The following is a 964,985-nucleotide window of genomic DNA, read 5'->3' as shown; positions in this document are numbered from 1 at the left end:
TTCAGGCTTCCATAACTGCACCTAATCAATTTTCAGGTCTTCCATAACTATCAACCAAATTAGGGGCAATTGGCTTTTTCTGAGGTATGGTTGCAGTCATCAGATTGGGTCTTATACATTTAGGTGTTAAGAACCTTAAATCTATTTGGTTCTTAAATAGGTACTCTAGACAGAAACAAATAATAAGCTTATTATAAAAATAAATGTAAAACTTGTTTTACTAAAGATTTGGGTTAAACTGCAGACCTATTTATTGCTATTTGTAAAGCAAAGTATACAACTCTGAGGACAGTTTATCAGCTCAGAAACCAGTAAGGTTACACTCTTGACATGTAAGAGTGGGAGGGGCTACTTTTGTTAATTTCATGTTGATTTTGTCTTGTTTTTATTTCCAATTTTGTTTTTATTGGTGCCTGTGCTAATTGAAATGACTGTCATCGCTTGCCCTAATAATCATACCCATTATTCCTCTCTCCATACTCCGAAGTCCAGTTACTAATATTATAGGCTTTGTCCTTGACACTCACATTCTCCTGGAAGATGGGAAAAGGCAAGCTCGTCTGTGGTCTATAATCATGTTTCTGCTCCCCTGCTCTGTCCCCCCACCTTCAGCCTCACTTTCACCCCCAGGTTTCTGCACTGTTGATTTCAATGTTAGAGGATAGTTTTCTGGGGTTTTTTTTTTTTTTGCTCATTTGGTGGACACTGAAGAAAAAGTTCTGACTTTTTTTTTTTAAGACTCTGAAAAAGTAGATTTGTACATTGACAAACAAATTAAAATATTCTAAGAACTAGTGTGGAGGGAATGTGAATTATTCCACCCTGTAGGACAAATCACCCTGTAGGATAATAAACTTTTCTTTGCCTCCTTATCTCATGTCTTCCTCTCCTTTTTTTTTTGTGTCAATCACCAATACGTTCTGTTTGGGCTGCTGTAATAAAATTTCATAGACTGGGTGGCTTAAGCAACAGACATTTATTTTTCATGTTCTGGAGGCTGGGAAGTCCAAGATCAAGGAGGCAGGAGATTTGGTAGATTTGGTGTCTGCTGAGAGTCCACTTCCTGGCTCATAGGTGGCTATCTTCTCACTGTGTTCTCACATGGGAGAAGGGGGGAGAGGGCTCTCTGGGATTCTTTTATAAGAGCACTAATCTCATTCATGAAGGATCCACTTAATCGCCTCCCAAAGGCCCCATCTCATAATACCATCATTTGGTTAGGATTTCAACAGATACATTTTGAGGGAGATATAAGCATTCAGTCCATTACACCAATTAAATTTAAAGTCATTGACTTTTTAAATTTTATTTTATTTATTTATTTATTTTTGGCTGCGTTGTGTCTTTGTTGCTGCACGGGTTTTCTCTAGTTGCAGCAACAGGGGGCTACTCTTCATTGTGGTGCGTGGGTTTCTCATCACGGTGGCTTCTCTTGTTGCGGAGCACTGGCTCTAGGCTCACGGGCTTCAGTAGTTGTGGTGCACAGGCTCAGTAGTTGTGGCTTGCAGGTTCTAGAGCACAGGCTCAGTAGTTGTGGTGCACGGGCTTAGTTGCTCCATGACATGGGGGATCTTCCCAGACCGTGGATCGAATCCATGTCCCCTGCATTGGCAGGCGGATTCTTAACCACTGCACCACCAGGGAAGTCCCAAAATCATTGACTTTTATTCAGCTGCAAGACTAGTAAGTCTTCAGAACTGGACATATGTTGTTTCAAAGAATCTGGTCTAAATCTTACTGAGCATATAGGATTATATGAGAGGTAAAAACTGAGGAAAACAAAGGAAGAAGTAACTAAATCAATTTGGAGAACTGGGGAGTAATCAAAAAGGTACATTTCAGCTGAACTTTGAAAAGTAAGTCATATTTTGCCACGTGGAGTGGAGGAGTAGGGAAGTGGTTTCTAGGAGAGGGGATGCCACATGTGCAAAGGCACAGAAGCACGAAAGATCATGGCCCATTAGGGAACAAAAGGCATGGTGTTGGAGAGGCTGATGATGAAAGAATCGGGAATTAGAGGTGGAACCATTTTGGGTCATATGTGCTTTGTTTAATTTCTATCTTGAGGAGCTTTTGGTTTTCTGACTGACCATGAGTCTCATTTTCACATCAATGGGATTTGTGGCCTATCTTGATATATGAATGTTATGGAAGTGAGAATATTGCTGTGTACAGACCACTATGAAAACTAATTACCATATTACTACTTGTAACTCTATGGGTGGAGGAGGTAATGCTTGGATATCACTTAAATGTCCCAAATTAGGGAAGTTGGGAAGTTAATCATGGTACATTCATGAAACAGAATATTATGAAATAATCTTAAAACAATGATTCTGACATTGAGAAGAATGGCAATAGCATATTGCACTGCTCAGTCACATAACTTACAAAGGGTAAATCATGGTTCAAAATTTAGTTCTTTTAATACCTAGTCCAGTTCTGCCCTACTAAACCATAAATATGAAATTTATACTTTAGTCGAATGTTTTTATTCATTTGTTCCACATTCATTAAATCACTGTTTACTCATGTTTTTCTATTGAATTATGGCATCTTTACATATAGGATACAGATATTAAAATATAGTAGCAAAAGATATTTTGAATATTGGTAGAATGGCATTATTAAACCTGTTTGAAATCTTATTGGTGCCACCAGGATTTTTTTTTCCTTCTAATTATCTTTCTGTTAGAGAATTCAGCATTTGGCACATGAGAGCTAAACAAGGAAAAGTCACCAAGCTTATTAAAATGAAAGATCCAAAGGACATTAGTAATCTAAGAAAAGACAACCTATGTTTAATTACTTATAAGAAATGCAAAATTTATATCCAACTCCCAAACAAAAGTAATTTGATGCAGGAATTCGCAAAAAAAAAAAAATAAGCACTGTTAATCTATGTGTAATTCATGTAAATCTGGAACTACATTAGACTAATATGCCTTTGTAATTTTGTGAGGGTTAATGAAAATTAAAAAGGAAAAGCTTTTTTTTGTCAGTTTCCTTCTTCTGGCATAAGACTTGGTTAGAAACCTTGACAGGTGTGTTCATTCTTTTAGGTCACTGAGGAACCATTAAATGAATTACTTCTGCTGTGCACTTAACGTCACTAGAGGTTTAAATCATGAAAGCATGTTCCTGTAAGCCTGAATTATTCCCAGGGAATATTTCATAAGTATCATGATAAAATCCTTCCATTATTTTTGTTTCTTCTGGATAAGTTAATGAAGGGGCAACTTTAGAAAATAAGTGATCCTGTATTTTGTTGGTCATTTCTTTTGACCATGGTATTCTTTAGATTTTTGTGTATAAATTTCAAATACCTCAATGATGTTTTTCAGGAGGTCATATAGATGGCTATTTTATTAGAACAGCTCTATTGAAGTTATAACTGACGTGCAATAAACTACACATATTTAGAGTGTATAGTTTGACATTTTGATGTATATGTACAACCATAAAACTAACTCCACAATCAAGAAAATGAAATATTAATCACACCCAAAAGTCTTCTCAGGCCTTGTTGCAATTTATTCCTCCTGCCCTTATTTCTTTTCCCTAAGCAACCACTGATCTGTTTTCTGTTACTATTAGTTAGTTTGTATTTTCTAGAATTTTATATAATAGGAATCACACAATATGTACTCTCTTTGGTTTCTTTCCCTCAGCATAATTATTCTGAGATTTATCTATGTTTTTGTGTGTGTCAAGAATTCATTGCTTTTTATTGCTGAAAAGTATTATAGATATAGTGCAATTTATTTATCTATTTACATGTTGTTGACATTTAGGATGCTTCCAGTTTGGGCTATTAACAACTGAATAGCTATGGGCATTTGTGTACAATTCTTTGTACAGAAATACATTTCCATTTCTCTTCAGTAAATACTTGAGTGTAATAGCTGTGTCATACGGTAGATATACGTTTGAGCTTTTCATGAAGGCCTTTATATTTACTTAGTCTTTTTATGGCACAGAAGACGATCTTACTTGGTGCACTTCTTTTTTTTAACATCTTTATTGGAGTATAATTGCTTTACAATGGTGCGTTAGTTTCTGCTGTATAACAAAGTGAATCAGCTATACATATATATATATCCCCATATCTCCTCCCTCTTGCATCTCCCTCCCACCCTCCCTATCCCACCTCTCTAAGTGGACACGAAGCACTGAGCTGATCTCCCTGTGCTTTGCGGCTGCTTCCCACTAGCTGTCTATTTTACATTTGGTAGTGTGTATATGTCCATGCCACTCTCTCACTTCGTCCCAGCTTACCCTTCCCCCTCCCCGTGTCCTCAAGTCCATTCTCTATGTCTGCGTCTTTACTCCTGTCCTGCCCTTAGGTTCTTCAGAACCAGTTTTTTTTTTAGATTCCATATATATGTGTTAGCTTACGGTACGTGGTACACTTCTAACAGATGTTTATTCTACTTTTTCCTGGGTGGAGCATTCAGTAAATATGAAGTGGGTTAAAATGGTTGAAACGTTGTTCAAATATCCTATAACTTTACCAATTTCTGTGACTACTTTTTCTATCAATTATTGTGAAAGGAGTATGAAATTTTATACTAAAATTATAGATATGTCTATTTCTCTTTATAGTTTTATAAGTTTTTGTTTCATGTGTTTTATTCATAATTATTTAGAAGTTGTATTCTCTGTATGAACTGACTCACATATCATTTTCAAATACATTTTGTCTAATATTAATATATACACTCCAGATTTCTTTTGATTACTGTTAACATGTTTTCCCATTCTTTTACTTTCAAGCTAGTTGTGTCTTTATATTTAAAGCAAGATCTCTTGTAGGCAGTATGAAGTGGGGTCTTCATTTTTTTTATCCATTCTGAAAAGCTCTATGCAGTGGTGTGTTTAGACCATTTACATTTAATGTGATTATTAATAAGACTAAGTTTAATTATAATACTTTCCTATTTGTTTTCTATTTATTTTTAATTTTCTTAATTCTCATTTTCTTTTTTTTCCTTGCCTTATTTTGGATTGAGTATTGTTTATAAGTTAATTTAATCTCCTTGGTTGGATTATTAACTCTCTCAGTGGTTGCTTCAGTGTTACTGTTCACATCTTTACCTTATCACAGCCTACACTCAAGTTATATTCTTCCCCTTTAGTATGACAACCTTCAAAATTATACTTCCATTTATCGCATTCTAGATTTTGTGTTATACGTGTCATACATTTCACTTCTACATGTTATATTTCTTTTGTTCTACATTAAATTTTTTAAATTGATGTAAATCATAATTTAAAAATCTTTTATATTACCCATGTAGTTACCATTTCTGATGCTTATCATTTGTGTAGATAGAGATATTCAACTGTTGTCATTTTCCTTCTGCCTGAGGGAATTTCTACTACATATTTTTTGTACGACAGATCTGCTGGAGATGAAGTTTGATTTTCATCTCTCTACATAAACTGTTCATTTATGTATTCCAGGTATAATAGCTGATTTATTGTTCTTTTCCATTAATTCTATTATCTGCAACATTTCTGGGTTGATTTTGATTGATTGATTTTTCTCCTCATATGGGCCACATTTTCTTGCCTCTTTGCATGCCTGGTAATTTTTTACTGGAGACAAGACATTGTGAATTTTACCTTATTGCGTAAAGGTATTTTTTATAAATAACTCTTAAGCATTTTTTCTGGGATTCACCTAGCAGGAAGAGTTTAATTATTAATTTCAGATGTTGATTTTAAACTTTGTTAAGCAGGGCCAGAATAACATTTCATACAAGCCTAATTTTTCCCACTATTGAAACAAAACCCTTCTGGGTATTCTCCCCAGTACCCCCAAATCATGAGATTTTCCACTATGGCTAATGGGAGCAGGAACTCTTCTCAGCCCTGTGAGATATCCAGAGATTGGTCTCTCAAATCTTTTCTAGTCATTCTTTTACCAGCTTCAGTAGTTCCTTCACACATATGCAGTGATGAATATTCAGCTAAAGCCTCAAAAGGCCCTTTGAAGATATTTGGAGCTCTCTCTGTCTCTGTCTCTCTTTCTCAAGAATCATTCTTGAGTACTTAAGAAATTTTAAGAGAATGGATTTTAAGGCACAGAAGTATCATAAAATAGAAATATTCTAATATAATAGTAATTTATTTCTGTACAAAAGGCCCAGAAGAAAATCATTTATTAATTTCTTTCGGTCAATATATACTACTAAATACAAACTATTACTTGATACTGTTCTAAGTATTGTGTAGATATATGAGGTGATATTTTAGCTCAAATAGCTACAATATGATATAGATGCACAAAAGCAGTGGAAATGTTTCACTCTAGCAAATTACGGGAAACTGTATTACCGCAGAACACACACAGATACATGCTTTTCAATCAAGCTTATATTTACATCCTGGCTTTTCCATTTACTAGTGACAATACATACAAATCAATTAGCAAATACTTTGCCTTGGCATCTTATATTCCAGTGGTAAACAGTGAATTAATGAACTAGAAATATATAATATACCATATATTTTAAAGCTCTATGAAAAAATAAAACTGGGTAAGAATGATAGGGAGTAAGGAAGATTAAAGTATGTGGTAGGTGCTTTTTTACAGTTTCCAGAGAAGACCTTGTGATAATTATGTCATTTGAGCAGTGTCTAACGGAAGTAAGGAAGTGAGTCAGTTAGATATTTGGGTGAAGGGAGTTTAGGAGAAGGAAACAGCAAATAAAATACTCTGAGGTAGTGGCAAGTTTGATGTATTTGAGATAAAGGAAGAGTCCCATATGGTAAAGGAGGAAGAGAATAGGCGATAAAGTGAGAAAGTCATCTAAGACGTTATAGGCCATTTTAAGGACTCTGTAACTGTGCTGAACGTTGGGCAGGTGTTTTTGGTAGATATTGAAACTATAGGGATGAATAAGACTTACATATTTCCTAATGTCAGAGGATTTAAAACCAATCAAAGAACTCAGTAAATCCTCCGTCTCCAGATGTTACTTAAAAGATTCAGAGATGATAAGTAAATTTAAAGTAAATTATTTAAGTAAATTTAGTAATGCCATATACCTACTAAGAACAAAACTTATATTTGAATTCATCATTTTAATCAAGAAACCCTATTATGTTGAGTTATTTCACTCCAAACACAGGTCACATTCATGGATAATTACCTATTTTCTATCATTCCTCAATTCTTGTCAGCCATAGTTGTCTTCCTTTATTATCCAAAATAAGATTGCATCCCCCAAAACCTGCCTAATCCAAATTGATGCACCTATTTGCAGATCTTGGACTATATATTAAGTCCTAATAATTGTAGAATATGGAACAGAATCTAGAGATAATCTGAAAAAGATTCAGGTATATTGAGTTTAGTGTGTGAGGTAGCACACAAACCACTGGATCATGTATCTTTCAGAATCTTTTCTGTTGTAAACCTAAATCTGGGCTTTTGAACATAAAGCCAAGCATTTTTTTCATTATTTCTCAAACTCATTAAAAGAATGAAAGATACTGAGAAGATATATTTTAATCTTCAAGTTCCTTACAACTGATAGCAGATAATATTGGGTCCATGGTGGGAAATATTTCTTCCAGAAATATTTCTTCAAGTACATCAATTATAGTCACATTTTGTGGGATGAATTGGGAGATTGGGATTGACATATATACACTAATATGTATAAAATAGATAACTAATAAAGAAAAATTATAGTCACGTTTCTTTTCTACCGGAGGTGCCTCTTACCTATAGGAGCTTTGGCATATGGTAGGATAGAAACAATACTTGTGCAACAAAAGCACATTCTATTGGACAACTTGATTGGGAGTGTTACATTTGTAAGCACTCTTCACACAAAATTTTCCAGGGAATAATGAATAATCTGTCTTACAGTCTTACAGTGACATACAGTACTACTGGGTCACACAGTTTCTTGAAGTCCCAGAATGCGTTTCACCTCAGAGTTACCAGGGAGAGACAATGAATCTTCCAATCTTTGAGTCCTTTGTTCCTGGCCATGCACTGTGCTCTTACACCTCTTCTGGATTTGGCCACTTCAAAGCTATCTCAGCTATTCCACAAATTACTTCTGTCATATCTTCTTCTAGTTGTATTTTTCTTGGATAATCAGTAAAGTGAATGTTCTCCTTTCCCATTTCTTTTCAGGGTCATAAATATTCACAGACTCATTTTCTTTAGGGATCCAAACACTTCCAGCTTCACTTTACAATTTCTTTGTCCCCCACCCCGGGTCATCACTGTTCCTACCTACAGCCCAGGTGGAAGGAAACATGCCTCTCAGAACACAAAATGTGTGTGCCTGGTGCCCATTTCCATGCACATGGCATGGGGTAGGGTTAGAGATAGACCAAGGGAACAACACCCTTTTCTTCATTTTTAGTTAATTTCTTACAAAGCTTGTAACTAGAGCTTCCATAATGGCCAAATTGTTTCTTGGTCTTAAAATTTGGGCATTTATTTGTAGACATTATTTTTCCTCAAGAATTAACAGAAAACTATCATTTTTTCTTCTAGAATAAGCAACTCTTTTTACATGTAAATTATTAATATGCAAAATGAACATCCTACAGTAAAGTTTATGCTTCTAAACTATTTTCATTTCAAGTATAGTTTTATCAAAAAGAGGAATATGTATTTTCTGGAATACTACCAGTTATGTTTTATATGAAAAATTATAAAATTTTCTGGACAAGTCCCACTACTGAGCTGTATTAAATTGTAATAAAATGACATTTGTGGCAGTTACAGTGTATTATTAGTTCTTTCTCCATGCTCCAATTCTATGATATTAGAAAGAATATCATGGTAAAAATTGAAGTCTAATTTATGTGGAAACTTGGTAGATCAAATTCAATTCTATTTGCAGATATTTACCCTCAACCAGCATGAAACAGAGGAACTTCTTTCCTTTGTTTTAATGTGTCATAGTAAAAAAACGACAAAAGTCCCCAAGGAAAATGAAAATGAAGAGCAAGTCATGATTCTTGATCTTTTCTGTAGAACCAAGGATGTTAAATGTTTGTTGAGAGGAGCAATAATTTCATTGAGTTTGTTGCATCTTGAAGCATTCCTAAAAACTGATAAAATGTCCAACTGCCACTGATTTAGTGTAGTTACTACTACACTAAATTAGCAAAATAATTATCAAGTGCCCGGCAATGTGCTAAATCTGTCTATTTAATCCTCATCAAATCTTCATCTATTTTGTAGATGATGACACTCAGGCTTTCAGAGGTTATATAATTTTCTGAGGGTCACATAGCTTGCAAGCAGTGGAGCCAGGAGTTGAATCATACCTCTCCAACTCCAAGTTAAACACTCTTTCCCCCAAGCACAGACTCTCATTCACTGTAGGCACTTAATATCATTGCACTGAATAACTAACTGACTCCTGTCTACATATGTCTTTCTGCAGTGTGATATTGATGAAGAGTATAAATTATAAATATTCGTTGATTTCTCCCTTTTCCTCACTGACAACTCCCTATGTTTCTTACAATCTATTCTCCACACAGAATTTAAGTGATTTTAAAAATCTATGTTAGATAACATCACTTTCCTGTTTTAAACCCTCCAACTCCTTCTTGTTTTTTTTACAGAATAGTAAAATAAAATAATGATCTCCAAAACTATATATCTTCAAATCTCAGATATTATTTCAGCCCCTTTCCCTCCTCTTCTCATTTCATGCTCACTCTACTTCAGCCTTACTAGCCTCCTTTTTGTAATAACTCTGAAGATACTAAGTTCATTTTTTAAGATTCTTTGTTCCTGCTATCCGTTATGCTGGAATATTCTTTTGAAATATTCGTTGGAACTTCCCAAGGGTGTTGCAGGATAGACGATAAATAAAATAAATACTGTCATTTGAGGGAGAGAAAATGTAATATGCAAAGTCATTCATAAAAAAGCAAAAATAAACAGAATACCTTGGGTGGGTATCCTGGGAGGCAAGGAGCTTTGTGAGATGAGAAAGTAGATTGGTGTATGTGAGCACATGAGAAGATGGATGCAGCATGGGCTGGACCATGAAGACTAGATGTTGTGTCCATTTTTATATTTTAGTATAGTTTAAGATGACTGCAGTGTTAAGACAGAATACACAGCACGAGAGACCAAAAGCCTAGGGGTGTGTAAGAGATGGGTGCGTTATTTCAGGTGGTCAATAAGAGAGTGTTGGCGCAAAGGTCACACCAGTGAGAATGGCAAGTGGAGAATAGATAGATGAGATCTTTTTGAGATTTGGGGTTTGGTGACCAATTTGATATGGTCTGTGATAGAGCAAGGGTGATTTAGAATATTTAGGGCAATGCATTGGCATTTGTGTTAAAAAAAATTTGTTAAAGGTGTTCAGAAATACTTTTGACTGGGTTGATTTCATAGGAGGAATCCTTTCTATTGGATCCTAAAGGACAGGTAGACTTCTAAAGTCAGACATGGAAAGGAGCAGGCCCTTCAAGGACCAGGGTTCTTTTCAGCCTTACGTTTCAGTTTCTCTAAATTACATGAGAGAAAATTTGCCTTAGTTTCAGCATCAAGAAGCAAGAATCTAAGACAGCTTCCAGAGGTTAAAATATTTTTTCTGACACTTCAAGAACCAAAGACAACATGTCTTTGAGTCATTTTAGTTATAAATGCAAAAATCAGAACACTATTCCACCTATCTGGAGAAAAACATCCCTATAAAGTAAGATGGAAACATATAAATTTCATCTTTCATGTCTTACAGACTAAATTTATACTTATCAATGTAAGTATTATACATTTATGCACTTTAATCATCTTTTTAAAAATATTTTATGGAGTAAGCAAAAATCAATCATATATTTATAAAAAAGCCAAAGCAACTCTGGGATGTTTGTTGCATGCATATGGCATCTGAGGGTTATTTCTTATAGTCTTAATAGGTTTTTATGCTTATGGTAACTTGATATTCAATTTTCTTTTTCATTTTTGGTTTTAAAAAGAGACAACTAAATGACTTTTACCTATGAAGTCTTTGATATTTAAAATGTTTAATGTCAGTCATTACAAGAGTAAGGTGGTGGTTTGGCACTGATTTATAAAGAGATGTTTGTGACTTTCTTGAATTTTAAAAAAAATTTTTATTATTTTTTTTACTATGTTGGGTCTTCATTGTTGTGCGTGGGCTTTTCTGTAGTTGTGGCGAGTGGGGGATACTCTTCGTTGAGGTGCGCAGGCTTCTCATTGCAGTGGCTTCTCTTGTTGTGGAGCAAGGGGCTCTAGGCGTGCGAGCTTCAGTACTTGCGGCTCGCAGGCTCAGTAGTTGTGGCTCGCGTGCTGTAGAGCGCAGGCTCAGTAATTGTGGTGCACGGGCTTAGTTGCTCCATAGCATGTGGGATCTTCCCAGACCAGGGCTCGAACCTGTGTCCCCCGCATTGGCAGGCAGATTCTTAACCACTGTGCCACCAGTGAAGCCCGAATTTTTTTTTAAGTTACATAAAATGTTTATCTACATCACTCTTCCATTTCTTGTTCTTGGTATTTTTATATCCCATGATTACTATGTAGTAATGCTTATTCTAACGTATATCCTTTATGAAATATAAGCTTACACGTCGGTCTTATGAGAAGTAGTAGATTTTTTTTTAAGGAAATGTATTATTTCTGAAACATATAAATCTATAATATCACTCTTCTCATTGGTAGGTAGACTTCCTAGAGAGTAAGTACAGGTATAGGGTTCAAATTCATGTACAACTTAGAAGGCCTATTTATAGGCTGATGCGAGGTGCCTTTGGGAAGGGAATTGGTCTATTTCTCCTAAGTTTAATGCTAAGGTCATTTCATAAAACAGCATGAATAAACCCTCAGCTCTTAATGAAATAAACGTGCATGTTGAGGAAGCGTCAGCTCATTTGTCACTTTTAGCAAACTCGAACACTTGGAGGGTTGAAAATATTTCTATGTCCCAGACTTAGATGCATCATAAAACTGGTCTTCAGAATGAAGTTAATGGAACATGATTCACCCTGTTGGCTTTATCAACATGCAGATTCCTGGGTTCGCTCCACGTCTTTTGAATCAAATGTCAGTGAGTGGGGGCCCTGGAATTTGCATTTTGAGTAAGCTCCCCAGGTGCTTCATGGGCCTTCTGAAGAAAGAGATTTGACACACTTCTCAGGTTTATTTGCCTTCTAAAATAACATTTGAGCTTAAACGTGAAAAATCGATGGGGATTTGGATGAAAATCTTGGGAAATTACACTATATATGGTATCTTGGGTATTTAGGAACTGGGAACTTACATCTATGGAATGTCTACGTACTGGATGCTTTGTACATGTCATTGAATATAACCCTAACCACAATCTTTTGGAGATAGGTATTATCATATCAGCTTTATGGATGAGAGAACAGGCTCAAAGAGTTACCAGAGTTACACAGGTGATGACTGGAAAATAAATTAAATCTAGTTACATCAAAGTTTCCACTATGTGGGAAGTCCAGCTGCTGGCTTGGATGGGGCAGAAGATGAGACAGAGAAAGCAATACTTTTTTGAAACAAACTCATGCTATATAGTTAGATTTGCTCTATAGGTTAATAAACAAAATGATAAGGAAGAAATTCTTACATCAGCTTCACAGGTGAGACACAAAGAGGTTAGGTAACTTGTTGATAAACACATTTATTCATACATTTATTTATTTATATATTAAATGGTTACAAGGGATTAGATATGAGGTGGAAAAAAGTATGCCTTGGGTCTGCCCCCATGGAGTTCACAGACTAGTTTAAGAGACAAAGAGATAAATTGACTTATACTATAATTCGTGATAAATGCTACAAGAAAAAAAATAACAGGAGAAATGTAATTTAAATTTGGGACTCAAAGAGGGCTTATCCAGAGAAGTGACATTTGAGCTAAGATATAAAGTATGAGGAAGATTAGCAAAGTCAAGAGTGAGAGGAAAGGCATTCCAGGTAGAGGGAATACCATGAGAAAGTCTATGAGGCAGAAAAGAATTGGTCCTTTAGGAACTGAAAGAAGGACAGTGTGGCCAGCCTAGAGGACAAGGTGTGAGTAGTACAATATGATGCTGGAATCAGTGACCAGATCACTGAGTCCTTTGATGGTAAAATAAAAGATTTGGGGCAATTTTTCACTGTTAAAACAGAGATGGAAAAAGAGAGTACAATTTACATTTTAAAAGATTATTCTGAGTGTTGTGTACATAGGCCAGCTTGGTTATGGAGTAGTTCAAATGAGAAAGGTTGGATAAGACCAACTGAGAGTGGCAACAGAGATGTAGAAATGGAGAGTACTTTAAAAAAATAAATTTGGATTTAGAATCATCTGAGCTTCATACTGGATGAGCGAGGACATCAGGACAAAGCTATGTTGAAAATGATTCCTAATTCTCTCTCTTCAGCAACTGGATAAGGAGAGGATAGAGGGCCATATGCTGAGAAAAGAAACACTACAGAGGAGCAGGTAGCAATACAGAAGGGAGAATTTGGATGAAAATACATACATGTGGTCTTTTTGAGCACAAAGATGGTATTTTAATCCATGGCCATCAAGGAGCTCCCATAAGGAGACAGTGTAGAATGAGAAACAAAGTTAAGCAGGAAAGGAGTGAGGAAGTGAGACTGAGCTGGAGAAGCCAGAGGAATAGAAAAGAAATTAGAACAGTGATGGTGTCATGGAAACAAAGAACAGCGAGAATTTCCAGGATGGGATGGGCAGTTTTGTCGTGGGTTTCAGAGAGGGCTGACAAGATGAGGAGTGAAGTGCTCTCCATATGGTCCAACCCAATGGACAGTTTTCAGGCCTATTCTACTTCTGAAAATCTTGGCAGTAAAAGTGTATAGGGAATCGGGTAAAATTTGGAGATTGGGAATTGGGGAAGACACTTTTAGACAGAACATAGTAGAGCCTATTCAAATAATAATGGGAAGGTACAGAAAGTGGGAAGATTGATGATCTGGAAAAATAACAGGTAAAGGAAAAAGAAATATTTTTGAGAAGATAGGAACATGTGGAGGACCTCTGACAGAAGAAGGGATACTTTTTCATTTTTTGCATTTTTTAAAAATAATTTTATTGAAGTATAGTTAACTTACAATGTTGTGTTAATTTCTGATGTACAGCAAAGTGATTCAGTTATACACACACACACACACACACACACACACACACACACACACATACATATATAATCTTTTTCATTTCCTTTTCTATTATGCTTTGTTACCTGCGCTCTACCATAGGACCTCGTTGTTTATCCATCCTATGTGTAATAGTTTACATCTGCTAATCCCAAACTCCCAGTCCTTCCCTTTCCCACCCACCCTCCCCCTTGGGAACCACAAGTCTCTTCTCTATATCTGTGAGTCTGCTTCTGTTTCATAGATATGTTCATTTGTGTCATATTTTGGATTCCACATATAAGTGATATCATATGGTATTTGTCTTTCTCTTTCTGACTTCACTTAGTATGATAATCTGTAGTTGCATCCATGTTGCTGCAAATGGCATTATTTCGTTCCTTTTTATAGCTGAGTAGTATTCCATTGTATATATGCACCACATCTTCTTTATCCATTCCTCTGTCGATGGACATTTAGGTGGTTTCCATGTCTTGGCTATTTGTGAATAGTGCTGCTATGAACATAGGGGTGCATGCATCTTTTTGAATTATAGCTTTGTCCAGGTATACGCCTAGGAGTGTGATTGCTGGATAACATGGCAACTCTATTTTTAGTTTTTTGAGGAACCTCCATACTGTCTTCCATAGTGGCTGCACCAATTTCATTCCCACCAACAGTGTAGGAGGGTTCCCTTTTCTCTGCACCCTCTTCGCATTTGTTATTTGTAGACTTTTTAATGATGGCCATTCTGACCAGTGTGAGGTGGTACCTCATTGTAGTTTTGATTTGCATTTCTCTAATAATTAGTGATGATGAGCATCTTTTCATGTGCCTATTGGCCATCTGTATGTCTTCTTTGGAGAAATGTCTATTTAGATCTTCTGCCCATTTTTAAGTTGGGTTATTTGTTTTTTTGTTGTTAAGTTGTATGAGCTGTTTGTATATCTGAGAAATTAAGCCCTTGTCAATCGCATCATTTGCAAATATTGTCTCCCATTCTGTGGGTTGTCTTTTCATTTTGTTTATGGTTTCCTCTGCTGTGCAAAAGCTTTTAAGTTTGATTAGGTCCCATTTGTTTATTTTTGTTTTTATTTCTACTGCTTTGGAGACTGACCTAAGAAAACATTTGTATGATTTATGTCAGAGAATGTTTTGCTATGTTCTCTTCTAGGAGTTTTATGGTGTCATGTCTCATAGTTAAGTCTTTAAGCCATTTTGAGTTTATTTTTGTGTATGGTATGAGGGTGTGTTCTAACTTCATTGATTTGCATGTGGCTGTCCAATTTTCCCAACACTACTTGCTGAAGAGACTTTTTCCCCATTGTATATTGCCTCCTTTGTCAAAGATAATTGACCATACATGTGTGGATTTATTTCTGGGCTCTCTATTCTGTTCCATTGATCCATATTTCTATTTTTGTGCCAGTACCACACTGTTTTGATTACTGTAGGTTTGTATTATTGACTGAAATCTAGGAGGATTATTCCTCCTGCTTTGTTCTTTTTCCTCAGGATAGCTTTGGAAATTCTGAGTCTTTTATGGTTCCATGTAAATTTTATGATTATTTGTTTTAACACTTTTTCATTTTTAATGAGAGAGAATAATAAATGATGATGATGATAGCTAACACTACTTTTTTGCTGTATGCTGTACCCTTCTCTGATGTATATATACATGTGTGTATGTTATTATATGATACGAATACATTATATTTATATATATTAATTAAATTAATATAATGTATGAATCTTTCTAATAACCTTGTAAGATTGGTATTATCATCATTTCATACATGGGACACAAAAAGTATAAGCACTTTGCCCAGGTTCCACAGCTAGTAAATGATGAAATGGGATTTGACCCAGAGCCTAAGCTCAAAACTGCAGACCTGCTGGAAGGAAGGTGAATCCCTTCTTGTCTGATAACTTCTTCCTACATGATATATAAGGCAAAGTCATCAACTGAAGAATGCAGGGATGGTGGTGGTAAAGGACATAAAGGGAGATCACTAAATGTATGAAATAATGATTAGAGACAATGGAAGAGTAAACTTACAGGACTGTGGTGAGATTTTCAGGTGGTGGTAAGCACTCATTTGAGTTTTGTGAGAACAAATTTATAGTGATACCAGTCTGCTTGGTTTTGTGATCGAACCCCTTCTATAATATGCTGAATGAGTCCAGAAAAAAGGAAGTGGATAGTTGGGTTCATTAGGGTTAGAATGGTTTTGTTTTTATTTTGTTTTGGCAAGGAAGTTGATGATATTTGCAAAGAAAGTTGAGGATATTTGCAAAGGAATAGCAAATCAAGAGTGGAAATCTAAATCTATCTACAGTTTATTCACCTTCACTGCATTGCCAACAGGAATTACTGGATTACTATGGTTAAGCAAACAATTACTAACAGTGCATCAAACTCTGATTCTGTAAGACTGAAACTGGAAGAAAGTATTTAAAGGGAGGAAACAAAAATCCTATGTGGCTAGTTACTTGAAATATAATAATATGCTCTGTTTTGGCAAGTAATGGAGATTCTTCTAATTTGCAAAAGTACCTTCTGAACATACCTGCATTTGGAGAATCTTTTAGGATTGCTAATAATGTTCTTCCCCAGGTACATTGCTGAGATTTCCTGTATTTTTTCTGGAACATTTAACTTTTGAAGCAAAGTGCATTTTTCCTATACATTTGCTGTATTTTTCCTTAAATTCTTTATTTTCTTAAAACTATTTCCAATATCTGCTTTATCCTTGTTAATGGACACTAACAAATTTACAATTTCATGGAAATTAATGTTGATTAAAATAGATTTTCTATCATTTATATAGGAAAGACATGATACATAATTGCTCGTAAAATTTAAGAAGCAATGATGTGTAAATTGATTCCTTTAAGAGAAATATGCTGTTTTAAGGTCACTATTTCATGCATGTATCATTCATTACCCATGGTGACACTATATTGCCTATTTCAAGTTATCTCAAAGCCAGAAACAAACAAAGAGCTAGACCTAAGCTGGTGAGAAATGTGGTTTATTAGCATTTTTACAGATTCTTGCAAGTAAAGTTGCACTAAATGGATCCACGTGGGAATGGTCTTGAATACATAATTTTCTCTGCAAATCTTTCATTGTAGGATCAAAGATTATGAATTTTACAGCCATAGACGATGTTAAACTTATTTTATTCCAATCTCAGATGCACATATTTATTTCTGAGTTTTATGCAAATTCAGCTACCAAATATTACATGTAAATGTTTGTTCATGCCTATATTTTAATTATAAAGTGGAATCAGAAATCAATGTAAAATTTTGGAAAGAGCTTACCTAGTACATACTAGAATTTACTCATATATCAAAATTTATTGTGATAAAAACTAGTATTTTTTTGGTTAACATTTACATGTCTATCAAAAGCAGTGGACATAATTTATAAAACCTAAAATATGTTTACTGTATTAAGTGTTATGAAAATTAAGATCTTTTTCATGCCACTTGACTTTAACAAATACTTATCGGAATGAGGGCAGGAGCTCAATCAATATTGAGATGAACAAAATCAAGGGACTTTATAGCTGAAACCTAGACAGGTCTGATAGGATAAAGTGGAAACCTCAGAATGAGCCGTTTCAAGAATATTACTGGAATCCCAACAAGTGAAACAGAGCAAAAAACTAAAAGTAAGGTGCCAGGAAGTCAAAGTAGTTGTGATAATTCCTGTAGAGGCTATAAGTTAGTATTCAGTAATTCATTTCCTCAATATATGGTACACGCCTACAAGTGTACCAGGCAATCTTTTAGAGGGTTGGGGTAGAGTAATGACAAAATCTGTGGCCTTGTTACCAGAAGGGGGACCCCTTCCAGGGCCTGAGAGTAGGCTCTTGTCTAACACTCGGAAATGAATTGTCTGAAGAGACAGACATACTGGCAAAACAAAAGACTTTATTGGAAATAAAAAAATAAAGTATATTTCTTTAAAAAAAAAAAGAAAAAGACTTTATTGGGAAGGTGCACCTGGGAGGAGAGCAGCAGGGTAAGGGCACCCGGGAGAACTGCTCTGCCATGTGGCTCGCAGTCTCAGGTTTTATGGTAATGGACTTAGTTTATGGGCTGTCTCTGGCCAATCATCTTGCCTCTGCCCATATTTGGTCTGACTCAGGATCCTTCCTGGTGGCACACACATCTCTCAGTCAAGATGGATTCTAGCCTGAGGGTTTCTGGGATTTTGGCAGGACATATTATGGGCTGGCGTCTCCTCCCTCCTTTTGGCCCCACCCGAATTCTTCTGGTTTGTTTTTAGCAGCAGCACTGTGTTCCTTATCAGGACCTCCTGTTGTGAGACAACTCATGCAAGCAGTTATTATCGTGCCTGGCCAGGGTGGGCGGTTTCCAGTCAATGGTTTCCTAACAGCCCCACGGATTTCACATTCTAGTGAAGGGGAGAGACCATAAATAATGAACATAATGAATAAGCAACTGTTGGAAAGTGATAAAGGCTATGGAAAAAACAAAACAAAACAACAGCTCTAGGCAAGAGGAATCAGAGCTGTAGAGTGTGGAACCGATTACAATTTTAAGTAGGATGATTAGTACAGATCTAAAAGAGGTGGTATTGCCTCGTTGAGGAGTAGGAAATGAGAGAATTAGCCCTGCATATATTTGGAGGAAGAGAAGGCTCTCAGTGCAAAAGATCCAAAATGGGACTATGCCCGATTTGCTCATAACAGTCAGTATGTGTGGAGTATAGAGAATCAGGGGAGAGGGTACCTGGACACTGGGTCCGAGAGGGGCTGGCAGGGCTGTTTTGCTGTGGCTTTCTTCTTCACTATTTATGTCCTTTTCTACATTTTTCCTTCTCCCTAGTTCTACAAGGAAAGGGCTGGCATGATAGGCTGCATCATGAACAAGTGGAAGGGGAGGGGAGAGGAGTAGAAGGTGGATTCCGCAGGATGGGTAGATGGAAGGACTGGGGACTGGGGGATGGCTGCATGCTGTCTCATAGGATGTAAAGAGAAAGGCAGGCTAGACAGATTTGGATTGAATCCTGCCTCTGGCACTAATTAGCTACCTGACCAAAAAAAATATGACTTCCCTGAACCTTGATCTCTTCGATGATAAAATGGGCATCATGACACTTTTCCCCTAAAATCACCACGAGGATCAGATAATGTATGTAAACTGTTGGGCACAGGTCCTGGCATATAGTAGGCGTATGTGGCAAGTTATCTTCTTCCTTTTCCTATTTTGGCGGCCTAGCACTGTCATTGATTTCAGCCCAGAGGGTATCATCTTCTTTTGAAAATAACTTTTGGATTTGAGTAAAAGAAGTATAATTCTGGCATTATATCAACAAAAAGACTATTGAAACAGTTATACAGAATAAGTTGGACTCACAAAGATAATAAGAAAAGTATTTTAAACTTTTTCCCACCGCATATTCAAACCTGTTCTAGGCAACTATCCTTTTTTTTTTGGCCACTCCTCATTGAATAAAACCTAGAGGAAGTTCAAGGCTTTTTCTGGTCACTTTGAACACATGCCTATGTCAGGTGGGCTAACTGCAGTGGAAAACAGGGCCTGGTGGTCTTGTCATTATTATTTTCTTGCCTACAGTGCCCCTCCCCCACCATTTGACTGTCTCTGCGAGACAGGAGAGGTGAATGGCAGCTTAAGTTCTCACCTGACTGAGATTGTCCTGAGCTGGTGGTAGTGTCCTCTGTGTCTGGTAGAGGTTTAAAACTGACACTTTTCTTGTGGGATGATTTTTGGGTTCTCCAGAGACCTTGCAATACTGGGAATCTTTCTCTTCAAGATCTTGTGAAATGAATTACTGTATCTGTTTCAAAAATCGATTTATCTGTTTCCAATAGTCATTTATATGTTTTGCTCAGCCCTGAGGCACCAGTAGTACACTCCCCGTGTGCTCTGCAGGGTCGCCTCACACCTCCACGCGGCTCTCTTGGCCAAGATCTAAGTGAGGCCCCAGTTTGCTTGCTTGCTCGAGTGGCCCACTTTTGTTCCACAGGAAGTAGTCATGCATCCTTTACCTCAACAAGCTCTGGGGATGCTGGCCATCTTCAATATCTTACTCAGCATTCAGGGCAGCTAGAACCATAAAGCTTTAGATTTTTCAGATTTGAGTCCCGCACCCATAAGTACATCACTGAACATCCAGAAGACACATGGTCTCTTGAAGCACCTTTTCCTAGGCTTAAAATGAGGTTCAAATGCCCCCACTATCCTCTACTGAGAGTAGGATGGAACTCATAGCCCATAGATAATTTTCTGTGGACAAATCTTCTAGTCTCCGGTGTTTTAGCCTCTATACTATAAACCTTGAAGGAGTGAGGAACCAAGGGTCAAGAACTAGTGTTCTGGCATCTCCTTTCTAAGTCGTGCATAGGCAGTCTTATTGCGAGGAGTGGTAGAAATGCTGACTTCAGGACTTAACCAAACTAAGACTAAAATAATTCCACTTCACATCTTGTTACACCATCTTCTCGAGACACAGAAGAGTGTGTTACAGAATAAAAAGTTCTGAGATAAAACATCTCTCAACTCTCCATGCCACAGATATAAGCAAGTGTCAAAAAATAATCTCAGCTCCCAGAAAGGCTGGGAGAGTGGGAGAGTGTCCAATAAGGCACCAACTGGGAGAACTGCAATTCCTGTCATATGTATTTAGTATTTGTTTCAAATACTAAAACCACACTTAACCCTCCCTGTCAACATCCTTTAGGCTCGTAAGAATAATATATGTATATTTAATATTCCAGGAGATACCATTATTTACTTGAGGCACTGATTTTTTATGTGTTCAGTGTTTAAATATTTGAAAATGAGTCTTTTCCCCACGACTTTCAGTATTGTGAGATTCAAATGAGTATTTTATCTTCAAAATAATTACCAAGATAAGCAAACTTTCCTCTACTGAGGATAGATTTTATCTACTTATTTTTTGAATGACTGAATGTCACTTGGATCCAAATCTAATGGAGACATGAGCAAATGATGTGTGATTATGTGGTGATCAAACTGTAAAATAACATTTGTGGGGAGAAAAAGACATGACTTTAATGCAATTAAACTAGTTTCTCATGTATACCATAAGGATTCTAAAAAGAGGCATTACAAATGGAATAATATGGAAAAGCAGCATCATTGAAGGAGAAGCATTGCTTTTCAAGATAACTATTTGGTAGAACGCAGCACTAACTTAGGTAGAAATTTCTGATAAGATTAATATCATTTTAATCTTCTTAGCTCATAAGTAATATGCGAAAAGCTAAAACAAAGATTATTAGTGGCATTGAAGGCTTTATACTTACAGAAGTCTCATCTTTTTTTTCTTTTATTGAAGTATAGTTGATTTACAGTGTTGTGTTAGTTTCAGGTATACAGCAAAGTGGTTCAGTTATATATACATATATACCTTTTTTTCAGATTCTTTTCCCTTATAGCTTATTACAAAATATTGAGTATAGTTCCCTGTGCCATACAGTATGTCCTTGTTGGTTATCTATTTTATATATAGCAGTGTGTATATGTTAATCTCAAACTCCTAATTTATCCCTCCCCCCCTTACCCCTTTGGTAACCATTAATTTCTTTTCTTTGGCCAAAGAAAAATTTTGGTTTTTGTTTTTCTGTTTTGTATATAAGTTCATTTGTATCTTTTTTCTTTTTTTGTTTTTAGATTCCACATATAAGTGATATCATATGACATTTGTCCTTCTCTGGCTTATTTCACTTAGTATGATAATCTCTAGGTGTATCCATGTTGCTGCAAATGGTATTATTTCATTCTTTTTTTACGTATGAGTAATTTCATTGTATAAATATACCACATCTTCTTTATCCATTCATCTGTTGATGGTCACTTAGGGTGTTTCCATGTCTTGGCTGTTGTAAATAGTGCTGCAATGAGCATTAGGGTGCGTGTATCTTTTCGAATTATGTTTTTCTCTGGATATATGCCCAGGAGTGGGATGGCAGCATCATATGGTATCTCTATTTTTAGTTTATTTATTTATTTTTTATTTTTTTGTGGTACATGGGCCTCTTACTGCTGTGGCCTCTCCTGTTGCAGAGCACAGGCTCCAGACATGCAGGCTCAGCGGCCACGGCTCACGGGCCCAGCCGCTCAGCGGCATGTGGGATCTTCCCGGACCGGGGCATGAACCCATGTCCCCTGCATCGGCAGGCGGACTCTCAACCACTGCACCACCAGGAAAGCCCTATTTTTAGTTTTTTAAGAAACCTCCATACTGTTCTCCATACTGTCTGCACCAAATTACATTCTCACCGACAGTGTAGGAGGGTTTCTTTTTCTCCACACCCTCTACAGCATTTATTATTTGTAGACTTTTTGATGATGGCCGTTCTGACCAGGGTGAGGTGATACCTCATTGTAGTTTTGATTTGCATTTCTCTAATAATTAGTGATGTTGAGCATCTTTTCATGTGCCTGTTGGCCATCTGTATATATTATTTGGTGAAATGTCTATTTAGATCATCTGCCCGTTTTTTGATTGAGTTGTCTGTTTTTTTTGATATTGAGCTGCATGAGCTGTTTGTGTATTTTGGAGATTAATCCCTTGTTGGTCGCTTCGTTTGCATACATTTTCTCTCAGTAGGTTGTCTTTTCATTTTGTTTATGGTTTCTTTTGCTGTGCAAAAGTTTTTAAATTTGATTAGGTCTCATGTTGTTTATTTTTGTTTTTATTTTCATAATCTAAGAGGTGGATCAAAAAAGATGTTGCTGTGATTTATGTCAAAGAGTGTTCTGCCTATGTTTTCCTCTAAGAGTTTTATAGTGTCCAGTCTTACATTTAGGTCTTTGATCCATTTTGAGTTTATTTTTGTGTATGGTGTTAGGGAATGTTCTAATTTCATTCTTTAGCATGCAGCTGTCCAGTTTTCCCAGCACCACTTATTGAAGAGACTGTCTTTTCTCCATTGTATATCCTTGCTTCCTTTGTCATAGATTAATTGACTGTAGATGCGTAGGTTTTTTTCTGGGCTTTCTATCCTGTTCCATTGCTCTGTATTTCTGTTTTTGTGCCAGTACCATACTGTTTTGATGACTAGCTTTGTAGTATAGTCTAAAGTCAGAGAGCCTGATTCCTCCAGCTCCATTTTTCTTTCTCAAAATTGCTTTGGCTATTCAGGGTCTTTTGTGTTTCTGTACAAATTGTAAAAATTTTTGTTCTATTTCTTTGAAAAATGCCATTGATAATTTGATAAGGATTGCATTGAGTCTGTAGATTTTTTCGGTAGTATAGTCATTTTGACAATATGGATTCTTCCAATACAAAAACACAGTATATCTTTCCATCTGTTTGTGTCATCTTTGATTTCTTTCACCAGCATCTTATAGTTTTCTGAGTACAGGTCTTTTACCCCCTTAGGTAGGTTTATTCCTAGGCATTTTATTCTTTTTGATGTGATGGTAAATGGGATTGTTTCTTTAATTTCTCTTTCTTTTGTTGTTAGTGTATACAAATGCAAGATATTTCTGTGTATTAATTTTGTGTCCTGCAACTTTTACCAAATTCATTGATAAGCTCTAATAGTTTTCTGGTAGCATCTTTAGGATTTTCTATGCATAGTATCATGTCATCTGGAAACAGTGACAGTTTTACTTCCTCTTTTCCAATTTGGATTCCTTTTAAAAAATTTTTCTTCTCTGATTGCTGTGGCTGGGACTTCTAGAACTATGTTGAATAAAAGTGGCGAGAATGGACATCCTTGTCTTGTTCCTGATCTTAGAGGAAATGCTTTCAGCTTTTCTCTGTTTTCAGTATCCACAAATCAATCAGTGTGATATACCACATTAACAAATTGAAGAATAAAAACCATATGATCATCTCAATAGATGCAGAAAAGCCTTGATAAAATTCAACATTCATTTATGACAGAAACTCTCCAGAAAGTGGGCACAGAGGGAACATACCTCAACATAGTAAAGGCCGTATATGATAAGCCCACAGCTAACATCATACTCAGTAGTATTCTCATCTTGATTTTCAATTTGTGTGTTGATTTAAAAGGAAACCTATATGTGATGCAATTCCTTAGCACTCATACCCTCTCTATTTCTAGCTCTCACTCATTTGTAGTATTCAAAAGACACATAATAATTAGTGAGAATCAGAAATATTCTCTACCTTACTTCTTTTCTTACACTCTTAAGTATGTATGTTACTCAGAGTTAAGCCTACTAGCATACTTTATAAATGTTAAATCCAGAAATAAAGATGACATTAGTAAATGTTAAATATCTATACTAGATACTCTTTTAAAAATTAGTTTGCTTTTAAACAATGTTGCCAGTGTTTTCTTGGCACAGCAGTGAAGCATTACTTAGATGCAACCAATGTAGTGCTAGTTAAAAATACTCACTGTTGTTAGTAATAAATATCTTTCCTGGAAACCAACCATAATATTAATGCAAAGTGGACTCAAGCAAAGCAAGTGAAGTTTTCAACTGTTTCAACTGGCATGGATTCTAATAAATAAATATAAAATAAATCATGTATTCTCAGCAACAAATACAGAAAAAGTACCCATTCCTACTATAAAACAGCTACATTTTATGTTTATCAAACTGAATTTAATTAGTTTGCCTTTTGGTCTATGTGTCAGAAATTAAATGACTTCCTTGTATGAATGTACTTTCCACATAATTTCTAATACTTGGAATATATTTAAAAAGTTAGTTGAAGCTATGACTTCTCCTTATAATAAATTTATGACTAGATTGTTTTCAAATTAATTGAAATTGGAAGGAAAAATTATCCAGGAAGATTGTAATAAAATAAGACACAAAGAAGATTCTCAAAGAGAGCTATTTAATATTTGTTTATCATCAATAAAAGAGGAGTGATGAAATCCTCTGAATCCATTTTTCCCCTCTCTCTCCAGGGACTTCTATAATAGAGAAAATATATTTTTAAAAAAAGCCATTTACTAAAAAATACCTTTACATTTAAAATCTATTTATTATGCATACATCAGTGTAAAGCCATTGAAGTAGACAATGCAGTTGACTCCCCAACATCCATTCCATCTTAGATTATTTTTCTAAGCCAATAATTCCTTTTTTTCCTGACCAATAATTAGTTCAGAAAGGGATGTGTGACCCTGATCTTGTGAAGAAAAGCCAACTGAGGGATCTGGGAAAACTTTTCTGTCTCTCAAATGAGAGCAACAAGAAGGAATAGCTTACCTTTTTTCACGGAAAGGATAGATATCAGGCAATTTTGCATCCATATTGCTACCTACCCGAATATGTAGCTGGTACCAAGGATCACAGATTAGAGCAAGGTGAGTGGGAGCATAGTTGACAATTCACATACCAACTCTGGAGCACATACCCTACAATGAACTTCCAGTTACATAATAAAATATTGTATTCATTCGTTTGTTTACTTATTGTCTGCATTCCCACTAAAATGTACACACTATGAAGCAAGGACATTGTTTTGTTCACAGTTATATCTCCAAAGCCTAGATCAGTAGCTGGTGCATGGTAGGTACTCAGCATTTGTCAAGCAAATAAATAAATAAATAACTTTGTTACTTTAAAGACAGCTTGAATCAGGGTTTTCTCCTTTTTATAGCTGAAAGCAGACTAATTGATAAAATCATTTGTTAGTGTCCTGAAAAAAGTTATGCTAGTTTTGAAGTTTGACTTACAGCATAGGAAGGGAATGTCTACATATGGGTGTAGAAACTCAGAATCTATTTTAGAAATATCATAGGAGTATGAGCAAATGAATACAGATATTGACGTTGTTAGGAACCAGGTTCTCACTGTGGAAAACAAAAGATACAAATATGGAAGAGGGAAAAATCTGTGACATTGAATTGGAATTGGAGGTATCATTAAAAAATATATATGTATGACAGCATGAACAAAAATAAATTCAAAATGGATTAAAGACTTAAATGTAAGACTTGAAACCATAAAATTTCTAGAAGAAAACATAGGCAGTATGCTGTTTTACGTTAGTCTTATTAATATTTTTGGGGGGTCTGTTTCCTCAGTCATGGGAAACAAAAGCAAAAATAAACAAAGGGACTACATTAAACTAAACAGGTTTTGCACAGCAAAGGAAACTATTAACAAAATGAAAAGTCTGTCTACTGAATGGGAGAAGATATTTGCAAATGATATGTCTGACAAGGGGATAATATCCAAAATATACAAAGAGCTCATATAACTCAACATGAAAACCTGATTTAAAAAATGGGCAGAGGTTCTAGACAGACATTTTTCCAAAGAAGACATACAGATGGCAAACAGGCACATGAAAAGATGCTCAACATCACTAATCATCAGGGAAATGCAAATCAAAACCACAGTGAGATATCTCACACCTGTCAGAATGGCTGTTATCAAAATGACAGCAAACAAATGTTGGCAAGGATGTGGAGAAAAGGGAGCCCACTGCACTGTTGATGGGAATGTAAGTTGGTACAGCCACTATGGAAAACAGTACGGAGATTCCTCAAAAAACTAAAAATAGAACTATATTTTGGCATACAATCCAGCAGTTCCACTCCTGGGTATTTATCTGAATAAAATGAAAACACTAATTTGAAAAGACATATGCATGTCTATGTTCATTGCAACATTATTTACAGTGGTGAAGATATGGAAGCAACCTAAGTGCCTATCAATAGATGAATGGATAAAAAAGATGTGATATATTATATAATGGAATATTACTCAGCCATAAAAAAGAATGAAATCTTGCCATTTGTGACAATGTGGGTGGATCTAGAGGGTATTATGTTAAGTGAAATAAGCCAAACAGAGAAAGACAAATACTGTATCATTTCACCTATACATGGAATATAAAAAGCAAAACACATGAACAAACATAAAAAAACAGAAACAGAGCCATAGATTCAGAGTACAAACAGGTGGTTGCCAGAAAGGGGGGTAGAGAGGGAAGGAGAGAAATAGGTGCGGAAAATTAAGAGGTATAAACTTCCAGCTGCAAAATAAATGAGTCACAGGTATGAAGTGTACAGTGTGGGGAATATAGTCTATAATTATATAGTATCTTTGCATGGTGACAGATGGTAACTAGACTTAACATGGTGATCATTTTGAAATGTATAGAAATACTGAATTACTATGTTTTGTAACAGGAACTAACATAGTGTTGCAGGTCAATTATACTTTTAAAACAAACTCATAGAAAAAGAAATCAGATTTGTGGTTATGTTTTAATAACCTTTGACTGAAGCAGATTACTTGCCATAATGTAGGTGGGCCCCACCCAATCAGTTGAAGGCCTTAAGAGGCAAGACCTAGGTATGTTTTTCTGCTTCCAGACTGCTTTCAGATTCAAGATACAACATCAACTCCTGTTACAACTTCCAGCCTGCAAGCCAGCCTGCTCTGCAAATTTCAGGCTTAAAGCGCCCCCCGCCACCCCTACCCCAACCAATTGCGTGAGCCAATTCTTTAAAATAAACCCCTCTGTCATATAATATACACACTATTGGTTCTGTTCTCTGGAGAACACTGACTGATATATCCTTTATGCAGGACTAGGGACAGTTCAGAACAAGCACAGAAACAGGATGGTGTGAGGGTAAGGCACTGAAACCAAGGAAGATAAAGTCAAGGTAATCATTCAAAGAGAAACACAGGACAAAAAGATGGAAAATAGGTCAGATAAAATAAGAAAATGACTATTCTGATCTAGGAGGTCCAATATCTAACTAAGAGTAGGTACAAGTCCAGAAAAAAGGACAGAAAAAAAGAAGGGACAAAATTATCAGTAGAATATATCAAGGAAAGTACATCATTCTGAAAACTGAAAGGGCTCCTTGATGGTCCCAGGAAAACAAATGAAAAAGACCATCAGCAAGTCACACCACCAAGACAAACACCAGGATAAAGAGAAGTCACTACAGCTTCCAAAGTGAAGGATACATCAATTAGCAAAAAAATGGGATTCAGAATTTCATCATATTTTTAACCAACAACTCTCAACTAGATACTAGAAGTAATGCCCTCAAACTTCTGAGAAAAAAACAAACAAACACTATTTTTTTAACCTAGAATTCTATACCCAGGCAAAAAAAATAAATCAAGTATAAGGGTAAAATAAAATGTCATAAAAGTGTCATTTCTAGGCATCCAGTAATAATAATGGCAACAACAACAACTCAAGCAAGAGGATGTTCCTCGTTCAGCAAAATGAGGGATTCAATAAAAAAGAAAGTAAGGCAAGGGGTCCAGAAAAGAAGGATCCTAGAGAGAACAATAGCAAAGGAAGTTCCTGGAAAGCCTCTGTTCTCTGTCTAGGGAACAAAACTCTACAATCAGAGCAGAAAGCTGCATGAGGAAGGGAGGATGTTCCAGGAAGTAAATACAAATGATAGATTATTTGATGTGTTTGAATATTAAGAGAAAATTATTGATAGCTTATTTGACAAATTCACAGCAGCATGGAATAATTGTAATGCTTACATAGAAAACTAAGCCGATGAGAAAATGAATAACTATAGCAGAAACAAAAAACTGAACAAGAAGGGAGATACAAGGAGTGATATAGGTGTCTTAATAATGTGAACTGTGACTATTACGTTAACCAAAAAAACCCCTAATCGATACAACTGTTTTGAGGGAATGGGGAAGGTGAGATTGGAGGAAGTAGAGTAGAGAGATATCTTCTTAACTACCATAAGGGGAAGGCAATAGATAATGAGAAAATGATTGAAATAAGAAGAAATAGTATAAATTTTCTATTTAGATTAAATGGATATAAATATCAGAAGAAACAGCTAAAGAGTTGAAAGTGGTTGCCTCCGGGTAATAACTGGTAAATAGGGAGGGACAGGCCAGAAGATGGTTTTTAATATCAGGATTTTTCTTACTATTAGTATAATAAACATATTAATAATGTTTGATTTTTAAACTTGGGTAGATATATTTTCATTTGAAAATTAATTTTTAAGAAGTAATATGCATCTCATGCATATGTAATGAGGACAATTATTTCACTGTTTATGGAGGATGATAATCATTTCAATATGGTTTGCCCTTTTTATTCTTAGAATTATAAGTGTGTGTAAAATTGTGACTGAATGAAAGAATGGAATGAAGAGAGCTAGAAGTATACATTGTGAGGCCACTATACCAGTCATGGACTTCTTTTACGTTAGAGAAGAATACAGGTTTTTTTTGGCTTAAGCTGAACTTCTCAGTCTTACCTGATATGTAGTATGAAGTAAATTGTTCTTTCTCCCAAGAGTTAGCGTACTTAAATTTTAATGTAGAATTAAAAGCAATAGAAACAGAATAGTATTACAGTAATAGAGTGTTTAGGCCTTGTGTCTTGCATTTTCTCCTAAATAAACCACAGCTAACCTTCTGATAAAATACATTATAAACAAAAGTTAATTTTGAATGTAAGTTATTAGCATGACTTAAGAAGTAATGGAGGGACTTCCCTGGTGGCGCAGTGGTTAAGAATCTGCCTGCCAATGCAGGGGACACGGGTTCGAGCCCTGGTCTGGGAAGATCCCACATGCCACAGAGCAACTAAGCCCATGCACCACAACTACTGAGCTTGCACTTTAGAACCCACACCACAACTACTGAGCCTATGCACCAAAACTACTGAAGCCCACACGCCTAGAGCCCATGCTCCGCAACAAGAGAAGTCACAGCAATGAGAAGGCCATGCACCGCAGCGAAGAGTAGCCCCTGCTCACTGCAACTAGAGAAAGCCTGCACAGCAACAAAGACCCAACGTGGCCAAAAATAAATTGAAAAAAAAAAAAACAATGGAATTATTGTGAGGTGTCAATAAATGGAATCATAAAGAAAGAGATCGATGGGAATATGAGTTATATTTGTTAAAAGTATTAATGAGTTATAACTACTTACAAAGTAGGAAAATGAAACTAGCTATATGCAGGAGTATATTTAACTAAAATTCAGCAGAATCAGCTAATAGGTTTATTGAGAATATTGCTGCTGTCAACTTCTGTTGGCATTGCTGGCCAAATAATAAATTTAAGACTATTGTACAGAGGGAACTTGTAGTTTATTAATATCTCATCTTAAAAGAAATGGTTGTTTTATTTTATTAAAAGCTCTCTCTATTTGTGTTCATGTTTCTAATCCACTGTATTTCCTGAGTGATCTATACTGAGAAAGTCTATGTAAAGTGGTTTTATAAAGCTCCATGACTGGAGGGATGTTATTTGTGCCTATGCATTTTTAAAAATAGCAGCTTTATTGAGATATCATTTACGCAGTATGAAATTAATCCTTTTAAAAGTACAGTTCGAAGTTTTAAAGTATACTCACAAAGTTGTGCAATCATCACTACTATCTAATTTTGGAACATTTTCATCATCTCAAAAAGAAACCCTAAAAGATACACATTAGCAGTCACTTCCCCCAGTAAACTACTTTCTATTCGTATGAATTAGCCATTTGTGTCTGAGCTCTTTCACTTGGCATACTTTTTTCAAGATTCATCCACATACCTTATTGCTTTTTATGGCTGGATCATATTATGTTGTATGGATATACCATATTTCGTATGTCTAGGCATCAGCTGAAGGGCACTTTGGGTTGTTTCTACTTTCTGATTATTATGAATAATGCTGCTATGAACATTTGTGTACATGCTTTTGTGTGGACATGTGTTTTCAACTCTCCTGGGTATATACCTAGGAGTGGAAATACTAGGTTATGTGGTAATTCTGTTTTTAATATTTTGAGTCAAATTTTTTCTCACTATGGCTGCACAATCTTAAATCCCTGTGATTAATGTCTGAGGGTTCTGATTTCTCTACATACTTGTCAACACTTGCTATTGTCTGTCATTTTTATTATAGTCATCCTAGTGGGTGTGAAGTGAAGTCTCACTTTGGTTGTGATTTACAGTTCCTTAATAGCTAATGAGCATCTTTTAATGTGTTTATCAGGCATTTGTGTATATTCTTTGGAGAAATGTCTATTCAAATTATTTGCCCATTTTTAACTGTTTTTTTATTGTTGGGCTATAAGTGTTCTTTATGTATTCTAGATATAAGACCATTTTCAGGTGTTTTGCAAATATGTTCTTCCATTGTCTGGATTGTCTTTTCACTTTCTTTATGGTATACTTTGAAGCATGAAAATTTTTAATTATGATGAAATCCAATTTATCTATTTTTTTAATATGGTTGCTTGTGCTTTTGGTGTCGTGTTTAAGAAACCATTACTTAATCAAAAGTCATAAAGATTTATACTTATGATTTCTTATGAGAGATTTACACTTTTAGCTCTTACACTTAGTTCTGTGATACATTTTGAGTTAATTCCCCTACCTGGTGTGAAGTAGGGGCTCAACTTGATTTGTTTTTGCACGTGAAAATCCAGTTGCCTCAGCAACATTTGTTGAAAAGACTATTCTTTCACCTGTATATTGTCTTGGCATCCTTGCCAAAAAATAATTGACAATAAATATGAGTTTTTTTCTTGATTTCCAGTTCTGTTCCATTGATCTGTATGTTTATCCTATGTCAGTACGATATTGTCTTGATTACTGTAGTAATGTAGAAGATTTTTGAAATCTAAGAGTATAAATTCTCCAACTTTATTCTTCTTTCCAAGAGTATCTTGGCTGTTCTAGGTCCCTTGAATTTCCATATAAATTTTAAGATCAGCTTGTCAATGTCTGCAAAACTGACAGCAGGGGTTTCAATGGGTTGTTTTGTAATTTAAGTGTGAAAGTTTTACACTTATTTTGTTAGATTATTAAAAGTGTTTTACTCTTTTTGGTACTATTGTGAATAAAACTGTGTTCTTAATTTCATTTTCAGATTATTCATGCTAGTGTTTACAAATATAACTGAATTTTTGTATATTGAACTTGTGTCCTATAAACTTGAACTCATTAACTCTAATAGATTTTTTTGTATTACTTATGATTTCTACATTCAAGATTATGGAATCTTTAAATAGAGTTTACTTTCTTTATTTCAAATCTGTATTCTTTAATTTCCTTGACTCATTGACCTGGTTAGAAGCCCCAGTATAATGTTAAATAGAAGTGATAAGAGTAGAAATCCTTGTCTTGTTCCTGATCTTATGGGGAAAGCATTCAGCCTCTCACCACTAAGTGTGATACTAGTTGTGGCTTTTTTGTAGATAATTTATATCAAGTTATGAAAGTTCCATTCTATTCCATAGCGTTGAGTGTTTTTTATCTTAAATAGGTGTTAGATTTGGTCTGTAGTTTTCTGTAATGCTTTGGTTCACTCTGGTATCAGAGTAATACTGGACTCAGAATGAGTTGAAATGTGTTTCGTGCTCTTCTATTTTGGAAGAGTTTGTGAAGAATTGGTGTTGTTTCCTTTAAATGTTTGGTAGAATTCACCATGAAGCCATCAGGGCCTGGGCTTCTCTTTGTGGGAAGTTTTAAATTACTGATTCAATCTCTTATTATCAATCTACTCAGATTTTCTATTTCTTCATGAGTCCCTTTTGGAAGTTTATGTTCTTCAATTTCATCTAGTTTATATAATTAGTTATTTAAGAGTGTGTTGCTTAATTTTCACATAAAAGTAAATTTCCTGTGTTTCTTTCAAATACTATAAGTATTAATATGTTAAACTTGTCTGCCATTGTAGTTTGTGTTTATCATTTGTTTTTCCCATTTCTTCATCTCCCTGTTTTCTTTTTCCTGCCTTCCTGTATACTACTTGAATATCTCTAAAAGATAATTCCATTTTCATTTGTCTAGTGTTTTTGAGCATATGGCTTTATATAGCTTTTTAGTGGTATCTTTAGGTATATATTAGTTCAAGTGATTTATAGAAACCTTACCTCCCCTTTATGTCTCTTTATCCTCCCATGTTTGTAATATATATAATATCTTAAATATTTTCTCTACATATATTTAGAAGTACAATAGTACTATAATGTTTCCTCAAATGCCAAACATAATTTAGAAAACTCAACAGGAAAGCCTATTTACTTACCCATAGTTTTCCTTGCCACGTTCTCTCTTCCTTCCCAGTCTTCTAGAGTTTCTTCTTCTATTGTTTTCTTTCTATTGAAAAGGACATCCTTTGACCATTTATTTAAGGTAAGTCAGCTGGTGACAAATTCTATTAGCTTTCCTTCATTTGAGAATGTCTTGATTCCCCCGTCATTTCTGAAGTATATTTCTGCTAGCATAGGATTCTAGGTTGATAGTTCTTTCCTTTCAGGACTTAGAAGATGTAGTGCCACGTTTTCCTGGCCTTCATGATTTCTGGTAAGAGTTCTGTTATAATTCTAATTATTTTTTCCCTATAGGTAAGGTGTCATTTTTCAATGGCTGCTTTCAGAGTTTTTAATTTATCTTTAGTTTTTAGGAGTTTGATTAAGATGTGTCTTAGCATGTAGTTCTTTGGGCTTATCCTTTTAGGGTTGCTCAGCTTCTTGAATCTGTAGGTTTATGCTTTTTTTTTCCGTCAAATTTGGGATGGTTTCAGCCATTACTTTTTTGAGGACTTTTTTAGGCCTGACCTCTTTCTCCTCTACTTTCAGAGCTCCAATGATACAAATGTTAGATCTTTTGTTATAGTCTCAACATGTCTCTGAGGCTCTGTTAACTGTTTTTTAGTTTTTTGTTTAGTTTAGTTTCTCTCTGTTTTTCAGGCTGGGTAATTTTTATTGTTCATTTTGCAGTTCCTGATTTTTCTCCTCGGCCTTCCATTTTGCCACTGAGCACATAAGTCTTTAAGATTATGGTTATTATATTTTTCTCTTATAAAATATCCACTTGGCTCTCTATATCTTTTCTTTCTTTACTGGGACTTTCTAATCTTTTCTTGAGGCATTTTAATTTTTAATTTGTTTCAAGCATGTTTGCAATTACCTGTTGAAGTATTTATACCATGGCTGCTTTAAAATCCTCATAAGATCATTCTAACGTCTCCTTTTTCTTGGTGCTGCCATCAATTGATTATCTTTTTTCATTAAGTTTGAGATTTTCTTGGTCCTTGATCATGAGCAATTTTTTATTTAAACGAGGACATGTTCATAATATGTATGAGACTCTGAATCTTATTTAAATCTTCTGTGTTAGCTGCCTTTCTGTGACACCACTCCTACAGTGGAAGGAGAGGGGCTGCTTCATTATTGCCAGGTAGAGATAAGAGTCCAGATTCTCTGCTCAGCCTCCACTGACCCTCAAGGGGAGTGTCATTAGTATTGTTAGATCTCTCCATGTGATTGCCATTGATACTATGGTGGGGGTGGCCTTATAACCACTGGGTGATGGTGAAAGACATTATCCCCACTAGGCTCTCCTGACACCACTCCAGTGGGGAGTGGATAGGGCACTTTTTAATGCTGGGTAGATGTAAAAGTTCAATCTCCACTAGCCTCTCTGGTGATGGGCTTCGTTGCCATCCAGTGGGAATGAAAGTCCTTACGTCTTACTTGGCCTTCTTTGATACCATCCCACCAGGGGTGGTAGGGCACCTCCTTACAGGCTCACAAGAGTGGAAGTCTAAGTGCCACACTCAGCTTTTCCTGATATGGATGGGAATGTAGCCATAGATTTTTCTGTAGTTTTTTTCTGTTTGGCTGGAGTAAAGCAGTTATTGTCTATAAGTTTCCTATCTTGCTAGGCTTCCCTTTCTTGTGGCTAGAGAGAGCAGGCTGTTGTTATAGTTGTTTATAATCTGCACCCATTGGTATTTCTAGGTTGTCGACATGTTCAACTCCAAGTCTAGGATACAGGGGGCAAAAAGAAAACACAGAGAACTCACTACCGTATTGTTCTTGGGCCCCAAGGTCCCTAGCTGATCTTCCTTCTTCTCTTCACTTTTCAGAGTCTTCTTATGTTTGTTTATATATAATGTCCAGAGTTCTTGGTTGTATTTAGTGAAAGAAATAAGGAAAACGTGCTTACTCCATCTTCCTAGAAGCAGAAATCTTGTTTCTTTTACTAATTTTTATGAGTTATTATCACAATAGTTTACCTGGAAATTACAATTAATATCTTAAAACAATTTAGTTCAGATGAATACCAACTTGATTTCAACAGTGTACACAAAGTTTGTTCCTTTATATTTCCATATCCTCCCAGTCCTTTGTGCCATCATTGTGTAGATTTGAGGTTTTCTCTACTGTTCTTTGATTTTGAAGGACTCCCTTTGGTATTTCTTCTAGGGCAGGTCTGTTGTCTATCTGGGAATGTCTTAATATCTCCATTTTTGAAGGACAGTTTTGCTGGATATAGAATTGCTCATTCATAGTTTTTTGTTTTTTCTTTTAGTACTTAGAATATGTCATCCTGCTGCCTTCTATTCTCCATGCTTTCTGTTGAGAAGTCAGTTGCTATTCTTATTGAGGTTTCCTTGTACATGATGATTAGCTTTTACTCTCATTGCTTTTAAGATTCTCTTTGGATTTGGTTCTCAACAATTTGACAGTGATGTTCCTAATTATCCTACTGGAGCTTGTTGAGCTTCTTGGTTGTGCAGATTAATACTTTTCATCAAATTTGGGAAGATTTTGGCCATTATTTATTTAATTATTGTTTTTTCCATTCCTTTTCTCTTTTTCTAAGGATCCCAATTTGTATATGTTGGTACAATTGATGTTGTCCTATAGGTCTCTGAGAGCCTGTTAATTTTCTTTATTCTTTTACTTTTTGTTTCCTCAGATTGGACAATTGCAATTGACCTATCTTCAAATTCCCTTATTCTTTCTTCTGCCAGTTCAAAGCTGATTTTGAGTGCCTCTAGTAAATGCTTTATTTGTTATTCAGAATTTCTATTTGGTTCTCTCTTTTTTTTAATAATCTCTGTATATTTATTGATATTCTTCATTTGAAGACATCATTTTCATACTCTTCTGTAATTCTTTAGACATATTTTCATTCTTTGAAGGACATCATTTTCATACTTTTCATACTTTTCTGTAATTCTTTAGACATATTTTCCTTCTTTGAAGGTATGTTCTTTGAACATACCTAAGATGGCTGATTTGAAGTATTTGTCTAGTAAATCTAATGTTTGGGTTTCTTTATGCACAGTTTCTTTGACTGCTTTTTATATTATGTATGGACCATATTTTGTGTGTCTCATATTTTTATTGCAAATTGAACACTTTAAATAAAATAATGTGGCAATTATAATAATCAGACATCACCCCACGATTTTCTCTGCATTTTGTCATTGTTGTAGTTTACTTCTTTAGTGGCTTTCCTGGACTAATTATATAATATTATATAATATGTAATATATATAATATATTACAATATATATTATATTATATTATATACAAAATATATTATACATTATATATTATAATAATATATAATATTATATGTAATATAATATATTATAATATATATCTGTATTCTTTGTTATGTATACCACTGAAGTCTCTACTCAGTGAGATAAGCTACCTTTAACTACTTTTGTATTTCTCTTTTCTAAAAAACAAATCTTTGAATAGAGAGGGTACTAATAAGAGAAGAAAATGGAAAAAAAAGACAATAAGGAAACCAGATGACATGCTAAGGATGTAAATTGATGCCACGTTACCCAGACCCCTACAACCACTGCTTATACACTGGGCTGAATTTAGAGAATGAGGATGTGGGACCCCTGCATGCCAAAGTCAAAGAATGGTTGCTGAATTCCTCAGTTTATCTGCTACAAGTCCTGAGAAACAATGTTCTCTCCTTAATGGTACAATCTAAAAGCCTATAGTATAATATAGTTGGGATAAAAGTGATTGTTTTTTGTTCTCATTTTTAAAAATAAGAAAAATTATATTGAGAGGAGTTAGGTAATTTTTCCTAGGTCACCAAACTCTTAGTGGCAGAGTTGAGTTTTAAAATCCAGGCTATTTTCCATTCACTATGCTACTTGCATTATAGCATTCTATTATGTCAATAGGTAGAACTTATTTTTTATCTTTTGACTTAATACAATGTGATTACTCTTTCATGACTTTTTTGCACACTATGTGTACTATTGAACTCAGACTGAAGAGTTTCCCTAAGAAATAATTCTATAGTTCTGTAGCAAATAAAATGGGGCAGAGCTTCCAGATATAATGGAGAAATGTATTTTACAGGTGGGTGGCCTGTGGGGTGCCAAATCACTTGATGTGTGAGTATTAGGATGGGTGTAAAAATGAATTATCTTTGCTTTGTAACCATGGTGTGCCATTCATCTAAATATAAGGCTTCTTAAAACTATTTTCTTCTCTCCATTTTTTTTTCTTTTAAGCATTGGAATGTATTTTTCCAAAATTTCTAAGAAGTATATTAAAAAACTAACTTAATTGTCCCCCAATAATCATAAACACTATAAAGCAACATATGTTAATGTCTCTTTATCATAGTCTTTTTAAAATGAGTAGATTATAAAGAGACTTGCACACATCTGAAATATGGGTTTTAATTTTACCTTGATATTTGTCCTAAATAACTATCAAAAAGGATTATTATATACAGAAAAAATTTTTCTGACCTGGCAACATTACTGTTCATTGGAGCCTCCATTTATATTAGCATTTTAGATGAAAAAGTAGCCTTAGTATTCAATTCAATTTTAACAATCAAGTCTGGATGCAGTGTATTGATTCAGAATTTTGGAACATCACTTTTCATCATATCATGTTGCAACAAAATGTATTATGGCATGATGAGCCTGGTTTGAATTGTTGATGTGAATAATTACAAGGGAAAAATGATATGGATCAGGATTGTCAGAAGGAAATCCAAAAAGGAAAGGATGTATTTAATGACATCTACAGAAATGGCAGCACCTAATAGACTCTGTTGTGGAAGTGTCAGGGTTTCTGCTTCCTAAATGACGAAAGTAAGAAAGAAGTCTGAGGATAAGATGATTTAGTTCTGAAAGAATGACTCCCCAAGTGCAATGACCTCCCCACATCCCTAGGAGTCAAGCTGTCTCAGAAGCTGAGTGTTCATTCAGGGCCAGTAGAGTGATAATATCTCCCTGAGACAGGAGAGATCAAGGTTATATAGATATTTTCAAATGATCCAGAGTCCTTTAACATCAGCTGACTGCCATTCCCAGGTTGTGAAGCAGAAGAAAGATCTAAGTGATAATGTGTGCCTGTGAATTACCGCTCTGTTAATGGTATTCTTGTTAATATGAAATCGAGAAGGCAGATTAAAAAGGCAGGAGTTACAAACTTTTGAGGCAAGCTAATTCCAGCTACTTCTCTGTGAGCCATTCATTTGTTTGTCAAGTAAAAAAATCACTCTAGTACTCACATTCCTTTGGTATATTCTGATACAACTTTCAATTTACTGAATAACACTATGAGGGAGAGAGGAAGGTTAGGGGAAGGAGGCAGAGGGGGATAGGGAAGGAAGGAGGGAGGGAGAAACCAGAACCTAACCCTCGTTAAAGGCATACTATCTCCATCAGATGTTTTTTTAAAGTATAAAATACTCAGCATTGAACTAATAGACATCAGGAGTTACGGGCCGTAGACCATGATGTCTCGGCCTTATTTTGTAACTTTGAAATGCCACCAAGAAAGTCTTTGGTTCTCACGTTCTTTGCCAAAAATTTAGAAAGTTTAACTAGAATTTGCCTAAGGTTGTGTCTCAGTTATAATAATGATAGCATCGATTACGTGCCAGATTTTATCACACACTATCTCATTTAATGAGTTCTATGATCTCAGTTTTATGATTATGGAGACCTAGGGCAGTTAAACAATTTATCTCAGTTGACCTTATAAAAGAAAGAGTAACAGATAGATTGGATCTTAGGTCTGTCTGGCTCCAAAGACTATGAAAGCTTTACTACCCCAGGCCATTGTACTTTGCAAGATAATAGATACTTATTTAAATGTTGAAATGAATGCTATTTCTCCAATTTTACCTGAAAATATGAAGCTTTACTTTCATAGGGTTATGGAGGTCTCTTGATGAGACAGCTTATGTTAGATCATCAATATTCTTTCCTGGCATAGCATCTGCTTCATAGTATGCACTGAATATCCTGAGTGAATAGAAGAACTGGCTCTGCTGGTAACAGAATAATCCACACTCCCCTCTCCAATCTATTGGATATAGTTGTATTTTACTTCTTCATGAAAGATGATTTCGATTTCTTCATTCTCTCCTAATGTGACTATTGAAAGAAAGATATAGACTAAAATATAGCTTAACAAGTATAAAAAGAGAATACGTGTTTCTTTGCAGAAAAACATCCCAAATGATAGACTAGACATGAAGCTTATCATCATTAAAAGACACTCGTTAGCAGATCTTTCAGGTGACCCAGAAGCAGACCTTATTAGGAAAAAAAACCCATATACTTTAGTAATCACAAGCTATTCACTCTATATTTTAGAGTATATGCCTTGGAGTCCCACAAAGCAGTCTTCCAAACCTAGTAATGTGACTCTAGGCAAATACATTAGTTTCCTGTTAAGAATGGGCCAAATTATTGCTATTTGTATGTTTGTAATGAGGATTAGAAATAACATGACTAAGTTATTGGCAAATAAGTCCTTAGTAATTGGCATTTACTATGGTGGGAAATGAAAATGTCCTCTTTGGCTTGCTGAGTGAAGAAACTGAGGGTTTTTTTTTTTTTAAATATCATAAATTTTAAGTTTTTCAAACTTTTCCCGTGGATAACTGTCTGGGGATACACATAAATAATATGAGTTATGGGCTTCCCTGGTGGCGCAGTGGTTGGAAGTCCGCCTGCCGATGCAGGGGATGCGGGTTTGTGCCCCGGTCCGGGAAGATCCCGCCTGCCGCGGAGCGGCTGGGCCCGTGAGCCATGGCTGCTGAGCCTGCGCGTCTGGAGCCTGTGCTCCGCAACGGTAGAGGCCACAACAGTGAGAGGTCCGCGTACCGCCAAAATATAATAATAATAATATGAGTTATATTTTCCAGTTTTATTAATGCTTTTTTTCTCCCACATATATCTTTCAGGGCATGTATTACTTTGAAAAACTAATAAGGATGATTTCTTGAATCTCTTTGCTTTGGAACCAGCTCTAAACAAACTTATCTGTACAGTATCAGCAATTGCACAGAGTAGAACATAGCTAATTTTGGTAGTAAGGTATCATCCTGGAAACACAAATGGGGAGATTCCTGGACTGACCGTAGGCAAGTAGTATAGAATGAACTTACTCTAAATAGCCATACAGCTTGAATCGAACCAAACATTATACCTTTGCCTTTGATTTCTTTGGAATGCCACCAAGGCCCTGTTGTTGGAATACTTCTGTGGTTTCTACTAATTAACTTAGTGCTGTAACCTGACTGTTTTGTAACTGGCATTAAAATTGCAAAATCAAAACCCTGAGTGTATACATACAAATTATTCAGGTTAAAAGAAATCCAGCTGGGAAATACAGAGACTCAAATCCCCTTACTAATTTTAACTTAATATAGCTCACAATTTTGAAATAATAGGACAATCTCAAGAGTAATAATGATATACAGCAGCCAACAAGTTTAGATTAATAGCAAAAGTCTCTTTGTTCTTTGGTTTAAACTAGTTTGTAAATATATAAAGAGATTTTTTTTTTTTAATTTCAGGTTTTTCTTCTGTATTTCAATTCTTACAGTCTGGTTTAATCAGTGATCAGTCATTGGGTGTAATTCTATATTGTCAAACCCAGGATTGTGGCTCCACAGTATGGACCCATCCACCTTTCCCCATACTTTTAGCCATAGAAACTTAGGAAAAAACACTATCACCTGATCAATTTTGGTCCGTAGGGTGAGGGTATTCAGTAAGACTCTTTCATGTTTCAGTTTCACAAGTAGTATAAAATAATTAAGAGTTATGCACCAGAATTGAATACCTGCACTCAGATGCAATTTGCTAATTTATTTATTCATTTAGCAACTATTTATGGACCAGACACTGTTTTGGACACTGGGGATTAAATGGTGAAAAAGCCAGAGAAGTCCCTGCCATCATATTTTTTAATATTCTAGTGGGAGGACACAGAAAAAAGCAGAAAATAAAGAACTATGAGGTAAGAGCAGACACAGTGACTGCTGTGATGTGAAGAAGGTATTGTTTGTCAAATTAGATCAATTTACTAGCTCTATCACTTTTGAAAAGTGATTGAACATGTCTAAGTAACTGTAAAAGGTAGATAATATTACAAAATTCATAGGACTGAAGTGAAACAGTACACATAAAGTGCTGAACTCAGTGGCTGATATATAGCAAGTGCTCAAAAAAAATCTAAGCTGATAGAGGGAGACTTTTGCAACGTAGTAAAGACTATCTACAAGAAACCTACAGCTATTATTAAACTAAATGGTGTGAAACTCCAGTCTTTCCCACAAATATCAGGTACAAGACAAGGATGTTCTCTCTCACCACTCCTTTTCAATGTTGTACTGGAAATCCTTGCTAATGCAATATGGCAAAAAATAAAATAAAAGGCATACAGATTGGTAAGGAAGACATAAAGCTGTCTTTGTTTGCAGGTGACATGATCATCTGTAGAAAATTCAAAAGAATTGACAAAAAACCTCCTGGAACTAATAAGCAATTATAGCAAGGTTGCAGGATACAAAGTTAATATACAAAAGTCAATTGTTTTCCCATATACTAACAACAAACAAGTGGAATTTGCAATTAAAAACATAATACCATTTACAGTAGCATCCCTCAAAATGAAATACTTATGTATAGATCTAACAAAATATATACAAGATCTATATGAGGAAAACTATAAAACTGATAAATGAAATCAAAGAAAAACTAAATAAGTGGAGAGATAGTCCATGTTCATGGATAGGAAGACTCAATATTGTCAAGACATCAGTTTTTCTCAACTTGATCTATAGATTTAATAAAATCCCAATCAAAAACCTACAAAATCATTTTTTTTTTAGATATTGACAAACTAATTGTAAAGTTTGCATGGAGAGGTAAAAGACCCAGAGTAGCCAACACAATATTGAAGAACAGAGGTGGAGGACTGATGCTCCCTCACTTTAAATCTATAGTAATCAAGACAGTGAGGTATTGGAAAAAGAATAGATCACTAGATTAATGGAACAGAATAGATATTGAAGAAATAGACCAATAAATATAGTCAACTGATCTTTAACAATGGAGCAAAGACAGTCTCTTCAACAAATGGTGCTGGAACAACTGGACATCCACCTGCAAAAAATGACTCTAGACACAGACATTACATCGTTCACAAAATTAAACTCAAAATGGATCATAGACCTAAACGTAAAAGGTAAAACTATAAAATTGCTAGAATATAACATAGGATAAAATCTAGATGACCTTGGATATAGTGATTTTTTGTTTTTAGATACAACACAAGACATGACATGAAAGACGTGGAAGAAATAATTGATGAGCTGGACTTCATTAAAACTAAACACTTCTGTGTGAAAGACAATACCAAGAGAATTAGAAGACAAGGCAGAGACTGGGAGAAAATATTTGCAAAAGACATATCTGATAAATGACTGTTATCCAAAATATACAAATAACTCTTAAAACTCAAAAATAAGAAGATAACCTAATTCAAAAATAGCCCTGGGCTTCCCTGGTGGTGCAGTGGTTGAGAGTCCACCTGCCGATGCAGGGGACACGAGTTCGTTCCCCGGTCCGGGAAGATCCCACATGCCGCATAGCGGCTGGGCCCGTGAGCCATGGCCGCTGAGCCTGCGCGTCCAAAGCCTGTGCTCTGCAATGGGAGAGGCCACAACAGTGAGAGGCCCATGTACGGAAAAAAAAAAAAAAGCCCCAAAATAGATGACAAATAAGCATGTTAAAAGGTGTTCCACATCATATGTCATCAAGGAAATGTAAATTAAAACAACAATGAAATACCACTACATACCTAGTAGAATGGCCAAACTCTGGAACACTGACACTGCCACATACTGGTGAGGATATGGAGCAACAGGAACTTCCATTTATTGCTGACAAGAACATGAAATGGTACAGTCACTTTGGAAGACTTTTTGGTGGTTTCTTAAAAATGAAACATACTGATACCATATGTTCCAGCAATCATGCTCCTTGGTATTTACCCAAAGGAGTTGAAAATTTATGTTCACACTAAAATCTGCATATGAATGTCTACATCAGCTTTACTGATAATTGCCAAAACTTAGAAGCAATCAAGGTGTCCTTCAGCAGGTGAATGTATAAATAAACTGTGACACATCCAGACACTGGAATATTATTCAGGACTAAAAAAAGAAATGAGCTATCAAGCCAGAAAAAGGCATAAAAGAACCTTAAGTATACATTACTAAGTGAAAGAGGTCAATCTGGAAAGGTTACATATTGTATGATTACAACTGTATAACATCTGGAAAAGGCAAAACTATGGTGACAGTAGAAAAGATCAGTGGTTCCTAGGGGTTTGGGGAAGGGAGAGATGAATAGGTGAGCACAAGGATTTTTAGGGCAGTAAAAGTATTCTGTATGGTACTATCATGATGAATACATGTCATTATATATTTGTCCAAACTCATAAATATACAAAGGCAAGGGTGAACCCTAATGTAAACTGTGGACTTTAGGTGATTGTGATGTAGGGTCATCAATTAAAACAAATATAAACTCTAGTGGGAAATGTTGATAGTGGGGGAGTCTATGCATATGTTGGGGCTGGGCGTATATGGGCAAAGTACCTTCCTCTTAATTTTATTGGAAACCCAAATCTGCTCTTAAAAAGTCTCTAAAAAGCCATGCTCTTAAAAAAGTCTCTAAAAAATTCATTATTTACATTTATTCCACAAATAAAAAAAATTATTTACTATGTCAAAGCACTATTTTAGGTGTTCCTGAGTATGTAATAGAAAACAAAGCAAAAACAACAACAAAATACCCTGCCCATAGGGAATTTACATTTTAGTACACATGATTTTATTAAGTTGAACCATGTGATTACTATTTAATAGATTATAAGCAGTTGAATAAGGACTTGTTCAAATTGTAGTTTCTCACAACTCTGAAGTAGAGGAGTGGATACCCCATTCATATTTACAAAATATTTTAAGTTATTAATTAAAGAGTAAATCAGAGATCTGAGTGTTGAGGTATATATGAATGGCCTTTCAGTGTTTTTGAGCAGGGTCTTATCTTTATAGTACAAAACAGTATGGACTCCCACATGATAATAAATTTGTAATTATTTATTCAATCCATAGACACCCATATTTGAAGATCATCTAATAAAAATGTACCTTTTCTCAATATTAATTTTGGTTTTAAAAATATGTTATGAAATTTCTGGACATATATGTACAATATAACATTGCAGCCAACTTAGGACAGTTTAAATGCAAAATTAACTTACATTTAAAGGAAACAAAATGATAGAAATTAAATTATCAAAAGATAAAATTTGGCTTCCTTAAAGTAAAATAGTGTTCTGGATCCAGGAGCAGTTCCTGACTATCTACCAGGGTCCAGGTCTAAGGGACTGGTTTCTCGCATTCATGGCTAAGGGCATATACTCTGGAATTGTCCAGCTTTGGTTAGAATACTAGCTCTACCATTTGCTGTCTGTGTCCCAGTGGAAAGTCAGTTAGCCTTTCTGTGCCTCAGTTTCTTCACATGTAAAGTTGAGATAGTGCTAGTTTTTATGTTAAAGCTTTCTTATAAAGTTTGAACGAATTAAAGTGTTTAGAATGGTGCTTGGCACATAAATGCTATCTGTTTAACTCTTGTTATTATCATATTATTATTCATCACAACTTTTGACTAGTGGCCCAAATAACATTGTAAGATGCTGTAAAATGCTAAGAATAGTGCTTGACACAGAAAGTTTTATATAACTGTTGACTATTAGTATCACAGCTATTTTTTAATTGTCATTAATGGTATTACTAGTATTCTTCTCTTGGTTTGGAAAAAATTCTCTGGTGGAAGATATGGTCTCTCTGAAAGGAGCATGGCTTGATCTTGAGGGGTGGCGTATAGAAGGAAAACTTGACTACTTTGGCAGTATTAGCTAATTCTCAGAAAGCTCATCTACGTAGTAAAATCACATTACATTTCAACACTTAGGAAAACTAAACCTGATTTTTTCACCTCTACAATAACCCCATGAGATATTGCAAGGAGGTATTTTCTGTGGTGTGTTAACTTTTTCAATGGCCACTTTGAGAAAAATATATTATCAATTGAAGAAATACAGTACCATCTTCCATCTATGTATTCAAATTAACAGTTCATGACAAGCTCTCAAATATCTACAAATAACTAAAGGTCATAATTGTTCCTATTTTATTCTATTATTTTTTTTAATAAATTTATTTATTTATTTTTAATTTTTGACTGCGTTGGGTCTTCCTTGCTGCACTCGGGCTTTCTCTAGTTGGGGCAAGTGGGGGCTTCTCTTCGTTGCAGTGCACAGGCTTCTCATTGCGGTGGCTTCTCTTGTTGTGGAGCATGGGCTCTAGGCATGTGGGCTTCAGCAGTTGTGGCATGTGGGCTCAGTAGTAGTGGCTCACGGGCTTACTTGCTCTGCAGCGTGTGGGATCTTCCCAGACCAGGGCTTGAACCCGTGTCCCCTGCATTGGCAGGCGGATTCTTAACCACTGTGCCACCAGGGAAGTCCTATTCCTATTTTGGAGATGGGCAAACTGAAGCTCAGAGAGGCTACTTGGTTTGATTGACTAGAATAATAAATTTGAGGGTGCTGAGATTAAAACCAAGATCCTTTGCTACCTAGTCTTTTATTTGTAGTGAACAACAGGTATTTAAGGAATCTTCTCTAGGGAATTTAATCCCATTTGAGAAATAGGGGTTCCCCCCACCCCGTTTTTTCTCTGCTGACTCAGCAAGGTGAAGAGGAAAAGGCACAAAAGAGGACAATGCATTTGGTAGAAATTAATTCTTTGTGGTAATGACTGTCTCAGTCCATAGACTGGGTGGTTTATAAGCAACAAAAATTTATTTCTCACAGTTCTGGAGGCTGGGAAGTCCAAGATCAAGGCCGGCATATTAGGTATATGATGACACCCCTTCCTGGATCATAGATTGTCATGTTCTCCCTGTGTCCTCACAAGGTGGAAGGAATAAGGGAGCTCTCTGGCATCTCTTTTATAAGAGAACCAATCCCATTCATGAGGGGCTGCCCTTCCACTGTCTGGATTGACATTACAATTGAATTGACAGTATTCATTCATGAAATAAATATTTATAGAGGGCCTAATGTGAGATAGACTTCTGTTTGAAAAGTTGAAACTAGATATTCCCACTGTGCCTCACACCCCACTCATTTTCAGTTCTGTGAAAGTATAAGCTGTTTTATTCCTCAATCTTTCACAAATTCTCATCTACAAATTAATTTGTTCTATTTCTCTGTTTCCCTTTATTCCTACTCTTTCCTCTGCATGTCTGGGGCTTTTACATAGTAAATAAACTACCTTACATTCTCAAACTCTCTAGAGAGTACTCTCTTCCTTTCCAAACTTACCTGAACTTGGTTCACCTTCAGGTCTAATCTTGCTCTGTAACCACCCAGGGTGTAGATGTTCATGCAGGGATAGGCCACACATCACAGGGACAGGTCCGTGGGTGTAGGATCACCATTTTTCTTAGCCTTCTATTACCTTTTCACGTTCTTTTTCTTTTTTTTAATTTTAAAAAATTTTTTGGTTGTGTTGGGTCTTGGTCGTGGTGCGTAGGCTTCTCACTGTAGTGGCTTCTCTTTTTGCGGAGCATGGGCTCTAGGCACAGGGCTTCAGTAGTTGTGGCTCGCGGGCTCTAGAGAGCAGGCTCAGTAGTTGTGGCGCACGGGCTTAGTTGCTCCGCGGCATGTGGGATCTTCCTAGACCAGGGATCGAAACTGTGTCCCCAACATTGGCAGGCAGATTCTTAACCACTGTGCCACCAGGGAAGTCCCTACATCTTTATTTTTAAAAATTCGTCTTCATTTGGAGATTGTATCATCTGGTTCAATGCAGCATAAGCTGTATTTTTTTAATCAAAACCAGATAATTTAATAGATATAAACTGATATTAGCTCATTTTATATTTATATATATTCAGATAGACAACTACAAAGGACAGCCAATTAAATCATTTTTCATTTTAAAAAATGTATTAGAACTGAGTGTAACATATAATAGTACAGTCAGAAGACCATATCAATAAATTCATTCCAAAGACAAAATAACTCACATATTCCACAGATAAAATCACTATCTTGCAATTTTTTTGTATTCATGAAAGTTTCTTGCTTAACTAAAATGAATTGGTTTTAAAATACAGTCAGTAAATATTAAAAGATTAACAAACCCAAAGTCATATTAAGGGTCATTGGAAGAATAAATTATAGGTACTTGGACTCTTGCTATCGGATGCATGTGGCAAGTAGCAAAATAACGAGAATATCTTCTCCTAACAGTAACTTAATAACTCCTAGTCATGCTGACTTCTGTTTGGTTTTCCCTCTCTGAGCACACAGTCAGCACATGGTCCTCTACACTAATGGAGAACAGCGTTAACATCCCTAATACAGAGCAGATGGCCATTCCCTTGGGAGTTTTCTTGCAGTCACAGCAGTAGCAGTTTCCAAGCATTGGAGAATGATGGAAGGAAGGGAGGGTTGGAGGGAGGGAGGGAGGAAAGGAAGGAAGGAGCGAAACACTAGCTCCAGAAAAGTAACTTAAACTTTCTTCCAGCAACTTTAATTTCTGAGCTCCAAATGCCCTTTATGATCTCTTATTTTGACTGCCTTGATTTAACACAATTTACTGAAAAATGTATTTTTGCCAAGTGGTAGTAAGTGCTATGGAACATACTACTAGGGAGGATGAGAGAAGAGAAAAGCTACAGGAACTGAATAATTATCCCCAAACTATTAATTCTGTAAAATCATGGAGAACGTCTATTTTATTCATCAACATACCTTACATGGAACTTAGTGCCTAGCACATTGGCGGTGCCTAGTAGAGATTTGGTGAATGAGTGAATGAATAAGAAACAATGTCAGAAGGGACTGGGAATGTCTGGATAACTCAGACAAGGGTCAAACATTCAGTCACATGCTACTCACCAATCTGAAAGCTCTAAGAAATAGGTAACAAAGAAAGCCATTACATATTTAAATAAGGCTCAAACATGCCCTTGTCAGTGAATTGACAGCAGTGCAGCTGGCAGTCTGATATTAATGCACTTGTGGGTGAGAAGGACATTTACAGTTACTTCCTCCTTCCAGTTACACGGAAAGGTCCTAGTAGATACCAAGGGCAGGGCTACTATATCCTTCAGAGGCAGTCTCCTGAATGCAGTCAGGAAGAAAAATCCATGCTATTAAGCATGTACACCAGTAAATTGTTACCACCAAATTTGTCATGCCTGCTTCCTCCTGGAGATTTCAATCCCAAAATATTTGCATTAATTTCCACAAATTAGTTCCTGATTTGACAATTTTCACAGAGGTTATTTCCCCCACCGCTGGTGAGCTGGGGAATACCTAGGGAGGTTTAAGTTATGTGCTTTAAGACACGTGGCTCTAAGATTTTTCTATTTGTGCAGTGGAAAGGATTTTAAATTGATGGCCTTCATCCAACTTCCTACTTGTATCTCTCCTGGGTAGATTATGGATACTATTTTTATATCCTTCCCTTCTCTGTTTTTTTTTTCTTTTTTCACTGCTGCAACTTAGGATGTCCATCTTTCTCTATAACTCTTCAGGGCTTTTCTGAAGGTGTACTAAATTTACACTATAAATGGGATGCTTCTGAGAAGGCTGTAGGCTGTTATGGTGGTACACATTTAATCAGCATGTCTATCTTTTAGATCATCATTCGAAGAACTGCACTGCATGAATTATATGTTAATCTTACCTGGGATCAGAATGTTTAGAAGAGAGTTACTGTGAAGTGAAATCAAATCAGCTGTTTATTATTAGTCTTTTTATTGGTGTGTTCAGAGGAGTTGGAGTTTTGATTTTTGTTTTATATTTTTTAGAAAGAACAAATCACTTGAAGCATAAACACTAGTACTGTTATGTTTACACAGGTTATGCTTATTTTAGAACACTGCATCCAAAAAGGTATTTTGCAATATATTGAAAAATTAAATGATTCACTATGTAATTTTTATAGTTTTAGTTTAATATTTTTTTAACTAATGCTATTTATGGTTGACCAAAGTAGGCTATACACAGACTGCATACTTACTTCACACATAACTGCAGAAGCTATATCTAATTTTATCCCTTTTTTCTTTTTTACCTAAATACGTATTTTAAAACATACAGTTCACATACCTGTATCTCATTTGCCCTATTTCCAAAAGCTGCCCAGCTTAGTGTCAAAGGAGAAAACCTACATGTGAATAGTACACATAGGCTTAGGAAGTTCTCTCAGAGAAAAATCCTTAATTATAGAAGAGGAATTTCCTAAAAAAGATTTTTAGGTAGCAGATATTTAGGGAGCACTTATAAGATACCACACATTATTTTTAGTGTTTTATAAGGATTATTTCATTTAAACCATACAACGGTACTTAGTGGTAGGTCCTTCCATTATCCTTATTCTTCAACTTGAAAATGGTACCTGGAGCCCAGATCCAGATCCTCCGTTGCTCAGACTTCTTGTCTCCAATCATGATTTCTTCCACCTTCCTTCAGCTACCCACTCCCCTGGTTATACCTCTGATTTTCATCATCACAAGTCACCTCTGAAAGCTCAAATTCAAGTATCCCATTTTTTGACTACAACCTCCTATTCTTCTAACCCCTCTATGCTGACTCTCCAATTTCATTTCATAATAGTCTGTATTACAATAGAGGGACTAGCATGACACTGTGCAAGGCTAATATACAAATTCACAAAGTGTTTCATATTTTCATGTTCATGCGTTGAACAATTGAATATTAGAATTGTATCAACTGTCTCCAAACTTATATATAGATTTATTGGATTTATTGCAATCATAATCAACATACCAAATACTTTTTTTTTTTAGGAACTTGAAAGGAAATTCTAAAATTTGTGTGGAAATACAAAGGGCCAAAGTGTCTAAAACAACTTGAAGAAAAAGGTCAAGGTTACAGGACTTGCTCTACAAATATCATACTAATTATACATATACAGTAATTGAGAACAAGTGAAAGGACAAAGATATGAATGAAACAGAATAGAAGCTCAGAAACAGACCACACAAATATGAACATTTGATTTTGAGTAATGCTAGTTTTGTAAAACTTTGAGGTACATAGAGATCTTTGCAAAAAATATTGTTGCAAAAACTAGTTATCCATAAATAAAACACAAAATTAAATGAACCCCTATATCACCTAATAGACATATGTGCGAACACACACACACACACACACACACACACACACACACACACACACACACACACACACACACACACACACACACACACACACACACACACACACACACACACACACACACACACACAAAATTCCAGGTGAATTACAGACCTAAATGTGAAAAGCACAGCTGGCCCTCTGTATCCACAGGATCTGCAGTTGATTGAATCTGTGGATGTGGTACCTGCATGTATGGACGGCTGAGGGTACTAAGCTATTTTATATAAGGGACTTGAGCATCTGTGGATACTGGTATCCTTGTGGGGTCCTGGAACCAATCCCCTGCCAATACCAAGGGACAACTCTCAATATATTGGTAAATATTGGTAGTCTTTCAATATAATCTTTAGGAGTTTGGGCATAGAGAGTGATTTATTAAGCAAGATACAAAAAGCATTAGGCAAAATAGAAGGACTGATAAATGGACTACATTAAAATTAAGAACTCACGTTCACCAAAGGATGTTACTTAAAGAGTAAAGGATATAAAAATAGTATCCATAATCTACCCAGAAGAAATAGAAGTAGGAAGTTGGATGGGGACTACCAATTTTAAATACTTTCCACTGTGCAACCTACAAATAGGAAAAAGTTAGATAACTGTAATCAATGTAATCAGTGAAATCTCATATTCAGAATATATTAAAAATTCTTAAAATGCAATAGGAAAAAGGCAAAATGAGGAAAAATGTGCAAAATTCTTAAAAAGCACTTCAAAAAATGCTCAATCTTACTAGTAGACATAGAAATAAATGCAAACTAAAATCACAATAAGATATAACTCACTGATGAGAAGAATGGCAAAAATTCAATAGTGTGATAATAGCAAGTGTTGACAAGCATATAGATCAACAGGGATTTTCACAATTTGCTGGTGGAAGTGTAAACTGTTAAGATCACTCTGGAAACAATTGGCCATATTTAGTGGATCTGAAAGACAGACATAATATGACACAGCCTAATTCATGGGCACCCATAGAAATGCTTGCATGTGTTCACTAGGGTACAGGTACTAGAAGATTCATAGTTCAAAGCTACAAATGACCAAAATGTCCAACATCTGTAAAATAAATTATATTCATATGATTAAGTGCTAAACAGCAGTGGAAATAAACTGCAGATGCATACAAAAACATTTATGAATCTTAAAAACATAATGTTAAGGGAAAGAAATTAATACAGTTAAGAAAAGTACTGTATGATTTCATTTATATAAAATTCAAAATCAACAAAGTTAACCTTTTCTTTCTGACATACATTTAGGTAGTAAAACTCTAAAGTAAGGAAGGGAAGTAAATACTATAAAATTCAGGATAGTTATTAATGGAGGAAGTAGGAAAGGGGATATTATCAGGAAGGTCTCTGTAGGAAACTTGTAGGGACCTGCTGTGTTCCATGTCTAGACCTCATTGGGGGTTACAGGGTGTTTGTCCTCCATCAGTTTGTTAAACTGAGCATTTATGTTTTCTTATCTTTCTTATTAGTAAAAAATAAGATGTAATTATATTAAAACAGTTGGATAAGCAGATACCACAGTTTAATGTTTCCAGACAACTCTTTGAAGATAGGGTTGAAAGAGTTAGAAGGATGAGGGAGAGGGTCCCAATAGTGATAATATTTGAACATATTCACTAGTCAATGAAAGCAAAAAATGTAAAACTGAGCAAGGTAAAAAGAGAAAGAGGGTTGCAGCTTGGACCTAGAGACGATGAAAGAAGCTTGGATCATTCACATTCAGGGTGCCACCCAGATTCAAATGGCGTGTTCAAAAGGGTTTACTTGAAAGGGATGGAGCATCTACAGAGATGTGAACAGGATTAAAGGAACAGAAGGATGGGTGAAGCACCCAGGGACTTGTAAAGCAGGAAGTCTTTACCACCTCTTGGCCTGAGGGGGTCCGGGGTTTGGGGGATGAATGGTTTAGCCAAGTCCAAGTGAGAGCTGAAGCAGAGGAAGAGGGTTACCCATAGGAGCTAAGCAAAAGACAGGTGTAGGGGAATAAATCTCCTGGTATCTTCTTCCTCCCACTCTCTAATTTCCTTTCACTGCTTGCCATTTCCCAAACCGAACTGAAAATCAGAGCGTGTGAGTGGCTGAGTGAGTCAGTCTGAAGAGCCTAGTCTTCAGTAACTCGGAGCAGGGCAGAGGAAGGCAGAGAAATCACGTACGGATTGGGAGGAGGAAATGTAGAATAACAGCACAGGAATGTTATTTGCAGAGAAAACGTAGTTCAGAAAGGACGCTTCTTAGGGAAAAAGAACTATAGAAACACATGGGTAATAATTCAGAGACAATTTTGGCACAAGGGAAAGATAGTTCAGGGAGCTCTTATCTGATGACCTTAATCTCAATAAAGTCAATGCAGGGTTGTCTGCTTGTAGGAAAGAAAAACAGGGGTTGATCAGACCGTTTGAGAAGATTAGAGGGAATTTGAAATTAGTTTGGTGGGAAATTTAGTAGGAAGTCAATTAGGTATGGATAAAAGAACTGCTAAGTTGCACAGAAGGCAAGTGAATTTTTCATATGATGACAGTTTCTCCATTTCAGTGTTTAAGCAAATATTAATCAAAGCTGCTTATACAGAAATCAAAATAAGTTTTCTTTATTTAACTGCTTCTAAGGCAAAACACGTGTTTTGAGGGCAGGAATTGTGTCTTATTCATACCTCTTTCCACACCTCCTTTCCTCCCTCACCGCATTACAGGCACTGAACACATGCATACTTGTGCATGCATATACTCACATAAACAATCTAACACAATATACTTGAGATTTTCCTCATCAGGATAGGTGTATCTTACCTTAATCTATTGAAATTAACTTAATACAAAAATACATATATAAAGAGTGTTGGGGGCTTCCCTGGTGGCACAGTGGTTGAGAGTCCGCCTGCCCGATCCAGGGGACGCGGGTTCGTGCCCCGGTCTGGGAAGATCCCACATGCCGCAGAGTGGCTGGGCCCATGAGCCATGGCCGCTGAGCCTGCGCGTCTGGAGCCTGTGCTCCGCAATGGGAGAGGCCACAACAGTGAGAGGCCCGCGTACCGCAAAAAAAAAAAAAAAAAAAAAAAAAAAAAAGTGCTAGGTAGCATCAAAATGTCACATATCCCCATTCAGTAATCTTAGGTAAGTTATTTGACTATTCTGGGTCATGGTTTTCTCATCTAAACATTTAAGTAGTTGGGTTAAATGATCTCTTTGTTATCTTTAATTCTAACTTAAGTGGATCCTGTGCACGATCCTTAAAGAGCACTTTGCATGTGAGCAACCATAATGGAAAAAATGTCTTTTCTGTCACAGTATACTTATTATTATTAGAAATATTATCAACAACTACAAAACTCTACCAGACTAGACATCGAACTCTTCACAATGCAGCTTTGGCTAATCAGTTGATGTAAAATTAAGACTCAGAGCTATAGCATCATTGTGGTTTCACCAGGCTAGAGTCTTTTATCAATATTCTCTTGAATGATTCTTAGTCTCCACACATGCAGCACATCACAAAGAACCATGGCAAGCTCAAAACTGTGTCCATTGGTCAATGTTGAGAGCTCAGAACTTTTAACATATACATTTTTTTTGTTCTATTTTTATTTTTTATAATTGTAAAATGCACATAACTTAAAATGTGCAACTCAGTGGCACTAAATACACTCAAAATGTTGTGAAACAACCATGATTATCTAGTTCCTGAACCTTTTCATTACCTCACATGGAAACTCCATGCCCATAAGCTGCTACTCCTTACTCCTCTGTCCTCCCAGCCCCTGCAAACTGCTCATCTGCTTTCTGTCTCTATGGATTTACTTATTATGGGTATTTCCCCTATATGAGATCATGTAATATGTGACCTGGTTTCTTTCACTTAGCAAGTTTTCAAGGCTTATCTATGTTATAGTAGGTATTGATACTCCAGTTCTTTTTATGCCTGAACAATATTCCTTTGTCTGTGTATGCCACATTTTGTTTACTTACTCATTGGTTGATGGACATTTGGCTTGTTCCCATTATTTGGACTATTGTGAATAATGCTGCTGTGAACACTTGTATACAAGTTTTTATTTGAACACCTGTTTTCAATTATTTGGGGTAAATTCTTAAGAGTAGAATTGTTGAGTCATATGTCTGACTATGTTTAACTTACTAGATATTGCCAGACTGTTAATCAACAGTAGTTGCACCATTTCACTTCAGTACATGCATTTTTAAATATAATTCTCAAAACATCCCTATGAGGTGGTAAGATTATTATGCTAATAAGATGGCTGAGGGCTCGAGAGCCTAGGTAACTTACTTGCCCAAAGTCACCCCCTATAATTTGTTGGCTTCCTGACTAAACTTAGAGCTCATCAAGCATTAGGTTGAGCCCATGAAAACACAGACAGGAAGAATCTCTGATTTATATGTTTTCTCCTGGGCTATGAAGACAACTTGTAGCTTTATTTTGACATTTATTTTGTTGTTGTAAACTGAATTAAACATTCCCAGTCAAATTTCCTATATCCTCTTAGTTTGAGTCACTTCCTGTTACCAAATTTGGCACAAAGTTGTGTGGATAATATAGTGCACCTATTCGTTCATTCATTCATATGCAACAAACATCTTACAACCTTGCAGCATAACAGCTGAATATTCACTCTTAAACTTTAATACAGTTCCACACTCTTTGCTCTAAAATTTTTACCTAATTTGAAAAACAAGAGAGTAGTTGTGATCTGTTTCTTTGTTTAAAAGGAGAACCTAATGATTTTAGAAGGAAGGAAATATCATTGAGACTAAAATGCAGACATCAAGATGAATGTTGTCATTCTAGACGCCCAAGCTTCAAAGTCACACTGTTGTATTATTGAAGATTAAAGTATCTGCAGGTCACAGTGCAGTATTCTATATGAATTTCCCCTTATAGAATTCCAGAAGTCTCTGAGTGTCACTTGTGGACACTTCCTTTATGTGTCCCCCGCTTTATATATGAACTTCAAACATCCTTAGACACATTAAAGAATTGCCTTAGTTCAGCTGCACGTGTCACAGAACTCATGAAAATGTATCTAATCTTCTTGGGAAGAATTAAAAAATTCTCCTACTCGTTGTATAATACATAAAGCTAGTGTGGTTATAAGAAGTTAGGGGAATATCACATTTATGCAAGGATTTCTAAGGCACTAAATATTCCTATGAGAAATAATATCTAGAGAATTTCTTAAAGCCTGATATTAAAGATGAATGGTTTTAGTAAAGTGAAGGGAGGTGTACAAACATTATTGCTAAAAATATATATTTAGTATTTGAATAGGCAACACATTATTTCAGCTGATTGTCTGTCCTGCAACCTATTTTAGTAGGTACTCTAAAAATAACCAGGTACTGTATTAGGCCCTCCAGACACATTGCCTTACTTCATATGTACATACATGAAATACATAATGATCATGAAATATGCATATCAATATAAATATATGTATCCATTTATTTCATGGTGATGTCTCACATAAAAGAAACAGTATTAGTATTAACAGAATATCAGCACGTTAACAACAAATGTTTTATTATGCATAAGCAAATAGATTGAAAGGTGGTCTTTCTCTAGCTATGTGTAAGTTTCACTAGGTGCTGAATTTTCATAAAGCAATGATTTATGTTTGTTTTAAATGAAAGCAAGAGCTTCTTCAATAGTTTGTTTGTTTTTTGTTTTTTGGGTTTTTTTTGCGGTACGCAAGCCTCTCACTATTGTGGCCTCTCCCATTGCGGAGCACAGGCTCAGCGGCCATGGCTCACGGGCCCAGCCGCTTTGCGGCATGTGGGATCTTCCCGGACCGGGGCACGAACCCGTGTCCCCTGCATCGGCAGGCGGACTCTCAACCACTGCGCCACCAGGGAAGCCCTCTTCAATAGTTTTAAGACAGCTTTTTTTTTTTTAAACATTTTGGAAATTAATGCCATATATATTTTTTAAATTTATTTTTTATTTTTTAATAAATTCATCTATCTATTTATTTATTTATTTTTGGCTGTGTTGGGTCTTTGTGGCTGCGCGTGGGCTTTCTCTAGTTGCGGCAAGTGGGGGCTACTCTTCGTTGTGGTGCACGGGCTTCTCATTGCGGTGGCTTTTCTTGTTGCGGAGCAGGGGCTCTAGGCACGCAGGCTTCAGTAGTTGTGGTCCGCAGGCTCAGCAGTTGTGGCTCACAGGCTCTAGAGCGCAGGCTCAGTAGTTTTGGCACATGGGCTTAGTTGTTCCACAGCATGTGGGATCTTCCCGGACCAGGGATCGAACCCGTGTCCCCTGCATTGGCAGGCGGATTCTCAACCACTGAGCCACCAGGAAGTCCCTAAGACAGCGCTTTGAAAAAGTGGTGGGATATAATATAAAGATGGAATAGCTGTAATAGCTGTAATGTTTGGTGCTGCATCATGCTGATAACACTTCCCTGAAAATATCACCTGGCTTTGTGAGACACTCGATGTAACTGAAAAAAAAAAAAAAGGCAAAGATTAGGGCATAGACACTGGATCTCACTTAACAAAACAGATATAGTGCTAGTTTGGCTTCCTATGTATGTGGCATTTTTGTTGAACTCCACATGGGATCTTTTTGTACCAAATTTACATAATCAAGTCCGTTGTTAGCCAATTTTAGAGGGAAATTAGTCCCATCCTATAAATGGATTACTCTGTTCACTGCAGTCTGTGCTGAAGTGCTGTCACGCACTTTCTCTTTTATAATGCGTGATTCATTGAATATTTTGTGGGCTTGTTTACTACAGAGAATGAAAAGGTTACTTGTGAAGTTGGCTTTAGAAAGATCCAGGTGAGGACCAGTAATGAAAAGACTTAATTACATTTCTCAGTAATCCTCACCCTACCAGGGTCAAAATAAGCAGTAACACAGTACCAAAAATGAAATCTCTGCAGATATCACACATACCGAATGAGCATACAGACTTCCCCAGAAATCCTAGCGGGTGGTGGTAAAATATCTTTGAATGACACATTGATAAGTTACAGCATGGTAGAGAAAGCGGCATTGTTTCATATTGTTAGGGTGCTAAAATTTTCAACAGGAATACAACAACTAAATATTTGAGTTTCTTCACCATGGACATTCTGAATATGCCTATGTTTTTACTTTAAATTTAAAAACTGTCATTTACTTTCAGAAATAATCGTATTCAACGGAATGGAAAAGCTAAAGAGTATGTTCTGAATACTTCCAGTGCCATCTATTGGCTGTTAAATTTGTTGTTTCAATGCTAAGAGATACCAATTACTATTAGGTAAGGAGGAAGACATTTCACACATTCAAGATAAAAACACATCCAGTCGAATGGTTTGAAGGGTTATAAATATTACAATGTGCCTCTGAAATTTTATGTATTATTTCAAATCAGATAATATACTTGGTATATAACAAGAAGGAGTAAACAGAAATACAAATATTTTAAATATTAATTCTAGACTCACAAGGATCCAGTAAGATTACATTTAATATCAACCATAGAATATTTTACTTATGTCATAAATGAAATACAACTAATGACTCTTCTTTATATAATGACTAATTTTCTAAAAGCCTTGTAGCTTTTACAAACACAATGTTAGTCTTTCTGTCATAAAGGAAGCTATTTTGTGTCACAAAAATGGCTCAATTAATAGTATTTTCTCTTTGTGCAAGGATCAGAAATGAACAGAAAAGACTGTGAAGTAGGTTTTCAAAGACATCTTTTCTAAAGCTCCCTTTTTACATGCGTATGATAATTGTTGAATTAGATGATTTGAACATTCAAATTAAAGGACGTGCAATTAATTAGTTTCAGGTAAAACTGTTTTCTCATTCAATTTTGCAAGCACAGCTAATTGAATAATGAAGAATTAAGCCTAGGAAAAAGAAAGCCACCCCTTTAAAATCTGGCTCTCTCTTCCTTTTCTCATAATGAGTACTTTCAAACATTCATTATCTATAAATATAAATGTTCTCATTGAGAGAAATGGAATGAGAGAGAGAGAGAGAGGGAGTGTGGCGGAGGGAAGGAATGAGGAGGGAGAGAGAGAGAAAAATATTGGGACAAATTGGTAGTCATGATGTACCCCCAAATAATATAATTTTCTTGTGGTATAGTGAATTGTTAAAATTTCTACTTTTTTGATCTCCAATCCACCTCACTTTTGGTTTACAAATTCGTATCTAATTTTTAGCATTATATTTTTATATAACACTTCATTGTAATTCACATTTTTACAGGTTTCTGCCTTATTAATTATTGACTACTTATTACAAAATTTTATAACATTTTACAGTGAGGTGAAATACACATTCGAAGTCAGATATAAAAAGGAATTTTAATGTATAGTTTTCAAAAATGTGAGCTACTGTTAATTTTCTCAGTCAATTTTTTTGTGTTGTATCTCTATGGTGACTCCAGTTTTACCAAAGAATTAAAGGACTCACAGCCTCAGAAGGGCGATAAAACGTCTGTAAATCCAAGTCTATTCTAAAATAGAGCCCCGTTTCCCAATATCTCTTCTATTCGAATAGATTGCTTTCACATATGTAAAACAGATAAAACAGAATTTTCCATTGTCAGTGCCACTGATTTCCTCAGGAGGGTTAGCGAGGAAATGAAACATACAAACCTGACAGTAAAAAGTGTATAGGTACTTGACCCTTGTCTATAATTTAGAAATGTTGGGAGTGATTCCCATTTTCTGTTTCCCTCCAAGGATATTTCTTACATGACCAGAGGTCTTTTTGATCTTACAATCTATTCAATGTTCAGATAACATATGAATAAAATTGTGCTACTCTGTGCTTGAAAATAAACAGAACACTTAAAATCAAAGCCCAAAACAAACACGGAAGAGAAAAGGGCTTTCCTATCCTAAAATAACGCTTGCCTTTTCTATAATGACCTCATTAGTCATGGCTTACATTGGCCCTCCAAGGTGGTCATTCTCCAGAGAATTGTTTTACTGTCTGGTAAGATCATGACATCCTTGACGATGAACCACAGGATGTGAGATGATTCAGCATTGTCCAGGAACTTGCCTGCATTTGGTACATTAAAAATTAATACAGCTCGGAATATAATGGGAGCTCTCATCAATCGATTGCTTTTTAAGTGCTATTTGTATACACATTCTGACAAAAACTAAGTACATATGCTGAGGTCAATTTAGATAAGAAAACAAAGATTAAAAGAAAGAATCTAGTTGAATTAATGTTTTGTACAAATAAGAAAGATACATGCATAAATGTTTGTGCCTTTCAAAGCTCACAGCATAGATCTACTCAATATCTCTACATTTTCTAACTAAATAGAAATCCTATTGAAGATCCAACTCTGTACCTCTTGCAGGGAAGCAAGTAACTGCAGCCACACAAACTTTGTTCCCTCTATCCATCTATAATGATTAAGAATCTGAGCTCTGGAAGCAGACTGCTTGGGTTTAAATCCGTACTGTGACACTTTTTTCCTGTATAAATTTGGGCAAATTACATAAATCCTCTGAGTGTCAGTTTCTTTATGTGTAAAATAAAAATAATACCTCTTAGAACTGTGGAAAGATCACATATGATGGTATCTTTAAAGTGCTTGTTATAGAGCCTGATGCACAGAGTATATTTTTAACAAATTTTAGCCAATGATATGTAAGATTCAAACTTATTTGGTTAAAAAAAAGAAACCGTGATGTATTTTAAGGAGAAAAGTGGGACACAATAAAACAATTGGATCCCAACCTGCCTAAAGCTTTCAGTTCAGCTTTGTGATGCTCAATCGAGAAAGATACAAACTCATTTGTATTTTGGCTCCTTGCCATAGCATGATGAGTCGATCAGTGATGAACAGAGCTGGTACTGGACCTATAACCAGCACCCCATATAGTCAGGATAAAGGTATTTACTGAATGCACAGGTGCCCTGTGTCGTAGGAACCTATGAACTCAATGCTTTTCCTCTTGGGGCAGCCCTGGTGGCTTCACTGTGACCCCTTTACCCACACAGAAGAGGCCCCCCCTTACAACACTGAGGGCATCTCTCTGGAGGACCCTCTTCTGTCAACATTCATACTTCAAGGTCTACCCCTCTAGTGACCATCAGATTCACTGATGGTCAAGAAGAATTTTTACTTTTAAAAATCTTTGAATATCCAAAAGGAAGAGACACGAACTGAAAGAGACTGAGAGAAGAGAACAGGTGGATGGGAATTCAGAGAGAAAGTATGAAATTCAGAGTCAGAAAGTAAGAGAGTGAGAGAGAAAAATAAAATGGTCATAGCTACAGGAGGGCCAGAGCACAAGAGGAGAAGAAAGAAGAGACAGAAGAGAAGGGAAGACAGGTAAAGTGAAGGAGATGAGAAGAAGCTTATTCTAAAAACCATGTGAAGTCATACAGAGACAGCACTTTTTTTTTTTTTTTTTTTTTTTTTTTTTTGCGGTATGCAGGCCTCTCACTGTTGCGGCCTCTTCTGCTGCGGAGCACAGGCTCCGGACGCGCAGGCTCAGCGGCCATGACTCACGGACCCAGCCGCTCCGCGGCATGTGGGATCTTCCCGGACCGGGGCACGAACCCGTGTCCCCTGCATCGGCAGGCGGACTCTCAACCACTGCGCCACCAGGAAAGCCCAGCACTTTTTTTTTGCCTGGCAACTCTCTTCTGACTACTGCTTAACCTTTTGTGTCTGGAAGACTTTTAAGTACTTTTTTACTTATGTATTCTTTACAGTACCAGTATGAGGTAGGTAGATACTATTATGATTACCATTTTATACATGGGAAAACAGTCACGGAAGTAATAAGCAGCTAGAAGAAACACACACTGGTGTTTCTCTTTCCCTTACAGGTAATAAGTAATCACCTTTGATCACCTTCAAGGGGTTTTTATCCTATCGAAGGACCCCAAGCTCTCATTTAAGCCCATCCTGACCGTTAAACTAAATAGTCAAGACACCACAGAAAACCAAATTCCTCTGTTCCAGTATTTTGTAGTGTGATCAATTACTTGGTTTCAGTTAATCAATTTATAGGTTTCATTCATAAAAATGCAACCATTGGATACTTAAAATGTTTTTGAGAGTAGTATTGAAATCAACTCCATTCTTTTTATTTCAATAAAGAGACATGAAATATAGCATGTATCGGATTAAAAGATTTTTAAAATTTTTATTTTATATTGGACTATAGTTCCTTAACAATGTTGTATTAGATTCAGGCATACAGCAAAGTGATTCAGTTATACATACACATGTATATATTCTTTTTCAAATTCTTTTCCTATTTAGGTTATTACAGAGTATTTGGCAGATTTCCCTGTGCTATACAGTAGGTCCTTGTTATCTATTTTAAATATAGCAGTGTGTACATGTCAAACCCAAACTCCCAATCTATCCCTCCCCCAACCCTTACCCCACTAACCATAAGTTTGTTCTCTAAGTCTATGAGTCTGTTTTGTAAATAAGTTCATTTGTATCTTTTTTTTTTAGATTCTGCATATATGTAATATCATATGATATTTAGGTTGCTTCCATGTCTTGGCTATTGTAAATAGTGCTGAATTGAGCATTGGGGTGCATGTATATTTTCAAATTATGTTTTTCTTCAGATATATGCCCAGGAGTGGGATTGCTAGATCATATGGTAGCTCCATCTTTAGTTTCTTAAGGAACCTCCATATTGTTCTCCACAGTGGCTGTATCAATTTACATTCCCACCAACAGTGTAAGAGGGTTCCCTTTTCTCCACACCCTCTCCAGCATTTGTTGTTTGTAGATTTTCTGATGATGCCCATTCTAACCGGTGTGAGGTGATACCTCATTGTAGTTTTGATTTGCATTTCTCTAATAATTAGTGATGTTCAGCAGCTTTTCATGTGCCTCTTGGACATCTGTATGTCTTCTTTGGAGAAATGTCTATTTAGGTCTTCTGCCCATTTTTCAGTTGGGTGGTTTGTTTTTAATATTGAGCCACGTGAGCTGTTTGTAAACTTTGGAGATTAATCCCTGTTGGTCACATCGTTTGCAAATATTTTCTCCCATTCTGTGGGTTGTCTTTTCGTTTTGTTTATGGTTTCCTTTGCTGTGCAAAAGTATTTGAGTTTAATTAGGTCTCATTTGTTTATTTTTGTTTTCATTACTCTAGGAGACAGATTAAAAAGTGATATTGCTGCAATTTATGTCAAAAAGTATTCTGCCTATATTTTGCTCTAAGAGTTTTGTAATATCTGGTCTCTTACATTTAGCACTTTAATCCATTTTGAGTTTATTTTTTTGTATAGTGTTAAAGAATGTTTTAATTTCATTTTTTTACATGTAGCGGTCCAGTTTTCCCAGCATCATTTATTGAAGAGACTGTCTTTTCTCATCTATCGTATAGCCTTGCATCCTTTGTTGTAGATTAATTGATCAGAGGTGTGTGGATTTATTTTTGGGCTTTCTATCCTGTTTCATTGATCTATATTTCTGTTTTTCTGTGAGTACCATACTGTTTGGATGACTGTAGCTTTCTAGTGTAGGCTGAAGTCAGGGAGCCTGATTCCTCCAGCTCTGTTTTTCTTTCTCAAGACTGCTTTGGCTATTCAGGGTCCTCTGTGTCTCATACAAATTTTAAGATTTTTTGTTCCAGTTCTGTGAAAAATGGCATTGGTAAGTTGATAGGGATTTCGTTGAATCTGCAGATTGCCTTGGATGGTATAGTCATTTTGACAATATGGATCCTTCCAATGCAAGAACATGGTATATCTTTCCATCTGTTTGTATCATCCTCAATTTCTTTCATCAGCATCTTGTAGTTTTCAGAGTACAGTTCTTTTGCCCCACTACATAGGTTTATTCCTAGGTATTTTATTCTTTCTGATGTGATGGTAAATGGGATTGTTTCTTTAATTTCTCTTTCTGATTTTTCATTGTTAGTGTATAGAAATGCAGCAAATTTCTGTGTATTTATTTTGTATCCTGCAACTTTACTGAACTCATTGATGAGCTCTAGTAGTTTTCTGGTAGCATCTTCTGGATTTCTATGTATAGTATTTGCAAACAGTGACAGTTTAACTTCTTTTCCAGTTTGGATTCCTTTTATTTCTTTTTCTTCTCTGATTGCTGTGGCTAGGACTTCCAAAACTATGATGAATAAATGTGGCAAGAGTGGATATCCTTGTCTTGTTCCTGATCTTAGGGAATGCTTTCAGCTTTTCACTGTTGAGTATGATGTTTGCTGTAGGTTTGTCCTATATGGCCTTATGTTGAGGTATGTTCCTGCCATGCCCACTTTCTGGGGAGTTTTTATCATAAATGGGTGTTGAATTTTGTCAAAAGCTTTTTCTGCATCTATTGAGATGATCACATGGTTTTTATTCTTCAGTTATTAATGTGGTGTATCACAGGGGTCCCCAAATCCCAGGCCATGGACCGGTACCGGTCTGCGGCCTGTTAAGAACTGGGCTGCACAGCAGGAGGTGAGCAGCGAGAGAGCAAAGCTTCATCTGCAGCTCCCCATCACTCACATTACCGCCTGAACCATCCCCCCCACCTGCCACTGGTCTGTAAAAAAATTGTCTTCCACGAAATTGGTCCCTGGTGCCAAAAATGTTGGGGACCACTGGTGTATCACACTGATTGATTTGTGGATATTGAAAAATCCTTGCATTCCTGGGATAAATCCCAGTTGATCATGGTGTATGATCCTTTCAGTGTATTGTTGGATTCAGATTGGTAGTATTTTGTTGAGAATTTTTGCATCTATGTACATCAGTGATGTTGGTCTGTTTTTCTTTTTATGTGGTATCTTTGTCTGCTTTTGGTATCAGGGTGATGGTGGCCTCATAGAATGAGTTTGGGAGTGTTCCTTTCTCTACAAGTTTTTGGAATAGTTTCGGAAAGATAGGTGCTAACTCTTCTCTAAATGTTTAATAGAAGGCACCTGTGAAGCCATCTGGTCCTGGAGTTTTGTTTGTTGGGAGTTTTTTTAATCAGAGTTTCAATTTTAGTACTTGTGATTGGTCTGTTCATATTTTCTGTTTCTTCCTAGTTCAGTCTTGGGAGATTGTACCTTTCTAAAAATTTGTCCATTTCTTCTAAGTTGTCCATTTTATTGGCATAGAGTCGCTTGTAGTAGTCTCTTATGATCCTTTGTATTTCTGTGGTGTCAGTAGTAACTCCACCTTTTTTATTTCTAATTTTATTGATTTGAGTCCTCTCCCTCTTTTTCTTGATGAGTCTGGCAAATGGTTTATTAATTTTATCTTTGCAAAGAACCAGCTTTTAGTTTCATTGATCTTTGCTGTTGTTTTCTTCATCTCTATTTCATTTATTTCTGCTCTGATCCTTGTGATTTCTTTCCTTTTACTAACTTTAGATTTTGTTTGTTCTTCTTTCTCTAGTTGCTTTAGGTATAAGATTAGGTTTTTCATTTGAGATTTTTCTTATTTCCTGAGGTAAGATTGTATTGCTGTAAACTTCCCACTTAGAACTGCTTTTTCCATGTCCCATAGGTTTTGGATCATTGTGTTTTCATTGTCATTTGTCTCTAGGTATTTTTTTTTTATTTCCTCTTTGATTTCTTCAGTGATCTATTGGTTATTCAGTAACATATTGTTTAGCCTCCATGTGTTTGTGTTTTTTACAGTTTTTTCCTGTAATTGATTTCTAATGTTATAGTGTTGTAGTCAGAAAAGATGCTTGATATGACTTCAATTTTCTTAAATTTACCAAGGCTTCATTTGTGACCCAAGATGTGATCTATCCTGGAGAATGTTCCATGTGCACATGGAGGCTAAGCAGTGAGAAGAATGTGTATTCTGCTGCTTTTGGATAGAATGCTCTATAAATATCAATTAATTCCTTGTCTAATGTGTCATTTAAACCCTGTGTTTCCTTATTAATTTTCTGTCTGGATGATCTGTCCATTGATGAAATTGAGGCGTTAAACTCCCCCACTATTATTGTGTTACTGTCAATTTCTCCTTTTATGGCTTTTAGTGTTTGCCTTATATAGTGAGGTGCTCTTATGTTGGGTGCATATATATTTACAATTGTTATATATTCTACTTGGATTGATTCCCTTGATCATTATGTAGTGTCCTTCTTTGTCTCTTGTAACAGTATTTATTTTAATGTTTATTTTGTCTGATATGAGTATTGCTACTCCAGCTTTCTTTTGATTTCCATTTGCATAGAATACATTTTTCCATCCCCTCACTTTCAGTCTGTATGTGTCCCTAGATCTGAAGTGGGTGTCTTGTAAACAGTGTATATATAGGTCTTATTTTTGCATCCATTCATCCAGTCTGTGTCTTTTGGTTGGAGCATTTAATCTGTTTATGTTTAAGGTAATTACTGACATGTGTGTTCTTATTGCCATTTTGTTAATTGCTTTGGATTTGTTTTTGTAGGTGTTTTTTCTTCCCTTCCTCTTTTGTTCTCTTCTCTTGTGATTTGATGACTAACTTTAGTGCTGTGTTTGGATTCCTTTTTCTTTCTTGTGTGTATCTATTGTAGATTTTCGGTCTGTGGTTACCAAGAGGTTAGATATAGCAGTCTATATATACACAAGATCGTTTTAAGCTGCTGGTCTTTTCAAATTCATTTCCAGTATCCTGCATTTGTGCTCTACTGTTCTCACAATTGCTGGGGTTTTTTGTTTGTTTGTTTTTTAACATCTTTATTGGAGTATAATTGTTTTACAATGGTGTGTTAGTTTCTGCTTTATAACAAAGTGAATCAGCTATACATATACATGTACCCCCATATCTCCTCCCTCTTGCGTCTCCCTCCCACCCTCCCTATCCCACCCCTCTAGGTGGTCGCAAAGCATGGAGTTGATCTCCCTGTGCTATGTGGCTGCTTCCCACTAGCTTTCTGTTTTACATTTGGTAGTGTATATATGTTCATGCCACTCTCTCACTTTGTCCCAGCTTACCCTTCCCCCTCCCTGTGTCCTCAAGTCCATTTTCTATGTCTGCACAATTGCTGGTTTTGATATCATATTTGTGTGCAGATGATTTCCTACCTGTACTGTAATTTTGCCTTTACTGGTGAGCTTTTCCATTCATAATTTTCTTATTTCTAGTTGTGGCCTTTTCTTTTCTGCCTAGAGAAGTTCCTTTAGCATTTGTTGCAAAGCTGGTCTGGTGGTACTGAATTCTCTTAGCTTTTGCTAGTCTTTAAAGCTTTTGATTTCTCCATCATATCTGAATGAAATCCTTGCTGGGTAGAGTATTCTTGGTTGTAGGTTTTTCCCTTTCATCACTTTAGATATATCGTGCCACTCCCTTCTGGCCTGCAGAGTTTCTGTTGAGAAATCAGCTGATAACCTATGGGAATTCCCTTGTATGTTATTTGTTGCTTTTCCCTTGTTGCCTTTAATATTTTTTCTTTGTCTTTCATTTTTGTCAGTTTGATTACTATGTGTCTTGCCATGTTCCTCCTTGGGTTTATCCTGCCTGGGACTCTCTGTGATTCCTGGACTTGGGTGACTCTTTCCTTTCCCATGTTAGGGAAGTTTTCATATATTCTCTTCAAATATTTTCTCAGGTCCTTTGTCTCTCTCTTCTCCTTTTGGGACCCCTATAATGCTAATGTTGGTGAGTTTAATGTTATCTCAGAGATCTATTAGACTGTCCTCATTTCTTTTTATTCTTTATTCTTTATTCTGTTCCTCAGCTGTGAATTCCACCATTCTGTCTTCCAGGTCACTTATCCATTCTTCTGCCTCAGTTATTCTGCCATTGATTCCTTCTAGTGTATTTTTCATTTCAGTTACTGTATTGTTCATGTCTGTTTGTTTGTTCTTTAGTTCTTCTAGGTCTTTGTTAAACATTTCTCATATCTTCTCGAGCTGTGCCTCCATTGTTTTTCTGAGATCTTGGATCATCTTTACTATCATTACTCTGAATTCTTTGTCAAGTAGATTGCCTATCTCCACTTCACTTAGTTGTTCTTCTGGGCTTTTATCTTGTTCCTTCATCTAGGACGTATTCCTCTGGCCGTCTCATTTTTTCTAACTTTCTGTAAATACGGTTTCCATTCTGTAGGCTGCAGGGTCATTGTTCTTCTTGCTTCTGCTGTCTGCTCCCTGGTGGATGAGGCTGTAAGAGGCTTGTGCAGGCTTCCTGGTGGGAGGGACTGGTTCCTGCCAACTGGTGGGTGGACCTGGGTCTTGTCCCTCTGGTTGGCAGGGCCATGTCAGGGGGTGTGTTTATCAGGGAGCTGTGTGCCCAGAAAGACTTTAAGCTGCCTGTCTGCTGATGGGTGGGGCTGTGTTCCTGCCCTTTTGGTTGTCTGGCCTGTAGTGTCCCAGCACTGGAACCTACAGGCTGTTGGGTGGGGCCACTCTTAGTGAGAAAATGCAGCCTCCAAAAGGGCTCACACCAATGAGTACTCACCAGAACTGCTGCTGCCAGTGTCTTTGTCCCTGCATTGAGCCACAGCCACACCCCGCCTCTGCAGCAGACCCTCCAGTACTAGCAGGTAGGTCTTGCCCAGTCTCTTATGAGGTCACTTCTTTTTTCCCTGGGTCCTGGTGCACACAAGACCCTGTATGTGCCCTCTAAGACTGGAGGTTCCGTTCCCCCCAGTCCTGGGGAATTCCTCGATTAAACCCTGCTGGCCTTCAAAGCCAGATTCTCTGGTGTCTCCTCTTCCCATTGCCAGACCCCCAGGCTGGGGAGCCTGACATGGGGCTCAGAACTTTCACTCCTGAGTGAGAACTTCTGTGGTATAATTATTTCCAGTTTGTGGGTCGCCCACCTGGCATGTATGGGATTTGATTTTAACACAGTTGAGCCCCTCTTACCATCTCACAGTGGCTTCTTCTTTGTCTTTGGTTGTAGGGTATCTTTTTGGTAGGTTCCAGTGTTTTTTGTTGATGGTTATTCAGCGGTTAGTTGTGATTCTGGTGTTTCCATAAGAGGAGGTGAGCTCATGTCCTTCTACTCTGCCATCTTCTTAAAAGATTTTTAAAATATTGTTTTTCTAAGGAATATTTAAAACTTTAATCCTTTTCTTCTTTTAGGCCAAACTCATTTTCTCCTCATCCTTCCGGCAGTCACTATGTGGGGGTAAATTAAGCATTGTATCTACCATTAGTAATTAATAGTCAACTGAAAAACAGTGCCAAAAAAAAGTTTCAAACTTGAAAACTAAAGTATTTTGGAATATAAATTTTGAGAAGAATATTTCCAACACTTTTCCATTATGTAACATTTCAATAGTATTTAGAATGTGAAATGAGTGTCACAATTTTTAAAAATTTCCACAATACTGTTGTGAAGAAAATAGGTACTATGCATTGTGTGATTACAATCAGCTACCAGCTGAATATTTTAGACCACATTTTATGCACAATAGTTTCAAATTGGTAATTATTAAAAGATAAAGAAATTAAAGTTGATGTGCTAAGCTCTCAGCTAAGAGAGTATATTGTCAACTTGAGACTATATTATAGTGATTGGTATGTAGATGTTTAGGATAAACAGTATTGTCTATGAAAACAGAATAAACTGGAACCTTAAGCTTTAGCACAGCAAAATTTTCTTTGAGTGTAGCTTTAGGTCTATAATGTTGAAGCAAGCTTATGAAGTATTTCTGAGGGTATACATTATATCTATTTGAACTGGTAATATTATGACTAATTAATAATAGGAAAGGGAAAGACAAGTAGAGGAAGAAGAGCAAGAAGGAGGAAGAAGAGGAGAAGAATTACTTTTAGGTTACAGAGTATTTTTAAGATGTTACTACATAAAAATCCTATGAAATGGATATTATTATTTTTGTTTCATAGATAAGGATACTGAGGCCCAATTTTTAAGTGAGTTACCTAACATCATATAAGTGTAATTGGAACCACATGAAATTGGTATTGTAGGATAAATATCATTAGTTTCAATATCTCTTAAGATACTCAAGTGTCTGTGCGTGTGTGTGTGTATTTGCTAAATCACTTCAGCATCAATGAATAATCATTTTGCCATATGCTCCCAAAGTGAAATAAAAATAATGTCTACTTCCAACAGCTCATGCTTTATAACCATTTTATAACATTTAGAAAGTTTAACTAGAAACCTTTTCTCTTGGGCTGTATTTGAATGATTTATGATAATGTCCTTAGCAAAAAGACGCATCATTATTGTGATTAATCTCATTTGGTGACAGTACCATTGCAAAACTAAATTATCACACTAGAAAGAAACAAAATCAGTAACTCCATTTAGCATATTTTGTGATGATGCTTGTTCAAGTATTTCAAAATTCACATTAAATTACCTCCATATGGCATTAAACACTGTTCATTGCCTGCTGAAGACCTCAGTCTAAAAAAATCAGTGATTTTTCCATTCCTATTGCATGCATGTGTTTAGATCTGTCAGCTACTTGAGATAAAACTGGTATTCGAAGGGAAACCACTACTGTTAGTGCTGTTTTTGGAATCATTCTTTGCCTATGATTTTCAGGTGTGCAATTCTTTTCCTATTTGGAAAACATATTTTTCAGTAAACGTGGTCTCATAATATTCTCCATAACTCCTGACCCTAGATGAGATAGTGTTGCCAAGTTTTGAGTTTCTTATTTCCATTCTTCATCTATTCTATAGCAATAAACTTGGTTTTATAGCACCATTTCATTTACCCTGATTTAAAACTCAAGTTGGAGTTCCATGAAACATTTAATTCTTCCATTTCAAGAAGACCAAAAACTATCTTATTTCAAATAAACAGACAATTTTAGTGTTCTCATCTTTATCTGTCCTGCCCCATGGATATTATTCCTTCCTTTCCACAGCACAATCCGCACATCTTTGTTATCTACTTGTGAAGTATAGCTCTTTGTATACTCACCATCCTCACTGGAAGTAAGTCATTGGCAGTAAGCTCACTGACACTGGGGCCTTGTCTCATGTATCTTCAACATCTCACCACCGGGCTAGACATTTCTACTGAGTAAATGACTGTCAAATGAATAGTAACATTTATAATGGTTCATGGCTAAAGTGTGTATACTTACTTTGCTATGCACTTTACTTCTGTTACCTTAGTTAATCCTTGCAGCAAGTCATGAAATAGATGCTACCATTATCCTCACTTTAGATATGAGGAAACTGAAACAACTGAGAAAGATGAAGTCACACAATGTTTTACACAATCATTATAGTGGTGAAGCCGGAATCCAATCCCAAGCAGCCTGACTCCAGAGTCAATGCCTTCAAGCACTGTCCCACAGCCCTGTTTTGCTTAAGAAGTATTTGGCATCAAAGAACTGATGATTCTTAATTACCAAGACTGTTTTATGACTTTATCGATTACATTTGATATAGAATTACATTGCCATTTAATATGTTTTAGTCATCATGGGTGATGGTTAATTTTATGTGTCATTTTGACTGCGCCAAAGTATGCCCAGATAGCTGGAAAAATGTTATTTCTGGGCGTGTCTGTAAGGGTGTTTCTGGAAGAGATTAGAATTTGAATCAGTAGACTGAATAAAGAAGACCCACCCTCACTAATGTGGGCAGGCATCATCCAAACTGTTGAGGGCCTGCATAGACAGACAGGCAAAGGAATTTTCTCTCTCTTCTTGACTTGGGACAGCCATCTTCTCCCGCTGTCTGACTTTGGAGCTCCCGGTTCTCAAACCTTCATACTCAGTAACTTATACCAGCAGCCCCATGGTTCTCAGGACTTCACAGCCTCGGACTGGGAACCACATCTTTGGCTCCCCCGGTTCTTGGGCCTTTGGACTAGGACTGAATTATACCACAGGCTTTCCTGCTTCTCCAGCTTGCAGATTGCATTTTATGGGACTTCTTGGCCTCCATAAGCTGCATAAGCTGATTCCCATAATAAATCTCCTCTTATACATATCTATATATCCTATTGGTTCCGTTTCTCTGGAGAACTCTGACTAATATATCATGGCTTGTGTGTTTGTTTGCATTTCAGTAAATAAGAACCCTTCATTATCCATGCTTTAGAGATGAGTGGACTGATTAAGATATTCCAAAACTAAAAAAAAAAAGATATTCCCAAACTGTAGATAATCCAAAATGCTTTTTATATTTGGCATACTGTTGTTTTTTTTTTTTGCATCAGAATTGACGTTCTAAAGACGTTTTTTAGACTTTAAGTTTTACGTACATACAGACTGGATCTTTCTCACCAATGAATCCTCAGCAACTAGCACAGTAGCTAGACCATAAGTATTCAGAAAATTTTGAGTCTCATGACTATTACTCTTGACATTGTTTTTCTCTAAAAACAAGGCAAAGTGAGTAGTGCAGAAGATACATTGGGATCATAAAAGATTTGTAACACAAAAGAATCAAGTTGGACTAGTGTTTGATCACCAAAAAAGATAAATCAATAGTTCTTTTTTCCTACCCTTTCTTACCCCAACCAAATTTGAGATGGTCATATAGTTTCAATGCATGAAAAATATCTATGCTGGATCATAAACAGAGGCTATAAAATTAGAAGTAGAAAATATAATAATTCTCCACCTTGTAGAGGTTAAATGTGGTCTTAGGAGGTGAAAGATTATCATCCAAAATCCTATTTAGCCCTAAGTTTTGAGAAGTGTCTAATTAACTCAGCTCTTCGAAATATGTGTCAATAAATGCTTATCAGATCAACATGTACTAACCCCCAAATAGAATGAGAAGAGAAGTATTTTGGAAACGGCACTGTACTTTCTTTTCTCCTGAGGCCCTTTCCCATACTGACAGCTAGCTATAAAGCACCCACTGATCCAAAAGGTAGTTGTCACATCAGAACCAGGGGAAAAACAGGCATTAAATTCATGCTGAGATATAAAATGCAGTGTTTTGGAAGACTGCCTGGTCTAGTTTTTACCAACTCCGGAATAGTTTTAAAAATAACAGGAAACTCTCTAGGTTGCAAGAAAAAAGGTAAAAATAAGAGAACTATGGAGTTAGACACTGCCAGTGGTCTCTGGGTTGACTTAGGTTTAGCTCCCTAATTCAAAGTAGTGATTGCGGAAACCTCAAGGGAATTAGAGATCGAAGAGTGGAGACCACATGCATATTTCTGAACCGATTACCAGTTTAGCATCTCAGGGCACGTAAGAGTTTAGCAGATGGAAAGAGGGAAGTACATCTTATTATGAGGAAAACAGTATACATAAAAGCAGGGAGATCTTTATATTCACCTTTTCTCTATCACCATGAGGTACCTGTATCCTCAAGAATTGCTTCTTGATAATCAATCAAGACTTGCCTCCTCAGACCATATATAACAGACAAAAGCAGCAAGTTTTGCCACAATATCAGAGTATAGTTTGCTTATTCTTCTACCCTTTTTAGAGTCTTCCTAAAACAGCATATCAATGATCAAATTAGTTGAAACATGATTTGATCAGGTTAATAGATGGAACATTGATTCAACACACAGTCTCATTAATTTCACTGCCATGGAGTTTAAACCAGTCTGATCCTACTTTCATCTCTGAAGGATGGTATTTGACCAGTTTAACTGGAAAATGTTGTATAGTTGGAAAATATTTTCCAACTTGCAAAAAAAGCACTAATCTTTATCCTTGTGATAAAGATGCTAATAAAGATTGAGGAAGAAATCCCAGTTGAGATATATAAAAATGAACTTCCAAGGAAATTTCAGGAAGACTAAAAATAAAGTTAATTTTGGAATAAACTTAAAAATTAGCGTGAAATATTTCTGAGTAAATAAAATCATACAGGTTTATAAAAGAAGACATGCTACAGGGTAAATTTATACAATGTGAAAATGTCAATTTTTTTAATTCGAACAGAAAGTCACAAAAATTATAATCATCCTCATCAGTTCACTCAGTCCCACGTAATTTTTTTTTCATCTTGATCTTTTGTTAGCACTTTTATGAGTTCATCAGTTTTCCATTAGAGTTCTGAAAATGCTTATTCATTCAGTTCAGCAGTATAGTCAGTTACCAAAAACCTGTACTTGTCAGAGTCTTTTCCCCGAATTCCTTGAAGATAAAACCCTTTTATAGGAACATATTTGCAAAAGCATTAGAGTACACCCAGAATTGTCTGTAAATGACAAAAGACTTAAAAATGACCACGGTTAAAGATTTGATGAAAGTTCATAATAATGCAATTGACAAGGAAATTTAGTTATTTCTGAGATATACATTTTAAAGTAACAACTAGAATTATGACTTATAACATTATACCAGAACATATAAGATTTTTAGAAATTTCATGTAATGTCTGAAACACTTATATTAACATATTTCCATACAAATAACCCCAAGAAAGTTTACTATTAGTTGTTTCATTTATTTGTTTTTTTATACTGCAGGTTCTTATTAGTCATCAATTTTATACACATCAGGGTAAACATGTCAATCCCAATCGCCCAATTCAGCACACCACCATCCCCACCCCACCACGGTTTTCCCCCCTTGGTGTCCACACATCTGTTCTCTACATCTGTGTCTCAACTTCTGCCCTGCAAATTGGCTCATCTGTACCACTTTTCTAGGTTCCACATACATGCATTAATATACGATATTTGTTTTTCTCTTTCTGACTTACTTCACTCGTATGACAGTCTCTAGATCTGTCCACGTCTCAAAAAATGACTTAGTTTTGTTCCTTTTTATGGCTGAATAATATTCCATTGTATATATGTACCACTTATTCTTTATCCATTCGTCTGTTGATGGACATTTAGGTTGCTTCAATGACCTAGCTATTGTAAATAGTGCTGCAATGAACATTGGTGTGCATGTGTCTTTTTGAATTATGGTTTTCTCTGGGTATATGCCCATTAGTGGGATTGCTGGATCATATGTAATGCTATTTTTAGTTTTTTAGAGGAACCTCCATACTGTTCTCCATAGTGGCTGTATCAATTTACATTCCCACCAACAGTGCAAGAGGGTTCCTTTTTCTCCACACCTTCTCCAGCATTTGTTGTTTGTAGATTTTCTGATGATGCCCATTCTGACTGGTGTGAGATGATATCTCATTGTAGTTTTGATTTGCATTTCCCTAATGATTAATGATGTTGAGCATCCTTTCATGTGTTTATTGGCAGTCTGTATGTCTTCTTTGGAGAAATGTCTATTTAGGTCTTCTGCCCATTTTTGGATTGGGTTGTTTGTTTCTTTAATATTGAGCTGCATGAGCTGTTTATATATTTTGGAGATTAATCCTTTGTCCATTGATTCGTTTGCAAACATTTTCTCCCATTCTGAGTGTTGTCTTTTTGTCTTGTTTATGGTTTCCTTTGCTGTGCAAAAGCTTTTAAGTTTCATTAGGTCCCATTTGTTTATTTTTTGTTTTTATTTCCATTACTCTAGGAGGTGGATCAAAAAAGATCTTGCTGTGATTTATGTCAAAGAGTGTTCTTCCTATGTTTTCCTCTAAGAGTTTTATAGTGTCTGGTCTTACATTTAGGTCTCAAATCCATTTTGAGTTTATTTTCGTGTATGGTGTTAGGGAGTGTTCTAATTTCATTCTTTTACATGTATCTGTCCAGTTTTCCCAGCACCACTTATTCAAGAGACTGTCTTTTCTCCATTGTATATCTTTGACTCCTTTGTCATAGATTAGTTGACCATAGGTGTGTGGGTTTATCTCTGGGCTTTCTATCTTGTTCCATTGATCTATGTTTCTGTTTTTGTGCCAGTACCATATTGTCTTGATTACTCTAGCTTTGTAGTATAGTCTGAAATCAGGGAGTCTGATTCCTCCAGCTCCGTTTTTCTCCCTCAAGACTGCTTTGGCTATTCGGGGTCTTTTGTGTCTCCATGGAAATTTTAAGATGATTTGTTCTAGTTCCGTAAAACATGCCGTTGATAATTTGAAAGGGATTTCATTGAATCTGTAGATTGTTTTGGGTAGTATAGTCATTTTCACAATATTGATTCTTCCAATCCAAGAACATGGTATATCTCTCCATCTGTTGGTATCATCTTTAATTTCTTTCATCAGTGTCTTATAATTTTCTGCATACAGGTCTTTTGTCTCCCTAGGTAGGTTTATTCCTAGGTGTTTTATTCTTTTCGTTGCAGTGGTAAATAGGAGTTTTTCCATAATTTCTCTTTCAGATTTTTCATCATTAGTGTATAGGAATGCAAGAGATTACTGTGCATTAATTTTGTATCCTGCTACTTTACCAAATTCATTGGTTAGCTCTAGTAGTTTTCTGGTGGCATTTTTAGGATTCTCTATGTATAGTATCATGTCATCTGCAAACAGTGACAGTTTTATTTCTTCTTTTGCAATTTGTATTCCTTTTATTTCTTTTTCTTCTCTGATTGCCGTGGCTAGGACTTCAAAAACTATGTTGAATAATAGTTGTGAAAGTGGACATCCTTGCTTTCTTCCTGATCTTAGAGGAAATGCTTTCATTTTTTCACCATTCATTTCAGTTTTTCACCTTTGAGAATGATGTTTGCTGTGGGTTGGTCATATATGGCCCTTATTATGTTGAGGTAGGTTCCCTCTATGCCCACTTTCTGGAGAGTTTTTATCATAAATGGGTGTTGAATTTTGTCAGAAGCTTTTTCTGCATCTATTGAGATGATCATATGGTTTTTATTCTTCCATTTGTTAATATGGTGTATCACATTGACTGATTTGCATATGTTGAAGAATCCTTGCATCCCAGGGATAAATCCCACTTGATCATGGTGTATGATCCTTTTAATGTGTTGTTGGATTCTGTTTGCTAGTATTTTGTTGAGGAATTTTGCATCTATATTCATCAGTGATATTGGTCTCTAATTTTCTTTTCTTGTAGTATCTTTGTCTGGTTTGGGTATCAGGGTGATGGTGGCCTCATAGAATGAGTTTGGGAGTGTTCGTTCCTCTGCTATGTTTTGGAAGAGTTTGAGAAGGATGGGTGTTAGCTCTTCTCTAGATGTTTCATAGAATTCACCTGTGAAGCCATCCAGTCCTGGACTTTTGTTTGTTGGAAAAATTTTAATCACTGTTTCAATTTCATTACTTGTGATTGGTCTGTTCATGTTTTCTGTTTCTACCTGGTTCAGTCTTGGAAGGTTATACCTTTCTAAGAATTTGTCCATTTCCTCCAGGTTGTCCATTTTATTGGCATAGAGTTGCTTGTAGTAGTCTCTTAGGATGCTTTGTATTTCTGCGGTGTCTGTTGTAACTTCTCCTTTTTCATTTCTAATTTTATTGATTTGAGTCCTCTCCCTCTTTTTCTTGATGAGTCTGGCTAATGGTTTATCAATTTTGTTTATCTTCTCAAAAAAACAGCTTTTACTTTTATTGATCTTTGCTATTGTTTTCTTTGTTTCTATTTCATTTATTTCTGCTCTGATCTTTATGATTTCTTTCCTTCTGCTAAATTTGTGTTTTGTTTGTTCTTCTTTCTCTAGTTCCTTTAGGTGTAAGGTTAGATTGTTTACTTGAGATTTTTCTTGTTTCTTGAGGTAGGCTTGTATAGCTATAAACTTCCCTCTTAGAACTGCTTTTGCTGCATCCCGTAGGTTTTGGATCATCATGTTTTCATTGTCATTTGTCTCTAGGTATTTTTTGATTTCCTCATTTATTTCTTCAGTTATCTCTTGGTTATTTAGTAACGCATTGTTTAGCCTCCATGTGTTTGTGGTTTTTACGATTTTTTCCCTGTAACTCATTTCTAATCTCATAGTGTTGTGGTCAGAAAAGATGCTTGATATGATTTCAATATTCCTAAATTTACTGAGGCTTGACTTGTAACCCAAGATGTGATCTATCGTGGAGAATGTTCCATGCGCACATGAGAAGAAAGTGTAATCTGCTGTTTTTGGATGGAATGTCCTATAAATATCAATTAAATCTATCTGGTCTATTGTGTCATTTAAAGCTTCTGTTTCTTTATTTTCATTTTGGACGATCTGTCCATTTGTGTAAGTGAGGTGTTAAAGTCCCCCACTATTACTGTGTTACTGTCGTTTTCCTGTTTTATAGCTGTTAGCAGTTGCCTTATGTATTGAGATGCTCCTATGTTGGGTGCATATATATTTATAATTGTTATATCTTCTTGGATTGATCCCTTGATCATTATGTAGTGTCCTTCCTTGTCTCTTGTAACATTCTTTATTTTAAAGTCTATTTTATCTGATATGAGTATAGCTACTCCAGCTTTCTTTTGATTTCCATTTGCCTGGAATATCTTTTTCCATCCCCTCACTTTCAGTCTGTATGTGTCCCTAGGTCTGAAGTGGGTCTCTGGTAGACAGCATATGTATGGGTCTTGTTTTTCTATCCATTCAGTGAGCCTGTATCTTTTGGTTGCAGCATTTAATCCATTTGCATTTAAGGTAATTATCAATATGTATGTTTGTATTACCATTTTCTTAATTGTTACGGGTTTGTTTTTGTAGATCCTTTTCTTCTCTTGTGTTTCCCACTTAGAGAAGTTCCTTTAGCACTTATTGTAGAGCTGGTTTGGTGGTGCTGAATTCTCTTAGCTTTCGCTTGTCTGTAAAGCTTTTGACTTCTCCATCAAATCTGAATGAGATCCTTGCTGGGTAGAGTAATCTTGGTTGTAGGTTCTTCCCTTTTATCACTTTAAGTATATCATGCCACTCCCTTCTGGCTTGTAGAGTTTCTGCTAGAGAAATCAGCTGTTAACCTTATGGGAGTTCCCTTGTATGTTATTTGCCATTTTTCCCTTGCTGCTTTCAATAATTTTTCTTTGTCTTTATTTTTTGCCAATTTGATTACTATGTGTCTCAGCATGTTTCTCCTTGGGTTTATCCTGTATGGGACTTGCTGTGCTTCCTTGACTTGGATGGCTATTTCCTTTCCTATGTTAGGGAAGTTTTCGACTATAATCTCTTCAAATATTTTCTCAGGTCCTTTCTCTCTCTCTTCTCCTTCTGGGACCCCTATAATGAGAATGTCGTTGCGTTTAATGTTGTTCCAGAGGTCTCTTAGGCTGTCTTAATTTCTTTTCATTCTTTCTTCTTTAGTCTGTTCCGCAGCAGTGAATTCCACCATTCTGTCTTCCAGGTCTCTTATCCGTTCTTCTGCCTCAGTTATTCTGCTATTGATTCCTTCTAGTGTAGTTTTCATTTCAGTTATTGTATTGTTCATCTCTGTTTGTTTGTTCTTTAATTCTTGTAGGTCTTTGTTAAACATTTCTTGCATCTTCTCTATCTTTGCCTCCATTGTTTTTCCGTGGTCCTGGATCATCTTCACTATCATTATTCTGAATTTTTTTTCTGGAAGGTTGCCTATCTCCACCTTATTTAGTTGTTTTTCTGGGGTTTTATCTTGTTCCTTCCTCTGGTATGTAGCCCTCTGCCTTTTCATCTTGTCTTTCTGTGAATGTGGTTTTTGTTCCCCAGGCTGCAGGATTGTAGTTCTTCTTGCTGATGCTGTCTGCTCTCTGGTGGATGAGGCTATCTAAGAGGCTTGATGGCTGGGACTGGTGGTGGGTAGAGCTGACTGCTGCTCTGGTGGGCAGGGCTCAGTAAAACTTTAATCCATTTGATTGTTGATGGGTGGGGCTGTGTTCCCTCCCTGTTGGTTGTTTGGCCTGAGGCAACCCAACACTGGAGGCTACCTGGGCTCTGTGGTGGTGCTAATGACAGACTCTGGGAGGGCTCACGCTAAGGAGTACTTCTCAGAACTTCTGCTGCCAGTGTCCTTGTCCCCACGGTGAGCCACAGCCACCCCCTGCCTCTGCAGGAGACCCTCCAATACTAGCAGGTAGGTCTGGTTCAGTCTCCCCTGGGGTCACTGCTCCTTCCCCTGCATCCCGATGAACACACTACTTTGTGTGTTTCCTCCAAGAGTGGAGTCTCTGTTTCCCCCAGTCCTGTCGAAGTCCTGCAATCAATTCCCACTAGGCTTCAAAGTCTGATTCTCTAAGAATTCCTCCTCCCATTGCCAGACCCCCATGTTTTGAAGCCTGATGTGGGGCTCAGAACCTTCACTCCAGTGGGTGGACTTCTGTGGTATAAGTGTTTGCCAGTCTGTGAGTCACCCACCCAGCAGTTATGGGATTTGATTCAACTGTGATTGCACCCCTCCTACCATCTCATTGTAGCTTCTCCTTTGTCTTTGGATGTGGGGTATCTTTTTTGGTGAGTTCCAGTGTCTTCCTGTCGATGATTGTCCAGCAGCTAGTTGTGATTCTGGTGTTCTTGCAAGGGGGAGTGATAGCACATCCTTCTACTCCGTCATCTTGGTTCCTGAAAATGTCACTTTATATTGCATGAAGATTCTTACCTTTCACCTGAAGTTGTTTCCTAAATGCCCAAGTACTCTACTACCAGCTGGATTTTTAAAGAGGGTCCACTATTTTCTTGTTGAAGAGGCAGGTTGTTCTTTTGACGAGTATATATCTTAAGGCCATTTTGCCAACAGTTTATTTGATGGACTGTCCACTCTGTCCAAAGGAAAACCAGAAAACTGGGGACTGGATTTAGTTTAAAAAATACTAGGACATCCTTATTTCAAATGACAGTTGAGTAATGGAAAATGATAAATTGAAAGCTGTTAGCATTAGTTCCATCTTCATTCAGGATCACTATGACCTTCTACCGCCTGTTTAAAGTTCACATTTATTTAACTGGAAAACTGGATAAGTCTAGTAGCATGAGCAAGGTGCAAGGCATATAGCTTTTCTTCCAACATGCTATGTGATCTTGGACACATTCCTTAATTTTTCTAAGCCTCAGTAACCTCATCTGTAAAATGGGAATAATTAGAAGTACTAACTTCATAAACTTGTTTTGAAGACTAAATGAAATGATGCCTTTTGAGCATTTAACAGAAATCTTGTCACATCTTAATCACTTCATAGATATTACACACTATTACTGTAATAATACTGTACTTTTCTTTATGAATAACTTATTCTCCAAATTGTAAGATATTTGGGAAATATTTGACATTTAAACTATATATGTTTTAATTTTTCAAATTTATGTGTTGTAAAGAAAATTGCCTTATTTCAGAAATTGTTTCCTGTATGTGCAGTTGTAAAAGATAAATATTGATGTTAAACATGCTAGTAGGTTTGCTAAGTGAATAGGACACAGTGATGACAAGAAAGAACAAAATGGATTGAAAATGAGTATTATTTAATTCAAATTGAAAGAAGGGTTATATTAGCGCATATTCTGTTTCAGCCATGTCAGCCTTAAAATATTTTAAAGAGAAGAAGAGCAGCAAAGCCCATGTGAGAAGGAGGAAGTTGAATGACAGAGAACAAAGAAAATGTTTAGTTACTAATTCCAGGATGGAGATGAGGTCAAGATGGTAGTTAGAAGTCCAGGAAACAAAATATTGGTTGACTTTGAAGAATCAAGTTTTGAGCTGAAAATATTAGGCATATGGGTCGATATTCCAAAGAACCCAACAACAACACCAAAAATTCTTTAAAATTTTCATGTTTCTGACAATGTCTCGGAAAGAAAGAAAAGTCTAGGTGCTATTAAAATTAGAAGTAAAGATGAAACTTGAAGATAAAACATTAAACACTTGCAAATTAGTAAAATCAGTGAATAACTCTTTAATTGATGCATTCACGTACGGATGAATGCATTTATTTTATTTACACCGTGGCCTTATGAAATGTAAATTTTAGAATTGAAAGGAAACACTAATCTAATTCAAAATCTAATGCTTGAGTCCTGTTCTAAATGAGGCACATTAAATAAAGATAAGCTGAACTTAGAAACACATATTGAAATTGAAATCGGTGACTTAAAAATGTGCAGATTCTCCAAATACAAACAAAATATCCCTATCTTGTCCAGTAGGTGGCAGTCACCCATATGAAAACCAGAGTCTTCCGGGGGATCTCAGTAGTCCCAGTCTGTGCTTAGCAAACTTCTTCATAAGTCTTACTATTCAGTGATGTTAAAGATGCCTATACTGTGCTTTCCTCTTTTGTTTCTCTGTACTTCAGCACCGTAAAATTCAGGCAAGATTGTGGTGAGAGAAGATAACCTTGAATACCTTCCTCTATTCACAGGCCACTTAGTGGCCATTCATTAAAAAATATTGTATTAGGGCTTCCCTGGTGGCACAGTGGTTGGGAATCCACCTGCCAATGCAGGGGACGCGGGTTAGTGCCCCGGTCCGGGAGGATCCCGCGTGCTGCGGAGCAGCTGGGCCCGTGGGCTGCTGGGCCTGCGCGTCCGGAGCCTGTGCTCCGCGGCGGGAGGGGCCGCGGCAGTGAAAGGCCCGCGTACCGCAAAAAAAAAAATACCGTATTGGTCATTTTCCAAATGCAAGACAGGTAATTTGGTTCTAGGGATAGAAATATGGACTAACAAAGTCATAACACCCAAGGAATTGGAAGGAGGTTTTAGCCTAACTCAACATCCAAAGATTGAATCCTGTTTTAAGAGAGATGTTAAATAAAGGCAATCTACCACAAATAGTTTGTTGGAGCAAAAATAAGTCAATAATTTCAATAACTGCAATAAGTCATATGATTGAAATATGAACAAAGGGTTATGCTAGGACAAAACAAGGAAAGACTATAAATCAGCCTCAGAGGGTTAGGGAAGGCTTCCCACAAGAGATAATATTTGCGTTAAATCTGGATTGCTGAACATTGAGTTCAGGCATGAACTGGTTGAAGGAAAAGAGAATAATCTACTAAGAAGCAGGTAAAGTAATTACAAAGACATAGTACCAGTGAAGAACTTGATGTTGTCCATTACAGCCTTACAGAGATCCACCCAGCTAGGAGCTCTCTACCAGGTGACTGGAAATATGTCTGGACTTCAGGAGGGATTAAAGCTTAGGTTCTGGGAAAGCCCAGGCTATAGTAGAGTGATAAGGAGTTCAGCAAATGCTGAGGATGAAACCCTTGTAAACACTAGTTTTTAAGAGGTATAATCCTGACTAATCAAAAAAAAAAAAAAAAGGAAGCATTTGAAGAGCTAGAAGAATTATAAGACATGTGTTTCTGTAGGCAAGGGAGAAAAAAATTTCAAGAAGGAAGTGGTAGCTAAAGGAGACAAGATCGGCAGAATGGTCACAAAACAAAAACATGTCCATTTTGTTTTGAAAACCACAAAAATCATTTGAATGGATAATGGAAATCCAAACCATATTATAGTTGGTTGAGAAAAAAAAATCAAAAAGTGAAGATGCAAGCATGAATAATTCTTGTAAGAAGTGACAAAGACTCTCTCTAAACTCTCTCATGGCTTCCAGCCGCTAAAGTCTTATCCCTAGCATGACCCTATCCCCTTCAAAATGCCTGCCCGGGAAAGTTCAAAGCTGCCAAATGAATGTGTTTTTTGTTACAATCAACACCTGAAGACAGGGCCGCTGTCCCCCAGTCTCTGTGGGAGGGTAGAAGCCTAACTTTTATAAGTCCTAGTGGAGGTTCTAGCCAGTGCAGTAAGACAATGAAAATAAATAAATCTATAGAGATTGAAAAGGAAGAATTAAAACTATTTTTTAAAGATGACTTGATTCTACTTAGAAAAAGTGTACTTTTCTTAGAAAAAAATCCAAAACCATAGTATTATGAGGTAATTTGCAATGTTACTAGATACAAGGTCAATATAAAAAATCAAATGTATTTTAGATACTAGACATAAATAATTTGAAAATTCAATTTGAAAACAAATACTATTTACAAAACATCAAAACATCGAACACCTAGAAATAACTTTAACAAAAGATGTGCATGACCTCAACCAAAAAACTGCATGTTATTTCTGAGAGAAATCAAAGATCTAAATAAATGGAGAAAGTATTATCTTCATATATTAAGAGACTCAATGGTTTTAAAATCCCAGCTCTCTCCAGCTTGATATATATTCATTGCAATAGTGTGAAACTGAAATGCTGATTCTAAAATTTATATGGAAATCGAAGGACCTAGAATATCCAAGGAAATCTTGAAGAACAGCAATGTTGGAAGATTTCCATTACTAGGTATCACAAATTATTATAAAGCTACAGAAGTAAAGGCAGGGTGGTATTGATTCAAAGACAAACAAATACACTAATAGAACAAGAATAGAGTTTCCAGAACCAGACAAAGTTTACATGTTCACCTGATACACAACTAAGACCCCAAGGTAATTCAGGAGCATAAAGCTCATTTTTCCAATAAATGGTTTTTGGAAACCTATTTATTGGGTCAATTAGGTATGTATATTCAAAACTAAATCGTGACCTCTGCTTCATAACACGTAATACACATTGCAAAAGATACAGACTTCGAAGAGAGGAGTAAGACAATAAAGCTTCTAGATACATCTCTGTGATCTGAAGTAGATGAAAATGTATTAAGTGGGACACAAAAGCACTATCCATAAAATAAAAGTTTTGTAAGCTGGACTTCATTTAAAATAAAAAACCTTCTGTTTCTAAAAAGACAAAATTATAATGCAGGCTATATACTGAGAGAAGATATTCACAATACATGTATCTGACACAAACCTAATTTCAAATTATATTTAAAACTATTAGAAGAATGACACTGACAATTCAGATTTTTTTAAATGAGCAGAAAACTTGAACAGGCCCTTCATAAAAAAAGATCCTGATAGCCAAAACGTATATAAAAAGAAACTCAGCATACAAAGTCATCAGGGAAACGCAAATTAAAACCACAATGAGATACCATTATATTTCACCTGAATGGATAAAATGAAGAATTGGTAATACCAAGAGATGACAAGCATGTGGACCGATCTTTTAGTGCAGGCATTATACATAACTACTATCCTCCTGAGGAGGGGGGTGTTACACGTCTGACACCAGCCCACCTTCTTTGAGAGGCAGTTCCTGGCTTGATATTGGGCACTGGTTGGCACAGAGAGACTTGCTGGCTAACTCCTATTAGGCTTCAGATCTGATCTTAAATTTTCTTTCTCTGGTTAGTTCCAGATGGCCTCCTTCACATGTCTGATTGTTGGCTCTATGTCAGGTAAGGCAGGGGATGACTTGGCCATGTGTCCCTCATCATCTAGCAGGCCAGTCTCGGCCTGTTCCATGGTGGAAGACACACACACACACAAAACATATCTATATCGATATCTATGTATATCTCTATATATCTTTGAACCTTTGATTCTATTCTGAGTAGATCTACAAAAGAAATGAGTGAATGTATTCACCAAAAGCCTGTATTAGAATGTTCATGAGAACATTATTTGTAAGCCTCATTCTAAAACCTCATACTGAAAACAACAGTAGTGTTCATGAACAGTAGGAGAGAGAAATAAATCACAAAGTATCCATTCACTGCAGTTATGTAGGGCAATGAAAAAGAATGGGCCATTCCTACACAGCCTAACATGACTGACTGATACAGACATAAGCTGAGCAAAAGAAGGCAGGCATAAGAGTATATAATATTATGTTGAAATTAAATTAGGAAGAAAGCAAAAACAACCTATGGTGATAGAGATCAGAATAGTAGTTTCCTTTGAGGGATTGTATATGCTCTTTGGGCAAGAGAAAGCCTGCTGGAGTGTTGGAAATGTTGATTACATGGATATGTGTACGTGTGTGTGTGTGTGTGTGTGTGTGTGTGTGTGTTGTGTATATAGAATATGCATATATGTTTTATATATGTAATGTGTTGAGTACATGGATATATATGTAAAAATATCAAGTTGTATACTTATGATCAATCTGATGGCTTATTTTATGTTTTTGTACCTCAATAAAAAGACAAATGAAAAGAAAGTAGAGGAGATGGGGAATAATTAGAACAAGGCCCTGGAGATGGCTGAAGGGATGGGATTGAAAACACAGGTGAAAGATTTTCTTTGTAAAGGAGGAATGAATGCTACCACTTTCTCTGAAATTTGAGGGAAGGAGATAAGCATAAATATGAATATTAATTTGGGAAGAATTTTATTTTAAGTGAAAAGGAGTGGAAATATAAGGAAATCAAACTATTTTTTAAACATCTTTATTGTGGTATAATTGCTTTACAATGGTGTGTTTCTGCTTTATAACAAAGTGAATCAGTTATACATATACATATGCTCCCATAGGAATTCAAACTATTGATGGCCACAGGGAGTTAGTGGCATAGAGTTTGTAGCCTCTGCTCTAGACTCGTACTAGTTATCATCAAAGCACAGAGGTCACACGATGCCACAGCATTCCCATCAGGTACTTTAAACTTCCATTTCATTTCATTTCATTTATTTCTGAAAAATGTTCCTCACTTCATTTCTACTCTCAACTTTGTCTTTTGGGGGATATATGTATGCATATGGCTGATTCATTTTGTTGTACAACAGAAACTAACAGAGCATTGTGAAGCAATTATACTCCAGTAAAGACGTATTAAAAAAAAAAAAGACTAGCCAAGAAAATTATGCCCACATATAACAACTCAAAAAATGGCGTCATGTCACTTTGGAATCTGATGTTTATCCTGTGATTTGTTCTAATGCATTTCTCTCAGTATTATCAAGATAAGGTGCTTTATGTTAATGTACTAAAATGACAGGAGCTGTATAATCATTTGTTTGGAATCTATGAAGTATAAAGAAATCTAATTTGATATTAAATAGCCATTTACTGCATCCATGGCAAAAAAAAGAAAAAAAAAGCATCAATGTATTTCCCCTTCAAGTGGACACTAAGGAAGCCAAGAATTTCCAAAACAAGAAGTGCTTTTCTCAGATTTAGGAGATGGGAGAACAGACCAGCCGGATTGTCATATTTCAAATGCACATGAACTGGCTCCGTGAAAGGTCGGGGGCCATCTCTGTGAGAGGAACACCAGCGATACTGCCTTAGATTTTTAGAAAAGACAAATAGCCCTGTTTCCCCAGAGAATGCTGGGGAATTCTCTGGGGAAAGAGAATATATATAAAGCATTTTATATACTTTATATATAAAGTATAAAGCATTTAAAGATAAATCAGTCTTAACTGCTCCTAGATGTTCTTGATCTCTAATCCACAATGCCTCACCAAAATCTAGAACCAGGAAGTATAATTATTCGAATAGCCCGAATCTGGCCCAGATATGAAAAATTTCTTTCTCAGAATTAGCAACACAGAGGTAAGGTTTGAGTCATAGCTCCTCACCTAGGATAAGGGTCATTTTTGATATGAAGTAACAGATGTGGACAGTAGAGAAATCTCTGTGTCTAAGGGGTTTAGGGTCAACATTACATAAATTACCTGCTTATACAGGTTGCAGGGGTATTCCTTCTGCCTTAAAATTAGTCCAGTTTCTAATCAGTAAGGATGTTTGCTCTGGCTGCGATGATAATATATTCTCTCACCCGCCCCGCCCACACACATACACCACCAGTGAAGCAGAGGTTCATATTCCCTCTAATATTTGCTGCTTTATTTGATCTTCAAGTTCCATCTGGAGCTACTAAGGAAGTTGTTTCTGAAAGCCCTAGAGTAAGCAATGGGAAGTCTTCCTGCGAAATCATGATTCAGAGGCCTGGAGACAGTTGGGTGGTACAAAAACCCTTCAAAAAACTTGATCAGATTGAAGCAACAATGGCTGTCTGCCCTACCAGCTGCCAGGAGATACATCTGTAGGAAATATTGTTACTGGAGAATAACTGGGTTTTACTCATCTGTATAGAATTTGAAATTCAACCTCTGACATTTCAGAAAAATAGAGCTTAATGCTAAAACTGCCTCAGTATGCTTTGTGCTGAAAATTCCACGAGGCAGTACTAGGCAAAAGGAGTTAGGACACAGATTATGCTCAAAGGGAATGACCTATAGGTTAAATAAAATAGCCAGGAGTAGTGGCTGTACAAACTGCAACAGCATCAGACAACAAAGAAGCCTGTTGAAAGGTGCTCTGGGCTTTTATCTTTACAATAGCTCCTTATATCTGTATAGCTCTCTAAAGATTACAAAACACTTTAAACACATTATAACCACCACCTCACCTCCATCCTCCAAAATCCTATAGCAGGAAAACCAAGGAGAAGAGTGGAAAGGAAACATAACTGTGGCTACACATGTCCTATTTCTGGAATGGCATTTTGCAATTTCTGTCAGTCTTGTTTTGTTGCCAAAGGGTGAGGAGAGTTTCTCGAAATGTCGTGAGTTCTTGGTTATGGTTACCTTGTTTTCTTGATGATTAACTATATTTGTAAACACCTAATTCAGGGCTTCTTCATTTTGTCACTATTGACATTTGGGTTGAGATAATTCTTTGTTGTGGAGCGTGTCCCATGCATTGTAGGATATTTAGCACAATCCCCGTTCTCTACCCACTAGATGCCAGTAGTCATAAATGTTGGCAAATGGATTGGGAACTGGAGGGAGAGAGCTTAATAAGGCAAGAGAACATAGTAGCTGCTTTGATTCAAATAAATTCTTATACAAAAAAATTCATGTTAAAACTTGAAAGAATTGTTACTTAACAAATCTGCTTACCACACACTAAACAGAATATTGTTGATTCTTTTGGACATCAAGTAAACAGATAAGTTCCAACATTTATTGCATCAATGATTCTCTTTGTTATATTGTGGGAGAATTTATTGTAACATTTACTTTAGTATTTCTCTACATTTTAGAGTTCATCCTGATACAAGGTCTTTCCAAAAGGTCAGAATTGGGTTCCTCATTCTTTCTACCCTCTCTTTCCTGTAACTGACTCAGAAGACATCACATCTGACTAGAGTTACATTATACAGAACTCTTGCTGAATCTTTTGATTCACATGTTTTGTCTTCCTTTTTGTGAAAACAGAACCAGCATTTGCATAATCCCTTACAAACTAATGATAAAAGACAGATGTTCTTTCCTCAAATCAATGTATTTCAAGAGATAATCTTAAAAAAGTTTAAATAATCTCAAGTGGAAAAAGCAACTCATCAAAGACAAGTGAGATAGGGAGGGTGGGAGGGAGACGCAAGAGGGAGGAGATACAGGGATATATGTATATGTATAGCTGATTCACTTTGTTATACAGCAGAAACTAACACACCATTGTAAAGCAATTATACACCAATAAAGATGTTAAAAAAAAAAAAGACAAGTGAGAGCAAAACTTTCTAGAATTAAAATATTTGATAGAACTTTAAAAAGGAATCAATGAGAATTAGGTGTTAATAAATGTTAATTAAGCTAATTTGAAATAGGGAGAGCTATTTTCAATTTTGGGGTAATGGAAAAAAACCAAAATGTCAACTTGACCTTAACAGAAACTTGGCAATACAGACGAGCTCATCTGGATCTTGTAAGGTTCCAGCAATTCAGGAACAATCAGATATTCCAAATTGAGAGAAACTGAAATCCAGTCAAGAATTAGGCTAATTGAGACTGAGGTGTGAAAGTGAAAAGTGTTTTGGATGTTCCTATTTGCTGAAACTTAAGAGGCATGGGAATCAAATGAACACTGAAAGTAACTTTCTTGAATAAAGCAGATGTATCTGCTTTATTCAAGAGTAGAGTTAATCTTTCAACTTGAAATCACGTATCTTATTTATTTACAGGGGGATTTACAGTCCTGTTGCCCTGGCTTTCAGGTGCACTTGAGGAAAACACCCTATGAAGTATCCAGTTTGTATGTTGTCTGTAAATTTTATATTCCTTTAAATGCAAAGTCCTTGTAGTTTGTAAGTCATTTTATGTTAAACTCTGCAAACATTCATTTCATTGCTGTTCAGTGCCAAGTTTGGGGCTTTCTGGAAGCATGACATAGAGAGTCAGAGAGAAAAGCAGCTGGTTTGGAAAATGATAAGTCCAAAGCAGAAAATGATTTAGCCTTAATAACTAGGGCTTTCTGTTGAAAACATGAAACAAAGAAATATCTAGTTTGCTTCTCACCCTGTAGGAGCCAGGCTGGGTTAACGGACTATTTTATTTTTCATTTACTTACAAGATAGTTATAACAATTGGCATGCATCTACCACTGTACTAGGCACTTCACCAATATTATCTTATTTCTATCCTGAAACAAGCCTGTAAGGTTCATACTATTATATAGTCACCATTTTGCAGTTAAGGAAACTCGAGAGGTAAAGTTATTGGCCCAGGATGCTCAGTTGACTAAATGTGAAGACAGCTTTCAAATCCAGACATTCTGGCTTTGTCTATGCCCTTATGTACCCATACCCTGCTCTCTGAATCAGAAATAAAAATTTAACAGAAGCAGCTAAATCTAGCACCAGGAGCCAGAGGATGAGGACATCCCAAATGCTCAGACAACCTGAGGGATCAAAACCTGAGAAATCAGTTTTACTGTGAGAGCCAAGAGTGTGTGACCAGAAGCTAAAAGGAGAGGAGAAGGACAGAAATCAGTCAGGACTGGAAAATGAAATAGTAGTAAAGTAATGCGAGCCCAGTGGAATGGCTGAGAAAGGATTTGCAATATCTACATACTGTGTTAGGACTCCTAGCCACTGGGCATGGGCGGATGGGTTAATTTAAAGTAACAAAGCAAGTCTTGAGAAACACTTCCCCCTGTGAATTTATCTCATTCCCTTTCCTCAGCCTTCTAGGGCACAGTAAGAGTATAGAACAAGAGGAAAAACAGATGGAATGTACCAACTTAATTCATTTCCTCTAACAAACATTTTGAAAATTACTATTCATTCTTTATACACTCTTCTCACTAGTAATTGCTTCCTTTTTATTACTAGGAGCATTCATTTGATAAAGGCAACTCTTGGCTCTGAGATACTGTTATGTTCAGGATCGAAACAAGATCCAGGTAACATATTATTCTTATCACAAACAAGGTATAGGAAAATGGATCTGAGACGGGTTGGGACTGGAACTCGTGACCCAGTGCTTGCACCTGGACAAATGTCTCCTCAAGCAATAAAATACAAAGGAACTATAAGGGACTAAAAATAACTGCATACATGCGCAGTTGGGCAAATTTTGGACAAAAAGACACAAAGAGATCAAAAACCCAACTGCCACTTCTGAAGAGCCAGGAGCAAAACAAGGGTGTTGGGAGCAAAAGCAGGGTATCACATATGCCCCCTGCACACAAACCACCACCAAAGGGGTAGGCAAGCCATCTAAGCCACCCCTCCGGCCTGACCCCTGGACCTGCCGCTACCCTCAGTCCATATAAGGAAGCAGCTTGCTGCCCGCCTTGGACAGCCAGCAAGCAAGGGAACCTGTTTCTTGTTCTTGCTCCCCCCTCCTGCAGCAGGAGGCCCAATAAAGTCTTGCCTGAATTTCTTTTTTCTTTTTGGCGGTACGCGGGCCTCTCACTGTTGTGGCCTCTCCCGTTGCGGAGCACAGGCTCCGGACGCGCAGGCTCAGCAGCCATGGCTCAGGGGCCCAGCCGCTCCGCGGCATGTGGGATCCTCCCGGACCGGGGCACGAACCCGTGTCCCCTGCATCGGCAGGCGGGCTCTCAACCACTGCACCACCAGGGAAGCCCCGCCTGAATTTCTTGTCTGACCTCTTATCAATTTCTATTGATTAAGGAGGCCAAGAACCCTGGTTGGGAACAGATCTAAAATTCTCAGTCTTGTAATATGTGAACACAAATACCATCACCAGGTAAATTATATTTGATACGTAAACCAGCTGGAAGGTGGGTATCTAGGTCTGCTTATACCATTCTCTTTATTTTTATATAACGTTAAAATAAAAGCAATTAGGCAACTAACTTTGGTGACTTGAACATAATCTTTAATTGGCACCTCTCCTCCAGATTCTCCCTGAACTTGGGAAAGGTATATAAAAATATCGGGAAGTCTATTTTAGTCTGTAAACCAGGAAACTGAAAAGTACATGCAAGGAACTCCTTCAGTATCTGAAATGGACACTACTAGTACATCCTTAGCTAGAAGTGCAGGAATATGTGGTGAAAGTGGTCCACACAGTAGGTTATTGTATATTTGGGGAACAATTTCACTTTACCAATATCCTTGAGAAAGCTATAGATAAAAGAGCAAAGATTTTTTTAAAAAGTATGTTTACTCCATGCATGGCATACTCATGGGGCAGTAGTCTTGCTGAAAGAGTGACCATTTAACCTAGAGAGAAAGTGGCCCAGCTAGTTGCCCGCAACACACTTATCAGGACCTCCTTCAGCAAAGAGATGCTGCTCTATAGTAAAAAAGCCTCTAGAAGGAACACTTCCTCCTTCCATATTCTTTCCATATGACACCTTGATGTCCAAATTGGCCAAGTTAAATCACAACAAATCAAACATTTTCCTTCTCTCTTTAACTGCCCCCTGGCCTGGGAGATTCTACCAGAAATACACAAAGTCTTTTTGGAGAACCCATCCCAATTCACAAGACCGCATGAGCACAGATCTGCCTCTGTAAAGATGTACAAGGAGAAAAAAATCACTAGGATGAGAAATGCTTCAGCAGTTCAAGAGAATCAATCTGAGGAATGAGAAATAACTATCCTTTGAAATGATGTTTCTACAAGATAGAAGGTAGGATGTTAGAAAATCTTTTATTTTCAGCAAGGCAGAAGACATTGCTAGAGGAAGACAGGCTCAAAGAGGGAAATTATGACATCAGGAAGGATAATTGCATGGAAAGGGAAAACATGATTGCAAAATTCTAAAAAGCAATAGAAGCAGCCAAGACTCAACGGGAATACTGAAGACAAGTGGAACAATGGAATAGAAAACATAGAGTTTTATTTTTTTAACATAACTCATAGACAAAAGGGTGGCAGCATGAGATTAATAAGGAAAAAATGAGACATGGAGGAACTATTGATTCATTAGTTTATCAACACAGTTAACAAATATTTTTTGATCACCCACTATTTGAAGGCACTGTTGCAAGCACAGGTGATAGAATGATGAGCAATACAATGTTCTTGCCTCACAGGGGTTAAATTATAGTGAGTGGTACTGATAACAATCACCTAGCAAATAAATGTATAATGAAAGGTTGGGTAGTGTCAAATGCTATGAAAAACAACCAAAGCAAGGTAGGGTATAGAGCATGATAATGGGGTTGCCAGAGAGGTCCTCTTTGAGGTGAGATTTGAGCAGATAATGCAAAAATATAAGAGGGTGAACAATGTAAAGAGCATTGCAGGCAGAGTTTAGCAAGTTCAAAGACCATGAGCAAGGATGAGTATGTGTGTATTCAAGTAGATATAGTGGAATGACCAAGGGTAGAATGCTAGAAAAGGAAGTCAGAGAGTTAGTCAATAGCAGATAATTTAGGTTCTAGAAGATCACAGAAGGAGTTTGGATTTATCACAAGAGTAAGGTGAAGCCACTGGAGGGTTTTAATAAAGCAGGTAAGTAACTCAGCTTATATTTTAAAGAGATAATGTTTGAAATAAGAAAATATACATGTATCTGCTTTAGCTTCTTTTTCAAAAAGAGAAGTGAAAGTATAAATCAGAGCTAAAGAAATTGCTTACCTATGGCAACTGAGTGGAAGGAAACAGGGTAGAAAAAGGGAAGGAAGTAACATGTCCCCGTGAGGTTTTTACATGTTCATAAATGAAAACAAAGGAGCCAAGCTATAGTCCAGTAAACAACATAAGTGTTCTTGAAAAGGGGGCCTGGGAGAAATGATCTAAGTAACTCTTGAACATGTATTTTGAACACATGCTTTGAATTTAAAAACAAAATCATGACAAATTTCTGACTCTTCTTAATAGATCTGTGCCCAGAAGTAATGAAAATGTCTGTGTCTTGGCTTTGTAAGCTTTCCACTCCCATTCATTCAATCCACAGGGTTATTGCTCAGAGCTATTGGTGTACACCTGTAAGCTAGTCCCTTGAAGCTTAATTTGAACGATGATACAGCAGTGATATCATGGACTTCAGAAGACTACAGATAAGGTTTTAAATTTCAAATTTGCTCTTTGTTAGCTCTTGGCATTGGGCAGATCACTTAATCTCTTTGACTGTGTTTTTCCCCATCAGTAAAGTGAACAATAACAAAATCTAATTGACTGGAATATAGTGAAAATTAAATGACATAATTAGGCAAAGAGTGCCGAGCATGCACTCTCTATCCTAAAAGAAAAGCAAGCAAGCCTCCATCTTCTTAGAACGGTTAGGATAGCCAATGTTAAACTATGAATGACTACATTCTATACACATGATTGAAGGCTAAACTCAAGAACCAAGTAGCAGGAATTAAGTTTGAAATATAATCTAATATCAATAGTCAATTAATATAGGATTTATTGGGGGGATTTCATGTAAGTTAGAGAAGTTACCTCCTTGGTGATGATGAAACCTCTGTAATCCATAATTAAATATAATAAGTGTTGAATATTTCCTTCACTTAAGACTGAAAAGCCAATTATATGGACTTCAGTAGCTTTTGGTCTTGACACAAAAATAAAGAAAAGTAACAATAAGAAAATACATATCCTTAATCATCTTTAGCTTCACTCACATCTTGGATTTTCCAACATTGGAGTAAATGTGAATATAGAATGAAGCAGTGTTTTTTCTTACTGATCCTAGTTATTAGGATGCTTTAAGATTGACTCTATTTTTGCTATTGAATAGTTGCTTATAAAAACTAAATTTTATTCTGTCTTTTCCTAAATTTAATGTAAGCTCTATTAATAATACTCCTTGTAACATTATAAAGAAAATGAAAAAAATGCACATTTAAGCATGATTTGAGAAATGCAATGACATTATGAGCTACAAGGCAATAGCTTTAAAAATTACTATTCATTTCAAAACAATATCACATAATTATTTCCCTGCCCTGTCAACAGTCTTATGTTAATATTTTAGACTCAGATGAAGAGTCCAAAATATATTTGGAATATATATTCCAGCATATTTGGAATTTTTGCATGAAAATTAGGCATTTTAAATCAGTGGGGAATGGAAGAATAATAAAATGCATGCTGTTAGGATATTGACTATTTAGAAGAAAATAAAGTTTGAATACTAATCATCATATATAAAAATGAAATCTAGATGGACTAAAAATTCAAACAATATTTGGAAGAAAACATACAGAAATGTCTTAATAATATTGAAGTAGAAGAGTATCTTTGAGGTGATGCACAAACCCAGAAGGCATATAGATATAACATGATAGACTTTACTATATAGACATTATCAATTTTGTATAGTGAAAGATGCCATAAATGACAAGCAATGAAAGATAGGAAAACAATATAAAAAAACTTCAACAAAGCAATATGGGTGTGAACAACTGAATAGAAAAGTGGGGAAATAATACAGACAATCCACAGAAAATCAGTAGAAATAGACAATAAACACATAAAATGATGTCCAGGCTTACTGACAAGGAAGGAACCCAACAAGCCTCACTAGATGAATGGAAATGGTACACTCAAGAGCGCAGCTGGATTGGCTGGAGAAGCATTTTGTCCTTACATCAGAAACAGGCAGCTACACCTTTGGAGGAAATATTATCTTCAACTCCAATGCCTTCATGAAGCAACAGTGCTGGCCCAATGGGGTCTTTGACTTACAGGTGTTCTTCTAAATTTCTAGGCCTGATTGACTGATAGCTCAGCTAAATTAAAACTTAGGACTTCCCTGGTGGTGCAGTGGTTAAGAATCCACCTGCCAATGCAGGGGACATGGGTTCGAGCCCTGGTCCGGGAAGATTCCACATGCCGTGGAGCAACTAAGCCCGTGCACCACAACTACTTAGCCTGTGTGTCACAACTACTGAAGCCTGCGTGCCTAGAGCCCATGCTCCGCAACAAGAGAAGCCACCGCAACGAGAAGCACGCGCATTGTGAAGCATGCACACTGCAATGAAGACTTGCCCCCACTCGTCACAACCAGAGAAAGCCTACACGCAGCAATGAAGACCCAAAGCAGCCAAAAATAAATTAATTAATTAAATTAAAAAAAAAACTTAATCGTGTTCATTGAGTCGCTACTGGTATTCAGTCTTAGTGCTAGATATTTGTAAACAAAGGATGTGGTTACTCAGTGTTCAGAACTCAAGGTAGTCTTAATAGCCCTGGCCAATACTATCCTTGATGAATCTTTTCACATTTTTACTAATTCTTGGGTTGTTGCCAATATCCCAGGTATCTGGTCTACCACTTGGAAGACCTCAGACTGGTGGATTAAAGGCACCCTTTTTTTTGAGCCATGAACTGTGGAAACAAATCTCAGCTGGCAGTCAGTTACTCATGTAGATGTCTATGGTAAGGGCCCATTCTCTAATGAGACCAACTGGAATCAAGCTGCTGATCAGATGGCCACCATCACTACCTAAATTTATCATTAGACTGGACATGGCAATACCTCCACTTTCATAGACTGTTCATAAAGAATTGTTTGTTTCTGATCTAGAAGTTATTACTTTATGCCAAACTTGTGACTCTTGCCAAAAGTTGACCCATCTGACTCACAAGTGGAATGACACATTGCAGGAGTCATTGCCTCTACCTTCTGGCAAATTGACTACATGGAATCTTTGATCCCTATCTTAAGGATATCTGTGGTACTTCGTGACTGTCACCACTTTTTCTGGTCGTAGGGTTGCTGTTCCAGTCCAATCAGTAAAATCTGGCCACCGAACTATGACTCTAAAATCTAAATTGTGCCGTGTTCCACTTTCCAAACCATCTACAGTTTGACAATGGTTTGCCTTTTGTCCTAAAGGCCACTGAAAAATAGGCTGATTATCATGGTATTTGATGTACATTCGTGGCCCTTATCATCTTCAGGCTGCTGGCATCATTGAGAGGTAGAATGCATTTTAAAAAACAATCATCTAAAAATTATTTCTGACTCTATCGACCTTGTCTCTTCCTGGTGAAACAGTGTGATCACTGAATGTGGCCATCTCAGAATGGGTTGATCTCCTCTTGCCTTCCTCCTGGGTAATGATCACAGGAAAGGGGAGGTGAAATATATAAAACTATTTTGAAAATTCAGGATTCTTCCCTGACTATTCCTGGGCATGATGTGTGTCTTTCTCCTACCAGTAACCTCAAGTAGGCCTGACTGGTACACCCTCTGGGTGGCAGCCTGGCCAAAAGGGAAGCTAGGAGATTGAAACATAATTCTGTTTCAGTCACCTGGATTCTAGCAACATGGATCATGTGCAGGCATCCTTCAGGGCACTCTACATCACTTCTGGAGAATATGGGGCAAGGAAATGAAGCGCTTGTTGATGTTCACATACTGTTTGCTACACTGTGAGTAACAAAGCCCTTTATCTCTGAACTTGGAGTCTCGTGTCTCCTACCAGCATCCATGGAAAAGTAACAGACTAATATAATAGCTTGTAAGAAAAGTAAAATCAAATCCTAGACTGGCACACACGAGTCTGATGCTCACTAAAAGTTGAAAAGCACTGAATTTGGTTGTGAAACAAAAGAGATTAAATATCCCCTGAAAACACAAACTATGCCTATTTTTTTTGATCACTCCAACGCACCTGGTTTGTTTTACAAAGTTTGTGCTGCTTAAATGTCAATTAACTGAATTATACAGGAAGCCATTATTTTAAAAGGAATACGTGCATTACAGTGTAGGATTGCAGGTACACACATACTTTTTGATTCATTCAATATAAAATATATGCATATCCAAGAGAAATATCTTCCTGTTCTATAAGCCATTATAACTACAGTTGGTACAATGTTAGTTTTAGTTTTCATTATCAGGGAGTTGTTAAATTATATTTAATGATAACATTGGATTCAAGAAAAAATTTCCCATATTAGTTTAAAAATTAGCCCTTAGATATCACATCTTCATTTTTTGTATATCATAAAACCATTTTATTAAATAGTGAGCTTTACTGAAAGATTTCTAGTTAAATTAAAAGAACTAAGGAAATGGATTTTCATAGCAAACTGTCAACTCAAGGATAGCTTTATCTGAACTTCTTATATTCTACTTTTCATTTTTAACTTTTTTTTTCCCTGGCTGGTTCTGTGTTAATCCAGTGAGACTCAAAAATGTCAACTCACCATTTATCTCCAAAAGAGAAAATATCCTTTCCTAATACTGCAATGAATGCCATCACTAAAGATGAAATTTCATCATAAGTGTCTACAAAAAGAGACAAAAAGATCATAATAAAAATTGTAGGTCTTTTTTGTGTGATAAGGTAACATTTGAGAATGTTCATTGGTGCTGTCTTTGGCTGACAAAAGTAATTAATTCCAGCATGCATCTACCTAGTAGAATACAAAAGTTACTTGAAAGTGTGTGTGTGTGTGTGTGCGCGCGCGCGCGCGCACGTGCATGAAATGAATTTAAGCTTCCTGTGTAGAAAATGTGAGTCAGAGTAAAGCAATGGATTTCCTTTGCTTCTTTAATCCTCAACCACAGTAACATTTTCTAAATTGCAGGTCTCTATATTTTTAGGCTACCATAATCACTACAGTGTTAAATCCAGAGTTTTGCACACACACTTACATTTCACCTTCCAAATTAAGTTTGAATTAAGTTTTGAATAAATTTTGAATTAAATTTCATCAGTTTTGACTGATGAAAATATAATCAAAGTTATATGAGCTAGACCATATTGTATGTATTTTATGGGAAGCCTTTATACTTCTAATACAACTCTAGTTTAAGCGATAGGGAATATTTCATTTCATAGGGATATCCCATGCATAATTTTCACAATATGCTGCTTTATCTGATGTTATCTCAATTCATTTTTTCCCCAGTGAAATCTAATATCAGAACCTTGAACTAAGGCAGGGAGACAGTCCAATGTAATAAAAAGTTATCTAAACTCTTTTGTTACAACTGTACTTCTCCCAGTGCTCCCATTTAGTCACCAGTTGTAACACGCTTGTTGTAAACTTCAGGGTTTTTTTAAGTCTTGGTTTGAAAGTACCAGGAAGTTCAAATCTCATGAGTTAATTTCATATCCTGCCATAGTAAATGGAATCCTGTATTGAATCTCTTACATACAAGAAAGGTCAGTTTCACTGTAACTATCATTTCTGCATTGAAACAAGACATTGCTTAGCTACTGGCGCATGTGGTTTTTCACTTACAGACTTCCCTAGAATAGTTTTTTGAGTCTTAAAGTTGAGTTCTCTTTAGTATGAATTGTGATCCAGGAACAAGAGATCTAGGTAGGTGACTCTTTTAATCAAGAGTCAGAGAGCTCTGAGGAATGAATTCAGCCTCTGTTACCTCAGAGCTGTGTGGTCTACAGCAAATTACTCAGTATCTTTGATCTTGAGAGTTTCCCCATTTACTGAATGAGGATTTAAGGTCATTGTGAGAATTATAGGAGATAAATTACCTGACAAATAGTAAGCACTAAATAAATGACTGCTATCATTATGTGTCATTCCCACTTTAGTTTCTTCTATTCACTCCAACCAACACACTCTTATTCCCTTGGTACCTAAAGAAATCTTACCTCTCTTATAAGGTGTACCTCAAATTCAACTTTTCTTTTGAAACTTCTCAAAATGTCCTGAGGTGGAGGTGATTTCTCTACCACCCGAACCTCTTCAATACCTCTTGTAGGTAAAAGTAAAGTGAAAAGGAATCATTATCTTCTTTAAAGTTCTCTGTCACACTGTTATTTTCCTAATTACATACTTGGTTGTTAAAATCCACACATTAACCATAGGAGCACTGAGAGCAGTACATAGCACTGAGAGCAGAGATTCATGTAAGATTTATTTAATATGTGTTAAGACAATGGATATGTGAGTGAGTGTATGAAACCTGGGTCTCCTTTTTTTAAATTTATTATTTATTAAAAAATTTTTTTTTTTTTGCTGCGTTGTGTTCGTTGCTGTGTGTGGGCTTTCTCTAGTTGTTGCAAGCAGGGGTTACTCTTCATTGCAATTTAATATATTTATTTTAAAAAAAAGATTACATCTAGTAGAAAGGAATCCAAGTTGCAAAGGAAGAATGAAAACTGTCACTGTTTGCAGATGACATGATACTATACACAGAAAATCTTAAAGATGCCACCAGAAAACTTCTAGAGCTTATCAATAAATTCAGTAAAGTTGCAGGATACAAAATTAATATATAGAAATCTGTTGCATTTCTGTATACTAACAATGAACTATCAGAAATAGAAATTAAAGGAACAATTCCATTTACTGTAAGAGGGAAGAACAAATCTGACTCCATATTGGATGTTTCTTTTACTTTAACCTTTGTATTTTAGTGCTTTTGCTACAAGTTAGTCACTAAAGGGATGCTGCCTATAGCTTGAAGTATACATAATGGCCTATTTCCGGGAACCCTGCCTCCTATGCCTGAGCTTAAACTAAAATACCTTTGTTTAGCTCACAGGAAACATCCTGACCAGGCCCACCTATGCATGGCTGCAGGAAAGAAGAAATTAACATCCACCCCCTCCAGAGTCTGGCTGGAACTAGGAAATATTTGCAACATCTTATTGCCTTTTTTTTTTTAACTTTATCTCCTCACTTCCCCCTCTTTGCTCTATGAAAGAAACTAGCATACAAACCCAGGCAAGATGGTTTTTTGGAACACTAGTCTGCCATCTTCTCTGCTGGCTTTCTGAATAAAGTTGCTATTCCTTGCCCAACAACTTGTCTCTTGATTTGGTTGGCCTGTCATGTGACGAGCAGTACGAGCTTGGGACTCAGTAAGATTACCAGTGCATCAAAATGAATGAAATGCCTAGGATTAAATCTACCTAAGGAGGTGAAAGATCTGTACTCAGAAAACTATAAGACACTGATGAAAGAAATTGAAGATGACACAAACTGTTGGTGGGAATGTAAATTGGTGCAGCCAGTGTGAAAAACAGTATGGAGGATTCTCAAAAAACTAAAAATGGAACTACCATATGACCCAGCAATTCCACTCCTGGGTATATATCCAAAACAAACAAAAAAATGAAAACACTAATTTGAAAAGATACATACACTCCAATGTTCATAGCAGCATTATTTACAATTACCAAGATATGGAAGCAGACTAAGTGACCATTAACAGATGGGTGAATAAAGAAGATGTGGTATATATATACAATGGAATACTACTCAGCCATAAAAAATGAAGTTTTGCCACCTGCAACAACATGGATGGATTTGGAGAGTATTATGCTAAGTGAAATGAGACAGAAAAAAAATACTGTATGATATCACTTATATGCGGAATTTTAAAAAGAAAACTAGTGAATATAACAAAAAGGAAACAGACTCACAGATATAGAAAACAAACTAGTGGTTACCAGTGGGGAAAGGGAAGTGGTGGGGGCAATATAGGGATAGGGGATTAAGGCATACAAACTATTAGGTATAAAATAAGCTACAAGGATATATTATATGGCATGGGGAATATAGCCAATATTTTATAATAACTATAAATGAAGTATAACCTTTAAAAATTGTGAATCCCTATGTTGTACACCTGTAATTTATATAATATTGTACATCAACTGTATCTCAATTAAGAAAAATTACATTCCTGGTGAAGGTTGAAACTGCAGTTAGGTATTAAATCTAGGTTTGGTATCATGGGCTTTAGCATAAGCAATGCCATTTTGGGCCTGTGTTGTTGTTGTTTTAACAGATACAATATTTTAAAATAAAATTAGCAGGAGTGAAAATATATTTCCTTTTTCACTCCAGAGTATCTCCTATTCAAGAGCACCATTCAAAGCACATAGAAACCATATAAAAGACTTATTAATTAATGGATTGGTTTGCTCTTTTCAGCCCCAGATGAACACACAAAGAAATCATTTATTTTTAACCTTAGTCTCAAGCATTAGTATCAGACATTTTCCATTTATTTCCTTAAATATATAAAACTGTCATCAAAATTGTGATAAAATACTTATTTCCCTTTGTTTCTTTCCCAGGAACACTTCTTTCACTTCCATGTCCCTTATCTTTAGTTGGGGGAGGGGTGGTCAGGGAGGAAGAGGTCATGAAGGTTTCCTCAAAGACTAATGAAACATGAAGGATGAAAAAATGTTTCCTGGACAGAGGAGGAGGTGAATGAAGACTTATAGGAGTCTTTGGGGGAGAGCTTGATTTTGTGTTGAGAACCTGAGAGATGATGTAACCAAACTGGCAAGAGAGAAAACTCTAGCCTCAAGGGTTTAATTTATCCTTGTGAACATTTGAAGAAGAATATCTTTTCACAGAAAATTTCCCAAGCACATCTTTCAAAAATTGTGTTGAATTATTTCCATTTCCAAGGAAACTTCTGGAAGAATTTCATCTTAACAGGTATTGCATCAGTGTTTTTCAAAGACCCAAGACTGTGTGGATGGCATTTGGAATTAAGCAATGCTGCCCTCTAGAGGACTCTAAGGTGCATCTGACTCGTAACCGTCAGGAAAGAACTGGGACAGAGAAAAAGGTGCTCTCCCACATCTTCTTATGTGCTTAGGCCCTTAAAAATGTAGTTTGGGAAAGAAACTGACCATGGGCATAGCATTGGTTTTCATAAGGTATAGCACTATGGATGGACGTGTGTGTCCAAAGGGATCCAAACTTGGGTGAAAAGCAATTAACCCTTAAGACATGTGCCTCCCCTTTAATAGCCTGCCTCTAACACCCCCATTACCACCACTCCAGGGACTCCTTGAGGTCACACTGAGAAGACAACTCTTTAAATCAATCCTTTTCTCAGATCTCTTTGCTTTTCATAAGTCATTGGTAAAGACTGCCCTCATCAAATGTTTTTTTTTTCTGTCTCGGGATAACTTTACAAAACTCAGGATATTTGTATTTTCTGTTCTGATTCAAATGCTCTTATCTTGGGTCTTGGCATGGCAGACTTCTACACCATGTCCTCAAAGAAGTCTTCCCTAAACATTCTGGATAAAATAACCACCACTACCCGCTGACCTAGACATTTCTCTTTGATTCCTATGATCCTTTTTTATTTTATTCTTAACATGAGCTCATATTAGTTTATGTGTTTATTGTCTGAATATAGCAACATATTTAGTCCCATGAAGGCAGAAAAATTCTGTATATTTCTATAACCAAGGGCCTAGGACAGAATGTGGTATGTTTTGGGCTAGTACTGTCCAATAGCATTTTCTGCAATGATGAAATGTCCTATATTTACACAGTTTAGTAGGACAGCCACCTGACATATGTGCCTACTGAGCCCTTCAAATGTGGTTAGTGAGACCGAGGAGCTGAATTTCAATTGTATTCTGTTTTGATTAATTTAAATTTACTCATATGCACTTAGCAGCTACAGTATCAGACAGTGTAGTACTGGCTTTCAAAACAATTTGCTTAATGGATTAGTTAATAATTAGCAAAAATACTGTGCATATATTTCCTATACGTCTTTACCTCTGTTATCAGTATTCTTTCATAACTGTATTTGTTTATCTCTATATATTTTGTCAATCTTTAACTTGCCTGCAGAAGAAATAAGGATTTCCTAAGAAGTTGACTCCCCCAAATCAGTTTTTCCCTTTCACTTCTGCCCACCCTCCATATTTATGGAATTTATTCAAGGAATTTCTAAAAATTAGTGGTGCTACCTCCATAATTTTTAAATTTCTAAAAATTAGTGGTGCTACCTCCATAATTTTTACCCTGGAGAATAAAAACAGGACAAAAATTTTAATTATCTTTTTTGCATCAAGTAGTACCATATGGAGGAACACTAAGGACTGCCTGTGGCAAAAGATCAATGTTTCAGAATAAAACAAGAAAAAGAATTAGTATATAAGAAGTCTGTATTCTTTATTTTTCGTGATTTCATTAAAACTTTAGTTCTATAATCTATGATCCTGATCTTTCATATATGTTTGCTTTGAAAACAAGGCTTTTCACAGGTAGTCTCACTGTCAGGTGAGTATTTGTAAAAGCTTTACAGATTTGTTTCCTAGAGTAAGCCAGTTTTCATGAATGCCAAATGGTAAGGTTATAACTTGAGGCTGCATTTAGAAAGGACAGAGATTAATTCTATACCAGAGGAGAAGAGATTGAAAAATCCTGTCTCGAGAGAGGTAGAGGCTACCTGTAATACATATATCCTAATTTGCTTTCTCTGTGTTGAAGTCCAAGAATGGAATGGCATGTTAGGATGAGGAACCATTGCCCTTATCCCTATGTGGAACTCCCAAAAGAGCTCAACTTGTAAAGTATCTCTTTACCAAAAGCTGCAGTTCAGCAAAGGTGAGCAAAAAGAGGGGCTTTAGATCCTGTGACCTAAAGAATTGTGTTGAAAAAAGCCTTTAGGTTGATTTATGTTTCAAGAAATCTGAATGCTTGCCTCACTGTTTTTAAAGAGACCAATTAATTTATTGAGTGTGTCAACAAGAAGTTATATTAGTAACATTTTACTAAAATATACTGTGAAAAGTACACGGCTTTCATTCTTGGTCAGATAGAGATGGATGTGAAAGATTTTCATTGCCTGGTAATAAGAAGAAATATAAGTCAAAATAAAAATCATACTGTTCTATGGGGATAGTGAAAAGTGATAAATGCAAAGAAACCCTGATAAACCAAATTCTCAAAGGGAAGCAAGCTGTCACAGAAGAGCACACTGCCTAGGAGCAGCTTCTGTGCATGACGGTGGATGCACATGACAGGTGGATGCCCTATCTGTGAGAGCTGGAATTGACATGTATAGAGATATTTCAGGAACAAGGAAAAATCATCCAGGCCTTTAGATTATAAAGTGGGATAATGAAATAAATTGAAATCTAGAAAAGCTCTAAATACATAAATAAATTGCTCAAAAATTGCTAGCAGCCATAATTAACTAGGACCACACTTGCCTTCCCACCATAAACAACTAGAAACTGAAAAAAAAAATGCAAATATTATTTTCAGACACTGAACAGTTGAAAGTGATCCATAAAGAAGATAAATAAATGAAATAAGCCCTGCAATGGACAGTTTCCTGCCTGGTGGAACTTTTCAGATGGTGGTGCAAAGATGAAGACCCCTATAGATCATAAAAGTCCTGCTTAATTGAGAGGACAAAGCTTGGAGATGAGGGAGGTACAGGCAGCCAGGATTTGTGGGGCTGAGTACCAGAAAGGAGATAGCAGTGAAAAAAGTTTTATAAATCTTCATAGAAGTTTCCTAGAGTTTGTTGCTAAGTAATAAGCCAAATGTGTGCAGTGAAAAATGTGGCAAGGAATTGTAAGAAGAGTAATCCTCAAAGCTAACACAGGTCTGAGAATGTTTGAACTGTGGCTATCAAAAGTCAAGAAACCTTGTTAAATAACCAGGACATTCAGTACACACTCTAGAAGGATAATGCCTTCAGAGGAGAGCTAAGCTAGATGTAGAAAAAATGCTATCCTATAACTGTCCTAACAATGCTTAGCAATAAGCTTTGAAGAACACCAAGCTAATCTCCAAATTTAACTGCTTTCCAGAAAAAAAAACTACAACAGTCTTAAGAGGAAGACACCAAAATTCATCCCTCAGAAATATCCAGCATCCAACCCCAAATTAATAGATACGTGCAATGCAGAAAAACTGAGACATTTACCATGAGAAAAATCAGTGTATAGAAACAGATACAGAAGTGACAGTTGATGAGGTTAATACAAAGGCCTTAACATGTGTTATAACTATGCTCAAAGATGTAAAGTAAAACATGAAAATAATGAGAGAAGAAATGGAAGATACACATTTCTAAAGATGAAAAGCACATATCTGTATTTAAAAATTGAATAGAATAAACATCTGGTTATGTAATGCAGGGGGAAAATCAGTGAGCATTATGTTATTGTAAAAGATATTATAAAAAATAAAGCATAGTTCTGTATATGCTGAAGAAATATACATAACCTAAGGGACATATTGGACAAAGCCAAACTGTTTAATATCATTGTAACTGGATTACCAAAAAGGGAAGAATCAGAAAAACAATTTGAAATAATAATTTCTAAATTTCATGAAAATTAAACCCACACACTCAGGAAGATTAATAAACCAAAATCAGTATAAATTCAAGGAAAACCACACAGGGCATACTGTAATTAAATTACTAGAAACCATTGAAGAGAAAAATTTTAAAACAGAGGAAAAACATATATTATGTATAGGTGAACAAAGAAAAGAAGAATCATAGACTTCGCGTAAGAAATTATACAAGATAGAAGACAAAGGAGCAACATTTTAAAAGATAAAATCAATCTTTATACCTCAGAATTCTTAACTCAGAAAAAATATTAAGCTAAAATATTTAACCAGTCGTTAAAGACTAGATATGGGTAAGCATGAGAATTTGCAGCCACTTGAAGGCTTCTCTCAATGTAGTTCATCAAATTCTCATGAACAAGATGGAAGGCAGAATGGTGGAATGGGTAAAGCCACCCTTAAGTGTAGGCCCAAGGAGGGTAGCAGGAAAGGCACAAAGTTCCACTGTACAATACTCTTAAGGGAAGCAAATTCTGTTACCCACAGGGATACACTGAAAACCCATTTTGGCTGGGGGAAATTAAAAGAAAAAATGTCTTTACTACTGAACTTCAAACAGAAACCATCCTAGGCTTTGACCATTAAAGGTGTGCTGTAAGAGGCAGCATCACTGAACAAGTCCCATCCCCAATACCCAGAGAAACAAAGCTTGCATAAAATAGGATAATTATGACAACAGAGGATACATACAACTTCCTACCAGACTAACATGCATTAAGTAATAAGTAATAGTGGTTTACCACTGGGGAATGGACAACAGTGTGAAGAAAATCCTTTGAGGCAGAGGCTTAGAGGAAACACGTAAAGCTGAGGGTGGAACAGGAATATTGAGAAAAACACTCAGTCTAGCCCTACATTAAGTATAAGGTAATGTTAGAGGACTCTGAAGCTTGTAGTACACTGTGGATAATGATATCAGTAACAAACTTCAAACAAAAGTAAACAATAAAACCCAAGCCCAGCTAAACTCCTAACTAGATTAACTCAACCCAGCATACTTAAGGCATAGCAGAAAGGGAAGCATGCCAATTTCTGGCAAAAATATTTACCTCAGTTTCATATTTTCTAAAAATTATAAAACATAAAAACAAAGAGACAAGTTACTATCAAGGGACAAAAAAGAAACACTATTAAGGGTCAAAATAATTAACAGAATCAAGTTCAGACAGGGAATTTAAAATGACTATAATGAATAAGTTAAAAGTTCTAGTGGAAAAGGTGAACAACATGCTTGAACAGATGGGAGATTTTAGCAGAGATATAAATGAAATGAAAATGCTAGAAAACATATAGTGACATAGTTGAAGAAAGCCTTTGGTAGGCTTAGCAGTATATATGGCATACCTAAGAAATGGATCAGTGGGCTTCACATGATCAGTAAGAATTACACACACTATAACACAAAAGAATACATTAGCAGAAAAAATGGAATCGAACATTTTGTGGGATATTATAAAACAATATAACGTGTAATTGGAATTCCAGGAGCTAATTGAAAGAGAATGGAGAAGTAACATTTGAAGAGATAATGGCTGAGAATTTTCCAAAAATAATAAAATTCACATATCCAAAAAGCTCAGAGACCTCAGAAGGATAAATACTAAAAATAGAACAAAACAATCAAGAAACCCCCACATAAACATATTACATTCAAACTGCTGACAATCATAGGTAAAGAGTAAATCTTGAAGGCAGCCAGAAAAAAAGACAATTTGCATCCAAAAGGACAAATATAAGATATACAGAAGACTTATCAGAAATGTAAGCCAAAAGACAACGTAGTAGCATCTTTAAAGTGTTGAAAGAAAAACAGTCAACCAAGAACTCTCTACTTTGCAAGTATATCCTCTAAAAATAAAGGAAGATTAAAGACTTTTTAGGAAGCACAAAACCTTCTTACCCCATTCTCAATTCTTGACAAAATCATTTGATAAATGATTTATGGTGTGATATCTGGCAAAATCAACAAATTTTATGTCGGTTGGTAGACTTTCAGCTGGTAGAGGCTTTTGGACACAACGTTGATAGAAACAGTAAGCCTGAAACTATGGACCTTCTTTCTTTACCAGAGCCAAAGAACCTGGTGATTTCTAACCATCACCTCGACAGAAGTTATTTCATCTGTGAACAGAATACTGAATTCCAGGACAAGAATACTTAAACATGATCCAATGTGAAATAATATATAGATGTCCATAAATGAAATATTTTCCCTAAGTGCTATTAATGGTGGACCATTTTAAATGATGAAATATGGAAGTAATAATAACTGTATATAAATAATAGTTTGCTACCCTATGGTTCTTTGGGTCTTTTAGAGAAAAAAATAACCCTCACACCATAAATTTAGCATAATTTTGCACCACAAAATAATTTTCAAAGAAATATAAATTGCAAAATTTTTTTCTCCTTTTGAGGGAATGAGAACTAGGTGAACTCCCCAGAGCCTATCTATATGCATCTCAAATAGGGAGTTGAGAATTTGCAGTTTCAACTAAAGCTGGCCACATATTTCTAGCAGCTACTTAGGAGCAACTGAAGATCCAGGGAAACAGAAAAAATTAAAATTGCATTATATGCAGAAAGCAATTTCATGGTTGAAAGGTCAAGGGCAGAGACTTTCTAAGGTTTTGACAAAGGTTAAACCAAGGTTAGAAGACTTATACAAGATAAGGGTAAAAAAGAGAAGCAGCTTTTAGTTGGCCAGACCAAAATTTTCTGCTGAGTGAATCAACCTTTTCCAGACCATCAGCATATGGTCAAAACCACTTACAAATCTATGTTTACTTTTACTCTATCCTGATATGCTTCACTGAAGAGAGACTGGATTTGAGCTAGTAATTATCCTGTAATTATTCAAGACCAATAATTATGAGTGCTTACTGATCAAAAGGAGATTCACCCCATTCCTCTCTCAAAGGTGAGATTTTATTTGTTTTATTTTAGGTTCCATTTGTTGAACAAAATAGCTAAACACAGGTTAGAGAGTGAGATTACTTACTCTCAGTGGTTTCATTAATAAACAAGTTATTTCAAATCCATTTTAGTTTAAAATATATATATATATATATATATCAGCTTTTGGAATTTATAGTACATATTGTAAAATATTTGCATATTAATGGGTAGATGTGGGAAGGATAAAGGTTTTAGTTGGGGCTATTTTAGATTAGTTAAGTCAGAGAACATTTCTCTCAGAAGGTGACATTTAAGTAGAAACAAGGATAAAATAAAGAATGAGCCACAAAAAGAGTTGGGAAAAGATATTTCCTGACAGAGGAAAAAGCAAATTAAAAAGTCTGAATGGGAGAGGGATGGATTGGGAGTTTGCGATTAGCATATGCAAACTATTATATATAGAATGGATAAACAACAAGGTCCTACTGTATAGCACAGGGAACTGTATTCAATATCCTGTGATAAACCATAATGGAAAAGAATATAAAAAAGAATGTGTATACATATGTATAACTGAATCACTTTGCTGTACAGCAGAAATTAACACAACATTGTAAATCAACTATACTTCAATAAAATAAATTTTTAAAAAAGGCCCTGAACCTACAGTGGAGTTGGGAGGCTCAAGGAACAATAAGAAGCAATATGGCTGGAGAAGAGTAAGTGAGGGTGATGACTTTGCAGAGGAAGCCATGTGCTAGGGAAGTGTGGACCTTGAAAGACATGATGAAGACTTGAATTTTAAGTGTGATGGCAAACCAATGGACGGTTTTACGATGGACTGATATGATCTAATTTACATTAAACAAATAAACAAAATCAAAATACCCCATGAAACCTCTCTCTGGCTAATGCCGTGAAAAAAAACTGTGGGCACAAGTGGAAATAGCCAAAGCACCTATCCAAAATTATCACCCCTCCAAAGTCCAAAGATCAAAGAGGAATATATAGATGGACATTGAGACTGGGAGAAATACATCCTTAATTAAGGGAAGAGCTGAGCAAGAGTAGAGCAATAGGATTAGGCAACTTGTGATTGGTGAAAGGCTGGGGGTTAATATGATTATAAATTCATACAGAGAAATTGGGAGCTGAGATTGTTAAAGTAGATTGGAGCCAGGCACTGATCTGGAGTTTGTGATTTATTCCTTTAGCAATGGAATGGACCAATTTTTTAAATTAATAATTTAGATTTTATTTAATGAGAAAATCTATATATTTACCAACTTTTTCAAAATTTTCCCATTCAGTAGAGTACTCTGCTAGAAATTGGAAATACAGAGATAAATAAGACAAATTCAATTTCTCTGAAATTTCATAGTTTGTCACTTTGGTTAGAATAAAGTAGCTTCCTATAAGCAAGTGATGTCACCTTTTCTAATGCCTCAGAAGGTAGAACTTGCCCTCAGTTTTGTGGCTATTCTGGCTTCACTTTAAAACCACCAATTTTCCATTTCCAAAGAGTTCAGCATCAATACCCAAAGTGACATAGACTCTTACCCTTCTCTCAGTGTTGACTCAATCCTTCTTATTTGTTATCTTGCAAGTTACCAACAGATCCTGGCCTCATGTGACAGTGGGGAAAATTAATTTATATTCTAATCCCAATTCAAGTTAATATCGAATCTCCTTATGCACGGTCCTCTAGTTATTTCTGAGGGCCCTCCAAGGAGCTGTCCTATGACTACTCAGGAATAAGTTCTTCAATTTTCCACTTCAGCTTCTTCAGTAATTCATTAGCATTCACGTTGATAATAATACATCGATAGAGAACCACTCTGCAGGGTGCAGTCAGCCTCTGCAGGGTGATCACCCCATATTAAAGCTCTTGGAAGGTCACCCTTACTATTCTCTCCAATGTCACCCCATCCTTAACATGCAACAAGCCTTTCTCATAATTCACCACTATACAACTCTGATGATGACAACCATTTTACTAATATTTTAGTGAAAGATGTGAGGACAAGAATACAGAAATACAGCACCAAAAGTAATGTAAAACTAGCTCCTAAATATGCCTGTTCTCAGGGTCTGCAGGTCCATGGCCATCCTCAGCATCTGTTTTCCCTGTCTAACTTGTGGAAAGATGCCAACTCTTGCTCAAAACACACATGCGCATGAGCGCGCGCGCACACACACATACACTTATAAATTTGAGAAACTACTGGGAGAATTCTATGTATATCTATGACTCCAAATTGAAAATCAAATTGCTATGCGTTATAGAGAGGTCCCTATTTTAAACCCATATCTCAGATTTTTGTCTCCAACAAAGCCCTTCCTAGAATGCTTCTAAATGCCTCACCATTTAGAGAAAATTCCATATTATCTCCCAAAAAGATGTGGAACCATCCTTCAGTCACCACGGCCTCATCAATTGGAACATAATAATCCAAGAGTGACATTTCTAAATAACTCATCTAAATAATACTATATGCAAATTCTTTTTTAAAATTAGTCAAATTCTGATTCACAGCCTGTCTTGTGTGGCACGAAGCTCACACCTGTAGAATTTTTTTTTTTGCAGTATCAGCTTCGTCCACAAATACTTGAAAACCAATACATATAAGACTTCAAGTAAGATCAGTTTACAGTTCAGTGAACACTAAATTCTTACAAGACCAAGAAACATTTCTTCCAAATGGGCAAAAGTTTTGCAGACATACTAAAAATTACACAGGGCATTGTGCTTTACCTGCAAGAATAGTGCTGTTCTTAAGATAAACATTTACATTCTGATATTGGTTTTGTTTTCTAAAAACATGGGGAAGTGTTTATATAAATAAAAGGTACATTCAAAGGTACCTTCCCTAATACGAAAGTATGATATTCTTGAAAAGTCACTGAAAATTTTTTATATCCAGAAAAAAATATGGCTTCTTTTTCCTTATACACATCAAGACTTCCTAAACTCAAGATCTCTTTTTTGTCCAGGGAATCCTACTAGACAAGTCCAGTGGCTCCAGCAGTCACATAGAAGATGCCTGCTCATCATTCACTTGTCTGAGCAAATTTCATCTCATGTATATTGTCTCCCTCACTGGAATGCCAGCTCCCTGACAGCAAAGGCTCTTTTGACCTCCGTGCCTCTAGACTAGTCCTTAGAGGAGTGCCTGGTATATAGGAGGTATGCTTGGCACATGGAAAACTCAATGCTCACTGAATTGCTGCATTCTGAAGAGAGAGATTTTCCAAAAATAACTAGTAAGTAAATAGTGATTATACTCTGAAGTTTATGCCTCATACTATGTTTATATTTAGTTTTCATTGCCACCATTTCCTTTCTCATTTTTTAATTGAATAGACAGCTTCCCCCATAATGAAAGAACTAAAGAAAAAAAAACCTACATTAACAAATTGCCCATTTGTTCTTTTCCTACAACGATGCCCAACTCAGGAGCTACTTCAATTTCTTCTTCCTGTATCTGGTCAGAAAAAAAGAACTTTCTCATTGTGTGTTTTCTCATAGTACTTAATAATGCTGTGCTTCTATTATACCATTTGCCACAGTATAATTACTTGTTAATGTGTTTTTCACATATTCCAGAAAAGAAAGCATTTCTTTAAAAGATTTCCTTTTTCAAGAAATCCCCAGCACCTTGTAGTTGATCAAAAGCATATTCTGAGATATTACTGAAATTCAAAATAATATTCTTACATAATGTCTTTTAACAAGTCACAATAATTTAAAAAATATAGTAATTTGGAATTACCAAGTAGTTACCAGTCTTGGTTAAATTCCTCTTACAGTCTTACTTTGGAAAAACAAAAACTGATGGTTTGTTTTAACCTGTTGTATTATCTGTTCTTACTATATAACTTTGTCAATGTCATCCACTTTTCATTGGTTGTTTTGGTCATCTTAGTGGATTACTCTTTCCATTTAATAGTTTATAGCATATTATTTTTCTGGGAGTACTCAATAAGATGCATGACTCATTTTTTTCCTGCTTTCAAAAAATGTATTTTCCTATTAAAATTCTCAAACAAATAATTTTGCATATTCAAAACCCTGGTTAGCAGTTAATATTTTGGTTTTACTCAAGTCTTTCAGTTAATGTAAAAGTAATTATGACATTCCTTGGGACTGGACTTTGTAGGTATAAGAATTACATTTCTATCTTCTCAAATTCCATGCTCATAAGCTAAGCTATCTAACATAATAATACATAGCACAAAAAAATATATAGGGGTTTTTAAGATGTCAAAACCCCTACATGCCATCAACACCTGCTCTTTGCTAGATGTTTCACTATTTCTGTTTACCCCAACAAACTCTTATATCTAGTTTGTTTTCATGCTCTCCATTACCAGTCATTTCTTTTGGTTCATTTGTATTTAGATCTTCAACTATTGATTGGAGAGCTACTACTGTAGATGTAAACCTGAACAGAATGATTTCTACTTTTAAATAGCTCATATGTGAAAATAATTACAATACTATTTAATCCAAACCATAAGAATTTAGTTTACCCCTGAACAACGTCGGGTTTAGGGGGACTGACACCCTGTGCAATCAGAGAATCAGCATGCGCTTCCTTCATTTCAGTGGCCAGGCGTCCACGGATTCAACCAACTGCTGGTCGTGTAGTACTGTAGCATTTGCTATTGAAAATAATCTGCATATAAGTGGAACTGCACAGTTCAAACCTGTGTTGTTCAGGAGTCTACTGTATTTCTTCTGTCTGCAGGGTTCAGAGATCTGTCACAAGCATCTATTGAATGTTAAATGTGTTCTCCAGATAGATGTGTTAGCTTGCAAAGGAATGGTCATTTTCCTTAAAAGAGATCGAAAATTATGCAAGTCAGAGTAGTTGTAGATCTTGTAGGGGAGGAAACTTTTCCCTTCTTCCCTTCTAGGTTCTTTGGCTGTTCTAATAATTAAATTGACATAAGGCAGACTAATAGGAGAAAAGCAAATTTAATTTCACATGTGCGGGATCCCATAAAAATATGAGACTCAAAGAAGTGAACAAAACAGGCAGCTTTTATACCATTAGGCAAGGAAACAATACATCTGTGAAGAACTGACAAGACAAAGGGGTTCAGGCTTGGGGTGGCAAACTGGTGAAGAAGTAACAAGGCTTATTTATACAGCCTTCTTGGTCCCAAATTCTCTGTCTCTGGTGATAAGGATGCCTTCTACCCTTCTGGTAGAGGGAGGGTAAATTTCGTATGGGGGATTTATTTTCTGCCTTCAGGGGGGCAAAGGAAGTCACGGTGTCACTCATATCAGTTGTTTAAGTAACTTTAATTTAAAAAATTAATATGCTCAAGTAGCATATTTGGGGGTGGCATATTCTGCTCCCCTTCAATATCAAGAGATCTTTCATAAATGCAAATCTGAACATGGTGTATCTCTGAAAAAAATTTATCAATGGCTTCTTTTATCCATTAATTAACCCCCTTGGCTTGCTTAATAAACCCTTAACCATCTGACTTGATAGTTCACCAGTCCTGTTTCTAATGGTTTCCTGCACTGCGCCACCCTTAACATACTTTGGTCACACAAAACTGTTTACATAATGACTATACTCTTATAATTTTGTATTTGCATAAGCTGTTTCCTGTGCCCCAAATCCCCTTTCTGATTTTGTTTACCTTTGCTTTCCAACCCATCCAACTTGTCAGAGTAGAGTTTGGGAACCCTATCCTCTGTGCTCCCAGTTGCATCTGATGTCTCTCTCTCTCTCCCGCTCTCTGTGTGTGTGTATATATATATATATATATATATATATATATATATATGTATGTGTGTGTTTGTGTGTGTGTATATATATATATATATACACAAATATGTATAAAATAATCATTTCTTCCCTGTCTTACTTCTTAATGACCAAACATCTTATTCATTTCTGTGTCTCTAATAAGAAGTGTATGTTATAAAGGTTCAAGAAGTGATTGTAAAGTAGACAAATTTATATATCAGTGTGTCAAAATGTTTATATACATATAACATGTGATATTATATAGATAAAATATATACTATCTGGATTTCAGAAAATATATGAATATTAAACTGGATTTTTCAAAATTTCCTTGGATATTAAATGTGATACAGCAATAATATTTTCAACACTTCCTCCTTCTGTCCATGTCTGGTGTTTATTCGTTTGTTTTCCTGTTATTAGCAAGATAAGATTAAAGATTTCCTTTTACTTTTTGCCATTTTCTCTATATGATTTTCTATCCATGTCACCACACTGTGTCAGCTCTATGATTGGTGTTTCATTAGCAATGTCCCTTGAAAATAATTGTTGTCATTGGCCCCAAAGGTACACACTGAAATTAGACCACATCAATAGATTCTAGAACATAGACAGCTTTAGAATTAGGCTCTGCCTATTTATCTTTAACAGATTGAAAATTAATTGAGAGTAAAAGGGAAAAATCAGTTTTCTCCTCTATGTCCTACAGGAGATATTGGGAATCTAAATGTTAATTCTGGCTTTGTGTTAACAAGGAAACCTCTACTTCCTTTGATTGTATCTTTCTTACACAAAAAGTAATTTTTTTTTCTTGATTTACATCAACTTTAAAGTATGTTTGCCTCTGGTAACTTGTAAATTAAAGAGCTTTTATTGTATTCTGGTATCATCACTTACTCAATGTGTCTCTTGTTTGAACATTTAAATTTTAGTTAGATTTTATATATTCTCAGTTACATTCAGTGTAGTAGTTTTGCCATAACACCAGTTGAAAAAAGTTAGAAAATGCCTGACCATATGGTCCCTTGATGCACAACACTTAATACAAAACTCAAAGTAAACATTTCAAAAGTATTTTTGGAATCATTACCAAATGTTGATGCTACATAATAAAGGCTATATGGCAACACTCCAAATTTTAAGCATTCTTAAATTGAGGAGCATTTTCATAATAACGGGGAAAAAATGCTTGTAGAAAGGGGACACACTTAGGCACTAGATTTCACTGAGTCAGCTCAAATCAGGTGAGACCACTTTAAATTAAAGATGTCATGTCCTTAAGCCTCAAGGTCATAAAATATGATTTTAGAAATAGTAATATGAATATCTTTTAATTATCAATCTTCATTGAAACCATTTTGGTTGTGACAGAAAGGTTTTATTCTTGAACTTATGTTTGTACTAGATTATACATTGTATCAATGGTTCCTAGTTACCTAAATTTTACCTGTAATTTTAATTGGTAAGTTAATTTTCTTCTTTAGTGTTTGAATTATATTGAATAGCTAATACACTGTACATAGAAAGCATACCACCAAAAAGTAATGCACCTTAAATTGTATAGGCAGAATCACATGGAATTTTCTCAACTTTGATTATATCCAGAGATCTCCAAGATGTATGCAGTTTTGCACATTTTTTGGCCAGCTTTTTTGAGTTATAATTTATATACAATAAAATCTAATATTTGTAACAGTACAATTACAGGAATTTTGACAAATATATACAGTCATGAAACCTCCACTGCAATCATGTTGTAGAATACTTTGGAGACACTTTTATCACCCTAAAAAGTTCCTTAATGTGCATTTGCAACAAATTCTCTCCCTGCCACTCCAGCCTTTGACAACCATTGATCTATGTTGTCATTAGAGTTTTCCTTTTCTAGGATTTCATGTAAATAGAATTTAAAATATACATAATATAGTCTTTTATGTTTGGTTTCTTCCACTTGGCCTATTGCTTTTGAGATTCATCTATATTGCACATATCAACAGTTCTTTTTTATGGCTGAGTAGTATTTCATTATATGAATATAACACAATTTTTCTATGTATTAACTATCTGATATAAATCTGAACATGTTTCCACTTTATGGCTTTTTTGAATAAAGCTGATATGAACATTCCAGTAAAATGATTGCTTTAAACATATGTTTCCATTTCTCTTGGGTAAACAGGCAGAGTTGGATTGCCAAGTCATATGGTAAGTGTATGTTTAACTTTATATGTACAGCTAAATTGTTTCCAAAGTGGCTGTACCATTTTGTATTTTCACTGGAATATATGAATATTCTAGTTGCTCCATATCTTCACCAATACTTTCCAATTTATTATAAATCCAATATAATCTTAATCAAAATCTGAACAGACTTTTTTTTTAAGAATTGAAAGCTTATTCTAAAATTTATATGAAAATGTAAAGAATCAGAACAGCTAAAACAAATTTGAAAACATAAATAAGATTCGGGGGACATAAACTACACGATTTCAAGAGTTATGGAGCTTTAGTAAGGCATTTTGGTATTAATGTAAAGATAGACTAATAAATCAGTGGAACTGTATAGGAAATAAAGAAATAGACCCACAAATATATGGTCACCTGATTTTTGGCAAATGTTACAAGCCAATGCAATGGAGGAAAAATAAATTTTTCAACAAATGCTTCTGGAACTTATAGGTAGTCATAGGCAAAAACAAGTGAATCTCAGTCCTGATATCATACCATGTAAAAAAACATTACTCACAAGGTATTATAGACCTAAATATAAGACCTAAAACTCTAAAATCTTGAATAAAACAGGAGAAAATCATTAAGGACCTTGGCTAAGGTAAAGATTTCTTAAATATGACTGCAAAAGCAAAAACTATATTTAAAAAAATCAATAATGAGACTTCATTAAATTTTATAAAAAGTAAAAATTCAGTCCACCAACTGGGAGAAAATATTTGTAAAACATATATCTGATGAAGGCGGTGTATAAGGAATATACAAATAACCCTTGACACTCAGTGAAGATAAATGACTAAGTTTTAAAATGGGTAAAGTATTTAAATATACATGCCACCAGAGAAGATATATGTTTGGCAAAGAAGCACATTAACATAAATTCAACATTATTGATTATCAGAGAAATGAACATTAAAATCACAAAGAGATAGTACGTAGTCAATAGAATGGGTAAAATTAAAGGCTGACCATACCAAGAGCTGGTGAGGATTTGGGGCAACTGGAAGTTCTCATACCCTGCTGGCAGGAATGAAAAGTAGAACACCACTTTGGAAAAACAATAGTTTGGTAGTTTCTTAAATAGTTAAGCATACACCTACTCTATGACTCAGCCATATCTCTCAAGGAATTTACCCAAGAGAAATGAAAGCAATCATTTACAAAGAGACTTGTACACAACATTTCCTAGTGGTTTTATTTGTAATAGTCAAAAACTGTAAACAACACAGATGTCCAACAACAGGTGAGTGCATAAAAAATTGCGGTATAGTCAGACAATGAGATATTACTCGACAATAAAATAAGAATGAACTTTTGTTACAATTGAAACATCACTGACTATTCCCCAAATGATTATTCTGTATAAAAGAAGTCAGACAAAAAAGGGTCCATTCTAGGAATACATTTGTATAAAATTCTAGAAAAAAAACCACTATAGTGACAGAAAGCAAATTAGTGACTACCTGGGGGTGGGGCTGGGGAGGGGCAGGAAGGAGGGATTTCCAATGGGTGTAAGGAAACTTTGGGGATTAACAGATATATTCATTGTCCTGATTGTGTTGATATCCGAATTTATCAAAATAGCTCTTTAAATATATGCAGTTTATTGTATGTCAATTATACCTCAATGAAAATGTAAAAACAGTTTTTAATCAGTGTTTTTAGACAATTTGTCTTAACTTCTACTTATATGAGAGAGTATATTGTAATAATATGCACTGTTTAAAACTCTCTTAAATTCAATAGAGATTCTGTAATTTCCTCCTAGGGATTTTGTTTTTTTGTTGTTTATTTGTTTTGCCTTTTTTGCTTTGCTTTGTTTTAAAGAATGGGACACAGGTGGTTAGATTAAATGTCTCCTTTCTGTTATTCATTTTAAATTTTATAATTGTGATTAACTAATTGGGCAACGAATTTTCATGACTTTGAACTCCCTTGGGTATGTGGACATGAGTTTAAACCGAATTAATAAAACACTTCAATGCATTGGTTATTTGACTTGGTCTGCTCATTTACTTGATTTTGTACTTGGATAGAAGTCTTCCAAAGAGCAAATCTGAGTCTTCTTGTACATCTAGAATTGGTGAGAACAAGAAGACAGAACACATCACCTCTCTTACCAGACGGCAGACTATTCATTTGGCATCTTGCCTGGAAAGTTGCAAACTCATTTTCATGCACATATGGCCCATAGCAGTAAGCATTCGTCTTTGCCAAGACTCATTTCTCTATGGCATTTCCAAACCATGGGTATGCTATAAACCTTTTCGATGTAATGAATTGTATTTTTTTGTGTGTGTGCTTAATATTTTCAGATTGTACAATGCTTTCTCCACCATAAAAGTAACCGTGGGAATACAGCAAATAGAACATCAGTACAAATTCTACAAGTGTGCTTTTCCTACTGAGGTGCATTTTATTTAGGAAATCAGGTTTGGAGATATCTAGCCTTAATGAGAGGTAGTGGTAGAATTAATAAATCTCCCAATATTCCCTGAAGCAGCTGCTCTCCTTTGAAATAATGAGCATATGGTTTCATCATATTTTATTGATTTGGTCCCCTTCAGCTAAAGAAATATTTCAGTGGAATGCAAACAACTTTCACAACTTCCGCATATTTCTCAAGCCCTATATTCTTGGCAAAACAGAAAGCTGATGAGCATACAAATGAAAAGCCAAAGAGTATTTAGATTTTTTTTAACCACAGATGAGACAAAAGCAAAGATGGGACCCACAAAATATCTTTATTTCTGAGATGCTTACTTAAATATTGATTAGATTTTTCAAATGAAGCAGGATGGGCTAAAATAAGTTAGTGGTATGCAGAGGACTTATAGATTCAGGAGTTGTCAGGGTTTGAGCCAGTGATGTACATACACTAAGAAGGCAGAAGGCAACCATAACTTTCTAGCAAAGTGTGACCAGAGTTGATTCAAGTAAATAGTATCAAAATCATGTAGGACTCATGGACAAAATTATGTAAGGCTAAGGTTCGATTACATGCATACGAGTAGGAGTCCATTAGAAACTATACACAAGTCCAGAAAAGATGGAAAGAGGTTACATATAAGATGTAAAAAGAAAGAATGTTCTAATCACCTCAAGATTGGGTGGGAAGCTGCACAGTGAGTGGAAAAAGGATTAGGTCAATGTCTGAGGCAACAGACAGACAGATAATATCCAAAGAAGGTGAACTGAGATGTTTAAGAGTCACTAAAAAAAAAAAAAAAAAAAAAAATCTGTGTTTTAACCGGAGTCTTACCCATCACCCTATCAACGGTCTCTTTTTAGGAGAGCTTATCCTTGTAGAATTATATAATTTTATGGAACACAGTTATTCTTTCAGTTAGAATTTCTCTCATTCTGCTGTCATAGGGCATGCTATGTCTTCAGAAGGGAGTCTGGCTCGTGAGCTTTAACAGTTAGACTGTTGATTTAAAATGTAGATTACTGGACCCCACTCTCAGAGAACAGATATAGTAGACATGGGGTTGGGCTAAGATCTACATTTAAATAAACTTTCCCCAAAGCCCTGGACTGAGAATTCTTCCTGCTGCATGTGGTCCTTGAGGCTCAGAGTTCTGTAGGGGGCTATCTATGACTCCCATCTTGATTAATTACCAAAAAAGAGCTATTTCCATGCACGTTATGCCAGAAGAAGCAAGAGAAATAGTAGAAATATATTTTAATGTAGGGCTAAAAGAGGGACCTGCTACGTTTAGTGTGTTCTTCAGCCATAGCCTTCAGTGAGTCACAGTTAATCAGGTGTCTTTGCTGCAAGACTTTTTGAGGTCTTTCTTTGGCATGCCAAGCTAGCCTGTGAATCTCCAAGAGGAATGATTGCAGGCTAGCATTTCTGAAACAATTTGACCACAGGAGACCCTTTAGGAAGAGGGATCTTGATTAATATTCTTCCAGAGCTAATATTCAATAGAATATAGTATGGAAAACACTAGTTTACTGACAAACCACTACACTTTTCTATAAATATATAGCAATAGTTAAGAAGAGATTGCTCAAGCAAGCATGACTGAACATGATTGCTAATTTACAGCAGGAGCTGGACTCAGGAAGTTGTCAAGTTCAAACAGACCAGAGAATGGCTAGTGAAACCTCAAGTAAGATTTCTAAACCATAGTACTGGATGCTACCATATTAGGGAAAGACAAAAAATTGTTTATAAAATTAAAATATGTAAATGGCTCTTAAAACTCTACATCAAAAAACCCGAACAGGACTTCCCTGGTGGCACAGTGGTTAAGAATCCGCCTGCCAATGTAGGGGACACAGGTTCAAGCCCTGGTCCAGGAAGATCCTACATGCTGCAGAGCAACTAAGCCCGCGTGCCACAACTACTGAAGCCCATGCACCTAGAGCCCGTGCTCCGCAACAAGAGAAGCCACCGCAATGAGAAACCCGCACACCGCAACGAAGAGTAGCCCCCAATCGCAGCAACTAGAGAAAAGCCCGCACACAGCAACAAAGACCCAACACAGCCAAAAAAAACAAACACACCCAAACAAATCCGTTAAAACAGGGTAGAAGACCTGAATAGACATTTTTCTGAAAAAGACACAGGCACATGAAAAGATGCTCAACATTACTAATCATCAGGGAAATGCAAATCAAAACCACAATGAGATACCACCTCACACATGTCAGAATGTCTATCATCAAAAAGACCACAAATAACAAATGTTGGCAAGGATGTGGAGAAAAGGGAAACCTTGTACACTGTTGTGGGAATGTAAATTGGGGCAGGCACTGTGGAAAACAGTATGGAGGTTCCTCAAAAAACTACAAATGGAAATACCATATGATCCATCAATTCCACTCCTGGGTATATATTTGAAGAAAACAAAAACATGAATTCGAAAAGATATATGCACCCCAATATCATAGCAGCATTGTTTATAATAGCCAAGATATGCAAGCAACCTAAGTGTCCATCAGCAGATGAATAAAGAAGGTGTAGTATATATACAATGGAATACTACTCAGCCATAAAAAGAATGAAGTTTTGCCATTTGCAACAAGGATGGACTTGGAAGGTATTATGCTTAGTGAAATAGGTCAGAGAAAGACAAATTCTGTATGATATCACTTATATGTGGAATCTAAAAAATAAAACTAGTGAATATAACAAAAAAGAAACAGACTCACAGATACAAAGGATAAACCATGGTTACCAGTGGGGAGGAGCAAGACAGGGGTAGGGGATTAAGCAGTATAAACTACTATGTATAAAATAAATAAGCTACAAGGATATTTTGTATAGCATAGGGAATGTAGCCAGTATTTTATAATAACAATAAATGGAGTATGACCTTTAAAAATTGTGAATCACTATGTTGTACACCTGAAACTTACGTAATATTGTAAATCAACTATACCTCAATAAAAAAATAGTTCTACTATTAACCAATTATGATTCTCACAATATCTTAATTGCCTTGGTTCATTTGTCGTCACTATACCTCACAAAATTAACTGATTACCAATAATGTAAGATAAATCAATTATGATACTAACCTGAAAGGAAAGATATTGGACAATGAACTGTAACAGATATAATAAATCACGCTTCTGTTTTTCCATGTTACAGTGAAAAGAGGTCACATACATCATGTGAGGGCCTTGAATTAATAATGACTCTAACTGAAAGGTATGGCCAAGGTTTAGTAAAATTCCCCTACAACACAAAATGTCATCTTCATTTCCTGTATTTGTACAGGTTGTTTAAACAGGTCATATCCTCTCCTCCACAGTTCATGGAAGAATTCTGTTTTCTATTAGGTTAGAAAAAAGTCTCTGATTTCACCTCATGGTTGTTTGGCATTAACAGATCATCCAGATCATGACCCAGATGTTCTGATCTTAAACACTTTAGATCATTGCCACCACAGTTGAGAATAGCTACTGCTTTCATTGGCTTTTCAATCTGAGAACTCCATGAGGTCAACATTATTTTCCATTTTTCAAGTGAGGAAACTGGCAGAGAGAAACTTGCTCTAGTGTCACAATCAAAGCAAGTTTCTTGCAAAATTAAACTTTGAACCTGAAGCATCTGAGACACTGGTTTACCAATGACTGAGTAAAACACAGTGCATTCCTTATGTTCTAAAAATCCTTGCTGCTTTTTAAAACAAAATATTGTAAACAAGGATCCACACTATTTTTGTCAAACAATAAGTTTAGCTTGTATTTATGAGTCTGCAGATGGCACTAGAAATTACAGTAAATAAGCAAATAGATGAGTATCTAAATATAGATAATTTGGGAACATAAAGCAACTTTTCAGATTATGAAATGCTAATTATTTACATTCTATTATACACATGACTATCATTTTTCTCACAAGGGCTCCAAATTTTATTTCTTGAAGAATTAGAACAAAAAGTACATTCACAAAACATATTATTTAGGGAGAAAAAAGGAAAAAAATCAAGACCAGAATGTAGTGAGTATGCTGTCTGTACTAATTTGTGATTGAGTTTACTCATTTAACATTAAACCAAATAAATCTCATTATAAAAGGTCTTAAAACATCTTGGGTTTTCAGGTCTTATAATCACCAAGAAAATCAAGAATTATTTACTTAAATCTTTCTATAACGTGTGTAACACAGGTTTTGTCAAATTTCAGTGAAGCAGCTCAAGATTATAAGCAGAGGATGATTTCTCTCAGTGATTAAATGGCAGTAAAACGGGTAAAGGTATTACTTCTGATTTGGAATGTAATTTTCATATTATTATTTTATATATGTCATATATACATATATACACATACAGACATATATACATATATGTTTGTAACATTCTGGTCCAGATATTGTACTTAACCAAGATATTTCATTTCTACAGATTACTATTCTCATAAATGTGGAGAATAAATAATCTCATGTAACTTTATAAAACTAATTCTGAAATCATTCATCTTACTTTTCTCTTTATAAATTAATATAAACTATTTGGGTCCTGAGAGCATCTGGTTTAATGTGTATACATACTTAGGCAGTTAGTTGCCATCCAAAGCAGATGCAGCAGTGACCATGAAATGAAAAAAAAGAAGTAAAAGCCAATTTGCCATGTTAATACTTGCAAAAGACTGAAAAATTATTCCCTATATTTAAAAAAAATCAACTATTTAAAATATGCACATGATAAGGAAGAAGTAGTTGAAACAACAGGTTGAAACACCTAAAAAATGGAATATCTGTTTGTTATCTACAGCATATCAAAAATCAAATATGATTTGCAATATTTTGATACATCTCTTGCGGGCAGAAAAAAAGTTCATCCCTGGCTGTGCATCTTATTTTGATTTAAAAGGGTTTGTAAAGTAAACCTACTTGCGAACAAAATTGTGAAGAAAGTACTTTGTTTATAAAGTATTTTGATATATAATTTCTGAATCTCACTCTAAAGTCTTGTGCCCTACAATACCCAGAACTCATGCACAGCCCAGTGTTCTCCACAGTGCAGTCCCACCAAGGGACAATCCCACGTGTGAAGATGCAGTCTTTCTAAATTACATCTTTTGACCCAAGTCTTTTCATATACCAAACTCACATGATCACTGAACACCGTTGCAAAAGGAAACAGCTTTGATGAACAAATTTATAGGAATGTGTGAGTGATTTCTAGCCTATATTTTAAGTTTTTTGGAAATTATTTAGTAGAAAAATCAAAATGGTAACCCAAATGATTGACTCTGTAATGGTGGAAATTCAGAACTGCAAAAAGTCAGTAAAGAGGTGTTCAGGGAACGAGAGCCTTTCCTTGGATCCTTCAAATCCTATCCTAACAGAAAAGGTGACTGCAATAATTAGAGGCAACACAATATTAAAGAGCATGAGCTTTGGAATCAGACACGTTCACATTTGAATCCAGGACACTCATTACTTGTTAGCTGGAGACTTTGGACAGGTTTCCTAATCTCTCCAAGTCTTACTTGTCTCATTGGGAAAATAAAACCTAGAAAATCCACTTGTGTTGCTTGTTATGAAGATTAGAGATAATATACGTAAAATATCTAGCATACAAGAGAAAATTAACATGATAGATATTATATATACACAATGAATAAAAGGTCAGTATTTGAAAGAGGCTTTAAATAATATATGTTTGGGGATTATTCATGGCTCTAGAAACATGCTTAAAGAGACATTTAAAATAGTCTCGCCATATGGTTTATTGTTTTTTCTACTCAAAGTAAAAATGCCAAATGATGCTGTAAACAGGATTAGCAAGCATTGGAATCAAGCGAAATTGGAAGAAGGAAACTTGGCAATCAAGTGCCTTAAAAATTTGAACCACATAGTAAAGAATCTGGAATAATGATGGGTTTGCATCTTAAAAAAACAGAATTTGATCAAATTTAGATCTTATGTACATTTTGTCATGATATGCTATTCTGTATTATTATCAATAACTCCAGTTTCAGTAGAAATAATGCTTGTATCTTTAAAAGAGGAAAGAATATCTTAATTGATACCTAAATTGTTTTATTAAAGTTGATTCAGATATTTAAATAATAATGGACATTTGTATATTCCATTCTATTTTATGAAGTGTTTGCATAAACTTATTTAATCCTCTCAGTTTATGAAGATTCATCAGCTGAGCTAATAAATGTTCATGTAGCTGCTATAGGCAGGATTCTCTTTTTAAAGTAACTGTAGGCAAATGTGAAATAGACAGCTAGTGGGAAACAGCCGCATAGCACAGGGATATCAGCTCAGTGCTTTGTGACCACCTAGAGGGCTGGGATAGGGAGGGTGGGAGGGAGACGCAAGAGGGAGGAGATATGGGGATATATGTATATGTATAGCTGATTCACTTTGTTATAGAGAAGAAACTAACACACCATTGTAAAGCAATTATATTCCAATAAAGATGTTAAAAAAAAATAAAGAGGAAATCTGGACACACATGGAGACACCAGGGATACGCACACAGAGGAATGACCACATGAGGACACAGTGAGGAGACCATCTGCGAGCCAAGGAGAGAGGCATCAGGAGAAACCAGTCCTACCAACACTTCAATCTTGGACTTCTAACCTCCAGAGCTGTGAGAAAATACATTTCTGTTGTTTAAGCCACCCAGTCTGTGGTATTTTGTTATGGCAGCCCTAGGAAACGAAAATACCAACCCAGAGCCTGGTACTACACCTGGCGGATCCCAGCAGAGCCTCAGCCAACCCACAGACCCACAAAAGATAAAGATAAATGCTCAAAGTTATAAGCCAAAAAAAATAAATAACTGTAGAGACCAAATCCATCCTGCCCACATCCCAGTTTTCATCAGTCAACATCTGGACTATAGGTTGTTACCTCCTCGCCGCTGACATGTTCCCCTTGCACATGCACCTTTCCAGCACTAAACTCTGGTACTTCACTGACCCGCCCCAGGCCTCCCAAACCACTACTCAAACTGTGACCTATATTTCCTTAAGGTGCTCCCTAACTCTTGACTTAAGTGAAATTGGTTTGACCCCGACACTCCATTTTCTCTTGCGTTTTCTCAAGCTGCTGAAGTTCTTATTCCTCAGTAATCTTGGGGCTGAGACATATGATCTCTGCCCCTCCTCCCATCACTAATGCCTCTGCCAAAACTTTATTTCTCTATCTTCTTAAAGAAAAGGAAGTCTCTTTGAGATGTGTTATATTCATCTACAGCACCCTCTTTCCTTCCTTGTTCTTAGCAACCTTCATGTCACCCCCTTTCATTTGTTAGCAATTTCACAGCTTGGCTTACACAATTCCTCTGTATCCCTATATACCTCATTTCTAGCCATTGCCCTGGTGACTTAAATGTCCCCTTGAACGGTTTGTTTGATCCAATGGCCTCCAAGGGATTCAAATCATTCACCTTCAATGACAGCCCCCTCCTCTATTTGAGCTACTCTCACCATCACACCTTGGTTCTTGTCAACATGCGTAACAACTATAAAATGAATAATCAAACATTTCACTCTGAATACCACCTACACTCTTTTCAACGTGCTTATTTGCTTTTGTTCTTCAACAAAAAAGAGACCACCTATTGTGGTGGTCCCTTCTCTCCTTTCCTACTTAGATTTCATGGTACATCATCTCAGCAACCCTCTTGCAAAACGAAACTCATTTTCCTTCATTTTCAATTGAACACACCTGCCCAAACCCCTACCTTTAATGAACCTATCTGTCTTCTCTAAGCCTGCACAGATTATTCTAAAACCACTGGAAAATATCTCATTAGACAATATATGAATTCTACTGTGTAAACTGGAATGCAACAATCTCAAATGGGCCCTCAGCATTGCCACATTTCTCTGATTCTCTGATAACTCACTTTTGCATTCTCCACAATTACCTCAAACGCTCTCTACTTGTTTTCCAAACATTGGACCACAGTTATCCTGCTTACTCTTAGCAAGTGACCTTGACTTCTATTTTATTTTTCTAATTTATTTTTTATTTTTATTTTTTTAATTTTTTTGCGGTACGCGGGCCTCCCACTGTTGTGGCCTCTCCCGTTGCGGAGCACAGGCTCCGGACGCACAGGCTCAGCGGCCATGGCTCACGGGCCCAGCCGCTCCACGGCATGTGGGATCTTCCCGGACCGGGGCGCGAACCCGTGTCCCCTGCACCGGCAGGCGGACTCTCAACCACTGTGCCACCAGGGAAGCCCTTGACTTCTATTTTAAAGTAAAAAATAAAAACTTTCGGCTACTGCCCCACGGTTGTCCTCTTGAAAACCAAACTTTCAGGAGACATCGTTTACCTCTTCTCATTCCTCTTACGCACTGCTCCTGTCTGGCTTACTTTCTCCTCTTTGCTCCACAGCAACTCCTTCTAAGGATTTCAATGACTGCCGTGTCACTACATGCAGCTGACATTCCTCAGTCCTTATTTTGACGCCCGTGAACTCCTCTTTCTTGAAACACTTGTGCCTCAGTTTCTGTGACATAATACTCTTCTGGATTTTCTCCTTAATTCTATGTACTTTATTAGATCCTATGCTTTTTTCTCCCCTATTAATGTTGGAAGATGGACTTTCTCCAGGTTTCTTCCCAGACCCTCATGCCCTCATTCTTCTTCACACTGCCTCCCTCACACCAAAAGCAAATAATTATCTTCTATATGCAGAGGACTCAAAACTCAATATGTTAGCTCCAGAGAGCATTTATGATAGTTTCTCTGTCATATATTATATACATATATATACAAATTTATATATATTCATAGAAATGTATATATATAAATATACATATATAGAATCCACATATGTGTGGATTCCCTGACCTACTGATTCACAGCCTTTATCCGAACATTCTAGGACAGTGTATGCTATTTTTTTCTTCACTTATAATTTATGAGAGGGAAACCAAGATGGAGTCAGTATTGCTAAAAGAGCTCTCTAAAACAGAGCCAGGAGGCTAATGAGGAAGTGTGACATATGCACGTCTCAGCCTGGATGGAATCTGAATTTTGACCACTTATTGTCTTACTGTAGGCATCCAGAACGTCTGCCCAGTGTTCCAGGAACTCAAGATACTTATTGGATGCTTACTCTAAAATAACTCATGATAGCCTATCCCTTAAGAACAAATATTTCCGTTTTTTTGTCTGAGTCAGTCATAATTCTTGCCAGACAACTTCAACAATATTGTGGCTTTTGCCTTTATAAGCCCCTGACTCTTTCTCATCCCTGGAACACCCTTTCGGTTTTACCCAAATCCGTATCTCCCAAATTGCAATTCCTAAGACCCCAAATAATCTTTTCTTATTTGCAGCCTTCTTTTACCCCATATCTTGGATAAACCTATTTCAGACTCCCTGGATTTCACAAGCAGGCTCACAGAATGTAACTTCGGTTGCTCTCTGGCAATTTCCTTCTTATTTTTACCTACTATGGTTCAGTCTTCCTAACATATACCTCTGGAGACTGCCATGTGAGCTCACCTAGGACAAGGAGCATGTAAAGCAAAAATATTTTAATAATAAAATCTTATTAATTAGTGCTGTTGAAACAATACTTACTATGGTAAGAAGTAAAAGATAAGGAGGTTAGAGTTGCAAAAAAGTTAATATACAGGAACCTCAATTAAATAGAGTCAGGAGGCCCAATGGGGAGCTCTCACACCCTGTGACATTAACAGAGCCCAAAAGGGAAGAAGAAAGACTCCTTTTTCTTTCCTGGCAAGGATTCAACCAATGAAAAGCCATGGACTCCGTTTACTATAACGCTCCCAGCTTCCTTTTCTTCTCTATAAAAGTGTTCTCCTTCCCTTGCTGAGCAGGAACTTGCACATGGCTCACCATGGTTGCAGACCCCAAATTGCAATTCTCTGCTGATCTTCAATAAATCCATCTTTGTTGGAGAAATATCTGGCAGTCTATTTGTTCTAGGTCAACAGAGTCAAACCGTAGCGAGGCTTGACAAGGAGAAACAAGAGAGAAGACTATGAGCCAAGGAAAAACAAAAGAAAGAACAAGTGCCTATTGCATCTTATTGTATTTTAGACAGAAACTGTCATATAACGCAACCTGGTTTTTTGTTTCTGTTTTTTATTAATGACTCTCCCTTTAACCACTATACACTTAGCAGAATGGAAAAACCCAGGACACTGACAACACCAAGTGCTGGCAAGGACGCGGAGCAACAGAAACTCTCATTCATTGCTAGTGAGAATGCAAAATGGTAAAACCTCTTTGGAAGACAGTTTGGCAGTTTCTTTCAAAACTGAACACACTCTTACCATGTGATGTAGTAATCATGCTCCCTGATGTTTAACCAAATGAGTTGAATACTTGTGTTTAGGGAAAAACCTGCACACAGATGTTTACAGCAGCTTTGTTCATAATTGCCAAACTTGGAAGCAACCAAGATGTCCTTCAGTAGGTGAATGAATAAATAAAGGGTGGTATATCCAGGCTATGGAATATTATTCAGCACTTAAAAGAAACAGGCTATCAAGCCATGAAAAGACTTGGAGAAGCCTTAAATGCACATTCCTAAGTGAAGGAAGCTAATCTGAAAAGCCTACATACTGTGTTATTCCAACTATATGGCATTCTGGAAAAGGCTAAACTATGGAGTTAGTAAAAAGATCAGTGGTTGCCAGGGACTAAGGTGAGGGCAGGGATGAACAGGCAAAACAGAGGATTTTTAGGGCAGTGAAAATATTCTGTATGGTACTATAATGACAGGCACATGTGATTATACATTTGTCCAAACCCATAAAATATACAAAAGCAAGAGTGAACCCTAATGGATATTAAGTTAACTATTAACACATTGTGATGTGTCAGTGTAAGTTCATCAATTGTAAGAAATGTACCACTCTACATATATACAATGGAATACTACTCCACCATAAAAAAGAATGAAATAATGCCATTTCCAGCAACATGGATGCAACTAGAGATTATCATACTAAGTAAGTCAGAAAAAGAAAAATACCATATAATATCATTTATATGTGGAAGCTAAAATATGGCACAAATGAACCTATCTATGAAACAGAAACAGACTCACAGACATAGAGAACAGACCTGTGTTGCCAAGGGGGAGGGAAGGACTGCAAGTTTGGGGTTAGCAGATGCAAACTATTACATATAGAATGGATAAACAACAAAGTCCTACTGTATAGCGCAGGGAACTATATTCAATATCCTGGGATAAACCATAATAGAAAAGAAAATAAAAAAGAATTATATATGTGTATAACTGAGTCACTTTGCTGTACAGCAGAAATTAACACAACACTGTAAATCAACTCAACTTCAATAAAAGAAATAAATTTACCACTCTGGTGAGAGATGTGTTAATGTAAGAGGCTATGCATGTGCACAGGCGGGGATATATGGGAAATCTCTGTGCCTTCCTCTCAATTTTGCTGTGAACCTAAAACTCTAAAAAAACTACAACAAAACTCACCCTTTAGACATAGATCTATCACATGACTCTGTTCCAGAAGGTTTTGCTCACTCAGCTGCTTCTCTTCACAAACCCTCAAGGAGAAGAGTTTAGCTTGGTTCCCCCTTGGCCAGTCACTTTCTGGAAATACTCCCATCATCTTTACTAAAGCTTCTACATATTGACAAGTTCCAAATAGCCCCACCAGACCACATATGAATATAATTTCAATTTTACAAAAGAGAAGACCAAACCAGAAGTTATAATTTGATGTATAATACAGTTACTGAGCTTCTAATGGTGAAGAAAGTTTTCAAACCAGGCCTTTTGGTGAAAAATGGCATGATTTTACTGTTCCCTAATTCTGTTATGGTGGATCGTGTCCCAATCATTGATTTTAAAAAATTGTCGAGGTTAAAAAGGAAAAGGAGAGCTAAGTTTATTAAGGCATTTCCTGAAAGACTAGTCGCATGTGTTGACCCGGGAAAATAGACCACAAACTAGCTAATTACACCATTCAAATGAGAAAGCTAAAGTTTTCTGGAGAGAGATAACCTGCTTCCAGTAGGGTTAGTCCTTGTCAGAAAATCAAGAGGTGCTCTTTCATCAAAGACATAGATGGCTAGTCCACAAATAAGAGGGCTAAAAGAAAATAAGAAATTTTGCACAATAGAAGTTAAACACATTTGGTTTAAAGTGATATACATTTAAAGTAAAAAATACCTATTTCCAAGCAAAAGATATATGGGGGGAAAGGTGTAAGGACTATAGGGATCCTTTGAGTACAAAAGACCAGACATATAGTAGAAAATGAACAAAATGTTTAATTTTAGAAATTAACCCTTTTATTTAATTAAGGCATAACAATAAATATCTTGTAAGGGAAGCCATTTCCTTAAAACTCTAGGAAAATATACTAAAATATATTGGTTCAAGCCCTTTCTAAATTACCAGACCAGGGCCATGTACAAGCTCAATAAGGACAAAATTTGCTAAATGTTGATAAGTTATTTTACAGGATGATGGTTTATAGCAATATTTAAATGAATAAAAACCACATAGGTACCCTGTTAAATAACCTTTACATATTTTATTATTATTTAATCAACTTAGGTTTCTACGAAGATCTGAGCATAAAATCAAGCAATTCATCCTGATACTTTTTCTCACTTTCCTAAGTTGTGTTCCACATGATGTCTTATGTTAATAGAGGCTTAAATAAACAACCTCCCCAACACACACACGTGCATGCATGTAGGAGTCCACGGTGAAACAAGCATGGAAACTATTGTGTATGTTATCCCCTTCCTGATATGCACAATAAACATGATCAGTTTAATAGCTCAAAGAAGTTCTATAGTATGAGTCATGGAGTGTAACTTTTAAGTTATCAGTCACCAAATACAGGTGACACTTGAACAACACGGTTTGAACGGTGAAGGTCCACTTACATGTGGTCCTTTTTCAATAAATACATACTAGAGTGCCACACAATCCACGGTTGGATGAATCTGCAAATGCAGAACCTCGGGATACAGAGAGCCACTGGAAAATTACATACAGATTTTTCTACTGTGTGACTTGTAATTTTGACTACAGACCCTTTGTCGTAAACACATATTGACACTTTGCATACGGTACCAGTGACTTCTGGAAGATAATTAGTGAAACAAAAGAGCTCCAATGCACCCTGCAAGCCCAGACTGAACATCACTCTCCCCACCACAAAGAAGAGCCAAAGCGGGTCAAAGCCACCGAGTTTGGTGATGGAAGAGATGTCGGCCAGAACTCCTTTTTCATTCCACATCCACAGTCCAATTCCAAGAAATGCTATTTCCAAAATCCGAAATATGACACTGAAGCAAAATATGATATATTTGATGCTACCACTGGCTTCAGGACCCCTAAAATGCTTCCTGGACAGCCTCTAAGTTCATGAAATTTGAGCTTCAAAAAAATATAGTTTAACAATTCTCATGAATGGCTTTAAAAAAATTTCCTGAGTTCATTGGGAGAAAAATATGACTGACCACTTCTATATAGCATAGGCTCTATGAGAATGATGCAAGTTTGCTTCCTAAAGTAGCTGACCAACTTCTATAGAATGTATGTTTGGTGATGAGTAAATATACACATACATAGGCAAAATTACATCAGATCATAAGTGTGATTAAAATTGTAATCTTATGTGTGGAATCAATAATTTCCAAAGTTACTTAATTACTAAGTTTTTGTTATGGACTGATGTGTTCCCTCCCACCCAAATTCATATGTTGAAGGCCTAATTCTCAATGTAATTGTATCAAGAGGTGGGGCTCTAGGAAGTAATTAGATTTAGATGAGCTTATGAAGGTAGGGTCCTCATGATGGGATTAGTACCCTTATAAGAGATCAAAGAGCTTGCTCTCTTTCCGCTGTGTAGCAATGTGAGGGTATAGCAAGAAGGCAGCTGTCTGCAAGCCAGGAAGTAGGTCCTCACCAGAACTCGACCATATCCTCACCCTGATCTCCGACTACGCGGCCTCCCAAACTCTGAGAGATATATGTCTGTTGTTTAAGCTACCAGGTTATAGTATTTTGTTATATCAGTATGAGCTGACTAAAACAGTTTTCATCTCCCTTTGTTTGAAGACAATTTCTCTGCTTTACAACCAGCTTTTTTCATCAATTGCCTATGTGTGTATGAGACTGGTTATTAAAGAAGGTCATATTAATAAGCTTCAATGTCCATCAATACTCATCTGACTCACATAGTAGAAAATGTTGGAAAGAAGTTGTTCAACATGGATAAAAAAAACTAATCACTTCACAACTGAATGAAAATGCTACCAGTTTAAAATTTTCTGTTGGGTGCCTGTTGGGTTTTTCTTTCAAAGTCCCAAACTTAACTAGTAAAAACAATATTTTAGGTGTCAGTCTCTTCAATATTTGATATATTGGATTTCTCTTCATGAAGGAGACACATATCAACATAAAGACAGGATTTACTGTCCGTGGCTTATTTTTTCCTCCGGAGAAATAAACTATTTTTTATTTAGTAAGTTTCACAAACAGAAAAGCACAGATTCCAGCAGGATGTTCCATTCAAAATACTGAATTGTACAAATACTGGGATGAGAAATAGAGAGCAGTGCAAGGGCCATGTCTGCTGTACTAAATTCCACATAATAAATCCTCTCAAAAGAAATACCACTGTAAGAACAGAAAATTTCAGTTAGAAAGGCATAGTTTTAAGATGTGACATTAAAGATGTTAATATAGAAGGTCTCAATTTCAGTCAGTCAAACCTGGGATTTTTAAGTTTTGTTAAAGTAGAGGACTAAAACGTTCACCATTTTGAATGTATGTTTAAGAAAAAAAAAAATCACTGTGAATGAAAAATAGTTGAAAATTTATCAGGAAAAGTGTTGATAATTTATAAAATTTCAATACATTTATTTATTGTGGAAGCTTAAGCTTAATGCATTTGTGTTTAAAGATGGAATATTTCTATTCACATTGACACTTAAGATAGACGAAATAAACTTAATAAGGATACAATGCCATTGAATCTGAGAGAAGGATAATCTAGCACCTGTAATCTTAGTAAAATAAAAGGAAAATAAAAGTCTAGTGATATGAATTCTTACACCTAGTAAATTTAAACTACAAAAACGGGATTTGGTGATTAAAATTCTGAGTAAAATTTTACTCAGAATTTTAATCTGAGTAAAAGTGTTGGAAGCTAGACAAGTATGGCAATTAGGATGCTTTGATTGCAAGTAATGGAAACCTGCCATTTAAATAGCCTCAACTGGACTTTATTTGGAATTTTACTCATTTACTTAATAAGATTCTCACTTAACAAGAAGCTCAGGGAAAGACAGGAAAGGACAACTCCAGGGTTGGTGTCTTCAGTGACATGATAAGAAAATTAATGACTTAGTTATTCCCGTATTTCTGTCTCTAACCCCCATCCCCACATTTATTGGCTTTGCTCTTTGGTTTACCCGCAGTTCCAGATATCACACCCAGGCATGGTAATGATGGCCATCGTCAAAAGAGATAAACTCTGTATCTTCATTTTAAAGAGTGAAGAAATCTTTTCTAAGTGTTCCCTCAATAAGTTTTCTTCATGCACCATTGGCTAGAAATAACTACCATGATTAGCTTAGACAAATTGGGACTTGCTTGCTCTTACTAGAGATGGGTCAGACTCTCTGAGTGCAAAGGAGGATGGAAATCTGAACAAAATCAAGTCTTTTGGGGAGAGGTCAGGGGATGAAGAGAGGTGAGGTAGGGAATGAATTTTCATAGGCCACAGCAAGTGTAGGTTATAACACCATCTACTGTTTTAAATAAGATAAATAATTTCCCAGGATGCTTTGCATTATAATTATGAAAACAACTGTCTAGATGAAATATAGTGATAGATATCAGAAAAGTATTTTTTGCTTTCCTACCATTTGCCAAGACTCTGCTAGAAACTAGGAATAAAATGTTCTTTCAATTCTGAGTGTATAGATGTTAAAGTTATCATTACAATATAATTTTGCTACTTACACTCTAAATGATTTTGCTTTCAGTTTGTAGTCCATTAAATATTAATTAAAAAAAAATTACAGCATAAGACTATTGCTTTTCCTGGTCCTGAGATACAAGGACACTTTCTGCAGAGGATTCCTATAAAGAGGACCCTGTGTGATTTAGGGGGCAGAGTCAACAAACTGAACTCTCCAATACCTGAAACAGGAAGTCTCATATAATTATTTTATAAAATACGCTTCACCGTGGCCAGTGGCAAATGACATTTTATACATACACACACACACACACACACACACACACACACAGACCCCTCTAAAGAGGGCCGAAACAACGTGGACAGTCAGGCAGAACACCTGTCAGAGTCTTGTTTCCTAAACGAACAGTGGAGTGTTAATAGGTTCCAAAAAGATCAGGAAATGTTGAGGTAAATTTCAGCAAAGCAAGTGTCTCTATTTAAGGACTTCTTAGAGCCTTCAATATGCTATAATAATATGGCATATTAATAAAATATATATTATATCCCGAGCTATACTATATCCAGAGATAAGAAATGGGGTAGGGGCCTGAGGCTTCAAAGGGGAGGAGGGCAATTCACAGGAAGATAAGAAGAACAGATGCTTGGTAATTAGATGTTTGCCCTGCCACGCAGATAAGTCTTCCAGATAAAAGTAGTCATCTCTGGTAGTTGCTCAATTTCTGGACCAGGACCCCTAGTTAAATTCTTACAGGCTTAAGGGAGAGGTAAAAGTTTTTCCTGAATCTGCTGGGTCTTAAGTGCCTTCAGCTCAAAATAATCCACATGCCAAAGTGGCACATTTAGGGGTTGCATGTTCTGCTCCCCTTTGATAGAAATGACACTTAAGGTATTATACCCCCAAATTGAAAAAGTAGTGATCCTGCTACTGAGAGACAAAAGGAAAGATAAAAGTTGTACAAAAGGTGCCCTGTATATTAAATATTTATTGTTTGTTCCTATAAGGGCTCTTGGAAAAAAGCAAAAAGTGATAGAAACATAAACACATAGTTGCACATAGAAAAAAAGCAAAGTAAAATGAATATTCAAGACTTTGATATCCCTCCCAGCTTTGTAAAAGTATCCAGTATATTACTTTATAGAATTAAAAAAGAAATACAGTTGGGTTAGATGTTTTGCTATTGATCATATTAATATTCAATATGCTAACATTTGCAGTATTGAATTATAGAGGAATAAAATAGGCTGTCTTTATATGATTTAGAGGCACTAAAGTGTCAAATAACAAGGATGTATTTAAAACAGATTTTTTGTTAGTTTTAATCTTGAAAGTAGCTATGAACTGTGCCTTGGAGCATTTAACAATATTTAATCTGTGAAAACATGGCAAATGGTAAATCCTTAAATAGCTTGGAAGGGAACGTATGCTCTATAAGAGATAAGTGTAAATATATATATTCTGAGTTGTATTCCATTTTTAACCTCAAGCCCTTTAGGGTGAATTACAGTTTGAATTTTAAGCATTTGTTCAGCTTATTGCAGCAAATTCTCATGCTTCCACAATTATTACTTCTTACAGGCATTTTTTGCAAGAAAAAGAACCCCAATCCTTGTTATCACATTAAATTGCCTGATGAAGAACTGTCAACTTCTTGTCAATTGTCAAGTGCGCCTTCACTTCTTCCTCTCACATTAGCTTCTCAAAGAACTGTTTGAAGTTTGCTCCATATCAATCTGTTTTGTACCAAGCTATTCTATGTTAGTATTTGCTATATATATTGACATATGGTATCTTCTGTGCATGGGATACCCTATGTTGCGTGCCTTGATAATGTCACAATGTGAATACACTGATGGTGATTCAATTTTTATTAACAGATATGGCTGAGTACTTTCCATAGGGTGATGATAATTTACATGGTTCTGTCTATAAACATCTTACTATACTATATTGAGGAATTTGGGGTTTCTTTGTCCAGGTTTATTGAGATATAAGTGATACACAGCTCTGTATAAATGTAATGCATATGGCATAATGATTTGACTTGCATACATCATGAAACGATGACCACAGTAAGTTCAGTGAACGTCCATCATCTTCATATAGATACAAAATAAAAGAGAAAGAAAAATTCTTTCCTTTGTGTTGAGAACTCTTAAGGTTTACTCTCTTTTTATTTTCTTTTATTATTTATTTTATTTTATTTTATTTATTCTATTTTATTTCTTTTTGCGGTATGTGGGCCTCTCACTGTTGTGACCTCTCCCGTTGCGGAGCACAGGCTCCAGACGCGCAGGCTCAGCAGCCATGGCTCATAGGCCCAGCCGCTCCGCGGCATGTGGGATCCTCCCGGACTGGGGCATGAACCTGTGTCCCCTGCATCGGCAGGCGGACTCTCAACCACTGCGCCACCAGGGAAGCCCAAGGTTTACTCTCTTAACAACTTTCATATGTAACCTACAAGACTATTAATTATATTAATTATGTTGTATATTACATCCCTAGTACTTATTTATCTTATAACTGGAAGTTTGGATCTTTTGACTACCTTGGTCACCATTCAAAGATATTATATTATTACTGACTATATTCCCCACACTGTACATTTCATCCCTGTGACTCATTTATTTTGTAACTGGAAGTTTAGGATTATTGTATTTTTAAATATGATTTTTTTGCTCTCTTTTGAGGAGTCTAAATGGCAGCTATTCAATACTGAAACTGGGTCATCAGTAGCCATGTACAATTTGGCAGAAAATACGTTTAAAAATTAATCTAAGAGTATGGTGTGAATCTATTAATATAAACAATACTATTGATAGTTTCCAATTTAGGACTTTTTCCTCATAAGAGTAAACTAATAAATAAATAACATGTTTGTAGGAAAAAGTAAATTTCTCTTGCCATTGTTATATGTATATACAAATATTTTAGCAAACTGAAACCAAATTCTGTTGACCTTTTTCAACTTCACCTGAGCATAAACTTTCTTATCAATTCTTTTAAACACTGTACACAGATTTTTTTTTTTTGAGGGTGTGTTGTACACATCTGACTTGGAGATTAAAATACAATATCTTGCAGCTTAAAGTCACCTTGAGCTTTGAATGGAAAAAAAAATAATCTGTGACATCTCTTCCTGAGATAACCAAGATGATGTAAAATACAAACTAAGTTAAAACGAGTGCCTGACCCTCTCCCTCCTGGCTCTAATATTTTGGTAAACTTCATAAATGTTATCTGGTTTTCCTCACCAAAGTTCAATGTGTACTTTGGCATAGAAGGCAAACTATAACACAAACTTCCTTGACTGATGGGAAAAAAAAAGAACTTTCCATGAGAAGGGAAATTTTGCAAAACTTTGATCAAGAAAAACTATATATCTGTCATATATGTATCTGTCCCTGTCCCCATTTATCTAATGACCAATCATGGAATACTGGCTACAGTAAATTGTCACGGTGTGTTTGGGGTTATCTAACAGACACAAAATTTGCTTTGTGGGACTCTGGTGGAGGTACACCTCAAAGATATAAACAGCAATTTTTGAGAGATTTTAAGGAACTGAGAGAGAATCATGGTTGGAAAGAGACATGCTCTCTTAAAACTCCACGGACAGGAAAAATACCACATTACTAAGGATTAACACTGATTGTTAATTGAGTTGCTTCTCACTCAGATATTCTCTGGGCTTAGAGACTATGGCATTAAAAAAATAATCAGTATGTTTAATAATTCTCAAGGACACATTTAGGTCGACTAACAGAAGTAAAATGGACAGTTCTCTAGGCACTAATGGTCTGGTCATTCAATCAGGGAACACACTGGTAGCATGCAAAAATTGCACAGCTAGCTTTTGGAACCTCACCCCCAGCACTGCAATGCCCCAATGCTTTATTCTCCCTAGACGGTGATTTGGTAAGAGCATGGTCTTATTACAGTGCATGGTCTTATTACAGAATGTCTCCTCAGAGGAGGATGGAATGATATCTACTCGTAAGATTATACAAACTGCTCCAGCCTAGAACACTGACCTTGGTGCTGAGCACTGTCTTTCTCATCACTTTTATCTCATCTTCCAGGTAAGGTAGAGTGACTCATCGTTTTAGCTCTTAAAGTCCTACGTCCCAGGAAACTTCTCAGTGCAGACAAACAAATCTATCTATCACCCTGACCTGTCTGCTAAGCTCTAGCCTTGCTTTTCTGTCTTTCATACCTTAGGCCCTAAATGCTCAAGCAGTATTTCATACTCAAAAATCCACAATTTATTAGAATAATAATAGCTAACTGATATTTAGTATGAGCTATATGCCAAGCACAATTTTGAGCATTTTTACATTATTATTAATAGCTACTTTAATCCTTAGAGTTTCAAAACAGTCTTGTAAGTACTTACTCTCTTTCAAAGATGAGAAGAAGAGGCATGGAAGAAAAAACAATAACTTGCGTAAGGTTGCAGGGTGGGAAACAAAGTCTGGCTCTAGAATCCTCTCACTTAGTCACCTCATGGTACTCTTCCTTGTACCTTTGAGAACAATAAGCTTCTCTTCCAGGTTTTTTTTTTTTTTTTTTTTTTTTTTGCAGTACGCGGGCCTCTCACTGCTGCGGCCTCTCCCGTTGCGGAGCATAGGCTCCGGACACGCAGGCTCAGCGGCCATGGCTCACGGGCCCAGCCGCTCCGCGGCATGTGGGATCTTCCCAGACCGGGGCACGAACACGTGTCCCCTGCATCGGCAGGCAGACTCTCAACCACTGCACCACCAGGGAAGCCCTCTTCCAGGTTTTAATAATATTACTTACACATGATTATGATGACATAACTGTTTTCTTTTGCTACATTTATGATTATTTATGTGTGTGTATGAGTTTTTACAAGTGTGTGTTCATTTTGGTTGTTTTCTTTTGTTATTTTATTTTACATTTAAACCTTTGCTCCAACTAGAATTTGTTCTTGTACAGGGCAAAGCGGACATTCAGTTTTGTTTTGTTTTCTTTCCCTCAAATGTCTCTCCAAGTTGACCCAAGACAATATGTAGAAAATATTCCCTCCACTGATTTGAAATACAGCCTTCATAATAAACTAAATTTCCTCTGATTCCCAATTAATTTTTTTAAGTTTTCCTGTAATACACTTAGGTCTATTACAAATAATAATATTTATTCACTGGTGTCAGCCTCTCTTTTGATCTCCAATTCATACATTCAGTGACACCCTTGAATAAAGTCACCTAGAAGTGAATTTAGAGAGCAGGAGAGAAATGTTCTGGAGTCTTCACTCCTTCCAACATTCAGAGATAGGGAAGAGGAAGCCTACCCAGCAAAGGAGATGAAGGGACCCAATAAATCCAGAGGAGGACCAAGCATGCAGTTATCTGAAAGCCAAGTCAAGAAATTCCTTCAAGGAGTATGTTGTAAATCTGCCACGTCAGAAGCACGTTAAATGTTGCCACTAACATTTTAGATGAAGATGTGTTCCACTCTTATCATTCAGAGTATTAGTGAGGGGCATCAAATTAAGGTGGAGATAGTATATCTCTGGCAGGAAATCTATTGGGTATTTTCCAAGAAACTTCCATTTAGAAGACTCCTTGGAATATACAGTAACAAGAATAGAAGTCACAACCTTGAACACTGGTACATTATCCCCTCTGTAATTTGCTCTGAATAATTTCATGATATAAGGAGCCAAGTGTTTCAGACCATTTGAAAGAATCGATCTCTTTTGTGCTTAGAGACAGGATCCTCTCACAGATGATGCTAAATTAAAGAATATGAAATATTCTAACACTATCCTTATTGCCTAAAAAACAATGTTAACACTCCTTATATTTTTCATCCAAGGTGATCTGGCTCTTTTCATCTTCCATATCTTACTTTTACATATTTTTTCTTTCCACCTTTCTTATATTCTATACCCAGCCACACTGATTTTTTAAAATTAGTTGTAGTTCCGTAAAACAGTATGTGTTCTTTTGTTTCCTTTGTCCACACTTTCCTTTCAAAAATTTTCTAATAAGTTTGCTTTGAGAATTTAATGTCCCCAAAGGTACATGGTGTAACATGTAGTAAGTCCAGATCATATACCAACTCCTCTGTTTTGCTTCCTCTTACCTTCCAATATCTTTCAGTACAAATTCAATTACTGCTTTTTCTATATAATTCTGTGCTCATAGGAAAATTAGTAAAACTCATTATGTCTCCCAGGCAGCAGGTGGCAGAGTTAGGAGGTCTGTCTAGTTCTAAATCTCATACTTTTTCCACTGCTGGAAGTGAATTTTCTCCACTTAATTCACATACTCTCTAATTTGTTTCTAGACCAAGAGGACCCACATCATTCAGAAACAAAGATCACCACTATTTTATCCCTGCCTCCTTTTTAGTGGATAAATGACTAGAAGTGTAAACGTTCTGGAGACTAGATGCTTTGACAAGTCCCTTTCATACAAATAAGAACGATATCAGGAAATAGTCTTCCTAGAAACTTCAATGACTTTTTACTTTTTGAGAAATTACATAAATCTTAAAGAAACTTTTATTTGAATCAAAGAAGGGAAGCATGTAACTAGACAAGCTGCCTTATTCTAGATTTCAAAAAACAGGAGTCAGGAAACAGCCCCATAACTAGATTTAGGAAATTTGTTAAAAATAAAACAAAATAAGGGCATATATAACTAAATGATACCAAACCTAACATGACTAGTGAAGGTTTGTCACACAGATCCCAAACTTATTACAGACAACAACATCAATTTTAGGTAACCATCTGTCTCAGTGGTCTCATTTTGCAGGGGTATTTTATGCACAAATAATACGTGCAGGCTTGATCACTCCTCAAACCCCAATCCCCATACCTTGGTAACATAGTGTTTCACTTAATTTAAAACTATTTATTCACATTAAAAGTTTTATTTTAATTCCAATATGTTATAAATAGTCGAGTCCTTTTACCAGTTTCTAATACAATTTTACAATTCTCTTGGCAGGTTGATAATAGTTGCCTACAAATTTGAAGCATCAGTAAAGAAAGTTGCATTTACCTCATTCATCTGAGAGATTATGCTATTAATTCATGGGCTGTATTTGGTGTTCTGATTTAAGGGGTAATGCAAAGGTAATGTTGGGAAAGTAAGATGAATCTGCTGCTAGTATATTTTTAAATGAAGGGCTAAGTAACTTCAGTAACTGCTCATTTATTCAAATAACTGCTTAAACTGCTGATCTTTATTTCCTTTAATTTCATGAAGTCATCATTAAACATGGAGCAAAGATACCAATTGTTTATAATTAGATACATTTGGCCACATCTAATGGCCAGGAGAAAAGAAAAAAATATATGTTTGTGGAATTGTTGCACTAAAAGATTGAATGCTTCTGATTGAATCCTGGGTTTTAGCATCTGTTACTGGAATGTCCTTTTTCTTGTCAATCTGAATTTGAGATTCATGAATGAGAGTTTTACTTAATCTTCTATTTATAAAATCTGGTACCACAGTGCCTGGCACAAAGGAGACATTTTTCTTGAAAGAATAAACTTGTAATCTAAATATGCATATGAAATTTGACTAATGATGATCGCAGCCAATGTATTTTAAGGAGGACCAGCAGGAGGGGTCGAAGGAATCTGATAGGGCTCACATATGCATTGATTCATCAGATTTACAGAAATGGGCTTAATATCCTGGGTACCAGTTCTTTCTGTACCAGCAATATGTCATTTTCTGGCTATTGTATCTAACTGTTTGTTTTTATTAAGAAATGGAATGAAAATTAGTTCTTTAAAAGAGCCACTTATGGGCTTCCCTGGTGGCGCAGTGGTTGAGAGTCCGCCTGCCGATGCACGGGACACGGGTTCGTGCCCCGGTCCGGGAAGATCCCACATGCTGCGGAGCGGCTGGGCCCGTGAGCCATGGCTGCTGAGCCTGCGTGTCCGGAGCCTGTGCTCCGCAACAGGAGAGGCACAGCAGTGGGAGGCCCGCGTACCGGAAAAAAAAAAAAAAAAGAACCACTTATATTCTAAATCAACTGAGTCCGGTCTTTTGTTATATATTAGTTCTCCACTGTTATTTCAGAGATTTTTTTTCACATTTGGACAAAAACACCACAATGCTATTGATAAAGTTTCACAATATAAAATCATTTTATGATTTAGTTAAAGTATTGCCCTCTGTGCCGTAAGAATTAGAGTTGGGTAGCTGCCTGCCACTCTTCTAAGCTTGCAGCATCAAGTCACTGTAACTAGACTGAGCTTGTTAAGCTATGTCCGGCTCCAACTGTCCCTCAGCTGTCAGTGATAATCCTTGTTTGTCCTTTCCTATTAGTGTCACACTAACTCACATCGTAGTGACCCAAATATTAAATGCAGATACACAAATCATCACATTTGGTCACTTGAGAAAGCCAACAGATTGCTCTCTCTTGGTATACCAGTATTTAATAGGCTGACATGTTTTTTGAGTGTTATGCTGAGACAGATTCTACACTTCACTGGTTGAACCTATGAAATTGCCATTAAAAATAATATTACCAATAGTTTCTCTGCCCTTAACAGTAGATGTGTGAAATGAGACAATCCAAAAGTTATTATAGGGACAAGTAAAACGTTATTGGTGTCATAATAGGTATAAGGTGGCATGGGGATTAGGGGAGAACATCACATATTTTTGTTGTTGTGGTTGACTAGGGAAGGGTAATATTACATTTAGTTGGGCCTTGAAGGTTGGGTTGAATCCAGAGGTAGAAATTTAGAAAGATATATTTTATGGAAGTAACTTGTATCTCACATATTGAAGTATTGATTAGATGATTGAAATTGTATTCTCCCTGGGTAAAGAGGGATAATGGTTTTACTACTGTTTACAAAACATTCCTACACATTTGGGGAAATTATGGAATCCATTGCTTAAATTATTGATTTTCTCGGGTGGTTAAGGAAACTAATAACTTTGAACCGAGTAGTTTTCTAGTGGCTTTACAATCCAAACTTAATCACTTCCTTCTTTTCTGCCTATATTTATACTGTTTAATTGTTCCAAATCAAGATGGTTAGGAGAGAAACAGAAGGAGAATTTCCATTCAGTCAGTTTTGCTATTTGTTAGCTCTGGTAAATGTTCTGGTACAGAAGGTGATAGGAAGTAATGATCTTCGGTAATTGTCTATGGATAATGTTAAGTGGCACAATGCTGCGTTCGACAGCAGAATGTTGCATCTGTGGCTGTTTCTGGGACTCCAGGGTTATATTTCTATATCAAAAATAGCTTTATGTGAGCTCCACGGGTTAAAGAGTCCATACACATATCTGTATATGTTAATTATCCATGCTGCAAACTTCCCGCTTTACAGTGGATAGATGAGAGCGATTTTAAAATCTATATTTATGTTCCCAAATCAGACTTTCCTTCGAAAAAAATTAGCAGTGCTCATAGCATCCAACAATGAAGACGTTTGCTTTTGTCCTTTAAGTACAACTTTAAAGTTTCCTGATGTTTTGAGTTTATCTTTTAGCTGTTTGCACTTTGATCACAGGGTCAAAGTGTGTTCCAGGTGGATGTGTTCTGTACCAACTGATCGAATATTCAGAATCCTTTACTGCTTAAGGACAAGGAGAGAAGGGTTTAAAGATGCCATTTTCCCCAAGTTTATCTATTACATTGATAAAATGTTAGTCTAAGTTCTAGTAGGGTTATTCACGGGACTTGACAAATTGATTTTTAAATTGATCTTAAAGACCAAAGTGCTAAAATTAGCCAAGACTTCTGTGAAGAAGGAAATAGGAGGAGAAAGGATTTGCCCTATAAAATAGACTGACTATAAAGTGATAGTTCTTGAAAGCATGTATTACTGGCGCAGTGCTAGACAAACTGACAACTGAAACAGAAGCATATCATGCCTATCTGGAATTTTATCAGATGACAGAGAGGATGTAGCAAGGTACAGTTTAGGGGTGGGATTATTAAACAAATGAGTTTGAATCAATAGTTATCCATATAGGAAAGAAAAAGAAAATAAGTATCTCACACCATCACAAAAATCAACTCTAAATGAATTAGTAGCTCATACTTCAAAGGCATAAATTTTAAGCTTTTAGAAGAAAATGTATTAGTATATTTCTCAGTCTGTGATAACGAACGATTTTTTTAAACAAGGCATGTAAGTGCCAACCACAAAATGAAAATAATTAATACATTTTACTTCGCTAAAATGAAGAATTTTTTTTTTTTTCAGCCTCCGAACGCGCAGGCTCAGCGGCCATGGCCCACTGGCCCAGCCGCTCCGCGCCAGCAGGGAAGCCCCTAAAATGAAGAATTTTTAATTATTAAAAGTCACCTTAGGGCTTCCCTGGTGGCTCAGTGGTTGAGAGTCCGCCTGCCGATGCAGGGGACACGGGTTTGTGCCCCAGTCCAGGAAGACCCCACATGCGGCGGAGCGGCTGGGCCTGTAGGCCATGGCCGCTGAGCCTGTGCGTCCGGAGCCTGTGCTCTGCAATGGGAGAGGCCACACAAAGTCACCTAAAACAAAGTGAAAAAAAGCAACGTAAAAAGATTTTTTTAAAAAACAGAAAACTGGGCAAAACATGAATAGGCATTTCACCCAAGAGTAAATATATATGATCAAATTTTTTTAAAAAACAGAAAACTGGGCAAAACATGAATAGGCATTTCACCCAAGAGTAAATATATATGATCAATAAACATAAAAAAGCATATAGCACATCAGGGACATGGAAAACAAGACGTTGATGTGTTCATTTTATAAGCATTGATTGTAAAAGTTTAAATCCCAAGATTTAAAATAGATATTACCTCAATGACAAACATATATTTCTAACGAACTATCAGTTAGTCCAACCTCTTTGGAAAACAATTTGGAATTATCTTGTAAAGTTTAACATTTCCATACTCTACAAGCCGTCAGTACTATAACTATACATGCACGTAAGAGAAACTCTTGTATGTGTTCCAGGAACCTTGGATCAGAATGTTTTAAGCACCACTGTTCATGGTAACAAATAAGTGCAAACAATCCAAATACTCATCAACAACAGAATGAATAAATAACCCCTATATTGACAAACTGGAATATTTAAAAGATGTCAAAATTAATAAACTACAAGAAAAGTAAATAACATTATGATTATATATATTATGAAAATAATTTTGATAAATTATTTCTGATACATGTATAAAAATATAAAATACAGTATATAATAAATACAACATTGAAAATATTGGTTACCTGGTTTGGGGGAAAGGGGCAGACAGGGTTCAGATGCTATAAGCCAGAGAAAGAGCATTTGAGGGGATATAAGTTACTTAGAAATATTTTAAATATTGGGATGGATTCTACATTCATAGTTGCTCATTAAATTATTAAATATATAAATAAAAAGGAAGACCATGCATGGACAAATGATGGTGATGTATCATGAATATAGGCTATGATTAAATCAAATCATGCATCTGAGGGCCAAGAGAAAAATAGATTATGCATTTACAGGTGGCAGAATTCAAGAAAAACAAAGATCTCAGATTGAAGAAGTTCTTAGAGTATGAAATGGGGGGGGTGGTTTGTGGAAAAACTCACAGAGATACATTAATTTTAAATTTAGGAATACCAAAGGAAGATCATTTCTGAAAGCTTACAGAAAGTAAGATGAGACTGCTTACAGAGAAATTACATGTAGCTTGACTGCACACTGCTCAACAGCAATATAGAGTCCAAGAAGAAGAAATCATTTTTTTAAGTATTAATAAAAGTAAAATCTTTAAACCTAGAATGCTTATACAGTGAAAGTCATTCAATTATGAGAACATAATAAAAATACTCTCAGACATACATTACAAGGAAATGCATCATCTAAGATCCCACATTGGTAATAGTTTTGGAGGATGTACTTGCATATGAAACAGGTTAAAGGGAATGCTGCAAAAGATAGGTCAACTAATTGTGATCAGTTTGGGGGGAAGTTTATTGTTGTTTAAAAAAGGTTGTCAAGAAAAAGGATACAGACAAAAGCTAATCAAAAGAACATGAGAGCACATTAAATACAGTATTTACCTTTCTGAAAAAGATTCTATCTGAAGGAAAGTAGGAAAGATAAAACCAAAATCAGTAAAGGAAGCAACATATTTAAAAATATAAAATAAGAGAGCAGAAATAAACTCTAACACAATGGCTATTACAATAAATAAAATGGATTAAACTCACCAATTAAAAGATAGGTGACTAGGTTGTTTAAACAATCTAATACACAAATATAGTATCTTTAAGGAAAATGGTTAAAACAGGAGAGTGAAGAGCTTCACATGATTGTGGGGTTGAAGGAGGATTTTGAACTTGTTATTCTTTTTGATAAGTCATTTGAGAAGGTTGGTTTATGGGTACAAAGAAGGAAACAACGGAGAAATAGTCAATGTTCAAGAAGGAGGGTAGAATCAAATAAGCAAGGTTTTAGAGAAGATAAAAAATGATGTAAACAAAGACCATTGAAAAGATAAGTCTCAAGAAGAAGGCCTTTATACTCTTTCTTCTGATGCAAAGCGGGAAGTGGGAAAAAATGTAGAGAAAAGGAATTATTTTGAGGAGGTTAGGTACTTTCCCTCACAGATCAATGAATTCTGTTGATCAAAAAGTCAGAATAATATACTAAATAAAGGGGAAGATAGGAGAATTACAGTTGATGGGCCAAAGAGTATCATTTGGAAAATAAATTGTGAAGAGCCAACGAAGGATGAGTAAGTGGCAACTGAGTTGAGATGGAATGAGTCTCTAGAGAACTAGCAGAGGGTCATGCTTTTCTCAAGTGCTGTTACAAAACCTGTGAGTAGAGAACGTACATGCTGGAGTTTTTAAGTTACAATCGCATAAAACTGAAGGTGGGGTGAGGGCAGAAGGTACAGGGGTTCTGGAAGTAGTCACTGTCAAGACTGACTATGATGTCTAGACAAGTGAGGAAAGCAAATTAAATTCAGAAGGGGCTGATAGGTGGGGAACAGGCACAGACTGAGGAAACAAAAGTTTAATGAGGCCAAGGAGTGGGCTTAAAAGCAGTGATTAAGTCAGAGAGGGAAGTAGAGAAGTTGAGTTCAGAAGATGGAAGTTTCAGGGAGCTCTTCCAATGTGTGAACATTCCTGTTAACATGAGTGTAGGTGGAGATTTTGGAATTTAGGAGTTAAAAACTTACAAGGCAAAGAGGTTGGAAGAGTTACATAGTGAAATTAGAGGATTATGAATGAGATGCCTTTTTGTATTACTGAAAGGATTTTTTTTTTTTGAATTACCTCTGGAAAGATATGAAAAACAAAATTTCAGGGCCCCTTCCTTTCATTTGATATGTTTCAACTGAATTCCTTTAATCGGAGTAACTCATTGCCCAAACCTCAAAATACGGCTCCTTTGTGGACGTAACTAATTACATTTACAATAGCTTGGCATGTTTAATTTAAATTCCCCAGAGTTAAAATGAAGATACTGGTTTAAGAAGATGGCATTTGAAAGCAGCATAAACTGTGAAGAGTTGTGCATTCAGTGTGGAAGCAAGGCTGCTTTTCTCTTATCTTGAAGGTAATTAGAGTTCCCCAAAGACAGAAAATCAGTGCATTCTAAATGAGAATAATTTAGTTGTTATTGCATCAAGTAAGCATAACATCACCAAAAGAATCTTTAGAACTGTATATATTCTCATCATCTTACTTAAAGTAATGTTTACAGCACTGTCAAATTACAAGTGTTATGTTCAAAATGCTAACAAGACAGATGATGACGCATAATCGATATGTGCAAACCTTCCGTTAGTACTTTAGTGCTCCATAATGCTTTAGTTATTTTTGAGTAACAACTCCATTTAAAATAAGTTAACATCTTTCTCTGTCCACGGAGACCTTTTTCCTTATAACGTTGCTTGACAACATAGCCTCAAGGTTCACGTTATGAATAACACTACAAAAATTTCTTCTGCCCTGCCCCTACCCCCCAGCAGAGATTGCCAGCTGCGACTGTTAAAGGCATGAACTAATGCTGTGTGACAGTGTCTTCAACAACCTGCACATCCAGGGCAGGACCAGAATAGCACATTCTGACCGTGATGCAGGAGTAGAGTGAACTTCCTTACAGCCATCAATAAGCCCAAATTTGATATTTTCCAAAATAATGGGCAACTATCTCACCTTTAGCAAGCCTTCTCTTACTTGTGCGGTTTAACCACTGAAATCAAATCCCTCTGAACAAATATAATGTATTGCTTAAGAAGGCTTATTTAACAATATGCAAATATAATGTATTGCTTAAGCCTGGCACAATGTATATTACCATTTGTAACCTGTTCTCATGTTCTTTTCCATCTGTGTTCATTTATTCAATAACTATTTACATAGACAATGTGGTAGGACAGACTGCAACAATGGTAATCATGGTCTCTGCCTTCATGGGGCAACAATGGGGATCGTGGTCTCTGCCTTCATGGACCTTAGTGCATAGTGAGAAAGACAGCATGAGGGGCTTCCCTGGTGGCGCAGTGGTTAAGAATCCGCCTGCCAATGCAGGGGACATGGGTTCGAGCCCTGGCCTGGGAAGATCCCACATGCCGCGGAGCAACTAAGCCCGTGTGCCACAACTACTGAGCCCACGGCACCTAGAGCCCGTGCTCCACAACAAGAGAAGCCACTGCAATGAGAAGCCCGCGCACCACAAAGAAGAGTTGCCCCTGCTCACTGCAACCAAAGAGAGCCCGCGTGCAGCAACGAAGACCCAACACAGCCAAAAATAAAAATAATTTTTTTTAAAAAGACAGCATGAAACAAGCAAATCAAACAAAATTTCATCATGATTATTTTATAATTAGTTTTATATTAATACACTAATGTATTTTACCAAATGATATGAAAAAAATATGATATGAAAAACATAAGATTTTCTACAAAAGAAACACAAGATGGTAGAAATACCTAATTTAGATAGAAAGGAAGGAATAGACCTCTGAGTATGATTTAATTAAACTGAGATTGAAAAAAAAAGGTAAAAGCCCTTGGAAGTGTGGGCGAAGTGTTGGAGGACAAGCAATTGAGGTGGTAATTGAGTAGTCCCGGAAGAAAGATGAGCCTGTGCAAAGGCCCTACAGTGACAGTGAGAGCATGCTCGGGGAAAGGAAGAAGTACAGCAAGGAAAACACAACACGGCACAGGAGGAAGCTGGTGAGGTGGCAGAGCAAGAGTTGAAGGTAAATTAGAGCAAGCTGAACACCTAGCACCTCCTCTTGTCCACATATAAAACTCATTTTCTGTTCTTCACATCTTCCACACTCGTATGATGCCTGAAAAGTCCCTTCTGCTTTTGTAGGTCGGTTCTCCCCTGTAAAATCCCCATCACAGATATATGTTTGTGTGTGTGTGTGTGTGTGTGTGTGTGTGTGTGTGTGTGTAATGATCTCCTTAGTTATTAGTAAACATACTAATGAAAACCGATGGCCCTAATTGATAACGTTAATGAAAAATCAGATGAATATTCTTCTGTTAGGTACTTTTCAAGCCCTCTGAACTTCTCCTGTGGAGTGTATGTCTGTGTCTGTGTATGGGTTTCAGAAAGGGAAGACACGTCATTCTCAGAACAAGAGTCGTTAATACGGCCCAACACGTTATAGCCTCCTACTTAACTTAATGGAACATATTTTGGAGTAAATTTCACCTATGGTAAAGTTTGTAAACATTGATGAAAAATGTGGCTGTAATTATGGAAAGCAGTTTGGAAAAGCTTTCTGATATTTAGATAATAGAAGAAAATACATAAAGATGAAACTAATTATCACTATTTAATCCCTCTTAAGGGATAACATATTTCACATTAAAGGGAAAATAGATCTCTACCCTTTTATTCAGAGATTGACAGGGATGAGAGAATACAAAAAAGTGAACTGTCAAAACTTCTGCCCGCTTTTCCATGCTATTGAAGGGGAAGAATGGGCATAAATAGCCCATTGTTTTAGCAAAGGCTTGGAGTCTTTGGATGTGTAAAATTAAGCCTGGAGTCGTGCCAAGCGTAATTTAGAGAACTAACTTGTTCTGCATAACAAGGTGATTTGAGTATCTGTGAAGGAACCGAAGAGTGGGGGGTTAATGAAGAGAAAAAAGTGGGTTCTTAGCAGAGTCTTGAGAGGAAAAGGGGATGAGCAACTCCATGGTAGGAAAACCCTGTTTTCCTCAAAGAATATGTTCTTCCCACAAGTGCTTTGTGTGAAGTTCCTTTTAATGTATTTATATGTGTGTGTGCCCGTGTGTGCCCGTGTGTGTGTGTGGGGGGGGGGTGAGCGGGGGGAGAACCTTATAAAGAGATAGAATTCTATGTTCATGTAAGAACAGCGGGAGAATGACAGCTAAGCACTGTGAGATACAAGTGAAATAGATAGTTCAAAGGTACCAGAAACTCAGAAGCAGAATTAATTCTAAAAATGAAAAGCCCCTGGAAATTAACAGAAATCTTGAGTAGGGCCTTAGAATAGTGACAGACTATAGGTTGGGACAATCAAAACATCTTTTCCATTTTTAATTTCAAAGGACAGAGTGACAGTTGAGTTTCATTAATCAATAAACAATACCAACTTACAAGCTAGAATGAAATTACTCCTCTGGCCAAAAGAAGACCTATCTTAAGGAGAAGCAGACATAATAATCAAAAGTTTACTTTATCACCCTCAAAAATATTTCATTTCCCTATACTGTGCTCATCTCAGAGCTAGTAGCTTAGATACATCTCTGTTTTATAAAGCTAACTATCGTCTTACTATGTGATCCAGCAATCATGCTCGCAGTTATTTCAATTCAAATGAATTGAAAACTTATGTCTACATAAAAACCTGCACATGACTATTTAGAGCAGCTTTATTTATAATTGCCCCAAATTGGCATTTTTATATGGTTGGTATTTTCTCTGCTCTTACTTAAATTCCCTCTTCTTATAGATATAATTATGAAAACTGTAAGAATCAAATGAGGGCAAGTAGAATTATCATTCTACTTGAAGACTTAGGAATGACATATACATTCAAAGTAAAAAAGAGGAAATGAGGTCCTAGACACAGTAAAAAAAATTTTAAAGTTGAATCTGTTGGCTACTGAGCTATTATCTTTCTGCTTCAATCTTTTCCACCCATCTTGCTAAGCAGGTGACTAGCTGACTGTAAATTATAAGAGATTATTGTCAGTTGCTCATTTATCTTCCCTTCCAGGTTCTAAACAACCAAGAATAATTATAAGGAAAGAAATGGGGATCAAAATATCAACTCTATAAAAGATAAATTAGAATAAAGTATTGGATTTGTAGCCAAGAATGAAGAATCTTCTTACTCCCTGGCCCCTGATTAAAGATGATGCTCCTTCACTAAGTGCCTGCATTATCCACTCAGATGCACACGAAGAAGCTAGAACACAGAAAGCAGGTACCTGGCTGGATATGCCATTGTTTGGATGTGCAGGACCAGGCCATCATGTGTCATTGTGTAAAGTGCAAGATAATAAAACCAGAGAGCAAGACATGAGACAAAACGCACTGTCAGTGATAAAAATCTCATTCCAGAGAACCAAACCAATGTGGATGAAGTGACTTATTCCTAATTATTCTTCTGGTCTACGTTAGCCTACTACCCATTGGTGATGTAATTGTCCAATTTTCCCCACAAAAATAATGCATTCCATTTGCCTGGATAGATAGTTGGTTTTATCAGTCACGTGAAATGAGGGTACCAAGAATTGTTGCTATGCTTTAAGACTGTTTCTTCTTGTTGATTTTTAAAGGAAAACCGGGATTGAAGGATTTCATCCTTTAATTGAAGGATTTCCCCACTTAAATTAATTGGAACTTATTTACTAGGCTAAAATCTACACACATGATATCTTCTATGATTTGCTCATTTATTTAACTGGAGTCTAGCAATCAGTACATGTTTGAACCTCACAAATATTTAGTGTGTGCATACTTAATTATCCTATTCAAGTCAATCGAAACATCTGCTTAGGTAAAACAAACAGTATTCCCCAGTATGCAGGTAGGTAGCAGTTCTAAGTAAGTAGCTATCTAACTCAAACTTGTCACTTACTTACAAATAGATACCAGCTAGTTATTTAAACAACAGTCCACCAAATCAGACAGGTTATTCCAATGCATCTGCTGCAAGGAATTTATTCCTTAACATGAATTAAGTTAAAAGCCTTAGGTCTTTTTTTTTTTTTTTTTTAACACTGTACACTTCACCAGTTCAGTTGTATTGAATATCATATGTCATTATCCATGACATCCTATTATTGTGATAATTCCAAATATCATTCTTGGTTATAAGAGTTATTCTCTGAAACATTATTAGGAGTTGGGATTTTTTGGCTTGTAGAAGGAAAAACATGAACATTTAAGGTATACATTACTTCAGCGTTCTAAAACCTTATCTGAGGTATTCTAAATGTGTGCCTGGCTCCCATTCTCTAGTGATTATAAATTTGATATCAAAAAGCAAATTGGACAAGATTAGACTAAAAAATCAGGCCATGACAAAAAATGTTAATAACAAAGAATTTTGATTAAAGTTGTATCTTTTGTCCTATTTTACTAACTCCTTGAAAACTATATTTTTCTTAAAAAGCCCTCAGTTATAAAATATGGATATATCTTTTTGAAAATAGACATGGTCACTAATTTAATAAATGTCTCATTTGTGTATATCTCATATTCTTGTTGCTTTCAGGTAAGTACTCTTTCAGGAGGTTGTTATAAAAGCATTAGCTGGAAATCTCTGAAAAGCCTTGTTTGATATCTACTAAACAAAAAGGAGAGAAAACTAAACGGTGATTTTTGAAGCTACATACAGAAAAATAAAAGTGTCACACGTAAACCAAGGTAGTCAGAGATCCCTGATATATAAAAGCTCTTCTAACAGCTCACAGTCAATAAAATTTCGGCAAATGTATGAAGTATTTTCATTTATAAACCAAAAATATTAACTGTTGACATATGATCTTTAGCGTTTCTGAAAAACATGCTTATGAAAATTGATGAGTATTTATAGAATGTTCCCAATATCCAAGTAATCATTACATATATCTTCCCTAAATTTTCATACACTAAATCTAATTTTCTCACCCCACCTTCAGAACATTATTGTCTTTTTATTTACTGGGTTTTGAAATAATTTCTTCTTTTGCTTTCTGTTTCCCCCCCATTATCATTGATAATGATGATTATTCAAGCAAATAGTTTTATTAAAAAATATCTCTATGTAAAAAAGAGTTATCAAATTTTGATAGTCATTGGTATATGATATGCTAGAGAAATACCAAGGTCATTTCATTATATAAAATCTGACAAATATTGATAGATAGCCATGCAAAGGGCAAACTCACATGAACTTTTTTTAACTTACCAATTATCATTTTTAAAGGGCAATTCAGTGCCTGAAAAAATAAGTTAATTTATTCTAGTTTGCAACATGTTCCTTAACAATGCTTGTTAAGTAACATCCACACTTTAAGGGAGAAAAAAATGAGGTAATTTTTTTCTTTACATTTTAAACATATTTAAAAGACACATATTTAAGTTTCATGGCCAATAAAGAATGGTAGTTTTAAATATTATTTTATTAAATCATATAATTAACTATAATGTAAAATTTAAAATCTAACTTTTAAAATATCTTATCAATTTTACTTATATGTTTTTAGTATTATACACATTCACTTGCTAACTTATTTGCTAAAAAATACAACTTTTCTTAGTGAACATAAAGCTCTGTATTTAAATTCAGTGTGTATACAGAAAATAGCATCACATGCTGGGTTTTCTGAAGTTCACCTTGTCTTTTGAAGTTTCTCAATAATTATCATGGCTTCAGGAGATTTACTCAACATCAGAGAATCCTTTATAATAATGACCCACCACACCTAAATTCCAGTCTCTCAGTTTCTTTGTTGCAATTCTTCAAAGAACTCCAATTAACTGATCTCATCTTCCTGACCCAAGCCTCACAAATCATAGTTAACCAGGCAATCTATGGGTGCTCACCATTGTGTCAGGGGTCACTCCTGATCCAGTTAACTTTTGGTGTGGGGTCTTGTGATATAAAGTACACCTGCTGCCCTTCAGAAGGTTCAGATAAGGGCAGTTTTCTGAGGAGCTTTGGGAAGGTAAACATTTAAACTATGCCTACTGCATTCCCTTGCAAGGCAATGTCGTGAAGTGAAACAGATTGGGTTGTTGATTATAGCAGCCCTGCATTTGATCCCGAGCTTTCAGACCTTAAGCAAGTTCCTTAAACTCTGAGCCTTAGTTTGCTTATCTATAATAAACTCCCTGACTTTAGGCAAGATAGTGAACTTTTCAATATCACAGTTTTTTCATCAGTATATGTAATCAATAAAGACTATCAGTATCTGCTACATATTTTATGAACGAATTGATTTATATATAGTGCTTAGCAGAGGCTCTGGCATATAGGAAAACTTCAAGTCAATATAGTTACACATGTTCATATTAGGAACATTTGGTTCCAAGAGCTCTCCCTGGGGAGGCCTGAAATGCATAGCACTGCTTGTAGCTGTACAGAAAAGATCTAACACTATGGTTCATTTTTAAGGAGTACAAGGGTGCTTCACACGTGAGCCTCGTCCACCTGTTTTGGTGTTAAGGGGATTGTGTTTTGCCATCTGTAAGTGAACTCAGGGAAGTGGGGTGCATTTGCTAGGTCCTCTTAAATATATACAAAATGTTTCTTGGATTACAAGTAAATAGTTTGGTATATTTTAGAACAGCCAAGTTTCCTCTGAGTTATGCAAATTTTCAGTCCCTAATCTTTGTGTGTCTGTGTATGTGTGTGTGTTTATCTCAGAGAGTCTCATTTCATTTTATCTACCTATATCTATCCGTCCGTCTATCTATCTATCCATACATTTATACAAGTCTGTATTTATACAGTGTTTGTATATGTATGTGTGTGTGTGTCTTTTTTCCCAGACTTGTCTATATATCCAGACAGATATGGAGAGATTTATTTTTTTTTTCATAAAATTCCTTCAAGCTTGGTTACCATCATGGTTTCATAAGTTGAACTTGGTTTTCTAAAGAAAACCACTGTATTTGTATTCAGTAAACATGTAAAAAATGGACACAGACTCTTCAATGCATCTTAGTTTAGAGGAACAGTTAACAAGCCCTGCAGGGAATAACGCAGGTGGGGAAACCTCACCTAGATGTGTCACGGAAAGTAGAATTTGAACTGTAAATCAAATCTTTATTCATCGATTTTATTGCCTCAGAGGTGTTTTAGCCTCATTTTTGATCTTCAGTAGACAGGATCTGCTAATGCTGTCTGGAGGACAGAGAGGGAGGGTTTGTGTCGTGGAAGAGAGAAATTCACAAAGATACTGTGTTCAGCTCTCATGATAAAAGTTAAAAATCACAAAGACTGTTGGCAGTTATGCTTCCAAATGGAACTGCGTCATTTTCAGTGTGTCACCTGCTTCATTTAAAATTTTTTCTGCCCCGAGGTAGTAAACATTTAAACTACCTGAGGGGAATTTATTGCATAAAGAAAAGCTCACACACATTTTTTGCCATGAGAATTAGACTCCCCGGTGCATACTCTCTTGGAGAGTAGAAGGGGGAGTTATTTGGACTTTTCAGGAAGAAAATAAAAATATAATTTCCTTATATATGTGTCTTTGGGGTATAGGACTCAAGTCACAGTTCAGACAACTCAATACAGTTATCTACCCATTTAACAGTGTCTGCAGAAAAAAGAATTACGATTCTTTACCAGCCGATATTATAAAATGGTCTGAAACTACCTCAACAGCAGCAAATCAAACAAGAAAGACCGTTCTTTTTCTCCCCAAATTACATGTCTCTCAAGTGGCCTTTTCTACCTTTCTTTATCTCTCTCTAAAGCTCCCTTTGAAAAATAACAGAGTCATAACTGTTTAAGGAAATGTGATCTATCTTTCCCTGGACACACCAGCCTGCAGAGAGATGGGGGGTGGGTCACAAAACCATTATTTTCCTGAATTTTTCCCATCTCCTATCATTAAAACCAGTTTTCTTCAAACTCTGCCATAGAGTTGAGATTTCCCAAGAAGTACACAATGAACATGCCATAAATCAACCCTCCAGGCTACATTTTGGCTCCTCTTCTGCCTTAGCTAATTCTGATGATATGGGGATTAATTTTATGCATTAATTTGACTGGCTACATGGTGCCCAGATTAAACATTTCCGGGTGCGCCTGGTTGGTGAGGCTATTTCCAGATGTGACTAGCATTTGAATCCGTGGACTCAGTAAAGTAGACTGCCCTCCTCAGCATGGGTGGACAGCATCCAATCTATTAAGGGCCTGAATAGAATAAAAGCTGGAGAAAGAAGGAATTCACCCCTCATTTCCTGCCTCCCTGTCTAAGCTAGACACCTCATCTCATCTTCTGCCCTTGGACTGGGATTGCATCACTGGCTCCCCTGGAGAACAGGCCTTCAGACTTGAACTGAATGACACCACCTGCTTCTCTAGGTCTCTAGCTTGCAGACAGAAGATCCTGAGACTTCTCAGCCTCCAGAGTAGCAGTTCTGTTTCTCTGGAGAAACCTACAACAGACAGTGTCTCTGTCATGCTCCAGAAAAGAAGTCTGAGCTATCAAGCCAAAGCACGCAGAATGTTTTGCTGCTGCTGCTACCTACCACCCGAGACACAAACCAAGGCTGCCTGTCCCTTAAGCCCTTGCTTCCTGATTTTACCACGCTGGCTGCTCTGCCCCCTGCTATGGCTACCGTGGACACTACTGCAGCTAGCCACTGCAGGTGACACCACTGGGGCCAGTGCCAGCCAATTTCTACACCGCAGCAGCTACTGAGAGATGTAACGGTCCCTTCTGTCTGTACTTCTGGCATCACCTCTCATTCTGGCCCATAGGATGGCATCATCACTCTTTGCCTTTATAAGTGCTGATGGCAACAGTTCTGATGCCCCGTGCCCTCAATACTCTGGGGAGGCTTTAAGAAAGCTAAATTTTAGTTTTCACTTGCTCTTTGTTTTTTTTGTGTGTGTGTGGTACTCAGGCCTCTCACTGTTGTGGCCTCTCCCGTTTAGGAGCACAGGCTCCGGACGCGCAGGCTCAGCGGCCATGGCTCACGGGCCCAGCCGCTCCGCGGCACGTGGGATCCTCCCGGACCGGGGCACGAACCCGTGTCCTCCGCATCGGCAGGCGGACTCTCAACCACTGCGCCACCAGGGAAGCCCCACTTGCTCTTTTATTACAGGCTTCTTACCCAAGGATCAAGATATAAATCTATAAGTGTTGGATGGAGAACAACTTGAGTGACAGGCATGGAGCTGTATTCAAATTTGCACTCTTGCAGGAATCTACTGCTTTTGAACCAGACTAGCACAATTTTACTTGTAGAATCTTACAGAATATAAGGATTTGGGGTTTCCACATAAATAGGGCCCCTGAATGCTCAACTTACAAGAATGCCAGACATATCCAAGTGTTCTTCAATGATAGGCTGAACACAGAAAAGATTCTAAGTGGGATTTTTGATAAACAGCACTCAAATATTGATTAATTGCTACCATGTAACACATATCACACAAAAGCAGTCGGGGGCAAAGGCTGCAATGATCGACTTTCTTTAGAGCACTTAATGGTATGGGAAATGGAAAAAGGAATATCAAATCGTGCTCAAGGTGCTCCGTATTTGGATTAGTAGCTAAAGTCCTGTTTGTGATTATCTAATGTTGGAGAATAAAAAGGGGGAAAGGGGGCTTTCCGTGGTGGCGCAGTGGTTGACAGTCCGCCTGCCGATGCAGGGGACGCGGGTTCGTGCCCCGGTCCGGGAGGATCCCACATGCCGCGGAGCAGCTGGGCCCATGAGCCATGGCCGCTGAGCCTGCGCGTCCGGAGCCTGTGCTCCACAACGGGAGAGGCCACAACAGTGAGAGGCCCGCGTACCATAAAATAAAATTAAAAAAAAAAAAGGGGGGGAAAGAAAGTTATTTTCTGAGAAATATTATTTTGACTTTTCTTCTCTTTGGGAAACAGAATGGAGATTCTTAACTAATGTCAGAGTTCCAATAGGATGTTTTGCCTCAAATATGGATAATAAATCAAAGAGAATTTTACTGGTCAATATAATCTAGGCCCAAAAAATCTGATTCAATAAAGATAAAAATGAGAGCACATAGGTCTTAGGAGGAAACAGCCCAAAAGGAAACAATCCTTGTGTAAGTGAAGTGACAGCTTGGAGAATATATAGGCACTAGGAAGATTCCGCATCTGCTGTGATTAACAGAAAAGGAGCTGGTTCTGGGTTGGAAAGTACTGTCAAGTCAGAGATCTGCAGACAGACAGGACCTGCTACCTTTGGTCATTTAAGCATCATGTATAAATAACCCACCCAGCTTCAGCTGCAGCACCCTCTAGTTTCAGGGCAAGAACTAGCCACCAAAACTGAGTCACAGTCTAGGAGGTGGTATTAGCACAATGCTAAACAAAGGCTACATACATCCTGAAAACAAAAATACCTACAAATTGAAAGCGTTTATTCCCATGACATGGGTGGGAGAATGAACAGAAAGGATAGTAGACACAGCGTCCCTCATTTGTTTGCTGTTGTTTGCTCAAGGTACCAGATGAGGCATGAGCCGGCAGAAACTGAAAAAGCCTTTCCATAAAATTTCAAGCTAGTACAGAACCACACTCTGCACTTAAAAAAAAAAATGTTTACCTTATCTTTAATGATCTAAGGTTGTGCAAGACATACTAATATACCCAGAATTAGGTGGAAATACAGCATCTCATCAGTGCTGCTGACAACCTGGGGGGAAGGGGCTGGATGCTGACTGGAGACCCCTAAGGTGGAGTCAATTCCAACCTCACTGGGAGACTCAGTGCCCTATCTCCATGGAAAGCAGTCTGGGATGCGATGCTAAGGAGCCCATATGAGCATCTCCGAGAGGTACTTCCCATTAAAAACAACCCCAGGTTCCCTACCCCACCCAAAGCTACTGTCCAGCTTCCCCTCTTCCCCCTCTGCCTGCCAAGATAGAGGAAATGGAGTGTCCATGAAAGGATAAACAAAAGCAACTGTGCCCCATATTAGGGAAGAAAAACAAAGGAGGGGCGAGGGTAGCAAGGTAGCTGTGGCAAACAGGGGTGCCATGATTGCCAGAGGACCGCGTGCAGCCCAACTCCGTCAGTACCCTCTGTTACGCTGGGGCAACTGCTGCGGGTGCACAGAAAAAGGCAGGTCTTTCCAAGTGCTCCCAAAGTCCTACGGATGTCTTGAAACATTCCATAGACAGTAACCATGTTTGTCAAGAAATATTCAATGAAATAATTTTTTAATGTTTCTTTGCTATAAGAACATTTGTCTACAAATAGAAAAAGTATCTATTTAAGCTTCCCATGATAACCTTTTTGAATGACCCAATCTTCTATATCATCCCCAAGAGTTCCAGTTTTCTAAAGCAAGCAGTGTTTTTAGTTAAATGTTTGTTGCAATTAGCATATCAGTTTATGATGCAATACAGTTGTAGTTTATATGCCATGTGCACATTTTATAGTATGTTGGGGTCTGTTGTAGAGATCAGTGAGTACAATGTATTCCATTTTAGAGGGTTTTTGTATGGGATGTTTGTGCCGTGGTGTTAAGGTCTACTGATTAGGAGATCAGAGTTCTGGCACCAGATTTGCTCCTGGACACAAGAAATACACCTGGCAAGTCACTTAACCCTTTGGAGTCTGATTTTGCTATCTGTAAAAGGAGGAGCTGCATCAGAGTCCCTTTTCTTTTTTTTAACATTTAAAAAAATTTTATTACTATAGTTGATTTACAGTGTTACAGAACTATAGTTACAGAACTATAGTTGATTAAACAATTAAAAAATTGTTTAATTTCTGCTGTACAGCAAAGTGACTCATCTATATTATGAGTCACTTATACATATATATTCTTTTCATATTCTTTTCCATTATGGTTTGTCACAGGATATTGAATATAGTTCCCTGTGCTCTACAGTAGGACCTGTTGTTTATCTATCCTATATGTAATAGTTTGCATCTGCTTATCCAAACTCCCAGTTCTGCCCTCCCCCAACCCCCCTTAGAGAGTCCCTTTTGATTCGAAATAATTTTCTGGCTTAGATCATAATTTTTAAGTTTTAGATTTTAAATTTATATTACTACCAAATCTTATAGTCATTTTTTTTGCTTTTTATGCTTATTAGAGAAGTGAACTGACAGTCATTGTGCCAGGAAGTATCTTAGTTGGTATCTTTGTATAAAATGTTATCTAGGCCTAACAACCATTCCATTGTTGTGGTCATCTCCCATCCTAAATGAGGAAATGGGCTCTCAGGGAGTAGTAGATTTCCTCAAATTTATATTGCAGAGTTAAGATTTGAAAATAGGGCTGCTTAACTTCTAATTCCTTGTGGCTTCTACTAAAACTGTCTTCTATCAATCCTATCTGTGACTTATTTGTGTCCAAATATTAAATCTGAACGCAATCTTCCATTGCATCATTGTTTCTGTGTAAAAATACTAAAACTTTATAACCATACACTTTATAATACCTACATGCACTTCACAGCACAGCTCCAGAGAAAGCATTAGCATAAAAGCAGCAAGCATATACTAGAGCAAACACCCAGGGTGATATGTCAATAGCAATGTAGACAGAAGGCCGATGCTGTTCATAGTAATAAACAACAAAAACAAAAACATACATTCCCATAGCTAACTGGCATTCAACATTAAGAACTGCCTGTAGAAGCTAGTGGGAAGCAGCCACATAGCACAGGGAGATCAGCTCGGTGCTTTGTGACCACCTAGAGGAGTGGGATAGGGATGGTGGGAGGGAGGGAGATGCAAGAGGGAAGAGATATGGGAACATATGTATATGTATAACTGATTCACTTTGTTATAAAGAAGAAACTAACACACCATTGTAAAGCAATTATACGCCAATAAAGATGTTAAAAAAGAACTGCCTGTAGAAATACAAAATTTTGAAATATGAATTTGTGTGTGTTCTCTCTCTCCCTTATATATCTTGAACCTGCCTTTAAGCCGTCAGAAGCATCCCTGTGGCACTGAGAAAAAAGAGAATTACTAGACAAAGAGAGAGAAACCATTGATATTCAGGGTTTCAAAATATAAACTAAGCTGTTTAGAACAAAAAGGGAGGGAATTCCCTGGCGGTCCAGTGATTAGAACTTGGTGCTTTCACTTGTCGGGGAAATAAGACCCCACAAGCTGTGCAGCCTGGTCAAAAAAAAAAAAAAGAATAAAAAGGGAAAATCTCGTAGATAATGGAACATAGGAACTTTGGGGAGGATCCCTGTTGACAATCCCTGCCCTGCACTAAGCAAATGACAGCAGAAACTTGGTATCCTTCCCCTTCCAGCTAGAGTGCAAGAGGGATTACAGAAAGGAGGGAGCTAGAGAAAGGCATCCTTTATCTGTGTATGAAGCTTAGGCTCATCCCCAAGTGGCCCATTCATAAAACCAACCATAATCAAAAAGCAAAAACTTTGAGAGAAGAACTGTGGGTATGGAACACCACCCAGGTTTCAAATTGATTTCTCTGTAGTACACAAGCAAGGCTGACCAAAAGAGCACTGCAAAAGCTTTGTAATTGCCGTATGAACCACAGTCCATGAAAGAGGGAGGGGATGTGCATTCTGAACTTAAATACTCCAGCGCAAATGAAAGACTTAAATAGAAACCAGAGGTACAGAGCATAATATTCAAAATACTCATGATACAATCTAAAATTATTGAGCATAGCAAGAACCAAGAAAATCTCAAGTCAAATGAGAAAAGACAGGAGATGACAATGCTAAGAAAACACAGATACTAGAATTATCTGTCAAGAACTTTAAAGCAGATACTATAAAAATGCTCTAGTAAGCAACCATAAATTCTCTTGAAATCAATAAGAAAACTGCCTCAGCAAAGAAATAGAAGATCAAAAGAAGAACCAAATGGAGATTTTATAATTGAAAAATACAACAACTGAAATAGTAAAAACTCATCAGACTGACTCAAATGCCCATATACCCAGAGTATATAAACAATTCTCAAAACTTAAAGAGAACAAAAACAACCTAATTAAAAAACAAAACAAAACAAAAAACCAGGCAAAGACTTAATCAGGTGCTTATCCAAACAGGATATACAGATGAACTAAATTCACAAAAAGATGTTCAACATCATTGATCATTAATTAGATGCAACTTAAAACCACAATTGGATATCGCTTTATGGCTATTAGAATTGCTAAGACAAAACACTGTCACAAGCGCTGGTGAGGATGAAGAGCATACATTGCTTGTGGAATGTAAAATGGTACAAATATTCTGGAAAACATTTTGGCAGTCTCATAAAGTTAAACATACATTTATCATGTGACTCAGTCATCCAACTCCTGAGTATTTAACCTACAGAAATAAGAGCTTATATACAAGCAAATTCCTGTACATGAATACATGGATTTTATAACAGCTTTATGTGTAACAGTAAAAAACTGGAAACAACCCAATGTCCTTTCATGAATGAATGGATGAGCAAACCATGGTTCACTCTTGGAATAGAGTACTATGCAACAATAAAAAGAAACATACTACGGATGCCTACTACAATTGGGACGGATTCCAAGGGAATTAGGCTAAATGAAAAAAACCAAAAGAATACATATGGGAACAATCCCATTTAAATAACATTCTCAAAATAACTAGGTGATAGTGATGGAGAACAGATCAATGGTCGCTGGATATTAGGTTTGCATGGAGGGTGTGAATACAAAGGGATAGCATGAAGCAGCTTGTTTGGGATGATAGAACATTTTTGATTCTGCTGATAGTACTGGTTACTTAAATATGTATGTATGATAAAATTTCACAGAACTATACACACAAAAGACTGCTTGTAAAAAACTGATGAAGGGCTTCCCTGGTGGCACAGTGGCTAAGAATCTCCCTGCCAATGCAGGGGACACGGGTTCAAGCCCTGGTCCGGGAAGATCCCACATGCCGCGGAGCAGCTAAGCCCGTGTGTCACAACTACTGAGCCTGCTCTCTAGAGCCCGTGAGCCACAACTACTGAGCCTGCGTGCCACAACCACTGAAGCCCATGCTCTGCAACAAGAGAAGTCACCGCAATGTGAAGCCCGTGCACCACAATGAAGAGTAGACCCCACTCGCTGCAACTGGAGAAAGCCCGCTCACAGGAATGAAGACCCAATGCAGCCAAAAATAAATAAATAAATTTATTTTTAAAAATGATGAAATCTGAATATGGTCTATAGTTAAGAGTATTTTATGCTAATATCAATTTTCTGGTTTTGACTATTATACTATGGTTATATAAGATGTTATCACTGGGGGAATCCAGGTGAAGGGTTAATGGGAACTCTGGAATTTTTGCAGTTTCTCTCTGAGTCTAAAATTATTTCAAACTATAATTTTAGAAAACATCTAATTCTAATAGAAATACATAGTGAGCTTGTGTCAGAGAATTAATTTATTAATGACAATACTAGCAAGGTGACAAAGTGGCTCAAGAGACTATGAGAGATGTTTAAACAGTCAACACAAGAATGGATGCTGAAGTGGGAAGCAGCCGCATAGCACTGGGAGATCAGCTCGGTGCTTTGTGACCACCTAGAGGGGTGGTACAGGGAGGGCGGGAGGGAGATGTAAGAGGGAGGAGATATGGGGATATATGTAAATGTATAGCTGATTCACTATGTTATAAAGCAGAAACTAACACACCATTGTAAAGCAATTATACTCTAATAAAGATGTTAAAAAAATTTTTTTAAAACACCAAATGCATGAAACCACAGTTATGTGTGAACATGGGCTGATTAGTCACTAGTCCATGGAGATGTTTTATTTAAGCAGAAAGAGTGGGCGATTTTAGGTGAGATGGTCCTGAAGTAAGAACCAGATGTGTGATAAAGTTCATTAATAGAAGCTCCCACAAATCATGGTACCGGAGTGAGAAGGACACCTGCCAAGCGGTTGATGGTTTCATGTAGCTTGCTGATTAAATTCGTGAGCTATTGGATATGATACGCATGTTGACTAGAATTGATTTGACTTAATGTGCTATGTACAACTAATAATACTGTGTATTATGTAATATCAAACATATGACTTGCAAGTTTCTTTTCAAAAAAAAAGAATGGATGCTGAAATGAGATTACTAGAGACAAAAGTGTTTAAAAGGCAATAAAGCTATAACATTTGGATATATATAGATACATATAGATATGTATAGATATAGTAAATATATGTATATATATTTACATTTGCATCTTTACTGCACAAAAGTTAATTGCAATTTCTCTTTTTTCCAAGATAACATCTAATTTTACAGGCCCTGGACCCTAGTCAATATGCAATAGCAAGTCAAAGAAAGTTCCAAGTCCCTAAATAGTCAGATGGCTCCTAGGCAGACTTGTCAAACAATGCTCCACTATGACATTAAAAGGACATACAGTTATTTTTTAGTCTTATTTCCTAGTTTTGAAATCTTTTTCCTTAATACTGTCACTCATTTTGCCTTTTGGGGGAGGTTTGTCTGCTGGTCTCTGTTACTGTTTATAGAAGGCCTTCTACAATTGTTGCTTGCTCTTTACGCAGAGCTCATTCAGAGAAGGTTGATCACTCTTGCCCCAAGAATACTGAGTGCCCATGCAAACTGATCCTACAGGCACAGCCAGGGCACATGAGACCAGGGCATTCATTATCATCTCCCCTAAATAGGGGTGTGTCCTTTGATTCCAAAAGGAGCAGTGGTAGTGTGAAAGGAAAATGCCCAACACTAGTACTTGGGAGGAAATAGACCATGGGAAAAGCCATCTATGTTGACCTATACTCTACAAAGAATCCCAATGGCCACACATGAATCCAATCCAAATTTGTTTAATAAGTCATAAAAATAGCCCTTCTGATCTCAGGTTTTGTGATAAACATTTACTCTATCCAAGTGTCAACTGTATAAGAAGAAAGGAAGTATTAAAATGTACAATGAACACCAGATTCTAGAGAAAAAATGAAAATGACCCCACAATTTTTCGACAGTGAATTTGCTTGATTGCTATAACCTCTACAATAAAGAACATCAGAGTGCTGATAGAAGATTGTTGCCTACCATTTGTCATTGATTTGGGTGAAGGTCTGCTGCAAAAGCTACTTGGCTGAAAGATAATGCTGGAATAAACAGCAGAATCAGGCAATAAAAGAAGCCAGCAAAGGGTACTTCAGATGTGGTTCATTTCTAATTAAACCGGAGAATGAACAATGCATTTTTTCCTGTTAATTGTACCGTGTTTGATTTCTCTAGAGAAATTTAAGTCTGGTAAACAGTTTTCCCCTTGCATGCAGCTTCTAATGTATTGACATTGAAGGAAGGATCCAATTACTATGTGATTAATTGTGGACTGCTGTTGGTCTTAGACTGATTACATTGATGGTTTCTGGAGCAGAATCGGTATTTGGCCCAAATATCTTCACCTAAACTGGAAACTTCTACCTAGGGATCAGAACTACATTGAGAAAATATTGCAAGCAGAAGCACATGTAATAAGTATTCAGCTAATTCCCATTGTCACTAAGAAACAGGCTGTTACTAAGCAGTGGTAATTACAATTGCAGCATGTATACTGCTGTTGCCAAGTTTAAAATTAATGAATATTTTATTGTCAACATACAAATACAGAAATATACTGCATTTGTAGTGCAGACAAATGTTCAGTTCTTCAGCAACAGAGACAAGTAAAATTTACTCCCATGAAAATTTAATTACAATATGATACATAATAAAATGAGTGACATTTCATAAATTAGAAAGAGAATTAGAAATTCAAAAATGCTAATTTTTAATAAAGGCAATTAACACACACTAGAACTAAATGTAATCTTTGGCTTCATCAAATGATTTTTCCATTATTCTTTAGTGAAGCATTAAAATTCAAGATGTGAAGGAAAGAAAACATTCAGGAAATACTAATTATGACAAGAAAAGAGAATGAATTCAGGTTTCCCTTCAGGGGTTCCTTTTAAAAAGGTGATTGATAAATAGAAAAAATTCTCTTCATCTGCTATATCTGAGATGACTCTGTGTTTTGCCAATGCTGTCTTCTATTCTAGCTGTAATATCTTAGCAGGTTGGGAATCTTCTAAATCCATCCTTTGATTATTTGTGTCATATGGTTCATTTAATCATGGTAGAGATGAGGACCAATTAAAGAAAATAAATGGTCTAATATTAAGGCCACAGTAAAAGGAATGGCTCTATTGCTATTTAACACATGACTTCTTTGATGAATCTTTGAAAAGAAAATATTGTTGAAGGCTATTTGCCGCCTAGGGTAAAAATAAACAGTTTTTCTTTCCCAAATTTTGCTACCCTACATAGGGTACAGAGATTTTTGTGTTTTTTCTTGCTTTTGAAGGAGAAACATAAACATAAAATTAAGAAATGTACTAAATGTGTACACTGTATAACAGGATTTATTTCCATCTGAAAGGAGTACCTCATAAAGAGGGTTTACTATTTTACAAAAGGAGGAAAAATGAGGTATCCTACTATCTCGAAACAAACTAAAACTTCCATTATATTTTGTTTTTACTGTTTTTAGAAATAATATAAATCACATTTTTCACCCTTCCCACCTGCCCAACACTGGAAACGATTACTATCCAATATTTGGTATTAATTTTTACCATGCATGTTTTCTATTTTAAAGTATATATACATATATTTTAATATATGCACAAACACATGTAAAATTATTGTTTTCATATGAATAATCACAAGCTATATATATATCTGTCTTCAGTTTGCCTTTTTTGACCAGCCCATGTTCATGAGATTTATCCACACATTGAAACATGTAACTCTAGTTACTACAGTAAGTCTTCTACATACAAACCTTCAAGTTGCAAACTTTCAAAGATGTGGACATGGAGGATACTAATGAAGACCTGATGGAATTGGAGGCCAGAGAAAGAAGGAAGAGAGACAAGAGGAAGAAGTAACTGAAGAACCGAAGAGATTCACTACGCAGAAAATGGCAAGGGGATTTTCTTTATTTCAGGCGGCACTGTTAGTTTTGAGGCACAGGACCCAAACGTAGAATGGTACACAAAGGTTGCAGCAGCCGTTGAGATTGCAATCCAGCGCTACCGTGTCATCTATGATGAGAAAAATAGCTACTACCCAGACATCACTGGATCATTTTTTCAAGAGGATAGATAGAATTGAATCCAGCGAGGAACCAGAACCTGTACCATCAACGTCAGGCGTGAGTGAAATTGCAGCTTGCCCTCCATTTCCTATTGCTGATGATCCTTCAGCTCTACCATCTCCCACCTCCTCTCCCTCCTCCAGTCAGTAACTCCTCTTGCCGGTTCACTCGATGCCAGCCCCTGTATGCCAGCTGTTGTACTGTACTACTGTACTTTTCGAGGTACTGTACTGTAAGATTTAAAATATTTTCTTTATTTTGTATATTTGTTTGTTTTTTATGTATTATTTGTGTGAAAAGTATTATAAACCTATTACAGTACAGTACTATATAGCTGATTGTGTTAGTTGGGTACCTAGACTAACTTTGCTGGACTTATGAACGTGCTCTTGGAATGGAACTTGTTCCTAGGCAGGGGATTTACTGTGTATGTGTATAACTCATTTATTTTACTACTGATGAATGTTTAGTCGTTTCCATTTTTTTTCATTATAAAGAATGTTGCTACAATAATTCTGGTATAAGTATTCTTTTTTACACATATAAGAATTTCTTTAAGGCAGTAGTCTTGAAACAGGAGTATGTTTATCCTTGATGGCATGCAAAATCCTTCCAGTGTTACACCCATATAGGTAATTTTAAGGTATAAAGTTCCATATCATAAGCTTCCATGTGAATTCATTCATAACTGTCCTCATATTTTACAAAAGAATTGACATCTTCATAACAGCAGCTCTTCTGATACACAATCATTCTGATATATCTCTCTAGTTACTTAGGTCCTCTTTAATATGTTTCAACAGAATTCTGTAAACTCCTTCATAAAGTTCTTCCATATTTTTGACAGAATTATTTTTAGCCACATTAAGCCTCTTTTCTTAAATTATATTTTTAACTATTTGTGTTAATATAAGAAATAAGATTGATTTCTGTATAGTGCTAGATTCAAAAATGCTAATAGTTTTTCTACACATTCTCTGGGGTTTCCTATGCAGGACAATTAAATTGCTTTCAAATAATGATAACTTTGTTTCTTACTTTTGAATCTTCAAAGATTTTGTTTCTTTGTATTGTCTTACTTCAATTGTTAGAATCTCCATTAAAATTTTCACATAGTGAAATACAGGGTTCCCCCCACCCCGCTTTCTTTGTTTGTTTTACTTTTGAGGGAGTAGGTTAAATTTGCAAATACTCATTTAATTTCTTTGATGATTAGGTCTATTCATTTTTCTTTTTCTTAAAATTTCTTTACTAAGCTATATTTTTCAAAAAAATTCTGTTTTTTCTAAGTTTTCAAGTTGATTGGCATACAGTTACTTGTAATATAACAGGTTGTTAAAATGAGACTGCTTCTGTCTCAGCCTTCGCTGAAACTCCAACACAAACAACATGATAGCTCTCAGGTACGTCTTCTTAAAGCAAGTTACCATTTATGAGATTGCCAGCATTTTTTTTTATCACCCACTGTTGATGGTAGAAAAAGTATGGGTTAATAATGCTTGGAGGGAGCATGTCCATGTCAACGTGCTCTTCACATCCTTCTTCCTCTGTGTGGGACAGAAGCAGTTTCCTTTCCCCTTGCCGTAGTAAGCTGAGTAAAGAGGACTTAGAGAAAGCCACGCAGAGAAGCTGAGAGACTATGTAGAGATTGGTGATCAATTTTCATAGGGACAAATGAAACACAAGAGGTAGTCTGAAGTTAACATAGCAATGAGACAAAAGGCTGTACTCAAACCAAAGGCTCTTCCTCCAAGAGAAGGACAAAGGTACGAATGTCCACAGAAGGAAGTCAGCCAAGAGTTATCTTAAAAGGAACACAATCCAAGAGGATCATCTGGAGGAACAATGTGACCCAGCCAGAAACTCAAGGGCTGAGGGGAGTTATAATTGGCCAGACAGCAGGGGTGTCCTCTATCAGGAGATCCCCAGTGGGGGATTTCTGAGGAACACATACAAGTGCTCATGAAATCAACACCAGATAAGAATGCATCTGCCATAGCTAGAGGTGAACTGTGTTAGCCAAAGAAGCATTTGTTCTTTTCTCTTAGTCCCCTTTACCTTAACATCTTCCCCAAAGGAGTAAAACTCCACAAAAGGTTGAGGGAAGAGAGAAAACAACCATCCTCCCCACTCCCCCCACTTACTGAAGACTGAAGCAGGCCCTAACTGGAAGAGGAAGGAAAGCTTCTAAGAAGTTCAGAGCAGTCATATTAATGTGGACTGGACTTCTATTACTAAAAATATTTATTTTTACTTTTATTTTTAAGATCAGAAAAATTACGGAATTTGCCAGAGATTTTTTTCAACGGCAAGACAGAATATTTTTCACTATATCTTTGCAAGACACGTGTCAGAAAAAGTGAAGTTCATTTCTGCTTATATCTAAAGAGATCTATGGGGCTTCCCTGGTGGCACAGTAGTTGAGAGTCCACCTGCCAATGCAGGGGACACGGGTTCGTGCCCCGGTCCGGGAAGATCCCACATGCCGCGGAGCGGCTAGGCCCGAGAGCCATGGCCACTGAGCCTGCGGCGCGTCTGGAGCCTGTGCTGTGCAACGGGAGAGGCCACAACAGTGAGAGGCCCGCGTACCTCAAGAAAATAAAAAATAAAAAAAATAAAGAGATCTAGTCCATTGAATAAACTGGTATGTTCTCTGGTATTATTTTTAAAATCTCTGCTACATCTGTGGTTATGCCCCACTTTGTTATTCATTTTATTATTTATTTGTTTACTCCCTTTTGATGTATGGTCCACTTTATTAGTGTCAAAGAACATATTTTTGGCCTTGTTTATCCTCTTTATTATAGCTTTGTTTCCTAACCCATTATTTTATATACTTGTTTATTATTGTCATTCATTAAATTTCTCTGGATTTGTTCTGTGATAAAGAAGTTTCTCTAACTTCTTAAACTGAACTTTAAGTTCATTGGCTTTCAGCATTTCTTCCTACAGTAAGCTTGTGTTATTATACACTTCTATGTAACACTTATTTGCCATCACTCCAACAGCTATTCTCTAATTTGCATTAAAATTCTTCTTTGCTTTTCTGGTTACTTAGAAGTTTGTGTTAAAAATTTTTTTTTTTTTTTTTTGCCACACTGCATAGCTTGCAGGATCTTAGTTCCCCAATCAAGGATCGAACCTGGGCCCTTGGCACTGACAGCTCAGAGTTCTAACCACTGGACTGCTGGGGAATTCCTAAAAAAATTTCTAAATATATTGTTTTCCTCTTTTGTTATCATTTTTGTTATTGATTTCTAACCTAATTACATTATGGTTAGAAAATACTGCTGTATGATACCAATCCTTTAAAATGTGTTGAGACTTGATTTACATGGACAGTAATTTGCAGAAATATTCCCTATGTTCTTGAGAAACATATGTTCTCTAATAATTGGGCACAGGGTCCCATTTTTCTTTATTAAATCATTCTCATTAATTGTATTGTTCAAATCTTTTTTTTTTCCTGCCCAGTCTATCAAACATAGAAGAACTGTAGATGGATACATATGTCTTTATACTTCATGTTTATTTCATATTTTATTGAAATTAACCAACTCAAGATTTATTATAGCTTCCTGGGAATAGAGATTTTTACTATTAAGATTAAATTATCAAGAACTGCAGGTATAAAGAGTGCACCCCAAGCTCTCTGAATAAGATTGACCCCGTCCAGGGAAGGTACAAAGTGAGAAAGGGTAAGAACTCTCCTTTCCAGACATCCAGGAGGTCATGAGGGAGTCCCAAGGTATCAGACTAAGAATATTCTCCCCCAGGCCTCGATCTCTCTAAATGCAAGAGTTCAGAGAGAATTCAGAGCGCTCAAAAGAAGACTGTCCTGACCCCAGCTTCCTTTCATTTCTATTCTCTGAAACTCACAGCCTAGACTTCACTATCTCTCTTGGGACTACCAGGTATAATCTCATGGAGATTGGGAATATAAAGTCCTTATAATTAGAACAGTAAAATGATTCCTTTGTGAACTATTCATGGATACTAAGGTAATAAAATTTAATTATAATATATCAACATACTCAAGAACTTATCAAGCCAATCCAACAATTTAGGAAGGGCATGAGAATACTAATGGAACCTAATTGGTGGCCTACTGAGCTCAGCTTCACTTTGGTAGGTGGCGCTAAAGCACTGGCATCTATTTTGTTTGGATTGCACTGTTGGAGCAAACCTGTAGGTGCTCTCTCCCCCCTCAGTAAATTCAGTTAGTAGGCCAATAGAGTCTCAAAGCTTTTGCCTAACAAAAGCATCTAAGTTTCTCTCTGCCTCCTAGCCAGAGAAATAAAAATGCCTGTAGAGTTTATAGTTTTATAGCTCTTTCAATTCATTATCTCATTTAATCCTCATAACAACTTGGGAAAGTAGGCCTTTATTTAACTTGGAAATGAAATTGAGTTAGTTTTAGAAAGTAGCAATTGGTTCCCCAAGGCTAGATAATTTGTCCAATGTCACAATTAGTAAGGGACAGTGTTAGAATTCAAGTTAGTTTCTCCTGACTCCACCATTATATAATACATTCTTTCCACCATACGTTTCACCCTGTCCAGAATTCTTTGAGTTATGGAGGTATAGAAATATCTCCATTTTACAGGAGAGACTTTGGTATAATTAAATGTTTTACAGATGAGCCATTACAAGAGTGAGTAGAGATTGGACTCTTCCAGACAAAACCTAGGATCTAGGATTCCTAATTCCTCCCTCTGTAATCTTTCTGCTAGCTGACCCTGCCTCAGGGAATGTACTAACAACTCCCTGAGATAATACTCAGTTTTCCTCCAAGGCAGAGTCCCACCCTCTCCAAATAGCTTCATAAAACATGTGCTAATCAGCACAGTCCACAGTCCTCAGCACTTAAGGCAAAGCCAACACCACATTTACTTCTTAAAAAAACTCTATATGATAAATATGCATAGCAGTCAGCTTGGACTTCACGTGTAGCCAGGTGAGGATTTCAAAAAAATTCATCTCAGCAAAAAGTGAGACATTTTCCCTGTTCCCTTCATAAGAATTCAATCTGTAATGATCCCTCAAAAAGCAAAAATTGCTTAAAATAAAATTCCATTTATTTGCAAGTAAATAAAAGATGCTTGTGTTTATTTGTACATTTATTACTTTTGCCCCAGAAAGAATACAAGGTAACTTACAATGATATATAAATGAGATAAGGAAGCACAGATTAATTTTAGAAGCAAAATGATGCGGTTGTAAAATTAGCTAGAGAATAAGGGAAGGAATATCTTTGCTATGCACACATCACAAATTTAGTCAAAATCTTTCCTTGAAGAGATGATTATCAAAACTTTTTTTTGAACCAAAACCAAAACTTTTTTTTTTTTTTTTTTAAACCAAGAATACATTTTAGTGGGAATACATCCCACTTCTGGGCATATATCCAGACAAAACTCTAATTCAAAATGATACATGCACCCCTATGTTCATAGCAGCACTATTCACAATAGTCAAGACATGGAAACAACTTAAATGCCCATCAACAGATGAATGGGTAAAGATGTGGTACATATATACAATGGAATATTACTCAACCATAAAAAAGAATGAAATAATGCCATTTGCAGCAACATGGATGGACCTAGAGATTATCATACTAAGTGAAGTCAGAAAGAGAAAGACAAATACCATATGATATCACTTATATGTGGAATCTAAAATATGGCACAAATGAACATATCTATGAAACAGAAAGAGACTCATGGACATAGAGAACAGACTTGTGGTTGCCAAGGGGGAGGGGATTGGAGGAGGGATGGAGTGGGAAGTTGGGGTTAGCAGATGTAAGCTATTACATACAGAATGGATAAACAACAAAGACCTACTGTATAGTGCAGAGAACTATATTCCATATCCTATGATAAACCATAATGGAAAAGAATATTTAAAAATGAATGTATATATGTACAACTGAATCACTTTGCTGTATGTCAGAAATTAACATAACATTGTAAACCAACTATAGTCAACTGAAAAGAAAATAATACTTTTTTTTTTTTTTAAGAATACATTTTAACTGAATGGATAATCTGTTCTTCAAGAGGTCCTTTGCTTAGCTCAGACTTGGTAAATATCTAGTGGTAGAGAGATACGTTATAATGGAGAACATATTAATGTCGAATGCAACTATTTGGGGTCACCAGTTAAATACAGGTTCATAGGCTTTGAAGACAACCAACCTAGATATAACACTACCCATCTCTGATGAAAACTAAGGAGCCTGACAAGATTGAATTCCTGATTAACGATTCTCACGCTTTCCTTGGAAGTTACAAAGGTAGGACCCACATGTAAAATAAAAACTTTTCTTAGAAAATTGTTTTGCATCCTCTCTAGCAGAAGGATACTTGGGTAATAAGGGCCTATTGACAAAATTCCTTTAAATGAAAGTTCTAATGAATTTGGTTATGCAGATTTTCTTTGAAAAATGTGAATGCTCTTAAGAAGCGTGGTTCATATGATAGTATTTTGTATCAAAAATGCTTTAATTATTACCAAAATTCTAAAAGTAGACACTCTTTGTGGATTGCCTCTATAAATCACATAAAAAGGTACCTATCTAGAAATTGAATGCTACTGCCCAGAATTCTTCCTTCACGTAGACACATCCTCATCTGTGGAAATTTAGACTGTTCCTATTTTAAGCTTCTATAGACGAAAGGTTCACGCTTGCATTTTTGAAACTAACAGTGTAATTTATTCAATCATCCAAAAACTATTGATTGGATACCTACTATACGTCAAACATTGTGTTAAGGTGCAGGATACAGCAGTTAACAAAACAGACAAAATTATCTGCTCTCATATTCTAGTGGTAGAGCTAGAAAAAAGTCAAAATAACTAAAATAAGTTGTTTATTAGAGTATAGTGGATGGCAGTGAAAAAATCTGGAGGAAAATGGAATGGGGAAAGGCAGGGATGGGAGTTGCAACTGTAAATAGAAATGTTGGGAATTCCCTGGTAGTCCAATGGTTAGGATTCAGCTCTTTCACGGCTGCGGCCCCTAGTCAGGGAACTAAGATCCCACAAGCTGCATGGCACAGTCCCCACCACCACCAAAAAAAAAGAATTGTTAGGGAAAGGCTCAATGATATTATGAGATTTGAAAGAGGTGTGGTCATGAGCCATGTAGATATATGGAGAAAAAACACATTAGGTGTAAAGGCCAGCAATGGGAATATGCATACATGTTTGACAATCTTCAAGTTAAATGAATATGGTCCAGTGTGTGAAGGGGAAAGTAGGAAGAGATGAGATCTAGGGAGTAAATAAGAAGCCAGATGATGGTGGGGCTTTTAGGCAATTGTAAGGATGTTGGAATTTTTTCTGATTGACTTGGGTAGTGGCTAGAGAGCTTATTCCAGCCAAACGGTATGATCTGACGCATCACTTTACATTTGTCTCACTGCAATTCTTTTCTCACTTTTTCTCCCTGGCACTTATCTATTTGAAATCCACTAATGCATTATGTTTATTTGAGGAAGTGCTCTATCATGTAGCTTTATATTTCACTTTGTATTCCTTCCTCTATATTTATTATAAAGTGTTAAATAAGATTGGACTCAGCACCCAGAAGCTTCCACAATTAACACTTTTACATCCAAGTGTAATAAATGTGTTAAGCATTTTTGTTACGATTTTAGGTGATAAAGGAGGATATTCAATCATATTACATGCACATGTCCAATATCATCTCAAATTCACAAGCACAACGTACAAAGGAAAAAAGATCAAATAGAAATATCCCAAATGTCCAAAAGATTATTTTCTTTTTTCAACTTTCAGTATATTTTAATTCATGCGAGGAAACAAAAATTGTTAGAGGGTGCTAGAAGTCACCCTCCACATATACATGGTGTATATTGAGATGTTTTTGAAAGCAGACACTGAGAAGTCTGGGGAGAAAGATGTTTATGAGGGATCAACACATGTGAAAGAAAGGCTGGGGATGGAAAAGCAAGAGTGGGAGGAATAAGACCTGCAGTGCAGGTCTGACAATCCTAGTCAACCCCATGAGAAGTTCCGAAACAAAACTTGCCCATAAGAGAAAGACTGCTTTAGACCAAAATGGCCCAGCCTTTAAGTCCCCACCTCAGTCAGTTACTTGTTGAAGGAGTGGCCTCAGATGAGGCAGTTTTCCGGAGCAAGGCATACCCTGAGCCACTGACAGCTATAGTCCTCTAATGACCAAACTTCCCTCTGCTGAGCCAGTCCTTTCCTGAAGGGTGGTGTAGATTTGCGTTTCCCATACACACATGCCTGTGCAAAACATGTCACAACACATGCCCTGTGATAATGTGTTGTCTTTCTAGCCTCTTGGTTCTCATCCATTCTCTGAGGAGAAAAATAAGTAAAACTGAGCAAAGAGATTCCTGCAACAAAAGTAAACAGAGGAAGAAAAGGACTCTAACCCCTCGGGCATCTCTAGGTGGAGAAGGGAGAGACAGTGGGGGTCATTTCCACATTGTAATGACTCATGATGGACGCAACAGTGCTGTGAGGGACCAAGGCAACGGGAGCAGAATGTTACTAGAGCCAGAAGAGCTGAGGAGTCTGACACTGCTTTTTCTCCACTTCTTTACCTTCCATGATGGCTTCTGTCCCTACAAAGCCACTGTTACTGATCTGGACAAACACACAGACAACTACCGTTTTGACAAATCTCAAGCACATTTTTAGTGTTTATCTTTGCTAGGTCTCCCCTTAGAATTCGACACATCTCATTACATATGGTTTTCTTAAATACATGTCACCACACTCTCCTTGTTTGCCACCTTCTCTTTGCTCCTTCTCAGCTTGATTTGTCAGTTTTTCATTCTCCTTCTAAGACCAAAATCTTTACGTTCTCAGAACTGTTTCCTACATCCCTTCACTTCTCTCTCTGTGTTAAATCCCACATTATTTCTTTGCATTGAGTTTCATAGCAGTTCTATGAGATGACTCCCACATTTATATCTCCAGCCAATCTCTTATTTGAGTTCCCAACTTGTATATCAAATATGTCTTTGAAATTTCCACATAGGTGCCCCGAAAGCATCACATACCTAAATGTGCAAAACTGAACATTTGATCCTTAATTCCCCCTCCAATACACGATAGTGTTTCTCCAATCTTCCAATATGCTTATAGCCAGAACATCCAATGCTTTTTTATATTCTTTTCCAGAACATCCAATATTTTAAGCCTGAAATCTAATACTCATATGCTTAGTATACCAAGTATACTTAATTTGAATTCCAAAATACGCATTTCCTCTTCTCTCTATGGCCACTGCCATGACTCTAGTACATGTCTTCATCAGGTCTTATCCAGATCCCCTTCTATAACCTTTTTACTCTTTATCTGCAAAAATCCATTCTCCAAAGGGTAGGCAGAGTGATGTTTTTAAAATGCAAACAGGATCATATGAAAAACCTTCTAATAAAATGTATAAAAATCCAAATTCCTTACCACACTCTACAAGCGCTTGCATCACCTGGGTTTTGTTCGACTCTCCATCTTCCTTCCTTCTTCTTCCCTGAATTCACTCTGCCCCAGACACACTGACATTCTTTCTCTTTCTCTAATGCGCTGAGCTCTTTCCCACTCTTCAACGTTTGCAGATTCTGTTTTTTTCTGGACTGCTCCTTCTCACTCTCTGTTTGTATCACATGGCATAGAGCCCTTCTCTCCACTACAGAGTATACACCCATTAGTTTGTTTAATTGTCTAGTATCTGACTCCCATATTAGAGTGTAAGCTCCGTGAAGGAGAGGAAAGCATGCTTGTTCACCACTGTATCCCCAGCAATAAGCACAATACCTGTAAGTCCCTAATAAATATTTGCTGGATGAATTTATAAAGCCTTTCATCAACATAAACATTAAGAAATGACATTTTTTAACTTTCATTTTAGGAAGATAAAATGTATTGCAAATTTGCTCAGATGTTGTAAACAGTGAATATGAAAGACAAAGGCTTGAAGACATCCTCTGGTCCAGATAAGCTTCCACCCAGTCTCATCAGGATGACTTTCGGAGCTTCCTCACTTGCCACTTGTCTCCTCGCCTCCCCCTTGTCCCTGCTAAAATGCACTCTCCACACAGCAGTCACATCTGGGACTAGTCTTTTGTCACGTTTCAAAGGAAAGCAGAAGAGGCAATGCCAAAATAAAGCACAGTTTCAGAAGAAGCCTCCAAGGCTACTTATGCCTATTTAGTTCTTTCCCTCCAAACCCCTTGAACTTCTTAGTTACTGAAAGAAAAATTACTATGGACAGATCTTTGAAAGCAGGCATTGATGGCTTCCTTGAAAATCAGGAAAAGTCAATACTGAAATGGCAGTGGGAAGCAGCACAGAGACAATCTCCAAAGGGAACTCATCAGTATGTCACCTTTAGTATCAAAGACACACAGACAAGCTCAGTTGACTTTAATTAAGGTCTCCCTAGCTCACCAGAAGGTGAACTTTCCTAGCATTCCTAGCACAACAGATAAGGATAATAATTTGCCAGCTAGGATAAGTGTGAAAGATACTTTGGCCCCAGGGTAGCTATATAATCCTTAGAAGTAATTAGTAAAAGATTATAACGTGTTATTCTGCATTCACGGCAAAACACCTTGTTATCGTAGCAATGGCCTAGATGTGTTAAACTGACACCTATTGAATAAGTACCTTAATAAAATCAACACATCAAAACTCAGAGAAACAAGCTTGTGTTTTAATGTCATCATAATATTTCCTACGATCATATTTAAATGCAGTCTTCCTTAACACGTCTGTTAAACTGTCATGCTCCATAATTGGTAAATTTATAAGAAAGCAGCATTTTCTTTGAAAAGAAGCTCAGATTTTTTTTTAATCCAAAATCATGTAGACCGCAGCCATATTAGGCAAAGAACAAGAAAGTTTAATAAGAAGCTGGAGTTTAAAATTTATGTTGGATGCCAAGTTTGCAAAACCTTTCAAGAAATTTTATCCATGGCCCATTATAGCAATCCTATAAGGAAGTTCAGTGCTTAAATTAAATTAACATCGTAATTTTACAGATGAACAAAATGGAGACGCAGAGAGGGTAAGTGGATAGGGTCTCCTAGGAAGTCAGTGGGAAGGTGTGTGGTGGGGATTAGAGCCTGAAGCCCTTCTCCTTTTCAGGCTAGCAGGTGGTACTGACTCCATGGGGTTCCTTTCCTGAGGAACAGAACACATATGCAAGTGTCTATGGACATTTAAAATGCATAAGAACTCTTTTGAAACTAGTTCTCTTAATGCAAAAAATTCTTCAAAAAGAATTATTTTCCAGATAGGTAGAACAGAAATCATAGTGAATTCTGACAAGAAAATGTCTTTTTAATTCTATAATCCTCCACTTAACTAGATATCTGTCCTTGAGCAAAATAACTTCTCTGTGACTCAGTTTCCTCACTTTAAAAATTGATATAGTAACAGAAGCTTCTCTCACAGGATTGTGGGAAAACAAAAAAGTAATGCATTGAAAGGTCAACAAATAACTCCTGGAGTGCCTATCATATGGCAAAGCACTCCAGATACTAAGATTCAGGCACCTGGTCTCCATCCAGGAATGTAGCACTACTGAAAAGCTTAAGGCTGTTTGTTTATATGCAGACAACCCAGTGTCCTGTGCAAATGTGAAGAGCTAAATTGCCTCATCTTGGGCATAGATTTCCCCAGTAAGCCAACCTTTACTTCTAAACTAGGGATTAAGACAAGTGCCCCTTAAGGGGAGAGTGCAGGGCAGCTGTGAGGGAATTTAATGTTTGTTCAGTACTTTATTTCCTGAGAGAAAGAGACAATGTAAATAACAGTAAGCAAACTCTCAGTAGAACATCCCAGAAAAACACATGCAGGTGAGTATAAACTCTGTAAATAACGAACCAGACACCTATCATCTAGACTGCTATGAATTCATGCACAGAATCTTCATTAAAATTATGTGTGACTGATAGAACTTAAAACAGCAACTAATTCTTTTTAAGGAAAAAACCTGCAAAACCCACATAGAAACAAAAGTATACCATAATATGTCTTCAAAATTCTTTCCTTTTTTAAGTAATATTCACTGAGCAATTTTTTAATCAAATAAGACTGGGTATGCCTCTTTCTGCAAAATGTATCCTTGAATTTTCAGAGCACTCATTTATTTTGTAAGTAAAATGTGAACGGGTAGCATCTCATTTATTTCATTATGCATTTTGTAACTAAATATGTCAAATGAGTTTAAACTATTTTTTCATAAGCATTATATTAGTTATCAAATGCACAGCAATTTATCCTAAAAACATAATGGTAGAAAACCATAAGCATTCATCAGTTCACAGTTACCATGGTTAAGGGATTCAAGAGAAGACTTAGCAGGCTGGGGTCCCATTACACTGCGGTCAGGATGTTGGTAGGGGCTTCCGTCATCTGAAGGCTTAATTAAGGCTGTAGCAGTGGTTTCCAAGATTATTTATTTACATGGCTGTTGGCAAGAGCTCTCAGGTGTCCTCACACATGAGCCTTTCCACAGCCTGCTTAATATCCTCAAAACATGTCATCTGGCTTCTCCCTGAGTGAGCCAGGAGAGAAGACGGCTGAAGCCACCCTGGCTTTTATGACCTAGTCTTGCAAGTCTCACATGGTCACTTCCTCTTTTTGTATCTGTTCATTAGAAGTGAATCACTAAATCCAGCCCACACTCTGGAGGATGTGATTAGGATCTACCTCTTGAAAGGAAGAGTATCAGATAATTTGTGGACATATTTCAAACTAGCACAGTTATTTATTTTACAGCTATTTCCAGTATTGGGCTCTTATAGGGAGACTAGCATATGTTGGTAACACCTAATTCTCTATCAATTACCTATGAGGTAGTAGAACCATTCAGTGTAGTGGCTCAGAGCTGAGATTCTGGGGCCAGACTGCCCAGGTCAAAGTCTTGGCTCTAATATGTACTAGCTGTGGATCAAGGGTCAATTAACTAACATGTGCCTCAGTGCTCCCTCTTCAAACAGGAGCTAATGATATTTCTTACATTTTAGGCTTTTTCTGAGGACTAAATGCATAGATGTGAATAAAATGCTTAGATTATTGCTTGCCACATTATAAATGTCCAATAAGCTTTAATGACTGTTATGAGTTGGTGTTAACTGTAATAGCTCAGCTATATTCCATAGTCAGAAATGTATTTCTCTTTGTCAACAATAGAAGACTTTGAATTGAACCATTAGACAACAAGCATACCTAAAACAGCACGATTGATTACTCAGAATAACAAAAATTCCCTTTAGACTATTTCATCAATACATTTTAAGTGAAGGATTTACCTCCTTGTCTCCAATTTGAGAATGATTTTCTTTGGGGTATTTAGAGCCCTATAAGTAGTTTTATTTTTACCTTTCTAACATACAGGTATTTATTCATCTCAAATAGTTGAATCAGATGAAAACAATGCTGCCTGAAATTAGTTTGGTTACTTTGCTTTCCTCTTTCCAGAAGCTTGTATCTCAGCTCTACCTGAATGTACTTGTTTTTTTTTTTTCTTTTGACAGGCATATCCCCTACTACTATGCTGTGTTTCTTTACAGCTTGATTGCAATGTGTCAAAACTGCTGGGCTCTAATCATGAAACTTTTTTTCAAAGATTCAGTCACTTCCAAGTAGCTGAATAGTTACACCCATCCACCGACTGTTACTGTCAGTATCCTGCTGCCTCCCCATATGAGGAGCTCCCAAGCTTTGGCAGTTTAATGAGCACTTTGAGCTGTGAGTACTATTTTCTCTGTGAGGCCAGGGTCATAAATCCCTCCAAGTCTCTCCCCACCCAACACCCGTATTAGAGAGAGAGAAGAGAAAAGCTTCCTTGCTCTCCACCCCACCATTCTTTCTCCTGGCAGATCAAAAAAAATTCTCTCAGCCCTTCTAAACCTGCCATTACCAATCCTGCAATCTCAATGTCTCTCTCTGCCTCCTGTTCAGAACCAAATGTAATTTTTCTAGAAGCAACCTGTGACAGCAGATCTGTCATACACCAAGATGATCAGATTGGGGAAGCCCTTCCAGGACCGTACAGTAGAAAACTGTGCTGTGCACAAATAAACTGTTTACCTGCAAACATATCTTCAAGATCTCCTTTCACTTCTGAGAGTATCTGAGGGTTTTTTTTTTTTCTGATATGACAAAAGAGAGTATTAAATCATATTTCTATCCTACAACTTGAAAAGTTTTGGGTATTGTTAGGTAGGTACCACTCAGTAATTTGAATTCTCCTTCCCATTTCCACCCCCTGTGTTATATATACTTCTATCTTTTAAAACACACACACACACACACACACACACACACACACACACACACACACAATTTTTCCAAAATGGAATCACAATATACAGAATATTCTTCAATTTGCTGCTTTCTAAAATTAATATGTGGTATTGTACCTACCTAATCAGTACCAACCATGCACATGAGATTTGTAATTGGATTATCTGGACATACATACCATGTCCTCCACTCAGCACTGTATTAAATTGGGTAAATTACTTAACATTTTAATCCTTCCTTAGCTGTAAAATAAGGACAGTATCTATCTCATAGGGTTATTGTGAGGACTACATATGATACAATAAGCACTTAGCACATTGCCTAGCAATTAGAGAGCAATCAGCATATTTCAGCTATTGATATATTTATTGTTGCTATATAACTACTATTTAACAAATTTACTTCATTTATTAAAATGACAAAAAAAATCGTATTCCGTTTTACGGGTTGATGAAACTCAATGTCTCCAACCAATTCCCTATTAATGGCTCTTTAGATGGTTTCTAAATTTTTATATTATAAAATATGATGATGGGGGATTAGAAAGCAAGATCGCGGAGTAGAAGGACGTGCTCTCACTCCCTCTTGCAAGAACACCAGAATCACAACTAGCTGCTGGACAATCATCGACAGGAAGACACTGGAACTCACCAAAAAGATACTCCACATCCAAAGACAAAGGAGAAGCCACAATGAGATGGTAGGAGGGGCACAATCAAAATGAAATCAAATCCCATAACTGCTGGGTGGGTGACTCACAAACTGGAGAACACTTATACCACAGAAGTCCACCCACTGGAGTGCAGGTTCTGAGTCCCATGTCAGGCTTTCCAACGTGGGGGTCTGGCAAAGGGAGGAGGAATTCCTAGAGAATCAGACTTTGAAGGCTAGTGGGATTTGATTACAGGACTTTGACAGGACTGGGGAAAACAGAGATTCCACTGTTGGAGGGCACACGCAAAGTAGTGTGCTCATAAGGATCCAGGGGAAAGAGCAGTGACCCCAGAGAAGACTGAACCAGACCTACCTGCTAGTGTTGGAGGGTCTCCTGCAGACGCAGGGGGTGGCTGTTTCTCACAGTGAGGACAAGGACACTGGCAGGAGAAGTTCTGGGAAGTACTCCTTGGCATGAGCCCTCCCAGAGTCCACCATTAGGCCCAACAAAGAGCCCAGGTGGGCACCAGTATTGGGTCGCCTCAGGCCAAAAAACCAACAGGGAGGGAACCCAGCACCACACATCAGCAAACAAGCAGTTTAAAGTTTTACTGACCTCTGTCCACCAGAACAACATCCAGCTCTACCCACCACCAGTCCCTCCCATCAGGAAGCTTGCACAAGCCTCTTAGATAGCCTCATCCACCATAGAGAAGAGAGCAGAAACAAGAAGAATTAAAATCTTGCAGTCTGTGGAACAAAAACCACATTCACAGAAAGACAGACAAGATGAAAAGGCAGAGGGCTATGTACCAGATGAAGGATCATGACAAAACCCCATTAAAACAACTAAATGAAGTGGAGATAGGCAAGCTTCCAGAAAAAGAATTAAGAATAATGATAGTGAAGATGATCCAGGACCTCGGAAAAAGAATGGAGGCAAAGATCGAGAAGATGAAAGAAATATTTAACAAAGACCTAGAAGAATTAAAAAAAAAACAGATAGAGATGAACAACACAATAACTGAAATGAAAAATACACTAGAAGGAATCAATAGCAGTATAACTGAGGTGGAAGAACGGATAAGTGACCTGGAAGACAGAATGGTGGAATTCACTGCTGCGGAACAGAATAAAGAAAAAAGAATGAAAAGAAATGAAGACAGCCTGAGAGAACTCTGGGACAACATTAAATGCAACAACATTCGCATTATAGGGGTCCCAGAAGGAGAAGAGAGAGAGACAGGACCCGAGAAAATATTTGAAATGATTATAGTCAAAAACTTCCCTAACATGGGAAAGGAAATAGCCACCCAAGTCCAGGAAGCGCAGAGAGTCCCAGACAGGATAAACCCAAGGAGAAACACACCAAGGCACATAGTAATCAAATTGGTAAGAATTAAAGACAAAGAAAAGTTATTGAAAGCAGCAAGGGAAAAACGACAGATAACATACAAGGGAACTCCCATAAGGTTAATAGCGGATTTCTCAGCAGAAACTCTACAAGCCAGAGGGAGTGGCAAGACATATTTAAAGTGATGAAAGGGAAGAAGCTGCAACCAAGATTACTCTACCCAGTAAGGATCTCATTCAGATTCGATGGAGAAATTAAAAGCTTTACAGACAAGAAAAAACTGAGAGAATTCAGTATCACCAAACCGGCTATACAACAAATGCCAAAGGAACTTCTCTAAGTGGGAAACACAAGAGAAGGAAAGGACTTACAAAAACAAACCCAAAACAATTAAGAAAATGGTCATAGGAACATACATGTTGATAATTACCTTAAATGTGAATGGATTAATGCTCCAACCAAAAGACACAGGCTTGCTGAGTGGACATGAAAACAAGAACCATATATATGCTGTCTACAAGAGACTGACTTGAGACTGAGGGACACATACAGACTGAAAGTGAGGGGATGGAAAAAGATATTCCATGCAAATGGAAATCAAAAGAAAGCTGGAGTAGCAATATTCATATCAGATAAATAGACGTAAAAATAAAGAATGTTACCAGAGACGAGGAAGGACATTACATAATGATCAAGGGATCAATCCAAGAAAAAGATATAACAATTATAAATATATATGCACCCAGCATAGGAGCACCTCAATACATAAGGCAACTGCTAACAGCTATAAAAGAAGAAATTGACAGTAACACAATAATAGAGGAGGGCTTCAACACCACACTTACACCAATGGACAGATCATCCAAAGAGAAAATTAATAAGGAAACACAAGTTTGAAACGACACAATAGACCAGATATATTTAATTGATACTTATAGGACATTCCATCCAAAAACAGCAGGTTACACTTTCTTCTCAAGTGCGCATAGAACGTTCCCCAGGATAGATCACATTGGGTAACAAATCAAGCCTCAGTAAATTTAAGAAAATTGAAATCATATCAAGCATCTTTTCTGACCACAATGCTATGAGACTAGAAATCAATTACAGGGAAAAAAAATGTAAAAAACACAAACACATGGGGGCTAAACAATAATTTACTAAATAAACAAGAGATCACTGAAGAAATCAAAGAGGAAATTGAAAAATACCTGGAGACAGATGACGATGAAAACACGACAATCCAAAACCTATGGGATGCAGCTAAAGCAGTTCTCAGAGGGAAGTTTAAAGCAATACAATCCTACCTCAAGAAACAACAATCATCTCAAATTAACAATCTAACCTTAGAGAACTAGAGAAAGAAGAACAAACAAAACCCAAAGTTAGTAGAAGGGAAGAAATCATAAAAATCAAAGCAGAAATAAATTAAATAGAAACAAAGAACACAATTGCAAAGCTCAGTAACACTAAAAGCTGGTTCTTTGGGGCTTCCCTGGTTGCACAGTGGTTGAGAGTCGGCCTGCTGATGCAGGGGGCATGGGTTCATGCCCCGGTCCGGGAGGATCCCACATGCCGCCGAGCACCTAGGCCCATGAACCATGGCCGCTGAGCCTGAGCATCCGGAGCCTGTGCTCCACAATGGGAGAGGTCACAACAGTGAGAGGCCCGTGTACCGCAAAAAAAAAAAAAAAAAGCTGTTCTTTGAGAAGATAAACAAAATTGATAAACCATTAGCCAGACTCATCAAGAAAAAGAGGGAGAGGATGCAAATCAATAAAATTACAAATCAAAAAGAAGTTACAACAGACACCGCAGAAAAACAAAGCATCCTAAGAGACTATTACAATTAACTCTATGCCAATAAAATGGACAACCTGGAGGAAATGGACAAATTCTTAGAAATGTATATCTTTCCAAGACTGAACCAGGAAGAAATAGAAAATATGAACAGATCAGTCATAAGTAATGAAATTGAAACTGTGATTGAAAATCTTCCAACAAACAAAAGTCCAGGACCAGATGGCTTCACAGGTGAATTCTATCAAACATTTAGAGAAGAGCTAACACCCATCCTTCTGAAACTCTTCCAAAAAATTGCAGAGGAAGTAACACTCCCAAACTCATTCTACGAGGCCAGCATCACCCTGATACCAAAACCAGACAGAGATACTACAAAAACAGAAAATTATAGACCAATACCACTGATGAATATAGATGCAAAATCCTCAACAAAATACTAGCAAACAGAATCCAACAACACATTAAAAGGATCATACACCATGATCAAGTGGGATTTATCCCAGGGATGCAAGGATTCTTCAAAATATGCAAATAAATCAATGTGATACACCATATTAACAAATTGAAGAATAAAAACCATATGATCGGGCTTCCCTGGTGGCGCAGTGGTTGAGAGTCCGCCTGCCAATGCAGGGGACACGGGTTCGTGCCCCGGTCCGGGAAGATCCCACATGCTGCGGAGTGGCTAGGCCCGTGAGCCATGGCCACTGAGCCTGCGCATCCGGAGCCTGTGCTCTGCAACGGGAGAGGCAACAACAGTGCGAGGCCCATGTACCGCAAAAAAAAAAAAAAATCATATGATCATCTCAATAGATGCAGAGAAAGCTTTTGACAAAATTCAACACCCATTTATGATAAAAACTCTCCAAAGAGTGGGCATAGAAGGAACCTACCTCAACATACCAAAGGCCATATACGACAAACCCACAGCAAACATCATTCTCAATGGTGAAAAACTGAAAGCATTTCCTCTAAGATCAGGAACAGGACAAGGATGTCCACTCTCGCCACTATTATTCAACATAGTTTTGGAAGTCCTAGCCAAGGCAATTAGAGAAGAAATAGAAAAAAAGTATTCCAAATTGGAAAAGAAGTAAAAGTGTCACTGTTTGCAAATGACATGATACTGTACATAGATAATTCTAAAGATGCCACCAGAAAACTGCTAGAGCTAATCAATGAATTTGGTAAAGTTGCAGGATAAAAAATTAATGCACAGAAATCTCTTGCATTCCTATACACTAATGATGAATAATCTGAAAGAGAAATTAAGGAAACACTACCATTTACCATTGAAACAAAAAGAATAAAATACCTAGGAATAAACTTACCTAGGGAGACAAAAGACATGTGTGCAGAAAACTATAAGACACTGATGAAAGAAATTAAAGATGATATCAACAAATAGAGAGATATAACATGTTCTTAGATTGGAAGAATCAATATTGTAAAAATGACTATACTACCTAAAGCAATCTACAGATTCAGTGCAATCCCTATCAAATTACCAATGGCTTTTTTTTTTTACAGAACTAGAACAAAAAAATCTTAAGATTTGTATGGAGACACAAAAGACTCTGAATAGCCAAAGAGGTCTTGAGGGAAAAAAACGGAGTTTGAGGAATCAGACTCCCTGACTTCAGACTATACTACAAAGCTAGAGTAATCAAGACAATATGGTACTGGCACAAAAACATAGATCTATGGAACAAGATTGAAAGCCCAGAGATAAACCCACACACCTATGGTCAACTAATCTATGACAAAGGAGGCAAGGATATACAATGGAGAAAAGACAGTCCCTTTGATAAGTGGTGTTGGGAAATCTGGACAGCTATATGTAAAAGAATGAAATTAGAACACTGCCTAACACCATACACAAAAATAAACTCAAAATGGATTAGAGACCTAAATGTAAGACTGGACACTATAAAACTCATAGAGGAAAACATAGGAAGAACACTCTTTGACATAAATCACAGCAAGATCTTTTTTGATCCACCTCCTAGAGTAATGGAAATAAAACCAAAAATAAACAAATGGGACCTAATGAAGCTTAAAAGTTTTTGCACAGCAAAGGAAACTACAAACAAGATGAAAAGACAACACTCAGAATGGCAGGAAACCGTTGCAAATGAATCAATAGACAAAGGATTAATCTCCAAAATATATAAACAGCTCATGCAGCTCAATATTAAAAAAACCAACAACCCAATCCAAAAATGGGCAGAAGACCTAAATAGACCTTTCTCCAAAGAAGACATACAGCTGGCCAAGAACCACATGAAAAGCTGCTCAACATCACCAATTATTAGAGAAATGCAAATCAAAACTACAATGAGGTATCATCTCACACCAGTTAGAATGGGAATCATCAGAAAATCTACAAACAACAAATGCTGGAGAGGGTGTGGAGAAAAGGGTACCCTCTTGCACTGTTGGTGGGAATGTAAATTGATACAGCCACTATGGAGAACAGTATGGATGTTCCTTAAAAAACTAATAATAGAGTTACCATATGACACAGCAATCCCACTACTGAGCATATACCCAGAGAAAACCATAATTCAAAAAGACACATGCACCCCAATGTTAATTGCAGCACTATTTACAATAGCCAGGACATGGAAGCAACCTAAATGCCCGTCAACAGACGAACTGATAAAGAAGATGTGGTACATATATATAATGGAATATTACTCAGCCATAAAAAGGAATGAAATTGGGTCATTTGTAGAGACGTGGATGGATCTAGAGACTGTCATACAGAGTGAAGTAAGTCAGAAAGAGTGAAAAAAAAGTTGTATATTAACACATATATGTGGAACCTAGAAAAATAGTATGGATGAATTGGTTTGCAAGGTAGAAATTGAGACACAGATGTAGAGAACAAACGTATGGACACCAAAGTGGGAAAGTGGTGCGGTGGTGGGGTGGTGGGGTGATGAATTGGGAGACTGGGTTTGACATATATACACTAATATGTATAAAATGGATAACTAATAAGAACCTGCTGTATAAAAAAATAAAATAAAATTCAAAAAAAGAACTAAAATAATTAATTAAACATATAGTTATTGTTGACCACATTTCAGTAATAATCTAGAATCTGAGGCCATAATATAAAATAATATGGACATGAGTCAGATCCTAGTAGAAGGAATATTCAGTGTAAGAATCTACAAAAATATTCAAAACAAAAACAAAAAATGGAAGAATAAATGGTATTATAACCATTGATATACAGATTTGTAAATATAAGCGCTCTGTACACAACTCTGTGGTAACAAATTGGCAAATAATTTTAATGGAAAATCTTCTGTTTATGTATAATTTTAAAATAATATATCTGAGAAGGATTAGAAGACCTAAATAGACCAAGCATCACAGAAGAAGCAGAAAAACTTATCAAAAATTTATATCTAATAATGGACCTAGGGCCAGAGTTTTTCCAGATGATTTCTCTTAAACTTTCCAAAGAACATATAAGTCCAATGTTATCTACCACGGAATTTAGGAAAATCTTAAAACATCTTAATTCACTTTGTAGAGCTAGTGTAATCTAATACTAAAATATAAATGCTACGGAACTAAAAAGAAAACCAGTGACCATTCTCACTTGTGAAAATATGTATCTAAATACAGAACCTAAAAAAAAAGGTAACAAGTCTATATGCAGATACACACAAAACCTCACAACCAATTTCATCCAGAAATGTAAAAGTATTTTAATAATTGGAAATATTTTACTCTAGCAGCAATTATCAATTAATAATTAATAGCAAAATATAATCTAACATGTTACTGAACACCCATTCAATTATGTCCAAAAGGAGTTTACATTGAAATATTTAGAAAACTTGATATAAATGCATATTTTCTCAATATCATAAAGATCATTGTAGTGTTCATAGGGTTCTGAATGTTTGCCTTTCCCTCAGCTCATTTTACTATAAACTGGTCCCCTGAACCTTCTCTGGCAATGTGAATTTAGGGCCAAGATCCATCAGTATGAATGTTCTACAAGATGATGGCAAGCCCATAACCACAACAGTGATAGGGAAATGGAGTTGCCATCAGGGCCCAGAATACTTGGACACCACATCAGTAGGAAACTGGGAGACCAAGGCTATGTGAAACTTACTGGACAATGAATTTGATAGAAAACTTAGAATAAAAGACAAAGAAGAAGAGGAATAAAAGAAAAAAGAAAGAAATGAGGAATTATGGTTATCGAAGAAAAGTAAAAGAGAAATAGAGGGTATAAGTTGAAGAAGAAGGGAGAAGAGGACTAAGACATAGAGAAAAAAAGAATGAAGGATCTTTTAAGGTAGTTATCAATATCTCCACTTTAAAGCTAAGGAAAATGACCTGCTCAAGATCAAATGACTCATAAGTCATAGAACTGCAATTTGAACATGTAGACCAAATCCTGAACTCCTAATTCTAAGCCAACCTTCTTTTCTTTACATCATGCTTCCTCCTCCCTTTTCCTTTTACTCTCACCATCCTTGAGAGCTTGGAGTCCAATTCACTGAATTCATTAAAATGATCGTTATTACACATTTATACTTGACCTGAAGATTCTTGCGTATCTTTCCCCATTCTGGATTGCAGAATACAGTACTGTCTTTAGTTTGTTTCTTTTGCTTCCTAGTCATTATCAGAATTTTACATTTTTCCTGTTGAATTTTATGTTAGATTCAACACATTGTCAAAATATTTTTAAACCCACTTTCTGATTTCTACATAATTCACAGTTTCTTTGAGCTTTATGCCATTAGCAATTTTTATAATTGTCCCTTTTATGTTTTCTTCCTGGTTACTGATAAAAGCACTGAATAGAACAGGATCAGGAAAAGAGAAGTAAACATTTCCCTCCAAGTTATCCTCAGTTCTTTAATTAGCACTATGTGAGTAGAGTATTTTAACTAGATACTAATCCACCAAATTATACAACCATCCCAACTGTATTTCTCCATTTTTTTTTACAAGTAAAATAAAAAGTCTCTGCTGTATACTTTATTGAAATATGGTCTCATTATATGCACTATATTTGGCTTATCCTCCCATGTAGAACTTAATTTCAAGTTACTTACACGGACAAACCGAGAATATACCATGAATCTCATATAATCTTACAAGTGGATTACTTTATTATCCTTCCTAAATGTCAATAAGAAATGCTTTTCACTGATATATATATATAAAGTCATTAAATGTGATATTAAGCATAAGCTTAGTTAAATCACAGCATTAGCTAAGCCATCTATTTTGTATATGGTGTCCTAATTATTTTAGAGATTCCACAGATTGTTTCACGCACTTGCATACCTACTTGTCTTCTTAAAGAACATGAACCTTGTGGTCAAGACCAGGAGGAAAAAGAGCTGGATTCTCTCCCAATTCTACCAGTAGCTACCTTGGTGATGGTATTAGGTCATTACTGATGTAGGTTTCTTTTGATTCATTTATAAAATTAAAAGAATTTACCACATTAGCATTTCCCAAAGTGTTCCTAAAATTTTAGTTCCATGCCTTAACAGACATTCATGAAAATATCATGTCTATGGTAAAACAGCTTTGGGCAATGTCAAAAGATTCTTTATTATAGGATTATCAGAGTCTTAAAATTAAAAATATTTTCTCCAACAAAGAGCTATGCTAGTCTTTCCCAACTTATTAAGATATACAACATTTCTCCACAGTTTATCTCGTTGGTTAGTGTTCTCCAGAGTATATGCTGGGAATTATAAAAATACACTTGAAGATGTAGGCATCACTTCTACTCCAGAGGGTTCTATAATTGTGATGTATTCTACACCCGCTCAATCAAGGTACAAGAGCTAGAATTTTCATCAGAAAGGCTGAACCCAGGCAAACTGAATAAAAATGGTGTCAGTAGGTTTGAACAAAGCTAAAACTGAAATTTTGAGGTCAATATTGATCTTGTGTTGGTGTTGTGGGGTTAAAATAATGTTCAAATAGGAAAGAAAGATATAAATTTAAGGTAGGCTTGATGAAAATTGTATATAAAATATAAGAATGTAGGAAAATAGCTTACAGAAACTATATGGTTAAAAAGAAAGCTGATATAATATTTGGATTAAATATTCTGATAGACGGCATTGGCTTGGTTGAACAAAGTATTAACAGAGTTCTTAAATTTTTTCTTGTTTTTCTGTAGATTTCTCACCTTCTTCTTAAGTTTCTACTGAACACAGAATGTTAAGAGAAAAAAAGAAAAAGCTAGAAGGCACAAAGATGAATATTATTTCTTAAAAGATAATTATTTGTTAAACTCTAATATATGCTTGCCCTCAAAGTGTTAGTCTAAGCAAGCTGTTGTATCTGTCCCCTCTGTGCACATCTGGCTTCAGGAAAGTATGAACCCAGATGTTCTTCATCATATACCATTTGTAATAAACATCAAGTTCCTTAAAGGTGGTGTTTATACAACTTTGTATTCTTCAGTATTTCTATTCTAGTACCTTTCCATAACAAATTCTCAATAAATATTTGTTGATGAAACTGCACTAGAAATGGTACGAGGTATTAGAGATACAAAGAGGCATGATATTCAGCTCCTTCCCTCAAGGCATTAATGTTCTAGTCAAAAACAACATGACTTTACAGTACGGAAAGTGCTACGGCAGAGTTATGCACAGCCCAAGGAGTGAACACAAGCAGAGCACCTAACCCAACTGAGGAGGCAAACGCGATTGATTGTTCAAGGATGAATTGGGTTAAAGACTCAGAAAAGATACTCCCAATAGAAGCAAACAGAGTATGCAATGGGCAAGAAATGAGAGACAGCATGACAGAGAGAAGAAATCAAAATGACTAAAGCATTGCTTGTAGAGAGCAAGACCCTAGCCAGCTTCCACTTGTACCACCATTCTCTCTCTTTGTGATCAACTCACATTGTTTTTAGCTCTTCAAATGCACTACCCTCCATCTTGCTTAAATGAGAGTACATGTTCTATCTGATTGGAATTTGTTTCTCCAACTTTGTATAATTAAAACTCATAGAAAACTTTGAAATCTCAACTCAAGTATTTCTCACCTGTGTGACATAGTTCAAGCTACCTTTTCCTATGGGTGTTATTTTGCTTAGTTTAAACATGGAGCCGGGCTTCCCTGGTGGCGCAGTGGTTGAGAGTCCGCCTGCCGATGCAGGGCACATGGGTTCGTGCCGTGGTCCGGGAAGATTCCACATGCCGCTAGGCCTGTAAGCCATGGCCGCTGAGCCTGCGCGTCCAGAGCCTGTGCTCCGCAACGGGAGAGGCCACAACAGTGAGAGGCCCGCGTACCGCAAAAAAAAAAAAAAAAAAAAAAAAAAAAGGAGCCGAGTGGTGGGTGATGAGGGTGAGACGGCAACTTTAAGAATGATTGCAAATATTAAAAGAATAAAGGAATGCCAAATTCCTTTGTAAGTAAAAAAAGAACTACATGCCATTATTGTTATTCATATACAAACAGGCTTTTTCAGAGACTAGCAGGTATGAATAAGTCAGGTAATCAGTAGTTTTTGTCGATAACTGAAGTGGTGCATAGCATGAAAACCACAAACTTAAATAGAATTTTATAGCCATTCTTTCCTTACTTCTTTCATGAATTAGTTTACTCTCATACTGATTTTCTATATAATGTCCTAGTGGCATATTCTGACTTTTGAGTTGTCTCCTTGTTTTGGTTTCCTTTCTAAAATGAATGACACTTGAGAACAATTTATATCTATGAATTTATCACCTAAGCTCAGGGAACATATCGTTGTAAAAGGTCAAATATAAACGTCCACTTTTTTCAGAACTAAAATATTTTGAACTCAATACACTATGAAATTTTAAATTGCATCTAATACAGTGGGCCATTCCATTCAGAAGTAATGCTTTTTATACAATTTAAGGGAACAGCATTCAGAGCTTTTAAAACCTTTTCTTAATCTCTTTTCTATTTCTGTAATTTACTCTTCTATCATGTACAGGCCAGTGTTTTGCTGTAGACATTTCTCAACAAATATGTCTTAAGCTCCTATACGTCTACTCAAGAAATGTGTGAGATATTCCTGATGATTACTTTTATTTTTTCTTGATACCTATGTAAAAATTGATACAAAGGTAAACTTTACCATGAAAACTGGGACAAAAGTTCACTAGACTTCAACAGTTTATAAATTAAGTCTATTGGGAATACTTTCTAATTTAAAAAACAACCTACCTTTATTGGCAATGTACCTGATCTGCTTTCCTTCAGTCACACAGAGTTAATGTAGTATCTTATTGATGGGGCTTCATTTGCATCTTACTATGCTTTCTAGTTAGTCTCTTTACATAAACGTCTATTTTTAAAGTTTTTTACATAAACCTTTTTAACAAAGCAAGTATGTATGTTAAAAACCTAGTTAACTATTTAAATTCAAAATCTGACATGTTTTGTTCTTGGTGTACAGTAAAATTTATGTTAGACGACTGTGTTTCCGATCTTAGGACATGCTATGATACTGATGACATTCATCCATTCATATAATCAACAGATTATTTAGAGTACCTGTTTTTTGTCAGAAGAAGATGCAATCCATGCCCTCATGGAACTCAGATCTATAGGAATAGAATATGTATATATGTGTATGTATATTTATATATGTGTGTATATACATATATGCATGTATGTATATATATAATATACACACAGAAATTTAAGTAAATAAATTGAGCAAAGTGTAATGAAACAAAAAAATGTGATAGAAAACAATGGTTCAGGGGCTACATAGACAAAAATTCAGGTAAGATTCTTTGGAGGCCAAATTTTATCTGAGAACTAAAAGAAAAGAAGCTAACTGTTCCACAAGTAGAAGATGCCAACATGAAAATAAAATATGTGCAGCTCCTTAGGGGAATTCTTAGCAGAAAAGCAGCATCTGGGTGGTACATAATGAGTAAGGGAGAGATTAGACGAAATGAGGTTGGAGAAGTAAAAGGGGCTCCCGATAAAAAATTAGAATCTTATTCTAAGAGAAGAAGGGGGAAAGTAGACAGTTTTATGCACCATGTTTCCCATCACTCTGTGGGGCACCTTGTATTTCTCTCATTTATTCTTCATAATTAACATTTTGAGAAATAGTCTGAGATTATACATTAGAAAAATAGGATTTACTTGCTGTACAGTTAGTAAAGGGAAAAGCTAAGATTCAGATCTGAGTGTGTTTGTCTACAAATAGATGATTCAGTTTTACTGTAGCCCACTACCTAACAGAGAATATAAATACTGCGCTGGGCCATGAGAAGACTAAAAATAACAAATACTGAAGAAGGTGTGGAGAAAAAGGAACCCTCCTACAGTGTTGGTGGGAATGTAAATTGGTACAACCACTATGGAGAACAGTATGGAGTTTCCTTAAAAATCTAAAAACAGAGTTACCATATGATCAAGCAAGCCCACTGTTGGGCATATATCCAGAGAAAGCTCTAATTTGAAAAGATACATGCACCCCAATGTTCATAGCAGCACTATTTACAACAGCCAAGACATAGAAGCAACCTAAATGTCCATCAACAGATGAATGGATAAAGATGTGGTATATGTATACAATGGAATATTACTCAGCCATAAAAATGAATGAAATAATGCCATTTGCAGCAACATGGATGGACCTAGAGATTATCATACTAAGTGAAGTAAGTCAGACAGAGAAAGACAAATATCATATAATATCACTCATATGTGGAATCTAAAAAAATGATACAAATGAACTTATTTACAAAACAGAAATAGACTTACAGACATAGAAAACAAACTTATGGTTACCAAAGGGGAAAGGGGAGGGGGTGATAAATTAGGAGTTGGGATTAACATATACACACTACTATATATAAAATAGATAAACAACAAGGACCTACTGTATAGTACAGGGAACTACACTCAATAGCTTGTAATAACCTATAACAGAAAAGAATCTGAAAAAGTATATATTCATATATAGGTATATATATATGTATATATATATATGTGTGTGTGTGTATGTGTGTATATATATATATATATATATATATATATATATATATAACTGAAAAAAAAGCAACACTATTCCTGCCACCATCTCAAAGCATAATGTCCTTATTTTTATTATGGTTATTTATTTTATTATATTTAGTTATCTGTATGTGTGTGCATCTCACTATTTTCTGAGCTTACTGAATTCACAGATCCCAATTTACTCATATCTATAGTCCTCACAACTAGAGCAGGTTCTTGAAAACATTTGGTGATCAACAAATATTAATTAAATGAAGGATTAGCTAATGAATGAATGAAAAGTATGATATTCTCTAGGTAATAGTGTAATACTAATTAACAGAACTTTCTCATAACGTCATTTTCTTTAAGGCATTCAGTGCTTTTTGGGACACTATTCAAAGTAACTTGATCCCATGATATGCCCCTGAGTTTTTATACCCCTTATAAAAGCAGTATGTCATGGAGTATATTGGTTCTCAAAGATTAGTGTATATGAGAGCCACTGTTTTTCAGTGTTCTTCAAGTGATTTTGGGTTCTGATTTTTGTTTGTGTATTATCCTAAGATAATTTTGGAAAACTACCTTTCGCATATTCAACTTGATATCTAAAGCTTTCCAACATAATTTTAAATAGTTACAAAGGGTACAACCTGCAGAGTACTGTAAATACAAGCATTAAAAAATATGTGTTTAGTCCTTCTTTTTAATGTATCCAATGGAATAAAAATACCATAGTGATTTGATACCCAGCATTTAAAAAAAGTGAAAAACTCATTCAATAGTTGAAAAAGTAACAATATTCATTTTTTTCTCTTTTAACTCATTTGTCCGTTTTATTTTCACTGGAGAATTTAGTCTTAATTTAAATATCTTATGATCAAGAATCTTAATGTTCACATTATCATAGTTCTATGATAATTTTTAAATTAATGTTAAAAACAGTCTATGACCATAAAGTTCTATGTCTTAAGTTTTTTCTTCAGGATTGAGTCATCATTGTGATTAGTATTAGTACATGTTTTAACAAAAGACTGAAAATACATTTCAAATTTTGATAACAAAATGTAACATAAAAGTAAAATTTCATTGTAAATTCAACCTTTAATGAGATATAAGGTACTCTCTTCCAATTTAGATCATGTAACCAAGGGTGAATATTTTTTTTGGCCAGAATGAGAAGGGTTTTAATACCAATCAATTCCTGACTTTTAAAAATAATAATCACTGACAAACTTTGTTCACATAAAAATGTAGATGAGATTGGAAGGAGTTTCATAATAGCAATATAACATGACTCTTTGAACTACTTGTGAGTTACCTGCCCCAAATTGCAGTAATCCATTATCAAAAATTATGTTCAGTGATCTAAAAGCTGACAACTCAATTAGTTCTCTTTTAATTTTGTTGAAAGGAAGTAATTAGAAAACACTGTACTTGCAGAAAGATTTATTTTCTAGTCATTAGTGACATTTACCTTCTCAACATCAACATTGATATTTTAAATTATCTCTGTATTTGGCATCCTGGGGGATTGCACATGGCAGTGATGCTGGGCCATTGTTAGATAAGGCCTAGTTATGTGAACTAGAAAAAGACCCAGTATAAGTGGGAATGTGGTAAAAGAAAACCAGGATAACCCAAGTACATTTTCAGGCAGATTAGTTTTAGGAATAGCACTCGTGGAAATTGAAAATTTGGAAATTGATTCACTTAGAACTATTTGAGCCCCTACCCTTCTTTGGCAAATCTTTATGTGCCTCCAGAGATATATATACCTTTTTTTTTTTTTAAAGCTCATAACCTTGGATAGTAGCTAAAAATGAACAGGTTTAAAACCTAACCTCAGAGATTATAATTCATAGGTCTACTATGAGGCCAGGAATCTGTTTTTTTATTTTTTTAACAAAGTCACCCCGGTTGATTCAGATGCATGTTATCCATAGAGTGCTTTCCAAAAAATACTGTGTGGAGAAAGTAAATACTTAAATAAGAACAGTAGATAACATTATTAATTGCTTTGTCCCGAGAACTGTTGTATGTTACATATTACAAATATTTATTCATAAAATCCTTTCAATACTGATGCAGGTATTACTAGTGTTCCCATTTTAAATTTGGATAAATTGAGTTAATGAGAAATTAAATCACTTGTGTAAGATACACATCATGAGAAATGGGAGGGAACATTAATTAACATGAGGCTGGTGAAGACCAGGGCGCAGATAGTCTAGAATTCCAGGCTGAGAAGCAGCAGCGTTGTTGGGAAGCACTGGGAATCTATGGAAGGACTTTATACAGGTAAAGATATACTCAGACTAGTCTGATAGAAAGAGGCCAGGGGCAGAATGCTGGAACACCAATATTTAAGGAACAGAAAAAGGAAGAGAAACCTGGATAGACACAGAAAGGATCGATTAGAGAGAGAGAATGATATAGCCAAAGCAAGCCTTCCAAAAGAATGAAGTAAGTCATAATGTCACATGGTAGAGACTAAGAAACAAAAGAACACAAAATTGTCCACTGAATTTAGCAAAAAAAGAGATCACTGTTGAAAATGATTTAATTGGTGTCAGAGAGACAGAAGCTAGATGGCAGCAGTTTGAAGAAAATAGAGAAAGAAGAAAATTGAAGAATGCATACAACTCTTGCAAGAGACTTAACTGTGAAGAAGAAAAAGATTTGTTGCTACTGCAAGGCTGAGGGCATAAGAGTATTTTTATATTTTGAAGAAAAAACACATATGAGGAAATTAATGATAAGGAGTTGATAAATAAGTAATTCAAGAAAATAGAAAGTTAGAAACAGCAGGAAGTTAACCATATAACTATTAAATTAATATAGGATACAGATTAAGAGTTGGGTTAAAGGAAAAGATGGTTGGTGCTAAATTTTGCTCAGTAGGTAAGTGTCAGCCGGTCAGTAGATGACAGTGATTAAGAGAAATAGAAGGGAAAAAAAAAGAGAAATAGAAGGTGATGTTTCTGGATTACATAATCCTCAAATGATCAAGGATTTTTACAAGTGTGTTCAAAGAGCATGCTTGAAAAGTAGCACTGAGGAGCTATGACAATGATAAGCCAGAGCTATAAGAAATAACTGAATTAAAAAGTATCCCTTGAGTCAGCCATTTAACAAGTCAACTGAGTGCTTTCTCTTTACTGGGAATTATGCTGAGGACTCAAGTAATAAATAAGGATATTTCAGTACTTCTCAACCAATGATACTACTCAAGGGAAAGGTGTTCACAAAAATTGCTAAAGAATTTACAGAAGGCTTAGAATTTTATATATATATATATATATATATATATATATCTATCTACACACACACACACACACACACATATATATATATATCCTTTTTGGGAAAAAATAAAGCAGTTTTTGTTGTGTTCATTTTGATAGCACCAGATTTCTTTATGCAAGTGATTAGTGGTAATTAGCTACGGAAGGTTGGAAGAAAGCACAATCTGTCTGATACATGGACAAGATGCCATATCATAAAATAACTACAAAGAAATAAAAATGTCTAATAGAAATCTATAAAAATGCTATCGGAACAGAGAGTGGGCATGTTCACAATGCCTAAATGTAGAGAAGATGGGAAAGTTACATGTAGGAGGAAACATCTATGCTGAGTCTCATCCAATGTACTTTCTAGGTTTAGAAAAGGGGGAGCAGTTCATGTAGGCAACTGTGAAAGTCATGAAGTCACAAAAATTGCTGAATTCATATTTTGGAAGATATTGCATGGATGTTATTTGTACTTATCTGTACAAGAAATTCTGGGAGGTGAGGGTGGAGATTGGGAGATGTTAAACAAAGGAGAAAATGAGATAAAGAATAAAGAAGTTTACCTTTGAATATGGCAATCTCTGCAGCAGTGTAAAGGATCAGTTTTTTGAGGGGAAACTGGAGTGAAGAACACATGTTAATACGTTATTGAAATTATTTAGCGTAGAGCTGAAAAAAGCCAAAATAGAGTAGAGGCCATGGACGTGGGGAGGGGTGCAAGGATTTGGGAATGACTTGGAATATACAGTGTAAATGTTTCAAGTAGGGCAAGAGTCTAGAAGGACTCCATGATCCTTAACATAAACAACTGAACAGATAGAAGGTGGTGACATTGACCAAGGTAAGAGAGTCCAAAGAAGAAATAAATTCTTCAAGGTACCATATGCTAAATCAAACCACATGTATAAAGTAAAATAATGCCAATATAAGAAATTCTATATTTTTTTGGCTACACACTTAGACAATTGAATATTCCACATAAAAGTTAAAGCCATATGCCTGACTTGCTGACAAAGCATGCTCTGTTTTTGTTTTCAAAGAAGCTAAGCTGCAAAGGAAGTGAGACATTCCCTAGCTCTCTTTCCATACAGTCTAAATCATAAATTGCACAGTCTGTCAGTGGAGTTCTGGAAAATATGGATATAAAAGGACTCTTCCTTCTTCCTTCTTCCCTCTCCACCTCTGTCTGCCTAAGTTATGAAGATGGATCAGACATTCACAGAAGCAACTGTCAAGGTCTTATTCACTGCAGTGTGAGGGTGATTGCCATGCTGCTCCAACAAAAGCAAACTGGCAGCATTTAGATCAACTGACACATCAGATCTCCACAGTGGTTCTTTACAAATAATACATTAATCAGGGGATAAACAAGGTATTGTCACCCTGACAAAATTTTAGAGGATTGCATCAGAGAAATCTCCTGAAATTACTCCTCTTGAATACAAACCAGGGCCTGATATTTTCCAAAAGCACAATGATTTCAGAAATCATAGGCTGTTTCTTTTTTAATCCTTCTACAGAAGAACACTTTCTTGATTAGTGATCTGATTCTACAGAATATGTTGAGTCTCATCCAATGTATTTTCTAGGTTTAGAAAGGGGGAGCAGTCCCCGTTATGAGGCTTTCTGGAAATAGGAGTGTTAGGTAATATCTGAAGGCATTTTTCCCCCAGCAGTGACTTTTATGTTGGTGAATTTTTAGAGCATTCTTTAAACATTCTTTATTCTACTTTCACTGCCCTTTTACACTGGGTCCTCATTGTGTTCTAAGTTACAGTTTACTAAATGGTTACCTTCACTCCAATTCTTTCCTTCCTTCATTCTTTCTTGTACAACATGCCCCAATTTAATTTTGTATGTGTCACATGACCATCCAAAAACCTTAGATGACTTTACCTTTCTCTAGCATATATTCTCACATCTTTGCTTGGCCTCAACAGTCTCTAAAATCTATTACTAAGCTGACTCACAAGCTTTGTCATCCACTGCTAAATACCCATGTCCTCTAGCTAATGGCATACTTTGTGCCTTCCCATGCCTACATTTTTTAAAAATAAATTTATTTATTTTATTTACTTATTTTTGGCTGTGTTGGGTCTTCATTGTTGCATGCGGGCTTTCTCTAGTTGCGGCGAGCAGGGGCTTGTGGTGCATGGGCTTCCCATTGCGGTGGCTTCTCTTGTTGTGGAGCACAGGCTCTGGGCTCACGGGCTTCAGTAGTTGTGGCACACGGGCTCAGTAGTTGTGGCTCACGTGCTCTAGAGAGCAGGCTCAGTAGTTGTAACACACAGGCTTAGTTGCTCCACAGCACGTGAGATCTTCCTGGACCAGGGATGGAATCCATGTCCCTTGCATTGGCAGGCAGATTCTTAACCACTGTGCCACCAGGGAAGTCCCCATGCCTACACTCTGAACTCTTACCTCTTTTAAAATTCAGTTCCATTGTTATCTCTTTGATGAATCTGTTCCCATTATTCACCTGAAATTACCTCTGCCTTTAAATATTATTTTTAAAGTATATATTTATTTCATTTTACTTGTAAAATAAATGTATTTCTTGTTTGACCCCCTTGTAGTAGTCCATATTGCCATGTGGAAGTAAGCATGTTGAGGTTGGACTTAATGTATTTTTTTAGAGGCAGAAGGGGTAGTTATTCAGGGGAAAAGGAGGGCTTAACAGATTTGGTGAAGTTTATATTTGACCTGTAAGACAAAGGAGAACTTCAAGAAGAGCTCCTTGTGAGCTTGGAGTGTACGAGGAAATCTGATATTAATTTTCATCAAGTATCTCCGTCTCCGTGTCACCTATCTCACTATTTCTCTGCCCTTCAGTTTTCTACTCTGCCTTTCCCCTGGTGGAGGCGCCTCCTCTGACACAGATACCTCTGTTTGCATTTTGCTGAGCTAGAGATACATTTAACTTTTCATAAATTGTTATTATGAAGAGACATATGAATCAAACAACAAATGTGAGCTAATCAACATATATCTGCCAATAGCGCCAGATCTTCATGACCCAATATAATTATGTTAAGCTGGAGTTCCATAAACCTGCAAGAATCATCCCAGGATATGGTCAGAAATGAAGATTCTCAGATCCTACCTCAGGCCCTATGAATTAGGTCCTTGTCAGCATAGTAAGACCAGGAAGAAAAATCAAGATTGCAAAGAAAGAAACACACTTTCATTATTCACAAGTATTACTGTCACTTTAGAATACTGTAAAAGAATTTTTAGATTAGTACTTGGCATTTAACAAGGGAGATTAGTAAGATTTATTGACACAAGGTCAAATACAGAGATCAGTTTCATTTTTCTGTAACAAACAGAAAAATGAAATGCTTAAGTAGATTAGCATCAAAAGTATGAAGTGCCCAGGAATCTACTTTCTCTCTGTGGAGAACATTGAGCACTATTGTTTTAGTCTACTTGCTGCCTAACTAAATACCACAGACTAGGTGGCTTAAACAATAGAAATTTATTCTTTCCAGTTCTGGAGGCTGGGAGGTCCAAGATAAAGGTGCCAGGAGGTAGATTTCATTCTGAGGGTTCACAAGTTAGGTTTCACTCTTCTCTTGGCATATTGACCCCTGTCTTGCTATGTACTCACATGACCTATGCTTTTTATGCTTTCACAGAGAGAAAGATATGGCTCTATTTTCCTCTTTATATAAGGTCCCCAGTACTACTGATTTAGGGACCCACTGTTATCACCTCATTTAAACTTAATTGTCTCCTAAAGGCCCTATCTCCAAATACAGTCACACTGAGAGTCAGAATTTTAACATATGATATTGGAGGGGACACAATTCAACCCATAGCAAATATTAAAACAGATCTACATAAAAATGAGAGAAATGCCCTGTTGGAAGACAGTAATGTAAAATGTAAATTGTCTCTGAATTGATCAATTGATCACTTGTAATCCAAATCAAAATCCCAATGTGGTTGCTCTTGGATTGGAAGAATTAATATTGTTAAAATTGCCATATAACCCAAAGTAATCTACAGATTTAACGTGATCCCTATCAAATTACCCATGACATTTTTCAAAGAACTAGAACAAATAATCCTAAATTTAAATGGAACCATAAAAGACCCAGAATTGACAAAGCAATCCTGAGGGAAAAGAATAAAGCAAGAGGCATAACACTTCCAGACTTCAGACAATACTACAAAGCTACAGTAATCAAAATGGTGTGGTATTGGCACAAAAACAGACATGTGGATCAGTGAAACAGAATAGAGAGCCCAGAAATAAATCCACACACTATGGTCAATAAATCTTTGACAAAGGAGGCAAGAATATACAATGGGAAAACAACAGTCTCTTCTGCAAGGTGTGTTGGGAAAGTTGGACAGCTGCATGTAAATCAATGAAGTTAGAACACACTCTTACACCATACACAAAAATAAACTCAAAATGGCTAAAAGACTTAAACAAGACAAGACACCATAACACTCCTAGAAGAGAACATAGGCAAAACATTCCCAGACATAAATAGTACCAATGTTTTCTTAGGTCAGTCTCCCAAGGCAATAGAAATATTGATAAAAGCAAAAATAAACAAATTGGACCTAATTAAACTTACAAGCTTTTGCACAGCAAAGGAAACCATAAACAAAATGAAAAGACAACCTATAGAATGGGAGAAAATATTTGCAAACAATGCAACCAACAGGGGCTTAATTTCCAAAATACACAAACAGCTTATACAACTCAACAACAACAAAAAGTAATCCAATTGAAAAATAGGCAGGAGACCTAAACAGACATTTCTCCAAAGAAGACATACACACGGTCCACACGCACATGAAAAGATGCTCAACGTCTCTCATTATTAGAGAAATGAAATCAAAACTACAATGCGTTGCCATCTCACATCGGTCAGAATTGCCATCAATAAAAAGTCTACAAATAACAAATGCTGGAGAGGGTGTGGAGAAAAGGGAAACTTCCTACATTGTTGGTGGGAATGTAAGTTGATGCAGCCACATGGAAAACAGATTCTTTAAAAAGTTAAAAATAGAGTTACCATACGATCCAGCAATCCTACTCCTGGGCATATATCTGGAGAAGACTCTAATTCAAAAGATACATGTGGGGCTTCCCTGGTGGCGCAGTGGCTGAGAGTCCGCCTGCTGATGCAGGGGACATGGGTTCGTGCCCTGGTCCGGGAAGATCCCACATGCCGCAGAGCGGCTGGGCCCATGAGCCATGTCTGCTGAGCCTGCACGTCCGGAGCCTGTGCTTCGCGGCGGGAGAGGCCACAACAGTGAGAGGCCTGAATACGGCCAAAAAAACCCACAAAAAACAAAAAACAAAAAACATACATGTACCTCTATTTTCATAGCAGCACTACTCACAATACCCAAGACATGGAAACAACCTAAATGTCCACTGACAGATGAATGGAGAAAGAAGATATGGTACATATATATAAAGGATTACTACTCAGCCATAAAAAAAAATGAAATAATGCCATTTGCAGAACATGGATGGACCTAGAGATTATCATACTAAGTTAAGTACGTCAGAAAGAGAAAGACAAATACCATATGATATCACTTATATATGGAATCTAAAATATGACACAAATGAACTTATCTATGAAACAGAAACACAGACATAGAGAACAGACTTGTGGTTGCCAAGGGGGAGTGGATTGGGGGAGGGAAGGACTGAGAGTTTGGGGTTAGCAGATGCAAACTATTATATATAGAATGGATAAACAACAAGGTCCTACTGTATAGCACTGGGAAATATATTCAATATCCTCTGATAAACCATAATGGAAAAGAATATATGCATAACTGAATCACTTTGCTGTACAGCAGAACTGAACACAGCATTGTAAATCAACTATACTTCAATTAAAAAAAAAATCCCGGGCGGAAGAGTAAGACGCGGAGATCACGTTCCTCCCCACAGATACACCAGAAATACATCTACGCGTGGAACAACTCCTACAGAGCATCTACTGAACGCTGGCAGAAGACCTCAGACCTCCCAAAAGGCAAGAAACCCCCCACGTACCTGGGTAGGGCAAAAGAAAAAACTAAACAGAGACAAAAGGACAGGGACGGGTCCTGCACCAGCGGGAGAGAGCTGTGAAGGAGGAAAAGTGTCCACACACTAGGAAGCCCCTTCGCGGGTGGAGACTTCGGGAGGCGGAGTGGGGGAGCTTGGGAGCCGCGGAGCAGAGCACAGCAACAGGGGTGCGGAGGGCAAAGCGGACAGATTCCAGCGCAGAGGATCGGGCCGACCGGAACTCGCTAGCCGAGAGGCTTGTCTGCTCACCCGCCGGGGCGGGCGGGACTGGGAGCTGAGGCTCCGGCTTTTGTCGGAGCGCCGGGAGAGGACTGGGGTTGGCGGCGTGAACAAAGCCTGCAGGGCGTTAGTGCACCGTGGCTGGCCGGGAGAGAGTCCGGGGAGAAGTCTGGACCTGCCGAAGAGGCAAGAGACTTTTACGTCCCTCTTTGTTTCCTGGTGCACGAGGAGAGGGGATTAAGAACGCTGCTTGAGAGAGCTCCAGGGACGGGCGCGAGCCGCGGCTAAAAGTGCGGAGCCCAGAGACAGACATGAGACGCTAGGGCCGCTGCTGCCGCCACCGGGAGGCCTGTGTGCGAACACAGGTCACTGGCCACACGCCCTTCCGGGGAGCCTGTGCAGCCTGCCACTGCCAGGGTCCCGGGATCCAGGGACAACTCCCCCGGGAGAACGCACAGGCGCGCCTCAGGCTGCAACGTCTCGCCGGCCTCTGCCGCCGCAGGCCCGCCCCACACTCCGTGCCCCTCCCTACCCCCGGGCCTGAGTGAGCCAGAGCCTCCGAATCAGCGGCTCCTTTAACCCCGTCCTGTCTGAGCAAAGAACAGACGCCCTCCGGCGACCTACACGCACAGGCGAGGCTAAATCCAAAGCTGAGCCCCTGGGAACTGTGAGAACAAAGAAGAGAAAGGGAAATCTCTCCCAGCAGCCTCAGAAGCAGCGGATTAAAGCTCCACAATCAACTTGATATACCCTGCATCTGTGGAATACCTGAATAGACAACGAATCATCCCAAATTAAGGAGCCCTACAACGAATCATCCCAAATTAAGGAGCCCTGTGGATGAAAGGCGCTTGGTGCTGCAGCCAGGAATCAGTGCTGTGCCTCTGAGGTGGGAGAGCCAACTTCAGGACACTGATCCACAAGAGACCTCCCAGCTGCACATAATATCAAACAGCAAAAATCTCCGAGAGATCTCCATCTCAACGCCAGCACCCAGCTTCACTCAACGACCAGCAAGCTACAGTGCTGGACATCCTATGCCAAACAACTAGCAAGACAGGAACACAATCCCACCCATTAGCAGAGAGGTGGCCCAAAACTACAGACACCCCAAAACACACCACCAGACGTGGACCTGCCCACCAGAAAGACAAGATCTAGCCTCATCCACCAGAACACAGGCACTAGTACCCTCCACCAGGAAGCCTACACAACCCACTGAACCAACCTTAGCCACTGGGGACAGACACAAAAAACAACAGGAACTACGAACCTTCAGCCTGCAAAAAAGGAGACCCCAAACACAGTAAGATAAGCAAAATGAAAAGACAGAAAAACACACAGCAGATGAAGGAGCAAGATAAAAACGCATCAGACCTAACAAATGAAGAGGAAATAGGCAGTCTACCTGAAAAAGAATTCAGAATAATGATAGTAAGGTTGATCCGAAATCTTGGAGATAGAATGGACAATAGAATGGACAAAATGCAAGAATCAGTTAACAAGGACCTAGAAGAACTAAAGATGAAACAAGCAACGATGAACAACACAATAAATGAAATTAAAAGTACTCTAGATGGGATCAATAGCAGAATAACTGAGGCAGAAGAACGGATAAGTGACCTGGAAGATAAAATAGTGGAAATAACTACTGCAGAGCAGAATAAAGAAAAAAGAATGAAAAGAACTGAGGACAGTCTCAGAGACCTCTGGGACAACATTAAACGTACCAACATTCGAATTATAGGGGTTCCAGAAGAAGAAGAGAAAAAGAAAGGGACTGAGAAAATATTTGAAGAGATTATGGTTGAAAACTTCCCTAATATGGGAAAGGAAATAGTTAATCAAGTCCAGGAAGCACAGAGAGTCCCATACAGGATAAATCCAAGGAGAAATACGCCAAGACACATATTAATCAAACTGTCAAAAATTAAATACAAAGAAAACATATTAAAAGCAGCAAGGGAAAAACAACAAATAACACACAAAGGAATCCCCATAAGGTTAACAGCTGATCTTTCAGCAGAAACTCTGCAAGCCAGAAGGGAGTGGCAGGACATATTGAAAGTGTTGAAGGAGAAAAACCTGCAACCAAGATTACTCTACCCAGCAAGGATCTCATTCAGATTTGATGGAGAAATTAAAACCTTTACAGACAAGCAAAAGCTGAGAGAGTTCAGCACCACCAAACCAGCTCTACAACAACTGCTAAAGGAACTTCTCTAGGCAAGAAACACAAAAGAAGGAAAAGACCTACAATAACAAACCCAAAACAATTAAGAAAATGGGAATGGGAACACACATATCGATAATTACCTTAAATGTAAATGGACTAAATGCTCCCACCAAAAGACACAGATTGGCTGAATGGATACAAAAACAAGACCCATATATTTGCTGTCTACAAGAGACCCACTTCAGACCTAGAGACACATACAGACTGAAAGTAAGGGGATGGGAAAAGGTATTTCATGCAAATGGAAACCAAAAGAAAGCTGGAGTAGCAATTCTCATATCAGACAAAATAGACTTTAAAACAAAGACTATTAGAAGAGACAAAGAAGGACACTACATAATGATCAAGGGATCGATCCAAGAGGAAGATATAACAATTGTAAATATTTATGCACCCAACATAGGTGCACCTCAATACATAAGGCAAATACTGACAACCATAAAAGGGGAAATCGACAGTAACACATTCATAGTAGGGGACTTTAACACCCCACTTTCACCAATGGACAGATCATCCAAAATGAAAATAAATAAGGAAACACAAGCTTTAAATGATACATTAAACGAGATGGAGTTAATTGATATTTATAGGACATTCCATCCAAAAACAACAGAATACACATTTTTCTCAAGTGCTCATGGAACATTCTCCAGGATAGATCATATCTTGGGTCACAAATCAAGCCTTGGTAAATTTAAGAAAATTGAAATTGTATCAAGTATCTTTTCCGACCACAACGCTATGAGACTCGATATCAATCACAGGAGAAGATCTGTAAAAAATACAAACACATGGAGGCTAAACAATACACTACTTAATAACGAAGTGATCACTGAAGAAATCAAAGGGGAAATCAAAAAATACCTAGAAACAAATGACAATGGAGACACGACGACTCAAAATCTATGGGATGCAGCAAAAGCAGTTCTAAGAGGGAAGTTTATAGCAATACAATCTTACCTTAAGAAACAGGAAACATCTCGAATAAACAACCTAACCTTGCACCTAAAGCAATTAGAGAAAGAAGAACAAAAAACCCCAAAGTTAGCAGGAGGAAAGAAATCATAAAAATCAGATCAGAAATAAATGAAAAAGAAATGAAGGAAACGATAGCAAAGATCAATAAAACTAAAAGCTGGTTCTTTGAAAGGATAAACAAAATTGATAAACCATTAGCCAGACTCATCAAGAAAAAAAGGGAGAAGACTCAAATCAATAGAATTAGAAATGAAAAAGGAGAAGTAACAACTGACACTGCAGAAATACAAAAGATCATGAGAGATTACTACAAGCAACTCTATGCCAATAAAATGGACAACCTGGAAGAAATGGACAAATTCTTAGAAAGGCACAACCTGCCAAGACTGAATCAGGAAGAAATAGAAAATATGAACAGACCAATCACAAGCACTGAAATTGAAACTGTGATTAAAAATCTTCCAACAAGCAAAAGCCCAGGACCAGATGGCTTCACAGGCGAATTCTATCAAACATTTAGAGAAGAGCTATCACCTATCCTTCTCAGACTCTTCCAAAATAGAGCAGAGGGAGGAACACTCCCCAACTCATTCTACGAGGCCACCATCACCCTGATACCAAAACCAGACAAGGATGTCACAAAGAAAGAAAACTACAGGCCAATATCACTGATGAACATAGATGCAAAGATCCTCAACAAAATACTAGCAAACAGAATCCAACAGCACATTAAACGGATCATACACCATGATCAAGTGGGGTTTATTCCAGGAATGCAAGGATTCTTCAATATACGCAAATCAATCAACGTGATACACCATATTAACAAATTGAAGGAGAAAAACCATATGATCATCTCAATAGATGCAGAGAAAGCTTTTGACGAAATTCAACACCCATTTATGATAAAAACCCTGCAGAAAGTAGGCATAGAGGGAACTTTCCTCAACATAATAAAGGCCATATATGACAAACCCACAGCCAACATCGTCCTCAATGGTGAAAAACTGAAAGCATTTCCACTAAGATCAGGAACAAGACAAGGTTGCCCACTCTCACCACTATTATTCAACATAGTTTTGGAAGTTTTAGCCACAGCAATCAGAGAAGAAAAGGAAATAAAAGGAATCCAAATCGGAAAAGAAGAAGTAAAGCTGTCACTGTTTGCAGATGACATGATACTATACATACAGAATCCTAAAGCTGCTACCAGAAAACTACTAGAGCTAATCAATAAATTTGGTAAAGTAGCAGGATACAAAATTAATGCACAGAAATCTCTGGCATTCCTATACACTAAGGATGAAAAATCTGAAAGTGAAATCAAGAAAACACTCCCATTTACCATTGCAACAAAAAGAATAAAATACCTAGGAATAAACCTACCTAAGGAGACAAAAGACCTGTATGCAGAAAATTATAAGACACTGATGAAAGAAATTAAAAATGATACAAATAGATGGAGAGATATACCATGTTCTTGGATTGGAAGAATCAACATTGTGAAAATGACTCTACTACCCAAAGCAATCTACAGATTCAATGCAATCCCTATGAAACTACCACTGGCATTTTTCACAGAACTAGAACAAAAAATCTCACAATTTGTATGGAAACACAAAAGACCCCGAATAGCCAAAGCAATCTTGAGAACGAAAAATGGAGCTGGAGGAATCAGGCTTCCTGACTTCAGACTATACTACAAAGCTACAGTAATCAAGACAGTATGGTACTGGCACAAAAACAGAAATATAGATCAATGGAACAGGATAGAAAGCCCAGAGATAAACCCACGCACATATGGTCACCTTATCTTTGACAAAGGAGGCAGAAATGTACAGTGGAGAAAGGACAGCCTATTCAATAAGTGGTGCTGGGAAAACTGGACAGCTACATGTAAAAGTATGAGATTAGATCACTCCCTAACACCATATACAAAAATAAGCTCAAAATGGATTAAAGACCTAAATGTAAGGCCAGAAACTATCAAACTCTTAGAGGAAAACATAGGCAGAACACTCTATGACATAAATCACAGCAAGATCCTTTTTGACCCACCTCCTAGAAAAATGGAAATAAAAACAAAAGTAAACAAATGGGACCTAATGAAACTTAAAAGCTTTTGCGCAGCAAAGGAAACCATAAAGAAGACCAAAAGACAACCCTCAGAATGGGAGAAAATATTTGCAAATGAAGCAACTGACAAAGGATTAATCTCCAAAATTTATAAGCAGCTCATGCAGCTTAATAACAAAAGAACAAACAACCCAATCCAAAAATGGGCAGAAGACCTAAATAGACATTTCTCCAAAGAAGATATACAGAGTGCCAACAAACACATGAAAGAATGCTCAACATCACTAATCATTAGAGAAATGCAAATCAAAACTACAATGAGATATCATCTCACACCAGTCAGAATGGCCATCATCAAAAAATCTAGAAACAATAAATGCTGGAGAGGGTGTGGAGAAAAGGGAACCCTCTTACACTGTTGGTGGGAATGTAAATTGATACAGCCACTGTGGAGAACAGTATGGAGGTTCCTTAAAAAGCTACAAATAGAACTACCATATGACCCAGCAATCCCACTACTGGGCATATACCCTGAGAAAACCATAATTCAAAAAGAGTCATGTACCAAAATGTTCATTGCAGCTCTATTTACAATAGCCCAGAGATGGAAACAACCTAAGTGTCCATCATCGGATGAATGGATAAAGAAGATGTGGCACATATATACAGTGGAATATTACTCAGCCATAAAAAGAGATGAAATTGAGCTATTTGTAATGAGGTGGATAGACCTAGAGTCTGTCATACAGAGTGAAGTAAGTCAGAAAGAGAGAGACAAATACCGTATGCTAACACATATATATGGAATTTAAGAAAAAAAAAATGTCATGAAAAACCTAGGGGTGAAACAGGAATAAAGACACAGACTTACTAGAGAATGGACTTGAGGCTATGGGGAGGGGGAAGGGTAAACGGTGACAAAGCAATAAAGAGGCATGGACATGTATACACTACCAAACGTAAGGTAGATAGCTAGTGGGAAGCAGCCGCATAGCACAGGGAGATCAGCTCGGTGCTTTGTGACCGCCTGGAGGGGTGGGATAGGGAGGGTGGGAGGGAGGGTGACGCAAGCAGGAAGAGATATGGGAACATATGTATATATATAACTGATTCATTTTGTTGTGAAGCTGAAACTAACATACCATTGTAAAGCAATTATGCTCCAATAAAGATGTTTAAAAAAAAAAAAATCCCAATGAGGTTTTTGTGTGTGCTTCCATGTGGACTTGAAAAACTGGTTCTATAATTCTATAGTTTATAGAATTATATTTCTTATAGTATATAGTTATATAATTCTATAATTTATTTGAAAACAGAAAGGGCCAAGAATATTCTTGACACTATTAATAAACAACATGATGGTTATTTTTCTTCAGATTTCAAGCATATATAAAGTTATATTCTTTGAACAGTACGATATTATATAGGGATAGCCAAATAGCCCAATGGAACGGAATAAATAGCCCAGAAACAGATCTAATAAAATGGATGTTTTTTATAAAACCAAAATGATTATACACGTCAACAAAGTAAAGGGCACCTTTTCATTAAATGGTGCCAGGACAACTGGGTAACCATAAGGGAAAAAAATTGGAAAGAAAAAGGATCCTATCTCAAAAAATACACAAAACTACATTCCAATGGGATTAAAGATCTAAATGTGAAAAGGAAATTTCTAAAAAATTTAGAAGATAAAATAAGAATGTATCTTCATCATCTTTATAAGGATAGGATTTCTTAAAACACAGAAAGTACTTATTAAAAATAAAAAGACTATAAATCAAGGGCATTAAATTGAATTGTATGTATGAAATGTAAATTGAATTGTGTGTATAATTGAAATGTGTTTAATTGAAAATTTGTGATTCAGGAAAAGCCGAAGAGAATAAAGACAAATTACCAGGTGGGATACTTTTTCACAACATATAATTAACAAAGGACTAGTATTTAGAATATATATTAAACTCTTTTAAATTGGCAAGAAAAAGACAAACAACCTAAACTAAAAATGGGCAAATTATTTGAACAGCCATATCAGAAAAAAGAAAATCCAAAAAAGTTAATAAACATAAGGAAAGGTGATCAATTTCATTGATGATCAAAGAACTTTGTTAAACTATAATACATTTTGTATCTACTAATTGACAAAAATCAAAAAGGCAGATAATAATCAGTGTTGGTGAACACATAAAACAACAGGAAATTTCATGCAGTGTTGCGAGGGGGTCTAAACTGGTAAACTTCTAGTAAAGAAATGCATATTCTCTGACTCTGAGTTTGTATAAGAAATATAATCCCTAGAGACACATACAAGAATGTTCATAGCAACATCAATTCTAAAAGAAAAAAAATGCTGGAAATAAATATTTATCAAGAATAAAAAAGATAAATAAATCTTGGCAAAACTAAAGAAAAATTAGAAAAATCTGAAAATGTTATATTTCTTAACTCGGGTAGTGGTTACATAGTGTTTGCTTTATAATTATTAACTTCACATATATGATATATATGTCACATATATGGTTTATACACTCTTCTGGATATGTAGGATATTTCACAATTGAAAAAAAATATTATTCAGTCACTTGTAGACCTAACAACTGTCTTAATTCAGTAATGAACATGTGCATTAAGCTTAATAATCAAAGATTTTTGTCTGAATTTAAAGTTTAGTCTTCTTTCCCCAGTTCTATGCCCCTTCAGTAGGAATCTCTAACAACCTCAATATGGAAGAGAGGGAGCTACTGACCTTCTTCTCTATTTCCCAGGCCTGCCCAGCTCCTCCTCCTCCCTTCCACCAGCTGCCTGCCCCTTGTTCTTTATTCCTCCAGAGTTGGGATAATAGAAGAATAAGTGAGGAGGGAAAAGAAAGGTCTTATTTAACAGGTTCTGTCACCATCAGGTTTTCATGTTATTTGGAAAGTTGAAAGTTGACTCTTTTCCTCCTGAGGTTAGTTGGTTAGTTAGTTCTTGTGAGATCCCCCCGAGGGAACATCTGACTGCAGCTGCCACAATGAAGCAGTGCCTTTCATCTGGCTGGACATTTAACAATACATTCAAATAGAAGATGATGAAAACAAACAAAATCTTAAGCTTCTGTCTCTATGGGTACAAGTGCAGTCTCTTTGTAGTACTGCCCATGGCAAGAAGCAATCTTGACGGAGGTTCCCTATTAAATGATCCAGGGTGGGTCTTGCTCACCCAGGAGGTCCACATCTGAACATGGAAAGAAACTCCTGTCTCCAGTTGCCCCCAATGCAGCAAGGTTTAAACTTCTCCAGAAGGAGCCCAACTTTAGTGCACGTGACTCTGGGACCAAACTAAAGTTCTTAATTCAAATTCAGCCTCATGGAGGGCTAGAGTAGAGAGGAGAAATATTACAGCACGCTGTCTCCAAAGCTCTTGTAACTCCCTTAAAAAAAAAAAGTTCCGTCTTGGTCCCTTCATGATTAATACTTTTGTGTCTATTAGATGGGTGCTTTGCTACAACCTCCTTGTTGTCATCACTGTCATTTTTGGTTTATCTTTTGGAAGGCAAGAATTCTTTCAGCTTTATGGTTTTCTCTCCATCTGCTGAGACCTTAGCAGAAAACGAGTCCCATTTTAACAACTTGCTACAACACTTTCAATCAATCCACACCACACCTCGACATATGGGTCCTTCACTTCCTAAACCTGTCCCGAGTTCTGCATTTTGATGTTTTGTTGGTTTTCCTTTCTGCTGGCCCTTAGCAGAGCAGAATAACAGAAAACTAAGACAGTCACTATTCATCCTTCTGGGTTTTTTTCCTTCATAAGTTGATCTACACCTCTTATCTATTATGTTGCCTCTCCAAGTCTCTTTGCCTTTATGGGACCATACTTTTATGATCCATTTACTGCATATTAGAAGATTTCAGAAGAGAGAAGTATTAGCTTTGTAAATAATGTAATCAGAATACAGGAACTAGTTCTTATCCTGTCCCCATGGTACCTAGAAAGGGCTTTATTCAAGACTATTTCATAAATGAATTAAATAATAAATGAAACAAAAAATTTCTCCCAACAGTTAAAGAAGAAAAGAGGCTTCTTGTATCATATATGTATACTATTGGATAGTATGATCTGCCAAATATTTATGTGACAGCTAAGTAATAATCTAAGCAATGAAAGAAAAACTCGATAATTTTTCTTGCTTAGATTTTATGATCGCCAGGGAATGTGTTTGTGTGTATATTTGATGAGCACCTGGTATTATCAGAAATTTTCAATTATTGTGAAGCTGCAGCTAGTATAGCTTACTGAAACAACTTCTCTCAACATTCAATTCTGTCTTAGGAAAGAATTTAAACATTTGATAGCTTGCTTTGCTTCTGTTTGATTTTATTCTTTTATATTGGCAATTGTGTAAGTCTCATTATAATCATTGTGGGCATAAAAGTATAATAAATACCCGTTTACTTTACCAATTATACTTTTAATTACTACCCAGAATGAGCTTGGTGGGAAAGAAAGAAAAATCAAAAAGCCTCAGTTCTTTCTTTGTTACCTTGAAAAGAACAAAATTTGTCACCAGAGACAAAAATATAGTTTTTGCTTGAAAACAACCAACTATACTTTTGGATAAGCTCATGACATATTTCAACACATGAGATGGTTGTTTTTGAGTGTATGGGGATTTTCATGTACTAAACTGAATGTAAATCTAAAATAATTTACAAGGTACAAAAAATACAAAAATACACTCTAAAGATATGTATAGATTATATACAAATAAATCAACACTTTTTTCTTTTTTCCATAAGGAATCCCTCCCCCTCCCTTCTTTTTTTTTTTAATTAACCTTTTTTAAACTTAATAAATACTTGAAATTTTTGTTTGTTTCCTGGATATTTATCAAAGTGCTATCAGAAGACTTTCCTACTAGGTACAGCTTGGTGGTAACACAAAATACTGACTTATTAATGACCTTCAATATTTAAGGGGTTAAAATCCAGTAGTTTGTAATCACCTGGATAAAGAAGAACAAATAAAGTAGATTTTAAATGTTCTCACCACAAAAAATAAATAGTAATTACGTGAGATGATGGAGTGTTAGCTAATACTACCGTGGTAATCAAATTGCAATATATAAATATATCAAATCAACATATTGTACACCTTAAAATTATACCATGTTATATGTCAATTATATCTCAAAAGAGCTGGGAAAAGCTTTTACAAGAAGAGAACAAAAAAGCATGTGAAAACCAGGTGAAGTAGAAATGTGATTGACTGCTTCCTTGCAGATAATTTTTCTATCATGGTAATCTCGTCATGATTGCCAGAAATTGCTTCAGGCATGGGTATGTTGCCCAATTTTTGCTAATGAGACATGAAACCTGCTGAGGGGTCTGGAAAAATATATCTCTTTCTTAAGAGAGATGTGTAAGAAAAGATAATCTCTCATCTTTATCTTGTCTGATAAGTGAAAAGAAGCTATCTTCCAACCAGCCTAAAGATGAAGATACCACTAAGAATTACCAAGGAGAGAAAGAAAAAAGAGAAAAAGAAAAACTTGGAGTCTTTGATGCCATCTTTGAATAGATAAATCAACCAGCACTGGAGTCCACCCTACCTCTTAACTGTAATGTGAGGTAATAATTTTCCATATTGTTTAAGTTTATTTGCACGAGGGTTTGTTATTTCTTATAGCAGAATGCATACTAACCAATATACGAAGGGAGATGAGGAAGAATTAAACAATCTAAAGAAGAAAAGCCAAATGGCAACACTGTTTTCAAAAGGATGGGTAGAGTGAATGATTTTGTTGTCTGTAGAAGTCACAGAGAGATGAATTTCAGCTTACTATAAAACTTGCTGTCAGGGCTGTCTGAACAGGTATATCTGCCCTAGGAAGTAGTAAATTCCCTCTCACCAGAGATTGGCCAACCGTTTCTTAGTTAGCTGTAAATTAAAGAAATTAGACTACACACCTCATGATATTTATGTTTCTGTGAAAACTGGAAGAAAGATTTCCCAAGCTGATGCAAAGTGTAATATTAAAGCTTAACTATAAAACAATCTTCCTTTTCATGTTTATTTTGGGGAAGCTGCACTTACACTTCCAGTTCTCTAAACTAAGCATTAGTTTGCTGAGTTTCCAGATTGTGTTAGTAATGGTGAGTATAAAAACACTATATGATTACTATATTAAAGAGTTTAATTTCTAATTGGGACATGTTTTCAATCAATGAAAAATCCTGGCATATAATTGAGAATCAGAATTTGTGATAGAGCTAATAAAGGGTTTGGTATAACAAGAAGTAGAAGAATCAATATGGGCTAAAATAGTTGACCTTGAACTTGACTTTAAGAGAAGGTGAAAACTAACCAAGTGCTGATCTTGACAGCATATGCATAAGTGTTATACAATAGTGTCTATAAAAATAGAGTCAAATGGACACAATGTCATTTTGAGTTAGTACTATGCAATTGTCAATAATAGATCCCACTATGTGGAGGTATTAAATGAAATGTTAGAACTAGGCCAGGGTTAAGATTAAGATACAAATTTAATTTTGTCTCATCATTCTGGAGAAAGATACATTTTTAACAATAGGGTTAGGATTAATATCATTATTCATAGAGTAAAACTAGGAACTGTTAAAGTTATTTCAAAAGAAACATTTTTCCTGTTGAAATTATTTAGGAGAAATAAAATTTCTAGCAATGTTCTTCTTACTCACCTTTCTGCCATTTTATTTGTGGGTTATGAAGAGAATTTTGATTGTTTAATGTAATCATTTTATAACATGACATCTCTCTATCTTACCTGATTGTCTTTACACAGGACCTAAAAAAGCTAGATATTGCAAAAGCTCTTACAAATAACAACAGCAACAGTCATGGGTTTTAGAATTGTTGGAAAGTGTATCAAAATTAACTAGGAGAATACAGTAGAGATATTCAATAAATTAAAACAGTATGAGAAAACTACATGGAAACTCCAGCAGGAGTTGTTTATCTAGCGTCAAATCTAATAAATCACATTAATTAAAAAGAGAAAGATTCCATTTGTTATTGATATAAGTTCTCTGATTTTCCTGGTGCCAGGTACCTTAGTCTACTTTTCATGTGTGGAGTAGTTAAGAAGGAATAAATGAAGAAAGTACCACATAAAAAGGCAGAAAGAAAAAGGGAGGGCCAATCCTAATCACACAGGGTTACTAACAATTCCATAAATCATCTGATCCAAAAGGACCTCGTGCTGTTACCAGTAGAAATATTACTCTCATTTGCCTTTTTAAAAATTTCTCTCTTAAAAATAGTGAGGGAAAGATGAGTTCAGCTAAGAGTTCAGTATCTCCCCCCTACCCCTAATGCACATGGGCTTCAGTGAAAGAAAGTATTTGCAAAATATGTTCTTAGTATGCTGTGCTCCCTTTGCCTTCCATGCACTACAATTGATCTCAAACTATTCCACTTTCTAACATAAAATCACATCCCATGAGAATGGACCTAATGCCATAAAATCTAAAAGCCTGGATTCCTCCAGTACACACTTCTAACTGACCTGTTCCAAGTCCACTGCTTCAAGCATAGGGCAAGAAATATAAAACAATCATGTATTTTCTTTGAATCTCAAGCATATACAGTTTATTTGTAATAAGGAAATTCAAAGGTTATCTAAAGCTTCACTGAGCAAGGATTTGTTGATTGATAAATTTGGTTTGCCTTTTAAACTTTCAAGAAAATTATAAACTCACCAAAACTTTTCCCTGCAATTTAGATATCTTTCTGGAAGATTACACCACTATGTCTGGATGATATTTCCTGCATGAAAAGATGTCTTATTGGGCATAACATTGTGAATTTTCCATTCCGTATTTTTTAAATTGTTTTCATGAGTTGTTAAAACATAAGCAGTATTAACAAACTTTACATTTGAAGGTGACATGACATGAAGGCAGATAACGAAATGTCTATCCAGGTCCTTTGTCCATTTTAAAAATCAGGTTATTTGACTTTTTGCTATTGAGCTGTATGAATTCCTTATATATTTTGTATATTTATCCCTTATCAGGTATATGGTTTACAAATATTTTCTCTTATCCTGTAGGTTGCCTTTTCCTTTTGTTGGCTGTCTCCTTTGCTGTGCAAAACCTTTTTATTTTGATGTAGTCCCATTTGTTTTTGTTTTGTTTTGTTTTTGTTTGGTTTACTGTGCTTTTGGTGTTATATCCAAAATATCATTGCCAGATCAATGTCAAGAGACTTTTTCCCTATGTTTTCTTCTAGGAGAGTTATGGTCACAAGTCTTACACTTAACTCTTTAATCCATTTTAAACTTAATTTTTCGGTATGCAATAAAATAAGGGTTCAATTTTATTCTTTTGCATGAAGACATTTTTTCCCCAATACCATTTATTAAAGAGACTATCCGTTCCCAATTGTGTATTCTTGACATGCTTGTTAAAGATTAGTTGACCATGTATATACAGAATTATTTCTGGGGTCTCTATTCTGTTCCATTGGTCCCTGTGTCTGTTTTTAATGCTTGTGCCATACTGTTTTGATTTCTATAGCTTTGTAATATAGTTTAAAATAAGGTAACCATCTAAAAGCAAATTTTCTGGATCAAAGTGTATAGATATCTAAAAATTTAAAAGATAGTTATTAATAACCAAAATGACGGTATTGTATTTATATCCCACTAAAATTAGCTGGGCACTTCTGTTTCTCATCACTCATGCAAACATTTAGTAATTTTTTTTTTTAACTTTCACTAATCTGATTGGTGAAAAAAATGGTGCCTCATTTTGCTGTGAATTTTTTAATTATTAAAGAAGACTGATGTAAAGCAACTATACCCCAATAAGAAAATTAATTGATTAATAAAAAAGAAGATTGAGTAACATAACTTATTCACTGTCAATTCATATTTCTTATTCTGGAAACTAATTACTCATATCACTTATTAATTTCCCTTAATTATTTTAAGAGATATACTTGTAGATTAAAATCAAATCATGAACTATATAGGTAAAAGGAACAGACTATGGAACTCAAATCCTAAAATTATCTCAAAAATGTCAAATTTTAAAACTCAAACAAAATAATTTTAGTATTATTGAAAGGAATTACTACTGTTTAATTTTCAAAATAAATAAAGTTAGGAAATTTATTGGTACAATATTAAGTTAGGTAGAAAATATGAAACAAAGTGCTTTCCAATTGTTAGATATTTTGTTACATATAAAGAATATTCTGTATGAAATTTGGGGAAAAGGTAACATTTAAGGTTGAAATTTGAAAAGGTTGCAATATATTCTCATGTCATTGTCTCTGCAGCAGATTTTGGCAAAAGTACTGAATTGAATTGACTGTGTGAGACTTAGTAAGAAATGGGGAAAATTGGCCCATTGTGGCCCATGAATGAAAACAGAGAAGAATTATGATCAGAGCATCAGAAAACAGAAGCTACCTAATGCATAGAAATTAAACATAATGATATTTCACAAGTAATTAACTCTTTTAAAATGTATTGTTCTATCAGGTTCCTTAAAAATAAGTATTCTATATTAGAAATCTCAGTATAGCAGCAAAACATTAAACTTTAACATTTTCTTGATGTTTTCAATAACTTCTTATAGGAAATTTGTCATTTTACATAATTTACCCCAAAGATAAACTGAAACCAAATGCAGACTTTGAATTCATTTTAATTTATTATGTATGGAGTTCATGGTTTATAGTACTTTCTAGATATTATCCTATACATATTAGAAATGCTCCAAGCAGAAATCAGATTATTTTAGATTTTGTGGAAATTGACACCTTAATATTTTTTCTCAGAAGATTAGATCTGTGCCTTTAAAAGAAGCTGTAAAAATTTGAAACAGGATTTAGATTTAGATCTCTGACCCTAAATATTTAAATGAACCTATGAGGAACCAGGCCACAAAATAGTACTTTCCACTGTGTTTTTCCCTATCCTAATTCTTCTAACAATTACTAAAGGCTTTATCATTATATTTCATTGTTTAGGTTCTTATTGCAATGATCAATTGGTCTTCTTCTTTCTCTGCAACATAAGAAAAGCGAAGATGAATTATGTCCTTGAAACTACACAGATAAATGCAATCTAGTGCTGAAATAAGACTGAATGGATAAAGTTGTGGCTCTCAAACATAGTAAGTCTTAGATGCCTTTGAGCAATTCACATTTTTCCTGCTACCCTTAAAACATAAGATGTGTAAAATATATATAAAACCTGCAAAAGTATTTATTTTGTTCATTTCCTTCATTATTAGATCTCCCTTCAGGTGTGACCCTCACAGGAATGTACTTCTGTGCAGGAGAGCTGGGGTTAATACATTACAGAAAGTTCATAACGATTTTGAAAATGTAGAGGAACTATGTGTTCAAGGAATCAGGTTAAAGATAGCCAAATACTTTGCCAAAGCTACGCCCATCCACTATGCTGGAAACCACACACTGTTAAATTTCAGTATATCTCACGTTGTTGAATACAATGATAAGTTGAAAAAAGGAGGAAATTTGTTTAATTTTTCTCACCCAATCTTTCAGTTCTCCTTTAGGGTAGAAGGACCAAATTTATAGGCTAAGAAGAAAGTTAATCAGTATATCATTAAAACAGCAAGACATATGGGTAAAACATGAACACTTCTGCCAGTCACCTGGAAGCTTCCAAGCGTCCACATGTTTGGTATGATGTTAACTAAATATTTGAATTACTAATTGAATATTTTTATTTGGGAGTTTTGGTATTACATAGTTTTTTTTTAACATGTCTGTATTATACCAGGGTGTTGGTGTGGTAGAAAAATAAAGTAGTTCATTGTGGAAAAAATACTGTTATGATTGGCTTGAAGGAACATGTTAAGATTCATCAGATACCAATATGATGGTCGATAAAGTAAAGGTAATTATGTCAATTGCGCACACTTAGTAGGCACAACTCTATTCATCAGTCATTTCTTCATAATGATTTTGCTTGAATCATGATAAAACAAAACTTTATTTACCAGGAACTATATTTTTGTCTTTGTAGGATAATATAAATTGGTAAGGAAAAAAAGTAGCTGACATAAAACAATGCCAGCTAGCCAAAGGGCACATTGAGGATCTTGTTTTTTATAAGGTTTTTGGCAGTTTTCTCTGCTGTTGTAATATGTTCAGGCACTCCAAGACTCTAGTTAATGAATAGAGGTCTTCACTTATTGACAAAATCAGGGATAGTGCCTCATACTCATTTGACAAGTCCCACTTATGCATGAAAACGAGCATTAACTGAGTATCTAAAGTGAACACTTAGAGAATGAAATAGAAATGAAAATAAAACATGATGTATGGTCTTAAGTTCTAGCATTTTATGACCTAATGCTAATAGACAACACTCTAAGACAACTAGTTAAACTAGGAGATTCCCTTTAAGTTCCCATATTTTTCCATTACTTTCCTTTGGTTGGTTATTTCTTTTCATTGTGGGTGTCCTTAAGAAAGGCAAGGTGGAGTCAAAAGGGATAAGTCATGTGACAGAAGATGTAGATACATAAATTTCATTACATAGAAAATACTTGCAAACCCAAACGTGAGATGCTATAGGCTATGAAGGCCTTAGGTAAGGCACAGTTAATAAGAAACAAATAAAAGGAAGGAGAGAGGCGTGTGTGTATGTGTCAGAGAGAAAGAGAAAGAAAGAGAGATAACCATGAAAACTAAAATTATAATTAAAGTTTATTTAGCTCTAAATAAGCAATCTTTATACAGAAATTGGACATGTTGGAGAATTCCACATGACAAAGAACTGATGGCTGGGTCTGGATAATAGCCAGTAAGAAACAGAGTCCCTCAATCTGATAATTTTCAGGGAACTGAATGCTGCCAACACCATGTGAGTTTGTAAGCAGATCCTTCCTCAGTTGGATCTTCAGATGAGAACCCTGCCCTGGCTGACACCTTCACTGCAGCCTGTGAAAGACTCTAGAGGACCCATTTAAGTTCTGCCCAGACTCCTGATCCTCAGAAACTGAGATTATAAATGTACATTGTTTCCAGACAAATTGTTACACAGCACTAGATAATACTCCTTATAATCAGTAAATAGTTTAACAAAACTAATATCAACTTCACACAAATAAAATTAAGATTTTAAGTCCTTGCCTTGCACACAAATTGAATTTTAGACTACCTTTTAATGCCCAGTTTCTAGAAGTATATTCCTGTGATATAAGACATCCAATCCTATTTGCTGCTTTTAAAAGTAAAATAGGAATTCAGTAGATTTGATGAACAATAAAGGCTGCGATGGAAAATATTTCTTCATTCTAAGTCGTTTTGCAGAAGTTTTGTTACTTTCAGGTTTTTTTTTTTTTTTACATATAACCATACACCACCGCTTGTTTATGTATTCACTACCAAAGTCAAACAGAATTCCCACTGACTGAGATTTAAATCATTTAAAAGATGATTTTTAAAGACAATACTCAGTGAACAAGAAAATCTTTTCCTCTGTAGCTTCTGGAACCAAAAACCTCATTCCTACACCCTGATCTTTTTTCTTCTAAAAATGTATTTATTTCTTGTAATAGTAGGTCTGGTTTTAAAGAAAAGAGCCTTTATTTTGGCAGATGAAAGAAAGGGAGAAATCTGCAAGCAATTGCAGGTAAGCAAAGAGAAGTGTTTAGTTGTCCAAATATTTCAGCAGAACAAAAATGAGCAGAAGGAAAAAGGAGGGGATTACACCATGTAATCAACCCTTACATGGTGTTTGCATTTCAAAAACATCACACAACCGTTAATTCGCAGAGACACGCAATTCTTAGGAGGCAGTTGCGTATTATGGACAGTTTTACCAAATGCCTTAGTCAGGCAAATTTCGTGGGCTGGTCTAACACAAATATCAATCTAGATTGACTTGGAAATTGTGCTTAAGACCAGCAGCCATTCAGCCCAGTGCTTTACACTTGGAGAACTTACCTTGTTTCAAAAAATATTAATGCAAGAGCCATGTAATGATTCTGGCTTCATATTTGCCAACATGGCATCAGGACACTTAAGTGTTATTCTAATCCTAATACTGCCAGAGAATTATAACCAAAGGGAAAGAAATGCCCCCAGATCTCTGAAAACAACAACTTACTGTCCCTTTGAAGGGAGTGAGGATGCCCGGCATAGTTATAATAACTCCTCTAATAGTCAACTCATTCTCCTTAACTCAAATGTCATATTATCTAAAACAAATAATTTTATAATCTGTGCCAAGGATTCTAAGAAGGTTTTAAAGATTTTTTTAACCATCAGTGTATATTTTCAAATATAGAAAAATTACTGCAGAGACTAAAACTCCACTCTAACTACAAATAAATATGAAATTTCGTTTGACAATGTTATGGCATAACATCACACTTTTATTTTAAAAACATTTCGTTTCATCTTGAAATATTAAAAAAAAGGTTTTTACATTGTGCTTGATTTTGTTGACATCTAAAGAGATGCTCTTTTATTCGACAAAGAGCAATTTTTCAATTAACAATCAAGAGTTTATTAATTGGGCTCCAAATATTTATCTCTCTGGAATGTCAATGGTTATAAGAAGGAGAAATGAGATTACATATTCATATTTCAGTTTATATACAAAAGTTTCAAACATACTCTAAGGCATTCTCCCTTTCATTCAACTCTTTAAAAGGGGAGAATTTAAGCAGTGGAACCATCATCAGTTTAATTAACATAGGAAATGTCTAAGGCAAAGTAAGCCATCTGGGACCTAATAAAAATGCCATAACTGAGTGAAATGAAAAACAACCCTCAACTTGCTTTGGCATAATCAGGTGTGAATTTTTCCCAGTATATATTGTGCACAATGAAGCCTTGATTAGAACTGTCTATAATAACTAGCAGAACTCTCCAATATTCTCACAGTAGGAAAAGCAAACAAAAGAGCTTCCCAGAAAGTTTGGAAGTAAATGAAACTCTAAAATAATAAGCTAATATGGCTTCCATTATAGAAAAGAGATAGAAAGGTATGGTTTAGTTGGGAAGAGGCTTGAGCTAAAATGCACGTGTGTTCAATACCATGACTAAAATTACAAAGATTTATCTTCTTTAAAATCAAATTTATGTACTTAGCGGGAACACATACTAACTAATGATTCCTCTCAGATTGCCTCATCAAAACCTTCCTAAAATTAGACTTGCATAAGCTATGAAATAGCACTCAATAAATACTTATTGACTGATCTGTCATAAGTGTATATAAGTGAAGTAGCTATTACCCACAGAATGACCATTGGTGGCTGTGAAGACTTTCATGACCCCTATTATCTCCTGCACTCAGCCCATCTTATAAGTAAAATGGGAATAAGTACACATGCCTATTTCATGGGGTTGGAATAATGAATACTTGAGTTAATATGTATAAAGTGTTTAGAACTGTTCCTGAAACAATCTATGCTCGATCTACGGGAAACTTTAGACGTATGGGAGAACAGAGGGAGAAGACATTAAGTTAGCCTTGGGGATAACAAAAAGCTTCACAAAAGAGGATACATTTGAAATATGAATAGAATATCCTTAGGAAGGGAAAGAAAGTGAAGAAATTCTAACCACACTACTCTCCTGCTATTTAAATCCTTTAATAGCTTCCCAAAAGTATATGTGTGTGTATGTGATGTTTGTGTACGGGATATCACACACACACATATATGATAATATGTAAATGCCCTAATTTGGCTTAAAAGACCCATCCTGGCCTGGTTGGTTACATTTTGCTAATTATGCACGCTCATCTGTCACTCTTCTCACCCCGGTAACCCACGGATCTTATCTCCATTCCATGTGCCTTTATTTCTCTCTTTAGTCCTCTGCATCTCTCTCAACCTAAGCCCCTCTTCCCACTGCTTTTTCCTTGCTAACTCTTATTCATCATTTCAGGTCTCAACTTCATATCATTGCCTCTAAGAAGCCTTATGGATCTTTCTAGACTAAGTTGGATGAGCCTACTATACGCTTTCATAGGGCCCTGTATCTTTCTTTTTCTATTGATATGAAGCCAATCACCACAAAGTTAGTAACTTAAAATAACAGCCATTGATGGTCTCACAGTCTATGGGGCAGAAGTCTGAGCAGGCTTGACTGTGTTCTCTGTTTAGGGGCTCACAAGGCTGAGTCAAGGTGTTGGCCAACTTGGCTGGGCTCTTCTCTGGAGGCTCTGTGGAGAATCAGCTTCTGAGTTCATTCAGGTTGCTGGCAGAATTAGGTTTTTGTGCTTTTGAAACTGAAGCCCCCATTTCCTTTCTCGCTGTCAACCAGGTACCACTTTTACCCGCCAGAGGACTCCTGCTTTGTGGCCTCCACCAATGGTATAGCAAATCCTTCTCATGCTTTCAATGTCTCTGACTTCCCCTGTTGCCACAGCCAGAGAAAACTCTCTGCTTTTAAAGAGCCTATGTGATTAGATTGGGCTTATCAGATACAGTTCCTTTTAATTAACTCCAAAATAACTGATTAAAACCTTAGTTAGATACACAAAAATTCCTCTCACCATAACATAATCACAAGAAGAATGATATCTCAACATATTCACAGACTCCACCTAAGCTTAAGGGGAGGACACTATACAAGGATTGGGATCACTGAGGATTATTCTTAGAACTGTCTACTACAGACCTCATACTCCCCTTTATATTACCCATAGTTACTTGTGACTGCTTGTTTTTTTCTTACTGTATTTATCAAGTCCTAATTTAGCACTCATTATGTACTAGGCACTGTCCTAACATTTTAGGAGGATACTATTCTTATGTCCATTTTTCCAATGAGGAAAATTGAGGCACACAGAGCTTGGGTAACCTGACCAAGATCACACAGCTATAAAATAGAAGTGGGTTTCAAATCCAGGCAGGCTGGTTCTGGAGTCTATGCTCTTAACATTAACTATGCTCTCTGCACAGCTAGAGTGCAACCTTTATGACTGCATCTCTCTCTTGTTCATTGTAATCCCTATGCTTACTTCAGTCCATAGCACGTATTTATGGTGTAAATCAATATCAAATGAAACTTTAAGAATTTTTTTTCAAACAATGTTATTGAGCAACCATAGCTCAGTTTGTCCCATATTAAAGAATGATAGTTCCATATATGCCACTCATATGTACCAAGCATGATTCTAGACGTCAGGGAAACAATACTGAGCAAGCCAAAGGTATTACCTTCTCTTGGTATTTGCCTGGATGTCAAGACATACAAGTAAGTATCCAAATACAATATGATGTGGTAAGCATTACAATAAAATTAAATTTCATTATCAGATGAATTAAAGGAATATGTACTGGAAATATGATGTCTATCAGCTTTCCTATATTTGAACATTCCAGATCAGATCATGTAAAATAATAATTTGGGAAATGACTTGAATAAAAGTAAAACCCTAAGAGCTGAAACATTAACTAAACAAGAAGTTAAATTTGAAGTTCTCTCAGCATCCAATTCTTTGAGTTACACTTTGAAATTACTCACATTCCCATAGGCAGAAAAGCTAATATAAGTAAGATCAGCCACAGGGATTTGCCCCAATTGCTACTTTTGTGAATTCATTACTTTCCCTAGGTGGAGTTTGAGTGGAAGCACTTCAAATCACATCAGCACCAAAATTAGACTTCTCGATTAGTGTCATGTTTTATAACAAGCATTTGTAAAGCAGTCAGCCTTTGTCACTATAAAATGGGGCATCTGTTAATGTGTGTTTATATCTGCTCATCAATTAAACTTAATTATCTTTCCCTGTGGTTTTCAACCAAAGAAGATCTACATGTAAATATATGGCTTCTTTTGAGATTAATAGAAATTCTACATAAAGAGTAAAGGAGAAGGGAGCAAGTTAGGAGAAGTTAGCATTTATTAAGCAACTATTATGTACCGGGTACCTTTTAATATATTATCCCATTTAAATCTCTCAACAACTGCATGATATATCTAGTATAATTCCATGTTACAAACAAAAACCCCAAGGCTTGGTGAGATTAAGAATTGTTTAAGACCATGCAATTCACATATAGCCATTTTATACTTAGCATTAACCACCTGTGGGCATCTAAAAAGAGTCTATGTCAACAGATTTTGGAATAAAAAGCAATTCCCAGGCTGCTACTTCCAAAGAGCATTTTAAGTTTGTTTTGCTTTTCAAGTTCTCACTTTAGTGTGACTCACAAAACTTTGTATGATGTGGTTCTCCAGCTGGTACTCCTAGTCTAGAAAAGCAAATGTTCCCACAATTTTCCCTTTTGATATTAGCATGGTGTCAACCACGTCTCTTCTGTTTTGATAATATTCTGGTGACATCGTGGCTCCGCCCCCCCAATCTTCTATTCTTTAGGATTCTATTTCCAGCTGTCTGATAAAAATGGAAAAAATGAACAAATGGTTCAAGTCTAGAGGGATGTTTTTTCTGGGATTCAACTGAGGACCAAACCTTATGCCCACCCCCCAAAATTATAAATAAGTTGAAGCCATGATCCAAATGGTCCAGTAATCATTAAGGATACAGTTTCACAACCAAAATATAATTTGAAAATAAGCAGATGTGCACTTGCATTTCTCAAGTAATATGAAAATGATGCTTAGATTACAGCAAGGCTTTTTATTTTAACATCTTTATTGGAGTATAATTGCTTTACAATGGTGTGTTAGTTTCTGCTTTATAACAAAGTGAATCAGCTATACATATATTTATACCCTCATATCCTTTCCCTCTTGTGTCTCCCTCCCACCCTCCTTATGCCACCCCCTAGGTAGTCACAAAGCACTGAGCTGATCTCCCTGTGCCATGGGGCTGCTTCCCACTAGCTATCTATTTTACATATGGTAGTGGATATATGTCAATATCACTCTCTTACTTCGTCCCAGCTTACCCTTCCCCCTCCCTGTGTCCTCAAGTCCATTCTCTATGTCTGCATCTTTATTCTTGTCCTGCCCCTAGGTTCTTCAGAAACTTTTTTTTTTTTTAGATTCCATATATATGTGTTAACATATGGTATTTTTCTCTTTCTGACTTACTTCACTCTGTATGACAGACTCTAGGTCCACCCACCTCACTACAAATAACTCAATTTCATTTCTTTTTATGGCTGAGTAATATTCCATTGTATATCTGTGCCACAGCTTCTTTATCCATTCATCTGTCAATGGACACTTAGGTTGCTTCCATGTCCTGGCTACTGTAAATAGAACTGCAATGAACATTGTGGTGCATGACTCTTTTTGAATTATGGTTTTCTCAGGGTATATACCCAGTAGTGGGATTGCTGGGTCATATAGTAGTTCTATTTTTAGTTGTTTAAGGAACCTCCATACTGTTCTCCACAGTGACTGTATCAATTTACATTCCCACCAACAGTGCAAGAGGCTTCCCTTTTCTCCACACCCTCTCCAGCATTTATTGTTTGTAGACTTTTTGATGATGGCCATTCTGACCGGTGTGAGGTGATACCTCATTGTAGTTTTGATTTGCATTTCTCTAATGATTAGTGATGTTGAGCATCCTTTCATGTGTTTGTTGGCAATCTGTATATCTTCTTTGGAGAAATATCTGTTTAGGTCTTCTGCCCATTTTTGGATTGGGTTGTTTGTTTTTTTGATATTGAGCTGCATGAGCTGTTTGTATATTTTGGAGAGTAATCCTTTGTCAGTTGCTTCATTTGCAAATATTTTCTCCCATTCTGAGGGTTGTCTTTTTGTCTTGTTTATGGTTTCCTTTGCTGTGCAAAAGCTCTTAAGTTTCCTTAGGTCCCATTTGTTTGTTTTTATTTCCTTTTCTCTAGCAGGTGTGTCAAAAAGGGTCTTTCTGTGACAGCAATGCTTAACAATAACCCTTTCCTATAATAACATAAATGCCGCTCTTCAAATTATCTGAAAAATTCCTACTGAAACCTTAGACTATGCATGCCTTATTTTTATAGCACTCCCTTTTCTTTTCAAAACCTGTATGAGGGATAAAAGAGGAAGAATTTTTCTCACAGCTTTAACTCTCAGAAGAAGACGTGAAGGGAACAAAATTGCAAGCAAGGCAAGAACCCATTTACTAGGGAGGAAAAAGGAAAGATTCTAATAATTTACAGGCTTCCAGACTCTATGAGTATAGACTTACCCAAAAATCTGAACAATGTAAGCACCCAAACAATGAAACTCCTAACAAAATACTTTAACAGCTTGATTAATATTTAGCTCCCATACCATACAATTCACTCATTAGTGTACAACTCAATGTTTTTTAGTATATTCACAGATGTTCAAATACCAGCACAATCTAATTTTCAACATTTTTCTCATCCCATAAGGAAACCCAATAGACAGAGCACAGAGGATTTTCAGGGCAGTGAAGCTACTCTGCATGATACTATGGTGGCTACATGTCATTATACATTTGTCAAAGCCAGAAAATGTAGAACACTAAGAAAGAACCCTAATGTAAACTATGGACTTTGGGTGATGATGTGTCAATGTAGGTTCATCAACTGTAACAAATGCACCATTCTAATGGGGGGATGTTGATAGTAGGGCAGGCTGTACTTGTGTAGGGGCAAAGGGTATATAGGAAACCTCTATACCTTCCACTCAATTTTTCTGTGAAGCTGATACTGCTTTTTAAAATAAATTCTATTAGGAAAGAAAAGAAAGGAAAAAAAAAAGGAAAGGAGAGGAGAGGAGAGGAAAGAAAAGAAAAGGATACTCTATATCTATTAGCAGAAAGTTTCCATCCCCCAAGCCCCCCATCCCTCCTCAGCTCTTAGCAACCACAAATCGACTTTCTGTCTCTATAGATTTTGCCTTTTATGGCAATTTCATATATGGTTATTTTAAATAGATAACAATCACTCCAATGTAAATAGTAGAAAATTATTTGTTAAATCAGTGGGATGTACTTCCGGGTTACTCTAGGATAATGTCAGCTTCTTAGACTAAGATCTCTCAATAATTCCTCCAAAAAGCAAACTGATCAACAAGGAGAGCAAAGGAAAACACACAAAACTGCCTTCTTTGGCATCACTTGGACACCAAGAGTGCCACAGTCCTCATACTAAATATAAGGAAAGAAATGAAGACCAAATTCCAGCAGACATAAATGTGACCTCACCCCATAAGCCTGTGTGGAAATGAGGTGGTGTCTGAAGAGGCTGGGTAGAAGGAGGATAATGGAGCTCATATAAAATAAGACCCAGAATGGCAAGGCCCAATCAAACTACAGAAATTCTGAAACAGGTCTGAGACTTGGTAGACCTGAGCTCTGGCTACAGAAAGGTGCACAGAATCTGAAGAGGCAAATTCAAAACATGCTCTCTTCTGGAAAATCATGAAACAAATAGGATTGGTAGGGCATCTTTTACAGATCTGGTGATAAAGAAAAGAAGAAAGTAAGAGGAGAATTTAAGAATCTCACAGAAACAAAAGAGAACAAAATCCAAAGACATGCCCATCAATTTCCCCAAAGAAACATTTATTCCTGTATGTCCCCCAAACACTTGATTGCTGTATACATAAATTGTTATTGTAGACCCGGGTATAAACAGTAAAAATCCAGTCTACTTGCACAAAAACTTCTCTATAAAGGAAACAGAAAACTAAAATCAAAGCAATACAGTTGATGAAAAACCTTCCCCACCCTCAAAGAAAAACAACCACGAGGAAGGAGAAAATTATGAAACAGCATCCAGGCTGGATAAAACATACGTATACAAGCATTTGCATATATTTAATGAAACCTACATCAGAAATTCAGAAACTCAGAATACAAATAGGGAAAAACAGAGAAAAAATTTTTTTTTTAATATTTTGATCAAACTGAGAAAGAAACTAAAGAAAATACAAAACAATTTTATAAAAACTAAACACCAATTATGTGGTGTACTAGATTCAAGTAAAAATTCTGTAATGTAATAAGAGAAATTTAAGAAAGGCTTGAAAACAACAAAATAAACAAAAATAAGAATGAAGTTAAAATTATAGGAGAAAAAAACGGTGGAAATGAAAGACAGGCAAAGATTCAAACATGGCATAATTTGAGTACTTGGATTAGAAACCAAACAACAAACATATTTAGAACAATAACACAATACAAACTTTTCAGATTGTTTGAAAAGTAAAATCATATCTCTGTCTCAGAAATGTGTATGCCTTTTATTTTTCTCTGTTGCCAAACTGCTCTGTAAAGTATATCCAGAACAATGCTGAATAAAAGTGGTCAAAGCAGACACTGCCTTGTTCCCAATCTTCGTGGGAAAGCATTCAATATTATGTTAGCTGTTGGCTTTTTGTTGATGCCCTTAATTAGCTTGAGAAGTTGTTTTATTCCTGGTTTATTGTGATTTTAATCATGAGTGAGTTTGAATATAAACATATTTTTTCACCACCTACTGATATAATCATATATATCTCTCCTTTATTCTGTTAACATGGTGAATATTTTTATTGATTTTCCAATGTTAAACCAACCTTGCAACCCTAGAATAAACGACACTTAGTCATACTGGATTATTTGCTAATTGAAAAAATATGTACATATATTTATATATTTTAATTAAGTATATATGTTATTTAAGTGTGTGTATATATATATGTATATATATCCACACATATATATTTAAATATGTCTGCTTATTGACAAGCTCATGTGTGAAAAAAACTTCATTGACAAACTCAGCTGAAATTGTAAAGAAGATGTACAGCCAAAAGTTATTAATCTCATGCAAACCAGGCAGACTGTTCCCTAGCTAAAAGTATAATTGTAGGAAATTGGCCTGCCATTAATTTTTAATATGCTGTATAATTTAGGCAGTATATCAAGGATCCTTGTTGAATCACAAAGTAATATCTCTCCCTGAAACTTGTTAGAGATTGCTAAATATTATGCTGTTGAGGCTAGTAAAGTGATTTGGTATAAATCCCTAAAGAGCAGTTCTTATAAATGATGTATTATTTATTCCATTAGCATTATTTGCTCTCCAACTCCCCTGTGCTAATAATTCCAACATGCTCCTTTTCTTTTACAAACAACAGATCTCAAACAATGAGGAAGAGAATGTCTGTGACCCAAATCAGAATCAACAGGCATAGTCAAATAAAGATTGCTTGCCTCATTCTAATGAATTCCTCATCATTTCTTCTTCTGTTAAGAAACAGAGAAGAGGGCTTCCCTGGTGGCGCAGTGGTTGAGAGTCTGCCTGCCGATGCAGGGAACACGGGTTCGTGCCCTGGTCTGGGAGGATCCCACATGCCGTGGAGCAGCTAGGCCCGTGAGCCATGGCCGCTGAGCCTGTGCGTCCAGAGCCTGTGCTCCGCAACGGGAGAGGCCACGACAGTGAGAGAACCCCCCCCCAAAAAAAAAGAAACAGAGAAGGAAAGTTGAAAATAGTTTATTCTCAGCTCTAACTATAATTATTATGTTCCACCAAGTGTCATCAAGCATTTAAATAAATAATGTCATTTCAGCATAAAGTTCCACTCATGTGTTTAAATTCTCAAATGCATTAAGAATGTCTCTTCACAGGAAAGGAGAGGGAGAATTAGTATGTACTGTGCCTTAACTCTATGGCAGTGCCTTTCACAAGCATGGCCTCTCATTGACTTTGTTTTCTATTCTAATTCCAGAGGCTGTGGGAAGAGAGAAGGGATGATGTCACCAGTCCCTGTGGGCTACGTTAACACCTTGGCATTCTGGGGCTAAGGTAAAGGCACATTGCCAAAGACCAGTTTAATGCTGTCTCATTTCACCACCACTTTCATGGCTTCAGTTGAGTCTAATGACAGGGCATGTGTTGCCAGATTTATAGATAGTTTTACATACATTTAGTCCATGATATAGCAGTAGAGATAGTAGTCTGTTTAAAGATAACTGTCAATATATATATTAGATATGCATCTGAACAATAGCACAAACAGAAACTTTACCAGTAGGAAAATAGGTGCTCTCTAATAGAAAGATTGGGAGACACAAGCTTTTGGATCTGTTAAGGGGCGGTAGAGGACAGGGGTGGAATTATTCCCTAAGATGTTTCCTTTTCTGGGCATAGAACTCATTAGCATTATACTCTCTATTCCCTTTCTCACTCCTCCCTGGGGAGAAGGAAAGCAACGAATGCTAAATTTGTAACAAACAAATTGGGCATTTTCAAAAGCTGAGCTCTGCCCTTCTTCCTCTTGGGAGCTGGAAGCAAGTGCCTACAGTCACTCTAACAGCCTGTAGCAGGAGGCCTACCAGTCCAGGGCCACCTGTCCACATGGCTACTTCTAACTCTAACATGCAGTATTAGGAAGCTTACCTGCTCATGTATAAGCCATGTACTCCAACCTGGAGTTTACCAAAAATAAGCTCCATCTGTATGTCTTTGTTTTATTTCTGAATTTATTCAGAACCTAGTTATGGAAGAGGAATGTCTTGTTCTATCTCCCTTAAACATTCCCAGCATTTCCTGCGTGGGCCAGGAACCCTGAGAAATGAAACCAAAGTGTCAAATGGGAGACCAAATGTACATGTGGGGAGGCTTTGGGAGGGACCAAGACATAAGATGTTAGGCTTGGGGTTTACTCTTTTGGCTGGGTGTTTTGAACTTGTATTTTTCTTTTCTTTTCTTTATTTTGTATATTTAGAGATGTATATGGAGCTAGATTTTAATTGCTGGGACATAAGGAAGAGATGTTAAGCCTTGGGCAACATTGTATTTTGACCTTGGTGGATGAAAATAGCTTATGGTAGTTTTATCTACAGGAAAATGATTGAGGTTGAGGTTAGCCTTGGACTTATGAGGCTCCGCACAAACTCATTTTGGTTCTAGATGGGTTAATTATAATTACAGTAACGAACAATCTCAGGTAAACAACTTCGGGGAGCCCAAATGTGACTTTAAATGAAAGGGCATGGTAGTAATAACAGTGGCTCAGGAACTGCTCACACACACACACACACACACACACACACAAAGATGCTATGGCTCTAGATAGAGTCCATACACAGTAATAGAAGCAGTAGAAACCAAGAGGTTTTTCATGCGCTACTAGGGGGCTAGAAAGGCACCTTAGTTATGTCCTGATGTTTAGAACCGTAAACAATGCAAATTTCTCAACTTGAAGTTCAGACAGCAGTGGCTTTTTGTCACTCTCCAAGAGAAGAAGCAGTATGCACAAGGGGCTCCTTCCTACCCCCAGATCTGCAAGTCGATGGTGCCTCCGTTAGCCTTTTGCTGGAAGATTTATCCCAGTGGAGTGTCAATTTCTAGGTAGTGGAGTGCAGACAACTGGTAGGAACCAACCAGGATCCTTTTACCCTTCTCTCAGAGAGCACTGAGTCTCTGCCGTGGTCTTCTGGCAACCTAATTTTATGTAGGATGTTAACGCGAGGGACTAGGAATTAGCTTGTTTTCTAAATTTGGTGGGTGTGGAGCCAATGCTGTAATAATTTTGTTTCTTATTACTCCTTTGGAGTTTTTAAAAATGAGGTGTATCAGAGATAGACTTGACATTACAAATTCTGAATCCCTAGATGAAGGAACTACGCCTATTCCTCTGAGATGTATCTCAGAAGGCAGCTGTTGAAAGAAGACCAACTCTACCCAGGCAGCCAGAACCCCTTGGATGAGACTGAGCTGAATAATAAATTTGGGAGATAGTTTGGATCTTAATTATAACTTAGAAATTTTAAACTTCAAATATGTAATTCCACAGGGGAAAATAATTTGATATCAGATTTTAATTCATTGGGAATTTAATACATTTTGACTTTAACTTGAAAGGAGATTTAATCTTTGAACTTCAGTTTTGCCCTGGGACTTTAAAGGAGTGGGGGTCTTTATATTCAGATTCAGGGTAGTTCTCTGATGTTTTGGCATCTCCTTACTAGGAGAAATTTCATGCTTTCTATCTTTTGGTTGGCGTTAAATCTGATTGAAGAACCTCTGACACACTGTGGGAAAATGTGGCTAGACATAATCTGGAAATAGAAATAGAACAGAGAATGAACTTTCAACTTTGGATTGAGACTGGCCTTAAAGTTGATTTACTTAATGCAATGTACATATCCATTACAGGGCATTCTAGAGTCATATTCTACAGTGGTCCAAGGTTCCCAGGAGAACCCAAAAGGGCAGGCAGTAAGAATTTGGAGAAGAACCTCATGCAGATTAAGAGTGAAACTGTCTGATGGCTTGTGCATTTCCTCTTCTGAGGGCTAAGCATGACATTACTGTTTGAATGTAATGGGTTAAGAGAAAGTTTAATCTGAGGAATTTGGGGGTGAATGCTTATTTCCCACTCCTGATGTTTCCTTCCCTGTGGATGCAGAACTATTTGGTTTATCCTATAGCCTCTCTCTCATCTTTCACTTACTCTACCCGGGGAAGCTGAGCAACTTATCTGATTGGCAAACTGGGGAAGACTAAACTTAGTGCGCTCATCCCTCCTCTGAGATTCTAACTCTGAAAGCAAGCTACTTCATGGAGCAAGCTTTATCCTTCATTTCTCTAGAGTCGAGACTAGTTAACAGTTAGGCTCCATCCTTGCTGGGGGTTGGGGGAGAAAGGAAGAAAGGGAGGCAAGAGGAGTGGGGGCAGGAGGTCTGTCCCAGTCCTATGTGGGCAAATGTGCCTAATTCTGGGGTTTGGTATTAGCAAGCACTTGAGCTCCAACTTAATTCTTCATATAAATATTGTTGATTCTTGTCCTCTATCTGCCACTTTTCGATTTATTTCAAAATTTCCCAGAACTGGGTTCAGGGAAAGGGGTAATATACTCTTTAATGGACCCTCTTGAAGACTCCCAGTTAGAATTGGGACTGACATTTATAATTTGCTAGTAACATGATCTGGCCATGTCTCTGAAACCTAGTCTGTTCAACCATAAAACTAAAAATACAAAATCCACTTTACTGCATGGGTTGTGAATAGTAAATAAAATTTACAGGATTACTAAGTATGACATAATTTTAGACCTGTAGACAAATGGGTCTGCAAATGAATCACCACAAAAAAGAGGAAGACAGATTCATCTGGTCTCGAGCAGTTGGTCATTTGCAGGCTCCCCTATGGAGGATAACAGCGGCTCAGAGTTGACTGTGTGGGCAGGCTGATGGACCAGAGTGAGGGGGAAGGGGCCAGACAAGAAAGTTCACCTACTTTTTGCAAACTCATCAGTCAAGGAAGAGACTCATTCCTCTTAGGAGTGAGTGAGAGGGGCAAGGAGCACAAGGAGCCTGAGTGTAAAGGAAATTCTTTCACATGGAAACAGGAATGGAGGGTAAATATCACCCTCAATGATATACAGACACTGCATGTGCATATTAAATAAGTGATTTTTTAAGACTACTCTATATAGATGTTTAAAACACTAGTACTAGAAGATTCAGACTGAAATTGAAACTGTGATTTAAAATCTTCCAACAAACAATCACCCAGGACCAGATGGATTTACAGGCAAATTCTATCAATCATTTAGGGAAGAGCTAACACCTATCATTCTCAAACTCTTCCAAAATGTAGCAGAGGGAGGAACACTCCCAAACTCATTCTACGAGACCACCCTCACCCTGATACCAAAACCAGACAAAGATGTCACAAAGAAAGAAAACTACAGGCCAATATCACCGATGAACATAGATGCAAAAATCCTCAACAAAATACTAGCCCCCAGAATCCAACAGCACATTAAAAGGATCATACACCATGATCAAGTGGGGTTTATCCCAGGAATGTTAGGATTCTTCAATGTAGGCAAATCAATCAATGTGATAAACCATATTAAGAAACTGAAAAACCATATGATCAACTCAATAGATGCAGAAAGAGCTTTCAAAAACATTCAATACCAATTTATGATAAAAACCCTCCAGAAAGTAGGCATAGAGGGAACTTACCTCAACATAATAAAGCCCATACAGGACAAACCCACAGCCAACATCGTTCTCAATGGTGAAAAACTGAAAACTTTTCCTCTAAGATCAGGAACAAGACAAGGTTGTCCACTCTCACCACTATTATTCAATATAGTTTTGGAAGTTTTAGACACAGAAATCAGAGAAGAAAAATAAATAAAAGGAATCCAAATCAGAGAAGAAGAAGTAAAGCTGTCACTGATTGCAGATGACATGATACTATACATAGAGAATCCTAAAGATGCTACTAGAAAACTAATAGAGGTAATCAACGAAATTGGTAAAGTAGCAGGATATAAAATTAATGCACAGAAATCTCTTGCATTCCTATACACTAATGATGAAAATCTGAAAGAGAAATAAAGGAAACACTCCCATTTACCACTGAACAAAAACAATAAAATACCTAGGAATAAACTTACCTAAGGAGACAAAAGACCTGTATGCAGAAAACTATAAGACACTGATGAAAGAAATTAAAGATGATACAAACAGATGTAGAGATATACCATATTCTTGGATTGGAAGAATCAACATTGTGAAAACGACTATACTACACAAAGCAAACTACGTACTCAGTGCAATCCCTATCAAGCTATCAATGGCATTTTTCACTACAGTAGAACAAAAAATTTCACAATTTGTATGGAAACACAAAAGACCCCGAATAGCCAAAGCAATCTTGAGGGAAAAAAAATGGAGCTGGAGGAATCAGACTCCCTGACTTCAGACTATACTACAAAGCTACAGTAGTCAAGACAGTATGGTACTGGCACAAAAAGAGAAATACAGATCAGTGGAACAGGATGGAAAGCCCAGAGATAAACCCACGCATATATGGTCACGTTATTTTTGATAAAGGAGGCAAGAATATACAATGGAGAAAAGACAGCCTCTTCAATAAGTGGTGCTAGGAAAACTGGACAGCTACATGTAAAAGAATGAAATTAGAACACTCCCTAACACCATAAACAAAAATAAACTCAAAATGGATTAAAGACTTAAATGTAAGGCCAGACACTATAAAACTCTTGGAGGAAAACATAGGCAGAACACTCTGACATAAATCACAGCAAGATCCTTTTTGACCCACCTCCTAGAGAAATGGAAATAAAACCAAAAATAAACAAATGGGACCTAATGAAACTTAGAAGCTTTTGCACAACAAAGGAAACCATAAATAAGAGGAAAAGGCAACCCTCAGAATAGAAGAAAATATTTGCAATTGAAGCAACTGATGAAGGATTAATCTCCAAAATTTACATGCAGCTCAATATCAAAAAAAGAAACAACCCAATCCAAAAATGGGCAGAAGACTTACATAGACATTTCTCCAAAGAAGATATACAGATCGCCCACAAAGACATGAAAGGATGTTCAACATTACTAATCATTAGAGAAATGCAAATCAAAACTACAGTGAGGTATCACCTCACATCAGTTAGAATGGCCATCATCAAAAAATCTACAAACAATAAATGCTGGAGTGGGTGTGGGGAAAAGGGAACCCTCTTGTACTGTTGGTGGGAATGTAAATTGATACAGCCACTATGGAGAACAGTATGGAGGTTCCTTTAAAAAATAAAACCAGCAATCCACTACTGGGCATATACCCAGAGAAAACCATAATTCAAAAAGAGTCATGTACCACAATGTTCATTGCAGGTCTATTTACAGTAGCCAGGACATGGAAGCAAACTAAGTGTCCATTGACAGATGAATGGATAAAGATGTGGCATATATATACAATGGAATATTACTCAGCCATAGAAAGAAACGAAACTGAGTTATTTGTAGTGAGGTGGATGGACCTAGAGTTTGTCATACAGAGTGAAGTAAGTCAGAAAGAGAAAAACAAATACCATATGCTAACACATATATATGGAATCTAAAAAAAAAAAAAAGGGTTCTGAAGAACCTAGGGGCAGGACAGGAATAAAGATGCAGATGTAGAGAATGGACTTGGGGACACAGGGAGGGGGAAGGGTAAGCTGGGACAAAGTGAGAGAGTGGTATGGACTTATATATATACTACCAAATGTAAAATAGATAGCTAGTGGGAAGCAGCCACATAGCACAGGGAGACCAGCTGGGTGCTTTGTGACCACCTAGAAGGGTGGGAGGGAGACGCAAGAGGGAGGGGATATGGGGATATATGTATACATATAGCTGATTCACCTTATTATACAGCAGAAACTAACACAACATTGTAAAGCAATTATACTCCAATAAAGATGTTAAGAAAAACATTTACAATGGGAAAGTCCAAACATGTACAAAAGGAGAATAATATGAAAAACTCTCATATTCCCATCACTCAGTTTGTACCATTAGCAAAACACAGCCCAATCTTATTTTATCTATGCCTTGCCTTAGGTTACTTTGAAGCAAATCTCAGGTATCAAAGCACTTTAATACGTATCTAAAAGATAAGGATATTTCTTAAATTTTAAACACAATCACAATATTATCACACGAGTATGTTAACAATAATTGCTTTAAATCATCAAATTACCTGATTACCTCATACATTTTTTAAATGATTTTTTTTTTTAGTTTAATCAGCATCAAAATAGTATCTATTACAATTTGTTATCTCTCTTCTAAACTACTGGTTTTCCGTTCTCTCTCTTTCTTCTCTTGAAATACATTTATTTAAAAGATCAGGTCAGGGACTTTCCTGGCGGTCCAATGGTTAAGACTCCACGCTTCCACTGCAGGGGCACAGGTTTAATCCCTGGTCGGGGAACTACAGATCCTGCATGCCACGTGGCATGACCAAATAATAATAATAATTATAATAAAAATTAAAAAATAAAAGATCAGGTCACTTGCTGACCAATGCATATGCCTCCCTTTCTTTAATCGTGCCCTTAAAATCTTGCCTTAATCATCCTCCTGGGTGAGAAGCTGATTTATGAACTAAATTCCTGCTTCTCCATTTTCTGTCCATTGAATAAAACTTGCATTGCTTCAATTTTAGCTTCAGTTTTGTGTTTGGCTGTGCAAACCCAAATGGAAAAAGAACCTTCGCTGCCAGGCTAGGGCCTAAGTGGGGGCTTCACATGACCTAATTCGGTAACAAAAGCATATCCTCACTCACATGTATGGTGGATAATGGTGACTAACCACTGGGACCTCAGATGGGTCTGTTAGCTGGAACACCTATACATGTCCACTCCACGTGGCTTGGGCTTTCTCTACCATGGTAGTTGATTTCTAAGAGTGAGAGCTGTGTCATCTTTTATGACCTAGCCTCGGGAATCACAGACCATAGTCACAGGCCCATCATACTGAGGGGAAGAAACATGGACTCCACATCTCAACAGGAGGAATGTCCATGTCATTTTGTAAGAAGATCACATGGGATGAGAGATGTTGCCATCATCTTGGAAAATACATTTTTGTTATATTTTATTTATCATTTTTTGCTATAATTTTTACAACATCTGCCAAAGTTGATCCAATTAGTTATTATTTTATTACAATTATGAACTCATGAAAATAAATACATTTGATGTATTCTAATCCATTGCAATTATGTTTGATTCATGTAGAAATGAATTAGTCTTTGGCAAGTGAGTCTCTTTAAACGGACACCTTCATTCCTTTGATACAACTCCATTAGGTTTTGAAAGTTTCTTTGTTTTCAGGTATGACATGACATACCAGACTTATCTTGAACATTTCTCATCTTGAACATTTCTCATCCCAGAACTGGAATCAGCCAATTCATTTCTATTTTACTTTCTTTTTTTTTTTTTTTTGGTAAAATACAATATAAGTTCCTTCTGATATTTTGAATTCAAATTCAAAACTAGAGTTTTCACTAACCTCTTTGATTTTATACCTCTATCTCCTTTCCCCCATACCCCAAATCCTAATTCTCAATAATACCAACGTAATTATGTATGTTTTATTCCACAACTGTGAAAGAGGAGGGAAGGAGGCAGGGCACAACCTTTAAAAGAATAACATAGCCCGAGGACATGACATAAATTGATTAGAACCAAATAGGACCAAGATGGAGGACGAGTCGACATCCACTAGACCTTGAGCCTCAGTATATGTTCACTTTAATACATCAGCAAGCTAAATGACACACCGAACAGGCGCCATGACAGTTCCAAGGCCAACCATAAGGTCAAAAAGTGGGCAGTCGCCCAATTCCTGGAAATCCCCACTCCTTCCCCCAAATAGCTGGAATTCTCCCCCTACTCATTAGCCTACGAAATTACCCACCTCTATAAAAACTGACAACCCCCGTGCCCTGGTGCCGTGCTCCCCTTCTGAGATGGCCCACACTCCATCTATGGAATATGTTTCTCTCTAAATAAATTCACTTCTTACCTATCACTTTGTCTCTCACTGAATTCTTTCTGTGATGAGACATCAAGAAACTGAGCTTCACTGAGTCCTGAGACCAGCTGTGTGATCTCAGTTAAAAGAACGTGGGTTCAAGTCCCAGCCCATGGGTTCAAGTCCCAATCTGAGCTGCTTGGTTTCAACTGCACCAAACAACCTCAGAATAAATGTCAACAACATAATTACTGAAAATCATTTTTATACCCAAATTTCTTATACTAAAAATTTTATTTTTGGAGTATGTCTCATAATGGATACATAATCAAACTCTTGTGTTTTATTAACGTCACTTGAAATAATGCTGTGTGATTATGTCATCACCTCAATATAGACTTAGGTTCATAGGCTTTCTCTTTTTAGGGACTGCAGTTTTAAGTTTAATTTAATTAGTTGTACAAAATATTTATATAGTGCCAAAATCAAATCTACAAAAGACAGTATATTCAGGGAATATAGAAATTTTTATTCCTGTCCCTCTACTGCCTCCTCCTTCCTCCCACTGACACTTTTTTTTCAATATTGGCTTATGTTTTTAATACAAGGAAATGCATGTGTATTTTTAACCTTACCCTCCTCTTTCTTAGATAAATAGACGTACACAATACAGATTTTTTTCCTCTTTTTCACTTAACGATAAGTTCAGAGATCATTGCATAGCAATACATAAAAACACTTCTCCTTTTCTTTTACAACTGCTTACCCCTTTGACTATACCATTGTTTTTTTCAACTGGTACACCTCTGAAGACATTGGGTTGTTTCCAGTTTTTTTCTATCACAAAATAAGTCTACAGTGAATAGCCTGATGATTATGATTTTTTTTTTTTTTGCCAGTGTTTTTTAAGGATAGACCTCTAGAAATGGAAGCTTGTATTTGTAGGTAATTTTTTTGGATGGTGCCTAATTCCCTTCCATAGATAATGTAACATGTAACATTTTGCTTTCCCACCAGTAATATGTGAAACTGTTCATTTCCCACAGCCTTACCAAACATAATACATTGTCAAACTTTTTCATTTTTGCCAATCTGATAGTTTTTTTTTAATTGTACAAAGAGACACATTTAAATATCAAACATGAAAATAAGTTACCGAAGGGAATTCAATATCCTGTGTTTTAAAAAAAAAAAAAAGACAATTTTCTTCTTCATAGGACTATTCTGCATCAGGTATTTTGTTGTGTTTCGTTGCACATTATCTAGTTAAACACACACCCACGGTTCTAGTTCAGTTAACAGAACAGAAAAAGAACTTGTTTCTGGGATGCACTTGACTGGAATTTATCCTCTTATACACACCTTGTCAGACAACTCCTAGTTTGAGATATTACTTAGTAAAACTAGGCTGACCCTGGGCTGGTGGATAAATCGCCTGATTGTCATTCAGCCTCAGGGGGTGTGACCTCCTCCTCACCTGGCACACCTCTGAGTCGGTGTGCAGCGTCCCCACGAAGGGCCCTAACAACCTGTGCCAGCCAGCCTCATAGCCTTATCCTGACAAGTCAATTTTCTCCCATTTGACTACTTAACCTTCCCATAACCCCAGTCTGTGCTAGGTTTGATGATCAGGACCTGGTTCACCTATGATACAGCTTCTCTACCTAGTTTGTCTTCTATTTATAATGAATGAAGAGAGTGAAGAATGAGGAGAGGTAGAAAAAAACCAAATATTTTTATGGCATGTATTTTTAGTTACTTAGCCAGTCCTGCACCTTTTGCACAGTGATACTACAGAGTCCTGATTTGAACTCTATTTTAAATTAAGCCTAAAGTTGACAAATAAAATGTTTTTCCTTCCCATTCTCTACCCTTGCTTTCTGTCCAGAATTAATTATTCCCCCTTTCTCTACTCTTCTGTTCCCAAATAATCAGGCAAGAATCCCCTTTTTATTTTGTACCTTATTCTATTTTTTTAGCTATCGAATAGTATACTAGCTGAATGAGGGTAAGCTGAGTCATGTCTTTAACTGTCTGCTTAGAACAATAGAGGACATTTGTTCAGGTATGAGCTATTTCAGGTTAATCTTTTAGAATAGAAACTTCCTTTAAACAAACTTTCAGGAGATATGGATGTACATTGTAATAAGAAATTTGAATTGGGGATGAAAAACACATTTTCAAGGCTTACAGATCACTCATGATTTTTACTGGATTCTAGTCTCAGAATTGACTGCTAGTATTTCCAGGATTTCGGTCTCTCTATATCATAGGGCATCTAACTTTTCGTTTCAATTATACCAGTTCTAAATGAATCCAAATAAGAGAAATATGAAGTATTCCAAATCTTGTTTTACAGAACTTTGTTGGTATAGAAAAGAGTTGGCTATAAAGTCTTGCAAACTCGCCTTATGAAATCTTTGTTAATGACAAAAAACATCTCCCCTGTTCTGAAATTCTCAAGTCAATCAAACAAACAAAAAATGTAACCTTCCATATGGTTTCACTGCCAAACATTGCTCAACCAGTCACTTTCAAGAAATACCATCTACTGTCATCTTATTAAAAAACAAAGAAACAAACCTGACACTCCAACCCAGGTGCCTTTGAGGATGGCATAAAGTAGAGTTGGGTTTTACTGCTGTTTTTTTCCAGGATTTGAAAATATATTTACAGCCTGACTGAGGAGAATGAGCTTTATTTAGCCAGATAGAAGTCACGGAGAACACTATCAATCAGCTGTTGGTTGTGTGCCCTACAGATTCTTGCCTCTATAGTCAGGAAGAGTATTTTATCTGTTCAAATCCCTCTCCTCACGTGTTCAGATGAGAGCTATGATGTGGATTAAGCTGGTCATTTAGTTTGTAACTTATCTGTTTTCCCACACATCTGAAAATGCTCGTGAATTATAACTCATTTCAGAATAAACTACATACGTTGGCTCCTTTTCTACCCTCTCCTCTGCCCCAGCAAACATACATACATACACAGACAGACAAAATATCATTGAGGCTAGAAGCAGTGTCCTTGAAATAAATTGCAAGCTAAGAGTTTTATGCTGTAAAGAAGGTGAGGGAAGCAAAAGAAAGGGAAAAAAAGTCACTTTGGTCTCTGAGGAAATAGAAAATGTTCACAAAGACAAAGATAAGAAGCAAAAAGAATGGGAACATCTCAGTCAGATAACACAGTGCTTGACTTTACATGCCTCAAAACAGGGACCTTGTCTCATTCAACGCTTTAAAAAGTAAAAAATAAAGAACGGGAACACTCAAGCTCTTGAACCGGGGTTTTATCAGCTCATCACGTTGAGGATTTGTCTAACACACTCTTAGGCACATGTTCAAATCTGTCCAGCTACTATGTCAGTTACGACAAATTAAGGGACTAGAGCAGCCTCACTTGCAAAATGACCTTCCCAAAATACTGACAGTCTCAACTTGACATTGTTACCACGTGAATAGTTGAAAATGCAGAAACGATTTCTCTTAGAAAATCTGTATCTCAAAAATCTTTACCTTTTTCCTATCTACTTTTCTGTATTCTAAAGTTAACAGACATTTAGAACGAATTTACACTTTAAATTTTTCAAAGGGAAAAGTGAAATTCTGTGACAATACTCAAATAGAAATTAACACTTGTAGGAAACAATTATATTTAGATGAAATTCATTCTGTGTGTATTTTATCATATAGATTTGCATTTAGACACAATCAAATGGTACTTGCTTGGTTTGCTAATGAGATAGCCATCTATCTTTTATTTTATGTGTTATGACAATTGCAATTACAAGCCCCCTACCATACTCTCCAACCCCATTTTCATCTGCCAAGACACACACATATATATATACTTCTTCACTGGCTTACATTTAATTTCGTTATTGTTGCCCTCTAATGGCTTAGGAATAGATTTTATTCTCTGTCACACATATATGCTCTGATGTTGTATATATAAATTTATTAAAATAAGTAGAAGCCATTCTGATTTCCATGCTCATAGACTTTCTGTGGGTTTTTTATTTTTTTGAGTGTGTGTGTGTTTTGTTTTCAGCTTTTTTTTAGCTTGTGGTACAAAAGGGAAAAAAAGCAAACATTACGGCAATATTCTTCCTGTCAATATATGCATAAAATGATATGGAAGATGTAACACCTCAGGAGGAAGAAATGAGGTATTTAGTGCAGGACTTCCATGGAGAGCTCTCAGCTGACAGCGTAAAAATAAGTGAATTACTGAAAGCATTTTAATTCAAACACACACATTCAAATGTACAGATTCCTCTAATAAATATTCATAAGATTTAATTTCATATTATTTCAATGCTTTTTAAATGGCCTCTTAGAACACAAGTTAATGATGTTCCTAAGTATGAATTCATTTTGTCTAATCATGAATAATAATAACTCGTATTTTTGAGGATTCCAATGTGTTCTGCAAAGTGCTCATTTCTTCACATGAATTATCTCAAACAATTTTATTCAGCTGCTTTTTGTTTCTTTCTCTTTCACCCCTTTTCTTCCTAAGATCATAATATATGATTGCTCTCCAGAAGAAAGATTATTCTCTGTACACGTCAGAGTAAATCTGGCAGATTTGCAGCTCAGAAAAGATTAAATCACTTAAATGCAAAGATTATTTAAAGCCTAGTATGGTTCAGGGTATTGAAACGAAGAAAGTCAGGGGATGGATGGAAGAGGTAGCAATGCCTAAAGCAATAGCATAAGGATCATCTTAACCCCAAAAGTCACTATTGTAACTTTTATTTGGACCAAATAATCTTGTTATTTTGTATTCCAAATCCTTGATTTATAGCATGATGTTTTTATAGTTTTGATCTTTTGCTTTATACAACATTGTAATATTGTCCTCGTACATTGTGATAATTTGTTATATTAGGTGTCTAAGGATTTTCTCACGTGAGTGCAAATTTATGTTATGTGACATCTATACTTTTGATGAGTAACTTTCCATTTAATTCTCTGCAAGCATTTTATCAAAATATTTAAGATTTTTTTAATGGAAAATTTCTTTAGTTTGCCTACCTATTCTTCTCGATTATCCAGCAGATTGTAACAGGCAGTTCTCTCACCATGGAGTATAAATAAATTAGTAATTTATATTAACACTAGTTTTTATTTAAAAATTACTAATAAAACTGATCTTGAAATACATGTTAAAATTGACTCACTCTTATGTTTTCTATACCTAGAGAGTTAGACGTTTTTAACATGGGAATATCTGCCATTAACATTGGATCATCTAATCTTCACAATCTCACCTTATATTAACATTCGTGAGACAGAAAAGTAGTGTTTCATCTCACAGTCTGTGCTGTTTATAAAATCCTAAGGATAGAATTCAATGGAGCATCTGTCACAGATGAGTATTTCTGTAAAGTAATGATCCTCTGATTCCTCTTTTGTTATAGAAAGGTCATGTTGATTTGCAGAGGGAATTATTTTATATTCATTATATCATTAAATATGTTTGAAAAATGAGAGGCTGTTAATGTTCCTAAATGCCTCCAAAATTCAATGGAATAACCATCTTGTTCAATACTTTCCACTAGGCATGATATAAGCAGTTAAATATAGTATTGTACTTTGCTCTAAAATGGCAGTCTACAGCCTGAGAACTTTAAGTGCCAAGGTAGGCAAAGCATAGTTTATGCTGCTCAAGAACGTATTTATTGGATTTGATTAAGTTGGAATCTCATTTGTACAATTTAATCAAATATTTTAAAGAAGGATTAATTTTTCTCAAGTCAGCAGTTATATTACTAAGCTGGCCCCTGAATGTTTGGTTTGTTGACTTTCCAATAATGATCCAGCTAGACAGTCTTTATCCTTCTTTGTCTTTCAATTTAGTGTACCTTTATCTATTTCAGGAGACTACATTAATAGCAAATATTTTCAAACAGTAAATATTCACTTTTAATGTATTGACTAATAGGCTCTATTTCTCTCTTTATCGTTCCAATCGCTATGTATACTACTTTTCCCAGTCAGAATTAACATAGTTTTTTATTGTAATGTATTTTCTTCTATCCTCTCAGGTAAAGAATTAAACAAAAATAAAAACTATTTAAAAATTCCAACAACCCTAACAAACAAAAACACTCTTCCTCTACAAATATTTTCTATTCAGGAAAGTAGTGGCAAGCTTATCTTGGTCTAATTCCAAAATAAATTCTTAACCTATTTAAATGTACCCTAATGTAATGGATGACTTATCAATCCATCACTTGGTGCATCTGCTTTGAAATGGGCAGGTGGTCCCCTTCAGAAGTACCATTAGACAATGATGATGATTGCAATTAGATGATAATGATATCGGTCATTTACAACATGCAGAGTCGTTTGTATAAATGATTGTTTTGTAAGTATAGCATGGAGTTGGTAAGGAATCAAAAGATACTTCCTTAGGTTACAATTCCTCTAAGTAGATGAGATTAGTTAGTCCTATGGGTTTGGAAATGTTTCTTGCATAAAAGTTTCTTGCATTTTCCTATTTAATAAGGCAAAGTATGTAATTATTTTCAGTTCTGGTGTGTATGTGTGTGTGTGTGTGTATTATACCAAATCCGATATACATGTCCACCTCCCATCCGGGGCTCTGCCATGTGCCCTGTTTCCTGTTTGGCTGAAGAGCTCTGGTGACTGCTCAAGCTGTTCTGGTGGTCAAAAACCACAATCACTTCATCTCCTGAAAACACTACAGCCTCAGCCTTCTCAGGGATGAGATCAGATCATCTACACCACACAGTTTCAGGTTTTCCAGCAGCTGCCCTGAGATCAATGTACAATAACCTAGCTGTGCGGAGGCTTTAACATCTTGTGGGTCAGACTTTGATCAATGACAGACAAGAGACAGAAAAGGAGGCGGAGCCAGCAAGCAAAGTTGACTCAGTCTTCTCCGGAGACTTCACATGTGACCTAGAATCGATTCTGTTTTCTTGGGAAGCTGTGACCAGCTTGGCAATGCCCCACTGTGTCTTTGTTTTCCCTTCTTTCTTTACTCATTTCCCTTTTCCCTCGCTCTGTTTCCCTGGAATAACATCCCCAATAAAATTTTAGCATATAATAAGCTCTATTTCTAAGGAACTTAGGCTGGGATAGAGCTCTTTAAGTAACCGTCCACATGTGTTCCCATTTGCTTATCCTAGAAATTGTGACATTTACTGTTTTCCTAAAATAACCAATCCCAAACTTCCCATGGGAGAAAAACTGATTGACTGACAGTTCAGTAATTGGCAGTTGTCTAGTCACCGCACTTTCCAAAATGAACTCCTAGGAAAATAGTGCCAGACAAAAGGGTTGTTTTTAATTTCTCATATATTATGATTTATAGCATAGCTAGATTACCCAGGCTACCCTCAATCTTTAAAAATACAGTATCAATTTTTAAATGAGCTATAACATTCTCATATGAAGTCTGAAAGATTCAGGGCATTCTAACTAAATAAGCATGCAGCTTTTCCTCATGTGAATCAATCCCACAGCACGTACTTTAGAAATATATTGGTGTTTCTTTATTAAATATGTTTTTCATTTTCCAAAGGATTTTCACATACGAGATCCAAACAGTTATCCTGAGACTTGGACAATATACATATTAATGTTGTTACTCTTACAATTTACATAAGGATAAACTGAGGCTCAGAGCGGTTAACTCAGTGTCCAGAGTTGGCAAGTAGAAAAAATGGAAGATAAAATTTAGTTTTTCCTGGACCCTTTGCTCTTTATATCCTGTCATGCTGCTTTAGCTCACTAAATAGAGAGGAGTAGACCTTTATTAAGAGTAATTTGGACATAACAAGATTCCTGAATAGAAATAAATCATATACCTGCAAAGAAATGAGATTTTCTCACAAGTTACATGGCAATAGACAACATTATTTTAGACTCATGCAAATCTATGCAAATTTAATTTCTATACACCCCCCCCCAATATATGAGAAAATTTAACTATTTAAAGAAAATATGTGGTGAACTCTTTGGTAATGTCTTCTTTGTTAATGTCAACTAGCAGACAATACTGTCTAAAGGTAAAATGGTTTGCCTCAGAGAGAAGTCCTTTGGGTTTTCCTATATTTCAGCTGAATCTAATCATTAGGCAGATAGAGAAACAAATGACTTCTAAGGCCCTAAGATCAAATTGATTCTACTTGGAGAAAAATGTATATTCTGGGGTAAACATTTGTTGTATCTGAAAACTGACAAGAAATTGAAGCAAATAGGCACTTTTCTGAACAGAGAAAAGTTAATGATGGGAAATCTCAATGCCAAAATAATTATTTAACTTTTTTGATTATCTAAAAAGGAATTACATGGAGAAATTTATGTGTTTTCAGATTCACATAAAGCCCTTAAAACAGTAAAATGTGAATCAGTAGGGGAGAATTCAGGAAGCCATGAGGGCATGTGAGTGTCACTGTAGGCAAAACTAAAATAATATTTTTTTGGCAAACTGACCCAAGGGATTAGAAGGACTGGTTTTGTACCATCAGTTACGTTTCATAGTGAAAATTCATTGTAAACTATTCTCTGAAGATATGAGACAAATGTGCTTCTGGAACAAAGCATAAAAACCAAACACTAGGTTTTATCAAGAAGGAAAACAAGAAACACAGATGCAAGAAATGTCAGATCCTTAGGGGGAAAACATCCACAGACACCTGTGCGGACTTCTTGAAATGTTGCTCCTGTTTCTTAGCACAATCTAGTTTACATGTTCAGAAAATCAACTTTAAGTTATCAGAGGGATAGATAAATTTTCAATGTAAAGAATGAAAACTGAGTGATATGATGATACGTATTAAATGCCAAAGGATATTACTTTGCAGAAGATAGATTTTGATCAAGATAGATTTTAACTCAGAAGTTAAAAGTATCCATTAGAGAAACAGTTTTATGATCAATGTATGGTGATTCTACTTTAAATGGTTGTAATCATCAAAAATGATGTAAGCCAGAACTTTAAAAAGAGATATATAAAGAGATATATAAAAAGAGATAAAAAAGAGATATATAAAGATTATCATTAGGCTCTAGAGATTGTCAGAACCTTTCCCGCATAACTGCAAGGATCATCTAGTCTTCATAACAATAACAATACGTCAGGCATCACAAACAGTTTCCTCCTACAGATGGCCACATGGCTTTCTGATCTAGAAAAGTAGAGACATGCAGGTATTATATAGCAGATTTATACTCATCCACACTGAGTACTGGTGATTCAGAGGCTGATTTATTTTTGAAGACGTCTTAACTTCTTATAAAGACTGTCATACAGAGTGAAGTAAGTCAGAAAGAGAAAAACAAATATCGTATATTAACGCATGTGGAACCTAGAAAAATGGTACAGATGAACCGGTTTGCAGGGCAGAAGTTGAGACACAGATGTAGAGAACAAACGTATGGACACCAAGCGGGGAAAGCCGCGGGGAGGTGGGGATGGTGGTGTGCTGAACTGGGCGATTGGGATTGACATGTATACACTGATGTGTATAAAATTGATGACTAATAAGAACCTGCTGTATAAAAAATAAATTAAATAAAATTCAAAAGTTAAAAAAAAAGTCTACTATAGACAAAGACATCGAGACCTGTTGGGTTCCCAGCATATTCTTAATCTTAAAAAAAAACATAGTTCTAATAATATTAAACCATAGAAAAATAAAAAAATAGAATTGCATAGCTTTGGCATTAGGCTTCAAATAGTACCTTGAATAGAGTGCACTGAAGTTATCTGGGGTAGAATCTAAAAAAAAGGGAGAAAGTTACTCAATCTGCTTACTGAGTATCAAACATGTTCCAGAAACTGCACTAGATCAATGCAATTATTTCTCCTAACAACTCTAAGAGCTGCAATCTTACTTTCAAAGTGAAGGTAAAGTAACAGCCAAGGTTACACATGAAGCTGACACAACATTCCAATTCTGTTTGCCGTTCTACAGACCAAGTAAACCCTAGGATTTGCAGGTTCTACTAATCTCACAGACGGCCCAAGCTCCCTGTGAGTAGAATTTAAGTCAATCTCAAACTTCAGTGCCCAGTAGAGTACAAACATAAAGGCATAAAAAATATTTTTATACTGGTTGAAAGGGAAACATACATGTTTATGTCATTCAAATTAAAGATTCTCACATAATGAGCTAACAAAATAACTGCATAGTTTCTTTCCTGAAACTTTCTCTAGGTGTAAGTTTCATGTTGATAATATTTTTACATTTAAAATTTTTCAGCTCTGTGTAGACAGGAAAGCTGTCAAAAACATAAGCACCAGACAAGGAATTTTTCCAAGCTTAGAACTTGAGACTTGTGGTTACATACAGATCTGTCTTAAATTTTAGGCAAATTAATTAATTTTTTAAAAATTTTTACTGGAGCATAGTTGCTTTACAATAAATTTTTTTTAAACTTCCACTTTTTTGGCAGAAGAACTGCAGTTGCCTCTCTTTTGGAAACAAATGCTTTATTAAAGTTGTTTTTGTAAAAAAACAATTAAGTAAATATAAAATATTTGGATGATATTAAATTCTGGTCATGAGCTGTTACTTAATAATAAAATTTCAATACATTTGTGTTGTCAGGCACAACAAACCACTGAGATTAGCATTTTTAGTTATTCCAATTTGACACAGGAAGGAACTGAAGCACAGAATTGTTAGACAATTTCTCCAGCGTCATTCAAAGGGTCAATGGCAGATGCAATTCAAACCCAGAAGGGCTGACTCCAGAATCCTCATTCTTAAGCAGTATGTTGTGCTGCCTCACATGATAGCTAAAATACCTTAACTCTTTCCTTACTAAATATATATTGAATGCATAGAGGGATGTATCTCAAATCACCACTAGTAATGCTACATTTGCTTCTATAAGAATGGCTAAAATTTCAGAGAGGGAAAAACTATTACCACACATTTCTTATCTACAGCAGGCTTAGGAGCAGATATGGTTAGTGTATTAAACTGTACTTTGAAGGGCTTCCAACGACTTCAATTCTCCCTTCCAACAATGCTCATTTTTTTTTAAATCATTTATGCATCTTTAGTTTTATGATTTTCACCGTATGGTCCAGTTACTGAGTTACTTTGCCCTGCATAACAAAGTTTCTTCAAAATGTGTATGTGCAACTGCATTCTTTTGCGTGGAGCAAATTGAGTTCCCCTCTTGGAGTGAACAATCACTTGGCACTATAAATTATTTTAATGGACATTTCTTTACACTGAGCCTTTGCAATCTGTTTCAGCCTCTAATTACAAATGCAGGAAGAGCACAATTTACAATCGTGTCTATAAAGGAAAATATAAAGGACTTAAATGCAGGTTTATATCACTGCATCTGTTCAGTGATTTGAAATCCAGGAGGAACAAAAGGGCAGGAAACTTTCCTTTCCCTTCTCATCCCAATTAGCATAGACAAGTAAGAATTCATAGCACAAAATTACCAAGATCGGTTCAACCAGCAGAAATTGGAGAACTACCATATTAATCTCGATCTGTGTTTTACTTACATTCCACTTTTTTCAGATTCCAATAATGGTACAGAAATTAGCATTTTTTAGAAGATAGGCAGAAAATTCACACGATTTTATCTAACAGAACAGCTCAATGACAAATGTGACTCAGAAACAAAATCTTTGTCATTTAGATGTAATTAATTTAGTTGAGAGAAAAGGCAAAAGTGTTTCCTTACCTATTCATAATGTCCTGTTTGATAAAGCCCACAAACTTATGAGTGGATGGGAATCTTAAATCCAAACCATTTGGCAACTGAGTAATAATGCTTCCTCAGCCCGGTGCCTAAGGCTAGATTCACACCCGAACAAGAAGAGATATTAAATAAAACAAGACTGCATGTGCATAACTGGGCCACTCCACATTTTGTAGGTTCAATTTATCACAGCAGTATCTTGTATCTATAGTGGCTTAAATGTCTTTTCTTCTTAACTCTGACAGCTGCATTCGCTTGATACATCAATTAGTCCCTGAAACACAAAATTTGCTCATACCCCTAACCAGCCCAGCTATTACCAATGTCAAATCAGTTCAAAACATCCTGAGCTACATAAAAACAATTTAAGTTACCCAACCACCCAGACACTAATCACTAAGGCACTAGGATATCAAGTCTTTGGACTAGAGCAATATTATAGAACACTGTGACTTAGTGGCAATCCCACCAAGAAAGCTTAAATAAACACCAGGAGACTCTCTCTAAGTAAAACATAGAGAGGCATAGCAATGTTACGGTTTTGCTCACTCTTACACTAAAATTAAAACCTATAAAACCACCAAAGATTAGGGAAATAAGCAACGGTGAACCATAACTTGTACCCATAAACACAAATTTTAATTGGCCACCCAATTAATGTCCTGCATGAAAATAAAGAGAAAATGTAAAATTCAGGTTTTTTAATCTAAATTTTCATAATTTTTCCCTCTTTTTCTCATGCATATAAATGTATTTTCCTTCTAAATCCCTCACATGTAAGAGGGTCACTCTACCTATAAACCAATAATGTAGGCATTACTACCCCATGTTCCCTGGCTATTATCTAGTGCACTAACCCTATGCAGTGGAGACAGAAACAGTGCATCCACTTACCCTGTTAAAGTTTATAACCCAATGATTTACAAGACGTGACACATCTGAAGTCCACTGAATTCATTGTCTCATTAAACAATGCAGACAGGGTTGAAAATACTATCCTCCGGTGCTTTGAACTTGCATCTGCCCCATTACATTTGCATTTATGGGGCTTAAAAAAAGTCATACACAGGTAGCTAATTGATATCCTTAAAAGATTTCAACCCTTAGTTTTGATAATATTAGTGAGATAGGATGAGAAATCAGTTGAGCACATTTCATTTACTTGAAGGAATTTTACACGTGATCATTTTTATTTTCTCATTCCAATTTTTGCTAAATTAGCACACCTGACCCCAGTAAATGCAACCTGTTCTTCCACTCTTAATTCACCATCCCAGTCCCCAGTCTACTCTCTCCATACACCAAGATCCCTGCCCAAAACAGTCCACCAAGTGGACTGGAAAAAGAGTCTATTACTAGAGACTATAATGCAGAAATTCCTTTCCTCCTACCCTGGAAATGAACAAAGAAATAAACAATGATGAAGAAGCAGCATGCTTTCAAAACTCAGTTGATGAGTCACTTCTATAAAATTTGTCCTGCTATCTCTTATTTTATTCATGATATTTTTATAAGTATATATTAGACAATGCTACTACTCTTCTGTTTAAAATTCTTCAGTAGCTTCTTGCTGCAACTAAAGGAAAACCCAAACTCTTAGGCCAATATCTCCGATTTCATCTCCCTCTACTCTTATTCCTTTCACTAATCTCCAGTCACACTGGCCGTCTGTCTGTACCTTAAACATGTTGAGTATTTTCTGTCTTGAGCCTCTGTACTTATTGTTGTATCTGTAAACACTCAAGATTTTTGCATGTTATTGCCTTGTTACCATTCAACTGATGATTCAGAGAGCCTTCACTTATAAATCTACCTATTAAGCAGCCCTCTAGGCACTATAATATTATCCTATTTTATCCTTGTCATTAAATACCAATACCTAAAGGGTTCTTTTCTGTTCTTAAATGTTCTTTTTTTTTTTTTTAAACTAGGTTACATGTTTATTCTGTCTTTTCCCAGACTAGAGATAGCTCCTTAGGACAGGGGCTATGTCCCCTCATAATGCCTATGATGACAATAGTGTCTGACACACAGTAGGTGTCCAACACAGTAGCCCTTAGCACGTGTGGTTATAGAGCGCTTGAAATGTAGCTAGTATGACTGAGGAACTGAATTTTTTAATTTATTTAATGTAATTAATTTAAATTTCAAGAGCCACATTCGGCTAATAGCTACTGTATTCCACAGTACAGTTCTAGATAATCAGTTCCAGTGTCCCAAAACGAAATAGCTTCTACCTTAGATGGTGTTGGTAATGCACAAAAAAATTTTTTTCTCCTTGAATATCTTTTTCTTTCCCCATGAATTCATACAAACCATTGCCCTTTTTGTAGGAAATCATCAGCCTGTAAATGTTACAAATTGATTTGATTAATGATGGACATTTTTAAACATAGACTTACGGCACTATGGAAGAATAAATAGACATTGTGACGTCACTAACTATAAGTCACGAAATTAAAAAAAAATTAACACTTTATGAACTCAAAGAAAGTAAATGCCACATGTGCTAGAAATGAAAGAAAGGGAAAAAAAGGATACTGATAAATGAGCAACTCTTAAGAGTTCAGACTTTGATATAAGGGCTTAAGAGCAGGGTTTAGGATATTAAATCCAATATTTGGCAGGGGAGCTTCATAAATCCCAGAGTCTGAAGAGAGTTTATAGTCTGTGGAACAGGGATAGAAAATATTTATGCTTCAAGAGAGTTTGCCACTGGTTTGGAGTCTTGAGTCTAAGGTAAAAAAAATAAAAGTAAAAACAGTAAAAACAAAAATCCCCACCAGAAATTAAACTCCAAGCTCTCAACACAGATTGGTGAAGATTCCAAGTTTATACAACTGTGGGTTATGGGCACCACTAGCTCATAAATTCACATGTGAAATCAGACTCAGGATCATTCAAAACCTAAGTTCCTGAAGAAAGACCTTTAATGGAGACTCAGAAAGTATACTCTATTGTCATGGTCCTTGTTATAGAAAACAGAATCTCCTTCAGCTGGGTTAATGAGAAAAGAAATTAGTTCAAAAGTATTAAGATAACTTAAAGAATTTCTGCAAGGGCCAGGGAGCCAAGCTTGGTTGTTACAGAGCCAAGGAAGAGGCCTACACCCTGGAGAAACGTACAACCACACCAACGGAATGTTCCAATGTAAAGCCCACTGCAACCAATGTCCACTGCTCAGTTCCTGTATTGCTGGAGATCATACAGTAGACCTTGCATAGTAACTGCCTATAGTTAACTAACTATGTTAGTAACATAGTTACTAACATAGTAACTGCATAGTAACAGCTATGATTTCCCCAGGTGTTACCTCAGATTGCCCACTTTTGCCTTTCTAGTATCATTTGGGTTCTTCTCCAGATGGAGTCTAGCTTCTACAGGGGAATATCAGGTCTAAGAAACCTTTAAAATGTAGATTTTTACCTTTGCAGATGGTAGAGTAAAAAAAAGGAAGTCTAAAAGGAGTTATGAGTGGATACTGAATGAGCCAATCTGAAAAAGATGTCTCTTACGTCTGATCTCCCTAAATGTGACCTCTAGATTATGGATATATAGCATATGATTATACACTATGTTTTGATAATTATTGAACAATGTCCTAAAAATTCTCCACTAAACTGTGAATTCCATTAGAGCAGATCATTCTGTGTGTTGATTATTGCTTCTTATCACCCAACATAAAATACACACAGTACATGTTAAGTGAATAAATTCTAAATAATAGATTATGAAATTCTAGAACTCAAGAGACTACAACTCCTTATTTTAACACAAACAGAAAAAAAGGCGAGGTTATGATAATATAACTTCCATGGTAGATTAAGGCATGAATCTGACTTTTAGGGAAAGCCTACCATATTTATATACCTAGAGTTTATATTTCATGACTAGCTGGTATTCCAAGGTATTTGGATATAGAGAGACCCAATAGGCATAAATATTAGAGCATCTGAAAGCAAAGGGGACTAATGATTATATTTTTAAAGTTAATTAGGATTCTATGGAGTAAATAATAGAGACTCAAAGAATGCAATATAGAGAACCAGCCGTTTAAACCTTATATGCTGACTTCAGCTGATGAAAATCATTGACCATATTTAGATCAGGAGAGCTTCTTTCTCCTCCTCAACTTTGACCCCCTTTAATTACTAGAATCCAGGTTTTGAGGGTTTTTAGTCTTTCGATAACCTGAGTTTTCCATATTATAGGATTAGACTGTCAAGAAAATTAGCCTTCTTTACATAGACAACATAAGAAGATACTGCATTATTCTATATTATTAGGTAAAAGGTAAACAATTTTTTAAATGTATAAGACAGACGCCCAGTTCCCAGTTTTGCACGTAAGGATCTTGTAAGCTACCACTCTGTTAGAACAGCAAGTAAAAAGCTGAAAATACTGAAAAATCAACAACCCTTCTAGGATCCATAAGAGAGGTGAGAATACAGGGCAAACTGCTGCCCCCAAAATCAGAAAGACACACAGGCGAACACAGAAAATAACTCACTGGGGCAGAGATTCATGAGCTAAAACCACCACAGGAACGAGCGCCCGTGTAGGGAAACCAGAACTGTAACTGATGAATTGATGAAAGCTCAGTGAGGACAACTCTGAGAGCTAAAAACTCTAGGGGGACCCAGTCACGGGGGAGCACTTACAGTTTGGAGAGATTTACGTCCAGGAGCTCAACCAGGTTTCCACAGCATCCTGCAGAAAACGCCCTCACGCTTCTGAAGGGAAGGGGAAAAGAACAATTTTGAAACTTGCCAGAGCACTCCGCTCTTTATAAGAAGGCCTGACCTCAGGGGAAACTAATTAACCACAGCCTAACCTGCTGGGGTTTTATCAGAACCTTATTCACCTGGGAGAAATGAAATATTCAACTCCAACCCACTCTAAGCCACACCCTTCCACCTAAGGGTGGGATAAGAAAAATTAAAAACACCTGTGAAGGATACTGTCCAGAGGCATAGGCTCCCTAAAAGACTATCATAGGACTATAGAACTCTTCCCCTCCCCCAGCCCACCTCACAACCACATTACCAAAGGCCTATTTACAGCAGTTCGTTTTTCCTGTTGCATCATGTCTGGCTATTTAAAAACATTACAAGACATACCAAAAAGCAAAACACACAATTTGAAGAGACAGAGCAAGCACCAAAAGAGGACATCGTAAGGATGCTGGAATTATCAGACCAGGAATTTAAAACAATTATGATTATTACGCTAAGGGCTCCAATAGGTAAAATAGACAAAATGCAGGAACAGATGGGCAACATAAGCTGAGAGATGGAAATCCTAAGAAAGAACCAGAAAGAAATGCTAGAGATAAAAACAAAAACACTGTAACAGAAGTAAAGAATGTGTTTGTTGGGCTTACTAGTAGACTAGATACAGCTGAGGAAAGAATCTTTGAATTTAGAGGCATCTCAGTAGAAACCTCCAAAACTGAAAAGCAAAGAGAACAAAGACTGAAAATCACAGAACTTAGTATCCAAGGACTGTGGGACAATTTAAAAACGTGTGACATACATTTAATGAGCACACTAGAAGAAGAAAGAAAAGAATAGAAAAAATATTTGAAACAATAATGGCTGGTAATCTCCCCCAAGTTAATGTCGGACACCAAACTACAGATCTAGGAAGCTCTGAGAACAACAAACAGAATAAACGGAAAAAAAAAAAGAAAAGAAAAAACCCCTATACCTAGGCATATCATTTTCAAATTACAGAAAATCAAAGATGAAAATTTTTTGAAGGAAGCCAGAGGGGGGGGAGGAAATGTCTTACCTATACAGGAACAAAGATAAGAGTTACATACAAATTCTCTTCAGAAACCATGCAAGAAAGAAGAGAATACAGTCAAACATTTAAAGTGCTGAGAGAAAAATACCACCAATCTAAAATTCTCTACTCTGTGAAATTATTCTTCAAAAGTGAAAGAGAATTAAAGACATTCTCAGACAAACAAAAATTAAGAGAATGTGTTGCCAGCAGACCTGCCTTGCAAAAAATTAAAAGTTCTTTAGAGAGAAGGAAAATAATACAGGTCAGAAACTCAATCAAGCTAGTGGGAAGCTGCCGCATAGCACAGGGAGAGCAGCTTGGTGCTTTGTGACTAGAGGGGTGGGATAGGGAGGGTGGGAGGGAGGGAGACGCAAGAGGGAGGAGATATGGGGACATATGTATACATATAACTGAGGCACTTTATTATAAAGCAGAAACTAACACACCACTGTAAAGCAATTATACTCCGATAAAGATGTTTTTAAAAAAAAAAGAAAAAAGAAACTCAATCTACATTAAAAAAAGCAAGAGCATCGGGGCCTCCCTGGTGGCACAGTGGTTGAGAGTCCACCTGCTGATGCAGGGGACGCGGGTTCGTGCCCCGGTCCGGGAAGATCCCACATGCCGCGGAGCGGCTGGGCCCGTGAGCCATGGCCGCTGAGCCTGCGCATCCGGAGCCTGCGCTCCGCAACGGGAGAGGCCACAACAGAGAGAGACCTGCATACCGCAAAAAAAAAACCGACAAAAAACCAAGAGCATCAAAGAAGGATTAAGTGATGATTAAATCAAAACTTTTATTTTTCTTATTCTTAATTGATCTAACACATAAGAGTTTTTTCAAAATAATAATAGTAACAATGGATTCGATAATGTATGCTTATGTATATATCATATATACATATCTATGCTTATGTATGCTTATATATTAGTGAAATAAATGACAACGATACAAGTGATGGAAGGGAGGAATTAGGAATATTTTGTTATTATAAGGTACTCACACTATCAGTGAAGTGGTATTGTGTTATTTAAAAGTAGACTTGTATTCGTTGTAAATGTATATTGTAAACTCTAGAATAACCACTAAAATATTAAAGAATAAAGTATAACTGATATGCTAAAAAAAGGAGAGAAAATGGAATCATTTAAAATGCTCAATTAAAACCACAAAAGGCAGAAAAAGAGTAGAAGACAAAAACAGGAACAAAGAAGGGCAACAAATAGAACACAGAAACAAATATGGTAGATATTAATCCAAATGTAAAAATAACCACTTTGAAGGTCAATGGTCCATATGTGCCAATTAAAAGACAGATTGCCAGAGTGGATCAAAAGACATGACCCAACTGTATGTTGTCCACAAGAAACTCACTTTAAATATAAAGATACATAAAGATTAAAAGCAAGTGGCTGGAGAAAATATACCATGCTGACACTAATCAAAATAAAGCAGGAATAACTATATTAATTATAGACAAAGCAGGCTTCAAAATAAGGAAAGTTATTGGGGTAAACAGAGGCATGCCTGAAGAGGTCATCTAGGTTTTCTCCTATAACTCTCCATTCTGTTCCATCCATTTGTCTATTATTTTGCTAATAGCACTGTGTCTTGATTACCATAGCTTTATACTAAGTCTTGAAGTTGGATAGTATCAATCCTCCAAACTTGTACTGCTCCTCCAATGCTGTGTTGGCTATTCTTGGTCTTTTACCTCTCCGTATAAACTTAAGAATCAATTTGTCAATAGACACAAAATAACTTGCTGGGATTTTGACTGGGATTGTATTCAATCTATAGATCAAGTTGGGAAGAACTGACTTCTTGACAATATTGAGTCTTCCTATCCACGAACATGGAATCTCTCCATTTATTTAGTTCTTCTTAAATTTTGTCTATCAGAGATTTGTAGTTTTCCTCATACAGATCTTGTATATATTTTGTTAGATTTATACCTAAGTATAAACACTTCCATTTTGGAAGATAATTTGGCAGTTTCTTATAAAACTAAACATACTCTCACTATACAATCCATCAATCAGTTGGTAAATACCAACTCCTTGGTATTTACCCAAAGGAGTTGAAAATTTTATCCGCACAAAAGCTGCACACAAATGTTTACAGTATCTTGATTCATAATTGCCAAAACTTGGAAGCAACCAATATATCTGTCAGTAGGTGAATGAATAAATAAACTTGCATGTCCAGACAACAGAATATTATACAGTGCTAAAAAGAAAGGAGCTATGGAGTCATGAAAAGACATAAAGGAAACTTAAATATTACTAAGGGCAAGAAGACAATCTGAAAAGGCTACATACTGTATGTTTCCAATTATATTACATTTTGGAAAAGGCAAAATATGGAGACAGTAAAAAGATCCGTGGCTGCCACAAGGGAGGGGGAGTGGGATGAATAGGTGGAGCACAGAGAAATTTCAGGGCAGTAAAAACACTCTGTATAATATTATAATTATGGATACATGGCGTTATACATTTGTCCTAACCTGCAGAATGTACAACACCAAGAATGAACCCTAATGTAAACTGTGGATTTTAGTTTATTGTAATTGGTAAATGCAGATTCATCAATTGTAACAAATGTACCACTCTGGTGAGTGATGTTGATAATGGGGGAGGCTATGCAGGTATAGGGGTAGGTTATATAAGAAATCTTTGTACCTTCCTCTTAATTTTGCAGTGAACCTTAAAACTGCTCTAAATTTTAAAAATTTCCTTTGAAAAATAAGGTATAAGAAAACAAGAGGAATCTTTATTTCTAAATATTTAGGTGGAAATTCTAAAATAATTTCCATTCAGTGTTTATTGATAATAAAAGCATTTAAGCACATTTATGTAATTATTATTAGTGAAATGAGACACTCTGAAATTTTTCCTTACACAATTACTTTGAATCTGCCTTTCATAAGACAGTACATTTTTATGTTCATATGCTCTTCCTATCCCACATCCAGGAGGTGGCACTCTTTCTTTTGCACTAAGAACCAAATAGAATAAAAGTAAGGATGGATGAATGAATGAAGGCGAACTCCATCACCCTAAAGTGCACTGTACATTTTCAGCTAGATGGTAAAATGAATCTGAGTCTGCAAACCCAGCAGATATTTTAAACCTAAAGCTGAAGCAATGCTTGTTGTTGACAATAATACAGGTCACCAGGACACCTGGGAAAATGGAATAACTGGGTTGTCTGATCAGACAGGAAATTATTGCAGGGCTCTGTGGCGTTTCAATGCCTCAGGCCATAGGACAAATCTGTAGCTGCTCTGGGAGTAAGTTCAACAGTCAACATGGTGCCAGAATACAAATGTTTTCATCAAACCTCTATTGAAGCTGTAAGAAAATATGGTGACTTAAGCTTTTCATCTCTTTTTATTTTTCATTTTTAATGTCATGGAGATTTCATAATAAGAAGCAAAATGATAAAAAATGTACATAAAGAGATAAAATATAGCAAAGAGTAAGTGCCACATATTGCCTCTTGAAGTGTTTAAAGCACATTTATAAATATCATCTCATACTGAGAGATGATATTTAATTTTTCAAAGCATTAGCAAGTAACTTTAACAATATTTGAAACACGTGCATTTTGTTCTATTCTTTCGATCTGAAAGAAGTCAACATTCCACTCATCATCTTCTCCTTTCTCAGTGTTTTCTTTGTTTATCCCCACTTCAAACTTGGTTGGGTTACAGTTTATCCTTTGGAAAAAGAGATGTATATTTATTTCCACCTTTGTAACGGTTATTTTTTCTTTTTTCCTTAACACCCCAGATTTCATATTTGTTTCATTGTGTCTATCTCATTCCTAAAACATTCTTTCTAGAATAAGATAAGGTAAAAATCAATAAATCAACCATTGTGGATAGATGGCCTACCAGACTTTAATTCCCAACACATTGATCACACAAATCCTTCTCTTCGTGTACTTAGTTTTTTATTATCGTTCACTAGACCATGACTGTGAATGCCCCCAGGCAAGAGACTTGTTTTATTCATCTTTATTCTTTCTGCAAGGCCCAGCACAAGACTAACACATGATAGGAATTCATGCACGTTTATTTAATGGTTGAGCGAAATAATGAATAAATTAAAATAAATTTCACTTTCCTTTAAGTTTATGCCACATAGATCTTCTAACATTTATTCCCATAACATACAGGAATTTATTTGTGAATGTCAGTACCAACATTCCTAGTACTTCCAGTTTTATTTACTCTCAAATTTTCTGGGTAACAATAAAACCCTGTTGTCTTAACTTTTTTTTAATAGTTCATCCCTACAACTATTTTAAAAAATCCGACAAGTAAATGTATGCTTCCTATTTAATTTATCACACCTCATGTTCTCTTTGTTCATATACTGGCCCCAAGTGGTTGCCAGGAAAAGAAGGGAGAGCCGACAGAGTAAACAGGGAGCTAGTCTATTGTATATACCAATAGCCATACTCTGTAGGGCATTTCATGATTCCAGCTCAAATCCCCAAATTATGCAGTAAGTTAGAAGTGCAGAGAAAAAGTCTATAAGTACAAAACTGAATTTTTAAAGCTGCTTTCTAAATGTTCACAGAAAATTGATGTTATTATTATGAGTTCAAGAACCAACTACCCTTCTGATTATGTTATTGCATTTCTCACTAAGTTTTCACTGATAAATAGAATTAATCCGTCTGCTTTAACCTTAAAAACTGCCTTTCTGTAAGTTTAGTATTAAAAGTTATTACCATTAGAAAACTTACATTTTTGCCACCTATATTCAGTCTTCACATGGTAATTGAGTAGTTCAGTCAGTGTAAAAATACCAATTGTAAAAGTATGGCTTCATTTTCTAATATTCACAATTTTTTCAAAAATATTCTGGTATTATTGTAAAGTGTAGCCCATTGGAAATCTAACTTACAGTGTGGTTTGCATTTTAGAATTTTAATTATAATTGGTAGAAATAGACTTCAATCTTTTTTTAAGTCAGTGTGCCCCAAATTGAGGCAAAGACAGCAGAAAGAATCCCAACTATTATGACATAGCCACATAGATTAGATTTTAAAACTCAACTTTGAATTATTTCAAGCACAAAGGTGTGTTTATAGAAAACTGTAACACAAAATGTCACTTTCAGGTAGTTAAGGCAAGTCTCAGTACTATCATAGACACTTCTTTCTGGGACTTTCCTTCATAATCAACCCTAAGAGCTGGTTTACATGCAACACCCAACACCCTCTCTGGTCACTTTTCCAGGCATGATGACATCCTTCAACAATCTCCTTATCAATATCATAACAATAGCTATATTTTTTCAGCAACTGTATTCATTATTTAGAGCACAATTAAAGGTGTAATTGGGAGACTTTATTAGTATGTTTTATTTTAAATAAATATTTGGGGATCCTGCTGAACAATAATTTAAATAATAGAAAAGATCTGAAACTATGCCAGTCAAACTTATAAATTTTTCCTATTGTTCATTCTAACCCATTGCTTTTGCTTGTAGAGAATTCCCATTCCAAGCATAAGGATGTAGATGATGTTAAGAAATATTAATTCAATAGCTTTTGCCTGGTTTTATAGAAAATATTGTTTCTAAATGTGTAGTTTTTACCCACTGCTGCCTAAATGATCTGATAAGAAAATGTTTTGACGTTTAGGAAAATAATATAATAGAGTGTTGGTTAAGAGGTGAGGCTTAAATAAAAAAAGTTTATCTTTGTTCTTTCTATAACCCGACTAATATAAAAGTAAATATATTTTTAAAGGAGTACAAATCCAGGACAAGGAAAATAAGATAATATATAACAGTAGAAGGTAAATGTCAGCAATCTTTTGTCAATGAGAAAGTAGATGATTTAGTGGAATGGAGGAAACTTAGAAAACTTAGACCATGACAGGCAGGCCTTTTTTATTGGGTTTCCCCTTATTGCACTTTGCAGATATTGTGGGGTTTCTTAAAAATTGAATGTCTGTGGCAACCCCATCTTGAGAAAGTCTATTGACACCTTTTTTCCAACAGCACTTGCTCACTTCATGTCTCTCTTGCACATTTTGGTAATTATTGCAATATTTCAAACTTTTTCATTATTAATATATTTGTTGTGATCTGTGATCAGTGATCTTTGATGTTACTATCATAATTGTTTTGGGGCTCCATGAACCACACCCATATATAAGACAGCAAACCTAATAGACAAATGTGTGTGTTCTAGCTGCTCCACAAACTAGCCATTTCCCCATCTCTCTCCCTCTTCTTGAGCCTCCATATTCCCTGAGACACAATATTGAAATTAGACCACTTAATAACCCTACAATGGCCTCTAAGTGTTCAAGTGAAGGAAGGAGTCACATGCCTCTTACTTTATATCAAAAGCTAGAAATGATTAAGCTTAGCGAGGAAGACATGTCAAAAGCCAAGACAGGCTGAAAGCCAGGCCTCTTGCACCAACACTTAGCCAAGTTCTCAGTGCAAAGGAAAAGTTCTTGGAGGAAATTAAAAGTGCTCCTTCAGTGAATGCCCGAATGATAAGAAAGCAAAACAATCTTACTGCCAATATGGAGAGCTGTGGTTGTCTGGATAGAAGATCAAACCAGCCACAAAATTCCCTTAAGCCGAAGCCAAATCCAGAGCAAGGCCCCAACCTTCTTCAATTCTACAAAGGCTGAGAGAGGTGGGGACGTTACAGAAGAAAAGTTTGAAACTAGCAGACGTTGGTTCATGAGATTTGGGAAAAGAAGCCATCTTCATGACATAAAAGTGCAAGGTGAAGTAGCAAGTGCTGACGTAGAAGCTACAGCAAGTTATCCAGATGATCTCGCTAAGATAATGAATGATGGTGGCTACACCAAACAACAGTTTATCAGTTTAGATGAGGCAGCCTTGTATTAGAAGATGTCATCTAGGACTTTCATAGCTAGAGAGAAGTCAGTGCCTGGCTTCAAAGCCTCAAAGGACAGGCTGACTCTCTTGTAAAAGGCTAAGGCAGCTGATACCTTGAAGTTGAAGCCAGTGCTCATTTACCATTCCAAAAATTCTAGGACCCTTAAGAATTATGCTAAATCTACTTGGTCTGTGCACCATCAATGGAACAACAAAACCTGGATGACAGCGCATCTGTTTACAACATGGTTTCCTGAATATTTTAAGCCCACTGTTGAGACCTACTGCTCAGGAAAAAAAGATTCCTTTCAAAATATTTTTGCTCATTGACAATGCACCTGGTCATCCAAGAGCTCTGGTGGAGATTAATGTGTTTTCACACCTGGAAACACAGCATCCATTCGGCAGCCCATGCATCAAGGAGTAATTTCAACTTTCAAGTCTTGTTCTTTAAGAAATAAATTTTGTAAGGCTATGGCTGCCTTATAATGATTCCTCTGATGCATGAGAAAAGTAAATTGAAAACCTTCCGGAAAGGATTCACCATTCTAGATGCCATTAAGAACATTCATGATTCATGGGAAGAGGTTAACATATCAACATTAACAGGAGTTTGGAAGAAGTTAATTCCAGCCATGGATGACTTTGAAGGGTTCAAGACTTCAGTAGAGGAAGTAACTGCAGTTGTGGTGGAAACAGCAAGAGAACTAGAACTAGAAGTGGAGTCTTAGGATGTGACTGAATTGCTGCAATCTCACGATAAAATTTGAATGAATGAGGAGTTGCTTTTCCTGGATGAGCCAAAAACAAAAAAACAAAAAAAAAACCAGGGGGTTTCTTGGGATGGAATCTATTCCTAGTGAAGATGCTGTGAAGATTGTTAAAATGACAACCAAGGGTTTAGAGTATTACATAAACTTAGTTGACAGAGAAGCAGCAGGGCTTAAGAGGATTGACTCCAATTTTGAAAGAAGTTCTACTATAGGGAAAATGCTATCAAACAGCACTACATGCTACAGAAAAATTGTTTGTGAAAAGAAGAGTCAACCAATGCAGCACACTTTACTGCTGTGTTATATTTAGAAACTGCCACGGCCACCCCAGCCTTCAGCAGCCAGCACCCTGATCGGTCAGCAGCCATGAACATTGAGGCAAGACCCTCCACCAGCTAAAAGATTATGACTCACTGAAGGCTCACATGATGGTCAGCATTTTTCAGCAATAAAGTATTTTTACATTAAGGTGTGTGCATTGGTTTTTTAGACATAATGCTATTGCACAATTAATAGACTACAGTATAGTATAAACATAACTTTTATATGTACTGGGGAACCAAAAAATTCGTGTCACTCAATTTATTGCAGTGGTCTGGAACTGAACTTGCAATATCTCCAAGGTATGCCTGTATAAGGAAACCATTAAGTCCTGAAGAGGTCTGGATTGGCTCTTAGAAGCACAGTTTCCTTAGAAGACAAGGTTGCAGTCTTAATGTACTTTATAAAAAAGTAGACGACAGGCAGTGTGATATGGTATGTGTGCTACTTAGCTTAGGCTGTAACCCAGGTACTAACCAAGAATGTCCAAGCTAGGGTTGGTCAGTTAAAACACAAATCAATAATGTACAACTGAGTTGTGATCGGACGGCATTTTAAGGAAAGCCCTACTCTAGCTGTAGCTAATGTATTTGTTTCTGTTATCCATATCTTAATTAGCATCCAAAGCTGGCTGGTTAATATTACTAAATGTTGGTAAAATATGTTGCCTCATTTGATGAATACTGGATATGAATTCTCATTAGTAAAATTTAAATTATTCAAAATAGGGTCACTGTATAAAATATTCTAGAGACTCTCCCATGCTTGTGTAACCATGTATGAGAAGCCAGCTAGGTCTATTCCCTTTACCTTGAAAGATGCACTGGGCTGAATTCCTAAGTGGAATTGTGGTCCTGTATCAAGCTGTGAACTCTGGGGTGTTCTTTTGCAGAATTCCAACTATATGGCTTATAGAATCCTGCCCTGAAACTTTAGCATTTGACAAATCTACCACTTCAGAAAGTGGTAATAAAAACATCTAAAGGAACCAAGAGCTTGGGATTTCCTTGATTCAACAGGAAAGATCATATGAACTGTTTCTTTTGTGTGTGTAGATAGGGGCAACCCTTGGTTTGAGAATTACCTTTTTTATAACCTGGTAGCAAGGTTAGAGTGGCACCTGGTAGAGTGAGTGGAGCAGCTAGTGTCATTCACCTCAAAGTTTTTAGTGGGCATCTATTATCTACCAAAAAGGACTTAAGAATTGTGCATAACCTAATTGTATTAGGTCAGTTTACAATGGTAGTTATTAAGGATGGAGACAGAAACAAAAGGATCAGCAGAATTGTGCCTAGGAGTAGACAGAGCCCAGATTCCCTCCTTCACAACTGAAATAGCCTCCTTCCCTACTTACAAAAGAGAAAGTTTTACTCTGGAGAAACTGAACCAAAGAGTCTCCAGATTTGGGGCAAGGAGGAGTGTAGTGTAAGGCCTGTCCTTAGAAACTGAGTAAGTGAATGTCTTCACGCCGAAAGGAGAGATCCACCATGTCTTCCTAGGATCTTACAGTGCTTAGATACCCAGTGCTGGGCCCTGGAGGCCACAGACTGGCTTATAACCCAAGGGTTTCTTTGCATATACCTCCTGTCCCAAGAGAAAAGACCTCCACACTTTGATATTTGGGGTCTCCTGGTCAGGTTCTTATCCCAGTAACACTAATGTAAAGCCCAACAGGAGTCTATAAGCCAACAGAGCTTACTCTCCATTTCTTAGAGCCTCATTCTCAGAAATTACTGGACAAACATCTCCAGACAAGTCATAAAAATAAAAGTTTCCAACATGAGTGAGCAGACCAACACAAACAGATAAAAATGAGACTCAGAAGAAATAGAGAAACTCAGAAAAAATGCAGGGGGGTACATAGAAGATATTTTCAAAAATATAACTTTTGGATAAGAGAAAATTTTACAACTGTAAAATAAGAACAGGATTCTTTTTTAAAAAGTAATGATCAGAGTGTAACAAATAACTATTAGTATTAAAATGGTGATGCATTTTAAACGTCAAAAAATATTGAGAAATCATCTAGAAAGTAGAATAAGGGACAAGAAATATTAAAAATATACATATTTTAAGGACCCAGGTTCAACATGTAGCTAATAGAATTCTTGGAAATAGATCAAGAAACAGAGAAAATGTAAGGAAAATATTAAAAAGAAATAATAAAATAAAATTTCTCAGAACTGAATGGCTGGGTTGAGACACTGTCCTGCAAAATAATGGTGAAAAAGTACACCTTTTTTCAAGGGACATCATCATGAAATTTCAAAAGTATATAGATGAAAAGATCTTAAATGCTTCCAGAGAGTTAAAAGAAATAGGGGTCCAGGGTGTAATGCATGTGGTGTCAGGAATCAGAAAGGTATGGGACTTCATAGATAAACATCGGAGATTAGGAGACAGTGGTATAATGATTTTTAAAATCTGAAGGAAAACTATTTCTAACTTCAGAGTGTTATGCCCTGACACAATTCAATCACAGATGAGGGTAGAAAAATATTTCTAACATGCAAGTAATCTAACATGCAAGTAATCAAAAAACATGCAGGTTTTCAAAACCTGCTTCTCCGGAAGCTAAAGGATAACGTGCTCCAACAAAACCAAGGGATCAAACCAGGAAAGAAGAAAGCATGGGGTCCAAAAGAGGGGGTGGAACATTCAACACAGGAGAAACAGCAAGGGAATGTACTAAAAGCAAAGGGCATGCTACTGAAGACGAGTGCCTGATGCCCAGTGTTGTAGCAGGCTGCAGAGCTATCAGTTAAGACGGGCCTAAGATGAAAGTAACCTTCATTGTGCCCAGTGCATAGTGATGATATGATCGGCCAGGATGCACATGACCAACCAAGGCTTTCAGAAAGGCACAATTCCTGTGACGCAGACATCTCAGGTGGGATCAAGATGGATCCTCACAGAGGCATCATAGTGGTCGCTTCGTTTAAGCACTAGGTATAATGGTCTCAGTCATTTGGATGTTTGAGGGGCATATATTTTAAAACATTGAATATCAAGTTATGCAATCTATGCTAGAAATCTTGTGACTAGGTAAGGGTAGAGAAATAGAAAAAAGGTAATTCCCTGGTGGTCCAGTGGTTAGGGCTCTGCGCTTCCACTGCAGGGGGCACAGGTTCAATCCCTAGTCTGGAAACTAAGATCCCACATGCCATGCAGCCAAAAAATAAATAAATGAATATATGAATAAATAAATAAATAAATAAATAAATATGCTGTCTCATTTAACATCACAAATAACCTTCTGAAATAGGTACCATAAAAAAAAAGAAATAGAAGAAACAGACTTAACATTATTCTGAAAATATTAAATCCAAATTAGGTTAATTCCAGTACATTCCAGGTACATAATTGCCTTTTTTTGTTGAACTTCAGCTTAAAAAGTCCATAAGCCACATGTAAGTCCTACTGAGTCTGAAGAAAAAAATATAGGTAACAGTAACTTCCTTTCAGTTTCTAATATACTAAAGGCTGGTTATTGTGTTTAAAATACAATAAAGAAAAATATTCTTCTGTGTTTTTTTTTTACAAGTTTAAACAACTTTACTATATATTACGTCATTGGCTCCATTTTCTGGGGTTTTAGATGTGAAAAAATATCTGAGTAAAATAGAATAATTTCTAAAATGTATTACAGTTGAAATAATTGAGTAAGTATGATAATGTAATTTTCAGGAAATGATTCACTGTCAATTTATCTAAACTTGGGTCTTCCTGATATTTCTATCCTCTTAAATAATTTTTGCTTATGAATAACTGTTTCAAACTAACGTATAAGGAAGATCTATTTTATACCACTTAATTTAATTTTAATTTCAACTTTATTTCCATTTTTTTACTTTTTTAAAAAATAATTCGTTGTTAGCAGTTTGGGGGGAAATATCAGGTGTGAGAGATTCATATAAGCTATTGGCCAAAATGAAGGCTTTTGGATTACCTTTGAATACAGCCATCCTTTCTTCCTCTGCATTCTTTTCCTTTTTCTTTTCACCCTCATAACTCTCAAATTGGGAATTTACTATAATAGGTATTGATGTTTATACAGCATCTTCCATCCTTATAAGAGTATGAGGATATATATTCTCTTTATAGAGATGGATTGAATTCATCTTTTTTAATTATAAAGCAAAGGCTGTTCCAAAACCATAGGCTCTTTGCAGACTTCTTACAATAACCCTTATTATTCATGGAATCACAAGTCTCAAAACCCAGGAGAACTCACATTGACCTTGTTATTACCTCTAGAAGGAAACAGTGGTCTTTTGCAATGAGATATACCCCCCCAAAAGAAGGCATCATAAAACAAAGACATATACACAGTTTGCCTAACAGATTAGAAAAAACTAAAATGGGCTTCGATACCCTGGTTTAGCCTGAGTGTGCAAAAGAAAGGAAGATTCTAATTTACTGTGGGTAGGAGGATAAGTTGGTCTCAAGAGAGTTTGGCAACATGTATAAGACCCAATATATATGCATAAACTTTATATTATACTGCTGTTTATAAAAGCAAAAAAATGGAAACAAAATGTTTATTTAGACAGTTATAAGTAAACTGTAGTACATTCAAACAGTGGAATAATATGTTAAAATTAAAAGGTAGATCTATATTCACTCTTGTGAAAGGACATCCATAATATACTAATAAATAAAGAAGTCAAGGGATATAGTATTTTATTCTGAAAGTACATACACCAAAATCTTAGCATTGGTACACTGGGTATAGATATTTCATATAATTTTAGTTGTATCTAATTTTTAAAAATTTATGTCTAAAATTATCATTTTTCATTTAAATAATTTAACAAAGAAAAATTATATGCTATAAAAATGAAAAAAAACTTGAAATTTCTCGAAGTCCTGATAATTGTGATACTTTTCGTGAAGCCATGATAACTTTATGCAAAATAATAGGCTTTCTAAAAATTGCTCAAGATTTTACAACGGTTTTTGTAAATAATGCTGATGTATTTATCAGTGAGTGAAGGCAAAAATCACACTGATTTGATCCCATCCTTTGTTATTGAAAAGCTTACAAGTGTGGTGATTAAACACAGAGCACAGAGAGAATTCCCTGTATTATTTTGTTCATCCCACTTCTTAGAGATAACAAGCCTCTAGTTCCCATCATTTAGAATGTACTGAATTTATTGCTTTATTTTACTAACTGACTTCTTTATATTTATGGGTATGGACATGAACAGGTTTATAATAAGTTTAAATCGAGCTCTTTAAAATCTGTACCCTATTTAAATATCTGCAGTATCATGGTATTTAAATGACTTTGATTGTATAAATACAATCAAAGTATTTTACTGTATAAATACCAAAAATAAAAATGGATTATAGCTACCCTTGGATATTTGAAGAACTGCCAGAAATTAAAGGAAGCCAGCTTTCTCTGTACTGTTTTGAGACTAGAGACTTTTGGTCTTTTGTTTGTTTGTTATAGATTAAGTTGAGAACATAATGAAACCTATGGACCCTCTTGCCAGAAAAGTGTTCTTATGCACATCTAAAAATTATTTTTATATACAATTTCAAGTGTTCACAGAGTCCCCTGAAGTACATGTTTTTAATGGATAGATTAGAATTAGTGGGTGAAACTAAAAGAGAAGCCGAATTCATTTCTTTGTTAGTTTCTAACAAAGTCGAAATTTTCCAACAATGTGCATTGCTTCATTAAGTACTCAGTGAGCATGACTAAGTATATTTTGGAAGCAGATTGAGTGAAATGGTATAGAAGGAATTCCAACCTCCAAATTGAAGTTTGGCAAGATGACCTCAGAGAGCAGTTTAATTCTAGTATTTTATTATGGGATTTAAATAAGGATAGTGTATTTAATCCAATAGATAGGCTTTAAGAACATGACAGGCCTTAACATATGTCTTCCTGAACTGCTCTCTGTCACTCTCTATTTTCTCATCACCAGGGCAGTACAAGTGTTTGGTGTTCTCTCTCTTGGTCCTTCTTAGGACTTCTGTTTCAAAATGGTGGCCTGACCCCAGGCATATATCTCTTTTCATCCCTGCGTCTTAAATTGATAGTATAGAAAATAAAGAGGTATAAATTTTACAACAATGAAGAAAATGATGAAGATGCTATTAACTGACAAATAACTCATGCATTTTAGAAGAAGACAAAAGGAAAAAGGATGAGAAGTGGCAGAACACTATAGACTAGGATGAGTGGGAAGAACTCCTCAGGCAACAAGGTCAAGAAGAGATTTAACCTGCTCCAGGAGACACTTGAGTGACTTTGACTCAGGGACCCTGAGGTTAGCAGAGAGCAGAAGTCTCCCACCACCACAGGCAGTACCCCTGCTACCAGGCCTCTTAGCAATGGACGAAAGCAAAGGGTTATTCTCTCTAAAAGAAAAAGTGGCATCATTTATCTCTGGATCATCAGCACAGCTCTCTGAATGAAAAACTATAGAGTAAAGCTCTCAGTATTCAGAGGTTTTCTCATTTAATGGTTATTCCTATCCACTCCTGTAATTTGAAGTCTGCTGAACTTTACACACACACACACACACACACACACACACACACACACACACAGCTTCCTATTTTTTCCTTGTTAAATATGAGCATAAAACCAGTCTTCAACACAGACTGGAGGATATCTGCATCATGATAGAGGAAAACCAATAGAAACATATAATTTGTATATCATGATGAAGAGAATTTGTTGAAAAGCAAATTGCTTTTCAGAGAGACTAAATAAGATATAGTATCCTTAAAACATTATAAGAATGGTATGCTATGAGAAAAATCCATGCACAAGAAATAGCTTCTAGAAATTAAAAAAAAGTTGGAAGATTAATAAATTGAAAGATGAAAGAATATTTTTAAAAATCTAGAATGTATAGAAAGATAGAACATATGCGACAAGAGATAAAATGCAAAAGGTCTTAGTTAGAATATATAACATCTGACTAAAATACGATCTCCCAAAAGAATGAAAAGGTAAAAATTTTGAAGCGCAAGATAAGTTTAACAATTATTTTTAAATTAAAAACCAATGTTCATAGCTAAAGTTCCCAGCGCTCAGGAATTATGCTAGACAATGAGAAGTACCTTAATAGGGTTTCTTACAAAGTACACAAATGCAGTTGCGATCAACTCTATCCTAGAGTTTTTAGAATAACAAATATGAAGAGTCCTAGGTCTAATATGGCTGAGAATTCAGTATTAGAGAAAGTAAAAGTGAGTAGAAGGAGGGAGCGGCACATGCAAGGTTCTGGTGTGGACAAATGAAAACCTCCTGTTGCCCTATGGGGATCATTAAAATATGTAATAAGCACCAGCTCATCAGAACATATACAGCAATCAAGTAGGACAGATACCAGCTCTACACAACCTGTACGACTTACCTGGCTGAATGTCACTCCTGCTGGTACAGACAGCAAATGGCAAGTTCCTTGGCTTAATTATTTCCAATTTCAGGTGTCTGGTGTCCAAACCACCGTTTTAAAAATGAGCAAATATGATCTGGGAAAAATGAAAAGAATGAACACTAGATTTAAAAAAAAACCAAAACAACAGATGAGGTAGCTTTGCTTTTTAAGGCATATGGTCTTATAAAGTGAGAAGACAAAATCTTTTTTTTTCCTAAAGAAAGAACATAAATACCTACATGGTAATCTCTTTCACTGGGCTAGAAATAGCCACCCTTTCTCCTCCAGAATCTATCCTTTATCTATTTATGTGTATGTGTATATGTATATACAAAGCTTTTATATATGTACATATATAGGCATCTATTATATATATAGGTATGTGTGTATATACACCTGTAAGTCCTCAATTTTATATTTTATTTATTTTTTAAAATTTTATTTATTTTTTGGTTGTGTTGGGTCTTCGTTTCTGTGCACGGGCTTTCTCTGTTTCCTGGGAGCGGGAGCGGGGCTCTTCTTCATTGCGGTGCGCGGGCTTCTCATTGCAGTGGCTTCTCTTGTTGCAGAGCACAGGCTCTAGGCATGCGGGCTTCGGTAGTTGCATCACGTGGGCTCAGTAGTTGTGGCACACGGGCTTAGTTGCTCCGCGGCATGTGGGATCTTCCCGGACAAGGGCTCGAACCCGCGTCCCCTGCATTAGCAGGTGGTTTCTTAACCACTGCGCCACTAGGGAAGTCCAGTCCTCAATTTTAAGCTCAAGAAAAGGCTTTGTATGTTTTTACTCCTGGACAAATAAATTATTGACTTTATTTTAAGGCAATGATGCCTGATTTACCTTTCAGTGGAGGTTTTGATGATAGGGCCTCAGGGTTTCTTGGACACCAGAGGGAGCAAGAGAAGAGGTAAAGCTTAGAAGAGGTGTTGGAAAAAACGTATTAAAGGTCCACCATGGTTCATGTACTATACTCTACCCTGGAGATTCAGAGATGAATTACTGAGCTGATAAACAAGAGCCATGAGAGTGGTAAATTTAGGGTAATAGAACAAATGGAAAAAATTAATCTATTCTTAGAAACAAGACTCAGCCCTGCCAGCATCTTCAAATCTGATTACTGTAGGCTACAAAAGAGCAAGAATCTTATTTATTTCATATTCACCTGAGAGCTGGAAAAAATAGGTTATGCTCAATTGACTTTGAATTAATTAAATGATAAATTACGAAGTTTATGTTTCAACTAAGTTTAAAGGGTAGTAAGTTCACAATAGGCAACTTGGCTTTCATATTTTAAGTCACAAATGCTTTTTTCTTCAAAAATGAGTGTTTTTTAAAAATTAAAAATCTCTGCTGCTTGTCTCTGCTTCAGTTGGTAGAATCTCAGTCATAGTGAATACAATTCATTCCACTTCAGGAAATTTCATTTTCAAAAAATGACCTATTAGAAGTTTCCGGTTAAATAAGTGATAACTTGAGTTATGTATCAAAAGTAACCATAAATTTCACATTCCTTATAAAACACATTCATTTAATTTAACTTAATGATCCTATTGATTTATCCATAAAGGAAATTTGAGGCACAGTCAGGGTGAGTTCTTACATTTTAAATTATAGTTATTATTAAATCAGACTTTTGGTTGAATTTTGTGAAAATACCAATTATTTGCGAAGAAATGACTGATCCTTCAGGTAGTGTTCCCCAATGTCCTCATTACTATCTTCTGCACAAACCACTAGAGGGCAAGACAGTCTAACATATTAGAGCAGATCTAATTTCATCCAACAGAGGGCAGTCATACATACACCAGGCAAAGAAATCAGTATATTACATTATGTTTCAGCTATTACAATCTGCCATTACCTTTTGGGATTATAAGAGGGAGGAGAAGAGAGAAAGAAAGGAAGAAGGAAAGAACACAACCCTCTCAATAAACAATTCAGTGGCCGACTTCTCTGAAATTGTTAAGCATATGAGTTTAATAAACAATTTGCTTTTTTCTGGATTTAAATAGTTTAAATTTGAAGTGGGAAAAAAAAACACCAGTTAGAAGATAAATCTTAACAAGTGAAATGAGAAAACACGTGAAAGCTGTTTCCAATCAAAGGGACCAAGTGTTAGCAGCTTTATTTTTATGTACAAACACAATGTCTAGTTACCTTCAAAGGCTAAGGAGTGAATTAGCAGCATAAATAATTTTTCATTAAACAAAAACTAGATAAAAACTATAAGTGAAGTGAGAGACAGGATTAGCCATTTCTCACAGAACATCTTGAAGAAGCCTGGGTTAATGGGAAAAGTCAAGAATCAGGAAGCCTGGGTTTTATCCCTGACTCCTATCCATTGGCTGTATGACAATTGGTAGGTTGGCCAATCCACATAGACTTCAGTTGCCTCATATGCAAAATTATGGAAGTTTTAACATAAATGACTTCCAAATCTGGATGGTCATCAGAAACCTTGCTTTGCTAGTCTCTAGACCTACTAAATTAGAACTGAATCTCCAGAAATGAAGCCAAACAACATACACACACACATATATATATATATATATGTACACCATAAATACAAATATATATATACATTATATATGTATATATATTATATGTACACACACACATATATATGTGTGTGTGTATGTGCAATTCTAGGTAATTCTGATGATCTGTCATTATTGTAAACATTGGGCTAAATGAAGGCTAAGTTTCCTTTTTCGCTTTAAAATTCATGACTTTATGCTTATTTGTACATCACTAAGTTGGTATTTTAAGATATAAGATATTTTTCTGGCCCAACACTAAAAACAAATAAGCTCCATCACATTAAAAAATTTGAACTCAGAAGAAATCAATTTGGAAACAGTTTCCAAGAGTCCCACTGATACCTTGGTATTTTTTCACTTTTCCTCAGAACTTTCACTTTTTAACTGAATATTTGTCATTAGTACTTTTGATATTATGTGGCTGCACTTGATTATGTGCATAATGATGTTAATTTATTGTTGGTGGTGTCGACTTAAAATAATGCACAACCTGAGAATTTTGAGTCAAGTTTTATTTGGGGCAAAATGAGGACTATAGCCTGGGAGACAGCATTTCAGATAGCTCTGAGAAACTGCTCCAAAGAGGTAGGGGGGATGGTCTGTATATATGTGATTTTGGTGAAGGGGGAGTACATACAATCAAGCACAAATTTTTTGCAGAAAGCACAAAAATTTCTGCAAATTTTTTTGCAGAAACCTTGCAGAAGGTTTCTTCTAGTCACTAGGATCAGTCGTCACCGTGAAGGATTTTAGTGCTTTTCTAGATATGAGGGAAGAATTGGGCTCATAAAATCGGCTTCTGAAAATAAAACTATCTAACTATCTGAAGACCTGTTCTGCCAGTTTTCTCAGAGCACAGAGTGCCTCATTTCTGCTCTCCACTCTGAACTCCTTTCAGGGGGTGTTGAAAATCAGCGGCTGCAGCAGCTCATGATGTAATCCTTGTAGAGGCAGATGGCAAGTGCCGACGGCAGGTGCCAATTTGTAGACAGTGGTGGTGTTGTTATATCTTGAATCTGTAATGGCTAATTGCCACTGGAATGACCTTAGTGTATATGTTCTGACTCTGGGGAATGTGGAGGAATTATGAATTATGATGTCATCATCTTATGAATTATGATGTCATCAGCACAACTGAAATTCTACTTTAGGATAAGGCAAGAGAAACCAGGCTGAACCCAATAGCAATATCTGAAGAAAGAGAAATGGATTCTAGAAGTGATTAGTCAATTATTTTCTGTGTAAAGCTTATCTTTCACAATCTCATTCTAAGTAGGAGGATTCACAACAAGTTTAACTTTACTTGACATACACCAAGAAAATCCTTTTAAGTCACCTAACTACCTAAATAAGTCTAGTGACAGAAGATGGAAAATGGCTTCACTTTCGGCAAATATATTATTTTTCTGGTACACATCTTGATTACAAACACGTCAATCTTTGGGTTACGTTAGTGCTCTGGGGAGCAGTAGAGATTCTTATGGGATTTTAACAAAGCAATTGACATTGGAGATGAGATGCCTCACTACATGTGAGTGACTAATAACCTTGGAATTAGAGGTGATAACAAAGGACAATCAAAGGCAATGATAGTCTCTGCTAATCTCCTGCTTCGCTCACTGCATAATTCTTTGATCAGATTCAACATAATTTTCCCTCAAGAAGCTATGAGAACGTATTATTTTAGTAATTTCATGTGACATAGCACTTCCTGTTTCTATGGAAGAACACAAGAAGAGTAATTCAGAAATCAGATGCTACATAAATAGTTTCCCTTGCTTATCACATTTATCTAATATTCAGTCTCTATCCCTTCCCCTTCGCCCCTTCACAGCCTCTCTCTCCCCCTCCCTCCCTCCCTCTGATAGTGTTAAAAAAAATACTCTTCTTTTAATTTTGGACAAGCACTTAAAATACATATTTCTATATCAAGATAACACTTTAAAAATGATTCTCATATAATGGCAGTAAAAATAATTCTGCAATTCCAAAAGAGCTAAGCTGAAACCAATAGTAATTCAATTAATTCAGTTATTCTCATGTTTTATTTTACTTTAGCCATTTTAAAATAAAAACAACTTCTAAGCAGTCCTTTTGCCATCTGTTTAGGTTCATTTTAAATATATACACATTTTTGTTTTGGGGGGGGAGCAAGCTACAATATTTTATTCCATGTACTTTTCTGAAAGCATTCTCTAAGTCAACCAGTCCTACAAAGTAAAGTACTCAACCAGTTCAGAAGATGAGCAAAAAAAACCCTGAATTAATAGTAGTCCCACATAACATTCAGTTTATGCCATATTCTGCAGCAGCTGGAAATACAATTAAATTTTTTAGAATTAATTTTATAATCAGAGATTAAGAATGTGGACATTTTACCACTACCAGGTAAACTTGTGAGGCAGGTTCATTGTATGCTAACTTGATTCCCCTGAATTATCTACTTAGTAAACTAGTCACTATTAATTTGACCATTAGGGAAATCAAACCTGCAGAAAAGAACTTCAATATTCAGAAGATTATGTCTGAACAAAATACTGCATATCATAACTGCTCAAATTATTTTCTACACAATATAGACCCTCAATATAAGGCATCTGATTAAATCAAGCACCATCCCGAGCCAATGATGTATTCTTTCTTCTTAGATTTAAGTTTTTTCTTTGTTCCTGTGTGATGGAATCTTTCACACACCCTTAGGCTGCCACACCCATCTGTCACAGGTGTATGGAGCTGTTGATGTTTCCCTTGCTCTTTAACTTCTACTTAATCAATGAACTATAATTGCTATGAAATCTGGCTTTCCAACTGGGACAAATGGTGCCTCTTTCGTTTTTCAGTTAGAGTTAGATCCCTAATCTTCATCACATGGATAAAGAGTAGTAACTGGTTCAAAATCTCCATGGCACATCTGGATTCCCCACCCTGCTACCATCTTCTCTAATTGCCCCTGAATATTTTATGTAAGTATGATGCTAAGGAAAGGAAACTAATCAAATATTAAAATTTTAGACTATATATATTCTAAAAATAATCTTAAAACAGATAGTCTGAAAGTCCATTCTAAGTGTCATAGTGGGCGTTTATATTTTGGTTCCATGTAGCGAATAAGAACCAGAGCATTTGCTGCACTAAACGGCTGACTTCTTCACAGAAAGTCTTCTCATCGCTAATTTTTAGGATTGTGTGATATACCACACCAAACATATACCACATATACCACATATACCACACCAAACACATATACCACACCGAACTGAGTCATCAATCAAAAAACTAGCATGCTTATTCTCAGGCTCCTGGAATTTACATTCTCTCTTACTTTTCTTCTCTCTCCCACCTTTTCTCCTCTTTTTCCTAAATGCTTTTGAGAGAAAATCCCAGAAGCCCTTCTAGGATAGAGAAATACAAACAAATTTGAATCTGTTGGATAGATTCGCCTGTTTCCTAGCCAAATAGAGGAGGTGAACCAAAGAAATGGGAACAAAGCATTACTATGTTTTGGGGAAAGCACTTCTTTGACAGTGTGGACAGGAAGGATGTAAGGGCATCTAACACACTTGTATACACTTGCTTTTAAGGCGTAAAGCCATCATTAATATACAAATTGTCATGCATAAATACGAAACTGTTACATCATCCTATGTTTTTTAAAAGAACAGATGTAAAGTGGTAAATTGGGAAAAAGCAGAGTGTAGGTGTCCCAATACCCTATCTTTTCTACTTTCTCTTCAGGTTTATACAGTAGAATAATCTTATATTTTTAAAAGTCTGGAAAGGATCTCCAGATAGTTTGAATCATCTATTTCATTAATTCTTGAACTACCATAGGGTGGACTAAACTTGTGACTTATCAGATATCAGAACATAGTGGTGAGCTCTGGAACCAGACTGCCAAGACTAAACCCAAGCTCTTCTATATACTAACTATGCAACTTTGAACAAGTTACTTCATCACTCTGAGATTCAGTTTGCTTATCTGTAAAATGGAAACAAAGTAGCTGCATCATAAGATTTTTGTGAACTAAATCACTCAAGTGCCAATGCCATGCCTTGTATAATTCTTTTATGTTCCTCTAATATTTGCAATCAAAAGCAAAAGCAAATTCCTTAGCATCTAGGTCAACTAAAATCAAATTGGATAATCAGGCGTGAGTTGAATTTAAGTCATGAAGTATTATGTCTATGAAGCCAAAATACCATCAAATAGAGGCAGTATGTTGGTGAAAAAAGCAGAATTGGTGCCACGGGAGTATTTTTAGCTCCAGTTTCTCCAATTACCAGTTAAGTGACCTTGAGTAAGTCACTTAATCTCTGAAGTTCAACTTTCTGATAAGTAAAAAGGAATAACACACACACTGTGGCATTTGTTACGGGAATTAAAAGACATCATTGATGTAACATTAAAACTATTAATGTTAAATTGAGTAAGGAAAATTTCCTTCACTTTATAAGACAATAAGAAACAGGAACAAATAAATAAAAAACATCACATGCTCCACTCGAACCGCTTCCTCTGTGGAGCCTTTCCTGCTTCCAGTTTTCTCTCCCCCAGAGCAATGTTGTTTACCCTTGCCTCTTTGTTACCTTTAGGCATACCTCCCTCATCTGTCTCATTAATAACTGTTTATGGGTCTATGGCCTATAGAAATGAAACATGTATTATTTGTTTCCGTATCCCCAGCACCTACCACAGAGACAAACACAGTGAGTGGTGCTCAGCAAATGAGTTTTTAATAACTGATTGAACGCATAAATGAAAGTATTCTCCTGATGTTAAAGATAGGATACAGCTGCATATCATTTCTTAGAATGGATGGCCAAGAAAAAAACATCCACTCTTTACCTAACAGTATTGTCTTCTGCATATATATCTCCAGTTGCATAAATCTTGGTATTGTCATCATTAGAAATGCCATGCTAACATTCCAGAGTGAAGCAGACATCTCTTTTGTTGGATGGATGAAGACTCCAGCCTGTTGGTGGGGCTGAAGCTGCACAGCCATCTGGGAAGAACACTTGGAATTCTGCAGCAGGGCCAGAAAAGGGTCATTAGCTTCATGAATGTGGCTCTCATACAACTGTGTTGGAACAAAGCTGGCTATGAATCAAACCCTGTGCTTGTCTGACTGTCCTCCTGGAAGAGTGTATGTGTTACATCGGCTACAGGGGACAGGCAAGGGTTTTAAGAGACAAGCAGAAGAGAAGATAGAATGTCATTTAAAACACATTTCCAGACTCCTTCTCAAGTGAAAACCCAGTAACTTTGAGTGGATCCATGCCAACAATGTTTCAGCATTTCTATATATGATCAGACCACTCTCATCTCATCTTGGCTCCAGTCACATGTGAACATGGAAGCCTGTACTGTCTAGGATACTGTAAGCAGAGAACCAGCCCTTACACTCAAGCAGAACAGATTTGGTTGGAGAGTCCTGGTTAACTCATAAACAATTTATAAACTCAAGCATTTAGCAAGTCTTGATTAAAGGTTTAAATCCTTAGAGCGCTTTCCCAATAAAATATAGGGTTTCATCGTTTTCAGTAACCAGGCTTTGGAAATCTTGGGAAAAAATCCTACTTCACAGCTAGGAAAAATTTTAATATTTAATCAGCTAACCTAAAAAATGTTTATGAGGAAAAACCTAAAAACTGATATGCGTATGAAATGCTTTATATAAATCTCTTCAAAATATTATCCCTCTGAACTGAGACAGGTCATTTGTAGTGATAGTGGCTAGAAAATTCAAACCAATTTTGAAAAAAGAAACAATAAGAATTTAACCTAGTCAGATAGAATGTCAGAAAATGAGTTGTGATTTTTCTTTAATACATAGTTAATTATGGCTCTCCAAATTTGACAAAACTGTATCAGTGTAAGCGATCAATTCTTCTTTAAGATCGCTTTTATTACCCAAGAAGGCTTAGTGGTCTAACCCATCCCTTCCCTTCCAATTTAATGTAACAAATGAAATTCCATTGTATGGACTGTCAGAGTCACAGAGTGATGGTTAAATCAAAGACCTATTAAACATTCTGCAAAAAATCTGCAAATTGGGCAAAAATAAATAGGCCAATGTACTGAACTGGAAGATTTTACTCAACTCAAGGATTCTCAAGATCAAGGACTGGGTCTTAATCATTTTTTAATTCCCAATATTGGAGAGACCTCTACACTTGGTAAAAATCTTAAAAGATTTTGGTCAAGAGCCTGAAGAAACTGATTAAAAATGTCATTAAAATAATTTTCTCAGCTCAATATATGCTTATAAAGGCAGAATTAATACTGGAAGATTGTTAAGTACATTACTCTGTTCTTTAAATTTTTACTTTTAAATACCCCACCCCAAGATTGAAATGCACCTTCACAGTAAGCCTATTTTAAGTGAGCACGAAAGAGATTAAAGGGTAGAAAGAATGAGCAAAAGCTACTTGGGGTAACAGGTGTATAGATGAAGTGAAAGTAGACATGGAGAGGGAGAAAGTTCCAAGCACTCCAAGTGAGGAAAACAACAAGTAGCAGAATGTAGTTTAATCACAAAATCAACCTTATTCATTTATAAAGAATTTCCTAAGGGATTTTTAAAAATAACAATCAGTGAAAAGATCTTTAAAGAAGAAAAAAGAAGTGAATCACTTCAATTCAATCCAATAAAAACTTTTCTGTATTTTCTGGGTAATAGATCCCCTTTTCAGGCCCTCCAAGGCCAAGTCTCTGCAGTCAGCATAAAATGAAGTTGAGCAATTATTTGTTGAATTTTAATTTAAACAGCTGTAGATCAAAATAATTTAGGTCATTTATGATCAAGGATTCATGTCACTGTGATAGCCTCCAGTATTTGAGTTAATGATCCCCTCCCTCAGTGTGGTAGTGAAAAGAACATTTGATAAGAGGTTAGAAGAACTGGATGCTTTTTTCAAATGCACCATTGAACTAGCAACTGTTAATCTCTCCGGGACATAGTGTTATCATCTGATCACAGTAGATAATATTTGCACAATCAAGTTATTTGATGAGCAATGAAACACTATATATAAATAACTTTGCAAATATAAAGTGTTTTATAAATGTAATGAATTCATTACAAAAATTCCCTCCCTTGTCATCCCATCACGCTTTGTATAGGTTGCATGAACTTTTCTTTAGTAAGACATTATAAGAAATATGGCTGAAAAGCAAAGTACTTTGATAAAAATATAAAAGCAAATGTATTGGAGAGAAAAAACATGCTCCAATGTACATTATGCATTAATATAAAACAAAGCACCTTTTGGAAAACTCATTTCCTCAACAGTATTCACATTCTCTTTAGGTGTACAATACATGTATGATTTAACAATTCATGATAATAATGCATAATTTTTCATTGATCCATAATAAGTGACCTTATATTTTCAATGGAACAAAATTAAGTTTGTTTCCATTTTACTGATGCTAAAATCTTATAAAACCAACCTTTCAGCTCAGTATACTTAAATAAAAGCAGCTCTTTCCAAAGTTAAAAATGTCAATCCACCAGAGGGCAGACAGCAGAAGCAAGAAGAACTACAATCCTGCAGCCATATTCACAGAAAGATAGACAAGATGCAAAGGCAGAGGACTATGTACCAGATGAAGAAACAAGATAAAACCCTGGAAAAACAACTAAATGAAGAGGAGATAGGCAACCTTCCAGAAAAAGAATTCAGAATACTGATAGTGAAGATGATCCAGGACCTCAGAAAAAGAATGGAGGCAGAGATTGAGAAGATGCAAGAAATGTTTAACAAAGACCTAGAAGAATTAAAGAACAGAAATGAACAATACAATAACTGAAATGAAAAATACACTAGAAGGAATCAATAGCAGAATAACTGAGGCAGAAGAACAGATAAGTGACCTGGAAGACAGAATGGTGGAAATCACTGCCACGGAACAGAATAAAGAAAAAAGAATGAAAAGAAATGAAGAAAGCCTAAGAGGTCTCTGGGACAACATAAAACGCACCAACATTTGCATTATAGGGGTCCCAGAAGGAGAAGAGAGAGAGAAAGCACCCAAGAAAATATTTGAAGAGATTATAGTTGAAAACTTGCCTAACATGGGAAGGGAAATAGCCACCCAAGTCCAGGAGTCACAGAGAGTCCCAGGCAAGATAAACCCAAGGAGAAACATGCTGAAACACATAGTAATCAAATTGATAAAAATTAAAGACAAAGAAAAATTATTGAAAGCAAGAAGGGAAAAATGACAAATAACATACAAGGGAACTCCCATAAGGTTAACAGCTGATTTCTCAGCAGAAACTCTACAAGCCAGAGGGAGTGGCACAATATATTTAAAGTCTTGAAAGGGAAGAACCTACAACCAAGATTACTCTACCTGGCAAGGATCTTATTCAGATTTGATGGAGAAACCAAAAGCTTATAGACAAGAAAAAACTAAGAGAATTCAGCACCACCAAACCAGCTCTACAACAAATGCTAAAGCAACTTCTCTAAGTGAGAAACACAAGAGAAGAAATGGACCTACAAAAACAAACCCAAAACGATTAAGAAAATTGTAATAGGAACATACATATCGAAAATTACCTTAAATGTGAATGGATTAAATGCTCCAGCCAAAAGACATAGGCTCGCTGAATGGACACAAAAACAAGACCCATATATATGCTGTCTACAAGAGACCCACTTCAGACCTAGGGACACATACAGACTGAAAGTGAGGGGATGGAAAAAGATATTCCATGCAAATGTAAATCAAAAGAAAGCCGGAGTAGCAATACTCATATCAGGTAAAATAGACTTTAAAATAAAGAATGTTATAAGAGACAAGGAAGAACACTACATAATGATCAGGGGATCAATCCAAGAAGAAGATATAATAATTATAGATATATATGCACCCAACATAGGAGCACCTCAATACATAAGGCAAATGCTAATAGCTATAAAAGGGGAAATCGACAGTAACCCAATAATAGTGGGGGATTTTAAGACCTCAGTTACACCAAAAGACAGATCATCGAGATGGAAAATTTAAATGACATAACAGACCCGATAGATTTAATTGATATTTATAGGACATTCCATCTGAATACAGCAGATTACATTTTCTTCTCAAGTGAACACGGAACATTCTCCAGTATAGATCACATCTTAGCTCACAAATCAAGCCTTGGTAAATTAAAGAAAATTGAAATCATATCAAGCATCTTTTCAATTATAGGGAAAAAACCGTAAAAAACACGAACACATGGAGGCTAAACAATACTTTATTAAATAACCAAGAGATGACTGAAGAAATCAAAGAAGAAATTAAAAAATGCCTGGAGACAAATGACAATGAAAACATGATGATCCAAAACCTATGGGATGCAAAAAAAGCAGCAGTAAGAGGGAAGTTTATAGCAATACAAGCCTATCTCAAGAAACAAGAAAAATCTCAAATAAACAATGTAACCTTACAACTAAAGGAACTAGGGAAAGAACAACAAACAAAATCCAAAGTTAGTAGATGGAAAGAAATCATAAAGATCAGGGCAGAAATAAATGAAATAGAAATAAAGAAAACAATGGCAAAGATCAATAAAACTAAAATCTGCTAATTGATAAACCTTTAGCCAGACTCCTCAAGAAAAAGAGGGAGAGGACTCAAATCAATAAAATTAGAAATGAAAAAGAAGAAGTTACAATGGACACCACAGAAATACAAAGCATCATAGGAGACTACTACAAGCAACTCTATGTCAATCAAATGGACAACCTGGAGGAAATGGACAAATTCTTAGAAAGGTATAACCTTCCAAGACTGAACCGGGAAGAAATAGAAAATATGAACAGACCAATCACATGTAATGAAATGGAAACAGTGATTAAAAATCTTCCAACAAACAAAAGTCCAGGACCAGATGACTTCACAGGTGAATTCTATCAAACATTTAGAGAAGAGCTAACACTCATCCTTCTCAAACCCTTCCAAACAATTGCAGAGGAAGGAATATTCCCAAACTCATTCTATGAGGCCACCATCACCCTGATACCAAAAAGAGACAAAGATACTACAAAATAAGAAAATTACAGACCAATATCGCTGATGAATATAGATGTAAAATTCCTCAACAAAATACTAGCAAACAGAATCCAACAACACATGAAAAGGATCATACACCACGATCAAGTGGGATTTATCCCAGGGATGCAAGGATTCTTCAAAATATGCAAATCAATCAATGTGATACACCATATTAACAAACTGAAGGAGAAAAACCATATGATCATCTCAATAAATGCAGAAAAAGCTTTGACAAATTCAACACCAAATTATGATAAAAACTCTCCAGAAAGTGGGCATAGAGGGAACCTACCTCAACATAATAAAGGCCACATATGACAAACCCACAGCAAACATCATTCTCAATGGTGAAGAACTGAAAGCATTTCCACTAAGATCAGGAACAAGACAAGGATGTCCACACTCACCACTCTTATTCAACATAGTTTTGGAAGTCCTAGCTGCAGCAATCAGAGATGAAAAAGAAATAAAAGGAATCCAAATCAGAAGAGAAGTAAAACTGTCACTGTTTGCAGATGACATGATACTACCCATAGAGAATCCTAAAGATGCCACCAGAAAACTACTAGAGCTAATCAATGAATTTGGTAAAGTTGCAGGATACAAAGTTAATGCACAGAAATCTCTTGCATTCTTATACACTAACAGCAAAAATCAGAAAGAGAAATTAAGGAAACAATCCCACTCACCATTGCAACAAAAAGAATAAAATACCTAGGAATAAACTTACCTAAGTAGGTAAAAGACCTGTACTCAGAAAACTATAAGACACTGATGAAACAAATCAAAGATAAGACAAACAGATGGAGAGATATACAATGTACTTGGCTTGGAAGAATCAATATTGTGAAACTGACTCTACTACCCAAAGCAATCTACAGATTCAGTGCAATCCCTATCAAATTACCAATGGCATTTTTTACAGAACTAGAACAAAAAGTCTTAAAATTTGTATGGAAACACAAAAGACCCCAAATAGCCAAAGCAATCTCGAGGGAAAAAAATGGAGGTGGAGGAATCACACTCCCTGACTTCAGACTATACTATAAAGCTACAGTAATCAAGACAATATGGTACTGGCACAAAAACAGAAATATAGATCAATGGAACAGGATAGAAAGCCCAGAGATAAACCCACACACCTATGGTCAACTAATCTATGACAAAGGAGGTAAGGATATACAATGGAGAAAAGACAGTCTCTTCAATGAGTGGTGCTGGGAAAACTGGACAGATACATGTAAAAGAATGAAATTAGAACACTCCCTAACACCATACACAAAAATAAACTCAAAATGGATTAAAGACCTAAATGTAAGGTCAGATCCTATAAAACTCTTAGAGGAAACATAGGAAAAACACTCTTTGACACAAATCACAGCAAGATCTTTTTTGACCCATCTCCTATAGTAATGGAAATAAAAACAAAAATAAACAAATGGGACCTAATGAAACTTCAAAGCTTTTGCACAGCAGAGCAAACTATAAACAAGATGAAAAGACAACCCTCAGAATGGGAGAAAATATTTGCAAATGAACCAACAGACAAAGAATTAATCTCTAAGATACATAAACAGCACATGCAGCTCAATATTAAAAAAAAACAAACAACCCAACCAAAAATTGGGCAGAAGACCTAAATAGACATTTCTCCAAAGAAGACATACAGATGGCCAAGAGGCACATGAAAATCTGCTCAACATCACTAATTACTAGAGAAATGCAAATCAAAATTACAATGAGGTATCACCTCACACTGGTTAGAATGGACATCATCAGAAAATCTACAAACAACAAATGCTGGAGGGGGTGTGGAGAAAAGGGCACCCTCTTGCACTGTTGGTGGGAATGTAAACTGGTACAGCCACTACGGAGACAGGTATGCAGGTTCCTTACAATACTAAAAATAGAACTACCATATGACCCAGCAATCCCACTAATAGGCATATACCCAGGGAAAACCATGATTCAAAAAGATACATGCACCCCAATGTTCACTGCAGTTCTATTTACAATAGCCAGGTCTTGGAAGCAACCTAAATGCCCATCAACAGACGAATGGATAAAGAAGATGTGGTACATATATGCAACGGAATATTACTCAGCCATAAAAAGGAACGAAATTGGGTCATTTGTAGAGACATGGATGGATCTAGAGACTGTCACACAGAGTGAAGTAAGTCAGAAAAAGAAAAACAAATATCGTATATTAATGCATATATGTGGAATCTAGAAAAATGGTACAGATGAACCAGTTTGCAAGGCAGAAATAGAGACACAGATGTAGAGAACAAACATATCAACACCAAGGGGGGAAACCGGGGTGGGGGGCAGGTAGTGGGTGGTGGGATGAATTGGGAGATTGTGATTGACATATATACACTAATATGTATAAAATAGATAACTAGTAAGAACCTGCTGTATAAAAATAAATAAAATAAAATTCACATAAAAAAAGTTGAAAATATCATTAGGCATTCTGTGTGCAATGAGTACTTAGAAATACATAATGCTCACTTTTGTTATCAATGGGGATAATGATAGTTTTCACTCTAAGCCATGCGAATATTGGCAGTAATATCAAGTCTTGTTTAGAAACCTGGTTTCATCTGAAGCCTAACCTAAATACAACTAGAGTGGGTGAATCCACATGAACCAAAACTCCAAACCCTGTGAACTTTCCCCCCAAATTTACATTACTTTGAAACCTCCCCACATGCGTGTGACTTAAACAACAAAATCATAATCAGAGATGCCAAGAAATTGAAACAGAATGTTTTCCTAGTTCCTTTAGTGAGGGACAGCTATTTTATTGTTATCCTTATTGCTGCTGCTGCTTTTTGTGTTTGCTTTTAGTCAGGGATCTATTTAAATTTTCTTTAGATTTAACCACTAAACATAGTAACAAAATGGGAATACATGAAAAATAAACCTGATATTGTCCACAGGCAGTAAAAATTTCTTTTTATAACTGAGGGGTAGGAATATTTTTGGACAATAAAAATCATTTCATAATTAAGATGAAAAATTATTTAAGATTAAATATTTACGATTATGATGAAAAATTATTTTCTACTTGGCTTTTTAAATGTTAGAAGTCTTTTGTTTTTTCTCCTCCTATATTGGAATAGCCAAATAAAAAAAATATGACTTCTGTGGATGCATTAATAAGGCCTATCTTCAGAGCTGGGCTTGGCTTCAAAAATACATTCTAATATTAAAGATTGACAATTTCTTACTAGAAATTCAATATAGACCCCTTGTTTATAACAAAAACTCATACACTTATATATTAAAAATATACATATTATTCTATCGTAACCTGGGATTACAGAATTCTACTTTAAGAAAAAAGAAAAGAAAAAGGTAATCCTTTGGATAGAGTGGGAATTTCTCTTTTACTATGATATTGGAGAAAGATGGAGAGATCCTGTAGATTAGCAACTTAATTTTACTTATCAGGAATTTTGCTAGCTGTTAGCCCTGGGAACCCATGTATGCTGGATCATAAGTTTAGTGCTCTTTAGATTCTATTATGGTTGCTCTTGAGTGCACAGAAACTTAAATTGAATATAAAGAAAAACTGTCCAAAAAATGTCTCAGGTGTACTTAGGAAAAGCATTTTAAAATAAATTTTAATAGTTTTACAAGAAAAGAAAATTTATATTTATACCACCCTTAAAAAAGACACAAAACTATTAAATATTTAATTCTTTCTGCTCTCTGGATGGAAAATGTATATTCTGGTATCTATGAGTATCCCTGGCATACTCATACTCATTTTTATACCTCTTTATATTGTAAAATAATTGGTTAAAAACGAGTCTTTCTTGTTTTCAATAGTTTCTGCAATAGTAGTTCTGAGTCCCAGAAATAAAACATTATCAGAAAGGTTTAGGAATGTGGACCTGTAATTCTAAGTAACACCTAGAATCATGGACCAATAACAACTAGGATGGTGGCAACTAGAGACCAAGAACAGTGGAGACTAGAGGTCAAAGTGTAGGAGCAAGGAAAGGAAGGACTAAAAAGGCAAGAGATCCCACAGACCTGCCAAAAAGAGGGGAAGATGGCTTGTGACCCCCATCTCTCAACTTCCTCTTCCTTCTTTTTCCAAATCACAGCAGCATACACATTCAAAGAGGCAAAAATCTAAGAGTATTCATAGCATCCTCTTCGTGGTAGCCTATCAAATAGAGAACCATACTAAATTCAAATCATTTCCTATTGTTTGGCATTTACGTTTTACACAAGTCTCTGAGTATTTCTATAGGATAATTAATTGAGGTAAGCTAGCTGGTTAACAGATATAAAAATTTTAAGAATGTTAAGTCAAATCACCTGTCAGGAAGATTGCACTAATAGTTCTACTAGTAGTACATAAGCAACACCTTGCTTTGAACTCTTGCTGGCACTGACTGTCAAAATGAAAACACAGGGGCTTCCCTGGTGGCGCAGTGGTTGCGAGTCCGCCTGCCGATGCAGGAGACACGGGTTCGTGCCCCAGTCCGGGAAGATTCCACATGGCGCGGAGCGGCTGGGCCCGTGAGCCATGGCCGCTGAGCCTGCGCATCCGGAGCCTGTGCTCCGCGACGGGAGAGGCCACAACAGTGAGAGGCCCGCGTACAGCAAAAAAAAAAGAAAAAAGAAAACACATGCATATTTTCTAATTTAAGGAACAAAACTTTCATTTTCCAAAAATAGAATAGTGTTACTGTTTTCTCTGACTATAAAAAATTGATACATGCATCTATTAACAAAAATTAAACAATCAAAATATTAAAAAGAGAATCAAAAGCCCCCAAACCTCTCAACCCAGAGATACTTATGATTAACATTTTGGAGAATCTCCTTCAAAACTTTATCTGTCTATCTATCTATGCCAATATACATACTCCAAAATTCTTTAACGCAGTTTTATGATAAAAATTTCCACTCTACAATAAATCATGTACATCTTTTCATACCTATATATATGTATACAGTGTAGTTTAATGAGTAAAATAATCTGATTTTTTGTATTCCCACACTTTATTAACAGGTTATCTATTAAGGAAAATCTAAGGTTATTTCCAATCTTTCTCTATTATAAACAATGCTGTGACAAATACCTTTGTGCTTATAGTTTTACATACCTTTTACATACTTGTGTAATGATCCCTTTAAGAAAATATATTTTAGAGGGCTCCCTGGGGTCTAATGGCATTCTATTCTCCAAACCACCATGAACGTGTGCTTCCTTTAGACCATCCGATTTGCAAAAATGGCTGATGAGATTGGGGGTAATATGAACAAATTTAATTTTTTTTTAATATTGGATGTCAAATGTGTCAGCATTTAGAAAATCTGCATATATCCACATAACAATACTTTCTGAATGACTAATGCACGATGTTATATAATCAGACATGGATAAATGATCCATTTAAAGTGCAAGATAGGACAATGAATTTAAAAGGAACTGTTTGAAAAGTTCATTAGTATGGTATCAGATACCACATTGCAACTAACCTTTAAGAAACTACCACTTGTCAACTGTTGGTGTAATATCAAAGAACATCACAATTACATGAAAGGGTTCTTAGAAGTCTCCTCCTTTTCCTAACTACATACCTGTGTGGGACTATTTTTTTAATATATATATATTTCAACCAAAACCACACTGCATCCAGTTGAAAGCAGAAGCAGACATGAGAATACAGCTGTCTTCTATCAAGCCAGACATTAAAGACACTTGCAAAAATTGTAAAACAACATTGCTCTTCCCCTAAATATTGTATTTTGGAAAATATAATTATTTGTCATAAAAATAAGCCAGTTCTATGGTAACAGGTGATGGATTCGTTATTATTTAAAATAAATTAAGAAATGTGTATTTTAATTTCTTAGCTTTAATTTACAGTACAGTAAATATCAATACATAAAATCCATGTAAACAAAAATTTGGTGGTCAGTGTTTTTATTTAATTTATTTATTTTATTTATTTTTGTCTGTGTTGGGTTTTCGTTGCTGCGCACGGGCTTTCTCTAATTGTGGCGAGCAGGGGCTACTCTTCGCTGCAGTGTAAGGGATTCTTATTGCAGTGGCTTCTCATTGCGGAGCACAGGCTCTAGGCATAAAGGCTTCAGTAGTTGTGGTGCTCGGACTCAGTAGTTGTGGCTTGTGGGCTCTAGAGAGCAGGCTCAGTAGTTGTGGCGCATGGGCTTAGTTGCTTTGTGGCATGTGGAATCTCCCCGGACCAGGGCTTGAACCCGTGTTCCCTGCATTGGCAGGTGGATTCTTAACCACTGCACCACCAGGGAAGTCCCTGGAGGTCAATTTTTAAGAATATAATGGGATTCTGAGACTATCATGTTTTCAAACACCTGACCTAATCAATACAAAGTTACTCAGGTGCACATCTCCTAAGAAGTGAATAATCACTAAAGAATCTGATAGGCAACACTTGGCTTTCCATCTGAAGGATGTCCAGTAATCTCCTTCTTCCATTTCCAAATCTTGGACAATTTTTCCTAACACTATTTACTATATAAAAGATCCCATTTTATTATTTAAATTCAGTACTTACGAGAAGATTTAAAATGTGTGGAAGAGCTCAGCCCTTAAAAAAAAGGATCTTGCTTGCTTTAGACTATAAATTTATTTTATAGGACTACATAGGCAAGATGAGGATCCTGATATAAATTTTTTACACAATAAACTATAGAACCACGGAGGAACAGCAAGCTTTTGGGTTTTTTTCCCCTGAAGTCCCAAGTACAAAAAGCAGTAGGTCATCAATTATGAGGTTTTTAGAGCAGGACATGAAGAAGAATTGCAAGGAGGGCCAGTGAAGGCACAAAACGTATCCATGATAGACTTTTAGAAGCAAATAATCAGGAAAGACCAAAAAAAACAATTCCCCATCCCCCTTGACAAATGTAGGACATCTGGTCACTTTAATGAAGCATATGGATACTAAACATTAGCTGAGTGTTCCTTCTGTTGTTCTTACAGAAACTCTAGAACTCAAGAGACTACAATTTCTTATTTTAAAACAAACATTTGAAAAAGGAATCTATTTGGACTATAAATTCTGTGGTACACTGAAGGTACAAATCTGACTTTAGGGCGAAACTACCATGTTTACATGCCTAGAGTTTGTATGTCATGACAGGCCTGTAGTCCAAGTAATTACGGTATGGATCCACATAGGCATAAATATGAGGGCATCTGAAAACGAAGGGGACTAATGCACATTCTTTCAGGATAACTAGTCAGTCCATGGAGTAAATAATGAGACAAAGAATGCAACAGAGTGAGTTAAGGAGCCAGGCATTTAAATCTTAAAATTAAATCTGAAGTTGAACAATCAGTCTTTGATAGAATTTATAGTCAAATGAAGGCTGCATATAGTTAAAGGGAAAAAAATTACTTACTTGACACATAGTTTGGGGGAAACTTCAGGAGTTATTGAATAATTAAGGTGTTCCCCCCTTCCTATGAGCAACAAACCACTTGAAAAGCCACATCTGGAAAATCAATAGAGACCCCTGGGGATGTTTAGGATTGCTTCAGTTCCTCCACTGGTGAGCCAAAAAGTGCCTCAGGGGAAGTAGTTCAAGACATAGAAAAATAACTAAAAATGTCATTTTATTCAAGAAAGCCATCTCTGTCTTGTCTCCTTTACTAAATGTCTCTTCCTTCAGAGCAATCTCCTCCATTTGCGTTTTACACATACCTTGAATTATAAATAGTGGCCTCATTCTACATTGCCTCGGCTGAGGTGGTGGGCAGCTATCACAGATGAATAAAGCTCTGTCTAAAGAGAACCAAAACAAAGGCCAAGTGCAGGTTTGCCAGAGGGATGAAAATAATTTCAATTCAGTGGGTGTTTTCTCAGGTGCTAAAAGTTAAATGGAAAGTTCTCATTTCTCTCTCTCTTCTCTCTCCTTCTCCCTTCTCTCTCTCTCTCTTTCTTCTAGTCTAGGCAGAATGAGAAAGCAGATGAGAAAGAGCCTATTTTCCCAGGGCGGGTTCTGTCTTGCCGCCTCTAACACCACCAGCACAAAGAGAGAATTATTGTAAACCAAGGAGTCTGCAGTCCTTGTCTGACTTGTGTGAGCTGTTTTAAAATGTGAGAGTAGGGAGAAAAATCCCATTCCTACCAAGCAGTTCAGTCTTAGAATGATCCTGAGGGACACACATATGCACACCATATACACGCACACTTTTGGGGGGACAACATTTTAATCTAGTCAGTTTAAATGCTAAGTTAGGAAGTTTATCCTTACAAGTGAAAATTACAGTTCCAGAGAAAAACATTCTTTTTTTACACGTATGCTGCATACACTTTGGTATTTTTGGCACAGCCTCCAATGGACAGACGTTCCTTTAATCATTGACAACTGCTCTATGAGTGATATCAATTCTTCTATCTTTCTCTCCTCTAACTCCTTCCTATCTTCCACTGTCTCTTAAGAAACGATTTAAATTGTCTAATAACAAGTTGATCTTTAAAACATGGCAATGGCAGGACTTTCTCCTAAAATAATTGGAAATACCATTTTAGTTTACCTTAAAATATAATTGCTTACAATAAAAATTTAAAGTGTACTGCTATTTCTGTGCCTGTTCTTTCCTTTTAAACTTTCTTAATTTTACTAAATCTAAGAAAATCCAAAGGTTATATCTGTAATATCAAATTAGGCCAAACTAAGCCAGCTACCCTCTGCACCTACCCATTTCCAGACTAAATACAAGACATCTAAACTAACTGACGTCATTTTTTAAAATGTAATAGAAAAACTACATATATATGTAAATTTCTCCTCCATACTGCTGAAACCCTAGAAATGTAGAAAACACTCCAATGGAAAAAAAAAGAAAAGAAAAGAAAAGAATTTGATATAATGACATATGTTAAAAACAAGACAAAGACCCAAAATAGAGTTGCTTATGCTAAGCCCCACGTCACGAAATCGAGACTTAATTACAGCTTCAGCTCTCCCAGACATGGAATTCTTAAACCATTTAATCAAGAATCACCTGATGAGCCCTGGTTAGGTAATCTCCCTTACCATTCCCCAAAAGGACAGTAATCTTGCAACAACCAACCCATTTTTAAAATTTTTGCCTAGTTCAACTTCCTTGTTTCTGCTTATAAAATCTCTTGCCTTGTATAGCTCTTCAGAGTTCCCACCTACCCACAAATTGGATGCTGCCTGATTCGTGAATCATTGAAGAAAACCAATAAGATCTTTAAAATGCACTCAGCTGAATTTTGTTTCTAAACACATATTAACTTCTTATGTCTAGTTCTGTCAAATGTGCCCCTTACCCAGATTAATAAAATACTTTGTTCATTTTGATATCATTTTGTATTGGATATATATATTTAAATATATATTTATATAAAAATTTTTGTTTGGATTTCACTAAATTAGAGACTCAAGTTAAACTAACTCTTTTTAAAAAATTTATTTTTATTTATTTTATTTATTTATTTTTGGCTGTATTTGGTCTTCCTTGCAACACAGGTTTTCTCTAGTTGTGGCAAGTGGGGGTACTCTTCGTTGCAGTGCGCGGGCTTCTCATTGCTGTGGCTTCTCTTGTTGCAGAGCATGGGCTCTAGGCACTCGGGCTTTAGTAGTTGTGGCATATGGGCTAAGTAGTTGTGGCGCACGAGCTTAGTTGCTCCGTGGCATGTGGGTGGGATCTTCTCGGACCAGGGATGGAACCCGTGTCCCCTGCGTTGGCAGACAGATTCTTAACCACTGCACAACCAGGGAAGTCCCTAACTAATTCTTAAAGGGATTGTATGGACCACCTTGTGTTGTTAGCAAAGGGCTCTTATCAGCGGAGTTTATTTACCACCTGATAGTCCCGCCTCTAGAAGCGTAGTCCCAAAATCCAGAGTTACTGCTGCAGAGCCTGCAGTTTCAAAGCTCACACTTAATCCCAAACCAAGTCTTAGTCTCAAATCACCTCCCTAGACTTGACTCTCCATAGTTTTAGAAAAAGGCTTGTTCCTTCATTTAAGCTACTTTGCAGGGACATTGTGAGAAGTAAATTTGTCAATAATTCCAAAACCTTTAAAGGTAAGTAGTGTATGGGTAGAGATTACAATAATAATTGCTTCCAAGTGCTTTCTCCTTACATACTAACAATATATGTCAAAGTTTCTCTTCAAAGTAAAATAAGAAATGCTTGGAAAACTAAAATCTGATGGTTTAGAAGTCACTGGACGTGAAGCTTTGCTACTAAATAGATATGCTATGGGTTTTACCAGGCATTTTAAGCTTTCGTTTTTAACTATAAAAAATTAATTATATTATTTCTCACTCTACATGGATAATTTGGTACGATTAAGTTATGTAAAAACACTTTGAGCAAACTAAGCAAATACCATTACACAAAATATGAAAACTATCTGAACTGACAATTTAGATCAAGTTCTTATGCATGATTTTTGTAAAGTTGGTAGAAATTTTGCACCATTAAATTCATGCACTGGTCCCTGGTTCCATCTATAAAACAATTTCTTTTTTATCAAGACAGAGCGTTATTAATGATCTGATCACTTAAGGATTCTTGAGTTTTGCGATGAACTCTAATATTGCCTCTTTAAGGAAAGCATATAGCATATTCTGCTAAAATTTTTCATCTAGGAAAATAAGGAGTGAAATGCATACCTCTCTCATAATTAGTGTTGTAAAAATTAATACTTTGAAGTTATATATCATTGAAATACAATATTTACTATATCACAGTGAAGGCTGGCTATATCTAGGAAAAAAGCATGTTAACACCCTTAGTGTTGACAAAAAGTAAAGAGATGGGAAATGATTCATTGTTGAAAGAAGATCTTTAAAAAATTCTAGTGCTAGAAAAGCATGCTTTAAGTGCATGAAGTAATTTGAACATTTTATTCAGCTATACATGAGGAGGGAGCTTCATACGTACTTAGAGTATTGTGGGATTGACCAGGTACAGATGAGGTGACCTGACAGCTATCTGTAAGGCTGGAGCAAGAATGCCTTTTGGTGAGTTTGTGAAAACTTGTCTGACAAATCATTCTTTGGAAAACTACATCCTAGAGTCTGGGCTCTGAGAATTGACAGTCAAAATCAGGGCTACTCATATGGAATTAATACCTCTTATTTTTGAGGAAATAAGAATTTATTTTAAAAGATTTACATTTGAAAAAGGTCCAGGTGTCATTTTCTGATTTTCATTCACTGTTTCTTCTCAATAACTTGTCAATGCTCCTTGTTAACCTTTAAAACAAAAAGGTAAGCGGTTCAGCCAGCCAAATTGAGTTCATTCAGGAATAGCAGAGGAGTCTCAATTCAGGACATGCAAACTATGGAGAACCATAGGCAAGTCCAGAGAACAAAGGAGAGCAATGATCTTTTATGGAGGAAAGAAGGAAGTTGGGAGGGGCTATTTTGAACAAAAGATCATTGGAGCAGATTGAGAGTTAGGGGTTGTGGTGGCTTCTCATTGGCTGAGTTGTTGCTGGGCAAGAAGAAGATCCTTCTTCCTGCTGGGGTATGTAAAGTAAACTGTGATGAGTGGTGTGTGCATGCGAAGTCCCCCTTCAGGGCTTCCTGACTCTACTTTGAATGAGGTTTTTCTTTATTCATTTTCATATCCTCTATCTGTTTTGCTGCTTTATATTTTCTATTTGATAGTCCTTACCAATCTTCACATATGGAGAGTTTATAAACTTTAAGATATAATCATCTGTAGGATAAAATGTGGCCAGAATTTAAGTTTTCAATAATCCCGTGATTGAAAAGGAAAGGCACAAAATCTCCCTCAAGGAACTCAAGGCAGAGTATTTATTAAAGGAGCTTGGATAAAAACAAGACACTAATAGTGTTGGAAGCCTCTTCTCCCCCTTTAAATGTCTCATGCCCCTAGATTATCCAATCTCATTATGTCCATAGCTAGGTTCCATGGTTAATAACCTGGGAAGTTGGGTTAGGCTAGATTGACTATTTTCTCTTTGCTCAACACTGAATATGCATATTAATGTTGGTAGTGAATATATGGAGACTAACAGTAAGATAGTGAATAACACCAATTAAATTCTCTTTCAGATTCATTTTTATGTGCCACCATTCCACACTTTCAGCTTCTGGGCAGTAATACATTTGGTGAAAAACTTTTCATATGGATTAATATATTTGTCTTCAGAATAATGGAAATGGGGAACAACCTCCTTATGCTCCAGAAGTTCAAGGTAGGATCGGATATGGTCCAAGATTACCAATCACCAATACTGACTTTTCAGTCCCCAAGGAAAATTAAATTTTGCTGTGAGAAAAGACTAAGTAAAGCAGGTAGCATGTGTTTTAATAGAGAATATAAACATATTAAAACAAAATGTTGTTGAGGTATATAATTGAAGAATGATAAAGTCCACATAATTAGAGTACAGTTTGATAAGCTTTGGCATATGAACTCATTCATGAAAATATTGCCATACCAATATTACAAATCTTTCCATCACCTTCAAATTTCCTCCTGCCCTTTGCAGCCCCTCCCTCCTGCCCTAACCTGCTACCCCTCACCAGGCATCTGCTAATCTACTTTCTGTTACTGCAGCTTAATTTGCAATTTCTATAATTTTGTATAAATGCAATAATATCGCATACTCTGCTTTATTGCTTGCATCTTTCTCTCAGAATGATTTTTAGATTCATCTGTGTTATTAATATATTAATAATTTATTCATTTTCATGGTTGAATAATGTTTCATTGTATGGACACACTGCATTTTGTTTATTCATCACCAAGTGAGACATTTGGGTTGTTTTCAGTTTGTGGCTATTACAAATAAAGCTACCATGAACATTCACATTGCAAGTCTTCTTGTTCACATATGCTTCACTTTGTTTTGGCAAATGCCTAAGAGTGAAATGGCTGAGTCACATAGCAAATGGATGTTTAACATTATTTTTAAAAATGTCCAATTTTACCAAAGTGATTTACCATTTTGCATTTTCACCAGAAAGGTATACAAGCTGCAATTCCTCCAAAACACTTGGTATGGGCACCTATTTTTATAATTTTTAGCCAAACTAATTTAGCAGCAGCTAAAATCTCTCTTCAATATTTTCAGCCATGCAGCTATTGCTTTCCATGAGCTCCTCAGAATCTGCACAGTGCCTTTGCAAGTGGTCAGAAGATTATATAAAGATTAGTGGGTGGGCTTCCCTGGTGGCGCAGTGGTTGAGAATCTGCCTGCCAATGTGGGGGACACGGGTTCGAGCCCTGGTCTGGGAAGATCCCACATGCCACGGAGCAACTAGGCCCATGAGCCACAACTACTGAGCCTGCGCGTCAGGACCCTGTGCTCCGCAACAAGAGAGGCCGTGATAGTGAGAGGCCCACGCACCGCGATGAAGAGTGGCCCCCGCTCGCCGCAACTAGAGAAAGCCCTCGCACAGAAACGAAGACCCACACAGCCAAAAATAAATAAATAAATAAATTTTAAAAAATAAAAAAGATTAGGGGGTTCCCCACCTGTGTATTTATCCTTTTCAGATTTTCCTCCTCAATCCTCAGGCACTCTGGAAGCCTTAAACCCTCTCCTTTGATACCACAAGCTAATAAGACTGTGGTTTTCTGCTTGACTTCTACCCATCCCATATCATAGACTGACCCTTAAGCAAATCTGAACATGGCTCATTCATATTTCAAGGGTTGAATTCCCACCAGATTCTGCCTGCTTTTGGTTGCTCTCTAGCACCTTTTTATAAATAATCATAAAGAAAAATAATTTCATTTGACCATGATGCCCTCCTACCCCATTGGTTAGCATCTTTTTTTCTCTTCCAAGTTTGTTAAAATAAGTTTCAACCACAGTGGACTTTTCTTGCCATCCATTACCTTCTTCATCTACTATAGAATGGCTTAAATTTGTTTAAACTTTATTAAAAATGCTCATATAAAAGTTACTAACAAGTAATTCCTCACCCGGCTGAAAGGCCTATTCCATCCAGGTTACATGTGACATTGTTGACCTTGCTTGTCTTTCATTACGTGGGTCAACTTCAGATTCCTAACCTCAGCCTTTACCTTTAAACTTTTTATTTTTTAGTATTAATAAAGCTAAAAGTTTGTGATGTTATTTTTTCCAAAGGATGGTTCTTTGAATGACTGTATAAGACTTAAAGTTTTGTATTCAGATATTAATACTTAAAACCATGTCAAGTAAGCCATAGGCATTAATCTGCATTTAAAAAGTAGAATTTTGGTAAAATTTTGATCAGTGCTGAAAAAATCAGTCAGAGGTTGTAAAGGAGTAAAGATAACATTTTCTGTGTATTTCTCTAAATTATAGCTCAACTACCCCCCAAAATATTTTTTTTCTGCTCAATTTTCTGATATTATTTAAAGAGATGCTATTAGAGGAAAAACAAGAAAAGTTCTAGCTAAGAGAATGTAACTGGGGAATTGCTCTACATCTGGCTTCATCTCTGGAAAAGTAATCCTTGTGCCAATTAGATCGTGGAATTTACGGTGTTTTTATAAGGCAAAGTGGTCAAGTTGGCTCAAATGAAAGTTGTAGCCAAATTTATAGGAAAATGTGTCGCATAGGCTTTCCAAGTACATATCAGAAGACATAACATGAAGTCAAGTTACTGGTGAGCAAAAATTTTTTCAAGGAAACAGATGTTTCTCAGGAAATAGATGTGTTGCTTTTATGGGCAGTTGGTGAAGAACTAGTTCAAAAATCCATAATATGAACAATTGTCCAATGCTTCTCAACACATAGAAGAAGAAGCCTGGATGTGTCTCTATACCTTAGAGTGATCATACATTTTACTGCTTTATTTAGTCATCAATACACTAAAATTGATAAAGAATCATATCTCAGATATAATTTCTTACACTAAGAAATATGAAAATCACATTTTCCTGGTCCTTTAATTTTCAGTGATTTCTGAATTTACCAAGAAGAAGTTAAAAATTGAGGACACTTATGTAGTTCAAGTAAAAATCACTGAAAGGCTTGCAACTCAACACAATATTCAGTGACTACCCATTATGAGCAAGGCACTGTACCCAGGGCTGAAAGAGACACATACAAAAATATTACGTCTGACACAATGGAATAAGTGCTACAATAGAGGCAACTACCTAGCATGGTGACTAAGGAGAAGAAAAGGATTAACTCTTCCTGAAGGTATTGCGGAGAACAGACATTTGATAAGAGTTTGAAGAATGAGTAAGAGTTTGCTCGGACACAGTCAGAGAGGGCTCTCCCTATATCCAGAGAACGTTGCAGTAACTAGGAGATAAGAGAACGCAGGAAAGTAGCCTGAGATGAAGCCATGAAAAGGTCAGTGGGAGCCACATCAGGTAGAATTATCTACAGCAGACCAAGAAAGGACATAGTTACACTGGAATTTTAAATGCGTTACTCAGGCCATTTTTTCAGAATGACTTTGAAGGGACAATACTGGCAGTAGAGAGACTTGTTACGGATTGTAGTATTCTGGGTAAAACATATGAATCTAAACAGGGAGACAAAGGAGGTCCTCACTAAAAGTTCATGGAAGGAAGAAGGAAGGGAAGGAGAAAGAGAGGTTGGGAAGAAGGGAGGGAGAGAGGAAGTCAAGTCTTAAGCTCTCATCCTCAGACAAGGAAACTGAAATCCTGAGCGATAAAAGTGCCTGGTCCACTCTACAGATACAACATGTTAGAGTCTCCAGGCCACAGCATCTTAGATAGGGGAGGGGAATTTGACTTAGAGCATTAGTAAGAAACTTAAAAAGTAAAAGAATCTGCAGAAATTTTACTGTCTTTGCTGACTTATTCAAAATAGTAATTTTAACCTCATGAAAAGCATGTGTTACTGATTGGAATGTAATGTTACTGGCAATGTCTTTGTACATTTTTTCCAAGACTTCATGGACTTGGCTTAGATTTTTCTTTCCTTAGACCAAAGCTGATGTTTGCTGAAATTCCGTTGCAGTACAATATGAAGTTCCTCTTTTCATATGTCTATGTTTCTATATATGTCTTGATTATCACCAAACTTTTTAGGGTTACAGTTAAATTTTTATCTCTACACCACCTCTAAAGCTTCCCAAAAGTTAGGATACTACAGGTAGCCTGTAAGATAATAAAACTAAGTGTTTATTCACATTTTCCAGTACACATTTATGTCTAAGAAGAACCAAATGGGGATATATTTCCTTAGTCTTTACTCATTTAAATATCAACCTATTTGAGTTAAATATCTTGAGTTCAATGAGGTTAACTCTTAAAAACAAATGTTATAATGTTTTATAACCATGCCACACAAATAATTTAGAACTGAATCAAAAAAGTATAGTTGACTCATCACAACCCATATCAATTATGAAATTGATGCAAAATTAATATTATCATAATTTCCAGGCTTCTATTTCTGTCAGTGCCAGCACCATTATTCCAGTCTCCTGGACTAAAAGCTTTGACATCAGTTTTGATCCTGCCCTGTTTTTGCCCATTATGAGTAATTTATTAGCAAGTCCATTTGTAACCTCATATAAAACTTCCTTCATCCTCTTAATAGCAATTAATCTCGCTCTCATTTATATTCTCTTAATTCTTTTACCTTTGTTATAGCACTTATTAAAGTATAGCTTGTATCATGGCTTTAAAATATCTGTCTTCTCTACTGAGAGAAAGGGCAACATCTTATTCAAGTTTTTAACCCCCTCAATGTCTGATTTTCCACTTATGTAAGTATAACTACCAAGCACAGTGTTTGGCACATAATAGGCATATAGTAGGCAGTCAAAACATGTTTTTCAAATTCTAAAGATTTTAACTGACTGTCATCATAAGACGGATCTTCATAAATCAGTATTTTCAATGTGATTTTGTACAAGCTCTCTACTGCCTATTCCATCACATATAAACTTCTCTGTCATTCTTTTAATGTCTTTGACAATATTTCTCCACTGCACATTTCTAACATGTTTATTACCAATTCCTAATCAAATCCTCTACCCAGATATACTAGAATCCCAACTGACTTCTATCCCCACCATTCCACAATCCTTATTCTAGTAGTTTTTACCCAAATTAGGATGCCCTGTTCTGCTCCTTTCCAAATCCCACCCACAATTCTAGATCCATCTTTGGCCCCAACTTGTCTATGATACCATAAGATACCACTTTGACCTCCAATGATTACTTCCTTCTCTAGACTTAATTTCTTTATTTATAAGATGTAGTAGCCTTAGCTTTAAATGAGACTATAGGTACATAATATCTGGAAAATAGGAGGCACTCAATTAATGAGGTGCATGGAAATACAAGAATTGCTAACTGTGAATTGAAGCTCTTTATGAGATAGAATTGCTGAAAAGACAGTGTATCAACAAATTACTCTCTAATAATGGTTATCTACCATTTTTCAATTTCCTACAACAATGACAGATTTTTATTGCCCAATAAAGGAAAAGAAAACACTATTGAGACAATACCATCCTAGCTACCATTAGAGAACTTCCACACATTCTTTATCTTGTGATAATATAATATATATCAGACAGCTCTTGTTTGTTAGAAGTCCTTAATCCACCTAAGTAGCCGAAGGTGTGGGCTGCATAACAAACCTCTTCAAAACTCAGTGACACACAACAGCATTTATTCTCACAAGTCTTCAGGTCAACTGTGATTCTTCCAATGTAGGATGGACTCACTGGGCTGCTCTGTTCCAGGTTGTAGACACCATCAGGTCCACTAACATTCTATCAGCCAGTCTGTCAGCCAGCCAAACCCAACATCAATGGGGAGTAAATATTTGCTGAACAATCAGTCAAACTATCAAAAATAGCTAAAATGCTAATGGATTCCTAGACACTGGGAATGAGTAGGTAGAGTGGTTATTCATTGAAAACAGAAGTACAAGGAAACAGAGAATGAAGAAAGATAATTTCTAAGAGAATCCTGGAGGTAAAACTTAGAGAAAACACATCTGACTTCAAGGACAGGAGGCAGTAAAGCCACTGTGGCTAAGAGCTTAGTTTTTTAAAATGGAAACATCCAGATTTGAATTATGATTCCACCACATACTGTGCCACATACTCGGACATTCAAACTACCTCTTATACTTCAGTTTCTTCATATGTTAAGTAAAAATAGTAATATCTGCTTCATTAGATGATTGTAATATGGAATGGTATCATGTGTATAGATCACTAAACACAGCTTCTGCTCTATACATAATCAATATATGTAGCTATTTTTATTTTATTGGACATATTTTCCTATTGTTATGTAACACCCCTCTCTTCCAGAAACAGCACTCTCCTAAACTTATTGCAAATAGGAGGGCTGCTAATTATTGTACCCAGACCCCTAGCCATATTAATGGTCCAAAGGACACTTGACCTAAATAGAACCAGCCGTAGCAGTATGGATTCTAGTTTATTTCATTATTAATCTTCTTAAGTCTCCCAGGAGATTACGGCCACACCATCTTGAAATGAGGATGGAGCGAGGACATCTTTTTATGACAAAAAAGTATGGCCCCACCTTGTAGAATGGGTACCAGATACAAAAGGAGGGTAGAAGTAGATTTGAATGGGTCAAGGTGTGGATTGTATCAAAAATGTCTTATATCACATCTCCCCTCAAACTTGTCTGCTTCCTGGATCTTCAGCTACTTGTTCTACTTCAGCTTCTGCTGTGGTTGACCAATTGTTTGACCAAAGGCTTGAACAGCACTTGCATGTTTGGGCTTGCTCATTTGTATCCCTGCCATTGCCATGGAAAAAACAAGCCCAGGGAAGCCGACTGGTCCCAGGAGGAGGGTGAGAGATACTTAGAGGAGAGCCAGACAACTCTAGCAGAGACTAGCCCAGTTCTGGTGGTTCCAGATAACCCTCAGATGTATGAGTCCGCAGAGCTGCTCAGCTGAGCAAGGCCTAGATCAGCAACTGACCAACACAAGTCTCTTAAGAATAAGTGATATCCTCTGAGTTTAGGCTATTTGTTTTGCAGTAACTATCAGACACCTTTACTTATCAATTCCTGTCCCTCCTTCTGATGGTTATAGAGCCACAGAAAATATGGAGGACAGAGAATCTCATTAGCTGTACCAGTGTTTGAACTCAAGAAAAACATCACACAGAATCTCTAGTTGTTCCCTATATATGTGATCTAGAACAGGGGTCAGCAAGCCATGGCCCTCAAGCTTAATCCAGTCTGTGACCTGTTCTTGTTAGGTCCACGAGCTAAGAATGGTTTTTTGCACTTTAAGGGGTTGTAAAAAACAAACAAAGACAAATATGTGACAGTGATCTGCAAATCCTAAAATATTTACCATGCATACCTTTACAGAAAAAGTTTGTCAACCCTGATCTAGAACACAAATCTCTGAAAGAACATAATATATCAAACCTCACAGGAACTAAGCTTCCTGTTATATCCCTAATCCTTCCAGGCCATATGATCAAAATTCATGCAGGGTTTCCTACGTCATGACCCTACAAAAACTAGTCTCTCATCCTGGTATTGGAGAATTTAAGAATGGGAGAGGTCAGAGTAACTTAATCAGGGAATTATTCTTATTATAATAATAATAATTAAAGAATTTTAATAATGCTCATTTTTGAAATTATGAGAAAATACATGCTCGTTTTAGAAATTTTTTGAAAACTGACAGAGGTATAAAGAAATAAAAGGTCATGTGTAATTGTAGTAAATAGAGGCAACCACATTTAACTCCTTAGTGTTCATTCCAACTTTGTTCTGTGCATAATGTTGCCTAGCTTAGATAATTCTGAATATTAAATTATGCAACCTGGAGGTCACACAATATTAAAACTTAAACATTATCCAATTCTTTTTAAAAACCTTTATAAACATACTTTTAATAGATTCATTAAAATGATAAATTCATAAGATATTAAATTCAATGTAAGTTTAAAGAATGTTATAAAATTCTTTAGAACATTAAGCTCTTAAAATATCCTCACAAGTTTAGGCATTAGCTTGTTTCCAGTGGTTTAAAAATTTTTAACAATAAAGTTTGAATATTTAGGGGAATAAAGTCTTTCATGAATTTCAAATCATAATCAGGATAGATCCTAAAAACTGTTACAAGGTTCAAGATATGTGCCTTTTAACTATTACAAAATAGTCCAGTTTTCTTTTCTTTTTTGCCAAAAGGGTTCCATGATTTTATACTATACCTTGCATACTGCTCTTGTCAAATTCTGTGATTCGTGCTAATTTGATAGGCAACGTTTTCCTATGAGTTAATTAATCACATGTATTTTTCCTTTCATAAATAATTTTGATCATTCATTTATCTTTTGGGAGTTTTGATGTTTTTCTTATGAATCTATATATACTCATTACTTATTAAAGACAAAAAATTTATATTTTCTGCAGGTTTTTCCCAATGTATTGTTTTTGTTCATGTATTTTGTTTACATAAAATATTTTTATTTTAATGCTATTAAAATAATACATCTATTTTTTTGTTACTTTATTATTTGTATTATTATTAATGTAATATATTGTAAGAAACAGAACATATAGCAATAGAGAGAGGAGAAAATAAGAAGTCAACAATAATGCTTGTAGTAAAGTATTAAATGAAAAGATGATATCTCAATAATTATACCATAAATGCATTTTGTCCATAAATTGCATTGTAAATACAATTTTAATGATTTTGTAAAATTAAATAATAGATATACTCCTTAATGTATTTAACATTTCTTATTTGGGTCATTAAGATTTTTATTAGTATGAACAACATCTTAGTAAATATTTTAAACACACATCTTACATCATAACTTTCATTGTGTCTTTGGGATAAATTTCTGAAAGCAAAGCGATTGAGTCAAAGGTTATAAACACTTCGGGACTTGCAACTTCCTTTCCCGGATGTTAATTTACACATCCAACAATAATGTATAAGAATGCATGCTCGGACTCCGGGAGGGCTCATGCCAAGGAGTACTTCCCAAAACTTCTGCTGTCAGTGTCCTTGACCCTGTGGTGAGCCGGAGCCACCGCCCACCTCTGCAGGAGACCCACCAACACTAGGAACCGTGTGGCTGACAGGGTCTTGGAGCTCCAGCCAGGTGTCAGGCCTAGCCTCTGAGGTGGGAGAGCTGAGTTCAGGACATTGGACCACCAGAGACCTCCTGGCCCCATGTAATATCAATTGGCAATCTCAACATTATGACCCAGCTCCACTCAATGACCAGCAAGCTCCAGTGTTGGACATCCCATGCCAAACAACTAGCAAGACAAGAACACAACCACCCATTAGCAGAAAGGCTGCCTAAAATCATACTAAGTTCACAGACACTCCAAAACACACCACCGGCCGTGGTATTGCCCAGCAGAAAGGCAAGATCCAGCCTCATCCACCAGAACACAGGCACTAGTCCCCTCCACCAGGAAGCATACACAACCCACTGAACCAACCGTACCCACTGGGGGCACACACCAAAAACAATGGGAACTATGAACCTGCAGCCTGAGAAAAGGACACCCCAAACACAGTAGGTTAAACAAAATGAGAAGACAGAGAAATACGCAACAAATGAAGGAGCAAGGTAAAAAAACACCCGACCTAACAAATGAAGAGGAAATAGGCAGTCTACCTGAAAAAGAATTCAGAGTAATGATAGTAAAGATGATCCAAAATCTTGAAAATAGAAAGGAGAAAATACAAGAAATGTTTAACAAGGACCTAGAAGAATTAAAGAGCAAACAAACAATGATGAACAACACAATAAATTAAGCTAAATATTCTCTAGGAAGAATCAATAGCAGAATAACTCAGGCAGAAGAATGGATAAGTGACCTGGAAGATAAAATAGTGGAAATAACTACTGCAGAGCAGAATAAAGAAAAAAGAATGAAAAGAATTGAGGACAGTCTCAGAGACCTCTGGGACAACATTAAACGCACCAACATTCGAATTATAGGGGTCCCAGAAGAAGAAAAGAAACAGAAAGGGGCTGAGAAAATATTTGAAGACATTATAGTTGAAAACTTCCCTAATATGGGAAAGGAAACAGTCAATCAAGTCCAAGAAGAGCAGAGAGTCCCATACAGGATAAACCAAAGGAGAACCATGGCAAGACACATATCAATCAAACTATCAAAAATTAAATAAAAAGAAAAAATATTAAAAGCAGCAAGGGAAAAACAACAAATAACATACAAGAGAATCCCCATAAGGTTAACAGCTGATCTTTCAGCAGAAATTCTGCAAGCCAGAAGGGAGTGGCAGGACATATTTAAAGTGATGAAAGGGAAAAACCGACAACCAAGATTACTCTACCCAGCAAGGATATCATTCAGATTCGACCGAGAAATTAAAACCTTTACAGACAAGTAAAAACTAAGAGAATTCAGCACCACCAAACTAGCTTTACAAAAATGCTAAAGGAAATTCTCTAGGCAGGAAACACAAGAGAAGGAAAAGACCTACAACAACAAACCCAAAACAATTAAGAAAATGGTAATACGAATATACATATCAATAATTACCTTAAATGTAACTGGATTAATGTTCCAACCAAAAGACACAGACAGGCTGAACAGATACAAAAACAAGACCTGTATACATGCTGTCTACAACAGATCCACTTCAGACCTAGGGACACATACAGACTGAAAGTGAGGGAATGGAAAAATATATTCCACACAAATGGAAATCAAAAGACAGCTGGAGTAGCAATTCTCATATCCGACAAAATAGACTTTAAAATAAAAACCATTACAAGAGACAAAGAAGGACACTACATAATGATCAAGGGATCAATCCAAGAAGGAAATATAACAATTGTAAATATTTATGCATCCAACATAGGAACACCTCATACATAAGGCAAACACTAATAGCCATAAAAAGGGAAATCAACAGTAACACAATCATAGTAGGGGACATTAACACCCCACTTTCACCAATGGACAGGTCAACCAAATTGAAAATAAGTAAGGAAACACAAGCTTTAAATGATACATTAAACAAGAGGGACTTAATTGATATTTATAGGACATTCCATCCAAAAACAACAGAATACACTTTCTTCTCAAGTGCTCATGGAACATTCTCCAGGACAGGTCATATCTTGGGTCACAAATCAGGCCTTGGTAAATTTAAGAAAATTGAAGTTTTAGCAAGTATCTTTTCCAACCACAACACTACAAGACTAGATGTCAATTACAGGAAAAAAAAACTGTAAAAAATACAAACACATGGAGGCTAAACAATATGCTACTAAATAACCAAGAGATCACTGAAGAGATCAAAGAGGAAATCAAAAAATACCTAGAAACAAATGACAATAAAAACACCAAGGCCCAAAACCTATGGGATGCAGCAAAAGCAGTTCCAAGAGGGAAGTTTATAGCAATACAATCCTACCTCAAGAAACAAGAAACATCTCAAATAAACAACCTAACCTTACAACTAAAGCAATTAGAGAAAGAAGGACAAAACCCCAAAGTTAGCAGAAGGAAGGAAATCATAAAGATGAGATCAGAAATAAATGAAAAAGAAATGAAATGATAGCAAAGGTCAGTAAAACTAAAAGTTGGTTCTTTGAGAAAATAAACAAAATTGATAAACCATTAGCCAGACTCATCAAGAAAAAAAGGGAGAAGACTCAAATCAATAGAATTAGAAATAAAAAAGAAGTAACAGCTGACACTGCAGAAATACCAAGGATCATGAGAGATTACAAAAGATCATGAGTAATTACTACAAGCAACTATATGCCAATAAAATGAACAACCTGGAAGAAATGGACAAATTTTTAGAAAAGCACAACCTTCTGAAACTGAAGCAGGAAGAAATAGAAAATATAAACAGGGCTTCCCTGGTGGCGCAGTGGTTGAGAGTCTGCCTGCCGATGCAGGGGACACGGGTTCGTGCCCCAGTCCGGGAAGATCCCACATGCCACGGAGTGGCTGGGCCCGTGAGCCATGGCCGCTGAGCCTGCATGTCCGGAGCCTATGCTCCACAACGGGAGAAGCCACAACAGTGAGAGGCCCGCATACCACAAAAAAAAAAAAAAAAAAAAGAAAGAAAATATAAACAGACCAATCACAAGAAATGAAATTGAAGCTGTGATTAAAAATCTTCCAACAAAAAGAGGCCAGGACCAGATGGATTCACAGGCGAATTCTATCAAATGTTTATAGAAGAGCTAATACCTATCCTTCTCAAACTCTTCCAAAATATAGCAAAGGGAGGAACACTCCAAACTCATTCATTCTACGAGGCCACCATCACCCTGATTCCAAAACCAGACAAAGATGTTACAAAAAAAGAAAACTAAAGGCAAATATCACTGATGAACATGGATGCAAAAATCCTCAACAAAATACTAGCTAACAGAATCCAGCAGCACATTAAAGGTATCATACACCATGATCAAGTGGGGTTTATCCCAAGAATGCAAGGATTCTTCAATATATGCAAATCAATGTGATACAGCATATTAACAAATTGAAGGATAAAAACCATATGATTACCTCAATAGATGCAGGAAAAGCTTTTGACAAAATTCAACACCCATTTATCATAAAAACTCTCCAGAAAGTAGGCATAGAGGGAACTTACCTCAACCTAATAAAGGCCATATATGACAAACGCACAGCCAACATCGTTCTCAATGGTGAGAAACTGAAACCATTTCTACTAAGATCAGGAACAAGACAAGGATGTCCACACTCACCACTCTTATTTAACATAGTTTTGGAAGTTTTAGCCACAGCAATCAGAGAAGAAAAAGAAATAAAAGGAATCCAAATCAGAAAAGAAGAAGTAAAACTGTCACTGTTTCCAGATGACATGATACTACCCATAGAGAATCCTAAAGATGCTATCAGAAAACTACTAGAGCTAATCAATGAATTTGGTAAAGTAGCAGGATACAAAATTAATGCACAGAAATCTCTTGCATTCCTATATACTAATGATGAAAAAACTGAAAGAGAAATTAAGGAAACATTCCCATTTACCATTGCAACAAAAAAGAGCAAAATACCTAGGAATAAACCTACCTAAGGAGACAAAAGACCTGTATGCAGAAAATTGTAAGACTCTGATGAAAGAAATTAATGATGATACAAACAGATGAAGAGACATACCATGTTCCTGGATTGGAAGAATCAGCATTGTGAAAATGACTATATTATCCAAAGCAATCTGCAGATTCAATGGAATCCCTATCAAACTACCACTGGCATTTTTCACAGAACTAGAACAAAAAATTTCACAATTTGTATGGAAACACAAAAGACCCTGAATAGCCAAAGCAATCTTGAGAAAGAAAAACAGAGCTGGAGGAATCAGGCTCCCTGACTTCAGACTATACTACAAAGACACAGTAATCAAGACAGTATGGTACTGGCACAAAAAGAGAAATATAGATCAACGGAACAGGATAGAAAGCCCAGAGATAAACCCATGCACATATGCTCACCTTATCTTTGATAAGGGAGGCAAGAATATACAATGGAGAAAAGACAGATGCTTCAATAAGTGGTGCTGGGAAAACTGGACAGCTACATGTAAAAGAATGAAATTAGAACACTTCCTAACACCATACACAAAAATAAACTCAAAATGGATTACAGACCTAAATGTAAGGCCAGACACTATCAAACTCTTAGAGGAAAACATAGGCAGAACACTCTATGACATAAATCACAGCAAGATCCTTTTTGACCCACCTCCTAGAGAAATGGAAATAAAAACAAAAATAAACAAATGGGACCTAGCAAAATTTAAAAGCTTTTGTACAGCAAAGGAAACCATAACCAAGACAAAAAGACAACCCTCAGAGTGGGGGAAAATATTTGCAAATGAAGCAACTGACAAAGGATTAATCTCCAAAATTTACAAGCAGCTCATGCAGCTCAATATCAAAAAAACAAACAACCCCATCCAAAAATGGGCAGAAGACCGAAATAGACATTTCTCCAAAGAAGATATACAGATTGCCAAGAATCACATGAAAGAATGCTGAACATCATTAATCATTAGAGAAATGCAAATCAAAACTACAATGAGATATCATCTCACAGCAGTCAGAATGGCCATCATCAAAAAATCTACAAACAATAAATGCTGGAGAGGGTATGGAGAAAAGGGAACCCTCCTGCAGTGTTGGTGGGAATGTTAATTGATACAGCCACTATGGAGAACAGTATGGAGGTTCCTTAAAAAACGAAAAATAGAACTATCATATGACCCAGCAATCCCGCTACTGGGCATATACCCTGAGAAAACCATAATTCAAAAAGAGTCATGTACCACAATGTTCACTGCAGCTCTATTTACAGTAGCCAGGACGTGGAAGCAATCTAAGTGTCCATCGACAGATGAATGGATAAAGAAGATGTGGCACATATATACAATGGAACATTACTCAGGCATAAAAAGAAATGAAATTGATTTATCTGTAGTGAGGTGGATGGACCTAAAGACTGTAATACAGAGTGAAATAAATCAGAAAGAAAAATAAATACCATATGCTAACACATATATATGGACGCTAAAAAAAAAAAAAAAAAAAAGAAATGGTTCTGAAGAACCTAGGGGCTGGACAGGAATAAAGACGCAGACGTAGAGAATGGACTTGAGGACATGGGGAGGGGAAAGGGTAAGCTGGGACAAAGTGAGAGAGTGGCACGGACATATATACACTACCAAATGTAAAATAGATAGCTAGTGGGAAGCAGCCACATAGCACAGGGAGATCAGCTCGGTGCTTTGTGATCACCTAGAGGGGTGGGATAGGGAGGGTGGGAGGGAGATGCAAGAGGGAGGGGATATGGGGATATATGTATATGTACAGCTGATTCACTTTGTTATACAGCAGCAAATAACACAACAATGTAAAGTAATTATACTCTAATTAAGATGTTAAAAAAAAGAAGAATGCATGCTAACAGAACCTGTAATAATACTGTTTTTAAAATCTATGTTAATTGGATATGTAAAAATATTTGTTAAATGTTCACTTCTTTGGTTACAGTGATGTTGGGCATTAAATATTGTTTTTTAGCTCCAAGTTCACTCCTCAGTACCCAGCTTGAAGATGCTGATTGTGGCTAGGACTCTGCAAACTGTTTCCCTTTGGCCAGCTCTTTCCTTGTTAGGTCCTGTTACTAGGGCGCATCAGAGTGAGACTGCCAAGCAGGAGACAATGACAAAGACCTTCCTCTTGTTGGTCTGTTCCATCTTCTCAGCATTGGCTCTTCTCCCTGGCAGCAGCAGTGGATTCTAATAGCAGTTGATTCTGTCTTTTTTCCATTCACTCCCAGAATGATGCATTCCACTCAGTGGTACCAGCACCAATGGGACAATGCCGTCTTCTCTGAGGTCTGGATCTCAGTTCTTTAGGGTCCTCTTACAAGCTTCCTGATTGTGAAAACACCAACCTCTTCCCTTTGTTTTCCTGCTCTCAGGGTAGTTAATACTCGCTGCAGTTGTTATTTCTATCACTTCAGGAAGTCCTATTGGACAGCACTACTCTAGTCCTTGAATTTAAAGGTGAACCTAGGGCAGTGGTTCCCAAACTTGGAAACTTCCAAAGTCAAATTCCAAAGCTCAGGCCATACCCCAGACCAATTAAATCACCGTCTCCAGGGGTGGATACAAGCATCCTCCTCCCCTTCTCCTCCTCCTGTTCTTCTTATTATTATTTGAAGCTTCTACAGGTGATTACGATGTGCAAACAGGTTTGAGATCCAGGGCTGGTTTAAACAAAATGACAGGATAATTAACATTTTATATTTTTTATAAGATTGCTATTAGGGAATAATCACCTCTCTCCCCTTCTATCAAGTTCCTACTGATGATAACAGTACGAACTACTTTTATCTTTTGAATGTTGGGCTATCTACGTTCTTTTCTGTCATGTCTAGAAAGAAAATGCATTCCTTGAATTCATTTGGTGCATTAAAGACAACTCTTCATCCTTCATGGAAAGAAAGTGCTAACAGGTATTTTGGTTTCCCAGTAGGCAGGCTGGTTTGTTTAGAATGGCTTATAAGGGGCATTTAAAGGTACTGAGACAGCTGCAGTGCTCAAAACAAGTGTGCAATTCTTTTCTGCTTTTGTAAACAGTAGAGAAAATATCACCAGCATCTGAAGCTTTTCACTGACTGCCCAGCGATCAGCTAAGGAGAAGGCAGAGCGAACCATCTGCAAAGTGGTCTGTGAACAGCCAGGGAGATGCGATAAACGTGGCAAAACACTCACTTGACGAGGGTAAAATCAAATGTACATTTTTCTTTGAATTACCTGGCAAAGGCTAATTTCTGCCAACAAAAAGGTTTGCATGCTTTGGGAACAAAAAATCAGAATGTAAGGAGCATTGATTTGATGTTTGCGCTTCACATTGCTCCAAATGAAAGAAGAATAAAGGCAAAGGGAAGGAAGGGAGATAAAAGCAAAAGGGCAAACTGTAGCCTTCTTCCATGTAAATGAGTTATTCTTCTTAATGCGTACTGTTCCTGGAAGTAATTAGCTGAATATGGAATCTGAATGAATGAAAAATGCTAAATAAAATAAGAATTGACCCCAGTCCACGGCTGTTTATTGAAGTGAAGCCAGTATGAACCCCTCTATGGCTGCAGCCTCACAAGCAAAGTCAAATTAATAACTGGTTCAGCTCAGCTAATTCAAACCAAAAATGCAGTGCTTGTCTCAATTATCCAAGTGTTTCAGGAGAGAATTATTTTTTGTGTGTTTTCCACTTCATTTGTATATATGGCTTAAGATAATGTATTCATGGTCACATCTTCTTTCTTTATATATTCTCCATAATTTTCATACAATCAGAGTAAATATTTGGGGAAACATTACCTGTCACTTATCTACACTTTATTATTTGTCACTTCTTTGCATTGAAAGGAAAACACTGCCCGTGGTGTGTTTTTGGTATTTCTTATATCATTCATACACTCAATTCATTCAAAATCATTTAGTAAACTCTTACTATGTGCTAGGCATCTGGATTGCTTTTAAGCGTAACAAATGTATAAGGTATGAATGCGGTGAGGCAATTTATCGATATAACTAACTTATGATTGTTCTCCCTATTTTTTTCTTTCCCACTTTGCAAGGAGTAGCAAGGTCCACAGCATTTCCTTGCCTTGGGGTTTTTGCTGGTCATGGGTAAAGTAGTAGATGCTTCTTTCCCAAACTGAACCAGTACCAATTCCATGGGCTATAATCCCTAAGGGTGCACAGCTATGTAGTACATGTATCAGAAAGGTCCAATTAGGAGACGGAAACCACATAGTAATTTGAACAAGGACATTTAACATAAAGAATTATTAACTGTAACAATGGAATAACTATAAAAGAGAACAGAGAACTCTAAGGCAGGAGTCGGCAAACTTTTTCTGTTAAACTGCCAGACAGTAAATATTTTAGGCTTTGCAAACTATCAGATCTCTGTTCCAACCAGTATTCAATTCTGCTGTGGCAGCATCAAAGCAGCCAGAGAGACAAAATAGATGAATGAGTGTGGCTGTGTTTTGATAAATCTTTATTTACAAAAACCAACAGCAGGTCGCAGTTGCTGACCCCTGTTCTAAAGAATACCTTAGGGCTAGGGAAGGGAACCGAAGAAAGGAAGAGCCTAGAAAGGGGGCTGGTCTCCTAAAGCAGGGATTCAGACCTCCTGCAGAAGGCGAACTTGGAGCCTATCAGATGGTGAAGTTTATTGCATTGCCCCAGCCAGAGCTGGTTCACAGTCCCTGTGCAAGCAGGAGCAGCCTCCTGGGTGGGGCGCTGGGATCCCACTTAATGGCAGGACAGTGAGAGGCCTAGAACACGTGGGGTCTGCATCAGGAGGGTTACAGTCAGCGAGGCTGAGGCTATGAGTTTGCCGGGAGGCTGTGCTTGCTGGGTGCACAGATGGGACAGCAGCAATGCACAAGGAGCAAGAGGCAAAAACACTGACAGCACAGGGGAACCAGAAGGACCAATTCCTTCCTCCAGTAATGTCCCTCCAGCGCCCCCTACTGACAAGTGTAGCATTGTACTTGCTGCGAAGCAGGAAACGAAAGGGTAGATTGAGGGCTGAGAGGTAATAAACGGATCATTGTCACAGAGCATAAGAATTTTTAATAATACCAGACAAGTCCTGCAATGGAACAGGGATGCATCTCAGGCCATAATTTCAGGTAGCCTTTCTACAGTTGTACACATTTTGGTTAATTCCCTGCTCCCCCATCCCTCCTGGGCTGGCAAGAAACTCGAACCTCATTGTAATCCAACCTCATGAGTTTATCCAATCTCTCTGAATTTGTGTCAAGCATCCAGAGACCAAAGTATTAGGAAGGGAGAAATCATCTGATCTTCCAGGTGTCTGTCCATATAGGTTTCCAGGGGAAATGTCCAGTATCTCTATCTGCTAAGACATTCAGCTCTGGTGGTAACTGCTTGATACTATCTTTGCCAAACCTCCGCTGCAGCCAGGACTGGTTCCACATTTTGTTACAAATTTGAAGTTTTGGATCTATGCTTTAAATAAATGTAAGCAAAGAATGTAAGCAAAGAATCTATGCTTTAAATAAATGTAAGCAAAGAATGAGATTCCTTTGCATAAATATACCTATTTTCATAGATATTTTTTAAAGTAAACACATGTTTCAGTAGGCTGTGCACTCGGGGAAAATGGCAAGGCGAAATCTCATTCTGGAATCATTAGGGTGTTGCATTACCTGCTTCCAGGCCCAAAGTATGGCCTCTGCATGCCTTCCCTTTCCCCCTCTTCCACGGCCACGGCACTCCCCCCACAGCACACAACCAATAGGAGTACTGCCCTAACAGCTGCAGCAACATGCACGACTTTTCCTCTCCATTTAGCCCTCTATTCACAGTGCCAGACTAGGCAAACTATGCTCCCCCTAGGAAAAAATCCATATTGAGCATCAGACCAGAACCCCTGGAAACAAAGATCCAAGTTACCTGTTCATGGGAGAGCGGTAGCAAGCACTACATGAGGGCATGCTTTCTATGTGCCAGGCACTGTCCTAAGGGCTTTACATACACTAATTCATTTAATCCTCACAGCATCCCTATGAGGAAGATACAGTTACTATCCTTATGTAACAGATGAGCTAACTGAGGTACAGAGAGGTTAGGCAACTCGCCCACAGTATGTGGCAGAGATGCATGGAACTGAAGCATCTAGGCTTTAATAATCTTCAGAGACGATTCTTTTTTTCAGCTTTATCAGGGTATAATTGGCAGATAAAACTGTATATATTTAAAGTGCACAGTGCTTCACAGATGATTCTGATATTCAAATAGGAATGGAAGCCAATTAAAAAAAATATGTTTGGGCTTCCCTGGTGGCGCAGTGGTTGAGAGTCCGCCTGCCGATGCAGGGGACACCGGTTCGTGCCCTGGTCCGGGAGGATCCCACGTGCCGCGGAGCGGCTGGGCCCATGAGCCATGGCCGCTGAGCCTGTGCGTCCGGAGCCTGTGCTCCGCAACGGGAGAGGCCACAACAGTGAGAGGCCCGCGTACCGCAAAAAAAAAAAAAAAAAAAATGTTTGAGCTATACATTTAATTTTATTACATGAACTTCTATTCCGTTCTAACAATATTATAGATTTAATTGATTTTTTTAGTTCTACGAAATCACACAGATGGAAAAAAAAAGGCCCATTTGAGATTTCACAGAAATCTTACCTTTAGTAACCATTTTGCTTCTAGGTTAAAAATAATGACTGTGATGGGTTTCTTCTTACTTCTTATGTTTGGTATCCCCTTAGGTCCCCATGCTATTCCATGGAGTTGCCTGAAGCAGAATATCTGGGAGGAGTTAGGACTAAAGTTGCTGTGGGCATTCTTGCAGCCAATGCCAATCAACAGCACCATTCCAGGTGCCATAACAGGTGTCCTAGGATGCTGTACCAAATATATATGTATATATGGAGAAGATTATAATTTATCCCCCAAGAGTAAAGTTCCTAGTTTCTGCAATTTCCGACTAACTCCAAAAAATGAGCAATAATTGTGTCACTGTTAATCAGTGGTTAATTTTTTTTTTTTTTTTTTTTTTGCGGTACGCGGTCACTGTTATTGTGTCACTGTTGTGGCCTCTCCCGTTGCGGAGCACAGGCTCCGGACGCGCAGGCTCAGTGGCCATGGCTCACGGGCCCAGCCTCTCCGCGGCATGTGGGATCTTCCCGGACCGGGGCACGAACCCGTGTCCCCTGCAACGGCAGGCGGACTCTCAACCACTGCGCCACCAGGGAAGCCCCAGTGGTTAATTTTTTAAAACATTAACTCAACACCATATTGCTTCAGATGTTAATGATGATTTTCTTTCTACTTCTAAACCAAATCGTTACAAATAATATGTAACTAGTAGAGCTTCTAATAGTTCACAATGCCCAGTTAAAGATGTTATGAGTTTAAGAAATACTATAGATGCTTCGGAAGGAAATTTGGAATAGTTTTACTTTCCAAAGACGTATTTTTTCTCTAACAGAGGTATTCAGGGCAAAATAATCACAGACTGATTTTTTAAATGTGCATATTTTATCCTCAATTTTTTATCAGACCGCATCTGCATACAACCTCAAATCAAGCCACAAGCAAGTCTAACATGGTCACATCTTTGTGTCTGCTACTTAAGATACACAGCCCAGAAGGGGACAAATATAAAATTGAAACTGTGATCAAACAGCATAACTAACAACGTTGATATGCCCCAACCAGTAAACCATCCATAAATTAGTAAATGGTCAAAAAATCCTGTTTTTATGGGAACTGTAACAAATGAAATAGATCATTGTGACCTGTTCATCAAAGTGACATCAGCAACGTGATGGAATAGGAGGTCCCTCACTCACATCCCTACTCAGCAGCAAGAATTTGGCAACCATCCACAGACAAAAGTGCCTTTGTGGATGTATGGGATCCAAGCAGGAGACTGTGAAACTCTGGTGGAGCCCAAGACTAAGGAGGGCCATTTTGAGAATGCAGGTCCGTGCCCAGGTGGTAGGCTCAACGGTGGTCCTGTCCTGGCTACAGACCCCTCTGGACTCACAATCCACCAAGGCACCTGGGAAGAGTCACATCCACCTGTGCCTACCGACCTCGGCCCGAGATGTGGACCCTGAAGTGGTACCTGACCCCGCTCCAGTTCCTCTTAACTGCCGGTTGTAACTGCCCAGGAACCCAGACGGAGACATGCCCATCCGTGCCCCTGAGGCAAGTTCATTGACTTTGCTCTAACTGGATCTTGGAGCAACTCCATAACCCAACTCCACCCCTCAAAGCCATGGTCCAGAAGCAGTCCTGCCACCCAGGGACCTGCAGGGAGACGTGCTCATCTGTACCCCTGAGGCAGGCCTACCAGCATTGGTCTGACTGCGGATCCTGAAGTGGCCCCGTGACACAGTACAAGCCCCGCTCAGCTGCAGCCCTGGGGGCAGTCCAGTCTGCCCAGGAATCGGGTGGGAGACTCACAGGTCTGTGCCTCTGAAGGCAGGCCTACTGACCACCATCAGCTGCAGATTCTGAAGTAGCCCTGTGGTTCTGTTCTAGCCCTTCTCAGCTGTAGTCCGCGGCCAATCTTGCCCAACCAAGGACCTGCCCAGTGAACTGCCAGAAGCCCTCCTGCAGACCCACAGCGAGGCACACTCATCCCTGCAGCACGCCTGGATGCACACAGATGCCTCAAATTTAATTTCTTCCAAAATTTTAGCTTCCTAGAATCTTTAATCCTCCACCAAGTCTCCCGACGAGAAGCCCAGATAGGCTCATTCACCTGTCTTTCTCATCGCCTTCCTATCCAGATGGGCACCAAATCTAAGTTATGGCTCAGAAATGACTCTTAAAGAATGTATTCTTTTTTGACCTCTGCTGCCACTGCTTTTCGATTCAAACCTGTACCACGTCTCCCCAGAACTGTTGCAATCGTCTCCTGATTTTTTTCCTCTTACATTTCCCATGTTGCTTCCAGAGAAATCTTTATTTAATTCTGTTTTTTTTGAATTTAGAAAATAAAGCTGATTACTTCACTCTCAAATTGTTTTTAAGTTTTTGGTTTCTACCCCAAAACTCTTGTTTCCATTTGTTATTGAAGAAAGATTCCAACTTTTTGGTTTGGCAAAGCTCTTCACAATTTAGCCCACCGGACCTTTCAAACCATCTCTTCCTTTTACCCTTGGAAATACATTGCTAAATTTTCAGATTTTAGCCACCATAAACCAAGAAATTTTAAAGGGGAATTTATTATGACAATGTGAGATAGGATGAATTAAGGAAAAATTACTGGGTTAAAAGAAAAAAGCCTTCAGCCTGGTCCCAGTTTCACTATTAATTAACTATGATCTTGTGTAAAACTTTTAGCTTAATTCCTAAAATGATGGAGAAAAGGGAATTGGATTATTTAGGTTCTAAGATTTCTTTGTAAGTTTTATGACTAAACAGATACCTACGTTGCTTATGTGCAATCGTCCCTTGGGCTTTTATATTCTTCTTCTTTTTCTTTAATTAATATTTACTCTAAAATCAACTTACACCTAAATGTAAACATAAAATATAAAATAGTGCACAAAGGCAATACTCAGTAAGGTCATTCAACTAAAAATGGAAATTGTAAGTACACGATGTTTACAAAATCACATGTCATACTTAGTGAAAATGGTACTAATGTTCTTCAAGTTACAAAAAACTTGACATGGTTTATTCATTCATTCATTTATTCATAATATATTTACTAAGCAGTTGATTATTATGTTACAGGAACTATTCTAAGTGCTATATATGGTGGTACAACAGACATGGTTCCTGCCACTGTGGCATTTATAACCTAACTGTGGTGACAATTAATAGAAATTATTTAAATATTGAAGTACAAACTTTGACAAAAGTTATAAAGAATCAAAGAGAGCTCTGAGAGAAATTTACAGGGTGAGGCTGAGGGGTTAGTTCAGATCAGTTGGAGCGTAGACATAATAAATTACCATATGGAACCACCTTGCCACTGAGAACACCTTGTAAGAGGTAGTTCTTTGCTGGTGGTCCAGGTGCTCTCCAGGGACATGACTTTAGGTGGTTTACAGAATGCAAAGGAGAGACAGGCAGCTGAATGCTGCCTTGTCAATATCCCCTACCTACACAGTCCTCGACATTATACTTATGGTTTCCCTGACAGTAGATACCCTTCCACCACCTCCTGCCAAATCATCAGCCTTGGTTATCCTGAGGCTTCAACTGCTCAGCCATTCTGCTTCTCTTCAGAAACACTGCAGACCTCTGATCTAGAGTACTATATTCTAGACAAGGGCCACTCAGCTCTTTCTGTTGGGATTCCAGTCATATCAAAAGACAAATATCACTGACTTTTTAGATTCTGAAAAGAATAGAAGGCGGAGTCAGATCTTCAAGATGGCTATGATATCTAATAGATTAAGAAAAGAAGATAAATGAAAACACATTTTTGAAACTGTGCAGTGCTGTATAACTGTTTGTCTTGTTTTTTCTCCTTCTCAAGTAATCTCAATAATCTCCTTCCTTCCTTCCTTCTCTTTCTTGCTCTCCCTCCATCTCTCTCATCTCCCTTCCTTCCCTTCCTCCTTCCTTCCTCTCCTTTTCCCCTCTATCTCTCTATCTCCCTTCCTTCTTTCATTCTTTCCTCCTTCAAGACTTTTTTTTACGTTTCTACAATGTATCAGGTACTTTGCTAGTAAGTGAAGCACAAAGACAAATAAAAATGGTGAAAAGCATGGAATCTAGAATCAAACTACGTCCAAAACATATTGATCCATGCTAAGTGTTTAGCACAGTTCCCAGTACACTGTCAGTGCTCAAAAACATTCAGAGTTTACAACAGTGGAATAAAAGTTGAAGTAATTAGCTTTACTTAGGAATATTGTGGACTTTGTCACAGAAAAGAGGTCCTTGGGATGGGTTTTGAGAGATAAAGAGGAGGAGCAATAACCTGGAAGTAGTGATATTGTGTTCCTGGATTAATAAATTGCATACATTTATTGAGCAATACTGTGTGGGGACCAGGCTGAGCACTGAAGATATAAAAATGAATACGAAGTTATTAAGGAAGTCTCAATAATGTTTTATGTACTATAATGACATAATTATAATGCTGATAGGTGTGTGTGTGTGGTATATTTATATACTTATCTTTTAGATCTACATACTATCTAGACGGGTGGGATGTGCTTCAATATAACCTAGACTTTGAGGTGGCTGCGTGGGTATGAGTGTGTATAGCAGAAACAAGATTGAACATGACTCGATAAGCTGGGTAATTGGTACGTGGGAGTCCTCCAAACTAATTTTCTGTGCTTTATGTATGTTTTAAACTTTCCTCAATAATAACATTTTTTTTTCTCCTTGGGAGATTTTGTGTATTTTTTCTTCCAGTTTTATTGAGATCTAATTGACAGCACTGTATGTGTTTAAAGTGCATGACATGATGATTTGACTTCCATACCTCATGAAATGATACCACAGTAAGTTCAGTGAACATCCATCATCTCACATAGATACAAAATGAAAGAAAAAGAAAAAATATATTCTCCTTGTGATGAGAGCTCTCAGGATTACTCTCTTAACAACTTTCATGTATAACCTACAGCAGTGTTCATTATATTGATCTTGTTGTCCCTTACATCCCTAGTACTTATTTGTCTTACAACTGGAAGTTTGTACCTTTTGACTGCCTTCAATAATTTTTATAAAGTGAATATGGGACAGTCAGTACCCCCTTTACAGTCAAGCAGGCAACACAGACACTGGATACCAATACCTGCCTTGCAATGTTATGTTTGCATAAGACCATTCTTAACTACATTGCGGATGAGAACCCCACAATTAATAAAGGATGTTGAGGTTTGCATGACTCTGTATATGAACGCTTTTCTTATTCATCACACTAGCAGTTCCCTTGATAGAGAGCTTGGTATGCTTCCTTTTTTAGTGTGAAAGAAATGGGAGAAGCAGGTGGAGAGCTTGTAATAAAACACTAGGCGCTTGCCTCATTCTGGTAATTATATAGCACTTCCACTGAAGCTTCTGGAATTCTAAAGTTCTTTCAAGAGATACATAATCTATCACTTTTCTGTAGAGGGATTCGAAATTAGAGACGCAAAAGTGAATTAGTCATTATGTTGCTGCTACATAATGAAGTAGCTGATGTGCTATAACCTCACCATTGCTTTCTCATAGCCTTTACCTGCCTCCTGAATGTCTGCACTTAATACCTCTCTCCAGATGTCTTCATCTGCTTTTAATTCCTGCTTGAATCTACTTTTCTCTTTTGCTCAGATTCCTAAGTTCTCTAGGCTCATTCATGTAGTTTCTCTATTCCTAGAGTTGCTTGCCAAGACACCACATTTAATATCATTAAAATTTTCATTGCATTGTTACTATCTTTCTTTTCCAGACCATTAAATAGAGGCAAATGTGTTGGAGGGAACCATAAATAGTATTCCATTAATTAATCAACTAAAATATAAACTTTTTGAAAAGGCATAGATATCTCTCTAGCTGATGATATAACCATTTATCTGATTTTATTCATGTATTTACTTTTTATATCCCATCTCTCTTCAAAAGAGATATGAGTTAGGGTATATTAACCATATAGTTTATTAAAATACATAAAAAGACAGAATCAAGGTGATTAAAAGAAGAAGCAGTAAATATTAACAGGGGACAATTCAGTTGCTTTGATGATTAAGCATAAAATTTGAGTACCCTAAAGTTGCACACTGATGTTTCACAATCTTCTTTTCTTATCACTAGTTAACAAAAGAACATTAATTTTTATATGTGAAAAGATTGAGATTTTTTACCTTTGCAGTTTACTATACTGGTATCCTAATTGAAATTAAACGCTGATGCCAATTTAATTGTTGTATACTGAAATAGTTACATAAAAAAATTCTGTCTCTTTATTTTGCACTATTAAATTCAATTGAGATAAAACATATATTGAGTAGCTTCTAGGTTCTAGACTGAAAATGATAAAAGAGGAAATTGTATGGTAATATTTGCTTTATAAATTCTATTCAATAAATAGAATTGCATTCTATTTATAAAATACAATCAATATGATGAATTTATAATAAAAAGATATATAAAATATTTATGGGAACCAAGATTAAAGGAGATATTCATTGTTCCCTGTGCATGTAATTATGAGGAAGGCAAGCAAGGGCCATTTTGGATACCCCTGCCCCAGCAGATGAAGCAAGGCCCCAGACAGGGGGGCCAGGGGAGACATACATCCATCTCTCACTGAGAGTCCAGTCATCAAGCAGCAGAGACAATCCTGCCCCCATGCCCTGTACAAATCCCTGACTCACCAAAACTGCAATAGAATAGTTGCTGTTTTAACCACTAAGTTATTTTATTCTAGGCGAGGGAGGGAGAATTGTTATGCAACAATGGATAACCAAGACACTGAACTAAATTCAGGTCACCATTCTTTCTGCCTAGATTTCTGTAAGATCTTCCCAAACACTCTCCCTGCCCTTTGTCGGTTTCCGTTCTACTCTCTGCAGGACACAGGAATCTTTCCAAACGTCTCTCCGGTTACATAACTTCCTTGGTTAGCAGCCTTCAGGGGGTCCCCACTGCTTTCAAAATGAACTCGAAATCTCTTCCCACGACTCTGAATCTTTTCAAGGGTTGTTCACTGTATCACCTTGCTCACGTCTCTATCCTCATCTCTGTGTCCTCCCTCAGTTGTAATTCCACATGGCCACATGGCTCACGTCTCTATCCTCATCTCTGTGTCCTCCCTCAGTTGTCCGTCCGTTCTGCCAAACGTGCCACACACTCCCAACCTGTAAACACTCTCTTGCCTCTGCCTGTAATGTTCTTCTCCACTCACCTCAGATTCCCCATGTTCCCTTTAATCTGGTTAACTCCTACTTACTTTTCAGATTTCAGTTTAAATATCTTTTTCCAGATACTGCTTCCCCAGAGGTAACACCTGTAATACCCTATGTTGTGAACATCCCTAAAATCCTCAGGCACCATGGATGCTCCTGAAATACCATCACCAATGAATTTAATCTTCAATTTGTCCCCATCCCATGGGTGAGACTAAATTCTGCTAGTGGCTAACACCCATAAGAGAAAGCATGCTCCAACCATTATGTCAACTTCTGCCGTAATCTTGGTAAAAACCTCATAGAAGTCTAAAGAACCTGATTTCCAACCACGATTAAGAGTTCATCTACTATTTGGGGAAGATACTACTCAAAAATATTCAAGTTCATGTAGCAATCCTATAGGATGTATTATGCACTAGGAATTAGGGGTAAGAGATGATTCTGAGTTGTCATGCAGAAAAGATGTCAAAATCTGTGTCAGATAAGAAATTTTGGATACTTAGATAGCCATTCCATTCAAAGCTACCAATGCCACCTCTTTATGTGAAGATGGTAGCTCATAATTTCTCCTCAAACCTACAACTGCACATCACTGAGGAGGAAGAAATGGAGGCAGTGAGAACCTGCGATGGGAAAGGGTGATGACTGAAGCAGAGGGTATGGCAGATCACATGACTTTTAGCAGTCCTATGTACCTGACCCGGATAAAGGCACCAGGTCCAGTCTGGCCTAAAGCAACCTTAGGAAAAGACAGGGACAGAATCAGGGAGAATCTCTGAGAAACGGCACCAGGTCATGATTTGTTTGGCTGGATATCTTTCTTGTAGGGCTCCTACTGACAGAATCTCCATCTGCAACCCACCCCACTAAAAGGCCTAACTACTTTGATCTTGAGAGGTTAATTCTATACTTTTGTGATTATACTAAGACCTCAATGAATAAAACTACACAGTTGTCATGGTTAGTCTTTATTTTTCTTAGTCTTAAGGCAAAGCTTATTTACATTTAGGTCTTTCTCTGGCTCTCCAAATGTTTCTCTTTCGCCCATCATTTAGTCTTGTTCTCCTCTCCCCACCACTGACGTTCCCTCCTGGACTATGTTCCCAATCTCTCTTTAACCATTTTTCCCCAGATAACATTCTCAGCTTTGACAACTTTCCATGAAGTCCTGGGGCTCTCGAGGGAGTCTTGGACTCCACCCTGGAAGGGACTGCTTTAGGGATGTGGCCTCATGGTCTCTTGTTGTATTGCATTTTGAAACAAGATTACTTGCTGTGACACAGTGTGAGGCAAAAGAAGAAAATGCATCATAAAGAATAAGGCTATTGGGAAACTTGCTATGCCAGTATCAATGAGGAGTAACCAATGAGAACAAATTTCTACACATTGCATTCAACTGTTTCAGAATTTCTGAAAAACAAATTTATTTTTCTTATTACTGTATTTCTTTGCAGTTGATGGGGCCTCAGCAGGGAGAGAAACTGTATACATAAACATCTCTCTGCAATCATGTAGCAATCTGAATCATAAAATAATGTCATGCATTCTATTCTATTGTGTCATAGCAATCAACAGTAGCTAAATTTTCTTTGAACTTGCAAAAATATCAACTGATATATTGAGAAGTTGGACCAGAATAGTTTTAAATGATGGTAGAAATTAACTTTCCAGTTGCTTTCTCAAAAGAAATAGTTACATTTAATACATTTTCATGGATCCCTACTTTTCTATTACATGCACATTCAGTAACACTAAGTATTGCTCATCTACCATAAGTAAATATTATATCAAATACTTTGAAGATTCCAGACACGTTAGACATGATCCCTACTTCAATGCCCTTAGTTCTTGATAAATTAGCCTATAAAAGACATTCTCAGGAAAGAAAAAGAGAAAACTATAAGATTAATGTTAAAGGATAATCAAAGATTACATGTCTGATGTGCTTGTCTGCAATTATACACAGAAGATAATTTGAGATTCATACCTCTAAAATTAAATGAATTAAATAACTATCATTTCTGCCATTCTACAAATATTTGTTGATTGCTTCCCATATACTTGGTACAGAGTAAATATCAAGAAAAAGAGAAACAACAGCTAAGTTGGAGATTAACAGGTGGCGCCATGGGGAAGTCTCCCTGAGAAGACATTTACATGAGACCTCGCAGGTGAGGAGGGGCTGTTAGGGAGATGGGAGAGAGGAAAAGAAAGACCAGTGTAGTTTGGAGAGGGCATCAGGGGAGACTAATACAGAATTTCCTCAATGCCAAGTTGCTTTTGGTCCCTAACATGCACCACGTGTTCTCACCTTAACGCCTGAAATTTTCCCTTCCTTTTGCATATCTTTTATGCATCTTTTTATTGTACGTTCAGATGCCCCTTCCTCCAAGAAGACCTCTCCACTTCTCTCAGGCTGAGTTTCAGTGCCACTCCTTGCTCCCTGTGAGTATCTCTGTAATGCCACATGGCCTATAAGACTGTCTCCTCTAATTAACTATGAGTGACGTAAGAATGGGAGCAGTGTTTGGAGTGGATTTGTATCCCAGGGGCCCAGCACAGCTCAATGACTGCAGCAGAAAATCGAGTTGATCCCCAATATCTATCTTTAATTCATTCACCAGTTCTATGCTAGACAGCCTCCCCTTTTTCCTTACGAATCGAATCCTGTTTTGTTCTGAACAGCAATTCCCGCCTTAAACTTTTCATGTTAAATTGACAAAAAACACTGAACTGATTTCCCAGTCCCTCTTGTAGCTAGATGACAGCATTCTGACTACAACATTAACAGAAGATTGCTAGGAATTTGAGAGAAGTTTTGCTTTCCTGATATTTGTGACACCTTTTCTTCTTCTTTTTTTTTAACATCTTTATTAGAGTATAATTGCTTTACAAAGGTGTGTTAGTTTCTGCTTTATAACAAAGTGAATCAGTTATACATATACATATATCCCCATATCTCTTCCCTCTTGTGTCTCCCTCCCTCCCACCCTCCCTATCCCACCCCTCTAGGTGGTCACAAAGCACTGAGCTGAGCTCCCTGTGCTATATGGCTGCTTCCCACTAGCTATCTATTTTACATTTGGTAGTGTATGTATGTCCTTGCCACTCTCTCACTTCGTCCCAGCTTACCTACCCCTTCCCCATATCCTCAAGTCCATTCTCTAGTAGGTCTGTGTCTTTATTCCTGTCTTCTCCCTAGGTTCTTCATGACCATTTTTTTTTCTTTCTTGTTAGATTCCATATAAATGTGTTACCATACGGTATTTGTTTTTCTCTTTCTGACTTACTTCACTCTGTATGACAGACTCTAGGTCCATCCACCTCACTACAGATAACTCAATTTTGTTTCTTTTTATGCCTGAGTAATGTTCCATTGTATATATCTGCCACATCTTCTTTATCCATTCATCTGTTGATGGACACTTAGGTTGCTCCCATATCCTGGCTATTGTAAATAGAGCTTCAATGAATATTTTGGTACATGACTCTTTTTGAATTATGGTTTGCTCAGGGTATATGCCCAGTAGTGGGATTACTGGGTCATATCGTAGTTCTATTTTTAGTTTTTTAAGGAACATCCATACTGTTCTCCATAGTGGCTGTATCAATTAACATTCCCACCAACCTGCAAGAGGGTTCCCTTTTCTCCATACCCTCTCCAGCATTTATTGTTTGTAGATTTTTTGATGATGGCCATTCTGACTGCTGTGAGATGATACCTCATTGTAGTTCTGATTTACATTTCTCTAATGATTAATGATGTTCAGCATCCTTTCATGTGATTCTTGGCAATCTGTATATCTTCTTTGGAGAAATGTCCATTTAGGTCTTCGGCCCAGTTTTGGATTGGGTGGTTTGTTTTTTTGATATTGAGCTGCATGAGCTGCTTGTAAATTTTGGAGATTAATCCTTTGTCAGTTGCTTCATTTGCAAATATTTTCTCCTATTCTGAGGGTTGTCTTTTGGTCTTGGTTATGGTTTCCTTTGCTGTGCAAAAGCTTTGAAGTTTCATTAGGTCCCATTTGTTTATTTTTGTTTTTATTTCCATTTCTCTAGGAGGTGGGTCAAAAAGGATCTTGCTGTGATTTATGTCATAGAGTGTTCTGCCTATGTTTTCCTCTAAGAGTTTGATAGTGTCTGGCCTTACATTAAGGACTTTAATCCATTTTGAGTTTACTTTTGTGTATGGTGTCAGTGAGTGTTCTAATTTCATACTTTTACATGTAGCTGTCCAGTTTTCCCAGCACCACTTATTGAAGAGGCTGTATTTTCTCCACTGTATATCCTTGCCTCCCTTATCAAAGATAAGGTGACCATATGTGCATGAGTTTATCTCTGGGCTTTCTATCCTGTTCCATTGATCTGTATTTCTGTTTTTGCGCCAGTACCGTACTGTCTTCAGTACTGTGGCTTTGTAGTATAGTCTGAAGTCAGGGAGCCTATTCCCCCAGCTCTGTTTTTCTTTCTCAAGATTGCTTTGGCTATTCAGGGTCTTTTGTGTTTCCACACAAATTGTGAAATTTTTTGTTCTGCTTCCGTGAAAAATGACAGTGGTAGTTTGATAGGGATTGCATTGAATCTGTAGATTGCTTTGGGTAGTAGAGTCATTTTCACAATGTTGATTATTCCAATCCAAGAACATGGTATATCTCTCCATCTATCTGTATCATCTTTAATTTCTTTCAACAGTGTCTTATAATTTTCTGCATACAGGTCTTTTGTCTCCTTAGGTACGTTTATTCCTAGATATTTTATTCTTTTTGTTGCAATGGTAAATGCAAGTGTTTTCTTAATTTCACTTTCAGATTTTTCATCATTAGTGTACAGGAATGCAAGAGATTTCTGTGCATTAATTTTTTATCCTGCTACTTTACCAAATTCATTGATTAGCTCTACTAGTTTTCTGGTAGCATCTTTAGGATTCTCTATGTATAGTATCATGTCATCTGCAAACAGTGACAGCTTTACTTCTTCTTTTCTGATTTCAATACCTTTTATTTCTTTTTCTTCTCTGATTGCTGTGGCTAAAACTTCCAAAACTATGTTGAATAATAGTGGTGAGACTGGGCAACCTTGTCTTGTTCCTGATCTTAGTGGAAATGCTTTCAGTTTGTCACCATTGAGGATGATGTTGGTTATGGGTTTGTCATATCTGGCCTGTATTATGTTGAGGAAAGTTCCCTCTATGCCTACTTTCTGCAGGGTTTTTTATCATAAATGGGTGTTGAATTTTGTAGAAAGCTTTCTCTGCATCTATTAAGATGATCATATGGTTTTTCTCTTTCAATTTGTTAATATCGTGTATCACATTGATTAATTTGCATATATTGAAGAATCCTTGCATTCCTCGGATAAGCCCCACTTGATCATGGTGTATGATTCTTTTAATGTGCTGTTGGATTCTGTTTTCTAATATTTTGTTGAGCATTTTTGCATCTATGTTCATCAGTGATATTGGCCTATAGTTTTCTTTCTTTGTGACATCTTTGTCTGGTTTTGGTATCAGGGTGATGGTGACCTCATAGAATGAGTTTGGGAGTGTTCCTCCCTCTGCTATATTTTGGAAGAGTTTGAGAAGGATAGGTGTTAGTTCTTCTCTAAATGTTTGATAGAATTTGCCTGCGAAGCCATCTGATCCTGGGCTTTTGTTTGCTGGAAGATTTTTAATCACCAAGTCAATTTCAGTCCTTGTGATTGATCTGTTCATATTTTCTATTTCTTCCTGGTTCAGTCTCGGCAGGTTGTGCATTTCTAAGAATTTGTCCATTTCTTCCAGGTTGTCCATTTTATTGGCATATAGTTGCTTGTAGTAATCTCTCAGGATCCTTTGTATTTCTGCAGTGTCAGTTGTTACTTCTCCTTTTTCATCTCTAATTCTATAGATATGAGTCTTCTCCCTTTTTTTCTTGATGAGTCTGGCTAATGGTTTATCAATTTTGCTTACCTTCTCAAAGAACCAGCTTTTAGTTTTATTGATCTTTGCTATAGTTTCCTTCATTTCTTTTTCATTTATTTCTGATCTGATCTTTTTGATTTCTTTCCTTCTGCTAACTGGGGTTTTTTTGTTCTTCTTTCTCTAATTGCTTTAGGTGTAAGGTTAGGTTGTTTGTTTGACATGTTTCTTGCTTCTTACGGTAGGATTGTATCACTATAAACTTCCCTCTTAGAACTGCTTTTGCTGCATCCCATAGGTTTTGGCTTGTTGTGTTTTCATTGTCATTTTTTTCTAGGTATTTTTAAATTTCCTCTTTGATTTCTTCAGTGATCTCTTGGTTTTTAAGTAGTGTATTGTTTAGCCTCCATGTGTTTGTATTTTTTACAAATTTTTTTCTGTAATTGATATCTACTCTCATAGCATTGTGGTCAGAAAAGATACTTGATACGATTTCAATTTCTTAAATTTACCAAGGCTTGATTTGTGACCCAAGATATGATCTATCTTGGAGAATGTTCCATGAGCACTTGAGAAGAATGTGTATTCTGTTGTTTTTGGATGGAATGTCCTATAAATATCAATTAAGTCCATCTTGTTTAATTTCTCATTTAAAGCTTGTGTTTCCTTATTTATTTTCATTTTGGATAATTTGTCCATTGGTGAAAGTGGGGTGTTAAAGTCCCCTACTATGATTGTGTTACCGTCGATTTACCCTTTTATGGCCGTTAGTATTTGCCTTATGTATTGACATGATCCTATGTTGGGTGCCTAAATATTTACAATTGTCATATATTCTTCTTGGATTGATCCCTTGATGATTATGTAGTGTCCTTCTTTGTCTCTTGTAATAGTCTTTATTTTAAAGTCTATTTTATCTGATATGAGTATAGCTACTCCAGCTTTCTTTTGATTTCTATTTGCATGGAATATCTTTTTGAATCCCCTCACTTTCAGTCTGTATGTGTCCCTAGGCCTGAAGTGAGTCTCTTGTAGACAGCATATATACAAATCTTGTTTTTGTATCCATTCAGCCAGTCTATGCCTTTTAGTGGGAGCATTTAATCCATTTACATTTAAGGTAATTATCAATATGTATGTTCCTATTACCATTTTCTTAATTGTTTTGGGTTTGTTATTGTAGGTCTTTTCCTTCTCTTGTGTTTCCTGCCTAGAGAAGTTCCTTTAGCATTTGTTGTAAAGCTGGTTTGGTGGTGCTAAATTCTCTTACTTTTTGCTTGTCTGTAAAGGTTTTAATTTCTCTGTCAAATCTGAATGAGATCCTTGCTGGGTAGAGTGTTCTTGGTTGTAGGTTTTTGTCCTTCATCACTTTAAATATGTCCTGCCACTCCCTTCTTGCTTGCAGAGTTTCTGCAGAAAGATCAGCTGTTAACCTTATGGGGATTCCCTTGTGTGTCATTTTTTGTTTTTCCCTTGCTGCTTTTAATATTTTTTCTTTGTATTTAATTTTTGATTGATTGGTATGTGTCTTGGCATGGTTCTCCTTGGATTTATTCTGTATAGGACTCTGTGCTTCTTGGACTTGATTAACTATTTCCTTTCCCATATTAGGGAAGTTTTCAACTATAATCTCTTCAAATATTTTCTCAGTCCTTTCTCTTTCTCTTCTTCTTCTGGGACCCCTATAATTCGAATGTTGTTAGTGCATTTAATGATGTCCCTGAGGTCTCTTGAGTCCTCAATTCTTTTCATTCCTTTTTCTTTATTCTGCTCTGCAGTAGTTATTTCCACTATTTTATCTTCCAGGTCACTTATCCGTTCTTCTGCCTCATTTATTCTGCTATCAATTCCTTCTAGAGAATTTTTAATTTCATTTATTGTGCTGTTCATCACTGTTTGTTTGTTCTTTAGTTCTTCTAGGTCCTTGTTAAATATTTCTTGTATTTTCTCCATTCTATTTCCAAGATTTTGTATCATCTTTACCATCATTATTCTGAATTCTTTTTCAGGTAGACTGCCTATTTCCTCTTCATTTGTTAGGTCTGGTGGGTTCTTGCCTTGTTCCTTCATCTGCTGTGTGTTTCTCTGTCTTCTCATCTTGCTTAACTTACTGTGTTTGGGGTCTCCTTTTCACAGGCTGCAGGTTTGTAGTTCCCGTTGTTTTTGGTGTCTGTCCCCAGTGGGTAAGGTTGGTTCAGTGGGTTGTGTAGGCTTCCTGTTGGAGGGGACTAGTGCCTGTGTTCTGGTGGATGAGGTTTTATCTTGTCTTTCTGGTGGGCAGTTCCTCATCTGGTGGTGTATTTTGGGGTGTCTGTGACCTTATTATGATTTTAGACAGCCTCTCTGCCAATGGATGGGGTTGTGTTCCTGTCTTGCTAGTTGTTTGGCATAGGGTGTTCAGCACTGTAGCCTGCTGGTCATTGAGTGGAGCTGGGTCTTGGCGTTGAGATGGAGATCTCTGGGAGATATTCTCCATTTGATATTATGTAGAGCTGGGAGGTCTCTTGTGGACCAGTGTCCTGAACTTGGCTCTCTCACCTCTGAGGCACAGCCCTGACGCCTGGCTGGAGCACCAAGAGCCTGTCATCCACACGGCTGGCACAAGGTAGCCATCCCTGGTTTCACATCAACACCATCTCAGGCACAAACCTCCTTGTTTTTCCATTTTGTCTTTAAGTTACTTGTTGAAACAACTGGCCCGCGGTCCCCAGGACTGTCACAGATTCGGCTGCTGGGGCCTCTCCAGAGCCGGCAGCTTCAGTGAGGCCGCCCTCCCCTTGGGCTCCGGGGCAGTTCAGTGACAGTGGAGGGAAGAGACCCTGAGCCAGGAGTTCCAGCTCTGTGGAAACGCGGGCTCCATTCTTACCTTTTCTTCTTTATGACTTCCTTCTTTTATCCTAGAATAATCCATGAGGCTAAATTATAAGAGGGAGAGCCATACACTCAGGACGAAGGAGGAGAAATCCAGGAGTCTGAGCCCTTGATTATTTCCTAGATCAGCCACAGAAGCCTGATCTTTTTCACATGAGAAAAATAAACCCCAGCATTTATAGTTGGGCTTCTGTTATATGCATCTGAATGCAACCTTTCCTGATAAACTGTCTAATAGCACAGAGACCATGGACAGGCTGCTACAGTCACACCCTGGCTCTACAATTTAGCCAAATAACCTTTGACAAGTTATTAGCTCCTCCAAGCCTCAGTTTCCTCATCTGTAAAATAGGGCAGTAACAATAACTAGTTCAAAATGTTGGTGTTTTAAGTACTGAATAAGATGATGTAAGCCAAGATTTTAGCACATTGTCCGGCAAATAATAAATACTTAACAAGTTAGCTAGTATTAGTATTATTTAAAATATGCTTGTTGAAAGAATAAACAAATAAGCAAATTTTCCCCTCAGACTGTCTAATGAAGTTGGGAAAGAAATTAAACAAATACATGACTATATACATTCCAAAATCAACAGATGATTAAATGAGTGTTAAGATTTTTCCCAGCACTGTTTAGATACACTTTTTATTTTAGAACGGTTTTAGGTTTTTACAGAAAAAAAATTGCAAAGGCAGTAGAGAGATTTCCTATATACCCCAAACCCAGTTTCTCCTATTATTAACTTTTTACATTAGTGTGATCTATTTGTCACAATTAATTAACCAATATTGATATATTATTATTAAAGTCCATAGTTTATTCAGATTTCCTTAGTTTTTACCTAATGTCCTTTTCTGTCCCAGGATCCCATCTAGGATAACACTTATGTTTTTGTCTTTATGTCTCCTTAGGCTCCTCTTGGCTGTGACAGTTTTTCAGACTTTCCTTATTTTTGATGACCTTGGCAGTTTTGAGGAATACTTGCAGGTATTTGTAAAATGTCCCTCAACTGGGATTTTTCTGATGTACTTCCCATGATTATACAGGGGTAACATGCTTTTCAGAAGAGAAACACTGAGGTAACATGCCATTTTCCTCATATCATATCAATGGAACATACCATCAACATGACATCACTGTGGCTGTTGACCTTGATCACCTGTCCGAGCTGGTATCTATGAGCTTCCTCCACTGCAAAGCTACACTTTCTCCCTCCCTTTCTATACTATGCTCTTTGGAAGGAATTCACTAAATGCAGCCACACTTGAGTAGGGTTATGTCCCATCTCCATGAATTGCCCCCAAAAGTGGGAAACTTGAATTTATTGTGCTCGTGAAAAATGTCATACAATGAATGTAATCACTAAAGTTCCATTCCCTTCATCAAGACTACGGGAGAGGGGCTTCCCTGATGGTGCAGTGGTTGGGAGTCCGCCTGCCAATGCAGGGGGCACGGGTTCGTGTCCCGGTCCGGGAAGATCCCACGTGCCGCGGAGCGGCTGGGCCCATGAGCCATGGCCGCTGAGCCTGCGCGTCCGGAGCCTGTGCTCCGCAACGGGAGAGGCCACAGCAGTGAGAGGTCCGCGTACCAAAAAAAAAAAAAAAAAAAGACTATGGGAGAAAATTGAACAACCAAGAAAGGAAAAAGTGGATCATCAATAAGTGTTGTTGACTGACTAACCAAATGACCAAGGATCCAAACTGAGATAACTGGAAGTTACTGGTTGGTTCAACAAAGAATTCAGAACAAATAAGGAGCTGGAATATTTTTTTCTTTCTTTTTTTTATTCTCCCAAAGATGACCTCATCAAAGTCAGAAACAGGCACTGTATTTGAATCCTTTGCATCGTATCACCAAATGATTTCTAGGGCAGCAAAGCCTGTGAGTTAGGACTTTGATCTCTGCCACTGGACACACATATTCAAATCCAAGGTCCCCCTCTTTTTGGTTCAGTATTTCATCTCTAATAAAATAGCAGCACCTACCTCCTGGGAAAGCTGTGAGGACTGAATACGCGAACACTTGGAAAGCTCTTAGCATACTTCCCAGGACCCCGTGATTACTATAAAACATTCAGTTTTCACCATTTCTGCATATAATTACAATATTTTTGGATTTTTTATTACAAAAATTAAAATTCAAAATGTCCAGGAGGGGATAATATCTTAACTGCATGCCGTTTTTGAAAAGCAGTTAATTAGAAGTGAAAATATCTTTTGAAGAATGACAAATATCTTAAAAGAAAGTAGTCTATTGTTTTTCCTGTGGGAACAGCTAATTTTGACTTGAGTATAGCTGGCATAATTTGCATCTGAACTCCTTCTTTTCTGATTAGTTTTCCTCTTGAGATATTTCATCCCTTCATTTCTGCAGAACTTTCCTAATGGATCTCCATTGATTAAGATCTTTATATATGACAGAGTGGTACATTCACTGGTACACTCTCTATTCAGTTCAAAGTGTCACTTTTCCCATTTTGTACCTAAGGTATTCCAAATTCGATTGCCTGAGAGCTACCCCCAAATAGTAGATAACAGTGTGGGTAGAGACTTTTCCCATTTAGGAACACTATAGGGCAAGCTAAAGGTTTCTTTCTTCTAAAGGCAACATTCTCGTGGAGTCAGATTGCGGTTTAAATATTTATCGATCTCTCCCACTTAGAATTTCAAATTTGGGTTCAGCCTCATCGCGAGTCATGAAAAGTTGTAACCTTCTGGGCTAAGGTTCAGATACTGAGGTATCTTAAGGAATTCTACCACCAGATGCTAAAATAAAACACAAAAAAACAGGTCACTGTTTCTGACTGAGCACTAGTTGGAAGGCCCAGAGGGAAAATTTGACAGGAATGAATGTCTTTTCCAAGGATCCTGTAGCCAGCTAGAGATATAGCTGACTCATCAGTGGTATCAGAACACAGGCATCCCGATATTAAAGGCCTCCTCCTAAGCCCTGTGTACCAAAGGCCTTTTATGGACATGGACTGGGCCAAAGAAGAGTATTTGCTGCTTCATGTCTAGGTTATAATCATTTCAGAGACGTCAATAAAGAGGGGAGCTAAAGAAAACAGGGTATCAATAGGTCACCTCTTTCTATTTGCAATCTTTTCAATTTGAGTCTCAGCTACCTGCCAGGTGACACGAAGATTTACTAATATTATAGACGCCCCAAAACATGTGAGAAGGAAACGAACTACAAAGCATACCTGACCTCCTGTGCACTGACCTCCACACACGGCACGTTTTTCTGTACCCAGAGCAGAGCTTTAAGGCCTCTCCCCAGCAACTAAATCTAGGATTTGGAGACTCTAAGCCTAACTTCATTTGAAAACAATCTATAAAAGAATCTATTAGCTCATTTTTTAGGTTAAAAGTGGGTCAATCTTATAAGTATTGTCATGAACACAATTAAAGGCAAATAAAAATGTAAGGAGAAATTAGTATTGATGTGTAGGAAGTTTCAGCATTCATTATTCTTAGGTCATGGGGAAGAATTTTTTTAGGTTATGCCTCACAGAAAAAGCTTTTCTCTTTCCAACACAAAGCCCACATTTGTAAACTCTTTCTGTCATTGAGACACAATTGACATCTAGACACAGGCACACCACATCCAAACACATACCCATGTATATGCACATACATGCACACACACACACCCACCCCTGCAGTTCACAAGATTTATCATACCTCATTTCTGCATAAAAACTTGAGCTAGTTTCCAGACTATATTAGAAACATGAAAACATGCTTTAAAAATAAACTTAATGAAGACTCCATGGAAAATCTGAACTTTGAACAAATGCAGTGAGAGGTCCTGAGAATCTTCTACAATATTTATTAAAACCTTGCCCAGGGAAACAACTGCTGCATGCAGACCTTGTGGGAGCATGAATGATAGGGAAGACAGAAAAGCAGACAAGGAAACACCAGCCACACTGATGGTGAGAAAAGAGAATACAGACCAGAGCAGGGATATTTTTTTCCTTTGTTTAGTCCTGCTTAATGGTCTCACCAATTCCTTTTTGAGAAGTTATTAGGAGTTACAACATGATCTACACTGAATATATTTTATAAGTTATTGCATGGGTTTTATAAGATAAAGAATAAATAAAGTCCTATTGAAAATAGATACAGAGGTCAGGCAACTCCAATCAATCATTTCCATCAAGATTCTAGTGGTTGAAAAAGATACGTTGCTATTAGGGTATATAGTATGTTAAGATTACTTATATATCAGAATAAACAAGATGTTACTAACCCATCTTCCTCATCACAAAGATAATTGGGCATAATTGAGTACTTTTATAAAAATGGCAGCAACCTTTAGTGTTGTGTGTTTATTTCCTAGAGATTAGAGAAGTGAGAAAACGGAATAGAATTTGCATGATCAGTTTCGCTACTAGGAGATCTGGCTTTTACAGCCCTTCATGGGTATAGGAGAATGGTGATAGAGAAAAGACAGACACAGTTTTCACTTGTCAAGTTGACTCCCTTAAACCCAGGTGAGTTTCTCCACCCCAGGCAGAGCAGACAGGAGGGGGCATTGCAGCCCTGTAGAATACACCATGGATTTTTGGTTTTTTTTTTTTTAATTTAGATGCACTGAGCTATCACCAATTGCAAATTTGAGAGGGGCTGTGGTTTAACTCCAGCCATAACAAAAATATGAAACTCCATATGCTACAGAATGAATTTAGTGAAAGCAGAAGTGATTCAAGAGCTATAGCCAAGACACCTTTTCTTTAAGGGTTTAAGACCACAACCAACAGAGCTTTGGTGACTTAAATTTGATTCGGAGGTATACAAACTCCATCCTTTCTGCATATTTGGTACCAGTGTTCACTCCTCCTCTGAAAGGTGAAGGCACAGTTTCTGCCTCGGGCAATTTGAAACCATAATGATTTCTTTTTATTCTTCTTGGATAGTAGTCATTGGGGTGAGAGTCGCAGGCGAGGAGAACAAGAGTAAAATATCCTGAGACAGGCGGTTTCAATGATGTGGTTCCAACAACGAACATTCCAGAGATCTCACAGCAAGTCCTATTATTGGGATACTTCCTGCTCAATACAAAGTCTGCAAAGTCAATATACGCACCGAAACTATTGGCTGGGGAACTCAACCGAAGTTTCCTCCATCTCTCTGACCTTCGGTTGAGCAGTTTAATCAAACGTATCAGAACAGACAGCTGCAGTTCCCTTTTCATTCTGAAAATAATGAGCCCAAGAGTCTGTGAGTTTCTCCAACAGACATCTCCTTCCTTGACCGACATGCCCATCCAGCTGCTTTTTAACAATTTGAAATTGATTGGACCTGCAGCCTTTGAGGCTGAACATTATGAGAGATGCACAACTTGCAAGCCCATGGTATTTCATGTCAGTGTTTTGCTCTTCATCTAACCATCCAGGAAGTGTAAACAGGACACTGCTTCACACTCCTGAGAGCTGGTAATGTTCACCTATTTGCATGACACTCGCTGAATAGCCTAATTAATTACCTGTGGGTGGCAGATTACACGCGGTCACGTTAGTCATTAAGTACGCATTGCCTGTGTTGACATGTACTCTGAAAATGTGATTTTTTGGAGGTGAAGGTTAAGGTGGCTGTCTTGCCCTTCAACATTTGGATGTTTTGTATTTATGTTTTATTTGACTGATAAAATTTCAAACTTTCTAATAGCAAAAGTAAACATAAAATGTGGTACCTGAAGAACAATTTAAATCAGAGTCATGTGCTAATTGTCACAAATTTCTGAAAGGCAAAGGGTATTATTAGGTTAGAATTTTTCAAAGGCAGTTTCAGGATCCATGTTCATCATTCAGACTTCTGAAATCATCAGTGGCTCTGGCATGGCTACCTGCCAAGGGATATTCTTTGTTCATTATCAGTTCTTTAGACAAGGTTTCCTAAGGGCTGCCTACGATCTGAGAATTATTATGGGGTTATTATGGGGTTTCAGTTCATGAAGCGTCATTATAATGCCCAGTTTCTCTTACTACCTTATATTTATTTCTAATTCCATCCCAAAGATTAACTGGTTAAATGTTTTTACACTCACCACCCCCCCAAATAGATTCTTTAGTATTAGATTTCATAGGCAGGGAACCCATTAAACCCTTGGGACACAAATGCACAAAGAAACAAGCAAAAGACCATCAAACTTTCCCCCAGCCCCAGATCCCTGCTAATAATTTTATAATAAGGGCATATGTGCTTCAGACGACAGGAGCCTCGTGGAAGAAAAGGCTTCGTAGATAGAATGCTGCCCTGACTCTGATAATTAGGCAAAGAGAGAGACCACAGCTATACTAGCATAAATGACTCTGATGAGAATTATGAAAAACCTTTTTTTAAAAAAAATCTTCCAATTGCACATGCATTTCTGAATTTTTAGAAAGGTTAGAGCTATATGAGATTTGGAATCAAAACCTGATGTGACCTACATAAAAGAAAGGCTGATTCCTTAATTAAACCAAGCTGTGGCTGCAGGCTTTGCAAAGAGCTGCCAGAAAATCATCCAATCAATCTTTCGACTATCCTCCAGGAATGTGGCACGGAGGGTGGAGAGGCGAAAGACGGCTGCGAGGATGCGGAGGCCGGGGAACGTTCTTCTTATACACGCTCCATGCTAAGGTCCTGCTTTCCCAGCACAGAAACCAGAGGATGGAAAGGATCACGTGGAGGTGGATGCTGGGAAGCAAGGGGACCGGCAGGGGTTGAGGAGAAAAACAGACTAAATGTTTTAACAGCTGCCCTTTTTTTTTTCACCTATTTTGCCCTAGGATCTGATTTCCTTCTGAAGGGGTGGGCTTTCTAGGGGCCCAGGGCTCTGCTCAGCAGGGGCTGTTTACTCTGAGAAACAGAGTCTCTCCCCCTCTGTAAGTGCTTGCTTTCAAGGAGAGGGGAGGGGTGGTGAGAAGAAAATGGAATATTTTACAGAGTTTATATGGAAGCAAAACCAGTCAGAGAAAATTCAGTTCATCTGAATTTAAGTAGACACTGGCTACAGATAAATAAAAAAAAAATCTCACATTCTTCCTCTTGGATTTTTGACAGGAAAATTGTTCTTTAGGAAAGATGGAATGTCATTCCCATGTAACTTCCTCTATTCATTTCAGTTCCTCGATGATGCAGAAGGCATGTTAATTGAGAAGGATTAGAAAAATAATTCAGCAGCTAAAATTGGAGGCAAATAACTTGCAGAGAAGCAATAAAACAAATGGCAAGGGTGTTTCCTGTAAACCAAACATTCAGGGCTGCCAATATCAGATAAAGGGCAAATTCTATGTGAAAAGAGCAGTTATTTGTTTTCTTTGCAGAACCTTCTTTAATCTAGCATTTTGGTCTCGCGATAGAGTATTTCACCACACAGAACATTTCATGGTAGATGTTGTCTCTCTCTGACTTACTGCCCAGCGATCATTCCATTGAAACACGGATGGGCCTCAGTAACACATATGTTGGTTTATTCCGCGAGACCCATAAATTCTCCTTTTGAGGAAGTGAAGCCACCAAATGTAAATCTTAATTGCAGCCAAGTCTCAATGATTCAAGCAAATGCTGGAAGGCCAGACGAAAGTTACTCCAAACTGCACATACTTGTCAGACTTCATTTCAGCTCGTATTCACGACCTGCATTTCTGCACCACCCCAGCTCACCCCCTCCAGGCCCAGGCCAGGCTGCTGCATTTCTGTTTCATTTTCACACTTTGTCTTTTCTCCATGTACCTCTCACCCCCTCCTCCTGAGCTTCTAAGCTTCTGTCCTGTCTGAGGCTTCCCTCTCTAGGCTCACTTTTGCCAAGAAGGTGTCTCTTCATCATCATTCTCCCACTACCAGCTCTAAAACATCGCAGCATCCCTTATATTCCGCACCACACACACTTAGGCTTGATTTCTTTCTCTCTTGAATTGTCCTGTATTTGGTTTCCTGCATCCTATTTCCTCCAGAGATTGCAAACACCTTATGGAAAAGAACAGTAGCTTACGTTTTTCTCTGAAAAGCTGAAAAAGCCTTTAGCACGGTGCTGAATTTTCCAGTTTCCCAAAACTATCCCAGTTTCAACATTGAAAGTCCCATGTTCCAGGAAACCTCCCATTCCCCTGGCAAACTGGGCTGGCTGGTCACCCTATCAGATACTACAGAGAAAATCTGTGATTGATTGTAGAAACACTGAATAATTATAGTTTTCATTAAATGGAGAAACCAAAGGTGGTCATCAAATGAGTTAAAATATGGCAGAGAAACATACTAGTCAGGACACATCATTTGCATAGATCTATTACACATGAAACATATATAAACAAGAAAAAGAAAGAGAGTTGATTAATACAAGCTATAGAGGCAGATGGAATATGGGTTTATGTGAAGCTCAGAATTCAGTCCTCTTCTCTATTTATTCTATTTCTCTAGTTGCCAGTAGGAACGGTGGGAAGGAAGGGAATATTGTCCTGCAGGCTTCCGTAGGCCAGAATAAACACACCTGAAGTTTCAGCAACTAGCCGGAAGTCAGCCATACTCCTGAGTCCTGGGCCCCTTAGCCTGCATCTCATCACGTGCCTTTTGTCTTTTCTTCTGCTGCCTTAATCTTAGTGTTTCTAAGAGTGTTGTACTGCTGCTGTGAGCTTGCTGGGTATACTTTAGTGCCCAGGGTCTGTTCAGAGCTTTTATGAAAGCTCCCAAGATATGAATAAAAATTCATGGTATTACTCTGGGAAGTTACTTACACTTGGTGGACTTGATTAATTTTTCTAGTTATGTGATCAATAATAATAGGATAACCATCTTATATACATCAGTGTTTTATAGTTTTAGCAATACAATGAATTTTTAAAATAATATATCCATTAAATGTTTTGAACGTTTCCTTTTCAAGAAAGCCTGCTAGGCTCTCAGAAAAGAGTGGTGGAGATGGGCAAGTGTAGACGAAGATAAGAAAGACCCTTCCCCTGCCCTTGAGGGCCTCATAATCAGTTGGAGGAGGTGGATGCAAACACCGACGTGGGATGGAACCCAAGGCAGGCTGGAAAGATCACTGAGAAGGTAGGACAAGGGCAATGAGTGGGAGGTTGGAGGATAATTTTGATGGGCAATCTTGGGGAAAAATAAACGAAGAGCTGGTTAGACACTAAGAAAAAGGTATTTACGGCCACATAAATATATAGATGAATAAAACCATAGAAGCTAGGGAGTGGAAGACATATGCATACAGTGATAGTACAGAAGGAAAAGAGACCAGGGCATGTGGAAGACAGAGGGATGGTGCTGTGAGAGATGGAATTGGAAACGTAGGTCAGGTCTAGGATCAGAGCATCAGAGAAGGTGACTAATCTTAGCTGAGCTTCCACTGGGAGCCAGATATTATACTAGGTAATGTGCAGAAGTTATTTCATTTAATGCTTATTAGACCCTAAGGTAGTTATTTTTATCCTCATTTTACAGACGATAAAACAGGCTTAGAGAAGAAAATAAGAGATGCACATTCACACAGCTAAAAGCCAAAAAGCCACAAAGCCAGGTCAAACCCCAGATCTGTCTGCCTCCAAATTCAAGCAAACTGAGCTCTTTGCATCTGCCCCCACATGACTGGGACTTTATTAGAGATGCAGGGAGTTATTAAAGGTTTGTGAAAGGAGCGAGAGAGTTATCTGGATTCACTGTATGGGATGCATGGGCAAGTGCAGAGACCAAAGGTAAAGGTAATAAAGATTAGAACGACGCTAGTAACTGAAAAGTGTAAAACACTGGAGAGTTGGTTCAAGGGTAGAGCCTACATAGCTAAACCACTGGGTTTACTGGGCACAAGTCATGAATGATTCCAAAAAGCAGCCTGTGAGAACACTGGTGTCATCTGTCACAGACATAGTGTATCTGACTTGCTAGAATATGGAAAAAAGGGTCTTAACCATTCTCCTTGAAACATCTGTAGATTTTTTAAGTACACAAATCATTGTTAGGAAAATCATTTTGCTTCTGTTTAACGGTAGAGCGTTGCCTTTCAATTTAACAGTGACAGGAACATTTATCGTGTATAAGACAGTTCATAAATCAGGTGAGCCTCATCCGAACTTTGTGTCCTTGTATTTTTACGTTTTAATGATGAGTTAATCCAGTCTGCAATGCTATAGCTAATGAACTGCCTGGTTTTCATAAAGGAGGGTAGAATCCATGGCAAAGAATTCAAGAGGCAGTTATTATTCAAAGACCAAAAACATGGTACAGCTTCTTACGTATTTTGAAGGGAGTACCGAGAAAAATTGATTTTTGATCTTGCCAAAGAGAGATGAAGAGAAGTCCACAATAGAATAATACAAATACTTTAAGATTTTCAGCATATTGGAAGGATACAACTAAAAGAATAGTAGAACCAACATTAAAATGAATAAACTAAATCTAAATGTTGAAGGAAGCATCTGAACATTGAGAATGTTTTACCCTTTAGCAGAAATATGTCTGGATATTTCTAGACATATTTATAGGTCTAGAATATAAAGATGGATACATTTATATTCTAGACATATAAATATGTCTAGAAATATCCAATGGTTAAAAGGATAGTTTTAACCATTGCAGCACTGGGATTCAAAATTAGATTGGATAAAGGAGGAAAAATAATCATAGTACAATATTCTATCTGACAAAGAGCAGATGGTCGCAGCGGTCTCCGGTGGGTGCCTGCTCTTCTCTATGACTAAGCAAAGTTTGCATACAGACATGGTGGCCTTTTCCAAGCCTAATAATGATGGCAATAGTGATCATAACTCTAATTTATTAAACACCAATTATATGCTAGGCACTGTACTAGCTACAGTACATACATTTTCTCACTTTATCTTTAAAACAATCCTCTAATGAAGGCACACTGTTTCCATGTTACAAGATAAGCACATGAGTTCATGAAGCTTCAAAAACCTTCCCAATGTCACACTGCACAAAGAGTGGCATATCTGGAGTTCCAACACAGACCTAGCAGACTCTAAAACCTACAGTCCTTGTTCGAATCTAGGAACCCTCAGTCCTCGCTCCATGTTAGAAACATCTGGGGAACTTTTACAAAAATTTCAGTGCCCAAGGCTCCCTCCTAGAGATTCTGATTTAATTGGTTTGGGGTGGGACCAAGTCTAAGTGTTTTTTGGTTGTTTTTTTTTTTTTTAATTTCCCTGGGTAATAATAATGGGCAGTCCACGTGATAGTAACAGTAGTGTAACTGTGTACTACCACCCAAAGCATTATGAATCTCCGGGAACAGAATCTGAAGAAACAATATAACCTTATGTTCACTCCTTTCATCCACCCCCACCCCCCAACCACACACGTCATTTTCAGATCGCTGTTCTCAACAGAAAAGTTTTAACTATTAGGTTTAGATGGAGTAGACCGAAAGGTCACAGATAATATTCAAGCTAAGTCTTGGTCTCCAAAGAGAGGACCAGAGTACTAGGAATCAATACTTCACTGATGAAGCTTCTTCAGTATTTTTCAACACAGATTCCTAGGCAAACTTTCTTCTGTGTAGGAAAAGCGGTTAGCAGCTACATACCATTTTTTAAAAATCTTACCCCAGAAAATGTGCCTTATGTATGTCTGAACCACCTCTCAGGCTTACCCTACGAGAGACGCAAAACCATGAACCAAAGGCTGAGGAGTCAAGGACACAGCAATGGGGTGTGGGGTGACAAGTAGCTGGGACAAGGCCAGGACCCGAGGTTCTAGGAAGACCTGACCGTACTTTTCGTTGCCAGCCTTGTGGTGCACTTTTCTCCTGTTCTAGACAGAGAGTAACCATTATGGATAAGTCCGTTTTAGTGTTTGTTTTTTATAAAGGCAAATTAAATAAAGCTATTCTTCCCTAGTGTTGCAGGCACTCATAGTCTTTACTTACCTTGTTTTTTTTTTCAGCCCTCTAATCTTTTCTCAGTCCCCTTTAAACCCAGACCACAAACACACGCTGTTCAAACCTGTGCATTTCTAACATACAAGACACGCCCAGGCAGTTGAAATTGAGAGACAGAGCTACGAGAGGTTTCTCAATGCTTCACAATGAGTCTGGTTCTTCCTTCTACATACGTGCTTCCCCGCCCTTCAGGTGTTTGAGGGGAAACTCTGGAGTGATGACCTCTCTCACAGACTTCTGACAGGCAGACAGGTGGTCAAGAAAGTGAGGCATCACAGGAACCCCATGAAAGTATGAAAGTACGACTTTGTCTCATGACAGATACAACTGGAATTCTAGGGACCATGACCAATCCCATCTCTCCTCACTGGGAACTTCCTTTACCCAGAAGAGGGCCCAATATTTTATTCAGGTGGACTCAGACTTTATGTGGAAATGCCCAGGAGAAGAGCATGAACCAGAACATGAAGTTTGGAGATAGAGTCCTATACTGGGACCCAGGTTTTATAATTTATCTGCTATATGGCCTTGAGAAATGTATTTAAATTCTCAAAGCCTCATTTTCCTCATCAGTAAAACAGAAATGGAAGCATAACACACATTAATGATTTAATGCTTGAATGGGCTGATATGAAGATTCAAAAAGATATGCCTATAAAACCCTTAGCATATTCCCTGTTCGTTTGTATGAAATACATTTATTGAAAGCCTAACTAAGCCAGGCATGACTGTAAGTGCTTCGGACACAGCAGTGGGTGAGACAGACAAAAGTCCCTTCCCCTCTGATGCTTACACTCTAGTAAAGGGAGACAGCAATAAACAAAACAAAGAGATACAAGGTACTGAATGTTAACAGACTCACAGACTTCGAAAATTTTTGGTTACCAAAGGGGAAAGTTTGGGGGAAGGGATAAATTAGCAGTTTGGGATTAACATATACACAACTATTATATATAAAATAGATAAGCAACAAGGACCTACTGTATAGCACAGGGAACTCTACTCAATATTCTGTAATAACCTATATGGGAAAAGAATCTGAAAAAGAATGGATATATGTATATGTATAACTGAATCACTTTGCTGTACACCTGAAACTAACACAACATTGTAAATCAGCTATACTCCAATATAAAATTAAAATTAAATTAAAAAAGGGTATTGAATGTTAAGTATAGAGTAAAATATATCCTATGTCTAATATATAGAAAACTTTCAGCAACTGTTATTGATAAAAAATAGATATAATATCTCATTATATCAACACACTTGTTAGGTAAATACGTGAAGTATTTTTCACAGAACCCCATACATTATAGAAGCTTGAGTAACAAACAAATTAAGCTAGGGATAAAGGAATGTTGCATCTTCTGAACTTTTAGAGAAATGATTGAGCCCCAAATCTGAAGTTCAGTAATGTGGAATCAGCTCTTCAACTGACGTCACAAAAAGGAACCACATGTGCAGTTGCACTGAAGCTATTCCCCAAAGCTTATATAACTCTTTGGAGTGAGGCCATTGGGAAGCAATCCCTTGCTCTAAGAGACTCCATCACTATTTCTGCTTGAGCTACAGACAGATGTGAGCAGCTAATACTGTGTGTGTTGTGCTCAGTGAGTTCCTTACCCACAGACCTCTCACATTTCTAAGGCTTTTAAAGCTTTATCTCATCAGCGAGCGTTACCTTGTCTCCATCACTTCCATAAATGGATGACCGTTGCACCAAACACTGCCCTAATCTTTTGCATGACTCTGAAAAGTCCTTTTGGTAAGCTAATAATAAACAATATATTTTCCACTTAAAAATCAAATGTCATTGTTTTCATAAGCACGGCTGTATGAATGTAACTGATTCCCTATAGAGCCAGAACAATGTTTATGATATGAAATAACCCCCAAAAAGCCATGGTTCAAGGCATCATGAAAACATAAGCTTGTCATATACAAACAAGCTGGGAACTTTTCCTTCTCAGAAAGGCTCTACAGGAAACACTAAATCTGCTGCTAGGTTTCAGCAGCTACATCTGGCAGGCTGCAGCACGCACTGCCTCGCTGTTGCTGGCAGCATCGCTCACTTTCTGGCTGGCAGAGCCCTAAGGAGGATGCTAGCAGCCAAGCAGGTTTGAGCTATGAAACTATGAGTTCATGTTAAACATAGAATTTACAGGAAATGAACCGAGTCACAGTAAATGGAAAGGATTTATCACTTGGGAAGGAACTGTACATCTTAGTCTTATTTTTTTCCAATATTAGCTCCCTAAAATGTTTATAACTTGATTCTTTTCCCATGTACCATACACCTACTCCCTCTCTCTCATTTCCCCAATTCTACACTATCTCAGCTGAATTCTTCACTCCTTTTGTTGGGCAGGCAATATCTCTGTATTTTTATCAATAAAACTAATTAGATCTGGAAGGAGTAGCATAGCATGGTGATTAAAGGTGAGCATTTAAAGCAGGAAAGATTTGCACTACTTACTAGGTGTGAGACTTTGGGCAAGATAATTAAACTCTCTAGATCTCATTTGCTTCATCTATAAAATGGGGATGATGGTATTTTTTTGTCTCATATCTCTGTTGAGAAGAGTATGAGGTAATGCACAAAGTATTTAGCATACTTCCTGGCACACGGGACTGATTTAAGAGAGTTTGTTTTCGTTTTAAAGGATTCAACTGTGGATGACTGCAGAGGGGGTTTCTCCATATGGTTCTAAGTATATGAATACATTTGGACATAAGAAGCAGTAGGTATACACGCATACATATTTATCAAACTGAAAGCAGTTGTTTAACATCTTTGTGAGTTGCTCACACATTACATCTGAATATCTCTTCATCTTTGTGAATATGAGATTGTGTCGTGGGTGTGGGTGTGTGAGGATAATTGGATCTAATAAAATAGATGTAATCCCAAATGAGAGAGCCATTCGGTTCTTTCCTTCCAAGAGCCCCTTTGAATTTTCTGTCCTTATATTTTCGTACAGACACAATAGCTGGTAATTCCCTTTACATCCTACTTATCCCTCAACAATTCCATCCTTTGTTCTGCTTGTTACTTTCAGGAAGGATTCATCTTTGGGCTCACAAACCACCCCTTTGTTTGCATCCATCTACTAGTTAGAGCAGCTGGCTTTCCAAACAAGATCCAGGAGAAGTCAGCTGGTTCAGGAAAAATCCATAAGCCAATGGAAGACTGGTTTTAATTATTTTAGGTTGTTATCAAAGTAGTCAATTGCCAGGAACCTATAAAAGTCATTTGAAACACATGCTCTTAAACCCAGGTATACCTATTTTTATCCCTGGATTGCAGGTTGTGAACAATTCCATTTATTTAAAAAAATATTTATTTAGTATCTGCTTTGTTCAGAAAACATATTCCTTTAGGACTGCAGGGATATAATGAAATGTATGGTTATAGAATGTTATGACTTTAAATCTTGAATCCCTTTAAATCTTAAATTTAAATCTTAAATTTAATCTTAAATCCCTTTAAATCTTGAATAGAAACTATCTTTCTGGTAAGTGTCAGACAGTCAACTCAAACTAATATAAGGGGAAAAAACGTATTTTATTGAATCACAGAACTGAAAAGTATAGAAGTGGACTGACTTCAGATACAGCTGAATCCAGGTACCAAAATAATTATCATAATGCTCATTCTTACCATTTTTTCTCTCTGTCTCTCTCTCTCTCTCTCTCTCTAGCCAACCCCCAAATTCACAGCTCTTCTTTCTTTGTGTTGCATTCAGTCTTAATCAGATTCTCCCTTCCTGGTGGGAGGGATGGTCCCTGGCAGCTCTATGTCTTCATGATTATTTCAGTTCATATATTTTGGAAATTAAAAAGGGCTCGCTTTCTCCTGGTTCCATGCAGTTTACACACACACACACACACACACACACACACACACATACACACACACACACACACACACACGCGCGCGCGCGCGCGCGCGCGCATCCTGGAAAACTCTGCCCCCACCCTGCAAATTGGAAGGACGTGAGTTGATTAGCTTACTGAATGACAAACCTTGTAGAGTAAGAAGGAGAAAATTAACATATGTTACTTTTTGGGTCATGTTGCAAGCTTTTCCCCAAACAATTCACTTTTAATGTCATTTCCATCTCTAGGAAAATATCTTTCCTTATTTTTTTCATACTTTGCATTTGCTTTTGCTCTTCCCATGGAAGAGTCTGGACCATCATTAAAAGTATCTGCAATACCTATTCACAATGTTTTTATCATGAGTAAGAAGGAGTAAGGTTTTACCATATGTTGAAGTACAGAAAAAGTTGACAGCTTTCAATGTATTCTCCCAGAGGGTCAGGTTGCTAGGTCTTGTGACTTTGTACAAAAGAGAAAATGGATGTTGTCACGGTTCTTCATAAGGGTGACATGGAAATAAATGAGGTTTTTGTCTAAAGGATATATTTTAACCAACAGGTTGAATTCCAGAACACTATTATAAGCAATGAAGACACACTATGGCCACAGAAGGAGAATTTTTCAAACACCAAAGTGTGTGTTTAGAGGTGGGAAATAATCAAAGGACGAGACTTGCAGGGGTATCCAACTTAAATTTTAAAATTAATGCATTTAGCACCTGTTTTCATAGGCTAACGACATAGGTATAGATATGAAAATGTGATGCACTCAGTTCCTTTCAATTTGTTACATTTCATTAAATATTTAATCCAGAACAATTCCAGGTCATTTTGCAAATGAGAAAAACTGAAACTCACAGAGATTACATGATTCACTTCAGATCACACAACAGGTAAGTGGCAGAGTCTAAACAAAGACCCAGGTTCTCTGACCCCCCCCAACCTCAAGCTGCTGTCCAATTTTATCAGTAAACATTCAGTTTTTACATCAAGTACTTATATGTTTCCCATATTTAACATTAATACAAAGTCTGAAAGAAAAATCTGAATAACTGCTACTCAAAGTTGCCTGTCTTTGAGCTGTTTATTACCAGCACTCCAGGAATAATCAAGAAAGTCTTGTTACATTTAAAAAAAAAAAACAGGGCTTCCCTGGTGGCACAGCGGTTGAGAGTCCGCCTGCCGATGCAGGGGACACGGGTTCGTGCCCCGGTCTGGGGAGATCCCACATACCGCGGAGCGGCTGGGCCCGTGAGCCATGGCCGCTGAGCCTGTGCATTCAGAGCCTGTGCTCCGCAACGGGAGAGGCCACACAGTGAGAGGCCCGCGTACCACAAAAAAAAATAATAAAAAATAAAAAAATAAAAATCAGGTGAACTAAACAGTGTGCTTAGCAACTTGGTTGATAGACATTCTGGCCCCAACTCCTTACCTCATCCCAAGTCAGTAACAAACAGTTCTAGGACCCACATGAGTCCTTGGTCCCCATGTTGAGTGACACTGATGTAAATTCTTATAAAGTTGACCTGGAAATCTGAGTACACTAAAGATTTTGCAGTATCTAGCTGACAAGGAGAAAAATACCCCAATAATCACTATAAATTGTGACTCCAGAAGGTGTAGCGGCAAGAAGTGACATTCACCTGATTTTTCCTTTTGGGTTGAGGAAACACACATATTCCAGGAATGAGGTTAAAGCTGCCTCTACCTGGCAACTCGTTTCTCTTCACACGTGAAGACTCCACTCCCCACCAGCTCCCTCAGCCCTTGCCACTGCTACACACTTTTCACAAGGTTGTGTGCCCATGGCCAGGCGCATGCCATCAGGAGAAAGGGAATGACACAGCCAGGTGTCACCTACAATTTTAAGGTTAGCTTCAAAAAGGAAGTAGAAGAGAAGGTTTTATGCCAAATGAAAGATTCTGCTTGAAGATTTTATTCTCTCTAGTCTTGGAGGAAAATTCCTGAAAAATAAATAAAGTACCAAGGTCACTCACCTTTATAAACTGCCATTGAGCAGAGTAGGTAAAGCACAGGAGGCAAAGATATATAAGAAAAGGAATACTTAGAGCTGATTAAAAACAGATTTTATCCTTTGTCTACCTACGCCAGAACTTTCTATCAATTCATTTCAAAAACAAAACAAAGTTTGTACAATTTAGACACCTGGTTGAATTCTTTCCTTGGAGGGGGTCTATAAGAACACAGCTTTATGTATATTCTTCAGTCATACGTGCCTGCGCTAAAAATCTTTGGGAATCCTATGAAAACTGTGTTTGGATCCATTTAAACTATGGCATATTTTTTAGGGAGTGTTTCAGGAATTCCTAAAAAGTACATTTGATAGAATGTAAAATCAAATATGTCTTCCTCCAAATGACACAAAAACTTTCATTCAAGTATTGCCCAGTTGTTCTTCCATATATTTCCAAGACAAATTCTGAAGATTAAATTTTACCTCATTTGGAATATGTACTTTTACCAGATAATTAAAATGGTCACAAAATTTGGGGGCCTCAATTACAGAAGAAACAAGAGCTATACTACTTAGGGAAGGGAGGAAGGGGAGAGGCCACCTCTGTCTATGATGAATTAACACAGATGGCTGAATTTGAATTACTATCGAAACTGCTAATATAATATAACAGTAGCCAAAAATTAACTTCTAAAGGAAAATCTCGTTATTTAAACATTTGTTTTACATACGAATGTATTTAAAACTATGAATCATTAGACTGGAAATGAGAAATGTACAAAATTTTACTTATACTTTTTCTGATATCAGAATTAATTTGTAGAGGTCTATTTGCAACTTCTTTTAATCAAGAAGGAGGATTTAGGGTAAGTAACAAAATAATGTATTCCTTTTGCCAGCATTTCAGATTTCAGTACAAATAAGTTCCAGTATTATCATGATAGTGGCTGGGCTCACGGGCCCAGCCACTCCAGAGCATGTGGGACCTTCCCGGACCGGGGCACGAACCCGCGTCCCCTGCATCGGCAAGCGGACTCTCAACCACTGCGCCACCAGGGAAGCCCAAAATCATCAATTTCTATATCACTCTAAGTAAACCTAAATCTGTTTTCCTAAGCATGCTTATTAAACTGTAAAAGAGCAAGCAGAGCTACCAAATATTCATTCCAGAAAACAAACTCCATGAAGAGTGTAATTATTTTGTTCTTTCTTTAAATCTCCTTGCCAAGAACCCAAACTGGATTAAGTATTCAACACCAAGAGATTAAAGATGTATATCCCTGTAGCTACCACTGCACACATCTCCACATAATCACTGGGATTAACTTTCCAAGGAAGTAGATCAAAGCTTTATTTCCTTCTGGGTATCCGACAATAAAAGCCAAAGCTAAATCAAACTCTCATCACTTTTGCATCTATCCTTAAGCTACTGGTTCAAGAATGATCAGAATATGTAAAAGATAAGGTCAGTGAGAAGGAAAGGAAAGGAAAAAAAAACTATTTCACATTGAACAGTGATAACACGAGTCAAACAACAAAAACAAACAAAATCACGTGAAAGTTTTCAAAGCATCATCATCATCACCATCTTATGCTATCATTTAATGTTCATTTACCTTTTAGCAAAGACTCACTATTTGTGCATTTTAAACTACAAATAAATCAGCCCAGCTATTGTATATCAATTCTTGGCAATGAATGATGATGAATCTTTGCAATGAGCATCTTTACTTTTGCAGAAAGTTTGTTGCAAACTAGATAATGTGTTTTTAGTTCCAGCCCAAGTTAAGAAGATTGGCTGCTGAATGGAATAACTTGGAGTAAGCATCCACGATTCAACTCACTTTTTGTACTTATTAGTAAAAAACTTGGGTCTTTTATATATATGTATGTATGTATGTATGTATGTATATATACACCAAGCTCCTCTGGAGTAGAGGTTTGCTTTGACTAAGTCTGTATTTGTACCCCTGGATTCCACTTCTGCCCTGGTGCTTGAGAGAGATCCACAGGGAATTCAAAGGGGAAGAATCTGGCCTTTTGTCATTAATATTCCTACAAGTCCAACAGGAAAACTAAAGCTCTTGGCTGTTAAACACATCATAACATCAATCCATATTTGATGAACTGGCCTTCTGTTACATATTAAAGAATAGATTTATTTTTCCATTATTTTGATTCCCTTACTTAAAACGCCTTTATCAGCAACATTTGTGAGCAATAACAAAAATATACCAATATTGAAGAGACAGAAATATTCCAGGAAGAAACTCCTAAAAAGACAATTGTTTCCTCTGGGCATATTATAGACTTTGAATCTTCAAAAGATTTATCTTTTGCATACACTAGACATTCTAACTTGGTAAAAAAAAAGGCCTGTGCTTTTCAGAATCTCCTTCAAAGCTTAGAAACATTAGGACCAATATTTATGAAATTATGAGATCTTGGAAAGAATGAGAAAATCTTCCAGACTTTGGCTACATTTTTATGTGAATCTAATTAAAAGATGGTGAAAAACTATCAACACAAGTCCATTTGGGATGAAAAAATAATGTTTTTATAGTCATGTTATTGTAATGGTATGCAATTATATTTTTCAATAATGCTTATGATGTCCAGAAGTTATTCACTCAATCATATCTTTTCTGCAACACAGTAATTATATAATATACATTTATTTTATACTTCCAAATGTCTTATTTGCTAATGTTTAAATTTCTCTCATATTAATCAGCCCATTGTTTTAATCAATCTAAAATACATAAAAATTAATGTTGCTAGAGAAAAGTAACATATTTCTCTTTTTCTGGAGGTGTATTAACCCTCTCACACTAATGAGGAACATACAAAACTGTATTTCTCACATAAACTTTGTAAGATAAAAATGGGACCTAATTGTGTGTCTCAGAAAATAATCTTACATTGCTATAAATTGTAACTGCCAGTCCGGGGACAATGCAACAGAAATTCAATTATTTGCAACCACATTAAACTCTTATAATAAGAAACACATAATCAGTTTGTGGTCCATGATTTCTCAAATTATAACTTAATAACCGAACGTACTTTATCAGATTTCTACATGGTGATCCACACTCTACAAGGTCATGGAGAATAACATGGTCTCTGAGCAGCATCTCGTCTATTAAGAAGTTTAACCACATGATCGTGAAATCATGAAGCCGATCTCTGAGGAAAGCAAATCATTCAATTTCTCAGTGCATAGAAAAGAAAGGAAGCATTTGGCTGCCCTCTAGGATTTATTTGATCTGTGTCTTATTTCTCTGCCTATTGGCTTGTGGTACCAAGTTGCTAGAAAATAGAAGCTTAAAAAAAGGTAATCATATAGAACTAGGTCAATGCGCTAAAGGAATAGGAAACAAAAATGATACTAGAATCCCTCACTTCCTGTGAAAAAAATCCTGTGCAGTAAAAAGGCACAAAGTTCTCCAGACATATCACCTTTTATGTTGGCAATTCACACCCTGCCCTTCCTGCCTTCTCCAGCCATTAATTCTCTACCTTCCTTAAAGTCTAGTTTATATGGAGAACATAGTGAAGCCAGAAAACAGCACTACAGAATGAAAAAAGTCATCCAGTTTCCATGATCATGTCTCTGTAACAGTGAACAGTTGAACCATTTTAATCACGTGAAGGACAGATTTCAATTACTGCACAAACCCTGCTAGAATGACACCAATAGCATCAACACTGACAGCTAACCGTCGTTGAGTGTTGACTCTATCCCAAGCTCTTCCCCTCCATTATCTCATTTCACCTCTCAACTACCAAAGTGCAAATCCTATAATTTCTCTTTACAGCTGAATATCCAGAGACTGTGTACAGTTAGATAACTTTCCAATATTGCAGCTGATATTACATGGAGGCCATTGAACCCAGTGCTGGCATACTCTTGTCACCGAGCCATGCTGTCTCTTACTGTAGTCACTATTAAATCCATTAAATACATGGGACACAAAAATGATCACTTAGAGATTTTGCCATGAGCATCTGCAAATTGTGTCTTCAGATTTAAAAAAGTATACACAAACACATACAGAAGCATACACTCAGCTTTGTGTACTAATTTTTGTTTGATTACTCTCCATTGTACCTTTGGATAGGTCGTCTCAGAAACAGCATAATTCCCCTGTGTTTAAAAGAACATTTTATTTGTGATAACAATGTTTACGTTATTCAAAGAAATGCTTCCAAGTCACTCTTTTCACATTGCCTTTTCCCATTTTCCAAATCAGCTCACCTTTGTGTACACCCTTATAACCATGTCATTAGCTATAATAATGATTGATCTAGCCTCCTTGCAGCCTTTAGCCATCTGTGCAAGCACAACTTTCAACCCAGACATTTCAAGCATTAAACATATACTGGAGCTCTGTTCAATAGATCTTTCATAAACCCCCAGCTCCCAGCCCCAGAGAGTAAGAAAAGTCAGGTCATGAGCAGGAAGTAATGGAGACAAGGCAGTTTCTGAGCTGAAACTCAGACTCAAAGCTGGTTTATTGTTGTCATGACGACAAGTTCCACATGCCTAAAGTCACTGGTTTCTGCAAAGAATGATGCAGTGTCTAGCCCTACAGCTGGACATATAAACCAAATTAGTCTGTCATGCCTCTACCTGCTTTGTGGTTATTAGTGAAAAGAGCAATATATCACACGATCGGTCATGCAGCAGTTAAGCTCTGCACACACTGCTTTCTCAGATCTGTAACTCATTTTTTTCAGCTCCTCAGAATAATAGTTTGAATCTGGAGGCTGAGCGGGGGGTGGGGGAGGAAATCAAAGTACTTTGGCAGATATCTAAAATTCTTCAATGAAGGATAAAGCGGAAAGCAATCTATAGCGTTTCTCCATACTAACTCTACCTCAAGTTTTAAATCACACAAGCAGTAAGAGGGTCTCGCAAATTCTCCGTAAAAGAGCTCAAAACCTCATTGATTTGCAAAAGATTTCTTTTAAATGAAGAGGGTGTTTGGGGAAAGAGAAGCTAGGTTTGCCTGCTCCAGATGTGAAATGAGAGCCTTGAGAGCTCAAGTCTCTTCCTTGCTCTCCAAGTGATTAATTGGATGACCTAGGGGAAGTAATTTAACCCAGCCGTGGAAAAAGAAAATATGCACTTACCCACCAGAACTGGGTGTCTTATTTGCCTCCACACCTGCGCCATTGACATCACTCCTTCCTTAAAAAAGTTATAAAGACCCCCTCTTGTGCAACATACCCTTCCCCTCCCTCAGTCCACGCTCACTTTTCTCTCCCGCCTGCTTTAAACCCTTCAAGTCTTATCACACCTATAAATATTTGATATTCCCCTGTCTCCTTCCTCCACCTGGTTCGGTTCTATCTCTGGTGTCTACTGGAAGAAAGCTGAAAACTAGGAAGCGGGTCCAGTCTGTCTTTGGCATCCATTCTCCTTATCCAATCCACTTGGGGCTCTTTTTCAGCATTTGGCATTGCCACGCTGTCCACACAGCTGTTTGGGGTTTCATTCTATAGTATCCAATCTGGGCTTGCCTTCCCTACAGTAGTCTAAAAATTCCTTATGTGCTCTCTCCTTCCTACTGTCAAAAGTCACTTTTAATCATTTCTCCCTATTTAACCGGCTTTGTGGGGTCAGGTCTCCCTAAAAGGAACTGGGTGAGGGGTGCCGCTTCCCCCTTTGTTTGCACATCCCCTGCACTTTGGGTGGAAACTATCACACCAATGAGCAGTCAAAGGCAGCAAGACCAGAAGCAGGGTTGCTTCTTAGGTAGGGTCTTGTGAATTGGGGGTGGGGAGGGATGAGAGGGGGCTGCCCGTATCACAGTACAATCCCATATTGATAATGAATTTAATATGATAATTAGTTCGCCTTTCCAGATAGCATACTCACATTTTCAAAGGAAAAGTCAGTTTATCCTAAAGGAATGAGTTTAATAATGGAAATTTCAGGTTCTGTGGCAGCCGGTGAGAGAGACATTTTTGAGCCTGGGAGGTCTCTGAGGAAGTTGGACTGGGTCCGGTCTGGAAGTATTTGAATCCAGGTGTGGCAGAATTATTTGCAACTGAGAAGCATGTAGGACAAAAGACAATTAAAAGCACTGTGCGATGGCAGAGATCCAGCTAAAATATGAGTCAAACCATATCTCATGGTATAATCCACACGTCTTTAATACGTTAGGTTCCTGTTCTTTAGCTGGCGGCACAGCATTGAACTCTAGATCCTTTGAGGATCCCTGTATATTGTTTATCATATCAGTATCCAGGATATTTTGCTAGAATTATTTTCATACTTAAAAAAAACCTCTTCATTAAAATCCACAATGACCCATCTGATTTATTTTATTTATTATTATTATTATTACTTTAACATCTTTATTGGAGTATAATTGCTTTACAATGGTGTATTAGTTTCCGCTTTGTAACAAAGTGAATCAGCTATACATATACATATATCCCTATATCTCCTCCCTCCTGCAACTCCCTCTCACCCTCCCTATCCCACCCCTCTAGGTGGACACAAAGCACCGAGCTGATCTCCCTGTGCTACGCGGCTGCTTCCCACTAGCTATCTATTTTATATTTGGTAGTGTATATATGTCCATGCCACTTTCTCACTTCATCCCAGCTTACCCTTCCCCCTTCCCGTGTCCTCAAGTCCATTCTCTACGTCTGCGTCTTTATTCCTGTCCTGCCCCTAGGACCCATCTGATTTAGATGTGTGTTGTTTTTGCCCCCAAGTACTAAGAAACAAGTTTAACTTAAACAATTTTACAGCACCTCCAGACGACAGCAGCACACATTTGGTTTTTAATGGTCGTGTAGGGCTTTAATGGGTTTTAGAACCGTTGAGAATATATTTGTTTTAGCAGCATGGCTTCTACACACAAAGACAGAGATTTTGAAAAGTATGCACAAAGTTATTGCTATCCAGATTTAGACTAATTGTCGTATGATTCTATACATAAATGTGAATATGAACGGGTGAAAATATATCTACATGATATAAAAATGCAATTACATTTTATTTAAAAGTAATTGATCACTAACTGGTCACTTAATAAAGCTCATGGTATATTCAGAGTACAGTGGTACATAAAGGACAGTTATCATAAATGATGTTTCTTAATAGAATGATATTTATTCTTTAATTACCCTAATTATAGCCTTAAATGTGTTTTTGGAAGACAGATGGGTCAAAGAAGTGACGGGGAGTGGGGAGAATAACAGTAAGGAAGCAAACTTATAACCTTACAAGTGAGACTACTTTGTTCTCTACTTTCATTTGGAGAAAGCAAACAAAAACTCAATAATTTGGAAATGCCCTGAACAAATAAAATCAGGAGCCTATTACTCACTAATTAGGAAATTCCTTCAGGGCTGGACCATTGTGCTATATCACTAAGCAGTTCATTCTTACGTTAACTAGTTCACCTTTCTACGTTCCACAGTCTATAACATGCATTCCTTACCCTAGTCGTACCTGCAAGTATAGACTGTCCATCTCAAGGGGCCTCACACGGGAAGGTACGGATGGCTCAAGAAACAGAAAGTGCTGTTGGAAAGGTCAGCAAAGAGTAAGACTGCCTGTGAATGGAAAGGTTTCTATAGACTGCCCAGAAAAATTAAACCACCTTTACTTCCCCAGTGTTCATCTTCAGTCAAGCTCACAATATGCCAAGAGAGATATGACAATGGCTAGGGTTTTGTTTTCTCTTTTTTAAAAATATTTTTTAGGTTATATTAAATTTCTGCTGATACCTGAGAATAAAAATCATTTCATCACCATCATCAGCATCAACACACCATCCGCATCAATGTGTGTGGGAGGTGGCCTCGATCGTATTACACGAACTTCCATTCCCTGTTTTCCCCCATGATCTCCTCACTTCCTGGTTGCTACGGATTCCACCTGTGATGTGTAGTGTGCGATGCCTGCCAATCCATTCTTAGTACCCAGTACTGTGAGGAATGGAAGCAAGTCACTATCAGCATTTGAATAATCCACATATCTCGGTAAAATGTTTCTCTTTTCCATTCTGGCCTACCCACTTTTCGTTCCAACATGTTCTACGTGTAAGACAGCAGAAAGAAGCACACTGGATACACCAGATTTAGTCTCTACCCAACTGTCCTCTTCACAGAGAAATAGTGACCTCGTGACTATTGTTGCTGCTGTGATTGGTTTCTCTCAGCTCCTTCCCTTTAGGTCCCAGACACCGCAACAAAGAGAACAGGGCCAGAAACTGTAAGCACTACCTCAGGGCATGCAATTGTCCTTCACCTCCATAGCCGTACTCCTCCAGTCAAGCCACTACACTCCAAATCTCTCTATGGTTAAAAACTGAAAGTCATTTCTCAACAGCTGAGGGATCCTACTCTCCCAGGGCCAAGCTAGACAGAGTCAGCCATTTGTTTTTCCTGTCAAACTCAACCAGCCCTGAGATATTTGATATAAAACTAAACTGCGGGTTACACAGTTTAGGCCTTAACTTGGGAGCCTAATGTGACAGGAAGGATTAATTGTAGCTAGGTGGACTGGAAAGAACAGCAAAATTAAGAATCAGAGAACCCCAGTTTCCTCTGCCAATTCTGTCCATAACCCTACATTCAAGCCAATTCACCTCACTGCCTTTAATCCAAAATTGAAACTTATCTCTAAAAACCTCCAAAATATTTTAAATCAGATAAATTATTTAGAAAATGAAGATAAATAAAATTCCCTACTTATCTCAGCAGACTTATGGGAGTATCTGATAAATTAGCTGCGTGATAACTAATAAGGTTGTTGAGTCTCTCATGACCTCAGTTCACAAATGTGGGAAAGAGAAACAGGGAACTATACTAGTTGCTGGCTAAGATTTCTTCCTAACCTACAATTATGTGATTCAATTAAAGTAATAAATATGTACGCTCTTTGAAATGTATACCAGTATTATTACAAATATGCATAGCATGTTTTTATTAAATGTCCAAGAAATCGTCTATGTGGATGTAAAACATTCTATGTGGATGTAAAAAAAATGTAAAAGTTTCAGCGTTTAAAGTACATTTTTGAAAAATATTCTGAGATTCTCTCCTTGGAGTATGGTCATTCCCATTTTGGAGGAATGAAGATCTAAAGTTTTCAAATTTTAGCAATCCTATAATTTTCACTGAGAAGATGTGCACCTAGTTCCATTTAATATTTATGGAGCACTTTGTATTTTCAAGACTCTTATAGGCATTAATAAGATATTCCTCACATAAACCTGAGAAATCAGTTATTACCCTCATTGTATAGATGAGAAAATTGTAATATAGAAAATTAAATGAATTGCCCAAGATTGTAAGGCACATCAGTAAAAGGCAAAACTGCAAAAGGGGGGTCAGACTCTCAGCGCTGTGCTTAAACATGACTCGGTCAATTCTTCTCACCACAAATTTCCTTCTGTGTTTCAGCTTCTTTCTACCACTTGATACACACAGTAACAAGAACAAACCAACCCACACATTACTGTTTAAATTTTAATGTCTAATTTTGTTCTTATATATAAATGCAAGATATAAGTGCCATCCATTCATTTGCATTTAAAAATACACTTTAGGGACTTGCCTGGTGGTCCAGTGGTTAAGACACTCTGCTTCCAATGCAGGGGGAGTGGGTTCGATCCCTGGTCGGGGAACTAAGATCCCATATGCCACAGGACACGGCCAAAAAAATTAATAAATAAATGTTTAAAAATAGGAGTAGTTGAATAAATTATTGTATATTCATACTATGAGGCATTATGCAACTATTAAAATAGAATGCATTTAAAAAAAAAATAAAAATAAACTTTAGTTCTGAAGTCAATTTAAAACTTTAAAATCAGCTTTCTTGATTTATTTATGTAGGTGGTATGTTAACAAGCACAATGTTTAAGATGTGTTTAAGATTCTCATTTTTAAAGACAGTTTCCCACTCTCCTATAATTCTGCCCTATGGAGGAAAGTTTTGGGTTGTTTCGTTTTGATTTGCTTGTCTTAGTTTTCTTTTTTTTAATTGGTAGGTGTGGAGATAAGGAAAAGTTTTTGCCTTGCTTCTAGATCAACATTCTGCCAGGGTTACTTCTTTTCTGCTCACTTTCAGGCAATAAATAACCCTATGAAGACATTAAAATGCCAACACAACCTCAATTCAGTCATTAGGTCATTCAGTCCTAGACAATACCCTAAAATATGGACATCATTAGAGGCCCATCATCTCCCTCTTTCCAGCCAAGACCTACCAGAATGGGGGCAGAGGTGGGGTGATGAAGCAATAGGAGAAAATTCTTACTTGGCTGGTACTTGGCTCACTCTGTGGAATTGGTGAGACGGACAGAGTTGGTTCTCAGAGCTCTTCAGAGGCTCCCACACTAGGTCCCTTGTGTCAGGATAGACTTGATGATGCTGTGGCAACAGCTAACCCCCCAAAATCATTGGCCCAAGACAACAGAGTTTAGTTTCAGCTTACTCACCATGTGCCTCAAGGGTGGGTGGGCAAGCAGGCTCTGTTTACTGTAGTCATTCAGAAATTTAAGTTAATGAGGCTCCACATCACAGCACATTCTTCTAAGATCAAGGTAGCAGAGGAAAGAGCACAGGGAGCAAGTGCTGCCTCTTTATACGTCTGCCCATGAGAGATGCGCAAACGTCCACTCACCCTCATTGGTCACACTGAGTTCATCAGGGCAGGGATGGATGGATGGATGGATGCATGCATGCATGGACTGGTTGATTTTACAAAGAAAATATTTTAGGGCAGGGATTTATAATCCTCCTGCAAGGGGAGGCACTGAATAAGGGAGAAGAGGACTGTAGGCCACCACCCAGTCTGGCTTCAACTCCCACGATACGGGGGCAGGTCTTCCACAAGACATCCCCGATGCGCACTACACTTCTGGTTACCCAGTGTTCATCCCACACAAACTCTCCCTTTGTGGCCTTTCATTCTGTGGCAGAAACATCTCCAGGCCTAAATTTCTATCATAGACTCTATATCTGTCCCCTGGATTTCATGTACTTTTAACCAGTCATCTTACAGAACCAGCATCAATTCCCAAAATAGCAGCCACTTTCTCTTTAAACCTGTCCTTATACCAGCACAGCTCACCAGGAAGCTGGTGGCACAAATATCCCCACAACTTCAGGGGTCACATATTCGGGTCCTTATCCCCACCTTCAAGCGGGAGGAACAGATTTACAATGAGGCAACAGCTCTCCCCAAAGAAATCTTTTTACAAATCGTCCTCTCCTTTCTACTTTCTCTAGACTTGTACTCTTTTTGTTTTGGTTTGGTTTTTTTTTTGGTACGCAGGCCTCTCACTGTTGTGGCCTCTCCCGTTGCGGAGCACAGGCTCCGGACGCGCAGGCTCAGCGGCCATGGCTCACGGGCCCAGCCGCTCCGCGGCACGTGGGATCTTCCCGGAACGGGGCACGAACCCGTGTCCTCTGCATCAGCAGGCGGACTCTCAACCACTGCGCCACCAGGGAAGCCCTAGACTTGTACTCTTAAAGCATTTGAGGGGATTTAAAAATTGTGGAACCAGTTCTTGGCAGTTTTCATTGACAGTTTTATATATGGTCTGTCTCTCTCTCACTTTGGTATCTGATATCTTGACTCTTCTGTTAAAATTTCCGTATGAACACTCCAGCCTATACTTTTATCCTTACCATCAAGGCTGTATGGCTCAAAATGATTACTGCTGGTCATGTCTGAACTACAAAACTCCTGTCCCTTCTCTTTCTGGTAAAATTCCTGTGGCTCGCATTCTGCCGCTAGTGTGGACATTTGTCCCAGGTCAGGTCCATCATAGTACCTGGTTCCCCGGTCTCAATGAGTGGCTGAGGGATTAGCATGTGACCTGACCTACACAATTCAGGGTTCTTCCTTGTAGAAGGGAAAGGAGAACTGTTTTTCCCCCTCCTCTGATTTCTAAAGGAGATAGAACATCTACTTCCCATAAGAAGGCAGTGTTGAAGGGAGCACTGTTACCATGCCTCCACATGATAGGACGAATGGTTAATCTAATTGGTCAGAGCTGGACATTCATTGGCCATGTAGTGTGATGACTACTCTTAAAAACAAGTAATAGACTCCTCCATCTCATCATGTTGCCTGTTTTATCAATCTCTAAGAAACATAATGGTCTCTTCTTCTTCTTCTTGCTGCCATGCAAAGTTGCAAAGTTGGCGTCCATAAGATCTACTTTCTAGAGACAAGGCTGACCAAAATGTCTCCCACTATCTCATTTCTGCCAGCCAAGGAAAGTCTGAGGTTGGCCTCCAGTCCTCTGTGAAGTTGGGTAGGTTTGTGGACTGAGTTGATTCTGTGGAAGCATGGGTGGTGATAAGACTTAAGGTTGAAGAAGGAATAAACCTATTCTATAATCAATCTATTGTTTTGGGGTGGTTGACTTTATATACTGATCCCAATTGTCCTATTTTTTCTCTTGCAGCTAGAACCCAGGAATATAGGAGGTGTGAGTAATTGGTTCAAGAAACTTCTAGCATCAGAGAATTTATTGTCTAGAAGTGGGAGAGAAAGAACTACTTTCTTCTCAAATTATGGAGCTGAAGGAATGCAAGTCTGGAGTTCCTACCACACATGGAGAAAATGCATCTGCATCAGTAAAAAATAAATCTAACCCACACAGAGAGGCAGGGATTCTCAAAAGTGATGGCCTCCACTGTCTCCATCATTCCTAAGGCCAGCTCCATGCATATACTGAACTGAATTTGGTTATAAGAACCAATAATCCCCTCTTATTTCCTCATGCTAACTTGAGTTAGGCTTTCTGACACCAGCAGTTGAAAACAAAATCCTGATTGATACAATCACTGACTGCTTCTTAAGACTATTGACCACTTCCCCTGTGCTCTTTCAGCAGCCTACTCCATGGCCCAGTGCACTGGAGATCTAATAAGAATATCGTTTAGAGCCAAGCTACGCTGGGAAGGATATGCACTCACCTTTGCTAAACACTTGCTTACTGACATTGCCTAACTAGTAATAAAATAGAATAAGTAGATGTACATACATGGAAAAGAAAATGGAAACACACAAGGAGATCTACCCACCCAGCCCACTGCTGTCGTCCATGTCACCGGCACTTAACAATTTTTGGTTCCACGATTCCCCTTATCAAATTTGCCTCTTGAAAAACAAATTATATTCACATCAGCTCCGAAACTAAAGCCAAAGACCATCTTTACACTAAAGCATCTTTTTTCTAAGTGTTCACACACAGGAAATCTTAATATGAGGAAGGGAAGAATCGTATGGAGTTTAGTCGCCATAGAGAATTATTTTATAATCCATTCAGAATGGTCTTACCTTCTTTATGCTGCAGCCCCCTGTGTAAAATCAAAAAAACATTATATTTGGTGAAGGAAATGAGAAATTTTAAGGGTTGTTCGCACATTGAATTTTCATCATAAGGAAAACCTGTATAAAGCTATATAGCACAGGTCTTTCTGTAATTATGGTGCATTGAGAAACTATGTAGTATGTGGTGTTCCAACCTGGTACTAGGGAGACAGAAAGTTATAAGTGGGGGAAAGAGGAAAGGTAAACTCCAGGACATAGGGATATTATTTTTAAATGGGTGTTTAGATGTGGGAGAGGTGGTGAAGAAAATGAATTTCTGTAGCTCTATTGCTTTATTTTTATATTAGCTGAAGAGTGTGCTGTATATGAAGTGTATAAAGAAGATCACAGCCCCAAAGATTTGATGCTTTGATGAAAACTGCCTAGAATCTGGAAGCGTCCTACAAAAAGCATTGCTGTGGGTTGCAGGTGCTTTCCCTACCTCAGGACCAGGAAGGAAAAATAAATAAATTATGCGTATAAAACATAGAATGACATGATGGATGCATTTCCCTCAAGGCACTTTTAAGCACCTGTTGCCCTGCAGTGTATGTTTTTTCTGTTCTGGGTGCGTGAAATGATTAAATCACTTAAGAGAAACGAGCTGGAAACTGGCAATATTTTATCACATAGTCTATGCTATATAAATGCTAAGTCACATTACTGAAGGAAAAAAGATATCATTTTATAACAGAGCAAGAGCACGTACACTGTTGGAGACAGCCCTGAGCCAACAAGTCCGATGGCTGTCCTCTTGTCTTTGCTCTCTGCTTTGCCTCTGTGACATGTTTGTGCATGTGTTTTCAGAGGCAGCAAAAGGTAGGAATGACCTGCTGGAATTTCAGGTCCACCATGTACAAATGGGCCCTCGTCCATGTCACAGCCTTCAAACTGGGTCATGAAAAAGTATGCCTATTTTTCAGTCGCTTGATTTTTAAAATCAAGAAAGATAAAATGATCTGCCTTTTAGTTTTCATATTCTTAGCAATTCCTGCTTTTTGTGAAATGTGATGTTAGTCATATAAAGGAGATCGACGTAAGGGGTGATTTAAAGTCCTTGAAAGACATAGTTCTCAGAAACATTCCAAGACCAAAATGGTTTACTTAAGTAAAAAGAAAAAAAAAAAACTAAAAATATTAACAGATCCTAATTTGACTTCTGAAGAAAAACAACAGAATATTAAACATCTCATAATATTCATCAGATCTTTATTAGAATTAAGACCTCAGAAAAATAGAAAATTGATGTAATATGTGGGTGGTCTGTGGGTACATCAGTGGCCACAGTATAAGCTTTTATCTTTCTTCTTTAAAAAATTTTTCTCACCACCAGCAGAAGAGAGAAAATTGCATTGAATTTGTATCCTAATCCAACCTAATTCCCTTTCTTTACCAGTAAACTGTATTAATTGGTTTTCTGAACCTAAATATTAGGACTACTAAGTGGAAAATAATTTGCTGTAAGCCTTCTAAACACTGTGGTTGTCTCCTGTGCTTTTCCTTGCAAGAGAGAGCACTGTGAGACTGTTCGCTCTCCCAGCACAGCCTGTAAAATTCGTCCTGTCCTCTCCAAGATGGCAGGGATGATTAGCAAGTGGTGGTGATCATTAATGAAAAATGAAAAACACAGATTAGAATCTACCATATAATTGGTCTTACTGCACATACACTCCACTTTGCCTCTCTTGAGATAGCATAATATTTAAGCTCTCTGCTATGGTGAACTTACATCAATTGCTTTAAAGTGGAAGAGCGGGGAGTGGCATAGCCAGCAGTGGCTCCCACTGTTGCCTCTCCTCTTTGGTTATGTTTCCCATGGACTTAACATCTTAGGCATTCAGGAGAGAGAATAAAGTACTGGTGACAGGGAGTGAGTGACTCTGACAGAGGTTTTCCTCTGTGTCCCCCAAATATTGTAAATGTAACAAAATTGTCTGAAAGTAAAAGCAGCTATCACCAGCAACCAAAATCATTCCAGGCAGAGAATCATTTCAAAACATTCCTGTTATTGATGGATAGCGCTCATTTAAAAAATTTTAATTAAAATCGGGCTTCCCTGGTGGCGCAGTGGTTGAGAGTCCGCCTGCTGATGCAGGGGACGCGGGTTCATGCCCCGGTCCGGGAAGATCCCACATGCCGTGGAGCGGCTGGGCCCGTGAGCCATGGCCACTGAGCCTGTGCGTCCTGTGCTCCACAATGGGAGAGGCCACAACAGTGAGAGTCCCGTGTACCGAAAAAAAAAATTAATTAAAATGATTTATATTATACAAATATATAAATATACATATACAAATTTCTGTGAAATAAGATAAAGGATAGTAGATTCCATTTGATCAGTGCCTATTCTACCTTAGGCACTGTACTAGTCACTTTATAGAAGCTATCTTACTAATCTTTATGAGAATTCCATGAGCAATTGTTATTTTGCCCATTTTTATGTGATGAAACTGAGACCCCAAGATATTAAATAGGTTTCCCAACATCGATCACCCAATAGGCTTTGGAACATATTCAAGCTTAGATCTCTTGCATTTCAAATCCTGTTATCTTTTTTTTTTTTTTTTTTTTTTTTTTTGCGGTACGCGGGCCTCTCACTGTTGTGGCCTCTCCCGTTGCGGAGCACAGGCTCCAGACGCCCAGGCTCAGCGGCCATGGCTCACGGGCCCAGCCGCTCCGCGGCATGTGGGATCTTCCCGGACCGGGGCACGAACCCGTGTCCCCTGCATCGGCAGGCGGACTCTCAACCACTGCGCCACCAGGGAAGCCCCCAAATCCTGTTATCTTAAAGTCCAATATCACTTACATTTCAGAGATTAAGAAAATAATATACTATTTTAATATCAAATATTTTAAAGGACCTATTGAAGACACTGATGATTCTGTCTAAAAACATGAAGAAGGGTTTCCTTCTCCTCCATCTTGTGGTCCCCATATCCACACTTACTAACTCCTCAAAGTGTGTTTACTGCCCTGAAGATGCAAAGAACTGCTCAAAAACTGTAATCATGCCAGTTCCCTTCATCAGTCCATCATAAACATTTCTTCAAAGAGCATTTCCTCTCCCACTTCCAAAATGAAATGTTGTTAAAACAAGCTGCATGTTACAAGGCAGTTTTATAAAGTTTTATACAGTACAAGATTTTTCAAACATTTATGAGTGTATTTTCTTTCTCCTCATAATTTTTTCCCTGTAAACACTGTAGCCTAAGAATAGTTTAAAGAAACTTTTGAGAACCACACCTACCTACTTCATTTGTTCTCACACTATAGTGAGAATACAGAAATAACTTGTAATCAACATGACCAGATTCAATGGCAGAGTCAAGAATGCCCTGGATCTCTGGATTATATCACCTTAGTCAGCTTGGAAATAAGTGTTTGAATGTCCACAGAGTGGGTCCAGAACATAATATTCAGTTCATGGACGACATAGTTAGAATAGTCTGTTCTGAGATCACAGAGTAGTGACTAAACACGGTGCAGCTGGGTTTTTCCCCCAGTATTGGAACAGATGTCTCTTTGGTTGAGCAGTTGCATGAATGTGTTTTTGTTTAGGAACCATGCTTTATTAGATAGAAATAAAGATAGACAGATAGATAGATAAATACATAGATACATAGATATATAGGTGGGTAGGTGCTGATACTATGAGAAGCATGGGGAAACTAGACTGATAGCCACAGATTCATATTTCAAATCCAAAGCTCACACTGAATAGGATATATGCTCAGGGAGTGGTAAACATATCACTTGCCAATATTGTTGAAATTATCATTTTCCTCTTCACTTTTGAAAAGTTGGATCTGATTAAGCCAAATGAAGCTACAATGGGATTCCATCATGCTGACGTAATAACTACTAGAGTGCATGGAGAGAAAATATTTCTTGGGTTATTCTTACTGGTTATAGAAAGACAAGAGTCAATGTCCAGAGTCTATCCATCATAACCAGGACCACCCTACATTCGTTTTCTGGGACTACTGTAGCACCCTACCACAACTAGGTGCCTAAGAACTACAGAAATGTATTCTCTCACAGTTCTGGAGGCTAGAAGTCCAAAATCAAGGTGCCAGCAGGACCATGCTCCTCCTGAAGGCTCTAGAGAAGAATCCTTTCTTGCCTCTTCCAGTCTGTGGTAGTCCCAGGCACTCCTTGGCTTTTGGCAACATAACTCCAATCCCTGTCTCCATCTTCACAAGGCCTTCCTCCCTGTGTAGGTATGTCCGTGTCCTCTACCCTCCTTAAAAGCATACCACTCACTGGATTCAGGGCCTATCCTAAATCCAGGATGATTTCATCTCAAGATCCTTTAATTACATTTGCAAATACTCTATTTCCAAATAAGGTCACAGTGAGATTTGGGGTGGACTGGAATATTGGGGGTTGGGGTCACTATTCAACCCACAATAGGCTCTCAGATGTGGGCAGGAAAGGGAGGTCCCTACCCTGGTTCTCACTCTTCGGAGGGCCTCACATATAACAAATTAAAAAATATGGCCACACATACCACAGACACATGCAAAAATATGTTTATTAAACAATAGAGGAGTGCCACTGTAACTTGAAGTCTGGCTGTCAGCACCATCACAGTCCAACCTGTAAGCCTAAACATCTCCTTTAACACAAATCAGGCCCCAGGAAGTGCTTCTCCTCATTTATCCTATATGTCCTTAGAACAAAAGGCATCTATACATGAACGCCATGAATATGTGCCTTGGTAGCAGTGCTTCTGGGTACAGGAAGAGTACATGTGGTAGAAACACTTAAGAAAGAAAGAAAACTAATTCTCTTGACAAATATTTCCTCTCAAATAGCATGAATGAAACAGATTGTTGCATAAGTATTGTTTCCCATAGTGCTGAGTATCCATTTACTTCTCTTCCTGCTCTAATTTGTGGATCCAATTTGTGATCCAAAAGGTGTATGAATCAGTACAGTATTCACCACAGGTTTACTTAGCAGCTGAGAAACATTCTGTAAGATTTAACTATTAATATGACTCTTAAACTTGTATACCTATTTACAACTATTATCTATCTACCTATCTATGTCAAAATCTGACACACAGTGAAGTATAATACTCTTTATGTTGTCAACTAGGTGAATACTTATCTTTTACAATATTTAATTAATTAAATTTTTAAATGTTAGCTTTATTTAAATAATTTAGATTCAGATTTTTTATTTCTAATAATTTTAACTTGAAGTCTACATTTTAACTTTATTAGATGATATTGCATATTTTAGAGAAAAAAACTCCATGAAAAATAATGCTAATGTTTTACATCCTATTCAATTTATATTTCTGAAGATAATGTATTCAAATTATATACACTTTGAAAATAATTACAATTTGTTTAATTTATATTCTGATGAAGATATATTCAAATTATGTGCACTTTAAAATTAATTACAATAGAAAATAAATCAGAAAAAAATCCTGATTATAGTTAAGTAATTAGTGGTTGTGCTGAAATAAAGACAAAAATAAATTTCATCTAATAAATATCTAATAATTTACAAATTATGTACGTATCTTTTATTATCCCAGACTTTGCCAGCTCATCAATGGAACATCCATATTTGTATAATAATAATTAAATGTATCTGTCTGACATTTTGGCTACTTTCAGTCATATTAAAACCATAGCTGATTTAGTTCTGTGAAAAGCACCATTTGTAGTTGATAGGGATTGCACTGAATCTGTAGATTGCTTTGGATAGTAGAGTCATTTTCACAACATTGATTCTTCCAATCCAAATACATGGCATATCTCTCCATCTGTTTGTATCATCGTTAATTTCTTTCATCAGTGTCTTATAGTTTTCTGCATACAGGTCTTTTCTCTCCATAGGTAGGTTTATTCCTAGGTATTTTATTCTTTTTGTTTTTGCAGTGGTAAATGGGAGTGTTTCCTTAATCATTCTTTCAGATTTTTCATCATTAGTGTAAAGAAATGCAAGAGATTTCTGTGCATTAATTTTGTATCCTGCTACTTTACCAAATTCATTGATTAGCTCTACTAGTTTTCTGGTAGCATCTTTAGGATTCTCTATGTATAGTATCATGTAATCTGCAAACAGTGACAGCTTTACTTCTTCTTTTCCGATTTGGATTCCTTTTATTTCTTTTTCTTCTCTGATTGCTGTGGCTAAAACTTCCAAAACTATGTTGAATAATAGTGGTGAGAGTGGACAATCTTGTCTTATTCCTGATCTTAGTGGAAATAGTTTCAGTTTTTCACCACTGAGAACGATGTTGGCTGTGGGTTTGTCATATATGGCCTTTATTAGGTTGAGGTAAGTTCCCTCTATGCCTACTTTCTGGAGGGTTTTATCATAAATGGGTGTTGAATTTTGTCAAAAGCTTTCTCTGCATCTATTGAGATGATCATATGGTTTTTCACTTTCAATTTGTTAATATGGTTTATCACATTGATTGGTTTGCGTATATTGAAGAATCCTTGAATCTCTGGGATAAACCCCACTTGATCATGGTGTATGATCCTTTTAATGTGCTGTTGGTTTCTGTTTTCTAGTATTTTGTTGAAGATTTTTGCATCTATGTTCATCAGTGATATTACACAAAAGACCCCCGAATGGCCAAAGGAATCTTGAGAAAGAAAAACGGAGCTGAAGGAATCAGGCTCCCTGACTTCAGACTATACTACAAAGCTAGACTAATCAAGACAGTATGGTACTGGCACAAAAACAGAAATATAGATCAATGGAATGAGAGAAAGCCCAGAGATCAACCGACACACATATGGTCACCTTATATTTGATAAAGGAGGCAAGAATATACAATGGAGAAAAGACAGCCTCTTTAATAAGTGGTACTGGGAAAACTGGACAGTTACATGTAAAAGAATGAAATTAGAACACTCTCTAACACCATACACAAAAATAAACTCAAAATGGATTAAAGATCTAAATGTAAGGCCAGACACTATCAAACTCATATAGGAAAAATAGGCAGAACACTCTATGACATAAATCACAGCAAGATCCTTTTTGACCCACCTTCTAGAGAAATGGAAATAAAAACAAAAATAAACAAATGGGACCTAATGAAACTTTAAAGCTTTTTCAAAGCAAAGGAAACCATAAACAAGACCAAAAGACAACCCTCAGAATAGGAGAAAATATTTGCAAATGAAGCAACTGACAAAGGATTAATCTCCAAAATTTACAAGCAGCTCATGCAGCTCAATATCAAAAAAACAAACAACCCAATCCAAAAATGGGCAGTAGACCTAAATAGACATTTCTCCAAAGAAGATATACAGATTGCCAACAAAAACATGAAAGAATGCTCAACATCACTAATCATTAGAGAAATGAAAATCAAAACTACAATGAGATATCATCTCACACCAGTCAGAATGGCCATCATCAAAAAATCCTCTAACAATAAAGGCTGGAGAGGGTGTAGAGAAAAGGGAACCCTCTTGTGCTGTTGGTGGCAATGTAAATTGATACAGCCACTATGGAGAACAGTATGGAGGTTCCTTAAAAAACTAAAAATAGAACTACCATACGACCCAGGAATCCCACTATTCGGCATATACCCTGAGAAAACTATAATTCAGAAAGAGTCATGTACAATGCTCATTGCTGCTCTGTTTACAGTAGTCAGGACATGGAAGCAACCTAAGTGTCCATTGATAGATGAATGGATAAAGAAGATGTGGCACATATACACAATGGAATATTACTCAGTCATAAAAAGAAACAAAATTGAGTTATTTGTAGTGAGGTGGATGGACCTAGAGACTGTCATACAGAGTGAAGTAAGTCACAAAGAGAAAAACAAATACTGTATGCTAACACATCTATATGGAATCTAAAAAAAAAAAAAAAAAAAAAAAAGTGGTTCTGAAGAACCTAGGGGCAGAACAGGAATAAAGACGCAGATATAGAGAATGGACTTGAGGACATGGGTAGAAGGAAGGGTAAGCTGGGACAAAGTGAGAGAGTGGCATGGACATATATACACTACCAAATGTAAAACAGATAGCTAGTGGGAAGCAGCCACATAGCACAGGGAGATCAGCTCGGTGCTTTGTGACCACCTAGAGGGGTGGGATAGGGAGGGTGGGAGGGAGATGCAAGAGGGAGGAGATATGGGGATATATATATATATATGTATAGCTGATTCATTTTGTTATAAAGCAGAAAGTAACACACCATTGAAAGCAATTATACTCCAATGAAGATGCTAAAAAAAAAAGCATAGCTGAAACATTTTAAAATTATTACTATTGTACAACTATGTCAATGCAAAAGGATAAAACATCTGTATTGAACAGTTATTGATTCATAAATGTTAAATATTTATATTACTGACAAAAAATACTTTATTTTGCAATAATCTATTTCATTCATGCTATATGAGAGAATGATTTAATCAATTAGTATTTTCCCTTTCTTAAGTGATCTGTTGGTTTCCATTTGTTCTCTGTCCTCTGGCCCTGCAAATGTTAGCAGCAGTGGGCAGGACCTGAACTTTCTTTCAAAACACATGGAGCAAGTGATTGATTGGCAGGTAGATAGCTAATTTTCAGTTATTCCTACTGTTTTCATTAGCTAGGTCTGCAAAGAAAAAAGTAGCACAGACTGTGGGGCTTAAGCAACAGAAATTTATTGTCTCAGTTCTGGAGGCTAGAAGTCCAAGATCAAGATGTCAAATGGGTTGGTTTCTTCCAAGGGTTGTGAGAGAAGGACCTGTCCAGGGCCTGCCTCTTTCCTTGGCTTGTAGATGGTCTTTTCCCTGCGTCTTTACATCATCTTCCCTGTATGTGTCTGTGTCCAAATCTCCTGTTCTGATTGGATTAGAGCGAGTTATATTGCTCAGGGGCCACCCTAATGGCTTAATTTAAATTTAATTATCTCTGTAAAGACCTTTTCTCCAAATACTGTCACATTCTGAGGTACTAGGGGTTCAAACTATGAATTTGGGGGGAGGATACAATTCTGTCCATAACGATTCTGCCCATAATGCCTACACACAGACATGAAGGTGTTGGCCCTTTGGGGTTTCTTCCTATTGGACTGAACTGTTGTCCATAAATACTTGCACATTTTCCACAAGACATTAACACATGTCAAGTGGTTTTTAGCCACAAAGGTTCTATAATTATAATCATTTTTCTGGATTTAATTTTGATTCTCATTTCCTTAAATGAGACAAAACCTTATATGATAATAGCTCAGCTAATAGATATAATGTGGCATTCTCCCCAAAATCTATTTGTGCTGTGCTTGATAGAAGGAGGAGTTCTCCTCAACTTTATCAAGTTTTAGCAATGTTTCATTTTTTTGAGTCCTATGCAATTATTCTTCAAGCTAATAAACATGTCATTCTTTTATGATTGCTAATCTATTTTTATGTATCTGCATAATATGCAGTTGATGAACTTTAATAAAATCTGAAGTGAGGTCCCCCCGCGGCCATTTTCAGGCTGATTTTGCTGCAAACCAGTGAGTGGAAATTCAGTTCACTCAGCATCCAGTGTGTTTCTCTTTAAAATAGATGGGCTAATGAGAAGCATGTCTGTGCTGGCCCTGTATAATGGTCTGGTCTCTAACACTGGTTGTTAAAACAAACTACACACCATCCAAGACCTAAATGCCAATGATTTGATGGTGTAACATAACTTAATTGGATATACTTTTAGCTTAGAAAGGTAAATAGGAAACAAGGCAGCAAGAATAAGCATGTCTGCAAATATGCCATCTAACTCTGTTTCTGGAAGAAATCCAGGAGATTACAGTCTGAACTAAATCAGATAATTCTGTCAGTTTTCTCTCCTGAAGAAATGTTCTATCCCAAGTATCAGTAAATGATTGAACCATTTATGGGTTCTACCTAGGATCTAAATAGGAATTCTGGAAGCATAGAAATTTGGTCTACAGGATGGAATCCCAAATACTTCTTCTTTTTGTAAGGGCATCCTCTAGGGTCTTTCTCTTTTATACTTCTAACAAATAGTTTGCAAAATTTTTCCATGTTATATTGTATTTTATTATGTACCTGTCTACCTTCCCTATTTATTGCAAACCAGTATAGTCCAGAAACCCTTTTTCTAATTTTTTAATTTAAAATAAAAAACCATAGTGTGTTACACAATTTTAAAATGGAATAGGAATAGCATAAAAATGAATTTTAAATTCTAAAATTAGAGAATGAAAAGGGTTTCCATGGAGTCAACTTGAAGAATTCTCCATTTTCAGGTAACTGGATGTTACCTGAAACATCCAGTTTCAGGTAACATAAGGTATGTAAGTGATGAAAATCCCCCACAAACCCATAAAACATACCAGCGAAGGGCCATGAGCCTTAAAAAAAAATTTTTTTAACACATAAGCCAGTTGCAAATGTTACACTTTCTCTCCATGGTGACATTCACTCCAGCCACAAGTGTGTCAATGCATATTTCGCTTTCAGCTGGAAAGCAGAGTTGGTAGTTAGGTATCAATTCTCCATTATGTGGTCCCCACCCCACACAGAAACCCCAATACCCACCCAGTTTCCAGAGATGAAATGTCAATGGATACTTGAATTCCTAGTGTGCTTTGAAATTAAAATATTAAAAGTGCTCTTCTTATTTTACTTACTTTCATTATAATTACTGAATATTACCATGAGCTCATGCTGATTGAGACATATATTCAGATATTCAAAATCAGGTTAAAATTGTGTGTGTGTGTGTGTGTGTGTGTCCATTTTCTGTATGTTTGTGATTCCGCTAAATACTTTCATGCCTTATTAAGAGAAAAGATTATTCCCCATCTTATTTACAAGGTCCCAAAAAAGGTCTGGCACATAATGGCTGGTGATATATATCTATTTGAGTTTGGCAATCCTTAAAAAAAAATGATGTTCTTAATGACACCTCATCAAGGCTGTTTTATCTTTTTCCCATAAGGGCTTTACACTCTAGTTTCTTTGTTTTGTAAGAGCTTCTTCTTTATTTACAGCTAACTGAAAGTTCTTTAACATAAACCACTGTTTTCTCACAAATTCCTGAACAAAGAAAACATTAATGTATCATCCCTCATTTATGCATAATGCTTTTTAACCATCAATTCTTACTTCTAGAGTTTGATCTTCCCTCCATAACTCTGCCATCTGCTGTTACCAAAAAGCAGATTCAACTGCAATCGTGTGTGTGTGTGTGTGTGTGTCTGTGTGTGTGTATAGTAGGGATGGCTGTGTTAAATGAAGACAGCAAATTGATTACTACCTACTTCCACTCAAGAAACCCATGAGTTATGCATTACTGTTCTATGTCTAGCATGAGCAAAGACTATTCTTAGAAACAGAGAAGAGGATGTTGACAAATCATGGTGCCTTCCAGTAAACTGTATTTGAAAACCAGCGGCTAAAACAGTTAAAAATAGGGGTACAAACAAAAAGCAGAGCATAAGACAAAAATCCCTACAAGTTTAACAGAAATTTACTGAACCATAAACCAAACAGATATGCGTCACCTATTTTTTGTGTGTGTGTGGTTAATATAACTGGGTGCTAGGAACGTATACCAGGAATCATTTGTGAGTGTATCTGTGTGTGTGTGTGTGTGTGTGTTAGGGGTGGGTGGAGGATTGGAAATTCCTGGAAACTAAAAAGACCTAGATTTGTTTGATGTCAAGATTTGCTTTCCCACTATATTTGCTGGTAATTATCATATCCTTAAATCTTTGGGAAAATACTGACTCTGGTCAGAAATGCTAGTTATCATCTACAAAGGATATAACACTTCTGCAATTCTCTGCTACTTACTAATTTGGGGAACCTAGGTTAGAGTCTGTGAACTTCAGTTATCTCATCTCTTATGGGGAGTAACCGAACCTTCTAGAAATGCTTTAAAAATTAAACATGGTACTGTCTATAAGCACCGGGCAAATAATAGGAGCTCAATAAATACAGGTTAACATTTTCTTGGCATAGTATCTTTCGCATTGTAAAAACCTCCAAAATACTGGTGGAATGTATGACTGATTTAAAAATATACATCTTTAAAGAATAATTTAAGGACAAGCCTTTATATAGGAGCCAATCTGAAAGAGCTCTCAATAGTCAAATATAGAACAATTTGAGCAATAAATAATGTGATGTTGGATTATAACCCAAAGAATAAAATAAATATAAACAAATCTATCCTGATATAAATAATGGTTGAGTAGATAGATAAATAAATAAATAAATGGGGGAGAAGGGACAGATCTTCCTTATGAAGGAATATATGTAGATACTCTCCCTCCCACTGTTCGATCTTCCCTCCTGTCTTGAGTGTGGGCTGGATTTAGGACTTACTGACTCCCTTATAAAGAAAATAGTGGGGAAAGGGGTAAAACGGTAATTTTACAGTAGTGAACCCTGTGACATCCTACCTTAACCAAGTGATCAAGGTCAACCTCACCAGTGAGAAGTCATCACAGTGATATCACAGGTCCCCTGACGTAATGTGATAAGAAGGACACATCACGTCTGTGGTGTCCATCCCAAAAGTCCATAACCCCATGGCTATTCTGACCATGAAAATAAAATGTGAGGGATCCTTTTCAAAATGCCGGACTAGTATTCTTCAAAACTGTCAAGGTCATGAAAACAAAGAGAGGTGGAGAAAATGTCACAGTCCAGAAGAGACTGAGAAGATGTGACAACTAAATGCAACGTGGTGTCCTGGATTAGAGCCAGGAACGCAAAAAGGACATTAAAGGAAAAGCTGGTGAAATCCCAATAAATTCTGTAGGTTAGTTAATAGTAATATACCAATGCTAATTTCTTACTTTTGGCAAGTGTGCCACAGTTCTGTAAGGTGTTAACTACAGGAGAATCTGAACAAAGGATATGGAAATTCAGTATTAGCTCCACAACTCTTCTGTAAATCTAAAATTATTCCAACATAAACATTTTATTTAAAAAATGAAACTTTCGTCTGTGGCAACACTCTTCTTATTAACTAATTTCAAACAAAAACAATGTGCACATAAGAAGCTGAAATCTTGCCTCTTCCTCTGATTCATCCATAATATCATAACACAGTGTTTAGTGAAGTTGTGAGGTTTAATCAACTCAAAAAGCAACATTATAAAGTTCTTTGAATTCCCAAGATGAAAGAAAATTATATATAAGTGTGTAAATGAAGTCTTCGTTTGGCCATTCAGAAATGATCCTGGATACGGGAGGCCTAAATAAGAGATGAATCTTTGTAAGCTGTTTTCTCTAATCAAATCCATTCTGCCTATACCTGTGAGTGCATAATGCAGAAATGATTGACTAAAAATGGAAACTCCAATCAATCTGATTATTTAATATAATGTATCACACAGCCCCAGCCAAAAAAAAAAGGAATTTTTCTTGCTGATTTCATCTATGATTTTGCTTTTTAAACTCGTGAAATTTAGACTGCATGCAGATAGAAAGGCATTTCCCTGTCCACAGGAACACGGACAGGTAGCACTTTTAACATTGTGAGATGAGAGCCATCACATGGTTAGTGGTCTATCAAACACACCCCTTTGCAGAAATGATGCAATTCAGCTGGAGGGGCTTCATAGTTTTTGACAAGTTTCCCAGCCCCCAGTACTCAGGGTCATCAGTGTGTGGTATTTAACAGGGGCTCTGCTCCACTCTCTGTGGTTGTAGGAGAGTTGCTCAGATACCTGCCTACCAGCTTTGGTCCCAGCCTTTGACCTTCCACGTTATCAGGTTTTCACTTTTGGTTTTCACTGATGATTAAACTTAGAGCAGATTGGCATTTCTGGTTATCTGGCTAAACACAGGCTGCAACTACAGCAATGCTAAAACTACTACATTTGATTTTATCAATGCAAACTGAGGATCAATCTGGTGAACAAAAGTTTTAGTTCTGTTATTGACTCATCCGTCCAGCTTTTATTATTGGTTTCAGCAGAAGGTTGATTCCAAATAATCCAGAATAGAATTTAATTAGGAAGTCCTTCTCTTGGTCTCAAAATATTTATTCATAAGTCAGTTCATATAGCAGGGAAAGCATGGGCTTTATAGTTATACAGATCTTCCTGATAACTTTATTATCTGTGTGACCTTGGCAAGCCAGTTAACCTCCCTGATCGTAATTTCTTTTTCCATAAAATGATAATACAAAAACCAACCTTGGGACTTCCCTGGTGGCACAGTGATTAAGAATCTGCCTGCCAATGCAGGTGACAGGGGTTCAATCCCTGGTCCGGGAAGATCCCACATGCCACAGAGCAACTAAGCCCATGCGCTACAACTACTGAGCCTGCGCTCTAGAGCCCGCAAGCCACAACTACTGAGCCTGCATGCCACAACTACTGAAGCCTGCGTGCCTAGGGCCCGTGCTCCGCAACAAGAGAAGCCACCACAATGAGAAGCCCGGGCACTGCAACAAAGAGTAGTCCCTGCTCGCCCCAACTAGAGAAAGCCTGCGCACAGCAACAAAGACCTAACACAGCCAAAAATAAATAAATAAATAAATATATTAAAAAGAGAAGAAAACAACCTTACATAGCTCTGGTTAAGACGGAGTAGATTCAAATATGCAAAAGTACTTACTACAATGCCTGACTCAATAAATTCCCTTTCAACATCAAAATGTTAGAGACAGTGATTATATTCCAAGTCGCTCACAAAAAAACTAGATAGCCACACTACATAACTGAAATGTGTCTGTTTCAATAAAAAAATAAATTAGAAGAGAACACACTGTTGCCACATTCCTAATTAATGCAACATAGGAAATTTTTTAAATGAGGAATTAAATTTGTGCTCCTACATGCAATCTAAACATCTTGATTGTTGGCACGTAAAAAAAGTTCATTTAGTAATGAAAGTGATTTTTTGTTTGTTTATCTAACAAATGTCTATTTTCCAGGCATTTTGCTGGGCACTGGAAATAGGGGGAAAAAAACAAAAACAACCACACACACACACACAAAAAAAAACAGTGAGCAAATGAAGATGAGGAAACTGTCTTCTTGTTGCTTACAGACTAGTGAGCGAGATATTTAAGAACAAACATACAATTTGAGGCTGAGATAAGGCCCCTGAAAATGCAGTGAGTGAGAGTGATGGAGACAAGGATTTCCCCGGATGATGGAAAGGGAGGAAGGTCAGGGTAGGGAAACAGGGACCAACTTACACAGGCAGTGTGTTTATACATGAGAACGATCTACGGGATGAAATGTTAACTGAACTGTGATTGGTGAAAACAAAAGTGAGAGGATTTGTTCACGCTTCCCGTGAGGGAATGAGCCAGGGAGGAAAAGAATGAAACAGCGAGGAGGAGACTCCGTTTCCCCTGTGAAGTGGCTAAACATGTAAGGAGGCTGAGTGCAACTGGCTGTTTTCGGGTAGAAACATGTATCTGTGACACTGACATCAGCCACTGAGAAAGGAATTCAAAGGTAGCTGATCCCAGAACAACATAGATGACCTGCTTTGGAAAATGTAGAATAAATGCGACTTGCCTGGGCAACAAGAATGTTAGCCATAGGACTGCACCAAAACCCAAGAGCTTTAGGAAGGATAGTTTAGCGACAACAGCCTGAAAAAGCATTTCTTTTAACAGGATAAATGCTTCAAACCTGTGTGAGTAATCTTGGAATTTTCAATAAGCCATATTAATATAAGGAATGACTTTGACTCTTGCCTAATAAATGAAAGAATGAAGTTTTAGAAATGCAACACCATTCCCTAACTCAAATGGTTTATTTCACAACTTAAAGTTTAACATTAAACAAATACACCTCAAGTCACAATGCAATGATGATTGATGTTTTTCATCAACATCCAATTATCATTCCATCAAACCCTGTTGCCTGGGCCAAGGAAAACACAGAGTACGCATCTAGAAAGGGTTATTCTCCATACCATTTCAAACTAACTTGCAGGATATAACTACACTTACTGCATTTCTGACTTGTTAGATCATGTCACAGGGAACCTCGGCGAGAGAGTTTTGGTGTTGTTATCACCTGTGTTTTCCAAAGAATATTCATTGCTTTTGCTATTTGAAGTTAAAAAGGAAAACACCTTTCATTTCTTTGATTTATTCCATTAGAACAATCTGCATCTGTGCGTTCTTTGTCTTTTGTTAGCTGTGAAGGCAGCCACTTAGGTATCGAACATGATGTCAGGCTGTGGTGTGAGAGGTCTTGCAGGAGGTACAAAACCTGAAGGGATTTCAGAAAAACAAAAACAAAATAAAAACATCCCTTTGACAGGGCTTCAAAGGAGACCATCACATTCAGGAATGGCTCTTCAAAAATAAAAGCACAATCACTTCCCATTTTGTTCTGGGCTCAGCCAGTGGTTCAAAAGAGGAGTGATGGATGGCTTGAAGGCCGCTGTTGTAAAAACGCCCCACGTTCACAGGGAGGCCTTTTGTCCCGGCTCACTTTGCAAGCAGCTCCCTCAGAGAAGCAGGAAGCTTTCTCACCACTTCTCAGACAACTCTCCTCTGGGGAGGCAGCAACAGCTGCTTCACCCTCAGCAGTTCCTTGCTGAGGAAGACAAAGAATGCACCTTCCCTGCCTGAAACTGCAGGGAGGGATGAGCCTTGAAATGTAATTAATTGCTCAAATTGGAATTTGGCCAGAAGCCCAGGGCTAACAACTACACTTACAGGGGAGGAAGAAAGGCTTTAATGAACTTAGAAAAAAGAGATCTAAAAATTATATCAACACAGACAACACAATATATCTCACCGTGACACTGCAGCAGGGAATGACTTGGATGGGAGGAAGGAGGGAAGGAAGCTGGGTCTCTTGGGATTCTGGCTCTCCACAGTGTGAATAAAATCACTAAGATGACTTTGTCCCACTTCTAAGAACTTGCCTCACACCAGAATGACAATTAAAGAGCGGATCTGGCTTGACTTGAATATTATTTTAATCTTAACCTCAGTAAAAATGGATACACTCTTATTAAGGACACGGGTTCCTATGTGAGCGGCCTACGCCAAAGCTTATGCAGAGCAGCTCTCAGGGGCCTGGACCCTAGCCCTCGCCAGATTCTCCTCGCCCCACCTTAGAGTCTCACTGTGTGCAGTACATGAGAAGACAAGGAAGGGGGCCCCCAGCTATGGAAATTCAAATTCAATTCAGCCAACATTTGGGGGGCAAGTGGGACTGGGTGCTAAAAGCTGTAGGGCATCACAACAAGTATCGCAGATAAAAGATGTTAATGGGCCACTCTGGGCTTTGGGGAGGGGGAGGGAAAAGACATAGCTGGCCTTTGACTTGAAACCCAGAGCATGAGAGGGGAATCAAGGCCGAGAGCAATGACTTCTCTAAAGAAATGGGCTCAGAAGGCACAGCCAGATGCACGAGACACAGCACACAAGGTCCAAAAATGGTGTTTAGGGATGGGCAGGAGGCCATACCTGCCAAGTGGGAGAGTGGTTTCCCAGTGGGTGGGCATCATCTGTGGCAGAGGATCTGGGCCAGGAGATAGCTGGCAGGCAAGAACCCTGGAGGTCATCATTCAGTCTTTCAACAAATACATATTGGGCGTCTACTGTGTTACAGATGCTGTGCTCGATGTTGGGGGCATAAGTGCTCAGCATGATAGACAGAGTCATCTGGGAACTTAGTTCACAGGCAGCAGTAAGTCAGCAAGAGATCTAGATTCATGGGCCAGAACCTAGTTCTCTTTGGTAGGAGAACCAGAGGCCAGCTTTCAGATCAGAGGTCCCCATTCTAAACAGTGACAGCTTACGAATAAGTAACTAGGAAACATGAAAATCAGAGTCTATAGACAAATATTTTTCAAAGTAGGTTTCACAGGTAAAGAGCAAAGAAGTGAAGGAGGAGGTCTTTCTTCTGACCAATGAACCTATGTGCTTTCATGTGGCCTCCTTGTAAACAAACCTATATTGTCCTGGTTGAAGAATACATTGTCTCATGTAGGTCTTAAAATTTAAGAATAATATGCGCTAAGTTTACCATTCACATATGCTTTATAAATATTTATTAATCATCTACTATGTACTAGGTACTGTGTCAGGTCCTTACCTGCCAAGATGAAGATAAGTCCTGCCCTCAAGGAACTGGTAGTTAATTGGAGACAGACAAGAAAACAAGCTATCATGAAACAATGTAAGAAATGCCATAACTGCCTCCTACCCCTCCACCTGCATCCCACCAGGATTCTGGTCCAATGGACCCAAGATGGAATTTGGGTCATCGAGAGCTTGGCCTAGGCCAGGAAATTATAATAGAGATGAAAAGAAGCAGAAAGGTCCACTTCAGAGGCAAAATGCGTATGCAAAGGCTAAGTGGGACACTCAGATGAGGCAACAGGTCCAAAGCCTGCAATACTGGGTGGACCTAGAATGAAGTGGGGGCTGAAGGAGAGAACTCTGTGTGATACGACACAGAGAAGGAAGCTGCTCAAAAAGTGAAAATGTGGCTCATTGATCTGGCTTTAGAGGGAAAGGGAGGTTAAACAAGTTTCAAAAAGTCAAAGCAGGGCTTCCCTGGTGGCGCAGTGGTTGAGAGTCCGCCTGCCGATGCAGAGGACACGGGTTCGTGCCCCGGTCCGGGAAGATCCCACATGCCGCGGAGCAGCTGGGCCCGTGGGCCATGGCCGCTGAGCCTGCGCGTCCGGAGCCTGTGCTCCGCAACGGGAGAGGCCACAACAGTGAGAGGCCCACGTACCGCAAAAAAAAAAAAAAAAAAGTCAAAGCAGGGTAATATAAAAGGCAAATGCATAAAGCTCTGAGAACAGAGAGGGTGAGGATGGGGCCTCAACTGTGGTGCAGCAGAGACGGGTTTGTGGAGGGATTAACGGAAGGAAGGATAGTGATTTGATTTTCTAAGAATGAGCAGGAGTTAATCAGATGCAGGAAGAAAAGAACATTCCAAGGAGAGGCAACCCCCCAAGCAGAGACATGGCTGCTTCTGAGACCTTGTTGCCATCGGCCTGATGGCTGGGCTTCAATGGAGCAGTGGCATGAGATGAGGTTAAACCAGAAGAGAGGAGTCAGATTAATGTTATTTTCATCTTAACTTCTTAATGGAGTAGACGTAGGGAGAAAACGTTCTTGTTTACATTCTTTGGATAGCTGATCTATAAATCACAAACTTAGAGACTTAGGGATATTATAGAAACTATCCAGTAAAGATTATTACTGTTTTTTTTTTTAGTAAAGATTATTTTTATTGACTCCTTCAAAAATCAGTTTCTATTTAGCCCACCATAAGTCAACTAGGATTATTTGTGGCTTGCTAACAGTTCAATATCTTCGTCCTTTCTTAGGAAAGCACTAAATCTGCTTTGTTCAGTTAAAAATGAACATGTCTCCTGATGCAATTACAGCCCCTTATATGATCCCAGTACTTAATCACTGTTAAATATAAATTGCAGTGCTGAGGGCTTAAAAGTTGCATAGCTTTTACTTTTGGATCTTCAACCTCTCATATACTTATTTTCTCAGATTTCCTGATTTAAAAATGACATGAGATAGATTCAGTCATTAGCCACAAATTAAAGATTTGCCACAAGGTACTTCAGCCCTGTGTAGGCTAAAATTCTGGCCGGCTATTTATGGGATTCATCTTTAAAGTCAACAATCCAGCCTCGAGAGGCACTTGGTTGCTGTGCCATTGTTTAAACAATTATTTGGGTGCTTGCGGTGGTGGTGATGTGTCAAATACTGTTCCTAATTATAAAAATCCTATCCTTGGATCCATGTGTACCCAGGTAACATTATTTTCTTCTTTAGGCACGTTCTCTTAAATATTACCAAATGCACAATCACATACAATTACGGATTAAACTTTTGGAACAAGTAGCTGGGATCGTTTGGTGCTAATAGCAGCCAAAGCTGAGATTTGTGTTATACAGAGCAGGAAACTGTGAGCACTTTCATCAGATCTATTTATCGTTCAGCTTAGTTTGTAGTCTTTATTCTGGGTGAATTAATAATAACCCTTTAGAATCAAAGAGGACCTTTCTTATGAGAATACAAAGCATTCTCTCATACCTTCTCTAATTCATTTTGCAACAACCCCGTAAAGCAGGAAGGGTCAGGTATTCAGACAGGAAACCAAAGCAGACGCTAAATGACTTTCCCCGGGACATATGGTTAGCCACAGACAGAGCCGTAACAAGAATGTGAGTCCCTTGACATCAGGGTCAGCATGGATGCCATCGGAGTGGTGATTCTCAAAGGAGGATCTGTGAAGGCTCTCAGCTTATCCACAGGCTGGGGGCTATGAAGTCAAAAACATGTCCATTCACTGTTACTATTAATTCTATACAATGAGTGTCCGGGATGTGACAATCGCTGTAATATGGTTGCTGGTGTGAGGACTCCTGTCTTTAAAAAAACATACAAAACAACCCTCTCCCTGAGCCCTTCTTCTTGCGCTGCTACTCTACTATTCAATTTCACTCCTTTTCTCCTTCCTTCCTTCCTTCCTTTTTTCCCCCATCAAGAACAGGACTGAGACACACAGGCTGCAATCCTGGCACAACTCCAAACTAATAATTTAAAATCTTTGTTCAACACTTATTTAGTATGGAATGGGAGACACCAATTTTCTAAAAGTATTCTAGAAAAACAGACACACTTAATAATTCACATCAGCTGACCGACATGGGTTTCATTTTTTTTCTCCGGTCGTATTTTTGCAATAATTTTTCAAATAACGACTTCTTGGGAAACATGTTAAAGGATTTGAAATGTAAGCAATAAAATAAATCACTTGCTCCCTATAAACAGCACCCCGCCCGTGCATTATTCAGGTTCAGAATTTAGCTGACTGTAACTGCTGAATTCAAAGACCAGTCAACTTTCATATGTATGCTACAATAGTACTAAACACACACACACCAGAGATTGATTAGCATACATGAGGGAAAGTTCTAATTTTTCACTTTTCACTGGAGGGCACAGTCTACTTTGGTGAGAGGAGAACGGGACCAGTTTTCATTCTGCTCGTTCTGTAAAGAGCCCTGAGTACAGCCTTGAAATCACTGGCACCATATTTCTGATTGTTTCCCCAGAACTGTACATCTGCAGCCCTAACCCTTCTCAGAGCTCCAGGCTCACTTTCTAATTGCCTGATTGCAAAATCCCTGTGCAGGTCACTTCTCCACATCAAACTCCATAGGTCCAAATCAAGTCAACATTTCTCCTCCAAAATCCTCCAGTTTATGTCTTGAGACTCAAAAAACTATTTCTTTCATGGAAATCTCCTTCTGCATTTCTATAGTCACTAACTTTCGTTTGTTGACTCATTCATTCAATAGTTCATTCAGGAGTCCCTAGGCACTATTCTAGGCACTAGGAAACCAGAGACCCTTAGGAAATTACCTAATGAGCAATGATAGTTACAATCCCCAGATTATAATTATTACAGCGTTACACCCTGGCTCTGTTACCTCATCCCCGAACAAATGCAATAATCCTTTCCAGGTCCGTTTTCTTCTTCCCCAGATCTATCCATCCTATTCCATCCACTTAATCTATCTTATTACCCTATAGCTGCATTACTTTTCTTAAAAATCCTCTCCTCAAAAACAGTCTGTGAATTTCTATAGCCAATGAAATAGCCCACATTAGGGTCCTTGGCAATCTGGGCAGGGTGTCGTAGAGAACAGAGCCCTCACCTGCGCCTGGGGGACCAGGTTTCAAGACTGGCCCCCAACGCTGATGCGAGAGTGACAGAGCCCTTCACCACCCCGTGCCTCAGTCGCCTCACTTGTAAATGAGAAGATCAGATTAAAAACGTATTCATGTCTAAAATCCTTTCCACTTCTGAAATGTTATGCTTCAGTCGATGAATGTGCTCCAGCTAGTAGACAACATGTTTTTCCCATGCAGGTCGTGTTCCTCTGCCCCAGTGTCCTGACTCTAAAATACCCATCTTTACTCTTCTTCTTCTCTCCCATTAAAAACCATGCACATTCCACATGGTTTTGTTCGAATGTCACCCTTTAATCCGTGGGCTACGAGTGAGATCCTCATTTGAACTCTCCTATGACTTTGTACATACCACTTTCTTAAATCAAGTATGCTGTAACTGAAGTGACTTTAAAGTTCACACACTCTACGTCAGATGTAAAGAAATGTTATTTAATCACAAGCCTCTATTGTCTTTGAATAGCAATAGAAAAAAATACCTTATCTGGGTAACAGAGTCAATTTTTGTTTAAAGCTTATTCTCTTGCAGTTTAGCTAGGTGTATTTGGGGTACATGTTTTCACAGTTATCTCACACCTCTATATCTTAGTCTTTCTCTCCCAGTAGCTTCTGAGCAACAAGAGATTCCTAGAAAACATCATGGTGGCAGGGGTGAGAGGTCCCTGTCACCTGCGCAGTCCTCAGCTCCTCACTGGTCTCACTGAGCCATGTCACCTCACTTGACCACTGGATGAATTCCTCTTTGCCTGCTGCATCTCCTGGTACTCCCCTGGCCTGTATGCATCTGCTACTGATGCCCAGAGGGCCCACCATGGCTCCCGACCCAACACTGCCCATTTGACCTTGTCCTGCCCTGACATTAGGTCTCCTTGCTTCCCCTTCTGGGCCTGGGCATTTCTGCATCTCCCCATGACACACATGGGCTGCAGGCTGCAGGGGACCAGGGGTGGGAGGGGCTCCATCTCAAGTGCTCTACAGACTGAACACACACAATCATTTCTACTCTACTGGAGTTGCTCCATGTTATTGTGGGACAAGAGTTGCAGAGCAGCAAAAAGTTATAGACATTAAAATTATCCAATTACTCCACTCATTCTGCTTTATGTTTACTTATTTGAGACTATGCTTTATTCTTCCTACTAGAGAAACCTGTCTTCAAATTGTGGTTTACTCTTCTCTGTATCCTTCTCCATAAACTAACCCCAGAAATTTGCAAGTCTTCTGCCATATTTTTCTATCAATTTATTAGATGTTGATTTCTCTTTTTTCTTATAGAAGAGAAAAGGAAAGCAGGTATACAGAACAGACGGGATTAAGAAAATGAATTTAAATTCTTTCTGTGCTTTATAGCTAGGAATTATGAATATTTATCACAGAAGACAAATTTGACAATTAGAAGAAATTTCACTAAAGTGAATGAATTACAGTGGTTATATGATACGGAGGATTTAAAAGCCAGTATAATCTTATATCATATTTACAAAAGTATCATGTCCAAGCCTAAGAAAGTTTATTAGTTATTATTTGTATGCTAGTTACAGAAAAATGTGCTACATGGCTTTATACAAAACGGCTCTTATTGTCTCATGCAACAAGCAGTATTGTAATGGCAGCCCATGGAGGATATGCCAGCTCAGAGATAGTAACTAGGAACCAGGTCTTTTTTATTCTCCAACATCAGCATCCTTGCTACCTCCTCAAAGTCATATGAGGGATGCTACACTTCCAGGTATCTTCTCCTCATCCTAGACAAGAGAAGGATAAAGCGTTCTCTCCCTAGAAGACGTTCGCCTTTTCGTTCAGGAAAAAATGTTCTTCCTAGAGACTGTAACTGAGCAGGACTCTATGGGGCCTTCCCAGGAAAGGACCACCCCCCCCACCCATGACCTCTTTTTGCCTCTTTTTTGTAGAAAAATTTTAGCCTCCTAGGGCTTCCCCGAGTTACAAAGAAGAAATTTAATCAGAGAAGTGAGAAAATGCAAAAACAAAGGAAAACAGTCAAGCAAGACAAAATAATAATAGCTTAGCCATTAAACAAAGTCAAGGAACTTTAGTTCCTCCTCAAGGGCTATAGATAATATTCTGAGCCATATCCTTGAGCTGTTCTTCAGATACTGAAAGCCTCACAAGGTGGAAGTTAACTGCATGCTGACCAAAAGCAAGTAGACCCCAAACCAGTTGGAGCTAGAAGGTCGACGATGTTGACTTCTGAAACACCACCCTGTTCCCTGTTACCTCACCACCAACCAAGCAGAAGAATGCCTAGGAGCTGATCACACACCCTACAAACCCCCTCCCTCACCCTGTATCAAAATCCTTTCCCTGAAAGCCATTGAGGAATTCAGGCCTTTTGAGCATTAGCTGCCTGGACTCCTTGCTTGGTGCCCTGCAATAAATGCTGCACTTTCCTTCAACACAAGCCAATGTCAGTAGATTGGCTTTACTGCATACAGGTGAGTGGACCCAACTTTGGTGTGGTAATAAGACTTCTACTTACATATCATTTGTTAAGAATATTCTTCAGGTCCTCTCCATCTCCCCATAACTGGAAGAGAGTCAGGGACAGTGAGTGCTTTAATTTTCCTGCCTTGAAAAAAAACACAGGAGAAAAGAAGATTGTGAAAAGAAGGCACTCAATTGAGTACCATCTTTAACAAGAAATAGGATGACAGAACAGCTCTTGCTGAAGAGAGAAATATTTAGCCTCAAGAATAGGAAACTGTATAAAAAAACAATGCCTGTCTTGAAATATGTGAAGGGCTATTATGAGAAGAAGACTTGTTTGTGTTGTTCAAAAAGGCAGATCCAGAATCAATAGGTGGGTCTTACTGGGGAACATTTCCTTCTTTACCTTAGTCAGAACACATTTGTTTTCAAGAAAATAAACCTAATCAAATTAGATTAAGATGAAAGTACAATTGACCCTTGAACAACATGTGTTTGAACTGCATAAGTCCACTTATACGTGGATTTTTGTTGTTGAAGTATAGCTGATTTATAATAATGTTATATTAGTTTAAAGTGTACAACACAGTGATTCAGTATTTTTACAGATTAGCACATTTTTTTTCAGTAGTACATACTACAGTGCTACACGATCCAAGCTTGGTTGAATCTGAGGATAAGGAGGAACTGCTTCTATGGAGGAACAGTATATACGAGGGGCTGACTATAAATTACAAGTGGATTATGTGGATTTTCAACTCCTTGGAGGGTCGGTGCCCCTAACTCCCACATTGTTCTAGGATCAACTTAGTTGACAATAACACAGAGGAATATCATGGAGCATGAGGTACAGCAGGTATGACAGGACCTCAAAGCCATCAGTCATTATCTCTCTCTCCCCTTCCTTCCCTTCTCCTCCCCTCTCTCCTTCTCTCAGTCTTCCTCTCTGTCTGTCTGTCTCCATTTCTCTCTGTCTCTCTGCCTCTCTCTCACATGTGCACATGGCCTTTCATATCTGCTCCACTTTGCACTGTTGCAGTATTGCTCTCTCTCTGCACACAGCACACCAGTTCTCTGCTAAACTCATTTCTTACTCAGGGCCCACCTCAGGTATCCCAAAAGGATGAATTCCTATAGTTTAAAAAGTTGGTTTCTGGTCTTGATTTCAAATTTCTAAGAGGACAATATCTCACTGAACCAGCGAAAGTCATATGTTTACCCCTGGTTCTATCAAATGTAATCAAGAAAAACAAGGATCCATGGGACATGGGGCTATCCTTACTTAAACTGTGACAAGGCAAATTCTCTAAGAAGACTTGGAGATAGAGAAGAAATCATGGACATATCAAGTAAATATTCCCATGTCTGCCCTCTGTCATTCATCTTCCTCTCTACTGTCAAATTAATCTTTCTGAAAGACAGTTTCATTTATATCATGTATTCACCTATTCACAAACTTTGCATGACTAGACTGTCTATAAAATATCACCTGGCACTCAAGGTTCTTTGCAATGTAGTCCCAACGCACTTTTCTAATTTGATTTTTTACTACTCCCCTCTCTTGCTCCAATCAAATATAGAGAGGTCTTCTACCCTTTCCCCTGTACTTTGGGTGACCACACATGCGGTTTGCCCGGGACAGTTCCAGTTTGTTCTGTTGCTTAGGTACAATTATTATTACAATTATTAAAAGTGCCCCATTTTTAGTCTCTAATACGCCCTGATTTAGATGATAGAGGAATGATCCTCCTACCTAGAGGCCCATCCCCTCATCAACTTCAAGTTGCCAAAGCTTCACTATTCCTCAACGTCCAGGAAAAATGCCAACTTATTTTTACACAAAGCCTTCTCCAACCTAAGAAGGTCAAAATAATGCCTCTTTCCTCTTAACTCCTTTAGAATTTTATTTGCTTCTTCTCTTTATTATCCTTGACACTTCCTATATTTTATCATAATTGAAATTTCTGATTGCCCTTGTGCTCATTTGGAGGACCCAGATGAAAAATTATACAATTACCTTGCTTTTGTTAGGATGTAAAACCAAGAAATGTGTTCAGCCGACCAAGGTGGTTTATCATGCTGCAGAAATGCACCTGGAAAGCACTAAGAAAACAAAATCGCATGGATGAGTGAAATCAACTCAAAATCAAATTTTAACATTAACTCAGTGGCTGCTCTAGGAAACTGAAACAAAATCCCTTTGTTGTGTGTGTCTTAACTTCACTGTCAGGTTCCAGTTAGCTCCAGAGAAAGGCTGATATATCAACAACAGAGGTGGCAGGGCTGGGCATGGTGGCAATTCTGGGTACAGTTCTTGCACTCAACCACCTCAGACTCTCTTACCCCTTTCCTGGTGTCTGATGGTAAAGTCATAGAGTCAGGCTCTCAGGGCAGACAGGCCTGGGTCAAACCTCAGCTTTGTCACTTCTAGCTCTATGTCCGGGGCCAGTTACTCATTCTCTTGGAAGCCTTGGTTTCCCCATCCATAAAATAGAGTTTGACAGTGCAGATCCCATAGAGAAGTTTTGAGGACTAAAAGAGATAATGGGTGTAATCTGCTTTGCACAGTATGATTCTATAATTATATTTTTATCATTATATGGTTCAAAGTCTATGAAACATGTATCCCTGAGCACCCATGGAATTATTGCCAGGATATCATAAAGTTACATATACACCAAGCACTGCTGACAGTTGAGTAAATGATATGTCTCACATGCATAAGTGCCATTATTTTTTGAAATATTAGAATTAATACAATAAGAAATAAACTTAAAGTATTCTGAACGCAGCAATTATTATTATTTACTTTATCAGTAGAGACTAATAGTGTTAACTGGATCAGATGACTGGCCATGAGAGTTTTAGATGTTAAAAGTGACTCCATATTTGAAAAGGGTGGTAGCTCCTGCTTTCACTTTCCAATTCCTGATAGACCCTTTCAAAGGAGAATTCTCCACTTCTCCAGGTCTTTGGGACCAGCTATTCTCCATGACATACATAGCTGGCTCCACTGGCTTCTGCAGGGCTGGGGCACTGAGCCTGGGCCAGCACCTGTGTGTAGCCAAGTGTTCTGGAATCTTACAGTGGATGTGAGGGTGGGGATTACTTGCCCATGACTTGAGAGACAGGAACTGAAAATGTAATCAGGCAAAGAGCCTCTAGGAAGTGCCAATCAAATTCCCAGATGTTTATGCAAATGTGTTATCAATTAAAAGTTGTTGGGCAGGAAGGGAAAGTTCAGGTACAAACTTAAGGAGATGCAACTTAGGGGACCCTGGAGAGACAATGTTCAAAGCAGAGGCCCTGGTAAGCAGATATCTGCCTCAACTCTCTATTGGAGGTAAGAGCATCTAAAATCTACATGGGCAAGTGAACACAGTTCTGCTATTACAGTGTCATTTTTTCACGAAAACATATTATACCCTCAACTTGAGTGCCAGTACTTTATGTACAAACGTAAAGTCTGACTCAAATGTATACCCTGTGTAATATCTAGAAGAGTGTCTTGTACATATTAGGTGTTCAAGAGCTGTCTCCTATTAGCATCATTCAGCCTTGGAAGAGGCTTCCCTCTCTGATGATACACATTACATCCTTCGTGGTATTTAAGCAATGTCTCATAAACAATTGTGTACTGGGGAGATCTTCAAGATGGCGGAGAAGAAAGATGTGGAGATCAACTTCCTCCCCACAAATACATCAGAAATACATCTACATGTGGAACAACTCCTACAGAACACCTACTAAACACTGGCAAAAGACCTCAGACTTCCCAAAAGATTTTTTTTTTCCTTTTTCTCTTTTTGTGAGTGTGTATGTGTATGCTTCTTTGTGTGATTTTGTCTGTATAGCTTTGCTTTTACCATTTGTCCTAGGGTTCTGTCTGTCTGTTGTTTGTATAGTTTTTAGTGCTTACTATCATTGGTGGATTTGTTTTTTGGTTTGGCTGCTCTCTTCTTTCTTTTTTATTTTCTTTTTTTATTACTTTTTAATTTTTTTTAATTTTAATAATTTTTTCTAGTTTTTTTTTTTGTGTGTGGTATGCGGGCCTCTCACTGTTGTGGCCTCTCCTGTTGCGGAGCACAGGCTCCAGACGCACAGGCTCAGCGGCCATGGTTCATGGGCCTAGCTGTTCCGTGGCATGTGGGATCTTCCTGGACCGGGGCATGAACCTGTGTCCCCTGCATCGGCAGGCAGACTCTCAACCACTGCGCCACGAGGGAAGCGCTCTAGTTTTTATTTTAATAACTTTATTGTTTTTTTCCTTCCTTTCTTTCTTTTTTTCTCCTTTTTCTTTTGAGCAATGTGGCTGACAGGGGCTTGGTGGTCCAGCCGCGTGTCAGGCCTGTGTCTCTGAGGAGGGGGAGCCGACTTCGGGACATTGGTCCACCAGAGACCTCCGAGCTCCACGTAATATCAAACGGTGAAAGTGCGCCCAGAGACCTCCATCTCAATGCTAAGACCCAGCTCCACTCAACAACCAGCAAGCTACAGTGCTAGACACCCTATGCCAAACAACTAGCAAGACAGGAACACTACCCCACCCTTAGCTGAGAAGCTGCCTAAAATCATAATAAGGTCACAGACACCCCAAAACACACCACCGGACACAGTCCTACCCACCAGAAAGACAAGATCCAGCCTCATCCACCAGAACACAGGCACCAGTCCCCTCCACCAGGAAGCCTACACAACCCACTGAACCAACCTTAGCCACTGGGGCAGATGCCAAAAACAATGGGAACTACCCCTGCAGCCTGTGAAAAGGAGACCCCAAACACAATAAGTTAAGCAAAATGAGAAGATAGAGAAATGCACAGCAGATGAAGGAGCAAGGTAAAAACGTACCAGACCAAACAAATGAAGAGGAAATAGGCAGTCTACCTGAAAAAGAATTCAGAGTAATGATAGTAAAGATGATCCAAAATCTTGGAAACAGAACGGAGAAAATACATGAAACGTTTAACAAGGGCCTAGAAGAACTAAAGAGCAAACAAACAATGATGAACACGATAAATGAAATTAAAAATTCTCTAGAAGGAATGAATAGCAGAATAACTGAGGCAGAAGAACGGATAAGTGACCTGGAAGATAAAATAGTGGAAATAACTACTGCAGAGCAGAATAAAGAAAAAAGAATGGAAAGAATTGAGGAGAGTCTCAGAGACCTCTGGGACAACATTAAACACACCAACAGTGGGGACAAGGTCCTGAGGTCCGCGCGCGCTGCGCGGCCAGAGGCAGCAGGCATGGCGGAGGATGGAGGCGGTAGTGTCCAACGCAACAGTCGGGGTTGCCCATGAGAAGGTGGCGGTGTAGGCACACAGGCTACGTGGAGGCCGGCAGTGGTGGCCAGGCCATGGCGGGAGACCGTTTTCGTTGGGCTCCCTGAGGTGCGCTCCCTGAAGTCTCGGCGAGCCGTGACCCATGAGCTCGTTGAGCAGCCGAGTGCTGTGCCACCCGGGGTGAGCCCGAGCCCAGCAGGAGCCCGGTTCTGGGGCGGGGGGCTCGGCCTGGAGGCCGGAGAGTGGTGGCGACGCAGCCGCCCACGGCTTCTGTTACCGTCCGGGCAGCCGTAAGCGCAAGCGGAGCAGAGGGGCCTTCTGCTACTGTCACCCCGATTCTGAGACAGACGAGGATGAGCAGGAAGGGGACGGGCAGCAGCGACTCCTCAACACCCCTCGAAGGAAAAAATTGAAGAGTACGTCCAAATATATTTATCAAACATTATTTTTAAATGGTGAAAACAGTGGCATTAAGATTTGTGCTCTAGGAGAGGAGTGGAGCTTACACAAAATATATTTATGTCAATCTGGCTACTTTTCTAGTATGTTCGGTGGTTCATGGAAGGAGTCCAGCATGAATATTATTGAACTGGAGATTCCAGACCAGAATATTGATATAGAAGCACTGCAGGTGGCATTTGGGTCATTGTATCGAGATGATGTCTTAATAAAGCCCAGTCCAGTTATTGCCATTTTGGCAGCAGCTTGTATGCTACAGTTGGATGGTTTAATACAGCAGTGTGGTGAGACGATGAAGGAAACAGTTAATGTGAAAACCGTATGTGGCTATTACACATCAGCAGGGACCTATGGACTGGACTCTGTAAAGAAAAAGGGCCTTGAATGGCTTCTAAACAATCTGATGACTCACCAGAATGTTGAACTTTTTAAAGAACTCAGTATAAATGTCATGAAACAACTCATTGGTTCATCTAACTTATTTGTGATGCAAGTGGAGATGGATGTATACACAGTCCTTAAAAAGTGGTTGTTCCTTCAACTTGTGCCTTCTTGGAACGGAAATTTTTTTTTTTTTTTTTTTTGCGGTACGCGAGCCTCTCACCGCTGTGGCCCCTCCCGCTACGAAGCACAGGCTCCAGACGCGCAGGCTCAGCGGCCATGGCTCACGGGCCCAGCCGCTCCGCGGCATGTGGGATCCTCGCGGACCGGGGCACGAACCCGCGTCCTCTGCATCTGCAGGCAGACTCCCAACCACTGCGCCACCAGGGAAGCCCTGGAATGGATCTTTAAAACAGCTTTTGACTGAAACAGATGTCTGGTTTTTCTAAGAGGAGAAAAGATTTTGAAGGTATGACCTTCCTTGAAACTGAGCAAGGAAAACCATTTGTGTCAGTATTCAGACATTTAAGGTTACAGTATATTATCAGTGATTTGGCCTCCGCGAGAATTATTGAACAAGATTCTCCAGTACCTTCAGAATGGCTATCTTCTGTGTATAAACAGCAGTGGCTTGCTATGCTCTGGGCAGAACAAGACAGTGAGGTGGGGCCTCAAGAAATCAATAAAGAAGAGCTAGAGGGAAATAGCATGAGGTGTGGTAGAAAGCTTGCCAAAGATGGTGAATACTGCTGGCGGTGGACAGGTTTTAACTTCGGCTTTGACCTGCTTGTGACTTACACCAATCGATACATCATTTTCAAACGCAATACACTGAATCAGCCATGTAGTGGATCTGTCAGTTTACAACGTTGAAGGAGCATAACATTTAGATTACGTTTGGCTTCTTTTGATAGTAGTGGAAAACTAATACGGAGTAGAACAACTGGCTATCAAGTACTTACACTTGAAAAGGACCAAGAACAAGTAGTGATGAACTTGGACAGCAGGCTTCTGATCTTCCCTTTATATATCTGCTGTAACTTCCTGTATATATCGCCAGAAAAAAGAACTGAAAATAATCCTCATCCAGAAAATCCAGAAAACTGAGGATCTCATCAGTTGGAAACAGGAGCACTTTGTAAACTTTTCTGGCCAGCTTTAATTTAACGGCCCTGCAGATATTCACATCTGAGGTGACTAACAGTGACAAAGGCCTTGTGAACTGTTCAGATAATACAGAAGACTATTCTTATCCTCATTACATTTCTATGCATATATAAAAAAACATTTTAAAGCCAAGAAAATATCTGTCAAACCGTTTGTTATAAAGATGTCGACCCATGCTTTTTAATTTGGCATCAGTAGAAAATTGCCATAGGTAAATTTCACATTTCTCTGCAACCAAATATAGAGTTAATTTTTAGCTTGAACTTTGATCCTACCTAATGTTAGTGAACCTCAATTATCCATCTGTAAATTTTATTTTTATTTGGCTAAAAGAATGCCAAAGGAATAATTTGGCCAATTATAAATGCTGTTTCAGTTGGTGTGTTTAAAGCTGTCCTTTAATTTTTTCAACTTCTCTTTATGATTCCTCCTCCTAGTCGAATATTCTTCCAATCTATATATGTTTTTAATCATTAAATATTATTTCATGGTAAAAAAAAACCCAACATTCGAATTATAGGGGTCCCAGAAGAAGAAGAGAAAAAGAAAGGGGCTGAGAAAATATTTGAAGACATTATAGTTGAAAACTTCCCTAATATGGGAAAGGAAACAATCAAGTCCAGGAAGCTCAGAGAGCCCCATACAGGATAAATCCAGGGAGAGACATGCCAAGACACAAATTAATCAAACTATCAAAAATTAAGGAAAAAATATTAAAAGCAGCAAGGGAAAAGAAACAAATAACATAGAGGGAATCCCCATAAGGTTAACAGCTGATCTTTCAGCAGAAACTCTGCAAACCAGAAGGGAGTGGCAGGACATATTTAAAGTGATGAAAGGGAAAAACCTACAACAAAGATTACTCTACCCAGGAAAGATATTATTCCGATTCAACAGAGAAATTAAAACCTTTACAAACAAGCAAAAGCTAAGAGAATTCAGCACCACCAAACTAGCATTACAACACATGCTAAAGGAACTTCTTTGGGCAGGAAACACAAGAGAAGGAAAGGACCTACAATAACAAACCCAATACAATTTAGAAAATGGTAATAGAAACATACATATCGATAATTACCTTAAATGTAAATGGATTAAATGCTCCAACCAAAAGACATAGACTGGCAGAATGGATACAAAAACAAGATCTGTATATATCTTGTCTACAAGAGACCCACTTCAGATCTAGGGACACATAAGACTGAAAGTGAGGGGAAGGAAAAAGATATTCCATGCAAATGGAAATCAAAAGAAAGCTGGAGTAGCAATTCTCATATCGGACAAAATAGACTTTAAAATAAAGACTATTACAAGAGACAAAGAAGGACACTACATAATCATCAAGGGATCAATCCAAGAAGGAAATATAACAATTGTAAATATTTACACACCCAACATAGGAGTACCTCAATACATAAGGCAAATGCTAACGATGCTTTCATGTAAAAGAATGAAATTAGAACACTCCCTAACACCATACACAAAAATAACCTCAAAATGGATTAAAGACCTAAATCTAAGGCCAGACACTATCAAACTCTTAGAGGAAAACATAGGCAGAACACTCTATGACATAAATCACAGCAAGATCCTTTTTGACCCACCTCCTAGAAAAATGGAAATAAAAACAAAAATAAACAAATGGGACCTAATGAAACTTAGAAGCTTTTGTACAGCAAAGGAAACCATAAACAAGACGAAAAGACAACCCTCAGGATAGGAGAAGATATTTACAAATGAAGCAACTGACAAAGGATTAATCTCCAAAATTTACAAGCAGCTCATGCAGCTCAGTATCAAAAAAACAAACAACCCAATCCAAAAATGGGCAGTAGACCTAAATAGACATTTCTCCAAAGAAGATATACAGATTGCCAACAAACACATGAAAGAATGCTCAACATCACTAATTATTAGAGAAATGCAAAACAAAACTACAATGAGGTATCACCTCACACCAGTCAGAATGGCCATCATCAAAAAATCTACAAATAATAAATGCTGGAAAGGGTGTGGAGAAAAGGGAACCCTCTTGCACTGTTGGTGGGAATATAAATTCATACAGCCACTGTGGAGAACAGTATGGAGGTTCCTTAAAAAACTAAAAATAGAACTACCATATGATCCAGCAATCCCACTACTGGGCATAAACCCAGAGAAAACCATAATTCAAAAAGAGTCATGTACCACAATGTTCATTGCAGCTCTGTTTACAATAGCCAGGACATGGGAGCAACCTAAGTGCCCATAGACAGATGAATGGATAAAGAAGATGTGGCACATATATACAATGGAATATTAGTCATAAAAAGAAACAAAATTGAGTTATTTGTGAGGTGGATGGACCTACAGACTGTCATACAGAGTGAAGTAAGTCGGAAAGAGAAAAACAAATACCATATGCTAACACATATATGGAATCTAAAAAAAATAAAATAAAAAGTCATGAAGAACCCAGGGGCAGGACAGGAATAAAGAAGCAGATGTAGAGAATGGACTTGAGGACACGGGGAGGGGGAAGGGTAAGCTGGGAAGAAGTGAGAGAGTGGCATTGACATATATACACTACCAAATGTAAAACAGATAGCTAGTGGGAAGCAGCCACATAGCGCAGGGAGATCAGCTCAGTGCTTTGTGACCACCTAGAGGGGTGGGATAGGGAGGGTGAGAGGGAGTTGCAGGAGGGAGGAGATATGGGGATATATGTATATGTATAACTGATTCACTTTGTTATAAAGCAGAAACTAACACACCATTGTAAAGCAATTATACTCTAATAGAGATGTTAAAAAACAAACAACAACAACAAAAAGATGCAAAAAACAGAAAGGATACACAGATAGGATCACAGGGAGCCACGACCTTGTGAAGGCGCATCGGTGGAGCTTAGGAGCCAATAGCTTGATTAGAGCCCTTCATACTTCTCTCTGTTTAAACTCTCTGCCTTAACAAAAGAGCAAGCATGCAGGGGCACTGAACTGTTTTCAATGTTCTGTACATGACTCAGCCTTCTATGCTGTTCATGTGTTTTGATATAAAGTTGAATAAACCAAACTCTAGTTGTTGCCATTGTTTTTTTTTTCTTTTTTTTTAACAACTTTATTGGAGTACAATTGCTTTACAATGGTGTGTTAGTTTCTGCTGTATTACAGAGTGAATCAGCTATATGTATACATATACCCCCCATATCTCCTCCCTCTTGCATCTCCCTCCCACCCTCCCTATCCCACCCCTCTAGGTGGTCACAAAGCATGAAGCTGATTTCCCTGTGCTATGCAGCTGCTTCCTACTAGCTAACTATTTTACATTTGGTAGTGTATATATGTCCATGCCACTCTCTCACTTTATCCCAGCTTACCCTTCCCCCTCCCCATGTCCTCAAGTCTATTTTCTACATCTGCGTCTTTATTCCTGTCCTGCCCCTAGGTTCTTCAGAACCTTTTTTTTTTTTTTAGATTCCATATAGATGTGTTAGCATATGGTATTTATTTTTCTCTTTCTGACTTACTTCACTCTGTATGACAGTCTCTAGGTCCATCCACCTCACTACAAATAACTCAATTTCGTTTCTTTTTATGGCTGAGCAATATTTCATTGTATACATGTGCCACATCTTCTTTACCAGTTCTTCTGTCTATGGACACTTAGGTTGCTTCCATGTCCTGTCTATTGTAAATAGAGCTGCAATGAACATTGTGGTACATGACTCTTTTTGAATTATGGTTTTCTCTGGGTTTATGCCCAGTAGTGGGATTCCTGGGTCATATGGTAGTTCTATTTTTAGTTTTTTAAGGAACCTCCATACTGTTCTCCATAGTGGCTGTATCAATTTACATTCCCATGAACAGTGCAAGAGGGTTCCCTTTTCTCCACACCCTCTCCAGCACTTATTGTTTGTAGATTTTTTGATGATGGCCATTCTGACTGGTGTAACACACTACTGTAAAGAAATTATACTCCAATAAAGATGTTTAAAAAAAATTGTGTACTGAAAATTAGAAAAAGTTTAGTAAAACATATGTTAGTGCGGCCATAGAAGAACTGGACATGAAGACATCCAAAACTGCTTCTAATGCCAAGCATCAGTGATTCTATATTCTGAAGTTGACGTCTATAGTTCTATGATAATGCAAATTTGGCTCAATGATTTAATGGACAGCACTCTTGAAAATAAAATTCAAGCAATATTATGCCTGATAGAAAGCATTTTTTTAAAGTTCTTACGGATCTTAAAAATTGTATAATTGCAAATGTTCATGAGGATATAACTGAGTAGTCCTCTTTCCCTACTTGCTAGTATGTGCCAGGGTGCCATAATTATAAGAGTAATTATGAAAGGAAAATGTACTCCCTCACAGTGAAATTTATTTCATTCCTCTCAGTAAAAATGCCTTGGCAAATCTATGAAAATTATTATAGATGTAGAGAAGCTCTACTCTGGGGAAAAGACATTAAAATAGGGCATGGAGAAAAGAAAAAATAATCACATAATAGATGAAAATATTACATAATACTCCATAGATGAAAATGCCCGTTCTCTTTTGCACAGAAATAATAGAAGAATGCAGTAAAATCTGTCCCAGTGTTAGAAGATGTTTTATGTCCCAGTGTTAGAAGATGTTTTATGTACTTTGCCTTTTTATCATACCTCTGATTTTGGTTAGTTTATGGCTCTGCTTCAAGTTTACTTTTATAGAGATTAATGCAATTTATACAGTATATTTCATTTTATGATATACTTAACAATAAGTGGATAGTAATTAAGGTTGTGTGATATGGAGGAAAAATGCCCAGGAACTAAATACATTTTAAAAAATGTGCTCTTTGAGTTTAATAGCATTTGAAGTATTTAAATAGCTTAAATTAAATTAGAGTTAATAGAGTTTAAGTAAGGTTATAGTCAAAAAAGAAATATTCTCTCATAAAAAAGAAAGTTATTCTGGAGTCATGGACGTTTTTTCTCTTGATTCTCCGTGAAGAAACATCTTTGGGTTATTAGGAGTCTTCACGATTACCGTGCAGTCAAAGGCTCATGAATTGACGATGTTGCACGAGAACTAAGAAGTATTCCATTTCCACAGGTGAAATTTCCTACAGAAAACCCCAATGTAGGTATGAAGAAATTGTTAACACATCAGGCCAACCAAAATTCTACTACATTCCACATTCAAACATGCAGCAAAAATGACTGACATGAAGTAGAAATGGAGAATAGCCTCTCTAGCCAATCCTGTGCATAGGGAACCTCAGAGATGCTTTTCCCTAAATCAGACAAGTGAGGACTTGTTTAGGGTTTTTTGTTTGTTTCTCATTTAAATTGTGCAATGATGGACTTAGTTCTGGCATTGGACGGTGGCCTGCTTAGTTCTGGCACTGGATGGTGGCCTGCTTCTAAAGGCAGGATCAGGAGAGGAGTTGATGAGATAGTAGGAGGCTAGCAGAGCTTCAGAAGCCAGCAGAACCTGACTGGTGGCACCATCCTGGCTTCTGATAGGGCCAATCTTAACACCATCACATACACTGTCAGGGTCTCTTGGTATTCACCAGTACTGGTATGTTTTTTCCAGATGTATGGATTGGCATATGACGTATGGGTCAAATACCCCTTTCCATTCCCTCAATAAATCAAATTCTAATGCTCTTAAAAAAATAAATTCTAAATATCTAAAGCAACAACATCAATTTCATTTAAATCTTTATCCTTATATAGGTAAATTCAGATTTTTTTAAATGAAAATAAACCCGAAATTAGTCACATACACACACACAGAACAACTTTGGGAGGGAAGAAAAGAAAACCTGCCAACTAGAAGATATAAAGACAATTCAACTACAAACTGAACTCCCTTTTTTTCCCTCTTGGCTCAGATGGAATGAAGCTGGAGTGACGTTAAGCTACATTGTCATTTCCATGGGAAGAGTAAAGGAATGACATAAAGTTTAATCCTCTATGCGTGGAGGCCAAACTACTTAGCTCTACTTTTGATTCTGGTTTGTTTATAAATGTATCTCACATTTTCTTTTGTAATCATTAGTACAGCAAATGTTGCATAGCACTTGGCACAATGCAGTTACTGAATAATGAATGAAAGAATTAGTTAATTAGTGAAAGAATATAAATTTCAGATGTCTTTACTCATTTGCTTAACTAAGATCCCAATCAAAACCGAAAGCCTCTTTTGGATTATCCTGTGAGTATTATAAGAGAACAATTCTCTCATTTCTCAAAAGAAAAAGGACTGACTTCTTTTGAATCAACTGAAACCCCCATCATTATTCTTAAATTTTAAAACAGAGCTTTAAAAGAATTCCTCCAATTACTTTAAAAGAAAAAAAACACGACTTCAAGTGTGATTTTCTGGTGACTTGGGTTCTTGATATTCTTTGATTTGCTTACTTTTTCTATAAAATGAATGGTGATTAAAGTATCTTATCATCCAAGTCACTATGAGTGGTGTAGTAAAGTATACAAAACATGAAGAAATATAATATGTTATATTTCTGATTAGCTGTGTGAATTCTGGCAAGTCATTTAGCCTATTTGGACCTTAGTTTCCTCACTGTGAAAGTTTCACTCAAGAGCTGTTGTGAGGACAAATAAGGTATGAACGTAATATAAGACACGATATCAATGGAAGACATTTCTGCAATATTTATGTAAACCACATTTTTTCAAGTTAGATCATTTAGAGAGAAAAACATATCTAGATTTAGAGATAAAAACATGTCTAGAAGAGTGGGTAAATGAAAAGAATACTGGACTTGGTATCAAGAGACGTATATTCAAGTCCCAACAGTTTTACCTTTGTAGACCAGAGCCCTTGGCCATTCTGAACCTCAGTTTCCTCATCTACAAAATGGAGGTAATAATACCTCACAGTGTGGTTGTGATCTAAGATATAGAGAAAATTAAGGAGAGACAGGAGCTAGTCTTTTCTGTGAGGAAACTACATAGTTCAGCCTCCTTCATTCCATGAAGATGAAGGGAAAGGCTGCAGGACCAAGGTGGGTTCCATCTCCCACCATGAAGAATCCAGAGCCTCCTATGAAGGCAACGTTCAGGCATGTAGCAGCTATCTACTTCTGATTTTAAACTCTAGGGGTTTTCCCACTCACTTTGAGAGCCTCCACCTTGCTGTTCCAACATCACATCCAGTCTCTTCATGGAAAAGCCATAACCAAGAGAACAGGATCACTTGGCCAGAAGGGTTCTTAGAGGTCCTTTTTTTTTTTTTTTTTTTACGGTACGCAGGCCTCTCACTGTTGTGGCCTCTCCCGTTGCGGAGCACAGACTCTGGACGCGCAGGCTCAGCGGCCATGGCCCACGGGCCCAGCTGCTCCACGGCATATGGGATCTTCCCGGACCGGGGCACAAATCCTCGTCCCCTGCATCAGCAGGCGGACTCTCAACCACTGCGCAACCAGGGAAGCCCGAGGTCTTTTGATAGCAGTTAAATGTTTGCTCTTTGGTGTCATCCTTCCTGGTGTCCAGTTCCAGTTCTGCAACTTACTGGGTGTGAGTGCTTGAGCACGTTACTTGGCTTCTCTGAACCTCAATTTTCACATGCTATAAAAGAGGAATAATAATATCTATTCCAGTGGATTTTGAGAGGATTAAGTTAGAGAATCAAATGCCTGTAACTTGGTAAATTTTAAATAAACATTGCCTATTATTTGGGTTAATTCCTTCATTTGATGGGTACAAAGAAAATAATAACAATAAATATAAGTAATTCCTGATATAGCTCCTTGCCTTTTGAGCGTATTTTCCCATGTGTTACCTTATCTAATCCTTTTGGTGCCCCATGGAGTGGGTTATTATTAGTACCATTTTGTAGAACAGGAAACTGAAGTACAGGCAGATGATGTAATGCACCCAGGATCTCTTCCAGAGCTCTTAAGTTAGGTCTCTTTGACTCCCAGACAATACATTTTCAGTTGGATCAGGCTAACCCTAGGCAGAAGGATTAATAATAGCTACCATTCACTTTGGGTTAGGCATTGGTTGGGCCTTTACATGTGTTATCTTACTTAAGCCTCATAACAACTTTATAGTAAAGAAAATATTAGAGTCTCCATTTCAAAAAAGTTAAAGTAACATGCACAGGGTAATTGAGCTATTAAGTACTGGAGCCAAGTTTGAACCCAACCAATTTCATGTTTATCATTAAACTAAACTGTCTCCTGATAGAAAGCTATGCTGGAGCACAGTGTTCAAGAAAGAATGTGTCTTTATCCAGCATTATGAGAAGTGAGGGAGAACACAGATTAATAGAAATATGCCAAGACCTTCATATAAGATCTACCGTGTTAAGCACTTTACCTATGTTATCTTCATAGCTACCTCAAAAGGTATATGTTATTACTCCCACCGAAACAGACGCAGAGAAATTATCCTTCACTTAAAATTACAAGGCTAATGGCAAAGCTAAGATTTAAACCCAGATGTGAGAGTGAAGCTCTTGACCTTTCTATGACAATGACACTGTAGGCTTTTAAAACATAGGTGAATTTAGACATCATCTCCACTGGTTCTCACCCTTGCCTATGAGCAAACTGAGGCCGTAGGAGCCCATGTTTTTCCTCGCAGTTAGAACTTGTGACAGAAGTCAGCTTGCCCAACTCCTAACCCGGTGATCCTTCTAGCTCACCAGGAAGTATAAATGTGACCTCTGTCCTGGGGAACTCATACTCTAGGTGGAGAAACACAATCAGAAAGCAACACATGTTAACATGTATCAGAGCCTGCATCCTGTGCAGAAGGGGCATGTTTTCTAGAAGTTACAGAGACACTGGGTCAGGGAGGACAGAAGAGATAAGTGTGCAGACTCTCCAGTTTAAGACACATAAGAATCACCCCTGAGGAACCCACTTAAATGCAGATTCCCAGGCTGGGAACAGAAAGTCTGAAAACAACAGTCTACATTGTTTAATCAATAGCTCTGATTCCGAAGCATATGCTCTAATTCCCTGCTCTGAGAAATAGGAAACTTGTGAGTATGTTGAAAGAGCAGTAAAAACATAAGATTGGGTGTAGAAGATAAGAGCAGATTGAAGAGCATTTTGGAAACCAGGTAAAACAATGCACATTTGATATAATAAAGAGGGGAGCTTTGGAGAAGGGGAGCCAAGATGAGTGAGGGCTCCATGAAAAATGGAGTGAAGCAGTGAGTTCATGGGATGAGGAATAAAAGGTAGGAAGATGAAGGGGTGTGTTTTAGAAGCGTTTCAAATGGCAAATCCATAGAACGGGCAGCTGGTCAGATGCAAGGCATAAAGCAGACGGACCGTACGAGCACCTGGACAGAGGAGAAGTAGTGGGTCTGGCTATGGAGGTGCACACCTACGCATGGCTAAATGCTAATAAATACCACTTTAGTCGTACACTGTGACAAAGTTAAAAATTCTTCTTGAAACATATAGTCATAAAAGACATAAAGTGCTCCTTTCAGCAATTCCTATGTGAAAAAGGAGGCCAAACCTCACATTCCTCATAGAGTCCTGAAAAGAACCCTTTTAAAAGGACACAAATTAGAAAATGTTTTGCTGATACTTGATCTCCCTCAAACCGGGAGGCCCTCGGTTTGGCTCGGAAAAAGTTGATTATTTAACTCTTCTTCAGCAGTTTTCTTCATATCTCTTCATTTTTGCCCAAAGACAGAACAGTGAAAAACTAATACTGGATATTCAGAAAACTATCTTCAGAAAAATCTTAAAATGCTCAACCAGCATCTTTTTTAATCCTTTTTGCAGTTAGAAGAAACATGAGGCACTAAAATTGGATATCAAGGAGTTCTAGTCTGGAATGGGTAATCTTGCCCAAAAAAGAGAAAAAAAATCAATAAGATAAGAATACAACTCAATTTCAGTTAAACCAGATAAACCACAAATAACGCTAAGAACTTTCTAATTGTTTTTTTGTTATAACTAAAGGATCCAGGTCTTTGAAGTTTTTTCCATTAACATTTGAAAATAGAAGCAGGACACTACGGTCTATATCAGTGGTTCCCAACCTTTTTGACATCAGGGACCGGTCTCGTGGAAGACAATTTTTCCTTGGGGGGGGGAGGGGGGATAGTTCAGGCAGTAATGTGAGAGATGGGGAGCGATGGGGAGCGGCAGATGAAGCTTAGCTCGTTCACCTGCGGCTCACCTCCTGCTGTGCAGCTGGCTAACATCTGAGGCCCAGGGGATTTTCTTAACAACTGATACATTATCACTGAGCACTGCAGAGACACTGAAGGGGTTGGGTAAAAAAAGGAGGGCATTATAATTCAACTCCAAAGTCTAGTTCACTAGCTAGAACATTAGTAAATGTCAATGGATCAGCTCTGTTAATCTATGAACTTTGTACTTTAAAATTTTTGCTTTATACATGATCGTTGATATAACCTAAGTTTTTCAATTTGAGGACTTCAGGTCCCATAGTTTAAAGAGGAAAGAAATCATCTGCTCTTATTTAGACAGTTTATTTCAGTAAAACAACAGGGATCTTTTGGTTGTTTCTGCCTCCATCCCCCGCCAAAATATACTAATGTTACCGAGCCTAAGCTCGTACTGCTTGCCGCACAACAGGCCAATAATCGAGGGACGAGCTGTTGGGGCAGGGAACAATGACTTTATTTGGAAAGCCAGCAAACCAAGAAGCTGGTGGACTCGTGCCCCAAAGAACCATCTTGCCTGAGTTAGGGTTCAGGCTCCTTTTATACTAAAAGGGGAGGGAGTAAAGTCAAACACTTCCTGGTTCCCATCAGCCCCCAGAGAGTATGTGTTAATTTCTTCCTCCCTGCAGTCATTCACGGGTGGGCCTGGTCAGGATGTTTCCTGTGAGCCAAAGGTATTTTAGCTTAATGCTCATTACCTGGGAAGCAGGGTTCCCAGAGATGGGCCATTATGTATCAGTTAAGCTTATAGGCAACATCCCTTTAGTGATTAACTTGTTATAGAATACAAAAGGTTCTTCCCTATTACACTGAGAGTCCACCTACTCATCAAGGAATTCTGATTATTATAGCAAATGTTATTAGATGAACCAGTCATTCTGGGCTCACATGAACAGAATTTGGAGTATTTCTATGCTAACACTCATCTGATCATTGGAAATATTTCAATACTTTATTTAACTTGTGGTCATTCTCATTTATTCATTTATTTCTTATTAAACTGAGTACCTATTATAAAACAGGTACTGCTAGGTGTCAGAAAAAGGATAGTTGAAATATGTGGGAAGGTGGGATTATAAAAATGAAGAGCTCACAGTCAAGTGAGAGAGAGTTAATTATGCAAATAGCTAGAATTTAATGTGAGAAACACCATAATGGATAAATACCAAATGCTGTGGCTACACAGAAATATGAGGGGGAAGGTTTCATTTGAACCCAGTCTAAAAGAATAAATAACAACTAAGTAAAAGGGAGTGACATTCAGGGCAAGGCATTCTTGGCAGGTAACAAGCTATGAAAATGCTAAGATATATGAAAAGAGAGACTGTGTTGGCGGGGCCATGAGTATGTCTATGTGGTAAAACAAAGGGAATCTTAGGATGTCCAGATCTTAGAGAGGATCTTAGGAGGACGATGATAGGAAAACACAATCTAGCCAGGAGGTTATATGACATATCCTATAATAAAGTGGGAGCTGTTGGCAGTTTTTACACAAGGGCAGCTCCATATAACGTTTGGATCTTAGAGAATTTCCATCTTTGTCAGAAGGATGGAGTGTGGAGATGACTCAGTTTAGAGAGAAAGCTGGCACAGGTGTGGACAAGGATATGGGGTGGATAGAAGGAGGTATACTGAACACCACTGGCAAAGGGGAGAGGTAGGGTGAGGATAAAGATGTGGTTTCCCACTTGGGTTGCTGGTAGGCAGTTTTTTGTGTACCAGTTAAGCTATAGGATAAAGCCTACCATATTATATGATCTCAAGGACTACCTTAAGTGTCTACTAAGACTTAAGCGTCAAGAGAATATGTTCCACTCTTAGCTTTCTTCTTATTTATCCAGGACCCCAGGAAGTAAATGTGGTATCCATTTACTGTCGGCATCATGGAAGAGGACACATGTCCCACAGCCACTGATGCCATTTGGTGGAGGACAGGGTGGGTACCAGGATGCAGCTGGAGATTCATAGATTTCTAGGCTGCATATAGTACATTCCCATCTTTGTCCAGGTGAGTGATTATCCCCAGGAGGAATTCAGGTCAGTTCTATTGTTAAGAGAGGCCATGAAAGTCAGGGTTTGGGGAGGTACAGAACTCATGGCTATGGAAGATGTGATAGAACACAGGAAGTCAAGTGCTGTAAGATGCTTAATCCCTGAGGAGTTAAATGGTTATCTGAGGGATCCTTTTCTATGGCCCACCACTTCCTATATATGTCATCACTCAGAATATGCAATTTGGTGGGCATATAAAACCAAGTACATAAATGACTACTATCACAGAGTTAGGAAAACTGTTTAAGAGAAGTTCAGAGTACCACAGTGCTCAGAGGAGGGTAACGAATACCCAATTAGTGAATCAGAAAATAATATATGGAAGTAAGAGCATGAAGCTTTGAACAATAGCTTAAAATTCAATGAATTTTAGAGAGATTAGAGAGGAAGAGCATCCCCGTCAGAAAGAATAGCATGTTCAAAGGCTCAGAGAAGGAAAATCCTTGGGTTTTTAAGGAACAGCAAGTAACAGAGAGGATTGGAAAACAGACATAGGAAGAGAGAAGATCTTGGCAAGGTTGGGGTTGGAGAAATGTACATGATGGGAACAAAATATTAAAAACAGAAGGCACATAATTGGTAATCTGTATTCTGGAGTCCCCTGTGCCCAAGCTTCTCAATCTATATGATAGAAGAATACCTTCCTCTCTCTTTTTCACCATAAGCAATTATGAATTTTCACTCTGTTCCTAAAAGGTGAAAAGAAACCCAGGATATTATTATGAACCTGAATAATAATAGCTCATGTTTATTGTGCTAGGCATTGCAATAAATAGATTATCTGATTTAAATAACACAACAACACTATGAGGCAAGTGGTATTCTTATTCATATTTTACAGATGAGAAAACTAAAGTTTAGTGATGTCAGCTTTCCAAGGTCACAAAGATAACAAGCGGGGAAACCAGAATTCAGACACTAAATGCAAAACTCAAGAAAAGGATTTGTTCATGTGCTCTAGATATAAGATCTCTATAAGCGCTTGCAAGTAAGTCAAGTTATACAAATAACCAAGTTTACCATTTCTGTAAAAAAAAAAAAAAAGTAAATCAACTGAAAATAAACATCTTATTCTGCTAGCAGCTCAGAGGAACGTTTCCCATCCTTTCAATCAATCACAGCTTTCTGACAGTCCTCACCATCAGGATCAGTGCAGCATAATACTGAAAAATTCCTGCCATAGCCCAAAGGTCCCAAATGACCTTGGAAGATCAGATAATCCCTCTACTAAATGCCATCATCAAAAAATCATTACCTTTTTCCCTCAAAAACAAACTACCAACACTGGGAGAAAATCTACCTTAAATGAAAGCAAGACACTGATCATAAGAAGAATTTTCTTGAAAATGTCACTACTTTGCAATGGTTTTACTTTTCTTCCATACATGTAAGAAGGAAAATATGCAGGATTACACGTGTGCTGTCTTACCATGTCTCAAGTGACTCCAAGAAAGAGTCATACTTCAAAATAGAGGGAGTATTTCTATGTAAAACCCACATAATGGTAATTATGATCTTTTCTTTAGTTTTATAAAGCCAGCCCACCTCAGTGAATTCCTACATCCCAGATGGAAACTGAATCAGCTAAACAAAAAGAATAAAAGGTGGAGATGGGGCACTAAATAAAATACCTTTTCCAAATTCTCCAGAATTCACCCATATGGAATATTTGAATTAAGCATTGAATACAGGAGCTTCTGAGGGAAATTCTCACTATTAGAGAAGCAGTAGACAAGAAAGCAAGAAGTGGTACCAATGGCCTCCGGCTTCCTCTACATTTTCCAACTTTAATCCCAAGGAAGAATGCACCAAACTTCTTATTCTTTCCTGGAACGACAGAATCTCTACAGTGCCCCTGAAAGCAGCGATCCCGATAAGCAAAATGCCATTAAGCCTGAAAGCAGCAGTTTTATGGACAACATTTAAATTATTTCCATGCGCCCTCTGCTCACGCAGGATCAATCTCCGTGATTGGTGTATTATAATTTCCCCTGACTAAATTGGTCTCTCTCTTTTGCTTTTTCCCCCAAGGAACTCAATTTGCCAGCAAGGAGCCTTTCCTGCCGCCCTCTATTTTTCTTTTCGTATTAACTATAATACAAAGGACTAAAGTAAAACCCAAATTCAGAGATTCTCATTGTTAACCACTGGCAGACATTTTGAAAAGCTCCGAGCATATTTTATCCTACATTTCCATACATTTTTGTGTTAATTTCCAAGTCCAAGTTTTGGGACAAAAAAGCTCTTAGTATTAACAAGGAAACAACTTAGAGGGCAATAAAATTTAAGTTTACAAATTATTGTTCTATTTCTGATACAATGTTTAACATTTCAGATATTAGTCTTTAAACATAATTAAAAGAAAAGTGAACTTTAGAACCAGGTGCATTTTTTAATGTACTTGATATAGGAAATGGTAAAGGGGGAAGATGTTATTTAAATTCTAGTTCTGAAGCACATCTTTCCCGTAATTGTCATAGGAAATTGGAAAATTATACCAACTATCCCTTGATCCTAGACACTGTTTCACCAATAAATTTTTGCTTTCGTTTCATAATTTCCTTTAATATTTGTACGTCTTAAAGGCAATGGCCAAGTCTCTGTATTAAACAAAATGTATATGCCGTCAATGCCCCAGAATCTCTATGAATGAAGGTAATTATCTACAGAGGGGCAATGTGAAAACAAGATCCCCACCCCTTTCAAAAGTATCTCTATTTCCACGGTTTCATAGAATGCCATTTGCCATGTTATTCAAATCAAGTTGAAACATAAATGTGCTTAAGAGAGGTCATGTTCTGGCACTTCTCAAATTTTTCTGCGAGGCATCGCTGTTGAGGAGGAGACTGAAGAGTGAATACATACAGCTTGGCTCTGGAGGGCAGCTCCCAAAGCAACCCACTTCCAAACTTGAAATTTCTTTGAAATCTTGTGATATAGTTTTAAAATGCACGCAAATTGTGCCTACCGCTGCCTAAGGTATCTGTTTGATTTAATATGAAGATTAAAGTACTTATCTGGATCTACTGAGGCATGCTTACCTTTAAGCCATGAATGGTCATCAGCATGATGCTGTGAAGACAGGATCAGCAATGAGAGATGAAGTGCCTCAACTCTGGCGAGGAGTTGCTGCTCCAATGCGACTATAGGTCTAGGAGGAAAATGATGCCATAAGAAAGAAACAAGTGGCTAGACGGAAAGCTTAAAGGGAAACAAAGTCAAACTTACTTCACGATTTGCCTAGGGTCAAAGAATGATGCTTAATAATTACAATGACTTGATTTAGAAGAACATGCTATTAGAAAATGAATGGAAAAAGACAAGGAATTAAACTGTTCTTGTAGCATAAAAAGAAGAGGTAATTTCTCATTCATTTGCACACTTTAAAAACTTAAAACTAAAGTTTTTAGTCTCTTGTTATATAGTAAAGTTACATAGCAAATCTCATTTTAATAAGATGTCTTTAATTACATGAGATTTAGCAGAATGTAGATATAATTGTTTTGATGACATAGTTTATTAACAAAAGAAAAATTATGACATGCTAGTAGCATAAAGGAAGCTATATGCCATCATCCTTTAGGATCTAAATATTATTTGAATGGAAGTATTATTTTTAATTAAAATTCAGTGAAAACATATAAGATTTGTATTAAAGTGATATTATAGTGCTATCTTCAGGGGATAAAAATTTGAGTTTAAATATTATCCGAAAGTCAGGTCTCTTTTGGTTGAGAATATACACTATCATATATCTCTGAGATTCATACCTTTATATCATTAAGTTATATCTTATCAAAAACTATTTAATGAGATCAGTGCTTGCTGAGAATATACACTCTGGATGCTGCCTGATTATGCTAACGATTTGAAACACAGATTTTTAACCATACAAAGTAGAGCTGAAAATCTGAACATATATTCAATTGGAGCAATCAAACTTTTCTGGTTTCTCAGCCTCAACCTAATAGCTATGAGTAGTTGATTGCTTTTTCAAACTCTTTATTGTATACGTTTTCACATATATACAACAGATAAATTCCCATGTACTGTCAACTTTAACAATTTTTCACCAATCTTGTTTCTTCCATCCAATCCGCTGTTTTGTTTTGTTTTGTTTTTACGGTTTGTTGTTGTTGGAGTATTTTACAGCAAATCCCAGACATCATGCTGTATTACCCATAAATACTTCAATGTGTATATCTAATTGATTCTATATAATCTCCATTGCCATTATAATGCAGTCCTTTAATGTCTTACTTTATTATGTCTCCTAGTAAATTTGTCAGTTGAATTTTACTGAATAGAGTGTATACGATTTAGTATCTCAATACTATTATTTCAGTGTAAATATTTAGTCTGGCCATACTTATACCATCCAAGTCTAACATTTTAATTGAATTTGGCAAATTCAGTTATGAACTGCACTAAAGGGCTTTTTTTGTTTTGCTTTTTTTGCAATATTAAGTAGTCAAACCAGTAAAAACCACTTGTGGTTTTACCATCTGAAAAATAAGCATCTGAATGTGTATATACTGGACCAAATCAACCACATCATAGTCAACTTATATAGATGCCAGATTATGAAATCCTTAGAATAGCTGATTACTATTTAAGCAATTAGATTATGTCAAGATCACTTCAAACCAATAAAACACAGAGGCAGTAAGAGTGGAAAGAGAACTTTGGAATCCACACAAGCCTAGGTTCCAATCTCTACTCTGCTACTTAATTAATGCCTTTGTTAACTTCAGCTAGTTACTATTCTGAGTCTCAATAACCTCATCTGTATTATGGGGATAAAAATGCCATTGTAACTACCATAAAACTTGTTTGAATTCAATGTATGTAAAGCATCTGCTATATGATAAATAAAATTCCTTCCTTAATAGCTTCCCAGTCAATAGTCAACAATGAGATGGAAACAACCTAAAAATTATCCTCAGTTCATATGTCTTTTAAAATCTTGTAGATTATTTCAAATACTAACTGTCCCATATAACTAACAATTAATAGATGGCACTCATTCAAAAATACATAATAATTTTTAAAATGTTTTCACTAGATAGATGTATGAATTTATTTGTTTCTCTCATGTTGGATAATACAGTAAAGAAAGATAATTAGCAATCTCAACTTTACTTGGAATTAGTTGGTATGAAATACAACTCCTCATTCGTATTTTTCTCAGGTAAAGTATTTCAATGAGATGTGTACTTTGGGGATCAAGAACTTTTTGAAGTGGTTATTATTAATCTTTAAATTCACAAATGAAGAAACCAAGACGCAAGGACACCATAAGGGTCAGAATAGAAACTTAGACTATTGCCCAAAACTAAACACATTCCAGTAACTCATCTCTCCTCTACTTAATTGAGGATAGTTTGAAAAGCATTTTATTCCCCCCCACAAAAGTAGGAGAATACATTATCATGTATTTGGCTATGGTACTATTTTACTATATAATATTGGAATATCAAAACTAAATCCTGATGTAGCTATGCGACAATGACCTTGTGAAAATAGCATACACACACGCATGCAAAAGCCCACCTGTTCTAATAATCCTACTATGCTTTTGCGGCTCCCTGAAACTCTCTTTGTTGATGAAGATGCTTTTTCATGCAGCAAGGTTGAGGGTTATTGATCTATAGAAGTCTTTATGATTCAGCTGCTGTGGAACTGTCTAGTGTCTGTGTCTCCAGAGTGTGATTTTCCACTGACACCAAGTTGATTCTTGGAAATTTACATGCTGTTATCCGTTTGACAATAAATTGCTGTGTAAATCCTTTGCGCGATACACATGCGGGGCACTTTTTAATAACAAGCTATATATCTTAATGGCTAATCTGTCTTTTTTCTTTTTCTTTTTTTGGGGGGGTGGAGAGGGGGGTTGCTTTTGAAAACTGGCCTTAATCTGCTACAGAGGTCACTTATAAATCGAGCGCATAGGTTCTGTGTGAAGCAAGCAAGTTGTTTTAGCTTCAGACTTCACCCCAAAGTAATCATTGCATTGAGTTGCTTACCCGAGAAACTGACAAGATTCAGTTATTAATGATTTCTTTCTAAACGAGAAAACACAGTTTAGGGCACAAGCGCCAAAACCAGACGGCCTGGTTGGAAACCTAGTTCTTCCATTTACTGGCTCTGAGATCTTGGGCAAGATGCCTAATTCTCTGTGCTTTCGGTCCCTCAGATGTGACACAAGGAAATATGTAAAACTGTTCCTACACCATAGGATTGTTGTGAGGATAAAATGAGTCAAAAACACTGGGAGTTCTTGAAGAGCACCTGATACATAATAGTTCTCAATAAATATGAATCATTGCTATCATGAACACATATAAAAGATCTGTCACGTTATAAGTAATATTTGAACCCCTACTGCATGCCAAGCATAGTGCTAGATGCTTTCAAATATTTTAATCAATTTCATAGTAATATTAAAGTACATGTTTTTCCCCCTGTTATGCTAATAAATAAACCAAGACTCAGAGAGGTTACCTAACTTGCCTAAACTCACAGAGCTGGTAAGTGACTGAACTGAAGGTCGACTTGAAGAGCAAAGAGAACGGCAGGTGCACCCTGGAGACCCAAAGGTCAGCCCTCCAGGAGTCAGCTGACAGTATGCCATGTACTCACATTTCTCCAAAGGTTAGGGATTTTTTTTTAAAAGTCATTTTCTATACCAGTTAATATCAATATTGTAGTTTATTTTAAATGCAACTACAATAACTGCTAACTAATCTGACAATGAAAATATTTTAATGCATGTGTGGCTTTGCCAGTAGGGGCTGGCAGATGTAAGCAGGTAGATGGGCCGCAGAACTTTCCTGGAGGGAAAATAAACTCACTAAGCAATGAGTTTAAAGTCAAGTTCTCTCCTCATATTCTTGGAGATGCCATTCCTCCTACTTGCCTGTGCTACTCCTTCCCACATTCTTGCACGTGGCTGGCTCTTTTTCATTCTTAAGCTCTAAGCTGAAATTCTCTCAGAAGAATGTCCTCTGACCAACCTATATGATCTACTACTCTTCATATCCCCACCCTCTTCATGCTGCTGGAAGCCCTTGTCAGAATCTTCACATTAATCATATATTTACTTGCTTGTCGAATACTTCCCTGTTTATAGATCATGAGGAAATGGACTGTAGTAAATATTCAATAAATAAATGCATCAATGACCCACAAATATTTCGATTTCATCTCACATGTCCCAATATTCTGGTCTTAAAAATATGACTTCTAGTGTCCAAATGTAATACTTTGTTTATGGAACTCTTTGTTTTTTTGATATACCACTATAGCTTTAAAAAAATCACAATACTTAAGTATATAGCATTATAACTCACTTCAAAAATAAACCCCTAAATTAAACCTCCATTTTATATATTATTATATAAAAGTGGATTAACTCTTTTTTACTCCATTAATGTAAAATATGTATTACAAATGACACGCTACAAAGTGTACATTGTAAAATGAGGACAATAACAGAACCGAATTCATAGGATAGTTAGGATGATTAGATCATGCATGGTAAGCACTTAGAATGAGGGCCAGCACATAGTAGCACTTGCGTAATTTACTGTTATTTTTTAAATGATGATGAAGATAGGTTTTCATGACCTTAGCATTGTCATTGCTTGGCATGTTTTAATAATGGTAAAAAATCACCAATGCTACCCAACACTGTTTGGCATAAAATAGGTAGCCCATAAATATTCATTGTTTTCTGCAAGAGGCACACCTCAAGTTAAGAAAATGTATAATATTAAATGTTAATAGTACAATTATTTTAATCAGAGAAAGATTACTCATCCTGTGAACATTATACATAGTTTTTGTTTTGTTTTGATTTTTTTTTTAATTATACCTTCCACAATTGGATACAATTCCTTTTGTAGAATGGTGACAACTGGACAGAAACATCAGTGTTGAGTACTGGGGCAGTGGGGAGGTAGCATCGTGAACGAGCAGGCACACAATGTTTTTTAAAGAGGTATAGATCCTTTCAAGCGGATAGAGCATCACACAAATTATAATATAAATGAACAGAAAATGTGTTTCAATGCACCAAACTCTGATTTACATCAGCTTTTCAAGGACATATCAATTGGATCAAGCAGCATGACACCTGCTATTTAAGGAGTCAATACGTTGTGGAAGATGAAGGGCTGTTGTGATGATTTGAGCCACAGGAAGTGAAAAAACTGTTAGTCCTTATATCTCCCAATCTCCTCTCAGAGAACACAAAGGGAGTCTTTAAAGAAAGAATGGTTTGGGCAAGCAGTACTAAACAATCACTTCTCTTACTGTGTAATCTTAACATTAATTGCAAAGTCTATGTACTCTTCAGGTGTGGTGCATACGGGGGTTGGAAAACTTTTCTAAAAAGAGCCAGATGGAAAATATGTTAGGCTCTAGGGGCCATAAAGTCTCTGCCACAACTACTCAATCCTGCCATTGCAATAAAAAAGCAGCCACAGAGAATACATAAATGAAGGAGTGTGGTCGTGATACAATGAAACTTTATTTATACAACACTAGTGGGCCAGAATCTACCTGCAGGCTTGACTTCTGGGCTAGGGAATTAGCAAAACTAATGTTTCTTGAGTCATTGCCATATGTTCAGTCCACTGGAATATCTTTCACTTCCAAAATCTTTTTTGTTACTTTACACTCTGAGGTCACTTTCCTTACACATTGTGAAGATTAAATGAGATAATCCATGTTAAACGTCTGGGACAAAGTATCCAAAACAATTTAGCTCAATACATGTAGACCTGAAAGCTCGAATGAATTCTAGTTCTGCTACTTATTACTGTGTGGCCTTGGACAAGGTGCTTAAGTTCTCTATACCTCAATCCTTTATGAAATGAGATAATATGAAATGAGATAATAACTACTTATTTCATAGGTTATTGAGAGAAAGTGAAAGAAGATGGATATAAATTGTTTAGAACAGTGCCTAGCACATGCTAAGGATTATATGAATGTCAACTATTATTATTATTATTATTATTATTATTACAGGTTCACAACTCTCAGGCACACTAAATACTGTTTTCTCCATTTAACTAAAAATCAGGAAGAGCAGCATTAGAATGTTATATTAAAGAATTAATTCTAGGAGAGCCAGGAAAGACAGAGACCAGGATGGGCTAGTTAGTTGCTCTAGGTGGTTAGTTGCTGGAGTTAGTTGGGGTTAAATTATGCAGAATGTTAAATAAGGCAAATATTTTGGACTTCATCTCCCAAAGAAGAGAGGAGTTGCCTAGGGAAATTGCTACTCTGGATCTGAATCTGATGAATGATGAATAGTCTGTTGGTGAAGCTGACAAGACTTTTAAAAACCATGTACAAAAGATTTCAGAAAATAAGAATTAAAAAAGAGAGGGCCCCAGAGTCTCATGCTCTCCAAGTATCATGAGGACAATACTGACTGTTCTGCATGAATTTATGCACATGGAACCTGGATGGTTTTCCCCAGAGCTCCTATTGTCCTCCAGTTTACCTGGAATAGAGTGGAGAGGGGGCAGGGAAGAAGGGCTCAAAGCCAAAAACTAAAATCAGCTTTTTCCTAGAATGTAAGGACTGCAACAAGAAGCTAAAGCCAAAAATGACCTAATTTTCTCACACAAGATTGAGGAAAAAGAAGAAAGTCTAGTATAGACACTAAAGCCATTGTAGCAAATACACAAGGGAATGGACAAGAAGGAGTAGGGTTATTCACATAAAGAGACAAACATCAAAGTGAAAGTCTAGGGCTTCCCTGGTGGCTCAGTGGTTGGGAGTCCGCCTGCCGATGCAGGGGACATGGGTTCGTGCCCCGGTCCGGGAAGATCCCACATGCCGCGGAGCGGCTGGGCCCGTGAGCCATGGCTGCGTCTGGAGCCCGTGCTCCGCAATGGGAGAGGCCACAACAGTGAGAGGCCTGCGTACCGCAAAAAAAAAAAAAAAAAAAGTGAAAGTCTAAGGTATATCCATTTGTAACGGGCCAAACGAACAGCCGTCTACGTTTTACTCCAATGGCACCTGATAGTCCAGGACTATGTTTTTAAACGCAACCTCAAATTGATAACGGTAGGATCAGCAGAAGGCCAAAATGCACTAGAGTTCTAGATGACCAATAAACATCACTGGAGTAGCTGGCCCTGAGGTCCAGGTACATGTAGGAGTTTAGTTTAGATCTTATTTATCTAGAGCAGTGCTATCCAGAAGAGATATACTGCAACTCACGTGTGTAATTTAAGATTTTCTAGTACTCATCTTTTTAAAAGTAAAAAAAAGAAAGAAATGTTAAGGATGTATTTTATTTAACCCAACACGTCCAAAATATTATTTCAGCATGAAATCAATATAAAAAATTAATGAGATATTTTATATTCTTTTCTTCGCAATCCATGGTATATTTTACACTTATAGCACATCTTAATCCAGATGTTAAATTTTCACTGGTAATATTTGATCCATATTTAGATTTTAAAAGTGTACAGCTGGAAAACTAAACTTACAAACCCAAGTTGTTCCCAATGTATATACAAGTTTTCCAACAGTTGAATTGAATATTAGTTTTTAAACCTAAATTTATAATTAAGTAGAATTAAATGAAATTAAATTTGTATTCCTCAGTCACATTGTGACATGTCAAGTGCTTCATAGCCACGTGTAGCTAATGGCTACCATACTGAACAGCTTAGAAAACTAGAACTGGTTAGGGTTGGTCCTGGACACGCTCTCTAAAGGAAGAATACCAATTGTCTGAGGGAAAGAAATGCTTGAGAGATTGAATGTCCTTAGGATTTAGAGTCTTGTTCTTCAACCATTCAGTTGTATCATATTTTACCTGTGTTTATATCACACTATTTAGTCTTTCCTGTTAATAGTGTGCTTTAAGTTGTAATTCTATCAAAATTGAAGGCAAAGAACTTTTATAATTATTTTATGATATTTACAATGCTTACCATAGTGCATAAACATCATGATAAAGAAACAATCAATTCATTGATTTAATTCTTTATAAACAAATTAAATACTGAAGAGCCACAGGTTATTCTGATCCTTGAACCAGAGAAAAGTCTTATGGAAAGAAGGAAACGCTGGCTGATGAAGAGGGAAGATTTTCTAGATATGAGAATAGGACACAAAGGCTCACAATAAGCTAAATCTAGGGGTAGTGAGGTAAGGGGAGCATGAGGTAGTTGCCTTTTGGGTAGGATGGAGAGGATGAGACAGGATGTGGCTCAGAGGGTAGTCTACAGTATTGAGACCCAGTCTTGAACCACTAAATTAAAATGGGACTTAATATAAAGGAGGAGCCATTGCATGTATATAAAAATAAAAGAAATGGAATAATCAAAATGGCACTGGAAGAAAATTAACTCTTGCTGTAATATATCAAATCCTGGAGAGGTACAGGCAGTTCTGGCGCTGTTGTTTGTATCTGTGGAAAAGAGTAAATCAGAAGATGCTGCAGTTAATGCTATTAAAACTGGCCCAGGAATAATAAAGTACTCATTTAAAACTGTTCATGGAATTTCCAAATGTGGCTAAACTCTAGTAAGAGCTATTTTAAACACTGTGTAAATCTGGCCCCAAAGTTTTGTGTGAGGTACCCTACCCAACTGCTCATATTGCTGAAAATGCCTGGAGTCATTTCTGAACATTCACATAGCTTATTTAAATACCTACTTTTCATATATCAACAGATTTTTTCCAGTGGAGGAAATGGGGGCAATGCAGTTCGGGGACCTTGCAACCCCTCCAGAATGAGCACTGCTTGACAATCTGTGAATGATTTAATAGTGAGACAGACACGGTTTGTAAGGCCAATAATTTCCGTCTCTGCAACTTTTTGAAATATAAACACACGTGATGAATTGCGTGTGGATTGATGAACTATCTGAGCAACTCTACTGAACAAGGATTCAAGAAACGACATGGCAAAGATCTGCTCTAGATTGAATTATGGAATCGTTTTTAATTGAACCTTATTTATTTTGCTGAGGGTAGGCAGTGCCCTGTCCTGCAAAACCACAAGGAACCCAGGGATCTCTGGCACAAGGAGATTGGTTTCCCACCTTTGTAGCCGAGGAGAGCTGCACTTAGGCTCAAGCAAACAATTCACCCGGAACTTCCCCTTTTCGGAATGTTATGACTCAGTCAGGCAAGATCTCAGCTGAACAGTAACACAAGCTGACTTTCAGGATATTCCTATCAACATTTGGACTCCTTTCCATGCCGGCTCCTACTCACAAAGTTTGCAGTGCCCCAGGTCACTCTCACTGAACAACACCCCCTCTAATAACCCACACACTACACCCTACCGACATCACAATTTACCATTTCTGTCCACCAATCTCTTCACTTTCAGATAAGCTAATCCTTGCTAATAGGCTTGTTGCTTTGTTACTTTTTACTAATCCTAGACAAGATAATGTCTTAACCGGGTTAACAGGTACCAAGACCTTTAGGTGATCACTAACAGGGAATTACAGATATCAGCAACAAGCCATTTGTAAAGACAAATTGAGTAGACTGGGTTCGTTGGTATCCTACAAATAATACTTACTGGGCAGACACCTTCACCAGGTACATCTAGGAGGAACTCTGCCCAAATCCTGATGCGTATGCTCTACACAGTTCATCTAGACAATAAATATGAACTGACTACCTAACGTATAGTGGACACTATGCTAGATACTGACATACAAAGGCCAGTAAGACGTGGTTGGTGTTCTCAAGTCGCCATCAAGCATGGTAAACAAACATATTAAATAATAATTACAACATAATAAGTCCCAATGATCAAAGTCCAGTAAGGACCCAGAGAAGGGAAAAATCAACACTTCTGGAAGATTAGTGAAAGATTTTATGGGGGAGGTGAAAACTGGGCTGAGTCTTAAAGAATGAGTAAATGAGCAAGAGTTACTAAGGAAAATGAAGAAAGGGAGCTTATACAGGCAGCTGAGGTTGGGAGAAAAGAGGATGGGAGAGGCAGGGCAGGAAGGGGAGAGAGGGAGGGAGAAAGAAACGGACAGATTCCCAGGAGATTTTATCTGACCAAATAAAATTGGGGCAAGGAAATGGAGAAGCTGGCGATTAAAGTTCTTCTCTCTACCCCCCGAGGGAATATTCTCTTCACAGTAAAAAGAATAACAAAAGAGAGGAAATAGAATTTTCTGAAAGAATTTGAAATGAATTTACATCTAACCCCAATGGGTTTTGTTATAAAGCAACTTTACTTCCTTCTTGGTCTCAATATATCCAGTTACTAGAATTGCCTTAAGATGAATTCGCATGCCTTTTTTGTAATACATAGACGGAAAATACTTTGTAACTCTAACAATGATTATTGATAAGTCAAAATTTCCTTTGGTGAAATATTATTAAATACTGTATATTTCAAAGAGAACATTTAAGTCATTTTTATATACTCATAATAAAATAGCAACTAATGCTATGCACTGGATGCTATATAAGCACTAAACATATATTAACTTATTTAATCCTCACAAGCATACACAAGGTATTTCTAAAATCTCCATTTTATAGATGAGGATTCTCAGGCACAGATAGGTAAAGTGCTTGTTCAAGATCACACAGTGGATAAGTGGGAGGGGGCAGAGCTAGGATTCAAACCCAGGTGGTCTGTTTCCAGAGTCCAGGTTTTAATTACCAGACCATACTATTTCTTGTAACGATGGAAATGGAATTACCAAATGTACCAACTCTGATAAAACAGAGAATCTGGACAAAACTTTTAAAGAGTTATATCGTCCAGTATTCATGTCTATAGCAAAATGCCTATCGTATGCTGATCTGACAGTCTAGTAAGATAGTTTCCATTCATAAAGACTGTGATGGGAATGAAAAATGAAGTTATATTTAAGTGAATGTGATTAAACTCTGAAAATGAATCATCTCTAACTCAGAAGCATTTATTTGTGTTACCATTTTGTTGTAGTAGATAAAAAAAACCTTAAACCATTCCAGTCACTAAATAATGACCCTCCCTAGGGTGACAAAGGCGTAGCCTCTCCCTATTTAAGTAAATGCTGACAGCAGAACCTGCAGTAATTGGAGCCAGATGGTTTAGAAGAGTGAGACTTCTCTGCTCTGAAATGGAAAACACTTCCATGAAACTCGAGGCATGGGCTTCCACCCCAAATACATCTTTGCAAATTTCTATGTATGCACATGTGTATGCAATGTGTTATATATGCATGGCTGCAGTGCAATACCTCTTTAAAAGAATAAAAATGTGTCAGAACGTATCTTCTATTTATCACATGTAAATTGCACTGCCTTTAATTACATGGGGTGTCCTGACTGCCCTACTTTCAAGGACAAGAGTGAAGAAATCAAGTGTTAACATGTGCATAACTGAAGAATATTTTTACTTCTGAAAGAAATGAGTCAACATGAGCCAAACTTCATTATTTTTGCTGCTGTTTTAGGGAAAGCAACTTCTTTGTTACCAAAAAAGAAAAAAGAACTTGACCATGAGTTGCTCACAGAATAGTTAGCCACTAAATATAGAAAGAAACTATTTAAAGCCAGTAGAATGTAGTCTATTCCCTCAATGGAAAGACCCCAATTAATTTCCAAAGCTAATATTCTGCTTGAATGCAAAGAAAGCTAAGGTGGAAATCAAAAGAACTGAATGTTAATCTCAGCTCTCTCTGCCCCAAAATCACTCTACCTTTTTTTTTTTTACCATAGTCTTCTCTTCTGATAATTGAAGATAATAATACCTCATAGGATTATTATGGAAATAAAAATAAAGTAACAATATTAAATATTTGCAGTTTGCCTATTGATAACTGATATAAAACACTTTAAAATATTAGCAATGTAGGAATTATATTCTTTCTTCAGGCTTATAGTTTCAGCAGAAAAGGCTTATTCCATTTTCTATATGAGAATTCAGCCATTGTTGTAGCAAAATGGATTAAAAAAAGTTTTCAGGAAAAATAATGGTTGTCTTACTAAACCACATTCTTCAAAATGTGTTAAATGTGGATGATAATATAGAATATATGAAATTGCGCTTGATGGTAAATACATAAAGATCTGTAGAGGGGGGCTTCCCTGGTGGCGCAGTGGTTGAGAATCCGCCTGCCGATGCAGGGGACGCGGCTTCGTGCCCCTGTCCGGGAAGATCCCACATGCCGCGGAGCGGCTGGGCCCGTGAGCCATGGCCACTGAGCCTGCGCGTCTGCAGCCTGTGCTCCGTAACGGGAGAGGCCACAACAGTGGCCGCATACCACAAAAAAAAAAAAAAAAAAATCTGTAGAGGGGAGAGAGGATGGTGGAAAAAGCAAGAGCCTTATTATCCCACCAAAACACATTTGGTTTACACACTGGAAAGCCATAGACAAAAAGCGAGCAGCTGTAGGAAACCATCATGTTGATTTAATTAGCTTTGAAGAGGTGTTCTATGACCTCCATGCTGTACAACTGTGGAAGTTTACTCAGATGAATGGCTAAAAACACAATTACACATTCTACTCTAATTCAACAAAATTGAAACTTGTAAAAAAAAAAAAAAAGAGGAAAACACTCTTTATGTGACTATCAGCCATCTTTTTTCTTTTTTTTTAATAGGTTTAAAGGAAAGGATCTCATAGATAGTAACAATAATTGGTGAGTGAGACTGACTCACTGATATGGCTGGCTCAAGAAGGCCTGGTTTGTTTAACAAGGATTGTTTAACCAAATCTATCCGATTAAACATGGTATTATCACATTCAATTTAGATCACCCATTTTTCCAACATATCAAAAAGAGCAGCTGATAATTTGTTCCTTAACTATAAACTCAGGAAATATTTGCTGTAAAAACATGACCCACAAAGCCGGACTGAAAGCCTTTAAAAATTTTTTGGCCAGCACCAGCTTAATTATTCCCAAACTTGTCCTTTTATTTTTAGTTTGAGACTGGTTTTGGAATTAAATACTGTAACTGAACATCCTTTTGCATTGGCTGTTGCATCGGCAAATCCAATAGAGGACAGAGCATGTGTATATGTATATTTGTAAAACTAGCCTGGCTGCATTAACTGTCTAAATTTTTTCTAAATTCAGTCCAACATTACAGATTATTTTAAAGAACACTTTGCATTGTATTTAACTTAACTGCCAATGCTTACACGTCTTCCTTCAGGCTTACTCCTTCCCTTTTTGGTACCATCTATTAGTCTAAAATAAATAATAAATACATAAAGTCAAGGTATGCCAATAGCAAATTTATTGACAAATTTAAAATTTGAAAAATTTCACAATGGGACAACGAAGAGTTTCTGAAGAGGATATATACCACCGTGAGTTCCTCCTAATGATCTCACATTTCAAGAAGAATCTATATGAGCAATGATTTCACTAGAAAACACAGATGCCGTTGTAGAACGCATGCCAAGACATCCTCTTTGAGGTTTCAGGTACCAGGTACCTCAGTGATCTCTAACAAGTCTCATATTGGGATCTGTTGCAGGACTTATGAATGGATTGACCCTGATATATATACATATACACATGTATGTATATATATATATATGAAGTTACTCTTCATTTAAAGTTCAAAATACCATAAAATCTGGTTTAAAATATTTTAGAAACTGTGCAGAGGTTGATGCTAAAATCAAGTTTCACTTTGCAAACATCCCTAGAAGAACTTTGCATTGTCAGAACATGCCCCCAACCTAAACAATTCTCTATAGCTTCTGAAGGACTGATGCATTCATCCAACAGCACATTTTCAACTTGAGTTTGCTCACAGATGGTGGAACTATGGAAGTTGCACTTTATCCATTGTGTTTCCTTCATAAAAACAGATCAGAAAAAAAAGATAGATTCTGGACCAAGATGGCGACATAGGAGGCTCCTGAATTTTCCTCCTCCCCTGGACATGCCAAAGAGACAACTACACACAGAGTAGTTTCCTTTGAGGAAAATCCAAAAACCAGTTGAGTGACTCCTACACATTCGGCAACTGAGAAAACAGCTGCATGAAAATGGGTAGGGAAGCCTGAGACACAGAATCACCATAACCTCCCCCCACCCCAGCACAGCACCATACAATCAGGAGGGAACCCTTAACTCCCAGCTTCTCCCTGAGGAGTGAAGGTTTGGACCACATATCTAGCATCCCAACTTTTCAGGCTGCCACCTAAGAGGCGTGCTTCCTAATCACCTAGGTCTGAGAGCCAACAGGGCTGACATTCACACGTCCCACAGGATTACAGCAGAAAAAGCAGCAGTTTTTACAAAGGTGCAGGAGCATCTCCTGCAGCTGTACACCTGTGCTCAACACAGAAGAAACAGGCAAAAATGCCCACATCCCAGTTTCTCCCCAGAGGGGGTCTGACTGTACACTTTCCTAGCTGCTGCCTGCGGGTCAAGCTTCTAATCCACCCGCAGCTAGGTGTTGACTATGATCGTCCCTTTTGAAACACTGATGGGTCTTGGCACACTTTATACTACAGAGAGTCACAAAATACAAAGACAATGGCTTGGATAAACACAAAGATTTGAGAAGCAACCAGAAGTCTGGGCCAAGTTGATTGAGGAGGTTCACCTCCTGCATTTACCTAATGCACGGAGACCAACACAGAGAATCAAGGAAAATAAGAAACAGGGGAATATGTTCCGAACAAAGATATATATCCAGAAAGCAGTCTTAATAAAACAGAGATAAGTGATTTATCCAATACAGCGGTATACACGTGCACGCACACACACACACACACACACACACACACACACACACACACACACACACAAAATGGAATATTATTTAGCCATAAAAAAGGAAATTCTGCCATTTGCAAGAACATGAATGAACCTGGAGGACATTATGCTAAGTGAAATAAGCCAGACAGAGAAAGACAAATACTGCATGGTATCACTTTATATGGGATCCAAAAAAAAAAAAGTCAAATTCAGAATAGAGAGTAGAATGGTAGATACCAGGAGGAGCTGGGGTGGGGGTGGGGGGGCTGGGAGGAAAGAGCAGAGGTTGGTAAAAGGGTACAAACTTTCAGTTATAAGATGAATAAGGTCTGAGGATCTAATGTATAACATGATGACTAAAACTGATTATATTGCATCGTATAATTGAAACTGGCTAAGAGAGAACTTAAGTGTTCTCACCACTAACCAAAAAAAAGGTAAATATCAGAGGTGATAGATGTGTTAATTAACTCAATGGTGGGAATCCTTTAAAACTGTATGCGTATATCAAATCATCACACTGTACACCTTAAATGTATTACAATGTTATTTGCCAATTATACATCAATGAAAAAAAGATAAAATGTGTTAAATTCATTACAGCTCTCTGAATTCATATTTCATACAGTTTTCTACATAAACCTTCCGTGATATTTTATGCCATATATCCAATTTAAGCCAGAGGTATAACCAATCTTTGTGAGTTAAAAAGAGAAATCTATTTCAAACTTCACATTCCTTAATTTCAGTCAAAGATTCCCAAAAGATTTAATACTCTTTCAAGTCAGTTTAAGAATGATCCTGAGTCCCTAATAATTTTCTCTTATAATATTAAGATTCAAGATCAGTATTATGAATTTTTTTCCTAAGGAGTTATAGAAATTCCCAGTAGCTAGCGTAAAAATTATAAATTAAACAGTGGGTTAAAAAATAGTATTTAACTTACTAACTTTAATTCTAGAGTTTTATATAAGTGGAACCATATGGCACAGTGTGTACAGTAAATGCAGTATCTATGCTTTCTTACCTGGCTTCATTGACTCAGCACAATTATTTCATGATTCTTTCCTGTTCCTGTGTTTATCAATTGTTCATACAATTTTATTGCTGAGAAGTGTTCTATTATATGAATACAATACAATTTGTTCATCCATTTATCTGGTGACGGACATTTAGGTTGTTTCTAGTTTTTACCTATTACAGATAAAGTTTGTTAAAAAAATACTCATGTAGATCTTTGGACATATGCTTTATTTTCTATGATAAAAATTTCTAAGGAGTAGAATGGCAACTCATATGGGAGTTATATATTCCCTTTTAAAGAAACTGCCCAACTGGTTTCCAGAGAACATTATTACCACATCCAGACCAATACTTGGTATGATCAATCTTTTTAATATTAGCCATTCCAATAAGCCTATACTGTAATCTTGTGATTTTAACTTGCATTTCTCTAATGACTAACAATATCAAGCATCTTATCATGTCCCTATTTGCCATCTGTATTATCTTCTTTGGTGAAGTATCTGTTCACATCATTTGCCCATTTGTATCGGAGTGTTTGGCTTTTTACTATTGAATATTGAGGGTTCTTTTACGTATTCTGAATCAAAGTCCTTTATCAGAAATATGCTTAGTAAATATGTTATCCCAGTCCATGGATTATCTTTTCATTCATCCTCTTAACTGCCTTTCAAAGACCAGGAGTTTTTCATTTTGATGAAGTCCAATTTCTCAATGTTTTCTTTTATAGTTTTTGCTTTAAGTGTCATATCTAAGAAATCTTTGCCTAATCCAAAGTCACAAAATTTTCTTACTATGTTTTCTTTTAAAGGTTTTATAGTTTGACATTTTATGTTTAGAACTATAATCCATTTTGAGTCTTTAATTCGGTACCAAGTGTGTGTTAAAGTCTATTTTTTGGCATATGCATATCCAATGGCTCCAAGTCCATTTGTTAAAAAAGATTCTCCTTTCTCCACCAGCTTGCTTTGGACCTTTACTGAAAATTAACTGACCATGTATGTGTGGCTATATTTCTGGACTCTCTATTCCGTTCAACTGATCTGTGTCTACCTTGATACCAGTATCACACCGTCTTGATTACTGTAGCTTTATAAGTTTTGAAATCAGGTAGCGTAAGTCCGCCAGTTGTGTTCTTCTTTTTCAAAGCTGTTTGAGCAAATCTAGATCCTTTCCATTTTCATATAAATTTTAGAATCAGTTTATCAATTTCTTTAAAAAAAATAGTCTGTTGGAGTTTTGATCGGCTTGCATTGTATCTCTAGATCAAATTGAGGAGAACTAACATCTTAAGAATAGTGAGTCTTCTGGCCCATTAACATGGCATATCTCTCCATTTGTGTCTTTTTTCCTGTCTTTCATCATTAGTATGTAGTTTTCAGTGTACAGATCTTGCACATTATTGTTAGATTTATGCCTAAGTATTTCATAGCTTATACTTATAATAATTGCATGTTTACTTAACTTCGGTTTTTATTTTTAGTTACAACTCTATCAAAATACAAGTGATTTTTGTGTATTGATTTTGTATCCTACAATCTTACTGAACTTATTTATTAATTCTGAAAGCTTTTGGCAGATTCCATCAAACTCTACATCGAAAATCATGTCATCTGTGAATAAAGACATTTTTACCTCCTTCTTTATCTTTATTTCCTTTTCTTGCCTTTTGCATTGGCTAGAACATATAGATCAGAACTGAATAGAAGAAATAGGTGTGAAAATAGAAAAATAGAAAAAATAGAAGAAAATAGAAAAAATAGGTGCTTAGGGGGCAAGCATTCAGTCTTTTGCCATTATGATATCAACTGAAGATTTTTCTTAGATGCCCTTTAGCAAGTTGAGGACACTCCCTTCTACACCTAGTTTAGTGAATTTTTATAAGAAATGGATGTTGGATTTTTTCAAATGCTTTTTCTGCATCTATTGAGATAATTATATGGTTTTTAGTTAATAAATTACATTGATTGATTTTCAGATGTTAAACCAACACTACATTTCCTGGATAAACTCTATTTAGTGACAATGCATTATACTTTTTATAAATTGTTAGATTTTATTTGTTTAAAAAAATTTCTTAGAATTTTTGCCTCCATTCTCATGAGGGGTAATGATGTGTAATTTTCTTTCCTTGTAATGTCTCTGTCTGGTTTTGGAATCAGCATAACAATACCCTCATCGAATGAAAAGGGAAGTACTCTCTTCTCTTAAATTTTCTGGAAAAGTTCGTTTAAAACTGTATTATTTCATCCTTAAATGTTTGGTAGAATTCACTAGTTAGGGCATCTAGGCCTGGAGTTGTCTTTGCGGAGAAGTTTCTAACTACAAATTCAATTTCTTTAATGGGTATAGGGCTATTCAAGTTATTTATTTCTTCTTGAGTGAGCTTTGGCAGTTTGTGTCTTACAAGGAATTTGTCCATTTCATCTGAATTTATTCCTATAAAGTTATCCTTCTGATATTTGTAGACTCTGTAGTCATCTTATCTCTCTTACTCTTTATATAGGTCATTTGTGTCTTCTGCCTTTTTTCCTTAATCACTTGGACTAGAGATTTATCAATTTTATTGGTTTTCTCAAAGAACCAGTTTTGTTTTCATGTATTTTTCTCTACTGTTTTTCTGTTTCCTGTTTCAATGGAATCCCACTCTGACCTTCATTATTTTCTTTCTTCTGCTTACTTCGGCCTTAAATTTGCTCTTCTTTTTTTCTAGTTTCTTAAGTGGTAGCATTTAATTTTGATATGTTCTACTTTCATTTTTATTCCATTCAAAATAATTTCTAATTTCACTTTTTATTTTCTTTGACCCATGAATTATTTAGAAGTCTGTTATTTCATTTCCATACATTTGGGGATTTTCCAGATAATTTTCTAAATGTATTGAGACTTGTTTTGTGGCCCCAAATATGGTCTATTTTGGTAAAAGTTCTCTGTGCACTTAAAAAGAATGCTTACTCTGTTGTTTTTTGGTGGAGTGTTCTACAATTGTCAACTAGGTCAAACTGGTTGATAGTATTTTTCAAGTCTTCCATATTCTTGCTGACTTTCTATACCAAATGTTGAGTGAAGACACTGAAACCTTCATTTATAATTGTGGATTTGTCTATTTCACCTTTCTTTCAGTGGCTCCACTGATTTGCTTTGTTGTCAGAGAAATCTGCTGTTATCCTTATCATCTTTCCTTTCAGCGTAACATGTTTCTTCCTCTGCCATCCTTCTCATTTTATCTTTCTACATAACATGTCTTTTTATTCCCCTTTGCCTGCTTTTAGGATTTTCTCTTTATCGTTAGTGTTGAGCAGTTTCATTTTGATGTGTCAGTATAGTTTTCTTCATATTTCTGTACTTAGGATTTGTTGTGTTTTATGGATCTGTACATTTAGAGCTTTCATCAAATTTGGAAACTTTTCAGCCATTATTTCTTCAGATATTTGTTTGCCTTTTCCTCTTCAGAGGCTCTAATTACACATATATTAAGCTGTTTGAAGCTGTCCCATAGCTCAATGATGCTCTATTCAATTATTTTGTACTTGCTTATCCCTGTTTTTCATTTTGGATAGTTTCTATTGCTGTACCTTCAAGTTCACTAACCTTTCCTCTGTAATATCTAATCTTCAAGTTAATTCTATCCAGAATATTTTTTCCTCTTAGAAACTTTTACTATCTTCTTTAGGAGTTCGATTTGGGTAATTTTATATCTTACTGGTCTCTACTAAACTTTTGAAACCTATGGAATACAATGATAATAGCTATACTAATGTCATTACCTGCTAATTCTACATCATTTTTTAAGCAGTTAATTTTTCTCCTCATTATTGGTAGCATTTTTCTGCTTCTTTGCATGGCTGGTAATCTTTGATTGATGTCAGACATTATGTATTTTACCATGTCAGACACTAGATCTTTTTGTTTTCCTCTAAGCATTAAAATTTATTCTGGGATGTGGTTAAGTTACTTGGAAACAGTTTGATCCATTCAAGTTTTACTTTTAAGGTATGCTAGGTGGTATCAGAACAGCATTAAGTCTAAGGTTAATTATTCCTCAGTAATGAGGCAAAACCCCTTCTGAGTTCTCTATCCAATGCCCTATGAATTATGAAGTTGTCCAGCCTGACTGGTAGGTACCATCCATATCCCTGTGTGAGTGCCAGTCACTTTTCTCTGATACTCTCAAGTGGCTCTTCCTCAGCCTCAAGAATTTCCCTCACACACATGTGCCTAACAGTACTCCACTGAATATTCGAATGGAACTCAGATCTCTAAACTCTCCTCCATGCAGCCCTCTCTCCTCTGGCACTCTGTACCCTGAACTCCTGCTTTTTTTGATCCCCTCATACCCTGGCTCCATCTCTCCTACTCAGAGAGTCCACCAAGCTCTGCCTGGGGTCCCTCTGCCTGTACTATGGTCTGAAAACTCTCTCAAGGCAGTGAGTGAGGCACTTATCACACTCACACCATTAGTCTCCCATCTCTCAAGGATCATCATCCAACACTGTCTGATGCTTGGTGTTTCTCACATATTTCATCTTGTTTTCTAGTTGTTTCACATGGGAGGGTAAATCCAGCCCCTGTTACTCCTTTTTGTTTGGAAGCAGAAGTTGCAAAAGTATATGTAATTTGTTAAAGTTTCCAAACTTGTTTCTTAAGTTATATATATGAGTTTATGAACTTAGATATCTTTTTATGCAGAGGGCGGTATATGATCTCTAGGTATGAAAAGTTTCTTATAGGAAAACATACTTAATTCATTAATGTGTAAGGAACCCACTATAAAATTATTTAACATTCCTGCCGAACCACTTCATTCTTTTTTTATTGAAGTATAATTGATTTACAATATTATATTAGTTTCATGTGTACAGCATAGTGATTCAATATTTTTATAGATTATACTTCATTAAAAGTTATTACAAAACAATGGCTATATTTCCCTGTGTTGTACAAATAGATCCTTGTTGCTTATTTATTTTCTACATCCAACCACATCATTCCTTAATGAAGCTGTGAAAAAACTGTTCATTCAACATGTACGCAGTCTTCTTAAGCTAAACTCTTCACTAGAGATTCAAGAGAACAAAACCAGACCAACTGGCCCCTCCCTCTGGGGCCCTATCCTTTGAGTTCAGAACAAAAGAATTGCTCTTGCTAAGAACATATTAAAGCACATTTTAACTATTTCCTATCGACAAGATATTTCCTTATAGCCCCTACAGTAGTCTCTTAGGAAGAAGAAAAGTAACGGAGCTTTCCACATTTAATATACCGTCAGTCATGTCATTTGAAACTTTCTCACATATTTTTAGCATAAAAAAGAAAAGTTTAAACTTGACATGAGAAAGTATAAGTTAGAACATTTTTAAAGCAAGCAAATGACAGTGAAAACTCTAGTGTCTCCCTGTATTTTCAAGACTCAGTATGTGAACAAAAGAGAGAAAGAGAAACCCATCTCACCTAGCTAAGGAAGCATGTAAGCAAAGGGCATCACCTCTTTCTTTCAAGAGAGTAGAATTTCAAAGCCTTATAATTTGGTAGGGGGGGAGTGGGGAGGGGAGAGGAGTCAACTGATACCATTAAAGTTAATTGGAGATTTGGGAAGGTGTGGATGAGAAAACTCGTTGTCCACTGCTTTTCCCTGTATTTCTTCTTTTCTTTCTTTTTTATCATAAAGTTTCATTTTTGTGTTCTAAGGTATTACAAATAAGTTATGTAATAAGTAGATGTGAGCTAATGAGTCTACTTTTATCTTTTTATATATATATATAATACACACACGTGTATGTGTATACACATGTATAAATTATTGCTGATATTTCAATTTAATACTTGGAATTACAATGATCAGATACATGTTTCACACTTGAAATGAGATTGTTCTTCTAAAAATTTCCTATTAATTTTGACAAATGTAAGTTTGAAACTTTGTGACCTCACTCAGATACATCCTAGAAATCAATGAGTTTAGTTTTTTTAAGAGTAAAATAGGACATTATCAATGAGTGGTGTGTCTGGAATTATAGATGGTATCAGTAACCCTAACAACTTTAGGGACGGAGGCTTGCACCCAGGGATGGGGGCGGCAGCAGCAGCTGCACTGTGTTTGAAACCGGAGCACTGGTTAGTGAAGGACACAGTGTCACGCTTGATTTACTTAGAAATCATCTCACTTGTTTAGGAGCTCAGTTAGAAAATGAACTTAACACATTCAAGCCAAATCGGAATCATCTGAAATTCCTTCCATCCACACCTCATCTCCCATCTAGGAGAAAAAGGACAATTTCAATCAGAATAAATATATACTAAGAATTCATGTAAATTACTAGGTAAAATCAGTATTAACTAGACAGTAGGCTCTGTGATCTGTATCCAACAATATAAAACTTCTGAAAGTGGTTTAAATTTACAGGACTCCTCCATGGTGCCCACTAATAAGTTTTATACCTAGGATGCACGACCAAATGATTTTAGACAACATGTGTTCACAACCAAATGGTGGATGATCCTTTTGTACTGGACAAATCCCAAGGCTGGGGATTAGGGAATTAAAGAATTCGTGTGAGTTACTTAAATATTTTTACCGGTTTTAACATATTGATCAGTTCATTAAGGTCCAGTTTACCCTCTGGACCTTAATGAACTGATCAACATGTTAAAACTGGTCAATCTTACAGCAATCTTCAAGGTTTATAATATCATCTCAGAATCCTTTATGAGAGGGTAGATTATGTATCAGTGTCTGGCATGGTGCAGGCACTTACTACATGTTGAACTTACTGAATATTTAGTGAATGAATACCCTTTAAGAGCAAGGACTGTACCTTTCAGGCTGTAGCTCGTTACTGTTGCTAGTAAGATGACAGTCATTTCATTGTTATATAGGATCTAAGTCACTGAAGATTTTCTAGAAGCTAAGAAAAGGTCACCTAAAAACTTTATTTCATAACCCCTTCTTATTATTTTTAAAATAACAAAATCCATATAGAGTTCCAAAAATAAAGCTACATATTTCATGTAGACATTCCATATTCATTTACACCTTCATCTGTTTACCAAGTATTACCGAGCTTCTATGAAACATTACACATTATACTATGTCCTGTGAATACAGAACAAAGGAGATGGTTCTGATCAGCAAAAAGTTCACCATTGACTGAGGAGACACACATCTAAACTAATAATTATGATACCTATGGGGAGCAGACCAGAAAGAACACATGTAGTAGATTCAAAGAAGAAGGAGTGATTGAGTCCAGATAGGGAAATCAGAGACTTTATTAAGTAGGGGTGGAAGTGGGAGGAGGAGATACCTGAGCTGAGACTTTAAAAACAATATAATTCTGTTCATGAAAAAACTGTATAATGTAAAAAGTCTGCAATATTATAAAAATTATTTGCATGTAAAATCCTATCTTATCTTAAAAAGGAGGTAGAGGGAAAAGATCAAAGAGAGTTAATTAAATTTAAATATCATGCCTCAAACAGGAACACTCAAATATAGTATTTTAGTATTTTACTCAAAGTTGAAAATGAGCTGAACAGAGATTAAACATAACTTTGGATAATTTAAAGGAAACTGCTTTGCAAAATTTTACTTTCCAAAAAAGTGAAGGATGTATAAACAAAGAAAGTAGACCATACAGAAAAAAGACAAAAATTTTATTTTTTTAATTTATTTTTTACGACAAAACGTTTAAAGGAACATCAGGGAGGGAAGTATAGAAAAACAGAGAGCAAAGGGAAGCATGACGAGAGTATTAATTAAAAATTTGCAAGCATAAAATGGATAATCAGTCTATGTTAAAAGACCTGTGGGGCTTCCCTGGTGGCGCAGTGGTTGAGAGTCCGCCTGCCGATGCAGGGGACACGGGTTCGTGCCCCGGTCCGGGAAGATCCCACGTGCCGCGGAGCGGCTGGGCCCGTGAGCCATGGTCGCTGAGCCTGTGCATTCAGAGCCTGTGCTCCGCAACGGGAGAGGCCACAACAGTGAGAGGCCCGCGTACCGCAAAAAAAAAAAAAAAAAAAAAAAAAAAAAGACCTGTGAATTGAATCAAAAATCCAACTAGCTCTTTATAAGAAACACACCTAAAAAAAAGTATCATAAAAATCTGAAAAATATGAACAAATACAAATTATGCAAATGAAGAATAAATTAACAACAGAAAAAAAAAGATAAAAATCAAATAAGTAACTTAGAAGAGTGAAATTTTAACATGATAAAGGGTAAATTTACAATGTACATGGAAAAGTGAGATACATTTGTATGCCCTAAATTATGTTTCATTAAATATTGTTAAATACAGGGAGAAATGGGCAAAATCACTATAGTTAGTATTGACAGTTGTTCTTGAACAGATCAAAATTCAGAAGCATTAAGTTTATCTTTTAATACACCATAGTGAAATCAACATTTGTCTTAGAAATTCAAGTCTTAAAGAAGGAAAATTGTTTTTTAGAGAAGAAAGTAATTATTGAATTTAGAAACAGCTAATTAAAATTTCAAAAGGCAAGCCTCAAATAGTCAGAAATAAACATGAACATAGAGGATAATATAATTAACAGGGCTGATTTCATGCATATACACACACGTGTGCATGCACACACGTATACACACACATCAGACTGTGTACTTCATTGCTCACAGAATATCTGTAAGGAGTAAAAGTACGTTGGAACATAAAATCACAATAAAATTCAAACCAAAGCGATAATCAAAAATATAATAAACTATTTTCTGAGTTGAAGAAAGAACTCCATGCATAGATTGAAAGGTCACACGTGTTCTAGATTAGACCACCGATAAAAGTACCCATACTTACATACATATCAGCAAAGTTTTGGAATGCAGAGACGTAGAAAATATTACAAAAGTAATCCAAACTGATTAAACAGGTGTCCTACAATGGAAATAAATATGGTGTCTCTCATCCTTCTCTGCAACTGTGAATTCCTAAAACAGTGGGAAAATGGCAAGACTGATTCCAAATTCTATATGCAGTGAAATGAATATAAAGACAATAGATATTGTCAGAGAAATGAAAGAGACCTGAAAATGTCCCAAACATACTCCCTTCTTGAAGGTACTATGGTAACATTATGTTAAATAGTTTGCACATATTATTTCATTTCATCTTCCTATCATCACTACAATATAGGCCTTTGGTTCCACTTAAAAAAGAAGAAACTAAAGCCTAGATTAAGTAACTCCCCCCAAGATCACATACCTAATACCAGATGGAGTCAAGATTTCAACCCAAGTCTGTTTGGCGACAAAGTCCTTGCTCTTATTTGCTAGTTTTGATAATTCCCTTAAATAATTATTAGGATATCTTTCCATCAAAACATTAGACCAAAAAATACACAAATTTCATGACTATTCAAGAGCTCCCTAATCACCCCCATAGCCTTCCAAGTGGATGCTTTTCATGGCACCCGTCAGCATCTCGTTCCTTTTATTTCTCTTCTTTTGAATCTCAGGTGGATAGAATTAAACATGGCATATATCACCATTAGTTCAGGCACATTCTTCTGATTTGTATTATTTCTTCCATCCAATACTATCCCCAATCCCCTTCCTTTCTCTCCTGCATGAGCAACGTTCTCTTTATGTTTTCTCTTTGTCTTTGCTTCCAACCTATCTTCCAAATAATTATATTCATGGTCTCTACAGATTCCTGATCTATTGTTCCTCTCTGTCCCTTATGAAGCTTTGTTGTTTTGTTTTATCTTAAGCACATGGTTCATATTTGCCTGGAAAATCTTTCTCTATCTCATTTTTTTCAATTCAGTTAACTAATGTGCCCAGCGTAATCACTGAAAAGGCACTCTGACACCTGACACTGAAGGCTAGCTTTCTAATGCTTCTTAACAGAGGAAGAGAGGAGGCCAGAAGATAAATACAGGTGTATTTATGAATGAGGACTTTTCATCCTACTGCCTAGACTGAGAGTAACAGTAATGATAAACAAATCTGGAGATATATATATATATATATATATATATATATATATATATATATATATATATATATAAAGTCAAACCAGAAAACCTTTCTTTGTGGTGTTCAATAATGTTGCCTTATACTATTTGAAAATTATTAGGAAGAACAGTAGGTAAAGAACAGAAGTGGAAATATGTTAAAATATATTTCCAGTAAATTTCTAACTTCCTCATCTCCATTTATGAAAAGTTAACCTCATTGCCTTCCTCAAAATGCTCTCAGCTTGACAAGACCTTTTTCATAATAGAAACTAATTCCTTTCTATTTCATTGTCCGTCATTAAAGCATTTATTAAAGTGTGCCATTTATTAGAGTTAGTTGTGTTTGATCTCCCAACTGAACTGTAAATCATCTTTACCATTTCTAACAGGGCCTTGCACATTGGTGCCCAATAAACATTTGTGTAATTGAATACATTAGCGCACAGAAGTATCTTTATGTATTTTATGATTTTAAAACATTGATTATGTGACTGCCATCACAGGGAAAAAAAGATGATTAAGACAATATATGCCAATATATTTTGAGATCAAAGATATATATATAATTATAATTACTAATATATATAATTACTAATATATAATTACTAATACTAATTACTAATATATAATATTAGTATGTTGTGATTTTTATTATTCCCATTATCTTAATCAACAAAACAAAACTGCTTCTAGCTTCTATGGAATTACCTTGCTTTGAAAGTACTTAATTCTTTTTAGCAAACTAATGTCTTTATGCTTTTTGGTACTCGTTTTACAATCCTGCATATTATAATACTGCTATAAACTGAATGCTTGTGTCCCCCTAAAATTCATAGGTTGAAATCTAATCCCCAATGTGATGGTGTTTGGAGGTGGGATCTTTGGGAGATGACTAGGTCGTGAGGGCAGAGTCCTTATGAATGGGATTAGTGTCCTCTAAAAGAGACCCAAAATACTTCCTCACCCCTTCTGCCGTGTAAGGACACAGTCAGAAGACGGCATCTATGAACCAGGAAGTAGGCCCTTACCAGACACCAAATCTGCCAGCATCTTGAGCTTTGACTTTTCAGCCTCCTAATCGAAACATAAATGTTTTGTGCTAAGCCACCCAGTATTCTGTTAGACCAAGACAAGTATACAAAATGTTTGTATCACCCATTCTAAATACTTCATATCTGGAATTTTAAGTGATACGAAACCTTACTTTATATTTCCATGAATATTATAAAGTTCTCCCATCATGATTTCTTTATAGTATAAGCATTTTCAGCACGTATGCAAACAAAGGTAACACTTTGAAACCTTTATGCTATTTGATTGAATATTTTGTTGTAAAGAAGCAGTTTCATTAGAACTTTGAGCAGATTTATTTGCTGTAAAATTATCTTTCTACATCTTTGGTACATTTTAAGGAGATACTGTCATGTTCAAATTATTATTAACTCCATCCTTAACTACAGATTACAGATGAAATGGTTGTACAGATTCATCTCAGAGAAACAGAGACCTGCCCCCACCCAATTTTGTTAATTACCAGTTCAGCCAGATGTTTAAATAAACATGTGTGTCTTAAGACATTGCCCAAGGGTCAAGATAACCTGGTCTGTGTAGAACTGTAGGAGTGTATGCTCTTATCAACAAATGACACTGCCTATGGACCTGCTTAGAACTTGTCTCTGAGAATACATGGGAAGAATTATTTTTGGGGAAATAAAATACAAAAGAAGAAAAAAACAGCAGTAGAAGTAGTTTGAAATTTAGATTCCAAGTCATTCTGGACTTGAATAGAACAAACCAAGACCTTTACCACGACACAGTAAGTAGGAAGTTATATGGACTACCGGTTAGTGTAGATGATTCAGAGCTCTCAGTGGGAAATAATGGCTAAATCCAACAAGGAGACGGGAAGCTGGGTCTCTCTACTGAAGACTGTTAGTATCATTCAGGAGAGCCCTTTGGAGAATTTGAGCTTAGAAACCATAAAACCAGGCAATCCTCAGGTGTAGGTGCTATTCAAAATTTTGACTTCTTTGCATTACTCTTAGGCAGTTTATGTCTGTTCAGTCCTTTCCAAAGAAGGCTCTTGACTGAAACTGAATCAAAATTCTCACACTGCATTCTTCAGTTCACCCTTCTCTAACCTTCACAGTGAAGACTTTTAAAACTTAAAGCCTGAAAAAGTTTACCTCTCCTGAGGCATGGTGATGCTGCCTCTGATCTGATAATGAAAATTAACTGATCAAGACTCCCTTTTCCCTCAGAGCCAAATCTGAGACTGAATAATAGAATTTAGAATCTAAGCAACTGCATATCTCTTTCCTACCCTGCACTTGACTTCCTACTTCTGCTTATGTTTCCCTTCCTCCTTATTTTCTATGTCTACTTTATTATTATTATAAATATGTATTCCCACTGTAAGGATTCAAATCCTTTGTGTATCAAGGTGGTGAATATGTAAGGAACTAAATGAATATTTATGATCTGTCTCCTTAATACCTTGATCCACCTATTAATTCTTTATCCTCTGTCCCAAGGCATCCTCTCCTCAGTAAATGGCTCCACTGTCTACCCAGATCTCGTGCCCAAAACCTAAGAATTATCCATAATTCTCTTTTCACCATCCTTCACGTACAATTCATCAGTAAATTCTACTGGCTCTTCCTCTTAATTACATCCTGTTTGACTTTTTTGGATTTTCCCCCCTCCATCTCTATCACTTCTGCCCTGGAATACCAGCTCTCTTCTGGAGTGCAGAAAGAAATCACTAACGATTCTCTATTATTCCCCTCTTATTCCACTACAGTTCCAATTTTAAGACTGTATAGTTTTAGAGCAGTTTTAGGTTCATGGCAAAATTTAGAGGAAGGTACAGAGGTCCCCATATACCTCCTACCTCCACCTGCATAGCCTCCCCCATTACCGACGCCCCCGCTAGAGTGGTACGTGATGAACCTACATTAACATATCATCATCACCCAAAGGCCATAGTTTACATTAGGGGTCACTTTTGGTGTTGTAGATTCATTGAGTTTGGACACATGTATAATGACACATCCACCATTAGTATCACACAGAGTATTCTCACTGCCCCCAAATCCTCTCCTCTCCACCTAGTCATCCCTCGCTCCACTCCTAACTCCTGGCAACCACTGATCTTTTTACTTCTCCACAGTTTTGCCTATCCCAGATCGTCATACGGCTGAAATCACACAGGACGCGTCCTTTGCAGATTAACTGCTTTCACTTGGCGATACGTATTTAAGTCACCTCCATGTCTTTTCATGGTTTGACAGCTCATTTCTTTTTGGCGCTGAATTATAAACCACCGTCACCACAGTTTATTTATCCATCCTACCTACTGAAGGACATCTTGGTTGCTTCCAAGTTGTGGCAATTATGAATAAAGCTGCTATAAACATCTGTGTGCAGGTTTTTGTATGGACATAAGTTTCCAACTCCTTTGGGTAAAAATACCAAGGAATGGGATGGCTAGATAGTATGGTAAGAGTATGTTTAGTTTTGTGAGAAACTGTCAAACTGTCTTTCGAAGTGGCTGTGTTCTTTTGCATTCCCACCAGCAATGAATGAGAGTTCCTGCTGCTCCATACCTAATTACTCTTTTAATAGAGTGATCTTTTAAAATATAAAGCAGATACTTCTCTCTGAGAACATCCTTCTGAGGGGTTCTATTGCACGTTAAATAAATTCAAAACTTCTTTCTCTGGCCAACAAGGTACCACATAATCTGGCCACGGCCTATGTCTGTCCTTCCAATCACAGTGGTCTCCAAGCATGTGGGCCATCCTTCTTCTTCCTCAGACATGCCATGCTTACTCTCGTGTTTCCGCCTGCCGTTGCTTCTGGCCAGATCACTATGCCCCAGAATGTCTCGCAGCTGCCTCCGTCTTTCAGGTCCCGCCAACCTACCTCAAGTTCTATCTTCTAAGAGATGCTTTCCCTCACCACACCACTCTTCCCCCTCCCCCCGGCAACATTATCAAGCTCACATTGCTATCTCCCATCACTTATCACCTCTTTCCTCAGTTTTACTTTTTTCTATTGTACTTATCTCCATCTATGTCTTATTATATTTGTTCATTACTTATCTTGTTATACTTGGCATTACTTATTTATGCCTTCCAATATAAGTTTCTTGAAAATACGGGTATTGTCTTTCATGAGTATTGTTTCATCTCCATGTCTAAAAACACATATACTAGGTGCTCAATAAATATTCATTGAGCTAATGAATATTTAATGTTTCTTAAATATAAAGCTCAACTACTTGAATTAGGCCAATGAGAAATGATAGAGAATAGTAAGACACACTGCCTTCTAAGAGCTAAGATCTCTTTGGAGGGACAAGCTCAATACATACAACACAAATAGAAATACAAGGACAATCTAGGGAGGGCCAACACTGTGCTACTGTAAATGAGCACGGCAAGTTCAGTGCACAGTGGAGGAAAGCAGCCTGTCTCAAACTCACGGTGGCCCAGAATTTGCTGCTCCTTGAATGCTAGGCTGAAAAGCATGGAGATTAATCTTTAAGCTATCTATCCTGTGCCAGAGGTAGACACACTACATGTGTCAAAATCCTGGTTCTTCCTTTTACTTTCTGGGTGCATGTCTCTGTTTCTTATTTTCCATATTTATAACACAGGAATAATGATAACAAACTCATTCGCTCAACATGTTCACCCATTCATTAATCTAGAAACAGTTTAGTCTTCCACTTCAAAAGACAAGGGTTCTTGGGGCTTCCCTGGTGGTGCAGCGGTTAAGAATCCACCTGCCAATGCAGGGGACACGGGTTTGATCCCTGGTCTGGGAAGATCCCACATGCCTGCAGAGCAACCAAGCCCCTGCGCCACAACTACTGAGCCTGCTGTCTAGAGCCCACGAGCCACAACTACTGAGCCCACGTGCCACAACTACTGAAGCCCACGTGCCTAGAGCCCGTGCTCCACAAGAGAAGCCACTGCAATGAGAAGCCCACGCACCGCAACAAAGAGTAGCCCCTGCTCACTGCAACTAAAGAAGAGTCCACGTGCAGCAAGGAAGACCCAATGCAGCCAAAAATAAAATAAAATAAAAAAAGACAAGGGTTCTATTCTCATTGAACTTCCTTTCTAATAGGCTAATATTATAATAAATATCGCATGTGTTTATTATGTAAGATAATGCGTGGAAGTGCTTGGCACAGTACCTGGCACCAAATAACCACTCAGAAATTTAGCTATTATCATTTTTATTAGGCATTAGGTAACATTGTAGGTTTGGGAGCAGGAAAAAAAGTTAAAAGCAGTGTTTTAGAAAGAAGAGTCTATTTACAAGAAATAGAAATTATTAGAAAGGATTGAAATCAGAGGCAGAGAAACCAGTTATGATTTTTATAATTTGTATGGCCTCCTACCATTCTGCCTAAAGTAAGTATAACTCGAAACTACATCTTCAGTTTTACTGGGATTCTGATCATCTTCCTTAGGGCAATTCAGTTGCCTCAATCTTGCCAATAATAGATTCTGGCAATGAACTGCATCTTGGTAGCACACTTAGAACCAAGAGTAGATAATAAATATAGCAAAAACCATGTTATATCATGGCATGCTCTCAATTTTTATTTACTAACTAATCACAGGTGTCTAATATACTGGGTAGTATGCTGTGCATTCTTCCCAAATTAAATAAGTTCTGATATCTGAGAGTTCAAAAGTGAGTAGGGAAGAAAAATACATAAGCATATTCTTGGAAAGTGGTGGAATTTTAATATGAAAGTTCCAAAGAAGAGCAAATGGCCATCAGAGAAGACTTCATGGAGGGGATAATGGGATATCCAAGAATTGGTAGAGGTTTACCAGTCATAAGTGGAAGAAGAAATAATAGCATTATTTATTGATAATGGTTATCACTAACATTCATTGAGCACTTACTATGTGTCAGTTACTATTCTGAGTGTTTTATAAGGATAAACTGACAATCCTCATAATAAACCATGAAATGGCTACTAGTGTTATTCCTGTTTTATAGATGAGGAAACTAAATCCCAGACTTATTAAATAACTTGCCTATGGACACCTAGCTCTGAAGGAATAAAGGATATATTTGAATCTGAGGAATCTAATTCTAGACCCCATGCTCATAATCATGTGCTCTTTCTCTATAGCATATATTGCATTGCACTAATTTCCTATCTAATTAATGTTCTTTAGCAAAAAGATGTGTATATACGTCATGTATACACTGATGTGTATAAAATTGATTAATAAGAACCTGCAGTATAAACAAACAAACAAAACAACTAATACTAAACTTTCTTTGGGTTATTTGTATGGAAATATGTTAATATAAATGTTTCAGACATTAAATTTCTAAAAATCTTACATGTCTGGTATAATGTTATAAGTCATAATTCTAGTTATTACTTTAAAATGTATATCTCAGAAATAACTAAATTTCCTTGTCAATTGCATTATTATGAACTTTCATCAAATCTTTAACCGTGGTCATTTTTAAGTCTTTTGTCATTTACAGACAGTTCTGGGTGTATTCTGATGCTTTTGCAAATGTGTTCCTATAAAAGGGTTTCATCTTCAAGGAATTCATGGAAAAGACTCTGACAAGTACAGCTTTCTGATAACTGACTATACTGCTGAACTGAATGAATAAGCATTTTCAGCTAATGGAAAACTGGTGAACTCATAAAAGTGCTAACAAAAGATCAAGATGAAAAAAAAAATAATTACATGGGACTGAGTGAACTGATGAGGATGATTATAATTTTTGTGACTTTCTGTTTGCATTAAAAAAAAATCCCACAAGGACTCAGAGGCAAAAAATATACAAATCAATTTTCACTGCAAAGTAAAGGAGCTGTTACAGTGGAGGATTACTGGACTGAATGTCAATATTATGACATAGTATGAGTGTGCTTCGTGTTTGGTAATTGCAATCATTGTTGCTTTCGTTGTGGTCATCCATTTACAATGCTTGGTGCCAGTCTATTTATCTCTTGTAAAAATAAAATACAGTGTGTGTGTGTGAAAAAAAAAATTCACAAGCTGATTCTGAAATACAGAATTGTGTATGGAATTGTAAAGGACTCCAAATAACCAAAACAATCTTTCAAAAGAACAAATTTGGAAGACGAACTTTCTGACTTCCAAACTTACTACAAAGCAACATTAGTCAAAACAGTGTGGGACTGGCATAAAGATAAACACATAATATTGAGAGTCCAGAAATAAACCCATGTATGTATGGGTCAACTAATTTTTCACAAGTGTGCCAAATCATTCAACTGGGAAAGAAGAGTCGTTTCCCAAAAAAATGGTTCTTGGACAACTGATATCCACATGCAAAAGAATGAAGTTGAAACCTTACCTTACACCATATACAAGAATTAATTCAAAATTGATCAAAAACCTAAATCTAAGAGCTAAAATGATAAATCTCTTAGAAAAAAATCTAGGGGTAATTCTTCATGACCTCGGATTTGACAAGGATTTTCTAGGTATGACTCCAAAAGCATGAGCAACAGAAACACATAGTGGAACTTCATCAAAATTGAGAACTGCTGTGCTTCAAGAGACATTCTAGAGAAAGTGAAAAGACACCCACAGAAAAGGAGAAAGTATCTGCAAGTATATATCTGATAAAGGGTTTGTACCTAGAATATACAAAAAACTCTTCAACTCAGTAATAAAAGACTAATAATAAAATAATAACATTGGATTTTTACCCAATTTAAGAATGGGCAAAAGATCTGAATAAACATTTTTCCAAAGAAATATGCAAATGACCAGGTAAGCAACTGAAAAGACGTTCATCGTAATTAGTCACGAGGGAAATGCAAATCAAAACCACAGTGAGAGGGGCTTCCCTGGTGGCGCAGTGGTTGAGAGCCCGCCTGCTGATGCAGGGGACACAGGTTTGTGCCCCGGTCCGGGAAGATCCCACATGCCACGGAGCGCCTGGGCCCGTGAGCCATGGCCGCTGAGCCCGCACGTCCGGAGCCTGTGCTCCGCAACGGGAGAGGCCACAACAATGAGAGGCCCGCGTAAAGAAAAAAAAAAAAAAAAAAACCACAGTGAGATACCACTTCACATCCTCTAGGATGGCTGTAATCAAAAATTCGAAAAATAACAAGTGTTGGGAGGATGTGGAGAAATTGGAACCCTCATACAATGCTAGTGGGAATGTAAAATGGTGTAGCCATTTTGGAAAACAGTCTGATAATTCCTCAAACAATTAAAAACATAGAGTTATTATATGATCCAGCAATTCCAATCCTAGGTGTATACCCAAATGCAAACCATATGTCCACACATAAACTTGTACAGCAATGTTACCAGCATTAGTCATAAGTATTCAACAGGTGGAAACAACCCAAATGTCTATCAGCTGATGAATGAATAAACACTGTGTCTATCCATACAATGGAACATTATTCGGCCACAAAAAGAAATAAAGTACTGACATATGCTACAACGTGGATGAGCCTTGGAAACATTATGCTACATAAAAGAAGACAGTCACAAAAGACCATTAATATGAAATGTGCAGAGTAGTCAAATATATTGAGACAGAAAGTAGCTTAGTGGTTGCTTAGGGCTGGGGGAGATGAAGGCTGATAGCTCAAAAGTATCAGATTTCATTCTGAGGTGATAAAAACTGTTCTAAAGTTGACTGCAGTGGTGGTTGCACATATATATCATTTACATAGACTTTAAATCGTACATGTAAATGGGTGAATTGCATGTTATGTGAATTACAATAAAGCTGTCAAAAAAAACCCCAAAACAAAACAGAAGTTAAAAGGGAGAAATAAACAATCCTACTTTCAAACCCTATCTCTCTAGCCACCTCCCCTGTGGACGGTTCCTCAAACACTGATTTCCCACATGTTGTGAGAGCGGAGGGTATAATCTCCTTACCTCTTCCTTGGTCATGGGACAGAAACATAAAAGGCTTTTGTGCCACAATCAATTAGATTTGGAACAAGATATCCATCCCTGGGAATCACCTGCTACTTCATCTATTAATGTCACCAAAGTATTGGTGACCTGAAAGAGCAAGGTCAGGTAAGTAAACACTGGAAGAATTTGGGAGATGCTCAGTTTTATCAATAGTTTTCCTTTTCAAATTGGTACAAAGCAGGAGTTAGAAATTCATAGTCATTCACAGTAGACGTGACACCTGACTGTCCATATTGGATTGTCAGAAATGAGAAGGGGATTTAAGGCAAACTATGGATATTTTGTTTTATTGGGGAAGTAAACCCTCTAACAATCAAGGAATAAAACCAATCTTTCAGACTAGTAAAATATAATTTCTGTTATAAAAAAATGGTGCTTCTTTATCTTTCTTCCAAGAGGGCACAATAAAAGGATAATATTTTTTACAGCTCAAGCCAAGTACAAAGACTTCCTTAATATTGCACAAAACTCCTGGGATATAATAAAGATTTCCTAGTAACTAAACTAATTTTTATACCTATCCTAATATAGCTGTCCAATATCTAATTCACTGATTTTAGAGTAAAATAATCAAGTAAATGTAAACTCCAAAAAGTAGCTAAACCTTGCCTGTTTCCAATCATTCCATTTCCATCCAAGACACATCATTTTGTAACACATTTTGTAGGCCACTTTACATGTTCATGCATGTGTTAAAATAGCAGTTTAGCATAGTGGTCACGAGAATAGATTCCTGAGGTCGACTGCCAGCATTTGAATCCTAGCTCCTCCATAGTCATGTGACTCTGAGTTAGTCACTTAGCCATCCTGTACTTCAGTTTTCTCTTCTGCAAACTGGTGAAAATGTAAGCATGAACCACATAAAGTGGTTGTGAAGATTAAACGAGTGAACACATGTGGAGTTTGTGGAACAGAGGTTGGCACAGTGATTCTCAGTACGTGTCTACTATCACTCCCTAATTTTGTTTTCACACATTATATCATTTGATGTTCAAATTAGCCAAGATATTTAAGTAGGACAGATATATGCAGTCCTAGTTTTTTTTTATGCACTATATCCTTGTAGACTGTATTTAATGTTTGCATGTGTGTGTGTTAAAATCCTGATTACACACATGCCCTGTATCCTGATTATGAATTTCACAGTGCTCTGCACACAGTAAGCATTCATTAAGTATGCTATGATAACAAAACAAATGAAAAAGATACTTACGATTTCGTGCATCCATTTGTTGGACATTGATAGAAACTTGCAAATAAGTGGATAAAAAATAACAACAGGGCTTCCCCGGTGGCGCAGTGGTTGGGAGTCCGCCTGCCGATGCAGGGGACACGGGTTCGTGCCCCGGTCTGGGAAGATCCCACATGCCGCGAAGCGGCTGGGCCCGTGAGCCATGGCTGTTGAGCCTGCGCGTTCGGAGCCTGTGCTCCGCGACGGGAGAGGCCGCAGCTGTGAGAGGCCCGCGTACCGCAAAAATAAATAAATAAATAAATAACAACAATCAGAAATATTATTTCTTATGAAGCAATATTAGCAAACAAAAAAAAAAAGCACAGATAAGAAATTCAGAGAGAAAACACAGGTTCTGCTGTACTATTATTTAACATTTGAGGAAATGTAGTTCCTACGTGTCTAAATGCATTTTGCTTTAACCAAGGAGTTAAAATGCTCACAACCATGAGTATTTACTTATATAAAGTACGTACGTATCATTTGTTTGTGTTATTTGAGAATCAAGTCAAACCACAAACACTGCTAGAATCACTGGGAAGCCCCTGGTCTCCTTCCCTAGCCCACTGGTCAGCCCAGGGGCTCAGCTTTGGATCCACTCCCCTTTGGTTTTAGACCCAGCACCCATTTCATCACCGTGCTTCAGAGCTAAAACCTGCAAGGGATTCCACTCCACTATTTGTCCTCACAAGGAAAGTAATTCTCTTTGTCATAAACAAATTGAAGGGTATTAGTAAGAACGTAACCAAAATGTTGAGGAAGCTGGTAATCATATCAGAGAAGCCCAGACAAAGACACTGGGTTGATTAGTAGAAAACAATAAGGGATCAGGTGTATCTGATCCCTGACTTGGACTAGGTGAAAGGCTAAGACAGGGAAGAGGAATTCGACTTGCTCGTAGAGGACTGGTGACTAAATTTAAAGGATATAGATGTGGACTTCAGATGTGGAAGAACTTACTGATAATCAGAATCCTTGCATGGTCCTGAGATTCCTATCCTAGAGCCGTATCAGCAGGGGCTAGACAATAACATGACAGAGATGCTCTAGAAAACGTTTCAAAACCAGCTGAATGGAGTAACCGTACTAAATGATCTTTAGAGTCTCAAGAGTAGGAATCTACGACTCTACAAAACCAGGGAATATAAGTAAGAAAAATGTGAATAAACTAAAGCTCACAAAAATGGTTTCTACAGGACCAAAACTTTCCAGTAGCAAACTGTGTTTTTCACACATTTGAAATTGAAAATGTAATGCGCCATTAAATGTGCATATACATAGTCAGAGTACTAAATATTTTACATACTGCTGTGGGTTAGACTTTGTCCCCCAAAAAGCTATGTTGAAGTCCTTCCACTGCCCCCAGAACGTGTGATCATGACTTTAATTGGAAATAGGGCCTTTACAGATATATTCAAGTTAATATGAGGTCATACTGGATTACTGGGCTCAAAATCCAATGACCAGTGTCCTTATAAGGAGAGAAAGATTTGAGACACGTAGATGCAAAGGGAAGAAGTCCATGTGAAGACAGAGGCAGAGATTTATGTTACGTAATCAAAAGAATGCCAAGGATTACTGGTAACCACCAGAAGCTAGAGAGGCAAGGAAAGATTCTTTCCTAAAGTGTTCAGAGGGAGTATGGCCCTGCCAGCACCTTGATTTTGGATTTCTAGTCTCCGGAACTTGAGAGAATACATTTCTGCTGTTTTAAACCCCGTAGTTTGTGGTACTTTTTACGGCAGCCCTAAAATACTGATACGCACGCTTTATTGTCTACAGCAATAGTACGGAAAGAATTAGGCTCTCTAATGACGGATGGAAATCCTAAGACTGAGGAGGTTGGAAAACTTGGTCAGGGTCACACACTAGAAAACTGCAGGAACAGACTCCATCCAGGTCTGAATTCCTGACTCCTATCCCCGGCTCCCTGCTCCCCTCTACAACAGGCACTCACCCAGGGAATGTCACACACATTAGTACTGGGGGCATGAAGGTCATCTGACTTACGCAACAGAGCTTCCACCTCCACTTAATTATTCTTGCCCATCCCAGAGGCGCCCAGTTTTTGGCCATCATCTGTAGGGAGCTAGAAGTTCTTTCAGTACCTGACTTGGGGGGGAGAGGTAGGGTTCAGGAATAAAAGCAAAGTGCAGATCAGTTGGGGCCTTCCTCCACAGCACCTGTGTGCTTATCCTGAGCAGCCCCACACCCCCGTCTTCCTACATTTAATCAGATATAAGATATTTGCTGAAGTTTGACTTATTGAAAAGGAAATATAATCAAAGGTACTGAAAACTTTCGACAGGGAGATTAAAAAGTAGTAGCTTCTCAAATAAATATTCTTAGTTGTCGGCTTAAAGGATTCAGGAAACAGGGAATTCCCTGGCAGTCCAGTGGTTAGGACTCCGTGCCGAGGGCACAGGTTCAATCCCTGGTTGGGGAACTAAGATCCCACATGCCTCTCTGTGTGGCCCAAAATTTTTTTTTAGAAAAAGGATTCAGGAAACAATTGCAAGACAGTTTGAAGCCATCACTGGTTTCTATTTTACTCAGAGTTGATCTAAAAATATCGTAAGTATTTGTGACATCTTTAAACAGATTTTTTTAAACCCAGCGTAGGGAAAGCAACAAAGAAAACTAGAATTATGGATGAGCTTCTGAGGAGCGCCGATGGAGGCTGACATTCCACCTCTCACATGTGGTGATCATCTGGGGGTTCACGTGCCCCTTCGCCAGGAGAAGGAGCTTCTGGTACGAGATATCTGCCGGCTGGTGGTAAGCAGCTGCCCGACAAGCCTCCAAGTGGCTGCCTGCCTCGCTTGAATGAACCTTTTAAAATATTTATATGTACGTGCTAATAAAAACCAAACAACGTACCCAGGTACCTTTTTTTTTTTTTTTTTTTTTTTTTTGCGGTACGCGGACCTCTCACTGTTGTGGCCTCTCCCGCTGCGGAGCACAGGCTCCGGACGCGCAGGCTCAGCGGCCATGGCTCACGGGCCCAGCCGCTCCGCGGCATGTGGGATCTTCCCGGAACGGGGCACGAACCCGTGTCCCCTGCATCGGCAGGCGGACTCTCAATCACTGCGCCGCCAGGGAAGCCCGCAGGTACTTTAAAAAGTCACGAAAATACTGTGCCACTGTACTCAAGGAATTGCTGAATTTTACTTTTGAGAACAGAGTGCTTCACAGGAGTCATGCTGAAAGAATTTGTGTATGTAGAAATATGAAAGTCAGATTGATCTGCAGTGGTAAACTACTGACATGGTCTCAGATGTCTAGAATGCAGTTGTGAATGTAGGTCTATGTGGGAAAGGTCATTTAGCCTACACAGAACCATCTCAGCTTCCAGGACAAAGCGGGGCAGTGTGCTTCAAAGAAGTCCTTAGGCTAGAGATGATTTACCCTGGCATTCGATTCACCCAACATTTATTGGATGGATATTCAGTGTCTTGAAGCAACTGGGGTTATAAAGCTGATCCAACAGCAAGGCAGGTGGCGTAGTGGGTGGAAAAAACATTAGCTTTGGAGTCAAGTTCCAAATCCCAACTTGTGCGGTTCACAAGCTCTGCTGTCCTGGCAACTCGGCCTCTCCTAGCGTCAATGTCTTCATCCGTGCGCTCGTCATCACGTCAACCTCACAGGCTATTCTGAGTATTATCAAGTGAGACTGTGCGTGTAAAGCACCTAGCCAGGACTTGCATGCAGCAGCATGTCTCAGTAAATGTGTCTTTCTTCCTTTCCCTCTCCAATTCTCAATCCCTCCTTGATAGTAACCTTGGGTTTATGTAGGTCCTACCCTACCCCCAACACCTCCTGAGTAAGACTCATGCCATCTCTCCTGGTCCCCGAGGCAGAGGACTACATGACACGTTCAATACCTCTGGACTGAGCATAGAGACGGGGCCCCTGAGACAAGGCTGGTTACACAATTGTTGAGATTTGTAGGTTATGTTCAGGATTTTATACTCTTTCATTGTAGTAATAGGAGACACAACAGTTTTAAATAGGCTTTCACTGGAGACTGAACTTTGGGGACAGGTGGGGATGCAAGGAGACTTTTGCAGTAGTTCAGTAAAGAGACAGTGGGATTCTGGATTGGGGGGACAGGGCAGGTGTCAGTGGAGAGAAAAATCATTGGATGAATTTAAGGAAAAATGCAGGTAAAATGGTGAACTGGAGACTGTTTAGATATGCAGTAGAGGGAGAGAAAGAAAAAAATCCATGTCGCAAACATAATTGCAAGAGCTTAGAATAGCATCTGGCACATAATGAACATTCAATAAATGTTATTATTATTACTGTACTTAATATACAATATGTTAAAATACACTAAAGCACACATAAATATGATTTTTTGTTAGTACAAAATCATGAAAGGATTTTTATAGTTTTGCTTCTGAAATTCTTTGCCTACGGCATCTCAGTGAATTTACGATTTGTTATGTTTTTATTATAAGCAACTTGCATATTCAGGAATTCTTACAAAAAGGGAAATCTAAGCTACAGATCACTTCCAAATATGAAACTTTTGTGAATACTAATTTCAACAATTAATGAGGTTGACTTAATATTATGTTCTGAAGACATTTAAACATTTATCAATGTTAGTTTTATGGTTTCCTTTTTCAGATTTTGGAGCATATCATTTGTTTTTAGGACTCAAATATTTTCAAAAGGCCTTAAAAAAGCTCTCAGGCCCTAAGTCACATGCCTGTTATACCTAATTAACAGAATGGACCTGAACCAGTGGACAACTGAGAAAGCACAAAGTGAAGCCAGGATCGTAATACATCAGATTCTGCTAAAGGGGACAATTTGGAGAAAATGACATCACATGATCTAATTTTTCTCAACTTTTATTAAATGGTTCCCAGGCTATCGCCTCCTTAACTTGGGGAGTTTACTAAATGTCATTGTATTTTAATACATACCATTTACCCTTTTATCTTATGTGTAAATAAGAGCTTATCAAATTATGCCTTTCATCAGACTGTTTAGGATCAAAGTCACTGCATATTAATGATTATCCTTGTGAAACTATGAGGTTTTCAAAAGGCAGCAAACACTACCTCTGCAGGATAGCATTTTTGACCTTAAAAGGACATTAAATATCATATAATTCAAAAAGGAGAAATGACTTGCCCAAAATCACGTAGCAGCTACTGACATGACCAGGGAAGTCAGTCACTCTGCAAACACTCTGACTAGTTCTTACCAGAGTTCTTACTTGAGTTCTTACTAGTTCCTTAAGAGACAGATAAATGCTGGTCAGCGACTTGTAGCCTAGAATCTCCGTATCAGCTCACAAAGCACTCAGAGTGTTCATACTCTGGTCCCATAAGTAAAGGTAAAAACCTTTAGAACTCACTGAGAACAAATTAGGGAGATTTAAAATGATCGAAACAATCTGGCAGGAAATTGGTTATTTACTACGAATTCTACTTAAGGAACTTGAATGCATTTAAGAATTTGCCTGAAATGTACAATGGTAGAAGAAACAAAAACAAAAAACACTCTACCTTTACCATCTCTTCCAGTGGAAATCGTTATAGTCAGTGGGATTTTTCGCAAGTGATTCACTTACTGGCTTGCAAGAAATGACCAACTGAAACTTGATTCATATAAAGAGTAACTTTTATTCCGGACAATTCCTACCTGTTACTGCTAGTGGGAAATATCATGAGAAAAGTGAATGCTATACTGATTTTCCAGAGGGTAACACTGGTCATACTAAAATGTTGGAAAGTGAAGCACTACTTTCAGTAGTGTTGTGATAAAGGAATTCTAACTACCAGAATAATTATTCCTTTTCATTGCAGCTACTACTAATTGAGAGCTTACTATGTACAAAACAAAATCATTTAAACTTCATGACACCCCAATAAGTAAATATTACAATAAGTAAATATCACTTTTACAGATGAAGAAACTGAGTTTCAGAGAATTTAAACAGCTTATCCACAGTTACAGAACCACTACGCTTCAAACCCACGTCTATGTGATAGCATGGCCTTGCTGTTAAGAAGTATACAACTCTACATTTGAATCACAAGGTATTAGCCAGTTGTTGGGCATTTCTAAAAACATCCCTGTAATTGGTTACAAGAGCCTAAAGATGGAGCTGGAGTTCTGACAAGAGGTAGAGATCTGAAAGTCATTGGTGTGTGGATGGTAATCAAAGGAGAGGATACATTGTTTCAGTCTTTTGAGGTTTAAATTTGAGACCATCTCATTCCAAAAATATTTAGGGAATATCTATTCAGACCAGGCACTGTTCTAGATGCTCGTGATACATCAGTGAACAAAGGAGACAAAAAGATCTCTGCCTTCCTGGAGTTTACATTCTTATGGGGGGTGGAGGGAACACAGATAAAAACATAATAAATAAGTAAATTATATAGTATGTTAAAAGGTGATAAGTGAAATGGTGCTAAGGTGACTACCCGAGGAAGAAGAGAAGCAGAGAGAACACCAGCCCTTACTAAGACTCCTGCGAAAATTCCTATGATCTGCTTAGTGGACACATCAGTAAATGGAAAGTGAGTTTCCTATCAGCTTTAGTACTATTAATACATCTGAGGTGATCCAGAGAGTCTGGGTAAAAATTAAAGTTTTGCAAATGGCTGACTAATAACTCTGGAAGCAGGCCATTGCCCCTATGTACCCCAGGGATGCTACCAGAAGCTAGGAAATCCCACAACCCAGGCAAATACAATCACAACTACAACTCTGGTTGTAACTAGCCCAGTGCCCTAATTGAAACAAACAAACAAAAATATGGCATCTGTGTTGGGATGGTCTCGTCACCATCTATCCACCCAAGTTTCTCCTTGCTCTGACCAAAATCACACAGTAAGAACCATTGCTCAGGAATAGACCCAGAGCTTCTCAGACTCCCAGGGTCGTTATAGTTCCTCACTCCAGGTTTTTCCCACCCATTCAGCAGGAACGCAAAGCAGGCAGGATGAGCCTTTCTTGTGTATGAAGTAAACAGAGCAACAATGAAGTGTGACTTCAGGGGAAGGAAATGGTTTCCTGCCTACATGAAACAACACATCTATGGAGGAACAATATCTACGAGTAGTAAAATACTCAACTGTAAAATGAAAACATCAATTAAAGCAGAAAAAGGTCCATATCATATACAATCCTACAAATCGTATCTTCAATTATTTTACCTGACTTAAATTTAAAATGTATGTGCCCAGACAGTCTCAAAGATACGTCCATACTACGTTACAAGGATTTAAATAGTTGTATCTTGAAATTTATTCTTTTTAATGTGAATCTGCATGGTAGAATGAATACCTCTTGTTGTTTTGTTGCTTTTTTTAAATCATAGTAAAACAACACATTGACATAAAATTTACCATCTTAACCATTTTCAAGTATACAGTAGTGTTAACTACATGCACAGGATCTCTCGAACTTTTTCATCTCGCAAAATGGAAACTCTATACTATTGAACAACTCTTTTCATCCTCCCCCCAATGCCTAGCAACCACCGTTCTACTTTCTGTTTCCATGAGTTTGACTACTTTAGATCCCTCATATAAGTGGAATCATGCAGTATTGGTTTTTCATGAGGGTCTTATTTCACTTAGCATAATGTCCTCAAGGTTCATCCATGTTATAGCATATAAGAAGATCTTCTTCTTTTTAAAGGCTAAATAATATTCTATTTTTTTAAATAAGTAAGTTTTCTATAATAAGATACAGGCTAAAATATTTAAACTTTCCATAGGAAATTATAATTATGCAGGAAAAAAGAGACTTCTAATAGTCCAGGAAGGTATTCTTCAGTGGCTTCCCATATCACTTCCTAAACCAAAAGTCTTACTCTGTGTTATTTTAAGTTTAAAAATATAAGCATTTCAAGTGATATTTTGACATGTCACTCTTTGGCTGTCCGAGTGTGAAAGAGGTAGGCATGCAGCATGGGAGCAGGGTAACTGAGCTTCTCTTGCTTATTAAGTTTCAATTAGGATGACACTAATTTATTAGTATCTGAGTAAATCTCTTTCCATGGGAAACACATGACACAAAGTATTATAAATATTAACCCATGTAGACAAAAACTAAGATAAAACAAAGTTGTTTCCTTTCACACTTAGGATTTACTGAAATCCAATTTTTTCAATGCCTAAATTGTTTTCTCCTTTAAAGCCAGCTAGAAGTGTTGACTTTATATAAATGTAAGAAATTGCTATGTTAATTTTGATCAAATATGTAAAGCTGTCACAATCTTTATTATTTCAAATACTTTTTAAAAGACTAGGTATACATTATTAATAAATGCATAAAGAATTAATATAAGCAGATATAATAATCCTAGAAGAATTCAATATGTAGTCAGGAAGTACTGGCTAGAGACTCCATCATTTTGGTTTCACATTGCTGTATTTTTCACTCTTCTATAGTACTTTCAATTAACTACATTTGTGGAACATTAATCACAAGTGTCAACCTGCTCCCTCATAAACTTTTTATCAGAGCAACTCATAAGTAAAAATCAGGCAGAGAAAAGAACTTTCATTGCTTAATTCTTGTCTTTCTTTTCCATACTCCAGCTCTTCCCAGACAGATGGTGTACTTCACTCCTTGACGCCTTTTCAGACTTCTCCTTTCAAAATATTCTTCTCTGCCCTGCTCTTACCAAACCTGAGTTCATTATGCAAAACTCAGTTCAAAAGGTACCTCTTCGGGGAGCCTTTCTCAACTCCCTGAAGCAAAATTAGTCTCTATTTTAGTACTAACTCTTTTTATTATAATTATTTACTTGAAAATCTATCACCCCATCACACACATAATTCTCAAGGATAGAGACTATGCCTCATTCATTTTTATAGTTACGGCATTTATTACAGTACCTAGCACATGCATAATAGGTGTTCAGTACATGTTTGTTAAAGTCTTATTACACAGACACACACACACACACACACACACACACAGATTCTGCTCATTGTTAACACACTGCACTGTCTCCACTTATTTCACCACCTGCAATATGGATTAATAAATTTTTACAGTGAGATTTTTAGAAAATTGTACCAATATTTAAAAATATTCATTAATGTACATTAACTGATCTGGGGGGGAAAGTACTTTAGGAGAAACTTTGGATCTTTAAAAATATACATAGATGATGCCAACAATTATGCATTTGATAAATATAACTCGGGCACTAGGCAGTCACAGGAGAGTTCTCTCTTGTACATTATAAAACTTTCCCTAAGCTCTTTAAATTGTAGCTAATTAATATTACTTATCTTTAAAATGTTATGATGGGGCTTCCCTGGTGGCGCAGTGGTTGAGAGTCCGCCTGCCAATGCAGGGGACACGGGTTCGTGCCCCGGTCCGGGAAGATCCCACATGCCGCAGAGCGGCTGGGCCCGTGAGCCATGGCCGCTGAGCCTGCGCGTCCGGAGCCTGTGCTCCGCAACGGGAGAGGCCACAACAGTGAGAGGCCCGTGTACCACAAAAAAAAAAAAAAAAAAAAATGTGATGATGATAGTAATGATAAGGCTGATGGCATTTATTTCATTCAAGAAGTGACCCAAATAATTACAGACAAGAGTAGGTAATGCTAATACAAAGAAGGGCACTTTGTAACAAAACTACTTCAAAGTCCAAAGGAGTTCCAATTTTTAACAGTTAATGGTTAGTGTGGTCAAAAGAAATAGTTCAAAATAAATAGTGCCAACCAATGAGAGCTCCCCAAGTTTGCAAAGCATTCACTGTTTCCAGACGCCCCAGTTTCTTGTCTCTTTTGATCTGATAGGAGTTAACCTCCTACACCATTTAGTTTTCCCCACTTCCAACATCCTAGCGAATTGGTCATAAAAAGTAAAAACAAAAACACAACCGACCCCCCATGAAACATTAACATAGTACCAAAACCATGCACTGAAAATAAAAAGCCCTCAAACTTGGAGCTGGAAAGGGGCTGAGAGAGAATGTCCTTAATACTCCTCTCTTTCCTGAAATCTGCAGACAGCACTTTTACTTCCCGGCTAATTCAATACAGAAAAGCTAAGAATTAGCCCAGCTTCATTTCTTTAACTTGCAGACAAGGAGTTTGATTTCTAGCAATGATTTTATTTTAAGAAAGAACCATTGCAAGAAAGCAATTTGGAATTTTCATGGGGATCATAACATTCCATTCCATCTTCTTTGTCCCTTTTCTCCTCTTCTTCCCCTCTATCTCCCTGCCCCTTCTTCATTTCCTTTCTCTATGTTTGAAAGAAATCTAACCACCCTTGACCTTGCTTGTTTCAACAAGACCATTTCTAAATTTTCCTTTGATGGATCTAAGTAAAAGAAAATGCATTACCAGCTGTGTTTCCCCACTATTTAGCAGAACTACCTCACTGCCACAGTTCTGGGATGCCAGTAGTCAAGTATCACCAGTGACTGCCAACACCCCTGAAATACCAATACAGTAAACTAGCAGGCATCAAAGGGATTCCTAAATCACACTGAAGACAGTTTTATTACCCATAAAGTAGAAAACCCACACAGAAGAGAAGCTGTCCTGGCTTTACTGTTTATTGGCCAGGTGGAACTGATTAAGAATGTGAGAATCTGTGGTACCAATAATCATGGGCTTCTTGTGTTCAACATAAGAAAGGGTTTCACATAACCCAGCAATAGCAGGGCATTAGTGCTCAAGAAATCCAAACTTGGAGCTATTTATACTCAGGACTGGGCTAGACAGGCTGGCTCAGAGAAAATAATCTTAAGAGACGAGTGTAGAAGACACAGGAATGACTCTCAGAAACCGCAAAGAAAGCACAGCAGATTACAATTCCTCTGCAAATGATTGTAAAGATTACCCCAAGTGAAATCAGCAAAGGCTATATTAAAATGGATGGGTAGCTTATAACCAGGCCTGGCTTTATTTAAAATCCTCCTTACAAAGGGGGCCAAAAATTGCATTCCCTGCAGGAGATACTTTCTTGTCTGCAGGCTGCTTTACCAGATGTTGCAACGGGGAAGGATGCTACTGAAGGAGTTAGATCAGGGAGAGAGCAGTCTTTCATCTCTAATCCTTTCATAGAGGAAAACAGCCCTGTTTTATGGAAATTCTAAAGAAGAATCCAGAAAGACAAAACAAATATAATAGGTGGTCTGTATTCATAGTATGAATATTCTTTACATGGCAAAATGTTTGGCGGCAGCATTGCTTTTAATGTGTCCCTAGTACATTTTACAAATGGTTTTATATATTTTTTAAAAAACCAATATGCCCTTATATTTCCAGAGGCATCTATTGCATAATCTAAATATACTGTGTGAAGATTATGCCTAAAACCTATATACTGCATTTACCATACAAAACCAAATGATGACTACTGAAGGCCAAATATCACAATAAAGTTTGATGATTTTTCATGGAATAATAAGTAATTAAGATACGAAGACAACAAGACAGATTCAGGTAGAGCTTTGCTTTTAATGAAATCATTCAGTCTATATCAGATAAAAATTCTCACCAGGAACTGAATTTTCAAAACTCTCATAATTTCAGATGTTATTCCATAAAAACTTTATAACTCGCCTCTTGAATTATAAATGATTATCAAAGAAAATAAACTTTACCCTAAATATGTGGAATGTAAGTCACTAAAAATAGCTCTTTTACTAAAGAAACTAACACTAAAACTTTAAAGAAGGGAAATATGAACACATATGTGCAGACAAAAGTGCACATGTTCATAAATCATGTATCAGTCATCAATAAAATAAATGTGGAAGCACAGCAAGTAAAATTAGAGCTTGGAATTTGATTACTATGGTATATATTGAGCCAAAAGAAAAATGAAACAGCCAAACATAACTGTATGAGTATGCATGAGAAACCATCCGTTCCCAGTACATCTGTGATTACTTAGAGCATAATTCTTTGTGATTCTGAGTATCAAAGATCATCAAAAGCTCTACAACAAAGCAAGAACCTTTCAAGCACTTGGTACATTCTCAGTGATGAGTCCTAAGTCTGGCTTAACATTGAGAGTTGAATTTCAGAATATCTAAATTCTGTTCCATTTTAAGACTAGAAGCAACTTATTTCATTCAACGATCGCTTTCAACTTGAAGGATTAGGATATTCCTAGAACGAAGCGGCCTTCTGCTCCCTTTGTTATTTTTTCACTATACACATGTAGAGGATTAGGCATGAAGTCATGCAACAGCTGTCTGGTCATGCGTGTGCTTTGGTCCCAAGGAAATTCATCACCCACTTGCATTGCAGCGGTTAATCTGCAGTGGACACATGTTGTAATCAGGTTCAAGACAACCAAATGAAGAGCTTAAAGGATAGAGATTATTTTACTCATTAACTTCTAGACCTCTAACTCAATTTAAAAAAAGGGTTTTTTTGTTTTGATTTTGAGTTTAAATAACTCTCAAGATTTTCTGAGCTATATTGCAATTTGTCAATATCTTATAAATCTTGAAGCTTCATTTAGAAAGTTGAGTTCAGAAAGGAAAATTTCTACAACTGTGCAAATGTGTTGCAGACCTGCTCAGAGAATTGGGGGGTCATGAGACAAGACAGAAAAACAGGAGGCAAAATCTCCTATGGAAGATGAGTTCTGTTTGCTGAGTGAAGGTCTAAACTGATCACAAGTCAAAACATGGGCAAGGGCTTCCCTGGTGGCGCAGTGGTTGAGAGTCCGCCTGCCGATGCAGGGGACACGGGTTCGTGCCCTGGTCCGGGAAGATCCCACATGCCGCGGAGCGGCTAGGACCATGAGCCATGGCCGCTGAGCCTGCGTGTCCTGAGCCTGTGCTCCGCAATGGGAGAGGCCACAACAGTGAGAGACCCGTGTACCGCAAAAAAAAAAACAAACAAACAAAACATGGGCAAGTCAGGAGAGGCACCCTGCCCACAGGGAAGAGAACACTCAGGAACTTGAACACCTGTCCACTCTGCAGCCAGCGAGGAGGACCTCCTCCACCAACCTGCCTGACAATGAACGAGCGTCTCCCCCGGACCCAGGCTGAGCAAGGTCTCACAACCGTCCTGCTTCCTACATGCCCACATATGGACTGACGTGTGCATTCAGTCCTGTATTTCCCAGTGCCTTTATGTGTTTTCACCTGCTTGAAAGGATCTGAGCTTCTAGAAGACTCCCCCCCAAAGAGCTCGGAAAAGGTCTACCTTCACCCTGTGTGGCCCCACCCCCAAACCCAATTCATTCTCCATGGGATGATTTTACAAAGTACAAATTTGATCACATTCTCCTGCTATTTGCCAGTTTTCAAAACAAAAAGTTTTTTAAAAACAAATTTTTCTCAGCAAAGCCTTCCATCTTTGCCCTGTTACATTGACTTAGGTGTCCTGGGTATAACCCTAAACTATTGGTTATAATTTCTTATTATTTTTGTTAATACTGTTATTCATATTATTATCATTCTTACCATTTCCACCTTCCTCTGCTAAAGTATCAGCTCTGTGAAGTCACTGCTTTTTCAGTGTTACTTCCCTAGTACAGTGTCTGGCATATAGTAGGCATTCAAAAATCGTTGAGTGAATGAATGAAATGTATTGCTCTTGGTTATTATGGCTCATTTCTGTTTATAGAAGCTATATTTTGGAAGAGGAATATTTGCCCTGGAAAACTAAAGAACAATACTTTAAAGACTTTTGTTTCAGGTTTACATCTAATATAGATAATATGCTATATTGCATGTAAGCATTGTGTGTGTGTGTGTGTGTGTGTGTGTGTGTCATACTCAGACTCAGGACTGCTGGGACTTTGCCATCTGTACACACCCAGCACACCAGAGCCTTCCCCTTCTTGCCAGTGTGGTCTATGAACTCAGTACAGTAACGTAACCTTGATGTGGGGTTACTCAGGCAAATGAAGCTGCTAGGATTGCCACAAATTACCCCTGCTGGGTGAATGTTCACATTTTTGAGGTCTTTGCACTAGTAAGAAATAAAGAGCCTTAGAAGAATGGCATAAAAACACCCTTGCTTAAATAGTTGAAAGGTTCAAAACATCAAGTTGGGGGCAGATGCAAATTATTATTGGCATTTGTCAGCTTTGCATTTCAGCTTCCCTTTTCCTCATTACAATTTTGAACTAAATTTATTTTTCTTTGGCTTCTTCCCTACACCCTCCCGGACCCTTTTTTGTAGAACAAATCTATTTCCATATGGTGCCTGTAGCCAGGACAGGAAGACCATCGGCTTCCCTCGGCTTTCTGTGTTCTCCTGATTGTTACAAACTACCCCAGAGAACTGGATTCCCTTGACCTTTAACTTCCCCCTTCCTGGTCTCCGAAATGGAATCACTTGCAGATGAAGCAAGGCTGAAAAATTGCAAACATTTGGGTGCGAAGGTGATTGAGGCTCCCTCCAGAGTAGCTCTGTGCATTGTGTTTTCTTGTCATTGATTTGATTTCCAAGCCCTTGATCTGGCCTGAAAATTACAAAAGGAAGCCAGGGAACTTAAGGTTAAAAATGGAATTTTTTGTTTTAAGAAAAGGAAAAAATTGCTATTACATCAAAGTGTTTTATTTCTGAAAATTAATTCACAAGCACCTTCATGTATAGACTTTAGATTCCAGGTCTCAAAACACCTAGATATATATGTGTATATGCACACTTATACATACACACACACACACACACACACACACACACATATATATGTATATGTGTATGCATGAGTGCATGCATAGAATTTTCTCTAATTATCATAAGGTCCTTATAATACACATGTTATTATTAAATGAAGGGCTTAAGAAATTTTCCCAAGGTCACACAAGTAAACCAGCAATTGTCAGAGCTAAACTTTGAAGTTTGGTCTCCCTAATACCAAAGTTCATGTTCTTTCCACACACCATCCACTCATAAGTACTATATATTATAAAAGCCCAAGCACGGCTTCCCCGGTGGCACAGTGGTTGAGAGTCCGACCCCCGATGCAGGGGACACGGGTTCGTGCCCCGGTCCGGGAAGATCCCACATGCCGCAGAGCAGCTGGGCCCGTGAGCCATGGCCGGTGACCCTGCACGTCCGGAGCCTGTGCTCCGCAACGGGAGAGGCCACAACAGTGAGAGGCCCGCATACCGCAAAAAAAAGCCCAAGCAAAGTGAGATGATATTATAGGAGAAAGAAAGACAAATAAAACAGAAACAAGCTACTGTCAACATAAAGATGAGGAAGTCATTGATGTTTATGATAAATCAAGGCACAAAAAAATCTTTTCATTTCCAAGTTTTTAACCTTCAGCAAGTCAGTTATAAAATTCAAAGAAGGGCTTCCCTGGTGGCGCAGTGGTTGAGAGTCTGCCTGCCGATGCAGGGGACACGGGTTCGTGCCCCGGTCCGGGAAGATCCCACATGCTGCGGAGCGGCTGGGCCTGTGAGCCATGGCCACTGAGCCTGCACGTCCGGAGCTTGTGCTCCGCAACGGGAGAGGCCACAACAGTGAGAGGCCCGCATACCGCAAAAAAAAAAAAAAAAAAAACTCAAAGAAAGAAATAAGAAAGGGACTATTCTCATCTCACATATATCAACTTACCCTGGACATCAACTGGCCCTTCATAACTGTGTTGTCTGTGATTGCCCATTCTTAGAACTTAAATTACTTGAGATTTTACCAATATTAAGCATCTCCAACATCGTATATAACCTGGGCCTGATATAACTTATAATGAACATATATGTCATACTATTTTGTGTATCAAATACTAAATATTCCAATGAATACAATGTTGTGCATCTCTCTCGCAGGTGCATTGAGGACTCCCCAAATTAAACAGTGGGCCCTCCAATAAATAAGAGAGGGCATAACATTTCCAACCACAAAAATCAGGTCTCTGCTAACACAGAAAAGTTATGAACTGAAACACTTATCTGGAAAATTCAAGTTCCAAATTCAACTATGACAGGAATTGAGACCCTGAGGCAAAATACATCATAGAGACTAAGTTCAAACCCATCTCAACCACTGTGTAATAGGTCAGAAGCTCCAGACCTTCAGGGTTCACATGGATTCTCAATAGAGAAATCTCCATGTGGCCACTTTCCCAGTCACCATCAATTACTCAAAATGAACAACTATCTACACATTCTCTTTCCAAGTAATTACAACCACCTGATTAACTTAGGCACAGAAAAAAAAGCCAGGACACTTAAGAAGTCAGAGAAGAATCATCTAAGACTAGAGACCATGGCTATGTGAATCCCCCAAGACTAAAGCTCTGAATACTGACCCCCTGAGATCCATGGAGTAGAAATATATGGCCTGCGATGGCTCAGAACTCTAGGAGTCACACTGATTGTTCCCAAATCACCCGTTTGGCCACAAACAACCACTAGCGAAGGGAGGAAAAGAAGAGATTCTCCAACTTCGCATTTCCAAAAATTCGTCTTTGAAAGCAAGGATTCCCCTCAGAACTTAACAGCAGATACATGTTATGGCCTTAATCGTGTGGCATTATCTTATGTTCAAGCTTGCCCCAAATACTTAGTTTTATGTTAGCACTGGTTCTCCTTAAATGAAAAGCCTCCTGAGAGGACGTGGAATACGCACCCATCATAGTCCCGTGGGAAGACCCCCTAGTGGAGAAAGCATATGTTTGTTTCCTGGCATCTCCTGCCAGTAAGGGCTACAGGGCAGGACACATCCTGAAACGACTTTCTTCTTCGTCGCTCTCTGGGTCCCCTATGAAGTTGACTTGCCAGTATATGTATCTACTGACATCAAGGAAGATCTAAAGTAGAGCTTTGCCAAAAGGAACAATTTTGTGAGAATAAAAATGTAAAGACAAACCTTCATGAATGCATCATTGCCTAGCTCCAGAGCCACTGTTTCAGAAAATGAGAATCAGGAAAACAAAGTGAGAACAGAACAAGACATCAGCCCCACTCAAGCTCACGATCAAGAAGCAAACTCAACAAACCTGAGGCTTATGATCAAAACCCACTGTTGGTTCAAAACCTCGGGAACTTCTCAGGCAAAATCTGAAACTGGCTGCTACAAAGGGAGGGCAAGGAGAGACCCAGGGAGGGCAAGGCAGACCACTCTAGATCGGTAGGTGGCAGTTTTAATGAGCAAGGGAACTTACATAGGAGACCTGTCTTAGAACGCCACAAAATGAGTAGATCTCTGCATCTGTCCACCAGAATCTTAAAGTTCATATGGAGGCCTGACCAGGATTCAGTCACATATTCAGTCCAGATGGTCTCAACAACACCTTACTTTCTCAAGACTGTATCCTTGAAACCACCTCCTGGTGTGGGAATGGTAGGTGGAACATACCTTCCAAGGACAGGGGAGTAAGTTGAGGAGTCTCTGATTGCCCAGGTCCAGCTCTTGGGTCAACCAGTGGTCATGTCCTCTCGATGGCCTCCTCCAACACCAATTCCCTTGATCAAATCAAGGTGACGGTTCAGCTTCTCCACAGAGGTCCTGAGGGGGCACTCAGGTTCCATCTAGCTCTTATTTCAATGGGTGCTTCCAACAGTGTGTCTTCTGCTCAAACTGGTGAGATTGGAGTTGAAAATACTAGCATGGATCTCTCTAGCCACACTTGTTTTATCTGTGTATTTTCTTATTACTAAGCACAGTGCTGAGAATAGAGTAAGTGCTTAATACATGTTTGCAGAACATAATTGAGTCTAAGATTTGAAAACAACTTGAGAGATGTGCATTCCCACTGTTTACACAATTCGGGAATCCAGTGTACACCATCCCTGGTGAGTTTTCATCCACCATCTATTAATACTTCAAGGAACAGGGCTATCATTTCTTGTCCAAGTAATTCACTGTATTTTTATCATGATGGGGGAAATTTCATCCATGAAAGTTATAAAATGCCTCCTCCAATTTTCACTCACTACTCCCAGTATTGACTATATAAAGCAACACAGAACACAACCATTTCTGCATGACAGACAACCTGTCACACATTTCAAGACAGCTATCCAGTCTACCCCAAATTTCTCTTTCCTGGGCTAGACATACCCTATACCTTCAGCTATTCCCTTATGACACAGGTTCCTGTAAGTTGAGAATGGAATTTCTCAGGACTTAAGATCTCCAGACAGATCTGAAAAGTAGGACACATTATAAAGTAGTAGATGAAGAAGTTCCTGAAGTCTGGCTTGCCCCAGAACATCTCTCATGTATGAAATTCTGACCATTAGACATTCCTTCTCTAGGGGAACTACTCCCTGGATACCTGTTGAAATAAAAATACTCAATGGAATCAAAGCACACTTTCCATCATTATTCAGTAGTCCCTTTGCTTGGATTCCTTTATCACATAGCAAAGCATCCCCTTGAAAGGGAAAAAACAGAACTCTGTTTGAATAGGAAACTGTTTGATATTTGATAAGAGAACAGGAGAAGCCACACAAGCTGGTGTGTCTCTATTGTTATATAGTTAGTTTGATTCCAACTTTGTGGGGGGTTTTGGTGGGGTTTTTTTAAATTTATTTTTTCATGGAAAGGCATTTTATTTTAAATATAGCAGTGTGTTTTAATCAATCATGCTGTAACGAACATTCTTTCAGATAGACGTGCATATCTCTGGTTCCATAAAATACATTACTACAAACTGAATTTACTGGAACAAAATGCATAAAGATTAAATTTTAAACTTTTTAATAAATGAGTAATACATGAAATGATTCTCCTTGAGAAGAAGGAGGTCGGGGGAGAGAGAAGGCAAGAAGGAAAGGAAGAGAGGCAGGGAGGTTCTAGTCTGATGAAGCTGAAATTCCCTTGGCCACATACCTTCCCAATCCAAGGCACATCCCCTAAAACAGCCACTGTTACCAGTTTGATGTAAATCCTTCCAAACTTTTTTTTCTCTACATTTGCATACAAACATGAAATCACAGAGAATATATATACATTTTAAACAAAGATTATATATTATTTATTCTTAAATGTACTCCTCTCATCTGCTATATCATACATGTAATTGCATGTCTACACTACTCTACAAGTCCTTTGTTTAGACACTCCTCTGCTGATAAAACCAAAGGAGTTTCTCAGTCTTTCAAACAATGGTTCAGAGAATATCTTTGCAGAGGCTTCTTTGTGCTCATTTCTCTGATGTCTACTGAGAAGCATATTGGTGGCTCAAAAGGTTATGTGCATTTTATTTATTTATTTTTTCTTGAGAGTTATGTTTTATTCGGGGGGAATTTTTAGGACTTCAAGCCCGGGAGGCAGCACCTCAAGTAACCCTGAGAGAACTGCTATAAGGAGGCCAGGAGGGGAGCCACATTGCTCTCTCAGCTGTGCTGTGTGTTAGTGCCTATTTCCCCATACACTGGTCCAAGCGTGCTTTTAAAAGCTTGCCCATCTGGTGGTTACGAAGTAGCACCTAATTTTTGTTTTGTATTTTTCTTGATTATTAATGAAGTAAAACATTTCTCTTTACATTTATTATCTATCTGTACTTTCTTTTTTATACATTGACTGTTAAATACTTGCCCATTTTTCTGTTAGTTGGTCTTTTTCTTATTGAAATTTGGAAGTTTTAAAAATGTGAAATATAGATACCAATCTTTTGTTATATGTGGTAATTTTTCAGTGTTTCATTTGTTTTTTAAACTTTGTTTAGGGTCTATTTTTCAAGTTGATTTTCAGTTTGCTAATGCAAGCTTTCCCTACTTCAAGGTAGGGAAAATTACTCCATATTGTTTTCTTGCAAGTTTTTAATACACTTGACTTTTATTCTTTAACTGTGGGAAGTAGAAACACATATTTTTTCAAAATATACAGTTGTCCCACAACTTTTTCCCATTAATTTGAAAGGCCACATTTATCATTTCAAATTATGACTTACCCATAGTCCATTTCTGGGATTCTATTGTATCCCACTAATTCATTTGTCTAACCCCACACTGTTTAAATTACCATTAACTCTTTTTATATGTTATCTTGCCTATAGATAAGGCAAGTGTCTCTTTTGTTTTCTTCTTTAAAAAATGCCTATTCTTGGATATTTTCTCTTTCATATCAGATTTAGTTTGTTAATTTGCATGAAAAATAATTTTGAAATTATAATATAAATAGTATTTAGTTACTAATTTGGGGAGAATTCACAATTTTTTCATGATTTAGTCTTCTTATCCATGATCTTTATGTCTCTATGTTTATTTAGCTCTACTTCCCTAAGCCTTGGTAAAATTTACTTTAATTAACTGATTTAATTGTATTCATTTATTTTCCATTTTAATACCTGATAATACCATTAATACCTAGTAGGCTATTTACTACTACTACCCCATTACTACTCCTTTTCAAAAATTTTCTACCTCCTTTTGCTTATTTTATTAAAGAACATTTAGCATACTCTTACCTAGTTCTAAAGTAAAAACCATACTTTGTCTTCCTCATTATGAAAAGGCACATCTATTTCAAGCAGAGGTGAAAAAAAGGGACACATTGAGGGGAGTACATTCCAGCAAAAAGGAAAAGCTTCTGCAGAAACAGAAAAATAGGAAGCCACACGGTATGTTTGATGATTAAACTGTGATGTTAGGAGCACATGTTGAGGGGTGGCAGGTAGTGACAGGAGGTAAATTGAGAAATGGAAGAGGGGATCAGCTCATGGAGAGCTCATGTGTTCCAGGATTATAGTACAGGATTTGACTCTACCGTATTTACCTAACTGTGTGATGCACAAATTTAAACCTAGAGTTCCATCACTAGCATCTAATTACTAATTACTATATATATATATATATATATATACATAATAGAAGTATAGTTGATTTTACAGTGCTGTGCCAATCTCTGCTGTACAGCAAAGTGACTCAGTTTTACACATATAGAGATTCTTTTTTTCTTTTTTCTTTTTTTTTTGTGGTACACGGTCCTCTCACTGTTGTGGCCTCTCCTGTTGCAGAGCACAGGCTCTGGACGCGCAGGCTCAGCGGCCATGGCTCACGGGCCCAGCCGCTCCGCGGCATGTGGGATCTTCCCAGACCGGGGCACGAACCCGTGTCCCCTGCATTGGCAGGCGGACTCTCAACCACTGTGCCACCAGGGAAGCCCTAGACATTCTTTTTTGTAATATTCTTTTCCATTATGGTTTATCCCAGGAGATTGGATTCCTGTGCTATACTGTAGGACCTTGAGCAAACAGAAGCTCAGAATTTAGGTAACTTTACAAGGTCAAGTGCTGGCAAGTGGTGGAGCTGGGCTTGGAACCTAGGTTTGTCTTATAAGAAAGGCCTAGAAGCAACTATTTACCTGTGACTACCAGTGTCGTGTCAAAGGGACCCAGGGGCCAACCTGAGGCAGTTCCACTGGCCAGAGATGGGGTGACCTGAGCACCAATTAGCACAACTCAGTGGACTTGAAACGATATCAAATATATGTGAATCCATGAGATCATAAAGACACTTAATAAAAACTTGGTTTTATGCCTTTAAAAATAAATAAATAAATAAAATGTAATAGTTTGTATCCACCAACCCCAAATTCCCAGTCCATCCCTCTCCCTGCCCCTTCCCCTTGGCAACCACAACTCTATGTCTGTGAGTCTATTTCTGTTTTGCAGACAGGTTCATTTGTATCATATTTTAGGGTCTACATATAAGTGATATCATATGGTATTTGTCTTTTTCTGACTTCACTTAGTATGATAATCTCTAGTTGCATCCATGTTGCTGCAAATGGCATTATTTTGTTCCTTTTTATGGCTGAGTAGTATTCCATTGTATATATGTCCCACATCTTCTTTATCCATTCCTCTGTCGATGGACATTTAGGTGGTTTCCATGTCTTGGCTACTTGTGAATAGTGCTGCTATGAACATACGGATGCGTGCATCTTTTTGAATTATAGCTTTGTCCAGGTATACGCCCAGGAGTGTGACTGCTGGATCATATGGCAGCTCTATATTTAGTTTTCTGAGGAGCCTTCATACTGTTTTCCAGAGTGGCTGCACCAATTTACATTCCCACTAACAGTGTAGGAGGGTTCCCTTTTCTCCGCACTCTCTCCAGCATTTGTTATTTGTAGACTTTTTAGCGATGGTCATTCTGACCGGTGTGAGGTGGAACCTCATTACAATTTTGTCAAATCACCATATATTTTAGTTGTGATTTCAAATATAGAGACTCCTAGCACAGCTGTGGGATGCATGCTCATGGCCAGGCAAGTCATGTTCTAGGTGAAGAAGTCTATCTTAGGAAGGGTGTGTAAAACCAGCCAATAAGTGCCATCAGAGAATAAAGAGTGAGTCGAGTCAGGTGGATAGACTTTTCCCTTCTTTGCGGAAATTAGAGAAATAAATGCCCTATAGATTAGCAAATTTAAACAGAGCAGCAAAAGCAAATCAGTTTTTTAAATGGGGGAGGGTGAAGAATAGGAAGACTGGGTAACAGGGCAGAGGTTTCTGAGAACGAAGGGTGAGTCAGAAATGCTAAATGTTCCCAGGTAGCCCCTTGCTCTTCCTCTTTCCTTTACCCCTCCTTTAGGTAATTTCTTCCTCCTGTGTCTAGCCTTCCTCTTCTCTGGCCTCCCGTCGCTATTTGCCCTGTCACTGTTCAAGCAAAGAATCTTTATTTACTTCCCTCCTCTAAGAAAACATTCCTGGCCTGTTATTATGGGGCTGTATCCTCTGCTGGAAGGTAAGAAGTGGGCCTCTATTCATGAAAGGAAGAGATCCTACTATAGAACGATTCAGTTGTCTGCTGCTCTGGAGCTCTACTGGAGCTCTCCCAGATCAAATGCCCACTTTCAAGGACTCCAAAAGACAATTTTGGTCAGGGAGGCTTTTAGCATTTCTGGAATCAAAATGAGCCACTCAGCAGAATGGGCCTGGTAGAAATTTTTGAGCAGAAACATTGTCAAGAGAAAAAAAAAAAAAAAGCTGAAACCTAAGACACTGTCTTCCCTAATGCAGGACATCTGGTTACCTTATCCTAAGGTAGTCAGTGCATCCGAAAAATATAAAATGCAACCCACTGATGGCCAAGTTAACTCTGCCATATGAAGCTTAAGCCTGGAATTTCCTGTATTTGTATTTCAATTATAATTCATTTTCTGGATTGATTCTCCTCATTCTTCCTGAAAAGAGGTTAGGGAGAGGGTTGTCGGGGAGGAGAGAGGGAGAACAGAAAGGAGAGAGAGAGAGGAAAAGAGGGAAGGAGACGGGAGAAAAAGAGAAAGTGTTCAAAAGATTTGTGAAGCTGACATTTAAATGATCATTCCCTCCCACACAGGAGAAAAAAAAAGTCCTTAGCCTGAGGAAGAGAGATTTTAAGCAGACATTTAAGGAATCCCAGCATTCAAAAGAGGTGTGAGGCTTATATGTGTTTTGATTGTAGCAAACATCATAAAACACTTAAATGAATACGCTCATAAATAAGACTATTAAGTCACCATCCATCAAGTTTATCTTCAGAGTCTTTTCCCGTCAAATGTCAGAAGAGTAGTTTTAGGGGCTCTTTACTTACACACACATTTTTGCATCAAAATTCCACAATTCTTAGGGATCCAATTTTGAAAACAGTAGTAAAAAACCTTAGCAAAAAGGGATGACATCTCAGTCCTAATCTACTGTTGTGCAGGAGGTTGTTCTTAATGTTCCAAAGTAGACAGGCATGTCTGTGAAATTGCTGGGTTTGCCTGACTGAACCTAGGAAGCAGGCATTTCTCTGTGTGTTTATGACTCTGTGGTCCTGAGTTTGCCACCTGGTCTTCCTCTTTCTTCATTCACGTCCTGGGTATAATCAGTGCTGTGCTAGATAGAGCTTGCTCATCTCAGCTCCTGAGAGCTGACTGCGCACCTCTCTCCTCAGTTCCACGTACAGGAACCCTGAGAGTCTGCGATTGGCCGCGGTGGGAATACTGACACCACGGACGTGGCAGAACACTACAAAAATCACAGCTTTTCTCCAGAGAGCCAGCTGTTAAACATTGACCGCAAAACAAAGTATAAAGTACAGTATCCATCTTGTCAGTGTGCTGACAGGCTTTAGGGACATTGTTAAAAAGTGTTTGATTTTGCTTTTTTCTATGTCGATTGTAAATATTCTGACTCTGTTTACCAAAGCAGTCTACATGTTTATTTGAACAGGGTTCATTATAAACCATTACAGAAAATCATTAATAAAGAGCTTGATTCCCTGTTACTTTGAAAAACAATGAACTTTCAGGTCGGGATTGATCCCAGGCTAGAAGTTAATTGAAGTGACAGGTGCTTATTCATGACACATCAGGCCCATCCCAAAGCTCCATTTGCCTCTCAGTATAATTCACTGAAGGTGTCATGAAGGTCCCTCAAAAGTAATCTCGTCTTGGACGTTAAAGGGTTAGTCAGAGCTGGCAAAAATTCCAGGAAGGAGCTAGGACAGTTGCAGTATAGTTCGGAGTCTGGGTAATTTGCTCCTCCCTCTTTGGTCAGCAAGGATGACAGAATGAGCCAGACCACACTGATGTGAACCACCTTTGTGCGAAGCTAAATGACACTCCTTTTCTGATCCGGGCCAATGTGTCAAGAGGGCCTCCCAGAAGGAATTGTGTACTTGCAAAACCACAACCCCTGAACTTGAGTCTGTTTCTATTAGAGAATTCTTTCCCAGACATTATGTCACTCTATTTTTCTTTTAATGTTGTTTATGAACAGGTCTGCAACTAGAGTACAGGAAATGTGTTGATTATACTTATCACAATGAAACTGTTTTTCCAAACACTTTACAGTTTTCACGCCAGTAAAATAACTTGGAACATCTTGAGTAGATAGACATTTTATTCATTAAATTGTATATGTATTCATTTATGATGTAATTTTCTATTTCAAATATTCAGATCTCATAACAAAGCTATTCTCTCCTTGGGGATTGAAGCAGTGGTTTTATCTGGTTAAGAAATACAAAAACAAAAATGTATCCATTTTTCAAAGAAATGATTAAGCACTGTGAGACATTGACAAGTTTTTTTCCAAGCTGCAAAAATGTATACCCAAGCGTTTCCTGAATTTTCAAAGGAATATCAGCACAATATACTTACAAACAGTGTATTAGCAATACAGAATCAATGGCTTTATAGATATGAAGGATGAAGTCCCCCCCCAAAATCAAAGAGCTACAGAAATTAGAAACTAGAGTCTTAAAAATCACGTCTGATTCTCTAATAGAACAGAAGAAGAAGCCAAATGGTGAGATTAAATGATTTGTTGGGGGTCATACATGTGGTAAGGTAGCTGCAGCCTTGGCACTAAACCAGGCATTCTGATTTCCAAGAGCATCCTCCGTGGTACCACAGTCCTTCCAAAATTTGCAGTCAGCGTTCCAACAGAACATTTGCAATGTGACAGTTGTGCCTCCACTTCTCTAGTTTTTTTGACGTCTTCATTTTTAAACTACATACTGTAATGAAGCACCTTTACTAGGCATATGTTGAAATAAAGTATTAACTCTTCTGAGCTAACCATGTTACATCCCATTTTGCCAAGCGTAGGCATTGTATTTCTGGACATATGTTCTAAGTCCAGTATAAGTCAATCCATGTCAGGAATGATTATAATTCACAGTTAGAGAAATTAAGGCAAAATAGGTTACTTAACATATCCAAACCACAGAGTCATAGTTAGAGTCAGGTCACTGCTTTCTTTCAAATTAGATTGCTTTCTAATTAACTACACATCAATTTAATTTTTTGTAACACAGAGGAAAACCACAAGAGCAACCCAGTGGCTTCAATTACCCAGAGCAAACACTCACTTACAGATGCCTCTTCAGGGCTGTAATGTTGGGAAAAGTCCTCAGTGTAATGGAGATATTCTAAGTTCAGCCCCCATGTAGGAAAACCCTAGTACTCTCTACAGCGGAGGTTGCTATTTGGAAAGTTGATTGTTTCTATTCTTTGAGCTCTACCCAAATCTCATATTCGTCTTGTATGTGTGACTTTTTATTTGTTCACTTATTAGTTTTTGACTTTTAGAGTTGAAAGAGGTCTTGAAGATCTTGTGTAATACAGGGATTCCTTCAGCATTGCAAACAATCATCTAGCTTTTGCTTAAACGTCTCCACTGGGAGGGAACACATGGATTCCACTGTCAGAAATCTTATAAAAGCCCTATTGCAATGCAACAAGAAGGGCTGTATCACATCTGTGGTATACTTCCCCCAAATTCGTAACATTGATCTAATCATAAAAAAAAAAATCAGATAAACCCAAAATGAAGGGACATTCTAAAAAACACCTGACCACCAGTTTTTCTTTGTCCGTTTTTTGTTTGTTTTGGGTTTTTTTTTTTTTTTATGCTTCCATTCAGTGAAAGTTTATTGAGTTCCGCCCATGAGCCTGTCACTCTTTTGGGTGTTTGGATATAACAATGAGAGAAATCCCTGCTTTTATGAAACTTGCATTCTAGTAGAGGGAGGGAGATAATAAACCAAACAAGCAAGTTGTATAGTTCATTCGAAAGTTTTACACATGAAGAAAAGTAAAGCAGAGAAGGGAAAAGGAAACAGTTTATAATTTAAAAAGAGTTGACCACTAGCTTTTAAAAGTGTCAAAGTCACAAAAGACAAGGAAAGCCCGAGAATCTGTCACACAGTGGAGGAGCAATGATGACTAAAGGCAATGTGGTATCGTGGACTGGACCGTGGAACAAAATAAGACATTGGTGGAAAAACTGGGGAAACCAAAACGTCAATTTCCTAGTTTTGATAACTATACCATGGTTCCATAAAATGTTTATGTTAGGTATTACATTACGTAAGCTGCTGACATTAGAGGAAGCTGGGTGAAGGGTATATAGGGAGCCTCTGTACTCGCTTTGCAAATCTTCTCTAAGGATAAAATTATTTTAGAACAAAGTTAAGTAAAAAATAGCCTACAAAGATATTATTTCCATTTAACGGTGAAGAAAGAGTTTGATTAAGATGTGAGAGTTAAAGAGCAAATGTTTAATTTGAGCCTGTTCATTACCTTTCTGTGTGCCTTCATCAACCTTTTGTTGAGAGGGTCCATAAGAATGAGTGCTCAGTCTTATTTTGAACTCAGCCTCTGCCATTCACAAACCTAGACAAACGTCCTCAGCTATAAAAGGTCAGGGTTATGGGCACAGCTTTCACGCTCAATAACTGTTAGCCTCCTACTGAACACCCACTGAAGGCACAGAAACCAACTTAGCTCATCTCCAAGCAACCACTTCAACAGGAGTCCTCAAACCTAGCTGAGCAACAAAATCAGTTGGAGAACTTTTGGAAAATATAAATTCCCAGGCTCTACTGCATGTTTATAAATCTCCTCAGGTGATTAAATGTGCAGCCAAATGGGAGCCACTGCTCTTTAGTGCCTAGAGGCTCACCGAGGGGGAGCTCTTTACGCAGTGTTCCTTGAAAGTCAAGAATTTAAAGCTTAGCCTCTGAATGAAGCACCAATAGATCCTTCATAATAGGTAACATTATACACAGTTCTACCTTCCCTGTGGGAGCATTGGAAAAGGGGCATTTGTACGTTATTTAAGGCGAGGTATAACTGCAAGAACTTAATCTCCTAGCCAGCCCTAAATGCAATTACATATTTATGTGTTCTCATTGTAATCATATTGTATTTAATCCTCTTGCTTTCATTTGTCAGTTTACTAGAGCCAGGAACATGCCCTTTCGTTTAGCTTGAGTTTGCTCATTCAATTACTCAGCTGCCATTTTTCAGAAAATAGTCATGACAAGTTTGGGCCAGGTGGGTAAACCTACCCTGGGACAGAGAACAGTAAGAAAACACTGAACAAAGACAAAGAATAAAGAGGGGACATTGAATAATGATTTACATTTTCACCTAGGGGTCAAGCTTATTGGTTAATGAAGACAATATATAATTAAAATATCCCCAAATATAAGTGTGTGTGTGTACATGTTCATGTGTGTGTATATATATATACACACATACACACACATGTACATATGTATATGCAAATGTATACATGCATATAAAAACATAAAGCCAAGTACATGGTTTTCTTTTGGAGTCCAGGGTAGGATAGATAGATAGCAAGATTAAAAAAAAAAATTTAAGAGAAACTACCAGGGGCAAGAAGAGAAGAGCGTGGTGAGTAAATAAGATTGAGATTTGGAGATAGGATTGATTAGGCCAGGATTAAAGACAGAAGTGAAGCACTGAACAAGAAAATAGTGAAGAGCAGGCGGGTTACCAAAGGAAGCTACCGCATTTCAGCTACTGAATCACACGACCACCGCTTGAGATCAACTCACTTCACTGGTTCTGGCTTCTGCTCTGGGAATAAAGATGTTTGCAGAAGACTCATCCTGCTTTTATTTCATAATGATCTTGAAATTCTCATATTCATGCTGAATATTATTTTAGAACAGAATTTGATTTTATTTTATATTTGTCTTACAAAGAATTGTGATTAAAAACAACTAAGCATTTGTACATGCTTTGCAATCTTTGGCGTAATTTCTCTTCTTGCTGTATCCCCCTTAAAAAGCTGTTCTGAAAACACAGCTTATTCAAAATCAATGGGCAATCCGCAGGTGGATTAGCTCCAGGGGTCGCATACAGAGATAAGGCCATGGCTTATTAATGAGCAAAGGTCAGGCTTGAGTTAAGAGAATGGCTTCCCCATTGCTTAGCCCCCTGCCTTCTCTCATCACGTCATAAAAGCTTCTAAAATGTAGGCACTCCCATTAATTAACTCTTAAAGAAGATTTGGAGTTTACTTGTAGATGTGCGGTTTTTTTCAAAATTGACTTGTACTCATTATAATTTGGAAAAGTGTGACCTTAAAATGTCTTCAGAGCAATAGTTCTACTTCTAGAAATCCATCCCAAGAAAAGGATCAGAAATGCTAAGATCTATGGAAAAATAACTTCATCATTGCATTGTTTATAATATGAAAAATCTACAAACAATCCAAATGCCTCACTTAAAGGGAACAATTACATATAATAAGATAGTCATATAATGATGTCTTAGGTGACTAAATTATGTTTATGAAGAATTATTAACATAGGAAATCCTTATGATTATAAGTCTGTAGAAAAAGCAAAATGTTACATTATTTCTAAAGAATGATTTAAATTAAATATAAATGAGCATGTTTATGAAGCAGCAGAGGGTGATAGTTAAATGTTCAGACTCTGGGGTTAGACTGTTTGAATCTGTATTCAAACGCCCCACCACTTTACTCTGTGTGCTCTTAGGCAAGTTACTTAACCTCTCTGTATTTCAGTCCCCTGTACGCTGGACACTAACCTACCTATCCCATAATATCTTTGTGAGGATCAAATGAAGAAAATTATATAAAGCACATAGAATGTATATAAAGTGCTACTCTGTGTACTTTATATAAATTTCCTCATTTAACAAACGCAAAATAAACTATGAAGTTATCGGTTCATAATCCTCAGTAAATGTTACCTGTTGTTATAATTATTGTTGCTTTTAATATTATTATTATTTTATTATTATTAATAACTTTCTTTAATCAAGGAGAAAAGAGGACCCAAATTGTTATAGTGGTTATCTCTACACTGTAGGTTTAATATGGGACTGTTAGTTTCTATTTATATTTTTCTGCTTTTTATAAATTTAGGAAGAGATTCATGCAAGGCTTTTAAAATCCAAGAAAAATGAAATCACCTGATGTAGACATGAACAAAATATTGCTATGACAATTTTCAAACCTTGAAATGCTGAAGCGTATGCACTATAGTGATTACCACTTCAAATAAGGAACACATGTCACACACTGTGCTTCTAACACACTAGTGTCACTTCCAAGTTACTGACTTCAGCTTCTTAGACTAAGAAGGGTTTCCCCAACTGCTGAGCTATAATTTAAGCCTGTTCCTGCCCACATAATTGTTAAAGTTAGACCAACCTCCTCCTAATTGATGCACTTTATTTATGTCTTGTCTTTGAAGGAATACCCTTAAATGTAACATAGTCACCAGTGGGGATTGCGTTGTTTTGTTTAGTTGTGCTCCGGCTCTACCATCAAAAATATCATTCAAATGAAAGACAGAAATCCATGGAAGACAAAAGAACTTCCAATTCTGAAATAAGATGGCATCAACCCAAACTAAATAAGTAGGATTATTGCCACAGAAGAGCTGAAAAACTACCATGGGATTTAGATACCAATAATGACACATCTTAATTTGTTTTACATGCTGTCACCCTCCAGAGTGTAAATAAGATTTGATAAGACCTATAAGCTTTCCAAATCTCTGATTTATTTGTCCCTTCAGTCCAACCACCTAACACTGTCTGAAGAGCTCAGATTTCCACTCTGGGAATCCCACGTCATGTTTAATTCAATTGACACATGCAGAACCTCCTCTTCTCAGAAAAGCTTAAAGGTTGAATTTCAAAAGAATCTTTTCATATGTTTTACATTTAAATCTATAAAACCAGAAACAACCAAATTCAGGGGCCAATCACATACCAGTTCTAAGACAGGTTTGCTTGTTTCCATTTTTATTTTTTATACTCATGTACTACTCAGGACATGGTACATCATACCATGCAAATGTGAAAGCTGAAGAAGTCCTTCAAACCAATTCTCTTGGCAAAGGGGATAATTACAAAATAAGCCAATTACAGCAGTTGAGGCCAAAGGAAACACCGTTTTATTTATGTGACAGCCCAATCCTGTCACGTATGTAAGTAGCAGAACTCTCAAACAGACCCAGATTAGATCGTCCGCAGGAATAAGAGGATGAGCCTACTGTTTGAGGGCAAATACAATAAAGTATGAATGTACTTTTAAAGAAAAAGAAGTGAAAGTGGGAAAAAGCATCCCCGTGTTTAATAATGGAAAGTTCTAACTGTATGCCACAGGATGAAGCACCAGAATTCAAGGCAGGAAGCCTCACCTGCAGCTCCTGTTCTGTCACCACAAGTTACTAAGTTACTTCACCCCTTCAGATCTTAGTTTTTTCCTTCATTCTGGAAATGACGGTTTGACGCAATATATGCAAAATATGTAATGTATGCTTAATTTTTTCTCATTTTCTGCCTCATGAATTAAAACAAAAAAGCAGCTCGATGAATTTTTACCAAATTTGGAGTGCTCTGACTTAACATATAAGCTCCATGGACTATTTATGTTGGGGGTCTAATGGCATCTCAGAAGTAAGAGTCTCCACTGCCAAAGGATGGAGAGGAAATAAATTGTGATTTCAAAGTCAAAAGGGCAGATGATCCACATTTCAGGAGTTGATTAATAATGGAGCTGCTCTTACTTGGGTAACCCCAATAGCTAGCTCAAGGCTGAAGAGTGGTCGGGACTTATTAATTTGAAGATTGCTAATTAGTTTTCTGGAACAATGACAGTCTAGTTGTAACACAGATTTAGGTTGGCATGGAGAGAGAGGGCAAGAATTATTGCTTTAGGGCTTCCCTGGTGGCGCAGTGGTTGAGAGTCCGCCTACCGATGCAGGGGACGCGGGTTCGTGCCCCAGTCCGGGAGGATCCCACACGCCGCGGAGTGGCTGGGCCCGTGAGCCATGGCCACTGAGCCTGCGCGTCCAGAGCCTGTGCTCCGCAACGGGAGAGGCCACAACAGTGAGAGGCCTGCGTACCGCAAAAAAACCCCACAAAAAACACAAACAACAACAACAACAATTATTGCTTTAATGTGTGTTTGCAAAGCACTTCATGGTGGGCTTCTCAGAGCAGTAGGTATCCCTATTCTTTCCATGGCAACTCTACTTCCAGTTGACCCCCTGAGACCTTCTCTAGGACCTACTTTATCCATCATCTCCATATTGAAGTATTTTCAACCATTCTTTCCTCTCTGGCTCATTTTCTACATTCTAAAAACATGCCGTGCATCTTTTCCTGAGTCTAAAAGACTCAGCACCTTATAGGTACCAACATTCTTAAGAGGGTGGGCTGTCTTCGCTGTTGTCATTCCGTCCTCCAGATTCACTACTCAACCCAGTGCAACAGCACTTTGGATCCTATACCCAGAGACCAAAGTACCAATGACCCTCCCACAGCCAAGTCAGTGGCTCCCTCTCATACTTTGTCCTGATCGTCTCCGCAGCATTGGATGCTCTCTGACCTATTCTTTCTGGGATACAACACCCACTGCCAGGGTTTTCAACCACCATCTCCACACTGGCCCTGACCTTACTCATGAGCTCCAATCAGATCTCCCTGCTGACTGGCTGTTTCTTCTCAGATATACCATAGACATTTGAGACTCAAAATCTAGATCCATGAATTTTCACTAAATCTGCTAATCCTCTTCATTCCATTAATCAGTTGGTGACACCACCATTCATTCAGTCATTCAAACCTGGAGTTACCTGGAAGTTACCCTCATTTCCTTTCTTAATCACCTCTCTAACTCAGATTTACACCTAAATACTTTTTACTTTCAGTGCCTGAGTCCATTCCTAATGCCCTCAGTAACTCACAGAAGACACGTAGTACCAGCCTCTGAAACAGACTCCACGCCCACAGTCTCAGCTGCTCCGTTACTCCCATCTGAGCTTCTCAAGGTTCTTTCTTTGGCTCTGTTCTCTCTCTGGGATCTTTTCCTGGACAATTTCATACACTCTCAGAATTGCAGTCATTATGCATCGGTAGCTCCCCTATGATATGTTTTTTTTGTTTGTTTTGTTTTTTTGCGGTACGCGGCCCTCTCACTGTTGTGGCCTCTCCCGTTGCGGAGCACAGGCTCCGGACGTGCAGGCTCAGCGGCCATGGCTCACGGGCCCAGCCGCTCCGCGGCATGTGGGATCTTCCCGGACCGGGGCACGAACTCGTGTCCCCTGCATCGGCAGGCAGACTCTCAACCACTGCGCCACCAGGGAAGCCCCAGCTCCCCTATGATAATCGCTACTCCTAACCTCTGTTCCAAACACTGGTATAAAATTACCAGTTGTCTGGTGGATAGTCAGCATATAATAAACTTAACAAAAACTTAACAAATTTTCTTCCCCCCACATCTCCTCCTCTTTCTTCTGCATGCGGTATTCGGGTTAATTGCAACACTCTACAATGTCTAAACTGAACTCAATTATCTTCCTCTCAACCTGCTCCTCTTATCTTGAAGAGTGCATTTCACTCTTCAGAAAAGCTAGGAATCATCCTCCTCAGCTCCTTCTGCTTCATCATCAGCCACAGCCACAGGTCAAGAAACCCCATGGATCCCAAGCCCTGAATGTCTCTTTCAAATACATTCTTACTTTCCTGTTTTGGTTTCCTATTTATTCATTCTTTTCTATTATGACAATAATTTACATTATTTAAGACTCATAATTAGAGGAAAAAATAGTAAGTAATTAGCATTTAGTATATTTCTAGGTTTTTTTAAGAGTGCCTTTTAAAATACAGCCATAATAATAATGTATGTGCAACTTATATTCTGCCTATGCCACTAATATTCTCATCATTTTTCTTTGTCATACTATATAGACTTTAAGTTATCTTAAATGGCTGCAATAATTAACCTAGTGCACTTTGCCACATTGATTTCAGAGCCTCCCCCAAACGAACTCTTTGGGGACATCTTTATTCTTATATCCTTGCTGACCCTCCATAGGCACTTGGAAATTTGACAGATGTTCATAAGCAAGTGTCTAGTAAACAGATGGAACTTTCAAAGAATGCTTTCTTCAGCTTACCTAAATTATAACAGGCAATACTTATTCGCGGGGTTTTCTTTTTTGCATTTGTTTCAATGATCTATTGCTTTTTTATTGAAACATAATTGATTTACAATATTGTGTTAGTTTCAGGTGTACAGCAAAGTGATTCAGTTATATATATCTTTTTCAGATTATTTTCCATTATAGGTTATTACAAGATACTGAATATAGTTTCCTGTGTTATACAGTAAATCCTTGTTGCTTATGTATTTTATGTATAGTAGTTTGTATCTGCTAACCTCAGATTCCTAACTTATCCATCCCTCTCTTTCCCCTTTGGTAGCCATAAGTTTGTTTTCCATGTCTATGAGTCTGTTTCTGTTTTGCACATACAGATTCATTTGTATTATTTTTTAGATTCCACATATAAGTGATAACATATTTGTCTTTCTCTGACTTACTTCACTTGGTATGATAATCTCTAGGTCCATCCATGTTGCTGCAAATGGCAATGTTTCATTGTTTTTATAGCTGAGTAATATTCCTCAGTAACATTCCTCTGTGTGTGTGTGTGTGTGTGTGTGTGTGTGTGTATACATCTCAAACCAGTCATCTGTTGATGGGCATTTGGGTTATTTCTATGTCTTGACTATTGTAAATAGTGCTGCTATGAACATTGGAGTGCACATATCTTTTCGAATTAGAGCTTTCTTCTTTTCCAGATGTATACCCAGAAATGGGATTGCTGGATCATACGGTAGTTCTATTTTTAGTTTTTTAAGAAACTCCATACTGTTTGCCATAGTGACTGTATCAATTTACATTCTTACCAACAGTGTACAAAGGTTCCCTTTTCTCCACACCCTCTCTAGCATTTATTATTTGTAGACTTTTTATGATAGATAACAACCAATATATCTTATCAGATCTTTCATATTTATCATTGGTCACGCAGAAGGCATAGGTATTATTACTAGATCCTCAAATCAAACACTTAATCCTGGTCTCACAGTAGAATCTCCTACAGTGGGAGTCACTTAAGTCTTACCTTACCCCAGAACCACAGTAAGGGTTTTAAAATATGGGCTCTGGAATCAGAGACCTAAGTTCAAAACCTAGTTCATTTATTTATTTAGCTTGTGACTTTGATCCAATTTATTTAGCTTTCCTTGGCCTCAGCTTCCTCCTTCTAACATGGTGATAACAACAGTAATTACTACACAGTGTTGTCAGCAGGATCGAGAATCAAGAGATGGCATAAGGTATGTGAAGTTCTTAGTCAAGTGTCTAGTGTATCACAAGCACTGAAGAGTACTGGCCATTATAATCATTTCTCAATCTTGTGGAATAAAGTTTACACTCTGCCATGTGTTCTTATTGCTGTGGAGTTAATAAGACTGAGCCTAGCCCTCATTTTTCACTTTATTTACTAACACACTCTTGGGTTTTCCTGCCAGTCATATACCTCCATCCTTCATCATTGAGAGACAGCCAACGGCCTGAGCAAACAGAGATTCCAATTCAGTCCGTGGCTTATCGTATCTTGTGTCACCCATCAGAGAGCGCTGTGGGCACTGTAACCAGTGGCTTCACTTTGATGATGATGCATATACTACCAAACTGACATCGAGATTGGCTCCTGTCTACACAACTCTCCAAAAGCAAAACATTCGTTCAGATCATTTATTTTTTTAACAAGTTACAAGAATTTACTTTGGATTTTACCAAACTGAAAAATGTTTTTAATTGCTATGATCGAATGTATCCATGCTTTTAATCTATGTAAACGGTGCTTTGTTCACTACTTATGTGTCCTAGTTGTAAAGGAAGTTGTGAAATACTATTACTAAATTTTTCTAATGAATGAGTTCCTGGTCAAGAATATCTCTGATATTCCCTGTGTATTTATTTGATCTTTTCTTTTTTCATTATTTACTTAAATTGACATATTAAAACCTACATAAGAAGAACAAGTGAATGAAAACAAATTATAGTTAGAAGTGACAAACCTACTTCTCCCCCCGACCCACCTCCCCAGTTGCAAAGACCAGCTACATCTTTAGGAAAATCTAACTTTTACTCTTATGTAAAATATACCAAAACCACTTCCAAATAAGGCACTGTTTTGGTGATTAGTAACTTACTATTAAAATATCACAAATATGACAATTAACAGACTACCTGCTTGATCAACCTGAGAAAATTACTAGAAAGAGTTTTCAGGTTTTCATAAAGAAGCCAAGTTTCCATTTTCTTTCTCTTTATTTTCTTTTAAAGTATTTCTGAAGTTAATTTCTTATAGTAGCTGTATATGGCCCCAAGCATTAAACAGTCTAATTCAAAAGTCAAGTAAGATTGAAATAGTATCTCCATAAAATATAATTAATAATTGAAAGGCAATATTTCACATTTCACCTTGAAGGTTGTGTGTTTTTCTCCCAAGGCAATGCATATTTTTAAAATCCTAAAGTAATCCCCTTTCATGTAGTTAAGATATGACTTTATTGCTCTTACTACTAAATAAGAAAAAAAAAAGTTTTGAGCCATTAAAGGTTGAATATACCCAATAAAAAAAACAGCAGGAAATTCAACTATTATCAGTGGAATTTGAGTTGTATAGGCAGTTAATGTAAATCATTCACTCCCAACAGTGACCGTTGTCCTTCCTGCAAGGGCTCTCACCTTCCTTCCTTTTACCCACTCTATTTTTTTTATTATAACTGAGTTTCCCACAGAAATGAGAAGCTCAGAACTCAGAATTTCAATGCACGTAAGCCCAGCTTTTACCCATTTCTCTCTTGCAGATGGCTAGGAGTGAGACAGGTATGTTCAACTTTTTTCTCTAAGGATACACTCCAAAGCACAGAAGTGTGAGATACTTTTGTGAAATCACAGCTACACTTATTCAGTGAATTTGCCCTTTCCAAAGTCATTGAGAGAGAAGTAACTGTATCAAAGTATGAGCTAAAATAAATCCAGTTGTATCATCCCGCGTTTTTTCAAAGTGTTGGAGGAAAAGAGCAACACCAGCAAAGCAGCAAAGCCAGGCAGCTGATGGTTCCACTTGTAAAAACATTATTATTGATATAAACAGGTCAAGATAATGTTAGGAAAAAAAACTTAACAGACACTTCTTTAAAAGACACAATGTCTCCTATGTTTTATATCATTATATTTCTGTTGTCTGTCATTTACCAAGTTTTTCTCATGTGCTATGCAATGTAGTAAGCACATGAAAACACTACATCAAGTCCCACAAAAATTATCTGAAATAGATATCATTACACCCATTTTACAGATTGGAAACTGAGTTGTAAAAACATTAAAAACGTTGCCAAAGATCACTCAGGGTTTGAACTCACACTCTTAACCACCACGGGTAAGTTGATCACATTTCTTCCTACCTTTTCCTGTTCAAAGTAGCTACTATTTATATGGTGTCAACTGTTTGGTCATTATTCATTAAATAATATTACTATGAGTTATTCTTTCATCACTACGTCAAAATAAATGCTGTTCAACTTTTCTTGGGAATTTTTACAATAAATATTTGTTTTGTTTTTCCTGTTTTGTGTTTGTTCCAGTAAACATTTCATGTAGGTTCTTCTGGGGCAAAATTACTTGGTTAGATCACTCAAAAGTTCTTCATTAATTTTTTTCCTCATTTTCTTAACATCTTCAACAAGTGCTCAGAAAATATAAATGATGTAAACAACATCAACAACAAAAAAAGTTTGCTAGCCTTATCTATGCTTCCCAAGCTTCCCACCTCTACCCAAGATCTTTACATCTGTATCTTAAAAGTTTCTTGAATTTACTTCTTTCTCTCAAATTACATGACCAAGGCTCCTTATGCATGGAGTACTCTAACAATCTCTTAACTAGTCTGCCTAATACTTCTTTACATCCCTCTGGTTAGTACTGAATACCTGTACCAGAGTAATTGTTCTAAAACATTAGTTAACTTGATACAACTCAACAACAGAAAAACAAACAACCTGATTAAAAAATGGGCAGTGGAGCTGAATAGGTATTTTTCCAAAGAAAACACAGAGACCAACAGGCACATGAAAAGATGTCCAACATCACTAATTAGTAGGGAAATGCAAATCAAAACCACAATAAGATACCACCTACACCTGTTAGAATGGCTGTTATCAAAAAGGCAAGAAATAATGTGTTGGCCAGGATGTGGGAATATAAATTAGTGCAGCCACTATGGAAAATAGTACAGAGATTCCTCAAAAAATTAAGAATAGAACTACCATATTATCCAGCTATCCCACTTCTGGGTATTTATCCAAAGAATACAAAAACACTAATACCAAAAGATATATTCATTCCTCTGTTCATTGAGGCATTTATTCACAACAGCAAGATATGGAAACAACCTAAGTGCCAGTTCATGGATGAATGGATAAAGAAGAGGTGGAATATAAACACAATGGAATACTACTCAGCCATAAAAAAGATGGAATTCTGCCACTTTTGACAACATGGATGCACCTTGAGGGTATCATGCTAAGTGAAATAAGTCAGATGGAGAAAGACAAATATTGTATGATTTCACTCATATGTGGAATATAAAAAATAAATAAATAAATAAATGAACAAACCAAACAAAAACAAACATGTAGATACAAAGAACAGAGTAGTGGTTACCAGTGGGGAAGAGGCAGAGGGGAAGGTGAAATGGGTCAAAAAGGATCAACTTTATGATAATGTATGGAAACTAAATTTGGGGGGATAAGCACACTGTAGAGTATATAGAAGTAGAAATACAATGTTGTATACATGAAACTTATATAACATTATAAAGCAATGTTACCTCAATAAAAAATAAATTAAAAAATCTAATTGCCTTGATCACACACTGTCATTGAATTGATATATTATCAGAAAATATCACATAGATAAAGGAACATAAAATATATATTTAGTATTTAAAGAATAAAATGAAAGACACCCCCAAGGATCTACCAACTGCATTAAGGAGGAGAACAGCACCAGTACCTTAGAAACCCTTGTGTGACCTTCCCAGATTACATTCTGTCCTGCCCGCAAGAAGGGAACATAGTCCTGCATTCTATATTAATCATTCTATGGCTTCTCAATTTAGTGTTGCCACCTAGCATGACATTCTAAAAATATGTATATTTTTAGTGTTGCCTCTTTTACTCCACAGTGACCTTTTTTCTCAGCACTATGTTTTTGACATGCATCCCTGTCACCGCCTTTAGCCATGGTTCATCCATATTCTCTGTTATATAGTATTTCTTTCTATGAATATTTAAAAATTCATCTCCATGTTATTGGTGATACACATTTGAGATGATTCTAGCATTTTGCTGTCATGAACATCCTGTTATGAACATTTTTGCACAGGCCACTGGTGTACACGTGCTGGAGTTCCCCTACAGTAATGTATGTAGGAGTGGACTGTGCATGATTCTTCTGGTAGATAATTACAAAAGGTTTACACAAATTTACACTCCCATGTGATTTCTCTTTCCTTTACATCAAGGATCAGCAATCTACAGCCCATAAGGCAAAGCAAGCCTGCTGGGTTTGGGGGGGTTTTTTTATTTGTAAATAAAGTTTATTGGAAACAGACACCAATTGGTTACATATTGTCTACAATTGCTTTTGTGATACAATGGCAAAGTTGAGTCCTTACAAGAGAACTCCTCGCCTGCAAAGTCTGAAATATTTACCTTCCACCCTTTGCAGAAAAAGTTTGCCAACCCGTATTCTATATCCTTGTAAATACTTGGTATTTTCTGACTTTTAAAATCTTTGCCAATTTGGTGCATATGAAATACCTCATTGTGATGAGGTATCACCTCACACTGGTTAGAATGGGCATCATCAGAAAATCTACAAACAACAAATGCTGGAGGGGGTGTGGAGAAAAGGGAACCCTCTTGCACTGTTGGTGGGAATGTCAATTGATACAGCCACTATGGAGAACAGTATGGAGGTTCCTTAAAAAACTAAAAATAGAATTACCATATGACCCAGCAATCCCACTACTGGGCATATACCCAGAGAAAACCATAATTCAAAAAGACACATGCACCCCAATGTTCATTGCAGCACTATTTACAATAGCAAGGTCATGGAAGCAACCTAAATGCCCATCGACAGATGAATGGATAAAGAAGATGTGGTACATATATACAATGGAATATTACTCAGCCATAAAAAGGAACGAAATTGGGTCATTTGTTGAGAAGTGGATGGATCTAGAGACTGTCATACAGAGTGAAGTAAGTCAGAAAGAGAAAAACAAATATCGTATATTAATGCATTTTTGTGGAAACCAGAAAAGTGGTACAGATGAACTGGTTTGCAGGGCAGAAATTGAGACACAGATGTAGAGAACAAACATATGGACGCCAAGCAGGGAAAGCCGCGGGGCAGTGGGGATGGTGGTGTGCTGAATTGGGCGATTGGGATTGACATGTATACACTGATGTGTATAAAATTGATGACTAATAAGAACCTGCTGTATAAAAAAAATAAATTAAATAAAATTTTTAAAATTTAAAAAAATTACCAACAAAATACTAGCAAACTGAAAAAAAAAAAAGAAATACCTCATTATGGTTTAACATGTAAATATACCAAATTGAATTTGATTTAATTACTAATGATGTTTATCATCTTTTCATATGCTTATGAGCTTTTCCTGTTTCCTCATCTGTGAAATGTTTATTCATCTCTTTTGCCAACTTTTCTATTAGTTTTTGTTGAGTTTTCCTTTTGCCTTTTTGAGCCATAGGAGTTCTTTATACATACTAGTTAGTAATAATTTTTTAGTGACATATATTGGAAATATTTTGTCCCAGCCCTTGGCTTATCTTTTACTCTTTTTAATTTATGGTTATCTTTTGCTAGAAAGAAGTACTTAATTTAAAGTAACATTAAATATCTTAAGAGACACTTCCATATCCAAACACCAGAATATAAAGATACTCATTGTCTTCTCAAAGTATTTGTTTTAAATATTGCATTTATATTGTCTTCTCAAAGTATTTGTTTTAAATATTGCATTTCATTTAATCCACCTGGAATTAAAATTTTTGTGTGTGAGATGAGATAGCACTCCAATTTTATTTTTTCCACAGGGATTATCACTGTTCCCAGCATCATTTATTACATTGTTCTTCCTTTTCCTATTGATTTACAATGCCTGTTCTTCTAAAATTCAAATTCCAAATAGAAAGGGATCTGTCCAGTTTCTTTATTTGTTCCTATTGGTCTAATTGTCTTTTTCTATGACAACACACACTGTCCCAACATCTGGTTGAGCAAGTAACACCATATTGATCATCTCTGCTCTTCCATATACATTTCAGAATTACTTTATTCAAGTCCATGAAAACCAAGTTAGAATTACTTTAAATTTTTAGGTAAAATTTGAGAGAATTCACTTTTTCATAATGTAAGGCCTGAGAACATAGTATATATGTATCTGTTCAGGTCTTATTAATATCATACAACAAAATGTTATAATTTTCTCCACAAAAGGCATGCATATTTTGACAGGTTTTTTTGGTGGTGGTGATTAGCAATTGTTGTTGATTTGGGGGATACCAGAAAAAATGTATTTTTCTGTTTTATTTTAATTACATTTCATGATTGTTGTAGGTACATGGATATAGAATTGAGTTTGTGTTTTTATTTCAGTATCAAATAAACTTGCAAAACTCTCTCATTGATTTCATATTGGTTAGAAGCAATGACAGTAGGCATCTTTGGCTTGTTCTGGGTTATAAAAAGAATGCTTCTTACACTTCACGTTGAGTATGACACTTACTGTACACTTTTGTATAAGACCTTTTTCAGGTTAAGAAAGTTCAATTTTATTCCAAGCTTGCTAAGGCATTTTATCATGAATGAATGCTGAATTCTGTCAAACTTGTTTTTAACTGGTTTTATTAATATAATTACTTTTTCTCCTTTAATCTGTTAATATAGTAAATTATATTAAATAATTTCTACTGTTAAACCAACATTGTATTATTGGATAAACAATCTAGCTCATTAATTTTGAGCCTACTTCTGATGAAAGTATTTAAGGAGATAAAACTCATTCCAAAGTTTACTTTAGTTTCTACCAAAAGTTTTACTATATAATATTTTTGTTACCATTTACTTCTACATATAATTTTAATTCGGTTTTTTTAAATCTATGAGTTCTTTGAAATTGTGTTTTTAAGTGTTTTATGTGTTTTAAGAGTTTGAAACTTAGATTCAAACTTGTTATCAATTTCTAAGTTCACTGGATTGTGTTTAAGAAATATAAGCTATATGATACCGATCTTTTGACGTTTGTTGAGAGTACCTTTATGCTTTAGAATGTAGTCAGTTTTCATAAGGTTCCTGGTATGCTTGAAAAAAAATTTTTTTTTCAGTTATAGAGTACAGTGTTCTCTGATAATGTTAAATAGATCAAACTTGTTAATCATACTTTTCAAATCTTCTATTTCCTTGCTGATGTTTTTGTTTGCTTGATCTATAAGTTACTGAGAGATGTATTATAAGATCCCCTAGTATAATCTGAGACTACATTATTAGGTGCATATAAAAGAGAACTATTATATCTTAGGATTGACTTAAAGTCTTCATCCCTAGGAATGCCTCTTGACTTAAAGCTTACTTTTTATGATAATAAAATAACCATACCAACTTTGTTTTGTTTACCACTGAATGATAAACTTTTTCTGTCCTTTGATTTTAAAATTTTATCCAGAAGTTTTAAGTATATATCCTATGAGAAGAATATAGCTGGAATTTTTTTGTTTTAAAATTCAACCTGGGGCTTCCCTGGTGGCGCAGTGGTTGGGAATCCACCTGCCAGTGTGGGAGACGTGGGTTCAAGCCCTGGTCCAGGAAGATCCCACATGCCACAGAGCAACTAAGCCTGTGCACCACAACTACTGAGCCTGCGTTCTAGAGCCCGTGAGCCACAACTACCGAGCCCATGTGCCACAACTACTGAAGCCTGCATGCCTAGAGCCCATAGAGCCTGTGCTCTGCAACGAGAGAAGCCACCGCAATAAGAAGCCACACACCGCAACAAACAGTAGCCCCCGCTCTCAGCAACTACAGGAAGCCTGCGCACAGCAACAGATACCCGACGCAGCCAAAAATAAATAAATTTATTTTAAAAAAATTCAATCTGACCTTTTCTTTTTGATTTTTTAAAAAAATTTTTCTTGGAGTATAGTTAATTTACAATGTTGTGTTAGTTTCAGGTGTACAGCAAAGTGAATCAGTTATACATATACATATATCCCCTCTTTTTTAGATTCTTTCCCCATATAGGTTATTACAGAGTATTGGGTAGAGTTGCCTGTGCTACACAGTCGGTCCTTGTTAGTTACCTATTTCATATATAGAAGTGTGTATATGTCAAGCCAAATCTCCCTATTTATACCTCTCCCCCTTTTTCCCCCCAGTAACTATAAGTTTGTTTTCTACATCTGTGACTCTATTTCTGCTTTGTAAATAAGTTCATTTGTACCATTTTTTTTAGATTCTACATAAAAGCGATAGCTTATGATATTTGTCTTTCTCTGCCTGACTTACTTCACTCACTATGACAATCTGTAGGTTCATCCATGTTGCTGCAGATGACATTATTTTGTTCTATTTTATGGCTGAGTAATATTCCATTGTATATATGTACCACATCTTTATCTACTCCTCTGTTGATGGACATTTAGGTTGCTTCCATGTCTTGGCTATTGTAAATAGTGCTGCTATGAACATTGGGATGCATGTATCTTTTCAAATTGCTTTTCTCCAGATATATGCCCAGTAGTGGGATTGCTGGATCATATGGTAGTTTTATATTTAGTTTTCTAAGAAACCTCCATACTGTTCTCCATAATGGTTATACCAGTTTACACTCCCACCAACAGTGTGGGAGGAGTCCCTTTTCTCCACACCCTCTCCAGCATTTATTGTTTGTAGATTTTTTGATGATGGCCATTCTGACCGGTGTGAGGTGATACCTCATTGTAGTTTTGATTTGCATTTCTCTAATGATTAATGATGTTGAGCAGCTTTTCATGTGCTTCTTGGCCATCTGTATGTCTTCTTTGGAGAATGACATTTGTTTTTTAACTGGAGAGTTTAGTTTACTTATATTGATAGTGATTACTAATACATCTGGATTATTTCTATATTCTTCCTATATGCTTTTCACTTTTTGTCCCTTTCCTGTTTCTTTTTTTAATCAAGGAAATGGGAATTATTGAAACTTTAAAAATATGAAAGGGAATTTTAAAAAGTTTTACATAGGCAAGATGTACTCATTGCAGAAAATAAGAAAACACAGATAAGGAACAAGAATTTCTAAAATGCAACCAAACATTCCATATTCATTACCTTCATGTATATCTGTCGATACTTTTATTATTTTCCATATGTTCACTTAGATTGGTTATAATGAGATTTGTACACATATATAGTGTTGAAGTTTTTGAGAAGGAAAATTATACTATTAAATAATATTTAAGGACATCTCCTTAACAGTATAGGATAGACTGGAGGAAAGAGATTAGCATCATAAAATGCAAAACAAAGAGGCTACTGTAGTTTTCTAAGCATAAGATAAAAGCATGGTTAAAGTGCATTTGAGCACTCAGCACCTACTTATCCTTGATAAATGTCACTAAAAGCCAAAAAAGTCACACTAAGTTTTAAAGAAAATCTTCATATCCCACCGTTATTAATGTAAGACATTAAGTCATAATTCAAGCATAATTTAAAGTCACTGAACCTTAGTTCTTTAATGATATCATAAATCTCAGCTGTGTGAAACAGAAATCAGCCCACTTTTGCAACATCTTGACAAGTGATTGGAAGATGAATTAATCAAACGTCTGTTCATCTACATGTCGTCAAATTACATTGGGGAGACAGTTTCACTCAATCAACCAATTGTTTAAATGTTGCAGAAATATAGCGTTCGTTTTAAAATCAGAACTGGCAGCATTTCTTTTGAAAGTTGCCAAGTCTGGGGCTATTAAAGGTTGTCCCGTCCCAAGAACTTTCCACTTGTAGCTGTCAAAGATCTTTTTTCTTAATTAAGCCAAAATAGTTGGATGTCTGAGCTACTTCCTGATTGCAAATTAAGCGTCTTTGGAAACCATTCTATGTCTTTCAGGCCTAGAGGCCAATCCATGGTGCTCTTAAGATTTATGTACTCTCTGGCCGGGAAAGCAGGAGGAGGGGATGCCACAAGGACAGAAGGCACTGTTCAGGGAGGCAAGTATTCCTGGATGGGACCTACCAGAGGAGGAGATGTGTCCGCTGGGGTGTGTGTGCTGTCATGAAAGGTTTCCGGAAACTGCCAGGCCAGCCTTGTTCCCACACTATGAGGACCTTTGAGAAAGGCAACCAATATCCTTACCCTGCAAAGTTCATGTCTTCGTCCTGAACACCCACACTGATCTGTCCTGTGCTCAACAGCCTCGTTCTTCCGGGTCAGAGTTCTGGGTAGTTCCCTGAAAATGGCCACATACTACCTTTTAGACCTGATACATAGCATCATTTTCATTTTCCCACTTTAAGTTTCTTCATTTCCCTTTTATTCATTTCAACACACACACACATTCTTCTGAGTACATAAAATGGGCTAGGTGCTAGGCACTTGGCTAGATCAGGAGATACTGCGATAAATCATCTAGAAATAATTCGTGCATTCTCCGAACTCGTGAATACATGAGCTCGGAACACAGCTGGCAAACGCATTATTCACAGTCACTCTTGAGCCTTCAACCATCCTGGATAACCATCACCCCCAGACAACCCCAACCCAGGAGTCTTTATTTTTGAAATGACTCAAATAAATAGTCCTTCTGAAAATGTGGCCAAGTAGGACCCAGACAGAGAGACGTCTTGGGCAAAGTCTGCAATCTGCTCTGAGTCACGTCACATCCGATCTGGACATACAGGTGAAGGACAGCACATAAAAGGAATAATTCACTTTCTCTATGCTAAATACAGTTGCCTGTTTTTGGTTGCTGGGTGTTGTTTTCCTTTTCCCATTTTGAGAAACTCTCTTTCTTCAATGAAAATTCAGTGGTGAATCATTGAGACCCCACAAGGAGAGAACTGTGCTCCGTGGAAGGCACCTGTGGAGAGGGCCACCGTGGCAGTTCCCGCAGAATGGGTCTGCTGGGCATATAGCCATCCCCCCCAGGCTGGCTCTGACCCAGGTTATGGTAATGCTAAAGATCTGCTTTAATCCAACCAAAATAAGAGCAGGCAGTCTTAGAGCTTTTAAAGAAAAAAAAAATCTAGTTCTACCTTTGACCCAGGCTATTTTTCTTCAAATATTTAAAGTTCAAAGTCACTGTGTGCTTATACTTTTATTTCAAACCAGAAAGTCACTCTTACTGTATTTGATCACCCTCTTATTTAAATTTGCACACTTGCTTAATAATAAAGTATGTGCTGGACTTTAGCCTAATATATCATGTGTATAATAATATTGGAACCTTTTTTCTTACTTATTAACTAGGAAATACATAAAATGCTGACCTTGTGGGTAAATGACTTTTGCATCCATTTTTAATCATTATTATGTTGCTAAAAGAGTTGCATGGGTAAGGTTTTAACAGGGCTCCTGGGAGACTTATACCAGTCTTTATGGAACACATTGTTCACAGCTGTGGTGAAATATCCATCACTAAAAATCACAACACTTTTTATTCCACATCAATGACATCACTGGTATAATTTAACCTTAATTCACATGTGGGAAGCAGTTGTCTACCAATGCGAAATTATCCTCAAACTGATTCTAAGGATGAGGGAGAATTGTAACATAAAGCAATCTTATGATTCTATTTGCATTCACCGTTAATGTCATTTTCCAAATATTTTGGATAAGATTCTCAAAGGCCATACTTCTCCCCCTATGACAGCAGATGATAATCTCAAGACATTTCTTAAAGTATTAATAGCGATACAGTTTTCCTTAAGACCACTGTACTGCCCAAGATTCCTCAGCTTTTTAATTACCCATGTTCTAAAGGTTTTTTTTGTCCCATAAAGACTTTCTGCTTAGAAATGTGACAGTGAGGCTGTTAGTGTCTAAAACCTAAACTGGTATCCTCTGAGAATCTTGATGAGGAATCTGAAATTGTACTGGGAAGAATACCAATAACAGGTGGATTTTTATAGGCTATTTGGGTTCTCATTGATATAGAATAAGAAAGAGAGAAACAAATGGAAAAGGCCCATTATAAAGTCTCTGTTGTCTTATCTCTGATATTGACTTGTTTCATGATAACTTGAATGTCACCCTATATCCCTCTGTTGGGCGGCATCAGATTATCCTACAGGATGAAATAAGCCCCAAATTCCTTTTCAGTTAATGAAAACTAGCCTTCTCCTTGACTTCCTTCTTCCAAATAGGAGAAAATAAATGGGTTCCAATGGGAGAATATGATCAAGGAGGCAGAGGGGAGGACCACGTAAGGGCACTCATCTGCAAGGAGCACATTCTGCTCCAGGGAAATATTTGCAACCAGAAACGCAAAACTTCTAACAGTCACTCATTTAGACATTCAGCCAGGTACACACACCTCAGATTATGTGACAGCTTTGGGGATGCAGACCTTCAATGAAGTCTGACTGATTATTAAGCCATGCCAGACTCTGCTCTAACATGGAGTTTCAGTGGTCAACAGAACCAAGCTGAGAGCCAGAGGGCTTGCCTTCTGGTGGAGGATGTAAGCAGTAGTATATATATACATATAGAATATATGTACAATGTAATTTCAGAAAGTGATACTACAAACACGAAAAATAGGTCTGGTAAGGACTAGAGATTGCCCGGGAGCAGGGAGGGGAAGGAAGCTATTTTGAAGGTGTAGTAAGAAAAGTTTCTCTGGCAGGTGAAATTTGAGCAGAGACCTTAGTGAGGCAAGAATGAGCTAGAGGGTGAACGAGCTACAGGGAAGCACGTTCTAGGTCCAGTGAACAGCAGCAGACACCGTCCTCAAGTGAGAAAAACCTTGGTATGTTCCAGAAATAAAAGGAAGGGGAGCAAGGGTGGTGTTGCCAGAGGGAGAGTGGTTCAATATCAGCGGAGTGGTGGGAGATGAGGTTGGGGAAGAAGCAGATCCTGTGGGGCCTCGTGGACCACGGGGAAAACTTTGGATTTTATTCCAAGTGTGAGAAAAACCACGGGAAGATTTTGAGCAAGAGAGGAGAGGGATCTGGTTTATCTTTTTTTTTTTTTTCTTCGGTACGCGGGCCTCTCACTGTTGTGGCCTCTCCCGTTGCGGAGCACAGGCTCCAGACACGCAGGCCCAGCGGCCATGGCTCACGGGCCCAGCCGCTCCGCAGCATGTGGGATCCTCCCGGGCTGGGGCATGAACCCGTGTCCTCTGCATCGGCAGGCGGACTCTCAACCACTGTGCCACCAGTGAAGCCCCTGGTTTATCTTTAAAAAGAAGATTTGGGCTGCTTGGTGAAGAACTGATTATGGGGATGCAAGAGAGGCATCAGAGACTGGGTAATAGGCTCTTCCATGAATCCAGGGGAGAGAGGATTATGGCTGGAACAGGCGAGTGGGAGTGGAGGTGCTGAGACTAGTGAGAATCAGCACACATCCTGAAAACACAGCTGACAGGACTTGCTGATGAGGGAGGTAGGTTGTAAGCTGTCAGAGAAAGAGAAGAGTTGAGGAGTCCGTGGCTGCGGGACAGGCAGTGCTACCAGCTGAGATGGCTGTTCACGGATCACTGTCTGTCTGTCTAGAGCCCCAAAGGTTCAACGAGCTCCCATCATGCGGAAGAAGTCAGTACACACACACACACACACACACACACACAGAGTCACACTAGAAATATACTCAGGAATTTCCTGATCTCTGGATCTTCCATAACTTTTATTTAAGCACTTCTTTTGTCTTAGACAACTGAATAGTGTGGCCTGTTGGGATATCTGATATTTCAGTCCTGGCTAACTGTACACATTTCTTTGTACAGCAGCATATATTGTTCTCTATCATCTAAGTATCTATTGCTTGGCACCACAAAATGTATTCTCCTCATCCGTGTAAACATATGGGCAAGTATCCCTCTTTTTTTCCAGATTTCCATACTGGTCCCAGGCAACCTCAATCACTCACGATAGAATCATAGTGTCTTTTTCTTTGCTCTTTATGATTCGTCTACATTTGACAGAGCAGGGTGGGAAGAGAGAGGAGTTTCAGGCACTCATGGTAAGGGTTTCATCACCCACGGAAAGAAACCACAAGAAATGCTACGTGGTAATACAGGAAAATTAGTCCCCAACAATTCCAGAGGAGCACGTTGCAGATTCTCAAACTGTGGAGGGTGTGTTAAAATGCAGATCCTCAGAACCTATCTGTAGAATTTCTGATTCAGTAAGTTGGGAAAAGGGCCAAATAGTCTTTATGTGGGTAAGCCTCCCCTGTAACTGATGCTAGAGTTATACTGACCACCCTTGGAGAAATACTAGTATCTATTAATTGTTTCATTGTATCCTATGCCTTCTAAAGGGTAGACAGAGGAATCATATTCAATATAAAGTTTTAGAGCTAAGGATAATAAAAGATGATAGATAGTTTAAAGATTCTATGAACAAAACCTCCTTCTATTCTTTTAAATACCAGAGTTTCAAGAAGATGATTGCTCTTAATTTCAGATCTAGTCACATATAAAACACATCTGAGTTCCCAAATATGGACTGTCTTAGGCTATTCCAGTTATTACTAATGGAGTCAAGCAGGCTACATTTGAGTGATTTTATAAAAGCTGATTTTAAAAAAAAATTATGTTTTTGCCTAGGGCAAAACTTTTAGGAAGAGCTTTTGTGACTGCAGTCAGTATGTTCACATTATGAATAATTTTGTTTCTAACATTCTCATCTTGGATCACAAGAAGTCAAGTATAATTACTAACAAGATGGAGAATTCTATCCTCACCTTGAGACATTAACATCTACTCTCACTAACACTATAGGAAAAGATTCAAAGTTACAAGGAAAAAATACGGTACATTTTATTGTTCTCTTCCCAAGCATATGAATTTCAGTGAGTAATCACAAACTTCAGGAAAATAATTATCAACTTCTAATGCTATAGAATCCTTTTGGAACAGATCCGCCAGCATTTAATGTAATTATAATTATCCATGTTTCCATTAACTTCCTAGGTGTACTTTCATTAGGTGAAATAAAGGTTTTGTACAAATTTCTGTTTTTAAGATACTCCTTGGCTTTTAAAAATTTTACCACTACATTAAATAATTTAATGTTCTAGGACAAACTGTTCAGCTAAACTTTATTTTTAATAACATATTTAAGAAATATATGAAAAAATCAATACACTTCTAAATTAATTATTTTTGTGTAGAGTCTCATAAAATCATAGATGACAGCTCCTAATCCATTAAAAATTAATTCCCAACTTTTAACACAGGGTAGCTTGTATCTCTAGCATTTTCTCTTATAATATTAGAAAATATAGATTTTTATCGGAATTACAGCAAGTTCATTTTCATGATGTCTATTACATTATTCATAATAAAATTATTTGTCATGGTGACGGATGGCTTAATAAGTATAAGTGAAGATAATGAAAGCTAGTATCTTATAACTTGAGTTGGGTCTTTGAATGAGAGAAAGACTCTAATTCAAACATCACTGAAGGGACCTGGGCAAAGTCCCCTAAAGAAGGGAAGCCTTTGAGTTGCTCCTGGAGCAATGGATTTGAAGGGTAGCCTTTTTCAAAAAGCTGTTTGGGAAACTAGAATTCAAAACTAGCCAATCTTGGACACTTTAAAAAAAATTTCTCCATATCCTATACAAGAGTTAAAAAAGCATAAAAATTAGCATTAGCTAATAAACCAAAAACTAAAAGAGAACTCTGCTATCACATGCAAAGTGTCTCAACAATTGAAATATAATCTCTAGTATTAATATTTCATTTCTCTGGCCTTCTTGGATCACACATATCCCATTCATGGTTCCCCTAGTTAGGTACAGCCCTAGACAAAATTGTAAAGAAAGCAAAGCCTGTTTCCCTTTCTACATCTTTTTGTCTCTTCTGACTATCAACCACCAACGTTCTTCTGCAAGTCATATTTAGTTTCACAGAACACCGACCCTAAATGCCAACACCACCTTATGCAACATTCCTGGAAGTAGGGGTGTACTGACATTACAGAAGAGAACTTTAGGGAGACAGTCATGCCTGAGCATAGATAGTTAATCTCTAATGGTGAGATTTCAAGCACCACTCTGATACCCAGGCAGGGACACCAACTTTTATAAAGCAGAACCTAAGGTGACTAATTCATACATCTGCATAAGACAAGTATGTTTTCCCAAACGTGGATCAATGAAGACAGGAGGGAAGAAGGACGGAAGGAAAGGCGAGGTAGTGACTGCAATCGATCATCTTCAAGAATTACCAGGCAGGTTTCCTTGCTTCCCTTACTGATCCGAGTCTGCTGACTGGATCCCCCTTCTCTTGAGCACTAAGGAAGACCCTGGAAACCCTTGCTCCTTCTGACACTAGTGGAAAGCAGTGAGCACAGTGGTTAAGAGAGTACACTGTGGAGTCAAACTGCCTGGGTTCGAATCCCAGCTCTACCACAGACAAATTCCTTAACATCTCCATACCTCAATTTCCTTATCTGCTAACACAGGGATGATACCTTACATGGTGGATGCAAGAAATAACTGAGTTAATACATACTGAATATTTAGAGAATAATAAGAATGGCAAGAGCTTGACAAATATTGAATATCCTCATTTGTGGAGGTGCAAGCTTCTGTTACTTCCACTCCATCTTACAAGGCAAATAAACAGAAGGAAGACATTTCTGTTCCTCACAAGGGTGCTAGAGGAACAGTAGTATGTGGGAGAAAGAATTAAGAAGAACTGCAGAAGAGATTGGTTCAAGATGGCAGAGTAGAAGGACATGCTCTCACTCCCTCTTGCGAGAGCACCGGAATCACAACTAACTGCTGAACAATCATCAAGAGGAAGACACTGGAACTCACCAAAAAAGATACCCCACATCCAAACACAAAGGAGAAGCCACAATGAGATGGTAGGAGGGGCGCAATCACAATAAAAACAAATCACATAACTGCTAGGTGGGTGACTCACAAACTGGAGAACACATACCACAGAAGTCCACCCACTGGAGTGCAGGTTATGAGCCCCACGCCAGGCTTCTGACCCTGGAGTTCCAGCAACAGGAGGAGGAATTCCTAGAGAATCAGACTTTGAAGGCTAACGGGATTTCGCTACAGGACTTCGACAGGATGGGGGGAAACAGAGACTCCACTCTTGGAGGGCACACACAAACTAGTGTGCGCATCGGGACGGAGGGGAAGGAGTGGTGACCTCACAGAAGACTGAACCAGACCTACCTGCTAGTGTTGGAGGGTCTCCTGCAGAGGCGAGGGGTGGCTGTGTCTCACCGGGAGGACAAGGACACTGGCAGCACAAGTTCTGGGAAGTACTCCTTGGTGTGAGCCCTCCCAGAGTCTGCCATTAGCCCCACCAAAGAGCCCAAGTAGGCTGCAGTGTTGGGTCGCCTAAGGCCAAACAATCAACAGGGATAGAACCCAGCCCTACCCATCAGCAGAAAAGCGGATTAAAGTTTTACTGAGCTCTGCCCACCAGAGCAACAGCCAGCTCTACCCACCACCAGTCCCTCCCATCAGGAAACTTGCACAAGCCCCTTAGTTAGCCTCATCCACCAGAGGGCAGACAGCAGAAGCAAGAAGAACTACAATCCTGTAGCCTGTGGAACAAAAACCCTGCAGCCTGTGGAACAAAAACCACATTCACAGAAAGACAGACAACATGAAAAGGCAGAGGGCTATGTAACAGATGAAAGAACAAGATAAAACCCCAGAAAAACAACTAAATGAAGTGGAGATAGGCAACCATCCAGAAAAACAGTTCAGAATAATGATAGTGAACGTGATCCAGGACCTTAGAAAATGAATGGAGGCAAAGATCGAGAAGATGCAAGAAATGTTTAACAAAGACCTAGAAGAATTAAAGAACAAACAAACAGAGATGAACAATACAATAACTGAAATGAAAACTACATTAGAAGTAATCAATAGCAGAATAACTGAGGCAGAAGAATGGATAAGTGACCTGGAAGACAGAATGGTGGAATTCACTGCTGCAGAACAGAATAAAGAAAAAAAAATGAAAATAAATGAAGACAGCCTAAGAGACCTCTGGGACAACATTAAATGCAACAACATTTGCATTATAGGGGTCCCAGAAAGAGAGGAGAGAGAGAAAGGACCCGAGGGAATATTTGAAGAAATTATAGACAAAAACTTCCCTAACATGGAAAAGGAAATAGCCAACCAACTCCAGGAAGCACAGCAAGTCCCATACAGGATAAACCCACGGAGAAACACGCCGAGACGCACAGTAATCAAATTGACAAAAATTAAAGACAAAGAAAAATTATTGAAAGCAGCAAGGGAAAAAGGACAAATAACATACAAGGGAATTCCCATAAGATTAACAGCTGATTTCTCAGCAGAAAGTCTACAAGCCAGAAGGCAGTGGCATGATATACTTAAAGTGATGAAAGGGAAGAAACAATAACCAAGATTACTCTACCCGGCAAGGATCTCATTCAGATTCGATGGAGAAATCAAAACCTTTACAGACAAGCAAAAGCTAAGAGAATTCAGCACCATCAAACCAGCTCTATAACAAATGCTAAAGGAACTTCTCTAAGTAGGAAACACAAGAGAAGAAAAGGACCTACAAAAACAAACCCAAAACAATTAAGAAAATGGTCATAGGAACATACATATTGATAATTACCCTAAACATGAATGGCTTAAACGCTCCAACCAAAAGACACAGGCTTGCTGAATGGATACAAAAACAAGACCCATATAAATGCTGTCTACAAGAGACCCACTTCAGACCTAGGACACATACAGACTGAAAGTGAGGGGATGGAAAAAGATATTCCATGCAAATGGAAATCAAAAGAAAGCTGGAGTAGCAATACTCATATCAGATAAAATAGACTTTAAAATAAAGAATGGGGCTTCCCTGGTGGCGCAGTTGTTGAGAATCCGCCTGCCGATGCAGGGGACGTGGGTTTGTGCCCCGGTCCGGGAAGATCCCACATGCTGCAGAGTGGCTAGGCCCATAAGCCATGGCTGCTGAGCCTGCGCGTCTGGAGCCTGTGCTCCGCAACGGGAGAGGCCACAACAATGAGAGGCCCAAATACCGCAAATAAATAAATAAATAAATAAATAAATGTTACAAGAGACAAGGAAGGACACTACATAATGATCAAGGGATCAATCCAAGAAGAAGATATAACAATTATAAACATATATGCACCCAACATAGGAGCACCTCAATACATAAGGCAACTGCTAACAGCTATAAAACAGGAAATCAACAGTCACACAATAATAGTGGGGGATTTAACACCTCACTTACACCAATGGACAGATCATCCAGACAGAAAATTAATAAGGAAACAGAAGCTTTAATTGACACAACAGACCAGTTGGATTTAATTGATATTTACAGGACATTCCATCCAAAAACAGCAGATTACACTTTCTCCTCAAGTGCACACGGAACATTCTCCAGGATAGATCACATCTTGGGTCACAAATCGAGCCTCAGTAAACTTAAGAAAATTGAAATCATATCAAGCATCTTTTCTGACCACAAAGCTATGAGATTAGAAATGAATTACAGGGGAAAAAATGTAAAAAATACAAACACATGGAGGCTAAACAATATGTTACTAAATAACCAAGAGATCACTGAAGAAATCAAAGAGAATCAAAAAACACCTAGAGACAAATGACAATGAAAACACGATGATCCAAAACCTATGGGATGCAGCAAACGCAGTTCTAAGAGGGAAGTTTATAGCTATACAAGCCTACCTCAAGAAACAAGACAAATCTCAAATAGACAATCTAACCTTACCCCTAAAGGAACTAGAGAAAGAAGAACAAACAAAACCCAAAGTTAGCAGAAGGAAAGAAATCATAAAGATCAGAACAGAAATAAATGAAATAGAAACAAAGAAAACAATAGCAAAGATCAATAAAACTAAAAGCTGGTTCTTTGAGAAGATAAACAAAATTGATAAACCATTAGCCAAACTCATCAAGAAAAAGAGAGGACTCAAATCAATAAAATTAGAAATGAAAAAGGAGAAGTTATAACAGACACTGCAGAAATAAAAAGCATCTTAAGAGACTATAACAAGCAACTGTATGCCAAAAAAAATGGACAACCTGGAAGAAATGGATAAATTCTTAGAAAGGTATAACCTTCCAAGACTGAACCAGGAAGAAACAGAAAATATGAACAGACCAATCACAAGTAATGAAATTGAAGCTATGATTAAAAATCTTCCAACAACAAAAGTCCAGGACCAGGTCGCTTCAGAGGTGAATTCTATCAAACATTTAGAGAAGAGCTAACACCCATCCTTTTCAAACTCTTTCAAAAAATTTCAGAGGGAGGAACAACCCCAAACTCATTCTATGAGGCGACCATCACCCTGATACCAAAACCAGACAAAGATACTACAAAAAAAGAAAATTATATACCAATATCACTCATGAATATAGATGTAAAAATCCTCAACAAAATACTAGCAAACAGAATCCAACAACATATTAAAAGGATCATACACCGTGATCAAGTAGGATTTATCCCAGGGATGCAAGGATTCTTCAATATACGCAAATCAATCAATGTGATACACCATATTAACAAACTGAAGGATAAAAACCATATGATCATCTCAATAGATGCAGAAAAAGCTTTCGACAAAATTCAACACCCATTTATGATAAAAACTCTCCAGAAAGTGGGCATAGAGGGAACCTACCTCAACATAATAAAGGCCATATATGACAAACCCACAGCAAACATCATTCTCAATGGTGAAAAACTGAAAGCATTTCCTCTAAGATCAGGAACAAGACAGGGATGTCCACTCTCACCACTATCATTCAACATAGTTTTGGAAGTCCTAGCCACGGCAATCAGAGAAGAAAAAGAAATAAAAGGAATACAAATTGAAAAGAAGAAGTAAAACTGTCACTGTTTGCAGATGACATGAGACTATACATAGAGAATCCTAAAAATGCCACCAGAAAACTGCTAGAGCTAATCAATGAATTAGGTAAAGTTGCAGGATACAAAATTAATGTACAGAAATCTCTTGCATTCCTATACTAATGATGAAAAATCTGAAAGAGAAATTAAGGAAACACTTCCATTTACCATTGCAACAAAAAGAATAAAATACCTAGGAATAAACCTACCTAGGGAGACAAAAGACCTGTATGCAGAAAACTATAAGACACTGATGAAAGAAATTAAAGATGATACCAACAGATGGAGAGACATACCATGTTCTTGGATTGGAAGAATCAATATTGTGAAAATGACTATACTACCCAACGCAATCTACAGATTCAATGCACTCCCTATCAAATTACCAATGGCATGTTTTATGGAACTAGAACAAAAAATCTTAAAATTTGTATGGGGACACAAATTTGAATAGCCAAAGCAGTCTTGAGGGAAAAAAACGGAGCTGGAGGAATCAGACTCCCTGACTTCAGACTATACTACAAAGCTACAGTAATCAAGACAATACAGTACTGGCACAAAAACAGAAACATAGATCAATGGAACAAGATAGCAAGGCCAGAGATAAACCCAGGCACCTATGGTCAACTAACTTATGACAAAGGAGGCAAGGATATACAATGGATAAAAGACAGTCTCTTCAATAAGTGGTGCTGGGAAAACTGGACAGCTACATATAAAAGAATGAAATTAGAACACTCCCTAACACCATACACAAAAATAAACTCAAAATAGATTCGAGACCTAAATGTAAGACTGGACACTATAAAACTCTTAGAGGAAAACATAGGAAGAACACTCTTTGACATAAATCACAGCAAGACCTTTTTTGATCCACCTCCTAGAGTAATGGAAATAAAAACAAAAATAAACAAATGGGACCTAATGGAACTTCAAAGCTTTTGCACAGCAAAGGAAACCATAAATAAGATGAAAAGACAACCCTCAGAATGGGAGAAAATATTTGCAAACGAATCAATGAACAAAGGATTAATCTCCAAAATATATAAACAGCTCATTAAGCTCAATATTAAAGAAACAAACAACCCAATCCAAAAATGGGCAGAAGACCTAAATAGACATTTCTCCAAAGAAGACATACAGATGGCCAAGAAGTACATGAAAAGCTGCTCAACATCGCTAATTATTAGAGAAATGCAAATCAAAACTACAATGAGGTATCACCTCACACGGGTTAGAATGGACATCATCAGAAAATCTACAAACAACAAATGCTGGAGGGGGTGTGGAGAAAAGGGAACCCTCTTGCACTGTTGCTGGGAATGTCAATTGATACAGCCACTATGGAGAACAATATGGAGGTTCCTTAAAAAACTAAAAATAGAATTATCATATGACCCAGGAATCCCACTACTGGGCATATACCCAGAGAAAACCGTAATTCAAAAAGACACATGCAGCCAGTGTTCATTGCAGCACTATTTACAATAGCAAGGTCATGGAAGCAACCTAAATGCCCATCAACAGACGAATGGATAAAGAAGTTGTGGTACATATATACAATGGAATATTACTCAGCCATAAAAATGAATGAAATTGGGTCATTTGTTGAGAAGTGGATGGATCTAGAGACTGTCATACAGAGTGAAGTAAGTCAGAAAGAGAAAAACAAATATCGTATATTAAAGCATATATGTGGAACCTAGAAAAATGGTACCGATGAACCGGTGCAGGGCAGAAGTTGAGACCAGATGTAGAGAAGAAACATGGACACCAAGCGGGGAAAGTGGCAGGGGTGGGATGGTGGGATGAACTGGGAGATTGGGATTGACATATATACAGTAATATGTATAAAATGGATAACTAATAAGAACCTGCTGTATAAGTAAATAAATAAAATTCTAAAATATTTTAAAAACTGCAATTAGAAGACCTAAATAGACATTTCTGCAAAGAAGACATACAGATAGCCAAGAGGCACATGAAAAGATGCTCAACATCGCTAATTATTTGAGAAATGCAAATCAAAACTACAATGAGGTATCACCTCACACCAGTCAGAATGGCCATCATCAAAAAGTCTACAAACAATAAATCCTGGAGAGGGTGTGGCGAAAAGGGAACCCTCATGCACTGCTGGTAGGAATGTAAACTGGTACAACCATTATGGAGAACCATATGGAGGTTCCTTAAAAAACTAAAAATAGAGCTATCATCTGATCCAGCAATCCCACTCCTGGGCATATATTGAGGAAAAAACACAGTTCTAAAGGATACGTGCATCCCAGTGTTCACTGTAGCACTGTTTACAGTAGCCACGACATGGAAGCAACCTAAATGTCCATTGACAAATGAATGGATAAAGAAGATGTGGTACACATATACAGTGGAATATTACTCAGCCATTAAAAAGAATGAAATAATGCCATTTGCAGCACCATGTATGGACCTAGAGATTATCATACTAAGTGAAGTAAGTCAGACAAAGCCACACTCATATGATATCACTTACATGGGGAATCTAAAAAAAAATGATGCAAATGAACTTATTTACAAAAGAGAAACAGGCTCAAAGACTTAGAGAACGAACTTATGGATACTGGGGGCAGGTGGGGGGTGGGTAGGGGGGAGGGATAGATTGGGAGTTTGGGATTGACATATACACACTGCTATATTTAAAATAACCTACAAGACCCTACTGTATAGCACAGGGCACTCTGCTCAATATTATGTAATAACCTAAATGGGAAAAGAATTTGAAAAAGAATAGATACATGTATATGTATAACTGAATCACTTTGCTGTACATCTGAAACTAACACAACATTGTTAATCAACTATATTCCAATATAAAATTTTTAAAAAAATAAAATTTAAAAAAAGAACTGCAATTATTTCATCTGCAAAGAGGAAAGCTAAGGACTATTTCTGGTAATAGCTTCTGTTTTGCCCAGAAGAAGCAGAAAAGCTCAAATGGCAGCAAGAGAGCAGAAGGCATTCATTTATGTGGGTTCTAAAGATAAATGCTCAGACTGAAAAAGTTGTTCAAGTCTGAAATCACTGCCATGGGAGTGGAGGAGGCTGCCTGCTGCAGACTTGGTTGTGCTGGGGGCAAGGAGATAAGCAAGGTCCCCTTGAAAGCTTCTTCATGCTCTGTGTCAGTATTTCCCTGGAAATCTTTTTGTATGTATGTTTAAACATAATAGAAGTGTGTAAATCTCTGGGCTAAAAACTTACAATTTTAGCAGGAAAGTATTTGTTCTGCCTCAGTGTAACAGGAGCACAATGTCATGTTGAAAGGGACCCCATAAAGCTGAAAATCCTTCTTCATTCTCTATTTGAAAATACTTGCACAGAACAATATTGGGAATTCTGTAGCTTGACAGTGATCCTTAGATTTAGGGACAGATACAGAATTTTGAATTCAGAGAAACTGATTTTGAGACTATTCATGACAAAGTCACCTTAATAATTTGATAGTCAGGCCTGGGTGAATATCCAATGTGTAAGAGAATGAAACTATAAATAAAAGCAGTAAGTAACTCATTTATAAGCCCTCTTCTGGTTTGGAAATGCAAATGAATTCTTAGTATATAGGCCAATTGTTCATCTAAGAAGTGGGAGAAAAATATTCTTCAGAAAAGTTCCCAGGAGGGATATGGGAATATTTTTAGTAAATATGCCTAATCATTCTTTTTGACCTCATGGCACAAATCATAACAAATTGAGTTATACAGTAACTTTCTGATACGGCATAACAAAATTCCTATTAAAATATCTCAGGATCTGTACAGTATGCTGTCCTAACACACAAATTAAGGGTTTTATATGAAAGTTAAAAAATGTTTTTGGTTTGTTTTCCATCTTAGCATTAATTCTTTCCCTCCTGTTACTTAGGACAAATAGTTGAGGGTTTATTTAATTCCAACATTCTTTTGGTCAATAATCCCAGCAGGAGAATGTTTCTGTAGTTAACTCACTTTATCTCCCCAAATAATGAAAAGAAAGCAGCAATCTGAGAGTTAAGTAATAGTCACTAGAATCTATCAGGAGCTTTATAGTGTACTGATGTAACATTCGTCACCCTGTTTTACAGGTAAAGAAAATGAAGCATAGAGTTGTTCGGTCAGCCAAAGTTACAGGGCTTCTGACCTCAGTGTCAGACTTGGGACCACCTTGCAGCCCCTGTAACAAATTCTCAAGCATTTGGATTTCTGCATTTCTGACAGGGTGGGCTATTATCTATGTGTTGAGATTCCCAGGGGAGTCTTAGTATTGCTGCTGGCTAGAGGAAGACATGGAACAGGGTAGGAATAAGAGAAAATATCCTGAGGTCCTTAAAGGAGTGGAGAAATTTGAAGACCACACACAGAAACGCTCTGTTCCTGGGGAAGGACACTCACCATTGAGAAAAATCTGAGGGTCACAGCCGCTGTGAGCCTTCACCCATTTCCCACCTCCACCACAGGGCTCCCAGCTCCCAGCAGCTCTAGCCTCCACTGAGGTGATTTCCAGGGAACCCAGTTTTGTCCACCATATGAGTTTTCCTCAGGGCACGTATTATTCCTAGCGGGTGACTTGAGAAATGAGTAAAATAAAAGCTATCATATGTTTAATTTATAGTTAAGTGAACACGCAGATAACATTGTTTTCAATTCAAGCAATTTCCCACAATTGGCCAACTTGAGAGAAACAGATGCGTGGCTATCTTCATTTTTCTAAATATTTTCTAAAGAGTTCAGACATGTTCATTGCAGCGTTTTTGCAAAGTAAGATTCTCTTCTCCTGCTCTTTAAGTGAAGCATGGTAACTTTTTTGTGAGAAAAGGAGGCTCTCTATTTCTTCTAAAATGCCTTAATGAATGGGAAAGATATGGTTAGGTTACAGAGTACAGCAACATTTGCTTTTGGCATCAGTATCTGGGGATTTTTGTGCTTTTCTTCCTCCTTTGCCTTATCTCTTTTCCCTTTTCACAGTTCACACTTACACAAACTGTGTCATTCATTGTAATGATAAAGCAAGTACTGAGTGTTTAGCTTTCATTCTTGTCCTTGGATGTTAAAACTGACAGCTTAGCACCTCTATTACTTTTTATCGGTGAGTCATTGCCCTTGCCAGCACTCAAGATAAGAAAGTCTCACACTTGCCAGAGGGAGAAAAAAAAAAAAAAACAGGAAAACTGAAAAGAGCACTGGGGCTGAGTTGTACTAACCACAGAATGGAGGGTGGGAGGCTGCTTTGAAAATGGATGGACCTTGCCATTCTCCAAGACAAAGTTATAAATGAGAAACTGTCCAGTGTGATTTAGATCATTTCCAATGGAGAGTCAATTTTCAACTACCCAGTTAACCTGCATAAACCTCTAAGGAGTAGAGAAATTCAACACGTGATCACATTTTAATCCAAACGTTAAAAGACCTACATTCAAAATGAATCTGATCACCTCACACTAAATCCTTGTTTATGAAAGACTAGCCACAAGAGCTGAAAATTGCCATTTGATACTACTGCACCCTGTGTGTGTGTGTGTGTGTGTGCGCGCGCGCGCGCGCGCGCATGCGCGTGTATGTAGTTATTGTGAATAACTACAGAATAACTACACCATGAGAGGATCGGAGAATTCAGTGATACATTAAGGCTGTTTTGGGGGTCACAGTTATTCACTGATAAATTTGGGGAGATTAAACAAAATTGTATGTTCCTTTTTTCCCTCTAATACAGACCATCTTTCCTGGCACTGTGTCTTCATCCCTATTGTTTAGGTACTAAAAGAAACTGCACAGGGCTGTGAGAGACCTCAAAGACATTCAGTCCTCACCTGCTCAGGGAGACACGCCATGGAGGTTCTGCCCTGTAGTTTGTGAAGGGTTTGGGAAATCTTAGTTTGTGAAAATATTACATTGATTTAAAGTTTCCATGTTGCACTAGTTCGTCTTTCTATCGACTGAATGGTTCAGGATATACTGAGATGGAGAATAGCTATATTTAATGTGCGACAATGACTTTCTGTATCATCATAGTTTGCTCTCTCAAAAACTATGTGAACTTCTGAGCAAGCACAAGCCACACCCATAAAACATCCTCTGCTAATTGATTCCCAATTATGATGCCTTTAAAGTGGAACAAGAACTTAAAGATGCTTGCAAAGCAAGGTGTGTGAAGAAATCTAGATTTCTAATGTCTCCCCAGTTTTTACAATTATCTCACCCAAATCTAATCTGACAGCATTGCATGTTAGTGATTACCTGTAAAGAATCTTTCCAAAGCTTCAAATTCATTATCATAGAAATGAAGTTACTTCTGGCAGATGCAATATTTAATTGTGTAATTATAGATATAAACAAGACTGGAACTCCAGTGGGTAGGAGCAAACTTGCAACGAGAGGACTGGGGAGGGGCCGGTAGCCACTAGATTTCAGCTAGTCTTAGGCATTAGTCCATAAATCTTAGAGGGGGAACAGAGAATAACAGCTAATCCAGTAAACTGATAAATGAAAATCAGATAAGAGAGTGTTTATTGTATACCCAACTTACAGATGAAGAAACTGAGGTACTGAAAATTTAAGTAACTTAATCAACATCACGTAACTGGTAAAACCCGTAAAGGATATATAGGATACATGGCTATATGGAAAGTCATTATCACACATTAAGCATTATTTAGTAAGTACTAAAGTAAAAATGACCAATTACATTCCAGTGAATACCGGATGTGCTGGGAGTGCATTCGAGGGATAGCTAAAACAGGACTCAGGGAAACCTTCTCCAAAAGAGGGATGCTTAAGCCGAAGGGCCAACCAATCAGACAAAAGAGGGGCAGAGAATGATCTGGACAGAGGGACCAGCATGTGAAGGAAGGCCAAAGGGAAAGAGCACAGCATGGGGAGAAAACTGCAGATAGGTCCTGGAGTAAAAGAGAGATGAGCAAATAAAATGAGTTAAAGAGGTAAGTAGAGGCCAAGCACACAAAAACGCTGCATAAGTCACTCTAAAGAATTTAAGCTTTACTTTGAGGACAATGGGAGCAAGAGAAAGGAATTAGGCAGTTGAGTCACAGAAGCAGATTTGAGCTTCTGGGATATCACTTGACTGCACTGCGGAGAAAGGACTGGAATGCCAGACAGGAAAGAGGCTGTGTCAGTAATCCAAGCAAGAAGCTGATAGGGGGCTGAGTTTGCATAATGTCTATAGAGATAGGAGATATATTTAGTTGCTACCTTCATTAGGACTTGCTAATTGATTGATTGTAGGGGTGGTGGTGAGAATGAGGAAATGTGAATTAGGCTTCTGGGGCAGTCGTCATCTGAATGGAGGCAGGTATCACTCCTTGAGATAGTGAACTCAGGAGGAAAAGGAGTAAGTTTCAGGGGTGGTGAAATTTAATTCTAGATATGTTGTTACATTTGAACATTCAATTTGAGACAACCTACAGGTGGTTGAAATACATGGGTCTAGAGTTTAGGAGAAAGATCTGGGCTAGAAATATAGTTGTGGTAAATATCAGAATATGGATGTAAATGCAATTCACAAAAGAAGATGAAGTAATATAAGGAGCGTATAGAATGGGGAAAGAAAATGAGCCAACCTCCCCCCAAAATGGTACCCAATTTCTGATCATCTGTCACATGCGTGACACATCAATGAGCAGGCCACCATACTCGTGGCACCATGCCTACATCTAATGGCACGTGTATAATGGCATCTTTCTTCTTTTTAAAAACTCCAATGCACTAAGCCTGATTTTCCTTATATGAAATAGATGAGAGAGACTGGGCTGGAAAATCCATACCATGACTGGGGTGTGCCTTGACACTCCCAAGCAGGCAAAATAATAACTCAAAACTGAAGTACCCTCATTATAAATATTTTCTAATTGTACATCATCAAAAAAAAAAAAGGCGGTGGGGTGGATGTTAACAGTAGCTGGAAAGAAGAGGATGGGGTATCATATCTAAAGTGGTGTGCCTCAACTTCACAGTTGAGTCTTTTCCCGCCCTCGTGAATGGTGTGTTCATACAGGTAATTTGCCACAGTGGAAATCAATGGGCATGAGTTGGAGTTCAAGTCTCAACTCTCCAAGCGATCTCCACTCCTCAATAATGAGCAGTTTAAGCAGCCCAAAGCATGCTTTGGCAGACAACATGCAAGAAACAATGTGCAGAGGTGAAAGTATAAAAGTAAGTTTTCAGTTTTTGCCACAAACAAGTGTAGCTCCTCACCCAGAAGAGGAGGGTGTTCCCAGAGGATCTCTGAGGTCTCCATCATTTCCTGTGGCCTCAATCACCTGCAAGAGTAAGACAAGGCACAGACTTCACTGGCAAGTCCTGTAGGCCTGAATCCTCCCCTGGCGGAGGGATCCAGCAAGTACTACTTCTAGCCTGGTAGCACTCTCAATCAGGATTTGTCATCACTCAAGGCACAGGTGGACCATGGTGCATATATTAATTAATTTTTCCTGCAAGGTCCTTGTTTTCATTTGGCTTTGAAATATTATGGTGACTACTTTTATTATTTTTGCCTATGGCGTGCGATCTGTGATTGCCATCGCGGTATATTAGAAGGTCATTTCCCATAATTTCCCCCCAGCTCTATCCAATGCACTAACGCTTTCTATTTGTAACTCAATATACCATTTCCAATACCATGACTTTTTCATTTTATTACTCTTTTTACTTTTGGAGCTGACATACGGAAAAAACGCGACCAGTGTTAATGTTAAAAAAACCAACAACTGTATTTTTATTGAAACCATTGTTTCCTCTGTGAATAGTAGGATAATTTATACTTATTTTAAAACTTGGAATGCAAGGTTTCCTAATAACAGAACTAACTTTACTCCCCTTAAGTGCCCCCAAATACCTCCAACTCCGAGAGCTGGCCTAATATTTGCTCACTTGGTTGCTCACTCCCTTTTTCTCTTCAACTCCATTTGATATATGTTTCCCAGGACGTAGTGGAGACTTCTGGCCCGAGAGGCTGGAAAATGTAACTCGGAATTTCCTACAATCTCAGCTCCGCTTTCTCAGCGCTCCGACCCGGGGCGGGAGCCTTGTTATTGTCACGTGGCCACGGGGGCGAAGCGCCCAGCAGGCCAATGGGCTCGCGCGGGCCTTGGCAGCCCCGCCCCTCGGCTCCGCCGCGCGGGGACTTGGCGCTCCGCTGAGGGGAGAAGGCGAAAAAGTTTCTTTTGCGGACGAGGAGAGGCCTTGGCGCGCGGACGCTGCTCCCACTGCAACTCTGCCGCAGCTGGCCGTTGTTTTCGGTTTCCCTCTCGCTTCCCCGGGGCATGAAAGAACTTTACTGCCAGGACTAAAAGAAAGGGGTTTACCTGGGAGCGTTAGAGGAGGGCGCGCGCGCACGGCCCCGAGCGCGGGCGTCCACTCCTGACTGGAAGTTGGTGCAGGGCCCCGAGCGCGCGCCGGCGCGGATCCCGGGTCAGAGCGAGGGACTGCAGGACCGCGATGGGCGCGCCGACGTTCCGCGCGCCCGCGGCGGCTCTGGGATTGCTGTTGTGCGCGGTGCTGGGATGCGCGGGCCCTGCCGAGGGCGGCGGCCGCGGGGCCCTGGGGCCGCCTTCTGGGGTCGGCGCAGAGCACCGGTGCCCCGTTCCGTGCCGCTGCCTCGGGGACCTTCTGGACTGCAGTCGCCAGCGGCTGTCGCGTCTGCCCGAGCCGCTCCCGCCCTGGGTCGCTCGGCTGTAAGTATTCTTCCTGAGGGCGGAGGGGGAGCCACTCGAAATTCGGGACTGCGGGCGAGGGGCCAGGATGCTCGGCGCGCAGCAGCTTTTTCCAGGGCACCTCCTCTTGGCCCAGGCCTCCTGCGGCCCTCCGCGGAGATGGAAAAGGAGCCGACCGGGCCTCAGTCTCCCTCCATCCCCCAGCGCCTGGCGGGCCGCGCAGGTGGGCCCTGAGAGCGCCCCACCCGGCCGCAGGTGGGCGAGGGGATGCAGCCGCTGACAACTCCCAGGGGCAGAATCGACGTCCTGCGCCTGGAGCTCGCCTAGGGGGCTCAGATGCGCGCCCTGCCAGGCCGGGGCGGGAGAGTTGGCAACCTGCTGCCGCCCTGAGTTCGCAGTTCTCACTTTGAGAGGATGATCCCGCGGCTCAATACTTTCTAACAGGTTCATGCCACTTTTCGCGTTCCCAACTAGTAATCGAACGCGCGCCTTTCGTTTGGGAAGCCCCCTCTACAGAGTTAGGTCACTGTCCAAGCTGTGGTGGACATCCTTTTGTTGTTCTTTACCCTGGGCTTAATTTCGCATTAGTAAATTCCCCTCTTCGACCAAACTGTAAGAAGTTGGCAAGAGTGATCAATGGATAAGGAAGGGAAGGAACTAGAGTTGTTTCAGAACCGAGAGCGTGATTTATGTAGCTTCTCAGCAGGTCCAGAAGGTTTAGGAGAGAGCGCTGGGTGCTGTTATGCAAGTTTGGGGATGCTAGATGTGAAGTCCGAAAACCTGAAATCACTGCCAACTGCCAGAACGAGGAAGAAAATGTAGTTTAGTTCCAAATGTCATCTTGTTCTCTCCCACTCTCGTTTTGTTAAAGTTGGAAGATTGGTGCAAAATGTAAACAGTCAAAACTTGTGTTTCTTTTTTTTCAAAGTAGCTATCCTGTTAAAATAACAAAAGTGCAGTCCATCCTTAATCCTTAGATTTGGCTGTAGCAGAATTGCAGTGGAAATTTGAAACTCTGGAAACAACTCTAGTCGACTGTCCTAACATCCAAATAATAGTGGTAGGAAGTTTGGTCAGGTAGTTTAAGAAATTGTGTTTTTAAATCACTGTGCTCATCAAAGTCTTTATTTGTAGAACTGTGGACCATCAAAAGCATATTCTTTGTGTCAATATGCCTCAGTTTAATAAAAAAAAGTAGAAGTAGAGAGTTTTAGGTTGATATGTAATCTCTTATCATGGGATGTCTTGTTTAGTAGTTTTTATTACAATTGAAGAAGGCGATAAGGGCTTTAACCTAAAGCAGGAAGACTTTCAATTAGTTGCGGCTAATTCTGTTCAATTGCCTCTTGTGGAGGTCTTGTTGCCTTATTCATGAGATGTGAATGGCTCTATTGACATCATATGGAACTGAACATTTGAATGACTGGAGGTGAACACGTATGAATAATAGAGGGATGAGAAAGAGAAAGAATACAGTGCTTCCTGGGGTGTGTTTAGAAATGCTCAAATCATTCACCAGATCTAACTTATATTCAGTAGTTTCTCAATGTTAAGTGGCCTATCGGATCATGTCAGGGTGCAGTATATTTTTGTGTGTGAATATCTCTTCTAAAATTGGATGTCTTAAAAAAAAAAAACTGTATTGCTCTTGATTAGAAGTTGAGTTAAACCAAAAGGGGTTTGATACCTATTCAAACATGGTCTTAAAAGTAGCTGACCTAATTAGGATTTTGTTTTGCAGATAATTTGGTGGCACACTAAAAACAAATTACAGTTAATTTGGTTAGCACAATCTTTAATTACATTTCCGCCAGCAGTAAATTGTCTTAATACAAGTCCACATTCCTTAAATGTATGCGAAAATAAGTTCCACTTGTACAAATAAGCACTACGCCTGTTGTCAGAAACCCTGCTGTGATCACTCATTGGACAGCTCTGTCATTCTTGTACTTGTGTGACTTTGTAGTTGTCACCAAACCATGTGGTCCAAATTCTTGATTGTAAATGTTTCTTTTGTTTGTGCCTGAAGCTCTAGAGGTCTCCTTTCTCCACCTTTGAAAGGAGCAGAAAAAATACGTGGAATTGAGCCTTAACTTCTCTTTAACTCGGTATTTGGAGCAGGAGGCATAAGATAGCTGCTTCTTAAATTTTACATAATTTGAAAAGCTTTTAAGGAGACTGTTCCCAGAGTTCAGAAATAAGTAGAAAAATGCATATTGTTCTTCCCCATATCTTAACTTCCTTTTCCTCAGGTAATTAAGAAAGTAAAAGTTCTCCTTAGGAATACTTCATGAGAACACTCTTCAGAAAAAGTTTGGTGTCTAGCTTTTGTTTCATTTGTTGAATTGGTAAGTTAAAAACTTAATCTATTTAATGTATGTGTGTGCGTGTATTTTTTTCCAGTTTATTCAGTTGTAATTTATGGCCATAGGAATCCCATGTGTGAAAAGTTGAATTGTTTGAGCTGTAAAATCGTCATATTGTAGTTAGTTCTCTTTTCAAAAAGGAACTTTTAATCCTTTAATGAAAGTGGCTCTTAAAACAGTCAGTATTTTCAGCGTTCCTTACAACTGCCTTTAAAAGCAGACTTGAGTTTACATCTAGAGTGTGTGCTTACAACGAGTTGGGAGCCCAAAGAGGAGTGCTAGTTAGAATATGTTTACTTAGCCAAAAGAGGGAAAAGTTGCCCAATTATCAAGAAGAGTTTCAAGTATTATTAAAATCTCAATGGAATTTCAGAACTATTTGTCTTCTCACATAGAAAGCTTTGAGTTAGCTGGGCTCAGGCAAAAAAAAGTCTGAAAGGTACTTTCTGCTGGTGTGGCTTCTATAGTGTCTGCCTGTTATAAAATCCTCTGGTTCGTACCAAAATTGGGGCTCGGGTTAGGGGTATTAGTCCTTATGATTTTCACAGCTGTTTTTCTATATTTTCCAGACTAAAACTTGAACATAGCAGGCTGATTTATGAGTCACTTTGGATCAGTGTCTTAAAACAGCTACAGCTTGGCTTTTTGTTTTTCAGCCTTCCAGATTTCTGCTGAATTAGCAGCTCTGCAGGCCCCAGTGGGATTGATTAAGAAGCTGTGCTGGATTTGCATTTTAAAATTTGACTTGGAAGTCAGATTTCCAAATGCTAAAAGGAGGAAAATGAGAGCTGGAACCAAATGTTGTATATTAATTATTTTCCATATATATTTATTCGCTTGCTAATATGCAGGAAAAGAGACTTCTCTCTATTGTGTAGAGTTTGGTTTGCAAGTGTTTGGCCGGCTGAGTTTTGGGTAAATAGTTCACACCTCCCTACCTCGCCACCTTTCCCATTTATTAACCTCATTACAAAAAGTTTTTTAGGAAAGGTTTCTGGGGAAGGTGGTCATTACTGGAAATCTAAAAAAACAAAGCATCTGCCTTCCTTATTGAATGTAATGGGGTTTAAGAAAACATTGACATTGTACAAGTTGAATTTGTTTTTAATGGTCTAGCCATAAAAAGCAATACAAGGAGATTTAGGAAAATATGGCATCCTTTAATCGTTTCTGAAACATAAACTGTATTAAATCTAAATTTAGGTGCATTAAAAGTTTCATGGCTTTAAGTATTTAGCAGTAAAAGTCACTTCAGGGATGATTTTTTTTTTTTCTTCCCCATATAATGTGGTTTTAATAGTATACACAGCACTGGAATGGAAGTGTGTCACAATAACTGAAATATTTAAGGTTGCCAGCTCCTGCTTCTGGATCAGAAGTGAGGGGTCCCCAGCATGTGCCCTGTTCTCTGAAGGCACAGTTTCTCATTTTACAGGTCTTTTGTTGGAGATTTCATCCTGTTACCGGTCAGGGGAAAAAAAAAAAAGTTAAAGCACGCAATCTTTTTATTTTTTTCCTCACGGGATTGCCCTGAGAAATAATCCTTAAAATGAAATGAAAAGTGGAATTTTTGTTTTTTCTAATCAAAAAGAAAATCACCTGTGTGAGCTGGGAATGCCAGATGGGTGCCCCCTTTCCACTGAACACTTGAAACAATAGGGGATGCAGTTGTAGGCTTAGTGCAACGTTCTTTAGTTGAGTGGGTCCAAATGAGCCTTTCTGTTGATTCAGGCTACCTCCCAGGTGAGGACCTCTTTTCCACGGTTGTTTTTTAAAGCCTGTGGGAAATCTGTGACTGTCTGGGGTGCTAAAAGCACACAGGTTTTGTCTGAATCCTAACGTGAGCCGTGGGCCCATGGTTTCCTTGATGAACTCCAGATGGATGCGAGCTGGGCCGTGAGGGAAAGTGTCTGGTTCCAGCGTGGGGAGCATGCACAGCAGTGGTTGTAATTGCAGGATTTTTATAGTTTAAAGACTGTGCCAGATTTTTTTTCATGTTATAACTCTACCGGAACAAATCTGCTCATGTCTGTTACTGTCTGGTAGGTCTTTAGGCAAACATGTTTCAAATAAAACCTTTTGCAAAATTTTTTTTTTTTCCTTTTAGGTGAAATAGAGAAATCCAGGTTTATTGTCAAAACAAAAATTCAAAGACTGAAAGGATCTCTGATTTCTAATTGTTACCCTAATGGATGTGCACAAAGTAACACTGCGCTTCTCTGGATGTGATTTCTCTGCCTTTTTTTTTGTTGCGGGAGGCATACTTAGGTATTGATGTATAGCAAATGGTTCCTGCTTTTCTCCAATCAAGTCTGGTTATCTCTAACTTCGGTTATTAAAAACTCTTCACTTTTAAGCACTGAAGGAGTTAATCTAGGAAGGGTGGGTATGCCTCTTTCAGTGGGAGAGCTTTCAGCCGTTCTGTGTGGCAGCCTGGTTTTCAGTAGCTGTTCAGCCATTTCATTTTCCTTAGACCAGTTTGAAGGCACTTAGTGTATTGACCAATATAACCAAGTATTTGCCGGATTTTGTTTCACATTTTCATCCTCAATGCTGAGCTGACGTCCTAGCCTAGAATACTGCATACGTAGGCGTTTGGTTGATGTTCTATGGAAATGGTTACTAAGTTATATTGAGTCTCTGAGTTAGAGGCAGGTTTATTTTAATAATTGAAAAGAAATCTGATCACGGATCTCTGAACAGTCTACTAAACTTTGTTAGGTGGTTGATGTGGTTTAAGTTATACATTATATTGAGATACTGCGATTTGGAGAATTCAGGAAAGCAGAGCGTTTGGGTTGTTTCCTACCTGCTCAACACACACACACACACACACACACACACACACACACACACAGAGAGAGCAGTACTTTAAACAATTTGTTGCCTTAACCCAGGGAAACAAATATGTGTGAAAAGGAATTTCTACTTTGACTGTAATAAGGACTCTGATGCTTAGTTTTGTGATAATAAGGTTTCTTTAGAGGTTTTAGTTTCAGCAACCTGACTAATTAGCCACTTTTCATAAGCTATGACTTCATCATATCAAGGTGGAAGTGAGGAGTTGGTAGTGGATGGGGAGGGTGAAGCAAAACAACCAGTTCACAAAGGATCTGTTCACCCTGGACCAAAACCCATCTCCTAAAACATTTGCGGGCTTGGAGCATTTGAATCTGCCAGCCTCCTGAACTAACTTTGTCCTCAGAGTTTGTATTTTGGAGTTTGCCCTCTCGTTTATGGGCAGGATGGACCAATTATTTCTTATGCTGTCGCTAGTGTTGAGAGGAGTTCATAAATCCACTCTGTCTTGCCCATCATTAAGCATTATTAGTGATTTTTGGAAACTACTTATAATTTTATTTTTGTTTTTTCATAGGGACTTAAGTCACAACAGATTGTCTTTCATCAAGGCAAGTTCCACGAGCCACCTTCACAGCCTTCGAGAAGTGTGAGTTCAGCTACTTTCTGCTTGCGGTTGGAATCAAATGTACCACCTATCACAGTATTTAATTGTAAAGAACGTTTGGGTTACAGGGAATTATTTAAAACTTAACTTGGGAGGGATCTTTTTTTTTTTTTTTTTTTTTTTTTTTACGGTACACGGGCCTCTCACTGTTGTGGCCTCTCCCATTGCTTTGGGAGGGATCTTTAAATAATGTTATAAAGTTTTCACCTCTGTAGATTACATACAGATTTCACCTCTGTGGATTACAGGTTGCATAATCTGCTTCTCTCTCTCTCTCTCTCTCTCTTTTGGCATTTATAGGAAACTGAACAACAATGAATTGGAGACCATTCCAAATCTAGGGCCAGTCTCAGCAAATATTACACTTCTCTCCTTGTAAGTGAACATTAGGAGGGTTTTGAATGTATGTTTGCAGGGACGGGGCGGGGGTGGGGGGCGGGAGGGGGCAGTTCCATATGGGCTAGAGTACAGATCTTACAAGCAAAATAAGCTTCCTTTAAACTGGTTGACTTGTTTCCTAGCCTGTCTCTCTCTCTCTCTCTCTCTCTTTCTCTCTCTCTGGCGCGCGCGCGCGCTCCTAAATTTTAAGTATCATTGTAACAAGAACACTTAACACTGTGCTGTTATTGCTGCTGTGGCCTTCAAGACTCAGAGAAGCCACCTTCACCCCATAGGGACATGTATTTAATTATGGTGACTAGGACTTAAATTCTGGTTATCACTCAATGGTCTACATGGGATCTGTGGATCCGGTATTACATAATTCCTAGTGGAGAACGATCGGAGTTATTTGGGGAGGAGAAATGGAGTCGGTAACGAAGCACTGAGGTATCCTCTTTTATCCTCTTTTAAGTGTGGCGCCTGCCGTGGAAATCAAGGTCCAGAAACATCAAATCAAAATATCGACTTGATACAGTTAAAATTCAATAGGTCATTGAAGTTAGAAATATCATTGCATGTTATTTTGCAGTTCTGAGTTTTCAGATAAGAGTAAAATTGTGTTAAATTTTGTGTATTATTAGGGCAGATCACGTGTTTATATTCATGCAGTGGAGATGTTTTGGAATAATGTTAACTTTTGGCCTTTAAAGACAGCATTTAGAATGAGCATGGTTTGATTTCTAAAATTAAATAGTCTACCACCTTAATCTTGAGTAATTTAAAAATATATTTAAGCCACTGAAGTTTAAAATGTTTTCCTCCTTCAAACAACTTAAGAAAAAAAGCACCATTGTTAGTTGTATCTGGGAAAGGTGTTAGGAGGGTTGAAATTGTACAGTAAATTTCAGGAAATCTGTTCAATTAATTACAGTGATCACTACCCGATTGCTTACATCTGGTGGTTTATAGAGGTTTGTTTTTACTGAGGGCCCAGGTCAGCTAAGTCACGGGTACAGCCCCTGTGTCTGCTTTCCTCTGTCTGAATGAGAACTAAGTGACATTTGATACTGATGGGGTTTTTCCAAAGATCAGAAACAGGAAGGAATAAAAGAAAAAGCAGTTGGTATTTGACAAATAAACACTGAATTTAAAAAAGGTTTTTATGCTACCATTAATACCTGTTTTGGCTTTCCCAATTGCTTAAAATTTTGGAGTCTGAATGGAATACTGCTTTTGGTATCCTTAACATCTTTAGCTATTCTCATTTGACCACTGGGGCCTATTTAAATCCCAGGGAATGCCACTTCCTTGCCCTGCTGTCCTTGCCCTGTGTATTGGCAGATACTGTCAGCATGTTCAGGGGGTCTTGAGGGTCACTGCATGATTCATGGCTGAGAGGGTCTGCAGTAGAGTTTGGGAATCTGGGTGGGATGAGGAAAACAATCTTCTCTTTGGCATGGTATAGAGGTGAAAGTGTAAGAACTTGTAAGGAAATTAGAAAGTTTGATGAGAATAAATAGCCTAGTGATTTTTACACTTTAAAGCTGTAGTTTGTAATTAGAAAACTAGAAACCTTCAACATCTGAACTCTTCTCCATATTTTTGTTTGTGTTTCACTTTAGTGAGTGCTGAATAAACTTTACTGAACTCGAATAATCTCACTTTCTTCCCCTTAATTTGTCGTAGTACATCTAACCAGGGATTGCTTTGTTCCTCTTATATAATGATAGATCCTATTTATTGCCTAGATCACATAGACTCTCCAAAGAGTAATTTATGTCACGGGGCTGCTAATTCCATGTGCATAGTAAACATTGTTTTTATATCTGTGAAATATCTTGAAAAATTTACTTCTCTGGCTGTTCTTTTCTGTAAATGTTTTGTTTCTTCTGTAGGCTTCTTTGGATTTCGTAATACATAGTCATTGTTTCTAAAGCACTGTTCATTTCTGTCTTGCGTAGGGTAGACTGTTTTTGTTTATATAGAAGCACTTGAAAATAACCAGAGTCAAAAGTCAGTACTTAAATACATTTCTGAAATTTCAAAAAAAAAAAAAAAGTTAAACCACATAACATGGCTCAGATTAGAAATTTGCTATAGCACCACAATTAAATCCCATATCTTTCCAAGTAGTTCCCAAGACAATCTGACTTCTGTCAAGATTTCTTTCTTATACCATTGCTGCTCTGTGCGGTGAGGGCCTCTGCCAGCTGGACGGCCTGGATGCAGGGAAGACTGTACCTGGTAAGACCTTCCTCTTCTCTCAGCTGCAGGAGCCAACAACTAATATTGGGTCAGTTGTCACCCATGGCCAGAGATGAATTCACTTAGGGACCAGTTCTGATAATGTCAGGGAAGCCTGGTAGAATGCCAGCATCTTGGAATGAAGGTTGGATTAGCATTCAACTTCCCCATTAACAAAGCTCATCTCTGACCATGGGAATTTGCAGGAGGTAAAAGACCTGAATAGACTTGCTTTCCTTTGAATCCCACACAGCAGTAGCTCAGAAGTCAACTGGCACGCTGTGGGCAAAACATGGTTTGTGTTTTGTGTTTATTTTTCTTAATTTCCTAGCCACACATGGCAGGATAGTATATTTTAAGGGAAGAAGTGGAATAATTTTTGGAATGAGCATATCTTATACTAAAACCGTTGGCCTGGCATAAGCGAGTTGATTTTACCAGATGTGATAGTTCTGGCTTCTTGTATGTTGCACGAGCTGCCCAACTTTGGACATTTTTGAAACCTGTAACCTGAGTTAGGGCAGGTTTGAATCCATAAGTTATGTAACATTACTGTTGAACAAGAGGCCTTATTGGTCATAAAATAGAGCTAGTTGGGTCTTGTCTTGACACTGATCGTTTATATGGTATCGTCCAACATGCAGGTGCTTTGCCTGGTATCTTAGACTTGAAAAGGTTTACATGAAGGAATGTCAAAGGGAGACCTAGATTACTGGTGAAAATGTAGATTTCCTGACCCCATCCCTAGAGATTCTGAATTAATGTGTTTGGGTGGGGCCCAAGTAAATCCATTTTAGCACATCTACTTGAGATTCTGATCAGATATTACATACATATTTCTGGATTACTGAAGAAGCCAAGTTGTCATAACCAGATAAGCCTTTTTTCATTATTATCTCGAAGGTAAAGCATTTCTCCCAAGTCCATCCTTTTCTTCATAACCTGTCATTTTTTCAGAGATGACAGTGTCATTCTTCTAGAGAGGTTATTACAAATACTGATCACTTCTGCCGGTGGGACCCCAACAGGTGTGCGCCACCGCCGTTGAAGTGACTTAAAGCAGAGTGAGGTGATTAGTTTTGATATTGGAAAATGTCATTCTGGCTTTAGTGTGGAGAATGGCCTGGCAGTGGCAGGAGGGGGCTTAGAGGGGCCAGATAATGAGGAAGCCACCACAGTAGACCTGATGCGATGGTGGCCCTGTTGTCCCATAGTGCCGCTTCCGTCGAGTCAGTAGAACAGTGATTAAAAGCAAAGCTCAGGTTGGATGGCTTGCCATTAATAGCTGGCTCTTCTCTTTGGTAGTTTGTGCCCTTGGGCAAGGTACAGTCTGTCTGTGCTTCCTACTCTATAAAACGAGAATAATAAAAGCACACACCTCATCAGGTTGTTGTAAGGATTGGGAGAGAGAATGTAGTGAAACCTGCCTGGCATAAGCTGAGTGGTCAGTGGACATGAGCCACAGGCATGGGGATGCCGGTCATTCATTCAACGAAAATTTATCAAAGAAACAAACAGTGCCAGGTTCTGTTTAGAGTGCTGGGGACACCACAATGAACAAAGCAGACAAAAAACTCCCTCTTACTGTGAAGCTTCTGTCCATGTGAGGGGTGAGAGAAAAATAAGTAAACAAACTTTAAAAGAAAAGGTAACTTCAGTTCTTGATAATGGCTGTGAAGGAAAAGAAAGGAGGGCGAAGGGATGGAGAGCTCGGTCGGCTGCCCTTTAGGATGGTCAGGAAGGCTGCTTTTTGAAGACTTACCAAATCCTGCTATGTGTTCGGTGCTATTCTAAGGCCAAAGTTCAACAGTGAACAAAACAGAAATCCCTGCCTTCGTGGGGCTGATCTTCTCATGGAAGGAAAAAGACGGAGAGTAAAATAAATAAGAGATGGGACTTCTCCGGTGGTCCAGTGGTTAAGAATCCGCCTTCCAATGCAGGGGACACAGGTTTGATCCCTGGTCGGGGAACTAAGATCCCACATGCCGCGGGGCAGCTAAGCCCGTGTGCCTCAACTGTAGGAGCCCGCGTGCCGCAAACTACAGAGCCCACGCGCCGCAAACTACAGAGCCCACGCACTCTGGAGCCCGTGCGCCACAACTAGAGAGAAGCCTGTGCGCTGTAGTGAAGATCCCGCGTGCCGCAACTGGGCTTCCCTGGTGGTGCAGTGGTTGAGAGTCCGCCTGCCGATGCAGGGGACACGGGTTCGTGCCCCGGTCCGGGAAGATCCCACATGCCGTGGAGCCGCTGGGCCTGTGAGCCGTGGCCGCTGAGCCTGCGCGTCCGGAGCCTGTGCTCCTCAATGGGAGAGGCCTGCATACCGCAAAAAAAAAAAAAAAATCCCGCATGCCGCAACTAAAGACCTGACACAGCACCCCCCCCCCAAAAAAAAAGAGAGAGATGTGATCAGAAGGAACTAAGTGCTAGGGAGAGAGGAGTTATAGGAGTATGTGTGGTGGAAGAGGGGGAGCAGTTTACAGTTTTAAATGGGGCTGAGGGGAGGGGCCCACTGGGACTGTGACACTTGAGTTAAGGTCTGCAGGTGAGGGAGGGAGTCATGAGGAGCATCCTGGGGGTGGGGGTCATCTCCGTAAGCCTCCCCTGCCCTGTCCAGGCCCATCTTGCCTTGTATATCCAACTGCTACATGGCCATGAGATGACCCTGTTCATATTTTTCTCCCCTGACTGTGAGGCCTCTGGGGCTGACTCTTGTTTTCCCTAGTACTTAATGCAGGTTATATGGCATACAATCGGGGCTTAATTCGTATATGCATTGAATTAAGGAATACTTATGGAACAACCACATGCATTTAACATGATTCAGACAGATCTCCTCCTAGAGACTTAGTCTATAGAAGAGGCTAAAAATGTACAGTGGAGAAAATGCCTACCTATGTCTTAACCTGTGTTCAGCTGTGCATGCTTGGCAAGAAACAAAATAAAAAACTATAGCAACAGCAATGCTAATAATTAAAAGAAAGAGAAGAACACAAGAGAAGTAATTTAAGTAGCAGAAGGATTTAGCTCACCATTCTGCCCAGCGAGCGCATGCCCTGGAGTGTGTGTGAAGTGAAAGTATGCAGGAAATAAAAGCCCCCTTTCCCATTTGCCTTTTGAAGTGTGTATATCTCAGACGACTGAGGATGACTGGTCTTCAGAGATAGATATATTTCCTAGCCCCTGTGCCCAATGTGCATGGGAACTACTTCATCAGGTCCTGAACTAAAAATTCAAAATACAAAACAATGACAACAACAAAACAGGAAATTGATCTGTCCTAACACCAAAGGAAAAGCTGGCCCTACAGGAATCATTGAGAGAGAGAGAGAGAGAGAGAGAACACATGTGTGCATAAAAAACCTTTGCTGGTGTTTTAAGGGTTTTTCAGGGGTGTGTCAATGATAGATGATCTTCCCCCCTCCACGGGCTTTAGAACCTGAGTCTGCCTGAGATGTGGCCCCATCACATCATGTGTCCTCCTGCATGGGAGAGGCTTTGGGGATGAGAGTCCTGCCTTCCATCAGAGGTCTGGTCTGATTTATATGCTATGGAGAACAATCCTGGGTAGTAGGGAGTCTTAGCCATTCCTGTAGCATGAACAGTAGTCATTGTAGAATTTGGAGAAGGGTGGTGACCTTTCTTTCTTCAGTTTTGGAACTCCTACAAGCGCAGTACCTGTGCTTCTCCCATGGCATGTGTCATACCTCTCACTCCAGGGTTGGACTCGTGTCTTACTGAGCTCTCTGTCGCCTCAGGAGCCCAGTCCAGTCTCTGGCACATAAGAGGTTCTCATTAAATATCTGAGCAGATGAGAGATCTCGGGCCCTTGTGCGGAAGTAGAGAGACCTGAGCTGGAAATGGGGCCCCCCAGGTTTTTGTCTTGTTTCACGCTAATGACCTGTCTGACCTCAGGCAGAGCTAATGAACTCTGCTTTGTTTATCTGTAGGAACAGTGTAAGATGTCTGCCCGTCTATCTCATATGGTTCCGGTGAAGGATCAAATGGCATATTGTACATGAAAGGGCTCCGGATGGCGTGAGCGACCACAGCTGCTGCTGATACAGTTGCAGTGGGCTGGGGGAAGGCACAGAGACTGGGGCGGGGGGGGGGGGGCGCACAGTGGATTCTCGAACAGGAGGGTCACCGGAGGAGGGCAGGATTTAGAAACATTATCATGGTAGCAATAGATGAGGGAGGGAGGAAGAACTTGGCATTTGGGGTGAGTTATCAGGAAAACTTTTGCTCTCTTCAAATAGTTCCAAAAAAATCAGTGAGCACCCAATTATAATTACTAAATGAACACCGTTTCTAACCTGAGGGTTTATATAACTATAAGGTGGATTTGGAGCTGTTTAAAGTGCCCCCAGAACACCGCCTACTATGTGCTGAGTGCTGGAGAACAAAGAAAAATAGCACCCGGCCTCTGCCTCCCAGGGGCTTTGAATGAATGTAATGGGCAGACAGACAATAAAGAAAAAAGAGATACTCCAAGGAGGAGATGCCCTGGTTAATAGAGAGAAACAGAGGAGGGCTGTCCTTTCAATGTATGTAGTGTGAGAGGGTGAGTGAGGCCTGGACTGGGAAGGAGACTTGGTTACACTGACAGGGATCAGCTTCGGTGTTTTACAGGTTTTGGGGTAGTAATTGACTTTTTTTTTAAGCAGAGGAATGAAATAACTACATTTCAATTAAGCACCAAATCTGCTTCTCTCCTTTTTCTCAAGTAGTCATTAAACAGTGCTCATATTCAAAGTCAAGTACCATAGACCACTCAGTAATGTGACTTTGATAATTAACAGTTATGCCTTGCCGAATACCTGTTATCCATCCACCTTTAGAACTGTTCTCTGCTCTGAGCCTTGCTGTATGTTAGGGCCACACCTCCTTTTCCCACAGAAGGAAATTGACCATTGCGTGGGAGTCACGTGAGTGTGGGCTTCTGTATGCTGAAAGGAGTAGAGTTGGACTAATGACTAGAAGTCAGATCTGCAGTGTTCTGTTAACTGTGTACTGAACCCGGCACCATGTCAAGTGGGAATTCCATCCAGAAGCATGCATTCTCATTACAGTCCCCAAATCAGACTAATGAAAAATCAGTTTGGGAGACTGAAGAGGCTATTGCCTGGTTGCTTGGCACAGAATTTATTTAAATGATTCACCAAATTCTGCTTATAACTTTGAAAATACATTGTTATTTTAATAGCTCACAGCTCAGAAATAAAGCTGCATGTGGGAAAGGCAAGCATTTTTATATGTTCTCAAGTGATAGTATAGCTAAGTAATTTTATAACTGGGAGGTAAAGCTCAAAGGTAAAAACAAAGGTTTTTTTTTTTTAAACCAAAGCCTATATAAATCAGTATTTGAAAAGCAGTCACCAGTGTATCATGTCAATTAAGGAAATTAGGGAGACACTTCACTCAAAATGAGAACTTCAGTTTCTGGGGAATCAGGGTTCTGATGAAGTGGACACAAACTGTATCCCATCTTTACCCACATGTGGGTGTAGACGAGCCCAAGGAATTTGACCACCTTAACTGAAAAATTCATCCCCAACTGTGTGCTCTACAGATGAGGATAAATGGACTAGTGTCTTCATATGTGAAGGACATTGCATTCGAGGGCCACCACCTTCACCAGTACAAGCAAGCCAGACATTACTGTGTTTAATAGCCGTAAGCTCATGAAGCCCATGTCTTACAGAACAAACACATAAACACCTTAATATGATAAGTTGTAATCTTTTATTGGATTTTAAAATGTGTGTATGTGATTTGCACATAAGAGAGCTCACTGTACACAGAGCCGTATGTGTAATACTCTCTAAGTTTACCTTCACATTTAATCATAAACTGGTCCCCAAAATACACATTTGCTAGGTTTTTGTATTCTCAAGTTACAGTGGCTGTATTTGAAACATAAATTTGTGATCGTGTCATGGCTCTTTAAACCCTTCAAGAATTTCCCATTGCTCTTAGATCAGGAGCAAAAATCCTTCTCAAGATAGACAATTCTCTGCGTGACCTGAGTCCTCTTTTCCTGTTAGCCTTCTCTAGAATCATTCCTCATTCCTAGGAATGTGCCAGCTTGTTCCTGCCTCAAGTCCCTTTGCCTAGAAATACTCACCCTCCCCCAGCTTTTGCTAAGTTAGACCTACACATTTTCATATCTCATTTATTTACAGTGTCTATGTTGTTATCATAAATGCAATCCCATTTTCAGTTGTATATTTGTGATTCTTTAATGTCCACTCCCACCACCAGAATGAAACTTTATAAAAGCTGAGATCATGTCTGTTTTTGTCCCCGTTGTAACTCTGTCATGTAACTCAGCGCCTGGCATATGGTGGCCACTCAGTCCATGTTTGCTAAATGAATGACTGAGTCAGTTTCCCAGTCCAAATTAATACATAGTTAATTGCAGAGGAGACTAGTCAGTTAACCTTTTTGTTCCTGCCTCTCTGTACACACTTAAAAGTATTTTCATTAATAAAAGTTTGTTCCAAGGTGGCAACATTCTTAGATTTGACTTGGTGACCCAATTGGGAACCTTTCTTCAATGATGGCTCTTGGAGCCCATAAAATTGACCCACAGTCCCTCGAACTTGACCTTCCAGTATAACTTGCCACAAGAACTCCTGTTTTACCAGTGTTTATCCTGAACCTACAGCATTTTCTCATCCGTTCCCTCAACTTCACGTTAGCCTTTTGTTGGCTGCTTTGAAGTATCAAATACAGCTCCTGCCAGAGACTTCTCTCTGCTTGTGAGGCTTGTGCTTCCAAGACCAGACAAAACAATAACGTTATAGCAGTTGCTTTTCATGACTGGGAGGCAAGATTCAACATGTGTCTCTGTCCTGGCCTAGTTACTTTTCCTCCTTCTCTCCCTTCTTTTACTGTCTGTGCTGTCCTCCGTAGCCTAGAGGTATGGGATCTAGTTGTTGGTTAGAGAGACCAGAACAATGAAACAGGGCTCTAACCAGCACCTCCCCTTCTCTGTCTGGCTGCAAGTTGCTTAAGTACTAAATTCAAAACATGAAAGAAAAGACAGTTATAAATATTAGCACGTCCTTTCTAGCACTTAAAGTCACTGGCCTGGCTGTCTCCCTTCCTCTCCAGAAAGCTTTAGCTGGTAGATAGAGCAGTCTCTAGATTGAGGCTGAAGGCAGCATGAAATATTAAGGTAATATTCACTGCAAGTACTGTTCAGCACAGGATAAACATGGTATACATTCTGGGACTGTCAGTTTTACAATGCACAAACCATTTTAAATTTTTTATAACAAAACGAACATACGGAGTTAGAATCAAAACGAGCATAATTTTTTTTGAAGAAAATAAGATGCTTTTGTACTTCATCCCCAATGGCCATGTCATCCTGCATAAGGTATTGGCCTGGGAACAGAGGGCAGTACTCTTTAAAGATGAATGCATGTTTACAGAGTCAGGACACTCATCAGTTCATCGTATAAATCCCTCTTTCCTCTTATTCTCCTCCTCCTGTCAGTCTTGCTTTCACTTCCTCACCTCTGTCCTCATACAAGTATCAAGAAAAGGGTGAAGGGAATTAGAAATGGTTTACTATATTATATAACTGGTCAGAACCCATGTCATGTTAGTTTTGAGTGTCTGCATGCAATCCTTGTAACTTTGAGTTGGAAGAGACATTTCTCACTGAAGAGAGCTCTCTGGAAGAGAGGTTATGCAACCTCCCCTTGAGCCCTTCCAGGGACAAAAGCTCACTCCTGGGTGAGGAGCTGTTCCATTTGGAATAGTTCTAATTGCTGGGACTCTTTATTTGTTAAGCTGGGCTCTGCCTTTCTGTAGTTTCTGCCTATTGTCCTAGGTCTGTGCACCGGGGAGAACAACTTCAGTCTATTTTCCGCATCGTAACATAATACTGACAAGTCTTAACCTGTAAGGTCTTCTTAAAGCTTTCTCTTCTCCTGGCTCAAGTTCCAGTTCCCATTTTCTATACGATGTGGGGTCTAGACCAGTGTGGTCCAGTAGAGCTTTCTGCGATAATGGAAATGTGTGCAGTCTACTGAGGTAGCCGCTGGACACATGGGGATTGAACACGTGAAAGGTGGCTGGTGTGATGGAGGAATTAAATTTTAAATTTCATTTAAATTTAAAGAGCCACATGTGGCCGGTGGCTATTATGCTGGGCAGTGCAGGTCTAGACTCTGAAAGTCCTCCTGTCACACTCGTTCTTTAGCATGACACCAAACTCCAGTGCCCAGAGCAAGATATTGAGATGGGGTCTAATGCAGAACATGGTGGACTGTGTCTCTTGACCAGAATATGGGATGTTAATGAAGCATAACATTATGTTAGCTTTTTAAGGACCATGTTGTATTATTGGCACATACCAAGTTGCGGTCAGCCGAGATCCCCAAGTCTATTGTCATTCTCGCACGAATTGCTTCCAAATAGTCCTTTTTAAATGATTGATTAAAAATTCAAAACACTGCCTTTCCCCAGCTTAATTTCTCTAGTTACTTCTAGACCATCATTTTAGTATATTGAGAGGTTTGGGATCATATCTAATGGATGAGTTGCACTTGATTATTCACATCTCTGTTCATATTCATACAAACGTTGATAGCACAAGGCCACAGGCAGCCTCAGTAGCAGACCACTTAGCATCTTCCCTAAAGGTCCATGCCAGTCTCTGAATAAAGACTAGGGATGCAAACTCACTTGTCTGTGTGATCATCACCACCGCATATTCTGTGTCTTATTCACAAGGACAAGTTAAGTACTTGGTGAGATCAAGACATTCTGTGTTTGTGATGTTCCTAGCCCATTGGTCTGTGGACCATATCAGAAAAATAAAATGACATTAATTTAGCCTGATGTGTTCATACAGGATTAATCCCCTGTATGAGAACTGTTTATTAATTTGAGGTTCAGAATAATGATGCCATGTTTTCTGGTTCATAGTGTCATCTTAAGGTAAAATTTACATAGGCTAATTTTTTGTTAGACTAAGTTGAATGATGTTTCAATTTAAAAAATTACAATAACTTGTGAGGGAAGGTTTTTAGAGAAAAACTGGTCTTATTCACTGATCAGATTCCCATTAAAGACGTCCTATAAGGCATGGTGGACTGAGCACATTTGTTTCACTCTGCTCCATCCTAGAACCTCCTTAAAATGAAAATAAAGGACTAAGGTGCACACAGACAGGAACAAAGAGAAAACAGGAGAGGAGACAGTTCAAATGAAAGATTTCATTAAAATCTTTCAGTCCTGCACACAAGTTGTAAATGATTTAGAGAGAGTGGAGTGAATCCCAAAAGAAGCAAACACTTTTTTGCTGCAGAAGCTCAGGATGCTTCAGGAATTCAAAGTCGGTAAAGGTAGGGATGCAGAGTAGGACTGAAAATGGGGGATTGGTGAAAACTCTTTTATAAGAAGCAGACCTCCAGGTTCCCCCTCCAAAACTGAAGGCCCAGTGACCAACCCTCCCTTGATGGAGGCAGAAAACTAGAAGTCTACTCTCTAGAGAGTTGAAACGAAGTCTCTGGAATTTGGGGCACAGGCCCAGCTGGGCAAGGGGTGAGGATTGAGGGCAGCATCTTCTGCAGTCAGGGAAATTAAGTCTGATCTGAATATGAGGATGACAGTCCTCCCCTCAGCTTATGTTCCTGTTCACCTTCCCAGACACGAGCAGTCAAGCTTATCCCCACCAGCCTGGAGGTTGGAGGATCTGAGCGATTAGACAGATGCATGTGGATCCATCATGAAACAGACCACCTGTGGTGAGACTCACCAGTCAGCAAGTCCTTACCTCACAGCCCTCAGCAAGCTTTCCGGGGCCGCTTTTTACTAAATATGAGTGGATAGCCAGTGATCACTGTCTCTTGAAAGGGTTTGTAAGAATAAAGTCAGAGTCCGAAATACATAGGAAGAGGGAACCAGAGACAATGGAAGGAGAAGGGAACTTCAAAACAACTTAATATCTCCAGAGAGAAGAGAGATGTTATATCCACAAAATAAGAAAAGAGTAGTAAATAATAATAAAAGGAATATTTCAGAAAATAAGAAAGGGACCCTTAAAAGTTAAAAGTATAATAACAGGGACTTCCCTGGTGGCGCAGTGGTTAAGAATCTGCCTGATGGTGCAAGGGACAGGAGTTCAAGCCCTGGTCCGGGAAGATCCCACGTGCCGCGGAGCAACTAAGCCCGTGCACTACAACTACTGAGCCCGCACGCCTAGAGCCCATGCATCACAACAAGAGAAGCGACTGCAATGAGAAGCCCGTGCACCACAACGAAGAGTAGCCCAGCCCCCGCTCGCTGCAACTAGAGAATAGCCCGCGCGCAGCAACGAAGACCCAACACAGACGAAACAACCATAACAAAAAAATATATATATATATTTATATAACAGACACTTTAGAAAGGTAATGGAAGTGTTGGAAGACAGTTGAAAAGCTCTCAGAAAGAACCAAAAGATAAAAAGATGGAAAACTGGAGAGGAAAAAATAAGAAAATTAGAGGATCAACTTGGAAATCTATTGGAATTCCATGAAGAGACATCTGTGGAACTAGAAAAGAGGAAATTATCAAAGAGGCAAAAAAATTTCCCAGAGCCACGGAACACACATCTCTAGGTTGAAAGACCCTACTGAGTGCCAGCAAATGGAAAAAATAAAAAACCTACAGTGGAGGGACATTACTGTGCTCTTTTAGAACATCAGGGTTAAAGAGAAGCTCTGAGAGGAGGAAAGATCAAATACAAAGCAGGTCACCTGTAAGGATAAATAGTGGTTCTCCCCTCCCCAGTGTGAGCCTCACAGCATCAGCAGCATCTGGGAACTTGGTAGAAATGCAGATTCTCAGGTCACACCCAGGCCTACTGAAATGGAAACCCCGAGTGTGGGGCTCAACAATCTGTGCTCCAAGAAGCCCCCCACTCCCAGTTCTGGTGCCTGTTGCAATTTAAGAAACACTGGAGTTGAGAAGCAGAATGGCCTCTGGCTTCTCAAACTTACATCCTTGAGTGTTGTGATAGGGTAAAACAGTCTTCAAAACCCAAAGGAACATGGTTTCTAATCTCAGCTCGGTACACGCCCAACTGTCAATCCCGTAAAGACATTTCCAAGTATGAAAAAAAAAAAAGTACCTCTACAGATGGTTTCTTAGAAAGCTCATGGAGGATATGCCCCAGGAAAATGAGGTAGTAAACCAAGGAAGACTGGGCAGCCAGGAATTGGGACTCCCCTAGGAAAGAAATCCCCCAAAAGTGAGGCCAGGATCTGTAAGAGGCTGCAGTTTTATATGATGATTATGTGAAGCCTCTGTAGCAAATCTGGTCATTTGCTGAATTGTCATCCAAATCCACAACTCCTTAGAGCTGGAAGAGGACATTTCCTTCCATTTCCTCCCATTGACAGTGAGAAAATCAAGGTTTACAAAGTATGGTAGATCAAGACATACAACTGGGAACAGAATCAAAATCTACTTGCTGGGGAGCTGTGGTATGAACTGCTGCTTCAAAGAGATCCTACTTGTGACAGGTTGATTGATGTAGGGAATCCCACTTTTATGTTTACTTTTTCTGGCTGGCAGCTGTGGTGGTCATACCGCTTTTTGATGGATGTATGCATCTTGAACCACAGTTGAGGTACATCCTTATGGGCCAATCTAAAGCTTGATCTAGAATTTCAAGACTAACTAAGACTATTTGGTCACTTCAGCATCTTGAATCCATTCACTTAATCCTGAGTTTTGGGAACCAAATATGAATCAGAGATTTTCTTCAATCACAAGTAAATCACAAACTTATGGGGAGACTCAAACTCACAGCTTAACCATAGCAGTGGTTTGACCTGTGAAAATGGCTGTGGAAGACCCTGCCTCAAAAGAGAGGTAGGGAAAATTTTTTTAATTTTACTAAATAAAAGTAGAGTTAATTTTTAACTGTATATACTTCAGTTATTTCAGATTAAAATAATGGTTGAGTAAGTGTCTTGTTTAGGATCCTGTTGTCTTCTAGGACCTACCCTTAAATTTCTGTTTACATAAAAGGACTAAATAGAATTTATATTTGGGGATCAAAAAAGGTTTTTTATGTGGTGTAAATGAGTTTCCAACTTATAGTTCTTCTTTCAAGCTTACATGTATTATAATTGGCACATAACTAGGGCCCTGATTATTGAAGGATCTCTGTATTTTAAAACATTGTGGGCAACTTTATCATGTTCACAATCCAAAAGATAATTATATTTTATGTTGACCTGACTTTTAGCAGAAAGAACGGATTCTTTGCTCCTACGGTGGCTCCTTTGCTACTTAATATCTCTGCTTCTTCATCAAGAATCTTTCTCCTTGCAAAAGCTTCCTCAGTTGGCTTTATCCTTAGATGCCACAGGACCAGTGGACCAGTCTAAACATGTGTTCTTTTAATGAAACTTCTTAATTATCTTTTTAGAAAAAAAAAAAAAAGATGAGCAGAGACAGTTTATTTTTATCTGCATGGAAGAGGTTCTTTGCTTGCTAAGTCTCTGTGCTAAAAGAAGCCTAATATTATAGGGTGTTAGTTATTCCAGCCAAGGTAGTTTTCAAGGAAGCTTTTTTTTGGTGGGGAGGGGGGATAGGGAGGGTAGAGGAGTTATTGTTGGAAATATAAGTGATCTTTAATATGTTTGCAAAATGTCGTGTTTTCTTTAACAGCTTGTAATACCTTTATAAATGGTGTTAAACCAGTTGCTTACAAGTTACATATAGCAATCAGTATTTCCTTGGGGCCAGGCCAACTGTCCCAGTCAGTATGGTTAACGTGCTTGCTCTATGGTTGTGTGCAGTGACCACGGATTCAGCCATTTTTTGGCTGCAGTAACTGAATTGGATTTCAGGGATGTGGTCAGGGTAATGCATTCTAAGAAAGGGGGGCATTGCAACATGTTAAAAAAATGGTTTCAGATTAAATTTCACTGCACATACCCTCTCTAAAAGGAAAATGCCACACATGCATACCTTCTCTAAATAGCCAAGTTTGCACGTCTTTACACATCAAGCTGCAAAGCCTTCAGCTGCCTTTATGTTGTGCAGTAGGTAGGAGACACCTGAAACTATTGACAGATATTTCTTATGCACCAAGAAGCTACACTTTAATTGGTTTCAGGAATTCCAGTGTGAAAAAACCTGATATTCTGGTTCCTCACAAAGAATATTCCACTCTGGGACTCTCTTCTCTGACTCCAGAAATAAACTCATACCATTTATATCCACTTAGGTGTGCATAAAGTTCCTTTGAGACGCTCATGCTTTCTGGAGATCACCGTGAGTCAAAAAGAACCAATCATCATCGTACCAAGTGGTCAATAACCTCATAGATTATATTTTACTGTTATTAATCTAGTCCGGGTTTACATTAATTGCAGGTGTTCCGAGTATCAGAACAAATGCACACATTTCTTATATATAAGAATAACACATTTGTCCATGTTCCTAGTGATTACAGACATGAAAATGCCAGAACTGGGCTCTTCTGGTCAGTCGCATCTCACACCTGAGCAAAAGGGGACCCCCTGCTTTAGGGGGCCTCTCGTACAAGCAGACAGAACACAGGGGTAGTGAGTAGTGTGGATGGGAACTCCAGTAGTGCTGAACTGGGTCCCAGTGTCCAGAGGCTGCAGAGCTGGAAACCTGAGCCTGTATGTCAGGGGAGGGGGAAAGCACGGCCTGTGCCCTGGAAACCAGAGGAAGAACGGTGCTTCGCCCCCAAAACGGGTGTCCAGGCAGACGGTCGCCATTGCCCCTCCATCCCTCCTCTGTCCTCTGTACTTCCTCTTGCCTGTCCCCCACCCAGTCTTTCAACCCACTGCTGCCAGAGAAGTCTTTTCAAAATGCACATCGAATATTGTCACCCCGCCGTTCGAAATCCTCTGTCCTCCTCCCTCTACTTGATCTTGAGACAAAGGCCAAATGCCTAACATGGTTTACAGGGTCCCACTTGACCTACTCTCTTCTCCTCCCAGCACCTCACTCGTCAACTTCCTCTTTCTCCCGTTCCCACTCATTTCCTCAAGGGAAAGAAGCCTTGCCTTGGTCTCACTTGCTTCTGCCTGGAACTCTAGACTCCTCCTTGCCACGGGAAGTTTTGCTGACGCCCACACCCCTCCCATCACTTTTTAGGAGACTGTCCTTTTTCTTCCACTTATCCCTCTGGTGTCCACTCCCTTTTGCCTGCCTGTTCTCCCCCACTAGAATTTCAGTGCTGTGAGGTTAGGGACCATATCCGTCTTGTTCGTTGTCAGATCTTCAGGACTCTCAGAGCAAATATCATCATGTAAATATCATAAGTCGGGTTTGCTTCTGCTTAAAGGTATTTGGCAAAGGCTGAAAGGTGAAATTAGCAACGAAGTGAAACCATGATTGTTGGGCCTGAGAAGCCGAGGCTGACATACCTGGGCCTCCTGTTATTTCCATGGCCTCTGAGAACCCTGAGGGAACCATCTGCATTCCAGCTGACCACGCCCCCAAGTCTGTGTTTGTCTATAAGGGACTGGTTATACTTGACCTCAGCAGTGATTTGACCATGGAACGCCTTGTACTATCAACAAACATAGATGACCAAAATATTCGTGGTTGTTAAGATGGATTTGCACAAGGCTGAAACGCCTTCCTATGGTCAGGGTACAGATTTTTGAACAATGGAAAGATGACATTTCCACATTAACTTAAGTAATGGAAAAAGATAGTTTGTTTTGTTTTGTTTTTTGTTGAAGCATTGCACATTTCCTGCCAAAACTATTAATCAACTGCAGTGCTTTAATATGTTCATCAATTTTGGCATTTATCCATATTTGGAGAAAAATTGAAGCTGGAGTTGAATTGAATCTTTGGCTCCTAGAAATGGTTACTTGTGACCCACTCTATTATGAAGTATGTTTATTTTGAGGGTTTTAGGTGATTAAAAAGATTTTTGAATCTAGTTTTTTAAGGTAGTTGTCTTTTTTTAAAACCCTTCTTGTTTGACATAAAGCAAGTTTTTTTTTCTTTTATTTTAAACTCGTACCTATTAGGTGGTTATTTGCCAGTTAGTCTGAGAGCTAATATGAAACTGGTATTTGGATTTAATTCAGTTCCATTAGAACAGAGTTAAAATTTTGTGATACAGGGACCATTATCCTGGCAGTTGTAAGGGATTTTTGTGCTAGGAAGCAGTGCTGACAAAGACGCACTGTACAGGCTCCGTTTATAACTGAGCACTTTCACACTGCAATTTAGGAGGTGTGCAGCTCAGGAAATGGCTGGCTTTGGCTGGAGCATACTTGAACTGCAAGGAAAATTTTATTCGTCACTCAAGTAATTGGCAGTTTTAATACCTTGTTCATAATTACCTTATAAACAAACGAATACACAAACCAAAGATTGTATGGCCTGTTATCTAACTTGTAGCCTTATTTGAGCAACGTGATAGACACCTGTGGGTCTCCCTCTCCCTCCCACCAGAAACCAGTTTGCTCCATTTATTGCGAAAACCTATGGCTGTTTCTTCTTGTTGTTAAATGTAAGCGTAGCTGTACTAGCTAGCCCCAGACAACCTGGGGACCAAAACCAGATGCAGAATTTGATGGGCGGCAGTGGCTGCGGACCGGAGGGAGAGGGAAGGAGATGAGGGAGGGTGTTTCAGGGTTACTCTGCTGTTTGGGGGGGGGGGGCTTCCTGGTAATGCAAACATTTGGGTTGTGTTTTTAAGAGAACATTTTTGTCCCCTAAAGTGTGGTTTCCTTTAACCCACACACCCTGACCCTGAGGCCCTGTGGCTTGTCTCTTGGACTGAATCCATCTCCAGGATGTAGAAATTGACTAATTGTCTCACTTGCATTACCCTGTACCTCACAGCTAGATCAAGGGGTTTACACACTGAGGAATCCAGATGTGGGAAATGGTCAGAATCAGAGGTCATGGCTGACTTGACTCTAAACAGAATCTGTAAGACTTCATGGGAATCTGAGGGGCTTGATAGTTGTGACTTGTACATGGGACTGCTAACCGCGCCCCCCCCCCCCTTTTTTTAACCTTACTGTTATCACAGAGTTCAGCTGTTAGGGTATACATCACCCCTGCCTGTTACCTTGTATAGGATTACTTTAAAAATGGGGTTAGATTTTTGGATGACTTGGGTCAAAAAAGACGACTCCCCGACAGTCCTTAGAAGTAACACAGGGAAGATTTTTCACAATATTTTGAGAAGTTTTGTTAGTTCATTGTTATTTAAATAGATTTAAAATGTACAACCTGGTTTCTCCACTTACTGGGGAAAGCAGCACCTGGCATTTGCACACATTCAGGAAGCTGGTCTTCTACTCTGTTGGCTGCCAAACACATGCAAACTCTTGGTGACCCTCTTTTTCTCCTGAGGTGCAAGCACAGACTGGGGGGACCCCAGTTTCCAGGGCATCCTTAGTGTTGGCATGATGAGGGCTCAGTGAGCTGGTGTGGATTCCCACAGCAGTTTGGAACCAGTAGCTCAGCATTTTTGCAAGAGTGGGAAGTTGCGAGACTTTCTGGAGGTGCATCTTCACCTCCAGAAAGTAAGAACTTAATTGCCAAAATTAAGTTGTTTGAATGTTGGAAACTGTGTTCTATGAAACAGCCTTCAGGGATTGCTTTGGGACCAATAGGGACTTACTCTGTGAGGTGGCCTGGGGGGAGTACTTGGACTTGTTAGGTTAAAAGCTCTAGTTTCCTAATTTCAACAGCAGAGAAATGTTATTATGATTAAATGGCATAATAAATGAAAAATGCGTAGCATAGGGCTTGGCATCCAATGCCGTCAGCGTTATTAGATTCCATATACATTCCAAGACGGGGATAGATATATAGCCCTGCTTTAAAGGAGCTCACAGTATGGCAGAAAAGACCAACAACGTAAAAAGTGCTGTGTCACACACAGCAGAGGATCTTGTGAAAACACGTAAGAGGTGCTCCTAACTCAGGAACCTTCTGTGACGGTGAGAGGCCTGAGAGTTACAATAATGCAGAAGAACTTAATGAACTCAAAACGCTATGCTAATGCAGTTATTGGTAAGAAAGATACACATATGAAATGTCTTTCTAAGTTTTCCCCTTAAGTGAGGGTTTACCTAAAAATGGCAGCACGTGACTTATATGATATACAGAGTTCTACTTAGAGCCCGCCATTGTTTCATTGTTCCTTGAGCTGTAAAGCGAAGACCCTGGACTCTGCCATCATCCCAGCCCTTCTCCCTTGACATGTCGTTTTTCCCCTGCCTAATGTCTAAAAAGTCCAAGCTACCTGGTCTAATATGACAGTTAAGATGGCTTGCGCATCATTTTGGTTCCTGTTTTCTAGCAAGATTGTTGTTGAATGCTGAATCTCCCCCTTGGAAACTGTTGTATTGATGACCTTCTAAAAGCTTTGCCTTGGCCTCTTTTTGTTTTGTTTTGTTTATCTTTTCTCCTTTGTGGTCTAGTCCTCACCAGTAGAGCTTTCCACGATAGTGCGGATGTTCTGTATGTGTACTGGCCCATTTGACAGATACCAGGCACCTATTCAGGATCTGACATGTGGCTACTATGACTAAGGAACGGAACTTTAACGTTTAATTTTAATTTAAATGTAAAGAGCCACATGTGACTACAATGTTGGACATCATGGTCTGGTGTTTAAGATAGTTAATGTCAAACTTTTAAAAAATCTAATTGCTCCCAGAGATTATTTAGACTGGTGTGCTCTTATTTTTATAATAGTCAAAGCCTTGGAGCATATCCACTGGTTTTGAAGACGATGGCAATGCATTGAAACTTACTATTTCCAAAGAAAAAGAGATTTCTCTAGGATGGCCTTTAAAAAGCCCAATCTGATGAGTATCTTAAGTTCATTGGCACCCGTAGTGTGTGTGCTTTCCAAGGGAAAAATTAGAAATGAATTAGGACTCAAGAAGAAAGAATAGGGAACTAACACACCAGTGCCTGGAATATGCCAACTTGGTGCTAGTCATTTCATATCCCATTTCATGAAATGATAAGGAAGAAAGACTGTTAACAAAATAAGAGAAAGAAAAATCAGTTTAAGTGCATCGCATTTAGATAACCACAGCTGTTAAACGCACCCAGATTTATATCGGAAAGCTTTTCATAATTCTAAAATTATGATTTACTATCTAATGCAACATTAAAGTGACTGAAGGGTTGCTGTTTAACTTTTTAACGTGCTGTGTAGAACAATCAGTTTTCCAAATTTCTAAAGAATGAGTTAGAAATAGAACATATTTTTCACCTTTCAGATTGTTGTACCATTAACCCTGTTATCTGTGCTATTCTTTAAATCCAGAGCTGGAAACAAGATTGTGGAAATATTACCTGAACATCTGAGACGGTTTCAGTCCCTCGAAACTTTGGACCTGAGTGGCAATAATATTTCAGAGCTTAAAACTGCACTTCCACCCCTACAACTCAAATATCTGTAAGTCAAGTTGTTTTTAACAGTTTTCACCCGTGATGAAAATATTGTGCTATATTAAGAAAGGAAACAACTTTAACATAGGAACCAGAACGCTGACCATTTCTTACTGCTGATGGATCAAAAATGTCACTTTCTTACTGACTGGTAATTTTCTGTAAGCCCGGATAACCACAGTCTTCATTTTATTCTTACACGACTGGATTACAAAAATGGAGACATCCTTTGACTGTTATAGAAAAACCAAGTGATTCTGTAAAAAAATAATCAAAATTAAACCCCCCGTGTATTTCATTAATAAATGAATTTCACAAAAATTGGGTAATGTTTGTTATCTTCAAATATTTTAGTCACTTTTTCCCCCAGAGATATGTGTGAATCATAGTCGATATTGGCCTGCAAGGGCGTAAAGAGTTAATTATTTTAAGTGTCCATTGTTACAAGTGATGGGTAGGTTCTCTGGAGAGTCTTTCATATACAGAGAATACATGCACTTTAACTTCCCAAAGAACCAGAAAGAGAAGCTCATCTTCAGACTTTCAACAGGTATATCAACAGCAACCGAGTGACATCCATGGAACCTGGGTATTTTGACAGTCTGGCCAACACACTCCTGGTGCTGAAGCTGAACAGGAACCGAATCTCAGCTCTCCCACCCAAGATGTTTAGACTGCCTCAACTGCAACACCTGTAAGTAAAATGTCCTCTTAGATTCTGTTTCCTCACCTCCTCTAAACCCTTGGCACCTCCCCCCTAAAATCCACAATGTGGCAGAAGGAGTTTAGAAGCAAGGATGTAGCCACCTTTCCTCTGAGAGCTGGAGTTGTAGAACCACTGAATCAGAAAGAGCCTTAAAAGTCACCCGGGGGCTTCCCTGGTGGCGCAGTGGTTGAGAGTCTGCCTGCCGATGCAGGGGATGCGGGTTCGTGCCCCAGTCTGGGAAGATCCCACGTGCCGCGGAGCGGCTGGGCCCGTGAGCCATGGCCACTGGGCCTGCGCGTCCGGAGCCTGTGCTCCGCAGTGGGAGAGGCCACAACAGTGAGAGGCCCGCGTACCGGGAAAAAAAAAAAAAGTCACCCGGTACAGGCTTCTGCCTGACAAGGCAAGTTGGATTGTTCCTGAAAGAGTGAGCAGTGTAATCATTGAACAACCTCCATACAAAGCCATCATGATGGCACTGAAGACATCATGGTGACTCTCCACAGCTGTGGATCGTGAGAACAGTACCAATGACTGCAGGGCCCCTCATAGCTTAAGGAGCTGTAAAGCGCTGTCTCCTTAATAACGGTGGAATAATCTGTGAACAGGCTCCTGCAGTATAGTGGTTTTCAGCCTTGGCTGAACATTACAGATACTTGGGGAGCTTTTAAAAATCCCAGTGCCCAGGCCACACCCTAGACCAATTACATTAGAACCTCTGGGGTAAGATCCAGGCTTCAGTAATTTTTTAAAACTCCCCAGGTGATTCCAGGGTGCAACCAAGGTTGAGAATGACTGCCTGAAAGAGGAAGCATTAAACACAGTACAAATTGTGACAGAGAGGAGTCAACTTTTGTAAGCAGTTGGACAGGATAAACTTGACGGCCCTGCTTCTGAATAGACCTCGTGTTTTAATGTAATATTCAGTACTCCCATTCTGGATACTTTAAAGACCAACATTAATGTGTTTACTTCCATACTGAATGGACAACAGCTTAGAAATTGAAGTGCAATCTGGTGTCAGAATTTGATGATCCCAAAAATACATCACATGTTTCGGAAGGAAACTTACTCACTGCTAGTAAATCAAAATTCTTCTCAATAAAAATGCTTAGAGATTTAAAGCATTCTATGTAATTTAACACAGGCTGGTTTAACTATATTGCAGTAATGTCACATTTTATTACTGCTTCCAGAGTTTGTCATATAAGCTAACTGTCTCACTGTAACATCCAATGTAGTGAACTGAACCGAAACAAGATCAAAAACGTCGATGGGCTCACGTTCCAAGGGCTTGGTGCTCTGAAGTCTCTGAAAATGCAAAGAAACGGAGTGACAAAACTTATGGATGGGGCTTTCTGGGGGCTGAGCAACATGGAAATCTTGTAAGTGCGGGTGATCAATTCCTACTCAGGTGGTGTGATCTTGGAATGCTCAGTGAGCATTCAGCAGCTTTTATTTGAAATCCTATGTTAAAATCTCATCGTTTACCATCTTATAATTTAATATTAAGTTTTGTTGCACGTGACTGAGAATTTAATAAGCATAGTCTTTTCTGCTGATGTCTTTGTGTAACAAAAGCTACACATCTCATAACAATAGGAATATGTAATAGGTGGTAATATGTCCCCTTTGAAGAGTCTAGATAATGAACTTGGGATCCTGCTTTTGACTCTTATTGTAAATGTAGGCAGCTGGACCATAACAACCTAACAGAGATTACCAAAGGCTGGCTTTACGGCCTGCTGATGCTGCAGGAACTTCATCTCAGCCAAAATGCCATCACCAGGATCAGCCCTGATGCCTGGGAGTTCTGCCAGAAACTCAGTGAGCTGTGAGTTGCCTTTTATTCTCCTCAGGTTTGAGAGCAGGAGTCATGCCAGAGCATGAGCTTCTTACCACTGATCTGTGAGATTTTCATAACACAGTTTCCAAGGTGACAGCTTTTTGCACAGGCAACCTAGTCATAGTTTTGTGATAAGTTGAAGCCAGCTCTGCCGTTTCAGTTCTGTGGCGCATGGGCTAAAGCCATGGTGGTGATTCTCAAATAAAGAGAATTTTTTTTTAATTACTGGGATTAGAAATAATGTTTACCTGAGTATGATTAAGAAGGCAGAGTTTTAAAATAAGGGTAACTGGTGCAATATATATGACCTGTTTCTGTTCTTTTTTTTAAACAGATCATTGCGTTGAACTGGAAAATAAAAGCTATCGTTTGTTTTTTCGTTCCTTTTTCCTTTACAGGGACTTAACTTTCAATCACTTATCAAGGTTGGATGATTCAAGCTTCCTGGGCCTAAGCTTGCTAAATACACTGCACATTGGGAATAACAAAGTCAGCTACATTGCTGATTGTGCCTTCCGGGGGCTTTCCAGTTTAAAGACTTTGTAAGTTACACATTTTGCTGTTCCTCCATGAACCTAATTGGTTCCTAAATGTGCCCACTTTTCTCCAAGCAGATTTCCTTTGTTATGAAGGAAATGTGTACAGCCTCAGAAGTAGTGTCTTAATCTTTCCCAGATCAGTTTGATTAAGATCGGTCCATTTCATCCATGTGTGCTTCTTAAAGGGATTAAAAAGGACAGTGATCAGATTGGTTTGGTGATTACAGTCAGCCTTCTCAGGATCTCCAGGAAGTTGGTAACCGCTCAAGAGGAAAACAATTTCAAATCCACTAATTTTTCTTCGTAAAAATGCAGATTAAAAATTACCCAGAGCAGAAAAGATACACAAAGTGCAGCAAAGGAAGACGCCTGTTTATCAGACCAGTTACATCCAGACTTGATCTCTGTCCCAAGAGGAAGAAGAGGGAGCTGGATTAAATGGCCTTTGAAAAATCTTTCAAATGTGAATTTTAACGTTGTGCAACGGGCTTTTGATTTTCGCACTGTCAGAAAGTTTTGCTGTGTTCACTGTTTGAAGCGTTACATGACTGAAAGACATGCCGCGTGCTCTGGCGAGCTGCTCCTTGTGTGGTTGGAGCAGAGGTTTTAAAGTTTAATGTATTTTTCAGACTATTCAGGTCTTTCAGAATTTAGTCATCTTGATAGAGGAGTTAATAGGGCCGGAATCAACTCTCCTCATCTCGGACAAAAGTATAAAATGCTGCTGAGGGAGGAGGGCAGGAGGTAAGATCTATGTTAGGGAGAGAAACAGTTTTCTATTGTTTTGAAAGGGGCAGAGAGAGATGATATGGGCAGTTATGAGGAATTATTCCAAATCACATGCCACCTGGGGGGGGGAAATCTTCGCTTTCTAAGCATATGTCTAACAAGAATGCCTGTATCTTTTATTAAGTACCTGGTACCACTTTCCGTAACTCTCCCTTTTTTGAACCAGGGATCTGAAGAATAATGAAATTTCTTGGACCATTGAGGACATGAATGGTGCCTTCTCTGGGCTTGACAAACTGAGGCGGCTGTGAGTATGATTTGCCTCATAATTGGCGTTGCTTTCTGACCTAAACATTTTGGGATATTTTTGGCTACACCGCGCAGCTTTCGGGATCTTAGTTCCCCAACCAGGGATTGAACCCCGGGGCCACGCCGAGTCCTGACCACTGGACCGCCAGGGAACTCCCTAAACACTTTGTCTTAATTGCGCTCAGTTCCACACACAAGTTGACATCTTTAAAAAGTTTTAAAACAGGTGCTCAATCTGGTTGCTACCCTTTGTCATCTCCCCAAATGACTCCTGTTATACGAGATGTGTATTGATTAGATCTTCTTCCTTGGGTATAGTGGTTTTACTCAACACTTGGGTTAGTGCCGCTGACTTTAGTATTCAGATAAGAATTTTCGGTTGTTTTGAGTGCTTAGACCCTTGGGATTACTACTGTGTAAAGGTTAGTGCACTAAGTTCAGCATTTTGAAACGTGCAGTGTTGCCCTTCCCTCACAGGAATGTTTAAATGAAGCGATCCAGTGACCAATGATAACACTGCAGTGGGTTCCGAGCAATTCAGGATAAAAACATGTTTCTATTTAGCCACAAAATGGCCTTGAAGATGGCTAAGTTCTGTGTTTTAAGCAAGCAGTCTTCAAATTGACTTCCATTTAGTCCTAAACTTCTGTGGGTGATGAAGATATCCATGGGGTGGGTGGGTAAGGAGAAAGTCTCCAGTATTACCTGCTTTATTTATTAGTGTTCTGAGACATTTTACTTGGAATAAAGTTTCTGCCTCTTTGAAAAATCACTGCTTTGATTTAACCTTCAGAGTAACTTCTCGAATACGTATTTTTGCTGGGTTCTCTGTCGAATGCTTTGCAACCATACTGAACCATATGACTGAAATAGATGGCACGGATACATTTTTTTAAGGATATCTTGTTTAATTGAAGAAAATAGAATATTCACAAATGATTTAAAAAGCAATTCTTTTCAGGAGAGTTGCACTCCACAATGGCTTTTACTAACTGTTCCATTATAATTTTTTTTTTTTTAAGGATACTCCAGGGAAACCGGATTCGATCCATTACCAAAAAAGCCTTCACTGGTTTGGATGCATTAGAACATCTGTGAGTAGCAGGAATTTAGTTACCCTAAAGGCAATCTGAAATGGTTATCTACTTATATGTCATGAAAGGTAACACAAACTAGTACATAATTTTGTTGGTATCCTCTCAGTGCAATAAAATATACACATCTATCCTTTGTCCTTTGTCTACCTACCTACCTACTTGTCTGTCTGTATATCTATATGAAAGTATAAGTGTACAGGTGCATATTTCTTTTGCCTTTAAGGGCATTGCTATACATCACTTTGGGGTTTTCTCTTAGTTATTTCTCTCAAGCAGTGGTATATTTAATTTTTTTAAAAAACTACCATTTATCACACACCTAGTGCACATCAGGCATTATGCTAGGTACTTATTTATATTTTCTCATTTAATCCTTACAAGAAAACTATTTAATAGCTACTGTTATCTTAATTTTTAAGTTAAGATGCAGTGGCTCTGAGGGTTCATTGATTCCATCAGACAGTTAAGAAGGCAACATCTTAACGCTCAAAAAAGACAATCCCTCCAGTCCTGGAGAGTGACGGGAGAGTTTTAACACTACTTTGAGAATTTTGTTTATTGTTACTGTTGTTTAATTATAAAGCATACAACCTGTTTTTCCTCCTTTATTCTTTTTCTCACTCTCTTTTGCAACTAACCTGTAAGTTAGCAGCTGACAGAAGCAGGGCTCAAACCAGGGCAGCCCCTGCTCTCATAGCAGCTCTTGCCTTCACATCTTCTGCCCCCAGTAACTCCTGGCACACATTTCTGAAATGACACTTAGGCACTCGAATATTTTCAGGCACTAGGAGCACAGCCTTGATAGGAGTCAAAGCCTGCAGGAGCACAGAGCCAACCAGCTTCTGATAACCGTGGGTGCACATATATGTGTTCAGTGGGAGTCTGAAGCAGCAGAGTGTGTCCACCCTGACTATTAAGGAATGCTTATAGCCAAAAGTTGTATTATCTGTTAACCTGGACAAAAGTTATCATGTAAGATACACATTTGCTTGGTACCGTCACTGGTGCTGTGTGTTTAGCTGTTAGTCTGTGCACCACCATCTTGCCGTCTTCGCAATGACTCATTGGTTGCAGGGAGCTCTGGATCGCCAGCCACGCCGACAGTGTAGCAGGGCAGGTTGTAGGGGATAACTCTGCAAAGTGTCATCTGGAAAGGCGGGCCAGTATTGCTGGGCTCACTGAAACAAATTATTTTCAAAGGGAAGCTAGCCAAAAGGGTTTGTCATCTGACCCATTTCATTTCTGGGAAAGTGGAGTTAGTGGATCCGTGGGGCATTCGCCTCTGCTTCAGTTTCCTAAACCTTCGTGACTCTCTCAGCCTCTTTCTCTGCCCACGTTTGGGACCTCGATTCTGTCTTCTGTTGCCGCTTGTCTCATTCAAAATCCCTTTTCTCCACCCTCTTAAAGGAAAACAGAGTAGTAATCACTGTGGAGAGGACTTTAATCCAGAGCGCTCATAAGCACCAGTTAAAAATAAAGCCAGCCCAGAACATTCTCTCATTTTATAAATGTCCTGCCTGAAGTGTTTGTTGTTTTGTTTGTTTTAGTGAGAACCTCTTGTCTGAACACCTACCTGTCTCCCCACGAGTGAGTTGTGTGTGACAGAATAGGCTAGTGACTGAGAGCATAGGTTTGGAAATTGAAAATAATTGAGTTCAAATCTTACCTGCCCCTTTCACGCCAAGCCAAGGTAGTTATACCATCTGCTTTTGGGTCGATGTGAGGATTAAATGTAATAATATGTAAACGTAAATCACTTAACATGGTTGCATATCATAGAAGGTATTCTATACATGATGGTTTTTTAAAAGCATAATTACGAGGAATTTTATTTGTGCATTTAAAAGTTACTAATGGTTACTAATTTGAATAATAAGAAGTGTAATAAAATAACATGGCAGAACAGCTTAGGCCCTTAAGAGTCAAAAAACCTGTATGTGGTGATATGAAATCTCTCTCACCGTAACAGAACCTGCCTCTGATGCAGATATCCTTGTTCTTGAATCCAGGCTTCCTAATGAGTTCTAGTCACCCCCATTTGTGCATCTCAGCACAGAGAGTATTTTTGTGGCGAATGGCGTGGGCAGCGTGGGCCCACCCTGTGCCTGAAGGCACATAGTGACCATAATTCCGTCGAATGTATTTGACTTGCTTGCTTTTTCAGAGACCTGAGCGACAACGCAATCATGTCATTACAAGGCAATGCATTCTCACAAATGAAGAAACTTCAGCAACTGTAAGCTTTTCTTTTCCTTCCAAGAGTTTCACATAAAGCATGGAGGGGGAAACTGACGTGGGGTGGATTATCCTGGATTATGTATCTATAGAAAGTGTCTGGCACATTCATCACATCACTTAACTTTTGTTACCAGAAAGCAAGAGGAGTTGGTTTTTTGTTCCCTTTGTTGAAAAGAGGAGTTTCTTTTTCTTTCTGTTACAAATTGGCGGTTGAAATTTGTGGGACCCAATACAGTACAGTGCCTCATCACAGTAACCAGTCTTCAGTAGTAAGGTATTTTTGGTGTATCAGCACTTCTGTCTCTGCTGGTCGGTAAGAACACCACCACCACCAACAAAAAAACAGTGCGAGTTCCATGTCTTGCATTTTAAGATGGACTATAGAATATTTAGTCCATGGGATGTGTGTATTTGGTTTCCCCATTCATTGCTTTGTTAATATTTACTTGAGTTTAGTTTATACTTGTAGAAATCTGCATTTCGTACAAAACAAATTGAATGTAATTACTCTCCTCAGGCACTTAAATACATCAAGCCTTTTGTGCGATTGCCAACTAAAATGGCTCCCACAGTGGGTGGCGGAAAACAACTTTCAGAGCTTTGTAAATGCCAGTTGTGCCCATCCTCAGCTGCTGAAGGGAAGAAGTATTTTTGCTGTTAGCCCAGATGGCTTTGTGTGTGGTGAGTGGAACTATGGCCTTTGACTTTTTTATTCATTCTTCTTTTTTTTTTTCTCCCATTTGTCCAAATAATGGACTTCAATAAATTTATGTTCCCTTAATAAAGCTCTTATTTCTGCTGAGGTAGATGAGAATGGATCTGTAGCTTGCTGAGGACCACAGTTTCACTGATGGAAGGAAAAATTTTTTCTATAATTTATAAAATTGGCATCAGAGTGGTTTGGTAGAAAGAGAATGATGTTGGATCTTGGGAGAACTGAAGGATAGTCACAGCCCTGCTACTTAACTGTGATTCCCTGAATCTCAGTCTTCACATCTATGAAATGGGAGCGCTGCTCTCTGCTCTCCCCAGTTCCGGGGGTTGTTGAGAGGCTCTTGTGAGCTCAGTGAAGAGACTGACTTAAATCCTGTGCAGATGCTGTTTATGGTGAGTAGAAAGAGAAAATTATTAGCTAGTGATTTATAGTCTGCTAAAAATTTTACTATTAGTGGGTAAAACATTACAAGTAACAGAAAGTTTGAGTTTATTGTAAATAAATGTAAGGTCCATTGTCTTAGCATCTAAGCATCTCAGCGTTAGAAATTTGCTTACCCAACTTCAGATAGCAGATCTGGATCAAAAACCCAAGTTTTCCTCTCTCTGGTGCCGTCTTCCGTCTGCTGCACTACACTGCCGTTTACTATTTGCTGCCATGGAGACCTTTGTAAAACTAAATGTGCGTACAGAACATGAAATCAAAACTTGTTTGAATTTTAGTATGTGTGTTAAGATACTGCAGAACCTAATTCTACGTTGGCCTTTAAAATTTTATTTAAAACTGCTTTGCCTAGGATTGTTTAGCTAAGTACAAGAAAACCATATTTTTTTTAGGTTGCAGCATTAAGTGGTCCCAACAGTTTCTGGAAATAAAACATCTGATGTAGCTTTTGGATCTAAGTAAGCATTTGGCATTCATCTGTAAGGACCTGAGCTATTCCTTTTCCATGGTCTTGATTTCTCAGTTCTGTAGTCTTCGAGATATGAACTCTCTATTACTTTGAGACACACACACACATGCATGCACACACTTTCCCATATCTATATAGTACCCATAGATTTTTTAGCAGATGAGAATTTTAGAATAATCACACAGAAGAAGAAACTATCTTGATTACAGCATGCAGGCGTGGCATTGGAAATTACCTGCATTGCAGTTGTCAGAGGGTCCCCCATACCCCATTCATAAACACACACACACACACACACACACACACACACACACACACACACACGTAATTTTTTTCAGAGCACCCAAGTAATACATTTTGGTTGCTTTAAGATGCTTCCTTCTGGGTTTAGACCATCTCTGAGAAACTGAAGTTCAAAAAGGTAACTTTTCCAAAAAGTAACAGAGAACTAAAAATAACTGTTTGGAATGAAAGAGTTGCTTAGCTGTAATTATAATGTAGCTCTGACAATGTGGCACCGCGACCTGATGGACTGTCCACTCTAAACTCCAGGCTGGAGCCAGGGGCTCACAGGGAGCTTGAGAAATGCTTTTCCTTTCACTACAGGATTGTTTTTTCCTGCTCTACCTAAAAATGACTGGTCTTTTTAATGAGTTCTATTTTTGGTAAGTGGTGTTAATTTGCTGCCTTTAGTGGTATTGATTATCATTATTGATGTTCGATTTCTTAATTTTTCTGCTTATTTATGAAGAACATGGGGAAAAAATGCAGTTCCTAATAGCATTTCAAGATGATCCATGAGCCTGGAAGTGTCTTAACCGATTTCTTCTTGTATTTATGTTAAAAAAAAAAAAAAAAAAGCCAAGAGGTCTGCAATAAACTGTATTCCAATATATCAGTCTCCTCCCAGTTAATGATGGATAAATAGGGCTCAGTCTCTAGTTGAAATGAATGAATTACTTTATAAACTCTCTCCCAGTCTGTTATTTTCAACACTGGGACTGCTGGTCCATCTGTGAAACATACACAGAGGGTAAAAACCTAAGCCACTGTTTGTTTTGAGTTTCTTGGTGTTCAGATCTGAGTAGCATTTGGACTCAAGCTTAAAACTGTTTTGTTTCCTCCTCTCCATTTTGAACAGATGATTTTCCTAAACCCCAGATCACAGTTCAGCCAGAAACACAGTCGGCAATAAAAGGTTCCAATTTGAGTTTTATCTGCTCAGCTGCCAGCAGCAGTGATTCCCCAATGACTTTTGCTTGGAAAAAAGACAATGAACTACTGCATGATGCTGAAATGGAAAATTATGCACACCTCCGGGCCCAAGGTGGGGAGGTGATGGAGTACACCACCATTCTTCGGCTCCGCAGTGTGGAATTTACCAGTGAAGGGAGATATCAGTGTGTCATCTCCAATCACTTTGGTTCATCCTACTCTGTCAAAGCCAAGCTCACAGTAAATAGTATGTGATCTGACTTTTCCTTTTGCGTTTAAAGATATGTTTTAGAAACATATTTCTCATTTTCTCTCTTTTTCTTACTGCTAACCCTATCCTCTGCTCTTACAGTTCTCCGCCTAACCCTTCTCACTCCACAAGATTAATAGTCTTGGTTAAGCAAGCAGTTTTTGTGTTGAAGACCCCATACTTAGCATGGTGGGTAACCAAGATGAACCAGACACTTTTTGCTCTGTGAGAGTTCACAATGTACTGGTCTGATGTGGGAGGCCATGAAGTGTAGAGTTAAAGGATATCACCTTTTTTTTTAAAATGAAGTATAGAAAAAAAAAAAATGAAGTATAGTTGACTTACAATACTGTGTTAGTTTCAGTTGTACAGCAAAATGATTCAGTTATATGTATTTTTTTCAGATAATTTTCCATTATAGGTTATTATAAGATATTGAATATAGTTCCCTGTGTTATACAGTGAATTCTTGTTGCTTATCTATTTTATGTAAAGTAGTTTGTATCTGTTAATCCCATACTCCTAGTTTATCTCTCCCTTTCCCCTTTGGTAACCGTAAGTTTGTTTTCTGTGTCTGAGTCTGTTTGTTTTTTATATACATATTAGTTTATTTTTTAGATTCCAGATATAAGTGATAATATTTGTCTTTCTCTGTCTGACTTCACTTAGTATGAAATTCTCTAGGTCCACCCATGTTGCTACAAATGGTAATATTTCATTCTTTTCTATGGCAGAGTAAATATTCCATTGTGTATATGTACCACATCTTCTTAAACCAGTTATCTGTTGATGGGCACTTAGGTTGCTTCCGTGTCCTGGCTATTGTAAATAGTGCTGCTATGAACATGGGGGTGCATATATCTTTTTGAATTAGAGTTTTCATCTTTTCCAGATATATGCCCAGGAGTGGAATTGCTGGGTCATATGGTAGCTCTATTTTTAGTTTTTTAGGAAACCTCCATACTGTTTTCTATAGTGACTGCACCAATTTACATTCCCACCAATAGAGAGCACACCACCCTTAGCTCAGAGATCTGGGTTTGAACCCTACCACTCCTACTTACAGCTGTGGAACTCTCAGCAAGTTACCTAACCTCTCTGTGCCTCCTTTTCCACATCTTTCAGTTAGGAGTAATAGTACCTACCTTATAGAGGTATGATAATTGTTAAATAAAATAATTTGTGTAAAGAACTTAGCAGAATGCCTGGAATAGAGTAAGTGCTCAGTAAATGCAGTAAGCTTTAGCTGCTGTTCATAAAAGTGTCTCATCCTGTGCTTTGTGTGGCAGGTAGACAGTTGTATAGTTTAGCATTTAATTGTTTGTATCTTTCATGGTAGAAAATATGATTCATTAATGCATTCATTCAATAAATGGTTGCTGAGGCCTGACACATTGAACAAAAAATTGTGGGACAAAGCACATGTCTAAAGTCATAGAATGTTAGAGCCAGGAGGGACTTAAAAAAAAAAAAAGATGGTGTGGTCAGGGTAACAAAGAGATAAACTCATTCGCCTAAAGTCTCACAGGTAATTATTGAGGAAACTAAAAAGCGACTGGAAAATAGCAGAAAGACGATCAGTCTGAAGCTCAGGTGACCTGTTTCATCCTGACTCCATCATTTCTGTACCTGTGTAACCTTGAGGGAGTACCTTAATCACTCCATGTCATCTTGCAGTTGGAAATAACCCCTGCCTTACTATGTCAGGGACCTTCATAAGTATCAAAAAAAAAAAAAAAAAAAAGGGAATGAAAATGAACCTCTCAAACTCCAGAATGCTAATTGCCCATGTTGTGTCTCTGATTTCAGTGCTTCCTTCGTTCACCAAGACCCCCATGGACCTCACCATCCGCGCTGGGGCCATGGCACGCTTGGAGTGCGCTGCCCTGGGACACCCGGCCCCACAGATAGCCTGGCAGAAGGACGGGGGCACAGACTTCCCGGCCGCGAGGGAGAGACGCATGCATGTAATGCCCGAGGATGACGTGTTCTTTATCGTGGACGTGAAGATAGAGGACATCGGGGTGTATAGCTGCACCGCTCAAAACAGTGCAGGAAGCATTTCTGCAAATGCAACTCTGACTGTCCTCGGTAAGTGGATATTTTCAGATTTTGTGATATACGTTAAATGTACCAGCTCACCCAAAGGCCCTAAGAAGCTGTGAGAAGTTGTGTCCGAAGTGGAGAGGGTGAGAGATGATCATAGGACACTGCCCTTTCCTGGAGGGGACAATGGCTTCTCAGAAGCTTTGAAGTCGCGAGTGTGTTACATCTTCAGGCCTGTGGCCAGTGAAATGAATCTGCTCCCTCCCATGTGAGGAGGGGGAAAAGTAAATTCTTTGATGCTTTCCCTTTTGCAGGAGTCACCTTTCTCTGCTCTTTCCGTCATGCAGTCTCTACCAGAAGTCTTAACAATATAAAGAATATAAGAAAATAAGTGTATAAATAGATAGAAAGGGCCCTAACTTTTTTCTCAGCCTCCCATAAACCACTGTGGAAATCTGAGTTCATCTTTTATCATTTACCTAAACAGATGCTTTTTAAAAATGTGAGCATGTTAATCATTTGTGTATCTTTGAAAGAGTAAATCAGAGTAACCTATGAACACCAAATAATAAAAGTAAATTATTTTCAGAATTTTAATATAGGCTGGGACATCTAGCACTAGGAAGTTTCCCTTTAAAAATGTAAACATTCTGATTTTTTTCATCCATCAACACACAGTTGTGCTTGAATTTATTTTTATACATTTTCTAATTCTAAAAAATGTCTAAAATGTTTTGCTTTGCCCCACTTCCACCATTCCCCAGCCTTGCCAAGAGTGAGACAGACTGAGAGAAAGGAAATAGTAAATATTATCCTTAACTGATGTTATAAGTAAATGACAGCCAAATGATAAAATGAAATCCCAGATGCTGTATACGTGTGTAGGGTCTTAAAGAAGCATGGGCGTGAGGTTGTGGGAGAATACAGTTTTCAGCTCCCACTTGAATAAATTTAAGCGCGAGGTCTTATGCTGTGCGAACCCTAATTTCATGTCGGAGATTAAAAACATAACTTGTCATTTCAGAGACGCCATCATTTTTGCGGCCCCTGTTAGATCGAACTGTAACCAAGGGGGAAACGGCCGTCCTGCAGTGCATCGCGGGAGGGAGCCCTCCTCCCAGATTGAACTGGACCAAGGATGACAGCCCTTTGGTGGTCACTGAAAGGCACTTTTTTGCAGCAGGCAACCAGCTGCTAATCATTGTGGACTCTGATGTCAGGGACGCCGGGAAGTACACATGTGAAATGTCTAATACCCTGGGCACCGAGAGAGGCCACGTGCGCCTCAGCGTGATCCCCACCCCCACCTGCGACTCCCCTCAGATGACCGCCTCATCACTGGATGACGATGGATGGGCCACCGTGGGCATCGTGATCATCGCGGTGGTTTGCTGTGTGGTGGGCACGTCACTCGTGTGGGTGGTCATCATATACCACACACGGCGGAGGAACGAAGATTGCAGCATCACCAACACAGGTGTGTCAGCAGAAGCCTGGCATAGGGTGCAGGAGTCGTGTGTGTGCTTATGGTCCCACCGTGATTTCCTTCTGAGTGTGTGTCTCACAGTCTCAGGCCGTGTCCCAAGGGTGACTCATTTGTTTCAAAGCTGCAGAACTACGGTTAGCTAAAAATAACACCCTGGCCCAGAATAAAGCTGATGGTTAAAGATGAGTGCTTTCTGTCAAAACCTCATCAGAATATCCTGTTGGCTATGAGAGACGATCCAAATCACAGCGTAAACCAGTCTGACCCTGTCACAAGCTGGTGATGGAGGACCAGGAAGAGCCCTTCAGTCATGAGGCTCACACCATGCCATCGTTTTTCGTTTTGTCATGTGTGCATGTGTGTGTACAGGCATCTAGGGAAGATTCTAGTTATTGGTGGGAGAGGGGCTTTGACTTATATGTGCAAAACTCCTACATCAGTGAATAATATTAAGTTGGGAATATGGCAGAAATCAAGCTTAATTCAAAACCTTAGATACGCTCCCATGAAAATTACCTTTACCTTTGTCAGCATTTGTTGTTTTTGAAATTTGGGAGGAATATCCCACAGGCCATAAAGTAGAAAGTCAGCTCAGGCGCCCCAGAGCAGCAGAGCCCTGGTTTGCCTTACATCAAGGTTTTGCAAGAGTCGACTGATGTGATTTGAACCGAAAACCAAGCAGAACGTACCGTTCATCAGGGAAGCCCCTGTGGCATTTACGATCATTCTTGGTTAATGGAATGCTGTTGTTTGATTCCAGATGAGACCAACTTGCCGGCTGACACCCCGAGTTATTTGTCATCTCAGGGAACATTAGCTGACAGACAGGATGGGTACGTCTCCTCAGAAAGTGGAAGCCACCACCAGTTTGTCACTTCTTCAGGAGGCGGATTTTTCTTACCACAACACGGCAGTAATGGTACGTGCTTAAAATGAACGTGGGCTGTAGTTGTTTTGAAATAACCCAGTGGAAATTCAAATATAATATTAATTTTCACAAGAAATTGATACCCCCATATATGGAGGGCCCTGGCCCAAAATCACTGGCAAAGCTGAAATTAAATAGTTATGCCCTTCTCTTAAATACTAGACAAATCTTTGTTTCCAGCAATAACAGAAGACAAGTAGGTTAAATAAAATTTAATTCCACCAGGCGATGTAATACTTCCTTTACGTTGTAAATGTTCTTTGGCCCTGGGTGTTCTTCTTACTTAAATGACATTAACTGGTTTCATGTGTGGTCTTAAAAAGTCAGGATTTAAAATCATTCTGTTAGAGACATCTAATACTGACTCTCACTTTAAGAACTGTATTGTTTAAAGAATAATAAGGAGTCAGCGTAATACAAGGGCATCAGCTTGGTTCAAGACCCACTTCTGACATTCCCTGCATAACCTTGGGCAGCTATGATCCTTCCCTATTAAGTTGTTGTGAACATTAAATACAATGATAACGGAAAATGACACATATTAAGGGCTCAGTAACTAGCAGCTAGTGACATTATTCTCAAACATCTTACCATCTTTTCCCACAAGTGTTGATTGAATATCTGCTCTGTGATGGACTCCGTAGTTGGGAGGGAAGAATATTTGTTTTCAGTTTCACAGTTTAGTCAACGGTGAGACAAAAAATTCCACAAATAATTGCAAAGTGCTTGGCAAGGCAGTGATAGAGGGTATAGAGATAGAAGATTTGAGCAAAAAAACTGTAGTCCCGGGCTTCCCTGGTGGCGCAGTGGTTGAGAGTCTGCCTGCCGATGCAGGGGACGCGGGTTTGTGCCCCGGTCCGGGAAGATCCTACATGCCGCGGAGCGGCTGGGCCCATGAGCCATGGCCGCTGAGCCTGCGCGTCCGGAGCCTGTGCTCCGCAACGGGAGAGGCCACAACAGTGAGAGGCTCGCGTACCGCAAAAAAAAAAAAAAAAAAAAAAAAAAGCTGTAGTCCCTGTTAGACTCGTTTGGCTGCAAAGAGCAGAGGCCCAAGCTTATTCAGCTGGAGCAGGGTTTACTGAAAAGATGCTTACAAAAGTCTAAAGGGACAGAACTGGAGCATAGTAGCGCCATGTTGCCTGGATGCTGGGGCTGGAGATTGGCCCCCCCCTCAGAGCAGCCCTAGAGGCCACTGGCATTACTGAGTCACATTCTGCACACTTGCTTCTCGCTGAGACCACCACCCACCCTCTGAGTGCCCAGTTCTTGCTGCCCAGGTACATGGTCCATCGTGGCATCTCTCACCCTCATGATGTCTCTTGTCCTTCAGCTGCTGTGTCCACTACTAACCAGCATATCATTTCTGGGTCATTTAGCTCAGATACTCATGGATACGTTTTTGTTTGTTTGGCCGGGCTCATCTTTGAGCTGGCCATTAAGAGGTCATTGGTTAAATGCCAATGCCTTATACTGGTCATCAGTGACTTTCTGGAGGAAGCAGGCAGTGCTGGCGGCATCATGTGGTTCAGACCATGGCTGCTTCAGCTGCAGTGTCCATACACAGATCAGTGTCTCTTGGAAACTAGGTGGGGCCAGCAACGAGGTTAGCTCCAGTTCAACGGTTAATCAAGTCCTCCTTTAGTAAGATACCACACATTTACGCAGTTACTAATCCGTAGGCATCAATAAATTTTGAAAAAACTCTACCATAAATTTCTACAGTGTTTCCTTTGTATAATAGTCTATCTAAACTTTTCATCTATAAATATGGAAACTGTCAGAAGTGGAGAGAGACTGTTGAATGGTACTTGAACAAAATTGATTCAGTGACTAAGATGTGGTTTTTAAAGGGACATGCCACATTGACAACAGCAGTGAAGCCGACGTGGAAGCTGCCACAGACCCATTCCTTTGTCCCTTTTTGGGACCCTCAGGCCCTGTGTATTTGAAGGGGAGTGTGTATGGCTCAGATCCTTTTGAAGCCTATCATACAGGTATGTGGTTTTCTTATCTGAGTTGCGTTTCCTGGAGAGACCTCCAGAAGCATTAACTCTGTCTCCGGATATTGTCCCCAAATTTAAAAGGTTGTGGTCCTGACCCAAGAACAGCTTTAATGGAACACTTTGAGTCCAGTTACATAAAGAAGAAGGAGGGCTACCCGTGTCCTCATCCTTCAGAAGAATCCTGCGAGCAGAGTGTCAGTGATACAGGATGGCCTTCCCATGTGAGGAAGTTACTCAGCTCTTCTTACTCTCAACACGAAGGACCTGGAATGAACAACTTATGTCTGAACAAGTCTTCGGCAGATTTTAGTCCAAGTCCAGAGCCAGCATCGGTTACTTTGAGTAAATCTTTCATGGGTAAGTTTATTAAATTATTAGACACCTTGACTCAGGACCCACATTCCAAGTTGCATGCAGGAGAGCTATGAGAGCTTTGAATGCCAGACTGGTGAAAAATAGTTTTTGGTGTCGTTTTTTTGTTTGTTTTTCTTTTTAATGATGCTGTCGTGACATTGTATTAGTGAGTATCTTTGTTTCTAAAAGCAAAGGCAGATGTGCGGATTTTACTCGATTATGTATTTAATCCAGCGCTAGGCCTTAGGAACTTTCTGGGCAACTCTGTGTGTGGCATCATCTAGAAGACAAGAGTTTTGGAAGTGACTTAGGAGTGCAGTTTGTCAGTCATGTGGAAAAAGTGGTTTTGGGCTACAACAGCCTTTGGGGTGGAGTTGTGTGCACAGCATGACTGTGGTTTGGGATGTCTGGTGGCTTATAACTGAACTCACAGTCAAAGGGCAGACGGCGTCCTACCTGGCAGCAGCTGCTCATTAACCAAGCTGGACTACCTCCCGCGAAGGAGACTGTCAGAGCCCTAAAGCCCTCGGTAGTGCTGGTGGACACTGGCAGGCGCTGAGGTTCATCTGTGGATTTTTTAGTCTAGTGCAGGGGGACGATGAGATGGAAGAACTGAAATCATCTTTTCACTGCATGGAAATACGGAAACATTAACCACAACTTTTTTTTTTTTAATAGAATTTTAAAATACTTTACCCAGCTTTTAAGAAATTTCATGTTTTGTCATGGTATAATTATTCATATTCCTTTTTGAAAAAATGAAAATAATATCTTTTACATGACTGAGGCAATAATTTGAGTCAATGGAATAATAATTTGCTACTAAGGAAGAAAGGGCAAGACATACGGGTTGTTTTGAGAGAAATGTGCTATACTCAGGAACAGTCGACTTGTACGTTACTATCCAAATGCGCTTTGTGGAGAATTGGGGGCTCTCAATTAATACTGCTAGGACTCGGGAGAACTTCTGTTGGGGAACTTCATTGCTCAGTGGTGAATGTTACTGTAAGTCCTGAGACGTGGTAAAGAAGGGCTGCTTGTATTCAGTGGATGTGTGTATAAGAGGGGCACACATGCCCTCAGCTCCATTCTGTAAGGTCTTTCTCCATAGCACAGATATACAACCATACACCTGAGTCCCATAATGTGGACTTGTAGAACGTCCGTGGGGTATTCACATTCATGGGGGAAGATGCTCCTTCATTTGAAATGCATTTTGTTGATTGCTCCGAAAGGCCCCATGTGCTCAAGGGGATTCTTTCTTTCAGGAACGTTTGGAAAGCCTCTGAGAAGACCTCACCTGGATGCCTTTTCAAGCTCTGGACAGTCATCAGATTGTCAGCCAAGAACCTTTCACTTGAAAGCTCGTTCTTCCCCGAACTTGGACTGTGAGTCAGAGGAAGATGGGAAAGAAAGGACAGATTTTCAGCAAGAAAATCACGCATGTACATATAAACAGACCTTAGAAAACCACAGGACTTCAAATTTTCAGTCTTATGACTTGGACACATAGACTGAATGGGACCAAGGAAGAGTTCTAACATACTACCTCAAGTGGACTTTTATTTAAAAGAGAGAGAATCCTATGTTTTTAAGTGGAGCTATGAATTTTAAAAGGATTAAATGTCTTATTTATACCAATGGACCAAAATTACAAAAAGTTATAAAAATTTTATACTAGGAGTAACTTTCATATAAGAATACCTTTTAAAACTATTTTACTATTTTATAACTTTGCTTTATGCAGAAAATATCTTATGTAAATTAATGGTATAAATCCATGACTATTTTATGTATTTTTATAATGCCAGATTCCTTTTTATTGAAAATGAGTACTAAAGCATTTTAAACAATAACTGTCTTGTACGTGTTTTGAATAGAGGTCACTTCATTTTATTTTGCACATTACATTGAATAAATGTGTCATTTCGATCCCAAGCCCCATCTATACGATAACAACCTTCATTATTTTGAACACATTGTAGGCTTAGTGATTTCATATTATGACGTCTCACGTTGGTGAAAATTGCATTCAGCACGTTAAAATACGAACACATTATTGTTCTCTGTACCTCCCAGGGTGGTTGTAATATAGACTCAAACCAGGGAGCTCCAGAGATCTGAGGTACATTAATTTATTTCTAACTCTACACATGAAAAGATGTGTTGTAGTCCAGTGTACTCTAGTACAACCACCATTGCTGAAATCACTGCTCACGCCACGTTTCCTTAATTATAATAATGCTTTATGTCGTCTAATGCTTTGTGCTTTTCCACATAGTTTCACATCCACCATCACTTTGATTATAACAAGAGTGGTTTATTTCGCATTTCTATAGTTAAAATGTCTAGAGCAGATGTGGTGTTCATCCTCTGTTCCAGGTTATAATGGGATGCTGGTGGAATTCTTTGCTGTGCTTGGCTTTCTCCTGAATGAGCAGCTCTTAAAGAAAAGGTACGCTTAACCTATTCTGCAACATTCTTGAAGAATTAAAATATTTTCCTAATTTGGTCACCACAACTCTACTTGTTAAAAACTGAGTATCAAATCTGTTACTTAAACGTATACAGTTATTTAAAATACTTGTTTTAAGCAGTATTTAGGTGAAAATATCATTACATGACTGGCCTATATACACATACAAAAAAGAATATAGTCATTTCCAAAATTAAGTGACATAGTTTGAAGTAATTGAATGAAACAAACATTAAGTTTAATAATTCAGATGGTGAAACTTTTTTTTGCCTTATTAGCACTGAAGAAGGTAATATAGTACATTAAACTTTAAAATCTACTAACCTGTTGAAGGTGTGAATTTATGTCATTGTCAGTTCTTTGAACTAAATTAAAAGCATGTATTAGAAAAGCAGATTCTTCTCAGAGGGTTTGTTGGGGGTAAAGTTTTCCTATTTAGTGAGTTTAGAGCTTTGTTTTTTGTGAGCCAGAAGCCTGGAACCCAGATTGCAGTAAGATTTTCCTCCTTTAATTTAGACACCAGAGTCCAAGACAGGAAGTTGATCCTTCCTGGGACCACCAGTGACTAAGAGCAGAGAAGTGATTTTGTATGGTTTGGCGTTATCATATTGCTAGATCTTCCAAATCGTGTTAATTTGTCTTCATTATTGCCAGATGTGATCCAGGCATCGATAAGGGGTCTACGCAAGGATTAGGAACTTCTTTTAAAGGATTTAATTTTTCCGGACTTAAGCGCAAAGGTTTAAATCATTAACACCTGAAATTCAAAAGTTAGATTCACTCTACATTAACGTGATTTTTCTTTTACTTTTCTTGTGTGCTGAAACTTATGGATGACATATAATCTTAGCTGTCTGGAGAAACAGTGGGAGCTTTGCAGGAAAAGAATTTGCAGGAAAAGAATATCTGTAATTTTGAGACTCCATATTGAATTAACAAAGTGAATCTAGTAGTTTAAGATATCCTAAAATAACATAGACTTAATTAAAAATGTAGATAAATATCAAATCACTTGACTTATTTATGAGAAAGAATGCTTACAATTTTCAGTTTGATCTTCCTGTGCTTTGTGGTACAAGACTTCTTTTACAGTGTATCTTAATAGATGTTCACACAACTTTTATATATTTTCTCTCAATTCCACTATTGACCCTAAATGATGGGATAGTTATTGTGTATAATCTTATCTGTTTTTTTTAAGATATTGGGGAATAAATATTCCTTAATTGTGGTAGGCAACGTTTTATAAAAATTAAATTTCTATGAAACATCACCATTTATTTTCAGTTAGAAAATAACCAAGAAAGAAAGAAAACCAAAAAAAGAAAGAAACCAAAAGTTATTTCTCAGAATAAAGCCAATGGTAGTTACCATTTTAAAAACTTGATAGAAAAAAGAAGGGATGATTTGGTATTTGTACACACTTGAGGAGTTTTCGTCCTCTTGATTTAATGTGATAGGGAGTACTTTACAACCAATATTACAATAGATGTGCTACCCTGGTATTTTTCAAAGAGAATGAGAACCAAATGTCATTGCAAAATGCCTGCTCTGTCTCTCCTGCTCTTGGAATCTGCAGTGATTGGAACTGTGTAATGGGATAATTTAGAACTCACTATTTTTAAAGACAGCATTCTTTTAACACATTGAATAACACAATGTCCTGCCAAAGAAGCTATTAAAGTCTTCAGAGAGGGGTACGGTTTCTTCATGAATTGAATAGCTTCAATATTCCAGAAATATCCCATTTCCGGAACTTATCATTTCTGTGGGGCATTTCTTAAACTAACGTATAGAGAGTACTGAACAGTCTCGAGAGGTTTCAGATTTGACCTAAAATGGCTCAGAGGTACTTTAGTAGGTATTTTCTTTTAAAAGAGAAGAGGATTTGCCCACAATATTTATACTGAATTATTCCAATATTTGGGGCCATTTGGTTTTTGGTTTTTGTTTTGTTTTGAGAAATGTGATACTGGTAGGGTGTCTTTTAATAAAGATGTTCGATTTTACCTGAGGCATACAATCAAAATAAAACATACATAACAGTCTATTATAGACTGAAAGGTATACAGTTTATCGAATACATTCTTACCATTGCAAAAATTTCAAGTTCTTTTCCCATTTGTATTCTATTTAGTATCAAGGATCTGAATTCTATATCCTGAATTCCATATCCTACCATACAATGATTGATACCTATGAACACAGAAATTATATCTACTATTCACCTGTAGCTTTTTATTAGAATTATTTTTTTAATTAAAGAATTTTTAAGAATACATTTTAAAGCATAAGGCAAAGCAATTCACGACTGTTACAATTTCATTCTTGGATTTCTTCTACAACTACTTTTTTCTCCTGTCTTTATTGGGTTTCATGGTAGATTTGGCCTTTAAAGAACAAGTTTAACTTTTTTCTTAAATCACGTTTGAATATAACACCTAGTGCCTTCATTGTTTGGCAATACATTGAGAGTACTGTCACTGTTTTGGTGGTTATTGTGATATCTCTGCATATGGCTCTTTTCCCCCACTCATTACAGAGTGGGAGAAAAATAATAGTACAGAGTAAAACTACATATAACAGATATACATCCACACTTTTTAACGTATCATCTAGAGCTATCTCTTTTTTTTTTTTTTTTTTTTTTTTTTTTTTTGCAGTACGCGGGCCTCTCACTGCCGTGGCCTCTCCCGTTGCGGAGCACAGGCTCCGGACGCGCAGGCTCAGCGGCCATGGCTCACGGGCCTAGCCGCTCCGCGGCATGTGGGATCTTCCCGGACCAGGGCACGAACCCGCGTCCCCTGCATCGGCAGGCGGACTCTCAACCACTGCGCCACCAGGGAAGCCCTAGAGCTATCTCTTTTAAAAAAATTTTTTTTAATTGAAGTATAGTTGATTTACAATGTTGTGTTAGTTTCAGGTGTACAGCAAAGTGATTCGGTTATACATATATGTATTTATGTACACATATATGTATTCTTTTTCAGATTCTTTTCCCATATAGGTTATTACAAAATGTTCAGTATAGTTCCCTGTGTTATACAGTAGGTCCTTGTTATCTATTTTATATATAATAGTTGTGTATACGTTAATCCTAAATGCCTAATTTCTCCCCCCCAGCCCCCCGCATATGGCTTTATTTTGACCTATCTACAGCTCAGAGTTGGAATTTGGTAACAACACACCGTCAGTTGTCAAACTTTTTTATGTATTTATTTTGCATAGGTGATGTGAAGTGATTAAAATGATACTTGTCCCAATTACCAGTGGGACAGGAAACGGGTTCATAAATAAATTCTTATCATGCAATGTGTTAAATGCTATGGGTTAGTAGGGAGCCTGTCACTGGCACCGATTTCGTCTAATTCTAACTGAACTACCTCGATGTGTTACATGTGCTCACTCAGCATGTCCTAGAACAAGCTGATTACCTGGTTTTTCCACCTGCGTCCCAAAACGATTCCAGATGGGGCACTCCCTTTTTTGTTTAATCATCAGTCATCACCATTCCTGTTGTTTTCCACCTGAATTTTCTCAAAGCTGTTTATATCTTCCCCCTTATCCCATTGCCATAGCCAACTTCAGACCCTTATTTGTCTCTTGCCGTGGTGTCTTCTTGTCCCTTGTCTCTCTCTCTCTCTGTTTCACTGTTACCAGAATTATGTTTCTAAAATAGATCTAAATGGGTCACTTTTCTGTTTAAAACCTCCGTTGGCTAAACTTTCAATCCTAGTTACAGTGTATAAGACCTTTTACACACTGATCCCAACCCACCCTTCAAGCCATGTCCCTTCCCCACCCCCCAACTCCCAACATTTGTACACACAGTACCTGTGACCAGCCCCTATGCCCCTCTGTGGCTTTATTTTGACATATATACAGCTCAGAGTTGGAATTTGGTAACAACACTCTCAGTTGTCCCTGTGCATATTTTATCTTTGGTTCAACAGTTTTTGAGTGACTACTACGCTAGGCGCTGTCTTAGATGCTTGAGCTGTAATACCATTAAAACAAATATTCTTCCCCCAAAAAGCTCCTGGACAGATGACAGAATTACTACCCTGAAATGTTTTTTCTCTTATCTGGCAGAATCCAGCTCCTTTGTCAAAACCAAGCCTTTCCTTTTACCCCAAGCACAGCAACTTCTTCCCTTAGGACTTTCTATGAACCATGGTGAGAAAAACCACAGGGAAGCTGTTAATTACAGAGCCAGCTGTGATGTCATTGTACAAGAAATACTAAGAACAGTTAACTTGTATGTCAATAGGACATTTTCTAGGAAGAAATAAAGTAAGTTAAAAGATCAGTGGATTTTTTTTAAAAAATCACCAGATGTTTTGGTCTATCACTCATCAGGAAAATCAACTCACACTCTATTAAAGGCCTACTAAAGGTAAACATGTGGCTAGGTGTGTCATAATAAAAGATATTAATATGATCAATTAATTAGTGGATGTGATTTGCCTTTCTTATGACACAGCTGATCACTGCTCAAAAAAACAATAAAAATAAAAAGTGCTGTTGCCCACGCAGCATAGTTCTTTTGAGTGGCCTTATAATTCACATATGTTACATGGATGCTAATATCTAAGAAACTACACTAATAATAATAACAGCAGTGTAGGAAAAGAAAAGCCATTAAATCTGTGCAAAAACTCCTTGTGATCAAAAGTTAGAATTTTCTCCATAATATTTAAAATTTATAGTTATACATTTATAACATAAAAACTTTATTATTGACATTTATTTTTTTAAATCTGAAAATGACTAGCCCCTAGACCTCTCCTTATTTTCCTCATTGAACCATAATTATAATTGAAGCAATAGTTTTCAGGCATTATGCATTAGGCATCACAGGGCAGTGTGATACCTAAGAAAAGGGAAACAAATGAGGTGAGCCCTACGATACCAGGTGAGACCCATGTGCTAGGCGTTGGCACAGGAGGAAAATGGAGCCAGCCATCTATCTGAGTCAAGGGGGCAGAGCTGGGAGTCTGGGAAGGCCAAGGCCACTAGGGCACTACAAAAGAGAACTGCACAGATGGAGAATCCCAGAGATCTGCAGAGGGTCCCCCTCGAGTCTTTGGCTGAGTACCAATCAGAACCTGCATGTAAGGCAACTATCAAAGACCAGGGAAAGAGGAACCTGTAAAAGGATTAGAACGAACAATTCTCGACGCTCCCAGAGGGGCCCACCAACCAGAGTGGAAAACCTCATGGTTCAAACGGGCAACAGGGAGAGTACTAAGGACATTGCCTCAGCAGTGGGGCAAAATTAAGCCTGGTCTGAAGATGGCTCTTGTTCGACCTAAAAAAGCTTCAAAAACAAGCCTTGAAAGGATCAACCTGTTTTCAAGTAACTTAGCTGTCTTTCAGAACGAAGCTCAAGAATATTTATAGGAATTCAGAAATATCCAGCCCTCAACATGGTCAGATTCACACTATTTGATATACAATAAAACATCACCAGGCATGGAAAGAAGCAGGAAAACCTGACTCGTAATAAAGGGGGAAAATCCATGGCTAGAAGCATATCTAGAAATGACACAGATAATAAAATCAGTAGATAGGATGTTTAAAAACTCATTGTAACTATATTCCACATATAAATAACATATTTAACCTTGTTATAGAAGAAAAGACTGTTTTTACTAACTCAGTGGATACAGTAGAAGGAGGGTTTGTTTCTCCTAGGAGAGGTCAGAGATTTTCCAGAGGAGGGCATATTTGAGCTGAGTCCAAAGAAGTGGCAAAAAAGGGAATGGAATTCCAGGCTCTGGGAACTGTAATCAGTATCAAAGAGAGGTGAAGGTATAAGGCTATTCAGGGACCAGTGAGTGGCCTTGGGTTAAAGAGAATGTGATTTATGTCGGGGGGGGGGGGGACTAATGAGATGTAACTGGAAAGAGAAGTTGCCCCCCCTCCATCTTAATCTCTTTGTCCTCAACCTATGGTTATATGAGTCCTATAAAGCAATATTCATCTTTCCTTAACCTCACCTCTAGGTAATCCTCTCTCTTATTTTTCCTCAAACTTCTCAAAAGCATAATTCCTCTTCAACTTGGGAGTTAGGAATTTGCTCAAATTTAACTGAATTTGCTTTTGCCAAGATAACCAAAAGAGCTCATCAATATTCCTTATTGACTGGACTAATACATTGTTGCAGGCTCCTTCCTTTCTGAATCTCTACATTCTTCTAGTTCTACTGGTGTTTTGCCGATCATTTTTTTCCTGTTCTCCTTCATTGAAGCTTCTTCCATGACCCACTCCTTCAAAAGCAATGCTGCTCAGGGCTTAACCTGATTGGAGTGCCTAACGTCCATCTATTTATTCTATACCCACTTAATTTTTATTTGCTTGGTGTAATCTTCTCCAATACTGTCATTTTCAATCTTTCTGTGCAATTTTTAAAGTACAATTTTACTTATTTGAGGTACCTAAAGTAATCAAGTTCATAGAAGGAGTAAGTAGAATAGTGGTTACCATGGGCGGGGGGAGGGGGAAAATGGGAGTCATTGTTTAATAGGTATAGAGTTTCAGATTTACAAGATGGAAAAATTCTGGAGATCCGTTTCACAACAATGTGAATACACTTAACACTACTGAACATGTACCTGAAATTTTTCCCTACATGGTGTTCTTTAGTTTTTTGTTGTTGTTGTTGTTGTTTTTGTTTTTTTATTGGAGTATAATTGCTTTACAATGTTGTGTCAGTTTCTGCTGTACAATGAAGTGAATCAGCTCTATGTATACCTATATCCCCTCCCTCTTGGACCTCCCTCCCACCCACCCCCTACCCCAGCCATCTAGGTCATCACAGAGCACCAAGCTGAGCTTCCTGTGCAATACAGCAGGTTCCCACTAGCTATCTATTTTATACATGGTAGTGTATATATGTCAATCCTGATCTCCCAATTCGTCCCACCCTCCCCTTCCACCCCTGTGTCCACATGTCCATTCTCTACGTCTGTGTCTCTTTTCCTGCCCTGCAAATAGGTTCATCTGTACCATTTTTCTAGATTCCACGTATATGCGTTAATATACGATATTTGTTTTTCTCTTTCTGGCTTACTTCACTCTGTATGACAGACTCCAGTCACTGTGGTGTTCTTTAGTTTTTAATAGAGGAGTTCAAGCTGTTATCATTTCGGATCACTACTTTGTTTGGAATTATTTCTGCCATTTTATTTTGTTCTGTTTCCCATCCTTTTTCTTTGCTTTCTTCATTTCTCCCCTTCCTGACTTGTATTACATTACTGAAATTTTCCTTGTATACTTTTATTTCCCCTATTTTTTCTTTTTATTCTTTAGGAAGTTACCACTAAAATTTTGACATGTATTTCTCTCTCTCTCTCTCTTTTTCTGTCTCTTCCTTCTTTTTTCCTAACAAAAGGTGAAACTTTTCTGTCCTTCTCTCAAACCAGGTAATAACTTAAACACATTTTTCTACACACTGAGTTCCCACCACGTCCTACTACCCCCACCATCGCTACTGACGTTTCTGGAATTTTTTTGCATAAAGTATAGATTGCCCAACACATTTTAACACCCCTTTAATCATTTTTGTTTTCATATTTAATTTCATTAAGTTTGGTTCACTTTTTTTATGATGAACTATATTATTTGGGAATTATTTTAGCCTGCTGAAAGCTACATTTTCATGGCCTTTGTGGGTCTAAAGATATCTTCACATTGTCCTCACTCTTGAATTATGGTTTAGCTTAGTGTAAATTGTTAAATTGATGGTAGTTGTCCCTTAGTATTTCAAAAATATTACTCCATTGTCTTCCAGTATCATTTGTTGAAATCAGTTCTAAGTGTAATTGTCTTTCTTTTTACTGCTAATTCATCTTTTCTCTCTTGTAGCTTTTAATACTTTTCACTTTATCTTTCATGCTTTTCAATTTCACAGGCATGGGTCTAAATGTGGGTTTATTTTTATTTAACATGCCTGACACTAAGGATGTACTTTTAATCTGAAAATGCATGTCCTCAATTCTGAAAAATTAATTTCAAGAAAACTGCTTATCTTTGTTTGTTTTTGAATTCTCAAATTTCTTTAAGATGTGTTTTGAAGCCTCAAGTAATCTTTCGCATTTTTCATTTACTCTCCTCTGTGTTCTTTCTAGGAACAAGCTCAGTAGTATCTGAATCCTCTAATTCTTTAATGACATTCTAGAAGGTTCTCTTTTTTAAAGTCAAGGACTCTATACTTGATTGCTGGTTGTTTCTGTTTTTAGTCATTCCTTCTTGAGTTATATCTGCTAGTTTGTGTTTCACAATTTTTTTTCTGGGTCTTACATTTTTGTGTCTGAGAATCTTAAAACAAAATGATTTCGGAATCATGTATAGATTGTTCCATGATTTTTATTTTTTCAAGACTGACACAGTCTTCCACTTGTAGATTTTGTTGGCTATCTCTGTTAGTGTTAGTTTTAATTATGTGCTTTGGGATTTTTTTGTTTGCAGGTTTATAATTCTTCTTTGCTTATTTAAGGACCGCTTTCCCTCTGTAGTCATCTTACAATTTGCCTTGGGGCACTGCTGGACCCCTAGTCCAGAAGGAAGTTTTATATTGGAAGCTAAACATGATCTGGGGCACTTTTCAGATTCAGTCACAAGAGCTGTCTGGCAGCTTGGGGTAAGTCCAGCCTGTCTCCTTCAAACACTGCAAGTGAACAGATTGACAAATGCCTTAGACCTGGTCAATGGTCACTGATTTTCCTACAACATTTCACAGGTAGAAACCCTGTCCCCGTGTCCAGTTTCATGCAGTGAGCCTGGCTTCATTCCCTTTGACACCTGGGAAACTTTTGACTCTTGGTCAAACTTCTGGTTTTATCTGCTAGTTTTCTGACTTAAAGCTTAATAGAACCATGACTTTAGCCTCTGTTACTGCTGTGTGTTGCTATTTTTTTGTTACTTGAGTTGGTCCATAGCTATTTTCATGTCATTTTTGAGAGTCACTATGTCATATATGTGTGCATGCACACACACACACACACACACAAATATATATATATGAATATTTAACTGAAGAAGATACCAAAGTTCTACCTTCTGTGATTAGATGGATGGTAGCACTGTTAACCAAGACACAGAACATGGTAAGGTTGGAGAGAGAGGGGAATGAATTTTATTTTACACAATTTGAAGAACTTATTAGCAAAGCAAGTGAAAACTTCAGGAGGCTGTTAGGAAGACAGCATACAGCTCAGGAGAGTGAAAAATGCTCCTGATGGAGAGATGTGAATCATTATCACGTAAGTTAGTCTAAGCCCTGAGAAGTTATGAGACCAAGAAAGTTTGTAGGGTGAGTAGATAAGAGCCAAAAGTATAGGGGACAAATCAATGAAGTGGAATTAGCGATGCAGCCTGGAAAGAGTTTTCAGAAAGGTAAAAGAAAAATAAAGAATAAAAAGGAGACTTAAAATGTATTAATTGCCTAGTATTCATTTATTTATTTAACAAACATGTATTGAGCACTTTTTATATGTCAAGCATTATTCCACTTGCAGGAAATACAAGGACAAACAAAATAACTGGAGTTGCTGCCTTCACTGAACTTAATGCGGAGGATAGACAATAAGCAAAATGAGTTAAATACATAGTATGTTACCTAGTGACAAATGCTAAAAAGAAAAATGAAACAAAGAAATGGGTTTAGAGGTATCAGGGATGGGTCTAAAAATTTTATACGGGGTGGCCAAAGAAAATTCACTATCATTTGAGTGGTCTTAAAAAAGTGAGGGATCCATCCATTTAGGTCACCGCAGAGCACTGAGTAGAGTTCCCTGTGCTCTATAGTATGTTCTCACTGGTTATCTATTTTATACATAACTGATTCACTTTGCTGTACAGTAGAAACTAACACAACATTGTAAAGCAACTATACTCCAATTTAAGAAAAAGTGAGGGATCCAGCCATGTTGATATCTGGGGGCAGAGCAGTCCACACAGAGTGGAAAAACTGCAAGTGCAAGGGTGTTGAAGCAGGAGCATTCAACTGGGGTAGGGGTGGAGGGAACAAGTGAGAAAAGAGTAGGTGATGCTGCTGGAGAGGTAACACAGGGGTCAGATCATGTGGCCGTAGGGGCCATTGCAAGGATTTTGGCCTTTTCTCAGTGCAGCAGGCATAGACCTTGAAGGGCTTTGATCTGAGGAAAGACTTCTATGTTAACAGGTTCATCTCATGGCTGTGTTGACAGTAAACTAAAGAGGGCACATTGGAAGTAAAGAGACTAATGATGTGACCATTTTATTAATCCAGGCAAGATGTGATAGTCCTTTGGGCTAAAGTTATAGTTGTGAAGGTAGTGAGGATTACATTGTTTATATATTTTGAATCTACAGTTAACAGGATTACCGATGGGTTGGATGTGAGGTGTGAAAGAAAAAGTGAAATCAAGGATCACCATAAGGGCTCTAGTCTGAGCAACTGAGGGATGGAGTTGTCTTATCTCAGATGCGGAAGACTGTGGGAAGATCAGGTTAGAGAATATCAGCTTGGGTTTGGACGGATCCATGAATTCTTAGTGACATCCAAGTGGAAATGTCAAGTTGGTAGTTGAAAATGAGTCTTGGATGGCTTTACAAATTCAGGAATCATTAGCATAAAGATGGTATTTAAAGTCTTTGGACCAAATCAGCTCACCTAGGGAATGAGCATAGCCAGAGAAGGAGTCCAAGGCTGAGCTCTGGGTTTTTCCAACAATGTGGACTGGGAGATGAGGAAAATCCATCTACACTGACTGAGAAGCCAGTAGTTAAGTAGGAGAGAAACAAGCAATGACAGTGTCTTTGGAAGCCAAGCAGAAAAAAAAAAAAAATGTGTCAAGGAGAAGGGAATAGTTGACCATGTCAAATCTGCTAATTCAGATCAAGAAAGAGCAGGACCGAGAATTTATCATTGGATTTAGCAATGTGGAGATCGTTTGTGACCTTGACAGTAACCTGTTTTGGTGGAGTCATGGGTGTGAAAACTTGATTAGAGTGTGTTCAAGGGAGAGTGGAAGGAAAGAATTTAGGTACAGAAAGTATAAATGATTATTTCAAGGTGTTCTACTGTAACAGAAAAGAGAAATAGGGCAGCCACTGCAAGAGAAAAGCCAGGCAAAGAGAGGTTTTTTTGTTTGTTCGTTTGACTTTGTTTTATAAGACGGTCAATAAAATCCCAGTATGTTTTTAGGCTAATGAGAAAAATCTCGTGGAGAATTAAAAATTGCTAATGCATGAGAAAGAGAGGGAGAGAGAGAGACAGAATTTTAGGACCAGAGTTTAGTGTACCAGTGGGCCACCTTAATCATGAAACCATGAGCATGGGTGACATCCACCCTGGTGTCAGGAGAGAAAGTGGACCATATGGACACTGATACTGGAGGGTGGGTACATGTGGTGATGGGAGATAGTGGGAGTTCTCTTCTGTCAATACTATCTTCTAACTTCTCAGTGAACAAGGAGTTGGCTGAGATTGAAATAAAGGAGGAATGTTAGAGATTGATTTGATCTCAGCAGAGTAAGAGAGTGATGTAACTCAGACAATGCACTTCCACCAACACAACGCTTTCTAAGAACCTGAAGAGATGGCTCATAAACTCTGGATTCCTCTTGGCCACATTTTAAAGCTTCATGAATGACAGGATAAGCTAACTCTTTAATGATGTAATTGTTGTATGATTAAATTACTAATTTGTGACCAGTTTAATACATATTGGTAACCATGGTCAAATTATGTGTCTACCTTTCCGTAATCAAGAAGTCTCAACAACTTTCTGAGGGGCAAGTTGGAAAGAAATGTATGAATGAAACCTACCTAACTTTTTAGGATTCACAATTCAATTTATTTTCAGGGAGGCCATATTTTTGGAATTTGGGGGGAGCATTCACTATTGAATGAGAGATAAGTGTGTGAAGGGGGTGAGAATAAGAGAGAAACTTCCTATACAGAAAAATTAGATCAAACCTCATCAGTGCTTCGTATTTATTTTTGGAACAAGCATTGAGACTATTATATTACAAATAAAACAAGTGTTTATAATTGAATGAGACACATCAGTTTAGTGGTGAAGTCCCAGATTCAGGAGTCAGACATCCCTGCTCTAACTCCAATTACCTAAGATGTGAATTATTTAATATCTCCAAACCTCAGTTTCCCTATATGCCATTGGGCGATAACACCTACTTTCTAGAGTTTCTGTGAAGATTATGTTATACAAAAGAATATGGTTCCAAGCACCTGGGTTAAATAAAGATAGCTACTATTATTATTTATTTTACTCTTACTTTGTTATTGAATAACATAGAGCGAATAGGAGACCTGGTTTCATTTCTGCCAGTGAAAATCTTGGACAACTTCTTTGTAATGGGGAAAAAAAAACACCTTCTCGTATACTTATCTCACTCTGAAATTGTAGATGTAAATGAAAAGCTATATCTTTGAGGACAGAGATTTGGGTTCTCCATTTGACCTGAAACTATACTTTGAGTGTTTCTGGGAACTATTTTTTATTTCCTCACTTTTAAAATATGGTTCATAAAATGAGTACAGTATTTGTCACAGGAATGTTGTGGAGATCAGGAAAATGACATAGCTGAAAGCACTCAGACTACGGTGTCCTAGACACAGCTGAGTGTAAAGGGCCCAGGACCCCACAGTTGAAAATGGATTCCACGTTCTTACTGCGTTTGAGCTGATAGTTTTTGAAGGATGTTGAGGCAGGTCTTTTCATTGCTCTTGGGATCAGCCGTAAGCCTCCACTGAAGAAGAGGACGCAGATTTGACTATGAAAGCTTTCTTCAGCTGCAGTGGTCTAAAGGATGTTGCAGAATCACCTGTCTTCTGTTCTTCAGAATAGCAAAGTGACCTGCTCTCTAGAAGGTTTCAGCCCCGTTTCAACATGAAGGAAGAAATATGAGAAAATGATCTCTATACATTTTTCCTTAAGCTCTACAGAATTTATACAGTGATGGGGAGAGTGGAGTGCGCTGCAGCTAATTCAACAAAGCCTCACTGAGTAGTTTGTGAATAGAAATGCGCTGTTATATTCTGTTGGTGAAGGAAAGGCATGTTTTTAAAGAGACAGTGATGAATAAGATGAAGGGACAGATTCCTGTCCGTCGCCACCACTACCTCAGTGTGGTCCCTGACAATGGCAGAGACAGTGACCGTAAGCCAAAGGGAGAAGTGACTGATTCTCACTGGCAACCATCTGGCAAGATTTCCCAGTGGTGGTCACATCAGAGGTGAGTCTTGAAGAATAAAGGGCTTTATTTTCCCTAAAGTAAATGAATTAGAACTTTGAAAAACAATATAGAAGTTTACAAAGAAAAAAGTGGACTGTAATACCCTCCCCAGAGAACTAATTGTTATCATTTGGGTGTAAATCCTGTAGCTGTCTTCTGCGTGTATGCATACATATTTCCAGAATGCCCACTCTAACATTATGGGGCACAAATTTCTTTACTATGTATCAACTTAAATACTGTGTATCTTTTACTGTGTGTATCAATCTGATTTTGAGTACCTATCTTCCCAGCTATATTTATGTCTCTGTTGCTTCGCTTCTGGAATCCCACCCTTGCCCTCCACCACCATACTCTAAGAGATTATTTCTAATTACCATTACTTTGCAAACAGAAGCCACCTTGTAGCCACATCGTGCTGTGACCCAGATGAGCTATGATTCCGGCACACAGTGACCCAGGTACACGGTAACCATCGTGTAACTAGTGACCGAGGCGTGCTAGATACTCTGACTCAAGTACATGGAGACAGAGGCTCACGATAACCAAGGGCTGCTGAGCCCAGTCCACATAGATACCTGCATGAGAAAGAAAGCTGTGGCCAAGATATCATGCGACCAAAGCACATTGGTGCCATTACAAAGATATACCAGGTCGGGCTTCCCTGGTGGCGCAGTGGTTGAGAGTCCGCCTGCCAATGCAGGGGACACGGGTTCGTGCCCCGGTCCAGGAAGATCCCACATGCCGCGGAGCGGCTGGGCCCGTGAGCCATGGCCGCTGAGCCTGCGCGTCCGGAGCCTGTGCTCCGCAACGAAGAGGCCACAACAGTGAGAGGCCCGCGTACCGCAAAAAAAAAAAAAAAGATATACAATGTCAGAGGAGCTCTGTGCCAACATGCTGGGACCAAGTCGTATGGGGACCAAGGAGCGCTGTGACGCAATCATGGTGTGACCCAGGTACATTCTGACCAAGATGTGCCAGGTCTAAGGAGTCTGTAACTGAAGCAAGTTGTGATCAAAGTAAATGGTACCCAAGGAGCCCTGTGACTGAGGCATGCTATGAACAAAGTGTACCCAGTGTAACCCAGGCACACGGGGATCAAGGAACACTGTAACCCAGGTCTGCTGTGGCCCAGGAGTTCTAAGACCCAGGCACACTGTGCCCCTGGCCTGCCACCAGGACCCCGTTGACCAGCCAGTAGTTCTCTGGGAGCAGCAGAAAGAGGCCCCTTCCCTGGAGTTACTGTCAGCTGTGGCCACCCCACAGCCAGAGGCGCAGGTAAACCTAAGTAACTCCTTTCCTTCATCATAGAGCTCATAGTCTCCACGCTCACACCATGCCTATGTCCTCTCATCCCCCACCCCTGCCACACACATCTTGCAGAAGCTTCAGGATGGCACTGTGTAAATCGTTGCAAACTCACATACCAACAGAGTCTAGGCACATAACCTAAATGTGTGATGGAGCCAGATAGCATACATTAGGGAGTGGCAGGGACTGTGGCATCCATTAAAGATGCCAACAGCTAAAACCATGTTGCCCAAGACACTCTGCGGGCTCCACTGTTTGGGAGCTCTTGTATAAACCATTTGTGCCCAAGGACCAAATGCTGCAGTGAACGGAATGCCGTTGGCATTCTCACTGCCATCCCCTTTGGCTGATTTCTCCAGTTTCTCTCAACTTGGACCTAACCTCAGACCAGGTGTTTCTAAATGAGTAATGTAGATTTATGTTTCTAATCCAGGAAGAGTGGAATCTAAGTATAAAAAAGAGCTATTAAAGCTAACTACTCTTTGTTTTGTAAATGAAGGCTGTCAGAGGAAAATGTTCTGAAGGAATTTCTTGGTTTCTTTATCCTCACCCCTCAGGGAAAAATGAAGCCCACCTTTTAGGGCCAGGTGTTCCTTTCAGTTAAGTGATAGCATGGCAGGGAGAGGCTAAGCTCAATCAACTGTTCACAAACGTCATAAAAGTTTATACTGGTTTTGTTAACATCTGTAATTTTAAACATTTCGCGTAAAAATAAAACAGTCAGAAAAACATGGTGTCTGTGTTCAGTTTTGTGCGCAAACCTCTCCTGTCCACGGGAGACTTGGGAACTAGGTAGTCTGAAGTGGACCCAGGCTCCCCCCAACCCTCACTCCACCTCATTCCTACAGATGCTAATATAAATCAATTAGGGGCTGACACAGCAATTGGCTGCCTGACAAATGTTCCATAATAATACAGCTCAAGAGAATGTGGAATTTCTGATGTGCTGGTTATAACACTTTCAATATAGCTGTAAATTCCATGCCATGTCAGCACAGGAGGAAAGCTGAGTCGTAAATAAAATGTTTCCCCAATTCCTAAAGAGCTCCCTAAATGATTAACCAAAGCAAGTTGTGATTTAATTCAACCACTTAAACTTCATCAAATTCAGACCAAAAAAGGCAGGGTGGGGCAGAAAGGGAGGGGGGGAGGAGAATGTGGTGTAGAGAATAGAGGGGAGGAAGTAGGGAAGAGAACACTGCCGGCCAAGTACTAAAATGAGGGAGGCTGCACCGGCCGAAACAATAATGAGAAGACTCATTATTTGGAAAACAGTAAAAGAAAAGACCATGGCTAGACGTATGCTCCGTTCCATGGGAGTAATTAAAGGAGGCACACTACTTCTCCCCTTCTGTGGACCACAGCATGCCATGCATTCGGAGACTTGAATTTTCCACTGTGTTTTAATGGCTAATGATGGACACATACATGATTCATGTGATTCTACCTGACCCCTCTTCCACTTTGAGAAGCCTCATGGATTTAAGCCAATCATCTTATCTGAGTGGAGGATGGAGGGAGAATGGTAGTTCTCACAAATTTTCTCCGTGAACCTTCCCAAGAGTAGGTACTTCTTTTAGTATTCTCCATTGCTTTTAGCATAACTCTGAGTACATAGTAGACACGAAAATACTGCAGTGAAGAATGAATAAAATCAAAGGGGTGTCCTCAAAGATGCATTAGATCAGGACACAAGATAAGTAGGGCAGTATTAGCAAGTTTAGCTGAACACCTAAAATTTGAATATACTGCAAGCATGACTTGTTCTTAAACTGGAGTCTCATTACTCTGTCAAATTTGCTTTTAATTCTTTAAAGTTTTAGATGTCATTATGTCCAAGTATATTTCCATTATTTATGAGAGGAATAAAACCCTTTTAGAGATATAAGTATCAAAACATATTACTATCTGAATTGATGTTAATGCATATTCTTATTTTCAGAGAGATGCCTAAGCAGAGCGAAAGAACTCTTATTGCCAAGATAGTAATTGGTTTTATTTTTACGCTCTTCCATTTCACAGTTTATCTAGCTTCCCTGCCAAAGTTATGAATATCTATGTATGTGCATAGATGTGTGTTTGTGTAATTCTGAGTATGCTCTTAGGATACTACTAAAGATATGAAGGATTATATGTCATTAAATTCCTATCTGATATAATAGCTATAAAGATATTACAGAGCTAAAGATAATATAGTCTATTGTCTGTGAAATGATTAATACTTTTCATATTTGTATTTCACAGTTATGCTTACTTTTCCATTCGTGGGACTAAGTGTGACTTTAATTGTGGATATCAATAAGTCCCAGTGTATCTGAATTTCCTAAGTATTTATAAATTCCTTAACTCTTGACTTGCACTTGAAGAATCCTAATTCACCAAGTATTTTTATTATCAATGTCAGAGAAGACCAAATCCCTACCTAGTCAAAAGTAATTAAGTAGTTAAGAATAATTATCTCTTTGTTAATATATTTTAACCTTTCTTTCTTATTACAGATATTATCTATATAGTCCCATGAAATATAAGGCAGGAAGAGTAAACCTTCCACCTATCTAAACTCAATTCCTGCTTTCCGCTCATTGTGTACTATACTCAGCAATATTTATATTCAATTGTGTTATGCTTTTCCTGGTCTCCAGGTCTTAGCACATATACTATATTCCCTTTTTTAGAAGGTTAAGTCCCCTGTCCATTCTGTTGACTCCAGCTCATTCTTAATGTCTCAGCTTCAAGATCCCCTTCCCCAGGAAGATTTTACAGACTCCCTAGATAAGGCAAGTCTTCCCATTCTCCTAGATGATCATTTTAACCTCCTCTCTCCATGAGCCTCCCACACCTCCTCATCTCCTGTCCTCACTCAGCGAACTTTACTCAGAAAATAGAAGCAAACAGAATAGAATTTTCACAAACTCCACCACTACCCACCTATCTGCATCAATGTCCAAATAACTTGCCATCTCTCTTATTTTAGATGAACTATCAATTCTTCAACCAAAGGCTTGATCCTTCTGTACTATTTCTACTTTATGCCTCACCCAGACCGGTGCACTGTCCTGTCCTCTGCCTGGAGCACCCTAACAACAGTTTCCACCATCAAAGAGCCAGGTGTATGCTGCTGCCACCACTGCTGTTACAGGACAAGGGGCCCATTCTGGGCTCTGCTGTCAGTCTCCAGAGTTGCCGTGAGCACAACCCAATGGCAACTTCTTTTACTCCTTTGCTAGGCATGCACACCTCTCGCCTGCTACCCCGGCTCTCCCCCTAAGCAAGACAACTTTGACAGATGGGAGGCATGAACTGTTGAATAAATTCTGGACTCTTTAAGGACTTAATGTCTCTGATATGGCATCTCTGAAGATGTCCCTCAAGACAGAGCGATCAGTTTGTCACAAAGGTGTAGTCAGATCAGTAAGATTCTCTTGTTTTTCCTCCTTTCCCACCACACTCTCTTTATCCACATTTCTGCTTCCTTGAGATTTCACGCTCCCAATGAAATGACACCATGTGAAGCTTCGTTTTTCTAGGGAACTTCACGAAGACAATTTTTGTTGTGCACTAGATACTCCCTTGCCTTCTCAAGGCCACTGACCCAGTAATTTCCCCTTTGTCATCATAAATTTTTCTCTCTATTCTGGATTTTTAAAATAAGGACACAGACCAGTGTTATTTCTCTTATATTAAAAATAAAAATCTGGATGCCACGTCTTTCTCCATCTGCTCCACTTTCTTCCTCTTTTTTATTTTCCTTTTTTCTATTTTTCAAACCACAACACTCTTGGAACAGTTGTATCTAATTCCTCACCTCCTATCCTTTCATGAACCCATTCCCTTCAGGCTTCTGATCCCACCTCTTTTCTAAAATTTCTTTTGCTATGGACATCTCTGATTTTCATGTTTCCAAATCTAGCGGTCACTTCTCAGTCCTACTTCTGCCTGACCTACCAACAGCATTTGACAGGTCATCAATCCTGCCCCCTTATAACATCTCCTCTTGGCTTCCAGGATATTTTTCTAATCTTCTTTTTACTCCAGAGACTGTTCCTTCTTCCATGGGTGGTTCCACCTCATTCTCCCAGTCTCTTAACATTGGAGTCCCCAAACGTCTTCTCTTCTCTATCTATACTCAGTCTCTATGAGCATTGTCTTATCCCATGACTTTAAACACCATCTAAATGCTGATGATGTTCATGTCTCTATCTCCAGCCTCAATCTCTTCCCTAAACTCCCTCTATGCCTCTGTCTCCTTGACATCTTCATGTAGACGTCTATTAGACATCTCAAGCTTCACATGTCAAGCCATGGACTCTTTATCTTTACCTCTCAAAAGCTTTTCCTCCTCTAGTCTTTCTCATTGTATTCAATGGCAACTCCATTCTTCCCTTGCTCATGCTAAAACAATAGTCACTTTTAACTTCTCTCTTCCTATGCTACCCTATTTCCAGTCCATGAACAAATTCTGTTGACTCTGCTTTCAAAATATATTCAGAATCCAGCAACTTTTCACCTAATCCCTTGCCACCAACCTGTTCCAAGCTACCTCCATCCTCACCTGAATTAGTGCTCTATATTCATAATTGGTATACTTGCTTTAGTATTTGCTATCCTTCTATCTATTCTTAGGAAAACTACCAGGGTGATCCTATTATAGCATATAGGTCATGCGCCTCCTATGCTGAAAACATGCACTGACTTCAGAGTAAAAGACAAAGACCTTTATATTTGTCTGCAAGGCCATATAAGATCTGAATTACTCTTACCATGTTAGAATTCAACCATATGAGTATCTAAAACCAACTTTCCCTAAATGCCTGTTGCAGTGTTTCTCCATGCCCCTATCCTTCTTTGCCATTTTTTTAAAGAAAACAACAAAAATATACTTTTATTATTGTTGTTCTTATTACAAAAGTAATCGCTGTAAAGCTTTAGAGATATTAGTTAAGAAGAAAATAAAATTCAAATGATCTGTCATTCCTCTGGTGATAAATCTATGTGTATATCATCTTCATGTATTCTCTACTTGAAATCTGATCATATTTTTACACCTTATTTTCTATGTAAAACACAATATGTTCAAATATATAGCATTAAATATATGTATATATAGATCACATATATGTATAATATAGGCATAATTTTAAAGAATATAGCTAGACTTAGTGTGGTGATCATTTAATAATATATACAAATATCTAATCATTATGTTGTACACCTAAAATAACATAATGTTATATACCAATTATACTTCAGTAAAAAACATATATATGTATATCATAATTTATTTACCCATTTTTATATTTTTGGACATTTAAGTTACTTAATTTTTCCTTAATGAAGATAACACATTGATAAATGTTACTCATTTGTTCAAAACAAATATCTAGAAGAGGAAACATTAGATCAAAGGATATGTACATTTTAAAGCTTGATATATTTTTTCTTTTGGAAGACTCCATCAATTTATACTCAGATAGCAGAGGAGACTAATTCCCTAGTCCTTATCAGAAGTATTATTATGTCCACAAATTTTTGACAATCTGAGAACTGAAAGATGGATTCTCCTTGTTATTTTAATTTACCTAAAAATTCTTCAGTGCTTACTCTATGCCAAACACCTTTCAGAGCACTCAACGTGAATTACATGATTGGATCCTCACAGTAACCCTGTGAAGTACTATGAGGTAGGTCCTATTAATACCATCATATTACAGGCAAAGATAATGAGACGCAGAGAAGTTAAGTCCTTTTTTGTAGGTTAAAATGTTAAACTAAAAAATTTACCCTAGGTTAAAAAAATGGTAGCTGTAGCCAAGCCTGGATTTGCACGCACACGGTCTGACTCTGAGACTAGTTCCTTAATGCCTGTGGCAGCGAGACAGAATTTTTTCATTTGATTATTCGTTCTTTTTCTTTCTCTTGTAAATTTACTATTCAAGTCATTCTCCCATTGTTTTTTTTAGGGTTTTCACCTTTAATTGATATGTAAGAAATATTTATATGTTAACTCTAAAAATACTTCCTGATATAATTTGCAAATTGATATCAGGTGAGTCATTTGTCATACTTCTGTATGTAGTAATTTGGCTTAAAGAAGTTTTATATTTTATGTAATCAAATACATCACAGGCTTCTTTCCTAGCTTTTGCTGTGCTGTAATATTTACTAAATCATCTTTATACCAGAGGTATAGAAACGCCACCTATATTTTCTTCTGGTTCTTTCAGGGGTTCATCTTTTACTTTTAACTTATTGGTCCATCTGGAGTTTATTTTGATGTGAGGAAAGGACCTAATTTTTTTCAGATGACTTAACAGTGTTCCAAGACCATTTATTAAACCATCCATTCCTGTTACTGATACAAAGTGCTTCCCTTTTGTATACTAAATTCTTATGTCTACTCAGATCCATTTCTAGATTTTTAACCTCCCTTAATTTTAGAAAGGTATATTTCGAAGTGCCCTCTTATGGGGTTTTTAGTGTTGTGATTTGGAAAGGACATGGAATTTGGACTTCCTAGATATTCCAGATGAGGAATTTCTTTGGTCCTCTTTTTTTTTAATATAAAATAAGGAGGAAGCATAATATCTGCTCAACCTACAGCTAAGTTTACTGTGCAGCAGAAACAAATTTTTAAGGAAAACATATTTAATTAACCAAAAACCACTACACAGATATTTTTTAGTTGCCATAGTATGTGATAGTCATTGAATCGTCATTTTAAAAAAGTTAAAGGTAGAAAACAAGTTCCTTACTAAAATTAACTTGAATAAAAGAAATTATTTTGTCAATTCACATTTAGTTTGTAGTGTTACTTCTCAACCAGGTCAATAATTTCATTCTTTGTAAGAAAGGAAGACCCTTTTAACACACAGGGGCAAGTCTTCCCTTGTGTCCATTTGACAGCCAGTTTTCCCCATTTCCTCTCTTTCATAATAGTTTTCTTTGAAAAGTCAGGCGTGTACTTTTCCTCTGAATATGAAAGCGGATGTGGACATTTTCTCCAAGTGGTTATATATTAATGCCAGAAGATCACAACCAGCTTTGAGAGGTGCCTGTGCAGACTCTCCCTCCTCTTGAGCTGGAGACCCCATGGTCTTACCCACATGCGTGGCTCAGAGGCCCACAGGTTTGCTTACTTATCTGCAATCCACTCTTTACAGTGCATAGAGTTAAGGATTCCTTGTGCTCCAGTGAGTCTCGTCAGACAGAGAGGCAATCACCTGATGAGAAAGATGTCAAATATCCTGGCGCTGGTCCTCACTTAAATATCCCAATTTTGGGTCATAGAGCCTGAAACCGCACCACTTCTTGGGTTTTCACAGCTCTTTCCTGGTTGTGCAAAGAAACTTTGGAAAAGCCCTCAAGCCCAAATGCCATCTCAGGCTCTATGACCAAAAAATTTAGGATATTTTTGTGCTGATGCCTTCAGCTGGATGCAAATTCTTCCTTATCTGAACTCTGTCTCACCTGAAACCTCCCTTAAACAGATAAGTACATGCTGCGCTATCTTAGAGTCATTTGTGTTCCAGGTCTCTGTTTTCCCAAAATAAGCTCTTGAACATAGTTTTGTTACCTTAGCCCAGAGCCATTCCCAGAGCAGTTACCCAATATATGTGAGTTGGTTGAAATAAAAGTCAGTGTGGGGGGGAAGTTATTTAAAACTATAGGAAAACAAATTTTCCAAGCACAAAAAGGAACATTTAAAAAGATTTTATCTCCCTCATGGTTTTGGCATACAGCATCCATTAAAGAAAAATATATTTATTATTACTCCAAGTTTGCCACAGTCGTACCCCAAACCCTCTTCCTGTGGTTGCCTCCCATTATTCTGCAACATTTTCTTTTTTTGTAACTGAAGTATAGTTAATTTACAATGTTGTCCTAGTTTTATGTGTACAGCAAAGTGATTCAGATATACATATATATATATATATTCTTTTATAGATTCTTTCCATTATAGGTTATTATAAGATATTAAGTTTAGTTCCCTGTGCTATACAGTATGGCCTTTTTGGTTATCTATTTCATATATAGTAGTGTGTATATGTTAATCCTAAACTCCTAATTTATCCCTGCCCCATCCCCTTTCCCCTTTGGTAACCATAAGTTTGTTTTCTATGTCTGTGAGTCTATCTCTGTTTTTTAAATAAGTTCATTTGTATCACTTTTTTAGATTCCACATATAAGTGATATCATATGCTATTTGTCTTTCTCTGACTTACTTCACTTAATATGATAATCTCTAGGTCCGCCCATGTTACTGCAAATGGCATTATTTCATTCTTTTTTATGGCTGAGTAATATCCCATTGTATATATACAACATCTTCTTTATCCATGCATCTGTTGATGGACATTTAGGTTGTTTCCATGTCTTGGCTATTATAAATATTGCTGCTATGAACATTGGGGGTGGATGTATCTTTTTGAATTATGGTCTTCACCAGATATATGCCCGGTAGGCTCGCCTGATCCTATGGTAATTCTCTTTTTAGTTTTTTAAGGAACATCCATACTGTTCTCCATAGTGGCTGCACCAATTTACATTCCCACCTATAGTTTAGGAGGGTTCTTTTTCTCCACACCCTCTCCAGCACTTATTACTTGTAGACTTTTTAATGATGGCCATTCTGACTGAAGGGAGGTGATACCTCATGGTAGTTTTGATTTGTTCTGCAACAACTTCTACACCCTCTTCAGCATAGCCCTCGTGAACAGCAGTTGTGCAAGCCTATCACTGACTCTCTTTCTCCTCCATGTAGCAAATATTGCCCAGTTTTAAAGATGCATCTCAAAGTCAACTTCTTTTGAGAAGTCATATATTCTTCCTTATACAGCTGTCCACATCCATAGGTCTTCATCATTCATTTGAACCTAATTTACTGAATGGTATTATCAGTTACCTTTTACATGTTTATGTCCTATCTGTATAGCTGGACCATTAATTCTTTGAGGGAGCGTACTATGTCTGAGCCTTTTTAAATCACCTTTTAAAACTATACAAAAAAAAATACTATACCAGTGCTTCAGTTAATACTAAATAAATATTTACTTAATTAAATTGATTTCTTAGCACACATAGTATGTCTAAGAGTCTTGACAGGCAGCTTAAAAACTGTCTGGAACCTGCCCTTCACTTTACATTCATTTCTCCTCTCTCTTCTTCCTGTTATAGCCCCACTGTACCCAGGGGCTGCTCAACAAATGTTAATGTCCATGATCTTTTCAATCAGCAATTTGTAAAGTGGGTGATTATTGTCTATAAGCAACAAGGGAGACACTATTTTCTATTCACGCTAATAAAAGTCTTGACTTATGAAGACAGTATCTATAAACAGTGAATGGCTAAACTCCTTAGCTCTTCCTAAGCAAATAGGGTCCAGATTCAGGAGGAAGAGTGACACCTATGGTTTAGGAGATGATCATTGGTGCTTCCCATTGTTACCTCCTGTATTGATCCTTGCCTGTGTCAACAATAGGAGCTATAAATAATACCATGTCTAATGCAAAGTGGTATTGCCAGCCCTTTGTGGCACTGGACATCTGATACCAGAAGCATTTGGTTTGTCATGTTTATTGACGGTTCACACATTTGGCAGTAGACATATTTTAATCCGTGCCCATTTAAACAGCAAGTCATTAAAGATGGGAGAAGAGCTTTGTGAAAAGTACAAAGAAGGCACTTTTTAAAATTACTAAAGAAAACCATGAATGATTCCATTAAGGGTGCCTGGTGAAATATGACTTCGTTGGATAAAATTATAGCTCTGTAATTTTAAAGACAAAAATGAAAGCCTTTAAGTTTTATGTTACATGTGACCTATATAAAAAATAACTTCTCCTAAAAGTTCATTGTCAACAGCCAAGAGGACACTGACTTTTATGTGGTCAATTTGGGGGTTTTTTGTTTTATTGTTTTTTTGTTTTTGAAGCTGGAGAAAGGCCTACTGGGGATAGTCTGACATCCAGCCTCAACTTCAACATCTGTAGTGGCAGGAATTTCACTATTCCTTGAGGCAGATACAACAATATGACATGGCAATACCTGCCTTAGCCTTGTCATAGTGCTGTTGAGCAGATCCAATGGTAAAATGTATATGAAATGGTAAATGTATTTTGAAATGTTTGTAGTACTCCTACAAGGCCTAATGAATATAATGAAAGCCACGTCTATCCAGAATTTTAAAGGTATTAGTTAATCTGCATAACATAACTTTTAAAATGTTATTATCCCTTTTTAAAATTTTATTTATTTATTTTTATTTTTGGCTACTTTGGGTCTTCGTTGCAGCGCGCGGGCTTTCTCTAGTTGCGGTGAGCGGGGGCTACTCTTCGTTGCAGAGCACGGGCTCTAGGCACGTGGGCTTCACTAGTTGTGGCTCGTGGGCCCTAGAGTGCAGGCTCAGTAGTTGTGGTGCATGGGCTTAGTTGCTCCGCGGCATGTGGAATCTTCCCGGACCAGAGCTCGAACCCATGTCCCAAGCATTGGCAGACAGATTCTTAACCACTGCGCCACCAGGGAAGTCCCTAAAATGTTATTATGCCTTTAAATACTACACAATATATATCGCAAACTCTGCTGGAGATTGGTATTTCTATAGAATATAGCTGCATTTTTGGAGTTGTTCAGAACAGTTTGCCCCAAAGATAATCTAAAGTTCTATAAATGGCTCGCAATCAGCATTCTAAATAAAGACTCTCATTTATATATGTTTTATAAATTACAAGGCTATGTCATTCACATTTAACACAAAATATTTGCTACATTCTCAGTGTAGTATGAGTAGTGGCACAAAGTCCATACCCTCCAGAGAGTCTCAAAATGAGCTGATTTTAAAGCAATATGGGACAAGCAACTTGGAAAATTAAAAAAGGAGTTTTTAGGCCCAAATTTGCGAAAGATATAATGGTAAGATTCTCAGAGGTACTGAGAACATAGGATGTTTATGTGTCCATAATGTGAAAATAGAAGGGGCAAGGTGAAGGGACAAAGAAAGGAATTCTAGGCAAGGAAAGAGCATGTGTCAAGGCACAGAGAATAAGGAATGTTTTATGATCGTCAATTAAGCCAAGATGGTTAATAGTATTGTTCAGAGCTTCCAAACTCTTACCTTTGTTTGTTTGTTTGTTTTGGGGTCTATTTGTTCTACTAGTAATGGAGAGGCAGTGTTGAACTCTCAAATGTATTTTTGATTGTCTATTTCTCTTTGTAGTTCTATTGGTTTGCTGCATTTATTTTGAGCTCGGTTATTAGGTACATAAACATTTAGGAATCTTATCTCCTCTTGATGAATTACCCCTTTATCATTAGGAAATTACCCTCTTTTTCTTGGATGATTTACTTGTCTGATATTTACTTTGTCTAATATCAATAAGCCCATTCCAGCTTTTATTTGTTTAGTGTTAACAGTATATTTTTTTCTCATCCATTTACTTTTACTTTTAACCAATTTTGTCTTTACACTTTAAGTGAGTTTCTCGTAAGTGGCATATAGTTGGGTCTTCCTTTCTAATTAAATCCTACATCTGCCTTTTAGACATTTAAACGATTAACATTTAATGTGAATATTGATATGATTAGGTTTAAATCTGCCATCTTTGTATTTGTTTTCTAGTTGTCACATCTGTTTCCTATTTATTCTTTTTTTATGATTCCATTTTATCTTTGCCATTGGTTTACTAGCTATAACTCTTTGTTATATTATTTCAGTGGTTGCTTTGGAGTTTATAATATATATTTTTGACTTATCACATTCTCCCTTCAGATAATAGTACATCACTTCATATGTAGTGTACAACAGTGTTTCCATTTCTCCCTTCCCAGTCATTGTGTTATTAATTTGCTTTATTACTATCAATACATATGTTATAACCCCACAATACATTGTTATTATTTTTGTTTTAAATAGTTGACCGTGTTTATAGAGATGTAAATAATAAGAAAAAAGACTTTATCTATGTAGTTACCATTTATGGTGCTATTTATTCCTTTGTGTAGGTCTGGGTTTCCATCTGGTATCATTCTCCTTCTGCTTGAAGGATTTCCTGTAACATTTCTGGTTGTGGAGGTCTGTTGGTGATGATCTCTTTCAGTCTAAGGTTAACTTTTTTCCACTACTTATCCAATAACCTTCTAGTACTCTAACCCATGCCCTGTTAGTTATGAAGTTTCTGCCCTGACTGTGGGAGAAAAACACTATTCCTGAAACAGTGTTGAGAGCACTGTTTCCTCTAATTCTTCCAGCTGGTTTTTTTTCCAGCCTTAGGTGATTTCCTCACATACACGTACTGATAAGTCCTCAACTAAACATTCAAAAAGGAATGTCTGCAAATTCCCAGGATTCTCTCTGGGCAGCTTTCTTCTCCGTGGTACTCTGTCCTATGAACTGTAGTCATCCTGGACCCTGAGGAGTCCCAGGTGTACCTCCTCATCAGCTTCTGCTGGGTTTCCCTGCACTGTGCTGCTTCCTGGAAACCTTCAGGCAGTAAGCAGAGGCAATGGCAGGGCTTACCTTGATAGTTTTCATCTCTCGGGGATAATTTCCTTTTGTTGCCTGAAGTTCAGTATCATGAAAACTATTTCATACACTTCTCAGGCTTTCAGTTGGCAGTTAACAAAGTGAATCTGGCCCCTGTTACTCTATTTTGTCGGGAAATAAAAAGAAACTAATTTTAAATTGTACTTAATTTTAATTAACTTAAAGTGAGATGATCACACGTGGCTATATTGAATAGCATAGAAGGTACTGATTACAGAGGCATTCAGCCTGTGAAATTTCATTGAGCTCTGCATTTAGCATATACATGCCTTTAGGTAACACTTCAACAACAACAAAAAAAAGGTTTGAAGAGCTAAGATATTTTCCTAAAATTTGCTCATCAGAAGCATCCTTTATTTCTGGATTACTGATCAAGAATGCTGACAGAAGTTTGGGGTTTTGTTTTGTTTTGTTTTAATCATAGTAGTTTAGCAAGGAGGAGGTAACCAAATAATACCCTCACTTATTTTTCCCCCAGGAAATATAAAAGGATGAGAGGTAAATAAAGCATATCTACTTAAACTGCATACACTACATTCATATGACAAGATTAAGGACTGTGTCATCTTTAAATCCCAGTGAAGTTAAACTAAGTGATAAAAGATATCTATAGTGTATAATAACTTTATTTAATATCTTATACCTGATTTATTTCTCTTTTGTACTTGACACAGTCTAATTCCAGCCTTTTAAAACTTTTAAAAAATATATACATAACCCTAGCTGGCTCAGTTTGACTCATTCTTCGCATATGACAGACATCTGAAGAGGCGATGGGAAATATGTACTGATAGCCTGAGGTGAATAAAATGGGTCCTTTTTTAAATTTTTCATGTAACTTTATATTTACCTACAACCTGTGCTTTATTATTTTTAGTACGAATTGAATACTTATTTTTAATGAAGTAACAAATCATAATAAAATACTAAATTCTAAAAGCTGAAAAATACCACAAACATAACAAAATCCAGAAAAAAATTTGACAGAACATGTTTACTAGTGAACTGCCTACCACACCTCTATAAATTCAAAATTTTTAGCTATCTCTTTATATGATAAAATCTTTTTCTATAATCTGTCTATAGTGCAATGAGAAAGATAATTCAGTCTGCTAGAAATTTGTGGGGCTTTTTTATTATTGGTGATTTAGAAATTTTTTTTTTACTTACAACTCATTATAATGTCACATAAACTATTTAGAGTTTTGTCAAATTTATGATAAGCTCTATCTAGTTTCCTTCATCTGTGAGCTATAAGAATCACAACATTTCAGGTTTCTTGTGCAATGTCTAATTTTATTTTTTTTCCAGCTTTATTGAGATATAATTGACATACAACATTATGTATGTTTAAGGTATACAACGTGATGACTTGATATACGTATCTATTGTAAAATGATTACCATAATGGTTAGCTAACACATTCATCACTTCACACAGTTACCATTTGTGTGGGGGGGGGGGGTAAGAATTTTTAAGATCTACCATTTAGCAACTTTCAAGTATACAGTACATCATTCAGTATTGTTAACTATAGTTATCATGCTGTACATTACATTCCCTGAACTTATTCATCTTATAACTGGTAGTTGGTACCCTTTAACCACCTTTACCCATTTCCTCCATTCCTGACCCCGCCCCCCCAACCTCAACTACCAACCTCCAATACACTCTCTGCTTCTAGGAGTTCAATTTTTTTTTAGATTCCACATATAAGTGAGATCATACAGTATCTGTCTTTCTGTGTCTGACATTTCATTTAGCATAATGCCCTCAATGCCCATCCACCTTTTCGCAAATGGCTGGATTTCTTTCTTTTTATGACTGATTTCCTTCTTTTTATATATTGTATATATACACCACATTTTCTTTATCCACTCATCTGGTGATAGCCATTTAGGTTGTTTCCATGTCTTGGCTATTGTAAATAATGCTGCACTGAACACGGGGATGCAGATATTGCTTTGAGATAGCGATTTCAATTTCTTTGCATATATACCCAGAAGTGGGATTGCTGGATCACGTGGTAATTCTATTTTTAATTTTTTGAGAACCGTCTATACTGTTTTCCATAGTGGCTGCACCAGTTTACATTCCCACAGGTAGTGCACAAGGGTTCTCTTTTCTGCACCCTCACCAACACTTACTATCTTTTTTTTTTTTTTTTTGCGGTGCCTCTCACTGTTGTGGCCTCTCCCGTTGCGGAGGACAGGCTCCGGACGCGCAGGCTCAGCGGCCATGGCTCACGGGCCCAGCCGCTCTGCGGCATGTGGGATCTTCCCGGACCGGGGCACGAACCCGTGTCCCCTGCATCGGCAGGCAGACTCTCAACCACTGCGCCATCAGGGAAGCCCCAACACTTACTATCTTTTGCCTTTTGTTTTTTTCTTTTTGATGATAGCCATTCTAACAGGCATGAGGTGATATCTCATTGTGGTTTTACTTTACATTTCCCTGATGATTAGTGAGGTTGAGCACCTTTTCATGTACCTATTGATCATGTGTATGATCAGTGTCTTCTTTGGAAAAATGTCTATTCAGGTCCTTTGCCCACTTTTTAATCAGAATATTTGGTTTTTTTTTTTTTTTGCTATTGAGTTGTATGAGTTTCTATGAGTTTTAGAGAAGTTGAGTTCCATGGAGGTGAAAAAGCTTTATATACTTTGATTTTCTCAATAAATAGGTGTTATCTCACCATTGTTATTATTTTTAATTAGAAAAACAAGAGGATTGAATGGAAAATCTATTAGATGATAATTAAATTTTCCCTTCCAATGCTGACTCATCCAAACATATTATGATATGTTCATGATAAAATTATTGCTTATTATAATAAATTCTTACTAACTTAATTCTTATCAATGACTCATTTCTTTTTGCTGATCTTGAATGTCTTATGAATATTGCAGAGTGGCTCTCTGCCAAGACAGAACCCGCTTTGTAGGGTGACTATCACTTATGAGTTGTGTGGCCTTGGCTACCTTACTTAGCCTAAAAAAACCTGTTTGTTTCTTTTTCTGCAAAATAATATGATAATAACAGTAGTAGGATTATTATCAAGTTTAAATGAATTTATGTGTTTAATTTTAAGTAGAGGTTAAGAATGTAATATTGCAGGGGCTTCCCTGATAGCGCAGTGGTTAAGAATCTGCCTGACAGTGTAGGAGACACAGGTTCGAGCCCTGGTCCGGGAAGATCCCACATGCTGCGGAGCAACTAAGCCTGTGCGTCACAACTACTGAGCCTGTGCTCTAGAGCCCGTGAGCCACAACTACTGAGCCCACGCACCACAACTACTGAAGCCCACACATCTAGAGCCCGTGCTCCGCAACAAGAGAAGCCACCACAATGAGAAGCCCGCGCACCCCAACAAAGGGTAGCCCCCGCTCGCCGCAACCAGAGTAAAGCCCGCGCACAGCACCAAAGACCCAAAGCAGCCAAAAATAAAATAAATAAATAAATTTATAAAAATAAAAAAGAATGTAATATTACAACTTTTTCTGCCCAAATCAGACTGAGGAATAGATAAAATTTGTACTTACAGGGAATGATGCAAAAAAAAAAGAAAAGAAAGGAATATTTTTATATAAGAATATACCATATTTCTTTAACTTGCATTTGCTTTGTGCTTCAAAATCGCCTCAGTGTCAGTGTCTATTTTTCCCCCTGAAGCAAAGAGAAACTTTATGAAAGATTAAACAGACAAAATACAGCAATATAAATAAAGGGATCCAAATTGTTCTCTATTGCTTGGGAATTTCACCGTTATTTTATGATTTTTGCACCTAGTAGCATGAACAGTTTGCCCCTAACAAAATTATAAGTGCCTTCAGGACTATCACAGTTACATACTAGAAGAGAATTTGCCAGAAAGAATTTTATTATGAAACGGGGTTGCACTGAAAAAATACTTGTTTCAGCTACAAATGGGAAAATAGCTTCAATTAGTTCTCTGAGGAACTTTGAGTTATGTAGATCAGCTGATGAACCAAAGGAATTTAAGTTACTGGATTTACTAAATTCAATTTAAGGTACTACTTTGGGATAGCACATAAAACACTGCACTCGCTAAGTATTCATTAGTAAGACAAAATGAAATAATCACTTTATGCTTCTAGAAACTATCATGATTTTATACCATTACCTGGAGGAAAAAATGAAATATTTAAAACATATATATACACGTAAAATGAATTGAAATCTGCAACTGTGTTAAAAATTTATAGAAACTAGAAAACCTGATACATTTGATGTTTGCATTAAATGCCATCTTTTCTTTTTTTAAATCTCAAGTAAAGAAAGTAACTTAGAGACATCTTAAAGAATCCAGATAGACATAATTCCTTACTTCTAAAACAAGAGTTTCCCTGAGTGGAACTAATGTTCTAGAAGCTTCCAACAGACAAAGGATCCAAATAGGAGTGGGGCAGACACAATTCTGCAGTTCTGAGGAGGCTTGATTCACAGAAATGGTCTCCCTTCCTTAAAAAGTAGAGATGTAGCCAGGGCAGCACCGTCCTCAAAACAGTATGGGAGAGAAAATGTAAACAGAGGCTTAGTTTTTCTTACCTCTCCTTCTGCCAGCCTTGGTGTTGGAAGCAGGGTGGTGTTACAGTCAGGAGACTTTCAGCTGCATGTAAAAGCTGCACGTAACAGCAACTCAAAATGATTTAAACAAGGAACATTTATTATCTCACAAAACAAGAAGTCCTGAGGGAGAACAGCTCCTAAATTAATTAATTTAATGATTCAAATACATCATCCCGGAACCAAGCCCTTTCCACATTTCCAGACACAACACCTAGCAGGAGAAAAAAGAATGTCCCTTTAAAAGGGTGGAAACCTTTCCCCAAAGTCCCAAAGCTGTCTTTCCTTCACATCTCACTGGCAATTTTTGGTCATATGCCCTTTCCTAAACCAATTACTAGAAAGGGGAATGGGAATATTCTCTTTGCCTTAAACCAAGGTAAATAATCTTCCTCTGGAAGGGGCTAGATGGTAAATATTTTAGGCTCTGTGGGCCATACAATATCTGTTGCACTATTCACCTTTACTGCTATAGTGCAAAAGTAGGCATATATGATACATAAACAAGTGGGCATAGCTGTGTTCCAACAATACTTTATGTATAAAAACAGGTGGCAGCACAGATTTGGCCCATAGGCCATAGTTTGCTGACCCCTGCCTTAGAGCAAGTTGGCACTTCTGACAGTGTCTGAAACAGAGAAGTCCATTTGTGGACTTCTATTGTACAAATAGTTCTCTTTTGTTCTTTTGCTCCAGAGTCATGACCAAGAATTTAGAGATCTTCTGTGAGTTCTGAGCTTCTTTCTTAACCTTTTATTTTTCTCCTGCCTTTTTCCACTAGAAACAGGCACTGTAGAATCCTAATACTCGTTGGCCCATTTTTCTTCCCCAAGACTTTTGTAAGAATGTATATTTGAGAGTTCTTTTAAGGAAAAGCTTTTGCTCAAAATAATCTATAAGTCCACCAATTAGATCCATCTGGGTGAACAATCAAACACCATTTTTTGAATTGAATAATATCATTTACTCACAGCTTAATATATTTCAATTTAATTTTGTTGTTCTTTTCTTCAAATTCTGATAAGACATATGTTGTGTCATAGAAATAAAGGCAAGTAGTGAAAAATAGAGAGTAGATTTCTGGTTCAAGATTATGAACTGAGCATGTGTTTATGTCCTCACTTCCTCTCCCCATCTGGATGCTATATTAAAATGAAAATAATGGCGTAAAATGTCACAAATCCTCAATAATGAAGAGAATGGAGAGACTCTGGCAGATAAAGAAGTGAATAAATTTCTGGAAAGTAGATTTGAAAAGCATTTACTGAGGAAGCACAGAAGAGAAAGCTAGAATTAGCTCAACATGTGAAGAAAAGGGAATGTAGGCAAGGAGGGTGCCTATGTGGCCAGCACAACCTTGGAGAAGTTTTGTAGTTAGGTATGGTGGGGTGGTGGTTACAATGAAGACTAGAAGCAATAAGAGGGGTTGAGAACAGGAGACAAAATAAAGATGTAGGCAGAAACTTGACTCTTCCTGATTCCCTTTAATCATCTCTATGTTCATCATGACTAAACACTTTTCCCAAGAAAATATTGGAGGATTCAATCTCTAAAAGAGAAGACTTCCCCTAGACTGTTAACCGTAAAGTAGAGCTTTTTCACCAGAGCTCTTGCTCCTGTGTACAAAGTTCTATAACCTCATTCATTCATTCACTCAATTCAACAAATATTTGCTGAGGGTTTAATAGGCAGTGGGAAAAAACAAACTCTGTTATCATGCAATTTATAATACTACAAGGATTATCAGACTATGAGAAAAATTGTAACATGAAAGAGTAAAACCAAAATTTTTTAATAATCTAAAGTAAAATGCACTCTGACCAGGGTATCCCAAGACTTGGAAACAAGGTGTTGGCCAGGTTGAGTCCTTGTCTGGAAGCTCTTGAGAAAAATCTGCTTCCAGTCTTATTCTTGTTGGCAGAATTCAGTTCCTTGTAGGACTGAGATCATGGTAGTACAGTTCCCAGAATCTAGAGGCCACCTGTATTCTTTACCAAGTGACCCCCTCCATCTTCAGGCTAGCAATGGTGCATTGAATCATTTTTGTGCTTCCAATCTCTGGCTTTCTTTTCTGTGTCCAGCAAAAAAAGAAAAAAAACAAAGCCCCAAACTCTCTGTTTTTAAGGGGCTCATGTAATTAATTCAAGCCCCCAGTAATCTCCTTATCTTACGTTCAACTGTGTCATAAACATAAGCTACTCAATGGAAGTAAAGCCTGTATCATTCACAGACCCTGGGATTGTATAGGGCATGTAGATCAGGTTGGTGGAAAACCTTGAGAGAATCTTAGAATTCTTCCTAGCACAGACCTACACTAGACCTATTATACAAAATTTTAAAACACCAAAGTGATTAAAAGATTCTAGAGTAGAAAAAGTATATCACATACCATGGAATAAGAAACAGACCATTATCACACTTCTCAGCAATAACAGCTTTTTTAAAAAAAATTTATTGGAGTATAGTTGCTTTACAATGTTGTGTTAGTTTCTGCTGTACAGCAGAGTGAATCAGCTATACGTATACATATATCCCCTCTTTTTTGGATTTCCTCCTCTTTTAGGTTACTGCAGAGCACTGAGTAGAGTTCCCTGTGCTTTACAGTAGGTTCCCATTAGTCATCTATTTTATACATAGTATCAATAGTGTATATATGTCAATAACCATCTCCCATTTCATCCCATCCTCCTTCCCCCTTGGTATCCATACATTTGTTCTACACATCTGTATCTCTTTTTCTGCTTTGCAAATAAGATCATCTATACCATTTTTTTAGATTCCACATATATGCATTAATATACAATATTTGTTTTTCTCTTTCTGACTTATTTCACTCTGTATGACAGTTTCTAGGCCCATTCATGTCTCTACAAATGACCCAATTTCATTCCTTTTTAAGGCTGAGTAATGTTCCATTGTATATATGTACCACATCTTCTTTATCCATTCCTCTGTTGATGGACATTTAGGTTGCTTCCATGTCCTGGCTATTGTGTTGCAATGAACACTGGGGTGCATGTGTCTTTTTGAATTATAGTTTTCTCTAGGTATATGTCCAGTAGTGGGATTGCTGGGTCATATGGTAGTTCTACTTTTAGTTTTTTAAGGCACCTCCATACTGTTCTCCATAGTGTTTGTATCAATTTACATTCCCACCAACAGTGCAAGAGGGTTCCCTTTTCTCGACACCCTCTCCAGCATTTATTGTTTGTAGATTTTTTGATGATGGCCATTCTGACTGGTGTGAGGTGATACCTCATTGTAGTTTTGATTTGCATTTCTCTAATAATTAGTGATGTTGAGCAGCTTTCCCTGTGCCTCCTGGCCACCTGTATGTCTTCTCTGGAGAAAGGTCTATTTAGGTCTTCTGCCCATTTTTTGATTGGGTTGTTCGGTTTTTTGATATTGAGCTACATGGGCTGTTTGTATATTTTGGAGATTAATCCTTTGTCAGTTGCTTTGTTTGCAAATATTTTCTCCCATTCTGAGGGTTGTCTTTTCATCTTGTTTATGGTTTCCTTTGCTGTACAAAAGCTTTTAAGTTTAATTAACAATGAAAGCTCAGAAAGAGAAATTAAGGAAACAATCTCACTCACCATTGTAACAAAAAGAATAAAATACCTAGGAATAAATCTACCAAAGGAGGCAAAAGACCTGTATACAGAAAGCTATAAGACACTGATGAAAGAAATCAAAGACGACACAAACAGATGGAGAGATATACCATGTTCCTGGACTGGAAGGATCAATATTGTGAAAATGACTACACTACCCAAAGCAATCTACAGATTCAATGCAATCCCTATCAAATTACCAATGGCATTTTTCACAGAACAAGAACAAAAAATTTTTACAATTTGTATGAAACACAAAAGACCCCAAATAGCCAAAGCAATCTTGAGAAAGAAAAACGGAGCTGGAGGAATCAGGCTCCTGGACTGCAGACTATACTACAAAGCTACAGTAATCAAGACAGTATGGTACTGGCACAAAGACAGAAATATAGATCAATGGAACAGGATAGAAAGCCCAGAGATAAACCCACGCACCTACGATCACCTAATCTATGACAAAAGAGGTAAGAATATACAATGGAGAAAAGACAGCCTCTTCAATGAGTGGTGCTGGGAAAACTGGACAGCTACATGTAAAAGAATGAAATTAGAACACTCCCTAACACCATACACCAAAATAAACTCAAAATGGATGAAAGACCTATGTAAGGCCAGACACTATAAAACTCTTAGAGGAAAACAGAAGCAGAGCACTCTTTAACATAAACCTCAGGAAATCCTTTTTTGACCCACTTCCTAGAGTAATGAAAATAAAAACAAAAATAAATAACAGCTTTTAAAGGTAATAAAACAATTCTTTCAAACTTCTAAGGGAGTATTTTTTCAAGACAAAATTATATTTCTAGCCAAATTATCCCTTAATTATATAGGCTGGATAAAGATATTTTCAAATATGCAATGAGTCATACATTTTTATTTCCCATGTACCCTTTCTTAAGAGTTAAAGGAGATAGAAAATCAAGAAAGGGGATAACACCAGTTTCAAGTAGATCCCACACCGGAGAGCAGTAAAGGGAATGCCAAAGATGAAAGCTGTTTGGCAGGTCTAGATAATCTCAGTCTAGACAGGAGCAAGAAAAAAGGAAAAAGGTTTCAATAGAAGCTTCAATTTCTTCCACCCTAAAATGACCATAATATCATACTAATTACCTGCTAGTTCATAAGGTCATTACAAAGACTATATAAGTCAACATGTACAAAGGGCTTAGAATAGCGTCTTTTAGTTATAAACTCTTCACAAGTGTTTTTGGAGTACTTTTAGAAAACTAGTTTAGGAAAATCTTTTCTTTTAACCCATGCATCATCACAAAAATGACAAATTGGAATTTAAAAAATTCTTTTATTGTGCATAATTTGAGAAGCACCGCTTTAGAGCACCCGCTAGGTACAGAGAGATCTGGCCTTGAGAAGACTTGGGTTCTAGCTCCCAACCTGCTGGCCAAGGACCTGGGGGAAGCCCTTGAACTTCTCTAAGACTTAATGTCTTCATCTTTCACATAAGGGCGATCATTCATACCTCAGAGAGCTGCTGTGGAGGTGAAATGAAATAACTGGTTGGAAATTGGTTGGTTCCCTATATAGAGGAAACAATTCCAGATGGACCAGATAGCCATCATTGTTCTATGCGCGATCAAAGAAAGAATCTCTGCCATTTCTCTGGGAAATAGTACTTTGTAAAAATGTATTTTGTCTTCATTCATTTTAGGGTTCTTTGGCAAAGTGTCTCGCTCCGATGTTGTTTGTATGGAACTGTGCAGTAACAGGTTTCTTTTTAGAGTGATTAGCGAGCACCTAACATGTCTCAGATTTTCTCTCCCTTTGCATTGTCTTGCTGCTTGTTGGCAGTGCCTTGCATCATTAATTTAGTGGATAATGAATGAAATATTGTTAGCAAACCCTGTAATGTTGAATTATAATGTCATTAATCTTTCACATTCCTTCTGTAGATTCAGCTGATCTTATGCAAAGCGAATGGACCTGGATTACCCTCAGAGACTTATCAAACTACCCGAGGGAATGCAATTCCTTTAAGATCCCTTTTCTGTTTTATTTTTATATACTCATGCATTTTAGTAGCTGACTGAGATGGGATACATGCATGAGAGGTATTCAGGATTTATATCCAGTTAGGAAGGGCCACTTTATACTCTGTAGATGCAGTTTTTTCAGCTGTCAACTGTAAGTTTGCATGCATTTGTTCTTAACTCTTTTTAGACTTTGGGTTCAGGATGGAAATTACCCTTTTCAAGAAGTTTTACCTAGATAGGTGTAATCTACAATATCTTGGCAATAAAATAGCCCCAGAGGAATAACTTTGCAAACCCGTTTCAATCTTTATACCAATTAAATTGGTATGATCAACCTCACCACCGTCACACAAAACAGGCTTCTAGGCCATGTCCTCACCTTTTGCTTAGAGAAAGCCATCAGATTTATTTGGCCCTACTCAGATTTAAGATCATATATCTTTTATCAGAGCTTGATGGCTTCTAATAATAACAACAGAAAGTACTGAAACAAACCTATTTTCGTGGTTGCCTTTCAATCAATATAGAACACACTTTCTGTTTTGTCTTCACCAGAAATAAATTGTACTTTAAATCCCCGTTCTTCTTAGATATGTCAAATATGTTGGGTATGATGTCATCTCTAAAGTGGAAATTTCTTGAGATGGCATTGTTAGGAAGGCTTAGAAAAAGTATTTTGCAAGCCCATAACATCATTCTAGAACAGGTTTTATTGCCTTAGAAGATACTAGCATTCTCCGGAGATTAAGAAATTGCTATAATTGCTATGTGAAAGAGCTGGCAGAGAGATCGTTTTTGCTGATAAAAGTTAAGGTGCTTTAGAAAAGAAAGTCAGAGTAGCTTTAACTCTATAACCTCCTTTTCTTTCCTCCTAATTGCCCAAATCCTATTCCTCCACACCCTTGCCCCTCATTCCTTCCACTTACAGCTTCAGTTTGCCTCAGCTGTCTGTGACATAACTTTAATAATATCCAAGCAATTGAGTCACTTGGAGAGACATCTGCTAAATTCACAAGGAAACAAGCATCTTAAACAGCTGAATTTATTGTTTTGGAAGGCCACAGGGTTTTGTGTGTTAACTTCAAGGAAAAAAAAAAAAAAAAAAAGAAACAAAAAACCATGAACTGTGGCTATAATTTATGCCATGCCATATATTCCCTACTCTACATTTAATGCTTAATTAATTGCTTTCATCAGTTAGATTCATTGGCAGCATTTTACCTTTTTTAATAGCTGCTCCTTTTTCCTACCCTTCTCCTAGTTTCCTTTAGCACTCTCTAAAGGGTACTATTCTTTTTCTTTTTTCTTTTTTTTTTTTTTGCGGTACGCGGGCCTCTCACTGCTGTGGCCTCTCCCGTTGCGGAGCACAGGCTCTGGACACACAGGCTCAGCGGCCATGGCTCACGGGCCCAGCCGCTCCGCGTCATGTGGGATCTTCCCAGACCGGGGCACGAACCCGTGTCCCCTGCATCTGCAGGCGGACTCTCAACCACTGTGCCACCAGGGAAGCCCTATTGCAGATTTTGAGGCTGTAATATTTCTTTTGTAAGAATGCACCTTAATTTATTAATTTATTTAACTGATCTTCAGTTGTCAGGTATCATTTTTTTCATAATATGTATATGGTGACAGTGATACGTTGATATGTTTCCTGGGGAAAAAAAGCCCTTATCTGTAATGTTTGCGAAATTCCATGGTGTAAGTACTTTCACCATGACTGATTTTGTTTCCAACTGTGTAACAATTGGCTTGAAAATTTCCTAAAAATAGGTTGCACACCTCTGCATAGCCAGGATGCATACCCTTGTAGCCGAACCTTTCTCATATCTTTTAGTTTTGATTTCACAAAGAAAGAATACATAAAATTATTTAATGATAAGTAGTAGAGTGATGTATGGAAACATTTCATTGTTAAAGATTCATTATCACTTGTGATGATTATTGATTCTTACATGTTTTTTTCAGTCACTTTTTCTTATCCACATATTGGTAGTTTTTGTCCCTCTGTCTCTGTTTCTCATTTGTGTTTAAATCTAGGATGATCATTGAAATATACAATATTTTGAGATTACTTGAATTTGCAAATTTAAAACTTATTCTCAGGACCAGATGCAGTAGTATCTTAGACAGATGTGAATTGTGATATCAGTTCTACCAACTAACAGACTGTTAAATTCGGGCTATGTACTAACCTCTCTGAGGCTGTTTCTTCATCGGCAATACAGAAACCAAGATGTTCATTTCACAGGATTATTGTGAGAGCGTTCTATAAGATTTAAAGACTCTTAGTGGTGGGACACAACATGATGACACTGGGACAGGGGAAACTCTAAGTTACTTACAACTCCATAAGATAGCACAGGAGTTGTTCCAAGACAAGGTGACAGCAAGCTGGGCTGGGTGAAGGGGTGGGGTGGCAGTGAGGGTGCCGGGCACCTTTGGCATGAGGAGCCAGGTGAGAGGGGTCGCTTTCACAGTCTTTCAGTGGATTGCCCAATTTGAATGATTTTCAGGCTCCAGGGTATAGGGTCTGTCCCTTGTTGTCTGGTATCTGCCCCCAGGGGCAGTTAGGGCTGATGTATCGTGGTCTGGGGTGTGGGAACTTGAGGGAAGTGTGTGGGATGCGGACTTGATCAGCTGTTCAAGAAAGGAAATGGACCAGCTTCTAGCCAGGGCCTCAAAACTGGGTCCTGACAGTATGGAAATATATCTAGATGAGTAAATAAATGAGATAATGTATGTGAAGGTCAAAGCCCAGTTTTCTGGGTCCTTCACCCTCATTTAAAGGCTCTCATAAGAGAGGAAAATGAACATTATCCATAGAAGCTGTAACAGAGTACTTTTTAACCTTTGTATATAATAGTTTCATCTGTGAATTGAATATTGGGATAACAGTGGTTCTTAACATTCTCAGTGAGTCAAAGGCTCATTGAGAATCCTTTGAAAGCTATCGATAGCCTCCCCTGAAATGTATAAGACTTATATACAGAAAATTTTGCTGCAGTTTATTTTGTTGCTTTAGAAACTGCACTTTATGGAAGCATTTATTTTGGTATTAGATATCTCACTCAGCCTCCATTTTCTTTTCTGTTGAATCACTTTGGTCAAAAGAGATTATAGGCCTTCAGTAAAAGCATGTTAGTTATTGCAGGGCATTGAAACAGAAAGCTACCCAATTAGCCTGGCTAAAATTATCCACCAAACCAACCAGGTCAGTAATGAGCCTCTCCTTGTCAAATTGCTTAGAACAGGCTTTCTTTAATCCTCAATAAAAGTGAAACTTCTTCCTCAGGTTCAATCAAGTTTTTTGAGACTTGTCTTCTGGAAAATCATAGATTTTTGTACATAGTGAAAAATAAATGTATGCTCTGTTTCCATTTCTTATACACTTCTTGAAGAAATTTTATTTTTCATGAAGGTGATGACCTCATAGCAATAGACATGGCTTATTTCAAGATAATTGGCAAAAATCTTTGATGTCATTACATTCTGATGTATTTGTAATAATTAATTTAGCAAATATTTATTAGGTACCAATTATGTATCAAGACTTCTCTTAGGCTATAAGGATATAACAAGAAATAGGAAAGATAATTACTGCAATGAGCCCTAATGATGTGTAGCACTTCTATATTTAGCCAACAAAAAAGAGGCAGATGTACTGCCAAACCTTTCAAATGCTCTACCTAACCATGATGCCCCAACATTTTCTTGCAGTCAAAGACACTGTATTTTTCTTTTTTACAATCCAGAGACATCAGTTTCCTTGAAGTTTCCAGAACAGACACAAAATAAAAAATATTTTTGATGGCATCATAATTTACATATTCAACAAATATACTGAGTACCTACTGTATGCCATTCACTGTGGATGCAGCAGTAAACAATCTAGACCTGGTCCCATGCCCTCTAGTGATCTGCGAGGGAAGAAAACTAGAAACTATCTGCACTTGGAGACAGTAATTCCATCTAGCTTATGCTGAAGAAAAATGGCACATCTGCCAGATTCTCTAAAACCTCCCTCAAAATATTAAGTGAAATATTCACATTTCTGAAGTGGATGATATAGACAGGCACAAACCACAAACCAAGGCAGAACCCACTTCTCCTGTTTCCAAAGCATAGATTCCTTGAAGGCTCTCCAATTTATGTGACATCTCTACTTGGCAGTACAATAAAAAAACTCACAGAGAACTTTGGCTTTTGCATTGGGACTTCGAGTATTTACAGGATTGTCTATCATACCTTTCTAAAAATTCTTCTTTCCTCTAAACGTGGTAGCTCACAGGAGCTACCATGATTCTCTAACATGACCCAATTCAGTGGCCACAGCCATTGAACTAAGAGATGGACACCTAACCCAGACTGGACAAATACATCTTTTATCTGAGGAATTTGGATCTAAAATGAAAGAATTTAAGAAAAGAATACATTTAAGAAACGGATTTCAGAACTACCTAATAAGAGCAAGAATACATTTTTTTCCTAATGTTTATCAGAGAAAAATTATTCTAGACATCATAACATGGCAACACGACAAGCACGTGACATTTTGCTGTCTACAATAGTGCCTCAAGCCACTGTACAGTTGCCTTAAGGAATACTTTAATAATTCAACCTTATTAATTTGACAACAGTTTGTCCAAAGTATAATTTTCAACGTAATAGAACAAAAACGAAAGAAACAAATTCAGGATTTGAACAACCCTGAATCCTATCCTTGGACCGCCTTGGAGGCCCGTGTTCCAGGATCTTAGAGGATGTATTTTTCTTTCATTACTCCAACGTTCGGTGTTGATACCTATTCCTTCCCAGCCCGGAAATGACTTGGCTCTCTCCAAGGCAGACACAGTGGACTCCCACTGATGTGGAATATTAGTGGGAACTGAAGTCTGCAGGAGAGAGGAAAGGCTCCCCCTTGTGAATTATAATCTCACTCTCCAAGTGCCAGATACACGAGAACCACAGGGTACAGTTTGTATTGGGACCTCCACCGCCCCCAGAGCTGTGGCTTGGTTTCTTCTCTAGTCCTACATATTAGTTTCACTGTATTCTAAAGTTTCCTTTTGAAATACGTGGTTGCTAATTCCAGCTTTGGGTGTGGGGAAAGAGCAACTCCATTTTTTTCATGTGTGATTCCCATCCCTCTAAGTGCATTAATGGCAGTGCCCATCATTTCTCAGTTCATTTAGGTTTATTCTAAAATATCATAAATGATCATAGAACATTAAAGCTAACAGGGCCCTTACTGATTATCAGACAGCCCTCATCATTTTACAGACCACATGATTGAGTTTCAGAGAGGTGAATGAATTTGTCCAAGCATATGCGGTTACTTAGCACTGAAGTGAGGTCTTGTACCCAGGACTCCTGACTCTTAAAATCATTCCTTTTCATGATGCCAGGTTGATCTTTCCCCCTGAAGAGAGTGCAGGGGAAAAGATTGCCACATTCCTTTTTAATCTCAGAAATCAGCTGTGTAATATTTTTCTAGATAGCAAGCTTTCACCCATTGCTTTTTTCCTGAAATTTTAAAGTAATTCTCATGAATTATTCCAAGCACATGGAAATCAGGCATCAAAGAAGGAAGGCAGGAAGAAGAGCCAGCTGCAAGCAGGAACCTCTCCTTTATATGGGGGATATTTAATTTCCAATTACTTGTCTGCAGGAAGACATCCAAAATGCCTCAGAAATAGTTACTATCCAATATGAAGTCTTCCCTGCTGCTTCTGCTAGCCAACATTTCATTTCTTCTTGTAACCACCCCTGCATTTATTTATTTTTAATCCAGGGAGATAATCCTTGTCTTGATACTCTGTTCTTGGTATTGCTGCATTGAGCAAAGATGTGTATCCTGTCCCTGGAACATTCCCCTCTCGCTTGTACTCTTTTTCTTTGGACTGAGTTGAGATATTGGGAATTCTAATCACTGTAAAACTTGAGGGAAACATTTTCTCATGTTTTAAAAGTTGGAAACATGAAGCAGCTCCCCTAGGCTAGTTTGGAAAGCCCCAAATGAGCAGAATACTGTACAGTTATCTGATGATTTCAGGACCACACAATTTCTCCATCTTCCAAAAATTAGACTTGGGTACTTCTTATTTTCTCCAAAGGGTTCTTATATCAATAAACAACACTGTCTTGATAAGTCCCTGGTACTAATCCACTACATATTTCAATGCTGTCAGAAGATGCAAAATGACACATGAAGTTAAATTGTAATGGAGCTAGAGATGATGGGTCTATCAAGTGTGACTATCTTTATCCATCCACCTTAAATTTTGGAGTCAGGAAGAGTAACTCCAGGACCTCTCTACAAATGTCCCTTTCTGGCATCATGGGAAAGTGAGGAGTAGGCTAAAGGGATCAGAAAGCCTGTCAGCATGCCGTTCTCACGAAGGTATTGCCACTTTCCATTTCAATAAACTATTATTTCACAGGGGAGTAACAAGTGCAATTCTTACTAATAGGAATTTCTTACTTCTTACTAACAGGAATTTGTGTGTACTATCAAATTATTTTTACATTTCCACAATCCATCTCACCTCACCTCAAAACGAAGGAGATGAAAACCTTCTTTGTATCAGTTAATCTATGCATCCACCCCTGAAAATAACCCATAGTGGGAAGAAGCAGTCAGCTCTGGTAACAGCAAAAGGGCAGACAGACAGAGATGTGACTAAGGCAACAGCCAAACTCTCAAACACAGATTATTTCTGACCTAAATGTTGCCAGAGAAGCAGATTCCTAGATGTATCTTGGGGCCTGCAGCTGCCAGGAATGTTTTCTGGGTGGTCACAGAGCTCATTAATCACTGCTCTGTGTTCACTAGCCTGGTGGCAGGTTGATGTGTAGAAGCCTTTAAGGAGTGGGTAAACCTGGCAAATCTCATCATTTTATTGGCTTGCCGAAATCCCTTCAAAACCCAAACTCCTTTGCATGGCATGTGAGGCATTTCCTGATGTAACCCTACACTCCTCTTCCATATCATCTCTGTCTATTCCCTCTGTCCTGTCCTAAGCTTTCAGTTTTGCTTCCATGCCTTTGTAAATTCTTCTCCCTTGGTTGTAATCCCCTTCCTCCCCTTGTCAACCTGGTGAACCATACAGCTTTCAAAACCCAGATCAAGGGACTTCCCTGGTGGTACAGTGGTTAAGAATCTGCCTGTCAATGGAGGGGGCACGGGTTTGAGCCCTGGTCCGGGAAGATCCCGCATGCCTCGGAGCAACTAAGCCCGTGAGCCACAACTACTGAGCTGTGCCTAGAGCCCGTGCTCCACGGCAAGAGAAGCCACCACAGTGAGAAGCCCGCACCCAGCAACAAATACCCAACATAACCAGAAACAGACAAATTAATTAATTAAAAAAAAAAAACCCAGCTCAAGCTCCACTTATGGTTGATTACTTCCTAGGTTCCATCCTCATCACACAGTTTTTGTAACTTTTTGTTTACCATTTTGTAACCATTGTTTATTTTTGTGACTTCTGTTTACTATTGTAACTACCATTGTAACTACTGCTTATGTTGAAACAATTGTTTACTACTTTGTAACTATTCTGTAGGGGTAGGAATCAACCCAAGCATGGTCTTATCTCAGCACAGAGCACAATACCTGGCACATGACTAGTGCTTAATGAATATTTGATGAGTAAATGAGTGAACGGGTCCAGCCAATGGATGTCTAGATTGTGGCCAAACAATGCTATAGATAATCGTACTTTTATTGTAGAATCTAACTATAAACCAAAATCGGTGCTGTCAGTCCTCGGTGTCTAAAATTTGGGTTTGGAAATAAGGTCAAGAGACAATGAAATTTAGACAGATCCAAAAGCCAGGCTACATATGGAATTGGAACAAAGGTTCCGAGTCAGTGACTGACTTTTCCATAAAGAAAGCGAAAAAGAGACAGGGTCACAAATCTGGAGTTAGGACTGAAAACCATAGAGTGGCCCAAGGAGAACAGGAAGAAGACAGCTGTGGACTTCAAATGGTCAAAATCATGTTACCGTCCCAGATGTCTGACTACACAGAACCAGGGTTACAGGAAACTTAGTTTGGGTTCAGCAACAGAAAATTCAGTCACCGAGGGCAAAATAGGAATCCACTCTGTAAACGTCTCAGGAACAAGGAAGAAAATCTAAGAAGAACTAAGAAATAGATCAACAAGAGTGCCTCAGGCCAAGTCATTTACGTGTGTGTTTCTACTTATATTTTTTCTGCCAAGGACAAGCCCTGGTCATAGAATTTAAAGGACTATCCATACCTGTGGAGCAGTGAAACCAGTGTGTAATAGATAAAATGTGGAGTCAGACTGCCTGGACTAAAAGCCTCAATCCATTGCTTTCCAGCTGTGAGGCATCAGTCAATTACTTAAGCTCTGTGAGCTGTAAAATGGGGCTGAAAATAGCACTGACTTCATAGAAGTGTTGGGAAGATTGAATGAGTTAATCCACTGGAAGAACTTATCCCAGAGACTATAAGATTCAGAGCAAGTAGCCAGGCAGTTAATTATACTTTTAGAGAAATTCAGGGTAAAACCCACATATTTAATTTCTCACGTCGAACTAAAAGTTGTTCTCTTTCTATTTATTTGCTTCTATTAAATAATTATCACAATGTCCTTTAGAAGAAAATATATACCAACTAAAAGAGATATCCCTTTGAGCAGAAATAAGAACATATAAATATATAACCTAGCTAAAACTTTACAAAAGAAGTAGAATTTTAATTGCTAATCGATGTGTTAGTTCAAATAACGGTTTGGTTACAGCTTTTTAAGCAGTTGCTTAAATAATATAGCAATATGAAATATAACTTAATTTTATGCATAGGCCATAAAGGATTGGCCCCATTGTTGCGCAGGCTCTGGACTTCCAGTTTTCTGTCCCGCCATCCCAAAAGTGAGCTATCATGGTCCTTTGACTTCAAGATCATGGTCCTAAGAACTCCAGTCATCACATGTGCATTCTAAGGATCAAAAAGGAGGAAGAGGGTTTCCCTGGTGGCGCAGTGGTTGAGAGTCCGCCTGCCGATGCAGGGGACACGGGTTCGTGCCCCGGTCTGGGAAGATCCCACATGCCGCGGAGCGACTGGGCCCATGAGCCATGGCCGCTGAGCCTGCGCGTCCGGAGCCTGTGCTCCACAAGAGGAGAGGCCACAGCAGTGAGAGGCCCACGTACCGCAAAAAAAAAAAAGGAGGAAGAAAAGAATGCACTTTTATTTAAGAATACGTCTCAAAAATCTCCAAATCACTTCCCTACACTTGTTATAGGCCAGAACTTAGTCATTTTACCACAACTAGTAGCAGAAAAGACTGAGAGATAAAATCGGTGTTCAGGTGATGATATACTCAACCTCAAATCCGGGATTTTATTACTGTAGAAGAAGAGGAGATATGGTGGGCTAGTAACCGCCTTTGCCAGAGCTGGTTTGCATGTGCTCCCCGTGGACTGGGGTTAGTCTCATAACTGCTGTGATAAAAGCATTTGTAGGAAGGGAATGTGTTTGCCTGTTAGTAACTCATTAAGTTAAAATCAGACTTTCATGTGTTTCTCCTTATCCTTGAACTTTGTGTTAAGGAAATAGTTATTTCTGACCAAAATGAATTTCTCTCTTTGTGGAACTATTTCTCAGACTAAAAGTCCAATTTCTATAGCAGAAGCAGTATTTGTGAGGTGTTGTAGGTTCAAGTCCAAGAAACTCAGGAGAACTTAAAACTGCCTTTTTTCTTGATCAGTGGCCCTCTGTCCATGCTGTTCCCATTGCTGTAAGTACCTTTTCTCTATCTAGCAAACTCTTGCTCTTCAAAATCCATCTTAAACTTTTCATCTTAGTGAAGCTCCTCCAGTTCTCCTAGGCACCTTTGACTCTGCCTCCCTCTTGGCTCCCACAGTACATTGGTTCTGTCTCTGGTGTCACACCTGGCACGTTGGATTGTGACTACTGGCCTTCCTGCTCTCTCAAGTTGACGGTGAATTTACGGAAGCACACAGGCTTTCAGAAATATTTGTTTAATGAATGAACAAGTTGACTCCTCTTCCAAATAGATATTGATACACAGGGCCGCCATGTCAGAGAAAGTTCCTGTAATTAATAGAAATACAACATGAATCATAATAACCATGTTGATAATAGCGGCGCTGGTGGCTGTGGCAGCTACTACTATTTTTCTTGAGTATAATAAGAGTGTCTGAGTGTCAGGAACTTGATATATATAACGTGTCAGATCTCTTTAAAACCTTTAAAATTAAGTGTTATTATCCGTACTTTACAGCTGAGACAGTTGAGGCCCAGACAGATTGCATAGCCTGCAGGTGGTGGAGCTGTTGACCCCAAACTCTGCTGTGAATCGAATTTCTTAATTAGCACTTCACTCTCTTGGATTAAGCGGAGATCACTACCCTCTTCAGATGTTTTTGTTTTAAATGTAAACTCTCTGAGAGGCACTGTCCCTCAGGTCCCTCACACTTAGGGCTTCCTTCATTAGATCCCTGACGTTAAGACAGAAGCAGCAGGAGATGCACAAAAGCCCTGAAGGAGGAGACAAGGTTAGAAATGAGGGGAGACTGGCCCAGATTCACCACCACAGTCTAGCCGAGCATTGGCTTTCTCCAAACGATTAGGCCGTATCGGTGAAACATTGTATTTCCTCCTGTCCCAGCTTACTTGAAGATTTCCCAACAAGTGCTTTACTTGTGTATCTCTTCAGTGTCATTCCATGCACACGCACGCAAGCACATACACATGCGACCTCTTCGACTTCACAGAGAAAATAAAACCAGCAGACTGAAAAAGCCTTCACTTTTCTGCCATCAGATCCATAAACCTTCCTGCATCCCTATCTCTCATCTCATCTGCTTTCATTCCCCTTACGAGGGTGCAGGAGATAACCCTCCATCTGTGATAGAGATCCCACATCCCCACGCTTTCCCCAGAACCTCACACCAGTCTTTTTTTGTTCTTGTTTCTTTCACTTCTTTCTATGGCACCCTTCTCATTATTATTTAAATATATGCACATGTTTACAAAGTGAAGAAACATTCACTTTCATATTAGAAAGAAACACCATTTGGGGCCTCTACTTGCCTTTTGATTGTTCCGATATTTTCTCTTCTCCTGTACAAAGCCTTGAAAAAGCTGCCTGTACTCACTGATTCACTTCTCTGCCACTTATGCCTCAACTCCCTCCAGGGCTCCTCTCCCTCTCCTTCATCCACATGGCCTCCTGCAATGGTCACCAGTGAGTTCTCTATTAGCTAAGCCAATGGGCATTTTTCTGTCTTCCTGTTATTGGACCCCTCAGCACATTTGAGATTGTAGACTACTCTGTCTTTCTTGAAACACTCCAGTCTGGGCTTCAGTATGATCTAACTTTCCCTGTTTTCTTTTAGCTCTGGGATTAATTCATCTCAGCGTCCTTGGCTAGATCACTATCCTTTATCGACTTTTAATCTTAAGTTATTCAAGGCTTTGAACTTGGTCTCTTCTTCTTCTTCCTTTATATTCTCTCTCTCATAATTTATTCCATGCCCATATTGTTAATCATCATCTATATGATGCATACTTTCAAGTAATTATCTTCATTCCAAACGTTCCCTCTGAGCTACAGACACATCTAGCAAATTGCTGACTCAGCGTCTCCAATTGGAAGTCTCAAATTCACCACCAGCTTAACCATATCTGTAACCTAGCTTATGGTCTCCTTCCTCAAACTCAGCCTTCCACCAGTGTTCTATTGCTTAATAACGGACATTTCTATCTATCTAGTTGCTCCCAGCAGAAACCTGAGAGATAGTTCTGTGTGGCCTGATTTCCTATCAATCTCAGGTGACTTTGGCGTATTGTTGTAGGCAGTCTCTAAGATGACCATCAGTGATCCTGCACCCTGGTATTCATTCTTATGAATACGCTCCCCTTGAGCGTGGTTGGACTTGATGATTCACTTCTAATAGAAGGAATATGGCAGAAGTAATGAGATGGTACTTCCAAGATCAAATTACAAAAGGACTGGCTTATATCTTGCCTCTCTCTCTCTCCCTCTCTTTCCACTTGTACTGGATAAAACTAGCTCCCATATCATGAGGTCTCTCAGTAACACTATGAAAAGGCTCGCACATCAAGGAACTAAAGGTTGCAAATGCCATTTGAGGAGTGAAAAACATCTCATTATTGTTTTATTTTGCATTTCCCTCATGACGTGACGTGGAGCATCTTTTCATACGCTTATTATCCACCTGTGTATCTCCTTTGGTGAGGTGTCTGTTAAGGTCTTTGGTCCATTTTTTTCACCAGGTTTTTTGTTTTCTTATTGTTGAGTTTTAAGAGTTCTTTTTATATTTTGGACATCAGTCCTTTATCAGATATATCTTTTGCAAATATATTCTCCCAATCTGTTTCTTGTCTTTTCATTCTCTTGACAGATCTTTCACAAAAACATTGCCCTTTCTCAGAGCCCTGCCAATAACCATAATGGTAAGGTTGGAAGTCGATTTTTCAGCCCTAATTAAGCATTGAGATGTCTTCAGCCTTAGCTGGTGGCTTGACTACAACCACATGAGGGGCTCTGAACCAGCTAAACCATTTGCTGTTTTAAATTGCTAAGTTTGGAGAGCTACCATATGATCCAGCGATCCCACTTCTGGTCACATATTTGGAGAAAACCGTAATTCAAAAAGATGCATGCACCCCAATGTTTACAGCAGCACTTCTTACAATAGCCAGGACATGAAAACAACCTAAATGTCCATTGACAGAGGAATGGATAAAGAAGATGTGGTACATATATACAATGGACTATTAGCCATAAAAAAGAAGAAAATAATGCCATTTGCAGCAACATGGTAGACCTAGAGATTGCCATACTAAGTGAAGTAAATCAGAGAAAGACAAATATCATATGATATCACTTATATGTGTAATCAAACAAATGGTACAAATGAACTTATTTACAAAACAGAAATAGAATCACAGATGTAAAAATCAAACTTGTGGTTACCAGGAAGGAAAGCAGTGGGAGGGATAAATTGGGAGATTGGGATTGACATATACACACTACTATATTTTATAAATAGATAACTAATAAGAACCTATTGTATAGAACAGGGGACTCTACTCAATACTCTGTAATGACCTATATGGGAAAAGAATCTAAAATAAGAGTGGATATATGTGTACATATAACTGATTCACTTTGCCGTACAACAGAAATTGACACAACATTGTAAATCAACTATACTCCAATAAAATTTTTTTTTAATTGCTAAGTTTGGGGTAATTTTTAATACAGCAGAAGATAACCAATAAGCATTTGAAGACATACTCTTGTGTACTTAGAGAAACCAGATGGCTCTTTATAACTTTATTATTTTGTAGAGATTGCAAAACAGACATATAGAATATTGCATAGATACTCATCCAATTAACAGCACAATTAATTTACATGTTTTCCCATAAAAATAACAGCAAAAGTTTGTTTTTAGTGTGAGTTGTCTTTTTTAAAAACTTTATATTTTTAGAGCAGTTTTAAGTTCACCATATAACTGAAAAAAAGGTATAGAGATTTTCCACATACCCGCTAGCCCCACACATGCAGTTTCCCCCATTACCAATATCCCCCGCCAAAGTGGTATATTTATTACAATTGATGAACCTACATTGACACATCACAATCACCCAAAGTCCATAGTTTATATTAGTGCTTACTCTTGATGTTGTATATTCTATGGGTTTGAACAAAAGTATAATGACATATAGTCATCATTATGGTATCATAGAATAGTTTTACTGTCCTAAAACTCTTCTGTGGTTTGTCTATTCATCGCTCCTCTCCTCACTTCCTAGACTGTCTCTTACTTCTGAAAAACTTCAACTGCTACACAAATATTAAAAAAATGATGCTAAATATCTATGATTTATGACCTCTAGGCATCAACAAGTAAACTGACAAAGCTTAGGCAACCCATTATTGATCTATTCTCACCTTCACACATTCTGCTGAAATATTGAGTGGCAAAATTTCTATTAGCTGTCCAAAGACTTGTGAGAATCACCTTACAAGTTCAACACACGTTAATATGTCCCATTTCCTGTGTACAGTTTTTTATTTTTAATTCAAAGCTAAAATTGTTAAGTATTTTCAATTTTACCTTTTAACTGACTGTAAACCAATCCTTGTTTGACTCTCAATCTCCCTCTTCCCCTTTCTCCCTCCTTAATTCACTTCTTATCTGCTGTTTCTTTTTTTCTACTTTTCTGCCCAAAGATAACGGTCATTTATTTCTCATTAATTTTATACCCAATCACAAAGGATGCAGGAACCAAAGGCAAGTACATATAATAAAAAGTAGTAACATGGGCAATGACTAAAGTCAAACGTTATAGCCTAAGTAAAAATAAAGATGCAAGTTTTAGTTCATTTCTTCTCTGAGAAGAATAACACACTATAATAGTTTTAGCCCTTTATAATAACCAGACAACTTTCTAAGAAGAACAAATGCAGGCACCCCAGAGCATTGACATAGAATAACATATCTTTCAAAACAGACAACAGTTAGTAATAAACACATGGTTAAACTTGATATAAGAATAAAAAATTTCTTCACAATAAGTATTAGAAACCCAAACAATATAGTACCAAAATTTTAACATGAATAAGAATAATTTAATTAAGAATGGAGCATGATATATAATTGTATCTAATAAGAAAAATGTTTTTTAAATATTCAATAGTAAATTATAGTAAATAGTAATTTACTATATAGTAAATTTACTATATAGTAAATTATTGAGAAATAACATTTAAATTTTGCATTAAATTAGTTAGCATCTTTTTTTAGAACTGAAATGGCTATAAGAATGTCATATTTATTTATTTAAATTTAATGCTGAAAATAAAAGACTAATTATTTTAAAAGAATCTTCTGTTAACTTATCTAATTGTTTTCATTGGCATTGTGTGAGTGGAAAAGGTATAGAAATAACTGCTATGAATATATTAATCAAGCATTGCTGGAGAAAGTATTATTTTAGGAAAAATCATTAAAGCAAAACGAAAAAAAACCTTTTCTAATACAACTAGGTCATTCAATGTAAAATTTTAGCAGTTGCTACTCTTCACCATACATTTTTTCGTGAGCTCATGGACCCCTATAAATGTGGCACATGATGGGAAACTGATCACAGTAGATGTCTTTTTTAAATGGCACCAAAGATTCTTGTGCTTTGGAATTAATCCACCAGTTACCACGCTGCTGATAGATCTCAGTTTGCATACATCCTTCAAATTAATGAGAAAGCCACATTTTATTCAGTGCCATTTCTACACACACACACAAACACACACAGTCCTACCCCAAAACATCACTAACATCTACAAATATTTTTGCCTTAAATCTTCCATAATTTCCAGTTAGCTACATTGTTTTGCTTTGTCAATTATGTCTTCATCTATAAAGGTTTTCTTATACCTCCTCTATGTGGAAAACCATACAGTAATAATGCCAATAATTACATTGAATATTTTTTTAAATAAAAAGCAAAAGATCAAGCACCAGAAAGATGCCTACTATGCTAATCATATAAAATAAAATTTCATTAGCTATATCTCAACTATATCATGGTGACATAAAGTTTGATGAAAACCAGTAATAATTCTCTTTTATTAAGATATAATTCAACACAATAAAATTCACCCTTTTAAAGTATACAACTCAGTGGATTTTAGTATACTCACAAACTTTTGCAGCCATCACCATTTGGTAATTCCAGAACATTTTCATCACCCACGAAAAAGCCCTATGTCTATTAGCCATCATTCCCATTCCTTCCTTCCTCCAGCCTCTGGTATCTACTATTTGTCTCTATTTGCCTATTCTGGACATTTCAGATAAATGGAATCATACAGTATTTAACCTTTGTGACCAGCTTCTTTCACTTAGTGTAATGTTTTGAGGCTCATACATGTTGTAGCATATTTCAGAACATCATTCCTTTTTATGGCTGAATAATATTCTGTTGCGTGAATGTACGTTTTTTTCATCCATTTATCATTTGACAAACATTTGGGCCATTTCCACATTTTGGCTATGATGAAGAATGTTGCTGTGAACATTCATGTACAAGTTTTTGTGGGAACATATGTTTTCAGTTCTTTTGGGTATATACCTAGGAGTGGAACTTCTGGGTTGTATGTTAATTCTATGTTTATCATATTGAGGAACCACCAAACTGTTTTCCACAGTGGCTGTAGCATTTTACATTCCCACCAGCAATATATGAGTGTTCCAATTTCTCCACATCCTCCCCTAATATCTGTTATTTTCTGTTTGTTGTTGTCTTTAAATAGCTATCCTAGCCAGTAATGAGTGGTCCCACTGTGGTTTTGATTTGCATTTCCCTAAGGACCAGTGATGTGGAGCAACTTTTCATGTACTTATTGGGCATTTGATAATCTTCTGTGCAGAATGTTTTTTCAAATTCTTTGCCCACTTTTAAATTTTTATTATTTTACCCTGTAACCCTGTTAAACTCACTTATAAACTGTAGTTTTGGTTTTGGGGGCAGAGGAATTCTTAGGATTTTCTATATGTAAGATCATGGCATCTGTAAATAGAGAGACTTTTACTTCTTCCTTTCAAATATAGAAGATGTTCATTTCCTGTTCTTGCCTAATTTTCCTGACTAGGACGTCTAGTAAAATGTTGAATAGAATGGACTTCCTTGCCTTGTTCCTAATCTTAGGGGAAAACATTCAGTTTTTCACCGTTAAGTATGATGTTAGCTTTGGGGTTTTTATACAAGTCCTTTAACAGTCTGAGGAAATTCCTTTCTCTCTTAGTGTATTGAATGTTTTGTCAAATGCTTTTAAAGCATATGTTGAGGTGATCATGTGGGTTTTGACCTTCATTATATTCATTGGTGTATTACATTGATTGACTTTGGAGCCAAACTTGCTTTTCTGGGAAAAATCCCACTTGGTCATTTTGTACAATGCTTTTCATGCACTGTGGATTACCTTTCTAGTATTTTGTTGAGGACTTTTGCATTTATATTTATAAAAGATATTAGTCTATAATTTGCTCTTCTGTTGGAGTAGCCAATTAAAATGACAAGCCAAAGTAACAGTCGAGCCTTTAATCACTTACTGAGATAGTAAGAAGCTAAACTGGAGAAAATGCTGATTCTCCTCTGTTCCATTTTTCCTATGGAATGACACAGGTCAAGGGCCAGGTTAATTAGCACAGATGTGGGAATCATCTCACTGTCGAGGGAGCTCTAAACAAAAGTCTCCTGAAGTTTTATCTACCCAGACAAGGGCAAAGGCAGAGTGTGGGAAAGTACTGACTCACAGTGAAGAAAACTGTCATCAGGGTTCCGCGAATCCTTTCCCTGGTAAGGTGGACTCTGCCGAGGTAACTGAGGAAGGCCTCTAATGAAGGCTCCAGGTGAAGAGGTCTTTGAATGAAGGCATCTGGACTAGTAATGCTGAAAGCATACTTTGTATGATTTCAATCCTTTTACATTTACTGAGATTTGTTTTATAGGCTAACATATGGTCTATCTTGGAGAATGTTCCTTGTGTACTTGAGAAGACTGTATATTCTGCTGTTGTTCTGTGGAGTGTTTTTAAAATGTCTGTTAGGTCCAGTTGATTTATAATGTTGTTCAAGTCTTCTACTTCCTTGATAATCATTTGTCTAGTTGTTCTATTCATTATTGAACGTAGGGTTTTGAAGTCTCCACTTACTGTTGAATTGTATATTTCTCCTCTCCATTTTGTCAGTTTAGTTCTCGATTTTGAGACTCTGATTATGGTTTATATATATAATTAATATATTAATATACTAACAATAAATTAATATAACAATTAATATATTAATATTAGTCATATCTTCTTGATGGATTGACCCTTTTATTATTGAACATCCTATATGATCCCATTCTCTTCTCTCTCTTTTGTCCTTTTATTGTATAAATTACATATTTATACACTGTATACCCATCAGTACAAATTCAACATTATTGCTTTATACAGCTGTCTTTTAAGTCAGAGAGGGAAAAGTGTTAGAAACAACAAAAACAATTTATACTGTCTTTTATATTTACCTATGTAAATATTTTTACTGCTTCTCTTTATATCTTCAGATGGATTTGAGTTACTATCTAGAGCCATTTCATTTTAGCCCGAAGAACACCCTTTAGTATTTCTTATAGGGCAGGTCTTTTAATGATAAATTCTCTCAGTGTTTGATTACATGGGAATGTCTTAATTTATTTTTCTTTTTTGAAGAATAGTATGCTAGATATAGAATTCTTTGTTGGCAGAGTTTTTTCCTTTATGCATTTTAAAATGTAATTCCCTTTAAGCCTCCACATTTTCTGATGAGAATTAGCTATTCATCTTTTTGAGGATCTTTTGTATGTGATAGTCATTTCTCTCTTGTTGCTCTCATGGTTCTCTCTCTGGCTTTGGCTTTTGACAGTTTGATTATGATGTGTCTAGATGTGGATATCTTTGAATTTCTCCTACTTGGAGAGCTTGTTGGATGTGTAGACTAATGTTTAGCATCAAATTTGGAAAGTTCAGCCATTAATTTTTTTTTTCACATCTTTATTGGAGTATAATTGCTTTACAATGGTGTGTTAGTTTCTGCTTTATAACAAAGTGAATCAGTTATACATATACATATGTTCTCATATCTCTTATCCATTAATTTTTTGAATATTATTTCTGCCCCTTTCTTTCTGGGATTCTCATTTTATGTATGTTGATACATTTGATGGTATCTCACAGAACTCTGAGGTTCTATTCATTTTTCTTTATTCCTTTGTCTTTCTGTTTTTCAGATTAGATAATCTCAACTAACCTATTTTCAAGTCTACTGATTCTTCTGCCAGTTGAATCTTCTACTGAGCTTCTCTACAGAATTTTTCAGTTAGGTTATTGTCCTTTACAGCTCCGAATTTCTCTTTTGTTCTTTTTCGTCATTCCCATCTCTATATGGATATTCTCTATTTGATGAGATATTTTTCTTTTATATAATTCTTTGAATATATTTAAACTAGCAGATTTTAGACTAGACAAAGTGTCTTTGTCTAGTAAGTCCAATATCTGGGTTTTTCCAAGTGCAATTTCTTTGGGTACTTTTCTCCTCCCTGTGTATAGGCCATACTTTCTTATTACCTTGCATGTCCTATAATTATTTTTGAAAACTGGACATTTTAGTGATATAATGTGGCAACACTGGAAATCAAATTCCTCCTCCTCCCCAGTGTTCATTGTTGTTGCTATTTTGTTTTAATATGGCTTTAAAAAAAATTGTTTCCAGAACTAATTCTGTAAAATCTGTATTCTTTGTGGTGTGTGTGGTCACTGAAATCTTTGCTCAATTAGATAAGTGGTCAGATAATGACTGGACAGAGATATTTTTAAATACCTGAAACCAGTGAGTCTCCCAGCCTTTGCTTTAAGGCTCCATGTATGTTTTGGGGTATGCCTTAAATGCTCAGGCAGGCAGTTTACAACTTTGTCTTATTCTTCACTTCCTGATTACACAGAGCCTCAAAGTCAGCCAGAGGTGAGATGGTAGGGCCCTCTCAGGTTTTTCCTGGGCATGTACAGAGCCCAACTCATGTAAGTTGTTTTTTAGCTTCTCAGGAATATGTCAGAACTTTTTTTTTTTTTTTTTTTTTTGTGGTACACGGGCCTCTCACTGTTGTGGCCTCTCCCGTTGCGGAGCACAGGCTCCGGACATGCAGGCTCAGGGGCCATGGCTCACGGGCCTAGCTGCTCCGCAGCATGTGGGATCCTCCCGGACCGGGGCACGAACCCGTGTCCCCTGCATCGGCAGGCGGGCTCTCAACCACTGCGCCACCAAGGAAGCCCTGTCAGAACTTTTTAAAACCTCCCCTGGACATTTCATCCTCCAGGTATTTATTTACGTGTTTGTTCCACTTGTGGTTTACCCCAATCTTTATCACTGCTTCAAGCAGCTGTCATGCTAAACAGCTGCCATTGATTGTTTTTGACAAACACCACAGAGAAAAGGCTGTTTACACTGACAGAGCTCTCATTCAGGTCAAATAAAGACAAGCTTCACGAAAGGGTTTTTCTAGGGAAATGCCAGAGAGGCCAGATAATAACAGTTATCTGGGAAGGAGGCCTTGGAGGAACTCAAACCCCTTCTTTGGCCTCCAGAGTCTGCTACGCTGCTGGCTTTCACCATGATTGCAAGGCTGTTGGTTTTTAAGACTCACAGAACAGGGGAAGTTGAGTGGGACTGGGACAAGGTAAATGCCACAAAGCTTGCTGTTCTTACTGAGATTTAGTCATTTTTCCTAAATAAATGACCCCCAGATTGTTGCAAGCCTTTGGTTAATTTCCAAAGTCTTTTTTAAGATTTTTTTTTTTTTGATGCGGACTATTTGAAGTCTTTATTGAATTTGTTACAATATTGCTTCTGTTTTATGTTTTGTTTTTTTGGCCACGAGGCAAGTGGGATCTTAACTCCTGACCAGGGATCGAACCTGCCCCCCCTGCATTGGAAGGTGAAGTCTCACCCACTGGACCACCAGGGAAGTCCCCAGAGTTTTAAAAAAGTTGGTTTGGGTATCTTTTTGCCAGTGAACTTATTGCTTTTATGAAAGAGAGGGTTTTTGGTGGTTTTTACTTAGCTATTCCCATTGCCATTCAGCATCAGTTCTTAAGATGACATTATTCTTTTTCTTTTCCAGAGGATTTTTATTGAAGCAAGTTATAGTCAGTGGATATATTAACATACCAAATATTTTTATAGCAAACTTGTATATGTATCTGCTTCTTTGTTCCTAAGAAATATTTGTTGAAATTGGAAACTTTTTTTTTTCATATTTATTCATTTATTTGGTTGCACCAGGTCTTAGTTGCGGCAGGCGGGCTCCTTAGTTGCGGCATGCATGTGGGATCTAGTTCCCTGACCAGAGATCAAACCCAGGCCACCTGCATTGGGAGCGCGGCGTTTTATCCACTGCACCACCAGAGAAGTCCCGAAATTGGAAACTTTTTCAAAAACAAAACTTTTGATATGTTAATGGAATTCAAATGAGTTTAGTAAGTTTTAGATACAACACCTTGGTACACAGAGGTCTCCAAATGATAGATTGGCTTGAAAACCATTAGGTCAAAAAGAAAATGATGATCTGAGCCACAGTAACCATTATTATTCTTATGATTATTACTATTGATTATAGCAACTATATATTGAGTTTTGCTATATGAAATGCCCATTTGGGGAGAATTACAAAGCAAATAAGACTATATTTATGATTTAATACAACAAACTTCATTACATTATTAATCATTATGGTCATCGGTTACCAGTGTTTAAACAGGAGAGATTTATTACTACAGATAAGTCAATATATCTGGTGCCTTTTTTTGCTTAAAGTCATAAAAAATATATATGACAAGTCTTCATGGTTAAGATTTTCTGCATTATAGCTTTCATTTTCTAATATAGTATACATAATTTTTACAACAATGGCAGAAGAAATGTAACCTTTCCATTGATGTTTATTTACTGTTTTTATTTATTTCTGTACTTTCTTGCATTTCTTCATGAATACAAATAACACAAATTCTTTTGGCTAATATGTTCATAATTTTATATTGTGGGCTTAGAAAACAGTTTTCAAACCAAACATAAGCAAGAAAGCATTTGCTGATTCCCTTAATATGCAAACTATCAGATGCCAATTAGTTTGTTGATTCTTTCCACTGCAGTTGCATGTGTGTGGGCAGGAATGAAGTCCAAGTTTTCATTCCTTTTTCTGTTTCTTGTCATGTTGGCTTTAGACTACTGCTATTGGATCCAGCTGAACCTCTTCTCACAGTGGGTGGGCCTGGAAATATTTTCTCCTCATATCCTTTTTAATCCTATTCCCCCATTTGTGGTAAGCATCTTTATTTTCACCCAACTAAAAATCTGTTTGCTTTCTGACTTTTATTGCAAGATGATTATTTGGCCCACAAAATATTTTTTAAATAAATACTTTTATATCTAGAGAAAAATTTTACATTTCAGTGAGAGATCTAGTGGATAGACTTAACTTTAATTCTTTCAAAAACATTTTAGGCAGTATTAGGTTTGAATACTACTTGTGTGTTCTCTTCCAAATCATAAATGGGCAATCCTCAAAGGAGTAAGGTGAAATCTTACATCTGACGGCTGGTCCAACCTATTTAGATTCTTTGGGTCCTTAAGACTGAATTGAACAAAACATTAAAAATGTTTTTTCGTTGTTGTTGATACTGGAATTTATCCTTGTTGTAAGTAAGAAAGTTTTGAGGGAAACAGAACAGTCCTATAGTCCTATAGTCACCATGATTAAGCTGTTTAGAGAGGAACAAAATTACAAATGTTTCCGATCTTAATGTAGCCAATAAAAATTCCTCATGTTTACCTGTAAGATCTAGAAAATAGAGGCAAAATGAACTAGTGAACTTGATGTTTACTTCCTTTTACTTCTCTTGTTCTTATGGCATAAATGCTGAACAGAGGAGGAATATTTAAGAAAAAAAGACCTAAACTGAATGTCAGAAAGCTGAAGTTACAGACTTGTATTTCTATTTTAATAGATTCTATGATCTAAATGATGAATAGTTCCTTTAAATAAGGATAATAAAAATTATCCCTCAAATTTCAGAGATATATTGGAAAATCTGAAGATCAAAGTGCTACACACACATGAAATATTATTGGAGATATTTGTATTTAAAGGAGAGAAATGAACAAAATTTTAAATTTTGTTAAAGGCTGAGAATAAGAAACAAGGAAACAAACTTGTTTAGTACATCTCTCTAAATATATTGGAAGTGAATCTGTAGTGTGGGCACCAATTTCTTCATATTCCAACCTGAGATTTTCGTAGATTTCTTTGACAATAGTCATTTCCACTCTCATTATTTCCACTATCATCCCAACTGTGTGAACAAAGAATACATAAGAAAGGCCCACAGTTACAAGGTGCCATTTGTGACAGACAGTGATAAGCATTTAACAGAATAGTTTCCTTTCCTCTTGGGACCACATTTCTCAGCTGCCCTGCAATTAGGAGATTCATGTGGCAAAATTCTGGACAAGAGCATGTGTGCAGAAGTGATGTAATATATTACCAGGACTGGACTTTAAAATGCTCCCATGCATGACTCTTGTACTCTTTCCCTATCTTCCAGGTAAATAGAGAGGAGTGCAGGGACCTAGAAAAAGGGAAAGCTCAAAAGGACAGGAGCCTGGGTTCTCTCCTTTTCATTGTGCTAAGTTACCGAGATTTGGGGATTGTTACATCAGTTAACCTATCTTTACCAATGCACTATCATAGGATTTTATAGTCAGTTTAATTTAAAATTCTGGTTATACATTATGAAAAAAACTGTCTATGTCATCAATTTGGAGTAAATATTTGCAACGATTGTTTGACAGGCTATGAATAAAACAACTGGTTAGTTGATCAAATCTTCAAAAATCAACTTGCTGCGTGAGTGTTGTATTTGTAAATATAGCTCTAATAGCTGCTCTCTGGGAGTTTGATGTAAAACACAGAGTTTCCATATTGATCCATGAATGAGCTGTAAAGAGTGGCTAAATGTCTGGGCTTCCATTTGTTTGAGAGACTCCTGAGCCTCTGGGGGAACAATAACTAGACGGCGCTGGCAGCTGGCATTATCTACAAGACTTTCAAGGATGCGGAGCAATTGCAGAACAAGATGAAGACCTGCTGACATGTTTGGCCAAGGAAAATGAGTTGAAGGGAATTTCTACCAACTTAAGCAAATATTGACCTGGACAATAAGGTTAAAACAAAAAGAAAGCAAAATGATAAATTTGGGCTTAAATGTTGGAAATATTGTTGAAATTCTCTTAAAGTTAAGCGCTAGACATTGGGGCTGCAGTTTGTAATGAAGCATACCATATCCAATGCCCAAAATAAGCCTAAATACGATGATGACTGGCAAGCAATTTGAAAGAGCCAGGATATTAAGCCTTCTAATAGGAATGCAAAGCTCACTCGTGAGAAAAACGAAGTTCCATTGTCAATCAGTCGAGTGCTTTTTTCATCCTAAGAGAAAAGAGCATTAACAATGTAATTGCAATAGCAAATTTAGAAAATTTGAGTTGCTGAATATTATAGGGGGAAATCTCTATACAGGTGGATATACTGAGAAATAAATTGAACTCTAGGCCACCATTCAATATTCCAGTAGATACAAAGACAAATATTCTTGAAGCGTCTCTGTGTCTTGGGCGTGAAAACAGAGAGAAGCTCAAATATCACAGCCTAAGTAGCAATATTGATGCAACAGGAGCATCAAAACTTAGACCTTTAAAATGAGGCCATCACAGGGATAATCTGTAGTCTGGTGAGACTCCAGCCTAGATTACATAAAGAATGATGGCACACAAAACAAAGCCCAGAAGTGTAGTGGGTAAAGAACAGCAAGTAGGTGTGGTTTCTCAGGTGGAAGGAAGACTGAGAAATCGCTCTATGAGGTGACAACTTTTTAAGCCCCATCATGCCTCATTGCATGCTATTTTCCACAAAGTCAGTGACGGCTCTGAAGAACCTGAGACTGAGACAGTCAATTAAGTCATTAGAAAGGGTCAGTTTGGGTAAGTTAAGGTCCTATAATTTAGTGATTTCATTCTGTCACCAGAAAGAGGTAGCTTTAGCCTAAAAATGATGGATCATTTTCTTTGTGATATTCCCATTACTCAGAGGCCTAGATTTCCTGGAAATGGTAAGGGATGCTGTGTGTGTTAAAGCCATTTTGAAACTGATTTTCACTGAGATAACTGGCAGGTATTATTCATATATACAGACATAAACAGAGTTATTATGTCTATGCGGATCTACCCAGTTTGTTGACCTAAAATCACTAAGATTCACTCGTTAAGAAAAGTAGGGAAACAACAGACAAAATCTTGCAACTCATAGCTTTCAAAATGTGTACATTTTGAAGTAACTAAAGTACCAAGCCTTTATCTTACAGAGTAAGGTAAAAAATAGAGGCAATTGGCTAGATAATTCAGAAGATACACCTAAGGTGGATTACTTAAGCAGTTCGGTACAATGGCTTCGGAAGAAATCCAAGTAGACGCAGAATGACATTAATTTTGTTATTTGTTTTGTCAATGACAAAGGGATCCTTATGTGAATATTTTCCTAGAAAATATTCTAATGCTCTTTTATTAATACTTGAAAATAGTTCTTGGGAAAAAAATTACCTTTGATTGTTAACATTTCTCTTTTAAAAAGAGAGAGCTTTTATCAGGTTTGAAACACCTGATATGAGAAAATGGTGTTTTTATTTCCAAAGTCTTTGCATTGTTCCCAGATTTTATTCAAATGATTTTCAGGAAATAACAGTACATAAAAGGGAATCATGGTGGGAAGAAAAATTAGATGACGCTTGCTCAAGGGGTGTGGCACTAATAAATACGAGGTGTTTGCAATTTACTGTCTGCAAGCTCACGGTGATTAGTAGACAAAAACCTACTGCCCCCCTCCTCAGAGACCACCGTTCTTATTTGTGTTTTATACGTAATTGCCCTGTATGCTGGCCTCCTGCATACAGGAATAAGGAAGGGGTTTCCCTTGGTTTCCTCTTCCCGATTTAGTTTCCACAGCCAGTGTTAAATGTCCACAGTCAAGCGTACAGAATAACAGCCCATCAGGAATACACTGTGCTGAAGGGCAGCTTCTTACAGGGGAGGATGTTTATCTTGATAGCAATTGACAGTTGGGGCTTCCACCTTATTTATATGTGTATAATAAAGTCTGAAGTTACCTATATTCTTATTCTTGTCGTGTTTCTTTTCAATATTTAATTAAAAACAACAGAAGGAATGAGAACGTTATGTTACCTTTCTATACAGTTGAACATGAATATATGCTTTCTTAACCTGTAACTTAGAAACTAAACTGCCTAAGTTCAAGTCCTGGCTCCACAACTTACTAGTTTCCTGGGCAAATAACCTAACCTCCCCATGCCTTAATTTTATTCTTTATAAAATGAAGACAATAGTCCTACTATCTTTTAAGATTATTGTGAGGATTATATGAGATGGTGCTTGGAACGCACTTGGTACATGGGGTGACACATAACGAGACTTCAATACATGTTAATCACAATAAACTACTAATTCTCCACCATGTGGTTTTGGTATTAACCTATGCAGAGCTTGATGAAGTTCTGAGCCAGATGCAACTAAAGGAATTCATTCCACAACTTATTTTCTAAGAACCTGCCTGCATAACCTATGTTCTTTTGAGTTCACACTAGTCTTTGACAACCAGTTATTTCCTCATTGTAGGATGTTTCATACCAACTGTTCAAAATTTCTGTTACTGCTCAAAGTTTACCCTTGAGAATCCTCACCATGTGTATTTCTAAGGAACATTGGCTTTTCTTCAATATGTTAAATAAAATACTGAAGTCAAATCTTATTGCATAAAAAAGAGCTTCTTCCTCTGCCAGCATTTCTTCCCCAGACAGCCTTAACTCTCACTCTCACCTGATTCAGATTTTGCTTAAATAAATCTTCTCAGGGAAGCCTTTCCAAACCTGCCCATTAAAAATCATAATATCTTCCCTTTTCCCACAATTCCCCAATCCCTATCTTTCCTTTCCTGATAAATTTTTCTCTATGGCATATGTCACGTTCTGACAGTCTCTGTTTTGCTTATTTTTATTTATTTATCTTTACTATCTTCTACAAGAACATAAAATGCAAGTGGACAGAGATAGTTTGTCTGTTTCACTCACTACCCTATTGCAAGAGCCTAGAATAGCACTTGGCATGTAGCAGGCACTCAAATATTTGATGTACGAATGAATGAGTGAATGAATGAATGAACAGAGTTCTTGTCTCTTTCCTTCTCTCGCTCTATTCTAAGGGTTACTTTATAGTTAGATTTTCTTGCTTCTTGTGCCTCTGTTCTGCTGCAATATTAGGAACATTGTTCTATAATCCAACGTTTTCAGAGGGATAAATCATTTCCAAAGTTGTTTTGGACAAAAGAAGCCTCCCACCTAATTTTGAGGTCATGGGCACTTTTATCCCACCAGTGTAACACCATTAGGAAGGCCCTGTGGTTTTATCCATGTAGAACTGTAACCATTCCATCACCCTATCGTGTCACTCACCTGCAGTCTGAATAAAGCCTCAGTAGAAACCGCAGCTGTGGTTAAACATAGGCATGACCTAAGCTTTATGCTGTGTCTTGGAAAAATAACATTCTGTGCGTGTGCTACAAAGGACCTACCAAGAAATGGCAGGTTCCCAAGGTGTATATCAATTTTTGTTTAACTGTCAAGCTATTGTATTTCATTAAAAGAAATCTTTCTTTTTAAATGAATTTTCCAAGCTTCTTCCACAGTAGGCAAATAACATTGCCCAACTAAATAAATCGGCTTTGGAGTTCTCAAAACCTCTCTAGCTGGTCTCCTTGTGTTACCTAGGAGGTGCACTCCAAATAGAATAAACAGACCTCAACAGTACCTACCTGTTAGGGATCAAATTCCTGCCTAAGGGAGCAGATGGTAATGAATTTGAACAGTGTTGTCTGAATCTGCATGACATGGAACACTCCGGACCATCATAAAAAACTCCAGGCTCCCTGTTTTGTCTCCGAGCTACAGATTTTCTCTCCTTCTCCTCCTCCTTCTGCCCTCTTCTTCTGAAAATCTCCAAGAAGATACGGACTTTTTTTTTTTTTTTTTTTTGGTACGCGGGCCTCTCACTGTTGTGGCCTCCCTCGCCGCGGAGCACAGGCTCCGGACGCGCAGGCTCAGCGGCCATGGCTCACGGGCCCAGCCGCTCCGCGGCATGTGGGATCTTCGCGGACCGGGGCACGAACCCGTGTTCCCTGCATCGGCAGGTGGACTCTCAACAACTGCGCCACCAGGGAAGCCCTTGCTTTTTCTTTTCCTACAGAATCTTTAAAATTTAGAGCTAAAATAGCCTTCAGAGACTAGTCAGTAATATGAATGCAGATACATCAACGTTCATTTATTTATTCAGTACGTATTTATTGGCTATATGTTTTGCACATAGGTGCTGAGTGACAGGGGTTAGTTTCTAAAGTCAATAGTCAAAGATTGCAAGCTTTCTGGTTAGATGCCACCCTAGAAACTACTCTCACTCAAAATGGACTTCTATCTGCAAACAAGAGATGAAGCTTATTTTAAAGGTAAATAAAGATATCTTGCTGAAATGAAATGTGATAACTTATTTGTGAACACAATGTTTCATCCCATTAGAGCACATAGAAAATTCCAGAGGATAGTTAAAGGTTTGGAAGATGTAAAACTGGGGGTGGGAATAGATTAATAACTTTATGAAGATGACTTCCAGATTTGATGTGAACTCTGTCAGCCTTCCAGACATGACCTAATCAAGCACTTCTACAGTAAATAATGAATTGTGTAAGGTTTCCCAAGACAATCCTACGTGGCTAGTCCCATGGTTTGAGAAAGCTGGAAATACTCTAGGGTTCTGGGGCAGGTATTAAATATAAACACAGAGATTTGGCATTGATGTTTGAGTGAATGAATTATAGAAAGCAGTGGATAAGGCAAGAATTGGTACCTAGGAAGGCTCTGCTATGAGTAGGAATCAAGTCAAACTAATGATAAGAAAGGGTTTTCTTGCCATAAAAATCAATATCAACTCATAACCATAGGGAATGCAGTCATATAATATTCTGGTTATTTTCAAAACATATCAAAATCCAAAACTAGTGGGGCTTAACATATTGGGGACAGTTTAGACAATGCTCTTGAAAACCATCCTGAATAGTTGCTGTTCTTTAAATACACCATGCTGTCTTGCATGTCAGTGTTTTTCACATCCCTTTCCTTTTATCTATAATCTGCACTCCACCTTCAATTTACTGCCCTGAGTTCTACTTGTTTGTTAGGACTTAGTATAGAGGCCACCCTTCTTAACTACTTTCCTAGCAATCAGTTCTTAACCTTTAACATCACAGCAGGTCTCATAACCATCTAAAATTCCTTGTATATGTGTTCTACCTCTTCTCTAGACTAAGAACTCTCTAAATACAGCAACTGTGTTTACTTATCACCAAAATCCCTAATACCTAACCAATCTACTGGCACATCATCGGAGCCTAATACATAAGTTTGTAATGTTGATTGCTATTTAATGACGATAAAAGCCACTAAACATTAACGTGAATTTAATGTTCATATTCTTCCTTCAAATTCGGCAGCCTAATCTTTGTTTTATTATTTAATAGATTGTAATAATAATGCCTCTAGTGTTGCGTGATTAATTATAAAATTTTTTTTGGTTTAAAGTAGTTTTATTTTCTATATTAAGAAAGGACCTTCTCATTCCCTGCTTATGAGTGTTTTCATAAAAAACAAAAATAGGACATTGTAGTCATAAATTATTCATACTTCTCTAATGCAAAAGTGTTTAAAAAGTCAGTCTTTCGGGGTGTCTTTATTTTGCTCACATATATTCTTGATTCATGTTCTATTAACTTTACTTCTTATTAAGTCTGGTTTCAGACCCCTAGACAGACTGTTTTGCTGTGCTACACTCTGCTTTGCTGACCATGAAAGGACATGTTCAAGTGTGTGTTCTGTTAGGAAATAAAATAGAAAACTAGGATTGTTCTCCAGATATTTGATGTGCCACGGCTCTCTCTTCTCATGGTTGTCTTTATATTTCAGAAATGCTTGTTTGCCATTTGAATGACCATATTTGGAGAAGGGACACGCTATTACACTCTTACTCATAGTTTCATATTTTTTGAACCAAAAATGCTTCACTTTTTTGTGGGACTTATAAATCATTTACATGCAACAAACCTCCTTGAGTGTTGATTCATCCCTAACTCTCCTCCTAATTATAGGAGCCTTATGACTGATACTTTATTCATTAAATTAAATATTATTTAAAATTAAATATTATTTAAATATTTTATAAGAATAAATTAATAATCAGAAAAATAAAATATTAAAGTGAAAAAAACAAAAGATTAAGCTGCCTAGGTGAATAGGGTAAAAGAAGCTGTCAGTTACCCCACTGGTTTGTTAACCTGGGATGATAGTTAAGGCAGAGACTAAAGGGAGTGAAGCCCTACACAAAAGTAATCACAGGACACAAGTTGTAGTTGTACAAAATGATCTTACTAGTGCCTTTTGACATAACCTGCTTCCAGTTTTCTGCTGTTCATAAACAACTTTTGAGTGGTTCTAACTTTATTTTAGTTAACAATAATGATTAACTTTTCTCTATAGTGTATCCATGATAACATGAAGTATTACTACACTTTGGTTGTGAGGTCTTAGAGTGGCCATTACAAGCAATGCTGTGTGTGGATTGTGTAGGGGGTGGGGCATGGTCGAGTTCTGTTTGGTCCAACTAATCTGAACATCAGTCAGTGACAGAAATTCATAAGAATGCAGATTGTGGTAACTGCCCTTGCTTGACAATGTTGTCCATATTTTATCTGTTATGTTAAATATAATTATGTCGATTTTTTTTCAAATTACAGTTATAAAAATGACCAATTCACAGGAGGTTGCTGATAAAATGCGCCAAGATATTACCTCCACCCCCAAAAAGGAGCTGAAAATGCATTTATTTTGTATAGTTTTTATAAACCAAATCTGTGGGAATGAAGCAGGAACAGTTGTTTGCTTATCGCAGTCTAAGGCGCTGCATTCTTGAGTTGGTTTGGGAAGGCCTGTGCTATGTGCTATGGCGAAACCCTCACATGGGCAAGCAAGCCCCTATTTTGCCTCCCAGGATGTGAGATGTGTATCTTTGTGATCAATTATTCTCTTGAACTAATCTAAATATGTTCTAACAATAAAGAGTAGAAACTAGCAAATTATAGGACAAAATCGATTTCTTATGGTCTCATTGGAATACTGGTCTAATCCCTTCATTTTACAAATAAAGAACTTGAGGAATGATTAATGATTAATGATTACAGGGCCAACTAACGTCAGAGCCGGACTCAAACACAGGTCTCCTGATTATTAAGAAAGGGCTCTTTCCATAACACCCCATCATAGCCTCTAGAAGGGACACTAACCTCTAAAAGACTCTTGCCTATAGGATTCAAAGTCCTACAGCTCATTCTTTCAAAAGTACTAAAATAAAGAGTGTGGAAAAGTTGGGGATTTTTAAATTTCTTTATCACGGTATCTTATTTTTTATTTTTATTTTTTGCAGTATGTGGGCCTCTCACTGTTGTGGCCTCTCCCGTTGCGGAGCACAGGCTCCGGACGCACAGGCTCAGCGGCCATGGCTCACGGGCCCAGCCGCTCCGCGGCATGTGGGATCTTCCCGGACCGGGGCACGAACCCGTGTCCCCTGCATCGGCAGGCGGACTCTCAACCACTGCGCCACCAGGGAAGCCCTATCACGGTATCTTTTTAATGACTGTAGCTGTCACTTTTAGAAATAAGGTAAGCTTGACTATGGCTCTGCTTCGTGTAATTAAGCCTGTCTTTGCCAGCAATGTCACCTCCATAACAACATAAAACCATCTCCTGGCTTTTTTCTTGAAGACATGTCTTCAGGCAGGGAAAATGATTTGTGGTCTCTGGAGTCAATGCAGAAGAATAGATTTCCATTACAATAGCCCCTTGACAAGTACAATGTGTTAATTTCACAAAGCACAGTGCTGACACAGATGACCTGGTCTCAAGAGTCCTTTTAAATGGTAGTCTCTTGGTACTGTACCACTCAGAGCACAAGGCTAGGAACAGAAAGGCAACTCTGTGCAAAGAAAACTGAATGGACTCTTACGGCTAAAATCACCCACAACATGTTTTCTTATTTTTCTGAAAAGAAGAGAAAGCTAAGTGATACGTTTCCAATGCTAGTGATTACTACCTTTGAAATATTGCAGAAAATGTAAAATTTGACTGCTCTTACATTATTATAATAACACCTTACTACACTGATAAGATAACCACTTAAAACTAGGGCCTATGACTCTCAAATTATACTGATTCTCTAATTAATCATATAGAAATTCTCTAGATGCCTCACATCAATGCTACAATAAGTAGAAAATATTAATATTATATGTATGTTAATATGTCATATGAAAATCATCATGACAGCCCAGCACAACTTTCACAAATTTAAATACTGATAGCGAAGTTTCAAAGCCACTTGACCCAAGTTTTCCATTGTGGCAAGTCTAGGTGGCCTAGAGAAACTGGAGAAATCTTGATAAGTAGTAACAATAATTAAAGAGTTGAGAAATGGGAGAATATATTAAAGAAAATTGTATTATTTAGGACAGGGAAGACAAGTCTGGAGGGTAATTTAATAACTACATTCATATAGCATTTGTAGAGGTATAACAGAGCACATGTAAAGCACAAAATTATTTCCAGGCTTTGGAGCATATTCAAACTTTTTTTCTCATTTAGCTCAACTTAAAGCCTTGCACCAGAGAGTGAAAGCAGGCATGGTGTATTCTGCTTTGGTGGTATGACACAAACTTTATGCAGCTCTTTCAAATTAAATCTCTCCACTGTTTCTAATCTACATTTTAGTGACTCTTTTACTTCATAGAAGATTCTACCAATGTGTTTAATATGGGCAATGTTCTTTAAGCCAGTGTGTAATGAAATGTCTGTGGAAACAGCTTGCCTTTCAAGCTGCTTTCTTGCATTATGAGTGTGTCTTCGACTTGTTTCCAATTTACTATTGAATGTCAGAAGATAAAGGACCTTGGTATCCTAGTAACAGGTGGGTTTTCCTTTTAATCCATCATTCCTTAGAGGTTTACTCTGGAATGCAGCCCATAGCATTAAGTAAAATTGACTCTGGCTTGTATGAAGGACAGCATGGAGGGGAATAAAGAGAGCACCTTTAAGAGTGTGTGTGCACGTGTACATGGGTGTTACCAGGGAAAGGGCACTTAGCATCAATATCTTTATTTTTATTAAAAACGTTGAGGCAGGGACTTCCCTGGTAGTTAAGTGGTTAAGAATCCACCTGCCAATGCAGGGGACACGGGTTCGAGCCCTGGTCTGGGAAGATCCACATGCTGTGGAGCAACTAAGCCCGTGCACCACAACTACTGAGCCTGCATTCTAGGGCTTGCAAGCCACAACTACTGAGCTCATGCGCCACAACTACTGAAGCCCACGCGCCTGGAGGCCGTGCTCCGCAACAAGAGAAGCCACCGCAATGAGAAGCCCGCGCACCGCAACGAAGACCCAAAGCAGCCAAAAATAAATTTAAAAAAACAAACAAACCGTTGAGGGAGGTAAAGTTTCAGCGTAGCTATACAAAGCTGTCATTCTTATGTTTATTTCTAATTGTTACCTAGATACCTCCTAAAATAGCGAACCAGAGGTTTGACACATTTCTTTATTGTTTCTTGCCAGGTTCACCAAAGAAGTAGTTTAAAATTTTCAATTGTCTTTAGTTTATTCACAATTGTCACTATTTTGCCTGCAGATTCAACCACGTCTAAAGGTTTATAAAATCGTTTTCTATACTTTAACTTCTTGAACTTAGGAAACTCTTATGAAACTTCTATAAGGGAGAAACCACACATATTTCTAACAAGATGTAGTTGGCAATTTCTTTGCTCTCTGAAAATTGTTTTGCAATGTATTTTTCCATTTGTTTTTCTTCACGTAATTTACCTTGTCCAATGTTGCTATTTCAGAATATGTGGTCTCTGATTCTTTTTCATATTAAGAGGGCATATCAAAAGATTTCCAGTGTCTGACAACAATTTATTTTGCAATTGCTGGAGCAAAAGGAATCCATATACATTGTTTACATGACAGCATAATCATACCAATCTAAAAGCCTGGAGTAGTTCCAAGGTACTTCTATGGACTTGATGCCACGAAGGTTTGCATTGTATTTTTCCATAATATATACTTTAGCTTTGCAGGAAGTTTGTTTCATGTCTGGAAATGAGACATCTATATGTCATTTAAATGGATGACCTGTGCAATTTGTTTGGAGTGACATTTTCCATAACCTGAAAGAAAGGAGAAAGCTAGAGTTGATAGTTTAACATTCCACCAACTTGGAACAGAAACATTTTTGTCTTATCTTTCAAAAAGAACAAGGGATGGAAGCTACTTCTTTAAAGTTGAATATGTAAAAAATTGGATACTAAATAAACAAAATTCTATGTGCCCAACATCTTACCCCTAATTTCAAAAAAATGCATGTAGAGAAAATGCCAGTATTCATGGAGATGATTTATTATAGGACTAAGAAATTGAATTTTTTGGAAACTTGAACAGCCAGCCGAAGTTGATCAGTTCCCCATGTGCCTCTGTGAGTCCTCAGAATGCTTTACCAAATAAATAAATAGACCACCTCTGTTTTCAACCAAAGAAACACACGTGTAAAAACTACAAAATGGAAAACAAATATTTGGTAATTTTGGATTTTTCAAATGAATTTTTCCTTTTGATGCAATTTAATCATTTCTTCAAATGAGCGATTTAGCCTATTGGAAGAAAGATATTCAGTTTTATAACAAAACTGACATCCAAAATCTGTCATGAGACTTAAAAAGGAGCTCCTGCAAGCTTGCTTTGTCTTTAATGGTTCTGTTGGTTCCTTAGTTGCTGCCAAATGGACACCAGCCATGAAAGCCTCCAGAACTCTCATTGCAGAACATAGAGCATCTCAGGCATGCATTTATTGTGTTGTCTAACTGTATCTGGCTTACTTGATCATGTTTTTCACTCTGTTCCTGCCTTTCTCCTGAGGAGTGGAAGTAAAATATTCTAATGTCTAAATTTTAAAGATGGAAAAATAGTACACGAAAAACCCGAGAAAATAATGTTAAGTTAGCCTTTGTGTATTGCTCCGTTATGTGTGAATTTGTAACAGTCAAACGTTTTCATCAAAATTTTGTTATAGTCTTGATCTGTCTGTGCCTACCTTTTAGTCGAAATGGAAGTTATTTCGAGTCTTGATTAGAAATAGATTTCACAGTTTGGGCAAGAATGTAAAAAACCTTGTGCTAGGGGCTTCCCTGGTGGCGCAGTGGTTGAGAGTCCGCCTGCCGATGCAGGGGAGGCGGGTTTGTGCCCCGTTCCGGGGGAGTCCCGCGTGCCGCGGAGCGGCTGGGCCCGTGAGCCGTGGCCGCTGAGCCTGTGCGTCCGGAGCCTAAAAAAAAAAACAAAAAACAAAACCTTGTGCTTCATATCAGAGGCCTGAAATATCTGGTGGTTCTACTTCTAGTGATGCTGAGATTGATCAGTGGTTTCACGTGGTGACAATCTGGTCCCTCCATTGTAATGTTCCACATCAATCTTTAATCTAACGCCTATACCCATGAACAATAGTTGCCAAATTAATCACTTCTTTAGGGGGTTGAAAATGGTCATTTTCTAATTCTTTTATGCTTTAAAATTTTTATTGGTTGGAATTCTTTGATAAAGAAGAGCTTTCTCTCATCAACTAGGACTACGTTAGTTCCCTTGAAATACAGTTTGTACTCAAGGCAGGGTAAACACTCAGTTCTTTCCTTTTTTTTTTTTCTTTGTGTTTTTTTGCGGTACGCGGGTCTCTCACTGTTGTGGTCTCTCCCGTTGCGGAGCACAGGCTCCGGACGCCCAGGCTCAGCGGCCATGGCTCACGGGCCCAGCCGCTCCGCGGCATGTGGGATCTTCCCGGAACGGGGCACGAACCCGTGTCCCCTGCCTCGGCAGGCGGACTCTCAACCACTGCGCCACCAGGGAAGCCCAGTTCTTTCGTTTTAATTATCAATTTTCCAAGTAACAAGTTGGTACTCTAGTTATTTTCAGTGGTCTCCACTGAATTATACTTTTGATATCTCTTCATCTGCATAATTATGAACACAGATGGTTTGGCATATTTGATATGTTTCAGTCAATTTCTTGTTAGTTTTTGCTCACATTGTCCCATCTTTGGTCAATTGAAAGCACCTTCACATTTGCTCCTGTGACCAGCTGACACACCCCACTCGTCCTTGTTTACCTCCTTTTTAGGCAAGAGATGTCCCAGACCCATATTATATGTTTTCTGTCCCAGACCTAGAATTAAACATTTCCTCAAGGAGCCCTGGTTCCTTGAGGTAGGATGTGAAATTCAGACTTCAGAGTCTGGGTGCTTGGTGTGTTCATTTTCACTGGGTTTTCTTCTAGGCCTTTTCAGTTGACAGAGCTGGAAAATACATATTTTCAAACAGAAAAAACGTTAGTCCGTATGGATATTTACAGTTAAAATTTAGCATTCTAAGATTTTTAACATCCTCAAAGTTAATTTTAATTAACTTGATTTTATACTTGTATCTCTTTTATCTTACCCTGGAAATCTTGGTTTCTAAAATGCTAATGTATTTTTATTTGCATTGTCCCATAATGTATAAAATAGCTTTACAATAATAACTTAATATTGCTATGAATAATTAGACCGCTAAATCAAGTTTAATATATTTTTAATTTTCCTTATCTTCAGCATGCAGTTATATCACACATTTGATGCACAGATTCATTCATTCTAGTCTTTTTCAACTTTTATGAGTTTTTAATTTTTTAAATTTTTATTAGTTAAAAAAATTTTTTTAACCCTTGGCCTCCTCCTCTCACCCCAGTGAGCTTGAGGAAATGCATCAGCAGCACAACCACATGGTGACTGCCTAATTTCATATTTACATCCGTAAAATATATTCCATTTTGAAATATTTTAATAGTAAATCATTTCTACTTACAAATAAATTTTAATTGTCATAAGAAAAGTAATGATGGAGTGTCAAGTGAGAAAAGACAGGTATAGTATTTTTATAGATATTGACCTTTTATAAATATATTTAAAGAAAAATACTTCAAGGAAATATTCTAAAATGTTGGTAGTGATTGTCTCCAGGTGATGTGATTCAAGGTGAAATTTTGACTCATTTGTATCAAGGTAAAATTTTGTATCATTTACTTACAAAATCAAAGTAAGTTATTTATTTATTTATTTATTTTGCTGTACGCGGGCCTCTCCCTGTTGTGGCCTCTCCCGTTGTGCTCCGGACGCACAGGCTCATCGGCCATGGCTCACGGGCCCAGCCGCTCCGCGGCATGTGGGATCTTCACGGACCAGGGCACGAACCCGTGTCCCCTGCATCGGCAGGCAGACTCTCAACCACTGTGCCACCAGGGAAGCCCCAAAGTAAGTTATTTTAAAAGATAATTTCACCTTGATTTTTTCCATTCAAGAATATATTCTTACACTTATTGAAATAATTACTGCTATAAGTAGTCTTAAAAGTAATTTTCTAAGAATGGCTTTTCAAAAAAGGCCTCTAACGATTGTCTTATTTCCTTCTCTGTTTGTACAAGTTTTAAACTACAGTCAACCTAATGATTATTTACAACACAGCAAATAAGGCTTAAGCTTCAGGGCATCCCTGAAAGGATGCTGGTAAGGTGTTCACATGGTCATATGTTTTGTCAGCTTTCAAACATATTTTAAGCACATTGAGTGAAGGCTGCTGTCTCTTTCCACTCTGACTTGCGCTGTCATCTTTGTCAGGTGACACTGGAGTGGCCACCAGCGTTTCCGGGATCAGGCTTAGGGAAATCCCATTGGACATACCTTTAGCTTGGATTTTGTAGAAGACATTTATGCACTTTGCTGTCATTTTTAACTTATTCCCAGCTCTCTCAGTGAGTGAACAGCTTCCAAGAGGGTTTCTAGTACCTGCTGTGCTGACTGACAGTGCTTTGTGGATCAGGGTGAAGGGCCAGATGTGGCATCTTGATATGAACATGAACTACTTCACTCAGCCCTGGAAGTATGGGGCGGTGATGGAAACATAAGGTCTGAAATGTAAGGAACCAGATGTTAGTCTGGGGGAAATGTTGCAATCTTGAGATATTTAACACTGTAAACTGAAGATTTCTTTTCCATCAATTATCAGTCAAAAAGATATTCTCTTGTCTTAAGGATATACTGAACAGTACAGCATATAATATTATAAAAGCACCATTTTTTCCCTTTTTAAATAGGAATGATGTATTGAATAAGGTCAGAAAACACTGCTAACTGAAATTCGATGAGATGTTTTGGAATGTGGTAATAAAATAAGTGAGAAATTACATATTACTATAACATATATAAAAAGTTTGGTATTTAAAAATACCAAAATAAAAAAATCATAAAATTAATAGAATGTGAAACAAAAGTGATAAATATGAATAATGAAATCAGTAGAAAGTATCCTTACATCAAGAAGCAATTTATAACAAATTTTACTGTCAAAAGGAATCTTCTATTAAGAGGAAGATATAAATTTCAAATTAAAGTGTGGACTCTACTTCTTTGTTAATAAGATTAATGACGAGTTATGAATTACTGAACACATTAGAATACTGTTTAATTTCATGTTGATTAGACACCAAATACTGTTGAAAAAAATACTTACAATATACTGCTACAGAGAGTGTATAAAGAACAAACTGTTTAAGTGTCAAATATTCTGAAAGTATTTAAGATGTCACTACACTAAAAAAATCCCCCAAATCATGTTTTATATATTGATATTTATTGATCATTGATATTTTCTCAATTTAACAATCAACCTAAAAGTTTGAATAACATTTCTAATAATATTATTATAGAATTATGTTATAATAGAATTATAACATTGTAGAATTATAGGTTATAACGACACAAGTAACTTTCCCAATTACCCACTGTAAAATAAATTCAAATGCCTTTATATTCTATCTATAGAAAACAGTACTACAAGTTTGTTGTTATATGAAGATGTGATTGGAGAATATGCCACCAAAACATGTAGGAAAGGAGTATTATAGAGATACGTCAGGCAGTTGAATAATATTAGCTTTTTTCCAGATTTTATGGTGTTTGTGATATTTGCCAGGTTTTAAAAAAAATTTGTCTTGTTATGATTTCTCATTCTCAGTAAATATTCAATTTAACTCCTAGTTGTGCATTTAGTAACGAAGGGTCCCCGTTATTGTGTAAGCTTCAGGCGCCACAAAACTCAGGTCCCACTGCGTTCTTAACATTAGGCTAGGTGGCCTTAATTAGAGATACAAGGGCTTGGTTGGAATACTGAGGGAAAGGAGAGTGGAGAAAATATACAGAAACGTTGAAAGAAGAATAGGAACTTGGCAGGGACAGATAGATGGAAGACAGATGTGTTCTCCAAAAACATTTTACAAGCTGAACGTGTATCTTTTTAGAATCATGAGCATTCTGTTCATTGAATTACTTTCTCATTTATTTATGGTCTACCGATTTATACAGTGGTTGAGTCTAGTGACAGTAAAAGCACACAAAATAAAATACTGAAATATAAAAGTCAAAATGCAGGAAATAAAAAGTAGACTAAGAAAGCGAGAGCAGAAACCCAAAAAGAAAGACAATACTGTGCAGGCCATAAGGAGAAATATACCCATTATCCGAACTGTAAATTCGACTCTAAATTTCCTGGCACCAAATGAAGGGGAAAACATCTTTATGCACATAGTTTTTCTGTCAAAATCACAATCAGATCATTCCCCCCGGGGGAACAAAAACTTTTCTCAGCCTTCGGCTCTATATAAAGTATTTTAAGGGACACTTTCATACAAGGAGTGATGTTGTGGACAAAGTTCTCAAAATATTCTTAAAGCAAACACGGTAATAGTTTTAAACTGCCTGTTTGCATGACAGCTGTACAATATATTTGTTACCTCATGAAAGCTGCATTGGACTTTTGTTGCTTTGGCTGTGCAGAATTGATTCCACTTTGGTGAGGGGGAGGGGGAGGTGGAGGTTCCTAGCATCCCTATTCTTTTAAGGAGATAGTTATCTCCTGTTAAGGACAGTCAGCTAATCTCATACCTTATCCTCCCTAGGTCTGTGTAGTTGTGTTAGGATAAAATATAAACAAATGTAAAAAAGAAACTTTGAAAAACAAAGAGGTGGGAGTTTTTCTCTCTCGTAGTAGCCATTGCAGCTTTGCTACAGAGCATCATTCCAGGATCCCAGCGCTTCCATGTTGCTGTTCTGCCATCCCCTAGGCTACTGTCATCACCTGGTCTGCCAACGCTGGCCACAGCTAACATGCTCCACGTGTCCATGTTTCTGCATGTGGGAATAGACAAAGCAAGTCCTGGGGGACATGGCTCCATCTTTAAGAGAACCTGGAAGTTGTGAAATAATTTCTGTTCACACTGTATTGATCAGAACTAACTCACCTGGTCACACCTGGCTGCAAAGGAAACGTGGTCTCTAGCTGGTCAGCCCGTGCCTAGCTGAATCTCAGGAGTTCTGCTGTGGAAAGAAAGAAGGAGAAAATGTTACCACTCTCTGCCACAGCAAGGGAATAGCAAGTTAACCTAAGACAAACCAGTTAGATGCTTCCTCTGTGATATATGCAAATTGAAAAAGCAAACAAAAATGGTCAGAGTTAATTCAGTTCGGTGTCTGGTAGCTTTAATCAGTTTTTCAGTTGCTGTTACCAAGATTCTCTGGAGCTGGTCTCAAGTCTGATTCCTGTCTTGTCTTTGATCTGGGTGGGTCTCCCATACAGTCCAATAAATCCCCTTTTCCTGCAATAAGACTGTCTCAAAGGATCAAAATATCTGTCAGTGAAGGCAATTCTGTCATGGATGAACATTAAATAGGGTGCAAGGATGTCATTTTACTTTCATCATTTAAAACAGGTTTAGGTTATTTTATTCTAAAAGTATACCGCTATATTTTATTTGACTAGAAAGATAAGGCTAGATAACTGATTCTGCAATAGGCAAACATCCTAATACTTTCACTCCATTACACACACAGACACACACACAAATAAATGTCAAAAATGTTTTTAAATTATGTTTTTAAATAAATGGATGAACCCTCGAGCAAGTTAGTGAATCACTCCAAATACACACAAAAAAAGGAGCACAAGTTGAAAGAGGGAGGTAGTGATGAAGTTGCTGGTATCCCCAGAGGGCATGTGAGAATCCGGTTGGCTTAGAGCTTCTACATACACACTTGGGGAGAAAGGGAAGAGCCTTGGACCTAACTAGGGTGGAGAGCCGGATCACAGCCCCCTTAAAAACTCAGAATTCATGAAAAAAAATCACATCTTCAGGAAAATAGTAAAAAAAATTTTTAAATGTGCTTTCCTTTTTTTTTCTCCCCAGGTGTATTGAGGTATAATTGACAAATAAAAAGTGTATACATTTATGGTGTACAACATGATGTTTTGGTATAAATATATAAATACACTGTGAAATGACTACCACAGTCAAGCTAATTAATGTATCTGTCACCTCACATGGTTATGTGTGTGCGTGTGTGTGTGTGTGTGTGTTGAGGACATTTAAGATCTATTCTGTAAGCAATTTTTGAATATAAAATACAGTATTATTATCTATAGTCATCATGCAAAAGTCAATTATGTTTCTATAAACTAACAATGAACTCTCCAAAAAAAATTAAGAAAATAATTCTATTTACAGTAGCATTTTTTAAATATTTAGGAATAATTTAACCAAGGAGGTGAAAGATCTATACACTGAAAACTATAAAACATTGATGAAAAAAATTTAAGAATACACAAATAAATGGAAAGATATCCCATGTTTATGGATTAGAAAAATTAATATTGTTAAAATGTCCACGCTACTCAAAGCAACCTACAGATTCAATGCCATCTCTGTCAAAGATCCAATGGCATTTTCTACAGAAATAGAAAAAATAATTGTAAAATTCATATGGAACCACAAAAGACCCCTAATAGCTAAAATGCACTTTTCCTAAATCATATTTTTTCTTCTTATGACTTTTCACTCTTCAACATTCTCTTATACCTTGATAACTACATGAATTAAATACATTACCTATACATTTCTCTTTTTTCTTAGTAATTATCTCATAGAAACATTTTGTTTTGTTTCTTCAGATTGGGTTCCTTTTCCCAAACATACTGACGTATGTCTATCAACTTCCATTTGTTCATTTCTATAAAAGGGAGCCTAGACAGTGTCTGGAAGCTGTGATAGATTATCTCATTCCTTTATTCATACAACAAACATTCACAGAGCAACAACTCCACACATAGCACTCTTCTGGGTGCTGAGGGTACAACTTTAAATAAAATACACAAAGTAAAAGTCCCAGCTCCTACAGAGCATACATTCTAATAAAGGAGTAAATAAACAAATATATAACTTTACATGCAGTTAAGTTCTGTGAAGAAATATAAAGTCTAATAAAGGCTGGATAATCCACAGAGAATATAGGGAAAGCTTCTCTGAAAAGGTGACATTTGAATAGCAACCTGAAGTGAGGGCAGTTATCTACCTGAAGGTGTAGGGAAAAATTATCCCCAAAGAAGAAAGTGGCAAATACATAGACCTTAGGATGGGAAAAGGATGTGTGTTCAGGGACCACAAGAAGGACAGGAGGGTTGGAACAGAATGAAAAGAAAAGAAGAGTGTGTGTGTTGGGGGGGGGGGTACATGAAATAGGAGCAGTAGACAGGAGCCGATCATGCAGGACAATTTGGCTATGAAAATGGCTTTCCAATGTATTCTAAGTGCAATGGGAAGTCATTGTTAGGTTTTTACATGATCTAATTTACATTTGCCAAAATTACACTGGCTACTTTGTGAAAATTAGATGTGACTAGTATGAGTAAAAATAGAAGGATAATTGTCGGGTGTAACCCAAGCAAGAGTTGATGTGACTTGGATTATGATGATGGAGAGAAGGGGTCAAATTCAGGATATATTTTGAAAATAAAGCCAAAGGACTTTTATATGGATTAGATGTGAGATATCAGGGACACAAAGGATTTATGCGTGAGGCTTAGTGTATGAACTTGAACATCTGTGTGAATGGAGGTAGCTTTCAGTTAGGTCAGAAAGTCTGAGCAGGGCTGAGTGTGTGGCAGGACTGAGGAGAGGTTGATCGGTGGTTCAATTTTCCACGTATGTTAAGTGGGATATATGGATTAGACATTCAGCAGAGGTGTTGAGCAGACAGTTTAGACATGAGTCTGGAGCTCAAGGGAGTGACAGGACTGGAAGTAGAGGTGTGGGATTCAGCAACATATAGATGGTATTTAAAACTCTGAGATTATGTGAAATTACCTTGGTATGGAGAGGCGGTAGAGAGGACTGAGTCCTGGAGAAAAGCAGCAATTAGAGCTCAGGAAGAGGAGGAAGAACAACAAAGGAGGCTGGGATGATAAAGAAGGAAGAAAAGCAGGAGTCTGTGGGGCCCTAAAGACAAGGAACAGTGTATTAAGAGTGAAGGAAATGTCAACGAATATCAAATGCTGCTAAGAGGTCAAAATAAGAGAAAAACAGAATTGACCTTTTGGCAACGTTGAGAACTGTGTCAAAGATTGTGCTATGCAGATTTTTAGGTAAAAGGAATGAAGGAAAGTTTAAATTTGCTATAATACCACCTTGCCTGGAGTAAGAAGGGAGGTGGAATGGAATCCGGGCTTCTATGGAAGATGTTTTTATTTTGCTTCTTAAAATAATCGTTTTTGTGTCAGCCGTGAGCTGAGGCAGAGTACTCATTCTTCCCCAGACGAGATCGCCCTCAGGATCAGCGTGTGTTGGCAGGACTCTGCCCTTTGTATAATTGGGGCAGGCTCAGACATGTTTAAGCTAGAGGTAGGCGCTGCCTTGGGTTTTTTTGTTGTTGTTGTTTGTTTGTTTGCGGTACGCGGGCCTCTCACTGTTGTGGCCTCTCCCGTTGCGGAGCACAGGCTCCGGACGCGCAGGCTCAGCGGCCATGGCTCACGGGCCCAGCCGCTCCGCGGCATGTGGGATCATCCCGGACAGGGGCACGAACTCGTGTCCCCTGCATCGGCAGGCGGACTCTCAACCACTGCGCCACCAGGGAAGCCCGTGCCTTGGGTTTTGACTCTGGCCACGGGCATGCTTGGGGTAGGCGTGCGCTGGACTGGTCCTGGCAGCCCAGCCAGAGCACCAGTCAGTTTTCAATCTGCTGCCTCTGCACTGAGACTGAGAGCAAGAAAGTCTGTGTGTGGTCTCTTCAACAGCAGTCTGTTTCTTACAGCCTCACTGGTTTTCAGATCAGCCAAGGGGGCCCACCTTCCTGGTGCCAGACCCAGGGCTGGGGTGCCTAATATGGGACTCAAATCCCTTATTCTTAAGAAGGACCCTCAGGCCTGTGATATACCCCTTCTCTTCTGGGTTACCCACTAGAGATGTGGTTTCTGAGTAGATCACTTCTCCTCCCCTCCCACCTGACTCTGTGTGGTTCTTTCTTTATCGCCCTGGTTTTAGAAGAGCCATTCTGCTAGTCTTCAGGTGGTTCTCAGTGAGAGCTGTTCTACATGTAGTTATAATTTTGATGTGTTCATGGGGGGAGGTGAGCTCAGGGTCTTCCTACTCCACCATCATGATCTCCCTCCTTCAATTCTTGATATAGGTAAAAGATGTGAGTTCATAGCAAAGAGATGCAATTATCAAAATTTCCACCCAGAGTATCCTTAAATGTTGAAACTTACTACCTGTTTGTGACACTCTGGAACTCCCTCCTCATTGATAACAGGCATGGCTAACAAGAATGAAATTTTTTTTGAATGTTGCTACTAAGATCCATATTTATCTAAAAATACTGTGACACCATAGTAGAGCATTTGCATAGATATAAATAATATGAGGTGCGAATTGCTTTCGGTTCTTTAGGGTTGTATTTTTCCAAAATAGATCACAATGTAGTACACAGCACATCACCCAGTGGACAACAACTTGAGCATGACTTTCATTTGGGGTCTATTTGTTTGATTTTTCGTGGTCGTTTAAAATTTTTTTTTAAATGAGAACACACATGGAAAACTAAGTTCATATGAATTTTTAAGGTAAAATGGAGATCTCAAAACCTTTTTCTTTCTGGCCTTGACTGCTTTGAGCTATTATTTAGAACTGGACAAGATCTGTTTTATAAGCTGAGGTGACACAAATCCCACAATAACAAGTGGTCCACAGATGTATGATAATTTGAGCATGATGCGTTTCTGAATACTCTCTTCAGATTGTTGCATTTTCTTCTCTGGAAAGCTCTGTTTGCTACTTAGAAACAGCAAATGTGAAAGAGTGCTGATGAACTTCATTGCATCTGTGATTTCTATATGCATGAGTCATGATTCCAGCATCCCATCTCTTCTAGGAAACATTAGCTCCACAGAGTACAGATGCCTGCAAGCTCCATGTTGCCTTTATTTATCACGGCAGCTCCTTGAGGGACATGACTAATATTTTGACGTCCCTCATGATGACTAAAATGCATGTAGTGATGCCAAATCATATTTGGGGAGTAAATGCATGACAATGCCAAACTCAACACAAAGATGAGATTGCGAGAAGTCATGTATTAGTTGTTATTGCTCACAGCTGTTTTCTCATTGGTGCTACTAAATGTTTCATTGAAAAAATAAATGATGGGGCTTCCCTGGTGGCACAGTGGTTGGGAGTCCACCTGCCGATGCAGGGGACTCGAGTTCGTTCCCCGGCCTGGGAGGATCCCGCGTGCCGCGGAGCGGCTGGGCCCGTGAGCCATGGCCACTGAGCCTGCGCATCCGGAGCCTGTGCTCCGCAACGGGAGAGGCCATAACAGTGAGAGGCCCACGTACCACACAAAAAAATAAAAATAAAAATAAATAAATAAATAAATAAATGATGTATCCTAGGGAAGTGAAGTTTCCTCTTGTCCTCCAGGTCCCCACAAACAAATCCCGTACTTTGGAGCTTAGGTCTACATCAGTCAATCTGTTACACTTTCTTGAATGTATAGGAAGCATAGGGTTGAGTAGCTCAGAACCAAGACTTGGGATTGAAACAGATCAAGCTCTGTCGTTTCCAACTCTGTGATCTTCAGCAGTCCCTCAGTCTCTCTAAGACTCAGTTTCCCCAAATGCAAAACAAGTAATGAGGTTAATACCATATACCTCACTAGGTATTTGTAAAAGATTAAGTGAGTTAGTATACGGAAAGTGCTAAACACCGTACGCAGCAAAGACTAAGTTCATAATAGATGATAATTAATACCCAGTAGCACAGCAACATACCATGGTGAATACAAGGAACCACACTTGGGCTCTGCCTTCAACACTTTGCCATCTAGTTTGAATAAGTAAGATGTACACATAAGTCAATAAAATCCAAAAACACAATGAGGAGTGCTCTTGCACAGCATAGGGAATGGTTATTATCTAATTTCAGGGCAAAGAAAGATCGAAGAAAATAGAAGTCAGAGAAGGAATCACAGAGAAGGCAGGATGTGAATCGGGCCATAAACAATGAGCAGAATTTCAATACACGGAGGGAGAAACGTGGGTCGAGGGAAAGGCACTACGGGAAAGAGAACTGTGTGAGCACGCACGGAAGCAGTGAGCACCGCACCTCTGGGAGGGAGGCAGTGAGGCCGTGGTCGGCGCGGAGTAAGGGCTCCTTTTGGGAGCAGATGGAGACTGTTCAGCTGCAAGTTGATTCTAAATAGAGAAGACAAAGAACAAGAAGAAACTTCAATTTCTTTTACTGCGAAATTAACTGCTATTACTGCATATCGGGGTAGAACAATGGAAGAAAAAATTATGTTTAAGAAAAATGAGTATATTTCATGTATTAATACTATTAACACCAGATTATGGCACCATGACCAGTGGAAGAGGTTGAGTTGGGATGCCAGCTCACCTGAGGACTCAGCCAACCCTAAAGAGAGCTTTGAAACTGGGATGACCCTTTACAGGTGTCCGCAGTTGGGTAATGGGATGGGGCCTTTATACCCCACACGGATCCATCCTTGAGCTGGGTCATTACAGGAATGTAGTGCGACTGGATACAGAAGCTCTCTAAATGGAGGTGATCCCTGTAAGGAACGGACAGGGAGGACCATCTTCCAGCAGCAGTCCCAGCACCTGGGGGAATAAGGCCTCCATTCCCAAAGGAGTATCCGGACAACACAGCACAGCGCCCACCACAGCAACTGATACCTTGAAAGGAGTCAGGTACAGAAGAGTGAGATGTGACTGATGGTCTAGTCTAATTATTTCACTCTCATTCTTCCTGCCCTCAGTTTAGGACTCTTCCCTGTACAAGGTTGCAATGGAGAAAACAATAAAACAAGAGTTGGGCAACTAAAATTGAGTAAAACAAATGATATCTCTACCAAAGGTTCTTGAAAATGCCAAATGTGTTTACAATTCATAGATAGCACAATCTCTTAAAATCCTCTTTCCCCATTTCTTTCCTCCTTAGTATCTCATATAAACATTAGCGGCCCCCGATTCCCTCCCCTGACCCCTATATGAACATCAGCCACCCCCGATTCCCTCCCCTGACTCCCACCACCAGTTCAAACCCAGCCCTGCTGCAGTGGTCTCCCTCTTTATAAATCTATTCCAGGCTCATCCACTGGAACTCTCTTGCTGTCAGTGCAGATCATCCCTGCGAGTTTGTGCTCCTCTCTGATCTCCATCACACCATTACTTCGTTTTTTTATAGCCAAGAGCCCAAGTGAATGTGTCAGACACATCTCGGCCTGCAGTTTACTCCCCATTTTGGTGGCAGCCAGTTTTGCACGGGTATAACCCGACAGCAACCCACTTCTGCTGTATCTTGTGTCACTTGGCATCAGCCCCTGAGCTTCTCTAACACTGTGACCTGGGACATCTGTGGACACCTGTCTCCCATTCATTCATGAACAATAGGTGGAACAAGAGAATTAATACCCCAAGGGGCAGCCCTGGATCAAAGACAGATGGAAGCTAGTAAATAAATGCTCTCTTTGTCCAGTGGGCAATTTTGAGGCACACCCCGCACGGCTCATTGGGAAGACCTTGTGGGATTGACTTCCAGTTGCCAATGATGGTGAACCATTTGAGGACACACTCATGGATAGGCTTTGCCTCTGTTCCTGGTCTCCCTGTTCTGTTCCCTGGGATGACTTCCCCAAATAAACTATCTGCGCATAAATTCTTGTCTCAGGCTCTGCTTTCTGGATGAAACTCAGAGGAAGAGACAAAGGCAGTGAATGAATAAATGGATGAATGAATGAGTGGGTATAGAAGAGAACTCTATGGTGGGATAGTTTCCCTAGATAATCAAGGAAACTTTAAGAATTCACTGATTACTAGAGAGATGCAGAAAGAGCTTCTTTTTTCTATTGTCCTACCAAACACTTTACATATGATGCAAACTCAGATCTTTATCTAGACTTCCTGGTGTGTGTGTGTGTGTGTGTGTGTGTGTGTGTGTGTGTGTGTGTGTGTGTTAGCTGGAATGCATTGGGCCTCAGAATAGTTTCTAGATATATGACTGTCTCTGTCAAATTCTGCTGAGGGTATGTGTGTGTTCAAGGTGCATGTGTATTTGTTTGTGTAGGCAAGAAGTAAAGGGTTAGATGTGCCTTTAGAGCTTTTGCAAACTCTAATGAGTTAGAAGCACAAATTAAATCACTGTCCATTCCTTTAGAGAGAGAAATGGTAAAGCAGAACACCTGGGACAATATAAATTAACTCTTGGAATTTTGATAAACTACCACCTGCTTCTGAGCATTTACATAGGAAACAAACTTTCATTTGATTAAAAAAAAATGATCAAAAATTTTTCAGCCTCCTTTCAAAGTGCTCCTTTAAATCACTCATTTAGAGAGACTTCATTTTCTTATGCTTTTGAAATTGGTGATGAGTGAACATGAACATACCGTTTTCAGCTAGAATTAGACATCTTACTGCAATGAGACCTGATGCTAATTTCCAGGTGTACCCAACCCTCCCTTCTTCTGATTCCATACAAACTATTTCATCTCCCACATTTACCAACACTACTATCTGGGTATGCATTTTAGTTCACTGAATCAAAAAGATTAAAATTATTTCTAAACCATACTATAAAATCAGCTATTAGGACAATACTCTATTGAAATGTCTATTCAGTCTGAGAGATAAAAATGGAACTATGAATTCCTATGAACGCTGATTGGGAGGGGACATGCTATACCTGCCTTCTGGTTAATCCCCAAATATTTGACAATTGCTATGTGCGAATCATTGGGCTAGATGAATCACAATTACAAAGACCTACAGTAATCCTTCCCCCATGGTGAATTCCTCTTATACAAAATTTAATGCCCTGAGATTTGAGTCGCCCTGACGTTTTTCTCTGGGGCTGCACAGGGCTTATGCCGTTGCTCTGCATTAGCTGGAAAATAGAGAAAGTTATCTCACTCTGTCCCTCCTTCTTTTTCTCTCTTTTTATTTTCTTTTTCCCCTCTCTCCCTCATCATTTTGCTCTTGAAGAATAAAGCCTTGAGGGGCAGACATGAGAGTTTCAGCAAGATTTGTGTCGCATGAGAACTCCCTTAATTGAGAAACTGTTAGCTCCATATATTCTGAAAGATTAGGGCTAAAGGAAGCCTTGAGTCAGCAAAGAGCTGGAGCACCCACACCTATCAGAACAGGGATGGGAGGTGGGGAGGAGGCTCTGGGTGGGGCAGTTGCAGGGACAAGTAGAGAGGAAATTTGTTTACGGGAGGACGCATCAAAGGTGACACAGACCAGGAGGAAGCAGAAACCAGAACTATTCCCACATCCCTGTGCTTAGTGCACCTGTTCCCAGAATGTCTCCCCGCATCCAAGAGCTACTGACTCCGATGCAAATGCAATCCCAGCTTACATCAAAGGGAACATGGAATAGCTGTACAATTCCTTGTATTTTAACAATAATAGAAGTCAATGGAAGAAATGGAATAACTCACCTTTGACATGCCTTATGGAAAGTTTGGAATGAGATCATAACCGATTTTTCAACTTTTATTCTGATAGATATATTAAAAAAAAAAACTTTACACAATGTTTGGTTGAAGGAGTCAATGGCGTTAACTGACATTATCAGACACTAGGTTTTATCTCTTGGACAAAAGGCAAATCAATCTCAAAGAATCTCAAAGATTTGGAAGGTGCATCTTCTTACGATGCTGAAAAGTATCAAGACATTTGCAAATTCGAAATAAAGCAGACCATAAAAGCCAGAATGCTTTTGGTTTAACCTTCAAAATTTAAGGACATCACAGTAAAAACTGATCTCTCTTGAAGAGAAAATTTAAACTTGAATTTATGCAACAAATATTCACTGAGTACCTCCCATGTGCCTGGCACATAGTTGCTGGACGATTCACTATAATCTTAGAAAGATGTTCAGGGAGGCTTTAACAAAGATCATTTATATCTTGATTTTTGTTTTTCTTTAACCAAAAGAGTATAGGAAATAATTTCAGGAAAACCTGAAATATTGTATAGAAACAAACAAATGGGTGGGCTAGGAAATTAGCCTGCTAGAGCACACATGTGAGAGATCAGCTGCTCCCCTCTGTGACATTTGGGTCTTCCTTTCTCTTCTCTTCATCTTTAGGGGAACCTTGGTAATAAGGCAAGAGCAGCATCTCAGGGTCAAAGGCAATTGGGAGTTTCATAATATTCGTCTTTACTCATTTAAGATGCTTAAAATGCATAACTAATTGTTTAATGTGCAGCCTTTAAGTGAAGTAAAAGAAAATTTAGCAGAGTTAAAATGTTTTCCTGTAAACTTACTCTTATTAGGTCTTAATGTCTCCTCCTTAGGGTTTTGGGGACCCTTTTCTCTAGCCATTCGGTGGGATTACTACAAAATGCCTTAGAGCCGTACTATCCGTTATGGAAGACCCTAGCACATGTGGCTACTTAAACTTAAATTAATTAAAATTAAAAAATTACATGTCAAGCGTTCAAAGGCCAACCATGGCCAGTGGCTACCATATTGGACAGCATAGACACAGAACATCTCCATCATCTAAGAAATTTCTCTTCGACAACTCAGCCTTAAAATTACCTTCGAGGAGGTTGTCCAGAGTTACTTGGCATAGCTCAGGTTAAGAGCCAACAGTCCAAGTTCTATTGCTGTATTGTACAGCAGCACAAGTGTCAGGTGACTGGTGGTAGTAATTAGTACTTTAGGAATCAGAAGAGAGAGAGCTCACTGTGAGTGAAATGGTCAGGGAAAGCTTCATGGAAAAGGTGGGATTTGAGTTGAGCCCCAAGGGACTGTTAGGATTTGGACAAGCAGCAAGTGGCAAAGGTATTTTATTTTATTTTATTTTTATTATTATTATTATTTTTTGCAGTACACGGGCCTCTCACTGTTGTGGCCTCTCCCGTTGTGGAGCACAGGCTCCAGACGCACAAGCTCAGCGGCCATGGCTCACGGGCCCAGCCTCTCCGCGGCATGTGGGATCCTCCCGGACCGGGGCACGAACCCACATCCCCTGCATCGGCAGGCAGACCCTCAACCACTGCGCCACCAGGGAAGCCCATAAAGGTATTTTAAATGAGGCAAAACCTGAGGCAGTATATAAATGCCAAATAATTTAAGGTATATTTAGGGCAGTGAACTGAAAGTTCATATTTAGAAAAGTAATTTGAAATAATATTGCAGATGATCTTGGAGGCTAAGGTGAGTGAAACGATGCAGCACAGTTTTAGAAGGATGTTGAAAATTCTTGAAATTTTTCTGAGGTCTATTTTCTACAGAGGATATATGAGCAAGACCACTATAGACCAAATAGTGCTTTAACTGTGAATTAGAAAAGGGCTCCCTTGAACTTAAGTATTTTTAAAGTTGGTATATTTTAACATATCTATAACAAGTAAAACAAATGTAAAATGACTTTTGTAAATTATACAAATTTGAAGTAGTAAACATAAAATTATAGAAAATTGAAACTTTAATCACAATAATTAGGAACTCAGTTACAATAAAATATAATTTATTATAACAAATTATACATCTTACTTTCATAGGAAACAAAACACTTTATGACTGCTTCAATGCTCACTTCTTTTATTTCTGCACAAAAATGGCTACTAGATTTTTTTTTGTAACAGATCTTTATTGGAGTATAATTGCTTCACAATACTGTCTTAGAGTTATTTTTCCTTGATTAGTGTCATCATAATTCTTCAAATTAAATGTCATAAGAGTACTAAAAAGGCCATAAAATTTTTTATGATCACAAATTTATTTTTTCAAAATTATATTGTTGGGTACAAGTTTTTTTAAAAATTGATCTTGAAATTTAGTTTTGAATCCCGAAATGATAATGGGGGTTGAGGTCAAAGTAACTTTCCCTTTTTCTATGTTGGATAAATTGGTGTCAATGGAAAGATGCTCACAATTTGTTTAGCGTCAATGATATTGACTTTGTAACTACTATCACTTCTCACTGTAAGAAAATTCTGAATCACTTTGATGCTTTCAGGGACATTACGTATATTAAATTTTGATTTATGCATCATTTCACTTAAAACATTGAACCAAATTAGTTCTTAGCAAATAAATTTCAAAAAAGATAGTTTTGAAATACTTTTGGCTTTGCTAATGTCACCAACAGTTTCTATAAGAGCACACACTGCATCTAATCCAGTTTTAATGGCCTAATAACAATAACTTAAATTTCTCATTGTAGATTCCACAGTGGTTTCACAGTTGTATTCATTAAATGTGTTTTCAAAACATTTCAATGTTTCATTGAAGCCAAAAAGTAGTAATTATATAGTCTTTGGATAATGTTTAAAAAGGAAAAAAAAAACCCTAAGTGATAGTAAAAGAATTTTGTTTGCTTCATTGTTTGTTACAGAACAAAAAATTTAGAATGGCTTAGATTTTTTTCAAGTATCTTTTGCAGCAAATCATTATAATTTCTATGTTTCCAAATTGAGACGCTTTAGAATCCCAGGCTTCTAAAATGTTTTTGGCTTAAATTTATTCTTTTTTACGTAGTCTATAAAATTTATCTATTTATTTGTTTGTTCTTTTACCAATATATATAATATTTGCCAGGATCTGGTTTCATAGTTCACTCCCTAAATAATCTGCAATATTACCTGTTAATGTTTGTATTCTGCATCAAAGTTCTGCCATAATGCTTTCAAATTTGGCCTTGGTTTCTGCTAAATGAAAATTCCCATTATCACGCACATAAAGTTTCTTGGATGATTTTCTGCATGGTGAGCATCACCTTGCCAAAAACGGAATCATGTATTGTGCATTCAAAAACAGCACACCGCCTGCCGATGCAGGGGATGTGGGTTCGTGCCCCGGTCCGGGAGGATCCCGCATGTCGCGGAGCGGCTGGGCCCGTGAGCCATGGCCGCTGAGCCTGCGCGTCCGGAGCCTGTGCTCCGCAATGGGAGAGGCCACAACAGTGAGAGGCCCGCGTACCGCAAAAAAAAAACCCCAAAACAAAAAAAAACCAGCACACCTATATTTTCATCATTAGTGTATAATGTCTTCATCATATCCTTGTGATAATTATATCCATAAAAATGATTTCAATTTAAAAATACTATGACTGATGAGTATTTTACTTTGTTTATGAAAATGCTTTAAGTGCTGCCAATAATTGTACAATCACTTTCAATCTTCAGTTGATTTTTCCATCGACTGAAGAGTTTGAAATATAAAAAAGAAAATTACATAATCATCAAAGATAAGAAACTAAACAGGGTGCAATGCGTTTTTCACCATTTTGAAGAATTTGTGTCTAATAAATTTCTGAAAATGTCACGTTAGTACTATCTTTTGGAAAACTAAAATGTCTTACTTATTTAGGCAATGTACCTGGATCAGCAGACAGTATGCTTAGTGTAATAAGTTCTTTGTGATTTTCTATTCCTGTTTTTTCTTGAAATTCTATAATAATAGCTTCCATGGGGATATACCCTATATTTACCCATGTTTCATCTGTACCCTAACTGGCCACATTCTGCTCACATTAGGAACTCTGAAGGAATTTTCATTTTTTTCTACCTTTCCATCTATTTTCTCCAAAATTTTATTCAATGACTATAATAGTTTGTTTTCTTTTATAATAGCTTTCTGCTTTTTGATGAATACCATTTTTTAATAAAACCTTTTTGAATTTCTAATAATAGCTTAGCATTTTATCATTTAAAACAATTACAAATATATTCATGTAATAAGTTGCTATATTTTCTTAGGAGTTAATTTTTGTACAGGTGAATATTTTTGTAACAATCAATAACATCACTGATTTTGTGGCTCATTATATGGTGATCCTTAATTTAAATGTATGAGGTACTTACCTTAGAGGTTATTGATGGCACAGGGGTATTGCTTATTGCACACTGATTCATATTACAATGAAAATACTTGTATATTTAAATCAAGAGCTCAGTAATATCATCTGGTACAGCAAATAAATGGCACATAAAATTAACGAAAATATACTGTCAAATTTAGCCATATACTAATATTAATAGGGATTTTTAAAAATTAGATACTCACTGACCACTAAATATATTAGCTGTAAAAGCAGCATCTTATTTAGTGCCAAAGCATATTTTAGATATGATCAGATCAACAAGGTCTTTCAGTTTTCAAACTTTTTCCTCTTTCAGGTTAGTGTGGTATAACATTATATGTATATATATAATTATATGATATATAATATGTCTTAGAATAACACACTTTACTCCCATTAGTCATAAAATTATCATAACGTATTCATTTTTTTAGAACAAGACTACTACCATCAGAAAATTGTCTATATATAAATAAGAAAGTCCATCTTTGAAGTCAATGGACAACACAGAGAGCTATTATACCTTTCAGGGACAAGAACTGATCTAAACCTATGTCCTGGTTGCTTGTTCTATAAGTGAATTCTATTTCCAGTTATTAATGTTTTATAACAGTCAGTAAACTTTAAAATAGTCTATGACATTCAGTAATGACAATAATGCTTGAAGAATATAATATAGCTAAGTCTTCTTATAACCAGCTTTCCCTGCTAGAAAAGCAAAATTAATTGTAATCACTTCTGTCAAAGGCCAGAGGTGATATCCTACCTCAAAAGTATCTCCAAACTCCTAGTTTATATGGAGACTGGTAAATTATCTCAGAGCAACATGTTGGTGTATGGAAGGTGGTTTAAAATCGACTCTTCGATTTATTCACTGATTTTACAATAAATCAACTGCTTTCTCTATGCAGTAAAATATTTTCTGTTAAACAACAGGTCGACTGGTTAAGCATCACAATTTTGTTGTTCTCTGTAAAATGTTATAGTGAGTAAAATTATATTTTTATGGTCACATTGAGTAAAGAACATGCATGCAATAGCTTTGATTTACTAACCTAATTCTTTTTTTTTTTTTTTTTTTTTTTTTTTTGCGGTACGTGCGCCTCTCACTGTTGTGGCCTCTCCCGCTGCGGAGCACAGGCTCCAGACGCGCAGGCTCAGCGGCCATGGCTCACGGGCCCAGCCGCTCCGCGGCATGTGGGATCCTCCCGGACCGGGGCACGAACCCGTGTCCCCTGCATCGGCAGGCGGACGCTCAACCACTGCGCCACCAGGGAAGCCCACACTAACCTAATTCTTATCCACATGAACTGCCACTCTCAGCTTCTTTAGTCATCCTGTCTTTTCTAAATACCATTGTTGTAGCTCTCCATAATACCATTATTTTTCTTTAATCTTGAAAGAACACAGACAACTTCACAAACAAGTTGTTATTTATCTTTGAAGAGAATTTCAATATATAAGCCAAGTTAATTGTACAGCAACTTTAGGGTTTTTAGAGTATTATATTCTTTTCTATAGGTTGACCAGCAGGTCTCTTCAATCTCAATTGCTGCACATAAAATCATATTCGAGCACTTGTCTGTATATTTTTAATTTCACATGTTAGATCATCTTTTTTTATCTCCCTGTAGAAAATGAAGTTGTTTGGAAGAACGTTGTGAATAGGTTAGTTATTAATGTAAGAAGCTGATACAAGAATATTCACCCCATCATTTTATTCCTGTTGCAGGATATATTAATACTTACCACACAGATATGAAAAACGGTGACGCCACTAGCCACATATTAGATAATGTCTTGGCAACTTCTGTTAAAATGAGGAAATTGACTCAAAGTGGACTGTTTCCTGGGTCAAGATATGTTTGATATTTTTCTAGAGTCCAAACGCCACCTGTTGGTGGGAGGTTTCTGCAAAGTGTATTAAAATGCAAAAACAACAAACAAAATCACAGGATAAGTTAGAATTGTGTGAGATATATTCACCAAATATTGAGATCGTACATTTGTCTGAACTACAGATATGGCAGGTGACTTATGGTTGATTTTGAGGAAATGAATATGACAGGAGAAGACTGATATTTGATATTTTCTCCACTGGTATTGTTTCCATTTTCAAACTTCTGGAATTTGGTCCCTTAACATATTCATAGAAATCAACATGCTTAGAACTGTCTTTTGTTTGTGCTGTAGTCATGGACCAGACTAGAGGGGAGTTTCTGAGGGAGAAGTATTTTACAAAAGCAAGTTTAGAAAAAATGTGAAGATAAGTTTTAGCTATAAAAATTGGTCAAAATAAAGAACATGTCATCGTTATAAAATAATCTAAAGGACAGTTGTGTAAGCTGTTTGAATGGAATCAAATAATTAAGGTAAAATTCAAACATTAAAACAGAGAAGAAGACAGTCATCAACTCAATATAACAAAGGAAATAATCCCAGTAAAGTAACCAATATTCATACAAGAGGAATAAATAAGAGAGAGAGGGAGAGAGAAAACTAATCATAGGAATCCCTGTTTCTACTTTCCTCATTTAGCCGGTATCTTCTCTTGATTCAAGACCTAAAGTCCGTCCATGTGATTCAGGTGCCCCTCTCCTGACCACCTACAGTAGTCTATAGGTATATTTTCACAGGAGTCTTTCCCCTGCACTGTAACTGTTTGTTCCTCATTGACAGGGGACTGGGGATCAACTCTGTATCTGTGGTGGCTTGCACAGTGCCTGGCCAAAATACCTACTCATAATTGCTTACTGGAAGAATGAATAAACTCCAAGTTCACAACTCCTACAAATCCCACATGGACTAATGAAAAACATTTATTTCACTTGGCTTTCAGGGCACTGCAATCTCTTGGGTTTTTCTTCTACCTCATTGGTTGTTCTTTCTCCATCTCCTTTGCTCATTCCTCCTCATCATCCATGTCTCATAAGGTTGGTATGTCCCAAGACGTGGTCCTTATCTCCTCTCTTCTGTTAATACTCAAATCTTTGAAGATATTATTCAGTTGCTATGGCTTTAAATACCACTAATGACTCACAAATGTGTAACTTCAGCCCAGACGTTTTCCCAGAACCCCAACTGCTTACCGCACATTTGTACTTAGATGTCTAATGGCATCTTAAACCTAACATGTCCAAAATGAAACTCCTGATTTCCAGCCCACCAAAATCTGCTCAGGCAGTGGCAACTGCATACTGCAGCTATAGACCAAAATCCTGGAGCTATTCTTTCTCTCACATCCCATATCCAATATGTCAGCAAATACTATCATCTCTACTTTGAAAATATATCCAAGATTGGAAAACATCTTACTGCCTCCACTGCATCACCCTGACAAGCCTCCTTATCAGTGGTTTTCCTGCTCCTGATTTTTCCAGCCCTTTTATTCCCAATGCAGCAGCCAGAGTGATCCTATTAAACAGAAGTTAGATCATATTGGTCTCCGCTTAGAACCCTCCAATGGTGTCCCGTTTCATGAGTAAAAGCAAGAGTCAGTTTAATGGCTTAAAGTCCCCATGACCTGGTCCCTCTCTGACCTCACACCCTACAGCCACTTCTCCTACTGTTTCTTGCTCTGCTTTGGCCACACTGACTTCTTGAAATTCTTCTAAAAACCCATCCTGACCTCTCTACTTAAAATTACAAATTCTTGCCACAAAATTTCCCTGTTTCATTTTGCTCCTTATTGTATAACTACCTTACATGCTTTATAATTAACTTATATTTTTAATTTTGTTGTCTACTTCCCTTTACTCCCTTTTGCTTACTTCCTTTATGTAAGCCCCATGAGGTCAGGAATTTTTATCTGTTTGTTTAGAACACTTCTTGGCATACAATAGGTGTTCAATAAACATTAATTCAATAAATAAGTGAAAGTTTTATTGTTTCATTCATTAATATGCTTATTCAACAAATATTTATTGAGGACCCACTATGTTCCAGATATTGTTCTAAGCTGTTTATCCAGCCCCACTACAATCACCACCCACCCCACCCAGGTTTCTGGCTAATGATTATGACTTTGACTGGTGTTGAACATAATTTAGTGAATCACCTCTTTTCAATTCCCTCCCTTTGCTCCTCGTCATTATGCATTATGTTTCTTCTTCCACTCTGCCAATTGTTCTTCTACCTATCATAGTTTATTCCTTCTCACCTTCATTTGTCTTACTCTCTTTTCGGAAGTACGAAAAACATGACTTAGTCAAGCAATTTAAGTATCAAAGAAAAGAGAACCATAGTTTTTCAACTGAACTTGAACAAACAAAAAAAAACAAATTTCCTTAGCCTCTAAAGCTTGTAGATGTCCAAGTCCTTTTCGTGTCTTTAAAATTATTTGAAATATTTCCATCCATCATAAAGAAGATGCACTATATATATGTTTATACACACACACAATGGAATACTACTCAGCCATAAAAAAGAATGAAATAATTCCATTTGTAGAAACAGGGATGGACCTAAAGATTATCGTACTAAATGAAGTAAATCAGAGAAAGACAAGTATCATATGATATCACTTACATGTGGAATCTAAAATATGATACAAATGATCTCATTTATGAAACAGAAACAGACTCACAGACATAGAAAACAAACTCATGGTAAACAAACTCATGGTTAACAAAGGGGAAGGGGGGAGGGCTAAGTTAGGAGTTTGGGATTAGCAAGCACAAACTACTGTATATAAAATAGATAAACAAGGATCTACTGTATAGCACAAGGAACTCTATTCAATATCTTGTAATAAACCATAATAGAAAAGAATATGAAAAAGAATATATATATATATATATCAGAATCACTTTGCTATACATCAGAAACTAATACATTTTAAATCAACTATACTTTAATTAAAAAAAAGAAAATATTTCCATCCATCTCCTTTTCCTTTTAACTTACTTTGCGAACACCTTCATCCAATCCACATATATATTCAAACACTTATCATTATACAATTTTATTAACTTTTCCATTTTAATAGATTATATTGTAATAGGATGTTTTATTATTTTACATTGTGTATATATGTATATATGTGTGTGTGTATTCACATATCATTTGTGTGAAGTTAATTCTGATTATCACCTAAAGATAAACTTTTATAGTACACTTTGTAACTTCCTTGTCATTTGAAGACCATCTACATTTTAAAGAATGATCTTAAGTAAAATTCATTTTCCAAAACATTTTTCAGCTAAGTGGCAGGTAAGATGTGTAAACTATATGAAAGCAGTAATTTTTGTATGTTTACTTTTCACTGATGAATCCCTTGCATCTAGAACGGTGCTGGGAACAGAGTAGGCACTCAATAAATATTTGCTGAATGAATGAATAAAAGATATGACATGGGAGTGAATAGTGAATAAACTTAGGAAAAGGTAAAGATTGTATTGGCAAATATGGGTGATCCAGTTAAAAACTCTATAGATCAGTTAGTATGAGACGGTGCTAATTTTTCATGTCTTTGATATATAAACACAAGTTTATTGGGCTCATAGTTTTCTTTTGATTTCTTGGAATAGGGGAAAATATGAGCAGGACTTTGAAATTCCGAGCCAGGTTAATTTTAAAGGGTGGGTACAAAGTTAAGGTTTCCCCTTTATCCCTTACTGTTACATTCAAAGAAACACCGACTATGAGGGGTGGTCTGGAATCTACGGAGCCACAGCAGCATATTTGCAGTGAGTCTTGGAGCTTTCTAACCATAGAACAGATGCATGGAGTCTCAAATCTCAGAGGGCAGGATGAAAGTAAATATCAAATGAGTATCCAATTAGATAATATATTCACCGCAAGAGTTCAATAAATGATAGCCATAAGCTATTGTTAATGAAAGTCTGACAATTCCTTGATTTTTGTATTACACTTATGGCTTTCCACACATGCACCACACACACAATCATCTGATAAGTGACAGACACTTACTGTGGCTTACAGGCATTAAATTACGACTAGAAGTCCCCATGTCAAAGAAAGAGAGAAACCTTTTAAAATTGAACATAGAAATCCTTTTTCCACATCACGGGGGATAATTCCTTTTTCAAAGTCTACCTCGTAATCCTACAATGTAAATATGGCAGTCCAGGAAGATTCAAGACTGAGAGAGTACGTTGACTTATTCCAAAGCAATAAGAAAATATGTATCTCCTTTTTCAGTCATCAGCTTGCGTAACAAATATTTTAGGGAGCAGAGCGTAATAATTTAAACATATTTTGATCTTCCAAATGGTTAAGTTCTTAGGAGAATTCTCAGTGGAAGCCCAGAGCAAAGGCTAGCCAGAGATGCCTCGATTTTTCTCTCTAGGACCTGTTGCAACGCAACCACTAGAGGGAAAAAGAAGTGGCCATGCAAATGAGACCCCTCTGCCACAGGTCCGTAACAGGAGACAGGGACAAGTCCCAGGGTGGACAGTCACTATTCATTTTCCCTAACCCCTGTCTCAGTAGGTGTCTACAAGGCAGTGCTCCAACCTGTTCTCTCCATTACTCACTGCAGTTCAGGACAAGTCTCTTCAGTTGAACCTGGATCCACTTTCCCATACACTCTCAACCAGGAATTGTGTGATAATTAGAGGATACGTTACATTTTAGATACAGTAATTTTGCCCAACTAGTAATTTGTTCACCACAAATATGTTTTGGCCCACACATTTTATCTCGAAACTCTTTGCTCTGGCAAATCTAAAATTACGATTCTAAGGTAAACCTAGATATACTGGTAAACCTTTCAGTGAAGGTCATCTACCCTAAAATCATCCCCCAAAATTAAGATGAAGTTCCACCTGTATTGTGCAAATAGGATACCATTGATAGGAGTGGAATTCAAATGGAATTGGTTAATTTCTGCAAATCTTCCTCTAAACACCAAATATTATGCTCTAATTACACAGTGGAAATCTACTGACTGAAGGAAGTTTAAGCATCTTTAAAAATGAGCATTACTTCACATTTCTCTCAGGAAATAAAATATGGATAGAATAAAATAAATGTGAGAATCCAAATATTATTTCAAGTTTTAAAATGCTATAGCTATTTGATATTTCACTTGGCTGGAATATTTAAGGTAATAATTACTATTTGAATATGTGCATTCGTTCTGTACTTTGCATAAGAAAATCAAGCTTAGAATAAAATTAATTGCAACTTCACATTAACCTTTGGGATTACTAATTACTGATTAAATTGGCAAATGAGCCTCTGCCAGAAAATCTCATTCTAACTCCATGAAAACCAAAGGCCTTTAAAAGCAGCTTCATCAAATGAAAAGATTGGGGGAAGATGTTAGTTAGATCTTATTATTTCTAAATTAATTTGTTCTCCTTCTTTCAACTTGCCTCTATAACCAAATTGTAATATATCACATACTTTTTAGTTATCCTTGATGTGTCCTTCTTTGGTCTTTGTTAGTTCATTTATTCATTCACTCATTCATTCCCTGTATCCGTTAGCTTTCTCTGGTTGAAGTCTGCAGAAACAGACCACTACTAGCAAAGCAAAAATGAATGAATGAGTGACTTATTGCATAGACATGGAATAGCTCACAAAAATCAAAGGAAAGGGCTTCCCTGGTGGTGCAGTTGTTAAGAATCCGCCTGCCAGTGCATGGGACACGGGTTCGAGCCCTGGCCCGGGAAGATCCCACATGCCGTGGAGCAACAAAGCCCGTGTACCACAACTACTGAGCCTACACTCTAGAGACTGCAAGCCACAACTACTGAGCCCACGTGCCACAACTACTGAAGCCCGCATGCCTAGAGCCTGTGCTCTGCAACAAGAGAAGCCACCGCAATAAGAAGTCCATGCACTGCAACGAAGAGTAGCCCCAACTCGCCACAACTAGAGAAAGCCCACGCACGGCAACGGAGACCCAACGCAGCCATAAATAAATACATAAATACATAAATAAAGTTATTTTAAAAAATCAAAGGAAAGATGATGATTTAGTCCTTTTTTTTTTTTTTTTGCGGTACGCGGTCCTTTCACTGCTGTGGCCTCTCCCGTTGCGGAGCACAGGCTCCGGACGCGCAGGCTCAGCGGCCATGGCTCACGGGCCCAGCCGCTCCGCGGCTTGTGGGATCTTCCCGGACCGGGGCACAAACCCGTGTCTGCTGCATCGGCAGGCGGACTCTCAACCACTGCGCCACCAGGGAAGCCCCTGGTCCTTTTTCTTGAGTCAAAACCAGAGGTTCTCCAATGACCTAGGAAAGAAAACAGACGGATAGTCTATTCTCTTTAAGGTACCATTGTATTGGATAAATATGCTCCAAACATCGTGTGTGTGTGTGTGTGTGTGTGTGTGTGATTGAGAGAGAGAGAGAGACGCCCACCTCTTCGTCAGGGGTGGGCAGCACCTGCACAGAAACGCTCTCCTCCAAGACCATATCTATAGGTGGACAGGTGGTTTCTCAAAGCCAAATTGAGATTGCTGTTAACCGAAGATTGGAGCACTGATGCCGGATAAGTTAAAATAACTGATGACCACTACATTCACTTTTTTTAAGTAAGTACTGAGCATTCCAGTTCATGCTGTCTTCTAAAAATGCATATGTCTTTTAATTGCAACCCTTACTTCTATGAGCTCACATGCAGAATAGGGACTCATCATACTTCTCTTGTAAGGATGTTTGGATTATTCTTCTACTTTTTTCCCTTTGCTACTATAAGCAAAGCTGTGATAAACATACTGGCAGTATATGTTTGTATACTTATCATTTTTACTTGTGGTAACTTTCTATAGTGCGATTCTTGAGTCAAATATTATACAAATTTTATGTATTGGACACGTATATGTAGGGGCATAGAAAAATATCTAGAAGAGTATATACCAAAATGCAGCCAATGGCTACTACTTGGTATATTTATATTCATGAGGAGGTCTATATCAAAATAGAATTGGAAATTTACCCAGAGGAGAGAAAACTTCCTAGAATGCTTCCTTTACCGCCTTGTGGCTTCTCTTCTACTAGGAATCTGACATTTTCTTCCGAAGAAGAAAGTTTTAAAAGGCCTAGTGTTCCCTTACTTCAAAAAAGAAGGCTTCTGTTTTGCCATAATTTCAGACATAGAAAAGTTGAAAAGTAATACAAAGAAATACATGTAGCCTCTATCCAGATTCCCCCAATATAAGCATTTTACATTTGCTTTCTCTCTCTCTCTCTCTATATATATATATAGATAGATAGATAGATATAGATATAGATATAGATATATAGTACATATAGTGTTTTTAAACCTGTTTGACAGTAAGCTATAGAAATAATATCCCTTTAACCCTGTGATAAAAGTCTGACTCCATTTTCTGATGTTTGTTGCTAGCTTTAAACAACATTCCCTCCTCTTCTTCTCTGAACAATGTGATGAAAGCCCAATGTTCTTTCCCTCAGTGCCATGGGGAGATTCAGACCATGCAACCCCTGCCTGAGTGTGGGAACCCTCAGTCTGGTCCCATGCCCCACCACGACGAAACCCTGAGCCAGCCTCCAATCCTTCCTCTCTCGGACCTGCTTGGGATGCTTGCCCTGTTCTCCCAAGATACATCAGTCATGTAAGCAATAAATCTTCTCATACCCTCTTTAAGTGTGTATGACATCACAGATCTCAGTGTTGAAACCAAATTCTGGATGAGGGACCACCCTATACCTGCAGAATGATCACAACAAACCCTAAATATAATCTCTTACATAATCACAGTATAATCATCAAAATCAGGAAATTAACATTGATATACCTCGATTATCTAACCTACAAACCCTTTTCAGATCTCTTCATTTGCCCCAATAATGTTCCTCAAGCCAAAGATCTTGGATGATATTATTAGTCAGAGGGCATGTATATGTACCTCCTTTGTCTAGAACAGTTCCAGTCTTTCCTTGTCTTTCATGACACTGACATTTGGAAGAATACTGTTCCATCATTTTGTAGAATGTTTCTCAATCTGGGTTTGATGTCTCTTCATAAATAAAGTCGGTCTGTGTTGTACTGGAAGTTCCTTTTGTTTCTGCTTGTTGACTTTGTGTGCTTTTTGCCCTATGAAAGGGCTTTTGGTATTCCTATTATCCTTAATATCTCTCAGGTAGGAGCAATTCAAATTCAGACTTAAGTCTTGAATATCCAAAGGATGAAACAAAACCACTGGACGATGTTTTCTACTGGTCCTCTTGTTATTGATTTTAGGGTGAGAGAAGGTGTCAGTTACTGAGAGGTGGTGGATAAAGCATTGTATCATTTGTGCTTTTGAAAACTTTGTAAAGGTTCTCCTCTCTTGAGTCAGGCTTGGTTGAAATCTGACGTGAGAGATGCCATTTTAAAACCTCTTGAATAAACCTCTTTCTGCCTCTTTTATTAAGTTACTCTAGAATGTCAAAGAGCTACCAAAAACTAAAGGGAAGGGTATGGTTTCCAGTAATTATAGCACTATTACAAGGAGTTGGACTGACCAATGATTTTCACATTTTAATGTAGACCTTTTTGGATTATTTATGAGGAACATGTACTCCTTTCATAATCAAAGAATAAATAGGATGAAGCTTTCCATTAAAAAAAACCTTACCCCTAGTATGTAACAAACTAGTGGTTACCAGTGGGGAGGGCAATATAGGGGCAGAGGAGTAAGAGGCACAAACTATTAGGTATAAAATAAGCTACAAGGCTAAATTGTACAACAGGGAATATACCCAATATTTTATAATACTATAAATGGTGGATCATCTTTAAAAATTGTGAATCACTATACTGTACACCTGTAACTTATATTTTACAGCACCTATACTTAAATTAAAGAAACAAACTTACCCCTGATCAAAACTGTTCCTGACGCTAATAATTATTATCTCCTTCCCTTTGAAGCCAAGTTCTTTTCTTTTTAAACATCTTTATCGGAAGATAACTGCTTTACAGTGGTGTGTTAGTTTCTGATTTATAACAAAGTGAATCAGCTATGCACATATGAAACCAAGTTCTTGAAAGATGTCCCCACCTCCTTATGTCCAATTGAGTCCTGCAGTAACCTTCTCAGTGGTACTTCTCCATCCTCTCTGGCACTTGATCAGTTTTGGCCACTTCTTCCTTTGGCATCTGGTTGAACATCATCTTTATTTGCATGGCTTGCTCTTCCCACACCATAAATATTGCCCACATGTGTCCCTCCCTCTTTTCCCTGTTCAATGATCTCATGCACTTCTGTGGATCCAATTCCCACTTTTCCATGATGATCCAACATCCAAACCTAGTCCTCGCTTCTAAACTCCGGGATCTTAGGCCCATCTGCCTAATGCACTTTTCCACTGTAAAACCTCACACTTCAACATGAGTCATTACCTCCTTTATGCCTTTGACTTGCTGTGTGCTCAGCACTCTCTTAGGCAATGATTCTAAGATTCAATCACCCAAGTCATAGAGTAAGAGTCATATTACATCTTTCCCTTGCTCCCCACATCCAAGACCTGTTGAGTCCAGCTCCTATATAGTTCTTCTACATCCCCTCTATTACCTAGCTATAATGAGAAATTTGGTATCGATTCATAAGAAATTCTATTCATTATACATTTCAGAAATTTTGATTTTAGTCATTTTTTTTGTTTCTTCTTTCAGCTTTCAAATATCTCCACACTTGAAAAATTCCCACTATCTTCATGACAACTTTCATCAAAAATTTATAAAATAGTAAAATCTTCTGGGTCATTCTTTCTGGAAAAATCAGAGAAAATGGCTGAAAGGTATGAACCTCCACTTATTTGATCCATTGATTTATTATAGAATGAGTTTCCAGTTTTTAGTGAAAAGTCTTGAGGCATTCAACTGCTGCTTTTAAAATTTCTCCTGACAGTGAAAGAGCATCATCTTTTGTCATTTCTCCTGGAATTATTCTTCAAATTTGATTTATTTTCCTATATAAATATCCATTCTCTTACACATTGTTGCATAGATGACTTCTTAATGTCTGGGTGCCGATCTTCAAGGAACCACCCTAAAGCCTGGTATTTCACTGTACATTGTTCATGTCTGATTCCAGATGCCTGCGAATGTGTTTGTGTTTGATTAACTTCATCTAAAACTTCAAACAAGAAAAAAGACCATTCAGAAAAGTAAAAGTTCGTTCATCAGAGAGCAAAATATAAGCTTATCTTCTTGGATCCATATTTCCTATTAGATCACGCAGTACTTCAAAAGTCGGGATTAACTTTTCAAAATGTGTCTGTACTACCTGCACACCTTCATAATGAACTTCCCAGCTTGTCTGGGAAAGTCTTTCCACTCTTACACCTTCATTTGCAGCACTTTCCAGTAATGAGGTGAGACTAAAAAGAATAAATAATTTTTCCTCAAAGCTCCAAAAAATGACACACCTGAAGAAATAGTTTCACCAGAATCTGCAAAGATTCTGGGAATGATTATTCGTGAGGTCAAATAAGAACTTGGGATTAATTATTTAGTATTTCTCTGAACACCAGTGAGAATACTAGTCATGGCTGCAACATTATTAACTCCTTCAACATTGTATGCAGTTAACAGAAATTCCGTACATATGCAAATTTATGTATCTAAAGTAACTCTACTAAAAAGAACACAAGATTCAGATAGGACAGGACTAAAAGTCAACAACAAATCATCTTCTGTATAAGCACTAACGATGAGAGAGAGAAAGAAAATGTTTGTAAAAATCAAAATCATATATATATATATATATATGTAGAGAGACAGAGACAGAGAGACAGAGATAAGACTAGTGAAGACCAAGACCACCATTTGATACAGAAGAGATAATTAATGATATTTTAATTTATTCTGATATTGCTTCTTGACTAGTACTGGTTCCAGATGATTTGAGAGTTAATTGTTTAAGAAAGGAAGTGAACCTCATCAGATTAAGGATGAACCCTTCCAGTTCAATGAGAAGGAAAAAAAGAGCAGAGGAGGTGGTTGACACATAACAACTTCATGGTTTTATAAATCTTTATCAAATGGCAAAAAATGTTGAGACCTTGATTTATTCAAAATCACAAATGTGTTTTCTCTTTCACTGAAGACTGTTTGCAGACATTGAGACAGAATTTGGAACATCCAGTTTTATAACTAGCTTTAAAACAAAGTGGAAATTCACACCTCAAAGCCCTGAACTTGAGACATATGGACATTTCTGCAACTTAGAGAAATGGAAGACATCAGCAATGTTACTGAGACTCAAAAAAATTGTTGCTAAAACCTATCATATGGAAATATAAAGAGAGGGGAAATGGGGAGACATTTTACATCATCTTTTTGACATACAATGTTTTTAGCTACACAGCACCTTCCCTTCTGTGGTCCTAAAGAAGATGTCATTTACAAACAAAGGAAGCTTTTGGAGTTATTAGAATTACTCTCAAATTGCAACCCAATTTTAAAGGACATCTTATTAAAATTAAACATATTATTCCTTCTGAAGGGAGAATAATTTCATATTTGTCTCAGAAGATCATCTTCTGGAAAATCACATTAAAAAATAGTGAATGTTTTTTAAAAGTTGGAATTATTTTGGATAACTGAACTAATGTAAAGGATGAATTGTCAATCCCACTCCCAATAATCTTTACAGAGCTTTAAGGATAAAGACAATCAAGAGACTCAGAGCCAAGAGGTCTGGAGCCTCTTAAGTGTCTCCAAGGGTCCATCTTTACCATGCTGGGCCCAAGAACAACAGACAAGGTCTCTATGATTTCGGTGGGGGCCGGGGGGATTCTTCACATTGCACAGAACATTTAGCTTAAGAATATTTTCATGTAATGCCTCAGAATGTGGTATATAGCTTAGGGGAAATTCTCTAGGGAGTCATGCCTCAGACATGGGTTTATTTATTATAAGTAATCCTTTAGCCAGAGACATCCTGCAGATCAGACCTCTCCTTCCTAGCAACTATCATTTGTTTATTTATACCTGCAGGTCCATTTGACAATGAGTGTAGGCTCATCTTCTTTTCTTGTCCCTAGAGACCTGCTTCCTTCTTACTAAGGGAGTGAGTGATCTCAGGCCGGGTCAGCAATTCCTTCCTTCTGTAATTCTTTCTGTAACTCCTTCCTCCAAATAGCACTCTCAGTGTTTCACAAACTGAACAAATGTGCAAAGTAAATGTCCACATTGAAGATGATAAGATTAAAATGAAAGAGTCTTCCTTGGGCTTCTTTCCCATTTCTGGAAAGATTGTTGCTCAACTAACAAGACTTTGAAACAATAGATAGCGATGGATGGAAGATAATAAGTTTGGCAGAGATTCATAAAAGTCCCAATTCACTGTAAATCTAGAAATTTCAATACTGTCTTTGTTTCTTCTAAAAGGTTTCAAATGTCTCCAGAGGTTAAAATTTTCTACTAAATATCTTCACCAGAGAACTCATCATAAATTTCTATTATATTTGATTAAATATTCTGAAGTTTATCTTCTGGAAAATCAAACAAAATGGCTGAAAGGTAGCAAACTTTGAAATTATTCCATTCATTGCTTTAGAATAAGTGTCTGGTTATTAGTGATACTTGAATTGAAACTTTCAAATATTACTCTTTCCATTTGTTTTTTTGTTTTGTTTTGTCTTGTGAGCTTCAGTAAGTTAATCTCGTTTCTTGTTGGTAAAAGTACCTTGCTCCAAATGTCTTTTAAAAATCCAGAGTAAGTAAGAACCAGCTGCTGGTTTCACAACTATCTTGCAAACAACTACAAGTTTTCCCCAAGTTTCTGAAAGACAAAAAAAAAGTTTGTTCAATGTTATGTGTATCCTTCTAAAAATTTGCACTTTGATCTTTTAATGACACAAATATAATGATAGTGTAAATAATCATCCAGTAACAAGTTAGTGAATTTTTTTTTTTTTCTCTACGGTATGTGGGCCTCTCACTGTTGTGGCCTCTCCCGTTGTGGAGCAGAGGCTCCGGACACGCAGGCTCAGCGGCCATGGCTCACGGGCCCAGCCGCTCCGTGGCATGTGGGATCTTCCCGGACCGGGGCACGAACCCGTGTCGCCTGCATCGGCAGGCGGACTCTCAACCACTGCACCACCAGGCAAGCCCAAGTTAGTGAATTTTAATAAAATCAAACAGTTGCAAAAAGTACAATTTAAGTAACAATTAAGTCATACTCTTTATGTAACATTCTATTTTTCTTTGTTCTTTAGCATTAAAACAAAAATTTTAAAACATGTTATATTTCAAAGATATGTTTATTTTGTATGAACTAAAACTGCCCAAATGCCGTTGAGAAGTATCCATAACAGTAGACATTATTTTGGTTGCATGTATGTTCTTATGACAATTAAATGTAGCTATACTATTGTCCAATACCCCTAAATATCTGAGATAGCCTACTTAGGCGTTGCCAGTAATACTCCTGCCATCAAAATTGCTAGAATTTATTTTATGGGAAAATAAATGGACCATGTGCCTTACAATGTATTTCTAATGGGCTATGAATATACTCAGTCTAACCACAGACTATTACTCTATTCCCCACTGGCTGATATTTCAACTCAGTATGTAAGACAGTCTTCTGAAAGTATCCTACACCCCTAGCAAGTATTTTCTAAAAACTTTGTCAAAGCGAAAGTACTTCTGCCTCATCTATTACCACTTATCTGTTCCAATATTGCTTGCTCCCATCAACAATATTCTACTTTGGCTGACTTTTCAGAATCCACAACGTATTATGTGTTTTTCTTCATTCATTCCATTTTTTATTCAACAAACATTTATTAAGTACCTTCTAAATGCTAGTGAGGTGCTGAAAATACCAAGGTAAAAGATGTGATTCCTTCCTTTAACAAGATAATATCTGGAAAGGTAGACAAATAAATAATAAATTTTGGTTGATGATAACATAGAGGCTGGAACATATCTATTCTAGAGTTTACTCTGAAAGCTTGGGGGTTTGAAGGACTTCAGGGATGACTTGGAAGTTGTTAACTAAAACGGAATAAAATCATATAAAAAATCATTCTGACCTAAAAATTAATGCTAAAAAGTCCAGTTAATAATCACAACTTACATCTCATTAAAGGAAGAGAAATCTAGAAAAGAGATTTATAAATATGGCAGTTGGGCAGAGATGGCTATCAAACTCTTGTGCCCAATATCAGCTTATTCACCTCATCAGAGTGAGACCATGGCTTATTCATCTTTGTACACCAGACCATAATATTAAGCACTGCCTCCAAAAATGTTTTTTGAGCCAGACTTATGGTAATATTTCTGAAAATTAAAACTTGAAGCAAAAATTCTGAATTATCTATGTATCACTCCCCTCTCCCCTCCCCCCAAAAACATTGACAACGTGGAAGAACTACATTTTTTTTTAGTTTCCCAAACAAATTGGATTGATATTCATCTTTTGTTTCTTTTAGCTCAGTGAAAGGCACTAAGTGGTAGAATAATATCTATAAATTGGCAACTAAGGGAAACAAATATCTAGAAAACCCACAATCTTCAAAATTGCCTACTGGGTAATTCAGAACTGGCATAATTCACTCAATAAGTGTGTGCTGAGGGCCCTACTGTTCACTGGGCATTGCAAATAAAAAAAGGTGAGAGTTTTGAGTGTATAGGATTCCAAATTTTAAAGGAATATAATGGGTTTTTTTTTCCTTTTAAAGGAATACAATAACCATAGAAATTACCCCCTTTTTCTTTCCTAGACTTCCTACTCTCCTCCTGTTCTTTTGAGTATTATTTTAGTCTCTTTAGGCCTCGCGCTGCAAACAGGAATTGAAAACAAAACCTGCTGAAGGGCCAGAGAGATCTGACAGGAGGGTCAGAGCCTCTGTCATAGGAAGCCCCCCCTCCCCCTACGCTGCTGTGTCCCTAGTAAGGACTTGGAGGAGGTACAACACAACAAAGACGTTTAAGGACAAAACTGGGGGCTCCACTTAGCTCTGTTCTGAGAACCTCCCCTGCCTGTGAGGAGAGAGCAGGAGGCATCAGAAAGGCTGAAGAGTAGGTGAGTTCCGGTGGTTCATTTGGCAAGGCTTTCTAAATACTTTGGGTAACTATAGTGTCTAAGTACCACTGGGAAGCTTCAGGGGTCACCACAGCATGACGTGCTCCCCAAAGAAGGCTGCTGTGCCAGTTTGCTTCAGCTTTTTTTTTTTTTTTTTTTTTTTTTTTGCGGTACGCGGGCCTCTCACTGTTGTGGCCTCTCCCGTTGCGGAGCACAGGCTCCGGACGCGCAGGCTCAGCGGCCATGGCTCACGGGCCCAGCCGCTCCGCGGCATGTGGGATCTTCTCGGACCGGGGCACGAACCCGTGTCCCCTGCATGGGCAGGCGGACTCTCAACCACTGCGCCACCAGGGAAGCCCTGCTTCAGCTTTTGAGCCTGTAGTTCCCTTGCCACACCAAGCTTATAGGTATTGGGTGACTGCCGTCAGGCAGGAGAGAAAAGTGCCTGTAGCTGTTCTGGTGATAATGACCATGATGTGGCCATAAAGCCAGCATCACAGAGTTTGGGGACATTCATTCTAATACCCAACTTTTGCAACTTTGGGATATAAATTATATAATGCACATATTATGCTAGCCAATAATAATACTTATAATAAGCTTATAACACGTACTCAAGAAAGGGAAGCTATTATAATTATTACTATTTCTATCATCATCTTCATCACCTTCCATCACAAAGGAAAATGTTCTAAATGCCACTCCGAATTACTCCTAGATTAATCTACAAATTGAAATGAATGATTTTCTAGTTTTCCAGGTAAGATCCTGCAAACAAGGGAGAAGCCGTAGCAGTTACCAACGGCTTGAAGACTGTAAATAATATGCATCTCCCTCCTCCTCCAAACTATCCGAGCCCAGGACAAGGACCATTCTAAGCAATGTCTGTGGTCATGGCAACCATCCCACTCTGAAGCGGATTCTTCCCAAGGTACACTGTGGTTGTTCTTTTATTTTTATTTTTAAGCCTGTAGCACTGGGAATATTTCAAGCAATCAGCTAGCTTATCCTCAAAAGAAAAAAATCAAATAGTGGATAGACAGTGGGTGGATCAGGATGTAGAGAAATATTCACCGCAAGGAGAAATGCTTAGACTTAGACATTTATAAATAATTAAGTTATTATTTTTAGTCTGCCTCTTTTTACTCCCTCTCTCTACCTCCCACCCAAGTTGAAACAAGGATTCTATTACCAAGCAAAGTTTGAATGCTGAGGAATAAAGAACCCAAGATCTGACAGTGCTTTAGTTCATTTTCTCTGAAACATGTTATGGCTCTGTAAATAGATCCTGTAAGAGTTGCCTGTTGGATGCATTGAGATCCAAAGTAAAGACATCTTTATGAAAATGCATTTAAATAAAATGAAGGACTCAGAATGAGACAATCCAGAATTGAGTCAGTTATAATGTTAGAATTTTCACCACAGATTTACTATTATATTTAAAACCTCTGTATTATTTCAGCACATTTTTATAGTAATTAATTTATTTTTGATTCTCAATGTCTTGTGATGAGTTATCCATAGGCATTATTTCCATACTACAGAAGATACTCAAAAAAATGATGAATCTGTGAAAAGTCAGATAGTTTGTAGACCTAGAAAGTTTTATTTTATTCACTCTTCAATTATTTACCAGACACCCAATAATTAGCAGGGACTATGCAAGGCACTGGGGGCTGTAAAGTTGAGGGATGGACCCATTTCCTGGATTTGAATGGCCATTTCACTAAGTTTGGCCGTTTCACTAATTCAAAATATGGTTTGTTCGTCCATCATTTCAAGCAAGTCACTGCAAAACAGTCCTGAGAGTTTCAATATATATTCAGACAGCTGTGCACACTGAAGGGGACAGATGTGGTTTCAACAGCTCCCTGATTGTCTGAATTCTTTTTTTAAAAAATAAATTTATTTATTTTATTTATATTTATTTTTGGCTGCATTGGGTCTTCGTTGCTGTGCGCGGGCTTTCTCTAGTTGTGGCGAGCGGGGGCTACTCTTCGGTGCGGTGCAAAGGCTTCTCATTGCGGTGGCTTCTCTTGTTGGGGAGCACGGGCTCTAGGTGCGCGGGCTTCAGTAGTTGTGGCTCGCGGGCTCTAGAGCGCAGGCTCAGTAGTTGTGGCGCACGGGCTTTGTTGCTCTGTGGCATGTGGGATCTTCCCGGACCAGGGCTTGAACCCGTATCCCCTGCATTGGCAGGCGGATTCTTAACCACCACACCACCAGGGAAGCCCTGAATTCTTTTTTAATACCTGTGTTAGACAACGCCGGCCCACCTTTATGAGCATGAGATCACCTTAGCATTTTCCACCTGTAATTTTAAATAAAGGGCCAGCCAACCCCGGGTGGGGACTGACCTCGAGATTTAGTCTTTTGTGTGTGTGTGGCCACCCGCATTTGAACTCATTCATCTCCATCAAGTTTAACATGCTGAGGGAAGGGGAGAATCCATTAATGGAACTGAAAGTTTTTCTCTTCAAAAGGTACTTGTTAAGAAAACAAGGGGTCTTAAAACACACGTGCACACACACGCACCCACATGCACACACACACGTGCACACACACGCACACACATATAGAAGTAAGCTTTGGCACAACATAAAAAATAATAAAGCTGGAAACGTTTTTCTTCAGACTCCAGCGCTTATTAAACCTTTAAAATAAATCCAATGAAAATAGTTCAGGTGTGACTTTGTGGCAAAACCGTGAGACTTAAAACACAAAAGAGTTCAAGATAGTTTCTATCCCACTTATATTGTCTGGAAAGTGAGTATGAAAAAGAATTATCCAAAAAAAAAGAAAGATAGATTGTGCTTTTTTAAAATTTGTATTTATCTCTTAACTTATGTACAGTAAATTTCACCCTTTGGGGTGTACATTTCAATGAGTTTTGACCCATCAACCCAAAAGTTCCTTCATGCTACCCTTTGTAGTATGTCCGTTTTCCCACCCTGAACCCCTAGCAACCACCATAGTTTCACCTTTTCTAAAGAATGAAATATACATGCAATTATACGATATGTAGCCTTTTGGGTCCAACTTCTGTCACAAAGCATAATTCATTAGAGATTCATCTGTAGTATCAGTAACATATGCCTTCGTATTGCTGAGTAGTACTTCCAAATGATCTAATAACTTTGGCCTCATAAATTAGTTAACGAAGTACACAGTCAAGTAATGTATTTTGCTATTTCCCCATTCCTCTTTTTTTTTTTGCGTTACGTGGGCCTCTCACAGTTGTGGCCTCTCCCGTTGCGGAGCACAGGCTCCGGACGCGCAGGCTCAGCGGCCATGGCTCACGGGCCCAGCCGCTCCACGGCATGTGGGATCTTCCCGGACCGGGGCACGAACTTGCGTCCCCTGCATGGGCAGGCGGACTCTCAACCACTGCGCCACCAGGGAAGCCCTCCCCATTCCTCTTTAATTCTTGCTTTTCTTCCCAGTTCCCATCAGTATATGCCACCCACATCTCTATGTCTCTATGGCTGTGTAGGATTTGGGAAGGCAGGAACTTGTGAGTTTCTGAATTCAGAAAGACTTGGGTTGAGTCCCATGGACTTTGGCAAGTAAATTAACCTTGCTAAGGCTCAGTTTTCTCATCTGTAAGAAGGGCATAGTATCACTTACCTTGTAGGATTCTTCATGATGATTAAATTGAATACAAAATACCAATGTCTAGAGCAGAGCCTGACACATATTCAACTCCTCAATGCTCTTATAAAACCTGCATTGTTCCCAACCCCGATACAGAAGTTCATTCAGTTTGGGGGACACACTCTGAATCCACAGGTAGAGATACACGCTACAAGGCAATACTTGTGTGGTAGGTTATGCTTGGAATAAGCAACCCACTGACAAATTCACACTGAGGCATAATTTATTAATTTTTCTCTTTCCAGAAAAAAAAGTGGTTTATTAGAAGAAAGGGAGAGAGATGAGAGTACTGGATGTCTGAAGAAGGAAAAGAGTGAGTAGAGGAGAATATAGGTAAAAAGAGTAGAACTGAGTTCCCCAAAAATAAGCTTTATCTATTTTAACTTTTTGTCTGACAATAGTTATATGTCTCAGAGACTAGCTTCTAAGGCTATTCTTGTGGGACCTTGGTTTTGAGTAGCATATTATGTTCACCAACCATATTATAAATGAATCTGTGCTATGTAATAAGGTTTTCCCATTACTACCAATAATAAACACAAGCTTTCTTCTGAATTATATGCTATGACAAGTTGTGTTATAGTAAAACTTTATTATGATACATGAAAACTTTCCCTTTCCAAACTTTTGGAGAAAATCAATGCAATTCCTGGCCAAGGTATCAAATGATAAGAGGGGAAATTTGAGTTCTCAGTTGATGGCAGTTCAAGCATTTGTTGTCAGTCAATCAAGATGAGTCTCATCTGCACATTTTTCTCAGAGAGATGTGAATCTGGTCATGAATATATGTGTATTTTGTGAATCTGATAATAATAGCCTGTCCATTGCCACTTGTATCTGCAGTGTCACAAACACTGCCCCACTGCCCTTATAAATGTAAAATGCTATAAAAAAAATCATCATTTTGAATTGGGGAGATTAGGTTTGACATAAATACACTACCATGTGTAAAATAGATAGCTAGTGGGAACCTGCGGTGTAGCACAGGGAGCTCAGCTCCGTGCTCTGTGATGACCTAGATGGATGGGATGGGGGGTGGGAGGGAGGTCCAAGAGGGAGGGATTATAGGTATACATAAAGCTGATTCACTTCGTTGTACAGTAGAAACTAACACAACATTGTAAGGCAATTATACTCTAATTTTAAAAATCATCATTTTTTTCCACGTGTACTAAGAACTAAATCTATTGACTTCGGGAATAATAGCTAAAGATAAGATTTTTATCAACTTTAAAATATGGCTTTTGGGCTTCCCTGGTGGCGCAGTGGTTGAGAGTCCGCCTGCCGATGCAGGGGACACGGGTTCGTGCCCCTGTCCGGGAAGATCCCACATGCTGCCGAGCGGCTGGGCCCGTGAGCCATGGCCGCTGAGCCTGCGCGTCCGGAGCCTGTGCTCCGCAACGGGAGAGGCCACAGCAGTGAGAGGCCCGCGTACCGAAAAAAAAAAATATATATATATGGCTTTTAAGTTCAGAGCAGTGGAAATATTAGTGGAATGTTTCTGAGGTGTGTTCCCTCCTCTGAATTTCCATATTCACTCACTTTTTTATCATGTAGCTGTTCTGTGTGTAGAGCATTCATTTCTCATCGAATTAGAAGTGCTCTTGGAAAAAAAAAAAAAAGCAATTACCGGGTAGGAATTTCATCCATGTTATGAGTTTCTGGAAGGCAGAAAAGGACATCTTATTTATCATAATGTTCTTTTCATCACTGAAGGAGAGTTATTCAACACCCAGTATGTTTTAGGCATCATATGAAGTGAAGAAGAGCCAATGGCAAGACAACTTCACAGCTGCCAGGAGGACACAGTGAGAACAGGGCTCATCTGAAACCACTGGGGCATCTGGCTGTATTGCAAATGTCTAGGCTCCACCCAAGATCTACTGAATTAGCATCCATGCTGGATGTCCTGGGAATTATACCACATACACTTTTGTGGCTTAGAGACTGTGTCTTGTTCTTCATTTTATGCCCAGTGCTAAGCACCAATTCTGAGACAGAGTAGAGACTCAATACCTATTTGCTAACTTCAAGCATTCCACAAACATCTGAGTGCCTTCAATGAGCCAGACACGCTTCTAGACAAAAATCCCCATTTTCATGCAGTTTACATACAGGAAGAGGGAGGGGAGACAATCAACAATAACACAATAAGAGAAGGCAGTTGGCTGTATTCATCAAGGTGCCAAGAGAGGCACGCTTGAGAAGGTGACATCTGAGCAAAGACTTGAAGAAGGTGAGAAAGTGAACCTAGTAAATATTTGAGGGAGGAGAATCCCAGGAAGGGAGAAGAGCTAGAACAAAGGGAGTAAGTCAGGAGTGTGGCTGGCACACTGGAATAATAACAAGTACCCTTGTGGGCTGGAGAAGAGGAGGTCAGAGAGCTAAGGAAGGGACAGACCATGTGCGACCTTGCAGGCCATGGTAAGGACTTGAAGTTAAATGAGACAATGAATGAATGATTGAGCTCATGAATGAAGTTGCTACCATGCCATGTGGTAAGCACTAAGCAAAGAAATTCAGAGGGTGCTCAGAGGGGAGCCCACTGTTGTAGGAATTCAAATATTGTTTTAACATTAGATATTTTCTTTTTGCAATTAAAAAGTGCATTTTATTATCATCAGTCTTGCCACTGGCTAGTGAAAATTAAGTACGGTTCTAATAAGAGCACCACTCTTTCTGTTTTCTCTTTTCTTAATACGTGCACTATTTTTCAAGGGGAAAATATCCTTCTATTCTCACTTTTCCTAAAATAACTAATTAACCAGCATGGCAAAAGTAGCATAAAAGCCCTGTGTCCTGTCTTTGAATCAAGAGTTCTTTCTGTTTCCTCACATTGTCTCAAGATATCCAGAATGTCTGGCAAATTAGTTCTGTGATTTCAAGGGACATAAATGACAGTGGCCACTTTAAACTAATACAGTGTTATATTTTTTATTGAGTTTTATTTTATGTCAATTATAACTCAATAAAACTGGAAGAAAGAAACCCAACAGTGGCCCCAAGAGACTCCTCCCATTCTGACTCTCTCTACCAAGTAAAAATAAAAATTAAAAGGGACTCTACATAATGTCTAGTACATTAATGTGTTCTAAGGTTAGTACAAATTCTTCCTGTAGCAAGAGATGCTATTCTTCGTGAAGTTTGGTCATGCCCGTGGATGGTTCACACATTTTGATAAGATTATACATACCACTTTGTCATAGAAAAACTAGTTTTCTAAGCAAACAACTAAATAAAACAAGACACTAGTCAAACATTCAGACAAGAACAAAACACACACACACACACCCTAGCGAAATAACTGCACAGACAAGTTTCAGAAAAAACATGGTAACAGACAAGAAGAGAGAAAGAAGAGAAAATATTATGTTTTCAACCTGATTACTTTATATGAAATCATCAAACTAATTTCAGAATCTCTAAATTTTTTTCAAACTGTATAAAGTGACAGATTATTACATTTTATGATAATTTAATTAGGTTATTAAAGATATACATCAGCTGCTATGCATACATAATAGAATCAGAGTTTTACATTTGACATTAATATACTATTGTATTTTAGTTACATTTTAAAGTTTTTTCTCAGTTTTTTTCAAGCTTTTATGATGCTTTCTTTTAATGATGGAATATTTGGGAACTCTAATATTTTGTGTTTGTCTAACATTAAATAGGCCATGTCACACTATTCTCAGCTCCATATGATAAATCCTTCAAAACTGAAATAATCCTTTATGGAGCTATTATGTAGTATTCATTCACATAACTTCTTTATTTATACTGCACCCAAGAAATGGTGCTAATTTGATCATTTGTAAAACCAATGTCAGCAGAGTATATGTAAAATAATTATAAACTTGTAAAAATGAATTCTATAGTCCCACATGGTTACAAATTATTGATTTCTTTTATTATATTAATACGTTAAATATTTTATACTATGGAAAATGTGTTACACATGCATTCGAAGTTTACGTTCTCCCTGGGAGCAATCCTGGAAAATACATCACTGAACCCACTCATGCATATTAAAAATACATTTTGTGGGCTTCCCTGGTGGTGCAGTGGTTGAGAGTCCGCCTGCCAATGCAGGGGATACGGGTTCGAGCCATACGGGAGGATCCCACATGCCGCGGAGCAACTGGGCCCGTGCGCCACAGCTGCCGAGCCTGCGCTCTAGAGCCTGGGTGCCACAACTACTGAGCTCGCATGCCTGGAGCCTGTGCTGTACAGCAGGAGAGGCCACTGCAAGGAGAGCCCCGTGCACCTCAAAGAAGATTGGCCCCTGCTCGCCGCAACTGGAGAAAGCCCATGCGCAGCAAGGAAGACCCAACACAGCCAAAAATTAATAATAAAAAAAAATACATTTTGTTTCTTCTGTGATTTTTGGATTTTTGTCACCTGTCTTAAGGGCTTCAAGTAAATAAGAGGTGAAAAACTGAAATAGAAAGAATCAGCAAAGTCTTTATGCTTGTTGTTTATGTAGTTGAATTCAGCCACACAATTCTATATTTTTACAATCTCCTGGGCATGAAAAGCTCACCGGCTGTTCATTAGTAAATTCAAACATCATAGTTTCAGGTTTTAACCTTAGAGTGTCAATAAAAACATAACACATGGCCAGGAGAGGTTGTTTATGAAAAAAAAATTCTCAACAGTGGTACTTCAAATGCTGTTATTTTTAAATTTTGTGCCCTTTTAGCTGAAATCAGTTTATTTTAATTCAGAGACTGTGAAATATATTGATCTGATGTAAAATAGTTCTCTTGCTGACAGGGTTGAGATACTGATCAGTTTAAGCAAATGCTTTAACAGAATGTAGTAGATAACATTTTCCTTCTCTCAACAAGATCTCCCCACTCCTCCGATTCTCACTTTCCTTCCACTTTTTTTCCTTTTTCCTCTTGCCTCCCACAGAATGTGTTTGCTTGTTCCTTTCTTGCTCCACAATTAACATTCTTTTCTCTCTTCCTTCTCTACTCTTTTCCCCCTTTCCTTTTCTTCTCTGTTTTGGGCGTTAGGGCTTTGCACGCTTCCCTTAATCTCTTTTCTGGCTGTTTCCCTCTTTCATTTGGTTACATTAAAACTCCTTTTAGCAAAAATCTCTCCTTTAGATACAACAGGGCCCTTGCATGAAATGCCTGGAAAATTAATTCCATGTACATTTTTAGGAAATCTTGCTCACAGCTGCATGTTTCCATTAGAGATGGTTTCAAAGGCTACATAAAAAAACCACAGCCAAATGAGGCAAAGTTTAAGTGAGAAAACATGTGTGGAGCATTAGGCCAAGTGACAGGAACAGGGATACGTTTTCAGACAAGCCGAGAAGTTCTGTAAATGCCTTTCAAATAAAACAAGAACATTTTTTGAACTTTAAAAATACAAATCAGATTGGCAACACAATAAAATTTACAAAAATAAAATTTACGTTTGGTTTGAAAGACAATTATAGCTCAGCTTTTATTTTTGCTTATTACAAAGTTGTTTACTGTTTGTAACAGTGAAAAATAGGAAACAAGGTAAATAAGAAACTGGTGAAATAAGCTCTGGGATATATTTGCATAACAGAATACTATGCAGCTACTAGTGACAATGTTGCAGAAGAAGGCTAAAACCCAACCTTACAGCTCAACTTCTTAAGTGACTGGTAAACAGCAATCACATATGTAAAAGTAATGAAAAATGTCCCTGATAACAAGAGAGAGACATTCAACTAAAGACATTCCATCCATTTATTACCATTCTTTGTTAGTATCTGATCATAAAGATTTTGCTAAAAATCCTGCTATCTGCTAAATTTCCACTGATTTCACTCATTAATTTATGATGTCTTCTCTAACTTACATATTTCCTCTTTCCCCATTCTTTTTCTACAGATTTTTTAAACATGGCAAACATACAGAATCAATATGAGTAATACAAAATTAGTAGTAGGGAATGATTAAAAGATTATCTAGGGCTTCCCTGGTGGCACAGTGGTTGAGAGTCGGCCTGCCGATGCAGGAGACACAGGTTCGTGCCCCAGTCCGGGAAAATCCCACATGCCGCGGAGCGGCTGGGCCCGTGAGCCATGGCCGCTGAGCCTGCGCGTCCGGAGCCTGTGCTCCGCAGCGGGAGAGGCCACAACAGTGAGAGGCGCACGTACCGCAAAAAAAAAAAAAAAAAAAATTATCTAATCTTTAACAAATTTCCCAGTACACAGATTGCCCTGAAACCCCTACACCTTTTGTGTAGGTCATGGAGAGTACATGATGAAGAAACAACCTTTCCTCTCTGCACTATTATATGTGTTTGAGAACAGATAATAAAATAATAACATATTTCTTTATAACTTCCCAAGTTTCAGAAGACCTTTCATACATATCTTATTAAATGTAATCATTTAATATCTTTGAGGGAAATAAAAGCAACTGTCCTATCTCTTTAAATAGCTCAGAAAGAAAAAGGAGGAATCTCTATAAGAAAATTGAAAGGAGTCAGGAGGTGCTATGATATTGAATGAATAGTCATCTTTATGCAGACGGTTTGCTGTAATCTGGGCCTCACAAGTCAGTTGAGAAGGAATCAATGCGAAGTAATAACTTGGTTTCCTAGGATCTCTGCTAATTCTGGAAAAGGACTCTAATCAGGAAGCAATCGGGAAAGATATTAAAAATAAAGTTTATATCCTTATAACCATTTTATTTTTCTGCTAGCCTAGGAAGATCAAACATGAAATATGACTTTTGCTCATAGAAATCTCCACCCACTCCCTCTACCTCCAAAATAATCAGTTTGAGTTGACATACTGAGTTGAAAGTACAAAGGAGCTGCCTTCTTTCCAATAACCTGTGAGCTTCTCCAATAACTGATGATTAAGAGCTTCTTTCCAATTCAGCTCTGAAATGTCTAAGGAGCTGGAGCAGTTTGGAACAGGTTCAAGTAGCAAAAAAGAAAAAGTGGAAGTTGTTTATAGAGTGACTCTCAAATTCATTGTCCAAGCCAGGACACTCTTGAGAGTGAGGAGGGCTGCAGAGCTTTGGAGCGTGAAGACTAGCTGAACCTTCTTACTGGCAAAAAGGTTAGAGACATTCATAAAAAAAAAAAGAAAGTGTCTACTAAATAGCAACAGCAACACACATAAAATCTCTACTGAAAAAAGAAGTAAGTAATGGCTGTTAACTCAAAAGCTATTTTCATTTTCTTAGTTTTCTTTGACCTTACAACTTAGTTTTTCCACACCATACAATAACATTGTAAATGTCTCTGAACATGATATTTTCACAGAGTCAAACCTATTAGATAATATATTGTTTCATTTTTCGTCCTGGAAGAATCCACACTGGAACTCCCTTCTTCTGTTCTAATCTTTACTACTTGCTCTCTAGGCCTAATGAACAGTTTTCATCCTGAGGATTCCCTTTTGCCTTTCTTTCTCTTGTATCGAGTATCTTCTTCTTTTTTTTTTTTTTTGCTCCCTTATTTAGGTGGAGCACATCTTTCAGAAGATTTCTCAGAAAAGTGCATAAAAGACAATTTTTTGAAATGGTGTTTGTCTGAAAATATCTTTATCCTATCTCCACACTAGGTTGATATTTTGAGACAAAATATTTAGAGAAAAAATTCTAGATTGACCATAATTTTCATTCATAATTGAAGCCATTGTCCCATTGTTTTGTAGCTTTTCATGTGTGAGAAATCTCCTGTTATTCTTATTCTTAATCCTGTGTATGTGATGTTTATTTTCTTTGAAAAAAACAGGTTTAGGACCTTCATGACTAGTGGACTGTAGATTTATAATTACTTTGTTGTGTAATTATTACAATACCTTCTCCCATTTCTTTGAGTGTATTGATTTTAGTTTCTTTTAATTTTTTATATTCTCTAATTTTAAAATGTTTTTTCTGAGTTCATTTTTACTTGTTTTAGTGTATCTTTTTAAATATCAGAGTCTTTCCTCAAATATTAGGTGATCTTTGACTGCCCATTCATTAAAAAAATGTTTTTTAATTTAATTTATTTATTTTTATTTTTGGTTGTGCTGTGCAGCATGTGGGATCTTAGTTCCCTGACCAGGGATCAAAGCCCCTACCCCCTGCAGTGGAAACACAGAGTCTTAACCACTGGGCCACTAGGGAAGACCCTGCCCATTCATTTTTAATGCTGACATTCTGAAAAGCTAACTAAGAAATATGTCTACATGAATATAGCTTACTAACTGGTAGGTTTCCTTCTAGGCTGATCAAATGATCAACTGAATTTTCATTAGAGAACCCTAGATTTAAGAATGTGCAGTATTTTTCTTTGAGATACTTAAGTTTCTCAGAGAAGGATACACATATCTCTTGCCAGAGTTTGGGAGTGGAGGTGCGAATATAAGCCTGGTTGCCAACATTCTCATAAGGAATGTAGCTGGGGCTGTTCACACTGTTCAATATGCTAGCTTCCCTTTTATCCCCATTGTCAATCCAGCATCTCACCCTACAGATAGCTTGATATATGCTTTTGGTTACACCTAGCTAGATTATTGATAACAGTCTACCTAGTGCAAACAAAGGCAGACATAACACTCACTCACCGGAAATCATCCTACCTGGTTATTCAAATTGCAGTTATACTATACCTGAAAGAAAAAGCATTTTTTCCCAGCTAAAGTTGCAAACATAAATCTATTAAGTGATGGTAAATATCACAAAGCTATAGAGTTTAAAGATTTTGTGGCACATGCTTTATTATGAAACTCTAATCAAACAATGAATTCAAATAATATTCACCTCTGTAATGGGTAAACAATAATATTTGGTGTATTTAGCTATTCTAAGATGCATTTTCATACTGATGTCAATGATATTAAAATCAATATAATAGAATTGCAGTAAATGCACACACGCACACACACATCTTATAAATGGAAGGACAAAAATAACTCTGTTACTTTAAGTAAATATCTTCCCAGTTTATTTCCTCTAATGGTTCAATAAGATGGAATATAAAGGTTTAGAAGTACCGTAACTTTCATGATCTTTACCCACATCAGTACCTCTCTCACTTATTACCTTTGACAGTAACTTACTTAAATTATCCATAATATACTGCATACAAGTGTTGTATAAAATTTATCATAGATCTTATATTTAGGGCTCTCAGACTGCATAAAATATCAACGAAGTATAATTGAAATTCTGTAAGTTTAATGGTAGCTGAAGCAATTTTACATAATTTTATCAGGTTATTGGTCATTCCTGTGACCTTAGGCAACATCCACTAGGCCCATTTTAGCTGTGAAGCTATATTGCTCTGAAAAAAGGAAGTTTTGTTGAGCAATTCAATCAACTCTGGTATGAAAAGCAATTTAAATAGAAACAAAGAGTCAGAAGTAATTTTCATGAATAACATGTCCATGAATTTTAAATCTTTGCAAATTGAATTATTTTATTTCACAATCAAAAGTTATCTTTTACTCTAATAGGATAAATTCCCACTATTTTCCAATACTTAAAAATCTTACATGTCTACACTTTTCTCACTTCTACTCTGCTCTTCCAAATATAAAGAATTTTCTTCACTTGTTTCCAAAAAGAACAAAATTTCTTTTACGTAGTGATCCCAGTGTTTATATTTAAAATATAAACACTGTGAGATGTTGAAAATTCAATTCAATTGGAAAACTATATGCTGATTTCTACTTTTTGCCAGGTACTGAAGTAATATTCTAACTGCTTTGAAAAAAATGATAGTGTGACATAAATAAAGGACTCTGGGATCCAGAGTCAGAAGATCTGGATTCAAACCCAGGCTTCATTATTACAAGCTGCATGAGCCCATGCAAGTTAATAGAACACACGTTCTTTAAGGACTTCCTCTGTTCCAACGATATTTTCTTGATATCTTCGCTGTCTCAGTCAGGGCAGATTTTGTTGGAAAAACAGAAATTCTTTGTATTAATTTATGAAAAATTTTGCATAGTTTTCACAGTTCTGTAGAGAAAATAGAAACCTCTATAGGTATTTTAAACAGAAAGGGATTTAGTACAGGAATTAAATGCCTCTAAAATCAGTAGAAGGATTAGAAGAGCTGTAATGAGGAGACTGACAATGGAACCATTGAGTGCAAGAATTGTAAGCCATAGCTTTGTTCCAGGGATCAGAAACACCCCACTAATATCTCAGCTGCCTCCTGACACCCATGAAGCCAGTGACCAGACAGGAACTCAGAGCCTGGCATCCACTTCCAGGACCACACTGCATCTCAACACTGCCAGCAGCAACAGCAGCAAGGTGAAAGCATTCCCCTCACTACCAGCTTCCAAATCTTGCATGAGTATATCTAGCTGGTATCCAGAACTAGCTGCAAGAGTCTAGAAATACAGAATTTGGCTTTTCCAGCCTCTGAAATGAATTCAGGAAGGCACATCAAAAGAGGTGAGAACAGAAGAGTGTGGAGGAGGGTGGTTTATAAGGCTATTCAGAACTATGTGGCATTTAAGGACAGGAAATGAAGAAGATGTAGCTGGACATATTCAGATGAGAACCGGAAAGGGAAAATCAGTGACTGACCTTGGGTTACTCACTGTTTCCGAAGAGCTGTGTCTTTTTATCCCCATTCCTGCTCTTCCCTTCTTCTCTCTCCCTCTCCCTCTCTCTCCCTTTCTCTCTCCCCCGACCCCTGCTTACACAGATCTCTATAACATAAACTAAATGACTGTGGGATGGAGATACATGAGGGTGAGAGAAGAAGGTAAATCATCTTAAAAGTGGAAGTGATCGAGCAGGCAATAATCTTTTTTTTGTTTTCACATCTCTCAGTGTCTGTCAAGGTATCTAGGATAAACAGACAGATAAATAGACTTTACCTCAGTTTCCTCATATCTAAAGTGGAAATGATAATATCTGCTCAGTCCTTTCATGGTTCAAGTTGTGTTGTGAGAATCAAATGAGACAACCAAAAAAGGTTTATGTAAATGTTATCCTTTTTCAATGAGACATGCATCATTTTTATCATCAATTTAAAAATGTTAAAGTAAGGAAAAAAACAAAAGTATTATCTAGAACAGCATCTTTCTATATGCTTTGCTACAGTTTATATAGCTATATTATCTGACACTGGGTCTCTGGTTCTCAGTGAATACTAATTGAATTGAATCTACATGTGCATTCATGCATTTAGTAAATAGCATAGATGCATCCATACATGAGATATTTTTTATCATTGCTAATAATAATAAATTTTTTATCATTGCTAATAATAATAAATTATTATTTTCTTTTGTGAAATCATCTGATAATTGACTGAATTTCCAACTGAGAAATTTGAGAACCAATCTGAGTGTCACTCTATGGAACAGCTACCCTATGACTAGTACATTCTGTTCATTCTCAATAGACTACAGTTTATTCCAGAAATATGATTCCAGTACTTTCACAGGGCATTGAACTATAAATAAGACAATTGCGGCCATAAAGTTCTATACTTCTGTTGGAACTAAATAGCAATAGGTTTTAGTATAAAAATTGGAATCACGATAAGACTGTTAACCACGTCACAGCTCTAAGTAAAGATTTCCTAGGAACCAAATAAGAAAGGGAAAAGAAATAATATTTATTGGTATACCACCTTGATCATTTTATATATATTATTGTATATGAACCTTTTAGTGAATAGTTGGACCTATTTCAAGTAATTTAGGCAGACTCATCTTTTCGTCTTATAAGTATTAAATGAGTATATAGTATATGCCAGGAAACATCCTGGGGACATAATGATAAGAAAGATCAACCTCTGCCCTCAAGGAACTTATACTTCAAAGAACTTATGAATTAAAAACCAACTGCAATGCACTGCAAATGTGATATTAGTGTGCTATGGAAAATAACAATAAGGACACTTAATTCAGCCTCTTGTAGTCCGGAAAGACCTTCTGGAGGAAGTAACAGCTAAGGGACCTGAAGATGAGTATATCTGAGGCATAGGGTGCAAGTAGTATAGCAACAACACCTGAGAGTTCTGTAGGGTTTTATCTGACATGCTAAGGTGCTTTAACTTAACAAGAAGGAAAAAGCAAGGACTTGAGATAGAGAGGAATGTGATGGAATTTGCTTTACAGAAAGATCATCAATCTGGTTGTATGTGGAAATGGACTGAAAGCCCACGAGAGTGAAGGTTGGACAGGACACTTGGGAGAAAGTCTTTGTAACAAAGGCGAAGGGTGATGGTGGCTTGTACTAGGGCAGAGCTAGTGGGGTCTGGAAGAAGAAATATTTTCACTGTTTAAATGAAAGAATCTTGTGATTCGATAGAGGGGTGAGGACAAGGAAGAAGTTATGGATGATACCTCCGTTTCTGGTTTGGATTGGACAACTGGAAGGATGAGAGGGCCATTCACTGAAATTGAGAAATAAGGAAGGGAAAGCTAATTCTGGAAGAGATGACATAAGTTTTGAGCATTTTGAGAGTGAAGTGCTGTAAAGCATCTGGGTGAAGATAATAGGCCCTACTTTATTTAGTTCTCTAAGTAGGTCTGGGGAGCTCTCCAGGAGAGAGATCATGGAAGCCAGGAGAGTAAAAGAAACTACCTGGAGAGAGTATGGAGAGAGCCCGTGAGGGACATCAATATTTGAGGGCACCAATGTCCAGCAAACGGGTAAAGGAGCAAAGCTTTCAAAGGAAACAGACAAGAGAAAAAACAAGTGGGAAAACACTGGGTTGTAAAGCCAACGTAAAGGAGTGTTTCGAGAGAGAAATGTGTTAAATGCTACTAAAGAAACAAGTTCAGTAAGTATTGGGAAGTGGCCCATTGGGTTCACTGAGACATTGTAAGGGGCAGAAGCAAGATGTCAATGAATTGGAAAATGCAGATGTGAGGAAAAGAAGTCAGTGAGTACAGATAGATGGTTCATAAAGTTTGACTGTAAAGGAAGTAAATTGATGGAATGATAGTTGGGGGTGGGGCATTTGATTAACAAAACCTCTTCCTACTTTTTTTTCTTCAAGATGAGAGAGACATGAATAATTTTAAATGTTGAAAAGGGAAGAACCAAAACAGCAGAAACAGAAATGTGCAAAGTATAGGACAGAGAAGATACTCACCTCAAAGAGGTAGGAGAGGGACCAGAGCCAGGTAATGATTCCTTGGCCTCAGATCCGTTGAATCATTAACTCAACAAATACTTATTGAATGTTTCCTCAGGTCTGGAGATACAAAAGTGAGAGGAGATAGAGGTGGGAAAAAAAGTAAGTTTTGTGGAGGAAAATGTAAAAAACAGAGAACTGAAGGTGAACATGGTAAGAATGGAATTTGTTATTAAATGAAAGAGCGTTAACTCTTGGGAGGCATTGAATTTAATAGCATTTTCCAGCTTAATCTTCTTCATTGTGCTTTGTAAGCTCTCTTCAAAATCATGTCTTTATCACCTTCCATGTCTATTGAACCTGAGGTTAGCTTGTTAGCTGTAAAGGAGTTCATCAACCCAAGGGGTTCTTTTCCTAGCTTTACACAAAACACCTCACTTATGACAAGGCAGGACTTGTCACTCAGCAGGATTTTTTTCTTAAACATCTGCGGAGATGTGGTCAAGAGAGCTCATTGCAAATCACCAATATTTTTTTAAATTTATTTTATTGAAATATAGTTGATCTACAATGTTGTATTAATTTCTGCTGTACAGCAAAGTGATTCATTTATAATATATATATATTCTTTTTCATATTCTTTTCCATTATGGTTTATCACAGGATATTGAATATAGTTTCCCTGTGCTATACAGTAAGACCTTGTTGTTTATCCATCTTATATATAATAGTTTGCATCTGCTAACCCCAAATTCCCAATATATCCTTCCCCCACCCCCTTCCCCCTTGGCAACCACATGTCTGTTCTCTATGTCTGGGAGTCTGTTTCTGTTTCGTAAATAAGTTCATTTGTGCCATATTTTAGATTCCACATATAAGTGATATCACATGGCATTTGTCTCTCTTTCTGACTTGCTTCACTTAGTATGATAATCTCTAGGTCTGTCATGTTGCTGCAAATGGCATTAGCAAATCACCCATATTACCAGATAGGAATAGTTACAAAGTCAATAATAATAATAATAATAGGCAAGTCACAACCCATGCACCTGATGTAGTTCAACATCTCCTCATTCAATTGAATCAGAACCTTTTATGAAATTATCAGTTGATGGTGTGGAGGCTCAGACCAAAATAAAATAGTGTCCTTGTACAAAGGAGGAACCCACACACAGCTTTCTGTGCTGCAGATGAAAGGCTCGGAAGCAGAGGAGGATAATGTGTGCAGGCTCTTCCTAATATGCTCCTTAGGTCTGGACCTCCAAGGAATCAGACTGACAATTGCATGAAAGGTTCTGATTCAACGCTCCTTTCAAAAACACTTCAAAGGGTAGTGATGAGAGTTACCAAAGGGATGAAAGGTTTCTTTCAGGGCTGTGTTAATTTATTTTAGACCAAAGAACAAATATCCCAATTGACAAGGTAAGTGATTCAGTCCTGATTGTAGTGACAAACTTTAGAGAAAGACCAGGTCAGGAGGAGGCTGGAAGAAATTCCTAATCAATTGCACACCAACTTGCCTATGAAGTAAGTCCCTTAAGTCAGCGGTCCCAAACCATTTTGGCACCAGGGACCGGTTGTGTGGAAGACAATTTTTCCATGGACCAGGGGTGGGGGATGGTTTGGGGATGATTCAAGCACATTACATTTATTGTGCTCTTTATTTCTATTATTATTACATTGTAATACATAATGAAATAAGTATACAACTCACCATAATGCAGAATCGGTGGGAGTCCTGAGCTTGTTTTTCTGCAACTAGACGGTCCCATCTGGGGGTGATGGGAGACAGTGACACCCGAAGTGAGTTGGTTATGTCCAGTCTACTCCTATAAGAATCTAACGCCGCCACAGATCTGACAGGTGCAGAGCTCAGGTGGTAATGTGAGCGATGGGGAGCGGCTGATGAAGCTTCTTTCCCTCGCCTGCCACTCACCTCTTGCTATGCAGCCCCGTCCCCGACAGAACACGGACCGCTACTAGCCCATGGTCCGGGGGTTGGGGACCCCTGCCTTAAGTCACTCTGACTAGAGTGTGTGTGCTGACAGCAAGACCCAGAGAAAAGTCAATGCAAGTGAGGTCTGGGGAGAGAAGTCATGTGGATGGGAGCGGGCATTTCTTTTGCTCTCCAGGCTGCTAATGACCTCTCTCTGGGTGCAGGAGACAGACACACAGAGACAAAGGAAAACCAAAGATATTTTGTCACAGCCAACTACTTCGAGAAAATGTACTGGACTTGGAGTTCGAATTCTTGGGTATAGATTCCAATATGCCCTGGGTTAGCTATGAGACTGACAGCAAGTAACTTAATTTCTCTGTGTTATTTGCAATGGAGGCAATTTCTCAAGAGTAAATTACAGACCTGTTGTGCACCTTAAATGAGATAATACACCTTAAGGCACTTTGTAAACTCTAAAGTGCTGCACATTAGAAATTTTTGTAGTTGTATTTGCAAGACTTAAACTTGTAATATTTTCTACATGCATACTTTTTGCTCAGTGTTGTTTATCCATATTGATACACGTAGAATATAAGCTAAGAGAAAAAGTACAAAAATATCAAAAAAACATGTAATATTGTGTTAGAACTTTTAAAAATCACATGAAAAAAGGCAGTGGTAAACATATCACCAAAATACCTGAATGGGGGACAAACAGGAACTCAAATAAGCTGAATGAAAACCAAACTTATTGAAAATGTTGGTAGTAATCCAAAAGCTATATTTAAAAGATCCAGTAGAATAGATGGAACAGAAAAGAAAAAAAATGGGAAATCATGTTTTTCTCCATGCTTTCACCATGACTCAGTTGAAAGGCATTTTGAGAAAGAATCCAATGCAAACTGCTGAGGACTGAGCTTAAAAAATTGTGTTTTTATTTTCAGATGTAGAGATGACAAATTTCTCCCTCCCTGCTTTTTCTATTGTATTTATTTATTTATTTTGTATAAGTATGGGTTTTTTCATTGAAGTATAGTTGACTTAAAATATTGTTTGTTTCAGGAGTACAGCATAGTGATTTGGGTTTGTTTTTGTTTTGTAGATTATACTCCTCTAAAGGTTATTATGAGATATTGGGTATAATTTCCTATTCTATACAGTAAACCCTTATTGCTTATCTATTTTATGTATAGTAGTTTGTGTCTGCTAATCCCATATTCCTAGTTTGTCCTCCCCCCATCCCTCTCCCTTTTGGTAACCATAAGCTTGTTTTCTATGTCTGTGAGTCTGTTTCTGTTTTACATACACATTCATTTATATTACTTTTTTGGATCCACTTATAAGTGGTATCATATGATATTTGTCTTTATCTGTCTGACTTACTTCACTAAGCATAATATTCTCTAGGTCCATTCATGTTGCTGCAAATGGCATTATTTCATTCTTTTTTATGGCTGAGTACTATTCCATTGTATCTTCTGTATCCATTCATCTGTCAATGGACATTTAGGTTGCTTCCATGTCTTGGCTATTGTAAATAGTGCTACTATGAACATTGTGGTACATGTATCTTTTGGAATTAGAGTTTTTGTCTTTTCTGGATATATGCCCAGGAGTGTGATTGCTGGATCATATGGTAATTCTATTTTTAGTTTTTTTAAGGAAACTCCATAGTGTTTTCCATAGTGGTTGCACCAATTTATATTCCCACCAACAGTGTAGGAGGGTTTCCTTTTCTCCACATTCTCCCCAGAATTTATTATTTGTAGACTTTTTAATGATGGTCACTCTGATCAGTGGACAGGTGGCACATGGGTCCTCTATCATATTTAGTTAAAGTGCATCCTTTACTCCCCTCTTACATAACACTTATGCTATAAAAAGATATTTAATTTCATTCATAATAAAGGTTATACAAATTGACATGACACCACTTTCCATCCATTAAATCAGCAAAAATTCAAATCCCAATGAACATATTGTGTGTAGACAATGATGTGAGGACACAGGCACCTCCATATATTGCTGGTGAGCATGGAAACTTGCATAAGTTCAGTACATGATAATCTGTCAATATATCTGTCAAAAGTAAAAGTTCATTGACTAAACAATCCCACTGCTAGGAATTTATCTTAGAGTTTACATGTATGAGATGATGAAATTATTTGTATTTGTTATAGAACAGTGAGAGGCCCATGTACCGCAACAAAAAAAGAAAAAAGAAAAGAAAAATATTGGGAAAAAATTAAATTTTGTCTCTATGAGGTTGGTAAAATGAATTATGGAATATCATGCAATGAAAACTATGCACCTACCTAAAATAATAAATACGATCTTTATGTACTGATACAGAAAGATCTCCAAGATATGTTGTAAAATGGAAAACATTAACATATAAAACAATCATCTACTATTTGTGAAAAAAGGGGGAGTAATAAATATTCATCTTTAAATAATCTTTGTATTTGCATATATGCTAAAATCTATGGAAGGATACACAGGAACTTAATAACACTGCCTACCTATTGTGAACTGGACAGTGGTGGAAGGGAGGTTTTTACTTTAATACTTTTTGATTTTAAAAATATGTAAGTGTATCATTATTTCAAAAATGTAATTAGTTTTTGAAGAAATTATTTGTTTAGAAATATGTTTTCTCACCAGATTATGGACTATGCCTTGTTCATTTCCCATCTCATTACCTAGCCCAGTACATAGCACATAGCACCTGCTCAACGAATGCTTATTAAATAAACACTGAATAGTAGAATGCTGTAATTGAAACTTTCTTGAAGGAAGGGCAAGCATTCTGCCTTCCTTCCCAACAGAGTTCTCGATGTGATGAAACTGAGTGACATTTTGTGAAAAGGACATGGAGGAAAAGCAGAAAAGCAACTGAGAAGATAAGAAAACAGATTTATATGCAAAATCCTAACTTGAGATGTCATTCTTTTTCTAATTCTTTCCAGAGTTTGCCAACCGAGGTTGGGGTGGGTAGAGTGAGAAAGAAAACTTCAAAATGTACTTTGACGAGACAGAGAGAGAGAGAGAAAGAAAGAAACAGAAAAGAAAGAGAAGCACAAGAAAAATTTCCAGTAGAAGCAGTTACTCCTAACTGGAGCATCAAGGTGGTTTGGGGTTTTTTTTGTATCAGGTAAACAATTTTCTTCAGTGGACTTCTGTTTTTTAAATGCTTGTGGATTTAAAATTTTTGCTTTATGCTTCTTTTTTTGTGTTTGTTAGCTATTATTTTCTGAAAACTTTTTCTTTCTCCAAAGTTCAAAGTAGTCAGCCCACATAGGCTCAGTTTAAGTAAGCGGGATGAACACACAGGTCAGATCATGTGGCTTAGAGCAGTGGCTGTCAGTCTTGGCTGTGTACTGGAATCCACAGGGAACATTAAAAATAATATTGATGCCTGGGGTCCACTCCCCAGACAGGCTGATTTAATTGGTTTATAGAATGACCTGGGCCTCAGAATTTTTAAAACCTCCCTCAAGTGATTCTAATATGCAGCCAAGTGTAAGAGCTACTGATTAACAGCATTCTTCATTCTTTTTCAGGAGAGAAACTGTCTCCAAAATCAAATGAATATAGAACTTATTATTTATTTTGAATAATTAACTTTTATAGTGAAGATTGTGAAATAAAATGTCATATCCATTTTCTTTCTTTTTGAGGGTAGCCAAGTATTCATTATGTTGACCTCCTTAATATAGGAGCTACGTATTGTGACAAGCTCCTATTTCCTTCATATTAATGGTCATAGGTAGTAGCAACACGAAGTGATAGCCTTGTGGGTCCTTACATTATTACTGCTCCTGTCACTACAAGTTTCCCCAGTGTTGCTTAGGAAAGCCTGTTGGGCTTGTTCTCAGGTTAGTCACCTGTGTTTGCTCAACAACAGCAGTGTAGTTGTAGAAGCAGAAAACCAGAAACAACTCAGATGCCTAAATCAGAAGAATGGATAAGTAATTTCTTTATATTATACATACACACACACGAGTGCATGCACACGCACATATGTGAGAGCACATGTGTGCAATAAAAAATAATTAGCAGGAACTATAGGTAACTATATGGAGTAATCTTACAGTATCAAGTGCAAAAAAAAAATTCCCAGAAGACTACCTACAGTCGTGATGCTCTTTTAGATCACCTACCACAAAATTTGGCAACTTACTTGTTGAGGGATAATGACTGGCTTTCCTATGTTCCACCTTGAGGAGCTTGGTGCTGGAGAAATTATAGTGAAAATGTTAATTAATTAAGAATATATATTTTTAAGTGAAAAGTTCATATCCTAATGGAACTTACAGGCAGCAGAAACTCAAACAAGGTGAACAGGAGATTTGTGTGTGTCACTAGAGGAGTAAAGATACAATCCTATAAGAAAAGATATTGCATTGTTTGAGTCACAGCAAAAGCTTCCCGAAGGGGCTGACATCTAAGCTGAAGAATGTATAGAAATACGTCCAGGGAAGACTGTTCAGGAGGACAGAATAGCAGGTACAAATGGAGGAGAGAGAGCATAAGGCATTCAGTGGCTCCGAGTTGATTGGGAGGACAGGATTACACAGAGAAAGAGAGAGAGCTGGGGATGACAAGGAATTGGACAAGAAAAAGCAAATAACAGACCAGAAGGGACTTGCTGTCCCAGAGATCAGAGTTGTGCTGATGAGCAGTATAAATGGACCCTGGGTCACATAAAAAGAAAAGAGTTTCTGGAAAACTATCAGAGAGAGACAATGCATTTCATTCCACCCATAACATAGCCCACCCCTGGTGGGCTTCCTCTATTCTAAAATAGAGGATCAGATGTAAATACAAAATAAGTAAAACTAAAAAAGAGAGGATAAACCAAAATACATTCTAAAGAACCTTGATTTTATTCTGTAGGCAACCAGGGGTCAAAAAAGGGATTGATGTGTTAGAGCTACTGATTAATAGCATGTGCGTTATCTATCTACAGATGATTCTTGCACTAGTGGGAATAAATTGAAGTTAAGGAGAGGAGTTTAGAGCTGCTACAGTGATAGAGTTGAGAGATAACAGTGACCTAGATAAGGGTAGTGGTCATGGGGGAAGAAGAAAATGGGAAAGAATAGATGTGGGAGCTGGGGTTGATCAGAATTGTGGCACAGGACAGGTGCCCTGCAGCTGCTGATTGGAATTTCTGAATACTTTGAAAAGTCATGGCTTGGGTGGTTTGGCTTTCATGAAGAGGGAGAAGAAAATCCCAGATGGAGGTGGCTTTGGGGAGTGGAGAGTTAGCTGCTGCCTTCTCCTGAATATTCCTGTGTGATCCCAGAGTCCACAAAGCAGAACTGCCCATTACCCCCACTTTCTACAGTGTGGCAGTTGTCTATTTCATTTTCAAACATCTCCTGTTTGGTCATGACGCCTAACCTTGACTGTCCTTCATAATGAGATGTAAATTTATTAATACCTTTTAGACCCTTGCCTGCAACTATATATTTTGGCTGCCTCCCAAGTCTTTAATTCCTTTATTGATGCATTTCATGATGGTTATTGCTTCCGTTTAAAAGTTTTTTGCAATCTCTGAGTTTTGGGAATACTATCTGTTTCTCTCCCATCCATGCTTTCATTAAAATTGATTTTCTCAGCTTCTCACCTATTTATGTTTGAGGCAAAGAATTTTCAATAGGTACCACAACCTAAGCACCAGAGGTAAAAATAGGGACAACTGAGATCTGAGTAATGTTATTTTAATTGTGATTTAAAGCCAAAAGGCAAAGACTTAGTAAAGAGCTGTTTTCATTACAGTTGTTCCATGCATGAAATGAACCATTACACATTGGAAAAGAAGAAATCATTCCAGAGTGGCTTTTAGTTCTAACAAACAAAATGAGTTCCAACAAGCTGTTTTTAGTCCCACAGCCAAAAAATGCATTCTGTTGGTATTTAGGATTTTTCTCTAATGTGGTATGATATTTTGAAATGTTATTTCATGTTATACTCTCTTTGTATAACGTATTTGCACTGAATAATGAGAGAAATGACTAGCTGGTCTAAGCAGTTACAAAGTCCTTTATTGGAGGCAGGAAGGCTGATGGCAGATGGCAATTTTAGGTTCAAGTCTCACTCCGAATAGATTTGCAGCACCTTGTTGACGTGGGATATACGATCTTTCCCTGGTCTGTAGAATGATGGTAGGGTGGTTTATTGAGATACTAATTTACATTGTTGTTCTCACTGTATTTTTTCTTGCCTCATTAAAATGGGGAAGGCTTTGGGATTCACTGTAGTTGAGGTTCAAGACTAAAGGCAGAAGTCACTCAAAGAAAACCCTTCTTATTGTCTGGTTTTTGAAAGCCTGAATTGACTAAGGAAATGAATGAGAGGAGAAGAGGGCAAAGAAGATCTTTGGGGCTGGGAAGAACAGCTTCCATATCTTTGATAAGGGATCTTCTGCAAGCCTGGAAAGAGGAAAGTAGTACTTGATGGAGTAGCAGGATCCACCCTGACTCCTTTACCAATAGGGTGGTTCACCTTGAGAGGCTGTGCAAGGGGCGCCAAGACCGCCACTTCTGCCCCTAGGTTTGGTGCTGGTGTAGCAGAGCTATCGGATTTAAAGAGACCATAGAGAATCAGAGTCTTTTGCTTTCGTAATGATCATGAAAACTTAATAAATATCTTTGTAATCATCATATGGGAGACAAAGAACTCCAATGTTTTGTAATCTGTCTAGACCCTGATTCTCCTGTGTGACCTTGGAAGTGCAGGACCAGGACCACTCCCCCCTAGTCCCATATCCTTATGACTGGAAATGAGTTTCTCACCATCTCGGTGACTGGAGATTTGGAATCTGTTTAAAAATAATTTGGAATGATAGTGTGATATTTCTTTTTTTTTTCTTTTTTATTTTTTTTAGTGTGATATTTCTTACATCAGAGTACAGTAGAATAAAATTCAAACCTTTCACAAATGTGGGAAGACAAATAATTATTTCAGGTAGAATAATATAAACGAAAGGGTTTTGAAGCTATGATTCCAGATCACTCTGCATTTTAATTATTATAATAGTTATGAGAAATATGAATACTAGATAAGCACAAAGGTTGGGATGAATTGCTTCCTGAGAGGTAGATTCATGTCCTCAACCAGAAATCCACCACTGTTTTACAGTCAGTGTTCCTAGGAAACCTTGCATTTCTGTTCTGAGTCCTTCATGTGGAGATGGGGATAAACCCCAGCTCTTCATAGTCTAGTGTATCGTTGCCCTTCACAAAGCAAGATGGCGCCTCAGCTTTCTCTTCACCGGGCTCAATGATCCCAGTTCTATTAGCTTTATCTCCCAATGTCTAGTTTCAAGGGTTTTGTTCTTTTCTTTGCACTCTTTAAAGGCACTTCTGTTTTCAAATTCCATCAGCCATTTGTGCTCAAGATCATTAAGGGCAGGGTGGCATAGTGACAAGAACTGGGGAACGGTCCCAAGCTGAAGTTCTGAGGGATCTTCAGAGGCAGCTGGAGCTCATTCACGTCCAGGCTCTGCCACTTCCCAGCTGTGTGACCTTAGGCTAGTCCTTTTAACTCTCTATGTCTCAGTGCCCACATTTGTATTCATCATTTTTTTAACTTTTCTATATCTTACGCTTTGACATCTTGGGGGACCTTACAGACTGCTTCTCGCAGAGCTAGTTATTTCCTAAAGGTAGTAAACGCCCTACTTGGGAGCATGCCTTTCATATGCAAACCAGCCAATACTGGGTCTATACCCCCAACCGCCCTCTTTATCTACTTCTCACACAACCTAATATTTCCCCCACCCTAAAGCATCTCAGGGCCAGGTACCAGACAACTAGAGATCACCTCTATAGCTCAAAGTCCACTTAAATTACTCATACTAGTCAATCCTAAACTATATACGCTGCCCTGCCTTACCTCTCCCATGGAAACCCCAATAAAGTCGCTGTCCTAAGCTTTCCTCTCACCTCCGCTCCTGCTTCCTACCAAATCTGGTGCTTCCCTGTGGCCTATGTGGAGTGGCTTCCCCCTTCTCTTGGGAAATGTAAGTAATAAATTCTCCTTTCGATGGCATTGTCATCCCTCAGTCACCTCCATAAATTAAAATCCCATGGGTACAAATGAGACAATGTTGAAAACTCAGAATGACAGTAATAATAGGTTGCCACAAGGATTAAAAAGAGCCAACATGCACATGTATATAAAGTCCTGTGACCATCACTCTGTGAACAGTGTTTAATTGATGCTGCCTATTATTTTTAATAAATTTTAACAAACAATTGTTGAGTACTAAATCTCTATCCCACTTCCTCAGTTTCTTCATCTGTTAAGGGGGATACGATGACAGTATGTCAACAGCAAAGGAATACCTTGATGATTAATCTTGACTTTTTTTAGAAAAAACAGTAAAGCTATTATACTCACACACAGTATTACTTTGGAAAATTCCAATAATAACTATTGCATTGTAGTTTGCAAAACAAGGGTTGCTGTTAGGGCAATCTTATTGATCTAATGATATCAGTAAGTAACTTCCTGAAATGACTGGATGATTAAGGCCAATTTAAAGATGCATTTTGGGGCTTCCCTGGTGGCGCAGTTGTTGGGAGTCCGCCTGCCGATGCAGGGGACGCGGGTTCGTGCCCCGGATCCCACATGCGGCAGAGCGGCTGGGCCTGTGAGCCATGGCTGCTGGGCCTGCGTGTCCGGAGCCTGTGCGCCGCGGCGGGAGAGGCCACAGCAGTGAGAGGCCCGCGTACCGCAAAGAAAAAAGAAAGATGCATTTTTATCTTCTGTAATGTTCTGACTAGACAGCTTCACCAGGGGACTCCCAGCTGCTACTAATTCCCAATCTGCCCTCCCTGGGAAGGAAAGGAGCATGGAGCAGACATGGCCATGACGGCAATGAGTGGCTCATCCTCACTTTGTTTTTGAAAAGTTTCAGCCACATTTCTGAATAATTTCCAAATCGGAACCACATTTTCTGTCTGTTTTCTTGTGTTCAGTATGAACCACCAACTCTGGCCTATGGCGCTGCACTCAAAGACCACTCTGGACCATGTTCTCTGTCTAACCTGGGGTCCTGAAGCCCACCCTGGTGCCTCTACTCACCTTCTGAAACTACCCCCAAACCCTTTAAAGTGATGTAAGGTGCACACATGGCAGGAAACTGTTAAAGGAGTTACAGATGAGGGAAGGGCTTTTCTGTGAAGAGAGTAACAGTGACCCCAAACTTCTCATGGTAAACACAGATGCTCAGTGCTTTGCCCCACAGCTGTGGTAGAGGGAAAGGGGGTAAGAAAACAAATAGGCACAGATTCTTGAGAACCTTAGCATGCATCACCGTCACCTCGAGGGCTTCTTAAAATGCAGACTGGGTGACTTCTTCTGAGAAGAGGGAGAGGCATATTTTCCCCTACTCCTCCTGCTAAATACAATTAAAACCACTAAACATTTTATACGTATAACAAACATAAGAAGGCTCTGAAAGATGGAGAGAAGAAGGCAGACTGACTAGGACCTTGAGAACCAAGGAAGGACACTGTGGTGAGTTCCCTGAGTTTTCTTTTTGCCTCACGTATCCCAGACTTGGAGCAGAAGAAACCACTAACCAGGAAATGCCAATGGTCTCAGACAAAAAAAAGTCTTAACAAAAGGACTCAGAAAGGGGCAGTCTACCAAGACAGAAACTTTTTGAAAATAACAGCTCCATTTCAGCAAAACAGCACAGAAAAAAAACAGCACACCTTCACCAAGACCAACAAAGGCCTAGACTTTCATCTTAGTGAGGTTGAAATGAAATGCCCCAAGCCCCCTTCTGGGTGCTATTAAAGAAGCCAAGCAAGGAACCAGGACTTTCTTCCCCTCCAGCCAGTAATGAGCTCCCCCCGTGTCAGTGGAGACCACTTGAGGCTCCTGGACCTCCATCACCAATTGCAATAATGAGGTGTCCTAGCCTCTGATATCAAAGAAGGCCAAGTAGAGTATCCAGGCTTTCACCTATTATCCAGCAATGATGAGGCCAACCTCACCAGAAAGTCAGTGGACACTACCTGGGGAGTTCAAACACCCTCCCCAGCCCAGCACTGTGGTGTTCCCTCCTTGAATGTCAGTGCAGGCTGAGCAGGGAACCTGGACATCTACTCCCACCTGGCAGTAACAAGGTGACACACCGCCCCTCATTCCCCTGCCAGAGCAGTGTCAGATGAAGCCAGCTAAACCAAAAGGTTTAAATAAGATCCAGAATCTCCTAACACACACAAAAAGTTCAAATTCCAATTGAAAGTTACTCATCAGACCCAGAATCAGGAACATCTCCAACTGAATGAAAAAAGACAATCAATAGATGCCAACATCAAGATAACGGACGTTACAATGACTGGACAACGATTTTAGAGCAACCAATATAATGCTTCAATGAGCAATAAAGAATGTGCTTGAGACGACAACAAAGGAAAAAATCAAAAGCCTCAGTAAAGAAATAGAAAGTCTTAGCAAAATAATAGAAGACATAAAGAAGAACCAAATGGAAATTTTGGAAGTGGAAAATATAATAACTGAAATTTAGAAGTTCAATGGATAGAATTAATAATGGTATAGAGAAGACAGAGGAAAGAATCAGTGAACTGGAAGATAGGGAGGTAGAAATCACTCAATCTGAACAACAGAAAGAAACTTTAAAAAAAAAAAACCAAAACAAAAAACAAAACAAAACAAAAATAGAGTCTCAGCAACCACAGAACTATTAAAAAAGATCTAACTCTTCTGTCATTGGAGATCCAGAAGAGAGGAGAAACAGGAAAGAACTGAAAAAAAATATACTAAAATCTTTTTGAGGCAAGGGCAAATATTTGGGAGCAAGGGAACTTTTGGGGATGATGGAAGTGTTTATTGTCTTCATTGTGGTGTTGGTTACATGAGTCTATACATTTGTCCAAACTCATTAAACTGTACCTTTAAAATGGGTGCATTTTATTGAATGTAAATTATACCTTTATAAAATTGGTTAAAAATTAAATTAAGAATGTAAAAAAAAAAAAACACTCAAATAAATAATAGCTGAAAAATTCCCAAATTTGGTAAGAACCCCAAACAAGACAAACCCAAAGAAATACATGCTGAGTCATATAATTCAAATTCTGAAAAGACAAAGACCTCTTTATAGAAGCTAGAGAAAATCAATACCTATGGGGGTAAAACAATCCAAATGACTGCAGATTTCTCACCAGAAACCATGGGGGCCAGAAGGAAGTAGCACAATATTTTTCAGGTGCTGACAAAAAAAGGAAGAAAGAATGAAAGAAATTCAACTAGAAATCCTATGTCCAGAGAAAATATTCTTCAGGAATGAAAGGGAAATCAAGACATTTTCAGATGAAGGAAAACTAAGACAATTCGTTTTGAGTAGACATACAAAGAATGGCTGAAGAAAGTTCCCTAAAAAAGAAAGATACTGATAAAAGAAGAAACCTTGGAACATCAGGAAGGGAGAAAGAACACAGGAAACAAAATTACAGACAAACACAACAGGTTTTTCTTCTCATCTGGGATTTTCTAAATTATGTTTTATGATGGAAGCAAAAATTATGACTGTGCTATAGATGTGATTCTAAATGCATGTAGAAGAAGTACTTAAGGCAATTATATTATAAATAAGGAAGATAAAAGGACATAAAGAGAGGTAAGTTTTCTATATTTCACTTAAACTGTGAAAATGATGCCAATAACGTTTGATGTTATGTATATATAATAGGAATATAAAATGATACAGTTACTCTGGAAAATACTTTGGAAATTCCTTTAAAAATGTAATATGCAACTACTATGCAAGGCAGTAATTGTCCCCCTAGGTATTTATCTCAGAGAAATGAAGACTTACGTTCACACAGAAACCTTTCCACAAATGTTTATAATAGCTATATTTGTAATAGTCAAAAAAGAAAACCCAGATGTCTTTAATGGGTGAATGGTTAAATAAACTGTGATCCATCCGTGCCCAGACTCTTATTCAGCAATAAAAAGAAGTGAACTATCGATGCAACAACCTGGATGAATCTTCTGAGAATTATGCTGAGTGGGAAAAAAAATCGCAAAAGGTTACACACTGTATGATTCCATTTATATTACATTCTTGAAATTACAAATTATAGAAATGGAGGACAGATTAGTGGTTGCCAGGGGTTAAGGAGGGGGTGAAGGCTGAAAGGAAGTGAATGTGGCAATAAAAGGGCAACGTGAGGGATCCTTGTGGGGATAGAAATGGTCTGTATCACTATCAAGGTTCTGGTTGTGATATTATTGGACTATAGTTTTGCAAGACGTTACCATTGGTGAAAACTGAATAAAAGGTACAAGGGATCTCTCTTTAGTGTTTCTTACAAGGACATGTGAAACTACAATTATCTCCAAATAAAAAGTGGAAAAAATGCAGATTGCAGAGTTTTTGATTCAGTAAGTATAGGGTAATGCCTGATAACCTGCATTTCTGAAAATTTCCCAGGTGATGCCAGTACTGCTGGTTAGGACCACACTTTGAGAATTACTATCCTAGACAAAGAGGGAATTTTGTTACCAGGGAAAAGCCCACAGGAGGCATCCAACCCAGAAACTCTTTCCTCCTGTCCCAAACAAAAATGTCAACATATATAACCCCTTCGAGGGTGCTAAGTCCAGAAGCAAGAGAAAAAAAGACAGACTGGAGAGAAACCAGTCTTAAGGCTAGATGTGTTCTAACTTCAAGACCAGTGTGGAAGTACCAGTGTGGTACCATATCAGTCAGCAAGACCGGACCCTGTCACCAGAAATATCTGTGACTCTGTGGTCATGGCAGTGCTCTAACACTGTGGACCTTAATCCTGGCTTGGAACCAGAAACATTTGTGGTAAAAATGCAGCTTTCTGGACCCCACCACAGAACAAAATGGAACGAGAAACCCTTCTTGGAGGGCCCACAATTCTATATTTCTCATCACGCTCCCCAGGTGAGGTATGCACAGTAAAGCTGGAGAAACGCTGGGCTGTAGACTTGTGATGCAGACCAAGAATAACCCAGGAAGGAGTACAGAGCAAGCTGCCAGCTGGACAAGTGTGGAGCACCAGGGGCTTCTGGTGAGAGGCAGGACCTTCCTTGCCTTCCAGATGGAAGGGCTTCTCCTTCAGCAGTTTTTGTTTTGTTTTGTTTTGTTTTTTGCGGTACGCGGTCCTCTCACTGTTGTGGCCTCTCCCGTTGCAGAGCACAGGCTCCGGACGCGCAGGCTCAGCAGCCATGGCTCACCGGCCCGGCCGCTCTGCGGCATGTGGGATCTTCCCGGACCAGGGCACGAACCCGTGTCCCCTGCATCGGCAGGCAGACTCTCAACCACTGCGCCACCAGGGAAGCCCTCCTTCAGCAGTTTTATTACTTGCCTTTTGTGGAGCACCTGCTGTGTATGAGGCATGACACTGAGAACACTGTAGACTTCCTCTAAGTGTATCCTCACAATAGTCCTGCAAAACAGCTATTATTATCCTCATTTTATATATGAGGAACCGAGGTCTAGAGAAGTTAACGGCTCAATGTCATATACCTCATTAGTAATCGAACAGCGTTTCCAAGCTGGGTCTTTCATTTAGCTAAACTCAACTTCAAAACTCACTTTGAATCACTGCACCACTTGGATTCTCCACTACAGTGTATAAGAATGGAATGGTAGGAGCAAAGGGCTGAGGAAAGGTGAATCAATGACAGCAGAAATATAGCAAAAGCAACAGCTAAAGTGGTATGGGGGAGCAGATAAGAGTGTCATGGGGAGGGGACATGGCCAGAGGGGGAGGGGACATGGCCAGAGAGCGAGGACTGGTTGCAAGCGGGAGGTAAAGTAGACAAGGCAAGAGAGTGGGGCTGAGGTGGGCAGACAGAGGGTGCCTTGTGTGGATTAACACTTACCACTAATATTATGAAACTGGTTTATTTTAAATTCAAATGGAAATGTCTATTTACAAAATAAAATAATGCTGTATAAAAATATATTTAGAAAGCCATATATGCTTTAAACTTAGCATAGTTTCTAGGGCATAAAAATTACCAGAATAATGTACGACCACATTGCTTCAAAGGGGAAAATGTCTTCAGCTTTGCTCATTTCCAGTTGAAACAGTTGTTTTCCTAGAACATATGTCCTATAAATAATCTAACACCCAATATAAAATCTGGCAGCAAATATAGTCCATTAAACTTCCACCATTGTGCTTTCTTTAACTGTCATATGTTTTAATGTGATTTTATTAACTGTGATAATTGCTCCTTTACTGCTAATGATAATATGATACTGTTAAAAATCAGCTTCAAGGTAATTGTTTTTATGCGTTCCACCTCCCTCAATCCTTGCACTCAAACTGTGTGCATGATTCTTGAGTTAAACTAGCCTTGTGTTTTTTGTAATTGAATCAATTTGGTCTCCTCTCCCATTGGTAAGTCCAGGACTATGCTATTCTATTCCTACAGATTTCCACGATTTTACTTAACCCCAGGAAGATATACCCTTCCCCACAATTGTACTGATTAGATGTAGTACCGGATTGCAGTGTCTACTGTATTATCTGCTTATAATAATTGATACCTAGTAAAAGTGTAGTAGTAGCAGGAGTTGTTGTAACCGATAGTGAACAATGGTAGTAATATCCAATAAAGGAACGAGCACTTGATAACCATTGGTTTGGTTAAAACAAGCTATCTTACTTGCAGGGGTTCCTCTTGTGTTGTTCAGAGGGGAAAATGCTAATATATAGCCCATCCAAAGAGAAGTTTCAGGTTATCATTGCTTACCTACCAGCCCTTAGGCCTCCCAGCTTACCTTCCTTGCTCTGAATCCATGTTTACCAAACAACCTCTTGGTAATGGTTCATCTTCCTATGTGGGTTTGCCATCCAGGGAAAGCACGCACTGACCACCTGGCAGGAGCATTTCAGGCTTTTCATCTTTTATTTTCAATGTAATTCTAGTTTACAAAAAAAAAAAAAAAGAGAGAGAGAAAGAAAGAAAATGAAACATATTGCTTTATGCAAATTCTAATTTAGGACTTTTTCCCTATTTCCTTTTTTATTCATTGGATTCTCCATTGAGTAGGGAAATGTTTTCGGACAACAAAGGGAACAGTCAACTACATGAAAAGGCAATCTATAGAATGGGAGAAAATATTTGCAAACCCTGTATGTGATAAGGTTAATTTCCAAAATATATATGTAACTCATACAACTCAATAGCAAAAAACAAAAATTAAAACCAACGACAACAAATAAGTAGATTTTTAAAATGGGCAAAGGACTTAAATAGACATTTTTCCAAAGAAAACCTACCAGTGGCAAACAGGTACATGAAAATATGCTCAACGTCACTAATCATCAGGTAAATGCAAATCAAAACCATAAGATATTACCTCACATCTGTCAGGATAACTTTTTTTTTTTAAGTAACAAGCATTGGCAAGGATGTGTACAAAAGGAAGAAATGCACTGGCGGTGGGACTATAAAATGATGCTATAGAAAATAGTGTGGAGGTTTCTCAAAAAATTAAAAATAAAACTACTATATGATCCAGCAATCTCACGTCTTTTTTTTAATTTTTTTATGGTGTATCACGTTGACTGATTTGCATATATTGAAGAATCCTTGCATTCCTGGAATAAACCCCACTTAATCATGGTGTATGATACCTTTAATGTGCTGTTGGATTCTGTTTGCTAGTATTTTGTTGAGGATTTTTGCATCTATGTTCATCAGTGATATTGGCCTGTAGTTTTCTTTCTTTGTGACATCCTTGTCTGGTTTTGGTATCAAGGTGATGGTGGCCTCGTAGAATGAATTTGGGAGTGTTCCTCCCTCTGCTATATTTTGGAAGAGTGTGAGAAGGATAGGTGTTAGCTCTTCTCTAAATGTTTGATAGAATTCGCCTGTGAAGCCATCTGGTCCTGGCCTTTTGTTTGTTGGAAGATTTTTAATCACAGTTTCAATTTCAGTGCTTGTGATTGGTCTGTTCATATTTTCTATTTCTTCCTGATTCAGTCTTGGCAGGTTGTGTATTTCTAAGAATTTGTCCATTTCTTCCAGGTTGTCCATTTTATTGGCATAGAGTTGCTTGTAGCAATCTCTCATGATCTTTTGTACTTCTGCAGTGTCAGTTGTTACTTCTCCTTTTTCATTTGTAATTCTATTGATTTGAGTCTTCTCCCTGTTTTTTTTGATGAGTCTGGCTAATGGTTTATCAATTTTGTTTATCTTCTCAAAGAACCAGCTTTTAGTTTTATTGATCTTTGCTATAGTTTCCTTCATTTCTTTTTCATTTATTTCTGATCTGATCGTTATGATTTCTTTCCTTTTGCTAACTTTGGGGTTTTTTTGTTCTTCTTTCTCTAATTGCTTTAGGTGCAAGGTTAGGTTGTTTATTCGAGATGTTTCCTGTTTCTTAAGGTAGGATTGTATTGCTATAAACTTCTCTCTTAGAACTGCTTTTGCTGCATCCCATAGATTTTGGGTCGTCGTGTCTCCATTGTCATTTGTTTCTAGGTATTTTTTGATTTCCTCTTTGATTTCTTCAGTGATAACTTCATTATTAAGTAGTGTATTGTTTAGCCTCCATGTGTTTGTATTTTTTACCGATCTTTTCCTGTAATTGATATCTAGTCTCATAGCGTTGTGGTCGGAAAAGATACTTGATACCATTTCAATTTTCTTAAATTTACCAAGACTTGACTTGTGACCCAAGATATGATCTACCCTGGAGAATGTTCCATGAGCACTTGAGAAAAATGTGTATTCTGTTGTTTTTGGGTGGAATGTCCTATAAATATCAATTAAGTCCATCTTGTTTAATGTATCATTTAAAGCTTGTGTCTCTTTTTTATTTTCATTTTGCATGATCTGTCCATTGGTGAAAGTGGGGTGTTAAAGTCCCCTACTATGAATGTGTTACTGACGATTTCCCCTTTTATGGCTGTTAGTATTTGTCTTATGTATTGAGGTGCTCCTATGTTGGGTGCATAAATATTTACAATTGTTATATCTTCTTCTTGGATTGATCCCTTGATCATTATGTAGTGTCCTTCTTTGTCTCTTGTAATAGTCTTTATTTTAAAGTCTATTTTATCTGATATGAGAATTGCTACTCCAGCTTTCTTTTGGTTTCCATTTGCATGGAATATCTTTTTCCATCCCCTTACTTTCAGTCTGTATGTGTCTCTAGGTCTGAAGTGGGTCTCTTGTAGACAGCATATATATGGGTCTTGTTTTTGCATCCATTCAGCCAATCTGTGTCTTTTGGTGGGAGCATTTAGTCCATTTACATTTAAGGTAATTATCGATATGTATGTTCCCATTCCCATTTTCTTAATTGTTTTGGGTTCGTTATTGTAGGTCTTTTCCTTCTCTTGTGTTTCTTGCCTAGAGAAGTTCCTTTAGCATTTGTTGTAAAGCTGGTTTGGTGGTGCTGAACTCTCTCAAATTTTGCTTGTCTGTAAAGGTTTTAATTTCTCCATCAAATCTGAATGAGATCCTTGCTGGGTAGAGTAATCTTGGTTGCAGGTTTTTCTCCTTCATCACTTTAAATATGTCCTGCCAGTCCCTTCTGGCTTACAGAGTTTCTGCTGAAAGATCAGCTGTTAACCTTATGGGGATTCCCTTGTGTGTTATTTGTTGTTTTTCCCTTGCTGCTTTTAATATGCTTTCTTTGTATTTAATTTTTGAGTTTGATTAATATGTGTCTTGGCATATTTCTCCTTGGATTTACCCTTTATGGGACTCTCTGTGCTTCCTGGACTTGATTAACTATTTCCTTTCCCATATTAGGGAAGTTTTCAACTATAATCTCTTCAAATATTTTCTCAGTCCCTTTCTTTTTCTCTTCTTCTTCTGGAAACCCTATAATTCGAATGTTGGTGCTTTTAATGTTGTTCCAGAGGTCTCTGAGACTGTCCTCAGTTCTTTTCATTCTTTTTTCTTTATTCTGCTCTGCAGTAGTTATTTCCACTATTTTATCTTCCAGGTCACTTATCCGTTCTTCTGCCTCAGTTATTCTGCTATTGATCCCATCTAGAGTATTTTTCATTTCATTTATTGTGTTGTTCATCGTTGCTTGTTTCATCTTTAGTTCTTCTAGGTCCTTGTTAAATGTTTCTTGCATTTGTCTAGTCTATTTCCAAGATTTTGGATCATCTTTACTATCATTATTCTGAATTCTTTTTTCAGGTAGACTGCCTATTTCCTCTTCACTTGTTAGGTCTGGTGGGTTTTTATCTTGCTCCTTCATCTGCAGTGTGTTTTTCTGTCTTCTCATTTTGCTTATCTTACTGTGCTTGGGGTCTCCTTTTTGCAGGCTGCAGGTTCGTAGTTCCCGTTATTTTTGATTTCTGTCCCCAGTGGCTAAGGTTGGTTCAGTGAGTTGTGTAGGCTTCCTGGTGGAGGGGACTAGTGCCTGTGTTCTGGTGGATGAGGCTGGATCTTGTCTTTCTGGTGGGCAGGTCCACGTCTGGTGGTGTGTTTTGGGGTGTCTGTGGACTTATTATGATTTTAGACAGCCTCTCTGCTAAGGGTGGGGTTGTGTTCCTGTCTTGCTAGTTGTTTGGCATAGGATATCCAGCACTGTAGCTTGCTGGTCGTTGAGTGAAGCTGGGTGCTGGTGTTGAGATGGAGATCTCTGGGAGATTTTCGCTGTTTGATATTATGTGCAGCTGGGAGGCCTCTTGTGGACCAGTGTCCTGAAGTTGGCTCTCCCTCCTCAGAGGCACAGCACTGACTCCTGGCTGCTGCACCAAGAGCCTTTCATCCACACGGCTCAGAATAAAAGGGAGATAAAGTAGAAAGAAAGAATCAGTAGAAGTAGAAAGAAAGAAAGAAAGGAGGGAGGCAGGAAGGAAGGAAGGAGGGAAAGAAGGAAAAAAAGAAAGGAGATAAAGTAAAATAAAATAATATAAAATATAATAAAGTTATTAAAATAAAATAATAGTTATTAAGAGAAGAAAAGAAAAAAATTTAAAAACAACAACAACAGCAACAAAACGGACGCATAGAACCCTAGGACAAATGGTGGAAACAAAGCTATACAGACAAAACCTCACACAGAAGCATACACATACACACTCAGAAAAAGAGGAAAAGGGGAAAAAATCATAAATCTTGCTCTCATAGTCCACCTCCTTAATTTGGGATGATTCGTAGTCTTTTCATGTATTCCACAGATGCAGGGCACATCAAGTTGATTGTGGAGATTTAATCTGTTGCTCCTGAGGCTGCTGGGAGAGATTTCCCTTTCTCTTCTTTGTTCTCACAGCTCCCAGGTGCTCATCTTTGGATTTGGCCCCGCCTCTGCGTGTAGGTCGCCGGAGGGCGTGTGTTCTTCGCTCAAACAGGACGAGGTTAAAGGAGCCGCTGACTCGGGGGCTCTGGCTCACTCAGGCCGGGGAGAGGGAGGGGCGTGGAATGCGGGGCGGGCCTGCGGCGGCAGAGGGCGGCATGACGTTGCAGCAGCCTGAGGCGCGCCGTGCGTTCGCCCGGAGGAGTTGACCCTGGATCCCGTGACCCTGGCAGTGGCTGGCTGCACAGGCTTCCCTGAAGGGGGTTGTGGATAGTGACCTGTGCTCGCACACAGGCTTCTTGGTGGCGGCAGCAGCAGCCTTAGCGTCTCATGCCCGTCTCTGGGGTCCGCGCTTTTAGCCGCGGCTCGCGCCCGTCTCTGGAGCTCCTTTAAGCAGCGCTTTTAATCTCCTCTCCTCGCGCACCTGGAAACAGAGGTAAGAAAAAGTCTCTTGCCTCTTCGGCAGGTCCAGACTTTTCCCCGGACTCCCTCCCGGCTAGCCGTGGCGCACTAACCCCTTGCAGGCTGTGTTCATGCCGCCAACCCCAGGCCTCTCCCGGAGCTCCGACCGAAGCCCGAGCCTCAGCTCGCAGCCCCGCCTGCCCCGGCGGGTGAGCAGACAAGCCTCTCGGGCTGGTGAGTGCCGGTCGGCCCTGATCCTCTGTGCGGGAATCTCCCCGCTTTGCCCTCCGCAGCCCTGTGGCTGCGCTCTCCTCCGCGGCTCCAAAGCTCGCCCCCTCCGCCACCTGCAGTCTCAACCGGCGAAGGGCCTTCCTAGTGTGAGGAAAGCTTTCCTCCTTCACGGCTCCCTCCCACTGGTGCAGGTCCCGTCCCTATTCTTTTGTCTCTGTTGTTTCTTTTTTCTTTTGCCCTACCCAGGTACGTGTGTGTGGGGGGGGTTTCTTGCCTTTTGGGAGGTCTGAGGTCTTCTGCCAGCGTTCAGTAGGTGTTCTGTAGCAGTTGTTCCACGTGTAGATGTATTTCTGGTGTATCTGTGGGGAGGAGGGTGATCTCCGTGTGTTACTCTTCCGCCATCTTCCCGGAAGCCTTCGAGCAATCTCACTTCTATGTGTATTTCAGAAGAAAATGAAATCAGTATCTTGAAAAGATATCTGCACCTCGATGCATTATTCACAACAGCTAAGATATGGAAACAGCCTACATTTCTATCAATGGATGAATAAGATATGGTGTGTGTGTGTGTGTGTGTGTACAGATATATTATCCAGCCTTACAAGAAGGAAATCCTGTCATCTGTGACAACATGGATGAACCTGGAGAACTTTATGCTAAGTGAAACAAGCCAGTCACAGACGGGCAAATACTACATGATACTACTTACATGAAGAATCTAAAATAGTCAGACTCATAAGAGCAGAGAATAGAATGGTGGTTATCAGGGGCTTCGGGGCAGGGAAAACGGGAAGTTGTGGCTCACTGGGTATGAAGTCTCAGTTACGAAAGATGAATACATTTTAGAGATCTGTTGTACAACATAAATGTCTACAATTGACAATACTGTACTGTACACAAAAATTTGTTAAGAGGCTAGATCTCGTGTTAAGTGTTCTTACCACAATTTTTTTTTTTTAAAAAAGGTGAGCATTGAAGATGTTTCTCCGAGAAGAAAATATCAAAATGTTATATATCTGTTTTGAGTTTTTCTTACAAAAGAAGCTTTTTGAAAAATAAAATAGTAGATAAGAAGTGCTCAGAATTCCATCCTGGAGTTACTAACTATAAATAATGACCTCTGACAGTCTGCATTCCCTCTCTGGTTTCAGTTCCCATCTATAAGTGAAGGTGTTGGTCCGAGACACTGTGCCAAACAAAATATGTGTCAATGAGGGTTGCATAGGACTTGGAACCTATATTTATTTTATCTTTCAGATCAATACTACTCTGTGCCAGATATAAAAATATTTCTAAATTGTCTCTCATCACCCAAAATACAAAATAGTTATAGGGATTTTCAAACTGAACTGTGGTTTAGGTCGGTGTTGGTAATTACAGCTACATTATCGTAGATGTTGAAATTTTTTGAGGCATGGTTAACCAGCTTCTGCTGCCATATTGACCCAGTTTCCCAAACATTTTATTCTCAGCCAATATAGACATGGTAATTAAACTTCCAGAGGGAGATTCTTTTTGGCCACAATGTATTTTTCTTTTGTTAAATAATTTGTGATTTCTTTAGTCCTGCTTAAAACTGGGCTTATGCATTTTAGCTTATGCATCTGGAAAAGTAGAGGAGGAAAACAGAACTACTTGGTCTTTCTTCGAGATTGTCACTCAGTTCTCAGTTGTCTATGAAATCAGTCCATTGTTACTAAGGTCTTAGAAATCTACAGAAATACCCGGAAGGCCTTTCAGGTTTACTGGGGTGTGTTTAGATTAATTCTGAGGCAGCTCAAACATTTCTTCCATGTGGTAGACTGTAAAATTTAATTCATCCTCAGTGTCTGTCCTGCCAGTTCTTTACAATAAGATTGGATGAAGTCATTGTGAATTGGAAATTTGACTATTCAACCAAAGTAAGTTTTGGGAGACATGATGTTTCTGGTAAAAATATGCAACTACTTACTACTTGGATTACCATATAACCTTGTTATTTGGGAATTGGTCTCTGAGATAAATACCAAAATAAACAGATAATGCCTCCGGGGTGAACCTAATAAGAGATTTTTAACTCCTGCGTCTTGCAAATGTACTTTCTTATTGGCATCTTACTCCTAGACCTGTGGAAGAGTACCTCTGGAATGATTTTTTAATTAGACTGCAAAAGAAAAACCAGAATAAAGAAGAAAAAGACATAAAGATAGTGCTGGCATTCTTGAGCCAGTTCGTTAGAGCATATCCGTTTGGGTCTTATGAGTCACTTATATGGTGAGATGGCTTTAGGCATTGAGAATATGGAACAAACTGTAAATACCACTGTTATCACAAGTGTTCATTTATTGAGCACTTCTACCCTATACAGAACAAAGTGTCATACATGCACTATTTCCCAGCTAATCCATGGGATAGATATTGTCATGACTGTTTACAGATGAGGAAATTGAGATTCCAAGAATTGTAATGAATTGCTCAAAGTCACACACATCTACCTTGTACAAGGTAGATCTGGGACTTGAACCCAGGTTGTGTGACTGGGTAGACAGTCCTCTAAAAAAAACAGATGTCACAAATTCCACTAATAAAGTATTTTATCCTGCACTGACCTTAATTTAAAGATCACCTAATCAAACTACTCATTCCTCATTAAGGCGGCTGAAACCATTAGATAATTCCTGCTATATTTGCAGTTAGGCACCCCCCCACCAAAAAATGTAACACTTGGAATTTAAAGTCTGAGACTGACAGTTTTAAGCAGGATCACGCATACAAAGAAGGAGGACTCGACTGAGCTAAAAGACACAGTGAACTTTGATCTGAGCAATTTCACTCAGAAAAGACGTTTTTGGAAGAAAAGTCTATTAGAAAATAAGATAGAAGTTCTTGGAGTAAACTTGCTACTTTGCCTTTAAAACAGAGTAAAAAAGGGTGGGAACTGTTTTGAAGCTCTTCTGATAAAAATAAAAATCATTTCCTCAATAAGGAATTGGAAAACGTTAACTTAAAAAACGACGTTCAAGCTACTGCAACTGCCGACTCTGAAAGAAACATTAACAGTCCAAGAAGAAAGAAAGAAAAGAGGAACGAACAAATGAAGAGGGGGAATAAGGAAAGGGAAGACGAGGAAAAGGAGATGAAGGAGATGGGCAGGGTCAGGAAGTAAGGACGAAAAGAGAAAAGAAAAAAGGTAGAATAAAAAAGACATTTAAAAGGCAAGAGCTGCTCATTTACCTTTATTCTTTTCTTTCCTTTAATCTTTTTCCATTGGATACTTACTAAGGTATTTTATGGAGCATATTATTATTTTTGATATGGTCAGAATGTAAAATATGTCAGGTCAGAGATTTATTTTTTTACTTTGTTCACTGTTTCCTCCCCAGCATCTAGAACAACAGAAGGCATAGATGACATCCATAATGTTTGTTGAATGAATGTTCAAGCTATGCTTTCCTCTAAGGAGAGCTAGTCAGTTAGGTAATTAATCTATTCCTTATATTGAATAACTTAGCAATAGAGAGAATAACTGTCTTCTGACAGAATGAACTTTTCTGAACAAATGCATTTCAATTTAGCATGTAACGTGTCAACTTTGGAGCTATTTCAGACACACAGCAAATTATCAAAATTGTCGGTTGGGTCTGTGTACTGACTAGTTCCTACTTCCTCTCAGAAACCCTCTATTCATTACTTCTGCCAACAGGAAAATTTTTCTTGATGTCGAACTTAAATAGAATTGGGTAGGGGGTTTGATAATTTTGAATGTGAAATACTTCTAGTAATGGGTCTAAGGAGAGAGTAAATATGGGCTGTGGTAGCTTCTGACCTTTCCTACTTTGTCCTGGAAAATATCAGATTGTCCTGTAGGCACTTATGTGAGTGCAGCTACTACCATCCCAATATATATATATGATCAACAATAGCAACAAAACAAACAGTGGTCATTTTATTTAGCACTTATTAGATGCCAGGGACTTTTCTGAGCATTTTCCACGTAGGAACTCCTTTAAATCTCAGAACAGCCCTGCAAGATAAACACAACTTGATTTCTTTTGAAGTCTCTTGTTTCCTTTTCTCCATTTCTCACCACTGAAGCCACAAGGATCTATTTTCTGAGGTTGACAGATTCCTATTTGTTGCCTGTTTCTATAAATAAAGTTATTGGAAAAGAGCCACACCCATTCATCTCTGTACTGTCTATGGCTGCTTTTGCATTATAAAAGTAGCTGTGATAGAGAACAGACAGCCCACAGAGCCAAAAGTGTCTACTACCTGGCAATTGACAAAAGGCAGCCGACCCACGACCTGCGCAGTCTGCAGAGGAATTCGGCACCTCTTGCTTCTTCCTTTTCAGCTGTCTGAAAGTTCTGCTCCATTTTTGTTGCTCCAGTCCCCCATTGTCCTGACATTTTGTCCTGGAGAGTTAGCTGGAGAGGCAGGGTGCAGACTTCAGACCCAGACTGCTGAGGCTTAGATTCCATCTGCTCTGTAAACTTGGCAAACCTGCTGAACTCCTCTGTGCTGAGGTTGTCCCTGGGGCAACTGCTCCCATGTCTGCTCTACTGTGGTTGTTTTGGCCACTCTCTGCCTTCATCTCTGTTGTACTAAAACAAGAATCTCAGGGACTAGCGGTCCCTGTGTTTGCTGCCAGGATGGATTCCCAGTCAGGCTGACCCTGCTGTCCTTCCACACAACAGCAGAAACTCTGGCCTCCCATGAAGCTTTCCATCTCCAGCCCTTTTTTAGGGGAAGCGTCTCCTAGGAGCTAAAGTCGCTTGTGTTCGTTAATGACCTAGACACCACTTCACAAAGTATGGAGGCTTTGGGGAGTCTTTCGGCTGAGAGATTAATTTGCTAGAAGCATTGACTTTTTAGAGTATTGAGCCTGCTACAATAATAATGGCATGTCTCTCTATTTTTTATGGTTTTCTTTGCTGTTCTTCAGTAAAGTTTTCTTTATAATGAAAATAAATAAATAAATAAAGAGTCGCTTGTGGATACTGTAGCCAAGCTGGATGGGGAAGGAAATCCGACTTTCTTCTCCCCAAGCAGTTTCCGGGAGTCCCACAGTGCCCTCACTGCTAGCTTCCCTCTACCAGGCTGCCTACTGCTGGCGAGGGATCTGCTACTTAATTGCCCACATACCACATCCACAATCAAATCTCTGGATGAGGATACTAAGGACTTTCGTTTGTGTCCCTTGCAAAACATTACATAATGGAACAAACTCCAAACTGAGAGTAGAATTGCCTAGATTTTAGTCCTGGTTCTACCCCAAATGACTTCATGACCTTAAGCTATCCCTTTAACTTCTCCCTATTTTCCTTTTCTCACCTCTAAAATCAGGCACACTAGATAATCTATAAAGCCCCTATAGCTGTAGGATTTTTATGATGCTATATAACCCCGAACTGACTATAAGGGACACTTAAAACTTGCCCAAATGGAGTCTATTCAAGCAGAATTCAGCCTGTGATCCTCAACTCTCTGGGCTACTGAAACAATGACGTTTGTCTTAGAAAAAGGGGTTAATGGGTCATCCTTTCTGAGGCTCCTTCATATCAAACAGGTTCAAAAATTGTAGAGAAGAAAATTAAAAGTGCTTGCATAGTCCTTTTAGATCTAGGCCAACTGTTTCTTGCAAAGGAAAAGAAATGACTTACTTTTCTTAGCAATGATTTCTACACCTCAAGCTATATTTTAACATAAGCCTCTTGGCTTCTGGCAGAGGAAATATATATGACAGTATATTGGAGGAGTTTAAATGTCAGATTTATTCAATGTTTTCAAAGCAATAGCTTCAATAAAAGGGGAAAAAAAAAGACATCCAAGGACTAAATTTGAGAACAAAGATTAAAGGCTGTTCGTTTGTGTGAAGAAGGAGGGAAAAATGACATGATGAGTTGGGAACTGAAAATAATATGAAAGTGTGGATGTTTTAATTTCAATAGCATAAAATAAAAATTTCAAACTATGCTTGATACATTATGAGAGGTCTTTATTTTTAATCCTATTTCAAGAGAACAGGATTAAAATTATTAAATTTTAGTCTGTGAGAGATATTCCTCAAATTCCATTCCTAAGTAAAGAATGACTATACTAAGCACAGGTATTTGGCCCTAAATATTGTAGAGAAGTCTTTGAGGACATGTTCGTGGGCCCCTTTGATCAGTGACATATTGAAGATTATATTTCTCAGATGCTGTTTCAAGAGTTTTACCACTTCTGTTCAAACCCATTTAAAATGAAGAAAGGAGAAATCAGATTCAAAAACGAGTCTTTTGTTTTCGTAATTTATGGAGTCCAGTATATGGTTTCTTTCTTTTCTTTATATATATATATATATACACACAGAGAATTTGTGTGTGTGGTTTTTTTTTTTAACATCTTTATTGGGGTATAATTGCTTTACAATGGTGTGTTAGTTTCTGCTTTATAACAAAGTGAATCAGTTATACATATATATATGTTCCCATATCTCTTCCCTCTTGCGTCTCCCTCCCTCCCATCCTCCCTATCCCACTCCTCCAGGCGGTCACAAAGCACCAAGCTGATCTCCCTGTGCTATGCGGCTGCTTCCCACTAGCTATCTACCTTACGTTTGGTAGTGTATATATGTCCATGCCTCTCTCTCGCTTTGTCACAGCTCACCCTTCCCCCTCCCCATATCCTCAAGTCCATTCTCTAGTAGGTCTGTGTCTTTATTCCTGTCTTACCCCTAGGTTCTTCATGACATTTTTTTCCCTTAAATTTCATATATATGTGTTAGCATACGGTATTTGTCTTTCTCTTTCTGACTTACTTCACTCTGTATGACAGACTCTAGGTCTATCCACCTCATTACAAATAGCTCAATTTCGTTTCTTTTTATGGCTGAGTAATATTCCATTGTATATATGTGCCACATCTTCTTTATCCATTCATCTGATGATGGGCACTAGGTTGTTTCCATCTACGGGCTATTGTAAATAGAGCTGCAATGAACATTTTGGTACATGACTCTTTTTGAATTATGGTTTTCTCAGGGTATATGCCCAGTAGTGGGATTGCTGGGTCATATGGTGGTTCTATATGTAGTTTTTTAAGAAACCTCCATACTGTTCTCCATAGTGGCTGTACCAATTCACAGTTCCACCAGCAGTGCAAGAGTGTGCCCTTTTCTCCACACCCTCTCCAGCATTTATTATTTCTAGATTTTGTGATGATGGCCATTCTGACTGGTGTGAGATGATATCTCATTGTAGTTTTGCTTTGCATTTCTCTAATGATTAGTGATGTTGAGCATTCTTTCATGTGTCTGTTGGCAGTCTGTATATCTTCTTTGGAGAAATGTCTATTTAGGTCTTCTGCCCGTTTTTGGATTGAGTTGTTTGTTTTTTTGTTATTAAGCTGCATGAGCTGCTTATAAATTTTGGAGATTAATCCTTTGTCAGTTGCTTCATTTGCAAATATTTTCTCCCATTCTGAGGGTTGTCTTTTGGTCTTGTTTATGGTTTCCTTTGCTGTGCAAAAGCTTTGAAGTTTCATTAGGTCCCATTTGTTTATTTTTGTTTTTATTTCCATTTCTCTAGGAGGTGGGTCAAAAAGGACCTTGCTGTGATTTATGTCAGAGAGTGTTCTGCCTATGTTTTCGTTGAAGAGTTTGATAGTTTCTGGCCTTACATTTAGGTCTTTAATCCATTTTGAGCTTATTTTTGTGTATGGTGTTAGGGAGTGATCTAATCTCATAGTTTTACATGTACCTGTCCAGTTTTCCCAGCACCACTTATTGAAGAGGCTGTCCTTTCTCCACTGTACATTCCTGCCTCCTTTATCAAAGATGAGGTGACCGTATGTGCGTGGGTTTATCTCTGGGCTTTTTATCCTGTTCCATTGATCTGTCTTTCTGTTTTTGTGCCAGTGCCATACCGTCTTGATTACTGTAGCTTTTTAGTATAGTCTGAAGTCAGGGAGCCTGATTCCTCCAGCCTCATTTTTCGTTCTCAAGATTGCTTTGGCTATTTGGGGTCTTTTGTGTTTCCATACAAATTGTGAAATTTTTTGTTCTAGTTCTGTGAAGAATGCCAGTGGTAGTTTGATAGGGATTGCATTGAATCTGTAGATTGCTTTGGGTAGTAGAGTCATTTTTACAATGTTGATTCTTCCAATCCAAGAACATGGTATATCTCTCCATTTGTATCATCTTTAATTTCTTTCATCAGTGTCTTATAATTTTCTGCATACGGGTCTTTTGTCTCCTTAGGTAGGTTTATTCCTAGATATTTTATTCTTTTTGTTGCAATGGTAAATGGGAGTGTTTTCTTGATTTCACTTTCAGATTTTTCATCCTTAGTGTATAGGAATGCCAGAGATTTCTGTGCATTAATTTTGTATCCTGCTACTTAACCAAATTCATTGATTAGCTCTAGTAGTTTTCTGGTAGCATCTTTAGGATTATCTGTGTATAGTATCATGTCATCTGGAAACAGTGACAGCTTTACTTCTTCTTTTCCAATTTGGATTCCTTTTATTTCCTTTTCTTCTCTGATTGCTGTGGCTAAAACTTCCAAAACTATGTTGAATAAGAGCGGTGAGAGTGGGCAACCTTGTCTTGTTCCTGATCTTAGTGGAAATGCTTTCAGTTTTTCACCATTGAGGACGATGTTGGTTGTGGGCTTGTCATATATGGCCTTTATTATGTTGAGGAACTTTCCCTCTATGCCTACTTTCTGGAGGACTTTTATCATAAATGGGTGTTGAATTTTGTCAAAAGCTTTCTCTGCATCTATTGAGATGATCATATGGTTTTTCTCCTTCAATTTGTTAATGTGGTTTATCACATTGATTGATTTGCATATATTGAAGAATCCTTGCATTCCTGGAATAAACCCCACTTGATCATGGTGTATGAACCTTTTAATGTGCTGTTGGATTCTGTTTGCTAGTATTTTGTTGAGGATTTTTGCATCTATGTTCATTAGTGATATTGGCCTGTAGTTTTCTTTCTTTGTGACATCCTTGTCTGGTTTTGGTATCAAGGTGATGGTGGCCTCGTAGAATGAATTTGGGAGTGTTCCTCCCTCTGCTATATTTTGGAAGAGTTTGAGAAAAATAGGTGTTAGCTCTTCTCTAAATGTTTGATAGAATTCGCCTGTGAAGCCATCTGGTCCTGGCCTTTTGTTTGTTGGAAGATTTTTAATCACAGTTTCAATTTCAGTGCTTGTGATTGGTCTGTTCATATTTTCTATTTCTTCCTGATTCAGTCTTGGCAGGTTGTGCATTTCTAAGAGTTTGTCCATTTCTTCCAGGTTGACCATTTTATTGGCATAGAGTTGCTTGTAGTAATCTTTCATGATCTTTTGTATTTCTGCAGTGTCAGTTGTTACTTCTCCTTTTTCATTTGTAATTCTATTGATTTCAGTCTTCTTTTTTTTCTTGATGAGTCTGGCTAATGGTTTATCAATATTGTTTATCTTCTCAGAGAACCAGCTTTTAGTTTTATTGATCTTTGCTATAGTTTCCTTCATTTCTTTTTCATTTATTTCTGATCTGATCTTTATGATTTCTTTCCTTTTGCTAACTTTGGGGTTTTTTTGTTCTTCTTTCTCTAATTGCTTTAGGTGCAAGGTTAGGTTGTTTATTCGAGATGTTTCCTGTTTCTTAAGGTGGGCTTGTATTGCTATAAACTTCCCTCTTAGAACTGCTTTTGTTGTATCCTGTAGGTTTTGGGTTGTCGTGTCTCCATTGTCATTTGTTTCTAAGTATTTTTTTATTTTCTCTTTGATTTCTTCAGTGATAACTTCATTATTAAGTAGTGTATTGTTTAGCCTCCATGTGTTTGTATTTTTTACCGATATTTTCCTGTAATTGATATCTAGTCTCATAGCGTTATGTTTGGAAAAGATACTTGATACCGTTTCAGTTTTCTTAAATTTACCAAGACTTGACTTGTGACCCAAGATATGATCTACCCTGGAGAATGTTCCATGAGCACTTGAGAAGAATGTGTATTCTGTTGTTTTTGGATGGAGTGTCTTATAAATATCAATTAAGTCCATCTTGTTTAATGTATCAGTTAAAGCTTGTGTTTCCTTATTTATTTTCATTTTGGATGATCTGTCCATTGGTGAAAGTGGGGTATTAAAGTCCCCTACTATGAAAGTGTTACTGACGATTTCCTCTTTTATGGCTGTTAGTATTTGCCTTATGTATTGAGGTGCTCCTATGTTGGGTGCATAAATATTTACAATTGTTATATCTTCTTCTTGGATTGATCCCTTGATCATTATGTAGTGTCCTTCTTTGTCTCTTGTAATAGTCTTTATTTTAAAGTTTATTTTATCTGATATGAGAATTGCTACTCCAGCTTTCTTTTGGTTTCCATTTGCATGGAATATCTTTTTCCATCCCCTTACTTTCAGTCTGTATGTGTCTCTAGGTCTGAAGTGGGTCTCTTGTAGACAGCATATATATGGGTCTTGTTTTTGTGTCCACTCAGCCAATCTGTGTCTTTTGGTGGGAGCATTTAGTCCATTTACATTTAAGGTAATTATCGATATGTATGTTCCTATTCCCATTTTCTTAATTGTTTTGGGTTCGTTATTGTAGGTCTTCTCCTTCTCTTGTGTTTCTTGCCTAGAGAAGCTCCTTTAGCATTTGTTGTAAAGCTGGTTTGATGGTGCTGAACTCTCTCAACTTTTATTTGTCTGTAAAGGTTTTAATTTATCCATCAAATCTGAATGAGATCCTTGCTGGGTAGAGTAATCTTGGTTGCAGGTTTTTCTCCTTCATCACTTTAAATATGTCCTGCCAGTCCCTTCTGGCTTACAGAGTTTTTGCTGAAAGATCAGCTGTTAACCTTATGGGGATTCCCTTGTGTGTTATTTGTTGTTTTTCCCTTGCTGCTTTTAATATGCTTTCTTTGTATTTAATTTTTGACAGTTTGATTAATATGTGTCTTGGTGTATTTCTCCTTGGATTTACCCTGTATGGGAGTCTCTGTGCTTCCTGGACTTGATTAACTATTTCCTTTCCCATATTAGGGAAGTTTTCAACTATAATGTCTTCAAATATTTTCTCAGTCCCTTTCTTTTGCTCTTCTTCTTCTGGAACCCCTATAATTCGAATGTTGGTGTGTTTAATGTTGTTCCAGAGGTCTCTGAGACTGTCCTCAGTTCTTTTCATTCTTTTTTCTTTATTTTGCTCTGCAGTAGTTATTTCCACTATTTTGTCTTCCAGGTCACTTATCCGTTCTTCTGTCTCAATTATTCTGCTATTGATCCCATCTAGAGTATTTTTCATTTCATTTATTGTGTTGTTCATCATTGTTTTTTGCATCTTTAGTTCTTCTAGGTCCTTGTTAAATGTTTCTTGCATTTTGTCTATTCTATTTCCAAGATTTTGGATCATCTTTACTATCATTATTCTGAATTCTTTTTCAGGTAGACTGCCTATTTCCTCTTCATTTGTTAGGTCTGGTGGGTTTTTATCTTGCTCCTTCATCTGTTGTGTGTTTTTCTGTCTTCTCATTTTGCTTATCTTACTGTGTTTGGGGTCTCCTTTTTGCAGGCTGCAGGTTCGTAGTTCCCGTTGTTTTTGGTGTCTGTCCCCAGTGGCTAAGGTTGGTTCAGTGGGTTGTGTAGGTTTCATGGCAGAGGGGACTAGTGCTTGTGTTCTGGTGGATGAGGTGGGTCTTTTCTCTCTGGTGGGCAGGTCCACGTCTGGTGGTGTGTTTTGGGGTGTCTGTGGACTTATTATGATTTTAGCCAGCCTCTCTGCTAATGGGTGGGTTGTGTTCCTGTTTTGCTAGTTTTTTGGCATAGGGTGTCCAGCAATGTAGCTTGCTGGTCGTTGAGTGAAGTTGGGTGCTGGCGTTGAGATGGAGATCTCTGGGAGATTTTCGCCGTTTGATATTATGTGGAGCTGAGAGGTCTCGTGTGGACCAGTGTCCTGAAGTTGGCTCTCCCACCTCAGAGGCACAGCGCTGACTCGCGGCTGTAGCACCAAGAGCCTTTCATCCACACGGCTCAGAATAAAAGGGAGGAAAAGTAGAAAGAAAGAATTAGTAGAAGTAGGAAGAAAGAAAGAAAAAGAAAGAAAGGAAGGAAGGAAGGAAGAAAGAAAGAAAAGAAGGAAAGAAAGAACGAAAGGAAGGTGGGAGGGAGGGAGGGACGGTGGGAGGAAGGAAGGAAGGAGGGAGGGAAGGAAGGAAAAAAGAAAGAAAGAAAGAAGATAAAGTAAAATAAAATAGAGTAAAATTTAATAAACTTATTAAATTAAAAATAATTATTAAGAAAAAATTTTTTTAAAAAAAACGGACAGATAGGACCTTAGGACAAATGGTGGAAGCAAAGCTATACAGACAAAATCTCACACAGGCCCATACACATACACACTCACAAAAAGAGGAAATCGGGAAAAAAATCATAAATTTTGCTCTCAAAGTCTACCTCCTTAATTTGGGATGATTCGTAGTCTATTCATGTATTCCACAGATGCAAGGTATATCAAGTTGATTGTGGAACTTTAATCCGCTGCTTCTGAGACCGGTGGGAGAGAGTTCCCTTTCTCTTCTTTGTTCTCACAGCTCCCAGGGGCTCAGCTTTGGATTTGGCCCAGTCTCTGCATTTAGGTCGCCGGAGGGCGTCTCTTTTTTGCTCAGACAGGACTGGGTTAAAGGCGCAGCTGCTTCCGGGACTCTGTTTCACTCAGGCCCGGGGGAGGGAGGGGCACGGAGTGCGGGGCGGGCCTGCGGCGGCAGAGGCCGGCATGACGTTGCACCAGCGTGAGGCACGCCGTGCGTTCTCACGGGGAAGTTGTCCCTGGATCCCGGGAAACTGGTAGTGGCGGGTTGCACAGGCTCCCCGGAAAGGAAGTGTGGATAGTGACCTGTGCTCGCACACAGGCTTCTTGGAGGCGGCAGCAGCAGCCTTAGCGTCTCCTGCCCGTCTCTGGGGTCCGCGCTTTCAGCCGCGGCTCGCGCCCGTCTCTGGAGCTCCTTTAAGCAGCGCTTTTAATCCCCTCTCCTCGCGCACCAGATAACAAAGAGGTAGGAAAAGGTCTCTTGCCTCTTCGGCAGGTCCAGACTTTTCCCCGGACTCCCTCCCGGCTAGCCGTGGCGCACTAACCCCTTGCAGGCTGTGTTCACGCAGCCAACCCCAGTCCTCTCCCGGAGCTCCGACCGAAGCCCGAGCCTCAGCTCGCAGCCCCGCCTGCCCCGGCGGGTGAGCAGACAAGCCTCTCGGGCTGGTGAGTGCCGGTCGGCACCGTTCCCCTCTGCGGGATTCTCCCCGCTTTTCCCTCTGCACCCTTGTTTCTGTGCTCTCCTCCGTGGCTCGGAAGTTCCCCCCCTCCGCCACCCGCAGTCTCCGCCCGCGAAGGGGCTTCCTAGTGTGGGGAAACCGTTCCTCCTTCACAGCTCCCTCCCACTGGTGCAGGTCCAGTCCCTATTCTTTTGTCTCTGTTTTTTCTTTTGCCCTACCCAGATACGTGGGGAGTTTCTTGCCTTTTGGGAGGTCTGAGGTCTTCTGCCAGCGTTCAGTAGGTGTTCTGTAGCAGTTGTTCCACGTGTAGATGTATTTCTGGTGTATCTGTGGGGAGGAAGGTGATGTCCGCGTCTTACTCTTCCACCATCTTCCCCTCGTCCCCAGTACATGGTTTCTTACAACTAGATTTATAATACTTTTTTCAAAACAGGATATAGAGATTCCTTAGTTTGGAATGTGTGTGTAGAGGGGGTTTTGCAAAGAAGAGGTGACAAATAGTAGAAAGGGCTTGTTCACATCTTTATCTGGGTAGAAGAACTGTGTTTAAGCAGTGCGCCTACCACTCCAGTAGCCCCTGAAGGGCATGGCAGTGCCCAAGATTGAAGGACAACCCGCTCATTAAGCCCAGGGGTCATGGCAGGTAAACTTCATTGCCCAACTTCTACTCACTCCAGCCTTGTTGGGCTTTGTACCACACTTAGAAAGCTAGAATTTCTGGAAACATTCAAAAAGGTTAAAAAAACTCAAGACAGGCTTTAAAAATTTATCAACAGTGACAGGACAATTATTACTGTCTAACAGTGACTCATATTGTCTGTGAAAGCACCCGTGAGTCATCCCATCACTCACTTGGTAGGCCTTCAGCACTGCACTGAGGTCCTGTATGAATAGAACTGTTTCTTGCCTTGACCTCACCCTTATGTGCTTGAGAGGCTGAGTTTTCTTCTTGCGTGCTCCAATAAACAAGTCCTCTAGATTTGGCCCAGGCTAGCCCCCATGCTGGTCCTCCTACTTTCAACCCCACTGATATGTACGCTCCTCTACAGATGAATACATAAACCTCTCAATTCCACATTCATCCAACTGCATCACTGTGGCAATGTGTATACTCACTTGTAGCCAAAGTAAATTTTACACCTTGATCAAAATTAATTGGTGTAAAGACTTCACAGTGAGCCAGAGTGTTTGGGAATTCTGATAGGTAACCACTGAGTGATTTAAAAACCAGCAACAACAAAAACCTGTTAATTCAATAGGCTTAAAGGTTTAATGATTGAAGATTCTGGGGTTCCTGACTTTTACATAATGATTTTTAACTAAGACACACTCAAATATACTTTGCCACATATAACCCTTTCAGACCCATCAAGATTCAAGTCATATTTAAATGTTAAAATGTTTACTCTACAATATTTATGGTCCCTGCATATCTGGTTTAGCTACTCTGTGCTGCAGCAATTTTCATAATTATTTTCCCTTTCAGAGCTTTTATAGTAATTTTATATTCATACTGTGAGATGCTGCATTGTGTTTTCTTTCAGCTTACTAAATGACTTGGACATCACAGTCGGTTGGACACATTTGCCCTGTTTGTGTCTCAGGGTTTGGGAGGCAGGGGATTGTTAAGGAATTGGATAGATTATATGGTATGGTATTTTAGTGCTCATTTGTATCCGTCTAGCAGAAGCTTGTGTGTCACTCAAAAGCAGCCCCACTTAGGCTGTCAACACTGTGGCCCAATAGCAGAGTGATTGTAAGTTATTCCTAGAGGAGCATGTGCCTGCCAAACACACAACAGTGCTTCCCAGGCTTGACCTTCTTTCATGTCATCCCTCTTGCAACTAGAGTCTGGCACAGAGGGTGGACTTCCAGTTGGTACTTTAGGTTCATTGGGCCACCAGAGGCAATGAACGCACTTGCCATTTACAAAATGTTTGCTCTGAATTCACGACTATAACAAATAGCCGGAGTTGAATTAATGAGTGACCAGTATGCAGAGATACAGACTATCTCAATGGAGACCTCCCTGCAGTGTCCAGGCTTACAAAAAGAAAGAAACACATTTGGAAGCTAAGAATGGTTCGTGGATTAGGTGCGCCCAACATGTGCAAGACTCAGCAGGAAGAACACAGCCAGGTATCTGAACTGGAGATTTGAAGAGCACCCATGCATGTCAGGGGAAGGGAGTTCTACCTCAGGTTCAGCCAGCTCTCTATGAAGCTTGTATCCTCAGTTAGCACCCAACTCAAGACTTTCATAGTTATGTATTGAGCCAAATATTTCTTTATTTGACTGGCAGTTGAATAAGTATGGCAGAACTGTGAAAACAGTATTTTCTGACAATGAAGGGAATTAAGCCTTTCTTATCGCCCTCAGAAAAGGAGAAGAGAAAACGTTTCTTTATTCCATTTTATTATTATCAAAGAGATACACTTTTGTTAAAAAGTAAAAATGCAAAAATGTATAAAGAAAGATATAAAAACCACTTGCTGTCCCAGATAAACTCTTTAAGTAGTTTGGTTAATATCCTTCTAGTCTCTTTTTAATATATGTGTATATGATTAATTTAAAATACATATAATATAAAGTATAAAAATACACAACCTGCTTTATCTTTCCTCACCAACACAAGACTATCATCTTTCCATGACATTATTCTTCCACTGTTTCATTTTTAATGGTACATGATATTCCAGTACAACCCTACTGTAATTTACTTAACCTCACACATTTATGTTACGGCCACCTGTTTTGCTACTAGAAGCAATGCTGTAATGAACATTAAGAAGAGGCATGGCCCTTGAAATTGGGTCCACTTTTAACATTTCCCAGCATTCTTCTGCCCTTGCCTCCATTTTAAATTAACCATGCACCCACCTACTCACCAAGCATCTAGTTTTCCTTTTTATCTGAAACTTTACTGATGTCCCAATATAGAAATGACAGGAAATATTCAAAGAGCTGCCACATAGAAGAGGATTTATAATGGTTCTATGTTTTCTCTAGGACAGAACCTGAACCAATGGTGAGAAGTGATGGGGAAACTGATGTCCACTCAACATGTAAACTTTGAAACAATGAAATAGGCAGAGCTGTAGAGTATGGAGTTCACATTCCTAGGATTCAAGCAGAGGCTGGAACAATATCTGTCCCAGATATTTTAGAAGGGATTCTTATTTCAGATGGGAAGTAGATTAGCTTAGACTTTTTGAGGTTTTTGTTTGTTTTTCAGATGGAACCTTTCCTGCAAACTTATGTGAACCCTGTATAAATAAGAGCAGCATTTTATTAGCATAAATATGACTTGGTACAAACTTTTGACACTTACTTATTGTGAAGTCTGTCATGAGGAAATTGAAAACTGGTGGTCCCCAATATGTTTAAAACTTAAATATCTGACATATTTGGGGAGAGCTTTATTTTTAATAATTTACAAATTCATATAGTTGGAAAAACTTGTTTTGAATCAAACAATTAGAGTCCTTGAACTAGCTCTGCAACTTTATGGTTTTGTGGAATGAAGATTGAAAACTAGGGCACCAGACTGTCCTTAAGAAACTTTCTAGTTCTAAGAATTCATATTTCTGCAAAATTTGAAAAGGATCATATCTGTATGAGCCAGTTTCTTGATTTAAATGTTGCTATATTTTATTCAGTGATGCATCTATTGGCAGAGAGTGTAACAGTTGGAGAATATATGTGGAGTATTGTCAGTCAAATTGAGGCAGGGTTTGAACTTGGGACCAAGAAAAAGCTGGAGTTAGTTTGCACTGGTTCTCAAAAGAGTCCGGGCTAAGCAGATGGGAGGGGAGAATAAGTCAGGCATCAGGGATCAAAAGCCTAAGACAGGAACTTCCCTGGTGGTCGGGTGGTGAAGAATCTGCATTACAATGCAGGCAACACGGGTTCCATCCCTGGTTGGGGAACTAAGATCCCACATGCCACAGGGCAACTAAGCCCACACACCACAGCTACTGAGGTTGCAGGCCTCAACTAGAGAGCCTGCATGCCGCAAACTACAGAGCCCACGTGCTCTGGAACCCACGCACCACAACCAGAGAAGAGAAAAAAACCCCACACGCCACAACTAGAGAGAAACCCATGCGCCGCAACCAAGAGCCCAGCGCCCAGCAATGAAAGACCCCCCCGCATGCCTCAACAAAGATCCCACTGGCCACAACTAAGACCCGACGCAGCCAAAAATAAATTAAATAAATAAATAAATAATAACATAAATATTTTAAAAAGGCCTAAGACAACAAGAGTTGAAATCTAGTTCATGGGTATTGATGTCAGGGAAGGATACCAGCAAGGAAGAAAGTAGCTTATTATATGGCAAATTTCATTCAAAGTGGGAAGTCTTTCTCTTTTTCCTGCCAAAGACATGTCATGCCCTCAAACACTGGAGAGATCTGAGCTCAGAATTATAGGTTAGTAAAGGGTCCTGTTTTTGATTGCATGAAGATGCAGAGGAAGAGTAGAACATCTCTGACACTCACAGTTTGTGGGTGGGCAGTTTTTTAAACAACTAATTATGCTTAGAAATAGTGTTTGTTGGTCTGGTAAAGTTTTTAAGGAGATTTTCTAGGCTTATGAGCACGTGGTGCCCTCTGGAGTGAGAGAGTCTAGTGTGATGATATGAGGAGAAACTTTAAGAAAATTAGCTTCACTTCCATTCTGAAGCAGGTAACGAATGAATCAAGATCAAATCGTAGTGTTATTTCCAGGGCAGCACAGACTCAACGCTTGGTATTCTGTCCAACAAAAGGAAGAAAATTAAGAAGGCACATTTGTGTTTTAGGATGTTGGTGGTCCTCGATCCACTGGCTTTGTTACCAAACCAAACTTGGGTCTGCTCACTAGAGACGCAGCAAAGCCAATCTACTGACACCAGGTTGTGGTGAAGGAAGGTACAGCATTTACTGTAGAACCCAGCAAGGAGAATGTGTAGCTTGTACTCAAAAGACCTGAGCTTCCCAGTTGTTTTGGGAGAAGGGTGTTTTTTTTTTGTTTTGGGGGCTTTTTGTTTTTTGGTTTTTTTTGGCTTAAACAACAGATATTTCTTTCTTACAATTCTGGTTGGGTGGGAAGTTCAAGATCAAGGTGCTAGCTGGTTTGGTTCCTGGTGAGCCCCATCTTTCTGACTTGAAGATGACTACCTTCTCACTGTGTCCTCATATGGCAGAGAGAGCCGGCTCTGGTCTCTCTCTTCTTATAAGGACACTAATCCCATTGTGGGGGTCCCACCCTCATGACTTCATTAAACCTAATAATCTCCCAAAGACCCTTCCTTCAAATACCATTGTATTGGGTGTTGGGACTTCAACATATGAATTTGGGGGGGACACAAACATTCAGTCCATAACAATATACATCACCTTATATAGGTATCCCCCGCTTTTCAAAAGTTCATTTCACGTCACTTTGCCTTTATGAAAGACCTACATTAGTATCTGTTTTCATTAACTGAAAGAAATCTGGAGAGGATTTTCACTTTTACAAAATAGATGAAAAATAAAAATAGCATTCAGCATTTGTTTTGCCACACGGCCATTATAGAGGCAGCACTCATTCTTGGCAGCCAGAGAGGTACTGCCAAGATGCAGAAGGGTTTTTAAAGGCAGTGTGATGGGGAGGGGTTCACGGGGTGTGTGATCAACTTGTGGACATCCTTCTAACTGGGTGGTGGTGAGGTAACTGTGTGGTATTTCAGGTGTCAACATTATCAACTTTCTGGTTTCAATCAATCTGGGGGCTCCGTGATGGTAGTGAGCATGCAGTTAACTTCCTCCACCTGTTGGGGGTTTTAGGCTCTACAAAACAACTTAGACTTAGCTTTACCTTTGAAACAGAACTGGGGGTCCTTGTGACTGATTCATTGTTTAAGTTATGGCTACTCTCCTACCTGACTGCCCTTTGTTTCTGTATTCTTTACTTCCCCAAACATTAACTGCTAGGCCCTGTTCTTTGTTCCACATGGAGGGTCTAGGAGGGCACAGTGTATTTCCATAACCTCTTTTCTCAGTCAACAATAACCGGGGACACAGAGGGGCCTGTCGCCAGGAAGGCCCCTACATGGTCCTTCTTGGTTTCAACTTTTTCATCTACACCTACATAAATAATAACCTCAGAAGTCATTTCAGATAAAAAAACTGCTAATATATATGTGTATATATGTAATACTTATATGTGACTGTATAGTTATGCAGTTATTTTTATTTTGAAGGGAACATATTTATTCATTAAGTAATCATTCATTGATTAGGTATTTGTTGATTTCCCTATCCTAAATACTGCTAGGTACAAACTAAATGACTTCTGTGCTTAAGGAAATTAAAATGTTGCTAAGAAACACACAATGTATACTTTTAAGCAGTAGTCTTATGCTTTATGTTTTGTGGATTCTTTCCATATATGTTATCTCATTTGTTCCCCAGTATTTCAGAAATTTCCAGCTGAAAGAGATCTAGAGATCACCTCCTCCACCGAGTGTATAGATGAACAGACATGAGACTAACTTGCTTAGACAATTAATATCAGAACCAAAATCTTCTGACCCGAGAGCAGTGCACAGACTACATTCATTCTTCCTGTGCAAACAGATATGCCAATTCTTTTCTTTGTAATATACATTTAATTTTCAGTTTGTCCAGTTCAATTCAAAGTTTGTCAAATAGCTTGAACTACTTTTCACATATTTGACGTTTGGCTTGATATAAATCATATTTGTGAAGAACATTTTATTTTAATTTACAAAGCTGTATATACATTTTAAGGGAGAATTAGAACATACGTTTCAGATTTATTTACAATTAACCTTTTATTTTTCAATAGTCATTTGATGCTTAGATACTTCATTGTGACTTCCAAATAGTTTCTCCTAAAAGTAGAAATGATAGTTCATTAAGATTAAATAAATTACACCTAAAAACTCACTGTGTGTGCCTCAAAACTAGTTTTCATAATATTTTATTAGATTCCAAACTTAATAGACATTGCTCATTTTTACTAAGGCAAACTTATTCTCCATTTAAAATCTTTTCCAACTCTTTATGTGCTATTCAGATAGTGATTTTATTTTACATTTTCTCCGAATCATTTAGAATATATATATCACAGTTATTGAAATGGATTTTTGGTGTCAAAAAGGAAAGAAGAAGGAGAGAAAAAAAATCACAGGGTTTTTTTCAAGAGAAGGTAATAACAAGACTTTTAAATGAATACCTCCTTTCACCATTCAGACGTGAGTGAACTTGGCATTAAACCGGTTCTTAATTCAATCCATCTGTTCAGTGCCCACTGCTTTATTCTCAGTGCCACCATTTAAACCACCTGAAATACTTCACAGTGAAAATTAACAAAGAGCACAGCATTCCCAAGATAATAAGCATATATATATGTTCACCAATGAACCATCTTCTCTGATGGGGTAATATTTATCTAATGTCTCTTAATACCAAATACACCTTTTGAAAAAAATTCTGCAATTTTTATGTCAGGGAAATGTAACCACTAATCATGTGGTCTATTCAGTGTGGCATTTGAGTGTAAATTATTCATTTAATATAGTGTCAAGTACATAGACTGGATGTTAACAATTACTAGCAACAAAATAGAAGAGGCATACTTTGTCGATGTATAAAAATGTAAGAGGCAATGAAGACAAACAACCTAGGTATATTTACTAAAATTCTGTAGATGATGTTGTCTGCAGTGCCAAGCGGTTTGTTGAAGCTCAGGCTTCGTCACTATCTTCAGACTGACTGACATCCTACAGCTACACCATGACTGCACAGCCACATGGAGGGAACTGCAGTCAGCCTGGGACAGCAGCCAGCAAGCCTTGCTGGTCTGTGCCCAAGCTTCCCCTGCTGACCCTCCTCTTTCCAAAACAGCCCTGGGAGTTTCTCAAAAAGACCTGATTGTACTGCTTTGGACTACAGTTTCAGGCTCTGTACACTTCAAAACCAGAGTTTCCTGTTTCAGCAGGAATTCCTGGTATTTACTTTTAAAGCCAAAAATCAGAAGTTTTGCATACTCTAAAACTTTTTATTTTACATAAATAAAAAGCTGTACATCAGGGCTTCCCTGGTGGCGCAGTGGTTGAGAGTCCGCCTGCCGATACAGGGGACACGGGTTCGTGCCCCGGTCCAGGAAGATCCCACATGCCAACAGGAAGTTGTCAACAGGGCAAATTCCCATACTGTTACCAAACCAAACTCAGGTCCACTCACAGTAAAGCCAGTCTGACACACAGTAAAGCCAGTCTACTGACACCAGGTTGTGGTGAAGCAAAGTACAGTGTTTATTGCAAGCCCAAGCAAGGAGAACAGGCAGCTCATGCTCAAAAGACCCAAATTCTCCAATGGCTTTCAAGAAAGCGTTTTTTAAGACAGTGTAGGGGAGAGGGCTATGAGGTGCATGACCAGCTCGTGCTCAGTTCTCTGATTGGTTGATGGTGTGGTAACAGCATGCTGTTTCAGGAATCTCAATCATCAACGTTCTGGTTCCAACCAGTCTGGGGTCTACATGCTGGTGGTCAGCATGCAGTTAACTTCCTCCACCTGATAAGGGTTTTAGTATCTGCAAAACAACTGAAGGATATGGCTCAGGATACTATTTTTAGTCCTTGAGGAGGAACTAGAGGGCCCTGACTTTGTTTTATGACTAAACTATTATTATTTTGTCTTTCTTGACTGCTTTCCTTTGTTTCTGCATTTTCTCACTTCTCTGATTAAATTTTCTCTTTGGAACTTGGGGAAGGCCCAGGAGGCTAAAGCTTTTTTGCAAACAAGATGCAGGGGACATGGGGAGGTCTGCCCCCAGGAAGACCCCCACAGGGTCCTGCTCAGTTTCAAGACAAAGAATAGAATTGCTGTGGTATATGTCTTATTTTTTCAGTAAATGCCCTGAGACTGAATGTAGTCCTTCTGAATTTCTTCTTCAAATGAACTAGACCCAGTTGTTTTCAAGTCATTATCTGGAGGAGTCATTAATTTTTTTCCATGCCAACCATTTTACTCCCAAAGGTAAATGCCTTAATCTTGAAAGCATCTAGTTTGGCGACCAGGGGTGGGAGATATCCACTACCTGGGAGGTTCACTCCTTTCTCCTTTTCCCATCCTCTTCTCTTTATTTAAGTGCCTGGTATTAAGAATGCTTTATTCCACTGGTTTATGTGGGTTAGGGAAGAGTGGGATAATCCATTTCCCACAACTCTAATTCCTTCACCAAATAAACAGAGGTTTCCTATATATCATAAATAAATGTTACAATGCATTTGCTAAGAACTACTGCTAAGAGATGTAAAGATAATGCTGAAAAAATGGGTAAAATATATTTCGTGCTTTCAGGTATCCCACAGTCTCATGTTGTATAAGGTCATTCAAAGATAGAAAAATTATAATTTTTCATAGCATAATGTCTAAATACTGAAGAAGTAGAAGCCAAGGCAGAAAATATAAAATGAGACCAAGTTGCCTGAGGACTCCAATGTCAGGCACATAGCAGACAGTTATGGCCCACAAATTAAAGAAAGCCAATCTGGGAGTGATGTGCATTCAACAGAGTGGAGGGACCCAAGTCATAGAGACCAGGCAGAAGGATATTGCATTAGGCTGAACAGGAGGGGCTGGCAGAAGTAGAATTTAAAAGATCTGTTGACTGATGGGAAGTAGAAGAGATCAGAAGGGGAGTCGAGATTGACCACCAGTCTTGCTCTCTCCCTGTAGGAAGCTCCTATCTGTTTGGGAATCTCTGTTGATAGACAATAAACACCAGGATCCAAGAAATCCACCTAAACATGAAACCACCATGTAAACAGGACTGCAGAGCATTTCCCTCAGGGTTTTGTCTTAATGAGGAGGATAACTATAACCAGGTTATGAAAGTCAGTCATTGCTTCTGCAATTGAATTTATGTCAGACCCCTTACCTGACCTTTTATGTCTCAGGGATTCTCCCTTGGATTTGTCCAACTATGTCCTCCCTTAAAACCACTTCTGTTGCTACTTATTTTCTTGCCAATGACAATCAATTCTTGTTTCCATGGCATTGTTGCTCCTCATTCTGTCACTCTTGTACAGGGGAGCAAATCTCTCTGTTTCCATGGTAAAACAGAGATTTTACTTCTAAAATCCTTCACCTGAGAGAAGAGATAGACTTGGTTGGGTTGATGGGATCTTCTGAGACCTGAGGACCCAATAATAGAGCTACAGGTGCCCATTTGGCTCCTTCTGATCAGTGAAAGGACACGGGAAGTGTAAAGGGAAACCTTCAAGTTTGGTAAGAAGATATACTTGGTCTTCTTCTCCCAAAGCCTCTTCCCTAAGTAGTATTCATAAAGCTCCTCCCATCAATAGGTTATATGTGTCACTAAAAATGGAGGGATGGAGCATAAGAGTGATGGAGCAAATGATGTGAGAGATGGGGGAAAGAAGATGAGGGAAGCAAAGGGAAAAGTGAGCAGATAGGAATATGTGAACAGGAAGTGAGTTGATCTGTTGAGAATGAAGTTTGTGGAAGTGGATTAAGACATCAGCAAAGTGGTGCTTTTGATGGGTAACAATGATGTGGAGCATTTGGTAGGGCACATGTGATCTTTATGCGGTGCTGAGGACCAACTGGCAGGGCAGAGCAGGGATCGGTTATAGATTCTTTTGTCTCCTTTCTGAGGTCCTGGTGGGAAAAACAGTCCTTGGTGTGGAATCAGTGTAACACAAATGAGGGGCAAGTGAACAGCGATTTTCAGCAATGTACATACTGCTGCTTCCAGCTTCACCCAGACACCAGTAAACACAATGGTGAAGCAACGATGTGAGGGTCCTGTGATGTCAAATAGTGACTCAGGTCGGGGGAGGGGGCTTGAAGATAACTGCATGGAGGTGAAATACCTAAAGACATGATTGGTTGCTGAGGTTATATGCTTCTGGCTGTGAAGGGCACCATCCATATTAACATAATTTGCGTTTTACTTTTAGGGTTTTTTTTTTTTTTCTCTCTCCTAACCACCCCACTCAGGGACAGGGTAAAGAGCTTTAGGATGGGGAGGGGGATTAACTTATGAGAATTTTATATACTATTTTAAAGAAGGTGAAAGTGGATGTCTTGTTGTCCCCTTTAATGCTGATTTAAGTAGGGTCTCTGTCCTTTTACAGCCCTACTAGAGGCCCCTAACACTTCTTAGGTACACAAGTCCCATGAGAAGAAAGGGCAAGTGGGAGACAGACTATCATAAAACTATTTTAGAAACCCCAAGGCAAGGGCAGTAATTGCCAAAATTTTTTTTCATCTTCAGTTCTGGAGTCTGACAATCTTTCATGAGAAAACTAATCCCACAATTTATGATGCATTTATGACTCATTTACACTTAATTTATCAAAGCCACATTTTTCAGATAATTCTCAGATAACAGACAGATGACAGGCCTCTTTATTAAGCCACTTTAAAAGGTAATTCTTTGAAAGCGAAAAAACCAGACTTTACCCAAACTTACTAGAATTTGTTCTTGAGTTTGATTCAACTCTGAGTATCTCAGAGCTTGGAGGATTTCAAACATGAAACAACCTGTTCTCCAATCTAATTATCAAGCTAAGCTTTAACTGACGAGGTATATTTTATTTATCAGGCACTTATGTCATCAAGGGTTTTAACCAGCTCTGTATTGGGCAAGACCTGGCTACCTTCCAATTTATAATGTGCCATCTGATCTCTCCAGAGCCACAGGGCCAGCAATTATACAAGCCATCTATACTGACACAACAAAAACAGATTAGCCATCTAAAACAAATGGATTTACAATTAGGTCATTAAGAAGATGGCCACCCTTCTAACCCCTTTTCTCCATCTCTGTCAGAAAGAAGGCCAAATAGGTCTGCTCATTTCCCACTGTTTCTCCCCTAACTTCTGAGGTATTTGGTGAGTGAAAAACCTATAAACTTTTCCCAGTGCTTTTTATCTTCTGCCATTTTCCTCCATCCTGCCGTAGGTCATTTAAATAAATGTTTGTTTCTTGAATCCATTTGTCCTGGTGGCAGTGATTAATGTACCTGCTTGGTTTAATTTTATATGCATTCTATATCACCCACTGTACATTTTCAGACTTATTAAATAAGTGCTCCCTCTTTTCACACATAGTCAGTAAGCATTTTATTTATACAATGTGAGAGTGTGTATATCTGATTGTAAAACCCATTTTCTTTTCCTTTGAAAATAGAAATACCTAGCCTTAACCACCTAGAGTTATGTTTGTTTTCTAATGCACATGCTGCACTGCAAAATGAAGACAAAGCTCTGAGTTTAGTAATCGCTTCATTCATTTAAAACAAAACAGCTTCAAATTTAACTCTTTATTGACAGTGCATTAAGTAGATTTCCTAATAACTCACCCAGAAGCGAATATCTACACTTTTCTTAACAAATAGCTTTGGGTTAGGGGACTTTATAATATGAATTTATAGGCAAGATTTTTTTTTTTTTTTTTTTTTGCGGTACGCGGGCCTCTCACTGTTGTGGCCTCTCCCGTTGTGGAGCACAGGCTCCAGACACGCAGGCTTAGTGGCCATGGCTCACGGGCCCAGCCACTCCGCGGCACGTGGGATCTTCCCGGACCCGGGCGCGAACCCGCGTCCCCTGCATCGGCAGGCCGACTGTCAACCACTGCGACACCAGGGAAGCCCTGGAGCTTACATTTTAATAGAGGTGTATAACAACGTAACCAGAAGGTGTAAAGAAACTAGGGACTTTCCTGAATGGAAAATAGTTTATTTTCAGGTTCATGTTCTCTTGTTACTCTAGTAAGCTTGACTTTGCTTGAAACATTGCTTAGTATTTTCTTAGACCACCCACTTCTACCCTTGTTCAGCCACCTGTTCCAGGTCCTTTAAGTCACCGTATATTTCCTAGCTAATTTACTTCTGTCCCATCATGTTTATAATGCTGTATATTCTGGTTTCACCTCTTACTACCTATGTGTACTTGGATAATTTACCTCCTAAGCCTTAATTTCCTCATCTGGAAAATAAAGGGTGTTCAGTGAGTACTAAACAAAACAATTCATGTTGGGAGCTCAGTATAGTGACGGATGCACAGTAATACCTCTTAGCTATTTTGTTCATGATGATAATGATGGAGAGGAGGAGGTAATGAGTATGTGTGAGGCATTCAGTAGTTACTGAATCTCCCGGACTAGGTCACGGGTCCACAAACATTCCTACAAAGAGCCAGATAGTAAATATCTGGCTTTGCAGGCCATGTAGACTCTGTGTTGACTACTCAACTCTGCTATTGTAGTGTGAAAGCAGCCGAGGCAATATAGAAACCAATGGACATGATTGTGTTCCAATAAAATTTTATTTATAAGAACGTTTGTTGGGTCAGGGCTGACCTGTGAATGGTAGTTTGCCAACCCCTGGACTGGATCATAGGATTTCCAAATCTAGGAGAGTTTTGTGTAAGAAATTTAAGCAACGTAAGGGATCAAATACCTTTTGGGCAAAAGCTTTCGGCTGACTTTCAACAGAAGCTATTTAACTTTAGGGACAGTTCATTCAAATAAAGGGGGAAAAAAGCAAACTATGAGTTAAACCAAATGGAAAATGTAGCATGAACCCCTGTATGCTTTAAATATGGCTTGAAATTATACTGTAAATCCCAGAAGTGCTAACAAGCTAGAGCTCATGAACAAGTGTTATAAAAAAACAAAAACAACGTGTCGCCATAAGATTATGCCTAACTGCTGATGGCCAGAATTGATGTAGAAGAAATTTTAGAATGAATGTGAAGGTCAAGATTCATACTTTATGAGATTTAGGAAGAAATTAGTATGTAATAGTATAGGTTAATGTAAGCTAGTTTCTGCTTGTTTTTTTAAAATAGTGTGCACTTAATAAATCATTTCTTTTTTTCTCTTAAAACTATTCTTCAATCCATGGTGACATTTTACTATACATGACATCTAAGAATTGAAGAAATATAGTATTCCTTTCATGAGGCAGTTTGTTTCAACAGAAATTTTGTAAAAATAGAGTTAAAGCTTAGGAATGTATTTGTGTTTACCCAGAACTGTTTAAAGAAGAGAAACTGATTCTGGCAGATGTGAGTGTTACAGTAACTGACATAGTAAACACAGCAATGGACAAATACTTTTCTAAGCTTGAATAAAATATGCAATAATAATAGAAAAAGCAAAACTAAATAGCAGCTTCATTTTATAACATTTGGTGTTCATCAAACTACCTACTGATTAGTCATATGATTTTCCAGATATTAGGATAACAGAAATAGATCATGTTCACATGATCTTCATTAATAATAACTGCTGCTTATTGACTGACTCTAGTCCCATAAAAAGCACTTCGTATGAATTGTCATGACAGTTTCATGAAACAGAACTATTATCTTCGTTTTATAGGTGGGGAAACCAAGGCTTATAGAATTATGCAAGGTTACACAGCTAGTAAGTGGTGGACCTTAACTTAAATCCAAGACTGACTGACCCTAATGCCCACACTATAAACCTCTGATCATTCTTGCCACCGGAAGGAAATAACCACCCACTGGAAACTATTAAATGATACTTCTGGTTGATAAACTCAGCTCTCTTGAGCTGATATGAATCAGTTGCTAAGCCTATACAGATAGGAACGGATCTTTGAATGCCAGGTGTCCCGATGTGGTAAGTGCCGAAAAACTCACCCAACCAAACTCTCTACTAAGCCATATATCTAGCAGTTAAACTACATCATTATAGTAGTTAACTTTGATAATGTCCCTACAGGGTAAATAAATACAAGGTACAAGTGAACGCAAATTCTAGAACCAAATTGCCTGGGCTCGTATCTCAATATCCCCACTTACCAGCTGTGTGGCCTTGGACAGGTTACTTAAGCCTGAGTTTACTCATCTATAAAATGGAGATTCTATTCGGACCTGCCACATAAGGTTATAGAGAGGATTAAATGAGATATAATCTATGTAAAGCACTTGATACAGCACTTAAAAAAAAACCAAAAACCATGACTCAAATAGTTGATCGCCACTGTTCAAAAACAATATCTTTAATGTCCGTCTCTACCATACTGAGGCCAAAATGGTTGACTGCTGGGAGTTCCCTGGCAGTCCAGTGCTTATGGCTCTGTGCTTTCACTGCCGAGGGTGCGGGCTCCATCCCTAATCGGGGAACTAGGATTCTGCAAGTATTACAGTAGTTACTTACAGTAATTACAGTAGTAATTACAAGTAGTTCAGTACACTCATGGGGCAGCGGCCAAAAGAAAAAAGATTGCTTTGGCTGCTTTGCTTTGACTAATAAACCCATATCTATGGTAGAGTACATACAATGGTAAAAGTTCCGGTTTTTCAAATGTCCCTCGTTTTACCCTTGACATGTCTAGTTAATTTTAGACAATATAGTAAAATGCACGGTGTCCTTTCTGAATGGCATTTCAAACATGAAACCCCAACTTAGAGATTGGATAAGCCAACCCAGTTTCTGCCCACTTAATGGGGTAGTCAGTTCCAGCCTAAGGTTCACTGCAAAATTTTCAGTAGTAAAATTATTTAAATATGTTGGAAGCTGTCCTTCCAGACTACTTGCTTCAGTCATGGAAACCATAAGAATGAATTACCCAGCGGAAGCCAGGTGTTCCGCAAACTTAGGCATTACATTTAAAGACGGACCGGGGAGGAACACTGCCATTTACACCACACCAACGTCACTTGCTCAGGTCAGCTTATTCCAAAACCAGACACACAGCAGGTCCATCATATATGCAGATGAATGTTCTTGAAAATGTTAATAAAATGGCTGTTAGTTAAATCTGACAGCTTTGAGATTTGGGAGCCAGTCTTCCAAATAAATATGGTATTAACTGGACAATTGCTCTAATCTGAACCTAGCCTTTATGTCTGACTCTATGTCTGTATCTGGCTTTTTTCTAAGTATGTGCTTAGAAATAACAATTAGAATACATAGGTGCTAATGCAAGTGATGTATCTTTCTTTCCTCTCCAGGACCTATTGCATAATTCTGAGTTTTGGAAATGAAGAATTATGAAGGTATTTTGCAAATAAAGAAACTCAAAGAGATGATGGAAGAGGACCACACGGCATTTGAAGGTACCACATTTTAAATTATTTACTTATCTTCGTTTGCAAGGCTTTTTTTCTGAATGTACATGTGATTTTAACAAATGTTTTTAACAAGTAAAATTAACAATATTACTTAAGTACAATCAACAGTGAAGTGCCAAATTATCTGAAATCAGAGTATTCTGGATAAAACACTGGGGGAAACAATGGCTTTCCCCCATTTAAAAAGGCACAAGAGCACCTCTTTTCCATTTGCTTCTCTTCAAGTGTTCAAAATGGTAAGAACACTTTCCACGCCACTGGAGGCAAGAGTTTCCAAACAGACTTGCCTTTAAAAGCTTAGTAACTGGTTCAGGGTGTCACGTTTTTTAGATTCCAACCATATCTCTTCAAATTAATTTCAGTCCTGAGTGGACCACAGTGCAGATATTATTATAGACAAAAAAATTGCAAAATCAAATAATTACCTTGTCAAAAACTAAAATTAAAAAAGAAAAACTGGGCTTCCCTGGTGGCGCAGTGGTTGAGAGTCCGCCTGCCGATGCAGGGGACACGGGTTCGTGCCCCGGTCTGGGAGGATCCCACATGCCGTGGAGCGGCTGGGCCCGTGAGCCATGGCCGCTGAGCCTGCACGTCCGGAGCCTGTGCTCCGCAACAGGAGCGGCCACAACAGTGAGAGGCCTGTGTACCGCAAAGAAAGAAAAAAAGGAAAAGAAGAAAAACTATTTAGGACTTCTTTTTAACTCCTGAAAATATTCATTAGTATGTAAGTTTATTAATATTAAAAAGATGCTTTAGGTAGCTTTGTCATCTGCCTAAATTTTTAGTTTACTTCTACTGTGTTTTAAGGTTTTCTTTTTAATTATAAATATTCTCTGGAGTATCAGTTGCAAGTGGTTCAGTACACTCAATGTTCTATAATAAGTATGAATGCAGTATTTGCAGCTTACGGCACTTTCTATGTTTCTGAAAGCATTTTTATGAATGATAGTATTGTTCACTAGACTAGCAAAATCACACTCATCCTTTAAGGCCCAATTTAAATCTAATCTCCCCAGAGCTGTCTCTAATCACCGCAGACTAAAAGACATCTAATCTCTTAGAGTACATATCTTCTGTGCACTTGTTTTTCTTATCTTCTATTTTCCATGACCATTAATGACTTAATTATCTGCTCATTTGTACAGTTATTCACCTACTCTTTCGTCCATTCATCCTTTAATAAACATGTCCTAAGTACATTCAATATGTAAGTCATTGTACTAAAATCTGGGAATATTAAATTACATAATCGTAATTGCTTTACAATAAGGGTATTATATACAATATAACAAGAGAACCAGAGGTCAGAAAACCTAGCTCTGTCAAGAGGAGTCAAAGAAAGCATTGCAGAGGAAAAGACATTGGGACTGGGACTTACAGGATTAGATGCTTAACAGTTACAGGATTGGATGCTTAACAGTTTTCTAGGTGAAAAAGAGATCATTCCAGACCAAAAGAGACTAGGAAGTCATAAAATGGCATGGAAGTTTTCAAAATGGATGCATTTTCACTGATATTTCATCTCTTGGCCCAGATGCATTATTTCCCAGTGACCACATTCTTCTGAGCACCAAGGCTTTCTCTGTTCATACTTGAATGGAAACGTGGTCACCCAAGTCCCTGTTTGGAAAGGGCCCTGCAAGGGAACTAGATGTTAACCCTCCAACTAGAAGAGTAATTAAATGCCCCACTGAGTGAGACACCCTGTTGTGATAGAATACCTTTATTTGGAGGGCATAGAAAGAATGAATTGAGAAATCTAATGTTAGTTGGCACAGAATTATAAAATCTGGCCCTCTGGAAGAACATATACTACAGATGTCAGGACTAGATATTAACCTTTTTGTAAAGATGCATGCACTTCTATATAAATAGATAACTTGGTTAAGCAGAAGTGCTCGGATTTTCCATGTAGAAAGTTCTTTGTTTCATCACTTTTAGTTGGAAAGTTTAAGTTTACCTCCTCTTTTTTGAAATGAAGTATACTAAATATTCCCAAACCTTTTTTAATAGGTAGAGATCTTACTTCATGTTAGTAATTTTGCTCATTACTGGACAGTACCAAAAATCTATACAGCAAAGGCGATTGGGATTAATGGTCAGTAACCTCAACAAAACAGAGTTCATGAGGAAATCACTAATAAAATTCTCGTGTGTGTGTGTAAAAAGCAAGTGAATGGGGAGAAAATATAATATGGAAGATGGGATTTCCGCTAATTTAATGTGGGGGATTGTGTGAGATAGGCATTTCCTTCATTAAGCTCCATCTTCATTAGATTCAAATTATATTATCTGTCATGGCAATTCTTTTAGGTGTTACCTGTAGCTCTGATGGCTCTATGTTTCTCAACCGAAAACCTCGATAAATCATTTGGCAAAGGAATTTCTGAAAACTGAATTTCAATGAAAAATGTTTTAAAGATTTTAGAAGTCTCATTTCACTAGCTCTTTGCCAATTTAACTTTTGTGACAGAAGAAATTGTGTTCTAAGAGAAGCAGCCCCAAGATAAAAATTTGTGCTCGTGACTTATTAAGGAAGTGCCCAGGAAAACCATGGAAGGGAATAGAAAGAGAAAATGAAGGGAAGACGGCAGGAATGTGCCATCTCAGGGTACCTCAACCAGAGTTTCTGCAGGAGAACTATGGAGCATGAGCTGTGTCTCTAAAGTTGTCCTAACAAAAACAAGGAAGGCAGGTTTTCACACCCCAATAGCCACAGAATTTGACCACCTGTAGACATGTGAAACTTTCCAGACATTTTGTCTCTCAGAGTATGCAGAAAAAGCATCCTGTGGTAGCCTGAGGACAGGCTACCGAAAAAAAGACACTGGCTATTGGAAAAGAAGGAGTATTTAAAAGAGAGAGAAAAGCAAAAGGAATGGAGGGAGAGGAAGAGGGAGAAGGGGAGGGAAGGAGGAAGGCAAGGAAAAGAGGAGGAGAAGAAAAGAAAAAATGGAGGAAAGAGAGAGGGGAAAAGGAAATAACAGTAAAAAGGGAAGGGATGTAGAAGATCTAAATGGAGCACTGATACAGGCTCACTTGAGAAGAACCTAAGAAAATGCCAGATATATAATCTGATACCTATTTTAATTTTCCTTACCTGGCTTGCCTGCCACTTGGGGAAACTTCATTATTAAACCTATTAACCCTAACATCCAGGGATGCCAGAGTATTTAGATGGGGCAGGGATGAGAACAAATCACTACACTTTATTCATATTCTACCCGCTATCCTCCCTCTGAGTACCTCTGTGACACTTTAGTGTCTGTAAGTAACATATTCTAAAGAAATTCTGTCCAAGTCGATTAGCACAGTCCTGTCATGTGTTGTGGTTGATTCTTGCTTGTCATTTTCTTTTGCATGCTTTCTAAGCTCAAAATTTTGTAACCCACATTGGGCCCCCCTGTCATTAGTGTGAGGTGAGAGATTGTGCTTCTGTATGAAATAGGCAGGTATGTATTAGTTTGATTTCTCATCACGGGAGAGAACTGTAAGGTAATTTGCATGCTCTGATGCTCCAAGATAACTTAAAAGGTACCCCTGCTTTCCTTGACATTGATGAAACAAGACACTACCCACAGGCAATGGCTCAAGGTCACGCTTTGGATTTTCCTTCATCTTTGATTTCCCTTCATTCAATCCCTACAAATTTATATTGGTAAAATGAGCTCACTTTGTACTGAATGACCCATCTTAATGAATACTGATGTTGTGTAACTTCTCATACTTGGAGTTCTGTCAGACATTTACATGACAGTCTCTAGTGGATAGAGCAGGTTAGAATATAATGATTCCATGAATTCTTTTCTGCCCCTGGAGCTAAAATTTCTACCAGCTTCACTGAGATTTAAAAAGAAGAAGAAGAAGTAATTCTACATTCTGGTAAAATTCTGTGCCTCAAATCTTTCCTTTCAACTATATCCTCAAAGGACATATCTTGATATCACTATTTGTTAATATATGTGAAGATGCTACATCTATAGGTAAAGTTCTCAGTAATCAATTTAAAGCATTTATTGTTATAAATATCAAAGAAAACAGCCAGATAAAACTTGAAATTAATTGTATTTGTGACCCTCTTAATTTGAGAAAAATTTGTTTTTAAAATATTTACATGCACATTGCAAAAACAAAATGAAATCATACCCCACTCTCATTTCCCAGCAAGAAACACCACTAAAGTTTCCTGTGCATTTAACAAGACTTTATAACACATGCATACAAATATATGGATATTTATAGGTTTTCTTTTTCTAAACAAATACTGGATCATACTATATATACTTTACAAATTGTTTTATCACTGAACAGTATATCCTCAACAACTTTCCATACCAGTCCATAAGACCCACTTTATTGCTTTTAAAATCTTCATAGTAGTGCATAATGTGGAAGTGTTGCCAAATCCAAGTTCATGTACCCAGTGCGCAGTGAGGCCAAACAAACCCAAACATCAGAGTTTAGAGCAGAGAAGAGTTTATTTCAGGGCTCCAAGCAAGGAGAATGGGCGGCTCATGCTCAAAAGACCCAAACTCCCCAGTGATTTGGGGGGAAGAGATTTAAAGGCAAAATTTGGGGTGAGGGCTTCATGGTGTGTGACTTTCTTCTGATTGATTGGTGGTGAGGTAACAGGGTGATATTTCCAGAATTTCAGCTTTTGGTTCCAACCAGTCTGGGGTCTACATGCTTGTGATCAGCATGTAGTCACCATCCTCCACCCTATGAGGGATCTTTGTTTGTGTAGAACAACTCAAAGATGTGCATCAGATTGTTACCTGTATCCCTTCTGGAGGAGCTAGGAGTCCTGTGACTCTATTATCCTATTAACTGCTTGAGCCTCTTCTTTGGAACTCAGGGAAGGCCTAGGAGACGAAAGCCTTTTTTCTACAAACAAGAAACAGGAGACATGGAGGGGCTTTTGTACCCAGAAGGACCCCGAAGGATCCTGCTTGGTTTCAGAAGCACCATAATTGTTTTTCTCTGTTCCCTGTTAGTGGATATTCACATCATCTCCAGATGTTTGCTCTACCAAATAATGCTCCAGACATCTCTGCTCTCCTTCTTTTTATCAGGTCTTCTTAGAACTTCACTTCAGAGGATCACTTTTACCTGAGTAATGAAAACACCAGAGATTTCTCTACTTTTTTCTGGACTTTTCCCCTCAACTTTATCTCTCAAATCTTGGTTGTCCTTTCCTGGGATTCTTTCCACAGTGATATTCATTTTATTCATCTGGAATATTTGCCTTTCCCTACATCTATTCTTGTCATAATCTGGCCTGGTTCTCCTTACTTACCAAGATCTGCTTCTTTCTGGTGCCTTAGAAATATCTTTATAAACTCCATTATCTTCCTAAACTCTAACCTGAAGATCTGTTGCATGTTAGGACCCTCAGTTGGTGACAGGATCACAAAATTTCCATTTTGGAATCCCTCTTGAATTTCACTGACTCCAACTTGTCATTGCAACCACAAAGCAGCATGGAGGACTCTCTGGCCTGCTCATCTAACCTGGGTTTGAGCCTGGAGCTCCACCTACCAAGAACTTCCACTAGCCTGGTAACCTAGTGGAGGCACCAACCCTGTTATATCTACTGCCCTAGGAAACCTTACCTTTGACTCAGTTTATCCAACAATAAAATGGGCCTATATATAATAACAACATTAAATTTTTGATAAGGATGAAATAAGATAGTAAATGAGATTGCATCCATAAAGCATGTAGATGGATCCCCAGTACATATTTCGTACCCATAATAGTCATTATTCTCATTATCCATTGAATGACTGTTTCTCAGTCCCAGCTAAACATCAGCATCACCTACATAACCTTTAAAAAAAATACAGCTTTGGGCTTCCCTGGTGGTGCAGTGGTTGAGAGTCCACCTGCCGATGAAGGGGACATGGGTTCGTGCCCCGGTCCGGGAAGATCCCACATGCTGCGGAGCAGCTGGGCCCGTGAGACATGGCCTCTGAGCCTGTGCGTCCGGAGCCTGTGCTCTGCAACCGGAGAGGCCACAACAGTGAGAGGCCTGCGTACCGCAAAAAAAAAAAAAAAAAATACAGCTTTCCCTCCTCACACTTCCTTGGAGCTGGGCCTGGGTGTCTGCAGTATTAAGAAAGCCCCATAGGTGATTCTACTGCACATCTGGGTTATGTGAAAATGTCATTAGTCAACCAGCTTTTGGAAAGTTTCATCTTTCCAAAGCTCCAACTTCTAGAAAGATCTTCCTTTTATTAAGTCAAATTTAATTTCTATTCATATTTTTATTTTTGACCCTGAGGAGTACACAGAACAAGCAAAGAACATTTTCTCCTTGCAAGTCCTTCAGATACATGAAAACAGCTATTACCTCTCCCCATGTCTTTTCTCCTCTTGACTAAATATTCCCAGTTTTTCAGCCACTCCCATATAACATGGTTTTAGCCTCTTCGTCCTTCTGGCGTACTGAGTTTCAGTGCCTAGGACAAAACGCAGCACTCCTGACTTCTTCTGATCAGCCACAGGAAGAAGGGTCCTGTTGCCGCCCTAAGTCGGTATCAGGTTTGTTTGTGTTGTTGCTGAGAGGTTGGGAGCAAGGCGCCATTAACCTTTATTGACTCATCTTTATGGTGCTTGTTGTCACCTAAAGCTCCCCTATTATCACCTACAAAAGGATCCCCTTCTCTTTCTTGGCACCATCACACCAGGTCACTGTGCTTCTTGATCCATGAGTCAAATCTGATATTTATCTCAGTCGTATATCTTTTCATTAGTCAGTCTGTCCTGCCACTTAAATTTCACCTGAATCCCAAATCTATCATCCAATGCAGTTGCTACAATTCTACAGAATTGTGACCTCAACATTTTAACACAACATTAGTAAAAAATATTGAACAGGCCAGGAATGAGAAGAGAGACTGGTGGTATACTACTAAAAAATAGCTTTTTTCTTTCTTTTCTTTCTTTCTCCCTTCCTTCCTTCCTTTCTTTCTCTCTTTCTTCTTCCTCTTCTTCTGCTTCTTCTCCCTCTTCCTTTTCCCTTCCCCTCCCCCTCTTCTTCCCCCTCCCAATTCCTCCCCCTCCTCCTCTCCCTCCTCCTCCCCCTCCTCCCCTCCCCTCCCCCTCCTCCTCCTCCTCCTCTTCCTCCTCCTCCTCCTCCTCCTCCTCCTCCTCCTCCTCCTCCTCCTCCTTCTTCCTCCTCCTCTTCTTGTATGTTACTAGACTGAGAGGCAGACTCTGAATGGCAGTTTCTTGTTCCAACTGCAGCTTCTCTACTTATTAATGACATGACTTTTGGGGAAGTTAATCAAGTTTCCTGTGCCTCAATGGTCTGATCTATAAAATGGGGATAATATAATAATAGCTCTTGACTCCTAGGGTTTCTTTGATTTAGTGAGCAATTCATGTCGAGTAAGAAAAGAAAGCTGGTGACTGTTAGGGACAGGAAGTGTTAGGTATGCATTTAAATTCGAGCTGTTCTACCACTCACCACTACCTTCCACCTCTGAACCACAAGCTCCCCTCTGTGAAATGAAGATGTAATCTTACCAACTTATGTAATTATGAGTATTACATGAGATGATGCATGTAAAGCACTTATCGCAGTAGCTGTTACATAGAGATCACTAAATTAAGTGTAGCCTTGTTGCTATTATTGTCATTATTTATAATAGCATTCAGTTCTTTTGATTCCCTGTGCATTATTCTTTCCATTATTTTATATTACTCAGGTCCCTCTTTTCAAAACTAAACTATTTGGCTGTCAGTGCCTAAATAAATCTTTGTTCTTTTAAAGGGAACAAAATGCAATAAATAAAAAATTTTATATATAATCCTCCCCAATTTTTATAACTTCCCCTACAATAGACTTTTAAACACACTGCTTAGAATACCATTTCAAAGATTTAATAAATCTTTGAAGCCTTTTATTTTTTCTAGTTGTGTCTCAAGTTTCTTTCACTACATGTAGAAAAATCATGCTATGACTTTAGAACAGTGCCGCTGTTCATTCTGCAGTCCTGAATTGTCCTTGAAATAAGGCCAAGCCTTCACATTGCTATTACTGCAGGATTCTCAAGTTAGAAAAAAATCAGTGCATTTAAGGACTCTTACCACCACCTCTTATTGATATTATATCTGAGTACACATGAGTTATCACACAAAAACTCGACTCAGGTGCCAGATACTAATGAAAGTTCTGATATGGGGAAATAATGATTGATACACTAGATTGCTTGCTGGGAATCTCTTCCCTGGGGCTTCCCTGGCAGGTGGAGGTGAGAAAGATGATGTGTCTGTGTTCCTGGCAGCCATGCATCATGCCTCTGCTTGTTGATCCTGACGCCTGCTCATGTTGCTAGACTCCCATCTGCAGATCCTCTTAAGCGCTGATCCTCCCCTTAAGAATTATTTCCGGGCTTCCCTGGTGGTTCAGTGGTTGAGAGTCCGCCTGCCGATGCAGGGGACGCGGGTTCGTGCCCCTGGTTCGGGAAGATCCCACATGCTGCGGAGCGGCTGGGCCCATGAGCCATGGCTGCTGAGCCTGCGTGTCCGGAGCCTGTGCTCCGCAACGGGAGAGGCCACAGCAGTGGGAGGCCCGCGTAGCGCAAAAAAAAAAAAAAAAAAAAAACAAGAAAAAAAAAGAATTATTTCCTTCACTCCTGACTCAAGCATGGCTTCCATCCTTCTGCTACAGGGCTCTATTCTCCCATGATTTCAGGACGCTCCTTCTTTCGAGCTCTTCTTGAAGGTTGACTCAGGAAGTCTGCCATCTTGTCCCCCATCTCTCTTCACATGCTTCTTCCCATGCCCTCTGCTCCCAGAAGGATTAACCCCAGACACATGTAATCTGGAATTCTATGAACTACTTTGTTGGCTATTACCTGGAGAACTTGGTATAAATACAGATAATGGATTTCCCAGTTCATCTGGTCTTGGTATATAGGTCTGTCTGATTAAAAAGCTTCCCAGTTCATCCTGAAGTACATCTAAATTTAGGAGCTACTTTTTACATATCACATATCACTACCACAACAGTTTTCTTAAATCATGGTTCAGATAGTAACAAGTTCCTGCTCAAAATACCTTAATGTTTTTCCAGTGCCTACAAATTAAATTCAAAATCCCTAACCTGATATATAAGATCACCACAATTTGGCTCCAACAGTTACCTACTTTTCTTTCCATTGCTCCCCTGTACATATCATTTTCTCTAGCCAAATTCTGCCATAGGCATTCCATCCTCCGTGATTTAACAAATGCCTTGTTCTCAACCACTGTGCCACCAGGGAAGCCCTCCATCTTTTAAGAGTCAACTCAAACTCTACATCAGAGTCTTGCCTAACCTTCCACCTTCACCCCCATATGGAACCTTCATTCAATCAGCAGATATTTACTGAGAAGCAACAATGTGCCTGGTAATGAGGAAAACACTGGTGATATAGGGCCTCATGAAACAGAGCCTTCATGGAGCTTACAGTCTAGTAGAGTTATGCCTTTGAACCCTTACATCACTTGGTTTATGCCTTTCTCCTGACACTGACCTTGTCTAAGCTATTTGTGTGCTGTCCTATGTCCTCTCTTAAACTGTAAATCCATCTATTGTGCCCTGCAGCACCTGCCATGAGGGTGCACATGGCTGGTGCTCGTCAGCGTGTTACTGGACTGAACTGAATTCCTCCACAAGGTTGACAACAGAGTAGATGTTCAACACTGATTGACATGGGACACTTCAGCTACTGGGGATCGTTGTCTGCAATAGAATATATGTTTATGGATACCAAAGCAGCAAGTCAGGCAAAATATCGCTCAGTTTCTAAAGGTAAATGTGTTTTCCTCAAAATGCCCTTAATATTAGTATCTGAAGCTAGAATACTTTGAATTACCCTTCAGAGGAAAGTACTGAAATCATTATAAGCCCATGTATGATTCATCAGCCTCATTGTTGAACTGAGATAAGAGAATATGCACAAGGTGCCCATGTCAGCTTAATTCTCAGGAATAAAATTGAAGAGTTTCCTTTCTTGAAAACCTCAAGATAAGCAGGCCCAGGAAGAAATAATAGTAATAAAAAAGCCTTGGGAGGTATGTGACCAGCCTCTAAATTCTGCAATAAATGTGCTTTGTTGAACATTAGTGTCAGCATGTCATAACGTCAGCTCATTTGATGTGGCATAACTCCTGTAAGTCTTCTTAAAATGTTAAAATATAGGCTAGAGCTCTTTTTTCTCCTGTGGAGGAAATAGGAAATAGTAATAAATTTCTCTGCTGTGTGTGGGCTGCTGGACAGGTCTGTTTCCCTGCTCCTGGGCTAGTTGTCAAGTGGCTCTACCCCTGAGGAACATGAAACATTGTTCCGTGGGTATCCGGTGATGAGTCTCCTCTGTTTACTAAAAGGCTAAAAAGCAGAGTTCCCAGGGACGAGCAGGGAGTGAAGGGTGAGGAAAACCTGAGGAAATGTCTCTGTTTAGAAAAAGGATCTGGCTACACTGCGCTTCTGTGACCAGCATTGTGTAGGGCAAGCAGTAGACACTCAATACATACCTGCTCACAGGCGAATGTTGAATGAATTCTAGCTTCTCACTACTGGCATGTACAGAGGCTGGGTCAGATGCTGAAAGAACACTTGATAAACCTATTAAACTTATCCATGGGGGCATTCAGGTGATAGAGCTTCAGAAAAAGGCCAGAGAAACATTATTCAACATATATTGCCAACTTCCCTTCTCCAGTCTATTAGAAATATCCTATTACACTAGCAATGATAAGTTTCTCAAGTGCAGGACATAAAACTCATATATCTTGTGTATCCTCCATAGGTCCCACAAACTTCAGAGCATGCTTGATGCGTGTTTATTAGCTAATTAAGAATGGGAAGCAAACAGGCAAGAGGGTCCTTTGGTGTCAGCACACATGGCAAACCCACAGACCCCAAGAGAGAATATGACTTAGGTCCCCAGTGGGGCTTTGAGACACAGCTGCTCCTGCAGTTTCTATTCCCTCCTGTCTGTCCCAGCTTCTCTCCTACTTTATCACTGCTGGGGTACAGGAACTGCGTCTAATGAAAAATAGAAACTAAATACATATTCGTATCATTTCCCTCACTCCTCACAGTAAGCTGACCTTTACTTCCACCTGCTGGATCCCCTTCCTGCATGGTGAGTCTATCTTTTTGGCTGGCTCCATCGAAGTTTCTTGAAAGGAGGCCATCTTTCGCCACTTTATTACCCTCCTATACTCTTTGGACTGTCTATCAGGGAAAGGTTTTATTTTTCTTTTTTTTCCCCCCAAAGATCTCACGTCCCTGTCAAAGAGAAGTCTAAATCTGAAGAGATTCAAATGAGAGCTGGCACACTCAAAAGCATTCAAAGTCGCATTAACATTTCTGAGAACAGGTGTCTCTATAAGAACAGGCCCAGGTACATTCTACCGGAATTGTCAGCAAGAATATAAACGCTTCAATCAAGCCTGAAGGACACTCTACTTGGAACTGGTATCCCAAGCCAAATCCTCAAAGTGAGCTACTTCCTCAGCCTACACCCGGTCCCTCACCTCTGACACCAGCCAGAGGATATATCACAAGCATCATGCATCAGGAGCGAGAAGTAACTCACCAGGTTTGTCAGGACTGACAGGGGTAGCATGGCTTTGTGAAAAGACTCTTGGATTAAAGGAAAGAGCAGTCCTTGTTTTCAGACCTGACAAGTCACTTATTAACTATATGACCTAGGGCAAGTCACTTCACCTGTGTATAACTCTCTTTCTTCAGAGTGAACATGTGTCCTACAAACCCTCATAGACCTTCTAAGGATTTGGTGAAGTTAATGTGCAGAAAAATACTGTGAAATGTTACCCACATGTAAGGAAATGTCTATACTCTGATATGTACAGAGATGAGGCAACCGTCCTGTAACTACTGGAACTCTTTCTTCATTCATTGATTCATTCAATCCGTCAACACATATGTATTGAATGCCTATGTGCCAGGTAGTGTTCTAGGTATATAGATCTATATTGGGGATATAGAAGTAAACAAAGCAAAACCTTTGCTCTCGTGAAGCTTACACGCTAGTGGAGATAGACGAACGATAAGTGCTGGGAAGCAAAATGAAGAGTGTTGTGAGGAGAACTGATTTTTGTGGGAGAATATGACATTACATATAGGGTGGGCTGGAAAGTCTCCTCCGATACAATGACATTTGGGCAGACCCCCGAAGGAAACAAGGGACAAAGCCACGAGAATATCTGGAGAAGCAGTATTCCACACAGAAAGCACAGAAAGTGCAAAGGCCGTGAGAAGGAAGCATGCTCAGTGCTCTCAAGAACAGGAAGGAGATTGGTGGAGCCCAGTGGGGCAGGATCAGAGTGGTCGCAGAAATAGTCTGGTGGCAAGGGGCCAGGAAGCACAGTTAAGGTATGACTTGCTATCGTCGTGGGTCTGATGAAACTTATTGGAGAGCTTTGGAGAGAAGGGAAACAACACCTGTCTTTCTTTTTAAGGGGAACTCTCAGACTGGAGGGTCGATCATGAGAGCAGGGATGGAGACAGAGACCAGTTAGAAGCATTTTCCAGTAACGCAGCAAGAATTTATGAGGATTTGGATTAGGGAGCTGAAAATAGTGATTCTGGATATATTTTTAAGATAGAGCCAAGAGGATTGCTGACGTATTGGATGTGAGATGTAAAGAATAAAATGAGTAAGAAATGATTCCACTTTAAAAGCAGGTTTTCTTTCTGAGGATAGGGAGTTGGGAGGGGAGCAATCAAAGAGATCAAACTTAACATTAATTTTCCTAAGAAATGATTTATTGAGTTCCTAATATATATGACACGATTTCTGACCTCAAAGGAACTCACAACCATTTGGGTAAGCAAGACCCAAATGAGGAATAGGAAAAGTTAAACAACAATATTTAACAGAGAATTAATTACAAATCTCACAGGTTTTAAAATATGTGGATTTTTAAAAATAAATTTACTTATTTATTTATTTTTGGCTGCGTTGGGTCTTCGTTGCTGCACGCATGCGTTCTCTAGTTGTGGCGAGCAGCGGCTACTCTTCGCTGCAGTTCACAGGCTTCTCACTGCGGTGGATTCTCTTGTTGTGGAGCACAGGCTCTAGGCGCTCGGGCTTCAGTAGTTGTGGCTCACGGGCCCTAGAGCTCAGGCTCAGTAGTTGTGGCGCACGGGCTTAGTTGCTTGCAGCATGTGGGATCTTCCCGGACCAGGGCTCGAACCCGTGTCCCCTGCATTGGCAGGCGGATTCTTAACCACTGCGCCACCAGGAAAGTCCCAAATATGTGACTATTTTTAATGAAAAAAAATTAAGCAGTGCCTCACCCAATGAAATTATTTCTGGCTGGTTCATTGAGGCCAAGACTGAAATCTCAGTGCTGCTGTAAATTGTGCAATTTGGAGCCAATTAGCCACAGTAGCCACAACAATATAATACAAATATTTACTTGTCCTAATCCAATTTAGTTTGATAGATCTGGGTTCTAACAATGCTTCCATCATTTAATAGCAGTGTGACCTTGGGCAAGCTCCTTACGTGCTCCTAACCTAGTTCCCTCCTCTGTACACTCTGAATGATAATCCTGGCTAGCTTACGGGGCTGTCATTGAAGATGATGTTGTGATATGATATTATATATGACACATAGCTCTCAATAACTAGTTGGTGCTGCCACCATTGTTACTTCCTCTGCAAGGCCTCCCACGTGATCTGTAAGTCAGCCTCACTCCTTTGAGTGCCTACTATTCAGCGTATTCTTTTCAAAGAGGTGGCCAGTCTGTGCCCCAAATGGCAAGAATCCTTTTTATACTCTTCACTTTCCCGGAGTGCCTGGTACTGTGCTGAATGCTGGGAGGAGAGGAAGATGTGTTTACTGTTTGACACGCAGCAAAGCTGTATGAAAATATTTGCTAATTGGCATGCAGCAGGGCAATGTGGGAGTGTTTGCTGACCCGCCGCCATGCAGTAGGGGGTAGAATGCGCCCTAAATTGTACAAGTCATTAACAAAAAACGTGAACCTCACAACTTTGCTCTTCCTCAGTTTATTCGTTTGGAAGGGCTGCCACAACAGAGTACCACAGACTGAGTGGCTTAAACAACAAAAATGTATTGTCTCAGCTCTGGAGACTAGATGTTCGAGACCAAAATGTCAGCAGGGTTGATTCCTTCTGAGGGTGGTGAAGAAGAATCTGTTCCAGGCCTCTCTCCTCATTTCGGGTGGTTTCCAGGCCATCGTTGGCATTCTCTGCCTCGTGAGCATCACCCCAATCTCTGTCTTCATCTTCACATGGTGTTCTCCCTGAATGTGTCTGTGTCCAAATTGCCCATTTTTATAAGGACACCAGTCATATACTGGAGGAAGGGTCCCTGCTCAAGTATGACCTCATCTTAACTAATTACATAGGGAAATGACCCTATTTCCAAATAAGGTCACACACTCTGAGATACTGGAGGGTTAGGACTTCAACATATGAATTCTGGGGAACACGAGTAATTCCATAACACAGTGGTGCTGCATGCCATCCTTCGCTCTCTCCTTGTCCAGGACATCGGCTTCCTCTTGCCTTCTTTTTCCTTATTTTATACAGTTCCGTTTCCTAACTAGTGTCTAATAAGCCCACACCCATGAGTCCCCTGCAGCAGCACTCTGTATGCTCTGTATTCTTATCACCGCTGGCTTGCCACCTTACAATTCAGGCCCTGTGCTCTGAACGGAAGGAAGTTTGCTATCTTGGGAACCCTCCAGATTATAAAGAACAAACAGAACGAATTGTTTGAGGGACCCTTTCATGACTCACTCATCATTCCTACCCTCCTGTTGTCTTTGTTCATGTCTCCTCACTCACTGACCTTTCTTCTTGGCAAACTGCTCCAGACAAAGCGCTCCCCTTCTCCTTCAACTCAGCCCACCCAGCAGAGAACCCTACATGAGGGCCATGCACAGCAATGATCAGCACAGGCACCATGGAGCAAGGTTAATGAGGGGCAGTTTAATTCTATGGCCATCTCCACACCCCTCCTCTCCATTTATATTTTCAACATATGGTTGGCTTTTTAATGTTGCTTTAAGGTTTTCTCTTGTATTTAATTATTTAAAGATTTAATAACAAGCTGCCTAGAATCAATCGCACACAGGGACACATTGCTTTGAATTCTTGCTCTTTTTTTTCCACTTTTGCCTGAGTGAAATGAAGTCACTGGAAACTAAGAGCACAAAGCTAAAACGGGAAGAGAAGAGAATGACTTAAATACCCTCAGAAAAGGGTATCTGTAGGTGAAATCAAACTCTCAACAGTATCTGATATGTATCTCTTATCAGCGGTGGACAGTGGTGATAACTAAGGAACACCAAAACAAATTACTTTAATTCCATTTTCTTTCTAATAAGATAAACGCAGTAGCTTACATGTCAAAATTTTCTTTTTAAAATAAATTCCTCTTGGGGTTGGTTCTGAGTGTTGGGGACCAGGAGATGGAAGGATAAATACTGCTCTAGTTCTAGTGACAGAGAGAGGGATTTTTTTTTTTTTTTTTAATATCACCTTTAGAATTTTAAATGTTTCATTGCCCAGTATTTTAGGATCTCTTTTCCTCATTCCTAACTATTGTCTGGATGAGCTAAGCTAGTTAGGAAGACATTCACTCATTAACATATTCTACTTACATGTTTTGAATGACCAACTCTGTTGGATAGTGTGGAACGCACTAAGAATCCAGCCAGAAGCAATGCCAACTCCATCCTGCCTTCATAGCCACTCACATCCACCCTTGGGGAACAGGGTTCAGGAAAGGACAGTTGCAGTGCATATGCTCTGATGTGGGAAGTACAAGATATTATGGAAGCCCAGAGGAAGGGCATTAATCCAGAGGTGGAAGAAACAGGAAGTGCTTCCTAGAAGAAAAGACAAATACCATGAGACCTGAAAAATCAATGGGAGTATAACCAATGAAGTTTGGTAAGAAGGATAAATAATGACCTTTACGGAGAATCCACTGCTATTTAGTTACTTCCTATATGTGTATTTTTAAATAAAAAATTAGAAATTAAGCAAAGGCATTTTGCAAATAACTCTGGAAACTGTCTTTTTAAAGCAACATCTCATTGACTTTCCCTAGAAAAAAGCCTTCCCAAATTCTCACCAAATGACGGAGTCTGACGCTCTCTTTGCTAACTCGAGCTAACACTGCTAAGGGGAGAAAACCAAGTCTGCATCTGACCATGGGGTTCCCTGGACCAGAACCTCTTAAACTCTTGGAATCCTGACTTTTGGACTGCCCAGTCTTGAAAAGTCAGTCCAAAAAGAGCAGTGCTGTTTTGGACTGAAAAGTCAGTCCAAAAAAGTCAAATAGTAGAATCAAAAGGCTTCTCCTGACTTTGAACCAAAGCTTCACATCCCTTGAGATTCTCCCTGTGCCAGATTCCTTAGCCCCTTACAATCCATCTTCACACCGTAACACTTATTTGCAAATAAAAATCCAATTAAAAGCATATATGCCAAAGAATATTATATGCCATTGTGATTTCTTCCAGACCATATATATATATAAGTTCATTTCAGCTAACTTTCTTAATTCAGGGGACACATACTTATGAAATATATAGTTTAAAAAAATTTTAGGGCTTCCCTGGTGGCGCAGTGGTTGAGAGTCCGCCTGCTGATGCAGGGGACGTGGGTTCGTGCCCCGGTCCGGGAAGATCCCACATGCCGCGGAGCGGCTGGGCCCGTGAGCCATGGCCGCTGAGCCTGCGCATCCGGAGCCTGTGCTCCGCAACAGAAGAGGCCACAACAGTGAGAGGGCCGCGTACCGCAAAAAAAAAAAAAATTAATTAATGAAAAAGTTAGTCATGACTTACCATCCTGAGCTCCAGAAATCAACATCGACATGATTGTTATCATCTTCAAACAGCACATGTTAACAAGGAGTTGAGATGGTTTGTGATTTACTGAGGGACAGTGTACAGAATGCACTGCAAAGTACAGCACAGTATGACAGAGCATCCTAAAAATCCCATCAAAGGAATGAGTTGCCTGGCGAAGCCCTGTGTTCCCCATCCATAAGAGGCAGCAAGAAGAGTACTGGAGAAAGGATCTTTGGTTCGAGTTGGGGGTTAAATTATAAATTACTACTATTTTAATGTTACAAATAATATATTTGGGGTTCATTTTCATTATAGGGTCATTGTAAGGATCATTTGAGATCTACAGCAACAGTGTAGACCAGAGCCTGGCAAATAAAATATATTTAATAATTGGTGATTATGCTAGTAATATAAGTAGCAGTGATAGTAATGTTAAAAAAAATGTTGTTAGAAAAAAAGAGGGAGAGAAAAAAGAAAATACAGAAAAGTAAAAGAAAATTTTAAATATTCTGTAATGTTTCTACCCAGAGAAAAACGCTTCACATTTTTGATATTTTCTTTGGGATGGATGGATGGAAGAATGGATGGGAAAGAAAGAGAGAGAGAGAGAAAGAAGAGAGGAAGGACTGTTGAAAGAAAGGAACAAAGGAGAAAGGAAGAAAATCAGGAAAGAAGGAAGGAAGGGAGGGAGGGAGGGAGGAGAAAAGAAAGACATGAGTGATAAACTACGAAGGCTTACTTTTTGCCTTAGTACTTGAATGATAAGCTGGCAGATACAGGGCATCTCAGTTCAAAACCATTGAATCCAGAACTTTGTACACACTGTCTTGTTATTTTTTTAGCATCCTGTATGGCAACTGAGCATTCTGCTATTAGTCTGATTCTTGCTTATTGTAAGCAACTTTTTCTCTCAACTCACAGGATTTTCTTTTTACTTTTGCTCAGAGGTTTCATAAACATGTTCCTATGAGTGTTTCTTTTTCTATTTGTTTTAATTTCCCTCCATCCCTGCCAAGTCTTTATTCATATCAGAAAATTTTACTTGTACTTATCTTCCTTGCTCATTTCTCCTCCATTTTCTTCACGTCTTTTACTATTATTAGACAAATATTGAATATCTTAGACAGATCTTCCATATCTCAGCAAAAGGGGCAACCATTTTCTCCCTCAGCAGTGAAGACGTTGCTAATCAAAGAAAATTTGACAGCCGTGAATGGGGGAACGTGAAGAAAGAGAGAGCTTGCCTCCCGAGCCTAGGAGCTCCGTGTCCATTGCTTTATTGTACTACTTCCCCTGCAATCAATACTCACGCTGGATTTTCCCGTAAATCAATTGCCCCACTTGTTTAAAGAACTGTTCCTGCACCGCTAAACTGCAGCAACTGCTGATTCAGCCACTAAACAGTAAAGACTGGAGCAGTTGGTCCCACAGGGCTTTTAATAATCACCGCATAAGCGTCCCTTGGCTTATTTCTACTTGCAAGTCTTGAATCTCTGATCTAGGGGTTTTTCCTGAGATCAGTTGGAAAACTTCATTCTTGAAAGTGAATGGTGCTCACTTTCATTTTTATGGGCCACAGGCAGCCCTCTATCCATCCAAGTCCATCTGCTGTGTGTCTTCCAGAAATTCCTTAACATTCCTGGCCTGCTGATGACGCCCTTTCCAAGGGCTGACAAAAATGTTATTTTTATTGCCCAGTGGTATACAGTGGCTCTGCCCTTTTGCAGTTTCTAGTTTCACTATGGGTTTATCCTTATTTTTATATTCTTTTCTACCTTTTCAGTAGGATCACAGGAGAAAAAGCAAATGGATTTTCTTAGATATCTTGAACTGGAGTGGTTGAATTAAGTTTCTTTTTTTATAACCATTTTTTAATTGAAGTAAATTAGTTTACAGTGTTGTGTTAGTTTCAGTTACACATATATATATTCTTTTTCATATTCTTTTCCATTATAGGTTATTGCAACATATTGAATATAGTTCCCTGTGCTATACAGTAGGTCTTTGTTGTTTATTTTATATATAGTAGTGTGTATATGTAAATCTCAAACTCCTAATTTATCTCCCCCCCATCCCCTTTGGTAATCATAAGTTTGTTTTCTATGTCTGTGTGTGTTGAAATAAGTTTCAGTTGTTCATTTCCATGCCTTTGTTTCCCATTAGATTATAAGCCCCTTGATGCCAAGATCTCCATATTACTTCACTTTTATATACCTGCCCTTGACACAGAGGAGATACAGAATAGAGATTCCTTAATGCATAATTGATTAAATTAGGTAAAATGGTTTTAAACAAATATTTTATTACATTAAGTGTGCACAAGTAATAGAAAATAGTCATCTGTTGAACTTGCCACAAAGTGATAAGAGAGGAAAGTCTTACCGTGGCCATTGCATTGTGCTATGCGGAGGAGGAAGCTTTGTAAAGAACGCAGCGTTTTATGGGAGCTCAGATGAGGGTGCCTAGAGTGGCTGAGGTGCAGAAAGGGTGAGCAGCGGAGGGAGGATATATTCTCAGGTGCTCTCCTCATCCTGTCTTTACGAGAGATTCCGTCCCCGTCTCATGCCTTCCACACTCTCAGTCATCTCTCCTCTTTTCCGAATTCACGCTTATCTTCATTTCTCTGGCTACAACCTGGTTTCCTACCCCAGCTTCCCTGATTTACATCCGGCTGAATTCAATCCTCAGAGTGTATTCCTTGCTCCTTGCCCTTCCAACCATCCTCATCCCAGCCCCAGAAGTCAGAACTGGACAAGTTTGTACACTTGGCCTAATTTTCCTCAGTTTCATATTTAACCCTAACAAAATTAGTGTTATAATTCCCTCTCTCCCTCAGTCCAGGGCTAACAGTAAGTTCAACACATCATCATTTATTTTCAGAGCATTTGGGAAGTATAAATTGTACCTAATATACAAGAGCCATGTTGACTCTGAGCAAAAAAGGTAAAGTAAATAAAAAGTCAAAGCATCGAGACTTCCGAAGCTACTAGCCACTTGCCCCCCAACCCAAGTTAAAAGAAGTGATGAATAAAGGTCTGTGTGCATTAAGAAGTCAAAGTAATCAAACCCGACTTTTCAAAGTAAAAAGTACTTTACATGTAACAAGTAAAGAGAGCAACAAAGATGATTGTAGCTCCATAAAGGCAAAGAGCTTATGACTGAATAAATGTACACGTTTTGTTGTTAGTCATTCTAGCAGCTAATGTAGCCAACCACTTCCTTATTGGAAGAACAGGCGTGGCTTCAGGTTATTTTGAGGCATTGAATTCAATGACCTGGGGAGTATATGCTGTGAATTTCTACTTGTGACAAGAAGTTTTGCATTGAAGCATTACATTTGTAATTCAGGATTGAATCTTGATTCATTGTTGAGATTTGTGAAAATGGGCCAGTTTGTGGGGATAAGTGGGATGTGTGATATTAACAGTATCTAAAATAAGTGAGAGAAAATAATCATTGGAGATAAATTCACTGTCACAGGCCCGTTTTATCATTTACGCTTTTTTCTGGCTTTACGGTGGTCAGTACATTTGGTTATTTTTCAGACCTTAGAAAGAGGAGCTCTGGAGAAGCTGACTGTGGCAGAAACTGGCCAGCCTTTCACAAAACTATTTTCCTCTCCTTCCAGGACCACAGGAAGCTACATTTCCTAGCCACTTTTGCACTGAGACATAGCCTCATGCTAGAATATGCACATTGCCACTTTTATTGCAGGTACACAAAATCTTCCCATATGTGATCCTTTCTTTCCCCATCCTCTGGCTAAATGTGGAGAACTCTGAGGTCCTAGAGGAGGATGGGGCCAGAAGATGGAGGAAGTCTGGATCTCAAAAGGTCACATGCAGACAAAGAACACCCACATTGAACTGTTACATAAACAAGAAATTAGACTGTATTGTGGGTTAGCCACTGATATTTTGGAATTCATTTGTGAGAGTGGCTAGCGTTAGCCTGACTGATTTATTATACTTACATTTAAGTTACTGGCTAGCCTTTCAAAAGTAGAATTGGTCACTATGACAAAGAAACTTTTTTTATAATCTCAGTGACCATGGAGGTAGGAATAGAACTAGATGGTGAAAAGTAAACCGTATACCTGCAGTGACAAGCATCTTTAACTCACCTCAGTTAAGCTTAACTCTGGAATCTTCCCATCCTATAGGACAGAGAGATACAGTGGGTCATCCTCAGAGGTCTCCATTCATCACGTTAACCCCAACCAACATTCCTACTACGTGGTTTTCTCCGTAGAACTAATCACTCATCATTTTAAATTATCTTGGACCATTATTTACAATATTTATTTATTTATTATTTATTTATTTGCTTTCACCCTCCCTCTCAACTACCAGCTTTATGAGAAAGGAGACCTTGCTGATAGCTCTGTATTAGAGACTCAGTGGTCATTTTTGTTGAATTAATGAACTACCCTTGATGTCCACGACTAAAAAGATTTGTTTTTTATTATTAGAGTCTTCCTCCTGTCAATAAATATCATAACTTAAAATGAGTCTAAGCCATTAGTCACTGCTCTGAAGGAGCCTGTAGTCCAGGTGACGCAAGATAGGACATGACAGAGTACAGCACAATAAATGGTGAGTGATAAATGCTAAATTGAATGAAGGTGGTAGAATTCAAGTGTTTATAGGACTTCAGAGAGAAAGAATGAGTGGTTAAGAAAATTCCATAGGAAAAAGCAGCTTGAATTAAATCTTAAAAAGTTGGTAGAAACTGACAGCCTAGAGATGTGTTCACCGAGTGAGATGTGCTTACCTCGAGTGGGGGCAGGGTGAGGTTCACAGGACATCTACTGGAGTGGATGGAGAAATACTAGAACTTTCATATGTGTTCACTTTTTATATTTGTTTTAAATTAGGCTTTCTAATATTTACTATATGAACTAATAATATACATGCATACGGTTTATAAAATAAACACATATTATGGGGACATATTCATAATCAGATCGTTTAAAGATTACTTATATAGAGAGGGCATTTTAATGAGGAGACGTGAACCAGGCATGGGTGCAGGAATGCACAAAGGGGCTTAATTGAACCACAGCTTGGACAGCACCGACAGGCATGTAGGAGTGAAATGTAAGTTAAAGTTAGGGTAAACGGTTGTAGCCAAACCATGAGGAGCATTAAATATCAGTAAAAGCACTTATATTTGATTGCTGGCTCTTCCTCAGCAACATATCCCTACGTGTCCACTGTTTTCATCTCTATGATTGCCTCCCTAAGAGAAGCCCCCATCAGTTAGCCGTGGGGTGCCTGCAACACCTCCTAAATCATCTCCGTGCCAGCCCCACTACTGTCTGCTCCCCACACAGTGGCCATTGTGATATTTTAAAAATTTACATGAGATCATTCCACTCCCTTACTCAAAAGTTTCAAAAGATAACCACTGCACTTAGAAGAAAATCAAATTTCTACCATTTCTATATGGCCTGTTCCCTGCTTATTTTTCCATATGCGACACATGTCACTCCTGCCCTCGCTCCCTATACTTGAGCCACATCAGTCCTTTGTTTTTCCTCGTGCATGCAAACCCTTTCCTTCTGTAGCATCATCGCACTAGCTGTGCCTCTGCTTGGAGTGTTTCTCCCCTCGGATGCATGACCCAGCCCTTCTCCTCATCTAAGCCTCCCCTGTGCTAGGTACTTGCATATATACATATCATTAATTTTATCCTCCCCACAACATAGTGAGGCAGGTACAGTAAGAAAGGGTCGATTTGGGCTTCCCTGGTGGCGCAGTGGTTGAGAGTCCGCCTGCCGATGCAGGGGACATGGGTTCGTGCCCCGGTCCGGGAAGATCCCACACGCCGTGCAGCGGCTGGGCCCGTGAGCCATGGCCGCTGGGCCTGTGCGTCCGGAGCCTGTGCTCCGCAGCGGGAGAGGCCACAACAGTGAGAGGCCCGCGTACTGCAAAAAAAAAAAAAGAAAAGAAAGAGTCGATTCAATTTGAAATGGATGTATGTATACATGTATGTATATATACGCGCATCGATTAGTTTACAAAGTACTTTACTATGAGTCCATTTGATCCTCACCGCAACTCTGTCAGGTAGAAAGAGATTTGTAGAGGAAAGAAGTGAGATTAGAAAGATTGTGACTTCACCAAAGTCACACACAGATTGTAAATGCTGGATCGAGGATTCAGCGAAGGTCATGTGGCTGCGAAATCTAGTGGTCATTTTACTCCATACCCCGTGAAGGCAGAGATAGTTTCAAGGATGTGAGGCAGGGTGATAGCATCTCTTAGAGAGTCAGCGAAGAAAAAAATATATTAATTAGGAAGTCAGCAGTGGCCTCTGATAACATAATGAATAACCAATGCATTTGTTAAAATTAAAACATTCATTAAATCCTTACCATGTACAAAGCACTGACCTAGGCTGAAAGCAGCATAAAGAGCGGTTCCTATTCCCTACAGTGGAATTTTCAAAGAATAATGGCAACAGAGGTCAAATTAAATGAGTATGAGATACAGTGCTCTGGAGAAAGAGAAAGCACACTGTGTCAGTTGTCTGAGAATCTGGCTGTGAAAGGTGGAGACAACACTTTGGTACAGGAAGGAGGAAGAACAGACCAATGAAGGTTGCGTTCAAGACCCAAGACAACAAGCAATTAGGTAAATTTCAGCTTTTCTAGCCTGACATTGCTTTGTGGGCTTCTCAGCCTATAATAAGAAATTTGCCTTTTCACCTCAGTCCTCCAGTTACCAGGTTTCATCAAATTGACTTTTCCTAAGGGCTGCTTCTGGGAGCACCTGTCAATATTGAAAGCTCAGTATCCAGGGAGGGGTGATGACTCACACCTCACAGAAAATGCCCTTCTGATGACTGATGCCCTTGCTGCCTCAAGCTGGCAGAGTGACACATTGGCCCAGAGCCTCCTGGGATTTGGCTGTTCCTTGGGAGTAAGATGAGAGCTTGGAAAGCCTCATAAATAACCCTGGTGGGGGCAGAGGCATTTGATAAAGACACGTGTCTGGCTTAGTGTACTCATCGGTACTCTAGAGACATGCAAGTGGGAAATCAACTTCCAAAAGTCTGCTTACCACCTACGTGTCCATCGACAGATGAATGGATAAAGAAGATGTGACACATATATACGATGGCCTATTAGCCATAAAAAGAAATGAAATTGGGTTATTTGTGGTGAGGTGGATGGACCTAGAGTCTGTCATACAGAGTGAAGTAAGTCAGAAAGAGAAAAACAAATACCATGTGCTAACACATATATATGGAATCTAAAAAAAAAAAAAAAATGGTTCTGATGAACCTAGGGGCAGGACAGGAATAAAGACGAAGACGTAGAGAATGGACTTGAGGACACGGGGAGGGGCAGGGTAAGCTGGGACAAAGCGAGAGAGTGGCATTGACGTATATACACTACCAAACGTAAAATAGTTGAAGCAGCTGCATAGCACAGGGAGATCAGCTCGATGCTTTGTGAGGACCTAGAGGGGTGGGATGGGGGAGGTGCGAGGGAGATGCAAGAGGGAGGGGATGTGGGGATACATGTATACATATAGCTGATTCACTTTGTTATACAGCAGAAACTAACACAACATTGTAAAGCAATTATACTCCAATAAAGATGTTAAAAATTTTAAAACTGCTTACTTATGCAAGAAGAATAGAAAGACTTGAATTTAACCCCAAATACTTCCCTATCAGATCTGAATCCATTTTACAGTGGGTCCCTTATTAGCATTGTCTTAAATTGCTACTGGCATCCTGTACTGCCCAATTGTTCAGCTTCTGCCTTTGAGGGGCATTCCTCAAAAGGTTTGGTATATGAGAAAGTGCAGCATGGCCTCAAGAAATGAGGTAGATTAGGGAATTTTTAATAGACTTCCCAGGAGAAGAGATGAAAGTGTGACAAGGAAGGAAGCTGAGTGAAAAGCTAGATACGCTGAAGGGATCAGGCCAGGATACAACAAAATCAGGTTAATTCAGCAGACTTAGAAATTGTATTTACTGCGTTAATTAAGGGAAATGCTAACTAGTTTCTATAGACTACATGCAAACACAGAATTGTTGGGGAAGCTCAGGATTTCAACATCCTTTCTCTTCATCTGGGTCTTGATCTGAAAGCCTTGTTGATGGGTGCTGCTTCCTGATTCTGGTCCAAATTCTTCCTACTGTCCAGTTTGTCTGATATTCCTATTAATGTTGATTTCAGACCTCTCCTTTACTGTGCTGGGAGGCTGTCTCTTTCTGTTCCACAGTTATTACACTCAGGTAGCTGTAAAACGTTATCTACTTTGGAGGAGAAAGGTAGGTAAGAACCCTTACAATATATTCCAATGGAGCTTTTCCTAACTTCTTTTTCCAAATATTACTGCCCCTCCATACCAGCGTCCTACAAATACCCAGTTGCCACCCTGATCTTGTTTAGTTTTTCTCACCTTTTTTCTTCTATCATATTTCTCTCCAGAAATCTCCAAGAGAAGAGAAATTACAGTCCAGTAGCCATGGGAGTAACAACCAAGCACTCCTCCAATTAACAATAAATCCAGCATTTCTCCTGGTCTGTATAATCAGCATGAACCAATCATACTTTGGAAAATATAACTATAATCCATAGACATTAGATTAAGAATTTGCCTTTTCTCACAACTGTGTAGATAAACAAGTTGACTGTACTACTCCGAAAGGCCAGACATGGCTATATCTAGGTAACGTACTGAGAAGGGGCAGGATGTGATTCAGTGATTCTCAACCCTGGATGCACATCTGGCTTTTAAAACATACGAATGCCCAGATCCCACTGCAGACCAATTAATTCATAATACATGAATGTGGGGTCACCCTTATTTTGTCAAAGCTCCCAGGCTATGCTCTTAGACAGCAGATTGGGAACCAGTGATATCACACTCAGGAGTGTAAGTCCGAGGAATGATTCAGGTCTCTACTCCACATTCACTTGTGCTATGAACAAGCTACCTAGCCCATTGGGTTTGAGTCTCCTCCTCCATAAAATGTCTTTGGCCTCCTCCTCTCTCTTCTCCCCTTCTTTCACTTGGACTAAATGCTCTACAAATATCATCCAGTTTTAAAGGTTTATAATTTTCAAAGGCTCAAATGGGATTATTTTGGCTTCTCAGATCATAGAATGATCTCACGACAAAAGGCACTGAACTCATTAAGGATGATAGAGAGATTGTCTAGGGGGAAAGGCAGGAACCAGCTGGTGGGCAGCCAGAGAGTTAAACCGAGCAACGGGGCTGGAAGAAAGATCCAAGCTTCCCAAATATCAACCCTCCATGGACTGAGGAGGAAAATAATAAGGAAGGAATTTCCCAGATCGTTGACAAAGCAGTACAGCCATGGAAGAGTTCAAATGGGACATATCAGAATATTGGTGGTTCCATTTTTAAATTTTCAGTTCTGCACTTTGCAAGAAATCAAACAAAATAAACTTGACAACCTAGTCTTATTTTATGTGAACACTATAACACACATCTATGTATCTATTCAAATACACACATTTGCATCAGTTACATTCCGATGTAAGCGTATTCATATGTTCAGTGCAGTTTTTCATTAAACAAATATTCATCAAGCACCTGTTATATGTTTTACATACTGAGGATACAGCATACACAAAACCACAAAAGTTCCTTCCCTATGAGAGCTTTCAGTCTAGTGGAGAAGACAGACTATAAACAAGATAAGTAAATATATGCTGATAAAACTAGATAGAAAAATATTGCAGGAAAAAGATATCAGAAATGTTGGGAAGGGAGTATAGTTTCAGGTAGGGAACCAGAGAGAAATATAATCCCATATATTTTATTTGGATCTAGATCAAATTTAATGTAGGTTTCCATTTGTGAAATGAAGGTTGTTGCCTTCCTCTCCAGGTTTGCTGGGAGAGTTAAGTGAAATTTCATAAGGTGCCTGGCAGGTACTAAAGAGTTCAATTAGCAGACAAAGAAAAGGATATTGGATAGCTAACCCAAAGTCATCAACAGGTCAGGAGCAGAGCTAGAACCTAAACTCAGACCTTCAGACCTCACGGTGGGTACCTGCCCCTTCCCACCTCAACCCTGCAGGATTGTGTTTGAATATCGGTTCTGAATATTTAAAGTTGTGGCACTCACACCGTACCTGTGGGGAAAATGTGATTTCAGCAAAAGCAGAGAGGAACAGTTTGGTCCCCACTACAATCCAGGAAGGTAGAAAGGACTCAAGTAATATTTGTGGAATATTCATTTTAATTATTACCGTAGTTTCTAAAGGTAACACAGAAAATTCAGCAAATGTGAGCCGTGGACATGCTGCACCTCTGTAGGGGGATTTGGTTCTACGCTGTGGGCTGAATGAGGCACGAACACATGTTTAGCTAAATTAATGTTTTGTTTATTGGTTCAGTTTACTTTAGACTACATGAGAGTAAGTGGATTTCCAGGTTTGAAATAAGAATACAAAAAAGTACCCTATTGAATAAATGTTTACCTTTTTCAAGCCCTTGTCTATCACCATGGCATTTCAATGCCCAACCTATTTTCTCTGTAAATAAGGAAGAGAGCTTTATAATTTAATTATAACATGCTGTTTCCACGTCTAAACTCCTAACCCACTCTTCACCCTCTTGCCCCATGATGGACACCACTCTTTTGGAGATCACTGATGCCGCTTCAGGACCTCAGTTCTGTCCCCTTGGCTTCCCAGCAGCCTTTGAGCCCTGGTGAACATCAGCAGCCATCCTTGAAACTGTCCCCTTCCCTCTGCTTTCAGAAGGCTGGATCTTTGGTTCTTTGTCCTCTCCCACTCCCTCGTCCCTGTCCTTCTGCACGTACGCCTTCCACTCTCTGCTCCCTACCTGTTTTCATCTCCCAGAATGTCGTCCACATTCCTCTTCCCTTCTCCCTTGGTTAACCTGTCCTTGTTGTTTTAATCTTGACTTCGACTATCACCTGTATGAGGGATGCCTCCAATTCTGTCTCCAGGTCAGTCTTCTGGGACGGCTTCTAGGTCTGCACTTAGGTAACCAGGACAGTTTCTTGGGCATGTTTCCCTGTTCTCGTATCATAGCCCACCCCATATGGAACTCTCTATCCTCAGGCCTTTTATCCCCCGCCATCCTCCTTCTTTCTCTGTGTTCTCTACCTCTGCTCATGGCATGGCTGTGCATCCACTCACCCAGGCTTAAAACTACCCCTTAACTACTCATTCCTGTCCTCTACTCCCCATATGGGATGAGCCATCAAATCCAGTACACTCTGGTTCCATGATGTTTCTCACCCCCATCTCTTTCGCTGAACTCCCTCTATTGTGGTCAACATTAACTCTCACCTACACTGTTGCCTCATAGCAGTTCTTGGTCTCCCCATGTCCTTCGATTCTAACTGTGTCCCTCTCCTTCTGTTGCTGTCAGAATAAAGCTCAAAAACATGTCTAAAACTGTTAACAATCTGGCCCCAAATACCCTTTCCCACTTAGTCTCCTATTATCTTTCCCCTCTCACGTGCTGTGTTTCAGCTGCACCAAATCACTCCCTATTACTTGCTGCCTTAGAGCCTTTGCTCCTATGGTACCTTCAGCCTGGAAAGGATTGCCCCCACCTCTGCCTACCAAGTCCTTCCCCTCTTCCTCCCAGGTTCTCCTTCAGGATGTTTCTCTTGGTTCTCCCAAAGGAAGATCACATTTTTCACTTCTGTGCTCCATTAGCACTTCATTTGTTCTCTTCTCATCCCTCCATCACACTGTCTTTTAGTATAGTCGTAAGTGTATATATTGTAGAGACATTCAGTCATGTGACCACATGGCTCCCTCCCTGCTACTGTTCATTGTATTGACCTAGCATATCCTCCATGACTGTCCTATTATTTTCGTTGTTACCCAAATGGCCACCAGGCTCAGCAAGTCTCCATCATCACCTTTCGACAAGCCTGGCTCCCTTTTGCAACTTAGTACCCTCTCGGGGTGAGCATCCTCAAATGCCCAACACCACTCACCTTAATAACGACTCTCCTTTGCGAAAGGGCGAGAAATTTCAGTGAATGTGTAATATTTACATCTCCCTTTTTCCTTTCACTTAGGGTTGCTAATCAGTTCTTTTTAATCACCATTTTTCCCAAAGACCCCACCATCTTCTGCTTCCTTAGGCTAAGATCCTGAGAGCAGAGTCATGCTGCAAATCAGGGATACCTCTCATAGGAACCTCTTCATTTTGCAGTTAGAAATGCATGCAGCAGCCCTGCCTGACTGCTTCGCTTCAGGGCTGAGAATTCAAACAAATTCCCTTTGCAGAGACTATTATGTGTTTACTTAGCGGCGAGGAAAGCACTTTCTAAATAATTAATTGCAAGTTCAGGATCTTCCTGACCTGTACTCAGTTCCTGGAATCCACCCTGAAGGATCCTGTGTGCTACCCATTCATATCTGTCACTGTAGCTATAGATCTGCCTCCGGATGCTTTTGATGTTTCTTTCTGCTTTTCTCCAAAGGGGTGAAAAATGAATTCTCAGCCACAGTGTAATTTTAAAGATTTATTTTGATTAGTCAAAAATGGAGAAGATGAAAAAGCTTTTCCTTGGGATACTAATCCTACGAATGCTTATGTTTGAATTTGTCCTTAGCGTGCTGTTCCTCCCAGTCCTGCTCAAGTCCTTTGCCTGAGCATGCTTTCCGTCTCTGCTTCTGTTTGGAGGTTTAGAATCTTAGACTACAAGTGGTGCAAATTTTAAACAAAGCAGGCCTCAGTTCAAGGGAGATGGATGGGTCATATCAAAGGATACCTGTGCAAACAGTAGGAAAATTATTTTCCCACCACCTCCTAAATTCATTTTGGCCAAATAAAACTTACAGGCCTAAACCAGATAATAACACAAAATTAGCTTCATGATAAATAAATACGCTAAATCTCCCTAGAATTATGGTGTTTTTCCAGTGTTGTATTGTGGCAACAAAATATGCTGTTAGGACCTGCAAGAATTACTGTACCAAAACAAAGACTCATAATTGATATAAAAGACGAAGGATATCAGGAGTGCTCGGTTGCCCAGAAATGAACGTCATACAGTTGGAGAGCTGTGAGCCATCATCCAAGCCAGGCCTCCTAGGAAACTGAGGCTCCGACAGGTAAAGGAGCTTCCCAAACAAGGTCTCACAACTAATTTATTACTGCTAAAACTAGACGAAAGTTTCATGACTCCTTTAAGTCATGCCACTAAACCAAACCACATCTAGGATTGTACATATGAGGTAGCCTGTTGAGATCTGCCCAGAGTTTATTAGAGAAACTGGATTTTAAGAAAAAAGAATCCTTTCAGCTGTTGAATAAAATCTCTTATTTGGAGTCAGGATGGCATGAGGATGATATAAAACCAAATCAAAGTAATCTCAAGCTTGAGGGCCTAATAATCATGTATTAAAATAAACAAGAGATAAATTTGCTACCAAGTGGTCTCTCTTTGTTCTCCATCCTTACATTTCCTCTCTCTTCCTCTTGCTTCCAGTCCCTTTCTTTCCTCTCCTCTTCCCTCTCCTACTGAAGAATCCAACCAAAATTAGCCAGTAGCTCTTAAATCAACCCAGTTAAGGAGAAATCTCTGCCATTTGCCTTCAGTTAATCAAATGGCAAATGTGAAGTGTTGCTCAGAGCAAGCTTCTGGGGAATCTCTGTGATAAGTGTGCTATCAGGGTTCAAGAGCTGTCAGTGTACCTAGAAGCCTTCTTCTCTTCATTGAAGAAATAGATTCAACCTGATTGCATAAGTGGTCTGAATGGATACTTAAAGTGATTTCGTTTAGTGGCAGCCATCCATGGCTGAGCTGTCAGAGCCCAGTGTATGAGAACCAAAGAATCAGATCTTGACAAAATTTTTTATCTCCATGGAGACGTAGAAGCTGTAGGAAAGCTCATGGCATCACCTATTTACCCTTCTCACCATCTTGCCTGTGCCCAGCCCAGCCTGGCCTTTTCTCACCAGCAGGCTCCATCCATCAACTTCCTATGTACTCTTCTGGGGCAAAAAGATCCCAATTAAGTGGTACCAAACGTGGTGTTTTGTGTTTCATTTTTTCTATATGCTGTACAACTTTTAAAATTTGTCCCACAGTGAGACCTGTGCAAAATGACACCCAGTGTTCCCTTGGCCAGACCCAAATTCTCCTTTAGGTTCTTTTCCATTTTACTTCTCTTACCCACCCCAACCCAGTTTTTCTCTAACATTCCAGTGCATAAGTTCCGAGGGCTGTGTCTTATTCATCTTGTAACCTTTGCCCTAGTGCAGTGCCTGGTAAATAACAAGTTTTTGACTTGTACGTTGAATGAAGGAATAAATAAGGACTTAGATTTCTGCTTTCTCTGTGAAGCAGTATCTTTGGGTCTGTTTAGCTCTACATTCCCTTCCTCTCAAAACATTTTCCTTATTTCTGAACTTTTTCTGCAGACTTTCTCAGATAGCCTTACAAGCATCTCTCATCGGCAGACTCTCTGCTTTCATAATGGGGCTGGACATCGAGTGCTTTTGTGTCTGGGTCTTTTTTTTCTAAGGCAACTGGAGACATTTCTAGCAAGTATATCAAGTGATTTTTCAGTGGCTAACCAAGGTGTGGTAGGCATTTAGCGCTGCCAAATAGTAAAGATCTTTGACACTACTTGGTACCCAGCTCTCCTTTATTTATTTATATAAAAGATTTCAGTGCTCTGTTGTGCACTTAAAACAGCTCCAGAGAAGTGCAGCAGGAAGCAAGTCAATAGGGGGATTAATGGGCCTTTGTTTGTAGAATGCAGAATTTTGTAATAATTCTGGAAGCAGATTTCTGGAGCGTGAGATATTTTCAAATTCATTATTGCTTTTAGAACAACATAATTTTCTGTATGAGCAGCAGCTTGGGACTGTTAGGAATGGAATTAGCAAGAGAGGTGGCTTTACTTTTTGTCTTTGCAGGGGGCAGGTAATTTTCCTTTTTATACTTGGAAGCTCTCTTGCCCCTGTGGCATGTGATCGGTGGAGTCAATAGTTGGGGGTGGGCTTCCCTGGTGGCGCAGTGGTTGAGAGTCCGCCTGCTGATGCAGGGGACACGGGTTCGTGCCCCGGTCCGGGAAGATCCCACATGCCGCGGAGCGGCTGGGCCCGTGAGCCATGGCCGCTGAGCCTGCGCGTCCGGAGCCTGTGCTACGCAATGGGAGAGGCCACAACAGTGAGAGGCCCGTGTACCGCAAAAAAAAAAAAAAAAGTTGGGGGTATTTGACTGAGAGTAAAGAGAGAAGGATTAATACTAAGAACTTCCAGCAATAGTTAATCAAGAGGTAGGACTTTAAAAAAAATAATATCTTTAATCCTGCTTGTACCAGACCTATATTACAGAGCAATTGATTGCTCGATTTTATCAGGCTGGTGAGTCTGGAAATAGTTCATTGTATTGATTAAGGGCTTAGCGTTTCTGTGCAACCTACCTGCTTGCATCTCAGGCACCTTGCAGAAATAGGTGTCACCATCTCCAGATCACATGATCAATCTATTGTTTTAATTAAGTTATGTATTGATTCTAATTTTTTTCACTAAATTTGATATGGAAAAAAATTGGGGTAGGGGGTAGAATCTCTCGTAAAATTTCTCCACCAAGAGAGAAGAGCTTTTCCATCTATTGTGAAAAGTGGCTGCCCACCCTGCCACTCTGAATGACTTTGTGGGCTGTGGTCATGCCAGCTGCTGGTCTCTATGACAGAGTCTGTGAAATGTGACTGGAGTGGAAAGGAAGTTCACTGCTTCCTTTGATAGAGAGTCTAAGGAAAGGTGGGGGAGGGGCGGGGGAGGTAGGATGCATCCCAAATGCCAGTAAGAATGAAAGCTCCTGAATGGAGAAGTTAAAAGACTGTGAGACACTTCAGGAGGGGCATTAACTCCTTCAGGAGTTAGAAGCTAGAGTACATTGTTCAAGTGAAAATTTAGCTTTACCATATCCAATTTTTAAAAAGGAGGGAAATAGATAAAATCAGTGCTCATATATCACATTTTAAATTCCAAGGGTCCTCACAGTAAGACTCTTTGTGTAGAGCTGGTGGGTTCAAACCATCTGTTTGAAACCTAGCTCTCCAATCTTAGGGAAGAAAAATACTTCTAAAGGTGCATTCCTGTGCACAAGGCAAAGAGAGAATTCATCTTCCCTCTTCGGTATTTGCTGCAATGGGAACATTTTGTCCTCTCTGGAGCGCCCTTGAACAGCTTGGGGAGATGGTGTACTAGTTTTCTATTGCCGCGTAACAAATTACTAAACGAAGCAGCTTAAAACAATGTCTGTTTATTAGCTCATAATACCATAGATCAGAAGTCTTGTCCGGCATGATGAGATCTTCATTCAGGGCAGCACAAAGCTGTGAAATGACGGTGTTGGCAGGGCTGGCTTCTCATCTGGAGAAAAATCTGCTTCCAGGCTCATTCTTGATGTTGGCAGAATTCATCTCCTTGCAGCTGTAGGACTGAGGCCTCTGTTTCCTTGTTGGCATCAGCCACAGGCTACTCTCAGCCCCTCAAGGCCACCCGCATTCCTTGCCATGTGGTCTCCTCCATCGTCAAAGCAGCAGGGAAGCTTCAAAAGCTTCTCACTCTTTCGGAGTCTGACTTCCTCTTCTCTGAGCAGCTGGAGGGAACTTTTTGCAAAGGTTTGATGTGATTAAATCAGACCCACGCAGATAATCTCCCTATTTTAAAATCAATTGTTTTATGACCTTAATTACATCTGCAAACTTCCTTCTCAACAGTCCTTAGATTGGTGTTGGATTGAATAGCCGGGAGAAGGGTGGCATATCAGGTGCCAGGAACCTTGGTGGGCCATCAGAATTCTTCCTGCCACAGATGGCACTGTGGTACCTGTGCAAAGGCAAGAATAATGCCTCTTTTCTTCCTTAAGAAATGCTGCCTCGCAACACCAAAGATTCAGAGACACAGATATTTTTGTTTAGCATAAGCCCAATGTTAAAGTCAGAATTTTATATTTTAATCTCTGTGGCCTAAACCACCCGGACTTGGGTGCGAAATTGGTATGACCACGCGTACATATTTCTGGGCAGGGGTCCGAAAATTTTATCAGATTATAAGGGTTTGGGATCTTCCACCCAGTCATGGTCCTCTCACTCCCATCAGAATATAGATAATCCTTGTTTTAATCCTGTTGGAAGCTGTATGTCACCCTCCTCACACAGAGGACATGAGCAGTTATTAAAAAAACCTCCAAATTTCTTCTCTCTCTCTGAGTGTTAGGAACAGTTCTTGATCTAGCTTAGGTTGCTTGCTGTGGACTCGCTACCACTTGGCCCTGGTGTCCCCATTCCCTTGTGTCCTGCACACCTCAAGGCCTCCACTCTTGTGTCTCCAGATTCTTCACAAATGGCAAGGCTAGAACTCTCTGCAACTCCAAATGACCCAACTTTTGTGGCCATCTCACAAACAGAATGAGTTGTCATCAGTAGGTGTGACACAGTCCTAGCAAGCAAAAGGAAGCTGTGTACACAGTGGCTAAGAGAACAGACCGCAGATCAGCCTGGCTGGATTGGGATCATGCTTGCATTGCTCGCTGGGTGACCTGGAGCAAGTTCCATAACTTCCCTGGGCTTTGATCTCCTTATCTGCAAAACAGGATTCATACTAGTACTTATTTACAGGGTTAATGGAAGGTAATCGTACATGTAAAGTACTTAGAAATCACTCAATAAATTCAAGACTAGTTTCTATTACACCATCAATATTGTTGTTATAATTTCTCAGCTCTTATCACCATGTCTCTCATATGAAGCAAGGCATATATCCAGCGTCTCTCTGGGGGCTTATTCTCCCACTTTTCCAAGGTGCCCTCTTCAGCTGTGTGCAAGGCACCATCACTTTACTTCAGAGCACAGTGAGAAGGATGTCAAACCAAATTCAGAAGAACTGATATAAGCTCACAAAATCTCCCACAAAGGCCTCCTTCTGTAGTTCTTTGTTCAAATAGTCTCCAACACATAACATAGGTGCCTGAGAAATAAACTTGGAAACTTAGTCTCAACCCAGGATCACAGTGCAATGAAAGAAATAGGCTTAAAACCTCGGAAAAACTAACATAGACAGAAAGGTTCATTATTTCATCATTGGATAAATTTACTATAGACTGCAGCCAGAAATAAATGATTGTAGGAAATATCAGTGATTGCTGATGTGATGGAAGAGAAAGGAATATAATACTGAATACCAAACAGTTGTGGTAGCCTCTATTGCTGTGGACGGTACATAGTTGGTGCCTCCTGTCATTCAGTGTAAAACAAAGACTAGCCTCCCAGGAAGAACACCAGGTGAGAAGGAGAGTGAGTGACCGTGACCTGAAGCTATGATCCCAAAGGGAAATAAAGGAATTATGATAATAGAGTCTGCAGTCCTTCTGGTACGACATAGAGAAATAACTTTAGAACTGGCATATGCAATATTACACGGAGCAACATAAATAAAGGACGAATTTGTTATAATAAGATATTACAGGGACTTCCCTGGTGGCTCAGTGGTTAAGAATCTGCCTGCCAATGCAGGGGACAAAGATTCGATCCATGGTCCGGGAAGATCTCACATGCCGCAGAGCAACTAAGCCCGTGCGCCACAACTACTGAGCCTGCACTCTAGAGCCCGCGAGCCACAACTACTGAGCCTTCATGCCACAACTACTGAAGCCCACGCTCCTAGAGCCTGTGCTTCACGGCAAGAGAAGCCCACGCACCGCAATGAAGAGTAGCCCCCACTGGCCGCAACTAGAGAAAGCCCACGCGCAGCAACGAAGACCCAACACAGCCAAAAGTAAATAAATTTATTTTTAAAAAAGATATTACATTATTGTCTTCACTGTTTAAAGTCTTTAAAATGTCAATAAGCAATAATGTCTCAGTAAATTAACGTGAATTTGGTCTTCTCACAAATCAATTATGAGGACAACGATGATGGTAATGGTCAAGAGATGACGATGATGAGAGAGAAATTGTAATGTTCAACCATAGCAGTTTGGGGAATAAACAATATCACTCTACAATAACAACCCCAGAGTGCATTTCTCTCCAACGTGGCAGGGAAGCCTGAGGGTTCCCTGGGGCTCTCAATCACCTGCAAAATCCAGCACTACCAGGAGGTCCTTACTCATGTGCAAAGATTTGGGTTTTGTGACTTCTCATACTTCATTACTAATAAAGGTTGAATCAGATGCACCTTCCTAAGACCAGAGGATTCCACAACTATTCACCCAAATGTTATTTGCTCCAAAACTTGCTAACACCGCTGCTGCTACTACTGCTACCATCAAAGACCAAAGTTTGATTCCCCTGTCTGCTAACTGCCTGTCCACGAGATGTGCCTTGACCAGGCCATTTGCTCCCATTTGCATTTTCTCGCCCAGCAGCCCAGAGTGTCTTGCACAGGTATAGAGGCTGATCCAGCTGCCCAGGCTTCTCTTACCATAGATGTGAATTATCTTCTGGGGCCCTCCATTATGCTCTCTTGCCACTGAGCTCTGAGTCAGAACTATCCTGGATCTTCAGGTATATTTTAGTAACTGTAAACTTCAGTGGAATGGGGTTAAGATACTTATCACGCTGCTTGCACAGTCTCCTCTGTTATTATGTAAATTCATGGGTAAAATAGGTATAAGGGTTAATGGCTCTGCCCAATTCACCCAAAGCAACTTCCACGTTCTATATAACAATCAATGTGCCAGGGACAAACATAGCATGGAACCATTACTCCATCTTGGTGCAGACATTAGAGCTGAACCAAGACCCTCTTACAGTCCAATGTGATTTCACAACAAGAGCAATACCAATAGCAGGTAAGATCACTGAGCACTTGCTGTGAGGCAGGAACTGAGCAAAGCAGTTTGCTTATTAAATCAGGTATGGGTAAAGCTATGGGTACTATCCATTTAGGGCCACAATTTCCCTCCATCTCTGAGCCTGTAAAACTCAAGAAACAAGTTATCTGCTCCCATGATGAACAGGATACCAATAGGAAGGGATATAGGTTTCTCATTTACCCCCGTCCCACTCATGCACAGCTTCCCCCATTTTCCACATTCCCCACCAGAGTGGTATATTTGTCACAATTGATAAACCTATTGTACATTAACATATCATAGTCACCCAAGTCCATAGTTTACATTACAGTTCACTCTTGGTGTTGTACATTCTGTGGGTTTGGACAAATACAGAATATTTTAGAATCCTTTCTACGTTATATGTTATGTTTTACATATATTATACTTGTATTATATATTATTCTCAATAGATTCATATGATAAAATCTACTTTTTAACCTGATTTTTAAGCCTAACAACAACTCATGTGTATTTCATGTCAAGATATATATTTCTGAAACACACTTTTTAATGACCAAATAGTATTCCATTATGGAGGCATGCCATGATTTTGTTCAACCAATTCCTTATTGCTGTGCACTTAGGTTGTTTCCACCTTTTAGGAAAGAATGCAGAGTAGGCACAATTCCTAGAAAATGAATTAGCAACAAAATATGAAAACAATTTTAAAATCTAAACATGTACAGAATTGTTTTAAAAAGCACAAAGTGTCAGGAAATCTCAACTATAATAAATCAATACTGTCAGTAGGTGGGGGTGAAATCCATATACAACTTAGAGTATTTATTTTTGGACCTGTTCTCTTTGCCAATTTTTATCTGGGTCATTTTTCCAAATTAAATAGCTTTAACTAAATAATTTACATCAAGCCTGGTTCAGTGAGGCAGTACTTTGCTTTTTCATTCCATCACATAGTTTTTCAGCAAAGTTAAAATTAGTACTGAGAAATGTGCCCCTGATGAGAAGGGACAAAACTTTCTAACTCAAGACAAAAAACGAAAGAGCAGAGTGTGATGGCATTGGCAGGCAGTAAAGAGAATACAGGGGATTAGTTAACTAGAAGAATCAAATATCATTATTGTTTTGAAAATGCCAAGATCATATTAATCTGAAATATGAAAATAGTGCTGGCAGCCATATCTTGGGTTTATATCACATCTTCGGGGGAGACATTTCCAATCCAAAGTCATTCACCTTGGTTGTGAATGCTGGCAGAGATAATATTGCCCTAATTCAAATTATGAGTTGATCTCCATGAGTCATTTGTCCTGAAATTTAAAGCAGACACTTTACCTTGTTCCCTGTTAACATTCTCAGTACTGTGGAGCTACAGGATAAATGCAGGAAGCATCAACTCTTGTCATAGATTAAAATTATTTCTAAATTGTTAACTGGCTGGTTTAACTAATTCCCCCTTTAAGTTCTATTAGAAGCCTCCATACTTTACCAAGATGTGACACTACACCTTCAAAAACTTTTTGAAAAGTAACTTATTTCCTCTAAATGTATCAAATTCTTTAAAACTGATAGTGTTTCTATATTATTCTAAATGTAAATGTAGCTTACCTATGGCAATTTAATTTAATGCAGTTTATTGTCCAGTAGAATTTAACTTGACCTGGTCAAAATTTCATTGGTTAATTCAAAAAAAAAATAACAAATGTTTTCATTCTTGTATATAAACCTTATTTTTTCATTCAACATTTATGGGTAATTTGTAGCAACATGGATGGACTTAGAGATTATCATACTAAGTGAAGTAAGCTAGACAGAGAAAGACAAATATCATATATCACTTATATGTGAAATCTATAAAAATGATACAAATGAACTTATCTACAAAACAGAAATAGATTCACAGACACAGAAAACAAACTCATGGTTACCAAAGGGGAAAGGGGGTGGAGGAGATAAATTAGGAGTTTGGGATTAACATATATACACTATATATAAATAGATAAACAACAAGGACGTACTGTATAGCACAGGGAACTATACTCAATATCTTGTAATAACCTATAATGGAAAATAATCTGAAAAAGAATGTATATACATATATGTGTGTATATATATATATATATATGTATGTATAACTGAATCACTTTGCTATACTCCTGAAATATCACAGCATTGTGAATTAACTACACTTCAATTTAAAAAAAGACATAGGAATCAATAGAAAAAAATGACAAGAGATATGCACAAAGTGTTCACAGAAAAGAAATTCAGAATGACCAATAAAGCATGGAAAATGACAAATATATTAGTAATCATGAAATTTCAAATTAATGCCATAACAAAATAGTTATTTCACATCAAAAAAAATTTATGGGTAGTTATCACATACTAGGGAAAGAGAAAGAAAGAGAGAGAGAGAGGAAGGAGGGAAGGAAGGAAGGAAGGAACTTTGCATCAAGCAGTGGCTCAGGGACTTAGAACAATGCCCAGCACACAGTAAGTTCTCAATAAATGCTGAATAAATAGAAGATAAGGAGGAAAGGGGAAGGGGAGGAAGGAAAGAGGAAGGAAGGACAAGGTATCTTCCCTTAATAACTTACAAATCTTTTTGTGGAGTTATAGAAAAGCCCTAGGCTAGGAGGCAGGACACCTGGGTTCCCATAGCCAGCTACTAACAACCCAGAATCTGGGAAAGTTATTTCTCTTCCCTGGTCCTTAATTTCCTGAAATGCAGAATTTGGCTTCATTTTGGTTGAAATTTCTAGAATGCTATAAATAACACCTTATCCACAAAAGTGGTAATTTCTTTTTCCTAACTGCCTTTTGCACACACACGGTCACCCTCATGGCAGAAGCTCAGCTCACCTTTCTCTCCTCTATGCTCCTCACTAAAAAGCATCAGGCTTGAGGATAATCATCTTCTTTGAGCTCTAATCCTGTATTCTAATGATAAATATTGCTTTCTTTTTTGGCCACATGCTAGCCTTTCTCTTTGATGAAAGGAAAGGTAGCCAGTTGGACTTTGCCCAGGTATACAGCACAGTGCATGCAACTCTAAGTCAGAGACCAACTGGAAATGGAAGCTCTTCTCTTAAACATGAGTGTCCTAATGTGGCTCAGCTGGGTTGGACCCACAAAAACTGCTTTCAGGGGACACCCCTAAAATCTGAAGTGAATCTAGGGAAATGAGTTTGGATATTAGGACAGAAGAGGAGAAAATAAAAGCTCCTGGTCTATCTTGCTGCGGTTACAGGCACTGAGGTTGCTAACGCTGCTTTTCTCTCAGGCTGCTGCCTTTTGGGTCCCCATTAAAAACCTCTTGCATGATAATTACTACTCTTTGCTTCTTCAAAATGTCTTGGAGCCTATTTAGCCAATAGATCATCTCATGCAAGGCTACAACTGCTCTTTTAAATATTGCATTAATCATTTAAATGTCTAATGATGTGAGTTATTAGCTTGGCAACAAGATGGTTTTTTCCTCTTGGCTCTTTTTATTTCTTCTCTTATTATTACAGAAAAGCCAAACCAATACTTCACAATGGACACTTATGTCCTCAGGGTCTAAATAATGTTCTTTTGTTTCCACCTATCATTCACTGTGCATGCTATGCTGTAGAGGCATAGCTTCCCGGTCATGCCCACCAAGGACATGGCCCTCCCATTGGCACATCAGCTGAGATTCTAAAGATGGTGCACAGCTGAGAAGAGGGAGTGAAAGGAGTCTAGGACGATGCATCCAAGACCTAGATCTGGTCTAGCTCTGTCACAGATCAGCTGTGCAACCTAGGGGAAGTCAATTAACTCCTCTGAATTCTTCTCTAATATAAGGGAATTATAAAGATCATCTCTTAGTTCTGAAATTCTGTGATTGTTATTGAACCAGGTTTGTGACACTTGGAAGACATGCATATTTTTGTAAAAACAGTCAGAGCAAACTTGACCAGTGAAGGCAGGTTATGGTTCATTATTTATCAAGCAAGTTGTAATTTAATGGAGCTAACTGATGGTTACCCTCAGTTTCATGATCATCAGACTCTTTTCTGGCCAGAGTATTTTAGAAAGAGGATAGAGTATGGCAAGAAGCTTATATTGTAAACTTTGGTCAACAAAGGCATAACTGGTTCACATAATACATGAGAACAGTGGTTGGTATTGGTATATATGATACTTCCTTTCTGAAATTAGGCTAGTGATGCAATAAATGTTCAGTTCATTGGAGCAGAACTCCTTTTCTCACATCCTGGATCTATCATTTATGATGGACTTAGGTGAATCATCTAAATTATCTAACCTCAGTTCCCTCACTTGTACAACAAGTATATATGTGTATTTCTGTCTCTTGTCTGTGATATTGTGAATGCAGTGCTGTGTTAATTTTCAGAAACATTTGCCATGTCCCTGTGTCCAGCTGGCCCTGTCATAGTATGGTAATTACACGAGTCTGAGTCTATGCTGCCATGACTGAGAGTTTCCGTATCACGGGAATGTCTGTGGCACTCTTCATGTCCTTGTTGCCTTGGGTCGGCGACTGGGTCTATCACAGCTGTGTGGCTAAATGCTGCTAGGCTTGTCTGTGATTTCCACCCTAGCTGTCTTACAGAGCTGCTGGGAGGATGGAGTAAAATGATGAGCAGGAATAATGTGCCACATTTCTATAGCATTTTATAACATACAAAGGGCTTGCCCGTGTGACATCTGTTTTTGGCATCCTAACAGCTGAATGAAGTGTTTTATTATTTGTATTATTATTATTGTATAGATAAGGAGACCTAGAATTTAACTGATTAACTTGAAGTAACTCAGCTAATCAAGGGAATAGCTATATTAACCTAGATCTTTGTCATGGCCCATATTTCAGGTATGTGTTTTTCCCATTGTTGTTGATACTACAGAAAACTCTGGAAGGAAGGCTATGCAGTTGTAATTTCCTAGGTTATTTATTGATCAGGTTTTCCTAAGTAATTGCATCATTTCCTACTTCTTTACCATTGAAGATATAGCTGAAGTTGATAGCAAAGTCAGAGGAAAGTCACAGTTCGGGATGCCAGCTGGTAAAGGAATTTGTCTGAAAGACTCGTACTACATGTTCTGTGGCTAAAATTGTTGTAATGTCTGCTTAATGCTTTCAGTGTATGGACTGAGTCTGCTCCTGATTTACTCTATGATCAATACTTTCTCCAGCAGATATTGCAAAGGCCTCACCTTTCCTCTACTAAGATACCACGACTGAGTCATCAGCAGAATAGCGCATGAGCTGTGAACTACTTCTACAGGGTCAGGGGTGAATTTCCACTGAGCCAATTTCCTCTTTCTTTTTTTTTTCATTTTAACATCTTTATTGGAGTATAATTGCTTTACAATGGTATGTTAGTTTCAGCTTCACAACAAAATGAAGCAGTTATATATATACATATGTTCCCATATCTCTTCCCGCTTGCGTCTCCCTCCCTCCCACCCTCCCTATCCCATCCCTCCAGGCGGTCACAAAGCACCGAGCTGATCTCCCTGTGCTATGCGGCTGCTTCCCACTTATCTACCTTACGTTTGGTAGTGTATATATGTCCATGCCTCTCTCTCGCTTTGTCACAGCTCACCATTCCCCCTCCCCATATCCTCAAGTCCGTTCTCTAGTAGGTCTGTGTCTTTATTCCTGTTTCACCCCTAGTTTCTTCATGACATTTTTTTTTCTTAAATTCCATATATATGTGTTAGCATACGGTATTTGTCTCTCTCTTTCTGACTTAACTGCACTCTGTATGACAGACTCTAGGTCTATCCACCTCATTACAAATAGCTCAATTTCGTTTCTTTTTATGGCTGAGTAATATTCCATTGTATATATGTGCCACATCTTCTTTATCCATTCATCCGATGATGGACACTCAGGTTGTTTCCATCTCCGGGCTATTGTAAATAGAGCTGCAATGAATATTTTGGTACATGAGTCTTTCTGAATTATGGTCTTCTCAGGGTATATGCCCAGTAGTGGGATTTCTGGGTCATATGGTAGTTCTATTTGTAGTTTTTTAAGGAACCTCCATACTGTTCTCCACAGTGGCTGTATCAATTTACATTCCCATCAACAGTGTAAGAGGGTTCCCTTTTCTCCACACCCTCTCCAGCATTTATTGTTTCTAGATTTTTTGATGATGGCCATTGTGACTGGTATGAGATGATATCTCATTGTAGTTTTGATTTGCATTTCTCTAATGATTAATGATGTTGAGCATTCTTTCATGTGTTTGTTGGCAGTCTGTATATCTTCTTTAGAGAAATGTCTATTTAAGTCTTCTGCCCATTTTTGGATTGGGTTGTTTGTTTTTTTGTTATTAAGTTGCATGAGCTGCTTATAAATTTTGGAGATTAATCCTTTGTCAGTTGCTTCATTTGCAAATATTTTCTCCCATTCTGAGGGTTGTCTTTTGGTCTTGTTTATGGTTTCCTTTGCCGCGCAAAAGCTTTTAAGTTTCATTAGGTCCCATTTGTTTATTTTTGTTTTTATTTCCATTTCTCTAGGAGGTGGGTCAAAAAGGACCTTGCTGTGATTTATGTCATAGAGTGTCCTGCCTATGTTTTCCTCTAAGAATTTGATAGTTTCTGGCCTTACATTTAGGTCTTTAATCCACCTTGAGCTTATCGTTGTGCATGGTGTTAGGGAGTGATCCAATCTCATACTTTTACATGTACCTGTCCAGTTTTCCCAGCACCACTTATTGAAGAGGCTGTCCTTTCTCCACTGTACATTCCTGCCTCCTTTATCAAAGATAAGGTGACAATATGTGCGTGGGTTTATCTCTGGGCTTTCTATCCTGTTCCATTGATCTATATTTCTGTTTTTGTGCCAGTACCATACTGTCTTGATTATTGTAGCTTTGTAGTATAGTCTGAAGTCAGGAAGCCTGATTCCTCCAGCTCCGTTTTTCGTTCTCAAGATTGCTTTGGCTATTCGGGGTCTTTTGTGTTTCCATACAAATTGTGAAATTTTTTGTTCTAGTTCTGTGAAAAATGCCAGTGGTAGTTTGATAGGGATTGCATTGAATCTGTAGATTGCTTTGGGTAGTAGAGTCATTTCCACAATGTTGATTCTTCCAATCCAAGAACATGGTATATCTCTCCATCTATTTGTATCATCTTTAATTTCTTTCATCAGTGTCTTATAATTTTCTGCATACAGGTCTCTGTCTCCTTAGGTAGGTTTATTCCTAGATATTTTATTCTTTTTGTTGCAATGGTAAATGGGAGTGTTTTCTTGGTTTCACTTTCAGATTTTTCATCCTTAGTGTATAGGAATGCCAGAGATTTCTGTGCATTAATTTTGTATCCTGCTACTTTACCAAATTCATTGATTAGCTCTAGTAGTTTTCTGGTAGCAGCTTTAGGATTCTCTATGTATACTATCATGTCATCTGCAAATAGTGACTGCTTTACTTCTTCTTTTCCGATTTGGATTCCTTTTATTTCCTTTTCTTCTCTGATTGCTGTGGCTAAAACTTCCAAAACTATGTTGAATAAGAGTGGTGAGAGTGGGCAACCTTGTCTTGTTCCTGATCTTAGTGGAAATGCTTTCAGTTTTTCACCATTGAAGATGATGTTGGCTGTGGGTTTGTCATATATGGCCTTTATTATGTTGAGGAAAGTTCCCTCTATGCCTACTTTCTGCAGGGTTTTTATCATAAATGGGTGTTGAATTTTGTCAAAAGCTTTCTCTGTATCTATTGAGATGATCATATGGTTTTTCTCCTTCAATTTGTTAATATGGTATATCACGTTGATTGATGTGCGTATATTGAAGAATCCTTGCATTCCTGGAATAAACCCCACTTGATCATGGTGTATGATACCATTAATGTGCTGTTGGATTCTGTTTGCTAGTATTTTGTTGAGGATTTTTGCATCTACGTTCATCAGTGATATTGGCCTGTAGTTTTCTTTCTTTGTGACATCCTTGTCTGGTTTTGGTATCAAGGTGATGGTGGCCTCGTAGAATGAGTTGGGGAGTGTTCCTCCCTCTGCTATATTTTGGAAGAGTTTGAGAAGGATAGGTGATAGCTCTTCTCTAAATGTTTGATAGAATTTGCCTGTGAAGCCATCTGGTCCTGGGCTTTTGTTTGTTGGAAGATTTTTAATCACAGTTTCAATTTCAGTGCTTGTGATTGGTCTGTTCATATTTTCTATTTCTTCCTGATTCAGTCTTGGCAGGTTGTGCCTTTCTAAGAATTTGTCCATTTCTTCCAGGTTGTCCATTTTATTGGCATAGAGTTGCTTGTAGTAATCTCACATGATCCTTTGTATTTCTGCAGTGTCAGTTGTTACTTCTCCTTTTTCATTTCTAATTCTATTGATTTCAGTCTTCTCCCTTTTTTTCTTGATGAGTGTGGCTAATGGTTTATCAATTTTGTTTATCCTTTCAAAGAACGAGCTTTTAATTGTATTGATCTTTGCTATCGTTTCCTTCATTTCTTTTTCATTTATTTCTGATCTGATTTTTATGATTTCTTTCCTTCTGCTAACTTTGGGGTTTTTTTGTTCTTCTTTCTCTAATTGCTTTAGGTGCAAGGTTAGGTTGTTTATTCGAGATGTTTCCTGTTTCTTAAGGTAGGATTGTATTGCCGTAAACTTCCCTCTTAGAACTGCTTTTGTTGCATCCCATAGATTTTGAGTCGTCGTGTCTCCATTGTCATTTGTTTCTAGGTATTTTTTGATTTCCTCTTTGATTTCTTCAGTGATAACTTCGTTATTAAGTACTGTATTGTTTAGCCTCCATGTGTTTGTATTTTTTACAGATCTTTTCCTGTAATTGATATTTAGTCTCATAGCATTGTGGTCGGAAAAGATACTTGATACCATTTCAATTTTCTTAAATTTACCAAGACTTGACTTGTGACCCAAGATATGATCTATCCTGGAGAATGTTTCATGAGCACTTGAGAAAAATGTGTATTCTGTTGTTTTTGGATGGAATGTCCTATAAATATCAGTTAAGTCCATCTTGTTTAATGTATCATTTAAAGCTTGTGTGTCCTTATTTATTTTCATTTTGGATGATCTGTCCATTGGTGAAAGTGGGGTGTTAAAGTCCCCTACTATTAATGTGTTACTGTAGATTTCCCCTTTTATGGCTGTTAGTATTTGCCTTATGTACTGAGGTGCTCCTATGTTGGGTGCATAAATATTTACAATTGTTATATCTTCTTCTTGGATCGATCCCTTGATCATTATGTAGTGTCCTTTGTCTCTTCTAATAGTCTTTATTTGAAAGTCTATTTTGTCTGATATGAGAATTGCTACTCCAGCTTTCTTTTGGTTTCTATTTGCATGAAATACGTTTTTCCATCCCCTTACTTTCAGTCTGTATGTGTCTCTAGGTCTGAAGTGGGTATCTTGTAGACAGCAAATATATGCCTCTTGTTTTTGTATCCATTCAGCCAATCTGTGTCTTTTGGTGGGAGCATTTAGTCCATTTACATTTAAGGTAATTATCGATATGTATGTTCCCATTCCCATTTTCTTAATTGTTTTGGGTTCGTTATTGTAGGTCTTTTCCTTCTCTTGTGTGTCTTGCCTAGAGAAGTTCCTTTAGCAGTTGTTGTAGAGCTGGTTTGGTGGTGCTGAACTCTCTCAGCTTTTGCTTGTCTGTAAAGGTTTTAATTTCTCCATCAAATCTGAATGAGATCCTTGCTGGGTAGAGTAATCTTGGTTGGAGGTTTTTCTCCTTCATCACTTTAAATATGTCCTGCCACTCCCTTCTGGCTTGCAGAGTTTCTGCTGAAAGATCAGCTGTTAACCTTATGGGGATTCCCTTGTGTGTTATTTGTTGTTTTTCCCTTGCTGCTTTTAATATGTTTTCTTTGTATTTAATTTTTGACAGTTTGATTAATATGTGTCTTGGCGTATTTCTCCTTGGATTTACCCTGTATGGGACTCTCTGTGCTTCCTGGACTTGATTAACTATTTCCTTTCCCATATTAGGGAAGTTTTCAACTATAATCTCTTCAAATATTTTCTCAGTCCCTTTCTTTTTCTCTTCTTCTTCTGGAACCCCTATAATTCGAATGTTGGTGCTTTTAATGTTGTCCCAGAGGTCTCTGAGACTGTCCTCAGTTCTTTTCATTCTTTTTTCTTTATTCTGCTCTGCAGTAGTTATTTCCACTATTTTGTCTTCCAGGTCACTTATCCGTTCTTCTGCCTCAGTTATTCTGCTATTGATCCCATCTAGAGTATTTTTCATTTCATTTATTGTGTTGTTCATCATTGTTTGTTTCATCTTTAGTTCTTCTAGGTCCTTGTTAACTGTTTCTTGCATTTTGTCTATTCTATTTCCAAGATTTTGGATTATCTTTACTATTATTATTCTGAATTCTTTTTCAGGTAGACTGCCTATTTCCTCTTCATTTGTTAGGTTTGGTGGGTTTTTATCTTGCTCCTTCATCTGCTGTGTGTTTTTCTGTCTTTTCATTTTGCTTATCTTACTGTGTTTGGGGTCTCCTTTTTGCAGGCTGCAGGTTCGTAGTTCCCGCTGTTTTTGATGTCTGTCTCCAGTGGCTAAGGTTGGTTCAGTGAGTTGTGTAGCCTTCCTGGTGGAGGGGACTAGTGCCTGTGTTCTGGTGGATGAGGCTGGATCTTGTCTTTCTGGTGGGCAGGTCCACGTCTGGTGGTATGTTTTGGGGTGTCTGTAGACTTATTATGATTTTGGGCAGCCTCTCTGCTAATGGGTGGGGTTGTGTTCCTGTCTTGCTAGTTGTTTGGCATAGGATGTCCAGCATGATAGCTTGCTGGTCGTTGAGTGAAGCTGGGTGCTGATGTTGAGATGGAGATCTCTGGGAGATTTTTGCCATTTGATATTATGTGGAGCTGGGAGGCCTCTTGTTGACCAGTGTCCTGAAGTTGGCTCTCCCACCTCAGAGGCACAGCACTAACTCCTCGCTGCAGCACCAAGAGCCTTTCATTCACACGGCTCCTTAATTTGGGATGATTCGTGTCTATTCATGTATTCCACAGATGCAGGGCACATCAAGTTGATTGTGGAGCTTTAATCCGCTGTTCCTATGGCTGCTGGGAGAGATTTCCCTTTCTCTTCTTTGTTCTCACAGCTCCTAGGGGCTCAGCTCTGGATTTGGACCCACCTCTGCGTGTAGGTTGCCTGAGGGCGTCTGTTCTTCGCTCAGACAGGATGGGGTTAAAGGAGGCGCTGATTTGGGGGCTCTGGCTCACTCAGGCCGGGAGGGAAGGGAGGGGCACGGAGTGCGGGGGTGTGGGAGGGAGGGGCACGGAGTGCAGGGGGGGGGGTGGGAGGGAGGGGCATGGAGTGCAGGGCGGGCCTGCGGCGGCAGAGGCCAGCATGACGTTGCGCCAGCCTGAGGCGCACCGTGTGTTCTCCCAGGGGAGTTGTCCCTGGATCCCGGGACCCTGGTAGTGGCGGGCTGCACAGGCTCCCCAGAATGGGGTGTGGATAGTGACCTGTGTTCGCACACAGGCTTCTTGGTGGCAGTAGCAGCGGCCTTACCGTCTCACGTCTGTCTCTGGGGTCCGCACTGTTAGCCGTGGCTCGCGCCTGTCTCTGGAGCTCCTTTAAGCAGCGTTCTTAATCCCCTCTCCTCGCGCACCAGGAAATAAAGAGGGAAGAAAAAGTCTCTTGCCTCTTCGGCAGGTCCAGACTTTTCCCCGGACTCCTTCCTGGCTAGCCGTGTCGCACTAACGCCCTGCAGGCTGTGTTCACGCCGCCAACCCCAGTCCTCCCCTGGTGCTCCGACTGAAGCCCGAGCCTCAGCTCCCAGCCCTGTCCACCCCATCGGGGCAAGCAGACAAGCCTCCTGGCTGGTGAGTGCTGGTCGGCCCTGATCCTCTGTGCTGGAATCTCTCCGCTTTGCCCTCCGCACCCCTGTTGCTGTGCTCTCCTCCGTGGCTGCGAAGCTCCCCCGCTGCGCCACCCGCAGTCTCCGCCCGCGAAGGGGCTTCCTAGTGTGTGGATACTTTTCCTCCTTCACAGCTCCCTCCCTGTGGTGCAGGACCCATCCCTATCCTTCCGTCTCTGTTTATGCTTTTTTCTTTTGCCCTACCCAGTTACGTGGGGGGTTTCTTGCCTTTTGGGAGGTCTGAGGTCTTCTGCCAGCGTTCAGTAGGTGTTCCGTAGGAGTTGTTCCACGTGTAGATGTATTTCTGGTGTATCTGTGGGGAGGAAGGTGATCTCCGCGTCTTACTCTTCCCTTGCAGTGTTTCTTGATTCAGCCAATTTCCTCTTTCTTATCACCCTGGTGATCACTTGCTCAGGGTAGGAGCAGATCCCACAATCAAGCACTCTGAGTTCCCTTATCTGTCAAAGTGTGTAACAATAGCTGCCTTGCAGCATTAATATGAGTATTTATAAAATAGTGTGTACAGAGTGGTTTACAAAATAAATAATAGTTATTTTAACAGAGACATTATTACAGGGAATCACACCCAAGATCTTTGTCTTTTTGCATAGAACTCCCATCAGCTGAGCCAAGAAGCCAGCCATAGTCACTTACATTCTATATTCTGACAATCATTTCTTAAACACTTAAAGGGGGTGGGGGGGGGAGGGGAGGTTAGTTAATTAAATAAACACTTTATTCTTAAATCAGAGACACATATCTTTGAAATTTCTTATCTAAGTTTTGTGCATTTGTTTACGTCTCTCTTTGGAAGAATGAATAAATTAATTTCTCCTATCACTTGGCAAAGGTAGGAAGCCTTTGTCAGTGCCGTTTATGCACAAGAGGACAACTTTAGGTCTGTACTGAAGAGAGATTAAATACACAGACTTCTATAGGTCAAGAGGCAAGAAGTTAACGTGCTGTTATTATTGTTGTTATTAACATCTATTTATTTAACACACAGTATATGCCAGGTTCTGAACTAAAATTTTTATATACACCATTCATTCATTAATTTAATGAGCACCTACCATGTGCCAGGGGTTATAGTTAAATAAGTTGTTGAGAAGCCAGTCTGATCTCTGAATAGTAACATACCCGCTTAAAAAAAATCATGAATCATGATTTTCTGGGACTTATATTCCTCATCTGTATAATGAGGATAATAAAACCTGTTTTTCTATCCAGGACCTCTACAAAGATCAAAAGAGACAATAGACATAAAACCTTGTGAATAATTAAGAGTTTTGAAAATATAAATGTTAAGAATAGCACTGAAATGTTTGGTTTCAATTTTTGTTCTGTTCATTTATTTGTTTTACTAGATTCTGAAACACCTTTTATATCACCTCAGATTGTATTAGTCTGCCTTCCAGAGAAAACCAAACTAAAGTGGTTTAACTGGAAAACACTTATTTTTGCCAAATAACGAAAAATACGGGGGTAGGCAATCTAAGGCTCAACACTGATGTTAAGGACCCAGGTTAATCCTACCTTCATGCCACTCCAACCTTAGAGTTTGATTTTCTTCATGATCATACAATGGCTGCTGCACCTCCAGGATTGCAGCCACATTCTAGGCAGACATCTTTATGAAGTTTTGTCAGATACGTCAGGAAAAGAAGCTCTTTCCAGTTGTAGTTAGAATTCAAGATACAAAGTATAGCTTCCCCCATAGGAAAAAAAATGGTCAATTTATTAATAAACAAAAAGGAATGGGATCTTATTCATATTCATAATTCTTATTATACTGCAGACTCAAAGGTTATAAAAAAATTAAAAGGAAAATAAAGATGAAATTAAATGTACACATGCCTGGAATTAAATTCACTCAGAGAAATAAGGGGGAACTAGAGGCGTTCATTACTCATACTATCAGGGAGCAGGGAAAGAATAAAACAACATAAAGGCTAGTAGATTAAACTAGAGTGAAAAAACAGTTTCTCTAAAGGGAATGTGTTCATCAGGGTTCTATAGAGAAACAAGCCAATAGGAACCCAAAGAAAACTTGAAGACCGTCAGCTGGCAGAATTCTTCTTCTTCTAGGGATGCCAGTTTTTTTCTTAAGGTCTTCAACTGATTGGATGAGGTCCACCACACTGTGGAGGATAACCTGCTTCACTCTACATCTACTGACTTAAATGTTTACCTCATCTAAAAAAAAAACCTTTACAGCAACATCCAGATACGTTTGCCCATACATCTAGGTACTATAGTCTAGCCAAGCTGACACATAAAATTAAACGTCACAGGGACCCCTGAGATCTTAAAAAACAAGCCAGACATATACGAAGTGCAGATTTTAGTGGTTTTTCCCGAGTGTTGGGATCTAGGAAATGATTCGGAGGCAACCTCCTAAAACTCAGAAATTCCATATTAAAAAATAATTCCTTGAATTTCTTGACAGCTATATCTCGTGGTTACAGAAAACTGGACAGAAGTGAGAAAGAACAGTATGATTATAAAATACACAAAGATTATTAGAGTACATTGTTAAAATAATGGCCCCCAATGAACCATTCCTCCTTTTGTTCATTCCCATTTTATGTCACTTTGCTATGCCTTCCACCCAGAGGTGGAACCCATTTCCTCACTCCTTAAATCTGGGGTTGTCTAGTGACTCTTGACAATAGAATGCAGCAGAACTGATGTTATACAACTTTCGGGGATGGCATCTCCTGCTTTCACTCTCTTAACACTACCCTGAGACCACTACTCTGTGAAGGAACCCAGGCAAGTGGAAAGAGAGGTCCTACTGTCCCAGCTCTGGCTGCTGAGTCCAGTCCCCACTGACGCTCCAGCTACGTGTAGCCTCATGAGTGATCCCAGGCAAAATTAGCAGATAACCCAGCCAACCCAAAGAATTATAAAAAGTAATACGTCACTGTTGCTGTCAGCCACTAAGTTTTGAGGTGGTTTGTTGCACAACTATAGATAACTAAAGCATAACTGCAATTCATTTATTTTCATAGCTGCCTAGTACTTCATTGAATAACTTCACGATTTTAAAAAATCCATTTCTTTCTTGATAACTATTTGAAATGTTCCCAGTTTATTGCTGTCAAGAAAAATGCCTCTTATGAACATTTATATACATTTATATGAACAGTTACATAAATACAAGAATTTCTCCGGAATATATACCTAGGAGTAGAATTACTGCTGTAAATATGAGCATTTTCAGGTTAACTATCAAAGTAGGCATCAAGCTGCTTTCCAAAGTACAAACCGTGCAGCGATTAGACAGATAAACCATAAAAGAAAAGGTTAGTACATACACTAATTTAAGTCAAGAACTTTTTCATTAAAGACAACATAATGAAAGGAAAAGACGAGCAACAAACTGGAAAAAGGCATCTGCCTACATTTAATTAACAAAGAATTAGTAATACTTAACACATAAAGAATTATGAATCAATGGGGAAGAAGATAAACAACTTATTAGGAAAAAATACAAACAAACGTATCACAGAAGGAAAACATAAAATGGCCCATAAACATGTAAAATAAATTTCCAGTTCATTAGTAAATAGGGAAATAGGTTTCTTAAGGAACCCAAGACATTTCTTTGCCATTTTAAAGGGGGTGGATGATATTGGTAAAACAAAATTTAAGTCGGGTCTCCTAACTATTCACCTACTAAATTTATGTCTTAAATATTCAAAAATAAAAAATCTGGAATTGAAATGGTGACAGTAAAATACACAATGTTGATGCAGGTGCAGGGAAAAGTAACTAATTCTGCAGGTAAGAACGTAAATGAATACATTTCTAGAGATGGATTTGGTAATATATACCAAAAGCTCTTAAAGTGTTTATGCTCTGAGTCAGGAATTTGACTTCTGGGAACTTATTTGCCAACTGCAGAGATATTTGCCCTGGAAGTGTTGATTGCTACATACCTTGACCATACGCCCTTCTAAAGGGTTTGTCTCACCTGTAGTTCTTCCTGAGAGATAAGGTCAACTTTTACACCAGATGAACCTGACCTCATCCTGCCAGAGATGAAGGTACTGATGGGTCAGCACAAAGTGATGAGCATGGACAAACAGGAAACCAAGAGACTAAAGCTGTCGGTTATGGAGACAGGAGCCGAAAGGATGGATTAAAGGTTGCCACGATGCAATCATCTAGACAGGGAAGACCATCACATAACAGAGACGAGAATTATGAGGAGGTAAAGGAACACTGTTAGTAAAAAGAAAATGAAATAGATGCACAGAGAGAAGCAACTCTCCTAGAGCTGCTTAGACGGCCACAGCCTTCTAGGTCCAGCTCCAGCCCACATGTGTCGTAACAATAAAACACTTTTTCATTGAGGAGCCTCAAGCAAGACTATTTCTTGAAACCAAGAAGGTTCTCACTAAAACAACCCCAAATGCAATAATGTATAAGGGCAGAAAGGTGTGATGCTGAAGCATGCTGATTAAATGACAAGTTCACCATGATAGGTTTTTTGTCTCCTCTATGTGATATATGGTCTGCATCTTTTGTGCAATTTACTTCTGGGGAAGAAAATTAGTAGGAAACTTTGACTAGAGGATCAAACTCTGTCTTCTAATCTAATCCCGCCAGCAATATACAGCATTTAAAGTCAACTAAAATAAGTTAATAAAATTAAAAAGAAGCACATTCAGAAAAGTATACCAAATATTTGCATTTTTTCCTTGACATTTACATATACAGTGTGTGATAAACACAGACATAGATCAGAAAGAATGTACATCAAAATATTAAAGTTTTTTAACTCTATGGGTTCTTTATGTACAGTGAAATGGATGATTTTAGAAATAAACACTTTAATGTGAGGTTGTGAGTATTTGTGCCTTTGGATAGCACCCCCATATGTTTCTTCCATGGGAAAGGACAGTTCCACGGGAACAGTTTGAAGATGCTGATTCATGGTCAAATGTTTCACTCTCACTGTTATAAATGAGCACTACACAAGGTCAGAAACACAAAGTAAGGGTCAGCCCTGCAGTTGGACATTGGGAAGCTGTTCATAGTTTTAACTGAGCTCCTGGCTAAGCCATTTCAGGGCCACCATGGTTAGACGTCCTGATTGTTCGATTTGCTGCTTTGCTCATGAAATTTAGGAGGAAATGCCATAGACTGTTACTGGCAAAGCAAGTTATTTGACGTATTATTTGACATCAAAAAGTTGTCTCAATGAGAAAAAATTAGTAGCTGAGTTTATTTTTGTGATAATGTTTTGAATTTAAATTCTCTGATAAACTTATCATTAAGGTTTTATAAGAAGGTTGTTCAATGTTAGTTTATTATTGTAGACTATTTAGTAATGGCTTTAAAATAGATTCTATTTGTAATGTGCAGCAAATAGGATTTTAATAATCAAGGAATTTTTACTTTTATGCCATGTTAATCATTAAATTGAGCCAGGAAATAACAGAGTTGAATCAGATGAAAATATTAAATCTTTTAGCAGGAGGCTGGATAAAACAGTTTGATCATTTGAGGTTTACCTATGAATTAACTCATTGTGAAAAGATAATAAATGATTTCATTACTCACCATCTGTTAGAAATTCAATTAAATGCCATTTAGTTTCCGTCACCACAAACCTCCTGCCATCCCTCCAGTCTCAGTATTATCCCTACTGCATGTTGACCCTGCTGGGGGGTAAACCTCAGCCATCTAGAGAAGGGACATAGCGTGAATCCTATTTGAGATCCATGACACAGCTACACTCTAAATTCCATCCAGCACGTGTCATTCACTCCCCTCATCAGTGATATAAAGCAGTGGATCCCCTGAATCGCCAGGCACACTTGGTCCTCCACCCTCAGCGTTCCTCTGACACTTGGGAGCTCTCTCTCTACTTAACTTGCAGTGCTGTCATGATACACCTACCTGGCTACTTCTTCACAAAATGACGAGTACTTTAAGGTCCAGGACAATATCTAGTTTACTGTGATGTAATGGGACAAAAAATATTATTTAAAGCCAAAGCTGACTGTATCAACTTCTACCCAATAGGAAAAATGCCATAGTTCTATTCTCTTTCTCAGAGACTTTTGTAGAAAAGACTAAAATTGCAAGACCTCTTCCAATTCTTTTGTGCTGTTTCATGGTGGAAAGTAGAGCACACATCCCATTGTTTAGCAGAATGCCTTAGGTGTATCTCCACCTATTCAAAAGTATACCCAAAGCAGGGCTTCCCTGGTGGCGCAGTGGTTGAGTCCGCCTGCCGATGCAGGGGACACGGGTTCGTGCCCTGGTCTGGGAGGATCCCACATGCCGCAGAGCGGCTGGGCCCGTGAGCCATGGCCGCTGAGCCTGCACGTCCGGAGCCTGTGTCCGCAACGCAAGAGGCCACAACAGTGAGAGGGCCGTGTACCGCAAAAAAAAAAAAAAAAAAAAAAAAAGTATACCCAAAGCAGAGGAACAGGAAATAAATTGCCCCGCATAACACAGTAAGGAGAATTGAGTTTCCCTGGGTTGCTTAAGGATGAAGGCGGGGGGGAGTCCACTAAACTGAAAACTAGAGATTCTGGAGAATGGCTCTCAAACTATCTGTGGTGAAGGACAGGGTTTTTGGGTTTTCTTTTTAGTTTTTTGTTGTTGGAGTGAGCTGTTCTTGTGGGAGGGGTAGTTAGTTTTGATCATCACTGATTAATTGTTGTAAATGCTTACTCTCAATTTCAGGATTTACCTCATGGTGAATTGATAAGAGTCCACCACTTTGAGTAGCATTTGTCTAGAGGGTGGGGAGGTTGAAGGACTCTCAAGAACAATAATGTCTAATATTCAATTTTAAGTTGTCATTGCTGATATATATGTACCCTTTATGTCACCAAATTTTTAAATGCTTTGCATGAATGGATTTTGTTTTGGTTGCAGTTGGGGATAGGGATTTTGGAAAACAAGGAAGGGAGAAAATTTTATGTCTTGGTCAACGTAGAGCAGACAAGAGAAGGGAATAGATGGTGACACATAAAAGTTTGATGAGATCAAAAACTAAAGCCAGAATCACCTTAAGGATATAATCTCTATAGATAGCCAACTAACCAAAAAGCCCACCAAAAGTTTTATAGATTAAGCAAAGTCAAGTTTATAGCTTATTTCAATAAAGGAGGTCATTACCTTGATGGAGTCTTAGCAGCATCTTGACAGAGAGAGTACAGAGGAAAGATAAGAGTCTGGTTTAAGATGGGTCCTTCAGTGCGAAAGGAAATTGAGCAGGGTTTGTGGTATAATAGTTTAGAACTGGCAGATGCAGTGAGAACAAGGTTATAAAGGAAGTCTTGAAGAGTAAACAGTCCTTTGATAAACCCAGTTGAATAACCTATTGTTCTGAGAAGGAGGCTGTTTACCTTGATGAAGGCTACTTGAGTAGTCTACCACTGAAATAAATGGATTTCAGAACGTCCATGAGACAGCCATCTTCCTGGATAAGATTTTCCTGGAAAAATAAAGTCAGGTTAATGCACAGTGGTGAGTAGTTAAAGTCATGCTAAGGTTGACAGTAAGCTACAGTTTTCAGTTCTGAGTAACCAGTAAATGCAAACCCTGTAGAAGATACTAGATTTCTCAGAGGTTTTAGGATAGGAAATTGGTCTCATGTGACATGTTTGTCACCCCTGTCTTCCAGCAATGACAGGCATGTAGTAGGGACTTGACAAATACTTACGAAAACAGAATGAATAAGTAAATAACTGAGTGCATGAATGAGCACACCACCCTGTTAGTGTTGAATTCAAAGCCTGAAAGCTCCAGTTTTTTAATGTCCTCTATCATAATGACTTCTTGTTTCAACATCATCTATTTCTTTAAGAAGAAAAAGAAAAAGCAGCCATGCTAAACTTCAAACATGAGCACATGAGCATGTCTGATGAATGACCCTGTAGAGCACTGGAATCTTACACAACTCATCTTGAACCGACTGGAAATCTGGTCTCCCAGCATCAGCCCTGTGAAACCTGAAAGTGACCATTTATAAAGAAGTGGTGACTCTGCCATGGGATGCAATGAGAGCCCTGAACTCAGAATCCTGCCTGATATATTTCATGTGATTCCTCCTTTTTTTTTTTTTGCGGTACGCGGGCCTCTCACTATTGTGGCCTCTCCCGTTTAGGAGCACAGGCTCCGGACGCGCAGGCTCAGCGGCCATGGCTCACGGGCCCAGCCGCTCCACGGCATGTGGGATCCTCCCGGACCGGGGCGCAAACCCGTGTCCCCTGCATCGGCAGGCGGACTCTCAACCACTGCGCCACCAGGGAAGCCCGATTCCTCCTTTTAATTGCCCTTTTAATTTCCACTTGGAGAGACTCATTGAACTTGTAGCTGACTGATGGAACTTTCCTTTGCCAGGTAAGCAATAAATTCAACTTTGTTTCCAATCTTAATTTGGTGGTCATTTTTTCTCAGTGCTTAACAATTCTAATAGAATCAGAACCCCCAGATATAACAAAGAGGTAAACTATTAATAAAATCCCAACCCCACCGTCAATGAGGTTCCAAAAATAAAAGTATTGTTTTCTCCAAAACTACAATCCAAAACTTTGTATACAATTAAAACTTTATAATAGTGTAATTTTAAAATGCAGTCTTTACAGACTGAGGCATATCATGTATTTCAAACAAATATTAAAACATTCTGTGGACAATGACATGACCTATTTGAAACCAGAACTGCCCCTCAGAAAATCTAAGACACTAGGTCTTGAATCCAAAACATCTCTACCCACACTCCTTTGATTGTGTACGTTGTTTTACAAGACTGTTTGAAATTTCTTTAGACGTGTGTTTGGAACCAACAACATTTGTTTTTTAAGCAAACTTCTCTAGGAAAAACAGGGTATTATTCATTTATATACACTCATTTATATATTAATGAATTTGGTCAAATAAAGGCATATGATTTGGGCACTTACTAGATATCAGGGGAAGGTCTGAGTCTGAGTCAGCTACCTCAAAGATCTGGTTAAGACAGAAAGAAAGTGCTCTAAGCCAGTAAGCCCTGGGAGAGTAATAATCAAAGGAAGACGGGAATATCCCAGTCTGTACATTCAAGGAACATTCTTGAAAACTGAAGGAGGTCTGGATCTCCCTCTGTTTGAGAGTTGGGACCTGCCTATAATATTTTTAGGATGTCTTGGTCATTGAAATACTATTATCTCTGAGCAGAAGGGGAGAGATACCTCAGCTATATATACTTTCAGAATATTTTCATTTTGGTTGTCTCTCCAGCTGAGCTTGGGTTTCCCACCTGATAGACTGCATTTAAAATGTTCTGTTGGAGTATTCAGTTCATTTATTTTTAATTAAAATGTTATTAAGATTATAAAACTGGTATTAAGATTAAAAGCAGACAGGGCAAATTATGTATGTGATGTGGTAACATTAAATATTCACTCACCCAGCTAATCTGGATAACTTCAGAGTGAAGAGCAAAAAATCACTGTGGCTTCCAACTTTGTTCTTTTCAGTTTCCCAGCAGATGTCCTTGGGTGCCCTCTCTGTTGCGATTCATGAGTCTGTCCTCCTAGACTGCTTCTAATGGAGCCTTGCAAATAAGTGATATCTCACCAGCCCATCAGTGTGGAAAAATGGGGGAAAGGGAGTATCAGCTACCTGTTATCACCCCAGAGAAGAAAAACCAGTTTCATGATCAACAGAGCCCATGGAATGAACGTAACATGGGCACCTTGAAATGACGGAAGAGCTTCAGTGCACATTAAGCTGTCTCCAACCACTGGTTCCAGGACCCACAGGAAAGGTGACTATACGCAGATGGGAAAAGCACTACAGTTGATCTGGCTTGGACATGACTCCTACCCTGTGGGTAGACACTAGAAATAGGCCTACAGAGAACCCATGGCTTAACAGGAAAAGGAATTATAGCTAACAAGCACTTTAAAATTCATGATCTATCTTACCTTTCAACAAGCCATTGTGGTTGACAGCAAAAGTTAACAAAACAACCTATATAAAAAAATAAATTAAATTAAATTAATTAAAAAAAAGACACCATTGACACTCTAAGTAAAATCAGGCCTCGCCATCAAAAGAGAGAGCTGCTCTATCCTGTGGTATTTCTGGCAAAAGGTTTCAGCTGGGTAATGTACTAAAGTCACTCATCAAATAAAGATAATATATTTATTTAAGGAAAAAAAAAGTTAACAAAACAGAAATGAACTTCTCAAGGCCATTCTAGAGATGTAGGTGGTTGAGTGAGAATTGGAACTAGCCTCTAAATCCTATGGGAGTTCTAGGTGATATATATGTACGTATGTTTGTATGTATGTATGCACACGTGCATGTGTGCATGCGTGCGCATGTGTGTGTGTGAGAGAGAGAGAAACTGATCAGGAGGCTTCTATATAGGATGTACAAACCCTTCACCTTCTTACTCTTGTTTCTGGGATGTGCAATTGTATTAGTTGATCTCAGCTATGCATTTTTAGAAACTGAGCACTTTACCCACCTCGGAATGCTGGATTGGCTAATCTGACCATTAATAAGGTTATGTCAGATTACTTTTAGAGGCTTCTTAAAATCAAAGTTAATGTTTTGTATGAGTATTTCTATTAAAGAGAATAAATCCAGAATAAAAAATATTTGTTTTCCCCCAAACATTACTCAGGTAAAAAGCAGGCAGTCTGGGCTTCCCTGGTGGTGCAGTGGTTGAGAGTCCGCCTGCCGATGCAGGGGACATGGGTTTGTGCCATGGTCCAGGAAGATCCCACATGTCGCGGACCGGGTGAGCCCGTGAGCCATGGCCGCTGAGCCTGCGCGTCCGGAGCCTGTGCTCCGCAATGGGAGAGGCCACAACAGTGAGAGGCCCACGTACTGCAAAAAAATTTTAAAAAGCAGGCAGTCTGAAAAATGTCAAATATTTCAAAAATAAAGTTGATATAAATGCAAGAATCTACAATGGTTTATGAAAACAAGGAGGCAACTGGAAAATTTTCATTAACATAATCCTTTTCAAAGAAGAAAAAGGAAAAAATAACAGTAAATTTACTGCTGAGTTTCTTAGCTAGAGAAGAAATCCTAAACCGTATCAATCACTTGCTTCAGATCAGAATCTACATTTAGCTTAGGAAATAGACATCTTTTCCTAAGTCCTGGGTCCAGGATCCAAATGCAGGCTGTGGGGCCTGTGTCCACTTAGGTCCAGTAGGGTCCCCACTGGAGTGGCCAGTATGTCACTGGAGAATGGTCTCATTGTGTAGCCTCCAAATCCAGTTCTCTGGCCCTCCCAGAGTTTCTGTGAGCTCCCTAGTGTTCTTGAATTCATTCCTTTTCTGTTTAAACTGCCTAGACTGACCTTTATTTTTGGAACACCCTCACACAGAGGCACACATGAAGGACATCCTCCACACGATGGCCAGAGTGAGATTTCTATGCAAACATCAATACATTACACTCCCTTAATCAAAACCCTCTAATGGACTTCCCACTGCCACCACACTATAGCCCAGACCCCTCGTGGGCCCACACCTTCACCATGGAGACCTCTGCTACAGCCTATATTCCCATAAGATCTGCCCTACCCATCTCCTTCCCCTCTCCCTGTCAATCACTCCACTCCAGCCACACTGGCCTCAGACACACCAGCTCCTTCCCATCTCAGGGCCTTCACGCTTGCTATTCCTTCTGCTTCCAGAACCTCTCATTGCTGCTACCCTCACACTACTGAGATCTCAATAAAATAATCAATGTCTTATTTCCTTTACCACTCCAGGCCCTCTCTATTACATTCTCTTTTTTTATCTTCTACTTACTTATTTCTAACACGTCCAGAAAATTATTTTATTGATTTATTTCCTTAACTGCATTTTGTCTAGTTCCTCCTATGTGAATGTAAACAGTCTGAAGGTAGGAACTCTGCCTCATCCCAGTATTCAGAACTCTGCCAAGAATATTGTAGATATTCAATAAATATTTTTTACTACATGACAGACTTCAAAATATCTTTGAATATTTTTATGAAGTTTTAATTTTAAAACAGATATTGCTTATTTTCTAAAAGAAAGCAGTCCATTCTTATTCGAAATAACTTGGAAGATACAAAAGATTACAGAGGGGGCCTCCTGGGGCCTCCCTGGTGGCGCAGTGGTTGACAGTCCGCCTGCCAATGCAGGGGACACGGGTTCATGCCCCGGTCCGGGAAGATCCCACATTCCGCGGAGTGACTGGGCTCGTGAGCCATGGCTGCTGAGCCTGCGCGTCCGGAGCCTGTGCTCCGCGATGGGAGAGGCCACAACAGTGAGAGGCCTGCGTACCGCAAAAAAAAAAAAAAAGATTACAGAGGAGAAAACAAAAATCACCTTCATTTCCACACCGAGGGAAAAGCATTAATAACAATTTGATCTATTTCCTTTATGCATTTTTTTTCTAAAGAACATAGAGCCATTTTACATGACTGAAATTATTTTCCATACTGTATCCGTTTCCTAGGGCTGCTGTTACAAATTGCCACAAACTGGAGGGCTTAATATAACAGAGATAAGCAACTTAAGACTGGGAGAACGTATTTGCAAACCATATATCTGATAAGGGGTTAATATCCAAAATATATAAAGAATTCCTACAACTCAGCAAAAACCACAAAGAATCCAATTTAAAAAATGGGCAGAAGATCTGAATAGACATTTCTCCAAAGACATAAAATGGCCAATGAAAAAAATGCTCATCAACACTATTCATTAGGGGAATGCAAATCAAAATCTCAGCGAGGTATATTACCTTAAAGCTGTTAAAATCTGCTACCAAAATGACAAGACATAAAAGTGTTGGGCTAAAGATGTGGAAAAATTGGAACCCTTGTACACTGTCAGTGGGAATGTAAAAAGTGCAGCCATTACGGACAACTGTATGGAGGTTTCTCAAAAAGTTAAAAATACAACTAACATATGATCCAGCAATTCCACATCTGGGTATATATCCAAAAAAATTGAAATATAGATCTTGAAGATGTATTTGCACTTTTATGTTCACTGCATCATTATTAACAATAGCCAAGAAGTAGAAATAACTTAAATGCCCATCTATGGATGAATAGAATAGATAAAGAAAATTTGGTGTATACTTAAAATAGAATAATATCCAGCCGTAAGAAAAAGAAGGAAATCCTGTTCTCTGCTAAAACATGAATTTTGAGGACATTATGTTAAGTATAATAAAAGCCAGTAACAGAATGACAAATACTGCCTTGTTTCCACAAATATGAGGTATTTAAAGTATTTAAATTCATAGAAAAACAAAGTAGAATGATAGCTTCTGGGGACTTGAAGGAGGGGAAAATGGGAAGTTGCTATTCAATATGTACAGTCTCAGTCATGCAAGATGAAAAAGTTCTACAGACCTGAATACAACATTATACACTTAAAAATTTGAAAAACAAAAGAAAAAATTTATTAAGAGGGTAGATCTCCTGTGTTTTTTACCACAATTTTTTTCAAAACATTTTTGAAAAAAGAGATTTATTCATTCAAAATTCAAGAGGCCACAAGTCCAAAATCAAGATGTCAGCAGAGCCTCGCTCTCTCTGAAAGCTCTAGGGAAGCGGAAGCTAGAGCCTCCTTGCCTCCTCCTAACTTCTGGCAGTTTCTGACAATCTCTGCCTCTGTTGTCCCATGGCCTTCTCCTCTGTGTGTCTATGTCTCTGTGTGTTCACAAGGCCTTCTATAAAAATACCAGTCATTGGATTCAGGGCCCACCCTCAGCTAGTATGACCTCATCTTATTACATCTGCAAAGACCCTATTTCTAAATAGGGTCTAGAGATCTCAGTCCCTGCCAGGAATCACCCTAACTTCTTTCAGGCTTTACTCTGAGACCCAAGCTCAAAGCTATACTTAAGCTATACTTAAGCTCTGAAATGACTCCAGCCATTCTGTCCTCCTGTCCCTGCTCCTCTGGGTGAGGCAGTTCTATTCTGCCTCCAAAGACAGGCAGTTCTTTGCCACCAGATTACCCTATACTAAGCCTGCAGATTTCTCCTCATCACTACCAGAGATTTCTCTGATCTTAGCCCAGGAAAGTTGACCTCTAGTCCCTAAACCATTTCTTTTTATTAGTGTAATTAATTTGAGACACATTCACCAGAGATTCTACAACTAGTTCCACCCTTCAAAGAGGTTCAACTTTTTCACATGTTGCTGTAGGACAGCACATTTAGTGGATTTAGTTTCTTATGGGGCCTCCTATGTGGATCTTCTCTACCTAGCTTATCAAAGGTGGGCTTACATTATCTTCGGAAAGCTTATAGACTGTTGAACATGGCCTTGAATTTCTGGGATTCCACCTCATTAGAAGAACAGAAAGACCAAGAACGCTCTAGGCTAAGGAGTGCTTAGGCAACACCCTCGGCTGATTTCTGCTCTTCCAATCAGTCTTCTCCCAGGAAAATATCATTCAAACAATATCAAAATACATTTGAAAATACGGAAATATTAAAATACATTTTTCAGAGACATTAAAGATTTCTGATTAGAATTGTGCTTGGGAAAGCTAGTTCTTGTAGCATGGACAGGGAATAAAGGATGGGAGAGAGACTAGACAAGAGACTGGTCAGTAGGTCATTTTGAGACTAGACGAAATTTGGGGAGCTAGGGGAGGACCAGAGACAAGGAAGCAGTCATGAGACCTCTGTTCAGTATAAGCTATTGGCTACTATGACTTGGCCAACCTTCCCATATGTCAAGGAAATGTGTCCTTGAGCTGCTTCGGACATGTATAGACCATCAGAAGAACATCTATCTGAAAGAGACTGAGTGGAGTGCCGACAGGGGGGAGATGACAACACAGAGCTTTGATCCCGATGCCTAAGCAAAGCAACATGCAAAGTAAGAAATCTCTAGGTGGCTTGTGACAGCAGTTCTACCATCAGATCCAACAAGCTTTTAAAATCCTACATGTCCCCATGGAATGAAGACAGACCGGGGAAGGCAGGCTACTTTGCTCAACAAATATCAATATTTGAGAAAATAGAAAAATATTCATGTTCTAAATAAAACTCTTAGACATGATACCAGGGTGCTTGTAATAAAAATCTTACAATATTACAATTGTATAAAAGGTCCAATAATTGTCAGAGATATCATAAAAGTGGTGAGGAATTAATTTACTGACAAGAGTTTTAAAAAGAGTTGCACTTGGACCCTACCATTTCTAGTATTGAAAGTTGTACATTTAAATGCCATTAAAAAAATTATTTGGGGGCTTTTACTTTCAAATTCTAAAGAGGAGGAATGTGGAACAAATCTCTCTGTACTTCCTCGGGGACAACAAATATGACATAATCCCTTTTATCATTCTTGTTTTCCTGTGGAAAAATTCAAAACCAGAAATATGATTCAATTTAATAAACTTTAACCTTATTTCATGTGATACTGTGCTGTTTGTCATTAAGACAATTCTGATTAAAGGTTTACTGACTCAGTACATACTCTCTATTATATATTACTGTTTTAAAAGAGCAAAGCCAACTCATTAGTTAGAAACCAGCAAAGCATGGAAGTGCTTTGTTCAACTGACAATATGAGAGAGAACCAGTGGAAATTTACTGCTAGAAAGCATTATCACCAGAAGATATTCACTGAGCTGACAATTTCTGACATTTCCCATGTTCCTTCTGAAAATATTTGTGTTCAAATCAGATCTTTCAACATCACCAAATAAACATCTGATTGATTTCCCATATGATTTTACAAACTCTGGAAACTGAAGTACAAGAAAGATGGGCCAGGTGTCTCTGAATCCACACACCAGACCCAAAGCCACGCCAACATCACCCATTCCTCCCCCACCAGCACCAACAGGGCTGAACCTGAACAATAATAGAACCTTGTGTAACCCATATTTCTGCAACCGCCCCCCCAAAGAAAACCCACAGAACGGAACAATCGAGGCATGTTAACAAAAATAATAACAATACTAACAAAAAATAACCTTGTCTCTGACTGGAGGGGAATGGCTGGATCCTTCTTTCCCTGGCAGGGAAACTCAAACTCCCCAGACCTCATGTTCTCTGCGGAGCCCTCACCTTCACTTGCTGCAGGGGTCTTGCTGTCTGCTGTCCAGTGACCTGAGTGATGCAGTCTCCAGGGAGCTTCTGCTCCTGCTAGCTACATCGACCCCAGATGCACCCTCAAAACTTATTACTGGGGCTGCTGGGGCTCAGCCTTGCCTTCATTCCTACGACATGTCTTCTTATCACAACTTCCACTGCCCTCACTGAGCGGGTATAATTCCCTTCTACGCTCCCGCAGAGAGTGCCCTATTTCAGAGGATGGGTTTGCCTTTTTCTGCCCACAGGACTTTGCCAAGCACCACTACCCAGGATTTACACAGCGTTTATTCTGCTGACGTGGGATACCGCCTAATATCGCATCAGAACAGGGGACCCACCTGACAGCAAGTGCAGGCCTGACAGAGCAATGGAATGACCTTTAGAAAGAGCTACTGAGGCACCGCCTAGAAGATGATGCTCTGTGAGACTGGTGAGCACCCTCCAGGATGCAGTGTACACCTTCAAATAACAACCACCAGGTGGTGTGGTGTGTTCTGAGTCAGTCAGATACACAGGTCCAGGTGTAAGCAGCTGTTTTGCCCCTTTTTTGTTTGTTCATCTCTGTTTTTCTCAGACCTTAATCATAAAGATGAGATCACTAGGCAACGTTTAATCTAACTCCTGATTTGTGCTTTACTGAATGTATACAATGCCTTGCCTGACCTGTTGATTCCTTTCCTAGATTAGAAGGAATAAGAATGAAGAATTAAGTAGTTAAAGAAGACTGACTCTCTACGCCCAGCTTCCTCCTTAGCAAATTTGCAGGCAGACCGTGAGGGCAAGACAGCATCCGAAAGAAGGTCAGGAGAAGTCAGCGGGTCTGCACACAATGGAAAAATGACAAAGAGTCTGACCTCCTACCTTAATGATTAACTGAGATTGTTTCCCCTCTTTCCCTTTAAAAATTGTCATGACTGAGCAGAATCTTTGGAGTTGGTCTCCAGACAAGAGTCCACCTTCTCCCCAGATTGCTGGCTTTTCTGAAAAAAGCACCTTTCCTTTCTACTGACACTTGCCCCTCAATTATTATTTCTTGAGCAGTGAACAGCCGAACTTGAGTTTGGTAACACAGGAAGCAAGGAGTGGAAGTAGTAGAGGCCCATCTTACCATCATTCCCAGTGACCCTCCTGGGAAATTAGTGCTTCCCAATTCTACATCTCTAGGCTCTGGATATCAATAGGTCCCGGATCTCAGAAGGGGAACGCTTCTACCAGAGACATGAAGTCCTATTGAACTTTAAGCTACAGCTGCCACCCAGTTTCTTTGAGTCCTTTGTGCCAAGAGACCAGTAGGCAAGGAAGAGTGTCACTGAATTGGCAAGATTAATGATCCTTATCATAAGGAGGAGGCAGGACCTTTTATACAGTTGAGGTAAGGAAGAGTATGGTTGACACACAGGTGACGCACTGGGCATCTCTTAGTGCTCTCCTATCCAGCTTTGATAGAGAATGGAGAAGTACTGTAGCTGTGGCTTGAGAAAGGTATGGTGACCAGGGGCTCAGACCCCTCGGGGATGATTCTGGGTCACCATGCCAGGTAAGACGTATAAAGCAGCAGAGGTGTTCATCAAGACTGAGGGGGATCTACAGTGGGTAGCAGAGGAAGGAGATGAATATCAGTAGTAACATCTGGACAGCTACGGTGGCAAGGGCCTGAGCTGGACTCACTAAGCTTCCCTGGTTAAATTTCATAAGGAAACGAGATCAATCAGAATTTTAGAGGAGTTGTTCCCAGAGGAGGGGATCTTACTGTAGGAAACAAGTTGATCCTAGGGTAAGACCATGGTGAGTGGTGTGGTGTATCACCTAGCTCTCTTCTTCACAAATAAGGCACTAGCTTCTGAGAATGTGTGCTAATGACAGATCTAGGAATTGCCCTCAGCCAAATGGAGCTGCCTCTCCTCGGGGTCAGTGGCATCCAATGACTGGTCCATGGGAGGTTTCAGAGGACTGGCTCCCTCACCTTGACATGACACAGCTCTGAAAGGCCATCCTGGTAGCAGAGCTCCATGGGGGATTCCCTGCAGCCTCAGTCACATCTTCCCATTTCAACATTTCCCTCTGCCCAGCGTATTTTCCTCACTCCTTTACAGGTGCCGCTCAGCACTCCTCCACAAATCTTCTGTACACAGACCACAGAAGCTGTTTCCAGGGGAACTCAACCTAAGACATTCTCATGAGCCTTGGTCTCTGCATTTGTAAAACTCCTACATTATAGGATTTCTATGAGGATTAAATGAAAAACGACATGTAAAGCATTAAGCATAATACCTCATTCATGCAAGATTCAATAAGCACTCATTCTTGTGTGGTCCTGTTACAGATTAATTCCTGGTTTGCTTGTCAATAGTGACATCTCTAGCACCAGCATCTAGAAAGTCTGTCCTTTAGCATCTCCTAAGACTAGTGCTATATGAGGGCCTTTTCTATTTCCCTGGACCTCTCTCCCGTTGTAGTTTATCTTCAAACCTGAGTCTCGTAGTTTCAACTTAAAGTCTCTGAAAGGTTTTGCGGTGTCTGTGACCTTTGTCCTTGGGAATGCAAGAAAAAAATCCCTAAGACCATGAAAGAAATGAAGGAAAACTATCAGACCCAGATCGGAAAGAAAAGTGGTTTTCAAATTATTTCTAACTTGATTGTAGTGCATGTTTGAAGACTGTAAAATGAGAATTTGGGGATCTGTTATTGACCTCAAGGAAATGAATTAAGCATTCAGAATTATGCCTAATAATTACAATGCCCAGAATTAAGCATTCAGTTCCTAACCTGGAAGCCATGAGTTATCTTTGGAAGGATAACAAGTAGGGAGTTTCTCTATTTTCTTCTTAGCGTGCCTCAGAGCTCTAGCTAAATAACCCATTCTGCTAAGAATGGATAGGCAGCTGACCACTCTCCTCTCTGGTCAGCCTTCTATCTGGGTGGAGGGAAGGTGGATGGGGAAAGGCATGTTGACTGTCTAACATAAAATTCTCACATCTTTCTGTTAAAATAAAATTCTTCCCATCACCTTGTCCAAATTTCTGCATTATTTATCCACCAATCTAATCTCCTCACTGCCTCCAGAGGGTACTATATTCCCTCCAGCCTTTGATCACACCATGTCCTCCATTCTCAAAGCTGACATTCTTTGACCACTGCAAACCTTACCACACCTCCCTCTCCTGGGATCCCATGGCAACTAGAAGCTGTACATCAAGCCTGAAAATATATTCCTTTTATAGTTCTCTCTTGTTTTAGATATATTTGTTTGGTCTCTAATGAAACTAAGAACTCCTTCAAGGGAGAGATTCACATTCTAAATGAACTTGAAGGTGATAGTCTGGGGGATGGTAAGCATCCTTCAGTGGCCATCTCCCAGTGGATATTGATATCCATTGTCCCATTGACTACGAAATCAAATACGTCTGTTTATGTGGGCAAAGTAAAGGCCTAGATCTATACCATTCCCAATAAGAAAGAGTCAGAACTCCTTGGAGAAATAGCTGATTCTAAAGCTTGGAGAAGGGAAGAACAAAGTAAGTCTGGAAATCGTTCTGTGTCAGAAAATGCAAATGTGCTCAAAAAATAATGGGGACATATCAGAATGGAGACATAGGATCCAGTGTGAGGGGCTCCCTGTGGTCAAATCTGACAACTGAGCATCAAATTGAACATTGGTTGAATAAATTATAAATCATCGAGTAAGATAAAAATCCATGAGTCTATATTGATAAATAATCTTTGCCTCTTCCTAGGTCACAAAGGTATTTTCATATGTTTTCTTCTAGAAGCTTTATAGTTTTAGAGGTTATATGTAGATCTGCAGTTCATCTGAAATTCATTTTTGTGTAGAACATAAAGTAGAGATCAAGGTTCATTTTTTTCATATGTTTATCCAGTTGTTCCAGTACACTCATTGAAAAAAAAATCTCTTCATTAAACTAATTTGTTCCTTGGTTAAAAAAAAAAAAAAAAAGAAAAGAAAAAAATCTGTTTATCATATATATATGTGAGTCTATTTCTGGACTCTATTCTGTTCCATTTTTTTTTCTTGTTCTCTCATGCTAATTCTGCCCTGTCTTGAATGTGGTGGGCTTTATAGAAAGTTCTGAAATCTAATAAGGTAAGTTTTCAAGATTGTTAGGTTTCCTCCTTTCAGAGATATTTTGTCTCAATTTCCAGCCACCTCAGCATCCCAAACTTTGCCTTCTAATTTCTCAGGTCAATATGACTGTGACGTTCTCTAAGGACTCATGAGAACAGGAAGAGGTGCTTTCAGGAGAAGAGCCTATTATGTATGTGGATTTCACCCAATGTAGTAGTTTCCTTCTTTCAAGGGTTAAATCGACTCCAGTTCTTACTAGCTTTTGGAGATATGTATCTGTAGAGAGTCTATAAGAGTTGTCAGCAGAAGAATTAGCTGAATATAAACTATTTGGCCATTACTGGGAGACCTAACTTTCCACTGGTTTTCAACACTGAATTTCAGGTTTGTGCTGAAAGCTCCCATCAGCCCTACCTGGAGACTCTTACCAGATGGGTGAGCTAGGAAGTACGCTCCATTGTCCTGGCAGCTTTTCATTTCCTCCATGCCTCTGACCATGTCTCCCCACCCTCAAGCACCCAATCTCACCATGGCACTGCTGTGCTCCTAGATGGCCATCTAGCCCCCTTCTGTGAGGGCATAGTTCCAAGCCTCCTTCAGGACATATGGGGACAGAAGTGAAACCAGGGAGGAAGCACTTGTAAACACCTAGAGGAAAGATGGAAGAGCCCTGGGGGGAGGGAAAGAAGAGCAGGAAACTCAGCCATATCTGAAGGTGAATGGGGCGTGGAGAGGAGGTACTGGAGCCAGGGATGCTAGGATTTAGAACAAAGTCTTATCTTTCGTGGGAGCCATTTGTCAATGTCTGTTGGTATTAAAGAGTTTTATTACTCTATTGACACTGTCTCTTTGTCCTCCCTGGGACCACTAATCCCTTAATTATTCCCAGGGGAACCAAAACTGTAATTACACTTCCAGTTACTCTTGATTCCCTGGCCAGCCTGGATATCACAGTTCTGTCAACCCTCCCTTCCCTACCATGGCTTCTTTTGTCTCTTTCCATTTCAAAGGCAGTCATTCTTATTTCTGAACCACCCCTATTATTAATCTTTTTCAATTTCTATAAAAAGCAAAACTACATGTTTTCTAGTAAAAAGAAAACTCATCCTCTTTCGGAAATTGTCCTCGTCTTTGAAAATCATGTAGCCATTTCAGTGGGAAGGGCACGAAGGAAAAAAAAAATCATTATAATCATCTTCAACTCTTTGACCGCAGCTGAGTAAAACGTGAAGAGCCTCAGGTTATGTGACTTAAGGCCAATAGTTTCATTTATCAGACAAAGATAAGGTAAGTCCTAAACAAATCCAGTGGCATCCTTGTTTTCCGACCTGTCATTGAATGGTTATCAGTTGTCACTTTGGCTTGCAGACCGACATTAAAAAGGATGAAAATATTGCTTCCTTAGTACAGATTCCTATTGACACTGCTTTTGTTCAGGCTATGAGGCGCTGACAAATTAGCCCAGAACAACAGAGGAGGAAAGACTATCTCGATTTCTGCTTGTTATCATCTTTAATATTACCAGAGCAGTTATCCTTCCATATGTTCCCAACTCTTCACTTCTTATTAAGGAATGGGGTCTGCATAAATTACTGGATGGCAAACTAGACTGTGAATTCTGTGGGCGGGGAGCTTGTTTTAAACGCCCACAGCACTCAGCATACTTCTGGGCACATAGAAAGTACTCAGTACTTCTTGTTTGATCACATAGCTCACAAGTTGGTCAATATTAATATTCTATACTCAGTCTCTGTTTCCCTGAGTGTTAAAAATCCACACTAATTTTGCACTGGTTCTACATCGATAGCAAAGTCTTTTTTTCATGGCTTTTGTGAATACAGTAGGAAAATCTTTAATAATGCTGGTTAAGGGGTTTTATCTTGAGCTTCTTCTGCACTTAGTAACAAAATTGGAGGAGACAAGGCCTTTTAGCACATTCAGATCCATATAATATACTTCACATTACAATGGCAGGTTCTGTTTTAGCACATTTCATACTGAGAAATAGTGTTGATAAGTATGATACTGCTTGGAGTGGTGATTAATGCCTTAAATATGTTTGACCAGCCAGAAATCACTAATTTCAAATTCCTCTTTGCTCTCTGTACTCTGTAGACTAAAATAGGGCAAATTACTTGGGGGGAGAATCTCTCAGCCCTAATCTCTTTGCTTGTATCAATAATAGGGAAATTATAACATCTGTCCAGCCTACTGCTCAGATATGTTGTGAGGGTCAAATGGGATAATGCATGAGAAAATAATTTGTGAACTGCAAAGCTTTGCACAAATGCAAGTTATTATAATTTGCATTGTACATAGGTCAAAGCCTTCCTGGGCAAAGATCCATTCTAAACTTCTCAAACATTTTAAACTATTTCTAAGTCTGCAGCATGTAAGGTCGACTATTTCTTTCTGTGCCACAGGTCAATGATGATAGTGTCTAGTCACTTATTTCATCTGACGGGCCCCTAAATAAAAATAATTAAAAGCTAATCTGCATACCACATCTTCTTCATTGCCATACAGAGCCTTACAAGCTAGTAACAGATCAATTAATCAATGTTTCCCTCAATTATGGTCTGTCAGCAGATCAATCTACCAAACCAATCAAGAATATTATGGGCTTACTGTTGTGCAGGAATGAATTTTGCAGCTGCGGAGCCATTTCTCTTGAAAGCCAAGGGTGAGAAATGATTGTTATACCTCATCTTTTCTGCAAGCATAAGAGGTTTCCAGCTGACGAAAAGGTTATGTTGACAAATTCACAGTAAGACACTTGGAATCCATGGGTAAACTTTGTGAAGGATGTGGCCCTAGCACAGAGAACTGGAGACGTTCTGAGAAAGACCTCATCTGTTTCTCCTGGCACATCAGGGAAATGAACCCCACCAGTGTATTCCTTTGTGGGTAAGAAAGAGCACAAGGCCCTGTTTCTGAACCTACATAAAGGAATTGATAATATTGTCGCTACTCTTGGAAAAGGCATGAGGTTCCAAGGTGACTATCTTTGTATGTTTGTATATTCATTGTGATGTGTAGGACAATAAGACAGTTTTCACTAAGCATGGAAACCATTTTAACTTAAATGCAAACTTTTAAGTAAGGAAGAATTTTAATATTTTGTTCCTCTAACAAATATCCCTAGACACATTTCACTTACTACGGAATCCCACCTCATTTGGTTTTATTTTTTCTTTTATTTTCTCCTTCTCAAAGAGAATATGGTAAGGAGACAAACACAGGGATCTGACTGCTTAGACAGACTTGGCCTTCTCTGTACTCAACTAGGCACATGGGTCTCTTGAAGTTTTGTTTCCCCTTCTGGAATATGAAAAGCTTAGCGCACGATGAACTTCTTCTTAGGAAAGTTATCCCAAATAAGTTTTCATTTCTAAGGTAGCAAGTGGTAGATTCTGGGTAACTGGCAGGGGTTTATGTGACCCTAGAAGCACTTAAATCATGAGTCCTCTATCTGCTTCTCTCTTTCCTTGGTCATTCTATCCCCTTCCTCTAGATAATTTAATCTGTGTTATAATTTACAGCCAAAAAAAATTTAGATTGTGTTTCTGTCAGTGACTTTTCAACCCTTTCAAAAAATTATCAATCCCTGGGTCCCACCCCTAGATATTTAGTTGGTTTGAGGTAGGGCCTGGGAAGCAATACTACTTAGAATCTCCTTGAGTAGTTTTAATGTGTGGCCAGGGTTGAGAACCACAATCTAGAATGTAATTTGTAACGGATCTTGGAAAAACTAACTTTGCTTGGGAAATGCTATAGTTTATGGGAATTAATGTTTATATTATAAACTGTTGCCTGGTCACATGTTGTAAAATAAATGTACTTAAGTTTCTAAAATGCTGCAGGTACGGGCCTTGTATTAATGCATTCCTATGTATCCTGTTAACCCTGTGGAATTTTGGAGAAGTGCAGCATATGAAAGAAGAAAATTAATCCACTTTGGGAGATTTAGAAGGAACTACAGAAGCTCCCACAGATGCCCCAAGCAGAAGCTGCCCAGGTGAGTTAGATTCTAACCAGGCTGCTAAAAGAAGTTCCTTTGGCTGATATTAAGAAGAAAAAGAACAATGAAAGAGGAAATTGTTTTGTATATACCGTGGGTGACTAATTTATTTAGGGAAACAGGAAGAAGAGGCTTTCATTTCTTCATAAGAACAAAGAATTAATCGTGGAGCATGGAGAGCTGGGGATTTTGACAGGTTTTGTAACGAAGGTGACATCTAGTTCCAGGGTAAATTTAATTGAATAATATCCTGATGCCTTTTGGAGCTTTCTGCAGAAAATAAGCAAAAGATATTCATGAAGTTCTTTGGAAACAGAAACTGCTCACTCCCTTGGCCTAAATAGATATGTCAGTGTCATGATGGATTGGAGCCGTAGTTTCTCAAATGTACAGGCAAGACATCTCAGACTGGGATTACCTTCTCCTTTAAGGGCGGCAACAACCTCTCAGGCAGGTAAATCACTGGATTAAGTGATTTCCTTTAGGAGGAGCTCAAGACTCAGATATGCTACACGAAGAGCCAGTTGTTTGGTAGAGGTCAAGGGCCCTTAAGTGGTTTAAGTGGAGTTTTCCAGTGCAATAAGCAGGGTCTCTACTCTTTTGAGATTTCTCTCCCTCTCTCTCTCCTCTCTCCTCTCTCCTCTCTCCCCTCTCCCCTCTCCCCTCTCCCCTCTCCCCTCTCCCCTCTCCCCTCTCCCCTCTCCCCTCTCCCCTCTCCCCTCTCCCCTCTCCCCTCTCCCCTCTCCCCTCTCCCCTCTCCCCTCTCCCCTCTCCCCTCTCCCCTCTCCCCTCTCTCCTCTCTCCTCTCTCTCTCTCTCTCTCTCTCTCCCCCCTCCTGTCTCTATCTTGGATTCTTGCTCCTTCCTTTTGGTTTGCTTTGTGTTGCTTTTCTCTATTTTATCTCTTCCCTTAGAGCTGGTGGGATAAGAGCCAATTATATAGGTTCTTTCAGAGGAAAAACACCCTCCCTTTCAGTTCTTCAAGTTCTACACTTCAAAAGGGAATGGAGGACTTCAGACCTAGAGACACATACAGACTGAAAGTAAGGGGATGGAAAAAGGTATTTCATGCAAATGGAAACCAAAAGAAAGCTGGAGTAGCAATTCTCATATCAGACAAAATAGACTTTAAAATAAAGACTATTAAAAGAGACAAGGACACTACATAATGATCAAGGGATCGATCCAAGAAGAAGATATAACAATTGTAAATATTTATGCACCCAACATAGGAGCACCTCAATACATAAGGCAAACACTAACAGCCATAAAACAGGAAATCGTCAGTAACACTTTCATAGTAGGGGACTTTAATACCCCACTTTCACCAATGGACAGATCATCCAAAATGAAAATAAATGAGACACAAGCTTTAAATGATACATTAAACAAGATGGACTTAACTGATATTTATAGGACATTCCATCCAGAAACAACAGAATACACATTTTTCTCAAGTGCTCATGGAACATTCTCCAGGATAGATCATATCTTGGGTCACAAATCAAGCCTTGGTAAATTTAAGAAAATTGAACTTGTATCAAGTATCTTTTCCAACCACAATGCTATGAGACTAGATATCAATTACAGGAAAATATCGGTAAAAAATACAAACACATGGAGGCTAAACAATACGCTACTTAACGAAGTGATCACTGAAGAAATCAAAGAGGAAATCAAAAAATACCTAGAAACAAATGACAATGGAGACACGACAACTCAAAATCTATGGGATGCAACAAAAGCAGTTCTAAGAGGCAAGTTTATAGCAAAACAATCCTACCTTAAGAAACAGGAAACATCTCGAATAAACAACCTAACCGTGCACCTAAAGCAATCAGAGAAAGAAGAACAAAAAAAACCCAAAGTTAGCAGAAGGAAAGAAATCATAAAAATCAGATCAGAAATAAATGAAAAAGAAATGAAGAAAACGATAGCAAAGATAAATAAAACTAAAAGCTGGTTCTTTGAAAGGATAAACAAAATTGATAAACCAATAGCCAGACTCATCAAGAAAAAAAAGGAGAAGACTGAAATCAATAGAATTACAAATGAAAAAGGAGAGTAACAACTGACACTGCAGAAATACAAAAGATCATGAGAGATTATTACAAGCAGCTCTATGCCAATAAAATGGACAACCTGGAAGAAATGGACAAATTCTTAGAAAGGCACAACCTGCCAAGACTGAATCAGGAAGAAATAGAAAATATGAACAGACCAATCACAAGCACTGAAATTGAAACTGTGATTAAAAATCTTCCAACAAGCAAAAGCCCAGGACCAGATGGCTTCACAGGCGAATTCTATCAAACATTTAGAGAAGAGCTATCACCCATCCTTCTCAAACTCTTCCAAAATATAGCAGAGGGAGGAACACTCCCCAACTCATTCTACGAGGCCACCATCACCCTGATACCAAAACCAGACAAGGATGTCACAATGAAAACTACAGGCCAATATCACTGATGAACATAGATGCAAAAATCCTCAACAAAATACTAGCAAACAGAATCCAACAGCACATTAAACGGATCATACACCATGATCAAGTGGGGTTTATTCCAGGAATGCAAGGATTCTTCAATATACACAAATCAATCAACGTGATACACCATATTAACAAACTGAAGGAGAAAAACCATATGGTCATCTCAATAGATGCAGAGAAAGCTTTTGACAAAATTCAACACCCATTTATGATAAAAACCCTGCAGAAAGTAGGCATAGAGGGAATTTCCTCAACATAATAAAGGCCATATATGCCAAACCCACAGCCAACATCGTCCTCAATGGTGAAAAACTGAAAGCATTTCCACTAAGATCAGGAACAAGACAAGGTTGCCCACTCTCACCACTCTTATTCAACATAGTTTTGGAAGTTTTAGCCACAGCAATCAGAGAAGAAAAGGAAATAAAAGGAATCCTAATCGGAAAAGAAGAAGTAAAGCTGTCACTCTTTGCAGATGACATGATACTATACATAGAGAATCCTAAAGCTGCTACCAGAAAACTACTAGAGCTAATCAATGAATTTGGTAAAGTAGCAGGATACAAAATTAATGCACAGAAATCTCTGGCATTCCTATACACTAAGGATGAAAAATCTGAAAGTGAAATCAAGAAAACACTCCTATTTACCATTGCAACAAAAAGAATAAACTATCTAGGAATAAACCTACCTAAGGAGACAAAAGACCTGTATGCAGAAAATTATAAGACACTGATGAAAGAAATTAAAGATGATACAAATAGATGGAGAGATATACCATGTTCTTGGATTGGAAGAATCAACATTGTGGAAATGACTCTACTACCCAAAGCAATCTACAGATTCAATGCAATCCTTATCAAACTACCACTGGCATTCTTCACGGAACTAGAACAAAAAAATTTCACAATTTGTATGGAAACACAAAAGACCCCAAATAGCCAAAGCAATCTTGAGAACGTAAAACGGAGCTGGAGGAATCAGGCTTCCTGACTTCAGACTATACTACAAAGCTACAGTAATCAAGACAGTATGGTACTGGCACAAAAACAGAAATATAGATCAATTGAACAGGATAGAAAGCCCAGAGATAAACCCACGCACATATGGTCACCTTATCTTTGATAAAGGAGGCAGGAATGTACAGTGGAGAAAGGACAGCCTCTTCAATAAGTGGTGCTGGGAAAACTGGACAGCTACATGTAAAAGTATGAAATTAGATCACTCCCTAACACCATGCACAACGATAAGCTCAAGGTGGATTAAAGACCTAAATGTAAGGCCAGAAACTATCAAACTCTTAGAGGAAAACATAGGCAGGACACTCTATGACATAAATCACAGCAAGGTCCTTTTTGACCCACCTCCTAGAGAAATGGAAATAAAAACAAAAGTAAACAAATGGGACCTAAAGAAACTTAAAAGCTTTTGCGCAGCAAAGGAAACCAGAAAGAAGACCAAAAGACAACCCTCAGAATGGGAGAAAATATTTGCAAATGAAGCAACTGACAAAGGATTAATCTCCAAAATTTATAAGCAGCTCATGCAGCTTAATAACAAAAAAACCAACAACCCAATCCAAAAATGGGCAGAAGACCTAAATAGACATTTCTCCAAAGATATACAGACTGCCAACAGACACATGAAAGAATGCTCAACATCACTAATCATTAGAGAAATGCAAATCAAAAGTACAATGAGATATCATCTCACACCAGTCAGAATGGCCATCATCACAAAATCTAGAAACAATAAATGCTGGAGAAGGTGTGGAGAAAAGGGAACCCTCTTACACTGTTGGTGGGAATGTAAATTGATACAGCCACTGTGGAGAACAGTATGGAGGTTCCTTAAAAAACTACAAATAGAACTACCATATGACCCAGCAATCCCACTACTGGGCATATACCCTGAGAAAACCATAATTCAAAAAGAGTCATGTACCAAAATGTTCATTGCAGCTCTATTTACAATAGCCCAGAGATGGAAACCACCTAAGTGTCCATCATCAGATGAATGGATAAAGAAGATGTGGCACATATATACAATGGAATATTACTCAGCCATAAAAAGAAACGAAATTGAGCTATTTGTAATGAGGTGGATAGACCTAGAGTCTGTCATACAGAGTGAAGTAAGTCAGAAAGAGAAAGACAAATACCGTATGCTAACACATATATATGGAATTTAAGAAAAAAAAATGTCATGAAAAACCTAGGGGTGAAACAGGAATAAAGACTCAGGCCTACTAGAGAATGGACTTGAGGCTATGGGGAGGGGGAAGGGTAAGCTGTGACAAAGCGAGAGAGAGGCATGGACATGTATACACTACCAAACGTAAGGTAGATAGCTAGTGGGAAGCAGCCGCATAGCACAGGGAGATCAGCTTGGTGCTTTGTGACCGCCTGGAGGGGTGGGATAGGGAGGGTGGGAGGGAGGGAGGGAGGGAGACGCAAGCGGGAAGAGATATGGGAACATATGTATATATATAACTGATTCATTTTATTGTGAAGCTGAAACTAACATACCATTGTAAAGCAATTATACTCCAATAAAGATGTTAAAAAAAAAAAAAAAAAGGAATGGAGGAATGAACTGATTTTCAAAACAGAAATAGGCCCCCAGACATAGAAAACAAACTTATGGTTACCAAAGGAGAAGCGGGGGGGAGGGATAAATTAGAAATTTGGGATTAACAGATATACACTACTATATATAAAATAAACAACGAGGACCTACTGTACAGCACAGGGAACTATATTCAATATCTTGTAATAACCTATAATGAAAAAGAATCTGAAAAAGAATATATGTATGTATATATTTATACACACATGTATAACTGAATCGCTTTGTGTACACATGAAACACTGTAAATCAACTTTACTTCAATTTTTTAAAAAAAATTTAATAAAAGGGAATGAAGTAAAGGAAGCTTAGAATGGGTGATTCAAGTCTACTCTGCTATGGGCTGAAATGAGAACCTTCTTTCTCTTGGATTCATCTTTTGGCCACCCAAAAGATGATGAAACTCCAGCCAAGATGAAGGGGTAGCCCTGGGGAAAGGAGTCAAGAGAGCCCGTTGGCCTGCTCCTCGTAAACGGTCTTGGAATAGATGCACAAATGGGATCATGGAGGCTCTCATTTCATCTATTCCAGTTCACTGTATTTAGAAACAAGAGCCCCATGATGGGAAACTAGAGAAGTGGGGCCAGAGCCCCAGCTAAACTAATTATAGATCTTCTTCAGAAAAACCACAATAGGGCTTCCCTGGTGGCTCAGTGGTTGAGAGTCCGCCTGCCGATGCAGGGGACGCGGGTTCGTGCCCAGGTCCGGGAAGATCCCACATGCCGCCAAACGGCTGGGCCCGTGAGCCATGGCCGCTGAGCCTGCGCATCCGGAGCCTGTGCTCCGCAACGGGAGAGGCCACAACAGTGAGAGGCCCGCGTACCGCAAAAAAAAAAAAAAAAAAAACCCACAATATCAGCAGTGCCGAAAATACAGATATTTGGCTCCTGGCCGTCTCTACTTCTCTCTACGGAGTATGCAACAATTAGCAATTAAAGTTGGTGCCCTATGCTCTCACCCTTACTTCTTTACCACCTCTCCTTGCTCATCTGGACTCAAGTGGTTTACTAAATCTCATGCCTCATCCTGCTTTGAATGCTACATCAAATAAATGTTAGGACTGGTCTTATCTCCCTGTCCTAGTCAACCTACCTTTTCTAAGCAATGGTTTGAGCCCCGAGTTTTACCTAAATACCTAGAATCTCTGTAATTGTTGATAAAATGCAATATTCTCTATATCTTTCCCTATGTTCTGCATCAAGGGATCTGAAACTTTCATCTAGTGTTGGCTAAAAACAAACAAACAAAAAATAAAAACACAAGGACCAGTATTCCTTGTGAGTTGCAAGTTAAGAATTAAAGCTCAGAGGTCACTGACCACTGATTTCTAGAATCTAGCACTAGACTATTATTCTTGCTTTTAAGCGGTCAATTTTATTTTCCTGAATTATGCATTAATAGTAGCATGAAAGCAACACTTTGTTGTTTTGTTTGCTTGTTTGTTTTAACAAACACATTTTATTTATTTAATTTGTCATCATCCATCTCAGAGTAAAATACCTCTTGTGGCACTGTGGGCTAAATTACAAATGAATGGAAACATTAGCAAATGAGAACACTGCAGTTATTTCATTATAATGTGATTCAATTTTCTTCTCCAAATGTTTGTTTTACAGCCCAGCTCTTTAGGAAAAGGGCAGAGGCCATTTGGATAAGTACAGCAACCCAGACTTTCTTTTATTTTTTTTAATTTCATGTATATTTGGCTGTGTTGGGTCTTCGTTGCTGTGCTCAGGCTTCCTCTAGTTGCAGGGAGTGGGGCTACTCTTCGTTGTGGTGCGCCGGCTTCTCACTGCGGTGGCCTCTCCCGTTGCGGAGCACAGGCTCCGGACGCGCAGGCTCAGCGGCCATGGCTCATGGGCCCAGCCGCTCCGCGGCATGTGGGATCTTCCCGGACCAGGGCTCGAACCCCTGTCCCCTGCATTGGCAGGCAGATGCTTAACCATTGAGCCACCAGGGAAATCTCCCACACTTTCATTTTGTATCAACAAAGATGAAGATACAATCATTCAAGACCAAAAATGAAGTATAAATGGAAGATTGGAAGATATATTTCTCTAGCAGGTTCTCTTTTAAAAAATTACAGTATTCAGATGCATCCCAAATTCAGGGACTGAAGTGTCCAGAGCTGTGAAAAGTCTGAGACTTTTCTCCCTATTCACAACATAACAAGTTACCCAGCCCCATTTTCATAGGTGCCGGCAGAAGACACGAGACTCCTGGGTCAGAGACAAAGGACTCAGCACAGCAAGCAGCATGAGCTTTGTGTTCACGGCAGGGCCACTCTCCCTCCCAGGCTCACATCACATAGAGACAGTGTGGAAGAGCCACGGTGGACACTGAGCAAGGGGTTTGCATCACAGCTGAAGAATCCCAAGCTTAGGGATCCCAAATCTTCTATAACGTGCTATGAGCAAACCTACGCCAACCTTTGCCCCAGAAGGGCACATTATCTTTATTATACAGAAACGTAAGCAAATCTAATCTCTGCTCCATAGAGAAACATGATTCCTGTGTTTCAAGGCTGTTCTCTGTATAAACATTCTGAAAAGATAATCCAGTGCCAGTGCCTCTGCTAACAAGACATGCAGAGAGATCCATGGAGGATGGTCCCCCAACATGAAGTTCATTATGAAGCAGCCCATCAAAGTTGATTCTAGTTCACATAGTAATGAATGAAAGCACATTTCTGTTTATTCTCTAATAATCCACCTCTTCCCAATTAGACTCTGAACTCCTAGAAGGAAGAGATAGTCTGGTTTGTCTTCATATCTCCATGGCATAGTTCAGAACCCTGCACACCTTGTAAGTGCATTATAGATGTTTAATAAATGAGCAAATGATTGGGACCACACAGCAAAATTTACTTTAAGATAATCTAAAGATATAAAATATGTCACATGAGGGAGGAATTAATTTTAATATTCATTCCTTATTATATTCAGGAATAAACTGATCCTTAATAGATATGGGCACCCATGTGTACCAAAGCCTCTAGACAAAAGTTTTCATTAAATTTTTCTTAAAAGCTATTTTATGATTATGTCTTAGAATAAGGAGCTTTTGCCAGGCAAAATGGTTACTTAGTGTGCTGTTAAACTAGCTAAAATAGTTCCTTGCCCTAGGTCTCGGTATTTATGGAATCCCCTTAATGGCTGGTGGTTAAATTGAGTAAGTCTTACACGGTTTTGTGTAACCACCAAAAGTGATCACTTAGAAATACTGAAGTAGCCACTAGGAGAAGAAGTCGGAACATTTCAACATCTAGTCCTCACATCTTAACCCTTACCTCCCAAATAAAGAGCTGATCTCTTGGATTTAGTTTCCATTCTTGTGGCTCATCTTAAGGATGTGTGGATGATAAGAATCATCATATATAAAAAACAACAAAAATAATGACAAGGCAGGTCTTAAAATTGTCTTTGACTTTTAAGGCATCTAGTAAAATGATGCTGGAGCTTAGAGGCTAAAACTTAGAATGACTGCCAAGGTCCTGGTCCAGGCACTAGGCAGGAAGTCTAAGATTCCTGATCTATTATGGCTCCCAGGATGGGCCCAGAACCAGGATGGAGGTAGAGAGGACACCCACATAAATCCATGGGTGTGTTTATAATGCATTTAATGGACTTACATGATACAGTAACATTCATCCTGGAGTTGACAGAAATCAAGCTTGTGAAGGACATTTGAAGTGTCCATTTGAAAATACCACATTGACTTAGAGTAGATCTGTGGCCAAGGTCCAGCACCCCTGTTTACCTATGTGAGCTTGGGTTACTTAAATAATCTGTAGAAATATCTGTAGTAATACCCACCTCACAGGTCTGCTTTAGGTATTGAGTGAATTAATAGATGTGAAAGGGCTTCATATGATATGAATGGTGATTATTATCATTGCTCAGGTGACATGATATGAAGGCTATTTGGTTGGGTTAGTGACATGATGGAATAGAAAAGCTGTACCCCATTCAGGCCTTCACTGAAAAGTAAACCAGGCAACCAGGATTTTGGCAAAATTGATAGAAAGACTACCAAATTAAAAACTGAGAACAAATCAGATATCTCTCTGTAAATATTATAATGGCCTTGAAATGTCTAAAGGTCACCTATAATATTTCAGCTACGTGATTGCCAGATTGTGCAGCAGATTGGTTTCCAGAACTGCAGTGGAATTAATTTGTTTAGATTAACTTTTGAGCAAATCTGTACCCTAAAAGCCTATCATCCTACATTAAGCCACCAGGTTAAGCACAAAGGCTTCTCAAGAATGGCTTCTCTATCTTGTGACTTCTTACTTATTTTAGCCTTTCTCACCTCCACTGAAATCTTGGGAATACGCAGATCAGAGACCACAGAAAATAACTTTAGTGCCTGTGCATAATTATAACGCTAAATACAAATAGCACTTGTTCCATTAGTATACGTGGTACAATTTTTGTGGCGATAGTAAATGCTGATCCCCTTTTTAAGTGACTTTTTTTTTTTTTTTTTTTTTTTTGCGGTACGCGGGCCTCTCACTGCTGTGGCCCCTCCTGTTGCGGAGCACAGGCTCCAGACGCGCAGGCTCAGCGGCCATGGCTCACGGGCCCAGCCGCTCCGTGGCATGTGGGATCTTCCCGGACCGGGGCACGAACCCGTGTCCCCTGCATCGGCAGGCGGACTCTCAACCACTGCGCCGCCAGGGAAGCCCTCAGTGACTTCTTAAATGTGTGAAATAAACAAGATGTGGTGAGTTGGGAAAAAAAATGTTTTGACTCATCTAAAACATTTCTGCACCTTTTGGTATTTCTCCAAGGATGTAAATTTTTCTTGGAGGCTTAATGAAGGGACTAGCACATAGTGTATGATTAATACATGTTGAATGGAAGGAAAAAAAGAAAGGAAGAGGGGGAGGGAATGGGGAAGGAAAAAAGGAGGGATAAAGAAAATAAGGAAGAAAAGAAAGAGGGAAGGAAAGAGGAAAAGGAAGAAGGGAAAGGAGGAGGCAAGAATGAAGGAAGAGAGAAGAAGAGAAAAAGACAGGAAACAGAGAGGGAGGGGTGGAGGAAAAGGAAGAAGGAAGGAAGGAAGCAAGGGAGGCAGGAGAGGAGGGAGGAAAAACTCCTATCGTATAGAATGTTAAAGAACTGCAACCTTCAGTTACCAATCAAGAAAGTCAGTTGGAATTCAGTTAGCAAATGACCCGGCACAACGTAACTTCTCTCGCTGTGGTCAATCTAACATCTCCGAGAATCAGAGCAGGGCACTTGCTTTTTGCATTTCGACAGACCTCCACCTGTGAATGTGTGAACACTTCTTACATTCAACCCATCCCTGAGCCTCAACAGACCCCTCCTCCCCCTCTGCCCTTCACTCTCTGCTTTCCCTCCCTCTCACTCCACAGTGGGCTCTGCCCAGTGCCTGAGCCTGACTCCAGTCTGAAGCTGTGCCTTGTCTCTGAGCCTTAGGGAAATATTGAGTTTTGTGGTCAACTGGGGTAAGAATGTCACTGACCCCATTGCTCAGTAATTTAAAATTTTAAATGCTAATGAGTATCTAAAAGAAAAACCGTATCAAACAGTCTCGGCATTAAACTGTTCCCCCTTCTAAATGGCGGCATTAAATTGGCTACATCCAATTATTTTGTACCTACTATTAAGCCGTTGCTTTCTACTGCGGTTATGTTTTCATCATCAATGTCCAACAAAGACAACTCATGCAATCTTGCATCACGATCTGGGGGAGGCCCTAACAATTTCTAATTAGCTTCCCCTTGATGAATAATTCTAGACGAGTGCCAATTTAATCAGGCCTTTGGTGCACAGAAGGTATCACTTACTTTAGTAGATCAGAGCAATGGAGGGTTGGTTGCTGGGTTTTATTTCTCTTTTTTTTTTCTTTTTTTCTTTATCATAGAATAAAGAAAGCCCTCTTGTGGGCTCTTACTCCACACAAATACATCCTCATCTGAAGTCTTGAAAAGAAAGCATTGACTTTGCCATAAAAGACATGCTAACTATCAGTTGTGATACTGACACTGCTTATGCACCTAATTGATGACTTACACACTGCTCCCCACCCTTACTTTTACCCTCAACCTTTCTCTCCCCAGGGCCCTGTTTGTCAGCTGTGTAATTGCCTCTTGTTGATGGTCTCCCCAAATTTCCAGATTCCTTAATCTTTCTTTTACCACTCAGTGTTGCACCATCAGCTTTTTGTTAATCTCCTCTGATGCATATCGACATGCCCTTCCTTCATCCTTCCAGGCTCTTTGATCTCCTCTTTAGCCCTCTTCCTGTACCTAAGAGAGTAAGCCTAGCACCAGTGGCTGCCTCCTTTCCACCTACTTTGTCCTCTTGATCTCTGAATTCCCATTTCTCTTAAGCCTTTCTGATGTTTTTCTGGGCTTTTAGATTGTTAGTCAATGTCTCTTCTCCTTTTAGTTTATTCATCATTTTTACATCATTTTTACTTCCATTTAAGCTTTCATTTATTCAACAGAAGGTACTGATTGCCTATTACGAACCAGATCCTCCTATAATATCTCCATAGCGATTACATCAACAACAGATTCCCATGCATCATTCATATCTAAACTTGCCATTTCTTGATATACATACGTTTTGTGGGTAAACAGTGAAAGTTAGAGGATGAAAGCCCTCCTCGGTTACCTATGTGAGCTTGGGTTACTCACAATTCATGGGAGCGCAGCTCTGTTAGTGGAGCACATATATTATGAGTGTGTGACATTAACACTGCTTGTGCACAACTGCTTGCTGAAGGAATGAGGAATGTTTGGGGAGGTGGGAGAGGAAAACTTAGCCTGGAATGACTAGCACAGCTCCACAGATTCTTTCAGAACTGCCATTACTCACTTCCTCTACGGCAGAATATAACCCTTATCTAGCTTTAAAGGTCAAAACAATGAAGAAAATAATTGACATCATACCGTCATTTTATTAAAAATTACCTAAGCCTGTGATTGCTAGATTGCATTATTTCAGTTCTCAGTCATCCAGGTCCTCTGGGCATAGCAGAGGACAATTTTTTTTTTTTTTACATCTTTATTGGAGTATAATTGCTTTACAATGGCGTGTTAGTTTCTGCTTTATAACAAAGTGAATCAGCTATACATATACATATATCGCCATATCTCTTTCCTCTTGCATCTCCCTCCCTCCCACCCTCCCTATCCCACCCCTCTAGGTGGTCACAAAGCACCGAGCTGATCTCCCTGTGCTATGCGGCTGCTTCCCACTAGCTATCTATTTTACGTTTGGTAGAGTATATATGTCCATGCCACTCGCTTTGTCACAGCTTACCCTTCCCGCTCCCCATATCGCAGAGGACAGTTTTTAACAGAAGGCTTAAGAAAAAGGGAAGGAAGGAAAACAATCAGAATGAGAGAAAAAGAATCGTGGAAATCTGGTTGTAGGGTTTATACAGAAAGATCTTTATTTTGGATGGTGCTGCGTTGACTTGTATGATAAATGTAGTTTATGATCGTCTCAGCTGAGGAGATTTTCGTTCTCTCTTAAAGAGTTCTCCACAGCTAAGCTAATTGCTCTTACAATTCAAGAAGAGGGATGTTTAGTCGATCTCCCTCTCAAAGTAACTCTGAAATTCAAAAAATGGAAGGCATTAAAAGTAAAAACTCACTTCACCAAAAGGACAATTTGGGGTGTATGAGGGAACAGTTTGTACTTTTGCTGAGTTCGGAAAAGATTCTTTTACAGGGCAACTATGAAATTGAGTAGTGAAGCGGCAACTTAGTAAAATTGCTGGCTGGAGGGCAAGCCTGCTTTTATCCATTGCATCTCATCCACAGCCCAGGAACACCCAGCAAGACTGTTTGCCGAAGTGCTACACTGCCATCTGCAGGAACTGCCTCACCTGAGCGCGACATCCTGGGGCAGGTCACACCACCCGGCATGTCTCCTTTTGGTGTGCTATCTTTACTAGAAGACTACACTTAATTTTTCATTAAGAGTAATCACTCTGTGAAAAGCCCAGGTCATCATCAACTTAACGTCAGCAAGCAAGGGACTAAATAACCTTAAGGGGTACGTTTCCTTGTTGCAGGGCGAGCTATTCTTAAACCTAAAAGACTTCCTTTAAAAAACTTAATAAATCTGGTGGCGCAGTGGTTGCGAGTCCGCCTACCGATTCAGGGGACACGGGTTCGTGCCCCGGTCCGGGAAGATCCCACATGCGGCGGAGCGGCTGGGCCCGTGAGCCATGGCTGCTGAGCCTGCGCTCCGCAACGGGAGAGGCTACACCAGTGAGAGGCCCGCGTACCGAACTTAATAAATCGGTAATGCATCTACTGTATTGTTCTTCGCTGTCAAAGTATGATTATACAAACAACAAGCACTTAGCTAGGAGCAGACCATTTTCCTTGACCCTCATTTCTAAAATATTCTCCAAATAAGGAGGTCATTTACGTGTAGAGCCATATGAATAGGATGCCCTTTAAAAAAAAAAAAAGCACACTTGTATATTTGATATTTGAAACATGATTAGAGGTTCCTATCTCTACAGCACAGCTTAACCCAAGGCAGTCTGCATAGCCTTGGTCCCCAGATGATGGTTTGGGGTCTGTTCAGCAGATGAAGTCCCATGTAGAGCAATACCGAATTATTCTAGAGTTGAGACTCCTACAAAGGTAATTCCATATTTATTCATACAGTTGCTCCCTTAGACAGAGCAGGATAAATTTTTCATATGCGACCAAAGATGACCAATAAACCCACAAAAAGCTCAGTATCAAACGAAACAATAACTCCCAGGCTGGTTTGACAGCACTGTCTCTGCTCTGACAGTAAGTCTGTGTGCCTGATTTGATAAACCACAGACAACAGTATGCTAAACCATTCCAGATCCTCTCCTTTTTGCTCCACACAAATGCTCAAAAGACAACAGTTTTTTAAACATAGCAGAAGCACATTTAAGAGGATACAGAGGCCCCAGAAAATGGGAGGTTTCTTTCCCCACTTTCTGGTGGATCCACTGTAACAGCAATGTTGACTTATTGAAAATATGAAAATCAGAAGGATAATTAAAGCTCATTTCTACTTGAAGCAGCAGCCTGAACTTTTCATCGAATTTACACAAACTAGAGAAAAACTGAAGTTGGCACTATCTCATTTTGAGGTTTTTTTACTCCTACCAAGAAGGTCCATTTTCTCAGCGGCAAGGAGATGGAGGGCATGGTGTCGTGTAGGTTTATTGCTGCTGCCTCCTACCACTGTTTTTCCTCCCTCTGTTTCATCTTTTTTGTTTTTTTAATTGACTTAACCTTGCTCTGTTGTTTGCATCTTTGAAAGAAACTCTAAATCCTTTTTAGGATACGGTGAGAAGAAAAACAAATAGGTATATGAATTCTGCAGCTGCACTTTATGATGGTCCTCAGATTTTCACTGTTAATCTCTCTCTGGAATTCTACGGATCTGTTCAAATGGACAAAACCAATCACGTCAGTCATGAATCCAGTCACTTCCCATGACTGACCTAGTGTGGTTCACAGGCAAGAGGCCATGTGTGCAGCCGGTTCACCATGGCCCCCATGCAAGGAACTTTAGCAGGACCTTCCGAACCAGGGGTCTTCCATCTGTGGATTACTTTCCTGGGGCTGCCAAAACAAATGACCACAAACCGGCTGGCTCATAACAACAGAAATGTATTCCCTCACAGTTCTGAAATCAAGGTATCCCCAGGCCCATGCTCTCTCTGAAGCCTTTAGAAGAGGATCCTTATTTGACTCTTCTAGCTTCTGATGTTGCCAGCAACCTTGGTGTTCCCTGGCTTGGACATGCCTCACTCCAACCTCTGCCTCCTTCTCACGGCCATCTCCCCTGTGTCTCTGTCTTCACATGGTGTCCTCCTCTCTATATCTGTGTCCAAATATCCCTTTTCTTAGAAGGACACCAGGGGACCTCCCTGGTGGTCCAGTGGCTAAGACTCTGCACTCCCAATGCAGGGAGCCCAGGTTCGATCCCTGGTCAGGGAACTAGATCCCACATGCCGTAACTAAAATAAATGAAGAAATAAATAAAATAAAGAAGGACCCCAGTCACTCAGAGGGATGCGGTTGATTAGGGTCCACCCTAATTCAGTGTGACCTCATTTTCACTTGATTTTGTCCACAAAGGTCTATTACCATATAAAGTCATCTGGGAGAGACCAGGCAGGTATGGATTTGGGGGGATACTATTCAACCCAGTACAATGTGTGGAACTGGAATAATAGTAGCTACCAGAGACAGCTGTGTGACAATACACGGGACTCTCCATGGCACACACTGAGCACAGACTTAAAATTTAACCGCGCCTGCCTCTACTTCTCATAGTCTTGTCCACAGTGATGATTGTTCTATCAGAAGCCCAAACTCAACTGTCTTCTTTGCTTTTATTTTTGTACGTTTCTCTTTAAAGCAAGCTTTCTTGGTTCACTTTCAATATTTTGCACTGTTTTCCAACATTTGATCAAGGTAGTATGCCTACATATATCAAGCAACATACTTTTCTACAAAAGGCAAGGAACTGCACCAGTTATTTGACACTCTTGGTGGGAACGCAGGTGGGGTAGGAGTGTGGAGCAGAGAGGATTTTGTTTCCAGATGCTGGCTAGAGGCTAGAAGCATCTGCTCTGGGACCCAACAGCTCTTTTACGTTTGTTTGCCCTGGGCCTTCCTCAGAATTCCATTCACCCCCACCTCCCTCTCAGTCTTTTCCTATTGCTTCTAGAGACTGCAAGTGGTACTTTATTTTTCCCCTTTCCCCTCCAATAATCCAGAGAAGCCAGTGAAAGCTTAAAGAAGACCAGGCAAAGTTAACGTGAAAAGACACCTTCAGATGCAATTCAGAGCAACACCAAGTAATTATTCGACTCCAGCAGACTCAAAACAGAGCCTCCAGTGAGAGTGAGAAATAAGAGATTATTCTATCCCTTTGAGGTTCTTATTAACCTAACAGCCTTTCTCAGCATCACTCACACTCCAGAGAAGTGTGGCATGGAATGGATCCTGGATGCTAAGCTTTGGCCTCACTTAAAGAGGACTAGCTCCAGGTTTATCATGGTGCAGCAACAGTTCTAGTTTTAAAATATTTTAATGTGTGTCTTTCCCAGCAGCAGGTGTGTACAGGCTTCACTTGGCCAGGATAGATGCCCTCTTCACTCAATCCACAGCAATGACCATCCATTCTTGCATCCTGGAATCCATTCCTGGGATTCTTGACGGCAGAGCACGTTGACGGCAAGACGGGACAGGCATGCTGGTGCTTGTTACCAGCGTGTCCTTAAGGTGCACGGGCCACGCAGAGAACCTCTGTAGACACAAGCTCCTCCCACACACGTTATTCTTCAGTCGGGGCACACGCATGGCAGGAAAAACCGGAACATCCTTCTTCTAGAGGGAAAATTTGGAACCAAGAGTTGACGTTTCCCCATCTGTGTTGGCAATGGAAGTCACTTAAGGTGAATACAACTCTTGCGATCTAAGCCAGGACCAGGAAGCAACACAATTACACTGGGACTACAATTAAGTAGTGGTTAGAGTAGGGTTATGTTAGGAGGAACAACAGTCTTTTTCATAGGAGACAACTATGATGTCCCTAACAGAAGCTAATGCTCGCTTCAGCAGGGAGCCCTGTCTTGTAAATAAACCAGAGCAAATTAACCTCTCGGCTCTGGCAGATGAGAAGACCAGGATGGGACTGGAATACTTCACCCTGAATCTAAGGAAGCGTCAGCTTCCGGTCCCCACGAGCACCGCGAAGTGCTGAGAGATGTAGTGTTCTAGGAGGTTAGAGAAAGCCGGGATGCGATCAGGAAGCATTGTAATTGTAGTCATTTCTGGTAAATTGCCTAAAAAGATCTTTAAAAATGCTGGAGTATGAAGGCTCTGATAATTAGTTGTGAATTCTTTGCTTGTTCAATTATTTATCTACTTTTTAATTTATAATTTTGTCTTCTTTTTTCTTAAAAAAGAGGGCACTCAGAATTGTATTTGCTGCAGGCCCTGCGGAGCTGAATATCCCCTGACTCTCACTTAAGGGACAAAGCGGCCCTGCCCTGCTTTCTGGAATCACCACTGAGCTATCAGAGGCAGACCATCATGGCTGGAAGGTGGGGCAGGGAAGTGAACCTTCTCCTACTGTCAGACGCAGTAGAGCTCCGAGTGAGGCTTGCAGCGTCTGTTCAGACCAGGCACTGAGATATTGAGGAGAGTGGACACACTATTCTCTCGAAAGTCTTAAACTGTAGGCCCTTTCTTTGGATGGACCCAGGGTAAAGTAAAACTGTTCATTTCATACTCTTTAGAGCTCTAACTGATCCTTCATAGAGGAGCTGTGAACTGCCACCATGGGTCTTGTGGGTAAAGCAGGTGGTCCTCAGGATGGGATGGTAACCACTTTTTTTTTCTTCTTTTCTTCTGCTTTTTTTGTTTTGTTTTAATTTTGGTAGCCACTTCTGAACTGGTTTGTGGAGCTTCAGTGAACTCGGGGCTGGGAAGACACACCCTGGTGGATTCCTAAACAGATTTGCCATTGGTTTTTGGCCACAACGAGAACCTCTCATGGCACTATTGCCAAGCAAAATCCCAAAGCAAGAGAAACATTAAGAATGAATTCACTATTCCTCATCCTTCAGACATACTGACAATAAACAATTCCTTCTGAGATTAAAAACAGGTGCTGTGCTGCACCCACACTGCCTTTATATGATTGGAGTACATGCTTTGCTGGTTTCAGACCAAGGGAAACAAGACTGTACAAAACATCTAAAATTTAAATTACAGCCCAGGTGGTCATGATGATATCTTGTGGGAGATGGAATGTAAAGGCTTTGCTCTAAAATATGACTATAAACATTGGGACTGCATATTGTAAAACTAAATAAATTTCTTCCACAATGGGCCTTTATAAATGCATATGCCAATTCTTCCAGGAATATAGTACTGCCTAAAAGCAGGGATACTAATTGCATTGGGAGCCCAAACATTTTCACTGAGAATAAAAAATGTGTGTGTGTGTGTGTGTGTGTGTGTGTGTGTGTGTGTGTATGCTGTTGTGCTGTTTAAAGCCTTCAGATCTTCCATGGAGAGGAAGCTGTATACTGATGCTGAAGACCCAGTATGGAAAGAGACAGGAAGGAGACCAGCAACGTCCCAAGAGAACCAGAAGAATGGATTGGGTAGCCAAGCCAGCTGGAAAGTCCATTATATTATTAGATTTCTGAGGACACTGGCCTTGGTTTATTTATTTTTCTGTCTCCTATAAAATGCATTATAACATTCTACACATGGTAGAACCTTAGTAGATATTCGTTGAATGAGTAAATAAAATATAACAGGTTAGGCTTAACTATACAATGGTAGGTACCAATGAATTGGGTCAAGGCTGCTTAGTAGCATCTAAGAGAATTGTTAAAAAATAAATATGATGCCCCACCCCAGGCCAATTAAATTTGGAATCTCTGAGGTTATACATCTTTTTCAAAAGTTCCTCAGGTGATCCTGATATACAGAGAGCAATGAGATCCACTAAACAGAGTGAACTGCCAAGATCCTTTCCAAGACCAAGATTCTGTGGTTTCTAAAACATTGTCAGACTCTTTGGACAACGTGTCAGCACCAGGTATCTAAAAATCCTTCAGCTGTAGCCAGGACCAGCTACCTAGTTTGCAGGGCTCAATGCAAATAAAAATATAAGGCTCCTTGTCCAAAATTATTAAAAGTTAAAAATTATCGATAATTTCAAGATGGCAACTGTAGAGCATTAAACCAAGTGTGGGGTTTTTATAAGCACAAGGCCATGTTAATGCACTGGTCACACAGCCATGAAGCCAGCCCTGTTGATAGCACTGAGCCCCAGGAAATAGCCATCTCGTAATCTTTATCTGCATCCTACTGCAACTCCCTATTCTTGTACTTGCAGAGAAGTGAGATGACTCTCATTTGCTCTTTTCTGCTTCATGAAATTTTAAGAGATAAGAAGGATATTGGAAATAATCTGGCCTACCTTTATATCTAAAGAAAGGATTCCCTCTGAGTTGCCTCTGGCGTAGTAAAAATCAGATGAATCATCTAATAACATAGAAAAAGTGACTTACTTTCCCACTACCCCATTTTACTCATCTGTAAACGAAGACAGCTGCCCACTGCATCCTGTTGCTATGAGGATTAATTCAGATGTGTAATATAGAAGGGCTATTTTTCCATGACCCACCATGGCTGCTCTGAACCCATTTTAGGGCTACATTCAACATTTATTGGTTTCCAAAAAACAGCTAAAGCCACAGTTCATTAATAAAGAAATGTGTATTTTGCAGATTAGGTATAGAGATGGGGAAAAAAAGATTTCGTACTGGAGACCCCACAACATAAAGGTCATCAAATTCCCCACTGAGCACCTCTGCTCTTCTCTCAGAATTTCTTACCACTGGCAGCTACCTCACCTCACATTTTTTTTCTTCCCTAAAACAATCACCCTAAAAATCCACCCCCAACCCTTCTTCCCTTATCTTGAAATATAGAGCTCTCTCCTCAGTTTGCAAGTGGAATTAAGAAAAAAAAAAAAAAGTTTGTTAAACAGCTGAACAAGCTGAACAAGGGCCATCTACTCCTCCTCCAGGGCACGAGCATCTCAATACCACCCCCACCCCGTAGGCTTCTCAATATATACCCTCCCTCAAAAAGACGGTAGGGGTTTGAAAGAGTCTGCTGCCAAGAAAATAAGGTTTCCTCCATACAATTATACAGGTAAAGTGACCAGTTCACAATAAACGTTAATTCCTTCCTTCTTCCCACCTTCCTCACCATCTCTGCCCTAACACCTCCAGTGATAAGAGGAATTCACTCCCTCACAAAGTAATTCCACTCTGTTTTTCAACAGCTCTACTTTTTGGAAAATTATTCCTTATGCTGACCCCAAATCCGCTTTCTTGTGACTTTTATCTGAAGTTTGTCATTCCACTGGGACAATTAGAGCAAGCGTCATTCTTTTTCAAGATGGTGGCTTCTCTCTCCATAGTTTTCTCTGTGACAAACTTCTCAAATTCTGAACTATACTAGCTGCCCTCCTGGAACAGTTTCCAACTCCCTCCTTTTAAAAACTTACCCCAAACTAAATACAGTCTCTCAATGTAGCCTTTGATGTAATGTAGATTGCCAAAGGACCATCTCTTCCCTTGATCTGGGCACACTCTGATTAATTATTCAATCAAAGCATCACTCCATTTCCTCAGCTCCTTGGGCAGCCCTCTCAGGAGACTCTTTGAAATAGCACAGGGGTAGAAGAGGAGAGCTGATGACAACCAGGCCTGTGCTTTAGTCACTAACCACACTGAAGCAGGCCACTCACAGTTTCAGCAGTCAAAGATGGAATGGTTGTGACTCAGAGCAAAGGCCTCAAGTAGCATTAACTGAAGGAACAAAGGCCCCAAGTGACAGACTCCTTACTCGAAAGGCTTTGGATGAACCCAGAAAATGAACACTGCACTCAACAACAGCTTGCCTGCTTCCTGCCCCATCTGTGATCCAACCCGGTGAACACCTGCCATCTCTCAGGCACTGATGTGATCCCATTCTCGAGCAACTTAGAGCCTAATGATGGTAGACAAGTAACTGAACGAAGAAGTAGGCAGTTACAAAACTGGAATGAGGGCTACAAAGGGAAATAAGAGAGTGTAACTGGAAGCAGGATAAAAGGAAGGACCTAGTTTAAGTGTGGAGGGTCAGAAAAGGTGTCTCTGAGGGGATATTTAAGTTGATACCTGCTAGAAGAGAAAGAGCTAGTCGGGTAAAGAATAGTTGGGGAGAGGTCATAGCAACAAAGGGCATGGTGGGTTAAAAAGTCCTGCGGGAGGAAATTTCGGTGTGTTTGAAGGAGCTGAAAGGATGTCAGGTGACTGGAGTTTAGTGAACGAGGAGCGGAGGGGCAGAAAACGTGAGGAGGATGGAAAGATGGGCTGGGCCCGGGTCGCACAAGCCCTGGAGAGCCACGGTAAGAAGCTGGGTTTTATGGAGTAAGTGCTATGAAAATTGTCTGAATAACATTACGCAGAAGAGTTGGATGGTCTAATTAGGCTTTTAAAAGATAACCATAGCTGCTTTTGAAGGAGAAATTGGAGCGATGCAAGATAGGAAATTGGACACCAATTTGGAGGCTTTTGCACTTCATGAGACTGATGGTGGCTTGAATATCAATGGTAACAATGAAAATAGAAAAGATGAGCAGATTTCAAAAGCATTCTATGTGTCAGAATTTCAACTAAACTCTAACTCATCTGATCTAGGTATCTAGATATACCTAGATATACCTAGGAGCTCCTAACATGTGGTCCTGACATTGGGGTTAACGCTCCAACAGCATTAACATCACCTCGGAACTCGTCATAAATTTGGATCTTAAGCTCCACTCCAGACCTACTGAATCAGAAACTCTGGAGGAATCTAGTTCTCACAAGCCCTCCAGGGTATTCTGATGCACGCTGGTGTCTGAGAGCCACCCACCGACCTACAGGAATGCATTAACTCTGGGCTCTCTGAATACAATAAACGTGCAGGGAATTACTGAGCCCATGTTATGGAATTAAAATACATTTGCTATACAGTTAAAAAACCCTAGATTTCTATGACAGGCTGTGAATATTATAGTAGTATTAAATCAAATTCTATTTCCTATATACTAGGAATTTGTATCAAATGCTTGACTACTAAGGTGAGGAGAATCCTCTTCCGGTCCTGCCAGGACACTTTTTTTTAGTCCTTACATTGTCCCACCTGAGCTGCTACTCTTGTGCTTCCTGCGATATTTTGTGTTAGGATGGTTGCATCCCTGTATTCAGTCCTCAGTCTTTAACGATTTCTTATCAGTTTCTTCAAATAGACAGTCTATATTTGGATTCCACGGAGATTCCTCCTTCCAGTACATTCTGAGAAATGTCAGCTGCCTGCTTTATTAATCATGGGATAAGATTTTTGGTTTACTTTGGTGTTCTCTCTTATCCTGGGGGAAAAAAAAGAAGTGTGATTTACTCCATTGGGTAGGAACATTCACTAACGGCTGTTCCCTGTTATGCGGTGCCATGGTACCTCCTCTGGCGCACCCTCAAACACCCACCGGTTTAAGGATGACACTACTATACTGTTTCACAACACTGTTGGCTGAGCTAGTTTGTACTGATCAGCACAGATTAGTAATAATTACATATTTATAGCTCGACCCAAAGAGTAGTAATTTGAGTTTCAAGTTTGGAGTTTGGGCTTGAAAAAGGAAAAGACACGGGGGTGGATTCTGGAAGCCAGGAGTCAGGGCAAAATGATAGAGCTTCCAGAGTGTGGAGACCCCTGGGGAGAAGCAAACATGAGCATTTCCTAGTAAGAACCTCAGGTCTAGAAAAGTGTCCAGAACACTAGTTGGTGCTGAAAAACTAATCATTCATTCATCCTTGAAAAGGAGTGAAATTAAGATACATGGATGAACTTTGAAAACATCATGCTAACTGAAATAAGCCAATCATAAAAGGACAAGTACTATATGATTCCACTAACATGAGGTCCCTAGAGTAGGCAAATTAATAGAGACAGAAAGTAGAATAGAGGTTTCCGGGGGCTGGGTGGAGAGAGGAATGGGGAGGTATTGTTTAATGGGTACTGAGTTTCTGTTCGGGATGATGAAAACATTCTGGAACTGAATAGTTGTGATGATTGCACAACACTGTGAGTATGCGTGAAGCTGCTGAAATATACACTTAGAATGGCTGAAATGGTCATTTTTATGTTATGTATGTTTTACCACAATTTAAAAAAAAATTTTTTAAGGGAATCCCTGGTGGTCCAGTGGTTCGGACACAGTGCTTTCACTGCCGTGGCCCAGGTTTGATCCCTGGTTGGGGAACTAAGATCCCATGGGCCAAAAAAAAAAAAAAGAAAAAACAATTAAATTAATTTTTTTTAAATTCAGAGTACAAAACAGTATTGAATGAATACTTGTTTACTGATACCTCCTCAGGGCTGTTATAAAGATGGAATACCATGACAAAAAATGACTCATTATCATTACAATTACTGCATATTCTGAAACCATTATGTTTACCCTCTGCATTATCAGGAGGCTTCAGAGTTGAAACACAAGAGATCTGTATTTAGAAAGCAGACTTTACAATAGGATTATACAAATATGACCACAAATATTACTCATTAGTCCTTGGAACTCCTAGACCACATTCCTTCATCTTTGGTCTACCAAACACATTTGGTGTCAGTGACTAAATGAGCATATTTCACAAATGTACTTCGCATGTTCATCTTAATACACCAAGGGAAGAAAAATTTTATTGTGGGATCCCCTCGTTGTTTTTTTTTTTTTTACACTCAGCCTAAGAAGTCAATAAAATGTAAAAGATAAGCAGTTTCTAACTTCAGTTCACACACTTTCCATAAACTACAGAAACCTAACAGAGAAGGATTTTTATGCATAATAAAAACCTGCATAGTTTTCTCAGAAGGGGATTTCATACCACAAGATCCTCACTGCTCTGGAAAGAAAATGCAATTCCTGATCAGTAACCACCGGTACACCCACCTGTCCCTTCTTCCCTAATGAGATGAAATTATAAAGGGGAGAGCAATTTGCAAGGATCCTACCCTTAACTGATTTATGCTTCTACAATGTGTGTCAAATGCGTTCTGAATTCTTTTCGCTAAACGTATGAGAAGACATTTAGAAAAAGGTTTTGGAATGCTTCTAATCTTTTAAATCAACAATAAAGAAAAAATAAAGCAAAGGTCAAGATTTTGATACACGGCTTCTCAAATACATCCCACAGTGAGTAAAATGCCATGAAATCATCTGTCAGAACCGACCTTCTTCTCGAGAGTACATTCCAAGAGCGTGAAGAGAGCTGGAGTGGCTATCGATGGTTTTCTTAGATTCCAATGCACCTTAATCATATTCACAAGACTGTACTTTTTCATCACTGCAGGAGCTGACAGAATTTTGTGACAATTCTGGGAAATGCTTTCAGATGGCCCCTTCTGTGAATTATAAATGTGCCACAAAGCTCTGCAGTGAGTGGACTAGCCTTGCTCTCCACAAACACAGGGGCTGATTAGAAGGTGGCCTTCCTTTGTCTCCTTGCCTTGAAATTTAATATTCTTTGCAAAGAGTTAGAGAAAATAAAATCTGATACAGTAAATAGGTTCTGATTAGTTGTAAACAATTATTTCATCTCATAAAAAATTGTATTTATTTTAACTCATTAGAGAAGATCCCACAAATCTCACAGTTTTCTTCTCTAGCATGTGGTTAATGTGATAGCAAACAGATTTATGTGACTCCCTTTAGGTGATAATAAAAAATATATAAAAAATATATGTCAGAGGAAGACAAATAGTACATGCTTTCACCTATATGTGGAATCTAAAAAATAAAACAAATGAACAAATATAACGAAATAGAAACATCCTCACAGATTCAGAGAACAATCTAGTGGTTACCAGTGGAGGGGGAGAGGGAGGGGCAAGACAGGAGGAAGGGGATTAAGAGATACAATCTTAAAGGTATACAATAAATAAGTTACAAGAATGTAATGTACAGCACAGGAAAAACAGTCAATATCTTATAATAGCTTTGTATGGAGAGTAATCTATAGAAACATCGAATTATGTTGTACACCTGAAACTAATATAATATTGTGTCAACTACACATCAATTAAATGTGTGTGTGTATATATATACATACACACACACACACACACACACACACATGCACAGTTGATACTCATTATTCCTTATAGCTATGTTCTATAAATTTGCCACAAACACTGAATTAGTGAATACTGACCCATTGTTCCTAGGAGAAATATAGGGTCAGTTTCCTGTGAGCCTCTGCTCACATTTTTGTCAACTGAGCAATACATAACCTTGTGTGATGTGTGTTTCTGTTTAAAGCAGCCTCATGTAATATATATTGTTGATGCATTAACGCGGGACTCACAGCCAATGGCACCGTAAGTCATGCCCGAACGAGGCTTATCTAGCACACCTATTTTCTCCCTAAGACACGTCGCCGCCCCATGGTGTGTCTTATGGAGACACTTAGCCAGCACCTCAGCACTATGCTTCGGAACCACTTTAAACACCGAAATCGCCAACCAGTAAGCACACAAATGGAAACGAATGTGCACTGAGCAGACCACAAACAGGACGCTTGTTTACAGTATGAAAGCTGAGCTAGGAGGACAGAGGATCACCTTGTTTGACTTCAGCTGGGAACATCAAGCAACTCGAACTTTTCACTGTCGTGGGCATGTCCACGAATGACCGCACAAGTGCCACACGTATGGATTTGGGGGTTACAAATAAACTTTAGTGAGTGGGTGAATCCACAAGCACGAAGCCCACAAATAATAAAGATCAACAGTGTCCGTATTCACCTAAGACACTGCTCAGTTTGCAGAAGATTTTTCACTTCAAATCAGTGGTCAGTTGCTAGGACACAGTGAGGAAAGCCCACCCAGTTTGTGTGAGACCCATGACAAAGGCGGTCTCCATTCTATTTCCAGAGTCTCCAGAGAGGCTGGCAATAGAAGTTGTCTTACTCATCGCCCTTTGTTCTGTAGGTTCCCCAGGAGTGAACTTGGTGCTACGGCAAGACCGGAAGCTATGTGACTTTGTGGGGCGAGCAGAGCCTGTCTGGACTGCCTGCAACTCGTGGTGGGGGCCACTGCTGGGATCAAAGTGTTCAGCCATGTGCGAAGGCAGGCTGACACAGAGCCCGTGCTAGAAGAAGTATGTCTTGGTGCAGTGGGGTCCAGGGAATCACGCAGATAACCGCGCAGAGGGTCAAGTGGGGAGAGTAAGGAGAAGGTGAAATATAAGAGAGTGAAGCAGGAGCTCAGAGGATTTACAGCAGAAAGGCAAGGCTTCAAGGAGCTTCCAGGGTAAGTGTCAGCATTTAGACCACAAACAGAGAGCTCTGGAATTTCCACTCTCTGAGGTATTTGGTATATGAGTCCCAGACTAGGGAAAGTGACTCAGAGAGAATCATGAAACACTGGAGAGAAATTTTATTTAATAAGTATTAAGGTTTGCTTATGCTTAATAGACCCTCAACTGTATGACTTCAAGAAATACAATCTGTATTTTGTCTCCGATGTAACAGTTTACCACAGACAATGATAAAAATCATAAACATCTCAAACTCATCTGTCCAACCCGCAGCTTCCCAACCACTCTGCAGAGATATACATCTATTTTGTTCCTAAATATTACCAAAAGTGGAAACTTTTAACTATCCGTTGGTAGCTCATTTCTGTGGTTTTACCACAGTAAGCCCCTATTCCATGAATCTGATTTCACTAATGATAGAACACTATTTTTATGACATACAGATGGCTATCCAAAGAACTCCCAGAAATTAATCAACTCTTAGTAAGTCACTTGAGAAAGACCAATTAAAGTAATTTTCTATCAAATGAGTACTTTCTCCACCAGAAATAGGGCTGCAAGATTTTCTTTCTCAACAAAGACAGTACAGAATGGGGGCAAATTTTCTTTTTTGTTACTCTTCTAAAGGGTTCTCTAGACACTTCTTCCAAGACAGCTTTATTGTGTGATAATTATGTGTTTATATGTTTGGTTTTCCTCTAGATCCCAACCTCACTGAATGGAGGGACTATGCCTTGTTTATCTCAAGCACACATCACAGTGTTTGACAGTAAATGCTCAAAAATGCTTTATGAAGGAATAAATACAATCATACGCCAGGTCTGCCTCCATCTACATGTGTTATCTTTTCACCTACATTTTGTCTTAATTTAAATAGCAAACAGGTGAGGAAGGGGTGTAAATCCAATGATTTCATCCCGCTCTAAAGTTCTCTGAGGATCACGTGAGCATCAGAGTCTGAACCCTGATCAAGATGTCTGCTGAGCTTCCTTTCCAGGCCAGATGTACACAAAGTACCAACGTGAGTACTGGAGAACTGCCCACTAAATCTACTTTGGTAATCTGTCCTAGATTGGAACCTTCTTCCTTTGAGGATAACATCCTAGAGATGATTCCACTGCCCAAGGAGACTCTGAAATAAAAAGCAGAAACCTTCCCCAAATCCCACTTTGTGATTCGAGTATGACAGCTCAGGGTAGCTACTGATCCTTCTGTGCCCTCTTTTCAGGGGCACAGATTTTATAGACTTTTATAGACTTTTCAGTATCCTAAGGGCAACCCAGAGCCAAAGAAACATTCACTATAGCACTATTTGAAGTATGGGAAGAGTACTTGATGTGGAGTTTTAAGCCTAGGGTCTAAAGCCAAGTCCCATCTCTTTGGACAAGTCATTGGTTGAACTTTGAACTTCAGTCTCCTCATCTGTAAAGTGGAAATGATAACTATCTTGTTGTGAGGTACAAATAGAATAATGGATGTGAAAAGACTTGATGAGCTAAAAAGTTATGCATGTGTAACTTAGTTCTATTAACTTAGCTCTAGCCACACAGGCTTTCTATCTGTTCTATAAATGTGTCAAGCTCATTCCTGCCCCAGGCCCTTTTCACTTGCTGCTCTTTCTACCTAGAATGCTGTTTGCTAGTTCTCTTAGTGGTTAATTCCTACTTCAATCAGGTCTCTACTCAAATGTTACCTCCTCAGAGATAACCTCCCTGACGATTCTCGCTAAAATCATTTTCACCTGTTTTATTTTTTCTTGATGGCACTCACTGACCATATTATGTGTGTTTGTTTATTGTCTCCCATTGAAACACAAGTTCTTTGAGGGCAGGGACTTTGTCCTCTGCTGTGTCCCCTAAAAGCTATAATGGTCCACACATTAAATATCTGTAGAATGAGTGAATGGATGTGCAGATATAAGCACAGGAATAAAAAAAAGCTCTGATGATGAGATGCAGTTAAAAGCCATAGAAGTAAAAAAGATGAACAGGAAAGTATCTGATCTGAAATGAACCCTAAAGCAGAATTTTAGAATTTTGTAAAGGAAGTTCTATGAATTTTTCCAAAAGCATAAATTAACAACATCTCAAATTTATAGATAGACTGTAAATTATTTGAGAACAAAGGACTTACTTTTATCTCTTTGTTCACCCCCTCTCCCATTGCCAAGCAGAATACCTAGTAAAACTAGATGAAATGTTAGTTTACTTGTTTACAGAGACATCAATACAATCCTCCTGACAACCTACTACGGTATTGATCTAGTACTAATTCAAAGAAAAGATAATGGCTCTGAGACAAATTATAGACATTGTTTATGTCACAATTATATTTCTTGGTGATGTGTTGCCTAAATAAACCCAGTGCTTGTAAAAAGAAATCTGCTAAAAATCACATCTTGGGGTAGAGAGGAGTGCTCGAGAATAGAAATTTATGGTGGGAAAATGTCTGTCCCTCCATGGATTTATTGTGTTTCTTTCTCTCTTCTAGCTGTCACAACTTTTCAAGCTCAGTAGAGATGGTGATCAATTAGGGGAGGGGAGAAGGCAGGAGGGAAGATTGGAGGAGGAGAGAAAAGAACAGAATGTAAGGGGATGGAATCCACGTAGAGCAGATGAATATGGCAGGAAATCTATGAGCCAGGAAGATCTGTATTGAATGTGTACCTTGTCAATGACCTACTGTAATGAACACCAACTGCACAAAGGATCTTGCAAGTTGTAGAAAAAATTCATGGGGGAGTTATTTTAGCATGTGTATACAAATTCTTTATTTAAAGTATTAATTATTTTTAATCAAATTCATTCTGCATGTATGTTTAAATACTGGCTGTGAACATATTACCAAACCACAGAGGTTTTATTTTAATTTATATTAATAATATTTGTATTATATTTGGGAGAATGACTAGAACTATTGTTCAGTTACTCCAATTTGTCAATAGACAGCCAAATCTATCAATTCATTTAAACAATATTTAATGAGCACCTACTACATTTTGAGAAGTCAGGGCAGGGGATTCAGAATACATGACTTGTTTTCCTTACCCACAAAGAACTTACACTGACTGGAAAAGAAAGCAGTTAGCAAATAACTGTGTCTAACAAATAACTGTCTGTACTGAGATCAGATTTGAGTTTTACAGCTACAAGTTTGTGTTTTATAGCTATGTGCAAAAAAGTCCTGAGGAAGTACCAATGGATACTCATAGACAATTTCAGAAAGGAGATACCATTGGTGCCTTGGAGGACATTCACCAGAAGGACAAAAAGGGAAAGGACATTCCAGGTAGAGGAGAAACCAAGAGCAGAAATAGAAGTTGAAGTAATGAGTACAGGTAAGAGTAAAAAGGCAGAAAGGGCAAAGTGAGAGTAAAAGGGCAGAGTGAGGAAAAAAAAAAAAAAGAGAGAGAGATCTGGTTTCAGAACTCCTAGAAACACCAAGACCTAAGGCTTGGGCCAAGTGAAAGGAGCCACGGCACACAGCTACTCCAAATTTTCCATCCCCTCTTGCAGTTGCACTGGTGCTTGTGATTGGTCAGTGGAATATGGGAGGAAGTAGTGTGTGCCAGTGTAGACTTGATGCATGAAATCACCTTTCTCAACCTTCTTTCCTTGTCGTTCAGCTGGATGCCAATGCCCAAGGCTTCCTGAAGCCAGGCTGAAGATATATATGAGAGCCTCCATCAGCTTGAGTCCCCAGATGGCTCTTTGAAACAGAGTCCCTCACCCCCGACTACCTTTCCTACGACCACCACCTCCATTAGACTAACACATAATCAAAAAATAAATTTATTGTGTTAAGCCACTGAGATTTATCACAAAACTTAGCCTAGCATGATGACTTCAAAAAATTTTATTTCAAGTTACAATATAATACTAACAAGTAGGGATTTACACAACCACTTAAAGAGCTAGGGTACCGAGGTGAAAGAAAAACCACAGCTGGACTTCAGGAAGTTTGGGTAGATGGGAAATATAGGGAAGTTCCTGCTGATCATCTCCCCTGACGGCAGTACCAAAGCAGGTGATTTGCAGGAGCTCCCCTGGAAGCTGCTGTAAATCTCATGTCTGCTTACTGCTGAAAGGTATGCCTGCAGCTGCCACCAGAGATAAATGGCTTTTCCCTTCTCTATCTTCCAAATCTCGTGCAGTGCTTCTTTTTGGCAGAATCTAACCCAGAACCCTGCTGGAAGTAGAATTCTAAAAGGTCTAATTTAGCTGCTTCTACCCTGAGATGCAGAAGAGAGTTTGGAAGAGGAAGGAAGGAAGGAAGGAAGGGAGGGAGGGAAAGTCTTGAGTGGTTGATGTATAGTGAGTGTTAGAATTTGACAGTGCTGAAGGCAGAGAACTTCTCTTCAGCAGGCTCTTTTAAGTTTCTTCATAAAAGCGTAAGAGATTAAGGGAAAGGTAGGGAGATGTGCAAAATTGAACAATGTTTCTGAAGCCACATTTCTAAGAAAAAAATTCCTGCAGTGCAGGAAAGAAGGAAAACTAGCAGCCACATAGCTGCTAGGCCACCAAGGCCTGCAATACCCTTACCTTGGAAATCCTGCCCATTACCACCTGCAGGGCATCACTGTATAGATTTCCCCCTCCTCCAGGAAGACTTTGGGGATTAAATCTAGAGATTTCTGAACAGTCCTTGACTCTGCCTCCTTCCACTATTTCTCAACTTCCCCTTGTTAGTAGGATGTTTTGCATGGATGTGTTGTAGACAGCACTGTGTCTCTCTTCCAGAAGGTTTTCCTTCCACATTTCCTTACACGATAGTTCTAAACAAAAGAAGTGCTCAATTAATGTTAGCTAGAACTGTGCCTTCACATAAAAGGCACTCAGTAAAGGTTTTCTGAATGAAGAATGAACAAGCATGAATGAAATGCACCTCACCAAATCCTAATTAAATGTCTCACTTAGGACTTCGAGTAGTTGGGGCACTAAGAGTAATAGGGCTGGATGGGTATTTATCATTTGTCAATTTCAGTTGACCATTCTCACTTTTGATGGTGATAATAACTTTAGTTAGATCAAGAGTGTTAATTTTTTGTTTTGCTTTTTAAAAATTGTATAAGCTTGCTTCAGACATGTTTTATCCCAATCTATTCCATCATATTTACATTTTTAGGATTTGTGATACAATAAATTCAACAATTTTGCAAATAAAAATTGCATGGCAGAGCTTCAAGACGGCGGAACAGTAAGACGCGGAGGTCACCTTCCTCCCCACAGATACATCAGAAATACATCTACATATGGAACAACTCCTACAGAACACCTACTGAACGCTGGCAGAAGACCTCAGACCTCCCAAAAGGCAAGAAGCTCCCCACGTACCTGGGTAGGGCAAAAGAAAAAAGAAAAAACAGAGACAAAAGAATAGGGACAGGACCTGCACCAGTGGGAGGGAGCTGTGAAGCAGGAAAGGTTTCGACACACTAGGAAGGCCCTTCGCCGGCGGAGACAACGGGTGGCGGAGGGGGGAAGCTTCGGAGCCGCGGAGGACAGCGCAGCAACAAGGATGCGGAAAGCAAAGCGGAGAGATTTCCGCACAGAGGATCGGTGCCGACCGGCACTCACCAGCCCGAGAGCCGGGCGGGGCTGGGAGCTGAGGATCGGGCTTCGGTTGGATCCCAGGAAGTGGACTGGGGTTGGCGGCGTGAACACAGCCTGAAGGGGTTAGTGCACCACAGCTAGCCGGGAGGGAGTCCGGGAAAAAGTCTGGAGCTGCCGAAGAGACAAAAGACTTTTTCTTCCCTCTTTGTTTCCTGGTGCACGAGGAGAGGGGATTAAGAGCGCTGCTTAAAGGAGCTCCAGAGACCGGCGCGAGCCGCGGCTAACAGCGCGGACCCCAGAGACGGGCATGAGACGCTAAGGCCGCTGCTGCCACCACCAAGAAGCCTGTGTGCGAGCACAGGTCACTATCCGCACCTCCCCTCCCGGGAGCCTGTGCAGCCCACCACTGCCAGGGTCCAGGGGTCCAGGGGTCCAGGGACAACTTACCCGGGAGAACGCACGGCGCGTCTCAGGCTGGTGCAACGTCACGCCGGCCTCTGCCGCCGCAGGCTCGCCCCGCATCCGTACCCCTCCCTCCCCCCGGCCTGAGTGAGCCAGAGCCCCCGAATCAGCGGCTCCTTTAACCCCGCCCTGTCAGGGCCGAACGGCACTCACCAGCCCGAGAGGCTTGTCTGCTCCCCCGCTGGGGCGGGCGGGGCTGGGAGATGAGGCTCGGGCTTCGGTCGGAGCACCGGGAGAGGACTGACGTTGGCGGCGTGAACACAGCCTGCAGGGGGTTAGTGCGCCACGGCTACCCGGGAGGCAGTCCGGGGAAAAGTCTGGAGCTGCCGAAGAGGCAAGAGACTTTTTCTTCCCTCTTTGTTTCCTGGTGCGCAAGGAGAGGGGATTAAGAGCGCTGCTTAAAGGAGCTCCAGAGACGGGCGCGAGCCGCGGCTAACAGCGCGCACCCCAGAGACGGGCATGAGACGCTAAGGCCGCTGCTGCCGCCACCAAGAAGCCTGTTTGCGAGCACAGGTCACTATCCACACCCGCCTTCCGGGGAGCCTGTGCAGCCCGCCACTGCCAGGGTCCCGGGATCCAGGGACAACTTACCCGGAAGAACGCACGGCGCGTCTCAGGCTGGTGCAACGTCACGCCGGCCTCTGCCGCCGCAGGCTCGCCCCGCATCCGTACCCCTCCCTCCCCCCGGCCTGAGTGAGCCAGAGCCCCCGAATCAGCGGCTCCTTTAACCCCGTCCTGTCTGAGCGAAGAACAGACGCCCTCAGGCGACCTACACGCAGAGGCGGGGCCAAATCCAAAGCTGAGCACCTGGGAGCTGTGAGAACAAAGAAGAGAAAGGGAAATCTCTCCCAGCAGCCACAGGAGCAGCGGATTAAAGCTCCACAATCAACTTGAAGTAGCCTGCATCTGTGGAATCATCCCAAATTGAGGAGGTGGAGTTTGGGAGCAACGGTATTTTTTTTTTTTTCCCTTTTTCTCTTTTTGTTAGTGTGTATGTGTATGCTTCTGTGTGTGATTTGTCTGTATAGCTTTGCTTTTACCATTTATCCTGGGGATCTGTCTGTCCGTTTTTTGTTTGTTTACTGTAGTTTTAAGCACTTGTTATCACAGTGGATTTGTTTTTTGGTTTGGTTGCTCTCTTCTTTCGTTTTTTTATTACTTAAAAAATTTTTTTAATAATTATTTTTTATTTTATTTTATCTTCTTATTTCTTTCTTTCTTTTTTTTCCTCCCTTTTATTCTGAGCCGTGTGCATGACAGGCTCTTGGTGCTCCAGCCAGGCAAGAGGGCTGTGCCTCTGAGGTGGGAGAGCCAAGTTCAGGACACTGGTCCACAAGAGACCTCCAACCTCCACGTATACCAAAGGGCAAAAATCTCCCAGAGATCTCCATCGCAACACCAGCACCCAGCTTCACAAAACGACCAGGAAGCTCCAGTGCTGGACACCCCATGCCAAACAACTAGCAAGACAGGAACACAACCCCACCCATTAGCAGAGAGGCTGCCCAAAATCATAATAAGTCCACAGACACCCCAAAACACACCACCAGACGTGGACCTCCCCACCAGAAAGACAAGATCCAGCCTCATCCACCAGAACACAGGCACTAGTCCCCTCCACCAGGAAACCTACACAACCCACTGAACCAACCTTAGCCACTGGGGACAGACACCAAAAACAATGGGAACTACGAACCAGCAGCCTGTGAAAAGGAGACCCCAAATACAGTAAATTAAGCAAAATGAGAAGACAGAGAAACACACAGCAGATGAAGGACCAAGGTAAAAACCCACCAGACCTAACAAATGAAGAGGAAATAGGCAGTCTACCTGAAAAAGAATTCAGAATAATGATAGTAAAGATGATCCAAAATCTTGGAAATAGAATGGAGAAAATAACAAGAAACATTTAACAAGGACCTAGAAGAACTAAAGAGCAAACAGTGATGAACAACACAATAAATGAAATTGAAAATTCCCTAGAAGGGATCAATAGCAGAATAATGGAGCAGAAGAACGGATAAGTGACCTGGAAGATAAAATAGTGGAAATAACTACTGCAGAGCAGAATAAAGAAAAAAAAAAAAAGAAAAGAATTGAGGACAGTCTCAGAGACTTCTGGGACAACATTAAATGCACCAACATTCGAATTATAGGGGTCCCAAAAGAAGAAGAGTAAAAGAAAGGGAGTGAGAAAATATTTGAAGAGATTATAGTTGAAAACTTCCCTAATATACGAAAGGAGATAGTTAATCAAGTCCAAGAAGCACAGAGAGTCCCATACAGGATAAATCCAAGGAGAAATACGCCAAGACACATATTAATCAAACTGTTAAAAATTAAATACAAAGAAAGCATATTAAAAGCAGCAAGGGAAAAACAACAAATAACACATAAGGGAATCCCCATAAGGTTAACAGCTGATCTTTCAGCAGAAAATCTGCAAGCCAGAAGGGAGTGGCAGGACATATTTAAAGTGATGAAAGGGGAAAACCTACAACCAAGATTACTCTACCCAGCAAGGATCTCATTCAGATTTGACAGAGAAAATAAAAACTTTACAGACAAGCAAAAGCTAAGAGAATTCAGCACCACCAAACCAGCTTTACAACAAATGCTAAAGGAACTTCTCTAGGCAAGAAACACAAGAGAAGGAAATGACCTTCAATAACAAACCCCAAACAATTAAGAAACTGGTAATAGGAACATACATATTGATAATTACCTTAAATGTAAATGGATTAAATGCTCCAACCAAAAGACGTAGACTGGCTGAATGGGTACAAAAACAAGATCCCTAAATGTGCTGTCTAAAAGAGACCCACTTCACACCTAGGGACACATATAGACTGAAAGTGAGGGAATGGAAAAAGATATTCCATGCAAATGGAAATCAAAAGAAAGCTGGAGTAGCAATTCTCATATCAGACAAAATAGCCTTAAAAACAAAGACTATTACAAGAGACAAAGAAGGACACTACATAATGATCAAGGGATCAATCCAAGAAAAAGATAGAACAATTGTAAATATTTATGCACCCAACATAGGAGCACCCCAGTACATAAGGCAAATACTAACAGCCATAAAAGGGGAAATCAACAGTAACACAATCACAGCAGGGAATTTAACACCCCACATTCACCAATGGACAGATCATCCAAAGTGAAAATAAATAAAAAACATAAGCTTTAAATGATACATTAAACAAGATGGACTTAATTGATATTTATAGGACATTCCATCCAAAAACAACAGAATACACTTCCTTCTCAAGTGCTCATGGAACATTCTCCAGGATAGATCATATCTTGGGTCACAAATCAAGCCTTGGTAAATTTAAGAAAATTGAAATCATATCAAGTATCTTTTCTGACAACAATGCTATGAGACTAGATATAAACTACAGGAAAAAATCTGTAAAAAAATAGAAACATATGGAGACTAAACACTACTTAATAACCAAGAGATCACTGAAGAAATCAAAGAGGCAATCAAAAAATACCTAGAAACAAATGATAATGAAAACATGACAACCCAAAACCTATGGGATGCAGCAAAAGCAGTTCTAAAAGGGAAGTTTACAGCAATACAATCCTACCTTAAGAAACAAGAAACATCTCAAATAAACAACCTAACCTTACACCTAAAGCAATTAGAGAAAGAAGAACAAAAAAACACCAAAGTTAGCAGAAGGAAAGAAATCATAAAGATCAGATCAGAAATAAATGAAAAAGAAATGAAGGAAGCTATAGCAAAGATCAATAAAACTAAAAGCTGGTTCTTTAAGAAGATAAACAAAATTGATAAACCATTAGCCAGACTCATCAAGAAAAACAGGGATAAGACTCAAATCAATAGAATTAGAAATGAAAACAGAGAAGTAACAACTGACACTGCAGAAATACAAAGGATCATGTGAGATTACTACAAGCAACTCTATGCCAATAAAATAGACAACCTGGAAGAAATGGAAAAATTCTTAGAAAGGCACAACCTGCCAAGACTGAACCAGGAAGAAATAGAAAATATGAACAGACCAATCACAAGCACTGAAATTGAAACTGTGATTAAAAATCTTCCAACAAACAAAAGCTCAGGACCAGATGGCTTCACAGGCGAGTTAGGATAGCTAACACCTATCCTTCTCAAACTCTTCCAAAATATAGCAGAGAGAGAAACACTCCCAAACTCATTCTATGAGGCCACCATCATCCTGATACCAAAACCAGACAAAGATGTCACAAAAAAACTACAGGCCAATATCACTGATGAACATAGATGCAAAAATCCTCAACAAAATACTAGCAAACAGAATCCAACAGCACATTAAAAGGATCATACACCATGATCAAGTGGGGTTTATTCCAGGAATAGAAGGATTCTTCAATATACGCAAATCAATCCCTGTGATACACCATATTAACCAATTGAAGGAGAAAAACCATATGATCATCTCAATAGATGCAGAGAAAGCTTCTGACAAAATTCAACACCCATTTATGATAAAAGTCCTCCAGAAAGTAGGCATAGAGGGAACTTACCTCAACATAATAAAGGCCATTATATGACAAGCCCACAACCAGCATCGTCCTCAATGGTGAAAACTTGAAACCATTTGCACTAAGATCAGGAACAAGACAAGGTTGCCCACTCTCACCACTATTATTCAACATAGTTTTGGAAGTTTTAGCCACAGCAATCAGAGAAGAAAAGGAAATAAAAGGAATCCAAATCGGAAAAGAAGAAGTAAAGCTGTCACTATTTGCAGATGACATGATACTATACACAGAGAATCCTAAAGATGCTACCAGAAAACTACTAGAGCTAATCAATGGATTTGGTAAAGTAGCAGGATACAAAATTAATGCACAGAAATCTCTGGCATTCTTATACATTAGTGATGAAAAATCTGAAAGTGAAATTAAGAAAACACTCCCATTTACCACTGCAAAAAAAAGAATAAAATATCTAGGAATAAACCTACCTACCTAAGGAGACAAAAGACCTGTATACAGAAAATTATAAGACACTGATGAAAGAAATTAAAGATGATAAAAATAGATGGAGAGATATACCATGTTCTTAGATTGGAAGAATCAACATTGTGAAAATGACTGTACTACCCAAAGCAATCTACAGATTCAATGCAATCCCTATCAAACTACCACTGGCATTCTTCACAGAACTAGAACAAAAAATTTCACAATTTGTATGGAAACACAAAAGACCCCGAATAGCCAAAGCAGTCTTGCGAAAGAAAAACAGAGCTGGAGGAATCAGGCTCCCTGACTTCAGACTATACTACAGAGCTACATTAATCAAGACAGTATGGTACTGGCATAAAAACAGAAATATAGATCAATGGAACAGGATAGAATGCCCAGAGATAAACCCATGCACATATGGTCACCTTATCCTTGATAATGGAGGCAAGAATATACAGTGGAGAAAAGACAGCCTCTTCATTTAGTGGTGCTGAGAAAACTGTACAGCTACATGTCAAAGAATGAAATTAGAACACTCCCTAACACCATACACAAAAATAAACTCAAAATGGATTAAAGACCTAAATATAAGGGCAGACACTATTAAACTCTTAGAGAAAAACATAGGCAGAACACTCTATGACATCAATCACAGCAAGATCCTTTTTGATCCACCTCCTAGAGAAATGGAAATAAAAACAAAAATGAACAAATGAGACCTAATGAAACTTAAAAGCTTTTGCACAGTAAAGGAAACCATAAACAAGACGAAAAGACAACCCTCAGAATGGGAGAAAATATTTGCAAATGAAGCAACTGACAAAGGATTGATCTCCAAAATTTACAAGCAGCTCATGCAGCTCAGGATCAAAAAAACAAACAACCCAATACAAAAATGGGCACAAGACCTAAATAGACATTTCTCCAAAGAAGATATACAGATTGCCAACAAACACATGAAAGAATGCTCAACATCATTAATCATTAGAGAAATGCAAATCAAAACTAAATTGAGAGATCATCTCACACTGGTCAGAATGGCCATCATCAAAAAATCTAGAAACAATAAATGCTGGAGAGGGTGTGGAGAAAAGGGGACCCTCTTGCACTGTTGGTGGGAATGTAAATTGATACAGCCACTATGGAGAACAGTATGGAGGTTCCTTAAAAAACTAAAAATAGAACTACCATATGACCCAGCAATCCCACTACTGGGCATATACCCTGAGAAAACCATAATTCAAAAAGAGTCATGTACCAGAATGTTGATTGAAGCTCTATTTACAATAGCCAGGACATGGAAGCAACGTAAGTGTCCATCAACAGATGAATGGATAAGGAAGATGTTGGACATATATACAAAGGAATATTACTCAGCCATAATAAGAAACGAAACTGAGTTATTTGTAGTGAGGTGGATGGACCTAGAGTCTGTCATACAGAGCGAAGTAAGTCAGAAAGAGAAAAACAAATACCATATGCTAACACATATATATGGAATCTAAATTTAAAAAAAAATGCTCCTGAAGAACCTAGGGGCAAGACGGGAATAAAGACCCAGACCTACTAGAGAATGGACTTGGGGATATGAGGAGGTGAAAGGGTAAGCTGGGACAAAGTGAGAGAGTGGCATGGACATATATACACTACCAAATGTAAAATAGATAGCTAGTGGGAAGCAGCCGCATAGCACAGGGAGATCAGCTCGGTGCTTTTTGACCACTTAAAGGGGTGGGATAGGGAGGGTGGGAGGGAAGAAGACGCAAGAGGGAAGAGATATGGGGATATATGTATAATTGATTCACTTTGTTATAAAGCAGAAAAGCATTGTAAAGCAATTATACTCCAATAAAGATGTTTTTTAAAAAAATTGCATGGCAATTGCAAATAAAGAAAGTACAATAGACTGGATGTCGGGAAACAGTCTCCCAGCACGTTTTCCTCCACCACCAGCAATATCAACTGCAGCAGTAGAACAACAATAAGAATAATCAGTAACACTTATTGAATGCTTATGTGCCAAGGCCTAAGCCAAGTACCTTACATCTCATCTGGTCCTCTTAAAAATCTCCATGAAATATGCTAAAATACCCACATCCAAATCACATGAACTTTGTGAGCTTCAGATTTTTCATCTGCGAAGTCGTCGTGTTGAAGCAAAGAATAACAGTTTACTGCTGATTATGACACGCACTTCTAAGGTGCTTTCTTAAGTATCACTTAGTTTGCCATTCGAGTTACCCACATGTTATTGAATTTCTTGGGAATAGCCCTGCATTCACTAGAGACTATCCTGGTGGCCAACTGCACATATTGTAACATCTGAACATACAAAACTCAATTTTCAAAATGACTGCAGTGCTATGTGGTTTCACTGAAGTTCTCTGGAGGAGGCCGATGGAGGTGGTTATATCAGACAGTCTCCAGAGCACGCTGTCTTCCTCGCTCAAAGCCCTTGTTCCCCAGACACACTTCCTCACCTCTTACACTGAAAACCCTGCCCTTGTGACTTCAACAAAGCAAAATAGAAAAAGCAAGTATGAAAACATCAAACAAACAAAGAAAAGCCCTGATGTTTGGTCAAAACAATAAGTAGTTACTGTCTCTCTGGCATGCTCCTGAGGAGCCTTGACTCATCCTACCAAAGGCTCACCAACTCAATGAGGTAAGCAGGGCAGGTACTATGAGACATATGGCTCATTAGCTGCAAATCCAAGCCTCCAATCCTTATCTCCTGACCCCAAGCACAGAGTTATTTTTACTATACCACAAAATGCCCTCTAAGGACTCTTCCAGCTCTGAAATAGTACGATTCTTGGAAATGTAGAAATAAACACAATGCAACAGTGCAAATAAGGAACAGCATGTGTAATGTTCTTCTGTTTTTGAGAACGTCCAAACTCAACTTTCCCATCCTTGCTTTATAGAGAATGTGGATTGAATTTGGAGTTCCTGCTCGGGGCAGTCCTTCAGCCAGCAATGGTCATGGTTCAAAATGCGTGGGATTGCTTTCGGGAATTTATATCCCTGTCTCCTAGGCAAAATCTAAGAAAAACAAAGTAGAAGGAATTAACACTGAGTGTCCAGAATGGACCAGGCACTCTACTTGACACTTACACTATCCTCGCAACAACCTTTCAAAGCAGACACTGTTCCCATTTTATTTATGAGGACACCAAGACAGCAAGAACCTAAAGTACTAGTTGAAGTTCACACAGCTCGTAAGTGGAAAAGCTAGATTGCGAACAGGGATATATTGGATACCAAAGTCCTAGAACAACCTCTCCATTGCACAACCCAGTATGCTAAAACCTGACACACTTAATTACGCTTCTAGGCACACACATTCTGTATTCCTTGTTCCCTCTCTGCTGGGGAGGTGAGAGTTCAAGGGCAGGTCTGCACCTTGCTGAGTACAAGTTGGTAGCCACGCTTAGGAAGGTCCATCTAGAATCAGATATCTCAGCTTGAAACTTTTCCTGTTTAGGGTCCCTAGAAAAGGAACAGCTGACCTTCTGCCAGTCTTTTATGATAAGACTAGGAATTACAGTTATAGATGAGATGGTGATGGGTTGAATTGATACATGGTGGTTGTAAAGATAGCCAAGGAGACGTGGATTTGAGAGGATTTATTTAAGAAGCTGAAATGGGAGGTCTCACTGATGGATGAGATGTGAACAGTAGGATAGAGGAATCCAAGATATCCTAGCAAGGGAAATCAATGAGGGTCTCTCTGAAAAGGAGAGAGGAAGCTGAGAGAAGGCAGAGGTGTGAGTGCAGGAGGGCCTGGGAGGCCCGTGTTCCAGGGCCTGCAGTGGGAAAGCAATCAGCATCCTTGAGGAGCAGAAAGGATGGAGTCACCGGAGTGAGAAAGAAGGTGGAAAATGGAAAGAGAAGAGTTTAGAGAGATTTAAGGAATCAGATCATGTGGGGTCTATTAGACCTTGATAAGGAATTTGGAGTTTATCCCAAGTGTAATAGAAATAAGAGTTTTTAAAAGGGGAGAATATGATCTGATACATGTTTTAAAAGGATTGTTCAGGCTGTGAGTTAATGCTCTCACTCTTGCTACTGGGGCACAAATATAACCAAGGAGGAATAATTTGATCATTTCTCTATCAAAATATCATTATGCTTGTTTTCTTCATAGATCTTACCATGATTTATAATTACATATTTTATAAATTTAGTCTATGTATTTCCGACTAGATTTTAAGGTACATAAGGACAAACTGGGTCTGTCAATTGCATGCTCACTCCCAAGTCCAGTGTCTGTTATACTTAATAGACACTGCTTAAATATTTATTAAATGAACGTTACTCTCTAAAAGTCTCTGGATAAGAAAGGAATCAATATCATCTTTGTCCCTCATGATCACTTCCAGACTATTGTCTGAGGCCATCACTCACTAATCTTTCTTTTAAAGTCCATGCTACCTACTGCTTTTCCAATTTTCCATTTTCTCCAGGCTCTGCCTCTTCCATCATAATTTTAACATTCCCTTAACTGTCCCACCCTCCCTCAGTGTCTATGCTGATGACCTTCCAGCACTCTTATACCACATGGCCTTAAACTTGGATACTCGGATTACTGTCATCTCCATTGTATTTTAGTCTCCACAAGCCTAACCACATCTCAGCACTTTCTGCCTCTAGACCGCTTTGTCATTCTTCACATCATACTCACTCACTCTTCTCGAGCCTAGGCTCCATCATCATCACCTTCAAGCCCCCGTCCCCTCCTGTCCTGTTCCTCCAGCCTGTTACCCCCATCCTGGATCACATCCCTCCGTGCCCAACCTGGACAGCCCTATCGGCCATTGATGCAATGCTCTCAGGAGCGTGCTGAGCGCCCTCACTCTCTTTCTCTACCACACAGCTTTGTCTTTCCCGTCCTGAGAAACCCCACTCTCTGCTTTCTGTGATCCACCTCCCAGATGGCTGAGCACTGCTGAGAAAATTACAAGCATGGCAGCATCACTTTCAAGGCGCACTCTCTCTCCCTTCCACTTTGTCACCTGTGCTGCTAGCCAAGTATCTCAAATATCTATGGTGGATCATCTCTCTCGCTCTCCAGGATCTGTTCCAAATCTCTTCTGCTCAAACTTCCACACTATCTTTAGGCACCGACATCTATTACTTCCTGATAAAACTGAGATCAACTAACTTAAATCCTGTCAATTCTTTTCTCCCTATCTACTTGCCTGTTCATTCACTAATCCTTTCTTCCTCCTGTCTCAGAGAAAAAATTGTTCTGCTCCCTTTTTCCCCTAAGGCTTCACTTTCCTCTCGTGATCTCGGTCCTAACCCCTCTTGCTTCTCCCAAGATATTAATCTCTTAATTATTCCATCTCTCTCTTGAATATTTTATATCTCTCTATATGCTGGTTCTTTTCCCTTGACCTATACATATAATTATATCCTCTATCTTAATGAAAAACAAAAGAAGGAATTCTTCTAGGGATTCTATGCTCCACTGAGTCACTGTGCCAGAGCTCTCCTTCTTTCTTACTACAAAAAGCAATTTAAACTCCCTGTGTTTCTTTCCTCAACCCAGCTCACTTAAAAATATCTCCTGAAATCTTACATGCAAAGCCAACAAGCTGCTGAAATGCTTTCTCAAAGGCCACTATCAAGTCCAGAGTATTTTTCTCAACATTCATTCTTCTTGATCTCAGAATAATTTGATGTTTACTACCTCTTCCTTCCTAAAATGTGTTCTTCTCTTGAATAAATTATTCTCCTTGAATGATGGTTCCAGTGTCTGAGAGTTTCCATTAACACATGGAGAATCCAGATCTTTTCTATTCTGGATACCATTGACTAAAGCAAGTGCAGCCTCTGCTGTCGCCTGAAAATCAAAACACTTAGGCCAATCTCCAGATGGTGTCCTAGAGGCCAAACTTACACCCCTCCCTGACACATATTTCTTTCTATGTCCAACACGATCATCTCCAAATTAAACATTCCTCTGAAATCGGTTTCTGAGGTTCTTCTCCAACCCTTTCTTTGAAAAAACTAAAATGATGGCTTGAAATTTTCAAAAGCAATCTTTACAGTAATAGAAAATATAGATTTTTAAACTTAAATTGCACTTTCAGCTGTGAGATTATTTGCTTTTATACTTATTCCTACTGGACCATATTTTGTTTTTAATCTATACTACCACAACTTGCCAAAAGATTTGCAGGCAATTTCAATATTTCTTAAAAGGACAATTGAATACCCCAAGTGAAAAGATTATAGAGACTAATGTTGAGTATTAGCATATTAATAGTGTAGACTCCATGAAAGGTAGATAGAATCCAACACGTACCCTTAATGAGATACCCCTTTTTCCAAGGTATGATGGTAATGAGTGAGGAATCTGCAGAATGATTTGTCCAGTGGCTGCTTTTCTAAAGTCTCAGAGAACACAAATGTCAAACTGATATAGCACATCCTGACCCCACCAAGATGACACAAGATGTAGAAGGGAGATCTCAGGAAAGTGAATTGTAGCGACGCAAACACTTCATTCACCAGGTTCAAGAGCTGGTAACTAGGAAGGACAGCTACGCATTCAAAAGCATGTCTGTTGAACACATTCCTGATTTAGATTTGCATTAAAACCACGAGATTCTTATTTAGAATTTCATATATTGTGAGCTATTTCCCTTCTCATTTAGCATTATGTCTCGTTTCAGATGACCTTTGTTTCCTGAAGTAAATTAGAGATGAAATTCTTTCTTCCCAATTAGCATCAATGAAATGACATCTACTTAGATTTGCGACCCTGGCAAACCCTACTCTTCAGGGGAAGTGCAACATGGTTTTAGTGGGTTGATTAATCGTTTTCTTTTTCTGCCATGTGTATGTAAGTGTGTGTGTATGCACACATGTGACACGCCGATTTTGGATTAGGTTTTCAAACAGCAATGCATTGTCTCATCTCTTCTGTGATGCCTCCAGGGATTAGCTAAAGGGACACAATTGCTAATAAAATTTCACACCAGTAACCTTGGCTTGAAGCGCTTCTGTAAAAACCCCACTGATTGTCATAGCATTCATTCATAAGAACGCACACCACTGAGCATGCGTGGGACAGGATGTTTTGCTATGCCAAAAACGAATTTTCATGCTGTTGAATTTATGCATTTCCCGCTGCTCCTCCAAAGGCTTGTCTGCATGTTCAGGCTCTCTCAGGGGAGAGCTCTCTCTGTGGAAAAATGTTCCTCTTCTGTTTGTGTCAAAAGGTCTGACCTGTACTCCAGTCCCCATTCAGAGGTAATTTGCAGACTATCTTAGATAATCTTTTTAAAAATCCACCAGGAAAGAATACTGGGTTAATTTTTGCTTAAAAAGAAAAGGGCTATAAAAAGCATATTAGGAAGGGAGAAAATGGTCTTAAAATGGAAACCAAAACAGGCATTTGGGAAAGATAAACGCAACATCCCCTTCACCCTCAGGAAATGAAATTTTTCTGACAGGGTCGGAGACTCTGCTTGGCAAACCTTCATAAATTAATTACCTTCTTGACATTTTAAAGGAAGGTTTCAGATTGTAAATTTAACCCAGACAAAGCATTCTTTTTAATCTTGTCAGTATGCAAACTACTTTGCACTGCAGTCTGTGAATTATTTATCAGAGGAATGACCCCAAAGGGCGAAAGGAAAAAGCGGGCATGTTTGATCTAAGATTCCGCAGCGAGATGTAGTTCTTTGCCTTAGATCTGTACCTGTTGCAACTACTTAACTTTTTCTGCTTTTGATGTTTTTAATACTCAGTATCCTTTGTCTCTGAGAGGAAGACGTTTGGTGCCAAATTATATATAGCTATACACATATAGTTTGGCAGGTTTTATATGGCAGCCACAGTTCGGATGGTGTGGGAAACAACTGGGCTTCTTTTCTATGTACTTGTATGCTAGGCAAGCCGCACCTTAACTGACTCTTGTGCCCATGTGAAATGCAGCCTGCAGAGATGGACTGGCAGGGAAATTAACTCTTCCAACTATCGATAAACTAGTGTACATAATATTTCAACAAACATCAGCAGGTTCTTTTAGAACGTAAAGAAAACTGAAATTTACAATGCCTGGAAGCTATAAAACAAAGTTATGGTTTTAGTTCTAGACTTAAGTATTCCTAGATTAAATGATTTGTGATCAAGAACCTCCATGCAACGGGATATGCTTGTTAGTTCTATAACATTATATGGTAGAGGTAGAACTGCCCTAGAACAGCAGCACATAAGGTCATGGAGAATAGTGTCTGGGGCCTCCCCACAGTTTGCAGAGTGATGGCAAACCTCAACTTCGAAAAACATCCCAATGGCTTAGTTCCTAGGAGCCTGTATGAATGCATAGATCACAATGTCTCACCTGATAAGTCTTTGCCCTGCTACTACCTCTTCTCAAGAAATCCCTGGGCTTCCCTTGAGAGAAAAGAAAAAGATGCAGCATCACTGTCCCTCCTCCTGCCACGCGTGGTCATTTCACTTTGAACAGACATCCCCTGCACAAATCAAAGACTAGGATATCCCTGGCAATTGTAAATGAAAACTCACAACACCCAGCTATATTTCTGCATGAGAGACTCCTGCAAAATTAATAAAAGAAATAAATGTAATAACTGAAGTAAAATTTTAAAGTAGACACAATTTTTCACTTAATTCCCAAGCTATGTAGGGCTTATCTATCCCCCTTCAAAATGTAGATTTGTCATCATAATAGCTGCCATTTATTGTGTAATTACTATGTTCTACTCCCTTGCAACTCAACTATGAAGTAGGTCTTCCTGTCCTCAGCCCACTCCTCCGCCTTTTTTTTTTTTTACAGCTGAGGAAACTGAGGCTTAGAAAGAGATTAAGTTTCGAATGGTCCTGCAGCTAGTAAGGCAGAAATTCAAAGCCAGACCTCCATGACCCTGAACTCCATATGCTCTGCCTCTCTAAATATGCAATGTGATCTTAATTCCATTTGGTTGCCTGCAATTCTTCTCTTTATGCGCACTGAAATCTGGTAGAAGTGTGATAAACCTAACATAAAGAGCTGCACTTTATAATTTTTCTGGTCATGCTAGATTTTTCAAGCTTGTATTCGTATCTTAACAATCTATTGTGTGCAGTGTATTTAAACCAAACAAATAAAAGACGGCATACAAATCTGAGTTTTAGCGAACATGTTTTCTAGAAAAATTAGGTAGGCACCTACCACAGAGATAGCATGCAAACAGCAGTGAGTAAATTGATATTTGTTAGACTGTGCTCTCTCAGATACACAGAGAAGTTACCTACTTAATAGGACTTATAAGAACAAATCCCCTGAGCATGAATGAGGGAAACTGGACGCTGCAGTTTATCTTTTCATAGAGCTGTCACACATACTAATTCAAGGACCACAAATGTCCTTTTTGTGTTTTGGTTTTGTTTTTATCATTCCTCTTTCACTCACCTCTTGAATAAGCACCAAATGCAGAGCACTTGATCCTCCATGCCAAGGTCATCTTCACCTGGGTGAACCTGAACTGTAAGGACCAGACCCAGGGAAGATGTCCTTTTAGAGTCAAGACATATCAGATTTTCAGAACTGGAGGAAACAGAGAGATCATCTAGCCCAATCTTTTATTTACTAGGAAGTGAAGAGACAAGTACTAGGCTGCCCACCGTGTCTGAGTTAGAGCAAGGACTAACTAGGCCACACATGTCTTGAGACTCATGGTGGCTTTAACTGAGACAGAACTTCTTAAAAAATATTACCTGGAACCTAGATTAGTCAGGATTCTCCAGAGAAACAGAACCAAGAGAATACAGAATATATATGTATACATATATACATGTGTATATATATACGTATACATGTATAAAGAGACTTATTATAAAGAATTGACTCATGTGATTATGGAGGTTGACAAGGCCCAATATCTGCAGGTGACTCAGCAAGCTGGAGACCCAGGACAGCTGACGGCAGCTGATGGTTCCAGTCTGGCAGGCTCAAGACCCAGGAAAAGCTGATGTTTCATTTTATTCCTAAGACAGTGGGAAAAAAAAACATGTCCCAGTTCTGAGGCAGTCAGGCAGGAAGCGTTCTCTCTTACTCTGGGGAGGATCTATTCAGGCCTTCAACTGATTGGACAAGGCCCACTCAGATTAGGGAGAGCAATCTGCTTTTACTCAGTCTACTGATTTAAGTGTTAAGCTCAGCCAAAAACACCCTCACAGAAACACCCAGAATAATTTTTGGCTAACTATCTGGGCATATCATGGTAAAGTCAAGTTGACATATAAAATTAATCATCACATCACCTAAGCTGAGGATTGTATTCTATTAACTCACATATCTGCTAGGGACTGATTCTTTTAATTATAAGTTAAAAGAAAAGCAATTCAGATATTCAGAAAATACTGTAATTATTGGTATAGCAAGAAATAAGCATGGGCTTCCCTGGTGGCGCAGTGGTTGAGAGTCTGCCTGCCGATGCAGGGGACACGGGTTCGTGCCCCGGTCCGGGAAGATCCCACATGCCGCGGAGCGGCTGGGCCCGTGAGCCATGGCCGCTGAGCCTGTGCATCCGGAGCCTGTGCTCCGCAACAGGAGAGGCCACAACAGTGAGAGGCCCACGTACCGCAAAAAAAAAAAAAAAAAAAAAAAAGAAAGAAGCAGATACGCTTGTATTTATCTGTTAAAAACTTACCAGTTCTGTGGAGGGGTCAATTTGCATTTAACAAAATCCTCAGTGGAACTGAGGCCTCTTCACAACATCCAGCAAGGAGCTGAGGCCTCCTGCCAGCAGCCAGATGAGAGTGAACCATCTTGGAAGCAGCTTCTCCAACCCCAGAAAAACATTCCTATGACTCAGCCCCTACTGAGCTTTTCACTGTAATTGACTATAACAGGAAAGAGCCTGAGTCACAACCATCTCACTAAGCTTCTCCCACATTTCTGATCCACAGACACTGTGCAATAATAAATATTTGTTGTTTTCAGCTTCTGAGTTTGGGGGTAATTTGTTATGCAGTAATAGATAGCTCATATATGTGAAGTCTAAATTGCTCCTATAATAAGGCTTTTTTTGTCCATAAACTATCATTTGCTTACAGTAGCTTATGTTCATAATTTATAGATCATGTATTTTTAAGCCAAAATAGACTTATGTGTGTGGCTACAGTAGTAACACAATCTTAATATTTGTAAAATATTATTTTCTTCCTAGAATGTCACTGAGCACAAGTGATAAAATTGTTTTTCGATGTTGCCCTGCTACAATAGCTGAAGCTTGAAAGCTGCTTTGAAATTCACTTTAATCTGACATCTTTTTTTTTTTCCAGTTGTGATGTTATAGTTTTATGAGAAAATATAAATGATGGCTAGTACTTTCATTCTTTTTTTACTTGCAAACTCAAGGATAAGTAAAAAGCACAATTAATTCTTCTAAATCAACTCTCTACTATAAAAAATAAACATTATCTATAATTATTTCTCCAAGTTTGAAAATTATTGTCCTTTTTGTATCAACTCATTTAAATTTTTTTCTTCTCTTAACTCATCTATTCATTCTACATTAAGATTCATTTAATTGATCTTTTATTCTCTGTGCGATTCTACATTTTTATTCTTGTCTAACTACTCTCTATCCTTACCTCTTTCCTGATGTTTTTATTCTACCTCTCCACCAAGCTCTAGCCCCTCCCTTCTCTTTACTTCAGCTGCACCTATAATGTACCTCTTTAAAAGTAAAATACAATATTGTTTATATCTACTTCCAATTATTTCAACTTTGTCTCTCAAACAAGACTGCATGCCCTTTCTATGTTTTTTTTCTTTTTATGCTTTTGATGCCTAACCCCGTGCTTGCGCACAGGAAGCGCTCAGTAAAATTATGTAGCATTGTACTTATTTCCTTCTCCCAGTGTTCCTTGCCTCCTAGTATCTTACTTTCTGCTTTTGAGAAGAGCCTTATCTGGCACTAAGTACACCTACAAAGAAAAATAAAAGAGCAATAGACAGGATGCAGGGAGTTATAGAAACAGACACTAGCAAGAAGAGACATGGCCGTAGCACTCTCATGCCTTTTAAATGTATTCCTGAATACATGTTAGCTCCAGGGACACAAAATCATTGAGTCTCCTCTCTTTTTTATTTTTTCTTTGACCGTCATATTGACAGAGTAGAAATACATAGGCAGTGTCACTGCCTTGTTTCAGTAAAGTTAGTGCTTAGGGTTTCCTCATATCTACCCAGCCAGCTGAGTTTCATCACTGTCTTATACTTGACTGTATATTTATGCATCTTTTAGAATCTCAATGTTTCCCAAATGCCCACAGCAATATATTTTTTCTGACATGTTCTATTGTCTGTAATAGAGTTGGCATAGAGCGGTGGACGGTTTTACCTTCTGTATGTGTATTTGCTCATTGCACTTCCTAATCTAGCATTCAGTATTTATTTTTCATCATTGACAGTTGACTGCTCTGTCTCAAATATTTGAAAAAGAGAAAAAGCAAGAGAAAAGTAGGCAAGAACTGCTGATAACCCAGGTTTAGGAGTGTTAACAGTGATAATTTCTCAGAGGAAATGCAAGAATGAAGAGGGTGGCAAAGGTAAACAGGGCAGGGTCAGGGGACAGTCCATATCCTCTACTTGTTACTACCAAAAAAGAAGAGTCTTTTCTGGTAGTTGTTCAGATTTGCTCGGCTCTAGAATAATACAGACACGTGAGGATTGGGTTGGGTTTAATTATTTTCTCTAAATCTGCCTTTGCTGGGTCATTTGTCTCCTCTATAGCTTGTTAGATAATCAGCTTTCTTAAACTCTTCACCTTCAAAAAATATTTGTAAACAGTATGAAATAGAAAGAAGAAAATTAGAGAGTAAAGAGTGGTGTGAGGAGCAAACATGTAAATATTTTACTAAAATAAGTGAGATTTGTGGGGACAGAGAACCATAAGGCAATAGGAGTACAGTGGGCTTATCAATTTACTTTACTTAGGGATGTGTGCTGTGTCTTAAAGAATGAGTGCGAGTTTTCTAGATGGAGAAGAAAGAGAAGTCCAGTCAAAGGGACGTGGCAAGTTCAAAGAAAGGTGAATAATTGGGTATGGCTGGGGCTTAATATACATTAAGGGGGGTAGTGGGTGGGAAAAGATTCTAACAGGGTATATTCAGACTAGATTGAGAAAAACTTTGTACTCATCCACTCATTCAAAAATATTTATCGAGGATCTACTATGTGCACTGTACTAGATGAACACACACCCCCCCAACACACACACACACTTTGCCTGAGATAACATATTTTATCCTCCGTATGTTCTCATGTCTTATATATGTGCTTCTATTATAGCAAATATACTACATTATTATGTTGGATTTGGGGATCTTTCTTCCTCACTGTAGATTGAGCTTTTTAAAGGTGAGAATCATTTCCTTATATTGTATATTTTCATATCTCCAACATGTAATACAAAGAATAGTAAATAGTATATAAATATTTATTATAGAATCATAACCACCCATAACTTAAATGGATGACTATTCAGGCCCTGCTAATAAAATAGGATAGCGATAGGAAACAGATTTCAACTTACCAACTCCAGTAAATTACTCATGCTGCCTGGAGCTTTTGTGGGAAAGGAGATTGTGATCCCATCTAACCTCAGTAGGAAAGAGTTCCATCATTAAGTAGAGACTTCCACCGTGACACAAGAGGCAACAGCGGCAGCACAATTATTTTCTATCCATGAGCTAGATTGTATTCTCAGTAAGGTAATCATTTACTCACTCACCAAATATTCATCATGCATCTGGCACTGTTGCTAAGCATCAGGGGACAGGACATGGAGATAATGGGCACACAGCCCCTACCCTCAGGGATCCCAGAGATCTGGAAAGTAAATGATGTGACAACACCTGTAATTTACTCAATTGTATAATAATAGTTTGCTAGATATGAGGTCATGATGACTGTGGTAAAAAAGAAACCAGAGAGTATATATGCCATCTCTTCTATGTCTCAGGTTAGAAAATGTGTTAACCAGCACTCAAAGGAATTCCAGTCCCCCGTATGGGTAATTACCTCCTGCTGTCATTGTTTAATGAAATCATTCATTCATTTAACAAATATTTATCGAATGCCTACAACGTCTCAGTCTATTCGCTAGACACTAGATAGACTATAGCAAGTAAAATAATCTAAACAGAGACAAATATTAAACAAGTGATTATACAACAAAATATGTAATTACAAATTATGATGAATGAAAGCAACCCAATCTGTTTCTTTAGTCATACCAAACAATCTTCTGAATGCAACTTTGATCCCTAGGTTGACTCCTTTCATAAGGTAGGAATGCATTAACCATTTATGTAAATATTCCATTCTATTTTTCTCTGTCACAGTAATGGGGTATACCAATCAGTCTCACATGGTCAGTGGTTATGCATCAGTTCTCCAGAGCCCAGAAACCTGTGGGCTTCACCTGGATTATTTTGATCTTCAAGTCAGTGCTGCCCAGAGGTACATTGTTTTAATGGCCAATCTCCCTCCTGACATCTTTTAGCTGTTTTGAAATCTACATTTCTCAAAAGCCTAACCTCTTACCAAGACACAGAAAAAAACATTCTACTATATTTGCAAAAATTAAATGCAATAGAAAAGAGCTCTGAAATAAAGAAAAAAAATAGAGAGACTGATGATGTTCACTAACTAAACAGTCATTAATACTATATAATATCCCTTTTGTCATAAAACCCTCGTGATCTTAAAAATTCATTGAAAAGTATACTCTACCATCTAGAATTGTTTCACATTTCATTTTGCAAGGAATCATTTTCCATGAAATGTTCACATCACGTGTCATGTAAGTTTTTTTCACTTTTTATTCTTGTTGTTTACTGTTTTATACAAATTTTGTATTTTATACAGCCTGTGCCCTCTGTCCTTTTCATAGGCCCACTGCTGCTGCCTACATACTATTATTCCATCTCAAGGTCCAACTATACTCAACACGATTACGATGTAGCCTCCCTCACTAAAATAACTCTTCCTTTATTCATTTACTTTTTTGTGATGCGTGTTATAAAAAGAGGAGTTAAGTGGAAGCAACTGAGAATCACAGAGTCTTGAGATTGTTAGCTTGCCACCAAATCTAGCCTCCCAACACCCTGTAGAAGTCCCTGTTCCGAAGTGTCCATGCAGAACGAGAACATCACTTAAAGCCAGAGTCCCAGCTCAGCTGACACTAGGCCATGTAACTCTGAATAAGTCAGTCCTGTGGTAGGATTTAGTTCCTTTTTCTACCTGTTTCAGAAGCTTGTTGTTACAACATGTACAGAAGTGCCTTGTAAACTGTAAGGAACTCTACCAGTGCAGGGCTGGACTGGGAGCTCCGTTTCTCCTGGGCAGTCCCATCAGACGGTTAGCGATGTCCATAGTAACACAGAAGACAGAGCACAGGCTCTGGGACAAATAACTTGAATCTCCATTTAGTGCCTGCATGGTCTTGGACAAGTAATATAACTCCCTTCACCCTTGGTTTCCTCATCAATCAGGGTTATAGAGCCCAACTTGGGGAGGGGCTAGTCTAAGAAATGTACAATTTTTCAGATGATAGACTGATGTTCAGTAAATGTTTTGTGTTTTTTGTTGTTTGATTTTGTTTTTGCTTTATAACTGCTGGTAGTGGTTTCTGTAATAACCCAGAACAACCCTAAATCCCCTTTCACATGGTAACCCCTCAACTAAGGGCAAGAAGCTACTATGACCCTCCCATCAATTTTCCCAACAAACAATCCCTCTTTCTTAAATTGTGCCCCCCTCCCAACCTCCCATCAAGATTCCTAGGTCCCTCCCTGTTCCACCCCATTTCTGGGCTTTCTCCAGCCTGTCTTCATTCCCTTGCAAAGAGCCACCTAAGGCTGCCTTCCAGTCTGCTGCAGCAGAAGTGCTTTTGCTTTCTGGTGGTAATTATTTCTGCTGCATCTGTGTTTACTTTAGAACCTGTGGCTAAGGTAATTAGCTGACAGCTGGCTAAGGCTTAGGTAATAATGTGCCTGACATTTTAGGTATCTCTTTTCTAGAAATCATTTTTTTACTTTATTTCACTTACACAGTCAACAGACAGTAATGGCAAATCGTCCCTATGTGGAACACAATTAGGATTCATTTGCATCTGGAAGATCTGCTTTTTAAAATGTGGTTGGGTTCAGAATGACTGCTTCTACACAGAGTGCTTTTTTTTTTTTTTTTTTTTTTTTAACTGGCTGCATTGGGTCTTCATTGCTGCGCACGGGCTTTCTTTAGTTGTAGCTCATGGGCTCTAGAGCACAGGCTCAGTAGTTGTGGCGCCCAGGCTTAGTTGCTCCGCGGCATGTGGGATCTTTCCGGACCAGGGCTCAAACCCATGTCCCCTGCATTGGCAGGCGGATTCTTAACCACTGCGCCACCAGGGGAGTCCCCATAGAGTGCTTTTTAGGGTTTTTTTTGCGGTACGCGGGCCTCTCACCGCTGCGGCCCCTCCCTTTGCGGAGCACAGGCTCCAGACGTGCAGGCCCAGCGGCCATGGCTCACGGGCCCAGCCGCTCCGCGGCATGTGGGATCCCCCCAGACCGGGGCACGAACCCGCGTCCCCTGCATCGGCAGGCGGACTCTCAACCACTGCACCACCAGGGAAGCCCTAGAGTGCTTTTTGAGTGCAGTGCTTTTTCATTTACTCACTACTGAGAGCCTGCTACGTATAGAACCCTGGGCTAGGGTGCTAGGGATGAGCAAAACTATAACATCACCCCTTTCCTCGAAGATTCTGAAATTTGAAGAAAGGTGGGCAAACAAACAGGTGTCCACGCCAAGTGCTGTGGGGATGTAAGTGGGGGGATTGCGAGCATTCAGTAGGAAGCCCATGAGCAGAGTCTTGAAAGGAAAATAGATATGTAAATATTTACTGGGCATACTGGAGGATCCAACAGAGAACTTCCTTCTGGACTGAGAAGTATAAACAAAAGTATGAAGGTTTTATATGCTCAGTACAATATGATTAGTTGACAATCAGAAGACAAGACTAGAGTAAAGCAAGCAAGGCATCTAGGGTGTGCAATATTTAAGGAGGCACTGCAAGTACAGGGTTAGCCAGAAGCCTTCAGAAATGACACCCCACTTGCACCACCCTGAGAGTGAGTGCCTCCTTAAATTTTGTACCTGGGCACCTCTCCCTTACCTCACCCTAATCCTGGCCCTGACATATTTAAGAATTTGTGTGTATCAATAGAACCTATACATTATTGAAGCAATGCTTTAGAACTCCAAGTATTTACTGACTTATTTAAGCCCAGAGGTGACGGACTCCCCAAACAATTCTTACACATCCCCCAACAAGAAAGCCCCTGCCTGATCTCCTCTAACCTAATCAGAGGAGCTCACTTTAGAGAAATGGAGCAAAAGAAAACTAAACTTCCAAGCACCCATAACCCTAGTCATTTGATATATGATAGCTTATAATCATCCAATATTTTCTTTACAACTAAAAAAGTTATTTATATCTAGATGATCTAAATTGTCTGTAGGGGGACTTCCCTGGTAGTGCAGTGGTTAAGAATCCGACTGACAGTGCAGGGGACACGGGTTTGAGCCCTGGTCCGGGAAGATCCCACATGCCACAGAGCAACTAAGCCCATGCGTCACAGCTACTGAGCCTGTGCCCTAGAGCCCGTGAGCCACAACTACTGAGCCCACGTGGCACAACTACTAAAGCGTGTGTGCCTAGAGCCCATGCTCCACAACAAGAGAAGCCACCGCAATGAGAAGCCCGCACACGGCAACAAAGAGTAGCCCCCGCTCATGCAACTAGAGAAAGCCCACACGCAACAACAAAGACCCAATGCAGCCAAAAATAAATAATAAATAAATAAATTTATTTTAAAAAATTAAAAAAATAAATTATCTGTAGGGAGAGGGTGATTTGGTACTAAGATCTAAAACACAAACTAGTTAGTGAAGCCCTTTATTCTTGTGACTAAAAATAATGATTTTTATACAAGAGAGAACAAAAGGACATATCTGTGAAGCAGCTCCAAAAATGGGGTGGGGGGAGGGTGTTGATGAGTCTGCTGTTACACAAGCCTGTATATTGAGACACAGGAATTATCTCAATGGCTTAGGCAGGGCAAATGATAGAATCTTATAAGATGACTGAAAGAGTAGAAATCACACAACTAGGTGATTGAAGAGCAAGCCTGAATAATAGCAGCTGTGTAACGCTATGGGCGTACCACCTGATGGATAACAAACATAATGTATCATTTCTATTCTTCAGCTAATCCTATGTCAGGACTGCCTAAGGACAATCATGTGAGATTTCCATACGTTTTCCAGTTCACCCCATTGAACATCAGTGATTCATTAAGTGGAGCTATTAGTCAAATCTGACACTGTTCAAAATTTGTTGCTTCACAGCTTGTGTTCATTAACATATTTATATATATACATAGGATATTTTTTCCAAAGAGTTTTAATAGCTTCAGAACTGTACTGGACGTACCACTGTCGCACCTTCCCGATGCAGTCTCCACCTCTTCCCCACCCTCTCCCACATCCTCAAAGCCTGTCATGGCTCCAGACCCTTTGTTCTATACCCTTAGGACCCTGCTTTCCTGTCATAGATTAAAGCCCACTGGTGAGCTGGCACTGACCTTGTGGACCATGGTACTGCGGCACACGGTACTGCATCTGGCACATTATAGGCTCTTAGTGAGTACCTGCTGAACAAACTGTGCGTAGATATCTCTGTTATTATGTATCATGGGGTGAGGATGTGTGCCTGTCTATTTTCAACTCAGCAGCCAGAGTGATGCTTTACAGCATGAGTAGCATCATGTTCCCTCTGATTAGAACTCTCCAAGGGCCTCACATCTCACTCAGAGTAAGAGCTCAAGCCCTCACGGTGACTTGTGAGCCCTCTGTGTGATCCGGCCTCCATAAGCCCTCTGGCCCCATCCCCCTTTTACTCTCCTCTTCAGTCACAGTGACTTCCTTGCTGCCTTTTTTTTTTTTTTTTAAATGCGCCAGGCATGCAGCCTCTTCAGTGCCTTTGCTAGAATTTTCCCCTCAAATTTCCTAGCATTCACTGGCACACTCCTGCACCTCTCTGAGCCTCTTCTCAACTCCCACCTTCCCAGTGAGGCCTCCCCCATGGCTGGCATTCCCTGCATGTGTTCTTCCCCACATCCTCATGCCCTTTATCCTTCTAAAATACTGTGTAATTTACTTATTAATACTATTTAGTTTCTTAACTCTCTTTCCCTGTTAGAAGTTAAGCTCTTCAGGGCAGGGATTTCTATCTGTTCTGTTTGGTGATCCATTCCATGTGCCCAGAACCATGCCTGAAACATAAATATTTGTTGAATTCATGATTCACAGATCACTGCTGAGTAAGTGCTTCCAAATTTGATTTAATATTTTATAAATTATGCACCTTTTCCTTGTCTTGCTTAATCCCAGCTACAACATTTGGTGATAGGTACTGTTATGATTATCCTCATTTTTAGATAAAGAAATTGAGCCTGAGAAGTTGAGTGGCTTGCCCTTTGAACTTCCCATAGTAGGTCAGTTCTCTGTGGTTCTGAGACTCAGAACTGGAGGCCAGTCTATAACATGTGTCTTCAGCCCTTCCAACAATCCTACAAACCCCTAATCCCCTATATTAAATCCCACTCTACTTAAAATATCTAAAACAGCTTCTATTTCTGTGCTGAACCTGATGGATAAGCCTTCAGATCACATCATGAAAACTAGGTCCTCCTTCTAGTGCCATTCAATTCAACAAAGGGTTTTCTAAGCTCTCACCTTTAGGTCCATAACTACAAAGGCAAATATACAATAACACATAACAACAAGAGTTGAGATTAATCCCATCTGCAGAATTTGGAAAGCTCTGGCCCTTTTCAGATTCCTCATCATTCAGGAGAGCTCCAGGGACTGTTTCACATGTGCTTCCAAATGCCATCTCCCATTAACCACTGGAAGCTTTCTCTTCCCTTTCTCTTCCCTGTGACCGCCCATAACCACATGAAAGCAACCCTGACGTTCCCAGCCCAGGTTAAAAATGGATAAAGTGCCAGGGTGGAGCTGTGACAGCCACTGCCATCCACAAGAAGTGGTTTCTCCTCCATTCCACTCTCCAGGGAGGAGAAAATACTCGCGTGTACTGCACTCCAGAGTCATAAAGCAGCACTAAGAGAAGTATAATGAAGTTAGCCAGGAGTCATGGAATCATCTGCCAGGTGACGGTTGTGAGATTTTAAAACACTTAGTTACCACTCTGAGCCTCAACTCCTTCATCAGTAAAACAAACTAAGACATTTACATATATTTAATTCTCATTAAAACTGTGAGATATTCCAATTTTACAAGGAAGGAAAACTGATAACTACCATTACTATTACTATTGCTTTTGCTGTTGCTGTTACTATTACGACTGCTACTACTATTATCATCACCATTGCCCTATACCCTCATGTTTCTCAGATATTCAAATGATATAGATCTCTTGCTTTCTTACAACTTTCCTCAGCTTTTAAGAGGTAAATGGCCAGCCCTGAGCAGTGCTGAGTGAGACACATTCTGAGTAATGCAGCCCCCGACACATTCAAAATAGTCTCTGCACTGTCACTGTTCTCAGCCCAAGCTTGAGAATTTCCATCCGCCTTTCCCAAGACCACAAGAACCTTGCCAAGAGTCTTCGTGGCCCCTCATGCTCATTCACATCCCCCCATGACCCACAGCCTACTCCCTATTCCTTTAGGTATGTCAGACATTTCTGAACTCACAGAATGCATACAGAGAGGGCCACAGCATTCTGATACCCAGCACCAACACCTTTACTTTCCACAGACGAGTAAGACATGACCTGCTCACAGGAAGCCTATAACCTTATTATAAAGATGAGAAAAATAAATGTTAATTTTAGAAACTGAGCATATGGAGGGATGGCATGGCATATAAATAGCCATAGTGAGAACACATGCTCTAAAGTCTAGAAGACTCCAGGTTACATCTTTCTTCCGCTACATTCCAACACCAGGACCACGGGCGAGGGATGGAGACCTGCCACGCCTCAGTCTCTTTACATGACAAATCAGATATCGATGAGGATGAAATGAAATGACTGTGTAGGGCACTAGGAATGTAGTAAGCTCTAAATAAACAGAAGCTCTTATTATTTTCACTTAGTTTATGAAAACTTCCTGTGGAGTTGAGTGGACACTTGTGATGTCCTGTAGGTTAAAAAAGCTAAATTAAGTCACTGAAGCGAGAGTAGCCGTCACTTAGATCAAGGATAATGGAAGGATTCACCACTTGTTTTTCTTTTTTTTACTTTTTGGCCATGCCCCAAGGCTTTCAGGATCTGAGTTCCCTGACCCGGGATGGAACCCAGGCCCAAGGCAGTGAAAGCACTGCATCCTAACCACTGTACCACCAGGGAATTCCCAAGGTTCACCACTTCTAAATCTGTGAGCCATAAGCTAGAAACTGTTCATGGCTGTACAAGTCATAAATTAACATTTAGAGACCAAATCTTTGTAGCTTTTCTCATTACATATTGGTATCACACTGTCAAAAAGACATGTTACCTAGTGCAATGATAAATTACTTTTTCAACAGCTAATATCAAAATGTACTGCAACTGAACCGCACAAAATATTGATATGAGTTTATCATTAGTCAACATTTATACCTCAAGTAAATAAATTTAGGTATTAAATATAGCCTAAATTATTTACTATTTATTATTTTTTCTCATGATAACACTATATTCCAGATGACTATATTTCTTTTCAATGTAATCACCCCCGTCTGCAATTACATTTTGAAGTTTTTTCTGTTATGTAGACTTCAATTACCAATTCCAAACTTAGTTACTATAGTTAGCCCACCACTATTTTAAATTTTTATCCATTTTTCTTCCTTTGCACAGACATCTGAGGGAGATAAGCTATTAATGATTTCGTCCTGTGAAGCTCAGAATTAAATACCATCAGAGTAGAGAAGATGACAGTTAAAAAGGTAATTGCCTTCTAACACAGTCTTGCCCACCTGCTTTTGATTAAAAGGTACAGTTTCCCTGGTGAACATTACGGTGACTCAGGTTCTAAGACTGAAATTCCAGGTCTGATACCAAGGCCTTGAATAAAAATAAACAGCAAGAAAGTTCAGGGAGTGGAGTTTGATAAATATCACCAGCCTTATGGGAATGAAGAAATATTCTGTCTTGGCAAGTCCCTTTACCTTCTTGGTTTCTCATCACCCAGACTCAAGACTTCTTGTCAAGTTGAAATCTTTCCTTCCTCACCCTTGACTTTCAATCAGCCAACAAACCCTATTGCTTCCTCTTTCACCAACTTTCTGCCTAATTATTTCTACAATTGTTATCTAAAGTCAAGTCTCCGGTACTTTATGTCTGGATTACTGCAACAGCCCCACACTGGTCCTCCTACGTCTAATTTCTGCACTATCCAGTTCTTTGGATGCATCATCACCTACCTAACCTGCATAAAATATTACTTTTATGAAGTGAAACATGTCACATCCTTGATCAAAAATCATCAATGTTCCTTCAGAGCCTGCATATATAGTAGGTGCTCAAATGTAGTTTAAAGGTATTAATAAATGCATAAATAAATAAACATATGTATATATGTATTCATAAGAAAGTTCTAGAAATATCTTCACTCACTTTTACATTGTACACCTGCTACGTTTCTAAATCTTCTGCTTTCTTTAATTGCTAATAGATCTGTGTCAAAAATAAAACAAACATGAAAATGTACCCTAAAAATGAGTATACTCACAAAGAAAGCCCCAGAACCAACATATTTTTCCAAGCATTTAAGAAAAAAATAACACCAATCTTCATTAATTTTTCTAAATCGGACTTTCCAACTCACAAAGAAAGCCCCAGAACCAACACATTTTTCCAAGAATTTAAGAAAAAAATAACACCAACCTTCATTAATTTTTCCAAATCGGACTTTCCAACTTATATTTGAATTTGGAAGGATGATGACACCAAAACCTGGCAAGGATACACAAGAAAGCAATTTAGCGGCCATTCTGTCTCATCAACAAAAACGTAAAAATCTTAAACACAATGTTAGCACAATGAATCTAGCAATAAATAAAAATGGTAATACATCATGACCAACTTGGATTTATTCCAAGAATGAAAGACTGGGTTTTATATTAGGCAATCAATCAATGTAATTCAACACATTAACAGAGTATAGGAGAAAAATCATGTGATTATCTTCACAGATGCAGAGAAAATGTTTGATAAATTTAATATCTATTCTTGATAAAAGCTCTTAGCAAATTAGAAATAGAAGAGAATATCTGTAATTTAGTAGAAAGTAGCTACAAAGGACTTACACCAAACATACTTAATGGTGACACATAGAAAGTCTGCACAAGAATGAGACAAAACTGACTGCTATCACCACTTCTATTTAGTGTGGTAAGGAGGTCTTAGCAAGGCATTAAGACAGGGAAAAAGAAGGATTGAGAACTAAAAAGGAAGAAGTATAACTGCCATCTTATTTACAGACAATATGATTGTATGCATAGAAAATTCAAAAGAAACTTCAGTTAAATTATCAGATTTAATAAATGAATTTACTAAGGTCACCGGAAACTAAATCAATGTACAAAAATCAATTTTACTTCTACATACAAGCAGCAAATGACCATACAATAAAATTTTTAAAATAACATTATTTAAAATAGCATCAAATACCTATGAATAAATATAATCATAAATGTAATGTGCAAGACCTTTATACAAATAATTGTAAAACATTTTTACAAAAACTATAGAAAACCTAAATAAATAGAGGACTATGTCATGTTCATGGATTGAAACACTCAGTATTTTCATAATGTCACTTCTCCTCAAATTTATGTATAGATTTGATGCAATCCAGATCAAAATTTTAGTAGATGTTAGTGGAAACTGACAAGTTGATTCTAAAATTCATTTGGAAATGCCAAAGGCATACCCAAAACAATCTGCTTTCTTGAAGAAGAAAAAGTTAGAAGTAGATATTCCCAGATAACAAGGCTTATTATAAAGCTATAATAATTAAGACTGTGGGACTGTCTGTAGAAAGAGAAATACATGTAACAGAATAGAGAGCCCAGAAATAGACCACTATATATATGGACATTTATAAAAAAATATAGTAATGCACATCGGTGAAGAAAGGACACATGATTAAATAAATGACGCTGGGTCAATTTTATATCCATATGAGGAAAACTGGAATCTTGACATTTACCTCACACCATACCATATAATATGAATTACAGATCTAAATATAAAAGGTAAAACAACAAATTTGGGGGCAATGATATAAAAAATAATATTTTCATGACAATAATTTATGTTGAGATTTTTTTTAAGCCCTCAGGAAAACAAACACATATTAGCCAGAAAAGAAAAGATTAATACCTTGATCTCCATTAAAATTAGGGACTTCTGTTAAATAAGAGATACTACTTAGAAAGACAAAAAAGAAAACCACAAAAATATACCAGATAAGTTACTACATTCTGTACACCAGAATGGCTAAAATTTTAAAGTCTTATAATATCAAGTGTTGTCAAAGATACAGAGCAGCTGGAATTCTCATACATTGCTAGTAGAAGTGTAAAATGGTACAAACGCTATGAAAATATTTTTGTACTGCCTATGAGAGCTAAGCATATATATGTACCCTGTAACCTAGAAATTCCATTTCTTTGCATAGACTATGTAGAAACTCTCACTCATGTGCACAAGAAGGCAGTGTATAATAAAAAACAGTCACTTCAGCATTGATGGTAATTCCAACTTAGCTCCCAGAGAGCAAGAACTTTGTTTGATTGTAAGTACTGTATCCCAATTCATAACAGTGAGCACCACACATTTTCATAGTAATACTGGAGCAGTAACCATAACATTTCCGTGGTACGTAGAACTTATAATGAAGATTAACTAGTTTATCATTGAATAGCATTGTGTTTCTTTATTAAACTACGATGATATGTAATAGTTACCTCTTATGGAGACCATATGATATGTTAAATGCTATGCTGTATGTTTGATATAGATTATCTTCTTTAAATCTTACTACAGCTTTGGCATATAATTATCCACATTTTATAGGTAAGGAAAATGAAGCTAAGAACAAAGTAGGTAGGCTGTCCAAAGTCAACACAGCTATGAAGTTATCTCCAAAGACAGTTAAATTGCCTCCTAATACTTGTATCTTTTTTTTAACAACTTTATTGGAGTATAATTGCTTTTCAGTGTTACGTTAGTTTCTGCTGTATAACAAAGTGAATCAGCTATATGCATATGTATATCCCCATATCCCCTCGCTCCCCCGTCTCCCTGCCACTCTTCTTATCCCACCCCTCTAGGTACTCACAAAGCACCGAGCTGATCTCCCTGTGCCATGCAGCTGTTTCGCACTAGCTATCTATCTTACATTGGGTGGTATATATATGTCAAAGCTACTCTCTCACTTCATCCCAGCTTACCCTTCCCCCTCCCCATGTCCTCAAGTCCAATACCTACGTCTGTGTCTTTATTCCTGTCCTGCCCCTAGGTTCATCAGAACCTTTTTTTGTTTTTAGATTCCATATATATGTTTTAGCATACGGTACTTGTTTTTCTCTTTCTGACTTACTTCACCCTGTATGACAGACTCTAGGTCCATCCACCTCACTACAAATAACTCAACTTCGTTTCTTTTTATGGCTGAGTTATATTCCTTTTGATTAGAAAAAAAAGAGGGTATATATATTTGATCTTTCTGGTTTACTAAATACTGTAAAGCCTATATGTTAAAGACCACTGTTTATATGGCACTGTCCCAGCAAACCAAATCGTCCAGTTGGCTGATTTCCTACATACGCAGGCAAAATAGACTTACCATCCTTAACACTTCCAGGATTTTCTGTCCTCATCTAAACTTCTTGGTGCCTCTAATAAGTGAACAAATCTGGTCCTTAGTTCACCTTGTAGGGACTTAGATAATACACAATAAATTAATATGAGTAAATGGGTATTGATTCTACTAAAGGAAAGAACCTACTATATGTATGATGCCTAATGTCCTGGTTTCTCCTGTTATATTTTAAACAGACCTGAATTACCCTTGCTGAACTAAGTTGCAAGGAGTCAAACAGGTTAAACAGTTTATGGAGTCAAAAATCTAAATGTTAAGTGAAACAGAGTGGACATCACTACTCTTCTGGAAGGAGGGAAGCAGAATCATTACCTTAATGCCCTGGAGCCCACAGGATGAAAGAAAAGCTGAAGAATCAACAATTGACTTAGTTTCACTTGGAACAGAGATGGTCTCTTGTTGACAGCTAATCGAAAAGGAGCGGTTTCAGACAAAGTGTTGGTGAACATCTTCTGTATATTTAACTAGGGTGGTTAGAATCAGGGGGTGCATTGTTATGTTGTTAAATAATACCTTTGAAGTAGAGCTAAAAATTAAGAAGGAAATACTTCGTTGAAAGTCATTGTAAGTTTTAAATTAGGTCAGAAAAGCCCCAGCACTGGTGTTACTAGTCATTACAACAGGGCTTTAGCCAGTGGTGAATGATGTGTATTTCAATTAAGGGACTCCTATTGGGGCAGAGTTAATATTCAACTTGTGGATTTTGCATGGAGTACCAGACTGCCTGTCTCCCAAAGACATGGTTAACAATACTCATTTCCTATCCATGAATCTAAGCTGTAAAATTTATACTGCACACGAACAAATTAGTCCTCACATTGCTTCTGAACATCAGGTCAAATTCTTAAATCTTTTTCAGAGCAGAAATCTGTATTTATGAGACATTCACAAGGCCACAGAAATGACAGGTGATGGAGCTTGGGATTAAAAATTTAAATTTCCATTGCGTCCTCTCATACCCACATGATTTCAAATCTCTGTGATTTAAATTCTATGTGTAAAGATCAAATAACCTTATGCTGTGTTTTCATTAATTCCTTTTCTATTTATTTATACATACCTTTCCCTATTTTAGTAAGGACTTAAAGTGGCATGTTGAAATGCAATTCCAAATGCATCAAATCTAAAACAAGCAGCTGAAGATGAGAAAAAGGGGAACTAAGGAGAAAGGGTAAGATAAAGACAGGATTAAATTCACTTATACAATGCAGAACCCTTACTTTGTGAGAGGTGGGGTACAGATTTTGGAGCTTTGCTCTCTTATGGCCAACGCGAAAAGATTATAAAAGCAATCATGACGCCCATGAGGAGCACAAATATTACTGATTCTAATACTAGAGAGAAATTATTCACCTGCATCTGGATAAACAAGAATATTTGAGATATAATGAACTATCACCCCAACAATATCCTGCAACTAAATACAACATGTTTCATAGGGTGGATTCTTTAAAGTCCCTCAATCTAAACAGAGAGAATACGTTGGGGTTTTAGGGAATGCTAAATAGAAAATTTCTTTACTTCCTAAAAACACAGACTGCTGGTGTCCTTCCTGCTTGCTCAGAGATTATAACTTGTCAAAAAAGACGCTAAGACTGAAGCCGTTGCTTGACTAAGACTGTCCGCTGGGCTGGCCCTGAAGCAACCTCTTATTATCAGTCATGTTTTTCCTTCCCTGAGGTTGTCAAAGAGGATCACAACTCATCTTCACCTCTGCCAAAATTGTTTTCCCAGCCAGTCAGAGATAGGAAGGTCTAAAACTATAAATGTGGGCAGGTGTGTTTTGGTTTTTTTTAAATTCAAGTCTCTTAAAGGAGAATATTAGTGAGAAAAAAAAAAAAACAGCAATTGGGGAACAATTTGGCCATGTTTCAGGACAAAACTTTATCACCAAGAAGCCTAAATTGAAAGTATCATATTGCAAGCTTAGATGGCCTAATATTAATAGAAAATATTGACATAGAAGTATGAGCCACATGGGGATCAAAGTATCAGCTTTACTTGTAGGTTAGATAAGTATCCAGCAATTGTCAATGCACAGGATTGTTGGGTAAACTGTGCTGACAAATACAGCTTGAACCTGAGAACAAAGGTGGGGTCTCATAATCTCTCCATTTAATTTAGGATGTTGAGCCCAAATTATTGGCCTGAAATGTTGGGACAATGAGCAAAGATCTGATTCACTGCATGAAAACTGGAAATGAAAGGTGACTTCCCTGAGCCTGAAGGAATCCAAAAGGGCAAAGAAGAGGCAAGAGCAGTTGCTCTTAACCCCACCTGCTGATAAAATGTGGTCCAAGGGATGTAATCCCTTACTAATCAGCTCTGCTACTCCTCCCTGCCTGTAAAAGAGAAAGTTCAAAGTGTAGAGATATAGGCAGGAAGCAATTACTCCAGTAATCCTCACTCACAGAGATAGGTCACAAGCTCCTTCATGCATCAAAATGAGAGGGCAAGTGAATAACGTTCCCAACCAAGTAGGGCCAGCTTCATGGGTGTGACCTGTGTAATCACACAAGGACCTGTACTTAGAAAGGCCCTGTACTTGGTTTAATGCTCTGCTGTCACTGCCTTGAAATTCTTACTAATTTTTGAACAAGGATTCATATTTTCATTTTGTATTGAGCTCATGAATTATGTAACTGATCCAGCAACAGACAATTAAGACAACAATTACATTAGAGAAAGTGACAGTGAGCCAGGGGCAAACATTGTCTAGAAACGAGGGAAATTGACACCAGGATCAGTAGATGAGAGTAATCAAAGGAATAGTGGCCAATGTAATCTGATGGCACAAGCAACAAAGTGGGGAGTGGGGAGTTAGAAAGGAGGAAGAGAGAAGTTCAGGGGAATGCCTTTCTCACATTCAGTCCCAGTTGTGTGAGGGTTATGGTAGAAAAACAGCCACTGCCTGAAAATGCTGCAGGGGAAGTGGTATCTCCAGAGGAGAGTGACTCTTTGTGTGTGTGTGTGTGTGTGTGTGTGTGTTCCACATCCAGAGAGAGGGGGCAAAAGAATCCAGAAATTTTAAGGCAGCAGTGTAAAATGCTGATTATATCATCTGCACAAGAATTATAACCCTGGAAAGAGGTAGATTATGAGTCTTCCAGGTCTTCTGAGATGAGGCTTTTGGAAAATCCAAGCTGAAGGGTCTAGGAGAAACATTAGGAAGCATCTGAGGTTTCAGCTGAGGCAAAAGGACCTGATCCTTCTTATTTATGGGGAGACTTTTCCCTCTGCTGTCTCCTACTGTGCTTCTTGATGGCTATTATAAAAGCAAACAAGAAATTAATATATGAGAAATTAATATATTAATTATATTATTATAGAAATTATATTAATTCCTTATAATTAATTTCAAGAAATTAATATATTCTTATTCAAGAATGAGAGAAAAAAACATTGTTCAATATATCAAAAATATTAAGATATCCAATACTAAAAGATCTAAAGGAAGATAAAAAGAAAAAGTTAAAAATAAAATGAATTCAAAAGATCAAAGGTTACAAGTTTTACTGTAATGTTAAATAGATAAAGCTTCAAATAAAACATAAAGACGAATCAAATTAAAGATTAATACCTCCCCAAATTATTTTTTTGGTTATTTCTTGAAACTAACAAGTGGTTAACCTTGTGGTAAAGCAGTGTACAAGTAACATTCATTCTTCTTCCCAACAAAGGTAATAGGCGATGTTTTGTCTTCAGAGTGACTTTGATGTCATATAAATAAAAACAAGCAAAACTAAAAATACAAAAAAATTAGGCAATAGTATAACATGGCCACGTAGGATTTATTCTTGGAATGCAAGGATAGTTTAACATACGAAAATCAATGTAATATACAACATTAACAAAATGAAAGAGAAAGAAAAACACAGTCATCTCAATTAATGCAGAAAAAATTCTGACAAAATTCAACACTCTTTCATGGTAAAAATACTCAACAAATTAGGAATAGAAGGAAACTACCTCAACATAATGAAAGTAATATACTAAATAAAAGTATAATAAAAGTAATATACTAAAAACCTATAGTGAACATCATACTCAATAATAAAAGACTGAAAGCTTTTTCTCTAAGATCAGGAATAAGCCAAGGATTCTTGCTTTCACCACTTCTGTTCAACATAATACTGCAAGTTCTAGCCAAAGTAATTACGCAAGAAGAAATAAAAGACATCTAAAAAAGAAAAAAGTAAAGTTATCTCTGTTCACAGATGATAGGATCTTTTATGTAGGAAACCCTAAATATTCTACACAAAAAAACTGTTAGAACTAATAAACAAATTCAGCAAAGTAGTAGGATGCAAAGTCAATACACAAAAATCAGTTGCATATCTATATACTAACAATGAACAACTGGGAAAGAAAATAATTCAACTTACAATAGCATCACAAAAAGCAAAATACTTAGGAATTAACTTAACCAAGGAAATGAAAGACTTGTACAATGAAAGCTATAAATATATTGCTGAAATTAAAGACATAAATAAAAGGTAAGATAGTTCATGTTCATGGATTGAAAACTTAATATTGTTAAGATGTCAATACTACCCAAACAGAGATTTAATGCAACCCTTATCAAAATCTCCATGATGTTTTGTACAGAAATAGAAAAATCTATTCCACAAGTTATAGGTAATCTCAAGGGACCCCAAATAATGAAAATAATCTTGAAAAAGAACAAAGTTGAAGGGTTCACACTTCCTTATTTCAAAACTTAACTACAAAGCTACAGTAATCAAATCAGTGTGGTACTGGCATAAAGACAGATATATAGACCAATGGTAAGGAATAAATATCTTAGAAATAAACTCTTGCATATATGGTTAAATGATTTTTGGCAAGGTGCCAAGACCATTCAATGGGAGGAAAGACCATCTTTTTAACAAATGGTGCTGTGAAAACTGAATATCCACATGCAAAAGAATGAAGATTAACCCTTACCTAACACCACATTCAAAAATGAACTCAAATGGATCAAAGACCTAAACATAAGAACTAAAACTATAAACCTCTTAGAAGAAAACATAGGGCAAACACCTCATGACATTTTTGGATTTTACAGTGATTTCTTGGATATAACACCAAAAACACAGGCAACAAAAGCAAAATTAGCCAGATTGGCCTTCATGAAAATTAAAAACTTAAGTGCATCAAAAGACACTATCAACAGTGTAAAAAAGGCAACCCACTGATTGGGAGAAAATATTTACAAAGCACATATCTGATAAGGGATTAATATTTAGCATATATAGAGAATTCCTAAAACTTAACAACAAAAAGACAAACAACTAGGTTCAAAATGGGCAAAGGACTTGAATAGACATTTCTCCAGAAAAGATCTACAAATGGCCAAGAAACACATGAAAGATGTTCAACATCACTAATCATTAGGAAAATGCAAATCAAAACTACAATGAGTTACCACTTCACACTCATTAGGATGGCTACTGTGAAAAATAAAAAATAACACGTGTTGACGAGGTTGTGGAAAAATTGGAACCTTGTGCACTGTTGGTGGGAATGTGAAAGTGTTACAACCCTAGAGGATAACAGTATTGAGGCAATTCCTCAAAAATCAAAAAACTAAAAATTTAAATTTAATTTAAAAACATATAATCCAGTAATTCCACTTTTAGGTATATTACTCAAAAGAATTAAAACCAGGGTCTTGACAAAGATTTTTGTACATCCATGTTCATAACAGCATTATACACAATAGCTAAAATGTGGAAGCAACCCAGGTATCCACTGATGGATAAATGCATAAACAAAATGGGATATATATACACAATGGAATATTATTCAGCCTTTTTTAAAAATGGAAATTCTAACATATGCTACAACATGAATGGATTTTAAAAACGTTATGCTAAATGAAATAATCCAGTCACAAAAAGACAAATACTGTATGACTCCACTTACATGAGGTACTTAAAGTGGTCAAAATCAAAGAGACAAAAAGTACAATGGTGGTTGCCAGGGGCTTGTGGGAAAGGGAGGAATTGAGTTATTGTTTAATGGGTATAGATAGAGTTTCAGTTTTGCAAGATGAAAAGAGTTTTGAAAATGGATGGTGGTGATGGTTGCACAACAGCATGAATATACTTAATACCACTGTAACAGTTAAATGGTTAAGATGATAGTGTTTATGTTATATGTGTTTTGTCACAATAAAGAAAAAAATGAAAAAAGTGCAGGATGCCCAGTTGAATTTCAATTTCAGGTATACAGTGAGTGGTTTTGTTGTATAAGTATGTCCCAAATATTGCAGGCAATATACCTATATTCCAAAAATTACTAATGTTTATCTGGAGTTCAAGTTTAACTGGGTGTCCTGTATTTTTATCAGAAGGAGGGAGGGAGGGAAGGAAGAAAGAAAGAAGGACAAATTAGGTTAATACCTGGTAGTTTCCTGAGGATGGGTTTATCACTGCTTCTCCTGCCCTTGGTCAGTTTTATCTGGCTCAATAATGGGAACACATATTGACAAGCTAATCAAGATGTAAGATTCTACTTTTGCTTTAAAAAGTATGATCTTTCCCAATACAACTATAACTGAGACCTTAATGGGTGATTTGGCTATTTCAAAGAACAGGGAGAAGCACGTGATCTTTATACTAATTCAGGATACTCTAAATGAAGACAACTTTTTTACCAGAGAAATTTTGTCTTGGGAAGATGGAGAAATCTTGTATCTAAGCTCTTTATTCCTCCTTGCTCTTTTCTAGCCTCTGCAAATACCTGTGCAATTTTATTTCTATTAATGGATTTGGATGTTAAGACTATGAGCACCCTTTAATTACATGGAAATAAACTATTACATTACTCACTGACATTATCTCCCAAATTTCTTCTCTCCTTCAATGAAACTTTCCAAGCTATCTGTTTCATATACTAATATTTGCAGATAACTGCTTTATGTTTCAATGTTTTAAGTCATTTCATTCCATACTTCTCACTCTATTCCCTTGATTTTAGTCTCCGCATTTTCTTTCAGCAGAGATACAGTTTTTTGTTCACAATTTCTGCCAAGGTCGTTTACTCTTAAAAGTTCACACAGGCACTACCTCGAGACTTAAGACTTTCACCTTGACTCCTGAACTAATAAAATATCTTTTTTTCCTGTTACATCTCCAGCATACACATGCTGCCTTTTAAAATATTTTTTTGGTTTTGTTCTTTATGTTAGTGCTGGAGAAATTCCTACGTCTTTCTTAAGCCTTCTGATAAATTCCTCAGTCAGTTCCCTTCCTTCTCCTCTCAACGTTAGAAGGCACTCATCTGGACTCTTAGCCTTTGCATAACCATATCCAGTCATTTATTTTCACTTTATGACTAAATGTCCAGTAATGGCAGACAGACCGATTTTATAAGAGCATGTTTTTCAAACCTCACATGAGATTCATAAAGATTCAAGTTTGTTTTTAATTCTTCAGAGCATGAGACGTCCCTGTTAACATGGAGAGTGAACAGGTTTTGCTCAGCGGCTTTTAGGATTTTTCCCAAATCAAAAATAGTAGAAATTACTTTCAAAATGAAAACAAGGAGGTTTTCCATTGTCCTAATAATCCTTTGTGCTTTTGTCCTTAACAATCTTTTAGGCTATAAATGGCATCACACATGTCTTTGGACACTCCCACTCCAATCTCAAATCAACTATGTTTAGTATCACTTCATTAGATTTTACAGTCAATATCACCATAACAGACTTGATTAAATGAACTCCACTGGGTTCTATAACATTAATTATAGCTGCACGACTCCTGCAGCCATCAGAGAACATTCATTATGTATGACTCCATCCACAGAAGGAGAAATCGCTGACTATTTGGGTGATGTCTTTTCAGAGGAAGTCTGTAGAATCTTTTTGATCGACAAAGGATATCTGATTTATACAAATATAAACTATTTGAGGAATGCATCTGATAATATAAATTTTGTGGGATCATTTTACCCCTTGAATATGGGAACAGTAGAAGAAGTGTGTTCTAATGCTATTGAGCCCATCCTACTTTAGCTGTGCCTGATACTGTAATAAATTTGGTTTCTCCAGAATTTACCATTATTCACTAAATGTTTATTAAGTAGCAGTTATGTTTCCTACTCTGCACTGGGGCTCTACAGTATGCAAAGATTATGTTGCAATATCAAAAATTTATGTAGGCTATAATGTCAACTATGTGCAAAAAAACATGAAGTTAACAATGTATCGGGTGAAATTAAAAAGTGTGGATTCAGGAAGAGAAGAGTTCTTAAACCCTAATGCTACTTTTGGCTCCTGTTACTTCCGACATAGGAATAGTTCATGTTTATACCCAGTTCTGGGGTGGTGGGTTCATGGAACATGTGGCCTGAGTGTCCGAGATTACTTGATTCTACATTAGTGACTGCCACATGATGACCCAATTCCTCCCAGATTTGGAGTTTTCTGCTTGTAGAAATGTTCTTAAATAGAGGAGAGGTGTTAGAAGCAAAGAAATTAGTTGAGGGGACCAAAATATTATGACCAAGATAAATACGTAATTAGAAAACTGTTCATTTAAAGTATATTTGTGTATATACAATCACTTATACGTTAGGCAGGCACAGTTCTTGGTTGACTCTCTGAGTTTACTTAAGAGATTGTGATAAGATTCTTAACTGCAAATTGCCATTTCTACTGCTAAGATGGCTTTTCTTTTACTTTATCAATTATTCTTTTTCTTTAAATCTGTTTTCTAAATGCAATGCCGAAAATCTGACTCTAAGTAGGAGGTCATTTTATCTCCATGAGAAAAAAACAACCAATTTTTCTCTTCTTTCTGTAGTTGAAGCCATATACATCTGACGCATGATTTTGAAAGTCCTGTGGCTTCTAAACCCAGGAAGACACTGTCTCTCCCTTTTTCATGTCATCAGTAATCCTCTGACAATGCCCGTGGCAGTGACCAGTCTGGGGCTGCAGCAACTGGCCTGAGACCGGTAGAGAAAAACATTAACCCTTTCCTGCTCATCGTACATGGACCACACTAGTTTTCATGGAATTGGCTTCTGGTGCCAATTGCAACTTGAGCCATAGCCTTCAAGGAAGAATTCAGGGAATTCGAGGGAGAATTCATGAATAAGATGAAAAAAGCTCTTTCCTCTTTTCAGTAACGCGGGTGGCAAATGTGCTTTGCTTGACCAAACTTTAGTCAGGCTACTGAAACTTCTCCTAGGCCCACCTGGGTACTTCCTTGTAAATTCCAGTTTTTAGCAAGAATCCCCCCACCTCATCATCTGATCACCCTCATATCTGACCAGGTCCCTCATCCTCCACCATCCTCCAGGTGATGTCTGATCATCCTAGCTTGTCTTTAGCCAGAATCCCCACTTTACCTCTGGTGTTTCTTCTTAGTAATTTTCTACCCACTCACTCCCACCCTGTTCTTTGGCTGTAAATTCCCACTTGCGCAGGCTGTGTTTGGAATGGAGCCCAATCTCTCTCCCCCACTGCAACATCCCACTGGAGTGGTCCCTATACCTGTCAACATAGCCTTGAATAAAGTCTGTCTTACCATCTTTAGCAAGTGTCATGAATATTTTTTCTTTAACGCTGGCCAAAGAGCAAAGGTGATTTCCTCTATGCATCCTGGCCTCAGCTGAACAAATCACAAAGAAGGGGTTCAGACATATTCTATTTCTGCCCCCTCATTTAGGCATATGACTTTCCCCCCAAGAGGTTTCTTACACGTTGAACACAGTGTCACTTTAAACAAATGTTTTAAAATGGTCTCTTCAAAGAGGAATGTCTGCTTAGGCTGCATTTTTCCCAATTGCAAAGAGTACCGTCTCTCTGCAGCCTCACTCTGAAGAGCTCTTCAGAAGTGCCCTTTTTAGAATGAGCCTCTGATGTGTCATCATCAATATTTCATCCCATGTGTCAGACATCATCAAGTGCACTTGCCAATGGAGAGTTTTCCAAAGCTGGTACTTCAAGGGGAGTGTGCAGCCATCCCCTGAGACTCACTGTGACCTGCAGTGACCACAGCCATCCCTTAAATCAAGTGGCCTAGACAGTCTGCAATATAGGCAGCTGTATCTGCTGCAGGTAGCCCAAGGGACTGCCCACTGGCAATCAGGCTGCTCCTGTGGACTTTCATAGAAGGTCTGTTTATTCAACAATGTGCTTTCTTTCAGAGACATCTGATTACCTATCAATCTAGTCAAGAAAAATGGCAATAAGATTATAATGAGCAAACAAATCATTTGGCCCAGAATTTCCTAGATTGGCCTAATCAGAAGCTTATTAGGGGAAGCCCATTAAGCATACAGAATTCCAGGCCAAACCTGAGACCCACTGAATCAGAATCTACAAAGCAGAATGTGATGATGGGTATTTTTATCAAAAGTCCCCATGAGACGTAAGCTCAAGTAAGAATGGGAAACACTGTTTTAGCCAATCTGCAGGGAGTCCTGCATTCACTGAAACACTGAATATTGAATAAAATCCAAGCTCCCTTAACCCAGCACTTAAGACCCACTACCACCTGACATTAGCCTACTATTTACTACTCAACTCAAGGCAAAGAGCAGTTGTGATAAATGGAACGAGCATCAGAGCCATATCTCATAAATCCTGTCTCTGAATTCATTTAGCTTTATGACTTTGAGTAAATTACCTAGACTCGCTGAGTTTCTATTCGGTTGTCTGTAATGTGGTAGGAATAATTCTTACCTCAAAGTATTGTTGTGAAGATTAAATTATATAATGTCAAAGCAATATCTATTAAATACTTACTATGTGTCAAATTCTATGTTAGGTACTCTTTCTTCTTATGTTATGTGCCAAATACATCACAGTCAATCAATGGTGGAATAATGGACTATAATAGATGGATAAGCAATAGCCATTTATGATAAAATGCATAAAAATAACACTAAGTTATTATATGACACTGTATAGTTTTTTAAATGGCTCTGCTCTATTAAATTTGCATTGTATAGTGTTTATAGAAGAGAAGAGAGTGTGATGGAGGGGATGATTGTGGAGTCTATTGGCATAAGCTGTGCCTCCGTTCTTGCAGAGTATCCATTCAGAGCAAGAAAACAATCATTTGTAAATCATCTATCTGGTCAGTGCTAGACTAGCTTCTGAGCACAGCAGGAGTAACAAACCCTCACAAGGAGGCAAAGTAACCAAATCAGGAAGCAACAGCAGAGAGAGTCCCATTGTGGGGTATTTTATACATGAGGAGTTTTATTAAATTCCAAGTACAACATAGTAAGAGTTACTCTAACAGACAAGAAGATGATGAGGGTGCAATTCATTTAGCAAATACTACTGAGTGTCTGCTAAATACTACTACTGTCCTAGTTCTTTGAAGATATAAGGTATTTTTCTCAGAAATGCTCAATCACCAAGTACCTCAAGAAACTCCAATTCTGTGAGGGAGAAAGACAATTAAGCAGGTGATCACAGGGCAGCGCTGTTCTCTACACTGTCCTATCAAGAAAGGAACTCTGCCCCTCCCTCTAAGACAGGGAACTCTTGCTCTGGCTGGTCAGACTCTATGACATTCGGGGGGCATATTTTCTAGGAATACAGCTTTCAAGTGTGGGTAGAGTCTCCCACATGTCCTACTTTCCTCTTCCACTCAGGCAGACACAGAGGCATATTAATAAATTGAGCAGAGGTGTGTCAAGGCATTGTTTCCTTCTTTGGGCACTTTGTCTCCTTCCCATGTGACTGCCAGGATGGAGATATTAGCCAGGGCACATCTTAAGCCAGCTCAGCACTGGGCTTTGGAGACTAACGTGGTGCTGTATTTTGTACCTGGTTCCCTGACACTGGGATTGGGTGTTAGATGGGCACTTCCTTGGCCCTAATGTTAATATCCAAGGCTTGGGTTAATTGGTAGTGAATCTAATGGACCTCATAGCCTGCTATAGTTTGAAGTTACTTATGCGTAACTAGCCTAGAAAAGAAGAGTATTTGGTCAGTCAAAACTATTAGTTGTGCATTGGTGTTAAATGCTCGAGTATTAAAGAGGCCCACAAGAAGAGGAAAAGTCACAGAGAAAGGATTCTCAATACTATTTGGGAGGCAAGGAAGAAGTAATGAGGAACAATTTCTAGGAGAAGAGAAGCCAGCTAGGCAAAGACTACGAAGGAAGCTGCCTGCAGAGTGTTAAGCACCACGTGCCAAGACTAGGGTGGGGGATGATAGGAAAGAGGGGTTAATATCCCAGAGAAAATTCAAAGAATTGCCCCTGGAGTGAGGAGTCTGGAAACAATGTCTCAAAAGAAATGTCTGAAGGAATCAAGGATGTCTTGTCTTTTTAAGAGAAAGCTTGAGTAGAGCTGATCTTATATTTTAAGAGTTTCCTGTGGGTGATATATGGGGCTTACTCTCATTTTTCCAGAGAATGGAATCAACTGCAACAGGAAAATGACCAGACAGTGGACTCTGCTCAGTATAAAGAAGGCTCCTCCTACAGGAGCTGACTTACAACAAGGGAATGCTTGCCCTTGGATTTGTCCGGGAGGAACTAGAGAGACACGCACGCGCTTGTGGAAGAGGACAGTCCTGTGTGGGATGGGAGCTCAGCCTACATGACTGCCTCAGTCTTTCCAACTTGTGATTCTATCACCAGCCAATTCTTGGACACAATTCTATGCTGAAATGGGATTCTCTCTCTCTAGCTTAAAGGACAGGAACATGAATATCCCATTCAAATACTGCAAACTTTTACTTACCAGGTTAGAACATAGTTAAAGGACAATTATATATTTCAAATAACAAAATACACTTGAGCTAAAATCCTTCTACGAAATAATTCCAATTCAGAAGTCACTTCCAAATCTTGCAGGACCTCACCTTTTCTCCCCTTATACACATCGTGGCACTTACGGCATTGTATTATAATTTACCTGATTACATTGCCTTCTCAGATAAACTATGAGCTCCTTTATTTTTATTTTATTTTTTTAAAATATTTACTTATTTTATTTATTTTGGCTGCACCAGGTCTTAGTTGTGGCATGCGGGATCTTTTAGTCATGGCACGCATGCAGTACCTAGTTCCCCAAGCAGGGATCGAACTCAGTCCCCCTGCATTGGGAGCATGGAGTCTTACCCACTGGACCACCAGGGAAGTCCTATGAGCTCCTTTAAAGCAAGGACTTCCATTTATCTCAGTATTTCCAGGTCCATTACATTACACACAGGAGGTTCAGAGCAAATTAATGAATCAATCTCTTGATTATCACAAATTTTTTGAGTTGCAATATTCTTATTATGCATTTGCTACAAAACAAGATAACAGAGTTGAGTGTAATGGTATTGACACAAGTGTTCTTCTCTGTATCTCTATAAGCTAGTTTTCATTTTTCTTTCTATTACAATTCAAAGGATAAGGCTCCCACACATTGAAATCTCGGTTTTCATCCAAACCTTGCCTCGCTCTTGTTTTTCATTACTATTGCTGGTTGTTTCCTAAAGTTGACTTTTTTTAGGTTTTCCTTGTTATTTGTCAGATAGAGTGAAATTACTAGCCCAGTTAAGAGTGGGTATGTCTAAGTGACAGTGTGCTAGTCATGCTTAAAAGCTTCAATTATCTTTCCCTGCACTCTGATAAGTTCTCTGAGGGCTGATCAGCCCTGTTCATTTGGTGATGCTATCTGATAGCTGATTGACTAGGTCATTTACACTTCCTTGTCTAGTTGTTTGTTTACATATTCCGAAAGCTTAGCCAGGATCAAACTCTCGGAGTCAAGTCCCTTTAATAATTTAGAATGTTCAATTTTCTTCCAGCTTACTCTTTATGTCTTTTCCCCCTAATGATATCATGTCGTTTTCACAGGAGCTGAATGATCACATGCTTCCTTCACATCTCTGCAGCCACATATCTTATTAGAATCCTCATTACACATAAACAGAAGTGAATTTTCTAAATACATTTGCCTCTGCTTTCTGGTGGGTTGGTGTTGGGATTTGCCATATTACATTTGAGCTTTTTTTTTTTTTGCAGTAGGCGGGCCTCTCACTGCTGCGGCCTCTCCCGGTGTGGAGCACAGGCTCCGGACGTGCAGGCTCTGCGGCCATGGCTCACGGGCCCAGCCGCTCCGCGGCATGTGGGATCTTCCTGGACCGGGGCACGAACCCGTGTCCCCTGCATCGGCAGGCGGACTCTCAACCACTGCGCCACCAGGGAAACCCTAAATTTGAGCTTTGGCTCTGGTTTCCTGGGAAAACTGTGTTAGCCCTTATAGATTTAAAGAGTATTAATAATATTCGGTTATCTCTATACGCTGAGCACTGTGCCAAGTGATGGAATAATAAATGGCAGCAGTTATAAATTCTTATGCCCCAAAAGTTTGAAATTAGACCCACAGAATTAAACTCACGTTGAATAAAAAATTTAGAGGCAAGTAAAGCCAAATTAATATGTTAAACTGCCCCTCTCTGTATATGACGTAGCCTCCTGAGTTACAGAGTTTTCAGATATAGGCAGGCACAGCCAGAAGAGGGGATTACAGAGCACAGAACTTCATAAGAAGACACCATTACATGAGTGACCACCTGTCCAGGTGAAGCAAACTGACCATGAAATGATGAAACAATAAAATCCCTAAGTTATCACTGCTAGAGAGGTCACCAAGGAAGAGCCAATTCATGACAGAAGATAAGTTTTTTACAACAGAATCAGAAGACATAGCCAAAAGGTCAGCATCCACTCCAGGAAACTACCCCCTTCCCCAACCTTTTTCTCCCCATGTATTGAGTGCTTAATACACGTCAAGCACTAAACTCAGCCATCATTCTACTTTACCTGATTTAATCCACACAAAAACCCTTTAGAAGGGAATCCTCCTACACTGCTGGTGGGAACGTAAATTGGTGCAGCCACTATGAAGAACAGTATGGAAGTATCTTAAAAAACTCAAAATAGAGTTACCATAGGATCCTGCAATCCCACTCCTGGGCATATATTTGGAAGAGACGAAAACTCTGATTCGAAAAGATACATGCACCCCAGTGTTCACAGCAGCACTACTTACTATAGCCAAGACATGGAAGCAACCTAAATGTCCATCGACAGATGAATGGATAAAGAAGATGTGGTATAAATATACAGTGGAATATTACTCAGATGTAAAAAAGAATGAAATAATGCCATTTTATACTAAGTGAAGTAAGTCAGAGAAAGACAAATACCATATGATATCACTTATATGTGAAACCTGAAAAAAAATGATACAAATGAAATTTACAAAACAGAAATAGACTCATAGACATAGAAAACGAACTTAAGGTTACCAAAGGGGAAATGGGGAGGAGGGATAAATTAGGAGTTTTGGATTAACAGATACATACTACTATATATAAAATAGATAAACGACAAGGTCCTACTGTATAGCACAGGGAACTATACTCAATATTTCATAATAACCTATAAGGGAAAAGAATCTGAAAAAGAATATATATATTCAATTATACATATATTCAATTTTATATATATATATATAATTGAATCACTTTGCCATACACCTGACACATTGTAAATCAGCTATAATTCAATTAAAAAAAGAGAAAAAAGCCCTTTTGAGGAAGATATTTGTGTCCCTATTATACAGGTGGGGAAACTGAAGAACTGAGAGGTGAAGTAACCCACCCAAGGGGCAAAGCTATCATATAAATCCAGATCTCTCTTTCCAAAATCCATGCTCTTCACTACTACACCAGGCTTCCAGATGAGTAAAGCAGTTAGCATTCTGTAGAGCATATTTGAGAAAACTATCTCTTTAGAACACAATTTATAAGTATTTTGGCTGAACTTTGAGCCTTTTGAGATACAATGAATAAGAACTTAGTAACTAGAGACTCGACTGGAAAACAGAGAGAGGTATAGAACTGAGCTGCAAAGCACTGAATTCTCTTGATTATAATCAAGGTTCTAACACTCAGAGTTGGAAAATCCAGGTAAGCAGCACATCTTCTTAATGCCATCTTAGCAAGGTTTATTTCTGCCTGGGCACTAAACAGTATAGCAACACAGCAACACACATTCTCCCCAAATACAATATTCAGGTTGAAAAAAAAAAAAAGGACTGATTCTGGGAAAGCAGGCTAAGCAGCTACTGTTGGTCACTCTGCCATGCAGGGATCCTGCTCTATTACATGAGCATTAATTCTCCTTTAGCCTTATGATGTTTGCCAAGGCTTTGTAACTTGAGATTTTTTTTATGTTTATTTTTTATTTTTTCTTATTAGTCATCCATTTTATACACATCAGTGTATACATGTCAATCCCAATCTCCCAATTCATCACACCACCACCACCCCGCACTCCCCGCCACTTTCCCCCCTTGGTGTCCATACGTTTGTTCTCTGCATCTGTGTCTGAATTTCTACTCTGCAAACCAGTTCATCTGTACCATTTTCTAGGTTCCACATATATGTGTTAATACACGATATTTGTTTTTCTCTTTCTGACTTTCTTCACTCTGTATGACACTCTCTAGATCCATCCACGTCTCTACAAATGACACAATTTTGTTCCTTTTTTTGGCTGAGTAATATTCCATTGTATATATGTACCACATCTTCTTTAGCCATTCATCTGTCGATAGGCATTTAGGTTGTTTCCATGTCCTGGCTATTGTAAATAGTGCTGCAATGAACATTGGGGTGCATGTGTCTTTTTGAATTATGGTTTTCTCAGGGTATATGCCCAGTAGTGGGATTGCTCGGTCATATGGTAATTTTATTTTTAGTTCTTTAAGGAACCTCCATACTGTTCTCCATAGTGGCTGTATCAATTTACATTCCCACCAACAGTGCAAGAGGGTTCCCTTTTCTCCACACCCTCTCCAGCATTTGTTGTTTGTAGATTTTCTGATGATGCCCATTCTAACTGGTGTGAGGTGATACCTCATTGTAGTTTTGATTTGCATTTCTCTAATGATTAGTGATGTTGAGCAGCTTTTCATGTGCTTCTTGGCCGTCTGTATGTCTTCTTTGGAGAAGTGTCTATTTAGGTCTTCTGCCCATTTTTGGCTTAGGTTGTTTGCTTTTTAATATTTACCTGCATGAGCTGTTTATATATTTTGGAGATTAATCCTTTGCCCAATGATTCATTTGCTAATATTTTCTTCCATTCTGAGGGTTGTCTTTTTGTCTTGTTTATGGTTTCCTTTCCTGTGCAAAAGCTTTGAAGTTTCATTAGGTCCCATTTGTTTATTTTTGTTTTTATTTCCATTACTCTAGGAGGTGGATCAAAAAATATCTTGCTATGATTTATGTCAAAGAGTGTTCTTCGTATGTTTTCCTCTAAGAGTTTTACAGTGTCCAGTCTTACATTTAGGTCTCTAATCCATTTTGAGTTTATTTTTGTGTATGGTGTTAGGGAGTGTTCTAATTTCATTCTTTTACATGTGCTGTCCAGTTTTCCCAGCACCACTTATTGAAGAGGCTGTCTTTTCTCCATTGTATATCCTCGCCTCCTTTGTCATAGTTTAGTTGACCATAGGTGCATGGGTTTAACTCTGGGCTTTCTATCCTGTTCCATTGATCTATATTTCTGTTTTTGTGCCAGTACCATATTGTCTTGCTTACTGTAGCTTTATAGTATAGTCTGAAGTCAGGGAGTCTGATTCCTCCAGCTCCGTTTTTTTCCCTCAAGACTGCTTTGGCTATTCGGGGTCTTTTGTGTCTCCATACACATTTTAAGACGTTTTGTTCTAGTTCTGTAAAAAATGCCATTGGTAATTTGATAGGGATTGCATTGAATCTGTAGAATACATTGGGTAGTATAGTCATTTTCACAATATTGATTCTTCCAATCCAAGAACATGGTATATCTCTCCATCTGTTGGTATCATCTTTAATTTCTTTCATCAGTGTCTTACAGTTTTCTGCATACAGGTCTTTTGTCTCCCTAGGTAGGTTTATTCCTAGGTATTTTATTCTTTTTGTTGCAATGGTAAATGGGAGTGTTTCTTTAATTTCTCTTTCAGATTTTTCATCATTAGTGTATAGGGATGCAAGAGATTTCTGTGCATTAATTTTGTATCCTGCAACTTTACCAAATCCATTGATTAGCTCTAGTAGTTTTCTGGTAGCATCTTTAGGATTCTCTATGTATAGTATCATGTCATCTGAAAACAGTGACAGTTTTACTTCTTCTTTTCCGATTTGTATTCCTTGTATTTCTTTTTCTTCTCTGATTGCCGTGGTTAGGACTTCCAAAACTATGTTGAATAAGAGTGGTGAGAGTGGACATCCTTGTCTTGTTCCTGATCTTAGAGTAAATGCTTTCAGTTTTTCACCATTGAGAATGATGTTTGCTGTGGGTTTGTCATATATGGCCTTTATTATGTTGAGGTAGGTTCCCTCTTTGCCCACTTTCTGGAGAGTTTTTATCATAAATGGGTGTTGAATTTTGTCAAGTGCTTTTTCTGCATCTATTGAGAAGATCATACGGTTTTTATTCTTCAATTTGTTAATATGTTGTATCACATTGATTGATTTGTGTATAGGAAGAATCCACACATCTCTAGGATAAATCCCACTCGATCATGGTGTATGATCCTTTTAATGTGTTGTCGGATTCTGTTTGCTAGTATTTTGTTGAGGACTTTGCATCTATATTCATCAGTGATATTGGTCTGTAATTTTCTTTTTTTCTAGTATCTTTGTCTGGTTTTGGTATCAGGGTGATGGTGGCCTCACTGAATGAGTTTGGGAGTGTTCTTTCCTCTGCAAGTTTTTGGAAGAGTTTGAGAAAGACGCGTGTTGCTTTTTTCTAAATGTTGGATAGAATTCACCTGTGAAGCCATCTGGTCCTGGACTTCTGTTTGTTGGAAGATTGTCAGTCACAGTTTCAATTTCATTACTTGTGATTTGTCTGCTCATATTTTCTGTTTCTTCCTGGTTCAGTCTTGGAAGGTTATACCTTTCTAAGAATTTGTCCATTTCTTCCAGGTTGTCCATTTTATTGGCATAGAATTGCTTGTAGTAGTCTCTTAGGATGCTTTGTATTTCTGCAGTGTCTGTTGTAACTTCTCCTTTTTCATTTCTAATTTTATTGATTTGAGTCCTCTCCCTCTCTTTCTTGATGAGTCTGGCTAATGGTTTATCAATTTTGTTTATCTTCTCAAAGAACCAGTTTTTAGTTTTATTGATCTCTCCTACTGTTTTCTTTGTTTCTATTTCATTTATTTCTGCTCTGATTTCATGATTTCTTTACTTCTGCTAACTTTGGGTTTTATTTGTTCTTCTTTCTCCAGTTACTTTAGGTGTAAGGTTAGATTCTTTATTTGAGGTTTTTCTTGTTTCTTGATATAGGCTTTTATAGCTATAAATTTCCCTCTTAGAACTGCTTTTGCTGAATCCCATAGGTTTTGGATCATCGTGTTTTCATTGTCATTTGTCTCTAGGTGTTTTTTGATTTCCTCTTTGATTTCTTCAGTGATCTCTTGGTTATTTAGTAACGTATTGTTTAGCCTCCATGTGTTTGTGTATTTTACGTTTTTTTCCCCTGTAATTGATTTCTAATCTCATAGCGTGTGGTCAGAAAAGATGCTTGATATGATTTCAATTTTCTTAAATTTACTGAGGCTTGATTTGTGACACAAGATGTGATCTATCCTGGAGAATGTTCCGTGCACACTTGAGAAGAAAGTATAAACTGCTGTTTTGGGATGGAATGTCCTATTAATATCAATTAAATCTATCTGAGCTATTGTGTCATTTAAAGCTTGTGTTTCCTTATTAATTCTCTGTTTGGATGGTCTGTCCATTGGTGTAACTGAGGTGTTAAAGTCCCCCACTATTACTGTGTCACTGTCGATTTCCACTTTTATAGCTGTTAGCAGTTGCCTTATGTACTGAGGTGCTCCTATGTTGGGTGCATATATATTTATAATTGTTATATCTTCTTCTTGGATTGATCTCTTGATCATTACATAGTGTCCTTCCTTGTCTCTTGTAACATTCTTTATTTTAGAGTGTTTTATCTGATATGAGTATTGCTACTCCAGATTTCTTTTGATTTCCATGGAATATCTTTTTCCATCCCCTCACTTTCTGTCTGTATGTGCCCCTAGGTCTGAAGTGGGTTTGTTGTAGACAGCATATATATGGGTCTTGTTTTTGTATCCGTTCAGCAAGTCTGTATCTTTTGTTTGGAGCATTTAATCCATTCACATTTAAGGTAATTATTGATATGTATCTTCCTATTACCATTTTCTTAATTTGGGGGGGGGGTTGTTTTTGTAGTTCCTTTTCTTCTCTTGTGTTTCCCACTTAGAGAAGTTCCTTTAGCATTTGTTGTAGAGCTGGTTTGGTGGTGCTGAATTCTCTTAGCTTTTGCTTGTCTATAAAGCTTTTGATTTCTCCATCGAATCTGAATGAGATCCTTGCTGGATAGAGTAATCTTGGTTGTAGGTTCTTCCGTTTCATCACTTTAAGTATATCCTGCCACTCCCTTCTGGCTTGTAGAGTTTCTGCTGAGAAATCAGCTGTTAACCTTATGGGAGTTCCCTTGTATGTTATTTGTCCTTTTTCCCTTGCTGCTTTCAATAATTTTTCTTTGTCTTTAATTTTTGCCAATTTGATTACTATGTGTCTCGGCATGTTTCTCCTTGTGTTTATCCTGTATGGAACTCTCTGCACTTCCTGAACTTGGGTGGCTATTTCCTTTCCCATGTTAAGGAAGTTTTTGACTATAATCTCTTCAAATATTTTCTCGGGTCCTTTCTCTCTCTCTTCTCCTTCTGGGACCCCTATAATGTGAATGTTGTTGCGTTTAATGTTGTCCCAGAGGTCTCTTAGGCTGTCTTCATTTCTTTTCATTCTTTTTTCTTTATTCTGCTCTGCAGTAGTTATTTCCACTATTTTATTTTCCAGGTCACTTATCCGTTCTTCTGCCTCAGTTATTCTGCTATTGATTCCTTCTAGTGTATTTTTCGTTTCAGTTATTGTATTGTTCATCTCTGTTTTTTCTTTAATTCTTCTAGATCTTTGTTAAACATTTCTTGCATCGTCTCGATCTTTGCCTCCATTCTTTTTCCGAGGTCCTAGATCATCTTTACTATCATTATTCTGAATTCTTTTTCTGGAAGGTTGCTATGTCCACTTCATTTAGTTGTTTTTCTGGGGTTTTATCTTGTTCCTTCATCTGGTACATAGCCCTCTGCCCTTTCATCTTGTCTATCCTTCTGTGAATGTGGTTTTTGTTCCACAGGCTGCAGGATTGTAGTTCTTCTTGCTTCTGCTGTCTGCCCTCTGCTGGATGAGGCTATCTAAGAGGCTTGTGCAAGTTTCCTGATGGGAGGGACTGGTGGTGGGTACAGCTGGCTGTTTCTCTGGTGGGCAGAGCTCAGTAAAACCTTAGTCTGCTTGTCTGCTGATGGGTGGGGCTGCGTGCCCTCCCTGTTGGTTGTTTGGCCTGAGGCAATTCAACACTGGAGCCTACCCGGGGCTCTTTGATGGGACTACTGGCACACTCTCGGAGGGCTCACGTCAAGGAGTACTTCCCAGAACTTCTGCTGCCAGTGTCCTTGTCCCTTGGTGAGCCACAGCTGCCCCCCGCCTCTGCAGGAGACCCTCCAACACTAGCAGGCAGGTCTGGTTCAGTCTCCTGTGGGGTCACTGCTCCTTCCTCTGGGTCCCGATGTGCACACTACTTTGTATGTGCCCTCCAAGAGTGGAGTCTCTGTTTCCCCCAGTCCTGCCAAAGTCCTGCAATCAAATCCCGCTAGCCTTCAAAGTCTGATTCTCTAGGAATTCCTTCTCCCATTGCCAGACCCCCATGTTGGGAAGCCTGACGTGTGACTCAGAACCTTCACTCCAGTGGGTGTACTTCTGTGGTATAAGTGTTCTCCAGTTTGTGAATCACCCACCCAGCGGTTATGGGATTTGATTTTATTGTGATAGCGCCTCTCCTACCGTCTCACTGCGGCTTCTGCTTTGTCTTTCTCGATGTGGGATATCTTTTTTGGTGAGATCCAGTGTCTTCCTGTCAATGATCGTTCAGCAGTTAGTTGTGAATCTGGTGTACTCGAAAGAGGGAGTGAGAGTATTGTAACTTGAGATTTATAACACTAAATCTTGAGCACTTTTGCCCTGGGCAAATTTTCTCCTCCCTTCCTCTAAGAGGTGGTGATGTCTTTGTGTAGAAGCTTGATTCAATAATCAGGGATATCCATAAACACAGATGCTGTAAGAAACAGATTTGATTCATTTTTATAAAAATTAGCCCTTCATTAAAATAGCTGTGAAATTTTTTTAATGCATAGTATTTATGAAGCCAAAGTACCACACCAAAACATGGGTAGAATATAGCTCCCGTTACACAAAGTATTAACTTTTATTGGTTGCAGCTGACTCTGACCTTCTTCTGGTCCCCAGATTAGAGGTTCCTCTCTCACATGCTCCGGTGCCTGTCATAGACATCCCCCTCACGAGGAAGATGTGGGGCTCCAGAGCTCAGGCCAACCCTGCAGCAAAGATCTTCATAACCACTTATGTAAGCCATGATCAACCAGCGATTACCCTTTTCCAGAATATACAACTGAAAATTTCCCAGCACTTTCAGTTTTCTTCTCTTTAAGGTGAAAGCCCAAAATGTGAACCAATGCCCCTAACCTAAAACATAATGGGAAGACTGCTTCCCCTGTATGGGGTCGGCATTTCTGTGCTCCAGTTCAACTACTCAATCATAGATATCCATTCATTCAATAATGTCTGTGCATTCAGCTCCTGCCATGTGGGGCACTTGTTTCTGGTGCTGAAAATATAACAGAGAACAAAGCCAAGTCTCTACCCATGAGGAGCTTACCTTCTACTAAAGGGACTAAAAAGCAAATGTATACGTTGTCAGATGATGATGCATACTATGAGGAAAAAATTAAGCAGGGTAAGAAGGCTAGGTAGTAGGAAGGGGGGTTGGGCTGTTTTAAAAGGGTGATCAGTAAAGGCTTCATTGATAATGAATATTGGAGCAGAGACCTGAAGGAGCAGAGAACCTCATGCACAGAGGCAGGAGCACGCCTAATGATTGAGAGGAAGAGCAGGGAGACCAGCATGGCCAAAGTGGAGTGAGCAAGAACAAACATGGCAGCAGGAGAGGTCCAACAGGAAGTGGGGCTCTTGCCAGTCCTAAATATTTATGGAAATATTTAAAGGAAGACAGTACAAGTTTTGCTGACTTTTAAGTTGAATTTGAATTGTGAGTACGACAATTAAATTTTGGTGACCAAGCTATGAAGAAGAAAAGACCTCAAATTGTTGGATAATGTCTGAGAGTAAAGAGGTGAAGAGCTACACGGTACATTTAGAGAAAAACCAGTTAAGTAATAAATAGCTTGGTTAACAGCTGTTTATTAAGCACCTATTATGTGTCAGGTTCTGCACCAACTGCCAAAAACAAACAAAAAATCCAATATACACCATGCTGCTTTCTTATAGGGTTTAGAACTTCCTACTTGGAAAGTGTAAAATTCATCAGGACTGATACGTTTCAGTCTGAAGGAGATAACATATAATGGGCTGTGTGGTATAATGAGAACAAATGAGATTTTTCAACAACTATGGTTTTAAACCCAGCTCTGAGATAAGTATATAAAGTACGTGGTGAGTGACAGACATATAACAGATCCTCAACCCATAATAGTAATTTTATTATTATTATTTTAAGCAAGAGTGAAACATTTCCCATTCCAAATTCTTTTTTAGCTACCAGGTAAATCAAACTTGAAATGTACACGCAAAGACTTTTATTAAACAATTCTTTCCAATTTTCACAATTTGCAAATTACCTCAGAAGAAAATAGTGTGTGTTTCAGATATCTATTGCTGCAAAGGAAAGAGCCCTAAAACTTAGTGTCTTTAATCAATAATTTATTAACATCTCTCAGCTTCTGCATGCTGTCTGGACTCAAGTGAGGCAGTTCTCAACTGGAATCTCTCATGCAGTTGCAGTCAGAGGCAGCTGGGACTGGAGTCATCTGAAGGGTTGACTGGGGTCAGCACCCAAGATGCTCACTCACAAGCCTGGCAACTGCTGCTGGTTATCAGGTTGGAGCTCTCAGCTAGAACTGTCAACTACAGCTCCTATCTGTGGCTTCGGCATGTGGGTTCTGAAAAGGAGTGCTCCAAGAGTGAGTGTTCCAAGAAGTCCAAGTCCAGTCCTGCTTATGAGTGAGCTTCAGAAGTCCCAGTCACTTCTGCTACATTCTATTGGTCCAGAAAGTCACTAAGACCAGCCCACATTCAAGGAGAGGGGAATTCATCTCACAATGTATGAAGCAGGAAGCAGATACACAGAGGGAAAGAAGTGATGGCAGACATCTTGGAGGCCACATCCCACAGCACATGGAAACTGCAGTAGGAGCTGGTGTCTTTATCATGGAACATTCTTGGATATCACATTTACATAGCGCTTTTGTTTTAATGCCAGAGACTTTAGAATTTGTATGTAATTTTTTTTTTTTTTTTATCCAGAGTGTCTTATGGAGAGTAAGCATTCAATAAATGTTATAACTGATTAACCAGGCCTCCAACCCCAACTTCCTTCCAGCTGTTGTGAGTCTACAAGGAAATGTCAAATGTGTAGGATCCTTAAATTCTCACACTCAGTTAGATCTTTTGTCCAGCCATGCTGTACCTCTTAACACAGAGGCAGCAGAAAAGAATAAAAATAATCATGTCCATTTGTCAATAGATTTACTCTGCAGAAAGTACATTCATATTCACCAATTCACTTGATTTTCACAACTACCCACATGAGGTAAACAGAAAACACAATATTACCAACATGTTGAGCAGAGGAGTTAAAATCTCAAGAGAAGTGAATGGCTCACCCAATACAGAGTTAATAAGTGGAGGAGCTACAACTTGAAAACTTCAGAAACTAAATTCAATATTCTTGCTACTAAATCACACTATTTCCCCAACAAATATCTTGGAAGAGTGCTTGATTACCTTCCATGGCATCAATAATAGTAATAACAAGCATTTATTGAATGCTTCTGTGCCAAGCCACAAAGCACTTTGTGTGTATAACTCATCTAATCCTCACAACCACCCCCATGAGATTGGGAGTAACTTTATCCCTGTTTTGAATTAAAGAAGCTAAATTCATGCCTCTAGAAAGTGGCAAAGCCAGCATTCTGGGTCAGTGCCTGTACTCTTAATGACCACATCGTGCCAAATATTGTTGCAATACCTCAAAACATGTCTAAAATCTTCTAAATTCACCATGAAGCTGATATCCAAGAATTATTTGAACACTTCTTGAATCTGTATATTTTCAACTTGTACCTATGACTTGTGATAAGACCTACTAAAAGCTCAACGCAGCTTATGAAAACTAGAAATTGGTTTGATTCTCTTGTGGATAGAAAATGTGTTTTGTTTCATGGCCATATGTGCTCTTGACCTTGAGTAGCTATCTCATAAACGTGGACCGTTCTTCACAAGGGGAAATTTAAAAGAAAGAATGGAGAGGTCAACACAGCTCTACCTCTGCCAGTACTTGGCATCTCTGAGGAACATTTTATTCATATAAAAATATGAACTTAGGGCTTCCCTGGTGGCTCAGTGGTTGAGAGCCCGCCTGCCGATGCAGGGAACACGGGTTCGTGCCCCAGTCCAAGAAGATCCCACATGCCGCGGAGCGTCTGGGCCTGTGAGCCGTGGTCGTTGAGCCTGCGCATCCGGAGCCTGTGCTCCGCAACGGGAGAGGCCGCAACAGTGAGAGGCCCGCATACCGCAAAAAACAAAACAAAACAAAACATATATATATATATATATATACACATATACATATATGTGAACTTGGATAAGATGCTCTCGGAGGCCTTTTCCAACTTTAGGGTCTGTGATTATGCCCCATAGTACCACAAGGCATACAATGGCCAATTGTGAGTGCACCTTTGTGTAACTGAATGCAGAATTTCCTTTCTAAGTAGTTGGTAGCCTCTCATATATTGGCAGAAAGAACAATGCTTAAAGTCCTGGAGAATATTAACGTTTTGCTAGCACCATTTTATATTAGGCCTCTAATAGATTATAAATATGTTTGTGGACAAGGAAAAATAACTGAAAAATTAGCTCTTGGGGAAATTTTTTCTTCCATGGTTTAAGAGGATGTGTGATATAAAGAGAGTATTGAGCTGATAGTCAGAAACTGTCAAGGCTCTGTTCACAAAGCCTGTGGCCTTGGACCGGTCACTCTCAAGCTTGCTTCTTCATCTGTAAAATAAGAAGCCTAGCATGAGGTGATCTTACAGACCCATTCAATTTTAAATTCTACATTTAAACTTGTGCTGATAGTTCGAATTTGAAGATAAGAATACAAATGAGAAAACACACTATTTTCTTTGTAATTTATATGCTATTTTGTGCTGCAGACTTGTGAATACATTTGACATAAGGTGAAATGAATAGATATTAGTTACTACATAAAGTCTTTCCTATTTCCTAGAAATGGAGAAGGTGGGGAAGAGGACAAATCAAAACATTTTCTAACCTGTCACTTTAAAAGATCCTGACTTTCTGTTTAAAAAAAAAAAGGAAAAAGATATAGTAATGTATGCTCTAAAAATGAGCTGACTACCCCAATTTTTGGTTTTATTCAAAGGCAAACTTGTTTGGTAGATAAGATATTCTTAGGTTTAACAATGTTGCAAATTTTTTAAAATAAATTTATTTATTTATTTATTTATTTTATTTATTTTTGTCTGTGTGGGTCTTCGTTGCTGCGCGCGGGCTTTCTCTAGTTACGGCAAGCAGGGGCTACTCTTCATTGCAGTGCACAGGCTTCTCATTGCGGTGGCTTCTCTTGCTGTGGAGCACGGGCTCTAGGCTCACGGGCTTCAGTAGTTGTGGCGCATGGGCTCAGTAGTTGTGGCCTGTGGGCTCTAGAGCTCAGGCTCAGTAGTTGTGGTGCACGGGCTTAGTTGCTCCGCGGCATGTGGGATCTTCCCAGAACAGGGCTCGGACACGTGTCCCCTGCATTGGCAGGTGGATTCTTAACCACAGCACCACCAGGGAAGTCCCACAATGTTGTAATTTTAAGTGACTTATTTAAAATATTGCTCCTTGGATGAAGTTTTGCAATCTGTCCATGCAGAGATAGAGTCATTTCCTAAATGAGTTCATTTTCATTATTATTATCCATGACAGGTACACAAAATGATGTGCAGTGAAATGGTGTGGACCAGCAGATGCCTCCAATGACATCAAGGCTGGTTTTCCTCTGAGGTCCCCTTGTATCCTGCTGACATATTTCAATCTTTCTTTCATTCTCCCTTAAGGTCACAAAGTCAATTTGTTGCCAAGAACCTTGACAATCTTCTTCTACTTCTTAAATTTTGTGCTTACATTGACACCATTTTCCTGGCCAGGAATCCTCATGTTCTATAGCTCCCCTTTAATTTTTGTTTCTTATTCACAACTCCTGAACCAAATTCCTTGGGTCTTACCTGGAAACCACACAGTCCTAAGTGGTATCTAACATCTCCCTATGATAATTACACAATAAAGGTGAAATAACATGAGTGTTATTAAAACAACTATGTAATATACATGGTTCTTAATCTTATATCTATATGTTAGTTATTGTCACACCTAAACAATCATAAAAATTCCAAGTTTGAAAAGTAGTGAGTTAACTAACTCACTAGCTCAAATTTTAGAAGTTAGTAATAAGGACTATATACAGTTTAATCACTACCCCTCTAAAAGTCTAAAATAAAAATTAGTGGGGCTTCCCTGGTGGCGCAGTAGTTGAGAGTCCGCCTGCCGATGCAGGGGACACGGGTTCGTGCCCCGGGCTGGGAAGATCCCACATGCCGCGGAGCGGCTGGGCCCGTGAGCCATGGCCGCTGAGCCTGCGCGTCCGGAGCCTGTGCTCCGCAGCGGGAGAGGCCGCAACAGTGAGAGGCCCGTGTACCGCAAAAAAAAAAAAAAATCAGTGGCTCAAATTTACAACTAAATGGAAGAAGATGAAAGATGTTATTTGGCCTTGTGAAAAAAATAAATCCTGAATATAGGATGCCATATTTTGTATTAGTTACATATGATTTAAATCTTAAATTTCATTTCTGATTTATAATCTACTTTACTTATATTTTGTCTCTCCAAAGTATAAACTCCTTGAAGGTAAAAATATAATTTTTAGCATCCTGTCAAATTTAAAGCATCTAGAACAACTGTTTCCTAATGGAAACTTAGCAAATATTTATTAATTGGAGAATGAGAACTGTGCCTTAAATAAGCTAAAAATGAAGGGAAGACTCCCTTCATGGCTGGTTTTAATATCAAAGTTTGTCACTGTTCCTACTCTATGCCCTATTACAGTTTTTCAACTAGTACATGTATAAGTCAAAATACCAGTTTGTCAAAGCACCCTACATTAACAATTCTTAGAAGGGACTCTTGCTGTGGGGAAAAATATTAATATTTTTGAGATCCTTAAGAATCTGTCAATAAAAAGAAATATTGTTTATTTTCTCTTTGTGTTTTAAAAATATTGGAAAATTTCTTTAACTGTTGTCCCCACTCAGAACTTTGGAGCTCATCTTCCTCCACAGTTACAGTGCTGTGTATTCCCCAATAATTGGACAGGGAAGAGGGTGTGTGGAGTCAACAGTGAAACTGGGGTTTAAGCCGATACAAAAGCCAAAGCAAACAGTGAAGATGAATGTAGAAAGCAAAAACCAGGAAGTAAATCCTGGAATGAGAGTTTCTGGTAAAAGAACAGGTGAATCACAGAAGCTGGAAAGGCAAAAGAAGTCAAACCAAGAATGGCCCATCACGACAGCAACGAATAAAAACAACCAGGTCAAAACCAAGGAATATCAAAAGCCATAAAGGGTAAAAATTCAGGGGCACTCCTGGGGCCCTCACAGAATTCTGATGGGTGTTGCACTGTGGCCTCAGTTGCCTTTTATTCCCTCGGGAGATCGTTTCTAGCCATGGAGTCCTTCATAGATATCAAAAGGGTTTGGTTTTCTGGCGCGGGGTGGGGGGGTTATGACAGAAAATGGCAATGGAGAATCACTGCATTTTCCTCTGTTAACTATTTTGTCTGTTTTATTTCTTTTGGGGAGATCAGACCTTCCGCATGCAAAGTAGTATTGATAACAAATTATGTGGCACGTTAGGTATTGAGTGAATGTCAAGCAGATAGGCACGATGATGCTTTATAATTGGCAAATCTCTCACAAAAATTCCAGCTCCCTCTCATGGTATCTATTCACCAAGGAGTCTGTAGTGTCTTTGTGTAAGCAGCTTCTGATTTTGAGATTTAAAAACAAAATAAAGCTTACTTTCAAGGGCTCTTGTCCTTTCAAGGATGGCTTTGGCTCAAAAATCAATCTCGAAAGTCTAGAGTGTACATGAAGGCCTTTTCCCTTCCCCATAAATACATTTATGTAAATGCCCTACCTATCTTCCATGATAATACAAGAACTTCCACCAAGTGTCGACAACTAATTTATCAGGAAATTTTTCCATCATTAAGAAAATGGCTCTCTACAGCCATCTTTAACCACCAGCAACCAGGGAAATTTGATTTACGAATCAAAGCTAAAGAAGTTGTGAAATATAAATCAATGGTTTGACCTTTGCTAGTCCAGAAACCCAGAGAAATGTTTGTTGACTAAACTAGGAAACGCTCACTTTTTATTCATTGATACCAAAAAAGAATGCACCACTAATACAACTGCTCTTCGTTTAAGCTCCTGAGATTTGTAAGTTGGCAGGATAGTTAACCAGCATGTTTGAACATCATTATTTGAAAAAGAAAGGAAAGCTGTTCTGAAACCATTCTTAGTAGTATCCCATGTTTTAAAAAGAATTTAACTCAGTGTTTTCCATATATCTCTTAGGCAGTCTTTTGTATTAACCTTTCCAATTTAAACTTAACTTATTTTGGGAGGCTCTTCAGGGATGTACACCATATATAAGAAAACGTATATAAAAGTTTATACATATTTGTGACGGGTAATTTCGTTTACAAGAATTTTACTCTTGTAGAAACATCAGTTCAAGCATTTGTTGCTATTTCAGATTTGAAAATTTTGCATAATCAATCTGAAATTGTAAAAAGTGAGAGGAAGTTTAGTATCCTCTTCATTTCCCCAAAGTCATGTATGGATAGACCTAGTCTAGTGGAAATATACTTAGAATTCTAGCTTAAGTTAGCAACATAAGAAGAAGACACAGATCCTGATACAGCCCACATGATGGTGGAAGTGAAACAGTTAAAAGAATGGGCACTGAATCTCTGGGATTTGGGTGAGATGGAGAGATTTAATGACTTTACAATGGCAGTATCCTGACATCTGTATCTCTGCCAGTGGGTGATTCATTTTTACCTCAGATCCCAAATAGAAAGTTACTCTTCCCACCAAAGAAGGCAGGATAAAACTCCTCAAGGACCAGAGCCCAGAGACAGTCTACATACAAAACACAATAGGTCAGAATTCTGACCCCCAGGTATGAGAAAGTAGAGTGCATCATCAAGCAAATGTTCAGCAAGCCAATGCCTGGGTGATAAAATCCCAATGAAAATAATACTGCATCCACTATAAGACGGAAATGAAACTTCCCTAGCAATACCAGGAAAAGATACAGTTCTGAGCAGAGAAAAGAGCCTAGGTGAAGACTCCCAAGTCAGCAGAGATAGGATTCAAATTGATCACTCTGATGAATTAGGATGTCAATTTTCCTCCACAGAGACTAAATACTGTGATATTTTCATCTGTGCATCCTTCATGATACTTACAAATATCTATAGGAGGTATTCAATAATGGACATAATTTTTTCAGTTGGATGCTGTGATCAATTATCTTTTTCCAAGCAATTTTTTTAACATCTTTATTGGAGTATAATTGCTGTACAATGGTGTGTTAGTTTCTGCTTTATAACAAAGTGAATCAGCTATACATATACATATATCCCCATATCTCTTCCCTCTTGTGTCTCCCTCCCTCCCACCCTCCCTATCCCACCCCTCTAGGTGGTCACAAAGCACCGAGCTGATGTCCCTGTGCTTTGCGGCTGCTTCCCACTAGCTATCGATTTCACATTTGGTAGTGTACACATGTCCATGCCTTCTCTCACTTCATCCCAGTTTACCCTTCCCCCCTCCCCGTGTCCTCAAGTCCATTCTCTAGTAGGTCTTTATTCCCATCCTGCCCCTAGGTTCTTTATAACCTTTTTTTTGTTTTTTAGATTCCATATATATGTGTTAGCATACGGTATTTGTTTTTCTCTTTCTGACTTACTTCACTCTGTATGACAGACTCTAGGTCCATCCACCTCACTACAAATAACTCATTTTAGCTTCTTTTTATGGCTGAGTAATATTCCATTGTATATAGGTGCCACATCTTCTTTATCCATTCATCCGTCGATGGACACTTAGGTTCCAAGCAATTCTTTTAGTTATTAAGTTTCAATATAGTCTAGGATTTTCTTGTCAGCTTGGTCTCCAGAGAAAAAAACGGATTTCAGGTGTGGAGGTATCGATGCCCTGGCTAATCTGGATCAACTTTAGTAGAATGAGCCTGTGGATATTTCCACTCTCAATTTTATTATCGGTTCATTTAACTAATAACTGCTGCTCTTCTTACAAATGCTAATATACCATATACTATTTATTGATAAAGGAAAAATGATAAATTTTAATTATGTCCATTTGTTTGTCTCCAGGAATCATTAGTAATAACTTTACTGTATATTGACATGCTAGTAAGACTTAACAAGAAAAAATAAGTGGGCTTCACTGTTGTAAACCTGGCCAGTTTCTTGCTTCATTTATCTTTTTCAGTTCATAGACTGTGGCACCACCGTAACAGCATGTAAGAAGTTGGCCATGTGTGCGTGTGTGTGTACACACATAAGCACACTCTTTTCTATATAACTGAAAATATCATTCGACACTGCCAAGTGAAAATTACACAAAAAGAACATTTTTATTTAGAACTATGAAGCAGATACATTAGTTGTAATATTTGACATGATGTGGAGTCAGATCAATGAGTTGGAGGCTTGCTGGGTCCCTGAGAGTTGTATGAAATATGATAGTTCATAAGTAACGCATGAATAGAAAAATCTGGTATTTGAAAGCAAATAATCTCAGGACCCAGAAAGCCCACTCTGAAAATTCAATCTCTGTACGTGGAGAATTCAGTCTGTCACTTGCAGCTGGCAAAGAAAGAGTCAGAGCATTCCGCTAATAATCTTTTTCACTTTGGGTTTCCCAAAGAGGCTATTAATTGAGGTAAACATAAGTTGTGATATCAAAACCTCTTCTAAGGAAGCGTTCCCTTTTCTTGGATGAATGCCAGTGTGTCTGTTGAAGGAATGATTAATTATGTGGACTTTTTCATTACTGTAGTCTAACACTGCTACTCCCTGCTTTGGCTTTGAACTTTTCATGAAGGAACTGACACAAAGTTATTAGAAGTTTTTCTCAGAAGTTAAAACTTTCTCATATAAATGAAGAAATAGGCAAGTGCCTAAATTCAATACTAATCAAAAATGCTAAGACTTTGGAAGCCGATTTTTATGCGACTTTCATGAATCCATCAATCAGGAGTACATGAAGCAATGGCCAGATTTTGAGTTTCAAAGATCCGTAAGATATTTATTTTTAGAGCAATGAGACCATCTGTAACCTTTGAAACTGTTATAAACCAGATAGGAGGCTCTAGAATTTCTATAAAGGAAGGTCTCAGGCACCAGTCTGTTGGTACAGAATGCCAGAAATCCTTTTGATGACACATGGCATAGCAAGCATGTTCTTTATCCTTGGATTTGCATATTGATTCAGTATGGGTTGGAGAGGCACAGACTGAGACTATGAGGAAGTCAGAATTCCTCTCCCTTTGGCATCCCCATTAAGCATCCTGGTTCATTTTCTATAATGCAAGGTACAAACTTGACCAGGGCATCACACTTTATATGTGAGCCGCAGAGACGGCAGGCCTTCCCATTAAGGCACGAGCCACGTCTACCACATCAGATGAGGGGCAGTGAGGAGTAAAGAGCAAGGCTGCTAGTGCTGGGCCATCTGGTTTGAATCATGACTCCTGCATTTATGGGCTGCGTGACATTGGGCCGGTTAATTGACCTTATTGTCACTCAATTTTCTCATGTGTAATATGACGGAGATTTACAGTATTTTCCTTACTGGATTTTTGTGAAGATCGAGTTAATGCCTGATAAATGATAAGCCCACATAAACGTTAGCTAGTATTTTCAAACATGATGGGAGGGCGTCTAAGGCTGAGGTTTCAAGTTCCCAACAGAACAAAACCCAGGGGGTCCAGGATGGTGTAATGTGAGAAGCATTTTGTCTTGATGTAATGGTTCTTCATGTTAATCATTCCAAAGAAAGAAAATAAATACCCACTAAGGAATCCCTCAAAAAACGGAGGCTAAAATCCAATGCCCATGATACACGGTGAGCAGACAAGATAAAATAAATCTTGTCTAATCTTATAAACCTAATATACAACGGAAATTATTCACATAAGGTTCAATATTTAACAGCAACGGAATCGATGGTTTCTGATTTATTTTTGTGACATGTACACTCACAAATAGGTAAGTGATCTATGCATTTGAAATGGCCAGTGAATATAACAGCATTTGATAAGAACTGGGTAGATCCATTGAGAGACACATACTGAGCAAAGAGACATGGAGGGCCTAAGAAAATATTATATCTGTGACTACGGCAGTGAGAAGAGACAGAGGCAAGATAGATGGAAGTAAAGCCAGAAACTAAAGCTATCACCAGATGCCTCAGGCCATTTGGATGAGGTTCCTTTGGGAGAGGGTAACAAGATTCATAGATAGTAGAAGCAAAGCAGAGGAAAGCAGAGGACAGAGGCCAAGCAATCTGGACTAGCTTGGGGAGGAGCCACATCAGGAAACTCTGAGTTTCTAAAATACATATTCAGATTTTGGTGGTTCCCAGAGGAGTGTTAGCTCCCACGTGAGAAACACAGCAGGAAAAGATATGCCCCAGGCACTTTGTTATAAAGCAGAAACTAACACCCCATTGGAAAGCAATTATACTCCAATAAAGATGTTAAAAAAAAAAAAACAAAGATATGCCCCAAGGTATTTATGCGAGTCTTCCAGCAGGGGAAATTGCTATTCCTTCACACAGTGGCACAGTGACTTCCCAAACCATGGGTAAAACAACCCTCGTGGGTTAACATCTAGAAATAACTTTTAATCTCACTTGTAGCACCTGGAAACAATTCTCAAAATGTGTATACTCTCAAACATCATGCTTTTGTTTCTCCTAAATTATACTTTCGGCTGTTTCTCTTTTAGCAAACATGTGAGCCTAAGTTTCCCCTGGTTTTGATTTTAGTCTTAGATTATTTCATGTGTTCCTCAAAACTGGTAAGGAAAATGGGTACTTGTTGCTTTTAGAGTTCCAGCAATTTCCCACAGCTAAACCTTCTCAAGTATGATTGAATCACAATATACCAGATGAACTGTGACTCAGTCCTCACGATTCCCAAATGCTCTCTGTGTAGTAAAATCTATTTTTTACCAATTGAGCAGTATTATCATTATTATTTATTGAGACCTGTCTACACAGAGCTATAAAACTGAATGAAGACGTCAAAGTTCTGCCTCGTGGTTTCATAATCTGCTCATAAAAGGTAAACGACTTAGCTAAGTAAAAACCTTAATGTACCTACTTAGGGTCGTTCATGATCTTCTCTTGGGTCTTGCAGATAAGCAAAATTAGACAGTATCTAGCTGTTTCAGGGAATACTTGTTATTTATAGCACTCTAATCCAAATATGTCAGTTCTTAGTTCTCTTAGCCCCACGGAAAATCAAAAACAGAAGTTACCCAGTAAGTCATTTTCTTTATAAGAAAAATGGGAATGCATAAGTCAACAATCACAGGGCACAAGGCTGCCTAGTCACATTCGTGAAAATGCATGGGAAGCAGGGTCCAGCTTGGAAATCCACCCTATTCGCACGAACACAGGTGCACACTCAACTTGACCTCCACTTCTAACGATAATAGATGCAGATATTGGCTGTGGTGGGAACAGGCAGATATTCCTCAGAGTCACTCTGGGACAAAGGTGCTTTGGGCAAGGATGACATCAGAAACAAAAATTCAGGCCCAGCACAGAACACACGGAACCAGTTTCCAGCAACACAGAAATTGACTTGGCAGGAAATACTTGGAGGAAACAGAAACCACAAGAGAAAAGACAGAGGCCCAAGAAGAAGGCAAATACAAATCAGCAGAAGTATGAAGTTTTTCCACTAAGTGCTTTCACATACATGAATCTCATCTTATCCTTATAATGTATTATAAGTGGTTAGCAGTCAGGTTTTTGAGGTACCACCCCCAACGGTATTTAAGCATAAAAGTTTTAATTTTCCAACCTCCACTTTCAACCGTGTTTATTGTCCCAACTTATCAGTCAGTATTATCTTGGGAAGACCCCACTTTTTTAAGATTTTATCTTTTAGAGCAGCTTTAAGGTTTACAGGAAATTGCACAGAAAGAACAGAGAGTTCCCCTATCCCCCTATCCCCCAACACAGTTTCTTCCACTGTTAAAATCTTGCGTTAATATGGTACATTTATTACAATTAGGCCCGCTGTGTATTCATTTATTTATATGGCCTTCTCTCATCCTTGTCTTTACTTTTTATTTGTCCCCCTCTAGGGGGAGTCTTTCCCCCTAGAGGTTAATGGCTGTTCACAAGACCCCCAAAGGACTTCATTTAAGAGGGTGGGCTCTAGAACTAGGCTGCCTAGGTTTGTATTCCAGTTCTGCCTCTTTCTACCATATGACCTTGGTCAAGTTTTCTAAACTCTCTTTGCCTTGAGTACCTATCTTATAGAATTGTTGTAACAAAGGAGTACATGTAAAAGACTCAGAACAGTGCCTGGCACACAGTAAACACAATAAGCACTGGAATTATTATTAGTCCTATTATACTATGCCTATTACTCTCACACTCCTATTTCTCAAGCTCTCTCCCTGCCAACCTGACCTCAATCTCAAGCATCACGCTCCTAATGACAGAGGAAGAAAAAAGCTCACAAATGGCAAAGGCCCAGAATCCGGCTCAGGAGGGACCCGAGACTTTTAGTCAAGCTTGGACTTAAGAGATCTGGGAGGGTGTTGGGAGGCAGTCCAGGAGGAGCCATGAGCACCAGGCCATGCAGGGCAACCCTCCTGGGCTCACATACACATGGTAGGGCAGAGCTGTCATTAGCCCTGTCCCACCCCACACCCGACCCCATACCATTGCCCTGTCCTCAAAATTTGCAGGCAATGTGGGATTCTCTGAAAACAAAAGCATCAGGGGTAAGTGGGGTCTTCTGGAGGCCTGGTCTGACTGAGGCTCTCTACAGTGTCCAAAATCCAAGACTTGAAGGCAAGAAGGGGGCACTGCTAAGGCACCAACAGAAGGAGCATTGGCAAGACGGGAGCCCCCTCTTCACACTCCATCTAAGGAAATCAGAACTGTCCTGCTCAAACCACATGGTGCCTGGGATCGATCGGCCTCACAATCATCTACTGTGTAAGCGTGGGCAGTGAGGGATGGCAAAGTAGTAGATCAAGGTAAACAGGAAACAAGATTGGCCATTTGTTAATCAATTTTGAAGTTGGGTAATAGGTACACTGAGATTTGTTTCACTCTTTTCTCCACTTTTTTGCATGCTTAAAAATGTGCATAATAAAAAAGCAAAAAACAAAATAAAGCCAAAGCTTTTTTTCTAATAGATCATTAAGAATCGAAGGGAGATTTCTTACATTTTATCTGAACTCCTGATGGCCAGCACAGTCCCCCAGAGAGTGGTAACCACTCTACAGACATTGATTGAATGAATGTTGGAATGTTAAAGAGCAGATACAGAATCAATAAACAGAGAAACCGAGGGACAGAAATGAAGACAAGTGTGCGCAGATGCACTTGCGCGCACGCGCACGCACACGCGCACACACACACACACACCAGGACAAGGGATAAAGAGTGATGAAAAACACAGGTCCTGACCTCATGCTGCTGCTACAGGTCTTTGCCTCTTGTTCCCATCAACCATTTGCCTTTGGGAGAAGGAGGCTTGGATCAGAGCAGGATCTGTGGGGAGAAGGAAGCAGTTATACGAACATGCTCCAGGAGTGAAATCACCTAGTTAGGCTTCTGTTTACAAGGTTAAAAAAAGAAGATCAGCATTCAGATCTGGCCCAGCTCCCAGTACTATATTCTGTTCATTGATCAAGCCCGTCCATCCACCCACTCCAGCAGCACTTCAGGCCTTATTTGGAGAGGAGATGCATAACTCAGGGACAGGACAACAGGCTGGCCAACGAGTCTCCAGTATGGACTCGGATTCCAATATTGTGAGAGAAAGTGTGTTTAACTAAGGGATTGTCTGAAAGAGCTGCTACGAGAGTTTACTCATTTAACATTGCTGAAGGTCTTTAAACACAAGGAGAATTTAAGTACAGAGCCTGGTCTTTACCTACCTAAGTGAATTACAGGTTTATGATTTGCTTGTTTGTTTTGGTGTGCTTTGGGAACAGGGTTGCTCTTGATGCCTAATTTATATCTCTGCTCTTTTATACTGGAGAAGACAATAATAAAACACCTTTTTCCATAAAAGTTCGTGTAAAATCAAAGGAACAGCTCCACAGCAAGAGGATTCGTTTCCAGGTGAAAATATACATGAGAGGCCTCAGATGTGAGCAATATTGAAAACAAAAAATAGGATAAGGATTACCCAGAGGAAGATGGGAGGCTACCTTTATCTTGCAAATAAATATCAAGTATCTCTGATTGGGGGCATTGTAGAAGGATAGTGAAAATTGTATTTAAAACATATACTACAGGGCTTCCCTGGTGGCACAGTGGTTGAGAATCTGCCTGCCAATGCAGGGGACACGGGTTCGAGCCCTGGTCTGGGAAGATCCCACATGCCGCGGAGCAACTAGGGCCGTGAGCCACAACTACTGAGCCTGCGCGTCTGGAGCTTGTGCTCCACAACAAGAGAGGCCACGACAGTGAGAGGCCCGCGCACCGCGATGAAGAGTGGCCCCCGCTCGCCGCAACTAGAGAAAGTCGACGCACAGAAACGAAGACCCAACACAGCCAAAAATTAATTAATTAATTAATTTTAAAAAACATATACTACAAATAAGAGTACCAAACAATTGAATTGGGAGATTGGGATTGACATTTATACACTAATATGTATAAAATAGATAACTAATAAGAACCTGTTGTATAAAAAATAATTAAATTAAATTTAAAAAAAGGAAGAGTACTGAACAATACTTTTGAAAAATATGTAGAAAAAGAGACAAAGAATGAGAGTGACAGCCGCTATTTTAAATATCTGGCTACGTGCCAGGCTCTGTCTGCTAAGTGCTTGCATGCATCTCATTTAATCCTCAGGAGAGCTCTATGAGGTGATGTGTTATTATGTCTCTGTTACCACTGAAACGTTTCTTTGGCATCTGTCCTAAGATAGCACATAGTAGGTGGCAGAGCTGGAATTCAAGCCCAGACCATAGGACTCCAAAGTCCATGTTTTTAACCACTATATAACCCTGGCTCTTGTGCTCTAGGGTACATTAATCAGGAGACTAGAGAGTGAAAAATCATCTTAAAAGGAAAGATCTAATAGCATCAAGAGAGGAGAAAGAGGGAATAGGATTCCCAGGAGGGGTTGGGGAGAGTTGGGACAAAACTTCTGGGCTGACTAAGAGAGCCAGGCTGCTGCCAGCACAGCAAGCTCAACCAGGACCCAAGGAAGAGTGTGCCTGGAAGGAAGGGCTAAAGCCAAAGACTGGGCCAGGGCTGTAGTGAGGAAGTGGGATGCGGCCAAGGAAAAGACCCTAAGGCTTATGGGAAATTGTGCCAGGTGTTAATGAAGTCCAGACAGTATGTTAAATGCTAAAAATCCACTCAGTCTTCCATATTCAATATACAACCGCATTTGTGATTTACCTTCAACTTCAGAGAGTTCAGTTCCACAGACTTTATTGATTGCCTCTATATGCAAAGCACTGTCCTAGGCATAAAAGAGTTCTGTAAATTTAACAACAAAAACAAAAAATGGCACTTCCAAACTGAATGGGAAAACAGAAACATGTATAAAATAACTTCAGCACAAGACAAAATGTGATGCGTGATATAACAGACATTCAAAGTATTGTGTAAGTTTGGAATAGTGGGGCATAAATCCCACTGGGAGAATCTGGGGTGGTGGTGACTTAGGCTGAGACCTAGAGCATACGTCGGGCTTCAGCAGCCATAAGCACGAGAAGGCATTCTATAGTAAAGGGAAGAGTATGAGCAATGGTTTAGCATCAGTTGACTGAAGGCCACATTTGGAAAATGGTGAGTAGATGACTGTGACTGAAGACAGGTATATAAAGGCATATTCTCAGAACTGAACATGAGAAAAAGAGAAAGATCAAATTGTGCAGGGCTTTAAATGTCAGGCTGAGGAGTCTGGGGAACTCAATCAACAGTGGGATTTCCATTAAGCTGAATCGAAGGTAGCAACAAAACTCAGATGACTCTGAAATGATAAATTCTTACAGACACAGCTACTGGGCAGAGGTCAGCCCTGAGCCTCTGATGCCACTACGGGGTCTGAGGATGAGTCTTCCTGAGCACCCACACTGCCCCTCAGATCTGATCAACTCCTCCTCCACCGCTCCTTTAAGGACCTGACAGTGGGTGGACCCATGGCTGAACGCACGCTCCACACTTCATAGGTGGAGTGTGACTCTGAATGCCCTACTGAAGGAGATGCAGACTGGATGCCTGACCACCCCTGTAGTACCCTTAGATTTGGGCTTACCCAGTCCTGGAGGTATCCAAGCCAGCCCAGTGCCACCCAGGCTTTGTCAATTAAGACCCTTCTTCCAGGAATGAAACCATTTTCTTCACATTCACTGCTCCCCTCCTATGAATTTCCTCTCCTAGACCACGAGTATCTCCCTTTTTCCTCCTTCCTTCTATGTATCTAATTAAGTCGTATCTGCTTTGCCTCCCAGAATGCTATGGTTTCTACTTCTTGGCGCACATGTCACTCAGTAACAGCAAGATTTTTCTGGTGTTTGCATCTTTGCCAGAAAGTTAGAAATACCCTTGAGAGTGGTAGCAAGAAGAAACTCCTGAAGTATACAGTAATGCGATAGAGTTTAGAACCCTGAGATATTCTTGTCAGGTTCCAAGAGTGAGAGAACCTGGGTGCCATAGAGAGGATACCACAGGAGGTAGAGTGTACGTGGCCTAGACGCTGGACAGGAAGCCAGTAAGATTCAGCCAGTTCTCAGAGCTCTGTGAGTTCCCTGTCCCTAAGGTCAGAACACGAGGGATAGAAAGCTGTATGCCAAGAGGACTGATCAGCTACAACCCCCAGGAGGCCACAGAAAGTAGTCAAAAGATCTGAGTCAGAACGTAGTTTGTTGGGGTCACTGAGAGGAAGTGTCAGCAGAGGCAACCTCAGAGATGCCTGGCAACCACTCATATGGATCACACAGACCTGGAGAGCAAACCTCAGAAGAACATCAAGCCAGAACCCACTCCTCCAGTGCCTCTCACGGCGCCTGTCATATAATAACCTCTCAATAAGTAACTGCCACATAAATTAATGGTGTCCTTGGGCTTCTATTGTGCAAACTCCTTCCCTAAGGATCACAGCAGGTTTGTGCCCCTGATTTTTCCTCTCCCCACCTCCGCTGCCATTTAAATACCCCAGAGAGAAAGAGAAAGGGAAAGGTTCATATGAAGAAAGGAGAATGGGGATCATCTCCCAGCTGGAATACTGGAGCATGGGGTAAAACTTGAGTTAAACTGTGGCCAAAGTCTCAGATTTAGAGGGTGGAGAATTAGATCATTACTTTAGGGGACCTCGAGCGTCAGTCTTTACATCAAAACCAGGCAAGTTTCTGATTGGCAATAACGGTAATACAGTTTTCTTAGCAGGTGGGTTACTCAGAAGTCTTTAGAACCTCCTCATTCTGGTCCTGGTTCTCCAAGTACCAGTGACCAATGGGCACCTGCAGCCTGAAAACTTACCATGTCATCATTCCACCTGTATTAGTCTCCTGAGGCTGATGTTACAAATTACCACAAACCTGGTGGCTTAAAACAATAGGAATTTACTCTCCTATAATTCTGGAGACCAGACGTCCAAAATCAAGCTTTCAGCAGGGCCATGCTTCCTCTGAAGGCCCTAGGGAAGAATCCTTCCTTTTCTCTTCCAGCCTCTGGTGGCTCCTGGCATTCCTTGACGTAACTCCCATCTTTACATGGCCTTCTTCTCTTGTGTGTCTTTGTGTCCTCTCCTCTAGTCATTGGATTTAGGGCCCACCCTCAGTCCAGGATAATTTCCTCTCAAGATCTTTAACTAGTTACATCCATAATAGTCATATTTTCAAATAAGGTCACTTTCTGAGGTTTTGAGTTGACATGAATCCTGGGGGAACATGATTGAAACGACTATATCACCTAACTGTACCTCTCATTGCAACTGTGGATAAAATTTGAATTTGTCCACCAACCAGTTTCTCTGGGGACCAATCTACATTTTTTCTGGCTAACTGAATGACTGGTATCTTGTCAGTTCAGGCTTATAACAGAATACCATAGACTGGGAAGCTGGAGGTCTGAGATCAGGGTGCCAGCATGGTTAGGTGCTGGTAAGGACTCTCTCATGGCCTGCAGACAGCTGGTAGCATTGTAGCCTCACGGTGGGGAGGGCAAGAGAGCTCCCTGGCATCTCTTTTGTAAAGACACTAATCCTATTCATGAGGGTTCCACCCTCATGACCTAACCACCTCCCCAAATCCCCACCTCCTGATACCATTGTACTGACAGTTAAGATTTCAACATATGAATTTATGGGTAATACGAACACTCAGTCCATAACAACTGGTCAAAAAGGAAAATAAAAAATCTAGTGAGTATAAACCACTGTGTGGGAACTTTCCCAGAGCCATCTTTTTCTCATCATCTATCTTTAATAAGACTTGATAAGAAAAATGAAGTCACTCAGGGGAGGCTGTATGAGGACATAAAGGCATTGAAATCCTTCAGCCCCTGGGCAGGCCCTAGCTTCTTTGCCAGGCAACCCTGAGCCAGATAGCTAGTGCTTGTTGGGAATAAGATTATTTCTTCAAAAGACCTTCTCCACTTAGGTGAGAAAGTTCTTTAGCACACTTCACAAGCAAACCTTATTCTCCACTTGGGTCTACAGAAAATTTCAGTCTACTCATAGTCAAGGAAAAGCCTAATGTCATTAGAAGAGATTCATGTTCAACTCTGCAGTTTGTTATTTGACATAAAACTATCAAAAACACTTTCTCCGTCCCTTTTATCATTGTCATAAAAATATTATTTTAACAAAGCTTTTTACCCCAGAGGTATAAAATGTAAGGCCAAAAAACTAAATTTGATTTTATAAAAATTAAAGATTTTTGTTCCACAAAAAATGTCATGGACCAAGTTAACAGAGATTTGACAAATTTGGAAAAGATATTTGCAATGTCTGAAATTGACAACAGATTCCTGCACTCAACAAGGAAAAGACAGGAACTCCAATACAGAATAGGCAAAAAGAACCTTCAGTTTATAGAAGATGAAACATAAAATGTCCACACACAAAGAGAAACATTTGTTAAAAACATATTAATTTAAAAATGTACGGAATTCCCTGGTGGTCCAGTGGTTAGGACTCCGCACTTTCACTGCCAAGGGTCCAGATTCAATCCCTGGTCAGGGAAATAAGATCCCACAAGGTGTGCGGCCAAAAAAAAAAAAAAAAAAAAACTGTTAAAAAATGTAACTTAAAGCTATAATGGGATATCACTTTAGAGCCACTGGACCAGCAAAAAGTAGAGAGCTAGATAATGCCAAGCCGGCAGAGACACCAGAACAGGATGTAGGAGCCCTCATCACCGCTGGTGGGAAGGAAGACTGCAAAGCCATTCCGGAGAAGAAGGGGCTGCAGTTAGTTAAGTTAAACATACAGTTTTGCACATATGCCTTACTAAGCCCACACATCCATAAGGGGATGAGTACCAGGATGCCTGTCACAGCACCACTCTGGAGTGGGGCATCAAAGGCAATCTGGTATCCAACGCCGAGCAGTGAGCACATGAAACGCAGGGGATGTGCCATGTGGAGGACTATGCAGCAATTACAGCTATGGATTAGATGTTCACTCAGTCACACGGTAGATTACAGTGCTCGAAGGAAAAAATTAAAATAATAACAACAGTGAGAAGAAGATTTGTAGCACAATATAGTGTCAATTATAAATTAATGCCCACAAAATAACTCATACCTTACAAAATATAGAAGCAAAAGGATCACAGAAAACATGAACATGGCTGTATATTGAAGAGTGGGTAGGGACATAGGAATAGGAAATGGGGATAAAAAAGAATAAACAACATTAAAAGCTCCTTGTTCTCATAAAAGGATCTAATATAGAGAATATAGAGAATTAGGAATTTTTCACAATGGAGCATTTTGAAAATCTGATCAGAAAGGACAGTGAGATGGAAGGAAAACGAGCAGTCTCGTTTCTTTTCACGCCATCACTTTCAAATTATTGACTGTAACACAAATCAAGTCAGGACCAGTAAGCACTGACATCCTTGATGCTTCTGAAAATCAAAGTTCAAGAGCGATTTTTTCCCATTTGCTCTTTTATTCTACCGTTATGAAGTGTCTATTATGTGTGAGGCGCTGTTCCAGGTGCTGTGGGGACGCTACTTTTCAGGCCCCAACTTTGTGGAGCTTGTACATTGATGGAGAAATTCAAAAGCTGCCTGAACCCCTCTTCTACCGCAACACCCTGAAACTTGTGCCCAAAGCAGAAATCTGAGGATAAAACTATTTGAATAGTTCTCCTTCTTCCCACTTCTCCCCAGCACAGCTCAGTATTTCATGTCTCCTAAGAGGCTCTCAGAAATATTCTGAGAATCTCTTGACTTCTTAAACATAGCAGAATTCCCGTGGTGCTGGGAGAACGTGTGCTGAGATACAAGAGAAGAAGGAAGCCATCCAACCAGCTCTTCTCTCTCCCCTTTTCCAAACTCATCTTATGAAAAAGATAGTTTAGAAAACAGGTGTATACCAGAATCGAGCAGGAGGGAGGAGCGTTTCCCTCCTTTCTGGTCACAGGGAGCTCCTGAGCATGGAGGAGAATTATGAAAGAGGAAAGGAGGTAGGACCGTGGGGTATGCCCCCCACCTCGAGGGCTGCCAGATCTGTGGATAAACTTTTGCCTATTTAAGAGTTTATGAAACTTCTAACTCAGGAAAGAAAATTCGATTTAGACTTAAATCTTCTCAGTCAGTCCTACTCAGTCAGCCCGAGTTAATGGAGTTCATTATCTGTTGTTCAGTTCTATGTAGGATTCCTTTTCCCTTCGAGAAACAGAAATTGAGTGTAGTAATTAGAATTGAGAACTGAGTTAAGAAACGTAGATGAATGCTTAGAGTGAAATATTTTATTGTGCTGGTCAGTGGTACATGAATTATTCAAGATGTAAAAATGAATATCGTTTATCAGCTAGCCCAAAAAAGCACATGTAAGATTAATTTTAGGAATGGGTATTTTAGGCCAAATTCAAAACTCTTCCTAATTCCCTCAGTAGAAATTGAGTTTTCTGTAAGAATCTTATCCTTGATAAATTATGTTCTGTGCTTCTCTCTAGATTTATATTATATATATATATATATATATATATATATAATTATATATATTTTTGTAATCTTCAGTGGAAACTGAAAGACACAGATGAAGTTCCCTCTCTTCTAGTTTTAAGTCCTGACTTGGGAAGAAAAAGGTAGCAATTGGAAATGAAGAACTAACCTTGAAATAGGGTCAAAGATGAGGATTTGGTTTTCTGGACCTGGTATATGAGAATGAGGGTCTCAAGATCAGATTCTTGGATCACCTCTACACTGAGAGGGCGGGGGGAGGGTGGTGAAGAGCCCCAGATAAAGAGCCCCAGGAGATGTGCAATTATTAGAAAAGTGTATCATCTCAGGTGTCAAGTAATTTCAAAGTACAGGAAGTCAAAGGCTCAGAGAGGCATCAGGGAATGAAAAATAAGAAAATTATACTGGGAACTTCCCTGGTGGCGCAGTGGTTAAGAATCCGCCTTCCAACGCAGGGGACACGGGTTCAATCCCCAGTCTGGGAAGAACGCAGGGGACACGGGTTCAATCCCCAGTCTGGGAAGATCCCACATGCCATGGCGCAACTAAGCCTGTGCACCACAACTACTGAGCCTGTGCTCTAGAGCTCGTGAGCCACAACTACTAAGCCCACACTCCACAACTACTGAAGCCCGTGTGCCTAGAGCCTGTACTCCGCAACAAGAGAAGGCACCGCAATGAGAAACCCGTGCACCACAATGAAGAGTAGCCTCCACTCGCCACCACTAGAGAAAGCCTGCACACAGCAATGAAGACCCAATGCAAGCAAAAGGAAAGAAAGAAAGAAAGAAAGGAAGGAAGGAAGAGAGAGAGGGAGAGAGAGAAAGAAAGAGAGAAAGGAAGGAAGGAAGGAAGAAAAGAAAGAAAGAAAGAAAGAAAGAAAGAAAGAAAGAAAGAAAGAAAGAAAGAAAGAAAGAAAAAGAAAGAAAGAAAGAAAGAAAAAGAAAGAAAAGAAAGAAAGAAAGAAAGAAAATTACACTGAATTCAGTAGCTTGGAGGTCACTTTAAGAGCGTGGCTTCTGTAAGAGTAAGTCGTGAGGGCTAAAGGGATGAAGGGTAAAGGGCAGAGTAAGAAGCTGATCATTCATGACAGTTAATATTGTAATCTCATCTCTCAGAAGTGAAGGGATAATGACGATCATAATAGTAAACACCACTTACTGGGCACTTGCTATATGCCAATAACTGGGCTGAGGGTTTGATACTTATTGTATACGTACTTTTTTTCTTTTTTTTAATTGAGGTATAGTTAATGTACAATATTGCATAAATTTCATGTGTGCCACATAGTGATTCACAATTTTTAAAGGTTATACTCCATTTATAGTTATTATAAAATATTAGTTATATTCCCTGAGTTATACAATATATCCTTGTAGCTTACTTTACACCTGGTAGTTTATACCTCTTAATCTTTACCCTTATATTGCCTCTCCCCTCCTTCTCCCCACTGGTAACCACTAGCTTGTTCTCTACATCTGTGAGACTGTTTCTTTTTTGTTATATTCACCAGTCTGTTGTAGTTTTTAGACTCCACATATAAGTGATGTCATACAGTATTGGTCTTTCTCTGTCTGACTTATTTCACTAAGCATAATGCCCTCCAAGTCCATCCATGCTGTTGCAAGTGGCAAATTTTCATTCTTTTTTATGGCTGAGTAGTATTCTATTGTGTGTATGTGTGTGTGTGTGTGTGTGTGTGTGTACCACATCTCCTTTATCCATTCTTCTGTTGATGGACACTTAGGTTGCTTCCATGTCTTGGCAATTGTAAAAAATGCTTCTATGAACATTGGGATGCATGTATCTTTTTGAATTAGCGTTTTTATTTTTTTCAAATATATACCCAGGAGTGGAATTACTGGGTCATATGGTAGTTCTGTTTCTAGTTTTCTGAGAAAGCTCCACACTGTTTTCCACAATGCCTGCACCAATTTACATTCCCACCAACAATGTACGAGGGTTCCCTTTTCTCCACATCCTTGCCAACATTTGTTATTTGTGTTCTTTTTGATGATAGCCGTTCTAACAGGTGTGAGGTGATATCTCATTTTGGTTTTGATTTGCATTTCCCTGATAATTAGCAATGTTGAGCATTTTTCACATGCCTGTTGGCCATCTACATGTCCTCTTTGGCAAAATATCTATTCAGGTCTACTGCTCATTTTTTAATCAGGTTGTTTGTTTTTTGATGTTGAGTTGTATGAGCTGTTTATATATTTGGGATATTAACCCCTTATCAGTCATATCATTTGCAAATATTTTCTCCCATTCAGTACGTTGTCTTTTCATTTTCTTGATGGTTTCCTTTGCTGTGCAAAGCTTTTAAGTTTGATTAGGTCCCATTTGTTCATTTTTGCTCTTATTTCCTTCACTTTAGGAGACAGATCCAAAAAACATTGCTACGATTTATGTCAAAGAGTGTTCTACCTATGCTTTTCTCTAGTTTTATGGGTTTTGGTCTTACATTTAGGTTTTTAATCCATTTGGAGTTTACTTTTCTATATGGTGTTAGAGAACTGTATATGTATTAATTCAAAAAATATTTATTAAGAGCATCTACCTCCAAAATGTATCCTAATTTCATCTACTTTCATCATCTCCACTGTGGCCACACCAGTCTAAATTCCCTCTTCTCTTGCCCCAACTACTGCAAGAGCCTCCTCTGCCTCACCCCATCTCTACACTACCCTATCTACAACAGTACACAAAATGTTTAAATGCAATTAGATCAAGTAACAACCCTCCAAAGACTTTCAATTTCACTTACGTAAGATCCAAACTTCTCCAAAGCCCTATGTGCTCTGGCCCCCACTTTTCTCTCCAACCCCATATCCTATGCATCTCCTCTTTGTTCCTGATGCTCTGGACACACTGGCCTCTGTCAGTCCTTGAACAGACAACGTTGATTCCTGAAGGTAAAAAAGTTAGAAGTCAAAGCAAATAAGCAGAGATGAACTGCTTGAGTTCATCTCTGCGTGAGTTCATCTCATGAGGAAAGCCACAATCCAGATGATCTGAAGTGTTCTTTTTTAAAACATTCAATTACCTAAGGTAATATTGAAGCATAGCGGGTAAGGAGTCAGCTTCTGATACCGGGTATCCTGGATTCAAACGCTGGCTCTACTGCTCATTGGCCACTGATGTTGGTAACCTACTTAACCCCTCTAAGCCTATTTCCTCATCAATAAAATGGATCATATAGTAGAACACCGAGAAACTAATAGGAGGTATCTCTTATATAACGGAGAATATTCAACGAGAGAATACAAGTAAAGCACTTTGTGTGTAGGCTGTGCTGTAAATACTAGCTGTTATAATGCATTCAATAAACATTTATTGAGCACAGTGCTAAGCTCTGTGCCAAACTCTGGGAAAATAATATTTGCCCTCATGAAGCTTTTCATACATATTTTTTTAAGTGGGGAAGGAATTTTTAATATTATGTGCAATCAAAAAAATAATTTCATTATCAATTCCCTGATGCAGGAAGAAGTCACAGTGTTCATAAATGTTGAGAAAATGCTCAACTCAGTTGTGTTTATCAAGAAGCATATTTGATTTTCAAAGGATAGAAAATTTCAAAGGTTATCTGATAATCAAGACCCATTCATCCCTTGAAGACTGCTAGGTGACAGGCACACATTGCAAAGGGGAGCAAGGGAAAAGAGGTCCTCTAAAGGAGGTCACAACCAAGGAGGAAAACCAAAAATAAACAGTTACAATGCAATGTGTCCAGTGCTGTAATATAGCAAACAAAAGATGTTCCAGGAGCCCTGAAGAAGGCACTGGAGCTGAGTTTTGAAAGATACAAGAAGGGCTTCACCGAGTGAGCAAGTTGAATGGGTAAGTGTTCTCAGCTGATGGACATGTGACAAGAGTGTGATGGACTGGTACGTATGAGTGATGATCAGAATATTTAACAACCGGTATGGTGGGCATCAACCCACTGACACTAGCATTAATCGGCCAACACAGCTGTACCAGTGCCACTGAGTCCTATGTCAGAGTAATGGGGTTGGTGGGAAAAGGTAACATTGGAAAGGAGGAAACAGTCCAATATACCAAAAACCTCATTTCTGGAAATTAATTTACTAAAAGTTAAGGCACTGAAAACCAATTCACCGAAACTCAACTTTCTGAATGCTCAATTCACCGAAGTATCAGGACACCATTCAAGGTTTTAGTTTTCCCAAAGCTTTGGCGGCCTGGACACGTATGATTTTTGCATGTGTTTTACATTTCAGACGCTCAGTATTCATATGTGACTGAGATGATTTTCAGCTTTTATCTTCTCTATTTTTATAGATTTAATTACCTCCACCCTCTGCCCTCGCCTTTGCCTTTGCAGGGAACTGTCCTAGACCCAGCTTACTGAATTACTGTCACAGTTTTGACTTGATTATTCAGTAAGTCACCTTTGGCAAATAGTCCTAGAGCCAGAAAGTAGGAAAACAGAAATTAGATCATAAAGGGCTTTTAGAGGCAATATGCATAGTGGTTAAGGGCCCACTTTTCTGGGGCTCCCGTTCTGAGTTCAATTTCGAGTTTGGCCATTGACCAGCCGTGTGACTTTGGACATTTTAACCTCCCTTGCCTCTTCTTCTTCATCCATAAAATAGAGATAATAATAGAACTTACCTCAGAGGTTTATTGTAATGAATTAATGTGAATAAAATGCTTAGGACAGTGCTGTCACATAGTAAACAGCCGATCAATGACAGTCACTAATAGCACACTGTGCTAAGGAGGGTTTATTTACGCTAAAGATGATAGGGAGCTCAGTGAAGGACTTTGTAGTCAAGAGAGCAGCTCAGAAGTGGTGGAGGATGGAAGCTGTTGCAATAGTCCAGTAAAGAGTGATGAAGATATGAGCTAGGTTTTCTCAGTGAGGAAGAAGTGAGGTAACATCAGGAGAACACTAAGTTGCCTTGAGTGAAGTCAGATTTCTAGGTCCACAGAAAGGATGAGAAATTAGTGGGTGGGTTTGTACTGTCAGACTGACATTAGTCATCTTGAAGAAAACATGTGAAATGACAGAAGTGCCAGGAGAAGAAAGGCAAGCAAGTAACATGCAACTTTCAAAAAAAGAAATTCTGTTACTCCAGCCCAGAGATCCAAATTCTAAAATGGATTATTAATGGGATAGGTTGTGTTTACTGTGGGCCAGAGTTCCCTAAGGACAAATCGGGCCAAATGAATTTCATTTCCTTTTCTTGGTGAGAATTATAAGAGCAACAGTTTGGGGAAAACTTCAGTCTTAGTGTCTGTATTTCAACTGTATTTAACAAGGTGGTACCTTTTACCCTGTGGACAAATGACAATATGGGCTAGATTCATCGCTTGTTAAATCTACCTAAAGAGTTTATTAGCACTGTCACCTCCAAACTACCCCTGTCATACAATTTCCTCATTAAATACTTTTGCCACCTGTACCTATTTATTACTAACTTATTTATATACATACAAACTATATTAATATATAATGCACATTTTATAATATATACAAAAATATAATGTTTTAAAGCATGAGATAAAGGTAAAATCATATTTTTCATATAATTTCACATAATTTCATAATTTACTGAAAAAATCTACTTGCTCTTATTTGAAATAGGAAAGGTCTCATGGCAACAAATTCTCTTAGTTTCTCTTTGTTTTGATTTCCCCTTCATTCCCAAAAGATACTTTCACTGGATATAGAGTTCTGGGTTGACAGCTCTTTTATTCTCAGCCTCTGACATAGGTCGTGCCCCTTGCTTTTAACCTCCATGGTTTCTGATGAGAGATTCTAAGTCATTCAAATTGTTTTTCCCCTGCAGGTAAGGTGTCACTTCTCTCATTTGTCTTTAGTGTTCAGAAGTTTGACTATGATGCGTCTTGGTGTGGAATTTTTGTAGGATTATCTTGTTTAGAGTTTACTCAGCTTCTTGAATCTATACGTTTATGTCTTTTGTCAAATTTGAGAAGTTTCTTTTCATTATTTCTTTGAGTACTTTTTCAGCTTGCTCTTTTTCTTCTCTCTTTCCAGGACTCTGCTGATAAGAATGTTAAATCTTTTGTTATAGTTCCACAGATCCTGAGTCTCTGTTTTTTTAAGTATATTTCTCTCTGTTGTTCAGATTGTGAGTTCAGTTCACTCTATCAGTTCAGACAGAGCGATTACTTATCTCACTCTTCCTTGAAATTCACTGATTCTTTTCTTTGCTCAATTTTGCTTTGGTTCATCATAGGTTTTTACTCAAGTTAGTATATATTTTGGTTCCAAAAGTTCTATTTGGTTCTTCTTTATGTTTGCTATTTCTTTGCTGAGACTTTCTATTTTTTATAAGTTTCAAGGGTGCTCGTAACTGCTGACTGAAGCATTTTTAGGGTGGCGACTTTAAAATCTCTGTCAGATAAATCGAGCATCTCTGTCATCTTGGTGTTGCATCTATTGCTTGTCTTTTTATTCAGTTTGAGGTCTTCCTTGTTCTTGGTGATCACGATGAGTGGTTTTGGATTGAAATCTGGACTTTTCATGTGTTATATTATGAGACTTTGAATCTCAGTTAGCCTTCTGTTTTTCTGACTTTCTCTGACACCTTGCCACTAGGGAAAGGAGATAGAATATGCTGCTTCATTACCGCCAAGTGAGGATAGAAGTCCAGGCTCCCCACTTGGCTTTCACTGACACCTGAAGTGGGGAGTGGTCCTTCTTGCTGCTGGTCAGGGGTGAGAGTTCTGGCTCTGCACTAGACCTAACAGTGATACATCCTTGGCTGGGAGAGGTAAGAGTGCCTCCGTACTGCTTTCCGTCTGACCTCCACTCACACCAGGAGAAGGGGAGTAAGTGGTCTCATTACTGATGGGCAGTGGTGATAGAGCTGATGTCCACTGGGCCTCCTCTGATGTCACACCAATGGGGAGTGGGAATAACACTCATTACTCCCAAGCAGGGTGGAAGTCCCAGTTCCCTACTCAGCCTTCTCTGATACTGCCTGGCAGGGGAATTTGGTGTCTTGCTCCAGCATGAAGGTGGAAATTTACGGTCCCCATTCAGTCTTTGTTGGCATGGGTGGAGGTGGGGTCACAGTTTTTTCTGTGGAATACAGTGGTTATTGTCTAAAGGTTTTCTGTCTTGCTACACTGCCACTTTCCTGGTCTTTTGGCTATAGAGTGGAGGCTTCTGCTGTGGCCATTTTTGTCTACACTCATTGGCAATTCCAGGCTGCCAGTTTCTCCAGCTCCAAGTCTGGAATACATGAGGCAAAAAGATAACTCAGGGAACTCACCACTGTGTCCTTCCTTGGGTCCCTAGGTCCCTAACCTGTCTGCCATCTTTCCTAACTTTTCAGTCTTATCTTTATTTTATATATAATGTTCAGGGGTTTTAGTTTTACTTAAAAGTAAGAATAGGGAAACGTACATCTACTTCATCTTCCCAGAAGCAGAAGTCTGTATAAGCAAGAATGTTTAATGAGAGCAATGTGAATGTCAGATAGAATCAAATCATTATGTCTTACCTCCTAATGTGGCAGTCACAGGGCTTATATAAGGAATAGAGAGTTGCCGTGCCATGACCTTTTTTCATGCACAGGTTTGCATCAGTAATATTACTACTTTCAATCCATCATCACTTTGCAGAAATATTTCAGGTCACTTAAATTTCCTTCCCACATTTTATGAACTGCACTTTTGAATCTAGTAGGTAGATGGGAGAATACTATACAGGGATATTATACATGAAAATGGTCTATATTGAAATACAGAAAGCCATGAAAATTTAAGAGATAGCTAATACGCTTGATGACAGAACAGGGATTTCAAAAAAGTGCCTAAAACCTAGAATAATGAACAGAAACTATCAAGAAGAAACATAACAGGCAAAAATGTGAAACTCTGCATGTAAAATTAAAAATTTATTCCACAAGTCAGATACAGGATGAAGATAACTTGACCAACAGGGAAGATGGCCTTCTCCCCACTCTCTCTTTCCCTCATATGGAAAATACCTAGAAGTACGGCAGCGGCAAGCTCAAATCAAAACAGCAGCAGAGCAAGCTGCTTAAGAGATGGCAGGGTCGTTTGCAGAAAATAGACAAAAAACAAAGGTTTGAATGAGTTATACTAAAGAAGGCAGTGCAACATTAGCCAGCAACAAAAGTATTACAGTACATATGTACAAGGAAAGCGATAATTCCACAAGCGTCTGTATTAGTCAATTATATCTGAAATATCATATCCAGTCTTGTACAACATGTCAGAAATTAAAGTTGTGTTTCTCTTTTACTTTTCAGGTTATAAAGCAATACATTCCCATTGTAAGCAATTTGTAAGGTGTAGGAAGCTAGAATATAGAAATCGGCCATCAATAACCACTGTAAATTATTTCCAGGTGCCACACTTTCTAATCTCATTAATTCTATTTTTTTAATTAATTATTTATTTTAAATTTTTGGCTGCTTTGGGTCTTCGTTGCTGCGCATGGGCTTTCTCTAGTTGCAGCGAGCGGGGGCTACTCTTCGTTGCGGTGCGCGGGTTTCTCACTGCGGTAGCTTCTCTTGTTGCAGAGCACAGGCTCTAGGCACACGGGCTTCAGTAGTTGCAGCACGTAGGTTCAGTGGTTCTGGCACGCGGGCCTAGAGCACACAGCCTTCAGCAGTTGTGGTGGATGGGTTCAGTAGTTGTGGCTTGCAGGCTCTAGAGCACAGGCTCAGTAGTTATGGCACACAGGCTCAGTTGCTCCACAGCGTGTGGGATCTTCCCGGACCAGGGATCAAACCCGTGTCCCCTGCATTGGCAGGCGGATTCTTAATCACCGTGCCGCCTGGGATGTCCTCATTAATTCTATATAGTTATTGAATGCCTACAATATGACTATGATTCAAATAGGAATCATGTTAGACACCAGTGACTCAGTGGTAAACAAGAGGCATAGTCCTTGGCCTCAAAGAGCAGGGGCATGGGAAGACTCTCCTAAGCCAGCAGTTATGTCTGTAAAGGAATGCCCAGAACAATCACAGGTACAGAAATCATGTTACCTGAGAAATAAGTCAGTTGAAGGAACTAAGTCTGTTTAGTTGACATAAGGCTAGGGAGAAATTTTATAACTGGTTTCAAATATTTAAAGGAACTAAATAAGTAAGAGAAACTAGGTTTGATTGTATTTTCTTACAGGACAAAGCTTAGATCTATACATGGAATTTACAAAGGGGCAAATTTTGACTCAGTATAAGAAAGAATTTTCTAGTAGTTGGATTGGACCAAAATTGTTAGAGGCCTCTTTAAAGTGGTGAATTCTCCATCCTGAAAGTGGCAAAGCTGGATGGCAATCACTAAGAATAACAGAGGGACCGTTCACGTAAAGTAGGAATTAGGCCTGAGGGACCGTTCATGTAAAGCAGGAATTAGGCCTTTTCTTCTGCAAAAGGAAAACTCAGAGGCAAAGCATCAGCGACTTACAAAGGAATCAAAGTTTCAGACATTTCGGAAAACAGCACTAGATAGAGTGACCCTGGTTTGCTTGTTTGTCTATCTCATCTCAGGATGTGAAATGTTTTCTTTTTCTTACGATGAGACATGAAGTACAAGGTAAGATTGCATTCTAATTTCAAATTCTGAGATTCCAAAATGATATGATGGAATTGGGATTACCAAATTATAGTGCTTGACGCAAGTGAATCTGAGATAAACAAGAAGATGGGCTAAGGTTAAGACTGGCAACACAGGAACTTCCCTGGTGGCGCAGTGGTTAAGAATCCGCCTGCCAATGCAGGGGACACTGGTTCGAGCCCTGGTCCGGGAAGATCCCACACGCTGCGGAGCAACTAAGCCCGTGAGCCACAACTACTGATCCTGCGCTCTAGAGCCCACGAGCCACAACTACTGAGCCCACGTGCCACAGTTACTGAAGCCTGCGCGCCTACAGCCTGCGCTCCACAACAAGAGAAGCCTCGGAAGCCTGCGCACTACAATGAAGAGTAGCCCCCGCTCATCGCAACTAGAGAAAGCCCGCACACAGCCACAAAGACCCAGAGCAGCCAAAAATTAAGTAATTAATTAAAAAACAAAAAAGGCAGGCAACACATATATTGTTGGAATGTAGGCAAGATGTGTGGAGTGACAGGAGTCAATTTATGTTCATAAAACAATAAGCATGAAGAAAAGGCCAAAAGAATTCCATAACCTGCTGAATCAATGCTAAGATCTACCTACCTCCAGCTGTTGTTGTTTTTTTAAATTTTTAAACCAAGTAAGAGGTTAAGTGTTTAAACCACTGTAGATGAGTTACTTGCAGCTGAAATTATTCCTTCTTGTTACATAAGATAATTGAATGCTAACGCATAAGTGGGAGAAGACCCCACTTATGTAGGATATATTTTTGAGACGATAATGTGTATTTTGTTTTCTCTTATCTTTCTTCCATCCCCTGCTATCTTCCTAGCAGGCAGCAGGCTTTACATCTCATTACCATAGGAGATTTACAGAAAAGAAGACAAGTGTTCCTCGAAGTCAGCTACTCTTTCTGTTTTTGGAGAAGCCCACCGTCGCTGAGGAGACTGTGCTGGGTGAGCGGGAGGGGGGATAGACAGCGATGCTGAGAGGGTGAGGGAGAGAATAGAGCAAGTTCACCTAAAAGTGGAAGGAGATGAAGGTCGGTGGGTCCAAGACTCCCTTCTTCATGAGAAACGGCAAGATCTTGGAAGGAAGACTCCTAAGCAGCCAATCCCCAACCTCCCAAGGATTCTTGGCTCCAACCATGGTCTAGAAGGAACAGTTACTGGACCTGAAGAAACCATATGGAATGAGATCACAAGTGCCCTACTAGTGACCAGTGGGGACCACAGACCAGAGGTCATGCTCACGTCTAGCTCTCAGGAAAACAATAAGGCATCAGCTCATATCCAAGGTGGGTGTGAGGGGCAGGTGGCTTAGTAGAATGAGCATTTAGAACCAGATTTAAACTGATGCACAGAAAAATTGTAAATGCCCTATTTCTTGCACACCTGAGTCTGTGGACCAGCATATAAAAATTTTCACCCATCCTGCCTGATTTACCTATTTTATTTCCAACACCTATCTGCAAAATCTTTCCTTGAAACAAAACATACACTGCATCTTTTCACATACAACCCTAGTCTCACATCTTCTTGCCTCAAATTGATATTTCTTAAACTTTTGGAGGTGACAGACCTTAAGGAGACAAGAACAAAACTCTCCAAAAACTGCACATACACACATACAAAATGTTTCAAACAATTTCAGAGGCATGTATGTCCCCTGAAGCACATCTTCAAGGGATCTTGGACCTTATTCTTAAGAAGTCTGTCTCTTTATTTCTAGTATTTTTAAATCTCTCTCTCTTTCTCTCTCTCTCTGTATGTGTATACATATATATATATATCTCTCCCCATCTCTTTATATGTGTGTGTGAGTGTGTTTCACTCCCTGTCTGTACTCACAAATCCAATGCATCCTTAGCTTACTGTCTTTATAAAAGTTTTTCTTCCCAAATATGACGACTTGACATGCATGACCAATGTCTAGGATGAGCAATGTCTAGGATGCCCATTGTGGCTGACTCACTGCCTTTTGCATAGACAAAAAGCCTATCTAAAGTTTACTATGTGTGCAATTTTAACATGTGGCTACAAATTCTTGACTGTTCCTCCCATCAAGTGGTGAAGTCTATATTCCCTGCCCTTAAATTTGGGCAAGCTTGTGACTGCTTTATTCAATAAAGTGCAAGGGAAGTAATGCTATATGACTTCTGAAGCCAGCCATGCAGCATCTGCCTTGAGCTACTGGAACACCTGCTCTTGCAGCCCCAAGCTGCTATGTAAGAAGCATGACTACCCTGAGGTCACCATGCTCTGAGGAAGGTCAAGCCACACAAAGAGCCACATGTATTTATTCCAGTTGATAGTCCCAGCTAAGCCCAGTATTTGAGGCATCACAGCCCAGGCACCAGATGTGTGAGTGAAGACTTCAGGTGATTCTGGCCATCAGCTATTCAAGTCACGCCCAATTGTTTTGAGCCTTCCCATCTGAGTCCCAGACATCTGAAAGCAGAGATAAGTGTTCTCCACTGTTTCCTGTCTGAATTCCTGACCCACAGAACCAGTAAGCATAATAAAACAGTTGTTGTTTTATGCCAACTTAAACTTAAACTTCCAAACTTAAACTTTTTATTTAAGTTTGGAATAGTTTCAGATAACTGAAACACAGCTCATGACAGAGACTGGAAGAGGAGAGAATAACACAACAAAACAGACGGAATGTCCTGAATATTATCTTAAAGAGCCAGGTAGATTTTAAGTTGAGAAGAGAGTAGGATGAGATGAGAATATGATTTTTTAAACAACATATGATGAAAAATGAGAAATTATAGAGTCCCCATATTAAGCTCCATGTGGGTCAATTATGAGGCTAATTATATGCCAATAAAAGGATGGGGAACTGGAAAAGGAAGAGAGTATCTTAGGACAAAAGTTATTGGATGAAAAGAAGAGAAATGTAGCGTGGAAAAAAAAGGGCTAAAACTCTCACAGCCTTCATAGAGTTTAGGAACTTTGTCAGCAGCTTCTAACCTTGTGAAGGTTAACTTTCTAGTTAATATCTTTATGCAACTTAAGTGATGAAACTCAGTTAAACGGTCTAATTTTTATAACATTCTCATGATAATTCTTTAGGTCTAGCAACTCCCTACTACCCAGTGTAAATTAAATTTTATTTTATTAAAGGAGGAATCCTACAGTTATAGTTGCAAGTATTTTGAGGCTTGTCAAAATTATGCTGACTGATATAAGCAGAAACTTTCAATGAACAATAATATAAAAAGGTATTGAAAAAGAAAGTTTACAGTGTTATTCTGCTCCTGATGGAAAGTTTCTTCACTTTCTCACTGTGGCCTTCTCTAATGGGTAAAACGAAAGCATTTTAGTACCCCAAGCTCCTCCAAGTGACAGTATTATCTATGTCTATTTGCTGGCTAAAATGGTCTACGGGTGACATTTCTCTTTGTTGCTTTGAATCAACTAAAAAGTTTCACATTTTGTGAGTTCAATGGGATTCAGAAAAAAGTCCAAAAAGAGATGTTTATATTTCCAAGACCATTTATTTTCCCGTAAACTGATAGAATACATTCTTAGCTCAGCCAAAATACAGCGTTCCATCTCACTCTGACTGGAAAAACCCGATTATCACAATGTTTGATATGGGTCTGGGTCAGCTCTGTAGTTACAGCTGGACTTAAAGTTCTAGTACGTTCCTCAAATAAACGCCGATCATTCTAAGGGTAGAGTTAAAGCTTTATTTCTTACTTTATCATTTTTAAAATATATCACACGCCTAGCTCAAGAATAGGAAAAGACAGTAAAGACAGGCATTAAAATGACCACAGCCAGCCCTGTTCTGGGGTTCACTCACTCTTTTCAACTCTTTTACCTAGCGTCAAAATCTTTTCTATTCATTAACTCTCCCAGGAAGTGGGTCTCATTCAATTAGCATTGCCAAATAAAATACAAATATATTTGTATTTTACTGATACTAAAAAAATTATTCATTGTTTGTCTACATTCAAGGTTAACTGGGCATCCTGTATTTTTATTTCCTAAGTCTAGCAACCCTGCATCTAAGAACTGGAAGACGTGGTCTCGTTTCTTATGAACCACTTCCAGCGCTACAGGGAAAATCTAGGATTTGACATGAATACTGTTACCACAGAGCTATACGAGAAGTTCAAACAAGGAAAAATCGATATTACACATATACGAAACCTTCAGCATCTGGGTTTCATGTAGACCGTGGTGTTTCCTAAGCTGCCTTGGTGTATAACTCCTCCCCACCCACTCTCTCACACGCACACAAACGCACATACACATATACACACACAGGTGATAAACACATGTTCCTCTAAATTCCTCCTCCAGTGGGATGGAGCAGATCTTGTAAGAAGCAAGAAGAAAAGCCTCTCCTCTGTGGCCCAGCGCAAGGGCTCTCACCAGACAGGCTCTGTGAGCCCACTGTCTACTTTTTTTTTCTTTTTTTTGGCCGAGCACCTTGCGGGATCTTAGTTCCCTGACCAGGGATTGAACCCACGGCGATGGCAGTGAAAGTGCTGAGTCCTAACCACTGGACCGCCAGGGAAGTCGCCATCATCTACTTTACAGAGTGTTTCCACTTGCTAGACCACAGTACCATGTAATCGAACATCTTCATAAATAGAACCTTGCTCATTCTGAAATTTAAAAGGGGACAATTTGTGTTACTGGAAGATTCCAAATCCCTCTTTGCTACAGTTTTTCACACACCAGGTAGATAATACCTCCAGTCCACACTGGGTCATCTTCCCCCAACTTGGTCTATCAAAGACCAGCCACTGGCTCAGGCCCACCTCTTTGATTAGTACTTCTCTGTATAATACTCTTGCCGCAGTTCGAAGAAGGTACTAACAGTCCTCTAGTCTAAACCTCGTATTTTACAAATGGGACTCCGGAAGCCCAGATGTGACACACTGAAGTCAGAGAGGTAATTAACAGCCAATACTGGACAAGGTTCCTGGTCTTCCAATCATTCCGTATCCTTTCCCTTGTCCCTCCCTCAGCAGCTCTGCTTTATCAAATAAACATTCATCAAGTCAAATCCTAGGAAAATAATTCCTACTATGCAGTCTTATAAGAAATGGCTTTATTAAACAGATGATTAATTTGCCATTTATAAGAAAGACTCTCCTCCCTCATGGGATAAAAGATACTTTTAATCTAGACTAGGGGTTGGCAAACATTTTTGGCCAAGGTCAGATAGAAAATACTTTAGATTTGCAGCCATACTGTCTCTGTATTTCCATTTCCAATGCAATGGGTTGGAGATCCCATTTCCAACCCAAATATTTAATCAATGGTTAGATCGCCTTGTGTGGGAGCCATAGAGGTGTCCCCACACAAATCTCCCTTTAAGAGAACTTTCTGTGAGGAACACAGCTCATTAAAAACCTCCAACTGTCACATTCTCAAGTCCACCCAGGGGCAGCATTTGCACCAAGACCACATTTTCCTATAGGGCTCTTCTCAGAAAATAACTGAACCTGGTGGGGCAATTCCTCCCCAACATGGGATTGCTCTAAGTCAAAGTTAAGTAAATTTTTTCCTCTAAAGTGATAATAAATATTTTAGATTTTTCCAGTCTTAGGTTCTCTGTTGCAACTACTCAACTCTGCCATTTTATCATGAAAAGCAGCCATGGGTGATATGTAAGTGAAAGGGTGTGACTGTATTCCAAAAATGTGACATATATACACTACCAAACGTAAAATAGGTAGCTAGTGGGAAGCAGCCGCACAGCACAGGGAGATCAGCTCGGTGCTTGGTGACCACCTAGAGGCGTGGGATAGGGAGGGTGGGAGAGAGACGCAAGACGGAGGGGTTATGGGGATATAAGTATACGTACAACTGATTCACTTTGTTATACAGCAGCAACTAACATAACATTGTAAAGCAATTATACTCCAATAAAGATGTTAAAAAAAAAAAAAAACAGGTGTAAGGCTGGATCTGTCCCATGGACCATAGTTTACCAATCCCTGCTCTTCCTGCTCTCCCCGCCTACCCAATTCTCCCTCCTCCTTTATTCTTCCCAGAGGGAGAAAGTATGATGTGATGGAAATTACAACGGACCGGCCTCAGAAGATCCGAGATGAGCTCTTCCTTTGCTATTTTCTGGCCCTATGGCCTTCAACTCTTTCAGCTCATCTCGGAAATGCGTTAATCCCACTTTGTCTACCTGAAAGCATGGTTGAGAGAACATATGAGAAAGCAAATCACTGTCATTCAAGATACTACCCATGTTTGGCACCACATCTGAATTATTGCACCTCTTGTTATCCTTAGTCACGTCCACAGCATTTCATTGAGAAGTTAAGGTGTTGATTTTAGAGGAAATAGAAGATTATTCCATGTAAAGGGATAACAAAGCTTATGCATAGTTCAAATAAGCTGCTCTGGCTTAAGCATGAGGGTGATGCAGCCAACACTGCAAACCTGATCCCCTCACTGACCAATTGATTTTGAACTGAGGACAAATGTGGCATCTCTCCCCTACATCAATAGCCTTGCTCCCAAAGGGAACAGACACACTGTCACCTTTATAGCATTAAATACTCAAAATTTATATCCTGTTTACACTGAACTATGAGGGTCGTCTTCTAATCCCCAGCACAGCCTCACCACTGCTGGGCTAAGGCCATGGATTTCTCACTGGCCCCTCCTGACTGAAATGGATTGGTATTCATTCTTCAGACATGAAAGGAGGCAAGAGAAATAACTGAAAATCTCCTCAAGTTTGTATTTTATTAGAGCAGGGAGGCACAGAAGGCAACAGCCAGGGCAGTCCTGAACCTGTGTGAGTTTCAAGACTCGACCTTGGTGTATTGGTACAGGCTACATAAAATAACTCTTTTGTCAAGAGAGTAACAAGGTCAAGGACTCAAAGTGCAAAAAGATCATGTGAAAGGAGAAAGGCAAGAAGCTGGGGAAAGCCTTTTAAGAATGCTTGTTGATATGTCCATGCCACTCTCTCACTTCGTCCCAGCTTCCCCTTCCCCTCCGTGTCCTCAAGTCATTCTCTACATCTGTGTCTTTAGTCCGGCCCTGCCACTAGGTTCATCAGTACCGTTGTCTGAGATTCCATATAGACATGTTAGCATATGGTATTTGTTTTTCTCTTTCTGGCTTACTTCACTCTGCATGACAGACTCTAGGTCCATCCACCTCACTACAAATAACTCAATTTTGTTTCTTTTTATGGCTGAGTAATATATACACTACCAAATGTAAAATGGATGACTAGTGGGAAGCTGCTGTATAGCACAGGGAGATCAACTTGATGCTTTGTGATGACCTACAGGGGTGGGATAGGGAGGGTGGGAGGGAGGCTCAAGAGGGAGGGGATATGGGGATATATGCATACATATAGCTGATTCACTTTGTTGTACAGCAGAAACTAACACAACATTGTAAAGCAATTATACTCCAATAAAGATGTGGGAAAAAAAAAAAAAGAATGCTTGTTGAGAGTTATTGTTACCAAAGGGAAAAGGGAGAGGGAGGGATAAATTAGGAGTTTGGGATTAACATATACACCTACTATATATAAAACAGATAATAAAGACCTACTGTATAGCACAGAGAAGTATAGTCAATATTTTGTAATAACCTAAAAGGGAGAAGAATCTGAAAAAGAACAGATATATATTTATAACTGAATCACTTTGCTATACACTTGAAACTAACACATTTTAAATCAACTGTACTTCAATTTTTTTTATAGTTAAAAAAAAAAGGAATGCTTGTTGAATTGTGAGAAATTAGCATAAGCTCAAAGAAAGAGTCACAAAGTGCACCTATTCATTCACCCAAAAATATTTATTGAGCACCTACTATGTGCCAGGCACTGCCTAGATACAAGGATTTGGTGACAACCAAGACAGATAAGAGTCTGCTTACATTTTATCATGAAAACATAACCCCAAAGAGCAATGCATACATCAAAATCACTTTCAGAGATAATAAAGGCTATGCAGCAAATAAACCAGGGTAAAACATGCAGAGGGGAGATAATGAGAGGAGGGTAATGAGACGAGGGAAAGCCTCTTGGAAGAGGTCACATTTGAGCCTAGACACAAATGATGCAAAGGAGCTAGCCACAGGATGACGGGGGAAGAGGTTTATATGTAGAGGAAAAGGCAAGTGCAAAGATCCTGAGGCAGAGACAAGCTCAGACCATGCCAGGAACAGAAAGAAGGCCAGTGTGTCTGGAGCTTAGTGAACCAGTGGAAGAGTAGTGTGAAATCATGTCACAGAGGCAAGCAGGGGGCAAATAAGGGCTTCAAGACCATGAAAAGGAGCTCAGATTTTATTCCAGGCGAAATGGGAAGTCATTGGAGACTTTTAACCATCTGATTAATAGGCAGTGACAGGGGCTTCCCTGGTGGCGCAGTGGTTAAGAATCTGCCTGCCAATGCAGGGGACCTGGGTTCAAGCCCTGGTCCGGGAAGATCCCACATGCCATGGAGCAACTAAGCCCGTGTGCCACAACTAGTAAGCCTGCGCTCTAGAGCCCACGAGCCACAACTACTGAGCCCACGTGCTGCAACTACTGAAGCCCGTGCGCCTAGAGCCCGTGCTCTGCAACAAGAGAAGCCCCCACAACGAGAAGCCCGCACACTGCAACGAAGAGTAGCCCCCGCTCGCCACAACCAGAGAAGGTCTGCGCACCGCAACAAAGACCTAACGCAGCCAAAATAAATAAATTTATTAAAAAAAAGGTGGCGACAAGCAGATCAACCAGTATGACTCCTTCTTAAAGATAGAGACCTTGTCTTGCTCACCTCTCTATTCCCTTGGCACCTAGTCAGTTCTTAACACATGGTGTGATCTCACTGATGCTCACCGCACTGAACTCAGAAAAACAATTTATGTCCATCCTGCACTAATCCTCGTATACTCTGAGCCTCTTGAGGAGTATACTTGTTTCTGTTTTTTATTCTTTTTTATAATTTCAGGGACTGGAAAAATATCTGGTATTGCACTTTTCAGAAATATCTGTGAATGAATGGATGAAGCAGATATGGAAACTATGCTGAAAGGCACAGTTGCTGGACAGACAGACTCCATCCTGGAGAGACCTGTGACTTCCAGGATCTACTCTAGCTAGGGAAATATTTTTGAGAATGAAAGGGAGCTGCTCTTAGTAATTGTGTTGGAACAACAGTTGTGAAGGGGGACTATCTTTGGGCATGCCAGAACATATGGTCACCCTGAATACAGGTTTTAATAAATCTTTCCAAATCATCAATTCTATCCACTATTCATTGGTTCTATATTTGCCAAGAAAACTTCTGATGGCCAATTTTTTTAATTTGCCTTGTTTTTAAACCAAGCTATCAAGAATATTAGATCATCTAAATCAGTTCTCCAGTTAGAGATTAACATTTGAGTTAAAAATGTAGGTTGGTCTCACTTCTTCCTTGAGAAATGAATGTGCTATTGCTTTCCCCAAACCATTGTCTACTGGTATATTGACCCAATCACAAAGTCAATATTCAAAACCATGGTATACTGTTCTTTATAAAGCTTTTATATTCTCAACTTTTGGAATCAAGCTGTCAGTCTGATTTTTTGGATTTTCTCCTTTTTAAATAAACCTCTGACCTATCACTTTCAGCTACACATTGTTACTTGTGGTTTATTTTCCCTTTGATGAAACCAATGGTCCAATATAGCACTTTACTATACTTTGCCTTCAAACATGAGTGGTTTTCCTACAGTTTTGTCCATTGCAGGAAGGAGAAAATAGGTTTTGTCTAAACAAGTTCTCTAATAGACTAATCCTGGTAGGCTGGGTCCCTATAATCATATTCATTCGTTTAAGTTTACTTTTCAGCTGTTTTGCCAACAAGCCTTGGCTTGTAAGAACAGAGCCTGGACAGAAAGAAAAGCTGTAAAATGGAAAAATAAAATCATAGGGTCGAAGTTTCCTAGTTGAGTTGCAGTTTCCTCTATACTATTCTGAAAATTGGCATGGATCAAAGCACAGCCTGAAGAACGGGTCAAGAAAGAGAGTGTATCTACCTGAAGCGGTGTCTCAGAGGCTTGTTAAATTGCATTCTAATGTTGTAAGTTCAGCTTCACACAGTAATGTGACTGCCCAGAAATCCAAGATTCCCCAAAGGAGCTTGGAAAAGGCCATGGTTGAACTCTAGTTACACAGAGCAGAAGAGCCTTGCTAATTCTCTAAATCAGTCCTGTAGAAATGGAAACCAACAACTTCCTGAAAGTCACTGCAGCCTTTCTGCCCCAAACATTCCAAGATGAGTCCTGTTTGCAGACATTTGGAATAGATGATCCCTCCACCTGAAACATCCTTCCCCCAAGTCTTCACATGACTGACTCTCTCTCTCCATTCAGCTGAGATTTCATCTCCATAGAGCAGCCTTTTCCAATAGGAGTCCCACTCATTATCCTGGTTTTCTCTTTTGGCAACACAGCTTCACTTGGACGTCTGTGCATTTACTGTCTGCCCCACACACTCTCAGCTAAGTCCTCTGAAGACAGAGGACTTGTCTATCTTGTTCATTGTTATAACTCCAATGTCTGGAACCATGCCTGGCACAAAGTAGTGCACAGTAAAATTTAGATAAACGATGAATGAAGAAATGAACACCCTCCAGTATCAACACCCTGAGACCCTCTGCAATAAGCATCCCAGATCCCTCTCCTCCAGAGCACCCACTAGCTGCTACCATCACTCTGGCACTGAATCACCAATTGCCTTGGATTATGACCTAGCTGGTTTCACGTGTCCTTGTCCTGTCTCTAAACCACTAACCTGTGAGCAACTCAAGGACACAGGCCATATCTGGTCTTCTAATGTCGCTTTATGCTTGGGTGTTTAAGTAACTACTTCACTTTCTATATTATGAGGTTCATGGAAACCCAAACCACTTCTGATTCATCTGTGTACTCCCTGCATTCAGCAACAGAGCCAATCACAGTAGAAGTGCTAACTACATATTTGTTGAACCATAATTTTATTCCTTTTAACCTCTAGTTCAGTGTGGTGGATACTAATTATTCCAAAAGAAATATTCTTTTCTCATTCCAAAATAGTTCAGTATCTTTTTTTTCCAGCTTTATTGAGATATAATTGACATACAACATTGTATAAGTTTAAGGTGTACGCATGTTGATTTGATTCTCATATATTCCAATATCATTATCATTGTAGTGTTAGCTAACACCTCCACCATTATCTTCCAACAGGGAAAATCAAGAAGAGGCATTACAGAATAAGAAACCAAAAAAAAAGGTTTATTCCTTGAGAAGCTCTAAAGTGAATCATAATAAATATTAATGGACTAACTTGTCAGTTAACAAAACAGAGGTTTTCAGATTGTGTGTGTGTGTATATACATATATATGTGTATGTGTGTGTTTTGCGAGAGATACTCTTAATGCATAAGAATATGGCAAGTTTGAAAGTAAAAGAAAAGTATATATCAGACAAATACAGAGTTATATTAACATCAGACACAACAGACTTTAAGACAATAAATTTTAAATGATAAGAATATTGATTTGTGGGGCTTCCCTGGTGGCCCAGTGGTTGAGAGTCCGCCTGCCGATGCAGGGGACACGGGTTCATGCCCCGGTCCGGGAAGATCCCACATGCCGCGGAGCAGCTGGGCCCGTGAGCCATGGCTACTGAGCCTGTGCATCCGGAGCCTGTGCTCCGCAATGGGAGAGGCCACAACAGTGAGAGGCCCGCGTACCGCAAAAAAAAGAAAGAAGGAAAAACCATTTTCTTTCATATAAAACTGGCCAGATCCCTTTGATATTTTGAGTAACATGAAAAGAAACATAAAGGAATGCAAACTCTTCTTTAATAAACAGCTAATATGCATCAGACATTGTTCTATGTGTTCATAAAACTATTTTTATTATATTTTTAAGCATTAGCGACATGGATTTGAATCTTGGTTCTCCCTTATTAGTGGTGTGAACTTTAGAAAGTCACTTAATCTCTCTGAGCCTTTAAGTTCTTAACTGTAAATAGATAGTAACAGCCCAGCTGCTATATCTAGGAGATATTAAAAGATCCAGATGAGCTTATATATGTAAAAGAGCATTGCAAGCTGTAATGTAATACGCAAATCAAAGAATAGTGATGATTTTATTGTCGGTAACTTTTACATAGTAATTCTCCCATTTCACTATACACAAATATGCATAAAATATGAAACTTTTAACTTAAAAATACAGCACTTCTTCCTCCCACTGTTTTAAGCTTATTGCCATTTACTGGGAGTCCTGAATGACCCACAGTGGGAAATGCTACTCAGTGAACTGTGCTCTTTTAAGACTTAGGCCATCATTTCTCTGAGTTGACAACCAGGAAGGAACTTGGGACCAAATAGCTCTAAGAGTATTTTCAAATCGTTTCCCTTTAGAGAGTTCTAGATGAAATGACATTTTCTAGCAAGTAGAAATGACAGATGATTACCAGGGTTAAAACATTTAGATTCTTGCTTGCCCTAGATGCAATTTTGCTCCTTGCTTTTCCCAAATACAGTGGAAATTGAGTTGAACCAGTCTTTACACAAACTGGGAAATACAGTTCTGATTTTAATATTGAATTGTATTAAAGAGTAAACTGTAAGTAGGTTTCCCTTCAAGATTTTTCCTATTTTTATACTTATTAAGTGACCCAGTGAAGTAATTTTTAGTTCATAAGAAATAACATAATTATGATAGAAACAGTTGTCCGGGAAACTGGATTAATCTTGAGCTATACAAGATCAGAATAATTCTGAACTCTCAAACTCTCTGGGTCACCAAATGCATTTTCCCCAAAACAAGTAAAATTTCAAAATATCCTCAAATTCATTACCAAAACTCAAGAAATGCTAATGATTAAAATACTAATACAGAGATATCTGTACTAACACTCACATCCCTGGTTAAGATATGAAAGCGAGGTAGGTAGGTAAATTCATCAAAGAATAATAAAAAAATCAAGATACCTAATCCTTACTAAATAAAGAGAAATAAAACTCATCTCGCTTTATGGCTATTTTCAGAGCACAAAGATCTTGCTAGGAGGGAAGAAAAGCACGTTTAACTCCATTTTTATTATATGGCTACAGAGCTAGTCCATTATTCAGTATAATGAAACTGGATCTTCTGTCAAAAGATGGAAATTACTGGATTTTAACATAAAGGATTTCACTCTCAACATTCACCCTGTTAGTCTAATGAAGCTAGTGGTTTAAAACTCCAGAATCATAAGGTAAGAGTCTCCCTCCTCTACTAAGGATATCTCTGAACTCCAGGAGATAGCCTTGAACAGGTGACATATGACTAAAAATATTTAGTCAAAAAGAACTTTTCTGAGTTGATGCTGAGTTTCTGTCAAGAGAATTTGTTTATACCACAGGAAAATAATTGGAAAATAGAACTTTCACTTGCTGGCATATAAAGCAATAGGTTCATTTGTTAATATGCTCTTTAGGTTCATTATCAAAACTTGAATCGAACTTTTATGGTACATTAGCTGAGCTATTTCTAACGTTCTTTTGAAAATGAGAAGATCCATGTCAAAAACTGCGTATCTGTGACTTATTTCTAATAAATAAATGGATAGGTGAGTATCAGCTGCTTCTGTGATTCTCAATGACTTGAAAACTGCTTACTTCGTACCATTCTGGAATAATTCTACAAAGTTATAATGATTTTCTGGGACCATACAGATGATGAAACTCTGAGAAAGTGATTGCATGGCCATAGTTTTACCCTGGCATTCAGTATAATGAAACTGAACCTTTTGTCAACAGTTAAAAATATTTCAGGTTTGCTGAAGCCGTTAGTGTAGTGCTAATGTGTTTGAGTTGACTTTATAATTGAGACAATAAGAGTCCTCCTGAATGCAGTTTTTATGATAGAAAGCTGCTCTAAAGAAAGTAGGAACAGGAGGCACTACACACATCCTCAACCGTTTTCAGCTTGGTCTGTCAGTTTTAACAGGGAATATATCAACTGCTGAATATTTTACTGTTGTATAACCACCAAAGATATTGTGCAGACAGGTAAGATATTTTAATTTTTCCCCCCTCTGGTGAATACAGGACCCATCAATGTCAGGAGTGGCACAGTGCAGTTGTAAAGTAAAATTTTCTTTTGCATTTCAACAGCAGGAAAACATTGCTGGCTACCAACAGTATCTGCATTTAAATTCTTCAGAATCACAGTTGCTTGTGCTTGCAAAGGACAAACACTAGGGCCTGAATGGCCTTTGAAAGTCATCTGTTTGAATCTGAGTGAGGGCTAAATTATATATCTTCTCCATGGAGGAAGAAAGAAAATGGATTAAAAAAGAAAGAGAACTGTTTGAAATGCACAAGGTCTTCCTTTGGAAAGGGAGGAACTGCATTCAGAGGAAGCTGAATTCCAGACTAGTAAACAGGTTGGTAATCCTCTCTTTGTTTACTGACAATGATTCGCTCTTCGATTGTGAAAGGAAACAAAGAAATGTACTCAGTGTTTGCAGAGGCTATAAATCCTCAAGTTGAGGCCACTTGGAGCTCACCGAGGCTGTTGGGCTGACTGAGTCATGCGCTCATGAATGCCATGGCATAGCTTCAGGAAGAAAGTCAGCAAAGTTGTTGAGCAAACTGGTGGTAATGCTTCAGGAGAATCAGCCTTCAGCCCCGTGCCCACAGTCAAGGTCACTGATTTATTCCTCTGTGTCAAACGGCAAATGTGTTCAAGCTGGTGGAGGTCGGTCTCCATAGCAACACGTCCAACTCTTACCCCTGGAGAGAAAGCTGGAAACCATTTTGGACACTTCTTATTGGTTTGGGAATGTCAGCTGAACTTGGAATCCTGCCCAGACTGTATTTGGCCATGACTGGCAGAGACAGAGGCAGGGTCCTGCACAACTTCTCAGCACCACAGTGATGATGAACACTTCTGCGCTGGAAATACCAACTTGCAAAAAAGTTAATGACACTGGTTCCTTAGGCAAAGCCCATTTTAGGTAACATTCTTTTTTTCTTTTTTTTTCTTTTTGATACGTGTCAGTCTATCTTTTAAAAGAATATTACCTCCCACATCTTCCATCAAAAACACTGAGTTAATTTGAGCAAAAATCTATTCGAATTTGACAGCACCAAACCAGAAGTGGTTAAGAGCCATCAGTGAACAGGAGCTAGGGAAAAGACTTCCATAGTATGAGAAAGTGCAGAAACAGAGAAAAGAAATTATTTGGTTAGCTGCAGCTCAAATCCTAGTGGGCTGTTTAGGATCGGCTGTCCTTAGCGTTTTGATATTGTAACCTTGAGGCATTTACAGGCTTAGATTTTGGTTTGCTTACATAGACCTCCACGGCATTACAACCACCACAGTCTAACGGCCTCCTTGTTTAACTAATTTAACAGTCCTCAAAATACTGAATTGCAAGAAAATGGCATAGCCAATGAAAAACAGTACAGCTGGAGTTAAAGGCTGGAAAGGGCTTCTCTCTCAACATATCTAAAAATTAAAACATAGCAGGCGGGAAAAAAATCACATCTTATGTGCTGGGTGGATTTTCTCAGAGGTCTGTTTTTAACCATCGGTTCATAAAAGTCATTAAAAAGCAAGTAGAACCTCTTTTGCCAAAATAGTAGCAGTATTGGAACTAATTTTTTTAATGTGAAGAAAACAATATAAAGACACTTTCCAGATCATCTAACTTTTCAAATATGTCAGACATTATTCTTGCATAAATCTGTGCTCCTGAGTAAATTACTTAAACCAGAGATTTCTAGCATCTGGAAAGCTTTTTTAAAATACAAGGTCTTAAGCCTCACCCCAGACCCACAAAATCAGAATCTCCAGAGCCCTTTAATCTTTATTTTTTTTTAATGCTCCACAGCTCATTCTGATGATTGGGAATCATTGGTCATAGGAGGAATCTAAGTTCCTTAAGGAAAGACACAAAACTGTAAACCACATGACATTTTAAGATTTAAATTGTGTTTGTATCCTTAATTACATCTTGAATAACTAGTCCTGAAATGTGTCTTTGGTTATCAAAATTTAAATTTTGCACCTAAAAAGAAAACTTTTCACATATTTTGCTCTATTTATGACAGAAAGAATGTGTAGGTTTCTAAAATTATCATGTGATCTGATTAATTTAAAAGTTTATACATGTCAGTGGTTTTATGACAACTCAAATACCCTCGTAATTAGTGCTTTTGAACCCCATTTAGCCTAAGAGTGCCATTTGGCCCTTGTCTTGTTGAGCTTCATTAATTAACTTGTCACCATATATTTAATAAGTTCACAATCTAACTAATGTGGTAGGAAAATAAATGAGCAGCGGCGAGCAAACTTACTGATGCTAGTGTGTATTGCTTTATTTACTGTTTGCTTTTTTTAAAACTAATTTTAGGTCGTGCCACCATTAGCACGGAATCTCAGGCATGGGTTGTACAATAGCTCATGAAGATAAAGCACAATGAATGAATATCTCCTTTAAGTGGAGTATTAATGACCATTACAACCTTTGACGAGGCCAGCTAATTGCCCTGCCTGTCAGCCCTGGCCTCCAGCCAGCCCCCAACATTACAGGAAAGAGGATTCAACTCCTGTTTTATTTAAGCCACAGTTGTTTTGTCTGTTACAGTCAAACACCTAATACACAGCCAATGCTGGTTGTTCTGTCCACTTTAAGAATGCTCTATATCCATGCCTATCATTTTGATGTTGCTAGTGTTTGAAATGATCTAAATTCTCTCTCTCTCTCACACACACACACACACACACACACACACACACACACACACACACACACACACACACACACACACACACACACTATCCAGTGACAGTCTCTCCTTGACCAAACCTTATTCAGGCTCCCCTCAACTTTTTTCAACTAAGCCCTGACTTCTGGGCGTCCGTGTGTCACTGCATTGCCCAGTTCTAGCAAGAATCTGGCTAAGTCAGTTTACCCAGAATCCCTCACCCTTAATACTTGATCACCCTCAATATCTGATTGTGTTCCTCGTCTCCCATTATCCTCCAGGTGAGTCTGATCACCTTGGCCTGCCTCCAACGAGAATCCTTAACAGAATCTTAACAGTCAGTTTAGCTAAAATCACCCCTACTTCTAATGTTTCCTCTTAGTAATTTTCCATCCACTGACCTCCACCCTGCTCCTGGGTTATAAATTTCTCACTTTTCCTTATATTCAGAGTTGAGCACAATCTCTCTGCCCCTGAACAAACCCCACTACCATGGTCCTACACCTATCGCGATGGTCCTGAATAAGGTCTGACTTACCATTCTTTAACAAGTGTTAAAACTGAACATTTTTCCTTTAACATGAGTCAGTAAGTCAGTAGAGACTATACTGATATAATATTCCTGTTAACTGAAGTACCTATAGTAGAAATGAAGCCAAGCGGCCAGCTCATAATACAATACGTGTCTTGGATTCAAAGTTGAGATGCTGAAAGTGTTGCAGTCCTTCCCTGGGTTTACTGTATCTGCAATAACCTGTTCTGATTAACATACTAGGGAAGAGGAAAGGAAATACTTAGATGCTTAGAAATCAAGAAATTTTAACGTAAATTATGAATACATTTATGGATATTTAGTCCAAACTCTCAGTTAAAGAAGTCATAATCCCTTTGCTACAATTGTGCCCATATGAAGCCAGTCTTTCACTGGACTAGTTGTTCTTGACAGAAATTGTTAATCATTGAGAGCTTTGGTGCAAATCAGCAACTGGGTGTTTTCTGCAGCAAAGGAGATAACTAGACCATATTCTGCCCTGAGGGATGTTTAGATGGCAGGTATGAATCTATGTTAGAGAGAACTTAGCTCCTAGTGAAAGACTGCCTTTTAATCTCAAAATCATTCACTAACACAAAAATGAATGTTCCATATTGTTTTGGATAAATTCTCACATGTGAGGTTATCTTGGAAAGCAGGATGCCCCTACTTTCTTACACCTACTTTTTTTCTCTTTTATCTAATACTCCATTTTTTTAAGTCTTTTTTTAAAATATAAATTTATTTATTTATTTTTGGTTGTGTTGGGTCTTCGTTGCTGCACGGGGGCTTTCTCTAGTTGCGGTGAGCGGGAACTACTCTTCATTGCAGTGCACGAGCTTCTCATTGTGGTGCCTTCTCTCTGTTGCAGAGCACGGGCTTCAGTAGTTGTGGCACAAGGGCTCAGTAGTTGTGGCTCATGGGCTCTAGAGCACAGGCTCAGTAGTTGTGGCACACGGACTTAGTTGCTCCGCGGCATGTGGGATCTTCCCTGACCAGGGCTCGAACCCATGTCCCCTGCATTGGCAGGCAGATTCTTAACCACAGCACCACCAGGGAAGTCCCCTATCATACTCCATTTTTAAAGGTGAATCTTTCAGAATTTTGATTTACTGTATGATTTGCTTCTTTTTGCTACTTGTTTGTTTGTTGACACTAATTTCTTTCATGTGCTTTCCAAGGCAATACATGCTTTCCTAATGAATGCTTTTAAAACACCTCTTCTGTTTTCCACTAGAGTTACCCAGAGAACAGTTCCCCATTATTTGTCTAGCAAGCATATTTTATCGTGGATTTTTTTTTGTTTCATTTTGAGCTTCTTTATATAATCAGACTTGCAAAACACCCAGTTTTATAAAATGTGAAAGATAAAACACTGAGCATTGGAAAGGCTCACTTCCTGTCTGATGCTCTGTACACCAGCCTATCTTCCCTGTTGCTCCCTACGTACACTGGCAAGATTCATTACAGGAATTCCAGCATTTGGTCAATAAGTCAGTGAATGTAATGCTCCCTTAAAAGCATGTTCAGATTATTTAGATAACATAGAATTTCACCGTATAAGAGCACCATTTTCTGCTTAAAGGATCATCTTCTACCAGGTATAAGAAAGTATCTCTCTTTCTTACACCAACTGGAATCTAGACCAGTGGAATCTCCCATACTAGTCTAGTGCCTGGCACTGAGTATATGTTCAGAAAATATTTGTGAAATCTTGCCTGCCACAAACAAATTACATGAAAAAAAAGCTGGTGTAGGTTTCTTGTCTTAAAGAAGTAAAATCTTAAATAGTAATTCCACTAATTCTTCATTTCAGTGCTTAAGGGTGGTCTTTCTCATGCTTAAATCTGTTTTATTTTAATTCTATTTCCTCCTCTCAGTTCTCTGCCTCTACCTATACATCCACCAGTCTTTTCTTTCTGCTCATTATATCATTTTTAACATCTTTCTGACATTAGAACTTTTATGTTTTTTGACTACCCAATCCTCAAGTTAATACGTTGTTTATCCCTGGCTACCTCTTCAAGTAGATTCTCTCTTCAAAGCACAGTATCAGTAACTTACTTTTTAATTCTGGAAAAAGCATCTTTCAGTAGACTTTTCAACCTCATTTTCTGATTTCAGAAGCACATTTTAAGAATTTAAAATACAACTGGACTCATCATAATACATAAGAAAATTTTACACTGCAGAAGAATTGACCACAAATCCTTTTGGTTGCCACAGTTATTTTAATATGCAACATTTATAATTTCCCCCATAAAGCTATACCTAACCAGATATATTAAATATAAAATAAACAGGCCTTCATATATGTCACTATTCTGTGCAAATACCTTTAATGGTGCTCCATTATCCAGTAAAAAAAATAATAAATCTCTTAGGCTGGCATCCAAAGCTTTCCATTATGTGACCCCGATCTTCCTTTCCAACCAAAGCCAAGTATCTTATGTTACAAGAAAAGTGGACTAAACCTTATTCCTCAAACACGTCTTTTACTTTCCCACATTCATGACTATACCCATTCTTTTCCCTCTGCCTGGTGGAACCCCACCTCTCTATTCCTCCTCCACTTTCTATCCCACCTCCACCTGCCTTTATTCTTACTTCCTTTTAGCCTCATTTTAATGATCACCTCTTCCACATGGGCTTTCTTGATTCTACTAACGTGCTGAAGAATCTTCCTGTCCATTGAACTAGTGTAATGCATCATTTCTTCCTCTCACAGTTCTGACATTTTCGCTTTTATTTGCATTTCTTGCTTTACTGTCCTCCAACATAAGGGTAACTATCAAGAGAAAAAGATTGATTGCTTCTACTCATTGTTATAGCCCTGGCCAGACCAACAGTCTTGAGCACCATAGGTCTTCAATAAGTACTTAGTGAATGTATTAGTTTCCTAAGGCTGCTATACCAAATTACCACAAACTCAGTGGCCTAGAACAAGACAAATGTATTCTCTTACAGTTCTGGAGGCCAGAAGTCCAGAATCCATTTCACTAGGCTAAAGTCGAGGTGTCAGCAGGGCTATGCTGGCTCTGGAGGCTCGAGGATAGAATCCACTTCCTTGCCTTTTCCAGCTTCTAACGCGGCATCGTTGCATTCCGTGGCTCAAGGTCCCTTCCTCCATCTTCAGTGTCAGCAAGTAGCAGCTTGAGATTTCTATGGGGGATGCCACATCACCTTCTTCTCTAAAGCAAATCTCCCTCTACCTCCCTCTTATATAAGGATATGTGATTACAGCATTAAGGGTCCACCTGGATTATCCAGGATAACCTCCTCATCTCAAAATCCTTCACTTAACCACTTTTTTTGCCACATAAGGTAATATTCACCATTTTGCCAGTATTCACAGGTTCCAGGGATTAGGACATGAATGTCTTTGGGGGCCATTGGTCAGCCTACCCCGACAAGTTTAATTTAGCAGCCTTCAGTGGTGCTGTTAATCATTTTTGCCACTAGATGGGATGGTGCTAGTGAGCTCTCTGACCTTTACAAGGTTATATGACTTTTTTAAAAGGCAATTTTATTATGTGACCCTTTTGATAAAAAGAGTAATAGGATACTGAATAGTTTACAAAGTGCTTTCTTATTTAACCATCAGAAAACTCAGCAAGGTCAGTATCACTATTCCCTATGTTTAAACAACTGAGTGGTCCCTCCCAAAGCCACAGGGCAGCTCTGCCAGCAAGCCAGGTCAGGCTGATTTCTTCCTCTTGACGCCTTAGAACCACCAGCCCTTGATTCCTTTCTGGCCATTTTTCCCACTTCCAAAGTACCCCCTTCTGCTAAAACTCTGTAAGCCACACACATCTATAGGCTTTTAAAATGTCACCATTCGATGCAAGATTAAAAATCTTCACACCTGTGAAAGTTTCCCCACTAACGACAGCTGATGTCCTCAGAGGTGCGAATCCAACCCTAAGAGCCTCGGCCTCTGCCTGTAGTACTCTTCTGAGTCCTCCGCCCCTGGGAACTAACGTGGGTCTGCTCACTTCCTCTCCTAGCCTTGTTAGAGAGCTGTCTTCAGGGGCCTCACTTTACAAGCTGTTTCTTGGAAGGTACTGACTACCTTTCGGTAGGAACTATCTACTCCGCATCAAACAGGAAGATGGCTGCCTCTCTCTTCTCCCTTCCTTCCTTATCACAGTCTAAGTTTTTCTGACAGAGCCAGACCCCTTAAGCACATATACTCTACCAACTGGCTCCCACACTGAACTGTGGCTCTGCACACAGTGTGGCCTCTGATTGAAATACCTGCCCTCATCTCTCCTTTGTCTGCTTGAAACTTCTGACTCTTCCTTCAGTGCTTCGTTCCACTCCCCACCTCTGTGAAGCCTTTCCTACGTGACTTCCTCCAAGCAGACCTGGCCCTGCGCTCCTTTGTCCCACGGGGTATCCAGGATTTTGTCTGAATAGTACTTACCGCACTGAATGGCACTGGTGTTTATCTCCCCAGAGCAGCCTGGAAATTCCCAAGGGGCAAAGCTTCATATAATTCGTATTTGTATTTCACCTCTGACTCTCGATTTCCTTATTATGAAACGGTGATAATAATAATCCCTACCTTGTAGGGTTGTTATGAGGATTAAATGAATTCATATATGCAAAATAGTTGGAACAGTGCCTGGCACATATAAGTGATCAATAAATGCTAGCTATTATTATTCATGACATTTACCATAGTATGACATTACTTTTTTTGTTTGTTTGTAGTCTCTCAGGGTGCTTAGAAGGTAAGCTCTGTAATGGCAGGGATTTTCGTCTGTTTTGTTCACTGGTATATTCCCAGAGCCTGGGGAATATATGCCTGGTACATAGCATGCACTCAAAAATTCAGTGACCCACTATGTGAATGAATGAAAACTTAGCACCTACCATTACACTTATTATGCAGTAGGCACACAGTATATGTTTTCTTCAATTTACTTAAATTTTATTTTTTAATATATATTTTTATCTATCTGACTCTAAAACTGAACAACTGCTTCTTCGATGAAGTATCTTCCTGAATTTTAATGAAAGAGCACGACATCGTCAAAACCAAAAATCCTCTTCTAACTCACTTTGGTTCAGGGTTTCTTCAACTCTAGTATTTTCTGTCCAGATATAAAGGCTTTTGGCAGGTTTTCTCCAGCAGATAAAGAAACTTTTTTCAAGTATCAATCAGTATGCCCATCTAAATTTAAGTTAATTAAAACTAATAAAATTTGAATTTCAGTTCCTCAAGCACACTGGCCACATTTCAAGTACTCAATAGGCACATGTGGCTAGTAGATACCATATTGGTTAGTGCAGATACAGAACATTTCCAACACTGCAGAAAGTTTTATTAGAGGGGCCTGATCTAGGTTATGCTGTGGTAACAAACCACACCAAAATCTCAGAGGTTTAACGCAGCAAAAGTTTATTTTCATGCACTCAAAGTCCACTGCAAGTTGATATGACTCTGGGGCACTAACCTCCATGTGCTCGTTCAGCATTAGGGGCCATTTTGGTTTTGTGGCTCATCCATCTCCACATATACTCCCACGACCATAGGAGCAGGGGAAGAAAGCATGGAGAATTATGTACCTGCTTCTAAGGGCTTCCACCTGGAAATGACAGCCATGCCTAATTGGAGTGGCCTAATGCTCTGTTACACAGAAATAGGAGGAGATTAGTAACCGTTGGTTGGTGCTGTCTGCCACATTAGGCATGCCCGTCCGTGTCCAAACTGCCTCCTTGTATGTACCCTCTTGTAACTAAGACTACGCATGTGAAAATACTCGATATAGTTTTGGGAACACAGTAGGCAATCAGTAAATGCTACTTCTCTACCTCTTTCTCTTTGCAAGTTTTTTTATATGATGTCCCAGGTTCCAGCCTCAGCCTTATCGAATTCATTTTCTATAATACCATCAGAATGACCAGATTATTTTCCTGCTCAAATTCTTCTAGAGTTCCTCACTGAATACAGATTGAAATACAGTCTAACATGATTTCCAAGGCCACCCAGAGACTGGCCCACCTGGCCTCCAAATTTCTCTCTCACTGTCCCCTGCACTCCAGCAATATTGCACACGTGGCTGCTCTACTCCTGGTCTCAGGCATTAACTCCCTAACCTTATGCTCTAACTCTCTCTTTCTGGAATGACCTTCCTCTCTTCCCTACCCATCACAGTTCTCTAAACCCTTAAACTGCCACCTTCCTTGATTTCCTCAGCTAAAATTCCAACCCATAGCCTCTCATAGCTCACATCTTACTCTGGTTACGAATCTAAGCAGCCTGAGAAAAAGGATGTCTTTAATCATCTTAGATTCTCTTAATCAAAGCCAGGAACATAGTCTGTGCTTAGTAAATGTTTGATGGATGTAATAAAACCTTCCTCTCAGGACCTTCTCCAGAAATTTTCCACCAAAACTATTAGCATCTTATAAGAAAAACAATATATCCACAGATTAGAAATACAACCTTTTTTTCAATAAACGTTAATATAGTACCTCTAATATTATAGAATGAGACACACTGCAACCAAACAGAGTTGGGCTGAAAATACAAGAAGTGGATGGATAGCTTAAAAAGAAATTACTCAATGTCGTACTCCTAATAGAAGTAAACATTTTATTTAAGTAGCATTGAGTCAGCATTTTCTGAGACTTTAGAGAAATGGAAGATTATATTTTGAATACTTTTTAGTAGAAATCAGGAAAATTAGAGCATATTTTAAAATACTCCACAAGAACTTCCTGTGTCCTTGAAATATTTGTGTATGCTTCTGTGCTATAAGAGGAAGCAATGTGAATTACTTCTAAAATTTCAATATCATTATGAAAGCATTGAAAAGAGAGCTTGAAAAGAGATAACAAAGACTTAAATTTGAAAAAGGAAGTATAAGAAAAGATGTGATATAATTTGTTAAATTATACAAGAATAAGAGGAGATATTTTTTGAAAGAATAGAAAATGGACAAAGGAAAGACATTATCTCAAAACATGTGGAGATGAATGATAATCACTTTCAAATAGGATAAAAACCTAAAAGAAATATTATCTCAATGATAGTCTACATAAAAAGAAAAAAGCTGGGATGTTTTTCTAAGTCACCTACAGAGATTATCTGTAAAATGGAAGGTAGATGACAAGCAGATAAAGATATAACAGGCTGTTTCCAACAAGAGCGCTCCTTAGAGTCTCTGTAGGAGAAAGGACCTTACAACTGATTTTTCTATTTGAGTTTTTAAAAAGTAAGCTCTATTTAAAAATATGCCCTCCCTCGTTTTCAAAGGATCACAGGAAATGTATAATCTCACTTGCATACACCCCTTTGGAGTAAAGCAGTTGGTTTTCTCAAGGCCGGTCCATATCATCAAAACATCATGGTGGATAGGCTGCTACCCGGAAAAGTCAAGGGAAAACAACACTCCTGGATGAGCCGATCACAAAGATAAAGAGTACAGTTGTGCCTGCATAGCTGGCAACATTCTTTAACCCTTCCCTTGGATTCTGCCATGGTGCCCATACTAAACAGATAGGCTCAGTCAGAGCTGAATCCTGGGATCAAGGCTACAGATGTAATCCCCATCCAGGCTCAGACTCTGAAATTAATGTCGTTGGTCACAAGAATCTAAATCGAGATCCTGGAACAGAGTAGGGGAGATAGTATCTAGCCTTGGAAAACTTTCTTTAAAGAAAGGTTTCTAAGGACTCTAAGGAATGAATCTCCACCCAGCCTAGAGGACAAACAACCAGGTTGCCCCAGTTTGCCCTAAGACTAAATGTATTGTAGGACAGACAAAATGAGTCTCTGAGAGAATGTAAAGAATGCAGACCGCATTCTAGGAGAGCAGCACAGACCGTCATAGATTCACCCCTTTAAGGTCTGAGATAAACGGGGCTAGCTGGGAAAGACTTGTGCTGTCCATGACACTAGAAGGTAAGAGTCTTGTAGTTCCTGTGGGACACTGACCTGGATCCTGCCTGGTCTGACCTCAGTCTGATTACCAAGCCTGAGCTGGTCTGCATACACATCTTTTCTTTGCATCTGATGCCTCACCCTGCTGTTATAACTAGTCCTCCTGACCTGCTCCTGCTTTGGCCTTGCTTAACCTTTAGTCCTGATCTTTGCCTATTGCCTAGGCCCCTCAGTGCCACATTCCCAGCTACCCAAGCCTGCTGGCTCACATCTCCTGCAGAAACTGGCAGAAGCTACAGGAACAAAATGGCCCTTTGGTCTAAACTGGCCCAGCAGGAAGATATCTGAGCTGCAGCTTGGGCAATACAGAGGGTAGACACCCATCACATCAATCTCAACACACCTGTCACCTTGAATGCCCTGGTATCTTCCTCCATGATGTCTTTCCTGCAAAGAAAGCTTCTTTCCATCCACTTCCCCCTCAGTGCTCACCTGCACCTCCACCCATCCTCCAGGATCCACATCAGATGTCACCTCCTCCAGGAAGCCTTCTCAAGGCAGAAGGTTCTCATAGCACTTGAGATATATATATATATATATATATATATATATATATATTTATATTTATATTTATATATACATATCCACTGTAGCCATTTTAATATTTAATCATAATTATTTTTTCAACTTCTGTCTCCCCTATACTGTGACCTGGTTAAAAGCTGAGAATATTCCTTTCCTTTCCTCTGTGGAACCTTAGCACTTACAGTACTTGACTCACTGTAGATGCTAAATAAGTGTTTCTTAAATATATAAATATGGTTTTCTAAATCACAACTTCCAGATAGTTAGAAAATGCCATGATGTTGACCCCGGTACTATTTCCTTTTCACCAAGGAGGTACAAGATAAGTTCAGAGGAGACTGAAATTAGTAGCCAGTTTCTTCACTAAATATCTGACACAAAGGAAGTTGTGGCCGTCCAGTCACCAACTACTTCCCTTCCAATGTGATCAGCCTGCCCTTTTGGAGGCGCTGACCCTCCATCCACTATGGGGCATCCTCAAATGGATCACTCCCGCCCCCCACCAGGCAATAGAGAAATCTCCTTACTGAATACAAGTAAGTCTTTTGGTTGTTGTTAGCAGTAAGGAAGGGGGCATGCCAACCACCAGATCCTGCAGCTTCAGCAAATCTATATAAGACCCCTTGATGCCATCAGTGCATTCAAACTGAGTACTGGGCCCTGTACTCTTAAGGGGGATGACCCTGGAGAATTGGCTGCAGAAGGTTATCAGTGACCCATTCTCAAATAACACTGCATGTGAAAAAAAATCTACTTATGTCTTAAAATTGAAAGATACCTAGACTTTAAGCAAACCCTCTGCAAGGGGCAAATGCCACCTCAGCCCATACCCAGGCACTTCTTCGAGGGGAAGTCTGAAATGTAGGTCTACTTTGGTCCCCAGGCTGAGTTAGAAAGTCCGGGGGTAACCCAATACAGCAATTAAAAGCATCTACTTTGAAATCAGGCAGATCCAGGCTTGAATCAGCTCTACCAGTTAGCCTCAGTGTGATTTTGGGCAAATACTTTAACCTATGTAAGCCTGCCTTCCTATCTCTAAAGTGGGGATAAAACTTCCTCATAAGATTAAGAGTTAAATGAGATTACTGTTAAGTATACAGCTTTTAATAAACAACTGATAAATACTGTTAATATTATTGTTATTATATACCCTTCCTCTACTATATTCTAAGCTTCTTTGTGAAGGATGACGATCACTTATGAAGCCCTAAGGTGCAGCTAAGATTCTGAGACTCAGGCATACATTCTTATCTATAGCCAACCCATGTATTTCATCTGGTCTGAGGATCTGTGGTGTGGTTTGGGAATCATCAATGGCCGTCAGCTGTGAAATGATGCTTAGTACATGTATTATCTGTTAGGATACCTATAATATGATATCTCATCCTCTATTTCTGAGGACTAAAGAGATAATGATCTCCCTAAAAGCAGAAATCAGATCCTCTATTGATGGAGCACCTACCGTAAATCTGGAAAATAACAGGCATTCAACAAATACCTGGTGTAATGGGAACCTGAAACTTCCTACCCCTAGCCTATGAATCTGGAGTTAATTCATTCAATTCAACATGTACTGAGTACCTCCCGTTACCATATCACTGTATTAAGTGCTGAGAATACAGAGGTAAGATCCAGCCCTTAACCTCAAAGAGCTTACACTTTTGATTGTGTTATTTTTTTCCAACACCAACACTCACTGACCTTCTAGGATGATCACTTAGACCATTCCTAAAATTGAGCACCGCTCAATTGAGCCATCAGTGCATTCAAATTATATCATTCCAGAGCAGAAATTATATCATTTCTGCTCTGGAAATGATATAATTTCAAACATGTGCTTGGCCTTGAAACACCAGTCCTGAGCTTCTCTATTCCTATCACTCATTAAGCCAGTACCAGGGTATGTGGAGTTCACATACTCCTTAACAAAACAGAGCCATTGGGGACTTTCAAGTTGCTTAGGTCTACGACCCTTGAAGTTAGGTAGAATCCCAACTCCTTCCAACGGCCAGCAGTACTAACATTTATTATAAAATCTCTCTGGTACTCATTTGTATTTTTAAATATCTAAAAAAAGGCTAGTAGTATTTATCTCACAGGTTTGTCATGAAGATTAAGTAAGGTGGTGGGTATGATGCACCTAAGACAGTACCTCACTCACTGCAGACATTTAACATGGTGACCATTTTGTCCTGAGTCTAGACAATGAGACAGAGGCAGTGTCTGTCGCGTTCATCGTCATGTCCTCAACTCTTAATACAGTGCCTGGAACATAGTAAGCACTGAATAATTATTTAAAGAATTAAATAATTAATTTTAAAAGGCATGGGTTTATTCAGCCTTCCTCTTCTCCCATCTGGTCCCTTATAACAAGAAGAAGAGTAAGGCCAGGTAAGATCTGTAGGACGCAATATCATTATTTAATAGACCTGAATGGTTAGCCATAATTTAAGCAAAACTAGTCTTCAAAGGGACATACATCCAGGTTTAAGTCACATTAAGAGACAATGTCTGAGGCATATCTTGGCATATGGACGACTGTGACAGTCAGCCTGTGCACCACTCTCTCTCTGTTCCAGTACTTCCTGCAAAGGCGTTCAAGGTCAGCAGACCTCTGCAGAGTCCTGTCATGGAGGAATGCTCTGGGACTTCTATGCCCATGATGGATCCTCTGCCAGTTGTCATCGTGATCCCTGAAGGCATCTGTGTCAGTTAAGATTTGGGTTTGGGGACTTCCCTGGTGGGACAGCGGTTAAGAATCCACTGGCTAATGCAGGGGACACGGGTTCAAGCCCTGGTCTGGGAAGATCCCACATGCCGCGGAGCAACTAAGCCCCTGCACCACAACTACTGAGCCTGTGCTCTAGAGTCCACGAGCCATAACTGCTGAGCCCACATGCCACAACTACTGAAGCCCACATGCCTAGAGCCCGTGCTCCACAACAAGAGAAGCCACCGCAATGAGAAGCCTTTATACCACAACGAAGAGCAGGCCCTGCTCACTGCAACTAGAGAAAGCCCGCACAGCAACGAAGACCCAACACAGCCATAAATAAATAAATAAATTTATTTTTTTTTTTTTAAAAAAAGAATTGGGTTTCTCAGAATGGGAGAAAATATTTGCAAATGAAGCAACTGACAAAGGATTAATCTCCAAAATTTACAAGCAGCTCATGCAGCTCACTAACAAAAAAACAAACAACCCAATCCAAAAATGGGCAGTAGACCTAAATAGACATTTCTCCAAAGAAGATATACAGATTGCCAACAAACACATGAAAGAATGCTCAACATCATTAATCATTAGAGAAATGCAAATCAAAACTACAATAAGACATCATCTCACACCAGTCAGAATGGCCATCATCAAAAAATCTACAAACAGTAAATGCTGGAGAGGGTGTTGAGAAAAGGGAACCCTCTTGCACTGTTGGTGGGAATGTAAATTGATACAAACACTATGGAGAACAGTATGGAGGTGCCTTAAAAAACTAAAAGTAGAACTACCATATGACCTAGCAATCCCACTACTGGGCATATACCCTGAGAAAACCATAATTCAAAAGAAGTCATGTACCAAAATGTTCATTGCAGCTCTATTTACAATAGCCAGGACATGGAAGCAACCTAAGTGTCTATCAACAGGTGAATGGATAAAGAAGATGTGGTACATATATACAATGGAATATTACTCAGCCATAAAAAGAAATGAAATTGAGTTATTTGTAGTGAGGTGGATGGACCTAGAGTCTGTCATACAGAGTGAAGTAAGTCAGAAAGAGAAAAACAAATACCGTATGCTAACACATATATATGGAATCTAGAAAAAAAAATGGTCACGAAGAACCTACAGGCAAGACAGGAATAAAGCCACAGACCTACTAGAGAATGGACTTGAGGATATGGGGAGGGGGAAGGGTAAGCTGTGACAAAGTGAGAGAGTGGCATGGACATATATACACTACCAAAAGTAAAACAGATAGCTAGTGGGAAGCAGCCGTATAGCACAGGGAGATCAGCTCGGTGGTTTGTGACCACCTAGAGGGGTGGGATAGGGAGGGTGGGAGGGAGGGAGACGCAAGAGGGAAGTGATATGGGAACATATGTATATGTATAACTGATTCACTTTGTTATAAAGCAGAAACTAACACACCATTGTAAAGCAATTATACTCCAATAAAGACGTTAAAAAAAAAAAGAATTGGGTTTGTCTGCAAGTCAAGAGATCTGTCTACAGTGGTTTACATGATAGGGGTTTGTTATCATCCATAACAAGAAGTCTGAGGGTAGCAGTTGCTGTCACTGGTTCAGCAGCTCAAAGATTTCAGGGCCAAGGTCACTGTGATTCTCCTGGCCTTTTCCTCACTGTCTCTGGTGTCCAAATATCAAGTCTGTATTCCAGGCATGAAGAAGGAGAGAATGGAAAAAGCAGAAAGCACAGTATCTGTAGCAGGTAAACAAAAATGTTTCCAGAAATCCCACACTTCAGTTATGCATCCTGGGCCAGTATTCTACCACATGGCCTCCCCTAGGGGCAAGAGAGATTTGTAATGTGCAGATTTTTTTCCAGCTAGACATATTGCCGCCCTCAAAAAACTCAGTGAGTAAAGCAGAATGGAAAATGGAGACTGGGCAAGCACCCAGAACACTCTGCCCCCGGATTGCTCACTTCCTGAGACTTGGAATGAATGACAGCCAGGGTCTCACTGAAATCTTCATTCCGATCACCTGCCCTACCAAGCTGTTACAAAAATACGAAGGCTTTCAGTGCCTGCCAAAACCCAACTGTCCTTTAGCCTCTTGAACTGAACCTTGCTACCAGGTCAGGGATGTCATTCACCTTGGAGAAAGATGCTTTTAATCTAACAGTAGGGTCAGTCTCATGCCCAGTCAAGGAAAGCTGCTTCTCCCCCTTCATAAAAAGGCTTCTCCAAACCAACTGAATAAACTGGATCAACAGTTTTCTGTTACCTTAAATATTAAGTTGGCAATTGAGCTTTGCCCTTCTGAACACGGGAGTCCATATAAGATCACCACACCCATACTGATTCCCAGCAAGTGAGTCGCCTAATGACTTCCTCCTCCCCACACACACATCCTCATGGCTATGAAAAAAAATTTCTCTCACAGAGCACCAACATCCCTAGGTCAGTTTGGAGATCTACCTAGAGCCTCTATGATCTCACATGAATGAAACAGTCAAAAGATGGGCCTCAAGAAATCACTAGCAGTGGGAAACCATAACACGACCTCTACCAATCCTCTTAGTCCTCTGAAAAGTTATGCCATGATCCCACCCTTAAAGAAAATTTCCAGACTCAGAGCTTGAGAACTCATATCTCCTCAAGCATCAACAATTATTCTGTTCACTGTATTGAACCAGGCACAAAACACCCTCAACTTACATACCCACCTCAATCCAAATTTCAAGCTGATTCTCAAGACCAGCAGAAATGGCTACTTTATTTAGACTACAGGGAATACAGCCTAGAGACCTTCATTCCCAGTTGTGTCTCAGCAACAGGGTAGAGTGGAATCATGGGAAAGATATCACAGAACAGAAAACAGCTATCAAATGCCCACCTCCCTGAGCTGAGGTCTAGAAGATTTCAATGAAAATATTAGGTCCTTTAGGATCAGGTCCAACTTACCTCTCCAGCCTCACCTCCTGTGGCTCCCCACTTTGGACTCTGTCTCCCCATCAAGCCATGCTTTCTCTGACCTCTTTATTTTATGTATATTGTTCCCCTGCTGGAACACTCCTCTACCTCATTCCTGCACTCTGCCTGGCTAACCCCTACTTGCTCTTTAGGACACAGCTGCGACATCACTTCTGGGTTAGATATCTCATGTCTGTGCTTCTATTTCCCTCATCAAGTCTTTGGCACATGTACAACTACAACACAACTGTCACTTTCCTGTTGCTACCATCCTCCATCCTCCCCCATCCCACGGCAAATTCCATGAGGGCAGCAGCTTTGTCCGCCTACTCACAGATGTGTCTCTCATGCCTGTAACTGCCTGACACACAGTAGGCACTCAGTAGAAGTTTACTAGACAGGGGGCCTCATTTTTCTTCTCAGAACTTGCTGGCCAGATTTTTCTCCAGCTCACATATCTGGACTCAGCCTGTTGCTAAGAATATGCAGAGGAAGGAAAGAGAATGCAGATGATTCCCAGTATAGCATCACAACTGGGGAAACAACTCACTAATAGCCTAGCTAGTGAAGGGTCAGAAGCAGCATATTGTATGTATGCTGTTGATCAATGTGTCTGTGTGAGTTTCTTTATAGGTTGAGGGAAGGATTGTTTTGTCTCGTTTTCTTTTGTTTATAAGTATTCTTACATTATCCTCTTCTTCTGATCAGTTACAGCTGGTTTTGTCCAAGGCAATTTTAAACATCTAGTATAAATTCAACTACTACCATGACTTTAAAGAGGAGTCCAAATGATTGTGATCCCTGGACAAATCATCTCAGCCTTTTGTCCTTAAAATTGAAGTAGAGACTATAAGGCTGGGAGAACTTCAAGCCACAGGGAGAAGAAGTAGGGAAAAGCATGAAATGAGTTGTCTTGCTTTAGATTCAAGGCTGTCTCCCCATAGGCAGAACAAGTCTGGCTGAATCAAAACCTATGTCCCAGCGTGTTAGCCTTGTCCTGACCAGGCTGTAAGTAATCTGGGAACATGGGTCCTATCTCCCACTCTGGTCTCTCCTCCAAATACCACAACTAACAGCACCAGTGAATGTTAATCTCTCCCCTCTCAAGGCTGCCATGGCACAAGGTCTAAAACTCAGAACAGTTCCCACACTCTACTTGACACTGAAGATGTAAGTACATGTACCTGTCACCACAACCAATTGTGAACTCCTAGAGTGGGGACAGGGACCATTTCTTTCTGCCTTTGTCTAACACCCAGCCATCCATTGTATTGCATGCTTACGTCTCTTGATATATTTTTGGAGGGGGGTGGTTGTCAAAGAGAATTGGAATGCTGAGCATTTAACTAGAGCTCACTAAATATTTTTCATTGTTTAATTGATGTTTAATGCCATGACATCAACAATGTTCAATTCTAATATAATTATGCTTTTGATTACTTTCCCCCAAAACCTTATGACTGTTTTGCCACTGCGTAGCTAGAGTGTCTTTAAATAGTTATTGAACTGCTTCAAAATTCCATTAACTTTTACTTTTTATCTAGCGTGCTCATTCATTTAATCCATGAAATTTGACTAATGGAAATTGATTGCTTTCTCCTGAGTGTCATTTTCTCACCACACCTAACCCACATCCTTTGCTGCTAACTCACAGGTTTTGATGCAGTCGTTTCCGGTGTTAAATTTGTAAATTATGCTTATTCTTCTTATACTTGAAGAATATTCCTTATGATCTTTCCAAGGGTATTTAATCTATAATGTAGTGTTCCATTTCAGGGGATGTGAAATTTTTTTTTTTTTTTTTAGCAGAAACCCAATTGGGATCATTACCATCTCATAAAACAAACATTCAAATGCCCACTATGCTCCAGGTCTTTGAGGTCTCTGTTGCTATTGCCAGTTTTTGCCAGGATCTAGGAATAGTCTACCATGTAAAATAGGCCTTAGTACTACTTCATGAGCAGGGAAGATACCTTGATTATGCAAATCTTTGGTCACTCCTACTTGCTTTAATTATCTGTGTGACCTTGGGAAAATCACTGGACCTCCCTGAGTTCCAATGTCCTCATCTGTACTTGAGTCAAGGGTTGTTGGAAGATTTGTATAAGGAAATGTTTGAGAAAGTTCCAGGAAAGGTGCCTGCCACATAGTAGGGAGTTAAATAAATAAGTGTTCGTTATCTTTCTTAATCATCTTCTTGGAGAGTCTCCTCTCTTCCTATTCCTGTTCTATACCCTAAGGGCCTTGCTGTCAGACTAGCTAATGATTCTTTAATAGGGCATTTTTAATAGGAGACTCAGAATGACTAAAAAAAAAAAAAAAATTAATGTTCAGAAGAACTGAATTTGGGGCATCAGGAGAGGTGACAGGAGAGTTAGGGGGCCAGAAAATCTCCAGGTCTCATCATACTACATTGTTTGGGGCTATGGCTTCTGCCCTTCCGAAAGGGTCCATCCTCTAGGCTCACTTTTATAGTCAGGCAAAAAGAGATCCAAAAAATAGAGTTTTTCAGGATATTTGAAATTAGATGAGCCACTTGGGAACAGTGAGGCTTCCCTCTGAATTTTGGCCACAGTGTTCCACACTCCCCTAATGAGAAGAGAAAAGAACAAGATAAAAAATATCTTTAAAAAATTAAAGACATGGTGGAGTTTCTGAAGCAAGTGTCTTAGCGGCTATCGGCACATTACTGTTCCCCAAGTCCCATTCTCTTTAAAGCCTTGTAATGGTGTGCTTTAAAATTCAGCAACAAAATAAAATGATGGGTGTGGTCAGGTGTATCCTGCAGCTTTCCAATTCTCCTATAAGGTTGGGATTGTCTATGGGAATTTTAAAATGCTTCTTACTTTTATTAAGTGTCAGTTCTGGTGCTCAGTAGTAATTAAACTGAAAGGAAAATGTCAAGAATGATAAATCACTATTACAGGTTTATTCTTAGTCATCCCTGTAACTTGAGATCCTAAAATATTAACTTTGAGGGCATCAAAGGAGAAAGCCTTCCTGCTATGTTATATTTTATAAATGATGTCTCAAACCCATGTAAATTGTAAGTTCTATGATTTAAATACAATCCATGGTGTCTGAATATTCCATACTCATTCAATTTCATTTAGAACTACTTGACCCAGCAGAAGTAAGCTGCTATAGCTGAAACAGGCATCCGTGGACAAGTTTGCTGTATGACTAACAGAAAATAACTTTATATTTCAATATCCAACCTAGGGAACAAAATGGGGCTTAGTGAATGACTTTTCTGAATAAAATAATCATTATTAAAGCTTTTAAGAGACAAATTTCCAAGTGTTTCTGGCATTTCCATCGAGTTCAAGTAGAGACTTAGGAATCATGAGGAAAAGCATTAAAAGCCCATTACTTTTTCTGAGCATCATATTCCAGACTGTAAGTTTCATTATTTGAGATAAATTTCCAGCTTATTGCTCAAACGAACAAGTTAAGATAATAAACAGAGTAGAGGTGTGGAGCAATTTAAAGACCCCAACAATTGATTAGTTTTGGATGACTATAACCAATTGCAAAGAGGGTATGTGTAAAATCTAGAAACATAGTTTACAAATCAGCAGTGTGTATTAGGTAGTAGGGTTCTTAGGAGAAACAGAACCAAAAGAATTAAAGAGAGAGAGAGAGAAAAATAATATGGATATATTATATCTATATATAATATAGATATATAAATAATATATAGTATTAAAGATGGATAGATTTGAGATTTGAGATTTATTATATTATGAGCAATTGGCTCACACAGTTATGGAGGCTAAGAAGTCACACAATCTGCTGTCTGCAAACTGAAGACCCAGGAAAGCCAGTGGTGTAGTTCAGTCCAAGTGTGAAGGCCTGAGAACCAGAGTGCCAACATTTTCACTCCATAGAGGGAAATGACCAGAAAATTCATTGATGGCAAGTAAAAGGGCAAAGAATAAATAACTCTGAAGTTATGAGTATAATAGCTAACATTAACTGAACATTTATCATATATCCAGCTCTGTTAATGCTTATAATCACATTTTATATTTACAACAACCCATTTTACAGATGAGGAGCCTGAGGCCCAGAGAGTTTAAGTATCTTTCTCAGCGTCACCCAGCTAGTAAGAGGTCAAGAGGTCTGACCAGAGTCATTGCTTTAACCACAATTCATTGTCTCCTCTCATTTCAGGAGGAGCAAGGATTGTACCCAAGGGTAGAGGAATCATGGTCTGGAAGTATAACAGAGGGAACCAGCAGAAGAATAAACTGAAAAGTTTGACCAGATTTATTTTAATATGTAATAAAAATATTAACATGAATTAAAGCTCAAATTTTTAAGGTTCTGCCTGCAAAGTTGTGATTTATTACTCTGCAAAAAAAGAAAGGATAGCTAACAACTAAGTGGCCCACTTTTATAAAAGACAGTCGCTCTTTGGGGCGAATAGCTTGTAAATGGATTTGAGAGTATTTCAGCCTTTGGGAATAAACGAATGTTATGAACAGAGGACTTGCATTTCAAACTTTCTTAAGTGTTTTTTTCAAACCTACATCACTCAACAATAAAATCCACAGTTTATAGTTAGGTTCTAAAATCTTGTCATATTACTATGCATTTTTTTTGCAGTTAAAAACAAAATTATAAAAATAAATATTTTATGTTCCATTCAAATCAAATTTTCTAACTAATCCTCTCAGTAAAAGAGGAGAAACCTTCACATATATACACCTATTTTTCTATGATGGAACTTACCTAAAATAGCAAGTCAGAGATAAGGTTAAGGACTTGTGAATTTATGCTCCTTTTCAACAAAAATTAATTAGAATAACTCCACTCCAGCAGCACGGATTTCTAACAGACTTTAAAATCACAAGTACTCCTTCGCCCTATTTCTTCTTCAGCTCTCCCCATTCTCTATTTCCTGAAATCCTGCCAATTACCATGTATTAACAATTCAAATGATTCTCCAGCCCATAAGATTCAATCATTTCTTGCCTCTGCACAAGGGCAAAGCAATCAATTGCTCTTTTGGTGTTACATATTGTGGCAAACAGACTCTAAGATGGTCCTCCATGGTTTCCCCATGATTCCCAGCCCCTAGTGTGCATGCCTCTGTGTAATCTCCTGCCCTTGAGTGTGGGTGGTGCTTCTAACCAATAGAACATGGCAAAGGTGATGTGATGCTACTCCCTTGATTATATTAAGTTATAGAAGACTCCTTGTTGGCAGACTCAATCTAGAAATTCTCCTTGTTCATTTGATAAAATAAGCAGCCATGGTGGAAAGCCCACATGGCAAGGACCTCTAGGAACTATGGTCTGCCTCTAGGAACTGAATATGGCTTCCAGCTGACAGCCACCAACAAGCTGGGCCTTGGGTCCCACAACTGCAATGAAATGAATTCTACCAAGAACCTGAGTGAGCTTGGAAGTATTCTCTTCCCCAGTCATACCTACAGATGAAAGGCAGCCTGGCTCTCCCTGACTTCAGACTATACTACAAAGCTACAGTAATCAAGACAGTATGGTACTGGCACAAAAACAGAAATATAGATCAACGGAACAGGATAGAAAGCCCAGAGATAAACCCATGCACATATGGTCACCTTATTTTTGATAAAGGAGCAAGAATATACAATGGAGAAAAGACAGCCTCTTCAATAAGTGGTGCTGGGAAAACTGGACAGCTACATGCAAAAGAATGAAATTAGAACACTCCCTAACACCATACACAAAAATAAACTCAAAATGGATTAAAGACCTAAATGTAAGGCCAGACACTATCAAACTCTTAGAGGAAAACATAGGCAGAACACTCTATGACATAAATCACAGCAAGATTCTTTTAGACCCAGAGAGATGGAGAGAAATGGAAATAAAAACAAAAATAAACAAATGAGATCTAATGAAACTTAAAAGCTTTTGCACAGCAAAGGAAACCATAGAAAAGACGAAAAGACAACCCTCAGAATGGGAGAAAATATTTGCAAACAAAGCAACTGACAAAGAATTAATCTCCAAAATATACAAGCAGTTCATGCAGCTCAATAACAAAAAAACAAACAACCCAATCCAAAAATGGGCAGAAGACCTAAACAGACATTTCTCCAAAGAAGATATACAGATTGTGAACAAACACATGAAAGGACGCTCAACATCACTAATCATTAGAGAAATGCAAATCAAAACTACAATGAGGTATCACCTCACACCGGTCAGAATGGC

The 964,985-nt window shown here is 38.3% G+C and overlaps 2 protein-coding genes, 2 long non-coding RNA genes and 1 other non-coding gene across 11 annotated transcripts; 4 read left to right on the top strand and 1 right to left on the bottom strand.

The window, feature by feature from the left end:
* Positions 1-49,261: 49,261 nt before the first annotated feature.
* On the bottom strand, positions 49,262-513,878 carry LOC117203941 (uncharacterized). Its single transcript, XR_007469983.1, has 10 exons — positions 513,862-513,878; positions 512,753-512,817; positions 493,800-493,893; positions 412,892-413,001; positions 390,393-390,482; positions 274,843-274,960; positions 258,353-258,424; positions 70,303-70,412; positions 59,407-59,523; positions 49,262-56,947 (listed from the first exon to the last, which is right to left on the bottom strand). It is a non-coding gene; the product is annotated as an uncharacterized LOC117203941 (long non-coding RNA).
* On the top strand, positions 97,400-118,082 carry LOC125960395 (uncharacterized). The gene is made up of 2 exons (XR_007469988.1): positions 97,400-101,506; positions 111,086-118,082. It is a non-coding gene; the product is annotated as an uncharacterized LOC125960395 (long non-coding RNA).
* LOC101286469 (germ cell-less protein-like 1) lies at positions 395,756-398,137 on the top strand. The gene is given in 3 exon segments (XM_012535491.3): positions 395,756-396,638; positions 396,862-396,908; positions 396,910-398,137. Coding segments are annotated over 3 exon segments (1,581 nt in total). The 5' UTR covers positions 395,756-395,770; the 3' UTR covers positions 397,576-398,137.
* A 42-nt stretch (positions 513,879-513,920) lies between the features above and the next one.
* On the top strand, positions 513,921-561,270 carry LRIG3 (leucine rich repeats and immunoglobulin like domains 3). Of its 7 annotated transcripts, none has more exons than XM_033440505.2 (20): positions 513,925-514,230; positions 519,952-520,023; positions 520,342-520,416; positions 540,980-541,111; positions 541,655-541,798; positions 543,049-543,192; positions 543,498-543,641; positions 544,052-544,195; positions 545,148-545,228; positions 546,253-546,324; positions 548,492-548,563; positions 549,083-549,246; positions 549,848-549,961; positions 551,335-551,520; positions 553,468-553,749; positions 554,729-555,181; positions 555,951-556,109; positions 557,969-558,112; positions 558,203-558,478; positions 559,744-561,270. In XM_033440505.2, exons 1-20 carry the CDS (start codon positions 513,995-513,997, stop codon positions 559,986-559,988), a joined length of 3,339 nt encoding a protein of 1,112 aa, XP_033296396.1. In that variant the 5' UTR covers positions 513,925-513,994; the 3' UTR covers positions 559,989-561,270. The 7 variants fall into 7 exon arrangements, with proteins under 7 accessions (XP_033296395.1, XP_033296396.1, XP_033296394.1 ...); XM_033440503.2 differs by having other exon boundaries at positions 551,335-551,655; XM_033440504.2 differs by lacking the exon at positions 549,848-549,961 and having other exon boundaries at positions 513,921-514,230; positions 551,335-551,655.
* Positions 561,271-825,034: 263,764 nt separating this feature from the next.
* Positions 825,035-825,107, top strand: TRNAG-CCC (transfer RNA glycine (anticodon CCC)). The gene has a single exon. It is a non-coding gene; the product is annotated as a tRNA-Gly (tRNA).
* The last annotated feature ends 139,878 nt before the right edge of the window (positions 825,108-964,985 follow it).

Source organism: Orcinus orca, chromosome 11 (assembly GCF_937001465.1).
Source record: "Orcinus orca chromosome 11, mOrcOrc1.1, whole genome shotgun sequence".
Classification (NCBI taxonomy): Eukaryota; Metazoa; Chordata; class Mammalia; order Artiodactyla; family Delphinidae; genus Orcinus; species Orcinus orca.
The sequence above is the reverse complement of the archived record's forward strand: the minus strand, read 5'-3'. Positions and strand labels throughout refer to the sequence as shown.

What these genes read in the sequence shown, in the direction of transcription:
- LRIG3 (XM_033440503.2), top strand. Translation starts at nt 513,995, where the DNA reads ATGGGCGCGCCGACGTTCCGCGCGCCCGCGGCGGCTCTGGGATTGCTG. An exon ending in CCGCCCTGGGTCGCTCGGCT is followed by an intron (nt 514,231 to 519,951) that starts GTAAGTATTCTT and finishes GTTTTTTCATAG; the next exon opens with GGACTTAAGTCACAACAGAT. An exon ending in TTGCAGCATCACCAACACAG is followed by an intron (nt 555,182 to 555,950) that starts GTGTGTCAGCAG and finishes GTTTGATTCCAG; the next exon opens with ATGAGACCAACTTGCCGGCT.